At 41.6% G+C, this 1,153,433-nt stretch overlaps 1 protein-coding gene across 1 annotated transcript; it reads left to right on the forward strand.

Annotated features, from left to right (window-relative positions):
• The first annotated feature begins 19,338 nt into the window (after positions 1-19,338).
• ROBO1 (roundabout guidance receptor 1) lies at positions 19,339-880,391 on the forward strand. Its single transcript, XM_064152293.1, has 31 exons — positions 19,339-19,626; positions 128,037-128,177; positions 425,223-425,306; positions 551,477-551,803; positions 737,825-737,982; positions 778,043-778,163; positions 780,912-781,050; positions 782,338-782,465; positions 803,010-803,134; positions 805,976-806,147; positions 810,725-810,930; positions 812,276-812,357; positions 812,527-812,695; positions 812,801-812,967; positions 816,281-816,402; positions 819,740-819,971; positions 821,228-821,349; positions 825,528-825,699; positions 837,108-837,305; positions 840,779-840,805; positions 843,600-843,642; positions 847,397-847,551; positions 851,005-851,340; positions 853,835-853,942; positions 858,426-858,570; positions 858,866-859,117; positions 865,300-865,709; positions 866,603-866,755; positions 875,025-875,333; positions 877,128-877,324; positions 878,282-880,391. Exons 2-31 carry the CDS (start codon positions 128,090-128,092, stop codon positions 878,294-878,296), a joined length of 4,962 nt encoding a protein of 1,653 aa, XP_064008363.1. The 5' UTR covers positions 19,339-19,626; positions 128,037-128,089; the 3' UTR covers positions 878,297-880,391.
• Positions 880,392-1,153,433: the final 273,042 nt, after the last annotated feature.

Consider the following 1,153,433-nt stretch of genomic DNA (forward strand, 5'->3'; position numbering starts at 1 on the left):
GAGTCCATCCTGGGAGTTAGATACCAGGCACAGGGTGGCTTCCCCCCACATGCAGCTGCAGGGGGTGTAGTGGAGCTGCAGGTGGGCAGAGTTTAGCCAGCCCCAGAGGCTGACCCTCAGACTGTTATAGTATACTGACCTATTCATGCCTTATAAGTAACCCTGTACCCTCAGATTATAACCAATCTTGGTGGAGCACGCCTCTTGCTAGAATGCATATAGGTCACTGTATCACAAAAATAAAGTGGATTTGACCATCTAACCATATTGGTGAACAAAGAGTCATTTTACCCAGGTGCTCCACCGGTTTACACCAATACCAGGCAGAAACTGTAACAGGTCTATGCACCAATCACAAGCCAAGCAAACTTTTAACCAGAATAACAGGAACAAAGAACTTTCCAGTTAGAACAGCATGGCCCATTCCTCCCTGGTAATCCCTTCCCCCAACCATCTCAAACTGGGATTCCACTTCAGAAGTGGCCTCGAGAGGAATGCTTGGTTTTGCCATAGGATCTAATTCTCATTTCTGGTACAGTAATTTATTAAATGATCCCAATTTACTTATCACACCCCTTTTTGTTATTTCCTTGAAACAGACCTGGCTTTCCTTGTTGTTTTTACTTCCAAGATTGAAATAAACTCTCCTTAATAAATCTGCTAAGGTTGCTGAAGTATTATGTTAAGATATGTCTCAAAGCAGACAGCACGCTATTCATTCCTTTAAATAAGCTCATGTCGGCAATAAAAAGCAAGAAAGAGAAATGTAAATGGTGGTGTAATGCCTGAGGGAATACTGAGTTCGGTCATGAAACAATAAAATTTCTTTCCTTTGCAAATCTGAGATTAAAGGCTTGTGCCTTTTGAACAATAGCCATGAGTAATGCATACAAGTGACATTTTTATTGCGTGAGATTCTCCTCATGCACATCTCTTATTTCTTCAAGATAATTGAGGCAATCAGCAAGGCAAAGACAACAGATCACATTGTTCTTAGTTTTAAACAGATAATCAATAGTCCAAGGCAATAAAATTAAATGTTTTGAGCTTTATTAAACTTTTGAGACTACTGGTGAGTAGCTGGAAAAATATAACAACATTAAAAGTCGATTAGCATAACCATTATAGCAAAGAATTTGCTTTTCATTCCATTACAATACTGAATTATAAAAGAAAATAAGTGAGCCTGTAAGCTCATTGTTACAGCCACGTGAGTATTATCTATCCATTTAACACCAATGAGAATAAAAATGTGTAATGCAAATTTAGACTGAGGAAATCTACATGAAAATACAATACCAGATTGGTCATATCAATGAAGCAAAGAAAACAAAGTTCAACTCATTATGTTGCTTTGCTTCAATTCTTCTGTGTTACAGAAATTCCTAGGTGATTAGAGGTTAGTGTTTGCTAGTAGCAGTGCTCATGACCCACACAAGTCCTTACAGTGTGTAAATAGTCGGTTAAAGTCTACTAATTGAAACTACTCGATGTTTGCAAGTGAACCATGCAATTAAGCATTCTAATGATTTAACAACAAATGGTTTTTTAAAGAAGCTTTCAGGTCTCTGAGACATAACTCTGAGATAACCAGGAGCACAAACCCTATGAGGAGAGGCTGAGGGAGCTGGGGGTGTTTAGCCTGGAGAAGAGGAGGCTCAGCGGTGACCTCATTGTTGTCTACAACTACCTGAAGGGAGGCTGTAGCCAGGTGGGGGTTGATCTCTTCTGCCAGGCAACCAGCAACAGAACAAGGGGGGACAGTCTCAAATTGTGCCAGGGGAGGTATAGGCTGGATGTTAGGAGGAAGTTCTTGCCAGAGAGAGTGATTGGCATTGGAATGGGCTGCCCAGGGAGCTGGTGGAGTCACCATCCCTGGTGGCATTCAAGAAAAGACTGAATGAGGCACTTAGTGCCAGGGTCTAGTTGACTGGATAGGGCTGGAGGATAGGTTGGATTGGATGATCTTGGAGGTGTCTTCCAACCTGGTTGATTTTATGATTCTATGTTTCTATCTCTGTTTATAGTTAGCTGAAGAATGTTAAAATTGTTGAACTGACCAAGTCCTATTATATTTAAGATTAAAACTGTATTTTAATTAAAATATCCAGTATAAAATTGTACTAAAAATTGACATGTCCCAAAGAGGTTCTACTTTGTATACTTCAAAGCATTCACACCTACGTATGAAAGCTTTCATGAGTTCCAGTCTTCACAAGTTTGTTTCTTCTGTCTGTAAGTTCAAGAACTGAAGCTTGTGAGTGACAAAGATAAATCAGTTCATGTAGTTGTTGTAGCAAATATGCTTCTATAGCTTCTGTGGGAATCTAGCTCTTCAAAGCATGTGGCTCTTGAAGAGATACTTTTATCCATATCTTGTGCAATGCTACATAAATCATAATACCAATAAGCCACATTGAAAACAGCAGTAGAGCTCTCTAGGGAGCTCTCATGAAATGATGGTTGTAGAGGATTATATACCTTAGTGATTCAGCACACTTTACAGCAACTCTGTCAAAGCACTTCCAGCATGAAGATGTTGCTTTCTCTTTCTAGAGCCAGTGCCACTGCTGCAAAGTGGTGTACAATGTTAACCTCTTCATTCACAGTGGTTGAGGCCCCATCCCTGGAGGTGTTTAAGGCCAGGCTGGATGAGGCTCTGGTTGGCCATATCTAGGGTAGGGTGTTTCTGCCCATGGCAGGGGGGTTGGAACTAGATAATTCTTGTCCCTTCCAACTCTGACTGATTCTATGATTCTATGAAAATTGAAGCCAACATTTTTTTCTAGATCCATTTCCTTATATAGATAAAATGCAATAAAGATACTGCAATTGGCATGAAAAAAAGATAATGCTAATACTAAAACAGGTTTTAGTGCTGTTCCACCAAGCAAGGGAAGTAGCAGCATTAACAGTTACACATCAAAATGAGACACTTGTTTTTATAATACTACTTATTGTGAACCCATGACTTTCCAAAATGGTTTTGCCTTTTCTGCCAAAATTCCTATTCAAGTGGAGATTTTGAATGTTTTAAGACAGTTTCAACACATATCAAGACTCAAAGTCTCATTGCTTTACTTCATTTAACAGTCAAATCAGGGATTTCCCAGTTCATCACCACTGCTAGCAACATTAGACAGATTGGGTAAAGCCAATCTGAAGCTTGCAAGATAGGCAGATGCAGTTTTTGTCAATGCACATTCACCTCAATGATGAAAGTTCTGTTAAACCTGAAATTAGGAGAGTTTTAGAAAAGGTTTTGTTGATAATAATGTTAGAATTTACAGTATTCTTACTGGTCTTCTGTAACAGTAGATGTGCCAGTCATTTTATGTGAAATTTCATTCTTTTTAAAACATTTAAAGTACTTTAGGTTTAGCTGCCAGTTCTTGTAGAGAGGTTTAACTTCAACTGCTATTATTGCAGAGGCAGTATTAGTTGCATATCCTTTCTTTTAGTTGACATGACTTCCCTGGTTTCATATTGAAGACAAAGAGAAGTGAGCTTGTAGCTCAAGAAGGTCAACCATCTCCTGGGCTGCATAAAAAAGAAGTGTAACTAGCAGATCAAGGCAGGCAATTCTCCCCATCTGCTCTCATAAGACCCACCTTAAGTACTACATCCAGTTCTGCTGCCCCCAGCACAAGAAGGACACTGAAGTGCTTAAGTGGATCCAGAGGAGGGCCGTAAAGGAGGGCTGGAGCACCTCCCTAATGGGAATGGGCAACAAGAGTTGGGGCTGTTCAGTCCACAGAAGAGAAAGCTCCAGGGAGACCTTAGAGCAGCATCCCAGTACCTGAAGGAGGGCTATGAGAAAGCTGGGGAGAGACTTTTTACAAGGGCTTGTTCCAATAGGATGGAAGGAAATGCATTGAAGCTTGAGGAAAGAAGATTTAAGACTAGATGTTAGAAATTTTTTACTGTGAGGGTGATGAGGAATTGCCCAGGGTAGGTGGTGCATGCAACCTGGACTAGTGGAGGGTGTCCCTGTGCATGGCAGGGGAGGTTGAAACTAGATGATTTTTAAAGTCCCTCCCAACTCAAACCATTGTATGATTCTATGAAAACCAATGCTTCCAAGAGTGCTCAGTGACTAAATAGCAAAACCTTCTTTAGACACAAACTATATGGGCAGAAGTTTTAAGTTCATCAATTATGTGGGAACTACATTTGCATTACTTAAAATGAAGAAATATATACTTTACTGATGAAGATATTTCTATTCACAATTTTCTTTGAGTAGACTCCACTAATTCAGGTCTTCAGTCATGGTTCTCCTATATCACAACAGTACTTTAAAATAACTTACCCCTCAGGTGCTGCAGTTCTGTGCTTATTCCCCAGTTACAAACTTGAAGCTGTCTCAAGGCACAGAAAATTGTTACCTTACCCCTCATACACAAAATATCATCATTAGGATTAGCATTTTTATCATTTGTTGTGTCTGTGGTTTTAAGAAGGAATCTTATTTGTATTTCAGATATCACCATGGGCTTTACATTGCACTGCATTTTCTCCCTTGGTCTGGACATTATCATTTCTTACTGTCTCAGCCTCTGGGGATTCGGCTTGGCAATATTCTTCACTGTTCAGTTTACCTGCTGAGGCCCAGGGAGATTGTGTTTGACTCTCACTAGTCATTATTCATCCCCTCAGTCTGTGTTTCTTTACTTTGGTCTAACCTCTGAAGATAGCCCAAACAGCCAATGCAGCAGCCTGACGGGCTGCCACAGTTCTCTCCCTCTCTAACTAATGTGTGCCCTTTTTCTTTTCCTTTTTTAACTCACTCCCTCTTACTGCTTGAGACATTTCCATTTCTTTCCTAAAAGTCACAGGCTTGTAGTAGTTACTTTTAAAGAGACCCTTAAAGTCTCCTCATATGCCTGCTGGAGTTTCAGTTCTTGACATCCAAAGAGCTTCCTTCATCTCAGTTGTCAAGTGCCTTTCCTAACATAGAGTAGCCATTATTGGTGTTGTCATTGCTGACATGCATCAGTTTTCTATCAGTCTCAGGGCTGACAGCTTTCCTGTAAATCTTCACTGTAGAATGAGTTGTGTATTTACCTGGCTTATGAACAAATACATCATTACCACTGAAAAGTTTACATGGGTGATATGCACTTCACAGGAACAGAGAATGGAAGATACTTTAACAGTTATGAAATCTGCATGGCTCTCCATTTCAGACAAGCTTAGCTTCTAGTTTTCCAGAAGACTTCCAGGCAATTCTTCCCTTGCCTTTGGGCCCCCTTACTACACTAGCTGACTGATTTTAAATTTCCAAAAGACTAAGACTGGCAGTAAGTGAAAGACAACAGAAAATAACCATCAATTATTCACTCAGATTCAGATGTATCTCATTTTCATGCTATTTGTCTTCTATTCCCACTAGAAGGAAAAACTGTCAGGTTCAAAGTGAGCAAAATGCAGCAGTGAGAAATGTCTATTCATTTTCTAGAGACTACCATAAGAAAAGACATCAGAATAAATTGTTATCTAGTGTGTGTGGGGGTTTTCTCTCTTTTATAAAATCACAGAGGCTTGTTATTTATTTTCTGACCATCCTCAAAAACAACCAACCCAATAACCCCAATTATGAAGAAGAATTAATAAAACTAACTATCATTCTTCTACCTAAAACTGACTGGTTGCAGTATCTCCAAATCTAAGCAAGCTGATAAAAATATATCTTCTGGACTTAATTGAGCTAGTGTCGTCATGAAAATGGAAAATGGGGAGGCTTAACAAGCAGTATTTACATGAAGAAAGATGAGAAAACAGTGGTAGGAGAATAAACAGATTAATGTAGCATGATTAAACCTTCTTTTCCCTGAAAGCCAACTCTATTTAAAAGAATCAGTTGCCTCAGCAAGATGGGTATGAAAAGAAAAAAGTGGTAAGCTGATCCTCTTCTCCCACAGTAATGCCCACCTCAGAGTGGGCAACAGAAGAAACTGTCTTCCCTTGGTGAGTCTATCCTCACTGATCTGCTGCTGAACTATTGGGAGAGTTGTAGTGTCTTTCATGCCACTACAGTCAAGTTTCACTTTGCTTAGCTCTCCTTGCTTCACCACCTGCTACAATTAGATGCTCTTTTTACACTGTTTGCTCTGGTTAATGGTTGCAGCTCTGCCAAGAGCTTATGTTCCCTGACAAGAGCCTTCCAAATCCAAAGATATCTCCAACAGTCTTTTTGGTACTTTTCCATGACCTGCACAGTTGTGCCTAGTGCTGTCTTTGATTATTGACAGCCAGCTGTGCCACTAAGATACAGCAGGTTGGCCCAGGCGTGATTATGCTTACCATGGTTTGCTCCAAATGAAAACCCTGGGGGTTTAAAAACAAATATTATTAAAGCACATATATGAAAAGACATGAAATGAAAATTAAATATTACAGCCCTGTCATTCATATTTCTTTCTTTCCAGATGCCCAGACAATAATTGTTCTCCCTGTGGTTTCTGTCTTGAAAATAGCTATTACTTCTGTTTGGTGTATCACTGAAATAGATGACTTTTGATTCACCAGGAAAAAAAAAACATGCAGAAAGAAAACTTTCTTCTTCTTTTATAATTACTCCTAAATCTGAGAACACATTCTGCAAACAAGTACTCCTCCACGTAGGCCAAATGAAGTCTGTGCTATCCCTCCGGATGTATTTGTTATTATCTAAGACATTAAGACATTAAATACAACTCCAAATAATAACTGCAGAATTACAGAATGATCAGGGTTGGAAGTGACCTCTAAAGATCATCTTGTCCAACCCCCTGTCAGAGTAGGTTCACTTAGAGCAGGTTGCACAGGATAATATTTAATACTTCAATAGCACTCATCTACCAAGCACAGACCAAACACTCATTCAAACTTGTAATTATCAGTATCAAAACAGGAGGGAAATAGATCTGGAAAGTAGAATATAAATTCATCTAATGAAATCAACTGAAATAGAATCACAGAATTAACCAGATTGGAAAAGACCTCTAGGATCACCGAGTCCAACCTATAACCTACCTCCTTCTAACTAACTAAACCATGGCACTAAGTGCCTCATCCAACCTCCTTTTAAACACCTCCAGGGATGGCGACCCCACCACCTCCTTGGGCAGCCCATTCCAATGCCAATCACTCTTTCCATAAAGAATTTCTTCCTAACATCCACCCTAAACCTGCCCTGGCACAGTTTGAGGCTGTGTCCCCTTGTTCTGTTGCTGATTGCCTGGCAGAAGAGACCAACCCCACCTGGCTACAACCTCCTTTCAGGTAGTTTAGACAGCAATGAGGTCTCCCTTGAGCCTCCTCTTCTCCAGACTGAACAACCCCAGCTCACTCAACTGCTCCTCATATGGCTGTGCTCCAAGCCTCTTACCAGCCTTGGTGCCCTTCTCTGGACATGTTCAAGCACCTCAGCATCTTTCTTAAACTGAGGGGCCCAGAACTGGACACAGTACTCAATGTGTGGCCTAACCAGTGCTGAGTATGGAGGCAGAATGACCTTCCTGGTCCTGCTGGACACACAGCTCCTGATCCAGGCCAGGATGCCATTGGCCTTCTTGGCCACCTTGGGCACACTGCTGGCTCATGTTCAGCTACTATCTACCAGTACCCCCAGGTCCCTCTCTGCCTGGCTGCTCTCCAGCCTCTCTGTCCCCAGCCTGTAGTGCTGCATGGGGTTGTTGTGGCCAAAGTGCAGAACCCTGCACTTGGCCTTGTTAAAACTCATGGCATTGGATTGTGCTCATCTATCCAATGTGTCCAGGTCCCACTGCAGAATCCACCTACCCTGTAACAGATTGACACATGCTCCCAACTTGGTGTCATCTGCAAATTTGCAGATAGATACTGATAGATACAGAGCATGTGTAATTATTTTGGGTTCTGGTAAACTTAAAAAAAACCCAAACAACAAATGTGTATTCTTGAGATTCCTTCAATTAAAAAAAACAAACAAACCACCAAAAACCTGATATTGAGCTAGCCTGACAGATGAAATTTTAAAGTGATTTGCCTAATGTAAAAAACACAGCCAAACCTACAGGGCTGAGCTTTGAAGAAACACCATGTGAATTTCTGATACTCCTTGCAAGACATTGTAACCACAGTACAGCAAATGGATTTCAGTGGGAAGAGGAAAAGAAAAATGGGAAATGAAGAGAGAGAAAAAAAAATCCCACAAGAAGACATCAAACCAAAACCAACCAAACAAACCAACCCTGAGCACTGCAGTGGTTCAGCACAGAATATTTTATAAGATGCTGGTTTAGGAATGGCTTGGCTGGTGACCAAACTATATTAATTTGCTTTAAAGGTGGTTTAGTGAGACACTTGAAAACAGTTTTTTGTTTTGTTTTGTTTTTTTTTTCCCCCTTGGCACAACACTTTGAATCATCTTCAGAGAATTCCAACTCAGAACTTTATGAAAAAATAAACCAGCATGATTCTCAGCTTTGATACTTCCTTGTAAAATGGCATTTTCTAGGAAATAATGCTCTCTTCAAGGTTCTTCACGTCTACAAGTCAGAAATGAAAACCCAGGAGGCATTACAAAATACACTGAAAGGCCTCTGCTAGTTCTTAAAAAAGGGGAAAAAAAAGTTACATCTATAAATCTAATTTCTTAGACAATACTATAGAAAACCCCACAAAGGTATCAAAAGCAAAAGGAAAAATTCTTAGGTTCACTTGATAAAAACTTTGTACAAATCATAGAATCATAAAACAATCTAGGCTGGAAGAGACCTTAGAGGTCATCTAATCCAACCTTCCTGCCCATGGTCACTAAGGTGACCTACCATGGTTACCCAAGGCCCCATCCAACCTGGATTTGAACATCTCCAGGGAGAGGGAATCCACAGCCTCTCTGGACAATCCATTTCAGAGTCTTGGCACCCTTGTAGAGAAGAATTTCTTCCTCAGATTAAATCTAAACTTATTTTCAATTTAAATCCATTTCTCCTTTTCCTATCAATTGATGCTCTTGTAAAAAGTCCCTCTCTGGACTTCCTGTAGGTTCCCTTCAAGTATTGGAAGGCAGTTATAAGGTCTTCCCATGGTCTTCTCCAGACTGAACAGAGGTGTTCCAGCTCCTGGATCATCTTTGTGACCCTCCACTGGACTTGTTTCAACAGATCTATGTCCCTCTTACTGTGGGAACACCAGAACTGGACATGGTATTTGAGATGGAATCTCACAAAAGCAGAGTAAAAGGGGGAGAATTGCCACTCTTGGTCTGCTGGGTACACTCCTGCTGATGCATCCCAGGATGTGATTTGCCTTCTGGGCTGCATGAGTCCACTGCAGACTCATGTTGAGCTTCTCATCTATAAACACCCACTTAGTCCTTCTCTTCAAGGCTACTTTCAACCCACTCTATACCCAGTTTATATTTGTGCCTGGAATTGGCCTGATCCAGGTGTAGGACCTTGTACTTTGAGTTGTTGAACCACAAGCAGTTAGCACTGGCCCATTTCTCAAGCCTGTCAGGGTCTGTTTGGATGGCATTCCTTCCCTAAAGTGAGCTGACCACACCACACAGCTTGGTATCATCGGCAAGCCTGCTGAGGGTACAGTCAATGCCACTGTCCATGCCACTGACAAAGATGTTGAACAGCACTGGACCCAGAGCAGACCCTTGAGGAACTCCACTTATTACTGGTCTCCATGTGAACATGGAGTTGTTAACCACAACTCTTTGAGTGTGACCTTCTAGCGAGTTCCTTATCAGATCCATACCTCTGCGTCCTAGGATGTCATGTGGGACAGTATCAAGCATACTGCACAAGTCCAGGTAAATGATGTCAGTTGCTTTTCCCCTGCCAACCAGTGCTGTAGCTGTGTCCTGGAAGACCTACAGAATTGCTGCCTGTGAAGTGTTTGTTAAATAAGTATAGTGGTTTAGTGCAAGGGCTAACCTGCCTGGTCCCCCAACACAAAAGAGAGAGAGGAAAAGTAACACACGAAGCTCAGGGTTGAGACAAAGAGATAAAAGTATAACATAACATATCATAAGTACAATGTGTAATTACCTTAGCTAATAATCTCATTAACCTAATAATATCATACAAGATTACTGTAGCTTACTCTATTCACAGAAGAAGCAAAGTGAAATACACGGGGGGGGGGGGGGGGGGGGGGGGAGAGGGGAACAACCAAAAAACAAGCATAAAACAGAAAATCAAAACCAGTAGCTAGCCAACTCCCACTCTTTCTGCTGCCATGTCTACAGAGAGAGAGACAACACACAAGAAGCCAAAACCCAGAAGCAGCAACCATAACAGTAAACCTCCCTTGTTGCAATCTGAACTTCAAGCCTCATGTTACTTTGCTTAGAATCATAGAATTAGAGAATCAATCGGGTTGGAAGAGACCGACAAGATCATCCAGGCCAACTATCATCCAGACCATGGCACTAAGTGCCTCATCCAGGCTTTTCCTCAACACCTCCAGGGATGGTGACTCCACCACCTCCCTGAGCAGCTCATTCCAATGCCAATCACTCTCTCTGGGAAGAACTTCCTCCTAACATCCAGTCTATACCTCCCCCAGCACAACTTGAGACTGTGTCCCCTTGTTCTGTTGCTGGTTGCCTGGGAGAAGAGACCAACCCCCACCTGGATACAACCTCCCTTCAGGTAGCACTTTCATTTTTGAAGCTGGCATGACTGCAGCATGGTGTGAATAACAGCAGCAGGTTCAACTCAATCCATGACAGTGAATTTTGCCGAATAGTCATAAATACTTTAAATTAAGAAACTTTTTGCCCAGGTCTTTGCTAGTTCCTATTTAATCACCTTACAAACCCAAGTCCTGAGAAATCCTCGCAGGTATTACATTATTTCATGTTCATCCTTTAAAATATATTCATAGTCTACTTGAGCACCTTGATTTCTCTCCTTGTCCTTTTTGTTTCCAAATTATATCCTTGCCTCCAACTCTTTACGTAGGGTTTATATATACCTCAGAAAGACCTTGGGTTATGGTACTCATTTAACAGATCAATGAACATCTTAACATCAACTAGATTGAACCAGTTTAGCCAAGCTAATCTTGCCTCCTTTCCTGCACAATTTAACAAAGGATTCACTCCTTAAAGTTTCCAGATTCAGGAAATACCAGAGGGAGGGTAAAGGAAAAAAGGGTTCATAAAGAGCCTGTATTATCCATATACTTAGCTATGCCTATTCTCAACTACAGCACTCCTTCCACAAGAACTTTCCCACGTTCCTCAGCATCTTCTCCCTGTTATTTCCCTCTCCTGGGTCTCTCTCAATGTTTTCCAGAGAAAAAGGAAACACCTGCACACATTAGCAGTGACTTGATGAGCATTTTCCACCAGGAGTTTGGTTAAGGAAAGGCAGACTCTTACTATCTTCCAGTTCTGGCTTTATTCTTCCTATATGCCGTATGGTACAGCTAAATATAAATTCCAGGTTTTGAAAGAGCAATAAGGCCCTGTAAAGCCAACTCCTCAGAAGGATCCTCCCATCCACACCTGCCTTCCCTATTGCCAGTGGTAATTTTTCCCTCTCTATCAAAGCACAGGGGAGTTCTTTGCTCTTTAAACAGATCCTGGAGCTAATAATAACAAAAAAAATCACTTTCCATTCAAAACAATGCTTTCTGTACACAAGAAATGTACAAGCCACGGTGAAGCACAGCTCAGAAACAAACATCACAATGATGCAGAAGCATTGCAGCTGTTCTAGGGGGAGATGTTTTTGAGAGAAATTCTAACTTTCTTTCAAAGAGCTGAATTTGAGTTCAACTTTCCAATAGAAAGATAGAATTTTCTAAAAAAAAAAAACCAGCAAAAAAAAAACTTTTAAAGTTAAATATTTAATTAGCTCCTGTGCTAGTTTGAGCCTAGCTAGAATGTTTTGGTGAGAACTAGATTACAGGCTGTGAAAGGGAAACAATGGTGATGTCTACTGCACTCATAGGCTTGATGAGATGTATAGGAACAGGAATCAAAACATAGATAAGGCAAAACTACTTCTCCTGATGAGGAGCTCTGAGCTACATCTCTCTAACCTCACCCACCATTTCTCTGGCTAATCCACTTTGCTTCCTGACCCCCTGGCCGAAACTCCATTCTTCCTTGGTTGAGAGGGGTAGGGGGAGGGTGAAGGGGTGGTTGGAAGCCCCTCCTGGGGACTCAGGTTTCTGGGAGGGCTGTTGTGTTTCTGTATTACCTTTTACCTTGTCTATTTCTGCATCTAACTGTATATACTGCAAATATCTGCTTGTATATTGCACTAGCTGTAAATATAAACTTCATTCAATTTCCAGAGCTGGCTGAGCCTAGTCTGGGTGATTTCCAAAGTGTGGGGAGGTGGGGAACTCCCTAACCATCACAGCTCCCCAAAATACTGCTTTAACAAAACATTACTGACCAACAGCTAAATACATACATAGATGGAGAAAGAGTTTGCTTGTAAACTTATCATAGTTTTATTGAAAAACTTTCTGTTCTTTTTCTACTCCTGAAGAACAAAGATTTGAAACAAAGTAGGCCTTTATTTCATACTCAGCAGCAAACCTGCTGACGTAATTACTCTGTATTGTAGCCCCTCAGTACATCTACACAATGCACTGTGATGGTTTGGGTGTTTCTCCCCCCCTGTCCCCCCTACTTTGGAAATCACCCAGACTAGACTCAGTCAGCTCTGGAAATTGAATGAAGCTTATTATTTACAGCTTAGCACAATATACAAGCAGATTTTTACAGTAAATACAGAAACAGACAAGGTAAAAGGTAATACAGAAACACAACAGCCCTCCCAGAAACCTGAGTCCCCAGGAAGGGCTCTCAACCACCCTTCCACCTTCTCCACCCTGCCCTCAACCTTACCCCAGTCCCAATGAAGAATGGAGGTTCAGCCAGGGGGTCAGGAAGCAAAGTGGATTAATCAGAGAAACAGCAGAGAGGCTAGAGAGAGAAAGAAAATGCTGCTCCAAGCTCCCCAGCAGAAGAAGTGCCCTATGTTTGCATTCTTGTTCTTGTATCTCTCAGCAAGCCTGTGAGTGAAATAGACATCATCTTGTTTGTTTTCCTTTCACAGCCTGTAATCTAATCCTTCTCACCAAAACATTCTAGCTAGATCCAAACTAGCCCATGCACACTTAACCAAGATTTTGATGAATTATATTGAGTGTCTGACAAAATCCCTTCTGCCATACATACTTAGGGGCATTTCAAATACAATCAGGTGTGGCTGGGATGAGTCATCCATTACATATCATTGATTAGCAAGGTGCATGAGTGCAAACAAGTCAGTCTGCTTACTCCCCATTAACTGTCTAATGACTCATCTACCCAAGCAGATCTTAGCAAGTATGAAAATGACAGGGAGAATAGCAGGGACAGTCTACCCCAGATCAGGGTGGCCAGAGCCTCATCCAGCCTGGCCTTAAACACCTCCAGGCATGGGGCCTCAACCACCTTCCCGGGCATCCCATTCCAGGCTCTCACCATTCTCATGATGAACAGCTTCCTCCTCACATCCAGGCTGAATCTCCCCATCTCCAGCTTTGCTCCATTCCCCCTAATCCTGTCACTTTCTGAGAGCCTAAAAAGTCCCTCCCCATTTTTTTTTGTAGGCTCCCTTCAGATACTGGAAGACCACAAGAAGGACACCTGGGAGCCTCCCCTTCTCCAGCCTGAACAGCCTCAACTCTTTCAGCCTGTCCTCATAGCAGAGGTGCTGCAGCCCTCTGATCATCCCAGTGGCCCTACTCTGGACACACTCCAGCATGTCCACATCCCTCTTGTAATAGAGGCTGCAGAACTGGATGCAGTACTCCATTTTTCTAGGCTCTTGTTTCAAACAAATATGGAAATTGTCACGTTGAATCAATTTTCTTCAATCTTTATTCTCCTCTTTGTTTTCTAATAGGAAAAGTTTCTCTCTGGAACTTAACTTTCTTCTGATAAACACTTTTGAAGTTCTTATTCTCTCCCACATTCTTTGACTAGCACTAAGTCATTTAGCTTTTCCCTGACGTTATCTTTTCCCTGCAGCCCTCACTAAATGAATATATGTTGCTTTCCCATTTTTCACAATTTCTTCAAGCTCACTTTAACCTTCAGTTTTTGTGCATGCACCACTACAGCACACAGGTTAGTCTTTGCATTTTATGGATTTATTTGTTTGTTTATTATTGAGGTCTGAAAAAAAACTAGGCATACAGCAAATAGAATGAGGCATCCAATGGTCAGTTCTCAAATGTCACAATCTATTTTAAAAGATAATACTACAGAGCTACAGTAGAAAATATTCAAGTGATTAATTTCTCCTCCACATTCAGAAAAGCAAGAATAGAGAGACTTCACTTCCCCCAAATTTAGGACTCTGGCTTTCCTGTGCTTCAGTTCTCCATATAACAAAATATGTACAGTCTTTAACTCTGTGACATTTTGTTAATCCAGGAGCAAAAAGCAGAACACAGCTGATCCTGAAATTGTGGACTTTGGTCCAGAACCATGCCAAAGCATGAATACAAAAGCCCCACTGACAGATACAACAGATCTGCAGTGCATGCACAGCAGGTTTGTGAGATTGCACTGGTTTGCAAATACAGAGTGACTTCACGTTACCTATGTGCAGTGAGACCTGGGATACATACTACACAGAGAGGCACAAGTCTCCTTCAGATGCCACTGCTTTGGTTACAGAGAACCTTTGTAGAGCTAAGGGCTCCCTTTTGGTTATCTGCATTTCTTCATCCTTCTTACGAGTGCCAGTCAAAATACTTTCCTCTCTCTCTCATCTCAGACACTCTTAGAAGAGACTGCAGCTGTACAGTATGGATAGGCAAAGCCATGTTATAAGCCTACTGAAAGTACTCTTTACTAACTGTAAGGCAAATTGCAGTATCTGAAACAACAACAAAAAAATGGTAATAGCTGCAACCATTCCTACCTGTCAACAACAAGGGTCAATGAGACTGAAAGTGTCTCAGGCTTTGGAATGAAATGATCATGTAGAGGGCTCAGTACATGACTGCATAAGGGAATGGGGTGCTGAATGACTCTTCCTCTTCAATTACCCTTCTTTGTGCGCTGTAACACAGATAACTGTCAGCTTGAGTTGCATGAAATCAATATTTAAACCTACCTTTGTCTTGTTGTTATTATTTATTATTGTCTATCCTTAGTTGTAAGCCAGTGTTAGTGTTCAATGCATTATGATATTTGTACATAGGCCTTTTAGTGCTGTTTCTCTTCAAGTCACTTTTGCAGTCTCATTTTAGCCTTCCTTAATTATCCTTTCTCCATCCTGTTCACTTCCTCCATACATTTTCCAACAACTCATCGCTAGATGTGCTGGATATTGGACAGGACAAGGTACTTGAGAAAGGTCCAACCCATTATTCTAACAGAACTTTAAAATCCAGTTTTACACTCACATATCCTTCAGAGACCATTTTACTGCCTGCCTTGCAAAATTTCTCTACACTGACTTTCTCTCTTCATCAGTATGTTCTTTATGACATCCAGAAGACATTTACCTTCTTTTCTAAATTGGAAAGGAGGAAAAGGAGGAGTCCCCATTTTAAAAACTGTTTCATCCAAAAGCAATGAAATGTCCATAGTCTTTTGGACTTTTCTTCAACTAGACTACAAAACACAGAGAAAGAAGGATAAAAAATAAGTCCAAGTACACAAGTGAAGAAGGGTTTTAATGTGGATGACATCTGTGTCTCTGGGAGTAACAGGACATAGGAGATGTGATGAGGTTTCATGTCACTTCTTCAAGAGCACAAATTCTTCTGTTTCACCAGTATGCTCTAGTAATACCCACATAGTTACAAGACACTTGAAATGTGTTCAAACTCATATGTTTTCTAGTTAGTCTTGACCTGGGAAAAGTAAAACAAGTTTGCTAAATGTGTATAATATTTTGGCATTGAAATGTTAAAAAGAAATCCAAAACACACCTCTCTGCAACTAGATGTACGTTCCAGTTGCCCTTCATTGGCATCTTCATATCTGAGAAGCTCACTGAAGCTCACCATGAGCCTGTTTCTTCTCAGTTCTACTCAACTTTAAACAGAATCTGTATTGCTATTAGGCAACATAATTACATTTCCACACTGAATCATCCTTACAAAGTGTTTGTTCCTACATACTAAACTATACTGTGAGAATATTTCCACAGATGAAATGTGTCCTATTTGACCAAAACTTTAGATCAAAGGGACAAGTCTGTCCATCGCCAGTGACTTTGGGTCAGGTTATTACAGAGTGCTCACACCAAAGCTTCTATACACTACTTCTATAGACTACTCTTTTTTTTTCTTTCATAAAAACATGTATGCCAGCATTTACCTTCCTATATAAGAATGCATGTTTTGCTTATTACTGCATACAAAAATGTAATGCTAATATATGATGGTCACAGCTTGCTTTACTGCTGCCCTAATAAGCCTCATGACTACATCAATTCCAGTAAGCACACATTATTTTCCAAGGACAAGTTGGAAACCTACATGTGTCATCACATATATTGACCTTGGAAAATATACAAGGGCAAACTATTCCAAAACACCTTTGTCTGGGAAGTATGTAAACCAAGGAGATTCTTAGACATCTAGAAGGCATAGTAATTTGTTATATCAGTAATCTAAGTGTGACACATAAATAGCATACATTTGCACATAATAATGCATGACTCACAGGACCACAGAATGGTACAGGTTGGAAGGGACCTCCAGAGATCATCAAGTCCCCCGTCCCCCCACCCCGGTCAACATCAGATCATCTAGGGCAGGCCACACAGGAATGCATCCAGATGGGTCTTTAGAGTCATTATAATTATGCACAATTGATATTCACTTATATGCTACAAATAGATTGCTAAATACATTATATACTGCCTTGCTTATGCAATGCACTATATATCTATTAGGCATAAATGCATGCAAATAAAGAACATATATGTATAAATATATTATTATTGTCATACTTTGGTTAGTGTAATGTTTTATTTATTTGTTTGTCCTCCATCATGCTATTAGCTGGAGTGATAATTGATCAAGCAATTGCATTTTAATTGTGGTAATAGAGCAGCATTGTGATTTATTCCTCCGGTTTGTTTCACTACAAAGTAATCATCTTCACTCAGATGTTTAACCACCCACCCAATTTATCTATTAAAACAGTTTCATGGCCATATTCCATTAATCTCCATAGGCTCTACCACAGGCATGGCAATTTCTCTACTTCACACAGTAATTTCTTAATTGTGATGGTGTTGATTATTGCCTCTGTGATTTGCACTTATACTAATCTACTAACTCTGTTAAATTTGCAGGTAATGCCAATGATTTGACATCATTTTGTTAAATACAACATGCCTGAGCACGTCCTTCTTTAAACTGATGTTAATCAGAAATCTCCTCAAGGTTGTGATGCCAAATGTAAGGCCCATGGAAGTTACAAGCTATGAAACGTGAGACGTATCTTGAAATCTTGGGTAAGCAGAACTTGTCTTAAGTAGACACAAAAACAAAAGAGTGAAAGAAAATTTGGTCTAAACTGCAATCAACTACAAATTCTTCCTTTGCAGCTTGTGTTTACTGGTGCAATAGTCACCTGTTTTCAAATTAACATAACTTCATGTAACTACAGTGGTAACTGAAGAGTATATTCATAGAAACATTTTATTAATTGTTCTTGTATACCTCCTCTGAGAACAGAAGTGCTACTGTTTGGGGATATATTTGTTATCTAAGGAATACCCAAAAGAACCCACCCAGCAACAGAATTCAAAGAACAAAGAGTTAGAATCTTCTTCCAAAAAGATGCAAAGTTTTAAAGATGCAAACTATTAAGCAGATCTGAAATCCAGCACTGAAGACATGGTTTGTAACTCACCCTGTAGTATTTCTCTTGTCAGAGGCTACAGATGTACAAAATCGTTAATTCCCTCTTGCCTGCCCTGTTGCTCTCCTCCAAAGCGTGCAGAGTACGTAATTCAGTCAATGATTCTGCTGCTACTTTTCATTCTCAGAGTGCAACAGTTGATTAAACACTTTTCTTTTCCTCCATGTTTTGTTTTAAACTTAGTTTGTCTCTTTCTACCCCTCAACTGGTGCAATGATACATGTTACCTTGAGCTGTATACATGAGTTTCCACAAACATTTGTAAAAATACATTTGCAACAGTATCAGCATTGATGTAGGTAGAACTGAACCTTGACATGTTGACATTACCCTATACACCCTTTGAACCATGTCCCCTTGTCAGTAATTCCTACTCCTCTGTGCAGGACGTGCAGGCATGTTTAGACCTTTAACTGCATTATGCATTGCAACATTTTGCAGGCTTTATATCTTGATAATCTTCATACACTATTTAAAAGACTTCATTAAATAATAAGCATTTGTAGACTTAAAGCTGTAAGTATCTAAATGTATGCTTAATATATACCATATATTACCTACAAGACAGAAGTTTAGTTATGTGTGATGCTCTTGCACATGCATGCAAATTCCCAGGCTGTTTTCAGTTTTCAGTTAGGTTGACCTATGTCATCATTATCTCACTTCAACTCTTCATTTAGCAGTCAATACATAAATGCTGCATCATTTATTTTGTTCATTTTACTGCCTGGAATTTCCAATGGGATATTATAGTTCAATGCAGTGCTTTCTTACATCCAATAAGGAGTATAATTTGATGACTGCAGAGTTGCTGTCTTCAGAAGAAGAGAAAAATGACCTTGATAATTTGATTTTTTACCTCCCTAGTTTTAAAATGAGGAATAAGTTGCTTGACGTTTAAGAATGTTTGTTTACCCTCTTTGCACAGAGGGGCCTTGAAAAGCCATAACCTGAGAAAGAAAAATAGCACAGGTAAGCAAAATCCAATGAATTATTGAATACAGAAGCAACTACATAATTATTAGGGCACATGACAGATAATTTTAACAGTACAGGAATAAAAAAAAAAAAAAAACCAACATGCTGTAGACAAATAAAGCCGTGTTCTTAAAAATCAGACACATTTCTCACACCAGACTGCACAACTGCCCTGCAAGAGCAGCTATGGAAGGGGAGATGGCATGACATCCATTTATAATGTGGCTTTCTGCTGCTTAAACCGTGCAACATGTATTACAATACCCGAGGTAACGAATCAATTAAGCGGGACTCGGCCCCTGCAGCCGCCCTCCCCTCCTCTACTCTCCTCCCTCCCTCTCTACCATTCCCCCAGACCGTGCCCTCTCCTGAGCCGCTCGCTGCTGCTCGGCTTTGTAGTTTCTCCGCGCCGGAGCAGTAGGACCCAGGGGCCCTCCGCGGCCACCAATAGACGCTGCTATTTGGATCTATTTGCATGCAATGCCTCTTGCTCTGCGCATTAATACAGATAACGGGTCTGAAAGAATTCTCTTCTGAAGAAGGATTTGATTTTCCAGAGTCCTGATACTGAAAGAAACACGGGTTCATCCCCCTTTTTGTTCAGGTCTTCCGAACCGCTTGTCATCTGAAGCGAGCTCCCCCCACCTCTCTCTCCGTACAAACGCGCAGAGGTATTCTCGCTCCATGCAAGGAAAGTTACGAGGGACTGTCTGGAGGATGGAACTGCTAGTTTGCTGAGAGCTTTCTGATCTCGGAGGGTAAGTCCCCCAACTACCAAAGTAGCTACCGGCGCAGGAGCCTGGCCGGCAGCCGCAGAGAGAGGGTGGCCGCTCCGCACTCCGCCGCGCTCGGGCACCGGCTCCGGGCGCGGCAACAGTTTCCCGGAGGCGCCTGGAGAGGTCACCGAGGGAGAGGCGATGCCAAAGTAGGGAGTGCGCCGAGGGAGCGGTCCAATAAGTTTCTGCGCAGGTAGCGGAGGCGTGCTTATTGTCTGGAAAGTTGCCGGGGCTTTCACGGGACGGCCGGCCCCGCTTTGTTGCCACCCTTTGGCTCGGTCGTTATTAACAAAGAAGTTTAGCTGCCTCGCAGCCAGCATCTCTCGCTGTACCGGCCGGCTCCTAGGCCGATCTCAGGGTGCTTTCCAGGTTGGCCTCTCGCCGCGGCCGCGAAGTAAGGGTGGTGAGAATCCGCGCCGCAACTTCTGGCGGGGCGGTCCCCGCAGCGCGCCGGTGGCGGGCAGGAGGCAGTGGGGAGAAGCGCTGGCTTTGTTTTCGCCGCTCTGGCGGTAGATAACCTTTCCCCTTCTCTTGGGGATGCTGCCGCCGAGGAGCAGCTCTGAGGGGAAAAGCTCCTTCCCCTCTCCTATCCCCGCCAGCGCTCCATCCCCCGCCGGGCGTAGACCGAAATTCAACAAGGGATGGAGATTATACGCATACATACATATATAAATAAATATATATGTATACTTGTATACGTGTATGTGTGTGTATAGATGTATGAATATCTGCAGAAATGGAAAGTGGCAGCACGGGAGGGGGGCTGTGCTAGCGCACCCGCCAGTGCTTGGCTGGCCCTTCTCCCCAGGGGCGCTGCGGCGCTCGGGGAGGTGGGTGCTGGGGTTGGGGGGGGGGGGCAGTCCGCGGCCTCCTCCCCTCACAAAGGAGGGTTCCCGGCACGGTGGGGGTGGAGGAGGGAGGTCTCCGGCTCCGCTGCTGCAGCAGCTGCTGCAGTGCCGCAGCTCCACACCGCCCCCGCCCCGCGGGGTAGTGTCCCCGCCGCGGACGCTCGGTGCTGTGCGGCTGGCGCGTTGCCGCGGCCCAGCCCGGCTAGTGGCGGGGACCGAGCCTTGCGCCGCGCCCGCCGGCAGCGGAGGGCAAGCCACCTCCTCTTGCCCCGGCGTGGCGGTTGGGGCTGAGGGTGGTGAGGTTGCGGGGCGGGTGGCCCTCTCAGCCTCATCGCTAGTTCCAGGCGCGTTTTGGCCGCTCAGGAGGGCGAACCGCAAGCAACTGCAGCTCTTTCTGTGCAGGGTCGGCACCAGAGGGGCTGCCGCACCTGGGTGTGAAGCTATTGGGGGGGGGGGGGGGGGGGGGGAAGAGAAGGAGAAATGCGAAATACTTATATATGCGAAAATTAAAATGCCATTAAATTTACTTTTATTTTCCCCTTGAAATGTTGAAGTTGAATTTCTGTACGTTTGCTAGGATTTGTTAAGGTTAAATAATGGTCGCTGAGTCAAAAAATGGATGTAAATGGAGATCAAATGTCTTTTATTTTCATTTCACTTGCTCATGTTTCACATTTTTATCTGGGAAGGGAAACCTGTGAAGTTTCTGGTTACTCTAATGAACTTTAGAGGCACTTGTGTAGAAACAAACAAACAAACACCGTTTCTTGTGACATACCTGTGTGAATAGCAGACAGTTCTCCATTCCTAGACAATTGTGCTGTAGGTTCATGTTAAGGTTCAAGTGATAGGCAGGAACTGGCATTTGAGAAGGCTTGTTAGGAAATTGAAGTTCGTACTCTTCATTGAAGGAAAAAAAAAAAAAAAAACAAGCCTTTGTTGGAGGATACAGTTTGAGGATAAAATAGGTTAGGAATGTCCTCTGAGATAATGGAGTAAAAAGGCAAATCCCCAAGCATGATGTATGACTCTTTTTTTCCCCCTTTTTTTGGCCTATCTGTTCCTTTTCTTCATACATTTTATATTTGTATGCATGTTTTCTGCTTACATCTTACAGCGCTGTAGATTCTAGAGGCATTAAACTACTTTAAACAGGTGTGGAAATAGACCTAGCTTTTGCTGGTTAGGGACAAGGAAGGATGCAAAAAGCTAATAAAATTATCGTAGTGCTTCTCGTTGCTTTTCAGTCTTTCAGAAAACACCACCAAACTTATGCAAATTGTATAGCAATTGTGTCCCATGCCCCTACAATAACAGATTCCTACAAGCGTTTTTAGTACCATGACTGACACCCAGAAGCTGTACTGATTTCCATAAGAATCCTCATAAAAACAAAGGATGCCATTGTGGCAATGTGAAACAGCTTGGTGACTGTTAATTGACTTTTTAGACGGTGAAAGGAAATTTCATTCCTTACCTTTTGCTTTCTTTGGTAACACTGAATCCTCGATGTTGCATATTGACAAGCTGAATATTGGAGAAATGAGGACTCTATACTAATTTTGCAATGAGGTGTCTGTGAGTGGCTTCACTAAGGCATAAACAAAAAGTTTATTAGACACAGTGACCCCACATTTTTAAAGACAACTGAATTCTCAACAACAGGATAAGATACTCGAGTTCTATTGCTTTCTTTTGTTGTTTCCTATATTCCTGTGGTTGAAGATTATTTTCCCCCCTCTTCGGTACTTTTGGACTTACCACATTGCCTTTTGCTGTAATCGGATTTGGACCACAATAAGCAACATAATCCACATGAAAGTGAAATATACAAAGTATATCCTTCAGCTAACTCTTCAAGGTCCATGTGGTCATCTGGACTTCAGCCTAGACAATAGAGGCAAGTCTGTTAGCCACAGAAGACTTGGATTTGTTGTGAGTAAACTGTAGGAAATTTCAGTGCATATAGATGGGCAAGTGTAATATCCTTTCCTTATATGAAGTACTATGTAGAACTGAGTTGAAAAGTCTTTCCTCTTTCATCTATCTTTCCCTAACTTGTTTGTCATGGCATATTGGTTACATATAAATTTAGCAAACCTGTATAGCTCAATAGATACTTGTGTAAAAGAGAAGTTTGAAAGAAAAAAAGAAGCTGAGCAGAAGAAGGAATTCATATATTCTTGATTTTTTTAATGTGAGGAATTTCATGGCCAGGGATCCTTCTAGTGCGGAATCACTTGTCAAGCAAAAGTGGCTTTAGGTCAGAATGTAAAAGTGATTGAGAAACTGTGATTTTGTTTGCCCTTTTTTTTTTTTTTCCACTTTACCCTTTTAAGTGTGTTCTGTGTCCATCCAGCAATCAAACATCCAGCAATCTCATGTTGCCTTACTTAAAGCCAGAGCTGGACTCCTAGGTAGGAGGTGACAGAAATGATAATTGTAATATATAATATAATAATATATATATTATATATATATATGTTCCACCTCCACACAAGAGGGAACTTCTTTACTGTAAAGGTCACAGAGCACTGGCGCAGGCTCCCCAGAGAGGTTGTGGAGTCTCCTTCTCTGGAGACTTTCAAGGCCTGTCTGGATACATTCCTGTCTGATCTGTGCTAGATTGAATGGTCCTGCTCTGGCAGGGGTGTCAGACTCAATGATCTCTTTGGGTTCCTTCCAGTCCCTGACATCCTATGATCCTGTAATATATTAATCCATTGAGATTAGAAAACTATGTGAAAGAAAAAGAAGAATTTAATAGAGTAGGTTTAAACTTTTCTTTTTCCATGTGTATACCTTCTCCAGGTAGCCTCTTTTGCAGCTTAAACTACAAATTACCATATATTTTTAACATACAGATTATATCTCCTCTGGCTAATATGTTTCTGTATGCCATTTTTACTTTTCTACTTATGTTTTTTGTTAACATACAAGATTAAGGACTTCAAATATTTGGATCTTTCCCTGTGAGGAAAGTAAGGGCATAGCTGCTGGTCAGGACTGAAGTTTCTTGGTAGCATTGTTTGTGAATGCTTTATGTGTATTAGTTAAGAGTGATGGAATTAAAGATTGGGCAGGCACTTGGCTCTACATTCAGGGGAAGCTTGTGGCCTGGTGTTCTTTCTACCTCTTTCTGTGTTCCATAATACTAGGAGAAGAGACCTTATTGCTCCCTACAGTTTCCTGGAGGGAGTTTGGAGTGAGGGGGCAGACATCCTCTTCTATTTCACAGCTAGCAACAGGACCAGAGGAAATGGTTGCATGTTGCACCAGGGGAGGTTTAAGATGGATACTAGGAAATATTTCCTTACTGAAAATCTCATCAACACTGGAATGGTCTATCTAGGGCAGTGATGGAGTCACCATCCCTGGAAGTGTTTGAGAGGCATGTAGACCTGGTGCTTAGGGACATGATTTAGTATTGACCCTTAGTGCTGGGTCAAAGATGGAACTAGATGGTCTTGAAGGTCTCTTCCAACTAGATACAGCCTGTGAACTCAACCATTTAAATTGATTTACATCTGTGTTTGCCTATGTTAGAGGGAAATGACCTCTTCACGAAAACTTAGACCTAATTTCAAATTTCTTGGCTGGAAATATGAAGAGAAACATTGTATGTCCTTGTCTGCAATTATAGTGTGATATTCTAGGGGGAAAAAAAAAGACTAGAATGGACAGATAAAGTTAATGAGCATATAACCCTTCCAAGAAATGTAAGGCCAAACATACATGGCTTGAGCATATAAGCTAAACATGCAACAGCACCATAAGGCTTCAGAAGACTTAAGTAATCTTTAGCCAGAACAAGGGGACATAATGAAATATTCCCTCCAATCAACAAGAGACTTAACAGATAGCATGTGTTTCACCTGTAATACACTATCTAAACTGCTCTCTCCATGAATTTTTCATTCTTTATCCATCTTCTAATCACTAGTGCTATCAGTTCTTTCTCATCATCATCAGTTTTTAGTCTGCCAAACACATCAGTCTTTTGCTTCAATTAACTCTCTCTGTCCTTCAGACTTCTCCTCTCATTAATCTGTCCTCATCTGAGTGTGTACAATTCTGCCTTCTCTGGTTGTTTCTGTGTAACTTCTATAAGGTTATTTTGTTTCCAGTCCTGTATCATCTTATCTTTCCATAGACATTTCCAGGCCTGCTCCAGGTTTGCCAAGTCATGAAAACTTGTTGTGTTCTCATAAAGTAAATTTATTTAGCCAAGGTATTGTCTAGCTTTCTCCTTTGTTAGTAGTGAACACATTGGATATATTCTTCTTTCCGTGCTCATCTCTTGCTCTTCAGACTGTGTAAGCTGATCCTTATACAAACAAAATGAATGTGGCAGGAGAGAGAAAATGAGTTAATAGGAAACATCAGTGTGATATGGTAGCTTACTGGTTGTTCCCAACCAAGGGGAGATATTCTAGTTGGTTTCCAGAAAAATACTGTGAGATTATAGTGTTCAAGATTGATCCTAAAGAGTAGTCTCCAAATCCCAGAGAGTCAGTCAAATGCTCAGGCCTTAGACTTTGCTTACATTCTATTTTGACGTGGGTGTCATCCCTTTGCCCTTGCAGCATGTCATAGTAGAATCATAGAATCATAGAATCATAGAATCAACCAGGTTGGAAGAGACCTCCAATGTCATTGAGTCCAACCTATCACTCAGCCCTATCCAGTCAACTAGACCATGGCACTAAGTGCCTCATCCAGTCTTTTCTTGAACACCCCCAGGGACAGTGCCTCCACCACCTCCCTGGGCAGCCCATTCCAATGGGAAATCACTCTCTCTGGGAAGAACTTCTTCCTAACATCCAGCCTATACCTACCCTGGCACAACTTGAGACTGTGTCCCCTTGTTCTATTGCTGATTGCCTGGGAGAAGAGGCCACCCCCCCACCTGGCTACAATGCCCCTTCAGGTAGTTGTAGACAGTAATAAGATCACCCCTGAGCCTCCTCTTCTCCAGGCTAAACAGGCCCAGCTCCCTCAACCTCTCCTCATAGGATTTGTGTTCCAGGCCCCTCACCAGCTTTGTTGCCCTTCTCTGGACATGTTCCAGCACCTCAACATCTTTCTTGAATTAAGGGGCCCAGAACTGGACACAGTAGGGATGGAACATGTCACTTTCCCATCTTCCTTGAACCATAACATAGAGTAATCTTAAATTAGGGCTGAGGAGGTATTTTCACCAGGAATGGAAGAGCTGAGACTTGAATCACTGGCAAGAATGTAGTTGGAATTGAGGTCCCTTACTTCAACATCAAGTAATTCCTGCATGGTGGATGATTCCTTCTTTCTCTCCCCAGTCTTTTGAAGCAAAGTAGCTGCTATAATTTGTGTTGCAGTTCATGCTGCCTGGTTCTTCATCTTGCTCAGAGCACAGGATGTCCTTCCAGCTAAGGAGTGGCACTGAGTTCAAAAGTGCTTTCATTCTATTTCTGTATTGCTGTGTGGTTAATCCAGGTTCTCTAATAGAGGAAGTTCTGCATCATCCCCATCTCTCTAAGACAAAAAAAAAAAAAAAAAAAAAAAATCCAACTGAAGTGAAAAACATCTTAAGAAGCAATCAGCATGAAGATTTTCTATGTCACTTTCTTGAATGTCAGGGAAATGATTGGTCATGAATCCTACCACATGCTCTGGATTTCCCTCTCGGAGCCCCTGCTTGAGGAAAGAAACAATTGCATGTGGCACAGAAAGTGATCTTAAGTGTGTATCTTTTTTACTTCCCATAACAATAAATCTTTTCCATTCCTAAAAATAGCATAAGGAAAAATCAGACACATCTGGTAAACTAGAATTCATTTGCCAACAGTGAGGCTTTTCACACTAACAAGTTTACTATAAAGGAGAATATATTAAAAAATAATCATATTTGGATATATGATCTAATATATTGCACTTTGATGCTTCTAGTGTTTTATGAGGCCTGTTTGACCTCAGACAAAATAGTAAATTAAATACTTGGTTTATATTTTTTAGAAATTTTGTTCTTCTAGATCTTTTCCTTCTAAAAAGGAACTGGAGAAAGGTAATAGAAAAAGCTTTGGTAATGCAGGATGCTGGCCGTGGTCATGTATGTGCTAAGTTACTCTTATCAGACTTCTTAGTGTCCTGTAGGACATTCTTGGAAAAAGCAAACAGATAAACAAATACTTCAGAAGCATTATTAGTCTTCATTAAGACTTCTACACTTAAAAATAATCTACTGTTAAAAAGGATCAAGAAGCTAAACATAAAGGGGACACAGTCTCAAGTTATGCCAGGGGAGGTATACGCTGGCTGTTAGGAATAAGTTCTTCCCAGAGAGAGTGATTGGCATTGGAATGGGCTGCCCAGGGAGGTGGTGGAGTCACTGTCCCTGAAGGTGTTCAAGAAAAGCCTGGATGAGGCACTTCGTGCCATGGTCTAGTTGATTTGGAACAGTGCTAGGTGAAAAGTTGGACTGGATGATGTTGGAAGTCTTTTCCAACCTGGTTGATTCTATGGTCCTCAAAATGATACACATCCTAACTGCAGTGCTGCCCTTGGCAAGTATGGAAATCTAACCAAATGGCAGTAGAGTATGTAACTTCTTCTTGCTCCAAGTACACAGAGTTCAGAACAGAATTTTGCTATGAGCAGCTGGGCAAAAACATTGTGAACTCATTTTGATCCCTTAACTTTCCAAATTGACTAACCTATTTCTAACTGCAAGTCCTGCCACGCCCAGCTTCAGTATCTGAAATGCTTTCCTTTCAGTGCCATTTCTCACCAGTGGTAGTTGTGACTCAGATAAATGATTCTGTTAATTTATGTCTCAGATCCAGCCTAGTTGTGTCAATAATTTTATTAGTGATAAATGCACTTAGGGATATGACTTGGCTCTTTGAACTTGTGTTTATATTTTAAGAGCTGACAACTGAAGAAAAAAAAAATCTGTTCTCTGTTCAAAATTAAACTGGAAAGTGAAGCATATTGTCTGCAGACAACTCTAACTGAATATTTGAATTTAAAAAAGATCAACACCACTCCCTAGTTAAACCTCTGATGCAGCTAAGTAATTTTGGCTAATAGCACATATGAATGTTTTTAAAATCAAGGGGGAAAAAGCTGTTATTGAAAACATTGCCTTCATGAGGGCTAAAGAAAGTTAAAATTGATTGCCATTTATTTTATCATTGTATTGTAATCATGTTGGACTGATTGCAACATCAAAGAGAGAGGAGGCTCAGGAGTGACCTCATTGCTGTCTACAACTACCTGAAGGGACATTGTAGCCAGGTAGGGGGTGGCCTCTTCTCCCAGGTAACCAGCAATAGAACAAGGGGACACAGTCTCAAGTTGTGCCAGGGGAAGTATAGGCTGGATGTTAGGAGGAAGTTCTTGCTAGAGAGAGTGATTGGCATTGGAATGGGCTGCCCAGGGAAGTGGTGGAGTCACTGTCCGTGGAGGTCTTCAAAAAGAGACTGTATGAGGCATTCGGTGCCATGGTCTAGTTGACTGGCTAGGGCTGGGTGCTAGGTTGGACTGGATGATCTTGGAGGTCTCTTCCACCCTGGTTGATTCTACGATTCTATGAAAATGAAGTACTGAAAAAACTGTTTCCAGTATTTTCTTTTATATGGGGTGTGCTGTTTATGGATGAAAGCAAGTCACACTGCTGTACTAACTATACTCTGTTATGAAAAGATAGGAATATTCCCTCTAAGTGCAGTAAAAGAGGGAATGGAAAGTATGGCAGAAGGAACTGCAGGGTCCAAATATGTTCTGTTTTGCATAAAGATCAGACACTGCAAGTTAACATTAGCTTTCCTCGCTGAAGTGTTTTGGAGTAAGCCACAGTTTATTACCTCTGTTTGTTATCAAATCTCTTTGCAGGAAACAGTAAGGAGAGCATCAACACACAAAAGATGTATTTTAAAACAGTGATAACAACTAGATGGCAAGTAAAAACAAGGAGCAGTCTTTTTTTTCTTTTCTGAAGAGCATTTCTGTGTGGTAGTGAAACAGAGACTGTTCCAGCTGTCTTTAACACGTTGCCCAAACCAGGATTTTTAATCTCCTAGCTCCTGAAGAATGGGTGAAACAAGCTCTTTTTCTCTACTTTGGAGTAATATTGCAGTTGAAATGTTCCAAAAAAACCCAGCCCCTTTAATCAAACAAAGAGAACTCATAAAATCAGTCAGGGTTAGAAGGGACCACAAGGATCATCTAGTTCCAATTCCCCTGCCATGGGCAGGGACACCCTACCCTAGATCAGGCTGGCCACAGCCTCATCCAGCCTGGTCTTAAACACCTACAGGAATGGGCCCTCAACCACCTCCCTGGGCAACCCATTCCAGGCTCTCACCACTCTCATGCTGAACAACTTCCCCCTCACGTCCAGTCTGAATCTCCCCACCTCCAGCTTTGCTCCATTCCCTCTAATCCTGTCACTCCCTGGTAGCCTAAAAAGTCCCTCCTGAGCTCTTTTGTCATCTCCCTTCAGATCCTGGAAGGCCACAAGAGGGTCACCTGGGAGCTTCCTCTTCTCCAGACTGCACAGCCCCAACTCTTTTCAGTCTGTCCTCACAGCAGAGCTGCTCCAGCCCTCTGAGCATCCTTGTGGCCCTTCTCTGGACACACTCCAGCACATCCATATCCTTCTTGTAATGGGGGCTCCAGAACTGGATGCAGAACTCCAGGTGGGGTCTCATGAGAGTGGAGTAGAGGGGGAGAATCACCTCCCTCTACTTGCTGGCCACACTTCTCCTGCTGCAGCCCTGGCTCTGTTTTGCTTTCTGGACTGCAAGTGCACACTGCTGGCTCACGTTTTGCTTCTCATCCACCAGCATCCTCAGGTCCCTCTCCTCAGGGCTTCTCTCCAACCAGTCACTGCCCAGCCTGGATTTGTGCTTGGGATTGCCTCGACCCAGATGCAGGACCTTGCACTTGGTCTTGTTGAAGCTCATGAGGTTGGCCTGCACCCACCTCTCCAACCTGTCCAGGTCCCTCTGGATGGCGTCCTTTCCCTCCAGCCTGTCTGTCCATAACGTTTTTAACTTGAGCCTCCTTCTCTCCAGGCTGAACACCCCCAGCTCCCTCAGCCTCTCCTCACAGGGCTGTATTCCAGGCCTCTCACCAGCTTTGTCTTTCTTCTCTGGACACGTTCCAGTATCTCAACATCTCTCTTGAATTGAGAGGCATGCAAATTCTTGGTTTTTCCCTGATGGAAAAAAATCTTAGCCCTTCCTTGTTTATTTTAGGGCAAATCATTTGTTTCATTCAATAAATGCCTTTAAGTGTAAATGTAATAATTCATTTGCCTCTATTCCCATTGATTTACTGGCAGCAAAATTGTTTTACTTTATGCAAGTTGCAACAATAAGCAGCACTTTAAGAGATGAAACCAGGTGAAACTGATCTTAATCTATGTCAAGGTCTGCAGAATATTTTAAAGCAAAATGTATCAGTTTTAGTGTGGTATTTGTTGGAAGGCTACATGGTTCATAATATACTGTTGCTAAAGTACCCTTCATGCCCAGCATCACTCGGCTCTGACTAATGAGACCACAAATTCTGTGCTAATCAGCAGAGATCAAAAGAGGCAGTGGCCTTAACCTTGCATTGATCCAGAGTCAGCTCAACCATGGATGTATAATATTATTCAGAATGTTGTGGGGTTTGTTGGGTTTTTGTTGTTGTTGTTGGTGGTGGTTTTATCCCTGACAACAGGAACCAAATGTAAATACTACAGCTTCTCTGCTCCTCTGCCTCCCATCACAGAGCAAGACATTCAGAAGGGGAATGGGTATACTTATGAATAGGGGAACACTCCAGATTTCTTCTCACTGATCTCTATATGCCCCTGCTGTGCATTTCCAGGCTCAGACTATGTGCCTTCTTATCCTGATGGCAGGAGTAAACTGTAATAAAGGCAACTATGAAGTATTTTTTTTGCAGTTTGGTACACAATAGTACTGCCCTGTTCAGCTGAGATGCTTGTGGGTGACTGTAAAACTCGTTCTGGTTTTATTCTGACTAGAATATAACACATTGCTCGGAGGTATGGTTCAAATCTGCCTAGCATCTCTGGGAATGCAGGAAAATTTCAGCTGACTTCAGTTACTCAGATTTTTATTGATTCTTGTCTGAGCTTACAGCAACGAGGAGCATGAAAGCTTAAATATTTGGAAAACACTAGGCAGTGTATTTCCTGCTGGGGCTACCATAAGCATACTGACTCTGTGCTGGATCCTGTCAAGTTCAAGGCTTCTGTCTTAATATCCAGGAAGCTTAATGTCTTTGGCTCAGGATACCCAGAAAATTTTCAAGCTCTATATATGATGTCTCTGTCTTTCTGGCCTGATGGAATGTGTTGCAGTAAAAGTTAAAGTGCAGTATCTGTAAGAGATGGGATTCTGGAGGGGTATATGCCACAGCGCTGTGAAACTGGTTGTGTAAGAAGTTGGGAGCCAACACCTAACTGCACCTCCCCTTCCAAATACAGCACTCCTCTGTGTTAAGAGTCTCATCTAGGTTGATTAATCAGCACAGAGTAGGCTTGTTTCTTTGAAGTCTGTCTCTCATTCACCAAGGAGAAAATTCAAGTGTGATAGCTGTTAGTCACAGCTAATCAGAAGGCAATAGCATGCTGCTGTGCTTAGCGTGGTGCAGCAGTCACATGCATGCATGCTATGACAGAATGCCCTAAAGGTGAGATTGGACATCAGTCTGCCTGCAGTTTCACGGAGAGAAGAGGAGAGAGATGCATGCCAGGTTCCATTTTTTTCCAGACATGTCTTCCTTTTCTGGTACAGATGTTCTTTAGCAGGTGAGATGGATAGGTTAGACGAAGAGCCTTGTCTCCTTGTAGCCTAGCTTGTCTGCACAGATCCAGCTGTTCTAATGAGCCCCTTTCCTTTGTGCAGTACTAACCAGTCACAGGACTTGTCACAACCAAAGTTGCTAGAAACAGTTGCAGTAGAGAAGTGGGGACCCAGTGGGAGAGGGGCAGCTTGCTGAGGCCTCACTGAGGGCTCCTCTGGGCTCCATCTGCCCCCCAGAGCCTGAGGTTAGCCTCACAGACGGGTGCCATGGTGTGACCTCGTGTCTTTAGACCTGTCCAGAGCACAGGTTACCAGTAGTCACATATCTGCCACCTGCCTGCCACCTCACCGTCCTGTTCCCCATGAAAATCCTGCCTTCAGCTGGTACTTGCTGTCACTTGCTGCTTTGCAGGAAACAGGCAAGACTGAAGGCCTGTGTTGCTACGTGGGCTTGGCCAGGGCGGGCTTACTCCTTCTATGAGTACCAAAATAAAGGATGTGATGGTTTGGGTGTTCTCCCCCCCCCCCCCCCCCCCCCCCACTTTAGAAATCACCCAGACTAGACTCAGCCATCTCTGGAAATATGAATGAAGCTTATATTCACAACTAGCACAATATGCAAGCAGATATTTACAGTATATACAGTTATAGACAGAAATAGACATGGTAAAGGTAATACAGAAACACAACTCCCCTCCCAGAAACCTGAGTTGCCAGAAGGGACTCCCAACCACCCCTTCACCTTCCCCCTGCCCCTCTCAACCTTACCACAGTCCCAAGGAAGAATGGAAGTTCGGCCAGCGGGTTAGGAGGCAAAGTGGATTATATAAAGAAACTGAGGGTAAGGTTAGAAGAGAGATACAGCTCCAAGCTTGCCAACAGCAGAAGTGAGACTCCCTAATCTATGTTTTGCTTCTTGTTCTTCTGCATCTCAGCAAGCCTATGAGCAAAGCAGACATCATCACTGTTTTCCTTTCACAGCCTGTAATCTAATTCTTCTTACCGAAACATTCTAGCCTGCTTCAAACTAGCACAGAAGGTGAAGCAAAAGAGATCTATGCAAGGCCTAACTTGGCTGGGAAAGGGAGGATGGAGCATTGCCATCAGCAGCATATAGATTATGCTTCTAAAAAAATGTGTGTCTGTACAGTAACAAGTGACAGGACAAGAGGAAATGGCCTCAGGTTGCACCAGGAGAGGTTTAGGTTGGACATTAGAAGAAACTTCTGTCCTGAAAAGACTCTCAAAGACTGAAGCAGCCTGCCCAGGGAGGTGGTTGGATGCCTGTCCCAGGGAGTGCTAGAGAGAGGCAGAGATGTGATGCTGAGCGATGTGGTTTAGAGTTACAGAACGATTGGACTGGATGATCTGAACAGCCTTTTCCAACCAAAACCATTCTCTCTCTGATTCATTTCTGGCACCCAGGGACAGAACAAGAGGACACAGCCTCAAGCTATGCTAGGGCAGGTTCAGGCTGGGCATTAGGAAGAAGTTCTTCCCAGAGAGAGTGATTTGCCCTTGGAATGGGCTGCCCAGGGAGGTGGTGCCATCCCTGGAGGTGTTTAAGAGGAGGCTGCATGAGGCACTTGTGCCAGGAGTTAGCAAATCGTAAGAGTTAGGTGATAGGTTGGACTCGATGAGGTCTTTTCCAACCTGGTTAATTTTGTGATTCTGTAATTACCTTAATCTTTCCATTTCATTGAGTTGCCAAATAGTTAGATGCAAGGTTCCACATAGAGACTCTGGCATGGGAGCTTTGTAGTCCTTGAATTTTCTCAACAACAACAATAAAAAAACCCAAACCAAACCAAAACCCAATTTTGCAATCTCTAGGTCTGTTCCATCCAAAGTATGTTTGGGAAAAAATAATGGTGTTAGAAATATTAAAATTATTGATGCTTTACAAATTATTCCTTAGCTGTACATTTTTAAATCAAATTGTTTTCAGATGAAAATAGTGTCTTGTTACCAAATCCCATCAATAAGAAGCCATAAGAATCACAGAATCAACCAGGTTGTAAGAGACCTCCAAGATCATCCAGTCCAAACTATTCCCCAGCCCTATCCAATCAACTAGACTATGGCACTAAGGGCCTCATCCAGTCTTTATAGCACAAGATTCTAATACAAAACAAGTACACTTACATGAAAAATAATGTCTATGTCCAGGCCTTTACAAGGGAGGAAATGAAATACAAATTGATGCTCTGTTCCAAGTAGTTTTATCCTGGTGTCAAAAGAAAGCGTAGTCAAGAAATTTAAATACAATATGAAATGCATGATCTGTAACTAAAGCCACATCCCACTTCCAGGAAAAGCAAAAGTAAATGTGCCTTAGGTGAGGTTCTTCTGTTTCCTTAATTTTGGTGGTTGTCATTCTAAAACTTCTTTGCATGAATGGATCTTCATGTTCCAGCTTTGACCTCTCAGCTCTTTGTGACAACAGATTATCCTTCATGTAGGAATAAGGCTATTATTGTAGGTGGAATTTGAGTGCTAGTTGGAAATCCAGTTGCTAAGCCTGCTCCTCCCTCTAGTGGAAAAGATACTCTTTTCATGAGTAGTTCTGGAGAAAAAGAATGGAAATATGTAACTTTGGCAATGTATGTTTCTTTCCCATAAGTTCTTGAAATGGAATAGAACACTGAATGGATATGGATTGCTTCTGTAGGTAGCTAAACCAAGCTGAATGTTACTCCATCTGGATAACCTGTTAACTAAAGCCTCATTGCTGTCTACAACCACCTGAAAGGAGGCTGTAGCCAGGTGGGGGTTGGTCTCTTCTCCCAGGCTACCAACAGTAGAACAAGGGGACACAGTCTCCAGTTGTGCCAAGAGAGGTCTAGGCTGGGTGTTAGGAGGAAATTCTTGCCAGAGAGAGTGATTTGGCATTGGAATGGGCTGCCCAGGGAGGTGGTGGAGTCACCATCCCTGGAGGTGTTCAAGAAAAGACTGGATGAGGCACTTAGTGCCATGGTCTAGTTGACTGGCTAGGGCTGGGGGATAGGTTTGTCTGGATGATCTTGGAGGTCTTGATTTTATGATTCTGATGTCTACTTCACTCATAGGCTTGCTGAGGTGTATAAAAACAAAGAACAAACACAGATAAGACAGTGTGAGAGTTTCTGTCTGTCAGACTCCTTGTCTGTGTTTTGTCCTTGGGCATTTTGCTATGAAACCCAACTAATTCTGTTTCGAACCTCTCTTGTCAATCCTCCAAACTCACCTTGCACATAAGGCATGCTCTGGGATAAGGCAGAGGGGTGGAAAGAAGGTGGAAGGGTGGCTGGGAACCCCTCCTGGGGACTCTGTTTTCTGGGAGGGCCGTTGTGTTTTTTTATTACTTTTAACTTTTATATTTCTATAAATATTGTATACATCTGCTTGTATATTGTGCTAAGCTGTAAATATAAAGCTTTGTTCATTAATTTCCAGCTGGCTGAGTCTAGTTTGGGTGATCTCATAAGAGGGGGGGGGGGGGGGGGGGGGGGCAGGTAACTCCCAAACCATCACAGGATAATAATAGGAAAGATATTGCACAGTATGTTTCCTTAAGTATATTTTTCTTTAAGTGGCATATGATTTATAGAGGATGTCTGTGTGAGGTGTACCTCCCACCAGTAGCTTCTCCACATAGAGAAAGAACAGCTTATTGCAGCTGTCAGCTAATGAAATGACTCCTGCAGTTCAAGTAGTTGCAGTTTTGGGCTGAAAACTGTGGTTCTGACATTTTTTGGCAATATATACCAATGTCCTTGTGGTAGAGGGTTTTCATTTTGTCATGATGTATGTCTACTGCAGTGAGCAAAGACTGTGAAGACTGAAATACCAGAAAACATTTTATCATTAATCTGCTGTTAATTCTTTTTCTTTCTTTAATTTTCTGAGAAGCAGAAAGTCTGCCAAATTTTGTGCAGAACATAAGCTTAGAGGTGAATGCTGTTTCAGCATGTGTGATTAATTTCTTAGAATGTCAAGCTTTAAAATAAGGTAGGGGGAGGCAGTTGAGATTGCCTTTATAGAGGGCAGTCATAGAATCATAGAATCAACCAGGGTGGAAGACACCTCCAAGATCATCCAGTTCAACCCAGCACCCAGCCCTATCCAGTCAACTAGACCATGGCACTAAGTGCCTCAGCCAGCCTTTTCTTGAACACTTCCAGGGACGGTGACTCCACCACCTCCCTGGGCAGCCCATTCCAATGCCAATCACTTTCTCTGGCAAGAACTTCCTCCTAACATCCAGTTTATACCTCCCCCAGCACAACTTGAGACTGTGTCCCCTTGTTCTGTTGCTGGTTGCCTGGCAGAAGAGACCAACCCCCACCTGGCTACAACCTCCCTTCAGGTAGTTGTAGACAGCAATGAGGTCCCCCCTGAGCCTCCTCTTCTCCAGGCTAAACACCCCCAGCTCCCTCAGCCTCTCCTCATAAGGTTTTCGTTCCAGGCCCTTCACCAGCTTTGTTGCCCTTTTCTGGATACCTTCCAGCACCTCAACATCTCCCTTGAATTGAGGTACCCAAAACTGGACACAGTACTCAAGGTGTGGCCTGAGCAGTGCTGAGTACAGGGGAAGAATAGCCTTGCTTTGGCTCTCGAGGCACGGGAGCAACTATTTTTCATGTGGTATTAGTACTTTAATTTGTGAGGCCTTTGGGTCAAGAATTGTCATCTTGAAGATATGATGCACCTAGATTCTTTTGAAAATTAGCAAGTCTGAGTGTTATGCAAATGAATGGATAAGGTTGCTGGAAATAGTCTGACTCATTACTTCCCTGTTTATGGCTCTGCATGTAATTCAAAAAGAGATGACTGCCACGCTAGCACTTGTACCTTATTTCTCTGAGTGTAAATGTACCTACAGACCTTTTATTACATTCTAACTGGAGGGATGGTGAATAATCTCAGCATGGTTGAGCAGCAAATGTTGAAGGATAATTGGATCTGCAGGCTAAGATACTACAAGCACGGAAGGTCTAGTAGGGAAGATTGATAGGCAGTTATTTTATATTGTGTTTGATATCTACTATTTGTAATTTTACATGGGAGATGATTTACCTCTAAATGTTTAAAATTGTAAGTTTTGATTCAAATCAAAGAGTGGGGTTATTATCCCTAAGTAATATCTTTGTAGTCAAAAGCTTGTAAATAGAAGAGGAAAAAAAAAAACATCTTACAAGCCTTTAATTACATTGAGAAGCAATTTATAGGAATGCTTTAAAAGGGAATGTTTGAATGTAAACTTCAAACGTTGGTTTGGGGATATTGAAGAATTAAATGTCCTGCAGAGACAGCATACTTGCTTGGAGGTTTGAGTTCCTTTAACTCTGAAGTGAGAGTTCAGTGCATTCTTGTATATTAGAAGGCAAATGAAAAAATACAGCTGAAGTATTCTGAATAAGTTCTGACCTTCTTCAGCTCTTTACAAAGCTGTTAGTGGATTTATTTGTTTGTTTGTTTAGTTATTTAGTAAAGGTGGCTTGAACAAGTGCAGTAAGTCTTTAATAACATTGTTACTCCCTAGTCACTTGTCTGCCCATTCTGTTTGCTTTTAATAAGAAATCTCTTCTTTCACTGTTGTGTATCTTAGGACACTTAGAAGCTTAGGGTAGGATACTTTTTATTTGCATCTTTGCAAAGCTATTTCATTGAATATATATTTGATAAAGGACATGAATACAATATGGATTACTCTGAGTCATGCTGCTACTCATGCTAGGTTTCACAGTGGTGCTGGCCAACTTACATAGGGTCTAGTACCTGTAATTGGAATAACTTTACATTGCCTCTTCTCAAATGCTTCAAAGACAAAAGAAGAAAAGCTTGATCAATTACAGTGTGAGTCATTCTCTGTTTGTAACTAATCTTGCAATCTGTTACCCAACTATTCAGTTAAATTTGCCAAAGAGATTGAGGTCTCAAAGATAACTCTTGTTTAAGCAGCAGAGAAGAGAGAGAGCCAAACTAATGTCCCCGCTACCACAGTATCTATCTGTTAGTCTTGCTGAATGATCCATCAGTGTGTACTTCTTAGCTGGCTAATGAGAATAGAGCAGCTCCAAATCAGTCTCAGATCTTTTCCTAGTTAGACCCTCTGAGTGACTGTATCATGCTGGTGGGAAACTGGGAAATATGAAGCTGTCCTGACAATGTGCATCGTTTTCCACTGTGATTGGAAGGAAGTGGAATGAATTGCAACAGATTAGTGTAATGGAACTGGAGAAGGGATTTAGACCTCAATCTGTAGGAAGGGAGGCTTCACTGAATGAATTGTTTATTGCAGTCACCCACAGCCTAGACCTATTAAATTTTCCAGGAGAAGCTGATTTATCCATTTTTCAAAGGAGAGGGAAGAGGGGGAAAAGTAGGGGGGAAAAAAGGGTGTAGTCTGTTGTGGTTTAAATTTGCACCCCAACAAATTGGAAATTTACCCCCTGAAGTAAATTTACCACACTTAGTCAGGATTTTGAGTTAAATGAAATTCTATTTACAAAAGTAGACTAAATATGTAAGTATAAAAAGCAATGAACGTGTATATGGTATATTTACATATTATTTAGTTCAATAACAACATGATACCCTCTTCTGCAACATTTCAGCTCTCTTCCTCCTGCCCTGTACCTTACAAAGCCAAGGCAGACTGTGGTCAGGAGCAGAGATAGAGAAGCCAGAAGCCAAGCAGAAGATAGCCAGAGAAAGAGAGAGAGAGCAAGGTACTAGAAAGTACAAAATATAAGATACTCAGCAGTCCAATGGAACTAGATAAACTTTTCTTATTATTTTATGTCCAATCCTTAAAACTTATCCTTTAGACTGGAATTCTCTGGAAAGTTGCATTCCTGTTTACATTTAAGACACAAGGCTAAGGCACTAGCTCTAAACTGTAACAAGTCACTATCAATAGCAGTTCCTGAAGAGGAGAGAATGGGCTGCCCAAGGAGGTGGTGGAGGCACCGTTCCTGGGGGTCTTCAAGAAAAGCCTGGATGAGGCACTTAGTGCCATGGTCTAGTTGATTGGATAGGGCTAGGTGATAGGTTGGACTGGATGATCGTGGAGGTCTCTTCCAACCTGGTTGATTCTATGATTCTATGATTCTAGGCTTGCTGTCATGAAACATCCATAAGTTAGCTTTGACTCTGTCTGTTACAAAGCCTGGAGAAGAGGAGGCTCAGGGAAGACCTTATTGCTGTCTACAACTACCTGAGGGGTGGTTGTGGCCAGGAGGAGGTTGCTCTCTTCTCTCAGGTGGCCAGCGCCAGAACAAGAGGGCACAGCCTCAGGCTGTGCCAGGGGAAATCTAGGCTGGAGGTGAGGAGAAAGTTCTTCACTGAGAGAGTCATTGGACACTGGAATGGGCTGCCCGGGGAGGTGGTGGAGTCGCCATCCCTGGGGCAGTTCAAGGCAGGATTGGACGTGGCACTTGGTGCCATGGTCTGGCCTTGAGCTCTGTGGTGAAGGGTTGGACTTGATGATCTGTGAGGTCTCTTCCAACCCTGATGATACTGTGAAATGCATCTACTAAACCCCTCTATTGCAATAAAAGACATTCCATGAAACTGTTTGACTTTGGAAGTTGAGACTGGGTGAAATGTGAAGTATTTAGCCTTTATCACCGGGAGAAAAGAGAGTTACAATATCTTCAGCTGTTATCATTCATTGTTACTACCTTAAATGAGCAGTGCAAAATTCATAAAGGTGATTTTTCACTTTAGTAGACATATTTAATAGCTGACTCTGAATCCTGCTTTGAGCAGTATGATGTAGAGTGTTACATATCTTTTGCCTGCCCTGTTGTCTTTTTTTTTTTCCTCCCCAACCAATGTTTAAAAATAAATTGGTAAGGTTTGGGGTGGAAATCATAGAATGCCAGTTTGGAAGGGACTCCAAGGATCATCTGGTTCAACCTTTCTAGGTGATAATATAGTTTAAATGAAATGACCTAGCAACCTGTCAAAGCTGTCTTAAAACTGATCAGTCTAAGGGAGTGCTCTACTTCTCTTGGGAGATTATTCCTATGTCTGCTCTCATTGTGAGAAGTTTTCTTCTGGGTTTCCATCAGGATCTCCCCAGGAGTAACTTGTATCTGTTACCCCTTGTCTTTTCCATGTGATTCCTTACAAAAAGGAAAATATTCTCTTCCACTCCTGTAACTATATTCTGTACATTTTCGATTTAGCTATCATGACTGATGATTTCAGTGTTCCTTCCAGGGTTCAAACTGAAAGGCTCAAACTATTGAAACTGAGTTATGCAGAATATGAGAGAGAGAATATGGTCTTCAGCCTAACCCTTTGGTTTAATTCCTGTAGCAGGTACCTGTGATTCCGTCCTTGGATTCGATCTCACATGTTACATAATAATTAGCATCCAGGACTTTCTGGGAATTGAATTAACCTTAGGCTGGAGAGTTCCTGTTGAAAAATGTATAATCCAGAACACCATCTTGTTGCACAGCATTGCCATGGAAAAAAGCCTGAGTGAGTTTGATAGTGTTGCTCAGTGTTTCACAAATCTCCTTTGCCACGTTAGTAATTGAGAGGTAATTCAAAAGGCCTGCATTAAACTTACTTGAGTTCATAGAAAATTGGCTTTCCAGTCAGATGTAAATTACTGCTTTGCTTTCAGGCCTGTCAAATGCTATTAGCAAATCCTTGCTCTACACACTTCTAGTACTCACTCTACTACTTCTACACCTCTGAAAGTACCATCTGCATGCTTCTGATGTTTCTAGCCTAACTAAAAGGTAACAGCAGGGTGAGGGATTTTTTTTTTTGGGTATTTTTCTGTTTTGGTTTGATTTTGTTGGGGTTTTTTTTGCTGTTTTGGGTTTTTTTGGAATTGTGTGTTTTGGGGCTTTTGGTTTGGTTTAAGTGTTTTTTTGTTTGTTTTTTAAGGATCAAAAGTAATTAGACTGCATTAGAAAATAATCACACAGAATCAGTGTTTTAAAACATCATTTAGTCTTCAGCAAGACCCTGAAGTTGAAGATATGTATGCAGAAATTGTAACTAGTTGGTTTAGTTTGCTTACATGCAAAACATGTTAGTATGGCAAAAACCTGCCAGGTGAGGACAATCTCCTAATAAGCATCATGCCCAGCCATCAGCATGTGCAAGTGGATTTTTTTTGTTTGGTTTAGGGTTTTTTTTGTTGTTGTGTTGTTTTTTTGTTGTTAAATTTGTTTGGTTTTTAATTGTTTTTTGTTTGTCTGTTTGTTGTTTTTTTTCCTCTTTTCCCTGTACAGCATCTTGTGTGCCTTGCCTGTGCTCCCCCCAAAAGCAGGGGAAACAATATTACAAAGCAAGCTTGCCAGCTTCACACTTGGTAGAAATCTGTACAGCTACACGATTTTAATGAAGCTGTGTGTACAGGGTTAACACTCCTAGGAGGAGTGGTCCCGTACCTGACTCCAGGTGGGTTTGACTCCTCCCCATGGGTGGGTCTGAGCACCACCAGGTGATTCATGGTTAGGCCACTCCCCCTTGATGTATAAAGATCTATAAAAGCAAGGGTCTTCTTGCTTTTGCTTTCTGCCTTCTGTTCCTGTCTGCTAGCATCACTACCATGTGGCCATCAACACCAAGAGGCGGACAAAACCCATTGCCTTCACATCTGGTTGTATGTTTACATGTTTTGTACCTTGTTTTCCTTTCCCTATATTTTTTATTTTTGTAGCTTTCCTACCTCCTATACCTTTTATTTACTGTTAAACTTTTCTTCTTCTAACTTCAAATTGCAATGAGATTATTTATTTGGGTCTGCTTACCTTTTCTCTCTATCTAATTCCTCTTTTGGGAAAGAAGGGGGAAGAAGGAAGGGCATTCTATGAGTTGTTACTGGTTCTATCAAATATATTTGAGTCTCTGGGAATTTAAATTAGAACCAAGACACTGTGCCAGTGGACAACAGTTTCAGATCCATTTCTTTGTATGGAGGTTGAATTTAGAAGTACTAGGTGGAATTGGATGAGGCATTTAGTGCCATGGTCTAGATGACTGGATAGGGCTGGGTGATAGGTTGGATTCTGTCATCTGGGAGGTCTCTTCCAACCTAGCTGATTCTATGATTCTATTCTATGAATTTAAGAGACCACAAACAAATAAAATATAATAGTGAGATCAAATATGCATTTGAGCATGATCAGAATGAAACTAATGCTGCTGACAATATAGAAAGAAGTGTTGCTTATTTGACAGAGGCTAATTTTGATTTTGTTCACTTCTGGATGAATTTTGAGGAAAACTCAGTGCTACCAAAGGCACAATGGTAGTGTTTAGCATGATGTAAATGCTCATTCCTTCTGCAAAGTGCTTATGGATAACAGCACACTGATTTCCATTGATCTCTCTGGTGAGAGATCAGTAAAGATGAACAGTTTTGAAGTAATGAGGGTGATAATTATGAGTGCATTTCTCCACATGTGAAGAAGTGGCTCTATTGTTGTTTGTTGTTTTTTTTTCCCCTTGGGTGATGTGGTCTTGAGAACTGACTGCTGGAGCTCACAGAAAAGGTTTTAATAAGTAAAACAGATGGTGAATATGCAGAAATGTTCTGGTAGGTGTTTATAAGAAAAAAGACAAAAAATAAACCCAGAAAAAACAAAAATAAACAAAAAAAACTCCTCCAAAATCCCTTCAAACATGAAACCTAGGCTAAAAATTAAAATTTATGCCAGTTAATGCTGAACACATAAATTTAATGGGAAAAAAACCCCAACAGAACAAAACAAACCACCAACCCCCCCAAAAAAGAAACCACCAACCCCCCCAAAAAAGAAAACAAAACAACAAAATAAACCAGTTTCAATTCTGCATCCTTCTCAGGCAATCATTTAAAAAAACTCTGCCTTTGGGAATGAGAAATTTTAAAAGCCAGCATGGAAAAATAAATTCATAATTATTAAAATCTGTAATTGATTGGAGTGTGGCAGAGTTATTATCACTACCTGTAGTAGCAAAACTGTATTTTCTAATTGTTCAGCTGAAAGAAGTCACTCCCATCACATGGGGTAACATCTGCTAGTCAGAATGCTGGGATTTGTGTGAGAGCTGTTGGAAGGCATCACAGTTGTTTATAATTAGTAGTGAAAGAACAGAAAATAAATAAATAATCCCTTTATTTATATTGACAGAAATGAAAAATCTTAGCCCAAATTATTCCTGGTTTCCAAATTTATAATGAATAAGTGTGGCAATTGATTACTTCTTTTGCATGCCCTCTGTTGTACCACTAGCTTTATTGATTGGTTGCAATTAATGTATGCCAACAAGTAAATTAACATAGCACCTGAGGCATAATTCTCTGGTGGTTCATGTACACTGACTTCTTACTGTGCTTGCTGTTTTAACTCCTACTGAGCATATTGCTGGGAGCTACAATATTTTTCAGTCTGGACACGGACATTACCCATGGCTCTAATGACAGGTCATTTACAGCAAACCCATGTTTCACTGCAGAGATGTCTCTTTAAGTGACATCTTATCAATGGCAATTCAATTAGTCAGCCTTAAGACTTTGAGATATATTTCACACTGTGGCACACAACACTAACTGTTTTGCATTTTAAATGTTAGCTGTTGTCATTGTTATATTTCTTTACTATACATAAAAAAAAAAATACATTTTCAGTACAATTCTTCATTCAGAGCTCCATGGAAAACATTTTCCATGTTAAAAACAACTGCCTTCATTCTTGACAGTGCTGTCAGCTGATAAGTCTTGGGGACTTGTGCTGTGGACAGGAGCTTTTCAAAGCTGGTGCTTTGAATTACTGCATCAATCACTCATTAATTACTGTAAATACCATATGATTCTGAGTGTCTGAAATATCAGAGCATCTAAGTGTCTAAAATATTCAGCTATTGCACTGTAAACAGGATGCAAATATAAATACTATTGTGGTGGACAAAATCTGTACACAGAGACAGAAACAAAGCTGGTGAGGGGCCTGGAGCACAAATCCTATGAGGAGAGGTTGAGGGAGCTGGGCCTGTTTAGCCTGCAGAAGAGGAGGCTCAGGGGTGATCTTATTACTGTCTACAACTACCTGAAGGGGCATTGTAGCCAGGTGGGGGGTGGCCTCTTCTCCCAGGCAACCAGCAATAGAACAAGGGGACTGAGTCTCAAGTTGTGCCAGGGTAGGTATAGGCTGGATATTAGGAAGAAGTTCTTCACAGAGAGAGTGATTGCCCATTGGAATGGGCTGCCCAGGGAGGTGGTGGAGGCACCGTCCCTGGGGGTCTTCAAGAAAAGACTGGCTGAGGCACTTAGTGCCATGGTCTATTTGATTGGTTAGGGCTGGGTGCTAGGTTAGACTGGATGATCTTGGAGGTCTCTTCCAACCTGGTTGATTATATGATTCTAAATAGAAGGGTTTAAAAAAGTAGCAGAGAATTAAAGCCTAACCCTGATTATTTTTTTTTCTCTGATACATGCATGATAAAGACATCCCAATAAGATGTGATCTTACTCTGCATCAGCCACCTGAGCTCCTTAGGGATAAACCAGATTGCTTTCAGTAGAAGGTGGTTGCATGCTGCAGTCCTTGGGAAGGTATCTTCTAGAACACGTACTGTATCACAGTGCAATTACATTGTTCTTCAGTGTGCAGTCCTGTATGTGCCACGCATACTCTCTTCAGCACACATAAACATAAAGCAAGGGGAGTGCATTCACTGGTTGTGCTGCATAAACCCTTGAGCAGCAGTGCACGTGGACCAATCTAATACTGTCTTTAATTAGTATGGCCTATAGATGCATACTGGAAAGTGTCTTTTGGGAGACAAACCTGAGCTTAAAAAAAAATCTGCTGGCTGTACAAGATCTCTAAAGTAACATAGGAATCTTGAATATTGAGCATTCAGTCTCCCTAAGTACTGTCTTCACTTTAGTCAGCATGGATGGCTAAATACACAAGCCCTTTGTTCCCCTCTATCCTTACATGTGAAAAAATTGCATTTCTCAAACTTTCAGTCATACTAAAATGTTTCGTGGGGTTGTACTTCCTTAATTCTAAAAGAGTGTTTTCACATGGTCATGCTTGAGTTTGTGCTTGTAGCATCAGGGAGTCACAAATTGAAGCTAATTTTGCCATTGTTGCTGAGAAATGGAGCATGCTTCTTGTTGACATGGAGAAAGTTTTGCTAAGGCAACTCAGCTGATGCATTGAGCAGGACTGTAAGCTAAGTGTACAGATAGTTTATCTGATAAGCTATGTGGTATTACAGAACACCCAACTTGTTTACAACTATATGCAACATCTAAGTGCTCTAAATTCCATGCTAATGAACAGTTTTAACGACTTCAATTTATTGAACCACTGTTCTGAGATCAGTTTTTTTATGGAGGGAAAAAAACCCCAAACAGATGATAAGGCTCATTAAAAGATTTTAAAATGGCATTAAACTGAAATTTAAAGAAAAAAAAAGTGGCCAAATTAATCCAGACAGAGCATTTGTAGCAAACAAAGAAAGTGAACTCGATGAAAACAAGTAAAAGATACCAATTTGTGCTAGAAACACATTTCACCAAAATGTATGTGTTTATGTGCATGCATGTGTGGGCATACACACACTTTTAGGGTGCATCTTTCTTAGTCTGAATAAAGAGTATGCATTTCAAGTGCATATTTTCCTTTGTTTCTTATTGTGCTTCAGTTTATGTCATGTGGAGCTTTTGCAGTGCCTCAACTTGATTCCTTTCAGATGAAACTAGGATTCAGATTTGGAAGATTTAGCACACTCCAGGAGTGTAACTAATGCACTCCAGCTGCAAATGGGCATTCAGTCCATAGGGCCAGACTAAAGCTAATCTGAAATAAAAAGGCTTGAAAGGTGTATATTATAGACACGTGTTGTCAGCATCAGCTGTTTTTCTCTATAGGGTTGCTGCTATCCATCCATAAACTGTCTGCTAACCTAGACATAGCCTTTGGATTCCTCTGTGTTAATTATTTTAGTTTAATTTAATTTATTTTGCTTCTTTTATTTAATGTATTTTACTCTCTGTAAAGGAAAGGTACTATTGAAGAGAGGCTGTAGCCATGTGGGGGTCAATCTCTTCTCCCAGGCAACCAGCAACAAAACAAGGGGACACAGTCTCAAGTTGTGCTAGGGGAGGTATAGGATGGCTGTTAGGAGGAAGTTCTTTCCAGAGAGAGTGATTGGCATAGGAATGGGCTGCCCAGGGAGGTGGTGGAGTTGCCATCCCTGGAGGTGTACAAGAAAAGATTAGATGAGGTGCTTAGTGCCATGACCTAGTTGATTGGACAGGGCTGCGTGATAGGTTGGGGTGGATGATCTTGGAGATCTCTTCCAACCTGGCTGATTCTATGATTCCTACACAACTATAGCAAGCACTTCTCTAGTACAGTACAAAATAAGTATATACAGGTATTCAGTGTGATAGCTGGTTATAACAGCTTCATTACTTTATAATATTGGTATGTTGCATAACCTTCAGGATCCAGTTGCCTCAGCAGAAGCTCACATCTGTGACTTGAGCCATCTCTTGCTAACGTCTATGACTTTTAAAAGCCTATCCTGCAGTTTGTTTGTTAGTCAAGTTACTGTTCAGTACTGCGAAGCTAGTTAGGACAGTGTTGGAATATGGCACACAGGTCTAAAATCCCTGATGCTGAACTTAATCCCTTGCTCCAAGGTAAAAACTCCAATGTAAATAATATTTCCTATCATTATAGTGAGAAATGTTACAGATTTGTAGTTCAGTAGAACCTGCTTTGTAGAGCACATTTGCATATGCTCAAGTTCTGAGAGCCAAACGTACTTCTTTCACATCTCTTAAAAGCAGTTGGTTTTGTTACTGTGCTGTTTAAAAATGCTTTGCTTTTATGCATTTGATTAAAATTGAATCACTGGGGAATATTAGCCCACATGACAAAATCATCATGTAATCTGGCAGAAGCATAGCACAGTTGACAGAGCCTGCTTAGTGAGAGCCCCAGGACAGAGCTAGCAGAGGGAATAAATTCACCTTTGACCAGAAGCAAAAGTGATGCCTTTTGGATTGAGAATTAAAGCCATGATGTGAAACATTCCATCTGCTCCAACACCAAGCATTTAAATGCTTGCCACAAGAGCGCTGAAATCTGAGCTATTCAGAAATGTATAATAAATTATACTGTTGCTTATATCCTTGAAGTGAAATTATTCAACTACTCCCATATTCTGAAAAACCTGATAGTGTGCTTAACTTGATTTATGTAAAGGGTAATTTAGGGGGCCTCAGCAGTTGGATGCTGGTTTCTTAGGGATAATGGTTTCTTATGACGTTGTTTGATTCTTTAAGTGAAGTTGTAGGAACATATATGCCTCTGGTTTTGGATGTGATTTCAAAAAGTAAGAATTTCTGGAAGACACTGCTGCTACACAATGTTTGGGTTTGGTTTGGTTTCCAGGGATGATCAATATATTTCACTTCAGTGACTTTTGTTTGCCATGTTGTCTCTTTTTGTAGTGAGCAGTTTTGCTTTTTAATGTGAAGTCTTTCTATGTGGGTTTATTTTAATTTTTCAGTCAGTTTATAGATATACTTGTTTGGGGTTAATTTTCCTGCCAGTAGAGAAAGTCAAAGACAAGAAGGACAAACCTGCTGCTAGTAATGAATGGGGAGATAAATCAGCAAGGTATTGGCAGGCAGAACTGGCAGCCTAAGGCAGCCTAACATGAAAAACTGTTTTGATAAAACAATAAGAAAGAAACTTTTCCTCATGTATTTTTTTAAACCTTACTCTCTCATCCAAATTACAAATCTCTGAATGATCTGTAGCCAGTTTCATTCATTGCAGCTTTCTAGTTGTGATGAAGGAAGTATAGGCTGGATGTTAGGAGGAAGTTCTTCCCAGAGAGAGTGATTGGCATTGGAATGGGCTGCCCAGGGAGGTGGTGGAGTTGCCATCCCTGCAGGTGTTCAAGCAAAGCCTGGCTGAGGCACTTAGTGCCATGGTCTAGGTGACTGGCTAGGACTGGGTGCTAGGTTGGACTGGATGATCTTGCAGGTCTCTTCCAACTTGGTTGATTTTATGATTCTGTTCTGCTTTCAAACTTCTCTTTGTGACTTTGAATTGTTTAAGTGGAGTCATGATAACTTCTGGCTCTCAGCCTTTTATAAGATCACTTAGAAAGAAAAACTTTGGCTACAAAGCATGCCAAAATCATGAGTGTTTCTACTGAATGAATTAACCTCAGAATAATTCCCAGTTAATCTCTATTCATGACCTAAATGGATATATCTCAGGAGAAAGCTGGTTTATGAAACAGACCTTCAAAACCAGAATATGCATATTAAGAACATGTGTGTTGTATTTCATGTTTAATTTAATCAAGATGTTAAATAGCTCTAATAACAATAAAAATACACTAGTTTTTGTTGGAGAGGTTTCTGGAATTGATAATGCATATAAGTCATTGTGTCTGCCAATAACTTGGTAATAAGTTGCTTGTTTAATGTTTATTCAGAAAAAATAATAGCTTTGCTAACAAAATAATAAAAATCTGGTCATGATTTGTGGAATTCTTTTACATCCATCCATCCATTCACCAAATCTTAGGCTATTAAGTTGCTAAAACTACAGGACCATTACAAGGTTAAGAAAATATGTCTACCAAACAATCAAAAACCAAGTGAGGTAGTGTACTGGAAATTAATGGTTGTTATTAAATAGGAATATTAATTTCTGTGTGAATATTATTTTAAAATGAATATCTAAAAATTGGGAAAATTCCCTGAGGTACTTTGGATTTTCAGTTGCCAGGAAGCAATTGCACAGAACTAAACAGTTTAAACAATCAGAACTTGGAAAACAGGAACAATTCTAATTGTGCCTATGGAGTCTTGGCATTCACTCCAGCAGATGTACTCGCAATGCTTTTGGTCTCTGAGTAAGTCTCCTGTATCAAATAGCTTTCAGACTCATGATGATGATCCCAGGGTTAAATACAAAATATTCCAGGCAGAGGGAAGGAGAGCTGAGTTGCTGCTAAGGTGGTGGGTGTGAGCTGCATACAGGTGGCCACCTTTAATGAGCCACAAACAATGACAAGCAGGAAGGCTGAATGCAGAAAGGCTCAGTTTTCTAAATCATCCCCCTTTAAATACTTAATTTGATAAATGAAACTGGCCAACAGGCACTAGCACCATAGTTCTGGCCAGTGAATTCAAAGCTTTGTGCCTCCTCTGACCACAGAGGCAGGGTGAGGGCATCGCAAGACACCTGACACAAGGTGCTAAGCCCTTAAGGGTTTACTGGGGCCAAACTCTTGCTGTTTGCTCATCTGACTCCATTCCTGTACCCACAAAACAGAAGGAGGAGAGCAAGGGTTAAACCAGCCCTTCCAAGACAGGTGGCAAAGTTCATGTGGCTAAATGGTTAATTTTTGAAGTCCACTTGCTGTCTATATGCATTGCAGGAACTATTCCATGATATATTCTACTTTCTACATGTTAGCGTTTCAGTCTTGCATCCACAATTTAAGTGTGTTTGTGCTTGTGAAATTCTCAAGGATTACAAAAGCTGTACTTCCACAAAAGAGTAATCCAAATGTATAAACAGCTGAGTGGCTGAAATAAGTGTTCACTGCAGTTAGTGCAGCACAAATTCTTGCTGAGTTTTTGAAACAAACCAAAATATTTATGTTCTAGGAAGCAACTTCTGTCAGAAATTCAGTTCAATGTTGGATAAGCATCACTTCAGAAAAGAAAGTCTCTTCCAACCTGGTTGATTCTGTGATTCTCAACTGTAGAATCTTTCCTTGGTTTGTTTTGAAATGATAATATGTTGTGCTAGGAACCACCACATTTGGATGAAAAGAAAAACATATAATGAAAATATAAATCCCTGATAGGGAGTGTAATCTGTGGAAGACAGAGACTTAAATCACAGAAACTGAAAATATATTCTTCTAAATTGAATTCTGGTTAGGTTTTTAAATATAGTAGTCAAAAAAAGTAGCAGAAGGAGTTTTTATTTCTTGCACTTTCTCTTCAGTTTCACAAGGAGGATGTATTGCGATCATATCTTATAGCTCCACGTTATGGTTTGGATAACCCACACTTGTATGGTGCCAAGTAGTGCAGATCCTGTTTCTGACTGGCATGAGTCAGAAGTGAATTAAGAGTAAATCATCTCTCTCTTAATCTGGGCTCCAGCTGACTGCAAAAAACATAAACATTGTCAAAGACAATTTGATGAAAACACATGGACAATTTCACACGTGTCTTAAAGAGGAAAGAAAAGGGAGAAAGGCAGCAACAAGGGAAAGAGAGAAAGTTTGATAATGCATTTTTTTGATTGTCCTCTTATATGAATCTTTTCATTTGTGTAACATGCAAAATAATGTTGTTCATCTAGAAAGAATGACTTTGATCTTTAGTGACTACAGTATATAGAAAAATGCTGAAACATTGACTTTGTCTTTCTAAAACTTGTTTGAAGATGATCTCCATGTTTGTAGTGATGTCATCTACATAAAGAAGAGAAAGACACTAATTATGAGAGTACACAAATAGAAAATACAGTGGACTGAGATGATAAGTGTTAGAAAAATATGTAATTTGCCCAGGAAATGGACTTCTTTTTTCCTTTGCTAAGAAATTGATAGGTTGGACTGGATGATATTGGAGGTCTCTTCCAACCTGGTGGATATCTATGATTCTATGAAATCAGTCTGGAGAGTGAGTAGCGAATCTGTAATATTGCTTTTTATGATCATGACTTAAGTAAAAGAGATTGTTTTATAACTACATTAAGTGTTACACATCATTCAAACATACAGGCAGCATCTGACAGTGAGCTCTGTTCCTGATCTAAACGTTTGGTAGGTAGGCCTAATTTTTCTGTATCAAATTCATGTGACTGAATACTGTTACAGGCTAAATGAGGGCAGAAGATACTTTAACTCTTAAGTATTGTTTATTGTTTTATAGAAATAAGTTTACAAGAAAAATAAAAAAACAACTTATGCAAATATTTTTTTTCCCTTTAAAGAAATCAAGAGGTTGAATTCAAAGCTATTTTGTTTTGAGTTAGCAATATGAGGTTTTATCTGCCTTGTTTTATGGAGATTTTAAGCCCTCATGGGACTTAGAAGCACCATGCTGCTTGTTGTCATCTTTAGCTTTTTGTGTTAGAACATATTTCTTACCTAACAACTCAAATCAGGTGATTCCTGTGACAGAGCATAACTTATACATGTGCCATGGGAATCACAGTTTCTCTGTATTCTTAAACTACATGAAAAAGAACACAGAGTTCCCTTGGAATCACTTCAATAGAGTCATAGAATGACAGAATCAGCCAGGTTGGAAGAGACCTCCAAGATCACCCAGTCCAACCTAGCACCCAGCCCTATCCAATCCAATAAGTACTGTTCCAGCAGCGCTTCAGGTTGTTGCTAAATATAAGTAAGACTTTGTTTACTACTTACTATATTAAAAACATATTTAGAAGCTGTGGTCTAAGCAGACACAGAAAACATGAACAATTTCAACACCTGCGTACAGGTCGAGTTGCTCTTATCTTCTTTTAGGTGCTGTCATACAAGATCATAGAATCAGTCAGGGTGGGAAGGGACCACAAGGATCATCTAGTTCCAATCCCCCTGCCATGGGCAGAGACACTCTACCCTAGAGCAGGCTGGCCACAGCCTCATCCAGCCTGGCCTTAAACACCTCCAGTCCCTGGGCAACCCATTCCAGGCTCTCACCACTCTCATGCTGAATAACTTCCTCCTCATGTCCAGTCTGAATCTCCCCACCTCCAGCTTCATTCCATTCCCCCTAGTCCTGTCACTCCCTGAAAGCCTAAAATGTCCCTCCCCAGCTTTTTGGTAGTCCTCCTTCAGATACTGGAAGGCCACAATAAGGTTACCTCAGAGCCACATCTTCTCCAGACTGAACAGTCCCAACTCTTTCAATCTATCCTCATAATAAGTGGGTTGTTTTTTTTTAATCTTGGAGCTTCTCAAGGTTGCAAACATTCTAGAAAGACTTTGGTGTCATATTTCATTTACCCTTATCAAAATCAACAAGCAAAATAAGCAAACAATCCTCCTACCCCTTATCAGAATCTGACATTAGTGTTGTTAAGAGTATCCCTTAAATCAGTTTGCCCCATCTCTGAATCCTCATTGAAGTCTCTTGAAAGACTTCATCTTCTCAGTGGAGCATTTGTGGTTCAGTGACCCACCTGCCAAGATGAAAGGTTGCCATCATTATGGGGCTGTGATTAAGGAATAAAGCTGCTGTGTCTTAGTTCAGCTGGTCAAAAATCCATTACAGAATACTTATGTGGAAAGATTATTTTACATCCTCACTGTCATTCATGGAAAAAAAAAAGGAATGCAGAAAAGCTAGTAGCAGGGATGTCCTTTTTGGCTATAAAACTGTGGGATAGGTCTCTGAGAAGAGTCTGGACATTTTCTTTCTAGAACAGATCATTTATGGTGCTAATAGAAATGCGTGAGACACAATTAAAGCCAGGAATATTTCCTCCTGGGTGTGCAGGCTTTAAAGCAGCAGACCTTTTGGAGATAAGCCAAAGATTTGAACACCCCTATAGCAGTATTTTTAATCTGTGAGCCATACAACACTTATATCTCCAGAGTATAAAATAAAGATGGAGTGAAACCAGATTGAATGGCAATTTACCAGCTACAGCCATCAAAGCCAACTAGCACTGCAATTTCTTTCTCTAAGAGAGTTTATTTATGTTAAGCATAGTATGTTACTGTCATTCTAAAGCAAAATTTTCAAACTCATGTGCTTCTTAGGTGTTGCCAACAGGTTGGTTTCCTGTCTTCCCAAACTGCTGTAGCTGTTGTGATGTCTGCCTTTAGGCATGCTGGAAGCAAAAAGTCTTTCAGCGGATTGCTTTATTACAAATTGAAGGATGAAAGTTGAAAGTGTAGGTCTGTTTGTGTTTCTAATTCAGCTTTGCTGCTGGAAGTGCTTAATGTATGTATTCAAAGTCAATACAGTCTGCATTCCAGACTGAGTGGATGTTTTTTGTTCACAACTGGAGCAAGCAGCCTCATGTTTTTGTTTTGTTACGGTTACATATGATAGCGTAAAGCTGACATAATGTAATGGCTTAGTGCAATCGCTTCAAAAACGGGAAAGTCTGGGCTGGAGAATGGCATGGACTGAGTTGAACCTGCTGTTGTTATTCACACCTTGCTGCAGTCCTACCACCTTCAAAAATGAAAGTGCTAACTGGAGGAAAGTGTCATGGGGCTTGAAGTTCAGATTGCAACATGGGCTTCTTGGGTATGGGCTCTTTCTCTCCCGGATGGCATGGTGGCTAAAAGAGCGAGAGTCAGCTAGCTGCTGGCTTGGGTTTTCTGTTTTATGCTGGTTTTGTTTTTCCCCTGTGTATTTCACTGTGCTTCTGCAAATAGGCTAAGCCAAAGTAATCATGCATTGTATTATTAGATCATTTAGAGTATTAGCTAAGGTAATTTTGCACTGTGATTATGCTATCTCATGTTCTAATAAACCCTTATCTGGACCCTGAGTTTTCTGTGTTACTCTTCCCTTCACTTCTTTGGTAGGGGAGCAGGCTGGTTAGCCATTGCACTAAACCATTGCATCTGACTTCTCTCAGCATTTCTGAAAGTCTTTGTCTCCTGATGATACTAAGGAAATGTCCTTTCTGTAAGGCTGCTGTGAACGTTTTAACTTTGTTCTGTCATTTATTTTAGAATGAAATACTCTAAGATTGCAGTGAATCATACATATTTGGCACATCATCAATTGCATTGCTTCCTAGAGATCTGTTGCTCTTTTAAACAAGCTTAGTTATGTGTTTTGTCTTTCTTTCCATCCAAACATTTGAACAGCAGAGTGCTCTAAACTCCTACAGCTGCACAGCTAGAAATTCCAGTGAAGCATGTGTGACAGGCTTGAAGGGAAAATAATAAAGGTATATTTTGCTATGCTGCAAAGTGACAGTCCATAATTTCATCTCTCTTAGTTTTATCTGGCACTTCCTATGATAAAGGGCCATCTCCATGTTGCTTTGAGATGGTTCACAAATCCACTGCAGCAACAGATGCTGTGTCAGTACAAGATGCCTGTATGAGTTTGTAGATGCTAATGATACTTCAAACTACATTACTTACTGCTTTGTTCTTTATTCCTTACTGCCATTGATCTGCATGCTGGAAAGTTTCCATTATGACTAATCTGTTTCTTTCCAAGACAAATTTAGGTTTCTGGCCCATGTTAGAATTAAAAAAAAATCAGTTTGAATTTTAAATCAATCCCTGACCTTGTAAAGCTCATTGTGTTTGTGGATTTAGGCCTCGATTCAGAAGTTAAAGGGTAGGAGAGCCCCGCAGAGGGATCTTGACAGGCTAGAGGAGTGGGCAGGGTCCAGTGGGATGAGATTTAACAAGGCTGAGTGCAAGGTTCTACACTTTGGCCACAACAACCCCAAGCAGCTCTACAGGCTGGGGACAGAGTGGCTGGATAGCAGCCAGGCAGAAAGGGAGCTGGGGATACTGGCAGATAGTAGCTGAAGATGAGCCAGCAGTGTGCCCAGGTGGCCAAGAGAGCCAATTGCATCCTGGGCTGTATCAGGAACAGTGTGGACAGTAGAACAAGGGAGGTTGTTCTTCCCCTGTACTCAACACTGGTCAGACCACACCTTGAGTCTTGTGTCCAGTTCTGGGCTCCTCGAAGAGAGATGCTGAGGTACTGGAATATGTCCAAAGAAGGGCAACAGAGCTGATGAGGGCCTTGAAACACAGCCCTATGAGGAGAGGCTGAGGGAGCTCTTGGTGTTTATCCTGGAGGCTCAGGGGTGAGCTCATTGCTGTCTACAACTACCTGAAGGGAGGCTGTAGCCAGGTGGGGGTTGCTCTCTGCTCCCAGGCAACCTACAACAGAAGAAGGGGACATAGCCTCAAGTTGTGCCAGCAGAGGTCTAGGCTGGATGTTAGGAAGAAGTTCTTCCCAGAGAGAATGATTTGCCATTGGAATGGGCTGCCCAGGGAGGTGGTGGAGTCACTGTTCCTGGAGGTGTTGAAGAAAAGACTGGCTGCAGTGCTTAGTGCTATGGTCTAATTGATTGGACAGGGATCCATGTTAGATTGGACTGGATGATCTTGGAGGTCTCTTCCAACTTGGTTCATTCTATGATTTTAAGTACTTAACAAGTGAAATGCACAAAGCATATACTGTATCCACTGAGGCAATCGAGGCCACAAGGGATCTTCAGTCTTGACCTTAAGATGAAAAATTCAGAACATTGATAACTTAGGTCTTTTGTTGTTTATTTTGGTCAGAATTTTCCCACAAGATCACTCATTTTAGTGAAATAAAATGCTAATTTTATGAGTGAAAGTCTCATAGTGTTGCCATTGTGATTTGAAAATGCATGTCTTCTGATTTTCACACATCATGGGTTTGAAGTATGATATTTCTTTTCCTTGACATCAAAAATAATTTAGATTAACAAAATCCAGATGTTTTTCAGCTTTTGGTAGCTACAATTTCAATGAATAATTCATCTTTTGAAAAAAATACACTTTTTTTTCAGTAGTTATCACATTTTTTTTAGAGTTGAACAATTTGGGGTTTTTTGTAGAATCAGCCAAGTTTGAAGAGACCTCCAAGATCATCCAGGCCAACCTAGCACCCAGACCTAGCCAGTGAAATAGGCCATGGCACTAAGTGCCTCAGCCAGGCTTTTCTTGAACAGCTCCAAGGACGGTGACTCCACCACCTCCCTGGGCAGCCCATTCCAATGCCAATCACTCTCTCTGGGAAGAACTTTCTCCTAACATCCAACCTATACCTTCACTGGTACAACTTGAGACTGTATCCACTAGTTCTGTTGCTGGTTGCCCAGGAGAAGAGACCAGCCTTTTGTAAAAGGTCAGCTTTCTTTAGAAGATAAATGGTCATTGAGTGTATGTCTGATGGAATGCACATGCCATTTCCAATCCTTCCAGAGAACTCAGATTTCCTGAAACTGATTAATCTTCAGAGCATCAGTTTCAATATTCAGAAATTACTTGAGGGATATATGTCATCTTTTGAGCAAAAAGACAATGTTTGAGCTTCAACACTGGACACAGTCTCAAGTTGTGCCAGGGGAAGTATAGGCTGGATGCTAGGAGGAAGCTCTTGCCAGAGAGAGTGATTGGCAGTGGAATGGGCTGCCCAGGGAGGTGGTGGAGGCACCATCCCTGGAGGTGTTCAAAAATAGACTGGATGAGGCACTTAGTGCCATGGTCTAGTTGACTGGATAGGGCTGGGTGACAGGTTGGACTGGATGATCTTGGAGGTCTCTTCCAACCTGGTTAATTCTGATTCTATGAATTTTATTCATTGATTGCTATAAGGCAAGAGGTTGGATTGGATGATGTTGGAGGTCTCTTCCAAACTGGTTGATTCTATTCTATGAAAAGGCAATTCTAGTTTTGTTTCAAAATGACGGCAGTTATGTTTCATATATATGTATATATATTGCTGCAAACAAAAAATCTTAAGTTTCATGTTCTTGTCAATTTGTACAAGATTAAATCAATACATACAATTGTCAGATTTTCTTGTGAGTTACTCCTCTCTAGTTAGTGGGTGTTGCACAACACTAAAGAAACTGTGAAATGCATTTTAATCAAGAACTGTGTGAGGAAGTGATATTATGTCTTCTCCACAAGCCATATTGTTCTCACTTTTCTTAGCAAAAATCTGTGGCTTTACAATTAGTCTTCAGTTTTGTTCCTTTTTCTTTTTTTAATAAGTGAATTTTAAGATTACTTCAATGGTAGTATTATTTGGACTTTGCAAAAATAGCGTTTTAAGCTCAGACACTTCAACAGATCGCAATCAGGTATACTGAGTTATCAGAAGTTATCTGGAGGTGTCAGGAAGCAGAAGCTGATTGCAATGTCTTTGGGATTTTTTGTGTGGTTATTAAGTAGGCTCTTTTTGCTAGTTCATTGTAATAAGCTAAATGAATGTTTAATGGAATTTCAAAACTTAATACAGAAATAGGTACATATATATCTGTCCATAAATAGCAAATTCCAGGCTGGATGAGGCTGTGGTCAGCCTGCTCTAGGGTAGGGTGTCCCTGCCCATGGTAGGGGGCTTGGAACTAGATGGTCATAGTGGTCCCTTCTGACCCTGACTGATTCTGGGAGGATATTCTGATTCTGGGAGGATATTCTGATTCTGGGAGGATATTCTGATTCTGGGAGGATATTCTGATTCTGGGAGGATATTCTGATTCTGGGAGGATATTCTGATTCTGGGAGGATATTCTGATTCTGGGAGGATATTCTGATTCTGGGAGGATATTCTGATTCTGGGAGGATATTCTGATTCTGGGAGGATATTCTGATTCTGGGAGGATATTCTGATTCAGAGGATATCTTGGTAGAAAATTAGCCAGGAATATAGGTATGGGCATGTCTGGACTCCTGTGGTCTGTATTTTCTCTTGTGGCTCTAATTCTTAGGTCTCATTTTAGGCAGCAGTCAGGATGGAGCAGTGCTGCTTGCCACAGCAACTGATGAATGATTGCTTAGCTCTAATGGGACGAATAGAAAGAAGAAATGAAAGGGTAGAAATACATCCCATCATGCCTAGTTAGAACAGTACCCTGTACACTAATGTTATATTTTATGATTATTTATCCCCTGGCACTATTTAACACCACCAATTTTAAAGATAAATGTAGCAAAAGCATTTTTATCCTGCTGCTCTGAAAATGTGCTTTTAATAGATTTAGGTTTTCTAGAGTCATAAGGAAGAAAGAGAAAGATTTTGTCGCTTTCTAAAGGATTCTGTTATATACAGAGTTTAAAATGTCATAAAGCAGCTTGAAACACTATAGGGAGTCTGAGCAGTAATTGGAAAAATGTTTCATACTAATGTTTGGATTGCATTAGTGTGAGCCATTGGCATACATTTTGTGACAATAAACATGTCTATGCTTAATTGTAATTATAGCTTACAAAAAGGCTCAAAGAAGGAAACAGAGAGAAAGGTACTTTGGTGAATATGGATAATGACATTTTAATGCACTTAAGGCACAGGATGATGCTCCTACAGGCCAGCTTTAACTTGCAGGCACAGTTGATAGACCAGCTTTGGTTTTGTTTAATAATATTTAGCAAGGTTGAGGAGTTGGTTAGGGCTTCTTCACGCTGTTCCCTCTCCTCACAGATTAACAACTGGTATGGCTGCCAGCCTGTCTCCTCTTCTGATTAAGTCACTGTTAACAAAAACTGAGCAGATTCTGATCATTATTCAGTACTGAGCTGTGCCAGATTTTTCACAGGTGATGTTGTCTTCATGTTCCACTCTTGTGTTTTAAGCCAGAGCAGGAAAGAAAAGCTAGAAGAATCAGCATCTCCCACTTCTGAGATGGCACTTAAGGGGGAAAGGAAAAAGAGAAGAAAGAAAAAGGAAAGAGAGAAAAATCGGTGACAAGTGGTGTGTCTCAGGGGTCAGTGCTGAGACAGGTTCTATTTAACATCATTGTCAGTGATATGGACAGAGGAGTCAAGTGCAACCTCAGCAAGTTGGCAGGTGGCACCAAGCTCTGTGGCACAGTTGACTTGCTAGAGGGCAGGGATGCCATCCAGAGGAACCTGGACAGGCTGGAGAGGTGGGCCCAGGCCAACCTCATGACATCTGACAAGGCCAAGTGTAAGGTCCTGCACCTGGGTCAGTGCAACCCCAAGCACAGATACAGGCTGGGTGGTGAATGGCTGAGAGCAGCCCTGAAGAACAGGCCCTGGGGGTCTGGGTTGATGAGAAGCTCAACATGAGCCAGCAGTGTGCATGTGCAGCCAGACAGCAACTGTGTGCTGGGCTGTAGCAAGAGCAGCATGGCCAGCAAGGCAAAGGAGCGGATTCTGCCCCTTTACTCTGCTGTCATCAGACCCTACCTGAACTCTTGTGTGCCATTCTGGAGCCTCTAACACAAGGACATTGAACTGTTAGAGTGAGTCCAGAGGAGGGCCACGAACGTGAGAGAGGGCTGCATCAGTTCTGCTGTGAGGACAGGCTACAAGAGTTGGGGCCCTGCAGCCTGGAGAGGAGAAGGCTTCGAAGAGACCTTATAGTGGTCTCCTAGTATCTGAAGGGGACCTACAGGAAGGCTGAAGAGGAGCTATTTACAAGGTCTGGTAATGACAGGACATGGAGGAATGGGTTTAAAGTGGCAGAGGGGAGATTCAAACTCCATGTTAGGAAAGGGTTCTTTGCAGTGAGAGTGGTTGTTATGAAGGGGCCCAGTTGAAATCTGAGTTTGGGGTGAAATGCAATGAGGCTGATTTTAAAGTTATTAAATAATTTACTAATATACACAAAATAATTCCCCCAAACTTATTCACAACTCTCCACACAAGTTCTTGGATGCAGTTAGCAGAACTCTCTTACAGAATGTCTCTATCCAATGGAATATTGAAAGGGTTCAGGAATGTCTTTAACAGAGTCTGGAGGCTTCACTCACCGCTTGTGAGGCTGATTGAATTCCTTTAGCAACTTGAACACAGAGCTAGGAATACTCACCAGTCCTAATGGCTGTGGCCCAAAACAGGCAGGAAAATATCCAGCAGGAGCCCTGTGGTGAATTCCAGTGGGCTGCAAAGTGGAATCAGCTGCTGGCTGAGGTGGCTGAGGCCATGGGCAGGCGAGCAGCAGCTGAGCGAGGAGCGAAGGAGCAGGCAGCTCCTTACTCACCTGCTCACCCCTTTCACAGGGCAATGGCCGAGGCTAAGGGTCTCACTGGCCACACAATCACCTCTGGCAATCACCCAAATAGGCCCAAAAATGGAGGAACCCACAGGCTGTTCTCTTCCAAACATGGGGGCACATTCGCCTTGCACGCCGCAGGGGCGTGGGCCTAGCAAACCTCTCTCAGGCAACCGGATCAAACCGGACTCGGGTGCCTGGGTTCCTCTGTCCTGTTCTCCCGCCTCTGGCTGCAGTGCAGACAGGCAGGTAAGTAAGACAGGACATGCTGAAGCCCATTTTATGCTCTTTAGGACTATTCACCACAGTGGTGAGACACTGGCACAGGTTGCCCAGGAAGGCTGTGGCTGCTCTCTCCCTGGAGGTGTTCAAGGCCAGGCTGGATGAGGCCTTGAGCGACCTGTTCTAGTGGGAGGTGTCCCTGCCTGTGGCAGGGGGTTGGAACTGGATGATCCTTGAGGTCTCTTCCAATCTAAACTATTCTATGATTAATTCTATAATATGGCATTAGAATGACAAAATACCTAACTGCTTTTGAGTTGTGTTGGCATAGTTTTGAGATGTAGCTGATTCATTGGGATCCTGAGTGTCCTTCCATGCCACTTTCAGTGCTACTGAATTGAAGACTCAGCCTAGTGTTCTTCTGATCTTATTCTGGAGTGAAAATCTGTGGATAATGGGAACAATTGGGAATCATGATGTGGATAGTCCTTACATTCTGGCAACTGGAGAAAAGAAAAGCCTTGGCAAGATCTGTTGGGACCTGCAGAATGCTTCAGGTAACTAGAAATGGGAACAAGGAATGTTATGGTAATACCTGTGGAGAGAAAATGATTCATTGAAACTCATCAAGAGAAGTTGTAGCAGCAGAACTACTTCAACTCAGTAAATTAATTTGTCATGCTTCAGCAGAGTGCTGGAAGTATTTATATTTCAACATACCTCCAGGAATGATACCCTAACATTGAAAGAAGTAATTGCAATTTTTGGATCAGAGTCAAGACCAATATTTGATAGTCAGAATCTTAATAACAGTAGTGAGGCATTTCACCGTGGACTTGGTATTGATGGGAGATAATTGCTATTTAAATACAAACTCCACACCTATTTTAAACAAGTGCATAATTATACTCCATTAAATAATTTGAAAATCCTAATTTTAAGTGAGGAGAATTGCTATCTAGTTGTGGTTTGTGTTTAAGTCTTAATAGCAAGACATTCCTGCATGGCTGGGTCAGATAATTTCAAGAGAAATAATAGCACAAGTTCCATTTCCAACCAAGTGACACATTACCTTTGTAGATGTAATATGAGAAGTTACAACAGCATGCTTTTGGGTTGGTTTGGAAGGAAAACTGAATCTGTAACTGCCATTTTCTCCGATGTCTTTACAGGACCTTAAAAGTAGTATTGAACAGAAAAACTGACTTATAGCCAAAGTACTTGTGATTCAGAATATCCTAGAATCACAATATCATCACAAAATCAGTCAGGGTTGGAAGGGACCACAAGGATCATCTAGTTCCAACCCCCCTACCATGGGCAGGGACCCCCTACCCTAGAGCAGGCTGGCCACAGCCTCATCCAGCCTGGAATTTACTATTTATGGACAGAATACAGAAATAGGTCCATATATAAAAGTTTTGAAATCCCATTAAACATTCATTTAGCTTATTACAATGAACTAGCAAAAAGAGCCTAATTAATAACCACACAGAAAAATCCCAAAGACATTGCAATCAGCCTCTGCTTCCTGACACCTCCAGATAACTTCTGATCGCTCAGTATACCTGATTGTGATCTGTTGAAGTGTCTGAGCTTAAAACAATGCTATTTTTGCAAAGTACAAATAATATTAGTGTTGAAGTAATCTTAAAATTCACTTACTAAAAAAGAAAAAGGAAAAAAATAGAATACTAATTGTAAAGCCACAGATTTTTGCTAAGAAAAGTGAGAACAATATGGCTTGTGGAGAAGACATAATATCACTTCCTCACACAGTTCTTGATTAAAATGCATTTCACAGTTCTTTTAGTGTTGTGCAACACCCACTAAGTAAATAGAGAGGAGTAACTCACAAGAGAATACTTGTGATCTGTGCAATGTACTGGCTTCTAGAGATAACACTGATTGTGGCAGAAATGTGGGTAATTGAGCCACAACATGAGCTGCTTGCCTAGAGTCCTCAGGACTTGATGCTTGGTTTCTAGTGTGTATTACAGCCCACACCTTCAAATGGACACTTCTGTTGCTAGCACTGGGAGCAGGGTCAAGCTGGTTGGTTTGCAGGGCAGATGCAGTATCCTGTCTTCTGACTGTTGGGTAGCTGTGTACTTAATTTTGTGCTGAAGCAGAAGCAGCCTTCAGTTGAACATTTAAGCCTTGCCTTTTCTCAGAACTTAATGCATAGTGATTATATGTGCTACACTTTGGCCACAAAGTCAAGCAGTGCTACAGGCTGGGAGCAGTGACTGGAGAGCAGCCCGGAAGAAAGAAATCTGGAGATACTAGTAGAGAGTAGCTGAACATGAGCCAGCAGTGTGCCTAGGTAGGCAGGAAGGCCAATGGCATCCTGGCCTGGATCAGGAACAGTGTGGCCAGTAGGACAAGAGAGGTGCTCAGCTTCCCTGGTGCTCAGCACTAGTCAGGCCACACCTTCAGTACTCTGTCCAGTTCTGGGCTCCTCAATTCAAGAGAGATGTTGAGGTGCTGGAAGGTGTTGAGAGAAGGGCAGCAAGGCTGGGTAGGGGCCTGGAGCACAGCCCTCTGAGGAGAGGCTGAGTGAGCTGGGGTTGTTTAGCCTGGAGAAGAGGAGGCTCAGGGGTGACCTCATTGCTCTCTACAACTGCCTGAAGGGAAGTTGTAGCCAAGGAGAGGTTGGTCTCTTCTCCCAGGCAACCAGCAACAGAACAAGGGGACACAGTCTCAAGTTGTGCCAGGGGAGGTCTAGGCTGGATGTTAGGAGGAAGTTGTTGCCAGAGAGAGTGATTGGCATAGGAATGGGCTGCCCAGGGAGGTGGTGGAGTCACCGTCCCTGGAGGTGTTGAAGCAAAGCCTGGCTGAGGCATTTAGTGCCATTGTCTAGTTGACTGGACAGGACTGGGTGCTAGGTTAGACTGGATGATGTTGGAGGTCTCTTCCAACCTGGTCGATTCTATGATTTTGTCATTCTACAATTCTGCTTGACTGACAGTTTGTAATAGGGCAATTCATTAAGGTAAACTGCATTCTGAAGAGGGGATAAATACATATCTTTGTGTGTGAGTGTGAATTGCTGAGAAATAGCACAGTGTACATACTTATATTTTCTAGAATGTGTAATGAAGAACATACCTATTTTTGAAACAACACAGGTCATTTCATGTTTGAAATGCAGAGTTAAAACTCAGAGTAGATTTAAAACCAGCACTTGTTTGCATCCTCATTAGCAATCATGATTGTTCAGTCAATAGCAAGCAGGAGAAGTGACACAAAATCCTGCATCACTGCTGAAGCAGACAGGATTTTGACATTTAAACAGATGCTTTAAACATACTGTGCTAATGCTTCTAGTTTTAATATTAAAAGCTGGTGGGGGAACTTGTCTTATTTTGTCCTTCCTTATCATTTTATTATTCACACACAGCAAACAGGGTTGTTCTTTTCTGTCATTTTCTACATAAAAGAGAATCACAAACCTGCCAAATCCTCCTTTTCCTTTAAGAGGTTGATTGAAACCTCTGTTATATTTGGGGCTTGGTTGACATTCCCATTCATCTCCATTTTTAGGAGTATGGATAATAGCCAGAATAACCCCCAGAAAAGTAGCCTGCCAAGATTTCTTCATCCTAATGATTCATATCTGGAACTTTTCAGCAGCACTTTTGATAGAATTTGCATCTGCACTGTGTGGTTTTTTTGGGGGTTTTTTGTGTTTTTTTTTTTTTTTTTTTTTTTTTTTTTAGGTGAGGAGAGTTACATTTTCTGAAAAGATGAAAAATGTAGCTAGTTGATAAATGCCATCTAGCTTTCAGTTGCAGCTCTGCAGGGTGGGGGCTACCCAGAGCTAGCTGTAGGAGTCTACCTGGATTCCCTGGTGGGTTGCTGCTGTGGCTGGCAGCTCAGCCATAGCATCGCCCGTGGAAGCTGCTCCATTTTGTAGAGGATGTTTCTGCAGATGACAAGGAGAAGCAGGCAGATGAGTTTCTCTCTAGAGGTTCAGGTACTTAGTAACAAGCAGGGAATAAGTCTTTAGGCATAACAGTGTTTCACAGTTGTCTCTTCTATTCCAGAATGAGTGCTTGTGTAGCCAGGTAGAAGAGCCTCTCTTACCTCTCTTTCCATTTCTCCTTGTCCTTCTGCTGCTTCTGTGGAAGTATACACTGAATTTTTCAGCTGATGAGACTGTTAGTGCCCTGATGGCAAACCATCCTGTTGCAAACAAGGTGCATGAGAGAGGGGATAACTTCTTCAAAAAAAGATAAAGGGAACTTTTGCCCTGTGATCGTGTCTGTCCCAACAAGGACTTATCAGCTGCAAACCACAAGCATCACTGACACACCTCTCCTAGAAGCTCAGCAGTAGACAGTGGGAGCCTCTGTTCATGTGTGAACAAGGGACCTGTAAATTGTTTTTTAGGTGAGTTCCTCAGGGTGAGGACCTTGGGCAACTTCTGTGCTGAAACATCTCTATGAGTTTTGAGTTAACTGCAGGTAGAAGTAGTAAGATGCCAAGTTTAAGATGTGTTGGGCATTCACAGACACCAACATTCAGATACCTTGAGGATTTTAATATTAAAAGCTCAAGTGTCAGTGGACAAGAGACATCAAGATTTAGTTGTGCTGGGAATAAGATTTTTGATGAAGTCTCAAAAGTCCGTTCATGGATTAACCATACTTTTCTCACACACTGGTGTGATTGTCTATTTGGCTGTAATTCCCTATTTCTGCCTTTTGTTTATTTTCACCAAAGTTTTGGAAGACCCTGACTTGAACAGGAATTATCCTGCTGATCTCAGGAAAAAAAAGCTAATGAGATTTGAAAATAGATAATGTGTAGTTAAAAACATAAAATATTTGCAAGGTAATCAACATTCAATGGTAATGGAGAATTACCAGTGTTGTGTTTTGCAGTTCTCTGTGAGTTAATGAAATATTAAGGATGCATAATTGTGGTGGGGTTGTACTTTATTTCATAAGAATTATGTTTCTTTGACTAGTTTTCATGCTGTGTTAAGATCCTTGAGGGTTCACATGGTCTTAGTGAAGGGCATACTGACAAAATATATGTTCTGGATATATTATCTCTGCTAAAAGTATTTAAGGAGGTATCATTCATTTGGACTTGATGATCTTGGAAGTCTCTTCCAGCCTGGTTGATTCTGTTCTATTGTATGGGGGCAGGAATAGTCATAAGGAGTGTTTTGATGCTTTGGAACCATGTGATTCATGGAACATTCTTCTTTATGATGATGTCAGAGGTATTTTAGTCTTTTGTCTTAACATCAGGTGTACTACAAGTGGCTTTAACCTACTTGACAGACCCATCTAGACTTGGAAGAGTAGCTCTGGTTAATTTATGTGCGTAAACTAAATGGAAATACTTTGGGATCCCTGCTTGGAAAATCACCATGTTCAGCAGAACCCAGATTTTATCTTAGCACTGGCAAGATAATTAAACAGAAGGGAACCAAAGTTACAGACTTCTACACTCATAGAATGGTAGAGGTTGCAAGAGACTTCCGGAGGTCAAGTCCAACCCCACTGAAAAAGAAGGGTCACAGAGGGCAAGCCACACCAGAATGCATCCAGGGGAGTTTTGAAAGTCTCTAGAGAAGGAGACTCTGCAGCTTCTCTGGGCAGCCTGTTCCTGTCACCCTCACGGTAAAGAACATTTTTCTTATGTTGAGGTGGAGCTTCATGTTCCTGTTTGTGTCGATTACCCCTTGTCCTATCACAGAGTACCACTGAAAATAAGCTGACCTTCTTTTCTTGACATTCACCCCTTAGATACTTGTAAGCATTAATAAGATCCCTTCTCAGTCTTCGGTTGTTCAGCCTAAAGAGCCCCAGGTTTCTCAGCCTTGCCTCACAAGACAGCTACTTCAGTTCCTTTATCTTCCTTATAGCCCTCAATTGGGCTCCTTAGCATTTCCCTGTCCTTCTTGAACTGGGGAGCCCAGAATAGGACACACTACTCGAGATGTGGTCTCATCAGGGCAGAATAGTTTTGTCTTCTAAGTATTTGCCTTTTCTTTTCTTTTTTTTTTTTTAATAACTTTTCATCACTCTTAATTCTTCAGCTCCTTTGAGGGCAAATTCCATTCTCCATTCCCTGTGGATCAGTAGAGGGAAAGTGTCTAACTGAAATGATTGTTGTGAACATAGGCAGTTATCCTTTTCCCTCTCTGTGTTTGTTGTCAAGGAAAGGTATTAATCCTCATATTTTGTTTCATTCATCTTTTTAGTTTAGGGGGGTATGAATAAGGCCGACAATAATAAGCTGAGGTTTAGAAAGGAGTTGTCTTTTGTCACATGATTTTTTTTTTCTATCAGTGTGTAATTCCAAATTAGCTGTAAAAATATCTAACAAGTTGGTGGGGTTAAAGTGATCTCAGCCCTGGGATATTTTATTTAATTTGTTGTCAATTAACAAAAACTTCCAATGATCAATTCATGGAGGGGAAAAAAAGCTAGCATGTGCAATTAAGTGCTGAAGCAAATGCCTCTCCCCTGCCTTCCTGGGTGCAGCTGAAGCTGTATCTGGCTCTTCTCAAGCCTCAGCCTCTTCCATGCCCCCCTATCTTGGGTCTCAGTGGGTTTGCCTGCCAGGACCCCAGCACCCATGTAAGCACAGAGCATGGAAACTTTCCTACCTCTTCTGCTAGCTGGTAAGTGTGAGCAGAGTCATAGAATCAACCAGGTTGGAAGAGACCTCCAAGATCATCCAGTCCAACCTAGCACACAGCTCTGTCCAATCAACTAGACCATGGCACTAAGTGCCTTATCCAGGCTTTTTCTGAACACCTCCAGGAACAGCGACTCCACCTCCCTGGGCAGCCCATTCCAATGGCTTTCCTTCCCCTCCTCTTCAGCAGTGAGTCTAAGTCAGCCTGATCAAGCTTTTACAGAATGGCTTTCCTAGGGAGAAGCATATTCCCTGCAGGAGTTATTTAGGTGGGAAACATGATAGAAACACACAACACCTCAACCAAACAATCAAGGAGAAAGACCAGTTTCAGTCACTGCCAAGCCCATGAGTTCTTTGAGGCTGCCAAGGCATCCACAGGCAAAGGCATCACTGCACAGTTAGTCACAGAAATCTGATGTTGCCTGCTATTATGTATATATAGACAATTGCTTCTGCCATACTTCAATTAATTTAAAACAAAGATCTCTGTGTGAAATGGAAACTTAATGTTTCATCCAACTTGTTTGTAGTACAGCAAGAAGATGAGATTTTGACATCTTCAAATGATGGATTGCATTCACTTAAAGGATGATTATAATTTGTTGAATAAACCCCTAGAAAGTAATGAGCTGTAAAAGTACTACCATACAACTTTCACATTGGAAAGTATTGGGTGTGGTGAATCACCAGCAAAAATCAGTGCTGTACAGGATATCCATAGAGACATAAGATGCATTGTGGTTTGAAGATGCTTGTTTGTAAGTTTGTGATATATTAGTCCAACCAATTATAAATGAAAAATCAATAATTTTTAAGCTCTTTGTAAGTACCATCTGTCTTTCACTATCAGTAGTTTTGTGTGTGTGTTTCTGACTGCATCAAACACCAAAGGAATCAAATTGAAATTTTCTTGTCACAGCGTAATTGAGTGGAAATAATTCCAGTTTGCAAGAGTGTTATTCTTGGACTTAAGGATAACACTGAGACACAAAGATTTAGACTGGTTTTCTGAAAGCCTATGGGATTTGATTTTTCTGGTGTAGCTGCTGGTGCAGTAATCAGAACTGCATCCTACTGAAAATGTAACCCTGTGGATTATTTGTATACCATGTTGACTATAAAATGACATTAAATACCAATGTAAAAACTATTTACATTGTATAGGTGTGTTAGTCTAAAATCTGATTGTCAAAGCAAGTTTTATGGTGTTATTTCCTCCTCTGTAATTCTTACAGTGTGTATGGCTTTTGTGCTTGATAGATGCTTTCTTCAACAAGATTACTCAGATATTAGTAATTATATTTTTCAGATTTTACTACCCATATAACCTCCAAAGAGTTTACAAGTTCATACATGGCATATGATGGTTTTGTGTTCTTCAGGGAGAAATCAGTGATTTAGTGATTAGAGATGATCAGCGCTGGGCCCAGTCGTGTTTGATATCTTTATGGACGATCTGAACGAGGGGATTGAGTCCATCATCAGTAAGTTTGCAGATGACACCAATCTAGGAGGTGATGTCAATCTGTTGGAGGGTAGGAGAGCCCAGCAGAGGGACCTTGACAGGCTGGATGGGTGGGCAGAGGCCAATGGGATGAGAATGAATGAGGCCAAGTGCAGGGTTCTGCACTTTGGCCACAACAACCCCAAGCAGTGTTACAGGCTGGGGACAGAGTGGCTGGAGTGCTGTGTCCCGTTCCGTGCTCCTCATTTCAAGGGAGATGTTGAGATACTGCAACATGTCCACAGAAAGGTGATGAAGCTGGTGAGGAGCCTGGAATGAGATGGCAAAGCAGTAGGCTATCCGTTGTGTGTTAGCTTGGAGAAGAATAGCTTGGGAGCACATCTGTCAAACATGCCATGAGTTACATTTGATACAGCCTTTGATCAGGGGACCATGCTGTGTCATTTCTTGGTATATCCACACTTTGGTTTTTTGGTTTGTGTGACTGTGAAAGGTAAAAGAGGAATTTTGGAAAAGATTTGGGCACTGAATCACAGACAAAAGATAGTGTTTTAATGGAAAATGCCAGCTTAGATAAAGGTTCCAAGGAGAAAGGAGAAGTGTAAAAGTATTTCTGCAGTGATTGTAAAATGTTTGTACTTAACTGTAAAAACAGTCACCTTGAAGTGTAGATAAAGCTACTCACATGCAGTCATAAGTGACCCAATATGTTAATCTACATAATATGCTAGGATATAGAGATATAACCTTGACAGAAACAAGAATTTTTTTTAATCAGTGTTTTTTAAAACATGTTTGTGTTAATTTGAGCCTAGCTAGAATGTTTTGGTGAGAAGAATTAGATTATAGGCTGTGAAAAAGAAACAATGGTGGTGGCTACTTCATGTATAGGCTTGCTGAGATCTATGAGAACAAGTACACAAATATAGATAACAAAGTCACTCTCTGTCTCTCTGTGGCTGAACTCTCTCTAACTTAACCTGCCATCTGCCTGACTAATCCATCTGCTTCCTAACTCCCCTGACCAACCCTCCAAACTTACCTTATATAGAAGGCAAGATCCGGGGTATGGTAGAGGGGTGGGAGGAAGGTGGAAGGGTGATTTGGAGCCTCTCCTGGAGACTCAGGTTTCTGGGAGGGCTGTTATGTTTCTGTATTACTTTTTAACTTGTATATTTCTTTATATACTGTAAATATCTGCTTGTATATTGTGCTAAGCTGTAAATATAAAGCTTCACTCAATTTCCAGAGCAGCTGAGTCTAGTTGGGGTGATTTTTTGTAAGTCTGGGGTGGGGGGGGGGGTGAGTAACACTCAAACCATCACCATGTTCTAGAAACCTCTGGAAAAGTGTACCTAGCAATCACATGTGTTTCTAAAGATAGAGTTCAAGAATTTTACTTCACATGCTATTGTAATTTTTGTGCAAGTAACCAGAAGACCTCTGTTTTTACATCACATAGCTGTCACAGAAACAAAATTCAGCATTGAAGCATGACTGAATGTGAGCCCAAACCTGTTCTTCTTTCTCCATTTCAGTCTCAAATTCATACTTTGCAAACTGCATTCAGGTGCAGTACAGAATCCTTTTGATTATCAAACAGCAGTACTTGGAAATCTAAAGCAGTTACTTGAATTTTCAAGCTTCCAACTCAGAGATGGAACCATTAAACCATTGCAAATGGAAATATTTGGCATACTGTGATGGTTTGGGAGTTACCACCCCACTCCCAGTAGAATCACCCAGACTAGACTCAGCTGACTGGAAGTTAAGGAATGAAGATGTATTTACAGCTTAGCACATTTTACAAACATAGATATATATTTATATATATAGTTCTATACAACTTAAAAGTAATACAGAAACAAACTACTCCTCCCAGAACAATCAGATTGCCAGGAGGGCTCCTGACCCTCCCCTCTCCCTCTTTCCCTCCCTTCAGAAATAACCAGATCAACTCATGTATATCTCACATGATGAATCTAGAGAGATCTGAGGTGAGATGTCAAAAAGACAACAAAAAGGTTGGAGGAAAAAAAGAAGTTAGGTGAGATTAAAGACTTAAGGCAGAGGCAAACCATAGAGACCAGGCTGCCGGAAAGAAGGAAATAGTACTGAGAGCTAAGCGGTGTGTGAGAAGTGAGTGTCTTATCTATGTTTTGAATAGTTGCATTTCTTAGCAGAAGAATGAGGGATACAGGTTGCTGTTGTGTTTTTCTTTCATCTCACAGTTAAGCATTTAACTTCTCTCAGTAAACATTCCAATTAAACTCAAACCAGCGCACATACCAAAACACTGAATTGAGGTAGCTCGTGCACTACCTATGGATCATAGAATCAACCAGGTTGGAAGAGACCTCCCAGATCATCCAGTCCAACCTATCACCCAGCCCTAGCCAGTCAGCTAGACCATGGCACTAAGTGCCTCATCCAGTCTTTTCTTGAACACCTTCAAGGACGACGATTCCACCACCTCTCTGGGCAGCCCATTCCAATGGCAAATCACTCTCTCTGGGAAGAACTTCCTCCTAACATCCAGCCTATTTTTCCCCCAGCACAGCTAGAGACTCTGTCCTCCAGGGATAGACCTATACAAACAACTAAATGGAGAAATTCTGCTTCAGATTTCTGAGACAACCTAGTAAAGGAATCCATATAGCCTTATTACTAATCCTTATCATATGTCGGGTTGTGTATTGACAGATGAAGTGTATGTGAATTTCCTGTGCCTCAAGCAGATTGCTTCCACCTTCTTTGAAGGTGAATTGTCTATCTCTCTAATCCATCCAAATAGGGTACTCTGTGCATCTGAATTATTAGCAAATGCACTGTTGAAATTGAAGTCTTTATTGGCAAAACTGATCTTTTAAATCCTAATGCTGATAAGAACTATATCCACACACGCTCCCAGATGAAACAGTAGTCACAATTAAAAAAAAAAACATACACTGGTCCAGTAAACAGTGATGAAGTGTTCACAGAGGATAGGATTAGCCCTTTATGGTGAAGCAGTGCATTATTCAATATAGAAAATGTTAACATTAATTTGAGTTTTTCAATTCGGTTGTGAAGTTCTATTCAAACCTTCTGTATGGGTACTGAGGTTGAGGAAGTGCCCATTATGTGTCCTTAAATAGCAATTTGTTACATTTGCACATGCCAAGAATTATACATTTATACAAATTCTGAGTTCCATATGTAAAATATGAATCTATTTTGAAGATTACAGTGGCCAGTTTTACAGAGCTGAATTGCCTTGTAATTTTGAAATGCAACAAAATGACCCAGGGCATGCTATAAAAATCATAGTACAGGAAAATGTGTGTGTGAAAGTGATTTGATAGCAAATGGTAATGATTTTCTTTTCTATTGCTTTAGCTAAGTTGCTAAGAGATGGATTTTGGTTTTATTCACATATAGAGTGTTGGGTTTGTGTGTTTGTGGGATTTTTGTTTGCTTTCTTGCTTGTTTTGGTGTGGTTTGTTTTGTTTTGGTTGTTTCTTTCCCTTTTTAATCTGTTTTCAGCTGAAACTTTGCCTAGAACCAGCTTAAAGCAAGATTTTTTGCAGTCAAGATTTAAATCCCTTGATGTATCTGTGTTTGTAATGGAAATGCAAACATAACCTTAGCTGTTATAGGGTAAACAATATTGCAATAATAAATAATGAACAAAGTGGTTTGATAATTTGAAGCAAATCATGTCGTGGGCCTGGCAAGATTTTGACTAAATTATATGGGCAAGAACCTTACAACTGACATAGCAAATGGTAATTATTTTCTTTTCTATTGCTTTAGCTAAGTTGCTAAGAGATGGATTTTGGTTTTATTCACATATAGAGTGTTGAGTTTGTGTGTTTGTGGGATTTTTGTTTGCTTTCTTGCTTGTTTTGGTGTGGTTTGTTTTGTTTCAGTTGTTTCTTTCCCTTTTTAATCTGTTTTCAGCTGAAACTTTGCCTAGTTCTAGCTTAAAGCAAGATTTTTGCAGTCAAGATTTAAATCCCTCGATGTATCTGTGTTTGTAATGGAAATGCAAACATAACCTTAGCTGTTATAGGGCAAGCAATATTGCAATAATAAATAATGAACAAAGTGGTTTGATAATTTGAAGCAAATCACATTGTGGGCCTGGCAAGATTTTATGACTAAATTATATGGGCAGGAACCTTACAACAGACATACTGCATAAACACCATAAATAGATGGAGACAGGATGTGTGTTCATGAAGCTGAAACTACAGTTCTCATGATCTAAAAGATAAAATGCTGCAGAGACCGTTAGAAATTTGGTGGAAGCCTTAGGCAAATCAAAAGGCAGAACAAACAGTCAGTGTGTCAGTTTTTAATCAATGGCTATTATCTCTAGTGCTAATGATCTGTACAGTGCCTCACTAAATCTGCTGGGCTTCTGAATATGGATGTTGTGGTTAATGATCCATTATGTGGCCTGTTGGTCTCTCCTAACTGTAAAACATCTTTTTCTCTTCTAATTTTTAATGGTGGTTTGGGTGTTTTTTTTTCAGTGCTGTGCATAACCTGACTGAATGTTTTCCTCTTCATAACTTAAGGAACAGTAGGAGCTTCCCTGGCAGGATTTGGTTCTGGTTCAGACTAGTGTCTTCTTTCTGACAGCTGCTGTTCTCCCTGTTCACATCTAGAATGATGAAACAGCTTACAAATCGGGACACAGCTGATCAATTTCCTCATTTGTTGATACCAAAGAGGAGTTTGTGGAGTTACAGCTTGAAGGGCATCTGTTTTCCTTCAGAAGGTGAAATGCTTGCTCATAAGTGAACTCTTTTCTTTGGCATAGATCACAGAATCACAGAAATATTCTGGTTAGAAAAGACCCTCAGGATCACCAAGTCCAACCGGTAACCCTACTCTACAAGGTTCACCCTAAACCATATCCCCAAGCACCACATACAAATGGATTTTAAACACATCCAGGGTTGGTGACTCAACCAGCTCACTCTTGCTGCAAAAAAATTTTCCTCATGGCCAGTCTAAACCTACCCACTTGCAGCATGAAGGTGTTGCCTCTTGTTCTATCATTAATTACCTGTGAGAAGAGACCAGCACCAACCTCTCCACAATGTCCCTTCAAGTAACTGTAGACAGCGATGAGGTCTCCCCTCAGCTTCCTCTTTCTCAAGCTAAACAGCCTCAGCTGCTTCAATTGCTCTTCATATGATTTATTATCTTAGCCTTTGACCAGCTCTGTTGCCCTCCTTTGCACTCACTCCAGCACCTCCTCATCCCTCTTGTAATGCGGTGTCCAAAACAGAACACAATACATGAGAGGTGTGGCCTCACCAGAGCCAAGTACAAGGGGACAATCCCCTCCCTGCTCCTGCTGGCCACAGCATTTCTAATCCAAGCCAGGATGCCATTGGCTTTCCTTGCCAGCTGGGCACGTTGCTTGCTCATGTTCAGCTGTTTGTCGATTACAATGTGCTTTCTGCCAGACAGCTTTCCAGACACACTTCCCCAAGCCTGTAGTGTTGTTTGAGGTTTTTGTGGCCCAAGTGTGGGACCTGACATTTGGCCTTATAGAAGCTCATCCCCTTTACTCCTCTTGGAGCAATCTCCCTTTACTCTCCTATTTTCAGACCCCACATGGAGTACTGTGTGCAGTTCTGGAGCCCCCAAGACAAGAAGGACATCCAACTGCTAGAGTGAATCCAGAGGAGGGCCATGAAGATGCTCAGAGGGCTGGAGCAGCTCTGCTATGAGGACAGGCTACAAGAGTTAGGGCTAATTCAGCCTGGAGAAGAGAAGGCTTCAAAGAGACCTTGTAGTGGCCTTCTGGTATCTGAAGGGGACCTACAAGAAGGCTGAGAAGGGGCTATTGACAAGGGCAGGATGACAGGATGAGGAGTAATGGATTTAAACTGTCAGAGGGGAGATTTAAACTAGATGTTAGGAAGCTCTTTACAGTGAGGGTGGTGAGACACTGGCACAGGTTGCCCAGGGAGGTTGTGAATGCTCCTTCCATGGAGGTGCTCAATGCTAAATTGGATGATGCCTTGAGTGACCTGTTCTAGTGGGACATGTCCCTGCCTATGGCAGGGGGGTGGAACTGGGTGATCTTTGATACTTTCCCACAACTTCACATATTGATTTTGGTGAAAAATGAAAAAGAAAAAGAAAGTGGTGATGGAGGAGTTATAAGCATTCTACTGATGACATTTATGTATGTTCTTTAAACTTGTTACTTATATTTAGGCAAGGTAAATAGAAAAAAATTGCCCTCTGATAAAATTCTGCACTCTGTGCTGTATATTAACACAGTGTATTTACACTGTGTAAAAGTTTTTGTCTTTGCAGTTTAATTAGCTTTAATGATTTAAGATCCTATTAAATTATCAATGCTATGATTATTCTATTAACTAGTTATTAAAATCCTATTTTGTTTCCTACTTAATTTATGAATCATCATAGAATGTCAGAGGCTGGAAGGGACCTTGAAAGATCATCATTTAGAAGCAGATTACTTAGGAATGCATCCAGACAGATCTTGAATATCTCCAGAGAGAGAGACTCTACAACCTCCCTGGGCAGCCTCTTCCAGTGCTTTGTCACCCTCACAGGGAAAAAATCCTTCCTCCAGTTCACTTGGAACTTTCTGTGCCTCACTTTCACCCAGTGCCCCTTGTCCTGCCACTGGGCATCACTGAGGAGAGGCTGGCTCCATCCTCCTGACACCCCTTACATAATTGTAAACATTCATCAGGTCACCCCTTAGTCTTCTCCTCTCCAAGGTAAACAGCCCCAGCTCCCTCAGTCTCTCCTCATAAAGATGCTCAACTTCCTTAATCATTTTGTGACTCTGCACTGGACTCTTTCAAAATCAGCTCCTTGTCCTCCTTGAGCTGGGGGGGCCCAGAACTGGACCCAATACTCCAAATGTGGCCTCACCAGGGAGACACTGTACAAATTATTTTTACTTTGATCGGGTTCTTAGTTCTTTTCTGTCTCTGAATAATTACTCCTGTTCCACCTCTTTAAAAAAAAAAAAATCCTGAGGTGTTTCTTTTTGCTCAACGTCTTCTACATCACTACTGCTCTAGAACATCTGGAATTGGCTGACAGTTTTTCTCCCAGCTGAGACCACAACAATTTAAATCTATTAGGTCATGTCTATTTCATCTGTCTTGTCTATTTATCTATACCTTGTAAGGAATGTAAGCATATCCCTATTTGCAAGATCCTTTCAATCATAGGGTGTTTGTTTTACAACTCACTGCCTACATGCAATACATAGACTGTTTAGGCCACACTGAAAGACAGCACTGAATCTTTATAGACCTTTGTTACCATTTGCTGTTTCTGCTACCCTTCCTTGGTCTGTACTGCGGTGTCTGGCAGTTTCTGTTCTGGTTTCTCTTTCGTGAAGGTCTTGCAGAGCATGATTAATTGTCTTCTATGCTCAAAATTACTTGGAATATTACCTTGTGTTCTGTATTGTTGGAGATATCTTGTTCTGTGCATTTCAGCAATCAATTCAACTGAAGTGACTTTGTCAAGGTCTTTTGCAGTGAGATTGCTGTTCCTCCACCCCACAACGTTTTGGAAGCTCCTCTCTACCAAGCTATTTTTAGTAAATGAGAGACTGTATTATAGTGGTTCACAGTTAACTTTTTCAGAGTGGAAAGGGAAATGATAAGGTTCTTCTAGCAGAGCAATAAAAAGGAAAACAAATGCAGAGTTATCCTCCCCCCTCTCCCTACCCCAAACATGAAATTCAAACTTCAGGGCTTCTGTAAGAGAAGATTTGGATAGAAAAAGCAGCTCAATTCAAGCTTGCACATAGAGATAATGGTCAATACTATTACAAGCATGTGATACCAAGGATTCTGGAAAACCTTTATTGTATCTTTTTCTAACAGAGGGCAGATTCTTGTTAAGTGTTGTTCCCTGTACCACTGACACAGCTCCCTTGTAAAGTGTTGTTCCCTGTACCACCGACACAGCTCCCTTGTAAAGTGTTGTTCCCTGTACCACCGACACAGCTCCCTTGTAAAGTGTTGTTCCCTGTACCACCGACACAACCTCTCCAGTATAAATTAAATTAATTTTTGATCATTTCATCAAATGTGCTACAAAGACATCATATAAATGATTTTTATTTCGATTGGTTTCTTAGCTATTTTCTATCTCTTATTCCACCTCCTTAGAAAAAAAGACAAAAAAAGTTGTCCAGTAGCTGAATTTTGACAGATGAACAAAGACAGGCATTGGAAATCAGTTATTATTTCCTTGCTCAGACAGATTTTAAGTAAAGCTTGGGAGGAGGAAGGTTGTGTGACATACCTTGTGGAAACAAGTAATGAGAATACTATTAATGCCAAGGTGTTCAAATCCCATACTGTGATAGTGTGCCTATGCACTATATTTCCATTTAAGGAGGCAAGATCTATTTTTGTGCTGCATACAACACTTGTTCAGACTTTCAGAGAAGGTTATCTGTACATTTGCCAGCATTTGTGAACATCTGAGGATGACAGAAACGGATCCCTGGAGATGCTCAAGAAAAAACTGGGTGAGGCACTTAGTGCCAGGGTCTAGTTGATTGGGTAGGGCTGAGCCATAGGTTGGAATGGATGATCTTGGAGGTCTCCTTCAACCTGATTGATTCTATAATTCTATGGTAAGATGTTAATTATGAGAGTACAAGTGGGGAAAAGGAAAGATTAACAATGAGGAAGAGCTAGCTGCCTTTGGATAGAGTGTTGTGTCTCTGAAAGTATGGTGTGATGTTGACCATATTTGCAGGAAGGAGAAATGCTGTCACATGCTCCATCTGCTTCTCTTCCAATTCCAGCTTTGCAGAGCTCTGAAAGATCGTCTGAAGGCAGGCACTTTAGAATCATGGAATCAGGGTTGGAAGGGACCACAAGGATCATGTAGTTCCAACCCCCCTGCTGTGGGCAGGGACACATCAGGGTTGCCACAGTCCCATCCACCCTGGCCTTAAACATTTCCAGCAATGGGGCCTCAACCACCTCCTTGGGCAACCTATTCCAAGGTCCCACTACTCTCATGGTGAACAACTTCCTTTTCATGCCCAGTCTGAATCTCCCCACCTCCAGCTTTGCTCCAGTCATCTTAGTCCTGTAATTCCCTGATATCCTAAAATGTCCCTTCCCAGCTTTTTTGTAGCCCTCCTTCAGATACTGGAAGGCCACAATAAGATCACCTCAGGGCCTCCTCTTCTCCAGACTGAACAGCCCCCTCTGTAACGTAACAGTCCATAGCTGCTCTGTCTGACCTTTCTGCTCCACTGTGATCTCTGTTGTTCCCACAGTCACCATTTTCCAATCATATTGAATTGGAATTCACACCTATGAGGTCTGACCTGTTTGATAGCAGCTGCTCCTCTGTTACTGCTCCTTTCTTCTGCGTGCCTTTGCACTTCTTCCCCCCTCACCTCTTGCAGTTCACGAAATTGTCAGGTTCTATGTTGTGCTTTTTTTCCCCATCTTGCTTTATCTTGGAGAAATACATTTTGCAGATGATAAGGTGTCCTGAAAGGCTGGATTAGCAGAGGTGGGAAGGTCACTAGTGGAAGGGAAGAGGAGGGAAATGAGAGATGACCCTTTTTGTCAATAAACAATAATGCCTTAACAAATTTTGTTTTGCAATTCTTGAACACCATTCTCTGAGGTTCAATAAATGCCAATTTCCAGATTTTGTTTATCTTGTGAATACATTCATTTCAGAAATAATTTGGCAGGTAGCTGGAATGAATATTATTTAATTGCAACCTGTTTGCCATGGAGAAGGAGGAAGAGAGTTATGATGAGCCAGGATTGTTTTTGCTGTGTTGGTTCTTTTCCTTAAGGATAAACACAGTAGTTTTTCCTTTTACCTTGTCAATCACATGTAATTAGTACTTTCTGTGTACAGAGAATTTTCACTGTCACGTAGATTGGCTAGAAAGGGGATGCTCTCTAAGGCCTCAGTTCTTCTGATGCTATTCCAGTCTTGCTAGTAAAGTTAGTAAGAGCAGGCTTTGATGCATATTACATATATCAGCAACAGAACAAGAGGACAGAATCTCAAGTTGTGCTGGGAGAGGTCTAGGCTGGATGTTAGGAAGAAGTTCTTCCCAGAGAGAGTGATTGGCATTGGAATGGGCTGCCCAGGGAGGTGGTGAAGTCACCATCCCTGGAGGTGTTCAAGAAAAGCCTGGATGAGGCATTTAGTGCCATGGTGCAGTTGATTGGCTAGGGCTGGGTGAAAGGTTGGACTGGATAATCTTGGATGTCTCTTCCAACCTAGCTCATCCTATGATCATCTGGTGTATACATGGGCTTGTGTATGTGTGTATATACTCATATATATAGGGTAGGTTTTGGGAAGAGACATCAGTTAACCATTCTGAAGATATCAATTATTTGTTGTTACAATGCAAAGTTGAAGCAAATGGTGACTAAAATATTTGTGGAGTGAGGATTTTGTACTGGATTGGACTGGATGATCTTGGAGGTCTCTTCCAACCTGGTTGATTCCAGGATATATAATTTCTGCAGTGCTTGGAATGTTACTTCGACTTTCATGGGATTTAGATCTGACTGATAATGCCTGCTATCATAAACATAAATGATCCCTTATATTGAAACATTTGGCAGCATTTGCCATCAGGAATTCTCTTTGCAGAATATATGCTATTTTGTGCCTTCTGCAGGCTATCAGTCAAAATTTGTGTTTAATTGGCACCTATGCCCTATTGAAACCATGTTCCACCTTGTGTATGGGCTAAATGCCATCCTGACAGATGGGCATCAGTGCTGGTACGCTGGAGAGCCTGCACTGCCTGTAAGTCTGAGTAGCTGCATTTTCCTGTGCCCACAATGAATGTGAAATGTTTAAGGGGAAAAGGATGCACCAGTGCTTTCCAACTCCATGGCAGGAGAGCAGGAAAAAATATTTCGGTGGTAGGAGACACACATTTAGCTTAGGTTAGCTGGGGCTGCTGTTCAGAGGGAGGATTACCTTCATCTTTACCCTCAATTACCTCTTCACAAGGCATACTCTGACTTTAGTGATATTATTTCTGTGGCTAAGCTGAGTTTCTTGGGGAATACCTGTGCTGAATACAGAAAACTGATCTGTCCTGTGTCACATATGGGAGTCTATCTATTACTCATGCTCAATAAAACCTTTATAAAGACAGCTTTGGCAAAAGAGCATCGTTCAAATGTCTGTTGAACTCCTCAGTGAAGGAGCTAGGGTGTTTAAAATGTGATAATAGCAATATTGTTACTAACAATAATAGTAGTAGTAGTAATAAATATGCTGTCATATTATTTCACAGCATTTCATGCACATTTCAGTCTTTCCTGTTCAGCATTTCTTTTCCTTTCTTCAGGAAATTAGCTGCTAAGATATAAACATAATAAAAGCTGAACTGTGTGTGAGAGAGGTTTTCATCCTTTTGGTAATTCAAGTACAGACTTTAAATCTCAACCTCAGTACTCTCTACAGATTGACAAGGGTTGCATTATTCTAAGTCACTTGGTATTATGCGTGAAGAGTGCCCCAGCTGTGTCACTGCTGAGGTTAGAAGGTGTTAGCGCTTGCATCTTTTAAATGAGCACAGTAAATGAAAGTGAACAATTAAGTAAGAAATTTGGCTTCCTATCTCTGCATGCTGTGTTTTATTGTGATGTTGCCAGCTTCTCTGAATGAAAATACAAGAGCAAATTAAACAGTTTTATGAACTCACAGGAGGAGCAGTTGTTCTAGTGGCTTTCATACAAATGTCTAATTAATTCCTGAAGTAACCCAAATTGTTCTTTTGTGATCTGTGAATGGGAATTTGTGGGGAACCTGTGCAGATGAAACTAAGTGAAAGGAGAGCTGGGATTTAATGATTAGCTGGCAGTTTGCAGTGCTGGGTCCAGAAATTTTTCGTTATCTTCCTCATTAATATTGCATTACAAAGTTAATGAAACATTTGGATGAATATGTTATAAGTAATAAGGCATTAATGTTATTTTTCAAGCAGTCAGTTATGCTAATGGGCATCTGTCAGTTTTTCATCAGTGTTTGTTTGAGTAACCCAGGAAAATCCTAAAGTAAAGATATGTTGCAATTAAAAAAAGAGCCTTAAAATCTAACCAAAATCTAAACGTGGGTAAAAGAAGTGGACTTCAACTACTTTATTAACAGAAAGACAATGTTCATTTAGCAGAAAAGTTCCTGACAGTTGTAACTTTTTCTTTTTCCTCTACACAGTTTAGAAACTCTGTTTAAAATTCTTGTAAAATGTGCTCTGTTTTGCTTCATGCTGAACTTAGCAAATTATAAGTTCCTTTGCAAGTGGATAGAAAATAGTCATAGCCAAATACATGTCCTCATCAAATGATGTAATGAAATTAACTGAGTTATCAAAAACCATTTTAGTTGAAATATTATTCCTCTTCACTAGACCGATGCTCCCACCTTGCTTCTGGAGAAAACTGAATTGCTGTCATCGTGCCAAAGCACACCACTTTCAGTACTAGTATGGTTCTATATACAGACAATAGTAATCCAATTTTTTTTGTCTGTTTTGAGGTTTTGTAAGCAAATTTCATCTGCAGAGTGTTTAGCATTTACAGTATAAAGTGTTTTCTATAATGTATTTGAACAGTGGAAGTTAACTGAGATTAGGTAACATCTAACAACCTGGAACAGGTTGCCCAGGGAGGCTGTGGATGCTCCCTTGCTGGAGGTGTTCAAGGCCATGTTGGATGAGGCCTTGAGTGACCTGTCTTGATGGGAGGTGTCCCTGCTTATGGCAGCAGGTTGGAACTGGCTGATCTTTGAGGTCTCTTCCAACCTAAACCATTCTGTGATTCTATTCTATGAAAATTACTTTCCTACACTGTCTGGAACACAACACTCCATGAATTCTGTGTGTACATTTTCATTAACAGGTCTTTTTATACAGAAAGATGGAATCAAAGAATGGGTAAAATATAAATAGAGAAGAGTTTGGTCAAGATGTAGCCAAGTGTCTTAATGTGCAGACATTTGCAGATGTGAAATAACACCTATACCACTCCAGCAAGAACACTGAAAAGAACTGTATTTAATATCTTTTGGAAAGGGAAGAGCTTGCTTTATTCATCCTCCATTAAATATGTAATATGTAAAAAGCTTTTAATTAAGCTTGAGAATTCCTTTTTAACTAAGAATTTGGCTACTGTCTTTGGACTGGTCTTTACTGATTAAACATAACTTTAATGTTTGAGTTTGTACACTTAGTACTGCTTTTACCTTTAAAACTTCTTCATGTGTATGCCTGGAGAAGAGGAGGCTCAGGGGTGACCTCATTGCTGTCTACAACTACCTGAGGGGAGGTTGTGGCCAGGAGGAGGTTGCTCTCTTCTCTCAGGTGGCCAGCACCAGAACGAGAGGACACAGCCTCAAGCTGCGTCAGGGGAAATTTAGGCTGGAGGTGAGGAGAAAGTTCTTCACTGAGAGAGTCATTGGACACTGGAATGGGCTGCCCGGGGAGGTGGTGGAGTTGCCGTCCCTGGGGCTGTTCAAGGCAAGATTGGATGTGGCATGGTCTAGTCTTGATCTCTGTGGTAAAGGGTTGGACTTGATGATCTATGAGGTCTCTTCCAACCTTGATGATACTGTGATACTTACAAGCAGAAGAACTTACTTAGCTGAAGATCAAACTAAGCTCATCATAGTTCCTGTAGGGATGGGGACTCCACCTTTGCCTTGGGCAGTCTGTTTTGGGGCTTGACAACACTTTTGGCAAAGAAACTTTTCCTTATGTCCAACCTTAACTTCCCCTGATGTGACTTGAGGCTGTTTTCTTGTCCTGTTACTTGTTACTAGAGAAAAGAAACCAATTCCCACCTTGCTTCAAAGTCTTTTCAGGGACTTGTAGAGAGTGAGAAGGTCTCCTCAAGCTCATTTTCTCCAGGCTAAACAACTCCAGTTCCCTCAGTTACTCCTCATAATACTTTTCCTCTAAACCCTTCCCCAGCTTTTGTTGCTCTTCTCTGTATTCATTCCAGCATGCCACACTAATGGAGGACTCCTTGCTAGTGTGTGTTCTTGACATGAATCCTCACAGGTTCAATACAATTTGGCATCTGCATTGAAGGCTCAGAAAGTGGTCTTGATGAGAGGGACTTGCAGGTGCAGATGGACAAGAAGCTCAATATGATTTGTCAGTGTGCTCTTGTGGCCCGGCTGGGCTAGAGCAAGAGTAGTGTGGCCAGCAAGGTGAGGGAAGTGATTCTCCCCCTCTATTCCACACAAGTGAGACCCCCCCTGGAGTATTGGGTACAATTGTGGAGCCCCTATTACAAGAGGGTATGGATGTGCTGAAACAGGTCCAGAGAAGGGCCACGAGGAAGATCAGATGGTTGGAGCACCTCTCCTGTGAGGAGAGACTGACAGAATTGGGGCTGTTCAGTCTGGAGAGGAGGAGGCTCTAAGGTGACCTAATTGTGGGGTTTCAGTATCTTAAGAGGGCCTATGAGAAAGCTGAGGAGGGATTCTTTAGGATGTCAGGTAGTGATAGGACTGGGGAGAAGGTAACAAAGCTACAAGTGGGTAGATTCAGACTGGATGTTAGGAAGAAGTTCTTCAGCGTGAGGGTGGTGAGAGCCTGGAACTGGTTGCCCAGGGAGGTGGTGAAAGCCTCATCCCTGGAGGTGCTTAAGGCCAGTGCTGTAGGGTGTTCCATACTAGCAATCATTAGTGAATTTATGTGGACAATATTACCCTCAGAATGATAGGGAGTGGATAGTATCATGGTTTTCTGAGAAGCAGTGTACCTGGAAGCATTTGTTTTCCACCTGTAACATATTATCATTAGTCAGTTGAATTCATACCTGATAGAACCGTGGATCTAATGTGTTAAGTAAAGGTAACTGCTGCAGCTGTAATTGTAACTCAAACATTGTTTTTCTTTGGCTCTAAAGTGTTTATAGTCATTCAATTCACAGACTGAATATCAGGATATATATGATATAAACATATGACATATATTTATGTGCACCACACTGGAACTGTTGTTTCCTTTTTGGTTTTGGTTTGTTTTTTAGTGAGAGATTTGCAAAGTCATGTTGAGGAAATGAGAGCTTAACTGAGTAGTTGCACAAATTACCTGAACTATACTTTCATACAAAAGCAAACTTGTACTTTATACCAAGCAAAAGCTGATGGATATTGTAAGGCTGCCTGCCTGTCGATAGATTCATCTGGAGGAGGAAGGACAAAGTCTGTGTTTCTTGACTCTTGCAAATCTGTTGTTTAAAAATATGTATGAATAAGCATATTTTATAATGAGTTACTCCAGGAGCTGAAGATGTCAACAGCATCAAGGACACTTGATGGATTATAATGATGCCTAATTTATTGTATCTGACTTTAAATCTATACAAGTTGTAGAAGCAAGTGTCAGAAATGCAAAATGCTAAAAAGCACTACTTATATTTGCCTTATATATGCTTATAAGACATAAGCTATGTGATTGGGTATGCATTTATAACTTGTAGTGCAGCACCTAAGACTGGCATGTGTAGGTCTGAAGGCAGAATTTGGCTCAACTCCCATGTAGGTAAATAAACTGAATAGACTTTAAATATATATATATAAAATGATATAAAAATACCTGTATGCATATGCATCTAATGTGTAGGTAATAGCTCCTTGTTAGATTGCCACTCTAGCAGCACCTCATGGTTTCTGAAAGGCCAGAGCAGAGTTCTGTGCTTGAATACAGTCAATATTCATTCAGTCATCCTTTGCCAAACATGACCATATGTGGAATAACTAATTCTGTGTAACCCCTTCAGCTTCCTGTCACAGTTATTGCTAATGCAGTATATTATTTTCTTGGACCCATGACTTGTCTCTGATCTCCCATAGGGCTGTGACAGCTCGGTAAAGACACTTAATGCCTTCCATGGCTGCATGTCAGCTGTAATGCACTGTTTTGCACCTTTATTCAGTAATGGTGATGGTGCTCCATAGCAACATCAGCTTCCCAGCTGTGTGGAGGTCTGCTGTGAGGAGGCCTACTGGGAGCTATTAGAGCCTATGGAAAATCTCCAGGAAAGATGCAAGGTGCAGCTTGCACAAAGCAGGAGAGAAACTCTGCTGCTGTGTGTGCCTGAGCACCATAATCACCGCTAAGCCCTCATGAATATGCTCAAGTGTTGCCAACAGCAGGCCTTTTGACAAAATACTCTTTCCTATTGATTGGAAGCTGAGGACAAATATTAATTTATAATGTAATCAAAAGTATAGCCCAGAGTTTCTACTGTGCATGACAACTGTGAGATTTGCAGGCAAGATTTCCTTATGCAAACAAAAGAGTGATAATCTGCATACAGAGATCTGAAAGTGAATTTGGACCAACTGTGGCTGAAAATCCCTGCAAGAGGAAAGTGAATCCTCCTCCCTTTCACCGCCTTTGAAATATGCCGTGTGTCCTCTATAAATGCAGTACTTCTTGAAACAACCAAATGTAAAATTCAATGAAAATCTCAAGCTGGAATTGTACCCAATTGCCTGAAAAAAACAGGATTGGGTAGAGATTCTAATTAAAGAAACTAACTTCTATGAATCAAATATTAAGACACAATTTGGCTTCTCATTCATTACTTGTGCTCATGAAGTTAAATAAGGCTCATGTACAAATCCACACTTAACTATTTCTGAAAAAAAATTTAAACTGGAACTGAAGTGTAATAGAATGCTTTGCAGAAATTTAAGATATGAATATAAGTTAATCAGTTTAAGTATTAAACTGAAAGAGAGATGTTGAGATACTAGAACATGTCCAGAGAAGAGCAATGAAGCTGGTGAGCAGTCTGGAACACAGCCCTGTGAGGAGAGGCTGAGAGAGCTGGGGTTGATTAGCCTGGAGAAGAGAAGGCTCAGGGAGGACCTCATTGCTGTCTACAACTACCTGAAGGGAGGCTGTGGCCAGGTGGGGGTTGGTCTCTTCTGCCAGGCAACCAGCAATAGAACAGGGGGACACAGTCTCAGGTTGTGCCAGGGAAGGTATAGGCTGGATGTTAGGAGGAAGTTGTTGCCAGAGAGAGTGATTTGCCATTAGAATGGGCTGCCCAGGGAGGTGGTGGAGTTGCTGTCCATGGAGATGTTCAAAAAAGGAGTGGATAAGGCACTTAGTGCCATGGTCTAGTTGATTGGACAGGGCTGGGTGCTGGGTTGGACTGGATGATCTTGGAGGTCTCTTCCAACCTGGTTGATTCTATGAAATAGGCTTCCTAATTTTAGATTTGCATATGTAATTTTAATGTCTTTCCTTTCTCGTGTTTGGGGTTTTTTTCCCTGTTTATTTATGCTAAACTTATTTAATAGAGGAAATTTTGTTCTTTTTCACCTATTCTCTAATTTTATCATCATCTTGCATTGTGACTAAACTGCAACTCACAAGAGATACTAAAGAGAAAAGAATCTGAAGGCAACATTTTTGTTTGTTAGTCTCTAGAGTATTTAATTTATCTGGAGGGCTCTAAGTTGTGATAACAAATGCAAGAATTTTTGGAAGAAATTGTTTTTCATGGAAAAACAAACAAAACAAAAAACAACAGCCCCCTAAAACCCCAAAGTAATGTATTCAGTATCAATGTGTATTTGCTTCCTAGTGTGCAGCTGTAGAGATCAGAATGGCTCAGAGACACCTGCTTTACTTATCTGCATTTATAGATCTGTAGCATCATCAATATAAAGTGCTTCAGTCTGCTTTTTACATTGGAAGCAGCAGGAGGGAGATTGACAAAGACTGGCCATACCATCCTTTAGATCCACCTGCTAAGGGAACAGACTTCAGATTTGTGTAAGGAGCATTTGAAAAGATCCAAAGTGTAGCAGTTTCATACATCTCACACAAAGCATCAGGAATGCCATCATAATGCCTCTGGTCACATTAAGCAGCACCATGGCTTCCTTGTACTAAAATACCAGCTTCCCCATGCTTCATACAGATCTCCAGGCACCAAAAGTCAGCAACTACAGGGTTTTCTGTCTGTAAGGAGAACCAGAATAAACAAATATGATTTTGATTCATGAAATCTGATGTTTCTGTTTAAGCACCATACTTAACAAATGCAGAGAAGCAGTTGGCTACTTTATTATTCAAACTACATTGACAAATGCTGCAATGGCCAAAAATGGATTAAAACATTGATTAGATAATTTCAGGAAAAGAAAAATCTATACTGAAAATGAAGATAAAATAAGAAGATTTGAATGCAGACTTTGGAACCTTCTCATCCAGGAACTGTGGGAAGCTGGGTGTCATACCACCAAGGCATCTCTGTACCTTCACTGTTCTTGTGCCTTAGACAAACCATTGGCTTGGCACGTTCTAGCTAGTTTATGTTTGGGTTTTGTTGGTTTTGTTTTGTGGGTGGGGTTTTTTTGGTTGGTTTTGGGGCTTTTTTCCCCCTATTTTTAGACCTAAGTGCTTCTTTCCTCATATTTTGCAAATACATGTATTACCATTCCAACCTGGTTGATTCTATGGTTAGTTTGTATAGACAATCAGAATCTCCCTCTGAGCTTGTCATTTTGGTATCTGGTGGCTTTCTCTGTTGCTGTTTATTGCCTAGAGGATTTAAAGTTTTAATCTGAGGCAAAGAAATCTGCTGAGTAGAAATAGTTGCAGAGCACAAGGTTAAATGCTTCACTGAACTGGTGTTCCACAGTCTACACACACAATTCTTCCTAGATTATTAGAGGTATAACTAATAGGTTTTAAGATGTAACCCAGTTTCAGAATTCCAGAGCAACAGTAAATTTGCACAATAATACTCCCTGTTCATGGAGAAGGCCCTGAAAAAATGACTTATCCTCAGTTGCTTTTGTATATGTGAATGTTCTCTATTACCTGTGTGTTACCAAGGAAGAGCCTGCAGAACCAGGTCCTCAGTTCAGCATTCGGCCTGAAGTGTTTGGTGACCTTTTGCACCAGTGATTTTGTTTTGCAAGGGCTGATGTGAATTTTACTTAGCTTGATGTGTGCAGATTAAGATGTGCTTTGCTTCATCACCCATGAGAAGTAACATCCTGAGCAAAGAATATTGACTCAGCAATTTTCAGGGCTTTGGAGGTCTTGGGGTCCACATAAATTCTGCCACCATTTTGTCAGGCAACTTGGAATGCTAGGCTAGGTCAGGCAGCAACATGAGACAGAAAGAGAGAAGCCTTACTGTGAAATAGTTTCCTGTATTCTCTTTGCAGGTTTCTTTATCTGTCTGGATTTGCTTGCTATGTAGAATACCTTATAGTCTATTACTTAGGATAGAAGTGCTGTGTCCAGTTCTGGGCACAGTTGAACATGTGCAGAGAAGGACGATGAAGCTGGTGAGAGGCCCGGAACAGAAACCTTATGAGGAGAGGCTGAGAGAGCTGTGGGTGTTTAGCCTGGAGAAGAGGAGGCTCAGGGGGGACCTTATTGCTGTCTACAACTACCTGAAGGGACATTGTGGCCAGGTGGGGGTTGGCCTCTTCTCCCAGGCAAGCAGCAACAGAACAAGGGGACACAGTCTCAAGTTGTGCTGGGGAAAGTATAGGCTGGATGTTAGGAGGAAGCTCTTTGCAGAGAGAGTGATTGGCATTGGAATGGGCTGCCCAGGGAGGTGGTGGAGGCACCGTCCCTGGAGGTGTTCAAGAAGAGACTGAATGAGGCACTTAGTGCCATGGTCTAGATGACTGGATAGGGCTGGGTGCTAGGTTGGACTGGATGATCTTGGAGGTCTCTTCCAACCTGGTTGATTCTATGATTCTATGAAATACATAACAATAATAATTATTCATCAGATCTGATCAAAAACTCCCTAAACCAAGTATTGATATTTAAGAATCAATGTCTTGGAAACAGGAAGAATTTGTATGTACCACTGCTTTTATACTCATATACTGGTATAGTGATTAGAGTTTTATTTTCAAGGGAGATGAGAATGTATATTTTTTTACATTGTTAAATCTTAGCTCTTTTGCTTAAACTGCTGCATAACTTTTTTTTGTTTGGGTTGTTTTCTTCTTTTAAAATGATGGATAGGATTTTGATATGACCTTATCGCTCAGCATACGGCAGTACAGATGGAGAGTGAAGTTGCAGATGAGTGACAATGAGGAAAAGACTGGGAATGAGCAAAGCCTTTGATATGCAGAGAGGGATGATAAAACTATCTGGTTTAACAGTTTTCTGATGAACTTCCTTGTAGACTGCAAATGAGAAAGGTCTTTCTAGCAGTGTTGAGGATAACACTTTTGTTTCCTTTTTGTTTTTAACTATACTAAATTGTAAAGTATCCTTAGTGGGAAAGGTTCTGCCAGCTTAAGGCTAGATTTCAACTAACAGGTTGACAAAATACTCAGTGGGGGGCAGTGACTATCTCCAGAAAACAACTTCCTCCTACAATAGTTTTTTAAGGTGAGTCATGTACCTGAAGTTAGCCATGTTTCTTTATTTGTTACAGACACTTACTTTAAGGTTAGTTAAAAGCCACTTTTGTGATGGATTAGGAAGTTCCTCCCCCCCACCAATAACATTTACCAGACCAGCTCAGATGGCTTGGAAAATAAAGCTATATTTTACAGCAAGCTACATTCACAAACATATATACAAAATATTTTTACATGTATTTACAATTATAGAATCAACCATCTTGGAAGAGACCTCCAAGATCATCCAGGCCAACCTAGCACACAGCCCTATCCAGCCAACTAGACCATGGCATTAAGTGTCTTTTCTTGAACACCTCCAGGGATGGAGACTCTATCACCTCCCTGGGGAGCCCATTCCAATGCCATTCACTCTCTCTGGGAAGATCTTCCTCCTAACATCCAGCCTATTTCTCTCCCAGCACAACTTGGGGCTGTGTCCCCTCTTTCTGTTGTTGTTTGCCTGGAAGAAAAGACCAACCCCCAGCTGGCTACAATGTCCCTTCAGGTAGTTGTGGACAGCAATGACGTCACCCAGTTGTTAGAAACAATACAGAAATTCAATCCTCCCCCCCAAAGAAAGCTCAGAAGGGGCAATGCCACTTTGTTCTCTCCCTCCAGATATAAAACAAGCAAGGCTCACATGTTACCAGCAAAAGGTTAGTACAGTGTGGAGGAGTCACAGAGGTAAAGGAACAGCAACAGAGCACAAGAGCCCAGAGAGGGAAATTGTTTATATGTTGGCTTTTTATATCAATTATCAAATCAATGAATGATGCAGACTTAGTATTTTCTTTTTACACCCAGTACCCTACTCATTCACTCTGTATTCAAAGGAATGTACAGAAAGTTCCTTTTTAAACAGTGTTTATAATTTAGAACTAAAATGGAGTGTTAACTCTTAAACTACTACATCTTGCTTGTGCTCAAAGAAATGTAGAAGATGGATTTACAAACTCTGTAGCCTTATCTCAAAATTTCATGCCTCTGGAATTATTTTTCCAAGATGCAGACAGTGATACATATTTGGGTTGTTTTCATTGCCTTTTTTTTTCTCCCTCACATTTTTTTGTAGAAAGAAAACAACTTTTTTCCCCAAAAGTGCATAAATACAGCTGTGAACTTAATATGAATTAATGCTTTCAGGAAGAGAAATCTGCTTCAGCAGAAGTACTTGTAGAATAAGCATGATGCTGTATTGAAATGGTAGTGCTAACTGAGGAAGTGTGTAGATGACACGACAGTATCTCAGCAATCTGAAGAGTTTGGGCTGGAGCTCACAGATTGAGACAGGAATCTAGAAGATGTAAGAACTTGTAGTTTATGGGTTTTGTATCCCAAGAAGGTTTTTGCATGCTATTGAAGCCTGTTGGGAAAGTTCATCCACAAAAAGGGCTGATGTATTTCTAATAGGTGTTTGAAGTCCAAGAGCTATGTAGCAAAATAAAGTTGCTTTTATACTTTCATCAGTTTTATTTAGTAGGCAAAGCATGAGAACACATTCTGAACTATCAGATAGCTAATTCGTGTTGTTACAGTATGTCAAATGCTACATCCAAACTGCTTCTTTCACAGATACCAAACTGTCCTACTTCACTACATTCTGCAGTTATTTTCCAAGTACACTATTCTGCAGCTTTGAGTGCATCCAAAATGCAGCTGTTTTATTGAAAGGGTAGTGCTAACTGAGGAAGTGTGTAGATGACACGACAGTATCTCAGCAATCTGAAGAGTTTGGGCTGGAGCTCACAGATTGGGACAGGAATCTAGAAGATGTAAGAACTTGTAGTTTATGTATTTTGTATCCCAAGAGGATTTTTGCATGCTATTGAAGCCTGTTGGGAAAGTTCATCCACAAAAAGGGCTGATGTATTTCTAATAGATGTCCGAAGTCCAAGAGCTATGTAGCAAAGTCAAGTTGTTTTTATACTTTCATCAGTTTTACTTAGGCAAAGCATGAGAATGTGTTCTCAACTATCAGACAGCTAATTCATGTTGTTACAGTATGTGAAATGCTATATCTAAATTGCTTCTTTCACAGACAGCAAGCTATCCTACTTTGTTACATTCTGCAGGATTTTGCAAGTACACTATTCTTCAGCTTTGAGTGCATCCAAAATGCAGTTGCACTGTTCAGTTACTTGCATGTGATAATCTCCAATTACTACATGCAAGTAACTGAGCAGTGCAGCTAATCTGGTAGCTAATCTGGTGTCTTAATCCCCAATAATGCTGGGATTAGACACCAGATTAGCTACTGGATTAGATAAAAGGTTAGCCAGTTTTACTTCAGTTTGTTAATTATTAGGAATGCTTTCATTTCCAAGTGTCTCTTGAAGACATCAACTTCAGCTTCCCAGTATGCAGCCCTGTACTGCTGCTTGTGTTGTCTAAACTTTTTGTAGAAGAAACAGCTATTGTGTTTACCTGGGCAGAAGATGGATATTTCTCTTTACTATCTTAATTCTGTCCTTCAGCAGCAGTTTTCATTTTAATTTTGTTATTCTGTGTTCTTTTCATTGTTACTCTCTTCGTTCCACACTGCTGTCTTCTGTGTCTGAGATCTCTCTGCCCAAATATGAGGCAGTAGCTGCAGTACTCCTGGGAAATGGAAGCAAAAACAAAGTTAATTTCCTGCTTCTCTTTTGCTTTTCCAAAGGAGTACAAACTCTATGCCAGACTGGTTGCACGGATAGGAGTGCTGCAGGAAGGAGGCAAGCCTCCCACTGTTCTCCCACCACCCATGCAAAGAAAGAACCAAAGCTGAGAATTGGCCTTACAGAGCATCTCACCCTTTTTGCTTAGATGTGTGGGACAGGTCAGGCTTCTGTCATGGGGCAGAAGGTTACTGAAGCAACCAGTTAGAAGATGTTTCATTGCAGTACACATCAACTTTTTTTCACTGCTTTAGATTATCTTCCATTTATCCTTAATCTCTAATTTTCTGCGCTCTTCAGTTTAGTTTTCAGATTGCTTTATTCAATGAAATAAGGTAGCCTGAATGATACTAAAAAGAATAATAACTAGGTTTTGAAAGAGAATCCTGAACCATACAGGAAGGAGGAAAAAGAGGGAAGATAGAGCAGAATTTGAACCTTCTTATTTCTAATGTCATCATGCTGACTCTTGAATACAGCAGCTAATAGCTGTAGTTCAGTGTTGGCTCTTACAATATATAGAAAACTGAATGTGAAACAAAAGATTGATGGGAAATGTCACCTTCAGTAGGTTAGACTCTCAGCTGGTGCAAAATGAAGCATTGTATATTGCTACCTGTTTAAAGTCAGGCCTAATATGTTTGCAAATGGCTATCCTGTATTGATGTTTTATACAGCCATGTAATTTCCTGTTTCATTCCAAACTCTTCAACAATTGATACACATCTAAAAATCTATTTAGAATCAGCAGTGGAACAATATAAAACTGTAAAGTTATGGATTTAAATTCTTCATATAAAGTTATTAAAAAAGAAAGAAGTAAAAAAATTCATCAGTTCAGAGCTGTGATTCTGCCTTAACTTGATTTACACAGAGAAAGTTTCTGCAGCATGTTTATTTGGTAGCGTGATGGTTTGGGTGTTACTCGCCCTCCCCACACATAAGAAAATCACCCAAACTAGACTTAGTTGATCTGGAAATTGAAGAATGAAGCTATATTTACAGCTTAGCACAATATACAAGCAGATACTTACAATATAAACAGAAATATACAAATTAAAAAGGAACACAGAAACACAACAGCCCTCTCAGAAACCAGAGTCCCGAGGAGGGGCTCCCAAGCACCTGTCTACCTTCTCCCCACCCCTCTACCTTACCCCAGACTTTGCCTTACACTCAAGGTAGTTTGGAGGGTTGGCCAGGGGGCTTAGGAAGCAGAAGGATTAGTCACACAGATGGCAGGTTAGGTTAGGTTAGAGAGAAGTTCAAGCAGCACCAGAGATAGACTCCACTTTGTTATCTATGTGTTCTTGTTCTTATACATCACAGCAAGTCTATGAGTGAAGTAGACATCACCATAGTTTCTTTTTTTCACAGCCTATAATGTAATTCTCCTCACCAAAATATCCCAGCTAGGCTCAAACTAGCACAGGTAGTTCTAGATAGAAAGCTTCAGTCATGCCCTGTGACCCATAGGTTTATTGGGATGACTCTTTCCATGTTCTTTTTAAGAACGTTTTGTGCCAAGCTGGTAATGTTACAGAAATTAGAATTCCATTTTTTGTTCCCATGTGACTTAATGGAAATGGGAAACTTGTGGATTTCATACATTCAGATGTGCATGAAATAAAGCAAACAGGTGATTTGCCACATCTCATTTAAAAACCAAACCAAAACAACAAAACCCAAGCAGACAAAAACTACAAAAAAAATCCTCAAAACAACAACAACTAAACCAAAACAAACCCCAAATGAACAAACAAGCAGAAAAACAAACAAGCAAACAACCAACCCCAAACAACTGAAAAAAGCCAACAAAGAGCTTGTGAACTGCGGGGCTGAACCTGCCTCCAAGTGATTACGTGTTGCAAATGAGACTACCTCTTGTTTTGCTGAATAAATTGAAGACTATTGTTTAAATGATCTTTAGTGTCCTTCTAAGTCTCTAGTAGCCTTCTGCTATGAATAACAACTCTGACCTTTCTGTCTTTTCTCATAGTATGAGGTGCTATCCAATATGCGCAAGATCAGCAGGAGTCTGTCTTTAAAGGACCCCAGTGAAATGCTTTATTTCTCCCCACACCCCTCCTTTTCCTTCTGCAGTTTAAAGTTGTAACAAGCTCTTTTCTGAAATGTAATTCCTTGTGCTAGTGTAGGTTATTCCCTAGCCACAATACTGGAAATCATTTTGTGGCATAGTACCTGAAAATTTTGTAATGATTTAAGTGAAATCTATAATATGTGATGCCTTTACATTATGCATATATATATATGTAAAGAAGTTTAGAATCATGGAATCAGTCAAGGTTGGAAGACACCACAAGGATTATCTAATTCCAACACCCCTGCCATGGGCAGGGACACCTTACCCTAGATCAGGCTGGCCACAGCCTCATGAAGCCTGGCCTTAAACACCTCCAGGCATGGGGCCTCAATTACCTCCCTGAGCAACCCATTCCAGGCTCTCACCACTCTCATGCTCAACAACTTCCTCCTCACATCCAGCCTGAACCTACCCATCTCCAGCTTTGCTCCACTCCGCCTTGTCCTATCACTCTCTGAGAGACTAAGAAGTCCCTCCTCAGCTTTTTTGTAGCCCCCCTTCAGATACTGGAAGGCCACAAGGTCACCTGGGAGCCTCCTCTTCTCCAGACTGAGCAGCCCCAACTCTTTCAGTCTGTCCTCATAGCAGAGCTGCTCCAGCCCTCTGAGCATCCTCATGACCCTTCTCTGGACATTCTCCAGCACATCCACTTCTTTCTTGTAATGGGGGCTGCAGAACTGGATACAGTAGTCCAGCTGGGGTCGCAGAGTAGAGGAGGAGAATCACCTCTTTCAATCTGCTGGCCATACTTCTCCTGATGCAGCCCAGGTGCTGGTTGGCTTTCTGGGCTGCAAGTGCACACTGCTGGGTCCTGTTGAGTTTCTCATCCACCAGGCTGCTATCGAATTTTCAGAAATTAGTTTTGTGAGGTGTATCCAATAATGTAAGGCTTGATAGCAAATTCTTATATTTTAGGGTGCATTTCATTATTGTTAAGTTTTATGTCCTGTGTAGTTGTTTCTTATCTCTTATTTCACTGCTTTTGAAATGGAATGATACCATTTTCATCTGTATTTTGTATCAAAAAGCATCAGCCATTTCTCCAGTGACTTGAGGTACATGCAAGGAGTCGCCTTTACAAGAGCCCTTTCAGAGAGATGTTCTTAAAATATTTGAATGCTGAATTGTTAAGATTTTTTCCCTGATTTTCTGGTTGGTTGCTTTTGGTTTGTCCTATAAATGTGGCACTGTTTTTATTCCCATTAGATAATTCTTTGGGTTGCACAGATCACTCTTTGAGACTTGGATTAAAAAAGAAAACAACAGTAGATCTTCCTCTGTGCAATCTGTCTGTAGCAGGGCAGCTAAAGGCATATCTGTGGCTTAGAGGTTGTTCAGTAATGTCAAATGAATCCCTGGAGCTCTGCTCTGTGTCATTATTTCCTGCAAATGCTGGCACAAACGAAGTGAAGCATTTATTTAAATTCATATACCTATTATTATGGTAATAGAACTGCTATTGTGGTATCAATATGAGAATTCAAATATATGGGCTGTAACTTCATGATAATTTCCTGTGATTAAGTCACCATTCTCCCCCCATATTTGAAAGCAAAACTCAGATGGAGTGTTTTTGCACTCCCAAGGAAGGTAACAGTTTGAGGTTGAAATAATTATAACTTAGATGAAGAGCAATACTGAACTACTTCTTGCATCTGTGAGAGTGAAATATATCTAATATATTTCACTAATATACGACAGGCTGTGTGATTACAAAGGATACCTTTGACTACCAATATGTTGTGGGATAGAAAGAGAACACAAGTTTTCTTCATAGCCCAGAGAGAAGTGGATATTCTTTGTGAGCTCCGTTTATTGAAGTGCATTTTTGCACTTGTCAAATGCTTTCTGGATACAGTTAAAACAGAGGATAGAGTAATTTAACATCTAACTTGCAGAAACATCCAAGCACTTAAATTCCCATTTAATTTAAACACTAAACATATAATGAGAGAGAGTGATTTGCCTTTGGAATGGGCTGCCCAGAGAGGTGGTGGAGTCACCGTCCCTGGAGGTGTTCAAGAAAAGACTGGATGAGGCACTTAGTGCCATGGCCTCGTTGATTGGATAGGGCTGGGTGCTAGGTTGGACTGGATGATCTTGGAGGTCTCTTCCAACTTAGTTGATTCTATGATTTTATGTAGTACCTTTAGTTGTAAATGAAACCATATTTAACTTTAATTGCTTGCTTGACTGAAAAACCACTAGTTTGTGCTTCTCAACTCAGACCTTTGCCTGAGTTGAAAAAAATCTGCTGCTGTTACTCAGAACCATTCTACCTTACACCAGCTTCAAAATGAAAGTGTTGGCTGGAGCAAAGTATTATGAGGCTTGAAGTTCAGATTGTAATATAAGAGGCTTCCTGTTGCGGTTGCTGCTTTTGGGTTCTAGATTTGGCTGTTGTGCTTTTTCTCCAGGGATGGCAATGGGATGAGAGGGAGTTGTGTAGCTCTCTGTGTTCTGCTGCCACTTTCTTGCATTTTGCTGTGTTTCCTCTGCAAATAAGCTAAGCTAGTTGTGCATTATGTTATTTTTAGTAAACTCTTTTAGTCTCAAGTCTTCATCTCAACCCAAAGGTTTCTTTTTGCGTGTTCCTTCCCTCATTTCTGTGTTGCTGGGAATCAAGTGGGTTAACCTGTTACAATTATACCTAACTATAGATGTAGTTTTCATTATTGCATTTTGATTGTGGTGGTATTTTTATTTCTCTTAAAAAAAAAATCTGATTGTAACAGTTGGTTCTTTCAATTGTTACTTTTGTCAAAAATTTAGAGGAACAACCATAGAATCAGCCAGGTTGAAAGAGACCTCCAACATCATCCAGCCCAGAACCAGACACAGTACTCAAGGTGTGGCCTGACCAGTGTTGAGTACAGGGGAAGAATAACCTCCCTTGTTCTACTGGACAAATATTGTAATTTAGAACTTCTAATTTACTATTGCACCTACTACTCTATTACTACCTCCTATCTAGTCTTCCATATCCATGGAATTAGGTAAGGCAAGTCTTTTAAACACAGCTATCTGCTGTGATTTTTTCTTTCCTTTTCCACTTACTTACTTGTCCATTGTGTTTGGAAATTGTCATGAAAACATAGTCATAATTTGAGGCTGCTTAATTCTTGGTATCCTTTTGAGCCTTGCTTACTGGTAGCTTCTGTTTGTTGCTCCTAGACGTCTGACTGTGATCCACCCTCATTGCATTGAGGATAAAATAATTGCTACCTATTCCTCTTTTGTGTTGTTTCCAGTTTTCTGGGTCTCTGGTGTATAAATATGTAGTCACTTAGGCAGTTTGCTGTCTTTTGATGGTGCTTGTTGTTTTTCTTTTAAACTCTCCACTATATCCTTCTGTGATTTTTATAGTCCTACAACATCCATTGCCTCAGGGTATATTCAGTAAAATCCTCCAGGAGTTTGTTGAGCCTTTAAGAGGTGTCAGTTTGTTAATATTGTTACAGGACTTGGAGAGATAGAAAAATGTGATATTTGCAGGAGGAGGAGTTCATTCACTGTGTCATTTTTGGCAGATATATTGATATATGGTTTCTTTTAACTTTGTGCTTTTCTGTCAGGATGAATTCTGTACTATTTCTTCTTCAGTCACAGTGCTAGTAAACACTAAGTGCACATGAAGCAAGTGCATGTGCACATGTACACTTACAAAATGTGGCATTATGCTTTATATTCTTGTCTGCAGTTGAAATTTTAGTCTTCAATTTATTTATATTCTATATCTCAGCTATATGGCAGAGCATATGCACTTCTACATTTTCCCTGCTGCAATTAAGTCTTTATGTAGACAGCAATTGTTCTCTCCCTGATTATTGATGCCTGAAAGGTGCACCAGTCAAAGCTATCTTACTGGATAATCAAGCTTTTGACTTCGTTGAAAGGGGGAAAAAAAAGAATCTATTTGGTGGGAAGTGAAAGGCTCAAGGGTTTTGCTAATGAGAGAATAGAAGATCATGAGAGAGAATATTTCACTCCTGGGTCAGCAGTTCAAATGCAGGCTAGCTAAATAGTTAGTGCGAGTTGTTACCATCTGACAGCTGCTCCCTAATCCATGAGAAAGAGAGGAATTGTTGCAATCTAGTTTCTCTGGCATCTAGAGTTCTAATTGCTGACATTCTACAGACAGTCATCATTTGCACAGGGATATTTATGATTTGCTTTACTCATGCAGTTGGAGTGAGTAGATTAAATATTCTTTACATCCAATATTGTAATAAACTTTCCCTTATTAAAATACTGTTCCATTTGACAAAGTTGAAGGCTGTTTGAAAGCCATCATGAGACAGGGAGAAGTACACCTATGCCTGTCATTGACAGTGTTGACATCTTTGTATAGTTGGTTGAGGATAACAAAGATGCTGAGCATCAGATGTCTTAATATTTCCATTCAACAAAGTGCTACATAACCATCAAAGACAAACATTAGCCCAAGCAGGGAAGAGTAAACCAAGGAACGTATTACATGTGTCTGCAGTGTTACAGTTCTGGTCCATTTTTTGCTCACTGATTTGGAAAAACAACATTAAAATTTTCATAGTCAAGATTAATTTTTAAAGTTCAAAGTACTGTCAGCTTTTTATGTCATCTTCATCATCTGTCTGCTTACATAAAGATTTTGGGAACTTAAGTGCCTCTGTTCCATTCCTCGAATCGCAGCAATCATAGATATTAAATGGCCTAAGACCTATTTTAAGGCTTCAGATTTGCTTCACATTAGTCTACTTTGTCAGTTTCTTAATGACCCAAGGCCACAAGCTTCATTATTAGCACTGGCAAGCATCTGTATATCCTTTTGTCTTCAACAGACCTTGTAAGTGTTCAGTGCTTGTCAAGTTCAGACTGGCACTCTGTGAGGAGTTCCGTTTTCATCTGCATAGATTAATTTTGCTCTTTGGTGCATCTTGTAAAGGGTCATCAGATTAACAGAAGCCCAACCCAGCTGCTAGGAATAGGGAAACACCATTTTGGAGAGGTTTTGGGTGTTGTAAAGCATAAATGATGCACAGTCTTGATAGGTTTGTAAGGGAGAATATCTCCTCACTGAACTGGTAGGGCACATGTAAGCAGCTGCTCTTCATGTGTGATTAGAAGCTAGGTTGTGGTACAAGGGTGGTCATTTCAGAGTACTTAGTAACAAACATTAAAAAACTACTTCATTGAAATAAAAATTTGTAGCCAACATATTAGCAGGAGAAGGGGCAATGGGTGGAAATTGAGGCGTAGGAAGTTCCATGTAAACACAAGGAAAATATTTTTCACTGTTGGGGTGATGAATGACTGCAACAGGCTGCCCAGGGAGGTGTGAAGTCTTTCTGGAGATATTCAAAACCCACCTTGGTATGTTCCCATGTGATCTGGTATAGGCAATTTTATGATGGTGGGGGGGGGGTTGGACTAGATGAACTTCAGAGGACACTTCCAACCTCTAACATTTTCTGATTACCAGAACTCTGAAATGGGTGAGCATAAACCAGATTTGACTTATCTACACTGCCCTTTCATTAGCCACATTTCTGAGAGTCTCCTTTCAACAGACATTTATATCTGAAGATGAGAGACAAAGCTAACAAAACCCATCATTAAAGCTGCTATCACTTTTTATTGATAATTCAGTTTTCAAGATGCAAGCAGAGTTCTTTCCCACGAGATCACATAATCTGCTCTATAGGCAAATGATGGAATTCCCGAATTGTTCTTTCCTATAACTTGAGAATAGCACAAGGTTTGCATGCTTTATATTTTTTTAATATTGTGAGCTTTATAATTTGAAGATATTTTTCTCTTCCACCCCCTCCCACATTTTTATTGCCCTTTTTAGCTCAAGTTTACCAAATAAAAAAATTAGCAAAAAGATTTCATTTTGAATCTTTGCTTGCACAAAGTGAAGCAGTTTAGAGATATGTCAGTTATTTTCATTGGATGACAATTGAAGTGGTGCATGTGTCAGCTGTGCTATATTCCAATGAGTTTTATAGCAGAGAATATTTTGGCATTGGTCTTATGGTTTAAAGTTTCAGAACTCACTTGTGATGTAATGCAAATGTTTCTGTTCCCTTCAATTCTATTTTGTCTTTATCAGTTCTGAGTCCAGGCTCCATGATCTCCAGGGATCTCTTCCACCCCCTATTTTTCTGTGACTCTGGGATATTTATATTTTACTTAAAAACATTAGTAAGGAATGTATACTGTTCAGCATCATCCAGTTGGCAGCCAGTCGCTAGTGGGATTCCCTAAGGATCAGTGCTGGGCCTAGTCCTGTTCAATGTCTTTGTTGATGATCTGGATGAGGGGATGAAGTCCATTGTCAGTAAATTTGCAGGTGACACCACGCTAGGAGCAGGTGTTGATCTGCTGGAGGGTAGGAGAGCCCTGCAGAGGGACCTAGACAGGCGGGATGGGTGGGCAGAGGCCAATGGCATGAGGTTTAACAAGGCCAAGTGCAGGGTTCTACACTTTGGTCACAACAACCTCAAGCAGCACTATAGGCTGGGGACAGAGTGGCTGGAGAGCATCCAGGAAGAAGGGGACCTGGGGGTACTGGTAGAGAGTAGCTGAAGATGAGCCAGCAGTGTGCCCATGTGGCCAAGAGAGCCAGTGGCATCCTGGCGTGGCTCAGGAACAGCATGGCCAGTAAGACAAGGGAGGTTATTCTTCCCCTGTACTCAGCACTCATCAGTTCTCTTCCAACCTGCTTGATTCTGTGGTTTTTCACTGTGAGGGTGACAGAGTACCGGAACAGGCTGCCCAAGGGTGTTGTGGAGTCTCCCTCTTTGGAGATATTCAAAACCTGCCTGGATGTGTTCTTGTGTGATCCTGGTGTAGGTGATCCTGCTATGGTAGAGGGGTTGGACTAGATGATCTTTTGAGGTCCCTTCCAGCCCCTTACATTCTGTGATTCTGTGATCCAGGACAGAGACTTCTTCTGACAAATGCTGTGGGTCATTTTAGAAATGCAGATTTAAACCCAAGCATTTTAGTTTGGCATCTGAAAGTGTTAACATACACATAAAATAGGTTCGAGGAGAATGTGTGCCTAGTACTTTGCAGTTCGGTTAGAATGAGCAAAGCAAGTACAGCAGTGAAAATGGTGAATAATAAAGACAGGTTTGCATGATTATGTGGTATTTAAACTGAATGGGCAAAGGCAAAGATTTTGCAGTATGTGGTTAAAGGTAGCATGCACTGGAAATTAAAGAGAATTCTGTGACTCGAGTAGCTGAAGGAAGAAAAAATGAAGGTTGAAAAAAAAAGGGTGAAAACAAGAAAAGAGATACAGTTTTCACTTGCCTTAACTAAAGCATGCAATGAATATTGCATTTCTGATTGAAATTCAAGGTATTCTTTTCAATAGTTTGAGGCAGTTTAATGAAAGCAGTGGATAGTGTAGATAGGATAGTCCTTCTCTCAATCTCTTTTGCTGCATTCAACTTTTCTTGTGTAATTTGTGTATTTAGAAAGAAAACAAAGATGGGAGTCTATAGCTTGCTATTGATTAAACTGCTTTTCCAGTTGATTTAATTAGTTCCTTAGCTTCTTGAAAATCTGATCTGAAGCTTAGATACGGATACATTGCTTCAGGCACTCAGGCTAAGGTGATGGGAGGAAGTGATGAGCCCATTGTGAGTGCCTTGGAATGGGGTGCAGTGGGAGAAGCCAGGCAGCAATCAATCAGCACTGCTTGCTTTTAAGAGAAAACTCTCTAGTGCTGCAGTTACTATTGGGAACAGAGAGATGCAAATCAGAGGATATATAGCTGCATAAATAGAGACTCATTAAAAGAGAGATTTGGCAATGTGGTGGTTTGGGTGTTCCCTGCCCCCCCCACACACACATTGGAAATCACCCAGACTAGACTCAGCAAGCTCTGGAAATTGAATGAAGCTTATATTTGCAGCTTAGCACCATATACAAGCAGATATTTACAGTATATACAGTTATAGACAAGATAAAAGGTTTATTTTTTTTTTAACTCATTAGTACTTATGTTCTTTCAGGACCAATAAAAAAAGAAAGAATCTTTATACTCCCTAACTATGTTTCCATGAGCCAAGTAGCCACAACTTTGTGTATCTATAGGCCATAATCCTAGCTCTAGAAAAGGAACTTATTACTGCAGATTTAAGCACAATCAAAATAAGCAAGGAAAAAAGATGACAATCTTTTCTAAAAGCATTTGAAGGTGTTTCTTATCTTAGTAGACTGTGTACTTTCAAATTAAGTGCAAGTTATTTCAAACTCCGACTATCCCTATTAAAATGCTGAAATTTATATGACAGAATGTAATTTTAAGATCATGTAAGAGTTGCATGGACAGTATCAGAACTTTTAACAGGCTCAGATGGAGCATTTTCAAGTGATATAAATGGTTTCGGCAGAATTATGTTTACTAACACTAGTGTCATAGAATCAACCAGGTTGGAAGAGACCTCCAAGATCATCCAGTCCCAACCCTGTCCAATCAACCAGACCATGGCACTAAGTGCCTCAGCGAGTCTTTCTTGAACACCTCCAGGGATGACAACTCAATTACCTCCCTGGGCAGCCCATTCCAATGCCAGTCACTCTCTCTGGCAAGAACTTCCTCCTAACATCCAGCCTATACCTCCCCTGGCACAACTTGAGACTGTGTCCCCTTGTTCTATTGCTGGTTGCCTGGCAGAAGAGACCATCCCCCACCTAGCTACAGCCTTCCTTCAGGTAGTTGTAGACAGCAATGAGGTCCCCCCTGAGCCTCCTCTTCTCCAGGCTAAACACCCCCAGCTCCCTCAGCCTCTTTTCACAGGACTGTGCTCCAGGCCTCTCACCAGCTTTTTCACCCTTCTCTGGACACAATACCTGTTGAGGAAAATGATCTTTGTTACTTGTATGGATATTGTCTTTGTTACCTTTATTGATATTATCTTTGTTACTTGTATGGATATTGTCTTTTGTTTCTAATACACTAAAGCTTGAAATGTGAAGGCTAGTGAACATCTTTTTAAGCAGATGACAAACAATGGATTGGCATAGTGAGCTATGACTGTGGGGAAATGGGTGTTTGTTTTCCCCTCTCTTTGGAGTTGGAACTTGTAAGATGAAATATGTTCAGGTTTCAGTACTTGGCAGTTAGATTTCACGCTGAAGGCAGGGTTAGCTTCAGAGTTCACGTTCTTGAAATTTTCTCTATTTCATGGATATGAAAATAAAGATCTTTACTTAGGTCTGAGGCAAGGTTTCAGTATTCAGTGGGCAGGAGAGAAATATTTTCTTATTTCTAATGTGCAGTACAGGGCCCATGAAAAATATGGGAAGGCTGCTACTGTTGCAAAGCTTTCTGTGGCACCAAACTAGGTATCACAGAAACTGAATACTGCCATAGCTTTGCCATAATAAGATGCCTTTGATAGGCAGTGCTCTGTACTGTGACTTTGTGCTGTATTTTTCCACTTCTAATGTGACTGGCTCTTTCCCAGCCCCTACCTTCAGGCAATCATAGATTTAGAGGTAGAGATTCTTTGTATGTCTCCAGGGGTTGAAGTTAGGTTCTTTTCTCTATATTCTTTTATTTAAAATCCAAGCAATTGGCCATTTTGCTCTGCTCAGGAGTTTCTTACATGTTCATGTATTTGTGAGCACGGTATCGCTTAGCAGGTGAGAGGATAAATACATATAACAATACTGTTCTGGCTCCTCTAGAGATATAGCCTGAAAAAAAATCCCTTTTCCTAATTTTGACCCCTTCTGTCTCTTCAGTAGCATATGTTTTCAATATGGCACCATGCTTGCATGTCTATATGTTAATTCTGACAGACAGGTGATAATTAAGTTTAACAGAAATTCATATCACAAGGTAGTCCATACTCTCTTCTTGTCAGGCCCCACCTGGAGTCCTGTTTGGAGTTCTGGAGCTCCCAACACAAAAAGGACATGGAACTGTTGGAGCAAGTCCAGAGGAGGGCCACAGAAATGCTCAGAGGGCTGGAGTAGCTCTGCTGTGAGGACAGGCTACAAGAGTAGCTCTTCAGCCTGGAGAGGAGAAGGCTTCAAGGAGACCTTATAGTGGCCTTCCAGTATCTGAAAGGGACCCACAGGAAGGCTGAGGAGGAACTATTTACAAAGCCTTGTAATAACAGGACAAGGGGGAATGGGTTTAAACTGGCAGAAGGGAGATTCAAACTAGCTATTAGGAAAGGGTTTTTTGCAGTGAGGATGGTGAGACACTGGCACAGGTTGCCCAGGGAGGCTGTGGATGCTTTGAGCAACCTCTTCTAGTGAGTGGTGTCCCTGCCTATGGCAGGGGATTGAAACTCGATGATCTTTGAGGTCACTTCCAACCTAAGCCATTCTATGACTCACATGGACTTGCACCCAAAGTTTGGAACCCAGTAGAAATATGCTGCATTGTTACTGGCAGTATTTATGGTGCTCTTGGTTATGATACAGTTGAAAGTAACTAAGTCATATCCACGGATGTGTATCCAGCAGTGTTTGTGGGAACTAAGTTTACTTGAAACAGAGCAATGTGAAGGAAGTCCTTTCCAAACATCTGGACAGATGTAAGAAAGTATGAAGTCTAGCTCGAGGAACCATCTTTATGATTGCATTGTCAGTAGTGATACTCCCATGTGAAAAAATACACCATGCTCATGGCTACTCCTTCTGCCATGAGATGTAAGGAAAATCCATTTTGTTGGTCGCAGAACGTGCTTTCGTGAGGAACTAGGGCACGTGCCTCTTAGAGCACGAGTCATTTCAGTATCTGTTACTGTCTGGATCTTTTGGTTGCAACTCCTAGAGTAAGTGGAGCCTTCAGAGTGATGGCCAAGATACGCTTAGCAGAAGACCTGGCAAAGCACTTCTGGTTGTATATTGTTACGACATTAAACCTCAAGTCTCTAATTCAGCTCAAATGCCATTTCAGCTAGCAATAAAGAGAGAGAGGTACATGCCATTATACAAAAGATAATGCCAGATGATTAATACATGGGCTGGCCATTTTATTCCATCATTGAAAATGTGCTGAATTAACACTTCTGCTAGAAATTTCTTAATGCTTCATCCCAAATGAACAACTTTTTGGCTTCAGTACTGGAATTTTTTTTACACAGGATTCTTAGTAATACATAATGAATAGGGCAATTCATATTTCTTTGATAACTAGAGCCTTGGATTCAGTTGTCTGTTTTTCCTTAACTGCAGGCTGTAGGCAATGCATGATTTAATAAAATGAGTTGAGCATTCCCTTCTGAGCACTGATCATGATAGAATAATACAAATGATTGATGTTCACTTTCTTTACGGTAAGCCAAAAAACCTTATCATGGCATCGTAAAAAAGAAATAGCATTTTATAGCAGCAATCAAAGTTGAATGAAAGCTAATGAATTAAAGTGTGAAGCTTTAGTACCTCTTTTAAGGAAAGATCCCAAGTACTTTTATGGATACATTTATACAGGCTTTAATGTAGGGTGCTTCTCATAGAATACGTATGAAAGTTTCTGCTGTCACATTTAGGCTTTATCAAAAGCATTCCAACAGCACAACAAAAGCAACAAGGTCTACTAAAGAGCAGGCTCTTGTGTTTTGACAAGAATAATTAAAGATTATTTTGTATCTGTGAAATTAATATGTAAATGAAAAAAAACAATCAAACATGCATTTTCTTTCTGGATAAAGAGAACTCTGTCTTAAGAAATTTCATGCTATATAAAGCTTACCTGCAAAGACTGATGAATACCTTCTCCATGGGGTTCCATTTTGTTGTGCTACGTTCCTTTAGCTGTGTATACCTTGAAAAATCCATCCAGAAGGTAGACATTTATTATTAAGAATCTCTGTGTTTGGTCATGGTCTAAAGCCATGGTCATTTAGTTTGGAACAAGTGTGAGCTGTTACCAGCAGAGGCAATTTTCCCCTTCCTCTTCCATAGTCATAGCTGCTTACTCGTACTATGTCCTTCATGCTCCCTGTAGCATTTATGAAGCTAAACCATAAACTGAATGAAAAACTTATCCAATAAAAAGAAAGTGTCTAGCTTTCTGGATGCCTACAGAGATTGTAACAGCATCAGAACTGAGCAAAGATTTATAGATGGGTAGTCTTTTTTCACAAGGACAGAGACTTAGACCTGTTGAAGATGGAATCTACTAATGGTTTTATTTAAGGGCAGCCCAAACCATCAAACAGAGGAGAAATTGCTATTGTCATTTTGATGTCATGATTCTGATGTCATACCTGTTAATTAAGCCTGCAAGGAGAAAGCCTCCAAACCACACTGTTCCTAGGGAGGAAATACTCTTCTATGTGCCATGGGTTGGAAGTAGATGAACACTGGCTGAGGGCCACAGCAGACAAAACTGCTCTTTTGTCACTACTTGCCATTTCAACAACTCAGGGCCAAGCATTTTCCCTGGTCCTTAAATGTCCCTCTGTGACATTAAAATCATTTTGTTTAGTTCAAGACAGACTGAAGGAGGAGCAACAGGTCACTTTTTCTCATTCATTGTGAACCACAGTTGTTAATTTACTGCTGCCTCAGGGTACACCACATGATCCATAAGCATTCCTTCTGATTAGCACTTTCTATTATGTTTCTATTTACTCTCAAACCCAAAGATTTATAATAGTTAATTCTGCAAAATTAGACTGTAATATATGAAAGAAGGGAGTTTGGGCAAAAACAATCAGGAGAGAATGAAACCATATTTATGTATGATTGGCTTTAAAATGGTCGTGTTGGGTGTTTGATCATTTTCTACATAGTCTCTGTGCATGAATTATTAGATCTTATGGCTTTAGTATATATTTTGATAGATGATTTACTATTCCTAGTGAAGACTGAGTCTTATTGTAAGACAAAATACATAGATTGGAATGTAAATTCATTATAGAAAGGGTGACAATATACTAGCAGATTTATGTTATGTATATACACATATGGATGTATGCCTTTATATAAGTAGTTAGTTGACTTGTTAATATTGTAGTATTAGGCATGTTGAACTTACTTTGCATTACTGAGCTTCTTAGAATTAGCTGTGCTTCCAAGGAGGAAGCTCACAGAGGATGCTTTATGCTAAAGGCGGGAAGAGAAAGTGGAAAAGCTGTTTACAAAATAGATGGTAGCAGGAGAAGTAGAATTTAAAATGCCAAGACAGAAGATGAGGGGAAAAAAAGGATGAAGTTAAGAAATTAGATTAAAAAAAATGTTGCATGAAACACAAGAAGCTAGCAGAAGGAGTGCAAGACTGGATGAGTGCATAAAATTGTCCCATTTCCAAGATATTTAGGGGCTGATGGGCCATTGTGAGAGAATCTTTTGTAGGCTTCATGTGTCTGATAATAATCAACATTTTTAGCTGCATGAATGCTTACACAAATGACCCATATCCATTTAGAATCCTGAATGGATTCAAAGATTTTTGGGTTTTAGGCTGTTTTATGCTTTTGGAATTTTTACCCATTGTGATGAAACCTAAATGGAAATAAAACTAAAAATTGTGTTTAGGATGGGCTGAAGGGGAATGGTTGATATGATGTAATGGAGCTCAAGAATAAATGAATCTAAATGAGATCCAAAAGCTTAAGTGAGCATTTATCTGTGCAGGCAAAAAGGAAGAAAATTATCTTTAATGTGTAGAAGAAGGAGCAGAAAGATTTCTTTATGGTCTGGATCAGGAAGGCTAGGGAGGGATGAAGCAAAAGTGACATTTTTATTATAGGCATGAGTGACAGGGAAGATGCTGATGGTGCAGTACTAGGGTGAAAAGACAGAGAGATCAGTTTTGACCATGCTGAGCCAATAGCATGCCACCTAAATAAGGTATCAGTGAGACAGTTGAGGTAGGAGATGAAGCACAAGAAAGGTCAGGAGTGGAGAGGTTAATGTCACATTTGTCGATAAAGCTGCTTATATACTGTGCTTAGTAAATGGTTTTATTAAGCCTGTATCAGAATCATAAAAATGAACAAACAGCAAAAACCAACCAAATAACCCCCCCCCAAAACCCCCAACAACCAGCCAAAAGCCATTGAAGTTTGCATTTGCTACAATTTTTTTTACTTGAGGATAGAAGTTCTTATATGTTCTGGTATTTTTTGGATGATGTCTCTCATAAAATCCTTGTGCAGAAGCTCAGGAAAGTGTGGGACAGAAGAGCAGACACTGAGATGGATTAGGATCTGGTTACACAATAGAGTGCAAAGAGTAGACATCAATGGTGTCAGGTCCAGCTGGAGAGCTGTAACCAGTGGAGTCCCCCAGAGATGAGTGCTGGGTCCAGTCTTGTTCAACATCTTCATCAATGACTCTGATGAAGGGGACAGTCTGCTCACTGAGTTTGCTGACAATACTGAACTGGGAGGCTTAGCTGACGCACCTGGAGGCTCTGTGACCATTCAGTGAGAGTTGGACAGGCTGCAGAGCTGAGCAAGGAGGAACATAATGACGTTTAACAAGGATAAGTGCAGAGTCTTGCAGCTGGGAAGGAATAATAAACTGCACCAGTACAGGTTAGGAGGTGATCTGCCAGAGAGCAGTCCTGTAGAGAAGGACCTAGGAGTCCTGGTGGGCAACAAGTTATCCATGAGACAGCAATGTGCCCTTGTGGCCAAGAAGGACAATGGTATCCAACGGCATTAAAAAGAGTGTGTCCAGCAGATCGAGGGAAGCTCTCCTCCCCCTCTACTCTGCTCTAGGGAGGCCCCACCTGGAATATTGCATCCAATTCTGGTCTCCCCACTTCAAAAGGGATGCAGATCTGCTCGGGAGAGTTCAATGGAGGGCTACAAGGATGATTAAGGGGCTGTAGTGCTGCCTTGTGAGGGAAGGCTGAGGGACTTGGGGCTGCCTAGTCTGGAGAGAAGACTGAGAAGGAATCTGATAAATGTTTATTGATATATGAGGGCTGGGTGTCAGGAGGGAAGGGACAGCCTCTTCTCACTTGCACCCTGTGATAGGACAAGGGGCAGTGGATGTAAACTACAGCACAAGAAGTTCCACCTCAACATGAGGAAGAACTTCTTCACTGTAAGGGTCACAGACTATTGGAACAGGCTCCCCAGAGAGATTGTGGAGCAGTCTTCTTTAGAGACTTTTAAGATGTGTCTGGATGTGTTTGCAACCTGCACTAGATTCTATGGTCTTGCTGTGGCAGGGAGATTGGACCCAAAGATCTCCAGAGGTCCCTTCCAACCCCTAACATCCAGTGATCTCATGATCCTGTGATAGAGGGTTTGATTTCTGTTTGAGTGGAGACAGTGATTTGTTAAAATAAACTGCCACAATATTTGCCCAACAGATCAGACTGACTTTCTTATGGGACATACAGTGGTTCAGACCTAGACTTAGCTTGCACTAAATAGAAGAGCAGTAAAACTATATCATGTCATTCCTGCACTGTTTTCTTTACATCCCTTCTTCTGAATCTGCAATGCCACAGTGAGCATTCAGTGTGGTGTTTATTCTGTTCAAAATCTTCAGAGAAGGCATCTATTTCCTATGTGATACATTTATGTATCATGAAAAGCTAAAGCAGGAGCTTTGCCAAGTACCAAGTAAATAAACTGCTTAACGAATGTGATGAGGTAGTTCTGCCACAATATTTGCCCAACAGATCAGACTGACTTTCTTAGGGGACATGAAGTGGGTTAGACCTAGATGTAGACAGGTTGCACTAAATAGAAGAGCAGTAAAACTATATTGTGTCATTCCTGCACTGTTTTCTTACCTCCCTTCTTCTAATACTGTGTTCTGAATCTGCAATGCCACAGTGAGCATTCAGGGTGGTGTTTATTCTGTTCAAGACCTTCAGAGAAGACATCTATTTTCTGTGTGATACATCCTATACCATGAAAAGCTAAAGCAGGTGTTTTGCCAAGTACCAAGTAAATAAATAAACTGCTTAACGAAGGTGATGATGTAGTTTGTTTAATTTATATGTAAATTGAGCAATACTATTTTAGATTAGTGCAGCAAATTGCTAAAAGAGAAGTCACATAAATATCAGCTTTTGAAGACTGGAATCTGAGTATTTAAACAGGACAAGTTTTCTGCAGGGAAATGCTGTTTTCTGAATGCTGTTTGAAAACCAGCTTTTTTTCTTACTGAGCTCCTGCTTTTCAGGAGCTTTGGATTTTCTTCTTTTTCACTGTAATGAAACCTCCTGTAATTTCTCTTTGTGCCTTATTTGTTTTACTTTTCTTTGCCTGTGTGGTAGAGCAGCATCTATTGCTTTGAAGAATGTCAACAGCTTATCAGTGATGAATTATTTTGTATTTCGTTGTGTTTTATCTGTGAGAGTATTTCTAAGCTGATTTTACTGTGGGGAAAGGAGCAGGGAATTGTTTTCTGTAGGCATTATAAAGGGTAACGTTTTCTCAGTGCACTGATTATGCTATCTTCCAAACTGCACAGTACTGTGTGCCCCAGTGTGTGTCCTTGGTCCACTGCTGAGCACAGCAGCATATTATAGCATGGCCTTTCTCCCTGGCTTCAATTTAACTTTCTTGTTTCATCAAAGGCAATTTCAGATAATAACTTTAAATGCTGGGAGAGGTGGTGCTCGTTCTATGAAAATGAGATTTTGATTTGTCATCTGCTGGTGCTTCAGTTCATGACTCTTGAGCTATTTGAGTGCTCAGCATAAGCAAGGCTGTGGATCTAGAAGGCACCTTGAGGAACTGAGAATTTGTTTCTCATGGCAGCATCACTTCAGCTGAGAGGAAAAATGTGTTACTGTAATTGTTACACGTGCATTTGGAAGGAAGTATTTATAAACAAATGTTATAAAATGTTGTGCAAAGACCAAGGCAGTTGTAGCCTTTGCTTAGGAACAGATTGTCCTGTAGTAATGACTTCAGTAAGGATGCAGTCTATGAGATTTGACCAAGTGTTTGGATGCTGGTATCTGTAAAAGAGATTGTAAAAGTATGCATATGGAGTGGCATAAAAGAAATGGGAAGAGTATCAGGAAATAATAAAAATATCTTGGTTTAGATGCTAAAATCCTTGATTTAGTTTGTGATTATTAAAAAAATGAACCTTTATTGGCATTAGAATCATAGAATCAACCCTGTTGGAAGAGACCTCCAAGATCATCCAGTCCAACCTATCACCCATCCCTATCTAATCAACTAGACCACAGCACTAAGTGCCCCATCCAGTCTTTTCTTGAACACTTCCATGGATGGCAACTCCACCATCTCCCTGGGCAGCCCATTCCAATGGCAATTCTATCTCTCTGGGAAGAAATTCCTCCTAACATAAGTTATTAAGGCACTTACTATGAATATAGAATCATAGAATCAGTCAAGGTTGGAAGGGAATGGGCTGCAAAAGGATATGGAGGAGTCGCCATCCCTGGAAGTGTTAAAAACAAGATGGGCTCTGCAGCAGGACCTTGACCACCTGGACAGATGGGCAGAGTCCAATGGGATGGGGCTCAATAGCTCCAAGTGCAGGGTGCTGCACTTTGGCCACAACAACCCCATGCAGAGATACAGGCTGGGGTCGGAGTGGCTGGAGAGCAGCCAGACAGAGAGGGATCTGGGGGTACTGATTGATACCTGCCTGAACATGAGCCAACAGTGTGCCCAGGTGGCCAAGAGAGCCAGTGGCATCCTGGCCTGCATCAGGAATGGTGTGGTCAGCAGGAGCAGGGAGGTCATTCTGCCCCTGTACTCTGCACTGGTTAGACCACACCTTGAGTCCTGTGTTCAGTTCTGGGCCCCCCAGTTTAGGAGGGACATTGAGATGCTTGAGCGTGTCCAGAGAAGGGCGACGAGGCTGGTGAGAGGCCTTGAGCACAGCCCTACGAGGAGAGGCTGAGGGAGCTGGGATTGGTTAGCCTGGAGAAGGCTCAGAGGTGATCTCATTGCTGTCTACAACTACCTGAAAGGAGGCTGTAGCCAGGTGGGGGTTGTTCTCTTCTACCAGGCAACCAGCAACAGGGGAGGTCTAGGCTGGATGTTAGGAGGAAGTTGTTGCCAGAGAGAGTGATTGGCATTGGAATGGGCTGCCCAGGGAGGTGGTGGAGTCACCATCCCTGGAGGTGTTCAAGCAAAGCCTGGCTGAGGCACTTAGTGCCATGGTCTAGTTGATTGGACAGGGCTGAGTGATAGGTTGTGTTGGGTGATTTTGGAGGTCTCTTCTGACCTGCTTGATTCTATCATGATTCTATAGGGCTTGTTAGAAAATAAGTAATGCCATTTTATTTCAAGCATTTCCAAAGAGGCAACTCCTTCAGTGAAAGAAAACCAAACCTTTTTCTAAAGTTGCAGACAGAAATACTTCTCTCAAATTGCTTTTAGCCTTTTAAAAATTATGCTGTCACAATGCCTTCATGGTAGTCACTCCTTGAGTATTCCCAGACTGAGAAAATGAAATATGCAGAAACACAGCAGACTTCTGAGTAATGAATACACAATTCCTGTGGTTTCAGCTTTTCTTTTTTTCCCCCTAATTATTCATCCATTAGAAATTAGTTTGGTCATCATAGTTTACTGCAAGGAAATCAGTTGTCCACTTCTATAAATTTCTGATTGTCTTTCTGCCTTGCTCAGGAATATTTAGGCTTTGTTCTCTGAAGGTTTAGGAGCTGGCTGTTTAGTTCTGTCATCCACGTTTTTGTGTTCTTGCTGAAGTGAGTGAATTCAGTGAGTCAAGATGGTTTATTTTCTTGGCCACCTCAGAGTGATTATACAGCAGTTTCTCTATTAGTAAGGTCACACCAGTTGTGTCAGACACATCCATAACTTCTAAAATATGTTTACAGCATGTGTCTGTGGTAGTTACAGGGTGAGTGATACATATGTGAGCATCTGATTGTGCATCTGAGGGATACAAAATGTATGAGGAAGCCTGCTAGAAACTGGGCAGCTATCAGAATACTGGCCAGCTAGTCTGAACTTTTAGTCTGTTAATGATTCTGACATCCAGAGGGACCTGGACAGGCTGCAGAGGTGGGCACGAGCCAACCTCAGGAGGTTCAACAAGACTGAGTGCAAGGTCCTGCATCTGGGTGGAGGCAATCCCAGGCACAAATGCAGGCTGGGCAGTGAGTGGCTGTTAGCTCTGAGGAGAGGGACTTGGGGGCGCTGGTGGAAGAGAAGCTCAACAGGAGCCAGCAGTGTGCACTTGCAGCCCAGAGCCTGGGCTGCATCAGGAGAAGTGTGGCCAGCAGGTTGAAAGAGATGATTCTCTCCCTCTGCTGTGCTCTGCTGAGACCCCACCTGGAGTACTGCATCCAGTTCTGCAGTCTCCATTACAAGAAGGATGTGGATGTGCTGGAGAATGTCCAGATAAGGGCCACAGGGATGCTCAGAGGGCTGGAGCAGCTCTGCTATGAGGACAGACTGAAAGAGTTGGGGCTGTTCAGTCTGGAGAAGAGGAGGCTCCCAGGTGACCTTGTGGCCTTCCAGTGTCTGAAGGGAGCCTACAAAAATGCTGGTGAGGGACTTTTTAGGCCGTCAGGGAGTGACAGTGCAAGAGAGAATGGAGCAAAGCTGGAGGTGGGGAGAGTCAGGCTGGACATGAGAAGGAAGTTGTTGAGCATGAGAGTGGTGAGAGCCTGAAATGGGCTGCCCAGGGAGGTGGTTGAGGCTCCATTGCTGGAGATGTTTGAGTCCAGGCTGGATGAGGCTGTGGGCAGCCCGATCTAGGGTAGAGTGCCCGTGCCCATGGCAGGTGGGTTGGAACTAGATGATCCTTCTGGTCCTTTCCAACCTTGGCTGATTCTATGAAATCCTTTTTGCTTGAACCGAATGTTTTCTCTCAGGAAAGTTCATTGCCTTGATTGGACAAGACATGAATGGAAGTTATTGCCATGCTTTGGCTTACCATGCTGTCTGGGTAGCTGAAACTTCAGAAGTTGTTGTTGAGAGATGTGAGTTTTTAATGTTTGCTTTTGTATATAAATATTAAGTCAAGGATTTCTAGGATCTGATAGCCTTTCTGAGACAGAAAACCTTCATTCTCTTTTCCATATCTGTTCTGGCTTCCTCATCAGGATATTTTTAGGAGTTTTACTCTTTATTTTTCTACAATAAGACTTAGAAACAGAACTGAAAACACACATTGTCATTTAATTCATATACTAATGGACCCTAACAGTTTCTTTCTACTGGATAGGAAAAATGGTCTGGGATCATCATCACAAGGGAAGTTTTCCAGGCCCAAATAGACAATCTGTCAATTTGAATTCTGCTGTTAGGTCTAAGGTTTTCTGTTACAGAGCTTAAATTTTGTTCCAGAACTGATGAGTAAAAATTTGCTTTAAGTGAGTCTCTTAAAAGAAGAAACCAAGGAGGAAAGAGTGGGTAAGGGGTGGGAGTGGTGATTGTTTTGCTCTCAGGAGTGACCTGCATTTTCAAACTGATGTTCAGAATAATTCTGTTTTCCAGGCTTTAGTTCCATAAAAATATTAAAAATCAGATTCCAGGTGTTGTTTCAGATTCTCTCTTCTTTCCTACTTGTAGGAACAGGGAGTTCATCACTATCTGGGAAGTGTTTGCTAGTGATACATCAGTTTTCCATAGGTTGTTTAGACCACATAGACTAAATAAATTCCTTTCAGCAAAGGATTCCTCTCCTTTATGGACATGATGGAGCTTTCCAAAGGCACAGCTAGTCCCCAGTGGCTCCCTGAAAAGACAGCTTGGCTGCACATTGCCCTAAACCTAAGCTAAATGCCACCAGCTAGTCTAAGGAAGCAGAGGATAGGGTTGCTATTCACAACCATAACAACCTTATCAGATCAGTGTCCCTTTCAAAGGGATTCTGCCACTCTTCCAATATCTTCATGAAAGCTGGCATCTCCTTCCTTTCCCCTAGGAGTTAGCATTTCACAGAAGTCTATTTTACTAGGAAGCTGACCTGGTTGAAAGTATTTGTATTGTTTAAACTTCACAGTTACTGACAACCCCTGAAGAATGAATGCACTGTAGGGGGGAGCTAAATATTCTTTGGAACCTGATGTAAATTTCTTTCTCCGAGAAAGCTCACTGGTGGGACAGGATCTACAAATCATTTGTAATTGCTTCTGTTCTTATTAAAGGCACAAGCCAAACTGTTTTCCTTTCCCTCAAAGTTGAATCTCAAGAGGAAAAGAGTTCTGGTGAATGTTTTTATTCCAGAAGCTACAGTCTGCAGTCTCAAAATGCTTATTGATAACCAGCTTTGCAGTAGAGAGTTTTCCTATTTTACTTTGTGCACAGGAACGTTGTCTGATGTTCCTTTTTTATATCTCATAGAGTTTAAAAAATATGAGGGGGCATTTATGCTCTCCTGTCTGTCGTCACAGAAGCCTAAGTAACTTGGAGGCTAAAGGAGCACAGAGATTTCACCATCTGCTGAAGAGGAGTTTAAACTTTTTGTTGCATTGAGGGACTAGCGGAGTAGTTTGCTAAATTCATAGAATTATAGATTCAAGCAGGTTGGAAGAGACCTCCAAGATCATCCAGTCTAACCTAGCACCCAGCCCTGACCAATCAACTAGACCATGGCACTAAGTGCCTCAGCCAGGCTTTGCTTGAACACCTCCAGGGATGGTGACTCCACCACCTCCCTGGGCAGCCCATTCCAATGCCAATCACTCTCTCCATTGAGAATTTCCTCCTAACATCCAGCCTAGACCTCCCCTGGTACAACTTGAGACTGTGTCCCCTTGTTCTGGTGCTGGTTGCCTGGGAGAAGTGAGCAACCCCCACCTGGCTACAGCCTCCTTTCAGGTAGTTATAGACAGCAATGAGGTCACCTCTGAGCCTCCTTTTCTCCAGGCTGCACACCCCCAGCTCCCTCAGCCTCTCCTCATAGGGTTTGTGTTCCAGGCCTCTCACCAGCTTCGTTGCCCTTCTCTAGACACTTTCCAGCACCTCAACATCTCTCTTGAATTGTGGAGCCCAGAACTGGACACAGTACTCAAGGTGTGGCCTGACCAGTGCTGAGTACAGGGGAAGAATAACCTCCCTTGTCCTACTGGCCACATTGTTCCTGATGCAGGCCAGGATGCCATTGGCTCTCTTGGCCACCTGGGCACACTGCTGGCTCATGTTGCTGCTAGGCAGAGAATTATAAGGCAATTTTATTTTCATATTTAAACACACTTTCATAGCACCAGTTACACCAGAGCTGTGATCTCAGCTCAAATATAGTATTCAGATAGGCAAAACTCTAGGACTTTTTCCTTCCTGTGCCACTGTCCTTATAGATAGTTCTTGGTGCTAGGTTGGACTGGATGATCTTGGAGGTCTCTTCCATCCTGGTTGATTCTGCAAATATGTGTGTCTGACTTGTAGAATGTATCTACTAGCAGACTGTCAGCTGTTCTTTGCTAGCCTTAATTCATTTTTATGTGCACTGTTAATAATGAGACCTACAGATACTCTGTCCTTTAGTAGCTGAGAGTCTGAAAGGAACAGGTTTTAAAATTGCCCCTCTGTTCTTGAAGGTGATCATTATTGCTCCGCTCTAGAGCAAAGATAAGCAGTTTAGCTTAAATCTTTGCCCCCACACTGTGTATATAACAGCCATTTACTCACCTCTCTGCTATATGTCTGTAACACTTTTTTGTGGTTTTATTGTTAAATCACGTAGCTGGGATTTAGAGAAGTGCATAGATCTATCCCATTTCACTGCATTCAGAGAATTCCAATCAATTTGCTCCAATCTGAAGGGAGAGGTGGGTCAGAAGTGTGTACTAGTGTTATTACCATCCCAGACCTGTTACATTTTTCACAAAGCAAACACATATTTCATAAGGCTCGAGGAATACTCAACTTGCTCAGTTTAATATTGCCAAAGCATTATCAGTAATCTTCTGCTTCCCACCTGTGATTCTGAACCCTGCCTCCCTGTGCTGATACATGTAGCAGGGGCAAACACTTCTCCAAGCAGAATAATTCAAGATTATAGGACTGCCTTTTCCAATGTGCATTTTAAAACTGATTCACTGAGAGATGCTGCCTATACCTATAGCTGTTGGAGTTTGTTGTTTGGGGTTTTGTTTGGTTGTTTGGTTGGCTGCTGGAATGGGCTGCCTGGGGAGGTGGTGGAGTCACCATCCCTGGAGCTGTTCAAGGCAGGATTGGACGTGGCACTTGGTGCCACGGTCTAGCCTTGAGCTCTGTGGTAACAGGTTGGACTTGATGATCTGTGAGGTCTCTTCCAACCTTGGTGATACTGTGATACAGTTTTTTTTCTTTTTTTGGTGGTGGGTTTTTTTTGTCTGTTTGCTTATTTTAGTTGGTGAGGATAATTTAGAAGGGAAGCTGATCTGTATTTTTAGAAAGGATTGCTGGATTACCAATAACTTTTTGAAGAAGGATGAGGTAGTTGTTAAACAATAGCATTTTATAAACTCTTTGTAGTTTGACAAACAAGACTGTAGTTGTTTGAGTTCAAAGTTTAGAACAGGATGATCATGTAAATTACAGTAAAGCCATTTTCTTGATCCACAACATTATATATCAAGATGAGGCAAGGTTAGATTGAGTAGTGTACAAATACTTTCAGGAACAGTGAGTGGTTTAAAGGACTCGAATATTTACCATTGTGGGTTTTAGAACGTAATTGTTCTTTAGTGCACAGTCCTAGTTTATTTGAAATTGAATATTTTACTCCTCCAGTTAAATACTGATTCTGTTTACTTACTGGTTTGGGTTTTTTTGTTGTTGTTGTTTTTTGTTTTTTTTTCTGTGGGATCTTTCTGTCCATTTAATCAGCTGAATAAATTAAGTAATTCACAAACCAACAAGCTCTTGCTCTCTATGTGGCTTTAGGGGACCTTGTCATTCCCTGTAGCCTTTTCTCAGGCCCAGCTGTGGGGCTCTGAAATCACTTGGCTGGTAATTAGGTATTTATCAGATTGTTTCTGAAAAGGGATGAGTCTGTTATCTGACACAATTATCTTTGAAAATTGAATCCCTCTTTTCTACTCCTGCTGAGGACATTCAAAGGTGCTGTGAATGTTTAAAGCTAAATGCCTTTGAAAAACCCTTGCTTTTTCAGATCAGGTAAACCAGAGAAGCCAAAATCGAAGTCAAAGGAATTTTTTTTTTAACCTTTCAGGAACTAGATTTTTATTTCTCTCAAATGTAATTTCTATTCCAGGTGGTTCTGTTTGGAAATACTTTTGACAACAGTCACTTTACTTCCTCAAACATCCACGACTTCATAGTGTTTAAATATTGACAACATTTCTTACAAATCAAGAAATCACTAATTATAACAAGACACAATTAATATGGGTTTTGGTTTTTTTATCTCTCCAAAAAGTGATGAGTGTGCAGGTATAGAAAAGCCACTTAACATTTGTTACATTGCTTTCCACTCTTGAGAAACAATGACAGAAATATTTTCTATCATTCGTGTTGTATTTTTATCTGAGGTGATATGGACTTGTATCTCATGCTTGGCAGCCTTGTTCTGGGCTCTGAAACACATGCTGAAGGCTTACTGCCTGATTGTTAAATCATAGTCAAAAGAAAAAAAATCTTGCTAAAGCAGGGAAAAGCATTTAAAAGGCAGCAACCCCCACTGGTAATCTGTGAATTTTGTTGCAGTTTCTATTCTCGTGACTGTGTGCAAGTCCTTTGCAGGCAACTTGCCTCATTCAGTGATCCAGCTACTAACCAAGAATTGGTTTAGTTCCCCCCCCCCCATGCTTTATACCTACTTTTTCAAATGCTATCTGATCCAAATCCAGTCCTGAATTCAATTTCTTCATAGGATTTTCTGTAGTGCTGTTACTACAGAATTTGTTTCACATGTACTTAGAATCATAGAATCAGTCAAGGCTGGTAGGGACAATGAGGATGATCTAGTTCCAGCCCTCCTGCCATGGGCAGGGATGCCCTACCCTAGATGAGCTCCCTGCCTTACTAAGACACAGTCTCTCATTATGCAAAAAGGGTAGCCCAGGGTGATTAAAGGGCATACAAATTTGGAAAAACAGGAAACTGTGTTATTTTCTTACTAAAAAAAAACTCAGAACAACAATAAACAAATCCTAAGTTCCACAAGTCTTGTAGTTCAGCGTTGCATGGAATTAGCTGGAGGTCCTGAGACTGTAGTTCTGCTCCTTTAGCTGACTGCTTTAATTACAGATGAATGTTCTGTGAGCAAGAATTATGTCAGGCAGCCTGGCTAAAATTGTGAAGAACACTCCAAAGTGTTGCTTTCCTCTAGATTTGAATCCCAAGTAAATTTTAGTAGATGAGACATGTCTCTGAAGCTTCATCTCCTCTTCCTTTCACAGAAATGCTTGTGCACATGCACAAGCACAGAGAGCATCCTGCACTGTGAAGCTCTTAGGGAAGATTTTTCTGCCTAGAACTACCTGAAAGGAGGCAGAAGCCAGGTGGGGATTGGTCTCGTCTCCTAGGCGATCAGCAACAGAAGAAGGGGACAGTCTCAAGTTGTGCTGGGGTAGGTATAGGCTGGATGTTAGGAGGAAGTTCTTCAAAGAGAGAGTGATTCTTGGAGGTCTCTTCCAACCTGGTTGATTCTATGATTCTGTGATTTGCCATTGGAATGGGCTGCCCGAGTAGGTGGTGGAGTCGCTGTCCCTGGAGGTGTTCAAGAAGAGTGCATGAGGCACTTAGTGCCATGGTCTAGTTGATTGGACAGGGCTGGGTGCTACGTTGGGCTGGATGATCTTGGAGGTCTCTTCTAACATGATTGATTCTATGATTTTGTGATTTGCCATTGGAATGGGCTGCCCAAGTAGGTGGTGGAGTTGCCATCCCTGGAGGTGTTCAGGAAAAGCCTGGATGAGGCACTTAGTGCCATGGTCTGGTTGAGTGGCTAGGGCTGGGTGCTAGGTTGGACTGGCTGATCTTGGAGGTCTCTTCCAACCTGGTTGATTCTTTGATTCTATGATCTTAAGATCTTCCCTCTCACTCTCTTGTATTGCTTCTTGAGAGTGATAGTGCAAACATCTTCACTTCTCCCACAGCTTTTAGCTGTTTCAGCTGTTTCAATAAATAAAGCTAATTAACAGAATGAGATCACCTTCTGGATTTGAGGAAAGTTTTGTCCAATGAATTCAACTGTGACTGTTACCAGTTACCTTTGGCCTCTGATTGCTCCCCTGAGAGTGACTGAATATAAAACAGCGAACAAAACCTGCAATACTGTGGGGCTATGCAAAATAACAAGTTGGAATTGATTTTTGTATTCCAGGGGAATAATCAGCCTAGGCACAACACACGCTGTGATGACAGGCAATGCTCTGTGGTGCTGGATAGCATATTTAAGCATGCCTCTCTGCATGTTCTGCTTACCTGTGGGATCACAAGGTTATTCCTCAAAAAGGAAATCATCACAAACCTCCTCAACATTCTGATTTTTGAGGATATGTTGAGGACTTCTCAGGTTTTTATCTTTCTTTTTTTGCTCCCTAAAAGACATGCTCAGTGTACTATCTCCATCCAGTCAGCCTCTGCTACAGCACTGTTTAACGCTGCTAATGTTTTTAGTCACTCTACAGCTTTCTGTGAAAGGAAGGCTTTCCTCATTCTGTGCTAGACAGCATAATACTGCAGCTCTTGAAGTGCTATTTGGATTGCTGATTTTGGTGCTGTAGTTTCGATGCAATGAAGCAAGATAATCACAGCTGAGGCAGTGAGGAGATAATTTAGTTCAGTGGCCTGCTCAAAGCAGGATCAGTTGCTCAGGACTGTGCCTTAATCAGAATTTCAATGTAGAGGTGGAGTCTCCACATTTATGTGGACTGTCTATTCCACTGTCCAGTTGCCCTCACTGTAGTAAAGTTCTGTTCTTGCAGTTCAGTTTGTGCCTTTTGTTCTGTCACTGGGCACCACTGACAAGAGCCTGGCTCCCTCTTCTGTGTTCCCTCACAGCAGGTGTTTATCCACACAGGTTACATCCCCTTGAGCATTCTCTTCTCCTAGCTGAACAGTCCCAGCCCCTTCCCACACGACAGATGCTCTCACCCCTTAATCATTGTTGTGCCACTTTGCTGTGTTCGGTCCACTGTCAATTTTGTACTGTAGAGACCAACAACTCCAGATGTGACCTCACCAGTGCTGATTGGGCAAGAATCACCTTCCTTGACCTGCTGTCAAGGCTCTTTCTAGAGTATCCCATGGTACCTCTGGCCTGTTTTGCTGCAAGGATGCATTCCTGACTCAACTTCTTTTCCAGCAGGAGCCCTGGGTTCTTCTTGGCAGAGCTGCTTAGCAGCCAGTTGTTGTCTAGTGTGTACTGGTGCCTTGGCTTATTCCTCACCAGGTGCAGGACTTGGGATTTTTCTTTGTTGAACTTCCTGAGACTGTCCAGACTGCAGAGGTCCCTCTGAATAGTGGCACAAATGTCAGCCACTGCTTTCAGGTTTGTGTCTTCCACAACCTTGCTGTCCAGGTCACTAGTAAAGATGCCTCTGAGTCCAATACTGTTTAGCAACCCTTGGAGTGTGCCACAAGGGACTGTCTTCAGCTGGACCACTCCCACTTTGTGGTAGTGATAACCCTCCTTTAAGCCTTGCAGTTCAGCCAATTTTCAGTCTGCTTCAGCCTTTGCATATCTAACTTACACTTCAGCTTCTTATGAAGATATTATGTGTCAAAGGCTTTCTTGAAGTCATGATAACATCCATTGGTCTCTTCTTATCTAGCAAGCCAGTCATCCAATCATAGAAAGCTTTAATGTTGGTTAAATTATTTCCTCTTCATAGACCTTGCTGACTACTACCAATCACCTTCTTGTCCTTCCTTGCATATGAACACAGTCCCCAGAAAAGGTTAATCTATCACTTTCTCAGGGATCAAGATGAGGATGACAGGATTGCTCTTCCCTTTATCCTGCCATCCTGAAGATTGCTGTGACATTTGCTTTCTTCTGCTCACTTTTTATTTCTTGCCATCACAACCTTTCAAAGCTATTCAAGAGTATCTGTACAGTGACACTGACCTCACACTCTTATGATTGCTATCTGTCATGTCCCAGGGACTGGTATGTGTGTCTAGGTAGTTTTAAGTGCTCCCTGACCTTGATATGCACCTGGTTTCAGGGGCCTGGGATTCCTGAAGGCTGACCTTTTAAATGAACAGAGATACAAGAAGGCATCAAATATCTCAGCCTTTTCACTGTCCTTTATCTCCAGATCCCTCAGCTCATTTTCACTGCTCTTCCTTTTGCAGCTTATGTGCTTGCAGAAGTCTTTCTCTTTACTTGCCTCATTGGACTGACCAAGTAGGCTTTGCTTTTCCTAACCTCAGCTTAACCTCCGTGCTCAGACAGTGTCTCTATATTGCTCTTGGCACAGCAAGCAGAAAAGGCACAGAGCTGTTAAGTGCTCACTAACCTAATTTCCTAATTTGACTCCTTGAGGGGGTCACACAGTGCAGGAGCCTGCAGAGAACAGTCACTTCACTCCAGTGGCCCCAGTTCACAGAACAATTGCAAGTTGTTTTACAGTTCTCATGGATTGAGTTGAACCTGCTGCTGTTTTTCACACCATGCTGTAGTCATGCCAGCTTCAAAAAATGAAAGTGCTAACTGGAAGGAAGTATTATGGGGTTTGAAGTTCAGATTGCAGCATAGAAGGCTTCCTGTTCTGATTGCTGGTTCTGGCTTCTTGGATTGTTGGCTTTTTTTCTGCAGGCATGGCAGTGGAACGGGTGGGAGCCAGCTAGCTGCTGGTTTTGGTTTTCTGTTTCATGCTCAGTTTGTGGTGTTGGTTTTTTTCTCCCCATGTATTTCACTGTGCTTCTTCTGAAAACAGGCTAAGGCAAGGTATTATTAGATTAATCAGATTATTAGCTAAGGTAATTATGTGTTTTGATTATGATAGCTCATGTTATGTTAAACTCTTATTTCTTTATCTCAACCCTGAGTTGTGTGTGTTACTCTTCCCTTCACTTTTAAGATAAAGATATTAGTCAGAACTGGTCCCAGTACTAGATCCTGGGGAACACCACTTGTGACCTGCTGCCAATGGAATTTAACTTCATTTATCACAACTGGGCCTGACCATCCAGCCAGTTCTTAATGCAGGGAGGAGTACAACTATCTGTGCCATGGCTCCTCAGTTTCTAGAAGAGAATCCTGTGAGAGATGGTGTCAAAAGCAATTAGGTTGGTCAAACAGGACCCATCTTTCATGAATCCATACTAGCTGGGCCTGATGCCACCATGTGGTGGGTTAAAGAACTTCGTGGGCCCCCTACTACTGAAATTTACCAGACCAGCTCACATGGCTTGGAAGTAAGATAAAGCTTTATTTATGGCAAAGTAGAAATGACATGCATATATACAGGATATATTTACAAGTTTTTACAATTATATACAATTTAGAAATAACACAGAATTCCAAACTCCCTCATGCACCAAGAAACTGCCCAGAAAGGACTCAGAGCCTCTCTCTCTCTTTCCCAGACAGAGAAACAATCAGCAAAGCTTACTTGTTATCTGTTAGTGGAAGATATTAGAGCAGAGCAGAGGAGATGTGAAAGGAGCAAGGGCTTTGGGGCAGAAGAACAAATTGTTTACATTTTGGCTTTTTTTCCCTTTTAGCAAACCAATGAATAATGCAGACTTTCTTATTCTTTCATGACCAGTGATCTGATTTCTGTCATTAGAATAACCCAATTAGCCTCAAACCAGCCCATGCCATTATCATGCACTTGTCATGTGGGTGCACCCAGGATGAACTGCTCCAAAATCTTTCATGGTGGTGAGGTCTGGCTGTGAGGCCTTTTGTTCCCTGAGTCCTCCTTTCCCACCCCTTTGTGTCATAACTGTTAAAAGTGACCTAAGAATTGGTTCTATAAAAGTAAATGTTTTGGAATACAAAAAGAGTTTCATGAATGTCTGCTGAAATTGTCACTGAGAGGATCAGAGTCACATCCACAGATGCTCAGTACTGATAACTACTCTGGTTTAAATAGATTTTTAATTGTTTTAACTGCTTTAATCTTAGTAAAGTTGATTTACATTATCACAGAAAAGGAGCTGGCCAGATGTTTTTGCCCTAGTTCATCAACCCCCTGACAGTCTTGCTCCTAAATAGAAACAGTTGAGACAATGTGTGACAGTGCTTCCTTCTCATGCTGCTGGAACTCCAAATAAATTCAGTTTAATGAACACAGGATGTTTAAAATAGTAGAAGGAAGCTCTTAATCACAGCAATATATAGCTTTAATGATGGTAATGCATGGGAGGACTAAGTTTTTGTTTAAGTACTGGAAGCCACTTTAAGTACTGGGTGGTTGCAGTAAAGTCTCCTCAAAGTCTTCTTTTCTCTAGGCTGAAAAACCCCAGCTCTCTCAGCCCTGTCTTTAGAATAGATTCACACAGAATCAACCAGGTCAGAGGAGACCTCCAAGATCATCCAGTCCAACCTAGCAACCAGCCCTATGTGATCAACTAGACCATGGCACTAAGTATCAGTCTAAACAGAGATAACCAGATAACTGAGTGTCTGGCCAGTAGACATCAGGACTTTATAACAAAAAGGTTGAAAGTACAGGAAGGTTGATCCAATCCCAGCAGGCCTAACAATGCATGACAAGCTTGAAACGTTTTCTGCATTCAGAATGAGTTAGCATTGTTTCAAAAGGAAGGTTGTTTCTGTTTTATTTCTGCTTTCAGTGAAATGTGGCCTTTGGGTACACGTCAAATCAAAATTCTATCTCATCCTGTAAGTAAACAGTCAGAAGAGTCATCTTTAACATAATATTTACCATCATGCATAGATGGTTTTAAAGAGAACTTAGACAAGTTCTTAACTACCTGACCTTTGTGTCCTTTTGTTTCTATTTGATATACTGTCAAAATCTAGTCTTGCCAAGCAAACAGACAAACAAAAATCGAACCCAAATAACACACAACCAACCAACCAACAAAACCCTCAAGCAGCAGTGGTTTTAGTCTTGTCTCAGTGTCTTTGCTTCTGCTGCTGAATGCAGCACTGACTGTAGTGATAAACAGCACTATAGTTGGGTATTGGAAGAAAATAATTGATTAGACCCTTTGCCTGCATCTACTGCAGTGCTTCTTTCCCCTCTGGGTTTGTGCAGTTTAGTTTGCCATTGATTCTTTAATGATTATAATGTCATAGAGGAGCCAGTGTTTATCTTCATTGTGCAGTCTGGACAACAGATTGGACCAAATCTTTTCTTGCACGTTGTGGTGTAGATCTGCAATCATTCGAAATGGAGTTAAGTGAGGTCTCAGGCCAGCTGGAGTTTATGTGGTGAGTGCATTCTTCTTCTGTCACAGGCAACATCTAATTAGTGTCAGTCCTTGTCCTGCAAGGTTAGCTTTGTATTTCAGACATTAAAAGACCTATTACAGAGAAGGAACAGTTCCCCACTGGAGTAAACCCAGCAACAACCCCATCCCCCTCCTTCAATTCTCTCCTTTAAAGCTCTGTGAATGAGCCCTGTTAGTTCTTGTCCTGGAATCCTTTTCCCCCTGTGAGCTAAGCCTTCCCCATGTGCTACCATTGGTCCTGATGTCCTATAAAACCAGGCACTACCAAAGAACCCAAAGCCCTGCCTGTAACACCAGTTTCACAACCCAGTGGACTGGATTTTTCTAGTCAGTTCTATATCATGGCTGCATACTGGAAGCAGGGAAGAGAAAGTAACTTTTGCCCCAGACTCTTTCAGCAGCCATTCCAAGGCCTTGAAATCTCTCTTCATTCCCTTCAGGCTATGGGATGCAGCTAGCTCCCCACCTGTCTGGAAGATGAGTAATGGATAATAGTCTGGTGACCTCACCATGTTGGGCAGTTATTTAGTGATAGCTCTGATTCAGGCTCCAGACTGCAGATGTCCCTATAATGAGGGTTAAGCCTGCATACTGGGCCCTCTGTTCCTACCAGGAGCGACTATCCAACCACCAGAACTCTTCTCTTCTTCCTTGTGAAAGAGGTTGCTACAGTATCTTGACTCCTGCTAAGGCCATGAAACTGATACCACTCACTTGCTTCATTTAGGCTTCTGTCTTCCACCTGATGGGGTAGGACACAGGGACCTTGATTCTGGCTCTCAACTTTAAGTGCTCCATATCTGCTGTGTAAGGGTAACTGTGAAGGTGAGAGGCCAGGAAGGAGCTTGCCTGCTTCCCCAAATGGACCTGTATCCATCCTCCCCTTTTCTTAGGCCATTACCTTCTGCCTGGTGACTTGAGGGGAGGGCATTTCCTGCTTCTCAAAGAGCCTCCACCTGCTGCCTTTGCACAGTATGACTCCATCAGTCTGTTTGGTTCTCACATTCTCTGACTCTTCTCAATTTTACCATCTCCTCCTTCAGCTCCACCACCTGGCTGAGCAAATCATTGATCTGCTCGCAGAGCAGATGTGCAGTGTCACTGCCTCCCATTGGAAGAACTGCCAGGGAAGGCAGCCAGACAACTGCACTGCTGCAGTTTTGCTCAGGAGCTCAGTCTGAGTTGCCACGTTTCTCCTGGCAGTGGCATTTGGCTGTGTTATAGCCACATGGGGTCTCTTCTGGGTGTTCTTCCCTCGGGCTTCAGTGGTTCCAAGGAACCTACAGGCTGCAGACAGCTGCAGCACCACCTGGGCACATGAAAGCCCTGTTTGCTCTGCCTGTGCTCTATGGGCAGTGACTTTTTGCTGCCCTCCCTGAGGCTTCTTGTAGTCTGAGGGTGTGATCAATGGGTGGGTGATGCTGGTTGTGCCCATGCTATCTCAGCAGCCCATCCACAAGCTGGCAGCCTTGGCACAGGGGTAGTGCTTCCAACTTCAAAAAAGCCCCCAAAAGAGCTTTTCATCAGATGTTTTGGCTTCACATCCTTCCCTAGTGCAGTCATACCTGCCCTGAAGCTGGTGTCCACAGCAATTAAGAGCTGTCAAGCTGTTTACAACAGAAGAGCAGTCATACAAGTGATTGGAGAAGTTAAAAGAATGGGAATAGAGGGAACTGGGGGGGTGGGGAGGGGTGTTGTGTGCAGTGCAGATGAAGTCAAAAATATAATAATAAAAATAATTAAGATTCAGGTAACAGCAGTATCAGGAAATTAAATATGATGATTTCTAGCTGCTAAAATAATGAAAGCACAGGTATAACCCAAGAAGCAAATGTGAAGTGCAGTGTGTGTGTGATTGAATTTATTAATATTTAACTTCTGTGGTTTTGAACATCCAAATGTATCAAATGACACAGAATACCCCCAGTAATGAAGCAACTCTTCTATCTGCAGTCATTAAGTATATATTAGTTTACATCTGAAAATTCTCTGTCCCAGCAGACTGAAGAGGTAACTGAAGGCACCATAGGTTTTCTCACTGTTACGATTCTGTCTACTGGCATTTAGGTAATTGTTCATCTCCAGTTATACCTTCTGAACTACAAGAAGAATAGAGAAGTGAGATGTGCAGCTGTAATGTTATCAAGGTTTAACAAAGCTAAAGTTTGTACCAAAGTTTCTTACGTCAGGCTGTTGTGCTCCTTTAGTAACTTCACAGACACTTTGAATAGCACCTCAGTTGTATGAGGCTGAACAAGGCCAAGCAAAGCTACAGGTTTGGGACAGAGTGACTGGAAAGTTGCCTGGCAGAAAAGGAGCTGTGGGGTGCTGGTGGATATCCAGCTGAACCTGAGCCAGCAATGTGCCCAGGTTGCCAAAAAGGCTGACAGCATCCTGGCCTTTATCAGCAATGGTGTGTCCAGCAGGCATAGGGAAGTGATGGTGCCCTGTACATGGCACTAGTGAAGCTGCACCTCAAATATCACATATCAGTTTTGGGCCCCTCTCTACAAGAAGGGCATTGAGTTGCTGCAGCATGTCTATAGAAGTGCAATGATGCTGGCAAAGGTCATGGAGAACAAGTATTGGGAGAAGCATCTGCAGGAACTGGGATTGTTTAATCTGGAGAGAGGAAGCAGAGGAGAGACCTTACAACTACCTGACAGGAAATTGCAGTGGAGTGGATGTTGATATCTTTTCTCTTGTGTCAAGTGATAGGGTGAGAGGAAGTGGCCTCAAATTGCACCATGGGTGATTTAGATTAGGTATTAGTAAAGATATCTTTACTGAAAGAGTGGTCAGGCATGGGAACAGGCTGTGCAGGCAGGTGGTAGAAGTCACCATCCGCAGTGGCATTCAAAGAAGTCCTTAATGGCACTTCTGCATTTGGTTCAATGGCCACGGTGGTGTTAGGTTGACAGTTGGACTCAATGAGTTTCTTTTCCTAACTGAAATGATTCTGTGATTCTTTTGTCCTCAAGAACTTGACATGAACCATATGCAATGTATTGGAGATTGCAGGCACACGTGGTTTTGGTTTGCATTGAGATAAAAGCCTTTATAACAACAAAATCAGAAAAATAAACATAAAACTCCAACACTCCAAACAAAACACCAAGTCCATTTGTGTACAGATTGTGTGTATTTAATTAAAGGTTGCTAAAAGTCATATTACTGTGTTTGGAAAGCTATAAAGAAACAAGCAGGACAATGGTGAAGTTTTGAATCCTTTTCGACCTACAACTATGGTGGTCAGAATCATAGAATCATACAATCAAAGTTATTATTTTGATGCAAAATATTTTCTTCCTTCATAAGATTTCATTTTCCTGATAGATTAAAATTGTCTTCCCTTAAGTGCACAGAACTCACCAGAAAATTACTTTAACAGTTGGATATGATACTGGATAAAATTGTCCCTAATCCTCATCCACATCATAAGAAAAGGACCTGTGCAACATTTCACCTTTGAATCATAGAATCAACCAGGTTGGAAGAGACCTCCAAGATCATCCACTCCAACCTATCACCCAGCCCTAACCAATCAACTAGACCATGGCACTAAGTGCCTCATCCAGTCCTTTCTTGAAGACCCCCAGGGACGGTGCCTCCACCACCTCCCTGGGCAGCAAGCTAAATCAGTAGCATTGAAACATTTTTAACTTAGGCCTGTTTGAGTATTTCCTTGAACTGAGATAGATTAAACCTGTATTGAATTATCTTGCTGAACTGAGTGAGTCTTTTTTTCTTTAATAATTAGATTATATGGTCAAAGAACATGCAGCACTTTACAATATGTATGTGCACTAGGAGACTTTTCACGTCTCCCTCTAAAATGTGTTTTGGGGTTGTCTGCTCAGCAAGGATTGAGTTAATAGTTTGGTTATTGCCTACAACTTTGTAATTGTTAGGAATTACAACATAGAATGGTAGAATCAACCAGGTTGGAAGAGACCTCCAAGATCATCCAGTCCAACCTAGCACCCAGCCCTAGCCAGTCAACTAGACCATGGCACTGAGTGCCTCATCCAGTCGCCGCTTGAACATCTCCAGGGATGGTGACTCCACCACCTCCCTGGGCAGCCCATTCCAATGGCAAATCATCATTTTAATAGCTAAGCTGTATTGAAAGCTGTACTGAAAACACTTTGCAGAGTTATATGGAGAAAAAAAAATATTTGGAAGTACCTTAAATCTGTCTATTCTTATTTCCATTGTGTTTTGCAGGTAACATTTACGTTAGCACTGCTGAGTTGGTGTAATGCAAGGAAGGACACATCATGACATGGAAACATTATCCTTTTTTGGTCATAGTAGCTGCATTCAGCCTTTCCAGTTGCCATCAGTTACTGGGTCATCTCATTCCAGGTAGGTACCTTCTATTTAAACATAAATGTTCATGTTTTTATGAATAATTTTTGTTGTTCATGTGTATATGTGCATGTATATACCTGGAATTTTCTTACCATGAGTTGGAGAGTGTGTGTGTGTGTGTGTGTGTGTAGTCAAGAAATGTATCAGCATATCTGCATATTGAAGCATAATTTGATAACTACTGCATTGTCTGTGCTGCAATGAGTTGTTCTTTTTTCATCTGCAAAGGAAAATACAGTGGCTTGAATATATAAATATGAAAAAGTTAAGGTGGCTGTTAAAGATTTCTTATGGTGAGTGCTGTTGGTGGAGGGAAGAAATACAGAGTGCAGAAAAAGAATGTAAAAGAGAATAGGAAATCTATAGAAGATAGATCAAGGAAACAGCAGCGACTCTGAAATAGCTGAGATGCAGTGTTTTCAGGGAAGTCCTAGGGATTAGGGCTTGTTCTGGTGCTTGCCTGTGGCATTGTTTTCCGGGAAGTCCTAGAGATTAGGGATTGTTTTGATGCTTGCATATGACAAATCTTGCTAGTGTGGAGAGGTGTAGTAAGCATGTCTAAAAATGGCAAGATACTATCTAGCTTTTATATAGAAAGTGGTGGTAAAATTAGTAACCTCTATCACTTCAATGAACAGTAGATTGTTAGTGAAGCAACTCACAGGACACAAAATCTGTTTTGGTGTGTGTGAGGGGGTTGGTTTTGGTTTTTTAAGAGTAAATATGTAAAAACTGTTTCTGAGTCATTCTGAATCATCTCCAGGATTTATTATGAAATATCCAAACAAACTTTAATGAGTAGTGCTAATAATGCACAACCTTCCAGTGAAATACAGAAAATTACAACAGGCAAAAAGAAGATTACACATTGAGTTTGGTTGTTTGCTGTTCTTTTTTTCTCTACTTTGCATCTGCATAACGACACAAAAGATTCTACTGCATAGGTTTTCAAGTTGAATATGTTATTCATGCAGAATTTTGTGGCTTTACAATCCTTTCTAACTGTAGGCATCTAACTCAAATTTAGTGAATGTAAAGAGAAAAGAATAGGTGTTGTTTTTTTTTCAAGGGTATGTTGACCTATAATGAATGGTTGTAAATTATGGAAATGAATGGAGTTGTTGGATATTTTTATTTCTAGTTTTGTTGATTTCAAATGAGTGATGTAGGAGATGCAAAAAGACTCTGGAATAAAGGAAGACGTACGTTAAAATTATCATTTTAAAAGTTTGACCTCAGACTTCAAACATCATTTCAAAGCAATTTACCTGTCACAAAGACATCTACCACTCTTTTAAAAAGGAATGCCTGCAGATCCAAATGTATTTGCATGATAGCTACCTCCATCCACTTTCAATTTAGTCTTAGTTTTGTAGACCCTACTGAAAAGGCTGTTCGCATTGTATTACTTTTTCCACCAAATTAGCTGCAGAATAAAATCACAGGTGGCATTTTGATTTTGTTCCTGCTTTGTAATTTTCATCACAGACTTCAGACTTGAACCGAGAGATTAGTGTACTTGGCCAGACGTCAGTGTGCTCAGCCTTGCTGGCAGGGTGCCAGGAGTGTGATTATCACAGAAAGCTCAAATAAAGCAGGAAGGGTTTTCTTTTTCCTTGAAGCAGTTCATCCCATTCGTTTTGCTCTTTTCGTGTCTGTTCCTCACAAATACATGTCTCTCATATTTTTTATTTTACTGTGGAGAACAAGAGAAACCTGTACAAAATTTCAGATTTTTTTTTTTTTACTCTACTTGGGGGTGGGGAGGGAAGAAATAATGTTTATTTGGAATTCTGCTATATCCATAGAAAATATCAATAGAGCAATAAGTAACAGCATTTTCTAGTAAGTGCTTAAAGTACTAAGCATATAAAACATCCATGATCATAGTATTGCTATCTGTGATCATAGAATCATAGAATCAACCAGGTTGGAAGAGACCTCCAAGATCATCCAGTCCAACCTATCACCCAGCCCTATCCAGTCAACTAGACCATGGCACTAAGTGCCTCATCCAGTCTTTTCTTGAAGACCCCCAGGGACGGTGCCTCCACTACCTCCCTGGGCAGCCCATTCCAATGGGAAATCGTAGTACTGCTATCTGTGATCATAGTACTGCTATCTGTGATCATAGTACTGCTATCTGTGATCATAGTACTGCTAAATGAGGTTTTTCTAATTTCAGTTAAAAAACTGCTTCCAGAATAACAGATTCAATGAAATTATTTTTAGATCATGTCATTAGAAACCTTTAAAAAATGAAAGTCCATGGTTTCAAACTCTCCAGTTCTGTCTCACCTGAAAAGTGAACATTACTCCAGGCTTATTGATGACAATACTTGAATTTCATATGGCAAACTACCAGAAATGTGTTAAACCTTACCCTCAGAATTACAATTCTCAACCTGAGTTGAATGTGATGAATTGTAATGGTGGTCTTGTAAGTTTGAAACATTTCTTGTAGTTTTTGCTCAATCTTTTCATGTATTCTTGTTGAGCCTCCTTCTTTTGCATATGAGGTCCACAGGGAAGTGCTGTCTCCCCCCTTTATTAAAATCACGGCTGAGCCTTTCATCTCATGTCATTACATCTTACCTCTAATTCACGTGTAAAATACACTTGCAATTCCACTATGGCTGTCTCCTGGGGCATAAAGTATCTCTGCCTTCACACATCTTTATTTAATCAGGGGTTGAACATTCTCTGGGAAAGATGTGATTTTTCTTTCCAGTTGCTCTGCATATTTTAAAGCTGGAAAACTTGAGGGTCGATATTAAACTGTGCTGATCTAAGAAAACATGGCACTAACTAATGCCATATTATCTTAAGATGCACACATGGAGATCTGTGGTTTCAGTTAAGTCATTCTATTGTTTGAAAGTGTGTGTGTGGGGGGGGTCTGATGAGAGCAGAGTAGAGGGGCAGAATCCCCTCCTTTGCCTTGCTGGCCATGCTGCTCTTGCTGCAGCTCAGCACACAGTTGCTGTCTGGCTGCACATGCACACTGCTGGCTCATGTTGAGCTCTTCATCAACTCAGACCCCCAGGTTTTTGTCCTCAGGGCTTCTCTCAGCCGTTCACCACCCAGCCTGTATCTGTGCTTGGGATTCTGCTGACCCAGATGCATGACCTTACACTTGGCCTTGTCGAATGTCGTGAGGTTGGCCTGGGCCCACCTCTCCAGCCTGTCCAGGTCCCTTTGTGTGGCATCCCTGCCCTCTAGCAAGTTGACTGTGCCACACAGCTTGGTGTCATCTCAAACTTGCTGAGTGTCCTCTGGTTTCCCTGCAAACATTGCAGGTACCTTGAAAAAATGTTTCCTAGTACTGAAAGCTCATTTGCTGCTTCCTAAAGAAGAACAGCATCTTTTATAACAGGATCTGTACTCTTTCATTCTTATGTACTTTTTAAGTGCCTGAATGAATTTTCAGTCAAATATCCAATATACATCTCCTGGTGATATGTAAAAGGTATTGGGTACTTCAGGTGAAGAATTTGGGTCGTTTTATGGTTGTGCAGATTTGTTTTTTCTGAGAATGATGTTTAAAAAATAAATGTTTAATCAAACCTAACTCAACCCACTGCAATCTGTTGGCAGAGGCTGAGAAGCAAAGAGAATTGGATGCTGAGATTGCACATATTCCCTTGATTGTGAGGCTGTAAAAGAAGAGTGTAGACTCATTGAGCTAAGGAAATTAAGCAACCAGTATTCCTTTGACACCTCTCAAAGAGAAAGGGATATGAATTTAAATTCCTTCAACTAGGAGGTACTTTAAGATAGTTTTAACCCTCTCTGAGCAAGTGATCCAACAGCTGAGCTCACATTTTAAAAGATGGCAATTTGGTTCTGATTTTGTATTGTTTTAAAGTAAACTGATGCTCATAACTGTTTTGTGATACAGCAAGCAAGCGTTTCAGAGCACCTGGACAGGAAAGCCTAGTTTGTAGATCACAGGGGAAATCAGGCAAGGAATAGAAGCCAAACCCCTCAAAACTTATGTAAAGCTATGACTTCTCAGGAACAGAGCTCTAAGTCCCAGAGGAATGTAAACTCTAAAGATGGAAGGACATGATTTAACAGGGTCATGTATTTATATAGAGGTCCTCAAATTCCATGCAAATTCTGCTTGTGCTTTTGTTGAATCTGAGCCCAAAGGAAGATAACATTTAGCTATTTTTGATTAAAAACATACGTATCAGACTGAAAAGTGTGTAGGTCTGACATAAGAACTCACAGAATCATAGAAAAACACAGGTTATAAGGTACATAGAGGTAATTTTAATGTGATTTTCTTTTTGTCAAAACAGTGCTATATTCAGAGTTAAACAAGGTTGCACAGGGCCAGCTGCATTCTCAGCACCTTCAGAAATGGAAATTTCATAACCAGTTTTAATGAGCCTCAAGGTGAATTTTTACTTCTATTTAGAGGCAGGAGGAACTTTTTCCCTTGCAATTTGTCACCCTTGCAGCTTGCCCTTTCACTGTACATGTCTGGGGAGATTCTGGCTCTCCTGAAAAATTTCTTTAAGGTGGATGAATACTTTCATTAAAGCATGACCTTATACTTCTTTATTCTAAACCAAGCCATCTTTCCATAGAATCAGAATTGTCAGGTTGGAAGGGACCTCAAGGATCATCTACTTCCAACCCGCCTGCCATGGACAGGCACACTTTCCACTTGTTGTAAATTAAGGATTAATTTGAGGACTCTAAAGTGAAACTTGATCTGGGTGGGAAAATCCCACCCAGGGGAGGCACTGGATCATGTTTTGTGTGAAGTAAGAAGGGTGTGTCCAGCAGATTGAGGGAGGTTCTCTTCCTCCCTCTAATCTGCCTTGGTGAGACCCCATCTTGAGTACTGTGTTCAGTTTTGGGCTCCCTAGTTTAAAAGGGACAGGGATCTTAAGTTGACAGACCCAGAAGTGGACACTACTCAAGGTGTGACCTAACCAGTGCTGAGTACAGGAGGCAGAATGACTTGCCTGGTCCTCCTGGACACACTGTTCCTGGTCCAGGCCAGGATGCCATTGGCTCTCCTGGCCACCTGGGCACACAATGCTGGCTCATGTTCAGCCTGCTGAACATCCAGTACTCCCAAGTCCCTCTCTGCCTGGCTGCTCTCCGGCCGCCTGTAGTACTGCATGGGGTTGTTGTGGCCAAAATGTGGAACCCTTCACTTGGCCTTGTTAAATCTTATCCCCTTGGCCCATGGGGCTACTTAATAACACAGGAGATGATAATTTCTTATTATCAGAAAATACAAACTGCATAGTAACTGTTGTGTACAGTTTTGAGTTAATTTCCCTACACAGTGATCATACAGCTTATTTAGTCATCCATCCCTACTTATAAAAGTGAAAATGCATAGCTGTTTTTTTTTTCTTACTTTGGAATATTGTGACTAGACTTGTTCTGATTCTATATCAGACACATGCAGTTTTGTCATTTACCCATCTTTTTTTGCTTTGCTTGACCCCAACCCATTTTCAAGGAGCTCAGATTATTTCACATTTGTTTGCTTTATAGCATGACCACAGGTTTTCCCTGTTGTTTTGGGGGTTTCCTACACACACACTCCTTGGGGGAGTGATAAAAATTTGTAATTCTTATCAGTAGAACTGTTGTGCCTGGAAAGAAGACACAAATGAAAAACAGGGGTGGGAATCCCAGCATGTGCCTTCCTTTCCAGAGATTGTCACTGTATATACTGAGGTCTTAATAAATAAGAAGATTGCCAGCTGTACTTGAATTCACAGTTTCATTATTAGGCTTTAAAAAGAAATAAATAAAGCATGACACTTTATTTAATTGGCTGAATAGATGGAGACAAACCACGAGGCACAGTTCAGCTGCAAGACACTTAATGAAGAAATCCCTATTTTTAATCTAGCTGTAAAAGACAAAACTCTTCTGCTTTGATGATGTGGCCTTTGCAATCAACCTGGCTGGAAACCACATATGCTGCACCGTCTTCCTAATTAAGTCATCAAAATGCACTGGAGCAAACTGAGTGACTTGGTAGATCAGTATAAGTAATTTTAGTTCCTCTGTTTCTTGGCAAATAGAAAGTGGCACCGTTCTAGATTATGACTGAGAGAGGTTAGATGCTACAGCTGATATTATTGTGCCCACAGGTAGGCACCTTTATAAGTTGATTCTGTATGTGTGGAAGACAGCACACTCTGTTTCCCTTTTATTTCAACATATTTTCAAGGATGTAATCCAAGTAGCATTTCATGGAATCACAGAATCAACCAGGTCCAACCTAGCACCCAGCCCTAGCCAGTCAACTAGACCATGGCACTAAGTGCCTCATCCAGGCTTTTCCTGAACTCCTCCAGGGATGGTGATCTCACTACCTCCCTGGGCAGCCCATTCCAATGCCAATCACTCTCTCTGCCAACAACTTCCTCCTAACATCCAGCCTAGACCTCCCCTAGCACAACTTGAGACTGTCCCCCCTCATTCTGTTGCTGGTTGCCTGGGAGAAGAGACCAACCCTCACCTGGCTACAGCCTCCCTTCATGTAGTTGTAGACAGCAAATCAGGACTAAGCTAATTCAGAATAGGAGTTAACAGAGAGGTTAGAGCCTGTGTATGTTCACAGCTGTATCTTTCACTGGGGAAGACTGGGACATAGTTTACAGATGGTTAAGAGCTAAATCATCTCCTTGTTTATGTTCAGTTGTCTCTGACCTAGTCTCTCCCAGTTTATACAGAGATTGGTTATTTTCTATTCCCATTGATTTATTTCCTCTGTTTTACAAATCCCCTTGCTTTTATCAGTTGTTAATAACACTTCCAAAGTCTATCCTTTAGTTTTAATTTGTTTACAATCCAAAATACTTGTGATTAGCTTCACTGCAGCCTTTGGATTTACGTCAGCTACCTTCACACAAAGACACTAACATCTGTTTTTAGGTTTCAGCGCTTTGATGTCCTGCTTCTGATAAAGAACTCAGAAAGGTTTCTGTTTTTTAAGTTGGGGCTCTTACTGGGGTGAAATTTTCTTGTGCATTAAGTTTGGTTTGTCATCTGGGTTGAAAAAAGTAGTTTGAGCTGAATTCAGAAATTAATCTTGGCAACGATATAGAGATCACAACCACTGCCTGAATTTGATGGCAATCTGTCCTAAGTTTTCAAAACAGACAGACAATTCTGAATTGAAACTGAAATGCATGAAATTGAAGGCTAGGAAGAGGACAATAATTGCTGCCTACCTGGTTTATTTTCTGTTCCTTTAAAACATATTTGTTTCAAAATTTCTCTGTCCTTGGAAGCGCTTTGTACCAAGAGAGGTCAGAATGTTAACTAAAGTTGGTCATTTCCCAGCATTCACACAGCTTACCTGAGCTCCCTGCTGTCACAGCTAGATTACTTCTGGGACCTGAGCTAGCTTATTTAAAGCTAGCCTGGGACCTTGACTTTACATTGCTATCTGCTGTTCTTTCACTGGCTGCTGTCTTTGTTTCATAGTGCTGCTTTTATTGCGAGACTTTGTGGTGTTCTTTGCTATTGTAGACATTTAAAAAGTTAATATAGCTTGTAATTGAAGCTGACTTCTAATTCCTGGGGTTTAGAGTTTTGGGTTTGTTTTGTTTTTTTTCAGAAAAAAATCCATTATTAAAGAGTTTTGTCTGCTGTGTTTTTTGAAAGGCTGCACAGAGCAGTTTTTAAGCATTATAAGAACAAGTTGCACTTGCTTTAGGAGGAAAGTCTGAATCATCTAGTATTTCAAAGAAATTAAGTACTGTGAGAGAAAGGATGGTTTGAGGTCAGATGTAACTTATGAAAGTGTTCAGTCAGTGTCAAGCCTGGCTTTGAGCTCTAGTTCAAAATATTTAACCTTTCTATTGCTGCAGAAATTCCAATCAATCTATGTTACAGTCACCTTGCAAGAAGTAAGTGAAATCCCTTGATCAGCATTTGCAGAATGGTCCATTTTGCCAGTTCAAAAAGAGTGACAGATTGTTGATACTAGACATAAACCAACTTCTCTATCCTCTTTTCAAAATAATAAAACACACCAAAAAATAAAAGCATGTGTGCAGGTTGGGAGGTGATCTGCTGGAGAGGTTCTCCTCCCCTTTCACTCTGCCTTGGTGAGACCACACCTGGAATACTCTGTCCAGTTTTGGGCTCCCCAGTTCAAGACGGACAGGAGTCTGCTCGAGACAGTCCAGTGGAGAGCTGTAAGGATGACTGTGGGACTTGCACATCTCCTCTACAAGCATCTCCCCTACAAAGAGAGACTGGGAGACCTAGGACTGTTTAGTCTTGAGAAGACTGAGAGGGAGTCTTTTTAATGTCTATACATTTCTGAAGGGTGGGTGTCAAGATGAAGGTGCCACTCCCTTTTCAGTGGTGCCCAGCTATAGGACAGAACAATAGGTTCAAGGCAGAACACAAGAGGTTCCACCTCAACACAAGGAAACACTTCCTTAAAGTAAGGCTGACAGAGCACTGGAACAGGCTACCCTGAGGGATTGTGGTGTCTCCTTCTCTGCAGACTTTCAAAACCCTTCTGGATGTGTTTTTATGAAACCTGCCCTAGATGATCCTGTTTTGGCAAGGGGATTGGACTCCATGATCTCTAGAGGTCCCTTGCAACCTCAAGTATTCTGTGATTATACTGTTTAGTATAAAATAAAATAGCATTTTGTGGCATCAGTTCTAGGTCCATAATGTCAAAACTTCTGTTGCAGACGTGCTACTGTGTACTGTAGTATTTTGTGTTTATCCCAAAAGTTTCTGCACACAGAATATTGTCTTCTTTTTGACATCATTTATCTTTTCTGATTTTAGTGTTACTAAATTCATCCACTCTTCTTTCATTGTTTTAATCCTCTTTGTGTTAAATCCCTACACTTGGAATCCACTGACCCCTTTTTTTGGGGGGGGGGATGTAACAGAAGAAGAAAATTCTGAAAATTCACAAATTCCTGTGAGAATTGAACTGTGCAGAGAAAGACTCAGAATAGTACCCTCAGACATCTACTCCCCATCAGTAGATTGCGTAGCTCTGAATGAATCCAGTACATTATGGGATTTGGGCATATACAGATAGAGAGAATGGAGGGCAGAGAAGGAAATATGGAAAAGAAATGCAGGAGGGCACAGAGATGCTGGAGGAGGAATGAAGCCACTGCTGAAAGGATTTCAGAAGATCTTTCATAAAGATTTACTGCTCATGGAATTACTTTTTTTTCTATAATTTAGCCCTCTCTTGGAGGACATAGTGCTTCTGAAATGCAATCAGGGTAATATCATAAAGAGCTGCTGGTTTTATGTTGCCTGTGTTGTTGACCGTGTAGGCACAGGGAACTGAAGCCCATCTGTACATCTTCCACAAGTTTCTTAAGTGCTGCTGCACAAGAGTCTTCAAACAAACTGTCAATAAGCAGACTTTGATAACCCACACCTTGTTTCATGAGTTCTTTGACTCGACTCCCAGCACCATACTTTTCTGGCAGGTTGAAGCATTCATTCATCATTAGAACTGAATCACATTTTCATCACAAAAGAAGGTATGAGACAGTCTATAAAAATGTGATTTACCCTGTCTTGGTTTATCTGTGCAGTGTTGGTGGAAATTAGGTATTACAGGTGGTAATTCCCAATTCTTTCCATTACTATAATGCAAGAAGTATGACCTTATGTAGAGAAAATCATCTTCTTTCCAGTTATAATATTTGGATACTTTGAGAGTATAGGGTGCTGAGACAATGTTAGTACAATAGAAAAATGTCTTACACTCTAACATATTTACTGATTCATAGGCCTGATATTTTTTGTTTGCAGGATTTGAAGGAAAATGCCAGTAGGGATTTGCCAGCAATTAAGTTTCAGTACTGCTGCAGGCAGAAGTATGCTTGATGTGTCCTAGGTACATTTTGGGGGTTGCCCTCTATTCTCTCTCTTTACTATAAAATAGTATGGATGTAGCTCTGGCCAGATAAATCCCCTGGTGTCTGTTAATTCTCTTCTGACAACTGGGCTGCCTCTAGACTAAACAGTTAACATACCATCATTAATCATAGAATGGTTTGGGTTGGAAGGGGTCTTAAAGATAATCTAGTTCCAGCTGCCCTGCCATGGGCAGGGATACCTTCCACTATACCAGGTTCCTCAAGGCCTCATCTAACCTGGCCCCTTCCAGGGAAGGGGCATCCACAACTTCCCTGGGCAACCTGTGCCAGTATCTCACCATCCTCACTGTGAAGAATTTCTTCCTAATAGCCAGTTTAAATTTACTGTCTTCCAGCTTCAATCCATTCCCTCTCATCCTATTACTACAAGCCCTTGTAAAAAAGCCTGTTCATCCTATAATCATCCAAATTGGAGGTCAAGGGAAAGTATACTGTGGCTGTCCTGCAGCACATGTGTTTCTGTTTTCTTTCCAGAAGACCTAAGCCTAGGATAAAGAATTTTGGTGTTTGCCTGAAGTATAGTATGGGATAGGCAGAGGATGTACTGCTTATTTCACCAATTTCTGTGTAGTGTAGAAGTCTTCATCAGATCATAAATGTGAAGCCATTTCCATTGTCAAGCTGCTGAGAGGGTTAAGGATGATATATTACAGGAAAAGTACTTATCCCAGCCCATTCTGACAACAGCTCCAAAATTTGCAGAGGGGTTGTAGATGTAGAGCAGAGAGGGGAAGTACTTGGGTTTCACTGGTATTTTCAGAAGTAAGCAAGGCCATGGGAACACATGGTATACTTCATGGCATTGTTTGGACATTGTGCTGTCAGAAATTAGGAACTTTAAAAGCCTTCATGAACTCTTCAGCATTCTCTCATGCTTTTGGAAGGGACTCTGGAGTGAGCCTGCTGAAAAGCTTGAAGTATGAGTCACAAGCTTCAGCAGCTGGACCAGAACTTCTCAGGTCTCAGAGGGGGGAAAAGAATTATGCTTAGAGCTTTAACTTCAGGCACGATGCCTGAAAGCTAACCAGGCTCAGGAAACATAAAAGCTCAACCATGTAAAGCCTGAGGAAATAAATTAGAGAATAGCTATGAGCATCTGAATTCATTCCAGCTTACACTAAGTGGAGACACCTGAGGTACTTCCCCACCCCCAACCCTGCTGCAGCCAAGGTTGAAATGAGATGAATTATTCCTTGACTAACCGTGTCTTGCCCTTGACTAAGGAAGGAATCAATAGTGATATGTCAGATATATCAAGTCCTTTTTTAATCATTCAGATACTGATGACCCTCCTTAGCATATAATCCAGCTACACTCTTCTAGCTAATAACTGCATCCTCGTATTCTGTTGAGACAGGAGATATGTATGTTATATAAAAAATACTCCTGACATTACAAAGCAGCCTTGAGCATCACTCACTCTACTGTGGATGCAAAAGTTTTTCTCACACTCCTCAGAACTCAAATCATCTTCAGGTGTCAGGATCTAAGGACAGTTCTGAATTGGCTTAATTTTGGCTTTGGCCCAGAATGTGCATTTGGTGAAAGTGTTTGGTGAAACTGCAAACTATTTATTTTAGTGACCACTTTTTATGGGATCACAGGATGTTAGGGGCTGGAAGGGACCTCGGGAGATCTTCAGAGCCAACTGTCCTGCAGAGCCATATAATCTGGTGCAGGCATGCAGGAATGCATGCAGATGGGTCTTGAAAGTCTCCAGAGAAGGAGACTCCAGGACCTCTCTAGGGAGCCTGTTCCAGTGCTCTGCAAACCTTACAGTAGAGAAGTTCTTCCTCATATTCAGGTTGAACTTCCTGTGCTGTATCTTACATCCATTGTCCTTCATCCTGTCACAGGGTGCAAGTGAGAAGAGGCAGTTCCTTCTTTCCTGACACTCATCCCTCATATGTTTATACACATTTATTAGATCCTCTCTCAGTGGTCTTAATGGACCCCAGGATCCCATTGGCCTTCTTGGCCACAAGGATACATTGCTATCCCATGGATAAGCTTGCTGTCCACCAAGACTCCCAGGTCCTTCTCACAGTATCACAGTATCACAGTATCACCAAGGTTGGAAGAGACCTCACAGATCATCAAGTCCAACCCTTTACCACAGTGCCCAAGGCTAGACCATGGCACCAAGTGCCACATCCAACCTTGCCTTGAACTGCCCCAGGGACGACGACTCCACCACCTCCCCAGGCAGCCCATTCCAGTGCCCAATGACTCTCTCAGTGAAGAACTTTCTCCATAGGACTGCTCTCTCGCAGATCACCTCCCAGCCTGTACTGGTGTAATTATTCCTTCCAGGTGCAGGACTCTACACTTATCATCACTGAACTTCATTAGGTTCTTCTTTGCCCAGTTCTCCAGTCTGTCCAGGTCTCCCCTTGAGGTTGGAAGTTACTTAAGAATGTAATGTAAGGGAACAGCTTCACGGCCACTAGAGAAAGTCATTTTTTACCAGGCTTTGGCTTCAATTAAAAAAAAATCCATTAGCTCACAATATTGAAGATGACAACAAAACAAAATACTGCAGCTAAGTGTTGTGTTTAGCCTATGCATTGAAAGAAGTGCTCTATCATGTGAAAAAAAACTTGCAATAATACTTATACAGAATAAACCTGCATCAGGAACAGTGTGGCCAGTAGGACAAGCAATGTTATTCTGTCTCTGTACTCAGTGCTGGTCAGGCCACACCTTGAGTGCTGTGTCCAGTTCTGGGCCTCCCAATTCAAGAGAGATGTTGAGGAGCTGGAAAGTGTCCAGAGAAGGGCAATAAGGCTGGTGAGGGGCCTGGAACACAAACCCTATGAGGAGAGGCTGAGGGAGCTGGGGAAGAGGAGGCTCAGGGGTCACCTCATTGCTGTCTACAACTACCTGAAGGGAGGTTGTAGCCAGGTGGGGGTTGGTCTCTTCTGCCAGACAACCAGCAACAGAACAAGGGGGGACAGTCTCAAGTTGTGCTAGGGGAGAAATAGGCTGGATGTTAGGAGGAAGTTTTTGGCAGAGAGAGTGATTGGCATTGGAATGGGCTGCCCAGGGAGGTGGTGGAGTCGCTGTCCCTGGAGATGTTAAAAAAAGGAGTGGATGAGGCACTTAGTGCCATGGTCTAGTTGACTGGATAGGGCTGGGTGTTAGGTTGGACTGGATGATCTTGGAGGTCTTTTCCAACCTGGTTAGTTCTATGAATAGCAACAAACTAAAACTCAACCAGTGACAGAGCCTCTTTGGCATAGGACAGGGAAACAGAACACTGAAAAAGCAGGAACTCTGCTGTTAGGCTATTTGCACTGTCAAATGTATTAATTTAGTATGGTTTTATTTTGTGTTGTTTGGGTTTTTTTCTATATGTTAGTTGGGAAAGCTAATCAGAACTTTTGTACTTTTCATTTTCAAATGGCATTTTAAATTCTGCTTGGTGTGGGAGAATTTTTTAGCCACACTGTGTTTTAAAGTTGTAAACATATACATAAAAAAAGGCATGAGTACGCATCAAGACTTCTTTCGGGGAAGAACTTGGAAAAAAGTGATGGGGGAAATGAGGTTTAAAATAAATAGAAATAACATAGCTATTTTAAAACTCTTTAATTGAATTGATTTGGATTTCAATTGAGAAAGTATACATAGGAAGTACTTCATTTTGCAGGCTGCTGAAATTCAGCTGTCAGCCCATTCTTCTCACAAGCATGAAAGTAAACTTCTGTATTTCTTGGACTTGCAGATAGAGCTTGCATCGTTACATCATTTTACATATAGGTATTTTGCTCCCTCAACGTTGTTTTATTTCTTGATGCTGTGCTTTTTCATCTTTCTCTTACACTCCCAACCAACTTTGCAAAGGTTTAGTTGTCTCAAAATTTTTCCTGGTCACTGGACCCCAGGCAGCCTGCAACCAGGCAACCAGCAACAGAACAAAGTGCAGGGTGCTGCACTTTGGCCACAACAACCCCATGCAGAGATACAGGCTGGGGTCGGAGTGGCTGGAGAGCAGCCAGACAGAGAGGGATCTGGGGGTACTGATTGATACCCGCCTGAACATGAGCCAGCAGTGTGCCCAGGTGGCCAAGAGAGCCAGTGGCATCCTGGCCTGCATCAGGAGTGGTGTGGTCAGCAGGAGCAGGGAGGTCATTCTGCCCCTGTACTCTGCACTGGTCAGACCACACCTTGAGTACTGTGTTCAGTTCTGGGCCCCCCAGTTTAGGAGGGACACTGAGATGCTTGAGCGTGTCCAGAGAAGGGCGACGAGGCTGGTGAGAGGCCTCGAGCACAAGCCCTACGAGGAGAGGCTTAGGGAGCTGGGGTTGTTTAGCCTGGAGAAGAGGAGGCTTAGGGGTGACCTTATTGCTGTCTACAACTACCTGAAGGGAGGTTGTGGCCAGGAGGAGGTTGCTCTCTTCTCTCAGGTGGCCAGCACCAGAACAAGAGGACACAACCTCAGGCTGCGCCAGGGGAAATTTAGGCTCGAGGTGAGGAGAAAGTTCTTCACTGAGAGAGTCATTGGACACTGGAATGGGCTGCCTGGGGAGGTGGTGGAGTCGTCGTCCCTGGGGCAGTTCAAGGCAAGGTTGGATGTGGCACTTGGTGCCATGGTCTAGCCTTGGGCACTGTGGTAAAGGGTTGGACTTGATGATCTGTGAGGTCTCTTCCAACCTTGGTGATACTGTGATACTGTGATACTGTGAACAAGGGGACACAGTCTCAAGTTGTGCCAGGGGAAGTATAGGTTGGATGTTAGGAGGAAGTTGTTGCCAGAGAGAGTGATTGGCATTGGAATGGGCTGCTCAGGGAGGTGGTGGAGGCACCATCTCTGGAGGTGTTCAAGAAAAGCCTGGATGAGGCACTTAGTGCCATGGTTGAATTGATTGGCTAGGGCTGGGGGATGGGTTGGACTGGCTGATGTTGGAGGTCTCTTCCAATGTGGTTGATTCTTTGATTCTATGAAAATCACTTATGATTCCACATGTGAACTATTTAAAACATGTCCTACTCATGGGATCCATAGTGTTTTCCATACTTGTTTTTGATAAATATTTTGTTTCCTTTGGAGCCTGAAGATATTCAGAGATTTAACCACTGGAATTCTTGTGGGTCACAAGCAGAGATCACAATCCTTTACAATTAATTTTACTCAATAAATTGATCTTATCCTCTTATTAATGACTCAGTATATAGATGCTTGGCTTTTATTGCTCCTTGTGCTAGTTTGAAGCTAGGTAGAATGATTTGGTCAGAAGAATTAGATTATTGGCTGTGAAAAGGAAACAATGGTGATGGCTACTCTACTTATAGGCTTGCTGAGATGTATGAAAACAAGAACACAAACACAGATAACAGAGTTGCTCTCTGGCTTTGGCTGCCTCCCTGCTATCCCTAACCTGCTGTCTGTGCAACTAATCCATCTGCTTCCTGACCCCCCTGGCTGATTCTCCAAACTCACCTTGACTGTAAGGCAAAGTCTGGGATAAGGTAGAGGGATGGAAAGGAGGTGGAGGGGTGGTTGGGAGACCCTCCTGGGGCCTCTGGTTACTGGGAGAGCTGTTGTGTTTCTGTATTACCTTTTTAACTTGTCTATTTCTGTCTATAGCTGTATAGATTGTAAATACCTGCTTGTATATTGTGCTAAGCTGCAAATATGAAGCTCCATTTCAATTTTTAGCTTGGCTGAGTCTAGTCTGGATGATTTTCTTCAGTGGGGGAGCAGGTAACACCCAAACCATCACACTCCTACATTTTCACATATTTTGTGAGCTATAGTTACCTCTCAATTTTGCAAGCATAGCAAAACTATACATATTATTATTGCTCTGCTTTTGATGCTGTTTATTACACAGACTTCTGCATGAATGGTTTCATTTCTCAATTATTAAAAAGGTCTTTAATTTGCAGACGCAGGAGTCATTGCCTCGGCGTGATTCAGATGTAATCACCCTGTTAGGAGTATAATTCAGTGTAGTTGTTTGCTGAAGGAGTGAGGATCTATACCTAAGGATAAGGAATGCCAAATTACTTACTGATTCTGCAAATGATATTGCATAATTCAGCCAGCAAATTTTAAACACTCATCTATGTAAGGGAGCAATGATCTCAGTTTACACACTGGTAATGAAAAGCAGATGACTGGTTTTCACTTTAGACAACCTGGCATTTTTATGTCTCTGAATGGCTATTTTTCTATAACAATTTTGGGCTTTAACTTTTATTGTGTGGTATGGAATGCTGCTTCTGCTGAACTGTTAATGAAGCTACCATAAGACTGAAATTTATGCAGTGGCAAAAAGACCATTGAGTAATATCTCAATTTTATTAGAAGCTGAGTGGGGTTTGAAAGAGAAGAGTTTCTGTCTTGTGAAATATCTATGTCCAAGTCTTCAATATATCATGATGACACCAATCTAGGAGCAGGTGTGGACCTGTTGAAGGATAGGAGAGCCCTGCAGATGGACCTAGACAGGCTGGAAGGGTGGGAAGAGGCCAATGCAATGAGATTTAACAAGGCCAAGTGCAGGGTTCTGCACTTTGGTCACAACAACCCCAAGCAGTGTTACAGGCTGGGGACAGAGCGGCTGGAGAGCAGCCAGGCACAGAGGGACATGGGGGTGCTGGTAGATAGTATCTGAAGATGAGGCAGCAGTGTGCCCAGGTGGCCAAGAGAGCCAATGGCATCTTTGTCTGTATCAGGAATAGTGTGGCTAATAGGACAAGGGAGGTTATTCTTGCCTTGTACTCAGCACTGTTCAGGCCACACCTTGAGTGCTGTGTCCAGTTCTGGGCTCCTCAATTCAAGATAGATGTTGAGATACTGGAACACATCCAGAGAAGGGCCATGGTCTAGTTGTTTGGATAGGGCTGAGTGCCAGGTTGGACTGGATGATCTTGAAGGTCTCTTCCAACCTCATTGATTCTATGATTCTGTAAAATGAGTTGATCCTGTACACTGGCCAGAGCTTTACAAGATACCATTCTGGTTACTGTATTCTTGTTACTCTTGTCAGATCACTGAAAGGGACTCTTATACAGGGCCATAGATGTCTTCTAGGAATTTCCACATCTAGAGGAAGCATTGAAAGTTCATGAACAAGATAACCTCTTTTGTTATGTCCTATACAACAAATACCTGTTCTCTTAGCCCTCATATGCCCATATTTTTGAAGGATATAAGTCAGCACTGAGGAAGAATTATGGATTATAAAATAGGAAATAAGAAGTTTTACTTAAAAGTAAAACATTTTGCATATGAAGTTATGCATGCTGAAATCCACTGTGCAATGAAGAACCTCACTAAACGTGAGGTTCCATTTCCCTCAGCCAAGTTCCCATCAGATTATACTAACGCTGACTTTCAAGATAGCTCAGGGTTTTACAGCATGCCTGAACAGGACACAGCTGCGAGGTTGAGTTTGAGAAGCCTCATTTCCTCATCTTTTCATGTAAATCATAAATGCATTGTTTGAAATCTCCTGATAGACTCTGAGTCTGAGAGCAAACTTTGGAAGAGGATTCACCAAACCATGGGATGAGAGCTTTTTACTTTCACAGAATATGATGCAAGATGAAATGAGTTCACACTGGGGAGTGAACCTGATGCAGCTTTATGTATCAACGGCAAAAGTGCTTTCTACTCTTGCTTCTTTGTGAATTGTGCTAGTTTGAAGCTAGCTAGAATAGTTTGGTGAGAAGAATTAGATTATAGGTTGTGAAAAGCAAACAATGGTGATGTCTACTGCACTCATAGGCTTGCTGAGATGTGTAAGAACAAGAATATAAACATAGGTAACACAATTGCTCTCTCTGTCTCTGGCTCCCTGCACTTTTCTCCCTAACTTGCTGTGTGACTAATCTTTCTGTTTCCTAACCCCCCTGGATGATTCTCCAAACTCACCTTGAATGTGAGGCCAAGTCTGGGATGAGGTAGAGAAGTGGAAGGGTGGTTGGGAGCCCCTCCTGGGGACTCTGGTTTCTGGGAGTGCTGTTGTGTTTCTGTATTACTTTTTAACTTGTCTGTTTCTGTCTATAACTGTCTATATTTTAAATACCTCCTTGTATATTGTGCTAAGCTGTAAATATGAAGCTTCATTCTAATTTCCAACTGTGCTAAGATGTAAATATATAGCTTCATTCTTAATATCCAGCTCGGCTGAGTCTAGTCTGGGTGATTTTCTTAAGTGTGGGGGAGTAAGTAACACCCAAACGGTCACATAAATGCAGTGAGGGATAAAGAAGAGGCAGAAAAGAATAAAGGGAGGTCTTTTATTTGGACACTTGCCAGCTCTGGAAGAAGCACAATTCAGTGAAAGGGTATTAAAAAAAAAAAACCAATTCACAGAGGTAGCAGTGAAGTGTGAAGTAGTAACAAAGTAATACAGATTGCTCAGGCACTAAAGGTGGTAAAGTCCTGGGTAGTGAAAGGAGATCTGTGAGAAAGGTGAAAACATGCCATCAATTGCTTTTATGTGTCTGTTTTAAAATTATGGTTTATCACCAGTCTGAGGATTTAGAACATGTTCTACTGATTCCTTTTAATGCTACATGAAGGGAGGTTGTAGACAGGTGGGGGGTTGGTCTCTTTTCCCAGGCAACCAGCAACAAAACAAGGGGACACAATCTGAAGTTGTGCTGGAGGAAGTATAGACTGGATGTTAGGAGGAAGTTCTTCCCAGAGAGAGTGATTGGCATTGGAATGGGCTGCCCAGGCAGGTGGTGGAGTCACTGTCCCTGGAGGTGTTCAAGAGAAGACTGGATGAGGCTCTTAGTGCCATGGTGTAATTGGCTAGGACTGGGTGCCAGGTTGGACTGGATGATCTTGGAGGTCTCTTTCAACCTGGTTGATTCTATGCTAACACACGTTTCTCATAGTCTGGTACCTATCCCAGACACAGATTAAGGTAGCTAATTACTTTGGATAAAAGCAGAGGAGAGTTGGCATACTTGTGTTATCTGTCATACAGCTTAAAATTCTTAGTCGTGGATTCGTTCAGTCAATAGTGAAAGTCACCATAGGAAAGCAAACCCATTCCAAAATAAGTTAATGCATTATTCATATTAACTTAATATTCACATTTTTTCCCCAGAAGATATCAAAAAGCAGCAAAAAGACAAGACATTGATAGGCAGTTATTCTGTTGAAGTTAAATTCTGTGTATTCCAATATGTGTGTAACATAAATCAGAGCATGGTACCCCGTGCAAGATTTTGAAGAAGTAGTGGTCATATTGGGTATCATCAAAGCAGAGTGTGTGGCTTGCTGTCTTTGCACTTGTTGCATTTTCTTCTGTCCCCAAACTTCAGCTACCCTTTCAGCTCTGTTTTCTGACCAAAAATTCCTTGCTCAGCACTCTTTTCAGTGCCAGACCCACGCCATTCAGTCTTGCCTACCCATAAAACCTTTAACATATTATTATTGCATTTTTTTCCTTCCTCTATGCTGCAAACCTCTTCTTTTCTTACCTTCAAGGGCTTACATACGCATTTCTCTTTGGCATGAATTACCCTGGGCTAATTTATCCCTGACAGAAAGCTGCACCCCTCGGGCAGGCATCTCCATTGTGACCTCTGAGGAATTAGAGGCTTTCAGGGAGGTGGCATGGCCCTTCACAGGAGACAACTACAGTTTCTCCAGACACCTGGATATGATATAGTGGTGCTAAGTCCCACAAAAAAGCATAAGTGTTGTTCAGAAGGCTGAATGAACAATGTGATGAATCATAGAATGGCTTAGGTTGGATGGGACCTCAAAGATCATCCAGTTCCAACCCCCTGCCATAGACTGGGTCTAGTCTGGGTGGTTTTCTTAAGTGTGGGGAGTAACACCCAAATAATCACATCATGTTATTTTTCATTAAAATACATCAAAATAATCACTCAGCTGCCATGACTCACTTTCTTATATTCATGCTGTGAAATTAATTGGGTGTAATACTACCTATTTCAGTTTACCTGATGAGGCCACTCTAATATACAGGGCAGGGAAGAGACTGATGGGATGGGCTCTTTCGTCTCTTCCTTTTAATTCTAGCATTTAAAAGGAGATTTCAAGTGAAAGATGCTCACAGGATTGAGGCTGTCTCTGTGAACAGAAAAGTTAATTTCTTGTATGGATTTTCTGCTGTGTTGTCAGGTGCTTGTACGTTGTGTTACACATTGTATAATTTTAATGTCTTTTTAAAAGAAGTTAATCTTCAAATATCTTTTCAGATTTCTTCTAGCTATGTTTATGTTGCCACTGATTCTATTTCCTTTGATAGTTTATGGAGAGAGAAGAAAGTTGGATCTTCACATAACTATTTGCTATACACCTATATTGCCTGTGCTGTTACTCGGTGTGCATAACAGTACAGGCTCCAGCTTCATGCCTATATAGGTAGAGACCAGTGAAACATTGCTAGCTGTGCTAGTTTGAAGCTGGCTAGAATGTTTTGGTGAGAAGAATTAGATTATAGGCTGTGAAAAGGAAACAATGGTGATGTCTACTTCACTCATAGGCTTGCTGAGATGTATAAAAACAGGAAGACAAACTTAGTTAAGAGAATCTCTCTCTGGCTTTTGGGGCTGCATGAGCTTCTCTCCCTGTCTTGCTGCTTGAGTAATCCTTCTGCTTCCTAACCCCCTGGCCAGCCCTCCAAATTCATCTTGAACGTAAGACAAAGTCTGGGGTAAGGTAGAGGGGTGGGGAGAACTGTGGAAGTGTGGTCAAGAGCCCCTCCTGGCTTACTCTGGTTTCTGGGAGGGCTGTTGTGCTTCTGTATTACTTTTTAACTTGTATATTTCTGTATATATTGTAAATACCTGCTTGTATATTGTGCTAAGCTCTAAATATAAAGCTTCCTTCTTCAATTTCCAGATCAACTGAGTCTAGTCTGGGTGATTTTCCTAAGTGTGTGGGGGGGGTGGATAACACCCAAACCATCACACTAGCAAAATATGTTTAAGAGCTTATCAGGGAAACATCTGAGAAGCTGAAATGCTTTTACATATTCTTTTGGGACTGTGTTCAGGTGTTCAAAATTACTGCTGGATAAAGCACCTAGGAAAATTCATCAAATTGCTTGGATGTGCAATTTGTGTTTCTCTCTAGAAATGTGAGGTGTCTATATAAGATGTCAGATTAGATTATTTGAAATGAACTGTCAAATGCAGATTAGTTCAGCACTTTCTGGTTTTAATGACTTTTGAGGAGCAAACAAAGGAGAGTATAATAATGGGATGAGGGAAACATTGTACTTCACAAATGATATACACAGAAATACCTACAGTAATTAGGAACCTCAAGTGTTCACTGGGGTGAAAAAAAAAACCCAAACAATAGATTTACTGAATTTTGGAAGTACATATAAAAGTAAACAAAAAGCTTAGTATTCTCACTTTCAAAGGGAATTGAGATTTATCTGTCTGTTTATTGGCTTTGCATATTGGTGTTTCTTTATTGAAGTCATCACAATGCACAAGGATGTATGTGTCAGTCTGGTCCAAGACTTACTCACACCAAGGGACTGGTACATAATGTAGTGTGCTGACATTAGTTAACATATCATAGAATCATAGAATCAACCAGATTGGAGGAGACCTCCAATATCATCGAGTCCAACCTATCACCCAGATGGACATAATAGAATAGATTGTTAAGGTCCAGAGCTTTATTGACCTCAGAGTGAAACAGGGAGTAACACTGCAGCTAAAAAGTACCTGAAACAGAGGATAACAGTGCAGCTACCATTTCTCCAGATTCCTCCTGAAAGAGATGAGAAGGGGAAGAGCAAAAGAAAGGATGAAAGGTGGGAGTAGCTATATAGAGAGCTTTAGAACTTCTCATGAAACAGTTTAATATCTGCAGCACATCTAAGCTAATTAAATGGACTGCTTTGCAAGGAAGCAAACTCCTGTGCTTACTACCTATGTGCCTTTCAGGTAGCAGTTTTTGGTTGGGAAGCCCCAGATACCTTCATTCCAGTGTAAAAATCATCACTGAAGCAGGGGAATAGGAAAACAATCTTTTTTATCCCATAACATTTACTGCAAATAGATATCACTAGAAAATGGCTACCCAAGTATAATCTAAAAGGAGGGACAAATAAATTTCCAAGTTGATTGTCAACATATTATGATGAAAGAGGCAATCATGTATGAGTATTTATATATACTTGAATCTTGCTGAGAAATGATTTTAAATTATTTTAATGTTGAAGATGGAGTTAGACACATTCTGAAGGTGTACAGATGAAATATGATTGCCTTTTAGTGTCCTTTAAAGGAGCTGGCAAGGCATTAAGAGAGGGAAAATGTGTATGATCTGCACTGACGCTGCACATGGTTCTGCACAGAACAGGTATCCGAAATCTTTAATGCAGTGATGGAGTGCAGTTTATGCCAGTCGTTTTTAGGCTCATTACTTCACAGAATCACAGAATGATAGGTATTGGAAAGGACCTTTAGATGTCATTTAGATAGAAAGCCCCTGTTAAAGCAGATTCACCAGTTTGTGCAGGAACTTGTCCAGGTGGGTCTTGAAAGTCTTCAGAGAAGACTCCAGAACATCTCTATGCAGCCTGTTCCAGTGTTGCATCAATCTCAAAATAGAGAAGTTTTTCCTTATCATTCAAAGAATCATCCAGGCTGGAAAGGGCCTCCAAGATCATCAAGTTCTGCCATTTTGCACACTCCACCAAGTCTATCAGTAAATCATATCCCCAAGATCTATATGGCTTTTAAACACATCCAGGGATGCCAACTGAACCTCCTCCCTGGGCAGCCTGTTCCCATGCCTAACAACCCTTTCCATTAAAAAAACCAAATCCTTAATGTCCAGCCTAAACCTCCCCTGGTGCAGCCTGAGGCCATTCCCTCTCATTCTATCATTAGTTGTTGTGATGGTTTGGGTGTTAGCTTCCCCCCTGCCTTAGGAAAATCACCCAAATTAGAGTCAGCTGAGCTGCAAATTAGAATGAAGCTTTATTCTTACAGTTTAGCACAATAAACAAGCAGATATTTACAGTATATACAGTTATAGACAGAAATATACAAGGTAAAAGGTAATACAGAAACACAACAGCCCTCCCAGAAACCTGAGTCCCCAGGCGGGGCTCTCAACCGTCCTTTCACCTTCCCCTTGCCCCTCTCAACCTTACCCCAGTCCCAAGGAAGAATGGAGGTTTGGCCAGGGGGTTAGGAAGCAAAGTGGATTAGTCCAAAAGGGAGGGTGAGGTTAGAGAGTAAGATGCAGCTCAGCCAGCAGCCCAAGTGTGAGTGGTTATCTGTGTTTTATTTCTTGTTCCTATACATCTCAGCAAGCCTATGAGCAATGTAGCCATCACCATTGTTTTCCTTTCACAGCCTGTAATCTAGTTCTGCTCACCAAAACATTCTAGCTAGGCTCAAACTAGCACACACTGGATAAGAGTGCAGAATATCATACAGTGGCATTGAAGAGATGTTTGTAAAATGATTTTTAAAAGGGAAAGAGCTGAAAATTCTAGGCAGAATTCTAGCCTCCAGGCAGAGACAAGTCAGTCAGGAAACAGAAGGTGGGAATAAAAGGTTGCTGCTGAGAGAGGAAGGGGGTCACCAGCAGAGGCACACATTTGAGTTGTTCGTTATTTTGGCTGATACTGAAAAAGAAGGTGTGTATGAGCAGACGATTTACTGATGACACCAAATTTTGCAACATAATAAAACCAAAGGCTGCCTATGATGAGCCAGAGGAAGATATTACCATACTAAGTGACTGCAGTAAAATAGGAGATGAAATGCAATCTAGACCAATTTCAAGTGATGCACTTGGGAAATAAACAGTTCTAACTTTACATATGTAATGATGGATTCCTTGCTGACTATTATCACATGGAAATGAGATCTTGGAGCTGTGATTGACAGTGAAAACATCAGCTCAGTAACAGTAAAAAAAAGGCAAATCAAGTGTTTGGTGCTATTAGGAAAGGCTATTAGGAATAAAGCAAATACTAATATGCATACCTAAGTACCACTAGTCTACTAACAGTTTGAGTGCTGTCTGAAGTTAGTCCTGAGCTTGCCATCTCTAAAGCATGTAGTGGAGCTCAAAATACCCTGGAGAAAGACAATGGGTGTATTGCACAGAACGACTTAACCCATCAGTTGAGGCCTCTTCAGGCCTTGATAGGAATGGCAGAGGTAGATAGGATGGAGATTTAGAAACTGCTGTTGTAACAGAGACACCAAGTTTGGAGTGAATGGCTACCAGCTTTTCAGATTGCAGAACTGAAAACATTCAGTAACATTTGCAGGAGAAGGAATTGTGAAAAAGAGAATAAAATTCAACTACTTCTACACTGCTGTGGTGAGACCTCACTTCTGGATCCCCTACTGTAGTAGGGATGTGGATGTGCTGGAGTGTGTCCAGAGAAGGGCCATGAGGATGCTCAGAGGGCTGGAGCAGCTCTGCTATGAGGACAGACTGAAAGAGTTGGAGCTGTTCAGTCTGGAGAAGAGGAGGCTCTGAGGTGACCTTCTTCTGGCCTTCCAGTATGTGAAGGGGGCCTAAAAAAAAGCTGGGGAGGGACTCTTTAGGCTATGAGGTAGTGACAGGCCTAGGGGGAATGGAGCAAAAATGAGGGTGGGGAAATTCAGACTGGACTTGAGGAGGATGTTGTTGAGCATGAGAGTGGTGAGAGGCTGGAATGGGTTGCCCAGGGAGGTGGTTGAGGCCCCAGGGCTGGAGGTGTTTAAGTCCAGGCTGGATGAGGATGTGGCCAGCCTTATCTAAGATGGGGTGTCCCTGCCCATGGCACTGGGGGTTGGAACTGGCTGATCCTTGTGGTCCCTTCCAACCCTGACTGATTCTATGATTCTGTGATTCTATATCTGACACAAACAAGCCAGCTTATTCTTTTATGTAACATTTAGTTTAGCCGAGGAACTCCTTATCACAAAATGTCATGTCAAAAATTGACTGGAAAAAATGAATGGAAGAAAAAGTGTCCTTACACAGCAAATGACACTTTGAGCACTGGAAATCCATGACCTTGTAATTGCTGAATATAGGGAAAGCATATTAAGGAAGGAGAACTGTACCCTTGGTATTGTGACTGGCATCGATGATTGGCTGCTTTTGGAGGGAGGAGTGTGGTGGTTTGGGTGTTCCCTGTCCCCCCTCCCCTGACTTTGGCAATCACCCAGACTAGACTCAGGCAGCTCTGGAAATTTGAATGAAGCTTATATTTACAGCTAGCACAATATACAAACAGATATTTGTAGTATATACATCTATATACAGAAATATACAAGGTAAAAGGTAATACAGAAACACAGCAGCCCTCCCAGAAACCTGAGTCCCCAGGAGGGGCTCTCAACCACCCTTCCACCTTCTCCCACTCCCCTGCTTTACCCTAGACATTGCCTTGTGCCCCAAGGAAGAATGGAGGATTGGCTGGGGAGGTTAGGAAGCAAGTGGACTAATCAGAGAGATGGAGGGTGAGGTTAGAGAGAAATGCAGCCCACAGCCTGGACAAAGAGCAACTCCCTTATATATGTTTGGATTCCTGCTCTTATACATCTCAGCAAGCCTATGAGTGAAGTAGACATCACCATTGTCTCCCTTTCACAGCCTGTGATCTAATCCTTCTCACCAAAACATTCTACCTAGCTTCACACTAGCATGAGGAGCTAGACAGAGCTCAGCAGAGCCATTCATATATAAGGATTTAATCTAGACAAGACCTGTATAAACCACCTCCCTAGAAATTTACATTGCAGATTTTTCTTTCACCAAGTGCAGAGCTAAGTGTAATATTCTGGGCTTAAACTTTAAAAAATAAGTCTGTTTTATGCTGATAGTGATTTTGTGCTTTCTGATGCTAAGGAAGTAACTTACATAATATTTGTCATAAGTCTTCTGATGCTAAGGAAGGAACTTACGTAATATTTGTCGTAGTCTATGCATTTATAGTGATACCTCTTTCTGAAATACTGATTCTCCAAGCTGCCAAATCTACCTTTGCCTAATATGTACATATATATAGCTAATTGCCTCGTTTTTTGTTTCATTTTTCTCTGCCAAATTGTATTCTTAGAAAAACAAAATTCATTACAGCAGTTATTAAAAGCTACATGCTTAAATTTTGAGCTCTTATCAGAAGCAAGGCACCAAAATGATTCTATGAAAATAATTGTATTGCTCTTCAGAAGCACAGCCTTCCTGTGTACTTCAGAGAGCTCAGACTTGCTCATGAAGTAAGTTTAACCTTTTCCTTTCCTTGTGTTCATGTCTTTCATTCCCATACTAATTCTGTTTTGCATTTATATTAACACATGAACTTGCATTTGATTTTGTTCAGCTGAAGTCAATCGATATTTCACTTCTGACTTCAGTGGAAGCAGAAACGATCCACAAGCAACAAATGTGACAATCACTGATTTTCAGCATGGAACTTGATTATTTCCTGCATAGGCTGCAATTGATAATATGGGACCTCAGGTCTGTAGTTTGCAGCTTAATAGTTTAAGAAGCTTTCTGAGTTAGTACAGATTGTTGAGCACAAGCCCTGTGAGGAGAGGCTGAGGGAGCTGGGGTTGTTTAGCCTGGAGAAGAGGAGGCTCAAGGGGGACCTCACTGCTGTCTGCAACTACCTGAAGGGAGGCTGTAGCCAGGTGGGGGTCGGTCTCTTCTCCCAGGCAACCAGCAACAGAAGAAGAGGACATAGTCTCAAGTTGTGTCAGGGTCAGGAGAGGTATTGGCTGGATGTTAGGAGGAAGTTCTTCCCAGAGAAAGTGATTTGCCCTTGTAATGGGCTGCCCAGGGAGGTGGTGGAGTCACAATCCCTGAAGGTGTCCAAGAAAAGCCTGGCTGAGGCACTTAGTGCCATGGTCTAGTTGACTGGATAGGGCTGGGTGCTAGGTTGGACTGGATGATCTTGGAGGTCTCTTCCAACCTGCATGATTCTATGATTCTCTTGTAGCTCTACTCCATCCTTTGAATGTGAATGTTCATCTCTTTAATAGTATCCTATGCTTGTTCTTGGAAGATATTTGTGCATTGAATCCCCACTGTCTTGGCTGAAACCATGATGGTGATCCTGTAGCTAGTTCCTGCCCAGGTGAGACATTCCATCCAGTGGCTACAGGACTTGCAGGGAGGCTGGGCAGGCAGTAGGATGCTTACATAGCTTGGGAGTAATGGTATATGTCTAGAAAACATTCTTTCATGAAATAAACATGTCTTTGTCATCCTGACTGAGTACCCTCAGGTAGTTGAACTGAACTGTGTGTGCTTCGTGATAAAGAAGGAGCTTCATTTGTTCTGCACTTGGGTGAATTGAAGAACAAATTTTTGTCACCTCAGTTCTACTTATATTACTGTAGGTCCATAATTGTTTCTTTAGGCAGATACCTTTGTCTGAGTTCCACATCTGAAAAGCAGGATTGTTCTGTACGTCCTGGCAAGTGTATTATGGAGAAAAACATACAAAAAAGTAATGAGACAGCTTAGGTACTGTGCTTATCCTGGGCTATGTCTGTGCTGTGTTACTCTGATGTGGGCACAGGGAGAGAATTTGGGTAGCATCTTCTTCAAGGAAGGACGGAGAAGTAGACTTTGGCTTCTGTCAAGGTCCAGAGAACAGAGATTAACAACATCTCTGTCCAGAGGAGCAAAATCTGTTCTTACAGATTTCTGTGTTGTCAAATTAAGGTGCAAGCGAGACCATAGATGACCATGAAACTATTTATTAAAGGATAAAATTGGACAAAGCAGAGGGAGAGAGAGAAGAGGGAGGAGAGAGAGAGAGCAATGGAGAAAAAGAGAAGAAGCAGGGAAGGAGAAAAGCAGAGATTATATTACCATCAGCCACAGATGGGGGAGAGAGAGAGTGTGCGTGGCCCCGGAATGTTCTTCTGTGGAGTTTGTCAGGACTTCTTCTGGTGGCTGTGCAGCTCTGGTGGTGCTTTAGTGGAGGTGCACACCTGGAGGTCCACACTTTGGCAGGCATTGCTCATGCCTTTTTACACACTTTTTAGGTCAATGTCCAGATGCAGCTCCTGAGGAAATCTTCCTGTGTATTCACGCTTTTGCAGGGGTCTGGTGGCAGCACTGGGAAGAGCCTTCACCCTCTCCCTGTGCTGCTTAGCTGTCCATACCCTGAATACACATAAGCCTTTTCTCTTCAGGGTAGCTGACATAAGATGTAAGCATCCTGGGCATTCCAGCCAGGCTGAGGTCCCGGAATCTCCACACAGGCACTGTCTGTTGATTTGCACCCCTGAGCTTTCAGCCAAGCACCTAGTCTGAGCCCGGGAGGTTAACAAAGGCAATCTTTACCTTTGTTGATTAGGGAGAGACGATGCAATCTTCATCTTTGTTGATGAACAAGGAAGAGAGGATTTAAGCTCTCGCAGCTTCATAGATCTGTAAGAAAATAAGTCTATAAACAAAGCAGAATTCTGTACATCCAGTTGCAAAGGTACCATTTGATCACTTGCTGAGACAGCCTGAAGTTGTTTGCCTATCATATTAAGAAGTATTTCCTTGATAGACATATTGTGGTTTACTTTCCAAAACCTCAAGTCAAAGTTTTTTTTTTTTTCAAAAGTAAATTTCTTCAGAGCAACAGGTAGAGAAGATAAAACTGATGTTTGTATTCCAAAGATGTATTTTCCTCGTAATCATTAAATATCAATGTATCTAAGGTGTATTTCCCATCTTTCTGGCATAAAATCAATGGGAAAGGAACACAAATCAATTTTTAGCCACAGAAAAGAAGTTATCAAGACTTCAGGGATTAGTTTGTCATTAGCCACAGTTTATTTCAGAAAGAACAAGTCTTTGTGACCTGGAGTTTTATGGTTTATGTATTTACTAAAAGGAATATGACATCATTCAAGATGTCACATATCGTTCAGCACCAAGTTCTCAGCTGATGTTTAATGAAAGACACTTCTAGGAATTTTATGATTTTGAGTGGCTTGTGTTTGATTTAGTTCTTTTTTCCCCTACTTTTTGGGTTAGGTTTGCTATTATAGAAAAAAATATATAAAATCTCACATTACATAGTTGTTAACTGCACTGCTATCAGATTTTAACATAATCTCATGATTGCCTGGAAGTTGTAATCCAAGGTTTTGTGAAGTTATTGCAACCTATTGAGTCCTTAGACCTATTGAGCATAGAATCAGAATCAACCAGGTTGGGAGAGACCTCCAAGATCATTCAGTCCAACCTATCACCCAGCCCTGTCCAGTCAACTAGACCATGGCACTAAGTGCCTCATCCATTCTTTTATTGAACATCTCCAGATACATCTCCTTGAGTATGAACTTAAGAGCATTTAAAAGTACAATTAAAGGCATGTACAAGGTTAACCCTCCAGGAGGAGCGACCTTGAACCTGAACCTAGGTGGTCTTGACCCCTCCCCAGGGGTGGGTCTGAACACTACCAGGTAATGGTTAGCCCACTCCCTCTGCCTAAAGATCCATAAAAGCAGGAGGATTTCCTGTTCACTCTTCTTTTATCTAAACGACTCCAGTGGGCTGCTTCCATCACCACTTCAGATTTTCCTCCCTAGTGTTTTCAAGGAAAGACTCTGCCAGTCAGCCACTAACACCCTTGAGTCTGCCCACTGACCAAACCTGGCATAGTGTAAGGAGGAGTATTGCATTCCTGCTCCAATTGTGGAAATAGGCAAGCAGGGCTGAGGGGAGAGAAGCCCTCTGAGCAGAAAGGTTGCAGGAGAGAAACTGCTATTTTAAAAGAGCAGAGAACCCAGCCAAAAAACATTATGCCCCAGAGTCCACACTCAGGCAGGACCCATCACTTCTGAAGCAGCTGCACAGCAGATTTGACTGTTGGTGCCCAACTGCCTCAGCCCTAGGTTTTTGTCTTAAAAATCACTTCTGCAGAACCATGGGAACAGAAATGGTTCAACAGAGCAGCTGAAGAGACTTCCACTTTGGGACACAGCTTATGCTAACCACCTGGCTGTTAGCTTATCTCAAAGCACAGCAAAATGGGTTTAAGTGACCATCTCTGAGATCATTTGATCATCTGGTCTAGGGTAGGGTGTCATGCCCATGGCAGAGAGCTTGGAACTAGATGATCCTTGTGGTCCCTTCCAACCCTGGCTGACTGATTCTCCCTGCCTTCCTGCTTACCAGCATCACCATCTTCTTCCTGGTTCTTACCACGAGGTGGACAAACCCATTACCATCAAAAAATCTTGTTGTATTTACACATTTTGTATTTTTTGCTGCTCCCTTCCCTATACCTTTGTAACTTCCCCACCTCAGATACCTTTTTAACTTATTGTTAAATTTTTCTTCTTTTTAACTTCCAAATCGGAGTGAGATTACTTATTTGGGTGTGCTTACCTTTTCCTCTCTCTACATCTAATTCCTTTCTTTTGGGGAATAAGGGGAAAGAGGGAAGGGCACTCTATAAAATTGTTATTGGTTCTCTGGGAATTTAAATTAGAACTGAGTCTCTGGGAATTTAAATTAGAACTGAGACAAGGCACTTGCCACAACTCTTACCAATTTATTAACATATACTAGCTGCATTAAAGTTTCAAGAATGGCATTCAGGACTGATAGGAAAATGCTACCCTTAGAAACAATTTAGTACATTATATTTCAATTGAAGAATGCTTGGAGTTTCTGAAAGTCAAAGCTTAGAGTTTTGCAAACTGGATGTCCTGAAAATTTTGGTAGTCCTGGAAATGACACATACAAGGTTGTGCATATTACTTGAATAGTTTTCTGATTAAAGAAAGTGTTGAATAAGTATTTTAGAGTTCAGATACATTTTACAGAGTTTCAGTATTATTCCTTCTAGCATATCAGTGATGCTAATTACTTTTTTGTTCCATTTTATCTTTTCATACTTTTCAATGTTATTTAAATCTGATTAATGTCATTAAGTAGTTTTATAAATATTAAACAATATTTAATATTAATATTTGGTGTTAATAATAAGCTATGTTTATAGATTGCCTACTGTAAACCTTTTTCAGTTTTCTATCAGTTTTTTTCTTTTCTGTCTGGATATAGTTTTAGCATATCAGGGCAATCATAGAATCAAGCAGGTTAGAAGAGACCTCCAAGATCATTCAGTCCAACCTAGCACCCAGCCCTAACCAATCAACTAGACCATGGCTCTAAGTGCCTCATTGAGTCTTTTCTTGAAGACCCCCAGGGACGGTGCCTCCATCACCTCCCTGGGCAGCCCATTCCAATGGGAAATCACTCTCCCTGTGAAGAACTTCCTCCTAACATCCAGCCTATACTTTCCCAGGCACAACTTGAGACTGTGTCCCCTTGTTCTAATGCTGGTTGCCTGGGAGAAGAGGCCACCCCCCACCTGGCTACAATGTCCTTTCAGGTAGCTGTAGACAGCAGTGAGGTCACCCCTGAGCCTCCTCTAACAACCCCAGTTCTCTCAGCCTCTCCTTATACCAATATCATATGCCATGTTAACCCCTGATGCTGCATCTGATAAAAATCTTCCTAGGAGTCCTAACATAAAAGGGACTGGGTTTAAAATTTCTGAACCTTTTTGTTGAAGTGATATTGCTGAAGGAGAGGAGAGGGATCAAGGGTAAGTGGGATGCTCCTATGCAATTTGTAGCCAGAACTCCTTTTCTTCAGTCAGAAGAAATAGGCTGTCTTAGAATTGTTAATGAGGCTAAGAAGGCTTAAAAATACTTCTTAAGGCTACATAACCAGATCTTGACTTTTGAAGGGACTAAAACTAGAAAATATACTGAAACTGTATCTAAGTTCACTATATTAAGCTGTTATTTCAAACTTTTCGGGGCTGAAGTGATTAAACAGCAATAAAAAAAATAGTTGTACTGTTTCTGTTGACCTAGAGAATAGAGATGATTCATGTTCCTTGAAGATTTGTTTCTCGTGAAGGAATTCCTGTTGACCCTGCTCTTATAAAACTGTAGCTTGATCTGCAACTTGCTTAAAAAGGCACTACCATATTTCAACACTGTATCAGTAAAATATGGAGTATCACTGAACTTTGTTAACATCCACAGACAGTTTTGAGCCTTTAATGCTGTGATAACCTTTAGTTATTTAGAAACAAGTTTTGAAACTGTGTTGTAGTGAGGATGTGTTTCTTCTATTACTTGGAAATATTATTGAGTACTTCCTTGATGCATAGATAATGTCTCCCAGAGGAAGTATCCGCAAATGCTCATGCACTTAGAGGTGAGTACTCTTTCTCTGTCCTTTCTGTGGCCTGCTTGTGCAGCCTAATTCAGCTCATCCAATACTGCTGTGAAATTTTCAGTTATACTGTAAAGTTAGATAATAATAATCTCTGAATTGTAGAGTCATAGAATCAACCAGGTTGAAAGAGACCTCCAAGATCATCCAGTCCAACCTAGCACCCAGCCCTAGCCAATCAACTAGACCATAGCACTAAGTGCCTCATCCAGGCTTTTCTCGAACTAGCAAATGAAAAAGTCAGATTCTATAGCAATTATATATTTCTACATGAAAAAAAAATACTGAACATGTAACCTTAAGAATATACTATATTAACCTTAGCAAAATGCTGAGTGGAAAACCAGTTTATATAGATGCAGTGACCAAATGATTATTTATTGATGTTCTTCCTTTTATTTCCTTATAGTGACATTTAAACTTAATTTTCTTAGAGAAGAGCAATGGATCTGTGAATTAGACAAACTCTGATTGATTATTCTGACATACAGTGCAGTACACAGTGTACAAGGATCAAAAGTTAGCCACATGCTCTAACTTCCAAGTCTATTACAAATATATATCTTCAGCCTGAAAAGAGTGAAAATGAATTGATTTGAAACATACCAATTCACTGCTTATTTTTCATCTTAACAGAAAGCTTTATAATGAGTGAAAGGAAATAAATTGATAGCAGTTGCCTCTCTAGCCTGTCTAAAGATTACCTGACTATGGAAAATATAGCTGGACATGGAAAATTAAGGTGGCTTGACTTAATGAATTAGTCTGACATCATAAATTTATTTCCTAACAGTTACAAATGACAATAGACTAAACTAAGCATGTTCCAAGTTCAGGCTTAAAGCCTGTAAAATATGCAATTAAATCAGACCAATCAAACCTGTAGACTTCAGCATCTGTATTCATGTTATGAGAGAAGAAATGAAATTAATGACTCTAGGGACATGGCCAAGCTCTGAAAGAAAGAGTAGATATGCTCACAGAATGTTTAGAGAAAGGAATTACACAAAGAAATGTGTGGTGGCTTCTGGATCAATGTGTCATTTTGGACAAGTGTAGTAATTTTTATGTGCATGGTTTTTTTCCCATCTATATAAAACATTCTCATCCATATGAACTCCCTGTGGACTTGTAAAGAAAAGATAAATCTTATTTTATAAGTGAAACTAAATATCCATTTTTTTTTCCAATAACATAACTTTCATAAGGTCAAGAAATTATTTTCAGAAGCAGTTTTTGAGCTGAATTATTTTTCATGATAAGTGATGAATCTCTAATATTTTCAGCACATGCCAATATTTATAGATTGCCTACTGTAAGCTTTGTTCAGTTTTCTATTAGTTTGTCTTTTTTTGTCTGGATATAGAGTCTGAATTCTCCCTTCTTACATGTGTCTCTATATGCACGTTTGAATTTCTTATTTTTATACTATATGCATTTATGTGTAAATATATCTATACAAATAGAGGGTTGTGTTTTTAAACACAGGCATATGTATGCATTTTAAACCATCTTCTGTGTTCCTTAAGATGCTGAGATATGCATCATTGAATAAAGCATTCAGGAATCCGGTAAAGGAAAGTAGAAGATGCTGCTTTAATCCAATGAAAGGCAATGATATGAATTGATGAAGTGATGTACAAGCAGGTTGTGTGGTATCTGTGTCAAAATTATTGAGCTTGAAATCTGATCAAAGATGGGAATTATTGAAAGCTAGTGTTTTAGGAGTGGAAATTCTTCTTTGACAAAGCAAGACAAGACTGCAGTAACCTTGACTTGGGCATAGAATCAGAATGATTAGAGTCACTGCAAATTTCAGACCTGCTCTCTGACAATAAATAAATGGAGGTGTCGAATCTTATTTCAATCACCTTCAGTAATGACCTTGAATGAATGCAAATGTGAAATGTGCTCAATGGGGACTCTGTGGCAACTCCACGATTCAAGTGTGAAATTAGAGTAGCTTGTACTTAAACTGGAATGTCACACCTGCTGAACCAGCAGCCTCTTTCTGACGTGTAACAGGAAGGAACGAAGCTATTTACAAAGCCAGATTTCCATTTGTTTATTTGAAGTAATTTCTTTTTCCTCAGTTATGATTAGGTAGGCTGAAAAATAATTTTAAAAGTCATCTGGGGGAACCTGAGACAAAGTGACTCTTGTGGATTTTATCTGAAAGCTGTGTCAACTGTGTTTTAAAAATGCCCTTTTTTTTTTTTTTGGCCAGTGTTGAAACAAATAGAACAGTCCCTGTAGATCCTGTATGAATAAGGAATTAAAGCAGCAAAAATGCTGTGATTCTAAATAAAAAATAAAATACTTGCACACATTAAATAATGCAATGATTAGAATTACTGAAATTGAGAGTAATACTTGGTTTCACAGGTGAGTCTGCCTGCTTGTTTCTTGACCTTGCTGCAAAGAGAATGTTTTTATAGAGTGGAATGGAATATTCATTAAAAGTGGTATAGTGCCAGTCACAGCCTAATCCAAGTGGTTTCCAATGTAGTTAGTCAAATATTTTTGCTGTAGACAAACAGTGCTTTCACAGCAGGGAATCTCAAATAGAACTGCATATAACAAAGCACCAGTTTTGTGAGGCAGGATTGGCATCCTCCAGAATTGCATCATCATGGTTGCATCATAATCTCCTGCCTTGACCACCATCTGGAAAGAGATGTCAGCTAAATCAGTATGCACACAAATGATGTTCTGGGCCACTCAATTCAAGAGAGATGCTGAGTTGCTGGAACGTGTCCAGAGAAGGGCAACAAGGCTGGTGAACACAAACCGTTTGAGAAGAGGCTGAGGAAACTGGGACTGTTTAGCCCGGAGAAGAGGAGGCTCAGGGGTGACCACATTGCTGTCTACAACTACCTGAAGGGAGACTGTAGCCAAGTGGAGGTTGGTCTCTTTTGCCAGGCAACCAGCAACAGAACAAGGGGACACAGTCTCAAGTTGTGCTAGGGGAAAAATAGGCTGGATGTTAGGAGGAAGTTGTTGTCGGAGAGAGTGATTGGCATTGCAATGGGCTGCCCAGGGAGGTGGTGGAGTCACTGTCCCTGGAGATGTACAAAAAAGGAGTGGATGAGGCACTTAGTGCCATGGTTTAGTTGACTGGACAGGGCTGGGTGCTAGGTTGGACTGGATGATCTTGGAGGTATCTTCCACCATGCTTGATTCTATGATTATACTACCACTACTGCTACTACCTACTACTACTGCTAATTCCTTTGAAAATGGAAATAGATTAACTGTCTTGAGCATTACTGCCTGCTATTGTACAGATAGTGCTGCCTGGGCTCGTTCTCTGGTAGGGTTACCTCTTTACTTCAAAGACTTTGGGATAGGAATCCAAAACATCAATCACAATATTGGGGGATTTCAGATGCTGCTGACCACACTGAAGGTTAGTTCCAAACCAAAGGGTTTTGATTTTAGAAGGGCCAATTTCAGCATGCTCAGGGCTCAGTTGGATGTGATCCTTTGGGAAGCTTTCATGAGGGATAAAGGAGCTAGTGAGTGCTTGAGTTTTTCAAGAGCAGTTCATCCCCTCTAAAGACAAGAGAAGTAGGCAGAACTAGAGACACCATTGGCTTAACTCTCAGTTTCTGTGTCTGCTCAGAACTAAAAGGGAAATGTACCAGGGATGGAGAAATGCAACATTACCTATTGAAGATTACAAGGGCATTACCAGGGTATGGAGAGATGCAGTTAGGAAAGCAAAAGCTCATCTTGAACTGAAAATGGCCAAAGATGTCAAAAACTTTAAGAAAGGGTTCTTCAGACACAGTAACAGCAAGCAGAAACAGAAAGAAATTATAGGGCTACAATTAAAATGAGAAGTTGAACTAGTCATCAACAATGCTGAAAAGGCGGAGGTCATCAACACCTTCTTCATCCCTGTCTTTACCAACACTGCTGGGTCCCAGGTCATGGGCATAAAAAATAAAGTGCAGGTTGATGCAAACACAGATCTGCCTTCATTGAAGAGTTGGTGTGCCAACTATTATAGGAGTTTGATCCTATAAAGTAATGGGCCCAGATTCTGTCCACCCAAGAGTCCTTAGAGAGCTGGATGATGTTGTGAGGCCACTCTATAATGTGTGAGAAGTCATGGAGATCAGGAGACATCCTTGAAGGCTGGAGGAAGGCTAATGTCACCCCCATCTATAAGAAGGGTTCCAAGGAGGACCCAGGTAATTACAGACCCATTAGCCTCACTTCAATCCCTGGGAAAGTTATAGAACAAATCCTTCTGTGGACTGTCATAAGTCAACTGAAGCATGTAATTGGGAAAAAAAATCATCATGGATTTACCAGGGGTAAATCATGCTTGACAAACCTGATCACCTTCTATGACAAAGTGACTTACTCAGCCAACGCAGGGCCAACAGTTGGCATTGTTTACCTGGACTTCCCCAAGGCTTCTGACATGGTGCCTCACAACCTTCTGCTAGAGAAACAGACACATTATAGACTAGACAAATGGTCTGTGTGGTGGGTGGTAGTAAATAGTTCTTTCTCAAACTGGCAGCCAGTCACCAGTGGGGTCCCTCAGGAATCAATATTGGGCCCAACACTGCTTATTATCTTCAAAGTGATCTGGATGTAAGGATCAAGAGCACTCTGATGAAGTTTTCAATTGACACCAAAATCAGTGGGGAGAACCACACTCCAGGAAGATCTGGCCAGGCTGAATGAGTGGGCTTGCAAGAACCTTATGAAGTTCAACAGGGACAAGTGTGGATACATAACCCAGGAGTGCAACTCAGACTGGTATCCACCTGGCTGGAGAGCAGCCCTGTGGAGAGGGACCTGGGAGCTGTGGTAGGTAACAATCTCAGCATAAGTGAACAGTATGCTGTGGGGGCAAAGAAGGCCAACAGGAAGGATGATAGGCTGCATCAACAAGGGCATTGCCAGCAGAGACTGTTCTTTTCTACTCAGTGCTTTTTGGGCCACACCTGGAATATTGCAAGCAGTTTTGGTCCCCAGTGTACCAAAAAAAACAGGCTGGAAAGTGTCTAGAGGAAGGTCATGAGAATGATCAAAGGACTGGAAGACCTAGTATGTGAGGAAAGGCTGAGAGAACTGGGTTTGTTCAGCCTTGAGAAGGCTTAGAGTAGACCTTATTACCACATACCAGTACATAAAGAGTGGTTACGATGATGATGGAGACTCCATGTGACAAGGGATAATGGGTACAAGTTACTCCTGGGGAGATTCTCACTGTAACTCAGAAGAAATTCTTCCACCTTGAGAACAATCAGACATTGGAATCATCTCCCAAGAGGAGTAGTGGATTCCCCTACACTGGACAGTTTTAAGATTCAGCTTGAAAGGGTGTCGAGCTGTCTCATTTAAACTATGCTACCCCTTAGAAAGGTTGGACCAGATGATTCCTGGGGGCCCTTCCAACCTGGTACTCTGTGATTCTTTGGGTTTGGGGGGTTTTCTATTACACTTTTTTTCCCAAAATGAGCTTGCTATTCTTAGGCATTTGCTTACAGGTGCATTTTACAATACCTTGTTCTCTTTGCTTGCTCTCCTTACTGAAGCTATGTCTAAAAAAGGGTCAGCAACTGATGATTCTGTAGTGAAGAGATCATCAACTATCACGTCCGGGTGTGATGCCTACTCTGTTGTAAAAGGATGAAGCAGAAGTGAAATGTTGGCAGAGTGTCTTTGTTTACTTTTGTTAAACCATACTGGGATGGTTTTTTTCAATAGTTATATGTACTCCTAAGAGGCACAAATTATTAACAAAAAAAATTTGCAAAATGCATCCTCTATTTATGTGATTAGAGATCAGAGATCTCTTATTTCCTGTGGCACTTTGAGCTGATTTTCTAGCTCAGACATAGGGGAGAGGTGAACATTCCAGGGATAGGCCATGTAATGGCAACAATGGATAAGTTAATGTCATCTCATTGGAGCATCAAGAGCTTTATGTCTAGAAGCAGAGCTTGTTCTCTCCCCTTGCTGGCTTCTGCTGCTTGAGCTGGGACACAATCTCAAGTTGTGCTGGGAAAAGTGTAGGCTGGATGTTAGGAGGAAGTTCTTCACAAAGACAGTGATTTCCCATTGGAATGGGCTGCCCAAGGAGGTGGTGGAGGCACCGTCCCTTGAGGTCTTCAAGAAAAGCCTGGATGAGGCACTTAGTGCCATGGTCTGGTTGACTGGATAGGGCTGGGAGATAGGTTGGACTGGCTGATCTTGGAGGTCTCTTCCAACCTGGTTGATTCTATGATTCTATCTTCCCTGGCTGCTGTTTTGGCTGTTGCTGCTTTTGCTGCTTCCCTGCCGCTTGACCCCTTCCCCATCCTCCTTAAGGTTATTATGGTGGTTTTTTTTTCCCAGTGGTTAATTTCTCTTTATACTGTTCTACTTACACTATAAGAGATACAATTTCATCTTTTTCTGACTTTCAAAAAAAAAAAAAGAATCTGTGTTGTGGTGAGTTCTTCTACCAGGGCAGGGATCCACCCTAACCTGGGACATTTACCTTCTTGGATGACAGAAGCAAAGCATTTGCGTTTCACCAATGCCTTTTAGACTGCACTTTAACAGACAGTATTCTAATTATTAGTTTAATATGTAATTGTTATGAATTGAATATATTGTTTTGGTGGAGTTGCACAGAATCCATAGGCTCCAGTATATAAAGTGCCTTAGCCAGATGCTTATCCTCAGAATGATGAGGTTTGTTAACTTTGATAAAAATAAACTTATGCTCTAAGTGGTTTGCTGGATTGGGGCCACAGTCTGTAATTCAGTTGGATTTTTATCTCTAATTCTCCATCCATTTGTTAACATTTTTGATGAATTTTGTCCTTTTACACAGAATTATCTTTATTTAATGCTACTGGTTTCCTAATGTAATTATCTTCCAGGCATCATTAATCATGTTTAAAGTACTTTCAGATATTCATGCATAATTTCTGCATATTAATTCAACTTGGTTATTGGAATTTATTTCATGTCCTTAGATATTACAGGATGCACATCTGTTTGTGTGTCCTGGTTAATAGACTGATGAGTTTCTCAAATTTTAAGTACACTTATATTTGTATAAGGCTTACCTTTAATGAACAGAGAGTCACTTTTGCAATGTTTAGCATTTTAGCTGCAGACACATCCTTCACAAGCCAGGCCTGCTGAAAGCTGTACTTCTGAAAGTTTCCAAAGTAAATACAAGGTAGAGGATATTCACTTCTTACTGTGAATGTTAATTTGCATTGGATTCTATCTCAGCGGTGATATTAGTGAGAAACTGATGAGAAGCAGATCAAACAGATTCTGGCAGTCAAAAAATATATTAAAGGCTGGAGAATATATTATTTATGCATACAGTTGTTTTCATAAGCACAAGGATTTGTTATTGAACTCTGTCTTCACATTCCCCGTGTTAGCTTTATAGAAATTCTTTGGTTTCTTTGATTTTGAATGTCAACGTTTTCATGCATGGATTGCTTAGGATATACATATATATGCTTGTATAGTATCTAGCCTAATTAATTAACACCTATGATGCCTCTCTTTAAACAAATAATTACAATCACTGTGATGGTTTGGGTGTTACTCGCCCCCCCCACACTTTGGAAAATCACCCAGACTAGGCTCAGTTGATCTGGAAATTGAAGGAATGAAGCTTTATATTTCACAGTATCACCAAGATGGAAGAGACCTCATAGATCATCAAGTCCAACCCTTTAACACAGAGCTCAAGGCTAGACCATGGCACCAAGTGCCACGTCCAATCCTGCCTTGAACAGCCCCAGGGATGGCGACTCCACCACCTCCCCGGGCAGCCCATTCCAGTGTCCAATGACTCTCTCAGGGAAGAACTTTCTCCTCACCTCCAGCCTAAATTTCCCCTGGCGCAGCCTGAGGCTGTGTCCTCTCGTTCTGGTGCTGGCCACCTGAGAGAAGAGAGCAACCTCCTCCTGGCCACAACCACCCCTCAGGTAGTTGTAGACAGCAATGAGGTCTCCCTTGAGCCTCCTCTCCTCCAGGCTAACCAATCCCAGCTCCCTCAGCCTCTCCTCGTAGGGCTGTGCTCAAGGCCTCTCCCCAGCCTCGTCACCCTTCTCTGGACACGCTCAAGCATCTCAATGTCCCTCCTAAACTGGGGGGCCCAGAACTGAACACAGTACTCAAGGTGTGGTCTAACCAGTGTGCAGGGGCAGAATGACCTCCCTGCTCCTGCTGACCACACCATTACAGCTTAGCACAATATACAAGCAGATATTTACAATATATACAGCTATAGACAGAAATATACAAGTTAAAAAGGTAATACAGAAACACAACAGCCCTCTCAGAAACCACAATCCCCAGGAGGGGCTCCCAACTCCCCTTCCACCTTCTGCCCACCACTCTACCTTACCCAGATTTTGCCTTACGCTTAAGGTAGTTTGGAGGATTGGCCGGGGGGTTAGGAAGCAGAAGGATTAGTCAGCAAGTTAGGGAGAGAAGTGCCTGCAGCCAGAGCCTGAGCCCAGAGAGATACTCTGTTATCTATGTTTGTGTTCCTGTTCTTCTACATTTCAGCAAGCCTATGAGTGCAGCAGACATCACCATTGTTTTCTTTTCACATCCTATAATCTAATTCTTCTCACCAAAATATCCTTGCTAGCTTCAAACTAGCACAGTCACACAAGGAACTGGATACACTTTACTACTCTTAGGAAACAAGAGCATCTGAGAACTACTGCTGCTTCAAATGCATCATAATAGGGACTGATCTTTTCTCAATAAGGTAATTAATGATTCAACATTTTCATTATTAATTATTGCTTATGATGAATTATTACCAGTTTTTGCTACCCGTGGAACTGGTAACAACAGAGAAATGATTAGCAAGTTCTGAGGTAATGTACCTTGAAATATATTTTTATTATGACATAGTTTTTGTGCTGAAAATGTTCAGAATTTACTTTGAGAATATTCAAGCAATTTAATGGTCACATTTTCCCTCCATTGCTTTTAATCAAATAACATAGATTTTTTTTTTCCATCTGACCTATTCCTTCTAAATTTTCATTAGTTCTTTTTTTTTCCATCTATCAGTGTACTTGGTGTGATGGATTATGCAAAATTAATAATCTGTATTCATTTTGATATCCAGGCCATGGTTGTTAGGAACTATGAAAACTGTTTATTAACATTAAATCTCTCCAGAAAACTTATTCACAGGCTCAAAAACTCACAGGTTGGGAATTTATACATGCAGGGCAGAGGCAAAACTGGAGCACTTATTTCTTACAGTGGCAAATGCAAACATTATACTGGAAGAGGCTTTTAAATATTTACTCACTAAGTGTAAATCAGGCAGTACCCAACGCAGGTGGAGCTCTGTCTTGTCAGCTGCTGAGACTTGATTTTTCCCAGATTTCTGGGGAAAGGAGGCAATCTCTGCCCTTGTCTTCTGGCTCCTCTGGACAATCTGTGTTTGTCCAGGACTTCTAGTCTTAGCAGGAGACTTTCAGGTGCAGGCAGGATGTCTTGCGTTGTGCAGTCTCAGCACGAAGTCTGGCTGGCTATGCAGGCCGACTGCATGCAGGCATTTGGAGCCTGCTCCTGGTAAGCTCTCCAGGCAGATTCAGGATGCAAAACGAGATGGCAGCAGCAGCCTTGTGCTACCTGCTCATCCCTTTTATCAATATCCAGCCTGTGACTAGTGGGGCATTGGATGTAGATTAGCCAATCAGAATGGCAATTTGCCAGGCTTCACCACATTAGGTGAGTCCAGGGCTTTTGCCCTCCCCTTCCACGCTTGCTTACCCCAGCACAGAAGGGGCAAGGCAACGGAGGAACATGTCTGGGCAAGCCAACATGGATAAGCCCATGTTTGCCCCATCAAGCCTACCACCACACTTGGCCATGGTCCATATCCTTTCTGGTTTACACTAGTTAACAAGGTAACTACAGTCAATGATGAGTGATTAAAAACATCTTTCCATGATGAGTGATTAAAAACATCTTTCCAGACATGGAAAATACATTTCTAAATTGTCATTGTGACAATTAACTTGTTAGGTCCTGCATATTTCACATGTTTCAGGTAGAGAGATAAGGAGGGAGATGTGCAGGTTCCCTCCTTAGCTGCTGTGTTTCTTCATGCTCAGAAATAACACCAGGAGGGAATCTGTCAATGGCCCAGTGCTCCATATGTTCAGAAACCTAAGGACATTGTGAAATTAAGCATAGGGCTCTGTGACTAGAAGTCTGGTTGTTTTAACTATTACCTCTTTCACTAGTTAGCTTCAAATAGGCTCTTTACTTGAATTACTTATTTTTCATGAGATGATTTAATGAAGAAGCTGTGCAGCATTATGATAGACAACCACTTCTACCCTGAGAAAAGTATATTCATTTAATACTTAAAAAAAAAAATTCTAATTCCAAAGGCAAAGAGCACAATTTGACCCATGTTATTTTTGTCCATTTATATATAGAATGCTAAAGCAGAGAAGACATTTTGTTGTGGCTTATAGTTCTCTTGAGTTATGACTATGTCTGGGTTAATGGTTCATCCCATCAAATCTGAACCTGGCTGATAAAAACAAGATCGTTTTTGTTCAGCAAATGTTAGTGCCTTGGTATGTATTAGATTCAGACTTAACTCTGCTGAACTGTTCACCTCCTCTTAATCATTAATCAATTTTGTGACAGCTTAAATGTATGAGCAACTTTTTTTATGACACTTGTGTCATGCCTTTAATAGTAGAGATTAAATGTTTTACTGTGTTGCTCTCTGGAAAATGTGCTTTTCTGTACCTTCTATCTTCTTTTTATTTTATGTGTTTAAGGGGATATGGTCAACCCCGAGTAATAGGTTGTTTAACTGTCATTCCTCATAAGTCAACATTAAAGATGCTGTACATCCAATTTACTGCTAATTTGGTGATGGAAGAAAGCTGCTGTTGTTGGCTATGTGAACAGAAACTACCAGCAAACTGGATAAAGCTAACAAAACCTAAAAACTTCATTTCATGTCATTTTCTACTTGTTTATGGCAAGGATGTAAACCTCGTGATCAACTTTGTAGTTAAAGGTCATCACTACTTAAGTAGTTGCTGGAAGGAGGCAGTGTTAAGTGTATGAACTTAGAATTGGGTCCACACAGTTTGGAAAATATATATAACTCAGCTGTCTGAAAATACTGATGTTACCTACCTTAGAAAAGTAGTCCTATGGCTTGCTGCTAGAAGTTTTCTGCCTCTGTGCATGCATGTGTATGCCTGCATGTTTGTGTGGAGGAGAAGGAGAAAGAGTATGGTGGCAGGCACAGCCTTTGATTGTAAGCACTTTTGCAAAGAACTGTAGAGATTTCTAGCCCAGAGGAAAAAATGCATGAGCAGAAGCAATAGATGTAATCTCATTGCTGTCTACAACTACCTGAATGGAGGCTGTAGCCAGGTAGGGGTTGTTCTCTTCTCCCAGGCAACCAGCAACAGAATAAGGGGACACAGTCTCAAGTTGTGCCGGGGGAAGTCTAGGCTGGATGTTAGGAAGTAGTTCTTGCCAGAGAGAGTGATTTGCCATTGGAATGGGCTGCCCAGGGAGGTGGTGAAGTCACTGTCCCTGGGGGTGTTCAAGAAAAGACTGGATGAGGCACGTGGTGCCATGGTCTTGTTGATTGGACAAGGCTGGGTGCTAGGGTGGACTGGCTGATGTTGGAGGTCTCTTCCATCGTGTTTGATTCTATGATTCTATGATAGCTATAGCTTAGGTAAGTCTGTATTGAACTTAAAAATGCTTTTGTAACTGTGTGATAAAACTAAAGAAACAGAAATAGGGGAAAATACATTTTGTTACAGGTTTATTTTTATTCAAGACGAGTGATGTGGATGATGTTTTGAATTTTTAATAAGTCAGTTTCAATTTCCAACAGAGCATGTACCATATTCTCTGTAGCAGCAGCTGGGAAATGATAAGGCCTCAAAGGTCTCCACATACAACATGAATTGCATTTAAAAATAAGATTTTCTATCTTTTGAATAGAAAACCCCTTACAATTTGGGTCTTTTCTTCCTCTTAGCCTTTTACATGCTTGTCAAATAGTTTTATTGGTCTGCTCATTATATATAAAATATATAACACTGCAGCAGAAACATCAGACTCATCTGTACAATTAATTTGTGATGTAGTTACCCAAGAGTGACAAATCCCAAATGCACACTCATACAATCTGCATGCGACATCATTTCATCAACTACTGTCTGAAATACTCGTGTAAAACCAATAGATATCATAAAGAAGAAATGTGACAGATTGAAGAGTGGTTAAAACATTTGGTAGTGCCAATTTAATGTTCTTGGCTGTATGGATATAGGTTGAATTTACTGCTGAGCTTTGAAGACAGCTATTCTTTTCCAGTTTGCTCATTCCTAAAGTATCTCAATGATCTAGAAATACCACTGAACTTATGTTCATGTGATTCCAGCAGAATAAAAGGGATGATCAGAAGTACTTACTTTGTATCTTCTGCTTGGATCTAGTTTTTGTAGCTTTGTGAGTGTTCAGACCACAGATCTCATGTCTTTGACTGGAGCTGCTAGCACTTGGCAGTTTGGGAAATCAGGTTTTACACAGCTTCACATAGACCTGTGTATGAACAATCAACAAGACCACTAGCAAGAATTCTGCTTTAAATAACTTGGCTATCACCACATGACAGAGATCAAAACCATTTCTTCTTGGCAGGTTTAACCCCGGAACTATCTTTCTGCTCTTACCTCTCTACTTTATTCATGTCTTCTACTTTCTATAACAAGGGAAATGCACCTGACAGAAAGCTGTGAAGTGGACTCTGCAGAAAATGACTCATGATTCTGTGGATAACCTGTTGCCATATAATGACTTCTGTACTAAAGCTGTGTCCAGGTCATGTGCTTGACTAGAGCTGCAAAGACAAACTGTAAATCCAGCACTTCCCTACTTCTGAGGCTTAGCTGTGAAACAGTTCAAAGTGTGGGATTTGCTTCTTTGTATTTTCTAGATGTTAAAAACAAGGTTTTAGCAGACTTTTAAAAACTGGGGAAGTGCTGAATTTAAATCTGATTCCTTTACTATGAAAAGGTCAGCCAAGAAGTTGGCTGAGGAGGAATCAGAAAATGTTATATTAATATGCTTCTTTATATGCTTTATGGATTACAGAAAAGTTTAATGAGAGTACCTATATATCTTAGTATGACTTCATTTTAAATCTGATGAGAATCTCAATCTGTTCAAAAATATCCCTTGATGTTTCATGGAACTCTTAAAAACGCCTGGCAACTACTTTTTCTTTATATTCATTTATGCATAAAATATACCATTGCCTTTTGTGATATAAAGGCTCATAATGAATTCATTAGAGTTGTCTTTGCCGGTGTAAGATGAGCTTTAAGTGTTGCATTTTATACTCTTTATATTGGCAAGGAAACAAAAAGCCCCTTTGCAACCCTCATAACTTGAGGATGTGCTCATTACCGAGTTATAGGCTTGGCATTATGCTAAAAAAAAACCCAAACCACAAAGTCATTTCCAGAAATGATAAGATTGCTGTACACCATTGATGCTTTTGATGGTTGGGAGTAGTGTGCTGTGCATGTTCATGGCCACTGCCATGCACATGCATAGTCCCAAAATGTCCTGTGTAAAAGTTGCTGCTCATAAAGTTCAAAGATTTACTTGTCTTGTCAGTGATCAATAAAATAACAACAAATGAAGTCTGCCTGGCTAGAAGCCAGTTACATGTCAACTCCAGTTACTACTCAGGTGCTGTATCAAGCTCCTGCTACTAGTTTTTGCACTCTGCCTCACATTTTAAGGTATTTTAGATGTATATACATACAGGTATGGTCAGAAAAAATATATTCTGTATACAAAAGTGTATGTCCATTAGTGCAGGTAGTGCCATTGGTCCTATTCATCACTAAAAAACGTTGTCAGAGCAGCAGACGCTGCCCTCTGAAGGTTGTCAGTGATCTCCTTGAAGATAGGCACATCTGTAAAGCAGAAAAGCACTAATTTTAAGAAGTTAACATTTACTAAGAGAAGTAGGATATATGTATGTGCACAGTTATGTAAATATTGTAAAATGGATACTATTTCTTCAACAAAAGGGAAAAAAAGAGGTTTAGCATGTGTAGCCACTAAACAAAACAGCATCTGCTGCTGAAAATACTAAACGTCTGAGTTTATGTCTGAGAGAGAAGGTTGTCTTTTTTTTTACAGCATATATTGTCTCTATTCTTTGTCTAAGAAATGAGCAGTTCTGTAATGGTATTATTATTATTAGCACTTACTTCCATGGATTTTGGTTAGGAAAAGGTGTGATATATTACTTTGTCCTCCTTTGTTTTTTAAGTTCATACTCACAATAGGGGAAAAGAGGCAAAATGAAAGACATTTAGCATGGTGTTGCCAAGGCAACAACTATTTGAGCCTCCAAGGTGAAGTGTGACTGAAATGCCTATGATGCTATTGCATAAGGACATGTGATCTACTGCACTTAGACCTAAAATAAGCTTTCTAAAACAGCAACAAAAAAATAAAACCCACAACCAACCAAACCACAAAAAAAACCACAGCCAAACAAAAAAAAATATAAACTGCTGGTTTTAATACCTGTGACTATTGAAACAGTTTAGTTTCCAACTAATAGCACCATACAAAGAATGGATTTCAGGTATACTGGTAAATATACTTGTACTCATACGTAGATAAATACTTAACTTGAGTTTTAGGGTTTGTGAGGAAGAGAAGAGGTTCTCTCATTTTGTTTTGCCTTAGGAAAACTATTTAAGGGTAAATACTGATGCAAATTAGGGAAAGGGAACTGAGAGTTCAGGAAATGTTTGTAGACCTCCTCCTTCAGTAATACTCTGTGGGATGGTTGTTAGAATCAGTCTGGGCTGCATGAGGGTTCCTTATCTAATCTGAAACATGTTTGCATCAGAATTGATCTTTGTTTTTTGTTCTTCACTGGGAAAAAGTAAAGCTGAAAATGTCATATACATGCAACACTATATAAAGCTTTATAAAGTCGTGAGATAGGCTGAGTAAAAAAAAAAAGTCATTTATTTTCCCTCTCAGTTACTTGGATTCTGTGTATTTGAGCTTCACTTCTTTTTCAGTCTATTCAGACAGAATAATAAATAAATGTTGAGACTTTGACAGAATCATGTGACTCCAAAACCTGAAGATGTAAAGCTGAAATGAAATGCTGTTCAGTGTTAACAAACTTCCCAGATGGATCATTGTTTTTCATGCTGTTCAGTGAGATGGTTCTTCACTGGACATTGTTCCATCACGAGAGTCCCAGATAGTAACACCTGAGGAGTTGAGAGTGAGTTGGAATCAGCCTCAGAGTAAAGATTATAAAGATCTATGCTGAATGCAGCCCAAACCATGTCTCAGGAAAATGCTAAGAAGTGCATGCAAAGTAACTGACTCCCTCTCATCTTTTAGTCTATTTTAATCAAATTAAAAAATATAGAGAGGTGTACATATGAAGGTTTTTCTTGAAAGTCTTTTTAGACAAATCAAATCTTAGCAAATGTTTCAGTCAAAGTTACAAACAATGTCACAAAGCTGGTACTACATGAAGAATTCCTCCTCTATATTGACTGAGTGCTGCCTCTCTTGTGATAATAACTGATATTTTTAGGATAGAGTTTAAATACTGTAAAAAGGAAGAGAGTTTAAGGAAATCAGATCTCATCTATACAGTGTGATTCACCTGAAGAGCTGTGCTTACTTTGAAGTGCTATAAGAATGTACCTTTAGTTTTGTGTGTAGATTATTTTGGTCAGGAGAATGTATCTAATATTTGTTAAACAAAAGGAACAAGAAAAAGTAGAAACTAGCATTAGCTTCAGAATAATATTTGGTATTTTTTTACTGCTTACAAGCCTCACCAGCAGTGCTTGAGACAGTAGCAGTCACATTCACTTCACTGTCCTCCACCAGTATCTAAAAACAAGCAAAATCTTCTCACTTGTGCATGGCTCAAACCCTTTTTGAACTGGAATTTTTAGACCCACACACTAATGAGCCAATTAGAGCCACATGAAGGAAGCAAAAGTCGTATGTCCAATTGCCAAGAGTGATTTGTTAACTCAGTGACAGAGAAGAGTGGATGAGGCACTTAATGTAGTGGTCTAGTTGATTGGACAGGGCTGGGTGCTAGGTTGGGCTGGCTGATCTTGGAGATCTCTTCCAACCTGGTTGATTCTATGCTTCTGTGATTCTATGATTCTACGTAACACACATAATTGGTTTGGGATTCATCTTGCCATGAAGAAGACTATTCAGTTGCCATTTCCTAGCAGCTAGAATATTAGTTTCTAAAGACTTCATCAGAAAGAAGTTTGTGGTGCTGGGGAAAAAAAAAGGAACTTGATGGAGAACACAAGAGTAAACAGATAGAAAGGATAATTCTATTACTTAAAAGACACACATAGACTAATAATCATAAATTAAGCCACAGCTTTCCCTGCACTCAGACAGGGCTGGATGTATTAAGAAAGGGAAAGTCTTGATTATACAAGACATCTTTCTAGAAAGCCAGGTCAATATTAGGCTTTGGATTTTGAACAAGAGCAATGTCTCTATGCTTTGTCTGAGAAATAATTAGTTCTGTGATGGTATAATTATTATTATTAGCACTTAGTTTCATGAATTTTGGCTAGGAAAAGGTGTGATATATTACTTTGTCTTCCTTTGTTTTTTCAGTTCATACTTTTGCCTTGGGAAAACTATTTAGGGACAAATACTGAAGTAAATTAGGGAAAGGGAACTGAGAATTCTGGAAGTGTGTGTAGACCTCCTGCTTCAATGGGATGATTGTTAGAATCAGTCTGGGCTGTATGAGGGTTCCTTGGGAGAAAAGAGAGTAAACAGATAAAAAGGATAATTCTGTTACTTACTGGGCACACATAGACCAATAATCATAAATTAAGCCACAGATTCCCTGCACTCAGGCATGGCTGGATGTGTTAAGAGAGGGAAAGTCTTGATTATGCAAGACATCTTTCTAGAAAACCAATATTAGGTTTTGGATTAGGTCAGTATTAGGCTTTGGATTTTGAACAAGAGCAATGTTGAAAATAATTTTGCAGTACTAGAAAATGTGTGCATGTTTCTAGTGTATTTCTGTATGTGTATTTTTAGATATAAGATTATATCGTTTCTATACAGATATCCCATTTCAGCATCATTTATTCTAGAGGATGTTGGGGAACTGTGTTATTACGTTAGATATTCCATTCCAGATATTTCTTTGTCTTGGGAAATATTGTTTCCTGATGGTAACACCTGGCCTAATAACACAGTTCCTCAACCTGCTCTAGAAGGGGGCAAAATGTTCTTTGTTGGTGCTTGCATATGGTTTGACTTGTTTTGTAGAGCAAGCTCTTTCATTTATCCATGACATTTTTCAGTGGCCATGTAGATATGTGACCTAAGCAACAACAGTTGCTCAGAACTTTAAAGTTAAATCTCATTAATATTCTGATAATATGCCAGTGTTTTCCTTTCTAGGAGTATATACTTTCCTCATATTGACTAGACTAGATAGAATTGAATTTAAAATCATTTGTGTTTCCTGTTACTGAAACAAAATACTACTTCCTAATCATAGAATCAAACAGGTTGGAAGAGACCTCCAAGACCATCCAGTCCAACCTAGCACCCAGCCCTAGCCAGTCAACCAGACCACGGCACTAAGTGCCTCATCCAGTCTTTTCTTGAACACATCCAGGGATGGTGACTTCACCACCTCCCTGGGCAGCCCATTCCAATGCCAGTCACTGTCTCTGGGAAGAACTTCCTCCTAACATCCAGCCTATACTTCCCCCAGCACAACTTGAGACTGTGTCCCCTTGTTCTGTTGCTGGTTGCCTGGCAGAAGAGGCCACCCCCCACCTGGCTACAGTCTCCCTTCAGGTAGTTGTAGACAGCAATGAGGTCACCCCTGAGCCTCCTCTTCTCCAGTCTAAACAACCCCAGCTCCCTCAGCCTCTCCTCATAGGGTTTGTGTTCCAGGCCTTTCACCATCTTTGTCGCCCTTCTCTGGACACGTTCCAGCACCTCTTTTGAATTGAGGGGCCCAGAACTGGACACAGCACTCAAGGTGTGGCCTGACCAATGTTGAGTACAGGGGAAGAATAACCTCCCTTGTCCTACTGGCCAATTTGAGACTGTGTCTCCTTGTTCTATTGCTGGTTGCCTGGGAGAAGAGGCCACCCCCCACCTGGCTACAATGTCCCTTCAGGTAGAAGGGAGAATCACTTTGCCTATTCTTGTAAAACATTGCCCAATGCTTTGAGGTTTTAAAATTATCTTTCTTTCAAAACCTGAAAGGCTTTAGTAAACAGTTCCCAGAAAAATCCCTTAAGTGAAAATTCTCTAACTTAACAAAAACTCACTCTTGTAAACTGAGAGCTTTGCATAAAATAAGCAGTGTCAAATTTGTACCTTTCAGATAGCATTGTCCAACTACATCTCTAAACAGCTGTGATTTTTTTAGCTGTTTTGTAAATGTTCTATTTGTTAATTTGCAGAGGGATAGCAAGACAGCCACGACTGTTGTGATCAGAAGCAGACAAAGGAACACAACTGAACTGCACACGTTGTTGCATTGTGCTGTTCCTTTCCTCTGAATTATCCACTATGGGACTTATTTTGTGTCTCATAGTAACTCACAGATGATGCATTCCTTCTTTGTAGTGTACCAAAGAACATAAGAACAGGAAAATTCGGTGAGTGTGTCAAGTGGGCTCTTGTCTAGCAAGTATCTAGATCTCCAAGCCAGGAACTCCTCAAATACCTTTATCTAAGATACTCTCATATTTTGTATACTCTTTAATCCCTTTCCCTGTCATCCTTGGTTCTCCAGATTAGAATCTTTTGGGGTCACACCATGTGTATTATACGTTGAAAATCTGAACAAAACCAGACTTCTTTGTTAGGTCAGTGAGCTTCCCCTTGGACAGCACCAGGCACACCAATTTGGTGTCTTAACAATTAACCTATGACTCTTGGTTCTGGTGCTTGATGCTGCAAGCTGCTGTGGCAGAGCTTTCTCTTCAGCTCATTTCCATGTTCTCTCTTGAGTCAAGTGAAAGTCTTTGAGAGAGGGACTCAGTGATTAAATCCTACTTCCACCCTTGGAAACTGAGAAGACAAAGAGAGCAACCTTAAAGACACTCCTTCTTGCCTCCACTTTGTTCCTAGCTAGCACAAAGGGAATGTGGATGCTTTGACCTAAATGAGAGTTGATTGCAATAACAAATGCACTGCTCCTACTTCTCTTTGCATGAAATTAAAGAAGTTCTTTCTACCAATCTTCTTTTTACTAATTTTCATCCTAAGCCATAAAACTATGTATTTTGTTTAGCTTACATTTGTCTCTTAGTATTAAAAGAACAGAATGTATTTTCACCTTCCTTAATATTCATCTCTGAGCAATATCCCATGAAAAGCAAAAAAAAAACCCCAAAGATTTTTTGTTTTACCAGCTGGAACTATCTTGGCTATATGTGATATATACACAAACCTCAGCAATAATACTTTTTAATAGGTTTTTCACCAGCAATTAAAACAATAACCAAAAAAAAAATCTCCTCAGGAAATAAATAAATAAAGATAAAACAAACAAAGATGACAGCAAGGCTTATTTCTCCACTGGAGTAATTGATAATTTGTGGGAGGTTGTTATGTGGGCTTTTTTTTTTTCCCTCTATGCAGCCTGCAAGACAGGCAATTCCTTAGCGTATTGCAGGAGCATGCAGTACAGATGTAAGGGAAAGCTAGGTGTCACTCAGTAAGGAATCCTGTTAGGATGATTGACACATAAAGCACATTTTTTTGCCATTCTGATGTGTGCTTTCTTGCGGAGGGATATCTCAGAGACAAACCAGTGGAGTAAACGCTTTCTGTTGTCATTTGGCGAGACTTTTGTTTTAATGAAAGCGATCTGTCTTGTGTGCAAATACTAGCCTTTGCTGTTTGATATGCACAGAAATTCAATCAGATGCTTAATTATATCTTAACATGAGTTGCAAACAGCTGGCTAATTCCCTTGTTTCTGATTAAAGAGATTACAAAAATAAAATTTAGCACTGCATTTACATACGGCTCTAGAAGGAAACAAGGAGAGACTTGCCCACAAGTTTTAGGAATTTAGGAAGTTCATGTCTTTTCAGTGCTAAGGATCAAAGCTTTTAGCATGTTGAAATGCAGAGTGAGAAGTTGTTTTTTTTAAAAAAAAAAAAAAAAAGGAAAAAATAGCAAATGGAATTTGTCCAACATCCTGCTTGTTTATTATGGAACACAAACTCTATGAGGAGAGCCTGAGGGAGCTGGGGTGGTTTAGCCTGGAGAAGAGAAGGCTCAGCGTGGATCTCATTGCTGCCTACAACTATCTGAAGGGAGGTTGCAGCCAGGTGGGGGTTGGTCTCTTCTCCCAGGAAACCAGCAACAGAACAAGGGGACACAGTCACAAGTTGTGCTGGGGAAGTATAGGCTGGATGTTAGGAGGAAGTTCTTCACAGGGAGAGTGATTTCCCATTGGAATGGGCTGCCCAGGGAGGTGATGGAGTCACTGTCCCTGGAGGTGTTCAAGCAAAGCCTGGCTGACGCACTTAGTGCCATGATCTAGTTGATAGGCTAGGACTGGGTGCTAGGTTGGCACTGGGTGATCTTGGAGGTCTCTTCCAACCTGTTTGATTCTATGATTCTAAGATACAACTTGAAGATGTGAGTCTGTAGACGAATGCAGGAAATAGTCCATTTCATACTTCTCTGTGAAAACACAGAAACTGTTGGCTAACCTGTCATTTCCCATGAACTCAGAATATTATTTTTCAAACAGGTTTGTTCTCAGCATATGCACTCATTTGTTTAAAGTTCATTTATTAATTGTCACAAAATAAGCTGGAATTTAATGTGTTTTCTGTCTTGTTTCATCTTTGAGTGGTTAATCTTTTAATCATTTTATATTCATTTTTAATCAAAAGTATAGTAATTCTAATATCAGAGAGCATTTGACATTTACATTTGTCTTCAGCAACAATAGCATTAAAAATTCTGTGCCACAAAGCAAGCTAAACTGCTTTTATCTGTAATTCTTCTATCAGTGTATGCATCAGAGGTGAAGTCAGACTGGATAACTACTCAGTGCTGGGCCCAGTTCTGTTCAATATCTTTATTGATGACCTGGACGAGGAGTTTGAGTCCAGCATCAGTAAGTTTGCAGATGATACCAAGCTAGGAGCAGGTGTTGATCTGTTGGAAGGTAGGAGAGCCCTGCAGAGGGACCTTGACAGGCTGGATAGGTGGGCAGAGGCCAGTGGGATGAGATTTAACAAGGCCAAGTGCAGGGTTCTGCACTTTGGCCACAACAACCCCAAGCAGTGCTATAGGCTGGGGACTGAGTGGCTGGAGAGCAGACAGGAGGAAAGGGACCTGGGGGTAGTGATAGATAGTAGGCTAAAGATGAGCCAGCAGTGTGCCCAGGTGGCCAAGAGAGCCAATGGCATCCTGGCCTGCATCAGGAACAGTGTGGCCAGTAGGACAAGGGAGGATATTCATCCCCTGTACTCAGCACTGGTCAGGCCACACCTTGAGTACTGTGTCCACTTCTGGGCCCCTCAATTTAAGAAAGATGTTGAGGTGCTGGAGCATGTCCAGAGAAGGGCAACAAAGCTAGTGAAGGATCTGGAACACAAACCCTATGAGGAGAGGCTGAGGGAGCTGGGGTTGTTTAGCCTGGAGAAGAGGAGGCTCAGGAGTGATTTTATTACTGTCTACAACTACCTGAAGGGAGGCTATAGCCAGGTGGGGGGTGGCCTCTTCTCCCAAGCAACCAGCAATAGAACAAGGGGACACAGTCTCAAGTTGTGCCGGGGTAGGTCTAGGCTGGATGTTAGGAGGAAGTTCTTCCCAGAGAGAGTGATTGGCATTGGAATGGGCTGCCCAGGGAGGTGGTGGAGTCACCATCCCTGGAGATCTTCAAGAAAAGACTGGATGAGGCACATAGTCTAGTTGACTGGATAGGTCTGGATGATAGGTTGGACTGGATGATCTTGGAGGTCTCTTCCAACCTGGTTGATTCTGTGATTCTATGAATGGTAGTAGAATATAGATTTGTGATGCTGTTATTTAGGTCTAATTGAGATTCCTTTAAACACATTTTAAACACTATTGTTATACATACAGAATTCATATCAAACCCTTGCTTTAAGTAGGAAATGTGTTGATTATGTAGAAATAGGAAATCAGGGGAGCTACGGAGTGAGTGATAAGCAGTTGAATCAATTGTATGTGCGAATCCCTGACACTGAAGGCTGTGAAGAAATACTTCCCCATTGTTGCAATAATGACTGCATCTGGAGAGTTTTTGGGACTATGCACACTTTTCAGAAAGTTAAATAGAACAAGTTCAAGTCTGCTAAGAGAGCTGGAGCACAAAATGAAAGGGAGACTATTAATAAATATACAGGATTTTGGTTTTAAATTCAGGGGACTGGAGAGTGACATGTATTCCATCTATACTTTACAGATGTCTCTGTTTGAACTAAGAACTGCTGACCCCCAAAACCATGTACTTCATCTTAGTCTATTAGTGAAAGGGAAGAGCTGGGGGACCATGACATGAAAACTCTAAGCAGAAAAGTCTGTGTGAAAAAGAACAACTTTCCCTTCTTGATCTGTTGACATTTTACAAACACACTAATAAATGAACATATCAAGAAGATCATAGCTGACATTTTGTTTAGACTCATCTGACACTTTGAAGAGATACCTTACAATGCTTACTAAAAGAGTCACAGGGAAGCAAGATAGAAGTACTGTGTTGTATTGTATCAAAACCTTAGATACAGAAGATGAAAATTGAGACTAAATGACCAGATTTCACAGTCAACCCCTAGTGCATCTGCAGCCTCAATAGAAATACCAAACTGAACAGAGGTATCTACTTTACAGCTTCTGAACTATCCAATGCAAGAACAATACACTGGGTCAAGCTGAAAGATCAGCCTGGGTTATACTGGACAGCATCCTGGGAAAGAACAACCCTTATAAGATGCTGTTTCCCCTCACATGAGGTTAAGAAATCGCAGATGAAAGACTGCACTGAATAATGGTGTTTAATAGTCCTTAAAGGTATTTTCTTACGTTAAGTAATCAAGCCACGTAGGAATGCTTAATGTCAAGAGTCTACTTCTCTCTAGTCAGGTTATTTTTGATATGCCACACACAAAGGTTTAAATGTTTAACATCAGATTGACTTATCTGACGTTATGTGATGTGGCATGGGATTTTAATTTAGCACAGTGTGTGGTAAATAAAAATATGAGTACATTTAGAATCATAGAACCAACCAGGTTGGAAGAGACCTCCAAGATCATCCAGGCCAACCTATCCCCCATCTCTATCCAGTCGACTAGACCATGGCACCAAGTGCCTCATCCAGTCTTTTCTTGAACACCTCCAGGGATGGTGCCTCCACCGCCTCCCTGGGCAGCCCATTCCCATGCCAATCACTCTCTCTGGGAAGAACTTCCTCCTAACATCCAGCCCATACTTTCCCTGGCACAACTTGAGATTGTGTCCCCTTGTTCTATTGTTGGTTGCCTGGGAGAAGAGGCCACCCCCCACCTGGCTACAATGTCCCTTCAGGTAGTTGCTGATGGTAAATAAAAATATAAGTACATGTAACAGCATATAACAGTTCTAATGCACAGCTGGATCTCTGGACAGTCATGACTGCACAGAAATGAACATAACCTCTCTGCCCAGTAATGAGAGAAACCTGCTCCACATAGTCAGGAATGTATGTGTTTATCATAAAATCAATTAATTGTCTCCTTTCTAATCTAAAGAGATCATGGCTAGTTAATATTTTCCTGGACAAAACTTGTTAAATATGTTCTCAGTGATCAATGGAAAGAGTGTATAAACTATTTAAAGATTTATGCAACCGCATGGAGGTTTAGAATTACCAGTAAGAGACTAGACTGCCTGTGAGCTCTTAGTTCCATCACTGAGCCATGAAATGCTTTCTTGAACCCTGCTGCTGACCACGAAGCCATTTTCTTACAGGATTTCAAGATAGTGTGAACTCCCTAATTAAGTGAAAGTGGGAGTGAGACAGAAAATACTCTCTGGAGATTAGTGCAGAGTGTGCAGGACTTGTAGTGTCTGAAAATGCTAAGCAAGTTAACAGATCTGTTGGACTTTGCTAATCTCTTGCATCAGCTTTTTTCCTGATTTCATAGATATTTCTGCTACTTCTTTGTGTCATATTAGGCAGACACTTGCATGTACCCTACAGGAATCCAGTGGTGCTTGGCTATGCTCCATATTTGCCTTAACTTGTTCAGCTTCTTCTCCTCTTCTGACTTTGCTAATTTTTTTTCTCATTGTTTTTTACTTCTTAAACTAATTTACCCTCTCTCTCCTTTCTCCCCCCCCCCATTTTATCTTAACTACTTTTTTTAAGCAGCAGCTCATGCAAAGTCCCCTTCTCTAGAAAGTATTTCTAAGGTTCACTGTCATGCTCTCAAGCTCTGGTTCATTGTGGAATCTGTTCCAAGATGGAGTGAAAAGACTACATAAAACTGAAAAGATAACAACATACAGCACATGATTCCACTTAATTGTCAAATTTAACTTGAGATGCAAACTGCTGCATCCATAATCTGTCTCCTCCAAAGGGCGTTATTTAGGCCTTCATCAGATAAGAGTTACATTTAGAAGATACAAGAGGCAAGTCTCATACAGCAGATCATCACGTCATAGAGTTGACAAGTAGCCAAGAAGGCTGGTATGCTGCCAGCCAGGCTGTATTTTCTTCCCTATCATTTATACTGCTTGCTATGATACACGATCCTGCCTTTTAATCTGGTTTCCTGTATTTAAGAGAGTTCATTAGGGAAGAAGAAATCACAATACTGCTGATTTAAAGAGTGTGTTTTATTATTACTGCAGAGCAGTAATTTTCAAATGCATAACTTTTTAAAGGACTCTCTTATCCTTTTCCTTCCAAAATACACTCAGCAACCTTAACAAAAGGCTTGGGGAAAACTATAAAATCTGAATTTTTCCTTCCAAAATACACACAGCAACCTTAACAAAAGGCTTGGAGAAAACTATAAAATCTGAAGTCTAGGTGAAGTTTGCTTTCTGTGGCTTAGCAATTTTTTCTACACCCTTCACTGAGGTCTGTGCTGCACCCCCAGATTATCTTTTTTCTGCTTCTCCTTTATTATGTTTGGCCTATTTGGTCTCTAGCTCCTCTGTCAATTGTCAGGTTGATTTACAGAATTGTTGACTGTGATCTACCCAATATTAAAGCTTTAATGCTTATATAGTGCAATCATTTCCATAACAGACAGCGTATTAGGGCTGCTAATTTTGCAATGTGTATGTTATGTGATAGCACAGACAGGCATGAAACAGAAGTGGGTGAGTCTGTTTACCCAGCTCAACATAATCTACCTTCCAGTGATGACCCTTCTGTCTAGTAGGTCATGTAAACTCTCCTAGGTAATGTATATACCAGTCCTTTGTTTGTATGTGAATTTCAGTGACATTTTACATGAAGAAATACAGACAGGATGCTTTGCCTAGGATTTAGTCAGCAGTCTTCAAAAAATACTGAAATTGAATTGGAAAAGTAAGATGCCTTGATGTGCAAGAAAGAAATATGAGATTCAGAAGAGCAGAGAAGTGCTTGTAGTATCACTTGGCATACAGGTCTTTAGAGAGTAAAACTTGGGACTGAAAAGAAATACAATTTTGTACAAAGATTGTACATCAATTTCTGCCTAGAAGAGAAGGGAGGTAAGCACAAGAAGTTATGTAAGAGAAGTACAGGATATGTATGAATCTAAAACAAATAACATATTTGGAAATGATAGGAATGATATTTATCAAACAGTTTAATTTAGAAATATCTCTAAAATAAACATCCTTTTATAGGCTGGTTAAGATGTAAAGCTACATTTAATACTCTGGAAAGTAATAAACATCTCAGAAATGAAATTATCGCGGTCACTGTATCTCTTGAAACAGGATATATACCAAGAGGTGTGATAGGATGCTTTGAGGTAGAAGATATGCGAGAGAAAGTAGCATTACTGGATTTGACACATCCTGCATTTGACTCATGAATCGCTTCCCTGGATTTGGTTTCTAGTCTAGAAGGCAAAGAAAATAAACACATCTAAGTCTGCCTTATTAGCTGATGTTTGTAAAGTAGTTGATGAATGAGGGGTGTCAATATTCAGTGCTATTACCACAGGAAGTAATCCTGTGGTATTTGAATTGCAAGGAAAGCCTTCAGACTCTTCTTAATTATATCTTGGTAAAGAGTATGACAGTGCTATTACCACAGGAAGTAATCCTGTGGTATTCAGTGCTATTACCACAGGAAGTAATCCTGTGGTATTTGAATTGCAAGGAAAGCCTTCAGACTCTTCTTAATTATATCTTGGTAAAGAGTATGACACTTTTACTACTGAAATAGTTAGGACATATTTAGGGGTTAAGGGTCAAGAGAAGTATGGATTCATTAACCCTAGAGAAAGAAAGAGAGAGATGAAATATTTTGTTGCTAATTTTTCTTTCTAGAGAAGTTGACATGAAACTGACTGTCACAAAATATAACATAGGTAACAAGTTATCATGTGTTTGCATCTCGTACACACTAACCTAACCCAAAATCTAATCCAGTAAATTTTGCTTTGTTAGATTTTATGATGGCTTTGTCATCTTTTTCATTGCTCACACCTTTGTAAAAGCATTCTACAAAGGCACCAGAAGTTTTCAAGACCCTTAACTGAACACTTTGTTCTTTTTGTCTTATATTTTGCTTTGTAATCATGTGCCAGAAGGAAGCAAGGCAGCTTGTAAATGTTTATCTCCCTTAATCGTAAGAAAAATATCTTAAAATACACAAAGCTATTCCATCATGTTAAGAATTCTCTCCAGTTTGACTTTGCTGCAGGGCCATTCAGTGTCACGAGTAGTTGGTATAGTCATCTGGCAGAAATGCCTTTTTTTCCCTTGTCTTGGGGTCCACTCTAAATGTTCCAGAAGTATGACTTGAATAGTTATTATTTTTAGCTTGTAAAAAAAACCACGTGGTTATGCTGCTTCCTAGTGGTGGATGAAAGAATATTTACTGATTTGGTGAAAATGTTTAGGTGAAACCATTTTGGTGATTGTGTGTTTGTAGTGTTTTTATTTATTTGGTGCAATAGCAGTGTATTTAGAGCTTTTCTGTTTTCTATTGCATTGCTTTATGTATGGAGACTGACTTCAGTATACTTGTCTTAGTCGATACCAGTATGTGTAAGACAACATAAAAGCAGAATGCTTTGCTCATTTACAAGGTGTCTTAACTGAAGGCTACATCATGCTGTTTACAAGCCAAGGCAATGATTCTACTTGGCTTGCAGCTGTAATCTCTCCTGGAGGTGGACAAGCAAAATAGTCCTTTCCTCTAGCTCAGTTGTGACTCACCTATGTTGGATAGCAGCAGGTGCTTCTGAGCGTATTTTCTAGGAAGAAAATGTTAAACAACTCAGAATATGTGAAGATCCATTAAAAAACTGCCTGCCAGAGAGAAATGGCCATCAATGAGATGATTGCTTTTTGAAGTATTTATTGGCAGAGAAGGAGAACAAAGCTAGGAGTACCTTCAACATGTGAGTTACATTAGCCTAGTAGTACAGATGTTGGACAGACACTCAAGATCTGCACACAGCTGTTGCTTCTGCCATCAATTTCTCACAAACAGTTTGGGCTGCATAACTCAGCAACAAAGATCAGCACTGGAAGTATTGGCAGTGTTAGATTCTCATCTACCTCCTTCTGGGTCCCTGCTATGGGACAAACTTAATGCAATTATTTATGTTCAACTATTATTTGAATATTCTGACTATTTTTTAGTGAGATTATGGAAGCAGTAAGATGCCACTGAGTGAGAGATTGGTGAGTCTGCACTTCAGGGCAAAAAAGGCATGAGCAGATTAAACATGTGGAGCTTGAGGTGCTAGTGCCAAGCTCTGGGAATGTGATAGAGTTCACACAGGATCACAGGATGTTAGGGGTTGGAATGGACCCAAGGAGATCATCGAGTCCAAGCCCTTTGCCAGAGCAGGACGATACTATCTAACACAGGAATACATCCAGACAGGCCTTCAAAGTCTCCAGAGATGGAGTTCAAGAGCAATAATTCTTCCTCATACCTTGGCAAGGTCTATACTTTGTTTCTGTCTTTGAATTATTATTTTTTTTTTCATTTGGGATCATACCTAAATCCACCCAGAATCAGAAAGTAGTTCTGATTCTCTTAAAGTGCTTTTCACTATCAGCTGGTTTTACTCTAAGACTCCATGGCTCAAGAACCTACCTACCATTTTAATATCTCAACTAAGACGGTAGCAAAGAGAATTGGAGGTATCTCAGAATAGCTGTGACCTCTTCTTGTCTTTGTAAGAAGGGCCAAATCTGTGATTATGTCATTTACAGTAAATAGCAGATAGAGGGAGAGGCTTTGTGTGCAGTTCCTCGCTCAAAGAGACTGAGGGAGCTGGGGCTGTTTAGTTTGAGGAAGAGGAGGCTGAGGGGAGACCTCATTGCTCTCTACAGCTACCTGAAGGGACACTGTGGAGAGGCTGGTGCTGGTCTCTTCTCACAGGTGACTGCAGGCAGAACAAGGGGGAATGGCCTCAAGCTGAGGCTGGGTAGGTTTAGATTGGACATTAGGAAAAATCTTTTCATGGAGAGAGTGGTCAGGGATTGGAATGAGCTGCCCAGGAAGGTGGTGGAGTCACCCACCCTGGATGTGTTTAAGGGTCGTTTGGATGTGGTGCTTAGGGGTAGGGTTTAAGGTGGATCTTGTAGAGTAGGGTTCAAGGTTGGACTTGGTGATCCTGAGGGTCTCTTCCAACCTGGATGTTTCTGTGATTCAGTCATATTTTTGTTTGGCATGCTTATGTTTTGTTTCAGTCTAGTATGAATTCACAAAAATAACGTAAAACTAGAAGAAATATGTTAGTATAATAACCTACTACTGCTAATAGTGCTTATATATATGACTCTGTGCATTGAAATGAAAACATATCCCTTTGTGTATAGAGATATAGGCAGAAGTACTGTTATGTAATGTTGAGAATTTCATTACTGAAAATTAATTCAGCCTAGAATGCATGAAAATTCAGATATTTGGTTATCAGGGTTCAAAGTATCACAGTATCATCATCATCAGGGCTGGAAGAGACCTCACAGATCATCAAGTCCAACCCTTTACCACAGAGCTCAAGGCTAGACCATGGCACCAAGTGCCACGTCCAACCTTGCCAAGGGAGGGCGACTCCACCACCTCCCCGGGCAGCCCATTCCAGTGTCCAATGACTCTCTCAGGGAAGAACTTTCTCCTCACCTCCAGCCTAAATCTCCCCTGGCGTAGCTTGAGGCTGTGTCCTCTCATTCTGGTGCTGGCCACCTGAGAGAAGAGAGCAACCTCCTCCTGGCCACAACCACCCCTCAGGTAGTTGTAGACAACAATAAGGTCACCCCTGAGCCTCCTCTTCTCCAGGCTAACTGAGTACATCTGTATTTGTGGGATTTTTATGCATTTCCATAGCCTAAAAAACCCTTGAAACGAGTCATTCCATTCCTTTGGGCAGTAGCTTCTCTGTGTGGGTTTAATTTTATATCACCTCATTGCTTTCTCTGACCTACATGTACCTCTTTCATCCCATGTAATGGATTCTCTGGACAGCTGCTTCCAGGAGCTTCTGGGGCCCCTGTCACAGGTGCCTTCAGGTTGGCTGGTTGGTGATTGTATCACAGTATCACAGTATTATTAGGATTGGAAGAGACCTCACAGATCATCAAGTCCAACCCTTTACCACAGAGCTCAAGGCTAGACCATGGCACCAGTGCCACGTCCAATCCTGCCTTGAACAGCTCCAGGGACGGCGACTCCACCACCTCCCCGGGCAGCCCATTCCAGTGTCCAATGACTCTCTCAGTGAAGAACTTTCTCCTCACCTCCAGCCTAAATTTCCCCTGGCGCAGCCTGAGGCTGTGTCCTCTTGTTCTGGTGCTGGCCACCTGAGAGAAGAGAGCAACCTCCTCCTGGCCACAACCTCCCCTCAGGTAGTTGTAGACAGCAATAAGGTCTCCCCTGAGCCTCCTCTTCTCCAGGCTAACCAATCCAGCTCCCTCAGCCTCTCCTGAGGGCCTGTGCGAGCTGCTTTGTGACACGCAGGTTCTGCAATGGGGCTGGGGCTGCTGACAAGGAGAAAGGAGTCCCTGCCCTGGGCAGTGTGGCCTGGGGAGGGGGCAGTGCAGCTGTGTGTAGCAGGGCTTCTGGGGCATGCAAAGGGGCCTCGAAGCTCTGCCTGCTCCTGTGCAGTGCTGCTGACACAGCTCGGTGCCACAGCGACCCGCCACAGGGCCTCAGGGAGCCACAGGACACCGGGCAGGACGAAAGGTAGGTGCTGCCTCTTTCCCCTACTGTCTCATTTTATAAGTAATGATTTAATCTCTGGTTAGGGTGTTGAGGGCTCCACTTCTGCTGACTTGAGTCAGCCAGGGGGCTGTGTCTCTGGCTGGCCAGGGCCGCCGGGGCTGTAGCTGCCCAGGAAGACAACATGGCGAAGGGCCCTGGCTGTCTCGTGAGGGCCAAACGGTGCTGGGCCAGCCTGCCTCCCAGAGTGGTCTGTGGCTGCCAAGCCAGCCAGAGGAGGTGGTGTGGGGCTCTGGCTGTCTAGCAGGGCCAAGTGGTGTAGGTTCTGACTGGCTGGCTGGCCAAAATCATGTAGGACTGTGTCTGGCGTTGTGGTACATGAGTCTGGCTTGTAGCCTGTCAGTGGTGCAGGGCTTTGACCGACCGTCTGGGCAGTGGCACAACAGGCTTCTGGCTGGCCAGAGGTGCCAAACAGCACACAGCTGTGGCCTGGCAAAGCAGTCCCACCAGAGTTCTCTTCATGGCTCATTGCAGGGAGCACCACCAGCCTGGTGTGTGCCACAGCCAGATGCTGCAGTGACTGACATTCCTCTGGGCAGTGGCTTCTCTATGTGGGTTTTATTGTTGTTTTATTTCAGCCCATCACTTTCTCTGGACATTATGGCAGCCCACATTTATCTTTTAAATCCCATTTGGTTCTGGAAATATGTGGGGCCCCTGCCACAGGTGCCTTCAGGTTGGCTGGTTGGTGATTGTGAGCTGCTTTGTGACAAGCAGATTCTGGAGTGGGCCTGGGTCTGCTCACACTTGACAAAGAGCCCCTGCCCTGGGCAGTGCGGGCTGGAGAGGGGAGTGGGGTGATCGTGTAATCCAGGGCTTCTGGGGGATGTAAAGGGGCCCCGAAGCTCTGCCTGCTCCTGTGCAGTGCTACTGAGGTAGCATGGTTTGGCAGGATGACAGAGAGGTACTGCACTTTTCCCCTACTGTCTCCTTTTTATAAACACTGTTTTAATCTCCCTTTGGGTTGTTCTGGATCCTGTATCCTTTGATTTTAGTCAGACCATGTAATTGTCTGGTATGCTTTGACAAGTCACAGAGGGCTCTGGATGACTGGCTAGCCAAAGTGGCAAAGACCTCTTGCTAATATGCAGAGCAAGGGATGTGTGGCTTTGAATAGGTGACAGGGCCAAGTGGTGTAGGGCTGTGGCTGGATATCCATCCAAGGAGGCAAATGGTGTAGGTCAACCAGCATATCATCCAAGGAGGCAAATGGTGTAGGTCAACCAGCCAAAGTTGTTAAGCCTATGCTGAGTGATTTTAGCCATAGACTTTTCCAAATTAAGCTGTACTCATTTTCTCAACTTTTACCGAAGGTATATAGGTAGAATAATGCTGTACTTTTTACTTTCACAGTAAAGCCATTCTTAGCAATTTCTAATTTGCATAAAAATTATGAAACCTAAAGTGTGCAGATAGTTTCTAAAGCATTCTCTTACAAACCTTGCTAAGGTAGTTAAGATATAAAATGAGTAAGTCTCCGTGATGTTCTCCAGATTTCTACTTGAAATTACATCACTTGAAGGGATTGCAGAGGACTATATTCTGGTACTCTAGGCATGTCAGCCTACAATGTCAGTGTAAGATGCTATTGTTTATATGCCTACCTGAGCAAAATACAGTGGATATTGCTGTTTGCAGAGCTTTGGCTTTTGCCACCCATTGTGTTTTGCTGTTGCCTGCCTGCCCCAGTATTGCTTGTGGGGTTTAAGCCATTGTTTATCATGAGCAGCACTGGAGACTCTGAGGGTTCAAATTCCTCTGTCAGGGACTAATATACAAGTTTTTCCAAGGGATTGGATTTTTATTGCATTTATTTATAGAGGCTGTTCTAGAAGTTTAATTGGGCCTGAAATGTTTTACAAAGCTGTAGGCAATTTCTGTAACTACCAATGTCAAGGTGTTTCCTTTCAAAATAAAACAGCAAAGCTCCTGTAACTAGCAACATTATTTCTTTCAAATCAGAAACAGCTATCAGCTTTCAGTGGTAAATTACAGCTAAAGTTATTCTTTCCATGTTCAGAAATAATATGAACTAACTCATACACTGATTCTGCTATGCTTAATCAGTTTAAATAATATTTTACGGTCCAAGAGGTCTTATTTAGTTTAATGAAACCAAAAGCTGTTTCTGGTTATGCTCACTGTTAGTGAGGATGACATATTTTTTACCCATGGTTAAAACATTAACTGTGTTCAGCAGTAATTCTATTTAGTTAGGACTTTGCTCCAGTCTGAGTGAAAATACACAGAAAAATGCAGGAAAGCCAGTCAAAACTAACGATTTTGCTAGACTGAATAACTGGGGACAGCATTCTGCAGAGGCATTATTAATGAAATCTTTTCTTTAAAATAAACACATGTAAAATTGTGTTTCTTTAACCAAATTCTATACCAATCATTAAAATAATGGATGTAGGTTAACATGTCACTCATCAAAATATGCTGAAGCTTAACAAGAGTGTAGAAAAGGCTATCACAGGATCAATCAGTGGTCTAACTTGATGTCTCAAATCCAAAACTGTTAACAGCAAATATACAGACAATGTGAGAATAAGGAAAGCTCACCTCCCTAAAACACTCCATGGGATTTCCCAAGCAAGATACTATCTTTTGGTTTAGTAGTCCTTAGCAAGGGCAGAGGATTGTCCATTAATTTGTCCAATTTTTCTATGTCATGTAAGCTTTCAGCAGCATTTCTGTGTTGTGTCAGTAAGCACAGTGGCTTCTTTGACTTTTGACATAAATTATTCCAGAGGATAGAAATATGCCACCTACTGTCAGTTACATTTTTTTGTTCCATGACTTTTGTATTACAGCTGGAGAACAGGTCTTCCTAGCCTCTTCTTAGGTATTGGTATTTTTAGTCCAATCAACATGCTAGAGAGATGATATTTCTGAATATGAAAGAGGGTGTGTGAAGCCTCTTGAACTCAGCAGATGTATATATGTGAGTAAAACTGTGGGCATTAAAGTGTTCCCAGCAGCTTTTGCTCTGATAAGTAGATGGAGTTGTATTTTGGTTCATCTGAGTTACTCAGACTCAAACAGAAAACCCAGCTTTGTTCTTTATTCTGATAGCAGGGAATATTATGTGGTTGAAGCCACTACACAAATATATATATTCATGCATTGTTGTTTTTTTTCTTGAACTACTGAGTAATTATGATATAGTAGCAACTTGGCAACTGCTTGAAAGAGACTGGATACTGAGGAGAAAATGAGTAGATTTGTTCTTATCGGGTGAAAAAGAGTGTAAGGTTTCTGAAACAGCTGGGAGCAATGCGAGATGCTGTGAAATTACCTTCATCACAGAGTCTGTGCAGTGGTATATGTTAGTAAAGAAAGGGTTGAAAGAAACCAGTGAGATGGATTCCTGGGTGTATAAGCAAAGATCTTTGTGCATAAGATGAGGCATAGGAAAGCTAAAACTTAAAATAATTGAGCTATCCAAAACTTACTTGATTATAAAGATTTTGAGTTTCCTTCCCTTTGTAGTACTTCTGCACTAGCTTGGCTGATTTCAGTTGATACACAGTTAATTAATCCCAGGGAAAGAGGAAAGAAATAAATCTCCATTATATATTTGTACTTTGACATTTTTATATTTATGACTAGGGATGAGAAAACAACATTTATCCCTTCTTCTGATTTTAAAGTATATGAGAGGTAAGCTTGCACTGCCTAGTTTAAGCTGAGCATTATCAAACCCTAGACATAGAGGCTTATGGAGCCCAGGTGTGGACAAGTTTGAAAGGAAATTCTTATTACCTCACTATGATACTGTTTTTTTGGTGAAATTATCCCTGTGCATTACCAAAGTATCTGTTAGGAAAAAGAAAACAAGCTTTTTTTTTTTTTTTTCAGTTTCTCCTTTGATCCTTTTTCAGTAATTTTGGAGTTCGTTCATGTTTCTGCCCGTTGAGGCTGCTGAGGGAACTGGGGAACAAGAGACTGCAGGAACAGACCCTGCCACTGCAGTGAGAGTGGCACAGTGGCCCAAAGGGGAGTTGGCAGGCCAGCCATATTCTCACTGTTTCTACCCATTTGTGTGGAAATTACTGCTCAACTCCAGCTAAATGTGCCATTTTAAGAATGAGGCAAAACAGGAACAAAGGAACAGCCAGTAAGTGGCATCTATGGAGGAGGACTTTTTTCTCTGTTCCTCCACCTCACCTTCTTCTCCTTCTCCCTTCCACCCCCTCCATGCTTATATGTTGATTCTTAGGAGACAACACCATTTCATCCTCCCAAAGCAACAATCTCCAGTTTATCATTCGGCATAAAGCCCGAAATGTTCCATATGATATTACAAGCCTGAAATAAAGCAATATGAATTACATAGCTGATTACAAATGGTAATGGTTGCCCAAGCCATTCCCTTTGATTTTTGAAACGCATTTGAGTGAGTCTCATTTGAGCCGCCCGGATGTTCATTCTGTCCCCAGCAGTGCCAGGAGCAGTATTGTGTGAGAAGGGAGAGCTCTGACCAGCTGCTCTGCCTTCCCTGAAGCAGCAGCTCAGTAGCCCTCCCTGACCATTTGTTGCCTCAGTTTGTGATATTTCTGCCTTTTATTTTCATGTAGTTCACATTCTGAAACCTCCTAAGGGGCTGCAGAGGAGAGCTCTGCCAAAACCAGGAATACTGAAGCTTCTAAAACAGGGCGATAGGGGTATGAAGAAATACAATGCGTCCAAGACAGGGCTTAGGATAAGGGATGATGTTTGCACATACTGCACTCAACATAGGTGGGCTGTAATGAGTGTATCGCTGCTCTCATGCAAAGCTTTTGATTGCCACAGATGATGTTTACTACATAAGAATTAAAGGTAGACTTGCAGCACAGCCTCAGTGCTATTTGCCATCCGATCTTGAAATACAACACTAGTGCTGTTAGCAGCAAATCACACCCAGCACTGCTTGGGTGCAGCTGTACCTAAAATCTCATCCAACCCATGTTGTTTTCCACTTACCCAAAATGTGAGCTACTCCACTGAGGGAGTCACCAAAGATATGGTGGGATACAGGAGTCTACTGGTCATGAACAAAACTGTATTGTAATTGCTTTTGGAGTCAACAGAATCATACTTTGCCTTTATGACTTTGTTTAGGTGTGTTTGCTTGTTGCATTTTCATGCATCAGTGTATCTGCTCATCTTTTAATTTCTGTTAAACACTTAATTCAGTTGATATTGTTTATGGAAGGGGAATTTTGGTTTTTTAGAAGAGGGAGTGCTTTGTGCTCTAGTATTGTTTCTCTGTGTCTTACTAAATTCTTTGACAAGTCTGAAAGAGGTATCTTTTTCTTTGCTCTGCACTGCAGTCTCAACCCTATGTTCAGATCCTGATCGTTTTCAGCTGCAGCACGCAGCCCTTTTAAGTCTGCCGGATTTGGTTTCACAGCGATCCTGACTCCGCGGCCGTGTTTCCGCAGCCGCCCCGGGAAGCCCTGAACCCTTAGTGCTGAGGCACAGAGGGGAGAGCCGTAGGGGTCGTCCGAGTGACACCGCTCGAGTTTCTTTGTCAGGGAAGGAAAACAGCATGTGTAATGTATGGGGAGCATTTTTCCGCAGCCACTGACAGTTCCACTGGCAAAGCCAGGCGAGGTACAGCACCTGCCATCCTCGCACCCTTCCGTCGGGCGTGCACCGAGCACGCAGGCGAGCTCAGCTGCGGCCTTGTTCTGCCATCTAGTGTGTAACGTCACGAATTGCAACTGCTGCTAATTCTGCTTTTAGGACCCAAAAAAAACCGAAACAAACATTTTAAAATAAGACTGTTTATTTGTTAGTGTCAAACAAATGTAACAGAAATGACAGATGACTCAATACGAATTATGGGTTTTTTTACATTCTAAGTCAATTGGTCTTCAGAACCGTAAATTAACCAGTCGTTGTCACGGCTAACATTTCCCCCTTCATAGGGCTGTAAAAACCTTTATTACAACCCTATGATTTTAGATTCTCTTTTGTTTAGTTAAGAAGAAATCGTGAGTGAATCCAGACATTCCTTACAGTGTATCTCTTACTACAGTCACCCGGAGAATTGGATAATTTGCCCCCAGATTGTTTACTTTTTCCAGACTGTTTACTTTGGATTGCTCTATCCTGTATTTGTGTTGCAATTGACTTCTGAATAACTAGTTGATTAGATGAGCTTTTAAAACTGGAAAATAATTTGTCTTATTTCAGATCTTGCAAGGCAGAAGCTTTCTGTTAGATTTCTTCTGTCTCAGGATGGTGTGAGAGTTTATTTAACTGGAAGTTACAGTACAGCACAGTTTCTATGTTGATGATGCTTGAGCGTGTCCAGAGAAGGGCGACGAGGCTGGTGAGAGGCCTCGGGCACAAGCCCTACGAGGAGAGGCTGAGGGAGCTGGGATTGTTTAGCCTGGAGAAGAGGAGGCTCAGGGGTGACCTCATTGCTGTCCACAACTACCTGAAGGGTGGTTGTGGCCAGGGGGAGGTTGCTCTCTTCTCTCAGGTGGCCAGTGCCAGAACAAGAGGTCACAGCCTCAGGCTGCTCCAGGGGAGATTTAGGCTGGAGGTGAGGAGAAAGTTCTTCACTGAGAGAGTCATTGGACACTGGAATGGGCTGCCCGGGGAGGTGGTGGAGTCGCCGTCCCTGGAGCTGTTCAAGGCAGGTTTGGACGTGGCACTTGGTGCCATGGTCTAGCCTTGAGCTCTGTGGTAAAGGGTTGGACTTGATGATCTGTGAGGTCTCTTCCAACCTTGGTGATACTGTGATACTATGAAAGACACCCCTATTAAACTCTGAAACAAACTCCAAAAATACCAATTAAATAAATTTTTAAATTGTACAGCTAATTTCATCTTGTGTTTAGTAAGGTTTCTGGTTAAGAGAGTGATTCATAACAGCTTCTTTAAATCTTGCACAGCCATTCTTTTTTTGCCAGTAAGTTCTTAACTGTCTGGTTACTTTTTCTGTTGGGTTGGTTTTTTTTCAAGTCTTTGGGGTGTGTGTGTGTTGGTTGATGGTGGTTTTCTTTTAATAATAATAATAATAATAATTTGTTGTTATTATTATTAGCTTATTTACACATTTATGTGAAATTCTAACCAGGAGTAATATGGGGAGGGGACGGGACACCAAGCCAAGCATTATCAGAAATTTAAAGTATGTCATCTGAGGAAAACAATATTGGCTATGGTGAACTGATGGAAAGGCACTGGGCATACTAGAAACCAGAATAGGTTTTGTCTGGGAAACTAAGCTGTGCTAGTTCTTGAATAGAAGATTATCTGCACAGTGCAAGTAAATCACATGCAAGAAATTATGGTGGAATGTTATGTATAAGAATGGGTGTAGTGGGAAGAGTCCGCAGCAGTGTTATCCCAACTATGCTGAGAGGGAAAGAAAATGATGGGAGAATAAAGCAGTCTGGAAGAGATACAGAGGAAAAATCCAGGAGAAATAAATACAAAGCTACTAAAACAAAAGATGTAATTTGCAAGATTTTATGTTAATGAGGATCAGATTCAGAAGCAGTGAAATCTATTCCATACTCTTTCACTTAGGTGAAGTTACACTAATTGACAGTTAGTGAAAAATCTTTTCTTTATCCTTAGGTAGTCTCATTTTCTATTTAAAAATCTGAAATTCTGTCACATGCTGAAGTATTACAAAAATTCACAGATGTAGTGGAAATGCATAAAATCATTCCCTAAAATGCTTAAAGACTGCATCGTTTTTCCATGGTGCCTCTCATCTTCCTTATGCACTTGTAATACCGTATCTGAATTTATCTGCATTTATCAACTCATTAAGATGTTTAACCAATTTTTCATAAATTCTCCATTGGTTATGAATTATGACCCAAGGAGCATCTTGTGATAAGAATAGGAGCACTGATTTAATTATTAATTTATGATACTAGTAATTTCATTTTTTATGCACTTTCCTTGTTCAAGCATACCACAAGTTTCTGTCTTCCCTTCAGTAACTGGACTGCTTGTCTTCAAAGAGCTTCTTCAGCTCCAATCCAAACAGCATCACAGTATCTTACAGCCCTGCCACAGTTCACCTTTGAACTGTAATCCACAGACTTTGAGTGAGGCTTTTTCTACTTTCTGGAAAGTATGAACCTGTCTGCTTCTATTTATAGATTTTGTGTGCACATGAAGCAAACCCCCAACGATTTATTTTGTCTTCTGTCAGATGCACCTTATAATGTTAGAAGCTAACTTTATAGAAGTGAAATTAACTTATGTTACAAAACATTGCTCGTTTGACCTTTTAATTTTTATTTGATCATTTGAAGCAAATTATGATCAAATGGAAAAATCTGCAATGTAAAAATCAAGGTTAGAATGCTTATTTTTTTAATTTGGTGTGCTTTCAAGTTATAAAGGAGAACTGCCTACTGCTAGTGCAGAAGATCCTTATCCCATAAGTCAGGTCTCTGTGAATGTATTCTTGCAGCTGTTAAAAGTTGATTGATTTTACAAAGGTTCAGACATCCAAAAGTAACTCATGCAGTCTGAATTTTATAACACTTTGCACCCATTCTTCTCATGCTAACTTCTCAGCATCTGGTCATATTTATATTCTTCACAGATAAACTAGATTATTTGTTTTAAAGTCAAAATCAACACACCTCTACAGAACTGTCAAGTATGTATACATTATTTATGCAGTAGTAAAACCTCTGATGGGTGTGTTTGACTGTGTATTGAGATGGAACAACATAGCTCTGTTATTTTTCTAGGCAGCTGCAGACAATTTTTACATTTCATGTGGAAATTTGCATCTCAAAAAGAAGAGATGATGTGTTTGCCATGCAGTAATCTCAACTCCTTTGTGGCTGCATTTTTGCATACACTATTGCTTTGTCATTTTGAATTAAAAAAAAAAATTAATGTATGTATCTTAACAGTTGTCCCCATTCAAAAAAAAAAAAAAAAAAAAAAAAAAACCCAACCAAAAAAACCCTAAATTATTGCATAATTACCACTATGGAGTGGAGGAAAATACATTTTAAAAAACCCCAACTATTTCTATCTTGCAGTAGGCTTAAAAATATTTTTATATTCATTTTCATAATGCTAAAATAATAGATTTCTGTGCTCTTGTCCAGCAAAAGGGAACATTTTTTGCTGTTGGAAGGAGCAAATGCCCCTCAGCAAGGCCACCTCTCTAACCTTTCTGCAATATTGTGATCAGTGTGTTTAAACATACAGCCTGTATTTTGCAGGGAATTTGGAGCTAACCTGACATAACTCTAAAGGAGTATAAGACAAAAGAAGGGAAGGGAATATTTTGCCCTCAGTTCAGAGCAACAGAGTGGTTTATCATGAAGCAGGTGACAGAAAAGAAGCCATGCCAACAAGCTTACTTAGCCTAGTTTTTTTTTCTCCCTTCTCATGCAACACATACATCGTCCAGTGACTGCATATCAGAGGAGCATACAGAATGTTTTTTGTGTATTTTCTCTGTCCTTGTTCTCCCTTCAGTGCCTCCTGGAAGAGATTACATTTGTAGGCATCTTTTTTTTTCTTTCTTTTTTTTTTTTTTTTAATGCCACAGCAGCCTTTATCCCATAGTGCTGAGAACATTTAAAGCACAATACTAAACCGGCCCTATTGTCAGCTTGTATTAGCTGATTCCCCCAAAATTAACAATTTACTGCTGTGAACTACTGGAGTTAACCTCTTACCTCTAGTAACACACATGCATACTGTTTCTTAAATGTTTGCAGCCTGAATTCTACTGATAATCCTGTAGGGAGAGAAGAGAACAGCAGTGGCATAAACTGAAGGTTGTCCCTGCTTATTCAGCATGAGAATGAACATGAAAGGGATGGGGGAGGAAGAGCTGCCCAGAAAGAAGCAGCAGACAAACACACCACTAAAGGGTGTAATGGGAACCAAAAAAACGAGAGGGTAAAAAAAAAAAGCGAGGAAGATATGAGTGGATTTTTTTCTAATTTGGGAGTAGAAATGGCTCTTTAAGAAGATAAAAGGGTATCAGAAAAGACTGCTGAGAAATTTATATCAGTACCATACCCTAGTAAGTAGTAATTAAAACACCTTCTTTCCCTCCAGCATATTACTATTAAAATACTGTAAATTCAAAGTGTAAATGACTTTATTGTTTTTTTTGTCCTTGCAATCATTTAATCATATTCTGAATGTCACTGGGCTGTACAGTTTTGCCTTTCATATTCTATTTGCTTGTGTAGATATGTATCTACTGTAGCCCATTGAGCTGCAACTGTGAATGAGTTGCTGCTGACAGCTTCACAGGCTCAGGTGCTTCTTTGACTGATTAAATCCACTTAAAGATGTTATCAATTCCAAATTACAGTTAAAAATTGTGTACTGTAGATAAACACAGATCTGACTGCAGTTTGGTTGTTGGTGTTCTGGTGTTTTGTTTTGTTTTTTATAACCAATTTACGTAATTGAATTCTATTTTGCATTATTGCATGTCCAATGAGATCTGTTTTATTTCCACATTGTAACAAATGCATTTATATAACTGACTCTCCAAGGTGTTAGCAGTGAAGCTACTCAGTATTTAACCTCTGCCATTCTAAACAACTGATGTTTCATAATTCATAATGTCAATATTATTGCATAGTTTTCAATTGTCAGAAACATTCATGATGTTAAGGAAAAAAAAAACCCAAACACTATTTTGATAAAATCAACAGCTTACAAAGTTCTTTGTTTTAAAAGCATGAAATAGCTAAACAACAGAAAACTTGTTTTACTAGAAGTGCTATTTCCTTCTTCAAGAAGTGCCTAATCACAAAATGCACTACTCTTAGTAAAAAGAGCAGTATTCTCTCATTAAGATCATTTTCTGACACACTAAGTCTGCATATGTGTGGATCAATCAGAAAAGATATTGTTTGTTCTCTGAAACTTTTCCACTGTTAACAGACTTTTCATAGATCAGTAATTAGAAATAAGATTTTTTTTTTTTTTGGTCGTGAGGCAGAGCAGAGAGCATGCTTGCAACTTAGCTCATGTCTTATATCAACTGCCTGAGTGTATGTGGTTCATTTGGCCACAGAGATTCACCAATCAGAGTGGCACTTTGTCAAAACTGACCATATTAGGTGAAGTCAGGAGCTTGTTTTCCTTTATTTGGGAAAACACAGGCCATGCATAAAGAAATGAATGAACCTTGTTTACCACTGCAAAGCAGAGTAAGTCTGGGCAAGTTTTGGACTGGGTGCCTCCAAGCCTTTTTTCTTCTCTGCTCCCCACCCCAGCAGAAGAAAGGGGACCATGGGATCATGCCTGGGAAGCCAGGATATGTATTAGACTAACCTTAGCCTTCCACAACAGTGACTGATTTGGAATTTTTATCCTTGAACTGGAACTAGTTGGCTGAAGCCAATGGTATGAGGTTTAACAAGGCCAAGTTCAGGGTCCTAGACTTTGGCCACAATAACCACATGCAGCACTGCAGACTGAGAGAAGAGTAGCTGCAAAGCAGACTGGCAAAGAGGGACCTGGGAGTGCTGGTTGACAGCTGACTGGACATGAGCCAGCAGTGTGCCCAGGTGGCACAGAAGGCCAATGGCATCTTGGCTTGTATCAGGAATGGTGTGGTCAGCAGGACTAGGGATGGAATTCTGCCCCTGTACCTGGCACTGTTGAGGCCTTACCTTGAGTACTGCATGCAGTTCTGGGCCTCTCACTTCTAAAAAGATACCAAAGTACTAGAGCAGGGCCAGAGAAGAGCAATACTATCTAGCACAGATCACAGAGGAACACATCCAGACTTTCAAGGCCTGTCTGGATGTGTTCCTCTGTGATCTGTGCTAGATAGTATTGTCCTGCTCTGGCAGGGGGGTCAGACTTGATGATCTCCTTGGGTCCCTTCCAACCCCTAACATCCTGTGATCCTGTAATGAAACAGTATGATGACATGGAAGGAAGCTGCAGTAAGGTGGAAATTGGGCTCTTCTCCCAGGCAACATGTGACAAGATGAGAGGGCATGGCCTGAAGCTGCACCAGGGGAGGTTTAGGTTGGATGTTAGGAAGCACTTCCTCATGGAAATGGTAATTAGACACTGGAATGGACTGTCCAGGGAGGTGGTGAAATTACCATCCCTGGAGGTATTTAGGGAAAGATTAGATGTGTCACTTAGTGGCATGATCTGGTCAATGTGGTGGTATTAGGTCATTGGCTGGACTAGATGATCTCTGAGATCTATTCCATCCTCAGCAATTCTGTGATTCAGGATTATAGAATGAACTCAGTTTTGATATGTAACCTCTAAGATAGGGAATCACTTAATAGCAGACACAGAAAATTGATGTTTTCATAAGAGACTGTTTTGGAATACAATGTATTTATACCTTTGGAATCTGTATGCAACCAGTTTTTAGTAACTACATGTTCCTCAGAGTAATCCACATATTTTGACTACATCTTGAAAAAAATGCAGAAACCTGAAGGGTTGGCTCCACTCTTACCAGCTGCTGTGCCACCCTAGAGGGCTACCTGCCAGCTGAATCTAGGCAGGAGCAAGCAGCAGTCTGGCATTCTTTGAGCACAGGTGCAGCATTACCCCATTCCAAAGGCAATGAGAGGTGGAGTGTGAATTGCAGTTACCTCCTGTGGATTTTGTGCCACTTATAAATGCATACCTAAAAACTAATAATACTAATATGTAAAGGTGTGTTAGGTCAGTTTTTCAGCTCTTTTGCTACCTGATGTGTCAGAAACTCTCTTAGACAAAGAATTTATTTATAAATGAATGCAAGGCAAAAGTACAGAACTTAAAATGAAATCCAGAGAAATCTCCAGGCAAAATGAAGAAAATATTTAGAGACAATTTCATTGTTGTTTCTGTGCTGGAACAAACAATTTATTTTAAATGTTTCTATAAGCTATTACTTTGTTCTGGGGTGGAGAATTTGTTTGTAAATTAACCCCCCAAAATTCTGGAGTAAATCCAGTGGTAGTTTCTCCATCCAGCAAGCAGGTTGGTGGGCTGACTCTTTCCTCCCCTTCCCCTCATGTCAGAGCTCTTGTACAGATGGCATTGATGGAAAGCTCCATTTTCTTTTCCGTGCTGCTGATTATCATCAATCATAATGGACTGGAGCTCTGTAATGGGTGGAGCTCTGTAATGATAATTTTCAGGCAGCTAGAAAGAAGAGTATTTGATTTTCTTTCTTATTTCAGAGTCAGTTTTGGGGTACTAAGTATTTTTAGTTGACTGTGCAAATGCCAACATCTCTAGATGTTCCCAGCACTTCACAGCTGATGGTGTTATTTTGTGTAACTCCTTCCACCAGATATGCATTTACTCCTAGAAGCTGCATAGGTGTCTTATAGGTGTCTTGTTTAAGTGATTAAAGCAACACTTAAAGAGCAGCACTATTGGTTGGAAACATTTAGGTATTTGGCTCACCATTTAAAAGCCCAAGGATAGAGACCTTGAAACAGAGGCATGATGTTAGATAGGTTTATTTTGAAAATTATGATGGAGAGTGTAGAGCAGGAACTGGGAAGGCTGCCAAATCCAGTTGGGAAGAATACTGTGGGGAAAAGGAAGGGTATTAAAAGGGATGGAAAGAGGCTGAGTAAAAGCTATAAATTTTTCATCATGAGGGATCATTCTAGCAAGGCTGACTCAGGGCTTCTCAACAATGTAGGCAAAAATAAATCTTGCCTTTTACCCGCTGCTGTCGAGAAGGGCTTTGGCAAAGTGCTGGCTGAGGAGCAAAGAGATTTTTTTTTTCAATGTTATGCTGGCTATGCCAATAGCCATTAGGTAGGCAAAAGGCATAAGTGTAGAACCTCCTCCTGCAGGTGGAAATTGCAAAATGAGAGCTACATCCTGCCAGCAGTGTCTGTTACTAGCACTGGCCCTAACCTCTCCCTTTACTGGCACCCGGACTAGATTTCAAGGACTGCAGTTCAGCAGACCTACATCTCTTCTTGCCAGAGAAAAGGAGGGATGGCCTATGCAAGCTTTTGTTATTCAATTTCTGTCTTAATTCAAATAATAGATCATTCTGATAGAATAGCTTGAGTTGGAATGGACCTTAAAAATCATCTGGTTCCGTCTCTCTTGCCATGGGCAAGGAAACTCCTACTGGGCCAGGCTGCTCAAAGCCCCAGCCAGCCTTGTCTTAAGCTCTTACAAGGATAAGACATCCACAACTTCTCTGGGCTACCTGTTCCCCACCCTTATAGTAAAGAACTTCTGCCTAATGTCTAATCTAAATCTACCCTCCTGTAGTTTTAAACCATTGTCCTTTGTCTTATCACCACATGCCATTATAAAAAGCTTTCCTTCAGCTTTCCTGTAGGCCCCCTTCAGGTAGTGGAAGGTCACTATAAGGTGTCCCCAAGAGCCTTCTCTTCTCAAGGCTGAACAACCCCAACTTTCTCATGCTATCTTCATAGGAGAGGTGCTCCAACACTCTGGTCATCTTCATGGGCCTCTTCTAGACCTGCTCCGCCCTGTCCATGTCCTTTCTGTGTTGAGGACACTTTCTGTGTTGGGCACCCTAGGTGAGGTCTTACCAGAACCTCTCTTGATCTGCTGGCCATGCTTCTTTTGATGCAGTCCAGTATGTGGTTTGATTTCTGGTCTGCAACATTTCCAGCTGAGGCTCTCATCCACCAGTATCCCCAAGTTTTTTTTCTGCTAGACTGTTCTTCATCTCATCATCTCTCAACCTATATTGGTACTGAGGATTGCTCCTACCCACATGCAGGACCTTGCACTTGGCCTTACTGAACCTCTTGAGGTTCACTTGAGCCCACTTCTCCGTCTTGTGTAGGTCCCTCTGGACAGCATCCCATTCCTCAGTCATGTCAACCACAACACTTGGTTTGGTATCATCAACAAACTTGCTGAGGGTGCACTTAATCTCTCAGTCTCTATCATTGATAAAGATATTGAAGAGCACTGGTGTCAGTATGGACCATGTGCTTTAACATAGTTTCTAGGAGGATCTGTTCCACAATCTTCCAGTCACCAAGGACTACACCTGACTGCCAGGACTTGTCAAATATCACAGAGAGTGGCTTTTGAACTACATCAGCCAGCTCCTCCAGTACTCTGGGATGCATCTCATCAGGTCCCATAGATGTATGTATGTTTGAGTTATTGATATAACACATTTATGTATAATATGAATATTAAAAATAAGTAATACATAAAAATTACTGCTAGTTTAGAATTTACATTCCAAGACCTATGTAAATAACTGAAATTATGTTAAATCTTGTTGTATTTTGTCTGGGACCTCTTCCTTGTCATATCGTTCATGTACCTCGTAAGTGATCGTGCTTGGGTTTACGCAATCTATGTTCATGGCTTCGTTCACCCTTTATATTCAGTGGATGTATAAGAGTTAATGGAACAACAGTGTAGAGCAGAAGATGTTAAAACTGCAGATAGCCATGGGAGAGAAGCTGTAAATCTGGTGATTAAGGAGATTTAACCTTTTTATACTGGACTTCAACAGTAGGCTTATTTTAATCCCTGGCTGCTGCTGGAAGCGAATGTAGTCATTCAGAACCCACTGATTTTAATGACTTCTTGGAGATTGTGGACAAAATGCTAATATTCCTTCTCTTTGTTGCTGTATTGAGAATCAAGTTTGATTGAATCTCATTATCCTTATGATTCAATTTTAGAACAGAAACAGAAAGAAATGGTTTTGTAAGTTGCAGTAATGCTTTCTTCATATGCACCTTGTGTTAAGATAATTAAAATAGCATTTGATATAACAAAACATATTAGGTGTTGCTCTGCCAAGATGTCAATGCAAAAAAGAGCTAACAAATCAAATGAAATCTGGAAATTTTACATTGATTTTAGTTGTAAATCTGGTTTACATGCTCATTTTCTATGAAGCAAAGTCAGCAGAAGACTGAACTATCACATAAATCTTTTACTAGCTGGAAAACACAAAGCATGTCAGTAGGGTTAATGTTGTGGCCTCTTGCCCCTTCCTACCTCCCATGAAGTGTGTTAAATGAAGATATTTTACTTGAGTTATGGATTAAAAAAAATAAGACTGTGTACTGTTTGCACTAAATATATGGGCTAATGTCTTTGGATAATAACATTGTATATAGAGGAGCTAGTTTAAAAAATAATTTGAGGAACAGTCCTGCATTTAATACCTTCTTTTTAAAGTGCAATAACTCTTGAAGGTAAAATGTTTCAAAGTATATTGATTTCTGGAGGGAAAAATAAACAAAAGCTATTTTAATGGCTTTTTGAGGCATCCAGCCTTTGGAAGGTCTATTGAACAAGGACCTTTTTCCACCCACCTTTGTAAAGGACGACAGCTGCTAATCTAAATTTATCAAGATATGAAACATTGATCATGACCCATGAAATGTTTTATCCATCTGAAAGTACTTTGTACACACAGAATGGCTTTTATTTGTTCCTCAAAGGGACTGTTTGTAGACTTTCTTTAAAGTCCTTGGGCTGATCATTGTGTTAGTAAAAGGGACTTGCAAGTAACGACTTGTGTTTCTGCATTACTCAGTGACAGATAGAAAGCAGAAAGCACTGTTGCTTCCTATGTTTGCAAACCTGATTTTCAGAATATGCAAGATTCTAAGCAAGTTTTGTAAGAGCAAATCATATAATGTTCTTATACGTTTGAAACAGCACTTAATTACTAGCTGAATTGTCAGTGAAAACTTCACAGGCTGCACTAGAGTTACTTCTTCACTAACTTCTAGTGGTGAAATTCAATCTAGTATGACTGTCATCCTAATTTTTTAATTGCAGCAGGTTTAATCCTGACTGTTCAGGTACCAAGTGTGAACTTAGAATCATACCTTTTGTCTTTCGTTTTGTATTCAAGTACAAGCAAGCTTTCTAAGATTTATCCATCTCAATCTAACTTATAAATTTATGACTCTTATGTGTGGATAGCATTTAGGTTTTTTCACCTAAAATTGTGAGGAAATGAAGGAGATGGCAGGGATGCTGGAAGTTACAAGTCTCTCCCAACACTGACTGCTGTTAGTTTGGTTGGTTTGTTGGACTTCTTTTCTTGGAGCATTTCAGAGAATCATAGAACATCTTGAGTTGGAAGAGACCTTAAAGAACATCTAGTTCCAACACCTCTTCCATGGGCAGGGGACACCTTTCACTAGACAAGATTGCTGAAAGCCTCATCCAGCCAGGTCTTAAACACTTCCAGCAATGAGACATCCACAATTTCTCTGAGCAGTGTATTCCAGTGTCTCACCACCCTCACAGTAAAGAATTTCTTCCTAATATCCAAATCTATATTGCTGTAATTTAGAACCATTGCCCCTTGTCCTGTCACCATATGACCTTACAAAAAGTTCCTCTCCAGCTTTCCTGTAGGTCCTCTTCAGGTACTGGAAGGCCACTATAAGGTGTCCCCAGAGCCTTCTCTCCTTCATCTGAATGGACCCAACTCCCCCAGCATGTGTTCATAGGAGAGGTGCTCCAGCCCTCACCCGAACCCTCTTGACCCTCTCCCACAAATCAATGTACTTCTTGTGTTAGGAGCTCCAGAGGTGGACACAGTACTCCAGGTAGGATCATACAAGAACAAAGTAGAGAGAAGAATCACCTCCTTGACCTGATGGTCATGCATCTTTTGATGCAGCCCATGATACAGTTAGCCTTCTGGGCTGCCAGCACACATTATCAGTTTGTGTCAGGTGTCTCATCAGTCAGCACGCACAGTCCTACTCTGCAGGCCTGCTCTCAGTCTAGTCATCACCTAGACTGTATTGGCACTTGAGATTGCCCTTTGCACTTTGCCTTTTTCAACTTCATGAAGCTTTACGCCAAATATCTTCACCTCTGATTTTCTGCAGATACAACTCTCTAATTCTCCTCTGCAGAAGTAACCCAAAGATAAGATGACCCCACCAGGAAGTTCTAATCTCACTAAAATGATAAAAATTTTGACTGAGGAAGATGTCAGTCTGGTCAGGATCCAAACTGCTAACACTGCTTGCCTGTATCTGTCTTGCAGAGAACCGAGAAGTTATTTTAGATAACTGCAGAGATTGGACTGAATTTTCTCTGTGTGTGTATATGTATGTCTGAACATCTGAGTATATGCTCTTATGAGGAACTAGTTTTCATTCATTTGTTCCCATTTCTGTAGATTTTTGCACGGATAATTTTTTTTTCTGGTGGGCTGATGATTTTCTACTCTGTATGAATCATTTGTCAGAATCAAGAGGAATATTAAATTCCTTGGCCATTCCTTCATGTCTGCTAAATGGTACCTTTGAGAGATGATTTACCACATAGATAACATGAAGGTGTAAATTGCTACATGAGAAACCAGAAGTCTGTTCTGCTATTTGAATTGAGAGCAATTGCCACTCGGATATTGCTAGTTACTGGTGCTGTATTTATGTCTGCTTTTGAGCAAGAGTATAAAAGCAGTCACCTTGATATATGTTTTCATTTATCTGCAGTTTCAATGCTATGGTAATTGCTTCTTAAGTTTCATGACCCATACCTTTCTAGTGTGATGACCAGTTCTGCTACATGATGCACCTTTGTGAAAAAAGTTACAGGAGCTCATGAAAAGGACAGGGATGGACTGTGTCAGTACTGCTGCTCTCTGTGAGCACGTGAACCTAATGCTTTGTGATACATGTAGGTGTTTTGGGATTTTAAGTCTGGGCGTTATTGACCTCAAACCACTAAAGCCTCGATTCACCTAGGTCATCTAACTGTAATATCACCTCACATCTCAATCAAGTAAAACTAAATTGACATGGTTCACAGAAGCGATGGTTGTGTTCTCCCTAGTGCTCGCTGCCAGGCATTTGTGCCACTTCCCTTGAGCCAGCGTTAATGTTTGTGAAGCTAGATGGTCAGTCAGCTCAAGGAATTGATCAGACTAGCTCTGATAAACAAACCAGAATAAAAAAGAAAGTAAAGAACATAACTTAATTTTCAGTCAGATCAGCCCATCTCCTATTGACATAAGTTTTATGAAATAGCTTTGTTTCTTTATTAATAATGTTGGGATTGTGCTTTGTTACATGTTTGCTGGTAGAAAAATCACAATGCATTAAAAACTGCAGATGCTACTTGCCTTTAACACACTTTTGAAGCAGGAGTAACTCAAGTAATTTAGGTCCAATGACCTAAAGCATGGATAAGTGTATCTTAGAAGATATTTGTGCACATTCTGCTACTATAAGAGTATGGAACAAGATTTATATTTAGCTTTAGATAAAATTTGGAGGTAAAACTTGAAGAAATAGAAGACTTTTCTTAGAAAACTAGGCTAGAAGAAACATAGAATAATGACCTGATGATGCTGGCAAGTTTTTTAGGGCCTTCTCTGTCAGCATAACTTCAATTTTTAGGGACTGCTCATTAATCATTGTTTTTCTAGAGTAAGTGGAAGCTGTAGTCAAAAGCTGCAGATGAGAGGAAAAAAAATGAGAGAGTTGCTAGAAACGAAATAAAGCTTGAGGACTTACATTCACCTAAATATTTATCAATGGCATTGTGGCCCCAAGACTGTTTCACAGTCCCCATAAACAATCCCATATATTGAAAGAATTCAAACATCCTGTAAATTTACTTCTTTTTTTGTGAGACTGTCCAGGGATACCAACTAGTAAAACTTTGAAGCCCCTGCCCCCTGGTTGATTTCATCCAAGCAAATCAAGTAGAATGTTTAGTTTGTGCCAGCACTGGGGAAAGGGTCAGGGGACAGGGCGAGCTGAAATGTGTTAGCTAATCACAACCTCCCTTCAGCCCCTTTTTCTAAACTAAGTAAAACCTCAATGGGTGAAGAATAAAGCAATCACACCAAATCCATCAGATCCTGCAGATGTATCAGTGACACCAAACTGTCAGCAGTATCGGAGACTGTAGATAACATAACATGGACACCTGACCTTTGTCCACTGTTGATGGAAATCTTTGATCAAGGGTACAAGTGTTGTACCATACTGGTTCATGTGTGAAATAGTGAAGGAGCCTGAAATAGTAAAGAAAAGCCACCCAAAGAGCAAAACCCAACCACGCAGAGGTATCTGAAATTGCCCTGAGTATAATGCTATGCAAATGTGTTCAGTATAACTCAACTTGGGTTAGGATACACGTTCTAAAGGAATTCAAATATTCATATTTTTTGCATGAGCAGATTTTCCCAGGGAAAATTCAAATAAAGTTCAACTTTTAACTCTTCTAAAATATCCTGATAATATGTTAAACTGCCTTTGAAATTCTTGATTCTTTTTTTTTTCTTTTTTTTTTCATTAAAATCATATTTCCTAGTTTAGATTCTTTTGTCTTTGATTAAATATTCAGTTCAGGCTTCCAGATTTCATCCTTGATTCATATGGAAAACATTTCTCTCTTAAGTATGTATTGAAAAAATATGATTGGGCATGTTCTTTGAAAGTTAGTATTTTGATTGCTCTGCATTTGAAGAATATGTGTGATTTGATAGTGAAATGTGAAGCATCCAAAGAATTCTATGTATGTCATATCTGATGTAGGTAGTAGTAGCTGCAGGTGAGGTAAGCCTGGGTTTTTCAATAACAAGCAGCTGAAAGTTCTAAAATACAGTTTTGCACATTTAGCAAAAACAAAAAAAAACTTTTTAAAAGGTCTAAAATTCTATATTTACATTATAGATATGTAATATTTTACTCCCCAACCCCCAGTGAAACAAAGGAAACATTGACTGATATTCTTGAGACTCTGCAATTCGGAATGCATGATTTACCAGAATTAATTACCTGGATTTGATTATCAGACATACCCGTTTACAGAATATTCTCAGTGTTTATCATGGTAAACTACTCACATTGTGAATTTTATATTAAAATCATCACATCGCAGGCATTAAAATATCACTGCAAAATCATGAAAATAAATACGATGTTCCTTGTATTTTATCAGGAATTCCACAAGAGGGCAACATGTACCAGGCATTTAACTACAGCAAGATTACTATAACCCTTTCATTATTCAGCAGAGTTGGATGGAGCTCATGGATTTTGTATTTAGCATTCTTCTGTGTTAATTTGGATGGTTATCTAAACCTTGCACAGGATTGCTTTTTATTAGCATCTCTCAATATTTTATATGGTACTAAACATGAGCATCGTAGCGTGTACCTATAATTAATTACAATTAAGGCTCAATTTATGTTTCATTTAGCTCTTGGACTGTGTAAACACAATCATTGTTGTATTGGAAATTCTTTCATGGCTAATGGAGGCTTACAGTGTGTATCAGAAGGTCACGCATTAGCAGAGCATATGCTAATTATTTGTGTTAGAGTAGGTTAATGACAACATTGGGGTGTTTCTTGTAGGAAAAAGGGAACCAGCACCACATTACACAATTGAAGGGTGTAATTTTTGCAGAGTATGTAAAAAGAAAATGTAAAGGTAGAAATTCAGTTCCTGTCTGAATAGTCCTCTTGTATTCCTCACTAGGACAGGAGCCTTCATTTCTTACACTTACTGCATAGGATTTTATTCTGCAAGTAATCACAGATAAGTCAATTACATTCTCAATTGTGATGGTTTGGGCTCTTACCCGCCCCCCCCCCCCCCCCCCCCCCCCCCACTTTTGGAATTGCCCCAGCTAACTCAGAAGGCCTCCAGGAATATAAATGAAGCTATTTATTTTACAGCAGCACAATATACAAGCAGCTATTTACAAAATATACAGTTATATAGAGAAATATACAAAGGATAAACAATACAGAAGCACAACTCCCCTCCCAGAAATCTGAGTCCCCAGGAGGGGCTCTCAAAGCACCCCAGCACCTTCCCCAGCCCCTCTCAACCTTACCCCAGTTCCCAGGAAAAATAGAGGTGCAGCCAAGAGGTTAAGAAGGAAGGTTAGTGGCAGTGGGGTTAAGGAGATGTGGCTAGGTCTGAAGCTCAAAGCAGAGTGAAAGACAAAATGGAGAATGTTATCAAATGTTTTCCTTCCTCTTCCCAGAACTCTGATCGAGACTGATGAGGGAAGGAGACACAACCATTACTTACCTTTCATAGCCAATTATCTAGTTCTTTTCACCAAAACATTCTAGCTTGCTTCAAGCTAGCACTAGAATAAAGGTGACCCAAACTGATCCAAAACAATTACACCTGTCCTGAAAGACACTGACGTCTGATCAATTGCTTTGGCATAAAATTCATCTACAGAAACTCACATCTAAGGGCTGAGAATTTTATTTCTCTAATTCCAAAGAATTGAGAAGTTAAACTTCTCAGTTTCTAGCCTGAAGATTTTTATATAGTCTAACCTTTATTTTAGAGGAATTTATGCATTGATATTTCAGTGTGCAAATGGGCAGTGCTCTTAGGTTATACACTATGGCAATAAAAACCTGACCAATGTAATGGGATGCTAAAACTATGAGAAGTATTTTTTTAAAATATGTGTGAAATACTTAATTTTTCACACACTTGTCTCTTCAGCCTATGTGATGAGCAATTTTTTTGTAGCTTACAGAATGTCTAACACTGTCAGTACTTCTGAGTAGAGATAGACATCATTGCCTTCACAGAGCATTCAAATGGACTTCTTCCTTCTTTATATTAGTCTCACTGAAATGAGCCAAATTTTGCTGGAAAAAAATTAATGCTACCTGTCCAAAGTCTCCAGATACAGCTGATAAAGAATATTGCATTTCATATTTCATTTTGCTCTGAGTAGTTCTTAATGGAACAAAAATGACAAACTATGTAACATTCAGTGTGCTAGGAACTCACTGCTTTAAGTCAACCATGTGCCAAAACAGCATATGCATGAGGAGAGTGAATAATACAACACAGACATGATTAACTGTAGTGTACTTATTTTGCTGTGTTTATCTTTGATGTCTAAGATTCTTGAGGTAATAATTTTTCTTTTTCTATTTAAGAGTTATTTTTCCTTTGCCTTCTGAAGTAGTGCAAATTAGAGGCATTCAAGGTTGTCTCAAGTAGCTAACGCTTGCTTTTATAGTTTGGTGGCTTGCTCAGCAATTGTCTGGTTGTTTTCAGCAAAAATGGGAATTGTTCTGTCTTTAGATCTTTCAGATGCACCTCAACTGAATAAAAGACTCGTCTGCTTGCATGTCATTTTCCATGTAAACAAGTTCTTGATGCTACTGTTTGTCCCATCACTGTACATCAATAGGTTCTCAAACAACACAAAAATCAAAAGTATAGTTTGCCTCTATGCTTTTATCTTTTTAATCTGGCTTCATTTCTGCAGTATTGTGTCTTTTGTTTCTATGATAATTATCTTTTGTACAGTAATGGATTAAGTCAATATGCTCTTCATTTGTGCTTTCTCATTAAGATGTTCTTCCTGATGCAAAAGTTGTCCTGTGCTTCTAACAAATTCAGGATAGCTTTATTTCCTAGCTTTTACCACTGGTGCCCTGATCACCTCTAAAAAATGTCTACCACCATGTTTAAAGTAAGGTGATGTGGAAAACATCATTAGGTTTGGATTATTCTTGCCTCAGAAGTTTTTGAAGTCAGGACGTGTATAATTTTAACCACTGATAGAGAAAGTGTTTCTTGCAGTTCCTGTAAGACAGAGTTAATTTATTTTTTCCACACATAATTCTTTATGTTCCAAGTTCCATCTGAATAAGCACTGAAATTAGGAACTCTCTCCCTTTGTTTGGCACTGTGAAAGCTGCCTATCAATGAAGTTGCTGGTCTTCCCAGGATAAAAAAGTGAAGGCAAATGCCTACTGATATCACTGATGCTACTGTTTGTTCCCCATTGACAGATATGTGTCACGACATGTGGTTCATGGAGGAATATCTTGTAGTAAGTGGCTGGATGTATTGCATATCATGCTGTAGTCCTTAGTTCATACTGGGGGGAGGGTGGAGCACTGCTCCTGTATCCTGCAGTATGCTCAGAGTTCTCAGTGCATCACTCTAACCCTTTCAGGGTTATGAATAGCCTGCAATATATATTGCTGCACTAGGAAAGAATACGATCCTTTTCTTTTTCTTATCTGAGAAACCTTTCCTGATGGCAGGTCAAGGGTGTCCCAAGAGTAATGCAATCTCCTCTGGAAATTTCAAAGAACATGATGATTATCTGCAATTGACTGAGGACATCTGTGCTGGCATACTGACACACTACCTAATTGATTATCCCAGATTTGCACAGCTACATTCAAAACCAGGGCCCCAGCTGAACAGATGCCATGGCTAACACCCACCCGCATTTCATCAAAAAGTTCCACAAGTGGTTTGTTGTCTGTCAAAGATAGGAAGATCTGTGTGAATGGATTGTATTTTAGCACATTTTTCTTTGTGTCTGAGAAAATCCTTATACAACTCAGAGGTATAAATAATTGGTTATTGATAATACCTGTGGCAAAACTCTCATTGACTCTGGCTATAAGGTGGCAATATTAAAATGCAACTTTATCCTGTAACTTACAAGGTGTTGAGAGTTCGGAGGGCAGTGCCTGGGAAGGTTCCTTGGCTGTTGCCCCAGGGACTTTGTTTCTTCAGTCCTGTGGAAAAATCAGAATATTTGGTAAAACTTAATATTAGGTGATCATTTCTATGTTTTTCACTGGAATAGTCACTTTGACCTTGACCAGCGTAGAAGTAATTCTGCCTTTTAGTCTCTGCAGTTGGCCACATGCACTGATTTTTATATAAACAGTTGAAGCAAAGTCTCTTAGCCTTTAGTAAGACTTACTAAAGCCTTGTCCCTCTCTATTGCTGACAGATGTTTATCATCACTTTTGCAAGTAGAGAAAATTCCATCAGTCCTTAATCTAACATATGGGGTACTTTTCAATGTATTTTCTGTAGCAATCTATCCAACAGATGAAAACAAAGAGTGAGTGTGTATTGCAGCACATTTCTTTAAAAATTTGCTAGTACCTAAGTGGGAAGTCCATCATAATAAATTTTCTGTCTTTAATTTCAGTAGCAGAACATGCTTTTATGAAAAGGAAAAACACTTAATCACTTGTAAGTTTATGATTCCTGCAGATACTGATCATGTAGTTACAACCATTACAGAACATGTCTGTTAAAAGCGAATTGAAAACATTGAGTGAAAAATTGAATCCATTCTTCCCTGAGTTATCTAACACAGCTTTAATTTTGATGACTAAATGAAGGATTCATCTACTTTTGGCTTGGCTAAATATCAGTTCTTCATATGAAACTTTTCTGTGACACCTTTAAATGTGCTTTCTGTGATACTGATTGAGTAGACATCCACAGCATAGCAGGAGTTCTTATTTTAGACTTCACTACAGGCTAAATTGAGTTTTAGAGGTGATCTTTGCTTTCTGTCCTGATTATCAGAACTAGGGATGTCCTTCAGGTGATACAAAACCCACCACCTCAGTGTAGTCTCTAGTTTAATAGAAAGCAAGATTTTGTGGATTATTTCTGTATTTGCAGTCAGGTCACTGCAGAGTAGATTTGTTCATTTGTTGATCACAGCTTCTAAGCTCTCTGCACCTGTTTCTACCTGTAGATTGACTGTATCATTACTTGCTAGAAATCCATTGTGCTGCCTCCATTTTAGTAATGGGTAGGATCTAAAAATAAAAAGAATTTTCAGTGGCCTTCTTTCCCTCCTAGTAGAATACGGTGTAAGAAGAAGTCTGCCCACTTTGGGTGTTTGAAAGGTAATAAGCTTAGGTTGATCTGCTTTAAAATTGGAAATCAGTGCACAGAAATGACCACAACAGCAAAACAGAAAATTCTTAGAACTATCTTCCCATTTCAGTTCAATGTTTCTGTTTTGAAGCAGATAAAATTATAGTTTGGTAGACATGATCTCAGATTTTCTCCTTATTGGTATCGCAGATAAATTGCTTTTGCAGTGTGTTTTCTAGAACACTTTGTATACTGAGAAATGCTTAGTTAATGGTTTAGTTCCAGGCATTTATTTTGTTTCAGGCCTTCTCATTGATTAGGAATTTTTTTATGTTCAGCAATTACATTTGACATTGGCATGTGATGATTTAAAGGACCTTGGAGGAACAAGAATGGAAATTCCCTTCAAAAGATGGCCCCTTGGGAACTTGTGACCTTCTTCAATTGCATTGCAAGAGAATAGGAAGGAAACTCCCACTTGTAAAACAGAAAATAAAAAGTTAGAGCATGACTTTGTGCTAGGTCACTTTGGTAAATGCAGTAAATACTCTACTAACCATTTTACTACACTGTTTCTGCTCCAAAATGCCATCCAACCACTTACATTACAAAACTGTTGAAGTATTTTTGCCCAGGAAGCAAACAAGGATTTTTCTATGCTTATAGAAATTGCTGCTTTTATCATTTCAGATGAAAATAATTTCTGTTCAGTTTTTAATTCCTGAATGTAGTTCTCCTCTAATTGAAGCCCATACTCATTGACTTCAATGCTGTGGAACATAGCAGCTAATGCCCCTAGTCCAAAATCAGCTTGGTATTTTCTCCAAGAAGTTGTTGTGGTTTGTTCTGGAATAATCAAACAAACCAGATAATTTCGTTTCCTTTCCAGTTCTTAATGCATTAAAATGTTTACAGAAATGGCTAAGAACAGGGGAATTCCCTATAAGCCATGAATTTTCCTCCATTGAGACTCTCAAATCCAGGTCAGTGCATAGAGAATAAATATATTTCCCATCTTACAAGTGTGTCATAAGTACATTGGAAAAGTGATACGGTGCTTAGATACTATGATAATGCCATAAAACTCAAGTAAACAGGTAAGTCAAATTCCAAGGACAAATTTAGAGGAAAAGGCAAAGGAATGATCCAGTTGCTTTGTGCTGCTCTTACACAGCAATGCAGGGATAGACATAACTTACCATGCTTAGGTGATTGGTGCAGCCCAGGACAGAAAGGGGCTGCCAGGGGATTCTTATAAACAGGCATTATCCCCAGGGAAAAGGAGAAAAGATGCGAGCACACATGCAAAATAGATTGTGTGTGAGGATGAAAAATATGAGTTCATTTGCTGAAGGCATGCAGATGACTCTAAAGAGGCAAAAGGGAGTAGGCTATCTCATCAATTTGCTTTAGCTGTCTTGTGCAGTGGTTAGGAGACAGGGATTGTTATTCAGTCTCCCAAAGGAATAAAATGGTTTATAAACAATTTTAAATAGCAGAAGATCTACCAGGAGCCTTTTTCTTTTGTTTGCCTGTTGTCACAACATTCATAATAACTGTTATTGTTACCTTTGCTGGTTTTTCTGAGAAAGATGAAATAATAACTGAGTCTCTGTCAGTTTTCACTCACTGTTTAACACCTATGAGTCCCCTCACAGAGCCAGTCTGAAAAACCTGAACCATCCTACAAATGATTGTCTTAAACTACAGTGTGGAGGAAAGGGAATTTCAACTGCAGTAAAAATACATAATTCAGCTTCTGCATTTTAGAAAGCTTCTTTCCTCAATCTGCTGGCCAGGGAATGGGAAGAGGGAAACACTTTGTATGGGAGGAGCTGAATTAGTTGGGGCAATTAATGAGGCAGGAATTATAAAATATGTAGTTAATTTTATTTCCATAAAGCCCACCCACCATCTATATACAAATATTAAATTTAGGTTCTAATTCATTTGGGAAAATCTTCACAAGGGTGCTTGGAAGCAATTTAGTAGTTTAGAAGAATCAGAAAATTGCCAAACAGACCATATTAGGTGAATTATGTTATTGATGATCTGGACCAGGAGATTGAGTCCAGCATCAGTAACTTTGCAGATGACACCAAGCTAGGAGCAGTTGTTAATCTGTTGGAGTGTAGGAGAGCTCTGCAGTGGGACCTTGACAGGCGAGTGGAGGCCAATGGGTTGAGATTTAACAAGGCCAAGTGCAGGGTTCTGCACTTTGGCCACAACAACCCCACGCAGTGCTACAGGCTGGGGACAGAGTGGCTGGAGAGCAGCTAGGAAGAAAGGGACCTGGGGGTACTGGTAGATAGTGGCTGAAGATGAGCCAGCAGTGTGCCCAGGTGGCCAAGAGAGCCAATGGCATCCTGGCCTGGATCAGGAACAGTGTGGCCAGTAAGACAAGGGAGGTTATTCTTCCCCTGTGCTTGGCACTTGTCAGGCCACACCTTGAGTCCTGTGTCCAGTTCTGGGCTCCTCAATTCAAGAGAGATGTTGAGATATTGGAACATGTCCAGAGAAGGGTCACAAAACTGAGGTAGCTGTGGTTGTTTAGCCTGGAGAGGGGGAGGCTCAGGGGGGACCTCATTACTGTCTACAGCTACCTGAAGGGAGGCTGTAGCCAGGTGGAGGTCAGTCTCTTCTCCCAGGCAACCAGCAATAGAACAAGGGGACACAGTCTTAAGTTGTGCCAGAGGAGGTCTAGGCTTAATATTAGGAGGAAGTTCTTCCCAGAGAGAGTGATTTGCCATTGGAATGGGTTGCCCAGGGAGGTGGTGGAGTCGCTGTCCCTGGAGGTGTTGAAGAAAAGCCTGGCTGAGGCACTTGGTGCCATGCTCCAGTTTGTTGTCTATGGCTGGGCAATAGGTCAGAGTGGATGATCTTGGAAGTCTTTTCCAACCTGGTTGATTCTATTCTATCACTACAGTCTCTTGTAAAAAGTCCCTTCCAGTCTTTCTTGTAGGCCTCCTTCAAGTGCTGGGAAGCTGCTACAAGATCATTTTTCTCCAGCCCCAACTCTCACAGCCTCAGGTCTCATCTTTGTGACCATGATACTACCTTTGAAATTACCAAATGCAGTGCTCGAATGTATGTAGATGTGCATACGTATTTGATTGCCTTTCTTTTGAATAAGATACAAGCATCTAAGTAAATGGATAAAATGGCAATATTTTAAGAAATTTTAAAAATATCACAGAATGAATAATTTTAACTATTTGCTATATGCATTACAATGCATTTCAAAGTAAACAGTTTTAATTAATAATTGCTAACTGATAATGTCTTGAGCTTTCTTTAAAACCACTGATCAGTGAAAAAGCTACTTCAGCAATATTGAACAAAGGATTATCCCAGGGTCTACTGTAAATTACATTAAGATATCAGAAAGAATTCAACGAAGCAGCAAAGGTTGCTGCATCCTCAACTGTAATCAGTGGGAAGGAAGCAGTAGCTAAGTTTATATTTTAATTTAGTCAGTCTGTGGCAGGAAAAATCCTTTTAGTCATGCATCGATTTAGAATATTTTAGTGCAGCCTGTGCTGGTTTGCTTGAGAAGTAATCCTGATTTAAATGTTAAGCTTCTGAGGGCTAGCTTCATTTAAAGAAGATAAACTGTGGGATTGTATAAGGTATTTGCCACAAAGAACAAGCTCTGTAGTTGAGATGCTACTTCATAGTTTGAAAAAACAGAAGTTTTGAAGTTCTGAATGCCATAAGAACCCTGAGGTTCTGTAACACTTTTTTACATACTCCATTCATATGTATGTGACAGTTAAGAGTGCCTAATCCATTAAACTAATTCAGGCCTTTGGCAATTAAAGCAAATCTTTCTTTCAGTTGTGACAGCTTCTGATCATGGATCTAGCTTATTTTGTGCCGTTCCTGGAGGAGAGTGGTGTAGCCAATGCTCATCTGTGACAGTGAGCTTGAGAGGGTGTACTCCATCCCACTGTGTCATTGATCCTAGTCTCTGGTCCCAGCACAGACCCCTGAGAGACACCATTTGTGACCAGTTTCAGTCTGTAGTGGACCACTACACTCTGGATGCAACCATACAAAGTGTTGATTATCCACCAAACAGTCTACCCATCACATCCATAACTCTTAAAGACAAGAATGTTATGGGGGACTGAGTCAGAGGCAGTACTGGGGTCTGTTCAGATGACATCCATAGCTCTTCCCTTATCCATGTCAGAGAAGGGCTTTATTTTAGTCAGGCAGGACTTGCCCTTGTTGAAACTATGCCAGCTGTCTCAGATAATCTTCCTGTCCTCCATGTGCCTTAGCACAACTTTCAGGAGGATCTGTGTTCCATGATCCTCCCAGGCACAGAGGTGAAGCTGACAGGTTGGGAATTCCCAGGGTCTACCTTCTTACCCTACTTTTTAAAATTGTCTGCAGCATTTCCCTTCTTGTCACCAGGGACTTGTCACCTGACTGCCAGGGCTTTGCAAATATAGTGGAGAGGGACGTGGCAACTCGAGCAGCCACTCTCTCAGGACTCTATTGGGTCATACATACTTATATATGGTCAGATTGTTGTTGTTATTGATATAATCTAATAAATATTATAGTTACTTACAAACGATAAAGATAGTCAGACTTTACATTAAAAAATGTGTTGCTTTAGAATTTACATTCCAAGGCTCAAGTGGTCACCAACCTAATCTCTTATGACGTGAGAGACTTTGCTTTCCTTCCCTCCAACTCTCATTTCACAATTCATCAATCTTGGAAGTGTGAGGAGACAGGCTGCCAGTCAGACTGAGGCAAAAACGTTGCTGAGAGCCTCAGCTTTCTCCTCATCTCTTGTTACCACCCTGCCATTCTTTCTCATCAAAAACTGTATGTTATGGCTCACATACCTGCAGAAGCTCTTCTCTTTATTCATTGCATCCTTTGCCAAGTTCAGCTCCAGCCCCATCTTGGCCTTCTTGATTTCATATCTACACAACCAGGCAGTGTCTTTATACTCCTCCCCTTAAGTGTCGTTAAAAGTCTGCCAGCTCTGTACGGATCCCTGAGCAGTGCTGAGTAGAAGGGAAAGATCAGCTCCCTCGACCTGCTGGCAACATTGCAGCACAAGATGCCATTTGTGATATTTGTGGCTAGGGCACATTGCTGGCTCATGTTCAGGGCCACCAGAGCCTTTTCTCCAAAGATGAAAAAAAATGCATAGAACATAAAATATCTGTAGAAATTTAGAGCAGATCTTTAGCTACTACATATTTGCAAAGCAACATTGATGGTGATGGTCATAAGTATGGCAATGCACACAACATAGTGAAGTCTGTGATTAGCTTGAAAACATTGTATCCTTTGACCAGAAGTGACAGTCTTTACTTTGAATATTACTTTGGCAGTTGTAAAGGTTGATACATTTCATTTAGAAAAGAAAAATAATATTGTAATTTGGTTTAAAACAGGTTTTAAGCCACTTAATTGTTTTGACATTTTGGAAACCAAATGAAGGTGATTTTCCTGATGTAAAATTAACTTGCTTTGCAATTCAATGCCATTGTTTTAAAATGAAAGCATATGAAAATATTTCCAAATTCTGCAATGTAAAACAAATATTGTTTTAAATAATACTTGCTTTTAGTCACATGAAGAACTTAATGTCTGATATTTTGGGGGTGTTGCCCTCCCTGCCGACAGAGTTGGAAGAAAGTATCCCTACTGTTTTATTTAGAGGGGTGTTATTTGGTGGACCATAAGAATCTGGAGACAAATTATAAGAATATTCAGCAAGTTGGCTGCTTTCAGAAGGCCACAAAAAGGGCTAAATTGTGTAACCAAAATAGATATTTTACTTAATGTCTATCAAGATATTTTCTGTGGTTATTGTGGTAGTATTATCAAGTTTTGATAATATATCAGAGAGCAAATGGTTGATTTAGGGATTCTGACCTTTGTATTCCTGTTTAATTTGAACTATATACTACCTTCTCAAAGTAAAACATCAAAATTGTAGTGACTTACAATCCTTCAGAATAAAACATGTGAGGGAGCACTGTGTTTTAGCTAGGGTAGTGCTTTAAATTCCATACCCTTGGATTTCCTTAGAGATTCTGGATGGACACAGCTGAATATATTTTCTTGGAAATACCCTTTTGTGATATACAAGTCATCCTTGTATGCAAGTAAAACATAATATATACAAGATATAGAGGTTATATATAAAAGCTTGCTAGTGAGGTGGCATTAATGTAGTCTGTCTTTTTTAGTAGAAAGATTTAGATGGAAAGAAGCTAAGCATTTTTTTTTTTGTCTTGTCCTACAATTTCATATTTCATAGTATATTCCAGTAGACTTAATGAAATTCAGAATGCCAAGCAGATATCATAGAGAAACCATAGTGGGACATTAAAGTGAACAATAGCAAACATAAACACAAAGTCTCCTTCAGATTCCAATTACAACACACCCATCACTCTCCATTTTTTTTCCTGTTCTCAAGGAACACAAGAAAAACACAGTTCAATGACATAAGTTATGAATTAGCAGCAAGCTATCTAATTCTAGTATATGCTAGGAATACCTTTGTACTTGAGAGTTTACCTTGTTCTGTGTTGTCCAGCTAGGTTACCCAGACAAGGAATTAGTGAAAAAAGACATAGTACATTGTAAATCATTTGATGGGTAGGAAGTCTTTACATAGATTCAATTGTTTTTTATAAGATTTCAAATCAAGCAGGAAAACCAACCATCTACTATTAAATAAGGGAACATACAGGCCATTCTAAGTCAGTCAAGACAGCAGAATGTGTTTGAGAGTAGTGGAAATCCCAACTGTAAAGATAGATACTTTTTTTTGTCTTAAAATTTCTGCAGAGCTGTCTTAAAGCTCATTTATGAGCAAAGGGGAAAAAATGAACATCAAAAGCATTATTCAAGCTGGTATAATAGTGCCATAACACAAAATTAGAGACAGTGCTTTGAAATGGAATATAAATGTAGAACTGTCAAATGTGAATGCCTGTAATTATGAAAGATCTTTAAAGATTAAGAGGTCACAAAGTGTACATTGGTAGAGTGTGATAGGAACATTTTAAACATTTCCATGGTATCAAAGACGAAGAGGATGTTAAAGTTCTTTAATTTGATTCTACTTTCCATTGAAGTATTCCCTTACTTATGCCCCTCCTTACCTTGATTTCATTCTTGTCCTCTATTCTGGTGTAATTTATTAGCTCCTTTTTAAAAATACCCTCAATCATTGTCTTCTGTTCCCATTCTCTTTGTTTTCATGTTACTGTTGGGTTCATGTTTTGATTTATAGATTACGTGCTAAATTTTGGAGGGTGCTTTCTGCTAAACATATCATCTCTCAGATGGAAATTATGGCAGATGCTTTGTGTAAAAGCCCAAAGACCTTTACCTGAGATTTCCTCTCTGCTTCCTGCCCCAAAGAGGCAGCTATAGCAGCTGATGGCTTTCCATCAATATCACATTGAAGCAGTAATGGGACCAGAAGGAGAATGTGTTATGCGAGAGGCTGGTGCCAGGGACCACTAGGGTTTCATACCAACTTCTCCACTTGAAATTCCTCCTTAAGTAGCCTAGCAACATTGACCTCCCCATACTGTTATAAAGCTCTCGATTCAGTATTCCCAGAGGGTGAGGAAATGTGAGATACTGTTTTATACATGACTATGTAGGAGAAAGGGTTGCTTCCCTTTTTTCCTCTAGAATTCAAGGGTTAGGAAAATCTTTGACCTGTGATACTTTCTTCCTGTCAGTCCTTTACTTGTAAAGATATGCTTCTGTTTATACTATATTAACTACTGGTAAGAGAGCTTAAAATATGAATCAGAAGATAGCTTTGTTATTTCAGATAAAGCTATGGAAGTAAACATATTTGTTGTGATGCTCTGTATGCTGAGGCTGCTAATTTTGCTTGAGTCTGTAAATCAAACTGAGTTATTGCTTCAAAATGGAGAAATTAATTTGGAACTACCATTTTGGAGTAAAACATCCATCCTGAAGATATCCAAAAACATTGAAGGACAGGAGAAACACTACTTACAGAAACATAGGCTTGACAGGTTTGTGGAGAAAATAAAATCTAAGTAGGATGAAAATGGTGTTCAGGTATAAAGTTTTCAAGCTTTTGAGGCATGAAGAACTCTAGTTAATTATAAAGATCTTGCTATGGAGATACATTGTTTGGTGCAGTAACTAAAATGTACTTTCAGGTGAAAAGCAAGGAATTGTGTGTAACTAAATACCAAGCTGTGCTAACTTACTTGTGCATTTTACTAACCTGATAAAATTGTGAAATTTCATCTTATTCCTGGGTTGTGAGACACTAATTGTATACTAGTTTTTAACTTTGTTTTCTCATCTTTCTCAAATGGAAGGTAATATATCTGTACTGTCCAATAGGCTTGTATCATTTTAACTCTTTCTTACCATAAAAGCAAAGCTCATGTGTCAGCTAGACCCAACCCTTTCTTGCCAAGAAGGCCAGTATATGTACCACGTGAAAAATGAAGATAATCTGGGGGTTGGGCTGCAGTGCAGACTGGAGTCCCAAGGTAACATGAAATTACAGATACAGTTCTGTCATCTTCTCCATAAAGAGGAGGAAGAAAATGGACTGTCACACCAGGGAAATATGCAACACATAAAAGGCAAAGGTTCATTCTGAAAACTTAAAATGAAGGATCAATTCCAATCCATAACTGCTTGTCACAAATAGCTCTTTCATGCATGAATAGTAATGCTGAACTCAGTGAATACTCAGGTGGTTGGTTTCTCTGAGATAGGTAAGCACTATTTTTTTTTCCCTGCTTTATGATTCTTGGTCAAGGTAATATACAATGTTGCTAAAGAACATAACTAAAATGTCCTAAAAACAATAGCTAACAGTGGCCCAAACCTCTGAATATAAAAGACAAAACTACTCATATATTTGCAGAGTGCTATGGCTCTTGAGCATCTGAATATATTATTACACTACATTTTTGAGCCTATTCCAGCATAAAATGAGTTAACTGCCCTGACCACCAAATATCTTCTTCCATATTTGTAGGTCCTTTTGGCAATTTCATTACTTATTAGGGAGAACTGATTTTTATCTATGCTTGGATTGCCCGCTTACAAAGCATGGTCTCTTCCTAAGCCAAAAAATAATATGATTGCATAGTGATGCTTCTGCTGTCCCAGCATTCTTTAGAGCTTAGAGCACGACACAAGTGTGACTGGCATAGCTACTGATAAAGCAGTTATGAAAGTACATTGGTTTGTATGGTGCATCGTTGTACTTCTCTGTATTAACATTGATTTTAAGTAACTGTCATTTCTTTTATTGCCATTATCACAGGGAATGAATGTAGTAGCTACTAATATGCTATCTATCTCCAGGATGCTTGGGTAGCTGAACCTAATATTAGTATTTCACTGGCCTTATGAATTTCACCTTTGGATTTATTTGTGTTTTGTAATGGATTTTTTTAATATATATATTTAAACTGTAAATCTTCTTTGATTTATTAGAAGACAAATGGCCTCTAATGAAACTGACGGGACTGTCCCTTTCAATTACAATGACAAAGGAATCAATGGAACTCATTACACACATTAAATGAGGTTGGTTTTATTTAACACTACAATGAGGGACAATAATGGATGATAAATTGCAAATTAAGTCCTATTGGATAATGCATTACTTTACTCGGAGTGGTATGAGAGATTAATTAAATTGTGTAAGAAGCTGAAATACATGAAGTTTTCTCAACTCTGCATCAGGGGAGAAAAAAACATTTTCTATACATGCACTTAGATAGACCATCTTTAATTGTTCATATCAGAAATGCAAGGAAATGGACACATAAAATTAGGAGAGAGGTCGTAAGATAAATTTCAGATCCTGAACGTTAAAACTACCATTTATATAAGACAAAGGGAATTCAGTTGAACTATGTATATTAATTTTCACTGTACACAGAGATATATAAGATTAGTTTGTAGTCCTCCCCAGTCACTGCAAGTAAGTGCCAGTGTAGAAAGATCAATTCACAGGATCACAGGATGTTAGCATAGAAATATACAGAGGTCACATTAGATGACCTCCGTTGGTATTATGTCCTCTCTACGAGAGGTTACACAGGATCATAGGATGTCAGGGGTTGGAAGTGACTCAAGGAGATTATCGAGTCCAACCCCCCTGCCAGAGCAGGACAGTACTATCTAATACAGATCACAGAGGAACACATCCAAACAGGCCTTGAAAGTCTTCAGAGAAGGAGACCTCACAACCTTATAAATTAATTTATATGATTTTATAAAGATTAACTCACATTACTTCTGCAAATAATAATAACCTAAATGAAAGGTGTTCTCAGCAGCATTTTCTGTAATGATTTCATCCATAAATACAAATAGAATGCATCCCAGCAGTAAATGTGCTTTTATTTAGCTATTTATGTTTATTTATTATCTGTTTAATTGGCTAAAGATGTGAGAACTTAAAATAATTTCTTAAGAAACCATTTAGTTTCTGCTTTATTCTGACTGTTAGTCCACATACACACTCAGTAGTTCCTCCTGGTACTTGTTGCACTATCAAGTGAGTTGGTTTTCTTTAGAAGCTGTTAAAAAGGAGTTAAGAGTCCTCTGTAACTCAGCCTGGTCTCTGGGAAGTGCTCATTTATAGCTTGATTAGACAAGACTCTTGTTTCATCAGGAGTCTGGAGTGATACTTGAGTTATCATTGCTCAGTCTTCAGCCAGATGGTAAATTGTTCTGCTTGAGTACCTTGCTCATTTCTTGTAGGAAGATTACCTGGTTTTGCCTCTGGGCTGGCTGCTTTATTTTAGCAGATGTTTTCTTTGAAAGAGTAAATGTAAGGGCCTTTAAAGGAGTTAGCCTTATTGCTGGGTGCCTGTGAGTTGAGGATATCTCCCTGCCTCACCATGGCAGAGTTTACAGCTATTTTGTGACTTCCTGGCTCTTTTACAGGTCGGTAACACTAGCAATAGGGTAATGTATCACAGATAACATCTCTCCTGCAATGCAGCACCTTGTTTTCTGTTGAATCTGAGGCAGGCTAAGCAGCATAAAGGAAGTACTCTGACCAATGAAGGCAAATTAAGAATTCATCTGGAGGAGTTACTAGATACCCTTTTATTCTATGAAATACGATCTGTAATGCAATAGCAGTGGGATTACTCAAAGTTTAAAAACAAAAGGCCCAAACAAAACCACACACCTTTTCACACGAACAACAATTTGCAAGGAAGTCTTCTGTTTCTCTGAGAAGGACTCCATTATTTCTATCCTCTTTCCTCTAGGACAAAAGATAGAAAGTTAAGCTTGCAATGGGAGGATGTTTCCTAAGAAATAAAATTATACCTCTGACTGACCTCCTGAGGTATTTATAATGTTGAGAAGTAATAGCTCAAGGTTTTATGCAACCTACTTTGTATTCTGTCACTCCTTTTTTCTTTTGGTGTTTCTTATGTAGTAATGACAGTGCAGCAAACTGTCAGTCAGGACTAGCTTATGCACGTCCTCCTGTCAGGATGCATGCGGAGCACCGTGGAGATCTAATGGAGCAAGGGAATGAAAATCAGAAGGCAAAGTCATCCTTGTGTGACTTTGAAAAGTCACTTAGCCTTTTTAAACAGGAGCTGTCAGAAGTGGACTCATTCTCCTTTGTTGTGTGCAGGAAAATATCGGTGTATGTTAATCAACACTTCCACCTCCTGCACTCTTATACTGGTCTTGAAAATCCTATCACCTCCTTGTTTTTATCAACAGCATCATTTAAACATCTTTTTTTTTTCCCCTTCTTTTTCTTTCCTTTTTCATTTCAATTCTCTTGTAGAAAATAAACATTCTGAGGAAAGTTTATAAATTCAAGAGGATTAATTTTCAAGTCATAGTCAGGATAAACAAATTACAACACAAGATCCGAACTGTATTTTTAAATCTTTTTATATGGGAGGTCTTGTTAGTTAGTGTTATATTTTAAGGCCTATTTGTAATGAGAGATGTTTCTTTTGAATGGCAAGCAAATGTTTAATACTGTTCAATAAGACACATAGAATGTGCTTAGATTCCAAAGACTGTAATATAATTTTGAAAACTCAGAATAAAAGAAAAATTAAATTCTATTACCCTACTACAGTGAGAATAAGCTTATGAAAGATTAATTGCACTGTTCTGACTCTGGACCATCTATCACTGCATTGACAGAACATTTTCTTCAGTGGTGGGAACAATGGTAGGGAATAGCAGTGATGATATAAATTGAATAGTCACTTTTTCATGTATATGCATGCACTTGCAAAAAATAATGCATTGGGATTCCTAAGTTGTGACAATGTAGGAAGTTGTGATTAGTAAAAAAAGCGAGAAGGGGCTTGAAACATTCAAGGATATTTCACTGACATGAAATGCCAAACAAATTGTATTTAATAACCTCCTCTAAAAATTATTTCTAATTAGTGAGACATTTTGTCAGGTGCGCTTTCTTTTTCATCTTTGAAATGTTACTTTCTTCTTTTTCTGACAGACTAGTCTTATAATGATTACAGAAGAAAAGGCAAAGCACCTAGGTCATCTAATCTACAATTAACTCCTAGGGGAATAAAAAAAGATTGATGTAAGATGTTACAGATTACCTGATTCATGAGAATTATTGTTAAACCTAGGAGTAGAACCTCAAGGCATATTTATTCTGCTAAAGGTACATCACTGTAAGGGAAAAATCTTTAACATAAAATTATTTTTTGTCATATATTAGTGCATGCAGTAAGGTGAGAAATCAAATCCAAAATCCAACTCACTGACATGCCTTTAGCCTCTGAGAACTTAGTGCTAGTGAAAGAAATTTATCCTCTGATTATATAACTGTGATGCTCAAAAAAATTAAAAGTGAATTTTCCACTTTTCTTCTCAACTGATGAAGAAATCTTCTACAATGCACTTGAACTTCAGACCTTCTGTGCTTGTAGAATCATTTCAGTATTGTAATGGTGGAAGCAACGAGGAGATTATTTATCTCAACTTCTGGGTGACTGACATAACACAGAGTCCACAATTACAAGTGCAAAATAAATAGCATAGAAGTAAACCATAGTCATGCTAAGACTAAGGACTCTGCTCTTTCTGAATGTCAGCTCCCTTTTCTGCCATATCTTTGAAAAGTGAAGTGGTAGGTGTGTGATCAAGGGACCGCACCACACGTCTTGTTCCTGATGCGCAGTTCTATTTGGTGAATGCAAGCCAACAGAGCCTTTCTGTTTGTGGTGTAATATCTGCAGGTATCTATCACAGTGGGAGGCACTTTCTCATTTAAGCATATTCTTAAGCCATTTGAACCTTTTTAGATTAGAACCAACATGCTGAATGTGACCGGTTTATTCTGTCACACCACATAGATACAGCATCCTCCAGGTGTGAAATCCCATGTAATCAGACTGTCCCAGAATGCTGCCATAGTGTAAGCTTACATGAATTTGGTGTTATCCCTCTCCTAATACAGGATTTATAGCAGCGAAATCCTCAGGGACAAAAACCATGGCTACCTGTGTGGCAGGTTTTATATTGCAGAAAAATATTGCCTTTCTAGCCATAGAGAGATCATTAGCAGTGCTATATATTCAGAGGGAAACTATGATGCAACTGTTGTTTTCTTCTGAAGACATAATTAAAAATTCCTGTTGCTTTTGGCAAAATCAGTTAAATCTACAGTGAGTGCTTCTAAAAATCCTGTCTTAGATGCTTTAGCTGCACTGGCCAAAACTTTGCAGATCTGTTCAAACCTATCGTTAACAGCAGCTGGTGTTCCTAAGGGCATTTGGAAGAATGTCAGTGTCAAACACTGTCTCTTAATTTTATGTATGTGGCTAGTTACATGTGTGATGTTGAATCTTCCTTTCTTTCTAATCTTCCCTCTGTCTGTCAGAGGAACAAAAGGACTCTAGTTTTTCACTGCCATCTCCTCATAGGTTTTTTTGTAAGAGTACATTTTTGGTGTAGCACTAAGGCCTTTATTGGCCTCTAAGATTCCTTTTAAATTGTCATCCAGTGGGTATGGGAGATTGTCTCTTCTAATAGGAACAGCCAAGACAGGCAGGAAAGCTTCCCCTTTCTCATGGTTTTCTTCATTAAGCCCAAACATTTTGTCTCCACCACAGTCTTCAAGCCCTTACTCCATTTCTGGTTTTCTAATGTATTACTTTTCTCAACTAATTTACTCTCATAAATGCCAATTTACACAAAATTAACTAAACCTTAAATGAAAAAAAAAATCATTAGACGAAACCTGATGCAGAAAACCTTTACATATATTCATCCAACCATAGAGGAGAAGACATGAGAGAGTTAAACAAAGGTGTGCCTCTGTTGGTCTCTTACAGACAACAACAGTAACAAAACCCTAGCTGAAGGTCAGGCAAAAAGTATTTACCACTGCTTGATCTTGATTTTTTTTATTTACTTCTCATTGTTGGATAAGGATTATAGATTCTGACCACAAATTTCAACATGCGTTTCTGGTTTTCCTCCACCTCTGTGTGACACATGTTTTTTTATCAGCACTGAAACGTATTCTAGTGTGCTTGAAGTACCCTGACAGCTAACAGGCGGGTTGAATAAATTGTTGCTCTGTGTCTGGGGGGTCTACGTTGCCCTGACTTCTCTTTTCTTTTTGTCCTGTTCCCTCCCCTTCCCTTTTCTTCCCCTCATTTCCCTGTACTGACAGCTTTTGCAGAATTCTTTTTACAAGGTATCGTGTGCAACCAATACAAAGCTGGGTGCAGAGGCAGGCTTATGGTTATAATCAGACTTCATCTTTCTAGTAACACACATAGTGATAGTGATATCATCAATGTTTTTATATTCACATACACAAAATTTGTAGGTATTGTGCTGCCTAATACTGTATTATTTTAATATCCAATTCACTTCAGTGTATGTGACATTAGTAAACCAGGCAACTGTGCCTTAGCTTTGTTCTGGATTGTCTGTTTGGTCACATCATGCTTTAAGGAGTCTATTTGCCAGCAAGTAGGAATTGCCCTGCTGACCTTAAAGAAGAATATTGTCCCTTCCCACTTCAGTAATGCCTTCTTTTTTCCTACATGCCAGAAGGATGGAGCTTAAGAACTATATTCCTAGTAGATTATACTGACAGGCAGTAGCTCTCTGGTGCATATGATACAGTTTTGCTGACTTAAAATTGTTGTGGTTTTTTTTTCCTTTGAGTGAATATAATATTCAGCTTTGGTTTTTCTCTTTGCTGTGATGTGATATATTCACAACTTTCAAAGATGTGGACATGGTCATTAGAGGAATTTTCAGTTTATTTCTGTTTAACACATAGGACCTTTCAGAATTTGCATAGCACATGATGTAGCTGGAACTAAGTAACTCACTGGCAAAGACCCAGGTTGGTAATTACTAGCAGTTTCTGTGGTTTCTGTAGAGATGAACAGAGAAAAGAATGAGAATAAGCATCCCTGGCACTGAAGTATTTTAAAGGTCAAGGGTGTTTTCTGCAGTGTAGATAAGTGCAGGCTCAGAAGCTGGCCATATACTTTTGGTCTATAGCGTCACTTGTCTGCACTGGCCCGCAGCCTTTGCAAGTAACATTCGAATGTTTAAGTATGGGATATTTAGTGCTTATATCTTCCCATGTTCAATGGTACATAGCCTGTGAGAAGGAGATTACCTTTGAAGGTGTTAAGGAAGTGTCATTCCTCCTCCAGAGATTCCTGATCGTATGCCCAAATGCCAAATAAGAGTGTGAGCATGGTAGGAGGACAGGCTGAGCTCAGACCTGAATTTGACAGATGGAAGTGACTGAAGTTAACTAATTAAAGTGACCTGTGGAGTTTTCCCCTTGTTGACTTGGAAATAAAAGATTTGACATCCATATAGCAACGCAGTAAGCTGCATGTCAAGCAGTTACTGAATTGCTCACAATGCGCTTTCATATTGAAACACTGAACTGTAAGTTGTGACATCTCTGATCAGATAATTTTGGCTAATTTGTCTGGTAGAAGAGATGGATGAAGATCATGGAAAATAAACTGATAAGCTTACCTTTGGTAACCCATCTTCCCTCATAAATACAGTTCTTGATCTTTTTCCTGTCCAAGGATGACTAATGACTCAAAAAAGGCACTTCTGCTTTCTGTGGACAGATATTAACTACTTTGTTGAATCCCTGAGCTATATGTTATAATGTAATTTCTGGAGAGCACAAAGATTAATTTTAGTGTTAGTTATACTTCATTATGAACTTTTAGAAAGTACAGTTTTGACATCCCTGACTTCTGTGATGTATCAATTCAAAACCTCATTTTTCTTGGCTGAATTTACAGTATATGGTAGTTTGAGAAATCATCTCTCTTTTATCCACTATGATTTTATCACTTTATTGCCACCTTTACCATTTTATATTCTGCATCCCAGAAGTTATATTGAAAACAGAGATTTTATTCTATGACATAATTATATCTGTAGGATATTTTCAAGGCTTTTATTTCATTTTTTGGAAATTAAGTCAGTTATACAGTAGGCACTTTGTGCGGTCTGAGGTTTCTTTCAGGACTGACAATATCAATCTGCTTGAAGTTTCCACTTATAATCCACTGAGGACTGTTTGTGATTAGTTGTATGTGGTTATCCTCCATCTTATATCTGAAGAAATATTGTAAATTATTTGCTACAGATCATATACTACTACATAATTAGTTCATAAGTGTGGGGCTTAACAGCTTTACACCATGTTAATTGTAGATCCTATTCTTTCAAAATGCTTGTTCAATATTTTTTAAGCAAGAGAAAAATAGTTGAAGCTAAACAGGACTTCACTTAACAGAAGAATAACTACAATCTGACTCTATAGTGTTAGAAGTTTGACATATCTTCTTTAGGATCATTTTCTTTGAAGTTTTGACATTATAAAGCTCCTATTTCCATAATTTAGAGAGAATGTAGGAGAATGAGGTGAAAAAAAAACCAAACAAACCCACAAAACATTGGAATAGTATTATTTTTTAAGATTGTTGAATTAGTTCATTGTATGAGGTAGAAACAACTAAAAAGACTTCATGTGAGCATTTTGCGACATTTAAATCCTACTGTTTCATCTAAGAAATTCATTTGAGTTTTATTATGTGCCTGAGAGCTATAAGGTATCCTAAAATCTCCTCTGTAGATCTCTGACATCTGGTTTTATTTTTGTGTTTATGGGGCTAGGAGTAGCCCCCACGGCTAATCGAAGACTTGCTGCTGTATTTTTGTTCTCCAGAAGAAGGTGGATGACCCAAATTCTACTGTGTGACTGGATAAAAAATGAATAGAATTAGTCCAAAAGTGTACTATTCAGCATATATAGTATTCTTATAAGATTAAAATTGGAGAGATGCTTTGCTGAGCATAACATACCTTGTTCAATGCATACTGAGTATAGGAACCTAATACATTTACACTAACAAAAAAAAAAGGAAACATTCAAACTTTGAAAATGTTTTAATATCTATCTGGCAATTACCTTATTTCATAGTTAATCTGAGAATGAAAATCAGGAATAAAAATAAATTTGGTGTATCACATTCAGTTTTTGGAAGAATGACTAAGTGAGCAAACTATGTAAACATTTTTCAGTGCAAAATTACAAGCAAGGTCATAGTTCCACTGATGAAAAACTTTACTAGACTTATGTTGAAATGTTTAGACTATCATTTTGTACAGTATACAATAGTGATATTTTAAAGGCTGTAATAAATTTAGTCTCACTTCTGTGGAGGAAGTTCTTCACAGAGAGAGTGATATGCCATTGGAATGGGCTGCCTAGGGAGGTGGTGGAGTCACCATCCCTGGAGGTATCACAGTATCATCAGGGTTGGAAGAGACCTCACAGATCATCAAGTCCAACCCTTTACCACAGAGCTCAAGGCTAGACCATGGCACCAAGTGCCATGTCCAGTCCTGCCTAAAACAGCTCCAGGGACGGCGACTCCACCACCTCCCTGGGCAGCCCATTCCAGTGTCCAGTGACTCTCTCAGTGAAGAACTTTCTCCTCACCTCAAGACTAAATCTCCCCTGGCACAGCCTCAGGCTGTGTCCTCTTGTTCTGGTGCTGGCCACCTGAGAGAAGAGAGCAACCTCCTCCTGGCCACAACCACCCCTCAGGTAGTTGTAGACAGCAATAAGATCACCCCTGAGCCTCCTCTTCTCCAGGCTAACCAATCCCAGCTCCCTCAGCCTCTCCTCGTAGGGCTTCTGCTCGAGGCCTCTCACCAGCCTCGTTGCCGTGTTCAAGCAAAGACTGGATGAAGCACTTAGTGCCATGGTCTAGTTGATTTTCTAGGGCTGGGTGCTAGGTTGGACTGGATGATCCTGGAGGTCTCTTCCAACCTGGTTGATTCTATGATTCTGCCTAGTGAATAAAGTATATATAGCTACTTATTCTGCTTTATTTCTTCCATGACAAAGCAGTTGCCCCATAGTTTTGAGTAAATAATACTGCTTTAAACATTTTTCAGTGAGCAAAGTTACAACCATTAGAGAGATTATTGTAAATTATTTCTATTTTATTTTGTTTTTATATTATTATAGTCCTATTTAGAAACAAGTCCTGGTATAAAATGTCTAAAAGAATTTTATTTAAAATAATTCCTATAAAAATAATGCCAAAAAATGCATTTTACCTTATGGATTTCAGGCAAATTAAATGCACAGAACTAGGAAGGTTTAGAGCAGATGCATCTTCAGGAGGAGGTTGCTCTCTTCTCTCAGGTGGCCAGCGCCAGGACAAGAGGACACAGCCTCAGGCTGTGCCAGGGGAGATTTAGGCTGGAGGTGAGGAGAAAGTTCTTCACTGAGAGAGTCATTGGACACTGGAATGGGCTGCCCGGGGAGGTGGTGGAGTCGCCGTCCCTGGGGCACTTCAAGGCAAGGTTGGACGTGGCACTTGGTGCCATGGTCTAGCCTTGAGCTCTGTGGTAAAGGGTTGGACTTGATGATCTGTGAGGTCTCTTCCAACCCTGATGATACTGTGATACTGTGAAAAAGAAGTAATGTAATTTTAGTTTTACTTGTTTTTAGTGATTTTTTAAATTTAGAAGAGTTGTTCAGACAGGAGTGACAAACACACTCTACAGATCTCCCTGGAGTCATGATCACTTTTTTATGTGACCACCTCAGTTTACAGAGTGATTGTGATACTGTATTTTAAATTTCTTGGCTCTCAAATCTTGCACTTCCTATTCTTTCTTTTTTTTTTGCCAAAGACTTAGTGGAATTGTTGATTAGCTGAGCAAAAAAAAAAAAAAAAAATATATATATATATATAAAAATATATTCACACACTGATTTTATTTTTCTTTTTGGATTATAATTTTTATTTATAATATTACAGCTTCATGTATCCCTCTTAGCATTTTACTTCTCAAATTAATCTTTACAATTTTCTATAAAACTTGCATGGAGTACTATTTCAAGAACAAAAACTAAGAGCTGGTTCATCAGGAACAATTATATAATGTTGATGCAGAACTTCACAGGTTAATTTAAGGCCAAGTATTTATTTATCAACATCTGGCAATTTAAGTTCAAAAGCACATGCTTCTGTCCCAGTACAAATTTTATCCTGAGGTCTAAATCAATACTTTTGCAAATACTACACAAATAACTAATCAGTTGTGCTGTGTTACACATGAAAAAGATGTTCCCATATATCAAAGGAATTTTTATAGGTCTGGTGAATCCTCATTTTTGAAATCTGAACTAAGAGAGAGACTCAAGTCTGTATTTGGTAGCTAAGGATTTAGAAGGTATGCCCTAAGCCTTTCATGTCTCAGGATCTTAATGAGAAAAAATGTTTCATTTTAAGTATGAGTAATGATCTTCATAATGTCTACAGTCTTCATTTCAACTGGCTACATACTCTGGGTCTAAATATTCTTAGATGTCTTTGATAATTTGAATCCAATACCAATGATTTTCTTTTTCCTTTACATTGAAATACTCTTGTTCAAAACTAATCTGGCTACATTGGTGTCATTTATAATTATTCACATTTGCTTTAATCACATTTGATACAGTAAGATCTACAGTCTTAATTCTGTTAACCAAACCACAAAAGATGTTTTAATAGTTTTCAAATCTGCTTGCTTTCCAGATTTTCCTTGGGATTAACTTTTAAAACAAGTGTGATGATTTTGAGTTAGTAATGAGATGAAGTTTGAACATTTCCCCGTAGTTGCAAATTTAGTAGACTTAAGTACCAAGTAAGTTGTCCTTTAGTTATAATACTTGTAGATATTGAGAAAAAAAAAATAGAGTTCCATTTTCCTTTCTCATATTTCAGGTTTTGGTTGAGGGTTTTTCTCTCTTTTATACCATTTTCTAAACTCTGGAATAGCAAGTTACAATTCCTGATTTCTCATCTCCTTTGCGTTACATAATGAATGCAGTAAGTGTGGTAATATATGAAACAATTATATATATATATCTCAGAATCATGAATTTAAAATTAATTCAGAGCAAATCAAGCAGCAATCTGGATTACAAATATAAAGTTGCTCTAGGGATTTCTGTGTATACATGGCACAATTTTGCTGTATTCTAACACTAGATTCAGCAAACGGACCTCACAGAGTGAAACTGCTAACGCATGCTCTAAGTGGAGAATTATGTCATGCAGTGTTAAGGCCGATAGACTAAATTACAGATAAATAGTAATGGATCCACAGGTGGCCTTACAGTGTCTGCTATGAAGTGTAGCAGCTACTTAGAGGAGAAACTATCACCTTGTGAAACAAGATGTTAGGTATTTGGTTTATTTTCCCGTTCCTTGCTATACACAAAAAGTGAATATATATCCTAATATTTATTGTGCATATATCTATCTTTCTCCATATAGCTGTAAGGATATATGTAGCCACGAAAAAGATTTGAACTGCTCTAAAGAGGGGTAAAGAACAAATCATTAAAGAATTGCTAGAAAGAATAAAAGAGGCATATTTGTTAATTCAATTGAGGATGACTCTTTATGGAAAAAAGATCCTCTATAGTTTGCTTAGCCAATCAGCTTTATGTTAAATAAATAATTTATTTAAACAAATTGGATTGGCATAACTAAATTATAGCATGTGACTTATCCAATCTGTCCAGTGAAGAAGTGTAAAGGACTGAGAGAAGAGAAAATTGTAAGGAAGATGAAGGCAGGCGAGAGAATTGAGATTGAGCAATGAGAAGATCTCTGTGCTGTTCTTACAGGGTTCTTCCTCCTGCATTTTGTCTTAGTGATATGGCCCTGGGCAGCCTGATCAGGTAGATGTCCTTGTTCACTGCAGGGCAGTTGGACAAAATGACCTTTGAGAGTCCCTTCCAACCTGATACAATCTGTGAATCTATGAATCTATGTGTGTAGGACTGAAATCTTCCCTGAAGTTTGTTAACCAAATGCTTTTGGTTTCTGTGAAGTTTGTTTACATCACAACTGATTGCATCTTCTCTTTGACCATTTTGGGCTTTTTTAAAAACTTAATAAAATCTCACTGCATAGCAAATCTAATTGTAGGACTTGCAAGACGATGGGAGTACACTTTGCACTTTTAAAGGCAGAGGTTCACTCCAAAACCAATGTGAATGCTAAAGGTATTTCAGTACAGGATGGCTGAGATTCATTTACCCAATCTCTGCTGAGCATATCTAGAATTTAACATACCTCTGAGGAAGCCCTCTCAGCTTGTATTAGATATTTAGAGCTAGATTGCAGCAGTCTGCAGGGGAGAGAGAAAATATGGTGTGGGAATCAGCCAGGAACAATATCACCAGTATACTATCAAGGTCCCACAATAAAAAACACATTCAGGCTGATTCCAATATGATCTTCCATCAAACCATCTGCTGCCACACTGTCAGACTGCAGCCTGCACAGGTGCATACCCATCCCAAGGACTGCCACTCACCTGTTGCACTTGTTCACCTCTTTTGTGTCACTTTTGCTCTTTATTTTTACTAATATCAAGTCTTCAGTTTTTGAAGGCTGCAGTAAGGTACAGCCAGGCTGTCATACTGCAGACTTATGCAAGCTTCATTCTTACATGCTAGTTTCCTCATCAGCTCTGCAGTGCAAATGCACTATGTGCATGCTGAGTCGCTTTTAGAGGTTTATTTTTACTCTTTTTAAAAGACTTCCAGGTTATGTTGTAACATATGCAAATATACCTTGGTTTTATTTGCTAATCCTTAATAACAATATAATTTTTTTACTAATATATGTCATTCATATACCATTCTCTTTATACTTAAATCTTTTCTCTGACAAGCTGCCAGTATTTCTTTGACAGCTAATATATTTAAGATCTGATTAAAATACAAAAAAGAAATTATTGGTTCTGAATTCTTTTTTTTTTTAAAGTGGTTTTTTTTACAGACACTCCTAAATTTGAAGCTACTGTCTTAACTGAGTTGCCTGAGAAATCATGTTAACAGCTTTCATCTTTAAAACAGCTCTAAATGAACCCAGAATAGCTGTGAACAAGGCAGGAATCTGTGAAATAAGCAACACGTCCACATGTAAGTGAGGAGTCAATGTGTTAATTTAACTAGCATGGAAAGTCAAACCAGCAACAACAACAACACATAAAACAAACCAACCCTCCCTCAACAACCAAACAAAAAACCCCTAGACACCAGAAAAAACTAGGTTTTCTGCAGGAGGCAGGATCTGCAGACATTGAAACCATTTTGGAGCATTCAGGTTACATTCATTTTCATCTACGGTGAATTATATTGATAGCTCTAAAAGGCAATACTTGTTCTTCCCATTTTATGAGGAAGTATAATAATCACTCTCTCATCTTTCTTTACTAACATTGGTTGTTTTTCTTAATAATTTTATTTTGATTATTATTGCTTATTTCTGTGTTACACATAACATATATATCTCATCTGAAAACAAACAAGCCAATGAACCACCACCAACAAAAAAGTTTACTGCAAGTTGTGCTACTATATGTATCTGTCTCTCAAAAATTCCTCTTTTCCATAGCAAAAAATAGCCTGATTTCACTATGGTGTTACTCAGGAGGATTACAGACACGCTGTGTTTAATAGAACCACATAATTGTACAATTTTTTTAATTCCCATAAACTCTTATCAATAAATGAAAGTGCATTTTCATTTCATGGAAATTTCACTGTTTTTAAAGGAAGAAAGATCAGAATTCAAGGTCTCCAAAATACGATCCAATAATCTTTAAGTCACTTGGCTGTTTCCAGTTACTTCCTAGTTATTTCACATGCTGCTTTTCATAGAATTGTAGAATCAAGCAGGTTGGAAGAGACCTCCAAGCTCATCCACTCCAATCTAGCACCCAGCCCTAGCCAGTCAACTAGACCATGGCATTAAGTGCCTCATCCAGGCTTTGCTTGAACATCTCAGGGATGGTGACTCCACCACCTCCCTGGGCAGCCCATTCCAATACCAATCACTCTCTGTGGCATCAACTTCCTCCTAACATACGGCTTATTTGTCCCCCAGCACAACTTGAGACTGTGTCCCCTTGTTCTGCTGCTGGTTGTCTTGGAGAAGAGACCAACCCCACCTGGCTGCAGCCTCCCTTCAGGTAGTTGTAGACAACAATGTGGTCACCCCTGAGCCTACTCTAGGCTGCACACCTCCAGATCCCTCAACCTCTCCTCACAGGATTGTGTTCCGGGCCTCTCACCAGCTTTGTCACCCTTCTCTAGACATGTTCCAATATCTCAACATCTCTCTTGAATAGAGGGGCCCAGAACTGGACACAGCACTCAAGGTGTGGCCTGAAGAGTGTGGATTGCAGGGCAAGAATAACGTCCCTTGTCTTACTCGCCACACTGTTCCTGATGCAGGCCAGGATGCCATTGGCTCTCTTGGCCACCTGGGCACACTGCTGCCTCATGTTCAGTTACTATCTGCCAGTACCCCCAGGTCCCTTTCTTCCTGGCTGCTCTCCAGCCACTCTGTCCCCAGCCTGTAGTGCATCTTGGGTTTGTTGTGTCCAAAGTGCAGAACCCTGCACTTGGCCTTGTTAAATCTCCTCCCATTGGCCTCTGCCCTCCCATCCAGCCTGTCAAGGTCCCTCTGCAAGGCTCTCCTACTCTTCCACAGTAATGATCTTATTACTGAAAATACTAATTTCAAGTGTAATGTTTATGGTCCTGTGTTTTAGTTATTACAATACCATTCTGAAGACCAATATATTATGTTGTTGACTTTTTCCATTAGAAATTGTGGAACTTGTTGAAAACACATACTCTTGTCATTGTGCTCATTTCCACTAACTCATCAGTGTACAGTAACACAACATGAAACTTAATGTGAAATGCTGGAAGTGCTTTTTTTCTTTTGATATATAAACAAAAGCCAGATGCAGTGGCCTATGTTCTGAGTATCTCTATATCCCGACTGAGAGAAAAAAGTATTCATATTTTATTTTACTTAACTATAGACCTGACATGAGAGTTTAGATGATAATTTTAGCTCTATGTTCTTCATGACTTTTTTATTTTCATACATGTATCAAGGATAGGACATTTTTAATTCCATCAGCTCATGGCTTATATTAGAGTTTAAGGTAAGTGTTCTCATTTAGCTTATTGGTACTGTTCCAATTTAGGAGATTACCCCATAGCTCTAATTCACCCAAAGAATCTCACTGGGGAGATTTTCAAAAGCACAAATAGAAGTCAGACCACTAACTTCCATTGACTGCTGAAAATTGTATTACTGCCCTCTCTCTGGATACATGGAAACCATTGTTCTTTTAATAGGAATGAGCATCCATCTTTCTCATGTAGGCTTTGAAAATGTTGATCAAAGCAAAGGAGACCAGATGCTCAGTTTGCTGCAATTGTGCTGCAGTCAGTGAATTACTTGCACCATTTGGGACGCAAGATGTGTCATCACTACAATGATTATAAGTTACTTAGTCTTCTAATAAAAACTCTCAACATTGAAGAATTAAGTTGTCTCAGATAACGTGGAGAAACACAAAAGCTTTTTTAAAAAATCAATTAATTAACAGCAAAGCAATTTGTTGTTAAAGTTGTCTTTCAATTGAATACCTTTTTTGTTTATTAGACTGTGAGATGTTGACCTTCGTTCTTATTCTGAAGATCAGTATGGAAGAAGGGCAGAGGAAATGCCCTCACTGCATGGCAATTTAGGTTGCAGTAATGGCAATAGATTGTTTTTTATAAACTTGGCAGGCTGTTTTCTAGCTTTTGGAGCTGAAAAGTAGAATGGGACCAGAATATAATGTGTATCATGTTTTTATCTCATGTCTTGTACTCAAAATCTGCTGCTGAGTTGCCAGTCTCACCTCGGTTTCGCATCGTCAATTATTCAGTCACATCAGACAGTTCTTAGCCCAGCCTACATTCCCTTCACATGTCTTTCATAAGGAACCTTAGTACTGGATACACAGAATGTTAGAGGTTTGGAAGGGACATCTTGAGAACACTGAGTCAAACCCCCCTACCAATTTCTAATGCAAAGGAAGTGAGGAGCACAGGGTATACTGGGAAAAGGAGAATAACTCACTAAGGTGGAGAATGAAAAAGTCAGAGCTAGGAAGAAAGGAAAAAATACAGTAAAAATCCATTAGAAAAATGTCCAGATCTTATTTGAATGCCTTTGTGAAACCCACTAATGTTTTATTTTAAGTGTCTTAGAAACACTATAGCAATGCAAATTAGACCTGACTAAGCAATCATTTGCAAATAAAAACCAACAACAACAAAACCAGCAAAAGGCTGACCATAGTTTAGCAGTTTATTTTGAGAGCTGACTAGGGTGGCATATTTCTATATTAAACAATATTAATTTCCATTTTCTTGTGTTTATTTTTGTCTGAACATATCCTTAGAAATCTCCATCACTCAGTAAATACTCCTACATTTGCCTTTATTAATAGGATAAAGATTGCCAGTTTGTTAGAATAGATAACGAAAAGTGTCTTGTATATATTCTATGTGTTTGGGACATGTTTAATCCCTAAGTTTTATGTTAAAGGCACCAACATTTCAAAATTATACTGTCAGCATGTTCATACAGTAGTCACATATGGCTTTTCATTTATGTTACCACAACTTTGGCTATGTAGAAATGCCAGTTCACATAAAACCGTGTAGATCTGTTAGTTGCACAGTCACACAAGAAATCCTAGATATTCATTATAAGAATACATGCTAGGGTTGCTGGTTTGATGTCAGAACAGTAGATAGAGAGCCTTTAAAAGCCTGAAGTGCCAGGATGCAAGGAGACGCTGAGAGCTCTTGAGATGTACTCAAGGGTTTTTGCTGATTTAGTGCCAGCGCTAAGAAGGGATATTGAGATGTGATGCTCTCTTTTATGAAAGTCATACTTTCTTTAATAATGGCATGTTGAAATTTAGATTCTGCTGGTATGTAGAGCTTTTAAAGAAGAAGTGATATGGGATTGCATAAAAGCTATTTCTGACTGTAGAATGAAACGGTCCAAAAAGGAAGTTGATTTGGTAGTCTATGGTAGCATCAGCATTGTATTTTTTTTTTCTTTATAGTGGCTGTAAATGTATAAACTGCCCTAGGATGCCATAGTGTGTACAGTTTAGTCAGTTACAGCGTCTCAGATGTCTAAGCTGCTTAGGAAAGCTGATTTTTTTTTGTCTGAGAGCATGTTTGGATGTACCTCATAGGAACTTATTTTGCATTCTTAACAGCAGGAGCAAAACCCTTGTTATGAGTGTATGGGTGAGTTTTTCTTTCATTTACTTTCTGATGCAATTAAGGTATCTTCTGCAAACAAAGAGAAAAGATTGCTAGGAGACTAATAAAAAAATAAAAAGGTCATAATTGGTTTTTTTTCTCAAATTAGATAGACCAGCAATGTGGAATTTCTTGTAAAAGACACAGTAGTCGCCGACTTAGCTCTACAAACTTTGTCTAATGCCTACTCTTATGCAACCAGATAGAAAAACTAAGTCCAGTAATATTCTTTAATCTCTGTATGTACTTTGAAGTCTCTTTTATAGTTGGTAGGTACACTTAAAACCAGAACCAAACCAAAATTAACAAATTCTGTGTTACCTTGAAGCCATGAGTGTAAATGGCAAATCGACAAGAAAAATGAGTAAGAAAAAAGAAAATGCCTCAAAAAACTGATCATCTCTTTTAGAATTTTCATTAAGATTAACTTTATTCTATGTTAATTGCATACAATAAATGAATGTAGGCTGGATGTTAGGAGGAAGAAATGGAGACCTGCTTTGTTTTGCAAACGATGCCTTAAAATCAGGGACTCTAAAGGGCAGCTCGTCGCCCTCCACAAAAAGACGGGGAGAGGGCAGTAGATGTCCTTACAAGCTCAACCCAGTCCTAGTGTGACTTTCAGGAGAGAATGACTCATGAATCTGTGTTATGATGGCCAGGCTTTTTCTCGTCAGCCTGTCCTCTTTCAGCAGTAAAACAGTGCATGACCTCTCTTGAAAAAAAAGCTTTCCCAGATCATCAATTTCCAACACTACCTGTGGTTTCATCAGGAGAGGCAATAGAGAGGTCCCAGTATAAGGAAGTGGCTTTGGCTTTGAGGAGAGTGGAGAACAACTTCTGTGCACAAGAGAGTTGACCTCACAGCTTTGCAAGCTTCCAGGTGCAGCTTTCATCATGTATTCAGTGAATGAATCATCCCTGTGCAGAAGATAAAAAAAATATTTTAAACTCTTCCTGGAAGGCTGTGCCAAGATGCTGCAGAGAGTTCTGCTACCCTTTAGAAGAAGGTAAAGGTGAAGTCACTAATGAAGGGAGAGCAAAGTTTAGAGAAAGTTCCATTCTTTATGGATAAAAAGCTCTGTGGAAGATATCTGATCCAAAGGAAGAACTGTGCACTAAATTGCTAGTGACTTATCTGTGACATACTAAGCCAAAAATTGAAAGGCTGGGGCATAACGAAAGCTGGGGAGAAAAGGAATTAAAGACATCTGAAGATTTTAGAGAATTACATATATTAAAGCTAGATAGAGGTTGTGTACTGTGTTCACAGTACTGAGTACTGTGTTCAGTTCTGGGCCCCCCCGTTTAGGAGGGACATTGAGATGCTTGAGCATGTCCAGAGAAGGGCAACGAGGCTGGGGGGAGGCCTTGAGCACAGCCCTACGAGGAGAGGCTGAGGGAGCTGGGATTGGTTAGCCTGGAGAAGAGGAGGCTCAGGGGTGACCTTATTGCTGTCTACAACTACCTGAGGGGAGGTTGTGGCCAGGGGGAGGTTGCTTTCTTCTCTCAGGTGGCCAGCACCAGAACGAGAGGACACAGCCTCAGGCTGCGCCAGGGGAAATTTAGGCTGGAGGTGAGGAGAAAGTTCTTCACTGAGAGAGTCATTGAACACTGGAATGGGCTGCCCGGGGAGGTGGTGGAGTCGCCGTCCCTGGAGCTGTTCAAGGCAGGATTGGACGTGGCACTTGGTGCCATGGTCTGGCCTTGAGAATTGTGGTAAAGGGTTGGACTTGATGATCTATGAGGTCTCTTCCAACCTTGTTGATACTGTGATACTGTAACACAGACTGTAAATTAATTGTGTGATTTTATCTTCCACGTCCTTAACTTCTGACTGAACTGCAACATGTACACTAGAAAGGCATCCAGTCTTGGTGTAACATCTTCAAGTGGTCCACTGCATCTCTGAAAAAGCTATCAATGTGGCTAACTACAGAATAAGTTATATTGCTTTGAGTAAACTTGGAAATTGTTAAGGAACTCACATGAGCAGAAATTATAGAGTTGAAACTAAAACTATTTTAATGAAATATGAAACATTGAGTCATATAGAAGTAGGCCACCTTTTGTTAGGCTTCACACTTCTGAATACTTAATCAGTTTGGTTTTGCTTATTATTCTGATGGAGAAGCCAACAGATTAGCATTGCTTGTGTGGCAGAAATTTTTCACTATCCTGCTAACAGCAACTCTGTGCATGGGGCACTCCATTAGAAAAGGTAATATAAAAGGTTTTTTTCCCCTGACTGACTACATTTTGATATGAATGAAGAGAAAAATGGTCACTTGAAAGATGGTGCATTGGGCACCTTCACATGCATTAGGATACAGGGTAGCTTTTCCGAAGACAGCAGGTCTTTCTCTCATGACAGGAAAAATAGATGCAACCTGTGCAAAAATGTCCATGTAAGTTTTGTGTCTCTGAAAGTACCCTTCCATTAGTCTTGTAAGATAAAAGGCAGCCTGGACTACAGTTCTGAAACTTTCCATTAACTCTCTGTAAGATTGCCTACTAAATAAAACAACTCTGTGGCTTGAGAGCTCAGCAGACATCTGCTGAAATGCCATTCCAATGCACCAGTTTACTTTTGCACAGCACAAGGGTCGGTAAGGTTTGGATCTGGAACCAAACAAAGGATAACAGGCATTAACTACAAGGCAGGGGTTTCTTCTATGAGACAGCCCATGTTTTTGGCTCAGATTAATTTTTCTCATTCTGGAATTCCACACTTTGCTTTTTTCTTTTATTCCTTATAAATCTTTGCCTTCTGTCATTCCCACAGAATGCCAACTGTGAGATCCAAATCCTCTTGGTTTTGGTGTTCAAAACTGCAGCTGTCACTTGAAAAGACAATTTTTCTGCTTTCAGAAAAGGACACTATTCTGCATTACTTCTATGTACTTCTGAAGGATCACCTTGAATTAACTGGAGTTTTATCCTTTATCATATTTTGATGCAGCAAACAATTCAGAACATTCAGGTGTCTTACATAACCAGCAACACGATGAGTCATCTTTGGAAAGTGAGTATTGTCACACTTTCCTGGCATGAGTTCAGGGGAAGGATGTGCAGTTAGAATGTGCCTTAAAAAAAAGGACAATCTGAAATTCCTAACCATTGCTTTTAACACTGTGTGTTACCATGGAAATTAATTTTGCTGCGGGGCCAAGGCCCAACCACATAGATTGTTCTTCAGCCCATAAATGTGTGACTCTTAGAGAATAAAATTATGACAAAGAAACTAAATCTCTTCATCAGAAAATTCCACTGAGATGATGACACAATGACTCTATCACTGTTCAGACGTAGTGCTGAGTCCTTATGTAGAAACCACCCTCTTCTGGTCATCTGCACACAGGGAAATTCTGAGGCAGGAGCTTCTGGGGTCAAAGCAAAATTGAAGACAACTTGTAAAGTGTAACCTGTGGGAAATTTGACAGATCACTGATTATTATGTCCTGTGCTGTAAATACTTCAGGTTTTGTCATGAATGTAGTTAGCTCTAAATGAAATAAGAGTGCATCTTCCATCCTACTTTCTCCAACTGGTCCAAATGAAGAATCAGAGTATTCCTTTTGTAGGACTTGTGGATATCTACTTCAGTAGTCATAGAAAGCTTTCTGATCCAGAATCTCTGTGGCCATTTGATGTCTGCCAGCTCCAGGTGAAAATTTGCTCCTGGCCTCTTCTGGAAAGTTATCATCACTGACATGAGTATGTCCTAAGATCACTCCTTAACTGGTCACTGTGTGGCACTAATAATTTTGAGCTCAAAGTTCACATAAAGCAGTGGCTGCAAGTTCTAAAATAGCTCATATTTGTCTTGTCTTTCTTGGTTGTTGAATTAATATATAGAACTTTATTCTGGTACTTTATTAAAAAGCCCCAAACCCTTTAATTCTGCAGCCCAGAGCTGCAGCCACAGCATCTATACAACAACCAACATGCTGTGTGTGAGGCAGATCAGCTTGTAGAATGTTAGTTCATGGCTGTTCTATTATGAAAATCAGTTTTACTGTTGCATAACTAAATTGCAATTGTAAGTATTCCTGAGACCGGTGCTTATGATGCTAAAGAAACAGATATTTTGAAGTTTCTTTTACTGAATATAAACGCAGACTTCGTCCAGAATAAAGCCCTTCATCACTATGAGTGGAAAGCATTCTGATCTTCTTATAATGGTTTTCAGCTGTCAGTATGAAGCTTTACTGGGCCTCCACTGGTTTTGTGGAATGATATTACTGTGGTGAAAGAGTTAGCGGATCATTTTTGCTGCATTTTTTTTCTTGAAGCAGTTGCAACATGATGGGGAAGTCTGATCTGGCTCACTGGCACTGATATGTATGGGATTAAATAGCTTCCAACAGTACTGCTGTTAATGCTGCAAGTACTGCAGTTTGCTTGCACTGGGTACTGGCTGCCCAGAGGCTCTTGAGTGCAGGGTGAAGTTTTGTTAGGTAATACTGATTATATACATCAATTCTCAGAGCTGCTCTAACTGTTGGGAAACTGTTCCACTTATGCAGCATCTGCTGACGGGAACCCATGTGGGAGGTGGCATTGTTTGTGCTATTTTCCATAGGAATAGAAGACATTTATGCTGAATAAGAAACAGAGTTACTGAACAGCTTTGGGGAAAAAAAAAGATATTTAAAAACCTTTCTTTATTATCCTACATGTATTCTTTTCCCTCTCTTGTCTTGTCCCCCTTTGTGGGTAGAGGTGGCAGCAAAGTGGTTTTGTGTCCGTTGATAAATGTAATGAGATTTGAGTGTCAACATGAAAATGTTCTGTGTCATCAGCTCTGTGAAACTGCAGTGAAATATGCAAGTGAAGGATAAAAAAAATCCTCCCATTTTAGCCTGGCTGTGTCCCCTGCTAGGGTGCTGTGGGGAATGTTGATAAACATTGGGAAGGGCTGAGAGGTGGCAGAGGCAGGTGAGGAGCTGGTGGCTTCTGTGGAGCCACGGAAAGCTGCCAGTACATCTCTTCTAGCATCTAAGTGCCAGAGGCTCCAGGCTAGGGGAAGCCTTTATGACTGTTCCGATTTTACATTCCCTGGATGAAAGAAATAAGCAGTGCAATGGAAATTTTTAGTAAACATTTCTAGTAAGAATAATATTTTACATCTCCTTCTGCCTCTGCTGACTAAGTGCTGTTAGCTCCAGTTATTCATTCCTATGGAAAGTCTTCTTATTCATCTTTATCAGTACTCGAAATAGAGGTGATTTGGGTTTTTTTGCTACCTGGCATGGCTGTGCTGTCACTGCTGCTGCTGCTTGGGCTAACACATGTAACTGCTGCTGCGATCGTCGCGCCTAGAATAAAAGCGGGGTCAAGGTGGAGAGGTGAAAAGAATCGTGAGTAACCCAGGATTTTCCTTCTCTTCTCAGTTCTCTATTTGAAGAAATGTGTTAGGCCTCATTTCACTGTGTAATTCTTCCTCCTCCCTGGGAGGCTGTTATTTAATAATAACCTTAAGGTCATGTAATTTTAAGTATTTAAATATGCATGCAGGAAGCAGGGGCCACACCTTCTGTATGCTCCACACATCTGCAGTACAGTCCTGTATTTCACTGCCAGCTTTCTGAACTGCCTGAGCTGTTTAACTCATCTATTTCCAGAGAGCTCTGAGACTTGCCGGGTAAAATGAGCCACAACTTTTCTATTTATAGTATTACAATTTTGCTAGCATTAATAAAGGCGGCAAATTTTACAGTTCTACTGTTTGTGCAAAAGCAACCTTGTAACTGCAGTGATTGTACTAAGTAACTTGAAGGACATAAATGGTTAACTACATCTTTCTAGAGCTACAGATCTAGAAAGGAGGATTTAATGCAGCATTTCAGCTTATGCAGGGTTTTTTAGTTCTACACGAAGCAAAGAAAAGAGCATTATTATAAGAAAAGGAAAGTAGATGAGTCATAATAATATTGGAGAGTGAGACTTCCTACTGCATATACAGCTGCATGACTGAAATAGCCAGATGATTATTTTAATTTAAAAGGCAACTCAGTTCTTGCAGACTTGATGGTTTATTCCTGTTCAACTATTTATAAATATGTGTGCTTCTGATGGGTAGAATATTATTATGCCTGTGAGTTTTTGCTAGTTTTTTTGTTTGTTTGTTTGTTTGTTTGGTTGAGTTTCTTTTGTTTGTGTTTTGGTTTTGTTGGTTTTTTTTAAGCAATACTTAGATTAGAAAAAGGTGAAGGAACACTGAAAATGGAATGAAGGTTTTCAGTTTAATTCAGCTAAATATGATGCAGTTGCTTGGAAAATTAATGTTCTGTAAGTCCCTAAAATAACCAGAACTGGGGAAGTATCCTTGTTGGTATCCTTGGGATGGATGTTAGCTTGATAGTAATTTTATCTGGAAGCTGATCTGTAGCTTCAGTAATATTTATTTTTCCTAAAGTATGAACATAGATACCAATAAGTCTGCCATTTCACTCAGTACCCCACTCCAACAGCATTAAAGAAAGAGGCAGTGGAATGGGTGGAACTGAAAAGTGCCTCCTTCACTCACAAGTTATTTACATCTAAAAAATACACTGGCCAAGCTATCAGGCCATTAATGTGTGCATAAGTGATGCACAAAACCAACATCCTAAGGCTTATAAATATTTAAGTATATTAACTAATTGCAACTAAAAGAGCCCTTCATTGTGCTGGATGTGGAATCCAAGGCACAAATCCAAGAAGACATGCAATCTGTGAATTTCAATTTTTCCATGCCATCTTTCTTCCTCAGTAAAAATGTCTTCTAAAATACGTATCTGCTTACCTTTTCAAATGCTATCATTTGTTTTTAAAAAGGACAGTTCCCAGAGTAAAAACACTGTATTTTTGGTTGAAATGTTATGATTCTGAGTATTTAGTCCAATGTTTTTTACTATGAAGAACTCAACTAGATGGAGATGTAAGCTTTAATGGGGTTAATTGGTTTAGGGGGGTATTTAGCTATGATGAGTAGATTACACAAAGAATCAGAAATTGAAGAGCACCACATGTTTGGAAAATTGTTTTGCAAGTATAATGGATCAATTTATGTCATCTATATTAGCTGTTAGACCCTATGGATTCAAATTCCTTGCTTTCTTCTCTCAGGACAGGGACCTCTCAGTCTACCCCATTAGCCAATTGCAACTATTTATTTAATGAAAAATCAGGGATCTAAATTAGTTTTTATATCATATTGATATTGTGATACTTAGTTGCTTAGAGAGATCAGTTCTGGAGTGTGTTAAAAGCTATGTATCTGAATCAGCTGTCTTTGAAAGGAAGAGAAAGTGTTTCAGTCAGATTTTAATGTTCCTTTTAGTTAAATATTAGCAGCAGTCTCACTAAGAAGAACAAGAGATCTTTTACTGGAATTCCATTTGCATTGTATACTATTTGTGCTGTCCATGATGTCACAATTTCTCTAGTTGCAGAAGGCAGATATCATGCAGAGCTGCGTTCTCTTAAGAATTAAATTGCTCCTTTCTGAGAAAGGAGACAGCCAAAACGTTGAGTAATTGTGGTTGATAGAATCTTTGTCAATTGCTATTAATGTTGGATATTTGCCTGTCAGCTGATACAGCTCTCAAAGATGTTTGTTTGCTGGTTTATTTTTGCACATTGTAGTTAAAATGCTAATAAAAAGACTACTCCAAAAAAGCTTGTGATTGTGCAATACAATATGTTCTTTTAATTAGGTTACATCAAAGTTGTTTGCTTGTTTAATATGAGAAATAGTAGTGCACATGATGGGTTTCTGCATCACTTAAAGAGGAATTTTCACTAATGCATTCAGATATAGCAGTTTAGCCATACTATAATATTTATGGTGTAGAGAGATTTCCAAATCCTTTTGCTCCAAATGGTCTTTTAAAAGATAGAGTAACTTTGCATGTGTTCAGGTTCTCTGTCATGCTTCTCAAGACAACATAATGGTACATAAAAGACATAATGAGTTGCCCGGAAAAGCTGTGATTCAGGTTCTAGCCATGCATCTCAAGGATATGACCAAAGTCAACCAGTAAGGACTGCAAGAAAATGCTAATTTCTATGTGTGGTGTTTGCTTTATCTGAACTTACATCTCCTTGGACAAAAGTTCGTTCTTTATTTTCTCCAAGAATGGTCTTGGAGTTGGAGCCTATTTCTGCTCCACCACAGCTCAGATAAATTGAAATCATATTTGGAGAGGATGGGGAGAAATTGTAATTTCTGACAAATGTGACAATTGCAACCAAAAAAATTAGTATGGAAGGAAAATAAAGGGATTTATTCCCAGATCATAGAATCATAAAAGCAGCCAGGTTGGAAGAGACCTCCAAGTTCATCCAGTCCAACCTAGCACCCAGCCCTATTCAGTCAACTAGACCATGGCACTGAGTGCCTCATCCAGTCTTTTCTTCAACACCTCTAGGGACAGTGACTCTACCACCTCCCTGAGCAGGATCTGTACTTTTTGTTGTATCAGCACCTGGGTGGGAAGGGATCAGCACATACATTTGATGTAATATTAAACACATAAAATGCTTAAATGCATGAAAAATAGCATTGTTTAATTGCTCATACTTCTGGCACATGTAATTACTTCTCCATATTCACTTCATTTTTAAGAAAGACACTCATTATTATTTGTATGCCTGTCTCTTCTCCCAGGCAACCAGCAATATAACAAGGGGACACATTCTCAAGTTGTGCCATGGGAGGTCTAGGTTGGATGTTAGGAGGAAGTTCTTCCCAGAGAGAGTGATTTGCCCTTGGAATGGGCTGCTCAAGGTGGTGGTGGAGTCGCCATCCCTGGAGATGTTCAAGAAGAGAGTGGCTGAGGCACTTGGTGCTAGGGTCTAGTTGACTGGATAGGGCTGGGTGCTAGGTTGGACTGCATGATCTTGGAGGTCTCTTCCAACCTGGTTGATTCTATGATTCTATTAAAAGTTTGCAATCCAGTTAGACACCAAAAAACTACAGTATGTTCATTCAGGGACTAGTCACATACTACCTAAACAAACTTTATACAAATTTAAATAAACATAGATTTCTCAATGGCATATGCCAAGTTTATCCTTCAGAAGTGTATGGCTTCTATTTACAAGGAAGATATTTATAAAACTGAGGATTACTTCTTAGACAATGAAAGCAGGCAGGACATAATTTATTTATCATAACTAGTTTTACACAGTACCATGATGAAACAATGTGTGTTTTTCCTATTATGCAGTACAACTAAGGCAAAATTCTATGAAACATGATTTGTACTCTGCAGAGTGCTTGGAATATCAGTAGGTCTTTTTACTTTTAAAATTGAATACAGTTTAAAGCAAACCAAACAGACAAAACCCCCCCAAACCAAAAAAGAAATATGATTAATATACAGCAGAAATAATGATGCCTATAGATGTGTGTCTCAATTTGGATGCTTTCAGTATCTTTAGAGGCACATGGATATTTTTAATTCGTTCCTCTCCTTTTCTATTTGTAGCACAAACTTCTGTCCTTGGCACTAACTTTTCCTAGAGAAAGGATGCTTGTGGGGATCTCTCCTACTTAACCTCCTGGTTTCATGCTGTGTTTCTTGGTGTCTTTGAAAAACTCTCTGTTTCAGGGTTTGACAGGAATTTGGGCAAAACAGAATAAAAGCCCAAAAGCCTTTTTCAGTTGTGAACCACATACTCGAGTGGAGGAAGGCACTGACCCAACATAATACACTGAAAGTCTGCATTTGAGTAACTAATGTGAAAATTACAATAATTACAAAAATCTACACAATTTAAAACATGGATATACTGTGTAGTAAATATTTGTTTGAAAAACCTCTTTGAGTGGATTTAAGGGGGAAAAAATGTAACTTCTACAGAAAAATATATTTGTTTACTGTTCTTTTACATAAGTTAAGAATCAATCACTTTGCTATTCTCAATTACCCTGCTTTTCATCAAGGTTTTTATGTTTCAGTCTACCCAATGGACTGGATTGTCAGGCTAGGAAATTACCTCTGTGGAATGTTTCCTCTGATATATTGCAGTCCAGAAAATGGAGCTGCTTTTGTTCCCTGCATTTTTATTTGCATTTTCTCCTTACCAGGCTTTGCTGAAAGATACTACCTTTTGCAGGTATTACTCTTTCATCCCTTCATTTTTGCTCTCCCAAATACAAACCTTGGCTGTCACACAGCACACAGAGAACACCCCCTCATCTTTTTGGGCCACCTTGGGTATCTTTTGCCAGCAAAAGATGTGGAGACACATGGACACTCTAAATAGAGAGTCAGTAGGGAGGAAATGTCTCCCAGCTGCCGACTCTTCTTCTGTGTTGTGACTCAGAGCTGAAAGGCTTTGAGAATTTACCTAAATCCATAGAGCTAATTTTTCTCAGAGAGATTTCTGTGACAGAAACAATGCACTACAGAAAAAGTAAGGTATTTAATGACAAACAGATGGAGTCTGTGTATTGTTAATGGAGAAAGACTATTGTTTTGTGTAAAGAGAAGCCAACATATGACATGAAGAATGAAAACAGAGTACGTTACAGGATTTTGTAACAAGATACAAGTTTTACACTTGGTCTCTTTCATACTGCTTAAAATAATGTCCACTATGTAGTATATGTGTATGCCTTCATTAAAAAAAAAAAAAGAAGAAAGAAAACAAAACAAAAAACCAAAATAAACCCCACCAAAAATAAAACAATGTAGCAAATCCACAGAAACTAACAAACAGACATTCCAATTTTCATTGTTCTTGTTTCTGGTCCTTTCAATATCGTTTTACAGAAATAGTCTCTTTCTTTCTTAACACCAGTTGTCCCTTCACAACAATACCCAAAGGTAATATTTTTCTCACAATTAATTTTGAGTTGGTTTAACATCTCTTGATGTGATCCATTGATGTTTAGCTACCAATAAAGATTTTTTTTGTCTTTTTTTTTGTGTGTGTGTGTGTTCAGTGCCATAAAAAGAATCTAACTGTGTGTTTCCTTGAAAACAAAGTCTCACTGACTTAGATTTTCTTTTTTCTTAAAGTCCAGTGGGAATATTAGAGTCTTACATGTCAGGTACTAATGGTTTTACATCCGATATTTGACGTAAAAGTCACATGGCTCTGAACAGTAGTGTTTGATTGTGTGGGGTTCTTTTTTAGCAAAGCCTGCTTAGTTTCATATAACACTATGACATTAATGTCTTCTTTTTAATGACTGTAAACATTCTAGTTTGCATTTTGTGTGCAGCACCTTTAAGCTTTAATTGGACATCTGATAGTCTGTGTACATAAGCACCTCCCAGATAATGTGGAAATTTTAGACTGAGAAGAAATGATGCTATTGTGCTGGTGGATGCAGACTTTAGCCTGCTTTGTCAGACTGTCTCCCAGGAGTGTCTGCTGTATTTCAGAAACCCTTTTCATATGAACTGTTAGAGAAAAATGAAAATGATGAGGCAGGTGCCAAAGCAAGTCTTCGACAAGCATTGCATCCCATCCAGATTATTGAAGTTCACAGTGAAAAAAAACAAAGAACAATTAAAATCTTAAACATTAAAATCTTAATCTGTGAGTCTGGTAAACTTACACCTATGAATTTGACATGTGTTTAGTCTATTATTATATGTTCTAAATACTATCCATCGTTCTACTGCTGTAGATGTTTTGGCCTATGCTATATCTTACTTAGGGGAGGATCATGCTGTAGCAGGAGAGCAACAAATGCTATTGATGTGGTTTCTGACAAATTCTTTGACAAGTTGTCCCCCTTTCCTTCTGCAGCTGCAGCACCTCCTGCTCTGTGAAAATGTGTGTTCTCAGAATTCTCTCTTTCTAGCTCATTGTCACTACTTAGTTTAATTAGAAGAATCATCAATGATCACCTAACAGTGCTGCACCAAAATATGATTTGAAGAGTTAGTTCATCCTGGGATTCAAGCTTTTGGGATGCATTTTATCAACAGCATTTTGATTCTGAAGTAGCTCCAGTCCTAGAAATATAGTGTAGCAACCCCACAGCAATTGTAGTATCTAAATACATTAATTGATCTGTTTTCTGCACATCACTAGCAGGTGCTACAAGTAGTAGTGTTTGTCGTCTTTACTTCATGGATTAAGTCAACGAAAGACAAAGTGCATATGGGCATTTGCAAAAGCCACACAGAAAATGGGTAGTTTTATGGGTTCTTGCCTTGTAGTTCTAAGCTCATGAGAGGTGGTGTTGCTAAAAAAAAGTGATGCATTGATATGTCAGTATATAGTGCAAAGTCTATATATGGATATGCTCTTGTACATGGTGTTGGCTCCAGATCTATTTTATGATAGTTACTGACAGTGTTGCCATATGTTATAATCAGTGAGGGAAATAGGGTCAATCCAGAAATATCTGGGCATACATGATCTTCTGAGGACACTGCAGCAGAGGTAGAAAGCAACTGCAATTCTGGATTACCTTAAGCATTTATTTAATGGTAAAAATTGCTTTGACACAGATTCCAGTAAAAAGGTATATGTAATCCAGTGCATGTATATAGCAGCATATTCTCTCCTGCAGTGTGAGACTATTCAGTACCTAGTTCTCATCAAGACAACAGCTCATGACAATGAAAATAAGCAAGAGAATAAAAATTGAAGTTATGATTTCAGGACTTACATCAGGCCTGGAAAATCTACAGCAGCTTTTTTCTTGAGGGAAAATGTTTTCTCTGGGCTACAGCAAAGTAAAATGATTTAGTGTGTTGTTTGGAGTCCAAGAGACTAGATGTGTTAGCCAATTAAGGTAGTAACTAAATAATGGTTTTATACCTATAAAGGCTGAATTTAGCCTTGCTATCCCCTAACTTCTCAGCAGAGAGTTTCCTTTGAAAGAGTCAGTAAGGAGAGTCTAGGGAAATTAACCTCATTAGGCTAAAGTTTGCCTTCGGACCACGCAAAGTGCAACATTTTTGGACAACATGTCTCTGCTATGGGCTTGAGGTCCTCAATAAAACAGGAAATGTCTTTCAAGCCAAGAATTTATCTAGGGATACACAATTCCAAAGGAGTCAGAGCAACAGAGATAACATGTAATAAAGCATGTTTCTTAGGGAACTGAATGCTTACAATCTGATCAATCTCTTTGACATGTGAGCCTGATAATTTCAACTACACAGTTGTGTACTGAGGCCACCTTAGAAAATCTGAGCTTCTGTGCTGTTATAAAAAGCCCTGGTTTACATTTAAGTCATATTACTAAGCAAGAATAAGATATTACAAACAGTAAATCAAGTTTAAGATTACACACGGAGGTCTCCATCAGTTATATGGAGAAGCAATTATTAAAAAAGCATCTGCTGGTAAATAGCCTGTCAAGCAGAACCTGCTCAGTGGTTGCATTAATTACAAAAAGGAGTCAATTTTTCTGTGATGGAGCCTGAAAATAAATGTAGGGTGATTGTAGGTATGCACAACGGTGTATATGTCCCTTGCATACAGCAGAAATGTTTACTCAACACTTGGATAGCTGTTACTTTCTCCAGACAGAAGTCATGAGCTAAAAACTAGGTTTCCTTAGTACATTGAAATCAGACTCTGGAATAAAAAGAAGCAGAAAGAAATTTCTCATTAGTTTCTTAAGAAAGCCTTGAATTGAACAGAATATTTCCAAAGATTCTGTCTTAAGTGTTGGGATTAAACCTTTCCAGTTTAGAAAGACTTATTGTTATAGTTTAGAGCTTCTTGGAGACCCAAAGCCCACAGAAGAAATTTTAATATAGGATGCCTCCTTTCTCCACTTTTTGAAAAAAAAAAAAAGAAAAAGAAAAGGATTTGGTAGAAAGAGTGAAAAGGGGTAAAACACACACAGAAAATAGTCTAGCACTGTTTCTCTGGAAGTTAAAAAAAAAACACCTTTACAATAAAGGCTATTTAAGGTAAGGGAATTTACAGAGGTATAAGGGAAGGAAAACAGATACAAAAACATATACAGAACCAGATGGATGACAATGCATCATCTTGGATGGAGGTGGATTACAGATGACTGGATAGGGCTGGGTGTTGGGTTGGACTGGATGATCTTGGAGGTCTCTTCCAACCTGGTTGATTCTATGATCAGCCACATGATTGGTTAGACACATGATTAGCTGGCCATGTGGCCAAGCAGGAGCAGCTGTAGCAGCAAAGGCGTTGCCCCTTAGGCAAGGCAGAGAGAGAGGGAGTGATCAAACAAAAGTTCACCTGCTTTTTTAGTGTTGCAGACAGAGAGTGGGCTAACCTTTGCACCTGGGGGGACCTCCCACCAGGAGGGGTAGAAGAACCTGGGGTGCTCAGGTTCTAGACTATGCCTACCAGGAGGGGCAAGGGGGACCTGGGGTCAGGTTCCAGGCCACTTCCCAGCCCCTTAGAGGCTTAACCTGTAACACTTAGACATATCAAAAGAAAGAAATAATACATTTGCATGAAATTTTGAGGTGTGACACCGCCCTTTGTAGCTGTGTTCTGTTTTTCTCAGCAGCTTCCATAATACAACTGATTTTTGAATTTCTTTTTATCTGTGAGAATAATCCAGCTTCATGTTACAGCAACTGACGCTTCCTACAAACAGCAAACAAGCATAACAGCTTAGTTTTCACCATTGTATGAAAGCAACAGATTCCATGTTCTTCTTGTAATGTTTGTATTATTCAGAGAACTGGCTAGGTAAGGGTCAAGATCACTCCCCCAGGATGGTTAAACCTTTACACTATTTAAAAAAATGCAAATATCTAACCTGACATTTAACTTGTATGATTGGACTTTCTCTGTCCTGTCACTCCATGCATTCTTAGAATACAATTTTCAAGTTCAGGAAAAGAGGCATATTTTGTGTAGTTAGTGCAAAATTTGCATGTATTCTTACAGTAATAAAAGCAATGCCTTCCACAAGCATTGTGAAAGCAAGGTGAGAACAACTGAAACATACCTGTAGTAGATTTTATTTGGCAAACTACACCTGCTGCAGTTATGCTGCTGGAGAGCAGTCAGGAGGAAAGGGACCTGGGGGTACTGATAGACAGTAAGCTGAAGATGAGGCAGCAGTGTGCCCAGGTGGCCAAGAGAGCCAATGGCATCCTGGCCTGCATCAGGAACAGTGTGGCCAGTAGGACAAGGGAGGTTATTCTTCCCCTGTACTCAGCACTGGTCAGGCCACACCTTGAGTGCTGTGTCCAGTTCTGGGCCCCTCGATTCAAGTAAGATGTTGAGGTGCTGGAACATGTCCAGAGAAGGGCAACAAAGCTGGTAAGGGGCCTGGAGCACAAATCCTATGAGGAGAGGTTGAGGGAGCTGGGCCTGTTTAGCCTGGAGAAGAGAAGGCTCAGGGGTGATCTTATTACTGTCTACAACTACCTGAAGGGGCATTGTAGCCAGGTGGGGGTTGGCCTCTTCTCCCAGGCAACCAGCAATAGAACAAGGGGACACAGTCTCAAGTTGTGCCAGGGTAGGTATAGGCTGGATATTAGGAAGAAGTTCTTCCCAGAGAGAGTGATTGACATTGGAATAGGCTGCCCAGGGAGGTGGTGGAGGCACTGTCCCTGGGGGTCTTCAAGAAAAGACTGGCTGAGGCACTTAGTGCCATGGTCTAGTTGATTGGTTAGGGCTGGGTGCTAGGTTGGCCTGGATGATCTTGGAGGTCTCTTCCAACCTGGTTGATTCTATGATTCTATGAAAACACACTTGTGCTTGCCAACACGGAAAAATGATTATTTCACCCCAAATGGATAATTGCTTAATTGAAACCAATCAGTATCGCATGGCATAGCAGCATGGAAAAAAATCAGGATCTCGATGGTAAAAGTTCAGAAGATTTATTTGTTCTTGGAATAAAAAAGGCACTAAAAGGGAACTTAACTCAGTTTTACTTCTAAACTGCTTTTGTTCTTAGTTAATAGTATTCATGCATTCCTGACAACCAGCAAATTTATTTAAGAGTTATTAAAATACAGAGATGAGACTGAAAGGAGTATTGTGAAGTATTTAATGAGTTAGGAACTTTTAAGATTCTGTAGAATGAAAGGCACATTTCAGTAAAATTCTTTCATACTAAGGCCCTCAGCCTTAGTAGGTTAACTTTATAGTTTAAGTAAAAAAAAGAGTTATAAATTCTGAAACTGTGACAAAACATTTTGACTTGCACCTGAGCTATTCAAGTTACATATCATGGAGTCATAGAATCAACCAGGTTGGAAGAGACCTCCAAGATCAGCCAGTCCAAACTAGCACCCAGCCCTGTCCAATCAACTAGACCATGGCACTAAGTGCCTCATGCATTCTTTTCTTGAACACCTCCAAGGATGACAACTCCACCACTTCCCTGGGCAGCCCATTCCAAGGGCAAATTATTCTCTCTGGGAAGAACTTCCTCTTAATATCCAGCCTATACCTCTCCCAGTACAACTTGAGACTCTGTCCTCTTGTTCTGTTGCTGGTTTCCTGGGAGAAGAGAATGACCCCCACCTGCCTACAGCCTCCCTTCAGGTAGTTGCAGACAGCAATGAGGTCACCCCTGAGCCTCCTCCAGGCTAAACAACCCCAATATCTGCCAACTCTTGTTGTTCTGGTGATTAATTTTCTAATTCTTCTTGCTTCACAAGTGACAAATTTTGCTTAATTTGCAAAATATGCATGCATAGCTTATGAGTTTGAATTTCAGAAGGATGATCAAAATAATGTAGAACAGCTCCATTCGTGCATTATTTTTTCTAATGTAACTATTCATATGTAATATAAGACTGCAGTGTACATTTTGCTTTGCACAGAGTATTTATTTAGACAGTTGCATTTTAACATCTGAGACAAGGAGCCTTCCAGAATCCTGCTGCCAGAATCAGTTCAGTATGTTCTCATCTCATGGAAACCACAAATAGTATATTCAGTGAGATGAGTATCAGTGGATCTTGATCTTAAAATAGCACTTGCACTTTTTAGGTGAGTTTTGTGTGCAACAGGATTCACATGATTATCAGATCCCAAGGGAAGGTGTTAGATAAAGCAAATGGTTCAGGATTTTTCATGCTTTGGAATAGTCAGCTGTCTGTATGGGTTCTGGAGTTCAAATGAGTTTATGAAGGAGCATGAAAGACTGTTGTTAAACTGTCCAAGTGTTTTGATTCCTCGCTTTGAATTGTCTTTAGTCCATCTATGGAGATAAATAAGTGTGAGAATACCCTTAAATTGAAATAATAGCTCCCTACTTGTCATACACAAAACTTTCATCTGATTTCAATAATTATTTACTATATTGCCATAGATCTTTAAATTGTTTATATTGTTAGGAGTTCAGTAAGCAAATGTGCCAAGCCAGGTGCCATTTAAAGTAAGGAGAATAGCAGCCAGAAATATAACCATTTCTAGACCAGTTCTGCTGCATATGAGATGATAAATGATAGAATAAATGGGGCATTTCCCCAGCTACAGAGTAAAAACGAAGCCACTTCCTCAGGTGGCAGAAATTAAGTTAGTGATGGGATTGATTTGTACCAGCTGTGGATCAGACCCACTTAAGGGAAGAGTGGGAAGCCTATGAGCAGGCTGCATTTGCTGCAACCGAGGCTTTGGGGTTGCGTGGGAGCTAAAGGTATGTCTTATGGGCTTCTTTTGTAAAACATGGGGATATCTCAGAAAAGTATTTTGTGCTGGTTTTTTGGCTTGGTGGCTTTTGTTGTCAGCTTTGTAGTCTGAGCTTGGTTCAGTCGTGAGCAGGTGTTTGTTAAGTCCTGTAGCCCCAGTGGCTGTGTTTTGTTGGTGAATATTTGCAAACGAGTCTGGAGAGGTTGCTGCTGAACTGCCATAGGAAAGGGATTAAATGTTCTGACAAGGAACAAACCTAATATGTGTCTCTTGGTAAGGAGAGGAAAACGCTAAGATAATGACAGGTTGCCCAAGTAGTTTTCCCTCAGAAAACAGTTTGTTGGGCTTTGGCCTTAAGTTGGTAACTTAAATTGGTATGGGAAGGCAAAGCTAAATTAACTTTTAAATATTATTGCTGTTTTTTAATTATCTTTCTCTGTGTTGTTTGAGTTTCTGTGGTTAAAATTTACCTTGTAGACTGGCTCTGCTTTGATCTGGTTTTGTTTTGCCTTTTTACCTTTTACTGTAGCCTTCCATTGGTTGCAGAGTCCTAGGTGTAGTGAGGCAGACAGTTTAATGCAGCCCGTGGCATATCACTAATTCGATCTTGGCAATCTAGAGTCAAAGCTTTTCTCGTTATCAAGACGAGAACATCAAAGTGGGTAAACTCATCTCTTTTCTGAAGCTTTTACCACTGAGCTTTAGGAAAATGGTATCTAACAGAGTTTTGAAACTTGTTGATCTTCCTGAAGTAGGCTTCCTGAAAAACACAGGAACCCTTTTGATTACAAGGGACTAAAAGTTACTGGGATTTTTAGTTTTCTGTCTGTGAGATAAAATTGCAGACCATTGACGAGTGAATAAGCTACATGCAGTTAAAAGGAGTCAACGCTGTGTCTTGGCTTGTAAATTGTAATTGTGTTTAAACTAATGAGGACTGACTAATGTATTTCTGTTTGTTTGTGGTTTTTTGTTGTTTGCTTTATAAATGCTATTAATAATGGTGCTTGACGTTCTTAAATGCTAGTGCTTGGTGTTGTTAATTCTGTGAAGTTCTGAAATGGCAATCCTTAACTGTACTGGAAAGTCCTCCATTACCCTTCCTACAAAAACATTCTTCACAAAAGTTCAAGGGCATAGCTCACCAAAATTGCTGTTTCTTCAGGTCTGTTGTTTTCCAGATAGATGAGGCATGTTGACAGATAATTGTTCCGAGCATGAAGTTTCCACATAAAAGTAACTAAATATCTCTTTAGCAATTATTGCTGCGAACAGCAGTTTGGGGTTACCTGATCATGTTTTGTAATCTGATTTTTGTTTTGCTTTGTTTTAAATGTCAACAGCTGGTGTCTCAGAAAGCATCCTAGCGTCTCTCTAAGTGGTCATCAAAGTAATGGGAAGCATGAGATTGCTCAGTGACTCAACCTTTCTCCTTAGGAACCACACACTTTTCTTGTGGTGATACTGAGTCCATTTCAGCCTTATGTCTGGAATTGGGATTTTCTGTCATGTTTGGCACAAGAACCACTTGGCTTTCTGGCTAGGTTTTTTTGGGGGTGGCTGTAGTGGTCTTTTTGCATGCAGTGCACGAGTTTAAGGTTTTAGCTACTGAAACTCAAAACTACAGTTCTGAAATAGCTTTTTAAAATTATTATTACAACTTGCTTTGCAAGCCGACATGCCTAAAGGGCACAGCACCCTTCAGTTTTGACATATCTTTAATGCTGCTGGCTCTCTGTATACATTCAGTATGTGTCAATATTTTCTATTAAGTATTTATCCATGAAAAAAGTCTTTATTGGAACTATTTGCTCCATAGAATTAGCTCAGCTGTTGGGCACACAGGTTCTTTGGCTTTAAGAGGGGAAAAAAAAGAGGCTTGCTATTCATAAAACTAGCAAATATCAGTAGCCTAACTACCACTTTGCCACAAGTGTAAAAGGGGCAAGGAAGGCATGTTCCCATCATGATGGTCGCTTTAAGGTCACTTTTAAATACTTTGTCTTCTGATCCCATTAGCAATGTAATTAACTCTCTTGAAGAGCTTCATCTGATTGGGAGAGGAAATCTCCTTTCTTTAGTGACAGCAGTTAGCAACATTTACCTTGATTTACATTTGAAAGCATGCTTCTTGAAAGGAGTCCCTGAAAAACTTCCATATGAAGAATGTGTTTAAAGCTGAGGTAGATCTCTTGGCTCTGGGAAGCTGTAAATCAAACATGAAGGCCCAGATCTCTGCTACAACACAAATATTACCAAGATTTTGTGTTTTAGCTTTGAAATTTTAGACTGAAGAGATCATATCATTTTGAAGCAGATTGCATCGCTGAGCTAATTCAAAGTGGAAACAAAAAGCTGTGAAGATACGGCTGTTGCGGAGGTAGATAAGGACAGAAACAGTTTGAGAACATTCCTGAGACTTGGCTTGATGAGGGAAACACAGCAGTGAAAATTGCTAGGTGATTGTCGCTTTTAATGTGCTTAAAGAAGTAGACTAGCCTATCCTGAGATGTTACTTCTGCTACTGTTAGGGTGAAAGTGTGTGATATAGCATCTGGTATCCGTGGAAATGCTTTAAGAAATGCAAGGCAGTTCAACCATAACAACACTGGGTTTAATTGTTGTTTTAACTATCATCAGGGTTCAGAGTTAATTGCTTCTGCAGCAAGTACGGCCGGTGTTTAAGAGACTATAAGTCAAGACCATTGAAGATAACTTAATCTTCTGTTGTTGTAGCCTTCTTCTCCAAAATTTGATTTTCCTTTCTTTAGTACTGAATGATCGAAAGGTTGAAATGAAGGATGTGGGTAGGAATGTAGACACATGGGATCTAACTGCATCTAGTGCTACAGTCTTCTAGCCAAGACGTAGATCTGGGACACACGGTCATAGAGCTGGTACTTGCTGGGAACTTCTTGCATTATATGGAGCAAGGTGATATGAACACAAGATTTTCCATCCTGTGAGCATGAGTGATGGATTCTTGCAGTTGTATCAGAGAAGTTATTTTCAGTGAAATTGGTGTAATACACCAATAAGTGTAAGTAATAAACCAAGTAGTTTTTGAGGAGTTAAATTTTAGCTGTGATAAAGACAAATTACTTGTTTCCTTAAGAGTGGATTATAACAATAAGATTGTAACAGTGAACTGAAACCAGCTTTGGCTAGGCAATAGGTCATCTTCCTCAACACATCCTCATTTTCTGCATTTCACTACTTTCTCTGTGATTAAAATTTCAGTGCTGGCAAACACTGGAGAACTGTACAAGTTACTGCAGAAATTCAACCACTAGAACATGAGTTCACCACACTACAAATTTTTCAGTTATTCTTTTGTCTTTTCTAGACAGCTGAGTAATTGCCCATTCTCTTAGGTACAGAGCCTTGTGAATGATTGTCTTGTTATTTGCCTGACAGATGCTAAACCTGCTATAAATTAAGTTGTCTTCTTGTTCTACCAGGCGAGCAGGGCTGCATTAGTCAGTAGTTGAGCTGAGTGAGAGTAAGAGAAGAAATGTGGAATGTTCACTGAAACACAAACCAAAAACTTGGTCCTGAGAGCCTCCAGGGATTGGCTTGGTTTTAGTTTGGTTTTGTTTATCCCTGATGTATTGTCTGGAAAGCTCAAGTGGTAAAGTCATCCCAGATTTCTCTCCATCACTGGGAAAGCTAAAGAAACTGCATCAAAAGGTTGTCTCTTTGCAGGTTCCAGCACTTTCCTTTGCTGATATAAGGTAGATTACAGTACAGCTGTTGGCTAGGCTTAGGGAAAGTGGGTCAATATACTAGTTCTCTTTATGTGTGGCTGCCACTGGCAGGTGTTTTACTGCATGCATGAACCTGTCTGCTTGGCTTCGGTAAGATAATGGAGTAGTCCTGGTAGCTCTCAAAAAGAGCAGAGGCTAGATGTGCCTGTGTGCATGTTCTTCAACTTGCTTTGGTCCATCTTCATGTTACAATACTTATCTCATTGACTAAATAACGTGAAACCTTCTTTTAGGTGAATACTATCAAGCCAAAGACTTAATCTTCAATGTTTAATCATTCCTATAATGTCCTGTTTGTCTGCAAGACAGTTGCATTCTGCAGAAGGTATTAATTAATTTTCATTGTGGAACTATTTTTGTGCATTTGTTTCCTCAGCTATGCTTTTTATCAAGCACATCAGTCATTTTGCCTTCCACAACAGAACCTTCTGGAAAGGAGCAGAAGCTTCAGGGGGGGGAAGAGGGAGAGCTTTTGTCATTTTAAATTTCTCACAGATTGCTCAGGGTAGCAAAAGAATGAATGTTTCATTATTACCACAATAGATTAAAACATCTGCAATAAATAACGCTGATGGTTATTTGTGATGGCACAAAGTATTGTTTTTGTTCTCTCTTATAAAATTACAGCTCATTAACTGTCATAAAGCAAAGATACCATAAATAAAACAACTAGTAGTGTTTCATTTCCCAGAAATGTGAAAGCCTGCTGGTTGGGACCTTTGAAAAGTTTGTTTTTGCAGCTGGAACAGTCAAGTATCTGAATACGTTGGGGTCTGTCACTTTTGTGGCCGTCAAAATTACAAGGACTCAAACAGCTTTGTTTGTCCTCTTCACAAGGCTAATATTGCTCTTCTAACCATGAAGTGCTTTTTTGTTTAGGCCAGAAGACACCTGTATTGATCAGCAAGTAAATGTATAAGTACAGCAGTGATTACAGACTGTTTATTTCTACTGTAAATGCAATTGGAAAACTTACATTGATGTCCACTATGCCACTAACTACGGTGTAGCTGACTGGATATCCCCACACTGAACCCAATAATTTGTATTTACAGAAGTGTTTCAGGAAAAGGCCTACCCTTAGCAGCAAGTTGTTTATAATAATCCAATTGGTCCTTCATCAGTGATCACCTCATCTCACCTGAGATTGCAGAAGTTTTATGTGCTCTCAGTTTTCAAGCTGTGAGAATAGGCTTACAGTGGCTCACTTGCCCCACAGATGTGCAGTGATATAACTTCAGATTTGTTTCCAATTTATTTCCCAGAGTCAGGCTTCTACAGGGGAAAAAAAAAGTTCATTTGAAAAGTAAAATAATTAAAACCATACTTTGTCTCAAGTTCTGAATGATAGCTCATTTTTCCAGTCCCAGATTTTATCCTGTGAGGCTTGGTATTTGTGACAGATATTATCATGTGGTAGTTGTGGGATAGCTTGGAATTTTTTCACAGGCCAGGACATCAGCCAGGTTCATGCTGGAGCAGTGGACGGCATACATGACGTGTCTCGTTGTGGGACGCTTGAGCCCACAGCTGTAGACTGCACAATAGGAAATCCTTCTCTGGAGTCAACATTTCTCAACATAAAGGCTAAATTTGTATTTTGGCTGTAGCCATCTGTATTTTGAAACAAGAGAGGAGCACAGCACTCTTTGTTCCTGAGGCAATTTAAGATTAGATTAAAAAAAACTTGTCTGGCAGTCTGCTCAGTTGTCTGCACAGTCTAAACCTCTAGTTCAAGGCCAAGTAGACATCAGGTGACTTTTTTTGGGGTTATGATCTTGTGGGTTTCCAACTGCTTTGTTTTTGGGGGTGGGGCAGTGAGGAGGAGGAGATGCTTTTGTTTTTTTTAAACATGTAATAAAAGGTGCCGCTTCTGCTACAAGCACTTGCAGTGCAGAATTATCTCTTTGAATGAGAATGTAGAGGCTGGAAACTAGCAGGAACCTGAACAAACTCTTAAAAGTGTATCTTTCAGACTTCACAAAAGGAGGAAAAGAAAAAAAAACCTAAGCACACTTCATAAGAAAAAAACTAAGCACATTCTAGCTTTGTGAATGCCTGTACACACCACATACAGGACAGTGACAATTCAGGGCAAGTATCACTTTTCTGCTGATGTGAAGTTTCCTGGACACCAGTCTGAAATAGGATACTTGACTCTTTGACCAAGTAGGATAAGGGAGGTTATTCTTCCCCTGTCCTCAACACTGGTCAGGCCACACCTTGAGTCCTGTCTCCAGTTCTGGGCTCCTCAATTGAGGAGAGATGTTGAGGTGCTGGGTCGTGTCCAGAGAAGGTCAATGAAGATGGTGAGGGGCCTGGAACACAGCCCTCTGAGGTGAGGCTGAGGATTGTTTAGCCTGGAGAAGAGGACGCTCAGGGGTGACCTCATTGCTGTCTACGACTACCTGAAGGGAGGCCGTAGTCAGGTGGGGGTTGGTCTCTTCTGCCAGGCAACCAGCAACAGAACAAGGGGACACGGTCTCCAGTTGTGCTGGGGGAGGTATAGGCTGGATATTAGGAAGAAGTTCTTGGCAGAGAGAGTGATTGGCATTGGAATGGGCTGCCCAGGGAGGTGGTGGAGTTGCCATCCCTGGAGGCGTTGAAGAAAAGGTTGGCTGAGGCACTTAGTGCCATGGTCTAGTTGATTGGCCAGGTCTGGGTGCCAGGTTGGATTGGATGATCTTGGAGATCTCTTCCAACCTGGTTGATTCTATGAGTCTATGATTTGATTTGCCATCTACCGGTCAGTCGTCTTCATAATATTTGCACCTCTTGTTTGAAACTGTGCAAATACCAAAAGATTTTGTAAATTGGAGTTCAGTCCCTCTTCCTGCTGAGAAGTGCAGATTGGGATCATGGTTTTATGTTTTAAAATATTTTTTTCTTGTTACTTTTTGACAAATAATAAATCCAATGTTCCTTCAATGGGAACCTATTGGATAGGCATGTGCTGCTTCTAATGATGGTGATCCCTTGCAGTTTCACTTTGGAATGTGCTGAAAATTCTTCATCCCATTTTGCTTCCTCTCTCATATTGCTCTGATTTTTGAAAGTGTGGAAAGTCTCCTTTTATGGTCTTTTAGAAATGAAATGAAGTTCTGGCTTTGCTACCATCCAAGGCAAAACTGAGCACTCAATATCAGTGAAGTTAACCTTGGTAGGATTTTATTTTGACATGTGGATAAATTAGTAATGTCATATCCTCTCAATGCAGTGTTTCAAAAAGTGTGTTTCTGGTTGAGGAGTTCAATATATTTTTCTGAGAAAAGTATGATATGTTTTGAAGTAAGTGATTTGAGTAGTTTACCTTTTAAACTGTAGAGAAGGAAGGCTGGGATAACAAATGGGAGCAAATATTCTCAGCAGCGTATAGCTATGTTTTGGAGTAAAACACTTTATTGTAACGTACATGTGGGGATCATAAAGCTAGGTGTGTCAGAATTACAGAGTTACTGAGGTGGAAGCAGATCTCTGAGACCATCAAGCCCAGGCTATGACCTAACACCACCACATTTGACTAGACCATGACAATAAGTGCCACATCCAATCTTTCCTTAAAATCTCCAGGGACGGCAACTCTACCTCCCTGGGCAGTCCCTTCCAGTGTCTAATTACCATTTCCATGAGGAAGTGCTTCCTAACATGCAACCTAAACATCCCCATGTGCAGCTTCAGTCCGTGACCTCTCATCACAGGTTGCCTGGGAGAAGAGCTTGACATCCCCTGTGCTGCACCTTCTCTTCAGGTAGTTGTAGAGTGTGATAAGGTCCCACATGTGCCTCCTCTTATCCAGACTAACAACTCCAGCTCCCTCAGCCTCTCCTCATCAAACTTTCCCTCTAGTCCCATCACTAATTCTGTCACTCTCCTCTGGACCTGCTTCAGCACTTTGGTATCTTCTTTTGAAGTGAGGATCCCAGAACTGCACACAGTGCTTGAGGTGAGGCCTCACCTCAGAGACAGAATTCAATCCCTTGTCCTGCTGACCACACTATTTCTGATACAAGCCAAGATGACACTGTCCTTCTGTGCCACCTGGGCACACTGCTGGCTCATGTTCAGTCAGCTGTTAACCAGCACTCCCAGATTCTCTGCCAGATCACTTTACAGCCACTCTTTCCCCCAGTCTGTAGCACTGCATGGGGTTATTGTGGCCAAAGCATAGGACCCTGCACTTGGCCTTCTTGAATCTCATACTGTTGGCCTCAGCCCATTGACCCAGCTCATCCAGGTCTTTCTGAAGTGTCTTCCTACCTTCCAGCAGCTAAAAACTCCCTCCCAAAACTCAAGTTGGTTTGTTGTTGCTTTTTCTTCTTTCCCTGCAGCTTTGTGGTGATTAACTTGACATCTTTCGGTTCATTAGCTGTGTTTTTGCTGACTTCTCTGTGCAGGTTTACAACATGCAATTTTTCTTTGTTTTTTTAAAATCTGTGTGTTGAAAATAACATCTGCCCCAGTGGAATGTGCATATGTCAATGTGTGCAAGGCAGCTTTAGGCAGCCAGAGCCTAGTTCCACTGCAAGTGGTCTGAGCGCAGACTCCTCAGCTGCTTTTTGGTCTCCAGCTGTTTGTTGAGAATTAGCTAAGAAGGTCCTTTGTACCATATCATATTGATCTGTGTGCTGCAGATGTTTTTTGCTTGACAAGACCACGTGGGCTAGATTGCAGTGGTCTGAAACTGGTTTTGAACAGAAAAGGCATCCCTGTCACTTAGACAGTATGAGAGACTTGGTGAGAATATCTGATTTCACATGTAGAAACTAGATGCAGATTCATATCCGTACCTACTTTAGCATGGGAACTCTGGTATTACAAATGCTTAATATCACTGATGAACAGCTGCATTGAATAAAGCAATTTGCTGATTTGTAAACCTAAATAGTATGTTGGATCTCATTCCAGAAAGGCTGTAAAATATAGAAGGAAAATGTCTGTCTGCAAGCAATTGATCCTGATAGGGCTTGTCACTGCAGGTACAGAGCATGTGGATCTAAGGAGAATTTGTGTGCATCTGTGCTAGTGTGATACCCAATGATCCCAATGGGCCATAACTTAATTTGCACCCTGAAATGTGCTAGACAATCTGTCCAAATCTGAGAGATCCTGGCACTGAGTCCTTTGTATCTTGTCTCAACTATTCTGGAGTTGTTATAGCTTCTCTTAGTGTGATGGATAGGAAGGGAGTAATTTCTATAGGAACACTTGTTCCTACTGAGCAGTCTAAATGACATCTATGAGCATGACACACAGACAGAGCAATTGCTGTTCACTGCATAATCTCTGTGGTCACAACTAATTGCAACTGAGGTTGGCTGAGGACATTCAAACCAGAAAGAGTGCTTTCCATCTTAAGGTGATAGGATTGGCTTTATTCATATGACATCTCTGAAAAAACATTGCTTGTACAACACTTGGAAGAAACCTGCAGAGAAATCACATGGGATGCAAGAATATGTACGTGCACACACGTGTTTAGGTGTATACACACATGTATATATAATGCTGTGACAATTCAGCGTAGCAGAGATAAGATGCCTAAAGACTTGGGGTTAAGAAGCTATAAATGGCCATTCCTTCAGGCTCCAGAGCTTACACCTTAATAATCCTGGGAAACCCTTAGAGCTGAGACTAACAGATCAACTGTGTGTTGAGGATTGTGAGATTATTTGGGTGGGGAATCATTAAGCCTTTGGTGGTGATCTTATGTTTGAAATGAATTGTAAAGTGTCTCTTTATGTGTACAGGATACTACTGGTGGAATGATTTTAATTACTGTCTACTTAAAAATGCAAGTTAATGAACATAGGCTGAAATGTTAGGAATAAATTTTTTTTCTCTGTGACCTATAGATGGCAGAGCAATATAACAGATGAGAAATATACTTCACACATTTCTCTGAGTATTAGAAACATAGTACCTCATATCTATGGAGACTTTCATGGAGAAAAAAATTAGCTGGGTCGCTATACTATGCAAACCTTTTTGCAGTTATTTGCTCTGCTAGAGAATGCCTTCAAGATCTTTTTCATTGTCCTAGAAATTGTGTAAAATAAACTAAACCAAAGAAGCTCTGAGCTGGAAATGTTTTAAGTATCATTTGTTTTACCAAAAGATGTTGATAATCAAGCTGTAATTTTCAAAGGTGAGCATGTGCAGGGGCATGCACAGATTTGCTTGTATGTAGTTGATTCCTCTAATCTGTTTTTCTTAATAAGAACCTTACATTTTCACTGAATTAATCAGGTTGGAAAAGACCTTTGTTTTGTGTAAATCTAAGTTGATTTTTTTAGTTTGTGTTTTTTTTTTTTCTTTCCCCTATGGAAGACACTGATAATAGATGAAACTTACAGTTGACTTGTTCAAGCATTTAATAAAAAGTAAATGAAGCATTTGGAAGAATCATAGAAACAACAAAGATTTTATTTTCTCTTCCTCTTAGGTACAGAACTGTAATAGATGATTTGATACTATTCTGCATCTTTAACTCATAAAAGCTGTAATTCCAGAAGCATTGGGGAAAAAAACCCAAAACCTTTTGCTTAACTTGGAGGAAAATAAATTCTCAGAGGGAGGAGATTAAGGAAATGTGAGATTTAGCAACCTTGTAGTTTAATAATGTCTAGCAGAAAAATCATCTTAAACTCCTTACTCCTTGTATTTATTATATAACATCATTTTAAAAGGGTTGGAATAGCTGTTGTAGGACATACCTCTTTTATATATTCCATCTTTTTTTTTTTTCAGATGTCTAGAAAGATAAACTCTCTTTAGTTCTGTTTTAGGCATTTTTTTTTTTTAAATAGATGTAGATTGAAATAGTCATATTTAAAATATTGCAAAGGCTGGAAGTGATTACAACCTGCCGTGCAAAGGCTCTACTCAGGAAATTGAAAAACAGGGGCTTAATAGTCCCCAAACAATGGCCTTAACAGACTCTCCAAAAAAAAAAAAATCCCAAAACTTCAACAACTTTTTTTAAGTAAAAAAATACTCCCTTTCAACCAAGTGCCTGGAAAATATTTTGCTATATTCTTGTACTGTTTTCTATTATGGCAATCAAACTGTCATGCTGCGTTGTTCTTCAGGCAAGGAGGAGTGCTGAGCGAAGCTGCACGCAGGTCTGTGCTTTGCTGTACTGTCACAGCTAAGCCTGTCCTAACTGACTCCTAATAAAAAAATGTTGTTCTGGCTGTTAAAAACCTAGTGAAGCAAAACCTCCTAAACCTAATTCTTTTGGGCAGTATCTATCGATCTTGCAAGTAGTGGGAAAATCGTGTATGGTTTTATGTGTGCCGAGAAACCACGACAGAAAGGAGTCATGGTCTGTTTTGACTGGTCTGCATTATCCGTTGTGTATTTTATAGCAGGGGGAAAGGATGAGTTTTCCAGTATAGTGACTTTTAATGTGTCAGGGAAGCGTCTGGTTGCATAAAAGCTGCTATAGAGGTGAATCACAAAGAGGCTACAAAGGTGGCTCCCTAACTTTGCTATCTGTCTAAGTAAGAGCCTTACTGCCTTTGTCATAAGGCAAATGTTATTTGAGGAAGCCTGTTTTGAAGATCTGTCTGTATCAGAAATCCTCATAAGAATGCTGAGGGAAGGACATGATGAGAATAATTAAGTGGCCTGATATTAGGGATAGAGCATCAGCCTGGCACATGCCTAGATGGTAGTTAGGTTGCTTTTTACTTTGTTGGTGGTGTTTTGTGGTTTTATGCTTGTTTGCTTTTTTCAGAACTGAAAATTATATACAATCAGAGCAAAAGGGGGAGAGAATCTTGCCTGGAAAATGGCTTCTGTCATGACACTAAGCTTTGCTGTCTCCTGAGGCTTCTCAAACACCAAGAAGCAAATGAGGCTATGTAATTAAATGTGAAAACTGAGCAAATAAATTCTGAGGGTCTTTGCTGTCTCATGGGAAGGGGCTTCTGAATCAGTGGTAAGGCAATGGACTGGCATTGTATGAAATGAGCAACATGCTGAAAAATTAGGATGTAATGAGTCTACAGTCTGTAACTGCCAGCCTCAGAGCTGGGAATTCAGGTGACTAAAATGTGACTTGCATTTAGCATGCTTTTAGAAGAGATGGGGGTTCTGACCTATTTCCTTTCTTATTCAGATTGCAGAAACTCTGCTTTCTCTCCCATATGCTAGCATATAGTATTCTTGCAGCAGCAACTGTATTGTCTGAATTACTTTGAAAGGTAATACTTAAAATATGCTTTCCCTATAATATGACCTAGCAGTTACAAAACAAGAGGTTAGTGAAGATTGTGGGAACAGCTGCTTGCTTTATGCCACTCCCATGCATTCCCTGAGCTAAACTTTGAGGGCCTGACAAAGCAGGCATATTACAGTCAAAATCTTTTCTTTTTTAGGCTCCGTGTCTGCATAAAGAAGTCAAAATAGATTCAGCAACAGGGAATCATACTTCTTTATAGTTTACTCTATTACCATGACATCCGTAATTTGCAAGCAAAAATCTGTGCTGCTGCTTTTTCCAAGCTGCTCTGGGGAGACTTTTTCCCAGCCTTCTATACAGGGAGAAAAATAAATTGAATCAGGATCAGTTTTTTATTTCTCTGCAAAGCATTCCTTTTCTTAGACTGTAGGAAGAGTGCAAGCTGGTTTCTTTTTCATCCTTTTTTTTGTCTGAAATTTTCATTATTTTTTTCTTTCATAATATTAAGTCTAAACTCTAAACATGCAGTTTCCTGTATGCATAAAGACAGCTGCACCTGCGTGGAACCGCACTGACCTCAGTGAGGCATCATGTAGACACAGCAGTCTGCCCACCCATAAGCTGTAAATCTTAGGATGAGGCATTTAACTTTTTTATTTAGTGTTCTTGAAGTAGTAAAGGATTGAAAAGCGCCTGTAGGGCATCAGCAGGTGCCATGTGCATTTTTCCACACAATTTTGCCAATGCACAACATTCCTGACATGTAAATACCCTTCCTGTGCGTATGGTGTTCAATCTGACCATTTAGGACTGTGCTGCTTACATTGATGTAAGGCCAAAGCAAATCTTGCTGCGCTAGCTCCAGTTTATACTTGGTATGATACTTGCAAAAGAGAAATGAATTGAATGCAACTTCCAGACTTCTGTTCAAAATTCAACGTTCTGAATTTTGTTGCTGTTTCCTTAGTTGTGTTGTTTGGGTTTTTTTATTCTTGCTACGGTTCAGTTTTTGTCTGTATGCAAGGTTCTGGGGACAAGTTATTCTTTATGGCAAGATAATACTGAGCCCTGAAGGGAGAGCACCGCTGCTGATGCACCGCTCAACAAAACACAAGAATCATAGAATGGTTTAGGTTGCAAGGGACCTCAAAGATCATCTAGTTCCAACCCCCCCACCACAAGAAACTACATCCACTTTTTCTAACCTGGCTGTATGATATCATATGTCTTTTATCTATCTTATCTAAGAGTCACAAATCTGGCTTGCTCTGGTACCACCATCAAAGGAAACCGTACCCAAACAGCAGCTGCTTATGGTGCTGGGCTAGGCCTCACACATGCAGAAGAGTCATGCCTGCTGCCACACCTCTGTCCTCTCAAGTTTCAACCTTGCATCAAAATCTTGGTGATATTCTTTCTTGTGTACAGCTTACCTCAGCTATCATATCACCAATGCAATTAGCTCCACTTCAAAATACTTCTTTTTGTGTTTTAATCGAATGCAGTGGTGCTAAAATGTGCAGTGTAACGCGGGATCAAATTCATTGTTGGAAACTTGTGCATGTTTTGAAGTTCATCTAGAGTTTGTCTCAGATTTGTTTCGTTATTTAATCGGGAGTAAAAACTGCTCTCTGTTAATAATCAAGGGTATCAAAGAGGGCTGTATCAAGTTTCTGTGTTTTGAGAAGACTGCAAATAATTATCAGGAGGCGGGTAATTAAATACATAGTCTTTTGTGTCTTTCTCAACTGAAATTTCAGAAGGAGAGTCTGTTTATGTGAAGATGTGAAGTAGATAAAAGTATCAGTAGTGTATATGAAATAGGCTTTTGGTATGCAGGGACATACTTCTTGTAAGGAAAGTGTTAACATCTGTGGGGAAGCCTTTGCTAGGTTCTCAAGTGGAGCAGCCTGAGATTGACCAAAGTGAATTCAAACACTAACAAATTAAGTTTTGTTACACCATAAACTAGGCTATTTAACTGCTTAATACAAAACTAGTTAAGACAAAACAAAAGCACAAAGAGTTTAAACTGTGGCTGTCTTCCTTCTTGCTGTGTCCATGCAGCATGTGTCTAGTCTTGATCTTGGCACTGCAGTGAGCCAGCTGTACTCTCACCACTCTGATCCAACACAAGGCTAGGCATGCTGCTGCCCAATTCTCTCTGCAGTCACCAGCCAGCTGAACCTATGTTCTGTATTTTTGTCTTTGATAGTCATTTGATGTTAAGACTTTCAGGCACTAAATTCTACTGCATTTTCTTACAGAGAAATTAAGAGTACCAACAACTTGTCAAATTTCTTTTAATTTCAAAGAACAGTCTCTGCTCGACTATAGTTGAGCAACTCCATCCATGCTTCCCAATTATCCTGTAATGTGCTTGTGATTTAATTTCCATTAAATGTTGGTAGAAGATTAATCTCTTCTCAAAATTACAAAGACACAAACATTGCTGCCTTATTATCAAGTAATTCTAACACAAGTCAAGCAGAACCTAAAGCAAGCTGATCTTGTTCTAAATCAAGAATGCAACCCATTGGGTAGGTGCACATGGAAGGAGCCAAGAACTCAAATGATTGTGTTTTCTGCAATTGTGTATTGATCCTTGCCTGAATAAGTGGTCATCCTGATATATGATGGAGCAGATCACATGTCATGTGAAGGATTACCACGGAACATGCAGTAAGCATTTCTTGTTTTATAAAGAGGCTTTTCAGGAAACCTGCTTGATTTTTTTTTTTTTTTTGGTAGTTTTTCTCCAAAGCTGTTTTTGTTAAGGTCAATTACATTTGGCTTGGATAGCTGCAGAGTTTTACCATGTGATCCTGAATGTCTAAATGACATTTGGCTTGTGGGCGGTGTTGTGATGGTGTTTGTAATTGTCGATTGGGTTTTGCTAAGTATGTTGAAGGCTTGGGAGAACAGTGGAATCTAGGGGAACATAATGATAAATTGTCTTGCTGTGAATTTTCCAGAGTGTAAGAGTCAACTCCAGTAAAACCAATGGTGACTTCTTGAAGGAACATTCCTGCTGTGTAAGAACTGCCATAAAAGGGTGTTTTCCATGGGCATTGGTACAACAATCTTTAATAATATGCAGTCATTTTTCTCATTTGTTTCAGTAATTCAGTTCTACTTGAACTTCGTATGGTATTTCAAGGGAAATGACACAGTTCTGGTCTTGGACAAAGTAAAATTCCTTTCTGCCCCCACAATACTGTGAACATTATTTAATGTGTCATGAGTTTGTTCATTATTTCTTTCACACAAATAGGGCAGATATACTCTATATCTAAGCAAATATTGTATATTATCTTTCATTTTCTGTTCTGCAGTTGCTTAGAGTAGCAATAATTCTTTGGCTATCTTTTAAGCTATTGAATCCTTTCTTTAATGTATGTGTTTTGGTGGGCAGTTTTGTAACTTTAAGTCATCATAGAGTACCCTTCCTAGATCCCAACTGCTCTTCTGGATTGCTGTTGATGTCTCATGTTCCACATGGGATATCTTGCATACTCTGGGACAAATTGTCAGCTGGAGACCAGGAGAAACTTCATAAGCTATACAGAGGTCACTAAGTACCTGGGTTTAGGCAATTGTATGAAGAAAAACTACAGGCAAATCTTTTCCTTGTAGTCAAACAGTATTATGACATCTATAATATTTTTTTTCCTTGGGTAATGTGCTTATCAAAGGGATGTTACTAGGCCGATAAGGATAATATCAGATGTAACGTTTCCTTTGTTTAGAATCAGTGCTTTGAAAGAGTAGAAGCTGATCTGAAAAACAGCTGAACTCCATACCCCAAAAGAAAACAAGGCATCTTTTATCATAGAGTCAAATCACAATCTGCAGTGGCAGACTTTGATCCTGAAACCACTAAAGTCTTGTTCACAGTCACCTTGCTGCATTTCACTTAATAACATTTATAGTCTAATTGCTGTACCAGATGGAGGTAGTCTATGTACGCGTATAAGAAATGTTGGTAAAATGTGATCTGTGCTGCCGTCATTCCTCACAGCAATAACTCCAACAGCAGAACTAAACTGCAATTTGGGAACCTTATGGAGTCTAGAAGACAGTCTCCTGTGACTGGTGATGTACAAAATGGGGAAGGAAAAAAGAAGGCTTGAAAAAGTGGCTTCAGTGATCTTCCACATGGTGCTGACAGTAAGGATTTTTGTGTGGTGGGACAGTAAATCCTGTCACTTGTGATTGTGTGCTGTGATGCTTTTTCCAATCAGATATTGTATAACAAGGAAGATAGTAATTATATCACAACGTGGGTTTAATGCACTTGATTTCCTTATTCCTAGCACAGAAAAGTGACATGCAAGACTACTGTAGCGTATATTGCACACTGGTGCATTTGATATGTGAACTTAGTTAAACTACTAACAGAGATCTGAGCTCTCTCGAGTTCACCTCATATATCATCCTTGGCTTTAATCACTGATTCCAGACTTGCTTTTGCTTCTGGAGTAAAGTTAGGAATGTGGTATGTTCTTTATGACCCACAGTGGTGTAGGTCTCACAACGGGGGGACAGTACTGTTCAGTAGTTCAGGAGGTCATTCCCCTTGAGGAAGTAAGAGTTTTTGCTTAATGGGCACTAAGGGCAGGATTCATCTTATTCAAAGCATTTGGAAAGAGGCAATTGTCTGTGAGACAATTAGAATTGTTTCTCTTCTCTGAATACTGAGGGAACTTAGGAGCAGCATCTCTATAAGTTTTTGTTTCAAGGAGCTGTGATTCATGCCCACAAAACCCCCTTTTCATCTCAAGTGAATTAGGCTTTTTTGCATTTGATCTCCAAACGTGTACAATGGGTGAAAGACAATTTTTTTTCTCTAACAGAATTCTTCAGGGTTGGTTTTTTTTTTTTTCAGGTTAACTGATTCTTTCCTGTGCTAACAGTTGAGAGCTCTTTGGTATAAGATGCTGGGCCTAATGATACTGAGCGTTTCCATACCAAGTACCTGGCTTTTTGCTCTATAGAGGATGTTGTTTGTGTCCATTATGAGAGTTTGCTTTCCTGGGAAGCAAAGGGGCTCTTAACTGCAGAAATCAATGGGTTCTGCAATGCTCTTTAGCAGTGATTGCTTACCACAACTGAGTCCAGATGAAGGAATAGCTTGAAAATAAGGCCACTCTTGTGCTTTCTTGTAGAAATACGTTCATGATATGTAAGTAACTTGGCTGCACCTACAAATTTTAGGCAAAACAGCCAATTGCTGCATGTATCTATCAGACAATTAGTTGCCCTTTGATATGTTAGTCCTGAGAGAAGGGTTCTTTTCCATTTAAAGTTAATTATGAGAAATACCTGTGTGCAAAAATGAAGTGGTTTGCATTATTTGTGTAAATTTGCCACACATAATTATGTTTCTTTCTCCTTTAATTTATCTTCATAGAAGTCTCTTAAAAGAACTATAATGATAACTACAATGGAGATACTGAGATAACAGGCCATTTAAATGTCTTGGGTTACACAGAGAGATAAGGAAAACTCCTTAGCTACATCCCAATGTTAAATGACATGAAATGTGTCTACAGAAAGCAGAGTGTAACTTAGCTTAAGCACAGGTAGCAAGCTCATGGATTGATTTGAAGAGCTGGTATATATTCTGCTCTTGTCAGACCCCATGTGGAGTACTGTGTGAAGTTCTGGAGTCCCCAGCACAAGAAGGACATGGAACTGTTGGAGTTAGTCTAGAGGAGGGCCACGGAGGTGCTCAGAGGGCTGGGGCACCTCTGCTATGAGGACAGGCTACAAGAACTGGGGCTCTACAGCCTGGAGAAGAGAAGACTTCAAGGAGACCTTATAGCAGCCTTCTGATATCTGAAGGGGGCCTACAGGAAGGCTGAGGAGGGACTATTTACAAAGTCTTGTAATGACAGGACAAGGGGGAATGGGTTTAAGCTGGCAGAGGGGAGATTCTAACTAGATGTTAGCAAAGGGCTCTTTACAATGAGGGTGGTGAAACACTGGCACAGGTTGCCCAGCGACATTGTGGCAGCTCCCTCCCTGGAGATGTTTAAGGCCAAGTTGGATGAGGCCTTGAGAGACCTGTTCTAGTGGGAGATGTCCCTGCCTATGGCAGGGTGTTGGAACTGGATGATCCTTGAGGTCCCTTCCACCCTAAACTATTCTATGATTAGGCATTATGCAAAAACTTCTAGTTCAGCCTCCATGAGCACAGTTATTCAAAAGAGAAATTGTACTGTCCCAGAGGGTACATTCCCAATCTCCCTAGAAATGCCTTATGAGGAGCAGATTGCATTTCTTGTGGGTTTTTTTTTTGGGGGGGTTGCCTTGTTTTTATGTAGGTAGGTTGGTTGGTTTGATTGTATTTTGTTTTGTTCTGTGTTCTCGTTCACATTCTCTGTGAATTGTAGAGGCTGGTAAAGAAAAGACTAGACAGTGAATATTCCTGACATACCCCTACCTTATCTTTCCTGAACTTCTGATGGCCATTCTCTTCTGTCTGTGAAGGACATTTCAAACTTAAGAAAATAAGATTGGAAACAGTGACATTGGTTTTATTTTTCTGTGTAGGGAAACTGGAATGTGAAAATGTATGCAAAATAACTTCTGTCTGTAGAATGTTCTCCTCCAGGAGAAAAATTGGACTAAACCCTGATCACAGTGTACATGAACATGCACATGTTTGCTGAAGGAAGCAGACAAAAGTATTGCAAAATGGCAAGTGTAAAATGCCAAGAGATTACTTGATTCTGATGGTTTTGCTTTTAAAAGTTGTCTGATGTTTTAAATGGGAAAAAAATAAGATAGAATTTCTGAATTTTTATGGAGAGAACTTTTGGAACAAATTGCACTCTTAGTCCATTCAAAAAACTCTAAACAAACCAACCAAGACAAGAAACCCAAATAAAGAAAACAACAAAACATTTGGACTGAAACAGCAATTGAAATACTACAGTAAGAACATCCAAAATCATGCATTTGGCAAGAATGTAGATGGTTTTACAACAAGTTCTAAGACCAAATCGTTTTTATTTAGAAGATGCACTGAGGAAAAATAATTTTTAAGTAACTTTACTCAGGAGATTTAAAGACAGCCCTGAATAATTGTTCGCTGTTATTTAGGTTATACTATCACTGACTTTGGAAATATTACCTAAAGTGCACATTTGTGGTTTGGTTTTCCCATGAAACAGATGTGAGGAACTTTTCAGAACAATCAAATTTCATTGTTTTAGTCCTGACTTTTATTTTTTTTTCTGCTGAGTTAATAGCTGATGACTTACTATAATTATTACTTACATATTTAGCTGACATTAAATCAGCCTCAGTATGGGGTCAGGACATTATGAAAAATAACATTTTGAGGTTTGGATCTTAATACTGGGGTTTCTTTTTGTTTTGGAAGTACTGCAGCAGATAGAGATGGAATCTCCTGAATAGTGAAGGGAGAGTGGTTAAAGGGTACAATTTTTCTTCTTAATTTCTCTATTGGGAAGTAACCTCTGTGAATAAAAATTACTGCTCATCATAAAGTAATCCCATGTATACAAGCAGATGCAAGACTCCTGATGTCTGTTTCTGGTTAAAGCATAAGCATGCTGTGCAACTGCTTCAGTATTTATAAATGATTGAAGGTTGATTGTTTCTTGAAGGGAAAGTCACTCACATGAAGTATTTTTGGTACTTCAGAATTTAATGGCCAAATGTTTGTCCTGGTGCTAGTAAGAAAGGTTATAGGCTGTGAAAAGGAAACAGTGGTGATGTCTACTTCACTCGTAGGCTTGCTGAGATGTATGAAAACAAGAACACATAGACAAGACAGTGTGTGTGTCTCTCTGTCGATGCCTGTGACCTGGACCTTTGCTGTGTAACCCATCTAATTCAGCTCTTGCTGATCCTCCAAACTCACCTTGCACATAAGGCAAACTCTGAGATAAGGTAGAGGGGTGTAAAGAAGGTAGAAGAGTAGTTGAGAGCCCCTCCTGGGGACTCTGGTTTCTAGGAGGGGTGTTGTGTTTCTATATTACCTGTAACTTGTATACTGCTGTATATACTTGTGGTATATTGTAAATATCTCTGTGTATATTGTGCTCAGCTGTAAATATGAAACTTCATTCTTTAACTTCCATCTGGGTGAGTCTAGTCTGGGTGATTTCATAAGAGTGTGTATGTGGGGGTAACTCCCAAACCATCACAGACTGGAAGAAATGATACTTGTTTTACAAAGCAAGGTTCTAAGGAGACTCTAGGAAGTTAATAATATTTAGAATCCCAAACGTTCAAGTCTTTCAGACATCATTTATGGGTACTTTAAATATATCATCTGTGTACTAGCAGTAATTTCTTCAGGCTTCTACCCTTAGGCAAAACATGCTGAAGCTTTTGGATTCTCAGTTTACCTCAACCTTCTCACAGTTATCCAGGAATTTTGTGACTGAATAATTGGCAATAGTGTTAATATCCTGTATTGAAATGAAACTTTACTGAAAACACCTGTAAGAAAAGTTGCTTTTCATACAGCATAACAAAAATTAAAATGATAAGCACTAATACACAATGAAGCTTGAAACTCAAATGAAGCAGTGTAGTTGTAAGGCATGCTGAACTATCAAGGCCAAGCCTAAGATCCTGTATAACTTGGTGTTTGGTTTATGGCAGGAAAGGAGCATTGGAGAGTTAGTCCCAAGAGCATGTATGGTTAACAGATTTGCTTTTCAAATTCATGCATGTATCTCATGCGTGCTGGTGTTTGCCTCCTTTGTGTGTCAAAGAAGTAAATAACTCCCAACCCTCTCAGTTCTGCAATGAAAGACAAATGTTTCTGAGAGTTACTGCCCAAACAGAGATCAGACTGGACCACAGTACTGGTCAGAGCATGTCTGTGCTGCCCAAGACCTGCTGCAGAGCCAGAAGGCATGCGCTTGCATGTAGCTCCACCAGTTGAAAGGCCAGGTGGTTGTTAACGTGGTTTACTTTTCCTGAGAGGACTAAGTCTACCTGTAACTTTCATGGCGCTTTGATCTGAAGGAGGAAACCATATAGAACCTGGGAAGAACCTGTACCAGGAGATGATGAAAGTCTGTGAGGAGGGCAAAAACATTTTAACTATGTCACTTAATATGTGAGGGGTTTGTATGGGTATTTTAAGGGCCAATGCATAAATAAGGAGTTGCTACTCTTAATAAATGATTGGAAAATTCATACTAAAAAGTATTGCTAGGGTATAATATTAGTTAGAAACTGACCTGAAATAATGTGCTGCCTTTTTTGCTAAAATCTCTTGAAATAAAATTATGAAAACAGATCCATGTAGTTGAACGGGAATAATTTTGGAGTTAATTCTATTGAATGTTTTTTGCTGAAATAACACAACCAGGATCACAGCATTGCAGAAAGGAAAATTACCTTCATCAGGAGGTTAACAAAAAAGTGAGGAGGTGGGAAGGTGTCGGTATATAAAAGTTGATTTGAGTATCTAACTTGCCTATGATTACTGAGAAGTTAAGAGCACCCAGAGTGGAAAAAAAAACCTTTTCCAAATTCCCTGTTCTAGCTCATGTTTTTTTATAGTCATATGGTTGGATGCTGGTTCTTGTTTCCCTTATCTTCAGTGGGCCAAGGAAGCGACAAATGTATTAGCACTCTATACAGACCTGCTTGTAGTAAGAGGCATCTGCTGTTGAGACATTGCTGACATGATCTGGTTTTTACCTTACTCTTTCAGGAATTGGGTATCTTTAAAGATCAAGCATCTGTACTTAAGTGTGCCCGTCTAAATTCACAAGCGCTAACATGATGTCTGCCCATTAATGACATAGCATTGATGTATGAGGGGTCAGGAGTGAGACCTGTGTCAGATGGAGTGCAGGCCTGCTAGTGCATGTTTAATAGTGAAAATATCAGTCTTTGTACTTGGAACAAGCTGGGACCTTGTGTATGCTCAGGTATTATTGCTCAACTGACAGATGGTAACTCATTAAGCCACTGGTAGCTCTCTCTTTTGGTTACTTATACCTAAATTTGTCATGGAGGTTCTTAGGTTCATAGAATCATAGAATCAACCAGGTTGGAAGAGACCTCCAAGATCATCCAGTCCAACCTAGCACCCAGCCCTATCCAATCAACTAGACCATGGCACTAAGTGCCTCAGCCAGGCTTTTCTTGAAGACCCCCAGGGACGGTGCCTCCACCACCTCCCTGGGCAGCCCATTCCAATGGGAAATCACTCTCTCTGTGAAGAACTTCTTCCTAATATCCAGCCTATACCTACCCTGGCACAACTTGAGACTGTGTCCCCTTGTTCTATTGCTAGTTGCCTGGGAGAAAAGGCCACCCCCCACCTGGCTACAATGCCCCTTCAGGTAGTAGCATCTTGGGTAACACAGCACCCCTTTTTCCTTTTTTTTAAATTAGTATTTTTGGTATGGTGTTTTTGTGGGGGGGGGGGGGGGGGTGGTGATTCTCAACCTTTGACAGATGCTACCTTGATTCAGCATGGTATATTGTCACTAGTAAAGACTTGGATCCCCAGTGATAATATAAGCAGTAATAAAAAGGAAAGGTTGAAACTGGAAGAGGGGAGATTAAAAAACTGATGTTAGGAAGAAGTTCTTTGCAGTGAGGGTAGTGAAATGACTGGCACAGGTTGCCGAGGGAGGTTGTGGCTACTCCCTCCCTGGAGGTATTCAAGGCCAGGTTGGATGAGGCCTTGAGTGATCTGTTCTAGTGGGAGATGTTCCTGCCTATGGCAGGGAGTTGACATTAGATGATCTTTGAGGTCTCTTTCAACCTAAACCATTCTATGATAAATGCTAACCTTGAAAATCCTAATCTAAATATGAAGGCATATAGATGGTCTGTTTCACATACTGTGTTTTTTAACCTTGCCGTATTTCAGTGCCATCCCACTGTAATTGGATGACTGATAGAAATTATTTTGTAATGCACTGCAGGTTTCTTTTATGATTTATTTTTCTCTTTTCCCCTCTCTTCAGAATGTCTGAAAAAGCGCAGGTTAGTCACTAAAATATGTTCCAACAGTAGCACAAAAATAAACTGCCTTTGAGGACTGCAGAGGAAGCTGCTGTCAAGAGCAAAATGACATTATTTCTGCTGTACTCTAGTCATCCCGTGCATGCTCCCAGTTTAACTCTGTATAATCCTCTGCTACATCTCAAGTCAATCCAGCTTCTCTCCATGTTTTTATGAACAAAACCCATAAAGTTAGAATTTTAATACATATCCAATATCACCCACTAGTCTGTCATGTTATTTTTTTAATTTGTTTTTTATTCCCCAAGGCAACAACACAGGAGGGTTTGTAAAAGTTCAAAACCTCATTTCTTTTCCTGACAGATCTGCTTTTTTCATTGCCAAGATTTTACTAGCATATTTTTCTGTCGAGTTAAACATAAGGACTATTAGCAATCGAGAGATAAAACCACTTTTATAGGCTGTAAATTAATATAGAGACATTTGTTAATTATATTTGGAGAGGAATCCTGCAACTCCTGAAGGTCACTGCTGATAACAGTGCTGTGTTGAGGTGCTCAGACCTTATGCTGTTTGATAGGTGGTGGAGTCGCCATCACTGGAGGTGTTGAGGAAAAGACTGGATGAGGCACTTAGTGCCATGGTCTAGATGACTGGATAGGGCTGGGTGCTAGGTTGGACTGCATGATCTTGGAGGTGTCTTCCAAGCAGGCTGATTCTGTGATTCTAAAGCACTCTGCATTAAGAATTAATAGACCTGCCACTGGCAGGTTCCGTGAGTTCCTACCCTGGTATAAGGAGAGATCAAGACTGATGACATAAATTACATTGTCGTAGGTTCTGTGATACAGAACTTATGATGAAAGCTGGTAGCTCTTACATAGAGTGGAAAGTGATGGGCTTGGTGAGGGCTGTGCCCACTTCTGAAGATGGCATGTCTTTTTCCTAGGGCACTACTCAGTCTTGCAAGCACAGTGCTTCATAATGTTAGTATATTTGGGGCTGGTACTTTTTTGTTTTCTAGTATGGATAATAGGTTTGCTTAAGGAAATCAATTTATTCTCCTATTAAAAATAAACAAAACCATGGAAATCAGCCATGGTTAGGTTGTCACACTTTGGGTTATCTTTTTGTCTGTTCTTTAATGTGATGCCAGCTGGGTATCTGTCTGGCAGATCTATAAAGTAGGAAAAAAATTGCTTGTTTCCCACCCCCCCCCCCAAGCAAAAAAAACAAATCCCGCAAACAAAACGTAGATAAACCTCCCCAATGCTACAAAAATTACTCTCTCAGGCAAAAATAAAAATACTGTCAAAAACCCCCAGAGAAATATTTACCCTCTCCCTAAATGCTCCCATACACACACATATCACCTCCTGGAAAAAAAAAAATGGTTAGACTTGTGTGTAGCAAAGACAGATGTTCCCTCATCTCTGTTGTACTCACTGCTTTCTGAATTCTTTACTTACACGTGAAGTAGCATTGTTTTCAAACTTGTATCTATGGAGGTTGGAGTAAACATAATGAAACTAGACAAAAGTGCTAGTAAGCCACCAAAGCATTGCTTCTAATGTTGAAAAAGCTTTAAAATGGCACAATTAATAGCTTTGTGAATAGCTGTTTTTGGAAGTGCACTGTGCATGTGAAAACTTTGCTACACAAGAGGTAGCTACTCCTGAGAAAATCAGAAGTTGATATTGTTTCCTGGTGACATGATCGTAGTGGCATGAAATTTCGTGACATATTTCTCACTCTGACTGCAGCAATTGGCAAGTAATGGAAAATCTTCTGATTTTGCTGTCTTGATCTCCTTTTTGGATGGACTGTATTGTTCAAGAGATGCAGTGCAGAAGTGTTCACACTTTCTGATGTTCTGCAGAACCGACAAGACTCGTGAAAGTCAAAGAGCTGTACAGATGTGCTTGGTATTAGGACTGCACTAATGTTTCTCACTTCTCTTGATGCTGTACTGATGTAGTAGTTTAGGGTTTATTGGAATATTTTAATAAGAGAAAATGGCACAGAATCTGAATGAGCTGGGCATTGGTTGTGAAAGAATAACAATGATAAAGTCTATATTGTTCATATAGTTTGCTAAGAGGTGTAAAAAGCCAGAGTATATACATTTTTTTTCCTCCTTGGCAGCAAGATGTTTGCTGTTTCTTTGCTTCTCTAACTCTTCCACTCCTCCACTATCCTTGAGAGTATATACATTTTCTTTCTTCCTTGGCAGCAAGATGTTTGCTGTTTCTTTGCTTCTCTAACTCTTCTACTCCTCCACTATCCTTGAGTGACACATGAGCTTTGCTGGTTGTTTCTATCTTGGGAGAGAGGGGGTGGCATTGGCCCATTCTGGGCTTTCTTTGTCCAGGGGAGAGGCTTGGATTTCTGTATTATTTCTAAACTGTATATTAATGTAGATACATTTTGTATATATGCTTGTAAATTTAGCTTCGCTCTACATATAGCTTTATCTTCCAAGCCATCTGAGCTGGTCTGGCAAATTTTAATTGTGGGGTGTGTGGGAGGATGTGTAGTTGCTATTTTCTAATATGAAGGAAAGATACAAAGAAGAAAGCCTGCAAATTCCAATAGTAAAACAAATAAAATGGAGGTGTTCTTGCTGTGAGTCTTTCAGGCACCACAATGCAAGAGAGAGATGTGGAGGTGCTGGAGCAAGTCCAGAGAAGGGCAACAAAGCTGGTGAAGGGCCTAGAGAATAAATCTTAGGAGGAGTGACTGAGAGAACTGGGGCTGTTCAGTTTGAGGAGGAGAAGGCTAAATGGAGATTTGATTGCTGTCTACAACTACCTGAAGGGGCATTTTGGAGAGGCTGGTGCTGGTCTCTTCTCACAGGTAATTTGAGACACAACAAGAGGGAGTGCTCTGAAACCGAGACTGGGTAGGTTTAGATTGGATGTTAGGAAGAAGTTTTTCATGGAGAGAGGGGTCAGACACTGGAGTGAGCTGCCCAGGGAAGTGGAGTCACCAATCTTGGATGTGTTTAAGGGTCATTTGGCCATGATGCTTAGGGATATGGTTTAAGACAAATCTTGTACAGTAGAGATAATTGGTTGGAATTGATGATCCTGAGGGTCTTTTCAGTCTGGATGATTCTGTGAGACAGAGATTCACTCCAACAGCGTGTTTCTGCAAATGCTATTAGATGGAATATAACATGTAGATATTGTCTAATGAGTTGAATTGATGTGTGAAACATTCTGTTATTAATATCATTCCACAAGAAACCTTAAAACAATAACATTCTTCAGAGGAGGGTGAAAACTTTAATTTCTGTGATAAGCTTTTCCCCTCCTGTTGCCAATTGCAAATTCTTTCCTTTTGCAGCTAAAGGTAGAATATGTTCCTGCTGTAGAAACCCTGTTAATATGCTGGTCCTCTAATTAGCTGATCTTGAGTAATGGGGAGTTGGTGTAGGAATCAGTTTAACAGTGTCTTCCAGTTTGACAAATCCATTATGCAATTTTTTGCCTTCAGTTGTATGAAGCTTTGTCTTTTGGACATGCAGATTTTGAAGTACTAATTGCAAAGCTACTTTAGACAGTGCTGCAAGATTTTGGAGGATAATGTTTGATAATTGTCATAAAATCACAGTCTGATCAATGACCATCTGTGTCTTGTAACTAGCAGAGTCTCCATCATTGATTTTGTGGAAATAGCTGAGGGTTTAGTATTAATTGGACTTGGAGGTTGGGCATGAGAGAATCTCCAGTTCATAATTTAGATCTGGAATGCATTTGGTCCATGAGGCATGTGCAAACATTTGTGAAACCTGTGTTGAAGACTGAAAGCAGAGAAAAGTCAAGTCAAAATGTGTCTTTGAGTAATCAGTTAAGAGCCCTGAAAGTGTAACTATGTCTTCATATTGCAGCAGACTATTATTCCTGGTTGAGGATGTCCTTGAGGACTACTAGAAAAAGAAAGTAGCCTACAATAACAACATAGTAAGGATAATACTATGATGACTAACATCTGAGTTTACTAAGCAATACTGGTAGTTGTACCCTTGTATTAATTTTTGATGGTGATGCAGGGGAGTACTCTGTTGTCCTATTCTGGATTATGTATGCCATTTATACTGCAGTATAAATATAACAAAAATTGGTTTCAGCCTACAGTTACTAACAGGCTAAATTTTCCTGTGCACTGTGATGGGCTTTTTGGGGAAAGAAGGTTTTGAAGTTTCATAGAATCAGTCAGGGCTGGAAGGGGTCATAAGAATCATCTAGTTCCAATCCCCCTGCCATGGGCAGGGACACCTTACCCTAAATCAGGCTGTCCACAGCCTCATCCAGCCTGGCCCATCCCTCCAGGAATGGGGCCTCAACCACCTCTCAGGCTCTCACCACTCTCATGCTGAACAACTTCCTCCTCATGTCCAGTCCCCACCTCCAGCTTTGCTCCATTTCCCCTAGTCCTGTCACTCCCTGATAGCCTAAAATGGCACTCCCCAGCTTTTTTGTAGCCCCCCTTCAGATACAGGAAGGCCACAGTAAGGTCACCTTGGAGCCTTCTCTTCCCCAGACTGAACAGCCCCAACTCTTTCAGTCTGTCCTCATAAGAGAGGTTGGTTTGGTTTTGTTTCTGTTTTGGTGGTTGGTTGGTTTGAATTGTTTGGGTGATTTTTTTTTTTCTGTTAGTTTGGGGAATTTTGTGTGGCTTAAAAAAAACCACCAACCAAAAAATACACCCCAACAACCTTTTTTACTTACGAGTTGTACATCATATGGAGGAAAACCAGAGTAAAAATGTAGGTATTTTTTTTTCCTAAAAGAGTTTTCTTTAAATTTAACAATTAGAGTTTTGTGGGGTCTTTTTATCTCTCCAAATCCCTTCTTCCTCTGCTCCACTTCCATCATCCCCAAAAAGGAGGAATGGGACAGATATATATGCTCATTGTTAACTTTTTGAGGAAATAACAGAGAGCTAGTGATATCACAGCCTTGCAAGATTGGGACTGTGAAATCTGATGTAATTAATAAAATACCTGTCTTAGTGCCAGCTGCCTATCCCTGACCTGATGTGTGGAAACAGGCATTGCCATGCTTTTCTGCTGTTCTTCACACAGCAGAATAGTGGGTTTTTTTTCCCCTTGGCATGACTTGGTATTACAAATGGTTACCTAGGCATAATGTGTTGTCATTATTAAGGTGTTATACAAATACTTGAGTAATGATGAGAAGTTTCAGAAGAAGAAAAGAACTAAGCTGTTATGCAATTCCTGGAAAGATTTGCATAGCTTTAAACTGTATTTTCCATGAATCTTAAAACTCCTGTAACTTTACCTTTCTGTATCATGGGCTACCTTAAAAAGAAGCATGATCAGCTCATTGAGGGAGGTGATTATCCTCCTTCACTCTAATGACATTCCACCTGAAGCACTGTGTCCAGCTCTGGGGACTCCACCATAAAGAGGACTTGAAGTTTTTAGAGCAAGTTCAGAGAAGGGTCACAAAGATGGTCAGAGGCCTGGATGACTTCTCCTATGAGGACAGGCTGAGAGAGTTGGAATTGTTCAGCCTGGAGAAAATGCCACGGGAGACCATGTAGAAACTTTCCAGTACCTGAAGGAGTCCTACAGGAAAGATGGAAAAGGATTCTCTATCTTAGGCAATGTAGTGACAGGACAATGAATAATGGCTTAAAACGGAGAGTAAGTTTAGATCAGATGTTAGGAAGACCACCTTTACTATCAAGGTGGTAAGTCACAGAAACAGGTTGCCCAGAGAGCTTGTGGGAAGTATTCCCAGCAGGATTTGGTGGGACTTTGAACAACTTGGTGTAGTGGAAGGTGTCTTTGCCTGTTGAAAAAGAGATGAAATGAGATGACCTTTAAAGTCCCTCCAATCCAGATCAAACTATTCTATGATCCTATGAAATAGTTTGTGTGTAAAGTTCTCCAAGTCACTCTGCTCCAGAAGCATGTTTGGAGCGAAGACATATTGCCATGTACTATGGAGCAGTAGTAGACCTATAGGGATGGAACCTGCTTTTCTGCCTTGGGAAGGTGTGGGTAGGAATTCACGGTTTTGTCCAACTAATTTCTACTTCCTGAGTGGTAAAAGTTTTTAATACTGATAGAAATTCACTTAGTACTTGAGCAAATAGTAAAAACCAGATAGAGCAGTAAGATATGCACAAGAAGGCACTTTTGAGAAAAGGGGGGGGGGAAAAACAACCCATAAAAAGATGAAATTCTCAAATACTCCTTTCCTTACTGTTGAAGGTCAGAGTATTCAAAGTAAGTAATTCCCATCTGATATAATACTGTCATGTTGTTACAAGGTATAATTAAACAAACCTTTTGGTGGTGAACAGAAATAATAAACTTCTCTCTGAGGATTAAATGCTGCAGTGCTACTGGGCATTGCTGTATACAATATAGTCAGACAATCTTTCAGCCACCATTTTTTTCCCAACTATGAAGAATGTAAACCAAATTGTATGCAAGAGAAAATTGTTGATCTACTGTTAATTTCCCTGTGTATTTAATGTCCCATTAAACTTAGATTTACATTTTTATTGGTTTGGAGGTCATTATTTGTGTATGCTGTGGCCCTGGTTCTCTAAATTGCAACTTTGTGCTTTCAAGCGTAGCCATTTTCATTTCAATGGAGATATACTGAAAATAGGCTACAGGGAGCCAGCTCTTAAAATGCTTTCCAAAGATTTTTCCCAGGACTTATTGGCCAACCCTTTCATTTGACCTAGAGTGTCTTATCTATGTAAAGGTCTCCCAAGCAGAAAACTTCATGCAAAAAAAAGTAGTATTCTGCTTTAATTTTCTTTTAAACTCATTATGATTTAACTTGGATTAAAATGACTTAAAATCCTTGTGTTTACTGGGAAGAGATTGTTGCATGTTTTAAGTGAGCATCTGTGCCATATACAATCCCAGGGCTTTTGGAAGGTGAAAGGCCAGTTTAGTGGTAATTTTGCCCCCTTTGCACCAGATGTTAAAGCTCTGCAATGTCCCTGAGTGACCATTAGATCACAGGCAGCTGGGATTGGTGGTTAATGTTTAATTTATTATCACACTATTAATCTGTCTGATTGTCAGAACTCTCTCTTCCTCATCATTTCCAGCAGTCCTTATATTTTAGGGACAATTTAATTTCACTTATGACGAATCACTTTTATTTTGACTGTATATTTACTTAGATGAAGCTTGACATCCATTTTTGAGGGGATAGTATTGAGAGTAATATATACTCATATGTATGAGAGGCAGTATATAAATCTAACAACTCATTAAGCTTTAAAAGCATGCCTGAATTTATTTCATGCTGGATGCTATGGAGTAAAACATATCTTCTACAATCACCTTTGTGTTCCAAAAAAAACAAAACCCCAAACCAATATGGTCCCCAGAAACAATGGTGTTTTTCTGTTACAACTACAGTTAGGTTTAACTGGCATGTTTCTTGGACTCTTGATTAGAGCTGATGTGCTTAATGTTAGCATTCATGGTTTCATGTGAGCAGGGAAGTAAGGGAAAGGGAGTGCTAGGGGAATGGAGGAGATAATGACATTAATAAGGGAAAGAGGCTTGGCATTTGCTATTGGTAATTCTTGGAATATTTTAATCTAGTAGTGAAATAAACACTGTTTCAGTTTGTTTTACCATCAAGATATTTTATTGCTTCAGTAATTTGTAGGCAATCTTAATCATTTATGGACTTAAAGGCTATGGTTTTGACTTATATTTTTGGGAACAAAAGGTGGGGAAGGGAAATCCTTAGATTTGATTCCTGTGTTGCTACCCTTGGCTAATATTTTGCTCCATCCAGTGAAACTTTAATGCAAATTAGTGTTTATTGCACTGCCAAAGTGCTGGTGGAGCCTGCAAAATGAAATTATTTTTTGCCATTGTTGTAGCTTTTGACTCTACTCCCCTCTCATCACTGCCAAACCTATATACTAGTGACTGTAGGAACAGATGATGAGCAACTGGATCCTTATCACTGTAGGGCACGCAGCACTGTAAATGGATTATGTCCTCAGCAACTCCAACCCACTCTTCTAGCTGTAAGAAATTCATAGTGACAAATTTGCTTTTTGCTTTAGATTCAGTCTGTGCATGACCAAGATGCTGCCTTCAAAGATAGTTGTGAAAGTTTTTATCGGAAGAGATGCAGTGCTCTACCCTCTAGCAGATTTGTAACTGGACAGTGGCCAGCTGGGTTTTGAATGACTCTGGAGATGGAGACTTCTCCACCTTTCTGGGAAGCTTGTTTCAGAAGTTCCTCCTCATGTTTAGATAGAATTTTCCTATGTTGAAGTTTGTTCCCATTACCACTTGTCCTGCCACTAAGCACCCCTGAAAAATTACTGGCCCCAGGGTACTGCCAGCCCTTCTGGGTCAAGAAGACCAAAACTAGTGCTCATTTGTCAGCACCAGAGAACAGATGTTTCCAGACTGCTGCACTCGTCCAAATGGGCTTGTACAGTCCTGGTAGGATATCACACATCAAGAAGTTGGGGAATTGAAAGGAAAACTTACCTGTTCCTTCCAGGAGCCCAACTAATTTAAAAGAAAAGCAAAATGTGGCAAGTTTGGGAAGTCTTCACAAGTTAGGATTTCATTTTCCCTCTATACTTTTTGAAAGCTGATTCTTCTGATTGGGATGTGTGTGTAACTGATGGCAGTTGTTACTCTGTAGAAGGCACTATATGAAATGTATGGGGTAGTATTAGTTGAAAACCAACAACATGCAAACTTCCATGAGCTGATGTCCTTTAACCACTGTTAAGGACAACTTCATGTTAGAGCAGGAAGTGTTTGGGCATTGCACTGTCAGCTGATGCAGTGCAGCACTGAAACAGTGCTGCTGAAATTTGAACAGGACCCAAATGAATGTAAATATATCAGCTAACAAAATACAGAATGAGCTCTGTCTTTTATTACTTGAGTATAAACTTGTACTGTATTTTGTAAGTTGATATAAATGCAATAAAATCATTCACAGTGATTTGTAACACTCATTTTTATTTACACTGTTTATTATACAGAACACATTCATCATTCCAAGCAAGTGTGGGGTTTTTTTCTGTGATTAATGGCAATGTGTTGCATAAAAAACTTGGAAAGATGAGGGGGGGGGTGGGGGGGTGTAATTTTTTTTTCCTCTTTATGAAACTTCATGTAGTGAGATCATAGCATCTTAAAACAGTGACTTATTTAACTTTTGAAGTTTGCAGTGATATTCTGCAAAATTGGTGATCTCAATATTCAGATGATATTTGTGTTAATTTGTAGTAAGTTGCATGCCTGGAATTTTGTGATAAATCTTCCATTTCTGAAAATATGAAGACATTCTTAATAGAGAGCAGAGATCAGGCAGAAATCTGCACAGATATATAATGATTCCTATTTATTCACTGGAATAAAGCTGCAAAGATTACCATTATGTTTAATTCCTAACAAATATTATAGTTCTGTAATTACTTGAAAAAGGATTTGGAGTTTAATTATGATCACTTAAATGCAAATGAGATTGATTTTTTTTTTTCCTAAATTATTACTTGCAGCTCACTTAGGTCAGTGGCCAAACTGAAATTGCTGTTTAATGAGACTACCAGCCTGCAGTTTGGGTGCTGCTTCGCAGACAGACCAGAAAATGAGGTCTCTGCCCAGCAAATCTTAGTAGCTTTGTGTTTTCTTGTAGCTCTATGTATAGGTTCCAGTGGAGATAATCAAAATTCTTGTGCTGCAGTAAGTGGAAGATAAATTTGGCTGGCTTAAGGTACAGTGTAGCTTTGAATCCTGTCGGAGTGTGTACTACTTGTGGTAAAGGGAAATGTAAGCAAAAATGCATTTATCCATAGCTAAGGTTTTTGTGTGGAAATTAAATTTCATTGGTCTTTAAAAATAGACCAGTGGGTTGGAAGGGACCCTCAAAGGTCCTATCTTCCTTGTCCTATCCTCCTACAGTGCTGACATGGCAAGCAGGGATAAGTGTTCCAAACCTCTGACCGTGCTTACCAATTACACCATACAAAAAAATAAAGCAACAATTTTAGGTGAGATGTGCCTGACCTTAAGCCCACTGAAATAAGAGAACCTGTTTTTCTTTTCTGTGGAGAGCACAGCCAGCAGAGGCAGCAGTTTACCTGGCTGGGATTAGAAACTCAGCTGTAGACTGTCTGGGACTTGTTCTGAGGCTACAGTACCCAATCTCCTGCCAGATGGGGTAACTATACCAACAATGGCCTGGACTTGGCAGAGCTCTGGGGGTGGCTGGCTAGGCTGGGCTCTCCAGGATTGTAGCAGGGTCCTCACCTACCTGGTGAGGTGGATGCTGCCAATAGAACTGCCCCTGCCAGATTAGGGTGAGCAGTCTACATGGTATTAGGAAAGAAGGTGTATGAGCATCTTCACAAGGACCTTGTCTACCATCTTCATGGAAGAAGAAGAGTAGAGGAAGGGTTCTTGCTTGAGCCACGAATGAAGATTGCCCTTACAACAAAGAAGACTTATGGCTTCCAGCAGCAAGAGTAGTTCTGGTTACCATGGTAGATCAGCACCTGCAGAAGAGTTTTTGTACCTTTGTGGCAAACAAGAGACTGGGAGCTCCTTCTGGGGAAGCATCACAGGTGTTGGATCTCAAACTTATGTCCACCCAGAGAAGCAGTGCTAAGGGTTTGTGGTGAGGTACTAGCTGCAGGGGACAGGGACCCCATCTGCTGACTTGACCTACTGTCCAGTGAGACATGCTGATGGCTTGGAGCTGGGATGCTGTGAAGGCTGACAAGGCTCATTTAGCCCTTGGGTGGTTTCTCTTGCTTCTCTTCCATGTTGAACATCTGCAATATTGTTAGGGACACTTGGAGCAACAGCAGCTGTCAACAAACTGTCACACACATAGCTTCAGAAAAAGAGATGTTCCAGGCAACTACAGACTTCAGTCTATGAAAAAAACAAGTAGAAGTTTTGAGTCAATGAAGGCAGTGGCTGAGAGTGAAAGGTATTGCCAAAGGCAAATCATATTTGACCAATCTGGTTGTCTTCTACAATAGGAGAACTGTATTTGCAGCTGAGGAAAAAGCAACGTGTCTCACTTGCCTCAACTTCAGCAAAGCTTTTCACAACATCTCCTATGATGTTCCTCTGTCCAAGTTTAAAGTTATTACATTTTGAGAGAATGGCCAAATACATGAGTAAAATACTGATAGAATGAACTTAGGCTGAAGGAATGAACAAGGAGAAACATCAGGAAGTTCAAAGGCAAAGTGTTACACTTAGGAAGAAATAGGTTTTGACAACATAACAAGTTGGGGAGCAGCTCTGCAGAAAACAGTCTGATAACGATGACAGCAAGCTGAGTACAAGCTGGCAGCTTGCTCTTGCAGCGGAGATGGTCAGTGGTATCCTCAGCTGTATTTCAAGGTGCACAGCTGGTAGGTTGAAGAAGTGGAGATGGAAGATTGAAAGGATATCCTTCTGCTCTACTGAGACTTGAAACATCAGAATGCTGTTTGCAATGGAGAGTAGTAGTGTTTCATAGAATGGTTTGAGTTGGAAGGGACCTCAAAGATCATCCGGTTCCAACCCTCAGCCATAGGTGGGGACACCACCTAAGACAACAGGTCACTCAAGGCCTCATCCAACATGGCCTTGAACACCTCCAGGGAGGGAGCAGCCACAACCTCCCTGGGTAACCTGTTCCAGTGTCTCACCACCCTCACTGCAAAGAATCCTTTCTTAACATCTAGTTTGAATCTTCCCTCTGCCGATTTAAACCCATTACCCCTCGTCCTGTCATTACACAACCTTGTAATGTCCAAGTAGTCCCTCCCTGGCCTTCTTGTAGGCCCCCTTTCAGATACTTGAAGGTCACTATAAGGTCTCTTCAAAGCCTTCTCCTCTCTAGCCTGAAGAGCCCCAGCTCTCATAGCTTGTCCTCAGAGCAGAGGTGCTCCAGCTGTTTGATCATCTTCATGGCCCTCCTTTGTACTTGCTCAAACAGTTCAATGTCCTCCTTGTGCTGGGGGCTCCAGACCTGCATGCAGTACTCCAGGTGAGGTCTGAGGAGAGCAGAGTAAAGGGAGAGAATCCCCTCCTTTGTCCTGCTGGCCAAACTGCTCTTGCTGCAGCCCAGGACACAGTTGCTGTCTGGGCTGCATGTTCACACTGCCAGCTCATGTTGAGCTTTTCATCAACCCAGACCCTTTTGCACAAAAGGAGTTGTAGGAGGCAATTTCAGGAAATATACAATAAATAGATTGAAAAAACCCAACCAAACAACTGTTATTATTTAATAATTTATAAATAAAAGAGAGTTAATATCACATACTTGAAAATACTTGGGGTAACATCTCCTATGACACCTGAAACTTCTAAAGATAAAGCTTTTTATTTCATTAGAAGCATCTTGCTCCAAATTTTCTGTTTCTTAATGAAATGTAAGTGTTGGAACTCCCTGGGTTTTGGGTTTTTTTGGGGGCTTTCTGTATCATGTAACTTTCAGGTAACATTTATTTAAACTTGACAAGTAAGAAAAATCATAACTTTAATCCCGTTATTGCTCTTAACTAAGATTTACTAACGATTTTCCTTAAATTAGCTTAGTATTTATGTAGCAAAAATAACTATCACTGTTCCTTATCTTCTGCTTAAGATTTTCCTATTCCCAAAAACATGGTCCTCTGGGATTCATAGTAATTAAAGCTTTGTAACTGAGTATTTTTATACTTTCTGTGATATATACAGAAGGGTTTTTTTTTTTAAAAAAAAGAGGTTTTGGATTTTCTTTATTTTTCTCTTCATAAAAAGAATAAAGTTTGGACTAGCTGTTCCTTGAGAAGCTGGTGAGGGGCCTGGAACACAAACCCTATGAGGAGAGGCTGAGGGAGCTGGGGTTGTTTAGCCTGGAGAAAAGGAGGCTCAGGGGTGACCTCATTGCTGTCCACAAGTACCTGAAGGGAGGCTGTAGCCAGGTGGGGGTTGGCCTCTTCTGCCAGATAACCAGCAACAGAACAAGGGGACACAGTCTCAAGTTGTGCCGGGGAAAGTATAGGCTGGATGTTAGGAGGAAGTTCTTCCCAGAGAGAGTGATTGGCATTGGAATGGGCTGCCCAGGGAGGTGATGGAGTTGCCATCCCTGGAGGTGTTCAAGAAAAGCCTGGCTGAGGCACTTAGTGCCATGGTCTGGTTGACTGGCTAGGGCTGGGTGCTAGGTTGGACTGGCTGATCTTGGAGGTCTCTCCCAACCTGGTTGATTCTATGCCTTCCAGCCTGGTATTCTATGAATCTATGAGTGATTTATTTTTTTCTTGATTGGACACTTTAAGTGTGTTATTGATGATTAAGCTTGCACCAGTATTAATGGTCTTTTTTTAAGAAGGTTGCCTTAGTTTGACGTTATCTGTTATGTTAACTTGGAGATGGGTATTGAGTGTCTGTATGACTTTGTAGGTGTTACTTGCCCTCCCCCACTCTTATGAAATGACCCAGACTAGACTCAGCCAAGCTGGAAATTAAGAATGAACTTTTGTATTTACAGCTTAGCACCACATACAAGCAGATATGCACAAATATATACAGTTATATACAAATTGAAAGTAATACAGAAACACAATACCCCTCCCAGAAACAATCAAAGTCCCCAGGAAGGCTCCCAACCACCCTTCCACCTCCTTTCCACCCCTCTACCTTTTCCCAGATTTCGCCTTCTGTTCAAGGTGAGTTTGGAGAATTGGCCAGGGGGGTTAGAAAGCAGAAGGATTAGTTACACAAACAGCAGGTTAGAGAAAAAAGTGCAGGCAGCCAGAGTCATGCTGCAAATGTGTTAGCTATGTTTATGTTCTTTTTATACATCTCAGGAAGCTAAGTGGACATCACCATTTCCTTTTCGTGGCTTATAATCTAATTCTTCTCACCAAAATATTCCAGTTAGCTTCAAGTGAACACAACTTCTGAAAAACGTCTCCCACATTGTTAAACTTTGATTTTAACAGTAAGTTTTCTGGGTTTGTGCTTTTTATCAATGAGATCTTTCAGATACACCTCACTTGCATAGTCTTTGAGAATTCATATTAAACTGCATTTGAATAGCTGCGAGTTGCTATTGCTGTAATACAGAGCATGTTTTAAAAATCTATTAGCATATAGAGCTTGTCTGTTTATTTTCTAAGGAACAGAGGCATACAGAAAATGAGATTTGAAAACTATAGCTATGTAGGAAACAATCTTCTGTGAGTTACCTGAATTATCCTTTTATTTAAACCAAATTTTTGAGAACAGTAGAAGCTCTTGGAAATGCCTTTTCTTACCAATGAATTTGTAGGCATATTATATACAAAGGCAACACTTCACTGTATTTTTAACTCTGAGTATGTCTCAGGTTTCCACTGCAATTATAATTAGTACATGAGAGTTGTTTGGAGAACTGAAAGGAGAGTTAGTAGACAAACATAGGATAGTTTGGAAACAGAGTATGTTCCAACTAATTTTTTTGTAAACTAAGTTTTTGAGGTTTGGGGTTTTTTCAAGTGATGTACATAGTTACAAAAGATAGGTGTGGGAATAGGGCTTTTAATATAGGGTGTTGAGTAGTTTGGGAGGAATGTCTGTTTTAATTGCATCAGAGGAGAAATCATTCGTCTTTTAATATCATCCCAAAGGTTTGATACAGAAGAAAAATCAAGTATTATAATTCAGAAGAGGAAAAATACATTAAAATGGATGTGATTTTTTTTTTTGTATCAGTTGCCTACTGCAAACATGCAAGATGAAATTAAATCATTATATGTGAAAGGCTTTTCTTTTTACATTTTAAGGTTGATTAAAGTAATGCTCAAAATACTGCAATGGAGAAATGCCCCAAGAACTGTAATGCTGAGAACTTTTATTGCCTTGGATATTAAAAAGAAAAACCACCCCAAATAGCTCCCAAACAACAATAAAGAAATGGAGCAGTACACCAATTATTTGTTCACCTTTCTTTCACTTGTAGATGATATATGTGATTTTTTTATTGTAGTAGGCTTTCAATCTCCATGTATCTGTGATCATTTCCTAGATTTTCCTTTATTTTTCTGCAGATATGATTTATAAATTTTAAGCTTTCTTGTGCTAAAAGTGACTGTTCTGATACCATGTGAAATTACCTATAAACCAGCACTTCTCTTTTACCTCTTTCATTTACTGACACTAATCTGCCTTATTCTGAGGGCCAAGCAAAAATGCAGCTTTGACTTCTAACGTCTCAGGAGGAGCAAAGCACATCCATGCAGTATTCTGAAAAAGGCTCAGCAATACCCACAGCTGCCAAGCAGATGAGCAGTTTTGAATGGTGCTAAGATTCACAATGAAATCTGGGCCCAGAACTAATGAGATCTAATTAAGATGGACATGTTATGGTCCAGTACTGTTGGTAAGGTCAGGGTTCCTGCAGCTCTAAATGAGGCATGTTATAATTATGATCTAATTGAAAAGCTGGGAATGATACAGAACCTGTGTTCTGCTGGGCCTGAAAGAAAAGTTGTTTGGGTCCTGTTGTGTACCTTATTGGATTGTTAATGCTCAATTAGACAGCTGTGCATGTAAAGAAAAAAAAGATGCATATGACAGTTGCACATGATTCAGAGAAAACCTACCTGAGTTTTCAGTTCCTTTTTGATCTACTAAATACACAGAAATAAACTTTTTATTATTTAGTTTTATTTGATGTTTTCTCCTCACAGCTTACCTTGACAATGCAGCAAGGCAAAGATTATTCTATCATGAGGTAAAAATACTGTCAACATGCAGTACATGAGTGCATCAGCAAACAGTATCATATATGAAATTTGGAGGGTGTATTTTCTAGCTCTGATCTGTCACTATGAAGCAAAGTGCTGTGGAGAGGCTTTTTCATTCCAGAAACCATGATGCCCTCATTGCTGTTGAAAGTGTGACTTGACATACGATCTTAAAAATTATTATGCCTTACCACAGATTGTCATGCACGGTTCTTTTTCTCTTTTTTCTTCTAGTGCAGAATTTATGGATGTGAATTGATTCATTTCTTTTTATAAGACCATATCTACAATGAAAAGCACTATTAGAAAACAAGAGTTCTCACTCCATCTCAAAAAGTCCATATCTACAATGAAAAGCACTATTAGAAAACAAGAGTTCTCACTCCATCTCAAAAAGTCATTCACGCATGCAGTAAGTGCATGGAAAACTGCTGCTATTGTGAAGTGGAGAATTCCCCTTTGATTCAGTGTGTTCTTGCATCATGTGTTAATTAAAGAGATACAGAGCCTGCATCTGCACTGCTTAGCATGTGTTAGAGATAGAGCTCATTGACTTTTTCAATCTGCAGGGAATCCCAGTATCCTAAATATTTTTGTTCTATATTTTCAAGATGTTTAAAAAATACCAAAAGCCAACCAAAGCCCACAAATCTAGAGGTCTCTTATTTTGCTTCTTATCCAACTTGAAAAGTCTGACTAGGTTCTGTGAAGCCTTTTTCATCTGCAGAGCAATGTGGCCATAGTACTTGTCTGGTAGTTTAGCCTTGGCTAACAGCTAAATCTTACCCAGCTTCTCACTTAGAAGCAGTCACAGAATCAACCAGTTTGGGAGAGGCTTCCAAGATCATCCAGTCCAAACTACCCACCCAGCCCTAGCCAGTCAACTAGACCATGGCACTGAGTGCCTCATCCAGTCTGTTCTTGAACACCTCCAGGCATGGTGACTCCTCCACCTCCCTGAGTAGCCTATTCCAATGCCAATCACTCTCTCTGTGAAGAACTTCCTCCCCTCTGAGTGGAGCAGGGAGAAAACAGGACGAGAGACAAGTCGTGTGTCAAGATAGACAGGTTAATGACTTACCAGGTACTGTCACAGGCAAAGTAGACTTGATTTGGGTTAAATATATCAAACATATTGCTGATTAAAAATAGAGGTATTGAGAAACGAAGACAAAACTTAAACAGCTACTTTCCACAACATCCTGTCTTCTCAGGCTCAACACTGCTGCTTTGGTTCCAACCTCTCTACCTACTGCTCAGAGTGGCAGAGTGGGGCTGTGAGACATGCGCCATCAGTACACAGTGATTTCTCTGATGCTTCTTGCCTCTTACAGTTTTCCTTTCACCAGCATGGGATTTCCACAGGCCAGAGCAAATCTCTGCATGGGCACTGCAGGTCATTCTGCCCCGGTATTCTGCACTGGTTAGACCACACCTTGAGTCCTGTGTTCAGTTCTGGGCCCCCCAGTTTAGGAAGGACACTGAGATGCTTGAGTGTGTCCAGAGAAGGGCGACGAGGCTGGTGAGAGGCCTTGAGCACAGCCCTACGAGGAGAGGCTGAGGGAGCTGGGATTGGTTAGCCTGGAGAGGAGGAGGCTCAGGGGAGACCTTATTGCTGTCTGCAACTACCTGAGAGGTGGTTGTGGCCAGGAGGAGGTTGCTCTCTTCTCTCAGGTAGTCAGCACCAGAACAAGAGGACACAGCCTCAGGCTGTGCCAGGGGAGATTTAGTCTTGAGGTGAGGAGAAAGTTCTTCCCTGAGAGAGTCATTGGACACTGGAATGGGCTGCCCGGGGAGGTGGTGGAGTCGCCGTCCCTGGAGCTGTTCAAGGCAGGATTGGACGTGGCACTTGGTGCCATGGTCTAGCCTTGAGCTCTGTGGTAAAGGGTTGGACTTGATGATCTGTGAGGTCTCTTCCAACCTTGGTGATACTGTGATACTGTGATCTCCTCCTTCACGGACCTTGGTGTATTTTACCTCAGTCTGTTTCCTACACTTTCTTTCATTCCTCACCACCTATGCACCATTTTGCCATTCCTCACACAGGCTTTCCCCGAGGCACCACCACGGTAGCTGTGGGAGCTTATCCGTGCCCTGCTGGCAGTTGGAGACAACTGGAACCAGCTCTGTCTGGCATGGGGCAGCCCTGGCCTCTCCTCCCAGTCTGCCTGCCAGCACCTGGGCACCTGCATCTTGCACGCTCTTTAAAAAAAAAAAAAAAGGGGGGGGAAGAAACAGAAAATGCTCTGACTTGGTCTTCTAGTAGTAACCAGTTAAATGAAGAATTGTACAGGCTTTGTGTCACTTAATGGCTGGTTTGTGAAGCAGTCTCTAGCTGTATGCTTTTTCTCAGGTTAAGGGAAAGAATTTTGCAGGTTCCTTTGTACATATGCTACACAGAGTAGAAGTCTGCTGGCTTGTGCCTCCCACAGATAATCAGCATAGCCAACTAAATGGCAAGCTAAGTGGTGAAACAAGAAAAGCATTCACTACCTTAATAAAAGCTCAAGCTGCTGCATCCTTCTGCATATTTCAAGCTAGTCTGGTAGCTCTTTGATCTGCTGCCAGAAGGCTCTCTTCTCTGTCTTCCTAGGGCTGCAGAGCAGGCTTACCTCCTCACTCAGGGGGGATTAGCTAACCTAGGAGATGGCAAATAATTACATTGAACTGCTCTTGTGCTGATTTAGCAATAGCTTTGGCTGCCTGTTTAAAAAAAAATCAACCTAAATCATAAAACATTAATAATAAAGATTTTAATTTTTATAAAGAAATGCAAATAAATAATTAATAATAATAAAACCACAATAATAAAACAACTAACCTCAAATTGTGCACAACTGCACTGATTCCAGCCATCTATGTGGAATCTTTGGTTTGAACGACTGAATTCTGAATGACTGAGGACATTTGACTGTGTGGCTGGGGAAGGAGAGCATAGTTCTGGCCCTCAGTAAGATGGCCATCCTCACCCATTACCAGATAGCAGGAGCTGGGGCTATGAGCAGGATGGCCATCCTCACCCATTACCAGATAGCAGGAGCTGGGGCTATCAGCAGGATGGCCATCCTCACCCATTACCAGATAGCAGGAGCTGGGGCTATCAGCAGGATGGCCATCCTCACCCATTACCAGATAGCAGGAGCTGGGGCTATCAGCAGGATGGCCATCCTCACCCATTACCAGATAGCAGGAGCTGGGGCTATGAGCAGGATGGCCATCCTCACCCATTACCAGATAGCAGGAGCTGGGGCTATGAGCAGGATGGCCATCCTCACCCATTACCAGATAGCAGGAGCTGGGGCTATGAGCAGGATGGCCATCCTCACCCACTGCCAGATAGCAGGAGCTGGGGCTATGAGCAGGATGGCCATCCTCACCCACTGCCAGATAGCAGGAGCTGGGGCTATCAGCAGGATGGCCATCCTCACCCATTACCAGATAGCAGGAGCTGGGGCTATGAGCAGGATGGCCATCCTCACCCATTACCAGATAGCAGGAGCTGGGGCTATGAGCAGGATGGCCATCCTCACCCACTGCCAGATAGCAGGAGCTGGGGCTATGAGCAGGATGGCCATCCTCACCCACTGCCAGATAGCAGGAGCTGGGGCTATGAGCAGGATGGCCATCCTCACCCACTGCCAGATAGCAGGAGCTGGGGCTATCAGTAAGATGGCCATCCTCACCCACTGTCAGATAGCAGGAGCCAGAGACAGCTGAAAGCAGGAGGGAGCTGAATTAGAAAGTGGAGCTGTCTGGGCTTAGCCAATGAACTGTTTTCTCAGATTTACTACATTTCCTGGGCTTTGCAAGTGGCTTTTGTGAGCTTCACATTGGCTATAGAAGGCCAACAAAAAGGCAACCTAAACAAGACCAAGTTGACTAGCAACAGGCAGCTGTGTGTGGCTTTTCACATGTTTCCTTGCAAGTAGGGATCTGTGTCCAGACTGGCAGGACTTGTGCTTGCTCCCATCTAATTCACACTGTCATAGACTTTGACTCCAGTCCTGTTGCATATCTTGTCTTGGTTTAATTTTCTTTTGAGTAAATGGTAAAGGGGCTACAAGCTTAGTCATTTTAAGTAAATCCTAACTTTTTTGCAGCAGCAGGTATGAAAAAGATCCCTGGCACTCAGGTGTTATCCTTTTGGGCAACCCTTTGTGCTAATAACTCCACATGTACTGTAAATGTATTTACAAAAGAAAGATGCAGTCTTACATCTTGATTGTTGCCAAACAATGCTAAATTCTTATAAAAGATCTGCAAAAAAAATATTCTTTGCTTCCCATCCTAATATTACAGTTGTCATACAGTGATCAGATGTATCTTGGTGATGTGACTGTTATCAAGAGTATATGGAGAAAGGAACAGATGATTGATGCTAGTGCTGTGTGACCAATGGAAAAATTAAGAACACTGATTTCTAGGGAAAAAAATAGGACTTTGCACAAGAAGATATTTATACAATTGACATCCTTTTAGAAAACAGAGTGAGAAATACCCTGGCAGATGTCTCCACATCCTGTTTAAACAGTGTCTTATAGAAATTTGAATAACAGCTTCACTCCTTATTTTACTTAGCATTTTGCTTACGAGGAGAGGCTGAGGAAGCTGAGTCTCTTTAGCTTGGAAAAGAGGAGACTGAGAGGTGATCTCATCAATATTTATAAATATGTAAAAGGTGAATGCTAGGAGGATGGAGCCAGGCTCTTCTTGGTGATGCCAAATAATAGGACAGGGGGTGGAAGTTGAGGCACAGGAAGTTCCACATAAACATGAGGAAGAATTTTTTTTTCCTCTGTAAGGGTGACAGAACACTGGAACAGGCTGCCCAGGGGAGCTGTGGAGTCTCCCACTCTGGAGATGTTCACTACCCACCTGCATGTGTTCCTGTGTGATCTGGTATCGGTGATCCTGCTGTGGCAGAGGGGTTGGACTAGATGATCTTTTGAGGTCCCTTCCAGGCCCTGACATTCTGTGATAAAGAGCTTGTTTTAAAAAAATATTTACTGCTATGTATTTGTTCAGACACTATTAATCCTAATCTGGGCCCCCCAGTTTAAAAGGGACATTGAGATGCTTGAGCGTGTCCAGAGAAGGGCAACGAGGCTGGTGAGAGGCCTTGAGCACAGCCCTACGAGCAGAGGCTGAGGGAGCTGGGATTGGTTAGCCTGAAGAAGAGGAGGCTCAGGGGTGACCTTATTGCTGTCTACAACTACCTGAAGGGTGGCTGTGGCCAGAAGGAGGTTGCTCTCTTCTCTCAGGTGGCCAGCACCAGAACGAGAGGACACAGCCTCAGGCTGTGCCAGGGGAGATTTAGGCTGGAGGTGAGGAGAAAGTTCTTCACTGAGAGAGTCATTGGACACTGGAATGGGCTGCCCGGGGAGGTGGTGGAGTCATCATCCCTGGGGCAGTTCAAGGCAGGATTGGACATGGCACTTGGTGCCATGGTCTAGCCTTGAGCTCTGTGGTGAAGGGTTGGACTTGATGATCTGTGAGGTCTCTTCCAACCCTGATAATACTGTGTGATACTGTGTCATCTTTAGAATTACAGAAATTAAGGTCTTGGTTGACTCTCTTGCATGTCTACAGCATCCAAACTATTCTAAGTTTTATGCAAAACAACTTCAAATGTATGTATTTAAAGTGATTTTAAAACTACATTTTCTTTAACTTGCATTGTTTTGAGACCTTGGCATTCAAAAACTATTAGTCTATGACTTGCTTCTATTTCCTAACCTCCTCCAGAAAGACAGAAAGGGTTAGGAACGAGGTTAGATAAAAGAAGACTTTAAGAATACACTCTCTGATTGTTCAGCTGAATGAATTTTAGAGATTTTATTGGTCATATTTCTTAGTATTTTGTTAATGTTGAGCTGCAGCTGCTAGAATTTTCATTTCTGTGTAATGACATTTGCAGTTTTCACAGGATCACAAGATGTTAGGGGCTGGAATGGACCCAAAGAGATCATTGAGTCCAACTCCCCTGACAGAGCAGGACCACACAATCTAGCACAGGTCACAGAGGAATGCATCCAGATGGGCCTTGAAAGTTTGCAGAGAAGGGGAGACTACATAGCCTCCCTGAGGAGCCTGTTCAGTGTTCTGTGACCCTTAGAGTAAAGAAGTTCCCTCTTACGTCGAGATGGAACCTCTTGTGCTGCAACTTACACCCGTTGTTCCTCGTCCCATCACAGGGAGCAAATGAGCAGAGCCTGTCCCCCCACTCCTGACCCCCAGCCCTGTTCCTGCTCTCCTGGCCAGCCTTCAGATACTTAGAAACATTTATCAAATTCCCTCTAAGTCTTGTGTTCTTCAGACTAGAAAGCCCCAGGTCCCTCAGCATCTCCTCATAGGGCAGTGCTCCAGTCCCCTAGTCTTCCTTGTCTGCTGGACCCTCTCCAGCAGATGCTTGTCCCTCTTAACCTGGGGAGCCCAAAAACTGAAGGCAGTACTCAAGATGAGGTCTCACCAGGGCAGAGTAGAGGGGGATAATGAAGGTGTCTCCAGGCAAGGAGGGGAGGGGGGAGAGCTTGGAACTAAATGATTTTTAAGGTTCTCTTCCAACCAAAACCATCTATGAAGAAAAGTAAGCACATACCCTGAATTAACTCCTGATTGTGGTAAGGTCCATCTCCAGTTCTTCCTGTGTATGAGAAAAGCAAGAAAGGGAGTTTCATCCTCAGACAGCATAAAACACGGACATATTGATTGATGCAGTTAATAACTAGAGACAAAACAAATTTCTGACATTGGTTTCTCAAGCCAAGATTCAAAATTTTCCCTTCTGATGAGTTTTTGGGATTTTTTTTTCCCTTTAATAGCACATAAATTTATAAATTGGAAATTCCTCAACCCTAGCCTGCTGTCTTGACCAAGCAATGGGGCAGTCAAATAAACAGGCAAAGCACTGGAAAACAGACCACAATTGTGGTCTTGAAATAACTATTATTTAGCAGGTATCCTATGTGAATTGAGTTTCACTGCTCACTTGGAGGGTGTGGGGAGGAAATATTTTCTTGTTAAGTAGTTTTTGTTGTGTGTATGGATATTTTTCTCCCCTTTTTAATTAAAAAGAAAAAAAAGCACATGAATAAAATATTTTTTTGTGACTCTGCCTATACAGATTAAGGCTGCTATGAAACTGACCCTCGCTATTGACACAAAGGTCTGGCCTATCTATCAACTACAGTAATTACTAATTATTTGGAACGTGTCATGTGTCAAGTGCTGATAAACTTCAACATGAAATTCTTTTCCACATGAGCTATTATCAATATTTCATGTGGGTTGGCAGGACATAACATTTGCTGTTCTGTTTTCCTTCTACTGCGTTTTGTTTTGCCTTGGTGAATTACAGTGGGAAAAAATATTTAATGTGTGTGGAGGATATGGCAGACTTCTGAATGTGTTTGGTTTTTTTTCCCCTGGTGTGTTTAGTTTAGTGAGAGTTGGCGTTTTCTCATGTGCCCGTTTGGGGGGAGTCGTTTTGGTTTATTGTTTGTTCCTTTTTAACTAGGACACTGCTTAAGCAGAGTTGTAGGCCTGATTTCTCCTGAGCATCAATTCCCTGTTAAGCACCTATGCCAGAAAGAGTCACTCTGGAAGCAAGGCAGTGTTCTTAATATTTGATAATGGTTCTGTGACTGTAGAGTGACCACAAGATTAAGGTCTACTTGAAAGGAAAAGGTTCTGAGGACTGTCTGGATAGCACTGTATACGAAAACTTTAGATCAGGTTTAGGATATAGGGTATTTTACTTTCAACCCTGTACCTGAAATGGTCTTAGATGTGCAAGCAGGTAGTTGTTCAGTGTTCTTAATCTGTAGGAAAACATGTTGAGTTTGATCAAAGCTGAAGGCCCTGAGAAGCCAACTGAATGATGGATAGATCTAACATATTCCATCTTTAGGTTTCTTTCACCAGGTCTCAGTTACTTTGAAAATTACATTATGGCTGTTTCAGACCAAGGTCATCTTCACCTCTCCCTGTACTTTCTGAACTACTTCTAGTTGAGTCCAAGTAGTTGTATTTATGGGGGTATAGCACTAACAAGAGAAATTATTCTGCTGGGAGCAACTGAATTACAACCACATCATAAATATTATGAATTATAGCAGCCGTACTAGCATGATAGAGCAGAACAAAGTAGAAATATTGATGGGTTAGTTATACTTATTTCTGTTCCTTTTTGCCCCAGGAAACACTCCTAGGATGTGAAAAATTCAGGAAAGAGTGTGCTTAATCACATTTCCTTATCAGCTCTCAAGGGAAGGTTACTATAGTTTTGCAACATTAGAAATGGAAAGAGAAAAAAGAGAAGAGGATAGTGGAGTTCCTCTCTTTCTTGAGGGAAAGGTGAAACATTAAACTTAGGATGCACTGGTGTGGCTTCCCAGGGCCTTGGAGAAGCTGCATCTTGAGGAACACAGGACAGAAAGGAGGATAGTGTGTCATACAAGCATGTGCTTGGCCACTATGGCTGTCTACCTCAACAAACAAAATGCCTCTTGGGCAAAGGGGTTTTCAGTAAAAGTTATGTTACCTTTCAAAGCAATTCTGTGTACTGAAGACTTGAAATGTTTTCCTATGTTGGAGAAATTAAATTATTTATAATTGAGTTGTAAAAAAATAATTTACCCTCTCAATGCTAGCCCTAGCCTTAACTGAATCCCAAGCTGTACTGGTGGGAAGAAGAAAAATGAAAACCTGTCATGCTCCTAGTAACTGACATTCCATGTCACAGATGGAGAACTATTCACAGTGTGAATATCCACTGCTGGGCACAGTCCTGTTCAATGCCTTTATTGATGATATGGATCAGGGAATTGAGTCCAGCATCAGTAAGTTTGCAGATGACACCAAGCTAGGAGCAGGTGTGGATCTACTGGAGGGTAGGAGAGCCCTGCAGAGGGGCCTTGACAGGCTGGATGGGTGGGCAGAGGCCAATGGGATGAGATTTAACAAGGCCAAGTGCAGGGTTCTACACTTTGGCCACAACAACCCCAAGCAGTGTTACAGGCTGGGGACAGAGTGGCTGGAGGGCAGCCAGGCACAGAGGGACCTGGGGGTGCTGGTAGATAGTAGCTGAAGATGAGCCAGAAGTGTGCCCAGGTGGCCAAGAGAGCCAATGGCATCCTGGCCTGGATCAGGAACAATTTGGCCAGTAGGACAAGGGAGGTTATTCTTCCCCTGTACTCAGCACTGGTCAGGCCACACCTTGAGTCCTGTGTCCAGTTCTGGGCTCCTCAATTCAAGAGAGATGTTGAGGTGCTGGAATATGTCCAGAGAAGGGTGACAAAGATGGTGAGGGGCCTGGAACACAAACCCTATGAGGAGAGGCTGAGGGAGCTGGGGTTGTTTAGCCTAGAGAAGAGGAGGCTCAGTGGTGACCTCATTGCTGTCCACAAGTGTCTGAAGGGAGGTTGTAGCCAGGTGGGGGTTGGTCTCTTCTCCCAGGCAACCAGCAATAGAACAAGGGGACACAGTCTCAAGTTGTGCCAGGGGAGGTCTAGGCTGGATGTTAGGAAGTTCTTCCGAGAGAGAGTGATTGGTGTTGGAATGGGCTGCCCAGGGAGGTGGTGGAGTTGCCATCTCTGGAGGTCCTCAAGAAAAGCCTGGCTGAGGCACTTAGTGCCACGGTCTTGTTAATTAGACAGGGCTGGGTGCTAGGCTGGCCTTGGATGATCTTGGAGGTCTCTTCCAATCTGATTGATTCTGTGAATGAGAAAACACACAATGTGCCACTATACTAAGTGGTACTCTCTGGAAGCAAGTGCTGTAAATAGCTGTAAACTTAGAATTAAAAAAGTGGTCAAGTAGTCTAATCACAAATATTTATCTGAATATATATTTTAAATTAGCTTATAAGCATTTCAATCTTAGAGCTTGCCTTAAGTGCTTAATAGTAAAGCAAACACAGTATTAACTTCATTTTTAAACTAATTTGTACTCTTTAGGATATTTTCTATAGAAGTTTCAAAATGGAGAGGGAGGGGAGCACTTCATACTGTCAGTGTGTAGTGTTACTCAGATAAGGATGTCCCAGCACCTGTTTTACAAGAACAAATATTTAAGGTAATTAATTTGCTCTGAATGTTTTGGGCTGTGTGGTGCAGTGGTTTTTGTTTGGTTGGATGTTTTTGGGTAGGATTTTTTTTTTGCCTCCTTGGATTCTGTGGTTAGTTCAGCATTGTTATTATTGTAAAGATAGCTTCAAGTCTGTTAGATTACATCTCAGTAAGCTGTTACCAGTTCCTGAACGTGAATGCCTTACAATGGCATTATCTGCTACACACAAGGCTTGCGTTCCCTTGTTCTATTCATTTCGCTAATCCTTTCTTTTGTTTAGCTCCCCCAGTAGTTCAAGTAAAGCAAGAAAAACTGCATTCTGATGGTCTGCTTGACTTTGCCCTACTGTATCTTGCAACAGGATTTGTCAGCATGCATATACTTGCAATGGTCTAGATCCATTAACCATGAAATAGGTGGAGTTTGATATTCTCATTTCTGAGCAGAGTTTGACAAGCATGCTATGAATTTAAGAACTTAAAATTTTAAAGCTTCATAATCCTCTACTATCCATCAGTTCTCTAAACAAGAATAGTACTGACAGATTTGTAACGTGATTGTGTCTGTTGTGCATCATGCAGTTGTTGAAGTGCTGGTGTATTTTGCATAAAACAAAATTCTAAGGCACTGAAACAGCAGAATCCAATCTTACTGCCTTCGATTTGTAGTTATTATAGTATTGATGAGAGAAATCTTGGGCTCCTGCTTCTGTGACAAAGAGCTCTAGCATAAGCCATAACTGCTGTATTTCTAAACCAGTTGCTGGAAGGAGAATTAGTATACTACTTACCAAAACCAGTGTGTAACCATTAGGTTAGTAATATATAATAATATATGTATAAGGTAGCTGTATGTATGTATAAGGAACTGGAATCCTTCATCAATGAGAGGATGCTGCATGTGAAAAGCAAGCAAAAAGTTCACTCTCTCAAAATTGGTGCTAACACAAAAGCAGAAATTAAATGTCTTGAGGGTTTTATCTGATGGACTTTCTGGTGAATTGCTTTGTGGATGAAAGTAAGGGAAACATCTCTACTTGGAGACTACATTGTGACAGCTGTAAGGTTCTGTGACACGTATAGAGTTTATATGAGGATGGCAACTCTTACTTTGTAATTGATTCAGATAGAAAAAAGAATGAGGATTGATACCCATGGCTTAAGAAATATTCCTTCAAAAGTTTTCAACATGTTGAAGGCAAAACTCTTCCATACAGCTTTTAGAAATTTGGATTTGCAATGTGACTTTAGAGAAGTTAGAAGTAGTCAAATGTGCTTAGAGAACCAGAGATGGTTATGTAGTGGTTTAGTGGTTGCCCCATCCCCTTTCTTCTGCTGCAGATTCTGGAGGCATGTAAATATTAAAGGCTGCAAATTACCTTTTTTTCTTTTTATTTCAAAATAATGCTGTGCAGCAACTGAATACACCAGATGTTCACCCTGAGATAATCAAGTAGTGTTGCACCTTGGCTGCTCTTATGTGTCTGAGGAAAGACTGGGGCAATAACATGTCAAATGACCAAGTAGATTCTTCTTTCTTTTAGTTTACCTTTCTGTCTAGTATGTTGTGATGGTTTGGGTGTTACCCACCCCCCCACACTTTGGAAATCACCCAGACTAGACTCAGTGGCTCTGGAAATTGAATGAAGATTTATATTTACAGCTTAGCACACTATACAAGCAGATATTTACAATATATACAGTTATATATAGAAATATGCAAGTCAAAAGGTAATACAGAAACACAACAGTCCTCCCAGAAACCTGAGTCTCCAGGAGGGGCTCCCAACTGCCCTTCCACCTTCTCTCACCCCTCTACCTTACCCCAGACTTTGCCTTGTGCCCAAGGAAGAATGGAGGGTTGGCCAGAGGTTTAGGAAGCAGGTGGATTAATCAGGTTAGGTTAGAGAGAGGGAAAATACGCAGCCTGCAGCCCGGACAGAGAGGGACTATACTTATCTATGTTTGGATTCTTCCTCTTCTGCCTCTCAGCAAGCCTATGAGTGAAGTAGACATCACCATTGTTTTCCTTTCACAGCCTGTAATCTAGTTCTTCTCACCACAACACTCTAGCTAGCTTCAAACTAGCACATATGTGCATTCTGTTCCTCATCCTTTACAGTCAGTGCAGTTGTTTATTTTTAAAAATCCACATACCAGTTTTTTATTAATAACTTCTATTGATAGCTGTTTTCTTGTTTATTGTTTATTTTTATTAGTTCAAATCCCAGTTCCAGTAAGTCTAATTTCACGTTAATTTACCTCTACACCCTGAAGACTGTAGCAAAGTCTTTAATCTCCTTTAACACATTGAGAAGGGACACAATTGGATTTGCAGTCCTTAATGAACTATCTGTATAGAGTGCTGTATCTTCCTTTTCAGCCTTTGCTTCAGTCTTTGGATATTTGTAGGTTTTTTTCATTTCTTTGGCCAAAAAATGAAAAAAACCCAAACCAAAACAATAACAAAACACCCCCACATCTTTCCTCCTTCTCTTTGCAGAGCTCTTTGCTCTAATGCTACTACAGATTGGCCAACTAAGTTTTTAAATTAATTTTCAGTTGCCATTTCCATATTAGCACTTGCACATGCAAGAAAGTTCATGGAATCATAGAATCAACCAGGTTGGAAGAGACCTCCAAGATGATCCAGTCTGACCTATCACACAGTCAACTAGACCATGGCACTAAGTGCCTCAGCCAGGCTTTTCTTGAACACCTCTAGGGATAGTGACTACACCACCTCCCTGGGCAGCCCCTTCCAATGGTAAATCAGTCCCTCTGTCAAGAGCTTCCTCTAACATCTAGCCTTTACTGGGGGGTTGTTGTTTTTCAGTTTCAAATTTTTGTGGGGTTCTTTCCTTAAATAAACAACTTAGTTTTCTTAAATGTGTAGATTTTTGCCTTTTGTCATGGGCTGAGTTGAATCTAATGATGAATATATTCAATCCCATGCTGCTGTCATGCCAGCTTCAAAACGGAAGTGCTGGCTGGAGCACAGTATGATGGGGCTTGAAGTTCTGATTGTAACATGAGAGACATCCTGTTCTGGTGTTCAAGTTGCTGTTTCTGTTCTCCAGTTTTGAGGTACTGGTCTTTTCTGCTGTGCTGGGTTCTGCTGCTTCTGCATTTTGCTGCATGTTTTTTGTAATCAGGCTAAGGCAATTTTGCATTGTATTATCTCAGTAAATTCCTTATCTCCTGGCTGTGTGGGGGGGAGGAGGACTTCTGAGAGCAGGCCATGTTAACCCAGAGCACCTGTATATCTTATGATCTTTGGATACAGAGCTGACAAATTAAATAAAATCTTAAAATGAAACAAATAAACAAAAAAAATGAATAAAGCAAACAAAAAAAAACCCCAACAAAACAAACAAAACTGATGGCGGTTTGGTTGGCTGCTTCTTAACTCATTTTTTTCTTACTTGCCCCAGATTGAGCTTGATATGTAAAAAAACAATCTCAAGGAAGTAACTAGTAAGGGTACATTGATGTTTGACCCTTGAAATGGCTCTAGCTGTGTTGTAAACACATTGATTGTGCCTCTTTCCTTACCTGCTCTCCTCTTACTATGCCCTTCCAAGCTTGCCAAACAAGAACTTTAATGTCACAAAGAAGTGTTCCCCAAAGTAAATACTTTTTTAAAAGAAACCTTAACCTGTGCTCTGCTGCCTCATGTGGGATCTTCAGGGTCAGTTATGTTGAAAGGCTGTCTGTGCTCATAAGGTAAAACTTAGAGACTTTGCTAACTGATGAGTTGTTTGGGTTTTTTTTGTTAGAGCTTCAGAAGTAATAAATCCTGAATGATGCAAGTTCATCAAATAGAAGACGTTCTCACTGTTACCTCTGTGTGCCTGAGAAGTATCTCAGTAGTGTTATTATATGATCCTGTCATATTTTGGTGTCTGAGACAACCAGTTACTGCTTTGCTTATACTGATTTCTGTGACAACTGTAAATATTCAGAGGAATGATTCTTCTCATGGGCAGGAAAAAATATGAAATCCTTGGAGGGTCATTTCTAGCCGCCTTGACTTTGGTCTCATGAATACAAGCCTTGATCAGTGGACAGTGTAGTGTTGTGTGGAATCCCCCATGAGAGTCTAATATGTTAAAGAAACAGATTTCAAATGTTTGACCTGTCAGGTTGATCAGTCAAAACTAGATAAACTGTAATAGCTTCTAAATTTTGGACTATATGAACTCCATGAAAACTGGATCACTTGGATGTATTTCCTCTACCTTGCCTTTTTCTACATAAACTTCACTTGTATTCACCTCCTCATGCCCCATGCTATCATATTTCTTCAACTAAAAACAACTCCATAACTGTAGAAAAGTAATTCTTCAAATAATGGCAAGATAGGGATAGGTAACCTTCTCCTTTGGAAAGTTGGATAGTCAAGGCTCTATTTCCTGTGATACTATTACACTGTATATGTTTCGGTGTAGCAAGGTGGTAAATAGATCAGTGTGTTCTGAAAGAGATTATTTCATTTTCTTTTCTTCCCCCCCCTATAACTGAGAGAACTGGTACTTTATTTACAAGTGGTGTTCATTTTTCATGTCATTGTTCCCACGGGAATTAACATAAATCAGACGAGCTCAAATGTTCTAATTTCAGTGTGGAACCAGCAGCTGTTTCCCAGAAGTTTAGACATGCAGGACTCAGTAAGTCACCAGTCAGACAGGCAAAGTCAGCTATATCCAGTTTCATGCCACGAGATATTCATGCTGCACATGCCAGTTAAAGATTATGATAACAAAAGGGTTGTGTAGGGCTTCCGAGAAATGATGAGTTTAAGTAAACAGTTAGGTAATTGTCTCCCTCGCACTCTCTAAATCACAGTGGCATAAACATGCAATCTGTGAGTGACCAGGTCTTCAGAGGTATGTGGTAGTGAGCTGATATACACACAAGTCACTGAGCAGTAGCAAGAGCTAAAACCAGCTTCCCTCCTCCCCCTTTTTTTTTCTTCTCCTACTGTTAAGCTTAACTACAGAAACAGATAATGGGATGCAATGTGTGCTTTTCACTCCACACGATCTAGAAACCTAAATTATTAGAGCAGCTGGGAAGAGGTAAACAACTTCTGCTTTGCTCTTCTCACCTATTACTTGACTGCTCCCGTGCCATAATACATGTAAAGTAGAAAAGCTGGCTACGGAGGTGTCTGGGGAAGGATGTATAGGTGGTTCTTTGTTCCTTCTGAGGTCAGAATTTCCTGGGTGGCCTTTTCTCTGCATTAGCTGTGATTTATTTGCCAGCATGTGGAAAGAAAGCAAAGGCAAAGGAAGAAATCTTTATTGTCTATTTTACTGATCAAAGGTATTGAAGCAATTTGCTTGTTTACTTGCTGTGTAACTCATGTGGGAGTGTGCTGTGTTGCACAGAATGATGGAGAACAGTAAATTAAGAAGAATCAGTTCTCTTTTGAGTTGAACCTCTCAGTTGAAGATTCAGCACTCAGGCCTGGGGATGAAGTCGCCCTTCTTGTGAAGTCCTTAGTGTTTTTATCTCTGACAACAGTGAATTGAGAATTCCTGTCTGCCTTTGTGTTATACATACAAGAACAGAGAAGAAATAGGTGAGAATGAGTGGCAAGCTTTTGTGTCTTCTAGTTTAACCATCACTCCAGTGTATTTGAGATAAGTTTCTAGATTCATGTGACAAAGTGGAGCTGGAGAGCAGCCAAACAGAGAGGGATCTGGGGGTGCTGATTGATACCCGCCTGAACATGAGCCAGCAGTGTGCCCAGGTGGCCAAGAGAGCCAACGGCATCCTGGCCTGCATCAGGAATGGTGTGGTCAGCAGGAGCAGGGAGGTCATTCTGCCTCTGTACTCTGCACTGGTTAGACCACACCCTGAGTACTGTGTTCAGTTCTGGGCCCCCCAGTTTAGGAGGGACATTGAGATGCTTGAGCGTGTCCAGAGAAGGGCGACGAGGCTGGGGAGAGGCCTTGAGCACAGCCCTACGAGGAGAGGCTGAGGGAGCTGGGATTGGTTAGCCTGGAGAAGAGGAGGCTCAGGGGTGACCTTATTGCTGTCTACAACTACCTGAGGGGTGGTTGTGGCCAGGAGGAGGTTGCTCTCTTCTCTCAGGTGGCCAGCGCCAGAACGAGAGGACACAGCCTGAGGCTGTGCCAGGGGAGATTTAGTCTTGAGGTGAGGAGAAAGTTCTTCACTGAGAGAGTCATTGGACACTGGAATGGGCTGCCCGGGGAGGTGGTGGAGTCGCCGTCCCTGGGGCAGGTCAAGGCAGGATTGGACATGGCACCTGGTGCCGTGTTCTAGCCTTGAGCTCTGTGGTAAAGGGTTGGACTTGATGATCTGTGAGGTCTCTTCCAACCCTGATAATACTGTGATACTCTAAAGTGTATTCATGGTAGTGTTGTCCAAAATCAACAGCATTTACCTCCTGTAACGTAAGAACCGCTTGGTCTAGAATTTTCTAATTTTAAAATATCCTTAAGAGACAACATTTAGAAAAATTCAGTATTAGCTTCATGCAATGCATACATCTGTTTTACACAAAAACACAACAACAACAAAAAGTATCTGTTGATATAATTGGGATTTATTAATACACTTTCACAAAGCGCTAGTACAGTGCATGGCCATCACATGGCACCACTCTATTGAATGGCAATAGGATAGTTTTGCTCTACTGATGTGTGGCAGTTTGGAGGTTTGGGCTGTTTGTTTATTTGTAGGGTTCTTAGTTTGATGTTCTGTTTTGGCATGGTTGGAGTTGGTTTGGGTTGTTTGGGTTGGAGTTGGTTTGGGTTGTTTGGGTTGGAGTTGGTTTGGGTTGTTTGGGTTGGAGTTGGTTTGGGTTGTTTGGGTTGGAGTTGGTTTGGGTTGTTTGGGTTGGAGTTGGTTTGGGTTGTTTGGGTTGGAGTTGGTTTGGGTTGTTTGGGTTGGAGTTGGTTTGGGTTGTTTGGGTTGGAGTTGGTTTTGGGTTGTTTGGTTTTGGGTTGTTTGGGTTGGTGTTGGTTTGGTTTTTTTTTTTTTTTTTTGGTTGGTTGGGGTTTTCTTAGTATGTATCTTGCAAATAAGATGTCAATTATCTAGTGTGCATAAATGCTGAGTTCAGCTATTTCATGACCTGGTTCTTGATGGCATGCAAGCTTCTTTTTTTCCCCTTCTTCTTTATGTATATGTGTTACTATAGGGAGAAGAATCATTTCCAGACATAGTACTTCAATACTAATTGGAATTTACTGGAGATTTACTACATTAGGCCTGAAGGTTCCATTTGGCTATTTCTGTAAAAAAGAGATCAGTCATATTAATGAAAGCAAGCTTTATCTTACTGAATATTTTTCCACGGTCTAGCTACAGTGGATCTATCTCCTTGAAGTGTATGTTTGTGTAATCATCTCCTTTTTCTCTTTTTTTCCCCCTTCTCCTTGCTCTCTTATTTCTCTTATTTCCTATTCCAAAACCAAAATGAAGCAGGATGAGATTGATTAATGTAGGAATAAGGAGGTTAGGCAGACTGCACTTCTGTTGACTTTTGACTTTGGCCTAATAGAGATATATTGGGATATTTAAAAAATGGCAGGTTGGTTCTAAAGATTAATTTCCTTTAACTGTTGCTTAAATCTCATCCTTCTCCTGGTCACAAAGCACTAGTGTAAAACGTCAAGTAAACAGGTTTGAATTATGCATTCATGGAATGTGGGAACTTAAGTAGCTGTTTCCATATGGGAAAAAATATTCTTTACAGCATATACTGAAATACACAGGGATAATTATTACATTGCAAACAAAATTAGAATGTATCACACTCAGAGGGAGAAAATATTTGTAGTTCATAACCAGATTATATTACCAATCAGTTTAAGTAAACAGAACCATAGGCAAATTTATGCAAGAATAGAAAGATTATTTACTCATATTTCTCTTTAATATGTTTAAATGGTTACTGATGATATTTAACATATATTTAGGAATGTTCCTTTATGAAAGCTTAAATATGACTTCATAATGAGGACTGACTCCCTTTCTTGCTATTAGGTAGTAGGTAAAACAGACTTGCAGTACTGGGGGGAGTAATTTAAAAAATCTCCTAATTGAAACGTGGTTGGATACAGGATGTGGTCAGGTGAATTTCTGAAACCTGCCCAGACAGTTTGGGACTCGTAATTGCAAGATTCTTTGATCAGTCCAAAACTCTATATCTGTGTCAACATGAAAGCCAATGAAGGAAATTAGAAAGTATGCCTTTTCCTAAACATTTGGCTTCATTGTCAAGATAAGGGGGAGTCAGCAGTCTGCTTTGTGTATCCTTTTATTAATTACAATTAGAAATCAATAGCTCTGCACCTCACACTAGGAGGAGAATCTATTTATTCTGCTATGAATTGCATCTGTACCTCTTGTTTTCGTTGGTTTATAGGAATGGGCTTCCTACAGTCACATAATATTCTCGCTGCATTTAGTCTGATGAACTAAAGTACCAAGCACCAGGACCCCTTTTTGCAATGTACACAAGTGGTGCAACAATAATTAGTTGAGTATGAGTACCTCACATCCTCGTATGTTCAGCAGCTATGTTCCTGCTCGAAAGAAAAGGAGAAAAAAAATATAAGAACTGCTGATGTGCACTAAAAGATATAATGTTAATAATCCTTGCAACACCAAGTCAGACAGAAGGTTGAAGGTCAGGCACATGGGGGCAGCTGTGAACTTCTAAGGGAACTGGTTCAATAAAGAAAACCTCAGTGCTGGGGGGCAGAAGAGATTTATTACCAGACCAATAGATTCTGCATCTGCTTTCTTTGGTTTCATATGGATTCAAAATCAGTTTTGGATTGCTTTTATCAGCACGTGCTCTACATTGCTGAGGAGCAATTTGTATCTAAGCTTATTTCATTCCTCCTTATGTAGGTAGATCATAGATGTTTTTTATATGACACAGAAAGAACTGTAGGACTGCAACTTCTTCAGTCTAAATAATGTATGTTTGCATCAGAAATGTTGACCTCTGTGCAAAGTTTCTGATAGCATATTGAGAACTATCTCCGAGTGTAGCTGTAGCTAGAGCTGGATTGAGGGAAGGAAGCTAAGGCTGCTAAAATACTTCCTGCATGTGTCATCCATCTGCCCTAATAGCTACTGAGGAAACAAAACTTCTCTCTTGTCTTACTAACAATGGCTCACAAATAGAATGCAGCTGAGCCCTATTTGTATAATTCTGGGGTTCCTGGCATAGTTAGGAGATTGCTTTTTGCTGAGTATAAATGTAAGTACATTTAAACTAAGAACTTCCCCAGGACAATAAATACATATGATTTCTAAATATAATGCTAGGTAGTAGGTAATATTTTGTGAGTTGTAGAAATTACAGTATGTTTTAAAAAGTCACTCACTTTATGCAGAAAGAACTGAATTTAGAATGCACTACAGATAATCAGAACCTGTTAATGCTTACACATGCATTTATTAAAAAGATTAGATCTGCAAAACTCCCACTTACTTCTCTTTAACCTCTTTAAAAACTCACAATAGATTAAAAAACCATAAGTAGAGTATATTTCAATGGCACTGCCTGACTGCAGTTTGTGTGATAGAAGCAGAAGTTGCTACAGATGAGCACATCCGATACTTGAAAATATGCTTTGAATTAAAGCTTGCTTTGTTTATTGCTGAGGGTTTTTTGCTTCCTTTTCCCTTTCAAAAGCATAGTGCTTCTTGAAGATTTCTAGAATTTCTGGGGAATGTGCTCTAAGGATCTCTCTTTTTTTTTTTTTTAATTGTTTTTTATTAGGCATTCCCAGAAGATTGGTTTAAAGATATTTCCCTTCAGGGTTAGCAGGTGTGAGGAAGAAATATCCATGCCTTTCTGCAATATCAGGTTTAGAATTTCTTAAGGGAATGAGACTGCAACCAAGATGGGTAATAGTTGAACCCTTTAAAGCCTGGAAGTTAACTGAGAAAATTGAAGAGTATCAGTGTGAGATGAAGTCTATAGAGGTTTCAGCTTCTCAAAATGTAAACTTTGGAGAAGCTTGGATTACAGCATATTGGACAGACTCAGTGTTTGGGAAAGACTGTTCAGTGAACTAGTCCAGCATTTGCTTTTCAATCACTGTTCCCTCACTGCGACATCTTTCTGTAAAGCCACCCAAGGTCTGTCCCATCTGTACTGCTATCACCGTGATGGCAATGGATCACTTGGTTGTGAGGACAGCAAAGTGCAGTTGGGTTCCACCAGCCAAGTGGCATTCCAAGTTCCATTGTGTTGTATCTTTTCACTGAAGTAAAAACATGAGAATACATGGCTGACCTAATGTTGTTTTGCAAATTAAACTTCTGCCTTCTTTTAACTTTCTTCACTAATTATTAGGACAAAAATTACTATGGCATCCAAAAATGAACAAAAGACTCTTAATTTAGATATGTGGGAATGTCATGGTCTATTTGTGCCCTGTGCTGAATTCTTTTGATGATGAAATTAACTTGTTATGGAAAGCTCACTAAATTAAAGGAAACCTCTGAGTGATATTTCATAGAATCAACCAGGTTGGAAGAGACCTCCAAGATTTCTTCTTTTTGACCAGATTATCATTTTTTCCATACAAAACCAACATCCTGCTTATAATTTTAGAAAGTCTTTTTCTGAAATGCCTTCAAATAACCAAAAATCTCCTGAGTTTTCAAACCAAACAGGGAGCTATCTAAGGGTTCTATTTGTCATCCCAATAAACAAACTCCCTCTTTTTCCACTTATGGTATCTCAGAGATGACAGTGCGGCCAGCTGCCACTATATGTGAGGATAGTTTCTATGATTTGGACACCTGTCAGCAAGAAACTGAAAACCACATGGAACACAAAACAGCTGCCACATGTAATGATTTAATATTAACATACAACTAGGAGCACATGCCTCTCTTTGTATTGCATTGCAAAATATATTACGTGGCTAAATCACTTGTGATACCCTTCAGCATTTGTATATACTGTCAAGTGATTAATAAAGAAAATAAACACTAGTTTATGAACACCTTGCTATGTCAGATTTTGAACTTTTACTCTCTGGCATGCTGCAGAAGGTAGTTTTTCCCCAGTCCTATATACTCAAAACCAACTGCCTATTTTCCAGAACGTGCTGTAACGTATGGCTGTGTGTGTCAGATTGAAAGTGAGCCAGCATCTTATCTGTCAGCATTAAGAGCACGACAGGGAGCTGGAGCTGTTCTCTCTGTGTGTACCCACAGACCAGAATGTTGCTGCACAGTATTTTAGATTTACTTTTTTATATACAGTTCAGTTGCAAATCATAGAATCAAACAGGTTGGAAGAGACATCCAAGATCATCCAGTCCAACCTAGCACCCAGCCCTGTCATGGAGCTATAGAAACAAGTATTTATGTCTGGATAGTAAATCTTTACTGGCCCTCCTTTCTTGTGTTAATTTCATACATCACTATCATGCATTTTTCAGATCTCAGCAATGCATCCTAGAAGAAGCTGTTGTCATTTGTTTTCTTTACTGATTTGTAAATTTTTATATACAGGAATTTCCTATGTCATTGGTAAACTGAAACTGAAAATAATGAATGATCCTCATACAATGTAACGTGATAAACATGAAGATATAATTTTCACTCATTAAAAAATATCTTGGAGCAGGTTATTCTGGGGGTAGTGAGGCATTTCATGTGCTACACTTGCTACTTTTTTTTTTTATCCAGAGGGCAGTGCTTTGCAAAATTTTAAGGAAGAAATCTTATGACTTGTTATCTGTGATACTGCATTTTCTTTCCTGTCTGATTGTCTAGTAAATTTTTGGCCATATCCTTGGGGATTAAGTCAAGGGTGAATGGAGTATGGTAAACTAATTCACACCTGTGCTAGTTTGAATCTAGCTGGGATATTTTGGGGAGAAGAATTAGATTACAGGCTGTGAAAAGGAAACAGTGGTGATGTTCACTTCACTCATAGGCTTGCTGAGATGTATAAAAACAGGAACACAAACATAGATAACAGAGTTGCTCGGTCTGGCTGCATACACTTCTCTCTCTCTGATTTGCTGCCTAACTTAATTTGTCTGCTTCCTAATCCCCCCTAACCGATTCTCCAAACTCTCCTTGAACATAAGGCAAAGTCTGGGATAATGTAGAGGGGTGGAAAGAAGGTGGATGGGTGGTTGGGAGCCCCTCCTGGGGACTCAGGTTTCTGGGAGGGCTGCTGTGTTTCTGTATTACTTTTTAATTTGTTTATTACTGTCTATAGCTGTAGATACTGTAAATACCTGCTTGTATATTGTGCTAAGATGGGAATATAAAGCTTCATTCTCATTTCCAGGCCTGGTTGAGTCTAGTCTGGGTGATTTTCTTAAGTGTGAGGGGATGGGTAACACTCAAATCTTCAAAACACTTTGGTTTAAAGTTAGCTTCAGAAGTTTGGTTTTCGGGTATCTTCCACATCACATCAATTTGTACAGGTTGCCACAGATTATTTAGTGGTTAGGGAGAGTCATACTTGATTTTGTTTTCTGTTTAGTTTAATTTCAGCTTTTATCATGCATTGTGAATAAATACAAGAGTTCTGGTTAAAGCCCTTTTATTTTCTTCTGTGCCAAGATTGACTGAAATAATTTTAACAATAAATCTAGTTTTTAGACTCCTTCAATAAGGGAAAGAGCAATGGTGTAGCAGATAAGAAACCAATACTGTATATACTTGAAGTGTACTAGTTCTGACTTTACATTCATGTGAAGTCCAGTGAACTTGTTGGTGTCTTTCACTGATGCCTGTGCTGTTTTATGAATAGTCAATAATATATTTTTTGATAGTCCAGAAATATTTTTCTTCAGTTTCTTTTGACTGTGTGAAATGGTCCCAGTGAATATATGCAACTACAAGTTTCAGTGCTATATTTTGTCACACACAGAATGTAAAAAGTATTTTATGGATCACTACTCCTCCTTCCTCTGTTCACTTGCTGAAAACAAAGTATAGGAACTGTTCAATAGGGAAATGACTTCTTTGTTTATAGTAAACTGCTTCAGTTCAAAAAGCTGTGCTGGAAAACTAGCTTTTAAAAGCCCTTGAGACAGTGATTTCTGTTGGAATTGGTTCCAAAGGTAGAGTGTGGGCTATGTGTTTTGCTAAAATAATGTGGACAGTTGAAGTGATTGTGTGGATAGATTGTGCAGGCTCATTCATAAGAGAAAAAGATTTTCTGTTTATCTGGTTTTAGAATTTAGGCATGACTCCTTTGGGAAAGGAAAGTGTTGACTCCTCAGTGATGTAATTTTTCATATTGAAGGATTACACATTTTGAGAAGGATTATAAATGTGTCCAAAGTGACAGAGCCAGCATCTAGAAATCTGGAAGTGTTTTTGACTAAGGTATTCACAGGCTACAGCTAGGTTTTCATTTGAATCCGTGATACGTTACACTGAAATTGAATCAGTTCTAATTCATTTCTATACAGCTTCTACCTTCCAAAGCTTAATTACTGTTTGTTTTTTTTCATAATATGTCCCTGAAGAGCAGCTATTTTACTGCAATTATAGAAAATGAAAAAGGGAATCAAATTCAGTAAGAGTAAACTAGGCTCCTCAACTGTGCACATTCCTTTTGGGGATGTTTTTCACTGGCTTTTGTTCCTCTGGTGAATGAAAGACATCTCCCATGTCATTATGAATTGAACAGTCAAGCTCTTAAGAGTGATAGAACCAAATTATTTATTGGTAATATCTTGTTGAGTGATTTGCCATTGGAATGGGCTGCCCAAGAGGTGGTGGAGTCACCACCCCTGGAGATGTTCAATAAAAGAATGGGTGAGGCACTTAGTGCCATGGTCTAGTTGACTGGATAGGGCTGGGTGCTAGGTTGGACTCACTGATCTTGGAGGTCTCTTCCAACCTGGTTGATTCTATGATATAATTAGAGATAGATACTGTTGTATTCAACTATTTGTTGTTTAGTTTTGCTTTTTCCTTACAGTAGACTTTGGGTACTTTTCAAATTGCAAGGAAACCCTGTGAGGAGAGGCTGAGGGAGCTGGGGTTGTTTAAAAATACAGAGCTGTAAACACTGGAATTGAACATGTCCATCTGATTTTAGAATCACTGTGGAGTCGCCCTCCCTTGGGCTGTTCAAGGCAAGATTGGATGTGGCACTTGGTGCCATGGTCTAGCCTTGAGCTCTGTGGTAAAGGTTTGGACTTGATGATCTGTGAGGTCTCTTCCAGCCCTGATGATACTGTGTGTGTGTGTGATATCTCTCCAAAGCACACTGGATGAGAATGGGTCATTCACTGATATCTCCTCCTTGTTGCTGTCTCTTCACATGCTACCTTACAAGCCTATTCACTTCTGAAAATGATAATTTTTAATTTCACTCTGATAATGCTCTGAAGGTGGAATTAATATTGGAATAGTATGTATTTTGTAGTAACTCATGCCACTGCAGTTTGATTTCTGCAAGGCAGCCCTATTGCATTATGTTTTTAAAAGATGTTCAAGATCTTATCTAATAATTTGATGTGATTTAAATGACAAAGAGTTTTATGTATATAGTATCTTAAAGCCACAAATCTGCTGTGGCGAGGATCATGGTGGAATTTGAGTCGTCGTGTCTTGGTATCTGTACACAGTTGGACTTGAATTTTGCCTTTTGTGGGATGCAGTCTTTCACTGTGGCTATAATATCCTTGGTACAGCTGTGGGACACCTAGGGGTAGGCTGCTGCACCCCAGGTTTTAGGATGAAGTTATATTTATATGCAATGCATTCTGTGCAAAGAGCAGCTGCCCAGACTATAAGGGAGACTTTTTTTATTACATAACTCTGGAGCTCACCAGGGGAAACCCTTAAAGAAGTCGCCCTCAAATAAATAGACTTTGTGGATCCCATCCCTACCAAGCTACAATCTAAAAAGTATTTTTTGTTTAAATGCAGCTGTTTTCACCATTATATTTTATATCAGTATCTCAACAGAATATTCTGAGAGTAAAAACAGTGCAATTTGAAAGTATTTGTATTTGTAGAAAAGCACTTACTTGTTTTTTACTATATGGTTTTGTTCATCTAACCCAAATGTACAAAACCACTGTTTTGATATATGCTAAGTATAATTTATTGATTTAGACTCCCTCTAGCTACGACAGATGAATTCACATAGCATAAGTACCTTAAAATGAATAATCAAAAATATATAAACAATTATATAGTTAATGGGAATAAAAATCAATATATAATAGAGAAAGAGGTATGTAGGATAAAAAAATATGTCAGCACAAATCAAGAAAGATAGTCAAAACCTATGGACAGCTGAGGTAGATGGAATCAGCAATTCTGTCAGGTGGGTAGCTCAGACCATGGACATACAACTCTTAAAAGGCGTCAAAAAGACATGTTTGAAAATGACAGTGGTTTACTTCTGCTTAGATTCTTTATTCTACACATTAGGTGGAACTGGAATATATGAGGAGAGGCTGAGGGAGCTGGGGTTGTTTAGCCTGGAGAAGAGGAGGTGACCTCATTGCTGTCTACAACTACCTGAAGGGAGGCTGTAGCCCGGTGGGGAATTGGTCTCTTCTGCCAGGCAACCAGCAACAGAACAAGGGGACACAGTCTCAAGTTGTGCCAGGAGAGGTTTAGTCTGAATGTTAGGAGGAAGTTCTTGTCAGAGAGAGTGATTGGCATTGGAATGGGCTGCCCAGGGAGTTGGTGGAGTCACCATCCCTGGAGGTGTTCAAGAAAAGACTGGCTGAGGCACTTAGTGCCATGGTCTAGTTGAGTGGGTAGGGCTGGGTGCTAGGTTGGACTGGATGATCTTGGAGGTCTCTTCAAACCTGGTTTATTCTATGATTCTGTGTCACTGAGTTCTAGTATTTGGTAGTGAATGGGTCAGTAGAAGTTTTTCCTTCGTAAGTCAGTGAATTCAAGTGTAATTTTCCCTTTAGGCAAACTTGCATTAGGTTGGCAGTGAATAAGGCTACTGTTACCTGTGTTCACAGATGAGGCTTTTGACTTGCCTGTTGTGCTGATGAGGCTTAAATATATAATAGAAACATCAATAGTTTCATTTTCCATGGAGACTAGGCAGATACGAGTCATGAGAGGTTCTGTGAGATGAATTGTGGCATGGATTCAGAGTGTTTCAACTTAGAGGGATTCAACACCTTATCCATTAGCTCAGGACTATATGGCCACTAGGCACCACACATGAAAACTGAGATAGGAAGCAGCAGAACTGCTGGTCCCTTTGGTCAAACCTCCTGACTGAATTTTGACTTTAAGTTCCCTTGAGGCAAACACCTGTGGTTTTTTAGGTGCTGGGATTATGAGTGCTGTGTAGATTGAGAATTTCCATGCATAGACTGGATCTGGTGAATGGTTGGATACTTTTGAAGGTAGGGAGCTAGAGATGAAGCTGGGTGTAGGAGTTTACTTAACTGCAAAGCTCCTCCTTCCTCCACAAAAATGCTTGTTTCAACTAACAACACGACAAACAGTATGAATGTAGCTGCAAGTCAGCTACAGAAAGATCTTAAAGGTAACAGTGAATAGAGGTCCATAAAGAAAGACTTCTAAATAATGGAAGTATTTATGGTGTTTAAATTGCTTTGTATACACAGATGGAAAATAAAATCTTCTATGACAACTGGTAGATTTGTTTTGATTAAGGTATAATAAAACTAGCCACATTTTTTGTGTATTGAGAATAAGATAGATGAATACAGCTGGTGACTGGTCTAGGGTAGCTGGTGACTGGTCTAGGGCAGGATGTCCCTGCCCATGGCAGCAGGGGAGTTGGAGCTAGATGATCCTTGTGGTCCCTTCCAACCCTGGCTGATGCTATGATTGTGCTAGTTTGAAGCAGGATAGAATTTTTTGGTGAGAAGAAGTAGATTACAGGCTGTGGAAGGAAACCAGTGGTGATGTCTACTTCACTCACAGTCTTGCTGAACAAGAAATGAAAACACTGGATAATACTCTCACCATTTTCTCTCATTATTGTTTGGGCTGCTGGCTGAGCAACATCTTACTTCCAAACCTCATCTTTCATTTGGCCTAACCCACTTTGCTTCTTAACCTCTTGGCTGAACCTCTATTTTTCTTCAGGACTGGGGTAAGGTTCAGAGAGGCAAGGGGGAAGGTACAGGGGTGGTTGAGAGCCCCTCCTGGGGACTCAGGTTTCTGGGAGGGCTGTTGTGTTTCTGTATTACCTTTTACCTTGTCTATTTCTGTCTATAACTGTATATACTGTAACTATCTGCTTGTATATTGCGCTAGTTGTAAATATAAGCTTCATTCATATTTCCAGAGCTGGCTGAGTCTAGTCTGGGTAATTTCTAAAGTGTGGGGGGGTGGGGAACACCCAAACCATCACAATGATATATCTGAAAGTGTGTCTTTTTTTTTTTAACTGGTTTGGTGGGTTTTATTTGTTTGGGGGTTGGGGTTGTTTTTTTGTTGTGGGTATTTTTTGTGTGCATTGGTGGTGGGGTTTTTTTTGGGGGGAGATTGGTTGGGTTTTTTTGTTGTTGTTTTGGTTTGATGATCCGTTGTGTTTTTTCCCCTAATAGGCTAAAATGTTGTGTACAGGCATTTTCTTACTATGGTAAAAGATTTACAACTGCTATACATATTTTGATCAAAAGCATTTGAGTAGAAATTGCAGCAATCCCTTGATTAGCATAAAATTATTATCTCTTATGGGATTATTGAAATCTAAAGGAAGTAGTAATTGAAAAAAAAATAATATACAAGCAGTAAAACTTATTCTAACATCAGATGATAAGAGTCTTTTCTGTCCTGGAATTCTGAATATCATTAAGAAATGCTGAGAACAGAATTTCCAAAGTGCATTTGAAGTAATACAATATTTATGATGATAAAGAATGTACCACTGGCTTCCCACATAATCCCTTGAGGCTCCTTGGCTGCATAATTAGCATAGGTGTTAGTTAGATTTCAGTAAAATCCAATGAAAATTTCATCTGTTTTAGCAAAAAGACAAAAACTCTATTGAAAGACAACTATAAAAGTTACCTTTAAAAAATTGCCTCTCTTTTTAACTATCTATGAATGGGACACTATCTCCAGTCAAGCAAAACTGGCAGTGGACTAGTGCCATTTCTTTGTGGTTGATGGCTATAATGCAGGAGATTGCTGACTGTGTGAGAAAGAGCGATTGCTGTGGTCATTGATGAAGGGGTTGGAATATTGCACTGATTGATTTTGCTATATATTTCTTTTCCTCTGTGAATGGGACATCAAATTATAAAGCTTAAACATCACAGCCAAAAGTCACTAACTTATATGGAATCTAGCTTGAAAAAGTGGATTTACCAGTTAATTATGCAGGAAGCTTGGTGTACAACCAAGTCCTTTTAGGACTGGAATTAAAAGAAGCAAATCATCAATATGTCAAGTCATTATGTATTGCCTTATCTTCCTGACCTTTTAATTGTGACACCACCATCCCATTAAAATATGCCTTCACTGTTGCCAGCAAGAGGTGACATTGGTAGAGCAGGCACAGCTCTTAGAGGCAAAACTAGGATACTTTCAAATGAAATACAGTCATTCACTATTTGCTATTTATGGCCTTTTGGCTGCTCTCCCAATATTAGGCAGCCATCTTCATCATCCTATCCCAGTTGAAATCAATGGGAATTTTGGCACTGCCTTAAAAAGAGCAAGGATCTCCTTTTCAGTGCCTGACACCAAAGTGAAAGTAAGGGAAAGAAGTCTTGGAAAGAACTGTTTATCCTAAAAATTTAAGAGTAGTATTCAGTTGTGAGGTCTGAGTTTCTCTATGAGAAACTGTTTTGGATATGTGTCTATCAATTGTCCATACAGAATGATTTCCTTGAGACATAACAGATATTAAATGAGGTGGTACTTTGTGGCTCATTAAGAAAACACAGAGATTTTCTGTGTTGTTCAATTCAGCCATGGCTTCCTAGACAGCTTTATGTTGGTTTTACCAGGTGGAGCCCACAACAGATGCTTTCATAAATGTAAGTGCTGTCTGATAGTAGTTGTATGTGAAATGGATAAAAATGCAAGATTATATTTTCAGTTCTCACCATAAGCAGTTATTGACCCCTCTGTCCTTGGCATAGTGTAAAGATTTATTAGCATCAGAAATTAATATTGATCAAAACTTAGATGGTAGGTCGATGAATAAAGGTATTTTCATCTTCCCAAGGTTAAACTAAGATTTCACTCTAAGAATTATGTCATCATGATTTTGCTTCTGGTTTCAGGTATGCTGATAATGTAATTACAGATGTAGGACTGTAGTTGTAGATGTGATTTCGTATGCAACAATATGTTTCAAGCAGTGTTAAGACAGATGGAAATGATTACCAAAATCTTAGTAGCTGTTGGGTTTTTTTGGTGTGCTTATTTCTTTGTGTGTTTTTTTTTTTTTTTAAGAGGGGTGTAGGGGGGAAGACTGAAGTATTACCTATTGCCTACATTGCAAAAAGAGACCTGGGGGTACTGGTAGATAATAGCTGAACGTGAGCCAGCAGTGTGCCCAGGTGGCCAAGAGAGCCAATGGCATCCTGGTCTGGATCAGGAACAGTGTGGCCAGTAGGACACAGCACTGGTCAGGCCACACCTTGAGTGCTGTGTCCAGTTCTGGGCTCCTCAATTCAAGAGAGATGTTGAGGTGCTGGAACATGTCCAGAGAAGGGCAATGAAGCTGGTGAAGGGCCTAGAACACAGTCCTGTGAGGAAAGGCAGAGAGATGAGGTTGTTTAGCCTGGAGAAGAGGAGGCTCAGGGGTGAGCTCATTGCTGTCTATGACTGCCTGAAGGGAGGTTGTAGCCAGGTGGGGGTTGGTCTCTTCTCCCAGGCAACGAGCAACAGAACAAGGGGACATGGTCCTAAGTTGTTGCAGGGGACGCATAGGCTGGGTATTGGGAGGAAGCCCATTGGAATGGGCTGCCCAGGGAGGTGGTGGAGTCACTGTCCCTGGAGGTGTCGAAGACTGGATGAGGCACTTAGTGCCATGGTCTAGTTGAATGGGTAGGGATGGGTGCTAGGTTGGACTGGATGATCTTGGAAGTCTCTTCCAACCTGGTTGATTCTACCATTCTATTTTATCTTAGCTGTGATTATGTGCTAGTTTGAAGTTAACTAGAATGTTCTGGTGACAAGGGTTAGATCACAGGCTGTTGGAAGAAAACAATGGTGATGTCTACTTCACTTATATGCTTGCTGAGATGTATAAGAACAAGAAAACAAACATAGGTAACAGAGTCATTCTCTGTCTGGGCTTTGGGCTGCATTTTTTTCCTCTCTAACCTAACCTGCCATCTCTCTGATTAATTGACCTGCTTCCTAACCTTCCTGGCTGACCTTCCAGTCTTCCTTGGGAACAAGGTAACATCTGGGGTAAGGTAGAGAGAGGTGGGAGAAGGTGGAAGGGTGGTTGAGAGCCCTCCTGGGCACTCAGGTTTCTGAGAGGGCAGTTGTGTTACTGTATTACCTTTTCCCTTGTATATTTCTGTCTATAACTGTATGTATTGGAAATATTTGCTTGTATATTGTGCTAAGCCAAACCATCACAGACTGACATGATAGCAGATGCTCTGATGGTGGGTTATCTAAGCATGATTTATGTATACAGATTGATTTTTGTGTACTGTGTCTCTACAGCTATTTAAATATCTTCTATCAAAACACTGGTGTGGGCAAAATAAAATTTAGTTAGACCAAGTTAGAGTACTCCAAAAACAATAGAATGGGGAGGGGGACAAAGACCCAAATCACTGTTCTGGCAACTGAAGGCAGGATTTGGCTCACACTTTTGCTGCTTAAAGAAGCATAAAAAGGTTTTAGTTTTATTCATCCTTCTGTGTTTGTATCCCTTCTATTTCTTTGTATTAGATGCCTAGATTTGGAGATGGGACCACGTTTTTCAGAATACTGAGTGCTGAAAAATGTATATTATTGCAAACAAACATAAGAAAGTTATGTTTGTATTTAGATAAGTACATATTTATGAGGGCACACAGCTTCAGACTGAGGTCTGATCTGAGAATTAAAGGTGATCTCCAAAGGCCATTGAATTAGGCTGCTGCACTATGTGGAATTTCGCCATGATTGCTGGATACACAAAAAAGTCAAAGACTAGAAGTTATGACAAAGTCAGATATAAATGGGAAGAAACACATTAGGAATGAGCATATAACACAGAGAGGTAGGGAGTGATTTGCTTTATCAGTAACACCAGGTCATGTTCTAGTTTCTAAGATCTGTTGTAACTTATGTGAGATCTGGGCTGGTATGAGCAGGTAGAGAGGAATCATAGAATCAAGCAGGTTGGAAGAGACCTCCAACATCATCCAGTCCAACCTAGCACCTAGCCCTAGCCAGTCAACTAGACCATGGCACTGAGTGCCTCAGCCAGGCTTTTCTTGAGCACCTCCAGGGATGGTGCCTCCACCACCTCCCTGGGCAGCCCATTCCAATGGTAAATTACTCTCTTTGTGAAGAACTTCCTCCTAACATCCAGCCTATACTTCCCCCGGCACAACTTGAGACTCTGTCTACTTGTTCTGTTGCTGGCTGTCTGGCAAAAGAGACCAACCCCCACCTGTCTACAACCTCCCTTCAGGTAGTTATAGACAGCAATGAGGCCATGCAGTCAGTCCTTCCCAGCACAACTCACCACTGATGTAGCAGCCCATCTCCAGACCTCCAGTACCTTTAATACGACCATCGTAGTAAGAAGAGAGAAAATAATGTCCAACAGTTAGGAAGTTTATTGTATCTCTTTCTGGTTACATTTAATTTTCTTATTCACTGTTCTCTCCTCATCTATGTCCAGGCTATCTTTTCTATGCAAATATAAAGGCCACTGACTCCACAAAGGTGCTTTTGTATTATTTTCTTCATTATTGTTGTTATCCTCATAATTCAGGAAGGGTTTAGGGTTTTCCTTGTCTGCCACTTCTCATTTAGTTTTCCTGATGCTCAGGAAAATGTGGGAGAAAACTGGGGGATAATAATCAAGACATCTGTTCTGCTCCATTGCAGGCTAAGGCTGTCTGAATGTCTCTGTTTCCACAAAACAAAATGCACTGATAAAAGATATTTTTTAATAGCTAGTGGTAATACTTTCTCCTGTGTGCAAACCAGAAAATAGGAAGGGCTCTTATGGCTAAGCCAGTCTCCTGTTCTTGGACTGATTTTTGAAGCAATGCAATTACATACTGTCACATGTATGAGGTTAATTTAAAACACAATTTTGCCCTTGTAACATGATGACTTAAGAGATGTGTTTTACTCAGTTACTAATTCAAGGAGAATTTTCTATTTCAATGTCATGTCTGAAAAGTGAAGTAGCAAAACTGAGTGCAGACACATGGGTTTGAGATGAGATGTGCCTTTAATGCTCAACTTTGTTCTGTTAAAAAAAAAGTCTCTGATATGTATTAATTTCCTGTTTCTTTCTTCATTCTGCATTTTGGTTGAAGCTTGAAAAGTCCCTTATTCTTGCTGACTTTCTTGTCTTAATTTCACTTTGATCTTTTTTTTACTTCTTTTCTTTAAGATTCTTTTCCCATTTTAACCTTCCTGTAGCTGTACATGTTGTCTAAAGCTGTTATTCTCTCAAAATTTCCCTTCTTTTTCCTCAAGATAATTTCTGTCCTTGAATAAAACTTTCAAAGTAGCTCAAATCCTATATTCAAAAGATATAATTACTCAGAAGCTTCTTCTCTTTGAGAATTATTGAACTAAACATTAAGCTAATGACTTCAAATGATTTATGTTGTAAGCTCTCTTTTGTAATCTTTAAAATTTTGCTGCCTTTTAATTTTTCCCAGTTGTATTTCCCTCTCTCTTTTGCCTTCCCCCCGCCCCTCCTTCTTCCCTCTGTGATGGGTTTAGGATCTATCCCTCCCCACTCTTTAAAATTACCCAGACTAACTCAAGACAGTTTGGAAGTAAGATAAAACTCTATTTGCAGCACTGCAAAATTTGCAAGCATAAATACACAATGTATACAAGTATTGACAATTATATACAAGGATAAATAATACAGAAATCCAAAGCAAACTGCCCAGAAGGGCTCAAAGCTACTCCCCTCTCTGTTTCCTCCCCCCTGTATCTCAGATGCACCCATGTAAACAAAGGACAGTTTATGTATTAATTGCCAAAATCAGAGGTGAAATATCCAAGCAGATCAAGGTTAAAAAGGGAAGTGACTAAATCTCATGACACAGACTTGACCAGATGGGGCAAAAGTGAGAGAATATTGGCTGTGTTTTGACTTTCTATCCTCAGCAAACCAATGAATGATGTAGACATTCTTTTCCTTTTACAACCAATGATCTAATTTCTCTCATTAGTCTAATTAGCCTCAGACCAGCACACCCTCTTTACTACATAGTCTTCTGACTTTGTCACATCCATTTTCTTTATTTGTCTCCTGTTAATTCTCAGATTATTCTGTATTCACATTCCCTGTTTATTGTTGTTTTACCTTCCAGCATATTCAGCTTCCCTTTCAAATCCCAACCTCTGTCATGTTTCCTGCATTGCTTTTTTTCCTCTATTTCATCCAGTCTTCTCTTTCAAATTTATTTAAGAGTGATGGTAGCATATTAACAAAGCAAGGGAAGGAAACAACTCTGTGAGGCAACCAAAACTAATGTTTTATTCAGCTCTGTATACTCTTCATAAGACAACCTCTTCATATCCTTCTTGCAGCTCATGTTTTTTTGAAATGGCAGACAAATGTCTCTTAAGGGAGATTTTGTGAACCTCAGCAAGGTAAGATGACAGCCTTGGAAGAGAAAATTTTTAGAACTTCATTAAGCATGGCTACAAGGCAGAGATATTCTTCCAGTTCTAATAAATTCCCCAAGCCCTTTCTTTCCTAAGTTATTCTTTCTGCAAAATGGCGTGAAATTGAGTCTTTTCTTTCTTTGTCGTAGCCTACTACACTGTAAATTACAGTCTGAGATGTTTAACCTCTCTCTTCCTTCTCCAAATTCTTTCCTTAGCAACTTGTATAACTTAAAACTTACTAAGAATTATGCAGTGAAATCTGTCACTTCCTGAAATTGCATCAATTGACAAAAATCCTGATAGGGATATTTCTTATGGAAGAAAAAAATGTATTAAATATCTAAACCAAAACCTTACAGGAAAGCATTATTAATACAAATTTAGTTATGAGGTTATTCACCCTAAATTATCTAGTGCCATTAACTCCCAAAAGAATTGAAAATGAAGCTTATGAATACATTTTTTTTCATATGCCTATAGAGTATGTTATATTAATATGGTAGTATGAGATATTAGTTTCCATTTTAAAAAAGAAGTTACACTTTTCTTAGCCTTTTACCAGATTTATTGCTTCCTCCTTGCTGTTCCAATGAATGCCATTTCTTGAATTGGGCAGGGGAAATTAGTAGTTTTGTTAGGGAAGTTATGAAAGCAACCTGATCAAATCATTAATTGTGAATGTGATGGTTTGGGTGTTACCTGACCACCCCATACTTCAGAAAATCACCCAGGCTAGACTCAATGGCTGGAAATTAAAGAATGAAGCTTTATATTTACAGCTTAACACAATATACAAGCTAACTTTAAACCAAGCTGTTTTGAAGATTTGGGTGTTACCCATCCCCTCACACTTAAGAAAATCACCCAGATGAGACTCAGCCAGGCCTGGAAATTAGAATGAAGCTTTATATTCACATCTTAGCACAATATACAAGCAGGTATTTACAGTATCTACAGCTATAGACAGTAATAAACAAGTTAAAAAGTAATACAAAAACACAACAGCCCTCCCAGAAACCAGAGTCCCCAGGAGGGGCTCCCAACCACCCCTCCACTTCTTTCCACCCCTCTACCTTATCCCAGACTTTGCCTTACGTTCAAAGTGGAGAATTGGTTAGGGGATTAGGAAGCAGATGGATTAGTCAGGCAGCAAGTTAGGGAGAGAGAAGTGCATGCAGACAGAGCCAGAATGAGCAACTCTGTTATCTATATTAGTGTTGTTTTCATACATCTCAGCCAACCTGAATGAAGTAGACATCCCCATTGTTTCCTTTTCACAGCCTATAATCTAATTCTTCTCACCAAAATATCCCAGCTAGCTTCAAACTAGCACAGTGAACTATTAATGGGTGAAAGGTCTGAGTCTGAGAAGCATCCTGGGGAGACTTTGAACATAAAAGGTTATGTGTATCCTAGCAAAGATAGGTTGTAATAGAAGAGTTCTTCAGATGAAGGTTGGCTAGGCCTGGATCCCAGCTTTGAGCTTTTTTATTTGGTTAGTTGGATAGAGAAAGAATGCAGTTTCTTGGAAATTAACTAAAATACAGGTAGATGTAAGGATTGTTTCTTTGTGTATATGCCTTTCTGTAGACCCACTCTTATTTGGCTCTTAAAGTGTAATGGATGAATTGCTACATTATTTTAACATAGCACTCATGTCTGTCAAGGCTGGCTTCAGGTTAACTGGAAAATCTGAAGGATCATGTGGCAAGTTTTAAAGTTGGGTGTGCTAGTTTGAGCCTAGCTAGAATGTTTTGGTGAGAAGAACTAGATTACAGGCTGTGAAAGGAAAACAAGGCTGATGTCTGCCTCGCTCATAGGCTTGCTGAGATGTTTAAAAACGAAAATCATAACATAGATAACTCACTTCTGCTGCTGGTGAGCTCTGAGCTACATCTCTCTCTCTGTAACCACACCCTCTGTTTCTTTGATTAATCCACTTTGCTTCCTGATCCCCTGGCCAAACCTCCATTCTTCTTGGGACTGGGGTAAGGTTGAGAGGGGTAGGGGGAAGGTGAAGGGGCAGTTGGGAGCCCCTCCTGGGGACTCAGATTTGTGAGAGGGATGTTGTGTTTCTGTATTCCATTTTACCTTGTATATTTCTGTCTATAACTGTATATACTGTAAATATCTGCTTGTATATTGTGCTAAGCTGTAAATAATAACCTTCATTCAATTTCCAGAGCCAGCTGAGTCTACTCTGGGTGATTTCCAATGTGTGGGGTGGTGGGGAACACTCAAACCATCACACTGGGGACCTGGAAAATTCTTATATTCGGTATCAGAAGTATAAGCTGCAACCCTGCACTGGGAGCAATCCTTCTCATGTGGGTTTAAGAAAGTTTGAAGCTGCTAAGGCAAAACACTAGTGAGGATGAAGACTCTTTCTAGCTTGTCAGCTTGCTCTGTTACATGACTGCAAAAGCAGAGATGACCTCCAGATCCACTTTCAAGGTTGTAGCTACTGAACTGGTAGGCACTACTAAGTTGTTGGTACTTATTGAGGAGTTACTTGTTGATCATTTAAGGTATAATCAATTACTGAATTGATAAGGTGCATTGCTGTAAATCAAAGTTTTATTTCCACAACAGTTCAATCAAACAAGACTTTTGGTAAACCTCTTAATACACAACTTTACACATAGAAATTTCTCTTAATACACAACTTTACACGTACAAATTTCCCTTAATACACAACTTTACACGTACAAACTTCCCTTAATACACAACTTTACACGTAGAAATTTCCCTTAATACACAACTTTACATGTAGAAATTTCCCTTAATACACAACTTTACACGTACAAACTTCCCTTAATACACAACTTTACACGTACAAATTTCCCTTAATACACAACTTTACACGTACAAATTTCTCTTAATACACAACTTTACACGTACAAATTTCTCTTAATACACAACTTTACACGTACAAATTTCTCTTAATACACAACTTTACACGTACAAATTTCTCTTAATACACAACTTTACACATAGACATTTAAAAGTTGACTTACTAGCATTTAATGTAGTTGGAAATCCTATGTACATCAGCTTTTAAGCTTCCTGTCAGAATTAAAGGAGATGCTCATGTTTTCTATCAAAACAATGATAGAAAGGAGAATGAAAAAAATATTATTGACACCTTTTTTTTCAAATTTTGAAATATCATTTTACTTATGTGACACCTGCCTTTATGTATCACTATATGATCATAGAATCATAGAATGGTTTAGGTTGGAAGTGACCTCAAGGATCATCCAGTTCCAACACCCTGCCACAGGCAGGGACATCTCCCACTAGAACAGGTCACTCAAGGCCTCATCCAACCTGGCCTTGAACACCTCCAGGGAGGGAGTAGCCACAGCATTTCTGAGCAACATGTTCCAGCATCCCATTGCCCCTTGTCCTGTCATTACAAGGCCTTGTAGAATAGTCCCTCCCCAGCCTTCCTGTAGGCCCCCTTTAGATACTTGAAGGCCACTATAAGGTCTTCGCAAAGCCTTCTCTTCTCCAGGCTGAAGAGCCCCAACTCTTGTAGCCTGTCCTCATAGCAGAGGTGTTCCAGCCCTCTGAGCATCTTGGTGGCCTTCCTCTGGATTTACTCCAACAGTTTGATGTCCTTCTTGTGTTGGAGGCTCCAGAACTGCACACAATACTCCAGATGGGGTCTGATGAGAGCAGAATGAAGGGAGAGAATTCCCTCCCTTGCCTTGCTGGCCATGCTTCTCTTGATGCAGCCCAGGACATGGTTGCTGTCTGGACTGCACATGCACACTGTATGTTGAAGTTTTTATCAACCCAGACCCTCAGGTCCCTTTCCTCAGGGCTGCTCTCCAGCCATATGCCACCCAGCCTGGATTTGTGCTTGGGTTTGCATTGACCTTTCACTTTGCTTTGCTGAGTTTCATGAGGTTGGCCTGGGCCAATATTGGAGTATGTGGTGGTGTAGGGCAGGTGTTGTTTTTTGTAGTCTGGCTAAGGGGAGACCCTCATTGCTCTTTACAACTATTTGAAAGGAGGCTATAATAAGTTGGGTGTAGGTCTTTTCTCTCAAGTGACTAGTGATAGGGTGAGAGGAAATGGCCTCAAGCTGTGACAGGAGAAGTTCAGGCTGGATGTTAGGAAAAATATATTTACTGAATGAATGGCTGGACGTTGGATTGAGTTGCCCAGGCAGGTGGTGGAGAATCTGGATGTGTTAAAACAAATGAGTTGGTGTGGAATTTTGGAACATGGTTTAGCGGGTATGGTGGTGTTGGGTTGGTGGTTGATGATCTTAGAGGTCTTTTCCAACCTTAATGACTCTATTCCCTCTCTCCCTCTGTTTTTGTCCTTCCATTTTCTCACAAAAATGAAGAGCTTTGTAGTACCTGCACAAAGAAAACATGCCTTTAAATCAAAGGTCCCAGATGGTAATTAGAAATCCATCTCCTGATTAAGAAAGAGCATTGTAGAAATACATCAACATGCTTCTGTAGCATTGTGATGTATTTTATAGTAGGTATTGTGGCTATTCCAAACTATGGGAGAGCACTGAACATAGTTTGTCTGTGACACAGCTTCATTCCAATTTCTTCATAAAATTCAAGCTGCTTCTCTGATGTTTAAACATCACAGCAACTGCTGTGTAACATGTTACAGCCGTGGTCCCAGGTTCTCTACGTGCTGCAGCTGTTCAGTCAATACACTGCACTACAGTTGCAGTCACTCATTCATTTCTCCTGTATTTAATTTCTAGAAGCAAGTCACTCTGTAGTGCCCTCCCCAGCTTCTTCAGAGAGCACACACACTCTGAAGCAGTGGTTCTTTTTAACATGATGGTTTTCTCTTTTCTTCTGCGCAGTGTTCATGGCTCTTGGGCCATTTTTCTGCCATTCAGGCTCTTACCTATTGTAGCCTTGAATCTTTGTTCAAAGCAAGTGAACTAATAATTGCATTCCTATTTTCAAAGTATTTATTTTGGAATCAAAATTAGGAATAAATGTTTTTAGATACATTCAGTATATACAGCTTTTAATTGTTGTGAGTATTAAGCTGACAGTTTTCCTTCACCCTTCTCTGGTTCTTACTCAGAGCATGGAATGCCATCAGTAGTCACTGATTCATTTAAGTGTTATGAATGGTTTAAGAAAAAGTCGTGGGGAACTTTCTCTTACAGTTTGGCTTTTAAGGAAAGAAACCAAAACCAAAATCCAGCAATGTTAAAATCAGGTTGTATAATCACAGTGACACTTTCTGAGGTTAGGGACCTGCAGAACTTCCATTCTGTAGCTATAGTCAGTGTGACAATATTTTGCTTCAATCAATGAAAGTGATAAGCATTTGCAAGCTGGGCCTTAGTAAAAGAATCAACTGCAGAATCATAAAGCATTAGCAAGTGATATGCTCATCTTCACCAAGTACTAGAAAAAAAAACCCAACCTCAAAGCTACTTCTGAGTCTTTTGAGTGCACTCTCAGTTGTGCCTTTTAGTGATGATTTCCATGGTCTCTGTGTGGTAAGTTCTTTTATTTAACTATGTCATCTTCCTACTTGTTCTCTTGTTCCTATATTGTGAGGTACAATGAACCAAAAAGCTCAGAATTTTCTTGCCTATGCTTATTTTCATTGTGCTGCTCCATGATTCATTTTATTCATCTCTTTCGAAGTCCAGCACATTCTTCATCCTTGGCCCCACTCCTTACTTAAATTTCTTTGCTGGACAGTTTATAAAGAGAATGTCTTACCTATGTTTTCTGATGTCTTGCCAGTGAAACTGGTTTCACTCTATTTCAAAGCTTAAACTGCAGCTGAAAAATATGCTGCAGAAGTGTGTGCCATCTTCTAGCATGAAACCATTTCAGATCATGGGACCAGATGCCACCGAGGCTGTTTCTTGATTACAGCAATAGGAGAACAAACTCAAGTATTATATGTTGCTATAGCTCAATTGGGTACTTAACTGATTCTTCTAACCCCTGTGTGTGATTCACTCAAAGAGAGCTCTGTAGATAAAAAAAAAAAAAGTGGGTTTTGCATGGTGCACACTTCTTTGATGGATGGAAATATGATTCCATTGAGGAACTGCAGAAGAGTTGTTTGAAGCCTCTTAAGAAAGCAATTTGTGAAAGACAACTTTATTTAAAGTTGTCATTTTGGAATTCACTCTTTCTGATGACTTGGTAAAATGTCAGATTATTTTAATTTCTTCTAAAAAATAAGGACTACTGAAAAAGTGTCTGCCTTACTTTATGTGAAAAAAAGAAAACCACAACAATTCCAAACACAGCCTATGCATAATTTATGTCTGATTCTAGCAGCAGCATAAGATCAAAATATTGTCACGACTGTTTACGGTTGGAAGAACATCCAAGATTTCACTTTATGAATGCTACTGGGGTAGAAGGATCACAGGATGTTGGGGGTTGGAAGGGACCCAAGGAGATCATGGAGTCCAACCCCCCTGCCAGAGCAGGACCATAACTATCTAACACAGATCACAGAGGAACACATCCAGACAGGCCTTGAAAGTCTCCAGAGAAGGAGACCCCACAACCTCCCTGGAAAGCCTGTTCCAATGCTCTGTGACCCTAACAGTCAAGAAGTCAACACGGAACCACTTTTGCTGCAATTTACACCTGTTGATCTTTGTCCTATCCCAGGGAGCAAGTGAGCAGATCCTGTCCCCCCACTCCTGGTCAGCATTCAGATACTTCTAAACATTTATCAAATCCCCTTTAAGTCTTCTCTTCTCTGGACTAGCCCCAGGTCCCTCAGCCTCTTCTCATAAGCCATGCCCTCCTGTCCCCTAATCATCCTCGTACCCTCTGCTGGACCCTCTCCAGCAGATCCCTGTCCCTCTTCAACTGGGGAGCCCAAAACTGAACACAATATTCAAGATGAGGTCTCACCAGGGCAGAGTAGAGGGAGGGGAAGAACCTCCCTTGAAGATCTGATCATGTAAAGACTTTTGTCAGTACAGAGCATGCCCAAATTCATTGTGCAGTCTTGAGTCTACACACGTTAGCCCTGTTACTGGTTTCACTTGCATCTGGTGTACAAACTGTGTTCTGTTTTTATCGGTTTTGTGCTCTTACTTTTCACTTGAGGAGCATGTCATAAGGCTTACAGAAGATCCAGCGTAGCTTATGAGCATTGTAATACAAAGCTTTTTTCTTTCCTTCCTTATGGAATTTGGTGTTGAAAAGGAGGCATTTAATACAGTTGTTGAAAAGCTTCTGTTGTGAGCAGAACTTGAAAGGAAAACAATACCATAGCAAGTCACTTGTTCTTTTATTGCTTCTCCCTGTGCAACTTGCTTTTATCTGTTTATTTTATGCTGATTAAACAGGCTCCTTTCATTGACTACACTTCCTTAGATATTGTTTCTTCTGCAAACATGGCAAATGCCAAAATATAAAGTCATCTTTTGAGCTTTGTTCAACCTGAACTTTTACTAAGCTATTCCCACGTACTCTGTAAATAATAAATATAATGTGATTTCATTGGCCTAACCATCCCACCACTGAAGGAGGATATTTGACCAGGTCAAAAAAGCACATTTGATAATACTTCCTGGAGAAGTACAAGCAGCTGCTTAGGGTAAGAAAGAAAAATTAAAAATGCAAACTTTAAAAAAAATCAGGTTAATTTGCAGACCACTTTTTTCTATTTATCCTTTGCATTACCTTCACCCTTTCATAGAGTCATGGAATGAATCATACAATGGTTTAGGTTGGAAGGGACCTCAAGGGTCATGTAGTTCCAACCCCCTGCTATAGGTACCTCCCACTAGAACAGGTTATTCAAGGCCTCATCCAATCTGGCCTTGAACACCTCCAGGGAGCGAGCAGCCACAGCCTCCCTGGGCAACCTATTCCAGTATCTCACTACCCTCACTGTAAAGAACGTCTTCCTAATATCTGGTTTAAATCTCCCCTTTGCCAGTTTAAACACATTACTCCTCATCCTGTCATTAAAAAACTTTGCAAATAGTCCCTCCTCAACCTTCCTGTAGGCCCCCTTCAGACACTGGAAGGCCACTTCAAGGTCTTCTCAAAGCCTTCTCTTCTCTCAGCTGAAGAGTCCCAACTCCTGTAGCTTGTCCTCATAGCAGAGGTACTGCAGCCCTCTGAGCATTTTTGTGGCCCTCCTCTAGACTCACTCCAACAGTTCCACATCCTTCTTGTATTTGGGGCTCCAGAACTGCACACAGTACTCCAGATGGGGTCTGATGAGAGCAGAGTAAAGGGGGAGAATCCCCTCCCTTGTGCTGCTGGCCCCACTGCTTTTGCTGCAGCCCAGCACGTGGTTGCAATCTGGGCTGAAAGTGCACACTGCTGGCTCATGTTAAGCTTTTTATCAACCCAGACCCCCAGGTCTTTTTCCTCAGGGCTGCTCTCAGCCTTCACCACCCAGCCTGGATTCATGCTTGGGGTTTGTACACAGACCCAGGTGCAGAACCTTACACTTGGCCTCATTGAATTTCATGAGGTCGGCCTGAGCCCATCTCTCCAGCCTGTCCAGGTGCCTCTGGATGGATCCCTGCCTTCTAGCAAGTCAACTGTGCCACACAGCTTGGTGTCATCTTGAGGTTTAGAAATCTTTCTATGGATTTTCTTATTTAGGAGAGACTTTTCTGTTGTTCAGGGTAATGTTGTTGGTGTATTCCATTATTCAGGATAACATGCGCTATCTAGTGCTGGGCAGAAGCCCAGTTGTCCCCAGTGAGAGTTATTTTATCTCTGATAGGGAAATTTCACGAGCTAGCTATAATCTGTGTCATGCAGAACCATATGTGTACTTGTACTTTCCACTTCTCCTGTGTCAGGTTTGCTAAGGCTGGCCTGCTGCCTCCCTGGTGCAGTACATGGTCTCGGTACCAGGCATCCCATTGTTCCTCGTGATGTGACCTGTTCTTCTTGCCCCATTTGGCCAATCCAGGCTCCATCCACCCAGTACTTCAGGCCAAGGTAGTTCCTGAATCAACATAGAGTGTTTGGTGCTGGCACTTCCCTGCAGCCACCTGCTACCACAGACTTGCCCTCCAAGCTCAGTTTTATGTATCAGGCGAGAGTGGCTGGAATGGTTATCATGACATGAGGCAAGCATGAGTATCTGAAATGATACTGTAGTTGCCTAAAAGCCATGTATATCACTACTGAGGCAGAATCAACTGCCACTCTAATCAGTGATAAGTGGTAAATGTCCAACCTATTATGTATTCATTCCTGTTCAATATTACCTTGCCTTGTGTACTCTCACCACTGTGGCTGTAGGTTTGAGAAAAGCATAATTCAGGAAGGAAAATAGTGTTTGATATCTTGAATTCCTTTCGATCCTGGGAAACACTGAGCACATTGATCTTGATGTAGCCAGTTGTTTAAATATTTGCTTCTCCAGTGGTTCTCCTTCCCTGCTTCTGAGAGATATTCCCAAGCTCAAAATTAAAGAAAAGAATACAGTTCATTATTTTGCTGTTGCCTCTCTCACCCTGTTTTATTTTTATCACTGGCAGAAAAAGCTCCACGCTCTAAGTCCTTTTACTCTACATGTTCTCACTATTCAATACCTAACTGCACATCTTTTTGCAGTGAACTAAAGCACATGGAGTTTTGTTCTGCACTAAATCTTGACTGCTTATGCAAGAATAGCTATAAGGTTTTGATCACCTCTTTATTAGATTAGATGCAGATCATTTTGTACTTACAACTCGTATCTGGGGTTTTGTCAGCAGAAGTGTAAGTTTATATAAGGACAAATCTAGAGGTTGAGTTAGCAATCTTTGTTCTTCAGATCCAAGTTGGTTGTATGCCTTGTTTATATTAACTAGCCCTGCTAGAAGCCAGGTATTATGTGCTTCAGAAAAGCAGCTTAAGGATAGCTTGCCAATACTTAAGCATTTAAAACAAGAATTTCACATCTCCTTTTCCTATTTTATATACTTAGAAACTCTGAAGATGTATTGGATATGAAATTACTGTGCATAGTAACTGTGGTTTATTTCATACCTCATTATATCTATACCTATTCTAGGTAAGCCTATATATTTCAATATATAGATAAACAAATGTGGCAATAGTAATGTACCTTTACTTTCCTGTTTATGCCAAAAAAAAACAGTAGTATATTTTTACTAGGGGAGAGTGAATGCTACTATAAAGTCATGAATTGCAATGAACAAAGCAGTTAATAAAAACTTAACTGCATGTGTTTTTCTTGATTATATTTTCAAAACCAACCATAGTAGCACAAGTCCTGACTAAGGGTAAATTGGTTTTGTTTCACATTCATGCAAATAGGAGCTATTTTAAAAGTTGTCACATGACTTGTAATCAATGTATCACCAATACATAAAGGCAAACTGCAAGGCTTTTGCTCTCCTTCTCTTGTCGTCTTCATCACAGTTATTCTTTATCTGCCTCTACCTTGTTGGAGAAGCTCAAGGCTTTGTTTGTGGAATGAAGTTTGTTAATGCTGAAGTGGCAGTCCAAGAGGTTACTTAGTTATTTAACATTACCAAAATTGATGGAAGTCTATCAGCAGAGTTGGGTGCAGGAGCAACAACAGTAGGAATAATATCAGAGTCATCCTTTGAAGGTCAGAAAGCTTTGGTAAAGGAACAGGGGGTGAGGAAAAATGTGTGGTGCCCAAGGCTGGCATATGGCACATATTAGGTGTGAGGAATGACAGAGCACAGCAGAGGGGAGAAGGGATGTTGTGGCTGTCTTGCTTAGTCTGTTTAGGTCCATTTGTTCCATCTAACTATTGAATTGCTATGAGATCAGGGTAAATAATTTCTGTTCCTCATCTGCAAGGTGAAGAACGACAGCAGTTCTGTGATGACCAAATGTATTCCAGGTATAAAACACTCTGAAAGAGGCAAACAGTACTATTTTAACTAGGGCTTTAACATTGAAAGAAGGAACTCCTGAAAGAGGCCTCAGGAAGGTTAGCCACAAAGAGCAAGATTAGGAAGGGGCCTCACTCATTCACCAACCTCTTAACCCTATGATTCTCTAGTTCTGTACAAAATATTTTCCTAATGTTGAAGAAATATATTTCATGATTGAAATTAATTCACAATGATTTTGATATTGTAGATCAAGATGAGCATGTGTTACTGACAGTGTCAGCGAAGGTGGTTGGGAGATGTAGTTTGTTTAAAATCTTGACACTTGAACAAAACCTTGGAGGGTGTGAAAAAAATAGGAAGAAAATATTTAGTTATTTGAGTTTGTGGTTTTCTTCTCTGTCCCCAAGCAGAGCTACAGGCTGGGGACAGAGTGGCTGGAGAGCAGCCAGGAAGAAAGGGACCTGGGGGTGCTGGTAGATAGTAGCTGAAGATGAGCCAGCAGTGTGCCCAGGTAGCCAAGAGAGCCAATGGCAACCTGGCCTGTATCAGGAAGAGTGTGGCCAGTAGGACAAGGAAGGTTGTTCTTGCCCTGTACTCAGCACTGGTCAGGCCACACCTTGAGTCCTGTGTCCAGTTCTGGGCCACTCAATTCAAGAGAGATGTTGAGGTGCTGGAACATGTCCAGAGAAGGGCAATGAAGCTGGTGAGGGGCCAGGAACACAAAGCCTATGAGGAGAGGCTGAGGGAGCTGGGGTTGTTTAGCCTGGAGAAGAGGAGGCTCGGGGGTGACCTCATTGCTGTCTACAACTACCTGAAGGGACATTGTGGCCAGGTGGGGGTTGGCCTCTTCTCCCAGGCAACCAGCAATAGAACAAGGGGACACAGTCTCAAGTTGTGCCAGGGAAAGTATAGGCTGGATGTTAGGAGGAAGTTCTTCACAGAGAGAGTGATTGGCATTGGAATGGGCTGCCCAGGGAGGTGGTGGAGGCACCGTCCCTGGAGGTCTTCAAGAAAAGACTGGATGAGGCACTTAGTGTCATGGTCTAGATGACTGGATAGGGCTGGGGGATAGGTTGGACTGGATGGTCTTGGAGGTCTCTTCCAACCTGGTTGATTCTATGGTTCTATGATTCCTGTAAATTCTGGGGATCCCTTATTTAATCTGTTCAAAGTGCAAAGTAAAATGTAGCATTTCCATTCTAATTACCATCTTTTTCTAGCACTTTACAAAAGTATATAAACAGACATGCTCTTACTCTAAAAAAGCTCTGAACAGACTGTGGAAGGCTCCCCTCCCATTTTACTTGTCTGATTTACAGCCATAAGTTGGCAGGAATGTCTATAGCTAAAGTTTCTTAACACTTTCTGTTACCACGTCTGTTTTCAATTGCTTACAGTTTTGCCAGCTTCAGCTCCTTCCCAGTGTGTTTAGACCTTTTGGCTTGGCCAGTGGTTTTGAGCTTTTACGATACTGGTGAGTTACTTCAGAAGTTTTATGGACCTCATCCTGAGCCGATCTAAATTTGTGTAACTTGAACACTGGGCTTAGCTATACTTTCCTGGATCTAATGCTGCAGAAAGAAGACCAGCTGGTTTTATTTATTTTTTTAGGGAGTTGTGATGTGAATGAGAATGAGACAGACAGCAAGGAAAACGGGAGGAAGTTGGACTGGAAACTCTGCAGTCATGACATGTAGTAACTTCTTTCTATTATTCTGTCTTTTCATGTTTCACAAGCATGTGGATTCTATTTGACTGTAGCCAGCTCTGCCCTTCATCAGGCTCAAATTTCTTGCTATTGCAAAAGCAATCTTGAAGGCGCTATCCTAAAGGAAGAAAACTTCAATAAGCAACTTAGTGCATTTTTCACTGAATTCCTGCTCTGAGGAGGTGGTAGAAACTTACCTCCTTTATTCAAGCAGTACTGCATTAGTGGCCCTCAAAGACTGAGCTACCGTATTTGCAGTAGAAGTGAATCCTCTGGGACACCTGCATTTCTGCTGTTTATGTGCCATAACACAATTGCCTCTAGTAGGAGGTTCCCCTTCATGGAGAAAGACCTGGGAGTCCTGGTGGGTAGCAAGTTATCCATGGAACCTGTTATCCATGGAGGCCTGTAATTAGTGGAGTCCCACAGAGATCAGTACTGGGACCAGTTCCAGTCAGTATATTCATTGATGACCTGGGTAAGGGTACAGAGTGCACTGTCAACAAGTTTGCTGATGACACCAAACTGGGTGGAGCGGCTGCCACACCAGAAGGCTGTACTGCCATTTAGTGAGACTTGGACAGGGTGGAGGGTTGGGCAGGGAGAAATTCAAGAAACTCAGCAAAGGCAAGTGTAGAGCCTTGCACCTGGGAAAGAACAACCCCAAGTATCAATATAGGTTGGGGACTGACCTGTTGGAAGATGGTGAAGGGGAAAAGGATCTCGGGGTCCTAGGTGATGGGGGGTTGACTATGAGCCACCAATGTGCTCTTGAGGCCAGGAGGGCCAGTGTTGTTCTGGGGTGTATTAAAAGGGGTGTGGCTAGTAAGTGGAGAGAGGTTCCCCCTCTACTCTGCCCTTGTGTGGCTGCATCTGAAGTACTGTGTCCAGTTCTGGGACACCCAGTTCAAGAAGGACATAGAACTGCTTGAGCGAGTCCAGCACAGAGCTACAAAGATGATTAAGGGTGTGGAACATCTTCCTTACAAGGAGACACTAAGGGAGCTGGGGCCCTTTAGCTGGGAGAAGAGGAGACTGAGAGGTGATTTCATCAATGTTTATACATATGTAAAGGGTGAGTGCCAGGAGGATGGAGCCAGGCTCTTCTTGGTGATGCCCAATGACAGCACAAGGGGCAATGCATGGAGCCCGAGGCATAGGAAGTTTTGTGTAAACATGAGGAGGGATTTTTTCACTGTGAGAACACTGCACAGGCTGCCCAGGGGTACTGTGGAGTCTCCCTCTCTCGAGATATTCAAAACTCACCTGGATGCATTCCTGTGTGATCTGTTATAAGTGATCCTGCTCTGGCAGGGGGGTTGGGCTAGATGATCTTTTGAGGTCTCTTCTATACCCTGGTACTCTGTGATTCTGTGAACAGCAATGTGCCCTTGTGGCCAGGAGAGCCAGTGGTATCCTGGGGTGCATCAAGAAGCATGGCCAGCAGGTCTAGGGAGGTTCTTTTCACCTCCTACCCTGCCCTAGTGAGACTACACCTGGAATAATGTGTCCAATTTTGGACTCCTCAGTTCAGGAGAGACAAGGACCTACTGGAGGGAGTCCAGTGGAGAGGCATGAGTATGGCTGGGGGACTTGAGCATCTCCCCTGTGGAGAGAGACTGAGAGACCTGGGGCTGTTTAATCTCTGAGAAGAGAATACTGAGAGGCGATTCTATCACTGTCTATAACTATCTGAGGGATGGGTGTCAAGTGGATGGGACCAATCTCTCTTTGGCGGCCCACAGCAATAATACAAGAAGCAATGAATACAGAGTTGAACATGGAAGGGTTCTTTACAGTGAGGGTGACAGAGCACTGGAGCAGGCTGCCCAGAGAGGTTGTGGAGTCTCCTTCTCTGGAGACTTCCACAACCCTCCTGGATGCATTCCTGTGCAGACTATCCTGGGTAATCCTGCCCTGTCAGAGGGGGTTGGACTCAATCTCTGACAGTTCCTTCCAACCTCTAATGTTCTGCGATTCAATGATTCAGCATGGGTGCTGGAGAATGGCAGTACACTCAGTGATAGATGCTGCACTTCAAACAAGTCTGATGCAGCAAATGGGGTTATTCCACTTCCAGTAGGTGCAGTAGAACTGCATGCCTAAAGAGATTCACATACTTGGTGGCTATTGTGGGATTTCTTTCTTTCTTATGCATTCAGACTGATAACTTAGAAGAATTTTGATTCCTATAGCAATCATTTAGCTTAAGAAAGTGTATTTAATCTACATGGGTATTGCTAGTTTCTCTTGGATGCAACACTTGATTTCTGTGGAGCTGACCCTTATTTTGAGTACCTGACCCAATTTATAGCTAAACTGGCTATAGTTAAAAATACACTCAAATGTCCTGCCCAAAGATACAGTCTAATTTGTTCAAAAGCATGAGTCTCTTCCAAGCCAACATCTTCTTTTTAACACTGCCTTCCACATTACCTCTGCCTTTATTGGAATTTTTCATCACAAAATCAAAAGTTCTGGGGAATTTTCACTCAAAGCTGTATGTGTGACTTTAAGGTGTTCACTTTTTTTATCCTGATAAGTTTAATTCTTTTTTGAGGGGAGCAAGCCACTTAAATGTCTGATAGAAAGTAGATGACTGGGGCCCACATTTTAAACACTGCCTGTGTTTTCAATGAACAATTTTTAAAGAGGAATATCTTACTGTTGTGCTTTGCAAGCTGATTAATCTTTTCCTCCTCAGGCTCTTGGTGCCTAAGACATATGTTTTGGTTTCTGTGACTCAGTTTCATTATCTAGACATTTGCTTGATCGTCAAGCATGCTTTTAATTAAGAATGCTTTTGTAATGTGGTTTTATAACTCTTTATTGCAAATACAGGTTTGCACTGCATATTAGTTTGAGTTGTATTTAGCATGGCATTCAAAAGCATTATGCATTTTATAAGCAATTTTAATGCCTGACACATATTTCCATTACATTTTTCTGGTGATTTCAGCTTTTGGACTTGATAATCTTTTTATCTTTTAGTTATCTCAAAACAGGAGTCTTTGTTATAGAATCATAGAATGGTTTAGGTTGAAAGGGACCTCAAGGATCAGCCAGTTCCAACCCCCTGCCATAGGCAGGGACACTTCCCACTAGAACAGGTCATTCAAGGCTTCATCCAACCTGGCCTCGAACACCTCCAGGGAGGGAGCATCCACTACCTTCCTGGGCAACTTGTGCCACTGTAAAGAACCCTTTCCTGACATTTAGTTTGAATCTCCCCTCTGCCAGTTTAACACATTAGCCCTTGTCCTGTCATTCCAAGACCTTGCAAATAGTCCCTCTCCAACCTTCCTGTAGGCCCCCTTCAGATACTTGAAGGCCACTATAAGGTCTTCTCAAAGCCTTCTTTTCTCCAGGCTGAAGAGCCCCAACTCTCTCAGCCTGTCCTCATAGCAGAGCTGTTGCAGCCCTCGGATCATCTTTGTGGCCCTCCTCTGGACTCGTTCCAACAGTTCCATGTCCTTCTTGTGTTGGAGGCTCCAGAACTGCACATAGTACTCCAGATGGGTCTGATGAGAGCAGAGCAAAGGGAGAGAATCCCCTCCCTTGCCCTGCTGGCCACACTTCTCTTGATGCACCCCAGGACACAGTTGACTGTCTGGGCTGCATGTGCACACTGTTGTCTATTTCAGGCACTTCTCTGTTTCAGGCACATATGGGTTAAAGCAGGGGGGAAATTCTGTGTGCTTTAATGTATGTATTTAATTTCCAGTACTCACTGAAGGTGTCAGCATTTTCAAGGAGACTCCAGTGTTGCTGAAAGTGTTGTCAGCTTTACTTAGTACTATGGCTAAAATACATGTGCAGCAAGTTGAAGGAGATATTTAAGTTTCAATTCACTTATCTGAGATTTTAGTAAGGCACATAGAGTTAATATTGCATTTTTCTTTTAAAAATTAGTAGGAGTAGGGCTTAGGGCAGGCACTGAACCAGCAGCTTTTTGTGCATGTCAGAAATGTCCTTGTTGAGTTTGACCACAATAAGGACATGACGTTCTGTTGGATTAAGAAACTTCCTAAGAAAATAGATCTAAATAAAGAAAAAAGACATGCACAAAACCCCCAGGCAGATTATTTTTAGCCTGAGTCTGTTCTCAAGTATGCTTCTCTTCATGGTGTCACCACCACTGGCCTAGCCTGGCCAAGGGCATGTGGCGCTGGGAGGAAAGGTACTGTTTCAGTTAGCGTTGCTCATGCATGGCAGAGGTTTGAACGTGAAGCTGCTGGACAAAAGGTACTGCCAGAAAGTGAGTTTGTGCAGATCAAGTCAGTACTTTAATTTTGTCAATGCATTCAGCTGTTCCCACTCTGCTCTTGAAGAGAGCCAGTGCCAGCATAGTTGTGCAGCTTTGTACAGGAAAGTGGTTCAAATTACCTGGGAGAACAGAAGAATTGCTTCTTAGGAGGCTTACTTTTTGCTCACTGCATAACAACTATAATGATCTAAGACCTTTTGGATGTATTTGAGTTTTTACCTAGCTGGGGTTTGAGCAAACCATGTCTTAAGTCTTTGAAGGACTACTGTAATATTTCCAAATGATTATCTTGTTTTTCACCCTTCACCATTAAGGATTCTGAATCCTTTCTTTTCCCTTCCCTTGCCTCTGGCAAATTCCTAGTGATGGGTAATGAATGCATCTTTCAGTAATGTGATCAATGAATCTTATTATGGGTGGACACAGAACTCCACACTTTTGAGTTCAAACTAGCTGAACTAATAGGGTGCAAGTTGGTGCAGCTTTATCATCCCTTGTTGTTGAAGGCCTACTTTCAGACTGTTGTCAGTGGTTTTGTTGCTATTGTAACTTTTTTCCCCTGACAATTAGAATCATAGAGTCAGCCAGGTTGGAAGAGACCTCTGAGATCATCCAGTCCAACCTAGCACCCAGTCCTATCCAGTCAACTTGACCATGGCACTAAGTGCCTCATGCAGGCTTTTCTTGAGCACCTCCAGGGACAGTGACTCAGAATACAGTAGTGCTCTGACTGTGCCAAGCAATGTGCTTTAAGATGGAATTGGGTAACAAGTGTGTAGCTAATCATAAGATTCACTGTCACTGAAAGGGGTGATCCCATGGTCCTGATATTTAGCTGACCATTTGGTAAACCGAAGCAGCTCAGCTTGTGGTTAAGTCAGATTAGTAACACAGTCAGTGTGAGAGAGGCACATGAGCACGTGTTTGGGCACAATGAAGAAATGAAGCACAATCAGGAGACAGCAAAGGAGTATGTGAAGAGCTGCCTTCTTAGATGTGTCCTCACTGGGTTTTGTAGCCTTTTTATGCCAACAGAGACATGTAACATGGGTAGAGTTTAACCCGCAATCTGGCCCTTCGTGTTCTTGAGAAAAGTCTCTCAGAAGGAGAAGGAATAGTGTTTGGAGAACTCAAGATGACTCTCTTAACGGACCATGAAGTGCTGACAGGCTGCTTTCAAAATAAACAAAAGCCCAAACCACCCAAAATCCACACTCGTTTTGGTATGTGCTTGGATTTCAACTCCCCCAACATCTATAGATGTCATACATATTACACTTTGAGAATGCTCTAGCTCATCGCTCTGTTACTTGCAGGACTAAAAACTCATCTTAAAAGACATTATGGTCTGTCTGGAAGGCTGGTGAAAATGTATCCTTCTCATAGTTGTTAATCTCCACATCTGCCCCTCTAGAATGCTTTCATGTGATCTGCCCCTGTTGTTTTTTAAGCTTATGTGAGTGATGCTAGATGAAGATTATATAGATCAAATCAGAAAGAAGTATGATTATTTTACATACAATGTAAAATTCAAAAAGCATGCTTTCATCTACCCACTCTTTAAAAAAAATGAAAGGGGAAGAAAGGTGTCAGGCCTTACTCAGGGGCTAATTACCTTCTGCAGCACAGTGAGTTGTAAGAAACATTGAACTCATCAATATGAGAATATCCCCCCAAGTTATAACATGAAAAAAAAAGAGTAGAGGCTTGAAACTAAGAACAAAGGCTTGTACACACAGCTGTATCCATTTTAGTCTGACAATGTTAATGCTGTTCATAAGGAATTAGGCTAAGACTTCTACAAAAGCAATCCTACCATCACCAAAGTGGCCATTCCTGGAATTTAAAATACAGCAGCAGTGTGTGTGTGTGTGTGTGTGTGTGTGTGGTGGGGGCTTTGTTCAGCAAGTTTGAACGTATCATCCTTGTTTAGGTAGGTTACACTACTACTTCATGTGTTTTGAATGCTGACACTCAGCTAGCCAAGGCTTTATGTTTGCCTAACGTCTGAGAGTTGCAGCAGCTGTTGGGATTTTAGATGGTGCACGATTGCTGCGAGCAGCCTTGCCCTGAAACCTCAAAGGACTCTGGTAGCTGTTATTCGATGCAAGCAAAGTTGTTGGGTTTTTTTTTTGGGAGGGTGTTTGGGTTTTTTTGTTTAAAAAAAAAATAAAGCCCAAACAAACCCCCCAAACTTTTCAGCTCCAACTGCTTTCCTTATGTTTTGATAATATTAAGTCATTTCCTGAGCTGCTTCTATGGTAAGACTACTTAGTAATTCAACACATGCAAAGCGTAGGAAGGATTCAGCTTGGGACAATTGCTTGCAAATTCCTGTTCTTTTTTGCACGCAATTAACATGGTGTTGGCCTTTCTTAGGACTAGTCAATGTGATTGATGGCTTTCTTTCAGGTCAGTCGATTTAGTTTATTGAGGACTTTTAAACAGTGACAGATAGCTCTGTAAGTCAAAGAAAGAGTAGCTTAAAGAACTGCCGGGGGGGGGGGGGGGGGGGGGGGGGGGGGAAGTAATGAATGTAAAATAGTCTTTTTTTTTTTTTTAAGATTAGAAGTTGTTCTTAAAAGTTTGATGAGAAAAGGTAAATTGTTGCACCTTTCTGAGAAGAAACATATAGTCATAGAATCAAGCAGGTTGGAAGAGACCTCCAAGATCATCCAGTCCAACCTAGCACCCAGCCCTAGCCAGTCAACTAGACCATGGCACTAAGTGCCTCAGCCAGGCTTTGCTTCAACACCTCCAGGAACAGTGACTCCACCACCTCCCCGGGCAGACACTGATGGATCTCCTCTCAGTCTTCTTCAGACTAAGCAGCCCCAGCCTCGCTTTATAGTGGGAATGCCCCAGTCCCCCAGTCATCCTTGTGACTCCAATTTCAGTGAGTGAAGGAAGCCATCCTATTTCAGAACATTTCCCAGGCATGGTGCTCAAAAGCAGCACATTGGATGCTCTACCAAAACAATCATTTCTCTCTGCTAACAATGCCATAAGTCTAAGAAATGACCTTTTTTATATGTATATTCATATAGATTTTCTGTAGTATTCAGAGAAGGAAGGAAGAAAGGAGGAAAAGACAGATAAAATTGTGTCAGCAACAAAAATCAGTCAGTAAGTTTTAAGTCTTACAGGCAACAGATTGAAGGGTTTTTTTGAGTCTTTGTTGGGTTTTGGTGGTTTTTATATGTTTGCTTTTTATTATCTGGTTTTATATAAATAGGTTTTTAATATCTGATTTTATATAAATAAGCTTTTTTGGGGTTTACTCTTAATCAGTTAACATGTTGTGTCAGTATTCAAAATGAAGTTAAAAATGTTACTTCTTGCATTTCCCTCTTAGATAATAAAATACATAATTCCTAAGAACTTCTCTGAAAACATTTACTTTCTGTGGGACAAAAGGTAGATGTAGAAGTCAAAGTGCTGGGAAAATCCAAGCTTCTATAATTGTGGGTGGGAAGTGAAGCCTCTTAAGTGTGTCAGTGGCTCGAATTTCACTTATAGTCACAGACCAGTCAATGCAGGAAGGCATCTTTTGGAGATTGCCTGGTCCAGAGCAAGGTCAGCAAGAAGAGGTTGTTCAGGGATATATGCAGTTGTTTCTTTTATTATCTCTAGGGATGGAGGTGACTTCAACAGGAATCCTCACTTTATTTACCCAAAATACATTCTGCTTTTGCTACTGGTTGTTGTAAATGTTATTATGAGGACCTTAAATCTCCCCAGGTGTTGTAGATCGAATTCAGATGACAAACTTGAAGATGAACAGGTCTGTCAGGGAGCTACACACAGATTCACAAGTTTATGTTCCTTTGCACCTTTTCAAAACTATAACTGGCATATTCCTGGGGAGCTGAGATTTAACAGGCAGAGGAGATCATCTTTAAGGTAGAATGAACCACTAGAAGACATGATCTAGCTCTTCTTTTTTTATAACCTTGGACCAGAAAATCAATTCTTATCAATTACCCAGTGCCAAACTTAGTACTGTGTGGGTATATCCTTGGCTATATGAGGGATCAAATCCAGCTAAAACCAAACAACTCTGTTTCCTTCTGTTTTGTGGAGTTTTATGGGTTTTGGTGGTTTTTAAAGGATTGAGATTAGTTTGTACCTGATTCTGTTGAAAGACTGAAGAAAAGCAGACAAATTACCTTTGGTGGGCTGAAGCTTCTCAAAAAAATGTGGCCCAGGGAGGTGGTGGAGCTGCTGTCCCTGGAGGTGTTCAGGAAAAGCCTGGCTGAGGCACTTAGTGCCATGGTCTAGTTGATTGGACAGGGCTGGGTGCTAGGTTGGACTGGATGATCTTGGAGGTCTCTTCCAACCTGGTTGATTCTGTGGTTTTGTGATTGGTGGGATGGGGAATTCTGTGGAATTTTGCAGCAGGCATTTTGGTCATCCGCCTTAGGGCAGGTAAAAAGCCTTCAGGAACAGCCATGTGGTAGTTCACATGTATGCAGGATTTCCAAAGACAAAATGTAATTTTTCATCATATGTGTACCTATTTGCAATGAATGTACAAATTTGACAGTGAATGGAGTGTATGTCAGTGATGTTGGTATTCGTACCTGCTAGCTATGATTTCAGACAGGGAGAAGAAGCTACTTGGATTAATAGGCATTAGGGAATGTTATTATTGCCTTTTCCACAGATGCAACAGAATATGCAGGGTGACGAAGCTGGTGAAAGGCCTGGAACACAGCCCTGTGAGGAGAGGCTGAGGGAGCTGGGGGTGTGCAGCCTGGAGAGTGAGAGGCTCAGGGGTGACCTCATTGCTGTCTACAACTACCTGAAGGGAGGGTGTAGCCAGATGGGGGTTGGTCTTTTCTGCCAGGCAAGCAGTAACAGAACAAGGGATACAGTCTCAAGTTGTGCTGGGGGAAGTATAGGCTGAATGTTAGGAGGAAGTTGTTGCCAGAGAGAGTGATTGGCATTGGAATGGGCTGCCCAGGGAGGTGGTGGAGGCACCATGCCTGGAGGTGTTCAAGCAAAGTCTGGCTGAGGCACCTAGTGCCATGGTCTAGCTGACTGGCTAGGGCTGGGTGCTAGGCTGGCCTGGATGACCTTGGATGCCTCTTCCAACCTGGTTGATTCTATGATTCTATATATGGCTCATGTCAGAGTTTCCACTTGTCCTTCATTGTGTGAGAATGCATTTCTTAAAGAGTTGATCAGTGACCTGTACAGATCAATGGTTAATCTTTTCAATCTTTCAGTGATAGGTATGGACAAGTTGCATGCTGTTAGTCAGTTTGTCTATGTCACTAGTGAATATTTTTGGCCACAAGACACCAAAGATTGGAGAAGAGGAGGCAGCCCAGGGCTGTTTTTCTGTCTTACTTATTTGTTGTGACTGTCTCAACTCTGTCAGGCTTGCGTGCTAAAAGGAGTGAGAGCAGCAGTGGTAGTTGAATAATTTCTAATCTTCTTTGGCATCAGAAGGTCTCGTGGCTCAGAAAGGTGGAGAAGGAGGGAAAAACTGACTTCTAAGACAAATGCTTTGTGATTGTGTTTTTGCTTCTCTTAGCTGTTTTTTTAATGTGCTTATTTACATAGAAAACTTCTTTATTATTTAGGAACCTACACTCTTTTTTCCTGTCCTATGCTGTTTCTATGCTCATGGTGTAGTTCATTGAAATGTTGCTGTGCCTGTGTATCCAAAAAAAAGTTAACTGTGCAAGGGCTGCTTTTCCAGGTAATTAATCTGCTAGTTTCAAAGCACTGGAATGTATTAGGAGTTCCATTTGCAGAAAGAATGTGTGTTTTTAAATCCATTTGAACCGAGTGAGAAATTTGGCTCGAGAGACAAGGCTTACTGGGGATTGTTACATTATTTTATTAGACTAAGTGATGCAGCTGGAAAATATAGATTCTTTGGCTCTCAGGCACCAAGGTCAGAAATGGCAAACTTCAAGCTAATCACAGAAGAGGAGAGTTGCTTCAAGCTTAACTTAATTATATTAGGGAATTAAAGAGAAAACTCTTGTTGGTACTTTTTGGAGCAGAGGTGAATGTAAGCAAGCAGAGACTTGTTAAAGTCATAGAAAATCTTTAATGCTTTGTAAATTAAATGTACTGAGAAGAGTGAAATGCTTTTAATAACAAATCTCTTGCTGTCAGGAAGAATAGTTATGAGACCAAAAGAGGTACAAAGGCAGGCTTCCTCCATCTCTAAAGACTGGTACACTCCCATTCTTTGCTGCAGCTTAACTCCCCACCTAGTTGCTACTATATTTCTTTATCAAGTGGCTGCATTATTTGCCTAGTTTCCAGCATTCATTAGTAAACTCTTAAGGTACACTGAAAATTTCTTTCACCAATTGTTTTAAAAAAAATCAGGTTTTGCAACACATTCATGCTATTTGATTAAAAAGAGCTCATTTAGACTAAAAAGTTAATGTTAGAAACATTTCATCAGTTACCATCTAAGTTATACAAAGATGTGGTTATTTAAAAAGAAACAAACATAACAAAATTCAAAGTAAAAGAAGGGGGAAAAGGTGTAGCCTAATCTAAAATTCTAAATAAGACAAAATATGTGTGGGTCTCTGCTTTGTCTTTTGGGAGAAGTAGGGAAGGGGAAATCAAGCAGCTTAGCTTTGTCATGTAAAGATATTAGTTTTTCTTAGTTGCTTAAATACTGTTTCACTTAGATTATATTTGTAATGACTTTCATTTAGATGGTATGAACTAATAGATTTATGTGTTTAGCATCTGGGGATGAGGAGAAAGCATAGCAGTACAACAGTATAGTCCAAGAGGAATTAAAATAAATGCTGGAAGTTAAGAGGTAGTTGTTGGTGACTACTCTCTTTTAAAATTGTCTGTAAAACTATATACAATTAATATGAAACCTGAGAAATGGTGAATATGTATACTGTAGGGATGTGTAGAACTTTTGACATCATGATAGAGACCTCAAGGCAAAATTTTTATTAATAAAAACTTTAGCTTCTTAATAGCACAAATCCATTTCCCTATGTCTTCCCATGTGTGTGACTAAACCAGATTCCCAGCATCATTTTCCTGAATTCAGAGCATCGTAGAATGGTTTGCATTGGAATGGACCTTTAAAGGTCAGCTAGCCCAACCCTCTCTGCAATGAACAGATCAGAGCTCTGTCATAGAATCACAGAATCAACCAGGTTGGAAGAGACCTCCAAGATCATCCAGTCTAACCTAGCACCCAGCCCTATCCAATCAACTAGACCATGGCACTAAGTGCCTCATCCAGTCCAACCTGATCTTGACTATTTCCATTTTTGGGCAACCTACTCCAGTGTTTCAATGCTCTCTGTGAAGAACTTCTTCCTCATATTTACTCTAAGTCTATCCTCTTTTAGTTTAAAACCATTATACTATGTCTTGTTGCAACAGATCTTGCTGAAAATATTGCCCCCATCTTTCTTCTAGGTCCTTTTAAGGTATTGGAAGACTACAGTAAGGTCTCCCCATAGCCTCTTCTCCAAGATAAACCCAACTCTTATCAGTCTTATTTCCTAAGAGGTCTGGGGTCACTTCTCCTTCTGTTTTTGTGTCCCTCTTCTGGACCTGCTCTAACAGGTCTATGATTTTCTTGTACTGAGTTGGACACAATACTCCAGGTGGAGTGTCACCAGAATGGAGAAGAGGGGCAAATTCTTCTAAGAATTCTCTATTAGAGTGATAAAAACTGTTCAGTAATCAGGTCACCTATTTGTGAACACGCAGCATGAAGGGACAGTTGCTGACAAGAAACTTATCATTTTCCATAAGCAGAATGTTTTTCTCATGTGGCATTCATTTAATTACTTTAAATAGTAAATGTATTAATTAGTAATGCTTTAAAGCATATATGCTTCCTTGTGCATACTCTGAGTTAGACTAGATTTTTTCAAATGCATATTCTGACACCAGTGCAAAGAAAGCAAAGGTTTGCTTCTAAGCAGATACCAAACTCAGAGAGTAATTAGACATTCATCTGTGCATACAGAAAGCAAAGGTATGAATCCTTCCACTTGCTTATGAGGAATAAAGAATTGGTTCTTGTCCTGATTTGCAGGATCTAGATTATTGCAGTTGTTAGCATGGAGTATATATGATGTAGTAGAAAAGTGACAGAAACTATTTTTCCAACAGAATTAGTTAGATATTTCACACCTTGTTTAAGAAACTATTAAAATATATATTTAGTTTATTTTTCTGCTCATGTTATCAAGGGGATAAAAAGAATGGAACCTCTGCAAGAACCAAAACTACTTCTAGTGGTATGTGTTGATTCATCTTTAAAGCAACATTAAATTGCATAAATATCAAAATATATGTATATCAGAGTTGATGGGAGAGATTGTGGGCATCATGAAAAGCAGTCCTGATTCATCACCAGATGATTTAGTGTAAAGTTTCCTTCACTTCCACACAAACTGGTAGCAGCATATGATCATAGACTTACTAGAGAAATGAACAGCAAGGCTCAAAAAAGCTGGACAATCAACTCAATGATATGCTTGTTCATCTTGCAGGTCAAGCAGTTAATTGTACCAAGAATTGCTTTGAAACTGTGCATGCCTCAAATTAGACCTTTTGTCTCCCAAGAGAATTCCTCAGGTCTTACTGTGTATCACACTTCCTGTGGATGCTGGTCTAATGCTAGCTAATCCTATTAGCATGCATAATAGATACAGTGATATCTGGAAATCTGAATCTGTGCTTTGCAGTTCAGCACTCACCAGCATAGGAGGAAACTGAAATCTTTGTGGCTTCTTGAGCACGAGAGTAAAATGAGATTCACGGTTAAAATTAGTGTCTTGTGCTTCGATAATTCACATGGCAGAGAACTGCAAGATGAGATCAAAGATTCTTCAGCTACTTTAGGTAGGTTTTTAGGTGTACAGTGAAGTTGTGTTTCAGTGACTTCTATGCTTTTCAGCTTCCCATGCTCTTATAGGAGTCAGTTTTTCTAGTGTGATTTTCCTGTTCTGTTTGGTGTTTGCATACAAAGCCCTGTCAGAATGGCTTAACTGATAAGAAGTGGCTTCAATTTTGGAGTTCTTTTATCATGCAGGAAGAGATTGCTTCATTTTCAGAAAACTGAATCTTGAATCCTCAGAAAATGCAACCTGTAGTCAATGGTATCTGATCTTTTGTAGGCTTTGGTCCTTCCCTGAAATAGAGGAAGTCTGTCCATGACTCCAGTTAGTGTAAATACTGATTATCATGAGTGTGGTGGTAAAGTAAGGCAATGATCAGGTGCAGTTGTGTTGTAGGGTTCATTTTGGAGTTGCAGTGGTTACTCAGGCTGGAAAAAGGGAAAAACAAATTGCGTTTTCAAAAGGAGTAGGAAGGAGGAGCCAGGGAACTATGGGCCAGTCAACCTCCCCTCTGCCCAGTAAGATCATGGAGCAGATCCTCCTGGAGGCACTACTGAAACAGAAGAATAGCGAAGAGGCGATTGGGTACAATCTGCATGGCTTCACCAAGGGCAAATCCTGCCTGACAAACCTGGTGGCCTTCTATGAATAGGTCACAACATTAGTAGATGAGGGGTGAGCAACGGATGTCATTTACCTGGACCTGAGCAAGGCCTTTGACACTGTCCCATACCATATCCTGGTCTCTGAGGTGGTGACGACGCCAAGCTGTGTGGTGTGGTTGACTTGCTGGAGGGAAAGGATGTCATCCAGGGGGACCTGGGCAGGGTGAAGAGGTGAGCACGAGCACAAGGTTTCTTCCAATCTGCTTGATTCTATGATTATTTAATCACATTCACTGCCACACAAGGTTCTCTAAGTGGATATGAATTTAGTCAAACATTCTTTATATAGTTTCTGGCCTTACTGGTATTTTTCTCAAGTCTTCAATTATCTTGGAGAATGTTTGTAGGTACCTCAAAATACATGAATATTTCAGAGATCACCTGACACAAGTGATGCTTACATATTCTTTAGGAAGCATTGATGTACCCTTTATGAGAGGAGAAAATTGTGTTCTCATCTGGCTTGTACTGTGCTCAGTATTTTGAGTAAGGCTGATTGCTGAAAGAATAGAAAAATTAGCTACTCATTAACAACTGATGTGCTCATTCAGATCTCAAGTTATTACAGCCTATGCTTGCACATCACATCTTGGTGTCATGGTTAGGGCCCAGTCAGCAACTGAGTACCATATGGCTGCTTGCACACTGCTACTCATGCATAGAATCATAGAATCAAGCAGGTTGGAAGAGACCTCCAAGATCAGCCAGTCCAACCTAGCCCTAGCCAGTCAACTAGACCATGGCACTAAGTGTCTCATCCAGGCTTTTCCTGAATATCTCCAGGAATGGCAACTCCACCACCTCCCTGGGCAGCCCATTCCAATGCAAATCACTCTCTCTGACAACAATTTCCTCCTAACATCCAGACTAGACCTCTTGCAGCACAACTTGAGACTGTGTCCCCTTGTTCTGTGGCTGGTTCCCTGGGGAAAGAGACCAACCCCCATCTGGCTACACCCTCCCTTCAGGTAGTTGTAGACAGCAATGAGGTCACTCCTGAGCCTCCTCTTTTCCAAGCTAAACATCCCCAACTCCCTCAGCCTCTCCTCACAGGGCTGTGTTCCAGGCCCCTCACCTGCTTCATCGCCCTTCTCAGGGCACATTCTAGTACTTTAACATCTGTCTTGAATTGAGGAGCCCAGAACTGGACACAGTTCTCAAGGTGTGACCTGGCCAGTGCTGAGTTTAGGGGAAGAATAACCTCCCTTGTCCTACTGGCCACTGTTCCTTATACAGGTCAGGATGCCATTGGCTCCACCAGTTGGACGGGAAAGAGAACCAGGAAAAATAGGACAGCATAACAGGACAACAGAAAGATAGAAGAAACAATAAGAATAACAAAAAATAGTACTGAAATAATATAAACAAAGTGATGTATGGCACAACTGCTCACCACGTGGACCCCAGGATCCAGCCTGGCTGCTCTGCCCAATTAAATTATGCACCCTTCCCCCATCTGACTTCCATCTTTTATATATATACTGAGCATGATATTAGGCTGATATTAAATACTCCACTAGCTGGTTAGGTTGGCTCTCCTGGGTATGATCTCTCACAGCATGATGTGAAAATTGGCTTTGTCCACGCTGAAAACAGGGCACCTGGTAATAGAAAGGTCCCTCCTTTGTCTCTTTCATTTATTATTGATTCCATGAGTTCAAGTTACCCATCCACAAGCTTTGTCTCTGTCATAGCTGTGAACTTCTAAGCCATTCAGCAAGAGCAGTTGTAAGTCTAAAGCGTGATAATGACGCTTTTGCTAGTTGGAGTAGTGACCGATGCTGTTGTAGTACTTTTCTGTTCTCTTAAGGTCTGTCCTGTATGTAATGAAGTAATCTGTTTGAGAGACATTCCAAGCTCCAAGGCAAGAAATGATTTTAAATTATTTTTAAAGTTGTGATGAATACACCACAGCTTGGAAAGAAAATAAGCTTGTGCTTAAAGATTTAGCTTTACAGGGGTGCTTTCCTGGGTTGGGACCTCTCTTGAATCACAGTCCTATTTAGTCTGTGTTTTGAAATTCTTGCTCATTTCTCCTGTGAATACTTTGCTGGTTTAGTTTTTATGAATAGAGTCCTTTGTTTTGTGTATCTGGAATTTAGCCTAAATAATGACCTCCAATGAAGTACTTCTTTAAGGTCACCAGTGCTTTTCACAACCAAGCTAAAGTCAACACCCTAAATAATGATTTATTTTTTTTTAATAGGCCTAATATATCACTAACAAATATTGAAAGTTCTCCAGTAAGAGAATGGCAACTCACCACCTCAGTTTTCCTAACCTGCAGGCTGCTTTTTCTTCCAAAGAGTTTAATTGCAAAGGATTGAACTCTTGAGTACGCACAGCACATATGGCTAATTTAAAGCCAGTGACTTCGGTTCATAAAAGAGATGTTTTAAATTGGCTGATTCTGTGTCTGTGCAAATCCCTCATCCAGGCAGTGTAGCAATGCTTTATTTCTAAGTACTTGCTTCTGATCCAGAATACGATGGTCCTTATGTAGCCTCACACTGAGAGATGCCTGAGCAGATGACTTGATTTTTTTCTCTTAAAGAAAAATGATAAACCCAAATCTTGAGCAGCTTGCTATGTGATGCCATTATTAGGGAAGCCTGCAGCTGTTCATATTTTTTCTCTGCAGCACGTGTCGCTGTGGCAAATGGAAAATATTTTCATCCTCTAGGATTACAGAGCTGCTGAAAAGCCATAAACAAAACATAACTAGAATTGTGCATGTAAGCGACAGTTACATGCAGTCTTCCAGACAAAGGTAAGGCAGAGAGGAAAAAAGAAGTTACAGGAGAGAATTCATACTTCTTTTTCAATGCTGCACTTCAGAGAGAGTTTCAGAAGAAATTCTCATACTTGGTAGTGGAAATGTTTTGCATTTATTGTTCTTAAAACTAAGCACAAACATGAACCTGAGGAAAGTACTTTTCCTGTCTTTTTCCCCCCCTTCGTTCTCTTCTCCCCCTTCGTTCTCTTCTCCCCCTTCGTTCTCTCTTCTCCCCCTTCGCTCTCTCTTCTCCCCCTTCGCTCTCTCTTCTCCCCCTTCGCTCTCTCTTCTCCCCCTTCGCTCTCTCTTCTCCCCCTTCGCTCTCTCTTCTCCCCCTTCGCTCTCTCTTCTCCCCCTTCGCTCTCTCTTCTCCCCCTTCGCTCTCTCTTCTCCCCCTTCGCTCTCTCTTCTCCCCCTTCGCTCTCTCTTCTCCCCCTTCGCTCTCGTCTTCTTTTTTTTTTCCAGAGAGAGGTATGTTTGTAGGTCTGTATGCACTTAAAACTGAAGCCCCACTATGTAAAAGCAGGGATCCATTAGAAACCATCCCCATCAGAAAAGTCACGCCGATGTTAATGCATTTTGACTGTTTCTGTTCCAGCTATATCTGACAGGCTTGCAGGCCTTACTGATAAGAAGGAGAATGTGTCAATACTCCTACTTTAAGATCTGATTCAAGAGCCAAGTGATTTTTTTTTTCAAGGTCAGACAGAAAGTCTGTATCTTAATTCTTGATTTCATCAGGCTAAGGCCCTAATTCTGGCAGTCTTACTCTATTCTTGTGAGAAGGTGGCTGTATTGTTGACTGAAGTGTTGATGGTCCTTTCTCATTCTATCCTTAATTTATACCAACAGTTTAGGTTTGTACATGAAAATCAGTTCCTCTTGATTCTTGTGTTGTGGCTGGCTAAAGTGTCTTGAAATATCCTTGGCAGTTCATGCACAAGAAGAGTAGGGTGTTGCTGTTTCTTGGGACTTCAGAGTAGAAGGCACAACGCATCCTCTGTATTTCATACTACAGATGCTGGCAGTGATTGCTAAATTTTCTCTAAATCACCTCCTATGTATCTAGAGGTTTCTATCTTCCTTCCTTCCCCACAGTCTCTCTTAATGGAGTAACGTGGCAAAGCAGAAGCATATTACTTGTGTTTCCCAAACCTCATTTTCCTGTTGTTCTGCTTTCTGTTGCATGCCCACCGAGCAAGGCTGCTGGCAGATCCCAGTATCGCAGGCTTCCTTTCAGAGGGAATCACTTTGGAATTTCTACACAACAGTGACACATGCATTCCTAAATGAACACCACACATCACCTGAGTATGTGCTGTTCCTGCTGGGGAAAAAAAAAGGCTCCATAAGCGCAATGGAAAAGCAGTAGATGTATCATGTATGCAGGAGGATCAATTCACTAGGGTGATGTCCTACATGTGAAAAAGATGCAGCACTGCCAGAAAGCACTCATGTAGCTAATTAGGGATGACCTGATAATCCATTTTCTTCATTTGTGGAGTGTTTGAGCAGAGAAAACTATGGGCATTAAAAAAAGGGGGGGAAAAAAAGAGGAGGGAGGAGGGGGTGGGTGTGCACAGAGGGGTGTAGGATGTGTGTGCGCTTTTGCTTTTAGTCTTGGCATCTATAGGTACTCACCTCCAGTACTCAGCTGCCTGTAGTCCAGCCTGGCTAGGCTTTGCTGCCAGCCAGCCCCCTCGCAGGGCAAAAAGAGCCATAACAAAATTCACAGTCATGCCTCTCTACTTGAAAGCAAAGATTATATTTGTTTCAATACAAATGAACTGAACCCCAAAATGGCAAAGCTTTCCTTATAATTTCTTACAGTTGTGATGTTTCTTCACTATGAGTAGACTCAAAATAGAAAGATTTTTATAAAAGGCACTACTTTGTTGCTAAATATAGACTGCTAATTCACCTCAGTTGCTTTTTCAAGTATTCAGACTAATGTCTAGAAATAAACTTAAATACTAGGCACTGGAACAAGAACAATATTTTAGAGTTTAAAAAGTTAATTCTGAAGATATAAACTGTCTCTTGTTTAATTTTCTTTTAAAGTGATATTGTTACTGTTTAAAAATAATCTAATATATGTGAATTGGTAACCAGCTGGGACTGAGTGTTCACCTCCTCACTGACAGCACACAATAACAAAACAAACCAACCAAACAAACAAAAAAGACAAAAAGGTGGGAAAATGATTTAAAATCTTCTGTTCCTGCATAGGCAACAGGAATCCCACAGTCAGCAGATTTGGAAATGCATATCGCAGAAGTATTCCAGTTAGAAGAGATCTGCAGGATCATCAAGTTCAAGCATTATTCCTACTCTACAAAGTTCACCCTTAAACCATATCCTCAAGCACCACATCTAAACAGCTTTTAAACACATATGTGGTTGGTGACTCAAACACCTCCCTGGGCATCCTGTTCCAATACTTGACCCCTCTTGATGTGAAAATGTTTCCTAATGTCCAATATAAACCTACCCTGTCACAGTTTAAGGCTATTCTCTCTTATTCTATCACTATTTACCTGTAAGAAGAAACCACCAGCAGCTGCTCCACAATGTCCTTTCAGGTAGTTGTAGACATCAATGAGGTCTTCCCTCAGCCTTCTCTTCTTCAAACTAAACAGCCCCAGCTCCCTCAGTCACTCTTCATAAGATTTATTCTCCAGGCCCTTCACCATCTTTGTTGCCTTCCTCTGCACTCACTCCAGCACCTCCACATCCCTCTTGCATTGAGATGCCCAAAATTGAACACAATACTCAAGATGTGGCCTCACCAGAGATGAGTAGAAGGGGACAGTCACCTCTCTACTCCTACTGGACACAGCATTTCTAGTCCAAGCCAGGATACCATTGGCTTTCCTTGCCACCTAGAGACACTGCTTGCTCATATTGAGTTGTTTGTCTATTACAACACCCAGGTCCCTTTCTGCCAAACAGCTTTACAGTCACACTTCCCCAAACCTGTAGCTTTGCATGAGGTTGTTGTGGCCCAAGTGCAGGATCTGACATTTGGCCCCATTGAAGCTCATCCCATTGATCCAATCTATCCAAATCCCTCTGTAGAGCCTCCCCACTCATGTGCAGTTAAACACTGCCACCCAAGTTAGTGTCATCTGCAAACTTACTGATGGCACACTCGATGTCTTCATCAAGGTCATCAATAGAGATGTTAAACAGAAGTGGTCCCAACACTGAGCCCTGAGGAACACCATTTGTGGCTGGCTGCCATCTGGGTTTTACTCCACTGACTACCATCCTTTGGGCCCTCTCATCCAGCCAGTGCTTTATCCAGCAGAGCTGTGCTCATCCAAGCCATGAGCAGTCAGTTTGTCCATCACATATGATACTATGGACATCGAGAACATATGACATTCTTCTAGTATCAATTCTATTCTTTGCATCAAATCACATTTTCAAAGATGTTCTGTCAAATTCATAACTTTGATTTACTAAGTGTGTTTTGGTGAACAAAAGCTATGAAACTGATTTTTCCTTTCTGTCTTTTTTAATTCCACCACTTAGAAAGCAATGTCATAGGAGTACAAAATACCAGGGCATTCTTCATGAAGAGATCTTTATTCTTTTACTTCCCTTTTTCTTTGGAATTACCTCCTGGGAATGTACTGCAAAGTGAACATTTGCAGTGTTAGTTCTAGGACATTAGAGGAGTATAAATGTGCAGAAAATGGACAAAAAGGGGCATTCATATCTTTGAGGGTCTGAATGAAGTAAGGGAATAGTTTTATATTTACAGTCAGGTCTTGGTTAAGATTCTGCTTTATTTGGTTTGTCCATGGTGTAATGAGAAATTTCACTTTCATTTGTCTGGTAACCTAAAGTCATGATCTTTCTGCACACACTGGTGCTGAAAAACTGTTGGCATGTCCACAGCACAGAGAGCAAGTGCCAGTACTCAGAGCTCTCAGACCCAGCAGTGTTTCCAGTTCCTATGGTACATTTGGGGCTGGTTGAATGTGCTAATTTCCGCTTTTGGCCCCAGATCCCAGAAGCATCCTGCAGCAGACAATAATTGCCATTGCAAATATGGACTACACCTTATCCTGCTGTTTTGTTCTTCCTTCTTTCCTCTATCCTCTATTACCTACTATCTGTCATACGTACTCAAAGCATTCTCACTTGAAAGTACCCATCCATTTCTGACATCTGATCCATATCCAGAAGGGGACAAGGCTCAAGGTACAACTTAGGCAATTAAGCTTTTTCAAATGTGTTTTTCTTCTTCTCTTTGGAATACAACTTTAGTACTATGAGAGTAGTGATGTGCTTCAGCATGAAGACAGCTGGAGTCTAGATCTGTAGTGACCTCACAATGTCTGCTGTAAACAACTCTTTGTGTCCTAAAGTAGTTTGATGATGGCATCACTGGGCGGGGGGGGGGGGGAGGAAGGGGAAATGCCAATCTTTTACCTTAGATTTGTTGATCTATCTGGACCAAATAGCATGAAGGCATGAAGCTTCATGACTGTTACAACTGCTTGAAAGGCCATGAGATCATTGTGTGGGTTGGATATGAGCTAGTAGACAATTTGTAGTTCAAAAAAATGTGAGCAGTTACAAATCTGTCTTTATAATTATGTTTGGTCCTGCATACTTCTCTCTTGCAATTTGAGGGCTTTAATTGTATCATGTAAGGACTAGATTTAAATGAGAGGTTACCAGGTTATTTTGCTAGAAAAATATGTACTTTTCACAATGGAATTTTTCATCCAGTACTGTGGGGCTAATGTCCATTTTACCAAAGGAACAAATGGCCTGTAGGAGCAGGTGGCTGTTCACAGGAATTACTACAGCAGGTCTGAGTTTATAAGGGAAACAATATCTTGTGCTCCATTTTAGTTCTGCCTATACAGTTTCACTACAAATGGCAGTAGCAGTTTCCTCAGCAAAGCCTTCTAAAGACTTCAGTGATTGACCATAAAGCAATTGTTTTATGTCTTCCTCAAGGCACAAAAAACCAGAACTGTGCCTTAGGAATTTCATGATTCCTTTGTAGTCACAAGAACACTGATGCTGCATCAAAACATGTCTACAATACTGCTTTACTATCAGATAGTATTTGTCTTTTAGTGCCTATCTATTAAAATACAATATTTAAACGTATTTCTTTTCAGTTGTAACCTTATTTATCATGACAACTATTTCTGTACCTTAATTTGGCAAGCTATTGTACTCCTTGTCCAGAGAGAACAGGAATATTTTTTCAATGTGTTTTCTCTTACTGTATTTGGTAAGGAATCATAGAATCATAGAATCAACCAGGTTGGAAGAGACCTCCAAGATCAGCCAGTCCAACCTATCACCCAGCCCTAACCAATCAACTAGACCATGGCACTAAGTGCCTCATCCAGTCATCTAAAAAAAGGAGCTGGTAATTACATTGTCATCTCACTAAGTTTTTGAAACACACATTTGATGCTTGACTTTTATAATGTATAAGCCACCTACATGTTTTTCAGGGGTTTCAGAAGTTTTAATTTCTGACATTTACTTTTCAAAACAATGGCTACATATTTTTGAAGCTCTTGAATAGAGTCCTGGAATGAGTCAGGGTTGGAAAGGACCACAAGGATTATCTAATTCCAATCCCCCTGCCATGGCCAGGGCACCCTACCCTAGAGCAGGCTGCCCACAGCCTCATCCAGCCTGACCTTAAACATCTTCAGGCATGGGGCCTCAACCACCTCCCTGAGCAACCCATTCCATGGTGAATAACTTCCTCCTCACGGCCAGTGTGTATCTCCCCACCTCCAGCTTTGTTCCATTCCCCCTAGTTCTGGCACTCCATGATAGCCTAAAAAGTCCCTCCCCAGCTTTTTTGTAAGCCTCCTTTAGATACTGGAAGGCCACAATAAGGTCATCTTGGAGCCTCCTCTTCTCCAGACTGAACAGCCCCAACTCTTTCAGTCTGTCCTCATAGGAGAGGTGCTCCAACCCTCTGATTATCCTCATGTCCCTTGGGCAAAATAAAGAGAAACTGAGCAAAAAAAAGACATTTAAAAATCATTTGAGAAAGAGCAATAAATGCCTGAGGGGATTTTTTTTTTTTCTTCAGTGCTTGGTAGAACCTCATTGCCTTTGTGAGATTTCTCTCTGTTTGCTCACCTCTGCCTGCCCAGCCAGCCGGTTGTGCTTGATATAATTCATCTAAGGGGAGTGTGACTATTTTGTGGAAATACATCTACATATAATTCTTCAGATAATTAATCACATCTATTCTCTGTCACATCTGGCACACTTACAAAACCGTGGCAGATCTGGCCAGATTTTGGCTCTCCCTTTGGGAAAATGCAACTACTGTATGTCAAATCTTGCCAAATTACTGTATGTAAAATTGCTGCTCTTGCTACAGTGGTAATAAGTCATATTCACATGCTACTTTGCTACCATTTTAATGTGAATATTCAGTTAATAAGCTAGCTACTTTGGGTTTTGGTTTAATTAGACAATGCCTGCAACTGTTGTTGAAAAAAATGCTACTTTACACAGGGTAATATTGTAGACCTGTATTTCTAATGAATGAAAGTCCATTGTGTAGAGGGAATAGCATAGAATCATAGAATCAACCAGGCTGGAAGAGACCTCCAAGATCATCCAGTCCTGCCTAGCACCCAGCCCTAACCAATCAACTAGACCATGGCACTAAGTGCCTCAGCCAGTCTTTGCTTGAACACCTCCAGGGATGGTAACCCCACCACCTCCCTGGGCAGCCCATTCCAATGCCAATCACTCTCTCTGGCAACAACATCCTCCTAACATCCAGCCTAGACTTCCTCTGGCACAACTTCAGACTGTGTCCCCTTGTTCTATTGTTGGTTGCCTGGGAGAAGAGACCAACCCCCACCTGGCTACAGTCTCCCTTCAGGTAGTTGTAGACAGCAATGAGGTCACACCTGAGCCTTCTCTTCTCCAGGTTAAACAACCCCAACTCCCTCAGCCTCTCCTCACAGGGCTGTCTTCCAGGCCTCTCACCAGCCTTGTCATCCTTCTCTGGACACATTCCGATACCTCAACATCTCTCTTGAATTGAGGGGCCCAGAACTGGACACAGTACTCAAGGTGTGGCCTGACCAGTGTTGAGTACGGGGGAAGAATAACCTCCCTTGTCCTACTGGCCACACTATTCCTGATCTTGGCCAAGATGCCATTGGCTCTTGGCCACTTGGGCACACTGCTGGCTCATCTTCAGCTACTATCTACCAGTATCCCCAGGTCCCTTTCTGCCTGGATGCTCTCGAGCCTGGATTGCTGCTTGGGGTTATTGTGGCCAAAGTGCAGAACCTTGCACTTGGCCTTGATATTTTACAATGATCTGAAATCAAGTATTTTGAGTCCTGTGACCATTGTAGGCAAGAATTACCTGTGACTGTAAGGGTCCCATGTGATCATGTAACGACAGTCTATTTCTTTAGTCTCTGGAGTAAGAAGTCACCAAGATCTGAACATTAAAATACTGGAATATGTTTTAAGATAAAATAAAATTAAATTAAAACAAAACCCCCAACCAGCCACAAGAAACCCAAACATATTATTTTCTTTAAAACTCAAATTCATCTTAGTTTTATGACATGCAAAGGGAAAAAAATGCTTTGGTATTCAGTGACATTTGATTATTTGCATACTGCAGCTGATCGTTAGTAGTAGCTTCAAGCTTGGGAAGACAAATCCCTGTACATTGGAGGGGATACATTGCCTTGCATCCCTCTGATACTTTCCACAACTGAAAACTGTAGCTGACATTAAAGCCATTCTGTGGTGACTCTCTTGTAAATTTGACACCAGTGATAAAAACCAGCCCTGCAGCAGCCACAGTTAACCTCTAAATTTCAGGCGTCAGTGGCACGATGTTGTTCCATGTCCATGAAATTACCTCTGGCATGTATGGCCTGCTCCAAAAATCCTTGTGTTAGGCATACCTGGCCTAACCATACCTGTCCATGGCCCAGTAAAATTGCCTTCAGTGAAGGTGGATGCAATGGTTAAGAACAAAATGCAATATAAGAGTATTGTAGTATCCAGAAAATGTATATGCTTGTTGCAAAGTGAAAAAGAGAGTTGATGGGTTTAAACTGAAGCACATGGGGCACATTTTATTCCAAGTTCTTCTTGGAATCCTTGTTCTGAAATAACATATGTAGGCAGTGTGTCATTTCCCTCTATATCTACCACCTCATTAATACAGGCTGGCAGCAGGAAAAGAAAAAAGAAGAATGTGCAAGGCTTGCTACATGTAGTAAAAAGAGGCTTTTGCATACTATAAAAATAGGTTTCCTTTGAGTTTCTCCTCTATGTTATCACTCCCAATCAGTGAAAAGAGCATTCTCCCAAATATCTGTCTTTGGATTGTAACACCTGTTTGAACTGCTACAAAATTCACCAACCAAACTGCAAAAGCTCAGCCTTCATGTAAATACCTGGCTTTGGAATGCTAGAGAAGTGAACAACAAAGCTTTTTTTCTCCTCTGTTTTAGAAGGACAGTGCAGAATGTGTACACAGACCCTTATGTTTCATGTACAAATACAGAATTGGGATAGAGGATGGAACTACAGCTGGTTGGTGGGGGGTGGGAGATTTAATAATACTGTGCTCACACCTAATATTTCCATGCTAACAGCTGTGCAGCAAAGTTATTCTGCTTTGGGTTTCATCCTCATGAGATGCATAGAGATCTTTCTGAGGACTGGGAATTGTCAAATGTGGGCTAAGGGGAGCTCATTTGCACACATTCCATAAATTGTAGCTGGAGACCTGGGAATTTTTGATCTGCAACAGGACATCTGCATCAGGTTTACTTTTCATCTGCAAAGTAGCTGACTTGGTTTGCAGCTAGGGCCAGGCCTCTCTCAGGGGCTGCAAGGCTCACAAGGCCATGAAGGTTGTGAAGATTTGTCATTTGCTTTGTCATTGTCATTGTTTTAGACCTGTCGAGCTCCAGCAATGTTATTTTTCTTCTATCACTTCTACCTCTCCAGGAACAAAATACATGAATTCTGAATTCAGAGCAGAACTAAATTCAGTGTCCATTTGCTTCTTTGGTACTAACTCCATGTTTTATCCAGTCTGAGTTAAAATAGGAACTGTTAGTAGAGAGAAAATGATGGTTCATTTTATGGTAAGTGGTTGTAAGGTGATTCAAGATGGTTACAGGAATATTACAGCGTGTCTCTCTTACACCTTCACATGAATTACTTTTACACTGCAGTGGCTACTGACATCCTTACTGATTTGTAAGGTGTATGCCAGTGGAATGTAGCTTTTTTAGCTTCTAGTTAGTCTCTCTTTGCAACTTTTGTATGGAAATATTCACAATACTCTGTGTTTGATCACAGACTTGGAAATTACCTTGCATTACCCATTTGTATAAAGTATGTTCTCCGTGTTTTTAGCACATTAGAGTGACTGTAACTTCTTGTAAGCTAATTTCAGGAGTTTAGAGAAGAGGAAAAGTGGTATGGTTCCTATGACTTTTAGATCTTTTTGTGACCAAAACTGTTTTTCATCATGGAACATATTGCTACACCAGTTTTCTGAAAAGAAAATAGTGTTTACAAAGTAAACATTTTTTCTGGCTGCAAGATTGTTTGCTGTCCAGGAAGCAAACTCATTCTAGTTCATTACATATATTTTGAATGTATGAAAGGAAAATAAGTTTATACATTTTAAACTCACAGCTCACAGACTTTCCGGTTGGAACCCACTTGGGAGTCATAACACATTTCCAGGACCTCCCCTGGTGAGACTCCTCAGATATCAGAGTAGCAGTGACTCATCGACCGCAGGAGAGGCAATTGAATTAGAACTTAAATATTTATGTGTCTGACTCACTCAAATTGCAAAACAAATACAGCCTGATTTCTGGGTGAGATATCAGTTGGAGCTGGTATTTCAAGAGCCTGAGTTGGCTGTCGGTCTTTGTTTTCACACCGTTTTTTTTTAAGTGGCTTTCACAACTGTAGTGGTTTTAGAGCTATGGAAGTAGAGGCTCAGTTATTAAATAAGTCTGGTGTACTTGATGGTAGTGACAAGAATGGAATTTCTATCAGATGATTCAGCATACTTTTTTGCACTCACCCCTATTGCTTTTGGATGTGTCAAGGGCTTGAGGTAAAGGTGGCTGTAAACGTTACTGCATTAAAACAGCATCATCCTCGCATCACTTCTCAGATACATAATGAGTGTCTGAGGTGAAGTATAATGAAAACATGAGTGAAGGAGGAGGATGCTGCAACTACTGCTGCCAAGCTGTGGTTTTGCCAGGTACAGAGACTGACAGCAATAAACATCAGGTCAAATGTCTTGCTCTTCTCGGCACAGCATCAAGAACCTTGCAGAAAAAGTTGGGCTTCATCCTCTGAATTATCACAGTATCACCAAGGTTGGAAGAGACCTCATAAATCATCATGTCCAACCCTTTACCACAGAGCTCAAGGCTAGACCATGGCACCAAGAGAATTAGTTTCTGAATCTGTTCTTTCTAACTAATGGGTAGCACAGATGTTGCTACCCATGCTCTGCCACCCCTTCCCATACAGTCAGGTGCTGGGTCTGAAGCAGCTTCATTCTTCCAGGTCAGCCTGTTTGGAGAAGGCTATAATATATACCTAATTACAGCTAAGAAAGCCTTAGCAGATCCTACATACTGAAAACTGAGCATGTGCTTGCTACAGTCATAATTTGAACCTAACTATTTTATGACACGTTTTCTGGTCCAAAATGCTTATATCCAGCTTGCCTTTGAACAAGAAGTGCAGGCACTTGTCTGTCATCAGCAAGATATGAGGTATTTCGTGAGACCGCAAATAAAGCTGTTGTCCAGCAAACCCAAGTGCAGCAAGTGTTTGCTTCTCCTTAAACAGCTTTCTGAGCAACACAAAAGTGTGATCTGAAAACATAAACGAATGTTCTATTTGGTGTTCTTTATTTAAGGAATGTCTGATGTGCTACTGCCAATAATTATCAGCTTGTCATGGCCCATGGAAAAAAATATGTGACTCGTTCCAGTTGTCTTTTTTTTTTCCCCCCCTAATGTTCTTATTTAGCCCTGGATCAGAAATATCTTCTGCCACTCCTGTTTTCCAGGTCTTAAACAAATTTATAGATTTGGCTGGGAAGATGACATCAATATGTTCAAGTATAACTTCTACATGTATAGATGAATTATCCAGATGTAAGTCATAACGCTGTCTCGATAGGCCCTTTCTCTGATAGCATTTACTCTGCTGTGCAATCTGTCTTGTCTATCCTTTTCCTTCCAGTCACAGTAGAGACAATTCCACATATTAGATAAAATCCAATTAAACAGGATTTTTGGCAGATCTTTTATTCTTTGAACAGCTTCAGCTTCACAAATGCTTTGAATTAAATTTGGAGAATTGATCCCATCCCGAGTGCTAGTGGTAACTGCAGCTTGGTATGGCACAGCCACTTAAGATAAAATTCACATTGCATCATGACTTTGTGATCACAGGTGTGTGGGATTTTTAAACACGAACATCAATCTTAGGATATCATAGTTGTTCTTGGTTGTTTTATTAATAGAATCAACCAGGTTGGAAGGGACCTCCAAACTCATCCAGTCCAACCTAGCACCCAGCCCTAGCCAATCAACTACACTAAGTGCCTTAACCAGGCTTTTCTGCAACACCTCCAGGGACGGTGACTCCACCACCTCCCTGGGCAGCCCATTCCAATGCCAATCACTCTCTCTGGCAACAACTTCTTCCTAACATCCAGCCTAGACCTTCCCCAGCACAACTTGAGACTGTGTCCCCTTGTTCTGTTGCTGGTTGCCTGGCAGAAGAGACCAACCCCCACCTGGCTACAGTCTCCCCTCAGGTACTTGTAGACAGCAATGAGGTCACCCCTGAGCCTCCTCTTCTCCAGGCTAAACACCCCCAGCTACCTCAGCCTTTCCTCACAGGGCTGTGTTCCAGGCCCCTCACCAGCTTCGTCGCCCTTCCCTGGACATGTTCCAGCATCTCAACATCTCTCTTGAATTGAGGAGCCCAGAACTGGACACAGCACTCAAGATGTGGCCTGGCCAGTGCTGAGTACAAGGGAAGAATAACCTCCCTTCTGCTACTAGTCACACTGTTCCTGACCCCAGCCAGGATGCCATTGGCTGTCTTGGCCACCTGGCCACACTGCTGGCTCATCTACAGCTACTATCTACCAGTTTCTCCAGATCCCTTTCTGCCTGGCTGCTCTCCAATCACTCTGTCCCCAGCCTGGATTGCTGCTTGGGGTTATTGTGGCCAAAGTGTAGGACCCTGCAGTTTTTATCACACAGAAGCATCTGGCCAACTTTGAGATGGTTATTTCTTAGTACATTTGGTGCTGTTCCTCTTAAATTTAGTTGGGCTTGTTTGCAGGTAGGCTAAGTCTCTGGCTATAAAAAATAAGCTCAGAAGAGTTTATCCAGCATAAACCCAAATAAATACACCTTGCTGCTGCCATTTCTGAAGGTCATAAAAATATTACGGATTTGAGGGAATTTGATCAGTTTACATAAGGGATTACAAAATGTAGTTGCCTATAATACCAAGGGACTATACTTGATGACCTCAGATTTATTTTTTCCCCTTTCTCATTATTGAAATTTAGTCATAAGAGCGAAAACAAAACCATACCAACTGATGTATTACATTAGCTGCTCTATATATAGTGTGCTGCTTAGCCAATAAATACAGTATTGCTGAAATCCACCAGCTGAATTACATGAGACTGGGAGAATGACATTAGATGTTGCTCAAGTTGAGAATCACACAGACCACTGTTTCACAGATTTCCAGTTGCATGTTTGCACACTGTAAACAGGCTACATAGAGAAGGCTTAAACTCTAATCCATGTAAGAAGGTAAAAAATTGCCAGATTGTCCTCTGAGGCCTCTGACATCAATAACCTGAAAGAGCATTGTCTGCTTTGCTAGAATTTTCCAGCAAATGAACACCATGTTTCAGTTTTAGTACCAGAAGCTGCTTATAATGCTAAGCAAGCAAGCAAGCAAACACACACCTAAATAAATAAAGGAGAGCCTTCCATGGGCCATTTTGTTGGTGCGGTTTCAGTTCCATTTCCACATCATTTAAGCCAGTTAAGAATAAAGAGCAAATATTATCATAGAATCAGTCAGGGTTGGAAGGGACCACAGGGATCATCTAGTTCCAACCCCTCCCCCATGGGCAGGGACACCTCATAATAGATCAGGCTGTCTAGAGCCTCATCAAGCCTGGCCTTAAACACCTCCAGGCATGGAGCCTCAACCACCTTCCTGGGCGACCTGTTCCAGAGTCTCACCACCCTCATGGTGAAGAACTTCTTCATAACATCCAGTCTGAATCTACCCCTTTCTAGCTTTGTTCCATTCCCCCCAGCCCTATCACTACCTGACATCCTAAAAAGTCCCTCCCCAGCTTGTCTGTAGGCGCCCTTCAGATACTGAAAGGTCACAATAAGGTCTCCTTGGAGCCTTCTTTGCTGTAGACTGAAAAGCCCAAACTCCCTCAGTCTTTCATCATAGGAGAGCTGCTCCAGCCCTCTGATTGTTCTTGTGGCCCTTCTCTGGACCCGCTCCAGCACATCCTTATTCCTCTTGTACCAGGGGCTCCAGAACTAGATGCAGTACTCCAGGTGGGGTCTCACCAGTGCAGAGTAAAGGGGGAGGATCACTTCCCTTTACCTGCTGGCCATTATTCTCCTGATGCAGCCCAGGCTCTGGTTGGATTTCTGGAATGCAAATGCACAGTGCTGGCTTTTGTTGAGCTTCTCATCCACCAGCACCCCCAGCCAGTCACTTCCCAGCCTATATAGGTGCTTGGGATTGCCTCAATCCAGATGCAGGACCTTGCACTTGGCCTTGTTGAACTTTATGAGACTGGCTTGGTCCTCTCCAGCCTGTCAAGGTCCTTTTGGATGGATCCCTTCACTCCAGCATGTCAGCCACCCCACAGAGCTTGGTGTCATCAGCAAACTTGCTGAGTGTGCAATCAATGCCTCTGTCCAAAAGATGGTGAACAAACAAAGATATTTAACAAAGATGTTGAACAAGACTGGTTGCAGGACTGATCCCTGAGGGACTCCATTTGTCACCAGTCTCCACTGGGACATGGAGCCATTGACTACCACTCTCTGGGTGTGGCCATCACACCCGTTCTTTATCCATCGTGCTCAATCCATCAAACCTGTGTTTCATCAGTTTGGAGATCAGGATGTCATGCAGGACAGTGTTGAAGGCTTTGCTTAGGTTCAGGTAAATGACATCATCTATTAATGATGTGACCTTTCCTTAAAAGATTTGTCAGGCAGGATTTGTCTTGATGAAGCTATGCTGACTGTACCAAATCACCCAGTATTCTTCTGTCTCAGTAGTGCCTCCAGGAGGATCTGCTCCATGGTCTTACCGACATCCAGTTGTTCCTGAAGCTGATTCATTATCACTTCCTTAATAATTCTTTACAGTCTGGCAGGTATTTCACCAATTAGCTTAATAATACCAACAAATTTTAATATTTTCAGTACAATAAACTACCTAAATCTTTTGGCAGCTGTCCTCTCAATGGATAATACTAACAATCACCTGAGATTTCTATGTCAGCTTTATATTTGTAGCAGCTCCACAAATACATGATGGAAGCTTTTGTTAAAAGCAAAATATAAATCAGTAGCTTTTTTTTTTCTTGGTTTATGTTTTACCAGTTTCCTTTAGAAGTCAAAAATTAATACCTTTTTAGCATTCATTTCAGGAATCTATTCATGGCTTGAGTACTTTCAAAGTGTGTTAGTGAATTTTCTAAGGATCACCTAAAAGGTTTCATTCTATTATTTTACAGCTCTTTTAATCACATCATTATTATTCTTTAGGGGAACTGAAAGCCTAAGATCTATGCTGTGAATTGTCATATTCAGAATAAATATCAAGAAATCTTTGAATAAGGAAGAACACACATAATTCACTGTGTTTTAAAAGTAGTATAGTTTACACATGCTCAGCGAAGAGAAGTGTAAACTATAAGCTGTATGTATTTTAGGATGACTCATGACATTTCCAAAATGGAAAACCACAGATTTGATGGGTGGACTACTCAGTGGATAAGGAATTGGCTGGATGGTTGTATGCAGAGAGGTGATCAACAGCACAATGTCCACCTGGAGACCAGTGACAAGTGGTGTCCCTCAGGGGTCAGTGCTGGGACCAGTGCTGTTTGACATCTTTGTCAGTGATATGGGCAGAGGAATCGAGTGCAGCCTCAGCAAGTTTGCAGATGACACCAAGATGTGTGGCACAGTGAACTTGCTCGAGGGCAGAGAGGCTGTGCAAAGGGACCTGGGCAGGATGGAGAAGTTTGCCCAGGCCAACATCATGACATTCAACAAGGCCAAGTGTAAGGTCTTGCACCTGAGTTGGCACAATCCCCAGCACAGATACAGGCTGGGTGGTGAATGGCTGAGAGCAGCCCTGAGGAAAAGGCCCTGGGGGTCTGTACTGATGAAAAGTTTAACATGAGCTGGCAGTGTGCATGTGCAGCCCAGACAGCAACTGTGTGCTGGGCTGCAGCAAGAGGTATGGCCAGCAGGGCAAGGGAGGGGATTCTCCCCCTTTGCTCTCATCAGACCCCACCTGGAATACTGTGTGCAGTTCTGGAGCCCCAAACACAAGAAGGACATGGAACTGTTGAAGTCCAGAGTAGGGCCACAGAGATGCTTAGAGGGCTGGAGCAGCTCTGCTGTGAGGACAGGCTATGAGAGTTGGGGCTCTTCAGCCTGGAGAAGTGAAGGCTTCGAGGAGACCTTATAGGGGCCTTCAAGTATCTGAAGGGGGGCTACAGGAAGGCTGGGGAGGGACTATTTGCAAGGTCTTGTAGTGACAGGACAAGGGCTAATGGGTTTAAACTGTCAGAGGGGAGATTTAAACTAGATGTTAGGAAGAAGTTCTTTACAGTGAGGGTGGTGAGACACTGGCATAGATTGGCCAGGGAAGTTGTGGCTGTTCTCTCCCCAGAGGTGTTCAACGCCAGATTGGATGAAGCCTTGAGCAACCTGTTCTAGTGGGAGGTGTCCCTGCCTATGGCAGGGGGTTGGAACTGGATGATCCTTGAGGTCCCTTCCAACCTAAACCATTCTATGACTATAATTCTTATCCTTTTGGCAGACTTGGCACTTTGAAAAGATAAAAAAAATATTTTCTGCTGAATGTAGGCAGACAAATTGAACCAAGTCTTTTGAATGTATGGAACCATAGAATCAGAGTGGCTTAGGTTGGAAGGGACCTTAAAGATCATCTAGTTCCAGCGCCCCTGCCATGGACAGAGAAACCTCCTACTAGACAAGGTTGCTCCAGACCCAACCCAACATAATTTTGAACAGTTCCAGGGTTGGAACCCCCACAACTTCTCCAGACAACTTGTTCCAGTGTGTCACCACCTTAATGGTGAAGAATTTCTTCCTAACGCCTAATCTAAATCTAGTTTCTTCTGTTTTGAAGCCATTACCCCTCATTCTATCACTGTATGCCTTTGCAAAAAGTTCCTCTCCAGCTATTCCATAGGTTCCTTTCAAATACTGGAAGGCTGCTCTGAGTCTCCATAGAGCCTTCTCTTCTCCAAGCTGGGCAACAGCTTGGAGCCTGTCTTCACGGTGGTCAAACCTTCTGATCATCTTTGTGGCCTTTCTCGACCCCATCTGACAATTCCATGTCCTTGTGTTGGGGACCCTGGAGTTGAATGCCCTACTCCAGGTTGGGTCTCGTGAGAGTGGAGTAGAGGAGGAGAATCAGAGAATGTTAGGATTTGGAAGAGACCTTGAAAGATCATCTCATCTGACACCCTTACCAAATCAGTACCACCTAGAGCAGGTCACATAGGAGGGCATCCAGGCACCTTTTGAATGTCTCCAGTGAGGGAGACTCCACAACCTCTCAGGGCAGCCTGTTCCAGTGTTCTGTCACCCTCACAGTGATAGTTTTTCCCTATGTTTGTGTGGAATCTTCCATGCTACAACATTCAGCTGTTGCCCCATTGTCCTGTCATTGGGTGTCACTGGGAAAAGCCTGGCTCCATTCTCCTGATACTCACCCTTCACATACTTATAAACATGAATAAATTGCCTCCTTTGACCTTCTTTTGATGCAGCCCATGAAGTGGTTGGCTTTGTGAGCTGCAGGCACACACTGCTGTCTCCTACTGAGCTTCTCATAAACCAATACTCCCAAGTCCTGCATTTCATGACTGCTCTCTATCCATTCTCTGCCCTGTGTGTATTTACATTTGGGGTTGCCTTGACCAAGGTGCAGGACCTTGCACTAGGCTTTGTTGATATTCATGAAGTTGGCACTGTTCCACCTGTCAAGCCTATCAAAGTCCCTCTGGATGTCATTCTTTTCCCTCCAATGTATCGACCAGACCACACAGCTTGGTGTTGCTGGCAAACTTGCTGAGGGTGCAATTGATCACACACTGTCCATGTTGCTGACAAAGGTGCTAAACAGCAGAAATGGAAAACCACAAACTCTGGCTTCACCTGGGGAAAGCTCTAGCATGGTCACCTAGTTTCAAATTTCTAAATGCAATGAGATTCTTGTCTTCTGTAAAATGGCTTCAAGAAGTTATACAAAATAAGACTGTGCTAATAGTGTATTCTGCACAAATACATGTTACACTCTTGGCAAAGCTTTGACTTGTAAAGTCTTTTTAGCATCACCACTTAGGACAAGGGAGCTTATTCTTCCCCTGTACTCTGCACTGGTCAGGCCACACCTTGAGTACTGTGTCCAGTTTTGGGCCCCTCAATTCAAGAGAGATGTTGAGGTGCTGGAATGCGTCCAGAGAAGGGCAACAAAGCTGGTGAGGGGCCTGGGACACAAACCCTGTGAGGAGAGGCTGAGGGAGCTGGGGCTGTTTAGCCTGGAGAAGAGGAGTCTCAGGGGTGACCTTATTGCTGTCTTCAACTACCTGAAGGGACATTGTGGCCAGGTGGGGGGTGGTCTCTTCTGCCAGGCAACCAGCAATAGAACAAGGGGACACAGTCTCTCAAGTTGTGCCGGGGAAAGTATAGGCTGGATGCTAGGAGGAAGTTATTTGCAGAGAGAGTGATTGGCATTGGAATGGGCTGCCCAGGGAGGTGGTGGAGGCACCGTCCTTGGAGATGTTCAATAAGAGACTGAATGAGGCACTTAGTGCCATGGTCTAGTTGACTGGCTTGGGCTGGGTGCTAGGTTGGACTGGCTGATCATGGAGGCCTCTTCCAACCTGGTTGATTCTATGATTCTTTAATTCATCTTATTACTTCAGATGATTTCTAATGTGCTTTGTTTGAAACCTAACATTTCAAACGATACAGGAGTTTCCACGGAGAATATTGTTTCAGAAGTATAGGTCTGATGCAAAAATACTTGCTCTTGTCAACAGATTATTATTTTCTTGAGGAAAATGAGGTTCTACAAATGCAGGTGAATGGCAGGAAAGAGAAAAGCAGGTAGTCACAGCAAAGACACAACTGGGATCTCATGTAAAATGTTATTAAAAAAATCAATGTCAGTCAGTGATGGAGATAGAAATAAGCTCACCACAGACTGGTCAGAATTGCTCTAATCAAAAAGTCTTTCACTGAGCAAAAGAAAGGGCGAGGCAAATATGCCAAGGGAAATAGAACAGTGGGAACTGCCTGTGATTTTTTACATTACTTTTCTGTCATTTCTGTACATGGAGTTCTCTGTCTTTTAGAAGTTAAGTATCAAAGGTTCTATTTTAATACAGCCTGTATTTTTAGATCCTTGGTATAAGAGAAGGAAGTAGGCATATTCAGCCTGAAGATCTGGCCCATTCAATGTCCTGTTTCACCATGCAACAAGCATAAAAAAAAGCCCAAGTGATGGAACATCACAGCTTCAGGTTTATTAGTTTTACATCTTTCCACAGAACAAAGGTGTCTTTATTTCTGTAAGACAGCTCAGCATGTCTACTCAGTGGGGATGTTAAAGCAGTTGTTCAGTGTTACTTGTTTCATGTACAGAAGTGAATCAATTTTCACTTACTTGTCTTTATGCTATAGTTTGGTTCAGGTTCGTAGGGAATTGCAGTGAGCTCTAAGAGTGTTCAATTACCTTAAAATGTTACAGCTGATAACATGGCACTGAATGGTATTTTGGAGAAGAAATTCTCTTAGCTTTGTCTGCTACTTTTCTTTTTCCTTTTGGTTGATACAGACGTCAGTGTTGTTTCAAGAGAGACAAAGGTGCCAGAGAGCAGCTGCGAGCAGTGGGAGCCTCTTCCCTAACAAAGGCTCTGAATTTGACACTGGCTTTCAGTGTTGCTCCGGCTTCCAAACTCATGTAACATAATGTGGGAAATAGGCAATCGTCTAAGTGCTCAGGTGAAAGGACTGAGGAGTTTCTGAATAGGAAAGAACTTGCTTATTTAGTGTGCAAGCATCCAGGAGATCATCAGCCTTCCCCTAGGCACAGCAGGAGCAGATCTACAGCCAGCTCTTCTAGGCACTGAGCAACTCCAGCCAGCTGCCATGAGTGTCCACAACACATGGTGCAGTTTACTGTCAGCAGTCACTGCTGCTGTGGACATCTTTTACTCATTGTTCTAAAAATAAGCCCAGTCCAAGACGAATATGGAGTTCCAAAAAATGAGCTGGAATCATTTAGATTTCAAACTGACTGCCTCCAGTCTCTGAAGAAGACCAGTGGAAAAGCACTAACAAAGCTTTCCATCAGAGATGTGATCAGCTGCATTAGCAAGAAAGTCACGCAGCAGAAAAAGGGACACCTCAAGTGTTTTAAAAGAATGTTGTAGTTAAACTGCACAGAACACCTTTGCATGGATGCTAGAGTGCAGTAATCATACATTGCTTCTTAAACACACTTCATAGGTATCCTACTACAGATGTGACAGAGAAGTTCTCAGCAGAAGGAAAACATTTTGGGTGCAACCTTCTAATTTTCAGTATGCTGCAGTGTTTAATATTAGGTGTAAATCTTGGTTTTGGGATTTCTTCACAGAAAGGTTGCATTTGTCTGGGTGGTGAGGAGCAGGCATTCTTGTGGCTGACACTGGCTGTGCTGAAGTCCCTGTGTCTCACTTCAGTTTGTTATGCTAAGCTAGGACTTTCAGGAGGTGAAAGCTGGGCTCATGATACCTGTACAAGTATAAATCTTTTTTCTGTTAATCGTGGATCCTGGAGCATTTTGTGGTCCCTTCAGAAACACAAACCTCTGCTACTGTAATCCTAATCATTGTGTAACTCTCACCTGTAAACAGGCTATTGGGTTTGACATGTGTGAAAGTCTACTTCCTACTTGGGCATACTGCCCTCTCAGTGATGAACTGTACTAAATCTTCTTAGCAAGGAAAATAACCTTAACTGATAGAGATAACATAGCCTTGAGTCCATAGAGATTTATTAGCCTCAGTGCAACCAAACATTGAAGTCCTTGCATCATGAGTTATCTCTGTCATGAATGTTGTTCTGCTGATTTTGACACTCTCTGATCAGATTCTATAGAGGCTTTAAAGTAGGAAATACATACAGTTAAAGATGCAGAAAATTAAATAGTATACAGAAACTGATGTTAAAATGTCAGTTGTGTTCTGAATGTTGAGTAATACAGAAATAACACAAATTGAGAACATACTCAGATTCTGTCCAGCTGCAAAATAACACCCAAGACTTTAAGATACCTTTCTTTAGTGGTTCCTGCTTTGCAGCTACGCAGCTCATGGAAAGATCTGAGAATCACTTACCCTGAGGAAGTTGTCCTTGGAGGAATGAATAAATAGATTGCACCTCATGCCAGGGGATTACTTTAGCTGGAAACTGCCCTCTAAATGTTTTATTTTGGAAAGCATTATTTCATAGATTTGCTTCTTAGTGTTAAGATTCACTTAGTTAATGACATGCAAACTTATTCTCATAAATGAAATGTTCATCTAAATATTACAGGAAATGTACTTGTAAAGGACTTTAAGCTGCCTCACAAGGTACTGTAACGTTTTCCCCCATGAGCTGCTCCTCTGTATAATACCTAATCTTGCTATCAAAGCAATCCTGTACCAGAAAGACTAACCCAAGCATAATTACCTCCTGATTAATCAACTCATTTGCATGTTTGCCACTCCAGTGCCTGTGGCGATATTATGCTAAACACAGATGGGTTCTCTGATTCTCTTCACATTTATGTTACGGTGCAGCTGCACATGAAACTGGTGGTGGGAATTGCAACACAGATGTAGCTGCAGCTAGTTCAGAGAAACTTGAGCAGAGCAGTTTCACCTTTATTGTGTGGAGCTGGAATTCTTTAGGGGTTATCTCCTTCCCTGCACATATTTGGAATTTTTGTACTAATCTTGCCCTTCTGCATCACATCCTAAATAGATTTAGCATATGGCAGTGATTTCTGCTCCAACTGTGTTGTTTGGGACTCCTATTAGCAAGAGTTGCTGAAATGTTTGGTGTCTCTCCCTAATGTGAAGTATATTACTGTTCTGTTTAGTCTTTTCTCTTTAAAAAATAAGTTAACTCATCCTTTTAAGCATAAGTGGGTTATAAGCAATCTTCCTTCATCTCTAATAGCTAGATCTAATAGGTTAGGTATCTATTAGTTCTCTGAACATCCAGCAGGGATAGAAATCAGGACTTGATAGAACTAGTTATCAGATTTATTACAGCTGGTCCTGTATTTCATCAGTCTCTAGCCACGTTATAAAAAAAAAGCCAGGAAATAACTGTGTGCTCTATGATTTATCACTTGCTTGCACATAAAAAGACATAATTTGTATCCTTTTCAACTCTCTCCATCTCTTGTATCCCTCCCTAGATTAACTGGTTTGTAATTTGGTGGTTTAGTTCCAGCACTTGTCTGTCAAAAGCAGCCACGTTCATCCAGTAGGCTGTAAAGGCAGGTGTTTAATATTATTGTCCAATACTAGAGAATAGTAGGAAGCCTTGATACAGATGGCTATGATTTTGCATGGTTTGAGAAGGGGTTTTGTTAAGTATGTGCACTTTGAATTCATAAAGTATTACAAATTAGGTTGTCCTTTTCCACAAAATGAAATGTTCATGAAGAGCAGTGTTTTTTGATGATTTTTTTGAAGGGCTATCTTAAATATTTCCAAGTATTCTGCATTATTATTTTAAACATACATGTTGCAAATACTCCTCAGTTCCTTGAAAGTATTCTTCCTATACTATAACCAGGATAAATCTACTTAGCCTTTCTGTAGTACAGAAAGCTGTATAGGTAAAAATGAAGCTCAGCCACAATGGAAGAAGCCATTTGTGACAAAAGTACAGGAGAGATTAATTTCTAGATTTGTCTTTATGCTGGATGATAGGAAGAAGTTCTTCATAGAGAGAGTGATTTGCCATTGGAATAGGCTGCCCAGGGAGGTGATGGAGTTGTCATCCCTGGGGGTTTTGAAGAAAAGGCTGGCTGAGGCACTTAGTGCCATGGTCTAGTTGACTGGATAGAGTTGGGAGATTGGTTGGACTGGATGATCTTGGAGGTCTCTTCCAACCTCATTGATTCTATGATTCTGTGATCTAGTTGATTGGATAGGGCTTGGTGATAGGTTGGACATGATGAGCTTGGAGGTCTCTTCCAATTTGGTTGATTCTATGATTCTAAGCTAATGAAAACTATAAATTGTGGAAGAGGTATGTTCTTTCATCAGAAGCAGCTAGATCTATTGAAACTGAGTTGAGTAGCCTGGAGTAAAAGATCAAGGATATTTGCTGTGGAGCTAGCTGAGTTTCTTTTAAAAATGCACAGAATCAAACTTGTTGCCTTAAAGTTAGTGAAAAGTTGTGTTTTAGCCATGTGCTTGAGGTTCTGAAACAGACAGCATTTTAGAAACCTGTGTGGTTAAAACTGAAAATATGAAATGAAGAATACAATGCTATAAAATCATTTCTATCACTCTGGTAGTTTCTGGATTTTTTTTTTCCCCTGTAACCTACTAATTTTAATTTTACTTAGTGTGGAAGCCACTTAAATACGTTCCAAAAACATATCCTTTAAATTCTGATGACTTAAATTATGCTGCTAGATGGTATTATCAGAGTCCTTTGTGTTGTCTAGAGTGTAGGTGGTAAAGAGCTGGCTTCTATTTTTTTTTTCTCAAAAACTCTGGCCAGTGTGGGAAATTAAATTTAGAAAGCAGCTTGATTTATTGCAGCACTGAATTTGCTTCCTGGACATACTCCATACTGCTGTGGCTATGCTAGCACCAAAGAAGTTTCACATTGGGGTTTCTGGAGTTTAACTAACTTGTAAATTATCAGTCATTGAAATACGCTGGAAATAAACTTCTAGAATGAGAAATCTTAAATTGAAGTCATAAAATTGCTGCTAGCAATCAGCTCTTAAAGACAGAGTGACCATGTCAGCTAGCATCTTCATATCCATTTCCTGCCTTTTCTTCACTTGTTATTTTCTAAACTTCTCTTAAAAACAAACCAAAAAAACAACCCCACAAACAACTCCCCCCAACCTCTAACTTCTTAAACACTGAAATGCTTAAAAAAAACCCACAACCTATTAGTGCTACATAATAAAAACCTCTAATAGTATTATCTTTAGATGATATTCATATTAACTACTGTTGTGATGGTTTGGGTGTTCCCTGCCCCACTCCCCACACTTTGGAAATCACCCAGACTAGACTCAGTCAGATCTGGAAATATGAATGAAGCTTATATTTGCAGCTAGCACAATATACAAGCAGATATTTACAGTATATACAGTTATAGACAGAAATAGACAAGGTAAAAGATAATATAGAAAGACAGCAGCCTTCCCAGAAACCTGAGTCCCCAGGAGGGGCTCTCAACCTCCCCTTCACCTTCCCCCTACCCCTCTCAACCTTATCCCAGTCCCAAGGAAGAATGGAGGTTCAGCCAGGGGGTTAGGAAGCAAAGTGGATTAGTCCCAAAAATGAAGGGTGAGGTTAGAGAATAAGATGCAGCTCAGCCAGCAGCCCAAGGAAGAGTGATGCCAAGTGTCTTATCTGTGTTTTGACTTTTATTTTTATACATCTCAGCAAGCCTGTGAGGGAAGTAGACATCACCATTGTTTTCTTTCCACAGCCTATGATCTAGTTCTTCTCATCAAAACATTCTAGCCTGCTTCAAATTAGTACAACTATATTAATACTCAGTTGTCTAACATCAGGATAGCCTCATTTATTGTTTTGCAAGTGACAGAGTGGGTGAATACTATTTATTGAGGTGCCTATTTTTACAAAGTGAATCCATTTTTCAGAGCAGGAGAAGCAATCTTTGCAGAGATGTTTCTGCAGAGTTCTAGAATGTGGTGCCAAGTGACATTGATTTGGTGTATGTGCTCATGACACATTGACAACATTCAAAAGCAAATGAATCTCTTGAATCTACAGTGCAAATGATGGGCAGCCAGTGCTTTCCAATGCTTACCTTCAGAATCTGAGTCTTTATTAGATAGGAGTTCAGTTCAATTATTTTGCTAAAACCACCAGCTGTTCCTCATCAGCAATTATGCTGTACCAAAATCTGTTCTTATACTACTTACCTGTTTCACATATAGTTCATGAAACAGCCGTTGTCATGTACTGGCTTTATGTCACAATTCATTTGACAGAATTTGAACCAGCAACCTGCAGGTGATAGGCAATATATGCCTTAATTCTCTGAGTTATTTGCATCCTGACACTATTTTGTTCATATTTCAAGATTCAGAATAAATGAAAATTCAGTATATTTATAGTCCAATATGAAGAAAAGTTATTTTCCAAACTCTACAGGTCAGCCTTGGGATATGTCCCAGATTTCTCCCTCTGAAGATCATTGCATATATGTTTTAGATCATGTCTACACATTTTTATACTAAAGGTTCACAGTGACTTGAGTACCTCTTTTCCTATTCTATGTCAGGGGGTTGGACTCGATGATCTCCTTGGGTCCCTTCCAACCCCTAATATCCTGTGATCCTGTGATGTCTGGAAATACTTCTAAAATAAGAAAGATTTTTAAAACCTGGGTGTATGTGCTTGGCTGTGCTGACAGATTAACACCCAAGCATCCTTCTATAGTATGCTTCTCAGAAGCTCCCAGAGCCCGGGGAGGTGGTGGAGTCGCCGTCCCTGGGGCTGTTGAAGGCAAGGTTGGACGTGGCACTTGGTGCCATGGTCTAGCCTTGAGCTCTGTGGTAAAGGGTTGGACTGGATGATCTATGAGGTCTCTTCCAACCCTGATGATACTATGATACTATGATACAGAAACTGCTCTACCTTGGCCTAGACTTTGCTTTACATTCAAAGTGAGTTTGGAGAATTGGCCAGGGGACTTAGGAAGTCAGAAAACAAGTTAGGTTAGAGAGAGAAGTGCAGCCCAAAAGCCAGAGAGCAAACTCCTTTATCTATGTTTGTGTTCTTGTTCTTACGCATCTCAGCAAGCCTATGAGTGAAGTAGACATCACCATTGTTTTCATTTCACAGCCTGTAATCTAATTCTTCTCACCAAAATATCCCAGCTAGGCTCAAACTGGCACAAAAGTTAGCACACTCTTTGTAGAACAACACAAGAATGAGTTGTGTTTTTTTTTTTAAGGAAGGTATCTTCTTGGGATTTTTTAGCCCTCTGAAGGTTCTGGGCTAGATTCTTCAGTGTCTCTATTCCTATCACCAGAGCAAAGCCTGGATATTTCAGCCCACTGTCACAGAATAGGAGGATATGTAAAGAAACACCAGTGATTTAGGTCTCTGCCTTGTTTGTGGCTTTGGGTTTTTTTGTTTTACATTGCAGTCTCTAAAAAAAAAAAAAAAAAAGTAAAAAAATCTACCTACAACTTTATTTTCTTTGTAAAAACACCAAGTGTGGAACAATTATTTCAAGGAATTACATTAATAATGTATTTTGAGCTATAGGTAGTGCTTGTACTTCTTCCTACTTAGAGATATATTCAATACATTTGTTTTGTGTATGTAATAAATGTCAGAGCTGTAGCTTTTCTTTCCAGTGCCTCTTTGCCAAGTTTTTAGATAGGAGTGAGGCATTTTAAGTGGATTTGTTAGCTTGTGTAAACAAGAAACTAAAACTGAATAGACAAATGAATGGGAAAAGGCTTTGTGAAATCTTGAATGATTAACTGAACATTCATTCACTCAACTCTCAAATATTTAGAATATGTCTTTCCTATTCTTATCTGAGTGATAAACAGTAGGGAGTACCAACAGCAGGGCATCTTGCATAGCATGGGTGCCTTACACAATTGTGCTTGTCCTGCCTTAGGTTAGGGCTAATCTTGTTGAGGAGGTTGTAAAAATCAAGTAATGTGTGTTTTAATTGCTTCTTGGAAAACCTAGGGATAAAAAGATTTTTTCCTTGTCTTTAAAGTGAAGGAAAGAAAAACTTCTCTGAGAAAGCAGAGAGATTGTTTTTGTAAGTAGTGTGTAGCCTACGTGAAGTTCATTCTAGCCAGAAGTACTCAAGGAATGATCCATTAAACAAAAGATCAGGTGAAGCATGGTTATTTTAAATGCTGACATTTTTCACTCAAAGTATTAGAATCATAGAATTGTAGAATCAACCAGGTTGGAAGAGACCTCCAAGATCAGCCAGTCCAACCTAGCACCCAGCCCAAGCCAGTCAACTAGACCATAGCACTAAGTGCCTCAGCCAGGCTTTTCTTGAACACCTCCAGGGATGGTGACTCCACCACCTCCCTGGGCAGCCCATTCCAATGCCAGTCACTCTCTCTGGCAACAGCTTCCTCCTAACATCCAGCCTAGACCTCCCCTGGCACAACTTGAGACTGTGTCCCCTTCTTCTGTTGCTGGTTGCCTGGGAAAAGAGACCAACCCCCACCTGGCTACAGCCTCCCTTCAAGTAGCTGTAGACAGCAATGAGGTCCCTGCTGAGCCTCCTCTTCTCCAGGCTAAACACCCCCAGCTCCCTCAGCCTCTCCTCATAGGCTTTGTGCTCCAGGCCTTTCACCAGCCTTGTTGCCCTTCTCTGGACACATTCCAGCATGTCCTTCAGTCAGCAAGCATTGTGCTGTAGGAATAATGAATTCATAAATTTTTGTTTGTCTTCAGACTCCACTTAACCTCTGTTTTCTGTAGATAAAGGTCTTGTGCCAGCTGAACACTTAAAAACAGGGCTTGGCCATTTTGGTGATTTGTCTGTGTAGTTTCTGGCCATGGAGCTTTTCATTGGTTACAGAGCTGTTAAGGAAAAAGAGATAATAGAGTCTCTGATAGCAGATTGATATAAAAAGAATCCAACATTATCCTGTTAGAATGATTTGTAGTACAGCTTCTTCTATTGCTATTTCTTCCAGTAACAGTTGCATGTGTTTCCAGAATAGCTTCATACAAGAACAAGATAAAACCAAAGAGCATAATCTTCCTTATTTGTATTTTCAAATAATGAAGTTATGTGTTTATTTCTTTTAATTATGAGCGTAAGAAAGAGTGGAACTGGTGTAAATCTGCATTGCCTTCTTCCATTACTGCTTGCATCTCTGATGGACTTACTACCAACTTATTTGAAGAAACTGATAGATTTCCAAATGCATAATCAGTAACAGACAAAATTGCTCACATTTGTCTTGAGCATAATCACATATCTCTGCTGTAGACATTCCTCATGATCAGATCTCCACAAGTTACATTTATTTCCTCTGCCACCACACAAAGTAATGCAGCCTTAATTTTGAGCATGTGAAGTTAATGCCTCCTGATTCTGCAGAATGCAGAGTAGGCTTTCTACCAGCATGATTAGTTTGTATAGTGGGGTATTTCAGCCTATGGCTATCTTAGAGTTGGTTTTAATAGCAGCTATATAAAAGAGGCAAGAATTAAAAGGCATGGCATGCAAGATTTTTGTTCAAGTACCCATGATCTCATGGCTTAATAGAATTTCTGTTGCCTCCTGAAGGAGTAAATGTGTTAGTAATTTCTGTGTCTTAGTTGTGATATCAAAGCCGGTTATGTATGATTTCTATAAATGGGATTAATATTACCACATTAAAAACTGGGATCAGTCATGATGAATTCAGATCCTGGACTACAATTAACTGGTAGTTTAGTCTCTCTTACATTGCTACATATGAAAACTTTATGTTAGCAAATCTTTAATGAAGAGGCACTTCAGAAAACTCAGGTGGCTCTTGAAAGCATCTATGGTGATAGATAAATCATAGAATCACTGATTGGAAAGGACCTCCAAAGGTCCCACTCTGCAGTAAGCAGGGCCATCCTCAACTAGATCAAGTTGCCCAGAGCCCTGTTGAACATCACCTTGAATATCTCCAGGGATAGAGCCTCAACCAGCTCCCTGGGCAACCTATTCCAGTACCCTCATGGTAAAGAACTTGTTCCTAACATTCTATGTAAATCTACTCTTCTCTGGTTTGAAAAGCCATTGCCCCTCGTCCTATCACCACAGGTCTTTGTAAACAGTCTCTCTCCATCCTTGTAGTCCCCTTTCAATATGACTACATTCTTTTTCCTCTTCTTTTGTAGGTTCTTGTCATCTGCATTTTGAAATTGTCCTCTTTGCAGAGTTCTGTTCTGATGGCCCCATGACTCTTCTCAAGCACACTAATAAGATAATGATTAAATATTAAGATACTTTGCTTTTTGATTATGTTTCATATGATTACCTGGACTTCTAATTCATATTTATTTTTAGAGTGTTGATTGTAATTGTCCTGCATTCTATCATGAATCACATGCAGGTCTGCTTCATTTACTTTGAGTTTCTTTATGCATTTAGAGCTTACTTTCTAGAAATTAACTTCTACCTACACTTATTTCAGGACAATTTTGTTCAAGACATTCTGTAAGGAAAGCTGAAAATGTATAGACATCATCAGAGAAGCAGAAGTAAGACAAATGCAAACAAAACTGAAGTAACTGATGGGCAAAAAGTCAGTCACACATAATGTGACAGGATTAATACTTCCCCAGTATCTCTGTGCTCTCCTCTGAACTCTGTCTCTTTGTACCTATGGTCTCAAACATCTGTGACTTTACAGTCTAGGTAAGCTTAAGGAAGACCTTCATGTTATGTTTCCTCCCTAAGTAGGAAGGAAAAGAAACACTGTAAGACATTTTTCTGTATCCCATAATAAAGTTTGCACAGCTGTGCTTTTATTATTCACAGACTAATCATTCCCTAAGGAAAAGATCCAAATCCCATTTGAGATTAGTGGAAGTCTTTGGATCCAACTCAAAGTCATAGAATAACATGTAATCTGTATCTTAAAATGTGGTAGCTGTTATCACATCCTTCAAGAAAGATGTTGAGGTGCTGGAACTTGTCCAGAGAAGGGCAACAAAGCTTGTGAGAGGCCTGGAGCACAAATCCTATGAGGAGAGGTTGAGGGAGCTGGGGGTGTTTAGCCTGGAGAAGAGGAGGCTCAGGGGTGATCTTATTACTGTCTACAACTACCTGAAGGGGCATTGTAGCCAGGTGGGGGGTGGCCTTTTCTCCCAGGCAACCAGCAATAGAACAAGGGGACACAGTCTCAAGTTGTGCCAGGGTAGGTATAGGCTGGATGTTAGGAGGAAGTTCTTCACAGAGAGAGTGATTTCCCATTGGAATGGGCTGCCCAGGGAGGTGGTGGAGTCACCATCCCTGGGGGTCTTCAAGAAAAGACTGGATGAGGCACTTAGTGCCATGGTCTAGTTGATTGGATAGGGCTGGGTGATAGGTTGGACTAGATGATCTTGGAGGTCTCTTCTATGATTCTATGATTCTATGAAGATAACTTCCCTGCATTGGCATGAGAGGGCAAACAGCAGACATACATAGCAGCAGAGAATCCAGAGGATCAAAAACTACCCAGTGTCCTCTCAGGGAAACTGATGAAGCATAGTTGCAGGAATTATGTGTAGCTTCAGGTTGTAAAAGACATGTGGCTTTGGATTATCCTCTGATTCAGACTTTATACTTGAAAAGTAGAACATATTTTACTGTGCTAGTTTAGGGGAGGGTTTACAAGAAATTCCAAAACTAAGCATTTTTCCTGATTTTTAGCTGAAGTATTTCTGTGCTGTCACCCTGATTATTTTATTCACAACTGCTCTTGAAACACCACTTGGGGCGGGGGTGGGAGGCCAAACCATCTGATGTACTTTGCCTTCTTTGTTGAAGTTCCACTGAGTCATTCTGAGATAAATGGAATTTTCTTCTTCAATCTAAAGCTTAATTATGGTAATTAGGCTGTGCAATTTGTAAAGTTTGGCAGTCAATTCAGCTCCTAATATGCATAAGCCTCTTTCTGTTACAAATTGAGTAGGTTTAATCAGTTTAAAAAGACAGTGTCTCACTCTGTCTGCATAGCACATTCTTAGATTTTCAGATTGGTTGTTATTCCAAACTCTGCTACATCATTAGCAGTTTGGATATTTTTAATATTCATGAAGCTTTCGTTTTAGCATTAATCCCCAGCATCCGTGATTATGATGGGTACTTTGGGGATCTCTCTATTGTGTGTCTACTGAGAATGAAAAGCCCAGCAGTTCTTGGCAGTAAATTAACCCTCACAATGCCAGTTGGTGCTGTACTCCGTTTGAAATGTTGCCTTCTGCTATGTTCCTTTCTGTTCAGATTTCACACTAAGGTTTGATTCCCTCAGCAGACACAAGCTCAATTTTACCCTGACAGCCATCTGTGGCACTAAGAATTTTTCCTTTTCTTTATTCAAAGAATATCTCTTTCACTCTGTGATTTTTGTGGGTTGTGTGTTGGGGATGGGTTTGGGTTATTTTTGCTTTTGCTTTTTGGGGGTTTGGGATTTTTTGTTTTGATTTGGTTTGCTTGGGTTTTGCTTGCTTTTTGGTAGGCTGGTTTGGTTTGGGGCTTTTTGGTCTGGTTTTGGGGAGGTGGTTCCTTTTTTTTTGTTAATTTTTGTTGTTTTTCTGGTTTTGTTGTTCTGTTTTAAAGACAAGATTCGGTATGGTAACAAAACAGGAGAAAAATAAAGCTCAGAATGCAGATTTATATCTTAAGTGAGAAGATAAAGGCATTAAAGAGTATTATTTTTCTGAGATTCAAGGAAGGATGTTTTTCTTTTTAGTGAATTTTCTAAGGCAGAATTTTCTAAGGAGATTTTTTTTGCCTAAATGCTTTTCTGAATGTGGTCCTACAAAGGTCTTTGGCTGTGGAAACAAACTAGTGAATGGGAAACAGACCTTGGCCTCTGTTTTTCCCTCTCTGCTGCTAATTTGTGGCATACAGGAAATTACACCTCGGTTTCCTTCTTATTTATTACTGTAATCATTTTGAGGCAGAAGCCTCTAGCATTATTTACAGCACAGTATCATAGCACCTATTTTAAGCACATCATTTTAGCTGTCTAGTTGACAAGTAGTTAATGAATGAGGACAGACTATTTCAGCAGTAGCTCAGGTGCTTTAAACTACTGTGGAGGAGTTTCCACCATGAGGGAATCCTCAGGGGCGTAGAATGACATCCAAATTAGGATGGTAAGAACAGATAGTGTAAAATATATGCACTCTTCTTGCTGTGCAAAGCAGAGTATGTAAATCCAATACCAATACAAAAAAACCCCAAACAACAATAAAACCAGACAAGCAACAAACAAAACTAACACAAGCTATATAAATAATGGGTTTACTACTTGCCATGCTTATAGTGAGAAGTCACAGCTTGTCATACTTTGTGCAAGACATGGGAGGCTCAGTCCATATCCTGAAGAAGTTCTGAGCAGGTAGGGCAGCTTTGACTTCCTTCGTAGTCTCTGTCAAAGCTCTAACATAGATTGCCTAAAGATTGAAGTATCTCCTGGCAAGTGTCACACACTCCTAATTGGGGGTTGGAATCGATGATCTCCTTGGGTCCCTTCCAACCCCTAATATCCTGTGATAATATCCTGTGAATTGCCTTACCAAGCTTCCCTCCTGGCCTCTGCTACCTGATCACAAGTGTGGTTTTGTCAGGGTTTGATCTTTCATCTGTTGTTCCAAACCCTTTTTGTCTCAGGCCATTTAAAAACTCTGCCAGCCTCCTCAGATTGAAATGAAATTTGTCTTAAAAATGAATAAAAGATGTTGGCTCTTAGTACATGATAAATAAAGATGGAGGACTCTTTTGCCTTTATTCATCAAGCTTTTTCTCCAAGACTGCCTGCCTATTTATTGAATCCACATGGACTTAATTACATAGTTTTGGAGAAAGAACATTTGTGGATAGGTTGCTACCTTCTAAGATAATTGACCTGTCATAGGAGTCATGGAATGCCCTTGCTACTAAAGTAACTGTATTAACTGCAACAAGACTTGCCTGCACATACTCCAGCAATATAGGGAGCACAGAGGGATCCACATCATCAGGAAATGCAGTGTGAAAGGTAGCTTAGAATTAATATTACAGGCCAAAAATGAGCTGTAGAGAAAGAACGAGACTGTGGTGTCTTGATGATGACACCCTTTTCTCATGTCCTCATGGGACAGTCTTGAATGCCATTGGTAGGCACACATTGGTATGTTTAGTGCCTGATTGTGTAGCAATACTTCAAAGCTAGTCCAAGCATCCTGATAACTTAAAAAACATACACTATCACTGACTTTTTCATACTAGCACTTTCTAGAAGTTTCTAGCAATTTCAACAGCAGGATGATGATGGCATTTTTGGGTGGAAGTGTGTGCATCAGCAGGTGTGCAGTCGATGATACGTCCAGAGCCTTGTGTCACAGTTTTTAGATGCCATTTTCTTCTCCCTTGTTGCATCACTGAAGTGCAGAGGACACATCTTCCCTTGTCACTATTTGTTATTGTTTTCTTCCCAGCCCCTTCAGAATAAAGATCTGCACTCAGATCATCCTGGGTTTTTTTTAAGCTTGATGCATTCACCTAGGTTTCTTAGCTATGGTGCTGAGAAGAGTTTATAAGTAAATGTGAGTGCAAGAGAGCCCAAAACCGTTGCCTTCTTTCTTCAGTTCACTGGTTGCATTGTGCCGTGTATATACCATTCTCTGGTGCTTTCTGGGAAAGACTGAATATTCTGCTCACATTTATGGGCATGCCCAGATTCCCAGTTGTCTGGGAATACAGGGCAAGTCTAACTAATATTTGCTTACTATCTGGAAAACGTTTTGAGAAAGAGAAAGTGAATGTGAACACGCTGGGAAAGCTGCAGAAGTATTTCTTAAGCCCGTTTGGTGAGTCTGTGATTTATCTGACTCCATGCCTTAACCAGGAGGCACTCTGCACGTTCGTGTTATCTGCCCTAAGGATGAGAGCTGAACTGGTGTCCTTCAAGGCAGCACCAGTCTCCCAGCTTGGGTACTCCCTTCTGGCACACCAGCAGCTGCTCTGCACCTTCTTTGCTGTGCTCTGCATAGCATGTGGCTTGTAGCCAATCTCTTAAACATATGAATACTCTGCTACTCCCTGCCTCTTCACAAATTAAGTGTCACCATTTCACTGCTTCGGTAGAATAACTGTCATGAACTGTATTCTCCCAGTGTAGGCTCAGATTCTGCAGTTATCTGATCCTGAGCAGGGCAAACATGAATAATTTCAAGTACCAGGGATGGAATTTAACAGAAGTTCAGGTTTTATTACAAAAGGAACAAGAGCTTTGCAGTTTAATAAATGAAAGAAAGGTGACAGGGGTGGAATTTGATTTAAGGAAGCAGGACTCTAAACCTTAATTCCTTCTGTGTAATTTAATAGCCATTGAGGAAGTACTGGAATCTACAGTATGTGGTCTGTTAATCTAATTAATCTACCCCAAAGGTTAAGTCACACAACCAACAGATATTAATGGATTTAGAACAAGTTTTACTAGGCCTATAAAGTATCAAATCTATGAGGATGTCCAAATTTACTTCTGTTTGCATTGGAGATAACTCAACTTTGTGAAGTCACTGACTCACACACACATCTTTTTATTTACTCATCTATTTCCAAACATAATATGCTGTGAATTTAATAATTGTTTTTTTATGATGTTGAATGTAAGATAAAATGCATGACATAAAGGAAGGAGGAAAATGCTGTTCTTTGTCAGTAAAGGTGGAGATTGTAACAAATTACAGAATCGTAGAATCAAGCAGGTTGGAAGAGACCTCCAAGATCCAGCCCTACCCAGTCAACTAGACCATAGCACTAAGTGCCTCAGCCAGGCTTTTCTTGAACACCTCCAGGGACAGTGACTCCACCACCTCCCTGGGCAGCCCATTCCAATGCCAATCACTCTCTCTGGCAAAAACTTCCTCCTAACATCCAGCCTAGACCTCCCCTGCCACAACTTGAGACTGTGTCCCCTTGTTCTGTTGTTGGTTGCCTGGCAGAAGAGACCAACCCCCACCTGGCTACAACCTCCCTTCAGGTAGTTGTAGACAGCAATGAGGTGACCCCTGAGGTTCTTCTTCTCCAGGCTAAACACCCCCAGCTCCCTCAGCCTCTCCTCATAGGGTTTGTGTTCCAGGCCTTTCACCAGCTTTGTTGCCCTTCTCTGGACATGTTCCAGCACCTCAACATCTCTCTTGACCAGGGGAGCCCAGAACTGGGTGCAGTACTCAAGGTGTGGCCTGAGCAGTGTTGAGTACAGGGCAAGAATAACCTCCCTTGTCCTACTGGCCACACTGTTCTTGAACCAGGCCTGGATCCCATTGGCTCTCTTGGCCTCCTGGGCACACTGCTGGCTTATGTTCAGCCTCTATCCCCAGGTCCTTTTTGTCCTGGCTGCTCTCCAGTCCTTTGGAGACTTTCCAAACCTTCCTTTGTATGATCCTGGGCAACTTACTCTTGTTGAACCTGGTTTACCTAGTGAGGTTGGACTAGTTAATCTCTAGAAGTCCTTTTCAATCTCTGTCATCTCCTATGGATTAGCACACCTTATGCAGCAATCCTATCAGTGAGAAGCAGGAAGAGCTACTAGAGAGGCCAGTGCTGGGGTTTGTAAGGGGAGTCAGTTGTGAGTGTGAGCACATTGGCAGACAACCTTTCCAGGAATTTTTTATATGTATCATCATAGTTGGGTTCACTTTGACATACAAATTAATTGTTTACTGTAGGAGACAATTACATAAGGAGGCTCTAGAGAACACAAATATTTAAACATGCTTTTAAATACATTCAATTGTGTGTGCATGGAGAAGAGAGGGCTTAGTAAAGGCATTATAGTTAAATGTTTGATAGTTTATTGTACAATTTATCAACCCTGCAAACTCATACTAATTAGTATTTTGAGCTCTTGTGGTGTTACTAAATTATTGGCACCAGATGAACAAAATATTTAGAAAACTTTTTTATAATGATCTCATTGGTGCATTCACCCATATCAATGACTGAAATTTATCTTGCTTTAGCAAATCAACAGATTTCTTTCTTCTGCTAAATGTTTTTGGCAACACAGATGGAAAAGGCAGCAGTCATAGCCCTGCTCAAAGGCACCAGATAACTGAAGGGGTTACTTCCTACATTAAAACCAGCTTGTTGACTTGGCAAAGAGCCCTGGTCAAGTAATACAGCCAATGCTGCTGCCATTTGTTAATTCTGCATAATTAAACACCAATTATACATAGTATTGTTTTCTAGCAAGCTCCTCAGCTGGCTTTTCTTTATTACGATTCTGTGCCAGCTACCCTCCTTATTACTGAAATGGACTTTTAATTTGTTATTGTAATTAGGAGGTTCAAAAGATATTTGATTTTTCTAAAGAGAGAATAGCAAATTGTTATGGAAGTTGGCACATCATTTTGCAGAAAAGGCACACTATGTAAGAGATATTTTCTTGCTTTGGTGGTATCTGAGGAATCTGCACTGTACTATTATAGGGCTCCCCAGCACAAGTCTGTTAGTGAATATATGATAATAAATGAGCATATTTGCAAAGTGCTCCCAAAGTTTGTCTTCAAAAGATACTGGGAAATTCAAATGTAGAACCAATATTCATTTCATAGCACTTTTATCCTCATTTGGCAAGGCATAGAACTGCTGCCATCCGTGTCATTAAGCCCTAGTGAAATGGCTGTAGCTTAAACATTCCTAAATGAGGAATATGCTGAACTGCTGTTTAAAGATCTCTTTAATATTCTGCAGAAGCTGGAGCATTTTAGGCAACCTATATCCTATCATACTAGTCAGTATTTGAATAGTGAGTAACAAAGGAAGGCATTGACTGTCTCGGTGCTTTAAACTATCTTCTTGGCAGTGATGCAATTCTATCAATAATGATAGTGGAGAAATTTCAGTAAAGGTGTGATGGTTTGGGTGTTCCCTGCCCCCCCCCACTTTAGAAATCACTCAGACTAGACTCAGCTGGCTCTGGAAATATAAATAAAACTATTTATTTACAGCTGGCACAATATGCAAGCAGATATTTACAGTATATACAATTATATACAGAAACATACATGGTAAAAAGTAATACAGAAACACAACAGCCCTCCCAGAAGCCTGAGTCCCCAGGAGGGGCTCTCAACCACCCCTGCACCTTCCCCTGGCCTTCTCAACCTTACCCCAGTCCTAAAGAAGAATAGAGGTTCAGCCTCAGAAGAATAGAGGTTAAGAAGCAAAGGTGAGTGGAAGGTGAGGTGAGGGAGATGCAGCTCAGTCAGAAGCCCAAGGCAGACCACAACAAAATGGCCACAGTGTTATCTAATGTTTTCATTTCTTGGTCAGCAAGACTCTGAGGGGAGTAGACATCACCATTGTTCTCCTTTCACAGCCTATGATCTAGTTCTCACCAAAACATTCTACCCTGCTTCAAGCTAGCACAAAAGGTTCTGCACTCTTAAGAGAAAATTGTAGAAGGAGAGAAGGTGGAAGCTGGAGGCAGGTTTTATGCTTTGTTTACCATTTATATCCTTCCCTCAGTAGTAATGAAGGTATTTGTTATGTAGATTTAATATTTAGTTTTCAGCTACTTACATTTACAGAAGTAGTGTGGAAAAAGTTTTTCCCCTTTTCTTTGTGATTGACTTATGTAGTAATACCACTAAAGGGCACTGTACAGCCAAGATAGGTATGGAAACTCTCAAGAGACTTAAAGTGTGTATTGTACAACCCATAAACTTTATGGGAGATAAAAAAGAAGATAAACTTTCAGACCTGCTAGTCATTAGAATTTAAAAGCTCAGGAGAGATGTTAACTGTGTTTTGTGGCTCTTAATCCATAGCCTATTCAGGAGTCACATATGTACTGAATCCATATGCAACATCCTCAGGAACTTTGTTGAGGGATATTTCATTGAGTCAGCAGGAACTCATTTCTAAACCAAACTTTTGTCTTCTATCTTCATCGTTGTGATTCTGCTCTTGTTATCTATCATTCCCTTTGTGTACATGTAAATAGTTGCTTCACAAATAACAATGCTTAGTTTTAAGCTTGGCAGTCCTTAGTTTTTCATTTGCTAGACCACAAGTAAACTAAATTATAAAGAGGAGAAGACATAGCTGCCTGCTTAATCTTCAAAGCCATGAGGTCAATGGGACTTCCCACAGAACATAATGGAAACTACAGAAGTCTTTGCAAGGTGAGGCTTTTAGATTCACATTACAGTTATGTCAGTGGAAGCATTTTAAGTTATAATCATCAGTAAAGTGATTTCTTAACTCTTTGTAAGGAAAGGTCAGCTGGTTTGAATCACGGTGTGTTACATGTGAGACAGATTTCAAACTCCATAAACTCAGTAAACCAACATTGATTTGTCCTAAATGCCTCAAGAAAAATATTATTTTGATGTTATTTTAGAATCATAGAATCAACCAAGTTGGAAGAGACCTCCAAGATCAGCCAGTACAACCTAGCACCCAGCCCTAGACAATCAACTAGACCATGGCACTAAGTGCCTCAGCCAGGCTTTTCTTGAGGACCTCCAGGGACAGTGACTCCACCATCTCCCTGGGCAGCCCATTCCAATGCCAATCACTCTCTCTGGCAACAATTTCATCCTAACATCCAGCCTAGACCTCCCCTGGCACAGCTTGAGACTGTGTCCTCTTGTTCTGTTGCTGGTTGTCTGGCAGAAGAGACCAACCCCCACCTGGCTACAACCTCCCTTCAGGTAGTTGTAGATAGCAATGAGTTCTGCCCTGAGCCTCCTATTCTCCAGGCTAAAACCCCCAACTCCCTCTTCCTCTTCTCACAGGGCTGTGTTTCAGGCCTCTTACCAGCCATGTTGCCCTTCTCTGGACATGTTCCAGTCCCTCAACATCTCTCTTGAATTGAGAGGCCCAGAACTGGACACAGTACTCAAAGTTTGGCCTGACCAGTGCTGAGTACAGGGGAAGAATAACCTCCCTTCTCTTACTGGCCACACTGTTCCTGATGCAGGCCAGGATGCCATTGGCTCTCTTGGCCACCTGGGCACACTGCTGGCTCATGTTCAACTACTATCTACCAGTACCTCCAATTCCCTTTCTTCCTGGCTGCTCTCCAGCCACTGTCCCCAGCCTGTAGCACTGCTTGGGGGTTATTGCAGCCAAAGTGTAGAACCCTGCACTTAACCTTGTTAAATCTCATCCTATTGGCCTCTGCCCTCCCATCCAGCCTGTCAAGGTCCCTCTGCAGCTCTCTCCTACTCTCCAACAGACCAGCACCTGCTCCTTGCTTCTTCAGGCCTTCTGTTATAGTGCTTGTTCTCCTTGTCTTAGGCACATGCTTACATTTTAATTACTATTTTAATAATTAAAAAGAAACCCAAACAATTATTTAAGAATTGTTTTCAAATATGTTATCTAAATACAACAATACTGCATTGGGTATAACTTCAATTTACAACTTCATTGAATGCAGCTGAATTTAACCAGTAAGACATTCTCATCATAGAAAGCTTTTCTTTAGCCTTTTTATCCTGAAATAAAGCCTTCAAAGCGCACCAAACGAGTAATGCAACAGAGATTCTTGGAAGAGAAGAACTGATGGGAATTACAGTGAAAAAGAGAGAGCATTTTTTTTTACTGTTCACTGGCAGTTCTTCTAAACAGCTCCAAGCTCTTGGGCTGATATTTATTATTGATATTACACTAATACTCCAAACATGGCAGGTATTAAACTGCTTACTTGATATGTAGTCAAACCTGAATCAAGTTTTGAAATATCCATTTGTAGTCTAGAAAGCTGTGATTAAATCCCAATTCAGCAAAAGCTGTTGCAACAGATTGATCATTTCTGCTATAGGTTGTCATGGATTTGTGTAGCTTTTCTTTGAAAATTGCTCCCCAGTCATGATACTTGTGATGGTTTGGGTGTTACCTGCTCCTCCACACTTAAGAAAATCATCCAGGCTAAACTCAGCTGATTTGGAAATTGAAGAATTAAGCTTTATGTTTACAGCTTAGCACAATGTACAAGCAGGTATTTACAATCTATACAGCCATAGACAGAAATAGACAAGGTAAAAGGTAACACAGAAACACAACAGCCCTCCCAGAAACCAGAGTCCTCAGGAGGGGCTCCCAACCACCCTTCCACCTCCTTTCCACCCCTCTGCCTTACCCTAGACTTTGCCTTATGTTCAAGGTGAGTTTGGAGGGTCAGCCAGGGGTGTTAGGAAGCAGAAGGATTAGTCAGGCAGAGGGCAGGTTAGAGAGAGAGAAGCACATGCAGCCAGAGCCCAAGAGCAACTCTGTTATCTATATTTGTGTTCTTGTTCTTATACATCTCAGCAAGCCTATGAGTGAAGCAAACATCACCATTGTTTCCTTTTCACAGCCTACAATCTAATTCTTCTCACCAAAACATTCTAGCTAGCTTCAAACTAGCACAATACTAAAGTCTTCTTTTAAGCACAGTACCTATATAAATCCTATTTTAGATTAGTATAAGTGGGGAATACATGCATAAAAATACATCACAGCAGCATTATGGTTGTGGCATGATTTATCTGCACCAAATCTGCATGCTTTTATAATGTATTTTTGTGTATGTACTGTGAGCTGATTGTGATGTTCCATTGGTATTTGTGGAATAATGTGATAAGTTGCAGTTATAATGCACCTGGGAATGCTTCCCTGAAGTGGTGCTATTGAGGCAGATTTCCCAGAGTCGCTGCTAATAGTCTTTCCAGGATCAAAAGTTGAAGGTCATCTGGCTAACAAACCATGAAGGTTAGAAACAGGAACATCAAAACAAGAGAAAGGATGGATCCTCAGCTTCGCTTGGGGAGACCATTAGCCTCAGGGCACAGAAAGTCCCACAACACTAGGCCTTAATAGCAAGCAGTTTTGATGCCTGGAAAAGCCATTTAAGACTATAGCTGGCATTTTAAGCTAATTGTTTTTCTCTGCTTCTGAACTCCAAAATAATTTAACTCTTCTCCTCCTGGATTTGGAAGAGAAAAAAATGGCAAAATGTTGTAAATAACTAGGTGGGGGGGGAGGGAAAGTGAGATCATTTTGTTGGACAGTGATGACACATGGACACTCTATATGGCATTTGCAGATGCTAAGAAATTTGTCTGGACTTCTTTGTTTTAAGAATGCACTGAACATGCTGCAGCTAGCCTTGCTTCATGAAGAAAGCACATTGAAGCCACATCATTACTCTTCCCAAATTAGAATTTTTGACAGATTTAGAGTGCTACCAATTCCTTAAACTACAAAGGAACTAGTTGTTGTGGCAGTCTCAAGTTGTGCCAGGGGACATATAGGCTGGATGTTAGGAGGAAGTTCTTCCCAGAGAGAGTGATTGGCATTGGAATGGGCTGCCCAGGGAGGTGGTGGAGGCACTGTCCCTGGAGGTGTTCAAGAAAAGCCTGGCTGAGGCACTTAGTGCCACGATCTAGATGACTGGCTAGGGCTGGGTGCTAGATTGTACTGGATGATCTTGGAGGTCTCTTCCACCCTGGTTGTTTCTGTGATCCCAGAAATCAGTGTGGTAACAAGGGATGTCTCTGTGCAATAGAGATTTTTTGGTAGAACACTAATTTTTGCAGTCTGTTTCATAATACAGATCAGCAGAACCTAAGTCAACAGCATTAGAAGTTGATTAGGTTTCTGCAAATGTGGGACTTGCATTCAGCAAACCACTGGAAAGAATTAAATTATTTCTAGATTGTCTCATTTCGGAATTACACTGCAAGGCATTGCAAAATGCCAGATTTAAACGCTGCTTATGGCTTCTGTACCATGAAGATGTACCAGGCACAATTTTTATACTAGTTGATAGGAGTGACAAAAACTAATCTTTTAAGATGTGGTGTTCATACGCAGTAGGCAAAGTTAGATTTTGTAGCTTAGGAGTCTGATACTAAGAAGATTGAGTTTGTAAGTCTGAACTGTCACTTGGCCATTTAAGAGACTTGCAGAAAGAACACTTTTTAATACCTAATATCATAGAATCAGTCAGGTTGGAAGAGACCTCCAAGATCATCCAGTCCAACCTAGCACCCAGCCCTACCCACTCAACTAGACCATGGCACTAAGTGCCTCATCCAGGCTTTTCTTGAACACCTCCAGGGATGGTGACTCCACCACCTCCCTGGGCAGCCCACTCCAATGCCAATCACTCTCTCTGTGAAGAACTTCCTCCTAACATCCAGCCTAGACCTACCCCAGCACAACTTGAGACTGTGTCCCCTTGTTCTGTTGCTGGTTGCCTGGGAAAAGAGGCCAACCCCCACCTGGCTACAACCTCCCTTCAGGTAGTTGTAGACAGCAATGTGGTCACCCCTGAGCCTCCTCTTCTCCAGGCTAAACAACCCCAGCTCCCTCAGCCTCTCCTCATAGGACGCCAGGCCTGGCCTGGAATTAAATATATTAGTATTCATCTAAGACATTGCAAAATGTCAGACTTAAATGCTGTTTATGGCTTCTGTACCATGAAGCTATACTAGAGACAATTTTTATACTAGTTGACCGGAGTGACAGCAAACTAATCTTTTAAGATGTGGTGTTCATACTCCATAAGCAAAGTTAGATTTTGTAGCTTAGGAGTCTCATACTAAGAAGGTTGAGTTTGTAAGTTTGAACTGTCACTTAGCCATTTAATAGACTTGCAGAAAGAGCACTTTTTAATACTTAATGTATTACTATTTCTCTTTATGTCAAAGCAAAACACTGCTGTTGCCTCTAAAACATGAATTGTGTTGTGTGAAAGAAGCAGTTACTTTACAGAATACTCTTACAAGTTCAACAAAGTGTCAGGTTTCCAGAACTGTGGTGAATTTAGGCTTAATAAAGCTGTTGTTTTTTATTGGGTGCAACAGCTGATGTCTCCAGAGGTGTAACTGCAATGCAAATACAGTCTTCTCTTCAAAGTATAGGGTTAGTAAGATAAGAGCTGTACTTACACAGTTCTTTCAGTGGTTAAGAAGGTTAAGTGGTTAAGAAATGTCTTAGATAAATTTATGTTTCATAACTTGTCAAATATCTGAGGTTGCTGCCAAAGCATTTTTGATAGTGCAATTTGTGGTAACAACAAAGACTTTAAGACACATTTTGATTTGATAAGAAATGTATATTTCACAATTCAGAAATCTTTTCTTGCCATTTTGTAAACTGAGAGAAACCCAGGAGAAGATCCAGAGAGATTTCTGATATCTTAGTACCTGTCTGGATTTGAGTACTAGTAATCTGATTGTGTTAATCCATCAAGAAAGTGACAGATATCAAGAGTTGTTATCTCTTGATAACTCTTGATATCGAGAGTTAGCAGCTAGATGGTTTCCAGGCTAGCAGTCTTTCATTCAAAATGTCTATCTCTCCATAAGGTTTTCTTTTCTTTAAGCCATCTACTTCGCTCTGGTGAGACCACACCTGGAGTACTGCATCCAGTTCTGGAGCCCTTATTACAAGAGGGATGTGGACATGCTGCAGTGTGTCCAGAGCAGGGCCACGAGGATGATCAAAGGGCTGCAGTACCTCTCCTATGAGGGCAGACTGAAAGAGTTGGAGCTGTTCAGTCTGGAGAAGAGGAGGCTCCCAGGCAACCTTCTTGTGGCCTTCCAGGATCTGAAGAAGGCCTACAAAAAAAGCTGGGGAGGGACTTTTTAGACTATAAGGTAGTGACAGGACTGGGGGGAATGGAGCAAAGCTGGAGGTGGGGAGATTCAGCCTGGCCGTGAGGAGGAAGTTCTTCACCAGGAGAGTGATGAGAGCCTGGAATGGGTTGCATGGGGAGGTGGTTGAGGACCCATTGCTGGAGGTGTTTAAGGCCAGGCTGGATGAGGCTCTGGCCACCCTGATCTAGGGTGTCCCTGCCCCTGGCAGGGGGGTTAGAACTAGGTGATCCTTTGTGGTCCCTTCCAACCCTGACTGATTCTATGATTCTATTCCAGAAGCCAAAACATCCTCTACAATAACTTCTCCTTTGTTTTCTTCCCAAGCAGTCAGTCTCACTCACAAACTGTTTACTTTAAATGAAATTAATCTTTGTCAGCATAACCTTATTGTCTGCAACACATACACAAGTTTGCCTTAGCACACACTGCTTACAAATGGGAGAAGGATTGGAAAGAAGATAGAGGAAAAAGGCATCAAAGTCTCTATTTTATATTTGATCTCATATTAGCCTAGATTTTTAAAGACCAAGTATAACCTTTAAATGTATTTTGGAGAAGTAGTCATTAAACATGAGTCTTATTCAAAATATTGCAGATCAACTGTTATATAATTTAACCACATTTGATGGAAATGAATATGTATTTCATGCTTACTAATCCTTTCCTAGTAAATGAAAATTCTTCTCTGTAGGTTAATCAAGTAATTTGTCTTTTAATATTCCTGAAGGCAAAAAGATATCTCCATAGCATTTTTTGCTTGCCTAATCCCTTGGGCTAGCTAGGGTAAAATTTGGAAACCAGTCAATCTCTTACTCCCAGAAGACAGGGTAAAAGCTCTAAACCACATTCATCATCAGGGTATTGGGACATCACTGGTGTCCTCTTCTCTACGATACTTCCACCATTACAGACATTTAACATGCAGCTGGAAGCTGTAGTGGCTGAAATCTGAAGAGAATGAATTCAGAGAACTTGACTCTGACTACAGTGGCATCTCAGGTTTCCATCTATAAAATGGGATACTCCTCCAGTACCTCCTCCTCCTCCAACTTGCAGGGTTTTGGGCAAAAATCATTAATTTACAATTGCTGAATGTTCAGCAGTGGTGTCTGCACATTTGTTCATTCTAGAGAAATCTGATTTCTAATCAGTATTTTGTCCTCTCTCTATCTCAAAAACTTTGGACTTCAATGATTATAGGGCAGTTCATTCAGCAAAATGAAACCATCACTAGAGTGATGTTGGAAGAGGTGCCAGTAAGAATGTAGGAAGGCAAAAATCAAGCACTGCGTAGTTGTTTGTTGGCTGTTCATCTGTTCTCTGCACTGGGAGATTACTTTCATATGGCTGTGGAATTAAGGACTAAGAAATAGTCAGGAAAGTTGTAATAAGGTCAATTGTGCAGCTTCAGTTGTACATTTTGCAGAGTTTCAAGTCTGTGTCTTTGTGACTCTAAGACTGTGCTAGAGGCTTTTTTACTTGCAAAGATTTTTAGTTGGGGGAATGAAAGGATGTAATCTTCTAACTGCCTCTGTTTTGGTGATGAAAACAGCTGCTTACTGTGTTTATTGGAATAACATGTATCTGGCTGCATTCATTTAACTGGGATTCAGGCAACAATTTGTACTGTTTTCCATCCTTGGTCATTATCGTTTTGTTTCTACTCTCCACAGAAGCCTGCAAAGCAAAAAGACAGAGGAATCAGGCTTCCAAGGGATGGCTTTCATTCCCCTGAAGCGATTCCTGAGAATATTAGAGGGATGAAAGTGAACTGTGCTGTTTTCATCCCTTCAGACGTTTTGCTTTTCTCCCGTCCCTGCCTTCCCCCTCCACGGTATAATTTCATCTCCTCCCCTTCCCAGCCGCAGCAGCAGCAGCAGCAGCTGTGACCCAGCTCTGTCAGGCCCCGAGGACGCTCTCCAGGAGGCACCTCCGCACCTCCCTGACCTCTGCGGGGCTCCAGACCCAGGTGCAGTGGTCGGGAGCTCTTCCCAAACCCAGGTTTTCCCCGTTGCTGAGCACTGCATGAGACACCAGCTGGATTTTACTGAGTCCTTGCCGTGAGAGATCCGATTCTCTTTTCATCAGATGTATTTTCAGTTTTTCTAGTAAGAAAAAACAGTTGTTTCCTTAAGGGAGCTACAGACTGCACCAAATGTGTGCATTCTCTCCCCTCTTGCTTTTTGCTCTCTCTGAAAAGCTTTGATGGGACATATTGTGTTGATAAGGTAGTATTAAATCTGTTGTGCCGTGTTTTAGTCACATAGTAACTCAGTCTTATCTTTCCTCACAGATTAAACCCAATTGCACAAAGTGTAGAGCATCCTTTTTCCCTGTAGAAGAAAGATCATTTCCCTTTCTCTCACTGATCAGCTTTTCTCCCAAACATTAGGCTGTCATTCATGCTCTATTCTTGACATTTCAGCTGGAGCAAAAAACTAAACTCTCTAAGATGCCTGTGAAATCAGGTGTGCACAGAAATGGAATATTTTCCCCTTTATTCATCTTCAGATATTGGTAGGCTAAAGAAACTGTGGCCTCAGGTACCTATTTCACATTGTTCTCTGACTGATCAAAGATTCCCAAGCAACCCACTACTCCTGAGCTTAGTGTAAAACTGGCACTTAACACCTAGCACATCTTCAGCTGCTGAAACTCAGGTGAGGTTCATTTTAGTTACTACACTATTTCCAGGCATCTCCTAGTGTGTATTATGGGATATTTCACACTGCAATTATATGAATATATATATGTCTGCAATTATATGAATGTGTCTTATAATTTCAGTTGAGGAAATCTATTGCATAACAGTAATTTTTAGCTTCAAACGTTTGTCATTGAAATATTTTTCTCTAAAATTAATATCTTATGGTAATAACTTTCACCTTGGTTGGATGATATATGTAAGAATGAACACAAAAGAGAATCAATATAGTCATTAACTGACTCACCCACAGGATATGATAAATGAGGGGTCAGTTGAAATCCAACTAGATTTTCTTTGGTACTCTATCATGAGAAGAATCTCCATGTGCTTATAGCATTTTGCATCAAGTGATTGTTTTTTTCCATCTTTTTATGAATGGCCTTTTATTTTCAGTTGTAAGAATATTTCCAGTTGTTCAAATGGTGGAATTGAAATAATTTAGACTTAGGAAATGTGTAATTTGCAGTCACATTACTGATTCATATTATGATATATACATCAGTAAATTCAGCTGACCGGAATGGGGAAGGGCTTGGAAATGTTTTACTTTGGTCTGACTGCAGAATAAGGTTTCTGTTACCACATAGGCTGCATCTATTTGGTATCCTCCTCTAGTGTTGTCTGAATTTCCTTGCTAATCTTAACCAAAGTCTTAATTAATGATAGAAAGAGTCTCAAAGCTATGTCTGAATCATTGAACAGGAGACATTACATTTTGACTGCTTGTTAGGACAAGATTTTACTATATACCAACTTTTTGTCTTTTTGGTCTTGTGAGAAGTATCTACAGTGGAAGGCAGCAATGAAATCAGGGAAGGTTTTGTCTAGGACTCTGACAGGAATGACATGGGGGCAGGGCCCTGAGACACACTCAGGCTGAATCTAGTCAAACATAATTATGTTCAAGTTTCAAGCTGATTAGAAAAACTTAAATAGAAGCTTACCTAGGGAACCTTCCTAGGTGTGGATGCCAGTCACTATAAGCCTTAACAATCAGTCAGTGATTATGGAAAAAAATATTTCTATTTTTACCCAGTTTATCTTTCATCACTGAATATAACTTCCTTTATGTTGTCTGTGGCAGTGCATTCTTGTCTGAGACTGAATACATTTTCAAAACCACTGCCATTTGCTGTAGCCATCTGGAAGAATAAAAGTTATGGGGAAAATATCTTAGATCATTTTTTTTATCATATTATTTCTAGTGGCAAATGCCTCTATTCTTATTGCTCAGTCTTTTGTAGCTAAGAAACACTTGTAAATTGTTTAATAATTTTAGAAGCTTTTGCTGAAGATTCTTCATTTGAGATGTAAGCTGATTTTTATTGTCTTGCTCAGTGCTTCAGTTGCAGTAAGCTTTGAGGCTCGAGGGGGACCTCATTGCTACCTACAACTACCTGAAGGGAGGTTGTGGCCAGGTGGGGGTTGGTCTCTTCTGTCAGACAACCAGCAATAGAACAAGGGGACACAGTCTCAGGTTGTGCTGGGGGAAGTATAGGCTGGATGTTAGGAAGAAGTTCTTCACAGAGAGAGTGATTGGCATTGGAATGGGCTGCCCAGGGAAGTGGTGGAGTCACTGTGTCTGGAGGTGTTCAGGAAAAGCCTGGCTGAGGCACTTAGTGCCATGGTCTAGATGACTGGATAGGGCTGGGTGCTAGGTTGGACTGGATGATCTTGGAGGTCTCTTCCAACCTGGTTGATTCTATGATTCTACTTAGAGATCATTTATCTCTAGCATTCTACTTCAGAGATCATATCACATGTCCTTGGTCACTCTACAGTTGTAGAACACTATCACCAGAAGTTTCAGTAGAGTTAGAGAAACTGTAAAACTTGAGTAATGAGAATTACTCAGGTGTTGTAAACTCAGTTTAAACTGAACGTGGTAAACTCAGTACTGCTTCTTTTGCTTTAAATTTTCAGCTTTTTCTTTTATTAGAAATATTCAGTTGATGGAATAAAATTTTCTACCTAGTGTTCAATGTCAGATCAATCTCTTGGTGGATGTGTTACTTGATCCAATGTGTTAGTCACTTTGTTTTCATATCTAGCACCTTCTGAAATTTCAGTGTTTTTCCAGGAATTTTCTGCCTTCTTAAAAATGAAAAATAATTAATTACCCTTAATACAATAAATAAGCTTTTCTTGCTTTAGAATTCTTATGTTTAAGTTTTGTTTTCTTTTCTCTGTTTTCCATAATCTTTCATACCTCTATTCCCATCAAAATCAGTAAAATAAGTGTGAAGTCTGTAGAAATATAAGTGTTTTTTATACATCTTGGTCTGTTGCATAGTAGAAGTTCAATATACTAGTTCAACTAACCTTGAACATACCTAGAAATACTTAATATCATACTATGATGAAGAGCCAAATGAGCAAACTTTTGAATTAAGTGGTGGTAACAAAATATCACTGAATTGTGAGTCCACAGATCGGTTGAAACTGAGAGATTTTATGTACAAATTCAATTCAACAGCTTTGTCTTTTTCAGTGGCTTCATCTTCTGATAGAGTCTTATATCCTGTTCCATATATTTAGATTTAAAGATTCATTGCAGTGAGCTAAAGTTTTCAGCTTGAGACCTAAACTTACAGAATTATAGAATCAACCAGGTAGGCAAAGTTAGATTTAGTAGCTTAGGAGTCTCATACAAAGAAGATTGAGTTTGTAAGTCTGAACTGTCACTTGGCCATTTAAGAGACTTGCAGAAAGAACACTTTTTAATACCTAATCATAGAATCAACCAGGTTGGAAGAGACCTCCAAGATCAGCCAGTCCAACCTAGCACCCAGCCCTAGACAATCAACTAGACCATGGCACTAAGTGCCTCAGACAGGCTTTTCTTCAACACCTCCAGGGACAGCGACTCCAACACCTCCCTGGGCAGCCCATTCCAATGCCAATCAATCTCTCTGGCAACAACTTCCTCCTAACATCCAGCCTAGACCTCTCCTGGCACAACTTGTGACTGTGTCCCCTTGTTCTATTGCTGGTTGCCTGGCAGAAGAGACCACCCCCCACCTGGCTACAGCCTCCCTTCAGGTAGCTGTAGGCAGCAATGAGGTCCCCGCTGAGCCTCCTCTTCTCCAGGCTCAACAACCCCAGCTCCCTCAGCCTCCTGTGTTAGGGCTTGTGTTATTATAAGCTTCCTGATCAATAAGGTAATAAAAATACTGCTGAAGGACATCTGATTTGTCTGTTGGCATGCCTGCTCTGCTCCAATAGCCTGTTGCCCACCTGCAGTGCCCATCAAGGACTGGATGCTGCTTGCCCTACTGCCGCTGAACTGAGGTACCTCTGGGCCAAAGTCTCAGCTATCATAGTTCAGTAAGGAACCCTCAGGGCACCAGGGCGTGCAGGAGTTTGGAGAGGGCTGCTAATAGTCAGTACTGAGCTCAAGCCACATACTCTTATCATCAGCCTGTGGGAACATGCAGTGCTCAGATCAAAGCCAAGACATCCTCTTCTGTGCTGGAGTTTCTGTACTGGATAGCAGTTGTCCTAGCCCAGAGGGATAAAACATCTACTTCTGACTTTTATCTAGTTTGACATGTTAAATTTTGCCGAGGAACTCTGATAGAGGTGCTTGAGGGCCCCAACAATATGGAACCAATCACGCTAGGAACATATGATATGTATAATGTTGCTTCAGAAGTACTTTTTATTTTCTGCCTAGAGCAGCTGCACCAACACATTTAATGAAGTCACCACAAACAAGCAGTGTTTGCTGAAGAAACTTTTCTTGCTCTCAAGCTGTCGCTCTTACAGCATTGCAAGCGACATGAAAGGTGTGACCGAGTCACCAATGATATACCAGGGAAACCTACCAGAAGTAAATCTGACACAATGCATTCTTCATCATCAGTGCTTCCATTTTCAAGCCATTTGCCGAGATGATAATTGAGTTCCTTCCTACATGAAGTCTAATTTCTCCATCTCTGGCACTGTATTTTTTCTGGTTTTCTTTCTTGAGGGTGAGGGTTGGACCTGATGATCTATGAGGTCTCTTCCAACCTTGGTGATACTGTGATACTTAACTGTTTTCCTCCATTTGCCATTTCAGTCTTGCTCTGTATCTACCAACACACAACCTGAAATTTCTGACAGCTGATGTCTTACTGGGCACATCTCAAAGGCTTGTTTGTTTGGGGCTTTTTAACATAGATATGGGATTTAGTTGCCATCTTGATAGTCTTATCCATTACATTTTTGGTGTGACTGCTTTTGCTGTTTATATTGGCATTGTTCTCAACATTGGCATTGTTCTCACCATACTTGTTTAAAATGTATAGTTTTTCAGTGTTCATACTGTATTACTTGAGGGTCTGTGCTTCCAGTTCCAGCTCTAATTATTTCACGAGTTTCCATGGATCTATTGAAAGGTCCTATTTTGTTTCAGAATTACTGCCTCTAGCTAGTAGTTCCATGCTTAATGTACACAGTATTACAAATTGGCAATATGGAGAGAAATCTGTAGATCCTTGTAAACTCAAGTACCCCTTGCTGTGTTTTATGATTTCTTATCTGGTATTAATTTTGCAGAACCGAATTCTGACAAGATAGAAGAGTTATTGATTCTTCTCCTAGGCTATTGCATTTCATTGTCATTCTGTTTTGTCTGGAGTTTGAGTTCATAAACTTGGAGTAATTTCTGACCCCGTGCTTTCTTTTGAGGCTGACATTAATCACTCTGAGAAATTAAATTCCCAGCTGGAAGACGCTAAAGAACCACCAGGAACTATTAAATTAACTTACCAGTATTTTATGCATCTTTCCCTCTTTAGACTGAGAATTATTAAGTTGATTGGAGCATATGTGTATGTTTCATTATGAGCTAGATAGTAATTGCTAATTCTTTATTTGTGGCTCTTTCTTCCATTTCCCTGAAGTATTCACAGCTGTGCTAACAGAACCCTGTATGCAGTCAATGGGAGCATTTTCCTGCTTTAACAAGAAAGGACTTTAACCTAATATCAAATTTTCCAGGCAAATGCTTACTTGTTCCATCATTTGTTTTCTTAAGGATATGATTTTAGACAGCAAGTAGTAAGTAAGCAGTAAGTAGGCAGCTCAGGTAAACAAAGAAAGGAGGTACACCTGTTCCGTGGCATCTTTCCAAGGACAAACCCAAAATGCTTGTTTGTAGGATACATTTCATTGTGCTGCACAAAAGTGGTAGCTCTTAGGAAGAGCTTTGCAGAAAAGAAACACTGTGGCTAATAAGAAATGACAAAAACTCCCTCGAAGTAATTACCTCTACATAGTTTGAAGAGAACATTCTTTGGATTAAATTAAAGAAAAAGAAAAGAAGTCAGTGGTGTTGCAAGCGACAATCATTTGATATCTGTGGATAATTCTCTGTCTTGGAAGGTGAATTGGAAAAGTAATTCTGGACAGACTTGATTTGCTACTGGTTTGCAGGGATATGTATTTGTGATTTGATGACACTTGTAACTTGCTGTATATTTTTTTCTTGTACTGAGCTGTACTGTATCAGGAAAAGTGTGGCCAGTAGGATGAGGGAGGTTGTTCTGTCCCTGTACTCAGCACTGGTCAGGCCACACCTCGAGTGCTGTGTCCAGCTCTGGGCTTCTCAATTCAAAAGAGATGTTGAGGTGCTGGAATGTGTCCAGAGAAGGGCAACAAAGGTGGTGAGAGGCCTGGAACACAAACCCTATGAGGAGAGGCTGAGGGAGCTGGGGTTGTTTAGCCTGGAGAAGAGGAGGCTCAGGAATGACCTCTCATTGCTGCCTACAACTACCTGAAGGGAGGTTGTAGCCAGGTGGGGGTTGGTCTCTTTTCCCAGGCAACCAGCAATAGAACAAGGAAGGGGACACAGTCTCAAATTGTGCCAGGGGAGGTCTAGGGTGGATTTTAGGAGGAAGTTGTTTGTAGAGAGAGTGATTGGCATTGGAATGGGCTGCCCAGGGAGGTGGTGGAGTCACCGTCCCTGGAGGTGTTGAAGAAAAGCCTGGCTGAGGCACTTAGTGCCATGGTCTGGTTGACTGGCTAGGGCTGGATGCTAAGTTGGACTGGCTAATCTTGGAGGTCTCTTCCAACCTGGTTGATTCTATGATAGGCATGGTATGTTTTTCAACTCTCTGTTTTTTTCAAGTCAGAATGTATCTTTGTCTATCTTGCAGCTCACCTTTTCATTTCACTTCAAAATGATCACTGTGCATTACTTACTAAATGTATTCTGAGTCCACAAAGGCTTTAATTATAAACTATGACAGGGTTAAACCGAATTTTTTAACCCTTGAATCATTCTGTAGGATATAGCATTGCTGGATTTTTGATTTGTGCATACAAGAAGTTAAACAGAATGTGACTGCCTTTTTGAGTATGAAAGGAACTGGACTTTCAGAGCCTGTCATGTCTGCTGTCCTCTCTCGTCATAGACAAGGGCTGGGATTGTGGAAGGCAAAAAGGGAGAGTGAGCATAGAAAAGCAACAACCAGCCCTTTCCTCTGAGAAATCTGCATGCTGAGCGCATCAGTAATCACGATATGGCTGATGCCGCTGTTGGGAGGTAGAGAACATGTGTTGACAAGAGCAAAACAGTTCAGAATGCTGTCCTTCTAAAAAAAAGTGGGGGAAGACCAAAGCAAGACAGCTAGAAATGCAGCTGAAAGCATCTTCTACAAAAAACTAAACTAATTCTTTCTTTCCTTTGTTCTTTGTATCTACCTATCTATCTGTCAGAGAGACTTTCTTCCTTATACAGCACTTTTGGAAGGCTTCTTAGTGTGCATTCCCTTGCTGGACTGTGCATTACTGCAAGAATGTCCACTCTTTCTGCAAACAAGCATTGACATACATTGATTTAATATTGTTCTTCATGCTGAGCTCTGCAGACAGACTAGTAAAATGTAAATGACACAGCTGTGCTGCAGATAACTCAGAAGATGACTTTGCATATGCAGAAAAGCAAGGGAATGAGAAAGGGCTTTCTCAGCTCTTGAACTGTGTGCATCTCCTTCAGTGTTCATTTTTATGGTAGTTTAATTTCAAATTGTGTGACTGCAAGGCTTTGGGGATTGGCATATTGAATTAGTTCCTTGATTTTAGTTGCTTGTTTGTAATAGTAATTAATGAGGGAAATTCAGCACTATTTCTAGATTTACCATTCAGCTGAATAAAATAAGTGGTAATTAAGCATGGTGGAATTGTTGCTGTGCTCCAGTTCTGCATTAAAGAGGAAACAAATCCAGTTCCTTGCTCCTGTCTTGGGTAAGCTACTTGCAAAGCAGCTGCATAATTCATCCTCAAAGCAACGTTACAGGGCTAAAGTGAAGCAGCAGCTCCAGAGGTTAATGCCTGGAGGACTGGGTGTAGTCTCATACAATTGATTACAATGATTAGGGGATTGTTGCAAGACATCCAGTAGAGTTAGAGGATTGCATGGGAAGCTTCTATAACCAGCTCTTCAGCTGTGCATGGCACTAGTTGCTATTATTTAAATGTCTTGACAGTAGTTTCCACAGTAATCAGAACTCTTCTGAGAAAGGTATGTTTATTAAAAAGAAAAAAAAAAACACAACCACAAAAAGGCAACCAACCAAACAAACAAAAAAATACAACCCAAGAGAGTCTCTAAGGGAGAGGAAATTTCCTGAAGTAGGGGCAAATTCAGCTCTTGCAGTAAAAAGAAAATGCAAAGCACTGCTATAAAGAAATGTGTAACAAATAGCTCTTATGCCTATGTCTTACTGAACATAGTTAATATTAGCACTTCAGAAATACATCATTTATTTCTGTGTTTTCTGGAGAAACTTGTGCCTTAAAGAAGAAAATTCTGTTATAAATCTGATTGTCCCTCCTTAGCAAATGGCTTCTTGTCCTAATTAATCATAATGCCTTATAAAGGGTAGTGATGGGTGTCTTATCCACCCTCGCAACTAAAGCAGCTGGGGCCACCACCTGTTAACTCACTTGCAGCATCATTTAATTAGCTGGAATGGCTGATGTCTTCAGGTTTATCTGGCTGGAAAGAAATGGAAGCAGATGTGGAAGAGGAAAGAACTCCTAGGAGCAGTCCAAGAAATGCAAGGAAGAGCTAAGAAAAGTCAGTGTGGGGGGAAGTAGAGAGAGGATGTAAACAGGTTTGGGAGCATCAGTTTCTTCCAGTGTATATTTACTGGCTGTCTGCCCAATATCAGCTTTTGAGAATCTAAATGCCCAGCCTGAAAGGTTACTATGTAATTATATTTGCATGGTTTCCTGCATGACTGATCCCATATAAGACTTTAGTGTTAGAATTCAGTCAAGTGATACAGACAAAACAAACAAACAAATACCAAAAATACCCAAAAGCAAAACAAACCAAACAAATCAGAGTGATGCTACTCCATAAAAGTGTTGGTGGATACACACTGAAGTTGCTAACACCTACATTTAGAACCTACTTCCAAAATAAATAAGATAAAAACAAGTTGTTTGCTGCTTTTGTATATTAGAAGTCCTCATTTACTTTTTATTTTGTTAAAGGCTATTATGGGATAAACCATGAAATTGAAGAGAAGGGAAGGTGTTTAAATAGCATCTGCTACTGCCAGGAGTTCAGTCACATGCACTGTTCTTTGGAGATTAAAAAGAAAAGGCAAAACACTCAAGTCATTAAGTAAAAGCTGTATATGACTTTGGTTTAGGGGAAAAAATGTTTCTGCAGGGATTTTTATGCCACAAAATATTTTGTTCTCATCAGAAAGTTGTCGTAACCTGTGCAAAAGTGCATTTGATTTAGAACCTCATACTGGGTTGCTAGAACATGCTTGTGCTGACTGTTAATAAAAAGCATCCTTGTATATTTATTTGTAATTTACTTATGCCAGATCCTCAGATTAAATGTATTATGTGAGAACAAATTCTCACTCTCTTAGCTTCAACTTAACTTTTAAAATGAGGCAGCTGAACAGTGTGTACTTTTAATGATGTTCTACCTCCTTATTTGTGGAGGCTCTTAGCTGATGAATTGGTCACAATACCCTAAAATGATCACAGTATCACAGTATTATTAGGAATGGAAGAGACCTCACACATTCAAACAAGTTAGCTGGCTGAATATGAATGTGTCTAGGATGTTACTCAGTGAAGTCTTCTGAAAAGTCACAGACTATTTCATTTCTAATAGGAAATATCAATAGGGATGTTGTCCAGATTCATTAGCAATTTACTATATAGGCTTTTCATATAGAACCTGTGTTTACCAAGCTGTGGTGGTCTTTTAGAGTGGCCAAGTTATTCCAAATACTGTACATAGCTTCAAGTTTTTCCCTGTTAATGCAGATCTGAAGAATAGGTTTCCATTCTTGAAAGTTTGTTTGTATTTGTTCTAACTAAACCTATAATTGGAGATAGTCATTCTAGCTACAAAAGTTAATTCTCACAGATATATTAACTTGAACAGAAGTTCTTTTAGGTGCTATCATTACTTTCCTCTACCCTAATGTCATAAAATATGTTTTATCATTATGAATAAAATATATTTTGTCATTGTGAATAACCAGATGAAGAACTAAAATGAAACCAAATATCCCCTAGGACCTAATATAGTGTATTTCTACTGTAACTCCAGTGAAAACTTGTAATAAACCAAAATGCTGGAATAAATATGAGGCTGTTACTTTAGTTCTTCAGCTTAAGTTTGATGGGGTCACAGTTGTTTGGGGTTTGATTTTATTTTTGTTTGCTTGGGGTTTTGTTTTGTTTTGTTTTCTGATATCTCTTCCTTAATTCCTCTAGATCACTAGAAAGAAATCAATGGGAATTGATCCAATTTGTAGAACACAATTGTGATATTGATAGTAGTTTATATTAATTTGTTTCACCCTAATCTTTTTTTAATGTTCATTTGCAAAATGCTGCTCACGTGTCTTCTCAGTTTTGTACCCCAAGCTGATAATGAAACTTAGAGAAATATAACAAGCAATAACAATGTTAGATAGTTTGGAATTAAATATGGCAAGTGTTACTGTTCTAGCAGTTAGATGTGTTTAAATAGATGACTTTGATTTCAGATAAACAGTGACCAGTGTAGGAGTTCAAATATGTGAGATTGCTGAAGCTGCAAGGAGTTGTGTCTGTTTAGGTCTTTTCCATTTTTCTTTATGTCCTCCAGAAGGATGGGCCAGGGCATCAATACTGAATCATTTGGGGACTTTTAAGGATGCATCATCAATAAAACATGTCACACAGACATATCTCCCTGGTACAAAAGAAGCAATAACCGATGGCATCACTTTTATTACCACTGGGGGAAAAAATCACAGGTGACTTTTCTATGAATAGCAGTGCCATGGTTAAAAGCATGTTCAATTTAACTTTTGAGGTTAAGATTGCACAAAGCACTTTAATGTAGGTAGTGGGCAAATATATGTGTCTCTCTGGCTTGAGGTGTTGTAGAAGCCAAGAGAATGAACAACAGTAAAAAATATTTAGTATTCAGGATTCCTGGTTATAGTGAATAGTTAAAGATATATAAATTAAAGCATAAATGGTGTTTAGTATCTTACAGATTTCAGAGGAAATTTCATTATGAAAGATTTCTTTCATTCACATAAATCTTTAGTGCTATTCAACTGCCATCAGACTATCTACACTTGTTTTTAATCTCTTTTATTAAGCCAAACCCTCCTGCTGCATTAAAGGTATTATCTATACTTGGACTCACAAGCACATACAATGGGCTGCCCAGGGAGGTGGTGGAGGCACTGTCCCTGGAGGTGTACAAGAAAAGCCTGGCTGAGGCACTTAGTGCCATGGTCTAGTTGACTGGATAGGGCTGGGTGCTAGGTTGGACTGGCTGATCTTGGAGGTCTCTTCCAACCTGCTTGATTCTATGATTCTATGAACACCTTTGTTTTGACTAAAGCTGAAACTGTTTCATCAAAAAGCTAGGCTGATAAACTTAGCACTCTCCTATCAAGTCAATATAGGCGTTTGTTGGATCTTTCAAAATGATTAAAGGTGCTTGCCCAACAGAAAAGTCTGGAAAAAGAGGGAATGACATCTTTTTTATTATGATAAGGGTGTTCTTCTTCTCAAATGCTCCTGTGAAAGAGAAGTGTAGTAGCAGTTGTGAAGGGGTAGTTGGCTTCACTTTTTTTTCTCTTTGATAGTCAAGGCTTCACTTTTTCATCTTACCTTTCCAAAATAAAACCATTTGGCATTAGGGAAAAAGAAGGGGGAGTGGAATGCCTTTGACCTTCTCTATTGAAGTTTTGCACACTTACAGGTAAAAATAATTATCTGTTGAATTAAATGATGGGGGGTTGATTTCTTGGGGCTTACTTCTGTGTTGTGTTTTGTTTGTTTCTCTTAAGAAAACAACCAATTACTGCTTAGGCATTTTTTTTTTAAGGCTGAGTTTCATTTCAGTGCAAAGAGGCTTTTCTGAGCAGCGAGGATATCAGAGACCAGGTTTAAATTCCTCCTCTCTGATACCCTAACCCTGGATGAGGGAAAGGACATGGATGTTGTTCATGTGGAATTTAGTAGAGCTTTTGACACTTCCCCTCACCCCATTCTCCTGGAGAAACTGGCTGCTGTAGGCTTGGCTGGGTGGGTGCTTCCCTGGGCTAAGAACTGGCTAGCTGGCCAGGCCCAAAGAGTGCTGGTGAAGGGATCCAGCTGGCAGCTGGTCACTAATGGTGTTCCCCAGGGCTCAGCGTTGGGGCCAGTTCTGTTTAGTATGTGGAAGAGGGAATTGAATGCAGCCTCAGTAAGTCTGCAGGTGACACTCAGCTGGGTGGGAGTGTTGATCTGCTTGAGGGTGGGAAGGATCTGCAGAGGGATCTGGACAGGCTGGCTGGCTGGGCCCAAGTCCATTGTGGGAGGTATAAGAAGGCCAGATCCTGCCCTTGGATCACATCGACCCCATGCAATGGTATGTGCTTGGGGCAGAGTGACTGGAAAGTTGCCTGTCAGAAAACGACCTGTGGGTGCTGACTGACAGGTGTCTGAACATGAGCCAACAGTGTGCTCAGGTGGCCAAGAAGGCCAACAGCATCCTGGCCTGCATCAAGAATCTTGTGACCAGCAGGAGTAGGGAAATGGTCATGCCCCTCTATGTGGCACTTGTAAGGCCATACCTCAAATACTGTGTTCACTTTTGGGCCTGTCACTACAAGAAGGACATTGAGTTGTTGGAGTGTGTCCAGAGAAGGGCAATGAAGCTGGTAAATGATCTAGAGAATAATTCTTATGAGAAGTGTGTGAGGGAACTGGAATTCTTTAGTTTGAAGAGGAGAAGACTGAGGGGAGACCATATTGCTTTCTACAACTCGTGTCCAGAGAAGGGCGACGAGGCTGGGGAGAGGCCTTGAGCACAGCCCTACGAGGAGAGGCTGAGGGAGCTGGGATTGGTTAGCCTGGAGAAGAGGAGGCTCAGGGGTGACCTTATTGCTGTCCACAACTACCTGAGGGGAGGTTGTGGCCAGGAGGAGGTTGCTCTCTTCTCTCAGGTGGCCAGCACCAGAACGAGAGGACACAGCCTCAGGCTGTGCCAGGGGAGATTTAGGCTGGAGGTGAGGAGAAAGTTCTTCACTGAGAGAGTCATTGGGCACTGGAATGGGCTGCCCGGGGAGGTGGTGGAGTCGCCATCCCTGGAGCTGTTAAGGCAAGATTGGATGTGGCACTTGGTGCCATGGTCTAGCCTTGAGCTCTGTGGTAAAGGGTTGGACTTGATGATCTGTGAGGTCTCTTCCAACCCTGATGATACTGTGATACTGTGAACTCCTTGACAGGAGGTTGTAGTGAGGTGGGGGTTGGTCTCTTCTCCCTAATAGCAGGCAATGGAACAGGAGGAAATGTCCTGAAATTGTCTCAGGGAAGATTTAGATTGGATATTAGGAAAAAAAAATCTTTATGGAAAGGTTGCTTAGGCATGCAACAGGCTGCCCAGTATGGCTGTGGAGTCACCATCACGAGGTGTTCAAGGAGCATGTGGATATGGCACTTTGAGACATGGTTTAATGGCCATGGTGACGTTAGGCTGGCAGTTGGACTTGATGATCTTAGAGGTCTTTTCCAACCCAAACAATCACATGAGTCTATGATTCAGCCTTACTGGAGAGTTGTTCTGAGTGAGATACCTCTCTGTCAATTCTGCAAAACCTTTAAGGAGTGATTACTTCTTTTTTTTGTGACAGATGAAGCACAGAGTTCAACCTCCACTTCGATTCAGACTGAGCTGTAAATTCTTCATTCATGAGGTGCATTGTCCCAGGTTATAGAATTCATTCTCTTATTTTTTTCCCAGAGTAACTAGTTTGAAAAAGTACAACGAGGTAAAATTGTTCAACATGTTTAGCAAAGCCAGATGGAAAACTGCCTAATTTCACAGCACAGTAGTCATAAGAAATACATAATGTCTCCTTACTGCCCATTCAGCAGAGTGCCTTCGCAGCAGTCTCAGTGGTGAATGTGCAGTTTAAGTCAATAGTACTTAATTCTGTTAGATTTTCACAGAGACTCCCAAGAAAAGCAAGGCTGGATCTTGTAACAGAGCTGAAATCAAATTCAGCCCAGTGTAAGTGGCCAGAGCCTGAAATGTAGGACTTGGACACAGACTTATCATTCAGTGAAATGAGTAGAATTCACCCACAGCAAGAACTGAACTTCAGTGATTATCATTAATGACAGTAATTTCCAACCAGAGACCATAATTTAACATCAGTTGAATATCTTGTTAGTTATCAGCTGGGAAAAAAATGGCATTTCTCAAGCAATGAGAGAGTGAATAATGCTTGTGTGGGTTTGGATTGTAAAGAACAAGAGCATTGTCACTTACAGATACTATGTAAATATCAGCAGTGCTAAAAATACACTAGTCCCCTCATGTCCATCAGTGGAGGGATTGATGCCAAGATTTTAATGCCTGTATGGCTGCAAATAGTCAGAGCCTCTGTGATGTCTGGCATTGTGTGCAAAATACAATTGCATAATGAACTGATCTTTTTTACCCAAGACAAGACTCCCTCAAACATTGCATTTCAGCAATGGGCCATCTTCCTCATAACATCTCACAAAACCACCTATGTGACTGTCCTTTAAGCAAGGCTTCTGTTTGAAGCAGTCTTCATTTCAGAACTGCTATGCATTCACTATAGCCTGCAGGACATGAGAGGAGCAGCTTAAAAAACCTGCTCTAGTAGATGTCAGTACATTTCCTTCTTTCCATGTACTACTCTTTTTCATTTTGATTAGTGTGTGGTTAAATCTCTTAGACAACAATCAGTCTTTCAAAATGATGATCAGCAGGTTGAATGCTTGCAATCTTGGTTTGAGCTTTTGGTAGTTTGTTATAAATGTTTGCCCATTTGTTGTAAACATTAGCCAGGTGGGGGTTGGTCTCTTCTGCCAGGCAACCAGCAACAGAACAAGGGGACACAGTCTCAAGTTGTGCTAGGGGAGGTATGGTCTGGCTGCTAGGAGGAAGTTGTTGCCAGAGAGAGTGATTGGCATTGGAATGGGCTGCCCAGGGAGGTGGTGGAGTTGCCGTGCCTGGAGGTGTTGAGGATGGGGCACTTAGTGCCATGGTCTAGTTGACTGGATAGAGCTGAGGGATAGGTTGGACTGGATGATCTTGGAGGTCTCTTTCAACCTTCAATGACTCTAAAAAATGTGGGTGCAGCCTCTGCCTCTTAATATAAAGTCCCATCCTTCTGTCTCTTCCTGCTGTAATTTAAAACTCTGACCCAACCAACCCTTGAATGCAAATAAGTGAGTGATCTGAAGAAGCAGACTGTTGATCCTGTCACTCTACAGCCATTTTCAGAGCAGTGCATTTTCATGTATGTGACATTGCCCATTAGTGAGCCAGCAAAGATGAATAGGGCAATAAGTGAGCATATTTCACTTTTTATTTCATCTGCCAAGATGAAAGACCATCTTGGTGTTTGGATTTTTGTTGTTGTTGGGTCTCATATTTTCTTAATTGGCACAGCAGTGTTTTAAACAGCATTCATCAATTCTTTAGTTGACATTTTACAAGACACATTTTTTTCCAGCATGTCCCTTTAAGTGGACTGTCTAGAGGATTTTGGTTTGCTTTTTGCTTCTTTTTTGTAATCCATTAAAATGAGTTCGATTTGTAAGGATGTTGCCTCTATAAGATTGTTTCAAACGCAACTGGAGAATCTGAATCCTTGTCATCCCATTTTAAAAATAAGATTGTTCCAGTAAAATTAAGTATCCAGAAAAGTACTTTCCTGTGTAGTTGCTTTAGGTGTTTTGTGAATCTTCAGAACTATTTTTGACAGCATGTGCACTTAACTGAAAAGAAACAGTTACTCTCGGTCATTATACGAGTCCTGAATCATAGAACCAACCAGGATCATCCAAATATGTTTGTCTGTGAGAGAGCAAAACTTATTTTTCCTATTGTGCCAGTTTGAAGCTAGCTGGAATGTTTTGGTGAGAATTAGATTATAGGCTGTGAAAAGGAAACAATGGTGATGTTTACTTCACTCATAGGCTTGCTGAGATGTATAAAAAGAAGAACTTAAACTTAGATAACTGAGCAGCTGCTGTGTGTCTCTGACTGCCTGCACTTTTCTCCCTAACCTGCTGTCTGTGTAACTAATCCTTCTGCTTTCTAACCACTCTGGCTGATTCTCTAAACTCACCTTGGACGTAAGGCAAAGTCAGAGTTAAGGCAGAGGGGTAAAAAGGAGATGGAAAGGTGTTTGGGAGCCCCTCCTGGGGACTCAGGTTTCTGGGAGGGCTGCTGTGTTTCTGTATTACCTTTTTAACTTGTCTATTTCTGTCTATAGCTGTATAGATTGTAAATACCTGCTTGTATATTGTGCTAAGCTGTAAATATAAAGCTTCATTCTAATTTCTAGCTCGGGTGGGTCTAGTCTGGGTGATTTCATAAGAGTTGGGGGGTGGGTAACACCCAAACCATCACACTTATTCAGGTCTTTACAATAATTAATAAATTAATTAATTAGAGAGCTCTCTATGGGGAAAAAAGAAAAACCACGAAGCAGCCTATTATTGTGGTAGTGATGCTGCAAAGAGCTTTGCTTCTTCCATGTTTTTGTTAGCACAAAATATGAATGTTTCTTTTTGGATGTTATTGGTTGAACAAATGCAAATGAAAAATAGAATTTAAGTTGTATGAATGGTTTTGCATTAAGCTACGATGAGAGTTCAGAGATGTAGTGATGCTGACAACTAATTCCTTTGAGTTGTGCTGTTTTGTTTTCAGAACCACTGGGATTTTTTTTGTTGTTGTTGTTATTATTATCATGTTTTCCTTTATTTAGTTTATTATCAGTAATCTTCACAGTGCTTTGTGGTGTTCTGAGCAGCAATTTGTCTTGGGGGTCTTTAAACATGAGTTTGTTTATGTATTTAGCTGACCAGCTGCCTTTTCTTTTTTCCTGCTTTGTTTTTCTTCTGTGACATTGAAATCGAATGTTTGCTTGCAAGCATCTTTCAACTCAGAAAATGCATTTTACTCCTTTTGCTGCTAAACTGTTGCCTTTTCATAGAGGGGCTCTATGCCTTTCCCCTTCTCCATCTTCCAGAAGAGGTAGAGCAGCCTCTCCACCCCCTCCCCGCATGCTTGCCAAGACAGTCATCCCCCTCGCCTCCTCCCCACAAAGAGGTGAAGTCCCCAGAGTCAGTAATTGCCAGGAGATGAAGCGATGATGGGGAGTGATCACAGTCAATAGCTTTGATTAACAATAAGGTGGAAAATTAGCAATGCTAGCATTCAGCTCCCCTGCCTTCCCGTCCCCATATGCTCACCACAGCCTGCACTGGCTGGTTGGCAGAGTGGCCTCTGCGCCTGGCGGGCTGCAGAGCGAGGCTTGGAGTGGTCAGACAGGGATAGCAAGCAGCGTTTTGAGGACCCCGGGCAATGCTTCTGGACGCCTTTCGCTGGGCGCCACCACGTAGGCAGGGGAAGGACGAAGTGTGTCATGTGCTGGCACTGTGGCTCTTGCTGTCATGTGTGGATTTAATTGTGTCTGGACGTGTTGTGATCGAAATGGCAACTACTATTACTCCTGTGACCCCATCAGCAGCTCTGGTGTTGTTTCCGACAGACTCCGACGACCTAGAGAGGGGGACCGACAGCGGGACACCACTCCCCACCTCTGATAACGGCGACAATTCGCTGGGCTACACAGGTAGAGTGCATCTTTCCAAAATATTCCTGACTGCCTACTTCTGACACTTTCCACCGACATCTGCCATTGCCACCTGTGCATAGTTTCTTAATCGTCTTTCCTAGCTGTCTATCTTTCACCATCACCCTAAAAGTTCGACGTTACTGGGGAATAGTATTGTGCCTTTTAACTAACCCAGGCGACTGTCTTTTTGTGTGCCTTAGTACAGTTCAATTAGTTGTTGAAATGATGCAGCCACTCTTTCCCTTGTGACTGTATGCACTCCTCAGAGCTAATTCATGAGGCAGTAGATCGTCTCAAAGAAATGTTTCCAATGACCAAAGGCAGGGATTTTTCTGTATGTTTATTTTGGGGTGCTTTTGGGTTTGTTTCTTTTACAAACAAGAGCCAAGTGAAACAAAAGCTTGGTGAAACCAAGTAAAATGAAAATGTGATTGGAGAAGAATCTGTGTTGTTGACTTCTGCTTTGCATAAAGCAGAGAAATGTATCTGTAGGCCAAATAAGAAAAGCCACAGCTAAACAGCACCATACGGTGTGTTGCAGCAGGGGTCTGTAAGGGCCCCAACTCTGTAACTCCTCTGCACACAGAAGAGATACTCGGTTCCAAGAGTCAAGCAACTGACCACAACCTGGGCTCAGCTACAGAGTCCCCAAGTCTAAGGTTTTCATGAACCACTGGTGGTCCAAATCCAAATAACTTTTAGTTTGTGAAGGTAAGTAGTAATGGTAGCAACTTTTGGAAAAGGAAAAAAACCAGCAAAGGAGTTGGACATTTAGCCAAAAGATGTTCTTTGCTTCGATGGTGGATTGCTAGTGCTGCTGTTGCTCACGCTGTGTAACATTCTGTGGAGATGAATTATTGATGAAAGTGTGTGAATCAGAACTTGCATTACTCAAACAGCCTTACAGGATACAGAAACTGGGTAGGCAGCTTTAAGAGAAGGAATAGCTTCTTGTCCATTTATAAAACTTAAGGTCTGCTATACACCACTTACACTGATTACAGCTTTCATCACCTACCCCCCTTGCAATCATCTCTGCATGTGGTTTAAAGCCTTGACATGCAGTTTTATAGCAGTTTAAAACACTTTTTACCTATAAAGGTAAAATACAAGGCAGTAACAATTTCCACTCAGTTAAGACAGATGCCTTCTCAGAAAAGCATAGAATGAATTCTATGTACTTTCCTGCACCTCCCCACTTAGGCACAAGAGAAGCGAGGGCTTGGTCCAGGACTTCCCATAGCATTTACACCATGTGGGTGATAACAGGCAGAGGGTACGAGAGCTGCAGGCAGAGACTACAACAGCTGCAGGCAGTGCTGCTTCACAGTTGGGAGACTGCTTCTCCCCTTGCACGAGCATGTGGCATGACTTCCCAAGCTGGACACAGACCCTTCTGCATCTGTCCATGCATAAAAATCCTTCATCCACATCAAAGTATGCATGCTCATCTGGGAACCAAATCTGAGGATAGGCCTGTCAAGGGCTGGGCTGGTCACTGGTCAAATGTCAGTGCTCTCTATTAATGCCTCTTCTTTCCCAAAAGGGAAAAAGAAAGGGAATAAGCAGAGAGACTTAGGGGTTAGAAAACTAAAAGGAGCTTTCATGAACATAACTAAATACAAATATATGCAAAACCAGTATTGAACCCAACTGCCCTGATGGCAGTTTGTCACCTTCAACACTGATGCTGTAGCAGGCACTGGGGCGGGGGGGGGTGTCCCAGACTAGACTGAACAGCAGACCAGAAGTGGATTCAGAAGCTGGATTCTGGAACTATACTCAGGAGTGCATAGATTGGGATCAAAGGCAGAATGGACAGAGTCCTCCTTGTATGATAGTCATTGAAGAAGAGAACTTGACTCTTGTGATCCCTCAGCTGTATATTCAATGTTACATATATGGAATGGAATACTTAATTGTGGGTCACTTTAGAGTCACTTGTTTTGTCCACTTGTCCCTGCAGATATAATCTCTCCTTGAATCCTCAACATGACACATGAGATTTAGCAGTGATTTTGAACTGCATACAAGCCAGTATAAACAAGAACCTTTCTGCACAACAATCCTTGGTACTAACCATAAACATCAGACAATATCACCTCTAGATGCAGATACTGTCTGCAAAAATATGCAAGTAAATTCAGAGAGTGCAGTTACTTAGACGAGACCAGGCTGAAAAGTAAAATCACTGAACAGAATTAGTTCTGTTCCAATTCAAACCAAGACAGAGTCTTGCAGCTGTTTAAACTGCCTCTCAGAGACTAATGGGGTCATGTGGGAGGATTGTCAAAAATCAGACCCTAATACCATAGTTCCTCAAAGGCTCCAGACCTTAACTTTAGGCTGTGCTTTTATATGCATTTTCATAACAAGCACAAAAGTCAGGATCAGGTTAGATGCAAACACAAGCTGAACAAAAAATGAAAACCAAGAGGGTAGCTGTTTTCTTTAATTGGAGATTTTGTGCTTCTGTTTGATTGAGTACTTAATGAAGGAAAGACCAAGGATTTAATGGTTAAAGATTCCATGTTCTGGTAATTTTTTCTCCACTATATAGTAGTAATCAGTAGCACTTAGTGTGTCTACCTGGGTTTATGTGGCAAAGCCCAGAGGTATTTGTTAAAATTAGTCCAAGATGTTTCTATAGTAATCAGCCAAGATTTTTTTTAAGGTAACATTAACTGTAATACAAACTTACAGGTAAAGTTACATCATCTTCTATTTTATGGACCCGTTTATGTGGGCCTTCTGTGGAGTTCATGGATTTTACAGAGGTATTCTTATATGGGGATTTTTTTTGTTCTCTTTTAGCTATTGAACCCCATTCTTCAATAGGAAAACTATTCTAGAAACATATTTGCAGGGAAAATTGTCTTACTTGTTCCTAAAATCACTCTGATAAAGTCTAGGGTGTCTGGACTCGGGGTCATAGAATCATAGAATTATATAATGGTCTAGGTGGGAAGGTACCTCAGAGATCATTCAGCTCCAACCCCCCACCGTAGGCAGGGATGCCTCCCATTAGAACAGGTTGCTCAAGGCCTCATCCAACCTGGCTTTAAACACCTCCAGGGAGGAAGTATCCACAACCTCCCTGGGCAACCTGTGCCAGTGTCTCACCACCCTCACTGTAAAGAACTTCCTCTTAACACCTAGTTTGAATCTCCCCTCTGCCAGTTTAAACCCATTACCTCTCATCCTGTCATTACCAGACCTTGTCAATAGTCCCTCCCCAGCCTTCCTGTAGGGCCCCTTCAGATACTGGAAGGCTACTATAAGGTCTCCTCAAAGCCTTCTCTTCTCCAGACTGAAGAGCCCCAACTCTTGTAGCCTGTCCTCATAGCTAGAGGTCAAAGGTACTACTTTAGGTAGTATTTGAATGGACAGGAACCAAACAAGCTAATAACTGCCATCATTCAGTAGGATCATATATTTTACTCATAGAAAGCACACCTTCCTTCCAGTTCCATATATATTTAGCTGTGAGGTAACAAAGCAAGCAATTTGCTGGTATAATTTTTCTGCATATATTATTCAGGGTAAAAATATGCAGCTATTTCATAATGTTGTTAAGTGGAGGATTGATCGTGTTTGGAAAGTATTTATGATGTAAATAAATAAGGGCTGAATAAATAACAAATCAAGAAAGGAAGTTCACTCACTGAGGATTTTTCCATATGCATGGTTCTGACATCAGACTGAAGGAGCTTATGTTTGGTAGGAGAGAAATGCCAAGAATTAAAAAAAAAATCTAAAAGCTGTACATTAAAGATGTCAAAAACAATCTGAATTGATTCAGCAGATGATTTAGGGTTAGAAACAAACCAAACCCCCACACATCCAAAACTTCTAACTAAATCTGTCAGATTAAATAAGCGTGCCAGGGAAATTGTCTTCTCAGCATCTTCACAAAATACTGATTCTACTCTGTCAAGGCCAGATTGGAAAACACAAACCCTCCAAGGAGAGGATGAGGGAGCTGGGGGTGTTTAGCCTGGAGAAAAGGAGGCTCAGGGGTGACCTCATTGCTGTCTACAACTACCTGAAGGGAGGTTGTAGCCAGGTGGGGGTTGATCTCTTCTGCCAGGCAAACAGTAATAGAAGAAGGGAACACAGTCTCAAGTTGTGCTGGGGTAGGTCTAGGCTGGATGTTAGGAGGAAGCTGTTGCCAGAGAGAGTGATTGGCATTGGAATGGGCTGCCCAGGGAGGTGGTGGAGTCACCGTCCCTGGAGGTGTTGGAGAAAAGTCTGGCTGAGGCACTTAGTGCCATGGTCTAGTTGCTTGGCCAGGGCTGGGTGCTAGGTTGGACTGGATGATCTTGGAGGTCTCTTCCAACCTGGCTGATTCTATGATAATTGCATGATTAAGATGTGTACTAGTAAAAACCTAAATTACTTTGTTAACTACGTGTGTGAATAACAGGCCAGGACACAGTGCCATTCAATTGGGTAAAAGCCTGTGATTCATCTATACTTTGTGTTAGATTTCACTTGCCCTAAGAAAGACATCCAAAGTAGTCATCTGAAATGCTCTATGTCTGTTTCTTTGTCTACACACTTTCAAGCAACTTCAGGTGACTGGCAGCAGTGCAGATTACTACAAGTGATCTCTTTTCTCCATTGGTTTGGATCTAGGTTCTGAAAGGAGAACCAGGTGATAGGAATGTACACCAGAGGATAAAGTGAAATGTTTTCTGATGACCAACTAAAGTAAGGGGAATGGAAGAAGCAAGTAGGAATTAAGTTGTCAAGTGTAAGCTGTGGTGTTATCAAAGAAAGACAGCTACAGATAGATATTTTAAAATAGAAAGGAATTCTTAAGTTACTCATTGTTGTATTTTTCATTGAAGTCCTGGAGATAAGTACAGGGGCAAAACTGAAAAGGAAGAGAGGCAAGGAAAAAGATCTGCAGGAGTTCTCACTATATATCAGAGTGCAAATATGGAGGACCACCCAAATAAGATACAGGAGAAACTCAGAATGTGAAGGATTGCAAAGCAAGCAAACAAACAAAAACCATACCAAACAAAAAATCCAAACCCAAATAAACTCCTGGAAAGAAAGGTCTTAAATAATGTCAGGATTTCCAAGAGAGGAGCTTGTGATTAGTGGTCAAATGGAGCAGATGATGTGCTGAATAGTATCCCCTAGTGCCCAAGGAGCTTTGTGAACCACAACCCTGCAGGAGGGAGCAGGAAGTGAGGAAACCTGAGTAGCAAGGAATGAAACTGTCTTGGATGAAATTACTAAACATACTTTTCTGTTTTTACTTGTTAGTGCAGATTTTCAAGAAAAGAGTGATTAATATTTCCACTTGACATTTCACACGTGGATTGTCAACCAGATTAGCAAAGTAACCATTCACCCTGAGCTCATGGGCTTCTTTTTTCCTCCCTAAAATAGAGCAAGGGCAGTAAGCATCAAGTGTGACCCTCGGTTCTTTTCTACATAATCATTGGGTGCAGTGTGATATCTAAGATTGCATTGTGCTGTGCTATTGAAGTGTGCACATGCATTATATTCCAGGAAGTAGCACATTTCCTGTTAAATCAACTGTGACATAAATATTGGGGATCATTTAACAGATCACAGACTATTGCTTGTGTTACAGAGAGCAGAATGATAGCTCGTTAAATTAACGCTGTATAGTCAAAGACTTGCAGACAAGGATCACCACTCATCGTGAAGTAGATTAATGCAGTTTTAAAGGAATCTTTCCAAATTAACTTTCTGTTTATAGTGTGATGGTTTGGACTCTTACCTGCCCCCCCCCACACTTTGTATTTGCCCCAGCTAATGCAGATGGCCTCTGGGAATATAGATGAAGCAATTTATTTACAGCTAGCAGAATTTACAAGCAGCTATTTACAATATATACAGTTATATACAGTTATATACAGAAATATACAAAGGATAAACAATACAAAAGCACAACTTCCCTCCCAGAAACCTGAGTCCCCAGGAGGGGCTTCCAAACCACCCCAACACCTCCCCCCGGCCCTCTCAACCTTACCCCAGTTCTCAGGAAGAAGAGAGGTGCGGCCAAGAGGTTAGGGAGCAAGATTAGTAGGAGCAAGGTTAATGAGATGTGACCAGGTCTGAAGGCAAAGGCAGAAGAAGAAGGGGAGACAATTAGTCTTAAAATGCTCTTCTAGTATGCAAAGAAATCCCATGGTTCCCACTTGTGACTTTAAGTTAGCCTTTGACTTCACCTGCCCCCCCCCCCACTATGGTTTCAGTCATAAAATAATCATTGGGGTTGTTCCTTTGTGTGACAAGATATCTCATCCTTTTTCTGTTGCTGTTGTTGTGTTACTTGTATCTTTTACTATTGCATTGTTATATGCTCAGAAGAGCTGTTTGTACTGGATCACCATTTTCCCCATGTCAGGTTAAGACAGATTGCCCTCTGTGAGCATTCCAAGAAATGAAGGGGAAATCTGTCTTCATTGCGTAGCCATTTCTGAGACATTTCTTCTTCTAACACAAATGGATAGAATTGCCTGTCAATGCTAGTGATCTTCAGGAAATAATGATTTCATTAAAACCCATAGTAAAGTCTTTGGAGCACTCATAAGCTTACTTACATAAATCTTACAATGCTACTTTTAATGAAAAAGTCTATAGAAAACCTTCTCCTACAGTTATGGTGTTATACTTGAGCCAGCAGTGTGCCCAGGTGGCCAAGAGAGCCAGTGGCATCCTGGCCTGCATCAGGAATGGTGTGGTCAGCAGCAGCAGGGAGGTCATTCTGCCCCTCTACTCTGCACTGGTTAGACCACACCTTGAGTACTGTGTTCAGTTCTGGGCCCCCCAGTTTAGGAGGGACATTGAGATGCTTGAGTGTGTCCAGAGAAGGGCGACGAGGCTGGTGAGAGGCCTTGAGCACAGCCCTACGAGGAGAGGCTGAGGGAGCTGGGATTGGTTAGCCTGGAGAAGAGGAGGCTCAGGGGAGACCTTATTGCTGTCTACAACTACCTGAGGGGTGGTTGTGGCCAGGAGGAGGTTGCTCTCTTCTCTCAGGTGGCCAGCACCAGAACAAGAGGACACAGCCTCAAGCTGCTCCAGGGGAGATTTAGGCTTGAGATGAGGAGAAAGTTCTTCACTGAGAGAGTCATTGGACACTGGAATGGGCTGCCTGGGGAGGTGGTGGAGTCATTGTCCCTGGAGCTGTTGAAGGCAGGACTGGATGTGGCACTTGGTGCCATGGTCTAGCCTTGAGCTCTGTGGTAAAGGGTTGGACTTGATGATCTGTGAGGTCTCTTCCAACCTTGGTGATACTGTGATAATTCAAGGCAGAGTTTGGATTCAAACACGTTTCTCAAACATTTCATGAGTTTTCTGGTAGACAACAGAAGAATTTAAAATTGCATTACTCCCACACTCATGCTCCCTACCCACCCTCCCACCACCCAAAAAAAACCCAACAGAAAAGCCCAAATAAATGAAAACCACCAAACTAAAAAAAATTAAGTGAATAATTTGCTATTTGTTTAATAATCACAACAGTAAATGAGTATGAGGAAGAGGCTCTGAGGTGACCTTATTGCGACCTTTCAGTATCTGAAGGGGGGCTATAAAAAGCTGGGGAAGGACTTTTTAGGCTATCAGGTAATGACAGGACTAGGGGGAATGGAGCAAAGCTGGAGATGGGTAGCTTCAGACTGGATGTGAGGAGGAAGCTCTTCACCATGAGAGTGGTGAGAGCTGGGAATGGGTTGCCCAGGGAGGTGGTGGAACTTGAAAAGATACAGGAAAGGGCTGTTAACATAATCAAGAATAGAAGGCTTATTTTGACAGAGGTTTTGATGAAAAGGTGATGTGCTTGGCATTTGGCCCCAGCCTTATACTCTTAGAGAACACATAGGGGGGAAAAAATCATCTACAGGGCACATAGAAGAACTTGAAGAAATCTAATTGTTGGCAAGCAGCCTATCTACAACCAGTGCTCAGAATGTGTGCTCTTACAACGGCCGATTCTAAGCTTTGGCTCACACATGACTACTTGTCAAAAGAATAAGCAGACATAAAATAAGCCATAGTTAATACAAGACAGAAATTTAGGAGGGTTTACAGCAACAAATTTTAGAGCAGCTTTCAGACAGGAATTTGAAAGCTCTTTTCCAAAGATTTAAATTTGTGGTTTGGCTCTGGTAGGCTGTGCATGCCAGGTTTGGTTCCCCAGGATGGACATTTTCATCTTGAGTTCCTGTGTTCCTAATTAATTGTGAGACAAGTGAAATCAAAACAAAAGGCTTTCACAGCATATTATACTTTCTCTTTTCCATTTGGACTGTCACAGACAGGAACCCCTGGAGTTGATGAGAGGCTTTCTGCTGAGGGCCTCCTAGCAAGAGTAAAGACAGAGCAAATTACTGTCAGACAATGCTGTCAGTTCAGTGAATTAAGTATGCAAAGCAATTTGTGAAGATGTTCAGAAGTGCAAATTTCTGCCAGTAGGTCAAAAGAGGTATGAATTATCACAGGATGAGAAAGGAAAGCGATCGCCTCATCCTCATCAAGGTGTATTATGCAAGTCAGTCTTTTGGTTTAGGCTGGTTGTTTTTTGTTTGGTTTGGTTTAAAGAAGTAGGAAGCTGGTAATGCACATGGTGTCCTTAAATGTCTAGCAGTAAAATGCACTGCATAGATGACAACTTCTGTTCATTGTGGCTAAAGTATTGCACTTTCTTGAGTATTCAAGGAAACTAAAATATTGAAAGACATAATGCAGATATTTAGCATTGTTGGTCGTTTTCCAAAACAATTACTGTATAGGATCATAGACCTACAGGACAATTCAGGTTGGAAGCAACCACTGCAGGACTCTAGTCCAACGTCCTGTGAAAGCAGTTATGAGGTCGGACCAGGCTGCTCAGGGTTGATCCAGGCAAGCCTCGAGAGCTTCCATGGATGGAGCTGACGCAGCCTTCCTTGGGCAACTACACCTCTGCCTGCGTGCCTTCATAGTGGAAAAGAAAAATACCTTATATTCAGTCTCAGTGTCATTTGTTTTGACTTCTGTCCAAACAGGGATCACTGTGAAAAGTGTATGTCCATCTCCTTGATGACTTCCCCTTTGATATGGACTGGTAGCTGTGCCTTTTCCCCAGGCTGAACAGGACTCAGTCTCTCACCCTCCCGAGCAAGTGCTCTAGCCTTGACTGCCCTGATGACCTTTTGTTGAACTTGCCCCACTTTATCAATGTCTTTCTTGTACTGAAATCCCAAACCTCGATGGGTTCTCGGTAGAAGGGAATAATCCCATTTCTTGATCTACCACCTGTGAATTCAAAAAGCCCAGGATGATGCTGACTGGTTTTGCTGCCCGGGGGTAGCCTGCATTTGTCCTTGTTAAATTAGTTTAGGTTCCTGTTGGTCTGTTTCTCCAGCCTGCCTGGCTCCCTCCAGGTGACAGCCCTGCTCTTAGGTGTGTTGACTAGTTTCCCCAGTTTCATTTTGGTTGCAAACGTGAGGAGCATGTTCTCCCTCACTTCCTTCAGGTCACTGATTAAGATCTTAAGCAGGCCAATCCCAGGACACATCTGGTGGTCCCTCTTCTTGTTACTGTCATCCAGGTAGGGTAGAGCCTGTTAACCATTACCTTCTGCAATGATGAATCATCAAGTAGTTGAACCATCCAGACTATAATGTCCTTTCTTGGATACAAGAATGCTGTGAGACACTGTTGAACCCAACACAAGGGATTCTAGAGGGAAAAAAAAGAGGCATTCTCAAATTACAACCCTATCAAGAGTGATCTCTCCTTTTAGCCCTTACTATAGTTGCAGATCTTATCCCAACATCCCAACTTCATACATCAACACTGAGTGTGATGGTTTGGGTGTTACCTGCCTCCCTTCCCCCCACTTTGCAAATCACCCAGACTAGACTCAGCTGGCTCTGGAAGTTGAACGGAGCTTATTATTTACAGATGAGCACAATATACAAGCAGATATTTACAGTAGATACAGTTATAGACAGAAATATACAAGGTAAAAGGTAACACAGAAACACAACTCCCCTCCCAGAAACCTGAGTGCCCAGGAGGGGCTTCCAACTGCCCTTCCACTTTCTCTCTCCCCCCTCTCAACCTTACCCCAGTCCCAAGGAAGAATGGAGGTTCAGCCAGGGGGTTAGGAAGCAAAGTGGATTAGTCAGAGAAAATGGCAGAGAGGCTAGAGAGAGAAATGCAGCTTGGAGCTGCCCAGCAGGACTTCCTTATCTATATTTGGGTTCTTGTTCTTATACCTCTCAGCAAGCCTATGAATGAGATAAACATCAGCCTTGTTTTCCTTCCACAGCCTATAATCTAGTTCTTCTCACCAAAACATTCTAGCTAGGCTCAAACAAGCACAACTGAGTAAGAAAACACTGAGTAAAAAACCACACAACACTGAGTAAGAAAATAAAAGTCCATTTCTGCCTGAAGATTTAGAGTTATTGCTACCAGATCCTTCTGGAAGTACTGTCAGACATTTATTTTAGTGCTTTCTATGTGTGTGTGTGATTCCTGTGCGTTACTTAACCATAAATCGTAACAAGCTGAACCATCACCTACAAGTGTTAAAACATCCCAGAGACCTTTTGGAGGGCATAGAGGGAGCTGTATTGATTTTCAGTGACCCTTGAATAAGAAAGTCCTTCTTTTTTTTTTCCTGTGGTGCAACCTAGAGTTTACTGTAGTGAAAAATTACGACTAAAACTCACTGCTGCTTTCTTTATTGCTGAAAATTTTGCACTCCTAAATTGAGGGACAACCTTATTTTTTTTCCCCAAATTATTAATATTATTAAATAATCTCTATCAAATCTAGTTTTAACTTTTTGACTTGGTTCTCTGTCTCTTAGATTTTTCTTCTTCCTGGATTCTTGTGAGGTTAAAAGCTCCAGTTGTTTCATTCACCTATTTTCTTTTATTTTTTATTTACTTTTTTGTTTCCTCTCCATAATTTAATGGTTAATTTCTGAGTATTTCCAAGAGGAAAAGGAGGATTGTAATTTGGTTACATGTAAGAGTAACCAGCACACTAACAAAGCTCATAGCTTACCCAGTGAAAATCTATTTTCTATTTTTTTGTCTTTTTTTTTTCACTGTCTAATCTTTAGTGGAATAAATTTCTCTGTCTTGTATCTAGGTTAGTGTAAAGCCAAATATGAGATTCTGCTCTTTCTGTTAGAAATAAGCAGCGCTATAGGCTGGGGACAGAGTAGCTGGAGAGCAGCCAGGAAGAAAGAGACCTGGAGATACTGATAGATAGTAACTGGACATGAGCCAGCAGTATGCCCAGGTGACCAAGAGAGCCAATGGCATCCTGGCCTGGATCAGGAACAGTGTGGCCAGTAGGACAAGGGAAGTTATTCTTCCCCTGTACTCAACACTGGTCAGGCCACACCTTGAGTACAAACCAACCAACAAAAAAAAAAAAATCAACCAACCACCACCACCAAAACACACTCATATGACTGTAATTTTAGCACCTAGAAAGAATATACTTTGTGAGTTCTCATTTTCTCTGAAGAGCAGGCACAGCTAGTTTCAGAATCTGGATAATTATTATTTTCTAATACCCAGGTGGCATCTTTCTGAGTTTGCTACTTACTTGGTTGGCAAATGTCCTATTAAGGTGAAGGTCTTTTTTTGTAGCTGCAGATGCTTTGTGAAACTCTGCTGTCCAGAAGCTGCAGTGAGATAAAGAAGGAACGTCATGACACATTTATTTTGGCAGCCCGATCAAAGCCAGGCGGCTGCATTTAGGCAGGCAAGTGTATCAAAGTGATGCAGTTTGAAATGGCTGAGTTATCATTCTTGAAACTGTTCTCTGTGATAGGCTCTGCAGTGGTGCTGGCAGGGTAGAGTGGTGTTAGGAAGTGGTGTACATCCACCAGGGGACAGCTTCAGCTGAGTATAGTGAGAAATTATGATTCACTACAGCTTTTTGCTGCCCAAATTGATTTTCCTCTAGCTGCAGCACATGTGCTCGTAGTAAGACTGCTCCAATGCCCATCCAACTACAGTCCATTTAATTCAGCAAGCAGGGGATCTATAAATACTATTCACAGGATGATTGCAAAAGATTACTGAAAAAATTAGTTAAGGGCATGAGCCCAACTACAGCAACACAGGGATCTAAGTCCTCTAGCAGCTTTTGAAATCTAGTTTCCCTTAGAATCATAGAATTAACCGGGTTGGAAGACAACTCCAAGGTCATCCACTCCAACCTAGCACCCAGCCCAAGCCAGTCAACTAGACCATGGCACTAAGTGCCTCAGCCAGGCTTTTCTTCAACACCTCCAGGGATGGTGACTCCACCACCTCCCTGGGCAGCCCATTCCAATGCCAATCACCCTCTCTGGCAACAACTTCCTCCTAACATCCAGTCTAAATCTGCCCTGGCACAACTTGAGACTGTGTCCCCTTGTTCTGTTGCTGGTTGCCTGGGAGAAGAGACCAACCCCCACCTGGTTACAACCTCCCTTTAGGTAGTAGTAGACAGCAATGAGGTCACTCTTGAGCCTCCTCTTCTCCAGGCTGCACACCCCCAGCTCCCTCATTCTCTCCTCAGAGGGTTTGTGTTTTATTTTGTTTTATTTGTTTTTCTGTCAAGAGCGGTGGACAGTCTAGTCCAGAAAATTATGGAGCATTTTTTAATTATATATGTATTTTTTGCTTGCTTTTTTGTTTGTCTTTTCCAGTGTAAAGGTAAAATACTTTCAGGACTGTGTAAGAGCACTCAAGTAGTAGAAAAAGTTACTTTTTAATCTGTATTTTACCAATATGAGTTAAATTTGAAGTCTGTCTCTTGCAATAAGGTTTTTCATATAAACAGATAGAACTCTCTGCTGTATTTGCTTCACAATATCTCAGGATCAGGGGGTTTTATTTATGCTTTTACTAGAGGAGATCAATGGTATTAAAATATGTCCTGGATTCTTCTGAAGCCAAATGATTCCAACATAGACATGCAGAATGCATAGTCAGTGTGAGACTTTTGTTCTAACAAGGTTCTCTTAAGGAATAGCCTGTAGTTTGGAATTAAGATAGAATATTTCATATAAGTAGAATATTTTTACATAGCTGTTATGTAGTACTCAGTGAGTGAAGCACTCACTAGGCACTTGTCTCTTTTAGTGTAATAGATCAACAGTAAAGTTAGGAGTTAGAAGTCTAAGTGATTAGTCTGTCTTTTCCCCACAAAAAGGCTCCTTATAAGTTTAGTTTCCTGCTTAGCCAGCAAGCTTGGTGTCTCAGTGCCACTACATGCAGGCAAGGAAGAAAATAGTATGGATAGAAGGAACACAAGAGACTGTGGATGAAAATGAGAGGACTGGAACAATTTGATTGCTTACTTTACTTTTCTGCATTCCAGTAGAGGTCCAAATAGAGAGTTGGTTATAAGCTACTGAGTGTCATGACACAGCACATATCGTATGCAGTCTTCTGATTTTCAGGTATTGATCAAGCACAGGAGTTGTTTCCATATTCTTCTGGAACATCCTCTAGCAAACGTTCACCACCACGGCAGAAGCTCTAAGTTTAGAGATTCTGTATTATGGGGATAGAGCTCCAGAAATTATGCAGATAAGAGTGTAAAGCCTGGACCTGTACTCTTGTTCTTAATGAAGGATCTTTGTCTAATGCAAGGTAATGGTGGGAGCTCTGGCATGTTGCAGGGTTACTCTCTTGCTTTTCTTCTTGTTGGGCAGTACAGCATCTGCTTCTTCTGGCCTTCCCCCAAGGTCCAATCCAACCCTCATCTCTTCTTCTGTTTTTCCTTCTGCACCTTTCCTGATTGTACTCATCAAATTCAGACTCAGAAACAGCTCTACTGGTAGCAGACACAACAGAGAGAAGGGAACGTGCATAAAATACAGTGCAACAAATAAAGAGGGTAGCTGATCTCAGCTGAAGTGAAACCTCCCAGAAACTAGCTATAGCTCTGATACCAGCTCTTTCCTAGGCTTTTAGGTCAGTATTAAGAACATACTGCCTAAAATGTACAGGTTGTCCACAGAAGTTGTAGATGACCCATACCTGGAAGTGTTTGAGGCTGGGGTGGATGGGACTTTGAGTAACCTGGTCACATGGAAGGCATCCCTGCTTATGGCAGAGGGCTTGGAACTAGATGATCTTTGTGGCTTCTTCTAACTCAAACCATTCTATGATTCTATAAATCAGACTATTACATGATTTGTGAGGCTTAGTGTACAATGCTCAAAACAAAGCCCAGAAGAACTTTGGTTTTTTATTTAATCATGACTATGTCTTTAGAATATATAGAAAACCTACCAAAACTCAAATATAGTAGTATGTGAGCATCTTCTGCTTCTGACAGTGTTAAATAAAAACTACCTTTGAAACAGTGCTGACAGTGCTATGTTCTTCCTCTGCACCATTATTCATAACATTCAGCTCTGCTCCCATTCTTCTCTTTGCTATTTCTCTTACTGATAAACTTCAACATATATTAAGCAAACCCACAAGAGAGTTAAATAAGAAAGTAGTCTGCTGAAGTGTATTAAAGTCTCTCTGGGTTGCAGTGGTGATTGTTGATTCCATCTGAAGAGGCAATAACCCTGTGAGTTACCATATGAATTGTTTCTTGCCTTTCAAAGCTCTGAATGGCTTAAGGCTCACTAATTATACTGGTGCGGGCTCTGCTTTAACAACAGTATGCATCAGATCTTACTTCAGATGGTCAGCACAGAAGAACTAGGTCAGAAACCTCTAGGGATTTAATCAAAAGGTTAGCAAACCTAGCAGCACACCTTGAGCACCAACCACTGAGACTAATGAGCCCTCATTTAAATAGTTTTTCAGAGATGTAGAAAAGATTACCTTCCTTAGGGAAACAAAATCTTACTCTGATGTTTTTTATCAGATATTTAGTGTTAGACCTTTTCCTCTATTTTAATTTTGTTGTAACCCATTTTCTTCTTTATTCCAGCAAGGATATAAGGTTAATAGACTTACCTAAAACATGCTGTCATTAGCGTAGCAAATGCTGCTTCCCTGGGTCATAAAATCTACAGCTGATACTTTTTTTTTCCTTTTAAAATAGGGTCTTTCAGTCTATCATATTAATATTAGCTGCTAAATGAAATCAATACATGGAAACAGTAATGTACCTTTTCCAAATCAGTGAATTCTCTGATTAAGAGCATTCAGAGTATAAGCAGAATAAAGTATGTTATCTATGAGGCTAAGATGATAATATCTTACATATTTAATTATTAAGGCTATGTAAAAGGACTAAGTGCTCTTTATCAAAATATTTAAGTCTACTTATAAAACATGTATGAACACCAGTGCTAGTTTGAGCCTAGCTGGGATATTTTAGAGAGGAATTAGAATATAGGCTGTGAAAAGGAAACAGTGGTGATGTCTGCTTCACTCATAGGCTTGCTGAGATGTATAAAAACAAGAACACAAACATAGATAACAGAGTTGCTCTCTGGCTTTGTCTGGACTTCTCTCCCTAACTTGCTAACTAATACTTCTGCTTCCTAACTCCCCTGGCTGATTCTCCAAACTCACTTTGAATGTAAGGCAAAGTCTGGGATAAGGTAGAGGAGTGGAAAGGAGGTGGAAGAGTGGTTGGGAGCCCCTCCTGGGAACTCTAGTTTCTGGGAGGGCTGTTGTATTTCTGTATTACCTTTTAAACTTGCATATTTCTGTCTATAGCTGTATAGATTGTAAATATCTGCTTTTATATTGTGCTAAGCTGTAAATATAGCTTCATTCTTTAATTTCCAGATGCTGAGTCTAGTCTGGGTGATTTTCTTAAGTGTTGGAGGGCAGATAACACCTAAGTCATCACAACACCATTTACTAAGCAAAATACTAACATATTAAGGACATATTGGTCTTTATTTTAAATAATATAAGCAGACCTGCCACATCCTTATGTCTCACTGGAGCTGATCCTTCAGTGCTTTAGCACAGGATGATTATTCAGCAAAACCTAAGGGTGCAGAGAAAATGGGCCAATGTGCCTTTAATTCATAAATAATCTGAGAATGATTTCGATAGAATCATAGATTGAACCAGGTTGGAAGAGACCTCCAAGATCACCCAGTCTAACCTAGCACCCAGCCCTGTCCAATCAACTAGACCATGACACTAAGTGCCTCATCCAGGCTCTGCTTTAACACCTCCAGGGACAGCAACTCCACCACTTCTATATATATTCTTTCTAATTTAAAATACTTATGTTCTACAGAAATACTGATGTCAAAGGTACTTTAATTTTACCTCCTTTGGCATAAGAAATTAAACAATTAAACACATAATGTTCAAGCAGGAAATTTAAAAAAAAAATCAAAAATTGAACAAAATACCCAAACAAAAAACCCCAATCAACCTAAAAACTCAAAAACAAGCAAACAAAAAATACCCCCACAGAATAAGAACAGTAAGCAGTAGCTTCCTGCACAGGTTTTGTGTTATTCTGAAATGATTTTTATTTACAATGTGTCCTTTCAAGTGCAGTCAAGAATCAGAAGAGATTTGAAACAATTACAATTCATTTAAAGAACAATGATCTAATGAAAGCCTGGGAATATAATAGTAAACCAGGAGAAATTAACTGTACCAGTGCCCTCTAACTACATTTCACAGTTTTATGTTTCCCAAAGGCACCTGGTATACATATTGTATTCAGTCAGTTTCTAATTTACAGATAGAAATTCCTCCTGACTATCAAATCAAGCATAATACTTTTTTTTGTTCCATTTCCTATGGCATTCAGTGTGATATGATGGAAAATTCTAGTTCACTAAAGAGATTTTACTGTAACACCTGATATTTATCAAAAAGCTCTTTAAAGAAACCCATTCAGCCTATGCTGAATTTTATGTGGTAGCTCTGTATCATTCGTTTTCTTAAATGATCTCTCTAGAGATTTTCATTGTGTTAAACTAAGTATGGAGTATTGAAGGGATTGTATTAAGCTATAACTTGAAAATGAGAATGCAAGGATTTCTCAAGAAAATTCCTGGACCTTTCTTCTTTTTTTTTCCCCAACCAGTTTAAAAACTGGAACATTGAACATGGGGATATCATTTTTATGATCTTTGGGAAATCATAACACGTAAAATCATAGAATCAACCAGGTTGGAAGAGACCTCCAAAGTCATCCAGTCCAACCTAGCGCCCAGCCCTAGAAAATCTAGACCATGGCACTAAGTGCCTCATCCAGGCTTTTCTTCAACACCTCCATGGATGGTGCCTCCACCACCTCCCTGGGCAGCCCATTCCAATGCCAATCACTCTCTCTGGCAACAACTTCCTCCTAACATCCAGCCTAGACCTCCCCTGGCACAACTTGAGACTGTGTCCCCTTGTTCTATTGCTGGTTGCCTGGGAGAAAAGACCAACCCACACCTGGCTACAGCCTCCCTTCAGATAGCTGTAGACAGCATTGAGGTCACCCCTGAGCCTCCTCTTCTCCAGGCTAAGCAACCCCAGCTCCCTCAGCCTCTCCTCATAGGGTTGGTATTTCAGGCCTCTCACCAGCTTTGTCTCCCTTCTCTGGACACGTTCCAGTACCTCAACATCTCTCTTGAATTGAGGGGCCCAGAACTGGACACAGTACTCAAGATGTGGCCTGACCAGTGCTGAGTACAGGGGAAGAATAACCTCCCTCGTCCTACTGGCCTCACTCTTCCTGATCCAGGCCAGGATGCCATTGGCTCTCTTAGCTACTCTGTTGAAAAGCGAGGGAGGAAGGTTGGTCAGGGGTTGCTTCTCTGCAGAATGTAAACCATAATAATCAGACATTTTGGAGTCAATAAAATGTTAACGTGGCATGCCATCTAGCAAAGGAAAAAAAATGAATGCATGACTTGCCTCAAAGGTAAATCAAAGCATAAAAATGATTTGAATATTTTAGATATGAGGGTAAAAGCAGGCATTATGTGTCTGCACTTCTTATGTGAGGAAAACTTCTGTGACCACAGCCCTGCTGCTAGCCTTTGGATGTCAACTAAATTTAACAGCATAGAATGATCCTACTTACTCTACAAAAGTCAGGTTTCATTCCTTTTGGACTGCTTGACAAATAAACACATCTATGCAGACTGCTTACAAGAATGGGATGATTCCTGGACAGCCAATGTCTCTGAAAAGGTAAATCACAGTATCACAGTATTATTAGGATTGGAAGAGACCTCACAGATCATCAAGTCCAACCCTTTACCACAGAGCTCAAGGCCAGACCATGGCACCAAGTGCCGCATCCAATCCTGCCTTGAACAGCTCCAGGGACGGCGACTCCACCACCTCCCCAGGCAGCCCATTCCAGTGTCCAATGACTCTCTCAGTGAAGAACTTTCTCCTCACCTCAAGCCTAAATCTCCCCTGGCACAGCTTGAGGCTGTGTCCTCTCGTTCTGGTGCTGGCCACCTGAGAGAAGAGAGCAACCTCCTCCTGGCCACAACCACCCCTCAGGTAGTTGTAGACAGCAATAAGGTCACCCCTGAGCCTCCTCTTCTCCAGGCTAACCAATCCCAGCTTCCTCAGCCTCTCCACTTAGGGCTGTGCTCAAGGCCTGTCACCAGCCTCGTCGCCCTTCTCTGGACATGCTCAAGCATCTCAATGTCCCTCCTAAACTGGGGGGCCCAGAACTGAACACAGTACTCAAGGTGTGGTCTAACCAGTGCAGAGTAGAGGGGCAGAATGACCTCCCTGCTGCTGCTGACCACACCATTCCTGATGCAGGCCAGGATGCCACTGGCTCTCTTGGCCACCTGGGCACACTGCTGGCTCATGTTCAGGCAGGTATCAATCAGCACCCCCAGATCCCTCTCTGTCTGGCTGCTCTCCAGCCACTCCGACTCCAGCCTGTATCTCTGCATGGGTTTGCTGTGGCCAAAGTGCAGCACCCTGCAGGAGAGAACTGATACATTATGGTGTGCAAGGAAGACTGCAAGGGAACTGATGACCACATCTTATTACACTGCAGACAGCACAGAGGTCATGGGAAGGTGACACACCAAATTGTGGCAATGTAAATGTCAGGAGAGGAGGAAAGAAACAAATTCTTAGGAAACCAGGTTTCATTGATGTAGCTCTACAGGAAACCATTTGCTCTCACGCCATGTGCCGTACTGGGTATGTATTATTCATAGCCTGTGGCACTGTGCAATTACTGCATAATTTGAAAGAAAGCTAAAATTGTCATCATCCTAAGAAAACAATTTCCCCATTAGCAATTTTAGAATTTTTTTTTTAGGAATATTATGTTGCTTTCTGATGTGAAGCAGGTAAATAGACAAAAATATCTATTGATAAAACAGATGTTTTCTTGTAATTTGAGAAATGCTTTCAGTGTTTTATATTGGAAAGTAAGTAGATGTATCTAAAATACCTCCAGTATGTAAAACTGTGTCAGAGTACAGCAGCAGTTACACTGAAAGCTCTCACTTGGAAGCATTAGAGATTCAGTTGTCCAATTGCCCACGTGGGCTTTTCATTCAAGCACAGGGACTACCACAGTGTTTCCTCCCCATATTGATATCGTTACAAAGCTTGGCAAGCCTACCAAAATAGTTTTAGCTTACATCACTGGACTACTCCAGCTGAAGGATGATAGTTGATGATTGGATGGTCATTGGTATTACCTCTTACTAGGCCCTCTGCAAAGCCAGGAATACTGAAAATCTCTGTATAAGCTGGTATTTAAGATGCACTGACTTCAGAACGGCATCAGTAATGGCAGACACTTCGCTTTCCCTAAGTGGGCATCACTGCCCTATTGTATTGCATGCAACACACATGCTCTACTCACAACAGAAGCCATCTGTCAGGATGGCTTAGTGCCTGCACACCGCCAGTAAGGTCTTTGTCCCTACTGTATGGGTGCCAACAACAACAGAGTTGATTTGGGAACCAGCGCAACCTTGCGAATAACGTCTCTTCACGTAGGAAGCCCTTCTCTCTCTTGGCATTGAAGCATTGGTACCACATGCATCCTTTCACTAGTTAACAGCTGCCAATTAACAGTAGTCATATTCTGAACCTCATTTGTCACAGTGTATCTTGGCTAAGTGCTCAGCACACTGAGAAACAGAACAGTTAGAAAGAATACAATATTGTAAGTCCTCTGGAGCAGAAATTGTCCTTTTAAGAGCATCATGTTGCAGTTGGCTCAAAGTAAGCTTTTGGGTGTTACTGTACTATGAACTAAACACAAGATTTTCTTTTCCTGTGAGAAGAAACATTTGAATATGAAGTTCAAAAACTGTGAAAAATATGTAAGCAATAAGAAAATTGTCAGTTTGAATTTTTACATTGCCTTAGACTGAGAAGGAGCAAGAACCATAAAGGAAATAAATCCTGACAGCAGGACCCTAAACTTCAAAGCTGCAGTTTCAGATAAAAGTCTAATGCAAAAAAGAAGCCAATTGCACAGTTAAGAAGCTGCATCCCTTATACAAAGATGGAAAATCCTATTATTGAGCATCTTTCTTCAGAAAGATGTGGAGAACTGTCAATTAACTACCTCTGTGAAGTGACAGACAACCTGTGTGACTGCCCTGCGTGCATGCCTGTCTTGGCGACCAGCAGTACTGCCACATCTCTGGGGTAGATTTGTTTATAGGGCCTCTTTGAAGGTGCCAGCATCACATGCATGTACGCGATCCTCATTTGTAGCCCTATTGGCATTCCATCACCTCGCTTCTTGCTTCATACATCAGAGCAGTAAATGAGCAAGGTCAAAGAAGAGGCAGACAGACAGACTGGAACTTAAGCCCTTGTTTTACACCAAATACATACAGTAAATCTTCTGTCTTCTTTCAGTATAAGTACAGTGCTCAGTCGTGTTCCCTTCTCTTCAGTGTTCTTTTTTTTTTCCCATTTCTTTTTCTTTGGTCATGTTTGGGTCTTACTTTCCTCTGTATTGGCATAAAGCTTATTTTCTGAGAGTCTAAAATATTTAATATTCTTCCCAAACTCTGTGTTATTTATCACTGTAGCACTGGTGGCTTCTAAACTGTATTCTGTATCATCATAAAACCTAATTTTGATCACTACAATGTCATAGTGAAACATATTTTGCTTACCTACTTATGTATTTGGATAAAAATATCCATTCTAACTTCCCAATTCGTCCCTGTTGCACTAGATACCTAAGTTGGAAGTTGTATTTGAACAAGGTTAAGAAGTTTCGGGCCATGTCTATAGCTCTCTCTTGTTTATATAACATTAGAGGCAGTAACACAATCAGATTTCGGGTGGTCCATCAGCCTTAGTTCCCAAATGCTGCAGCAGGAAGAAATTAAGTATCATCACTTCTTACAAGAGTTCTAAGTGTTCTCCAGAGAAACTGATATCACACTGTCTCTCTTCTTATCTATCTGGTTTCTCCACTTTGCACAAGAGACAAAAGGAAATAGAGCAAAAAGTGACAGATGTCAGGGAGACAATGAGCAAGATAGTAGGCTGAAGACGAGCCAGCAGTGTGCTCAGGTGGCCAGGGGAGCCAATGACATCCTAGCCTGGATCAGGAAGAGTATGGCCAGTAGGACAAGGGAGGTTATTCTTCCCCTGTACTCAGCACTGGTCAGGCCAAACCTTGAGTACTGTGTCCAGTTCTGGGCCCCTCAATTCAAGAGAGATGTTGAGGTGCTGGAAGGTGTCCAGAGAAGGTCAACAAAGCTGGTGAAGGGCCTGGAACACAAACCCTATGAGTACAGGCTGAGGGAGCTGGGGTTGTTTAGCCTGGAGAAGAGGAGGCTCAGGGGTGATCCTATTACTGTCTACAACTACCTGAAAGGACATTGTAGCCAGGTGGGGTTGGTCTCTTCTCCCAGGCAACCAGCAATAGAACAAGGGGACACAGTCTCAAGTTGTGCCAGGGTAGGTCTAGGCTGGATGTTAGGAGGAAGTTCTTCACAGAAAGAGTGATTGGCGTTGGAATGGGCTGCCCAGGGAGGTGGTGGAGTCACCATCCCTGGAGGTGTTGAAGAAAAGACTGCATGAGGCACTTAGTGCCATGGTCTAGTTGAGTGGCTAGGGCTGGGTTCTAGGTTGGACTGGTTGATCTTTGAGGTCTCTTCCAACCTGGTTGATTCTATGATTGTATTGGGATAAAGGTCTTGAACCAGTCCTTTCTTATGCTGATATCTGACATCTCTGCTCCTAGATGGCCAATGAGAATTTTAGAGTTAAAACGAAAACAGATAATCATGAGAAGTACATTACAACGTGATTACTTTATAGCAGTCTGAAGTTTCATTATGTGATGAAGTAGCTGTTCAAATCTGGCTCTTATAGGAAAAAGGAACTAGAAATCTGATTTCACCACAAAATCCATTAAATAACGTTAAACCTAGTGAGGGGTGAAAATAGAGCACATGTACTTGTTAGTAAACTCAGGGATGTATACATCAGAATCTGTTTTTCCATATACATAAATCATAGAAGGTGATCCAGAGATCAAGTCCAACCCCTATGTCACAGGAGGATTACTCAGGGCAGAGCACACAGTAGAACATCTGGATTTGTCTTAGAAGACAATTCTTAGAAGTCTCTAGAGGAGACTACAACCTCTCTGTGCAGCCTGTTGCAGGGCTCTGACATGCTTACAGTAAACTTTTTTCTCATAGAATCATAGAATCAGCCAGGTTGGAAGAGACCTCCAAGATCATCCAGTCCAACCTAGCACCCAGCCCTATCCAGTCAACTAGACCATGGCACTGAGTGCCTCATCCAGTCTTTTCATGTGGAGATAGAAAATGTTATGATCCTGTTTGTATCCATTGCCCCTCATCCTATCACAGGACAGCACTGAAAAGAAACTAGCATCTTCTTCTTGACACCCACCCTTCAGATATTTGTTAACATTAATAAGATCTCAGGCTTCTCTTTTCCAATCAATTTCAGCAAAATGGCTAATTGTCCCTTGCCAGCTTAATTCCCCTTCTGTTCAATATTGTGGGTAATGTGAACCAAACAGACTTCCTAGTTCATGTCTAGCACATGGGGAGACTTGTTCACACAATTAAATCAGCTGCGTACTCCTCACACCCTTTTACCGCAAAATAAATACAGACTTGAAGAGTGGAACTAGAATCTAGCATATTTGAGAAGCTTGGGATTTTGGATGTGCAGTACAGGAATTAGAGTTCAAGTGAAAATCTCTACTCAGTACCTAGAAGGTGAGAGCTGCATAATAAATACATGTAAGGCCATTTGAAAAGAAGGAATGAAATCAGATTCCTATTTAACAGTAGACTCTCCCAAGAGCTCTCGTCAGGACTCCATTACTCATTTACAAAAGCAATGAAAACATTAATTGACCTCTTGATTACTATTTAAATAATAAATACCACAGTGCATTAATGCATTGGCCTTTTACCTCAAAGACATGCTTTAAAACTGACTTGACAAAAAAATCAATTTAATTGCATGATACTGAAATCGCAGGTGCCAGTAGGTGAGAGTTTCCATGCACACAGGGCCACACATCACATAATCATGCCAAGTCATTCAGTTCTTTCTCCTTCTTTCTTTTAATGAATACATGCATGGTGTGTGTTGAAAGAAAGCAGACTGCCACCTGCCATAGAAACAGCCCACAGAGCAACTCCCATTCTTGTGAACTAAAATATTTGGTTTAAATGCTAGAAACCTGAAAACTGACACAGTTCCATTATCACATTTAGCTAATTAGAACAGATGCATTCTGTAAAGAAACATGGAATGTTTTCTGTGGGGTGTTTATTCTGAAGAATTATTGCATATATACATATATCTATGGAAAATAAACCCAGATTTTTTTTTTTTTTTGGAAGGTCTTTAAATGCAGACTTGTTGTTAGCCAATCCAACTGAGTCTGGAGGCACTTGTTTGTATTATATTAAATAAGTTAATGCAAAGCTTTCCTTGTGGCTTTGACAGCTGGGAAATATCACAAACTCTTAGTAGGCTACCCTAAAGAGTGGAAATCTCATGAGGTCATCTGTTCCTTTGAGTTTTCTTTTATCCTAGTCTGAAACTGTGAAAACAAAGTGGGCAAAATACATTAGAAGAGACTATATGCACATTTGGATAGGTCTCAGAAGAAAAGCCAGATCTGTTAGAGTTTGCTTACTTAGAATAGACTCTGACATTTAACATTTCTCAGAACTACAGAGTATATTTGCTTGGAAGAGACGTTCAAGATCATCTACTCCAACCTTCGACCCAAAACTGCAAGGTCCTAAACCATGATTGGACGGGGCTGGGTGCTAGGTTGGACTGGATGATCTTGGAGGTCTCTTCCAACCTGGCTGATTCTATGATTGTATGATTCATGTCCCTAAGCACCAGGTCCACACATCCTTTAAACACTTCCAAGAATGGTGACTCCACCACTGCCCTGGGCAGACCATTCCAATGTTTGATTACTCTTTCAGTGAAGAAATATTTCCTAGTGTCCAGCTTAAACCACCCCTGGTACTGCTTGTATCTGTTTCCTCTATTCCTGTCGCTTGCTATCAGGGAGAAGAGGCTGGACCCCTCCTCCCTTCAACTTCCTTTGACATAGTTATAGAGAGCAGTAACATCTCCCTTTAGCCTCCTTTTCTGTATACTGAACAACCCCAGCTCCCTCAGCCACTACTTGTAGGACAAGTGCACCATTGCCCTTGTGATGAACACTTCTAGATACACATCATGTTTTAGAGAAATTAGATCTGCACTCCCATACTGCGACTGTGATCCTAATTTTGCCTTTAGACAGTTGATGCCCTTTTGTACTACCTATTGCATATAAAGCATGCCCACAGTGATAGAGCTGCTGTATTCTTGGCACAGAGGGTCATGCTGGAGTGGGAGGTGCAATGTGGCCTGCTCTTTGGTCATTCATGCTGCCAGGAAGGGAGGTGATAGAATGAAAAGACAAATCAGATGCTGGATGGAATTACAAAGACAAATTTCTGGGGCATGAGGTACTAAAACACAGCTGCAAGTATTCTACTTCAAGGCAAGGTTGGACGTGGCACTTGGTGCCATGGTCTAGCCTTGAGCTCTGTGGTAAAGGGTTGGACTTGATGATCTATGAGGTCTCTTCCAACCCTGATGATACTGTGATACAGTTAATGTAAAGTAGCTCCCCCATAAATGTTCATTAAATGCACGGGATAAATAGCTCTGTAGTGATCTGAGTGATTCAGTGTAAGTGAGCTTGCTGCAGAGTTTAATAGATAATCCTAAATTTCTGGAAAGCAGTTGTTAAACTTTGATTGTTAGCCTTATCCAAAGCTAGATTACTTTCTGAATGGATACAGTCTGCTTCCATTTATATCTATCTATTTTGATGAGTGTAATTATACTGTTATTTCATCTGTATGAAGTTTTCTTGCAATATTACTTTAAACAAGACTGTGTTTTCATCTATATTTGAAACTCTCCATCTCTCAATAGGAAAATATGATTTTGGCTGTGTTTAAGATTAATTTCAGTGATACTCTTCTAGCATATGTAGTTTTTAATTGTCTTTATTATGGAATCATAGGACCAAATGAGGTCTAAGTGTCTAGTTTAGCTGTGCACAAAACTAAATTTGTTTTCATAAATACATTTATGGAAAACATTCATTTTAGAGTTGCACTAATACAGTAGATTAAAGAGTCTACTAAGTAATCTGTATATCTTATGCATACTCAAAATTCTAAGTGGCCTAAACAAGGGCTGTAAAAATCATCAGAGGGACAGAGTACATCCCCTGTTCAGTGTGGAGAAGAGAAGGTTCCAGGGAGACTTTATAGCAGCCTTTCAGTACTTAAAGTGAGCCTACAGAAAAAATAAAGAGGGACTCTTTATTGTGGGGTGTATATTAATCCTTTTATATTGAAAGGGGATAAATTTAAATTGGATGTTAAGAAGAAATCCTTCATTTTAAGGGTGGTGAGGAATTGCAGCAGCTTACTCAGACAAATCACAGACGACCCCTTCCTGGAAGTCTCCAGGGCTAGGTTGGACAGGGTTTAAAGGAGCCTAGTGTAGTGTAAGGCATCCCTGCCCACAGTTGGGAAGCAAACTCCATGAGCTTTAATGTCCTTTCCAGCCCAAAATATTCTACAATTGTCTGAAATTTGTCATTATTTTTAGTAGGCACAGGATTTTACTGCTTGATTTGTTGCTAGTTTACAGTGCTAGATGAAAAATTATTTGGATATCTGTACCTATTACCCAAGAAACTTCCTAAGGAGGAATAATTAAATGATTTTATGGTAGTAAAGGTGTTTGCTCAAGCAATTGATAATGATTAAGATCTGTAACAGAAGAACTGTAGAGTATTCAATGTAATCAGAACAACTCAATGTTGAATTTTTAACTTCTTAGAAATGGCTATAATTGCCAATGGCATCCTGGTCTGGATCAGGAACAGTGTGGCCAGTAGGATGAGGGAGGTTATTCTTCCCCTGTACTCAGCACTGGTCAGGCCCACACCTTGAGTACTGTGTCCAGATCTGGGCTGGCTCCTCAGTGCAAGAGAGATGTTGCAGTGCTGGAACCACATTGGAAGAGACCTCCAAGATCATCCAGTCCAACCTAGCACCCAGCCCTAGCCAGTCAACTAGACCACGGCACTAAGTGCCTCAGCCAGGCTTTTCGTCAGCACTTCCAGGGACAGTGACTCCACCACCTCCCTGGGCAGCCCATTCCAATGCCAATCACTCTCTCTGTGAAGAACTTCCTCCTAACAGCCAGCCCATATCTCCCCTGGCACAACTGGAGACTGTGTCCCCCTGTTCTGCTGTAGGTTATCTGGCAGGACTGGAGGTTGTCCTTGCCTCTTCTTTTGCCATTAATATATTTATAGAAACAGTTTTTATTCTCCTTAACAGCAGCAGCAGCCTAAGTTCTAAATGGGCTTTTGCCTCTAATTTTTTTTCCCACAAGACTGCAAGATTGGACGTGGCACTTGGTGCCATGGTCTAGCCTTGAGCTCTGTGGTAAAGGGTTGGACTTGATGATCTGTGAGGTCTCTTCCAATCCTAATAATACTGTGATAACTGTTCCTGCGATACCTCCCCTAAATTCCAAAGGTGATACATCCTCTGTTTTATCTTTAATTCCTTCAGAAGCTCCTTGCCCATCCAGTCTGGCTGTCTCCCTCATTTGCTCATCTTCCAGCACAATGGGACAGCCTGCTCCTGCACTTCCAAGAGTTCTTTCTTGAAGTAGGTCCAACCTTCCTGGACCCCTTTGTTTCTAAGGGCTGTTTCCCAAGGAACTTTTCATCAGTCTCTGCTAGGTTGTTTTGTTTTTCCAGCTTTGTCTGATGAATAGACACATTTTGGCTCTTACTAAAAGCCCTGCTGAAAAATACAAGCATTCTAGGTTTTCATGTATTACAACAATGTGGTTCAGGCAATTGGAAACATACCGTGGCAAAGAGACCACATGGTAATTCTCTTTGCAGTCTTCATTTTCTCTTCCCTTATTACTATGTATAATTAGTTGTCTTAATGATTACAAACTCTGAAGGTCAAGAATTGTAACTTTGTTCATTTTGTACACCACCTAAGACAGCTTTTTGTAGCACCATTTTACTACACATGCACCATTTTATGTTGCATTCACACTTTAGAAGTCTTGCTAGGAACTATGGACAACCTTACTCTGCTGAGAAACTATGTGGGGTTTCTATCCTATTTCATACCATAAAATATGCATTCAGGAAAAAAACAAACATGGAAGCAACACATCTTTGCAAGGATTGTTTGGTTTTGGTTTTGTTTATCTTTAAAAGTAAACAAAAGGTCCAGTTTGACAAGTTTCATAACATTGCCTCTTTTGCATAAAGTTCTTTTAGATAGATAACTTCAGGTACTGAATCATAGAATCAGTCAGGTTGGAAGAGACCTCCAAGATCATCCAGTCCAACCTAGCACCCAGCCTTGTCCAATCATCTAGACCATGGCACTAATCATAGAATCAACCAGGTTGGAAGAGACCTTCAAGATCATCCAGTCCAACCTAGCACCCAGCCTTGTCCAATCATCTAGACCATGGCACTAATCATAGAATCAACCAGGTTGGAAGAGACCTCCAAGACGATCCAGCCAAACGTATCACCCAGCCTTGTCCAATCACGTAGACCATGGCACTAATCATAGAATCAACCAGGTTGGAAGAGACCTTCAAGATCATCCAGCCAAACATATCACCCAGCCCTGTCCAATCAACTAGACCATGGCACTAATATTGTATTGCATTTTGTAACCAACCTATTTTATGCTTTGTCACAAATCGTTCCTGGTGCATTTTATGCTTGGTCACAAATCCTTCTTGGTGTGTTCTATGTCATAGTTATTTGTTCACTGGCATATTCTTCTACCTGACCCAGAAGACACAAACTAACAATGAAAGCTACATCTGCTTCATAATGAGTCACTTAACTCTACTCAGGAAAATTATATACAGCTCCAATGTGTAAATTAGTGTTGAAATGGTGTTATTTTAATTTTATTCAATTGATACTTCTTAACATTAAGCCTTTAGTAAAAAGGCAGATGCCCTGTAATTTGGAGAGTGATGGGCAGATTCCACTCTTAGTCCAGGAACCTGCGTGTGCTCTGTAACTGCATATTGCATAGATGCATAGCTGTGAATGTCTGGATAATCTTCATTTATGTTTAGGTAAATGGATTTTGTGCTGTGTGCTAGTTTGAGCCTAGCTGGGATATTTTGGGGAGAAGAATTAGATTACAGGCTGTGAAAAGGAAACAGTGGTGATGTTTGCTTCACTCATAGGCTTGCTGAGATGTATAAAAACAAGAACTTAAACATAGATGACAGAGTCTCTCTCTGGCTTTTGGGCTGCACTTCTCTCTCTAACCTAACTTGCTGCCTGACTAACCTGTCTGCTTCCTAACTCCCTTGGCAGACCCTCCAAACTCACCTTGAACATAAGGCAAAGTCTGGGGTAAGGTTGAGGGGTGAGGAGAAGGTGGAAGGATGTTTGAGAGCCTCTCCTGAGGACTGGTTTCTGGAAGGGCTGTTGTGTTTCTGTATCACCTTTTGCCTTGCATATTTCTGCCTATAGCTGTAGGTACTGTAACTATCTGCTTGTATATTCATAGAATCACAGAATCATAGAATCAACCAGGTTGGAAGAGACCTCCGAGATCATCCAGTCCAACCTAGCACCCAGCCCTAGCCAATCAACTAGACCATGGCACTAAGTGCCTCAGCCAGGCTTTTCTTGAAGACCCCCAGGGACGGTGCCTCCACCACCTCCCTGGGCAGCTCATTCCAATGGGAAATCACTCTCTCTGTGAAGAACTTCTTCCTAATATCCAGCCTATACTTACCCTGGTACAACTTGAGACTGTGTCCCCTTGTTCTGTTGCTCGTTACCTGGGAGAAGAGGCCACCCCCCACCTGGCTACAATGCCCTTTCAGGTAGTTGTAGACAGTAATAAGATCACCCCTGAGCCTCCTCTTCTCCAGGCTATTGTGCTAAGCTGCAAATATAGCTTCATTCTTCCAATTTCCAGATCGACAGAGCCTAGTTTAGGTGATATTTCTTAAGTGGGGGGCTGGGGGCAGGTAACACTCAAACCATCACATGCTGGAATTTTGAAAATATAACAACTTAGAGAATTTGATAGCTGAAGGGCCACCAATTCCCATGCAGAGCTGTAGTCATACAGATAAAATTGATCCATTCACGCATATCAGTAACTTGCTCATTTGGAAAAAAAAAAGTTTTCTGGCCTTGACTGAAAATGCACTGATAAATTATCCCTTGATGTCACTCATACTCGTATCAGACCCACAGTCTTTTAGAAAACTAGAAAATGACATCATTGACACCTGCCTAAGTGCTATTTAGATGAAGCTTTGTAGATCTTATACCAAAAAAAAACTACCACTGAAATGATATTAGTCATATTTTGGACAAACTTTGTAAGCCCTTTTATGTGTTTCAGAACCTGTGAGAAAGAGAAGTAACAATGCAAGTGTTCATTTTTGACAGAGGCAATGAAGCAGAGTTCATCAGCTGTAAAAATGCAACCCTTGGAAGTGGTAATCAGGATGACAGTTTTTAAAAGCAGTATAATGTGTTTTGGCAGCACATAAGTGAACAGCAAACGGAAACAATGCTGTTCTGTTTGATCACTTGCCAAATGATTCAGTGCTGTGGCTTAAAAGTCATACAGGTGTTCTTTTTCTTGTAGTGTGGGAACAAGAAACACATCATATTATTAGTGGTCTGGAATTTTCACAACTTCATATGAAGTGAGTGTGATTTAGAGATTACTCCTTTATTAAAGGAAAAGAAAATATTTAGGTCAATAGGTTTATGGGATAATAATTGGTTTATAAGCGGGGAGGGAAAGTATTTCTGGAGCTTGGTTCAGAACCAAATGGCAACATCTTGATTATAAACTGCCTTTTTGGCTGAGCTGACTGATTTGGGAAATTCACACATATCACCAAATCACTTTATATGGGATAATCTGGTAAGAACACACTCCCCATTTAAAGAGCTAAGAAGAAAAATGCTAAGCTGAATGGCTGGAGAGCAGCCAGGAAGAAAGGCACCTGGGGGTAGTGGTAGATAGGAGGCTGAATATAAGCCAGCAGTGTGCCTAGGTGGCCAAGAGAGCCTGGGCATCCTGGCCTGGTTCAAGAACAGTGTGGCCAGTAGGACAAGGGAGGTTATTCTTCCCCTGTACTCAACACTGGTCAGGCCACACTTTCAGTACTGTGTCCAGTTCTGGGCCACCCAATTCAAGAGAGATGTTGAGGTGCTGGAATGTGTCCAGAGAAGGGCAACGAAGATGATGAAAGGCCTGGAACACAAACCCTGTGAGGAGAGGCTAAGGGAGCTGGGGTTGTTTAGCCTGGGGAAGAGAAGGCTCAGGGGTGGCCTCATTGCTGTCTACAACTGCCTAAAGGGAGGCTGTAGCCAGGTGGAGGTTGGTCTCTTCTCCCAGGCATCCAGCAACAGAACAAGGGGACACAGTCTCAAGTCATGCCGCAAGAGCTCTAGGCTGGATGTGAGGAGGAAGTTTTTCATGGAGAGAGTGATTGGCATTGGAATGGGCTGCCCAGGGAGGTGGTGGAGTCACTGTCCCTGGAGGTGTTGAAGAAATGCCTGGATGAGGCACTTAGTGCCATGGTCTAGATGACTGGACGGGGCTGGGGGTTACATTCGACTGGATGATCTTGGAGGTCTCTTCCAACCTGGTTGATTCTGTGATTCTGTGATCTCCAGCTTTGCTCCATTCCCCCTGGTCCTGTCACTACCTGATATCCTAAGAAGTCTCTCCCCAGCTTTTTTGAGCCTATAATTCTAAAAATCAACACCCAGGATGCCACTTTAATATCAGCTTTCCTGAATCTAAGTTGCATAAACATGAGCAAAATCTGCTGCTAGCCAAATTTATGTAATTGCATGATTGAGACAAGGACAGACAGCCAGACAGAGATGTCAGCTTTTGAAAACTACATCCATTTACCAGGAAGTGAACCCAATTGATATCACAGATTTGTTCAACAAAACATTAGCCATTGACCTTCCAGAAGGGATTGCCCCTGGTGATAAGACTCCAGTACACTTCAATAGAAACTGTGGATTTTCTTAGTCAGTTCAGTTGTACTCTTTTAAAAAATTGCAATAAAATGCAGATGTAGTTGATCTGAGGCACAGGAGGAGGAGTGAACCTTCTGAACATGGCATCATTAGTGCCCTAATGTTACTAGGGGTATTAATGTTTGACAGCTTGGGCAGGCTGGAGCCACTGCCTTGCACAGGAGCGAGTCAGACTCTTGTACCCTTGAGAAAGAAGGACAGCCACTGGGTTTGAAAGTCATCTGGATGGGGAAGCAGATACCAGCATGAACATGAGATGCAATTAATCACTTAACTGACAGTACTTTGAGACACCATGCCTGCCACATTTGGAATTTTACATCCTCACATTTTTTGTCTGTATTGTACTACTTATTAGAAGAAAGAATAGTCCCTCTACTAAGTATTTTGGAAGAAGAGTAAAAGAGATTTGGAGATGTTGTTGGGATACTGCAACATATCCAGAGAAGGGTGACAAACCTGGTGAGAGGCCTGGAGCACAGCCCTGTGAGGAGAGGCTGAGGGAGCTGGGGGTGTGCAGCCTGGAGAAGAGGATGCTCAGGGGTGACCTCATTGCTGTCTACAACTACCTGAAGGGAGGCTGTAGCCAGGTGGGGTTGGTCTCTTCTGCCAGGCAAGCAGCAACAGAACAAGGGACACAGTCTCAAGTTGTGCTGGGGGAGGTCTAGGCTGGATGTTAGGAGGAAGTTCTTCCCCGAGAGAGTGATTGGCATTGGAATGGGCTGCCCAGGGAGGTGGTGGAGTCACCATCCCTGGAGGTGTTCAGGAAGAGGCTGGCTGAGGCACTTAGTGCCATGGTCTAGTTGATTGGCTAGGGCTGGGTGCTAGGTTGGACTGGATAATCTTGGATGTTTCTTCCAACCTATTCTATGATTCTGTGTTGGGAGAGGTGTAGTCCACAGAACAGGGAAGCAGTCCCTGATTTCTGGTGGAAGTTGTGGTTTATGAGGAACAAAGCAGTTCACAAATTAAACCAAACTAAGAAGTTCTATAGACTCTCTTGAGAGACAAGAGGCCCTGCAGATAGACTTGAGCACTGGAATGTGATAAATGGGATGAAATTTAACAAATTCCAAATGTTGGTTTCTTCCCTTATGACCAAATAATGCCAGGCACAAGTATAAATTGGGAGAGGAGTGCCTGGAGAGCAGCCCTGCAGAAAGGGATCTGGGGTGCTGGTTGATAAGCTGGTCAGTATGAGCCAGGCATGTGCCTTGGCAGCCAAGAGGGTAAACTGTGCCCTGGCATGCATCAAACACAGCATAACCAGCCCATCAGAAGATTATCTGTATACACTGTGTTCTTGCCTGTTTTATCTAGGCTGGCTAAATATCCCTGTTCTGTGTCATTAATGTTTCACTCTCAGTTCCTAGGCTAGAATAACCACAGTTATTGTAACACCCTGGAACAACAGAGGCATTATAGTGAGGACTGTGCCACTGCTCCTAAGAATGGAGGCAAGCATTAGAAAAAAACATGCAAATACACAGAGTTCAGGGAGACATTTTGGTCTAAAAAGCAGTGTACCAACAACATGGTTATGACTGAATTGTAACAAAGGAGCAAAAATCACAAGTGCCAGGACTTGACATTTTACAGCATTCTCTGAGTCCTTACATTCTGTCTGCATTGTGTTGATTTTTCTTTTCTTATCAACTGTAAAATGTTAAGACATAATTTCAGTTTTTTATTGCTGTTAAATGCTAAAATGATGGAACTGCTTTCTTCAGAGAGTTAGCTCTTGTTTTTTTCATCAGGGAGATAATCTAAAATCCACAAACATGGAATATTTTACCTGCTTAAGTGTTTCCTGCTATATCAAATTACAGTCTGTGCAATAAAATACAGAGAACTCACAGAACCATAGAATGGTAAGGGGTTGGAAAGGATACCCAAAGATCATCAAGTCCAATCCCTGTGCCAAAGAAGGATCACTTAGAGCAGGTCACACAGTAACACATGCAGACAGGTCTTGAAAGCCTCCAGAGAAGGAGACTCCACAGCCTCTCTGGCCAGCCTATTACAGTGCTGTCACCCTTACACTGAAGTTTTTCTTCATATAGAGGTAGAACTTCTTGTGTTCCAGTGTTTGTCCTATCACTGGGCACCATCAAAAAGAGGCTGTCACCTTCTTCTTGACACTCACCCTTCAGGTACTTGTAAATATCGGTCACATCCCCTCTCAGCCTTCTCTTCTTCTGGATAAGCAGCCACACAGTTTTCAGCCTTTTCTCGTAAGACAGCTGTTCCATTCCCTTAATCATCCTCATGGCCCTCTTTTGGACCCTCTCCAGTAGATCTTTGTCTTTCTTGAACCAGGTAGACCAGCCACAGTCAGACAAACTAAAAACATCAGTGTGATCCTTTAGCTGTAGTCAAATATGTATTTCTTTTTTTCAGTCACAAGAGATCTTATTAAGATCATCAACTCTGTTGTAGAAATTTTGTTTCATACTCTTTTTAAGTAACTAAAATCCATAGATTCTACTATAATCACAAAATGTTACAAGTTGGAAGGGACCTTGAAGGATCATCTAGTCCAACCCCCCTGCCAGAGCAGGGTCACCTAGAGCAGGTCACACAGGAACACAACCAGTGGAGTTTTGAATATCTCCAGAGAAGGAGGCTCCACACCCACTCTGGGCAGCCTGTTCCTGTGCTCTGTCACCTTCACAGTGAAAAAAAATTCATCATGTTTTCATGGAACTTCCTATGCCTCAGCTTCCATCCATTGCCCCTTGTCCTGTCATTGGCATCACCCAGCAGAGCCTGGCTCCATCCTCCTGGCATTCACCCTTTACATATTGATAAACATCAATGAGGCCAGGCCACCTCTGTCTCCTCCTCTCCAAGCAAAAGAGCCCCAGCACCATCAGTGTCTCCTTGTAAGAAAGATATTCCACTCCCTTAATCATTTTTTATGGCTTTGTGCTGGACTCCTTCAAGCAGTTCCCTGAGGTCCTTCTTGAGCTGAAGGCCCCAGAACTGGACACATTATTCCAGATATGGTTTCACCAGGGCACAGTAGAGGGGGAGCAGAACCTTTCTCAACCTATTGGCTACAGCCCTTCAAATACACTCCAGAATGGCACTGGCCTTCTTGGCCATCAGAGCACATTGCTGGCTCATGGTCAACCTTCCATTCACTGGGACCCCCAGGTCCTTTTCCCCTTCACTTCTCTCCCACAGATCAGTCCCCAACCTATGCTGATCCCTGGGGTTGTTCTTTCCTAGCTGCGAGGCTCTACACTTGTGCTGGTGAATTTCATTCGATTTCTCCCTGCCTACCCCTCCAGCCTGTTCAGGTCTCTCTGAATGGCAGCACAGCCTTCTGCTGTGGCAGCCACTCCACCCAGTTTGGTGTCATCGGCAAACTTGCTGACAGTGCACTCTGTGCCTTCATCCAGGTCGTTGATGAGTATTAAATAGCACTGCTCCCAGCACTGCCCCCTGAGGAGCTCCACTAGTTACAGGCCTTCAACTAGACTGTATCCCATTGACCACAACCAGTTCACAACCCACCTCACTACCCAGTCTTTCGGATGCTGCTGCCTCAGTTTAGCCAGAAGGATGCTGTGGGATACAGTGTTAAAAGCTTTACTGAAATCAAGATAAACCACATCCACTGCTCTACCATCATCAATCTACTTGGCTATGTCCTCATAAAAAGATGATCAGGTTGGTCAAACATGAGTTCCTCTTGGTAAAACCACACTGACTGCTCCTAATGACCCTCTTGCCCTTCATATGCCTAAGGGCAGTGGTGAAGGTAAGTTGTTCCATTACCTTTCTGGGGATGGAGGTGAGGCTGACTGGTCTGTAATTACCCGGGTCCTTCTTATTACCCTTTTTGAAGACTGGGGTGATGTTTGCCTTCTTCCAGTCCCTAGACACCTCTCCTGTCCACCAAAAACAGTGGAGAATGGTCTGACAGTGACCTGTGTCAGCTCCCTCATCACCTGTGGGTGCATCCCATCAGGACTCATGGATTTATGGATGTGCAGATTACTTAACTGCTCCCTAACCCAGTCCTCACCAAGCAAGGAAAACTTCTTTGCCATGTCTTCCTCTGGGGCCTCAGGTGTCTGGGGCTCCTAAGGACAGTCTCCAGCAGTATAGAGGAAGACAAAGGCGGCATTCAGTAACTTCCACCTTCTCTGTATCCTCTGTCACCAAGGCACTTGTCTTATTTAGCAGTGAGCCTACATTGCCTCTAGTGTTAATTTTTCCCTGCAGTATATTTGAAGATGCCCTTTCTGTTGTCCTTGACCTCCCTTGCAAGGCAGAATTCCAATGTACAGGGGTCAACCCTGTATATTCAGTTGTCTCCTTACGTGCTCTTTTCCTGCCAGGAATGAGTGTCCGACAACCAGCACTCTTCTTTTCCTTCCAGAAGAGCTTGCTATATGCACTCGACCACTGCCATGGCCACAAACCCACTACCACTCACCCACTTCATTTAAGCTTCTGTCCTCCACCTGGTAGGGGTAGGACACAGGAGCCTCTCGATCCTTGCAGCTCTGTATCTGTTGCATAAGGGTAGCTGCGAAGGTGATGCTATCAAAGCACTGTGAAAGGTCTCTATAAGTGGCTTCTGCTTACTTAAGAATGCCTAAACAGCGACGTGCCTAAATCTGCTACCTTAGGCAAAAATAGGATGAAGCTGCTATCATCCTTTCCTGGTTGCAGTGTGTGATTTCTGCTTTCTACTGATCTCCCTCTAGTGGAGACCTCTAAGTCTGCATGCAACGAAAAGAGCTTCCACAATTTTTATGCAACATAGGTCTAACACGAATCATATGCTACAAACATCTGTTTTCAGTAATCAAGACAAATTCTGTCAGTTCCTTTAGGGAAAAGCAGTGAATGTAGTATACACAGAGACTGGAGCTACAAAGCCTTGAAACTCAAGGGCCCATTAGAGAATGGTTAGGAATGTTATTTGTTTGCTTGCTAAACCAATTCCTTATGGATTCTAGTTTTAATTTTTGAAAGAAACTGGATTAATAGATGGGCTAGAGTCTTTATAAATGTGACAGCATTGCAGAAGGAGAAACAAAACATAGAGAAACAGGTGCCTACAGAGACTTCCTTAGCCCTCATCCTTATGGGGTGAGCAGGCTCTCAAGGGGATAGGAAATAAAGCATGGCCTCACCTCCTCTAATCTCCACACCAGCTTGCAGTCTGTATTTGGTATGCAGCAGGAGTACATCGCACCTCATAAATCAATGTCATGCAAAATATGCTCTTCCCCTCACACCCATGTTTTGTGCCTTCAGACAAGTGGAGCTCTCTAATGCTGAATGTCTTCCAGTTCCTGATGCAGGGTGCTGCTACTCAGCTGCCCCAAGCTTTCCCTGGGTGGCAGAGAATGGCATGTCAAGCTGCTCTGGAAGTATACACTAGTGATTCACATATGAAAATAACAAAACTACTTGTGCACATATTGCGTGTGGCAGCATTATACATAGCAATTCTCTATTATGGATACTATGGATGAATACATAAAATCCATTCCTTCACTGATGGATACCCTCCAATCCAAATTGCCAGTCATTTTAAAGAAGACAAAGTAGCTGTGAGATAACAGAGGGTTGGTTTTCTGGTATCTATAGCATTAATCATATGTTTTACTGTGAATATACCATTAAAACATAACTTTGATTAATGATAGTGTCAGTGCATTTAATCAAGTCCAAGCAACACAGCACTGGTTGGTTGTGATTATTTCTCCCCTTGACCTCATCTATCTGAGGAGGAATGTGAGTAAAATTAGGGATGTTCTACTGATGTGAACCTAGCATGAAAGGAGACTCCAAGGCCCATCTTTGTCCAGGTGACTTTTCAAAACTCAAGAGAAAAAAGAAGAGCAACTCCTAATGTTTGAACCCACACCAAGCATTACAGTGATTAATTATAGGCAACCAAATCATATCTATGGATCCAAACTAAAAGCAGTGTCTTCTTGTCCTAAATCTTGCTCTCGTGTATATCGAGGGACCATTTGAAAGAGTTTCCAGTTATTGCAGACAAAGGTTAGGGAATGCTTACAGGTGCAAGAAAAAGTTACTGATTGATCTGGACATAGACTTCTGACAGACAGTCCTCTGGTATGCAGTCCTGTGTTAGATCCATATGGTTGGACTAGGGCCCAAGCTCTTGCTTTGGCAGAGGTTTGAGCTCTCTCTCACAGTTGCCTTTTATGTCAAGTCAAGGAGCCTCCAGCTTCTTGGAGGGTGTGTTTCTGCTAGCTGCATGTACCCTCTTGTGAACTGACATTAGCAGTACAACAGAAACAAATGTAATGGCCTTGCAAGTGAAAAAGACTAAACTCAAATTAGTAAATCTCACAAAGGGATAGCACAAAAAGAAGAAGAAAGATAAGAAAGGAATGATGGGAGGAGGGAGAAGAAATGGAGGACAGGTCAGATGAAGCAAAGGAAATAGAGATGAAAATCATGTACAGATCTATTTGAAAGGGGAGAGGTCTTTACTTTTAAAGAGCTTATAAATCATTGCAGTAGCCCCAAAACCACCCTTCCTGGCACTGTGCTCTGTTTGATCTTGGTGACGTATTGACTTTTGTGGGCATTTAGTAGTTGCTTTGGTAATTGCAATGGGAAATGTTCTAGAGAATTGTGGCTATGGTGTAATATCAGTGAGCAGGAAGGAACTGTAAGGATTTTACCTGCCTGTGGCAAAGATAACTAAAATGCCTCCTCAGGCACTTTGCCAGTATCCTTCTGTGATGGTCTGGCTGTTCCCCGCCCCCCTATCCCCCCCACTTTAGAAATCACCCAGACTAGACTCAGCCAGCTCTGGAAATGTGAATGAAGCTTATATTTACAGCTAGCACAATGTACAAGCAGATATTTACAGTATATACAGTCATATACAGAAATATATAGGGTAAAAGGTAATACAGAAACACAACAGCCCTCCCAGAAACCTGAGTCCCCAGGAGGGGCTCTCAACCACCCCTTCACCTTCTCCCTACCCCTCTCAACCTTACCCCAGTCCCAAGGAAGAATGGAGGTTCAGCCAGGGGGTTAGGAAGCAAAGTGGATTATTTAAAGAAACAGAGAGTGAGGTTAGAAGAGAGATACAGCTCCAAGCTCACCAGCAGCAGGAGACTCCCTAATCTGTGTTTTGCTTTTTGTTCCTATACATCTCAGCAGGCCTATGAGTGAAGTAGACATCACCACTGTTTCCTTTTCACAGCCTGTAATCTAGTTCTTCTCACCAAAACATTCTAGCCTGCTTCAAACTAGCACTCCTTCAACTGCACCTTTCAACTGGGCAGCTTGTGCTGTTCACTGTGACAAATAAAAAAGACATAAAATTTCTCTAATGCTACTTTTTTTTCTGCTCACCACTAACACAAAAATGCTGAACAGATTGAAGGCTAGGGGATGGGAAGAGAAGAGGGATGAGTGAGGAGGAGTTCCTTTGTGCTGAGACCAATTATAGAGGTCTCAGCCCCCCAAAAAAAACACATAAAAAATAAAGCCTCTTTTCAGAGAGTCACCAACAAATGAAAACAGAAGGGCTGTGATGAATTGTGGCACAGCTTTAACATCCACGCATCTCTCGTTTCCCCAAAAGCTCTAACAACAAGCAAGTTGTAATGGGTCATATCCTTCTGAAGGCTCTGAGTTCAGTCAATATTTGAATACTTTACATCTTTGCTGTGTTTTACTGCTAATGAATCACATTTTTTTCATTAAAAAAAAACCAAACAACCCAACAGAAATGTACCACTTTTTAGGATGTATTTGTCTTCTGATACCCTAATATTGTATTGAGAAAACACACTTTGAGCTTGGTGTTGGAAACAAAACAAAACATCAGCTGGAAATAGGGCTTGCTCTGTTGAATATAAATCCATCCACCTTCTTCAGTTTTGAAACCTTAAGAGCCTCACACCACACTGCAGTTGCACGCTTGTATTTCTCTGTATATTCAGACATCTGTATGCTCACAGGGCTTTGCGTCTCCTTTGACTCCTTGAGCATATTTGTTCAATCTGTTTTTCACATGGCATATCCTTCCCAGTGGGTTTTCAGAAACTACCACATGGGGAAATGCTGTAGAACCTCCATTTTTTTCAAGCACAAGAGAAAATAGCCATCTGATAATCATCAGGATGTGGGAGCTGAGGGTATATATGATGTAAGCATAGTATTCATTTAAAAAATATCTAAATGGCCAACCAGAGTGGATAAATCTGTTCTGAAAATTATTTGGTGATACCTATCAGAGACAATCACAACATACAAGCTACAGTCTGGTGTTGTCTTGACTGTATCTCGAGGCAGTTTGGAAGACAAATTACGTCACCACTCCATTTCTGGTTGCCACTATTCATGCTTCTATTGAATTCCATCTATTTCTGTTCTCATCATTGTTAAAAAATACTGGCTTGTGCCTCCACAGTTGGGAATCAGTAAGGAAGAGCATGCCAGTTCTAAAAAAGGAAAGCTTTTTGCTTTCACAAAAAGGGTTTGTTAATTAGTGCTGCACAAGGAGGGAAATGACAAAACTCCATATGTTTCCATTTAAATGTTTGTAAAAGTGATTTTGTTTAAATTTCACTAAGTGTAGCAGGAAATGTTAAAGCTGAAAGAGACCAGACAGAGCATACTAATGTCCTTTGGGGTGAGAGTGAGAGAGGGAAAGGGCCTGATGATTGTATTTTCTTTGTTTATACTCTTTCCTTTCCACTAGAAAACTGTGGACTGTTAAAGCTTGTTAAAAGAAGTATTGATTTGACATCCCTCTAGACAGAACTCTTTATATGAAGAGCCAGCATGACAGCAGTCACAGTGTCAAACCCCTGTTCACTGATGATTTGGGGATCACCTGTGCCAGATGCCTCCTTGCATACAGAGAACCCTTTCACCAAGATGCAACTCACATAACTTTTGGTGTTTAATTCAAGATAACCTATTTACTTGCTCTATGTAGGCAAATGACTAAAAAGAGACTCTTCTAGAGTGTAAGTGAAATCTCAAATGGGTTCCTCACTGGCAATTATAACGTTGGAGGAAGTTTACACTCCTAACTTGGGTTCTTCAATTATATTCCCTAAATTAGGTAGATGAATCTAGATCTTAGCATATCCATACAAGGAACTAGTGTTGGGTAGCAAGTAGAGTTTCGATTCACAGGCTAGGCCACAGTGCATTCATTTCCTCTTATAGACAAGACACAAATCACAAATGAGACTTGTTTATTAAGATGAATTAGTAAGACTCTGCTACAGCTATACAAGACAATTTCTGGAAACTTTATTACTCCAGTACCAATAACTCATGTTCTGTACACAAAACTAACATGCCTAAAGTGCAAGACTTTAGATTATTATTTCTATAAAAGCAGTGTTGTCTGTGGCAGTAAAATTAAGTTTGTATTTGAGTAGTCTTAAGAATACTATTTATTTATTAGTGGAAATGATAATACTTATTTTGGCAACTAATGTTGACCTAATAAAACACAGATGTGTGAATGTAGCTATATTTGCATTCATGTGGGGATCTGCAGTTTATAGTCACCCAGGGGCTCCTTCTATCCACAGTAAGCCACAGCCATTGAGTCCATGCTTGGCAAAGCCATGGAAGTTTTCCTGCTTGGACTTCAGCTTCAGAGAGGGAAATGTGGATTAATATAATTAATTTCCTTTTCTCTGCCTTTTACTGTTTTGCTTGATTCATCAGAATCCAGAACAAATCTCTTGTGGCTAACTAACTTTTCCTTTTAGGTCAGAAACTAAACTACTAATATAAAAACTAATTTTCTCTGTTGAAGCCAGGAAAATAGATTTTTCCTTTAGTCTTTTTCTATTCAAAGTGGTCTCTCCTCCACAACTTAACCAAACATGTCATGTAATAATCTACCAACTTTCTTTTCTGGCAGTCAATAAACATGACCTTACTCCGATCACCTGGAGAGGCTGGATGGGTGGGCAGAGGCCAATGGGATGAGATTTAACAAGGCCAAGTGCAGGGCTCTGCAGCTTGGCCACAACAACCCCAAGCAGCGCTACAGGCTGGGGACAGAGTGGCTGGAAAGCAACCAGGAGGAAAGGGATCTGGGGGTACTGGTAGATAGTAGGCTGAAGATGAGCCAGCAGTGTGCTCAGGTGGCCAGGGGAGCCAATGACATCCTAGCCTGGATCAGGAACAGTGTGGCCAGTAGGACAAGGGAGGTTATTCTTCCCCTGTACTCAGCACTGGTCAGGCCACACCTTGAGTCCTGTGTCCAGTTCTGGGCCACTCAATTCAAGAGAGATGTTGAGGTGCTGGAACATGTCCACAGAAGGGCAACGAAGCTGGTGAGAGGCCTGGAACACAAATCCTGTGAGGAGAGGCTGAGTGAGCTGGGCCTGTTTAGCCTGGAGAAGAGGAGGCTCAAGGGTGACCTCATTGCTGTCTACAGCTACCTGAAGGGAGGCTGTAGCCAGGTGTGGGTTGGTCTCTTCTCCCAGGCAACCAGCAATAGAACAAGGGGACACAGTCTCAGGTTGTGCCGGGGGAGCTCTAGGCTGGATGTTAGGAGGAAGTTGTTGGCAGAGAGAGTGATTGGCATTGGAATGGGCTGCCCAGGGAGGTGGTGGAGTCACTGTCCCTGGAGGTGTTGAAGAAAAGATTGGCTGAGGCACTTAGTGACTAGATAGGGCTGGGTGCTAGGTTGGCCTGGATGATCTTGGCAGTCTCTTCCAACCTGGTTGGTTCTATGATAAAACGTGGCTTTATAAATGTCATGCCACTTGATGATTTCCACACTTATCACTTCTTTTGGTGGTCATTTGCTCCAGATAGATATAAGCCACTTCAAAGCAAACCTGACTGAGCTTGTAGTTCTTCAGTTCTTTTTACCCCATGAGGTGACTAAACAATAAGCGTTTCCCCTCTCTTCTGCAGGTTCATCCCAGAGCTTTTGCATGACTTGGATAACGTGCACTTGCTTGCAAAATTCCAGAATAAATGGCATGGTTTTCAGTAGTAGTTTAGTGCATTAGATCACATTTGTGTATTTCCTCTGGTCTTCAAATACCAACATACTCAAAATCTCTGGTTTTTTTTTGTCTTTGCTTTGTTTTGGGTCTTTTTATTGTTGCTGCTGTTATTCTGTGCTGTTTTGTTTGAAGTTGTGGCTCGTTAAATACTGCTCTCACTCATATCATTGGTATTTTAGATAGGTATTTCAGAATCATCCTTGAAAATCAATTACCTTCCATGAACCCAGATTTGATTTAAAATACCATTGGGGAAAAAGAAGTAAAATAATGAGAGCAATTGGCTTGGGTTTGAATTGAGACCACACTTTCTAGATAAAGTCTAATCTGTTAGCTCAGTTGCATAAAGAAATCTTTGCATATCGACCTTATACAACTAGAAATTCTTGAGCAAAACTGCGAATCTGATTTTCTAGAGTAGGACTGAATTACTGGCTTTGTCTGAACTACTGCCTCTGATCAAATGTTTGTAGCCAAACAAAACTCCATTCCCTGTAAAACATCATGGATAGTTTATCTTTTTGCTAAATACCTAGATCTGTATCCCATAATTCTGATAGAACTCGGCCTGAAACCTAACTACAGCTGTTTATTCCTGATTTATCTCCTTAAACTATGCTGTTTAATTGACTTCACTGACCGTTTTGTTTCATCATGTGCAAAGTGTTCAACAATTTGCTGAAGTAGGTAATGAATTTGGCTTATGACATGTAGGTGTAAAGCTAGGGTCTCAGCGTGACTTCTCACTTCGCTGGCTAATGCTAGGAGGTATCTGTATGGGCTAAAGCAGGTTTGCTTCACAGCAGAGATTTCCACATAAAAAGCTAGCAGTACACATATGATTCTAGACAGAAAAAAAAAAACCCAAAGTACCAAAAATAAAGTTAATTTAATGCTTCTAGTTTAACTGCCACGTGCCTTTCTTATGGATTCAGTCTGATCAAGCTGGCTTTGATTTGGTTATATGAGCAAATACCTGTGATTTCTCACGAGACCATAAAGTCAATTCATTCACATAGAGCCAAGGGCATGCTGGCATTCCTCAAAACATGCAGCTGCATTTTGGGCTTGCCCAAGTGTTTTACTTATGGTCCATTTATTATTTGATATGATGTACCAATATGCATACACAGAACAACAGTTCTCTTTTGCCCTATGCTACTCCAGCAAAAAGCAAATAACTACAGCTTTTGAACATGTCTTTTGCCCGTAATATCTCGTTAACACTTAGTTGTACTGCATCTATTCCATTTTTAATGCAAAAAATCAGAGTGAAGTAGAAAGAAAAAGGAAAATGAAGAAGGATAACAAGGAAACAAAAGGATATTCAGATTCCAATATGAATATATGCACATGCAGATTTTATGGTGACTAAATACCTAGAGGGAAGGAGATAATAGTTTGCATTGCCTGTTGTGAGTGCATTAAACGCACTCATTAGATTGATGCAGAGACAAACATTCACAAAGCCTAAACTGAAAAGGGTTTGTACTTTTTGTGTCCACATACAGATAATATAGAATACAGTTAAAAAAGAAAACATATTTATTGGACAATGGCAATCCCACAAGTTCATGTTTGTATGTAGTGCTCCTTCAGTTACTTCAGCTCATTCACTCCTCTAAAAGGTATCTCCAGTACTGTTATATTGGTTTAGGGTCTACCTCTTTGTTGTTGCACCATCAATGGACTTTAACAGATGGCAGCATTTTTACCTATTTTTGTTTTTACCTCTCACTTTTAGCACATAATGTATAAGAAACTATCAAAAACACAACTTTGATAAAAGAAAACATTAACATTTTGTAAAAATACAAGAACCAGAGCATTTTTGAAGTAAAGGTTATAGGTCTATTCTACTCTCACTTTAGGAATTTCACTGACATCAGGAATTTTTCCCTGAATGTTATATGTCAGCCATTTCAGTTTGCTTTTGCTACTCATCTTTGGACAAATCAATAGTCATTTAAATATTTTTTTTCTATCAGTCAGCACATATGTGCTGTGTATCTACACTGTGTAGTAAGAAGAGGGGGAAAAGCCCTGAAATCCCCACAGTTCATTAAAGATGCATCAGGCTTCATTATTATTCAGAAAAGGGGAAAAAAAACCTCAAGGAAAATGGGTGAAGAGGCCATCCTCTGCAGTGTGATGGAAGCTAGGCTCATATAAAACAGGCCAAAGAATTAGTTCCTTCACCAAGGCATGACATGAAACCCTAGCCATGGTAGCTGTAAAAAACAGTTAAAGGTCTTCTTTGTGTTCATTAGCACCACTGTGCTGGTATTCTGTGTTGGCAGCTTTTGGTTCTGCTGAGGCAGTCCTAAAGAAAGTTGTTACCAGCCTATATTCTACAGTTCACAGGCTCTCAAAAAGGACACATTAAAACAGCTCGAGTCCCCAGGGCAAGTGGGGAGATTAAGTAGCCCTCTCCCTCGACAGAAGCCCCTGCAGACAAAGCCTGGCATTGTGCATTCAGTACACTATCTCTTTCCATTACTGAACCTTACTATTGTCCTCCCGGATCCTAGTTTACAAAGTGTTTGGGGGACTTTGCGTAACGGTTCACTGGCACCACCATTGACAGCCATCTGAGTGTGGGAACTTTCTTAAAGGACGTGATGCCCCCCAAATCATTGCCCTATTCTATTGGTCCTTATGCAGACGCCAGTGGAAGTGTTTTAGTGTGTATGCCCGGGGGAGTTGCTTTGGAGCTTTCTTGGAGTCTCATCTTGCAGGAGAATACAAATTCAGGCCGGCAAAGCAAACATGGATTACTTGTTTCCCAAAGGATCAGGCTTTCTCAGAAGTTTGAACTGTTCTGTGCTACAGAGACTACCATAGCAATGGCCACAAGGTACCTTGGAATACTTCAAGAGTTTTGGATGGATATTAAAAACAACTGGGGGAAAGAAAATCAGGTCAGGATTAAAGTGCTGCTGTTCCAGTTGTAGCAACCATAGAGGGATTCATTATCTGTCCTGTTTATTTCCATTTGCTTCTGTGCTTAACTTTTCCAACATTACTCTCAGTTAATTTGCATAAGGAATAATAAAAAGGTCTGATCTAATGCTCAGGCCCATTCCTTCTGATACACTGTTTTTGACAGAAGACTTGAAGAGGAGCTGGTATGAGAGAAGCAGCCTTCCAGGAAATACCAGATTTGGAAAGAACACCCCATCTGAATCTTGTGTTTCATTTTCAGCTTGTTTTACACTCCAAAGAGACTTACCAGATTTGTTTTTTCCAGACTCTTCAAATGTTAGCACTGAAGCCTGAAAAATGAAAGAGGCTCATTCCAGGCAGAAACTTGTTTAGAACTGGAATACGTTCTGGCAAAGGGCACAAGCTTCACCCTTCCCATGACTGTTTTCCTATTTGCCCTTTAGCCAGACTAAGAAGCTCAGGGTGCAGAAAGAGAAGTCAAGGTAGCAAAATGCAGATGGTTCTGTGAGGGGAGGTTTGCAATAAAAGTGCTGATGGAACAGGAGGGAATGGGCATTGGCTTGAGGTTCTCTGAGGTAGATAGAAAATACAGTGGAAAAGAGATGGTGGTAGAGGATCATCCAGGGACCATCTGGAAAGGTTTGTCAGGAAGCTGGAAGGCAGTGTTAAAAACTCAGAGGTGTAAGATGTCCACTTCTTCAGCTACTCATGCTTGCCTGTCGCATTCACAGCTGTGTGCTGCTCAGATTAGGTTGCATCTGGAGAGAAAGTGTGGTTTTGCATGGTTTGTGTTTTGAGTATGGTGGATGGAAAAAGACTGTGTGTTGACAGGCACATTGATTTTGACTGTAAAAAGCACTGTGATCACAGTGGTGTTAAATGAGATTCATATTTATGAGAAAGAGAGAGAGAAAAAGTGGAATAACATTTTTCTGCACTTGATGGCTACAGAGATAAATTATGAGATCTTACTTTTTCCTTTAAAAACTGATTCCTTGAGATGAGAGAAAAGCAGATATATAATGCACTTGGATCTGGATAGTATTTTTTCTGTTCCATGTGAACAAAACTCAAAAGTGCACTGTAGAAGACTGAAACTAATAAAAGATCAGTAAATTGAATAAGTAGCTCAAAGGATGATGCTGAAAGGAGAACTAAAGAAATACTGAAGCTGAAGTAAAGTTGCAGGGTAATCTTTAAATGTTTTTGTCTTTACTCTGCCCTAGATTATTTCTTTTCCTATCTTTGTATGAGAACACGATGGGCTGCCCAGGGAGGTGGTGGAGTCACTGTCCCTGGAGGTGCTCAAGAAAAGCCTGGATGAGGCACTTAGTGCCATGGTCTAGTTGATTGGCTAGGGCTGGGTGCTAGGTTGGACTGGATGATCTTGGAGGTCTCTTCCAACCTGGTTGATTCTATGATTCTATGATTTGGAGGTAGCATAAGTCAGTAAGAATATGAGAACATCATTTAGGGAAAACTGTATCGACCATAAGGACTAGAAAGCTGAAGTGGAACCGGGCATGTGAAGAACAAGGTCATAAACTAGGGTGCTTAGATTATCTACCACAAATTTGAGAATTTGTGATTGTGAAATGATAAAGGAAAAACACCTGAGTGTACAGATCAATCACAACATGACAAATGGTAAACAGTGATGCAGCAGAAGCAAAGCTGAGGTAGGAAAAATGCTTAGTTGATCTCTAAAGCACTCATCAGGAGACATTCAGAAGAGAAAGAGAAGGAAATTATTAAACAGAAGGATGATGTTGGCACAGTGCTAAAAAGGCATACAGTCCTATACAAAAATATACAAGTTAAAAAGTAACACAGAAACACAACACCCCTCCCAGAAACCAGAATCATAGAATCAACCAGGTTGGAAGAGACCTCCAAGATCATCCTGTCCAAGCTAGCACCCAGCCCTATCCAATCACCTAGACCATGGCACTAAATGCCTCACCCTGTCTTTTCTTGAACACCTCCAGGGATGGTGACTCCACCACCTCCCTGGGCAGCCCATTCCAATGGGAAATCACTCTCTCTGGCAAGAACTTCCTCCTAACATCCAGCCTATACTTCCTTCCACCTTTTCCCCACCCCTCTACCTTACCCCAGACTTCGCCTTACACTCAAGGTGAGTTTGGAGGGTTGGCCAAGGGGGTTAGGAAGCAAATGGATTAGTCAGGCAGCAAGTTAGGTTAGAGAGAGAAGTTCATGCAGTCACAGAGTGACAGAGAGCAATTCCCTTACCTGTATTTATGTTCTTGTTCCTATACCTCTCAGCAAGCCTATGAGTGAAGCAGACATCACCACTGTTTCTTTTTCACAGCCTATAATCTAATTCTTCTCACCCAAATATTCTAGCTAGCTTCAAACTAGCACAGTGGTATGGAAAATTAGCTTGGCCCTCTTCTGGAGAGACTTTGTCTTCCTTTGGACACGTTCCTCTGAAGGTGGATTATTTTGTAGCCTCATACGTACAAGCTGAAACTGGTATTAGTTAGAAATATGTCACCTCTTGTGGTGGTTTGGGTCTTCCCTGCCCCCCCACACTTGAAAAATCACCCAGACTAGACTCAGACAGCTCTGGAAATTGAATGAAGATTATATTTACAGCTTAGCTCAATATACAAGCAGATATTTACAGTAGAATCATAGAATCAACCAGGTTGGAAGAGACCTCCAAGATCATCCAGTCCAACCTATATATACAGTTATAGACAGAAATATACAAGGGAAAAGGTAACACAGAAACACAACTCCCCTCCCAGAAACCTGAGTCCCCAGGAGGGGCTCTCAACCACCCCTTCACCTTTCCCCTACCCCTCTCCACCTTACCCCAGTCCCAAGGAAGAATGGAGGTTCGGCCAGGGGGTTAGGAAGCAAAGTGGATTAGTCCAACATGGAGGGTGAGGTTAGAGAGATGCAGCTCAGCCAGCAGCCCCAGTAAGAGTGATGCTGAGTGTGTTATGTAATGTTTTTATTTCCTGCTCCTATATTTCTCAGCAAGCCTGTGAGTGAAGCAGACATCACCACTGTTTTCTTTTCACAGCATGTAATCTAGTTCTTCTCACCAAAACATTCTAACCTGCTTCAAACTAGCACACCTCTGATCTTGAAACTAACTGGTTTCTATGGACTCTGTTCAATTTCCACCATTTCCTCAGCACAGTGTCTTTACTCTTCTTTCATTTTAACTGCAAAAGAAAAAAGGTCTTTATTTCAATAGTGAGTTAAAAATAATAAGCTTTCCAGTGATTATAGGCTAGATGTAGTGCTTCATTTTGTAGTAAATGGATGTATTTCAGTCCTGTACTTTGAGACTTGGAATTCAGTCAGAGGCTGAAAATATTCATAGGCATGGATCCTTGTTAAAGAAGCGTTACCTTTCCTTTACCCTCTTCCGCACTGGGGATGTACAGTGAAATGTACATTCTAGTGATTCCTTGCTTCCCTGTGGCAGTTACTGCAGAAAACCTGACTGGAGAGCTGTTTCACACCGCACTGACTCCCTGGCTGAGTTCCCCCACGCCAGATGAGAGGTAATCTCAGCTTCCTCCTTAGAACTGCTTAAATCTTTCGTGCACAGCATCTAAGAAAATAACTCCAACCACATTCTGACAAAACATGCCATTTGTTGCATTTGCACTGTTTCTCAGTAGCCTGCAGCTGGTGCCAAAGCTGTTCTTTTAAGTAATCAATAACTTCAGACCTCCTATTTTTGGCAAGTGGTGGGATTTAGCAGTTTTGCTTAGCAGTGGCACTTTTCATTTAAAGTAGCTTAGAAGAACTAATACTCTAAAACCCAAGGCTTAGGAAACAAAATGTACATAGCCCCAGATTCTCTGCTCCTTTGTACCACTTTACTTGCAAGTGTATTGAGGTTTTCCAGCACTGGTAAAAGGGTGTGTATTTTCTTTCCAAGACCTGTAACAAAACAGTGGTACAAACAGTGAGTGAGCACAATTCTGTTGCACATGGAAGTGGAGAAAAGCAACGCAGTAGCACAGCCGTTTCTTTGATAAGGAACTAGTGACAAAAGTATCATTGCTTCTTAGCTAACTGAAACTTTGTGTTTATCTCTGTTCTTAGTATGAACTGCTACGAAGTCCATGATGTCCACAGTGCATTTATACAAGAAATAAGAGGCTGAGTGTTGTTGAACAGCTCTCCTGTGCCTTGTTAATTCAAATGTGAAACACTGCTCTCATTCACTGTTGGAATATAAGCCATACAGCCTGTTGTCCTGTGGACCTTACATGCATGTGTCTTGGCTTGCTCGAAGGAATTGAACATGTGTTAAGAGGAGGCTCAGGGATGACCTCAGTGCTGTCTACAACTACCTGAAGGGAGGCTGTAGCCAGGTGGGGGTTGCTCTCTTCTCCCAGGCAACCAGGAAGAGAACAAGGGGACACAGTCTCAAGTTGTGCCGGGGGAGGTCTAGGCTGGGTGTTAGAAGGAAGTTCTTGACAAAGAGAGTGATTTGCCATTGGAATGGGCTGCCCAGGGAGGTGGTGGAGTTGCTGTTCCTGGAGGTGTTCAGGAAAAGCCTGGCTGAGGCACTTAGTGCCACGGTCTAGTTGATTGGACAGGGCTGGGCAATAGGTTGGACTGGATGATCTTGGAGGTCTCTTCCAACCTGGCTGATTCTATGATTCTATAAGTAGTTTTGTAAGTGGACGTTTAGGCTTATGTGCAAATTGCAATCAATTTTATATATGGAGATAATGATGCAAAATGAGATCAGAGTTTAAGAAGGTAAATAGTGATCTTTTAAGTCTAATCTCAGCCCTCAAACTATCCTTTCCTAACTGTTCAACACAAAGTACTAAGCCACTGGGCAAAAATCTTTCTGCATACCCAACCTACTTGCTTCACTGAGATCATTGGAAAAACAGATTAGGAAACTGCAGAAAAGAATGAAATAAAGGAGAAGGATCACTGCTGTAATTTTGGAATACATAGAGAAAGCATAAAAGGTCAGTGTAGCAGAAGAGACTACTTATTCCTTCTTTAGTGTCACTTCCTGTTAGGAGAAGGGAACCATACAAACTTACACTACAGGCACTGCAAAGTAAGTGCTCACCCACATGCCTTGCTTTAAGTGAAAATCTTTGACAGGGCTAGATTAAAACCAGCCAGTATGCCATGAATCTGGAATTCAATTACACTGACATTAACTGAAATCAGCACATTTGTGGTGAAGAATGCCAAACAGAAACAGAATGGACATATATAAAAGCAGACATGCTTTGAATGTCTGGTGCTGGCTTGTAGGTGAATAGTATTGTTCAGATTATATCTGTGGCAAGTCTTGACTGCAGGACACTTTCTGGAAATCTGTCTTGCATTTTGGTATAAAGACAGTTCAATTTGCCAGTTTCATGTAATCTGAACAGCATGCTGAAATTCAACAAAGCAGCAGCAAATCTCAGCATAAAGAAACTGAAAGTGAACAAATTAAATACTTATTGTACTCATGCATCTCCTCATATTACAGTCAGAGTAGAAGTTTGGCACTAATTTCTATGGGTGTCCTGGAAAGGTGGTAATGAAATCCAAACGCCTTGATTTTTAGTTTGCTGTTGCAAAATGCAAATCATGTGGCATATATTAATCCCAAAACAGTATTGCATAGGCTAACATAAAATAGCTGAAAGCTAGCTCCATCATATATTTGTCACTCTGCTCAAACACAGGCATGATGCTATGATAAACATTCCGCAAAGCACTTGTTAAGATAGTCCTTACCCCTAAGGAATGTACAGCCTGGGAGACAGAGATAAGATAAGGTGCACCTGGTAACCAAGAAGTGATGCTATTTGCATGTCTTCTGTTTGTTTTCTTTTCCCAGTGTTTCACCTCTGGTTTTATAACGAGGTGCTGGATCGGTTGATGTGACACTTGTGAGTCTCTAGGAAGAATTTGATTGAAAAAGAGTGGTGGTTGGCACTGGGTTTGGGAAATCATGTTTTAGGAGATAGGCAGCAGAGAGGAAAGTATAAAGGCAGTGATGATTTGAGACAATCCTTAAGGCTCAGTGTCTGTCAGACACTGTGAACATTTTGACTCCTGTCAAAGAAAATGAGGAGGGGAGTTTTCTTCAGAAAGGGATAGGAATTCCTGTGTACTCCAAGGACATTTTTTCCCTATCCAGATATTTAATGCATAAGCCAGTCGTCCTCTCAACAGCACAGTCTTTTTGATGAGCAGTGAGTAACTGTCATAACACCAGAATAAGAACTCAAGTGGTGCTCTTGCTAAAGATTTTCGTTTACTTTGATAGCATCCAGACTAGATATGAAGCCTTAAGTTCCCAAATGTTATTAGGTTTCCCAGGGTTATTGCTGTGCTACTGGACTTGCTGAAGTTATTCTAATCCTTTCCACTTCTCATTAGAGCATTGCTGTCACTTTTTCTCAGCTTTGACATGTGCTTGTTCCCTGGTTTCTTTCAATATATTCCATCCAAGCTGTCATCAGCGTTACTTATCCTGCTTCTTCTCCTGTCCTCCCTCCCTTTTCCTTTTATCTGGCAGCATAGTATCATTAAATGATGAAATTCAGGGCCAAGTTTTCTGATTCCTTTTGCCCTCTCTTACTCCCCTCTCTCAGTGAGCACTTTATATGGCTATATTTTGCAGCATCAGCCAAGTCAAACATTATATTTTCAAACGTGTTCTGCATCAAAGGTTTTTATTCTGTAGTCCAAAGTTGTTTATTTTCTCTATTGTGCAATTAACTTTATTTATGATACTGAAAAATAACAAGCTTACAAGTCAGTGTCATCTGGATAATTTTCCTTCCTGTTGTCCACCCCATAATGAGAAATTAGAAGAATGTCATTGGTTCATCTGTCTCTTCTGCTAACTGGAAAGCAGCCCTGTGGAGAGGGACCTGGGAGTGCTGGTGGATAACAAATTAACCATGGCACAGCAATGTGCCCTTGTGGCCAAGAAGGCTAAGGGGATCTTGGGGTGTATTAGGAGGAGTGTGTCCAGCAGATCAAGGGAGCTTCTGCTCCCCTTCTACTCTGCCTTGGTGAGACCTCATCTCGAATACTGTGTTCAGTTTTGGGCTCCCTAGTGTAAGAGGGACAGGAATCTGCTGGAGAGGGTGCATCAGAGGGCTAGGAAGATGATTAGGGACTGGAGGGCATGGCTTATGAGGAGAGGCTGAGGGACCTGGGGCTTTCTAGTCTGGAGAAAAGAATTAGAGGGGATTTGATAAATGTTTATAAGTATCTGAAGGCTGGCCAGGAGAGGGGGGACAGGCTCTGCTACTTGCGGCCTGTGATAGGACCAGAAGCAACGGGTTGCAGCAAAAGAGGTTCCGCTTCAGCGCAAGGGAGGACTTCTTTAAGGGTCCCAGAACACTGGAACAGGCTCCCCAGGGAGGTCGTGGAGTCTCCTTCCCTGGAGCCTTTCAAGGCCTGCCTGGCTGTGTTCCTCTGTGATCTGTGTCAGGTAGTATTGTCCTGCTCTGGGAGGGCGGCTGGACTCGATGATCTCTTTGGGTCCCTTCCAACCCCTAACATCCTATGATCCCAGCAGCCTAGTCCCTTAAGAAAGTGGAATAGATCTGAATATACAGCATGGGCTACGATCTTGCAGTAAAATCTTAACAATTGTAATATGTGAATATACAGTGAGAGTGAAGCAGGTAAGGCTGTGATACTGACCTCAGAAATATTTACTGTGCTGGTCAAGTGTAGCCAATACAGATTAATATCAGCAGGCTTCGATGCTTGATTACTGCAGCACAGTAGGTGGCAATGATTATGAATTAGCTAGAATGTTCTCCAGATGCACTGTATCTGTTAGCATATAATATTTATGATAGTTTTGAAAAGATATAATAGCTATAAGCAGTCTAAAAACTTCTAAACATATCCTCAAACATGATTAGCAGTAATTTATCTGAACAGAACATGAACAGATAAGCACCTCGATTGACATAGTTATACTAAAAGCAACAAGGGACTTGATTAATATAAAGCACCTGTGCTCCTTAAATCATTTTAAAGATGGCATTTGTTTTCTTATGAGATTATATCTATGTAACCTCAGTATTTTACCTCTAGCCTGTGTGTCTAAGAATTTCAAAAGTAGCATAAAAGAAGCATACAAAGGAATGGATTTGAAGGAAGAGAAAACAAGACAGCACCACAATGTGTTCTCACAATAGCATTTATCTCAGGAGCTTTGGAAGAGTTTGTCCATGGCTTTGAAAATAAGCATTAAGGATTCAACACTTGCTTGGGTGTTACAATTCAAAAAGAGATGTGAAAACATGAGTAAAGCAAGAGGCAGCTTTTTGTCATCATCATCATCATCATCATCATCATCATCATCATCACACTTTGTTGTGAAGGGGTTTGGTCTGCATTTGGGGTAAGATATGAGGCCAAATTTTGAAAGGTTTTAAAATAATTTAATAATATATACAAAGAGAATTCCCCCAAACTTATACACAGTTAACCCACACAAGTTCTTTGTATGCAGTTAGTGAAATGATTTTACAGATTGTCTATTTACAGCAGGATTAAGGAATTTGGTAGAGGTTTGGAAAGGTTTTTGGGTAGAGAGTCTGATGGCATAAAGTGCCACTGGTAAAGTCACTGAGATTTCTTAGCTGCTCAAATCGAGCATGTTCAGTTACTCACTAATTGGAGTCACAGTCTCTGTCGTCCCAAATATGTTGCTGTCTGCAACTACCTGAAGGGTGGTTGTGGCCAGGGGGAGGTTGCTCTCTTCTCTCAGGTGGCCAGCACCAGAACGAGAGGACACAGCCTCAGGCTGCACCAGGGGAAATTTAGGCTGGAGGTGAGGAGAAAGTTCTTCACTGAGAGAGTCATTGGCTACTGGAATGGGCTGCCCGGGGAGGTGGTGGAGTCATTGTCCCTGGAGCTGTTCAAAGCAGGACTGGACATGGCACTTGGTGCCATGGTCTAGCCTTGAGCTCTGTGGTAAAGGGTTGGACTTGATGATCTATGAGGTCTCTTCCAACCTTGGTGATACTGTGATACTGTGATGTGTAGCGAAAGCCACGCGGTTGATCCTCGTGGATCTAAATAGTTCAGTTTGGATATTGGGTGATGCTGGCTGAGAAGATTCCCTGGGCATGGTCGGGCTGGGAACAGTGAGCTGGGAATAGCAGCGGACTGGGAATGCCTTGGTCAATTGCCCACTGGATCGGTGCCAAGTACCGTGGGATGGAGTCATACACAGTGGTGGTGGCCCCAGGCAACGAAGAGGCTAGGAGAGGTGGGCAGAGGAGGGTGGCAGGAGCACTGAATTGCCCTATTTATAGGATGTGGGCCGAGATTGATGGTCCTTTGGCCACAATACTGTCCAATAAGCATCTGGCAGCAGGCCAAAACATGCCAAATAAGGTAGAGTCCACAGGTCAGGTACCCCCAAATATGGGAAGAGCACAGGTGGGCCACACACTAAGCACGTGGGCTTATGCAACCTGTTTGCATCAACCTTATATAGCCAGGGCAGGCCAGACCCTAAGGCGCCAGGCTCATTGTGCTCCTTTGTCCTCTTAATGTGTTTAACCCTGGGTTAGACAGAAAAACATCTTTCGGGGGAAAACATGGCCAGGCAAGCACAGGCCTGTGAATAAGCCTATTTGGGCCTATGTGGCCCTCCACCACACACTTCATACAATCTATACAAAACACAGCATCCCACAGGGGACTGAGCTGGTTTCCACTGAGAATAGCCAGATTTAATACTCTTTTCTTCACCTGCTTACAATCTCTAGGTAGCATGTTGGGAGACTAAGGCTCAATTTTGATGCTGGTGTTTTGCATAGATTCACTACCATTTCTCTGTCATCTTCACAAATTTCAAAGGAAAATGCATCTTCCAGAATGGGACACAAAAAAAGAAGCAACATTATCCCTAATAAAGGATCTCCTGCAGTTTGGGGGTCATGGACATAAAAAGTCATCCTAGAATTTTTTACTGGAAGAATGCATAGTACCATCATGTGCCTTGTTTACTTTATTAGACTTGTGATAAAAGTGTTGTTTTTTTTTTCCACATTGACAATACAATGTCTATAAGGCAAGAAGTAGAATCATAGAATCAGCGAGGTTGGAAGAGACTTCCAAGATCATCCAGGCCAACCTAGCACCCAGCCCTAGCCAGTCAACTAGACCATGGCACTAAGTGCCTCATCCAGGCTTTTCTTGAACACCTCCAGGGACAGTGACTCCAACACCTCCCTGGGCAGCCCATTCCAATGGCAAATCACTCTCCCTGTGAAGAACTTCCCCCAAAAATATGTTTTTTCTGTTGATAGACTATGATATTCAGCCTCAAGGAGGCAGCCACCTTAAAGTTTAACTAAGCACTTTGTTCAAAGGGAAATGAAGGAGGAGACAAGAGTTTTAATACAGACATTAAGACAAGATCTTAATTGCACATAGACTTCATTAGTGTTTCTTTCTGAAATATAGGAATGATTAAATAACAAATTGTGATGGTTTGGGTGTTACCCACTCCCCACTTAAGAAATCACCCAGACTAGACTCAGCTGAGCTGGAACTTAGAATGAAGCTTTATATTTACAGCTTAGCACAATATACAAACAGACATTTACAGTATATACAGCTATAGAAAGAAATAGACAAGTTAAAAAGGTAATACAGAAACACAACAGCCCTCCCAGAAACCAGAGTCCCCAGGAGGAGCTCCCAACCACCCTTCACACCTCCCTTCCACCCCTTGACCTTATCACAGACTTTGCCTTATGTTCAAGGTGAGTTTGGGGAATGGGCCGGGGGGGTTAGGAAGCAGAAGGATTAGTTACACAGACAGCAGGTTAGGGAGAGAAGGAAGGCAGCCAGAGCTAGAGAGAGCCACTGTGTTATCTATGTTTGTGTTCTTGTTTGTATACATCTCAGCAAGCCCATAAGTGAAGTAGACATCACCCTTGTTTCCTTTTCACAGCCTACAATCTAATTCTTCTCACTAAAATATATCAACTGGGCCCAAACTAGCACACAGAGGTGACAAAAAGAGAAGCACACACATTGTGTACACATAAAACCCAATAAAAGTCCTTTATTACAGCTTGAGCAATTTTCTCTTGTACTGCAAAACTGCTGACCATGGAAATAGAGTTGCATTTGTCTGTTTGTCCTTGCGTAAGAGTAGGAGAAATGTAATGGTGATTCTGTAAGTGCAGAGTAATTAGTCTATCCCTTTCTTATTAGCACTTCAGTTTTTAATTAATTTATGCATGTCACAAACTGATTGAGATTTTTTTTTCTGCAAAAATAATCAAGGGAAGTGCTTAATTCAGATGATGCAATCAGATGATTGATAATTCAGCTGAGCTACTCAGATGCAGAGCTCCTACAAGTTTCATTGTTTCTTCATGGACTTTGTCTACAGCAGAGGCCCTTATCTCAGACACCTTTGTTAAATATATCTACAGCAACATATTGAAGAGGTCTTTGTGTGAATGTTTTTTTCAAGCAGACTCATAGTATTACATGTAAGGATTGTATTTGTCTTGCCTAACTTCAGGTGTATGAAATCATTAAGCCAAGTTGAAACCACTAATGCAGTAAGAGGCATATCCAGAAGATGATTCATCAGTATAAAACAGGTGTTAAGGTCCATCCAGTACATCCAATACAAGCCTTTAGAGCTGCCTGTGTTAAGGTCCATCTAATACATCCACTGCAAGCCTTTAGAGCTGCCTGTGTTAAGGTCCATCCAGTACATCCAATACAAGCCTTTAGAGCTGCCTGTGTTAAGGTCCATCCAGTACATCCAACACAAGCCTTTAGAGCTGCCTGTGTGAAGGTCCATCCAGTACATCCAATACAAGCCTTTAGAGCTGCCTGTGTGAAGGTCCATCCAGTACATCCAATACAAGCCTTTAGAGCTCCCTGTGTTAAGGTCCATCCAGTACATCCAATACAAGCCTTTAGAGCTCCCTGTGTTAAGGTCCATCCAGTACATCCAACACAAGCCTTTATAGCTGCCTGTGTTAAGGTCCATCCAGTACATCCAATACAAGCCTTTAGAGCTGCCTGTGTTAAGGTCCATCCAGTACATCCAATACAAGCCTTTAGAGCTTCCTGTGTTAAGGTCCATCCAGTACATCCAACACAAGCCTTTAGAGCTTCCTGTGTTAAGGTCCATCCAGTACATCCAATACAAGCCTTTAGAGCTGCCTGTGTTAAGGTCCATCCAGTACATCCAATACAAGCCTTTAGAGCTGCCTGTGTTAAGGTCCATCCAGTACATCCAATACAAGCCTTTAGAGCTGCCTGTTTCTCTGTGCTAACTGTAGATGGAATAGGGACAGGATTCACTTTTAGACTGCTGACTTTGTGTGTAACACCGTTCCAGACCAGGTACACAGAATTCAGTGCAGAAGAGAAAATGCTCTAAACATTTTCACTTTGGCTGTAAGAAAAACTTGGGAAATGTATGGATAAAACAAATTCTCTTGGAATTTTTGGAGGGAGATAATGATGTTTATGTTCATGTAAAAGAAATCTGGGGTCAGTAAAATAGGCTGTCTTTTGAGCCTGCCAGTGCAGGGTTTTTTGCTTAATTGAGTGTCCTCCACTACTCTCTGTGCTATCTGCAGTCACTAATGCAGTATTTCTTCCTGCCTGTTTCCAATGCATGGGATAGGAAAAAAAAAAACCAACAAGTAGGGTGAATCATCTCAGTGAGAAGAGCTCTTGTTCTCTGTATGTGCTGTTAATTCTTGGGAATGGTGATAGCATTTAAATAACCATGGCAAACCCTCTATTGTTTTTCTGTTTTAGGATGGAAAAATAGATTCTAAATTGGTGAATATATAAAAGGAGGTGTCCTTTGATTTTTAATAGAAGCTTTATTGCAAACCTGATACCACTGAAATACTTGGTAATGTTAAATTTAGGTAATATGGTGTAGTTTTGTTTCAGACAAACATTTTCCTACTCAGTGTGCTGATTCCACAAGAACATATTCTGTCCTGAGTTTTACTCTTCCCCCCCCCACTGCTGCCAAGTCCCACATCAAAGCATTCCTACTTTACTGCAAATTAGTGATTTGAAATAAATGGAATCTCTCATTCTAAAATGAGAGAAGATGAGAAACATTTCTCTGGCATATGCCTATTGCCTTGATATAACTTACAAATTCATATTCTACTGACAGATGCTTCTTTTGTCTGATGATGTGGCTGTAAGTTTATGAAGAGGGAGAGTGTAGTTGGTTTTACATATAAAGTTTTTTTTTATCAACAGTGCTGAATGAGTAAAATCAGGATAATGCCATAGAAATAGAAAACTTTGCTTATGTTTTCCAAGAAAATGACTCTTTGTATCCCAGTCTCAAATATGCTGCAGCAGGAAGATCATACAATCTGACCATCATCAAACATTATCTGATGGCACTTTATACTCCAAATAGTTCAACTTGACACCTTGTTTGGTTTACCCTTTGCTAAGATAGATATTTTACCCTGAAATGACCTCTTTGGCTTTGCAGTGGATTGTTTTAGTAAACAGATGGAGGATCATCTGACTCCATGAAAAAACTAAAATATTCATTTAGTGCTGCAAATCATTTCTTTGAGTAAGAACAGTAAATTCTAACTGCCTGAGGCTGAAAACCTTTCAGGAGTTGGAATTCTGCATGAAATTGGGTTGTTAGGATCTTGCCTTTATTTTAATGTGGTCTATTCTTTTCACTCCATGAAGCTGCATACTAGAAAGCTTTTAATTACTTCTATAATTGAAACATTTGAGGACTTGTATTTGTTTCATTTTATTGACAGCTTTGCTGAGCAATGTGTGATTGTATTTAGTACAATTATGTCACATATTTCATTAGAGAATTTGTTTTCCAATCTTACTTGTCTATCAGCTGAAGATATTACTTCACTGAAAGATATGAAAACTGACTCACTCAACTTTTATAATTAGGAATATGAGTGTAATTAACCTACCTTATAGTCTGTAAACCACAAACTGAAGAGGTGTGAGAACAGTAACTCATTCCCATTTTGTGGGTATGGACGATCATGTTTTGGATTGAAGTTCTTTTTTGTCAATAGAACAGAAAATAATCCTTTACAAGCTGTGACATGGTTAGAGTTGCAAAGAGGAAAAAAAAAAACAAACCCATGAAAAAACAACCCCAAAAAACCAACCCCTTGTAAATCAGTTGTGGTACACAACATTATTGAAATACTGATGTTCATCTCCTAGTTAATACATTGTAAAGTATCAGTTGTGTCATTTTTATCACTTAAGATAGAATAGATGAGGTGATTAACAAATACAATCTTACAAAAGTCGTTTAAATATCACCCATTTGATCCCTGTATTGGCCTCCATAAAATACATTTGAATTTGTTTAGGGCTTCCAGAAAAGCATCATACCTTCATTTTCAGAAATCAAGAAATGAAGGTTTCACTTTCTCCCTTGACACTTCCTAACAGTACGGCGTAAATGCACCCAAAAATACATGTGTGTGTGTGTCTGTGTGCGCATGTGTATTTTTTTCCTGTGGATACAAATACAGTGGTCCTAGTTTTTTGAGGATATGACAGAAATAAGACTTCCACATTATTCCAGAAGTTATTAGCCTAAGTTTCAGGGACCTGGACAGGCTGGATGAGTGGGCAGAGGTCAATGGGATGAGATTTAACAAGGCCAAGTGCAGAGTTCTGCACTTTGGCCACAACAACCCCAAGCAGTGCTATAGGCTGGGGACTGAGTGGCTGGAGAGCAGCCAGGAGGAAAGGGACTTGGGGGTGCTGGTAGATAGTAGCTGAACATGAGCCAGCAGTGTGCCCAGGTGGCCAAGAGAGCCAATGGCATCCTGGCCTGGATCAGGAACAGTGTGGCCAGTAGGACAAGGAAGGTTATTCCTCCCCTGTCCTCAGCATTGGTCAGGCCACACCTTCAGTACTGTGTCCAGTTCTGGGCCTCTCCATTGAAGAGAGATGTTGAGGTGCTGGAACGTGTCCAGAGAAGGGCAACAAAGCTGGTGAGAGCCTGGAACACAAACCCTGTGAGGAGAGGCTAAGGAAGCTGGGGGTGTGCAGCCTGGAGAAGAGGAGGCTCAGGGGGGACCGCATTACTGTCTTCAACTACCTGAAGGGAGATTGTAGCCAGATAGGGGTTGGCCTCTTCTCCCAGGCAACCAGCAACAGAACAAGAGGACACAGTCTGAAGTTGTGCCATGGGAGGTCTAGGCTGGATGTTAGGAGGAAGTTGTTGGCAGAGAGAGTGATTGGCATTGGAATGGGCTGCCCAGGGAGGTGGTTGAGTCACCGTCCCTGGAGGTGTTCATTTAGTGCCATGGTCTAGTTGACTGGCTAGAGCTGGGTGCTAGGTTGGCCTGGATGATCTTGGAGGTCTCTTCCAACCTGGTTGATTCTATGATTCTGTGATTCTTCAGGACATCTTGTTTTAGCTACTGGTCACACTAAGTGCTTTACCAAGAAATGATCACTTGTAATTGGGACTAAAATCACCTGTAACACATTATTTAACAGAGATGAGACAAGAGACAATTCAAGAATGTTACTTTGGCAGACTACATTGGGCAATGTCTTCCAAAAAAGCAGTAAGGAAAATCTTCACAAAGGTTAGGCATCACATTGTTTCACTGACAGGAATTCTGATCACTGATCACAGTCTCCTTTAGTTAATATGTTAACTTTAAAGCCTAGACCAAAGCAAACAAACCAAAAATAATTACAATTATCATGAGAACAAAGCAGGTTTCACAAAAGAAGCTGATTATGCTATTTAAGGTTTGTCTCAGTGTTGTCTTAACTTTAGCTTAAATGGCATGGGTAATTAGTGATAATGCAAATCATTAAAATGTTGAGGAAGAGAACAGATGGACTCCAGGTTTTCAGACATGTCTGAAAAGTGCCAGGCATGCCCCTCACACCTGCTCTAAAACAATGAGTTGTCACCTCAAGCTACTGCTATCTTAGGACACAGCAGATCCAAGAACCTTACAAACCCCTGAGGATTAGCCTAAATCTGCACAATAGTCTTGAGCACTAATGTTTGCCTTTAATGTGTTTATTACCACATCTACTACATGCATTCACCATTCACATTCAATGTCATTGTGTCACACAGTTCTGCCATCTAAAAGGATGCTGTGCCAAAACAATAAAATGCCACCTATTGTGTAACAGTTTGGCTCATGAAAACACTTTAGACTATTCAAACTCATATTTCTGTTGCACTAAAATTGTCTGGAGTTTGGTTTTGAAACCTGCTATGTGCTCAAACATGAGGAAGACAGGCTGGTTTTGAACAAAAGCAGCTCTCCAGAGATATGCATGTCCAAACTGTAATCAAGAAAATCCTTCATGTCTCCTGTTAATTGGTGATTTGCCCTGCATATCTGATGGGAAGATTTGTGGCTTCAAGCAAAAATCTCTTTGAAGGGATTTTAATAAAGGTTTAAGGGTAGAATTTTCAAGAATACCAAGGGGAGTTATCTCAATGCAGTTGAACATCCTCCTCTGCAAAGCACTTTTGAAAGTCTCAGACATATTTCCAGGATGCCAAATTCAGGCAACATTTATCATTTTTACTCTGTGCTCAGAGAGAACAAAGCCAAGAACATCCTAGACCTTATTTTTATCAGTACTCTAATTAAAGCAATTTTAAGCAAGCCACTGTGAAATACATACTTCAAATGATATGGCACTTAAAAAAATGTTTACTTGATTGATCTTACTTCACAGAAGGTGTTTGTGTGCTTGATATTTATTCATGGAAAGTATTAATTAAGTCATTGGGAATGGTTACCATCTCACTAAGGTTCCTGCAAGACAGCAACAAGCTGGGAAGAAAAAAAAAAAGGTCAAATTTTCAATATTTCCTCTTTCCATGTCTTCATGCCCTGAAAGTATTGAAGCAGGATTCTTCAGTACATCTAAATTATCATTCCCCTCTTTTTCTTTGAAGCTACTCAAAATAATATAGACCAAGAGTATCATGTAAGTCCTGGTGTAGATATTGATTTCCTCCAGTGTATACATTAATTTCCTTGCCCAAAGGAAGTGGCATCAATCTACAGTTATTGTCACATGATGAGTGGGTAAAAAGTGGGCCAAAAGACTTTAAAATTCCATTGGAAACACCAAAATCTAACTTGACAGTGATGAGATTTTCACAGTCTTGATTTGCTAATGCAGAAGTAACTTCCTGAATTTAAATGGATGTCAGTTAATGCTTTTAGGAAGTTTCTACCTATAGCTCTGAAATATTTCATAGAATTTGGAGAATTTAGCAGATATTCTTTCTTGAGAAAGCTTGTAAAGTCTTGACAACTTTGCAAAAAGTTTATAACAAATTTGTTATTGTTTAAGATTAGTTTGGATGCTTTTACTTACAAGCCTACTAGCAAAGCTCTTTGATGCAAAAAGTATCACAGTATCACCAAGGTTGGAAGAGACCTCACAGATCATCAAGTCCAGTCCTTTACCACAGAGCTCAAGGCTAGACCATGGCACCAAGTGCCACGTCCAATCTTGCCTTGAACCACTCCAGGGACGGCGACTCCACCACCTCCCCGGGCAGCCCATTCCAGTGTCCAATGACTCTCTCAGTGAAGAACTTTCTCCTCACTTCAAGTCTAAATTTCCCCTGGCGCAGCCTGAGGCTGTGTCCTCTCATTCTGGTGCTGGCCACCTGAGAGAAGAGAGCAACCTCCTCCTGGCCACAACCTCCCCTCAGGTAGTTGTAGACAGCAATAAGGTCACCCCTGAGCCTCTTCTTCTCCAGGCTAACAAATCCCAGCTCCCTCAGCCTCTCCTCGTAGGGCTGTGCTCAAGGCCTCTCACCAGCCTCATCGCCCTTCTCTGGACATGCTCAAGCATCTCAATGTCCCTCCTAAACTGGGGGGCCCAGAACTGAACACAGGACTCAAGGTGTGGTCTAACCAGTGCAGAGTACAGGGGCAGAATGACCTCCCTGCTCCTGCTGACCACACCATTCCTGATGCAGGACAGGATGCCACTGGCTCTCTTGGCCTCTTACAGAGTCTCACCAGCCTCAAGTAGTTGTGTAGTATTGTGAGTCCTCAGTCTTTAAAGCATTTTTATAGGCTTTAGATAATCTAAAATGGACACCTGAAGTGCTTTTAGCAGCATAATACCAGCAGAGGGCATTACAACATTGTTCACTAAAACTAAAAACTTAACTTTTTGGAAACAATTCAGCCCAGAGCAAGACAAAGTGCATTAGAGGTTTGAGAAGTACTTTACTGAAAGACATGTAGACTCCTTAATGACTGCATTGAACACGTAGACTCCTTAATGACAGCATTGAACTGACTGAGAGGATTTCCCCATTACAACTATAGAAATCAGCTTCTCAGAAACTTTTGTTGGCTTCTTTGAATCGAAATGCAAACACTGCAACACGATCAGTATGGTCTACCCAAGTATGTCACAAAAAGTAAGCATGTTGAGAAGCAAATTCAGAATCTCACCATTAAAGTTCTTTGTAATGGCAACCAACTGAATATGTTTGAGTGAAATATCGCCAGCTTCTACTCAGGTGAATAGTATCCCCTACTAGTTAAGAAGTTATTGATGATCTGGATGAGGGGATTGAGTCCAGCATCAGTAAGTCTGCAGATGACACCAAGCTAGGAGCAAGTGTTGATCTGTTGGAAGCTAGGAGAGACCTGCAGAGGGACCTAGACAAGCTGGATGGGTGGGCAGAGGCCAATGGGATGAGATGTAACAAGGCTAAGTGCAGGGTTCTGCACTTTGGCCACAGCAACCCCAAGCAGCACTATAGGCTGGGGACAGAGTGGCTGGAGAGCAGCCAGGAAGAAAGGGACCTGGGGGTGCTGGTAGATAGTAGCTGAAGATGAGCCGGCAGTGTGCCCAGGTGGCCAAGACAGCCAATGGCATTCTGGCCTGTATCAGGAAGATTGTGGCCAGTAGCACAAGGGAGGTTATTCTGCCCCTATATTCAGCACTGGTCAGGCCATATCTTGAGTCCTGTGTCCAGTTCTGGGCTCCTTAGTTCAGGAGAGATGTTGAGGTGCTGGAATGTGTCCAGAGAAAGATGACAAAGCTGGTGAGGGGCCTGGAACACAGCCCTGTGAGGAAAGGCTGAGGGAGCTCCAGTTATTTAGCCTGGAAAAAGAGTTGAACATGTGTTAAGAGGAGGTTCAGCGGTGACCTCATTGCTGTCTACAACTACCTGAAGGGAGGTTGTAGCCAGGTGGGGGTTTGTCTCTTCTCCCAGGCAACCAGCAACAGAACAAGGGGACACAGTCTCAAGTTGTGCCAGGGGAGGTCTAGGCTGGGTGTTAAAAGGAAGTTGTTGCCAGAGAGAGAGATTGGCATTGGAATGGGCTGCCCAGGGAGGTGATAGAGTTGCTGTCCCTGGAGGTGTTGCAGAAAAGCCTGGCTGAGGCACTTAGTGCCATGGTCTAGTTGACTGGCTAGGGCTGGGTGCTAGGTTGGACTGGATGATCTTGGAGGTCTCTCCTAACATGGTTGATTCTATGATTCTAAAAAGAGGTCATTTGGTAGCACTGCATTTTCACTGCAGTATGGAAAAGTTCTGTATTGCAGCCTTGTCAGTGCCAAGGCAATCTCCCCTGGCTGGAGTTTATCTCTAGTGAGACTATCAATTTTGAATACACAAAGTCAACAGTTTCCCAGTTCCATCATTACTAAACAATGCTTTAAAGTGTCAATTTAAAGCTAAGCACCCATATCATTTATGAAATAAATAATGCAAAACATTTTGGAGTACCTTTGTTTGTGTGTGTGTTTGTAGGTGTAGGTTTAGAATGAGGGATTTAGCACACGATGTTTGTGTCTTGCAGCTGCATTTCTGCTTACCCACTGAAGAGTTACTTAGAATCTCAGAATCAGTCAGGGTTGGAAGGGACCACAAGGATCATCTAGTTCCAACCCCCCTGCCATGGCCAGAGACACCCTACTCTAGAGCAGCCTGGCCACAGCTTCATCCAGTCTGGCCTTAAACGCCTCCAGGCATGGGACCTCAACCACCTCCCTGGGCAACCCATTCCAGGCTCTCACCACTCTGATGGTGAAAATTCTCTTACAGGACTCATATATGTGGAAGGGGTGATGCTGGGTAATATCTTCCCCTGTTGTGGTCTACAAGGACTTCTCCTGAGACTTAGTATTTATTTAGTCTGTTAGTACTATCTGAACTACTATGCTGTTTCCTTCCAAAATTAAGATTTGAAGAGCAGTTTTTTTCTGTTCTCGTTGTATTCTTCAAGGTTGGTTTTGTGTCCATGCAGCTCTGGCTGCATTCTCCAGCTAAATGTTGGATGCTTGTCCAGCAGCATAGTTGAGGCTGAACGTACATACATTGTGCCTGTTTAGTAGCACCTGGGTAAATACCAAATGTGTCTATTTATACAAAAGAGAATGGTGAAGTTTTCACTTTTTATCTGAAAGCAGATTGCTGGGTTTTTTTAGTCCTCTTCCAGTGCTCAGTGTGGAATTTAGTCTTGCATGTGAAGAGGTGACAGGAGAGGAAACTGGAAGTCGTCTACCTATGAGATCTTTGCTTAAGACTGTGCTTTGTGCTTGGGAAAATGCTACTTCAGTGCAAAGGAAATGATCCTCTGACCTACTGGAACCAGTGAGCACTCCACAACCTTTCACAAACATAGTGTTTTTTAAATGCCCTTCTCTTCTGTCAGTACATATTTTTTGAGAGGAGCAACTGCTGGCCTCACATGTAATGACAAAATAGCTGTGAGGAAGAGGAGGAACACACTGACGGCATGTCTACACAGTCAAGAGCAGATACTTCAGTGCCTGCTCCTTGCTTGTGGCAGTCCAGGCACACAGAGCCAGCTGCAGTGCAGCAGCTGTACAGCCATGGTATCGCAGTAATGAGCCTGAGCTAATAAGGCCTGTTGAGACACAACCTGTGTTAGTTCAGGCTTGGCACTAGCATAGCATATTTACTCAGCTTCTGGACTGGAGCTGGCTCATGTCGGGCCCTCTCCAAGAGTGGGAGGAATAGTTGTGTTACTGGATGCTCCTAACTATGCAGACATATCCTGACAGATTTGTCCTGTGAGAGATTTTAAGCAGCACATACCAGACCTGTTTTCTTTTAACAAAACATTTAGCTAAGTCCTAATGACTTCATTCATTTTGTTGTTGCTGCTGCTGTTGTTTCGGGGATGGTTTTGTCTGCTTGTTTGTGTTTGTTTTTTATTGGTCTAAACATGTTGTTTTTCTGGTGGGTACTGTTGTTTCCAGCACAAGCCTGAAAGGCATTATTTTAAAACAAAATAGCCTGCTGTATAAATGGGTATACAAGACAGCACCTTCCTCCTCAGCAGCAGTCCTTACTTGCCCTTCAGATTTTGTATTTCATCATATATTATAAGAGTGCAGAGTCCTGCACCTGGGAAGGAATAATGAACTGCACCAGTGCAGGTTGGAGGTGATCTGCTGGAGGGCAGCCCTGTGGAGAGGCACCTGGGAGTAACAAGTTAACCATGGCACAGCAATGTGCACTTGTGGCCAAGAAGGCCAAGGGGATATTGGGGTTTATTAGGAAGAGTGTGTCCAGCAGATCAAGGGAGGTTCTCTCCCCCTCTGCTCTGCCCTGGTGAGACCTCATCTTGAATACTGTGTTCAGTTTTGGGCTCCCCAGTTGAAGAGAGAGAGGAATCTGCTGGAGAGGGTCCAGCAGAGGGCCATGAGGATGATTAGGGGACAGGAGGACATGACTTATGAGGAGAGGCTGAGGGACCTGGGGCTGCTTAGTCTGGAGGAGATTTAGAGGGGATTTAATTAATATCTATAAACATCCAAGGGCTGGTCAGGGAACAGACGGACAGGCTCTGCTCTTGTGCTGCCTGTGATAGGAGAAGGAGCAATGGGTGTAAGTTGCAACACAAGGGGTTCCACCTCAATACAAGGGGGAACTTCTTTACTGTAAGGATCACAGAGCACTGGAACGGGCTCCCCAGGGAGACTGTGGAGTCTACTCTGTAGACTTTCAAGGCCTGTGTGATCTGTGCTAGATTGTGTGGTCCTGCTCTGGCAGGAGGGTTGGACTCGATGATCTCCTTGGGTCTCTTTCAATCCTAATATCCTGTGATGCTATGATATATATTGCCTGGGGACTTCTTACCAGAATCCATCTGGATGTAGACCAACAGTTTGGGGGAAAAAAAGTAAAAATAGAAAATAAAAAGAAAAACCCAAAATAAACCCATGTTCCACAGAGGAGAGAAACACTTCTGAGAGCTAGAAAACATTAAATATCTTTCAGACTGAGATGCTTCTGATCAACAAAACTCTACTCTCTGTTTTGAGAGCAAGGGGTTAACTAATCTGGTTTTTTTCCTTTTGTTCTCCCCCTCCCTTTCCTTCTTCCCCCCCACCTCTTTATTTTCCACCTCAAAAATTAGGGGTACTTTGATTTTACTCAAATGCTTAAAATACATTTATACAAATTTCTGGTTTGCTAATTAAGTAATACACATTTTCATAGTTCTCTTGAAATGTGGTTTTGAGAGCATTTAATATGGATAAGGATTGCTACCCTTTTAACCTAGGGTATTTTGCAAGGAATTTTAGATTGTCTGCATGTATTCTGCATATGCAGAAAAGGCAAACGTTGGGCTAGCTCTTATACCCAGGGGAAGGCATTTCCACTTGTCATTAAAACAGACATATTAGCACTTCAAGCAGGGTATCAACATCAAGGCCAGCAAAGCATGCTGCTAGTGTAAGATTTTTGCTGCCACTTCCAGCAGCATACTGTGTCTGCTGACAGGTAATGCATGCTTCTGACACCAGCAAACAAGCATACCATCATGAGTCAAAGGCTGCCTGCTCTTTCCATGCTGGTCACAAAGCACACACTGCAAAATTTCAGGGGGTGTAATAAAATCTATGCTCTAGACACTAAAACAGGATGTCTCTATCATTTGTAGTCCCATCCTTACTTTTTTTCCCTTCCTCCACTCAAGGGCAGAATGTAATATTAAAACTACAGTAAGCATTTTTTTAATTAAAAGAGGTTAAATATATGGGATCAGAGAGGCTTTCATCATGCAATTATAAATTGTATGCTGCTTATTTTACATTTCAACATGCAGTTGGAATTGTACTGAGTGAGCTGGCTTGGGTATCTGCTTTGCATTTGACTGAGTTAATTCACTGCAGGTATTCAGTTCTTAAGTGGCGTCTGCTTTAAATATGTGCAGTAATTCAATCAAAGAAATAAGATGGCAAGTTTATGTAATCCTTTTCATCTCCAGATTGCTAAAGTTAACCTTAACTATTCATGAATTATAAATGAATACAGCAATCTCAAACTAATACATGTAAAAACCACTTTTTTGATGGCCTATTGAAAGCCATGGAATAGTTCCTCCCTTTAAAATAGAATTGATAGAACCTGCAGGCACTGTTGGGCACTTCTTCCACTTACTTGTAACACTAAGCAAAAGTTTTGTGCAACTCATTTCAGATGGTCATTTGTGGTAACATTAAACCTTTCCTCTGAGCCAGGAACATAGGTAATTTTCTCTTCAAAATTTTGGATGCACCATTCTTACAGCCCTTTGCAGTGCCAATAGATTCTGTGACATGAATGGGAACCCAAAGGCAGATATTACAGAACAATAACTCTCTGTTGAAGCCTTCACAATCACTGCAGTAATTAAATAAAGAGAAAAGAATCCTGTCTCTTTCATTCCTTAGTTCATTCAATGCCACTTGGATGGTTTTTGTTGCTTGTTAGCTCTCTTATAAGCAGTCTGAACAATCCACTAGGTGACACCCTTAGACTCTTCCTATACTCTGTGTATAGAAACAAGGAGAAAGTACTGAATGGCTCATTTATTAAACATTTAGAGCAAATACTGAGATTTCAGGGACAAGTCTCTCTTTGTTTAGCAATACCAGTGATAACACTGTTTCTCTAATAAATACTGTGTTGTTTGTATGTAAATCACATATTAAGCAGATTAGCCTTTTGTCGTTAACAAGAACCAAACAACAGAGCAGAAGTTATATGCAGTATTTCCTATTTTTAAAAGCATTTGAGCTAGTCTGCTGAGTAGACTGAACAGAAAATATGCCCTTAGCATTTTTTGCTGGGGGAAGAGAAGGAATATAGCTTCAGTGATTTTTTTTTTTTAATGTGGTCTTTTTTTTCCAGTGAGGACGTGCTGTAGCATCTTTGAAATAAAAATGAAGAGCCATATTCACCCCTAATATAAAGCAGTATTAAAGGACAGGCTTCAATGGAATTTTGTATGTTTATGCCAGTGGTGAATTTTTCTTGTAGTTCTCTGTGTTGATAATGATGCTTTATAAATCTTCTGAAGAAAGGATCTTTTGTCACATGGGTTTTATGCACCTAGCACAATGAGACTTGAGCTTGTTTAGGGCCTCTATGAATTCAATATAAGAAATAAAATCTTGTATTTTATTGCTGGTATTCCTTACTCTGCCACTACTATGAGTCCTATCCTCAATGTTATGTGTAGTGGAAGACTCAATTGCTATATATAGTGTAAGTCTCAATTCATTAGCAGCATAATTAACACCAAAGAAATATGAGCTACATCCAAAAATTAATGCATATAAAAGTAAAATTATGTTAAGTCAAACACAAGAAAATAATTTCTTTGAATAGCATGTTTAAACCGTAACCAGGTCAAGAAAGAGGCAGAAATTGACTTATATGTTCATGGAAATGATAACATTTTTTGTTTAGTTGTAATAATTATCTCAATTAATTATATGGCAACTGAAGGTTTGCAAGCTTCTGCTATCCATGCAGTTTTTATATTCAGCTACACTTTTCAGTGTTCTTCTATTTCACAACCTGGTTAGCTCTAATGTAGAAAAATCCTTTTTTTTTTCACTACAAAATCCTGCAAGAAACAATTGAAATTAAACAGTGTTCTTCTGTTATGTAAGTTTATTTACTTCAGTTGGGAGTCTTACCATGAGTTAGGCCCATCATACATTTAGAGACCACTATACAAAGAGAGATGTACATGTCATAGAATCATAGAAACAACCAAGTTGGAAGAGACCTCCAAGATCATCCAGTCTAACCTAGCACCCAGCCCTATCCTGTCATCTAGACCATGGCACTAAATGCCTCATCCAGGCTTTTCTTGAACACCTCCCATTTCATTTTAGATTACTAATTTGTAGACTTAGGAAAACAAAGTTTTTTAAAAGAGAGTTTGCTAATAATCCAACAGATGACTTCTGTGGTGTCCTAAATAGCTTGGGAAGAAACAGGTTTTTAAATGAGCTGTAATCTGACAGGACAATAACGGAAACGTAGTCGACTACTTAAGTAACTGCCTTTTTAAAATTAATATTACATTTGGAGAGCTGCAAAATGTGATAAGAGCAACTTAGAATCATAGAATCAACCAGGTTGGAAGAGATCTCCAAGATCATCCAGTCCAACCTATCAATAAAAAAATTGTATACTTAAATGCTTAAATGTATTTTAAACTACAGTAGCAAATAGTTAATGTTGAAGTGATTATGAGATTAGCAGTGAAAACAAAACAAACCTGAAACAACAAAAAACCCAACCCAAAAGAACAATACCAAAACACCAGCACACATGGCATTACAGAAGTTACTATGAGTGAATGGGCAAGTGCATGGGGTGTTTTTGTGGGATTCTTGAATCAATATGGTTGATCATCTGGATGTAGGCCTGAGCTTGGGGGAGATGTCATGCACATAGAATCATAGAATCACGGAATCATAGAATCAACCAGGTTGGAAGAGACTTCCAAGATCATCCAGTCCAACCTATCACTCAGTCCTGTCTACTAAATGCCTCATCCAGTCTCTTCTTGAACAGCTCCAGGGACGGTGACTCCACCACCACCCTGGGCAGCCCATTCCAGTGGCAAATCATTGTTGACAAAAATCTGTGAAAGTAGTTCTAGACTGAGTAAATTGCACAGACATCTTTGTAACAGTTTAATTGATAACATTAACAGTGGATTCTTATCTGAACTAGTTCTCTGTGGTGCCAGCAGAAGCCTAATTGTAACATACAGGGTAATGTGGCTGTTTTAGTCAGCCTCGCTGGCAGCCTCAGAATGCTCAGAAGTTTGTTATAAACTCTCTGCACACATTCAGACATGTGCACATGTGGTCAAATAATACATATATGTGTATCTGGCAGTCAGCTTCTGGAGAGAACTGGAAGGCTATGCAGTACTTTTAAGACCAGGAAGGTTAAGAACCATTTGAAATTCAAAAAGGTTTGTGAAGAGAGGGTGAACTTGCCTCCATAACACATCCAAGGCATCACATCTGCTTTTAGAAAGACACAGCCTTGGATCTTTAGTGCAGGTTCTCCTGGGTAGTATAACATAATCACCAAAAGCGCATTGTCCCTTGTCTCAGAGGCAAGGCTCATTTCAGTCACTTCAAGGGAAGAGTGCCATCTGCTGAATCGCAACTATCAGTACTGTAGAACTCTTTTTTTCCCCTCTGAGGTTTCCCAACCAAAGTACTGCGCCTCAAACACTGGCAGCATGTGCAGTTTTGTGCACAGGAATAGTCCTGCTCTCTCAGAAATCACGTTTGTGTAAATCTTAACAATGGCAGAGGGTGATGGAGATTGAGAAGGAGATAAATACCAGGTTAAAAATTCAGTCCTTCAACTATTGTGCCTTCAGAAGCATATAAAATTCAAATTAAAAGTGAAATGCTGGAAGTGTTTTCTGTCAGATATACATATATGTGTGTGTCTCCAATATATGTATGTATGTCTCAGTATCAAGGACAATAGGGATGCTTGAACGGCACACAGTTTGTATGAACATCTGCAGAATCAAAGATGATGTCAGTTACTTATAAGATATTCTGATGAATTCCTGTAGGCTTACAATTTTAAGAGATTCACTCAGCCATGCAGCTGTTACATGTTATTACAATTTAAATGAATTAAAAATAATTTAAAAAAAGAAGACAATTACAGCAGTATATATCCACTCTGAGTAATATTTCTGAAGTAAGAAAACACTGACAGCTAAGAATTGTGTTGTGAAGTATCTGAGGCGGTACAAATTGAGCAAGTCTTTGAAGCTTTAGTGTTCTTTCACTATAGGTACCTGAAGTCAAATGAATTCGTACTTCTCAAAGGGTAAAGATTTCTTCACAGTGGTGGAAACAGTATTAGGTGCCTGCTAAAGATCATAGAATCAGAGTTGAAAGAGACCACAAGGATCATCTAGTTCCAACCCCCCTGCCATGGGCAGAGACACCCTACCCTAGATCAGGCTGGCTAGAGCCAAGGATGTGGTGCAAAAGCCTTAAACTGTTCTTCTTAGGCTCATGTCATGGTTGCATGGGAAGATTATTCAAGCTTCAAAGCTTTAATCCACTGCTATATTTAGTATATCTTTGTATCTGAAATGTGAAATTAGAAACATCCAGTATACATAGGATTTCAACACAGCCTAAATTTTTACTGGCAAAAGCCTACTTCACTAATGTACAGAAAACAGATTTATCTTGAGGACAGAACACACTCTGGGGATTAGCTGTATTTTTTTATTTCCCTTCTCTCTGCATCATATCTACTTGTTGCCAGTTAGCAGGTAAAAGAATTTTACACTTTACAAGTAAATAAATGCATTTGGTGTACACATTCTGTGAATGTGCATACACATATATACTTTATATGTATATATATGTAGGTGCATTCACAGAGTATGTAAGCCAGTTTATTCCCTGTAGAGTCACCTCTCCTAGAGTCACCTACTAGCAGATGTGTGGTTTTGCTTTTTTAACACCCTCAGACCATTAAAAATATGTCATTTGATACAACATGGGTCTGCCAAGTATTGATACTACAGAAGGAATTAAGAACCAGGTCTTTAAAATGTTATCGGTTGTGGTGATGTGTTTTCATTTCTTCAGAGGGATTATTTAGTCTGGGCTTAAAAAAGCAAAACAAACCCAACAAAATCTGGCTACATGATAACTAGAAGAGGTTACCTAAAGAGAATATGAAATTCATTAGAAAGGTGTAATGGTTGGATTAAAAATACTTGCTTATGGGCATCTACCTATATTTCACCCTATTTGGGAACAGGGAGATGAAGTAAAGCAACTCTTGAGACTTATTTTCAGCTCTGCATGTGACTCCTGTTTAATTACTTAAAAAAGAACAACCCCAAACCTAATTTATTGAAACCTCAAACTTTCCATGAGTGTTCAGGGATTACCTAGGACCTCTTCTCTGTTTTTGCAGTGTGTTTTGATTTTGGAGGTGCTAATACATTTTTATTTAATGAAGTTCGGAACTATGGCATGAGGCCACTGAACAGAAAGAGAAATTGTTTGCTATTTACATACAACATGAAAAAATCTGGTCATATCTAAAGTTTTTCACTGTTATTCACTCCATGATTATGACTATTTTGTAACTATGTTTAAAAATTGGGCATTAATTTGTTTTTGTCTCTGAAAATCAACATCTGACTGGTGTTAAAATGCTGGTTTCTTTTTCTAACTTTTGAGTGTTTTAATAGGGAGGTCATTCTGCCCCTGTACTCTGCACTGGTCAGACCACACCTCGAGTACTGCATTCAGTTCTGGGCCCCCCAGTTTAGGAAGGACACTGAGATGCTTGACTGTGTCCAGAGAAGGGCGACGAGGCTGGTGAGAGGCCTCGAGCACAGGCCCTATGAGGAGAGGCTGAGGGAGCTGGGGTTGTTTAGCCTGGAGAAGAGGAGGCTCAGGGGTGACCTTATTGCTGTCTACAACTACCTGAGGAGTGGTTGTGGCCAGGGGGAGGTTGCTCTCTTCTCTCAGGTGGCCAGCACCAGAACAAGAGGACACAGCCTCAGGCTGTGCCAGGGGAAATTTAGGCTGGAGGTGAGGAGAAAGTTCTTCCCTGAGAGAGTCATTGGACACTGGAATGGGCTGCCTGGGGAGGTGGTGGAGTCGTCGTCCCTGGGGCAGTTCAAGGCAAGGTTGGATGTGGCACTTGGTGCCATGGTCTAGCCTTGGGCACTGTGGTAAAGGGTTGGACTTGATGATCTGTGAGGTCTCTTCCAACCTTGGTGATACTGTGATACTGTGTGATACTGTAATATTTGGTCTATTTTCATCAGGTTTAGCGGAAAATCTTGCCAGTTTGGTTGTCAGGGATATATAATACACCACATACATATAACCAGGAACTGCCTTTTCTGATGATAACCAGTATTATAGAACAGCTGTCTTTACAGAGCTCACAAAAAAGTGAAGACAAATGAATACAGTGCAACCTGTGGGATCTTTCCATTGTTGGACTTTCAGATTTTAATCTACACCACCCTGTGGGATGCAAAATAGGGCAAACATAGTGGCGTGCCAACATGAGTCCAGTTTGGTTAATGGTGGCTGTGAGCACCCAGACCTGTTTGGCTGATATCAATGTGTGGCGCATATAAATCCTGCAACGGGAGGTAAAGGAAGGTTCTTTTTCTGGCATTTTATTATCCCACTGAGAGAAAAAAGCTCACTTGCGGTCTGCAGGGTTAATACATTCAACATGCTTATTGGAAGTTAAATTTCTTTTTATTTCTCATAACTTAATGAATCAAAATTAGGAAGAACTGGGAGTTTTTTGTGAGGTGGTAGTGCTGCTCTGATTTACTGGGCAGCAGTCTTTCTTCCAAGTCCAGCTTCCCTTTTCCCCTACAGTTACATCTTTGTACTCCACTGCTACCTCTTGTGACATAAGATAAAGCTAATACGACCATGTGGAATTGACTGTTCAAGCTGCTCATACGGTTCTGCACAGTATTTGTGCGTGCGTGTGCCCAGCTCCAAGGAGCAAGGATCTGAGGGCACTTGCCCCAGAGGTTTGGTCCATGCCTGGCACATGGCCAGACCGCAGGCACTAGAGATCATAGGGCAGATCAGCCTCTCTTTCACCGGGAATACCAGACAATGCTGTACCTGCCCACAAGTGCAACTGATCATTGCAGAAGAATAAAGGAAAATAGTCGGGCAAACTGGGAGAGGAAAGGTGGGCTGCAGCCCTACCTGCCGTGGGCCGGTGCTGGCTGTGCCGCGGTGAGTGGGTGTCTGATGGCACGGCAATGCCCGGTGACAGTGCGCCAAGCCAAGGGAGGTCTCGGCACGCACCGTGCGGTTTTCCGCCTGGGGCCTGGAGTTCCAGAGACGCGAGTTGGGGTTGTTTGTTTGCTTGTTTTTCCGGGGGGGAGGAAATCTCAACTTTCGCTGTGACTGATGCTACCTCCGTCTCAGACTGAGCTCTCTTCCGCTGCCCCGGGCTCAGACTGGAGCCGGAGTAGGAGGCAGCAACACTGTGCCCTGGGCACGGTCGGTGGCGGCGGAGGAACGGCGGGGGCGGGAGCCGTCCCACGCGTTACCTTCGGCGGCGGGGGGAGGGGGCGGGAGGCGGCGTCAGCTCCGCGCGGGGCGGGGCGGCCTGCGCCGGGCTGGAGGGGGCTGTGTTTGTGCGGCTCCTTTAAGGTGTCCTAAGGCGGCACACAGACCTGCCGCGGCGGCGGCGGCGGCCGGGAGGGGGAAGGGGAAGCCCGCGGAACCGCGAGCGGCAAGACGCGACACTAGAAAGTTCAGGCGCGGCGGGCTTGGCCCCGCCTGACTCCTGCACCTCTGCCCCGGCCGCTGGGGAAGGCGAGGAGCCGCTCCTCCTTCTCCTCCTCCTCCTCCTGCACCGAGGGCGGGCGGGTGGGGTGGGTGGCTGGGGGCGTTGGCCCGGGGAAGTTTTGCTCTCCCTCTCTCTCTTCCCTTTCTTTCTTCCTTCGTCCCTCTTGTGCCTTCCTCCGGGGCTGGGGAGGTGACGAGTTTAGGATTTCCGCGTGCAGGGGGCGGCGGCGATGCTGGACAGGGTGAGGGGCTGCCGCCAGGTCTCCCCTGTCCGCCGTCCCGCTTGACTGCGGCCGGGCTTCGCAGCGGCCGCCGACACGCCGGATTCCTTCCCCCGTCATGGGAGCCGGGGCTGCTGCCGCTCCACCGCTGCGCTCTGCCCGCTGTTCGCCCCGCGCCGTCGCCCGCCGTTCGCCCGCGTCGGCTGCCCAGTGAGTTGGCGGGGCACTTCGCTGAGAGCGCTTCCCTGCCTTCTCTCGCCTTCGCAGAGGGCAGCGGTGGCCGGTCCGTGCCCCGTCCCGGCTGCGTTCCGTTACTGGCGTGTGCCGCGCACCCGAAGCAAAGTCTGGGGCCGGAGCAGCAACTTGTGATCGGCAGACTGCGGACGTCGGCTGCGGGATCTCGAGGATCTTTTGTTTTCTCCTAACGCTTCGGATGGTCCCGGGAAGTGTCAAGGCACCGCTTTAGGAAAGCCCGGGCCGGGAGAGAGGAGGCCAGCCGGAGCTGGCGTGCTGCTGGAGCCCCGCGGGTCTGACAGCGCCCTCCCTTGAGGGGGCTCACCCTGGGAGGCCGGAGGGATTAGAAGACCTCGCTTACGTTAAGCTTCTGTGGAATTACAACTGGGGGCTCTTCGTTTCTCCCCCCGCTCTTCTGGCATGAGACTGCTTGCAGGCGCCACCCGAGGACAATGATCGCGGAGTTTGCTCACTTTTACCTCTTTGGATTCATATGTCTCACCTCAGGTAACCACCACGCGTGGGCGAGTCAGATAAGAGGTCACTGCGGTGGCCGCGCTCCCGCTGCCCTCCCCAGTTTGGTTGGGGGGGAGGCGGTTGCTGTAGCCGGTCTCTCCGCGCCTCCCGCCCCCTCCTTTGCTCGGAAACTGAGCTTGATTTCCAGCCGGCGGGCGCCCAGACCGGCTTCGCTCCGGGCGCGGTGTCTGGAGCTGCCGGCGGCTGTGGCCCCTTCGCAGTCAGGGGCGACCCAGTGCTGGGTGTGGAGATTGGGGTGGGGTGTGCGCGGCGCGGGCTGCGGCTCCGGGCGTCCGCAGCATCCCCTCCCCCCCCATCGGCATCTCCTAAGGGTCGTTTGATGTAACCGCGGCTGATGATGAGCCCGGCGGTGAGGGGACGGCGGAAAGCGGCCGCATCCTTCCGCGGGAGGTGGGCTGCGCCTTCCGCTCGGCTGGGGCTCCCTGTGGGTAATGTGCTGGGGCAGAGGCCGCAGGTACTCCTCGCCTCCCCCGGCTTGTCCCTTAGCGGTCGTTTCCCCGCCTCAGCCGCCGGGGCGGACCGGGCCGCGGGCCCGTGGATGCGTGGGTTAATCTCCCACACCCTCCCTGGGTGGGGGGCGCGGCCGTCGTGGCGGGGCTTGGAGACAGGTTTTGCTTCACCTTCACGATTGAAGTTTACCACGTGTGTGAAGTGAAGCGCTGGCGTGATAAATGGGAGCAGGAGAGATCGCTGAGGAGATAGGGAGGGATTAATGGTCATTAGCCACTGTTTGCGCGGGGTTTATGCGTGTTGGGGCATCTTATCGTGTCCACAGATTAAAGATAGAACCGTACTAATAGGGTGTTGTTGATGGCAGATTTTACTCCGTGTAAGCACCCTATCAAACTGCGGTGTCAAGGAATGTGATAAAGGGCTGGGGGTAATGTCTCCGGAAGGAGCGCGCATCCCTGTGCTTGGCGAGCTCTGCCGGGATGCTGCCAGGCTGCCTGCTCATGGGGACCGAGGTCGTCGTGAAGGTGCATGGGTGGTTTTTTTTTTGTTCCAGCATAAGCTTCTTGATGCGCTCAGGGGACTGGATTTGTTTATGCTGCAATATTCTCTCCCATTCTCAACACCACTTTTTGTCGTACATTAAGCTACGAGTAGATGCAGTAAAACCTTGTGTTACTTTTTTTTTTTTTCGGCACTAACTTTTCTACCTTAATTGCTTTTTACAAGTTTGTTGAGGACCCTGTTGAGTCATTAAAGTTATGGTAGCATGAGACACCTGGTCAGTAAGTGAATGAATGAAGTTTTTCAAAAACTTAAGTACGCTGCCTGAAGCTTTAAGTCTTAATTATGTCACCAAACGCAATAACTTATGTCTGTTTCTAGATTATATCATGAAATGAACTCTTACATTTTTGCTGTTGGGTATTAGGTTTGTTCTTGTGGCTTTAAACACGGGAAGCTTTGTATCTCTCTCTGTTGAAAGAGTAACTAACCCTCCTCACTTTTGACTGCTAGTCATGCCGTCTTTGCTTTTCATTGCCTACTTTATCTCATGGAAGAAACAACTGCAGTGGGCCTTTCCACCAGTTTGCTCCTTGTGAGTCTTTCATGTTCGTCGTCTTCACTGTGGAAAGCTTGACTTCTTAGACAAGGTACCCCGTAACTTGGTTCTGTGCCAGGGTATCTTAAACTCAAAGTTAAGAAATCATTTGATTGTATTTTTCTGTCATTTTTTTCTTTCTGGGTTTGTTTGGTTTTCTTGTGTCTGTGACACATGTTTGTTGTTGTTTAACTCTCATCCATTTCTCACCTAAGTGTTCAATACAGTAGGGTGGCTGTAAGGATTTTGGGTTTTGGTTTTGCTTGCTATAGGTTTTGTGGGTTTTTTCTTTTTGTTTTGTTTTTTGCTTTTTTCTTTTTCTTTTTTTCCCCCCTCCCTCTCAGGATTAAGATGTTTTCTTTAATAATGTTGACTCCATCTGAGTTGTTGGACAGGAAAAAAGAAAAAGAACCATGTTTTTTTTAATGGAGATTTTTGATCTTGCCGTATAAGCAGAGTCCGTAACAAAGATGGAGACAAGCACCAGAGGCTAACTTTGTTCCAGCACCCTCACCAGAGGGGCTCTTTTTCTCCTCAGCTAGAGTGTGATCAAATAGTCAGTCTAGGACAATGGCGATGCCAGAAACCTTTGGCAGGATGAAGTTTGAGGGCAGATGGCTGCAGTGCAGGAGGAAGGATAGGAGTCATCTACATCAGTTTCCACAGTGAAATCCTTTGAGATCTCCTGACAGCTGATCTGCTTGCAAGTTGATTGATCCTTTCCTCTCTTTCACACTGAAGGTTTCCCCTTCGCTCACAACCAATCCTGAATCAATGGTTTGTGTGCCCACACTCTAAATAGGATGTTAGAAACTTCTACTAAGAGGCAAGAGGGGGAGAAAGAAAATTTTAATAATGAAGTGGGTTAGTGTTTGTTACAACAGTAATTGGTATAGCACTTTGAATTTTAAATCCCTATTTTTCTTTGGCATTTCCTCCCTTCATTGTCGTGAGGCACCTCCTTTCATCTATGCATGTAGTTAATAAATCTAAATATTTTTGAACATTGGCATATAGCAACTGTCCTCTGTTATTTTCCCATTTTAATTTCAATGCTTTTTTTTGCATAAAGATAAGAATTAAAATTGCTTGAAGGGATACTTCCCTGGTATCCTTGTTTTTATTAGTCTTCAACTGTATTTTTCCCTTTTTCCTCTATTTTGAGGCAGACTTTACTTCATCATCCGTAGAGTTTTCTACTCTCCACCTCCCAGGAAACAGCAACATTAAATTTGTTTGGAAAGTAAACACTTTGATTTATCTGGAGAGTTTCATGTACAATGCTTTTGCTAGGAATAAATAAGAATGTCAAGATTCTGATTTTCCATGTGTTCACTGCTCTAGCAATTCTCAAGACTAAGTATGTTACTGTTTGATTTTTCTGCTCCCTCCACAGAAATCTTTATATTTCTACAAGCTGATTCCCACCTGCTCAACATCTCTTTCCTCTGTCTGTGATACCCTTGTACTAATTACTGTACTTCAGATGGGATTGGTGCATTTGCTCAAGAGGGCTATTCATGCTGTATGAAATGGGCAGCTCTGACAGCAGCGAGGCAGGCATGGTTTCCTGTGATAGTTCTAACCAGTGGAGGGCAAAATTGTCTCTTGTACTCATTCATGGAAGAGTTAGCTTCTGATGGTTAATAGTTTAAGGGTGTCCATGGAGTATCCTGAAGGTCCTTTCCAGTTGGCTGACCTACCTATTGGAGTAAACATATCAGCAGTTTCTTCAGTACGGTTTGTTTGTCTCATAAGTTTGTACTTCATGAAGTGGTAGAGTATTTCAGGAAATATTTCTGCTCTCTTTTCCGTACTCTCTATCTTAAAGTAGCAAGAAATATTTAATAACAAACAAACCCCCACCAAACAAAAACCCCAGATCAAAACAAAAAACCTCCCAACAACATCAGCAACCCAAGCACAGAATGCCCACAAAACCCCCAAGTATAAACCACCCCCAAATGTACTGCAACACAATAATTCAAAGGGTTAGTAATGTCTAAATGTGTAATCCAAAAAGCAAATAGAACCCCATAAAATCCAGATACTTTTGTCCCTACAGCGCTATGTGCTGTCCTAAGCAAGTTTACTGTAGGAATGTTTAAAGAACATTGAGTCTGCTGCTTACAGTTGAAGAAGCTGACTATGCTAGTATTGTTTGAGGACTTTAAGTCTAGAGAAGACATTACTACATGCAACAGAACTGATAATTCCATAGTTGTGGTGGAATATTCTTCATGTATTTAGGTATTTGATTGAAAGCCTGTCCTTGATGGTACTGATAGTATCTGTGAAGATCAAACTTGTGGTTTGGTTTTATTTTTTTTCTTCATTTTGTGTTAATGTGAGTTTTGTTACCTTTCAACTAGAAAGAGGCACTTTTCATATAGTTTAGCAATGAACTTGGATATGTGTTTAAAACAAAAGAGCAGGCAAGCTGACTTCTGCTCACTGTGGTCAGCATTGTTTGTCAAGGGTTTCATTGCTTCTGTGTCCCTTAGTCATAGAATCAACCAGGTTGGAAGAGACCTCCAAGATCATCCAGTCCAACCTAGCACCCAGCCCTAGCCAGTCAACTGGACCATGGCACGGACTGCCTCATCCAGGCTTTTCTTGAACACCTTCAGGGACAGTGACTCCTTCACCTCCCTGGGCAGCCCATTCCAATGCCAGTCACTCCCTCTGGCAATAACTTCCTCCTAAAATCCAGCCTAGACCTCCCCTGGCACAACTTGAGACTGTGTCCCCTTGTTCTATTGCTGGTTGCCTGGGAAAAGAGACCAACTCCCACCTAGCTACAATCTCCCTTCAGGTACTTGTAGGCACGCAATGAGGTTACCCCTGAGCCTCCTCTTCTCCAGGCTAAACAACCCCAGCTCCCTCAGCCTCTCCTCATAGGGTTTGTGTTCCAGGCCCCTCACCAGCTTTGTTGCCCTTCTCTGGACATGTTCCAGCACCTCAACATCTCTCTTGAATTGAGGGGCCCAGAACTGGACACAGGACTCAAGGTGTGGCCTGACCAGTGCCGAGTACTAATCCAATACCATTGTGCTTGAATCAGTAATATTTTCATTAGCAGGCATCATCTATAATGTTCAAGGCACAGAATTTTGGAGTGTTGCTCTATACTGCCCATAAGATTTTTATTTAGAAAACATGAATTTGTGTGAAGCATGCTCCTGGATCTCCTGGCCAAAGCCTACAGGCTACAGTCCTGGATCTACCAAAGGGACTGAAACTACAAAGATGCTTAATAGTGCTTTGAATGTCAAATGACACTGTAATACAAAATGCCTTGGAAAAGATGGCCAAAGAGGTTTAATTTGGCATCAAAACCTGTCTTGTTTTTCTAAGAAATAGAGGGAAAATATTTAGACATTCAAGACAGAGAAATCTGCTGTACTTAGCCATCTGAGAACCCGTTCCCACTCTCAAGTAATTTTGGTTTTGGTTTGGCACTTAACTCTTCCAGTTATTTAGGAATATTTTGTTTCACAATCCTCAGTGACTATAATATTATGTCTCATTAGAGGATGGCATTGTCTCATTAATAATACGTTGGGGCTAGCAAGCTCAGCCACTTGCTCAGCGTCTCCAGTTCATGATTTTTTCTTCATTAAATGTGTTGTGTGAATAACGGTCATTTGGTTGGGTGTTTTAGTAGCTCTTTTAGTGAAGAACAACATTGTCTGTGTAAGTTATTGTTGGCATTTTTTTTTTTTTTTTGGTATGTGGTTCCCCCCCCACACACACTATGTGGTACTTGAATGCTTAGTAATGGCTTTGTTTATTTGTTTCTATTTGATTTGATTTTTTAAAATAGTTGTTAGCATTTAAAGTTTATTTTGCAGTCAGGAAGCTTCTAGGAACTTTCCTCTTTCCAGGCAAAGTAAAGGGCACTTAAGAATTTTACATGCTGAGGTCCTGACACATTTTATTTATGTATTCTGCTCTATAATCTCTTTTGGTGCCAATAAACTTCCTTTTCACCTGAGTGCCTCTTCATAAAATTGTAAAGTAAATAGCGAAATAAGTGAAGTAGCAACTGAGCTGTATTTGAAGTCCAATAAATTGTGTAAACAGAGGAAGTACTCTTATTTTCCTGTTACTGATGAGAAGCTTGGCCACAATGTGAGAAGAGAGCTACAAAGCAGTATTTTTTTTTTCAAGTATCTTCAAAGTTACAGGTGATTTTAAGGGCAGATGATGTACTAGTTGATAGCTCTTTATGCCTTCTGTAAGATTACCTATGTAAATGCCAATACCAGTGTTGGACTATGATAGCATGCTTCACACATACACTGCTGACTTTTGCCCAGTTATTGCATCAGCCATAAATCAGCACTAAATTGGTGAGGGTAGAAGGGCTGTTTTATGGGAAGGTAGAAAATGTCTTACGAGAACAAACATTTTGCTCTGCAGGCATTGGGACATAGGTGGCAGCCAGCTATGTTGAATTCACAGTGGAGACTTGATACTGTGAAAAATCTCAAGAGGTGAAAAAGAGGAGCAGCTGCAAAGCTGATAATGATTTAAGTTTACAGTCAGTTGTGCAGAATTCTTTCATTCAGTGGGTTTTGGTGGGGTTTTGTTGTTTGTTTTCTTTCTGAGAGCTAGGTTTGCTTATCTCTTCTCCCCGAGGAGAGATGAGACAAGTGGCTCAGACAGCTGTGGGGAAGAAGGAGGAGAACCGGGTAGATCATTGCACCTTTTTATGCCTCGATGCTTGGAGGCAGGTAGAGATTAATTTTGCACACATCAGGAATAATACAGGAAGAAGGAGGAGGAGGGTTTCAATAGAGGGGTGGGAGAGGAGCTTCCCAGAAACAGTCTCGGAGTGGAGAGAAGTCCTTAAAATGCTAATGGGTTTACTTTTGTTGAGTTCTTAACATCTCTGGGCTGCCCAGGGAGGTGGTGCAATCACCACCCCTGGAGGTGTTCAAGAAAAGACTGGATGAGGCACTTAGTGCCATGGTCTAGTTGATTGGCTAGGGCTGGGTGCTAGGTTGGACTGGATGATCTTGGAGGTCTCTTCCAACCTGGTAGACTCTATGACTTGATCCAAGTAGTAGAAGTTACCTTCCCTTGGGGATGATGGTAAGCTTTTCTGAAATAAATTAGTAATGAATTTAATTTTGAATCCCAGAACTTCTTTGACAGATGACACAATGATTTCATTAGGGAAAAAAAAAAAAGTGTTTTCCTAGATTTACCTACAAAAATTACAAAAACGATCCTGGAACATCTGTTAAGAGGTGTGAGGCCTCTTGGACCAGAAGAGCTTTAATTGGTGTTAAAACAATAGCACAAAGTCAACCAGAGGGAAAGGTAGATAAGTATTTATTCTCATTTAACTCTCTTGGAGTATCCATTTCAAGTATAAGTAATAAGGGAAATGCTCTACACTTCTAATAAAACAAAATATATTCTGTTTCTTTCTGTGTTGTTTGAAAGTAAAGCAAATAAACTACTTTTAGTGGTAAAATGAAGGAGTATATGAACAACTTAAGAAGGTAAATACTATCAAACATTGAGAACTATTCTAAGGCTGTGAAATTCGCAGGTATTTTGCATGCCCCTCTTGTTCTGAAGCTTAGGAAGGTTTCTGAATGAGAAATATGTGTATGACTGATTAAAGCAAAGTAGAAAAAAAATGAAAGTAACGTGAATGGTGACAGGCTAAGTCTAGTGTAGATCCACCTTTTTGTCTGAACAGCTGCATTTAAGGCAAAGAGTTGTTTCTCCTTTGAGGATGGAATTGTTTATTGAATGGTACATCCTTTAAGTGGCCTTACAAAAAAGATGTGGCTACGTGCTGAGAAGGAGAAAAGAAAACGTTCTGTCTTCACTTTTTAGAATGAAAAGTAATGTTAATTGTGTTTATCAGAAACAAAAACTTGGACAATTAGGAGGATCTACCATTAATCAGCAGAGAGCGCACTTGTAGATCTAAATAAAGGATGAGGGTGTTAAAAATTAGCGGCTTTGCGTCTCTGTGAAAACTGCGTTTTAGATCCTCAAACTAACTCAATGCACAAACTTTGATAACAGCAATAGCAAATTTTGTTGTCACCTTCAACTTAATTTTTAACACATTGTTCAAAGTATTTTCTAATTTATATATATACAAACAAGCTACACAGCTAGTGCATGAGAACGTATTTTTTCTTGTAATGAAATCTTAGCTATTTATTTTCTTGGTCAGGTTGCTGACATGCAGAATGCTTGGATTAGCATATATATATATATATATTCTAGCACAGTAGTATGTTGCTGGAGATTTCTTTCTTGCTTGGCTTTTAAAGCAATTCCATAACAACTGGGTTCCAAATCTCTACTAGAGGAGAGATCCTCTCCTAGAGGTAGAAGTCACCAATGTACTCCTTTTCTTTTCTGATGCCAGACTCTAAATCTTTAGATGTGTACAGGGCCCTCTGTACGATGGTAAATGATAGAATCATAGAATCAACCAGGTTGGAAGAGACCTCCAAGATCATCCAGTCCAACCTATCACCCAGCCCTATCCAATCAACTAGACCATGGCACTAAGTGCCTCATCCAGTCTTTTCTTGAAGACCTCCAGGGACAGTGCCTCCACCACCTCCCTGGGCAGCCCATTCCAATGGCAAATCACTCTCTCTGTGAAGAACTTCTTCCTAACATCCAGCCTATACCTACCCTGGCACAACTTGAGACTGTGTCCCCTTGTTCTATTGCTGGTTGCCTGGGAGAAGAGGCCACCCCCCACCTGGCTACAATGCCCTTTCAGGTAGCTGTAGACAGTAATAAGATCACCCCTGAGCCTCCTCTTCTCCAGGCTAAACAGGCCCAGCTCCCTCAACCTCTCCTCATAGGATTTGTGCTCCAGGCCCCTCACCAGCTTTGTTGCCCTTCTCTGGACATGTTCCAGCACCTCAACATCCTTCTTGAATTGAGGGGCCCAGAGCTGGACACAGTACTCAAGGTGTGGTCTGACCAGTGCTAGTTCATAATTGTTTTGTATTAAAATGCTCATAATTGTTTTGTATTAAATCACTGTAAAGTAAATAGAGCTTTTAAACTTACTATAAATTTGGCTTAGACCAGAATGACTACTTGTATGCTATGTCACTGAAATCCTATGAGTAGTTTTTCAATAATGCACTGCTGCAGAAGAAATGCATAGTCAGATATGCAAAATTATTCAACCTGCCTTTTTCTGTTGGCAAGTATTTGCTCAATATGGTGTTGCATTACCTTAAGTCTAATGCTAATACACTGAATGATTGAAATAATATGAACATCCTTTATTGTGGATTAAAGATCTCTCAAGCTGACAAGCCTGTGCCGAACTCTGGATTTAGAAGCTTAAACGTGCTATTTTATTTTCTTCATCTTGCATAGTGAATTGGCAGTTGGATAAGCTCTATTTTGGTGCAACCTGTCTTCTCAGGTGTGCAGTGCAGAGTATAAGCAAAGATTGGTTTCCAACCAATGAAATCAGAAGTTGTCCGTGACAGCCATGTGTAATGGCCCTATGGGTGGGATTTCTATTTCAAAATTATTATAGTTTATTATTTTGATATTAATATATTTAATCTCACCACTGACCAATATTTTTAATAATAAGTTCTTTGCAGAATCATGAAAAACATTACACAAAGGAACACAGAGGATCTAGAATGCTTAAGAAATAACTAGCAATAGAATCATAGAATCATAGAATCAACCAGGTTGGAAGAGACCTCCAACATCATCCAGTCCAACCTAGCACCCAGCCCTAACCAATCAACTAGACCATGGCACTAAGTGCCTCAGCCAGGCTTTACTTGAAGACCCCCAGGGACGGTGCCTCCACCACCTCCCTGGGCAGCCCATTCCAATGGTAAATCACTCTCTCTGTGAAGAACTTCTTCCTAATATCCAGCCTATACCTACCCTGGCACAGCTTGAGACTTAATTGAACTGGAAGAGATGTTCTTGCAGTCGATTATACCACTTGCTCACTCGAGGGAATCGAGAAGCTCCTTTCTGCTTAAGGCAGAAGGCAGTTGGGTTCAGTTAAGAGTTTCACAGACTTTTTGCAAAAAGGCTTTTGAATATTTACTCACAGAAATTCTCTCTGTGGACTCCCAGGGCTAACTGCAGTTTCCAGACAGTACCTTGATAGCCGTTAAGACTTCTAGATCTTCCCAGGCTCTAACAGGGTGCTGGGAGAGAGGCAGACGATCTCTGACCTGATCATGGTTTCACCTTGACTGCAAACTTGGCACAGAGGTTTGCAGAGGTGCAGGTAGGATGTCTTGCAGATGGGCACAGTGTTGTGCTGGCTATGTGAGACTGCTGTGTGAACCACTTAATGCCTATTACCAGGTAAACTTGAGGCAAGGCAGTTTCCAGGTGTGCAAACCAAATGTATCAGGGCTTGTTATTATGTAGCAGGCAGACTGTTGCAGAGCACTGGCAGGATTCAACGGCAAAGAGCAGTGAGGCAGAAGCACAATGAGGCAGAGCATGTTGTGTTTACCTGCTCATCTCTTTTTATCAATGTAACCCAAGAGTAATGGTTCTTTGGCCACAGATTAGCCAATCAGAATGGCAGTTTGCCAAACTTGACCATGTTAAGTAAAGTCAGGGCTTACTTTGACCTTTTTAGGGTAGAACACAAACATGTATGGGTACCCTGTTGACAAGTTTGGAAGAGAGAGAAGGAGACTGGAAGGTACCAGGTTTTTTGTCTTCTTTTCCTACAGTTGCTTCCCCCAACAGCAGAAGGGGTTGGGGAGCAGAAAACACGTCTGGACAAACCAGAACATGTTTAGGCCTATTTTGGCCTACCACAACACCATGTGAGAGAACTGGGTAGTCTCTATACTTTTGATCTTACTCAGTTTTGTGCTCTTTGTCTTCTGCTTCATTAACTGTCTTGAACATAAATGAGAATTATGATTCCTTTAGTACTGTTAAACTGTTTCATGCTAATATTCTATTCAAACTTGCTTGGCTAGCATTTTTGTGCATCCTGAAATTTGCGTATCCTGAGGCAAGATATTTATTTTATGTTCTTGGTTAGTCATATTGCCTCTTATCTAATTGCTTAGCTGCCTTCACATCGAAGATAAGACTTCTGAAGCAGTTCATCATCTTAAATTTCTATATAGAAGACCTTAATTTTACTAGTTGCTTCTACAGTGGCAGAATAGGCGTTAAGAGTTTCTCATTTTGGCAAATAGAATGTGTTATATGTCCTAATGATGTGCACAGGGTGAACTGCTGAACTTGTTTGCAATATTTTCTTTTTCGTTTTGGAAGTAGGTAAAAAGAGAAAGAAATGAGATCTTGATAGTGACCAGGTGGATATGCTTTAAAGAGTAACTTAATTTCCAGTAAGCACTAGAACTTGATTTTTGGAATCAGGATGTTGTGAACGGTTGAAGTTGTAAATCTACAACTTGGGTTTGAAGCTATATAAAGCCAGCAGTGTCTTCTGAAACTCCTGATTCTAGTGTTTAAATTCTGTCAAGTTTTTGGTATGTTTATGGATCTCACTGTACCTACTTAGCTCATTTGAAAGTTGAGATAGTGGTGAACATTCCTTTAAGAGCCAGTTAACTGAAAAAAAAGCTGTGCACCTTTGAGTTTGCATCTGCATCTATAGCTCTGAGTAGGAAGAGATGCCAATCAAAAGTGTGTTTGAGTATGTGTTCTTCTAGGCTTGTCACTCTTGTAGTGCCTCTTACTATCATTAGCCAGAAACATACCAGGGTCGATATCTTTTATTTTTACTTTCTTTTTTCCTTTAGTGAAAACTTCTTGGCCCTTGGTATTAAACTTGGTACTTAATCTGGCTTTGTGCTGGGAGATGTCTTGGATGCTAAATAGGTTCAAAAATGGGATTTGCAAATTCTAAATGCTTCCCCCTCTCACCTCCCACTCACAAAACAGCGCTGTCAGTACAACTTTCTGATTTTGGAATATAGCTGGTGCCTTAGGTACAGCACTTGACACATAGTTCATAATTGAAGTATTTAATGGTGGGAGGTGATAAGGGAAGGTGAGGGAGAAAGTAGTGTGAAGAGGCAAGGAGAAAAAAAAACAAGGTAAGGATAGTAACTACATTACTTGTTGCTGACCAAACCAGGTATTGTCACTGGAGAGGGCAGATTTTGAGGCTGTAATGCTGTGGCAGCTGAATGCAGGAAAGTGGATATATAGCAAATGGATTTAATGAAGAGGTCTCTGATATAACTGTGGAATGGAATGTGGACTGTGCTGCTGCTCAGGCATAAATGTGATAGGCAGGAAGCCCCATGCAAGGAGTAAAATCCTGTCTCCACCAATGTGGAAAATTATGGCTTCAGCTGTAAAAGGAGCTAAAACTTGGAAAGAATTAGCATATCTCTAAGCACTGAGTGGCATCTGAAATGGAATGGCTGGGTTAAATCATTCCATAGTAATTAATGAGACTCATTGCTTAGGTTATACAGCTCTTAAAAATGAAAGGGAATAATTGAAAACTAGATGCAAAGCAGCAAGAAACCACTGCTACTATTGACCTCTTCAGCACAGATGGTGGAAAAAAGTTTTCCCTTTAGATACAAGAAGTCTGTTCAGTGCTGCTGTTAAATTCAGAAACTAAGAAATTAACTTTTAAAAGAGCAGTCATTCCTCAGAACATTTATGACTTTTAAAATGTGCATGCAGCAATTAAAGCCTTGAAGGAGTGTGCAGGATGGAATTTTGCTGCTGGTAAGAGCTTTGCTTCTTAGAAAACTTCAGAAAATAATTATTTCTATTTTCTCTTTCACTCATGAGTGTTAATCTATGTTGCCTGTAGCAAAAGCAAAATATTGAAACCTGTAAAGTGAAACAAGATTAGAGCCATATAGAGTACTTACTTTAAATTTTCTCAAGCATGATTCTGGCAGTTACTGAGATGAATAGTAATGTAGCTTGGTATCGTAGCAAGAGCAGTGTTCAAAATGTTCAACGGCTGTCATTCTGTAGGAGGATTATAGTACTGATATAAATACACTTCTGTTTACTTCCTAGTTTTAGTGGAGGGAATAGAGAAACCAATGAAGTTTGTTCAAGACTTCTTTTTTTTTTGGGGGGGGCTTAAAGTGGTTGACCTTTCTGCAGCAAATTCATAGGGGTAGAAAATAAAAAGGAGCTAGGCCCTTCTAGAGTAAGATATTATCCCTCTGGGGCTTATTGCTGCAAACACTAAAATAGAATTCAGCTCTAATCTCTACTAGCTAGAAGCTGAGGATCTCTAAACTGCATTGGGGAAAACCTCTGCTCAGTGTTATTGGTTTCTGGATTGCCAGTTTCCCCACTTGTCTAATGTCTGGTTTATTTTTTAATTTTTACTATCATTATTAAAAAAAAAAAAAACAAACCAAAAAAACCAAACATCCCTGAAGGTGTTCAAGAGAAGCCTGGCTGAGGCACTTAGTGCCATGGTCTAGTTGACTGGGCAGGGCTGGGTGCTAGGTTGGACTGGATGATCTTGGAGGTCTCTTCCAACCTGGTTGATTCTATGATTTAAATGGTTGTGTCTTCAAGATTGATATTTCTGTCTTTGACAGGTATATACATTATATTTTACATAAATCTGCTACTGTCAAATTTTGCAAACCGAAAACAGTTTGGTTTTGAACCTGTGACCTTATTATGGGAAGGATTCTCACAGCTAGAAATTCGTGGCGACCTACAGTCCAGTAATAAATAGAATTAAAGAGTTAGTCATTTAACTTGGTCGTTTCATCACAATTCCTGCAGGCTTCTGACTGATTGTTTTTAATCTCCTAAAATGAAATTTTTGTTTTACTCACCTTACACAGGTCAAGCAAAAAGCCATGTCAAGTTAATAAATCCTTTTCTCCGCCATGAACCGAACGTGGCATTTACTTTTGTTCTAGCAGTCATGAAATCACAGGGTGTTGGCGACAAGTCCATTATTGACTCTGTGCACTGTTTCTGAGGGCTTTTACTCCACCCAACTCATTATGTGTGCAGACTAATGCACTTGTTAAAACTTGTTTTTAAAATCAGGATATTTAAAAAAAAAAAAAAAAAGGCAGTAATAAAGACAAAATAAAAATAGCTCCCTGTTCTTCATTAGCATAAATATAAGAGAAACATCTACTCATTCCTTCTGTGGCCTGAGGAAGAAAAACAAAACTCAGCCCCTTAAAGTCGGTTTAATTACTGATTTCGATGTTCACCTTGCCCTGCAATAGCTCAAGTCATGTAGGGAGGTTATTCTTCCTTTGTACTCAGCACTGGTCAGGCCACACCTTGAGTCCTGTGTCCAGTTCTGGGCCCCTCAATTAAAGAGAGATGTTGAGGTGCTGGAGCATGTCCAGAGAAGGGCAATGAAGCTGGTGAGGGGCCTGGAACACAGCCCTGTGAGGAGAGGCTGAGGGAGCTGGGCCTGTTTAGCCTGGAGAAGAGGAGGCTCAGGGGTGACCTCATTGCTGTCTACAACTACCTGAAGGGACATTGTAGCCAGGTGGGACTTGGTCTTTTCTCCCAGGCAGCCAGCAACAGAACAAGGGGACACAGTCTCAAGTTGTGCTGGGGGAAGTACAGGCTGGATGCTAGGAGGAAGTTGTTGCCAGAGAGAGTGATTGGCATTGGAATGGGCTGCCCAGGGAGGTGGTGGAGTCACCATCCCTGGAGGTGTTCAAGAAAAGCCTGGCTGAGGCACTTAGTGCCATGGTCTAGTTGACTGGCTAGGGCTGGGTGCTAGGTTGGACTGGATGATCTTGGAGGTCTCTTCCAACCTGGTTGATTCTAGGATTCTATGTGTCACTTTTCCACTACATGATATTACATAGAAAACCTTAATAGTGGAGGGCAAAAACGATGATTAATAATGTCAATTCTAAACTTTAAGTGAGCAAAATTTCAGGGCTAATCAGATTCTACAATTTAGGTTCTGGTATTGTTTTGCAAGGTTGAATGTATCACTGCTTGGTGGTGCTGTTAGTGTTTTTCTTGTGGAAATCAGTCATGCCTCTGCTTCCTCAGTACCAAAATTGAATCATAGAATCATAGAATCAAACAGGTTGGAAGAGACCTCCATGATCAGCCAGTCCAACCTAGCACCCAGACCTATCCAGTCAACTGGCCCATGGCACTAAGGGCTTCATCCAGACTTTACCTTCTTGTTTTATCTGTTTTCTTTGATTTTTTTTTTCTTTGCCAGTGAGATAGTTCTCTCAAAGCACTTTGGGTTTGGTTCCCCCCTCTGTGTTGTATACTATTTTTTTTCCAATGCCATTTAGCTGGAAATTTGAGACACTTATAAGGATTTGTTTGTACACTTCTGATTAAATTTTATTAATTAATAGCAAAAAATACTCAAGTATTTCTGTTGCTCAGGACTGAAAATGAATGCAAGCTGGCTCACACTATTTGAAAGGAGCAATGATGTATTATAAGCAGTGTTAGCACAGATCAGTTCTTTAAAGAGAGAATGGTGCTAGCCATTTCCAAATAGTACAAGCCTATCAGTTTGGAGAATGTGCTATTTCCTATCCTGTACTTAATTTCTTTTGGTCATGTCCCCTCCCCCAAGTTTTAAATTACAGAAGAAATAAAGCCAGACTTGGCTACGTGACTAGATGGGTAGTTTTTTGGGGGGTTCGTGTTGTTTTCCCTAGAAGCACCAGGTGTCTGATCAATAGCATGTGCTGGGAAGCATGAATTTCACCTCTGAGGAGATTTTAAATGCACTTATTGTCAACTTTGAGCCTCAAGTTGGATGTCCTGTTTTGTTTTCCTTTTCAACTCGGCAATGCTAAGTAGAATTTTGTTATTTCCCTACTGATTTAAGACAGAGATATGTACAGATTTTTCTCCAGGCTTTTAAGGGCTCAAGTTTAAGTGGTAGATCATTATTCTACGCATCAAAAGTGAAGGGTGATTAACTCCGTCTGGGTGCATGCAGTGTAATTTTAGAGGCTACAAATGTTGTTACAAGTCAGGTTAAGGTTTAAAGGTGAACGTTTGGCTGAATGAGTTTTACAGCTTTAAGCTAATGTACGCAAACAAAGAAACTCCTGTTTTCTACCCATTTACGTCTGCTGAGCAAGTAGCTTGTGATAGATGAAAGAAAATGTGAAGATTGTGCAGCTTGCCATAAAGTTAAAGCTATATACTTCTAATTTCGATTTAGAAATCCCATTAAATAAACTCAATCTAATACAACTTTTATTTAGGCTGTTCGTCTTCTAAATGTGAAGTGAAAAGATAATGGTTTTAAACTAAGTGATAATGATAAACTAAATGATAATGGATTTAAACTGTTATAGCTTTTAAGATCTAATGTATTTTTGTAGATTTCCTTATATGCCATTAAATAATTTGAAGAACTTGCTGAGATAAAACCCCAATAAATCTCACTTGGGGTGTTTAAACCTTTCTTCTAGATAATTCTTAAGCTCTGCTGGTAATTGGGCTTTTCACTCAGTTCTCTGACTTAACATAGTCGTGAAAAATTCAGTTCAATGGTATGTGGTAAGAAAATGAGTGTTTTGGTGGCAGGGAAGTTACATAGGCTGGAATTTCTTTTAAGTATATCAGACTGGTTCGTGATATTGAAACTGTGAGCAGTGGGCACAGGCTGGACCTGTCTTTGACTGTATGCACCTTCAGTTTTGTTCAGTTTGCATCAGACAAAAGCTACAAGGTGTGGGTTTTTATAGAGTTGTGTACTGCCGTAAGAAGCTGTTCCACAGCATCTGAAATGATGCAGTCAGGTTGCAATTCTGATTGCAAAAGCCATAGTACATAAATAAAGCAAAATGGAAGTGATTAACAAGAATAAAAGTGAACAGCTTTTGGTCTTGGCAAATGATACCTTTAAAGCATAGCAACCTTGTCGAACATAATTAAAGTTGTAAGAACTCTGGTAGGGTGAGTGGGCTCTATTCTCAGAGGTCATGATGAAAATACAGAGGTCAGGGTTTTGCACTTAGTCTTGTGTAAACAATGTCATGCCCTAGTAAGTATAAGAATGGATTTAACAAGGTTAAGCAAATGTGAAAAAAAGAAAATTCAACAACAACAACAAAAAAAACCCTCACCTACCCTCCCCCAAACAAGCATACCTCAACAAAACAAAACCCAATCAACAACAAAAAGGAAAGGTGCATTCATTTGATAAAAAAAAATCAAATTCAGCCTCCCTTTAACTAGTTAATGGGAAAAGTAAATAGTGAATTTGTTTGATGATACCCATTGCTACTGTCAGACTTTGTATGTTGACATCTCTTGCTTTCACAGAGGCTGTTCTTTAAAATCTTCAGGCAGGCAGTTGTTTCAGTTTAAGTTGGAGGCAAAAATAATCTTTCAGAACTTCTAGTTATGTTGGTAGGATATTACTTAGTTCTTCTGCAGAGCTGATGTGCTTATCCTTGCACTCCAGAGTGGTGCTGTATATCTCCCCAGCTACGTTAAATCTTTATTTAGTTCCAGTGGTTGTGGTGTTTGGTTGTTCTGGCTTGTTGGGTTTTTTTTTCCCCCTTTCATTAATAGTTTAGACTTTGTATTCAGATCTACATGTATCCATGGCAAAAAAGGAAATGGAGGCTGTGGAGGTATCCTAGCAGTTCTGTTTCTCAATGATAGAACTTTTCTTTTTTCCTCCCTGCCTCATCTCCAATTCTACTTTGTGTTGAGACTCCTTTCATTACGGCCCATGCCCAGTCAGAAGGAACCACCAGCTCCCGACAGAACATGCTTCTGACTATTAAAAAAGGGATGGCTGGCAAACCTCATAAGAATTCAGTTGAAAATAGGAATTCTGTAACTGAAGTTTGGCAAGCAGAGACACCACTCCCTCCTGTTTCAAGGGCAATTGCTCAGGGTTTCATAAGCTTTGTCTAGTCATCCACCAGCTGTCAGATGAGCTGGGCTGACCAGTTAGAAATTGCTGCTTGTATAAGCTGTTACTTTTTGTTATCACTGCAGCCTAAGGGGGACTGTAGGCTGTCTTAAGAAGGGGAAGATTCCCACCTTCAGCTTAAGTATACAGAAAAAAACACACTGGAGTTTCTGGCTTCAGTTCTCTTTAGGCAGATCTTCCTGGGTGTGAAACACTACTTCACTGCAAGTGAACTTTAACTGTTGTGAGTATAGTTCTAGTGAAATTAATGAGCCAGTGTTAATTTACTTTGCTTGAGAATCTGCTCAAGTAGATGAGCTAGTGGCAAACTCAAAGGCAAGCACATTTCCCACAAGAGAAGTTAAAACCAGGTGGTTTGTATTTGTTTTTGTCTCTGTCTCTTCTGAGGAAGAAGTTGATGTTCCTACGTTCTGATTTATTATTCACAAAGGAAAAGTTTGTAAACTGTTGCTGTTTTGGAAATAAAGGGCTGATAGCTACTTCATGTTCTCATTCCACATCCTGTCTCTACTAATAACATGAGTGGGTAATCTGAACTCAGGTGAAGAGCAGCTGATATCACAAAACCCTCAATCATTCCACATGACTAACATAATTATCAGTTCTCAGTGCAGGACCTGAAGATTGCTCTTAATGGAGGCTTCATGCCTTGCCCCATACATAGAATAGAGGTATCATGTATCCCAGCATTTTTGCTATGGCTAATAAAAGTTAAATATGCTCGTTTTGGGGCAAAGCACAGTGTTTACTTTGCTGTGGTATACTTGGTGTTTACCTGACAGTTATATAGCAGAAGGAACTGGATATAGAATACGCCTTTGGTCAAGCTCACGAGGATGCATGCTCTGTCTGTTCAAAGCTATGCAAACAAAGACAGGCTTGGATCAGCCTACATGCCAATATAAGTTACAAAGGACTGCAAGACTGATAACACTTAAAAGTTTTCTGTTGTTCAAAAGCTTACAGGTCAAATAGAAATTGTGGCCCGTCTAGCAAGCTAGGTAGATAGTGACTTCAAAAAACACATCAGAGTAACTAAGCAGAGTTTGCTAACCTCAAGTTATCTAATACCGTTCCTAAATTGCAGAGAGGAGTCAGATGCTTTACTAAAAGCATTTGTGTACTACTGGGTGCTACTTAAGGATGTACAAACAGAGAAACCTCTTTGTTTTTGTAGCATACTGTGTACACATCTATCAAAAAAATATGTGCAGTAAACGAGGAAAGAAAATGCCTACTGACTCTTGGCTTTGTTGTCCTTAGCAATTCATCACTGACCAAAGGTTCTAAGACTAGATCCTTCCAACTGATGGAGTGATTTGGTTACCCAGATTGCATCTTTCTCTTTCCTGTCAAGTAATTTGGGTTCCCACTGTAAATAGGTGTTTTGAAGTTTCTTAGGCACTGTGCTTTGCATACCAATTGTCCTGCTTTTACACTAGATGCAATCATGTAAAGTGTTTACTCTTTGATGCATATTTCCTATTTTTGTGATCAAATAGGTCCAGGAATGAGGCAGTATTTAATTTTTAAAATGTTAATAAGTAGATAATTGGAAAGGGTTTGGACTAAGCAAAAACATTACTGTGTGCAGAATGCTATCTCTTGTATCAGATCATGAACAGGTGGACATTTCTTCACCATTCATAGGCACTTCAAATAGAATCACAGAATCTTCACAATTGGAAGGGACCTCCAGAGATTAAGTCCAACCCCTATGCCAAAGTAGGATCACCTAGAGCAGGCTGCACAGGAATGCATCCAGGCAGGTCTCACTGCTCTGTCATTCTCACCTTAAAGAAGTGTCTCCTCATGTTGAGGTGGAACCTCCTGTATCCTAACTTGTGCCCAGTGATAGGACAAGGAACAACAGGTACTGCTGAAAAGAGACCATCACCTTCCTCTTGACATCCATCCTCATATATTTATAGATGTTGATAAGATCTCTGCTCAGTCTTCTCTTACACAGACTAAACAGCCCCAGGTCTCTCAGTCTGTCTTCATAGTCCTGCTGTCATCCTTGTAGCTCTCCTTTGGACTCTCTCCAGCAGACTTCTTTCTCTTTTGAATTGGCAAGCCCAAAGCCAGGCACATATTCCACGTGTGGTCTCACCAGGGCAGAGTAGAGGAGGAGGAGAATCTCCCTAGGCCTGCTGGACACACTTTGTTTTAATGCACCACAGGATGCCTGCCATTGGCCCTCTTGGCTACAAGGGCACATTGCTGTCCCATGCAGAACTTGCTGTACACCAGGACTCCAGTGTTTAAAATGCAACATGTTCTGGATGTTCCCAAACGGTATCAAGTGTCATCACAGTACCTTTTTTTTGAGAATGGTTGATAGTCTCAGGTGGAAGGCATAATTGAATCCTGGGTGACTGTTTAAGACTGGTTGCCTTTTTTTGGGGGGACTTGTAGCAGGAGCTTTGAATAATTGCACATTTTGTTTGGCAACTGTATGACTTCAAAGTCTGTGAGGAAAGACAGTGGGATACAAAAGGGAGATTGCTCGGTATTTCTTTTTACTAGATCTGTAATGCACTTTGTATGTGTATGAAAACCAAGTGTCATATGTTTAAGGTAACCTAAGCATAGTTCCTCCTCTTGCATTCTCAAGGCTTGAAAGGAGAGATAAGTCAGATCTCTATCACATTTTTCTGTGATGAGCCTGCATGCTCCAGCACAGGTACCTATTTTGTTTGGCATCATCTACACAGCATGGGAGTTCTCTTGCCTTCTGTTTGTCAGTTGGACAGCAGGAGCAATGGTCCAAAGGTTTGCCCTAAGCTGTGTGCCTGCTGATTAGGAACTAATTTTCTCACTCTGTGTCAGTAAGAATTTGAAGGCATCTGTATGTCAGCAGTGTGAGAGGCAGTGTTTAACACAGCAAGCATGATAGAGTGGTGGAGATAGAGGGCTGGAGACCTATAGATCCTCAGTGGCATGAGATCGCCGCTAATTATTCAGCAGCAAGTTTCGTGCGCAGGATTTCTTCAACAGATTCTTTAGCATGGGTAATATTGTGGGCAATTGTAACAGAAGATTTCTGGGTTTGACTTGGGTGGCTGTGTGCTTGCTCTGTTATTTAATGCATCACTTAGTTGTTTTCTTTTTTTAGACTGTCTATCCAGACAACTCGCTTGCCTTGCCCTGCCCTGCTTATAGGGATTTATTTTAATTACAGCTTGAGTTAGCATTTCTTTGAACATGTTAAGGTATGTCTGTATAGTACATATATATAATTTTTTTTTTCAAAAGTCAGGTATTATATAATGCATTTAGTATGTTTTGGAGCATGCATAGTTCCCTGGCAACTGTTAAACTAAATTATTCCTTTACATGTATAGTAGTGGAGGAAATTGTTGTATTACTCTTAAGTTAAATATCAAGCTATATTTTTTTAATATGAAGGAATAGCCTTGAGGATAAAGTAGGATCAAAAGACATTTCTATTCAAGAAGCCAGGTTAAATATTGTTGGTGTTAATAGTGCGATTTCTTCAGTATTTGTACCCAGTGGAATGAGTTGGCATTCTTGAGCGCTGATACTCAGTTTTGGGGCAGGTCTCAGACAGGACTTTTTCCTCCAAACGTTTGTGTTTGTCATTACAGACCAAGTCAGGATGATAGAGGCCTCTCTGTGTCTGTGGTGAATTAAACTAAAGGAAACAATGTTGCGATGGTTTGGGTGTTCCCCGCCCCCCCAATCTAGTCTCAGCCAGCTCTGGGAATATAAATGAAGCTATTTATTTACAGCTAGCACAATATACAAGCAGATATTTACAGTATATACAGTTATAGACAGAAATAGACAAGGTAAAAGGTAATACAGAAACACAATAGCCCTCCCAGAAACCTGAGTCCCCAGGAGGGGCTCTCAACCACCCCTTCACCTTCCCCCTGCCCCTCTCAACCTTACCCCAGTCCCAAGGAAGAATGGAGATTTGGCCAAGAGGTTAAGAAGCAAAGGTGAGGTTAGAGAGATGCAGCTCAGTCAGCAGCCCAAGGCAGTGAGCCAAAATGGCCAGAGTGTTATCTAATGCTTTCATTTCTTCTTCAGCAAGGCTCTGAGGGGAGCAGACATCACCACTGTTTTCCTTTCACAGCCTATAATCTAGTTCTTCTCACCAAAACATTCTACCCTGCTTCAAACTAGCACAAATGTTTTCAGTTTGTCTGCAAAGAGTGTCAGAAGGTGTGCTCAGTGTGCACACGCATGAAAGACTGTATGTAAGGCTGCTCTGGTTTTGTAGATATGGCCAAGTTCCAATGTGCCTGTGTATATATGTGTAAATAATATCTGGTTTGTAAGCATATATGGAGCAAAGCTGGAGGCAGGGAGATTCAGACTGGACATGAGGAGGAAGTTGTTCAGCATGAGAGTGGTGAGAGCCTGGAAAGGGTTGCCCAGGGAGGTGTTTGAGGTCCCATCCCTGGAGATGTTTAAGGCCAGGCTGGATGAGGCTGTCGCCAGCCTGCTCTAGGGCAGGGTGTCCCTGCCCATGGCTGGGGGGGGGGGGGGGGGTGTGGGGGGGTTTAGAACTAAATGATCCTTGTGGTCCCTTCCAACCCTGACTGATTCTGTGATAAACTTAGAAATATTAAATAACTGAGTAAAAATTCTGGGAAGACAAAAATAAAGCAAATTGGAGAGTTCCTCTGAATTGGAACCTGGCTGGGAGGATCAAAACCTTTAAGCATCTTCTTTTGGGAAGTGTACATTTCATCAGCCATTTAGTTTATCATGCTATTGTATTTACGTGCAGGATGTCAGCAGATCTGTAATGTGAGGACTCTATGTTTTAATTAGCTGGAATCTAGAAAGGTTAAGCAAGGAGGATTTTTCTTCCCTTTTATTTCCCATAGACAAAGTGAAGATACTTTTATGGGCTGTTTTGGTAAGAGCCTAGTGTAGATGGCCTAGTGCAAAAAGTGGATGTTGTTTTTTAATGAGATTGCAAAATCATTAATTAGGGTCCCATGAAAGCCACAGAATAAGATCACAGCATCCAACAGTCAGAAGCAATAGCATCTGGAAAGTGTTCAGCAGTTGAGCTAATTAATGCCTCTGTGTTAGACTGTTGATACATTGTCCAGCTTTAATTATATATATTCAATAAGAAGTACATGCTACTCAAGTTATATTTTTTTGAAGGTAATGTTTCTTGCATAAAGAAAATAGAGTTATAGGTTCAGCCTCAACATAAGGGGGAACTTCTTTACTGTAAGGATCCCAGAGCACTGGAACAGGCTCCCCGGGGAGGTTGTGGAGTCTCCTTCTCTGGAGACTTTCAGTGCCTGCCTGGATGTGTTCCTCTGTGATCTGTGTCAGATAGTATTGTCCTGCTCTGGCAGGGGGGTTAGACTCGATGATCAATTTGGGTCCCTTCCAACCCCTAACATACTGTGAGCCTATGATCTTCATACTGGCTTTTGAAATCTCTACCATGTTGGCTGTAATATTGAAACAAGAGTGCATTCAACAACATGAAGGGAAAACTGAAGTGTGTCCAATATTATCTTGCCATCAAAGGGAGGTGGTTTTAGTCTCACACTGGAAGGATGTTAGGGTGGGTCCCTCCCAGGTGGGTCCCTCCCCCAGTAGAATAAACTCACTGCAACACGGATTTTTGGAAAGTCAGGAAAAATGAAATTGTATTTCTTATGATTTAAACATAAGAGTATAAGGAGAATAAACTACTACAGAAATATAGTAACCTTAAGGAAGATGGGGGAAGGGTGAAGTGGTGTTAAAGCAGCAAAAGCAGCAGCAACCAAAACAGCAGTGGGGGAAGATAGCAGTGGGCTCAGCAGAAGCAGCAAGGGGAAGAAGGTCCAAGCTGTGCTTCCAGACATAAAGCCTCTTGATGCTCCAGTGAAATGATATTAACTTATCAATTGTTGCCATTATATGGCCTGGCTCTACAATATTTAGCTCTCCACTTAGAGCTTCCACTTCTAAGTTTCTCTGTTGTGAATTTTTCTTATATCTGAGCTAGAAATCTAGCTCAAACAGCCACAGGGATGTATATTTCATATATCCTTTAACAATGAAGCACTATTTCCATTTGTTGGTTATATGTGTGTACATTTGAACCTGGGACTCAGTGCAAAGATGTCACATAAAAACATTAGTCTAAAAACCAAACTAACAACAAACAACAGAAGAAACCAAAACCCAAGCCAGTAAAAACAAACCAACAAAACAAACCCCCCAGATTTTTTTATCTATCCTTAGTGCCTTTATCTCCTATCACAGATTATTAAGAAATACTGGATTTTCACTTATTATTCCCTACTGCTGTGTATTATCTGAAACCCTACTAACATTCAGTTGTTAAGATGTTTTAAATACTCCTTTTGTGAGTCTGGTTACTTCAAGGCATAGTTTGGAATATGAGTTAGATTTGTTTGTCCATTAGAACAGTGCTAGCATAACATTAGGTATACACTAATGTACAGAGTTAACCCACCTGGGGGAGTGATCTTGAGCCTGACCACAGGTGGTCTTGATCCCACCCTAGGGGTGAGTCTGCACACCACCAGGTGATGGTGGTTAGCCCAATCGCCCTTCCCCTCTAAGAGCCATAAAAGCAGGGCAGACTGCCTGTTTGTTCTTTCTCCCTGTCTCTCCTGCTTGCCAGCAGTCGACCACCATCCTATTTTCTGCTGCTCTTCTGTTTCACCACTCGGCCATCACCCACGAGGCGGACAAAACCCACTGCCATCAGATCTGGTTGTATGTTTACATATTTTGTATCTTGTTTCCCCTTCCCTATAGTTTTGTAACTTCCCTACCTTATATGCCTTTTACTTATTGTTAAGCTTTTCTTCTTTGAACTTCCAAATGGCAGTGAGATTATTTATTTAGGTCTGCTTACCTTTCCTCTCTCTCTCAAATTCCTTTTCTTCTGGGAAAGAAGGGGGAAGAGGGAAGGACATAGTATAAATTGTTACTGGTTCTATCAACTATATTTGAGTCTCTGGGAAATTTAAATTAGAACTGAGACAACTAGGCAGGAGTATTGCTAGCAACAAGAGGTATCAGCTGTTGAGGTTGTTTTAATCTATCATTTTTGTTACTACCTTATTATTTTAGAATTGTACAGGAAGTGTCACACAGAAATATGTTAGTGTTACTCATGCAACCTGTAGGATAATATTTGTGATTGAAGTGTACAACATCACAGGTTTTCTCAACCATTAAAAAAAAAAAAAAGAGGCTTTTTTCAGTTTTAGTAGCAGCAGAAAAAGAAGAGTTCTCTAGACTGCATCTAGTAATATTTTTCCTCACTAGATTAAGATCTCACCAGTGAGACAATCTTAACTATTTTGATTACATTTTTTCATCTTTTTCCACTTTGAACAGTCTTAAGGAGTAAACCTTGTAAGGAAAGATTATATTAGTTTCTAAAGATAAGCTCTCTCTTTCCTCCCTTCTGTTTTAGGAAATGAAAACAATTTGTCATGGGAATAAACTTCAAAGTTAAGTCTGTAAATTTGATAAATAAAATCATGCCAAAATCACTAAGTACCTTTTAGAACAATCAAGTCAGAGGCTGTATATGGGTTTTGGTGCACTCGTTTAGGCTGGCTGTTAGAAGGAAGTTCTTCACAGAGTGATTTGCTTTTGGAATGGGCTGCCCAGGCAGGTGGTGGAGTTATTGTCCCTGGAGGTGTTCAAGAAAAGACTGAATGAGGCACCTAGTGCTATGATCTAATTGATTGGACAGGGCTGGGTGATAGTTTGGACTGAATGATCTTGGAGTTCTCTTCCAACCTGGCTGATTCTATGATTTCAGTAAATGTCAGCATTGGGATAGAACTGGATTTGAGAATTCATGACACGAGGGATCTAGTAGGTGTTTTTCAGTTCCAACAAAATTCAGGGTAGATAGCTGAAGCTTTATGGGGTTGTGGGTCTGGTTGGTTGTTTTTTAGTAGCAGGTACAGAAAAAGACAGTTATTGGTTGTCATTTTGAGTTTCAATCCCTTCATAAATTTTGACTTTCTCTGTATTTTATTATCTTAAAAAAAAAAAGAAGTTTGTTTATTTTTATTTGGTGTTCTTGTTTCATACTGTGGGGTTTGTTTTGTAGTTGAATACAGATCCTTATGGCTGTGTCCTGAACAGTTTCCTTCACCTGCATTGTTGTTCTTTCTCTCCAAAGGTGTCTTGTACAAAGTTAAAAGAGCATTCTAAATTATGTTGTGTCCTGAATATAAACACATATTGCTTGTAATACATCTAAGTGGCAAAGCTTACTAGACAATAAGGAACTAAAACTCTTAAGGATAGTAATTATGTTGCTTGCTACTGTGGTGTAATTCTGTTCTAGATGTGGAGCATTAAATTGTTATTCACTGCATCGTTAAATCTCAAACTCGGAGACAATTCACTATACTAAGTAAGGTAAAGGTGTCCATTTCTGCTTTCCAAAATCTTTGCCTTGCTTCAGATTCCTTCTCAGAGAGAGGTGAAAGGATTAACTTGGTCTTCTAGATCAGCTTTGTGATCTAGAAGTTCACACAGTTTTTTTGTATTTAGGGTACCTCATTATTTAATTTGAAATAGATTTATTCTTGCTTAACATACAAATATTGCTCTGGCCCTGGTCACTTTTGTTTTCATTTGTTCATTTTTGTGTGTTTGGTTTGTTCCTTGTTTTCCCTGCTAGCACATTCATCACTCTCATGAATAGCTAATTTTGACAATTTTCAGCAGCTGCCAGTGTCCATTATTACAAACACATGTTTAAGCTTGCTAGAGAGGGGAGAATGTTTTCTTTGAGGAGAACACCATCCTCAAATAACAGTTGAAGTGGCTCTGAGTGTTATTAAAATAAGGAAGCTTATATGTAATTAGGGAAGAAAAAAAGGTATAATCTTTCATGTATATATTTTAGAAGTGGATTATAATTTGGGGAGCTTCAGAGTGGAAAGAGTTGTTTACAAAGTGTGTTTTCTGTTCCATCAATGGAGAGTGACATTTAGAAAACAAGTAATGACAAGCCGTTTGCTGTCCACCCTATCTGCATTTCTAAGAAAGTTTTGTTTGATTACTTCCACGTCTGTTGTTTGAGACAGTAATTAGGACATTGCTATGGTAATGCTACAGTTTCCTTAGGAAATGCTACTGTTTGCTCTGCACCCACACCCTTATCTTGTGTCTGTCTACCGTGCCTGAATTTGCTGTGTGAACATGACTCCACACTGCTCCTATTACTTTTTCCTTCTGTAAAAGAAATGTAAGACCATTGTGATGGTTTGGGTGTTACTCCTCTCCCCCCTCCTTTTGGAAAATCACCCAGACTAGACTCAGTGGCTCTGGGAATTGAATGAAGCTTTATGTTTACAGCTTAGTACAATATACAAGCAGATAGTTACAGCATATACAGTTGTATACAGAAATATACAAGTTAAAAGGTAATAGAGAAACACAGCAGCCCTCCCAGAAACCTGAGTCCACAGGAGAGGCTCCCAACCACCCTTCCACCTTCCTCCCACCTCTCAACCTTACCCTAGATCTTGCCTTATGTTTAAGGTAGTTTGGAGGGTTGGCCAGGGGGGTTAGGAAGCAGATGGATTAGTGACATGGATGGCAGTCAGATTAGAGAGAGAAATTCAGCTCAAAGCGCAGACAGAGTGTCTCCATTATCTATGTTTGTGTTCTTGTTCTTATACATCTCAGAAAGTTTATGAGTGAAGTAGACATCACCATTGTTTTCTTTTAACAGCCTATAATCTAATTCTTCTCCCCAAAACATTCTAGGTAGGCTCAAACTAGCACAGACCATGGCATAAAACTCTTAAGTTTAAATTTTACACAGCATAGTGGTTACAGTGGAGACATAATCATAACCAATGAATCCTTTACAATTAAAACAGCAACTGTATGACTTGGATTTTCTGCTAGGCAGGTGGAATGCTTTGTTGTGGGCAATTAAATTATAATTCTTCTGCTCCAAGATCTTGACAGCTTTCCAAGTTTTCCCACCATATACATTACCTGTGATAAGACAAACCCTGTCTTTGTTTGGCTTAACACATTCCTTTTCCCATGGGTAACGACCAAGATTATTGGAACCGTTCTCTCTGAGGGTTTATGTGCTGTGTTAAACATCTGCTTCTACCTGAAAAGAGCAGGATTTAACTGTTGCTTCTTTCACTTAAATATCTTATTGGAGAAAAAAAAAAAAAGTAGGTCACTGGGCTCATGACTTTGACTGTTTAAAATATGTTTGAGAATTAAAAATATATATTTTTCTTTCTTTGCAGTGTAAGCACTGTTTAGTGTTGTTGCTGCAACTCAATCAGTGAACTAGGAATGAAGAAGAGGGTATCCTATGAATGTGTATTTTAAACATGTATTTAATTTCTAATAGAGTGATATTACTTTACATACACTTCCTAAATTTATCCAGACAGGTGACATTGTATTTTTGCAGAATTATGCATTAGCTAATAGAAGTTAACTTTTTCCCTGATGCATTTAGCTATTCTATCAAATTCCTAGATAGCCTAAACCCATCAGTACCTGTGAAAAAGTTTTATGCTACAAAGGTGATGTTTTAATTCCAAAATCTGTTTTTTTTGGGGTTTTTTTGTTGTTGTTATGGAACTTCCTCTCAGTAGAAACTAACCAAGCTGGTTTCAGGTTTTGTGAAGGATTCTGCGTTCATATGTTTCATTTAAGAATGCCTCATTTGTGTCTGTTGGCATATAATATTTCTGGAGGCTATATTCAGATAATTAAACCAGATACATGTAAAATTGAAGCATTCAAGACATGATTACTTAATGTTAGAAGACATTAATAGGAAGTAGACACCCTGCAACTTGTCGAGAGTGAGCAGCCATGACTTCCAATTTTAAATGGCATATCAGTGAGAAAGAAGCACTATCTGTTGTTAGTTACTCAAAGAAAGCAAAAGCAGACATGCAAAATGACTTTGATAGCAAACACATTAGCTCTGAGCTTTTCACCTGTTGAGGCCAGCTGTCCCATGTGGAGTTTTGCTTCTCATTTGCAGCCTGTAAAATTGCAGTAGAAGCTGCAAGCATTAACAGTACACTAATATATTGATGTGATATGTGAGGGAAAAGTGTCATTTGTTGGAAACTCAAATTAAGTTTTAAATGTACTTGTCTTCTGTTCATATTGCATTTTCCAGTGTTGTTTTACAAGCTGTGTCAGGGTGGTGCTGCTGCCTAAGTGACTAATAGACACATCTATTGACACCACCTGTCTAAGGAATCCACAGCCGCTCTTTTGAAGTCTGGTTTAGTTTTCAATAGAAAAGCAGTCTTTAGGAATGATTTCTGTGTTCCTCTTTTTCTTTCTTCGTGTACTCCTCCTCTCCTCCCAAGGATCCTCAGTGGTGATTCATACTGGAATTTCCCACAACTTCCCCTCCTGACTGCCTTTTTCATGTTCAGTACATTTCTCTGTTGGTTCTCCAGTATTATGTGATATGTTGGCACGTTTTGTCGTGGTATAGAAGCTGTAAGGCAATCTGGACAGAAATAAAACACTACTAGCTCATTTTGCAGATAATTTCCTTAAATTGTTTTCTCTTTATGGAAACTATTTGATGTATATGGAGAATGTTTTTAAAGTTGAACTCGTGATGCATTTGCTAGATGTAATAGTGTCTTTTCAATACTTTTGGTAATAGAAATAGCTATTTCTGAAAGAGGCTTAAATTGTGTTTAGTACATTGAATATCCAGTTCTAGAAAAAGGACTCTGGTTGAGTAGTATGAGGGTGTTTGGGAGGAGGAAAGCATGCATAGTTGATACGCTGTGTTCCGGTAGTGACTGCTACTGCCCAGTCTTGCTGTTTGTGTTTGGCAGAAGCAGCTTAATGCTCTAGGCAAATTATGTTGATAATCATGATGATTTACAGGGATAATTATGTATATTTATATTAAAATGTAGTCTTATGTAGAGAAGGTAGTCTGAAGCATGGTGGAGCTTTAGCTTGTAGCTCACTAAGCCATTCACCAGTGTCCGTGAAGGTCGTCAGAGCAATAGCAACTGCCTGTGCTTGCTAAATCTCCTAGGAAGTCAGCACAAAATTTGTAGCTGGGGAATGAGGATCTAGTCAAGATACAAGACCAGCTTTATCATGAGTTGGTCTGAGGAGTTGTAGAGGGGGAAAAAAACAAGGGGAGGGGGGGCAGCAAAGCTGAAATCCAAGTTGGCCCAAGTGTGAGCAGTGACAGTGAGCTGATGGTGCAGTTTGCAAGCACTAGAAATTCAAGAGAGGGGAGCTAAGTTCTCTCAGGTAACAGCTTAAGGTTTAATAGCTCATAACGATGAAGTTTCCTCTGTTGGACTGGTGTGTGTTTCATATTTTGTAATGTTTAACTTGGGTTAATATTAAACAATCTGAGTCAAGTTAGAAAGGAAATACTAATGTTATAGGTACTTTCTGGATGGAGCTGAAGCACTTGACTGATGTAATTTAATAGAGGTCTCCTTTCATTTGTTTACAAGTTCTGCAAGAATATATTTTCATGTTACCAAAAAAATCCAATTCCAACGATAATTTAATAGCACTATGCACTTCTCTATTCAACAAGGATGTTCTAACTGCATCAGTGTCATTTCCAGTCAATTCTCTGAAAATACTTCCCAGTTTGTGTCCATTGAGTTTCTTCAGGGATTACAGAGAGAAAAGCAAACTATAAATCCTTTCTAGTTTTCGTAAACTGATCTTCCTCATGATGATGCTGACGATTCTGAGACTCTTGCTGTCCTATCCTGGAGACCTGCTATTTCTGCAGGGGTGTTTGGGATTTCTTCTTTGTAGTTTTGAAGGACAAAGGACAATAACTACAGTCTGCTAAATTAACTCATTTAAGACACTAAGATTAACTATTGGTTGTGATGATGGGAGCAACATGAAGCCACAATAGATGTCTTTGTAATATAATCTTTTGTCTTTCCTGCTAGTTTGTATAGGCAGATGTTTTATTGTGAACATCTAATATGGATAATGTATGGTTTATACCTCTCAGTACTGCATTTGGCTTTGCAGATTCTTTAATATTTCTACTGAGAGCATTTTTGGGAGGAAGAGCAAAATGGGCTTTTTAAGAATAGAAACATTTGGCATAATGAATGAAAATCTGTTCCTCAGGACTGGATGATCTTGGAGGTCTCTTCCAACCTGGTTGATTCTATGATTCTGTGAACTTATTATAAGAAAGTTGCTATGAATTTCAAGTGCTTCTTTTCAGAAAGATAACTTGCATAAAGGAGTTGGTTGTGGGCAAAAAAATCTGAGTTTTGGCTTAGAGAAGGGTGATATTTTTACTGTTATTCTCTCAGTTAGTTGTTTAGAAGTAGTTTCAAGTTTGTTTATGATTTAAAAAAAACAAACAACCAAAATTACCTTTAAAAATGAATTTACAGTATTTGTTCAGAACATTTGCTGCCACCTGATCAGAAGTGATCCATCAGTGGCTGTATCAAAGATACTAACAAGCCTGGAGCCTCAAACCCATACTAAGAAAGGAATTTTTTGGCAATTTAATGAATGAACACTTGGTATTATTACACTTTTTGTATTTACACAATATTTGCATGCAATATACCTTTGAACTTGTGTGTAAAATAGAAGTTAAGCAGACATCTGTCAATATTATATATATAATTATAAAGTATACATAGTAATTGGTCAGGTTAAAACAGTGGGGGGTGGGCTTTTTTTTTTTCCAAACTTCTAATCTTCATTTACTTCTCCCACATTAAATGAGTCAACCAGCAACAGAACAAGGGGACACAGTCTCAAGTTCTGCCAGGGGAGGTATAGGCTGAATGTTAGGAGGAAGTTCTTGACAGAGAGAGTCATTGGACACTGGAATGGGCTGCCCAGGGAGGTGGCGGAGTCGCTGTCCCTGGAGCTGTTCAAGGCAGGATTGGACATGGCACTTGGTGCCATGGTCTAGCCTTGAGCTCTGTGGTAAAGAGTTAGACTTGATGATCTGTGAGGTCTCTTCCAACCCTGATGATACTGTGATAGCTGTTCAGGAAAAGCCTGGATGAGGCCCTAAGTGCCATGGTCTAGTTGAATGGATAGGGCTGGGTGCTAGGTTGGCCTGGATGACTTTGGAGGTCTCTTCCAACTTGGTTGATTCTGTATCCTTAACACATCTTCATCTGTATGCAGCAATTTGTGGACATGAAAAACAGAAAAGGAGGGTGTACAAACAACATACTATCTTTTCTGAAAGGATTCTCTGTTGTGAATATCTATCTGTTCCTTAAGTGAAGAAATTTTTCAGCTTGAGACTAGTGCCTTCTTTGGTAAATTGTAGTACCTTCTTAGCATACTTTGAGACTTCAACTTGAAGACATATTTACTTGCAGGAAATGGGCAAGTCAGCTTTATTATTAACTAAGTTATGTTTTATTTTAATACTGTTTACCATTAGTGAGCTATAAAACTTTTAACCTATGGATTGTTGGATTCAGAGTAGTTTCTGGTGACTCTATATGGCCCTACTATTGGCAGAAATTCTTAAGGAAGTTTTGGTGTGTGTTTTGGTTGTGAGTTGTTTGTTTTTTCTTTCCACCAAATGTTTAAGGATTTATATTTTCAGTTGCTGGAATCTGTCTTCTGCCCCTACTGCACTCCCAATGGCATAATCTTGGGAGTAGATTCCATTTTCCAGGATTGAAAATTGAAATTTACTTTTTGTCTGGATTATTGTCTCTAGCATTGCAAACAATGCACAATTTGACACTAGAATCATAGAATCAACCAGCTTGGAAGAGACCTCCAAGATCATCCAGTCCAACCCATTCCCCAGCCCTATCCAGTCAACTAAACCATGGCACTAAGTGCCTCATCCAGTCTTTTTTGAACACCTTCATGGATGGTGACTCAAGCACCTCCCTGAGCAGTCTGTTCCAATGGCAAATACTACTGTTTAGTCTATTCCTGCAGCATTTTTTTTCAACAGTAGTTAACACCAGAATCCTGTCTGTGTGCAGAGCTGGAATGCTGTGGAGTGATAGGTGGTATTAAGGAAGAGAGTTGTCGTAGTGAGAGGAGTGGGGAAGGAGCAGGAAGAAGATTGTACATTAGTGAGCAGATAAAATGTTGCATGTAAAGAGAGGCAACTACTGCAATGAGCAATACTAGTAAGCATGCAAGGCTTTAGACACTTGCCTTCACAGCACTGTTTTCTGGAGATGTCCTCTTCATCATTGTTAGTCTTTTTACTTCCCATCTCCTGCTAATTCATTCTAATCATCTTGAGAGCTTTTAACATAAAAGTAATGATTTGCAGTAATTCATTCTGGGCTTTATGACAGCATTAACAGAAAAATAGGGATTTTTCCCTTCTGAAATATACCAAGAAAAGCTTTTTTCAAGGTCAGGGATAATCTCTGTTATGGCTTGATTTTATGTATTTATATAAGCATTCCATTTGCAATTAATCATTGTAAAAATACCTTCCACTCTGATTAAATACCTTTAATCTGGTGGGGTTTTTTTTGCTGCAGAACACTGGTTGACTTTGTGTTCTGTTTCAGAGTTCAATTTAATGGGGATAGAAGAGAGAGACTATAGTCTTTGTTGACCCATCAAACTCCTGTAACTTCACATGGAACAAAATAATTTGGTTAAGGAGTATAATTAAGTGAGGCTGAAGAACTGCAATTCTATTCTGGTTTTGTTTGGTTGGTTTGGGTTTTTTTTTCTGTTAAAAGTGGAATTTCATAGAATTGTAAAGTTAAGAAAAGAGACATATCTTTAGTATTTAGTAAATGAGGAACTGAAACAAGAGGTTTGACTTTATTTGGCAGTTTCACACCAAGTAGGCTAACTCTGTGTGTTAGAATGTTAACAAATGAACAAACCCAAAACACACAAAAAATAAACATATGTTATATGGAGTAACTTAATCTCTTCTCTGTGCTCTGTAGGCATTATGTGTACCTAGTAGAATATCTTGATACTTAAATTTGCCTTTTCTCCTGCAAAGGCTAACCACTTGATGTTTACATACAGTGTTTTCACTTAGGTGTGTGGCCAGAGAGGACCTTGAGTGGCTTCTTACTCTTATCACTTCTAAGTTGAAAGAAGAACATATGGTTGATTGGCACACAATGTTTTCTCAGAGCTTTAGGCTGCCTTTGAAGCCAAATTCATTTTTTTCCTGATGATAAAGCGTGTGATTTGGGCTGAAATTGAAAGCTTTTTCTTCCTGTCTTCAAAGCCTTATACACCTGTTTCTTTTCCATTTGTTTTTCATTAGATTATCATTTTCAAAGTTGATGAATTAGCTGGGTTGCTCTTTTTCTATTAATGTTTCTCAATGATGGTGTACTCTGTTAAAAGATTTAAGCAGCTGATGCAAGTAAAAACTTCCTAGACATTCCCCAGTGTTTCCTTCCTTCAAAGTGAACTGTTTGCTGCTGTCCTTATGAGCAATCAGTTAGTGTTTAATCTGTCCTATGTAGCTTGACAGCTTCTGTTTATAAAGTCTTTGAGCTATTGCAGATATACCATTTTATAAATACTTTCAAAACAATGAAATTATAGAACATGTAAGGAGCAGAACTCCTATGTAATGCATAGAAGACTGACAATTTGCAGTACCATCTCTCAAGAAAAACCTGTATCAAACCTTTCTTTTCAAAAACCTTTTACTTTTAATCAAAACACAGAGGGATAATTTCCTGTTTATTTGAAGCAAGGGTTTTAAATAAGGACAGATGGCCATTAAAAATGTCTTTAAACTGATACATATGTTATAATGCTGACTAATTACTTGTATAATGGTATAGTAGAAAATAAGACAATTGTGATTAGGGCTCTACCTGTGGAGGAGGAGTGACTGATACTGGTTAATCAATTGGAAACTCTAACCATGCATTTAATTCTCAGCATTTGCAGAGGGTACTGGTGAGCAGCTGCGAGCCTCAAGATGTAGTGGTTCTATCTAATTAGCACCACTGAAGGCTTTCAGTCTTTAGAGAAAGCCTTCATTTATGCTGAAGGGCTTTGTTTCAAATAGCTGTTTACTTAAAGTGGAGAAGTCTGTATGCTGGTTGGCTTTTAGCATTTAGAAACTATGCCATACTTGCATTAAAGACACACCAAGATAGCTTAGCTTTGAAAACTCTAATTAAAAAAAAAAAAAAGTCTAATTAAGACCTTGCATACTCCTGTGCAAGGATGAAAATGGGCAAAACTAGTTCACAGTATCACCAAGGTTGGAAGAGACCTCATAGGTCATCAAGTCCAACCCTTTATCACAGAGCTCAAGGCTAGACCATGGCACCAAGTGCCACGTCCAATCTTGCCTTGAACAGCTCCAGGGACGACGACTCCACCACCTCCCCGGGCAGCCCATTCCAGTGTCCAATGACTCTCTCAGTGAAGAACTTTCTCCTCACTTCAAGCCTAAATTTCCCCTGGCGTATCTTGAGGCTGTGTCCTCTTGTTCTGGTGCTGGCCTCCTGAGAGAAGAGAGCAACCTTGTATCCACCTCTCAAGTCATGCTTGATAGCCAAACTGTCCTGTAAGAGGTGGATGTAGCTACTTAAACAGCCTGTTTCTAGTGAGATTAAAGTTACATGGTGGCAGTAAGTGTCCTAGTATGTTTTTATCTTTTGGGAGAGATTGGGCAAATTCTTCATGGAGCAGCCATGTGAGGCAGGAGTTGATAATGAAAACTTGTTCACTTGCTAATAAATTAGAGAGGACCATACAGACCTAGTGAACAGGCAAGTTCCATGAAGAACTGCAAGTATTACCACATTTCCAACTACTAGTAGATGAGATATTTAATTTCAAGATTAAATATCTTTCTTTAGATGACTGTAAGTAGATTTTTCCTCAGTATTTCAACACCTTCGTAAAATGTGTTTCATTGCTTTGAAGGAGAATTCTAATGATATGATCAGACTTTGGAATCTTAGAGACTGGAGGGGGAAAAAAGCTTTCTTTTTTTAACTGAAGGCACATTGAATTCTTTGAATTTAGCTGCCTTTTTTTTTTAGTAGTTTACTGCTAGTTTTCTGCTTGGTTTCTGTACAAAGCTAACTTCTTGAACAAGCCTTATGCACAGATTCTTATTAGATCTAACAATAAACTTGAAAAAAAAAAAGATAGTATTTCTGGGCACACAAACTGCTCTAAGGATTATTAATTCCTGACACAACCTATTTTTCTTTGCAGTTTAAACACCTTCCTAACATAGTGATTTCTGCTGAAAGTAATAATTGTTCCTTTGCCTTGTTTTTAAGCAGCTATTCTCTTTAATAATTTTGAGGCTTCATCATCCTTTTCATTTATATGTGTAAACCACACAAACCTCTGCCTGCTTGCCTGTGGTGTTGTATTATGCATTATAATCTGAAATCATACTGCTCTATTCTGCATTTTCATTTACTGGTTGTTCTTGCTTTAATGTTTCTTGTACAGCTCTACAGAGCTCTCAAGATCTGTTTCTTTCCATGCTTGTTTTTTCTGTTCATCTCTGCCAGTTTTGACTCAGCCTTACAGTTCTTTAGCACTGTTTTGCACTTACCTCTCATTCTTCTTTTTCCATTTTTGAGCTTTGAGTGGAGGCACCGTCCCTGGGGGTCTTCAAGAAAAGACTGGATGAGGCACTTAGTGCCATGGTCTAGTTGATTGGATAGGGCAGGGTGCTAGGTTGGACTGGCTGATCTCGGAGGTCTCTTCCAACCTGGTTGATTCTATGATTCTTTATCAGCACTCTAATACTATCTATTAAAATCCATTATAATTTAATTGCAATAATTTAAAAGTGTACAAAATAGAAACACATTTCTGACTTGCTTCTTTAGATATTTTTTAAACAAATTATACTGTATTCTGAACTTGAAACTAAGGCACTTTGTAGTTCTGAATAGTATGGCTTTTCTACACTGGCCTCAGTAGAATATGTATCTAATGAAATCTATAGTCCTATAGAAATATCTTTCTGTAGGGGTTCTATATAACAAAAGCAGTGCTTTATTGACTACTTCGAGGAAGAAGTGCCAGCTGAGTCTTTGCTGACAAGAATGGGCTGCCCAGGGAGGTGGTGGAGTCACCATCCCTGGAGGTGGTCAAGAAAAGCCTGGCTGAGGCACTTAGTGCCATGGTCTAGTTGAGTGGCTAGGGCTGGGTGCTAGGTTGGACTGGATGATCTTGGAGGTCTCTTCCAACCTGGTTGATTCTATGATACTGTTGTTAATGTTCTTCACTCCCTTAAATCTCAGCTTCAACACCCATAAGCTGCTTCCTATTGTGAAATTCTTTTTTCATTCTGCTATAAGCTCCAGTAGGCAGTCAACAGCAGTTTTGTTTATCTGCAAAATCCTCATATTTAACATGCTAAGTGTAAACATTGTCTTCATTAATGTTCTGGTTGTGTCAGAATTTGCTTTTAAGGTTGAAAATTGACTGAGGTGAGCTGCATTCCTCTAGGGATTTGGTAATAATCCTTTAAAAGACTGTTTCAAATATTTTGTTTCCTTAAAGTTATAAATGGCTCTAGAGAATTATCTTTAAAATAGTAGATTATTACTTTTTTCTTGAAGAACTTAATAACTCACCCCAAAGCAGTGCTATTTTAACATCTGCCTTGGATGTGCCTATCATACAGGACATCTGAAATGCTTTGTTTTAAATACATTTCAGGCTGCTGAGCACTTAAGTTATTAGCTGCAGGTGTTATGAAAAAAATCACTATGGGTGTTCAGGAAAAGTGGTCTTAACATTTCTTTTTGCCTCTTCTTTTGTCAGTAACAACTTGATAAAGTACACCTTTTTTTGTCTTCTTAATTTTATATGGAGATGTTGAATGAGTATCACCAAGGTTGGAAGAGACCTCATAGATCATCAAGTCCAACCCTTTACCACAGAGCTCAAGGCTAGACCATGGCACCAAGTGCCACGTCCAGTCCTGCCTTGAACAGCTCCAGGGACGGCAACTCCACCACCTCCCCAGGCAGCCCATTCCAGTGTCTAATGACTCTCTCAGGGAAGAACTTTCTCCTCACCTCGAGCCTAAATTTCCCCTGGTGTAGCTTGAGGCTGTGTCCTCTTGTTCTGGTGCTGGCCACCTGAGAGAAGAGAGCAACCTCCTCCTGGCCACAACCTCCCCTCAGGTAGTTGTAGACAGCAATAAGGTCACCTCTGAGCCTCCTCTTCTCCAGGCTAAACAATCCCAGCTCCCTCAGCCTCTCCTCGTGCATTTCATGCTTGGAGACTGATGTTAGTGTCTATAGGGTACTTCAGAACTTTTAGATTTGTTCTGGTAGTATTTACTTCAATTTTCTTTTCCTGTAATTGCAGATTGTGTTGTAGGATTGCATGAGAAAGAAACACTAAAAGACACATTGCTAACTGTTTTCTTGTATGTATGTAGTTGAGTATATGCTGTAGACTGCTATCAAAACAGCATGCTGTTATGTTGAGAAAATTTAGGGGGTAGTTCAGCAGTCTTCTAGAGATTGTAAAATAGAACTGTTCTTTGTGCTTGTCTGGGTTCCACTTTGACCCATATGTTTTGTTTGGCAGAATGCCCCACTGCTAGCTGGGGGAGTGCTTCTAGTAGCAGGTACCGTGGTCTGCCTTTTCCCTTCCCTCTTCCTATGGGTAATGTTCAGCTGAAATGTTTCCCCATGCTCAGCTATGAGATCATGGAGAAATTTCACTGAGTTGCTTGTTTGTGCTTCTGCACTGTGTAAAAGTGTGATGTTTTCTATCTCAATCACTCTAACATAGCTCTTAGAGTGCACCCAGGTGGCACAGAAGGCCACCTGGGCACTGCAACAGGAATAGTGTGGCCAGCAGGACTAGGGATGGAATTCTGCCCCTGTACATGGCATTGGTGAGGCCTCACCTCGGGCACTGTGTGCAGTTCTGGGCCCCTTACTTCAAGAAAGATATTGAGGTGCTGGAGTGGGTCCAGAGGAGAGCAACAAAAACGGTGAAGGGGCTGGAGCAAAAGTCTGACAAGGAGAGGCTGAGGATGCTGGGGTTGTTTAGCCTGGGCAAGAGCAGGGGGGACCTTATCGCACTCTACAACTACCCTCTGAGCATCTCTGTGACACTCCTCTGATCCCTCTTCAGCAGTTCTTTGTCCTTCTTGTCTTGGGGGCTCCAGAACTGCACACAATACTCCACTGGGGTCTGATGAGAATAGAGGACTTAATGCAGAATAAGGGACAGAAAGAAGACACTTAATCCAGCCTCATTTATAAATGTTTTGGGTGGTGTGGTGTGTTTTTTTGCTTTATTTATTATTGTCCCACAATCCAACCTGGTTTATGTTTTGGGTGGTTGTTGTGGTTTTTTTTTTTCTTTTTTTGTTGGTTTGTGGTGTGGTGTTTTTTTTTCCTTTCTTTTGTATTTTTTAATTTGTATTTTATTTTTCTACTTCATTTAGCTTATCCCTGTAATAATTCAGTCAACTTCTGTTGAGCTGACCAGGATGGGAGTACTGTGTAAATTGCATGTCTGTAGCTTCCAGCATTTGGCTCAAATCTTCTCTAAGAAGCCAGGCACAAGATCAGTTTGGATTTGAGGCATTTTTAGTACAGCTTCCATTTAATCTCCTGTTTCAGAGACAGCCATGACTTAAAACTCCAGACTGTGTGGTTATTCTGGTGTTTTTTTCCAGCCATAAGTGTACAGTAAATTACTGGTTTCTGACATCTCCTTATAGTGTGGTAGGCATGACAGAAATGTAATTGTAATTCATGGTATCTTAAGAATACAAAAACACTGTAAGGTTTGGGTGGTTGTCTTTCCAAGTGGGAAAAAATGCTTTGTGGGTGCCTACAACTTCAGTTTGAAAGCCACAAAATTTCTTTTAATAGTTTTTAATCACATTTTGGATTTGAAGTGCAACTTCTTTTACTCAAAGTTATCCCATAATAACAAATATAATTAAAAAAACCCAATCAATTAATCTCATTAGGAACAGGAGCTCCAATACCAATGAAAGGAAGGAGACAAAAGTGTTTTTTGACATAGTCAAACATAGTCTACAGCTACCTGAAGGGACATTGTAGCCAGGTGGGGGGTGGCCTCTTCTGCCAGGCAACCAGCAACAGAACAAGGGGACACAGTCTCAAGCTGTGCTGGGGGAAGTACAGGCTGGATGTTAGGAGGAAGTTCTTCCCAGAGAGAGTGATTGGCATTGGAATGGGCTGCCCAGGGTGGTGGTGGAGCCACCATCCCTGGAGGTGTTCAAGAAAAGCCTGGCTGAGGCACTTAGTGCCATGGTCTAGTTGACTGGCTAAGGCTGGGTGCTAGGTTGGACTGCATGATCTCAGAGGTCTCTTCCAACCTGGTTGATTCTATGATAGTAATGTAAACTGGGGAAAACCAACAGCTTCTTTTGCAAGGAACATTGTGGTGCTTTTATGGTAAGAATTAAATCACATTTTGAATTTAAAGTACAACTTGATTTACTCAAAGATTTCCCATAACAAGAAATATAATTAAAGAAAAAACATTTATTAATCAGTTAATCTCATTTGGAACAGGAGCAGTGAAGGGAAGGAAACAGAAGATTTTTTTTTCTCCCAATAGTGTAAACTGAAAATAAACCTACAGCTTTTTATGCAGGGAACATTGTGGTGCTTTTATGGTAGGAATGACCTCTTAGCATTTAGGTCTGTGCATTTTTTGTTACTTACATCTTGCTCATGTGCTTTGTGTTGTGTGCTTAGAAAAAGCAATGGAGATGTTTCTTTTAATTTAGAACGTGTAGGTGAATTGCAGGTTCTACTGAGAACCTTGCTTGTCACATTTTATGGTATCTAAGTTACTGGAAAGACCTGGACCTATTCCCAGAGCAGTATTTGGAACTGTTAAACACATCTTAAAATGCATTTCCATAACCCCATAGTCCTGGGTGGGCATTAATCAAGTGACGTAACAGTGCTGTTACATTCCAACCATTCATTTGTGTCCAGAATGCACAAGTAGTGGTCACTTGCAGGACTCTTAACACCCTGACTTTTTTTCTTTTTCATAGAATTATAGAATCAGTCAGGGTTGGAAAGGACCACAAGGATCGTGTAGTTTCAACCCCCCCTGCCATGCCCAGGGACAATCTACCCTAGATCGGGCTGGCCACAGCCTCGTCCAGCTTGGCCTTAAACACCTCCAGCCATGGGGCCTCAACAACCACCTCCCTGGGCTCTCACCACTCTCATGCTGAAGAACTTCCTCATCATGTCCAGTCTGAACCTACCCATCTCCAGCTTTGCTCCATTCCCCTTCGTCCTGTCACTACCTGATAGCCTAAAGAGTCACAGTATCACAGTATTATTAGGATTGGAAGAGACAAATGTACATAGTTGTAGTGTTTTTTTTTTCAGGAGCAGGAGGAAATTTAGTATCAGCAATTGCCAGTGTTACACCCTGGATAAACAACTTTTGGTCCACCAATATGGTTAGATGGTTGTTCTCCCATTTATTTCCATGTTACATTGACTTCTATGCTACTTGGAAGAGGCATGCACAGGTAACTTCACAGTATCATCAGGGTTGGAAGAGACCTCACAGATCATCAAGTCCAACCCTTTACCACAGAGCTCAAGGCTAGACCATGGCACCAAGTGCTACGTCCAATCTTGCCTTGAGCAGCCCCAGCTTTTCTGTATTCCCCCTTCAAATACTGAAAGTCCACTAGAAGATCACCTTGGAACCTCCTCTCCTCCAGACTGAACAGCCCCAACTCTTTCAGTCTGTCCTCAGAGCAGAGGTTCTCCAACCCTGTGGTCATCTTTGTTGCCCTTCTCTGGACATGCTCCAGCATCTCCACATGCCTCTTGTAATAGGGTCAGTGACATCCTTTTACAGTCATTCACAGAAATGTTCACAGTTATGGCTTCACCAAAAAATTACAAGATTTAGATAAAAGCACAACTTTTTCTTTTCATTTCTCTTGGTTATTGGTTCAATACTTAGTTGTCAAAGATGAACAGCTGTTGTAAATCAAACTGTACAGTGATTTGCTTTCTGAGTCTGAAGTGATGGAGTGAGCATTCTCAGGCTGATGTTTCAGAAGTACTTGTAAGTGCAGTTTTGGTTCCTGTGGTTTATGCCAAAGTAGATCTTAAACACAGAATTTCTATTCTTACACAGTTGATTATTTTGTGGGTAATATAGGTAGGCACAGCATTACTGGCTTCATTGATGCATATCTTTTGTTGCAAAGGCAACACTTGTTAAAGGAACTTAAAACCAGGTGCTTTTAAATGCTTGCTATGCTTTCAGGCTGTGAAGCTCAGGGAATCAAGTGTTTTACTTAGGCTGAGCATGGGTAGTATACAAAGAGTAAAAATACTAAGTTGGACAAGTTGAGAGAAAGTGAATGGAACAAGATCTCTGTGGATCATCTTTTCCCCTTGAAAACTATTTGTTGTCTTTGGGAACAGGTAAACCCAATAGGTTATTTTAGCTGTATGTCTTGGGGCTGAAGAGCCACTTTGAGAATACTTGGATTTTTTTTTTTCCTTTAGTTATTTTTCTGATGTGATGTGACATTGCTGTGCAGTCTGTGCTTAAAATAGTACTCAAAATCTGCTTGCCTCTAAGTGGGTATGGTTTATGTCTTCTATCTTCAAAAAAAGATGGATTCAAGTAGAATTTTAGCCAAGGAAAAGATGAGTGAGTCTTGCAAGGGAAAAGAGAGATTAGTTTGACTTCTAACAGCAACAAGAAGACACAAAATCCAAAAGGAGGATAAAGAAAGGAACAGGTTGCAATCTGCATGTCAAAAGGATAAAACCCCAGAAAGTCCATGAGGAGTTTTGAACTGAAGGGTAGCTCTAAGCACAGTAAGAATGACATATTTACAACTCACAGATATGTTTAACCTGAGGATTAGAGAAAGATGTTTTGTTCTTTTTTAAACTAATAGAACAAGAAAGCTTTGTGATATCTTTTCAGTTGAGATAAACAAAACAAAATTCTTCCTCCTTTCTGATAAGATTCTGAAAGAGGTTAGATTTTACCTAGCGGTAACACTGGGGAACTGGGAACGCTCTTCTGTTCTGATGAAGTGTAATTGTTTGCAAGATTCAATAAGACTCTTTTAAAACCTGTGATTTTGTTTGTAAGCATTTTGGTAATAACTTTGGCAATTAGATCAGTGACTCAGTTCTTATGTTACAGTGTAAAGAGTTTAAATAAAAAAAGAGGCTGGGGTCGGAGTGGCTGAGAGCAGCCAGACAGAGAGGGATCTGGGGGTACTCATTGATACCCTCCTGACCATGAGCCAGCAGTGTGCCCAGGTGGCCAAGAGAGCCAATGGCATCCTGGCCTGCATCAGGAATGGTGTGGTCAGCAGGAGCAGGGAGGTCATTCTGCCCCTGTACTCTGCACTGGTTAGACCACACCTTGAGTACTGTGTTCAGTTCTGGGCCCCCAGTTTAGGAGGGACATTGAGATGCTTGAGCGTGTCCAGAGAAGGGCGACGAGGCTGGTGAGAGGCCTTGAGCACAGCCCTACAAGGAGAGGCTGAGGGAGCTGGGATTGGTTAGCCTGGAGAAGAGGAGGCTCAGGGGTGACCTTATTGCTGTCTACAACTACCTGAGGGGAGGTTGTGGCCAGGAGGAGGTTGCTCTCTTCTCTCAGGTGGCCAGCACCAGAACAAGAGGACACAGCCTCAAGCTACACCAGGGGAGATTTAGGCTGGAGGTGAGGAGAAAGTTCTTCACTGAGAGAGTCATTGGACACTGGAATGGGCTGCCCGGGGAGGCGGTGGAGTCGCCGTCCCTGGATCTGTTCAAGGCAGGATTGGACGTGGCACTTGGTGCCATGGTCTAGCCTTGAGCTCTGTGGTAAAGGGTTGGACTTGATGATCTGTGAGGTCTCTTCCAACCCTGATGATACTGTGATACTGTGAAGAGCAGAGATCTTGGGCTTTACAAATAGGTGTTAAATGCCCTACTTGTGAAATGGAAAGGAAATGGTGCCAAGAAGACACTGGCTTTTTGGCACATTCTGTCATGCAGCACTTTTATAACAGACACAGGGTAAATGATGGTTTAAATATATAGATCTTGGAAAATCAAGTGCTCCATATCCTTCTAAGCTAAGTTTAGATCAGCTGTAGATAGGCACTTGATTTTTAGCTGATATAGACTGCGCACTTCAGATTTAAGGCACTTTGCTCAGTAGCATGTAATGTTTTTGCTTTCCGCCTAAGGAGAACAGCACAGTGTCTGTACCCCTGATGACAGCAACTTTCCTACTTAAAGAGATTTCTAGCTATTTTTGAGCAAAGTGTGTTTGTATATGCTACCAACAGGAAGTTTTTAGGTGGAAGTAAAGGCAAATCTTGCCTTTGTGAGGCTTAGCATTCATCTTCAAACATTCACCTCTGTTAATTTCAGTGTTTCTATTCTTCTAAAAATACTTGTGGCACAGTTCAAAAGACTGGAAACAGCTTCACATAATTGTTCTTTTAAATAGTTGCATTAAATAATTGATATCACAGTATCATCAAGGTTGGAAGAGACCTCACAGATCATCAAGTCCAACCCTTTACCACAGAGCTCAAGGCTAGACCATGGCACTAAGTGCCATGTCCAATCCTGCCTTGAACAGCTCCAGGGACGGCGACTCCACCACCTCCCCGGGCAGCCCATTCCAGTGTCCAATGACTCTCTCAGGGAAGAACTTTCTCCTCTCCTCCAGCCTAAATTTCCCCTGGCATAGCTTGAGGCTGTGTCCTCTCATTCTGGTACTGGCCACCCGAGAGAAGAGAGCAACCTCCTTCTGGCCACAACCTCCCCTCAGGTAGTTGTAGACAGCAATAAGGTCTTCCCTGAGCCTCTTCTTCTCCAGGCTAAACAATCCCAGCTCCCTCAGCCTCTCCTCATAGGGCTGTGCTCAAGGCCTCTCCGTAGCCTCGTTGCCCTTCTCTGGACACACTCAAGCATCTCAGTGTCCCTCCTAAACTGAGGGCCCAGAACTGAACACAGTACTCAAGGTGTGGTCTAACCAGTGCAGAGAACAGGGGCAGAATGACCTCCCTGCTCCTGCTGACCACACCATTCCTGATGCAGGCCAGGTTGCCACTGGCTCTCTTATGATATCCACAAATTGGTGGCATCCTGGTGTATTTTTATGGAAGACTTGAATTGCAATAAAAGCAGGGAGCACAAGTTGGTTAGTTCCTGTTAAGTCATCCCTGTCATCTTTGGAGGAAAGAAAACACAACTCTGGCTATATGCTGAGTGCTAGATCCAGTGTGTTCTGCCACCTTATTTTGGTGGTGGTTGTTATTCTTAACCAGATATCCCCTTTGGAAGATTTTTTGACAGGAAAATTGAAAGGCTTATACCCACTACAAGATTTATGGTGATAATTGAAGCTGCTTCTCAATAAAATGTAAATGCAGCTTAAATAACTAGGCTACAGAAAAAAATAGAAAAGAAGAAACAAAAGCAGTGTAGATATGTAGAAAGATTCTAATTGGTTGTCAAGGCCATCACACCCCTCAGGTAGTTGTTGCTAAATTTATGGTTAATGCTGGCTATGTACCAGTCAACTACTCGCTCAACTTCTGTCCCTTTCTGCTTTAAGCAATCTTTTATAGATTTATCTTTGGTTTTCCCCTAGAGAAATGTTACTTTATGAAATGCTAAGATAAGAGAGAAATACCAAGCAACCAAACCAGTTTAATGTTTGTCATTTTGACTGCTCTAATGTTACCCAGCAGAGAAATTTTTAAAACTGTATGAGCTTTCCTGAAGTTTCCTGAGTGTTGAGTCTCAATTTTCAAGACAATGTAGAGGTCAGGCTTTAAACATCCATTCTGTACAGTACTTGGAGCCAGTGTACAGTCAGTGTCAGTATCAGTATGGAAAGCATGCATGGAGTAAGTCTGAACATAGTATTTCATTTATTTGTGGTCTGGGTCTGACTGACAGAAACAGTAGGAGGTTTGTGCTGTATTGTGTGTGACTTGGTGAGTGCTACCTATGAAAATACAGATGTGGTATCATAGAATGGTCTGAGCTGGAAGGGACCTCTACAGTTAAGCAGGGACATCCTGAATTAGATAAGTTTGCCTAGGGTCTTGTCAAGCCTCAGCTTGATTATCTCCAGGGATGGGGCCCCAGCCACCTCCCCAGGCAATCTGTTCCAGCGTTGCACTACCCTGATGGTAAATAACATGTTCCTAATGTCCAATCTAAACCTGTTTTTCTCTAGTTTGAAGCCATTGCCTCTCATCACTACAGGCCCTTGTAAACAGTGTCTCTCCATCCTTCTTGTGTGACCCCTTCAGGTACTGGAAGGCTGCTATTAGGATGTCAGGGGTTGGAAGGGACCCAAAGAAATCATTGAGTCCAACCCCACTGCCAGAGCAGGACCATACAATCTAGCTCAGGTCACAGGAATGCATCCAGGTGGCCTTGGAAGTCTCCAGAGAAGGCGACTCCACAGCCTTTCTGAGGTGCTTGTTCCAATGCTCTGTGACCCTTATAGTAAAGAAGTTCTCTCTTGTGTTGAGGTAGGTGTCTCTGGAGCCTTCTTGTTGCCAGGCTGAACAACCCCAGCTCCCTCAGCCTGTCCTCAGGCTCCATCCCCTTAACATTTTTGTGGCCTTCCTCTGGACCTGCTCCATCAGGTCCATGTCCTTTCTTTACTAAGGGCTCCAGAGCTGGATGCAGTACTCCAGGTTAGGTCTCACCTGAGCAGAGTTACCTTGCCGTGGCATTTACCTTGGAAAGAGAGATCTAAAATAAGTCCTCCTGATTGTGAGAACAGCATTATGGCATGAGGGACTTGTCACAAAAGCTGTAAAAGTTAAGGTTGAGTAGACACAGCTGTAATTTGGAATGACTGAGGTGTGCTCTCCAGGAAAACACAACTACATTAGTGGCTGCTTTAGTTACTGCAAAAGACCAGTGCTGACTGGCACATTTTTCCTTTTTTGTGCTTCTATCTCTTCTCTTTCTGGGTTTGGGCTGTGACTTATCTCTAGGAGGTACAGCTCAAAATCTGCTATGTGCAGATGTGGGCTGTAAAGTGCTGTGTAGGCAGTGAAAGCTCCCTGACTTCTATTCAATCTGCTCTTGCTTCAGTTTTCATGTCTTAGGCAGTTGTTTCTGATAGAAATATAATTCCTTTTTAGCTTTAGGTACACCAAAATCTTAAAGTATTGTGAATGTCCAAACAAAAATGGCAAAAGAGCTAAATGATAGAAAGATATTTTTATTATTTAGGATTATAGTCACAGGATCCTAAATATGTTTAGTCCTAAATACATTACTACTCTTCTCTTCCCTTAAACAGCTAAAGAATAGGTTTTCTGTTGTTTGAGTTACATTGTGTTTAGTAAAGAGCAATGCACCTCTAAAACTGTTGTCTTCACCTTCACACAGAATGTAAACACATTTCAATGCAGAGAGTTGTGAATGTGTGGTTAGAGCCAGCTAATTAGTATTACATTTAATTCACATTGATTATCTCAGGGTAAAGGGAATGTGAAATAAACTTCACGTGAGAATTCTACCTTTTACAATGTTTCTATTTTACATGTGCATGTGTATGTATATGAAATGCATATGTTTTATTGTGATGGTTTGGGTGTTCCCTGACCCCCCCACACTTCAGAAAATCACCCAGACTAAACTCAGCCAGCTCTGGAAATAGGAATGAAGATTATTATTTACAGTTTAGCACAATAAACAAGCAGATATTTACAGTATATACAGTTATAGACAGAAATAGACAAGGTAAAAGGTAATACAGAAACACAACAGCCCTCCCAGAAACCTGAGTCCCCAGGAGGGGCCCCCAACCACCCCTACACCTTCCCCCTACCCCTTTCAACCTTACCCCAGTCCCAAGGAAGAATGGAGGTTCAGCCAGGAGGTTAGGAAGCAAAGTGGATTAGGAAAGGAAAAAAAAAAGGAGGGTGAGGTTAGAGAGATGCAGCTCAGCCAGCAGCCCAAGAGAGAGTGGTGCTGAGTGTGTTAGCTATGTTTTGACTTAATTTTTTATACATCTCAGTAAGCCTATGAGTGAAGTAGACATCATCCTTGTTTTCCTTTTACAGCCTGTAATCTAGTTCTTCTCACCAAAACATTCTAGCCTGCTTCAAACGAGCACATTTATACACAGCCACATATTTAGCATATGTTGAAACTGGAGCTCTCTCTGGGATTCCCCTCTCCTTGTCTCCCTGCCTTGATTCCATACCAGTTTGTGGTCTGTTAACCAGCAGTGAATACATTCTGTGTTTCTTTGTGATGCTTCACAGCTGTTCAAACCCCATGTTATTAACATTAGTAAAGAAATCTGATATATAAAATTTTAATCGTCAGGAATTAGTGACTCATGAGTGTGAATTTATCCGTGGAGAAGTTGTTTATCAAAAAGTTAGTAATTTGAAATTGAATCATAGAATCAGCCAGGTTGGAAGAGACCTCCAAGATCATGAGGTCCAAACTAGCACCCAGCCCTAGCCAGTCAACCAGACCATGGCACTAAGTGCCTCAGCCAGGCTTTTCTTGAGCACCTCCAGGGATGGTGACTCCACCACCTCCCTGGGCAGGCCATTCCAGTGCCAGTCACTCTCTCTGTCAAGAACTTCCTCCTAACATCCAGCCTATACTCCCCCAGCAGAGCTTGGGACTGTATCCTCTTATTCTGTTGCTGGTTGCCTGCAAGAATGAACAGTTAGGAGCCTGCCATTTGAATCAGAAACTGAATGCTTTTCTCTAAGAGTATCTTATTTGCTTGTGGCCATTGTTTTTCATATTACATCAGAGATCTAGACTAGAGAAAAGTTGTTCTGGTTTTCCATGATTTGAGGTGTATGTAGTGTGCAGGCACTCCATGCATTTAGACCTCTATGGTACTGCTTATAGAGAGTGACTAAAAAGAGCTAATAGTGAAATAAAGCAACTTTGTGGGTGCTGGACTTGTTAGACATACTCTGCAGGTACTCTGTGAATTAATGTGCTCTCCAAAAGGTGAGATGAGGTTGACTGTGACTTTGCCTTATGAATGGGAACAGTATCAAGTTAGGCTGGCAGAGATGATCTGATGTCTGTAAAGTCTCTGTAGGACCTACTTGTTATGATTCTACACATATGCATAGGTGCATGTATAAATTTATATAGATTTCTGTCCCTGGAGGTGTTCAAGAAAAACCTGGCTGAGGCACTTAGTGCCATGGTCTAGTTGATTGGCTAAGGTTGGGTGCTAGGTTGGCCTGGATGATCTTGGAGGTCTCTTCTAACCTGGCTGATTCTATAAATCAATTCAGTTCATTAAGTAGGTCATCTGTTAAAATGTATTTGAATGCATTTACTTGGGAGAACCTTGCACGCAATGAAGTTAATTAAAGTTTTGGGTTTTCTTATGGGGGGAATGGTTAAGTAGTTTCACTGCAAAACACAGTGACTGTACCTGGCAACAACCTCCTAACAGAACTCTGTGTTTCTGTTTTGCAGGCTCCCGTCTTCGTCAGGAAGATTTCCCACCTCGGATTGTCGAACATCCTTCTGATCTAATTGTTTCCAAAGGAGAACCAGCAACTTTAAACTGTAAAGCAGAAGGAAGGCCAACCCCCACCATCGAGTGGTACAAGGGAGGGGAAAGAGTGGAAACGGACAAGGATGATCCCCGCTCCCACCGCATGCTGCTGCCCAGCGGATCTTTATTTTTCTTACGCATAGTCCATGGGCGCAAGAGTCGGCCAGATGAAGGAGTCTATGTCTGTGTGGCAAGGAATTACCTTGGGGAAGCTGTAAGTCACAATGCATCGTTGGAGGTGGCAAGTAAGTACATCTTTTTTTTGCTCTTATGTAACAGCCACTTGCTTTGAGATACTTTGAAGGTTAAAAAAAAATCCACCTGTGAGCTGCCTCTGACTAAAAAGCAGCAGAGAAGTTATATAGTTAATTATTGTTAATACAGAGATTGGAAAATGGAAAACATATCATGAACAAATGCAAACATTTTTGTGTCTTTTCACTACTTTTATGCTTCCCTGCAATTACGATTACTTAATGTTTGTTAGACTTTTGTATGCTTCTTTTCAGCTTTCCTCCAGATAACCATGCAAAAGGCCATGTATGATAGCGGGAAGAACAGTCAGGATTTGATCTAATAGGGTGTGTTTGGAGTTGTTGCACAAAGAAACACTAGGAAAAGTAATGGCAAATTTGGAAATGAGGGATTTTTTGGTGTGGTTTGTGTTTGTTTGTTTTGCTGGTTTGTTTGGTTATTTTCTTTTTTCTCTATGATAAGGAGTGGTCCATGAGTTATCTCTGTAGTTCCGAGTATTTGGCCAACAGAAGGAGCGGTTAAGTATGTTTATATCACTTTGTAGTGCTTATCTCTTCCTGTATACCCTTTAGAAGCTAGGTATTTTAGAGGAAGAGAATGTACATGAAAGCATTTTAACCTTTCATGTGGTGGAGCAAGTGTAGGCCCAAAAATATCCACTTGGGGATACTGATATGAGAGGAAACCTAGAAATTCAAGAGTTGCTTTTAAAGGCTTCTTCTCTAATCTGTAGCAATTAATCTGGTGTCATGTTAAAGAAGTAGCGTAGAACTGTTCCAGTTCTCTGGAAACACTGATCTCTGTTGGCTAAACAATTCATGTTGTTAACTGGCTCTGATAAGGCTCCAAATTTTCAGATAATTTAAATGCTACCACTGGTGTAAAATGTCAGAAAAAGGGCTAGGTTTTCATAACTCTTTTGGAAGATAAAGGAAAGAGACTCTGCATTTGTGCATTTACTTGAGCACTTGGCTGAATCTCGTTTGCATTCACAGACAATAGCAAAGACTTTCTTAATTCTTATACCCAAAGAATCTGGATCTTCCCATATAATAAAGTAAATGCACGTGATTTATATCTGTGATCGTGTTGCTTCCTCGTTAATGCTAAAAGCAATCAATGTTTGGTTTGCTGAAGTATTCTTATTCAGTGAATGCATAACTTGTTTCAGTAGTCTGAATGATTCCTCTTAAATACCCAATATTTTGTAGGTGTAATGTTGAGTGGGTGTTAATGTTTAAGAGATTTTGAGTTGTATCTAATTGTTGTTGTTTACAGCATTGCTTGTTGGTTATGAAAGAGTTTTAATATTTGTCCATGCAGCAAAGCAGCCTCCACAGTTGTGCTTATTTCACATTCTTTTGGTTTGTAATGTTCCTTGAAGTCATGTTTGAAATGTATGCAGTGTTTCTGTGTCTTCCACGAGTTATCATCAAAACCTTCCAATGAGGACAGACCTCAGGGCTTGGTCAACTATAGTGTACATTAATTCAGCCAGCATGCAGGTGCTAAATGTGTTTGCCACTCCTGTCTCAAGTTTTCTTTGTGTGATTATGGTAGTGAGTCTAACTGACAGTGTGTGAAATACAAGATGTTGATATTGATGGCCTCTGCCAATGTGCAAGACAAAAAACTTTTCTTCTTAAAGAACTTAAAGTGTACACCACCTAATGTAATGCTAGAAATAGCATTAAACTGTTAATTCAGCTCAAAATGACCCTCATATCAAGGCCTGGTGTCAGAAAATAAACACCAAAAATGGTATAAAGGAGGGGGGGGGGGGGGAATCATAATTTATATTTGGAAATAAGATTTTTGTGTGTAATGGTATACACTTTTAATTGTGTACCAGGATATTATAGAAAAAGAATAATAACACAAAGGGTCATGATCTTTACATAAAAGATACTGACAGTGCAAAAGCACCAAAACACTTTAAATAGCACAGAAGTAGGTGAGGAACAAGGGAAGAGTTGGAGGGTGGTGGAATAAATTTGCATTACATTAGAAAACTTTGTATTATAGCTCTAATGCTGTTGTCATTATAAACTATAACTATATTCACAGTTGGATTTCTGCAAATCAGCAAATTGTTTTGATTAGCCTCTCAGCACCTCTCTTTTGAGCACCACAGCATTTATATTGGTATATATTTAGTAATATACAATCACTGCTTTAGAAATCTCTGTGTTATAGTTATTTTTTTGTGTGTTTATGGAGTAAAGCTGCCTTTTTGGAGTATCCATTTAGTTATGTGTTGGGATGATGTAATTTTAACTGAAAAATGTGGGTAAAGTGTAGGAAGCAGAAGGCTGTTTTGCACTATGGCTCCTGGCCCTTATTGGAGGAAGCTGCTCTTGTCTGCCCGTTTGTTTCATGATGTGATAGGGAATTTATCACAACATTGGGACACAGTCTCAAGTTGTGCCAGGGAAGGCATAGGCTGGATGTTAGGAGGAAATTCTTCAGAGAGAGTGATTTGCCATTGGAATGGGCTGCCCAGGGAGGTGGTGGAGTTGCTGTCCTTGGAGGTGTTCAAGAAAAGACTGGGAGAGAGGCAGTGCTGTGGTCTAGTTGATTGGCTAGGGCTGGGTGCTAGGTTGGCCTGGATGATCTTAGAGGTCTCTTCTAACCTGGCTGATTCTATGATTCAATTGTCATCAAATTGAATTGAGGAAGTCTCTTGCTCAGTTTCTGCCCTTTGTGGCCCTTCCAAGATGTTTGAAGGTCCCATATGTCTAGTCATAACACGGGTCATTTGTTGTATCTTCTCCATAGTATTATTTATACATAATTTTTTGATCTGTGTTACCTGCAGTTTTGGCATTTATTTCCTTTAAACCATGACCCATCTCTGTCCATAAATTAGCATTAAAAAAAGATGATCCTTTAGGCTGGTGGAGAGTTGTTACCTTTCTTCAGTCTATGAATAAGTACTTGAATCCCCACTGACTGTATCCTGTTTGACTGTGTTACAGAGACTGTAACTTTCCGTGATCAAATGGCTAGCCCCTTGATGATTCAAGAACTAAAATCTCTCATACTCTTTGGAGACTAGTAAAATATTTTATGCTACATGGCCCCGTGCAAGAGAGCTTTGTAACTTAATATTGCATAACATTTTCTGTGTGGTTTTAGATATGTAAGATCTTCATAAATGGGAAGGATCTAAATCTGCATCAATGAGGAGTTCAGTTGAAAGCTGAATTACAAATCAATTAAACAAAAGAGATGTAACTCCTGTTTAATTGGAGGATTTTTTTTTTTCCAGTTGACTCGTTTCATCTTTATTCCCACAACATTTCTGCAATGAAAACTCAGTTTACACATTCAAACTTCATTTGCAGTAGAATGAGGTTTCAGTAGGGCATTCCAGAGAGGATGTGCAATGGGCTAATAGTCTGTATTCATCCTTCAGACTTGGGCAGCCACAAGTCTATTTCCCTCTGTTTTGTTTTGAAGGAATGTAACTGGATTTGTAGTACTGCCAACCAGGGACACTTTCTTCAGTGGCTAAAGGCCTTAAAGAGTGCAAATGGAATTGGATCAAAACAAAACCGGGTAGTTCTCTCTACAAATGTCAGCTTTTACAGGTGGTAGCACAAAAGGAACCACGTACATCATCAGAGTAAGGGCTGGAGGTTTTGTCTATCACATATTAAAGAGCTGGGGAACAGAAGTAATTTTTTCACAGTAGGGAAGTAGAAGCAGTTTTGTTAAAGTGGAAGATACTGATTAGCAGACTGGGAAAAGGGTGCAGCTGCTTCATATGCTTGAATGTCTCAGCACTGTCTGTTGAAGGGATGCACCTGATCAAGACCAAATCTGGCTATTGGTATGTGGTAATTTAGTTCAGTGTTTATTTTTTTTAATTGTTTTTTCCCTGCAGTCACTCCTTTTTGAGGAAAATTGTATCCATGGATCTCGTGGGTGTCTTGTGTGGTGTAGAAACCTACCCATGTCAAGAGTGACAACGACACACACTTTTTGAGGATGCTGAGAAAAATCAAATGCAAATGGAGTTGGTTATGTTTGCTGGCCAGTGGCTTTGTGAATCTTTATTTCAAATCACGTTCTTTTCTGAGAGAAGCTTGTTTTGCTTTCGTCATGAAAGTTCTAGGGTAGCTTTTATCAGACTTGTGTTTTTAATGGGTTTGTGGATTTGCTTCTCAACAGTAGTGCTTTCTGAAAAGGTATTTACAGAATACATACACAGGTGTGTAACTCTAACCTCCATAACAGGATATTTTACACTAGATAAGGTGCTGTGTATAAAAGTTGGTGTGGTCAGCAGGAGCAGGGAGGTCATTCTGCCCCTGTGCTCTGCACTGGTTAGACCACACCTTGAGTGCTGTGTTCAGTTCTGGGCCCCCCAGTTTAGGAGGGACATTGAGATGCTTGAGCGTGTCTAGAGAAGGGCGACGAGGCTGGGGAGAGGCCTTGAGCACAGCCCTATGAGGAGAGGCTGAGGGAGCTGGGATTGGTTAGCCTGGAGAAGAGGAGGCTCAGGGGAGACCTTATTGCTGTCTACAACTACCTGAGGGGTGGTTTTAGCCAGGAGGAGGTTGCTCTCTTCTCTCAGGTGGCCAGCGCCAGAATGAGAGGACACGGCCTCAGGCTGTGCCAGGGGAGATTTAGGCTGGAGGTGAGGAGAAAGTTCTTCACTGAGAGAGTCATTGGACACTGGAATGGGCTGCCCAGGGAGGTGGTGGAGTCGCCATCCCTGGAGCTGTTCAAGGCAGGATTGGACGTGGCACTTGGTGCCATGGTCTAGCCTTGAGCTCTGTGGTAAAGGGTTGGACTTGATGCTCTGTGAGGTGTCTTCCAACCCTGATGATACTGTGATACATTTGTTTTCAGTTGGCTGGTACTTCAGATATTTTCACCATCAGATCCAAGGTTTCATTGTATATTCAGTCTGTATGGTGTCAGGCTGCATTAGCCAACTTGTCTTCCTGCCTGTCATCATGCAGCATCAGTGTTTTAAGACAAGCTGCAGTCAGTGAACACAAACTCCCAAATTATTATATGTGCTGTTATTGTTTTGCTGATAACTAAGTGATTTCATTTGGGTACTTACATACATGTATTAAAAAGACAAATGCCAATTTTACAAGGCTTTCATTAAGTTCCTACATAGATATAAAAAACAAACAAACAAGACCCCCCCAAAAAACCCCAAACAACCAACTTAGTGAAGCTGTACCACAAATCAATAACACTAACGAAAGTTGCTTGAGATCCAGAAGTTGTTAACATTAGTGCTTGTGCTAAAGCATCTTAAATTCTGCCCTTTATCAGTGGTACATTTACCTTCCACTGAAAGAATCAGGCTTGTGTTCCAGCTGCATAGCAAGCCTGAACTACTAGAAACTACCTCTGAAGCATATTTTACCACAAATACAACATCATGTGCTAGTTTGAAGCTAGCTAGAATGTTTTGGTGAGAAGAAGCAGATTACAGGCTGTGAAAGGAAAACAGTGGTGATGTCTATCTCACTCATTGGCTTGCTGAGATGTATAAGAATAAGAATCAAAACATAGATAAAGCACTTACTGCTGCTTCTGCTGGGGAGCTCTGAGCTGCATCTCTCTCTAACCTCACCCTCCTTTGTTTTTCCTTTCCTAACCCACTTTGCTTCCTAACCCCCTGGGTGAACCTCCATTCTTTCCTTGGGACTGGGGAAGGTTGAGAGGGGTAGGGGGAAGGTGAAGGGCAGTTGGGAGTCCCTCCTGGGGACTCAGGTTTCTGGGAGGGGAGTTGTGTTTCTGTATTCCCTTTTACCTTGTATATTTCTGTATATACTGTAAATATCTGCTTGTATATTGTGCTAGCTGTAAATATAAGCTTCATTCAATTTCCAGAGCTGTCTGAGTCTAGTCAGGGTGATTTCTGAAGTGGGCAGGGGCAGGTAACACTCAAACCATCACACATCATTTGGGAGAAACTTAATTTGCAAAGAGGCAAAAATTACCTGCAAATGTGCTACTTTTTTATAATGTAATTATTGCTACTCAAGGAAATCAAGAACAGTCTTTATAGCTACTTTTACAAGTTTATGTATATTACTTTCCTCTCTGTTTGCAGTCAGTTGCAGGAGTTTTAAAATGAGAAAAGAAATTGCTCAAGTTATTTCCTCTGCTGGGTAGAAATAAACTATAATTTTAGATGGTCTTCAAATTGGACTTTCCTGACATGTGAAGGCAATGTGTTGAGGCTCCACAGACTCAACCAGGTTGGAAGATACCTCCAAGATCATTCAGTCCAACCTAGCACCCAGCCTTAGCCAGTCAACCAGACCATGGCACTAAGTGCCTCATCCAGGCTTTTCTTGAACACCTCCAGGGACGGTGACTCCTCCACCTCCCTGGGCAACCCATTCCAATGCCAATCTCTCTCTCTGCCAACAACTTCCTCCTAACATCCAGCCTAGATCTTCCCTGGCACAACTTGAGACTGTGTCCCCTTGTTCTGTTGCTTCTTGCCTGGCAGAAGACACCAACCCCACCTGTCTACAATGTCCCTTCAGGTAGTTATAGACAGCAATGAGGTTGCCCCTGAGCCTCCTCTTCTCCAGGCTAAACAACCCCAGCCCCCTCAGCCTCTTCTCATAGGGTTTGTGTTCCAGGCCCCTCACCAGCTTTGTTGCCCTTCTCTGGACACCTTCCAGCACCTCAACATCTCTCTTGAATTGAGGGGCCCAGAACTGGACACAGTACTCAAGGTGTGGCCTGACCAGTGTTGAGTACAGGGGCAGAATAACCTCACTCATCCTATTGGCCACACTGTTCCTGATGCAGGCCAGGATGCCATTGGCTCTCTTGGCCACCTGGGCACACTGCTGCCTCATCTTCAGCTACTATCTATCAGTACCCCCAGGTCCCTTTCTTCCTGGCTGCTCTCCAGCCACTCTGTTCTCAGCCTGTAGCGCTGCTTCGGGGGGTTGTGGCCAAAGTGCAGAAGCCTGCACTTGGCCTTGTTACATCTCATCCCATTGGCCTCTGCCCACCCATCCAGCCTGGCAAGGTCCCTCTGCAGGTCTCTCCTAGCTTCCAACAGATCCACCCCTTCTTCTAGCTTGGTGTCATCTGCCAATGTACTATGTTCATCTTCTTTGGGAACAGAACACAACCATCATGCAGGCAATCCACACGTGGCCTGTTTCCAGTTTCACGGAAGGTCGATGGTTTTATTTGGTGAAATCAAGATATGGCAGCTAATACTTTGCACCCAATTTTTTGTTATTTTTTTTTTCCCCCATCACTGTCTGCCATGTCATAGAGACTTTTTAAAGATGTATTTAGAGCAAGGGAATTGGCCTTTTTCGTGTGTGTGTAGCTTTGTCATTGTTGTAACATACTTTCAGTACGTATTAGATCACTGTTCTAATGATTAAAAAATGTGGAACTATTTAAAAGGAATAAAAATGCCATACAGTGTAGGCAACTTATGGTTAAAAATACTTCTAGTTGCTGTGAATTTCAAGAAATGGAATTAACCAGCCAGTGGAGAGGCTGGTTTCATCAGCCTCATTAATTATCAATGTTAAGATGAAATACTCTGTGTTTCTGAAATTCTTATGGCAGATGAAAGAAAGGTTGCTACAAAACCTAAAGATCAGTAATGACTTCCCTGTACTTCATTTCCCTGTTTTACACAGAATGAGCTGTTCAATTAACTGCAAAATTCTTTCTCAGTTTCCATTAATTGCAGGCCAGTTAGTTTCCCTGAGGTGTATCTATGTTTAGCTGCGAGTTACACAACACTGTCAAAAATCAAAGCATTTAATTCTTCACAAATGCTCTGTGTTTTTAATTGTACCTTGTGTGCACTCACTGGTGGTTTAAAATAGCCCAGCAAACAGCAGACTGCTTCTTCAGTTGCATGGTGTTGGATAGAACATTTTGAATATCATGCTTTCCATCCTGTTAGACACCAGTGAACTCAGAGGAAAATATGGTCTTTTTAACCAAACTATTAATTCTTTTCTTCATTGAAGAGAGGAAGTAAATATGTTGTAGACTGTGTATCATTACAGTATCACAGTATCATCAGGGTTGGAAGAGACCTCACAGATCATCAAGTCCAACCCTTTACCACAGAGCTCAAGGCTAGACCATGGCACCAAGTGCCACATCCAACCTTGCCTTGAAGTGCCCCAGGGACGGCGACTCCACCACCTCCCCGGGCAGCCCATTCCAGTGTCCAATGACTCTCTCAGTGAAGAACTTTCTCCTCACCTCCAGCCTAAATCTCCCCTGGTGCAGCCTGAGGCTGTGTCCTCTTGTTCTGGTGCTGGCCACCTGAGAGAAGAGAGCAACCTCCTCCTGGCCACAACCACCCTTCAGGTAGTTGTAGTCAGCAATAAGGTCACCCCTGAGCCTCCTCTTCTCCAGGCTAAACAATCCCAGCTCCCTCAGCCTCTCCTCGTAGGGCTGTGCTCAAGGCCTCTCACCAGCCTCGTTGCCCTTCTCTGGACACGCTCAAGCATCTCAACGTCCCTTTTAAACTGGGGGGCCCAGAATTGAACACAGTACTCAAGGTGTGGTCTAACCAGTGCAGAGTACAGGGGCAGAATGATCTCCCTGCTCCTGCTGACCACACCATTCCTGATGCATGTCATGGTTTTAACTGGGACAGATTGCTCTAATGCCTTTGGGGCAGAAGAAGAGTGCTTCTCACAAAGGATCGGAGTATTGGAAAGTTTAAATGGAAAAGCTGTTCACAGGCTACAATCTTACAATGCATAGTGGTGAGCATATCAAAGCAAACAAAATACAAGGGAATACATAACTTGAATTTAACACAGAAGGCCATTAAGCCAAAAGCTTCACACAAAAACCTCCACCAAATTGAACCAAAACCCAGTGCTCCTTTTTCTTCCACCTGGGCTTCACCATAAGCTTCAGGGCACTTTTTGACTCCTCCATTGCTAGGCTGGTTTCAGGCTGGCCAAGTCTGAAACTGCCTTCCCTTAGTCCCTGGCATTAGGCCCAGCAGGCCAATACTGTGCAGCAAAAATTAGCTCAGCCTTGAAGGCTGCAGATAAGACAGAAACTATCCTTCACCCTACACCAGATAAGGGAGCTGACTGCATCCAGGGATGCGCAGAGGAAGAGAGAGAGAATTTCAGCCAGCTTATAAAGAAATAGCAGGATTTTGGGACTGAATAACTAAAATTACAATTTCCTGTGTCCACCTTCTAGATCTTTCTGGTCCTCCTAGAAGACTCAACTCTGTGGCTTTCTTAAGAGGCAACCAGCTTCAAACTGTGTGGTGGTTTGGGTGTTACCTGCCCCAGCCCACTTTGGAAATCACCCAGACTAGACTCAGGCAGCTCTGGAAATTTGAATGAAGCTTATATTTATAGCTTAGCTCAATATATGAGCAGATATTTACAGTATATACATTTGTATTATCTTTTTACCTTGTATATTTCTGTATATAAAAACACAACAGCCCTCCCAGAAGCCTGAGTCCCCAGGAGGGGTGCCCAACCACCCTTCCACCTTCTCTCACCCCTCAACCTTACCCAGACATTGCCTTGTGCCCCAAGGAAGAATGGGGGGTCGGCCAGGGGGTTAGGAAGCAGATGGATTAATCAGAGAGATGGAGGGTGAGGTTAGAGAGAAAAATGCAGCCCAGAGCTCAGGCAGTGCTCAGATGCCTTATCTATGTTTATACTCTTGTTCTTATACATCTCAGCAAGCCTATGAGTGAAGTAGACATCACCATTGTTTCTCTTTCCTTCTCACCAAACATTTCCTTCTCACCAAAACCTTCTAGCTACCTTGAAACTAGCACAAACTGCTACATTTACCTTACCAGACCACGTAATTCTTGCATGGGGTGAACCTCAGAAGAACACTTGTGTTTATTTTCTGTTATGATCCATAACAGACCCAACAGTGATATGTTCTGGATGATTCTGCTATATTTTTTTGTGCTTCCACCAGCTACCTCATTTACAAGACTTCTTTATTTCTTACAAAGAAACTTGGAGAATTCTGTTGTTGAAGAGCTGTGGTAAAACAATTTTTATTGATTTCATTCATTTGTATCCTGAGAAGGATGTGTAAATCATTTTCCCAAATCCAAATAACATAGTGAATTGATACCAAAATTCTCCTTCCTGAATTTGGCTGTTAGTGTTCAGAAGCCTTTGGAAGACAATCCAGGCTGTTAGTGTCAGGTGTAGATACCAATAAAAGTAGGCATTTCCCATTGGAATGGGCTGCCCAGGGAGGTGGTGGAGGCACAGTCCCTGGAGGTCTTCAAGAAAAGACTGGATGGGGCACTTAGTGCCATGGTCTAGTTGATTGGCTAAGGCTGGGTGCTAGGTTGGACTGGCTGATCTTGGAGGTCTCTTCCAACCTGGTTGATTCTATGATTCTAAAACGGAGCTTTTGATACCACTGCATATTCTGAGTATCTGCTGCATGAAATCTTTCCCTTCCCATGGTGTTAGGCAGTGAGCTGTTTGATGGGTCTCAAGCCAGTATGGCACCTCATGGGTTACAAAACGTCAAGCCTAAAGTGGAGTTGAAAGGGAATTCCTTGGTAGAAGTTATCAAATTAGTTGAGACCATTCACTTCTTTTTTTTCTTCTTGGTGACCTTCCTCTGTTCCAAGTTTTTGTATGTAGTTTTCAACTAGTCAATGCTTAGTGTATTTTCTTTTTCAGTTTTTGCTTTAAACTCTTCATCTTTTTCCACCCCCTCAAGACATTTTGGTAGAACTAGATGAAGTGAAGAAGATCATTCCTATTTTTATGAGTGTTTACATTTCCTTAGACAATGATCCAGGGCATAGGCCTGTAGGCAAAAGGATATAGGCAGAAGAATAAAGTTGGACAAGTAAAATGCAAACTGATAATCCTCATGCATGGGTTGTTTGGATGTATTTTTTCCCCCCAATACAGTATTTTAAAGTATATTTTCCTGACATACTGAAAGACTTGCTCCTCAGCTAAATTTGGAGATCAAGTTGCATTGTGCCAGTATCATTTTGTGTCTGGATTCAGAACTGTTGACAAATACATCATATTTATGAGGTATTTAATTTTTGTTTTCTGAGGAATGAGGATTGGAAATAGTAGTGTCAGCTCTGTTGAAAACTCTGAAGAAACCATGTTGGTTTTTATTCTCTTTTTACTGCCATCACTTTAAAACCTTTCTTAAAAATCATGCTGCTGTCCCAGTCAGATTTGCCTCTTTGTCTGTGAGCTGTTTTGATGAGGACTGTCTGACTTGACTTGCATCCTATATGCAAATTGATTTCAGCCCATTGCTTTGAATTAGAAAGAAATTTAATTTGAAGACTGCCCTCTCCCACTCCCTGTGGTAGAATATGCTTCTCTACGTCATCTGTTAAGCAGTGCATAGTCAGCATATGGCTATTCCTCTCCTATTTAAACTGTTTTCTCCAGAGAAGGAGAAATTCCCTTTAGACCAGACAGACATCTGCTGACTTTCTCCTACTAGCACAGCAACTGAAAAGATATCTTTCCCGTGATTAAAAGAAATGTGTCTGGAGGAGCTTACTTTTTTTTGTTCAATTAATCAAAGATTAAACACATGTGGACTCCCTAAACTGGGCTTCTTTGTGCTTTTGTGCTATCAGAAATGATTGGAAGGGAGCTGTGTGCTAGAGCTGGCTTGGCTGAGATTTAGTGTTTTACATATATGCATGCGATGGTTCAGTTCCAACAATTCTAATGGAGTGTGGAGGGGGAAAACCCTAAAGGTGAACTTCTGGTATTTTACAACTTTAAAATAGTCCTTCTAAAAAAAAAACCAAAAACAAAAAACCCAGCAACAAACCCAAACACCAAACAGAAGAAAACTCCCCCCCCCCCCCCCAAAAAAAAACCCAACAAAAAAAAAAAAAAAAAAAACAAACCAAACAAATGGGGAAAAAAACCCAAAAGCATCAAATACTTTTTCTGACCCTTAAAAAAAAAAATCTAACAGAACCGTGTTGGGGTTTTGTGACTCTGCTGCTTCATAGACAGTTACCATTTTGGTTTCTGCAACCATTTCCAGATGCAAATGCATTCTTGGTCGATTTTATTCCTCAATTTCTATTAGTAACTGCTTTTCCTGACAGAAACTGTTAGTGTTAAAAGCCTGATGTTCAGCTCAATGCCTTATTCTTACCCAAGAGTTACACTACAGATAGGCAATTTAGTGAAAACCTACAGGTTCACTGGTGTCAAAAAAAGGGGACTATTTTAGGTTAATTTTACATTTTATACAAACTAGATAGACTAAAAAAGGCACAAGAGTAAGATGGCAATAATTAAGCAAATTCCTTGAATACCATGCTGCTCTTAAATTTTTCATCAGACACTAGCAAGGCTCTCTTGTAGACATCTTTATCTGAAGGTAATTTGTTTGGCTCCAGTTTTATTAGTGGAATTAGTTCTTTGGTGTAGTCTGTGGTGAGATTTTAAACCAGGAAAAGCTCTGCTGATAATGTAGCTTTGCTAAGATAGTTTATAAAAGTGTGTCTTCTGCACTACACTTTCTAATAATGATGGGTTTTATTTATGGACTGATTGAATTGCCTTACATGTATGAAAACTTACCTATGTACCACATTCTGAATAGAGGTAAATGCAAACATAATGTATAAAGGTCTGTCCTCTCATAAATAAGCATCAGTAAGAGTTCTAAGTTAGATACTTTGATACATAGCAAAATTTCCTTACGAAGTGAGATGTACTAGACTTAATAGTTATTGAAGTGCACAATGAAACAGTCCAAATAGGTAATAAAATGCAACAAAACCCATGTTTCTCAATAGCTTTTTCACTATTAATGGGCTGCTTTCTCCCTATTAATTGGCTGAACAGGTTCTTTAATGTTAATAAAAAGCACAATGCTCTGCATTACAAGTTACTTCATTTTGAAGTGCTAACTGAAGTAATTAGGTTTTTAAAACAGAAAAAGGTCACAATTTTACTGAACAAAGAGAATCAGTGCATACACTGCAATTCCTGTTGCTTTATGATGCTACGTTTTGCAAGGGTACCCTCAAGACTCTGCACTCTGTTTACATTCAAGTGTTTAAAAGCAGGTTTTAAAAAGCATTTTATAAACAGTTGAATGTGCCTGTACTTTGGAAGGAAGGTCATCTTAATGTTATTGTTCTTCAGACAGAAAAAACGATGCAGGAAGAAATGAAGTCTTTGTCTCAGAGGGTCACAAAAATATCTGTCAGCCGTGGAGAGACTGAGAACTTGCTCACTGTTACATTTGTTCCTAGCAAGACTGCTCTTCGTTTTGCTTTAAGGACTATTTCAACTGTTTTGCAGCTATTTTTAGCACTAATTGCAAGTAATTTGGAAAGTCCTTTGAAATGTTCCAAAAATTATCTGGTTTGGGCAGTGCTGAAATATAAATTGAATTCTCTAACTTGTAATTTTCAATTTTCCTTCTATGGATTTATTCCTGTATGGTTATGGTGGTTATGGGCCACCTTTTTTTCTCTCATGGGTTTTTTTTTCTCCTCACTACCAGCTGTTCATGGATCACATGAATATATCAAGATGCCTGCTTTATTTAACACTCCGTTGTGCAGAGAGAGAAGACCACAAAAGAGAAATCTTTGTGATATATATGTGCTATAGAACGAGATGGAGAGTCTGCTACAGTGACTTTTGTTTGTTGTTATTTCAGTTTAGGGTATCCCTACTGGGCTCAGGACTACTGCAGAAACAGATGAGTGTCATAGATTTTAATTTTCTCTCTTAGAAAGTCAATTAGAGCTTTTTTCTTTTTTCTCTTAATACATAGTGGATGTGGCAAAGAGGACTTTGTGCCTGGACCAGGAACATCCAGACCACCTTTTTTTCTGTACAATAGTGCGACCTCCCTTTGGAAAGATTGTAGATCCCATGTAGGAATGGTGCTGCCTTCCTCCCCTCTGTAGGAGTTTTTGGGGCACTGGATCACTCCCCATCTGCCCTAATAGTAGATAGAGCAAAGCTGTGTCTTGCAAGCCCTGTTGCAATAGGCCCATGAGCTTGAAAGCCTGTTGTGGATGTCATACTGCAACAGGAAATTATCCCTTGTCTGCTGTAGCCTAGTTTGTGGCAGACCCTGTGAAGGATGCAGCTCTGTTCTGTGCTTGCAGCTCTCCATCTAGGCAACTCAGGAAGGTGGAAAAGTGCTGGTATGGTTACACTTCCATTTTTAGCCTGTCGGCCATCACCCACACTCCTTTGTTCCTCCCACTCCTTGCTTCTCACTCCTTTTTCTTTCTTTCCTGTTCTGTTGTGAGCCAAGCAAATTGTTTAGCACAGTGCATGATGTGCAGTCTTGCTTTAGGCCATCGTGGGAGCCAAGGAAAACGATCTTGTAGAGTTTGATTCAGCCTTCAGGCTGTCAATTACTTTTCCCTCTTAGAGAGGAAGAATCGCAACTCATGCATATTTCTGCTCTATGTCATAGAATAGATGCAGAACTTCAAAGTTAAGAGGGTAGAAAATGGGAGCAGTAATTAGGAGTTGCAGTCCCTGGTTTTGCTCCTTCAGTATGCTGTCATCATTTAAATATTTCGTTACTGGAAAGAAAAAAAAAAAGTAAATTTAATCTCTTCCTGACTTCAGTTGTGACAAAAAAAGCAGCTTGATTTAAACCAGCCTTCAGACTATTAGATGAGCCTGAGGAGAACTTGTCCATTAAGGAGTAAACTAATTGTGAAAATAGTTTTAATTTTCTTTGGATTATCTGTCTAATTTATAGAAAGAATCAAGCAGTGACCCCTTCCTCTAAACACACACACAAAACTCTGTATGCTTGTGTTCAAATGCCACGTCATGCGTTTAAACCTGAATGGTGTCTTCATGGGATCACAGGATGTTAGGGGTTGGAAGGGACCCAAAGAGAACATCAAGTCCAACCCCCCTGCCAGAGCAGGACAATACTATCTGACACAGATCACAGAGGAACACATCCAAACAGGCACTGAAAGTCTCCAGAGAAGGAGACTCCACTTGAGCGTTATGGGATGAGAATCTTTAAGCGACTGATGCTGAAAAGGACCTGGAATCCCATTAGGAAGTCCAACTTTTTTCCTTCAAATTTGTACTACTTAGAAGTATAGGTAGAGGGATGAAGTACAGATGAGAAAGACTTTGAAGAGGCCATTATGGGAACTCTGAGTCCGCACACAAATGTTGAAATGGGCTCAGAAAACAGTTGCAGAGATTATTCTGTATTTGAAAAGCTTGGTGCATGTGACTCTGCTCAATTTACTTCACTGCTTTTAAAGCAAATGTTAAGAAGTAAGTTGAGGTTTCATGTCAACTCAAACTATATAGAAGTTCAAATTAGTAATATATTTGCTTGAAAGAAGATGTGTGAGTTCTGCCTCTACGAGCGGCCTGAAGCAGCTGAGGGAGCTGGGGTTGTTTAGCCTGGAGAAGAGGAGGCTCAGAGGGGACCTCATTGCTGTCTACAACTACCTGAAAGGAGGCTGTAGCCAGGTGGGGGTTGGTCTCTTCTCCCAGGCACCCAGCAACAGAACAAGGGGACACAGTCTCAAGTTGTGCCAGGGCAGGTCTAGGCTGGATGTTAGGAGGAAGTTGTTGTCAGAGAGTGATTGGCATTGGAATGGGCTGCCCAGGGAGATGATGGAGTCACCGTCCCTGGAGGTGTTGAAGAAAAGCCTGGCTGAGGCACTTAGTGCCATGGTGTAGTTGATTGGTTAGGGCTGGGTGCTAGGTTGGACTGGATGATCTTGAATGTGTCTTCCAGCCTGGTTGATTCTATAGATAGATGTATATATGTTACAATGACTGGCTAAGACATTAAATAAAGTCTAAGCCTACACAATAAGTAAAACATTGCTAATTCTGGTGTACTTTGGCTTTCATACTGCTCTGGGAACTTTAATAGCACTAGACTTTATTCCAATCCTCGAATTTATTCCCCAATTTAGAACACAGTAAGGGAAGTTACAGGATAAGAATGTGTGATCTGCTGTTCAGACTGTGTTGGCTTCCCAAGTAACAGAGTTGTTCATATAGTACACAAATTAGGGAATCTGAGAGAAGGGACAGAAGAGAATTCCCAGATGAAATTTCAGAAGCAAAACTTGTCAGAAAACAAGTAGCAACTTTTAATACCTTCTTCTCCCTTTGAGACATGTAGACTCCTTGAGTAACTTTTTTTACTAAAATGAGATGTGTTTTTAGTTTTTTTGTCTTGTGTTTTTGTTGTTGTTTGTTTTATTTAACACTGACTTGAAATATTCATGCACTGAAGTGAGCTGATAATATGCAAGACTGGACAAGGCTCTGTGCAGTATCTTTGTGCTTTAAAAAGGGAGTAGAAAGTTTGAAGTGATCTGTGATCTGCGTCTGAAGACATTAGCTGTTCGTGTGCTGTCTCTGCCTGTAATTCATCTTGATTGCATCCTGTAAATCCATAGACCACCAAAAGAGCAGGAAACAGTCAAAAGTGGTGGTTAAGCACTAGTCTAGCTCAGCAGATTTCATTTAAAAGCATCTTGATGCATGCACAGTATACAGAAAAGAAGTTTTTTTTTATTCCTCAGCCATTTCTGCCTGTGGGCACTCAACTGCAGTAGATCTGCCAGCTGGACTCGTGTGAGAAAATAAAGCACTTTGCCCAGTGGCAGAGGGTGCCAGGTCCTCAGGGCTCCATGCCTCCTCCCTTTCTTCTCTTCACCCCCTGTTTCTGGGGACTCTTAAAACTCTCTCTGTTATCTAACAATGCTATCTGTTGTACCTGCAGTTTCAGTCCTTAATGAGATGGTTTTTGTTTTCTGGATCTGAGGCTTTCATACTTTTCAGCGTGTGGAAATGAGACTTCGGCAGCCCTGCAGCCCTGGAGGCTTCAGCTTGGACTTGAGCACATACTGCCACAGGAGGGCTTGGAGTAGAACTTTGAAAGGCAGCTGTGGTACTGGACTAGAAAGAGGATCATTATCCATAACAAACCGAAAAGTTGTTAATGGATCTTTCCAAATGATGTAAAATTTTGTCCCACCTGTTATATCTAAAGATAGATATATATATATATTAAAACCAATGTTGGTGGCCTTTCTGCAATTTGGTAACTTAGTCTCCTCTGAAAAAGGTTGGAGGACTGTTCCTATTGGTATTGCTCATCAGTTCAGCATTGTATTTGTGGCTGAGACCTGAAACACAGGACGGCAAATTAGGAGGAAGGATCTTCTTGTTCCATGCCTTAACAAATGGAAAGTTTGTGTTTTTCTGTAATTGATTTGGAGAAATATCATTGTGGCCTTCCAGTTTCTGAACGGGGCCTACAGAAAAGCTGGGGAAGGACTTTTCAGGATATCAGGGAGTGACAGGACTAGGGGGAATGGAGTGAAGCTGGAGGTGGGTAGGTTCAGACTGGACTTGAGGAGTGTGATGGTTTGGGTGTTCTCCACCCCCCACACTTTAGAAATGGCCCAGACTAGACTCAGCTGGCTCTGGGAATATGAATGAAGCTTATATTTACAGCTGGCACAATATACAAGCAGATATTTACAGTACATACAATTATATACAGAAATAGACAAGGTAAACGGTAATAGAGAAACACAACTCCTCTCCCAGAAACCTGAGTCCCCAGGAGGGGCTCTCAACCACCCTTCCACCTTCCCCCTGCCCCTCTCAACCTTAGCCCAGTCCTAAGGAAGAACAGAGCTTCAGCCAAGAGGTTAAGAAGCAAAGTGGGTTAGGCCAAATGGAAGGTGAGGTTTGGGAGTAAGCTGTTGCTCAGCCAGCAGCCCAAGCCAGAGTGGGAGAAAAAAATGGCAAGAGTGTTATCTAATGTTCTCATTTCTTGTTCAGCAAGACTGTTTTCTTTTCACAGCCTGTAATCTACTTCTTCTTACCAAAACATTTCTACCCTGCTTCAAACTAGCACAAGGAGGAAGTTGTTTAGCATGAGTGTGGTGAGAGCCTGGAATGGGCTGCCCAGGGAGGTGGTTGAGGCCCCATCTCTGGAGGTGCTTAAGGCCAGGCTGGATGGGGTTGTGGCCAACCTGATCTAGGGTAGGGCATCTAGGGGCTGGAACTAGATGATCCTTGTGGTCCCTTCCAACCCTGAGTGATTCTATGATTCTACATAAAAATTATTTTCCTTGAAGGGTATTGGTTTGACTAAGATGGTTTGTTGAGACATATGGCATAGTGTGTCTTAAGTCCTGATGTTTATTTCTATCTGATTGTGCCTGTTAAATCATAGAATCATAGAATCAACCAGGTTGGAAGAGACCTCCAAATCATCCAGTCCAACCTATCACCCAGCCCTAACCAATCAATTAGACCATAGCACTAAGTGCCTCATCCAGATGTATTGGAGAGCCTTCTGGATGATGAGCAGAAATTATATCTGAAATATGTATGCAGAGTGGGAATTAATAATCACAGGTACATCTTGTGTAAGTGTGGTGGACTATCAAACTCTGGAACAAGTGACATTGCCTTATTTACTTGAAAGGGAAACATCATTGAAATGGAACATTAAGACATGTCACTGTTCATATAAATCCAGTTGTTTTAAGTAATAGCATTTTAACTTTAACCATACCCTAAACTTCTTGTGTTGATCTTGTAAATAAAATGTATGCTAGCATTTTGTTTTCTAAATGATTAATTAAATATACTCTCTATATATATTAGATTATATAATCTAGATATGTGTGCATTGTGTAGTTTTCATGCATATCCCACTTGAAAACTCTGCACTTGGAGATCTTGTTTGAAGCTCTAGTGGTCTAATAAACCAAGCAACTCTACCTTTTAAAATATAAAATGTATTTTGAATTATTGCATGCATTTTAGTTTTGTATCCTAGACTTATTTTATGATCTATAAAGCAAGTAATATGGGCACTATCAAAAGCTTATGGCAGGCTTTGCAGCTACATTTTTTTCAGGCACTAATTGGAAAATGGTACAGATTTCATCGTCTTGAAGTTCAAACTGTGCTTGGAAATGAGGGAGCTTCTAAAGCAGAAATTAAGAAGGGCTAGTTCTATGCCAGGGCTAATTAAAGGCAAAGAAGTACTCTTTATGAAAGAGGAATTTATCCAAAATACACTGGAAAATACCATCTGAAGTTCCTCACACTTTTTATGGATAGAAATAAAAATGATACTGGCAGATGTTGCATTTTGTGAGCTTTATGGTGATGGGAAGGTAATTGTTTTGCTCTGACAGCAGTAAAATATGAGGTAGGATGATTTGGTAAAGTAATAAACTTATCCAAATATCATTAAGTGTGCAATTTTAGTGATGATTGTTCAAATGGTCAGAATACAAAAATGCCTTCTGCTGTGGCTTTTTGTTTAGAAAAATAATAGTCACTGTAATTGTGAACTAATTCACAGTAAGAGTCTCTAGTAGAGTGTTAATATTTCTCTTGGACCTTTGTTCTGTGGTAAGGATTACTGATCATAGAATCACAGAATCAACCAGGTTGGAAGAGACCTCCAACATCATCCAGTCCAACCTATCCCCCAGCCCTAGCCAGTCAACTGGACCATGGCACTAAGTGCCTCATCCAGTCTTTTCTTGAACACCACGATGATGCAAAATAAGTCTTTTTACCCATGAAAATCTTGACAATACAGTTCATAATTAAAACTTTTATAAATAAAATTTCCATTCTGGTGAAATTTGAAGATATTTTGTTTACAAAGGAATTTTTTATTAGAAATTAAAAAATAATTATTCGATACACAAATGTAGACTGGGTGAGGAGTAGCATGAGAACAATCTGAAGGAGAAGGCCTTGAGAGGTGTCAGTTGATGAAAACCTTAACATAAGCCACCACTGTGTGCTTACAGCCCAGAAGGCAAATTGCATCCTGGGGGGCATGAAAACAATGGTAGTCTACAGCCCCTCTACTCTGTTCTTGTGAGACTCCCTCCTGGACTGCTATTATTAACTGGTGCCTCCTGCAAACGAGAGTGTGACCATTTGGGTGTTGCCTGCCCCCCTACTCTCGTGAAAATCACCCAGGCTAGACTCAGCTGAGTTTGAAATTAAGACATGAAGCTTTATATTCACAGCTTAGCACAATATACAAACAGGTATTTACACTATATGCAGCTGTAGACAGAAATACACAAGTTAAAAAGTAATACAGAAACACAACAGCCCTCCCAGAAACCTGAGTCCTCAGGAGGGGCTTCAACCACCTTTCCACCTCCTTTCCACCCCTCTACCTTATGTTCAAGGTGAGTTTAAAGAATCAGCCAGGGAAGTTAGGAAGCAGATGAATTAGTTTAGGGAGAGAAGTGCAGGCAGCCAGAGCCAGAGAGCAAGTCCCTTATCTATGTTTGTGTTCTTGTTTTTATACATCTCAGCAAGCCTATGAGTGAAGTAGCCATCACCATTGTTTCCTTTTCACAGCTTATAATCTAATTTCTGTAACTAAAATATCCCAGCTAGGCTCAAACTGGCACAGAGGGACATAAAACTGCTGGAGTGCGTCCAGAGGAGGGCCACAGAGGTGATCAGTGGACTGGAACATCTCTGCTGTGAATACAGACTGAGAGAGTTGGAGCTGTTCAGCCTGGAGGAAAAAAGGCTCCAGGGAGACCTTTATAGCCTTGGCCTTCTAGTACCTGAAAGGGATCTAGAAGAAAGCTGGGAAGGAACTTTTTACAAGGGCATGTAGAGATAGGATGAGAAGGAGTGGTGATAGCTTGCAGAGGGGAGATTCAGACTAGATATTAAGAAGAAATTCTTTACAGTGAGGGTGGTGAGTCTCTGAAACAGATTGTGCAGGGAAGTCATGGATGCCCTCTTCCTGGATGTGTTCAAGGTCAAGCCAGATGAGGTCTTGAGCACCGTGGTGTAGTAGAAGGTGTCCCTGACCATAATGTGGGGCCAGTTGGTACTAGATGGGCTTGAAGCCCAACTCATTCTGTGACTCTATGATGTCCTGTGACTAGGACATTTTTTTTCAGACCTCTGTTCTCTTCTAGGAATTGTATATAATTTGTGAGTACTCAATTTTCTATTTATCAGGAAAATATCTTCTTATCTCTTTAGCTATTTATATCACTGATACCTCTGTCTCCATGTGCTGGTAAAGATCAGCTTTGTGGTATTATTATAGGCACCTGAACTTCATTAGTGGAGCAAAGGCCAAATCCTGTAGTAAAGAGTTGGACTTGATGATCTGTGAGGTCTCTTCCAACCTTGGTGATACTGTGATACTGTGTGTGATATATTGTTTGTAAGGCACAGGAAGATTCTGGAGGGAATGTAATGTGAAGAATTTCCTTTGACTTCCACTTCATCATTGAAGTTTATGAAAATCTTATGTTGGCAAGGAATCTTGCTGTTCAAAGTATCTGGCTTCTGGTTCAAGATGATTAACAAAAAGGCAGTAGTTGAGGGCAAAACTGATTTCTATGCAGTCTTTTGGTGATATGTCGTTAAGAGAAGGTTAATTACAGAGGCTGTGGTGTGTCAGGTCTATGGGCTGTTTGTTGCTCCGAGTGGGCTGTAACCATCTTTATGTCACATGTTGATTGACTTCCTTAAGCAGTAGATATACTTGTTGTAAGTGCATTGTTTGATTCCTTAGTTTTTCAAGTTGCAGTATAATTTTTGATGGCATCACTCAGCATTTACCAAGCCAAGTAATGGAGATATTTTTCATTTCAAATGGTTAGTAAAAATGTGCTAGTTTATAGTCAGTGGTCAGCTCTGGCCTGTTTTTTGTGTTGTAAACCACTAGTACTGATATGAATTGCTTTAAATAATCCCATATCCCTAGTATTTAGACTACCTATGACACATATGAATTATTGATTTTTCAATCTTTGAGGAACAGTTTTATACATATGTACTACCCCAACATTTAGCGTGTTATAAACTTGCACATAGAAATGTATAGCAGAAATCCTGGTACATGAAACATTAGACATCTTGTAAGATTTTTCTGTAAAGCAGATAATGCCATAAGGTAGATTTAAATTTGTCCTTTCTGTCTTAAAAATTACAAATTCATTAGTTTGTGTGGGGTTTTTTTAATATAATATCAAATGCATACTGGAATGTGTTATTATTCACTTGAAAAAAATAATGCAACTGGCTTTTAGTTTTCAGAACTCTCTGCATTATGTCTTCAGATTTTATGAAAGACAGTACTGTAGTGATGCAACTGGCCTAAAAGAAAAAGGCAGGTTTTTAAAGGACTTGTATCAGAGAGTACTGAGGGCCAAGATGTCACACTGTATTCTGAGCTTGAAACTAAGGTACTTTGTAGCTCTGAATAGTATGGCTTTTCTACACTGGCCTCAGTAGAATATGTATCTAAAGAAATCTATGATCCTATAGAAATACCATTCTGTAGGAGTTCTATATAACAAAAGCAGTGCTTTACTGACTACTTTGAGGAAGAAGTGCCAGCTGAGTCTTTGCTGACAAGAATGGGCTGCCCAGGGAGGTGGTGGAGTCACCGTGTCTGGAGGTGTTCAAGAAAAGACTGGATGAGGCACTTGGTGCCGTGGTCTAGTTGATTGGCTAGGACTGGGTGCTAGGTTGGACTGGATGATCTTGGAGGTCTCTTCCAACCTGGTTGATTCTATGATGTTGATGAAATATTTATGACAGGTTAGTCATTCTGCTAGGGCAGCTTTACTGAGCTTTGCCAATCATCACCAAAACGTTGCTTATCGTCAGCTTTAAAGAAAACTTAAGTAAAATATTTTCAGTTGCTTTTCAGATTTCCTTCCAAGAGAAATACCTTCAAAAATTGGTAGAAATAAGAACTGAGTTTCAGAATTAAAGAATAATAAATATATCTGTCATTTAATTGTATCTCTTCAAAAATTGGTAGGAATGAGATCTGAGTTTAAGAATTAAAGAATAGTAAATGTATCTGTCACTCAGGTGTAAATCACTTGGGTTGGGTTGTTGTGTGTGGGATTTTTTTGTTTGGGGGTTTGGTTTGGTGGTTTGTGGGTTAGTTGTTTGCTGGTTTGTTTTTTAAAGAGAATTGCTGTGATTTCTGCACTGGAATTGGTATCAAATCTGGAAGATGGAAAAATGTTTTAGTTTACAGAGTGAAGTGGGTTCTGTTTTACCAGACCTGTGCTGAAGCCTACGTGACTGGGAAAGGTCAACACAGCTTTTGCTGTGCTTGTTGCAAAGAAAGATTTGCCTTTTGAATGTTTCCCGCTGTCACTTATTGTTTAATGCTCCCTGTTAGATCAAAAGTTGTACTTCCAGTAACTGTGAAGTATCAACCCAAAAATGAGCAAAAAGTTTCGATTTGGAAATACTCAATGAGCAGATTGTAACAATTAATGCAAACAATTTGTCAGCAGAAGTACAGCAGGTCTGATTAATGTGCAAAAAGCTGCTTAAAAATAGAGAAATGCATTGTTTTTCTACAGAGAGTTTTCAAGCTTCCTTTTGATGTTTGCTTTAAAAGATAAGTACAATAAACCCTCCACACTAAAATGTTATTTGATTGCATGTGCTCACGAAAAAGAAACACCCCTGCTTGCAAACATTATGATTGTCCTTTAAATTAAAGCCCTGAAAAATTTAGGCTTGAGTTGTAACCCAGCAGACTGTTGATAGAGCAAATTTCTAGATAGGATCCATTTTAATGATGTTTTAGTTGCTTGTGATCTGAATGCTTGCGATTTGGAAGGTAAATGCAACATTATGTTGGAGTACAAAGAGAAGCATTGTGTTAGTTGCCTTGATTTCCTTATTGTGAAGACTCTGAAATATAACTATAAAATAAACAATGTTTTTTATAAGAGAAATCATGCTCATACTCAAGTCCTGACCTTGAAAAATCCCCTAGTTGATTGGATAGGGCTGGTTGATAGGTTGGACTGGATGATCTTGGAGTTCTCTTCCAGCCTGGTTGGTTCTACAATTAATTTCTTCAAGGTGCTGTGGCACTGGACTTTGATTTTGAGCAGAGATTTCAATTTAAGAAACAGGAGAAATGTTATTCATGTTTTAAATCACCTTTTTTCTGAAGTTGTAATCATTAATTTCATTTTAGGTAAAGCTGAACTTTCAATTCTTCTAATCTTGGACTGATTGCTAAAAAATGGAAGTGTACCATGCCAATGTCTGGCTTTCAGTCAGGCCAGAGGGACAGAGTTAGTTTTATTCCCAGTAGGTGTTGCTAAGTAGCACTTGAATCATGAACTCCATGCTTTTTTCCATGCTTTGCCAGCAAGTAGATATATAAGAACATAAAAGGGTGCATAGTCAGGAAAGCTCACTTGAACTAGGCCAAAAAAGGTATTTCATAAGATATGGAATATCTGGCTAGGAGTATAAGGCTCTGGCCAGGCTGATCTAGGGTAGGGTGTCCCATGGCAGGGGGGTTAGAACTAGATGATCCTTGTGGTCCCTTCCAACCCTGACTGGTTCTATGATTCTATGGTTCTAAGAACTTTAGAGAATACAATAAGGAGAATAAAAAAAACCTCCAAAACACCAAGGCCTAACTTATTCAGTGTTTTGTAGACGTTTAGTCTTCTCAGGAGGGAAGGATGGTCTTGCTTGATTACACAATTGCAGGCTTTAAAGTCTGAAGACATTAACTGAGGAAATATCAGGCTTTGTATAAAGATTGCATGTCTGCTCATGAACCTTCCAATAAGCTGCTATTTGTAGCCTGCTGCTAGTCTGAGTTGCAGACGTCAGGGGAAATTTAGGCTGGAGGTGAGGAGAAAGTTCTTCACTGAGAGAGTCATTGGACACTGGAATGAGCTGCCTGGGGAGGTGGTGGAGTCGCCGTCCCTGGAGCTGTTCAAGGCAGGACTGGATGTGGCACTTGGTGCCATGGTCTGGCCTTGAGCTCTGTGGTGAAGGGTTGGAAGAGACCTCACAGATCATCAAGTCCAACCCTTTACCACAGAGCTCAAGGCTAGACCATGGCACCAAGTGCCACGTCCAACCTTGCCTTGAACTGCCCCAGGGACGGCGACTCCACCACCTCCCCGGGCAGCCCATTCCAGTGTCCAATGACTCTCTCAGTGAAGAACTTTCTCCTCACCTCCAGCCTAAATTTCCCCTGGCATAGCCTGAGGCTGTGTCCTCTTGTTCTGGTGCTGGCCACCTGAGAGAAGAGAGCAACCTCCTCCTGGCTACAGCCTCCCCTCAGGTAGTTGTAGACAGCAATAAGGTCTCCCCTGAGTCTCCTCTTCTCCAGGCTAAACAATCCCAGCTCCCTCAGCCTCTCCTCAACACTCTTAATATAGTAGCTAACAGAATACATTTGTGTTTACAATATTTGCTGTTCAGTATAGTCACATTGTAGTGCAGGACTTGAGGTAGAATATAAGGCAATCAGCTCTTCTATCTGACACATAAATAACATAACTGGTAATGGTCAGCTGATTATTTTCTGCTGTTGAATGAAATGCTGGTATGTAAAAACAGTATGGCATCCCTTAATTTCTCTTTTTTAGTCTGTGTTTTTTGGGGGCCTTTTTGTTTGTTTATTGCTGTTGCTGGGTTTTGGGTTTTATTTTTGGTGCTTGTTATTTTTTGTTTTAAATACAAATCCAAGACTGATTGCTGAATTCAATTAAGCATTATAACAGTCGTTTAATGGGCTGCTGTGATTAGACTTAGTTGGAGCTGCAAAAGCTGTCATTGTGAAGTTGAAGCAGAGCTGTGTCTTTGACACTTAAGTATTAGCTCTGGAACAGCTGTCAGGAGGGTGACACAGTACCAGGGCTTAGAAGTTAGCTTAGCAGTTGGTCAGAGTATTGATAGTTATATGGTAAACTCTGGTATACAATCCTTTTTGCTTGCAACTGAATACACACAGGGCAGGCATATGGCAAGTTAAAAAATTCTGCATATACCTGGAGCCAGAACAGAAGTAAATAATGTATCTGAAGTTCAGATAGAAAAACTTATTTGTATTTTAGAAGACTTAAAAATATATCTTAATCTGAGAAATGTGAGTTATCCTTGTAGAGAAACTCCTAAGAAGGTAAATAAATTTATTTTAAAGTATCTTATCAGAGTTTTTAAGGCTGTAGTACAAGCAAATGTGAATCTCTATTGCTACGTAGGTCAGCACAGGAAGAGCCTTTACTGGCTTCAGCTAAGGATAAAATAAATTTTATTGGCTTCAATGAAGTGGAAGCTAAGTTAATGACCAGATATTTTAAGGCAGTTTGTCAAGAGATTGTGAATTTCTTGCATGTTGATCCATGTTGTATCATGTTTTAATTTTCTCTGTTCTAGCCTGTAATTTCTAATATGAAATCATATCACAGGACATTAGGGGCTGGAAGGGACACAAGGAGATCATTGAGTCCAACCCCCCTAACAGAGCAGGACCACACGATCTAGCAATGGTCACAGAGGAACACATGCAGACAGGCCTTGAAAGTCTCCGTAGAAGGAGTCTTCACAACCTCTCTGGGGAGCCTGTTCCAGTGCTCTGGGACCCTTACAGTAAAGAAGTTCCCCCTTGTGTTGAGGCAGAACCTCTGTGCTGCAACTTACACCCACTGCTTCTTGTCCTATCCCAGGAAGCAAGGGAGCAGAGCCTGTCCCCTGCCCCAAGCACCATTCCTCAGATATTTGTAAACATTTATTCAATTCTCTTTCAGTTTTTTCTTTTCCAGACTAAAAAGTCCCAGCTGCCTCATCCTTTCCTCATCAGGCTTGCCCTCCAGTCCCATAATCATCCTCACAGCCCTGTATGTCAGTGTTGAAAGTCATATTGTTCTGTGAATTTGTTTGTTTGGTTGTTTTTTTTAGGGAGGTGGGAGTGAATTTGTTTTTTTACTTACATTCTGTTAGTTCAGCAACTTTATAAAGTAAGTGCAAGCAAAGAAGGAACTAAAATGTGTATTATGGGGAAAGGTAGAGATGGATGCGATACAAAATTTTCACTCAGCTATCACAAATTTCCCACCTGATTATAATGTAGTTGTAAACAGGGAGTGGGTAGAGCTTTCACCAGGGGATCAGTGATGCTTCCTTAAATTGTAGGCTTTTCAAGGCTCTGAGTCCTTCAATTTTTTTCTGAAACTGAAAGAAGCATAAGCAAGTCTCTCAGGGAGGGACTTCTCAGGATATCAGGGGGAATGGAGCGAAGCTGGAAATGGATAGGTTCAGGCTGGGCATGAGGAGGAAGTTGTTGAGCATGAGAGTGGTCAGACTCTGGAATGGGTTGCCCAAGGAGGTGGTTGAGGCCCCATGCCTGGAGATGTTTAAGGCAGCCTGCTCTAGGGTAGGGTGTCCTTGCCCATGGCAGGGGGTTTGGAACTAGCTGATCCTTGTGGTCCCTTCCAGCCCTGACTGATTCTATGATTCTAAGTACTTGATTCTGGGTCAAAACCACAGTGCATTGTCTCAAAGCCCTGTAATAACCAGCAGTTCAGACTGTGATGCAATAGCTTCATACAAAATAATTACTTCAACATTTTTGACAATCATTTGATCACACAAACATCTGAAGAGCTGCTAGGGGAAAGTATTTTCAGGGATTGAGCAAGGCTGGAAAGCACCCCAAATCGCTGAAATTTCAGATGATATATTCCTGCCTCCTATTCAGACATCCTTAGTATTCCTCACAAATAATGCAGCTTCTAGTCACTAACACCTGGCTAACAGACAGCAGTCAGCTGTATTCAGCTGTATTCCATGCCAGCAACTCTCAAGGGCCTTGTTTTTTTTTCCTTCCTCTTTGTTTTTCTCTGGCACAGAGAAATAGCAGAAAAGGAATAATGCGAAGAACCAGAATATTCTGGTAAGGTTTGCAGCTCCTGTAAGAGCTGAGGATTTGAAATTTAGCCTTCATTTTTGGCAGAGTTATGATTGTGAAGGTGTCAGAGCTACACTGATTATTCTTGAGCCTATTTCATTATAAAGCATTGTAAAGATTGTATTATAAAACTACTCATTCAGAGCCACTTGGATTACTTGTAAGAATCGGTGTCCAAACCAACAGAAATTTGTTGCTGAGTTTCTGTTATTTGGTCTTCTTTAAAGTGCCACTCATTTATGTCATAAATGGCATCTTCTACTAACCCTGTAAAATTTACCAGGACAGATTTATTTGGGGTTTGTTGGGTTTTTTTTTTTTTTAGGTGTATAGAATGCAGGGGGATTGGTTTTCTGTGTGTTTCAAAGCTAAAACAGTATGACCTTGTAGCACCAGTACACAGACCTTGCTGTTTTGCCAGACTGTGACTTAAAACATTTTGTCCTTAAGATCTTTCTCAATTTCAACATATATTCTCCCCCCCTCATTTTGTGTATGTGTATTTCTGTGCATATGTGTTTGCTTTTTGTTGCGTTAAGTACTGATGCTGACATAGCACACTGTAGATTAAAGCTTCAGGGAGCTAAAGTGAGCGTGAAGTTCAGCTCCTAACTAAACATCAGCACTGGGCTAAGTTGCTCTTTACAGTGATCCATCATGGATATTTACAAGTAGACAGAGTCTGGTGCAAAACTAAGCAGCATATGGGTACAGTTATTCCTGTTAAAATGACCAACGTGCCGTGTATTGTGCTTGGAAGATAACTGGACAGGTGGTAATCTGTCTTCTCTGAGCAGAGACAGCTGGTATTTTCCTTGGGCTTCTGTGGTGCTTTTCTGTATGTTCTCACCTACCAGCTGATATCTTGCTTGTTAGAACAATACCACGTATATATTAACCCTTTTTTCTGTTCCTGTGTCACGTCCAAAGGGGGAAATATCAGTCTGCCTGACCATGTTTCTTGTTTTACTGACCTCTCTACATACATTACTGTGATGATGTTTATCAGAAGACAGAACATAACAATCAGAGGGTTTATCATTTATGTGGCTTTTGATTTATATGTCTGTTGAAGTTCCAGACTGAAGGAACAGTTGAGAATCAACCTCCTTACATGTAATTTAGGAGAATCTGAAAAGATGTTTAAAAAAGAAATAAATTGGCTTCATAACTTCATTTGTGTTTACTTGTAGCCATATTGCTTATATTCATGCATGTAGAAGTTTTGCTTTCAGAGAACAACTCATTTGATTCCCCATATGAGTATAATGGGTTGGTGTGGGGTTTGTTTTTGCTTTGCATTGGTTTGGTTTGTTTTCCCCTTGCAAGCAGTAATTAGGAATGCATAGTGTGTCACTTAGAGTTGATTTTTTTTCTCCTAAATATTTACTGATAAATTGCTGGGGAACTGGGCACTGACAGTCTGTGAAAGACAGTGGGTGCTGCTGCTTCAAGGATCTCTGCCTTCTGCTTCTCTGCTCTGACAACTAGGAGCCAAAGTCACCCATCTTTGCATGTGGCTGTGTTCAGTTAATTGATAGAATTAATCAGTGGTTAGGCTATTCTGTCACACCTGATGTTGGGTTTGGAGTCCCAGACAAGCTTCAGTAATGTTGAGCTACTGCATGAAACAGCACTGTTGCAGGACACAACATAGAGGAGTTAAGAGAGTGATTTGCCGTTGGAAGGGGCTGCCCAGGGAGGTGGTGGAGTCACTGTCCCTGGAGGTGTTGAAGCAAAGCCTGGATGAGGCACTTTGTGCCGTGGTCTAGTTGACTGGACAGGGCTGGGTGCTAGGTTGGACTGGCTGATCTTGGAGGTCTCTCCCAAACTGGTTAATTCTATGATTCTGTAAGAGTGGGAAGAAAGCTCTATGAAAGACAGAAGAGGTCTTTCAACACCCTCTCAGTGATATCAGCTAACATCAGTGTGATGGTTTGGGGGTTACCCCGCCCCTCCCACACTTTGTATTTGCCCCAGCTAACTCAGACGGCCTCTGGGAATATAGATGAAGCAATTTATTTACAGCTAGCAGAATTTACAAGCAGCTATTTACAATATATACAGTTATATACAATTATATACAGAAATATACAAAGGATAAACAATATGAAAGCACAACTCCCCTCCCAGAAACCTGAGTCCCCAGGAGGGGCTCTCAAACCACCCCAACACCTCCCCCCGTCCCTCTCAACCTTACCCCAGTTCTCAGGAAGAAAAGAGGTGCAGCCAAGAGGTTAGGGAGCAAGGTCAGTAGGAGCAGGGTTAATGAGATGTTACCAGGTCTAAGGCAAAAGCAAGAGTGAGAAACAAAATGGAGAAAAAGTCTTTCTTCTTCCCAGAGTTCTCAGCGTGACTGTGAGAGAAGTAGACACAATTGTTTTTCATTTCACTGCCCGTTATCTAGTTCTTCTACCAAAACATTCCAGCTTGCTTCAAACTAGCACAATCAGTCCTAGAGGAAGGAGGAGAAAGAGAAACATCTTCTGAAGGATCAGATGAGACGGATGCAGGTATTGTAAGACTTGAGGGAGGCCAATGTTCAGACATTATTTCAATAGGGGATAACAAGGAATCTATATATCTGAGCAGGCTGGTTTAGATATGGTTGTTGCTTTCAGAAAACAGGTTGATGCTTTGACTTTTAATGTTTAGTAATGTTAGTGTTTGGGAATAAAATTCTTTTCTTTCCTTGTCCTTCACTGATTACAGTTCACAGATAGACACACAGCAAGTATTTCCGAAGCATAAAAATATCTGTAGTGTTCTATCTTGTGTGTGTTTTCACCTATGATCAACTACAGTGATCATTTTTCTTCCCCTGTACTCAACCCTGGTCAGGCCACACCTTGAGTACTGTGTCCAGTTCTGGGCCCCTCAATTCAAGAGAGATGTTGAGGTGCTGGAAGGTGTCCAGAGAAGGGCAACAAGGCTGGTGAGAGGCCTGGAACACAAACCCTGTGAGGAGAGGCTGAGGGAGCTGGGGTTGTTTAGCCTGGAGAAGAGGAGGCTCAGGAGGGACCTGATTGCTGCCTACAACTACCTGAAGGGAGGTTATAGCCAGGTGAGGATTGGTCTCTTCTGCCAGGCAAGCAGCAACAGAACAAGGGGACACAGTCTCAAGTTGTGCCAGGGGAAGTACGGGCTGGATGTTAGGAGGAAGTTGTTGGCAGAGAGAGTGATTGGCATTGGAATGGGCTGCCCAGGGACGTGGTGGAGGCACTGTCCCTGGAGGTGTTGAAGAAGAGCCTGGCTGAGGCACTTAGTGCCATGGTCTAGTTGATTGGACAGTGCTGGGTGCTAGGATGGAGTGGATGATCTTGGAGGTCTCTTCCAACCTGGTTGATTCTATACTTATTAAAAATATCTCATTTTCTGTATAGGCTTCTAGGATAGACTCTGACTGATTTTAATAGCCAATATTTCATGAACCAATACACTTAGATGCTAATAATGTTCAGTGTTGCTTGGAAGCTGGGTTTTGGCCTTAAAAGAGAGAGTACAGTGAAGGCAGTTATTCATAGATTTAGTCCTGTATGCTCTGTTATTTGCTGAATGTCAAGCTTGAAATTTACCTAATGAATCACAGCAAACTAGTAAAAACATAAATTAAAACACAATCTTAAGGCCTCAAGACCTATCAGCGCTAGTGTGAAAAGTGTAATAAGGATATTTCTGAGTGTGGCTATGTGCATTCTCTTTTTTCTACCTCTTTTTTTTTAGTATGTGTCTGGTTTTAATGTTGTGTGACTTTCATTTGTGTGATGGTTTGGGTCTTTTTCTACAGTAAAATAGCAACTAAGACCCAAGGCACTGAAGTCCAATGTGGAATTAAGGTTCCTGAAAAATAAGTCCTCCTGTGAATCAAATCTTTCATTTTCTACAAGTGAAATGACTGTACAGTAATAGTTTTCCTCTGAATCATTTAGCCTTTACCTTGTCTAGGCATCTTGATGAAAGAGATTCATATTCCAAAGTAAATTTTGTGGTTTGCCTGCAAATCTATAGTCCATCCCAACTAAGTTTTATACATGGGCTTATCTATGGTATCTGACAAATCATTAAGACTTTCACGAGGTGTCACATCAGGGAAATGAAGCCACGATCAGTGACAAGCTTCATGCTTCTCCTTTCCATAACGAGTTACTTAATGTATTCCATTTTAATTGTTATCTTGGAGTCAATCGTGGTTTCACACTGCAGCCACTGACAGGAATCATCACTTATGTGCACTGTGTTTTGCAAAATTGCGAATTCACAGTGCATCTCTCTTCAATGCCAGCAATGTTTAGCAGCTCATTAGCTTCTGGGCTGTGCCTTCTGGTCAGCAGGTACTGAGAGCGGCAGCCAGCTTTGCAGACAGTCATTTGCAGACATAGATTAGTCAAGATGAGCAGTGCAGAATAACTGAAAGGAAACACAATAGAATAAAATAACATTTAGAGTAGAATTCTCTTAATAAGGTGATAAACAGAATAATTAGAATGAGATTAAAACAGAAATAAAGGTATTTTTTTTTTGTTTGGGGTTGGGTTTTTTGGGGTTTGGGTTTTTTGGGGTTTGGGTTTTTTGGGGTTGGTTTTTTTGGGGTTGGTTTTTTTGGGGTTGGGTTTTTTGGGGTTGGGTTTTTTGGGGTTGGGTTTTTTGGGGTTGGGTTTTTTGGGGTTGGGTTTTTTGGGGGTTGGGTTTTTTGGGGTTGGGTTTTTTTGAGGGGAGGTTTTGTTTGGGTTTTTTGTCTTAGGAATTTCACTTAAAATATCTTCTAACTGCTGAGTTAAAAGAGGGATGTGGAGATGCTGGAGCATGTCCAGAGAAGGGTCATGAGGATGGTCAGAGAGCTGCAGCACCTCTGCTATGAGGACAGACTGAAAGAGTTGGGACTGTTCAGTCTGGAGAAGAGGAGGTTGTGAGATGACTTTATTGTGGCCTTTCAATATCTAAAATGGGCTACAAAACAAGCTGGATGAAACTTTTTTAGGAGAAGAGACAACGGACACAAATTCAACCATGTGAAATTGCATCTCAACACAAACCTCTCCTTTTTTACTGTGGAAAAGGTTACATGGAGAAGTTGTGAAATTTCCAGCTGTGGAGATAGTCAAAGGCTGCCTGTATTCTGAGCTCTGAGCAGTTTGATCTAGCTGACCATGCTTTAGCAGAGAGATTGGTCTAGAAAATATCAAGAGGTCCCTTCCACCTTCAACCATTATTAACCTGTTACTAAATGTCTGTTTAGAAACAAAACAAAACCACGGAACTTTATTTGAAAAAGGGCAAAATGTCTGCTGCATTTCTTGGTGTGCTCAGTTACTCTGTAAAAATAACAAAATATGAAGAATCTCTCATGGGATCTGGATGTAGCTTCATGTCAGCTACAAGCATATTATCTTTTTAAATTGTCTTCTGAAGTTCTTTAAAGAAACAACAACAACAAAGAAAAAATCAACTTCCCAAAGCAGCAGCAGCAGCAGCAACAACAACAAAAAAACATCCCCCCCCCAAAAACTACTTCTATTTGATTTCTGTAGTTTCCCCTTGTGATGGTTTGGGTGTTCCCCACGCCCCCCCACTTCAGAAATCACCCAGACTAGACTCAGCCAGCTCTGGAAATAGGAACGAAGCTTATATTTACAGCTAGCACAATATACAAGCAGATATTTACAGTATGTACAGTTATAGACAGAAATAGACAAGGCAAAATGTAATACAGAAACACAACAGCCCTCTCAGAAACCTGAGTCCCCAGGAGGGGCTCTCAACTTCCCTTTCACCTTCCCCCTACCCCTCTCAACCTTGCCCCAGTCCCAAGGAAGAATGGAGGTTCACCCAGGGAGTTAGGAAGCAAAGTGGATTAGGAAAGAAACAGAGGGAGAGGTTAAAGATGCAGCTCAGCCAACAGCATAAGTGGAGGGTGGTTATCTATGTTTTTACTTCTTATTCTTACACATCTCAGCAAGCCTATGAGCAAAGTAGACATCACCATTACTTTCCTTCCACAGCCTGTAATCTAACTCCTCTCACCAAAACATTCTAGCTAGTTTCAAACTAGCACACCCCTTTCATTCTAGTTCAGTATTTCCCCTTTCAGTTATTAATTGTAGTTGTTACTTCTTGTGGTCATTGGATTAAGTAATTCTTCATTAGTGATGTTCTTGCACTTGAGACTAGAATCATAGAATGGTTTAGGTTGGAAGGGACTTCAAAGATCATCCAGTTCCAACCCCCTGCCATAGGCAGGGACACCTCCCACTAGAGCAGGTCGCTCAAGGCCTCATCCAACCTGGCCTTGAACACCTCCAGGGAGGGAGCAGCCACAGCCTCCTTGGGCAACCTGTGCCAGTGTCTCACCACCCTCACTGCAAAGAGCCCTTTCCTAACATCTAGTCAGAATCATCCTGCTTCCTGTTTAAACCCTTTACCCCTTGTCCTGTCATTACACGACCTCATCATAACCTGTCTGAGTTTTATAATTTAGAAGACACCATTTTTAGTCAGAATTTTGAGCCTAATACCAACTGTGCTTGATGCTTTGTACAAAAAGGTTTCTCTTTATGTGACTAACCTATTGTTAACTTGTTGCATTGCATTATGTATCTCACTTAGAAATGATAAACCCAGGAGCCACCTAGACCAAACTCATTCCCCCGAAGCATGTCCAGGGGTGACCTTATTGCTGTCTACAACTACCTGAGGGGAGGTTGTGGCCAGGAGGAGGTTGCTCTCTTCTCTCAGGTGGCCAGCACCAGAACAAGAGGACACAGCCTCAGGCTGCGCCAGGGGAGATTTAGGCTGGAGGTGAGGAGAAAGTTCTTCCCTGAGAGAGTCATTGGACACTGGAATGGGCTGCCCGGGGAGGTGGTGGAGTCGCCGTCCCTGGAGCTGTTCAAGGCAGGATTGGACGTGGCACTTGGTGCCATGGTCTGGCCTTGAGCTCTGTGGTAAAGGGTTTGACTTGATGATCTGTGAGGTTTCTTCCAACCCTGATGATACTGTGATACTGTGATACAGTTGTGCCCATGTCATCACTGACGGATAGTTGCCAGACCTGTTCTTGGAGACCTCCAGTGAGGAGTCTGTAAACTCTTGAGTTTGTACCTGTAGGTTTCATTGCTGCTAGCTAAGGACTAGGTTTGGTATTTAATTGGTAGAGCATCTGTACACCTAATGATAAATCAGCCTGTATCCATTCTTTCTGAAGTGCATGTGTCTGTCTGTTTGCTTTTTCATTGTAGTGTTTACATTGGGAAGCAGGGTAACTGAAAACATCATCTGACAAATAGTGTCTGACTCATTACTTTTGCTGCAAAAGGGTATGAAGTTGTGACCAAAGGGACTACAGGGAAAGAGATATTAACAAAACTTTAAGTGTTCTTTTTTGTGTGTGGTATTTGGGATTATGTATGATAAAAAATGTGTTATGGAGGCAATTGGCTATCCAGCTATTTCCTTGAGAAATGCAAGAGGAGACTCAATCTCTAGTATCTTCTGTGCCTTTCTGTGCTGTTGCATCATTGCTTTTGGCTGAATGTTCGTTGTTTCTTTCCAATAGAGACTAACAAAACTTCTAAAGCTGCATTTATTTATAGGCAAATTAAACATTCTTTTGTTCTATTCACTTTCTCCATTTTAGGAGAGAAGCTGCATTCTAACTGTTAGACCTGATTTATTGCTCAGTGAATATTCACTAATTTCTGGTGCCCAGGTGTTAAAGATTTCTATTAAGTGTTGTAGTAATTTGCATTAATTGGCAAGCTATTATCAAAGAAATGCCAAATATTTAAGCTATAGTTTTGCAAAATGCTGAAGCTCATTCTTATGCCACTTTGAAAGTCAGAAGTTTTAAGTATATGAAATTTCCTCCTAAGTATGTGTCCAAGTCTTTTGCTTAATGGGATCAGTTTGCTAAATTGGAGCATGAAAACTGGCACTGAGAAATCCCTCCTTTATACTTGTTATTTAGAGGATGTGCTGGTTTGAAGCTAGCTAGAATGTTTTGGTGAGAAGAACTAGGTTACAGGCTGTGAAAGGGAAACAGTGGTGATGTCTACTTCACCCATAGGCTTGCTGAGAGGTATAAGAGCAAGACTGCAAACATAGATAAGGGAGTCGCTCTTTGTCCGGGCTGTGGGCTGCATTTCTCTCTAAGCTCACCCTCTATCTCTCTGATTAATCTACTTGCTTCATAACCCCCTTGGGTCACAAGGTTATGTCTGGGGTAAGGTAGAGGGGCGGGAGGAGGTGGAAGGGCAGTTGGGAGCCCCTCCTGGGGACTTGGGTTTCTGGGAGGGGAGTTGTGTTTCTGTATTACCTTTTACCTTGTCTATTTCTGTCTATAACTGTATACACTGTAAATATTTGCTTGTGTATTGTGCTAGCTGTAAATATAAGCTTCAGTCATATTTTCAGAGCTGGCTGAGTCTAGCCTGGGTGATTTCCAAAGTTTGGGGGGGTGGGGAACACCCAAACCATCTCACAAATCTAATTACAGTTATCCCGAAACAGTAATGTAAAATCTTAGCAAAAAACATTTTGGTCCAGACTGAGTGGAGGTTTAAGGTTATCCAACATGTACCGAAGCCAACAGAGGATAAGGAAAAGGAAACCAATTATTTGTACTAGTTTTATAAATCTCTCTTTATTGCCTAACCTTTTCAAACAAGAAATGGATTTATCCTCTGTGGAGACAATAGTATATATAATGTCATTCCCTGGCTAGAAATGGCTCTAAAAGCCTTTGATCTGAAATAGGATTGCTTAACTCTAAGTACATCCTGTTCTAATATGTGCACTCTTAACTAGATCTAAGAAAAAATTCAACTCTAAAAATTCTTGTCAATACATATTGGGGGTGGGGGGAAGAGGTTAGAACAATTTAATCATTATAACATGGTATAGTTGTTGGCATATTCAATTTCTGATTCCTTTTGCTGGTTTGGAATTCAATAAAATCATTACAGAAGATGTTGAAATTAAAGATTAATAGGTCAAGTGTTTAGTCTACAAAGGTTGTGCTATAGTGGCTCTAGAAAAAGCTATTTTTACTTTGTTCTGTTTTAAATTGTGGATAAAGAAACCACTGCCTATTCACCTTCCCTTGAATATGGCCATCAATTATTGGGTGTGTTTGGTGGGTTTGTTTTATTAAACCACTACTGGAGGAGAAGGACACAGACAAAGGAAAAGCTGACATAATGAGGGAAAGAAAAGCATTGAAAAAATTGGGCTATCGGAGAGGTTATTAAAGGAGATGCTTGATGTGGTCTAATTTACTGAAGATGTGTGTGAAGAAATGATAGCTAATGTAGCTTCTACATATCAGAAGGCAAAGCTCAAATCATGCCTAACATGTTACAGGTTTAAGTAATTAATGTGCAAGATTGCTCTCCTCTCCTTTAACAGCAATTGTTTTAATACTGTCAGTTCTACAGGATTTTGCCAACCCACTTTAGGGAAAATAAAAACCCACTTGATTAGAACTGGATAATTGGTTTTGGTACTAAATATTTAACATGTTGTATGCCACTGCATGACTGTACTTCAGTGAAATGGTTGATGAACTCTTCATGATGAGCAGATAAAGTGTTACTTCATCATGTCATCATGAAACTCTTTGGCTGGATGTGAGGAGGAAGTTCTTCACCATGAGAGTGGTGAGAGCCTGGAGTGGGTTGTCCAGGGAGGTGGTTGAGACTTCGTCCCTGTTTAAGACCCGGCTGGATGAAGCTCTGGCCAACCTGATCTAAGGTAGGGTGTCCCTGCCCATGGCAGGGGGGTTGGAACTAGATGGTCCTTGTGTTCCCTTCCAACCCTGGCTGATTCTATGAGTATGAGCACTAATCAAAGGGAACTTTTTAGATTCTGTTCTGACTTCTGCAGAGGTGATGGCCTGTAGGTCTGGGAGAATTTGCTGCAATAAGTGCTCTGTGAATTCATTTCTTTCTAGCAAGAGTTAACCTAAGATAGATAATTGCAGTTTATTAAATATGGATTTATATATTAAGCTGTTTGCAGTCTAATTGTATAACAATAACTGGAAGCAAGAATATAGCTGGAGAAAGACAAAATTTAAGGCAATAAAGTATTTATGGAAGTCTCAACTTATATTTAGTTCTCTTCCATTTTCTTAGATTGCACAGAGGATGCAAGCATTTGTTCCAAGCTTTCAGATAACAGCTTTGTCCTTTTATTTATTATTTAATCTAATAAAATAAATTGGTTTTCCTAGGCTTGAATAATTGTAGAATGCTCTCTGCAAATAGGAGAAGTGACTGATAGTGAAATAGTTTTTTTTCTATTCATTAACTTAGGTGAATAGAAGTCTCCTTTGGCCATTCAGTCCTGGGTTTTGGGTTTGGTCAATATCACAAGTCAGATCTTTAAACTCATAGGTTGCATAAAGCAAGAAGATTTGAGTAGTTGATGTCATATTGTCTTGATGAGTGTGGGGCTTTTTTGTTTGTTTTGTGAGGGTTTCTTGTGTGTGTGTTTCTTCATCTGTTTTGTTTGCTTCCCTTTTTTGGTTCTGTTTTGTGTGTTTTATGTTGTCTTTGTTTGTTGATTTGTTTAAAGCCAGCTGGCAAGATGAGGAATAAAGAAAGAGTAGAAGTCATGATAACTGTTTACTAATAATGTGGATGACCAAGGACCATTTTCAGCAAAGTAGAGATGCAGAAGCTTAGTGTTGCCATCTCTTCATGTAGTTGTTGGGGTTTTTTTTTGGTAGATGAGCTTTTGGTGGGTTTTTTTGTTTGTTTCTTTTTTCCTCTCCTTTCCCCCTCCCATATATTTTAAGAATGATTCTTAGCCAAAGGTTTTGCAAGATAAGCTTGAAATGTATCTTTTTTTGTCTTCTAACAGCAAATTAGAGGAACAAGGATAACACACATCTGTCTTTTGTCTTGTCTTTTTCCTCCTTGCAGCACTCTCAGACAAAACCAGAACCCATTTCTCACTACTTTTGTAAAAGCACTCTACCTGGATTTTTGGCATATTTAGAGCTTGGACTCCTTGAGAGCTTTATAAATGGCATAAATTTATGCATATGCACTTAACTACTTTTTGTTTGCTTTAAAAAGTAGGTTTTGAAGTTGACTTATCTGAATAAATTTAGTGTCCCAGCTGAGTATTTATCCTAGTTTCAAACTGCTTCTGTCAGCTTGGCTTATTTCTGTGTATTTACTGACAGATGTTAAAATATACAAGTCAGTGGCAAAGCCATTAGTGTGTCAGCATGCAAAGTTGGACTGATTTATTAACAGTCCAACTTTGTCTGTGGACCAGAGTTGAATTTCCTTTAAGGTAATCTTTGGACAGTTCTGCCTGTGTCACTCGTCTCCCTGTCCACCCCTCAAATCAGTGCTGGTCGTACCAGAACTGACAATGAAACAATTATTTCACATATGTACCCATCAAGATATTTTTATCCTTCAGTTAAGAAAGTGAAAAAGTCATCAAATGTACTTTTTACTTATTTTCTTTTTCAGAGATGCATATCTGAATTATTTCTGTGCATGTTGGAGAAAACATTACCTCTCTCAAAAGGGCCTTGCTTGGAATAAATGTTAATCTGACAGCATTATAAAAGCTTGTGTTGTAAGTGCTGATAGAATTTCAAGAGTCACAGCAATGTGTGACTGCACTTTCAGAGTTCTTGTGGTTAAAGTTGAAATTGCCAAGCCTTCTGGTTTCTGTGTTTTCCTGCAGCTCTGATCACATTTCGGTCTATGAAAGCTTAGAAATCACAGGCTTACACTTCTCCAATTCCCACAGGCCTCTCTGCTTGCCTTCAATGTGGACTGTTTTTCTTGTGAGCAGGAATTCTTTGTGCTGGCAGGATATGAGGCAAGGCCAGTAGCTACTTTTGTTCTGTTTTTGAAAGATTATTTTTTATGACTTAATTTATTTTTGTGTTTCTTACACATAGAGATGTTATGGTAGTCTTGATTTACAGGCAGGGTTAGCAGTCCTCCTATAACTCTTACTCCTCTGAGTAGTATCAGTAAAATCATCTGAATTGTTTTGTGACCCAAGTGTGTGCCTGTGGTGAGTGCTTTTGTAATGCTTCTCCCATGACAGCTCAGGTAATAAAGATGGAGTTGCAGCTTTTATGAATTACTGTCATTGATTCAAGAACTAATAACAGTTCTGAAATTGAGAGGCTGCCTCTCTAGTCTTTAAAGTTTGAGCATGGTAAACAGACTATCATTTATTAAAAGAAACAGACAAAAAGAAGAAAAGAAGGAAGAAATCTCTTTGTTCATCAGTGAACTAAACCCATGCCTGGGGATGTAAAATACATGCACTTTGACTTGCAGAGTTCAGTCGTGTGACAAACAGTTGTGACATGGGAAAGAAAATCATGCCCATTTGGATGTCTTGATGGCTTTTTGCTTCCTAAAGCGTCATTGGGTTTTATTTCAAGGTTCTACAATCCTGAACAGCTTTAAGAAACTGGCAGATCACTGTGTCCTTCCTTCAACTGATGCATTTCTTTTGCAAAAGTTACCTCAGTCTAAATACAAAATGGGGAAGCCAAATAGATTGTATCAGTATCTCACAGAATCATAGAATCTGTCAGGGTTGGAAGGGAACACAAGGATCATCTAGTTCCAACCCCCCCTGCCATGGGCAGGGACACCTTACCCTAAATCAGGTTGGCCAGAGCCTCATCCAGCTTGGCCTTAAACATCTCCAGGCATGGGGCCTCAACCACCTCCCTGGACAACCCATTCCAGGTTCTCACCATTCTCATGCGGAACAACTTCCTCCTTACTTTCAGTCTGCACCTCCTCATCTCCAACTTTGCTCCATTCCCTCTAGTCCTGTCACTACCTGATATCCTAATATCTGATGAAAAATGTGTGTTGTGTCTGTCCCTGCCTCCTGTTCCTCAGGCTTGTATATCCAGGTCATGTTTAATAAGACAGGAGAGGAAAACAACACAGCACAGTGTGGGAATAGTCTGCTTGATCCAAAACTGAACCAGACCAGGCTGCAAGGTACCAAGGGAAGCCCTTAAAACAGAATGGAAAACAAATAATTTATATCTGCATAAAACTAATAGATTAAAACCAGTTCAATGCAAGGGACAGCAGCAGAAACAAATATCCTGTTTAAATATCAAGTTTTATGGCATGCATGTGAGATCACACCTCAAGTAACAGCATAAAGTGTTCCATCTATCATCACTTACATGCTAGAGTCCCAAGACATCCAGCATTTAAAACTTATGAATAATTAAAAATAAATACTGAGACTGAAGCCAGTGTTTAAATGTTTTGTGGGAAGTTTATTCCTTTGTCAAAAAGTTATTTGTGTAAATTTTATTCTCCTGAGTTCTCGTTAACTTGGATAGATTTGTTCTACAAATGTCTTTTTGTAGTGTGTGTGTGTAATCTGGATGATAAAGAGATGACCATTGATTTGATTTTAGTACAATATTGTGATTAAGACAAATTTCTTCAATTAAAATGTCTTGTTAAGAACATTAGTTGACCAGCAAAACATCCACTTCTGGGCCCTTCAATTCAAGAGAGGTGTTGAGATGCTGGAACATGTCCAGAGAAGTGCAACAAAGCTGGTGAGAGGCCTGGAACACAAACCCTGCAAAGAGAGGCTGAGGGAGCTGGGGTTGTTTAGACAGAGGAGGCTCAGGGGGGACCTTATTGCTCTCTAGAACTACCTGAAGGGAGGCTGTAGCCAAGTGGAGGTTGGTCTCTTCTCCCAGGCAACCAGCAACAGAACAAGGGGACACAGTCTCAAGCTGTGCCAGGGGAGGTCTGGGCTGGATGTTAGGAGGAAGTTGTTGGCAGAGAGAGTGATTGGCATTGGAATGGGCTGCCCAGGGAGGTGGTGGAGGCGCTGTCCCTGGAGGTGTTGAAGGAAAGCCTGGCTGAGGCACTTGGTGCCGTGGTCTAGTTGACTGGCTAGGTCTGGGTGCTAGGTTGGAGTGGATGATCTTGGCGGTCTCTTTCAACCTGGTTTATTCTATGATTCATGGTCTAAATGTGTGGACAGTCAATTTCACTTTTAAAGGACAGGTTACATGGAGATTTATAAGGCTTGGAAGGGATCTTTTCTATCTTTCACTAACAGTAAGTTGCATGTCTTTAAAGATTCCTCTGGGGCATCAACCTTGCTAACCACACAACTCCACAAATGAATGGGATTTATAGTTTCAAGATATAGGATTAAATTAAAGGAGTTTAAATTGAAATACATACCTAATCCTATTTAAGAATTATAACTAATTTCCTAAGAGTTTTCTTTGAAACTAACTCTTATAACTTTTTAATCTCCAATGTTCAGGTGCAAAGCTCATTTTTAGGGTTGTTGTGCATTTTTGGCAGATCTGTAGAAAAGGACCATCTGAGAAGGTAAATTTTACGTTTCAATAAAACTATTCAAGAACAATATTCTGGGGAAACATAATTATGTTAACTAAGACTTCATTGATGACAACATGCTTTTGTTTTATAGCATGTTGCATTTGTTAACTATAAACCACTTTTTCAGTAGCTCTCCAATTAGTGTTTCAGAGTTTTGTTAGCAAATTATTTTGTTGCCTGCAGGTGTCTTATCAAATACCAATGTGTGTTTAGCCATAAATGAGAAAGAAAATAGGAGACATTGCAATGTGTCACCTTCCTGGATGGCAAATTATGTCTTAACTATTTTGTTTTCCTGGAGAAAGCCTGGGTCTGTGAGTGTTTTGGTTCTAGTTTAAATTTCCCAGAGACTCAAGTATAGTTAATAGAGCCAATAACAATTTATAGGATGCCTTTCTCTCTTCCCCCTTCCTTTTTCAGAGAAAGAGAATTAGATGTAGAGAGGGAAAGGTAAACAGACCCAAATAAATAGTCTCACTTTGATGTGGAAGTTAAAAGGGAAAACTTTAACAATAAATGGTGTTTGAGGTAGGGAAGTTACAAAATCATAGAATCTACCAGGTTGCAAGAGACCTCCAAGTCCAACCTAGCACCCAACTAGACCAAGGGAAAGGAAAACAAGATACAAAATATATTATTATGGCCAGATTTGATGGCAGTGGTTTTATCTGCCTTGTGGATTATGGCCACGTGGTAAAGCAAAGAGTAGCAGGAGACAGGATGGTGATGCTGCCAAGCAGGGAGGCAGGACAAGAGAGGGAGAAATGGGAAGTTCTTTAGTCTTTGTGGAGGTCTAGATAGGAGGTGGGAGTGGGCTAAATGCTACACCTGGAGAAGGGGTCAGACCCACCTCCAGGGAGGGGTCAGGAAGACCTGGAGTCAGGGTGAAGACCGCTCCCCCAGGAGGGCTAACCCTTTACAGTGAGTTTTTCTAGCCTGGGAGGATATTGAGCCTTTAGCCCATAGGTTACCGCTTCAAATTGGAGTCACAGTGATGGCACTCAGAAGTTCAGAGATTCTGTTGCTTGAGTGACAAGATTTCTCTGATTTAGACACTTCCTCATCTGCATTACCAAAGAATATTTTTGTAACAACTGCTTTTCTCAATGAGCTCAGTGGATGCCAAGGAGCAACTGAGTGTACTACTTTTGCAGCTGTAATTGTGGACCCTTCAGGTCCCATCAGGATTTACTGCAGTGGGTAAACTCAGAGCATATTTGCATGGATACACAGTGTTTACCTGTTGTGTTTTAGATTGTGGCCTATTAGTAGGTTTGGGTGTTACCCACCCCCCCCACACACACACTTTGGAAATCACCCAGACTAGACTGAGCTGGCTCTGGAAATTGAATGAAGCTTATTATTTACAGCTTAGCACAAAATACAAGCAGATATTTACAGTATATACAGCTATAGACAGAAATAGACAAGGTAAAAGGTAATACAGAAACACAACAGCCCTCCCAGAAACCTGAGTCCCCAGGAGGGGCTCCCAACCACCCCTACACCTTCTCCCACCCCTCAGCCTTACCCTAGATGTTGCCTTGTGACCCAAGGAAGAATGGAGGTTCAGCCAGGGGGGTTATGAAGCAAGTGGATTAATCAGAGTGATGGAGGGTGAGGTTAGAGAGAAATGCATCTCAAAAGCCCAGGCAGTGCTCGAACTGCCTTATCTACTTTTATACTCTTGTTCTTATCTCAGCAAGCCTATGAGTGAAGTAGACATCACCATTTGTTTCTCTTTCACAGCCTGTGATCTAATCCTTCTCACCAAAACATTCTAGCTAGCTTCAAGCTAGCACACATAAAGTAATCACTGTTAAAACCTATGATGTAACTGTGAGGAAAACACTCTCTTCTAGAGGGTTAGCAGGAGCTATTTATGATCTAAGTGTGGTCATTTGAATCATATCTAGGGAATAACACTTTTCTAGATTACTTATGTAGTAAACCAGTAAGCAGTATGTGCACACAAGACTTCAGCCTTGAGTTACCTACCCTGCTCCCTTAATTCTAACAGGGTCTTTGTAACCAGATGAAGCTGGTAGACTAATGTGTGAGGTAAACATAGTTTTGTTTGAAGAATTTAGATTGAATTAGCTTGATTTCCTCTGGCTGGAGCTTTGATTTCTGAGTATTACAAGAGATTTAATAAACTCTGGCCTCTGTTGTCCTATTTTATCCTGCAGTTTTAAAAGGGACACCTATTTTTAAATTGTTCTGTAGATAGCTAAATATTGGATACTTGGCTCTTTGTTATTCTGGGGGTCCTGGTGGATAACAAGCTAACCATGGCTCAGCAATGTGCACTTGTGGCCAAGAAGGCCAATGGGATCCTAGGGAGTATTGGGAAGAGTGTGTCCAGCAGATCAAGGAAGGTTCTCCTTCTCCTCTACTCTGCCCTGGTGAGACCTCACCTTGAATATGGTGTTCAGTTTTGGGCTCCCCAGTTGAAGAGGGACAGGGATCTGCTGGAGGGAGTCCAGTGGAGGGCCACAAGGATGATTGGAGGACAGGAGGGCATGGCTTATGAGGAGAGGCTGAGGGACCTGGGGCTTTTTAGTCTGGAGAAGAGAAGACTTAGAAGGAATTTGATAAATGTTTATAAATATCTGAGGGCTGGCCAGGAGTGGGGGACAGGCTCTGCTCACTGCTCCCTGTAATAGGACAAGGAGCAATGGGTGTAGATTGCAGCACAAGAGATTCCATCTCAAGACAAGGGGGAACTTCTTTACTGTAAGCATCCCAGAGCACTGGAACAGGCTCTGCAGGGAGTTTTTGGAGTCTCTTTCTCTGGAGACTTTCAAAGCCTGTCTGGATGTGTTCCTCTGTGATCTGTGTTAGATTGTGTTGTCCTGCTCTGGCAGGGGGGTTGTACTCAATCTCTTTGGGTCCCTTCCAACCCCTAGCATCCTGTGATCCTCCTCATTCTTGGCTTTTTCACCCCAAGATTACTGTCACTGGCATAACTAATGAATTCTTTATAGCCAATTTCAAAGTTAGTGTTCTATACATGATAGGCTTTAGACTTGTTCTGGTTTTCTTCCCTTTTTCTTGGTGTTGCTATCATTCAAAAAAGTAGAGTATTTTTAAAATACCACAGTGAATGACTATCCAGATTTACATCAACCCAAACACTACTCTCTACATTTTATCTCATTGTAATTCTAATTGGTACATTCAGTTATATTACAGAATCTTATAGTCATGTCCTTTTCAGTTTGTCTTTGAACCAAGTGACTATTCTTGTAGTTGATGTATCCTCATATGTAGTAGTTTGTATTTTTACTAATGGCTGCATCATGCCTGTAATCCTCCTGGAATCACCAGTCTTCTTCATGGAAGTTTTTCTTATGAATATGGTGAACATTTGCCAGGCTTATTCTGCTTTTTCCCCTATGGTTCATAGTTAAACTGAATACATTTTAAACCTCAGTGCAGAATATATTCCACCCACATGCCTGATTTTGTTCACACTTTGTTTCAAATCTAATACCTTTCTTTTTGCTTCTGTTCTTCAATGCTCTTGCTCTCCTTGACTGCCTGTCTTTTGTATATATAATGATCACAGTCCTTTCTTCCAAAGCTTTATAAGACCTAAATATGATATTCCCCAGGGAGGTAATTTTTTTCTGGTTTCTATAGCTCATCTTTACTACTTCTTAATTGCTGTATTTTGTTTTATGCTTCCTCTGTCAAGTGGGTTAAGGTATTTAAAAGTATGTATGCATGTGTGTATATAAAGATTTACTAATGAATGTGTAATGTAACCATAGCCAAATTCTAGGAGTACTTGTTTCACTTGCTTGTATTTCATTTGGTTAATATAAGAAAATGCCATGAACTTCAAATTGCTTTTGTCTCTAATTCTGAGCAACATCCCTTCTTTAGGGAATATTTTAAACCTTTGGGTCCTTTGAAGTACACTATTGCACTCACCAACCATTGCACTGGAACCTAGTGCTCAGTTCAATCTTGTCGTCATTACAGTCTCATTTCATAGTCTTGTAGTGCAATTAAAAAACCCAGAACTGTGTGTTGTGTTTTATGCCTACTCATTGTATGTGCATTGTATTTAAAGCAGAATTATCAGAGGGTTTGTATCCTTTAAAACAAAGTAACAGATTATTCCAGCAAATGTAAAGACTCATTCCTTGAATGGAGTGACTCTAAAATATCCTGAAATATCTAAAATATCACTAACCTATTTATCCTAGTAATAGAAGACAAAGTGTCATTGTCCTTGTGGTTTTAAACCCAGCTGAAGCCGAGCACCACAAAACCATTCACATAACTGCCCACCCCCCTCCTCATTAGGATGAGAAGGAGGAATTGGGAGCAAAATGCAAAACCCTGAGGGTCGAGACAGGGAGAATTTAACAGAGCAGTGCTAAGAAGAAATAAACAATAGGAATAACAATCGTACTAAAGAAGTCATGTATGAAACCAAGCAATATAAAATTATGCTCTGCTCACCCAGAACATTGTCCACAGGCTGCTGTTACATTTCCTTTGAGTTTTCAGACAGATGACAAAACCCCCAACCGTTTACATTTACATGCATTGCACAGATGGTGCTTTGTAACATGTATTTTGGGCTGGTATCAGAATTTAAACTTCTGACCTCTGGCTGTTGTCGTGGTCTTTGTGTTCTGAGTCGCAGTGATTTAATTTTTCTTCCTAAAACTATTTCTTGTTGTTTCTTCTTTGCTCAGTGCGTGTGTCTTAAGAATTCCACTGTGTAATTTATGTTATTTCTGTTAGCATTATAATAGCTTATGGGGGGGGGGGGGGGGGGAACCTCAACACAAAATCCTCAAACCCAAAAACTAAGTATGAGTTGTGCTGTTATTGTATGTTTGATTTTAAAATGGTCTCTATGTCTCAATATAAGATTGAAGTATTAACTGTCTTGTAACAATGGAAAAGTGCAACTGTTCTTTCTAGGATTTCACAGTATCATCAGGGTTGGAAAAGACCTCACAGATCATCAAGTCCAACCCTTTACCACAGAGCTCAAGGCTAGACCATGGCACCAAGTGCCACGTCCAACCCTGCTTTGAACTGCCCCAGGGACGGCGACTCCACCACCTCCCCGGGCAGCCCATTCCAGTGTCCAAATTTGTCATGAGAAAAAAACAAACATGAAATTGGGATTTTACAAATGTGTCTAGTTTTGGTCAGACAGCTTTCTGTCCTTTCTTCTTGAGTAGTACTGAAAAGTTTCCTTCCTTATGTCTTGTTAAATTACTTCTAAAATACATCCTGGTATTGAAAAGGTAGCACCAAAACCAGCTGGCTCCTTTACTAGCCTTGCTGTCAAGATTTAACAAATTAACCTAGATCTACAACTGAAAAATTTCAACAGCTCCTTTACAGTATTGCCACATCTGAGGAGGTGCTCAGGTTAGGAACAGAGAGCTGTTGGGCAAACAGCTTATTTTGGGACAACTTTTGAAGAACAAACTGTTGCTTTACTAACCTAAACAGCCCCAGTTGTATGATATTAATGGGAACAAGAGTTGGCTGTAGGTAATTAGGGTTGGCTTTAACTGTGTGGGATGCTTGTATGTGGGAAAGAAAGAGCTAGTTCTCGAGGAGAGAAAATTAGTTCAGTAAGAACTGTGTGCTTCCCTCTTCATCTTCTGCTGCTTCCTGGGGGTTAGAGGTGTCCATGTACAATGCTGTATTTTCATACCGACTGCTGATTATTCAAGTGACTAAAAAAAAATTACTCTGCGACAAAGAATATTTTGAAGATGAAGTGCATGGCATTTTCTGGGCACTCTAATGGAGAGCTTTTGCTGCACTTTGGCCACAACAACCCCATGCAGAGATACAGGCTGGGGTCAGAGTGGCTGGAGAGCAGCCAGACAGAGAGGGATCTGGGTGTGCTGATTGATACCCACCTGAACATGAGCCAGCAGTGTGCCCAGGTGGCCAAGAGAGCCAGTGGCATCCTGGCCTGCATCAGGAATGGTGTGGTCAGCAGGAGCAGGGAGGTCATTCTGCCCCTGTACTCTGCACTGGTTAGACCACACCTTGAGTGCTGTGTTCAGTTCTGGGCCCCCCAGTTTAGGAGGGACATTGAGATGCTTGAGCATGTCCAGAGAAGGGCGACGAGGCTGGGGAGAGGCCTTGAGCACAGCCCTACGAGGAGAGGCTGAGGGAGCTGGGATTGGTTAGCCTGGAGAAGAGGAGGCTCAGGGGTGACCTTATTGCTGTCTGCAACTACCTGAGGGATGGTTGTGGCCAGGAGGAGGTTGCTCTCTTCTCTCAGGTGGCCAGCACCAGAACGAGAGGACACAGCCTCAGGCTGCGCCAGGGGAAATTTAGGCTGGAGGTGAGGAGAAAGTTCTTCACTGAGAGAGTCATTGGACACTGGAATGGGCTGCCCGGGGAGGTGGTGGAGTCGCCGTCCCTGGGGCTGTTCAAGGCAGGATTGGACGTGGCACTTGGTGCCATGGTCTAGCCTTGAGCTCTGTGGTAAAGGGTTGGACTTGATGATCTATGAGGTCTCTTCCAACCCTGATGATACTGTGAAAAAGCCTGGGGCTGCAAGAAAAGACAAAAGGAAGTGTGGAGCCTGTGCTTCCCTGGGAAAACAAACAAACAATTAATATTGATTATACCCATAACACATTTTAAAATATTTTCCCCTGCTTCTTCTAAGTCATAGAGGAAAAGGGGGCATGATGAGAAGCCAGACAGTGGTAGCTTTGCAAAGAACAGGGGCACTTGTTGAGAAGGTGATCCATTGTCTCATGTACTCCGGGAGGGCCATGAGCATGTAACCAGAGAGGAGGTGATTTCAGGGATCATTGTAGTTAAATTTTCAGATGAAAAACTTGTTAGTCATGCAAAAACGAAAGATGCTTTTGAAACTTCATTTCAGAGTTAAATTCAAAGACTTCTACAACTCCAGGAACATGGAAAAGTGGGTTAATTTCTCTTTGTTTAAGGACACACAGCTTTAAAATTTCTGCAGGAGGTGTAGACATCTTAATTTATAACCTCAGTTCCAGACACTTCTAAGTGACGTTTAGGAGATTATGTATATATAATGGCAGTATTCATGACTGCATGAGCTTTAATTTTCTGGAGTCTCAGCAATTACCCAATTCTGCTAATCGAAATGAGGCATTCAGTCCCTGGGGACGCTTGGTGGATGCCTGCTGAGGTGATTGCCGACATTGCATTTCCTTCGTGTGGCAGTTAAATGAAGCTGGTTTGACTGTGCCTCCCTACACCCACTGCCATGTCCCCGTTCCTCTGCTTGTTGGTGGCAGCCTCCAAAGTACCAAGGTGTTTCGTGTCCAGGGCATGTTGGGCCCGGTAATAAATCACCACTGAATAGCTAGCTCTGTACTTCTGTATTTAAAGGGATCCTGAACACTGATTAATGTGGCTCTTCAGAACAATGCTCAAGGCACATGTGCACATGAAAAGCTCTTCTAGTGCAAGAGATAGCTTTGCCTTAAGTGCTCCCCACCCTTCCCTTTAAACGATTCCCTTCCTGGCCTGATTTGGGCTTGTAATTGATTACCAAAACTTCAGGCAGGCTGAGCTTGTCCTCAACCTGAGTGAGTAGTGAGAGCGTTTGGAAGGTCTGGCTGCCAGCTCTGGAGAGGTCAGCAGCCATGTGTCACAGCCGTGGTCCTCGCAGCCCCAAGACCACTTACTGCCCAGGGGTACTCACTGTATTTAATAAGCAACCTCAGGGCTTTGCTTTTCTCCAGATCCTGAGCTTCAGCTGGCAGATGACTAAAACACTAAGACTAAATTTAAAGCAAGATGTTAGGTTTGGTTTCACACAATATCACAGTATCATCAGGGCTGGAAGAGACCTCACAGATCATCAAGTCCAACCCTTTACCACAGAGCTCAAGGCTAGACCATGGCACCAAGTGCCACATCCAATCCTGCCTTGAACAGCTCCAGGGATGGCGACTCCACCACCTCCCCGGGCAGCCCATTCCAGTGTCCAATGACTCTCTCAGTGAAGAACTTTCTCCTCACCTCGAGCCTAAATTTCCCCTGACCTTGTAGCCCTGACCTTGGCAGAGGCAGATAACTCCACTGAATAGGAATCATATAATGGCAGAGGGTTGGAAAGGACCTTAGAGATAATCTGGTTCCAAGCCCCTGAGTCTTCTATAAATGCTTTGTTTTCACAGAGCATCTGTCGGTTGGTTGGTTGGTTGGTTTTTGGGGTGGGGGAGAAAGGGAGTTAGGTGTTTTGTTTGGGGTCTTTGCCAGTTTTTATTTCAGGCTTGGAGAAGGTTGCAGAGGGCAAGGAAGGGGGATCTGCGAGTTGAGTAGTTCTCTTGCCTTTTGGCAGGTTGCTGTTCCTAACTTGCAGGGTTTCGTGTATACCTGCTCCTTTGAAACAAGCCCCTGTGACAAGCCTTGGAGATCAGGGCCTTTGCTGCCCTTGGGAAGCACCTCATTCATTAGCCTCAATTAATCATCCGAGCAATCCTGTGCAGTGCAGCCAATTAATGGAGCAAAGCCAGGGAAGAACAGCACAGTATTGTTACTCTTTCTAAAACCCTTCCATACTTTCCACTGCCTCGTTTTAAAATGTATTCATGTGGAATTTAAACATATCTAACAAGAGCTATAAATTGAGAGCTGCTTACTGAAAGTGGAATGGTTGCCACAAGCTCCTGACTGGTAAAATCAGCTACCACCTAACTTTCTAATTGTCAATACAGTTGACATACAAAAAAATCCCCTGTTCCTCAGGTTGCTCAGAATTTAATATGAACACTTTATACCTTACCATTTAACAGCTTAAATCCTTCCTTTTGCTAGTCTGTGGTGAAATAATTTTGTGATGTGGCATAAGTAACAAGAAATGTCTTTAAAAGAAAAATCTCATGTACCAATCAGAAATATCTACAGTCCAAAATGTATTTTTTTTCTGTGATTGTGGTGGTTGTTTGTACTCTAGGTGTACTTATAAAGTACTTGATGCTGTATTTATCATGGAACTGGATTTGTGATCATTTTTGCATACAATAGAATCAGCATCTATAATTATAGCTGTAAATATTGTGTATTTTCTTACTATTTAGGCACTCCTAAGTCATTTATAGTTGTCTTGAGCACACATGGATTTATTCAGTTTAATTAATGCCTCCAGAAGAATTAGCATTATCAAGGTCTTCTCACTGAAAAAGCTTTGCTGGATCCTAAAGTTCTTATAATACTTTTTTGCTCTTTATTTTTTGATTCTTCAAAATTCTTCTGGCATTTATTTTAATACAGAAAAATGCAGCGACTTCTTCTCTCAGTTCATCTTGTCCACAAGCCTAGGAGTCTCCAGTGGGTTCCTGTTTCATTATTCAGTACAAGAAAGAATTATTTCTTTGCAAGCAATATTATTTCTTTGCAAATTTCTCAGCAATAAGCATTTTGTCCCAAAAAGAAACAGTTAAAATAGTGAATTTTAATATGGCTTGAAGCTCTGTAACATAAAGTTAAACATTGGGTACAAGAAGGAATTATTTCATTGCAAGTTTCTCAGCAATAAGTATTTTGTCCCAAAAAGAAGTGGTTAAAATAGTGAGTTTTAATATGGCTTGAAGCTCTGTAACAAAGTTAAACATTGGTTACAAGAAGAAATTATTTCATTGCAAGTTTCTCAGCAATAAGTATTTTGTCACAAAGAGAAACAGTTTAAATAGTGAATTTTAATATGGTTTGAAGCTCTAAAGTTAAACATTGGGTGCAAGAAGGAATTATTTCATTGCAAGTTTCTCAGCAATAAGTATTTTGTCCCAAAAAACCCAGTTAAAATAGTGAATTTTAATATGGCTTGAAGCTCTGTAACAAAGTTAAACATTGGGTACAAGAAGGAATTACTTCATTGCAAGTTTCTCAGCAATAAGTATTTTGTCCCAAAAAGAAACGGTTAAAATAGTGAATTTTAATATGGCTTGCAGCTCTGCAACATAAAGTTCTGATTCCTTTTGCTTCTCTGTTCTTCACCACTCATCTGTGCTGTTTAAAACTGGTGGGGTTTTTCCCCTTTTGGAAATCTCCCTATTTTATAGGACAGCCTCAATAGCCAATTGTGGGTAGCATTTTAGGGTCTTTTGCTTCTGATATCTTATCTATGTCTTTAAATCTTCAAAGAGGGAAAACAAAAAGCTAAGATTGATTGGAGTTTAGCCTGGAGAAGAGGAGGCCCGGGGGGACCTCACTGCTGTCTGCAGCTACCTGAAGGGATGCTGTAGCTAGATGGGGGTTGATCTCTTGCCAGGCAACCATCAATAGAACAAGGGGACACAGTCTCAAGTTGTGCCGGGGGAAGTATAGGCTGGATGTTAGGAGGAAGTTTTTTACAGAGAGAGTGATTGGCATTGGAATGGGCTGCCCAGGGAGGTGTCACTGTCCCTGGAGGTGTTCAAGAAAAGCCTGGCTGAGGCCCTTAGTGCCATGGTCTAATTGACTGGATAGGGCTGTGTGCTAGGTTGGACTGGCAGATCTTGGAGGTCTCTTCCAACCTGGTTGATTTTGTGAGTCAATGACATACCAGTATTTGATTGATGTGACCATTATAAAAATTAATCTTTATGTTTATCACAAGGTTAATGTTCTGATAATGTTTTACTGTGAATTTGACATGATGGAATGCTATAATGGTGATGTTTTAAAATACCTGATGGTTCTGTCTGAACTCGTGTCTAGTTTCAAAGTGTATGTTGTGGTTTGTGTTTGTAAGTACACTGATGGTGTTTGATCCAAGAAGCAGCAAAGACTGAGTAGATTTTGCTTTGGGAGATTGGGACTGCAACTCAAATCTGCTGGCTCTTGGTATTTTATACTCCATGTCAGTTGGAAATCAAAAACAATCTACAAAATTCTGTGTTCTTGAGAATTGCTTTGAGGGTTAAAAGTAGAGACAAAAAGGTGAATACAATGAAACACACTTTTCTTTCCATTTCCTTTTTAAAATGTGGTAAAGCTTTCTAAGAAGCTACTCTGAATATAGACCTAAGTCAGTGCACAGAGGAAACTCTGGCAGTTTCTGGAAATGACTTGTTTTATTTCTCAAGAAAAAGGACCTGATTTGGAATATCACAAGTATCACCCTGTCATTAGGATCTGCACCATTGTTACTCCATCCTCCTATGTGTCCTTTTGCATCTATCTTGTGTTTCCTTGGTGTCTGACATAGGGTATGAGATTGAGCTACAGTTGGCTAAGCTCTGATAACATGAGCTAAAGGACACTTAGCAAGGCTGTGATTGTATTGAGGTTGACAAATGCTACAGTGTAGTAGAAATAGAGTGAAATGATTTGTGGTAGGGCCCCAACATTATCAGTTTATGTGCTTTAGAACTTCAGGTCTGGTCCAGATGCTTGGTCTGAATGACTTCAGTTCCTCTTCAGAACCTTGTCTTCTGTCTGAGCTTCATCTGAGGGGAATCTACTTTCATACACTGCAGGAGTAATACATGGTATGGACTGAAATACACTAAGTTGGAGGCATTTGGGAGTCATTTCAAAAGAAGACATCTAATTTAAAGAACTAGTTATGCACATAAGTTAAGGAATGTAGGGTTAACAAATATTTTATTCTGTAGCTGAACAATCCTTTTTCTGTGAAAGGTGACCTACATAAGCAAATCCATACCTAGTTTGCAAAATGCAGAAAACCGGGGGGGGGATTTTTAATGCATGAAGCATGAAGCCTATCACTTCAGGACATGAGTAGGAGCATTTTCCTGTCTGCTTCATAGATTGGAAAATACCTTTAAGATCATTGAGTTTAACCATTATGTAATTCTATCAGGGCCACTACTACAGATGGGCAGAGTCCAATGGGATGGGGTTCAGTAGCTCCAAGTGCATGTGCTGCACTTTGGCTACAACAACCCCATGGAGAGATACAGGCTGGGGTCGGAGTGGCTGGAGAGCAGCCAGACAGAGAGGGATCTGGGGGTGCTGATTGATACCCGCCTGAACATGAGCCAGCAGTGTGCCCATGTGGCCAAGAGAGCCAGTGGCATCCTGGCCTGCATCAGGAATGGTGTGGTCAGCAGGAGCAGGGAGGTCATTCTGCCCCTGTACTCTGCACTGGTTAGACCACGCCTTGAGTACTGTGTCCAGTTCTGGGCCCCCCAGTTTAGGAGGGACATTGAGATGCTTGAGCGTGTCCAGAGAAGGGCGACGAGGCTGGGGAGAGGCCTTGAGCACAGCCCCATGAGGAGAGGCTGAGGGAGCTGGGATTGGTTAGCCTGGAGAAGAGGAGGCTCAGGGGAGACCTTATTGCTGTCTACAACTACCTGAGGGGAGGTTGTGGCCAGGAGGAGGTTGCTCTCTTCTCTCAGGTGGCCAGCACCAGAACAAGAGGACACAGCCTCAGGCTATGCCAGGGGAGATTTAGGCTTGAGGTGAGGAGAAAGTTCTTCCCTGAGAGAGTCATTGGACACTGGAATGGGCTGCCCGGGGAGGTGGTGGAGTCGCTGTCCCTGGGGCAGTTCAAGGCAAGGTTGGAAGTGGCACTTGGTGCCATGGTCTAGCCTTAAGCTCTGTGGTAAAGGGTTGGACTTGATGATCTGTGAGGTCTCTTCCAACCCTGATGATACTGTGATATACTGTGATATCCTTGAGCACCATATATAGGCAGCTTTTAAATCCATCCAGAGATGGCAATTCAACCATTTCACTAGGAAGCCTGTTCCAGTCTTTGATAACTGCTTTCATATAGATGTTTCTCCTAATGTGCAACCTAAACCTTCTCTGGCATAAATTTATGTAAGAACACACCAACACCCACCTCTCTACAACCTCCTTTTTGGGTAATTGCAGAAAGCTATAAGGTCTCCCCTCAGCCTCCTTTTCTTCAGAATAAACAACTCCTTCCTCATCTGCTCCTCGTAAGACTTACTCTGAAGACCCTTAACTAGCGTTGTTGTTCTTCTCTGGACCTGCTCCAGCATGATAATGTTTCTCTTATACTGTGATGCCCTAAACTGAGCACAGTAATCAAAATATAGCCTCACCAGTGCTGAGTACAGGGATACAGTCACTTCCCTCATCCTGTTGGTCACACTATTCCCTATACAGGCCAGGATGCCATTGGCATTCTTGGCCACCCAGGCACATTACTGGCTCACGTTCAGCTGGCTGTAGATCAACACCCCCACGACAAACTTCTCTTTCATCATATACTTCTCCTTTCACTGTGATCTTGTTATGTAAGAAAAATAGACAAGGCTTTGAGGAAATCAGGTTATCTGAGGTAGGTTGATTGTTTGGTTTTGGGGTTTTTTTGTTTGGTTGATGTACTTGGTGAGGTTGAGGCACTTAGTGCCATGGTCTAGTTGATTGTCTAGGGCTGGATGCTAGGTTGGCCTGGATGATCTTGGAGGTCTCTTCCAACCTGGATGATTCTATGATTGTTTTTCCTTCTGTGAACCATCATGATGCAGGAGTCTTGTGAATCATTTGAGGAGATTCCCTTTTATGTTAATGTTCCTGTAAAGAGTTTATGCATAGCAGTACAAGCTTGGTTTTGCATTCTGTGAGTACAATGGCTAGCTGCAGACTGGTCTAAAGAGGACTGTTGATAAAGGAATCCCAAGGTGGTGTCTGGAACTGAATTTTCTGTAAATTAGTACATTATAATACCTCCCCAAGCTCTACCCAATTAACTCTTTCTGTTTTCATATGTTCATCAATTTGCATTCATTGAAGGATTTAGAAAATTGGATAAGATACAGAGTTAAAGCTTAAACTGATTCTAAACAGTAAAAGCATTGGGAAGAAAAAAAGAACCATGTAGACACAGTGGCAGTAACTGGCTGAAGCCAAAAAAAAAGAAGGATAATTTTGCTCCATTGCTGATTTCTGCACCCAGCCATAAGCTTCATGCCTCTCCTAATTAACTTCATGCTGGTGAGCAGATTGAGAATGGCTGCAGTCAGCGCTAAAAATGCCTGGGAACATGCTGGTTTACAGCCACATGCAAAGTTGCTGATTTTATTTTTTCCCTTTTTTTTTTTTAAATCACTGCCAAAAGCCACAAGACACAGATGCATATGTTTCATGCTAATCACAAAATAATAAGGTAATTGATATTCAACAATTTGAAACAACAAACAGAGCTCATACTGGCCAACTGGTTTTAATTCATGCCGTTGCCCACTGCTTAAATGGAATGACAAAGGGAACGGTGGGAATGTGGTTTTAAAAGCAGGGTCTGCTACAAAATGTTGGTAAAGCATTTAAATAACTCTTTATGTGTCCAGAAAGGCAGTTGACAAACTGTCCTCTTTTCTCTGTTAGTTACAGTGAATGTGAGAATCAAAAGCGAGGTTCTAGGAAGGTTAAACTCTCAGATCTGGGAAAAATTTTGGTTTTTTTTTTTCTGATTATAGAATCATAGAATTAAGCAGGTTGGAAGAGACCTCCAGGATCATCCAGGCCAACCTAGCACCCAGCCCTAGACAATCAACTAGACCATGGCACTAAGTGCCTCAGCCAGGCTTTTCTTGATCACCTCCAGGGATGGTGCCTCCACCACCAACCTGGGCAACCCATTCCAATGCCAATGACTCTCTCTGACAAGAACTTCCTCTTAACATCCAGCCTATACTTCCCTTGGCACAACTTGAGACTGTGTCCCCTTGTTCTGTTAGCCTACCTTCTGCCTCCTCAGGAACTCCAGGATTTTTCCAAGTTTATCTGGATTGTTCTAAAATTAACTATACCTGTTTGATTATACCCATTTGAAGGCACTATCTGTGAAGCACATTCAGTTTTTTTTAAGGCAGCTATATAAAGCCTGGCTGAGGCACTTAGTGCCATGGTCTAGTTGACAGGATAGGGTGGGGTGCTAGGTTGGACTGGCTGATCACCACTCATGGGAATGTGATACTCAGCAAAGAAGACCTTGGGAGCCTAGTCCTGCAAGGAAGTGTTTTGTGGTGGGTTTTTTTGTTGTTGTTTATTTCATAGGAAGAGTTTTATTTGTTGTTTAATTTTTTTTTCTGTTAAGGCTAATGCAGAAGCAACAAAACAGATTATAACACGTGGCATTTTAAATGTTCTTTACTGAGCGGGTGGTCAGAACAGGCTGCCCAGGGAGGTGGTGGAGTCACCGTTCACCATCCCTGGAGGTGTTTAAAGAAAGAGTGGATGTGGTGCTTGAGGCTATGGTCTAGAGATGAAGAATGCTGACATGAAGGCTGGACTGGATGATCCTGGTGATCCTTTCCAGCCATAGCGATTCATAGTGATTAGATGTTGTGCTGAGGGATTTGGTTTAGCCAAGGACTTGTCAGTGTGAAACTAATGATTGGACTCAATGATCTTGAAGGTCTTTTCCAGTCTAAGAAATTCTGTGATTCTGTGAAAAAAAAAATTCAGCAGATCTCTGAAAGAGATATGAAAAATACAGCCTGGAGTCAAACTCAAATGGCTTTATGTTGCCTTTGAGCCTGTTAGACCCTTGTGCTAGTTTGGGGCTACCTGAAATATTCCAGTGAAAGCAATTAGATTCTAGGCTGTGAAAAGGAAACAGTGGTGATGTCTACTTCACTCATAGGCTAGCTGAAAACAAGAACACAAAACATAGATAACACAGTTGCATAGGCTCTCTGTTGCATCTGGTGTGTCTGTACTTTCTCCCTAACCTGCTGTCAATGTAACTCATCCTTCTGCTTTCTAACCCCCCTGGCAGATTCTCCAAACTCACCTTGCATGTAAGACAAAGTCTGGGATAAGGCAGAGGGGTGGAAAGGAGGTGGAGGGGTGGTTGGGAGCCCCTCTCAGGGACTCTGGTTTCTGGAAGGGCTGTTGTGTTTCTATATTACCTTTAACTTGTCTATTTCTGTCTATAGCTATAGATATTGTAATTACCTGCCTGTATGTTGTGCTAAGCTGTAAATATAAAGCTTCATTCTTTAGTTTCCAGCTCTGCTGAGTCTAGTCTGGGTGATTTTTCACAAGAGTTGGGGGGGTGGGTAAGACCCAAACCATCACAATCCTCACTTGCCTTGGGCTGTGTTTCATTACTTCAGTAGCCTGCTGGGTCCACTGCATGCAAGGGTACAGCATCTCAGGACCCACACTGTAGCATTGTCAGCTACTGAAGTAAACAGAGTTGCTCTTTTTTTCTAAAAAAAAAAAAAAAAGGCAAGTTAAAAGTGGCATTTAGAAACATGATTAAAAATAGATAAGCCACATTATTAAAACTAAGGAACTGTTGACTTAGTAGAGGTGATCTACAGAGAGAAGTGCTGAAGTTGTTCCGTGCTCTTGCTGTTATTGCTCATGAATTTAATTTCCTCTGGCTTTTTCTAGTAAATGCTTGATAAATGAAAGCTAAATCTTCTTTCTCATACCAATTTGTCTTTGGGAGAAAGGAAAAGAATCTGAAAGGTTTTTGCCCTTGCATCCTGCTCTCAAATCCATGGCTACACTAAATAACCCAGCTCTTGTGTTTGCCATTCTGCAGCCGACTTCTTATGTTAGTATCTTCTGGGCATGGTTGTAGCAGTAACAATAAAGCAAACCTCGCTCATTCTTCCTGCTACAAAACTGGGGTACCAATGCTTGGCATTGCCACTGCACCCTGCAAAGGGCTGTTGTGTCAGTCATGAATGTGGGGCTCGTATTGGTGGAGGAAGTAAAATCTGGTAGATTCATTCCAGTTTTAAATGGTTCACCTGTTTAGCCTGAGATGTGTTTAAATTCTGTACTTCTGAGAAAATATGAAGTTGTAAGTATCAGCTAACCCAAACTGGCAGAGATTGTAATGAGCTGCTCAGAAAGCATGAGTGTAAAGTTGGAAGTGTCAGTATGAAAAGATGCTTGGCAGAGTCAAGAAAAAGAAGTAACCAGCTTCTGCTTCACCTCTAGAGTTGTTTTTTTGTATAGACACTTCAGCAGGTTAAAACCAATGAAACTTTGGTGCAGTTTCTGAATCATTTGTTTCTTTGAGTTAAAGGATATTTCAATGCCAGTAATGTATTTTTACATGTATTTCTATAAAGTCTGGGATCTACTGGCTTTAGGTCATATTACTTCATTTACCAGTAAGCATGGCATTATTTTAGCTTCTGAAGAGTATTATTTGACTTTCAATTACATTGCATTCAGTACTTAAATTTCCATTTCCTCCCACATGTAAGCTATCAGTGCCCTTCAGATTTTTGCCCAATTATGTTAATTTTTGTAAATAGGAAAATGCAGGTCAAGGATGAACAGCAATAACAGCAATGCTGAGGATTTTCTGGAACTCAAAAATTGTACAAGTTCTATACTTCACTTTCAGATAGTACAGAATAACAGAATCAAACAGAATTTCTTAGATTGGAAAAGACCTTCAACATCATTGAGTCCAGTCATGAGTTTCACACTGACAAGCCCTTGACTAAACCACATCCCTCAGCACAAGATCTAATCACTATGAATCGCTATGGTTGGAAAGGACCACCAGGGTCATCCAGTCCACCCTTCATCCCAGAAGCCTTCATCACTAGACCATAGCCTCAAGCACCACATCCACTCTCCCATGAAACACCTCCAGGGATGGCAACTCCACCACCTCCCTGGGCAGCCTTTTCCAGTGCCTGACCACCCACTCAGTAAAAACTTCCTCCCAACATCCAACTTAAACCTCCCCTGATGCAACTTCAGGCCATGTCCTCTTGTCCTATCATTAGTAATTTGGGAGAAGAGACCAGCTCCAGCCTCGCTTATGGATTTTAGGTAGTTGTAGAGGGCAATGAGGTCCCCTCTCAGCCTCACTTATGGATTTTAGGTAGTTGTAGAGGGCAATAAGGCCCCCTCTCAGCCTCCTCTTCTCCAGACTAAACAACCTCAGTTCCCTCAGCCACTCCTCATAGGTTGTGTTGTGCAAATACGTATTTTATATAGCAGCTTTGTAACCTGAGTGTGGAAAATCCATGCCTACCAGAAAAGAAACTCTCATTTTTATCTATATATTGAAGGACTGAAATAATTTGTGTGTATAAAAAGTCTTTGTAATGACCTGCTCTGTATCTCCTATATGATAGAATCATAGAATCAACCAGGCTGGAAGAGACCTCCAAGATCATCCAGTCCAACCCATCCCCCAGCCCTAACCAGTCCACTAAAAGCTAAAGGCTTCTAGACTATGAAGACTGGATAAAGGCACTCAGTGCCATAGTCTAGTTGATTAGGTAGGGCTGGGTGCTAGGTTGGCCTGGATGATCTTGGAGGTCTCTTCCAACCTGGTGGATTCTATGATTCTACAAAATGAAAGTTGAGTGTAGAACTTCTGATATTTCTTCCTCTACTGGACCCAAAGAAGGCAAACTTTTTTTTATATCACCTCGCTTACAGTCTCACACTTCAATACTCTCACTGGCAGTAATTCTTTTTCTCAACAGAAGAGCAATAAGTGTTGCTAGAGAGACATTTCTTCTTACAGGCAGTGCTTAAAGTTTGAAAGATCACATCACAGCTTCCTTACCACAGGCATTATTGTGGAGCATTTGCAATTTAACCTGTAGAGTTTGTAATAAGTTCTTGGTATTTCTTTCCAGTGTTACTGATTCTTATTGTCCAGCTAAAATCATATTTAAAATTATTAACTTGTTAAAAAATGCTGTGCTGGGTTTTTCAAGTAGCTATTAGAGTTCTGATTTGGTGTAGAACAAGGTATTTTGATCTGTACTGTATTAGGTGAAAGGTAAAGAGTGAAGCAGTGTAGCAATTGCTGCTTTGTAGTAGTTCTTTGGCTCACCAGGCAGGTAAAAAGAAGAAACTCATTTTAAAGGTAAAGAGTGAAGCAGTGTAACAATTGCTGGTTTGTAGTAGTTCTTTGGCTCACCAGGCAGGTAAAAAGAAGAAAGTCATTTTAGTACCACCTTGGCTCTGTGGCATTGAACTGGCTTTCAGAACAGTCACAGAAAGCTTCACTTTCCTAGTATAAAGCAAGACCTTTCTTCTAGGCAGTTGAAAATGGAAGCAAAGTTGGTGTGCATTTGTTATTTCAGATTTTATGTTGTGATTGTAAAACTTTAAAACACAGTGAATCATGCAGTAGTTGAATTTCTAAGAATAGCTGTCATGCTCCTTTATAGCTTTTGGGAAGAAGGCTCCATAGCTTGCACTCTATTTGGTTTTATTACCCTCACTGGCCAACTTTGTGTCCTTGACTTTAAATGTATATGTACACTGTTGCTAACAAATTTCTGTGTAAACATTTGAAAGGCAAACAATGGTATCTTGTAAAGGGTAAGTGGACTTTCTGAGGTGAATACCCTATAGGTAATGTGCACTTGAAAGAGCATTCCAACAGATTTTTCCAAGGCTATCTCCAGTGTTCTAGTTGTCCTTAGCCTTGCTCAGAATTGTGCCATCAGTGTTTTCTTCAAACTGTTGGAGAAGCAAATAAACCTTGTCTTTTACTGGGGCATTTACTGCAGCTGGGAGCAGCAAATCTCTCTGGCAACCATTCCTGAGCTGAGTAAGCAGCACCCTCACATCTGTTGACAATTTGAGTTCACTATGGAAGCCAGTATTTGAGAAGACTTCAGTGTGTCCAGAATGACAGAGGAAATATTAGTCACTAACAAGTGTTAGTGTCTGAATTTGGATGCTTTGAGCCAACTAGTGACATGGTAGAATATGGAAGTAGTATTTGTTGTCTTCCTCTAATATTTAGTAGGTCAGCTGAAAAAACAAAGATCATTATGCTAAGAGAAGCCTGTCCATTCTGGCTTGGCTAGTTACTGAATATTTACTTGATCAGAGTTGTATTTTTTATTTTAATGATTTTATTGACATTTTAATGAAAGCCCTGATTTTTCAGACCTGCTTGAAAAGCTACCTTAAGTCATTAAGTTATGTTTAGGGATTTCTTTTCTTCTGGATGGCCAGCTATAACTTATCAAATCACTTTAAAACATTAATCCTTGTCATCAGTCCTTGATTCTCCACAACAGCACTTGACTAAACAGAGGATAACACTGAAAACCACAATTAATGTCAGTGATGTAACAATAATCACATTGGATACCTCAACACTTACTGACTTCAGTCATTTCCTCATCCAGGTTCTTTATTGCGTATCATTGCTCATCTTTATTATTATTAAATGGTGCTTTTAAAAGGTACTTGGAATCTATCTGAGCACAGGTAAAGACCTGATCCACTTGTGACAATGCTGCTGCAAGGTCCTGGAGACCTGATGTTCCCTCCTTGGTCAGTTATCTTGTACAGCATCGCTATGTCATTCTGACTTTTTGCATGGCATTGTCCTGCCCAAAAGGTAAGGATAGCAGTGGGCATTACATTTGGTATTTCCACAGTCTAGAAATATATACTGCTCCCACAAAGATACTCTGACTTAGCTTCAAAACAGAACATGCCTTCAGAATACAAATTTTAGTCAGTGATAGGTAAGATGTACATGTGTGTTCACACGTGAAACAGGCCAGTTGCAAGTGTGACATGTTCAGTCATGAGGCAGCCCAGTTGCATAATTGTAATTCATGGCCAGACTCATGCTTTGATTTTTCTATAGTCAAAATGAACTATCAGAAGCCACTGATCTGGGGTGCTGATTGATACCCACCTGAACATGAGCCAGCAGTGTGCCCAGGTGGCCAAGAGAGCCAGTGGCATCCTGGCCTGCATCAGGAATGGTGTGGTCAGCAGGAGCAGGGAGGTCATTCTGCCCCTGTCCTCTGCACTGGTTAGACCACACCTTGAGTGCTGTGTTCAGTTCTGGGCCCCCCAGTTTAGGAGGGACATTGAGATGCTTGAGCATGTCCAGAGAAGGGCGATGAGGCTGGGGAGAGGCCTTGAGCACAGCCCTACGAGGAGAGGCTGAGGGAGCTGGGATTGGTTAGCCTGGAGAAGAGGAGGCTCAGGGGTGACCTTATTGCTGTCTACAACTACCTGAGGGGAGGTTGTGGCCAGGAGGAGGTTGCTCTCTTCTCTCAGGTGGCCAGCACCAGAACAAGAGGACACAGCCTCAGGCTATGCCAGGGGAAATTTAGGCTTGAGGTGAGGAGAAAGTTCTTCACTGAGAGAGTCATTGGACACTGGAATGGGCTGCCCGGGGAGGTGGTGGAGTCGCTGTCCCTGGAGTTGTTCAAGGCAAGGTTGGACGTGGCACTTGGTGCCATGGTCTAGCCTTGAGCTCTGTGGTAAAGGGTTGGACTTGATGATCTGTGAGGTCTCTTCCAACCTTGGTGATACTGTGACACTACAGAAATGGTAATAATGATAATAATAAGTTTTAAACAAATGGAACTCATCTGTTTGTGAAGGTTTGGTGAGCCAAAAAGAGAAACGTGTTTTGAATGCATATTTCTAGACAAATGCATTGCTTAGCTCTACAAGTTTCTGTCAAATGGTTGGATACGATGTAAGCTGTTGAAACTTGTCAGAATTCATGTTCAAGACACAAAGATCTGATTTTCCTTTAAGGGTCTTGGTTGCATGTTGTTACTAGCATTCATAAATTATCTCATGATTAAGAAAAACGATGAGGCAAACAGAAAGAGTTTAACATTAAATAGTGAGTCTTTTATTAGAAGATTTCTTTCTACGTTGATCATTTCTATTTCTAAAATTGGGTGGTTCCAAATAGAGCTTTGCTTTTGTGTGTAGTTGGACTCTTTTTATATACTCAGCCTTTACTTATGTTTGTACCTCGTTTATTTTGTTTAAGAACTACTTAATGTACTTTTATCATTTAGCTTTCTATTGTTGGTGCCAGACCCTGAGAAATTGGTCCCTGTAGTATCCTGCAGCCATTAAATACCAGTTGGTTGCAGAATATCATTTGAACTTATTAAAATGTGATTCATCTAATGCCAAGTTTATTCACGAGCCTTGTGCTGGGCCAGGCATTATACATCAAGGGAAAAAAATGCAAACTCCCCTGGGCAGAGTTGAACCACTAAATTCTGTAAGGGTAGTTAACTCCTGTCTGCACAGAATTCAGGAGGATGCTGCCATCCCTTTTCTTCTTCACTTCTGTTATCTTTCTTAAATAGCTGAAGGAGCAGGTACTTGAACACGTGGGCAAGTGAGCAGAACTTCCCTGTTCCTAATCTGCTAATTAGACTGTCTTGCACAGATGGTATTTAGATTCCTTTTTGTGTGTGAAGATAGCATGTGGTAACAATATTCATGAATTTTTATAAGCTCAAACGTGCTATGTAGGTTTTGCTTGCATGTTCCTTAACCTTGTGTTTGGGCCAGACCACTGGGTGGAAACAAATGTGGAGCTGAACCTAAATACACAATGAAATTCTTACCAAATGACTTTACAGCATGCAATAAATAAGTAAATGCATTGCACCACACTGGTGGTATCTGTCACAAGGCAACAAGTTTTTTTTTTTTCATTATCTTGGTCATTGACCCCCAAAAGTCAAATTCAGGAAAGTTTGCTTTGCTGCACTCATTCCAGTAGGATATATCCAATAGAATGTTCTAAAACAACTGTGCTTTGAATAATAAATGCTGACAAAAGCATACTAAATTTTCAAGTTTACAAATAGTAGGTTAATTTTCCATGAAATTATGGAAGCATTTTTGGGCAAAAAGATTATATAATGTAGATACCAGAGTGAGATACGTTATCATAAAGCACTGGTACTGGAAAGTCATTTCCAGACAACTTTTCTTTAATCTATTAACATAAGCCAGCAATGTGCACTTGCTGCCCAGAAGGCCAATTGTATCCTGGGCTGTATCAAGAGAATTGTACAGGGAAAATGATTCTGCCCCTCTGCTCTTGTGAAATTCCACCTGGAGTTATGTGTCTAGATCTGATGCCTCCAGCATAAGAGGAACATTGAACTGCTGGAGCAGGTCCGGAGGATGGCTACAAAGGTGATCAGAGGGCTGGAGCACATCCCCTGTGAGGATGGGCTGAGAGAGTTAGGGCTGTTCAGCCTAGAGAAAAGAAAGCTCTGGGGAGGCCTAATAGTGGCCTTCCAGTACCTGAAAGGGACCTACAAGAAAGTTGGGAAGGGGCTTTTTGCAAGGTCTTGTAGTGATAGAGTGAGAGGGAATGGCTTCAAGCTTGAGGAGGGTAGTCTTAGACTGGATGTTGGGAAGAAATTCTTTACAGTGAGAGTGGTGACACTCTGGAACGAGTTGTGCAGGGACATCATGGATGCCCCATCCCTGCAGGTGTTCAGGGTCAGGTTGGATGAGGCCTTAGTGGAAGGTGTCCCTGCTCATGGCAGAAGGTTTGTAACTACATGATCTTTAAGGTCCCTTCCAACCTAAACCATTCTATGACTGTATTAAATATCTCCAGTATTTTAAATGAGGAAAGTTGCATACTTGCTTTAGAAACTATTCAAGTCATGACAATGTGTTGCATTGTGTTTTACATCACTAAAAAATCAAGAAGTAATACATAAATGAGCCATCATAAGAGCTGATAATGTGTTACATTTAAATCTTGTCTTGAACTCGCCAATTACAATGCAGTTTCTCGTTCTGTCTGGCATTTACATGGTTCAATTAGAATCAAATCACATCTCATAAGTTGTCCAAAAGCTCTCCAAAGTGAACTTTCAGGGAGTGAAATGGACTTTTTTCACATTGTTTGATAAAACTCTGATTTCCTATGTTTCATTATTGAACATATTTGAAGCGTTGAAGAGAGTCTCCTGAGAATCTCAAAGGCACAAATGGAAGAGAAAAACCCTGGACATGCAAGTCATGTACCAAGTGCAGAGTGAGAAGATAAAGAGAGGTAAAACAAAGCTAAGAAATAATGGTTATAAGTAAATGCTGTGAATCTAGTGCTAACAGAATTTGCAGGAAACATGTAAATCCTAGTGTCTTTTTGACAGTAGAGAGTGGAGGTTTGAGGTGAACATGAGAGTAATCATAGAATCAACCAGGTTGGAAGAGACCTCCAAGATCATCCAGTCCAACCTAGCACCCAGCCCTAACCAATCAACTAGACCATGGCACTAAGTGCCTCATCCAGTCTTTTCTTGAAGACCCCCAGGGACGGTGCCTCCACCACCTCCCTGGGCAGCCCATTCCAATGGGAAATCACTCTCTCTGTGAAGAACTTTTTCCTAATATCCAGCCTATACCTCCCCTGGCACAACTTGAGACATAAGAGAAATGATGGACATAAGAGAAAAAGATGAACAGTAACACATTTCCTGTTCAGTGTAAGAAAGATGATCAGTACCTCACATAGCAATGTAGCAGAAACAACAGTCACAGTGTAGAGGACAGGAAAACAGGCATGTGGACACTAGTCTTTTTTATTACTTTTTTCCTAAAAGGTTTACATACTGTGCTAAAAATAAAGTTGGAGACTGAGAAAGGACCTCATGAGAATGTGTAACACAATTGTAGAATCATTTAGATTGCAAAAAAACCCTTTAAGGTCCTTGAAACATAACACTGCCAAATCCACCCCTAAACCATGTCCCTTCAGGGATGGTGACTTAACTTCACTGGGAGGCCTGTTCCAAAGCTTAACAACCCTTTCCATGAGGAAGTTTTTCCTAAAATCCAGTCTGAGCACCCCCTGGTGCAACCTGAGGCCGTTTCCTCTCATCCTACAATGTGTTACTTGGGAAAAGAGACCAACCATCACCTCACTACAGCCTCTTTACAGGTACTTGTAAAGAGCAGGAGAGTCTCCCATGAGACTTCTCTCCTGACTAACAACTCCACTTCTCTCAGCCACTACTTGTAAGATTTGTGCTCTACGTCATTCAGCAGCTTTATTGCCCTTCTTTGGACACACTCCAGCATCTCAATGTCCTTCTTCTAGTGAGAAGCCCAAAACTGAACCCAGCATTTGAGGTGTGGCCTCACTAATTCTGAGTACAGGAGGACAATGACTTCCTACTCCTGCTGCCCATACTATTTCTGATACAGGCCAGAATGTTGGTCTTCTTGGCCACCTGGTTACACTGCTGCTCCTTACTCAGCTGGCTACAGACCTCTTAGGTTCTTTTTCCAATGGGCAACTTTCCAGACATTCTACCACAGGCTAGAAGTATTGCATGGGATTGTTGTAACTCAAAATACAGGAGTGGCACTTGACCTTGTTGAATCTCTTATAATTGGCTTCAGCCTATTGATCCAGCCTCTCCAAGTCCCTCTGTAGGGTCTTTCCACCCTCAAGCAGCTCAGTACTTCCACCCAATTTGGCATTCTCTGCAGGTTGTACTTGATTCCTGGAGCTGTTCAAGGCAGGATTGGATGTGGCACTTGGTGCCATGGTCTAGCCCTGAGCTCTGTGGTAACAGGTTGGACTTGATGATCTATGAGGTCTCTTCCAACCTTGGTGATACTGTGTGTGTGATTCCTTCATCTAGATCATTGACCAAGATATTAAACATTTTAGTGTAAAGGAAGGATGAATGTCTACATTGTTCTATATGTGAAATTTTCAGTGCACAGAAAGATGAGGCCTTTTGAGGAGACAAACTCTCTCTGTGTTACTAGAAATAGGTAGCTGATGGTTTTCATCTGGAAGATAAGCTACGTGTAGTGAAATCCAAAGTCCAAGCCTTAATGTGTGCATTGTCACACATTTGGGAATGTTAGATTTTGTTTCCATAAAAGAGAAGAAAAAGAATATGATTTGTTTTATGTGGAGACTATCAATTCAGTTAAGAAGTAACTGTACTCTCCTTACATGAAGTTTGTAGAGATATCTTGTATTTACTTTCACTCATTTAGCATCACAAGTGTTTAAAAAATAGGAGTATGGAAAGTTGACAGAGGCAAGTTTTGTTAAACATTTAAACTCTGTTGTTGCATATGTTTTGTTCTGAAATACCTGAGAAAGCATTGGTGGATAATGTGTCTCTGAAGCAGAAGTGTGGAATATCTTGTTTAATGATACAGATAGTGGACATGTAGCACATGGACATTAGGATTATATTGTAAACAAAGTTGTACTTGTCATTTGATAAGTGTTGGCATTGCCTGTCTTGTGTTAGCTTGCTGCAGACTACCAGAGTTTTTACTCTTGTACTGCAGGCAGCAAACTTTGCACAAAGCTTTCCTTTAAATTATCTTGTCTCCCAAGGAAATGAGAATGGACAGCATGTAAAAGCCACGTGTTCTTTGTAAGTGTAGAGATTGGTGCCATATAGTTGATGTGTGGCCAGTAGGACAAGGGAGGTTATTCTTCCCCTGTACTCAGCACTGGTCAGGCCACACCTTGAGTACTGTGCCCAGTTCTGGGCTCCTCAATTCAAGAGAGATGTTGAGGTGCTGGAAGGTGTCCGGAGAAAGGCGATGAAGCTGGTAAGGGGCCTGGAGCACAAACCCTATGAGGAGAGGCTGAGGGAGCTGGGGCTGGAGAAGAGGAGGCTCAGGGGTGACCTCATTGCTGTCTACAACTACCTGAAGGGAGGTTGTAGCCAGGTTGGGGTTGGTCTCTTCTGCCAGACAACCAGCAACAGAACAAGGGGACACAGTCTCAAGTTGTGCTGGGGGAAGTACAGGCTGGATGTTAGGAGGAAGTTGTTGGCAGAGAGAGTGATTGGCATTGGAATGGGCTGCCCAGGGAGGTGGTGGAGTCACCGTCCCTGGAGGTGTTGAAGAAGAGCCTGGCTGAGGCACTTAGTGCCATGGTCTGGTTGATTGTCTAGGGCTGGGTGCTAGGTTGGACTGGATGATCTTGGAGGTCTCTTCCAACCTGCTTGATTCTATGTGAAGTTTGTGTAAGATAAAAATGACCCTGCAGCTCTATTGGCAGCAGGGCCTTTGCTGTTCCCCCTGCTTATTAGTCCAGCTTTGTTGTTTTCTGATTTCTGCACATGGAGAAAGCAGAGTGATTATCTCATGATGCCCTTTCGTGCTACCTGTTGCATATAAAGCATGCCCACAGTGATGGAGCTGCTGTATTCTTGGCACAGAGGGTCATGCTGGAGTGGGAGGTGCAATGTTGCCTGCTCTCTGGTCATTCCTGCTGCCAAGAAGGGAGGTGATAGAATGAAAAGACAATTCAGATGCCAGATGGAATTACAAAGACAAATTTCTGGGGCATGAGGTACTAAAACACAGCTGCAAGTATTCTACTTCAAGGCAAGGTTGGACGTGGCACTTGGTGCCATGGTCTAGCCTTGAGCTCTGTGGTAAAGGGTTGGACTTGATGATCTGTGAGGTCTCTTCCAACCCTGATGATACTGTGATACTTAGGTTGCTACTGAATAGCAATGCATGCTGATGCTGAGTACCGCTGTATCAGATCTATAATATACCACTCTTTTGGAGTAAGACCATTCAATATCCCACCATAATGCCCTTCTTCTGTAATACACCAGTACTAAAAACATTCCAGAGGAAACTCTTTTGTTCTAAAAAGTTCTCAGGATAGTGAGTTGATGAGTGGAACTGCTGATTTTGTTTAGCTCACTTCCAGGAGGCAGACAAGTGTTTTCAAACGGCACAAGTGAAAAAGCAGCCAAACCTCTGCTGCAGGGAAAAAAGTGGGGCTATGCCATGCTTATAGAATCACTCATTGAAGGGGAAAATACTTGTTTGGTACATCAGGCACACCGCATGGAAGTGAGTGAATTCACCTGGATGCAATCACACTGGGCCAACAGATCAGATTTTGCTGATTCCGAGGCTTGTTGGCAAGTCTTCTGCTATTTAGGTGTCTGATGTTTTAATCTAAGTAACGAACTATCAGGGATAAATGTGCACATGAAAGGAACCTTGAAATGGCTCAGTTTTTCAAGCAGTTGTTTAGTGATCCCTGTGGTATTGAAATGTTTATACTGTAGCCTGGGAAAAGAAGAGAGACCTGATGCAGGCAGTTCTGTAGACAGAACTTGAGTTGATGGACAAAGGAACACAGACAACCCAGAAATCAGATCTAACAGTTCAGCTAGCCCATCTATTTCTCTTTTGACAGATGAGAGACAGCAAAATCTGATCTGTCCAGAGGGAGATAATAGTGCAAACAAGACAATAAATCCTTCTGAAAGTCACAGTTACCTCAGTTCTCTTGAACAAGTGAATAAAAAAAAAATCAGACAGTAAAGTAACACCCTCTGTCTGGCTGTTTCTCCTTTATAAAGGAAGGAGAACATTCAAACTGAGGAAAACAAGAAGTGGAGAGATATTTTTAATTGAATCTGATAATTTAATGCAATGGTTTTGTGAATAATTTAATGTTGAAATAATGTTTTTAAAGACAAACAGAGAAGGGCTGAGACTTAAATATTTTTTTTTCGTTAGTTCTGTATTTTTTTCCTTAATACTGAAAGATAGGGGGAGAAAAGGAAAGTTCAAAGTAAAATTTGATGGTGAAATAATTGAGCACAAGCCCTATGAGGAGAGGCTGAGGGAGCTGGGATTGGTTAGCCTGGAGAAGAGGAGGCTCAGGGGTGACCTTATTGCTGTCTACAACTACCTGAGGGATGGTTGTGGCCAGGAGGAGGTTGCTCTCTTCTCTCAGGTGGCCAGCACCAGAACAAGAGGACACAGCCTCAGGCTGCGCCAGGGGAGATTTAGGCTGGAGGTGAGGAAAAAGTTCTTCGCTGAGAGAGTCATTGTCCACTGGAATGGGCTGCCTGGGGAGGTGGTGGAGTCGCCGTCCCTGGGGCTGTTCAAGGCAAGGCTCTGGACGTGGCACTTGGTGCCATGGTCTGGCCTTGAGCTCTGTGGTAAAGGGTTGGACTTGATGATCTGTGAGGTCTCTTCCAACCCTGGTGATACTGTGATACTGTGGAACTGTGTTAACTTTTCCTCAATACTGTGTGAAATGGCAAGGAGAGAAAAGACTGGTGAAAACCTTTAAAAATATGAGGAGAAGAGTTATCATGTACCCAATTTCTGTAATTCTTTCCTTATTTTTGACCTTGGAAAATGGTGGAGAAGCTGGGACATAATTCAAGTAGAAAGGCTAAGTTCGAAACCACTAAATAGATCAGAATTTTATGGAAAGCAGCACGTGTCCTGGGACTGCATCTTGTAAAGATGTGGTGTTACAAATCTTCCTCTGCTCTACAGCAGTGATAGCATGAAAAATGTGAGTTTTATGTCCTTGAGAGTGAAACAAACCCCAAAAGATCAGTTTGTCTTGAAATTAGTCTGCAGTTTATGGTAATGATCCGTTATTATGAGTTTCCGCCTTTGCAAGCTACTGGCTAGGATCTCCTTTGCAAATAGAGAATCCAGGGTGCCTACATTAGTGGCAGGGTTTAAGACTGTCTTCCTCAGCATTTCTGTTGTCTAATGACAGGGAGATTTCTGCTTCATCATTTGTTTTATTCAGCATTATGGCTTTTTGACATCCTTCTCTGAATATGTTATTACCCTGATGGTAGTGTCATGAAAACAGCTGGTCTTAGGGAAGAAGTCAGCAGCATTTAAAGCTTCTGATTTGCTATAATCTTTGTTTCAATAATGAGTATGGCAGTGGGACTGTTGGATAATATAGAAGAGAAATGGGGACGGAAAGTAGTTATGTGAGGTTCTTTGTTTGCAGTTTTGGAAATTGTTTGGGCTGGGTTTTTCTAATTTAGCAGGTGAACATTTAATCATAGAATCAACCTGGTTGGAAGAGATCTCCAAGATCATCCAGTCTAACCTAGCTCCCAGCCCTAGCCAGTCAACTAGACCATGGCACTAAGTGCCTCTTCCAGTCTTTTCTTGAACATCTCCAGGGATGGTGACTCCACCACCTCCCTGGGCAGCCCATTCCACAGTATCATCAGGGTTGGAAGAGACCTCACAGATCATCAAGTCCAACCCTTTGCCACAGACCTCAAGGCTAGACCATGGCACCAAGTGCCACGTCCAATCCTGCCTTCAACAGCTCCAGGGACAGCGACTCCACCACCTCCCCGGGCAGCCCATTCCAGTGTCCAATGACTCTCTCAGTGAAGAACTTTCTCCTCACCTCCAGCCTAAATTTCCCCTGGTGCAGCCTGAGGCTGTGTCCTCTTGTTCTGGTGCTGGCCACCTGAGAGAAGAGAGCAACCTCCTCCTGGCCACAACCATCCCTCAGGTAGTTGTAGACAGCAATAAGGTCTCCCCTGAGCCTCCTCTTCTCCAGGCTAACCAATCCCAGCTCCCTCAGCCTCTCCTCGTAGGGCTGTGCTCAAGGCCTCTCCCCAGCCTCATCGCCCTTCTCTGGACACGCTCAGGCATCTCGACGTCCCTTTTAAACTGGGGGGCCCAGAACTGAACACAGTACTCAAGGTGAGGTCTAACCAGTGCAGAGGACAGGGGCAGAATGACCTCCCTGCTCCTGCTGACCACACCATTCCTGATGCAGGCCAGGATGCCACTGGCTCTCTTGGCCACCTGGGCACACTGCTGGCTCATGTTCAGGCGGGTATCAATCAGCACCCCCAGATCCCTCTCTGTCTGGCTGCTCTCCAGCCACTCTGACCCCAGCCTGTATCTCTGCATGGGGTTGTTGTGGCCAAAGTGCAGCACCCTGCACTTGGAGCTATTGAACCCCATCCCCTTGGACTCTGCCCATCTGTCCAGGCAGTCAAGGTCCTGCTGCAGAGCCCTTCTGCCCTCCAACTCAGCCACATCTGCCCCCAGGTTAGTGCCATCTGCAAACTTCCAATGGCAAATGACTCTCTCTGGGAAGAACTTAAAAGAAGAAACCAGAAAACTAGGAATAGTAATGTGCGAACTGTGGTGCTTCTCGGCCTTTTGGCTAAGATCAAGTGTAGTTTAATCAGTTGTAAGGAGACAGCAGAATTATGGGATTGAATAACAATCTTCTAGTCCCCTGAAGATTTTTAACCCTGTAGTATGAACCTGGGACACTCATTAATACAGAATATCTGTTCTTTTGTTGTTACGAAGGACAGCTTTGTATGGATACATCTCTGAATAACATTTAATGAGGAACATCATTAAAGCATAACAGAGTTGTTTTGTTTGGGGTTTTGTTTGGTTGGTTTTAATTACCCCACTTGACTTGTATTTAATGAAAACATTGACAAGGTGAAACAAAACCTTGTATCCTGCGAGTAAGATGCTTGGTGCTTTTCATTGCAAGTGAACGTCTGCAATTGCAGTGGCAAGAGCGCTATGCTCTTGTCTTCTAACGTGCAGTTAGCTATTGGTTCTTCTGTAGTTTTGTTCTTCACATTGGCTGAACTTGGATAACTACAGGTAAGGACAGACTGGATGATCTTGGAGGTCTCTTCCAACCTGGTTGATTCTATGTACTAAATGTTCTTATTTTTCCCTTTGATGTTTCACATGAGTGGGTAATTCTGTGACTGTCCCTGACAGTGAAAGCTACAGTTAAAGTTGCAATTAAAATTCCATTTTAAGTCTGGTGTTATTTACTCTTTGCTTTCGTCCTCAGACCTTAAGCATGATTTTTTTTTCTTACTCTACTGCTTTTTTGGCAAAGTTGCTATTTTTTTTCTTTGTCTTGCAATAGCATACTTAAAAATCTTATATAAGTGTACATCAAGGACCCCAAATACCAAAGAGGAATTTTGGTGGCACTGTCATAGTTAGTACGTGCCTAATTTTTTGACGCTCAAATGTTTATGATGCATGTTATCAACTAAATCTCACCAAAGAGGAATTTTGGTGGCACTGTCATAGTATGTGCCTAATTTTTTGACTCTCAAATGTTTATGATGCATGTTATCAACTAAATCTCACCAAAGAGGAATTTTGGTGGCACTGTCATAGTTAGTACGTGCCTAATTTTTTGACGCTCAAATGTTTATGATGCATGTTATCAACTAAATCTAGCATCTTTTGTTCTGCATACACCTGAGATAATCATTGAACCAGTTGTTTCGGCTCTCTGTGTACTGATATACTATGTATGTCCAGTCTGCCTTTGGTATTTGTCCTTTAAAGAAAAAGGGAGTGGAAGGGGGTGTGTGTGTGTGTGCAGAATTTCAGGGTCCAAGCATTCCTTTTGTTTTGTGCTAATGGAAGTTTGGATAACTGTTTGAGTAACCTGGTCACCTCAGTCAGAAGGTTTAGCCACCTCTGTCAAATAAAGTGCAAGATAAATTCTTTCTGCACTGCTGGAATTTGTACATCGTGTGTACAGAGCAATCCTGCAGGTTCCAAGTGCATTTAATTTTCTGTGTGTTGGGAAAAACAAAGCTCTCCGTTAGTCAAAATAGTTACTCATTCTTTCTTAATAAACTTGAGGTTTACCAAACACCTCACAGTTGTACCTTACTATATTGCAGATGCATCTGAGTCTTAGTTACTTGATTCATGAAGTAAACAGGTAAAGATAATAGCTTCTCTATTGGAGAAGATTTACTAAGATCGATACTATCCAACATACACAAATTTTAGATATTGAAACTTCAAATTGTTATATCCAGGTAAAATTTGAGCTACTTATTCCTATTAATCTCTGAATATTAAGTATAATTTGTTTAGTTTGATCACCTAGTTGCTTTATAAGCACCATTTCATAAGGTTCAGTTGAAAAACCTCCTCCTTTATGAGTCACTTTTTCTTCCCTTTTTGAGAGGAGATTAATGGCTTTGTCTGAGTGGATGTATATGCCCGAACTGCAGCTAGTGGTATGCTAAGCATTTTCCTACATGCAGAATGATCTAGCTGAGAGGGTGATTTCAAGTCATTCAGAGTCTTCTGAATCTTTCACTTCATGTACAAGAAGCAAAATGTAAAAACTACACAAATACTCTTAACCTGTTTACTCCAAAAGGAGGGAAGTCCACATCTAAATTCTCATTTTCACTCAACTGTTCATCCCATAAAGTCAAACCTAGTTGCAGTGAGTGCTTCACTGTTTTTAGAACAAAAAGTAGCCAATTTTTACAATAAAATGAAAAAAAAAAAGGATGTTTTAGACAGGAATCAGTTTGGTCCCAGGGTTTTGTTTGGCTGTTTTCAAAGGAAAACCTTCTTGGACTTACCTGCATAATTATTATTTTTTTTATTGTTAGGTTTTCTGAATTTTCTTTGGTGTTTGGTTTTGTTTGTTTGTTTGTTTTTATTATCAAGGCTTCCCTTTAACAAATCCACCTAAGTCTTTGGGCTAAAGAGAGCAAAGAAATATCTGAATATCATGATGGTCTAGTGTGAAACAGTTGTAATCATAAACAGCTTCACTGAGTGCCAAGACAGGCTTAGTCTGATTCCTTACTAGCTTTGCCTTGTGTTTTACTTACAGTTTTCTTATCACAAGTGCCTCTGACAGGAGAGGTCTAGGCTGGATGTTAGGAGGAAGTTCTTCCCGGACAGTGATTTGCCATTGGAATGGGCTGCCCAGGGAGGTGGTGGAGTCACTGTGTCTGGAGGTGTTCAAGAAAAGCCTGGCTGAGGCACTTAGTGCCATGGTCTAGTTGATTGGCTAGGGCTGGGTGCTAGGTTGGACTGGATGATCTTGGAGGTCTCTCCTGGCCATCCTTCAGGTACTTCTAAACATTTATCAAATCCCCTCTAAGTCGTCTTTTCTCCAGACTAGCCCCAGGTCCCTCAGCCTCTCCTCATCAGCCATGCCCTCCTGTCCCCTAATCATCCTCCTAGCCCTCCACTGGACCCTCTCCAGCAGATCCCTGTCCCTCTTCAACTGGAGAGCCCAAAACTGAACGCAGTATTCAAGACGAGGTCTCACCAGGGCAGAGTAGAGGGGGAGGAGAATTTCACTTGTTGGTTCCTAAAACATCAAATATATAGAAGCACGTGTAGCTATTTCCTTTGTAGCTCAGTCATTCCTGAGAGAGAGAAAAAAAGGGAAGAGGGGTGAATAAAGCCAAAACTTTGCTGTTTCTTTCTAGCTAGGGGAAAAGGCTACAGACTCTAATGTGTTTTTACTTAGTAGTTGTTTCCTTCCCCATTCCTTCTTTCCCTCCCTTGTGGATTTTTCTCTTTCTCTCCTTCCCTCCCATGTGTTTTTTGGTTTTCTGGGTTTTATTGGTTTGTTTTCTTAAGAGGTGGGAATAAGCCAAAAGAGGATAAAAGCTTCAAGACAGAACATCTAAATAAGTAGCTTTCAAAATGTTTTTTTTTTCTTACAATATTTGTAATTATTAAAAAAATGGAACTTTATTTTCCCTACTGAAATTCCAGACTTTTTAAATGAAGCAGATTGTAAAAGTGTTTCTGTCCTCTTTTCAGAGTACATGATTGTTTGAGAGAAGTCAGAACTTTCACAATAAGGTTGCTGGAAGTACAATTACAACCTGTGTTATCATTATAGTAACCACTTCTTCATTTTAATGCACACAGATTATATTTATGGATTGTACTCTTGTATCTTCCAAGTACTTAATACCTAAGTTCAGACTGCAAACCATTTTAGTGCTCGTAGTACTTCTATAGATACTAAGGTACCACTGATCTTTTAGAGAGACTTACTCATGTTTTGAAATCACCCTAAATTTTAAGGTGGTTTGGTTGTTTTTTTCTTACTAGGTTTTTCTGTATACTGCTTTTACAAACTTACCAGATTCTCGAGTCTGATTGCATCACAGAATTTGCATAGATCATTACTTTCAGAGAAATGGACCTACCTTTTCAAATCTACTTTGTAAATTGTGGAGCTGGTATGTGAGGATTGTATTGGATTTGGCCAGAAAAATTAGCATGAACTTTAATTTCACTCATACCAAAGTTACTATTCCTAGCATCACAAGGGCAAACTTCTGTGATCAGTAGATTATACAGTTATCGGGGGGGGGGGGGGGGGGAAGTAAATCTTTGGTAAGTGCATGCATGGTGTAGACTACAGCTTGAATGTTAGTCTGGATTGGTTTTGTAGCTTGAGTGAAATATCTTTGATAGGTACATTTCTGAGAGAGTAATCATGGCATTTCACAAATGCTGTGCAAACAAAGATGAACTCTAAGGTGGAAAAGGCCTTCTGCTATACATGGATGGATGGATGCCTTGTGTGACTTCAGAAATGCCTTAGTGGGCATTTAGATGAATGGGGACTTACCTAAGATGAACAAAAACTGTTCTGAAGTGTGTTGTCAACTAATCAGCATTCATGCCTATATGGATATTTCACTTAGAATCATAGAATCAACCAGGTTGGAAGAGACCTCCAAGATCATCCAGGCCAACCTAGCACCCAACCCTATCCAGTCAACTAGACCATGGCACTAAGTGCCTCAGCCAGGCTTTGCTTCGACACCTCCAGGGACGGTGACTCCACCACCTCCCTGGGCAGCCCATTCCAATGCCAATCACTCTCTCTGTGGGAAGAACTTCCTCCTAACATCCAGCCTATACTTCCCCCTGAACAGCTTGAGACTGTGTCCCCTTGTTCTTGTATCTCTGTTTGTAGGGCTCTCAGCACCTAACTGGCACTCGCCTTGGGCAAAGAGATAGGTGGTTTCTTATTGTTGAGATGAAAGAAAAACTTTATCCAAGAAAGTGCATAAGTTTGGAAGATGCTGTGGTACAAAATAATCCCCTGAGATTCTAATGTCCCAGTTTTCTGGTCAATGCTTTGCATTCAAATAGTAGATTCTAGTTTATAAGAGCAAACGTCTGGTTTTGTCCATGCCCGTTTCTCCCATGCTTCCCTCAACTTAATGACTTCTTTTTGGTCAAAAAAACCCCACAAATAAGCACTGTCAAAACCCCAAATCCAATATTTATGTAAAATAATGCAGGGGAGATACAGCTGAATGTGCTCCTTTTTCAGCACATTCAGTACTTTTTTGTCTGCTCACTGAGCGTGAGATAGAATTTTCAACTAGCAATTTCATATAGACTTTCATCTTGCAGAAACCATTTTCTGGCAGTTTGGAGTGTGTGCAGTGTTTGGTTGGGTGAGCTACAGTTGTTGTATCTTGATGTGATGGCTTGTCACTCTGTTGGTGAGCAAGGTGCCCTGTTTGGGGCCAGAAAATAAAGCATGGACCTCATAAAGGAAACATCTTTTGCGTGTGTAAGGCGAATGCCGATGCAGCTCTGCAGATACTCTCAGTCTAAGAATGAACATTCTTCATTTGTGCTAAACCAGTTTTTCATTGGGCTTAGCTTGGGATTTCTTTCCTTCAGGATTTGTTGGTCTCATCCAACAGAGTCTTTTGTCTTTACCTGAAGATTTTCTGTTTCTAGTCCTCTAGGTTTGTTATAAACATATATATGCAGGATACTGCAAAATACTACAGTTTATGTTGAGTAACATTCATGTCTGAAGACCTTCAGTGTTGTGTTTTGAACTTTGATGATGACATTGTAATAATAGAAATCTGATACAGTACAAATGCTGCAGGCCCTGAAGTACAACAAAACTGAGGGGAGGGAGGATGTAGCCAGGTGGGGGTTGGCCTCTTCTCCCAGGCAACCACCAACAGAACAAGGGGACACAGTCTCAAGTTGTGCCGGGGGAAGTATAGGCTGGATGTTAGGAGGAAGTTATTGCCAGAGGGAGTGATTGGCATTGGAATTGGCTGCCCAGGGAGGTGTCACCGTCCCTGGAGGTGTTCAAGAAAAGCCTGGATGAGGCACACTTAGTGCCATGGTCTAGTTGACTGGACAGGGCTGGGTGCTAGGTTGGACTTGGATGATCTTGGAGGTCTCTTCCAACCTGGTTGATTCTATGAACTTCGTTACAGTTCCAGCATGTGTGCAACTTAGTGCAGTTGCTTTCTCTCTGACTTGTAATCACCTACTGAAATGGAGGGGAAAATGTTCAACAGCACTGATTCATATCTGAAGTGTTTCACTTATGCTGAATGTCAGGTAAAGGCATTTCATGTTTATTTTAATGAAGTGAGAAATTATGATATGATTTTTTTAAATGATAGTATGGGCTGGGGGTGGGTATTTTTGTTTGCTTTTAGTTTGTTAGTTTTTTCCTAAGAGAAGTTGGACCAGATGATTCTTCAGGTCGCTTTCAACCTATTGTTCTGTGATTTGCCATTGGAATGGGCTGCCCAGGGAGGTGGTAGAGTTGCTGTCTTTGGAGGTGTTGAAGAAAAGCCTGGATGAGGCACTTAGTGCCATGGTCTAGTTGACTGCTTAGGGCTGGGTACTAGATTGGTCTGGAGGATCTTGGAGGTCTCTTCCAATCTGGTTGATTCTGTGGAAACATAAAAATAATATGAAAGGCAAAGCACTTTGGATCAGTTTTCCAGACTGCACTAATTATCCTGAAATGCATATAATTTTTATTTCTTGGTAAAATAACAGAGACTATTTCTACTGTGTTTGCTGGCAAAAGACACTGAAGCTGTCCAAATCTGCACTATAGGCTTTTCTTGAAAGAGATCACCTGCAGGCTGGGAGATGATCTGCTGGAAAGCAGTCCTTGTGGAGAGGGAGCTGGGGCTCCTGGTGGATAACAAGTTAACCATGGCACAGCAATGTGCCCTTGTGGCCAAGAAGGCCAATGGGACCCTGGGATGTGTTAGGAGGAGTGTGTCCAGCAGATCAAGGGAGGTTCTCCTCCCCCTCTACTCTGCCCTGGTGAGACCTCATCTTGAATACTGTATTCAGTTTTGGGCTCCCCAGTTGAAGAGGGACAGGGATCTGCTGGAGGGAGTCCAGTGGAGGGCTAGGAGGATGATTAGGGGACAGGAGGGCATGGCTGATGAGGAGAGGCTGAGGGCCCTGGGGCTTTTTAGTCTGGAGAAAAGAAGACTGAGAGGGGATTTGATAAATGTTTAGAAGTTTCTGAGGGCTGGCCAGGAGAGGGGGGACAGGCTCTGCTCACTTGTTCCCTATGATAGGACAAGGATCAATGGGTGTAAATTGCAGCAGAAGAGGTTCTACCTCATCACAAGGGGGGACTTCTTTACTGTAAGGGTCACAGAGCACTGGCACAGGCTCCCCAGAGAGGTTGTGGAGTCTGTTTCTCTGGAGACTTTCAAGGCCTGTCTAGATGTGTTCCTCTGTGATCTGTGTTAGATAGCATTGTCCTGCTCTGGCAAGGGGGTTGGACTTGATGATCTCCTTGGGTCCCTTCCAACCCCTGACATCCTGTGATCACTACAATGTTGAATTAGATTTCATTGCATTTGACAGAGTTAAATAATTCATTTACTGTAGATAAGTCTTGCTTAGGGTCAGATGTGAGTTTTTTGAATTTCCTATTTTATTTCAGTTATTTCAAAGTGTATTCCAAAAGTACTTCAACTTGGAGGCCAATACAAGTAGTATTTACCTTTTATCTTTCTTACATACTTCAGAGTCATACTTCATGCAGATTTGGTTATCAGGGAATTAATACAATTTACTACATATGAAAATCCAAGCTTTTTACCTAAAGGTCAAATGCATCTATCAAAAACATCTCAATGCATTTTGGAAGAAACTGATATTAACACATAAGCTCTGAGAAGGCATGCTGTGATTTTGACATAATGGGAAGTACTCAACAATACAAACTAAATGTGATTTCTGTGTAATCACCACTGACAGCCAAAAAGCTTCCAACAGAGTGTCAACGATTTCTTTGCAGTACATCTTACTTCAGTATCACAGAGTCACAATTCTTTACTGAGTAGATGTGATGGTTTGGGTGTTGCCTGCCCCTCCACACTTTGGAAATCACCCAGACTAGACTCAGCCAGCTCTGGAAATTGAATGAAGCTTGTATTTACAGCTTAGCACAATATACAAGCAGATATTTACAGTAGATACAGTTATAGACAGAAATGTACAAGGTAAAAGGTAATACAGAAACACAACAGCCCTCCCAGAAACCTGAGTGCCCAGGAGGGGCTTCCAAAGACCCCTTCACTTTCCCCCTGCCCATCTCAACCTTACCACAGACCTAAGGAAGGATGGACATTCAGCTGGGGGTTAGGAAGCAAAGTGGATTAATCAGAGAAACGGCAGAGAGATTAGAGAGAGATGCAGCTCAGCGCTCCCCAGTAGGAGTAGTAGTGCCTTATCTATGTTTGAGTTCTTGTTTTTTGTACACCTCAGCAAGCCTATGAGTGCAGTAGACATCACCACTGTTTTCCTTTCACAGCCTGTAATAAGTCCTTCTCACCAAAAAGAGCTTCAAACTAGCACCGTAGAGGTGAGGTGGTATAAATGGTAGATAGTCTTGGTTTTCTCTACTTTTAAACGGGATATAAAACCATTCTGGATATCAGATGAGATTTAATACACAGTAAAAACTGAGGGTTTTTGTACTGTGTGCTGGAATTCTGTCCTATCACTTTCAGTGGTTTGCTATAAGATACTTGGCTCAGATGATAAATTCGACCATTTGTTTCTGATGCTAGCACTCAGCAGACAGACTGTCTTTCACACCATAGCCTTACTTTAGAAAACATCTGCTTGTTAGACAGAAAAGCCAAATATTTCAAGTCTGCTACTCTATTCTGAGCTTTGCCCCTTTCATCAAGAGGCAAAGCCATTTTTACGCAGGATTTGGAAAGTACATTCAAGTCCCAAAAAATATCTTTGGAATTAAAATATTTAAAGAGACATCAGATTAGTCTCCTGCCAGCTGCCTGTCTTGAATGAGTCAGAACAAAACAACTTCCTTTTAGCCAGTACTTGACAGGTTTGGCTTTTGAACTGGACAATGTCATTTTCTTTTTAACTTTAAACAGTCTCATTTTCTGCATGTGAACGTTGCCAAGATGTAATCACTACTTAATATGGCAAGGAAAGGTTTTTGCAAAAATGTAGTTGAGGTTTTATCTTGCTTGACAAGCTGTCCTTTGTCCTTGGCTTTCTGAAGTGGTCTGGGTTTCTCCTCTGCTGGCATATGCGTTTCCTTCCCTTCTCCGTTCCTGATGCACATGCCTCCTGAGAAGGCAGTCTAGAAGGGAATCTTTTTAGTGCTTCTTATCCAGTAAATCTAAAACAAATTCACTACCTATAATAACTAAAATAATGCCTTATGTGTCACATTGCTAGTTTCAAATATCACTGTTCATTCTTTGTGTCTAGCTAAGAGCAATTGATAAAACAGCCACCTAGGAAGTCGGCTGTTTAATAAGACTTCCTCCTGTGATGTTTTATTCCCTTTGGCTTTTATTCCTCCACCTTTATTTACAGAAATACAAAACATCTTGGAAGTCTTCATACAGAGTCATGAATGAGAGGTGTCACTGCCCACATTTCTGCATCAATCTGTTATTCACCAAGTGGTCCTCAGTGAAGGGTGGCACTTGGCTCTTCCAAGCCATCCGTGCAGCACTGGAGGAGAAGAGCAGTTAGAACGCCTGGACTTAGTATCTGTTACACATTTCCTATGGCAGCTCAACTCTAGCAGATTTCCTGTGGGCTAGTTTGCAGCATTAGTGAACCACATAATTTCCCATCTTCACAGCAGTGAACAATGTTCAGAAGTCTTTCATGTTTATTTTTATCAGGGCTTTACTGGAGCGAGACTTTGAAATGCTCAAGCGGAGGCTGTACTTACTGGCCTGCTGGTTCCCTTTTTGCCTTAGAAAAGCTTACTGTGTAACTGGCTATGTTTAGTTGAAAAAAAAAAGTTTTACTTAAGCACTAACAATTACAAATAAATTTATATGCTGAACCTAGACAAATTGAAGTGTTCAAATCACTAGTGTCTTTATGGAGTGCTTTTTACATTGCTAGTTTTCTTGCACTGACTGTGAACATTCTAATTTAGTTCCTGTGAACTATCGTTCAGATACAGATCTCAAAGGAATTAGTGTTCATGCTCCTGCTATTTTTTCACTCCATTTAAATCTCAAATGCAGCAGATGCTGCTATCACAGGAAGTACAGAGTACTGTTTCCTCTAATACAAGTTGGGACAATTTTATTGATTTGAAAATAGTTTCAAATCAAAATATCACAGGGAGGGTTCTTCAGTGAAAGATCAAAACTTGCATCCCCCTTTTGGCTTCCAAGCAGTGCTTATTCTGTACATTAGAAAGAGGAGATACAACCACTGCTGTCTCTTTCTTTTCTTCTGGGATCCTATTTCTACACTTAGGACGAAGGAGGTTCAGTGAAGCCTGCAAGCCTGTTCAATGCAAGTCACAGTGTGAGGTATGTAGTGACAAATCATGTGTCCAAGGCTTTCTTTTTCAACAGCTTTCATTTCAGATAGCTATTGTGAGTGAACGTGGGCAGTTAGTTTCATTTCTGCAAGATGAGACAATAAGCTTGTGAATTTTTCATAATCCTCCCAGTCTGTCTGCAAGGTTAGCAAAACCAAAGCTGAAGCTCATTTTTCCATTTAAAATTCTGTCATTAGAATTTGTTTGGGCAAAAGTGATTTAGTAATATGCAGCTCAAAAGGTAATGTGTTTTCCAGAACAAAATTGAGAAGAGTAGTAACACATCTCTTAAAGAGGATTGACTCTTTATACTTAACTCACTTTAGTGGCGTGTTGTAGTTGTTTCATTCTGATATGCACTTGCTTGTTCTTGAGCTGTTGCACTTCATAAGATGCTACAGTTTGTTTTCCCTCTGTACAAGCCATTTTTGGCTTGAAAAACCAAAAACCTAATCATCAAATCTGAGTTTGTGGGAAAGAAAGTTACTCACTGGCACACATTGTAAATCATGTTTACCTTTTCAATCCCTGTTTTGAATACTGTGGATTTATTAGCTATGCATGTTTGGCAGAGTTTTACTTAGCATAGTATTTTTGCATTCAAGTAGTAGATCAACTGGAAAGCGAGTCATTAAGTGTTATTAACATCTAATTACTGCTAGGTAGAGACAAGCTCAAAATAAGATTGTACTTCCCACAACAGTAAAAGTGAAACAAAGAATGATCTTCTGAGTTATGTTTACAAGACTTTACTGCACTGAATGACAGTTTTCAGTTTAGATTTTATTGCCTTCTGATGAGTTATTGTCTTTATCTTCTCTTTCGTTCTTCCTCACGAAGCCTTTATAAACCTTTGGTCATCATATAAAGGAAACCCACAGAACTGAATATTAGTGTGAATAAGTGTTTTACAAAACTTCAAGTGATTACTGTGCTTGGGTAGATGGATCCTGTTAGTTTTACTTGGGGAACTGCTGACAAGAACCTAAGAGAATAATTTTTCCTACAGTCACTATTTTTTTGGTATTGGATAATCTTTACCAGTCATAGAATCGTGGAACCAACCAGGTTGGAAGAGACCTCCAAGATTATCCTGTCCAACCTAGCACCCAGCCCTAGCCAATCAACTAGACCATGGCACTAAGTGCCTCAGCCAGTCTTTTCTTGAACACCTCCCGGGATGGTGACTCCACCACCCCCCTGGGCAGCCCATTCCAATGCCAATCACTCTCTCTGGCAACAACTTCCTCCTAACATCCAGCCTATACTTCCAAATGACACAACTTGAGACTGTGTCCCCTTGTTCTGTTGCTGGTTGCCTGGGAGAAGAGACCAACCCCCACCTGGGTACAGCATCTCTTCAGGTAGTTGTAGACAGCAATGAGGTCACCCCTGAGCCTCCTCTTCTCCAGGCTGCATACTCCCAGGTCCCTCAGCCTCTCCTCATGGGGTTTGTGTTCCAGGCCTCTCACCAGCGTTGCCACCTTTCTGTGGACACATTCCAGCACCACAGCATCTCTCTTGAACTGAGAAGCCTCTGTCTGGTTTCAGTACTTAACATAAATATTTTTGTCTTCATTTTAATATAGTAGAGTCGGTCAATTTATAATTAAATATCTATCTTTGTGAAAAATTATACCACATCTGGAACTGTGTTAAAAATAGTATTTCCTTGCCAGGATGATAAATGTGTGACATGGAATGTCATTGAAGAAGTTCAGTGTTTTCACTTTGTACTTACTGTCAGTATAAACTTCCAAACGTAATATATGAAGTGTAGCTTTCAGGTATAAAGAAATATTGCTTAAGAAAGAAGTGTATGCACTTAAAATGCTACAGACTAAAAATTTCCATATATTTTTCATAGTGTTAGATTATTTAAGTGTTATTACTATGTCTGATCTCTTCCTTCCAATCTCTTGGTTATTGCCAAATGATAAGAATTTAAGAAACAGGATTATTATATTTGTATGAGGAGAATATATTGCATATAATCCACAAAAGTTGATACTCTCTGAATCTAATGGTATTTAGCTGAATATTATGAAGTATTCATTGCAGGAGTGGGCAAGAATCAGCATCTGATTAGAAGGACCAAAAACTTGAAAATGTAGTAAAAGCTGTTGAGTGTTTGATCTGTGAGCACTTAGTAGGTCAAAGACATTTAGGGGTCACTGCTCTTCCACAGATAAAGACATCAGAGTAACCAGGGGTGTTACATGAGTTATTCTTTCTACAGTAGTTCTGCAGGAGATTAACTTTATCAGGTTTGTTTATCAGCGTTTAGGGCAGTCAGATGACTGAACTTCTTCCACTCTTTCTTCAGAAGTTTTGTTTGTTGTTGTTTGTTTGGGTTTGGTCTAAGTATTCTCCCAAGTTACAGTGAGTGAAAGGGATGTTTTGTTCTGTAAATCCTACTATGAACCTTGCCCTTTTCTGCTTTCCCCGCTTGGAAACGTTCTGTGACTTACAACCAGCTTGAGCAGTGGAATGAAGAAGATTTAGATTGCTTTCATCCATGCTGCTGGGCTTGCAGCAGCAACACAGACAAGACTGAAAAGTGTGTTGTATAATAGAGGATTTGCCACAGGACTTCTTAGCAGCCTGTGGAGGGTGCGTGGCTGCTAATGTTTCCTGCCTGAAAGTAGCAGCAAAATGTCAGGCGTGTGTGGTCCTCGTCGCTCTCAATCGCTCAGTTAAGTCTGTAGAACTACAGCACAGCAGTTGAATTCTGCATATATTCATCAGCTTTAGAAAAGGCAAGTTGAGTATCTTTCTATTTTTGAGTTTTGCCTTTTTTTCCCTATGATTTCCAGCCTCACTACCCTCCCCATTTTTTCCTTCTTTTATGTCTGCCCTTCCCTAAAGCCAAATACTCTCTATTGAGAACGGCAGAAATGACCTGATGTTATTTGTACAAACTGCCAAACTGAAGAGAGAGACAAGCTATTAGTGGGCTGGAACTGTTTACTGATATTTATGGGTTCTCAGATGCCATTTGTTACAGCAGAGCAATCACAGCTGAAAGATACGTGCAGGATGTACAGCGTGCAGCGTGTCGTTGTGCCAGTTTGACTTCTGCACGCCTGGCAGAAAGACCCAAACGATCTGTTGCCAAAATGCTAACAAGGGCCTCTGTGTGTATCTTTTCCACTGGAATATTTTCTGAATCACCAGTGATCCATGTGGCAGACACCGAATTCAGAATGCTTTGTTCATGTAAAATCCACTAAATCACAGTCTAAATTCCAAAGTGATACACTCCATCATCCCTCGCTGCTCTTTCATCATCTAGACAAATGTAAATATTGCAACATTTCTTTTTAAGCAATTCCTGGGTGGAGGAGGAGTCCTCCAGGCAATCATGGAGTTAGTCTTGCCATTTCGGTGCTCATCTGTGATGGCATATGCTTTGCCTTCAGATATGTAGTGTAAAATGACAGTTCTGGGCCTCCCAGTTTAGGAGGGACATTGAGATGCTTGAGGGTGTCCAGAGAAGGGCGACAAGGCTGGTGAGAGGCCTTGAGAACAGCCCTATGAGGAGAGGCTGAGGGAGCTGGGATTGGTTAGCCTGGAGAAGAGGAGGCTCAGGGGGGACCTCACTGCTGTCTACAACTACCTGAAGGGTGGTTGTGGCCAGGAAGAGGTTGCTCTCTTCTCTGAGGTGGCCAGCACCAGAACAAGAGGACACAGCCTCAGGCTATGACAAGGGAAATTTAGGCTGGAGGTGAGGAGAAAGTTCTTCACTGAGAGAGTCATTGGGCACTGGAATGGGCTGCCCGGGGAGGTGGTGGAGTCGCCATCCCTGGAGCTGTTCAAGGCAGAATTGGACGTGGCACTTGGTGCCATGGTCTAGCCTTGAGCTCTGTGGTAAAGGGTTGGACTTGATGATCTATAAGGTCTCTTCCAACATTGGTGATACTGTGATACTGTGACTGTGACGACTGATCTGTAAATGAACAGACCAGTTTAGAAGTAGAGTACACAGCCTTTAGTCATTTTGAATCTTCAAGGACTGTAGGTCTTGCCTGGAGAGAGCTTTTGTAGCAGTTCTATTGTACTTTTTATGCAACACAAAGACACTGTCAAGTTCAAATATTTACTCAATGATAAAAGGCTCTTGTGCAACATTGCAAGCTTGTATGTTTTTATAGAAAATAATTGCCAGCAACTTGAGAGACAGCCTCATACTTTTTAGGCACATGAGGTGCTTTGCATGCAGAAACTGTGCATATTGTGGTAGAGTCCACCCCTATGTGTCCTGCTGCGGAGATGTTGCTGCAGACTGGCTGGAGGAGCAGGGGTTTTGACCACTTTTTCAGTGTTCTTTTTAACTCCAAAAGAATAGGATCCCAGTGGGTCAAAGTTTTGCCTCATTAGTTCTTGGCAAAACTCTGTGCATCAGTTGTATGACTGAGAGTGCCTTCTAGGAAAAAATAGCATTCATTTAAACAATATATGCATTCTCCTTCTTTTTCTTAGAATATTAGCTCTCTTGTGTTTTCCCTTCTATTCTCTCTCCTCTATGCAGATGAAAGAAAAATATGTTGTCAATTGTCATTGGTTTGCCTGATTTATTTTTCACAAGTCTGCTTGCTGTATGCTGCTGCTGGAGTGACAACACAGTAACTCTCAGATGGTGAACTGCAGGACAGCTCTTTGGCAATTGCTGCTGTTCTGAACTCTAACACGTTTTCTAGTTGTGGTATCTTTTAATGCTTCAGAAGTTTTATCCTGTCTAAATTGGCAGAAACAGGGAATCAAATGTTCTGTTTTAATTAGAGGTAAGAGCAGTGCTCAGGTCCTTTTGGAGAGTAGCCATGACAAGCTTTCATGAAAGTGCTGTAACTTTGCACATAGTGCTCTTTTCAAATCAGTGCAAGCACTTTCTCTTCTGTATCCAGTGATTGTAAGGCATAGAGCTCAATTGCTGTTAACCTGAGCTGCAAATTCTTTAACAAAATTAAATGTGTTATTCCCATGCAGGAGAGTACTTAGTTGAGACTCAGATACTTATGTTTGGTTTGATTTTAATTAGTTTGGGAATTTTAGAGATTGTTTACTTTATTGTGCTTTTAGGAGGGAAGAGACATTAGTTGTTAATTGTGTGATTGTCTCACAGCTGAAGGCAAAACTAAACACTTAGACAGCATGGTCTAGCCTTGAGCTCTGTGGTAAAAGGTTGGACTCGATGATCCATGAGGTCTCTTCCAACCTTGGTGATACTGTGATACTTTTTGTGTGTATGAAATTGAAATAGATAAGTTGGATTAATTTATAAGTATGAAGGAAAGTGCCATGGTCTAGTTGACTGGACAGGGCTGGGTGCTAGGTTGGACTGGATGACCTTAGAGGTCTCTTCCACCCTGGTTGATTCTATGGTTCTATGAAAGAGTATAATAACATTTTCTCAACAATGCAGGTTCTCTCTTATCTAGCTGAGTTGTATAGATGATGATGAGGAATGGTCAGACTCATTTATCTGAAGCATTCACATAATGTTTCTCTTGCCTTTCAGTGTTTGCTTTAAGTGGTTACTCCAGTATGGTTGCGTTCATCTGTCTGCACCGTAGTGCTTCACAGGGGTGAATGTCAGCGGAGCTATAGAATAGTTCAAAAGAAACAATATGTCCAAATGAAGTTTTTCTCCTAATCTTTTTTACTTAGTAGCAAAATTTTAAATATTCACTTCAAAGGAATATGGTCATAGTTTAACTATGATTTTTTAAAATATCAGCCTCCTTTCAGGCAGTTGTGATAAGGTCCCCTCTCAGCCTCCTCTTCTTCAAGCTAAACAATCTCAGCTCCTTCCAGCAAACCTTCAGACTGAAGAGTCCCTGCTTTGGAGGCATCTGCTCCCTAAAGCTCAAGAATCCCAGCAGGGTGGTGTTGGAAGGGACCTCTAGAGGTCATCTAGCCCAACCCCCCTGCTAAAGCAGGGCACCCACAGTGGGGTCACAGGATGCCCAGCAGCACAATGCTCAGGAGGGGTTTGGAGGCTCTCCACACAAGGACACTCCGCAGCCTCTCTGGGCAGCCTGCTTCAGGCCTCCAGCACCCTCACAACAAACAACTTTCTCCTCTTCACATCCAACCTCCTGGCTGCCACTTTGTGCCCCTTGCTGCCCCTTGTCCTGTCCCTGGGCACCACTGACAAGAGTCCGGCCCCAGCCTCTTGCCCCCCACAGCTCCTTTAGCTCTCACTGAGCATTGCTTAGATGCCCTTTGGGGCTGCTCATCTGCAGTCTCTGAGCCCCAGGGCTCTACTCCCAGGTCTCCCCAGTCCTGAAACCCGGGGAACAAATAATGCCAATTATGACCCTAAAAGAGAGGCTGCAGACCCTCAAAACACCTGGACAAAAAAAAGAGCCTGTCTAAATAACAAAGGAGTAAACTTAAAGACCAACTGTGAGTTTATTTTCTCCAGAGGTAAGAAGAGATATCTCCTTTAGCCTTGTGAACCAGCTGCTGACGCTGCTGTGTCGTTGTATCAGGAACTAGTTTGTTTTTTAAGGCTGAGAAATTACAAATCTGACTGTTGAACTGGTTTTCTTGTTTGAACTTAAGAGATATGCACCCAATCTGTACATTTCAGTCTGCATTAAACAATCAGTTGTTATTTGCCAAAAGCAGCCGTGGTCTCCACTCCTGTGTGTTCTTATCATCTGAAACAAAGAAGTAATAGCTTGTCTAAATAATTTTAACCAAAAAAAAGAGCAAAATTAGTTTGCTGTATTTACTTCAACCTGAAAAAAAACAAACAACAAACCAAAACCCAACCAACTTTCCTTTAGAATTTAATTATATTTCTGAGTTTTAATACACATTGCAAACTTAAAATATAAATCACGGTTTCTTTCTAAGGGAATTGGGAGGCAACACTGAAGCACGTTTCTAGTGCATAAATCTTTACAAGACTGAGGTCTAAAAATCTATTAAAAATTGTAACAGTGATAAATGCTTTTGAAATTGCAGGCAAATTATGACATAAGTGTAGGTCTATGTGATTAAAATTCATTCTTGATTGAAATTAATGATACCTTTATTATCTCTCCTGAAAGCATACAGTTTAATTATTTAGACTATGATAAAGTTTTGGTTGTAAGTGAATAAAGAAATACTCATATGCATGCCTTCATTAAGTAGCTGCAGTCATTGTCAGAGAATTACTGAAAGGGAGGTAAATAACGTGGCTTACAATATTTGCATTTTCCAGGACTGAGTTTTCTTATTGCCATTCATTTTGGAGACTTTTGGAGCTCTTCATATTCTTCTCTCAGAATGCATTTCCTATGAAAATGTACGTAGGTTATTCTATTGTTAATGTGCTGGAAAACAGTTAGGCTGTGGCATTTCCACTCTGGTCAGGCCACACCTTGAGTCCTGAGTCTAGTTCTGGGATCCTCAGTTCAAGAGAGATGTTGAGGGGCTGGAACATGTCCAGAGAAGTGCAACAAAGCTGGTGAGAGGCCTGGAAGACAGCCCTGTGAGGAGAGGCTGAGGGAACTGGGGGTGTTTAGCCTGGAGAAGAGGAGGCTCAGGGGTGACCTCATTGCTGTCTACAACTACCTGAAGGGAGGCTGTAGCCAGGTGGGCGTTGGTCTCTTCTCCCAGGCAACCAGCAACAGAACAAGGGGACATAGGTGCAAGTTGTGCCAGGGGAGGTCTAGGCTGGATCTTAGGAGGAAGTTGTTGGCAGAGAGAGTGATTGGCATTGGAATGGGCTGCCCAGGGAGGTGGTGGAGTTGCCATCCCTGGAGGTGTTCAAGAAAAGACTGATTGAGGCACTTAGTGCCATGGTGTAGTTGATTGGCTAGGGCTTGGGTGCTAGGTTGTACTGGATAATCTTGGTGGTCTCTTCCAAACTGGTTGATTCTATGATATTCTTCATGTCACAAAACCAAAGTAATAGTTAAAAAAGGAATGTTCAGAGTGCTAAGGAATATGATTTAATTGGAAATGATCAACTCAGCCAACTACATTTTGAGTGGAAAACAGATAAATGTTCTTTTCAAGCTGCCTTAAAATATACTAGAACACCTTAAATGTAATGTGGCATAGTTCTAAGAAAGAACCTGAATGGCTGCAAATTGGTTGTAACTATTAAAAAGTTTGAGTGTCTTCCAGAAATGGCATTTCCTTTGCTAGCTTCTTGCACCAAATCAATCTATTGCTTGTACAAAGGCCATTTGAATCATAGGAATAGGTGTTATGCTCGTGCTGTATACAATGCAGAATGTTTGTGAGTTAATTGTAATATTTATAAGAAATTATTAGTTATGGAAGAATTATACCTGTTTAATGTTGTCATTTTCAGTGTTGAACTTAGCTAGGAGAAGAAACTAGTTACAGATGCTAGATGTTAACCAGTAAGGCTACCTTTCATTGACTTCTTTTCCTAACTTTCTTTTAGGGATGATATTTTTAAATGTCTGGTATTCCAGATGGATACTGTGTGGCCTGGAAATATTGCTGGGACTGCACATACTTAGAATATCTCAATATTGTAGGCTTTTCAGAGGAAGGGGGAAAATAAAAGGAAAAGGCTACTTAAGGAAAAGTCTGATATGTCATTTACTATAATTGTACCTTTCTTTGTCCTAGGGACGTAGTGGAGTCTCCATCCCTGGAAGTGTTCAAGAAAAGCCTGGCTGAGGCACTTAGTGCCATGGTCTAGTCGATTGGACAGGGCTGGGTGCTAGGTTGGCCTGGATGATCTTGGAGGTCTCTTCCAACCTAGTTGATTCTCTGATATGATTTGAAGCTTTTTTACTTTTCTGCTCTTAATGGGAATATTTGGAATGCAGTGATTGTGTCCATCACAAGTGCTTTAGCCCATTCCCTTGCTTTTCTAGCAAGCTTAGGTTTAGCAGATTTTGTGTGAACAGAAGCAGAAACACAAAGTCAATACTTGTGCCACTTCTAGTATTGATGTTAATCCAAGTACTTTTCCATTAGTTTGCTAAACTGAAGTCAGTTTGTTGCAGACACTTATTTTAATGGATTGTCTTAGACAAGAATGATTGTGATCATCCACTTGGAGAACAGTCTGCTTGATTAAAATAGACAGTGAAATTTGATAGAACAGAGGTCTAGAGTCTGTGACTGCATGCAAAGCCCAATGTACTTATGATACCAAGTGGTAGGTTTGGAATTTAGCGTAGATCAGATCCTGGTTTAACACTTTGTAGGTTAGGTTGTAGCCAGTATTTGTCTGATTTTGACATGGAGGGTGAGATGAGAAGTGTCTTTCAACAACTATCCCACGGCAAAGCCTCTTGAGAAATAATGGGGGAAGACAAACTTGTCTGTCTGCTGTTCATCTCCATCTTCCAGTCCACAACTCTGTTTTCCTCCAGTTTCAAATTTTGGTCGTGGATGCCCAAAATAACACCACATTTTAGGTCATATTTCTCCACAAATCATGATGTTTCCTGACTTCGTTAATGCTTGGATTGACTCATCACTAGTATGGCATTGTCATAACTATTTACAGTTTTACTGCTGCCCACAAGAATCTGTGAACACAATAGCAAAGTCTGAGGAATTTTCTTCATAGAAAGAATGCTCACAAATTTTGGTAATGTTGTGTTTTTAATTAATATCTTGCTTACATTTACCAAAAAGAATCATAGAAATGTAGAATCAGCTAGGCTGGAAGAGACCTCCAAGATCATCCAGGCCAACCTAGCACCCAGACCTGTCCAATCAACTAGACCATGGCACTAAGTGCCTCAGCCAGTCTTGAATACCTCCAGGAATGGTGACTCCACCACCTCCCTGGGCAGCCCATTCCAATGCCAATCACTCTCTTTGGCAAGAGCTTCCTCCTAACATCCAGCCTATACTTTCCCCGGCACAACTTGAGACTGTGTCCCCTTGTTCTGTTGCTGGTAGCCTGGGAGTAGAGACCAACCCTCACCTGGCTATAACCTCACTTTGGGTAGTTGTAGACAACAATGAGGTTCCCCCTAAGCCTCCTCTTCTCCAGGCTAAACACCCCCAGCTCCCTCAGCCTCTCCTCATAGGGTTTGTGTTCCAGGCCCCTCACCAGCTTTGTTGCCCTTCTCTGGACACCTTCCAGCATCTCAACATTCATCTAAGAATACTTCCATTGTGGTCATAGAGATTTGGTTTTCACTCTAAATGCTAAGTACAGTTGTAGCAATCAGCTGTTGGACATAGGCCAAATATCAGTTCTGAGGAAGGAGGTAATGTAATTGACTTGAAGCATTCCCAAGTCAAAATATCCCATTTAATACTCAGCCAAATGGAATTACCTGCTGCTGCTACCCTTAGTTTGAAGAAAGAGTATAAAACCCCAGTAACAGATAGTTCTGCTAAGGCATAAAAATGTTGAAGGCAATTTTGTTGAACCTGTTGGACATTTAAAGCTTAGTATTTTAATGCCATTTGTTTAAAGGAATTATTAAGGTTGCAATATGTTAATATTCTAGCTCCCTGAATGAAAAGACTTTTCCTGGTCCTTGCTGCACATCTGAGAGTTGAAGCTGTGTCTTAATGTACAACACAATTTAATTTCATTTTGGTTTGTGAGGTTTGTTTGTTTGTACGTTTGAAATTTTCATGAGTATCTGTCACTGCAGTAGTGTTCTGTAATGAGATCCCTGGCTCATGAGAACCAAGTGTGGTTGGTACTGAAAACAGGTTTAAACTGAATCCAGAACTAGAGCAGAGTAGCAATCTTCTGTAGGAAGACTAAGGAGCTGTTGCCTGCGATCTGCACTTTATTCTGTAGTATTTTGCCACTTATTTGCTGAAGTCTGTTCTACCTGCATAGTATTAGAACGTGAGCAGTGTGAGCTGCTCGTGAATCCTATGGGAAATAAAGCTTTCAGAGGCTTAAGCTTTCTCCCTGTCAGGGCCAGATGTTCTCTGATCTGTAGGACTTGCTCTGCTGTTCCTTCTGTGACACTGTCTTCTTGCTTTTGGCTGTAGCTAATGCTTCTTGATATCTGCTTAGAAAACTGCAGTGTATGCTATGTAAAACAACAGAAATAAGCAATGTGATGCTTCTTTACAGACTGCTGGATGTAATGAAGCTACTGCAGTGGAGGCTTAATCTTTTGCAGTGAACTAGCAGAGCTGCTCATATTGATACAGGAGGTTTTGAAAGGCTGAAGAGCCCAAAATATGGTAGCCAGTTGCCAGCTTGAAAAGAAATAGACTTTTGAAGAGTAGAAAGAAATTACAGGCACACAGTCACCAATTATTGACTTAATTAAGTAGACCTAGAATCCTGATGTAAACTAATTAATATTTACCTCCTATGTCTGCATTTTTCAGGGAGGTTGCCTTTTTTTCCCCCCCTGACTACCTCTTGAAATTTGAGGATGTGTCTGAAAGCAGCTTATCTGAAATCCGTCTTCCAAATATAGGCTAATTAAAACCAGCAGCATTCAAATGAATTACTTCCCACATTGTGTATAAAACACAAACTTCAAGCGTGTATACATGCATTTGAAAGCATACAACAGTTATTTACCAGTAACTGTGAAGTTTATTTCTTGAGCATTTGCAAGACAGTGTACAAAATCCATTTGTAGACACAGAGATGCTGCCTTGAAAAATAAGCCTTTAAAAAAAGAGTTCATAATTAAGTAACAAAAGGGGAAAAGAAAGATGAATTTTGTTGGTTTTAAAGCCTGCTTTATGGAGATGAATGATGAATGCATGATTGCATTATTTTCAAACAAGACAGATTTCTTCAGCATATTTTGATCAAAACATAACTTCAGCCTTATGTATATGGTACATAATTAAGCATATATAGTTTCTTTGTGCTGTAGCAGTAGTTTATGCCATATCTATTCCTTCATGGCTCCTGAATGAGGTTTACTGTGAAGCAGGACTTTTTTCACTGTTTACTGTTTTAATGAAATAGCATGAGCCAGAAGTGATGGTTTGGTAAAGTTACATTATCCATCCTGTGATGTAAGCCAACACTGATCATATTATATAGAGAAAGCAAATTGTCAGTAAATAGGTCTGCATTTTTCTTACTTTTTAAATGTGTGTTTCCTTGCGTCTTGACTTGCAGCTTTTATTTTAGGTTTATTTTTACTATGTGGTGTAGCTAACTTAGTACTGTGACTACTCTGCTGGAAGTGGTTATATGCATTCACTACTGAGGAAGAGAGAGAATTTGTGGATAAAGTCTTGAAAGACACTTTTCATCATAGTCAGTGCTACATTCATTAGAAAATAATTGAAAAGGCCTTCAAAACTGATTAGGGATGATTTAGCATACAAGAAAATTTTGTTGGTTTGGCTAATGGCAGAGGGGTCATCAACTTCATAAGCTATGTTTTGATGGCTTAAGGAAAGAATTTTCTGCTGTGATACCGTCCCTCAAGTACAACTGCTGACCTTCAACCCTCAAGATTGTTTATAATTTTGAGTAGGTAATTTTCCTCCAGAAGCTTTTCCATTTAGTTTTAAACCCATTATTTATGGGTAAGTTGCAAAATAAGCAGTGTTGTTGAGGTTAAATGTATGGCATAGGATCCTTATTGTCTCCAAAATCCATGTTTATGTTTCTTCTCCTTCACTGCTTGGCTTTCTCAAGAATGTGCAAGCAAGGAAGGTGTCCAGAGAAGGGCAACAAAGCTGGTGAAGGGCATGGAACACAAACCCTATGAGGAGAGGCTGAGGGAGCTGGGGGTGTGCAGCCTGGAGAAGAGGAGGCTCAGGGGTGACCTCAATGCTGTCTACAGCTACCTGAAGGGACATTGTAGACAGGTGGGGGGTGACCTCTTTTCCCAGGCAACCAGCAATAGAACAAGGGGACACAGTCTCAAGTTGTGCTGGGGTAGGTGTAGGCTGGGTGTTAGGAGGATGTTGTTGGCAGACAGAGTGATTTGCCCTTGGAATGGGCTGCCCAGGGAGGTGATGGAGGCACCGTCCCTTGAGGTCTTCAAGAAAAGACTGCATGGGGCAGCCGGTGCCATGGTCTAGTTGAGTGGCTAGGGCTGGGTGCTAGGTTGGCCTGGATGATCTTGGAGGTCTCTTCCAACCTGGTTGATTCTATGATTCTAAGGATCTTCTCCAGTCCTTTCCACCTGGGCTAGTTACTGCTGAGGTTTATGTGTAAATGTGCCTCCTGTCACACTCTCCCATGGTGTCTGCCTTGGCCCACATTTAATGGTAGTTATTTTTATTTATTTTTGCTCCATGGCCTTCTGTAAGAAATGATGAGAATTATTTCATATATATGCTGCCACATACTGGTTAAAATAATTGTTGAGTTTCCTACAAACAACTAACTGCCATTCAAAAAGAAAAAAATGGATTGTGCTGACTCACACTGATGGCAATTGCATGCAGAAATGCTGTGATGGTTTGGGTGTTACCTGTCCGTCCCCCCCCCACCACCACCACCACTTTGGAAATCACCCAGGCTAGACTCATCAGCTCTGGAAATTGAATGAAGCTTATTATTTACAGCTTAGCACAACACACAAGCAGATATTTACAATCTATACAGCCATAGAGAGAAATATGCAAGTTAAAAAGCAATACAGAAACACAACAGCCCTCCCAGAAACCTGAGTCCCCAGGAGGGGCTCCCAACCACCCTTCCACCTTCCTCCCACCCCTCTACCTTACCTCACATCTTGCTTTATGTTTAAGATAGTTTTGAGGGTTGGCCAGGGATGGATTAGTCACACAGATGGCAGGTTAGGTTAGAGAGAGAGAGAGCTTCATCCCAAAGCCCAGTCAGTGACTCCCTTATCTGTGTTTCTGTTCTTGTTCTTATACATCTCAGCAAGCCTATGAGTGAAGTAGCCATCACCATTGTTTCCTTTTCACAGCCTGTAATCTAGTTCTCACCAGAACATTCTAGCTAGGCTCAAACTAGCACAAGTGCTAATTCAGGACCTAACACAAGCCAATTTCCCTAAAACTGGCCTGTTAAAGTTCTGTAGCTAAAAAGCTTGGTGTTTGATTAATTACTCTGAAGGTTTTTTTTTTTCATTCTACTTCAAGACTGTTTTTATTAATGCATTCCTCAAACAGAGACGTAAACCATTATTGCTTTCTCAATCACTGCAGTAAGTGTTGAGATCTGAGAGGACCAGCTGTAGCAGCTGTGTTCCGCCTTGAATCTGGAAGCTAAAAAGCTTTTCATCTCTGTTGCTGTCTCAGCTGCCCATCTCAGGCTGTGGACTTCCCATAGCTCAAACCAATTTCAAAGTCATGTAAGCAACCTCTCTGGAATGCTTTTGGAAAACCACAGGAAAATATTTTTATCTTTTTTTTTTTTTTCAATACTTTTTGTCCATTGTGAATTAATGTTTCCATTTTAAGGTAACCTATGGGTAGAATTTAGGATTTCATAGAATCAAGCAGGTTGGAAGAGACCTCCAAGATCATCCCGTCCAACCTATCCCCCAGCCCTATCCAGTCAACTAGACCATGGCACTAAGTGCCTCAGCCAGTCTTGTCTGTGATGGCAGTTCCACCACCTGCCTGGGCAGCCCATTCCAATGGCAAATCACTCTGTCCGGGAAGAACTTCCTCCTAACATCCAGCCTGTACTTCCCCCAGCACAACTTGAGACTGTGTCCCCTTGTTCTATTGCTGGTTGCCTGGGAGAAGAGGCCAACCCCCACCTGGCTACAATGCCCCTTCAGGTAGCTGTAGACAGTAATAAGATCACCCCTGAGCCTCCTCTTCTCCAGGCTAAACAGGCCCAGCTCCCTCAACTTCTCCTCATAGGATTTGTGCTCTTTACCAGTCATAGAATCATAGAATCAACTAGGTTGGAAGAGACCTCCAACATCATCCAGTCCAACCTAGCACCCAGCCCTAGCCACTCAACTAGACCATGGCACTAAGTGCCCCATCCAGTCTTCTCATGAAGACCTCCAGGGATGGTGACTCCACCTCCCTGGGCAGCCCATTCCAATAGCAAATCACTCTCTCTGTGTAGAACTTCCTCCTCACATCCAGCCTATACCTACCCCGGCACAAGTTGGCTTACAGTCTGACTAAAAGGATTCTGTCAGTAGGGCAGAAGCTTATCGGTAACTAATCAGGATGGTGTCAGTAGCAAAAAAATGTTGAAACTAATGAAACTTTAATAGGTCAAAATAAATCAGACTTTGCACTGCCTTTCTGAATGCATTTGCAAAGCAAACACAGTTACAGACTTTGTACCAGTGGAAGAAACAGTTATAACCCTCTGAAGTTTATAAAATTAAATGTTTTTGTGGTTTAATTTTATCAAACTATTTGCAGCTATTTGTCTCAAAATGAGATGGGTCTGTTCCAAAATGTCTGCGTGATTGATACCTGCCTGAACATGACCCAGTGGCATCCTGGCCTGCATCAAGAATGGTGTGGTCAGCAGGAGCAGGGAGGTCATTCTGCCTCTGTACTCTGCACTGGTTAGACCTCACCTTGAGGACTGTGTTCAGTTCTGGGCCCCCCAGTTTAGAAGGGACATTGAGATGCTTGAGCGTGTCCAGAGAAGGGCGACGAGGCTGGGGAGAGGCCTTGAGCACAGCCCTACGAGGAGAGGCTGAGGGAGCTGGGATTGTGTAGCCTGGAGAAGAGGAGGCTCAGGGGTGACCTTATTGCTGTCTACAACTACCTGAGGGGTGGTTGTGGCCAGGAGGAGGTTGCTCTCTTCTCTCAGGTGGCCAGCACCAGAACAAGAGGACACAGCCTCAGGCTGCATCAGGGGAAATTTAGGCTGGAGGTGAGGAGAAAGTTCTTCCCTGAGAGAGTCATTGGACACTGGAATGGGCTGCCCGGGGAGGTGATGGAGTCGCTGTCCCTGGGGCTGTTCAAGGCAGGACTGGATGTGGCACTTGGTGCCATGGTCTGGCCTTGAGCTCTGTGGTAAAGGGTTGGACTTGATGATCTGTGAGGTCTCTTCCAACCCTGATGATACTGTGAGTTATCTTTATCTTTTCAACAGAGACAATTAGCATATTTCTGGCTCACAAAGAACAGTCAGAGCTACTCTGGATTCTTTGAGACTTGTGTTTCCAAAGTAAGTGCTATCTTCTAGCCTAGCCCTGAACCTTCTCCTTTTTGACCTGGCTCAGAGCATCACTTTGTGACAGGATGATTAGGGAGGCAGTGCCATAGGAAGCATTATCTGGGTACCAGAAGAATTGGCAGTGTAAAAATCCCACATCCTTTGATACAGGTTCAGCTAGTATTGCTGCCATCACCGCTGCCTCTTGTGTAATTGCAGCTGCAACCCGTCACTAGTGGCTCATTGAAGATGCATAAAATTTCTCCAAGCAGATAGCAAAAGCATGCTTGAGTGACAGACTGTCACTGCTGACTTTCACTTTGTGGCTATTGACCCAATTAGTAGTCTCATGGTGAATTTCAAATGAAATGGTATTTTTCAGCACTAGCACAGCACTGGTAATCACTCTCTTAGGCCAGCAGGGAAAGGCATCATCATCTTAATTTCTGGTGTCTGGGGAACTTTTGGAGTTTATGGATGATGGTTTCTGTCTCTCTCACGTTTATGACTGGTAACTGAATGATTTATCATTTCATCTTTCTATTCAGTAAAGGACTAATACAGGGGAAGTATATTTTGAGAGTGCAGAACACAGGAAGAACTTGAGCACGAGGTTGCATTACTATTCTTTGAACCTTCTAAATGGTTTGACCTTTATCCGTAAAGCAATCGCTGCGGTCAACAAAGGCTAGTATTGATTTACGGCACAGCTAACCTGTCAGTGCTCAGCTCAGCCTTTGACCTTTTGTGTTGTTGCTGGGAAAAATTATGGTACATGCCTGAGTCATTCTGTTGAATAGTTTAGTGGGTTGTTTGGGTTTTTTTTTTCCCCTATATTCAAAAGGCCAAAAGGCTCATTCTAAATTAATCAGCTAGTTTAATCTAGGTGATAGGAGGAAGCAAATTGTCAATAATTAAGAAGTTCATGAAATCTGACTGCCAAGAGTGTTTCATGGGATTAAACAGTTTTTTAAGGTGGTAGTAAACATGCCTGGAGAAGAGGAAGCTCAGGGGTGACCTTTTTGCTGTCTACAACTACCTGAAGGGACATTGGAGCCAGGTGGGGGTTGGCCTTTTCTCCCAGGCAACCAGCAATAGAACAAGGGGACACAGTCTCAAGTATAGGCTGGATATTAGGAGGAAGTTCTTCACAGAGAGAGTGATGTCCTATTGGAATGGGCTGCCCAGGGAGGTGGTGGAGTTGCTGTCCCTGGAGGTGTTGAAGAAAAGCCTGGATGAGGCATTTAGTGCCATGGTCTAGTTGAGTGGCTAGGGCTGGGTGCTAGGTTGGACTGGATGATGTTGGAGGTCTCTTCCAACCTGGTTGATTCTATGATTCTATGCAGGTAGGTAGGTGCCTTCTATTATCACATGTTTTTTCTTCCTTCTTTCTTGTCTTTTAATTCCCACCTGTGTTAAGTTAAAAAAAAAGGTAGACAAGATCCTGATTGTTGCATTTTTCATGTTTTAAGCTTCCTCTTTTTTTAAGTCTTGTTCAAAAAGAGAGTGCCACTAAGAGGGTCTGTTTCCTTCCTACGACTTCTTCATAGATAAAGTATATGTTTGTTCTTTTCTCTAGAACAAGGTTTAGAGCTTCACAGCAACTTCAAACTCAAACACACGAACGATAACGTGTGTGGTTTTTTTTGCCAGGATGTCAGCTCAGGGAGGTAGTGTTTACATGGTTCAGTAATACAGCTTGTATATGTGCTGACTGACCATTTTAGTTGTGCAGATGGCTTCTTTTCTTTAGTTTGGCTTTATTTGGTTTGTTTGAAACTGTTTGTATAAAGCAATTAATGGAACTAACCTCAGTGAATTACCATCCTTGCTCATATGCCCTTAACCCACCCTGCCTTCTGCTCCTCAAAAAAATACATTCGTAGTTGGTTGTTACTGTGAAGTAGTTTGTTATTATCATTGCAGGTATATTAATATATAGCATTATGCATGTATTAGTCTGAAAGCTTATTATCTTTTAGCTTATGATTTTAGTCCAATTCAGCATGTTAATGGAAACATTAAAACGCTAATAAAATTCCCAGGGAATGCAAAATGTCACTGTACATAATTTAGAGCAAAGATTAACTTTTATGTTGTGAAGGGAAGAACGTATTTGGGTTTTAGAGAAGACAAAAGCCTTAGAGAGTCCTGGACTAGGTTAGTTTCTCCTTCTGAAACAATGGAAAACAGAACTGTCCCATGTCACTGCTAGAAACCACTTAGCATTTCCATATGCTTCAAAACAGCAGAACTATTAGCTATGAGGAAAAGCTCACTAAGTTCTCTTTGTAACCCTGGATGCTTCTACCTAGTTTGCATAGAAAAATAAACAAAGCAAACCAACCATCCAAAACCAAACCAAAATGCAAAAAAAAAAACCCCACCAGCCCAAACAATCCACATAAATAAAACTAAGAAGCACACACAACCAAACTTCTTTTGGTTCTTTTAAATTGGATGGCAAAGTTGTGTTTTGTTTCACAGGTAACTGCTAGCACCTTGGGGAATATTCTTTCTGTTGAACAGTGACTGTCAATAATGTAGTGCTCTGAATATCTTGACACCCACCTCTCCCTCACCCCAGATTGCCCATCTGTAGATGTAAATATGCTTGCAGGAACACAGCTCTGTATCAGAGATTTTGTCGATACTTACCTCCTTTTAATCATTCACTCTGAATTCCAAATTCAAATTGATACTTGAATCTTGTTTCCATGACTACAATTGCCATTCTCTGAGATTGGTAATATTTGATGCCTATTTATGTCAGTAGTTCATGTACTGGAAATATGTAGATAGGTGTGAATTAATATTGGTTGAGATTCATCTTTGTGCAAAGACTGTAACAGAATAGCATGACAGCCTAATACATAACTAGCAGGCATGATGCTAGAAGACAGTGTGAGGATATGTAGTTCTGTGCAGTATTAATATACTGGAAGGAATGATATCTAGACTTGGCTGATATGGCTAGGCAGGCAAGCTCCCTTGTTCTACTTACCCCAGGGAAAACAGATGCCAATGCAGAGGAAGAGCTTTAATAATAGCAGTAGATTTACCATCTGTCACCTTGCTGGACAAATAATCAAGGATTAAAGATTTAACGCCTGAGAGGGTTTGGGGGTTTTCTGTGGTTTCTTTTTTGTTGTTTTGTTTTTAAGTTTCTCCTCTGGATTTAGTATGTAAATCCTTACAAACGCTGTGGTGGAGTTTATTGCACTTAGATTTTTCCAATGGAGAGCAACCTTCAACAATCTTCTTAAACTCCACCTTTCATAAAGAGCTTCGGAGCACATATAGTTTTCAAGGGGTTCGTCATGGAAGAGATCTTGTTTTGAGTTCTGTGTATCAAGATTTGTCCCTCTTTGTTATTTCCACAGAACAAAAATTAGAAAGGAAATGGAGCCATTGTTAATATATGTTGCTACAGAACATGAGATTTAAAAAAAAAAGACTTTCAAGGAGCCTGCTATTTTTGGAATTACAAACCCCAAGCACCTCTTTCTACTCTAGGTCTATGCGACCTCTGCATGATAAGTTTCAGTTTTACCTTTACTGAACGAGGGGACACAGTATCAAGTTGTGGTCTAGGCTGGATGTTAGAAGGAAGTTGTTCCCAGAGAGAGTCATTGGCATTGGAATGGGCTGCCCAGGGAGGTGGTGGAGTCACTGTCCCTGGAGGTGTTGAAGCAAACACTGGATGAGGCATTTAGTGCCATGGTCTAGTTGATTGGACGGGGCTGGGTGCTAGGTTGTACTGGATGATGTTGGAGGTCTCTTCCAACCTGATTGATTCTATGATAATTGCAGGTTTAGTTTGACTCAGGTGAAGATAATATAAAAATTAATTTTTGTCCCTGTTACTGCCCTCACTTGATTTTATCAAAGAGCTTTGAGAATATTTAGTTCATATGTAAGTAAGAAGTTGTGAATTAGTCACCATTTTACTTCCCTTGGAAAAGAGCTAGAATTCTTTTTAATAGTAAGTACAGGTTGTGTGTTTCTGAAAACTGGGATTAGAGGCCTCATCTGGGATTTCCTTTGAAAGGACAAGTGGACTTCTCTGGAGCTAGTAGCCTCATTTTGCCTAGAATTTTGTTTTCTCTTTTTTCTTTCTCTCTTTTTTTTTTTTTTTTTTAATTACTGGGCTTTACATTTACTGTGTGCAGAAGAATTAAGGAGTGGGATTTTCAAAAGACTCAGCAATGGCCTAATCTGTACTCAGTGAAGTTAGTGATAAAACACTTAAAGCTGGATTTGATAGGATTAAGCCGCTTTACACCATCTGTGAATCTGGCCCCCATTAACTTCAGTGGTAGCAGATTTAACCAACATCAAGAGCTTTTGAAAACCTCATCCTAATTTGGTAGTAAATACTCTGACTCTATAAATAGTAGCTGTCAAGGAGGAGTTAAAAATAAGTATTTCCAAGGCATTGATTTAGCTTTGCCATTATCCTTTGTGGTTGTATCTTCTCTTCTGTCTTATACCTCTCATATATCATATCCATAATGATGATGTGTAGATTTATTTATTTATTTGTTAATTTTGGCTACTACTGTTTTGGTATAGCCATCTACAGACAATTTGAAATCACAGGTTTTCAAACAGCTTTTATCTGTGGAGCCAAACATGTAAAGAACAAAAGTTTGCTGTTTGGGTTTGTATACTTGATCGTTTGGAAGAGTGAGGGTGGGGAGGGGAAAACAGCAAAATTTCTCTATAATAAAACAAGGATAACATTTTGGTAGTTGATTATTATTATGGCAGTAGGTAATATCACATAACCACATAAAACTAACTTCCTTTGTATATACACATTAGCACATTTCTCTGTATGTATGTTATCATTTCTGTTAGGTGTAGCTCAGTTGTTTTTAGCTCTTCTCCAGGTCTATGTATTGCTTTGCAAAGTCTGAACAAACAAGTGGTGCATCACAGTACTTAAGGGATTGGTGATAGAACATCAGAAAACATGTCCAAATAATTATGCTGTTGTGGAATCCTCCTAATTTCTTTATCTGAGGACTGAGATAAAATGTCACAGTATCACCAGGGTTGGAAGAGACCTCACAGATCATCAAGTCCAACCCTGTACCACAGAGCTCAAGGCTAGACCATGGCACCAAGTGCCACGTCCAACCTTGCCTTGAACAGCCTCAGGGACGGCGACTCCACCACCTCCCCAGGCAGCCCATTCCAGTGTCCAATGACTCTCTCAGTGAAGAACTTTCTCCTCACCTCCAGCCTAAATTTCCCCTGGTGCAGCCTGAGGCTGTGTCCTCTCATTCTGGTGCTGGCCACCTGAGAGAAGAGAGCAACCTCCTCCTGGCTAAAACCACCCTTCAGGTAGTTGTAGACAGCAATAAGGTCCCCCCTGAGCCTCCTCTTCTCCAGGCTAACCAATCCCAGCTCCCTCAGCCTCTCCTCGTAGGGCTGTGCTCAAGGCCTCTCCCCAGCCTCGTCGCCCTTCTCTGGACACGCTCAAGCATCTCAATGTCCCTCCTAAACTGGGGGGCCCAGAACTGAACACAGTACTCAAATACTTTCATTGTACTGCTGTAGAAATACTAGGTAAATTGCTAAGTACTCAAGTATTGTAGTTACTGCCTATTTCACCCTTTGTGTTTTGGGTGGTGTAAAGTGTGCATTTGGAGTTAGCTTTTAACTCAAAAAAATAGGATTATATATTTTTAACTCATAGATATTCTATATTAAATTCACCATGTTTGGAGATGACCACTGCTGAAGTTTTTTGTTGCAGATAGAGTGGGAGCAAAATAGCATTCCAGCTTAGTAGTTTTGGAGCCTTTTCATCAAGTTGGCATGCTTTTAATGTTTTTGCATCTAAGATTAGAATTTATCTTAATGTGTTTAGCTCTGACTTGGAGCAGTTAAAAAGCTATCACCACCAGGTTTATGAAAAACATTATGATCATTATTCTGCTGTCATTCGGATCCACGTTACTGCTAAACAACAAAGAAAGTATCTTGCTATAGACAGCCTTCAGAAAACACACAGTATAAACAAAGTCTTCATCAACACTTCAGTTTTCAAAGTGGTAATTTGGATTTTAGTAACAAGACTCTACTTGAATGTAACCAGAGTCAAATGACTAAAACTGTGTTCACCTTCTTGAACGCTTGCTCATTAAGGGACTTAGAAAATGAGCTCTGTGACTGCTCAAGTGAGACACACAGATCTTTTTGCACAACGAGCAAATTCATGTCTTTTGGCTGCTTATTGTATTCAGCTTCAATCTTGATTTCTTTGGCAAAATTTTATCAGCATTGTAAAGCTGGAAGGTCTTGAAACAGTAAAGAGTTTTCATATTTGAAAGTTATTTTAAAGAAGAGCCTAAATATAGCATAAGATCCTGGTGGGTTTTTGTTTGGGGTTTTTTTTTTCATATAAAGTAATTAATTAAAAAACAAAAGGCAAGTGGTGCTACTCCAAGAATGTTTGTCAACTCACATAGAGCAGTGTTCAACAGTTGAGCTCAACTGTATCTGTTATCTGAAGAGGATGTTAGTATCAATAACAGTGTGGCCAGTAGGACAAGGGAGGTTGTTCTTCCCCTGTACTCAGCACTGGTCAGGCCACACCTTGAGTATTGTGTCCAGTTCTGGGCTCCTCAATTCATGAGAGATGTTGAGGTGCTGGAACATGTCCAGAGAAGGGTGACAAAGCTGGTGAGAGACCTGAAACACAAACCCTATGAGGAGAGGCTGAGGGAGCTGGGGTTGTTTAGCCTGGAGAAGAGGAGGCTCAGGGGTGACCTCATTGCTGTATATGACTGCCTGAAGGGAGGCTGTATCTAGGTTGGTCTCTTCTCCCAGACAACCAGCAACAGAACAAGGGGACAGAGTCTCAAGTTGTGTCAGGGGAGGTATAGGCTGGATGTTAGGAGGAAGTTGTTGGCAGAGAGAGTGATTGGCATTGGAATGGGCTGCCCAGGGACGTGGTGGAGTCACTGTCCCTGGAGGTGTTCAAGCAAAGCCTGGCTGAGGCACTTAGTGCCATGGTCTAGTTGACTGGCTAGGGCTGGGTGCTAGGTTGGACTGGATGATCTTGGAGGTCTTTTCCAACCTGGTTGATTCTGTGATTCCTTCTAAGGCAGCATTTTTAGATCAAGACTTTTTAGATGGTACCTCTTATCTACATCTTCAGAAAAAAAACAAACACAACAAGTCTTGAGGTATCATCTTGTCATTCTGTCAGAAAGTTTGAATTTTATTTGCTTAATTTAAACTCTTCAATAGCCAAGGTTTTTGATGCTTCAGGTTTTCATCCAGCTATTGGTTGTTTAATAATTTTGTTGTTCATGTTTTGCACACAAGCAGAGCAGGCATGCTTTGTAATAGGATGCAGGAGTTTCTTCATCCATCCACAGCAAGTTCAGTCTGGAGAAGAGGAGACTCCCAGGTGACCTTATTGTGGCCTTTCAGTATCTGAAGGGGGGCTACGAAAACACTGAGGATGGACTTTTTAGGATACCAGGGAGTGACAGGACTAGGGGGAATGGAGCAAAGCTGGAGATGAGTAGGTTCACGCTGGAGGTGAGGAGGAAGTTGTTGAGCATGAGAGTGGTGAGAGCCTGGCATGGGTTGCCAGGGAGGCGGTTTGGGCTCCATCCCTGAAGGTGTTTAAGGCCAGGCTGGATGAGGCTGTGGCCAGCCTGATCTAGGGTAGGATGTCCCTGCCCATGTCAGGGGGGTTGGAACTAGATGATCCTTGTGATCCCTTCCAACTCTGACTGATTCCATGTTTCTATGATTTTAAGTTAGCTCCCAAACCTCTCCAATGATAATTAAGTCCAAGTAAAACTCAGCAGTGTTTAAGAAACTGAAATGTGTTTGATATATTACTGTGAGAGGAAAGGGACTTTTACATAAACATGTTCTCTTTCGTTGCTAGCCATTCTTTAGAGCACTGTTGCATGTTTGCCTCTGAGGACACATCTACAATTCCTGGTTATCCTTTTCTGGTCTGTTCTTTTAGTTATGCTGTTAGCTGACATCTTCTCTCAAGTGTCATGGCAAAACTCAATTTCCAGCTAAAATCCTGATAGAATAATTTATTTAAGGAGGTTCAGCAGACAACCAAAAGTATTTGAATTTATTACAAAGTTGAATTAAATGTGGTTATATTTGATGAATTCTTTAGTTGAGAGAGCAGTGTGAGCAGGGATTTGGGGAGGAGAGATGAACAGGGCTATTGTTTTCACTGAGCTGTTGGAAATTTCCTGTTTATGTTGCTCTTCTTTACACTATTATGTTATAAAATATTGCTCCTCAGATAAGTTCTGCATGTTAGTGGGTTCCATATGGAAATGATATGAACAACATCATAACTGGTAAATATTGTCACATAAGTATCAAGTTAGATTTTTCTGTTTTAGTTCATGATCAGTGGACTATTTGCACCTGTGTCTATGAGCAAGGAGCTGTGTTTCCTCTCTTATTCTTTGTTTCATCCATTATCTATTTGTGACATTCCTTGCTCTGTGGTCACAGATTCTGTAGTGCTGTCTCATAGATATTCTACATAGAATCAACCAGGTTGGGAGAGATCTCCAAGATCATCCAGTACAACCTATCCCCCAGCCCTATCCAGTCAACTAGACTATGGTACTAAGTGCCTCATCCAGGCTGTGCTTCAACACCTCTAGGGATGATGACTCCACTGCCTCCCTGGGCAGCCCATTCCAATGCAAATCACTCTCTCTGCCAACAGCTTCCTCCTATCATCCAGCCTAGACCTCCACTGGTGCAAATTGGGACTGTGTCCCCTTGTTCTGTTGCTGGCTGCTTGGCAGAAGTGACCAACCTCCACCTGGCTATGGCCTCCCTTCAGGTAGCTGTAGACAGCAGTGAGGTCTGCCCTGAGCCTCCTCATCTCCAGCTCCCTCAGCCTCTCCTCACAGGGCTGTCTTTCAGGCCTCTCACCAGCTTTGTCACCCTTCTCTGGACACGTTCCAGTATCTCAACATCAACATGTTACACTGTCAGACAAAAATACCTGCTGGTATCCAGGTTCATTTTACCCAGGGGACAATAAAGAGAAGTTTTGTTTCCTAAACCTCCAGAAATGTGCTTAAATTGCTTCTTGTTATGCCCTGGTTGATGCAAGTTGCAAAACCAAAAGAATAATGGGAATGAGGCAGAATTATCTGGGGAGCAGGTTCTCCTCAACAGAATGCATCATTTAAAGTGTCAAACTAACTGTGAGCAGGTCCATCCCATTACCTTCTGTTGCTTCCTTTAGTGGCACTCAAAATGTATTAAACCCAAGTATCTTTGATATTTTAGTTACTCAGTCCTTTTCTGCATTCCTAATGAATACTTCAGCTCTCATAGCAGGGTGTGTCTTTAACACAAAGTTAAAATACATCACTCTGCTGTTCCAAAATGCTTAATTTCCCTGTCTGGGTAAATTGAAATCCTGGCAATTAATACAACATTAAAAATACAATGAAATGTTCATTTCCCAGTTGGTTTAATGCAGACAACTTGGAATTCCTAAGTTGGTATAATTAATCAGTTAGACATAACTGCCTCTGTGATACTCAGGTTATGTAATTTCCCAGTAGGATTTTTCATGTGAAAAAAATTATTGCTTTATAATTTAACACAAAGTGCTTCCTACAGAGAAGTTAAAATGCAAACTTGTAATGTAAACAAGGCAGTTTACTACTTTGTGGGCTTAGTTCAGTCTTTATGTTTCTGCCAAGTTCACAAAATTGATTGGCAAGGGTATGGATTATGGTAAAGTTGGTGGACAAAATTTACCAAAGTGCCATGATGTTTTCTCTGGGGACTTTTATGTCTGTTCACCAGAAGGTCAACACCAAGTTGTTGCTTTGTGATTACTTTGCTGGGATTTAATGAATAATGTTTTCCTTTGGATTTCTTCAGAAAGACAAATGTTTTCCAAGCTATAAGAAATTAATGTACATAGATTTTAGTGAAAGAGATACATTCCATTAGTGTGCCCAGGTGGCCAAGAGACCCAGTGGCGTCCTGGCCTGAATCAGGAACAGTGTGGCCAGTAGGACAAGGGAGGTTATTCTACCCCTCTACTTAACACTGGTCCACTTCTCAATTCAAGAGAGATGTTGAGATGCTGAAACATGTCCAGGGAAGAGTAACAAAGCTGGTAAGGGGCCTGGAACACAGCCCTGTGAGGAGAGGCTGAGGGAGCTGGGGGTGTTTAGCCTGGAGAAGAGGAGGCTCAGGAGGGACCCCACTGCTGTCTACAACTACCTGAAGGGAGGCTGTAGCCAGGTGGAAGTTGGTCTCCTCTCCCAGGCAACCAGCAGCAGAACAACAAGGGGACACAGTCTCAAGTTGTGCCAGGGGAGGTCTAGGCTGGATGTTAGGAGGAAGTTCTTCACAGAGAGAGTGATTGGCATTGGAATGGGCTGCCCAGGGAGGTGGTGGAGTCACTGTCCCTGAAGGTGTTGAAGAAAAGCCTGGATGAGGCACTTAGTGCCATGGTCTAGTTGACTGGCTAGGGCTGGGTGCTAGGTTGGACTGGATGATCTTGGAGGTCTCTTCCAACCTGGTTGATTCTATGTTTCTATGATTATCTGTGTACTTAGAAATAAGGGAAAAGTAGCCTTTGAGAAAGAAATAAAACTTCATACCACCTACTTTAGCTGTCTGTCTTTATAGTGACAAAAACTGCAATCCAAACTGATGACATTCTTGTCCCTACTGATTTTATTGTATTGTTTTCCACTCCCACTACTCTGTATACACAGTGTAGTAAATAGACTACATAAAGACACTGTAAATTGAACTGCAAAGCAGATAAATGACTTCATTACAGCTTAATGTATGTTATTTGAGATTATTTCTGACCTCAGTTTTTATTTTTTTTTACCCACATGCTTAAAGGCTTCTGAACATTTAAAATATATGTTTTACTTCATTAATTTATCATAGTGACAAGAAAAAAGATTTGTGTACCTTGAACTGTTGGGTCAGTTTAAAACTATGTTCCTGGAAATGAAATACTCTAATGAGAATTCCTTGGAGGCACTGTTTTCTTTTCAACTCGATGTTAGAAGTGAATGAATGACTTCAAAGACTTCTGCTACTTCAGCTGATAGTGGAGCAACTCCCTAAGGCAGTCTCAGTGGAGACAGTTCAGGGATGGTCATTTAGGAGTAGATATAAGTGAGTTTGTGAAGTTAATAAGTAATTCTACCATGTAAAAATGCATTGAGATTTTATTCATTGATGAAAATTACAGCTTTGACATCTTAGTTAAAAGTTGAGTAAGAAGAAGGGAATGCTGCTGGTGTTGTAAGAATGATTTTAATTTTCAAACTTGTGGCAAACAGGAGAGGTGCCTGAGGACTGGAGGAAAGGCAACATCAATCCAGTTCTCAAAAAGGGCAAGAAACAGGTTCCAGGAAACTGTAGACCAGTCAGCCTCACCTCCATGTCTGGAAAAACAATGGAGCTCGTCCTGGAGGTCATCTCCAGGCACATGGAAGAGAAGAAGGTTATCAGCAGTAGTCAACGTGAATTTACCAAGGGGAAATAAAAGGGCAATGGATGTAGACTATGGCACAGGAAGTTCCACCTCAACATGAGGAAGAACTTTACTGTAAGGGTCGTGGAGCACTGGAACAGGCTCCTCTGAGAGGTTGTGAAGTCTCCTTCTCTGGAGACTTTATGACCTCCCTGCTCCTGCTGACCACACCATTCCTGGTGCAGGCCAGGATGACACTGGCTCTCTTGGCCACCTGGGCACACTGCTGGCTCATATTCAGGCGGGTATCAATCAGCACCCCCAGATCCCTCTCTGGCTGCTCTCCAGCCACTCTGATCCCAGCCTGTATCTCTGCATGGGGTTGTTGTGGCCAAAGTGCAGCACCCTGCACTTGGAGTTATTGAACCCCATCCCATTGGACTCTGCCCATCTGTCCAGGCGGTCACGGTCCTGCTGCAGAGCCCTTCTGCCCTCCTACTGTGTTCAGTTCTGGGCCCCCCAGTTTAGGAGGGACATTGAGATGCTTGAGTGTGTCCAGAGAAGGGTGACAAGGCTGGTGAGAGGTCTCGAGCACAGGCCCTAGGAGGAGAGGCTGAGGGAGCTGGGATTGTTTAGCCTGGAGAAGAGGAGGCTCAGGGGTGACCTTATTGCTGTCTACAACTACCTGAGGGGTGGTTGTGGCCAGGAGGAGGTTGCTCTCTTCTCTCAGGTGGCCAGCACCAGAACGAGAGGACACAGCCTCAGACTGCACCAGGGGAAATTTAGGCTGGAGGTGAGGAGAAAGTTCTTCACTGAGAGAGTCATTTGGACACTGGAATGGGCTGCCCGGGGAGGTGGTGGAGTCGCCGTCCCTGGGGCAGTTCAAGGCAAGGTTGGACGTGGCACTTGGTGCCATGGTCTAGCCTTGAGCTCTGTGGTAAAGGGTTGGACTTGATGATCTGTGAGGTCTCTTCCAACCTTGGTGATACTGTGATGCATTTCTGTGTCACCTGCACTAGATTCTATGGTCCTACTTTGGCAGGGAGGTTGGACGTGATGATCTCTGGAGGCCCCTTCCAACCCCTGACATCCTGTGGTTCTGTGATCCTGTGATGTGACGTGTTAATGCCATAGAACTGGCAAGGAAGCATTTTAAAATGGAGTGAGTTTCCTTCCAAAGGCTTACAGAAAAGAGAAACTTTGTTAGATCATCCCATCAACCAATGCAGTTACTTCCCAAAGGAAAGTAATTAAGTTAACGTTTAAAGTACTTAAACATTGGTGCATCTTTCATGTCACTGGAACAGCTTTCCACAAGCTAATTGCACAGTATTTGTTTCACACTTCCTCCTTCCCTACTTCTTTTTTTTTTTCCTTCTTTTTTCTTCTTGTTTCCCACTTGCTGTGATTAATTTCTCTTGCATTTATATAAATGAGCCTATTTGGAGAATGACCATATCACAACATAACACTTTTGAGCTGCAAAAGGCTACTGTGTCAGCAAGCATGAGATGCCCACAGCCTTTAGTCCTTAATAGGTCCACTGCTGTGGATTGAAAGCCTTGTTTGGTACAGGCTGCCAGTGCCAAAGGTTGCCAGCATGTGAGGTGTCCATAAGCTGCACAGTGCAACCAGGCTTTTACTGATGGTATGCCCACATGGACTGGGCTAGAACTGAGAACTGGTAAGCTCAGTCAACCCTAAACTTAATAGTTTCCAGTTCCTTTGTCCAGACTGCAGCTTTGCTTTTGCTGTGCTCCAGTGTACGTCAAAAAGATGATATACTAAGCAGGGAAGCAGCAATAAAAAAGCCTGGATGGATGGGATGTGAAGCAAGGCTTTTGGGCTGCAGTGTCTGAAGCACAGATGAGCATTTGTCACAGCAGCAGAGGCTGGCAAGCAGCATGGGAAGTTAACCTGGGAGAACAGGTTATCCTAAGCTGTTTGTTCCTGGAGTGCTGCTGTTTGCATGAGCAAGGTCACCTCTGAAGCAGCCCACCTTTTCCTGCAAGGCTCATGTTGCTTATCCCAGCTCCACAGCCTTTTTCCATCTGAATATGGGATGAACTGCCTGCAGCTGCCAGCTTGGTGCCAGCCCACTAATAACAGGAACAGGAGTGGAGGGGGAGGGAAGAGTTTTGTAACCCTGTGGACTTCAGGGCATCTATTTACACAGCACGTAGCGCTGAGTCAGCCCAGGCTGGCTCATATTGGCCTTGCAGTGTCTGGGGGCCTTGGTGCTCCATAGCTGCTCTTTAATAATGCATGTAAGTTCTGTGCTTCACTTTAAAGTTCAAAGCTCAATGTGACTGTCAATGTAAATAAGGCTACTGGACTAGTACAGTCTAAGCAGACCCTTTCTTTTCTGCCCTTGATAACCTAGAGAGAGGTTTCTTGGAAGTTGCTTTTCATGTGGTCTTAGCAAATGGAAAGCTTAGCATGTCTGTATATTTCCCCACAGACTGCTCCTCTAAGTCATTTTTTATCCCATCCCTTAAATGTTCATCAGTTTGTTGAGATACTTTTGAGTTAAGTGTGTGGAGTGTTCTTTCTTTAACACATCCAGCACTATATATAAAGAGATTACAGTGTCTTTATGGTCTCATGGAGACCATTTTGCATGCATTTATTATGAATCTAGTTTAAGGCCATGTTGTGTTAATGGAAAGGAAAATACATGCCTATGATTTTTAATAGTAGTAATGTTGTTCTAAGCTTTTCCATAGAGCTATGTAATAGTAAGCTGAGATGGTGTCTGAATGACACAACGACGAATTGCTTAAGCAACATTTATTCCTACTTTTAAAATACTGTAAATAAGAGGGTTTCTAGTCCAGTAGTGTATTTTTTTTTTTGGAGCATAGGTACTTCTGACTACATTTAGAAGAGTATTGTAATAGAAGACAGGCAAATTACCCCCCTCATTTGAAAGTCTGCAGTCTGCGTGCCCTCATTCTTTCTTTCTTTCTGATCCTCAAGAGCATACATTGACTTCAAAATTCACAGAAATCAAATTAAGTCCTACTTAGTTCTAGAGTGCCTTTCATCTCAGTATAAATGTAAAGCAGGAGTGGACCTCTTGCATAACACAGGTCTTAGAATTTCACTCAGTAATTTCAACATCCAACCTGCAATTAGGGGTTGAGAAAGAGTATACCTTGAAGACAGGCATCCAGTCTTAATTAAAAGATTTAAAACCAGGGAGAACCTATGACATTCCTTGAGTGTTCTCTCTATTTTCTGGACTGAATTCATCCAATTACAACTTTCAGCACCTGAACTTTATCTGTTTGACAGATTGGTTTTTTCCCTATCTTTTAAGATGCTTTACTAGGCAGTACTGTTACACTTTTTATACACTGCATATATAATTAGGATGATGTTTATGGTGTGCAGTACTCAACTGTATTTCTTTACATTGTTAATAGCTTGTGATGCAAGGTCAGTGCATTTCCTTGTGTTTTCCATGCATCATAAATATTTACAAAGGAATCCAAATATATGAATTCCTACACATATACATGTTCACCAGGAAAAAAAGAAACAAAACTCTTAATATACTTGAGTACATAAAGAGTATATTGAGTATATACAAGAGTAAACTTGATATCTAAGTTTGAAAAAGTAAAATTCCATAGAATCAGGGTTGGAAGGGACCACAAGGATCATCTAGTTCCAACCCCCCTGACATGGGCAGGGACATCCTACCCTAGAGCAGGCTGGCCACAGCCTCATCCAGCCTGGCCTGAAACACCTCCAGGGACGGGGCCTCAACCACCTCCCTGGGCAGTCCATCCCAATGCCAATCACTCTCTCTGTGAAGAACTTCCTCCTAACATCCAGCCTATACCTGCCCTGGCACAATTTGAGACTGTGTCCCCTTGTTCTGTTGCTGGTTACCTGGGAGAAGAGGCCACCCCCCACCTGGCTATAACGTCCCTTCAGGTAGTTGTAGACAGCAATGAGGTCACCCCTGAGCCTCCTCTTCTCCAGGCTAAACACCCCCAGCTCCCTCAGCCTCTCCTCATAGGATTTGTGTTCCAGGCCTCTCACCAGCTTTGTTGCCCTTCTCTGGGCACCTTCCAGCACCTCAACATCTCTCTTGAATTGAGGAGCCCAGAACTGGACACAGTACTCAAGGTGTGGCCTGACCAGTGCTGAGTACAGGGGAAGAATAACCTCCCTTGTCCTACTGGCCACACTGTTCCTTACTGAGTTGCAGGTAAAGGGCAGGCAGTACAAATGTAGAAACCCCCATTTAGTTCAATAGAAGGGATTACATTTAATACATAACAACTTTGACGTACAACATGACAGAAATCTTCCAAGATTCAATGCCAGTCACTTCAGTATCTGAAAACTGATTAATAAATGTTATGTTCCTTGCACAAGTCTTAGAACTATTGATCAGATTGTTAACCTGTCTTTCATTGTAGAATCTGATCAAAGAAAGAAGAAATTTTCATGGCTGTAGCAGTTGTTTTGGAAAGGAAAACAGTCTTTTAATTAAGATAAATGCACAATTAAATCTTGTTAATGGCATTGCACTGACAAATATATGCACAGACTGTCTTGGCAATAAGATTAGGAAATGGAAAAAGTCTTATCTCCTGACATAAATTTCTCAACCTTTTTTTTTTTTTTTTGATAGAAAAAAACCCAACATACAAAATTTTGGCTTTGTCTTAGGTAAAAGCACTGTAGTTTAAAATAAACAATTAAAAAAACAAAAAGGGTAGAAATAATTTCAAAATCTCCATTATCATTCCTCTGGCTGTAGCATAATCTCTGAGGATTGCCATTTTAATGCTAATTCCAGAAGCAAATGGAGCCAGCTGACATGTGCAGTATCAAGGGAAGGAGGTCAGCGTAGCAGCTAGAGACACAGGAAACAGCAGGAGACTGCATTATTACTCATTACATATATTACACTAGACCATAGGGAATCCTCCTATGACCAGGACATTGTCATGCTTGATACTCTACAAATGCAGCAAGAGTGATGCGTGGTCTGAGCAATATCAAAAGAGGAGGAAGCAAAACATCTCTAAGCAAATTGGTTTGTGGTTTTAAGTGTTTTTTCCTTTATTAGCACATGTTCAGCCAAAAGGAGCTAGCATTTATTCAGAAAAATGCAAGAAGACTTTGCTGTGCCCTGTGCCTCTGGCTGTGGCTCAGATCTTTTGCTATGATGAATGTCATTAGAGGAAGCATGGGACAATCAATGGCTTATGAATTCCACCTGATGGTGTTCATGTCTGCTTATGCTCACAGAAGCATGCATGCAGTAAATACCTTCTCCAACTCTTTGTGATGTGTCTGGCTGCATGCTCAGGCAAATGAAATGAAAGTGGAAATTGTTTTCTGTTGCATTGATTTATATTTTTTTTTTTACCATTACTGTTTTTTTTTAACCAGCACTACCCCACCTCCAAACCATCGTTAACCACAGTTGTTTTCACCTGGGGATTCATCATCTTTCACATGAGCTCTGGCTTTCATAATGTTTAAGGCTGGGAAGGATCAATAAGCCTTTTAATCTCTTTGGGACTGTGCACGTCACATCTGCTATATTTCACTCAGTCATCTTTGTGCTAAGACTGGAATCTTTGTGTATATATATATATACACACACACTGTTTTTGTAGAACAACTGAAAACAGAGGCTTAAAACTTGTCCATTTTTGAGGACTATGCAAAAGTATTAGTTTGCCAAGGTGATCTCAGCAGGTATGTCCTCATGCATACTGAAAAGGAAGATGATTTGTTTCCTACCTCCCTTCCTGTCAGTCAGACCTACAGTATATATCCCTTCTGTTTATGTGTGTGGCTATCACCATGACTGTCCATGGACAAGCAATACACACAAGGTGTTCTCTAGGAGTGGTAATTTTTTGGCAGTTGTTGAACAAGATGTGAAAATTGGAAGCAATTAAGAATTTTCCTTTTGTTCCTGCTTTCCATCTTGCAGAAATGGCAAAGAATAATAAAATAAGAAAACTAAAAGCAGTCAGAGAAGGAGAATGCATATGATCAGGTTCACATAGCAATTAGACTTACCACTTCTCAGTTGATTACTAGTATTTCCTTATGGTCCAAAGTTTAGTCTGGAAGACTAGGTTCTCTCTTAAGACTGTGAGTGATGACTGCCTCTTTGTCTTGAGCTTTTGGAGCCAAAACTGTTAGGTTGCCTTCTACCACTGTGTAGAGGTGTAGCCAGTTTTTCACTTGTACTCAAGTTTCTCTTTGCATACATCAGTGGCTGATGTATTTTTTTCCTTTCTTTTGGTCACCATATTCTATTAGAAACACATGTCACAGCAATTGTCTGCAGGCACTGCTGTATGGCATGGGGGTTTTGATGTGGTTCTGGAAGCAGTGGAGCTATTTATTGGCTTAGAAGCTGGTCAGAGCCTGCACTGCTGCTGAAAGGAACGGGCTGTTCTTACTCTAGCCACAGCACACGTTCTGATTCCTCCTCCTCCATTGTCTCTTGTACCCCAGTTGTAGCATGGTAGATCAAATTTGCTCATCTTACTTACTCTACCACGGGAAAAAGTCCCACTGTTGTCTTCATTTGAATCAGCGAGCTGATCCAGCTGCCTTCTAGCCTGAAATAGAGAAATTTGTAACCCTTTTTTCAGTGGTAGCATAATGTTAGATTAATTTCACTTCCTTGTGACCACATTGTCTCTCAGTGCAGTGTTGTGCCAAGGCCAGTCAAGCTCTGGCGTGGTTCCATACTGCTGTGGCTGTACTTCTTCCCAGTCCAACAGTAGCTTATTTGAGGGCTCCCAATCTGTATTGTTTTCACTCGTTCTGTTTGAAGAGATTTCCAACTTAGGTTTTTGTTGCACTAAGTTGTATTTTAATCTCAAAGGTGTTACTTTTGATTTGTCTGTGTAAAATGTATTTTGTGGATTTGTTGAAGCTGGTAGATTGTTCTGTCACAGTAGCCTCATTTCTTGAGTTCTTTGTAAAGGGTTCACCCTCCTGGGGGAGTAGACTTGACCTTCACCCCAGGTGGTCCTGACCTCTCCAGGTGTAGTGGTTAGCCCACTCCTACTTCCTAAGATATGTATAAAAACCAGAGGAACTTCCTGTTCCTCTCTTTTTCCCTGCTGGCTGGCATCATCATCCTGTTTCCTAGTACCCTTTGTTCTGCCACGTGGCCATAATCCACGAGGTGGGCAAAACCATTGCTGTCAATCAGGTTGCATTTACGTATCTTATATCTTGTTTTTTTCCTTCTCTATACCTTTTGTAACTTCCCTACCTTAAATACCTTTATTTATTGTTAAAATTTTCTCTTTTAATTTCCAAATCATAGTGAGATTATTGATTTGGGTGTGCTTTACCTTTCCCTCTCTGCATCTAATTCCCTTTCTTGATAAAAAAGGAGGGGGAAGAGGGAAAGGCATCCTATAAATTGTTATTGGCTCTATTAACTATATTTGAGTCTCTTGGAAATTTAAACCAGAACAGAGACATTCTTTATGTATTTACTAAGCTCTCTGTCATCTGCCTGCTTGCAATGGAGATTTTATATTTAGATTGTTGATTAAAAGCACCCAAAACACCCCAACAAACCAAACCCACAACCTAAAAGTTGGAGATGATAACATACTAAGAACCAATCCTTGGCTAGCTCGAAACACTTCTGCTCCTTCCTTGTGACCTAAAAAGCCATAAAAGAGAAAACATGTAATGCAGGTATTTCATAAAATCAGGTTCAGCTATTAAACTGGAAATGAAACTCTGGGGTTTCAACACAAGACAGACCACTAACACTGTTCACAAAATACAACACCTTGGTATGCTAGTCCTGCTGGTTGACATTATTGATATTTGTAGTCCTAAACCATTGTTATAGCAATGAATTTTCTTCCAAGGTTGGTTTCCTGCCTTTTTTTTTAAGTATACCAAAGCTGGTGAAGGGCCTGGAACACAAACCCTATGAGGAGAGGCTGAGGGAGCTGGAGGTGTTTAGCCTGGAGAAGAGGAGGCTCAGGGGTGACCTCAATGCTGTCTACGACTACCTGAAGGGACATTGTAGCCAGGTGGGGGGTGGCCTCTTCTCCCAGACAACCAGCAATAGAACAAGGGGACACAGTCTCAAGTTGTGTCAGGGAGGTATAGGCTGGATGTTAGGAGGAAGTTGTTGGCAGAGAGAGTGATTGGCATTGGAATGGGCTGCCCAGGGAGGTGGTGGAGTCACCATCCCTGGAGGTGTTGAAGCAAAGCCTGCATGAGGCATTTAGTGCCATGGTCTAGTTGATTGGATAGGGCTGGGTGCTAGGTTGGACAGGACAATCTTGGAGGTCTCTTCCAACCTGGTTGACTCTGTGATTCTAACAATTTAAACTGCTTTTGAAAAGGCAGATAGAAAACTTAGAAGTTAAACTAAAAAATTTAGAAATCTTTTTGCAAATAGCAAATGTCTGAAAAAAAGACTTGCAAAGAATCAGTGGTTCCATCTTTTAGGAGTTTCATTCCTGAGAAAATGAAATTTTCTCTTAAATTTATTGCATTCCACACTTTCCCTAATTGCTTCTAAACCTTAGTATCTGTAAATAGGAGTCAATTATTGAAAAACACTTATTTCCACCATTGTAAGTGGAGTGATTTTTGACAAGTCTACTGGCACATGCTGCTTATTAGAGATAATTGAAAATTGAGTGCAATTTTACCCCCAGCCACAAAAGAGTATAAGCTTGATCTTGTGCTCTATGGCATCACGCAGAGCTGAAGCCGTTTCATGTGTCGTTGTTTCAGGCACAAAATCTGCAAGGAACAGGTCTTCAGATAAATCCATTATAATTGAGAAATTCTATTTCATCAGGTGATGCAGTTGGTAGAAAATTCAATTTAGTTGCAGCAAATTCTTTAATATATTCCAGCCAAGTGACTTTATCAGTGTTAATAGAAAATATGTTCCGGTTTGGTCTGTTTCCTGCAAAATAATCTTGCTGGCTCACAGCCAAGTCAAAACACTCAGAAGAACCTTTTTGACTTTTGTATGGAGTTTTATAGGGTGGCTCGGGGGTTCCTGGTACCAGACACGTGAATGATGTAAGTAAAAACAAGGAAATGGAATAAGATGATTTGTGTAGACAAAGTCTAATATTTTCAAGTTATTGATATGATGGTTTGGGTGTTACCTGCCCCCCACACACTTCAGAAATCACCCAGACTAGACTCATCAGCTCTGGAAATTGAATGAAACTTTATATTTACAGCTTATCACAATATACAAGCAGATATTTACAATATATACAGTTATAGACAGAAATATAATAAGTAAAACAGAAACACAACAGCCCTCTCAGAAACCTGAGTCCCCAGGAGGGGCTTTCAACCACTCTTCCACCTTCTTCCAACCCCTCTACCTTACCCAAGGTTTTGCCTTATGTTTAAGGTAGTTTTTGAGGGTCAGGGGTGTTAGGAGGCAGATGGATTTGTGACATGGAAAGCAGGTAAAGTTAGAGAGAGAGATGCAGCCCACAAAGCCTAGAGCACGACTCTGTTATCTATATTTATGTTCTTGTTCTTATACATCTCAGCAAGCCTATGAGTGAAGCAGACCTCACCATTGTTTCCTTTTCACAGCCTGTAATCTAGTTCTCCTCACCAAAACACTCTAGCTAGCTTCAAACTAGCACAATCCATGATCAATATGTCTAGTAAAAGCAGTTTTGCACATTTGAGTTAATTAGAGCTTTATTATGTTGCTAATGTTGAGCATTATGTTTAGACTAAGAGATTTACTGATTCCACTTAAGCTGTGCATATGTAATTAACATGAGTTTTAGGTTTCTAGGTTGAGTTAAATAAGAAGTCATTGTCTCTGTCCATGTCTGTTAGTACAGACCTTTGAGTCTCTTAGTCATACACAGATTAGATAGCACAAAGTTTATTGTACTAGGTACAATAGAGTACTAGGTAACCAGGAGAAATGAAATAGGATCTGTTAAACTAATCTTCCTCAAGTCTTTTTGCACCTGAATGTGCTAAAAACTCTGGATGAAAACTTCAGTTGTTTTTATGTTTGTAGGATCAGCAGAGTGTGGATTTTTTTCTTCCAAATACAATGCTTAATTCAATCCTTAGTAGACTAAAAGATCATTTTTTGCAGTCATAAAGTTTACTTCTAGTTTAGCTCTTAATTAGTACAAGAAGAGTACAAAGCATGTGTACAGTAAGAGGGTACTTGGTGCCATGGTCTAGCCTTGAGCTCTGTGGTAAAGGGTTGGACTTGATGATCTGTGAGGTCTCTTCCAACCCTGATGATACTGTGAGTTAAAATAGCACAGTGAGTACTCTCCAGACTTCCTTGTGAGTGCTGAGATCCTCTTCCTTAGAGTTAGAAGTTAGAAGGCTCAGTTGATACTGATACTCGGTCGTCCTGATTTCCCTGTTCATTGACAATTTCTGTGTCTGTAAACATATTCACTCATCTCTGCTTAAGCTGCCTAAATGTGGAAAGTATACAGAAGTGTTTCCCCAGCTGTAGTATTTTGAAGCCAACAATTACTATGACAAGCAAGATCAGAACCATACTATTGCCTGACCACACATCATGATTTATACATGCTCTGGATGTATACTGTGGACATGCTATTTGTCTCTGTGTACTCAGGCCTCAACTTGAGTCCTGTGTCCAGTTCTGGGCCTCTCAATTCAAGAGAGATGTTGAGATGCTGGAACGTGTCCAGAGAAGGGTGACAAAGCTGGTGAGGGGCCTGGAACACAGCCCTGTGAGGAGAGGCTGAGGGAGGTGGGGCTGTCTAGCCTGGAGAAGAGGAGGCTCAGGGGTGGCCTCATTGCTGTCTCCAATTACCTGAAGGGAGGTTGTAACTAGGTGGGGGTTGGTCTCTTCTGCCAGGCAACCAGCAATAGAACAAGGGGACACAGTCTCAAGTTGTGCCAGTGGAGGTCTAGGCTGGATGTTAGGAGGAAGTTGTTGGCAGAGAGAGTGATTGGCATTGGAATGGGCTGCCCAGGGAGGTGGTGGAGGCACCGTCCCTGGAAGTCTTCAAGAGAAGACTGGATGAGGCACTTAGTGCCATGATCTAGTTGACTGGCTAAGGCTGGATGCTAGGTTGGACTGGATAATCTTGGAGGTCTCTTCCAACCTGGTTGACTCTGATTCTTCTGGGAATCTCATTCTCTGAGGCCTGAAAAGCACCCCTAGAGCAGTATTTCCCATAGCTGTGATCACCATGAGATGAATTCAATTGCATAGCCTCATTAAGATTTAACTGGAACACTGGCATTTTAATTTCTACCAGAGCACTGGAAATGTGAGAATCTGTTTAAACATCCCAACAAGAGATGCTTGGTCTTTCCAAAATCTCCCTTTGCTCTCGTAATAGGAAACAGAGGATCATGGTTTTATTCTATTGCAACCTTCTTACAGAGTTTTGTGCAGTTTCTCTACCTTGTGTTAACTGTCTTCAAGGCTACTGATGCTAGCAGTTCACAAGTCTCTTTCTTTCTCATTCTTAGGATAAGGTCTAATGATGATGACCTGGTTATGGTATCTCCCTTCCATTGCTGTAATTATTTGACTCATTAGAGTTACCTTTCTTATATGATGCTGGCCTCAGGAGTACTTTTCAGTACTTCTCAGATAGCTTTCACAGTTCCATATTTAAAAACTTTCTTTCTTTATAACCATCTGAAAATATCTTTAGGAGGAAAGCTGCCTTTTCCCATGCCAGTCTTTCTCAAGTGACTTCCTTCCATCACTTAGCTTTCAAGAGCTCTCTTACTGAGAGCCCTTTGCTGCCACTAGATTAAAAAAAAAACCAAACCAAAATCCATTATTTTTTTGCTGTTTCTAAACTGCAATACATAAAAAGTTTAAATGAGTAAACAGTTATGAGTGCATAATTGTGCATTAGGATCATATACCTGATTTTATAATGCAATGCTAAAGCAAGTCATTAGGATTGTAGGCAAGAGTTTTCAGCCATTGAAAATGCAGCCTATATGCACACCAGTGATTTAGAGGTATAATTTTTCTATCCCATTAAGAATCTGAGGTATGCAGTTCTCTGTGATGAACTACCTTAAAATGTTTTCAGATATGTTCTTTTTTTTTCTTGCTTGACTTCCCCTTGGGACAAGAGGAATATGGCTGAATGTTTTTGTTACTTAATTTGCTGCAACTTTAGAACCACTTTTTAACATTTCTGTACTTATGTCCCATGAAAGAATGCTTAAACTTGAGCATAGTTCCAGGTCACTTGCCCAGAAAAGTTTATGTAATTCTAATCAGCATGTGGTCCTAACCTATGTATGAGACAAACTTTTATTTGATGGTGGATCTATGAGGTGCTACATCTTTTCAAGGTCAAAGTGCTGTTGTTTTTCATGGTTTTCCAAATCTGTGACTTGCTTGCATCTTCCACTGGTACTGACACTATTGAAACAAATCTGTGTCTGCTATATGTGTCCTTGAAAAGGGGAACAAAGAATTGGGCAGAGACCAATGGGATGAGATTTAACAAGGCCAAGTGCAAGCTTCTGCACTTTGGCCACAAAAACGCCAAGCACTGCAGGCTGGGGACAGAGTGGCTGGAGAGCAGCCAGGAAGAAAGGGACCTGGGGGTACTGGTAGATAGTAGCTGAAGATGAGGCAGCAGTGTGCCCAGGTGGCCAAGAGAGCCAATGACATCCTGGCGTGGATCAGGAAGAGTGTGGCCAGGAGGACAAGGGAGGTTATTCTTCCCCTGTACTTAACACTGGTCAGGCCACACCTTGAGTGCTGTGTCCAGTTCTGGGCTCCTCAATTGAAGAGACATGTTGAGGTGCTGGAACGTGTCCAGAGAAGGGTGACAAAGCTGGTGAGGGGTCTAGAACACAAACCCTATGAGGAGAGGCTGATGGAGCTGGGGGTGTTTAACCTGGAGAAGAGGAGGCTCAGGGGTGACCTCATTGCTGTCTACAACTACCTGAAGGGAGGCTGTAGCCAGGTGGGGGTTGGTCTCTTCTCCCAGGCAATCAGCAACAGAACAAGGGGACACAGTCTCAAGTTGTGCCAGGGGAGGTATAGGCTGGATGTTAGGGGGAAGTTGTTGGCAGAGAGAGTGATTGGCATTGGAATGGGCTGCCCAGGCAGGTGGTGGAGTCACCATCCCTGGAGGTGTTCAAGATGAGACTGGCTGAGGCACTTAGTGCCATGGTCCAGTTGATTGTCTAGGGCTGGGTGCTAGGTTGGACTGGATGATCTCAGAGGTCTCTTCCAAACTGCTTGATTCTATATGTGAACTGACCTCCCAGTTTTAGAGAGTATTTCCTGTAGGTGAACCTTTTTTTTTTCCCATGTAATGCCTGTGTTTGCTTTTTATTGTAAACTCTCCTTAGTTTTGAAATCTTACCTTTTAGGGATTAATCAAAGCATAACACTTGAGGCCAGTAGACATACCAATAGTCGTACACTAATGTATATATAACATTTTAAAATGCCTGTATATGTTTCACCATAACCTCTGTGTTTATAAACACATCTCAACTGCTGTTCATTTGAGTAATGAATTTTGAGCATAATGTGTATATTTGAAAAGCAAACATCTGGTTCATTTGGAGCAAACTCCTGCAGTGTGCACAATGCAGAGGAACAGACACTGCTCCTGTTTGTTTGGAGGGTGAGTTACCTTGACATCCACTTCTTAAGCTATTTTCAATTTGTAGTGTAGGCTGTATCTGGAATATATTTCCTCACAATGTATTCCCCACCTACAATGGGATGTAGATCTGAAGAAACTGAAGTTTGTATTACTCATTGAACAGAATGTGCAGCTGACAGCAGGTCTCTGTTGATGTATATGGAGTCCACAAAGTTGTTTATCCTTTTTGATCTCTCAGTGGCAAGATAAGCCTGAATCTTTCATATGAGCATAGAATCAGTCAGGATTGGAAGGGACCACAGGGATCATCTAGTTCCAACCCTCTGCCATGGACAGGGACACCCTCCCCTAGGTCAGGCTGGCCAGAGCCCCATCCAGCCTGGCTTTAAACACCTCCAGGAACGGGGCCTCAACCACCTCCCTGGGCAACCCATTCCAGGATCTCACCACTCTCATGGTGAGCTACTTCCTTCTCACGTCCAGCCTGAACCTACCCATTTCCAGGTTTGCTCCATTCTCCCTAGTCCTGTCACTCCCTGATATCCTGAATTCAGCCTAGCACAGAATTCAGACTTCTTATCCCCACCTTGTCTCACACCTTATGTCACTCAGCTGGGTTGTTGTATGTACTGCTCACTGTTTGATAACAGAAGAGAGATCTTGGAACAGTTTTAGAGTGTTTATCTTCTTAGCATCAGCTGGAGCACAGGTCCAGAGGTATTTTGTTTTTCTTAACATTTCTTACATACTGGTTGCTACTATGTTCTATTTGCATGTGCAGTTTCTAGTGGTATATGTTCTTCTACTCCTTTGGGATCGAGAGACACAGCTGATCAAAGGTGTTTGTTGTTCACAATCAAAGATGCTATTAGATGAGTTGGTGTACAAGACTTAACCTTGTCACTATGTTTACCTTCCTGCAGTATGTGAAAGACAACTATTCTAATCAAACCATTTCCAATCCTTTGCTTTGATAGGGATTTATCTGTGTACCTGACTCGTTTTGTCCCATTGAAGTTAGAGTTTGCAGTATATTTTCCACTATGCAAACTATTCAACAGCTATACCTACAAAAAGGGGAGATCCACTTACAAATGGTGCTTGTCTCCTCCATGAATCAGTAAACAGTATTAATTTATTTGTACCATCTGACACATTTTATATTTCAGGTCAGAAGGTATCAGGATCTTGTCAGTTTTATGATCTTAATTTGAACTCAGCTTCTTTGGGCTTTCATTTATTCAGCTGTCAGAAGTTGGACAGATACTTGTGGTCATAGATGCTTTGATTCAAGGAATGTTGGTTTTTTTTTTCATTTGGAAAGGAATCAAAGATTCCCTCTCACTCTTTGCTCACAGAATCACAAAGTGGTTTGAGTTGGAAGTGACACTTTCCACTAGACCAGATTGCTCAAAGCCTCATCCAGCCTTACATTGAGCACTTGCAGGGAAGGGGAATAGACAATCTCTCTGGGCAGCCTGTGCCAGTGTCTTACTACCTTCACAGTAAATTTCTTCCTAGTATCTAATCTAAATCTATCCTCTTTCAATTTGAAACTATTAGTCCTCAGTCTAGCACTACACTTCTTCATAAAGAGTCCCTTTCCTTCTTTCCTGTAGGCCATCTTTAGCTACTGTAAGGCTGCCATAAGGTCTTTCCACAGCCTTCAGAAGAGAAGGCTGAAGGACTCCCACTCTCTCAGTATGTCTGCACAAAGGAGGGATTTCAGCCCTCTTATCTTCGTGGCCCTTGACTGGACCCACTTGATGAGATCCATGTATTTCTTATGCTAGGGGTCCCAGAACTGGACATAGTGCTCCAGGTAAAATCTCATGAGAGCAGAGGGAGAGAATCACCTCCCTCAACCTGCTGAACACCCTTCTCTTGATGCAGCTCAGGATGTGATTATCTTTTTTGGACTGTGAGTGCACATTGCTGGCTCATATTCAATATTTCACCCACCAACACCCCCAAGTCCTTCTTCACTTAGTTGATCTCAACCCACTCATTGCCCAGCCTGCATGGGGGTTGTTTAGTCTACAGAAGAGGAGGCTCAGGGGTGACCTCATTGCTGTCTACAACTACCTGAAGGGACATTGTAGCCAGGTAGGGGTTGGCCTCTTCTCCCAGGCAGCCAGCAATAGAACAAGGGGACACAGTCTCAAGTTGTGCTGGGGAAAGTAGAGGCTGGATGTTAGGAGGAAGTTGTTGGCAGAGAGAGTGATTGGCATTGGAATGGGCTGCCCATGGAGGTGGTGGAGTCACCGTCCCTGGAGGTCTTCAAGAAAAGCCTGGCTGAGACACTTAGTGCCATGGTCTAGTTGAGTGGCTAGGGCTGGGTGCTAGGTTGGACTGGATGGTCTTGGAGGTCTCTTCCAACCTGGTTGATTCTATGATTCTTTATTAAAAGCATTTCCTTTTTTTCCCCTCATCTGTACGTGAGTGTTCTGTGTTTTTCAGATGTCTTGTCAAGTCTCACTCTTTCTTATGAGAATAAATGTTTAATGTATAATCACAGGCATATATTCTGACCTGGAAAGAAATAGCTCTAAGAAAGGGTCGCATCCTCCGTATTGAAGACATTGAAGTGAAAAGTAGCCTGATTAAAGACAGCCGTATTAAGTTTTTGCCATTAGACTAGAAAGGCTGAATTGTTAGTAAAAGCCATGGAGAAGGCGACTCTGGAATTTGTGGTGAAAGAAAACTGAAAAGAAACAGAACATTTGGATTCATGTTTCATGAAATAATGTGTGTGACAGAATAGGAAGGCAGTCTGAGGGAAAATTGACATAATTTTTTCCTACAGCTAGGAAAGGCCAGATAAATATGTCAGTGTTAACAAGTGAACTATTGTATACTTGCATAAAAAGGATCAGAACAATTTGTAAATACTAATTTGCATTGGGCCTTAGGAGAATGTTTTATAAGGTACAAAAATAAGGTTTTTGTCTTTAGAGTCTTTATGAGCCCATGATAACGACAAATCTATTTTTGGTGGTTTTAGTCTTTTAGGGGCAGTTCTTAATTCAACTTCTCTTACATTAATTATGAAGCTATGATATTAAAGATTTCCCACTGTATTTTGTTACAGCCACATCAGAAGTAGAGAAATGCTATCGTGTTACATTTTTCAGATGGGAAAGAACATTACAGAAAGATAAAAAGAGATCATTAGATCATGAAAAAGACAAAGAAACCAAACCCAACAAAGATATAAAATTGTGGGATTTTACTTTTTTCCTTTTCTATTTTTTAGTGATGATGTTCACAAAATAGTGGGCACTGAGTTACAAAAGTAAAGGGGAACAAAATCATGGTTTGGTAAGTGGAATAGGCTCTCCAAGTACATCAAATCACTGGAATATATAAATGGGCATAAGATAACCTATATTAAAAAAAAATCAGTTTTAGCAGAAAGTTAAACACTGGGAAGTGATCACCCAAGGCAAGTTCTGAAATTCAATATGGAGAGTGACTAGATCACAGAGCCCAAGTTCACAGTAGCAGCATCATGATCTTGAATTCTGTATTTCAGGGTGCAAGTGCAAATCAGGCATCATTTCAGTTGCCTTCTAACATGGCAACACCAATATTTCATAATTATTTTGGTGGTAACTATTTGAACTATTTCTGTCTTTTATTATCCCTTCTTATTAGTGTTACTGAACCATTTAGTTTTGTATATTGCTTTTGTCTGTTTACATCAAACTGAGATATTAACAATCTAAAGTGAGAGAAAAAGAAGCATTTCATGTATTTCAGTTCATGGCTTATCTTGAACAGCAAGCTTCAGAGAATTTCTCAAGTGTGATCCTCATTGTGGGCAGGTTGGTATCAGTGGAAGATCTTGCATGCTGAAGTTGCACGCAGTTTATGGAGTCACAGAATGCATTGGGTTGGAAGGGAGCCTCAAAGGTCATCTTGTCCAACTGCCTTGCAGCAAGCAGGGGCATCTCCAAATATATCAGGTTGCTTAAGGCCCCACCAAGTTAAAATTGAATGTCTCCAGTAATGGGGCCTTAACCACATGTCTGGGCAGCCTATTTCAGTATTTTACCACTCTCATTGTATAGAACATCCTCCTTATGTCTAACCTAAACTGACTCTGCTCCCGGTTATAGCTATTGTCTCTTGTCCTATTGCTAGAGGCCCTGCTAAACAGTCCTTCCCCATCCTTTCTGTAGGTCCCCTTCAGATATTGAAATGCAGCTATAACATCTCCCTGGAGCCTTCTTTTCTCCATGCTGAACAGCCCAAACTCTCTCAGCCTGTTCTCATAGGAGAGGTGCTCCAGCCCTCTGATCTCCCTTGTGGCTCCAGCAGGTCTGTGTTGTTCTTGTGTTTGGGGCTCTGTAGCTGAACACAGTACTCCAGGTGAGATCTCAGCAGAGAAGTTGCAGAATCGCCTCTCTCTGTCTGCTGGCCATGCTCATTCTGATGCAGCCCAGGATGCAATTGGCATTCTGGGCTGCAAGGGCTGCAGGCTGAGCGATGACTGGCTGGAGAGGAACCCTGAGGAGAGGCACTTGGGGGTGATGGTGGACAAGAAGCTCAACATGAGCCAGCAGAATGCACTTGCAGCCCGGAGAGCCAACCAGATCCTGAGCTGCATCAGAAGTGTGGCCAGTAGGTCGAGGGATGTGATTCTCCCCCTCTGCTCTGCTCTGCTCTGGTGAGGCCTCACCTAGAGTACTGCATCCAGTCCTGCAGCCCCTATTACAAGAGGGATGTGGAGATGCTGGAAGGTGTCCAGAGAAGGACCACAGGGATGATCAGAGGGCTGGAGCAGCTCTGTGTGAGGACAGACTGAGAGAGTTGGGGCTGTTCAGTCTGGAGAAGAGGAGGCTCCCAGGTGACCTTATTGTGGCCTTTCAGTATCTGAAGGGGGCCTACAAAAAATGCTGGGGAGGGACTTTTTAGGCTCTCAGGTACTGACAGGACTAAGGGGAATGGGGTGAAGCTGGAGATGAGTAGGTTCAGGCTGGACATGAGGAGGAAGTTGTTGAGCATGAGAGTGGTGAGAGCCTGGAATGGGTTGCCAGGGAGGCGGTTTGGGCTCCATCCCTGAAAGTGTTTAAGGCCAGGCTGGATGAGGCTGTGGCCAGCCTGATGTTGGGTAGGATGTCCCTGCCCATGTCAGGGGGGTTGGAACTGGAGGTGTTTAAAGCCAGGCTGGCTGAGGCTCTGGCCAGCCTGCTCTAGGGTAGGGCAATTGGAAGTAGATGCTCCTTGTGGTCCCTTCCCACCCTGACTGATTCTATGATTCAAATTGAGGAACTCTCATGTTTGTTAATTATTTTGATTTTTGGTGTTGCTTTACCTTTTTTGTTCCTTTCCTTATTTCTCTGTTATGTCTCACATCATCTTTCTTCCTTTTAAAAACTATTTTCTTCCCATATCCTCTGTTAGCCTTTGTGTTAGCCCCAGAATTCGCTTGACATAGTCATCTTCTCTTCCTTTGCACTCACAGAAGAGTGGTCGATTCCCTTGCAAAATCAAGCATATTCACAGGTAGTGGGAAACTAGAGTATGTAACAGCAGGTAATCCTCAATTGTGGAATTCTTTAGGTGGACTTAAGACAAAGGTAACATTTATTCTGAGAGCATTAAAATTGAACTGTGTCATCCCATACAGTTTTTATGCCCAATGCCCTGAGCTATTTTAGCCAAACCCAAGGAATAGGATTAGGAAAATGTTGGGTTATACTTTATAGAAACTGAAAGTTGAATTCTTTTGCTCTGGCTCGTGCTAGAACAAGACACATTCTTTGCCATAGAGTAGCTTGATACTACATTTCATTACCACATTAAAAATTATACTCTATCAAATCTATGATGTCAGAAGTAAGGAGATAAATCAGGCATACATTGATTCTAAAAAGAAGAAGGTGCTGGGCACTGCTGTATGTGCAGCTGGGCTGGAGGGCAGAAGGGCTCTGCAGCGGGACCTTGACCGCCTGGACAGATGGGCAGAGTCCAAGGGGATGGCATTCAATAGCTCCAAGTGCAGGGTGCTGCACTTTGGCCAAAACAACTCCATGCAGAGATACAGGCTGGGGTTGGAGTGTCTGAAGAGCAGCCAAACAGAGAGGGATCTGGGGGTGCTGATTGATACCCGCCTGAACATGAGCCAGCAGTGTGCCCAGGTGGCCAAGAGAGCCAGTGGCATCCTGGCCTGCATCAGGAATGGTGTGGCCAGCAGGAGCAGGGAGGTCATTCTGCCCCTGTACTCTGCCCTGGTTAGACCACACCTTGAGTACTGTGTTCAGTTCTGGGCCCCCCAGTTTAAAAGGGACGTTGAGATGCTTGAGCGTGTCCAGAGAAGGGCGACGAGGCTGGGGAGAGGCCTTGAGCACAGCCCTACGAGGAGAGGCTGAGGGAGCTGGGATTGGTTAGCCTGGAGAAGAGGAGGCTCAGGGGTGACCTTATTGCTGTCTACAACTACCTGAGGGGAGGTTGTGGCCAGGAGGAGGTTGCTCTCTTCTCTCAGGTGGCCAGCACCAGAACGAGAGGACACAGCCTCAGGCTATGCCAGGGGAGATTTAGGCTGGAGGTGAGGAGAAAGTTCTTCCCTGAGAGAGTCATTGGACACTGGAATGGGCTGCCCGGGGAGGTGGTGGAGTCACCGTCCCTGGAGCTGTTCAAGGCAGGATTGGACGTGGCACTTGGTGCCATGGTCTAGCCTTGAGCTCTGTGGTAAAGGGTTGGACTTGATGATCTATGAGGTCTCTTCCAACCTTGGTGATACTGTGATACTGTGATTCGTTGTGGGAAGAGAATTTGGGAGGCAAGTCCTAACTTTGCTGAGTGAAAACAGTGTTAAGAAGTAGACAGCAGTTGATTGGAAGTGGGCAGACTGAAAAAAAAATTGTCCCAAGCAAGTTAATAGCCTCAGCCACATCTGTTGCTGCTTTTTTATTGGAAATTTTCACATGCAAACCTGCTTTGCAAGCTGGAGTTTGGAATGGTTTGGCTTTACATTGGACCCTGACTTCCCTGCAAAAAAAAGCAATTAAAACCATATGTATCACTTTTCTTTTTTTGGATGCAAACTTCCCTTTGTCCCGCACAGACCTGGAAGCATTACGGGCAACATAAGAGCTGAATTGTGAAAGTAGTTACAGAATAAAGTTACTTTCAAAGTATATTTACAACATTTATTTTTTTCAGCAGATGCATTTGATTGCAAAGGTTTATTCAGGTTTTATCTTTTCCTTTTTCTTCTTAAATGAAAAACAAGTGTAGAAATCTTCCTAGCACGCTTCCCTTTTAGCCTTCCTAGGAACAGTTCTTGACCTTAAATGAATTTAATGTTTGTTTTAAATGCCAATCCTGAAGCACACATTTGGTTATTTAACACCTGCTGAGCTATTAAGCAAATGTATAGTCATTTGTGTGGGTATGAAAACCACATGAGTGGAAGCTAAGCATATTGATCGCTTCAGCCAATTATACTTGTACAACACATGGTGATACCATTTTATTCACTGATATGCAGTAAAGAAAGCTGGCAGCTAAGAGCTGTTCCATGATGAAAGCCTCTTTACATACTAGTCTGATATCACTGCTGTGAAGGACAAGTCTTGTAACGTATTTTACAGCCTTTTCAAGAATACAACTTGGAGTTACTGAGACAAGTTAAAAAAAAAAATGTTGGCACAATTAGTATTTGGTTAAGAAGTAGCAATTCCTGGCCAAATGAAATGGTTTAGATTAACGTTTGGATTCAGCAATATATTTTGAGAGGAAAACCGTTGACAAGGCTACAAATATTGTGAAGGGCTGCGGTGCGACAGGCTCAGTCTGGAATGGAAGCTCTGTTTGTCTCTGTGATTTCTGTTAGCTCTGCAACTCATGTGTCTTAATGCTTCAGGAGCTGAAACGAGCCTGTAAGTACTAGCTTCAGCCAGATGAAGTGTCAGTAACCTACTTAACAACATACCAGCTCTGTTGCATTCCACTGGAGAAGCAAAGCTGGGCTTTTGCTAAGCAGAATTGCAAAGGAGTTAAATCAGTATGCAGATGCAAATGCAGTTGGTTGAGACTTAGCTCAAAGTGAAATACTGCCTGCAGTCATGGGGATTAATTCTTGCATCCATTGTCATTTAGGCTCCCTCTTTTCTTCTGCTGTAGGCTTCACCGTTGTATAAATCATTCCGTGGGGCTAAGGTCTCCTTTTCAGCTCATTTGAGCTACAGTATTAGGAGAAAATAACCTCCTCCAAAAGGTCAAGCTTGTTGTTTATTGTCAATTAAAAGGTTTTTTGTGGTGATGGTGGTGGTTTTTGGGGTTGTTTTGCTGCTTCTTCTTTTAATTTCTAATCCCATCCTTTTTTCCATGCCACCAACTAGCTTTGCTTTTGTCTGAAGTGACCAGCAAGAATACTGTTAAAATGTATGTGGTTTAACCTCTTCTCTGTGAGAACGGCCAGTAAAGCTGATATCCTGAGGCTCTTTCTAAGCCTACATGCTCTATCATGGTTAAAATGATGTGTTTTCAGTAATGCTTGCCAAAACCTGGGTGGGATAGGAGGAAGGAATAGCACAATCTTAATTTAGAAATGGCATCTCTGGGAAAGTTGATATTGATAATTGTTTAACGTTTTAAATCCATATTTTATACAGGGCTGCAAATACCTGAAGGGGGGGGGGGGGGGGGGGGGAAGGCAGTTTCAAATTCTCTTTTTTACCATGTTTTCTTAATGCTTTGTATATGTGGAATATATCAGGTCTGTGCTATCCATCATTTCTCCATTATGAAATCTCAGTTCATTAAGTCTTATCTGCTGCCTCTGAATAGAATGCAGTCTTCCTTTTTTTAGTAGCAGGGCAGGTTACTCTTTATCAGCTGTTAGACCTTGCAGATGTTTCCCTTGTAGCCATATAGAAAATGGCATGAATTTCCATATGACAGATAACCTTCGGTGCCAGAATCCTGTTTTAGATTTCGCTTCAGCTCCTAATCTCATGCACATCTTTCTCTGTGATAGGACAATTCAGAGTTACAGGAAAGATTGACTAAATACAGAGAAATATTCAGGAATATTTACAGCATTTGATAATTAGTGCTTGAAAGTTCTGAAACGTGTGACAGCAGTTGATGGAGTGTGAACAGTCCAAGTGGAGGCCAGTGACAAGCAGAGTCCCTCAGGGGTCAGTCCTGGGACCAGTCTTTTTCAACATCTTTGTTGGTGACATAGACAAAGGCATTGAGTGCACACTCAGCAAGTTTGCTGATGACACCAAGCTGTGTCATGCAGCAGACAGGCTGGAGGGCAGGGGTGCCATCCAGAGGGACCTGGACAGGCTGCAGAGGTGGGCACAAGCCAACCTCATGAGGTTCAACAAGGTCAAGTGCAGTGTCCTGCATCTGGGTCGAGGCAGTCCTAAGTACAAATCCAGGCTGGGCAGTGAGTGGCTGGAGAGCAGCCCTGGGGAGAGAGACTTGGGGGTGTTGGTGGACAAGAAGCTCAACAGGAGGCAGCAGTGTGCACTTGCAGCCCTGAGGGCCAACCAGAGCCTGGGCTGCATCCGGAGAAGTGTGGGCAGCAGGTCAAGGGAGGTGATTCTCCCCTCTGCTGTGCTCTGCTGAGACCCCACCGGGAGTACTGCATCCAGTTCTGGAGCCCCTGTTACAAAAAAGATGCGGACGTGCTGGAAGGTGTCCAGAGAGGAGCGACTGGGTTGATCAGAGGGCTGGAGCAGCTCTGCTACGAGGAAAGACTGAAAGAGTTGGGGCTGTTCAGTCTGGAAAAGAGGAGCCTCCAAGGTGACCTTCTTGTGGCCTTCCAGTATCTGAAGGGAGCCTACAAAAAAAGCTGTGGAGGGACTTTTCAGGATTTCAGGGAGTGACAGGACTAAGGGGAATGGAGCAAAGCTGGAGATGGGTAGGTTCAGGCTGGATGTGGAAGTTGTTGAGTATGAGAGTGGTGAGAGCCTGGAATGGGTTGCTCAGGGAGGTGGTTGAGGCCCCATCCTTGGAGGTGTTTCAAGCCAGGCTGGATGAGGCTGTGGGCAGCCTGCTCTAGGGTAGGGTGTCCCTGCCTGTGTCAGGGGGGTTGGAACTAGGTGATCCTTGCGGTCCCTTTCAACTCTGAGTGATTCTATAATTCTGTCATTGGTTGCAATGCACAAAAAGGGGAAAAGCTTTGTAAGAAATTGTAAAGCATAACTAATTCTGCTCTTCAAGACAGCACTAATGTATCCATATTAAAAACCATCAAATGCTAAGTTGAACTGATAAGATGTGACAGTGCAAACCTGTGTTCACATTAAGAACAGCTTGCTCCTTACATTCTCACAGATAGGTGCATGTCAACTTTCTTCTTATCTCAGGACATCGTAGTGGCTTTGTGACTCTTACTAAACCCCAAAGCTGAAAGATGCTTGGTGGCATAGCAAAATTGCAGTATGAATCCTTTGTGTTGAATGCCATGGAAGAGCTGCCTGTAAGAATCTGGCTGTGCTTTAGTGGTCTTTCTGTAACAGCAGCAAACTATTGTGTATAAATACTGATGGGTTTACCAGTCATAGGTCTTTATGACAAATAAATCTTCTTTCCTCGTTTCCTTAGAAGTATTTTTCCTCTCGATTGCATATCCTCTTTTGTAGCCTAGTTTCAGAAAAGAGTTTCTGGCTTCCTGATGTTTCATTCAAGCTGTGTAGATGCTAATCAGAAGAAGGAGAAAAGGCTTACACTATGTTCTTGTGCCTGTTAGAATCCAAACCCAGGTTCATTTCAATGTTTCATAGCTGTATTGACTTGAGGTTTGAGCAAAAAAAAAAGAGCAAATGTCAAATCTAAGTGTTTGCTTGTTTTCAGCAGCAGGAATCTAAGCAGGTTTCCATCTTTCAAGTATGTCATGCCATATTTTTTCACCAGTCTGCAACCATTTTCTCAGTGAGTGGATTTGCCATCTAAGTAAGCACCTACATCTGAAAGCTTGCTGGAATGGTGCTCTACTCAAGATAAGGAATGAGCTTTAGGAGGAATCTTGAATTCCAGACAAAAGGTAGCAAAGCTGCTGCTGACCTCTGTAACTCATTTTAAAGCTTGGCCTCCTTCAATATGCTAAGCAGAGTATTGCTAGTTAAAATAAGAGGAAGGTGAAGGCATCTGCTGTGCTGAGACTTGCACCACAGATTGACTCATTGCTGGAAAGGAACTATGAAAGCACTGGTGCCAGAATCAGTTCAGAAACGAGAAGAGCATGCAAAAGGTGGGTCTTGTGAAAACTACTCTGAGTCAAAAGGGTTTGGGAACTTGATCCAAGAAGCACAGGAAAGAAATCTAGAGGACTGCAGAAGGTAAGCTAGCCCAGAGATGGCTCATCTGTCTGTACAAAAAGACATCAGGAACCATAACTATTGGGAAAGCCTCCAGCAGGGAAAAAGACTCTGCCAAAAGCCAAAATGAGGGTTTTTTTTTCTAATTCTCTTTCTTTCCAGTGAACTAAGCAGTCAGGCTTGGCAAGCTGATGCAAAATGTGCCAGATCCTGAGGGAGATGCAAAACAAAAAGCAGTTGTATTTGTTTTACTTTAAAGATTCACTGAGGAAACAGAAATTTTCTTTCATTTTAGGTTTTGTTTTAATTTTGCTTTTTTAAACTGGAAAGAAAGTGGAGTCATTGTTTCTTCTTTAGAGTGAGGCTATTTAATATACAAAATCACATGTGTGTGGCTTTTACTACAGATAAATACATACTATGAAAATTCCTGATGCTGCCTGTATGTATGAGTATACAGCACTGGAGCAAACCAGTGTACGGCACTCAGTATACAGCACTGGAGCAAACCAGTGTAAGGCACTCAGTATACAGCACTGGAGCAAACCAGTGTAAGGCACTCAGTATACAGCACTGGAGCAAACCAGTGTAAGGCACTCAGTATACAGCACTGGAGCAAACCAGTGTAAGGCACTTCCCCCCCCCCACCTTCTTTCAAAGAAATTGCAACAAGTTTTACTGAACTTTTCAGTTAATGGAGTGCTCCTGGCATTGCAATCTGGCTTTGTGTTCTCTGTCACATGCAGCTGTATGTCAGTTTGTATGCTGCAGTGAAGATCACCTTTCAATGATCTGATAGCAGTCTCATACTAATGCCACACCCTGATCCTGAAGAGTCCAGGACACATCTGAGAGGACAAAACCCACCAGGCAATATTTACATATTTTGAGCTGGAGGGATATCTTTAATGTTCTGGATGACTGTCGAGTCATTTTGTTACAAGATTAGAGACAAAAAGAAGGATAGGTTGGACTGGATGATCTTGGAGGTCTCTTCCAACCTGGCTGATTCTATGATTCTATGATTCTATATTCTAGCAAAGTAAAAGACTGGACAAGGTGAGGAGGCACTTAGTGCCATGGTCTAGTTGACTGGCTAGGGCTGGGTGCTAGGTTGGCCTGGATGATCTTGGAGGTCTCTTCCAACCTGGCTGATTCTGTGATTCTATGACATGTTCTTACAAAATTAGTATTTTAGAATCATAGAATGGTTTTATTTTAATCAACAAGTGATCAGCCACATAGCTAAAAAATAACAATCTGAACTCATCTCATATGAAACTCTCCTACATTTCAAAGGGGAAGTTATATTCAGCCCACTACAGAGCCCAGTGAAATTACCTTAGGAAGATAAAAATTGTGCTATCCAAAAGGGTTGGACTAGGTGATCTTTAAGGGCCCCTTCCAACCCAAACTATGCTATGACTGCAATGTGGTTTTTTTTTCCTGAATGTCTAACAATATTCACTAACATTGGAGAGGAGAACCACCTTGCAGGAATCATAGAATCAACCAGGTTGGAAGAGACCTCCAAGATCATCCAGTCCAACCTAGCACCCAGCCCTAACCAATCAACTAGACCATGGCACTAAGTGCCTCATCCAGGCTTTTCTTGAAGACCCCCAGAGACAGTGCCTCCCCCACCTCCCTGGGCAGCCCATTCCAATGCCAATCACTCTCTCTGTGAAGAACTTCTTCCTAACATCCAGCCTATACCTACCCTGGCACAACTTGAGACTGTGTCCCCTTGTTCTATTGCTGGTTGCCTGGGAGATCATGATGAGCTAGAAAAGCTAACAAAAACCTTGTGAAATGCCACAAAACCAAATGTAAGCTCTTGCACCTGGGAAGATATTATCTAGGAGTGCAGCACAGGCTGGCATCTACCTGGCTGGGAGCAGCTTTGTGGAAAGGGATCTGGGGGTCCTGGTGAACAGCAAGCTCAATATCAGTGAACAGTGTGCTTCTGTGGTGAATAAAGCTTACAGGACACAGGGACACATCAACAAGGACTGTGATGGTTTGGATGTTCCCTGCCCCCCTTCCCCCTTTAGAAATCACTCAGACCAGACTCAGCTGGCTCTGGAAATATGAATGAATCTTATTACTTACAGCTGGCACAATATATAAGCAGATATTTACAGTATGTACAGTTATAGACAGAAATGTACAAGGTAAAGGGGAATACAGAAACACAACAGCCCTCCCAGAAACCTGAGTCCCCAGGAGGGGCTCTCAACCACCCCTTCACCTTCCCCCTTACCCCAGTCCCAAGGAAGAATGGAGGTTCAGCCAATGGGTTAGGAAGCAAAGTGGATTAGTCCAAAATGGAGGGTGAGGATAGAGAGTAAGAGGCAGCTCAGCCAGCAGCCCCAGTGAGAGTGGTTATCTGTGGTTTTATTTTTTGTTCCTATACATCTCAGCAAGCCTATAAGTGAAGTAGACATCACCACTGTTTTCCAGCCTGTAATCTAGTTCTGCTCACCAAAACATTCTAGCCTACTTCAAACTAGCACAAGGACATAACCAGTAGTGATCAAGAAGTTATTACTGATCTTTACTCAGTGCTTGTCAGGACACGCTGAAATACTCTGCTCAGTTTTGGTTCCCACTACACAGAAAAGCTGTGAATAGGCTGCAGAGGGTCTGTAGAAGGGGCCACAAGGATGGTTCAAGTGCCCTATGAGGAAAGGCTTAGGGGAATGTGTTTGTTCAGCCTTGAGAAAAGAAGGCTTAGGGGACACTTTATCACCATGTTCTTATCAATGTTTCCAAGGCAGATGAGACAAGAAACACGGAGTATAAAAGATAGGTATCCTCTGGACTTCTGCCTTCAATTTCTTGCATACCAGAAGAAGGGATGTTGAAGCTGGATTCTGCTACCCCCCTCCAAAGTCCCTCACAGGCCTATGTATTTATGTTACCAGGATGACACATGTCACAGTGTAATTTCCAGATAGCTTTTGAAGTTGCATGTAACAGTGTCTGCTAATGACTTTCATATTGGTCTAAGAGAACTCAAACTGCTTTCTGTTGTCAGAAGCAGTGGAAAGCTTCTCTCTTTAGTTAAGACTATTGGACTGTTTTGTGGTGGTACCTGTTTCCAAATATCTTTGGGTTCTGTTTAATTTTGTTAGAGTGATATTCATGCATAGTTGTCAGTGGTAGATTTTAAAATACTCAGATATTTTTATATGTTGCATGGAAATGATTAAAAAAAAAATTATTAATGTAAGTGCAGCCAGAGGAAGGGGAGATAAGTCTGGAGAAGAGGAGGCTCTGATGTGACCTCCTCGTGGCCTTCCAGTATCTGAAGGGGGCCTACAAAAAAGCTGGGGAAGGACTTTTTAGGTTATCAGAGAGTGACAGGACTAGGGGGAATGGAGCAAAGCTGGAGATGGGTAGAGTCAGACTGGACGTGAGGAGAAAGTTGTTCAGCATGAGAGTGGTGAAAGCCTGGAATGGGTTGCCCAGGGAGGTGGTTGAGGTCCTATGCCTGGAGGCGTTTAAGGCCAGGCTGGATGAGGCTGTGATCAGCCTGCTCTAGGGTAGGATGTCCCTGCCCATGTCAGGGGGGTTGAAACTATTACTGATCCTTGTGGTCCCTTCCAACCCTGACTGATTCTCTGATATGAACAGACCCAAATAAATCAGAGAAGGAAATCTTAACTGTAGATTTAAAAGTCAGAGATAAAAACTTCTATTGACTTCAGTGGCTAAGAATTTGGGCCAGAGAAAATAAGAACCATGCCTTACATAAACTGATGTCAAGATGTTCATCCTCTACCCCACAGAAAGAGGCTAGTTAAAATATTTATGCAAATAGTTCAAAGGCTTGCCAGTTGAGATTTGTTAAAGGAACCTGCATGCATGTCGACCTCATGTTTGTTTGTTTGGTGGGAAACTTTTGCAGCTGCTTTCCATCACTGTTCACATCTGCTGTCGCTGTGTCATTTTTAGCCTGGTTTCCGAAGGCAATGAGGTTTGTGTGATTACACGATGTGTGCCTGGGCATGCGTGCACGTGTGCGGCCACGTCGTCTGCATGCTCCCCACAGTGACAGGTTTGAATATTGATGGATTTTTTTTAACTCACTAGCCAGTTTCAACACAATCTGAAGCAATAAGGGAGGCCCCAGTTGCTCTCACGTTCTGTTCCTACAAATACAGGCACCCAGGTAAGAAAGCCAGAGTGGTTTGGTACTGTGCTAGTTTGAAGCAGGGTAGAATGTTTTGGTGAGAAGAACTAGATCATAGGCTGTGAAAGGAGAACAGTGGTGATGTCTGCTCCCCTCAGAGTCTTGCTGAAGGAGAAATGTAAGCATTAGATAACACTCTGGCCATTTTCACTCACTCTGCCTTGGGCTTCTGACTGAGCTACATCTCTCTAACACACCCTCCACTCACCTTTGCTTAGCCTCTTGGCTGAACCTCTATTCTTCCTTGGGACTGGGGTAAGGTTGAGAGGGGCAGGGGGAAGGTGAGGGGTGGTTGAGAGCCCCTCCTGGGGACTCAGGTTTCTGGGAGGGCTGTTGTGTTTCTGTATTACCTTTTACCTTGTCTATTTCTGTCTATAACTGTATATACTGTAAATATCTGCTCGTATATTGTGCTAGCTGTAAATAAATAGCTTCATTTCTATTCCCAGAGCCCGGCTGAGACTAGTCTGGGTACCTTCTAAAGTGTGGGGGGGCAGGGAACACCCAAACCATCACAGGTACTTTGGAGGAAGCTCTATCCATGCCCTTACAAGACACTCAAGAGCAGAATTACAATTAAACAAATCTAACCAGTGAAGAGCTGCAGTTGTGTTTGATGCGTTGTTAGATACTGGAATGACTGGTTATTGCGTATACATCTTCAGGAAACAGGGTTTACTGTTCATAGAATCGTAGAATCAACCACACTGGAAGAGACCTCCAAGATCATCCAGTCCAACCTATCCCCCAGCCCTAGCAAGTCAACTAGACCATGGCACTAGGTGCCTCAGCCAGGCTCTTATTGACCGTCTCCAGGGATCGTGACTCCACCATCTCCTTGGGCAGCCCATTCCGATGCCAATCAATCTCTCTGGCAACAACTTCCTCCTAACATCCAGCCCTTGGCACAACTTGAGGCTATGTCCCCTTGTTTTGCTGCTGGTTGTCTGGGAGAAGAGACTGACTCCCACCTGGTTACAACCTCCCTTCAGGTAGTTGTAGACAGCACTGAGGTCACCCCTGAACCTCCTCCAGGCTAAACACCCCCAGCTCCCTCAGCCTGTCCTCACAGGGCTGTGCTCCAGGCCTCTCACCAGCTCCTTTGCCCTAATTCACAAAAATTGTTTTCTAATGAATGATCTCTTTCTTAAAAAAAATCATCTACTCATTAGATTTTGGGAGAGGAAGACCACTTGAAGGGAGAATGGTAATTTTTATGGTCATGATCTTTTGATGCTATTGTCCGTGAGGACAAAAGTGACTTGTGGAGTTCATTTGAAGGGAAGGTGAATAAAAACTTTATGTTGCACCAGAACACCACAGACATGCTGTGTCCCAAGTCACTTGCATGGAGGAAAAGATCTATCTTCATAAAACTCTCTTGAATTATTTCTGTTTCACTCATGGTATTTCTCATCTCTTCCTTTGCTTGATAGCTCTCCTAGAACTCTAGTTCCACTTGTGTGGAATTAGAAAAGAAAGGATGGTTATAATTGTAGGAATTAAGTTGTAGTAAATTGTAGCAACTTTCAGACATTATCTAGTATAGCTCCTCCAAAAATAGGCTGTTGAAAAACCGTGACCAGTGTATATAAAGTTGTTTGTATTAGGTTGGGTGCATCTGTGTGTGTATATACATAAAACACAGAGATAGATGTGTGCATGCATATAGATTACAAGTGAATAATTCAGAGTATAAGCAAGGTCTCTCTTATTGGAAAGGGAATTTGTAGCTCAATAAATGCTAAAAACCCCCTCTTTTGAGCCCTAATGGGCTGTGAAATATTATACTTTAAACCTGTCACTGTTCAAGGACTGAATATTGCTTGTCTTGTGCCTTAGGGAAGTGTAACTTGGAGTGTGTGCACGAAGGTGTTTTGGGGCTGAAGAGGTAAATGGAAATTCCACAATGGAGAGAAAGAAAGGAACTATTTCCTGGTGGGGAGGAGAGGGAGTATTATTTAAGAACTGGCTGGAGATGTTCAAGTGTTTAAAAGTTAGGAATGTTGGAAATTGCCTTAGGGAAAAGGGATTAGTGGGCACAGAAGTACAAAAAAAGTGAGCAGTCAATAGAAAATAAAGAATTAAACTTACTATAGAGTTACAGGGTTCCTGACAGGATTTTTAGATTTATGACATGAATTGACATTGTATTTGTCTTTAAAGCAGTAAAAAGCAAAAGCAGAACCTTTGAGACAGAGGCGATGCCATATTTAGGCATAACATAACTGGAATATTTTTGGTTCTACCAAGGAAAAGAATTAATTTTGGGGGTTAAATTTGCAAAAATAACCTCACCCAACCATAATCTCTTCTCCTGGTAGTACTGAGAGGAAGAGAGACACAGTTTCTGTGGGTGCACACAGAAGTATCCTGGAGGAGGATTTCACACTGCGATGTAGAAATAATCCTTTTGAAAGCCAGGAGGAAAAGTCACTTTAAAACTTGTCATAACTTAGCTGGAATGTGCTGTAGTCTAAGCTGAAAATAACTGCAGAGCATAATGTGAAGGCAGTTCAAGCAATGGGAAAGAAAGAATATTGTCTGTAATGCATCTCTTACTTTTCTGAACATCAGCAAATGGCCATTTCATTTGGTATCCTGACATTTCTGTGTTTTGATGTACTTGGCAGGAAGACATAGTGCACTTTCTTTGAACTTTGTTGCTGAACGTCTGCAAAGGTTTACCTGGCATATGATAGCAATTTTGAGCTATGTATATGACAAAGATGTGTATATCTGTCCATACAGAAGTTGAACTGTTGAATTTACTATATTTGCCTAAAACATTTCATTTATCCAGTTTATATATATAGAGAGAGAGAGGGGGAAGATTTTTGAACTTAATGCTGAAAGAAAACACTATGTTTGCTCTAGTATTTTGAATGAAGACAGACAGACACATACATATATACATGTGTGTATATGTATAAAAATATATATATTTAGTGATGAATGGTGCCATATCCAGTGGGCAGCCAGTCACTAGTGGTGTTCCCCAAGGATAAGTGCTTGGCCCAGTCCTGTTCAGTATCTTTACTGATGATCTCAACGAAGGTATTCAGTCCAGCATCAGTAAGTTTGCAGATGACACCAAGCTAGGAGCAGGTGTTGATCTGTTGGAAGGTAGGAGAGCCCTGCAGAGGAACCTTGCCAGGCTCATGGGTGGGCAGAGGCCAATGGGATGAGATTTAACAAGGCCAAGTGCAGGGTTCTGCACTTTGGCCGCAACAACCCCATGCAGAGATACAGGCTGGGGTCGGAGTGGCTGGAGAGCAGCCAGACAGAGAGGGATCTGGGGGTGCTGATTGATACCTGCCTGAACATGAGCCAGCAGTGTGCCCAGGTGGCCAAGAGAGCCAGTGGCATCCTGGCCTGCATCAGGAATGGTGTGGTCAGCAGGAGCAGGGAGGTCATTCTGCCCCTGTACTCTGCACTGGTTAGACCTCACCTTGAGTACTGTGTTCAGTTCTGGGCCCCCCAGTTTAGGAGGGACATTGAGATGCTTGAGCGTGTCCAGAGAAGGGCGACGAGGCTGGGGAGAGGCCTTGAGCACAGCCCTACGAGGAGAGGCTGAGGGAGCTGGGATTGGTTAGCCTGGAGAAGAGGAGGCTCAGGGGTGACCTTATTGCTGTCTACAACTACCTGAGGGGAGGTTGTGGCCAGGAGGAGGTTGCTGTCTTCTCTTGGGTGGCCAGCACCAGAACAAGAGGGCACAGCCTCAAGCTACGCGAGGGGAAATTTAGGCTGGAGGTGAGGAGAAAGTTCTTCCCTGAGAGAGTCATTGGACACTGGAATGGGCTGCCCGGGGAGGTGGTGGAGTCGCCGTCCCTGGGGCTGTTCAAGGCAGGATTGGACGTGGCACTTGGTGCCATGGTCTAGCCTTGAGCTCTGTGGTAAAGGGTTGGACTTGATGATCTGTGAGGTCTCTTCCAACCCTGATGATACTATGATATTTAGTGAACATGTGGTGAAACAGCACTAAAATGCATGCTGCTTACAGAAAGTTACTTATATCTTAATGACAGGTCCATAAGCAAATGCAAAGCATCTGTGATATGTTTCTGTCAATGCTCAGAGAAATAGCTGACTTTTGAAGTAATCCATTTTGATGATTTAGAGAAAACTGAAAGGACTTCACTGGAAATGTAGAGATTTGGCTAATTCCACTGCACTATTGTCATGAAATACAATGCTTAAACAGAGTGTGAAATGCACATCTTTTACACTTCTTCCCTGTGGAGGGAAAATACAGTGGAGATCCTTGATGTCAGTGTTCTGACAGTCCAGTATTTGCATTAGGAAATACTGCGTATCTCCTAGTGGGAATAATTAAACTGGATTCCTGTGGTGTGAATAGATGCCCAAGCTTTTATTGTGCTCCATTTTTCCATGTGCCATTGAACAGCTTTGTAGTAAGAGAACAAAAGTGAGGTGTGTGCGAGTTGTCTGGATACTATGATTCAATTAGACAAAACCCCAGTTCCTTCTGCTTTTTTTCAGGCTGTTTGAAACTTGTATGCAAAGGGCATGGTAAATCCAGGAGTGGTCAGCATGGATTTACCAAGGGGAAGTCATGCTTAACTAACCCAATAGCATTTTATGATGCCATAACTGAATGGGTAGATTCAGAGAGACCAGTGGATGTAGTCTACCTTGACCTTAGCAAGGCTTTTGACACCCTTTCCCATGACATTTTAGTGAGCAAGCTGAGGAAGTGTGGGATGGAAGAGCAGACAGTGAAGTGGGTTAGGAACTGGTTGCAAGAGTTCAGAGGGTGGTAATCAATGGTGCCAGGTTCAGCTGGAGAGCTGTGACTAGTGGTGTCCCCCAGGGATCAGTGCTGGGTTCAGTCCTGTTCATTATCTTCATCAGTGGCATTGATGAGGGCACAGGGTGTCTGCTCAGCAAGTTTGCTGATGGCACCAAGCTGGGAGGCTTGGCTGATCCAGGTGAAGGCTGTGTGTCCATCCAGAGAGACCTGGAGAGCTGGGCACAGGAACCAGATGAAGCTCAACAAGGACAAGTGCAGAGTTCTGCATCTGGGGAGGAATAACAAACTCCACCAGTACAGGCTGGGAGGTGATCTGCTGGAAAGCAGTCCTGTGGAGAGGGACCTGGGGGTGCTGGTGGATAACAAGTTACCCATGGCACAGCAATGTTGCCTTGTGGCCAAGAAGGCCAATGGGATCTTGGGGTGTATTAGGGTGTCCAGCAGATCAAGGAAGGTTCTCCTCCCCCTCTACTCTGCCCTGGTGAGACCCTATCTTGAATACTGTGTTCAGTTTTGGGCTCCCCAGTTGAAGAGGGACAGGGATCTGCTGGAGGGAGTCCAGTGTAGGGCTATGAGGATGATTAGAGGACAGGAGGACATGGCTTATGAGGAGAGGCTGAGGGACCTGGGACTTTTTAGTCTGAAAAAAAGAAGACTTAGAGGGGATTTGATAAATGTTTATAAGTATCTGAAGGCTGGCCAGGAGTGGAGGGGACAGGCTCTGCTCACTTGCTCCCTGGGATAGGAGAAGGAGCAACAAGTTTAAGTTGCAGCAAAAGAGTTGCACCTCATCACAAGGGGGAACTTCTTTACTGTAAGGGTCCCAGAGCACTGGAACAGGCTCCCCAGGGAGGTTGTGGGGTCTCCTTCTCTGGAGCCTTTGAAGGCCAGTCTGGATGTGTTCCTCTGTGATCTGTGTTAGATTGCATTGTCCTGCTCCAGCAGGGGCGTTGGACTCGATGATCTATTTGGGTCCCTTCCAATCCGTAACATCCTATGATCCTATGGCATGCTAATTTCATCCTCCAAAACTACACTAGAATCAAGTCCTTTGTTTTTAACCATGTTTTGACCTCAAATCCTAGATAACTGGGAAACATACAGGAAACAAAAGGTGTAGTTAAAAAGAACTTCAGGACCATCTTACAGTATGCTTACAAAATGTCATGGCAGGTAATATTTGGGTTTTTTTGTGATCATTCAAACTCACATAGAGCACAACTGAAAATCTCCAGGGAGCAAATGAGCTGTGTCCTTTAAGCAGAGAGATTTAGCAGATGATATTGTTACTTTGAAGGAGATGTTGTTGTTGTTGTTGTTATATTTGGCTGCAAATGGTTTTTGATGTCTCTAAAGTAGCGTCTGAATACTTTCAGCTTCCTGTGCAGTGATACGGTCGGTGGCGCAATGGGATCCAAGTATTGTTGTGTTCCCAGTTTTCTGCCTCAAGCACACATCCTTGCCAACAGGCAGTGGTTTGGTTCTGAAGGAGTTTGAGGTTTTTCTGTGAAACCTGATGTCACTGCAGCTTGCAGTTTCTGCAAACGAAAAATAAGGCCAAACCTTTGTATACTGTTTTACAGAGTCATAGATTGCATCAGGTTGGAAAGGACCCTCAAAGTTCATCTTGTCCAACCACTCTACAGTCAGCAGGGGCTCCTCCAACTAAATTAGGCTGCCTAGGGCCACATCAAGGGCCTCAACTACGTCCTGGGCAACCTGGTCCAGTATTTTGTCACTCTCACTGTAATGCCTTTCGTCCTTATGTCCAACCCAAATCTACCCTGCTTCATCTTAAAACCATTGCTTCTCTTCCTGATGCTACAAGCCTTTCTAAATAGTCTTCCCCAGCCTTCCTGTAGGTCCTTTTCAGATACTGAAATGTACTTATACGTCTCCCCAGAGTCTTCTCTTCTCCAGGCTGAAAGTTTTGGAAGGTTTTATGTTGCTTTCATTCTGATTTCACTCTTAAAATGTTCCACAGAAGACTTGATTCATCTGGCTGCACCAACACTTGTGTATAATGCAGTAACTTCATTGTCTTTATTTTAAAGACAACTAAACTGTGAAGAAAATTATGAAAGGCTGTAAAATTTACTAAATCCAGGGGAAAGGCAGCACAAATACAAGAGTAAACTAAGCTGTGAGACTGGATATTGCAACCAAACTTTAGCAATGCAGTTCTGCATTTTCTGATGTGGAGAGGTTGAACGTCTGTCTCCCAAGTCTTTCTGACACAAGTGCAGACCACCCTTCAATGCATGCTCTGAAAGCACTGGCCCTCTGGATTCCTGTGCCAGTGTGAGGCAGGAGGGGCAGGCAGTTCTCCATCCCTGGGGTTAGCCCTAGCCTCCTTGTCACACTCTCTCAGCAGGACCCTGACCGGACAAGGCCACCCTCAGCCTCATCAAGGCTAAACTTGTCCTGAGCTCCTGTGGTCCAGTCCCTGGCAGGGGAATGCTCCTCATACCCCTTTCTGCACTCTCATGCTCTGAACCCAGCAGTCAAAACATCTAGGAAGAAAGATGTCCAGGGAGCAATAAGTCTGTCATTCTGCCAAGTTATTTTTGTGATGAAAGGTACTGAAAGAAATGACTTTTCCTTTCCTCCAGCTAGTCTTGTGTCAGAGATCAGCATAGACGTGGAACATATATTACACTTGGTTCCTGATATGAGCCACAAATGACTTGCAATGAAACAAGCAAAGTGGAAATGCTTTTTTGTTATCTCACTTCATGGAATCATAGAATCATCCAGCTTGGAAGAGACCTCCAAGATCATCCAGTCCAACCTAGCACCCAGCCCTGTCCAGTCAACTAGACCATGGCACTAAGTGCCTCAGCCAGGCTTTGCTTGAACACCTCCAGGGATGGTGACTCCACCACCTCCCTGGGCAGCCCATTCCAATGGCAAACCACCCTCTCTGGCAAGAACTTCCTCCTAACATCCACCCTGGGCAGTGCATTCCAATGACTCCTTTTCTCCAGCCTAAACACCTCCAGCTCCCTCAGCCTCTCCTCATAGGGCTGTGTTCCAGGCCTCTCACCAGCTTTGCTGCCCTTCTCTGGACATGCTACATTATCTCAACATCTCTCCTGAATTGAGGAGCCCAGAACTGGACACAGGACTCAAGGTGTGGCCTGACCAGTGTTGAGGACAGAGGAAGAATAACCTCCCTTGTCCTACTGGCCACACTCTTCCTGATCCAGGCCAGGATGGCATTGGCTCTCTTGGCCACTGGGCACACTGCTGGACTTCAAATACATGAAAGCAGCAAAATTTTTAACTGCACAATATTTTGCTTTTATGTTTCTGTTAGGTCAGGATTATTTTTCCTATTTTCATTTTACAAAAGTGTCAGTGTTGGTGGCATTAGAACATTGATTTTGGTAGAAGCAATTAGATGTGATAATACCTGAACCCTGTAGTGGGAAATCATGCCGTTTTTAAAGAGAAACAGCAACAGAATTTTTTATGTGGCATTCTAAGCACAGCTTCTGGGAGATATGACTGTTTCCTTTCTGCTTGGAGAACAAGCAGAAAGATGTGATGTGAATTTCTCAGGGTGTCAGGAAAAGTCAAGTCCCACTAGCCAGGTCCTCTGACCCCATAGTCCAGTGCCCCTAAGAGTAGACCCTCTTGCCACCTCAAAGCTCCTGTGCTGGAAGTCAAGGATGAAACCCTTTGTTTGACATGGAGTGCTCCAGACCCTGGGGTGTTTGCACACTAATCCCTTGTGTGACAACACTCAAAATCTCAGGCTTACAGACCCAGGGGTGATGAGTGTGTTCTAAGTGTTTGGATAGATAAAAGTAAACTGTTAAAATGGCTCCATTTTTTAACTTGCAAGAAAGGTCTCAACAAGAGAGGCTATAACCAGTGTTAAGAACAGCTCTGAAAGGATGTCAAGATAGTGCTACTATCAGCATGAGAGTTTGTGGTGATCCTTTAAGAAAAATAAGCTGAGAAACAATTTTTATTCATGCTATTCCCTGAGGACACACTGGCTGGTGATGACTTGTCTGGCTCAGCTATGTGTGGTCTGATTCACTTTATTTGCCAAGATCAGTCAACACTCATTAGAAGTCAAGTTCAGCACTTAGTTCAGATTCAGTAAATAGGTTTATTAGTTTAGGTGAAATACTCTTAAATCCTCAGCCTCACCCAGATGACACAGTAATCTGGGTGTAACAAGGAGAAGAAATATGCCTAAATCCCTCCATTATTTTAATAGCACTGAACTAGAGTTCAGTTTTACAAATTATCAGTTTGGCTCCCCTTCCACAGATATTCTGCTGCTGAAGACCCAAGATTCACTCATTTTAACAAGGTGTAAGTTCAGTTATAGTTCAGAAAACTATTCCATCATATAACTATCTAATGCAAACTTAAATGTAGACCAGAGTCTGAGTTTTCCAACATCCTTCTGCACTAGATTTAATAACATGAATTAATTTGTAGAACATAGATGATCTGTTAGTGCTGACAAAGCACTTCAAGACAAAGGTTTATTATCTGTATTAAAACCACGCTGCACTTATTGCATGTATCACAGAGTAACAGAATGATAACGGTTGGAAAGGACCTCTGTAGACCATCTAGTCCAGCCCCTTGCACCTTAGCAGGTTCACCTTAGAGCAGGCTGCACAAGACAGTGCCCAAACAGGCTGAATTACTCCAGAGGCAGAGATTCCAGCATCTCTCTGGGCATCCTGATCTAGTGCTAGACCACCCTCAGTGTAATGAATTTCCTCCTCGTGTTCAGGTAAAACTTCTGTGTTCAAGTTTGTGCCCATTGCTTTTGTGCACCACTTGAAAAGGACTGGCCCCATCTTCCTGACACCCACCCTTTAAGTATTTAGAAGCATTGATATGATCCCCCCTCGGTCTTCTCTAGGCTAAAAAGCCCCAAGTCCATCAGCCTTACTTTATAACAGAGGTGGTCTAGTGACCTAATCATCTTTGTAGCCCTTTGCTGTACTTTCTCAATCAATTCCCTGTCCTTGAACTAGGGAACCCATGACTGGATGCAGTTCTCCAGATGAGGCCTCAGCAGGGCACATCTGTATATGTTTGTGATTGAGCTACAAGTTTCTTTCAGGAAGCAGTTTTTTAACCACTTCAAAATCATGATAGGCTAGCACCAGGAAGAAAAAACCACAACAAAAAGATAGAGAACAGCTGTCTCTTTTGTGGAGATGCTTTTATACAATGCTTGGAAATTTTATACCATCCACCATTATACCCAAATATAAAATCATAAATAGTTAATCAGTACACTAAATAAGACATTATATTTCATCTTCAATTTTTAATTTGCTTTATTAGCAGAACTTTGTCAAATGGCATTACTTCAATAGTTTTTCTTTCCCCCATACTTTTCTTTTTAAAAAGCATCCAACAGTATCTTGTGATCAGTGCACTTACAGCAGTGTTATAGAGTTACGGAATCAACCAAGTTGGAAGAGACCTCCAAGATCATCCAGTCCAACCTAGCACCCAGCCCTAGCCAATCAACTAGACCATGGCACTAAGTGCCTCAGCCAGTCTTATCTTGGACACTTCCAGAGACAGTGACTCCACCACCTCCCTGGGCAGCCCATTCCAAGGGCAAATCGCTCTCTCTTAGTGAAGAGCTTCCTCCTAACATCCAGCCTAGACCTCCCCCTGCACAACTTGAGACTGTGTCCCCTTGTTCTGTTGCTGGTTGCCTGGCAGAAGAGACCAACCCCCACCTGGCTACAGCCTCCCTTCAAATAGTTGTAGACAGCAATGAGGTCACCCCTGAGCCTCCTCTTCTCCAGGCTGCACACCCTCAGCTCCCTCAGCCTCTCCTCATAGGGCTATTGCTTATTTATTGCTGATAATATGCTTATAAATGCTTATAGTACTTCTGATTGAAATCAGCATGTTTTTATTAACCTCATACTCCCATTGGAAACAGGTGAATGGAAATTATCAGTCCTCCATCACAGGAATTATTGCAGTGCTTTTTATATTATGAACAGACAACAGAAAATCTCACTTGCACAGTTTCTGTGGGATTTCAAACTATCTGAATGGTTTTCAGGTTTCATTTCAGAATTTAATGGGAGTATAACAAATACAGTGAGGCATCTTATTAATACCTCCTCAGCTTAAGGCCAGCTGACCATGTGGGCAAGGAAAACGTGTCTGCCTTTGTGGCAGAAATAGAACCTTAAGCACAGAAAGCTTTGAATGAGTTGAATTTCTTAACATATGTGCATGGACTGTTGGCAATACGGAGAGGATGGAAGGATTTTCATTAACTTAAAGCCATTTTAGTTTCTGAAGGGCTGAGCGATCTAAATCCTCTCAGTATTTATCTGTGTCTAGATCTAGGTCATGTTCTATATCTATTTGAGACTTTGCTACAGCCTGTGTGTTTCTAATGTTTTATGACCTTTAGCTGTGTGGTAAGCCATGTGTTTTTGCAGATGGGAAACTGGGAGTAGAGCAAATAAAGGCACATTTGCACTTAAGCAATCAGCATTCTCTTCCCAGATCTGAAAATGTGGCAGGTAGGTTTATTACTTCAGGAGCCAGGTTATGTGCCATAGCAGACTTGTGGTGGAATCCCTCACATCACTGGTACAGCACTGTAGTAATCTCCTGTCTTGATTGTAGCTACTCTCTAACCTGTCTGCAGGAGGCAGATAGACCTTGAGTGGCCCATGCAAGCTCTATGATAGTCACAGTAGAACAGGAATGCCATTGAGATGATGACTTGGCAGACTGGTGTACACAATGAACAACTGGACATGATCCATTTCTAATGCTGCTGGTTTCTTGCAAGCTTTCAAAATCACAAAACAATGATAAATTAACCTGAGTCTGGATCCAGTGAGGACTACATACTTATTGATTAATATAGTTTTGAAGGATTTCACATTTCTTTGAGGCACCAAGAGATTACTCTGCTTTTGTGTTACCAAAGCATCATGCGAAGACTGGTAGATGCTCTATTGTGCACATCCAGTTCTTTCTATGAATGTGTTATCAAAAATGAAGGTCATATCATAGTGTATTTTACAATAAACTAAAAGTACCTCTTTATAAATTAAATGCTGATGTGTCTGCTAAAGGAAATATCTTTGATGGTATCACTGTAAGAAAGGATTCTTTTCAAAGCCACATACTTAAAAAGAGGTTGAGAGCTAAAACAGCTGCATTCTAAATCAGTGTGGTAATACGCCTGTTTTGCAGACAACTGAGCTGACAAATATGAGTAGGATCAAGCTGACAGTATTAGTTTGTTGGCTTGTTTTGTTTAGATAACCCAAAAGCTTAATGTTTGAGATGTTGTTCAGAAAGGTAACTTTAAAAGCTTCTCTATGAAGCACAACATAATTGCTGATCTCTCAAGTGTGAGAGAGAATCTGCATGTGCCACCAGTGAATATACTATGGGAGTCAGTACTAACACTCTTTCCTTCTTGGTTTTGGGGTGAACTTTAAGTATTGTTAATATGACATTCCTGGAGTTTATCAATACATATTTCTTGATGTCATTCAATGATTCAAATCAAGAAGTAGTCTAAAGTTGATTCATTTTCTAAAAGTTGTTGTTTTCAACTGTACTTTTGGAAGTGCATACAAGAGTGATTTGCCATTGGAATGGGCTGCCCAGGGAGGTGGTGGAGTCACCATCCCTGGAGGTGTTCAAGAAGAGCCTGGCTGAGGCACTTAGTGCCATGGTCCAGTTGATTGGATAGGGCTGGGTGCTAGGTTGGCCTGGATGATCTTAGAGGTCTCTTCCAACCTGGTTGATTCTATGATTCTATAAGACAGCTGGAGCTGTGGTCTAGGCAAGGCAAAGAGAAACATTGCTCTAGTGCATATCTTAGCAGACATAAGTAGTTAACAACCTGAAATTTTGAGAGAAGAATTAAGATTATGCTTCAGACACTTTCATTATGAGGCAATAAATAAGTTGTCCTCTAATTTGCCCTACTCCCTTCCGTTTTCTTGGAGGGAGCATTTTAAAGTGCAAGATGATGACAGATCTTTTATTCATCAACAAAGTCTGTGGGTGTTAGGCCATTACAGAGAAATGAAATGTTTCTTCTGACTCACTGTCACTTGCATATTTGAGAGATGAGCAGCGTCTCAATCTGCCTGGCATGACTGATCCTTGACAGAATGGATTACAGGGAAACTAATCCCAAAGGATAGATATTTTTGTCTTAGTTGCCTGAAAAGCAGAACTACAAAGTAAAGATGAGCCTAGCCTGTACAGTACTGTGTCCAGTTCTGGGCCCCTCAATTCAAAAAAGATGTTGAGGTGCTGGAACATGTCCAGAGAAGGGCGACAAAGCTGGTGAGAGGCCTGGAGCACAAATCCTATGAGGAGAGGTTGAGGGACCTGGGCCTGTTTAGCCTGGAGAAGAGGAGGCTCAGGGGTGATCTTATTACTGTCTATAACTACCTGAAGGGGCATTGTAGCCAGGTGGGGGGTGGCCTCTTCTCCCAGGCAACCAGCAATAGAACAAGGGGACACAGTCTCGAGTTGTGCTGGGGTAGGTATAGGCTGGATGTTAGGAGGAAGTTCTTCACAGAGAGTGATTGGCATTGGAATGGGCTGCCCAGGGAGGTGGTGGAGTCACTGTCCCTGGAGGTCTTCAAGAAAAGCCTGGCTGAGGCACTTAGTGCCATGGTCTGGTTGACTGGATAGGGCTGGGTGCTAGGTTGGACTGGATGATCTCGGAGGTCTCTTCCAACCTGATTGATTCTATGATTCTATTTACAAGTTGGTGCTCTGCAGAGGAAATAAATAGGAAGTGGTGTTCCACCAGCTAGGTGACATTATGAAGTGCTGAAAAAGACTAGATTTACTTTCTCCATCTATAACTCTCAGTAATTATGTATTTGTTATTGTTAAGCACTTGTCAGATGGTTTTGATTACTTTATTCTAAATGAGGATAAATAAAGCACATACTTGTGGTTGACAGGAAGAAAACAGTTTCCATCCTTGCTCATGGTTATAGACACTACAGGAATATGCATACATAACAGTGCATATATCACTTAAAAATAATTACACATTCTGTTCTCTATCAGTGTTCGGAAACCTTAGAGAAAGGCAGTTTCTCTAGTGTTTCTTCTGTCCAGCCTAACAATGAGCAGATGGCTTGTGAAAAGACATCTGAAAAGATAGCATTGATATTCAGTTGCAGTTTGTACCATACATGGATGTTTACTCCCTTTTTGACACATGGTATTTACAGTGAATAGCAAAGCAGTGCAGAGAGGCAGTAGTTAAGGAATCGTGTGAAAGACATGTTCAGTAATGCTGTTAGGAACCAGTAATGAAAGGAGCTGCAAAGAGCAAACCATATTGTGTAGCAACTAGACACCTTGCAAGATGCTCAGTTGTGAATCATGAAATAGATGCTTGAAAAGTGCTGAGAAGGTAGGAGAAAATAATGTGGTGCAACTCCAAGTTTTTCCTCGCTCCTGAGAATATTGGTAGAAGTTCTTCAGGTGTTTCTCAATATTAGTAAAGAAAGGCAATTGGATTTTCAGTACTGCCAAAAGTATATTCTCCCATGTCAAAATAAGTTCTGTTTCAACCCCTTTTATTGTAATATATGATACAATCAACCAGATTGGAAGACATCTCCAAGATCATCTAGTCTTATCTAGCAACCAGCCCTGTTCAGTCAACTAGACCATGGCACTAAGTGCCTCAGCCAGGCTTTGCTTGAACACCTCCAGGGATGGCAACTCCACCACCTCCCTGGGCAGCCCATTCCAATGGCAAATCACTCTCCCCTATTTCCCCATACGCAGTGCCTGTGGCAAACCCACACCTCCAACTTCAAGTGGTGCTTTTTCTAGCTTACTGTACATATACACCCCATGATGTGACCTTGAGGTTTTTGGGGTTTGAGTTTGTTTGTTTGTGTTTTGTTGTTTGTTTTTTTTTTTTTTTTTGGGGGGGGGTTTGTTTTGTTTGTTTGGGTTTTGTTTGTTGGTTTGGGTTGTTTTGTTATTCTCTCTTGCTGCTTCAGAATGCTACACATCAAATTCTTGTTTGGGAAGCCATTTGCTATGGCTGGAATTTTTCAACACTGTCTTGTGTCCAAGCAGGATATAAATTCTGAACAGAGCTTTTGGAAAGATGACTACAGATCTGGCTAGGGGAAACACCATATACACATTCTTAGAATCTTCTCCTGGTGTTTATAGTCTTCTTCTGGATTATATTTCAAGAAATAGGGAGTGAGGTTGGAGAATGGAGCAAAGCTGGAGATGGGTAGGTTCAGACTGGATGTGAGGAGGAAGTTGTTCAGCATGAGAGTGGTGAGAGCCTGGAGTGGGTTGCCCAGGGAGTCAGTTGAGGTCCCGTTGCTGGAGGTGTTTAAGGCCAGGCTGGATAAGGCTGTGGCCAGGTTGATGTAGGGTAGAGTGTCCTTGCCCATTGCAGGGGGGTTGGAACTAGCTGGTCCTTGTGGTCCCTTCCAACCCTGACTGATTCTATGATTCTACAAAATGCTCCAACTACCAAAACGAAATAAAAACATACAACACTTTTGCCTGAAAATCCAAAGATCAGTAATTTGATGCACTTGAAGTTCAAATGTTTTACTGCTTCATATTTTAGACAAAAATACATCTTAAAAGGCTTCAAAAGCATGAAAATGGAATGTATCTCCACGGAAATCCTTAAGGAAAAAGAATAGTTTTGTAACTAAAACTAACACTAATTGGCACAACTCACTGAGTGAAAAAATGCCTTTTATTCATTCTCCACTTCACAGTACACCTGAAATACACATTGATGGCAATAGCAGAGAGCCATAAAATAATTGAACACTTTGGGAGTGATTGCTGTCACTTGTATGAAGGGATTCTGTGGCAGTCTAGTTTTGAGCAGATACTCTTCTCGTCTCTCCACCACCTTTACCTTGTTTTGTGTCTCCCCTTCTTTTTGTTTAGATCTCCCTATAATACAGGAAAATCTTTTATTGCTCTACTGCCAGTGTATGGTGATACAAGATAATTGCTAGAGCTTATTTGTTTTGCTTTGCAATTGAGAATAAAGAGGGCAGTTTTGAAAATAGCCTGAATGTTAAGAAAACCTCCACTAAAAACAATGCTCAATGAAGGTTTTTTTTTGGGTAGGGTATAAAATAATTACTTAGAAGAAACCACAAAGAAGTGCACACAACTCGGTAGAATCTCCCTGACCAACCATGCAATAGAGAACAGCTTCCAAAGATATGCAAAGCAAGGAGCATGTGTAGGGAGAGACAGGATGGGAGCAGGGGCATGGTTCTGCAGCAGTCTCTGGTGAATACAAAGAACGTTGCTCGTGATGACCTACCTTCATCCCCTTAAAATGCAATTTCTGCTTTCAGTGATGGGGACCAGTAAATATAGTAGCAAAAATAATTGCAGGCAAACAGTTTTTCATCCTGTCAGTGCTGGAATTGCTTGTCTTTCCTCTCGGTATACATTTGGAATGTATTTTCTCCACTGTATCTATCCTATTTCAGAGACCTCTTCAACAACTTCAACTTAATAAGCGTCATGGTGTGCGTTGTTGTAGTTTGCAAACTGTGAACATAGAGGTTTTTTCATATGTTGGTGGTTTATAAGTATTTTCTCTTCCTTAAAAACGAATCTTTACCATCAAAAGGTGAATGCAGTCTTTTTCTCAGAAGAATCTGTTGAAAATCCCCATTACATTTGTTTACATGTGTGCAAATGTGTCTAAACCAGTGCATTTCAAATTGAAGTGATTATGGAACCAGAATTCTTTGTTTTCTTTCATTTTGTTTGGTCAACTGAAAAAGAACATCTGTACCATCACCCTCACTTGTAATTTTCCACCCTGGCAATTACCCACATGAGCCAAGATCATGTGCTGTTTTCAGAGAGCAGGCTATAATTGTGCAGGGTTTCTGCTAAACTGGGTAATTTAGTGGAAAAACTCTGATTAGACTAAGCTTGCCAAGAGGTAGTAAGGGACACATTAAATGGTTTACCTGTAATTTAGATTTCTTTTAAGCTAAGTACAAATTGACAGGTTTGTGTACGTAAAAAAGGCATTAGAAAAATATGTATTATTCATAGGTACTGCTTCCTAATGGAAGTTAAAACTTTTGAAGTGTACAATGCATTCTAACTAAAGCTAATATATCTTAAATGCCAAATATATTTAAATATTTTAAAAGTGGCTGAATTTTTGCTTCATTTAGCAATATACTTAAAAGTACATTCAGCATTGTGGGTTGTTTTGGAGATGCATTATCTAGTTAGCAGTTGAATAAACTATTTAGCTGACATGCTGGCATAAAGACACAAAATCATTCTAGTATAAGTCTTTTTATAGAGGTCACGAAGTAAGGTCGAACTCAAATTTCCATTCATTCATAGCCACAGTGTAAGGTTATTAGAAGGTCACCCCTTGTGAATAAATAGAGCAGCAGTTACTGTAGAAAACAATGAAAGCTGCTCAGTTCAGCTGTTTGTTCTTTGTGCAAGTGAAGAGAATCCCAGCAGTTTTTAAATCCTGTTATTTTGTGCATCTCAAGCTAAAGAGTCTAATCAAAATACCATTAAAATCATTGTGAGGATTAGTACTGGGTAGGGCCTGATCCATCCTATTTGGTGCTTTGGATTTTGTTTTCCAAGACCTTTGAGACAAATAGGTCTGAACCATCAGTTGCAGACTTGTTGTTTGTGCAGCTAGAGGTGCTTCTGCGAACGTCAAGAGGTTTGAACCTGCTTCCAGGAGTCTTGCAGTTTACTGTGATGTGTGGGACTTGCAGTCATTATCGACTGATTGGGGAAATGGATGTGTCCTGGCTCTGCTGAAACCTCAAGTGCAAGGGCATAAAGCCTCTGACAAAGGTTGGAAAATTAGCCAATAGAAGAAATCAAGCACAGGTGCAATCAGGAATGGTAACTGGAGAGCAAAAGGAAGCATAAAGGAAGAACTCACCATCCAATTCTTAATTCTGTTTAGGAACCATGTCTGGTTTAGACCCTGACATTTTTCATGGTTTTGGTTTTGTGTTTATCTTCTTTCATCTCCAGTACTGTTGTCTCTTGGTATTAAAATGCTTAGGGAGCTAATTTTCAGTGATGCTTTTCATCCAGAGCTTTACTACTTGTGAATACATCTAAAAATCTCAACCGTGTCTGGTTTAGACCCTGACATTTTTCATGGGTTTGGATTTGTTCTTATCTCCTTTCATCTCCATTGCTGTTGTCTATTGGTATTAGAATGCTTAGGGAGCTAATTTTCAGTGATGCTTTTCATCCAGAGCTTTACTACTTGTGAATACATCTAAACATCTGACTCCTTGTGCGTGTTCTACTGAGCATTTGCCTTCCATAAAAGACACAGTACCACAGTATTATCAGGGTTGGAAGAGACCTCGCAGATCATCAAGTCCAACCCTTTACCACAGAACTCAAGGCTAGACCATGGCACCAAGTGCCACATCCAATCTTGCCTTGAACAGCTCCAGGGACGGCGACTCCACCACCTCCTGGGCAGCCCATTCCAGTGTCCAATGACTCTCTCAGTGAAGAACTTTCTCCTCACACGACAACCTCTTCCCTAGATGATCCTGTAGAAATGCCTAAGAAGCAGATTTTGCTGAATTAATGAATTGTTCTAAACCTGGTATGATTTCTGTAATCCAAAAACACATCTTCCCTGTAACACTTTATTCCTGCTCTTGGAGAAAAGGGTGGTAAACCTTGTGTTTGCCTGCTGTCAAGGCAAGCTTTCATTTTGCATTTGCTGAGCGTGGCACCGGTGTTTCCAACGCACTCCTCCTAATGACATTTAGGTCCTTTCCCCAGCTGCCATAATTGAATTTATTACTAGTATGTATACATGCATGAATCGCTCACATTTCATTTCCTAGATAGGAATTTGCACTTCAGGCATTTAATTTCATTTGCTGGTGTGTTGTATGTTTTATAGTTTCTGACTGGCTTTTTCCCTCAGCGAAACGCTGCCAGCATGAAATAATTGGTATGGGAAAAGGCTGCGCACATGGATTAGGTATAAAAGGACTTAATTGATTAGCTTTGCAAAAGAAAAAAAGAAAACCCAAGCTTTTCTTGGTCTATGTTTGCCCCAGTTCAGTCAGTGATACCAAATTCTTATGAATGTCTCAGCACATCACAAAAATGCCTGCTGTTTTCTCATGGGTTTGGATACTTGGGAGTTCCTAAGTAGAGACTTGCTAGACTGCCCTATGTAATTGCTGAGATACATGCCAAAAGCTGAATGGATAAAATACTTTTGAATGGTATTTAGACTGCCCTTTGTACTTGCTGAAATATATGCCAAAATCTGAATGGACAAAATGCTGGGTTAGGAACTGGCTGGAGGGCTGAGCCCAGAGAGTGGTGGTGAATGGTGCCACATCCAGCTGGCGGCTGTCACTAGTGGTGTCCCTCAGGGATCTGTGCTGGGCCCCATCCTCTTTAACATCTTCATAGATGATCTGGATGAGGGCATGGAGTCAGTCATCAGCAAGTTTGCAGATGACACTAAGCTGGGGGCAGATGTGGCTGGGTTGGAGGGCTCTGCAGCGGGACCTTGACCACCTGGACAGATGGGCAGAGTCCAATGGGATGGGGTTCAATAGCTCCAAGTGCAGGGTGCTGCACTTTGGCCACAACAACCCCATGCAGAGATACAGGCTGGGGTCAGAGTGGCTGGAGAGCAGCCAAACAGAGAGGGATCTGAGGGTGCTGATTGATACCTGCCTGAATATGAGCCAGCAATGTGCCCAGGTGGCCAAGAGAGCCAGTGGCATCCTGGCCTGCATCAGGAATGGTGTGGTCAGCAGGAGCAGGGAGGTCATTCTGCCCCTGTACTCTGCACTGGTTAGACCACACCTTGAGTGCTGTGTTCAGTTCTGGGCCCCCCAGTTTAGGAGGGACATTGAGATGCTTGAGTGTGTCCAGAGAAGGGTGACGAAGCTGGTGAGAGGCCTTGAGCACAGCCCTATGAGGAGAGGCTGAGGGAGCTGGGATTGGTTAGCCTGGAGAAGAGGAGGCTCAGGGGTGACCTTATTGCTGTCTACAACTACCTGAAGCGTGGTTTTAGCCAGGAGGAGGTTGCTGTCTTCTCTTGGGTGGCCAGCACCAGAACAAGAGGACACAGCCTCAAGCTACGCCAGGGGAAATTTAGGCTGGAGGTGAGGAGAAAGTTCTTCCCTGAGAGAGTCATTGGACACTGGGATGGGCTGCCCGGGGAGGTGGTGGAGTCGCCATCCCTGGAGCTGTTCAAGGCAGGATTGGACGTGGCACTTGGTGCCATGGTCTAGCCTTGAGCTCTGTGGTAAAGGATTGGACTTGATGATCTGTGAGATCTCTTCCAACCTTGTTGATACTGTGATACTTTTGAATGGTATTTAGGTTGTGTACATATATATAGTCCTTTCCCTCCCCTGTTCATATCTGAGTGCTATTGCATGATATTTCAGTGCCAAATTAAAGTCCACCTGCTATAGCATTGCATAACAGCACTGCTTTACCTTTTCATTAATGCCTGGTCTGTCTGTATTGCATTATAGAATATTGAACATTCAGTTTTGATTGCATGAACATTTTATGTGATAGCCTAATGTAAGACTTTGGTAATTTGTCATTTACAGAGTAAAGAGAAGAAAAAAGTGGCTTGTTGTAGTTAATAAAAACTCTCAATGCATTCTAAAGCAATTGTTTCATAAAACTACCCAGAACATTTCTGCAGAAGCTTTTAAAACCAACCAACCATTTTCCCATGTATACTTGTTAAACTATTCACAAAGTACTTTTTTTTTTTGGGGGGGGTTGTTATTACTTTATTTTCCCTTTGTGCTTCTGCCCAACGCTTGGGAAGAGAGTTATGAATGTAAATAAACACAGATCAATAGGAACACAGTTTTATTCTTTCCCTGGGAATTTCGGTACAATTTGTGAGCAACTTGTTACAAGTTGAGCAGAGGATTTAGTTTAGCCTTGGTCTTAAGCCAGCCAGGTTGGCTTACGTTCTATCAGCAAGGGATTTAAATTTACTCGGATGCATTTTAATTGGCATTTATGCAACATCTCCTCGCAGATGCTGAATTCATTGAGAAATCCTGAGTGCCATCTGTTTAACTCTGTTTCCTCTCTATTAAAATATAATAAAATAAGGCCAGATCCTTCTGGCTTGCAAAGAAATTTGTCTTTCAGAATACAGTATTTTAATTACCACATCAATAATGTGTTGGGTTGTGTTGGATGTTAATTTCTGTGTTGAATTAAAAGTGACCTTATTTTTGTTGCTCTTTTCAGAGCTGTTTTCTCCAAAAAAAACCCCAACCACGTTTAAATACAAGATTCAGTCCTAACTTTTACATCTGACATAAAATGAATTTTTAAATGCTGAGTGATTGTTTTAATGCTTGCTCAAGGTAGGTGCTAGTCCTATTGACTCACATGGAAAAATAATTAGCTACTAAAGCTGGTGAGGGGCCTGGAACACAAACCCTATGAGGAGAGGCTGAGGGAGTTGGAGTTGTTTAGCCTGGAGAAGAGGAGGCTCAGGGGTGACCTCATTGCTGTCTACAACTACCTGAAGGGAAGCTGTAGCCAGGTGGGGATTGGTCTCTTCTTCCAGGCAAGCAGCAATAGAACAAGGGGACACAGTCTCAAGTTGTGCTGGGGGAAGTCTAGGCTGGATGTTAGGAGGAAGTTGTTGGCAGAGAGAGTGATTGGCATTGGAATGGGCTGCCCAGGGAGGTGGTGGAGACATCGTCCCTGGCGGTGTTCAAGCAAAGCCTGGCTGAGGCACTAAGTGCCATGGTCTAGTTGACTGGACAGGGCTGGGTGCTACGTTGTACTGAATGATGTTGGAGGTCTCTTCCAACCTGGTTGATTCTATGATTCTAAGTAACATCCATCCCATTTCTGAAGAATTGGGCTGTGTTTAAAAATGTGATTGATTGTTACTGACTTATCATGTTGCCTAAAGTGACCACGTATAAGTTCTAGACACATTTTATTTTGTGATGAAGGATGCATACCAGCACATTACTTCTGTTTGGAAACCTGGGAAACATGAAAGCTGTTTGGATGGAGTTTATGGACAGCATGGGAATACATATGTACAGAAATATTTATGCTCTAAATGGAAAACAAACAGAACCCCCCCAAAACTAAACACCCAAACAAACCTGGTTGAACATACTTCATAAATGGATAAAGATGTTTTGGATTCCTGGGATTTCATGCAGAACTTGATCTGAGACCTCAACCTACACCATTCTATGAGTCTTGTAGCATACCAGACCTTAGTGACTTTGAGTTCAGCTGTTGAGTTCTGAATAAGATTGGACTTGGTTCCTGGTATATAATCAGAGAAAGGATAAGGTAGTGCTGAATGTAACTCATGTAATTGTACCTTCCCATTTCTATATAAGGAAGTAACAGAGAAGGTGGCTTCCATTCTGTAAAAGTCATGATTGCAAGGATTATTCAGGGCTTTGGAGTTTGGGTGATGCCTGGGATTTCTCTTTATTTCTCTTGTTCTATTTGTGGGTTTTGTTTTGCTTTGTGTGTGGTGTGGGTAGTGAGTCTTTGTTGATGGGGATGTTGTTGGTACTGTGTTTTAACTTGGGTATTACATTCATACTTCAACAAAACTTAAGACCTTTTCCCTGCTTTTGACATTTATAGGGAGAACTGTCAGGTCTCTCACTAACTGAAGAAAACTTTTAAGTGTATCTTAAACTCATTATTGGTATTGGGACAACTGATTTTCTAACTTGGGCACCAATATATCTCTTTTGCTTTTTAATGGATGGAAATCATGGAACTGATGGAAGGTATGAATTTTCATGATGAGAAATAGAAGGTTCCCCTATAGTTGTCTCCAGCTTTTTATTTGTATTCATGCTGTAGAAACTGTTTCATGGAATCAGTCAGGGTTGGAAGGGACCACAAGGACCAGCTAGTTCCAATCCCCCTGCAATGGGCAGGGACACTCTACCCTAGATCAGCCTGGCCACAACCTCATCCAGCCTGGCCTTAAACACCTCCAGGCATGGGGCCTCAACCACCTCCCTGGGCAACCCATTCCAGGCTTTCACCACTCTCATGCTGAACAACTTCCTCCTCACATCCAGTCTGAACCTACCCACCTCCAGCTTGAGTTTTCCTAATTACTCTCAGGTCATACTCCTACTTGTGCACATTCTGCTCCTCTTTATATTTTTTTCCCCATCATTTTTCTTGCTGCATGATTTTATTTTATTCTTTTTTTTTTTTTTTTTTTTGTTAATGATATGATTTTCTTATTAGTTTCTCTGTTACATTTTCACTTTTTCCTACCTTATCTTAAATTAACTTGTAGTGTAATTTGGATATGTGCTATAGGAGAATGTAAAACCTACAGAGATTTGAATGCAAAATTAATTGTTAGTCAACTGAATATGAGTCAGCAGTGTGCTCAAATGGCCTAGAAGGCCAAAGGCATCCTGGCTTCTGTTAGAAACTCTGTGGCCAGCAGAAACAGGGAGGTGGTCATCCACTTGTACTCATCACTGGTGTAATGGGTTAAGGAGCTCTCTCCTCCAATTGAAAATTTACCAGACCAGCTCAGGTGACTTGTGTGATGGTTTGGATGTTACCTGCCCCCTGCACTTTGGAAATCACCCAGACTAGACTCAGAGGCTTTGGGAATTCAATGAAGCTTTATATTTACAGCTTAGGTCAAAATACAAGCAGATATTTACTATATATATACAGTTTTAACTTGTATGTTTCTGTATATAAGGTAATACAGAAACACAACACCCCCCACCACCACAGGAGGGGCTCCCAGCCACCCTTCCACCTTCTCCCACCCCTCTCTACCTTACCCCAGACATTGCCTTGTGCCTAAGCAGGGGGGTTAGGAAGCAGATGGATTAATCAGCAAGACGGCAGGTTAGGTTAGAGAGAGAAATGCAGCTCAGCCCAGAGAGCATCTCTCCTATCTGTATTTACACTTTAGTTCTTATACATCTCAGCAAGCCTGTGAGTGAAGTAGACATCACCATTGTTTTCTTCTCACAGCCTGTAATCTAGTTCTTCTCACCAAAACATTCTAGCTAGCTTCAAACTAGCACACCTTGGAAGTAAGATAAAGCTATGCTTACAGCCAAGCTAACTTTACAAGCATATATACACAATGTATTTACACATATTTACAATCATATACAATTGAGAAATAATACAGAAGTCCAAACTTCCCTCCTGGACAAAGAAGCTGTCCAGAAAGGGCTCAAAGCCACCCTCTGTCTCTCCCAGGCAGACAAAGAACACTCAGCAAAGCTCACGTGTTACCTGGAAATGTTAGCTGGGGTTAGTGGAAGAGATTAGAGAGCAGTGAGTAGATGAAGCACTCAGAAACAAAGAAGTACAAATTGTTTACACTTTGGCTTTTAATCCCTTTTAGCAAACCAGTGAATGATGTAGACTTGATAGTTATTTTTCTTTTTACCACCAATGATCTAATTTCTCTCATTAGAATATTCCAATGAACTTCAACACCATTACAACTGGTGAGGCCACACCTTGAGTATTGTGTGCAGTTCCAGGCCACTCACTACAGGAAAGACATTGAGGTTCTGGAGTGTGTTCAGAGAAAGGCAAGAAGGGCCTGCAAGGAGCATCTGAGAGAGGTGGTGGTGTTCAGTCCAGCCAGTTGTTAAAGTTATGAATATAACATACAAATTTTCCTGGTTTACTTCTGCAAAGTATTTGTCTTTGGTAGTGCATTTGTGGTGCTGTCTTTATGGAAATATTTTTGTAACAGTAACTCAACTTTCATCATCTCTCTATGGTGAATTATATTAGAATAATACTAATTTCCTTGCATGCTGTGCAATTAGCCGTGCTAGATGATATTGCATCTACAGATTCAGCTTCAAAGGAAAGGTTAAGGCACCAGGGATATCTTTTTCCTTTGAGGTATGCTGTTGAAACTTTGTCTGGGGATGAAAGGGTATTGGCTTCAAGGGCAGATGTGGCTAAATGAAGAATGTCCATCTCAAGTATTAGCAACTGGGATTGCTTCTGTAGAATCATAGAATCAACCAGGTTGGAGCAGGTGTTGATCTGTTGGAGGGTAGGAGAGCGCTGCAGAGGGACCTTGACAGGCTGGATGGGTGAGTAGAAGCCAGTGGGATGAGATTGAACAAGGCCAAGTGCAGGGTTCTGCACTTTGGCCACAACAACCCCAAGCAGCACTACAGGCTGGGGACTGAGTGGCTGGAGAGCAGCCAGGAAGAAAGGGACCTGGGGGTACTGGTAGATAGTAGCTGAATGTGAGCCAGCAGTGTGCCCAGGTGGCCAAGAGAGCCAATGGCACCCTGGCCTTGTATCAGGAAGAGTGTGGCCAGTAGGACAAGGGAAGTTATTCTTCCCCTGTTCTCAGCACTAATCAGGCCACACTTTGAGTGCTGTGTCCAGTTCTGGGCTCCTCAATTCAAGAGAGATGTTGAGGTGCTGGAACATGTCCAGAGAAGGACAGCGAAGCTGGCACGAGGCATGGAACACAGCCCTGTGAGGAGAGGCTGAGGGAGCTGGGGTTGTTTAGCCTGGAGAAGAGGAGGCTCAGGGGTGACCTCATTAACTGCTCAGCTCTTTCAGGTGTCAGTATTTTACATGACCTTGTTTGCAGAGAGCAATCAGATAGATGTGGATGGATAAAGCAGATTCAGAGTGCAGTCACACCAGAGGGGAAAAAACCTGCCCCTTCTGGGGGGAAAAAATAGAAGAAAACAAAACCCATATAAAATAAATATGCCCATAGTAGGATTTTCTTGATATTTATTTCTTTGCCTGTTACCAGCAGTGCTAAACTAAGTGCATTCCTTCTTGGAAAGTATCTTTTTAATTATCCATCTGTTTTTCCATTGCCTTTTATTATTCTGTCTGAACTGGTAGCTCTGCATGCTTCAAATGGTATGTTGATTAATTTCAGTTCTGGAAGTCTTACATTATTTATACTGTTTGGGAATGATGTGCATTCCCATTGTTTACAGCTCTAGTCTTTCTGATTATGTAGCATGGCTCTTGTTTTCTTGAGAGTGTCCTCTGTTGATTAACTCTCTAGATAGTTTGATAATGGCCCACATCCAAATGTGGTGTCCCTCAGGGATCAGTGCTGGGCCCCATCCTCTTTAACATCTTCATAGATGATCTGGATGAGGGCATGGAGTCAGTCATCAGCAAGTTTGCAGATGACACTAAGCTGGGGGCAGATGTGGCTGGGTTGGAGGGCAGAAGGGCTCTGCAGCGGGACCTTGACCGCCTGGACAGATGGGCAGAGTCCAAGGGGATGGCATTCAATAGCTCCAAGTGCAGGGTGCTGCACTTTGGCCACAGCAACCCCATGCAGAGATACAGGCTGGGGTCGGAGTGGCTGGAGAGCAGCCAGACAGAGAGGGATCTGGGGGTGCTGATTGATACCTGCCTGAACATGAGCCAGCAGTGTGCCCAGGTGGCCAAGAGAGCCAGTGGCATCCTGGCCTGCATCAGGAATGGTGTGGCCAGCAGGAGCAGGGAGGTCATTCTGCCCCTGTACTCTGCACTGGTTAGACCTCACCTTGAGTACTGTGTTCAGTTCTGGGCCCCCAGTTTAGGAGGGACATTGAGATGCTTGAGTGTGTCCAGAGAGGGGCCACGAGGCTGGTGAGAGGCCTTGAGCACAGCCCTACGAGGAGAGGCTGAGGGAGCTGGGGTTGTTTAGTCTGGAGAAGAGGAGGCTCAGAGGGGACCTCATTGCTGTTTACAACTACCTGAAGGGAGGCTGTAGGCAGGTGGGGGTTGGTCATTTCTCCCAGGCAACCAGCAACAGAACAAGGGGACACAGTCTCAAATTGTGCCAGGGGAGGTCTAGGTTGAATGTTAGAAGGAAGTTGTTGCCAGAGTGAGTGATTGGCATTGGAATGAGCTGCCCAGGGAGATGGTGGAGTCACCATCCCTGGAGGTGTTGAAGAAAAGACTGGCTGAGGCACTTGGTGCCATGGTCTAGTTGATTGGCCAGGGCTGGATGCTGGGTTGGACTGGATGATCTTGGAGGTCTCCTCTGACCTGGCTGATTCTATGATACAAATGAACATGGTGACTTTGAAGATCCTTATTTGCTGGTTTGTATTTTCTTGTTTCCTGCCAAGAGAAGCCTTGTATCATCTTTTTGTTAGCCCTCTTCCTCTGTTGGTTTTGCAATTGCTAGCCAAAAATCTAATGAACAAATACATACACTCAATGAAAATATGTAATGTGGATTTAAAACTTGTCTGTCCTTTATAGGACTGTTATAGAGGCCATTAATAAGGGATTTTTTAATGAGATCACATTTTCTTAGTTCTGTTATATGTATGTTATATCTTCAGCTAACCCAATAGAAGTGTATTTATAGAGGGAGAGAGTTGGGCTGAGAAATTGCATCTACTCTATGGGTGTTTCATGAGAACTCCAGTTTGATCTGTTGCCTGAACATCTATTGGAACCTGGTGTTTATCTTCTGTTCTAGTGCTATCTACCTACCTCCAAATAATTATGTTTTTCCATTCCAAGCCCCATCTCAAGCTATGAATCAGGGTGGTGAAGAAGATCTGGGGATCTCCTTCCCCATTTAGTCCTCTTCCCAATTCAAGTACTAACATAAATACATCCATAATGGAACTTCAATTTTACTTTTGAGTTTGATTTTCACTTTGTTAGAGGGAAACTGAGGAGAAGACAAGAGCAGCCAAAACTACTTGAAAATGTCTTTTATTATACAATGTGTATTTACTAGAGGCCCATATAAATATGCAGACCAGATACATAACTAATTGAAGTCTAGCTGGAGGCTGGTCACAAGTGGTGTCCCCCAGGCTCAGTGTTGGGACCACTTCTGTTTAACATCTTTATTGGTGAAGACATAGAGTTTGTCATCAGTAAGTTTGCAGGTGACACCAAGTTGAGTGGCAGTGTTGATCTGTAGGAGGGTAGGGAGGCTCTACAGAGGGACTTGGATAGATTGGATCAATGGGCTAATGTCAATGGCATGAGCTTCAATGGGGCCAAATGCCAGGTCCTGCACTTGGGCCACAACTCCAAACAATGCTACAGGCTTGGGGAAGTGTGGCTGGAAAGCTGCCTGGCAGAAAGGGACCTGGGGATTGTAAGAGACAAAGAACTCAGTATTAGCAAGCAGCATGCCCAGGTGGCAAAGAAAGCCAGTGACATCCTGGCTTGCATTAGAAATGCTGCATCCAGCAGGGATAGGGAGGTGATTGTCCCTTTGGACTCAGCTCTGGTGAGGCCACACCTTGAGTGTTGTGTTCAGTTTTGGGCATCTCAGTACAAGAGGGATGTGGCGGTGCTGGGGTGAGTGCAGAGGGTGATGAAGCTGGTGAAGGACCTGGAAAATTAATCTTATGAAGTGACTGGGTGGAGCTGGGGCTGTTTACTTTGAAGAAGAGGAGGGTGAGAGGAGATCTCATTGCTGTCTTACAGCTACTTGAAAGGACCTTTTGGAGAGGCTGCAGCTGTCTCACAGATAAATGGTGATAGAATAAGAGGGAATGGCCTCAAGCTGTGACTGGGTAGGTTTAGGCTTGACATTAGGAAACACTTTTTCACAGCAGGAATGGTCAGGTATTGGAATGGGAGGTGTTTGAGTCACCAACCCTGGATGTGTTTAAAAGTCGTTTGAATGTGGTGCTTGAGGATATGGTTTAAGGATGAACATCATAGAATAGGAATAATGGTTGGACTTGATGATCCTGCAGGTCTTTTCCAACTGGAATCTTTCTGTGATGCTGTGAAATCTGTTGTACTTGCTGCAGTTCCTGTGCCCTAACTAACTAGGTAGGGTGGGAAAACAGAAGTTTGAGTTCTTCCTGAATGTAAAATGCTGAAGCCAATGTTGTTTTGCACTCAAGACATTAATAGCAGTGAGTAACAGTAAACAGCCTCCACAGTGCCACGCACTAGTAAGTTTTGAAGTGTTCAGCAATGAAAGTAAGCAGAATCACATCAGCTGGAGTTTCTCCTTACTGTAGAGTCCTTTAACAGCAAAAATGTAGTCTCACATTATATCAGCAAATCAACTGTAAGGTTTTGGGCAATCCAAATAGTGATTTGGGGCTTTCCCCCCACCCTTAACTCAGTTGTTTCTGAGTGGATTATTGGAAGGCACCAGTAGCTTTTTTCCTTATGATTCACTGTCATCTTAGGATCCCAGTTACCAAAGTGCCAACATATTTGCTATTTAAAACTGTCCTGAAAATGTATGGGTTTCATTTTTGTGCAGCTACTGATAATCTAGATCAAGTCTTATGTTCCTGCTTAAACATATGGAAAAGAAACAGTCCTCTGAGCTTAGATGAAAAGTATATTCAGAGTTCATAGGAAAATAAAAGAATTCTTGTTGCACACAGTACTGTATTTATTTTTTTCACTGTATCACAGAATTTCTTAGATTGGAAAAGACCTTCAAGGTCACCGAGTCCAGTCATTAGTTTCACACTGACAAGTCCTTGGCTAAACCAAATCCCTCAGCGCAACATCTGATCACTATGAATCGCTATGGTTGGAAAGGACCACCAGGATCATCCAGTCCAACCTGCATCCCAGCATCCTTAACCACTAGACCATAACCTCAAGCACTATATCCACCCTCCTTTTACACATCTCCAGGGATGGCGACTCCACCACCTCCCTGAGCAGCCTGACCACCCACTCAGTAAAGAACTTCCTCTGAACATCCAACCTAAACCTCCCCTGATGCAATTCTTCCTGAGTATCTAAGAGTCTTGTGGTTTGTTAGAAAATTAACCTCTGTGGGCTGCTGCTTAGGACTGGTAGGAATTGAATTAAGAAAGTTGGTAGATCTTTGTAGAGTTTATCATGGCACCACACAGGTCAGGTCTGTAATGGCAAGGGAAACTGAGCATAGGTGCTCCTGCTAATGGCACTCTAGGTCACAGGGGATCAGGAAATGGTGTGGTTTCTTGAATTTTGTTCAAACTTAAGTTTTGCCATTAGGACAAAATAGCAAAAAAAGGAGGGAGAAAGCCAACAGTCCAACTACTAAAATCACATGTTACAGTTTCTTCCCCAAGGTTTCTTGGAAAGTTTCTAAGGAGTTGCACTATGCTGCAGTTTCTCACAGGGTGTAAATCAAAGGTGAAAGCACCACTTCCAACAAATACACTCATTCCCTTCATCCTTTTAGATTTTCATAGCCATTTCTGTTACATTGGTTTCTCTTGTTCAGAAAAGCATTTGTGAGCTCTGATTTCCAACAGACTTAGCTAACGCTACAGTCACCCACTTGCCTTTTCCTCAGTGGTGCATGCAGACTCATTGTCTTGCAGGCAACAAAGTCCCTACCAGCCCACAGTGCCTCACAGCATTACAAAGTGGGACAGCAATGGATGCCAGCATCTTTTTTCTGTAGCTGTTATTAAAGATGCTATCTTCAGCCACAAAACCAAGTTATGCAACTTAATACTCGCTGTGTATTACAATATTAATGAGAACACAGGATTGAAAACAATGAATGTGACCCAATATAAAAGGAAGTGTTTAATCAAAATGAAAATCTTCAGTAATGAAATCTGGCCAGCTTCATGTGCATTTATGTTCGTGCTGAGCAGCTCCCTCTGTTTCCTTTTGTTAAGTCTGATTCTGAATCAGACTTCTGGCTGCTGCTTTTCCACATGGGGTGATCCAAAGCTTCATGCAGTCCTTCCTGCCAGCAATAGGGCAGACTTTACTAGCAGGCAGTATTTCTCTTATTTTTACTTAGTAGCACTTACTGCATGTTAAATACTAACATATTGATCAATTGGCACATTGCCTTTGAGTATCTCATAGGATTGGAAGCCAGAATAAGAGTCTAAATGCAGAACTACCTTTCTGCATTATTTTATTGTCTTCTGCCATTTATTATTGAGTATAAATCTCCAAGAGTTACGATTCAGAGCTGTAGCTTGGTGGAGTTGGTAATGTCCATTAGCTTAAAAATATTTTTTCATTGTCACAGCCATTAACTATGCTACTTTCTTTAACACTCTACATAGAATTTTACAATGCTTGAAACATTTGGATGATTGTCTAAATGAAGAGCTGTCATATATCACGAAGAGATCTTATTGTGGCCTTGCAGTATCTGAAGGGGGGCTACAAAAAGGCTAGGGAGGGACTTTTTAGGCTGTCAGGGAGTGACAGGACTAGGGGGAATGGAGCAAAGCTGGAGGTGGGTAGGTTCAGACTGGATGTGAGGAGGAAGTTGTTCAGCATGAGAGTGGGGAGAGCCTGGAATGGGTTGCCCAGGGAGGTGCTTGAGGCCCCATCCCTGGAGGTGTTTAAGGCCAGGCTGGATGAAGCTCTGGCCAACCTATGCTGGGGTAGAGAGTCCCTACCCGTGGCAAGGAAGTTGGAACTAGCTGATCCTTGTGGTCCCTTCCAACCCTGACTCTATGATTCTATGATCTGCCTAGAGAATTTTCAAATACTGAACAATAAAAAACTCGAGTGCATAATAGCACACCATGCTTCTTTATACTGAGAAAGCAGGATCATAGAATCAACCATAGAATCATAGAATCAGCCAGGTTGGAAGAGACCTCTAAGATCATCCAGTCCAACCTAGCACCCAGCCCTATACAAATGATTCCTATCTTAGAGGGTGCCTGAAATAGAGCATATGTTTGCCTGTAATGTTTGGGATCTAACTGAAAGCAGTTAGTTGAATTAGACAAAGACTGTATTTCTCTCCATTTAAGGCTGTCTGCCATTTTTGCCTGAAGTTATTTCCTGAAATCTTTTCTAAAACCAGCAAGAGTAATTTGAAAAGTATGTGAAATTTGGCAGAAATGTTTGAAAAAGTTTACCTGTTTCTGCTATGGCATTCTGTGACCAGTGGATGCTTTAGGACATAATGAAGCAAGACAATCATAGCGTGAGAATGATGCATTAATGCATTTGGGCATTCAGAATATAACTAACAAAAGTTCATAGAATCAATCAGGTTGGAAGAGACCTCCAAGATCATCCAGACCAACCTAGCACCCAGCCCTATCCAGTCATCTAGACCATGGCACTAAGTGCCTTATCCATTCTCTTGAACACCTCCAGAGACGGTGACTCCACCACAGGCCTGGGTGCTAGAACGGACTGGATGATCTTGAAGGTCTCTTCCAGCCTGGTTGATTCTATAGATAGATGTATATATGTTACAATGTTACCTCCCTAGGCAGCCTATTCCAATGCCAATCACTCTCTCTGCAAACAACTTCCTCCTAACATCCAGCCTAGACCTCCCCCGGCACAACTTGAGACTGTGTCCCCTTGTTCTGTTGCTGACTGCCTGGGAGAAGTTCCTCTATTTAACTCAGGTATATCCTGCTGTACAGCAGTCTGGAGAGGTGAGAAAGGACAGTGGAACTCTGTGGTCTGCAATTCCTTTCAAGAGAATGAAATGTATCTCATGACAACAGAACAACAGGAGGGAATAAAAGTGCATGCAATGGTTTAGCAACATTTTTGAGCAGTGTGACTTAGCTGTAGTGTCACTAGCAAGTGACACCAGCAAATGCTGTTCAGAGCTCTCCTATTATTTACAATTAGCCACTCAGCCGTATGAGTGAAGTGCCTGCATTTTGCACCTTCTGACTGATGTTTCAGGCATGACTTCAGCTGTAATGGAGGAATTTAATTTTCCATAATACTGAAGATGTGACTTGGCTGTTTGAGTGGGATAATGATACTCTGTGTCTCAGTTCTAATTTAAATTCCCAGAGACTCAAATATATTTGATAGAACCAAATAACGATTTGTAGAGTGCCCTTCCCTCTTCCCCCTTCTTTCCCAAAGGAAAGGAATGAGATGTAGAGAGGGGAAAAGGTAAGCACACCCAAATGAAATAATCTCACTCTGATTTGGAAGTTAAAAAGAAGAAATGTACAAGCCCTATGAGGAGAGACTGAGGGAGCTGGGATTGTTTAGCCTGGAGAAGAGGAGGCTCAGGGGTGACCTCATTGCTGTCTACAACTACCTGAGGGGTGGTTGTGGCCAGGGGGAGGTTGCTCTCTTCTCTCAGGTGGCCAGCACCAGAACGAGAGGACACAGCCTCAGGCTGTGCCAGGGGAAATTTAGGCTGGAGGTGAGGAGAAAGTTCTTCACTGAGAGAGTCATTGGACACTGGAATGGGCTGCCCGGGGAGGTGGTGGAGTTGCCATCCCTGGAGCTGTTCAAGGCAGGATTGGACGTGGCACTTGGTGCCATGGTCTAGCCTTGAGCTCTGTGGTAAAGGGTTGGACTTGATGATCTGTGAGGTCTCTTCCAATCCTAATAATACTGTGATACTGTGATAAATTACAAAGGTATCTGAGGTAGGGAAGCTACAAAGGTATAGGGGAGGGAAAAGAAATGCAAAATGTGTAAATGCAAACAGATTTTGATGGTAAGGGGTTTGTCTGCCTGGTGGGTGATGGGCACGTGGTAAAACAAAGAGATCCAGGAACAGGATGGTGATGCTGGTAAGCAGGGAGGCAGGGAGCACAGAAAGAGAGAGAACAGGAAGTCCCTCTGCCTTTATAGACCTTTAGACAGGAAGGGGAGTGGGCTAACCATAAATCACCTGGTGGTGTTCAGACCCATCCCTGGGGAGAGGTCAAGACCACCTAGGGTCAGGTTAACTTGGAGGGTTAACCCTGTACACTCTGTGTTCTCTGGTATTAAACTGTCATATTTTTCAACCATTTTAACAGCACAATGGAGTTTTTTTTTCTGGATGTTAGGAGGAAGTTGTTGGCAGAGAGAGTGATTGGCATTGGAATGGACTGCCCAGGGAGGTGGTGGAGTCACCGTCCCTGGAGGTGTTGAAGAAAAGCCTGGATGAGGCACTTAGTGCCATGGTCTGGTTGATTGGATAGGGCTGGGTGCTAGGTTGGACTGGATGAGCTTGGAGGTCTCTTCCAAACTGGTTGATTCTGTGTTAATAGTAGTAACAGTTGTAACATGCTAAAATTTGAATACGAAGCAGGACATGGCTAAAACTGTTGCCCTGAGGCAGGACCCTAACAAAACAGTAGCACAGTGAGTACGTAGATTCAGGACTATGAATACTTCAGAAACATTGTTGTTACAGGCTTGTGAATCTTTAGTGCTTTGAAAATGTCTCCTCTGATAAGCTTTTGGCTTCTTCAGTGTAAAAGGGTGCTTACAAGCAGTTTGTACAAGCATTAGCTGTTTAAGTCTTGCCTGTACTACAGAAACAGCACTGCCAGTTTCATTGGGAAGCCTGTGGAATAGTTGTATCTACTCTTTTAACGATGGGAGTTGAGACAAATCAGTTCCCTTCAGGTTTGCCTTCGTGTGGCATTTTCCAACATAGGAACCAGTATGGGAAGAGAGTCAGTTTTTCACATCTCAGGCCAGCATAGCTCGCTGGTTGGCAGCCACACCTTTTCACTCACACGCAGTCTGGCTCCTTTAGCCAGTCTTGTGTGTCCTAGCTTTAAGCTCTCATTGAAAATGCAATAAGTCATGGTATCTAAGGTCATTGATCAGAATCAACCAGGTTGGATGAGATCTCCAAGATCATCCACTCCAACCTAGCACCCAGCCCTATCCAATCAACTAGACCATGGCACTAAGTGCCTCATCCAGGCTTTTCTTGAAGACCCCCAGGGACGGTGCCTCCACCACCTCCCTGGGCAGCCCATTCCAATGGAAAATCACTCTCTCTGTGAAGAACTTTTTCCTAATATCCAGCCTATACCTCCCCTGGCACAACTTGAGACTGTGTCCCCTTGTTCTATTGCTGGTTACCTGGGAGAGATTCATATACCTAACACCACCATGGCCATTCAGCCATGTCCTAAACTGTCATGCTACCTGTTTTGTGAACATCACCAGAGATGATGACTCCACCACCTCCCTGGGCAGCCTGTTCCAATGCCTACCCACTCTTTCAGTAAAGATTTTTTTCCCAAAAATCCAATCTAAACCTACCCTGGTGCAATTTGAGGCCATTTCCTCTCATTCTCTGCATGTTTATTTCTGTCCTTGCTACCTGTGTTCCTTCCTTTATTTTTCCCCCTGGAATCACAGTATCACAGTATCATCAGGGTTGGAAGAGACCTCACAGATCATCAAGTCCAACCCTTTACCACAGAGCTCAAGGCTAGACCTGAGCTCTGTGGTAAAGGGTTGGACACTGGCATTTTTGGGTAGGCTCATGTCTTCCTCCTTAAAAGGGAAAACTGATGTGCTTGTGAAGTAAGGTTTGATAAACAGTGAAAGAGAACACTGGCATTTTGATTGTCTTCTCACATTTTCTGTTTCACTGTTTGGTCCTTGTATTTCTTTTGTCTTTTCAGCTATTTTTTATGCTCTAATCTGGAAGGCCAAGAGAAGGTCTTGCTGCAGCATCTCAATCTGATTCTCTGTTATACTCTGAGGGAAGCCTAGCGTGAGTGTGGCTAACTGTTCATTGCAAACTAGGCATCAGAACATTGATTTGGAGTGTGCAGTTTTGGTTTTTTCTATCAGAACACAATCAAATCCTTGGATTTAAAGATGAAAAACATGTTTTGCCTAGGGAAAAAGGATTTGTGCTGTACCCAAGACACTGTTCTTATGTGAGCTGTGTCTTAAAACCCCTTGGTTTGTGTCCCCAAGGTAGGAAATCTGCTTTGTTAGTCATGCTACAAGTATTATCTGTAAGAAAGCATGGTTCAAATAACTTCAATAATAACAGTAAAAGGAAAATAACTCAATTCTAAAGAGAAGTTAAGTCATGTTTGCAGTCTATACAAATGGAACTACTACATTCTGACTTACAGGGAGTAAATGCCTTGTCTTAGACCACAATATGTGGAAGCTGTTGAGAGGGATCGTGTTTTGCACACAGTCAATCAAATTAATAATTAGGTCCCTTCTGCCTGCCTATTTTCAGTCAACCTAAGGGCTACTCTCAGAGCTTAGTGCCTGAGGCGTCACAGACCCTTTGGGGTTTAATTAGGTTTCCTAGTGCTGCAGCATGCTCTCTTAGGCCTGTCAGTTACCATTCTCATAGGACTTAAAATTTCTTATTCTGTAACTTACCCCATTGGTGATTTAATTGATTCCCAATTCATCATCTAATTCATCCACACTTTCTTTCCATGCACAGCCCATACTGTTACAGGCCAACAGCTGTATTGTCCTGTGAGACTCTTGGCAATGCTTGGAGACCAAACCTTCAACCAGTGAATTGAGATCAGACTGAATTTGGGGGTTTGTAGTTATTGTTTCAGCCAATGTTTTTTAGGGAATCATAGAATCAGCCAGGTTGGAAGAGACCTCCAAGGTCACCCAGTCCAACCGAGCACCCAACCCTAGCCAGTCAACTAGACCATAGCACAAATGCCTCATCCAGGCTTTTCTTGAACACCTCCAGGGACAGTGCCTCCACCACCTCCCTGGGCAGCCCATTCCAATGCCAATCACTCTCTCCAGCAAGAACTTCCTCCTAACATCCAGCCTGTACCTCCCCTGGCACAACTTGAGACTGTGTCCCCTTCTTCTGTTGCTGCTTGCCTGGGAGAAGAGGCCATTCCCCCCTGGCTATGGCCTTCCTTCAGGTAGTTGTAGAAATTTGGGTTCTTTGGTGCCAGCCTCTTAAGTATGCATTTCTTTCTATTAATAGCTTTAAGTTTCTTTATGACAGTAATGAATGTCTATACATGTGTTTATTTTAATAGCTTTATATGCATTCAGTATGCTTGTTGCCAAATGCCTCAACATTTAATTGCTTTTTCAGGGTAGTATAATGCTTGACTGGATATAAAGAGGAAGTTCTTCACCATGAGAGTGGTGAGAGCTTGGAACAGGTTGCCCAGGGAGGTGGTTGAGGCCCCATGCCTGGAGGTGTTTAAGGCCAGGCTGGATGAGGCTGCGGCCAGCCTGATTTAGGGTAGGGTGTCCCTGCCCATGGCAGGGGGATTGGAACTAACTGATCCTTGTGGTCCCTCCCAACCCTGACTGATTCTGTGATTCTTGATTAAAACACATTGCTTGTATTTGTCATCAGCACTGTTTAAAAGGTGTGCTTCAGTAGATGGGGCACTTTTTGATGGCTTTCTGCATTAATGGATTAGCAGCATGCAAGTGTTGTATTTGATGATGTGTATTGCTGAATAGAATAGCAAATGAGAGTTTTTTCCAGAGGAGATAGCTATCAACCTTCAGGAGATGTTAATCATAGAATCAACCAGGTTAGAAGAGACCTTCAATATCATCCAGTCCAACCTATCACTCAGCCCTACCCAGTCAACTAGACCATGGCACCAAGTATCTCATCCAGGCTTTTCTTATCCCAGTTTGGGTTTTTTTAACATCTTGGAAGTGTGGTCTAATTTCACTGTGCTATTTCACACATGGAACAGCTTTATGGGTCATATCTTCATTCATTGGAGTTAAAAAAACAACCCCTGTGTTTCTTTGTGGCTTTGAACGGTGATGCTCTTTATTAGTGCCATCAGCTAGGCAGTACTAATGTTAAGTTACATAGGTTCATAAAGGAGCTTGATAAATCTTTCTGTCACCTTGAGCCTGCCAGCATTTTTATAACAGAATGTAGTAACAGATCTCAGTAAAATATGTATCAGATCTGCATGTTTGATGACAAATAGGCAATTTCCCATTGCTGGAACTTCTGTGTGATTGTGGTGAGTAGGAGGAATGCAGGTTTCCTGAAAGTCCCTTCACAGATTTACTTAAAGCTTTCCAAGTGCAGCATTCACTCTTTAATTCACTCATTAATTATTTATAATTCATTCAAGTTAAGCAATGCTATTCTTTATCACTCTCAGTTCTGTCAAATTTAAATTACTGGTAAAATTTCTGTATGCCTTTTAAAATGCCTTCCGAGGTCTTAAAAGTGATCTAATTTCAAATGGAGAAATAAATCACTGACAGTATGAAGGACTTGGAAGAGAAATAGCATCATAGCAAAAGGCAGAACTTAAATTGTTTCAGTATGAAATTAAAAAGAGAATGCCTCTTAAAATGTCTTTCTTCATTTATTAACCCTGCCATTTTTTCTGTGGTGACATTATGGAGGAAGTGTTTATATACCAGTGGCATCCTGGCCTGGATCAGGAGCAGTGTGGCCAGCAGGACTAGGGAGGTTATTCTTCCCCTGTACTCAACACTGCTCAGGCCACACCTTGAGTCCTGTGTCCAGTTCTGGGCTCCTCAATTCAAGAGAGATGTTGCAGTACTGGAAGGTGTCCACAGGAGGGCGACAAAGCTGGTGAGGGGCCTGGAACACAAAGCCTATGAGTAGAGGGTGAGGGAGCTGGGGGTGTTTATCCTTGAGAAGAGGAGGCTCATAGGGGAGACCTCATTGCTGTCTACAACTACGTGAAGGGAGGCTGTAGCCAGGTGGGGTTGGTCTCTTCTGCCAGGCAACCAGCAACAGAACAAGGGGACACAGTCTCAAGTTGTGCTGGGGGAGGTCTAGGCTGGATGTTAGGAGGAAGTTGTTGGCAGAGAGAGTGATTGGCATTGGAATGGGCTGCCCAGGGAGGTGGTGGAGTCACTGTCCTTGGAGGTGTTCAAGAAAAGCCTGAATGAGGCACTTAGTGCCATGGCCTAATTGACTGGCTAGGGCTGGGTGCTGGGTTGGAGTGGATGATCTTGGAGGTCTCTTCCAACCTGGGCTGGCTCTATAAGGGAGTTAAGCTGTTGATCCCCATATCTGGTGTTTTATATCATTTTGAAGCTCAGGGAAGGCTGAAAGATGATTTGAGATCTGTATGTTGAACTGATTGGCACGTGCTTGCCTGTAGAAGACTTTTAGTTCAGCCTAGAAAGGTGTAGCAAAATCATACTGCTGAGATCAGAGTGCTTCAAAGTAAAAATCTAATTAAGAACTGAGAAGGCTGCAAATCAGAAGCCATAGGCAGGCAGGCTGCCAAATAAAGTGATTTTTTACCTGTTGGAAACCTTATAAAGTGAAGACACCTTTTGAAACACTCAGCACTGTATTGCTGGACTCAGTCACTGTGTGAACTTATTGGCTGTATCCTGTAAGATGCTCATAACAGTGATTTCTGAGTATTTACAGCCCTAGTCTTTCTGTTCCATTTTAATCACTATGTACTGTAGTTTAACACCAGTATTAACCTGTTTTTCACATCTTCAGAAAGGAAAGGACAGGCTCAGGGGTGACCTCATTGCTGTCTACAACTACCTGAAGGGAGGCTGTAGCCAGGTGGGGGTTGGCCTCTTCTGCCAGGTAACCAGCAACAGAACAAGGTGACACAGTCTCAAGTTGTGCTGGGGTAGGTATAGGCTGGATGTTAGGAGGAAGTTCTTCACAGAGAGAGTGATTGGCATTGGAATGGGCTGCCCAGGGAGGTGGTGGAGTCACCGTCCCTGGAGGTCTTCAAGAAAAGCCTGGATGAGGCACTTAGTGCCATGGTCTAGTTGACTGGCTAGGGCTGGGTGCTAGGTTGGCCTGGATGATCTTGGAGGTCTCTTCCAACCTGGTTGATTCTATGATTCCATGAGCTTTACATGACTTCATGGAAACTTCTAGGGCATTGCCTTCAACAAAGAGTGTTTCTCTTTTGCAAAGAATCAAATTTTTGGTCAAACCAGATAACATTCTTAAGGAGTTTAATAAGGTCTAAAGTACCTATTGGTAATGTATTGACTTAAATCTGATCAGGCAAGCATTTTTTGTTCTAACATAACTGGTGCTATGCCACTTTCCTGTTAGTGGCATGCATCTGGTAAAAATGATGTTCTGACAACTCTGTGAATTTCATGCCAACAAAATCTTTCAGCAAGATACCACAGCTCTGCCTGATGCTTAAGTTGATTTTAATTCAAATTAAGCACTGTTCCAGTAGACAAACATAATATATTTGGATGCCAGAAGTGTTTACTATGCCTCGGTAAGTTTGAATTACAAGTTCAGTAGGTAGTGGGGAAGAGGGAACGTTGCTGGTCTTAGATTACAGGAACTGTTCAGCTTTTGAATAGCATGTCTAAGAAATAATTAGTTTTTCTTTGCTTATAAATTTGTGGGTTTAGAACTCTTGAATCCCATTTTTTGTTTTCCTTGTACATTTTTTGTTGTTTTGTTCTTCTTACTTTATTAGTCAGAGTCAGTATTATATGGAAATTTTCTTTGTAATGCTGCTGTTTCATTGTGGAATAAAAGGGAAACATTGAAATGTGCTGGTTTGAAGCTAGCTAGAATGTTTTGGTGAGGAGAACTAGATTACAGGCTCTGAGACAAATAAGGGTGATGTCTACTTTACTCGTAGGCTTGCTAAGATGTGTAAGAACAAGAATTCAAGCATAGATCAAGCACTGCTTCTTCTTGGGGCATTGCCTGAGCTGCATTTCTCTCTCTAGCCTCTCTGTTTTCTCTCTTGACTAATCCACTTTGCTTCCTAACCCCCTGGCTGAACCTCCATTCTTCCTTGGGGCTGGGGTAAGGTTGAGAGGGGTGGAAGGGTGGTTGGGAGCCCCTCCTGGGGACTCAGGTTTCCGGGAGGGCTGTTGTGTTTCTGTATTACCTTTTACCTTGTCTATTTCTGTCTATAACTGTATATACTGTAAATATCTGCTTGTATATTGAGCTAGCTGTAAATATAAGCTTCATTCAAATTTCCAGAGCCAGCTGAGTCTATTCTAGGTGACTTCCAAAGTGTAGGGGGGCAGGGAACACCCAAACCACTGCAAACTATTTGTTATATATTTAGAGGAATTAAAGTAATGTAATTGGGAGGGTATTTTTAAAATGAAATAAATCTATTACATGGGATTTTTAGCAAAGTTAGCCTGAAGGCAGGGCACTGAGCCATTAAGATTTCATTGCTCAGCTTTAGTATGTTAGTTTGATGTTGGCATGGTTTTGTTTGCCTGGTGGAAGGTTGCTTATTAGCTGGGGTCTAGTTGTTTTTCTAAAGCAATATGAGGAGGAATGAAAGTTGCTTTTCTTTATTTCACACACCCACACACTCATTTTTGAGGCACCTGCTGCAGTACAAAGAAACTTCTGAATTATCTTGATGCTGAAAAAGTAATATGATTTTGTGATACTTTGACTCATGCTCTGTCTTTAGCAAACAGACTTGCAGAATCTCTGGGACAATGAAAGAGGGCTCTCAGGAAGCAAGTCTACATTGTGTCTTTTATAAGAACTGAAGTGGTTTAAGATTGTCTTGATCTGATTATGAAACTGAACTCAAAATATCTTCATTTTTCTCTCTTCCTTCATTCACTGGATGATAATGGATCCTGGATATGTTTTGATGTGCTGCCTTGACCTGATCTAGCTGAAAGTATCTGTACTAGACCAAGCTGTAATCAACATTTTCAGGAGATTTTCTTATTTCCAGTTCTTAAGTAATACCACCTGTGAATGCATGAGCTCTAGAATCATAGAATCAACTAGGTTGGAAGAGACCTCCAAGATCATCCAATCCAACCTAGCACCCAGCCCTAGACAATCAACTAGACCATGGCACTAAGTGCCTCTTCCAGCCTTTTCATCAACACCTCTAGGGATGGTGACTCCACCTCCCTGGGCAGCCCATTCCAATGCCAATCACTCTGTCTGTGAAGAACTTCCTCCTAACATCCAGCCTAGACCTCCCCTGGCACAACTTGAGACTGTGTCCCCTTCTTCTATTGTTGGTTGTCTGGGAGAAGAGACCAACCCCCACCTGGCTACAGCCTCCCTTCATGTAGTTGCAGACAGCAATGAGATCACCCCTGAGCCTCCTCTTCTCCAGGCTGCACAACCCCAGCTCCCTCAGCCTCTCCTCACAGGGTTTGTGTTCCAGGTCTCTGGCATAGTGCACAATATTAAATAGCTGTATGAATAGCTGATTTTTAAAAGCTACAGAAGTTGTTCTTGAACCAGCAAATGTAGAAAAAAAATGTTTCCAGCACAAATACAGGAGTTCAGAATTCACATAGCAAGATCATGGAGTTGTCCTAGCTATGCAGTGACAATAATTGCAATCATTATTCATTATATTTTAGAAAATATTAAGAGTCTAATTTTAGAAAGCTTTGCCTCTAGTATGTCACAAATGTGGGAGAGGAAGTTTCTCTCTATGAAGATTCTATGCTGTGTTTGTTAAAAAGGTAAAAAATGGGAGGTTGTAAAAGGGAAAAGATAAAATAAGGCAGGCATCCTTTTAATATATCCATTTTCTTTTCAGCTGCATATATGTAGAAAGAGATACATGTGGTGAGATTTGACCCTTTGGTGACCAGAAGCATGTGCTGTACTGGATTACAAAGTATATTTATATCCTGGAGCACAAAGCCTATGAGGAGAGGCTGAGGGAGCTGGGGTTGTTTAGCCTGGAGAAGAGGAGGCTCAGGGGTGACCTCATTGCTGTCTACAACTACCTGAAGGGAGGTTATAGGCAGGTGGGGGTTGGTCTCTTTTCACAGGCAATCAGCAATAGAACAAGGGCACACAGTCTCAAGTTGTGCTGGGGGAGGTCTAGGATTGATGTTAGGAGGAAGTTGTTGGCAGAGAGAGTGATTGGCATTGGAATGGGCTGCCCAGGGAGGTGGTGGAGTTGCTGTCCCTGGAGGTGTTCAAGCAAAGCTTGGATGAGGCACTTAGTGCCATGGTCTGGTTGACTGGCTAGGGCTGGGTGCTGGGTTGGACTGGATGATGTTGGAGGTCTCTTCCAACCTGGTTGATGCTATGGTTCTATGATCTTCAAAAGGAAATGTAATCTTAATTTACAGTGAGCCTTGACTATGAAGGACAGAAAATTTTTATATATATATATATATTTGTTGTTAAGGGAAGAAACTTTTAAACTTATAACTTCATGCAAGATTGCCAGGGCCTGAGGCAAAAAAAAAACCCAGAGGCTGTATCTGCTTTACAGCTGCAAAAATAATTGCATGACGACTATCTGTGGAGTAACCTCTGAGGGATTACATTTTGTTAGCATTTCACTAGGTAATGTTTGAGTCAAAATAATTCCTTGTAAATGGAAAAAAAATGAAACAAACCCAGACCAACTTGTTTTGATGTAACTATGACCTGCCTGGACCTTGGATGTCCTCCTATGGAGCTCTGTTAAGCATTGGTTCATTTCTGAAATGCCTTGGTTTACAGACGAGGTGCTGTGATTGTAAAACTGATCTAACACTGAGAAGTGTAGAAATGACTGAAGTGATTTGGTTTTATTGTGCGTGTACTAGACTTCATTGTTGCTACAGAGGTGCTAAAAGCCATCTGAGGTGCTATTTCCTAGGCTTTCCTCTTAGATTTATGAGGTCTTTTAGACAAGAAAAACAGTTATGGCTTATTGAGATCACTTCATTTGATTTTTGTTTTTATAACTTAAGGGCAATTGATTTTATATATCTCTTAGTTTTATCCAAGTGATTCAGTCTTCAGCAGTAATGACAGACTTGTATGGTCAAAACACCCTTTTTATTGAGTTGCAATACAATAAGTGGTGTAGCAAAAAACTCTGCTGCACTTTCATGTTTTGTTGGCACTGGGAACTGGATATATGGGGTGAGGGGTTTTTTTTTTTGTAACTTGGTCAACTTCTGTTTCTTATTCTTTGTTCTTCAGTTTGAAGAAGTTAGAAAAGAAGTCAGTAATAAGACCAGTGGTTCCAAACCAAATTGGATCTATATTAAACAGAAAAAACTCTTTGACTTCAGCAGAAGCAGTATCAGCCTAGCCAATTATGCTATGTATTTACTGAATCTGGATGGCTCACTGGCTGCTTGAGAACACAAGACACTTTATCTGGTTACTAATGCCATATTTGTTAGAAACTGAAGAACTATATATAAGATTTTCAGAGTATGTGAGTAGTGTTTTAACATTCCCATACCCCTGGTAATTTGATATATGCAGTTTTGATGCATTGGTATTTAGAGGAATGTAGTAAGGATGTGTGCTAGCTTGAAGCAGACTAGAATGTTTTGGTGAGCAGAACCAGGTTACAGGCTGTGAAAGGAAACAATGGTGATGTCTACTTCACTCATAGGCTTGCTGGGAAGTATAGGAACAAGAAATAAAAACATAGATAACCACTCTCACTTAGGCTGCTGGCTGAGCTGCATCTTACTCTCTAACCTCACTCTCCATTTTGAACTAATCCACTTTGCTTCCTAACCCCCTGGCCAAACCTCCATTCTTCCTTGGGACTGGGGTAAGGTGGAGAGGGGTAGGGGGAAGGTGAAGGGGTGGTTGAGAGCCCTTCCTGGGGACTCAAGTTTCTGGGAGGGCTGCTGTGTTTCTGTATTACCTTTTACCTTGTCTATTTCTGTATGTACTGTAAATATCTGCTTGTATATTATGCCAGCTGTAAATATAAGCTTAAGCTTCATTCATATTTCCAGAACTGGCTAAGACTAGTGTGGGTGATTTCTAAAGTGGGGGGGGGCAGGGAACACCCAAACCATCACAGGAAGCTCTAAGAGAATACAGATTAATCTTAATAAGGTTTTGTTGAAACCAGAAGGGAAGCTAAGGGATTGGTGTTTTGACTTACCTTTCTGATTACCTCAAAATTTGCATCATTCTTCTTTTTGAAAAGATATTGTTTTCTCTGCAAGTAACCTGGAATATTTTTTCAGCTGAAAACATGTTCAATTTTTCCTAATCCATACAAGGGAAATATCCATGTGTTTTGCTTCTAAGCAAGAGAAATTATTTGTTCATAGATGCAGCGTACTTGCTCTGTTTTTTGTGCACCAAGGAATAGGTGCCTGGGGGGGCAGGACTGTTCATTTGTATGTTGCTTGTTCTGCTTTTCAAACAAACATTCCAGGCTAGGTCTGTTTGAGAGACTTAGTTCATCGAGGAGAACACATTCGTTCAGGAGCATCTTGGTGTAGACCAGGTGGCCTGCAGAAGTCCATTCCATAGCATCGTAGAATCAACCAGGTTGGAAGAGACCTCCAAGATCAGCCAGTCCAACCTAGCACCCAGCCCTAGCCAGTCGACTAGACCATGGCACTAAGTGCCTCATCCAGGCTGTTCTTGAACGCCTCCAAGGACAGAGACTCCACCACCTCCCTGGGCAGCCCATTCTAATGCAAATCACTCTCTCTGCCAACAGCTTCCTCCTAACATCCAGCCTAGACCTCCCCCAGCACAACTTGATACTGTGTCCCCTTTTTCTGTTGCTGGTTGCCTGGCAGAAGAGACCAACCCCCAACCTATTTTTTTTCCATTAAGTCCTATCATTCTGTTGTATTAGTTTGTATTGTTAAACTGACAGACAGATTTTACCCTTGATTATCCTTTTTTCTGTGCATGAGTATCTCCTGATGCTGAACATTTAGAAATGTCAATAATTAAGTTATTTGAAATGGAAGCACTTCTGTATGGGAGGGAATTGGTAAATTCAGATGATGTCTGGTGAGATCTTTAATGTACTTCAGTCTTCTTAGTGCACAGATGTTCTTTGGGACTTGTATCCCATTTTTACAACAGTGGTAAAACATTCAGTATTTATTGCTTTTGGTTCCCATCTGCCTTTATATATCAATCTGGTACTTTCCATATTATATTACAGATAACTTTTCCTGTCATGTTATAAAGAGTCAAGCTGGACACATAGACCTGTGACTGTATCTACTGAATGGTAGAATATAAGGCAGACATGAGAACAAATAGACAGTTTAACTGATGATTGACAGAGCTATTTGCCAATAAGCCTCCAAACCAACAACCCCAAAGTTATTTTTGCTCCCTCTTTTCATTTTAGATTATGTAGGATTTCAGGAAGTAGGTGTGAGAAAGGTGTACACCTCTGTCCCAAAGCAGATGACCTGTCTGCCCTCAGACCATTTGAAAAGGTCTTAGCATGAAAGATCTTACAGAGAGTATCATAGAATCAACCAGGTTTGAAGAGACCTCCAAGATCATCCAGGCCAACCTAGCACCCAGCCCTAGCCAATCAACTAGACCATGGCACTAAGTGCCTCAGCTAGGCTTTGCTTGAACACGTCCAGGCACAGTGACTCCACCACCTCCCTGGGCAGAAGGATTTGGTGTCAGTACTGTACTTGCCAATCTGCAAATACATCCACTGTCCTTAATACCTAACAATAAATTACACTACACTTTGCAGCAGCATTAACAACCAAACAGTTATTTAGTAGTGAGTGTCTATGGTACATGGCTTGGGGAGTTAGAACCATGGAATCAATCAGGTTGGAAGCGACCTCCAAGATCATCCAGTCCAACCTAGCACCCAGCCCTAGACAATCAAATAGACCATGGCCTGGATGATCTTGGAGGTCTCTTCCAACCTGCTTGATTCTGTGATTCTACGAAAGTACCAGAGATCATCCACAGATGCCAAATGAAATTTGTTAACTGAATTGGTTGTTAATATAAAGTGATAACAGGGACCATTGAAGGCCAAAACACTTTGCTGTGCTGTTGATGAACTGTTGGGTAATTAAGTAACTTAATTTTCTTCATTCTTTCAGTTCTGCGGGATGACTTCAGACAAAATCCATCAGACGTAATGGTAGCTGTGGGTGAACCTGCAGTGATGGAATGTCAGCCCCCAAGAGGTCACCCAGAACCCACTATATCATGGAAAAAAGATGGGACCCCTCTAGACGACAAAGATGAGAGAATTACAGTAAGTACAAAACAGTTTTCAAACAACACAGAAATCAACTAACCTAAATTATTAGTCTCTTGACTGCGTGAGCATCCTGTCATGCTGTACATTCTAGGATCTGTCCCTCTTTTCCTCAGAGGATTTAAGAATCTTGTGGAAATGAAATTCATTATATTGTCACTGCTCCATAATTTTCTTGCTTTTTTTACCCACCTACAAATTTCTGCAACCCATAATAGCTGCTTTCTTCTTCTGGAAAGAGGAACTGCCAGTGGTCTGAGTGAGACTGTTTGTGACTTTGTTGAAAGCAATCTGTGGAGAGAAGGTGTGAGTTGTATTAGAGAAGTTAAGAAAGCTTTGGGGATGCAGTCATGTTTCTCTAGAGATGATTACTTATCCTGCCCTCTTCAATTCAACCTTTCTCTTGATAGAGTTGTCATCCTACACATTTCTATCTGTAGCTTGCTGAATGCAGCAAGTAAAGCACCATCTCAAATAAGAATACTATGCTGCTTTTATTTTTTGAGATGTGAAACAATAAGCTAGTGAGCACAAATGGCTTGAAGAAATGACAATGAAAAATGGAGTTCACAAGTGATGTATGCGCTGCTAAGATGGTGATACAAAACATCTTTCCTATGTGGTGCACAAATGTATCTTCTTAAAGCACATACTACATAGAGTCCTTTTTTTACACAGATTCTATGTCACTATTCTTCTACTTTATGCATGAAATAGACATAGAATCATAGAATCAACCAGGTTGGAAGAGACCTCCAAGATCATCCAGTCCAACCTAGCACCCAGCCCTGTCCAGTCATCTAGACCATGGCACTAAGTGCCTCATCCAGGCTTTTTTAGAACACCTCCAGGGACAGCAACTCTACCACCTCCCTGGGCAGCCTATTCCAATGGCAAATCACTCTCTCTGTGAAGAACTTCTTCCTAACATCCAGGAGCTGAGATTGTTTAGCCTGGAGAAGAGGAGGCTCAGGGGGGACCTCATAGCTGTTTACATCTTTCCTATGTGGTGCACAAATGTATCTTCTTAAAGCACATACTACATAGAGTCCTTTTTTTACACAGATTCTATGTCACTGTTATTCTACTTTATGCATGAAATAGACATAGAATCATAGAATCAACCACGTTGGAAGAGACCTCCAAGATCATCCAGGCCAACCTAGCACCCAGCCCTAGCCAATCAACTAGACCATGGCACTAAGTGCCTCATCCAGGCTTTTCTAGAACACCTCCAGGGACAGCAACTCCACCACCTCCCTGGGCAGCCCATTCCAATGGCAAATCACTCTCTCTGTGAAGAACTTCCTACTAACATCCAGGAGATGAGATTGTTTAGCCTGGAGAAGAGGAGGCTCAGGGGGGACCTCATAGCTGTTTACATCTTTCCTATGTGGTGCACAAATGTATCTTCTTAAAGCACATACTACACAGAATCCTTTTTTACACAGATTCTATGTCACTGTTATTCTACTTTATGCATGAAATAGACATAGAATCATAGAATCAACCACGTTGGAAGAGACCTCCAAGATCATCCAGGCCAACCTAGCACCCAGCCCTAGCCAATCAACTAGACCATGGCACTAAGTGCCTCATCCAAGCTTTGCTTGAACACCTCCAGGGATGGTGACTCCACCACCTCCCTGGGCAGCCCATTCCAATGCCAATCACTCTCTCTGCCAACAACTTCCTCCTAACATCCAGCCTAGACGTGCCCCGGCACAACTTGAGACTGTGTCCCCTTGTTCTCTTGCTGGTTGCCTGGAAGAAGAGACCAACCCCACCTGGCTACAGCCTCCCTTCAGGTAGTTGTAGACAGCAATGAGGTCACCCCTGAGCCTCCTCTTCCCCGGGCTGCACACCCCCAGCTCCCTCAGCCTCTCCTCATAGGGTTTGTGTTCCAGGCCCCTCACCATCTTTTGTCACCCTTCTCTGGATTTGTTCCAGCACCTCAACATCTCTCTTGAATTGAGTGGCCTAGAACTGGCATTTTGCTACTGGGAGAGTCACTACTGTAAAACAGCCTCAAAAGCACATACAGTTTTATATACCTCCACTGTATGCTGAAATGAGGGAATTTTTAAATGGAAGAACACTTAAACTCTAGCAACCTGAGATAAAAAAAAAACCCACACATTTTCATTTGAGATGGAAATTGCCCATTATTCTATTTGTGTTTCACAAACAAGACAAAGCTCAGGCATTCTGTACTTGTGGCTCTGCATGTATTTACATTATTAAGTACCCTACAGAACCCATACTGATTGCTGACTATTAACACAATTCCTCCAGTCATACCAGCTAAGGACTTGTAATTTCCTTTCCAAATCTCCTCGCTGTGACAAGTCAATTGAGTTGAGATAAAGAGAAGATTCCAATGCTGCTTTTTTCTCTCTTTTTCCCCCCCCAGAAAATGCTTTCTAAACTTCAGTTTTCTCTTGCTGTATTTCATTATCTTGAAGGATTTTCAGGTGTTGCCTGTTAAGTACATTTCTTTATACATGGAAACTTCTCCCAGCTGCCAGAACAAAGACATACTCAGAACAAAAGCAGCTATCACCGACTGGCAGTGCCACCTGTATTTATTAAAGCCATGCTTAGGATGGAATGAAGCCCCTCAGTTTGGTTTTCTTTTTTGGTGATTGTACCCAATGTTCACCTGCATGGTATTCATTCACCATGGCAACTGGTGGAGTTACTCTGTTAGCAGTTTCTGCTTCCAAAAACACAGAAATGAAAATGAGGTTTGATGTAGCCATAGATGCACATGTAGGCCTATATTCAGAGGTGTAAATTAATGTTGCTGTGATAGCCACTAGCTCAGCTGCATTCATTTACCTCCCATTTGCCTGGCATTGTCTTAAGCAGCACCATTAATATCCTGGCTGCAGGAGAACTAAGCTACATTGTCATGCAGATTTGCATGGACTTAGAGCTGGAGCAGGATCTTGCCAAGTAGATGAATATGCATTCAGATGAACATCTCAACAGCTTTGCAGTAACCATCTGCATTATCTTGCTAGTGGCTGGGAGTCAAGGAGAGATTGGAAGATGGAATTGTCAATGTATTAAAGGACGCTTGGGCAAAAACTATACTAATTCAGAAGCTTGACTTGGGAGAAATCACACTTGACCACTCTGATAGCTTTCTGTGATGGTGTGACTGAATGGGTAGATGAAGGGAGAGCAGTGGATGTTGTCTACCTTGACTTTACCATAGCTTTTTACACTATCTCCCACAACATCCTTGTAGAAATATGAGTTAGAAGAGTGGACTATGAGATGGATCAAGAACTGGCTAAAGAGTAGAGCTCAGAAGGTTGTGATCAGTGGCACAGAGTCCAGTTGGTGGCCTGTAGCTAATGATGTTCCTCAGGGGTCAGTAGTGAGTCCAATCTCGTTCAGCATCTTCAGTGACTTGTATGAAGGGACAGAAGTGTGTATCCTCAGCAGGTTTGCTGGTGATACAAAACTGGGAGGATTGGCTGATACACCAAAAGGCTGTGCTGCTATTCAGTGAGATCTAGACAAACTGGAGAGCTAGGCAAAGGGCAACCTAATGAAGTTCAATAAGCAAAAGGGTAGAGTCCTATGCCTGGAGGGGAATAATAAATAACATGTATCAGTACAGAGTTGACCTGCTGGAAAGCAGCTCCACGGAGAAGGACCTTGGTGTCATGGTGTACAATAAGTCATCCATGAGACAGCAATGTGCCCTTGTGGCCAAAAAGACCAATGGTATCCTGGGATGCATTAAAAAGAGTGTGGCCAGCACGTAGAGTGTGGCCACCATGTAGTATCAATACAGAGTTGACCTACTTGAAAGCAGGTCCATAGAGAAGGAGTCTTGGTGTACAATAAGTTATCCATGGGACAGCAATGTGCTCTTGTGGCCAAAAAGGCCAGTGATATCCTGGGGTGCATTAAAAAGAGTGTGGCCAGCATGTAGAGGGAGGTTCTATGCCCCTCTGTACTCTGTCCTGGTGAGAACACATCTGGAGTACTCTGTCTAGTTTTGGGCTCCTCACTTCAAGAGGGGAAGATACTAGAGAAAGCCCAGCAGAAGGCCACGAGGACAGTTAATGGTCTTAGGAGAAAGGGCTGAGAGAGCTGGGGCTGTTTGGTCTGGAGAAGAGAAGACTGAGAGGAGATCAGATCAATGTTCACAAACATCCAAAGTGTGGGTGTCAAGAGGAAGAAGACAGTCCCTTTTCAGTGGTGCTTTGTGATAGGACAAAGAGCAATGGCTATGAACTGAAACATGAGAAGTTCCACCTCGACATCAGAAATTCTTTTTTGCTGTGATGGTGACAGAGCACTGGAATAGGCTGCCCAGGGAGGTTGTGGAGTCTCTTTCTATGGAGACTTTCAAAACCTGTCTGCACACATTCCTGTCTGGCCTGCTTTGAATGATCTTGCTTTGGCAGGGAGGATGGACTAGATCACCTCCAGAGGCCAATTCCAACCCCTTCCATTCTATGTTTAAATCAACCTTCTGAAATAATAATCAAGTTTTTCATTTAAACATCTATGTTTAAAATCAACACCTACATTCATTTGATGACAAAATTATCATCAGCTCAGTGGCAGTAAATTTCAGGCAATACAGTTTACAGGTGTTGCCTTCTCTTTCTTTAAGCCATGAAATTACCAGCTCAGGAAACATCAAACTCTATGTGTTGGGTTTAAATACGTATGTTATACCAGTGGGCATTTAATCAATGAAAGTACCTTTCATAGCTCCACTTGTAAAGCATTTCCAGTTGTTTCCATTCTTAAAAGCTTGCTGTTCTTTCACTCATTGCCATTTTACATGTTCTGTAAGCATCAAAGACTGTTTAAGATATTTCATATGAATACTTTTCCTTCCGACAAGAGATTTAAAACAAACATTAAGATTTTAGATTTTTGGAATAAGGGATGATGCTATACAGCCCCTTTTTTATTCATATCATAGAATCATAGAATCAACCAGGTTGGAAGAGACCTCCAAGATCAGCCAGCCCAACCTAGCACCCAGCCCTAGCCAGTCAACTAGACCATGGCACTAAGTGCCTCATCCAAGCTTTGCTTGAACATCTCCAGGGACGGTGACTCCACCACCTCCCTGGGCAGCCCATTCCAATGCCAATCACTCTCTCTGTGAAGAACTTCTTCCTAACATCCAGCCTATACCTACCCTGGCACAACTTGAGACTGTGTCCCCTTGTTCTATTGCTGGTTGCCTGGCAGAAGAGGCCACCCCCCACCTGGCTACAGCCTTCCTTCAGGTAGTTGTAGACAGTAATAAGATCACCCCTGAGCCTCCTCTTCTCCAGGCTAAACAACCCCAGCTCCCTCAACCTCTCCTCATAGGATTTGTGCTCCAGGCCCCTCACCAGCTTTGTTGCCCTTCTCTGGACATGTTCCAGCATCTCAACATCTTTCTTGAATTGAGGGACCCAGAACTGGACACAGTACTCAAGATGTGGCCTGACCAGTGCTGAGTACAGGGGAAGAATAACCTCCCTTGTCCTACTGGCCACACTGTTCCTTATGCAGGCCAGGATGCCATTGGCTCTCTTGGCCACCTGGGCACACTGCTGGCTCATCTTCAGCTTACTATCTATCAGTACCCCCAGGTCCCTTTCCTCCTGGCTGCTCTCCAGCCACTATCTTTAGAAAGAGACAATATATCCATGAAGCAACCTTATTTTTAACATATGGAAGCTTTAATTCTTTTCTCATCTGCAATGACAATGTTGATCTTTGAGTTAGGAGAACTGGGTTTTACAGACCAAGGACTAAAGATGCTGGGGAAACAGTGGTTGTAGCTTGGCTCCTGTCAGAGATGTAGATAAATAGCAGTTAAATAAGATCCAAGTTAAAGCACAACTTCCTTTGGAATGCAATAAAAAGAGAACACAATTTTATCCTGATAGGGCTAAGGAAATCGATATGTTTATGTAGGTGAGATAATAAAAATCAAAGTAGTCTTTGCATATTTGTGGTCCATTTGTAGGGCAAGTAGACATGCTTTGAAAAGAAATAAATGTGTATGTCCTTCAGGTTATAAACAGTAACATATGGAATAAAGAAGAAATGGAAGTAAGGATATAGGCACAGCTATCTGTGATAAGAATTATAGAAATAGGTATTTTCTTTGAGCACAGCTCAGGACTGCTCAGTTTTAGTGCAAGTTAAAGTTACTGTAGGCTCTTCAGTGTACACATATCTACTGAGGGTGCATCTAGTAAGGAATCATCACAAAAAATGTTTTTCTCTTGAGTATGTTGTCTAAAAAAAAAACATTTTTCTCTGTGCCTTGGAGCTAAACATGCTTTTTCTTATGTATGTTCTTTACCCCACAGTATGAAAGCATATGCTTGGTGTGGCTAATCCCTCTCCATATAATACAAATGAAGGAGGACTGAGAGTCTTTGCATGTGAAGCAAATGCTTATCTTTAACCTAATTTGTGGAATTGAAAATCAATTATCCTGAGTCCAGAGCAGAACTAGCATGATTCTCTGCTCATCTAGTTAATTTTTCTCCTGGGGTTACTGTGGAATTGAGAATCTCTCCTGTAATATATGTAGCTGCAAAGAAGTGCTTCAGTGCAGCCCAGCGAGTAGCTCTAATTTCTCACTTTGAAAAAACTAAAACGTATTTTTCCAGTGTTAAAAGTGTTCTGTTTGCATCATGAGAGGCTGTGTGACTCTCCTCTTGGAACTGAGACACGGAGTCACAGAATTAACCAAGTTGGAAAAGACCTCTAGGATCATCGAGTCCAACCTATCATCTAACCCTTCTAATTAACTAAACCATGGCACTAAGTGCCTCATCCAGTCTCTGTTTAAACACCTCCAGGGATGGTAGCTCCACCACCTCCTTGGGCAGCCCATTCCAATGACCAATCACTCTTTCTGTGAAGAGTTTCTTCCTCGTGTCCAACCTTAAACCTGCCCTGGCACAGTTTGAGACTGTGTCCTCTTGTTCTGTCATTGGGTGCCTGGGAGAAGAGACTAATCCCCACCTGGCTACAACCTCTTTTCAGGTAGTTGTAGAGAGCAGTAAGTTCTGCCTTGAGCCTCCTCTTCTCCAGGCTAAACAACCCCAGCTCTCTCAGCTGCTCCTTGTAGGGCTGTGCTCCAGCCCCTTCACCAGCTTTGGTGCCCTTCTCTGGCCATGTTCAAGCACCTCAACATCTTTCTTAAATTGAGGGCCCCAGAACTGGACACAGTACTCAAGGTGTGGCAGACTCAGTGCTGAGTACAGGGAAGGAAGTACACAGTAGAGGAAGAAGATGAGAGGTCTTATCTACAAGTGAGGCAAAGAAGAGAATTCACTGGGATGTGGAAGTTCCTCATTCTGTTTCCAACCCATAGTGGTGTTTATGCATTTGGAAATGCCAGATTAAGTTCATAGAACTAAATACTGCTTGGAGTGAGGATCTAAGCCAGGACTCTGTGCTTCTAGGTTCCTCACCAGAACAGGGCTGCTCCTAGTCCCATCAGCCTAGCCATCTCCTTGCTTGGCATCCCAGTGTCATTAGAGTGTAGCAAGCTGTTTCAAGCACTTTACCTTGGTGCCAAAAGCTATGAGTTTGCATTCCCTTGAGCTGAGGAGGAAGTGCAGTTGATCTAGTTTCTGCAGAGCACTGTAATCTATGGGCTTGGTCATTCCAAATTTGTCTTTTCTAGATGTAGTTGGCAGGAGCATCGTTGACTGTGAGTACCATTTACGGTGACCTTCTTGGGTGTTCAGAGCGATTGCAGTAAATAGCAGTTGCTTTAAGCCTGTGACTGTCTCAAATACACCTGCATTCGTTTCTCTCTCTTCCTGTTGTACCCCAAAACCTCTCATTACTTTTCAAATGGTGTCCCCTCTGCTGTGTGCAATGGCCCACGTGCACTGCTGTGAAATTTTCACCTCATTCCCCATCCATTTCCTCCAGCCTTTGCATCTACCCAGCCTTTTCCTCCCACCCGTCTAACCCAAATCTGTCATCTGTCAACTGCTTGTGTGGAGCTAACAATTTGGAAGTTCAGATAAGCAAAACCTCATGCTGTGTGCTGTAAAGACACTCCTCATTTGCCTTTGCTGTTAATTTAAGTGGCTGATGTGCTGTGGTTTGTAATGAAGTCACTGTTGTCTGTCTGCATGAGGTTTGCTCAGAGCCTCCCTTAAGGACCCGTGTTGCTACTCCATCTTCTTTGTGAATCCCATATCCAATTGCCTTCATGTAACTTGCTGATGTCAGTAATCTTACCAAGATGGTGGGGGCCTTGGAGCATACCTCTAGGCAAAAACTGACAATAATTACAGACTTTCAGAAGCACAAAGCATTTAAAAGGGATTTTGTAGATCTTCTGCTTACACAGGGCATCTTCCATGTACTTTTGGATCTCTCTATATTTGTCTTATATTTTAGGGCCAAGGCTTGCATAATTAACTAAACCTCAATAAAATCAGGATGCAGTCAGAGTGCCTGTAATTATGCATGCTTGCCTGGTGGGAGAATGTATACATACCTTTCATAAGCTCCAGAGCAAGCTGATGTTGGAGATCAGGATTTCACAGCTGCTTCTGCCTCCTACCATTCCAGGACCAGTAGTACCCCATTGTTAACGTGAAGTCATGGTGTAGGTGGCAGAAGAAAAAGCTATGCATACTGAATATGACATTTGAATAGGTAAAATATTTTGCATATACATGAAAAAAAGGATGCTGGTACCTAAAAAAGAAATTCTTTGTAATTGAATACAAAAAGCAAAGCCTTTGCATTGACACTTGGGTGCAGCACTGTGATTGCAATTTCCCCTTCTTTCGAATTAACTCTTGTCTAGCATTTATCCTGACTCATGATCATTTGATTTTTAAAAGAAGATGCTTGAGAAGCCATTTATCTTTCCTTGTTCAAATTTCTTTGGCTTTTAATATCAAAGTTACAGCATGAATAATTCATACAAGTTTTCATTCCCTTTTTTTGTGTGTGACTGGTTTGTGACATCAACAGTTTTGAGTGGTTTGTGACATCAACAGTTTTGAGTGGTTTGTGACATCAACAGTTTTGAGTGGTTTGTGACATCAACAGTTTTGAGTGACTTACACTGTCATTTGAGATGAGTTGTAACTTGAATTCTTGATTCCTGCCTTCAAATGCAAAGTATTTATTGTTCACACACAGTGCTGAAAACTTGCAAATAAAGCCTCTTTTCCTCTGTTGTGACAGAAGAACCTCCTTTAAGGTACCATCCACGTGAAGACATTCTGTTTATTTGCCCCAACCTTTTTGTTGTTGAATTGTCAAAGAGAACATAATTATTCTTCTTGGTGGAGACCATTTACAACCTCATTGTGCTTCAGGAAGTTTAAAACTACAGAGGTGACCTCAAAGTGATCTCAGGCATAACAGGAAGGAAAGACAAAATGGCAGAAAATACTTTGCCTATCAGTTGAAAAGATAAAGGATTGTTTATATAGGCTGGATGTTAGGAGGAAGTTCTTGCCAGAGAGAGTGATTTGCCATTGGAATGGGCTGCCTAGGGAGATGGAGGAGTCACCATCCCTGGAGGTGTTCAAGAAAAGCCTGGCTGAGGCACTTAGTGCCATGGTCTAGTTGACTGGCTAGGGCTGGGTGCTAGGTTGGAGTGGATGATCTTGGAGGTCTCTTCCAACCTGGTTGATTCTATGATTCTGTCATATATTCAGGAAAACAACAGAAAGAAAAGACAAAATGATTTTCTGATTTGCAAAAGGACCTTTCCTTCCACAATTAAATTGCAGAGGTGAGGCAAATGAAGAAAAAGGAAACAAAACCTGATCAAATATGTTGTTGTGTGCCGTGTAGGAGTAACAGTCTTAGCCCTTTAAAACAGCAATGCTCCTAACACAAACTACACTATTTCTGTGCCACCCCAAATTAATTCAAGATGTTTGTTCTTCCTTCTTTCTTTCTTTCTTTCTTTCTCCATTTCTTTCTTTCTTTCTCCATTTCTTTCTTTCTTTCTCCATTTCTTTCTTTCTTTCTTTCTTTCTTTCTTTCTTTCTTTCTTTCTTTCTTTCTTTCTTTCTTTCTTTCTTTCTTTCTTTCTTTCTTTCTTTCTTTCTTTCTCTCTCTCTCTCTCTCTCTCTCTCTTTCTCTCTTTCTCTCTTTCTCTCTTTCTCTCTTTCTCTCTTTCTCTCTTTCTCTCTTTCTCTCTTTCTCTCTTTCTCTCTTTCTCTCTTTCTCTCTTTCTCTCTTTCTCCCTTTCTCCCTTTCTCCCTTTCTCCCTTTCTCCCTTTCTCCCTTTCTCTCTTTCTCTCTCTCTTTCTCTCTCTCTCTCTCTTTCTCTCTCTCTCTCTCTTTCTCTCTTTCTCTCTTTCTCTCTCTCTCTCTTTCTCTCTCTCTCCCTTTCTCTCTCCCTTTCTCTCTCCCTTTCTCTCTCCCTTTCTCTCTCCCTTTCTCTCTCCCTTTCTCTCTCCCTTTCTCCCTCCCTTTCTCCCTCCCTTTCTCCCTCCCTTTCTCCCTCCCTCCCTCCCTCCCTCCCTCCCTTTCTTTCTCCCTTTCTTTCTCCCTTTCTTTTTCCCTTTCTTTTTCCATTTTCCCCCTTCTAATTGACATCCCCTTGATTTATTGACCCTGAATCTTTTAACATCTTACCTTCCCCAAAATTTTGCATTTTAAATACACAGCAAAGTAATGAATACTCCTGTAGAAAATGTAACGTTGATGGTGACATATTGTGCCCAATGGAGAGTGCATGAAAGATCATGGCCTGGCTGCACTGCACACAAAGCAACGGGGATGAGGGGCAGGGGGTGTAAGTACCTGCAGTTCAGGGTTTTATTTCATTTTAATTGTTTTTCTTTTGGGGGGGCAGATTAAAGGCCAAGCAGCAATTTCCTATATGCCCCAGGAGGGTTAGAAAGAGAAGTGTATTTTTTTTCCCCTGATTCCCAAATATGTATTTGTTGCCCCCCAGCAATTTCCTTTCTTGGCAGTCTGTTTTCTTCATTCTGTCTCTTTTTATCACTCCCAGTGATGGTTGTCTTCCCACTCTATCTCTTTTTCCTCCTTCTGCTGTTCTCAACAATGGTGGCCTCCTTGAGGATCAAAAGTAGTTTTTGTTAATGATTTATATTTCTTCTGCTGTTAATATTATTTCCTCTGGTGACACAACTGGAGCTGCTGTGAGTTAACTTGGCAACCTAAGGGGGGAAAAAATGTGTAAAAGATTGTGAAAAATAATTTGGAAGCACACAGCTGTCCCAGAGGACAGTGAGAACGATTCTAAATCCTGCTGTTTCTTGGTCTTAGGTTTTCCAAACTGTGACATTGTTTCTCTGTGCTCACACGGTAAAGCTCTGTTTCAGAGTCCTCGTTGCTCCTGCTGAACTCTGTCTGCTCTCCGAATTCCACAAATCAGTCAAAATGTGTCTTCTGCATCGTTTTCCTTGTTTTCTGGCCTATCATTTCATGTGCTTCTGTTGTCTCTTGCATTATCATCAGGGCACCTTTTCCATCTTTCTCCTCAGTTCTCTCTGCATGTCTGCCTTTTCCCAGGTTATGTCTCTACGTCTTGAGTGTCCGCATCTGCGTAACCACACTTTCTGTATGAAGACAAAGGATGCTTAGGGTATCTTCTGCTGTGCTGCTACTTCCCATGTCATTTTTTTTTAATCTGAGCTCTTTTCTGTCACATGTAAATCTTTGATTAACATATGTTTTGTACATTCTGTGTGGGGTTTTCTGTTGGCTCATCTTGGAAGGCTGTAAAAAACAGCTAATAGACCAACCTAATAGAAACAGATGAAATATTGGACAAACTTTTACCTTTGAATTATTACTTTCTTTTCTTCCATCGTATTTGGAGTGTTACCATACTCACATGATTTTTCATAGCTCTTTGAGATGAAGCTCTGCATCTCTAACAGACTCACAAGTAGTTTCCAATCCTGACCACAGCTGTTAATAGCAACAGCTTGTGTTTCTGTGAGCGCTGGAGTAAACGTGAATTGCAAATCCCAGTTTATTACAAGATTCTCTCCTTGTAGCTTTTTGCAGGTTTGCCATTTTAAAGAGCATAGCTATGCAGACTTGTCAGGCAGATGTGAGCTCATTCAGTGCACTCTTTGAATCGACCAGAAGCCATATGGCAGCGGTTAATGTGGCGCCAAGCTTGAGCTAATAAGCCCTGCTGAGAGACAGGCTAGATCACTCTGGCACAGTATTGTACTAATATGGCCACACAGCTTCTGTTGCTCTGAGGGTAAGGGCAAAAAGGAGCTTGCATTGGCTTGAAGTCTTCATGCACCAAGCCAAAGCAAATGGCCTGAAAATGCCCATGTGGACATTCCCTTCCTTTTCTATAGCTATTAGAGTCAACTGTCCAGAATACTTCTTTGGAGACAAGATGTTTTCTCCATTAGTGTGATGTTTGTTGCAACAAAACACTGAGGGAAAAAGACCCTCAGTTTAAAGTGTTTGAGTCATGTTCAGTGGCCCACGTTGTTCTAAGGGTTTAAATATTTTTAAGTGTTTGAATGGCTCTTTGTTAACCCTGAATCTTCTATTCAAGGTTGCTGGTTCAAGCACAGGACAAAGTAGACTGTGCATTGGCTCACCCTTGATGTGATGTGTCTTTTCAGTAGGCATCTCTGTCTGTGGGGTTAGCAAAAAGTGAAGGAGCATCATGATCAAGGGTAAAAGGATAAGCCAGTGTAAAATGTCTGTGGACTGGAGAAGACACCATGTTCTGTAGGCTCTTGCTGGCTATCACAGGCTATATTTTGCATGGAAGACCATACTTCTTGTGTCCCCGTGGTCTCATGCTTGGTAATAGTGTAACCTGCTGTGTGAGGTTATGAGATGTAAAGGCTGTGTTTACACTAAATGAAACTACTGGAATTGAAAGTCATCCTAATTCAGTATTAGATTAAAAGGCTCGTAATGGTCATTTAATTGCTAACATTATGAACCAAGGTGTTGCTTCCTTACAGATAAGAATATCTGCTCTTCTTTTTTTAACTCACAGCTTCTAGAAATATTACTTTGCATCAGTGAATCACATTGCTTCAGCTGTCCTATCTTCACTCAACGTAAAATGTTAGGCATTAGGCAACATACTCATGGTTTCTCTGTATTATTTCACCAAATCCAGAGCTGGAACAGTGTCTTTGCCAGTTTTGGTACCATGGGAAGTTTATCATAAGGTTGTGTGTACTGAGGAGGAGGCTCAAGGCAGACCTCATTGCTGTCTACAGTTACCTGAAGGGAGGTTATGCCAGGTGGGTTGGGCTCTTCTGCCAGGCACCCAATGGCAGAACAAGGGGACACAGCCTCAAGTTCTGCCAGGGCAGGTTCAGAACAAATGTTAAGAAGTTCTTCACAGCAAGAGTGATTGGCATTGGAGTGGGCTGCCCAGGGAGGTGGTGGAATTCCCATCCCTGGAGGTGTTTAAGAGGAGGCTGCATGAGGCACTTAGTGCCATGGGTTAGTTAACTAGAAGGCTTAGGTGATAGATTGGACTCGATGATCCTAGAGGTCTTTTCCAACTTGCTTAATTCTGTGCTTCTGTCCTTCTGAAAAGTACTCCTTTAACGTGGTCTAAATATGCATTTTTCTATGTTCAACTTTAGACAGACTTCTGCTTTTCAATATAAAAGCAAAGTGAAGCAGAAAGTTCTTTTGCAGATACTCTGTGAACTTGGAGGAATTTGAAAACTCCTCATGGAGACAAAATTCTCCATGGATTTCTTTTGTGCCTAGTCGTGAACTGATGGCCTAGATAGTAAAAGAGAAGAAATGCCTGCAGCAAGTAGCATGTGCTAGATATCTGAGTCTTGAGGCTTCCACAGGCCTGGACTTTAGACTATGAGGATTTTCTTGTTAAAATGGCTTATTGAGTATTTTGAACCTCTGAGACTGTCTGAAATTACAGGAATAGAGTCTAGGAAGCTGCTTCTTCAAAAACTAATAAAAAAACAGGTGGTTGTTATCTCAGAGTAGGCTACTTGAGCTGTCCAAAGCATGTAGGACTTTATGGTTTGAATGGTTAGGAGCAAAGGTGATTTATTATGCTGAGGAACTAAGTTCTTTGTTTTGTTTGGCTGACGGGCTAGTTGTTGGGGTTTTTGGGGATGGGTAAGGCAGATGAAAAATGGATGTGGGAGGGAAATTATTTCTTAATTCATTTTATTCTCTTAATGAAAAAGAAACAGTTTTGTTTGGATAGGTTTTTTCAATCAGTCAGGAAAGGAGTATTTGCTTATGTTAGACACAATAAAGATGAAGATAGGATTTAGAAAGTTAATTCTTCTTCTCTCCTCCATTGGCTCTATGGAAACCTTACATGTAGAGTGTGAACATCCTCCTCTAAGTTAAAAATCCATTTCTGGAGACACCATTCTTCTGAGCCACTTAGGGACTGCTGTGCCGTGTGCCTTCCTTGATTCTTCATCATGAGCAAAACCAGTGATGAGCAAAGCAATAGTCAGAGAACAATACTTGTAAAGCCCTTTGTGAACCAGATACATTCGGACTCACTGCGATGCATGCACACTGTGTACAGTCAGAAAACACATTCAGAGTACAGTTCAGGCCATGGGAAATGTGACTTAGAATCCATATAGATTAAATGTGGGGGGAAAAAAGCCCTAGAAATTTTCTATGTTACAAGATTCTGCCATGCAGGCTCTTGAACCTGCAAGATTTTTACTTTGCATTCAATTATATTTACATTTACTTATATACAGTTGTGCTAGTTTGAAGCTAGCTAGAATATTTTGGTGAGAAGAATTAGATTATAGGCTGTGAAAAGGAAACAATGGTGATGTCTACTTTACTCATAGGCTTGCTGAGATGTATAAGAACAAGAGCATAAACATAGGTAACACAGTTGCTCTTGAGCTCTGTCTGCATGAACTTCTCTCTCTAACCTGCCTGACTAATCCTTCTGCTTTCTAACCCCTCTGGCTGAGCCTCCAAACTACCTTGAGGGTAAGGCAAAGTCTGGGGTAAGATAGAGGGGTGGGGAGAAAGTGGAAGGGTGGTTGAGAGCCCCTCCTGGAGGCTCTGGTTTCTGAGAGGGCTGTTGCATTTCATTTTTGTATTACCTTTTAAACTTGTGTATTCCTGTCTATAGCTGTAAATATCTGCTTGTATATTGTGCTAAGCTGTAAATATGAAGCTTCATTCTTCAATTTCCAGATCGACTGAGTCTAGTCTGGATGATTTTCCAAAGGAGGGGAGGGTAACACCCAAACCATCACCATCTCACTGTGATATGTCTGCTAGTAAAGCATAAAAGACACCAGTGTCCTACAGAAGTCAGTGTACTGTTTATGGCAAGTCTGTATGAGTGAAGAAACCCAGCTCCTCACCGAGTTCTCTCATTTCCAAACATTGAAACCTTCTCCATGTGGGAGATAGGGGGAAAAGTACATTTTTGTTCTTGCAAGTCTCTAGTGGACCTTATAAATGTGATTGTTCTTGGCATTTTTGATATTCCTAGTCACTTGCACACCACGGCAGGCACATGTTGTCACTTAAAATCTAAATATCGGGTAGCTGCTCACTGAGACTTTATTGTGTGTGGAGCTTTTTTTAGGAATTAGTTTTGCAAAGTAAAAATGACACTAACTCTAAAAGTATGTTCAATAAAACCTCAGCAATCTATGTGCTGAGTTTGCACATATTATATTTTCATAATCAAAAGAAAAAATGTGGAATAAAAATAGTAGAGAAGAACAGTGCCCTTTTTTTTTGGAGCCTCCAACACATGTAAGTGATTAGAGCTTCTTGTTTGATTTGCTTTGATTTTTTGGTCTGCTTTTTTGAACATTCTGTCAACTTCGTTTCTGCTTCTTTCACTTTGTTTGGATAGTTTTGCCTTACTGGGTTTCCTGTGATGCTTCTGGTTATATGAAAAGTCTAGTCCAAATCACAGCACTTCAAAAATAATAATTTTTCAGTTCTTGGGTTTCCTCAGCCCAGCAAAGTACTTCTCTCTCTCCAGGTAATAATATACTCACAATTACCTACTGCCAAGTTCAGATAGTCACCACGTGCAGTAGTGTGGGACTAACATGCACGTTGCAGGGTGTTACTCAAGTCTCCTGTGTAATATTATGCAGGCCACAACAACCCCATGCAGAGATACAAGCTGGGGTGGGAGTGGCTGGAGAGCAGCCAAACAGAGAGGGATCTGGGGGTACGGATTGATACCTGCCTGGACAAGAGCCAGCAGTGTGCCCAGGTGGCCAAGAGAGCCAGTGGCATCCTGGCCTGCATCAGGAATGGTGTGGTCAGCAGGAGCAGGGAGGTCATTCTGCCCCTGTACTCTGTACTGGTTAGACCTCACCTTGAGTACTGTGTTCAGTTCTGGGCCCCCCAGTTTAGGAGGGACACTGAGATGCTTGAGCATGTCCAGAGAAGGGCAACGAGGCTGGGGAGAGGCCTTGAGCACAGCCCTACGAGGAGAGGCTGAGGGAGCTGGGATTGGTTAGCCTGGAGAAGAGGAGGCTCAGGGGTGACCTTATTGCTGTCTACAACTACCTGAGGGGAGGTTGTGGCCAGGAGGAGGTTGCTCTCTTCTCTCAGGTGGCCAGCATCAGAACGAGAGGACACAGCCTCAGGCTGTGCCAGGGGAAATTTAGGCTGGAGGTGAGGAGAAAGTTCTTCCCTGAGAGAGTCATTGGGCACTGGAATGGGCTGCCCGGGGAGGTGGTGGAGTCGCTGTCCCTGGAGCTGTTCAAGGCAGGATTGGACGTGGCACTTGGTGCCATGGTCTAGCCTTGAGCTCTGTGGTAAAGGGTTGGACTTGATGATCTGTGAGGTCTCTTCCAACCTTGGTGATACTGTGACGATATCTGACTTCTTATGGTTGCACTTCTTTAAAGGGAAAGCAAGAAGAAAATTGCATTGAGCAATTAATTGATCTTTCTCTCTTGAAAAACCACAACCTATTAATTGGTCTTTTTCTCCTGAGAAACCATGATCTAAAGGGAATCTGTTTGGCACATGGTCATATAAAGATGGTTATGTAATGTGGAAGTGTGGGTGGTTCGTTATACTCTGATCTAATTATACCCATTTTTTCTTCTAACTCAACAGTTTTGCTTTTGCCTCTCTCTTTGCTGCTGTTGTCCATAGTCTTCTTGTCTCTGGTAGGCCTCCTGGTTCTGGCTTCATAGGAAATAAGTTACAAAGAGAGGGGGGGAGAGTGAGTGAGTCCTTCTTCTTATGTGTTTAAGAGAGAATAAAACCCACAAGGCTTCCAGGGAAATAAGAGTAAAACTTGAGAAAGTAAAATGCTTTTCTGGTATGTATCTTGAAGTATTTTTAGTGCTACATGGAAAGCATGTCATTTTGAAAGTAGCTTAAGTAACTTTGCCTTCCCCCACAAAATATTAAGCTTGGTTCCTTGAACAAGATGATTATGATTCAAGATCTTTAATCTGTTGACTCAAGGTATCTTAACTGTAAGTCTGCCTAATTTGTGTCATTGCTTTTCCAAGCAACTATGCCATTCGGAATGCCATGTTTGTAAAAGCAAAAGATGTTGACATGGCAGCTTGGGATTTCCTCCAACACGGCCCACATTTCAGACACAGCAGATCTCACTCTTCCTGTTCATCTAAAATAATTTGTCTCTTAGGACTGCTTTGAACTCTGGTGTTCAGTTTGAGCTTTTCTCTTGGGGTAAGACCTGACGCAAATCAAGTAGGAAAAACATTGCTTGTTCAAGTAGAGGCTGGAGGTATCCAACTGAAGCTATTTTATGGTTCGTGGTAGGTATTCCAGGAATGAGTGGTCCTGCTGCCTGGCAGACCTGCACACCAAATAGGATAAAAGATGAGGTGGTTTCACTATGAGGCTCTACAGTCATTGCAACACCATTTTTTAAAGTGAACTGCAAAACATTTTCCTACAGAGAAAATTATTGTACAGTAAAGGAGAGATCGCCTGGAGGCAGAAAGTCTGCAAGCCAAGCAAAGCAGATTGCTGGGCTGCTGCAATCTTTCTATGTGATCTGGGGCAAGCCTTGAAGTTGTCCAGTACTTCTTAATCAGCATTTCATGAGTTATGGGGCTGAATTCATTCATACATGTAAAGCAGCCTGAATGTATTGCAGCAAAGCTGTTTGGTGCTGCTTTGCCAAAATGCAAAGTCTTGATACATCCTAGATCATGAATAGGCTCTTCTTTTTTCTTGTAGCCAGAACAGCAGAGTAATATTCTTACTTAGATCATATGGCCGTGCTCCACTCTAGGTGTTTGTGGTTGTATAACATTTGCAGGGTCCAGCTTAGCTACAAATATTTTGAGTTTATCTTTTTATCATGAACAGGCTCTCTTTTTTTGTTGTAGATAGAACAGCAGAATAATATTCTTACTTAGATGATCTGGCTCCACTCTAGGTGTGGCCATGCTCCACTCTAGGTGTTTGTGGTTGTATAACATTTGCAGGGTCCAGCTTAGCTGCAAATATTTTGAGTTTATCTTTTTATCATGAACAGGCTTTTTTTTTTCTTGTAGCCAGAACAGCAGAGTAGTATTCTAACTTAGATGATCTGGCCATGCTCCACTCTAGGTGTTTGTGGTTGTATAACATTTGCAGGATCCAGCTTAACTCAAAATATTTGTAGCTTATCTTTTTATCATGAACAGGCTCTTTTTTTTCTTGTAGACAGAACAGCAGAATAATATTCTTACTTAGATGATCTGGCCATGCTCCACTCTAGGTGTGGCCATGCTCCACTCTAGGTGTTTGTGGTTGTATAACATTTGCAGGGTCCAGCTTAGCTACAAATATTTTGAGTTTATCTTTTTATCATGAACAGGCTCTTTTTTTTTCTTGTAGACAGAACAGCAGAATAATATTCTTACTTAGATGATCTGGCCATGCTCCACTCTAGGTGTGGCCATGCTCCACTCTAGGTGTTTGTGGTTGTATAACATTTGCAGGATCCAACTTAGCTACAAATATTTTGAGTTTACCTTTTTCTTCACCATTTAGGTTGTACACTGAAGTGTCAGAGTAGGCTCAGAACGATGGTTTCTTGTATTAAAAGATCTCGAGTTTATGAATAAATAAGGAATGTCTTTATAGTGATACTTTGCGTGGTTATAACTTCTGGGAAATTTGCATTCACAATGGCTATGGTTAGTATATTTCATGAAGATTCACTTTTTAGAAATCCTGAAGTCTCAGTGTGAAGTTTCTGGCATTACTGAAACCAGTGCATTACCATTGTCTTCACCAAGATTAATATTTCACCCTTTCCAAGAAAGTATATAGCATAATTTATGGCAAGAGAGAAACCCCTCTGTGAAGTGCTAAATGACTTGACATTATTCATCTTTTTGTGGCTGCTGTTACTGCTTCACTTCTTGTTGTTATTGGCTTGTTTGTCACTAAGTTACTTTCCTTTGCCAGCTGGAGTTTTATGGCCATTCTCATTTCTCCATATTCATTCTCGTTTCTTTCCTAAGAGACTATCTGCTGAGAAAATGTGTGTGCTGTAAATCTCGCCTGTATCTTTTGCATTTGTCAGTCTTACACGATAGGAATTACCATCTTGAGATTAGAGCTCTTATTTTGTCATCCGGAGTCAAAGGCTTTGGTGGCATAAGATCATCTATTGTGTCTGTTATTCTTGAAGCTAACAAATGTACATAGTTGTAGAGTTTTTTTTCAGTAGCAGGAGGAAATTTGGTATCAGCAATTGCCAGCGTTGCACCCTGGATAAACAACTTTTGGTCCACCAATATGGTTAGATGGTTGTTCTCCCATTTATTTCCATGTTACAGTGGCTTATATGCTACTTGGAAGAGGCATGCACAGGTAACTTCACAGTATCATCAGGGTTGGAAGAGACCTCACAGATCATCAAGTCCAACCCTTTACCACAATTCTCAAGGCTAGACCATGGCACCAAGTGCCACGTCCAATCCTGCCTTGAACAGCTTCAGGGACAGCGACTCCACCACCTCCCCGGGCAGCCCATTCCAGTGTCCAATGACTCTCTCAGTGAAGAACTTTCTCCTCACCTCCAGCCTAAATTTCCCCTGGTGCAGCCTGAGGCTGTGTCCTCTTGTTCTGGTGCTGGCCACCTGAGAGAAGACAGCAACCTCCTCCTGGCCACAACCTCCCCTCAGGTAGTTGTAGACAGCAATAAGGTCACCCCTGAGCCTCCTCTTCTCCAGGCTGACCAATCCCAGCTCCCTCAGCCTCTCCTCGTAGGGCTGTGCTCAAGGCCTCTCCCCAGCCTCGTCGCCCTTCTCTGGACACGCTCAAGCATCTCAATGTCCCTCCTAAACTGGGGGGCCCAGAACTGAACACAGTACTCAAGGTGAGGTCTAACCAGTGCAGAGTACAGGGGCAGAATGACCTCCCTGCTCCTGCTGACCACACCATTCCTGATGCAGGCCAGGATGCCACTGGCTCTCTTGGCCACCTGGGCACACTGCTGGCTCATGTTCAGGTGGGTATCAATCAGCACCCCCAGATCCCTCTCTGTTTGGCTGCTCTTGAGCCACTCCCACCCCAGCCTGTATCTCTGCATAGGGTTGTTGTGGCCAAAGTGCAGCACCCTGCACTTGGAGCTATTGAACCCCATCTCCTTGGACTCTGCCCATCTGTCCAGGCGGTCAAGGTCCCGCTGCAGAGCCCTGAACTTAGTTCAAGATGGGTGCATGTGGGAAGTACAGATTGGTCCAGGGTTGTGTGTGAGGTACATATAGGTTAGCATTACAGTAACAACCTATAGAGCCTGTCCCCTGCGGGTGGCAGAACCTGCCCCCTGCAGCTGCATGTGGGGGATGCCACTCCCATGCCTCCGAGATGGATTCAAGGACACTTCGCAGTGCGGTTGCTCATTCTTATTAGTTCATGACCTGTGTTAGCAAGAAGTCCTTCCGCAAGCAATCTGGGCATTTTAAACAGGACATGGGAAAATAGCTTTTAAAATGTTTCTGGCAGAAACATTTAGCTTGTGAACCTACTTGGCGAATCATTTCTGATTCAAAAATAGAAAGTGAGCTTTGGAAATAGTCACTTACAGGAGTTCAGCTGGTGCTAAACTGTACCTTCCCTAAGTTACCCATCTTAACAAAGGCCATTTCTTCTACTGACATCAAAATAAAGTACAAGAAAAAGGCAGTTCTTCATCTTGGGAACATGCTTTTCTTAGACTGCAGTGTCAGTTTTACCGTACTGCCCTGTCAATGAGTCTCGAATTCACCTTGAAGGATCCCCCCCAGGGATGCCAGCTGAACCTTTGACCCTCCTGTTCTGACTGTCAGCAAGGTTAGCACATCGTTACAGGTTGTGACGTTTGGGGTACCTGTTCATTTGGGGCCTTTACCAACTTAGAGTGTTTCAAACAACTTAAACACAAGCCTCAGTCTCTCACTGCTTTTCCACAGGAGCAGGTGTTGACAGTTTAGGGATTGAATTCCATTTCTTGCTAATTTTGTGTTAAAACAGAGATGAGTTGGGGAGGGGAAATTAATTGATGCGAGGTGATATTTTTCAAGATTAATATTGTTTATTAATGCTGCTATTCAGAGCTCTCCCCACCCCTAACCACTAATTTTAATGGTATTTTGGTTCTTACATGGTTATGGAAACACTCTGTGGATACGTTGAGATGCTTGAGCGTGTCCAGAGAAGGGCGACGAGGCTGGTGAGAGGCTTTGAGCACAGCCCTACGAGGAGAGGCTGAGGGAGCTGGGATTGTGTAGCCTGGAGAAGAGGAGGCTCAGGGGTGACCTTATTGCTGTCTACAACTACCTGAGGGGAGGTTGTGGCCAGGAGGAGGTTGCTCTCTTCTCTCAGGTGGCCAGCACCAGAATGAGAGGACACAGCCTCAGGCTGCGCCAGGGGAAATTTAGGCTGGAGGTGAGGAGAAAGTTCTTCACTGAGAGAGTCATTGGACACTGGAATGGGCTGCCTGGGGAGGTGGTGGAGTCGCCGTCCCTGGGGCTGTTCAAGGCAGGATTGGACGTGGCACTTGGTGCCATGGTCTAGCCTTGAGCTGTGTGGTAAAGGGTTGGACTTGATGATCTGTGAAGTCTCTTCCAACCCTGATGATACTGTGATACTGTGATAATATCTATAGCTAATATAACCAGCAAAATACATAATCCTTAGTGCAACAAGCCAAAGTCTGAATCTATGATTCAATGATTCTAATGATCTATGATTCTAAGCCAATGTCTGCTAAAGATAGGGCGAGTATCCAGCAATCCATTCACCCGTTCATTTCCTCCACACTTACAGGTTCAAGCACAACACAGGCACATAAATTCACATCATCTGAGCAGAGCTATCTCCTTGCTCGGCATGAAAATTCAAGTTGGTAAATATATGATAGCTCCATTCTTCTTTTGGCAGTTCTGTGAGTCCAGCAATAAATTCTGGACTGATTTTTATTCGATCCCCTCATTGTCTCACGATAAAGTTGTGCTAGCACTGATTCTCAGACTATGGATTTTATGCTTCCCTTTCACATCAAGCAACATTAAACTCCACATCCTTTGGTCAAATATGCCATTTACCCAGTAGCTGGGCCCAAGCTCTTTCTGCCCTATGGCAGAAGACAGGTGAGAATTACAAAGAGGCATTTAAGTATTTACTCACAGATTATTGTTATTACCCTCACAGGGGCTAGCCACAGTGCAGACAGTGCCCAAAGGCTTTCAGGGGACTGTGTCTTGTTGGACTTTGAGGCTTGAATCTTCCCTGCTTCTGGGAAAAGGACACAGACAATCTCTGACCTTGTTCTCCTGTCTTCTTCTGCACAATCTGTGTGTATATCCAGGGATACTAATGAGAATCTTCAGGTGCAGCAGGCAGATGTGGTGCAGTCTCAGCATGATGTCAGGCTGGCCACACAGGCTGATCACATGCAGACATCCAGGGTCTTCTCCTGGTAACTGGCGGCAATGGAGTTTACCAGGCAGCAATAAGGCAGTGTGCAATAGCAGCAGGGCTGGGCACAGCAGAGAGAGCAGGCAAAGAGCAGGGGAGCAAAGCAGGGAAACAAAAGCAGGTTGTTCACCTGCATATCTCCTTTTATCAATGTAGGCTGAGATTAATTGCCCTTTGGACACAAGAATAGCCAATCAGGATAGCAGTTAGCCAAACCAGACCATATTAGGCAGGGTCCACCGGCCTGGCTCCCCCAGATATGGGAAGAGCAGGGGCCTTGCACCCAGTAGAATCATAGAATCAACCAGGTTGGAAGAGACCTCCAAGATCATCCAGTCCAACCTATCACCCAGCCCTATCCAATCAACCAGACCATGGCACTAAGTGCCTTATCCAGTCTTTTCTTGAAGACCCCCAGGGACGGTGCCTCCACCACCTCCCTGGGCAGCCCATTCCAATGGCAAATCACTCTCTCTGTGAAGAACTTCTTCCTAATATCCAGCCTAGACCTACCCTGGCACAACTTGAGACTGTGTCACCTTGTTCTATTGTTGGTTGCCTGGGAGAAGAGGCCACCCCCCACCTGGCTACAATGCCCCTTCAGGTAGTTGTAGACAGTAATAACATCACCCCTGAGCCTACTCTTCTCCAGGCTAAACAGACCCATAAGCTAGGCGTGTTGGTTTACACAACCTGGGCTTTGGGCAGGCCTTTGTGTCCCTTTGTGTCCATTTGATAGGTAAACAGGTATCAGCCTATTTTGGGCCTATGGGCCCTCCACAACAAGATGGTTTCTTTTTACATTACAGAATTTTCTCTCTGTTCCTAAGTTACTAAAATAAAGACTATGACTATAAGCAAAAATAGGAAAAGGAGCAGATTCGTGTCTAAATTGTTGCTTTATAGTGCTGCATAGCTACAAAGTGTAAAAAAGTGTGTGGAGACAGACAAAAGGACATCATTAAGTATTGGATTCATGGAATAATTTATAGCTAGCAATGTATGAAGGACAGGTAATTTGTTTGGAATTGTCTTGCCAAGGTAGCATGTTGGATAATTAGCTGGGTGTAATTAAAAAGAGCTTTGGTTTGCTAACCCAGAAAATTATATTTGCAAATACTGTTCTTGTTTGTGAGACTGATAAGTAGCCAAGGGAATGCTTTCATAAGAGATGTAAGAGATGTCTGTTGACACAGATCTTCCAAATGTATATTAAGATACTTTTTAAATGCATTGTAGCCGATGAATGTGCTCTTAACAGTTTGTTTGGTTTGGTTTTGGTGGGTTTTTTTCCCCAAGACTGTCCTCTGGTGAAGCACAGAGACCACTTCGTTGTCCAGATCTACTTCTGGATACTGTCAATGGCTGTTTTGTGTTTATGAAATACAAAAAGGAATAGATAACAAATTTGATTTTATTCTTTTTCCTACCTTGTTTCAAATTACTTCCATGTAGAGAATTCACACCACGTAATGGAAAGTTTTATAGGGTAAGGACCTATTTATTCAGGTGCATTGGACAACACCAATGTAATTTTTGCTTCAGGTAGTATAGGAGGTGATTTTAATCTCAAGCAGCACACAGACTAGGAGATTTTACATTTGTGTTCTTTCCTTCTGACTTTCAGCAAAAATGCAGTCTTTAAAATAGGTCTACAGACATTACACCTTGAGTGCTATCTCCAGCTCTGGACTCCTCGATTCAAGAGAGATGTTGAGATGCTGGAACATGTCCAAAGAAGGGCAACGAAGCTGGTGAGATGCCTGGAACACAGCCTTGTGAGGAGAGGCTGAGGGAGCTGGAGTTGTTTAGCCTGGAAAAGGGAAGGCTTAGGGGTGACCTCATTGCTGTCTACAACTACCTGAAGGGAGGCTGTAGCCAGGTGGGGGTTGGTCTCTTCTCCCAGGCAACCAGCAACAGAACAAGGGGGGACAGTCTCAAGTTGTGCCTAGGGAGGTCTAGGCTGGATGTTAGGAAGAAGTTGTTGCCAGAGAGAGTGACTGGCATTGGAATGGGCTGCCCAGGGAGGTGGTGGAGTTGCTGTTCTTGGAGATGTTGTAGAAAAGCCTGGCTGAGGCACTTAGTGCCATGATCTAGTTGATTGGACAGGGCTGTGTAATAAGTTGGCCTGGGTGATCTTGGAGGTCTCTTCCAAACTGGTTCATTCTATGGTTCTTTGATTCTCCCCTTCGTTTCTAAATGTTTATTCATGGTTTGAAAATGGTGTTTTAAGTCTTCAGTCAGCAAATTTCTTTATCATTTCTTTAGCTTTTCTGAATGTAACTAAGTGAAGATTATACCTTGGTGCAGACATCAGGGTGCTGATGTGACTTACTGAAACTTGTTTACCTGCTGCAGTAGTTGTTGATCCTGTTACAGTTTGTTTGTGTTGGAAGAGGAGCCAAGAAGATCAAGGAAGCTTATCGATGAGGTCTTTTGTTTGCATAGATACTATCAAGATGGTACTGTATACATTGTCTTCCAGACTTATTCACATGCACCAACTTTCCCTAGAATTCTTTAATTGTTTTTGTATCATTTTCCTTAGCTTTCCTTGGGAAGCCTCAGCATTGGAAGGAAGTCAGGAAATCAAAAATTTGCAGTAATGATAAGACAGAGAGAAATGTCATTCACATCTGTTTGTCCAAGAAGTATTTTTGTGTGTCTGGGGTACTCATTGGAATCAGCAGAGTCTCTCAGGAGTGGTGACTTCAGAGGGTTACAGTGAGGGCAGTTTTTATGTCTCCCACTTGAGAATTGTCTGAATCTCAGGGTACTGTGTGCTGTAGGCAGCAGGCAGCACTTGTAGTGATCTGCTTTCAGGGCCAGACTTTAACAGCAGAATTGCAAACCAGATTACACTGACCTGTCAGTATGTCCATCTGGTAGTCAGAAGTGTTGGCTACCCCTTACCCAGCAGCCAAGGTCTCTTATTACTTTTGCTGTCCGCTTTTGAAGAAGTTAGGTGTGCGATGGTTTGGGTGTTCCCTGACCCCCACACTTCAGAAATCGACCAGACTAGACTCAGACAGCTCTGGTTTGAATGAAGCTTACATTTACAGCTTAGCACAGTGTACAGGCAGCTATTGACAGTATATACAGTTATATACAGAAATAGACAAGGTAAAAGGTAATACAGAAACACAACAGCCCTCCCAGAAACCTGAGTCCTCAGGAGGGGCTCCCAAACGCCCTTCCACCTTCTCCCACCCCTCTCAACCTTACTCCAGTCCCAAGGAAGAATGGAGGTTTGGCCAGGGGGTTAGGAAGCAAAGTGGATTAATCAGAGAGATGGAAGAGAGGCTGGAGAGAGATGCAGCTCAGAGCTCCCGGGCAGAAGTGTGACTCCCCTATCTATGTTCAGATTCTTGTTCTTTTACTTTTCATCAAGCCTACAAGTGAAGCAGACATCAGCACTGTTATCTAATCCTTCTCACCAGAATATTCTAGCTACCTTCAAACTAGCACAGGTGGATGCATCTCTTAAATGCAAAAGTATGTTTTCTCTTCCATTTGCCATGCTAAGTCATTGGTGGATGCATCTCTTAAATGCAGAAGTATGTTTTCTTTTCTGTTTGCCATGCTAAGTCGTTTGTGTTCGTGTCTGTGTTGGAAGCATACTGTGACTGTTTCTGTGGCTTTAGGGAGAATATTTAGTATAGGAATAAAAGTGAAGGTTTTGACTTCTTGCTGTTTTTAAAAAAGAAAGAAGTCATTTGTACCAAAGGAGCTTAAGTCTGATCAGGCAATGATTTTTATGCTGCTCACACAGATGTCAAAGCTTCTTATGTTAGGATAGTAATAGTTTAACAATAGACATGCATGTGGCTACAAGAGGAACTGGGGAGGCTGAAAGTGCTGAGTAGTGTAATTTCTCTGCTGTTTTCACACACCCATTCCACCAGTAGCAAACTGCTGCAAACAGGAGACGCTGATTTCCAAACAGGATTTGCCCAGCTAGATCATTGTTTACTTTACTTTGTAAATACAAATGGAAAAAGTCTAGCAGCTATTTCTAGCATCCAAAACGGTTTCTCCCCACTTTCAGCCACTCCTTCTCCACTTTTTCCATTGGTGCACTTTACAATACCCTTTTAACAACTGCCAAAACTGTGCCAGGGCTTTAAACCCACCGTGGCATCTGTGAGGAATAGCAGGAAACTGCAGCAAAGGAAGCAATTATCCCAGCAGGACTCCAGAGCTCCCTTGAATAGCTCAAGCAGCCCCAGTCCTAGCAGAAGAGGCGAGGGGAGAGGCACCGTTCTTCAAGCCTCAATCTCTTCATTCTCCTTGCTATTCACCCTGTAACAACTTCCATTTACATACTTAGCAGTAAGTGCTTCGCTGCTCCAAAGGCAGGGAATGAGTGGAAAGAGCAGAACTGGAAAGCAGCCTCTTCCTGCTGACACTGGAGCTGTATTTCTCAGTGACAAGCCTAGCAACAGTCCCAAACAACAGCTCTCAGAGGGTATCATTGCTAAAGGATGGCGACAGGAAAAGCGTGAGCATCAGGGCACAGCGATCCCTGTACATATAGAGAATAAGAACAATATATGGCTTCTGCTTGATTGCAGCCTGCACTGGCTTCATTTAAGAGCAGCAGAAACTCCAGGTAGTTTCTGGCTTCACTGTCCATTGCTAAAGATCAGCTTATGTTTTATAGTCCCCCTGTGGCAACAGAGGGGTGAGTACTGGTGAGCAGACTGAGATCTGCAGGTCGCTCACTGCCTTTTTGAGTCTGTCTGGAGCATGGAAAGAAAAACAATGATTCTGAGCTGTGTCTATGCTCTCTTCCTTATTTGTAAATTTTAATTTCAGCATCTTCCAAGCAGGGCCCCTATCTGTAGCTGTAATATCAGTACAGTGGCTTCTAAGTGTTCCTTCAATAAAAAAACCCAAAAGTTATAGTCAGATTTGCTTGTGGTTGCCACTGAATGCAGGTTTCAAAATCCTTCCTGTGACCTAAAGCTGTGTGCAGGCTACGAAAGAACACAAGTCTGTAACTCCTGATTTGCATCTGCTGTCAGCACAGGAGCTCCAGTGGTTGCTGATGGAAGGGTGGAACAGGACAGATTAGTGTATGACTTCTTTGTTTGACTGCTTGTGAAAAATGAATAATGTGGTGCATATTTTCCCTTTTATGACAGTATTACACAAATGATCTGAAAGGCTTAACATGTTCACAACTTTCTATGTTCAGCATAGTTGTTAGTGTTGCTACTAAAGTTAGTCTCAGACAGAGATAAATGCAAGAGAAACTTAATCCAGGTTTATCGCAGTATCACCAAGGTTGGAAGAGACCTCACAGATCATCAAGTCCAACCCTTTACCACAGAGCTCAAGGCTAGACCATGGCACCAAGTGCCACGTCCAATCCTGCCTTGAACAGCTCCAGGGACGGCGACTCCACCACCTCCCCGGGCAGCCCATTCCAGTGTCCAATGACTCTCTCAGGGAAGAACTTTCTCCTCACCTCCAGCCTAAATTTCCCCTGGTGCAGCCTGAGGCTGTGTCCTCTTGTTCTGGTGCTGGCCACCTGAGAGAAGAGAGCAACCTCCTCCTGGCCACAACCACCCCTCAGGTAGTTGCAGACAGCAATAAGGTCACCCCTGAGCCTCCTCTTCTCCAGGCTAACCAATCCCAGCTCCCTCAGCCTCTCCTCGTAGGGCTGTGCTCAAGGCCTCTCCCCAGCCTCGTCGCCCTTCTCTGGACACACTCAAGCATCTCAATGTCCCTCCTAAACTGGGGGGCCCAGAACTGAACACAGTACTCAAGGTGAGGTCTAACCAGTGCAGAGTACAGGGGCAGAATGACCTCCCTGCTCCTGCTGACCACACCATTCCTGATGCAGGCCAGGATGCCACTGGCTCTCTTGGCCACCTTCTTCCTGAAGTGTGTGGTCTCATTTCCATGGCATATCATTTGGTCAAAAATCAGACTCAGTATTTTTTTGTTATGTTAGAAAACACTTTGTATTTTTTTCCAGGGTTACATTGTGCAAAAGAATTGTGTATTTGTAGTGTTTAGTGGTAAGGCAAATACTTCTTTGGAAGTTAACTTGCTTGTAAAGCTTTGAGAGAAAATGTTAAGAGTGAGAAGTCAAATCTGAGTCAAAATTTCATAATCAAAATACCATCTCAGAAATGTATGAAAGAATCCACTGCGTTTTTGCCACGTGTGCCAAATCTTCTTTGCATAATGTGGTTCTCAGTTTGTGTTCTATGCTGCAAAGGGCTCAGGTTTAACCTGAGAGGAAGACAGATATGCCTTCTTCCCTTGGGAAGCTGCTGTGTCAGCTCCAGGGAGGAAAGCTTTCACAGGCAATCAAGTGCCAAAAGTGCAATGTCCACAGAAAGAAACCCAGAACCTGTAATTCTCCTCACCTTCCATGATAAAACAACACTGGACAGTCAGTTTCAGAGGGGATATGTCCTCTCCTCCAGACAAGTGGGAGTCTGAGACAAATCTTCTGCATATCAGAAGGTCACTGAAGAAATAAAGCTAAAGCAGAAAATAATGACCTGCTGCACAGACCCATCCATGCAAGAGAAACATTTTGAATAATTACTTTTTTATTTCTCCTCCCTTGTCTCAGATTGTGAAGATTTTTTTTGTTGTTCTTCTTTCTCTGTCCTTTTCTGCCTAGTAAAACCTTGGTTTTGCATGTTTCAACTTATCGTGGGAGCTCACTGTAGATGACTTATCAACATCTACTTCAAAGCTCTTGGTAACTTGAATTCTGTCAGAAGAGTTTTCTTTGGAAGACCCTGTATGAGGACCTTGAGAAATCCAAGATGTTGGCACAATGGCTATGGGAGATATGCACTCTTGAGAAATGTTTTTCATCAGATTACAGGTCTTAGTGAAATTTTACCTATCCATACTTGAAAGATGGAAGTTAGGACTATGTTGTTGGAAACTTGTGCTTTCTTGGTATTGTTACAAGTTATGCAAAATTAATAATCTGTATTAATTTGTATAGCCAGGCAAAGATTGTTAGTAACTATGAACACAGTTTGTTAACATTAAATCTCACCAGAAAACTTACTTACAAGATGCAAAATGCACACTTTAGATACTTACACACACAGGGGACAGGCAAACCTAGAACACTTTAAGAGGCAACTTGCAAATGCAAACATCATACTGAAAGAGAAGTCAATATACTGCTTATCCACTAGATGGATGCAGGAGGTATCTTTCTGCTTATGGCAGAAGGCAATTAGTGAATTACAAGAGGCCTTAAGTATTTACTCACAAAATAGTATCAGACAGTACCCAAAGCATGTGGAGGGGTTGCTGTCAGTGGTCTCAAAGCTGTTAGAGGCTTTGGAGTTTTCCCAGGCTCTTTTCACAGGAAGCTGGGAGTTTAGCATAGTCTCTGACCTGGTTCCTCTTGATACCCAGTGCAGCAGGAGCCTTGCAGAGGGGCAGGCAGGATGCAATGTGATGTGCAGTCCTGGCATAATGTCACACTGGCTATGCAGGCTGATTGTGTGCAGGCATTTAGAGCCTATTCCTGGTAAACTTGAGGCAGTGGAGTTTCTAGGCAGTTCAGGATGCAATGAGGGAGCAGTGCACACTGTGCTACCTGCTCATCCCTTTTTATCAATGCAGCCCAAGACTAATGGGCCTTTGGACATAGATTAGCCAATCAGAATGGCACTTTGCTAAACTTGACCATAGTAGGTGAAGCCAGGGCTTCCGTTTCCTTTTCCTGTGGTTGCTTTCCCCATCACAGAAGGAGGGGGAGCAGGGGAACATGTATGGACAAGCCAGAGAGCCAGAGTCCTTGGACTCCAGGTTCCTTGTCCTCTTTCCCACAGATGCTTCTCTCCATAGCAGGAGAGAGAACAGAAAAAAACCCATGTCTTGGCAAGCCGGGACATGTATAAGCCTATTTTGGCCCATCCAAGCCTACCAAGACAAGAATTTCCTGTCAATGATATATACCATTTGATATCAAGTTGTCATAAATCTGTGTCATTGTCCTGCCAACATTAACTGCAGGCTAAGAAAAGTAAGACAACATTGGTCAATACCTACAAGGACAGGTAGGAACAGCAATCCCTTTGAAATCAGCAGCAGAGACCATACCCCGCTGAAATAGCACAGTGGTGGTGCTCCTTCCTCCCCCCACCCCCCTGGTACTCTCTGTAGGGTTTTGGCATGCTCTGTGTGGTGATTTGGCTCTCACTGGTGGCCAGATGCCCACTGTATCTCTCCACTTCTTAGGCAGAGAAAAGGGGAAATATAACATATACGCAGGAGTCACGACAGAAGCAATTTAGTAAGATGCAAAGCCAAAGGAAAGGCCATGGATGAAAGCAAAAGCAAGCAAAGATGTTTTTCTCAACCTTCCATCAGCAGACAAATTTTGATCACTCCCCTGCTGGGCTTCAAAACACTTAGTGATTGCTCTGAAGGACAGATGCCATCAACCAATATCTCCCCACTTATTTTTTCACTTGACATATATCTGAGCTAACATCATACGACATGAAATACTTCTGTGGTCAGTTTGGGTCAGCTGGCCCAGCTGTGTCCCTTCCCAAGATCTTGCTTACCTCTCAGCATACTCCTGTGACTGGGGAATCTTGGAAAAGCACAGCCTGGGTGCTTGGCTCAGCAGTAGCCAAAACACTGGTGTGTTATCAACGCCCAGCTACAGCATTACAAAATGCAGCACTAGAAAGACACTCTGGGGAAAGTTAACTCCAGCTCAACCAAAACCAATGCACTCTGCAGCATGCAGAGTGTAATCTGGTTGTGTAAATGAACCCTTGTGATCCCTGGAGAGCTGGACTGAAAACCTCCCTTGGCTCCATTCGTGGTGATTTTTCAGCACAGCCCTGCAGAGCTGCCTCACATCTGTCTCTTGCAATGTGGGCACTCTCTGTGGGAAATCGACTGCTAAATTCGTCTGTGCATTTGGTCTGTGTTGTTGAGGGGGGGGTTCATGTTTGTGGTAACCAGATAGGAATTTTTTTTTTTTAATGGTTTAAAATTTGTGATTTGTTAAGATTCTTCTTCAATTTTACATCTGTGATATTTTTGGTAACATCCTGGAAACTGGGAAATTTTGAGTGCCGAGTCAAGCCCAGCTGGTCTGGGATTTTATCCTTGGAGGCATGTAAATAACACAGTGGTGGCGACGCTCAAAAGTAAATTCCTGTGTAACAGATACTTCAAATCATCTGACTTGCTGAAAGGGAGAGAAATGAAGGGATACCAGACACTGAGTTCAATTCAAGTTCACTTTTATTATTGATTTCAATCACTGTTTTGTAGTGAAAGCTGCATATTCATCGACGCATCCAAGAATCATGCATGAGATTAAGTTTACAGTTTTGCAGAAATATCAGTTACTACAGACATGTTGGCCCTGCATTGGGCTCAGCTGGGCTTTCTTTGAGTGTTGCAGAAAGATTGGTTAGTTTTATGTTTTTTAACTGGCTCACAGGATGTGTTTATGTTCACAGAGAGAGTGATTTCCCATTGGAATGGGCTGCCCAGGGAGGTGGTGGAGGCACCGTCCCTGGGGGTCTTCAAGAAAAGACTGGATGAGGCACTTAGTGCCATGGTCTAGTTGATTGGTTAGGGCTGGGTGCTAGGTTGGACTGGATGATCTTGGAGGTCTTTTCCAGCCTGTTTGATTCTATGATTCTGTGTGCTCCCCGTTAGTTACATTTACTATGTTCTCTGTACTCAGCAAACAGCATCTTGAAAAGTGGTTTCTGCAGGAAGTGTTTGCTGCTTTCTGTCTTTTTTGAGATGGTAATTCTAACATGCTTTTGTTATAGATTTTGCTTCTGCATAGCAAAAGGAGGGTTTACTATTGCCTAGTAAATGCTTTGTACTCTAACTGAAAATGTTTAAGGGAAGCATTTTACTGGTTCACATATTTTCCATACAAAGATAGCTGTCTGCTCAGAAATGAGGTTCGGATTAATGTGAGCCAATATGGTCTATTTTTTAATTAAATATTCCTTTTTGATTAACAAAAGCTAAATGTTAATAGAAAGTAAGCTTGAGATTGTTACAGTTTTAAAGTTAGGCAAATTTTATGTGCTGAGGTATGGATTTTCCTTCTCTAAAGTTGATTTATGATATTCTGCATATATCTTGACTGTTTCCAAGGTACTGTTAGTTGCATGAAATATCAAACACACATGGTAAATCTGATATTTGGTGTCTTGTGATAATGCTAGAGGTTGAATAACCCTCAGCTGCCTCTGAAGTCACCTAACAATTCAGGACATGGATAACCCTTAAGCCTTTCAAGATATCCATCATGTTTTAGATACAGCCATTAATAATGAGGCCATAAAAGCAGAGAAGGCAGTCTCATGAGCAGACTTGAATCTGATTCTGACTCTGATGCATCCTACTGGATTTGCAGGGGTGCCAGAAGCAGCAGCTTGAATCTTTTGCCATTTTATCTGCCTTAAATTCTCTTTCTTTTTAAGGCAAGCTATCTTCCTATGCATTTTTCACCATCCTTTGTATAGTCTGCCTTCAGGCCTGCCATCATTGTAGGACTGTTTTGTTGGTCTGCATGGCAGGGGAGAACGACTGACTTGCACTTTGTAATGACAGATTTGTGGCACAGGAAGACCTCTTGAAAATGTGTTTTAAGCTACTTTCAAACAGACTTTTTCATGTGTTTGATCTGGAGGCAGCATCACATACTTTCCTGGGGTCCTAGAGAATGTGACCAAAAAGCAGGACAGGCTCCTCTGAATGAACTTTGAAGCTGAACAAAAATAAATTGTAATCATTGTTGAAGACCTATTCCGAGCAGATTTTGATGTCTGGTGTCTGATGTTTAAGCATACTGTATAATAGGTAAAGAAGAATATAGGAGATTAGCAAGATTTGGCACAAGGTGCACATTTTAAAGTAAGAATTTGATAGCTATTAATAATTTGATAGCTATTAATTTATGCTCCTTTCTACTCAACTTTGACAGAACTGCAAAGTTGTGTTCTGTTGCTGACGTTCTCTATGCTGCAATGGTAAGTCAGGATGTGGAAGTACTAATTTCTCTTTCTTGTTAGACCACATGGAGCAAAACAAGCAAATTCTGGTTTTCCTACCTAAGAAATAAAAGCTCCATTTTACTTGCATCAACCACTGCTGACACTGTTAATAAAGTGGTCTGTACTTGTCTTGTTCTTTCACTGCTTTATTGTCATTTGTAGTTAGTTGTTATGCTTTTAAAGCAAAGGCCATGTCTGACAGGTTAATATCCCATGCCTGTCACATTTCATTTAAATAAGATGTGATATTATGTCCTGTGGAGGACTTAAGTTTGTGATATTACCTATGCAGAAACCCTGGCTGTAAAAAACAGAAGTCAGTATTTCACTCTGAGGTCAGAGTTTAATTTTCTTATGGGTTTAATTTTCTTTAGAATTACTTTGCAGCACAGCAGATTTCATTAATTAGATAGAATAAAGCTAGAAGCTAAAGCAAAGAAATGCCATTCACTTTTCAGTTTGGACTTCACAAAAATCTCTCTTGTGTCTTTATTCTGTCTCGTATTTCATAGCACATTTCTGTTATAAAGTAAATGAATCACCTATATGTATAAAATACTAATGCAGATGGGTATGGATTTATACATACAGAAATGTGCACATGCAACACACTTAGGTATATAAATATGGTGTTAGAATAAGTATGAGAAGGGCCAGGAGAGTGGTCAGAGGGCTGCAGCAGCTCTGCTGTGAGCACAGACTGAAAGAGTTGAGGCTGTTCAGTCTGCAGAAGAGGAGGCTCTGAGGTTCCCTTCTTGTGGCCTTGCAGTATGTGAAGGGGGCCTACAAAAAAGCTGGGGAGAGACTTTGCAGGATATCAGAGTGACAGGACATGGGGGAATGGAGCAAAGCTGGAAATGGGTAAGTTCAAACTGGATGTGAGGAGGAAGTTGTTGAGCATGAGAGTGGTGAGAGGCTGGAATGGGTTACCTGCCCCCCCACTCTTATGAAATCACCCAGACTAGACTCAGCTGGCTGGAAGTTAAGGAATGAAGCTTTATATTTGCAGCTTAGCACAATATACAAGCAGATATTTACAATAGTTACAGCTGTATACAGAAATATACAAGTTGAAAGTAATACAGAAACACAACAGCCCTCCCAGAGACCAGAGTCCCCAAGAGGAGCTCCCAACCACCCTTCCACCTTCTTTCCACCCCTCTGCCTTAGCCCAGAGCATGCCTTACATGCAAGGTGAGTTTGGAGTATTGGCTGGGGTGGTTAGAAGCAGAATTAGTTGGGTTACACAGCCAAAGGCCAGGCAGAGAAGCACAGGCACTGACTCTGATAGATAGAGACTCTCACACACTGTCTTACCTATGTTCATGTTCTTGTTTTCATACATCTCAGCAAGCCTATGAGTGAAGTAGACATCACCATTATTTTCTGTTCACAGCCTGTAATATAATTTCTCTCACTATAATATTCCAAACTAGCACAATTACATATTTTGTTGCTTCAGGTCATTGTCCATAGGTACTTTTAGGGTTTGACATTGAGACAAAAAGTCATCAGTATTGTCAAACTTCTCACAGCTTATTGCAGTGTCTTTTTAATAAATAAAAGAGCTTGATCAGTGTGAGATGGTGGTTCCCTAATTGCTAAAATTTAATGGAAAATGTGTGTAGTGACCCAACAGCAGAAGTACATTTCCTTGTGCCCATCTGTGAATGTTTAATTACAGACACTTACAATTCTGCACACACTTGTGGTACATTCTATTGTGACTAATTCATCACAATTTAATGTGGCATAGCCATTAAAGCTGGGATCAGAGTGGCTGGAGAGCAGCCAAACAGAGAGGGATCTGGGGGTGCTGATCGATACCTGCCTGAACATGAGCCAGCAGTGTGCCCAGGTGGCCAAGAGAGCCAGTGGCATCCTGGCCTGCATGAGGAATGGTGTGGTCAGCAGGAGCAGGGAGGTCATTCTGCCCCTGTACTCTGCACTGGTTAGACCACACCTTGAGTGCTGTGTTCAGTTCTGGGCCCCCCAGTTTAGGAGGGACATTGAGATGCTTGAGCGTGTCCAGAGAAGGGCGACGAGGCTGGTGAGAGGCCTTGAGCACAGCCCTACGAGGAGAGGCTGAGGGAGCTGGGATTGGTTAGCCTGGAGAAGAGGAGGCTCAGGGGAGACCTTATTGCTGTCTACAACTACCTGAGGGGAGGTTGTGGCCAGGAGGAGGTTGCTCTCTTCTCTCAGGTGGCCAGCACCAGAACAAGAGGACACAGCCTCAGGCTGCGCCAGGGGAAATTTAGGCTTGAGGTGAGGAGAAAGTTCTTCCCTGAGAGAGTCATTGGACACTGGAATGGGCTGCCCGGGGAGGTGGTGGAGTCGCTGTCCCTGGAGCTGTTGTAGAATAGCCTGGCTGAGGCACTTAGTGCCATGGTCTAGTTGACTGTCTAGGCCTGAGTGCTAGGTTGGCCTGGATGATCTTAGAGGCCTCTTCCAAACTGGTTCATTCTATGGTTCTTTGATTCTCCCCTTCATTTCTAAATGTTTATTCATGGTTTGAAAATGGTGTTTTAAGTCTTCAGTCAGCAAATTTCTTTATCATTTCTTTAGCTTTTCTGAATGTAACTAAGTGAAGATTATACCTTGGTGCAGACATCAGGGTGCTGATGTGACTTACTGAAACTTGTTTACCTGCTGCAGTAGTTGTTGATCCTGTTACAGTTTGTTTGTGTTGGAAGAGGAGCCAAGAAGATTAAGGAAGCTTATCGATGAGGTCTTTTGTTTGCATAGATACTATCAAGATGGTCGCTGTCCCTCGAGGTGTTGAAGAAAAGCCTGGCTGAGGCACTTGGTGCCATGGTCTAGTTGACTGGCTAGGCCTGAGTGCTAGGTTGGGCTGGCTGATCTTGGAGGCCTCTTCCAACCTGGTTGATTCTATGATTGTATGATTCTTTTGCATGGATTAATTGCAAATGAATACGTTTCTGTGATTTAGGTAGCTATAAAACAGGGAGAAATATAGATGGCCTGGAGAAGCGGAGGCTCAGGGGTGATCTTATTACTGTCTACAACTACCTGAAAGGGCATTGTAGCCAGGTGGGGGGTGGCCTCTTCTCCCAGGCAACCAGCAATAGAACAAGGGGACACAGTCTCAAGTTGTGCCAGGGTAGGTATAGGCTGGATGTTAGGAAGAAGTTCTTCACAGAGAGAGTGATTTGCCATTGGAATGGGCTGCCCAGGGAGGTGGTGGAGGCACCGTCCCTGGAGGTCTTCAAGAAAAGCCTGGCTGAGGCACTTAGTGCCATGGTCTAGTTGACTGGATAGGGCTGGGTGATAGGTTGGACTGGATGATCTTGGAGGTCTCTTCCAACCTGGTTGATTCTATGATTCTATGGGCTTCTAGTTATATTTTATGTTCACTTCTCATGCTTGCCATTTTAGGCAGTCAGTAAAATGCACACAGAATGTCAAAGAAATTGCACATCACCTTCATTTTTTTTTTTTCATGCCTCAAAATCCCACTGAGGTTTCAGCATTGCTAGATTTCTGGATGATAAAGGAGAGATCTTTTCTCTTCTCAAAGAACGAGTGCCAAAGGCAAGAGAATGGAATTTGTATGCCGCGCTATCAGTGTTACACATGTATGTTCATTTATCTCCATAACTGACTGTCGTCTTTGCCTGCACACATCTTACAGTGATAACAAGAGCCCAACACTGCTCAAAATGTCAAATTTTCAGGGATAGATTTCTAGCTGCAGGCAACTTGAACAAAACACCTTGAAAACAGCTTCCTTGTCACTGACCACGTTAGACCCTTTCATGTAACTTCATAATTAGCTTTTATTTTTTGTGTGCTTCCTTCTGTGCCATGCCCAGGGGCACACTACCCTAGAGCAGGCTGCAGCAGCTCTGCTGTGAGCAGAGACTGTGGATACTGGAATGGGCTGCCCGGGGAGGTGGTGGAGTCGCCGTCCCTGGGGCAGTTCAAGGCAAGGTTGGACATGGCACTTGGTGCCATGGTCTAGCCTTGAGCTCTGTGGTAAAGGGTTGGACTTGATGATCTGTGAGGTCTCTTCCAACCCTGATGATACTGTGATACTGTGAACTCCAGTGCTTTTTCAGGTGTGATTGGATTGATAAACGTCTGCTCACTTCAAAATGTAACTGATTTAATTAAGTAATGTGTTGAGAAAACCGTTCGGTGGAGCGCTATGGGAAGATGACTTTCTTCACCAGTATGGTTAGATGGTCAAATCCACTTCATTTCCACAATACAATGACTTATATGCATTTCTAGCAAGAGACGTGCTCCACCAAGATTGATTACAGTCAGAGGGTCCAGAGTTACTTGTAAGGCATCAACAGGTCAGCATACCATAACAATCTGAGGGTCAGCCTCCATCACCACCCACTCCAGCCCCTTTGGTTATCTAGTCTCTGCCCACTGCAGCTATGTGTGGGGTGCTCAGCTGTTTACAGCTCGATTTCCTGAAGTAACCAGGAACCAAGGACGTTCCCAGCACGGGTTGCTCATGTTTATCAATTCTTGTGTGCTCTGCTAACAAGAATTTCTCCAACAGTAATGGGTTTTTTTTATATGAAACACTGTACATACTCAGATGCCTACGCAAATGTTGCAGCATTTTGGCAAACTTCGAAGCTTTTCAACCGTTTTGTCAATCACTTTGGAGGATAAATAGTTTTAAAGGGAGATCTTAGGTTTTCAAATGCATTTAATACACATTTTTCTGTAAAAGTAACAAAAAAGCTGGGGAGGGACTTTTTAGGCTGTCAGGGAGTGACAGGACTAGGGGGAATGGAGCGAAGCTGGAAATGGGTAAGTTCAGACTGGACGTGAGGAGGAAGTTCTTCACCATGGAAGTGGTGTGAGCCTGGAATGGGTTGCCCAGGGAGGCAGTTGAAGCCCCATCCCTTGAGGTGTTTAAGGCCAGGCTGGATGAGGCTGTGGCCAGCCTGATCTAGGGTAGGGTGTACCTGCCTATGGCAGGGGGGTTGGAACTAGATGATCCTTGTGGTCCCTTCCAACCCTGACTGATTCTATGATTCCATGATTTGGGATCACAAATGGGAGGTATGATTTGCTACATTTGGACTTAATGAAACTCCGTTATCTTCCAAAAACTCAATACAGAATTAAGAGCAGAATGTTATTCCTTTCCCAATAAGGATTTAATTACTTCTGACCAGATGCTTATCAGCCCTTAAAATTACTTATTTCAAGATGAAGTACTAAAGAATAAAAAAATATTTCTTCACTTCCTTAAGAAACCACACACAAATTTCATTAATAATAATGAACATGACCCGTGGTAGGGTGGTGTGCACATATTTCTTGTCAGAAAAGAGAGATTACAACTAACTTATTTGATTTTAAAATAAGATTTATGACTAATACTATTTTTTACTCTCTACCTGATTATGTCAAACTACAGAAATGGTAGTCTTGGCTGATGAGCATTAAATAGGCAGTTGACCAGGCATTATTAAATTAGGCACAATGCTGAGGTTGTTTAGCCTGGGGAAGAGGAGGCTCAGGAGTGACCTCATTGCTGTCTACAACTACCTGAAGGGAGGCTGTAGCCAAGTGGGGGTTGGTCTCTTCTCCCAGGCAACCAGCAACAGAACAAGGGGACACAATCTCAAATTGTGCCAGGGGAGGTCTAGGCTGGATGTTAGGAGGAAGTTCTTTGCAGAGAGAGTGATTGGCATTGGAGTGGGCTGCCCAGGGAGGTAGTGGAGTTGCCATCCCCGGAGGTGTTGAAGCAAAGCCTGGCTGAGGCACTTAGTGCCATGGTCTAGTTGATTGGCTAGGGCTGGATGCTAGGTTGGACTGGATGATCTTGGAGATCTCTTCCAACCTGGTTGATTCTATGATTCATGATTCTATGATTTATGAAATCTGAGGGACTTTAAAATACTGATGTAAAATTTAGAGGCAATCTTTTTACATAAAAGAAGCAACTTAGGTTAATAGTAATGCATATCTTCTTTCCCCACTTCTTTAGTAGGATCCCAAAAAACACTGGTTGCTTGTTCTGTTTCGTTATCTGTAACAAAAGCTTTCTCCACTTAATAAATATTACTAAATTGCTACCTCATATTAAAATGTATTTTATTATCCTTAATTTGTCCTAGATCAGAGGAGGAAAGCTTATGATCACATACACAAGAAAGAATGATGCTGGCAAATATGTTTGTGTTGGAACAAATATGGTTGGCGAACGTGAAAGTGAAGTTGCGGAGCTCACTGTTTTAGGTAAGAACTCCTCCTCTTGTCTTCATGAAAATGTCAGAGTTTTATGTTTCCTACAAAGCCTTTTATTCTTATTTGCTTTTCTGGGTTTATGTTGACAATGCTGTAGTCATAGTTATGTGAGGCAAGTGTACAGTCCTGCACCTGGGGAGGAATAATCTCATGTGCCAGTACAGGTTAGGGACTGACTTGCTGGAAAGCAGGATCTAGGAGTGCCAGTGAACAACAATCTCACAAGCTAGCAATGTGTCCTCATGAGCAAGAAGGCTAATGGTATCCTGGGGTGCATTAAGAATAGTGTGGCCCACAGGTCAAGGCAAGTTCTTCTCTCTCTCTACTCTGCTCTGGTGAGGCTGCACTTGGAGTATTGTGTCCAGTTTTGGTCTCTCCAATTCAAGAGGGGACAGCGAACCATGGGTGTGAGTCTCGCAGACTATGAGGAACATCCCTTTTACAAGGAGAGGCTGAGAGACCTGGGTCTCTGTGACCTAAGAAATAAAAGACAGAGAGCATTTTATAAATGCTTGTGAATATCTAAAGGATGGACATCATGAGGACAAGGCTGGCCTCTTCTCAGTGGTGCCCAGTGGTAGGACGAGGAGCAGCCGGTGCAAACTAGAACATGAGAGGTTTCACCAAAACTTAAGGAAAACTTTTTTACTTGATGGTTGTAGAGCACTGGAACAGGCTGCCCAGAGAGGTTGTCTGGTTTCTTTCTCTGGAAATTTTCAGAACTCCTCTGGATCACTTCCTGTGCAACCTGCTCTAAGTGAATCTTCTTTAGCAGGGGAGTTGGACTAACTGATCTCCAGAGCTCCCTTCCAGGCCCTACCATTCTGTGTTCTAACAAGTGAGCGTCACATTTCCAAATCATGGCAGGGACTGTTACATAATCTAGATCCTCTACAGGGTTTTGGTCAGTTCACATTTCTATTTCAGCCATTGCAACCATTTGCTAAGGTCTTGTAATACTGAATCTCTCTGTATCTTTATCTGCAAAGTCAAAGTAATATTTGGAACCACCTTTTCCAAACGAAAATGCAATCCACTAAGAATATGTGATACCCTCTTCATCCTTCTGCCTGGGGTTTTTGTACTCCTAGGAGAAATATGGGGCAGTTTTTTTGGTATTCACACTTCCTAACTGTGCCACTGACTTCTTCCAGTTCCAGGGAGATTATATCTATGGCCTTAATATGTGCAAGCCAAAACGTGTAGCTGTCTTCTTAACTCCCTCAGAGCTTTCACAGGTTTATAGGCAAAAAGGTCGTCTGCCTTAGGCAAAGGAACCTGCCAAGCACTCTCCTGTTAAACAATCTCTGTAGTTTTATTGCTATCATGTTGGTGTCTGGTGCTGTCTTTCTAGATAGGTAATTCTCCTTGGAGTATCCCAGAGTTTGTTAAGCAGCACTTTTCTTCCTCTTATGTGTGCAATCGACACTGCACCCCAGCCTGATATGGAACTACAAAACTATGAATAGCCAAACACCATAAAATTTAGCACTTCATTACAGGGAGAAAAGTGTGTTGATCTCTTTCCTGAAACTTCTGGCTAGTAGCTGAGTTGTCAGAATAGCACAGAGATCTTGTCAGAATAGTACTGAGATCCTGTTTTATTCAGAAAGCCTGAGAAAAAATATGCAGCAATTGATCTGACTCTGGTGAGCCAAAACTTGGGTCATCTGTGTCAGGTGTATGAGCATTTTTTCTGAATCAAAATTATACAGAGCATTTTATGATGGGTTTTTTTTGTTGGTGACACCTGCAAACTTCATAAAGATACTGTGCTGAGCTTTACTTAGCCTTCAAATCTAGAGGCGCCATTAAGTCAGATCCTTCAGACCACACAATCTAGCACAGATCAGAGGAACACATCCAGACAGGCCTTCAAAGTCTCCAGGGAAGGAGACCCCACAGCCTCTCTGGGGAGCCTGTTCCAGTGCTCTGGGACCCTTGCAATAAAGAAGTTCCCCCTTGTGTTGAGGTGGAGCCTCTTGTGCTGCAACTTACACCCATTGCTCCTCGTCCTATCCCAGGAACAAGTGAGCAGAGCCTGTGCCCCCTCTCCTGACCAGCCCCCAGGTTTTTATAAACATTTATCAAATCCCCTCTCTGTCTCTCTTCTCCAGACTAAAAAGCCCCAGGTCCCTCAGTCTCTCCTCATAAGAGAGAAGACTGCCTTCCAGTCCCCTAATCATCCTTGCAGCCCTCCACTGGACCCTCTCCAGCAGATCCCTGTCTCTCTTAAACTGGGGAGCCCTGCTCTGGCAAGGGGGGGGTTGGACTCGATGCTCTCCTTGGGTCCCTTCCAGCCTCTAATATCCTGTGATCGCCAATATTCAGTTTTCAGCCTTCCAGAAGCAGTGCAGCAGATGAGTGGTCAGTTGCCTGAGTCCTTGCAGCACACCTTCTTCTATCTGAGGATCTGTGTGTATTTTCTGCCTAGGTTGTGTTTTCCTTTAGTTATATTAGCTGTGACAATGATACATGAGAATAAAGGAAGTCTGTTCTTAAATCCTGAGCTGCTGTTGACTGTCTGCATCCTGTGCTGAGGTTCACAGTGATGACCATCTACAGGGCTACAGATCTTCTACGTGGGGCTAGAAGTGAACGGAGCAGCAGTAGAGGCATCTCCATCAGATTACGTAACTCTGCCTCCCTTGCTCTAACAGGCACAGTTCAGAGAAAATTGCATTTTGGGCACAAAACTACTGGACTAATCCCATGTTTTTTTCATTTCTTTCCTTTTAGAGAGACCATCTTTTGTGAAGAGACCAAGTAATTTGGCTGTAACCGTGGATGATAGTGCAGAGTTTAAGTGTGAGGCAAGAGGTGACCCAGTCCCTACAGTAAGGTGGAGGAAAGATGATGGGGAATTGCCAAAAGCAAGGTGCAGTACATGGAGTTACCTTTCTGTGACATCTAGCTTGGTATATGATGTAGCCATTCAGCATTTGATATCTTGAATGGTAAAAGCATGGCTTGATCTGATGTTTCTTCCAACTATTGTAGAGCTCTACTGGAAGTTGCAATTCATGATGTGACTTAAGAGTGGCTTGTTCTCAAGCTTTTGTTGTGACAGCACGCTACATAGAACAGGAGATAACAGACATTCAGTCTGATATACCTGCTACAGATTAATTCTTCACCTAAAAGATCTTCTGTAATGACTGAAATATACCAAATAGTAAATTAGGTTACAATGTCAAGACTTATATACTGTGTTTGCAATTGATATAACATGTAGTCTGGTAGCGTATAAAGCTGCCTTGGTTATAAGTATTTGTGTTGCTAGGTTTCCAATTAGCTCGTGGTGGTGTTTTTTCATTGGTTTTGGGGGTTGTTCTTTCATTTTGTTTGTTGGTTTGTTTGTTGTCTTTTTATTCTGTCATTGCTTTAATTCTGGCCGAAAAGGAAATGACCTTGTTAAAGAGAAATGCATTCTGTGATTGCTAGGTAGATTGTTTATTTGCTCTGAGTTCCAAATTATCAGTTAAAAGACAACTGGGGGAGGGAATTGAAAGAAGAAAGCCTGTAACAGATGCTTCTGGCCACCCCAGTCCAGCTTCTTCTTAATTAGTCTATGGCTTTAATACAAACTATAGCATTTTTAAGAGAACAATCTAGTGAAACACACTGACTGCATTATACAAAGAGATCAAAGATAATGAAATGAGAGGAAAGGATAAAAGGCCACAATGTTCTTTAAAATAATTATTGAATGAATTGTGATTTATCTTGACTTTCAATCACTTCTGATCTTTTCTTGAAACTGGTGTTTCCTTTTCAACTCCATCACAAATCTTCCTTCAGGTGGAAAAAAATGTAGGGAGACTAAACTATTATCACATTTACTTGTTGAAGATGTCCAACAGCTAAACTGTTCTGTTTGAAATGTACAATTGTGTTACACCGGTGCAATACTGCTGGTGTCAGCAAAACTGACTCACAGTGCATATTAAATCAGAATGAGGATTTCAACTCTTGATACATTTTGCTTTTAAAGCTGTTTATTGTATTTTCAATTTGTAAGGACTTAACACATGTTTTTATTTCTAATGGAAACGTAGGGATGAAAATATCTGAGGGCAAACCCACCATATTTTTTTACCCTTTACAGACATTGTACAAAGTCCTGTTAGTCCTATTCATTGTTTGTTACTATGTGTATTTAAAGATATGAGATACGTGATGATCATACCCTGAAAATCCGGAAAGTTATGGCAGGAGACATGGGCTCCTACACCTGTGTTGCAGAAAACATGGTTGGCAAAGCAGAAGCATCAGCAACTCTGACAGTTCAAGGTAAGGATGTTTATTTGCACAGTACTCCCATCTAGAATAAAGTGGATGGGTTTTCCATGGCATTTGCAGAGTTGCCACAAACCTATTAGCTGAATACAATATTAGAGTTGCATCTTATGCAGGAACTCTGTGATGTGTTGTGAGGAAAAATGCAAATATATCCATTTGGTTTGAATTGTCTGCTCAAGTATTAAAGCACTTCACGTTTAAGTTTGGGGGTTTGTTTGTTTGTTTTTAAGCAATCTTTATGGTACTGGGGTGGGGAATGGAACACATTTTCATCTTCATTGTGACCAGAGTCATGTTCCTTACAGTCTTTATATCTGAAACTCTGACAGAAAGAAGCTGCCAGTGTTACTAAACTGCATTGTTTTAAACTCATAAAGAAAGAGTTGTAAGCTGAGATGTCTTCCAGGGTTGTTTTTTTTTTCATATAATAAAGAAGCAGTGAACGATGAATCTTTCTCTGTATCTTTTAATAGGCTGATCCCAGTCCACTGGAATTCCTGTTGCTTTTTCATTATAAAAGCATATCATAGCACTACTGTTTCTTTGTAAGATAAAAATTCAGTGGAACTCAGTGAACTAATAAGTATAAAAATCCTCCATCGCCTCTATATACACAATCCAGATGTTCACTGCTCAGATAATCCCTCTCTTCCTTCCCTGGCTTGCAAACAGGCAATGATGTCATTCCGATGCTTTTTTCTAAGCACTGATGGTCTTTCTGTCTTTTTCTCTGTTCCATGGGAGTTACTCATTATGGAGTTCTGGGAAAGTATAGGCTTAAAATTATTTAGTTGGTAACAGGCCTCTATTGTGACACATTTACTGTAGCAGGAAAGGTCTTATCCTCAACTCACATCTCTTTTTCCACCAGAAACATTGGGTGTCCCTAACATCTGTAGCTGTTAAATTAAGAATGTCTCTGGTGAAGCTCCTATAAACCCAAGAATTTGGAGATGTTCTGTTTTATTAGTCACCATGATGTTTATACATCAAAACTGATGCCTTATGTTTGCAAAATAACCAGCTCTTATGCTGGGTGTTTTAGGAGAGAGGATGAACACATACACAGTAAGAACAGCTTATCTGAAAGACTGAAATATCTTTGAATGTCGATTTGTTCTGAAGATGATGTCCTGTGTCAGCTGTTAATCTTGTCATAGATGAATATTAAGTAAGTGTGCTTTATGACTAGTTGAACAGTTAGATTTATGGAAATAAGACATTGGTAGCCCTAATCCTTTACAGCCTTATTCAGAATAATAAACAAACACTTTCTTGTTATCCCATTTTAGTTAACAGTGCTACCAAGAGATAAAGTGACATAAGCTGTAGATGTTAGAGATCTAGAGTGAGAGCTTTTGGATTCTGGTAATAAAGTGATACTTATAAGTAACATGATCATAAGTCTTGATTCAGCAAGATATCTTTTTAAGTACTTCTATTACACAGTAGATATTTACATCATGACAGCAAATATTGTTAAAGGTTAATTTTTTCTCCCTTGTGAATTGATTACCTCCCAAGCCATTTGTCTGTACGAACGTCTAGAAGCGATTGGTGTGAGAAACTGCAATGTATAAGGCAAATTTCTGTATGACAGTGTAGTTAAGTTATAATCAAACCCCATTAGTTAGAGTATCCAGAAGACCTATTTACATAGAAACCAGTTCCTTTAGAGTACATGCACTTTCTTTTCATATTTTTTCCTCCTCCTCCTCTTCTTCCCTCTCCTCTAGCCATGCTTAAAACTTTTTTATTCCTTTTTTTTCCTCTTTTTTTTTTCCCCCAAAGGGTCAGCTGTTAGACTGTGCTCTCTGTGACTAAAGAGTTAGATTTGGTCTTGTTTCAGTGCTAAGGTGACGCTGATCTGACTGTTCAGCACGCACAGCTTTCCGTGGAGAATTATTGCCTTTTCCATGTGGATAGTATTTCTTCCACTTGATTAAAGGAATGGAAATGACAAGTCTTTTCTGCACTTTTGGTAATTGTTACATGAACTGTTGACTGTAGGGTTTAATAAATGTGTGTTCTGTCATGCCAAGTAGAGTTATTTCAGTTATGTATTTATAAACAGAGGTGTATGTTGCAAATCGCGGCCTTGGAAGTTACAGCTGCCTCTGTGCAGGCTCGTTAAATTCAGCAAAGGACAAAGAGGGCTTTTTGCTTGGTTTGTAATCATCTGTCAAGAGCCCACAGAGTGGAACCACTGCACTGAATGCAACATGGCTCACAGCAGAAAGTCTTGTAAGCAGTGCCGTCTTTGGGACAATGCTCGGTCCTTAGGGTTGGTAGCAATGCTAAGAAGAGGACATATCCTCTTCTGTACTCATCACATGTCAGGCCTCAAGGACTGTGAATGATGTGTGTGTTCTGCACTCTGCAGGGTTATCTGGAGTATTAGAAAGTGGAGCGTGCACCACTGGGGCTCATTGAGATACCTAAGTGTTAGGGACGTGTTGATGAAACATAGCAAGTAGCCAATCTGGTGCCTGAACAGAGAGCTACCCTGGATCTGGCTATCTTATTAGCTCTAGGTCAGCTCTGACACTGTTTGATCTAGCAGATTTTGGAGTGCATAATGCATACCCTACAGTGCTTCTTGTTTCAGCAAAACTGCACAGTGCTGCCTCTAAGCAAGGCAAATGGGCCCGGTCTGTCTGTGGATTAGGAGCTGTCAGCTCAGATAGTTCAACTATATATATAAAACAAGATTGTGACTGTAGAAAATACAAAAGAGGAAAGGGAATATCCATTCCAATTTCATGTTCTTTTTGCTCGTGGCACCAGTAGCACAGATTCTGATCCCTGTTTTCCTTTGTGCCGACTCCAAACTTTGAGGATTATAAATGTTTCCTATATCAAGTACAGATGCTGTGTTTTTATTGCAATTTCAGTTATATTCTGAAAGCAAATCGAGGATTCTGTATTGACATAGAAGTTTAAACCCTTCACTTAGCCATTTACTAAGCCACTGCTGCTTAAAAGCATTTTCATCTTTGAAACTGTCAAGATTTCTCCTTGGGAAATGAGACAGTTAAGAAGATACAATCCTACTGTTGGCATTTTCCTAAATTGAGAGTGTCTCAGTGCACTGTTCTCATTTTGCAGCAATGTGTAGTGCATATGTAAAGCATCCAGAGACATTATTAAGTACATGTGGAAGCACTTCATTCAGGAGATGATTAATTATTAAATAAATGCTTCAGTCAATACAAACTGCCAGGAAGCATCCCAAAATATGATACGTTATATTTTACCAACTAGCTGATCTGCTTCAGAAAAGGGAAACGATGACCAAAGGTACATCTCTGGGACAAGTAGATTTCTCTCTTCCTCTGGCACTAAGCAAGTTTGATATATTATTATGCATGTATTTAATAGAGAAACTTCTCGCATTGTTATGGAGATTTCCCTTATGTGAATTGTTTAGTTTTATGCTTTGAAGCAGAACCATAGAAAGATATATATATATATATTGTATTTATATCACAGAATCAGTCAAGGTTGGAAGGGACCACAAGGATCAGCCAGTTCCAACCCCCCTGCCATGGGCAGGGACACCTTACCCTAGAGCAGCTTGGCAACAGCCTCATCCAGCCTGGCCTTAAACACCTCCAGGCATGGGGCCTCAACCACCTCCCTGGGCAACCCATTCCAGCCTCTCACCACTCTCATGGTGAAGAACTTCCTCCTCACCTCCAGTCTGAATCTCCCCACCTCCAGCTTCACTCCATTCCCCCATGTCCTGTCACTCCCTGAGAGCCTAAAAAGTCCCTCCCCAGCTTTTTTGTAGGCTCCCTTTAGATACTGAAAGGCCACAAGAAGGTCATCTCAGAGACTCCTCTTCTGCAGACTGAACAGCCCCAACTCTTTCAGTCTGCCCAAATAGCAGAGGTGCTCCATGCCTCTGATCATCCTTGTGGCCCTTCTCTGGACACACTTCAGCATCTCCACATCCCTCTTGTAATAGGGGCTCCAGAACTGCACACAGTACTCCAGGTGGGGTCTCAGCAGAGCTGAGTAGAGGGGGAGAATCACCTCCCTCAACCTGCTGGCCACACTTCTGCTGATGCAGCCCAGGTTCGGGTTTGCTTTCTGGGCTGATCCTGGGCTGCATCTATATGCTATATATTTAGTTATAGTATGTATAATACTATAAATATAATATAGTGTGAACATGAGCCAGCAGTGTGCCCAGGTGGCCAAGAGAGCCAGTGGCATCCTGGCCTGCATCAGGAATGGTGTGGTCAGCAGGAGCAGGGAGGTCATTCTGCCCCTGTACTCTGCACTGGTTAGACCACACCTGGAGTACTGTGTTTAGTTCTGGGCCCCCCGGTTTAGGAAGGACATTGAGATGCTTGAGCATGTCCAGAGAAGGGCAACGAGGCTGGGGAGAGGCCTTGAGCACAGCCCTACGAGGAGAGGCTGAGGGAGCTGGGATTGTTTAGCCTGGAGAAGAGGAGGCTCAGGGGTGACCTTATTGCTGTCTACAACTACCTGAGGGGAGGTTGTGGCCAGGAGGAGGTTGCTCTCTTCTCTCAGGTGGCCAGCACCAGAACAAGAGGACACAGCCTCAGGCTATGCCAGGGGAAATTTAGGCTGGAGGTGAGGAGAAAGTTCTTCCCTGAGAGAGTCATTGGACACTGGAATGGGCTGCCCGGGGAGGTGGTGGAGTCGCCGTCCCTGGAGCTGTTCAAGGCAGGATTGGACGTGGCACTTGGTGCCATGGTCTAGCCTTGAGCTCTGTGGTAAAGGGTTGGACTTGATGATCTGTGAGGTCTCTTCCAACCCTGATGATACTGTGATATGCTGTATATTTAGTTATAATATGTATAATTGAAGACCATGTTCCTAAGACACACAAAATTACCAAAAGTTCATGCCTCACAACTTTAGTTCTTAAAGGGCATTAATTTTACCATTAATGTAAATGGAAGTAAGACTTCAAAAATTTGCAAATTAGACATTTAATCATAAACATTTTCTTAGTGAATCTAACAGCCAAAGGTTTTACATTTTTTAGACTATAGTCATTTGCTTTGCTCCAACTTAGAGTACTTAATTAGACTTTTTAAACAGACTGGACATGAGGAGGAAGTTGTGCAGCCTCGGTGTGGTTAGAGCCTGGAATAGGTTGCTCAGGGAAGTGGTTGAGGTCTTGTCCCTGGAGGTGTTTAAGGCCAGGCTGGATGAGGCTGTGGCCAGCCTGCTCTAGGGTAGGGTGTCCCTGCCCATGGCAGGGGGTTGGAACTGGATGATTGTTGTGGAGGGAAAATTAATTGATGTGAGATGATATTTTCTAAGATTAATATTGTTTATTGATGTTGCTACTCAGAACTCTCACCACTCCCAACCACTAGTTTTAATAATATTTTGGTACTTACACAGTCATGGAAACATTCTATGGATATTATCTAGATCTAGTAATAGCCAGCAAAATACAGAAACAGTAATTGAACTGGAGGAGAAGGTTCCCGCGGTCAGTACCGCTTGCGGTCAATATGCTGCTTGCCCAGTGGCTGGGCCCAAGCTCTTTCTGCTCTATGGCAGAAGGCAGTAGAGAATTACAAAGAGGCATTTAAGCATTTACTCACAGATTATTGTTATTACCCTCACAGGGGCTAGCCACAGTGCAGACAGTGCCCAAAGGCTTTCAGGGGTCTGTGTCTTGTTGGACTTTGAGGCTTGAATCTTCCTGGCTCCTGGGGAAAGGACACAGACAATCTCTGACCTTGTCTCCTGGCTTCTTCTGGATGATCTGTGCATATGTCCAGGGATACTCATCAGGACCTTCAGGTGCAGCAGGCAGATGTCCTGCAGTCTCAGCATGATGTCAGGCTGGCCATGCAGGCTGATCGCATGCGGACATCCAGGGTCTGCTCCTGGTAACTCATGGCAGTGGAGTTTAGCAGGCAGCAATAAGGCAGTGTGCAGTAGCAGCAGGGCTGGGCACAACAGAGAGAGCAGGCAAAGGGCAAGGAAGCAAAAGCAGGTTGTTCACCTGCATATCTCCTTTTACCAATGTGGACTGAGACTAATTGCCCTTTGCACACAGAACATCCAATCAGGATGGCAGTTAGCCAAACCTTGCCATATTAGGCAAAGCCACAGGCTCTTTTCCCTAATTTGGGAAAGGCACAGGCCTTGCACCAGGCAGACACAAGCTAAGTGTGTGCACCTTACACCACAGGACCCTGGGCAGGCCAGACTCAGTGGCTTCAGGTTCTTTTGTGTCCATTTCCCATGCTTGCCTCTCCGGTGGAGCAGGAAAACATGCCTAGGCAAGGCAGGACATACACAAGCCTATTTTGTGCCTATCAGGCCTACCACAACAACTTTCCAATTCTGATTCTGTGATTAACATCCCATTTTATGCAAGGTTCCTATTTTATGCTGAAATGAGCTTTACTCTGATACAAGTAGAAATTATGGCTTCAATGAAGTCCTGCTATGTAGCTGGCCAAGAACCAATATAGCAGTCACAGTACAGTTGGTAGCAAACAACAATCAGCAGACATTGAGTTTTTCTTAACTCTTCTACTAAGTTGAGTAGTTCCCTAAGGAAATGGACCTGTTGCACTTAAAAGAACTAGAATCAAGTTTTCTATGGAAATATATTAAGTTTATGCCAAAACATCTTGAAATTGACTTTTATAACTGGATGAGGCACTTAGTGCCATGGTCTAATTGACTGGCTAGGGCTGGGTGCTGGGTTGGACTGGATGATCTTGGAGGTCGCTTCCAATCTGGTTGATTCTATGATTCTTCCTTGAGCAGTGGCTGTGAAGGAGCTTCCAATGCCTGCTGCAGTGCCTTGCCTTATGTGCACCTAAACCTGCAGCAGCTGTGACTGAATTATAACATGTAAATTTTGCTGTTCAAAGGCACTACACATTCATTGTTATCAGTTTGGCATCAAAAAAGAAGGATGCCTATGGAAATTACACTGACCAATCCATATTTTATAGGGGTGAACTTTGAGATCAAGCATTTTGGTCTTATGATGTCATTAATTTTAGGGTTAAGAGAGCTTGTCTGCTAGGGGAATAGTGAGCAGAACTTCTGATAAGTGACTTCTGGCTGTGATTTTACTGTACTAATTAACTGACAAGGAATTTTAATCTGAAAAGGTGGCATACGCTACAGATCTGCAATTTCCTCCTCCTTCCACCCCCTCTCTGTATGAAGTACCTCCAAGGCATGCTGTAAAAAGCATCTATTTGATAAGGCTTCTGGGTAAGGCTGAGAATATCACCCAGAATGAAAAGGAATAGGATTTGCTCTTTTATCTGTCCGATACCATAGAAATGTTTCCACTGTGTCAGGCTGCTGTGTATAAGCTGGCTGTAAGTCTAATTGCTTTACAGACATCTGAGACACCCAAGTTAAAATAACAAAGAAAAGTTCAAATTTTTACGGGATTACACAAAGGCTGTTGAGTTATGTGGTAGTTATTATGTGTTGCAGTGAATGTCTTACAGTATCATGGCTGGTTTTAAAACCAGGATTTCAATTTGGCCTGGAACACAAACCCTATGAGGAAAGGCTGAGGGAGCTGAGGTTGTTTAGCCTGGAGAAGAGGAGGCTCATAGGGGGGACCTCATTGCTGTCTACAACTACCTGAAGGGAGGCTGTAGCCAGGTGGGGGTTGGTCTCTTCTGCCAGGCAACCACCAATAGAACAAGGGGACACAGTCTCAAGCTGTTCCAGGGAAGTTGTAGGCTAGATGTTAGGAGGAAGTTCACAAATCACAGAGAGAGTGATTGGCATTGGAATGGGCTGCCCAGGGAGGTGATGGAGTCACCATCCCTGAAGGTGTTCAAGACTGGCTGAGGCCCCTAGTGCTATGGTCTAGTTGATTGGCTAGGGCTGGGTGCTAGGTTGGACTGGATGATCTTGGAGGTTTCTTCCAACCTGCTTGATTCTGTAGTCTTGAAGTCAGTATTTCTCTTGCTGAAAGAACTAATTTTAGGCCATATTCTGTCTTCAGTCCCCATGAAAGGGGAAAGAAGAATAGCAATTGTCCTATGAACCTCTCGATTTTTGTGTATGTGATAAACATTTTGCAGGATGAATGAAGGGAAGCATCTCTTGTGATTTGTGTTTCTTAAAGAGACAGCCCTTTCCCCCTTAATGACTGCTGTAAACTATGACAGCATTTCAGATTTCTATCAAGGATCTAAGGAGTTTGTCTGCCACCTATTTCTGGTGAAAGAATATAAATCTTAAAAGTTAATGAGAAGGAACTATCTGAAGAAGAGATTAGTGCCCTGAAGGTGCTTGTTCTGCTGGTGGAAGTGATGAACAGTATGATAACTGAAGCATGTCTGAAATACAGGTGAAAGAAGGAATGAGTAAACATTTTAGTTGCTTCAGATCTATGTAACATATTAATAAACAACTGCTTCTATGGTTTGTTTTTTTTTCCCATGGGATTTATTTATGTAGGGTCTCACAACAGTGATGACAATTGCTTACATGGAAGTGACACTTAACAACTTTTGGGAGTACTTCCAGCAATTTATCACTTTGAAACAGGGATTGAGGCAGATGTTTCTGAGCAAGTAGAACAGAAAGAGTCCAAATAAACTGGGGAAACATTACTATAAAACTATGTCAAAGGTAGAAACTTTCTCCTGCTGAAAGGGTTTGATTTACAATAAAGGTTTATTTACAGTTCTACCTTTTAACCTCACGTTGCAGAGAATAGAAAAGTGCAGATTTCCATAGCACACTTCAGCATTCCATTAAAATGTAGCAAAGATAATCTGAAGGCTGATTTGTAGGTGTCTGCAGTTTCCTGAATCCCAAGAGTGTGGAAAACTTAAAATTTCATTATTTTTGTTTTTACCATTCTTCACTGCTACAGACTATTGCATGATTGCTGCTCTAAAAATGAGATTTCAGTAGTTCTGCCTTTGGAATAGACATTGTAGCATTTTACTGCTGAGTGTTGAGTTTGCAGGTTTTAGGGTTTCTGAATAAAATTCAAAAGACCCCAAAGGTTAATAATTTTCATGAGTTGTGTTGATAAGATTGAAGGACAGGATGCCAGCCAGGGGGACATGGGCAGGCTGAAGAGGTGGGCAGGGGAGAATCTCATGAGGTTCAATAAGGCAATATGCAAGGTCAAGCACCTAGCTCGAGGCAACCCTCAATATCAATATAGGCTAGGGGATGATGAACACCTCCATCCCTGGAGGTGTTCAAAAAAAGTCTGAATGAGGCACTCAGTGCATGGTCTAGTTGATTGGACAGGGCTGGGTGCTAGGTTGGACTGGTTGATCTTGGAGGTCTCTTCCAACCTGGTTGATTCTATGATTCTGTGAAGTTGAAAGTAGCCTTGCAGAAAAGGGCTTGGGGGTACTTGTGAATGAGAAGCTGAATGTGATCCAGCAATGCACACTTGCAGCCCAGAAAGCAGTTTGCATCCTGGGATGGAGCAAAAGATGCACATTGAGAGAGGTGATTCTGCCCTTCTTCTCTGCTGAGACCTCACCTGGAGTACTGTATCCAGCTATGGGTTCCCCAACACTAGAGACATGGACCTGCTGAAGTGGGTCCAGAGCATGATAGTCAGCAGGATGGAAAACCTCTCCTGTAAAGACAGACTGAAAGAGTTGGGAATTTTCAGCCTGGAAAAGAGAAGGCTCCAGGGAGACCTTATAGCTACATTTCAGTATCTGAAGGGGACCTACAGCAAGGCTGGGAAAGGACTGTTTAGAAGGGCTTATGGCTATAGGATGAGGTGCATGTTTTTAAACTGAAGCAGGGTAGATTTAAGTTAGACATCAGGAGGAAGTTTGTTACAATGAGAGGGGAGAAATGCTAGAACAGCTTGCCCAGGGATGTGGTTGAGGCCCCATTCCTGGAGACACTCAAGATCAGACTTGATGTGACTTGGGGCAGCCTGATCTAGTTGGAGGTGCCCCTGCCCACTGCAGAGAGGTTGGACAAAGTGACCTTTGAAGGACTCTTCCACCTTGATGCATCCTGCAAATCTGTATATGTCCATTCTGAAATAAACCTGTGTTTTGTTAAATGATGCTAAACATCTATTTCAAAACCCCTCGCTTATTTTCCCATAGTTTATATCCTGTAAGTCATTTTCATTTTCACTATGCAGTGATTTCAGTGCACTCTCTTATTTTTGTTAGATTACGTGCATCGTTAAATCAGTAATCTCTAAACTGCTTCTTGGCCAAATTAGGCACTGGAATGGGCTGCCTGGGGAGGTGGTGGAGTCGTCGTCCCTGGGGCAGTTCAAGGCAAGGTTGGATGTGGCACTTGGTGCCATGGTCTAGCCTTGGGCACTGTGGTAAAGGGTTGGACTTGATGATCTGTGAGGTCTCTTCCAACCTTGGTGATACTGTGATACTGTGATACTGTGATAATGCTGACTTATAATAACAGTGCATTCAAACATTATCTTGAGAAGCTGCTTTGAGTACCATTTGTTACCAGGAATTGTGTTTTGTTTGAACACTGAAATACATCTTTGTTAGGGACTGAATAACACTCAAGAACTAGTAATAAAGTATGTTGCAGTATTTATCTGCAAACAAGAGGACCGAGTATAGTGAATGTAGGAACCTTCCAGTGCCATGGTCTGGTTGACTGGCTAGGGCTGGGTGCTAGGTTGGACTGGATGATCTTGGAGGTCTCTTCCAACCTGGTTGATTCTATGATTCTGTGAACTTATTATAAGAAAGCTGCTATGGATTTCAAGTGCTTCTTTCCAAAAAAGAAAACTCTGCTCTCATAAACAGCTGGGGGGAAAAAAAATCCCACTTTGTTTCCTTTTCAGCTCTATTATCTTTTACTGTAAACCAAAAACTGCAATAGAAAACTTCTAGGAATTCTTCAAATAGTATCCAGCTGTCATAATCTTTTTGTGCTTCTGCACAGCTTATTTCAAACTAATCTGTGTCTTCTTTACACTCTTTTAAAAGGCTTTTGTATAAATATTTGTAGCCACGACTACTTAAATTGCAGCAGTGCCCAAGATTATCTCAGTTCCTTTCAAACACAGGAGAAGACAACTCTTCTCCAAAAAGAGAAGCCTGGGAAACAGAACTCCATAGTTTACTGCTTCACTCTAGTTCCTAAGTAGGCAGAATTAGACTTGTCTTAAGTGTGTTCTCTGAATTGTGTTTGGCTTATTGGATGATTTAGTATGACCAAGAGCAAGGAGCAGGGAGGGGAGACTAGGAGAGGAACTTCTGGAAGACCTCTCTCTCTCTGTGTGTCTTGTAACCCCCATATTTCAGATTTATCTTGTCACCTCCAGGCAGACTACAGGATTTATAAGTGTTCTAAACTGTGTACTACATGTATTAACCTGAGAAGTGCTACCTTTTAAAACCACACTGCAAAGTCTTTTCTTTAATGTATGGTAGGTATATTCATTGTGTTCCAAAGAGGGAGAGAATATTAACTTCTATATTTTGTAGCTTGGAAAATTGGTTTCAAATAAAAAAATATCAAATCTCATGTGAGCACATTTTACACAGCGTTCTCTTCCCACTGATTTTTGCAGTTCCTCCCCCCCCACACATATGCAAACACACAACTGTGTAGCCATTTTCATCTTGACTCCTTCAGTGGTTTAAAGGGAAGATTCATTAGCCTGCTGTGAAGCAGACATACTTCCATGAGCAAGACACAGCTGAGGCAGAGCCAGGTTTTACTGCCCAGCACGGGCACTTAAAGTTGAGGAGGGAAATTCCTTTCAGCCTAAATGGCCAGAAATCCCTAAGGAGTCAGTGTTGTCTGATAGCTCTTGAAAAGAGAACAGCACCCAAGCAAGAAGTCTGATTAATGAGCAGATCTCACGCTATCACCAGAGGGTGGAGTTTAACCTGCCAAAAGAGTAGGGAAACTTTAGTAGCATTTTAATGCCAGTAATAAAACCAGCAAACTGCCGCTCCTCTGATCACGGAGCTGAGAACAGATACTTCCCTTCTTTCTGCAGCAGGGAGGGTTGCTGCTTTTGAAACTATGGCATTTTAAGTTGATGTCTAAAATTAGTTCTGGACTTGATGATACGGAAATGCCACACTTGTGTTTTTCATGACGTATGTGTTTAAGTACGTGTTTTAAAGACATATCCTCACCTGTGTCTGTCCCTAGGGCATGTACCAGCTCTAAATGCGCTCCCACTTGCAAGGCTCCATTCGTACTGTCAGCACCAAGGAGCAGTATTTGCCTTTCTTCATAGCCAGGCTGTGGGATGTAGTCTACTTGGACTTCAGCAAAGCCTTTGACACTGTCTGCCACAAGAAGCTCCTAGCCAAGCTGGCAGCTCATGGTTTGGACAGATTCACTCTGTGCTGGATCAAGAACTGGCTGGATGGCAGAGCCCAGAGAGTGGTGGTGAATGGTGCCACATCCAGTTGGCAGCTGTCGCTAGTGGTGTGCCCCAAGGATCAGTGCTGGGCCCAGTCCTGTTCAATATCTTTATTGATGACCTGGACAAGGGGATTGAGTCCAGCATCAGTAAGTTTGCAGATAACACCAAGCTAGGAGCAGGTGTGGATCTGTTGGAAGGTAGGAGAGCCCTGCAGAGGGACCTGGACAGGCTGGATGGGTGGGCAGAGGCCAGTGGGATGAGATTTAACACGGCCAAGTGCAGGGTTCTGCACTTCAGCCACAACAACCCCAAGCAGCACTACAGGCTGGGGACTGAGTGGCTGGAGAGCAGCCAGGAGGAAAGGGACCTGGGGGTACTGATAGACAGTAAGCTGAAGATGAGGCAGCAGTGTGCCCAGGTGGCCAAGAGAGCCAATGGCATCCTGGCCTGCATCAGGAACAGTGTGGCCAGTAGGACAAGGGAGGTTATTCTTCCCCTGTACTCAGCACTGGTCAGGTCACACCTTGAGTCCTGTGTCCACTTCTGGGCCTCTCAATTCAAGAGAGATGTTGAGATGATGGAACATGTCCAGGGAAGGGCAACAAAGCTGGTGAGGGGCCTGGAACAGAAATCCTATGAGGAGAGGCTGAGGGAGCTGGGCCTGTTTAGCCTGGAGAAGAGAAGGCTCAGGGGTGATCTTATTACTGTCTACAACTACCTGAAGGGGCATTGTAGCCAGGTGGGGGTGGCCTCTTCTCCCAGGCAACCACCAATAGAACAAGGGGACACAGTCTCAAGTTGTGCCAGGGTAGGTATAGGCTTGTTAGGGGGAAGTTCTTCCCAGAGAGAGTGATTGGCATTGGAATGGGCTGCCCAGGGAGGTGGTGGAGGCATCGTCCCTGGGGGTGTTCAAGAAAAGCCTGGATGACACACTCAGTGCCATGGTCTAGTTGACTGGCTAGGGCTGGGTGCTAGGTTGGACTGGATGATCTTGGAGGTCTCTTCCAACCTGGTTAATTCTATGATTCTATGATCACTTTCTTCTAGATCATGTTGGCTCGCTTGCAAATACACAAGCACCTGCCCTTTTTTCTATGCGTACCAGGTTGAGAGGCATAAGCTAAATCCAGCCTTCCAGGCGTGTGTGTGGTGCTCAGAATGAGACAGTATCTTCTGCCTTGCATGGTCAGAATGAGGGTCATGGTGCCGTAGCTTCCAGATTTTCAGACTGCAGCTGTCTTGTGGCCGCTGTCTCTAGGCGCAGCCATGGTAAGTGCCCAGCGAAAAGTGCAGCTGACTCTGGCTCCAGCCAGCCTGTTTCTGAGTTACTGCCCAGTACCTGACAAGTCCTCACTGTTCAGACAGAGAGAATGCCTATCCATTGTAAGAAGTGAATGACTAAATGCAAATAAAAAATAGAACGTCAGGATGTATGTTGAGGCTGATGGAGCTGGGGGTGTTTAGCCTGGAGAAGAGGAGGCTCAGGGGGGACCTCATTGCTGTCCATAACTACCTGAAGGGAGGTTGTAGCCAGATGGGGGTTGCTCTCTTCTCCCAGGCAACCAGCAAGAGAGTAAGGGGACACAGTCTCAAATTGTGCTGGGGAAAGTGCAGGCTGGATGTTAGGAGGAAGTTGTTGCCAGAGAGAGTGATTGGCATTGGAATGGGCTGCCCAGGGAGGTGGTGGAGGCACCGTCCCTGGAGGTGTTCAAGAAAAGCCTGGCTGAGGCACTTAGTGCCATGGTCTAATTGACTGGATAGGGCTGGGTGCTAGGTTGGCCTGGATGATCTTGGAGGTCTCTTCCAACCTGGCTGATTCTATGACTGAAATTGAAACTTGCTTTCAAATTTCAAATTCCTCTGTTAGGGATTATTTCCTAATGAAAAAAAAAGAGCAAAAAAAGGTCTCTAATAACATACAAGCAGAATTCTCCATATGATCTGCTTTTGGCACATTCGGTTTCAACTTCTTGTCTCCAACATGAACCCAATTCCTACACTGTGTTTGATTCTGCTTCAGTTGCATAATGCACCTGGAGTTCCACTGCATTTATTTGAACAGTGAGGCAGTATTCTTAGTGAGTGCTGGCAGGTTGGATATTACTTGTTTCCCCCACATGTTTTATCAGAGGATTGCTTACCTACTTGATATGAAAAAGTAACCTACTGAACAACAACTGATTTACTTTCACCATAAAGCAGTAAGTCTGGACTGTGGAAGGGCTAAATATTGGTGAAATGCATTAGAAAACAACATGTATGTTTTTTGGAGGCTTTAACTGTGATTACCTGAAGACAACTACCCATTATTTATTGACCTTTTTGTGGGTATCTTTGTGTGTGGTTTTAAAATGCATGATTGTTATGGTTTATTTAAAATCTCCTCTTTCAATTCTTGGGATGTGGTTGAAATGCTTTCTAATATGGCTTTCTTTTGTATGCAAGCTTAGCCTGCCAGGGTCAGAGTTTATCAAAGTGCCATATCAAAGTTTATGACATTTTTCACCTACGAAATAGATATTAGAGAATTTACTCCAGAGAGTTTCTACTGGAAAATGTACTCATTTGCAATCCATCTCTGGTTTGGAGTGTTTTAGTGAAATTGAGGTGTTGAGTGGGGTGGGAAGAAAAAAAAAAAAAGGTTAAGAATAATTTAAAATTAGGTTTAATTGTGGTTTGATTTTGCATTTGCAGTTTAATGGTGAGCTTTATACCTCTCTACAGTATATATATATAGAGTATATATATATACTACTAGTATATATATATATACTCTACTGTAGAATATATATATATATACACTCTACAGTATATATATATACTCTACAGTAGAGTATTATACCTCTTATACTAAAGAGATTGCTATGTGTGCAAAATGCCTCAGCATACTGTTAATTTTTAAGTGAAGTTTCTTCATAATAGCTATCAGCCTCAGGAAAATATATTTCATGTGCAGGTATTGAGATGCTTTTGAAAGGGTGTAAATGTCAGTGCTCCATTTCAGCAATATTGCAGGCTGATATTTGTTGGAGATTCCAAGTTAATTTCCAAGTGGAAAGTTTTTTGATGCAGAAAAATAATGATGATATGAGAAAAGAAAAAAAGGTTTTACTCAATGTTACACAACAGTTCATTGAAAAAGCTTGGAGTGGAACCCAGGTTGCCTGAACACTGTTTCAGTGTGTGACCCATTTTCCTCTAGAGCTTGCTTTCAGCGTTTGATAGAGAATTCTGCTTAAAAATCAGATACAAAACCATGTGGTTCAACATGTAAAGTACCTGTGTGCTTTCTAAAGTCCTTACCAAGGATCCTTTTTATTTGCTTTCATTTTGCTTTGTTCTTTGCTTTGCTTCATGTCTATTCAATTTTATTTATTCCATGTTTTCTTTTTTGTTTTGTTCTGTTTTTAGTTGTGTCTGGTAAGTTGAAATTTTATTGGCCATCTTCTAGTCATCGTGTCACTGTGACGGGAACTTCTCCTCCCCTCCCCATCCATCCTTTTCCATCTCCTTCAACCAATCAGATCCCATCTTTTACTTGTTCTTGGCAAGACACATCGCACAGAATAAATTCTGCATGAAGTATGGGTAACTTAATGGCAAAGAGAAAGGTAATGGGTTGCTAACTTTCTGTTTTTATCTGATGTAACGAGTCAAATCCTAATGTTTCTGCAGTGATTAGCTAACCTCCAACATGGTCTACAAAAGAAATATTTTTGTTCTAACTATCTCAAGGATAGAAGTTTTTCTTTCCTTGAGTGGATTGTTATTCCAGCATCCTTTACAGTGTATTCATCCTGTAGCACACATATATGACCCAAGGTGTGAAGCCAAACTGAAGTTTAAAAGCAGTCAGTGAAAATGCTTCCATGCAGCAAATGTTGAATGGAATTTAATAACAGTGTTTCCCTTAACCCTGTTTTAGTTCTCCTGATGGTGAAGCTAATAGGATTTTTATTATTTACCTTAACAGCAATAGATTTAGAATAATACACATATGCATAGCCTGCATATGTATTAATAATATCATCCATACATAGAAAATACATATTTAGACAAACATATGTCTGGTTACCTCTCATAAGCTTTACCATGGTTTCCTAAAAGACTGAATTTCCTCTCACTTTTTTTTTGTGTTCAGTAGTTCTCAGTTGGTCATTTTCAGGTACTAACATTCAGCTGTTTCTCTGGTGGGCAGAATGGTTTCAATCTCCTTACAGTTGTACCTATTATGAGATTCAGTAGAATCTGAAACATGAATCCTATGCACTAGCACAGGGTTTAGAAAGTCTCAGTGTGGCATTTTATCACAGGGTAGTACAGAACAAGCCAAGCCCTAAATTTAACTGTATGCTAAATTTATTCTTATAATTCAACAGCATAGTAAAGGTGCTTCACTCTCATCTCCATTTCCCCCACCATACCTTACAACCCTGTGGCAAACCCCCAATAGCTTCACCTTTTGTTCTAAATTAAGCATGCCATCATGTCAAAGTCTTCACACATCATTGATTAAATAGCTATGAGATAAAAGTTTGGGAATCCACTAGTCACCGTAGGTCCACTTCACTTTGGGTAGTTCCTATTCAAAGGTAATCAAATAGCTATGAGATAAAAGTTTGGGAATCCACTAGTCACTGTAGGTCCACTTCACTTTGGGTAGTTCCTGTTCAAAGGTAATCAAATGGCTATAAGATAAAGGTTTGGGAATCCACTAGTCACTGTAGGTCCACTTCATCTTCACTTTGGGTAATTCCTCTTCAATGGCTATGAGATAAAAGTTGGGGAATCCACTAGTTACTGTAGGTCCACTTCACTTTGGGTAATTCCTCTCCAAAGGTAATCAAATGGCTATGAGATAAAAGTTTGGGAATCCACTAGTCACTGTAGGTCCACTTCATCTTCACTTTGGGTAATTCCTCTCCAAAGGTAATCAAATGGCTATGAGATAAAAGTTTGGGAATCCACTAGTCACTGTAGGTCCACTTCTCTTTGGGTAGTTCCTCTTCAAAGGTAATCAAATGGCTATAAGATAAAAGTTTGGGAATCCACTAGTCACTGTAGGTCCACTTCACTTTGGGTAGTTCCTATTCAAGGGTAATCAAATGGCTATAAGATAAAGGTTTGGGAATCCACTAGTTACTGTAGGTCCACTTCATCTTCACTTTGGGTAATTCCTGTTCAATGGCTATGAGATAAAAGTTTGGGAATCCACTAGTTACTGTAGGTCCACTTCATCTTCACTTTGGGTAGTTCCTAGGTAATCCTAGGAAAGGTAACATTTGCATCCAAATATAAATAACAACACTTTGTGCTTTAAAACCTCTTCCCACAGCAGGAGGGTTGTAGGAAGAGTATATTCTAATATGAACTTAATAGGGAGCAGAGAGCCAAGCCATGAGGAACTGATAAGTGAAAGTTAAAGCAATTTTATAGAATGGACAGTGAGTAGTGAGTGTTATTGAATTCATTCTGGATAAAGTCACAATCACTTGATATTTATAAAACACTTTGAGTGATAGGATTAAATTATGTGATTCAGCCCTTTAAAGGAAGATGTGCTAGTTTGAAGCTAGATAGAATGTTTTGGTGAGAAGAACTAGATTACAGGCTGTGAAAGGGAAACAGTGATGATGTCTACTTCACTCATAGGCTTGCTGAGAGTTATAAGAACAGGAATCCAAACACAGATAAGGCACTTCTTCTTGGGCCATTGCCTGAGTTGCATTCCTCTCTCTAGCCTCTCTGCCATCTCTCTGATTAATCCACTTTGCTTCCCAACCCCCTGGCTGAACCTTCATTCTTGCTTGGGACTGGGGTAAGGTTGAGAGGGTGGGGAGAAGGTGGAAGAGCAATTGGGAGCCCCTCCTGGGGACTCAGGTTTCTGGGAGGGTTGTTGTGTTTCTGTATTACCTTTTACCTTGTATATTTCTGTAAATATATATATATATATATATACACTGTTAATATCTGCTTGTACATTGAGCTAAGCTGTAAATACAAGCTTCATTCAAATTTCCAGAGCTGACTGAGTCTAGTCTGGGTGATACCCAAAGTGTGTGAGGGGCAGGGAACACCCAAACCATCACAGAAGATATTGCAAGTACAGAAATATTTGAAAGGAAAATTAAAAAAAAAAAAAAAAAACACCCAAAAATATTTGAGCTGTTAAAAGTAACATTCAGAACATCCCCTTTGTTCCTAATCCAGAAAGAAAGAGAGAGGGAGCATAGTTTTGGACAGATGATCAGAAGAAATTTGAAGTGAACAAGGAAATGGACTTGCATTTAATTTCAAGAAGTGAGAGTTAACAGCCAAAAATAACCAGGCTATATGTTCTTTTCCTGTGCTAGCCCCATCCCTGGGAGCTGTCACCTATACTGATTTTTTTATATATGTGACTGACACTGATTTCTTTTTGCATTCTCTTTGCTATAATATGAAGAAGTTGTTGAAGTCTGCATAAATCAAGCAGTTTGGCCAGTGCTGGCAGTATTTATAATATTAGTTTGAGCAGATGTTTCAAATTTACCTTCATTTGCATATATATTCTGTTTGAACATGTCTTTGCCTGTGTAAATGAAGAAGACATTTACCTTCACTGTTCCTCTAAATCCATTCTTCTGTAATTGGACTGAAGATGTTAAATGGTTGTGATTTGTTCAGTAGTATTTCTGGGGCTTTTGATTTTCATTTGTTTTTTTGACACACTAACTGCATAAGTCTCTTACATAAGCAATTAAGGGCTCAGCTTTCCTATTTCAAAGATTATGACTTTTATACGTGTAAGCCTGAACTTGTAGTTTATTGCAGCCCATGATGAAGTGTGGCCTGTGTGTCAGCTGTCCCTCAAAGAGTTCTCCATCCTGACTTGTAGCCAGGCTCCTCTAAAAACCAAACTGTACCAAATTTGTCCCTATTGATGGCTATTGCTCTGCAGATTGTCTGATTAAGTTGATAGAGCTTATGTCCATGTGTATGTGGTCAGTAACAAAAGCACATGAAGCATAGACAGACTTCTACCTGTGTGATGGTTTGGGTGTTACCTGCCCCTCCACGCACACTTAAGAAAATCACCCAGCCTAGAGTCAGCAGCTGGAAATTGAATGAAGCTTTATATATACAGCTTAGCACAGTATACAAGCAGGTATTTGCAATCTGTACAGCTATAGACAGAAATAGACAAGTTAAAAAAGTAATACAGAAACACAACAGACACATTTTACCTGTGTGATGGTTTGGGTGTTACCTGCCCCTCCATGCACACTTAAGAAAATCACCCAGCCTAGAGTCAGCAGCTGGATATTGAATGAAGCTTTATATATACAGCTTAGCACAGTACACAAGCAGGTATTTACAGTATATACAGCTATAGACAGAGATAGACAAGTTAAAACATAATACAGAAACACAACAGACAGACTTCTACCTGTGTGATGGTTTGGGTGTTACCTGCCCCCCCCATGCACACTTAAGAAAATCACCCAACCTAGACTCAGCAGCTGGATATTGAATGAAGCTTTATATATACAGCTTAGCACAGTACACAAGCAGGTATTTACAGTATATACAGCTATAGACAGAGATAGACAAGTTAAAACATAATACAGAAACACAACAGCCCTCCCAGAAACCTGAGTCCCCAGGAGGGGCTCTCAATCACCCTTCTACCTTCTTCCCACTCCTCTACCTTACCCCAGACTTTGCCTTATGTTCAAGGTGAGTTTGGAGGTTCAGACGGGGGGATTATGAAGCAGATGGATTAGTCAGGCAGTAAATTAGGTTAGAGAGAAAAGTTCATGCAGCCTCAGAGCCTAGAAATCAACTCTGTTATTTATATCTTTGTTCTTATACATCTCAACAAGCCTATGAGCAAAGTGGACATCACCACTGTTTCCTTTTCACAGCCTAGATCTAATTCTTCTCACCAAAATATCCTAGCTAGGCTCAAACTAGCACAGCCTGACATGTCCAGCAACAGAAAAGTGATGCTGAAGCTGTGGCTGTTTAGAGACTGATGCATCTTTGTTATGCCTTTCCTTATTAAAGAAACAGATATTCTGATTTACACCATTTAAATTGAGTAGCCAAAATGTGCTTTCAACTAGGCTAATTTTGGTATTCTGATGGTGTGATGTTTTTTGTTTGTTTTGTTGTTTGTTTGCTTGGTATTTTCATCTCAGAGCCTCCACAGTTTGTTGTGAAGCCTCGAGATCAAATAGCTGCCCTTGGGAGAACTGTGACTTTCCAGTGTGAAGCAACTGGAAACCCTCAGCCAGCCATCTTTTGGAGGAGAGAGGGAAGCCAGGTAAAACAGACTTTCTGTCCCTTCTTTTCCCTGGTGGGTTCTCGAAGAGATGGTGTCACATGGAGAGAAAAACGTTTTAATTGTTGTTTTGAAGATGTGGGAAGTAGTTCTAGAGCTTGTATATGGTGGATATTTCTTCTCTACTTCTAAGTGGCATGCATGCTAGGTGATGTCATCCTTACTAAAATGTGTAGCTGTAGTTTGCTCCATCTCTCCTGTATATAAAAAGAAACCTGTGAAACAACTAGAAACATTCCAGACTTCACTACTATGAAACTCTTTCACCTAATGGAGAGAGCTTTTAAGAGATGGCTAATGCTGAAGTCTGTTTGAATTCCCAAGCACTCCCAAAGGTTCAGAAAGTTTCACGCAGCTGTCTGCTTGCCCTGTGTTTGTGTGCTTCTGCCAAACTGCAAGGTCTGCTGTACTAACCTCCAGCACTGCATGGGGAGGACTTTAGTTTGGGGCTAAGGAGATCTGCTTTCCCTCTCAGTTAGTTGGCTGACAGGTCATACCTGAATAGGTCACTTTTTTCCCCCAGCTTCCTTGTTTGAATGGGAGGACTCCTTTGAAAGCCAGTGGGTGAAACACAATACAGCCCAGCAAGAGAATCACAGTTTTCTTTCAGAGTCATCTTTTGAAGGAAGGATGTGACACACAAAGTATTCTTTATTGAAAGATAGGAAAGAGTAGGGGGTTCTAGTTTTCTGGTGAATGAATGGTGAAATAGCATATGACAGAGTTCTTTGTGTTATAAAACAATGGGCTGGAGAAATCGATAACGCTTAGAGATCAGCTTCTTGACTCCATTTCTGTCTAAATCCCTAAGTACCATTAGGTTGTTAACCAAATGTAGATTATAATCTTCAGCAGTATAAAAATACTGGTATATTATATTTGTATTCTTCTATGCCCTGGTTTTTTTTTTTCAACTGTTTTATTTTTGCCCAGTGTTTTGTACTGCATATTTTTTTCTGTCTCATTTCTCACTCTGTAAAGTTGTCGCCACTTGTGATCGTTGAGGGAACTGAAGGAGGAGGTTAATGAATAGAGTTTGCTAATAATGAACAAGAGAATATTGTGTCCTGTTCCTTTGAATGATCTTTGGACATGCAAAATACTGCTAGGCAAGAAAGAGACATCAAAAATAGCCTTTGTGGTGTTAAAGCATTCTCATTCACAAGTTATTCCACCAGAGGCAGAAATTCTTAATCAATATTTAGAGTCATAGAATAAGTCAGGGTTGGAAGGGACCACAAGGATCATCTAGTTCCAACTCCCCTGCCCATGGCCAGGGACACCCTACCGTAGATCAGGCTGGCCAGAGCCCCTAAACACCTCCAGGCATGGGGCTTCAACCACCTCCCTGGGCAACCCATTCCAGGCTCTCACCACTTTCATGCTGAATAATTTTCTCCTCACATCCAGCCTGTATCTCCCCACCTCCAGCTTTGCTCCATTCCCCTTAGTCCTGTGACTACCTGAGAGCCTAAAAAGTCCCTCCCCATCTTTTTTGTAGGCCCCCTTTAGATACTGGAAGGCCACAATAAAGTCACCTCAGAGCCTCCTCTTTTGCATGCTGAACAGCCCCAACTCTTTCAGTCTGCCCGAATCGCAGAGGTGCTGCAGCCTCCTGATCATCCTCCTGGCCCTTCTCTGGACATGCTCCAGCATCTCCACATCCTTCTTGTAATGGGGGCTTCAGGACTGGATGCAGATTTAGTGTATATTATTTATATTTTGATTGAAATTCTTATTTTTAAACCACCATTTGTAAGTACTTACGTACTTCATATCAAAACTATCTAAGTAGTAACTAGCATAGGATTTAATTCTGTAAAACTCCTTATAGACCACAGACACTATGATTAGAGAGACCTAAGCAGCATCTCTTTAAAAGCTGCTCCATTCTCAGGAAGGCAGTAGCTGCATTTAAATTAAATAAATGGAATGCCCTGGTGTAAGTACTATAAAATGGCATTAAAGTGAATTCCTTAGCTTCACTATAGTTGCTTCCACCATTGAGTACTGTGTTCAGTTCTGGGCCCCCCAGTTTAGGAGGGACATTGAGATGCTTGAGCGTGTCCAGAGAAGGGTGACGAGGCTGGGGAGAGGCCTTCAGCACAGCCCTACGAGGAGAGGCTGAGGGAGCTGGGATTGGTTAGCCTGGAGAAGAGGAGAGGCTCAGGGGTGACCTTATTGCTGTCTACAACTACCTGAGGGGTGGTTGTGGCCAGGAGGAGGTTGCTCTCTTCTCTCAGGTGGCCAGCACCAGAACAAGAGGACACAGCCTCAGGCTGCGCCAGGGGAAATTTAGGCTTGAGGTGAGGAGAAAGTTCTTCCCTGAGAGAGTCATTGGACACTGGAATGGGCTGCCTGGGGAGGTGGTGGAGTCGCCGTCCCTGGGGCTGTTCAAGGCAGGATTGGACGTGGCACTTGGTGCCATGGTCTAGCCTTGAGCTCTGTGGTAAAGGGTTGGACTTGATGATCTGTGTGGTCTCTTCCAGCCTTGGTGATACTGTGATTTTGATATCTGTGCATATGACATCATCACTAGTGCCTTGCTAAACTTTGTGTAAAACCCAGCATTGACCATAGAAGGTGTTAGAACAATCCCCAAACACTCATTTATATGTGCCTATCTAAACCTTTTTTATCACTATGAAACACGCTAAAAGCTACATACATTGGGACGTAGACACACTTAGTATACCAAGAGCAGACTGCTCTATTGATGATGTGAAATGATGAATTTGTTTAGGTATATTAAAGTTAAGATTATTGATGTCTGAATTCATTTAACCCTTTTTCCTCCCACTTTCTTTCCTGTACATCTCGTAGAACCTACTTTTCTCATACCAGCCCCCTCAGTCCTCCAGCCGGTTTTCAGTTTCCCAAACAGGAGACCTCACTATCACCAATGTCCAGAGATCTGACGTTGGGTACTATATCTGCCAGACTTTAAATGTTGCAGGAAGCATCATCACCAAAGCCTACTTGGAAGTCACTGATGGTAATGCTACCTTTGTTTTATAATGGTCAAGGTTTTTAGTTGCATTTGAAGATAGCAGTATGATGATGTGACACCACTTTGAAACCTGTGTGGATTACATAACACCACACCCCCCCCCCCCCCCCCCGTTTTGGCTGTCTCTGTTAGGGCTTTAAAATTTTGGATGTGTAGCACTGTGTTTCCATTTAACATTTAGCAAGCATACTTCAGTTTATGTATTTCTGTCACATCTGTTAATTTATCTGGCTTTTTTAAGCTTTCCCCTCTAGATTCAGTTTACTTTCAGATTGCTTGCTGCCTAGCTCTTCACTGCTGTTATTGTGTGTCTGTTTAGTCTCTCCATTTCTCTGATTTTTTTTTTCTTTCCTGGTTTTTGGTATTGCAATATAGTAAGGAAACAACCTCAACCTGTATGCAAGTCAGTAGAATAATATACAAATGAGTATTATCATATATTCCTTTCTGGGACCAGTTAGGGGGGAAAAAAGAGACAAAAAAGCTACAGGGAGCATGACTGCAAGCAGAAATATATACTGGTAAAAGACCAGTATGTGCTGATGGAGGCTGTGAGGCCATTCAGTGAATCTTGGACAGATGGGAGAGCTGGGCAAAGAGCAACCTAATGAGCTTCAACAAGGATAAGTGCAGAGTCCTGCACCTGGGAAGGAATAGTAAACTGCACCAGTACAGGCTGGGAGGTGATCTGCTAGAGAGCAGCCCAATGGAGCTGAGAGTCCTGGTGGACAAGTTATCCATGGAGCAGCAATGTGCCTTTGTGGCCAAGAAGGACAATGGGATCCTGGGGTGTGTCCAGAAGAGAGTGTCCAGCAGATCAAAGGAGATTCTCCTGTTCTCCTACCCTGTCCTAATGAGGCTCCACCCAGAATATTGCATCCAGCTCTGGCCTCCCCAGTTCAAGAGGGAGAGTCCAGCAGAAGGCTACAAGGATGATTAAGGAACTGGAGCACTGCCTCATGAGGAAAGGCTGAGAGACCTGGGGCTTTTTAGTCTGGAGAGGAGAAAACTGAGAGGGGATCTGATAAATATGTAAGGGCTGGGTGTCAGGAAGGAAGGGACAGCCTCTTCTCACTTGTGCCCTGTGATAGGACAAGGGACAATGGACATAAGCTACAGCACAGGAAGCTCCACTTCAACACGAGGAAGAACTTCTTTAAGGGTCATGGAGCACTGGAACAATTTCCTGGAGGAGCTGTGAAGTCTCCTTCTCTAGAGACTTTCAAGACCTGTCTGGATATGTTCCTGTGTGACCTGCACTAGATGATATGGTCCTGGTCTGGCAGGGGGGTTGGACCTAAAGATCTCCAACCCCTAACATCCTGTGGAATTCTATGAATTTGCTAGTTATGGGAAAGACTTCACACTTTTAATAGTCAGGAAAAACAATAATTTTAGCATTTACAGAAAAAGAAGTTAATTGTAGTCTGTGGAGAGACTCTGGGGGTAGGGAAGCTGTTGTCTGAGTCCTTTGCCCTCTAGAAAACGTAGAAAGAATGCAGATCAGGAACATGCAATCTAGAGAATAAAGTTGTTTGTTTAGACCCAAGGGATTGAGATTGTTTGGAAGAACAGGACTGCATTCTGCCAGGTTTCTCAGAAGTAGTGAGTGACACTTCTTTATACAGTTTTCACTGGGGAGAAGGCCCTGGCAAGGTGAGGAAAAATATCTGATTAAAAAAAAAAAAGAAAAACACAAGAAAATAGTTTTTCTGTTCATGATCTGTATCATCTGAACCTTGAAAAAATCAAATCCATTGTAATAGATTTCCTTTACTGTGACTACATGTTCCAGATCCAACTGATAGGTGGTTGTCTTGTATAATGGAGGTCTCTTCCAACCTGGTTGATTCTATGATTCTATGGCCTTGTTGATTGGATAGGACTGGGGTCTAGGTTGGACTGGATGATCTTGGAGGTCTCTTCCTACTTGGTTGATTCTATGATTCCATGGTCTTGTTGATTGGATAGGGCTGGGGGCTAGGCTGGACTGGATGATCTTGGAGGTCTCTTCCTACTTGGTTGATTCTATGATTCCATGGTCTTGTTGATTGGTTAGGGCTGGGGGCTAGGTTGGACTGGATGATCTTGGAGGTCTCTTCCTACTTGGTTGATTCAATGATTCCATGGTCTTGTTGATTGGATAGGGCTGGGTGCTAGGTTGGACTGGATGATCTTGGAGGTCTCTTCCAACCTGGTTGATTCTATGGTGCTATGGTCTAGTTGACTGGATAGGGCTGGGTGATAGGTTCTATGATTTATGTAAGCAAAAGCAGGATATGGAGAATGATACCCCGTGTATTCCTAAAGGTAACAGGAGTTGCCACCAACTTCCTTGGCACTTAGATTAGCCATGTAATGTATTTCAGTGGCATTAGATTTCTCATGTAGGTGCACAGATTGGTCAGCTTGCACACTTGCAAAGCTCTTTACAAACCTGCCAAGGTGAAAAACAAACTTTAAGTGAGCTGATTATGATGGTCTTTGCAGAGAATGCCACTAATGGCCTCACAGTGCATTGCAGTGGATTGCAACAGGTTAGGACGAGTAAATTATGCAGCTGAGAACACAGACTGTCGTTTGAACATGCAAATGAAGTTGGGAGAGTCGAAATTTAGCCAAAAAAAGCAGTGCTAGCACACTGTCTGTTGCTATGTAAAGCAATTTAGAAATATCTGAAGCTCACAAAGTAGAAGATCTTCAGGTCTGTATTTCAGCTGCCAAACCAGTTTTTAAATTCCCCATGACAGTGGTGAAAATATTTGTGTTATTTGAAGTTGAGTCTATGTTCAGATCATCAGTCCATGTCACGTTGGATAGTACACCTATAGGAGGTCACTGAAACACAGTAAGGTAGTTTTTACTTCTTTTTCTTTTTTTTGGATTACCCATTAGAGAATGGGAGAAAAGAATCAGGTAGACAATCATTCTTTTTTTCCCCCTGTCAATACTGAGACTGCTTTATACCCTTCTGTGCACAGTTATCAAATAACCTATCAATAATATTTAATTTTCATTGTGTGGAAAAATGCATTACAGTGGATTCACACAAGGGAATGCTCTGTGACCTTGGATTCCTATTGACAGATTGAGTCATCGAGGGACTAACAGGCAGAAACTACTGGAAAAGTGTTAGTTGAAAACTTTTAGAATGGTTCTATTCATTAGCTTTCTCTTTACCCTACTGCTAGACATCTCCCAGTCAGGAAACTGCACCAAGATAGAATCATAGAATCATAGAATCAACCAGGTTGGAAGAGACCTCCAAGATCATCCAGTCCAACCTAGCACCCAGCCCTAACCAATCAACTAGACCATGGCACTAAGTGCTTCATCCAGGCTTTTCTTGAAGACCCCCAGGGACGGTGCCTCCACCACCTCCCTGGGCAGCCCATTCCAATGGGAAATCACTCTCTCTGTGAAGAACTTCTTCCTAATGAGACTGTGTCCCCTTGTTCTATTGCTGGTTACCTGGCAGAAGAGGCCACCCCCCACCTGGCTACAATGCCCTTTCAGGTAGTTGTAGACAGTAATAAGATCACCCCTGAGCCTCCTCTTCTCCAGGCTAAACAGGCCCAGCTCCCTCAACCTCTCCTCATAGGATTTGTGTTCCAGGCCCCTCACCAGCTTCGTTGCCCTTCTCTGGACATGTTCCAGCACCTCAACATCCTTCATGAATTGAGGGCCCAGAACTGGACATAGTACTCAAGGTGTGGCCTGACCAGTGCTGAGTACAGGGACAGAATAACCTCCCTCGTCCTACTGGCCACACTGTTCCTGATGCAGGCCAGGATGCCATTGGCTCTCTTGGCCACCTGGGCACACTGCTGGCTCATCTTCAGCTTACTATCTATCAGTACCCCCAGGTCCCTTTCCTTCTGGCTGCTCTTCAGCCACTCAGTCCCCAGCCTATAGTGCTGCTTGGGGCTGTTGTGGCCCAAGTGCAGAACCCTGCACTTGGCCTTGTTAAATCTCATCCCATTGGCCTCTGCCCACCCATCCAGCCTGTCCAGGTCCCTCTGCAGGGCTCTCCTACCTTCCAACAGATCAACACTTGAGATGGTTCATGGTATACAATAAAAGTTCTTAAGTACATATTTATTCCCTGCTTGCTGTGTCTTTCATTGCTGCTACATGGTAGAAGATGAACAAGGTGAAATATATACCTCTACAAAGAGTTTAGAAAGCCTTTTCTCATAGAATCAAGCAGGTTGGAAGAGACCTCCAAGATCACCCAGCCCTAGCCAATCAACTAGACCATGGCACTAAGTGCTTCTTATTATATTATAAAGGCATTGGAATTAGGGAATGCCTGGCAGAAACCACTGTGTAATATGTAATGCTTCTTTACTCTGAAAATAATATTTTGTGTGTGGTGTTAAAATTCTGTAGCTGTACAGCATTGTAATGCATCCTGCCCTAAATAATGCACACCTCCCACTTTAATTACTTGTTTAATTGTCTTTACTTTGTTTCAAAGCCTCAAGCAACTGCTGTTGCTTAAATGATTAGATGATTGCTTCTACTTGCAGAAATCTCTTTCCTGTTTTTCCTTCTGCCAGTGATTGCAGACCGGCCACCCCCTGTCATTCGACAGGGTCCTATGAATCAGACTGTAGCTGTAGATGGTACTTTAGCACTGAACTGCGTGGCCACAGGCACATTAATGCCCACTATCCTCTGGAAAAAGGATGGAATCCTGATTTCTACCCAGGACTCTCGCATCAAGCAGTTGGAGACTGGAGCATTACAGATCCGATACGCCAAGGTAGCTTGAACTGGCAAGCAGACTTTGCTGTGGTTTCACTTTGGGTTTTTTTTCACCTCTGGACACTTTTGTTCTAGTAAATCCTACATTTAGAATTAATGAAATGTTAAATGAATGTATTAAAATATTTGATGCTTCATCTTTTCAGATTGTTCGTTCTTCATGCTTAGCACTGCGCCTTACTCTGTCTACGCTGCATAACTTCAGATTTCATGAGGAAAAATACTTCTAAGAGGTGTTAGATATGGGTACTTAAAACATGAAGGAGAAATAAAAACATGGTATTTCAGTAGGATGAATCCTTACATTGTTTGGATTTGAGCACTGATAATCAAAAATGATCTAATTATTGCAACTGTTTCTAGGGAAAACTTTTGTTTAGCACACTGCAGTAACACAGATTTTTTCAGTACAGTTTCTGAAGTTTCAAGATATTCACTCAACAGTGCAAACCTAGATCAAAATGGTTAACTACCTGTCAAATGCCTGCCTTCCTTAGGGAAATAGAGCCGTTGGTATTGCTAGTCATGTCTTGTACGCTGTAAAATCCTTTCTATGGTTTGAGATGGAGTGCTTTTCTTTGCCTTTTTCTCTGACTTAGACTGACTACATCACTTTACTATGTTCCCCTAGAGTTGCCTTGTTGCCAATTACAAGTTACACTGCCTTAAAGTTTGAACCTCTGATTTTCAAGTGCTCTCATTCAGCTCATCTGCTCAGTCTGGGACCTTAGGAGGATAGCATTTCATTTTAGGGAAAGAAAGAAACTCTTTTGAAATGTGATTAAGTCACATATGGACAAGTGATCCAACATTCAGAACTGGATGAGAATAGCATATGGAGGTTTCTTTTTGGGTCTGCTATAGAGTGAAAATGATGCTAATACAGAGAATCCCAGCAGGGCCTGTTTAAGCCTTGTTTTAAGGATGACATGCTCTCCAGCGCTGCAGCGCAGGCAAATCCCCAGACGTTATTTAGGCAGAAGGTTGACAGTTGCATGGGGACCTATCATCTGATTTCCTTCTCAATTTATTTGTTAGAAACTGGAGAGTAAGGAGTCAGTGCTGTAAGGATTGGCCTCAAGTTTGTTCATTACAGAATAGGTAGCATCAAATTAGAACCTGCAGTTTTCCCAGCTCTTGAACAATGCTTAAAAAGAAGTATTCATTTTCATTTTGCAGCACACAACATTGTTACTTCTAAGGAAGAAGTTTCTGGTTCAAAGTTTTTGCAGCCCAATGCATTTATCCATATTCATGGGGGATCATAGAGAGCTGTAATTACTTTTCTAGCCCATTGAGTGCCTGATTGTTTCAAATATTTACTCTTCTCTTTTCCTACTCAGCTGGGCGACACTGGTCGGTACACCTGCATTGCTTCAACCCCAAGTGGCGAGGCTACATGGAGTGCATACATAGAGGTCCAAGGTAAATCAGTTAAGGGTTTCTCCACATGAACAAATTAAAGAAAGAAAAACCAGCAATTGAAATGCAGAAGCTGTCTGACACTGTCATAAATTTTCAGTGCAGATGTGAACAGCATTTAGCTTACGTCTGCTTTCTGTGTATATTCAGCACTTCTCTCTCTTCTTGTTAGAGTTCGGAGTCCCAGTGCAACCACCAAGACCCACTGACCCAAACTTGATTCCTAGTGCTCCATCAAAACCTGAGGTTACAGATGTCAGCAGAAATACAGTAACACTGTCATGGCAACCTAATTTGAATTCAGGTGCAACACCAACCTCTTATATAATTGAGGCCTTCAGGTATATGAGTCTCATGTGACGTTGCTCTGCTTTCGCTTATGTATCGTATGTTGTTAAAGAAGCACATGCTAAACTGCTGGTGTGTGTGTGTGTTTTTATCCTTAGCCATGCATCTGGTAGCAGCTGGCAAACTGTAGCTGAAAATGTGAAAACAGAGAGTTATGCAGTTAAAGGGCTAAAACCTAATGCAATTTATCTATTCCTCGTGAGGGCAGCTAATGCATATGGACTAAGTGACCCAAGCCAAATATCTGATCCAGTGAAAACTCAAGGTAAGCGTTTGATACTGAACATTTCAGCTGTCCACAAGTTGACTGGCCATTACAGGTTGACTGAGCAATACCAGCTGCAGGACTTCTGGTGGCTTTCAACTGTCTGTCTATCCTGCTTTGACAACGTATTGCTTTGCCAAAGGGAACTCTCATATCTCTTACCCAAAAATTGTTACATCTTGCAGAATATCTTGTTAGCACCAAAAGCAGTCTCTAATTTTTCAAGTTATCACATCCCATGAAAATGTCATTATTATGTCCAGTGTACCAAACAAGGCTTAAGACTGGGACAAACAGTACCTAATCTAAGTTGGTTTCTGCTCTTCTGTATGAAAGAGGGAAGTTTAAAATGTGAAGGAATTTGGCATCAGTGAGGCAGTAAAGAAGAGGTTTTGGCAAGAATATTAGTATTTCAACTGTATAACTATCAAGATTAAAACAGTAGGGGAGACATACAGTGCCTACAGATAGCCAAGTGGAAGAAAAGGCTGAACAGTAGTGGTCATAGTCATCCACAGATTCCAGCTACGACTATAGTCCATCTATAGACTGGATCTGGCTAGTAACATGTAGAGTAACTTTGTTTTCACTATAGAAAATAAATTATGATGATAAACAAGGAGTGGTGCATTGCATTTTCCCACTAGAAATACTTACATTCTTAGAAAGGGAAAACCAGGACATAATCTTTTCAGACTAGAAGTGCCAGACATCACCTTTATTTCTTTTCCCGTTTACTGGAGAAGCTGACCCATTGGCTTATGAAGAGTGCCTGTGTTGTATGTTTGTTTCTTTGTTTGCATAAGTAAGTACATGTCTGTTTTGGAAAGGAAATTTGTAAAGGAAACAAAATATTTTCTTTTGGTGACTTCTTGTTTTTTCTGGAGCTGGACTGAAAGCGAGTCTGTTTCATCTCCCCTGGGAGGTTAACACTTTCTTACTGTTGTCCTTTGGTACTGCACACTTCTTCTGTTGGGTGGCAATTTCAGCTGGTATATACAAGAGAGGGCAGAGTCATGGCCACATGGAAAACAGGGATTGCACAGGCTCCTAAGTCTGTCAGCAAGGAGAGGTGTAGTAACCTTTTAGTGTTTTCTCTTTTCCTGGGAATAAGAAGCTGTGCTATTACACAGTCTGTAGTGCTCAGTGTCAGTCTGTTTATCATGCAGCGTGGGTTCATTCCTGAAGGTAAGTTCAATTGTTGCTTCTAAATGTCCCAAATGAGCTGATCACTGATTATCTGCCTCTGAAAAATGGCAAATGATCCAGTGTTCTGTTCACTAAACAGAACTGAATGGTTTGCAATGGCTTGGAAAAGCTTTGTTGTCCTCCAGGCGTGTAGTAGAGTAGAAGACTGGAGAACTACACAAAGCCTCAGTGAAAATAACAATCAATGGATAAAATTTTGACCAACAGTAAGAAATGTTATCAAGTGTCAAGTTCTTTAAAGCAATTCTAATCTTCTTCCAGTATCATGTGAATTTTGTGTAAGCTGTGATCTAAGTTTGGAAATTTCTCAGTTCACTTTTGTGCAGAGAATGGCATAGTCTTGTCCTAAATTCATATCAAGAGCAAGAACCTAACCTGCTTTCATCTTCATACTTTACCAACATTAATAATAACATACTCTTTTGTCTTGGAATACTCTGGAATACTCCATGCTTCCCTGTCTTGGAAGTTTGGACCCAAAGTAAGGAAACACAAGTGTTTTTGTATAGCACAGATCTGCAAATGGCTGAGCCTATTACTAGGTAGATTCATATTGTTGGTGTGACTCATCTTTTTCAGCTAGCAAAGATAGAACTAATTATGCAGCTGACTTTTCTATTGCTTTCTAAGCTTGGTGATACTTAGGCAACTCTCCAAAGAGGAACTTCTATCTTTAGATGCTTTTGAAATCTGGAGGGAGGCAAATTCTCTGATAAATGGACTGTTTGACAGAATGTACTGCACGTGGATACAGCAGTGACTCAGGGGAGGGTTTTTAGGTTTTGTTGGTTTGTTTTTAGCAGTGTTCCTTGCTAAGAATCCAGATTTGTCACCACTGACTCCATGCTAACCTCAGGTTTTTTTCTTTAGCTTTGAAGAAATCCCATCTTCTTGTGAGCACGTTGAAGAAAGTGCATGATAACATTTCAAAGTTACACAGGCTTTGTGTTCTCAAGTGGAATCTATATCTCTGGACAGAAGCTTGTCTTTGTGCCCTCTCTTTATGTAGTCTTAAAGTGGTTTTAATATCGTTTAGGCAATACCAAAAGTTGGTCATCTGAGTATGTGACCACCATGCCAAAAGTATGCTTCGTAACTGTTGTACTTGACATTTGATAGGTGTCTTAAACGTCTTCTGTGTCAGCATCAACTGCACTGTCCAGACCTCCACTTTCAAGATAGTCTAAAGATCTACAGTGGCTTACTGTAGTAGTGATTGTAATGGTAGACAGATAACTGTAATTGTAGACAGATGCATACACAATTTCTCTGTATTCTCTCTTTGGTACTTCTTGTAAGCAAACAGCTCTAGGAATTCCCAGGGTTGTCAGCAAACAAAACCCTTGGACATTTTCCTTCTCTTACCAGCCATTGCCTTATAAATTTGAACCCTGACAGTCATTCCTTTTCAATTGAATATGCTTTCCAAGAGTTCTGCATGCAGAACATGTTTCCATTGCACCACTGCATATTTTAAGAGGAATTTGTCCCCTCTTGGTATGTATGAACAATGTTTTAACTACAAGATAGGCTAAATGTCAGAAGTGCCAAACAGCACTCAGATGCAGCCTCCCTCCTGTTTACAGAAGTCACTGGCCATCAGAGAAGCTGCATATATATACATGCATATACATATACATAAAATTCATTTGTTACATTTATTTTGTGATTAAAACCAGGATGCTTGCTTATCACTTATCTGGAGTAACATTTCTGCTTTTGCCATTCTTTATAGGTTTCCTAGTCTCTTGGAATTTTCAGTGGGTAATACCATAGTTTCTCCTCCAAATGGGAAATAGTAGTAGATACTGCTGTAGTCATTTACCAAAGCCATCCCTGAGTGTGTTTTTTTTCTTGTTACACAGCATTTCCCTCACGTTTCTCTGTCAAATAAAGTGCAGTGCATTGATTTGGTACTACATAAGTGTTGGTGATTTTTCTCAGGAAGATACTTCATCTCTTTTTCTTGCCTGAATGATATATACTTTGGGTTAACCTTGTTGGTGATTCCATCATGTACTTTATGATGTATTAATTTGTATTTCTGTATACTTGTTTTAACAATCATGTAGACTCGTGAGAATGACATCTTTAATTATTGCAGATGTTCCACCAACAAGTCAAGGTGTGGATCACAAGCAGGTCCAAAGAGAACTAGGTGATGTGGTGCTACATCTGCACAACCCTACTATCCTTTCTTCCTCCTCAATTGAAGTTCATTGGACTGTAAGTATAAATCTGTGTCATAGCATGGTTATATACATATCTGAATGCTTATATACATTTCTGAATCCTACTGTTTGGCTGCAGTGGTGCCAGAGTTTAAGAAGCATGTAGTTTATATGTTTGCAGATGTTTTGCTCTTGAGAATGGGCTGCCCGGGGAGGTGGTGGAGTCGCCGTCCCTGGGGCTGTTCAAGGCAAGGTTGGACGTGGCACTTGGTGCCATGGTCTAGCCTTGAGCTCTGTGGTGAAGGGTTGGACTTGATGATCTGTGAGGTCTCTTCCAACCCTGATGATACTGTGATACTGTGATACTTGGGCTTTACTTTCCTACTTTGTTAAGTTTTATCCTATTTTCACCATTTTATGTCTCCCTAGAGAGTGCTGTTTACAATATGGTGAGAATTTCAGAGTCCTCCTCCAGAAGGACTAATCAAAAACTTAAGTTGTACCATTTGAAGCTTTTGCACTGCTTTCAGTAGAAAGTGTATCAGTACCCTAATGAGATAACATGGACACTTCCTTGTCTATCAGTGGAGAGAAATACTGCATGGTTCTGTTTGACAGTGCTACCTCTGTCCTATGTACATACTGCACACACAAACTCATATAGCCTTATATGAACTTAGCTTCGAGGTCTCTTCCAACCTGGTTGATTCTATTCATAGAATCATAGAATCAACCAGGTTGGAAGAGACCTCCAAGATCTAGCAACCTAGGTCCAACCTAGCACCCAGCCCTATCCAATCAACTAGACCATGGCACTAAGTGCCTCATCCAGTCTTTTCTTGAAGACCCCCAGGGACGGTGACTCCACCACCTCCCTGGGCAGCCCATTCCAATGGCAAATCACTCTCTCTGTGAAGAACTTCTTCCTAATATCCAGTCTATACCTACCCTGGCACAACTTGAGACTGTGTCCCCTTGTTCTATTGCTGCTTGTCTGGGAGAAGAGGCCACCCCCCACCTGGCTATAATGCCCCTTCAGGTAGTTGTAGACAGTAATAAGATCACCCCTGAGCCTACTATGATTCTGTGATCCCTTCCCACGGTGCTGTGAGCAGACATAGGGCAGGCAGAAGAGATGGAAAGGCAAAACATTTGTCAGATGTTGCGCTGATGTTGCTCCGGCAAGAGGAAGCAGGAAGTTGGCCATGTGGAGGACACAGCAGAGGAAAGGAGAGTGAGGAAACAATACTGTTGGAGTCATGAAGCAAGGGAAATGGCAGCATATATGAAAAAAGATTCAAGTAGGCTTACAAGGCTGGGGCCTCAGTGAGAGAAAGGCTTTAGAAATGGCTTACTGTGGAAGACATTTGGCAATCAAGAGATAGAAATGAGGGGAAAGAACCACATGAGAAATTGGAAGTACCAATCAGCAACGTAAGAAAATGTAATTCAAAGAAGACCAGCTTTAAAATAGGTTGCAGAATGAAGGAAAAATCAAGGATAAGCATACCAGGTGAAGGTCCAGTGGGAGTGAGCTTTGAGGTCTTTTTAGGACTTCCATATGAACGTGGCAATATATTGGCAGAGACAGCGTAGGAAAGCACAGAATACAGCCCTTGCTATGATGTGACAGAACGTTTTGAACAGGAACAAAAGGTGGTTTGACTTTGTACAAGAGCCATAGCTTATTGGAGTTCTCCTCCACAGCCAGGGTTCCTGGATGCTGCAAGAGGACAAACACCTGCTGTGTGCACAGTAATGACGCTGTCACCTGCAGTAGAACCACTTGCAGCAGGCTGTCTCCTGGTTTAACTAATAATTTTGAAACATCTTTGAGGTTCTTAGCACGATTTTATTTGACCTTTACTTACAAGAGCAACCTCTTCCAGACAGGCAGTTTTTTGTTTAGCCTGGAGAAGAGGAGGCTCAGGGGTGATCTTATTACTGTCTACAACTACCTGAAGGGGCATTGTAGCCAGGTGGGAGGTGGCCTCTTCTCCCAGGCAACCAGCAATAGAACAAGGGGACACAGTCTCAAGTTGTGCCAGGGTAGGTATAGGCTGGATATTAGGAAGAAGTTCTTCACAGAGAGAGTGATTTGCCATTGGAATGGGCTGCCCAGGGAGGTGGTGGAGTCACCATCCCTGGGGGTCTTCAAGAAAAGCCTGGATGAGGCACTTAGTGCCATGGTCTAGTTGATTGGTTAGGGCTGGGTGCTAGGTTGGACTGGATGATCTTGGAGGTCTCTTCCAACCTGGTTGATTCTATGATTCTATGATTCTTGGGTGGCTTGTGGCTTCTCTGCAAAATAAGCATTACCTCAGTTTCAGCTAAGAGACATGCATTCTTTACATGCTTCTCAACAATTAAATGTGTTGCTTTTTGAAGGGAAATTGCAAGCAAATGATTTAATTACATGAGAAATCTCCTGCACTTCAGGAAAAAAAAATATTGCTGTGTTACTGGACTTCTGTTTTCATCAGAAATTGAAATGAGTAGTTAAAAAGATAGTGACTGCTTCACAGGAGATCACTTCTGAAAGATGGCTTTCTCTTTCAGATATAGCCAAATACATTGAGTCCCACTGTTGTTTACATCAAGGGCTCTTTATCTGTCCGTGTGGTTTAAAATTGCCTTAACCTAAAAAGCACTCAGGATCGCTGACTGTCATTTTGATCTGCTTATCCAAGTCTCATCTCTGTTACCAAATTGAATTTTATGAGCCTCTTCAGAGCCCTTTCAGAACAGCGCTTTCACTCTGTCAGAGCAGCATCCCGCTGAGTGGGTGGACATGGAGGAAGTCCTTGGATAAATCTACCCTCTGACAGAGGCCAGCCTAATCACAGTGATGGAGTTAGTGCCAGCTGGCTGCCCTTTCAATTCACTTTCTCTGAAAGGAAGCAGGCAGGAAGTGGTGCTCATTTCACGGATTTTGGGAGACTTCCACACCTTGGGAGAGTTGGCAAGCTCTCGCTTTGATCTCCATATTCATCACCCTGAGTTGTGGAGCTGTGTTTCCCCTTTTCCTGTTTGCCACCTGCCCTGCTGGACAGCTTTGGGTGGGCAGAAGTCTGGTGTGTGCTTAGCTCCATCACTCCACGGGTGCAAAGGCTGTTCGTTTCACCAAGCTAGTGTGTATCATACAACTCCGTTAGCCGCTTTTAATACCTTCATAAATCCACAGAAACCAGCGCAGTTCTCCCAACATCCAAGAGATTCATGGATTTGTGAATCAGGCCTGTAATTTTCTGTAGTGCAGGAAGCCTGCCTTTATTTCCTTCAGCAGTGTTGTTTACTTTGAATAAAGCGAATGGGCAGTGCCTAGTGTCACAGTCACCATTCCTGGCCTGCGTTTGTTGAGAGATGCGGTGTGTGTTTTGCTGTCTCGCCAGGTGGACCAGCAATCCCAGTATATTCAAGGATACAAAATCCTCTACCGGCCTACACCAGCATCCTATGGAGAGTCAGAGTGGTTAATCTTTGAAGTGAGGACTCCAACTAAAAACAGTGTTGTCATTCCTGAGCTGAAGAAAGGTGTAAATTATGAAATCAAGGCTCGCCCTTTTTTTAATGAGTTTCAGGGAGCCGATAGCGAAGTGAAATTCGCAAAGACCCTGGAAGAAGGCAAGTAGGAGCTAGACTGTCTTCATCTTTCTTCTTTTTGAAGTAGTAGTCTGGTCTGCTTTCCTCTGATATGTTCATTATTTGATTTTGTTTGAAGTGCATGCTGTTAGAGAACAGCAATCTGCGCTAGAGGAGGCTGTGTTGGACTGATCATTATGTGAGTTGTTTGGTGGCACAGAAGTAAATATTCAGAACGACCCACGAGAGACAGAAAGAGGGAGAGAGAAGGAGAGGGATGTGCAAAACCCCCTCCAACACACAATGGGAAATGCGCTTTTTATCTTCTCTGCAGTGTGAGCTCCTCCCTGCTGAGTTCAGGCTCTGGTCACAAGTGACTCCTGTCAGATTCAAGCACTCGCTAATCACTATCTGGAGTAGATAGCAGACACCACAGAAATCATCAAAGCGCTACAACTGAGGGAATGGAAACCACATTTTTTTTGGAAGGCTTTTTTAATCTGGATCAATCAGTAAGACAAAATGAAAAGATGAATGAGGACAACAAATACGGGGGACTAAATTACATATTTCTGTCTCATACATGTGCTAAAAAGAGAAGGTTCATGGAGCTCTTCTTTTGTTGCTGCTAAGGCACAATGAGTATGCAGGATGGCCAGTGCCTCTAAACAGTGCTTCTGTTGCAATGTGCAGCCTTTCTCCTTCTCTCTTCCCTCCCCACTCTAAAGGCTGTGTAGCTCTAGCTTATTGCTCCAAGTAGTTCAAGAGGTATGCTTAATTGGATTTATCCTAAGCATCAGCTAAACATCCAGTTTTTAGAAAGCCTATTTAGAGTGGCAAATGTAAGTTAGTATTAGACATGTGTTGATATTAACATACTCTGCCCTGATTTTATCTGCACACAAGAGGAACTGAAATTTAGCATTCTGTTGGGGTAAGTTTATAGACTTCGTTTTACAAAACCATTGGTCCCGGGTGAGATGATGTGAGAGCAGTGAGGGATTCAGTGCTAGGGACTGTGACATTCAGGTAACTGGTAGCTGAGTTTGGAGAGTCTGGTCACAAGTGTGACTTTTTCTCTCCTCCACAACAAGACAGCAGCAGAACTCAGGAGCGTGGTTGCAGGTTTACAGGTTCCTTCTATATAGTTTTATCTTAGGGGGAAAAAACTGCCCTCAATGAAGGGTGAGCATAAAAGAATGCATTTGTGTAGCCTAAAAACCCATTTTCCTCTTAAAAAACCCTCACTTCTGTCTGTGAAAAACTGACCTGTTCAATCCTCCTTTTCAAACAAACAGCTCCCAGTGCTCCACCTCAGAGTGTTTCAGTGACTAAGAACGATGGGAACGGCACAGCAATTGTAGTCGCCTGGCAGCCGCCCCCCGAAGACAACCAGAACGGGATGGTTCAGGAATATAAGGTACTGCTGCATGCCGTGGTCCCCTAGCAGGTGACCAGGTGGCGACAGGTTGGATTGTTGGTGGATGCTTGGCTCCATCTACTGGCTAGACAGAGCAAATAAGAGAAAAGAACTTGGAATAAAGCTCCATCCTTAGTAATCCTGTCTAGATGGTAGAAGACACTTAAAAAACAGCCTCTGTAAAGCAAAGGGTCAACAATCTTAATTAAAACAACCGTGTTCTTGGGTTCATTTTTACCTGAGAAATGCACACATAATTTGAGAGGGAAGGATACCTGTTTAATGTCTCAAAGGCATTGATGGAGGTAGCAAATGCAAAGAGACTTAATGACTTGAAAAGCTCAGGGATAACAATTAACAGTGTTAAGAACCGAGAAAATGATGTGCAACCAAGTAGTCAAAAAGAAAACCTTCGAGTAAAAAATGTGCTTGTCTGGTAATGTATGAAGTATAAAGATTTTTTTCTTTCACACAAACAATTCTCATCATGCTATTGGATTTCTGTCAAATTTAAAGTACACTGTAAAACATTTATTAACTGATGTTCATTTAGCAACATACATTGTACTTATTTTCAGTTCTAATTGCTTTGCAGTAATTTCCATAGCAATGCAAATTAAGCTTTTTTTAGCTCCTGAGCAAGCTACAGACAATTTATTATATCATAGTATCACGTCATAGAATCAACCAGGTTGGAAGAGATCTCCAAGGTCACCCAGGCCAACCTAGCACCCAGCCCTAGCCAGTCAACTAGACCATGGCACTACGTGCCTCATCCAGGCTTCTCTTGAACACCTCCAGGGGTGGTGACTCCACCACCTCCCTGCAGGGTCTGTGGTTTCAATCACCTGCAAATGCCTGCTACTGAGAAAACTTTAAACATCGTGCTGCAGACATCTATCCCTAGCCATCAACACTCATTCTGCTTTATTTTTTCTTTTCCTCAGTACAAATGGAAAAGGGGAGAGATCACTAAGCTCTAGGGTCAATTTAGAATAATAAATTGTCTTTCAGAAACTAGTCAGCTGGTTAAAAAAATCAGCTTATGGCTTAGTTTCATGTATGTAATGTAATTGGAAAAAAATACTTGCAAAGTTTGAAGAGATTAAATTATTTCCATCACAAAACTGCATCAGAGGAATGTTAAGGTTTTAAATGAACAAACAAACAAAAAAAACAAAGTAAAAAACCTCCACATAAAAGTTGGGAATTTCACATTTCCAAGTGGAGTCACTGTCCCTGGAGGTGTTCAAGAAAAGACTGGATAAGGCACTTAGTGCCATGGTCTAGTTGACTGGATAGGGCTGGGGAATAGGTTGGGCTGGATGATCTTGGAGATCTCTTCCAACCTGGTTGATTCTATTCTATTCTAAACACTAGCATTCAGAGGTATTAGGCTATCAGGTGCATGAGCAAGCATCTTATAGTGCTTATGTGGCAGTAGATGGCACAGTGGTATGTTTCATGTCTTTGTCTGCCATTATCTTCTTTTGTGCCTTTTTACTGTGGGCAGAAAGCAGACACAACAAATATATCTATACACACACACACATATATATATAAATGCTTTTGTGTAAAATCTAAACTAATGCAGAGCCCATGATTTAAGAACTAATGACAAGGGGGGAAAATAAGTCTTGTAAGTTTTCCTCTTTTTTTCTTTCCTCTTTATTGTTCAATTTCTTTTTTCCTTGAAACAATGGCACTCACTCATATGTGAGGGAATCCTTTGTTTTATTGGCAACTGAGATCTAAGGATAAAATAAATAGGAAGGAGGATACCATCTTAATGGAAGAAGTGTCATTAGTGTACACAAAACCCCAGGAATTCAAATCTCAGCAGAAGTAATTTCCTCCTTCCTTAGCACAAAGTTAGAACTGCTGTTGTTACACCAATTCTTTCTTTACTCATGTGTCCAATGTGAATTCCTCCTTCCTTCATAACAGTCTAAACCTTAATTTTGTTTTCCTTTGCCTCTTTACATATGCAGTCAAATATAGCATGGCAAGGACCAAACTACCTGATGTTTAACCTAACATTCCTGGTTTGTGACTTTTTCTGTGTTTTCAAGTGCCTAAGAAGAAAATGTTTGTATGAATTAGTGATGGATACTTACAAGTACATCATAAAATGGTTTTACTGTTTACTTACTACACCATTGTGTAGTTTATTGTTTACTTACTACACCATCGTACAATGTGGCAGTTAAGAATTGCTGTGAAGATGTAGGTGGAAATGTAGATTTAAATCTTCTGTTCCTCATTTTATTGAGTTCTTATTTACATAAGAGCATTTTCATAGGATCAGAGGATGTTAGGGGTTGGAAGGGACTCAAGGAGATCATCGAGTCCAACCCCCCTGTTGGAACAGGACAATACTATCTAACACAGATCACAGAGGAACACATCCAGACAGGCCTTGAAAGGCTCCAGAGAAGGAGACTCCACCACCTCTCTGAGGAGCCTGTTCCAGTGTTCTGGGACTCTTACAGTAAAGAAGTTCCCCCTTGTGTTGAGGCAGAACCTCTTGTGCTGCAATTTACACCCATTGCTCCTTGTCCTATCCCAGGGAGCAGTGAGCAGAGCCTGTCCCCCACTCCTGGCAGCCTTCAGATACTTATAAACATTTATCAAATCTCCTCTCAGTCTTCTCTTCTCCAGACTAAAAAGCCCCAGGTCCCTCAGCTTCTCCTCATAAGCCATGCCCTCCTGTCCCCTAATCATCCTTTTACTCTTCACTGGACCCTCTCCAGCAGATCCCTGTCCCTCTCCATGAACCATGCTTTTGCGTTTAAGAGCAGTATTACTAATAATTATACTGCTACTGCTGACTGAAACATTCTCTGCTTCATATCAGAATATAAACATGTGATTCTTTTCTCTTTGTGTTCTTTGACCTACTCTGCAGCAGCAGTTATGTATATGCCACACTGGGATTCTATCTCAAAAGAGCTTAAAATAAGTTTCAAATCCTTGTTCAGAAGCCTGGTTTCAATTCTTGGCATCCAGAAAATGAAAAAAAAAAAAGGTCTTAAAATGTCCTGAACATAAAATAAATTTCCAGTGTCCAGGTGAAAAGGGCTCTACAGAAAAGGGCCCTCAGCAGTTTTTCTATATATGGAGCTTAGGTCATTTACCTGGCAGTTTTCACAGCAGCAGAATTATATGATTGTGAGAAGCTATTCAGGTACTAAATCTTTTAGGAGCTGCATATGTCAAAAGCTTTATCTTGTCTCCTGTGTACAGTCAGCACAAGTTTAGCAGTGCTGTTGTTTTCAGAGAAGTTTGCTTCTTTACAGATAAATACTGAATTTAACTAATGTAACTTGCTAGATAAATACATTTGTGTAAAGAGAATAAAAATTAAACCAATACAGCTTCATCAATTTTTTAGCAAATCTAGCGTGGCTGCTACTTCACCTTTAGTAGCAGTTAGGAGTTCAATTGTACTCAAAAGCATTTGCCACATCAGTGGTGCAGCCATAAAGAGAGATCGATGTATCACAATTGTATTTCTCCCAATCATTTCAGCTCACTGATGTAATGTATCATTGGTGAGTGGAAGGACCTGTGTCCTGATCTCAACCAACAAATGAAAGCTGATATCATGCAGTCGTCCCTCAATAAAGGATGGCACATTACTCAATATATTACTCAATCCAGCATGACATTAGTTCTTTTGTGACATGCTGTGGTGAAAGACTTGCCCTTGCACTTGAGTGAAGAAAGCCTCGCTTGACAAATGATTCCTGAGCAAGAGAATTGCAAATTCATTTAACTGAATGCTCTTACTTCGTTGTTTATGTGAACACTTTTTGGCTGTGGGGCTTTCCTTATTTGTTCCATCTTCACTAATGCTTTTAAGTTTTATTAGCACTGATGTCACTGGTCGAGCTGTAAATGAATTGCAGTAAACCCACCAAATCATTTTAGTGGTTGGAGCTGGCCTTTGGAACATGAAATGTCTTTTCAGTATTCATACCATGCCCAGGACAGCAATCCATGGCTCAAAGTCTAAATCCATGATGTTAAAGACTAAATTTCATAGTCTAAATCCATGATGTTAAAGACTAAATTTCTTTCTTGAGCAGGAAGGGATATGTCATCCTTCTTTCTGCTTAGCCTTTGGTGCTGAATTTTGAACATTTATGCATGCCATACACTTAACTTCCCTGCAGGTTTGGTGTCTTGGCAATGAAAGTCGATACCATATAAACAAGACAGTAGATGGTTCCACCTTCTCTGTAGTCATTCCCTCTCTAGTTCCTGGTATTCGATATAGCGTGGAAGTGGCAGCGAGCACCGGGGCAGGACCTGGAGTGAAAAGCGATCCCCAGTTTATCCAACTAGGTAAGTCTGCTAATTACCCTATCTATTGGTTTCAATGATTTTTTTGTTTGCTTTTGTCTTTTATGGCCCCAGAAGCACTTTCAAGAGCAGTGAAACAGTGTTACTTGATCTCTGGAATAACAGGATTTGACATTTCTGGCTTTAAACATGCCTTAGAGCTGCATTCTAAAGATGGGATTATAACAGCACAGTTTTGTTTTGTTTTTAATCTCCCAATTCAGCAATGCCTTTTTTGTTATTGATTTTTCAAAGTGAGTTTTCATTCTTAAGGCTGAAGTAATGAAACATGTAGGGGAGTATGAATCACTGAGTGTTGGCTCACTTTAGTCTTGTCTCGATCAGATGTTATCTGTGTTTATTGGAGGTAAAAAACCAAGAGCATGCTAGAATTTGGCACAGTAAATATAAGCTGTGTGTAAAAGCTACTAAATAACTCAGGTAGTGGAAAAAGAGATAAAACAGTAAACTTGACCTCCTAACTTCATTTATACAAACATCTCTCTCTCATAAATGCAGATAAGAAGCATTGCTCCTGCATGTATCTGTGTGAAATTTATCTTGCTGTCAATTAGCTAAATATTTAAAGTAGCATTACAGTCATCTGCTGCTTTATGAGTATTGTTGTGTCAAAATGCTGTATAATTAGGACATAAAAGTGTGAAAGCAAACTCAGCATCTTGCTGTGGGTTGTGTGTCCCATCCATCTCCCTAGTATTAGGTTGTCCTTGTTATTTCATTGTTTAAATTTAAAGCCAGTGATTACTGTATGTGAATAAGAAAATGCTGAATGGAGGTGAGTTTTATAATGGAACTTAATCACTTCAAGATTCTTGGCAAGTGGAAAAAGAAGGAAATGAGACTTTATCAAGGTAAGGCTTCTGCCTGGATCACAGTTTCTGGGCTTTACTGACACTAGGTTCAAAAGAGTGAGGCAGTCACACGTCTCAGAAGGTGTTCAGATGTGCAAACCTAGTAAAGTCCATGTGTTTTGTTGTGGTTGTGATTTGCTTTCAGGCTGTGCTGCTTGCTTCTAACAAACTGCCATGGCTAAATCCATATGTGCTGTAGTAAAAATCCCACAATTTGGTCATGACATAGCAAAAACCTGGATACTGTGTTGTGGAGATCTGGGCCACTAGAAGTAGCACAAAAGATATAGAATCATAGAATCAGTCAGGATTGGAAGGGACCACAAAGATCATCTAGTTCTAACTCCCCTGCCATGGGCAGGGACACCCTACCCTAGAGCAGACTGCCCAGAGCCCCATCCAGCCTGGCCTTAAACACCTCCGGGATGGGGCCTCAACCACCTCCCCATGCAAACCCATTCCAGGCTCTCACCACTGTCACGCTGAACAACTTCCTCCTCACATCCAGGATGAACCTACCCGTCTCCAGCTTCACTCCATTTCCCCTAGTCCTGTCACTCCCTGAGAGCCTGGAAAGTCCCTCCCCAGCTTTTTTGCAGGTCCCCTTCAGATACTGGAAGGCCACAATGAGATCACCTGGGAGCCTCTTCTTTTTCAGACTGAACAGCCCCAACTCTTTCAGTCTGTCCTTATAGGAGAGGTGCTGCAGCCCTCTGATCATCCTCGTGGCCCTGCTTTGGACACACTTCAGCATGTCCACATCCCTCTTGTAATAGGGGCTGCAGGACTGGATGCAGTACTCCAGGTGGGGTCTCACCAGAGCGGAGTAGAGGGGGAGAATCACCTCCCTTGCCCTGCTGGCCACACTTCTGCTGCTGCAGCCCAGGCTGTGCTTGGCTTTCTGGGCTGCAAGTGCACACTGCTGGCTCATGTTGAGCTGCTCATCCACCAGCACCCCCAAGTCCCTCTCCTCAGGGCTGCTCTCCAGCCAGTCACTGCCCAGCCTGGATTTGTGCTTGGCATTGACTTAACAGTGCTGCAGTACTTTTGGCAATTGCAGAACCTTGCTGAAAATTAATACTTAATAGGAGTATTTTTTAGTAATACAGATCAACCTAAAATCACTAAAGCAGAAGAATGTGTGTGGTTTACCTCACTGTACCCTGTGATACAAGCTCTCCTGCAGCCCCTGCAAGCAATAACATTCTGAGTTCTTGGATGTGCTCCCAGCATGGGGGTGGAGCAGGCACTGGACTTTTCTGGTAGCTCTTCTGAAGAAATAAAATTAATTTGTTGATGTCATCAGCTGACACATGTCACCAGCAATAAATTGCATAGTTACAGAGAGAAGGAATGGAGGCCAGGAAGAGGGAGGAAAGAATAATGATGCTAGTTTTAAAAGATTTGAGAGTCCTCACTCCCAGTACCTATGTGCTTTAGGAGCTGTGTGTTTACCGCTGACAACTAGGAGGAGGCTCAGGGGTGACCTTATTGCTGTCTACAACTACCTGAGGGGTGGTTGTGGCCAGGAGGAGGTTGCTCTCTTATCTCAGGTGGCCAGCACCAGAACAAGAGGACATAGCCTCAGGCTATGCCAGGGGAAATTTAGGCTGGAGGTGAGGAGAAAGTTCTTCACTGAGAGAGTCATTGGACATTGGAATGGGCTGCCCGGGGAGGTGGTGGAGTCGCCATCCCTGGAGCTGTTCAAGGCAGGGTTGGACGTGGCACTTGGTGCCATGGTCTAGCCTTGAGCTCTGTGGTAAAGGGTTGGACTTGATGATCTGTGAGGTCTCTTCCAACCCTGATGATACTGTGATACTGTGTGAAACCATTTCTGTGCTGTATCCTCAAACTGTATGTTGTAAGACTGAAGTGCAAAGCGGATACTTTTCCAGTTGTGGAAATGTTGGGAACTGGCTGAAAAATAGGGGACATGAGCCCCTAGAAACGTGTACAATCAAGCCTTGGATGTGAGGTCTGAGTGTTGGAACTGCAGTAAACCACAGCACTGTGTGTGAAAAAGCTCAAAGGAATTTGTCCTTGAGCCTTCTGATAAACAGCTTCTGCAGGACTGTGTCCAGAATGGGCTGCCCGGGGAGGTGGTGGAGTCGCCGTCCCTGGGGCAGTTCAAGGCAAGGTTGGACGTGGCACTTGGTGCCATGGTCTAGCCTTGAGCTCTGTGGTAAAGGGTTGGACTTGATGATCTGTGAGGTCTCTTCCAACCCTGATGATACTGTGATACTGATACTGTGATACAGATTGGGAGGAAATTAGCTTCAGCAAGTAGGAGGAACATGCAAATTCCTATCTCTAGGTGTACCACATTGCATGCTGGGTGTGCTCGCTTTACTCACCCTGACTGCAAAGCATATGCTTTATAACTTGAAGCCTGATGCTCTCAATAAAGAGTTGGATTGCTTGGATAGCATAGGTCATATTGAGTCGTCTCCTTGCTTTCCCACCCCATCCGCGTGGAAACGCGTACAACTAGAAAGGAGCTCAAGCAGCATATTCTCACCGTGCTGATACATTAAATCATCTTCATACTGCATCGTGCACAGATATCTGAGGAAACACGTGGCCGTGATGTTGCAGATTTCAGGTGTTTTGCAAGTGTTGAATTGTCAGAGATAGCACTACACGCGTCAAAGTCAAGGTGGCTTCCACACCTGGGAACCTGGAATCTTGTGTCCTTTTTGAGTCTTTGACATTGTAGCCTGGATTGTGTATTCATTAGTGATGGGACTGGTAAGGGAAAAGCTTATGATGAGTGGCTGAGGGAACTGGGGTTGTTCAGCCTGAAGAAGAGGAGACTTAGAGGGGACCTTATCACGCGCTACAATTACCTGAAGGGAAGTTGCAGTCCAGTGCGGGTCAGGCTCTTCTCCCAGGCAACTTGTGACTGGGCAAGAGGGCATGGTCTGAAGCTGAGCCAGGGAAGGTTTAGGTTGGATGTTAGGAAGCACTCATAGAAAGGGTAATTAGGCACCGAAATGAACTGCCCAGGGAGATGGTGGAGTCACCATCCCTGGAGGTCTTTAAGGAAAGATTAGATGTGGCACTTGGTGTATTAGTAAGAAAAGAATGAGTCTGCCTGGTGAACTTTCAGGCTAGGCAGTGCACTTAGGATCACAGTCTCAAGTTGCGCTGGGGGAGGTATAGGCTGGGTATTAGGAGGAAGGTCTTCACAGAGAGAGTGATTTGCCTTTGGAATGGGCTGCCCAGGGAGGTGGTGGAGTCTCTGTCTCTGGAGGTGTTAAAAAAAAAAACAAAGCCTGGAAGAGACACTTAGTGCCATGGTCTAGTTGATTGGCTAGTGCAGAGTGATAGATTGGACTGGATGATCTTGGAGATCTCTTCCAACCTGGTTGATTCTATGATTTAGCTGATGTCATGGTGTTAGGTTGTGCACTGGACTCGATGATCTCATAGGTCTTTTTCAGCCTCTGTAATTAGTCTTTTATCTAAAAATTGACAATTTAAATATTAGGGTTTGCATTGTTATTTATATAGACATTGAATTTTAGAGAATTAAAGGTCCCAGTTCTTCTCAGTGTAAACTCTAATTAGTTTTCCTTGCCATCTGAAACTTGGAGCATCAAGACGGTGAAATCATATGTAAGCAATAGCCATGGCAACATTATCTGTAATTAAAAAGGAGGTTCTTATCTAGGGGTTGGAGAGGAAGGGATGAGTCACAATGATAATATGCTGGTTTCAAGGAGTTGTGGGATCTGCCTGCTCCAACAACTCTGAGGCATTTTCAAGTACATTAAATTCTGTGGCTGCTGCTCTGGCAGTGGGATGCACTTTGCTGTAGAGTGTTTATGTTCACTTAATATTTTGGCACCTTTCCCTGAGGAGTGCAAGTAGGAACAGGAATGTTGATTATGAGCCATTTATATCTCAGTCAAAGCTTCCAGAAGTTTCCTGGGATAAAGAAAAAGGCTTTTGGGTGTTGGGTTTTTTTTTGTTGTTGTTGTTTTGTTTTGTGGGGTTCTGAGTTTTTATTTTTAGTCTTTTTGTTTAACAGCTTTTTTTTCTTTTTGTGACTGATTATTCAGGATCTCCCAAGACTGTTTTGGAGAGGGAAGATGCCCTACTCAAAGAAAGGCTTCCAAGACAATGTTTCAGGAAATTTTTAGTAATGTGGGGTTCACTAAATTTTGTTTCCTTTGCTTTCTATTGAGCTTATGTCATGTTGGGTTTGATTTTTTTTAATTATAAGAAGATTAAGACATGGGTCAAAAGTAGCCTCTTGAAAGCTCTTCTATCTTCTTTTCTGTCATGCTGCTTGTATGACTGTACATGAGCACACCTGCATTTTTCTTTTGATCATGCATGTGACTATTTACTACCTACTTTAATGTAATGTCAGTAACAGTCCACCCATGTACAACATGCCATAAGCCTGAGGGAGTTTGGGCTGTTCAGTCTGGAGCTCCTATTACAAGAGGGATGTGGACATGCTGCAGCGTGTCCAGAGAAGGGCCACGAGGATGATCAGAGGGCTGGAGCAGCTCTGCTATGAGGACAGACTGAAAGAGTTGGGGCTGTTCAGTCTGCAGAAGAGGAGGCTGCAAGGTGACCTTCTTGTGGCCTTACAGTACCTGAAGGGAGGCTTCAAAAATGTGGGGGAGGGACTTTTCAGGATATCAGGGAGTAACAGGACTAGGGGGAGTGGAGCGAAGCTGGAGATGGGTAGGTTCAGACTAGATGTGAGGAGGAAGCTCTTCACCATGAGAGTGATGAGAGCCTGGAATGGGTTGCCCAGGGAGGTGGTTGAGGCCCCATGCCTGGAGGTGTTTAAGGCCAAGCTGGATGGGGCTCTGGCCAGCCTGCTCTAGGGTAGGGTGTACCTGCCCATGGCAGGGGGGTTGGAACTAGGTGATCCTTGTGGTCTCTTCCAACCCTGACTAATTCTATGATTCCAGGTTCTTGAAGGCAAATATATTGTGCTATTCTTAGGCTTGCAATGGTTAGTAAAATAATACCATGATATGAATCCTAATTAAAATTAGAACAATAAATGCTTCAGTATTCTGTAGTCTGCAGATATGCATTGACTAAGCAATGCAAAATGCTTGTATATATTAAAATGCTGCCTTTCCATATGGCTGAATTGTTGATATGTTTCTAAAAACCATTCTCACTTGGCTTTTGAGATTGTCATTATATTTTTTTCCCCCTGTGTTTTTTGTTTTCAATATATATATATTTTAAGGATTAGAGGAAAGGGTATTTATCAGTCTTCTAAATTTACTCAGGACTGTAGGTTACCCAGAATATTTTTCTTCTATTCCATTAAGATGTACAAGCTGTTTAAAAATAAAGAAATAGGCTTAGTCATTTGGAAAAGAGACTGGTGGTGCAAGTTTTCATATCTTAATATGGCCTCAGCTGCAAAGAGACAAAAGATGAGATAGAGAGTGACAGATTTAATTCATTAGTCACAGTATACTTTATACATTTAAGCCCATCTGGCCACTTGTGTGGAACTTCACTTGGCTGTCTCCATAAAATCTGCAGCAACCCATCTTAACCTTGCACAAATAGGCGTGAAATCTATAAACTCAGCAGACACAAAGGGTGTATTAGTCATAAAAGAACGAGTCTGCCTGGTGAACTTTCAGGCTAGGCAGTGCACTTAGGATCACAAAAGACAAAGGCACCTGAAATATGGAATAAAATTTCCAATGAGGTAGCAGTCAAAGGCAGTGGTGATTCCTTGGCAAAATGGGTATGTGACCTTTATGTTGCAAAAAACTGAAATCTGGACTTCTTCACTGGAAACCATTGTTATTCATTTAACCATTTCCCGTGCAAAAGAAGTATCCTTTTCCAGAGGAGCTGTCGTTGTTGCCATTATTTGTTGTCTTCTATTTCTGTTGCAGTTCCTTATATTTTATTTAGGCTTGGAGTACTGTAAGATGCAGTTAAAAAACCTAAATGATTCACTGCTTAGTTTGTAAGGAGAAGGTATTGGGTTTTAAGGAAATGGCTTTTCATTTCTTATATGGTTTATATTAACAGAATTAGTGACAGCACCTTTATGATGGTTTTGGAGTTATCCTCCCCCACGCACTTAAAAATCAGCCAGACTAGACTCAGCTGGCTGGATATTAAGGAATAAAGCTATATTTACAGCTTAGCACAATATACAAGCAGGTAACCACAAATATATACAGTTATATACAAGTTAAAAGTAATACAGAAACACAGTACCCCTCCTAGAAACAATCAGAGTCCCCAGGAGGGCTCCGACCCCAAACCCCCTTCCCCTTCACTCTTTCTGTCCCTTCAGAAATAACCAGATCAACCCACATATACCTCAGGTGATAAACCTGGAGATCTGAGGTGAGATGTCAAAAAAAAAAAGACAACAAGGAGGTTGAGGAAAAAAGGGTTAGGTTGGATTAGAGTTAAGGCAAACACAGCCACAGAGAGCAGACTGCCAGAGAAAAGGAACAGAACAGCACTGAGAGCTGAGAGGTGTGTGAGAAGTGAGTGCCTCATCTATATTTTGACTAGTTGCGTTTCTCAGCAGAAGAGTGAGTGTTGTAGGGTACTGTTGTTTTCTTTCTTTCTTCTCACAGCTAAGGATTTAATTTCTCTCAGTAAAATATTCCGGTTAGCCTCAAACCAGCACAGCTTTTCTCCTTCAAACACTCATCTCTCATTCTGAATCTAATGTTACTGTTATGAAGGGATAACTAATTAAAGTGAGGTGATATTTTCCTTGAGCTCTGTGGTAAAGGGTTGGACTTGATGATCTGTGAGGTCTCTTCCAACCCTGATGATACTATGATACTATGATATGATAAATCAGTATTGTTTATTAATTTTGATACTCAGAACTCTCACCACCCCCAACCGCTAATTTTAATAATAATCAGTTTTTTCCCACTGTCATGGAAACTTTACACAGATTATTGTTGCGGAGGCAGGAATTAATATGTGGCCGAGTCGGGAATTAATCAAAAATAGTTATTTTTATTTCCCCAAAAACCCGCCCCCAAAACTATATATATACACAAAGATTAATTTAGTTTAATAAGCAGATTCAGTCGCATGAGAATTAAACTACAGGGATACTATCAATAATCTGACTATTTTGGAAGTCAGAAGTTGGAAAAGGCTTTAGCTATTAATTAATAGCGGTTTCTTATTAAATTAAGCTAAGCCAAATAACTCACTCAGGCTGACTCCTGCGGTATGTCTTTCTCTACCTTTCAGCGGCTGCCGGTGGATCGTTAAAGGTCGTTAAGGGTCGTTAGGCACACAAAGGTGTCAATAGGAAAGCAATCCCTTTGAAGGTCTCTCTGCAGTCAAGGCGAGGAGAGTGTGTGAGCTCAGGCAGACACGTACGTCCAGGCACAGGCAAAATCCAAAGCGGGAACCCCTAAAGGTGGGACGACCCCAATATTTATAACCTTCGCTAGACAAAGGGCAGAGTTACCACACCTTAGGCGCGAAAGCGCACGGCCAGTCCCAGCCTGGCTCCAGCGCGGGAACTCATGGGGCAGTCCCCGCCCCCTTCACGGCTGCAGGGCAGGTGAGGGGGGAGGGAAACCAGGCGGCTTTCCCTCTTCTTCCCCCGAAGTCCGGGCAGGAGAGGAATTTAGGGGTACAGGACTCCAGGACAATTATATACCTAGATCTGGAAATATCTTGCAAAAATATGTAAGCCTTGATTGAATTGGAAGAGTAGGTTCTTGTAGCCAAATACCGCTTGCAGTCAAATACCACTTGCCCACTAGATGGACTCAAGGAACTTCTTTCTGCTTATGGCAGAAGGCAATGGTAAATTACAAGAGGCTTTAAGTATTTACTCACAAAATTATTATCTCCTGACTCGTGGGACTATTACAGCTTCAAACAGTACCCAAATGCTTTCAGGGAATTCTGTTACTTGTCAGCTGCTGAGGCTTCTTATTCTTTCCAGGTTTCATGGAGACAATCTCTGACCTTATCTCCTGGCTCCTCTGCATGATCTGTGTATCTCCAGGACTTCCCATCTTGGCAAGAGACTTTCAGGTGTAGGCAGGATGTCTTGCAATGTGCAGTCACAGCACGATGTCTCGCTGGCTATGCAGGCCAATTGCGTGGAGGCATTTAGAGCCTGTCCCTGGTAAACTCGAGGCAGGCAGTTTCCAGGCAGCTCAGGATGCACTGAGGCAGTAAGCAATGGTAGCAGCAAACACAAATACAACAGCAGAGCACATACTGTGTTTACCTGCTCATCTCTTTATATCAATTGGCCCAAGACTAATGGGCCTTTGTACACAGAATAGCCAATCAGAATGACAGCCAAGCTTGACTATATTAAATGAAACCATAGGCTTGCTTTACCCAAATTTGGGAAAAGCATAGGCCTTGCACAAGGTGTGCCCAAGCCAAGCATGTGTACCTTGTTTACCACAGGAGCAAAACAAGTCTGGACAAGCCAGAGTCCTTAGACTCAGTGGCTCTAGGTCCTTTGTCCTCTTTCAAGCGGTTGCTTCTCCCCAAAACAAAAGGAGGGAGAGCTGAAAAAGATGTCTGGGCAAGCCAGTAGATGGATAAGCCCATTTTCAGCCTATTAGGCCTACCATGACAGTTACTACCCGTACTGAAAAGCATTGAATTGTTAGATTTACACAAGAGTAAAAGTGAGTGCGTCAAAGACTAAGGTGTGGAATGCATAAAGCAGTATTTGCTCTAAGTAAAAGTTTCAAGTTCTTGCCCTCACCTTGTGCAGTAATGAAACTTCCAGTAGGCACTCACTGTATGTTGCAGTGGGCGATTTCTATACCTCCGCCTATTTGGCGGAGGTGAGAAATTAATTTGAGGTGACATAAATGTTTTGCCCGTGGACCCTTGGACATTGGAATCTTCCCAGCTTGAGGGGAAATGATAAATCTTCCCAGTCTCTGGGGTAATAGGGTTTTCTCCAACCTTTGTTCTCCTGGTGAGGGATGATCTCTGCCTCAATGCTGCTGTCTTCTTCTGGATACTGTGTCCATGGATTATCAGCTGGCAGGAGTCCAGGAACAGGAGAAGAATGTTCGTGCTGGCTCTGGCACAGTTCTCTTCACAGTATCACAGTATCAACAAGGTTGGAAGAGACGTCACAGATCATCAAGTCCAACCCTTTACCACAGAGCTCAAGGCTAGACCATGGCACCAAGTGCCATGTCCAACCTTGCCTTGATTCCTTGGTTAGATTCCTGGTTAGACCTCACCTTGAGTGTTCAGTTCTGGGCCCCCCAGTTTAGGAGGGACATTGAGATGCTTGAAAAGGGCGACGAGGCTGGTGAGAGGCCTTGAGCACAGCCCTACGAGGAGAGTCTGAGGGAGCTGGGATTGTTTAGCCTGGAGAAGAGGAGGCTCAGGGGTGACCTTATTGCTGTCTACAACTACCTGAAGGGTGGTTGGGGCCAGGGGGAGATTGCTCTCTTCTCTCAGGTGGCCAGCACCAGAACAATAGGACACAGCCTCAAGCTACGCCAGGGGAAATTAGGCTTGAGGTGAGGAGAAAGTTCTTCACTGAGAGAGTCATTGGACACTGGAATGGGCTGCCCGGGGAGGTGGTGGAGTCCCCGTCCCTGGGGTTGTTCAAGGCAAGGTTGGACATGGCACTTGGTGCCGTGGTCTAGCCTTGAGAATTGTGGTAAAGGGTTGGACTTGATGATCTGTGAGGTCTCTTCCAACCCTGATGATACTGTGAATACTGTGTGATACTGTGAAATATTCAGTCCTTTTTAACTGAGGTTACAGCAAGAGATTGCAAAGAGTACTTTAGGCTGTGTAAAACAAGGTTTAAGTCATCTGTTAGGAACTGCTAAATTAAAGTGTATCCATCAATATTAATCTCATGTGAATGTACTTTGAATGTGTAATTTTTCTGTGATTTTTGAGTTATGAGTGGATGTTTGGATAGCTGATTTCTACCTATTGGTAGAGCTCAACGAACAGACTACGCATTTCATATTTGAGCTGTCTTTTGCTTGCTCCCTTGTATGGAAAAGAAGTTGTGTCTATCTAGAGTCATAAAAAGCTTGTGAGGGGCCTGGAACACAAACCCTATGAGGACAGGCTGAGGGAGCTGGGGCTGTTTAGCCTGGAAAAGAGTAGGCTCAGGGGGGACCTTATTGCTGTCTACCTGAAGGGAGGTTGTAGCCAGGTGGGGGTCGGTCTCTTCTCCTAGGCAACCAGCAACAGAACAAGGGGACACAGTCTCAAGTTGTGCCAGGGGAAGTATAGGTTGGATGTTAGGAGGAAGTTGTTGCCAGAGAGAGTGACTGGCATTGGAATGGGCTGCCCAGGGAGGTGGTGGAGTCACCATCCCTGGAGGTGTTGAAGAAAAGCCCCTGGATGAGGCATTTAGTGCCATGGTCTGAACTGGCTAGGGCTGGGTGCTAGGTTGGCCTGGATGATGTTGGAGGTCTCTTCCAACCTGCTTGATTCTATGATTCTGTGATTCTTTTCACGCTGTCTTTTACAGTTGCTCATTCAAATCAATTGACTGCTTGGGGTATCTTGTCTTTTTTTTTTCAGATTCTCATGGAAATCCTGTGTCTTCAGAAGATCAAGTCAGTTTAGCCCAGCAGATTTCTGATGTAGTGAAGCAGCCTGCCTTTATCGCTGGAATTGGTGCAGCCTGTTGGATTATCCTTATGGTCTTCAGCATCTGGTTGTATCGGCACAGGAAGAAGCGCAATGGACTCACTAGCACTTACGCTGGTATCAGAAAAGGTGCCCTATCAGATATTTCAGTCTGCTGGCTGCTGAATGCCTGTTTACTGGATGTTTACTCTATCATCAGTCTCTTGTTTCTCTAAAAAGAAGAATTATCAGATTATTCCAGTGCTTTCAGCTAAGGCAGAAAGCAGTGATATTTACATAACGTGTTAAACTTACTGAAGTATCTAGACTAGCCTTTCATAAAGACACTCCTACAAATGAGAACTGGAAAGATGGATTAAAGGCTGGGAACTTCCAATATGTCCTTGCTACCTGACACTGTACCAGCTGAAAATGAATCAAGTGGTTAATAGTTCATTGTCCTTCCTGTTCAGTCCTTTGCTTGCTGCTAAGAGTACTAACAGTGGTGTACATTACAGTGGCGCTTTCGGTGTGTGTACTCTGCGTTTCTCTGAGTAGCAGGGATACATGGTGAAGTGGCTGTTTGCAGAAGTCAGTCATAATTTCCAAGCCTATTTTGTAAATGCTTTTGTGAGATCCTTCATTGGGTCTGAATTCTGGGGCTATCACATCTTGCATCTGCCTTTGATTAGAATGGCAACAGTGGGACTAACTTAAGACGCTCTTTGTTTTCATGTTATTGATACCTTTTATATCAGGTTGTCAGTGGGCAAGCAGTGCTTTACAGTATGCCCTGTGACAAGCAAAGCCAGAAGCTCTACCTGGATGATCCTCTGGATTATGAACCTGATCTCTCCCGATTCAATAATCTTTTGATTAAGACCTGGATTTAAAGCTGAATTTAATCAGCTACAGTTCATTATGTTTCAAAGCAGTAATTCATAGACACTCATAGAGTAAGAACCATACATTCTGGAATTAGCCATAAAATGTGAAGTCCTGCTTTTGAAGGAATAAAGAGAATATTTGATATTTAACAATCAAAAGGTAGACATAGGCTTAAAAGGTGCACACCTTTTGGTGTATGAAATGTGTCATGAAATGATGTTCTTTAGTCACTTCAGGAACGAATGTACGATAGGCATATAGAACGCAAATTCTTTTAATCAGTAGCAGTGCAAATAGAACACAAATACTTTTAATCAGTAGCAGTGCATTGCTATATAAAAAAAAAAAAAGAAGTAGTGGTAAAATAGCAAATGAGTGAGTGGAAACATGAAAATGGTTCTGGAGCGTTGCAGAGTTTGCGTGTCCTCTGTGTTGTTAAAGCGTCACTGCTCACAATAGATTTCAGGAACAGAGGTTGTAGACAAGTTGTAACCACAGAAATCAGGGATGAATTTCACCTTTGATCTGCTGCTGCTGAGTTTTCTTAGATAGGACAAGCCTTGACATACTGCTGCATTGGCTTGCAATGTTTTTGTTTTACTAATAGCATGCTGCCATGATGCTTTTCTACACTTCTATCAAACTAACATTGCTGTGCTTTCAGCAGTACCTATGATTAAGCAGAAGGCATGCAATTTGCCCTTAAAAACGGTTCCTTTAACAACATCAGCTATCATTCTAAACAGCTGTGTTTTCAATATCCTCCAAAATATCCTTTGTATAATTTGGGGAGGATTTTATTGAAAATATACTCCCCTCCCCCCTCCCAAAAAAAAAAAAAGTAGACCTGCATCTCCATTATCAAGTATTCTTCAAGGGGGGAAAAAAAGCCATCTTTGGTGAAACAGAAATTGCATCAACTCATCACCACAAGCCCAAACTTTCTTCAGTCTTGCATTTATTTATTTTTTTTTATAGTTAGCTTCAGGCCTGACATCTGTTGAAATACTTCACTACTCCCACACATACAGATTGTACTAGCTCTCTTACACACCCAGAAGAGTTTATTAATAGAAGCTCTGAGAACTAAGTTGTTCTTCCGTGTGGCAGTAATAAAGATTTAATTTAGCTGAACCTCTGTTCATCTGTTCCTCAGTTGCTTAAGAAACTAAACTAGGTTTAGTCCTTAGCTCTCAGGAAAGTAATAAGACTGTGGTGTTAAGGGTGGGGTTTTTTGTTGGTTGTTGGGGTTTTTTTTCCCCATGTCCTTGTGATTGAAAATTAATTCAGAGGCACTTGATTCTCTCTTGAATAGCTCTGGTTTAAATGCACCTTGTATTTTAATGAAAGCTTGTTACTATGGTCCTATATTTTTGAATACAGCTAAATTAAACTTGACTGTATGAAAGGGCCTAACTCAAAGAGAATACAATGGAATCCCTAAGATAAAGAGCTGTGCTACAAATGAAGCCTGAAATGGTCACATTCTCAGAGGTTTTTCTTTTTTTCTTAGTGTCATATCCCTGGAGATAAATCAGCTTAGGAAGAGGGAGAAAAAACTACAACATATCCTAAGTTATAACAAGAAGACATTGTGAACTCCTTCCAAACATTGGAGTTATTGTAAAAATTAGATTAAGCAGCTGGTCTCTTAGCCAAGTTCTCTTTCCTTTCTGTGACAGGTTTGCTGATCAAATTCTATCTCCAGGCTACTTCTAGTGAATATTCTATTGTTTCTCTTAACATTTCTCTTTGCTGTCATGAGATCAAAAAGGGCAATCTTAGCTGCCTTCTGCCCATCCACGATAGAAAAACTATACTGTGTTGTCAACAGGAGGGGGAGTATGTGCTAATGGGAAGAGCAGATGATGCTCGTGCTCTGTATTTGGATTAGAGACTATTGATCCAAGAAGGATTTATAGTAGCTGTGAGAGTGAAGATTGTCAAGCAATGTCACTGTTCCATTGTTAACCTTTTCTTCTTAAAGTCAGGGGTTGAAAGGCAGAAAGGTGTTACCTTTAGGTATTACATACTCTTATTTTTTTTATCACTTAGGAGAGAAAGATAATTACTGTTTAACAATCTCATCTGTGAAAACAAAAATTAATTGCTGTAGTAGAATTTAGTGTCTTTATTACGATGAGAGTTGGTCCCATTCTTGATTTGGAGACGCTAAACCAGCAGTTCTCTTTGTTCCTTTATGAGATTATTGTTTCCTTACTGAATCCTTAAGTGTGCTTATTAGTTCAGTGTAATGAGCATTTACTTAGTGAACTGCAGATTAGCTTCGAAAGGACCTTGATAAGGCTTTGTGTAGGAACTCCTCATTCTGCAGTCTAAGATAATTAACAGCGCAGGGGGGTTGTTTGTGCTAGAGTTTTCAGGAGAAAAGTAAAATGCCAAAGTGAGGAGCATTGGAAAGGCTAAGCCACAGTCCATTCCTCTCAGGAGCACAACAGAATGTCAAGACTGATAATTATTTTTTTTTAGCTTCTGGTTTTTGTTTGTTTGCTTTGGGTTTTGTTTGTTTGCTTTCAGAATAGAGCCTGCAAAGACAAACTTCTTTCTGAAACTGCCGATTTAGCTTTGTTTCTGTATCAGTGGGACTGGACTACTGGGTTAGTTTAACATATTTGTTTTATGTTCAGCAGTCTGCTAGATTTATACTAATGTGGTATGTTTCCCTTTCTCTCTTCAGCTTAATAACCAGTTTGTATTTTGTTTTGATTTTTCAGTCCCGTCTTTTACCTTCACACCAACAGGTATATATTTGCACTTTTCCCCCCTTCTTTGTTACTTCAGCATGTGTTTGTGGTACTGTTTCCTCTTTTTTCTGACATAACCAGCCCAGCTGTTCTGAAGTTTAAAACAGCTTCTTTAGCAATAGGTATCATCCTTTTGTTCTCTAAGTAGCATATATTTCCTTAGTAGCTGGCACTATTTTTCTGTTTCTGAGTACTATTTTATAGCATAACATTTGATGCAAGCATGCTAATTTAACCTGTGGTCCTGTTAGTCTGTACAGCCTGGGCTCCCTTTTTGTGTATTACGATGGAGTGGTGTGGCCTTCTGTGTCTAAAGAGGCACAGAGTGCTGCTGATGGAGGAGGAATGACTGCAAAGCTCAGATGCTAACTGAAAGGGATTCAGATGGATCATAGGTGGGGAAACGTTTGCCCCTTTTCTTTCCGTTGAGTCTCCATTAATCCTGTGTCCTAGGTGGTTTTAGCTTTGGAAGAGGCATCAAATTGAAGACTTGTAGCAGTTAAATTTCTTTATTTGCAGCCTTTTGTGCACTTACTGGCACACAAAAATGTAAAATAATCATCCTAACCTATATAAATAGAGGTGCATTTCAAAGTCAGGATGAATTTAAAATCATCTTTATTTCTTTTCACTTGGAAATGTACAATATTATATAACCTGAGCCAGAGCCCACCAAAGTCTGTCAGAGCCTTTCCAATCTGTACAGCTGACCTGCAGTCAGTCCCACAGCATGGCACCTCAGCAAATTTTCCTCTGCAGTAGGTAAAATTCAACACATTTAGTACCCACCAGTATACTGCATTAATTACTTCTAGCTATGGCCTGAGAGAATGTGCTAGTGCCTGTAATCTAGTCTCACCAAAACATTCTAGCTAGCTTCAAACTAGCACAGAGAACAAGCAGGGTTTTTTTCTTCTTGCTTTGGTCTTAATCCCTTATTTTCACAAGATGTCTTTGAGACTTGCAGGGCATATATATCCAGGCAGAGTAACCCACCTAAACCCCTCCTCTGCACACTGATGCTTGCACAATGTAGTAGCCCAAAATCAGTACTGTACTAAACTGGCCTTTGGGGCAGCAGCTGAGTTACATCCTTCCAACTTGTGACTAGAGAGGAAGCAATCTAATATCTGTCTGCTATCATCCACACAGACCTAATCATAATGAGCTGGAGCCTTATCCATGTGTTTTTAATCACATTGAATAGTACTGTATTTTCAAAGTCATCTTATTGTATTCAGTGGAGTTGCTTACTATTAGACATGAGCCAGAGCGATTCTTAGTGTTTCTGAAGTCTTTTGAGATCCACAGTGGAACTATTACTATTTTGCTCTTACTTTAATTGGCCTAACAGAGGCTTTTATTGCAGTCACTGTTGTAGCACACTACTGAAATTCTGCAGAGGTTGTTAAGTTATCTGCTATGTGTTTTCTCAGTTGGATTGTTGACAGCAAAAGGAAAATATCACAGCTCTATAACATGTGCCAGAGTTGCAGAATAAATAGCGCTGAGGTTTTTAGATGAGAAATTTGAAAAAGAAAAAAACCCTAATAATTAAAAAAACCCAAGCACAATGTAAAACATTTAAGGGGGGTGGAATTGCTTTTTCAATCCAGGATCCCAGTCATTAGTTCCACTGACTTCAATGGAGACTAGACCCTCTTCTTTAGCATTACCTATCGTTAAAGACTTACCTGTAACGCTGCATCCTACGTTTTAATCCGGTTATTGTAATCACTGCCAGCATTTATCTCTCTCTTGCAGACTCCTAGTTTGGAGTTCTTCTAAAGAGCAGAATTTGGCTGCTCTCTTTCTACATATTCCTAGCTGGGAAATGTAGAATCCATCAGCATTTGCAGGGAGACAATCTCCTTAACCTTTTGCCAAACCAAATTCAAACTTGCAGAGTTCTTCTTGGATGTTTGCGATCTCAGAAACTAACTTTTCAACCATGATTCTTCCCATGAAGTATTTGCAGTCCGTGCCACAATTAAATGCATGTGGACATACACTTTATTAATATGTAATGCTTCTGGAATGCTAGGAAAACTGTTTCTACTCTTTCTACTAGACATTTTTAACCAAGATCTATACATTTTTTTGGTTGTTGATGTTGTTTAGATTAAAAAGTATCAGTAATAAATCCAGTTGTAAAATACCATAGAATGTGAATCTCCTGTGGACTTTTAGAGTGTGTCTATTTCCATGAGTGTAGTGCAATTGCATGCAGAAAGATAGTGTGTTTTTGCAGAAGGCTTGACTGTAATAAGTCATCATTTACATTGGAAAGAAGATTCCAATGTAAATGATCATTTAAAAATGATTAAAATGATTAAAAATCATTTACATTGGAAAGAAGATTCCAGGATGCCTCTTTAATCTTACCAAAACAGTAAGGTAATATCTAGCCATTCATGAAATAAAGACATGACATAAATTCTTCCACAGAGTAACTCCACTGAAGCCATCAGAGCTGCGTTAAGCTTAAACCTAATGTATCTCTTCCTGCTTTCTTAAGGGATACATACATATGTGTGTGTTGTTCAGAGCAGAAATGAAAGACAAAAGTTGGTTGGAGCTAAGGCTAGCAGTTATCTAGCAACACAAATATTGTGTGTACGCATACATTCAAAGGAGTAGCATGCAGAATGCGACGCAGGGTTCACGTGTAAACAATGTGTGCTTATTGTCTTAGCTAAAACTGAACAAAGGCAAATGGCATGTTGCTATTTAAGGAGTCTTTTCTGATTTTTAAATTATCCCTTTATTTCTCTATTTCTAATTTTTCCAGTAACATATCAGAGAGGAGGAGAAGCCGTAAGCAGTGGAGGCAGGTAATTATGGTTTGTTTTTAAAGCTATAAATCATGCGCGGCTACGTTTTAAGGAGCGCGATTATCCTTCTAGGTGATGCAGAATAATCACTTGAAGATAGGCGTTTTGATTTGTTATATTAATTTATACATTTTTTACATATATATGTATATATTATCTTCAGGAGAAGAATAGATGGCTTAATTTTTTTTGTAGGCTGACTTCCAAAGATCAAGTCGTAACGTTTGAGCTTTGTTAATCCGTAAATGTTGCGTCTCGAAAATTGGGCAGCAGAGGGAGCACTTTAACTTCAAAATGACTGGTTTAGCAGCTGATTAAGGGAGTAAAAGTAATTAAGTCGTGGCATTTATGAAGATTAAGAAATATAGCTGGTTCACAGAGAAGAAAACGCTTATTGAAAGGAATTCTTGAAGGTATAAACAGCTTATAGGATGCCTTTTAAGACAAAAATCTTGCTATGAATGCGAAACTGTTAGAGCATCACTTAACAAGCGACAAGGTACAGGAGGAGAGGGAATCAGGTGTGTTTTGAATTCAAGCCCCTCTCTTTGAGAACATAGCCCGTTCCAGATAAAGAATTTTATTCAAACACCTGGGTTTAAATTGTTACTTAGTGGAAAACAGTGGAACAAAGCAGTAAAATATACATTTTTTTTCATGTAAAGGTGGAGTTTTTTTCAGGAGGCAAAGTGACATTTTTAAAACAAAAAGGCAAGCCAGCAGTTTTGGTTTAGCACATCTTTTTGTTGTGCTTTCTTTTCCTACATCACATTCAACCATGCCTATTTATAAGCATCTTAGTTAAAGATTTGGCATGATACTGAAATAAACTACGAAATCCCAGAGAGCAGCTGGGTGATAAATTTCTATGTCGAATCCTGCTTCACAAGTGGCACCTTGTATGAAAAATCAGGAGTGGTAAAGATTAAGTATAAAATGAAACATTCCTTGTCTACTTGAATGCTATGCAGAGGTGAGGCTACTCTCTTGCTGCTGAACCTGGCATCTTAAAAGCGACTGCAAATACCTCTGTCCAGCACTGTATGCTGCTGTGTTGTTGATGCCATAAAATCAAGGAGCAAAACCTCTAGAACAGTTACCATGTGATTTTTGAATGGATAAATCAGTGAATCACTGAGTTGTTGCCTTCACCCCTGGGTAGTGAGAAAATAAGACAGAACAGAGACGAACCCTCTCTTTTCCTGACAAGGTTGTTCAAAAAGATACACAGTGAACATCCTTTGTGTTCTTTGTGTCGCTGTGCTTTCTCACTCTTCCCATAGCACAAGCTAGACAAAGCACACTCACGTAGACTCAGAGGACATAAATGAACCCAGTAGTGTCTACATCACCTACAGTTATTCCAGTACTGCTGGAGAAGCAGCACCGTTTTTTACTGTCCTAGTTTTAAGGATCAGTGCCACAATCCAGCAGTGTAATTGATTCAAGGTGCTGGCATCTGTGCTTCTTTTGTTCATTTACATATGTAGCATTGGTGAGATGTATAACATTGTACCATGTTTTGTAGAATGCAAGATGTCATTCTTCAGTGCAAAAAAAAAGCTACCTTATTTTGACATACCTTCCTCCAAATTCCAAATCAGAAGTTTTCACATCCTTACATTGTATTTACAGCGTTTTGGAGAGGTTTAGCATTTTTCCTAAGTGCACTTATATGGGTGTATTAAGGCATTAGTCAGAGTTCCAAATGCCTCAGTGATAGATTTCAACATAATCTCCACTGCCATGGCAATGAAGAAACAACCAGATCTTCATTTCTGTAGTCATGATTCAAGTAAAGGTAGTTGTGGTGAATTTACTCTTGCCAGGAGCCAGGCACTCACACAGCTACTTCCTCAGCCTATCCCAACCCCAGACACAGCACAGTAATTCTAGGATTCCAGGTATTTGCTGCAAAGGTTAAAGATTATTGGAAAATATGATCTCTAGTCTTCACCAGGCTATGGAGCTGTAGTGCAAACATCTCTTTCTTACACTTCCACCTAAATTGCTCCAATTAAAGTTTTCCTGTACTTAAATCCTTCATACCACATTTCTTATGTGATAGCAGATGTGGATGCTATTTCAAATCTCTATCCAAAAATCCAGTACATGGGTCTTGAAAGTGCTGAAACATTCTGGAAAGCTTGGTGTCCTCCAGATGCCTCGAGTTTCACTGTAAGCACAGAATGGTAGGGAAAATGCAGAGTACTTCAAATCAGAGAGCCTGCATGCAGGGCTACGTAGCTGCACTGTTACATGTGCAAGCACCTGTTCAGTGTATTGGCTCGTTTGTTGGCCTAACAGTAAGCTTCATTACCTCCTATATTAAATTGGCAGATGACATACACAGCACAGAAATATGCACACATACATGTATAGGTCTTTTAAATGTCATTCCAAGACTGGCACTGGCAGCCTATATTCCCCACAACTAACTGCATGCAGTTTGTATTCTCTACTTGGAATTTAAGAGGATTAGCATATTTTTCTTGCTGAAGAGCATCATGTCTAGTAGTATGGAGACTAATATCTGCACTATTTCGAATGGAAAACTGCCTGTTAAAGCCTGCAATGAAAGAGGCTGTGCTCCTTTTTCTCATATATGTGCCAGTGGCTAAAATGACCTTTTTTTAAAACACCTTAGCTATCAAGGGCAATTTTAAGCTTTTAGGAGATGCTCCTTATGTGGGACTTTATAACATGCCACTGCACAGTCACTGAAGTTTCTATGGAATATTCACTGGAGCATCTTTTGCATGTAGTAGAAAAATCCAGCAACTTGGAACCCGAGGAATGCTATTTCTTTCTGCTGATGGCAGGAATACACTTTGTTTCATTTCAGAATGCTGTCTGTGTACAGCATTAGTATCTGAATAGTTTTAAAGTTGTTATTTCCAGTTCCTTTCAACTTGCTTAGGAGCTGCTACTGTTCCACCTACCTAAAGATTAAGCGAGTGGCTTACTCTTTTACAAAGATGTAGCACACGCTCAGTATGCTTAGTGAGATCCAAATTCTCCCAAGAGACAGAAGTTTCTGTAATCTGCTGCTCTCTTTGATCCACTGCTGTAGTACTATCTAATGGTGAGAAAAGCCTGACTTCATGAATCACCAAGAATTTGGAAGCATTCACATTCAGACTCAGCTCTGGTTTCCACGTGCCCGTCTTGTTTCCATGTGTGATTTTGTTGGTGGCGGTGGTTTACTTGCTAATTTCCCCATTTTTACCTTGCTTTCTTTAAGAGAATGAGAAGGGTCATATAAATAAAAATGCAGCCATAAAAAGAAATATAAACCAGCCCCAAAACAAAAGGACAGGTAGAGGTTACACACCGATGTGTCGTTCAGCAAACTGAATTGATTCTGCCCGTGGCTGATCACTTCAAAGTATCTTATCAAGGAGCAGGAGCTGCCCAGGGAGGTGGTGGAGTCACCATCCCTGGAGGTGTTCAAGAAAAGACTGGATGAGGCACTTAGTGCCATGGTCTGGTTGACTGGATAGGGCTGGGTTCTAGGTTGGAGTGGATGATCTTGGAGGTCTCTTCCAACCTGGTTGATTCTATGATTCTGTGATTCTATGATTCTACATAGGAGACTAGAAACCATTAAATAATTGAGCCAGCCTGTTCTTTTTCCAGTGGCCAAGCCTTAAAATAGGTGATAGTATTTTTGTAGTATCTAACCTTATGAGAAGAATAGATGTGAAAATACTTTTGTTTAATTTTTGAAATGACCAAGCTTTATTTCTTAAAGGCCAGGGCTCCTAAACATCAGTGAACCAGCCACTCAGCCATGGCTAGCAGATACTTGGCCTAACACAGGGAACAATCACAATGACTGCTCCATCAACTGCTGCACCTCTGGCAATGGAAACAGTGACAGCAACCTTACCACATACAGTCGACCAGGTTAGTTGTGTTTCTACCTTGTTAAAGAATCTTCTTTTCAGAGCCTACATGTCTGATACCTGAGAGAGCATACAGTTTGTTTGTTTTCTTATTTAGACTTAATAGAGTCTCTCCTCTATGTCATAATTATGCTTTTGGTCCCTTTTTAGAACGCTTGTTTTTTCCCAGTTTCCCTTGGATAGTTGTAGCAAGCTGTAGGCTAAAGGAGCTCCTGCAAGGATCAATGTTACCAAAAGCTGCACCAAACTGCTATGTTTCAGCTTCTGAAAGAGAGTGGATAAGGTAAATTTGTGGTTGTTTCATATATCCTTGTTGCTTGGATGGAGAAGGATAAGTACCAAAGTGACAGTACAGAGATTTTCCATCTGGTTTGAGTGTGAAGAGAAGCAAGAAGTAAAATACAGTTAGAATCCTTCCAAGCCAGTCAGCCTACTTTGCAACATTCAAAACCTCCCTTGGGCTGCTATTCTGTACAAAATTGGATAGCTGCTTTTCTATTTAGCACGTGTGGATCAGAAAGTTAATTTCAAACTCTAAAAGCAACTGGGAAATGTTAGGTTAAGTGGTAGTTCCCAGGAGCTTGGGCAAGACTCACCCTGTGAGTTCCTTGGGAATACAGCTGGGGCAATATATCTGGAAGCTCTGCTTGTTGCGCGTTTTGTTTCGAATGGACAACCATTAACCTGGTTTGTGTTACTGATGAGGAATGAAAATTAGTCTTTTCTGTAGTACTAGCATTGCTAGGTGGCTTTTTTGCCAGTAGCATTTCCCAGCATTTCAGAGAGAAGCTGTGATTACCTGTAGTGAGGTTGCATAAGTGCAAAACAGCATTGCCTCCTGTAATTAATGTGAAACTAGACATAATGTGATGGTAGTAATTCATCTCCTGCAATATGCTGTCTGACAGTAACCAGTGCCAGGTGCTTCAGAGGAAGGTGAAAGATTTTAACGTTGTAGACTTGTATCTTACTCTGCCTGAGGATATCACATCCACAAATACCTATGTAAGAAGATTTCTAATGCAGAGATACTTAACTGTGGCAAGTACAGACATACCAAGTTCAAATAACTGAAACAACAAATGCAGACAAGGGAGAGAATGCACATTTCTGGAGGTTATAAGCTATTATAACATCTTGCCATGAGCTGCAATGGATTCTTGCTCAATTTAGCTTTTACATTAATCTTGGTCGTGTTGCAAAGTGATTCCTTCCTTTGAAGTAGAGCTTATGAGCTTGAGGGTCAGACAAGATGCTCACAATTGTATCTTCTATCCTGGAAAATCTGGCAAATACTCCTAACTGTATCAGTTAGGGCTTGTTTTATGCTGTGAAGCAGCAGAGTTGGATATTCCCCTCTAAAGCTGTGAATGTGCTAAATAACTGTGCATTTAATTTATTTATTTTTTTAAGTATAGAGCTCTCTTCCAAGTCTGCAAAATGGGAATGTGTTGTTCTAGAAGTATAAAATAAATCTTCTGTTACGTGGTTAAACCAGTTTGGGTTAAGTATTTTGTGTAAGGAATTCTAATGTGCCTACTACATATACTCTATTGATTATATCACCCTCCACACTAATTCAATATAGCTGAAAACAGAAGAAGGCAAGGAACATGTTGTAAGTGACTCTGCAAATATATTATAACAAAGCAGGAGGAATTAGGAATGAAGAATTTGTTGGATATGTAATTGCCTGATAGAATAGACTTAGGGGGGAGGTAAGACTAGCATGCTTTAAGTAGGCAAGAGAAAAAGCAGAAATGAAAGCACTTAAATGTAGAAATGAAGAAGTTGAAGCCTGTGAATCAATAAATAACAGCTCACATGAGAAAGAAAAGTGAAAATCTTCAAAAAACACAAGCTGAGGGGCATGAAACATGCAATTATAAGCGGTATGGGGTATGTTCTGATGCTGTTCCTTAATCACCAAAATGAAGATCAGTGTTTTTCTGCCTCAAGTAATATTTTAATTCTCTATTCCAGGATCTATTTATTTTTTTTAAAGAAAAAGATGTATGTATTAGGAATTCTCTATTTGAGATTGAACATGCTCTATATTTAATAGCTACAGAAAACAATGATCAAATCCTGAATTCTGTACTTACATTTGGCACCCTCTCCAATAAATTAACTGTGGGCACAGGTAATGGATTTTGGGTTTTGAATCAGGCTCTCTAGCATAAATACCACATCTGTTAAAAAAGGGAAAACTATATCCCTGGTGATTGTTATGTAATTATTGATGCATTAATCAGCTGGAAAATGAGAATTTTTGCTTAATGATCATTGAATGCTGGTTTCACTTAGCCTTCCTACTGTTGACCCACAGGCTGTGTTACTCCATTCAGGAGATGGAGAGGAAAAAAAATGTGTGGAGCTGCTGTCATGCAGAGCCAAGAGAATGCAAAAGGCAGCCACGCTGGTTCACGCAGTAGTGGCCAGAGCATTAATACATGTCTCATTTACTCTGTGCAATGACTGGTGATCTCATGATGCAATAACTATTAGAAGGATGAACTCATGCTGTCTATATAACATATTTAGCATGCAGGACTATGGTATTACTGAATTTGCAATATCCAGAGCAACTACAAATTAGCACAAGTTCCATATTGCTTTCCTGTCTTTTTGTTTCAAGCCAAACTGCAAGACTGTACGAGGAAACAACGATCAAATAAAGACTTGCTACTAGGTGCTGAGTTACCTTTTGCATTGTACTCCTTCTCTTGAATTCTGTTCTATGTAATAATTTCCAGTCTGTTTTATATACTCTTAGGAGAACAAGTCCATTGTTGTATCAGCTACAGCAAGATTGGGCAAACTTGTACCATGATGGTTTGGAGCACTTAGTGCCATGGTCTAGTTGACTGGATATAGGGCTGGGGGGTAGGTTGGACTGGATGATCTTGGAGGTGTCTTCCAACCTGGTTGATTCTATGATTCTGTAACAATCCACTGTATGTTCCTTATGGCAAGGCTAAATGCTGTCGAGATGACCTAAGATGCCTGTCATGTTTAGTTGTTCCCAGCATGAGGTTCTAGTTGGTTTTTCCTTTCCACGCTAACTATTTTATTCGCAGTCATTGATTTGATACCTATATCGTAGTGAATTTAGTATCTAAAAATGTGGATGTATGTGTGGCCACTGCAGAAAAAAGCCCAGCAAGGTAAGTCATTGCAGGTACAATTCAGAGAGTCTGAATTTGCAGCGTATCGAAGCAGCGAGCACTGCTTTTGAAGCAGTCGCTAATGAGGTGAATTATGTTCTGTATGTTCTTGAGTTAATGAGAGTATCATGGATGCAAGCCATGCACTTAGACATTTTTAAAGGGAATTTCATTGGTGGATGCAAGCCATATAGTTGTGCACTTAGACATTTTTAAAGGGAATTTCATTGGAAGTAGAGTGTAAGCGAACAGAATGACCTTTTCTTTTTTCTTTCCTCTGTGGTTAGCCGATTGTATAGCAAATTACAACAATCAGCTGGACAACAAGCAGACAAACCTGATGTTGCCTGAGTCAACTGTATATGGTGACGTGGACCTCAGCAACAAAATCAATGAGATGAAAACCTTCAATAGTCCAAATCTAAAGGATGGAAGATTTGTCAGCCAGCCTGGGCAGCCCACTCCTTATGCCACTACTCAACTCATCCAGTCAAATATCAGCAATAATGTTAACAATGGCAACGGGGAAACGAATGAGAAACACTGGAAACCCTCTGGTCAGCAAAAGCAAGAGGTTGCACCCATACAGTACAACATTATGGAGCAAAACAAATTAAACAAAGGTGAAGAGCTTTTAGCTTGTTTCTCCTCTTTAGGCATCAGAGGAGTTTTGACCTTCTAGTGCTGGGAGTCTAAAGCTTTCAGGTTCGGCAGTTACAAACTTCTGTAGTGCTTTTTAGGCTTCTCCCTCTTTGGATTTAGGAATCTGCAGTTAACAGTGTCAGAAAGTTAATTAGCACCATAATAACCTTCAGCTACTGAATTTATTATTAAAAAAATAGCAAGCTGTATCTTTAGAAAAGACTTGACTAAAATGCATTTGCTATGGATTCGAGGTTGATTTAGATGTAATAGTAGGTAAGAGATCAGTTAGGACAGAGGCCAGATATTTTATTCATCAGCCAGATGTATGGTAGTCACATTATACTCTACCTTAAATTCTAAATAGGTCAACCCACTCTTCCCAGTCGTGGATGGAGACTAATTAAATCTACATGTTCGTGTAAACGAATGAAATTTTGCATATCAGACTCTGGAAAATTGCATTGTGTTGTACACTGGGGACACAAGTGGAGTGATCCAAATCAATTTAAACTTGTTCCTAGCAAGCCTTCGATTCGTGTATTGAGAGGCAGTGCTACCACACACAATTTTGGAAACTAAATTCCTTTGTTACCTTGATGGAAGTCTGTGGATCCAGAAGCTAAAAATAAATTGATTTCAGTGTTAACGGGAAAGATCAGAATGTACCTTTGTGGCCTCGAGGGCGTGTTTCTTTAATGTAATATGTGGGAGTTGGAAAAAAATAGGTATGTGATTTCTTGCTAGGCCTCCAGGCTACCATGCAACCTCTTTTAATAACCTGATTTGCAAAACAGTATCCCTAGGAACTGGACCCATTCTGACTTGGATTGTTGTAACTCAAGTGATCGCATAGTCATAAGTTACCCAGCAGAAAGATAAGTTCCATTACAGGAATGCTGATTTCTCTTCTGGACCCATCTACTCACAGAGGAGTTCAAAGGGCAATGTAAAATGTGACACCTTCCCTTGACATAAACATGTCAAAAGAAAAATCAGGTTTTGTGGCTCCTTACTAGAGGGTGAAAGCTGTAAGGTTCTGTAATTATGTTTTCTTTCATGAACTCTGTATTACATATCTGGTTTGGAATTAAAACGTGTTTGGTTTTTCTATCCTGGAAGATATTGCATCTTTCAAACTGTGTATATTACAGCTGCATGTTTTCTAGCATATTGTAGTGTGGAAAGGCCCCCTTAAAGCATTGTCTGCTGACAGTTATATATACATATTTCAGAGTGTTGATTTGCTGTTTATCCTCTGTGTAAACATATGTGGTATGTAGGGCTTCAGCATGGTTTCTGGAATGCAACTAGGCTGAGAAACTATTACAGAATACACTCTCGTGTGGAATTTATCATTTTGCTCTTTTTCCCATGCTTACATTATCCCAAACATTTCTGCAGCAGATGGGGACTGAATTCTTAGTTTTGTTTATTTTGTTTTGGTTTGTTGTGGGTTTGTTTTTTTTTTTCCTTTTGATTTGCTATTTTATGAGTCAGTTTTCTGATCTTGGTTTTCTCATTTCCTAAGTCAAAGCCATCTTGGTGATGATTATACCTGCAGCTGTTGTGATGGGATATAACTGTTTTGATGAGTTACATGCTGTGCTTCGTTGTCACTTTATGTCCAGTGGTTCAGCTTATGACACAGTTTTGCTTGCTATATGAAGAATAACTCAGGTCCTTTCTGTTCTCTGTAAATTGTAATCCCTTTTTGGCATGAGAGTACTGTTTTGTCAGATGATTATTATTATTATTACTTCTGATCAAGTTTTACAGATCTGGTTGCCAAATCCAGATTTAAAAGTAAGATGTGTGTATCGAATGCTTTGGGACTGGAGAAGGAAGTTACAGAAACAGCCATTAGCAGAAAAAGGCCCTGCCTTGTAGCTGCAACCTACATGACCCAGTGTAAATAGAAATCTTGGAGCCAGCAGGCATTGAACAAAGACCTCTTCTGTTGTAAACCAAATTTAGTGGAGCTGCATTGTTGCTGCAGCAGATCATTCAGCTCTTGTAATGCAGGGCTGACTGCTATGTGGGATTGTCACCTTTGAAAACACAAAAAGTAGCTACCGCAGTCCGTTTGCTGTCCTGCATGTGTAAATTAAGCAAAGACCATGGAAAATCAATCAAGGTGACAATCAATTCATATGCAAAATACTCCTACAGGATATATATATATATATATATATATGTCCATTGAAACATAATCATTGCAGAGGCAGCCTCTGCCTGGAACTTAACTGTGCTTCATTTTTACTGCAGAGCTAGTAAGTTCCCATGATATTCCTTAAACTTGAAATGAGATGCAGGATAAAAATAAGACATGATTATAGGATTATTTTCCTTTCAAAAAGTGAGTTTATTTCTTCTCTGCTACTTTCAGGAGGTCTTACTTTGTGTCATAAAGCAGGTATATAAAAGTGTATGTGTTTCTGTAGGGTAGCATTAACTATACTATTAAACTTGCAGATTACCGGGTAAATGACAACATGGCTCAGACTATACCATACAACCAGTCCTATGACCAGAATACAGGTGGATCCTACAACAGCTCGGACAGAGGGAGTAGTACATCTGGTGAGTATCTACAGTGTTTTCTAAACCTTTTTGTTGTTGTTGTTGCTTGGGTGCTCTAGCCATGGTTAGCACTAGTTATGGGGAGCAACCCGCCGACAGTAATACAGCACTAAAAGATGCTTGTGCTTCCAATGTATCCTCATGATCATCTGGTGCCATCTAAATGTCAATTAAGTAATTGATTGTCCCCAATGTGATGGTTTGGGTGTTCCCCACCCCCACACACTTTGGAAATCACCCGGACTAGACTCAGCTGGCTCTGGAAATTGAATGAATCTTCTATTTACAGCTAGCACAATATACAAGCAGATAGTTACAGTATATACAGTTATAGACAGAAATAGACAAGGTAAAAGCTAATACAGAAACACAACAGCCCTCCCAGAAACCTGAGTCCCCAGGAGGGGCTCCCAACCACCCCTTCACCTTCCCCCTACCCCTCTCAACCTTACCCCAGTCCCAAGGAATAATGGAGGTTCAGCCAGGGGGTTAGGAAGCAAAGTGGATTAGGAAAGAAAAACAGACGTTGAGGTTAGGGAGATGCAGCTCAGACCTCCCCAGCAGCAGAAGTAGTTTATCTGTGCTTTGATTTCTTGTTCTTATACACCTCAGCAAGCCTATGAGCAAAGTAGACATCACCACTGTTTTCCTTTCACAGCCTGTAATCTGGTTGTTCTCACCAAAACATCCTAGCTAGGCTCAAACTAGCACATCCTGTTGTAAAAGTCATGAAATCCAATAGAAGTTGGATTTCCTGATATTAGTGCCCTACTGGTTAGTACTACGGTCTCCAGATGGACAAGTCATAACAATTCCTTTTTGTCTATCACAAAAGACACATTTATATGTTACCTTCTTGGTACTGTACTAACATATGACAACCTTATTCATAAAAAGGCTCAGGGTACCACAGTATTTGAGTGATAATTAAGAGAGCTACTTGAATAAAGTTTTCATTTTTAAAACTAAGCCCATGTATTTTATTGAATAAAAGATATTTTATAGATTTCAGTGCCTGTTCATCAAGATTATTCTTGTACATCAAACGTAGACAGTAGGTGATTAGTTAAATGTTGTTCCTTATCAGTAGCTCCTACAAAAAAAGAAGTCCTTTGTAACAATCGTGTAACAAGACAGCTGTCTTGTGCAGGAAAATGCATTGACATTGCACTCTGTGCTTCAGAAGTAGAGAATGTGAGTTTATTCAAAATGTATTGCTTCTCGTCATGGTATAACCTGATCACTTTCAGCTTTGATTTCTTGTGAAGGTGTGTGAAACATTTAGAGCTAAAGCAGAAGATGTGTGTAGGCTTGTTTGGGGGCTTTACTGTATGTCTGATACTTAGCCTATTTTTGTTTGCACCAAGGCAATTATAGGGTGAGTTATGGTCACAATCATCATCACTGTGGACTTTGTCTACTAATCAAGATGAAGATTTCCCACACACACCTTTTGTTCTGCTGCTGCCTTTGATAGTCCAGTTACCATAGTCCTAACCTGCTCTCTATCTGGGTGTACTGTGGCTAAGGCACAGTAGAGGCATTAGCATGTAGATAAGCCTGCTGTGCCTTTGGATGACCTGAAGGGTGGTTGTGGCCAGGGGGAGGTTGCTCTCTTCTCTCAGGTGGCCAGTGCCAGAACAAGAGGACACAGCCTCAGGCTGCGCCAGGGGAAATTTAGGCTGGAGGTGAGGAGAAAGTTCTTCCCTGAGAGAGTCATTGGACACTGGAATGGACTGCCCGGGGAGGTGGTGGAGTCGCTGTCCCTGGAGCTGTTCAAGGCAGGATTGGACGTGGCACTTGGTGCCATGGTCTAGCCTTGAGCTCTGTGGTAAAGGGTTGGACTTGATGATCTGTGAGGTCTCTTCCAACCTTGGTGATACTGTGAATTTTCAGGGGCTGGGGTGAGGTAAGCATGATTCCCAGTGCTCCTAGCTGCTCAGAGGTGTTCTGAGGGCCAGCCTTTTACCCATTCCCAGGTCTACAACATCAAGGTGTGGTGATGAGCCTGTACTCAGTGACATTGAGACCTAAAATTCAGCGTGAAGCCTCTCAGAATTATGAACCCATGCAAATGTAGAATGACAAGATGATATTCTCCATTCTGACACGTGTTAAGGTTGTTCATAATGCTAACAATTTATAGTCCCATCCAAAGAACCCCAGCAGGAATGAAGCAAGGTGACAAGAGTTATAAATTAATTGTGCTAAACCTAGTATATATCATGGTGCTTAGAGTAGAGAATGCAGATGATAGTCACCCTGGGATAGCTAAGATCTTACTTGACATACTGAGATACCAGAAAAATAATTGTACTTAGCTAAAACATATTCATATCTGGCAGCTAATGCAGGACAATAATAAGCAGAACTACTGTGCAGAAGCATGGAAAATCCAAGACAGCAGATAGGAGAGAAACAACCTTTCTAAATCTCACTGCAACATATTTAATCATGTCTATAAGGCTTAGCTATGGTGATAGAAAGCCATGCCTCAGCTGAAGAGAGAAATGTGAAGGGTTCTAAAACATGCTCAAAAATATGGTGACTATATCTGCAATTAGATATAGCCACTATACTGACTTGCTGGGTCAAGAACTGGCTGGATGGCTGAGCCCAGAGAGTGGTGGTGAATGGTGACACATCCAGTTGGCAGCTGTCACTAGTGGTGTTCCCCAAGGATCAGTGCTGGGCCCAGTCCTGTTCAACATCTTTATTGATGATCTGGATGAGGGGATTGAGTCCAGTATCAGTAAGTTTGCAGATGACACCAAGCTAGGAGCAGGTGTTGATCTGTTGGAAGTTAGTAGAGCCCTGCAGAGGGACCTTGCCAGGCTGGATGGGTGGGCAGAGATCAGTGGGATGAGATTTAACAAGGCCAAGTGCAGGGTTCTGCACTTCGGCCACAACAACCCCAAGCAGCACTATAGGCTGGAGACAGTGGCTGGAGAGCAGCTAGGAAGAAAGGGACCTGGGGGTACTGGTGGATAGTAGCTGAAGATGAGCCAGCAGTGTGCCCAGGTGGCCAAGAGAGCCAATGGCATCCTGGGCTGTATCAGGAACAGTGTGGCCAATAGGATGCGCGAGGTTATTCTTCCCCTGTACTCAGTGCTGGTCAGGGCACACCTTGAGTCCTGTGTCCAATTCTGGGCCCCTCAATTCAAGAGAGATGTTGAGGTGGTGGAATGTGTCCAGAGAAGGGCAGCAAAGCTGGTGAGGGGCCTGGAACGCAAACCCTATGAGGAGAGGCTGAGGGAGCTGGGGGTGTTTATCCTGGAGAAGAGGAGGCTCAGGGCAGTCCTCATTGCTGTCTACAGCTACCTGAAGGGAGGTTGTAGCCAGGTGGGGGTTGGTCTCTTCTGCCAGGAAACCAGCAACAGAACAAGGGGACACAGTCTCAAGTTGTGCCAGGGGAGGTATAGGCTGGATGTTAGGAGGAAGTTCTTCCCAGAGAGAGTGATTGGCATTGGAATGGGCTGCCCAGGGAGGTGGTGGAGGCACTGTCCCTGGAGGTGTTGAAGAAAAGCCTGGATGAGGCACTTAGTGCCATGGTCTGGTTGAGTGAGTAGGTCTGTGTTCTAGGTTGGCCTGGATGATCTTGGAGGTCTCTTCCAACCTGGTTGATTCTATGATTAAAGACATAATAATAAAGAAGAATAACAATGTACACCAAGGAACAATGGTAGGGTTAGATCTCATCATAGCCATCTCTAACATTAAACTTTAAGACCACTTGAATAATTGGTCTTATTCAAAGTTATTGGAACTGCTAAAACTGCACTGTTCTGCTATGAGCTATAATTTCCCAGTAATAGTAGTAGAAAACATTTGTGCCATACTTCATCGATCTTCTTTCTTTGTTCTTCTGTTATTTTAGTTCTCCCAGCAATTAGTTTCAACTGCACCTGCCATTTAGACTAAAACTAGTAATTTCATTGTGCCTAAAATGTTTCAGTGGACAAGTACAAATTACATATATTCAGTGACTTAATGCAACAGTGGAATTTTAATAGATCATATCTGGATCATATTGTATTTTAGGTTCTAGCAATTAAATAGTATAAAGGCACTTTAGAAAATATGTCTACAGCTCATTTGTTTTAGATTATAATCTGTAATGTAATTAATAGATGTAGGAAGCTCACTCTTAATGGCATAGCTTATAACATTCATTTAGAGTTTTATCTCATTTTTAGTGTTTGTTAACAATTCAAGTTTTGTATCCCGTGTGCTTTTTTTGATGCTATGTAATGTTTCTGGTTAAATTCAACTGCTTGAAATGTAGAGTAATTCTACAAAGAAGATACAATTACAAATTGCTTTTAAAAGAAAGAATGTCAGTTTATTTCAACTCAGCACAGCAGTGAGTTCCCAAAGAATCCAAAATGATTCTGGAGGGATTGTGGTTGGTTTGTTCTTTTCAAAGCTGACACTGAGGAGATACTTAAAAGCATTACAAATACATGCTGCTTTTTCATCACAGGGAGTCAAGGGCACAAGAAAGGTGCTCGGACCCCAAAGGCTCCCAAGCAAGCTGGCATGAACTGGGCAGATCTTCTTCCACCCCCTCCAGCACATCCACCTCCACATAGCAATAGTGAAGATTACAGTCTTTCAGTGGATGAAAGGTAAGAAAAATGAGTGTATCATCCATTTCTCACCTGTTAATTGAACTGTAATTTGCCCTACAAGCTGGCAGTGTGACCTTTCAGTACCATTTTGGTGCTTCTCATCTAGTTGTAGTGTGACTCTAAAGAGCACTTACTGACAGTGATGTACATCTACTCGGTGCGTCCTTAGTAAGGTGTTTTCAAGAGCGCATGTAACAGTGACTTTTCTTCCTAGTCTGTTTATACATGTGTCAGATATGCTAATCACACAGTAAAAATTTAAGTCTTTGTTTTCTTAAAAAATTAATTTTAGTTATGACCAAGAAATTCCTTGTCCCGTCCCACCTGCAAGGATGTATCTGCAGCAGGATGAGCTCGAGGAAGAGGAAGAAGATGAGCGAGGTCCTACTCCACCCGTCCGAGGAGCAGCTTCCTCCCCAGCCGCAGTCTCCTATAGCCATCAGTCAACTGCCACTCTCACCCCCTCTCCCCAGGAAGAGCTCCAGCCCATGTTACAGGACTGCCAGGAGGATCTGGCACACATACAGCACCAGCCTGAACGGAGGTGTGTCAATGCAAGAGTAGCAAGAGATAAGTGACGAAAGTTGTCATGGCCTCACAGAACGTTCCTATTGAATTAAGTGGGGCTAAGCTTTTTCCTGTGATGTTTACTCTGTTAATATATAAGTTCTAATATAGAACACTAAGAACTATTTGAAACCTAAGAAATACATCATTAAGTTGCTTTATTATTGTATGATGAAAAGGAGAGCAGTGCATCATTTTAGGGTACAAACGACGCTGCCTTAAGTTAAATTCAGTCATCAGGAGATTAAAGTGGTATAGTTAACACAGCTTACCATATAATTACACTTCCGTTGTTTCCAATAGATTTACTGCCTTATTACCATAAAATAGCATGCATTATTTCATGGTAACTCTGCAATTAACTTGTCACCAATATGTATGAGGATATATAAATATATAATTTATAGAACCTATAGATTTTCCGCTTCTCATAAATCCCAACGCAGAAGATTACTACTTGCAACATTTTCTTCATGTTTCCACCTAGCCTTATTTATTTCAGAATGACCAACATTTATAAAGACAGATATCTGTTACAGGCAAATTTTCTTTTCCTCTCAGTTGCTTTTAGCACAAAATGCTTTGCATATGAAGTCTCACAACTTCTCATCCAGGCACCGTCCCTGGGGATACCTGGAGGCACCGTCCCTGGGGGTCTTCAAGAAAAGACTGGATGAGGCACTTAGTGCCATGGTCTAGTTGATTGGATAGGGCTGGGTTTTAGGTTGGACTGGATGATCTTGGAGGTCTCTTCCAACCTGGTTGATTCTATGATTCTATCCATGAGCAGTTTATGTATGCTGCTTGCCCTCTGGGGTTTTGTTAAGAAGGTGCTGATTTCCCATCCCAAATTTATTCATCTATATTTGTATTTTTCTTCTCATGAATCACAAATATTGTTTTGGTACCAAGTATACAAATTTACCTGCAATATGATGATCATACTTGGAGGTGTAATCATCCCTGGAGGTGTTTAAGGCCAGGCTGGATGGGCTCTGACCAGCCTGATCTAGGGTAGGGCGTCCCTGCCCATGGCAGGGGAGTTGGAACTAGATGATCCTTGTGGTCCCTTCCAACTTGACTGATTCTATGATTCTATGAAATGCAGTCCTATTATGATGAATTGAATTTGATCTTGCTGAGCAGACTATAGAACTTTATCAATACAGCTTACTGAACCTTTATGGATGTATTTTCCAGATATTTTCTTTAAGTTACTTCAGTTTTATGTTTCACTTTTCAAAATAAGCTTTTTTGTTGTTGTTGTTATTAGTGATGGTCATGGTGGTAATAGTGGTGGGCTTCTATTATTTTTAAATTTTAATATGTTATTGAATATATTATTTTTAAGGAGCCTCTATTAGCTTTTACTTTTGCTCCCTGGTTCTACTTGATCTGCCCTGTTTTGTTTTCTTTATGCTGTCCAATAACAATTCTTATGCTGTGTGGATTTTTTTTTTCCTCCTCCTCTGTCTTCCTGAATCTGTAAAATTACTCTAATTCTTTGTAGGTAGCTGCTAATATTTTTAATATAATTCCCACTGACCCTGATATGTTTGGGCACAGAAGTGTTAGTTTTAATCACTTAAGATCACTTAAGTTTTCTAGGTTCTTTAGAGGTTAAATTAGCTGGGCAGTGATGGAAAAGGGAAATGCTAAGTGAGTGATGTGCTGTGAGTGGCTTTCCAGAACCTCAGCTGTCCATTCTGGAGAGTGGGAGGTGTGTGCTGACATACAAAAGGAGCAGGCATTGGAGCAGGGGCATGCAAACATGAATAACTACCTAGAAACTGCCTGGACTAGGCACCATATGTGTCATCAAAAATAGTGGCAGAAGTATCTGGAAGGATGTGCAATTTAAACACCTTGCTCACTGCATGCATTTTGTTCTTACTGTGGTTAAGTCTAGCTATGTTGAAGGTCTTCAAATTGTTAGTGACTGCATTTGTATTTTCCTTCCTTTTCAAACATGGTTTCTTTCCTTTTTCGCTGCATTCATCCCATCAGTTTAAAAAAGATATTCCCATAATTCCATTTGCTTGATTTGTGATGCTTGGCTGCCCATCTTTTCACAGAATCACAGAATTTCTTAGATTGGAAAAGACCTTCAAGATCCTTGAGTCCAATCATTAGGTTCACACTGACAAGCCCTTGACTAAACCAAATCTCTCAGCACAACATCTAATCACTATGAATTGCTACGGTTGGAAAGGACCACTAGGACCATCCAATCCAACCTTCATCCCAGCATCCTTAATCTCTAGACCATAGCCTCAAGCACCATATCCACTCTTCCCTTAAACACCTCCAGGGATGGTGACTCCACCACCTCCCTGGGCATCGTGTTCCAGTGCATGACCACCTGCTCAGTGAAGAACTTCCTCCCAATGTCTGTGATGGTTTGGGTGTTCCCTGCCCCCTCACACTTTAGAAATCACCCAGACTACACTCAGATGGCTCTGAAAATATGAATGAAGCTTATATTTACAGCTAGCACAATATACAAGCAGATATTTACAGTATATACAGTTATAGACAGAAATAGACAAGGTAAAAGGTAATACAGAAACACAACTCCCCTCCCAGAAACCTGAGTCCCCAGGAGAGACTCTCAACCGGCCCTTCACCTTCTCCCTACCCCTCTCAACCTTACGCCAGTCCCAAGGAAGAATAGATGTTTGGCCAAGGGGTTAGGAAGCAAAGTGGATTAATCCAAAATGGAGGGTGAGGTTAGAGAGATGCAGCTCAGCCAGCAGCCCACGTGTTTTTATTTCTTGTTCCTGTACATCTCAGCAAGCCTGTGAGGGAAGTAGACATCACCACTGTTTTCCTTCCATAGCCTGTAATCTAGTTCTTCTCATCAAAACATTCTTGCCTGCTTCAAACTAGCACAACATCCAACCTAAACCACCCCTGACACAACTTGAGGCCATTTCCTCTTGTCCTATCATTAGTCATTTGGGAGAAGAGACCAGTTCTGGCCTCACTACAACCTTCTTTTAGGTAGCTGTAGAGGGCAATAAGGTCAGCCTCTCAGCCTCCTCCTCCTCCTTCTGTCCAGACTAAACGACCCTTTTCTCACAGCCGCAGCTCATAGGTCATGTTTTCCAGACCTCTCACCAGCCTCATCACCCTTCTCTGCACCCACTCTAGTTTTCCATCTAACAGCATTAATATCATCCATGGCATTGCAGTTTAGGAGTTGGATGCACTCAGCACTTATAGCCCATTCTGGAAGGGAGAATTCTGTTTTGAATACGGCGTGACAGTATTTTCAAATGAAGAATACATTCTGAGTGATGCCTCTTGTTATTTTCAGGAGACTTGTAAATAGTGGGTCTATAGTGAAAATAATGTTTCAAATACTGTTTGGCAGTTTTATTAGTTTTCACCTTGTAGTTCTGTTGAATATGCAGAACTTGTAGTTCTGCTGAATTCTGTCTCGATTTCTGATCGGAACCAGGCATGCGGAATACGATTCTGGAGGTGATAACGTTACTGTAATATTCCTCTGCCTAGTTGTTGCTGGAAGTAGAGCAAACTGAAGCAGAAATCAGTGCTCTGCAGGGGAAAAAAAAACCCTGAAGATTTACTGAGATAGCAGATTATGTCAATACTAAAGTGAGAGCTGAAATAGGAGACAGTGCCACTGTTAAAAACAGCAACCGCTACATCAGATAAAGTGAACAAAGTATGGTTAATTCTGTGTGCTCATGAACCAGCTGCTCCCAATTAGCCTATCCTTAATGGTTGGCAGGGAAGCTATATTTTTCAAGAACCCTAACATATTTTGTAACCAGTTTCCTGTCTTCCAGTAACAAAACCTAGAGAACAGAAAGGCTGGCAAATATATAACAAGGACAGTTGTCTGAAGAGCTTTAAATTAAGGCCGTAAAACTCTTCTGGACAAGGTCCCTTGTCAATGGCAGGTAGATTCCTGTGCACCAATGGCTTCTGGGATTTGGAGGGAGGGGGAGGTTATTAAATTATTATTGACTACATATCCCTAAATATCCTTTGGTTTTCCCTTTTTTTTTTTTCCCATTCCATTCAGTATAATACAGCAAATGGAAAACAGTGGGTAGATGATGTAGTCAAGGGAGGTTCCAGCCTGCTCTTGCCACAAAGTATAAGGTTTTTCTGAGCTATTTTTCTTTGTGTCCAGAGAAGGGCAATGAAACTGATGAGGGGCCTGGAGCACAGCCCTGTGAGGAGAGGCTGAGGGAGCTGGGGTTGTTTAGCCTGGAAAAGAGAAGGCTCAGAGGTGACCTCACTGCTGTCTACAACTACCTGAAGGGAGGTTGTAGCCACGTAGGGGTCAATCTCTTCTCCCAGACAACCAGCAGCAGAACAAGGGGACATAGTTTCAAGTTGTACCAGGGAAGGTATAGGCTGGATATTAGGAGGAAGTTCTTGCCTGAGAGAGTGATTGGCATTGGAATCAGCTGCCCAGGGAGGTGGTGGAGTCACTGTCTCTGAAGGTGTTCAAGACAAGACTGGATGGAACACTTAGTGCCATGGTCTGGTTGATTGTCTAGGACTGGGCGCTAGGTTGGACTGGATGATCTTGGAGTTCTCTTCCAACCTGCTTGATTCTCTGTTACTACCTGGAACTTCTGAGTGAAGTATTAACTAAGCTGAATGATACCTAGCACTTCTTGTCTCCAAGCTGGAGACACCATTGCTGATTACTTAAGCTCAGAACAAATTAACCCATACACCTATATTCATTTTGACATCCTTATGACCTAGAATTAACATTACAATAGATTCTTTTTCTTAAATTGTCACCTAGAGCAATTTAAAAAATAATAACAATATCTCTTTTCATATCTTTTTAAATCACTGGGATGAGTGGAGGGGAACGGTCAACAGCTTGATGTACAGATGCAGACAGGTGACAAGTGGTGTCCCTCAGGAGTCTTTACTGGGGCCAGTGCTGCTTGATATCTTAATATTTTCATCAATGATACAAATAGTGAGATTGAGTGTACCCCTGGCAAGTTTGCAGATGGCACCAAGCAGAGTGGTGTGGCTGATATGACTGAAGGACAGGATGCCATCCAGAGGAACATGGACAGACTAGAGAAGCGGGCTGAGGAGAATCTCATGAGATTCAATAAAGCAATGTGCAAGGTCCTTCACTTAGGTTGAGGCTACCTTCAATATCAGTACAGGGTGGGGGATACTGAAATTGAGAGCAGCCTTGCAGAAAAGGACTTAGGAGTACTGGAGGATGAGAAGCTGGACATGAGCCAACAATGCACACTTGCAGTTCAGAAGGGAAACTGCATCCTGGGCTGCATCAAAAGCAGCATGGTCAGCAGGTAAAGAGAGGTGATTCTGCCACTCTCTGCTCTGGTGAGCCCTCTCCTGGAGAGCTGTGTCCAGCTCTGGGATCTCCAACACAAGAGGGATGTGGACCTGCTGGGCCAGCTCCAAAGGAGGACCACCAAGGGCTGGTGTACCTCCTCTGAGAGAATTTGGGCTGTTCAGCCTGGAGAAGAAAAGGCTCCGAGGAGATCTTTTAACTACATTTCTATATCTGAAGGGTAGGGGAAGGACTGTTTAGAAAGGCTTGTAGCAATAGGATGAGGGACAACGGTTATAAGCTGCATCATCACAGTAGATTTAGGTTGGGTACAGCGAAGCAGTTCTTTACAGCGAGAATGGTAAAATACCATCCCAGGGTGCCCAGGGATGTGATTGAGACACCGTTCCTGGAGACATTCATGATTGGACTTGCTGTGGCCCTGGACAGCCTGATCTAGTTGGAGGTGTCCCTGCAGACTACAGTGTGATTGGACAAGATGGCCTGTGAGGGTCCTTTCTGACCTGATGCAACTTGTGAATGAACAGCTTTGTGCAAAATAAGCCAATCCTCATTAAAAATCAGTGACGAAGGAACTGTAGTAAAAAAAATCAGATTTCTTTGTGGCGGATTTCAAACTGCATAGCTTACAGTTCTGATTTACCTCAAAAACAAAAGCTAAAAGAACAAAAAATGAAGGACCAATGCAGAACCTTTCAGATGTAAATTGTGTTGCTTTAAGAAGGCAAGTCAAGCTTGGTGTGAAATACAGTATTTTCATCAATCTGCCCTTTCCTCTGTCTGTGTTGCGTGGCTTCAGTTCTTTGTGCACTTGTATTTTAATACAGGCGTCAACCTGTGAGTCCTCCACCCCCTCCAAGACCTATCTCCCCACCACATACCTATGGATATATCTCTGGGCCCTTGGTCTCTGATATGGATACTGACGCGCCAGAAGAGGAAGAGGATGAAGCCGATATAGAAGTTGCCAAGATGCAGAACAGAAGGCTCCTTTTACGCGGCCTTGAGCAGACACCCGCCTCCAGCGTGGGGGATTTGGAGAGCTCTGTGACAGGGTCCATGATCAATGGCTGGGGTTCAGCCTCTGAAGAAGACAACATCTCGAGCGGGCGGTCCAGCGTTAGCTCTTCTGATGGATCGTTTTTTACCGATGCAGATTTTGCACAGGCTGTTGCGGCAGCTGCGGAATACGCTGGCCTCAAAGTAGCCAGACGTCAAATGCAGGATGCAGCAGGAGGTGAGCTTGTCCTCTGATTGATGGGAGTTGTTTTAACAAAGGTCATGTATGTTATCTATGACCACTTACTGCATTCCTGTTGTTCTTACAATAGAAATGCAGGAAAAGACAGGGATTTACGCTGGTGGAAGAGTGTAATGGTTTGGGAGTTACCTGCCCCCCTGCTCTTAGGAGGTCACCCAGACTAGACTCAGATGGCTGAAAGTTAAGGGATGAAGCTATGTTTACAGCTTAGCACAATTTACAAGCAGATATGTACACAATATTTACAGTTATATACAAGTTAAAAGTAATACAGAAACACAAAATCCCTCCCAAAATGAGGGACACGAGGATGAGTAGAGGCATGGAGCACCTCTGCTATGAGGACAGACTGAAAGATCTGGGGCTGTTCAGTCTGCAGAAGAGCAGGCTTCGAGTTGGTCTTATTGTGGCCTTCCAGTATCTGGAGGGGGGCTACAAAAAAACTGGGAAGGGACTTTTTAGGCTATCAGGGAGTGACAGGATTGGGGGAATGAACCAAAGCTGGAGGTGGAGAGATTCAGACTGGCCGTAGGGAGGAAGTTGTTGAGCATGAGAGCGGTGAGAGCCTGGAATAGTTGCCCAGGGAGGCCCCATGCCTGGAGGTATTTAAGGCCAGGCTGGATGAGGCTGTGACCAGCCTGCTGTAGGGTAAGGTGTCCCTGGCCATGTCAGGGGGCTTGGAACTAGCTGATCCTTGTGGTCCCTTCCAACCCTGACTGACTCTATGATTCTGTGATTACTATTGTTCCAGTGGTGCCTTTCAGTTTCCCTACAGCTAGGTATTCTAATGAAGAAAATAAAGAGAAAGCATGAAACATCTTACTCCAGATCAGAACAAATAACAGCTGTTGTTCTGTAACATTTCCCAGGCCGTAGACATTTTCATGCATCACACTGCCCTAGACCCACCAGCCCTGTATCTACGGACAGCAACATGAGTGCTGTTGTAATACAGAAGGTCCGACCTGCCAAAAAGCAGAAACACCAGCCGGGACATCTGCGCAGAGAAGTCTACACAGATGGTGAGTCCACTGAAACGGGCGAGAACATCAGTGAACCTTTCTAAATATGCATTCTCTGTGTGTGTGTGTGTGTGTGTGAAATTTTTCCACAGAGATAACATTATGTTTCAGAATGGAGTGATTTGTGTTTCCTGTTGCTAAACACACTGAACGGATTAATCGTTTTAAATGCCAGAGTTCCTTGATGCTCTACATTGATGCTTCCACTTCAGAGCCTTGCACCTGTTTTCTGTGCTGTCTTAATCGGCTAATTACCGTCATTATTTGAGAGCCCAGATAGCAGAAATGGTACAGTCATTGTGAATAATGTGTGCTTAGGATTAAAATCTTCATTCACATGATCAACTATTAAAACCTTCAGAATGAATGTCCTGGGGAAAAAAAAAAACAACACCAAAAAAGCAGTCTACCATTCAAATGGTGGACAATACAAATCAATGCAATTTAATTCGGTTACTTTGTGAGTAAAAGCAAAATCTAATCATCTTCTCTCATGCCTTCACACACAATATCTACTCTTGCTGAAAAGGTAGTGCTTGTATTCTCTTGGGAGTGTAGGAGGATAATGCAAACATTGTGATGTTGTCTAGAGAGAGCCTTTAATGAAAATGCCTCAGGTGGTGCAGCTTTTATTAAAGCACTACCTTCCAGTTTTATAAAACAACTGACAGGCTTTGTTGGAAATTCATGTAAGATAAATTCTCCAAGACTTTACCCATCTTGACAAGTTTGCTGAATTTGCTAACAGGGGGGAAGGGAAGAAAGGCATCGTTCCCCACCTCCTGGTTCTCTGCAACAACAATCTGATTAGGACTTTCATTACCAGTACGATTTTTTCTCAAAGAAGGGCTGCATTTGCTATTATCATATGAAAGCCTAATATTATAGATCCTTATCCAGGGTTACAAGAAGGGAGTTTTCAGCCACTTCTCCCTGCAATTCCTGCCACTCGACAAAAAAATGTAATACAAAGCTCACAGCACGATGAACAGAGGTAATTTAGCAATGAGTGGTTGACCGTGCTATTATCTGTACTTTAGTCTGAGTATTTTCTCTCACTAGCATCTATCTGATATTAGGCTGCATTAAATACTGGCATGGCACACTGCACCTGGGCCTCTTGGCTGATGCCCAGGTCCCTTCTGTCAGCGAAACCGAGCTGTTGGAATATGATCTGATTTTGAGAGGTTATTAGAGTGGTTTTGTGCATGTTTGCTGCTGTGAAAGGACAACACAAAGTGTAAATCCCAAAACTGTACCAGCGATGCTACGGTTATGAGACGCTCGTCATGGCACTTCTGCAAGCGTTTATGGACATTCTATCGGCACTTGTTCTCTTCAGGAGAATGCTTTTCACTTGATAAATGGCTAAGCATCAGAGCTCGATGCAAACACAACAGCTAAGACATCAGCAAATAAAATCTGAACAGGAGTTCTATGTGATATTTTTCTTCTAACCCAGAAATAAATTAGAGGAGGGCCTGGATTTGACGTCAGGTTTTTGTGAAAGCAATGAGACAAAGTTAAATCATAGAGCCTAGTGGTTAGGTACTGCAAGAGATTTGATAATCATGGTCAATATTTGTTTTGTGTTAGGTAGCACCTGCTTACTTCAGCATATTTTCTAATTAGATAAAAATTTCTACTAACCTGTTTAGTGTTCAATGCAGTGTGGTCGTTCAGGGCACAGCAAATTATGGCTTTAATTTCTGCAGATCTAATAAAACCCAGTTCAAAGGTTGAAGGGCTTATTTGGCTTTGATTTTTGGAGATATTCCCCCCCCCCCCCTTCAATTCACTTAAACATATTTGTAAACCTGCTGAAGATTTTGACCATTAATTTTAATAGCCATATCTAGTATGTTGCCTCTTTAGCACTAGCTATCAAAGAACATCTAGGAACTGTTTTCCTTAAGTGGAGAAAAGTGATATGTGGACATGAAAGAAACATTGAAGCACAGTTGACCTTTCCCAGATTTACCTAGGTTGTTCTATTGGCCTGATGTCATACCATTCCTTATCTCTTTTATAAAGAAGCACCTGAGACAAGAGATGGTTTTTTTTTCCCTCATAGTGAATGAGCACACATGTGTTTGTAGTAGAACAAAGCAGTTATTCTGAATTTAAGCATCTGTTGGTAGTTAGTAGCATTTGAATGAATACTAAAATAAAAATAAGTGTCTATATTAATAACTACATAAATTAATAAATGCTGCTTTGATACTTTCTCATCCTTTTAAATGGAATTTATTTTCACAAATAAAGAACTTTGTACTGTCCCCAAATTAATATTTGTCCATAGTGTCCACGTCCCTCTATTACAAGAGGGATGAGGACATGCTAGAGCGTGTCCAGAGAAGTGCCAGGAGGATGATCAGAGGGTTGGAGCACCTCTGCTATGAGGACAGACTGAAAGAGTTGGGGCTGTTCAGTCTGAGGAAGAGGAGACTCCCAGGTGAACTTATTGTGGCCTTCCAGTATCTGAAGGGGGGGCTACAAAAAAAATGGGAAGGGATTTTTTAGGCTCTCAGGGAGTAACAGGACTAGGGGGAATGGAGCAAAGCTGGAGGTGGGAAGATTCTCACTGGACGTGAGGAGGAAGTTGTTGAGCATGAGAGTGGTGAGAGCCTGGAATGGGTTGCCCAGGGAGGTGCTTGAGGCCCCATCCCTGGAGTTGTTTAAAGCCAGGCAGGATGAGGCTGTGGCCAAGCTGATCTAGGGTAGGGCATCCTTGCCCCTGGCAAGGGAGTTGGAATTAGATGATCCCTGTGGTCCCTTCCAACCCCGGCTATGATTCTATGATTTGGAATTACTGTATCAGTGTTTGCTAACAGTTTCATGGAATACCAATACAATAAAGAATGTACATGGTTAGTTGACAGAAATGATATATAAATAAAGTCTTTGTAGAAACAGTTGAAAATTAGCATCAGTGCGTGTAAGTCTGAAAAAATTCTGCTTTTCTCTCTTTGTTTTTATACAGCAGGATTTCTGAAAGAGGTTGCTATTTATTAAAGAGGTTTCTTTTACTGATGTAGCAATAAAAGCTCTACTATTACCCTTTTTTAAACAGAGGACGCTGCTCTCTGGTCTACTCTGATCTACTCTCTGATCTCTTATACTACGAGTAGTTTCAATTTTGTGCTAACATTGGCTCAAATCACATTCTGCTTTGTGTGGAATGAGATTTCATCTCAATTTTTTTTGTTCCTTGACAGTCATCCAGGCAGTGAAGTGTTCTCCATATTTGTTGCTAAAAATCTTTTCGCAGTAGGTGGTAAGGATTAAAATGTATGAATTTTTAATTGCTCTTCATCTAGCCTTTTAGAGACTTAACTACTAAAAGTGCATTACAAGCACCATATAACAGATGTACCCTCCTTCTCAACATGGCCTGACCTACTTACATACCTAATTTAAAACCCCAAAATTTAAAAGAATAGTCATGTCTTTTGTAAAATTATGTATATGAAAGTCTCTTCTGACCTGTCTTGAACTGATTTGTTAGTAGTTTCAAGCCCTCAGAACTGTAAGAATTTAGAATCATAGAATCAACCAGGTTGGAAGAGACCTCCAACATCATCCAGTCCAACCTAGCACCCAGCCCTAGCCAGTCAACTAGACCATGGCACTAAGTGCCTCATCCAGGCTTTGCTTGAACACCTCCAGGGATGGTGACTCCACCACCTCCCTGGGACGCCCATTCCAATGCCAATCACTCTCTCTGGAAAAAACTTCCTCCTAACATCCAGTCTATACTTCCCCCAGCACAACTTGAGACTGTGTCCCCTTGTTCTCTTGCTGGTTTCCTGGGAGAAGAGACCAACCTCCTCCTGGCTACAAATTCCTTTCGGGTATTCTAGAAAGCAATGAGGTCCCCCCTGAGCCTCCTCTTCTCCAGGCTAAACAACCCCAGCTCCCTCAGCCTCTCCTCATAGGGTTTGTGTTCCAGGCCTCTCACCAGCTTCATCACCCTTTTCTGGACACATTCCAGTATCTCAACATTTCTCTTGAATTGAGGAGCCCAAAACTGGACACAGTACTCAAGGTGTGGCCTGACCAGTGTTGAGTACAAGGGAAAAACCTCCTTTGTGCTAGATAAAAGAAAAGGATAAAAGTATTTTGCCACTGCTTTGATAGAGAGGAAATTACTCTATTGACAGGTCACAGCAGATTTTAAATCCTGTAATAAGTTCAGTAATGGCAAGTATAGAGTCCTGCACCTGAGAAGGAATAAGCCCATGCAGTAGTACAGGTTAGAGGTTAAGTTGCTGGAAAGCATCTCTGTGGATGAGGCCCTGGGAGTACTGGTGAACAAGTTAACTGTGTGCCAGCAGTGTGAACTTGTGACCAAGAAGGCCAGTGGTATCCTGTGGCGCATTAACAAAAGTGTGACTAGAAGGCTAAGGAAGGTTCTCCTCCTATTCTGCTCTGCCCTAGTGAGGGCACATCTGTGGCCAGTTACGGAGTCCCCAATTCTAGAGGACAGGAAACTACAGCACAGAGTCCAGCAAAGATGAACAGGGGCTGAAGCATCTCTTTTGGGAGGAAAGCGTGAGAGAACTCTGATTGTTTAGCCTGGAGGAGAGAAGGCCAAGAGGGGACCAAAAGGCATCAAGAGGATGGATCCAGGCTCTTTTCACTGATGCCCAGTGATAGGACAAAGGGCAACAAAGACAAAGCAGAGGGCAGGAGGTCCCACCTAAATATAAGGAAAAAACATTTTTGCTTTGATAGGTGATGGAGCACTGGAAGAGGCTGTTGCAGAAAGGGTCTCATCTGGAGACTTTCAGGATGCACCTGAACATGTTCCTGGGCCAGGTAATCTAGGTAAACCTGCTTTAGCAGGGGAAATGGACTAGATGAACCCCACAGGTCCCATTCATTGTCTGCCATTCTGTGATTCTTTAGTCATATCTGACTGACAGACAGAAATTCACAGCTGATTGAGACTGTAACTGAGTTATTTAGCTATAAGCGACGTGACATTAGGGCAGCTGAATTGCTCAAAAAAGGCAATGTAATATCTGCCAACTATTTCCTTGTGTTTTCACTGTAAAACATTGAGCCATTATGCATGCCAGCATCATTTGTACTTTTGTCTCCCTCTGCTGTGCACAAATTTCAGCAAGGTATAAATAGGAACACAATTCTTACCTTGGCTGAAAAACAGCTGCTTGTTGAATTTTCAGATACCTGCATACTTTGCAGTCCTTACTTCAGATTCCAGTGTGAGGTACTTGTACATTTTTGTTTCTGAGTGAGGTTTTGTGGGGTGAAAATTGTTGTAACAGAAGTGTCACCAGAATGTGCAGGGAGGTGGTGGAGTCGCCGTCCCTGGAGCTGTTCAAGGCAGGACTGGACGTGGCACTTGGTGCCATGGTCTAGCCTTGAACTCTGTGGTAAAGGGTTGGACTTGATGATCTGTGAGGTCTCTTCCAACCTTGGTGATACTGTGATACAGGCAAAATACTCTGCAATCCAACAACCCATTACTGTTATAGACCATATTGAGTTGTGCTGGATCTATTTATTCATCCAGTTATTGTGTACAGTTTGAGCCATGTTTCGTGGAAGATAAAACATGAAAAACAACTTCAGTGCATGAAAATAGTAGCTGAGGTTATGATGTCTGTGGGAATCTTAAGCCATCCTAAAGCTTTAGTGTGTCAGGAACAATCTTGAGTTTTGCATGTCTCTGTACATGTGAAATAGGGGGAAAAAATCACTTTGTATCTTCTCCAGTTTTGCATCAGATCTGTAACTCTGCTATTTTCTTTAGGGTATGACTTAGAGGTCTACAGCCTGATAGAGAGAATTGTCTAATAAGGCTTCCTTCCTTCATTTTTCACTACTTAAAATTCATCTTTTTGTGCTTATTTCTGTTTTTTCCACTTCAGTGCCAAACTAACTTAGCAGATTATTTTTCCCCACTGGTGTTTTGCTTATCCCATGGTTATTGTACATGTTCTCATTTAGAAAATTATCATCACTCCTTTCAAAGGACATATGTAGAGAGTTTCTTTATATATGTCATTTGACATATATAGTCTACAACTACCTGAAAGGAGGCTGTAGCAAGATGGAGGTTGGCCTCTTCTGTCAGGCAATCAGCAACAGAACAAGGGGACACAGTCTCAAGTTGTGCCAGGACAGGTACAGGCTGGATGTTAGGAAGAAGTTCTTCCCAGAGAGAGTTATTTGCCAAGTTGTGCCAAGGGAGGTCTAGGCTGGATGTTAGGAGGTAAGTTCTTCCCAGAAAGAGTGATTTCCCATTGGAATGGGCTGCCCAGGGAGGTGGTGGAGTCACCATCCCTGGAGGTGTTCAAGAAAAGACTGGATGAGGTACTTAGTGCCATGGTCTAGTTGACTGGCTAGGGCTGGGTGCTAGGTTGGCCTGGATGATCTTGGAGGTCTCTTCCAACCTGGTTGATTCTATGATTCTCCTGTAGATTGTGCAATGAAATGACATCCATTAATTGTTTGTGTTACATGGGAAGCAACAGTAATACATAGACACAAATGAAGCCTGTGAGCACAGCTGGCCGTTAACAAATACTTCCAAATTCTTTATATTGGTTTGGTGTTGCTCTGTGAATTATTTTGTTATTCCTTCCAATGGGAACTTCCATTTTGCTTTTAATAAGAAGTATGACAGTTTGTATTTGAAGAGGCAGATTGAATCTGGACTTTTTGCTCTCTGTTCTCAGCTGTTAAAATAAATACCACAGGAGTGTAACAATGTTGACCTCTGAATTATTTTTTTTCCACTGTAAAGGGTTCTTCTCAGTAAGGAGTACTGTGCTATAAGGAAGATTTGTATAGTTTCTCTGCAGGTTGCACAAATGTAAAGAGAATATCACTTTACTTATTACTGTAGCATAGACCTACTGCTGTTTCATGAAAAATTTTAGAACAATGCATCTTTCCTTTCAGCAGTCAAAATTTAACATTGCTTTGTTCATTGTCCTGTGTAGGGTTCTTGAATAAATAATTCGCTCCAAGTTGTATTTTGTAGGCCACATGAAAGATGCTGTCCTTCCCTTTGTTATTCAGCCAGTGCATTTCTGTGCCACAGCTGTTGGAGACTGATTCCAAGGGCGACTGAAAAGGCTGACATTAAGCACCTACACTCCCTTTACGTTGGCAGGCTCCACACGTGGGCTGTTCGGAGCTCTGATACCGTAATGATGAGATTTAACAAGGCCAAGTGCAGGGTTCTGCACTTCAGCCACAACAACACCAATCAGAGCCACAGGCTGGGGACAGAGTGGCTGGAGAGCAGCCAGGAAGAAAGGGACTTGGGAGTACTGGTAGATAGTAGGCTGAAGATGAGCCAGCAGTGTGCCCAGGTGGCCAAGAGAGCCAATGGCATCCTGGCCTGGATCAGGAAGAGTGTGGCCAGTAGGATGAGGGAGGTTATTCTGTCCCTGTACTCAGCACTGGTCAGGCCACACCTTGAGTGCTGTGTCCAGTTCTGGGCTCCTCAATTCAAGAGAGATGTTCAGGTGCTGGAACATGTCCAAAGAAGGGCAACAAGGCTGGTGAAGGGCCTGGAACACAAACCCTATGTGGAGAGGCTGATGGAGCTGGGGGTGTTTATCCTGGAGAAGAGGAGGCTCAGGGCAGTCCTCATTGCTTTCTAGAATACCCGAAAGGAATTTGTAGCCATGTGGGGTTGGTCACTTCTGCCAGGCAACCAGCAACAAAACAAGGGGGGACAGTCTCAAGTTGTGCTGGGGGAGGTCTAGGCTGGATGTTAGGAGGAAGTTGTTGCCAGAGAGAGTGATTGGCATTGGAATGGGCTGCCCAGGGCAGTGGTGGACTCACCATCCCTGGAAGTGTTCAAGAAAAGCCTGGCTGAGGCACTTAGTGCCATGGTGTAGATGATTGGCTAGGGCTGGGTGCTAGGTTGGACTGGGTGATCCTGGAGGTCCCTTCCAACCTGGATGATTTTATGATTCTATAATAAAGGCTGTAATACTCCAATAGGTTGATTACCACTTTTGTTATGATTTTAATGAAAAGTCTGTGATTTGAAAAGGCAGTGAGAGGTCTTTGCTTTGCATTTTTAAAGCTCAAGCTTTGTAAAAATACCCATCAGCAGGTGTGATAGCAGCAGAATGCTTCTAGATGTGCAGAGAGAAAGGCAGTGGGGAGGCCAAAAGTAAATATGACATCTTTTTTCTTCATTTTGAGTTAAATATTATTTCTCCAATTCACTAGTACATGATGTCATTGTAATTATTGTTCTTTCTCTACGTCATAGACTTGCCACCCCCGCCTTTGCCACCTCCAGCTATAAAATCACCCACCATCCAGTCTAAATCACAGCTGGAGGTGCGTCCGGTCATGTTGCCAAAACTTGCTTCTATAGAAGCAAGGACAGACAGGTCTGCAGAGAGGAAAGGAGCGACTTACAAGGGGAGGGACGGGCTGGATGCGAGGCAGCATTCAGACGTGCGGACAAACTCGGGAGAACGAAGAGAATCCCAGGAGCAGCAGAACGATGGGAAACTGCGGGCAAACAAAGCACCAAAACGAGATGGCACACCAGCAAAACCTCATCTTCTTCAAGGTTACTTTTCATGCTCTTGAGCTTACTGAAGTGTTGAGTGTCCATCACAGAGAACAGGCCAGCTTTTTCCAGGTCTCTCCTGATGCTGGCCTGACTGACTCCAGTTAGATCTGCTGAATTGTCACCACTTATTGCGATTATTAAGTGCTAATATAGGCTATGTTGCAGGTTCTAATTAGGGCAAAATGGGGGAAAAAAGAGTTTATAAGAAACTTAGATTTTCCATATATCCATTGTGTATGAAAGCTAATGCTGATGAAGCCTTAACAGTAATATTCCTCGAGAGTTGTAAGGATTGATGTGCTTGCCCCTATCATACATTTATAGTCTATATTTAATCCATGTGATGGTTTGGGTGTTCCCTGCCCCCCCTCACACTTTAGAAATCACCCGGATTAGACTCAGATGGCTCTGGAAATATGAATGAAGCTCATTATTTACAGCTGGCACAATATACAAGCAGATATTTACAGTATATACAGTTATAGACAGAAATATACAAGGTAAAAGGTAATATAGAAACACAACTCCCCTCCCAGAAACCTAAGTCCCCAGGAGGGGCTCTCAACCACCCCTTCACCTTCCCCCTACCCCCCTCAACCTTACTCCAGTCCCCAGGAAGAATAGAGGTTCAGCCAGGGGGTTAGGAAGCAAAGTGGATTAGTCCAAAATGCAGGGTGAGGTTAGAGAGTAAGATGCAGCTCAGCCAGCAGCGCAAGTGAGAGTGGTTATCTATGTTTTTATTTCTTGTTCCTATACATCTCAGCAAGCCTATGAGGAAAGTAGACATCACCATTGTTTTCCTTTCACAGTCTGTAATTTAGTTCTTCTCACCAAAACATTCTAGCCTGCTTCAAACTACTACAATCCATCTAACAGTAGACTGATTTACAGAGGAAGTGGATGAAGGCAGATAGTAGATACATAAGTCACATATTTGACTTCTTTACCAAAGAATCGGCGCTTGCCCCATTTTTTCCTGTTTATAAAGGAGAAAAGGGACAGAAGGTATCTGGTCCATTTTGAAAAAGAAGAAAGCCATTGTAAGCAATGCATTAGTTATAGATGCTAACTGATATGGCATTATATCAACCAAATATGATCTTGTGTATGGAAACTGCTAAGGTTACTGATCAGTGGCACGCGATTAATGGAATCTGCCAAGCGTTCACTAAGGCTTTTAACACAAATTCATACAATTGCCTGGTTATTTCTTCCTACAGGTATCCAGGGTCAGTATCAGAGTGATTGGCTAGAAAGCTGGTTAAATGAGCACATTAGTAAGAGGGTGGTTACAGTGGATTACTATCAATAAAATCTGTTAGAAAGTTACTTTAGAAGGTAGTGCTTAAATTTTAGAACTTGCCAACTACTCTTGTCTCAAATTCAGTCTGAGAAATGCAAGGTCCAGTATTTAGTAAGAATGAGCTCTTTGTGAGTATCATGCACATATATTCATTTTCCCCTAGTCAGTCATGTTAAAAATACAATAGAAGGAGGATCTTTTTCTTGATTTTCTTGGACAGTATAGAGCAAATATAAATCGAAATGAAGTGGGCAGTAATCACAAATCAGTTTTTCTGTGGTGAATGTTACTATGTGAATGCTATAAATTTCCTTGAGAAAGTTCCTAGAACAGTATTATGGAAACAATGTATTTCATATTAATGTCAGGCATCACTTTAAACCCACTGAGAATCACAGAAAGTGAAATAAATCAACTGCATGCGGAAATTTTAGGACCGCAGTGTCTCTGGGCTTGTAAACTAACAGTGTACCTATTTAATTATACAGAGGACATCCTACCATACTCCAGACCAACATTCCCAACATCAAATAATCCTAGAGATCCCAGCTCCTCCAGCTCTATGTCATCAAGAGGATCAGGAGGCAGACAGAGGGCAGACCAAGCAAATATGACACGAAGGAATGTTGCAGAAATGCAGGTACTGGGAGCGTATGAACAAGAAGAGGAAGAAGAAGAGATGGAGGTAACTGCAGTTGGGCTACTGAACATTAGCAGTATTGGCTACTAGTCAGCAAGGCTATTTTCTGTGCTTAGACAGGATACCAAGAAAAAAAACACTTTGAAATGAGAAATACTTCTTTTCAGACAAAGGAGACTGAGAGGTGGCCTCATGAATGTTTATAAATATGTAAAGGGTGGGTGCCAGGAGGATGGAGCCAGGCTCTTCCCAGTGATGCCCAGTGACAGGACAAGGGGCAGTGGGTGGAAAGTGAGGCATAGGAAGTTTCATGTAAACATGACTAGGACGTTTTATCACTGTGGGGGTGACAGAACACTGGAAGAAACTGCCCAGGGACGTTGTGGAGTCTCTCTCTTTGGAGATATTCAAAACCCTCCTGGATGCACTCCTCTGTGATCTAGTATAGGTGATCCTGCTCTGGCCAGGTGGTTGGACTAGATAGTCTCCCGAGGTCCCTTCCAGCCTCTGATATTCTGTGATTCTGTGAAATTAGTTCACTTATCTATTAACATCATGACCAATCCAAGGAAATGAACTTCAAGAATGTGTCAAAACCATAGTGATACTCAGCATAGTATAACTGTCACCATACTGAAACCCGTGGAACAGAAGTTGCAGAAATACAGTATTTAAACTTTAGAAGTGAAAATAAAGAGCTAGAGCATCTGAGACCACCCTGACATTGCCTTTCACGTTTTTTGACAGTTCATGCTTCTGGGATTTATTAGATATTAAAGCATGAACATGTTCATTCTTTTTTTTTCCCTGCCTTATGATGTTCATTCAGTTTAAATCCTGATGGTAGGAAGGTTTTGCAGCACACAGTCATGTTGGTGCACGTAATTAAAAGTAGTCATTATTATGTGAAAGTAACACATGTGAAAACAAACTGTTAATAATGAAATCAAACATATAGTCACTTACTGGTTTTGATTTTGGTTTTGGTTTTTTTTAATACAGGAAACAGAAAGCTGAAGACAACAACATGTACTGTAACAGGCTTTTCAAATCTAATCAGAAAAAAAAAAATCACTTAAGATGCCTCAAGTCTGATGATGTTTGACGCCAGAAATAATGTTCAGTGCAATCAGAGTGTACAATTTTTCCTTTTTCTTCATACCATCAGAATGCTACCTTTTTTCCCTCCCTCTCTTTCTTTGTAAACCCTCCTTAATAGGAACAGCCTATTCCGTAATGCTCAGTGCATCACCTTCACTGCCCAAGAAGGCAGGTAAGCTGCTCTTTTTGGTACTTGGGCCATCTGCTGCTTCTGGAGCAGAACAGATTGAGATTCCAGAGTCTGGGATCCCAAGGTATCTCCCTAGTGAGGCAGTGCATACTGCACTGCTGCTACACCAGTGAGCCAATTAATAACCTTGCAACTAATGCAACATTGATTACACATTGTTGATTGGCTAGGGCTGGGTGCTAGGTTGGACTGGAATGATCTTGGAGGTCTCTTCCAACCTGGTTGATTCTCTGATTCTATGATTAAAACCCCCAAAGTGAACATCACGCAGAACATTATTTTTTATGCTGGGGGTTTGACTGTAGTCTGCTGTTAGAGCAAATGTTATCTTGCAGTTCCAATCCAGACTGCGCATCTTGTTTTCTGTCAGTCTCTTGATAACTTTTTTGCAGGCAATACAGTTCCACAAATGCAAGCCAAATTTTTTGGGGGTAATGTGGCTCTTATTGTAAATACGTACTCATTTTAAATCCCCTGTGGTACTTTGATTTGCCTTTCCATTTCCATCACTAACTGCATTCTTATTAAAAATGTCCTTTTGGGATAGGCAGGAGGTGTGCCAATACGATGGAGTCACCATCCCTGGAGGTGTTCAGGAAAAGCCTGGATGAGGCAGTCGGTGCCATGGTCTAGTTGACTGGCTAGGGCTGGGTGCTAGGTTGGACTGGATAATCTTAGAGGTCTCTTCCAACCTGGTTGATTCTATGATTGCAGTTTGCCTAATACGATTGCAATTTGCCTAATCACAGCACGAGCAAGTTTATCTCAGTCTTCTTCCTGATTTGCAGCTTGAATAATGCTTGAGTGCTGGTGGAAATAAGCAGGGAAAAAAAAAACATCCGTGGACATTTTTAATAACGATTGGGTGACATCATTAACTGTTACTGGCCCAAATCTCAGACCTCTACTTGTGTCAATTCACCTTAAAGAAGAAGTGCCACTTAAAAAAGAAGTTTCCTTTGATCTTGGCAATTATTTTTCTCTCTCTTTTCTTTTTTTTTTTTTTTTTTTTGGTAATGCACTGCTTATCTTTTTTTGTTTGTTTGTTTTTGGTTTTAAAAGCACAATCACTAAACTTTGTTTGTAAACCATTGTAACTATTAACCTCTTTTTTGTGTGTGTGTGTGTGTGTCTTATCGAAAAAATGTTAAGCAATCCTTTGGGTTATTTTTCTTTCAGTCTTTTTGTTAATGCTCTACGTTTGTATTTGGGATATTTGAATGGTGACAGACGGTTAAAAGTGTAACAAATGTGGGCCAGAATTGAAACACTTCTCACTTTCTCCTGGACTTAACAGAAAATTGCCTCTCTCAACATTTGGATTATCATGAAAGCTGAAGCGGGGCCGGGGGGTGGGGTGGTGGGAGGGCGTCAGTTGCGTTGAGTTTTGCCAAATGATGTCCTCTGTCTGTAGATTTTATGACCTTTTGGGGTTTTTTTTGGTTCTTTTGTAATGATAAAAACTCCTTGTCATTGGTGCTAATGGAAAAATGTGTGTTTGTTAATTATTGACAGCTATCAGGACTAGCCCCAATGGAGAGAAAAAAAAAACAAAAAACAACAAAAGCAAAAAAAAAAAAAAAAAAAAAAGTGTTTTGGTGTTTCCCAAGGACTGAAATTTTTCATTTAGCTGATTTTTAAAGAAAGGTTCCATAGAAAGGGTGTTGCAGTTCACTAAAGGAACAATCCATGTGATTAATGTTTTCATTACGTTCATGTAAGAAACCTCATATTTTAGCCATAATTTTTTGCATACTGAGGATTCAATAATCAGAAAAGTAATTTTTGTCACATTATTTATTAAAAATGTTCTCAAATACATTCTCTTTCTTGCGGTGTTTCTTGTGTTCCCTGAAATGTATTTAGGGACAACTCTGATCTTAGTTCTGATGATAAGAAGAGAGCTCAGTCCCTTCCACTGAACTATTTGGGACTGATATGAGCCTATTTTACACAGTATCACACAGTATCGCAGTATCATCAGGGTTGGAAGAGACCTCACAGATCATCAAGTCCAACCCTTTACCACAGAGCTCAAGGCTAGACCATGGCACCAAGTGCCACGTCCAATCCTGCCTTGAACAGCTCCAGGGACAGCGACTCCACCACCTCCCCGGGCAGCCCATTCCAGTGTCCAATGACTCTCTCAGGGAAGAACTTTCTCCTCACCTCAAGCCTAAATTTCCCCTGGTGCAGCCTGAGGCTGTGTCCTCTTGTTCTGGTGCTGGCCACTTTGAGGCTACTTTGGGCCTATTTGCGGTTACTTTGGGGCCTATTTTGGGGCTAATTTGTGGCTCCTTTGGGCCTACTTTGGGACTCTTTTGGCCTCGTCTCCCAGGCAACCAGCAATAGAACAAGGGGACACAGTCTCAAGTTGTGCCAGGGTAGGTATAGGCTGGATGTTAGGAAGAAGTTCTTCACAGAGAGAGTGATTGGCATTGGAGTGAGCTGCCCAGGGAGGTGGTGGAGTCACCGTCCCTGGAGGTCTTCAAGAAAAGACTGAATGAGGCACTTAGTGCCATGGTCTATTCGATTGGACAGTGCTAGGTGCTAGGATGGAGTGGATGATCTTGGAGGTCTCTTCCAACCTGGTTGATTCTATGATTCCTTTGGCAGTGCTTCAGGCCTACTTTGGGCCTCTTTTGGGTCTCCTTTGGGCCTACTTTGGGGCTCCTTCAGGGGTGATTCAGGGCCTATTTTGGTGCTACTTTGGACCTGTTGGGCCTATTTTGTGGTTAATTTGGGGTCTATTTTGTAGTTACTTTGGGGGCTATTTTGTGGCTACTTTGATGTCGATTTTGGGTCTATATTGGGGCCTAGTTTGGGGCTCCTTTGGGACTCCTTTGGCAGTGCTTCAGGCCTACTTTGGGCCTCTTGGGGCTGCTTTGGGCCTATTTTGTGGCTCCTTCAGGGGTGATTCAGGGCCTATTTTGGGGCTACTTTGGGCCTATTTTGGGCCTAATTTGGGGCTCCTTTGGGCCTATTTTGGGCCTACTTTGGGACTCCTTTGGCAGTGCTTCAGGCCTATTTTGGGCCTCTTTTGGGGCTCCTTTGGGGGTGATTTGGGGCCTATTTGGGGGCAACTCTGAGCCCATTTTGTGGTTACTTTGGAGCCTATTTTGTGGCTACTTTGATGCCTGTGTTGGGGCTACACTGAGGCCTGTTTTGTGGCTACTTTGTGGCTCCTAGCAGCGGTCAATGAGAAATCTTGCCCGGTGAGGTTTTTTAGCAGGAGATAAAAATGTGTTTGATGATGGATGATGTTCCCTAAGAAGTTAATTTGATTGCTTTGCAACTGCATTCAGTTATGATTAGCAGTACCTTGAGACAACGCGTCACAGAGTTCTTGAACCCAGGCTGCGTCACCGCTGCGTGGTGATCTTAGCCAAAACACCATAATGAAGATAGAAGACACAATGCCTTGCTCTTCAAACTGTAACTCCAGTTCATCACTATCGATGCACACTCAACTTGGTCTTTGACATTCAAGTGCAATAAAACAAGATTGTTTGTGTGTTGCTGCTTCACATGAAGAATTGGCCAGTGACTGGAAAGCCCAGACAACAGAAGCAAGCAGTGCTCAGAGGTTTTGATTACACCTGGAGAAAACAAGTGGCGTGCTAGAAAAGCTGTAGCCTGTACATGCTAAATTAAAAGTTGCTGTCTACAACTACCTGAAGGGACATTGTAACCAGGTGAGGATTGGTCTCTTCTGCCAGGCAACCAGCAAGGGGACACAGTCTCAAGTTGTCGGGGCAGGTCTAGGCTGGATGTTGGGAGGAAGTTCTTCACAGGGAGTGATTGGCATTGGAATGGGCTGCCCTGGGAGGTGGTGGAGTCACCGTCCCTGGAGGTCTTCAAGAAAAGCCTGGATGAAGCACTTAGTGCCATGGTCTAGTTGACTGGATAGAGCTGTGTGCTAGATTGGACTGGATGATCTTGGAGGTCTCTGCCAACCTGGTTGATTCTATGATTCAATATAATGGATGTGGAAGTCTGCTTTTTCTTGTCAAATGCACTGTGAAATCCTGTTCGAGTTACAGTCAAATGACTTTACTCAATATTTGTTGGGATAATGTTGTGGAGGCAGGGGATTAATGTGGCCGTGTCAGGAATTTTTATATAAAAGTAGTTATTTTATTTTCCTGAAAACCCGCCCCCAAAACTATATACAGAAATTAATTTAGTTTTAATTAGCAGATTCAGTTTCGATTGAGAAGATCTACAAGGATGCCATAGGTAATTTGACTATTTTGGAAGGCAGAAGTTGGAAAAGGCTTTAGCTATTATAGCATTTCCCACTTAATAATAAAGCTGAGCCAAATTACTCACAGGTGAGTGGGGTGGCTGAAAGAAAGGGCGGTCCAGCTGCTTCTCCCCTGGCTCTCTTTCAGAGGCAGTGGGAGGGTCGTTAAGGCCTATTGAGTCTGCTTAAAGGGTGCTAATGGTGGGAAGCGTCCTTCAGAGCAGAGCGCCAGGGGATCCATCTGTTCAGTCTATCCAGGCGGGAGAGAACTCTCAGGCAGGCACGAACTCCCAGGCGGGGGAGAACTCTAAGGCGGGAACCCCAAGATCAGGAAGTCCCCCAATCTTTCTACCCTTCCTAGACAAAGAGCAGAGTTACCACTGCCTAGGCATGAAGACCACAGCCAATCCCAGCCCAACTCCAGCACAGGCAATGCACAGGGCACCGCTCATGCCAGAAGGGCCCCTTGCTCACCCCCTTCATGCCTGTGGGGGATGGAGAACAGGTCTTTTCGTGCCTTTTCCTCTCCCATTCAAACCACAGAGAGAGAGGAATTTAGGGGTATACAGGACTAGACAGATACTAGGAAATATGTCTAAAAATATCAAAACCTGTATTCTATACTCTATTGCATTGTATTTGTTATTTAGAATGCCAGAAAATTTGCCCTGCACGTGTTTTAGCATTATATATCAGCTTATCTTCCACAGAGTGCTTTGAAGCTTTGTTGATGTACATTGTTGATGGCTCACCAGTTGGAGACAAGGGAGACCGAGTCCCTCCCACTGTAAGCAAAGACAAGGTACATAATCATCTGAGGAACCTGAAGATATGCAAGTCCATGGGACCTGTCAAAACACATCCCAGAGTCCTGAGGGAATTAGCTGATGCAGTTGTCAAGCCACTCTCCATGATAGTCCTGGCAGTCAGGTGAAGTCTTTTGGGACTGGAAGAAAGGAAACATTACTCCCATTTTTTTAAATGCTGTAAAGCTACCAACCTGTCAGCCTCACCTCTGTGCCTGGGAAGATCGTGGAACAGATCTTCCTAGATGCCATGCTAAGGAACATGGAGGAGACGGAGGTGATTCGATATAGCCAGCATGGCTTTACTAGGGGCAAATCCTGCCTGACTAATTTTGTGGCTTTCTATGACAAAGTGATTATGTCAGTGCGTAAAGGACAACCTATTTATTTGGACATCTTCAGGGCCTTTGACACAGTCTCCCTCAACACCCTACTTGCCAAGATGGAGAGTTGTGGATGTGGTGGGTAGACTGTTCAGTGGATAAGGAATTGGCTGAATGGCCACATCCAGAGGGCAATGCTCAATGGCTTGAAGTCCAGATGGAGAGCAGTGACAAGTGATGTCCCTCAGGGGTCTATACTGGGACCTGTGCTGTTTAATGGTTAAATCAGTGATACAGACAGTGGGATGGAGTGCACCATCAGCAAGTTTTCATATGACACCAAGCTGAATGGTGGTGTCAATGCACCAGAGCGATGGGATGTCATGCAGAAGGACCTGGACAGGCTGGAGAGGTGGGCCAGGGTGAACCTCATGAGATTAAACAAGAGCAAGTGCAGGGGTCTGCACCTGGGCTGGAACAATCCTCACTGTCAATACAGACTAAGGGATGAGATGATAAAAATCAGCCCTGTTGAAAAGGACTTGGAGGTGCTGCTGGATGAGAAGCTGGACATGAGCAGACAGTGTGTGCTTGCAGCCCAGAAGGCAAATCACATCCTGGGCCACATCAAAAAATGCGTTGCCAGCTGATCCAGAGAGGTGACTTCCACTTTTCCCTCCAGGACTGTGTCCGGCTCTGGAGCCCTCAATATTCAAAGGACGTGGACCTGATGGAGCAGGTACAGAGGAGGGCTATGAAAATAATCAGGGGGTTGGAGTACCTCTGCTACAGAGACAGGCTGAGGGAGCTGGAGTTGTTCAGCCTGGAGAAGAGGAGGCTCTGGGGAGACTTAATAGCAGTCTTCCAGTATATGAAAGGGGCCTAGAAGAAGGATGGAGAGAAACTATTTACAAAGCCCTGTAGTGATAGGACAAGGGCCAGCAGCCTCAAATGAGAAAAGAGCTTATTTAAGTTGGATGTTAGGAACAGGTTCTGAGGGTAGTGGAACACTAGAACAAGTTGCCCAGGGAGGTGGTTGGGGCCCCGTCCCTGGAGATATTCAAGGTGAGGCTCAGCAGGGCTCTGGGATGCCTGGTCCAGTTGAAGATGTCCCTGCTAGCCGCAGGGGGGATTGGACTAGATGACCTTTGGAGGTGCCTTCCAGCCCAGACCATTTTATGATTCTATGATTTTAACCTACTAGTAGTGAGAAGTTGGGATTTAATTCACCATGGTGTTGAACTTTCTTGTTGAATGAGATGATGAGAATGGGACCTACTCAGCTCTCCTCTTTGTTTGGAAAAAAGGGGAGCCATTTGCTTTCTAGCAATCAAAGACAATCAAATCTATGATGATTAAAACTGGGGGGGGTTGGGTTTGTTTTTTTGCTTTTTTCATGCCTAAGGTTTTGGGTTTTTTTTTTAGCAGGGGCAACATCAGGAAATATAGAATAAAACAATGCAGTATCTACTTCTGTTGTGTTACATTCCACTAGTCTTAAAGTTCAGATGTGGTTCTAAGTCAGCAGCAAGGAGGAACAGTAGAGGAGCCCTTATAGAGTTTGATGCATAGAAGAACAAAACCAAAACAAAGCAAAACTTAAAGCAAAAAATAAACAAAAGCAAAAACCTCAACACTTTCAGCAAATGGTAACTAGTAAGATATTCCTGAAGCATTTGTACAGCAGTTAACCCTTATTTCTGCACTATTAATTGATACAGAGTCAAGGATTCAATATATTCCTGAAATTTGCAAAAGAAGTGTGCTAGTTTGAGCCTAGATAGAATGTTTTGGTGAGAAGGATTAGATCACAGGCTGTGAAAGACAAAACAATGGTGATCTCTACTTCACTCATAGGCTTGCTGAGATGTATAAGAGCAAGAATCCAAACACAGATAAGGCACTTCCTCTTGGGAGCTATGGGCTGCATTTCTTTCTCTAGCCTCTTTGCGGTCTCTCCACATTGCTTCCTAACCCCCTGGCCAAACCTCCATTCTTCCTTGGGACTGAGGTAAGGTGGAGAGGAGTGGGAGAAGGTGGAAGGGCAGTTGGGAGCCCCCTCCTGGGGACTCAGGTTTCTGGGAGGGTTGTTGTGTTTCTGTATTACCTTTTACCTTGTCTATTTCTGTATATACTGTAAATATCTGCTTGTATATTGTGCTAAGCTGTAAATAATAAGCGTCATTCAATTTCCAGAGCCACCTCAGTCTAGTCTGGGTGATTGCCAAAGTGTGGTGGGAGCAGGGAACACCCAAACCATCACAAGAAGTTACACTTTTCTGAGCTGAGTACAGAGCAATGCAGTGTCTCCTATCTAGTAAAAACCTGAATATTGGAGCTGAGAACTAGGTCCTGCCACAATCGTCTCAGTGGTGTGCCAAGTCTCTACCCCACTGGTTACTCACCAGTACAAACCTAAGTTGAAACAAACCATTCCCATAGCCATAACTAGCAGATATTACAAAAGTGGCAATATTTTATGTCTTAGACAACTTAAAATTCAAAAGCTGTCACAGTCCTGAAGCCTTTATTTCTTTCAAATACTTGCACAGATTGTAAAACAATGCAAGATACTAATGGAACCTGCTCCTATAAGAAACAATCTGTTTAGACAGATGTAAACAACACATGAGTGCAAAATGGCTTCATATAGAGAGATATGTGACTTTATATATACATATATATAAATCTTCTTTTCCTTGAGTTAAACTCATCCAATCCATTTTGAAGGGACAGGGATATTATTATACTACTGCTACTGTAGGTTGAATGCTTCATGAGGGCTTCACAAGAGTCATCATCAGCTTTACGTGTACAAGATGTAAAGGCAAAAGACATTATTCATCAACCTAAAATTTTATGCCCTTCTGTGCTTGCATTATCACAGGCTCACAGGATGCTAGGGGTTGGAAGGGACCCAAGGAGATTGAGTCCAATCCGCCTGCCAGAGCAGGACCATGCAATCTAGCACAGATCACAGAGGAACACATCCAGACAGGCCTTCAAAGTCTCCAGAGAAGGAGACTCTACAACTTCTCTGGGGAGCCTGTTCCAGTGCTCTGGGACCCTTAGAGTGAAGAAGTTCCCCCTTGTGTTGAGGTGGAACCTCTTGTGCTGCAACTTACACTCTTTGCTCCTTGTCCTATTACAGGGAGCAGTGAGCAGAGCCTGTCCCCCCCTTCCTGACCACCAGCCCTCAGATATTTGTAAACATTTATCAAGTCCCCTCTCAAGTCTTCTCCAGACTAAAAAGCCCCAGGGCCCTCAGCCTCTCCTCATAAGCCATGCTCTCCAGTCCCCTAATCATCCTCATAGCCCTCCCCTGGACCCTCTCCAGCAGATCCCTGTCCCTCTTAAACTGGGGAGCCCAAAACTGAACACCATATTCAAGGTGAGGTCTCACCAGGGCAGAGTAGAGGGAAAGGAGAACCTCCCTTGAGTAGGACATTCTTTTCACTTGCGTTTTACTTTTCTCCCTACAAAACCTGTTTGTACAGGATGAAGATTAACCATCTAGTTTGCTTGAACCCTGTTTGCTGAGCATGTCTGTGGCTTTGGTGAGTATTTTGCAAATGTTTCTCATCAGGTTAAATTTTTCTCCAGTAAAACTCTGCACAGTACTATGAAACCAAACCCACATCTTCATAAGAAATGTCATCCTGGAGAAATCACTGTGGCTGGCTAAAATCCAGGCAGGAGGTAAATCCAGAGTGCATGCTGGTAACACTCTGCGCTGCCTATGTAGCTGCTTGTACTATTAGAACCTTCTCACATTCCGGTGCGACAGGCAATGTTTTCACCCCAGCTATAGAAAATATAAGCTGAAACTAATATCCTCACAGCACTTCTGAGAAGTTATCAAAATCACCAAAAAAAAAAAATTAGTACAGTGCTGATGTGCAATTTCAGAAGTCCTGCAGTGTTTTCCCGTGTTCCACATCAAGTGCCACAAATACAAGCTCAGCATACTGATGCTCTGGTAATGCAGAAACTCATCAACAGAGCAAGAAAAATGGTGACAGGCCTGGAACATAAACCCTGTGAGGAGAGGCTGAGGGAGCTGGGGGTGTTTAGCCTGGAGAAGAGGAGGCTCAGGGGTGACCTCATTGCTGTCTACAACTACCTGAAGGGAGGCTGTAGCCAGGTGGGGGTTGGTCTCTTCTCTGAGGCAACCAGCAAGAGAACAAGGGGACACAGTCTCAAGTTGTGCCGGGGGAAGTCTAGGCTGGATGTTAGGAGGAAGATCTTGTCAGAGAGAGAGAGAGATTTGCCATTGGAATGGGCTGCCCAGGGAGGTGGTGGAGTCGCTGTCCCTGGAAGTCTTCAAGACAAGACTGGATGAAGCACATAGCGCCATGGTCTAGTTGATTGGACAGTGCTGAGTGATAGGTTGGACTGGATGGTGTTGGAGGTCTCTTCCAACCTAGTTGATTCTATGATTCTCTGATTCTAAAGCACATGTGCTTGTGTACTTCTGTCTTTCACAGGGTATTGTCCACATTGCTCCACAGAGGAAATTAGATATGGCAGCGCAGCAATGTGAAATGTTTCTTCGGTGTAAGGCAAAGGGGCTAAAGAACCCCTGAGCCTCCTCTTCTCCAGGCTAAACAACCCCAGCTCCCTCAGCCTCTTCTCACAGGGCTGTGTTCCAGGCCTTTTGTCAGCTTTGTCACCCTTCTCTGGACATGTTCCAGCACCTCAACATCTCTGAATTGAGGAGCTCAGAACTGGACACAGTACTCAAGGTGTGGCCTGACCAGTGCTGAGTGCAGGGGAAGAATAACCTCCCTCATCCTACTAGCCACACTATTCCTGATCCAGGACAGGATGCCATTGGCCCTCCTGGCCACCTGGGCACACTGCTGGCTCATCTTCAGCCTACTATCTACCAGTACTCCCAAGTCCCTTTCTTCCTGGCTGCTCTCCAGCCACTCTGTCCCCAGCCTGTAGTGCTGCTTGGGGTTGTTGTGGCCAAAGTGTAGGACCCTGCACTTAACCTTGTTAAATCTCATTTCCTATTAAGATTGCCATTTTTTTACTATCACAGTTACCACCATTAAACTTTCAAATGAGACATTTCAGCTACCTTCATTTAGTGCAAAACTGAGAGATTAATAACACCTTCATTTACTGCACAACTGAGAGATTAATAAGGCTCTGCCAACAAGATACCAACCAGGACATCTGAGACCCATTTTGAAATGTGGAGAAAAAAAACTCTTAAAAGAATATTCTCACTAGAATGACATAAGCTTAACTGCATTTCCAGTAGGGCTCTGCTACAGGCACTTCTTTTTGGAGCAGATATGCCTCAGAACAATCTGAGTCCCTGTGGCAATTAGAATTAAGATACAGTGGGATTAATTTAATGTCTGTCAGCACTCTGAATATGAATGTTGCTGCATAAGCTGTAACTAGTAGCAGCACTTCTGTCAGCTTTGCTTTATGTTCAGAGTCAGGATGGTTTCTCAGTAGCTGTTGGAGAGCTTTTATTTAGTTAGTTAAGCAGTCCACTGAAGTGCAATGAATCTATGCTACCAAAAAAAAGGGGGGGGGGGGGAGGAAAAATAGATTTTTGTGTGGGTTTCTCTTTGCTTTTTTTTCTCCACACTCACTGCTTGTAGGCTAGCTTTCTTGGATGCATGCACACTGTCACTATGTTTTGACATCATGTGCACACTGGGGAAATACAGATTCTAAGTGCCAGGAAAACACACATGTACTAATTTCAGATGCTTTATACTTCTAGTTGAGGACAAACTGTGGAGGATGCCAGTTCAGCTAACGATTGTGGCTGCTGGAACATTCTGTCACTATCAGTGATAAAAAGACACAGTTTCTGTGTGTTAAAAAAAGTAAATTATTTAGTAAAAAAAAAATAGTAAATTATGAACAGTAAATAATAGTAAGGAAGTGATTTATTTAATAAATTAATCAAGTTTTAAAGTTGAATAAATATTCAACTATTACCATCAATATTACAATCAGAAAGGATCAAAGGAAAGCCAAGAGGAAAAATATAAATGGTACTTTCCCAAAGGCTTTACTGGTTGCAATACTTCAACAATCAGAAGCAAAGTTTTTCATTGATTCTGGTTACTGCCATCCAAGCAATTTTGTGTTGGTGAAAGATGGTATGTTAAAAAATTCTCCACAAACACTGAAACCAATGTTGAATTGATTCCATTAAGTAATTGTCTTAGAATTGTAGAATCAACCAGGTTGGAAGAGACCTCTAAGATCATCCAGTCCAACCTAGCAGCCAGCCCTGTCCAGTCAACTAGACCATGGCACTAAGTGTCTCAGCCAGGCTTTTCTTGAACACCTCCAGGGGTGGTAACTCCACCACCTCCCTGGGCAGCCCATTCCAATGCCAATCACTCTCCTTGGCAAGAACTTCCTCCTAACATCCAGACTATACCTTCCCCAGCACAATTTGAGACTGTGTCCCCGTCTTCTGTTGCTGGCTGCCTGGCAGAAGAGACCAACCCCACCTGTCTACAGCCTCCCCTCAGGTAGTTGTAGACAGCAATGAGGTCACCCCTGAATGTCCTCTTCTCCAGGCCAATGCACAGAGAGAAGCCTTATCTGACAATGTATGTGTTCATTTGTGGAGAATATCAAAGAGGTTGTAGGGTCTCCTTCTCTGGAGACTTTCAAAACCCACCTGTATATGTTCTTCTTGGTTTGCCCTAGCTGAACCTGCTTTGGGGGGTTGGGCTAGATGATCTCCAGTGGTCCCTTCCCACTCCTACCATTCTGTGTTTCTGTGATTTGGTGAAAAATCATGACAATTTCTTCAGATACTACAATTGCAAGGTATCACTATCCATTAAATTGTAAGCTGCTTAGAAATAGCAATATTCTACCAACATTAGATCCTCATTCTTGTAGCTGTGTGAAATAGTGCAGGATTCCACTCTCCTTTAACCTGCAAACATCAGCAATTTAAATTTGAATGCTAAATTGTCAGCTAATGTTCACTCCAAATGCCATACCACCATCTAGATGATGGTCTCTCAACAGCAGGAAGCTACTTACAGCCTGTCTCAATTTATCTTGTCAGTTGAGCTGCTTGGCTTCTCTGGAGAAGGCCCCTTTCTCTTACTGTGTTAATGATGGGTTGGACTAGATGATACTGGAACATGTCCAGAGAAGTGTGATGAAGCTGGTGAGAGGCCTGGATCACAGCCCTATGAGGAGAGGCTGAGGGAACTGGGGGTGTGCAGCCTGGAGAAGAGGAGGCTCAGGGCAGAACTCATTGCTGTCTACAGCTACCTGAAGGGAGGTTGTAGCCAGGTGCCGGTTGGTCTCTTCTGCCAGGCAACCAGCAACAGAAGACAGGGACACAGTCTCAACTTGTGCCAGGGGAGGTCTAGGCTGGATGTTAGGAGGGAGTTCTTGCCTGAGAGAGTGATTGGCATTGGAATGGGCTGCCCAGGGAGGTGGTGGAGTCACTGTCCCTGGAGGTGTTGCAGAAAAGCCTGGCTGAGGCACTTAGTGCCATGGTCTGGTTGACTGGCTAGGGCTGGGTGCTAGGTTGGACTGGATGATCTTGGAGGTCTCTTCCAACCTGGTTGATTCTGTTATCTTGGAGGTCTCTTTCAACTTGGTTGATTCTATGATTCTACTGTAGGACTGAGTCTGGCATTGCTGCAGTAATGTAAATAATACAAAATCATTAGTATTAGAATATAAGGCCTAAAGATATTCTGAGACTATCAGTGGAGCATCCTGAGGGTCAGTTTTGGGACATTCTTATTTAATATTGTCATTAAAGTACTTGGCACCAAAAGCAGGAGTCCTATAATGAAATGTGCTGATCGTGAAGGTTGTGAGCAATTCTGTGTACAGAGGAGTGGGTCACCTTGAGCACTGGAGTTACAGAAGCAGAATGAAATTAAGTACATCACTGTGCAAGGTCATGCATTTAGGAATTAACATGAATGCCTTCTGTATGCTGAAAGTTCTTCAGGTGTAAACAACTATGAGCAAGGAAAATCATAGAATCATAGAATGTTTTAGGTTGGAAGGGACCTCAAAGATCATGCAGTTCCAACTCCCTGCCATTGGCAGGGACACCTCCCACTAGAACAGGCTGTCCAAGGCCTCATCCAACCTGGCCTTGAACACCTCCAGGGAGGGAGCATCCATAACCTCCTTGGGCAGCCTGTGCCAGTGTCTCAGCACCTCCACTGTAAAAAACCCTTTCCTAACATGTAGTTTGAATCACTCCTCTGCCAGTTTAAACCCATAACTCCTCATCCTGTCATTACAAGACCTTGTAAATAGTCCCTCTCCAGACTTTCTGTAGGCCCCCTTCAGATACTGGAAGGCCACTATAAGGTCTCCTCAAAGCCTTCTCTTCTCCAGGCTGAAGAGCCCCAACTCTTGTAGCCTGTCCTCACAGCAGAGGTGCTGCAGCCCTCTGATCATCTTCACGGTCCTCCTCTGGACTTGCTCTAAAAGTTCAATGTCCTTCTTGTGTTGGGGGCTGAATTTAGGCTGCACACGAGCCAGCAGTGTGGCCAGGTGTCCAGGAAGGCCAACAACATCCTGGTCTGTATCAGGAATGATGTGGCCAGCAGGACAAGATAGGAAACAATGCTCCTGTGTTCATCACTGGTGAGGCCACATCTTGAATACTGTGGTCGGTTTTGGATCTCTAACTACAGGAAAGACACTGAGGTGTTGAAGTGGATCTAGAGGAAGGCAACAAAACTGATAAAGTGTTTAGAACACAAATCCTAGGAGTGAAGTGGGGTTGTTCAGTCTGGAGAAAAGGAGGCTGAGGGAAGACCTGTAGTTCTGCACAGCTAGCTGAAAGAAGGTTGTTGCAAGGTGAGTGTGTGTCTGCTCTCCCAAGTAGCATGCAATAGGATGAGAGGAAATAGCCTCAAGTTGCACCAGGAGAGGTTTAGGTGGGACAGAGGAAAATTTGTTCACTGAAAGTGTTATTGAGACCTGAAAAAGGCTACCCAGGGAAATGGTTGAATCCTCATCTCTGGAGGTATGTTAAAGCTGTGTAGATGCTGTGCTTAGGGACACAGTTTAGCAGCAGACTCGGCAGCGTTAGGTTAATGATTGGACTTGATGATCTTAAAAGTCTTTTCCAGCCTGAACAATTAATTCTATGATTCTGTCTCTTTGTTGATCCCACAAAGTTTCTATAAGCTCCCATTGAAATGATGCCAATGAAAACAGAGCAAATAAATGCAAGCTTGAGATTTCTCATAAAATGTATTTCCAGAGGAAAGAGAGGAAAATGCAGATGTCATTGTTTCAGCAGCTCCAAAAACACAAATAGGATGCTTTGCCCAGTTCTAGTTGTTCATAAAGCTGGTGCTGTGGTGAAGTTTGTGCAAAAATAGAAGTATCTATGCTCTATACTCAGATATGCTTCTTGTAAACTGAAGAATTGAGATAAAGAGATTTTCATTGATGTCATAGTGCAACTGTTTTGATAGGAACTATCAGAAAGCAGCTGGTTTCTATGTTCATATGTGAAAGATCCATAATAATTTCTATTTAATTTCAGTATAATTGGTCTAAAACTTCAGTGAAGTTTTGTTTTTTCACTAGCAATGCTTTGACAGCTGGACTTGACAGGAAAGTCATGAAAACCTGAGATGCAGTGCTTCCCCTGGTAGTGGCTTCTGAAACAGGCTGAAAGGATTATTACATTCACTTTCAGAACAAAGCATTAAGGTTAATACTTCAGCCAGACTGTCTCATCTAAGCCTCAATGTAAAGATAGAGAGAGAAAAATGAAGAGTTATTTCAGTGGTTTTGGAGAAATGGCAGATTTCTTGAGATAACTTGTGGTGGCCAGTTTAGTTTCACTATTCAAACAATTCATTGGATAGACAGAACATAGACTTCATTCCTGTAATTAATGTGCCTTAGAGATGGATCCGAAGTTGAATGTTTCACCCTAATGAGTCTGAGCTGGAGATATCTTAATTTGTTTACAGTGATAGTAGCTGACAGCATCTGAATTTCTGAGATAGCTCAGAGAGGAAATAAAAGGATGTGAAAGTGAAAATGTGTGGAGAAGGGAGAAGAAAACCCCTTCAAAAGTGAAGCTGAAAAAAACAAACCCACTCAATAACATAGTTCAGAAGAATAAAGGAGGACAACTCTGTGAGAAGCTGTGGAGAATAAATACCCTCTAACCAGAAGCTAGATTTTATGAAGTGCAAAGGAGCAAGAGTGTCGTGGGAGCAGTATCACCATGGCATGAGGAAAGAAGTTGACATTAGCAGAATTTAGGATGCTCACAGAGTTGCAGAGATTGTCTCCAGACCCAGGCACTTATAGGCATTTCAGAGTGGAAAACAAATTCCCTCGCACACTAGTTTAATGCAGGTAGTTGAGTCAGCTCAGCTCCTCCTGCAGCTGTGTCAGCCTGGTGCTTATTTTGTAGGATGTTGCCTATCTCTTTGATTCCTTTCTGTGTGACTGCAGGAGTGATCCAATGACCTTAGAGCACATCTTTTTCACCCAAGTTGCTAAGCATGAAAATAAATTATTATCAGATAAATTATTTTAGAAGACTGGAAGTTAGCCCCTGAGGACATTTTACTGCATTCATATGTTTTAACATATGAATCAGAGGTGATTCTCCCCCTCTACCCTGCACTGGTGAGACTCCACCTGAAGTACTGCATCCAGTTCTGGAGCCCCTATTACAAGAGGGATATGGAGATGCTGAAGCGTGTCCCCAGAAGGGCCACCAGGATGATCAGAGGGCTGGAGCACCTCTCCTATGAGGACAGACTGAAAGAGTTGGGGCTGTTCAGTCTGCAGAAGAGGAGGGTCCCAGGTGACCTTCTTGTGGCCTTCCAGTATCTGAAGGGGGCCTACAAAAAAGATGGGGAGAGACTTTTTAGGCTACAAGGGAATGACAGGACTAGGGGTAATGGAGCAAAGCTGGAGGTGGGGAGATTCAGACTGGAGGTGAGGAGGAAGTTGTTGAGCATGAGAGTGGTGAGAGCCTGGAATGGGTTGCCCAGGGAGGTGGTTGAGGCCCTATGGTGTTTAAGGCCAGGCTGGCTGAGGCTGTGGCCAGCCTGCTCTATGGCAGGGTGTTCCTGGGCATGGCAGGGGGGTTGGAACTAGGTGATCCTTGTGGTCCCTTCCACCCCTGACTGATTCTTTGATTTTATGATTCTAACCTGCTTCATGTGATGGTTGTGCAATTTTTTACTCTCTTGGTATATCTAGATATAATCTCTTCCCCAAATATTTCAGTGTAACAATTTTGTTACATGCATAGTGGAATCTCACACAGAAATGGGAGAGAGATTTGCAATACTTTATAGTGTTTTTATTCATATTGAAATATCCTACAGTGGCACGATACTTAAATGCCAGTACAATTGTAATCATGGTAGTATATGGGACAGTGAATCAACCACTCTACACTGACTATCCATTCTGTTAAAAAAAAAATATGACATTAAGTTTGCTTTGCATTCAAGTGGTTTTGAATATTGTATCCACTACCAAAACACCTTTATGTATTTTCTTGACTGTCATCAACTCTCTCATGGTTTTTAAGTGTATGTTATGCATTTAAGTGTATGTAACAGCAGTGTTATACACCAGTGCATCAGAGCTGTAGCGTACTTTTTCAGATGAAGTCTACCTATGAACACATTCAGGTGCCTCCCTACTGGAAGACTTCACTTCTTTCCATCTGCCTCCTGAAATTGCCTTTCATACCCAGCTTGTATCATTGAAAGGGAAGTACATCCCAAAGGCTCTGAAGCAGACCTTTGGGAAAAGTATTTTTCCTAGCAAGTCTTGGAGTAATTGCCTTTCAGCGGCCTCAGCACAGTGCCTGGTTTGGCAGTATGACCTTAAACTCCAACCCCTACTTTTTTTATTATCATCATTGTCATATCTGCTTCTCTGTCATTAAGAGACTTTCCACTTACACTCTATTCAGCTGAGAGCTTTAAACCCTCTGGCCCATAATTTCCTTTTTCTTTTTCTGGCATTTCTTTTTCTCAGTCCTTTCATGAAACTCGTCCGCTGAGTGACATGCCCTCCATAAAACTTAAACCATAATTACTCTAGGATTGCTCATACTTGGCATAAATACTGTACTTGCAAGTATGTAGCTGATAGCAACACGTGTCACATTAAATTGCAAAGCTACATCTTACATTGTCCTTCAGGAGACAGAAAAAAAGCAAAGGAGAAGGCAAATGTCTGAATACATTTTTCATTCCAGCTGCCATGTTTAGGCAACAACCTTCCATAAACTTAGTACATGGATTCATCAGTGAAACATACTCTTCTCTTTTTTTATTAATTGCCAAGATTGGTTTCATGTTTTATAGGTCAGACAGAAATACTGGCCTAGTTTGGGTGTTGTGATCTATACCCCATGGGTCTTGTGAGCAAGTCCCAGCAGGTTTATGCCTGTGTTCTGGGTCCTTGTATAGGAGAGGAAATGACACCTTTTTGATGTGACTCATTTCATCCTAAGATACATATCTAAAATATGGTCTATGCCAGGGGCCCAGGAGGACCAGCTTAGATTTAAGTATGCGCAGTGCTGATGCCTAAACTTGGGTAAGATTAATTTCATCCCTGTCAGCTTTACTTAAAAACAGAAGTTATGGTGCTAAGACACAAACTTTAATTTCACTACCAAGACTGCCATTCACATTGCAATGCAAAACACTTACATTTGAGTATCTCAAGTAGCTCCTTCAAAGAACTCCTGACTTTCTTCCTCCCCTCCACCCCAGCTACTTGTATTGCCTTTATTCTTCTGTGGATAACAAGAATTACTGTTCTGAGAAAAAAAGAGGCAAGAGAAACATGACTTTACTCAAAGATAGACATTTTAAGGAGCTGTGCTTCTTCACCGGCAATTCTAGCTTGAACATTCTGCTTTGTCACTACATGTTACCGCAGAAAAAAAAATGAACCATTATTGATTTGAAAGATTTCAACATCCTCTGCATCATAACCCCTGTTATTTTAAACCCTGTCAGTGGAAAATTTTTGAACCTTTGGATCTTATAAGGAATAAAAACAAACTCAAAAAGAATTCTGTTTTCTGTCTAGCTGTGGATTTCTTTAGGGAAGTCTGCAGTTCCAGCCAAACCCTTCTGGCTTTGTACAAATGCAAATACGACTGAGATCTTGATCCTGGTTGGGGGCCTCTAAGCAGAGTTTTCATTGAAAATCTAGGTCTGCTCAGATTCCAGTGATTTGAAGGCTGTTTGGGTCTGTATCACTGTCTTTCAGGCTACCTTTCAAAGTGAACTGAACCATAATGTTTAGTAATGCATAAAGGACAAGGGGGAGACAGGCATCTTTAATAGCAAAGCTGTAGAAGTCCAATGCTTTTATTTCTGACATACTCTAGAAGGTAGCTTCTATAATCTCTTTAATTAGAATTCAAATGTTGACATAATTTTCATTTTCTCCTGGAAATTGGGGAGTATGACTTTGTCAACAGTCAGTGGGAAATTGGCAGTTGTAAGATTTATCAATAATACATAACATTTTGTGATATAGGCCACAGCATTTTAAACATTTTGTAATGCTCAGAGTATGTTTTCATTGCAAGCTGGAAAACAAGACCTTAATGTTACTGAATTTGAATAATGTTTGTAAGTGTTTTTGGCTCAGTTCTTACTGCCACCTCAAGCTGGTTGTGTGAGAGTAGTTCATGAAGAGGTCGTCAAAGGTACATAAAAATTAGAACAAAGTCTTGTTTCTAGGACAGTGCAAATACTAAGATATTTTAAGTGTAAACTTCTAATTCTGCACCGAATATGCTCAAGCTATTCAGAATATTTCATTATTCTATTCTAAGAAGCAGGTTGAGATTCTAGAAATCCCATAAATACCCATGAATCTGGAATGTAAACCTATAAAATGCTCTCCTTAACAGGTTAGCCCTTTCCATTGTAATACAAACCTAACCTTGGTTATCATTCACTTTTCAAGTGTTTTCTTCTTGTTGCTGTTTTCCTGTCTGAGTCTTGTAATTCACATCTCACTAACTTCTTATCACACATGACAGTTGAAGGATTAGTTGGTGCTTTTTTCTGGTACAGTTTTAATATAGCCAATTTAAAGAGACATTTGGCGCAGAATATGCAAAGGACTATTTCGTTGTTCAGCAGAACATGTTTGCATTAGGGCTGCAGCTGGCTGTGAATGGGCTGCCCAGGGAGGTGGTGGAGTCACGGTCCCTGGAGGTGTTCAAGAGAAGACTGGATGAGACACTTAGTGCCATGGTCTAGTTGACTGGACAGGTCTGGGTGATAGGTTGGACTGGATGATCTTGGAGGTCTCTTCCAACCTGGTTGATTCTATGATTCTATTCATTTCTCTTTTTGATAATGAGTTACACAAACATTTTCAACTGCCTTATCTCTTCTGTCCCTCAGAGGAAGGAAACATCTCTCAGAACTAGAGGCAGGGCAATACTACTCAGCAATTTCAGTGCAGTAGTAGTTCCCCAAAGCCGACGCATCAACATAGCAGTGAAACACAAACATTTGCACTATTATTACTCCAAAATAATGATAAATATGACCAATTTTAGGCCTCCCACAGCACTGACTTGTAATTTCTCTTACCATCCATCCCTGTCAGTCACAGTGGAAAAGCTTTGCCTGAAAGCAGAACTTAGCTCAGCACGGAAGCCAAAAATTTCAGCTACCGGGCACTTAATGTTAATTTGCTACTAGAATGACATTAAGACAGTCAAAACTTCTGACAAGTAAGAGCAAACAAATTCAAAGCTGTGCCAAAAATGCACTCATACATATACTTATGGTGGCTTAATAGACTAAGTGTGACTACTACAACAAACGGGGAAATGGCCTGCTTTTAAAAGTTCAGCAACACACATTAATGACTTAAAGAAAAAAACCCTCATCCCTTCTGATGTCATTTCACAGCTTGCAATCTGTCAAGTCTTCGTTTGCTCCACAATATAAATACATCTTAACATGCAATTACCAGAATAAAGAATTGAATATTTAACCAAAACAAAGTTTTAAGCACATCTTCAGTCCTACTTTCTTTCCCCTTTTTCTTCTTTTTTTTTTTCTCGCTCAGTGTGGGTGCATTCACATAATCTCCTTCCAACAGAGAAGAAATTGCAGCTGCCTGTGTGATTTAGTTGGGGCAATTAATGAGGCAGGAATTGTAAAATATGTAGTTAATGTTATTTCTGGAAAGACCAACCCCTACTTGGCTACAACTTCCCTTCAGGTAGTTATAGACAGCAATGAGGTCTCCCCTGAGCCTCCCCTTCTCCAGGCTAAATGTTTTGTAGTAGCTTAAAAAGTCTCCATAATAATGGGAAGCCTAGTGCAAATTTGTTTAGCAAGAAAAAATTAAGGAGTTTTGCCTGCTCGTTGTGCCCAGGTGGCCAATGGCATCCTGGCCTGGATCAGGAACAGTGTGGCCAGTAGGACAAGGGAGGTTATTCTTCCCCTGTCCTCAACACTGGTCAGGCCACACCTTGAGTACTGTGCCCAGTTCTGGGCCCCTCAATTCAAGAGATATGTTGAGGTGCTGGAACGTGTCCAGAGAAGGGCAGCAAAGCTGGTGAGGGGCCTGGAACACAAACCCTATGAGGAGAGGCTGAGGGAGCTGGGGTTGTTTAGCCTGGAGAAGAGGAGGCTCAGGGGCGACCTCATTGCTGTCTACAACTAACTGAAGGGACATTGTAGCCAGGTGGGGGTTGGTCTCTTCTGCCAGGCAACCAGCAACAAAAGATGGGGACAGAGTCTCAAGTTGTGCTGTGGGAAGTATAGGCTGGATGTTAGGAGGAAGTTGTTGGCAGAGAGAGTGATTGGCATTGGAATGGGCTGCCCAGGGAGGTGGTGGAGGCACCGTCCCTGGAGGTGTTGAAGAAAAGTCTGGCTGAGGCACTTAGTGCCACGGTCTGGTTGAGTGAGTAGGTCTGTGTTCTAGTTTGGCCTGGATGATCTTGGAGGTCTCTTCCAACCTGGCTGATTCTATGATAAGTTCCCAAGTCAAGAAAAAGCTGTGTGCATCTATGTCTTTCGTATAGCTCCAAGAACAACTTTGTTGGCAAAGGTGGTACTTGGACAAAAAAAATGCAGTCAGTAAGAATACCTTGTTAGCTTACGGGAAGAGGAACAACTCACTTGTCCCATTCTTCCTTAGATTAGCCCAAGAGAAGCATACATACACAGTACCCTTTAACCATGGAAGAAAACATACACATTCTGCTTTACGTATCAGAGGCTCAGGAATATTCTATACATGCTTTTCATATGAAAAATAAATTAACAATAGATCTGGAAAATATGAAATCTAAATATGAAGTCTAACTTTCCTGTAACCATAGGCACCATTAAAAATTGCAGTCAAATGTTACAGATCTGACTGTCAGAGAAGAGAGATATAGACTTAATGGCCCATGACTGTATACTTATTTCACAGATACGTAGTTTCTCGTGCTCTGTTTGGCTGGAGAGGTCTCATCTGAGTAATGACTTCATAGTAATTTCTGCCAAACTACAGTGCTTCTGCATCTTCCCTCGGTCTGACTCTTCCACATGAGCACACTCCTGCTGGTATTGGCTGCTTGCTGATGTGCCCACCCCACGTCACTCCTCTGTGCTTGTGATGGTTTGGATGTTACACTCCCTCCTCCCCCAACTTTGGCAATCACCCAGACTAGACTCAGCTGGCTCTGGAAATTTGAATGAAGGTTTATATTTACAGCTTAGTAGACTATACAAGCAGATATTTACAGTGTATACAGTTATATACAGAAATATACAAGGTAAAAGGTAATACAGAAACACAACAGCCCTCCCAGAAATCAGAGTCACCAGGAGGGGCTCCCAACTGCCCTTTCACCATCTCCCACCCCTCTCAACCTTACCCCAGTCCCAAGGGAGAATGGAGGTTCGGCCAGGGGGTTAGGAAGTAAAGTGGATTAATCAGAGGAACGGCAGAGAGGCTAGAGAGACATGCAGCTCAGAGCTCCCAAGCAGAACAACTCCCCTATCTATGTTTGGATACTTGTTCTTACACCTCTCAGTAGACATCATTCTGTTTCCCTTTCACAGCCTGTAATCTAGTTCTTCTTACCAAAACATCCTAGCTAGGCTCAAACTAGCACAGTGCTCTATCACATCCATCATCGTGCCAGCCCACTTCTTTTGCAGATGTTTAATTATGGAAGAGTAGTAGTATGCTATAGCTGTATAATGGAACAGAAGAGCACTTAAGCTGTCCCCATGAAAAAGGGTAAAGCAATGTATCGAATAAACAGGCACCAGGAAATTGTCAGAAAAGAAATGAGGTAAAAAATTCTGAAACAGAGGTTAGTTGCCAGGATATGGCTGGGGAATTTTGATGATAGTAGAAAGTTAGAGACACATTAATATTCAATAAGCAATGCAGAGATGAAAGAAGGAATGCTGTGTTCAGTAGCTACCTGTAAGTTTGGGTCCTAGCAAGTTTTCAATCCAAATATGCATTTCTCTCTGATAGGCAGAGGAGAATGCTGAATAGTTGCTTAGATGCACTTTGGAGAATGTTATAAATAAGGAGTGCTGGAGGTTGCCATCCCTTTTACCTACCCTAGAGCTTAAAGATCATTTTCTCAGTATTGTCTTTGGGTTGTGAAGCACACTGCTTGTGCTAGTTTGAAGCAGGCTAGGATGTTTTGGTGAGCAGAACTAGATTACAGGCTGTGAAAGGAAAACAGTGGTGATGTCTGCTTCACTCATAGGCTTGCTGAGGTGTGTGGGAACAAGAAATAAAAATATTAGATAATCACTCTCACTTGGGCTGCTGGCTGAGCTGCATCTTACTCTCTAACCTCATCCTCCATTTTGGACTAATCCACTTTGCTTCCTAACCCCCTGGCTGAACCTCCATTCTTCCTTGGGACTGGGGTAAGGTTGAGAGGGGTAGGGGGAAGGTGAAGGGGTGGTTGAGAGCCCCTCCTGGGCACTCAGGTTTCTGGGAGGGCTGTTGTGCTTCTGTATTACCTTTTATTCTATATATTTCCGTATATAACTGTATATACTGTAAATATCTGCTTGTATATTAAGCTAGCTGTAAATATAAGCTTCATTCATATTTCCAGAGCTGGCTGAGTCTACACTGGGTGATTCCTAAAGTGTGGGGAGGGCGGGGAACACCCAAACCATCACACTGCTTCTAAAGAAACAAACATCCTTCGTAACATGGAGCTTACGAGGATGTCCCTGTGGTGAAAGGCACAAGTTATTTCACATCCTGTCTGGAAAGAAATGGCTTACCTGAGCCCTGACATTGTGACAGCTAGCTGTCTTAGAGCTGCTATTTTAGCTTTATTTCTTCCATTAATCGGGCAACAGCTTTCCACAGACTCATTTCACCTTTGGGCTGCACTTGTTTGTAAGCTGTTTATTTCAGTGACTTTTTGTCCTCCCCCTGCTTTCTCTCTCCTTTGCGTTGCAGTTTGCTACTGTTGGCTTCTGGGCCAGAGAAAATATGTGTGTCAAAGGAGTAAATTGGTAATCTCAGCTATTGCTCTGAGTCTCACTTAAGAAGATGATGTAGGATTCCTTGGTCCATGAACTGAAAAGAACCCAAAGTAGAGTGATGTGTTGCCAGAAGAAAAACAAAGGAACACACATAACTAAGCAGAGTAACCATGTAAGATGAAATAATAGCTGTAAGGCTGGAAGCCTAATTAGTCTCCTGAAAATGTTGAATTTTCAGTCATCACTGCATTACTAACAACTTTCAATGGCAGTTGCTAAGAGAAAGGTTTTGGGGATGCTGTGTAACTATGTTGTAACTTCCTTGAGGAAGCCTTCTTAGAAGAGATTTTGAGAGTAAATTATCTTTATTGTTCTCCTCTGCTCTCCTCATTCTCACATATTTCATTTCTCCCATTTTCTTTACCATAATGCTGTGCTCTCCTTTCTTGCTTTTGTTACGAGTCCACATTACAGTCCAGTGTTTTGTTTTTGTTATGAGCCTGGTAAACCCTTTGTGCATGCAAAATCATATTCAATACAAAATATTCTGAATTAGAGATGCAGCTACTGAGGCTTTTATAAATTGTTTAAATCCTAGACCCACCAGGTGCCAACTATTATTTTGTCTTGGTTATCTCTGTGGAGATGAGGGTGCTTAAGAGCTCACACGTTTAACAATAGCTGATGTTGTAGCCCAAAAAGGATGGAAAGGAGACTTTTTCACTCAAGAGTTAGATATTTGCTTCTCTTTAGCTGCATCATCAGCACCCAAAAAGGATGGCAAGGAGACGTTTTTACTCAGGAGTTAGATATTTGCTTCTCTTTATCTGCATCATCAGCACAGTATGCTATGTGTGCATGTAGAAATATGTGCATGAATAAAGAAATAGAAAAAAAAGAAGCACAAGAAGAAGATATGCCTCCAGATTGTACTGGTATCCTTGTATTGTTGCTGCCCAGGAATATTCTCCTGCCTGTGAGTGAAAGGCATGATTTGTGACTTGGATTCCATCCCAGTGGATCAAGACATGCTTGGTAAATCCTGGTCTGTCCTTTGGGGCATTTATAGGATTGTGGACTTCCCTACTGTGCCAAGCTGGCTACTGTTGCATGACAAATCATGAAACTCCAACTGTGAAAATTATGGGCTCAGTCAAACTGTCAATCCAGTCCTGAAAAACAACTTCTGGAAGGAGTAACCTTGACAAAAATTTGTTCTAAATGTGGTGATATTTGTAATCTACAATAAATGGATTTCAGTAGCAAGATATTCACTAAGCTTCTCTTAGTGACAAAATATGCTACTTGTAGCAAAACAGCAGGAAACACTTGTACTCAATAGACATTATGTGATGTAAAGATCACATTTCTTAATGATTCCTGACTTCTGAGTTCAAAAAACCCTTCAGTTTGTGGTAGAATGAACACTATTATTATGCTGAACTGAATGTACTATTTTTGTAATTGAAGCTCTACCAGAGTCCATATTCTGCTTGAAATACAACTTCAATTAACACATCATATTTAAATTTCATGCTCTGCAAAGTTCTCACTGGTATTTTTTTCTGTTCTTACAGCTAAACTTCTTTTAGGCACATTCCAGATTTACCAGGACTTCAATTTGGATCTGGGGTTGTTTAGCCTGGAGAAGAGGAGGCTCAGGGGTGACCTCATTGCTGTCTACAATTACTTGATGGGAGGTTGTAGCCAGGTGTGGGTTGGTCTCTTCTCTGAGGCAACCAGCAAGAGAACAAGGGGACACAGTCTCAAGTTGTGCCGAGGGAGGTCTAGGCTGGATGTTAGGAGAAAGTTGTTGCCAGAGAGAGTGATTGGCATTGGAATGGGCTGCCCAGGGAGGTGGTGGAGTCACCGTCCCTGGAGGTGTTCAAGAAAAGCCTGTCTGAGGCACTTAGTGCCATGGTCTAGTTGAGTGGGTAGGGCTGGGTGCTCGGTTGGCCTGGATGATCATGGAGGTCTCTTCCAACCTGGTTGATTCTATTCTATTATATTCTATTTATTTTTAAGGACATAGAAGTGCAATTACATGCATATGTTTTTATACCAATAGGAATATAGATGAAAAAATATTTTAAACAAAGAAAACAAAGTGAATTATCTATGGTATAACAGTATAGAAGCTAAAGAAGTTCTCGTTTGGAGCTTCTAAAGCCTAGAGTATCCTTTCAGTGTGTGAGTAAGAAACACTGGGTTCAAGGTTTTACATTCACTACACTTAGGCAGTCAACTTTTTTTTTTTTTTAACTACAAGAAAACTTCTAAAGAACAGCTAAAGAAAAAAAAACAAAGCTCTTAGTGTTTTATAATTTGGTGGAGTTTCAGCAAGGCAGAACAAAAAAGTACAGTGTCATATTTTGATATATGCTTTCTTAATTTCTCTTTCTAATTTTTGTTCCCATTTTTCATTTGCAGCATTAAAAGGAAGTAAGAAAGCAGTACTTTTTTTTTCCATGACGTGATGGAAATTTTATATCTATTGAAAGCATTTTCAGAAGAGCAAGGATTTTTTTTTGTGCTTGCTTATGTTCTTGTCTCATCTTTCTCCCAGGGTTATGACCTACTTCCATGGCACGTTTTTGTTATTTCAGACAGAATTTCTACTGTGCTCTGCTGAGACCCCACCTGGAGTACTGCATCCAGTTCTGGAGCCCCTATTAGAAGAGGGATGTGGAAACAATGGAGTGTGTCCAGAGAAGGGCCATGAGGATGATCAGAGGGCTGGAGTGCAACTCTGAGGAGAGGGACTTGGTGGTGCTTGTGGATGAGAAGCTCATCATGAGCCAGCAGTGTACACTTGCAGCCCAGAAAGCCAACCAGATCCTGGGCTGCATCAGAAGAAGTGTGGCCAGCAGGTCAAAAGTGGTGATTCTCCCCCTTTACTCTGTTCTGCTGAGACCCCACCTGGAGTACTGCATCCCGTTCTGGTGCCACTATTACAAGAGGGATGTGGAGATGCTGGAGCATGTCCAGAGCAGGGCCATGAGGATGCTCAGAGGGCTGCAGCAGCTTTGCTGTGAGAACAGACTGAAAGAGTTGGGGCTGTGCAGTCTGGAGAAGGAGAGGGTCCCAGGTGACCTTCTTTTGGCCTTCCAGGATCTGAAGGGGGCCTACAAAAAAGATGGGGAGGGACTTTTCAGGATATCCGGGAGCGACAGGACATGGGGGAATGGAGCAAAGCTGGAGGTAGGGGGATTCAGCCTGGCTGTGAAGAGGAAGTTGTTGAGCATGAGAGTGGTGAGAGCCTGGCATGGGTTGCCTAGGGAGGTGGTTGAGGCTCCATCCCTGGAGGTGTTTAAAGTCAGGCTGGATGAGTCTCTGGTCAGCCTGGTCCTAGGATGTCCCATTCCAGGTTCTCACCACACTCATGCTGAAGAACTTCCTCCACATGTCCAGTCTGAAGATATGTCCAGGCTGGACGGGCACAGTGAGGCAAGCTTTGAATGATCTCACTTTGGAGCCAGACTGTTACGAGTGGGCTAGTTGAAATCTGAGTCTGGGGTGAAATGCAATGAGGCCTATTCAAAAGGTATTAAATAATTTATTAATATACACAAAATAATTCCCCCAAACTATCTACAACTCTCCACACAAGTTCTCGGATGCAGTTAGCAGAACTATCTCACAGAATGGAATTTTGAAAGGTTTCAGAAATGTCTTTAACAGTGAGCCTGGCAGCTTAACTCACTGCTTATGAGGTTAGTTAAATTCCTTTAGCAACCTCAACAAAGAATTCAGAATACTCACCAGTCCTAATGGCTGTGGCCCAAAACATAGGCAGGAAAACATTTAACAGAAGTCCTGTGGCGAATTCCACGTGAGCTGTAAAGTGGAATCAGCTGCTGGCTGAGCCGGCTGAGGCTGCTTGAGGCGGCTGAGGTGGCTGAGGCTGCTTGAGGCGGCTGAGGTGGCTGAGGCAGCTTGAGGCTGCTTGAGGCGGCTGAGGTGGCTGAGGCAGCTTGAGGCTGCTTGAGGCGGCTGAGGTGGCTGAGGCTGCTTGAGGCTGCTTGAGGCTGCTTGAGGCGGCTGAGGTGGCTGAGGCAGCTTGAGGCTGCTTGAGGCGGCTGAGGTGGCTGAGGCTGCTTGAGGCTGCTTGAGGCGGCTGAGGTGGCTGAGGCTGCTTGAGGCTGCTTGAGGCTGCTTGAGGCGGCTGAGGTGGCTGAGGCAGCTTGAGGCTGCTTGAGGCGGCTGAGGTGGCTGAGGCTGCTTGAGGCTGCTTGAGGCGGCTGAGGTGGCTGAGGCTGCTTGAGGCTGCTTGAGGCGGCTGAGGTGGCTGAGGCAGCTTGAGGCGGCTTGAGCCGGCTGAGGGTGGGGGGGGGAGGGTGGGCGGCAGGTGAGCGAGGAGCAAACGAGCAGCTGAGCGAGGAGCGAAGGAGCAGGCAAACTCCTTACTCACCTGCTCACCCCTTTCATAGGGCAATGGCTGAGGCTAAGGGTCTCACTGGCCACACAATCACCCACTCACCTCTGGCAATCACCCAAACAGACCCAAACAAGGCAGACCCCACAGGCTGTTCTCTTCCAAACATGGGGGCGCGTAGGCCTTGCATGTGGCAGGGGCTTGGGCCTCATGAAGCGCCCCTCAGGCAACCGGATCAAACCGGACTCGGCTGCCTGGGTTCCTCTGTCCTGTTTTCCTGCCTCTGGCTGCAGCGCAGACAGGCAGGTAAATAAGACAGGACATGCTGAAGCCCATTCTATGTCCTGTAGGACTATTCACCACACAGACAAACTTCAGCCTCTAGAGAAAAGAAAAGAAGAACCTTAGGTAGCATTATCACATGGAGATACTGCATTACTGCTGTATTGTGATAGAGTATAAAATTTTACACTGGAGAAACTGCTGGTGCATGACTAACAGATATCAACTGACTTCAGATCCTTCAAAGAGTCAGATCTGGACAACAAGAAGAAGATTTGTCATGGAGGAGGAGTGTGTGGGAACGGATGAAGGCTCAGACCATTGGCTTATTTGGGAGCAGTGTAAAAACGATGCCAATCTGTGGACATCTGATAGCAGGTAGCCTTAATGCATAGCTACTCTAAAGGGTTTTGCATTTGTTCACTGTGTTTTTACTGATAAAGCTGTGCCAAAATATTCCAGCTGTGAGAAACGTTTTAACACCCTCAAAGCACTATTTGTCTAGGAACCTCTCCTACATATTGTCAGGCTCTTCATAGGTAGAATGGGACAGTTGGGACCATGCTGAGTCCATGTTTAATCTGTAATTATTACCTCAAATCTTTAGTCCATCTGGCTGCTTTTATTTGTTACAAAGTAGATGGCTAAAGCCAACAAAGTAGATGGCTAAAGCCAACAAATATTTGTGACTCCTCTGTGTTTTCTCCTGAAGATAATAGTTTGGTTAGAGATTTTGTTTCTCTTTTAACTGTGAAAGATGTTATGATTATGGAACCATCCCTCAAGTCTTGCAGTGTTTTAATTTTATAGTGGCTTTTATAGCGTTGCCATTCTCAAAACATAACTGCTTATGATACATTGAAAAAAGGTACCAGTTTGCTAGAAATTAAACTGCCATAATATTTGCCATGTGTAAAGAGTTAACCCTCCTAGGGGTATGGTTTTGACTCTGACCCCAGGTCCTCCTGACTCCTCCCTGGCAGGTGGGTCTGAATCTCACTGCAGGTGTAGTGATTAGCTCACTCCCACTTCATGTCTAGCTCCCTATGAAAACAGAGGAACTTAATGTTTCATGCTTTCTTGCTCTGCCTTCCTGCCTGCCACCACCACTCTCTTGGTCCTGCTGCTCTTTTAACCACATGGCTATCCTTCCACGAGGTGGACAAACCCATTGCCATCGATCTGGTTGTATGTAAGTGTTTTTTTTGTAGCTTGTTTTTCCTTCCCCATACCTCTTTGTAACTCCCTTGTCTCAAATACCTTTTGCTTAAAGTTTTCTATTAACTTCCAAATTGAAGCAAGACTATTTATTTGGTTTTACCTTTTCCTCTCTACATCTAATTCCTTTCTTTGCCAAAGGGGGGGAAGAGGAAAAAGCATCTATTAATTATTGGTTCTATGAATTATATTTGAGTCTCTGGGAAATTTAAACTAGAACTAAGACACCATATCAGAAGACATTCATTGTTAGGATTTGGGGCTGTGAGGGAAGGGTGAAGAAAACAGAAGCTGACTACAAGCATAGAATGTCTGTACGTCATCTTAGTTAAAATCCTGCACCAAGCATGTTTGTTTGATGTTGATATTGGCCAACATTCAGTAGGGCCAACATTAAGGTCAGTATGGTAACAACAACAGAAAAAAATACAACAATTTTACTCCTGTGAGAATTCACCTGATAGTGTTTGGCATCTGGCAGTCCTCTGGAAGCTGGGGCAGTTTTGATGTTTGATTCATGCATAGACTTGGTGCTGGTAAGTGTTTCTGTAGTACTGCAGCCACAACAGCTGCAGAGGCAAATGTTTTGAACAAGCTTAAGTCTCTGGGATCTTTGATTCCTGTGTCACAACAATGCAAAGCATTTTCTGGCCTCAATTCTTTTAACTCATTAATACAATGAAATAGTCAAGACCATCCCCTTTCCGATATGCCTCTAGTTGTGCCACAACAGAGGATACCATTTGAATACACATCTAAGTTTGGCTTTGGATTTTATGTTGTACTTGACTCTGGGACCAGTTTCAAGCTCTCATAAAGCCAAACACCTCCCCCCTGTAATTTCTCCAACAATGGGCCAGTGCTGGTGGCAGCAGGCAGTGAGCAGTAGCACTGAACAACACAGATGGTGGTACATCTGACCATGTGGGTTTTTCTGCTATTAAAAATGGTTGTCATTTTTATGCTGGCTGTTATGGGGCCACCTGTATTCAGTCTGCTCTTGGACAATGGGAAACAATGGCAAATCTGAGTATGCTGTACTGAGTGTTGCTTATGTATGCTTTCAGTGTGTATTTGTACGCAGAGGTGCAGAGGAATATGATGGAAAATAGAGTGTTTTCTTTCATGGGCAGATGAAAATTTGGAATTCTGGAATTTGCAGAAAAAATATAATTATATTTGCTGGGTCTTGAGAGAGCTTCATTTTAAAAAGAGTGTTGTTCCTCTATGCTGTCAGGGGTTGGATGCTTATTGAGTAGTTGTGGCAAAAAAATGGAGTTGTTCAGTATCTCACAAAATGAGAGATGCAAAGCAGCTTGCAGACATCAGTTCATTTAAATACACTTTCCAGGTTAAGTTATTCTCATAGCCACAGCTTGCCTAAGCAGCAACAGCACTGTGCTTGGTATCAGAAGTCCTGTCACTGTTAGTGGTTTCACGCTGTGGTGGAAGTCCATCACAGTTAGAAACAGCACAGAAAATTGCAGGTCTGTTTCTCTCTCTCATTTTGGCATGCAGATGGTGATACCTCCTGTGTCTTATTTGCACTGGGTTACCTTTTGCTGTGTGCATTTCAGAGTCTAAGTAGGGTAATCAGACTGTAGAGATTTGGTTTTTAGCCTGTTATCTGTTTTCCTGAAAGTAACTTATTTGACTGAAGTAGTATAAAGAAAACCTGAAAACTGAATGTGGACTCAAACCATTTCAGTGTACAGCCATGTCTTAAGAGAACGCGGCTTTTGTTCTGTCAAAGTTTGGTCTTTCACCATTTACCTGACTGAGTATAAAATGACAGATGCAGGCTTCCCTAATTCATGTGTTTCTGAAAATTCAATAGCAGGAAATCGATAGTGAGAAATAAGTACATGAATTAAGATTCAGCACACAAGCAATTACTTGAGTATTGAACTCTGAAAGGGCCATAGTCACCTGTAGGAATTAATAGATCTGTAGAACAATGTAACTGCTTCTTTTACCTTGCACTTCTGTGATGGTTTGGGTGTTACCCGTCGTCGTCGTCCCCCCCCCCATCACTTTGTAAATCACCCAGACTAGACTCAGCTGGCTCTGGAAATTTGAATGAAGCTTATTATTTACAGCTTAGCTCAATATACAAGCAGATATTTACAGTATATACAGTTATAGACAGAAATATACAAGGTAAAAGGTAATACAGAAACACAACAGCCCTCCCAGAAACCTGAGACCCCAGGAGGGGGCTCCCAAGCACCCTTCCTTCCGCCTTCTCCCACCCCTCTCAACCTTACCCCAGTCCCAAGGAAGAATGGAGGTTCGGCCAGGAGGTTAGGAAGCAAAGTGGATTAATCAGAGAGACGGCAGAGAGACTAGAGAGAGGTGCAGCTCAGGCAATGTCCCAGGAAGAAGAAGGACTCCCCTATCTATGTTTGGATTCTTGTTCTTATACCTCTCAGCAAGCCTATGAGTGAAGTAGACATCACCATTGTTTCCTTTTCACAGCCTAAACTAATTCCTCTCAAATATCCCAGCTAGGCTCAAACTAGCACAAGACCTTAGAAAGAAGTTGTTCAGGAGAACAGTGATAAGACTCTGGAATAGATTGCCCAGATTGGTTATGGATACCTGTTCCCTGGAGGTGTTCAAGGCAAGACTGAATGAGGCCTTGAGCAACCAAGTCTTGTGGAGAGGTGTGGTGAGGTGGCTGAGCAAATGATCTCTTGTTGAGAGGTGTGGTGAGGTGGCTGAGCAAGTGATCTCTAATGTCCCTTCCAACCTAAGGCATTCTCTGATTCCATGATTTAGCATCTGAGTTGCTGTCATTTATTGGGAGTATTACATCCCAAAATTATTTCCCTTGCATTCATAATGCTGTATGTTGGGACTGTAACGGTGTATAGCCTTATGTGTAGAGAAAGCATTGTGGTAAATGTGTTTCATTCCCCTGGATGTGTATCTGATCTTTGATCTGACCTAAACCAGTTTGAGTGTCAGTATGTTAGCTGTAGCAGACCAGAGAGCAGTATGGGCTAGCTTTCCTTCAGTTTACCTGGTCCATGCACTTAACTCCACACTGTCTCTGCTCACATCCACTGATCAGCTCCAGATAAACGTGGAGATTGCTAAAGAAATCCCTGCCACATCTTTATGTAGTATTTTTCTTTTAAAATACAATCTCACTAGAAGCTATCTATTAAAATAAGGATTAAATTGTTGTGTCTTCAGATGTGAGCCAGTGTCTTTTTCATTACAACAGATAGACTCAAACTCTTTGGGCTAAACCAGTCAAAACTAAACAGGGTTTGTAATTTTGAAAGCTATTAATGATGCAGAGCTGTTTGGATATATAAGGCTTTCTGGAGAAGGGAAACTGTAGCATTCTTGACTGAAAATACTGCAGCCTGAGCTCATACAGTGCCAGACAAGAGAGAATCTACACAGATGTTCATTTAAGCGGTCTCACCCACAGAGAGAAGCTTGAATTAGAGTTTACATCATCCTAGATGTGAAAGTCAATAAAACTTAATCCAAGGAAACCAAGCCTCATTAGTTCTATTTTTTTTTTTTCTTCCAGAAAAAGCAATCTTGAGTCAGGTTTCTTTGGCTACATTATTTGTTGAAAATAATAGTTTATAATGTGTGAAGTGGTAAAATAATACTACTACCATAATTACAGTAAATTAAAACCAATACAGGTGGGTTTACCTAAATGTTTTTAGGATGTGATTGACATAACCCTGTGTTGAAAGGCCATATGTAGCTTATGTTTCAATTTAAAGCTTTAATCCTGACTGTGTTTAGCTTTAAAACATCATAGACTAAATCTCCAAATCTTCTTATCTTCAAAATTATGTCGGCAGCTATGACAAAACGACATCTGTTCTGAAGCTGTAGCAAGAACACCGTGTTGCCTGACACTCAGCTCATCCCCACTGGCATGCAATGTCTGCCTCCCATGTAACAGATGCAGCACTTCCTCTGCTGACTGTCCACAATTCAGCTGATAACCACATCTAGTAATTGGTTAACAATTAGTATTTGCTACTTCTATTCCAGTGGGAAAAAAATCAGTATTTTATTTACTTGTGTTTATACATTGTACGTGTCATCTCTTACCCGCACTATCAGAGGGATGTGATGTTTTTCTCCAAAAGTAGGGCAGAGCAACACCTTTTTCTTTTTCTTTTTTTTTTTTTTCCCCATACAATTTCCAGAACTTGAAGGTAGGAGAGCAGCACAGCACTTGCTATCTCTCCTCACCATTCATTGTGTGCATTTAGTCTGTCAGAAACGCTCTGCTGCTGCAGTTAATGCTGAGCAGAGATTGATTGCAGACTGTTGTTCCACTAGACGTGGCTGAGGCAAATTAATAGTTTGTTACTAGTGAAAGGAGATGTGGGTACCATTCCCACTTTTCCTGTTCCTCTTGGCAATCTGGCCATGGGCTCATGCTCCATACCTTGTCTGGGGAATTAACCCCATGGTTTCCTCAGACCCTCTGCATATCTTTGTTAAGGGGATAAACTTGGGTGTGTCTCTGGCAAGGGGAGGAGTGAGAGCAGGATGAGCCCTTCCCCCGTGGGAGCAGTATGCTTTTGATGAGCTAAGCTGTTCCCATTCACTAATGGCACATCTGGCCAATAGTGCCTTCAATCAGAGGACTGGATGTATTTTTGCTTTATGCAAAGTCTGACAGCTCACTGCTACTTAAAAGGCAACAGCTCCAGTGGTTCAGCTCTCTGGCAACAACATTCTATAGGTATAGCTTCCCACACCTGCTTTCTCAGCTGTAACAACAAAAAGGGTGGTGAGATTTCACAGATGTGTTTCCCCCTATACACAAACAATGTTCTTGTAGCCCCTGAAGTGTCATGTGTTGCATCAGAGACATGCATGTTTCTCATGGACTCAAGCTCTGCTGTTTTTCTGGTGTGTCCAAGCCCTGAGGTTGAAGCGGTGTCAGTTTGTGTTTCTGATAGAATGGCAGGAACACCACCTTTGGTCGTCCTGTGCAAAGGGATGTTTGCTTTATCCTTGTGAGCTTGTAAGATTGGAATAGCAATCTGTGAGCCTCTGGTGCTAGTTCCCACGTGCTGCTTCTGTCTGTGACTTTAGGACCATGCTGGGTTAGGAACTGGCTGGAGGGCCGAGCCCAGAGAGTGGTGGTGAATGGTGCCACATCCAGCTGGCGGCTGTCACTAGCGGTGTCCCTCAGGGATCAGTGCTGGGCCCCATCCTCTTTAACATCTTCATTGATGATCTGGATGAGGACATCGAGTCAGTCATCAGCAAGTTTGCAGATGACACTAAGCTGGGGGCAGATGTGGCTGGGTTGGAGGGCAGAAGGGATCTGCAGTGGGACCTGGACCGCCTGGACAGATGGGCAGAGTCCAATGGGATGGGGTTCAATAGCTCCAAGTGCAGGGTGCTGCACTTTGGCCACAGCAACCCCATGCAGAGATACAGGCTGGGGTCAGAGTGGCTGGAGAGCAGCCAGACAGAGAGAGATCTGGGGGTGCTGATTGATACCTGCCTGAACATGAGCCAGCAGTGTGCCCAGGTGGCCAAGAGAGTCAGTGGCATCCTGGCCTGCATCAGGAATGGTGTGGTCAGCAGGAGCAGGGAGGTCATTCTGCGCCTGTACTCTGCACTGGTTAGACCACACCTTGAGGACTGTGTCCAGTTCTGGGCCCCCCAGTTTAGGAGGGACATTGAGATGCTTGAGCGTGTCCAGAGAAGGGCGACGAGGCTGGGGAGAGGCCTTGAGCACAGCCCTACGAGGAGAGGCTGAGGGAGCTGGGATTGGTTAGCCTGGAGAAGAGGAGGCTCAGGGGTGACCTTATTGCTGTCCACAACTACCTGAGGGGTGGTTGTGGCCAGGGGGAGGTTGCTCTCTTCTCTCAGGTGGCCAGTGCCAGAACGAGAGGACACAGCCTCAGGCTGCGCCAGGGGAGATTTAGGCTTGAGGTGAGGAGAAAGTTCTTCACTGAGATAGTCATTGGACACTGGAATGGGCTGCCCGGGGAGGTGGTGGAGTCACCATCCCTGGGGCTGTTGAAGGCAAGGTTGGACATGGCGCTTGGTGCCATGGTCTAGCCTTGAGAATTGTGGTAAAGGGTTGGACTTGATGATCTGTGAGGTCTTTTCCAACCTTGTTGATACTGTGATGATGTGACTAGTACTTTTGTCATATTGGGGAAGTAATGGAAGTTCCTTCACGTCAACGTCAGAGTGAGAATATTGTCTTGTACGTCTGGAAGACTCCAATGCTTCTCACATAAGTGCAGACTTTCTTTCTTTGTGATTTCTGTCAAACCAGATGTTATTGTCTTGCAACCTGTATTTCACCAGTGCCAAACTGTAATCTAGCACTGCTAAATAGGGAGAAATTCTGGCTTTAGAGTGTCTTTCCATGTATCCTATTTAGATTTTCAACAAATTATGTCCAAACATGTAATTTGCTGAAAATTGCATAGTTGTATACACTGTTTCAGGGATAGAGATAGCAAAAAATAGCTGTTGGACCAGGCAACTAGTAACAGAACAAGGGGACACAGTCTCAAGCTGTGTTGGGGCAGGTTTAGTCTGGATATTAGGAAGAAGTTGTTTGCAGAGTGATTGGCCATTGGAATGGGCTGCCCAGGGAGGTGGTGGAGTCCCCATCCCTGGAAGTGCTTATAAGGAGACTGATTGTGGCACTTGGTGCAAGGATTTAGTCGATTAGATAATGTTGAGTTGATGTGTTGGACTTGATGATCTTGAAGGTCTTTTCCAACCTGAATGACTCTGTGAAATAGACTCATTTCCTTCAGATATCCTTACTAGATAATAAGTAGCCTGTGACAAGGACAATTTCTTGCAACAAATATAAAAATGTCAAGGACTGTCTGCATATTTTCTCTAAGAAAAGGTCTCCACTACTGCTTCAGTATTTGCTGTAATATATATATGTGTGTGTATATATGAGAGTAATGCAGATTCATGTAGTGTTTTTTTTTTATCTTTTATTTTGATTCAATCCCTAATAGGCTTCAGATTTTCTTTTAGACCTCCCAGCCACCCCTAAGGTTGGACTCGATGATCTCCTTGAGTCCCTTCCCACCTCTAATATCCTTCATTTCCAAGGCCATACAATCATCCAACTAACTCTCCTCAGGAAAATTCATCACACATTTTATGGTCTCACTCTTGATGCTACCTAAGGCACTCCTGACACTCAAGGTGTCAGGAGAAAAATCAGTATCAGTCATCTGCCCTTGGTTATTTATCATTGTATGTAGTGACCAACATTTATTTATAGATATATATGGACGTGAAGAGGAAGTTGTTGTGCATGAGAGTGGTGAGAGCCTGGAATGGGTTGCTCAGGGAGGTGGTTGATGCCCCATGCCTGGAGGTGTTTAAGGTCAGGTTGGGTGAGACTCTGGCCAGGCTGATCTAAGGTAGGGTGTCCCTGCCCATGGCAGGGGGGTTGGAACTGTCTGATCCTTGTAGTCCCTTCCAACCCTGACTCCACATCCCTCTTGTCATAGGGGCTCCAGAACTGGATGCAGTACTCCAGGTGGGGTCTTAGCAGAGTGGAGTAGAGGGGAGAATCACCTCCCTCAACTTGCTGGCCACATTTCTCCGGATGCAGCCCAGGATCTGGTTGGGCCCCTAGGCTGCAAGTGCACACTGCTGGCTCATGTTGAGCTTCTCATTCGGTAGCACCCCCAAGTCCCTCTCCTCAGGGCTGCTCTCCAGCCACTCACTGCCCAGCCTGTATTTGTGCTTGAGATTGCCTCGACCCAGATGCAGAACCTCGCAGGTGGTCTTGTTGAACCTTGTGAGGTTGGCTTGTGCCCACTTCTGCAGCCTGTCCAGGTCACTCTGAATGGCATCCCTTCCCTCCAGCCTGTCTGCTGCATCACACAGCTTGGTGTCATCAGCAAACTTGCTGAGGGGGCACTCAATGCCTCTGTCCGTGTCACCGACAAAGATGTTGAACAAGACTGGTCCCAGGACTAATCCCTGAGGGACTCCACTTGTCACTAGCCTCTACTTGGACACAGACCTACTGACAGCCACTCTGTATTATAGTATTTAAAGCATTATAAATTATCCATATAGTAAAGGTAAGATATGTATTAAAATTACTTCTGTACTCAAGAACATGTTTTAATATTATAGTTTCCAGCCACCTAAACACTTTCTTCATGTGTAGCATACACTCAGTGTTGCTACCAGTGACTTCCAAAATAAATGTCAGTAACCTTCAAGTGGCATAATAATCTACATTACAAAGTTAATCAAAATGTATCACACAGTTGTAGTAGATTATTTTTGGTGTCTTGTAATTGCAGCACTATTTCTTACACATTCTGCATTTGTAAGTACCTACAAGAAATAGTTTCTTTTTATTCTGGACCCTGAATGGGCTGTGTGTGGACTGAAGCACACGAATACATGTGAAGCAGCAGCTCAGGAGGAAAAGCTCTGCCTAAATTAAAGGTATAAATGGAGGATTTCACACAATTAGTTGTTTTTTATTGAGGGTATTATTTTTCCTTAAATGGTCTATTAATTCTGAAGGCCATTTGGATTAGAATTCTTAATCTGAATTATGCTGTTATTCATGGCCTCATTTTGTGCCTTTTTGTCATCTTCTTTGTCTGGTGGCTAGTTTAAGTAGGGCTTTTAAGGACTGGATGGATGGCAACAAAAGAATCTGTTTACTTTATCTATTGTCACAGCCTGATTCCACTATACTTCCCCTCACTGAGCCATACATTAGAGTTTGAGTGTCCCATTCATCCCAGAGAAACTAATTGCCGGACAAAATAGTGAATGAGGACTCAAAGAATGCAGTTTTCAGTAATTATTGAAGGAAATAAAACCATTTTGATTTGGTGACTTCTCTTTTATTGCATAATGCTAAGTGTGTGGGGTAACTATGCACTTGGCTAAGAAGGATGACCACTGTATGTTAGAATAGAGGTGATTTGGTAGAAGAAGTTGACCTGATTGGGGAGGATTAGATCTTGTGGTACTGGAGTTAAAATGCCTTCCTGTGGTAAATACAACCTAAAGTATGTTTTCTGTCCAGTAACTGCAAATATTTACATAGTAGAAATATTTGAAACAGCATTTATTTTGCTTCTCATGAAAATACATATGGGAAAAAATGATAAACTTGAAGTCTCCCTCCTCTTTACAAGCTTAGTTTTCTCTGCAATAAGTTTTTGGGCGCTGATAGAAAAGCTCTGTTACTAAATTTCTAGTACAGTTAATAGTGGAGGTAAACCTTTTGGCATAACTTTCAGGGTCAAAGTAGAAATGCCATAATTCAAATGTAAGATGAGTCTAATTAGCTGAATCTCAGTTAAATCATGAGCCAAAAGGTCTGCTGTTACTGCTGTAGGGGGAAGATAAGGAGGAGGAAAAGGTTAGTTTGTATCTTTGGGAACGCAAAGTGGGAACAGAGTGAAGAAAGGTAACAACGAGCAGATACTGATCTTAGTTCCCACCAGCTGCTGGCTAACTTAGAAAGGATAGATAACAGACACCTCATTAATGAGAAAAACAAGGTGTGGTTTATGCTGATGGGGTGGGTTGTCCTTGACTAATTATGCTAATGTGTAGGCGTGTGCCTTGTGGCCCTCAGGGTATTTATTGGGAGACGAACAATCAATAAACATCTCTGGCATAATTGATGTTGAATCATCTGGAGTCCATGTGGCATTGCCTTTGATCATACTGATCTATGTGGGCCTTGACCACGTTTCTCGTGGCAAGATAATCTGGGATGTTGCAACACCTGAGATAAAACAGGTGTTTTACAATATGTATTCACCAGAATTTAAAGAGATTAGGAGTGCAGGTGAGCATAAAATGGATGGAGAAAGCTTGATAAATGTATGTATGGGCTATGACATTTTTAGGATTGAGTAGATTTGCAAACTTTAATTCTTAAGCTCATGTTACAATGTTTTATGCATTTCTCTTGAGGTCAGGCTTGAGAGATCACTGAAAGAGTGATTGGTTTGTGAGAAATACTCTAATGTGAGTCTCTGAGACTTTCTGTCTTTTAATCATCGCCCAGAAGTTCATTCTGTGTGCTATCATCTTCATTAAGACTTTCAGTACATCAGGAAATGCATATGTTGGACCTCAGGATCCTGATAGCTCTGTTTTGGGGATATTTAGTGTGATGATTTTAAAGGTGTGTCAGCATGTTTGCAAAAAAAAGTCATCTGGAGTTATTCAGCCCATGTTAGATTGTGACATCCTCCTCCTATACATAAACATGGTCAGACCCAGGAGGAGCTCACTGTCTAAAAGGTTGAAGTAGGTAAAATATTGCATTAGTATTACTTACTTTTCTTTTTCCCTCTTGAGTGAAATATAGCCTGTGCAATGTAAGATCAGGCAGGGAAATAAAAGCTCGCTCTGAACAGCTAGCTTTCTGTGATAGGACAAGAAGAATGGGTGTAAGTTGCAGTCAAGAGGTTCCACCTCTATATAAGGGGGAGCTACTTTTCTCTAAGGGTCCCAGAGCACTGGAACAGGCTCCCCAGAGAAGTTGTGGGGTCTCCTTCTCTGGAGACTTTCAAGGCCTGTCTGGATGTGTTCCTCTATGATCTGTGCTAGATTGTGTGGTCCTGCTCTGACAGGGGGGTTGGACTCGATGATCCGCTTGGGTCCCTTCCAACCTGTGATGCTGTGAACAAGGTGGAATGTGAGTGTGGCAGGCTTTCTAAATTTTGCCACTTCATAATGTACTAAGTACTCAAGGGTGGCATTACATGATACTTATCACATAATGGTGGCTATGCTGCATCCAGAGCCTTCACTACACTGTCTTTACAGTATCACAGTATCACAGTATCACCAAGGTTGGAAGAGACCTCACAGATCATCAAGTCCAACCCTTTACCACAGTGCCCAAGGCTAGACCATGGCACCAAGTGCCACATCCAACCTTGCCTTGAACTGCCCCAGGGACGACGACTCCACCACCTCCCCAGGCAGCCCATTCCAGTGCCTAATGACTCTCTCAGTGAAGAACTTTCTCCTCACCTCGAGCCGAAATTTCCCCTGGCGCAGCCTGAGGCTGTGTCCTCTTGTTCTGGAGCTGGCCACCTGAGAGAAGAGAGCAACCTCCTCCTGGCCACAACCGCCCCTCAGGTAGTTGTAGACAGCAATAAGGTCACCCCTGAGCCTCCTCTTCTCCAGGCTAAACAACCCCAGCTCCCTAAGCCTCTCCTCGTAGGGCTTGTGCTCAAGGCCTCTCACCAGCCTCGTCGCCCTTCTCTGGACACGCTCAAGCATCTCAGTGTCCTTCCTAAACTGGGGGGCCCAGAACTGAACGCAGTACTCGAGGTGTGGTCTGACCAGTGCAGAGTACAGGGGCAGAATGACCTCCCTGCTCCTGCTGACCACACCACTCCTGATACAAGCCAGGATGCCACTGGCTCTCTTGGCCACCTGGGCACACTGCTGGCTCATGTTCAGGCGGGTATCAATCAGTACCCCCAGATCCCTCTCTGTCTGGCTGCTCTCCAGCCACTCCGACCCCAGCCTGTATCTCTGCATGGGGTTGTTGTGGCCAAAGTGCAGCACCCTGCACTTTGAGCTATTGAACCCCATCCCATTGGCCTCTGCCCATCTGTGCAGGCGGTCAAGGTCCCGCTGCAGAGCCCTTCTGCCCTCCAGCTCAGTCACATCTGCCCCCAGCTTAGTGTCATCTGCAAACTTGCTGATGACTGACTCGATGCCCTCATCCAGATCATCTATGAAGATGTTAAAGAGGATGGGGCCCAGCACTGATCCCTGAGGGACACCACTAGTGACTGGCCGCCAGCTGGATGTGGCACCATTCACCACCACTCTCTGGGTCCGGCCCTCCAGCCAGTTCCTAACCCAGCACAGAGTGTTACCATCCAAGCCGCGGGTTGACAGCTTAGCCAGCAGTTTGCTGTGGGGGACAGTGTCAAAGGCCTTGCTGAAGTCCAGATAGACCACATCCACAGGCCTCCCCACATCCACCAAGCGGGTCACCTGATCATAGAAGGAGATCAGGTTAGAAAGGCAGGATCTGCCCTTCCTAAACCCATGCTGGCTGGACCTGAGATCTTTGCCATCCCTCAGGTGCGCAGTTATTGGCCCCAAGAGAACCTGCTCCATCAGTTTCCCTGGCACTGAGGTCAGGCTGACGGGTCTGTAGTTCCCAGGTTCCTCCATCCGACCCTTTTTGTGGATGGGGACCACGTTGGCCATTTTCCAGTCTCCTGGAACCTCTCCGGTGAGCCAGGACTGCTGGAAAATGATGGAGAGTGGCTTGGCCAGCTCAGCTGCCAGCTCTCTCAGCACCCTGGGATGGATCCCATCTGGTCCCATGGACTTGTGGGTGTCCAGATGGCTCAGCAGGTCCTGAATTAATTCCTCATGAATTTCCAGGGGAACACACTGCTCCCCGACCCCATCCCCCAGTTTAAGAGGCCATTTGCATCCTCCTCCTCTCTCCTTACTGTTGAAAACTGAGGCAAAGAAGGCATTCAGGACCTCTGCCTTTGCTTCATCATCAGTTATAGTGTTCCCCTCCTGGTCCAGTAAGGAGTGGAGGGTCTTCTTGCCCTTCCTTTTAGCATTGATAAATTTATAAAAGTGTTTTTTGTTAAATTTCACGGAAGTGGCCAGCCTAAGTTCTAGCTGAGCCTTAGCCTCTCTAATTTTTCTCCTACATAGTCTGGCTACCTCCTTAAACACATCAGGAGAAGCCTTCCCCTCCTTCCAGAGGCGATACACCCTCTTTTTCTCCCCCACTTCCTTCAGGAGCTCTTTGCTCATCCAGGCTGGTCGCCTCCCCCTGCGGCTCATCTTTCGGCATGTGGGAACTGCCAGTTCCTGTGCCTTCAAGAGCTCCTGTTTAAAGTAAGTCCAACCATCCTGGACCCCTTTGTTCTCAAGAACTGCTGCCCAGGGGACATTGGAAATAAGTTCCTTGAGCAAATTGAAGTTTGCCCTCCTAAAGTCCAAGGTGTAGGTTTTGTTGAGGTGCCTCCCTACCTCCCTGTATATTGAAAACTCCACTAACTCGTGGTCGCTACACCCTAGGCAGCCTCCCACTATCACATCTCCTACCAGCCCTTCTCTGTTGGAGAGCAGCAGGTCAAGCTGAGCTTGACCCCTAGTAGGCTCGTTTAACAGTTGAGTCATGAAGCTGTCCTCCATGCACTCCAGAAATCTCCTGGACTGCCTCCTCTCTGCTGAATTAAGTTCCCAGCAGATATCTGGCAGGTTAAAGTCACCCACAAGGACAAGATCTGAAGATCTTGAGACAGCCTCCAACTGTTTGTAAAATATCTCATCTGTTCCCTCATCCTGGTTGGGTGGTCTGTAACAGACTCCAACCAGGATGTCAGATTTATTAGTCCTACCTCTGATTTTAATCCACAGGGTCTCTACCCCTTCATCCCTCACTTCTAGCTCAATGGCATGGAGTGACTCTCTAATATACAGGGCCACCCCTCCTCCTCTTCTCCCTTGCCTATCTCTCCTGAAAAGGTTATATCCCTCCAGTATAACAGCCCAGTCATGTCTGTCGTCCCACCAAGTTTCTGAAATGGCAACTACATCGTAGTCCCCCTGGTGGACCAGGACTTCCAATTCCTCCTGTTTGTTACCCAAGCTGCGTGCATTGGTGTAGATACACTTCAGCTGGGCTCTCGATTCAATTGTCCTTAGTTTCCTTCCATCTCTCTCCTTCTCAGAGAGAGTAATTTCCTCACCCACCCCCTTCAGACCTAGTTTAAAGCCCGCCTAATGAGCCCTGCCAACTCCAGTGCCAGGACTCTCCTGCCCTTCCTAGATAACTGCACCCCATCACAAGCCAGCAGGTCCGGCGCAGTAAAAGTTCCCCCATGATCAAAAAACCCAAAACGCCGCCGCTCACACCATCCCTTCAGCCATTTGTTGATATCATAGGTTCTGCTATTCCTCTCTGTGAACTCCCTTGCCACAGAGGGAACTGAGCAGAACACCACCTGTGCTCCCGCCCCATCTATCAATTTCCCCAGGGCTTTAAATTCCTTTTTAATTGCCCTGGTCCCCTTCTTTTCAATTTCATCGCTGCCAGCCTGTATTACCAACAAGGGGTAATAATCAGAGGGCTGGATTAGGTTTGGGAGTCTCCTGGTGATGTCCCTAACCCGGGCACCAGGAAGGGAGCAGACCTCCCTGTGAGACGGGTCGGGACGACAAATGGGTCCCTCTGTCCCCCTCAAGATGGAGTCCCCGACAACTACAACTCTTCTCTTTTTCTTGTTTTTTGTGGAGCTAGTCACCACAGTTGGTGGTGACTGCTCCACCCTAGGCAATGTCTCAGTGGGGTGATCCTCATCGCTCTCACCCTCTGTACCCTCTGCATGCAGCGCCTCATACTTGTTGCGCAAGGGCAGAGGAGGAGAAGGAGAGGGCCGGGGATGATTTCCCTTACTTCCCCTGACAGGGATCTGCACCCATCCCTCACTGTTTCCAGGGGCAGATTCCTTAGCAGGGGGGATCTGCAGAGCCTGCACCCACAGATCCAGCTCCCTTTCATTCTCCCTTATTGACCTGAGCCTGGACACTTCGTCCTTCAGCTCGGCCACTTCATCTTTCAGTTCCGCCACCAAGGTGAGAAGGAAGTTCACCTGCTCACACCTGGTGCAATCGTTCTCCCCCTCCCCTCCTTTAGTCACAGGATGTCCCTAAACAGTGCCCCCTGCTCTTTATTTAGAGTTGTTGCACTCATTCTGCGCATCCTGTAAGGGAGCTCTTTGTCTTGGTAGGACTGATGGCCACTTTTCAATTAAATCCTTGAGCAAAGCACTCTTCTAACAAGAAATATTCAGCTCAAGAGAAAGTCACTTTCACATCTGATGTAAAATGGATTATCTCCATCTGGTTTGGACTCTCCCCTGGTATTTTGTGTCTGACTTGTATTATCTGTGTCTGATTTAGAGGATAAACACCCTAGAGCAGTGTTTGCACAGCACCACATGCCATGACAACAGTCAATAAATTATTGGAGGAGGTGATCATGCAGGATTGTTCCCAGCTTCACATCCCTGATCTCGCTGTCCACAAATCCCAGGCAGTACAGAGAAGCTGTATTTTCTGATGGGGATACTGTTCCACTCCCAAACAGATTCATTTTTGAACTATTAATTTCACGCTAAGGGGCATTAAAGCATATCTATTCATAATTTAATGCAGGTTTTCAGGCTAGTTATTTACTTAATAATTCAGATCTGCTTCAGATGTTCAGACAAGAAGGCAACTGTAGACAGTCAAACATTAAAAAAATATCCATAGCAGCTCCCTTACCCTACCTCAAACCAAAGTGACTTTTTTTTCTCTCTCTTGGTCTCTTTTTCTCCCTCCATTTACTACACACCTTTGCTTTCATTGAACTCCCTTTTCTCTGTTCCTTACCCCCAAACTCAAACTTCTCATGCAGCTTTTCGTCTTCTTGGGAGACATTGAAGTCCAACCACAGATATCCATAATCTTCTCCTTCAATATTTGGAAATACTTAAGGTGTGACTAAAATGCAAAAGAAACCCTTGAGTAGCATTTGCTCTCAATTTTAGCCTGTTCAATCTATTCTGCAGAAGCCTGATCATTACACTTTCTTCACTTGTAGCCTTCTTCCACAGGCACTAATGAAATACAAAATACTATTGGATTGAGAGGCAGTGTTTGCATTCAAAGGCCAGGATGCACAAGGTCAGTGGAGACTCTGTCTCATATAGTGTTTTAGCCTTTTTTGCAACTTATCCCTTGGGTGTTATGGTAACCTTGTTTTGCTTTATTCTATTTCCCTCAGAAATGTAAGGTAAACCAAATTTAAGAAGCTTCTTTTCCTTTTACCTTCCATCCCTAAATAGCAAACAACAACCACCCTCCCCCTCCATGTGAATATGTTAAACATTTGCACGTTATGAGATATGTTGTTTAATGGGCTATGCTGCTTTTGTGACGTGTAGAGAGTCCCTTAAACCACAAGTTGAAGTCTCAGCGTTACTGAGCTATGCATTTTCTGGTTTTCAAAGTCAGTTGGACTGAATGCATTTCTCCTTACTTGCAGTTCCTGTTAATGTTAACTTGCACATTTCTTTTTGCTTCCATTGGAGTCGACTTGGTAGACACATGGGATCCTCTGATAACCTCTTAAAAAGACACCCTTCTGCTTTACGTGCACTTTAGAGCTTTGATGATCTCACAGTGTTTCTTTGTGTCTTGGTGGTCAAAATGTTATCTAATACTTCTTGTAAATAATAGAAGATAGCTTTTTTACTCTGCCAAGAACCTCTGCAGCATGTGCTAGCAGTCTATTTGAATATACTTTGCCTACAGGGCATTTTGCTGGAGTCAGGGGAAAGCATTAGGAAGCAAAGCAGAACTGCCATTCCCTTGCTTTTCTGCATCTCAGAAACAACTGTGTCTATTCAGCTGCTGGGCGAGACAAAACTCTGGAGAGGGAAAGGTGAAAGAAGGAGGAGCCAGTTCCGTTATCTTTGCTTTCCAGTTCATCAGTCCAAAGGCATATAGGAGCAAGTCATTCTCTTAGCAAGCCTCTGAGCAATCCTTATTTGTGATGGAGACTTCTTTATGTCTGCTTCAAAGGCCACTGTTAAACATACTGATGCAACTTGTGCCTCTGTGTGTGTGCTTGTTCCTGCTTCTATTTATGGGCATAGTATTTGAGCCTTTGAGTTCTTAAGTCACACATGTTAACCAGTTTCTTTGGGTAAATTTTCCATACAAACACAAAATAACATCTCTGGATTCCTTTTTATAGCAATGTTTTAGGTATGTAGGAAGTGTTAAGCAACTGTTGAAATACAGCCTTATGAAAAGCTGTCTGATCTAAAGGTATTCAAAGGAGTGGGTCTCAAGCTTTTAAAATCCCAGCCCTGGGAGAGCAGCTCGGCACCCTCTGCTTTGGCCATCAGGCTTTCCACTTGCAGCACAACATGCAAAACAGCTGGGCTAAGGGAAAAATCCCATCCTTCCTTCCCTGAAGGACTATGTCCATGTCCCTGTTCTGTGATTGTGGTGGTTTGGGTGTTACCTGCCCTCTCCCACACTTTGGAAAAATCACCCAGACTGGACTCAGCTGGCTCTGGAAATTGAATGAAGCTTTATATTTACAGCTAGCACAATATACAAACAGGTATTTACAGTATGCATACAGTTATAGACAGAAATAGACAAGTTAAAAGGTAATACAGAAACACAACAGCCCTCCCAGAAACCTGAGTCCCCAGGAGAGACTCTCAACTGCCCTTCCACCTTTCCCCTATCCTTCAACCTTACCCAAGATCTTGCCTTTTGTTTAAGGTAGTTTGGAGGGTTGGCCAGGGGAGTTAGGAAGCAGATGGATTAGTCGCACAGTCAGCAGGTTAGTTTAGAGAGAAAGAAGTTCAACCCAAAGCCCAGACAGCAACTGTGTTATCTATGTTTGGGTTCTTGTTTTTATACACCTCATCAAGTCTGAGTGAAGTAGACATCTCCATTGTTTTCTTCTCACAGCCTGTGATCTAGTTCTTCTCACCAAAATGTTCTAGCTAGGCTCACATGAGCACAGGGATCCAGATGGGAGACGGTGCTTACCCTTCCTCTGTGCTCTTGAGCCTACTCATGCTCCCACCTCTCCTTGGAGGGTGCTACAGTGGTTAAGCTGCACCTTTAAGATCTGCTGAGTAAATATGGGGTGCTGTGATCTGTAATGTGGAGCTGGTGGCTGTTTTACAGCTGTTGCTTTTGTAAATTAAAGCAGGAGGGTGATCGACGGAATTCAAATCCAGGGTCTAATGGAGGAGACTAGAAAGGATGATACCTGCTGTGCTTCTCTTTGCATGCATGTCACGTAAGGGACACCAAACACATGCACGTGGCTTCAGATTCCTGCAGTTCTGGAGCTTTGTTTGATATCAGTAGGAAGTGTGAAAACATAAAGTAACTGATCATCTGCATGAGTAACATCAGAAAGCAGAAGAGTGAGTTTCCTTTCATTTCTCCAAATACATATTCTGTCCTGTTCCTGCTTACTACAGCTGGGCAGATAATTTACATCTATCTTCTTTCATTTTTCTGTGTCTCTGAAAGAGTGGAACCAACTGAATACTGAAGCCACTAACTCAGTGTCCTTTAAATAGTCTTTCTAACCTGTACAACAACATGACTATTACTGCATTTAGGACAAATAAGATTACTAAAAATATATTCACTATTTCTGACACTAAGTAGTAACTATGTTTTAAGAGTTGGTCAGATCTAATGGTTGGGGCTTTTTTGGTGTGTACTTGCATACTTAGGCACCATAGTACAATGAATATGCATTTTGGTTGCATTGCACTACCTCATCAATGACAAAAAGAGATTAACTAAAACAATATTTTATTTCTTACTTTAATGGTGAGTACATAGCATTAATTATATTATTAATCTAAGTAGAAACTCTTGTACAAAGCTATTTCAAACCATTAGTTGCCCTGTTGTAATTGATGGATTACTGCATTACCATTTAATTTAGCATTGTTTTCAAGGCATTACATTCAGTTTCATTCCAGTTAATTGTATATCCAAATAAGGGAAGGACTTGCTTCGTGAGCATGAGTGATACAAGCATGGATTCTTCCTGATTTCAGATGTGTAATGGGATGTGATCCATACAGCAATTCTGTACAAGGCCCTCCAGTTGACATTACCTTGCAATTTATAGCAAAAAAAAAGAAATGAGGGAACAGACCAGAAGATTGCATGGCATTTGGATTCAGCATTGTGATAGTCTTGCCTGCAAATGGAAATTAACATCAATTATTCAAATCTAGTTATGCTTTCAACCCTCTTAATTGCAAAGTGTTTTCCACTCAGTGATCAAGCCCAATTCCCTAAACATAATAGCAATTATAACTGTGCATCGAGAGGAAAATATACTCTCTTTGGCCCAATTTTCAACTCTGCTATGACCTCTTTATGCTGCTTCTTACACAGAGGGGTTGTTAAGCTGGAGCAACCATTCTTTCTGCATAGTACATATCCTGGGGCTATTGAGAAACATGGACTGTAATCTGCTTTACTGCCCCAGCATAAAAGCAAGGAAAACATAATGGGGGGAATTCAGCTGCCTAGATACAAGTATGTAAACCATTTCAGAGAGATGCCCTTAGGTACCTGAGACACAGTTACAAGGCCAGTGAATGTGGTGTAGACCTGATGACAGCTGGAGGGGAGACTGGAGGCTATAGTCTAGACTATCTGAAATAGCTAAATTGCCTGAATTACCCTGGTTTTACCTGGTGACTGGGACCACTCTTCTGAGCTGGACAAGGCTAAATGTAAATTATCACAGTCACAGTATCATCAAGGTTGGAAGAGACCTCATAGATCATCAAGTCCAGCCCTTTACCACAGAGCTCAAGGCTAGATCATGGCACCAAGTGCCACGTCCAATCCTGCCTTGAACAGCTCCAGGGATGGTGACTCCACCACCTCCCCGGGCAACCCATTCCAGTGTCCAATGACTCTCTCAGTAAAGAACTTTCTCCTCACCTCCAGCCTAAATTTCCCCTGGCGCAGCCTGAGGCTGTGTCCTCTCGTTCTGGCACTGGCCACCTGAGAGAAGACAGCAACCTCCTCCTGGCCACAACCACCCCTCAGGTAGTTGTAGACAGCAATAAGGTCACCCCTGAGCCTCCTCTTCTCCAGGCTAAACAATCCCAGCTCCCTCAGCCTCTCCTCATAGGGCTGTGCTCAAGGCCTCTCACCAGCCTCGTCGCCCTTCTCTGGACACGCTCAAGCATCTCAATGTCCCTCCTAAACTGGGGGGCCCAGAACTGAACACAGGACTCAAGGTGTGGTCTAACCAGTGTAGAGTACAGGGGCAGAATGACCTCCCTGCTCCTGCTGACCACACCATTCCTGATGCAGGCCAGGATGCCACTGGCTCTCTTGGCCACCTGGGCACACTGCTGGCTCATATTCCTGAGGCTGATCATTGATTCATGCACTGAATTGCAGAAAGACAAAAGTGAAGCTTCCTTCTCCTTAGCTTTTCTGTGCAGAAGTGATGATGCTGAGTGTTTAGCCTGTAAGGGTTTCAGGATTTGAAAGTACTGCCCTCTTTGCTGTAAAGGAGAAATAATGCACAGTATCTCCAATTGCAATCCAATCTTCACTAAGCAGACAATGAACATCAAGGCTTAATGTGAATTACTGGTCATCAGGCTGACTGAAATGATAATTAGATCCTAACATGTGTTGTATCACCCTTTCATGCACCTTCCCTGACTGTGTTTCTGTAATAGGAGAGCAGAAAGACCAAAGAGCAGCAGGTGATATGTTGGCAGACATGGTACCTTGTGTGATATTTAGGGAAATTTTCAGGCCTCTCCTTCCTTTGCTTTTAATAAACAGTGGCATAAACACAAACAAATTTGGTTATGCTGTCATAGTTTATCCCCAGCCAGCAACTGAGTACCACACAGCCTCTCACTCCTCATTCCTCCCAGTGGGATGGGGCCTGGATCAGGAACAGTGTGGCCAGTAGGACAAGGGAGGTTATTCTTCCCTGGTACTCAGCACTGGTCAGGCCACACCTTGAGTGCTGTGTCCAGTTCTGGGCTCCTCAATTCAAGAGAGATGTTGAGATCCTGGACAACATCCAGAGAAGGGCATCAAAGCTGGTCAGGGGCCTGGAGCACAGCCCTGAGAGAAGAGGCTGAGGGTGTTTAGCCTGGAGAAGAGAAGGCTCAGGGGTGACCTCATTGCTGTCTACAACTACCTGAAGGGAGACTGTAGCCAGGTGAGGATTGATCTCTTCTACCAGGCAACCAGCAACAGAAGAAAGGGACACAGTCTCAAGTTGTGGCAGGGGAGGTCTAGGCTGGATGTTAGGAAGAAGTTGTTCCCAGAGAGAGTGATTGGTATTGGAATGGGCTGCCCAGGGAGGTGGTGGAGTCACCATCTCTGGAGATGTTCAAGCAAAGCCTGTCTGAGGCACTTAGTGCCATGGTCTAGTTGATTGGCCAGGTCTGGGTGCCAGGTTGGACTGGATAATCTTGCAGGTCACTTCCAACCTGGCTGATTCTATGACACCTCCTTGCTGGCAGGGCATGAGAAACTGACACATTCTTAGCTCAGAATAAGTGCTTCTTAGCAACAACTATATCAGCATGGTGTAATCTACGTTATTCTCAGACCAAATCCAAAACACTCATCCTAAACCAAAACAAACTCCAAATTAATTCAGTAAGATTTTGTTGTTGTTGTTGTTAGATTTTAGCCAGTACTGATTGGCCTGCTTCAACTCTTTCTAGCAGAGAAATAGAGTTTAAATATTTGTCTTGAAGAAAAGCAGATTGCTTTTTCAACTATATTGACCTAAGGTGTGCCTTTCTAGTAAAACAGGACAGAAGTGTGGATCCCTATTTTGGAAACCTCTGGGTTGGGTATAATTAGATACAGATTCGGCCAACAGGTTTTGTTAGCTACAGAAGTTTACTCTTCTAAAACAGAAAGGCTGCTTCCTAAATGTATCAGAGGTTGTACCAAGGACCAATCTTATCTCCAACAAGAATCTGTAGGGACTGGGGAAGTTGCCATGTTCGATGCCACATTTCCTTTGTTTTCAAAGTTAGTCCTTCACTGCCAGAGGATTAGCTCAAGATCTACGCAACACCTTTTGCAATGCAAGCTTCATTTGGAGGGATTAGGGTGGAATTCAGTTCTGCAAAGAGGATTTCTGTTTTGTTTCTCTACAGAGGCATGATTTTCAAGCTTTGAAATAACTGGAAATGCTGCTTGATAGAGGAAAGCTTGAATTCTGTGCTAACACAGAGTTGGCTTCTTTCATGAAGGGCTGCTCTTTATGTACACTGAAAGCTTTGTTTTGTATTACTCTACAGATGCATATGGCAGGTTGTTCTGTGCATGGTAATTGGAGTCTGGATGTAATTATAGACAGTGAGATTATAGTTTATCTCTTCTTATAACTTGTATATATGTGTGTATTTCTAGTGGAGCATATTACTGATCTCTGGACACTGATCCACAAGAAATGAGATGCATTAACTGTTGACTGTTGTCCTGAAATCCTTTCAGTACAGTATGATCTGCTTATTCTAACAGATGTCTTTTTATTTGTTTTTACTTTAGAACACATCTTTCATTCAAGGAAAAAAAAAAAAGAGAGAGAGAAAATAAGGGGAAAACTGAGACACAGAGAAATTACTCTGGTGGTGGTAACACATGGAAACATTTGCCATGGGCATTGGCTGGAGTAGTTGTCATATATTTATGTCATGATATAATAGCCTACTGTAGGCTATTCTTGCATGCATTTTCATTCTGAGCTCATTTGTCACTTGTCTGTGTAAATTCAACATCTTCCTCATCTGGGGGAGTTTATATATCTCCTTGCAGTTGACTGTAAATAAATTGCAAGTGCTGCTTGGCAGGTGACAGATAAATCCAGCTGGTTAGGTAAGGCTGTTGCAGTCTCAGTGCAATATGAAAAATTTACACATTTGCAAAATTCCAGACTGCTGCTTCCTAGTGTAAAGTTTCAGATATGACAGCAGATGTCAGATTTTACAAGGTGAATGAAATTCAGAGAGAAACTGAACTAGTTCATTTTATTCTTAGGAATAAAAGGTCTAGATATTTAGCTGGCTTGCTGTTGTAATCGGTTGCTTTATGCACACTGTGTGACATGAGCCCCTATGTGAGGACTGTGCTGCTACATTTTGCTATGGCAGCCTTTGGTTTCTGGTTTTCAGCATATAACAGCCTCTGAGCTTTACATGGCAGTTGAGCAAAGACCTCCCTCACATATGACTGGGGTGAGGTTGTTGGATCCTCTCTGGCATCAGAGTGGCTGCAAACACACTTTGCAAAGAGCCTTGAGGCCTCAGCATATCTCTGCCCTGGATGATGGAAAACTTTAATAACACATACAAAATTAATTTGGACCTTCTCCTAATGCAAGCACTTGAAGTTGGGGGAAAACACTGAGGATTTTTGGCATGCCAACTCTTTTTTCCTGTATAATCCAATACTATACCTATTGATTGCAGATGATGTGAATCACACTTGTTTGTGTAGCACCTCTTTCAATATGTAAAAGCCATATGCATTTGTTACTGCTTGATGAGCAGCCTCTCACCTTTCAGTTGTGATGAAAAATGCTTTACAGAAAGAATAAACTGGCAGTGTAGCTCTTTGTGCCTTGCTAAGATAAGACACTAGCCATATGGCTTCAGTGCTGGGCACTGAGAGCAGTTGAGAGCTGGGAGGTTTGAGGGTTTTGTTTGTTGGTTTGGTTTTATTAGGCACTTCTGTTAATTATTTCTTCTTTCCTCTTCTCACTTAGAGACCTTGCCATCCTGTGTGTGATTGTTCTAGCCTTTATTCAGGAGAGATCATATGGTAGTCTGTAAGAGCATAGGAAATGTTCCTGGCGTTGTCAACGACAGCGACATCCTGACTCATGTTATTTAATGACATACACAAATTTACTGAATCACCTTCTTGGTTGTGCTGCCCATTACTTCTAAGAGAAATTTGCAAATCTCCTTGGCAAATCTCCTCATTTTTTTGCGCAAACTTATTCCTGGCTGTGTGTATCTCTTTCTGTGCCAAAGACTTCACTGTCTTTCAGAGGAAGAAGCTCTTCTTTTGAATCTCATGCTTCTCTTTCTGCAACACAAACACACATTTGCAAAACACATGTATGTACTTACCTAAATAACATTTTCTTCTCTAAACTGAACAAAGAAAGCCCTTTTAGTACTCTTATTAATGGAGACACCTTTCTTTCTATCCCAGGTTGAAGCTGTCTTCCTTGACTGGATATGATTTGAACTACACAAAGTATCCTCATAGAGTTCTAAGTAATTTGTTGTCAAGATCTTGTTCAATAGTGATAATATTACATCTCCCTGTGGAGATGTTTGGTTTTCTTTGTGTGCTAGTTTGAGCTAGATAGAATATTTTGGTGAGAAGAATTAGATTATGGGCCGTGAAAAGGAAACAATGGTGATGATTACTTCACTCATAGGTTTGCTGAGGTGTATAAAAACAAGAACACAAAAATAGATAACAGAGTTTGCTTTCTGGATTTGGGCTGCACTTCTCTCTCTCTAACCTGATGTCAGTGTGAGTAGTGCTTCTGCTTCCTAACCCCACTGGCCAATTCTCCAAACTCACCTTGAATGCAAGGCCAAGTCTAGGATAAGGTAGAGGTTAGAGTGGAAAGGAGGTGGAAGGATGGTTGGGAGCCCCTCCTGGGGACTCTGATTTCTGGGAGGGCTGTTGTGTTTCTGTATTACTTTTTAACTTGTCTATTTCTGTCTATAGCTGTAGATATTGTAAATACCTGCCTGTATGTTGCGCTAAGCTGTAAATATAAAGCCTCATTCTTAATTTCCAGCTCGGCTGAGTCTAGTCTGGGTGATTTTCTTAAGTGTGTGTGTGGTGTAACACCCAAACCATCACACTTTGTTATACAATTATGTGAGCTTTTTTCAACATTAAAAAAATGCACCAATGGTTCAAATTGATCCTACTTACACATTTTAGGAATTCATGTAGTGTATGCAGCAAACATAGCCCTGTTTTCTTCTCAGACATCCAGAAACACTGATTGTGCATATTAAATTATTTTAAAAGGCAGAATAATAGAAAAAATACATAATCCAGCATGTAGAGTTGGAGGCTGCAGTGCCTGGCCCTGGTAATTTTTTTCCCCTGAGATCAAGTATGTAGAAAGTTCTCTTCCAGCTGTTTTGTGAAAATGCAAATTGTAACTGAGGTTACCAGGTTAATAATTCTGAGTGTTGTTGTATAGTTGACATGATCCAAGCCAATTCTTATTTCATTAATTGAATAAAAGAGTTAATAACTGCATTGTCTATAACCTTAAAACATGACTGTCAAAACAAGGGGCATTTTTATCAGTGATCATCCTGTATTGAGATTTCAGTCCAAATCTGTGTGAAAGGATGAAAAGATAGAGGAATTTACTTACTATAAATGATGTTATTGTGTTGGAATCAATTTATTCTTACTAATAACATCGGTTCAGTCCTATAATTGGGGTAATTGTCATTTTTAGAAGACTATTTTACGTCTTGAATTTGCTTTCCATCTTAACCTTTGCCAAATATTTCCATCTTAACCTTTGCCAAATATTTCCATCTTAACCTTTGCCAAATATTTCCATCTTAACCTTTGCCAAATATTTCCATCTTAACCTTTGCCAAATATTTCCACCTTAACCTTTGCCAAATAGAATCATAGAATAAACCAGGTTGGAAAAGACCTTCAAGATCATCCAGTCCAACCTATTACCCAGCCCTATCTAGTCAACTAGACCATGACACTAAGTGCCTCATTCAGTCCTTAACTCTTACTAAATATTTGGTAAAGGTAACTGTACACCTAAAAGTGTGCAGCTCAATGGCCACATCAATCTCTGGCAATTGTGTTGCCTTTGCTTACATCAAACTATTTTAGCAGATTTTGATTCTGGCTCTTGAACAATCATGAATATGGGTTTGAACAGACACATTTTAACCTTTTATATCTGTGTATTATCTAGCAATGCATTCTTAGCATAAAAAATAAGAAGAAACAAAACACACAAAAAGATTTTTGCCAAAATAATTGTCATGTCCTCAGTCTCTTTTCTTTTTCTTTTTTTCCTCTGTCTGAAAGTTTAAAACCTCTGCAAATCATAGTTGTTTAACATGCTGACCATGTCTTTTGGTAAGGAAGTGCATCTATTGTGTGTGTATATCTAGATAAATAAGGGTAGTTACCCAAAGGACTGGCTATGGATACATTATTTATTATGAGCTACTGATAATCTTATAGCTCATGAGTGACAGACCAAAACAGAATGATGAGGTGGCATGAAAGCCCATCAATAACTTGAAGCAATAAATAATGTATTTGTCATCTGCCAGTTGAATATATTTTTTTAATGTGTTAGCATTTTTTTTCCATGTGTTTATTAATTAATTTGCTATAAGATAGGGAGCTACATCATCTAGATTCAAGGCAGTATTTAAAAAATCTAATTTTATTCTGTGGCAGACCTTTTCCTTTTGTTTAAATTACACAGAGACATAGTAGAGGTGAGCAACTAGTCTCAATGAATTATTTATTTGAACTTAACCTCCTTTTATATTATTGGTATATTCAAACAATAGGCCAAAATGTATTTGATTCATATATTATTAGAATTGTATTTGACAGGTGTCTTTTTGAGTCTTTATTTTATGTCTTGAGAGTGATTATTTGGAAAATGGAGCTATGCATTCTAATTCTGCTGAAATAAATGGGATGTCTTTTATATAATACTTAATTAGCTGCAGTTAGCCTCATGAATCCTGTGGTATGTTGTGCCCTGGCTGCATGATAATACAAGCAATTCTTACACAAGCATTTTATATACAGATAGAAAGGTTGGCTTCTGTCAATTCTCCTGCATGTAACTTTGTGCCAATTCTCATGCATATAACTTGCTTTCAAAGAATATTTTGGTCAGGTGTGAAAAGCTCCTGCAGATAGAGAATGAAATTCCTTCCTCTAAAATTTCAAACATTTTTCTCTTGCAGGTTTTTAACTAAGTTCACCATTGAGGCTTCATACTTCACATAAGTTTCTCTATTCTTGTTCTGTTGCTGGTTCCCTGGGAGAAGAGGCCAACCCCATCTGGCTGCAGCCTCCCTTCAGGTAGTTGTAGACAGCAACGAGGTCCTCCTGAGCCTCCTCTTCTCCAGGCTGCACTCCCTCAGCCTCTCCTCATAGGGTTGTGTTCCAGGCTTCTCACCAGCTTTGTTGACCTTCCTTGGACACATCCAGTGTCTCAATATCTCTCTTGAATTGAGGGGCCCAGAACTGGGCATAGTACTCAAGGTGTGTCCTGACCAGTGCTGAGTACAGGGGAAGAATAACCTCCCTTGTCCTGCTGGCCACACTGTTCCTGACATGGGCCAGGAACTGAATTCCATAACGTTCCACCTCTTCATGCATGTTCATTGACACCTGGGGGTCATCATTGGAGGTCTTTTTGATGAAGGTTCTATGTCTTTCTTGGTCTGCCCCTTTTACCCATCTTGCATCAGTTGTGGGTCACATTCTTGGCCAAAGTTTCTGATGTTCCCATCTTTGAATACAGTATTCTTCTCCAGGGTAGTGTTTCTGGGGCCTCTCATGCTTAAACCACTTTCTTTGTGTTTAACTGTGTAAGGCATCATCAATCAGGTAATGGTTTACCTAGGTTACTACATTCTATATTTTCTGTCTCACTTTTCCCACATCATTTGGACTTGAAGATCGTGAAGGTCCTTTCCAACCTGATCAATTCTGTGATTCTGTCATTCTGTGATTCTGTGAAATAGGAATTTCTAGACAATGATATATTTTTATGCTAAAGTAATGCAATAATAAGGTGATAAGGTCAGGTAGTAATTTCTACATTGCAGATATTTGAGTTTAGGTTAAATGTATATTGACTTATATTAGGTGCTTAAATGCAATAAGGTAATCTACATCACAGTTGTTGTTTTTTGATGCAATGGAGTATTTGAGTTTGAGTAGTAACAATAATGACTGAATTCTGCTTGGAGAAGCAGAATTCTTTTTAACTCTCTGGGAACAGCACTGCTGCTCACCACACTTCTGTTTATTAAGTGTGTTGCAGGTTTGATAGATGCCTGGTCTGAAGTCCAGGCCAAATCTATAGTTTGATTTCTACTCAACTTCAGAACAAGGCTTTGAAGGGAAGTGAAATGGCTCCATGCCCTGCACTCCCTGGTACAGGATGTATCCTCCTGATACATGATAACTCCCAGGATGTCTTGAGAAGCCCCTGCTTTGCAGGGGCATTTGTCAACAATTCATATTACAGGGTATTAGGGGTTGGAAGGGACCCAAGGAGATTGAGTCCAACCCCCTGCCAGAGCAGGACCACTCAATCTAGCACAGATCACAGAGGAACACATCCAGACAGGCCTTGAAAGTCTCCAGAGAAGGAGACTCCACAACCTCTCTGGGGAGCCTGTCCCAGTGCTCTGTGACCGTTAAAGAAGTTCCCCCTTGTGTTGAGGTGGAACCTCTTTTGCTGCAACTTACACAAATTGCTCCTTGTCCTATCACAGGGATCAAGTGAGCAGAGCCTGTCCCCCCTCTCCTGACCCCCAGCCCTCAGATGTTTATAAACATTGATTAAATCCCCTCTAAGTCTTCTTTTCTCCAGACTAAAAAGCCCCAGGTCCCTCAGCCTCTTCTCATAAGCCATGCCCTCCAGTCCCCTAATCATCCTCATAGCCCTTTGCTGGACCCTCTCCAGCAGATCCCTGTCCCTCTTTAAGCTGGGGAGCCCAAAACTGCACGCAGTATGAGGTAACACAAATCGTATCATAAAGCTGAGCTTAAGCATATGTTCCTTTTTTCACAGAGTCCCACAAATGGTTTGAGAAGATATATTTTGGAGAATGTTGGTGACAGGCAGCCTAATAACATTGTTTTATTTTCTGACAGAGCAATGTTTGTGGAATCTCAGAGGCAGATTCTCCGCTAGTGTAATTTACCATCTCTCCTTTGGATTGCTACTGTTTTATTGCAGCTCCAGGAGCTGCCCTGTGACTCCTGTTCCATCACAATGTCTGTGATCCTTGCGAGTCTGATATATCCCGTTCTCTCTTGAACCAGTCTGAGAAGGAGAGGTGGATTTCCTGTGTGCCATTTCAGAAATACAAACCAAAGTAATCATCCAGAGCAGCAGGATTCAAGCAGCTTTATGTTGACAAGAAGGCACAAATGAGCCAGAAGGTACTGCTGAAATGAGATCTATACCTGATAATGGTAAGACATGTGAAGGAATGTATGAATCATAAGTACATTTAGATTGTTCAGTAAGTCTTTCCTTGGTTCTTTCATAGAAATGGATTCTATTTCCATGGTTCTATTCCTTGGAAGATTAAAAAAAAAATTGGGGGGAAAGGTCTGTTTTGAATTGACACAAGAGCTCTGCTCTCTGCTGTATGATGCTGACTGTTCCCACTCCACTGTCAAAGCAGCTGAGGAGTCAGTCTGCCGTAGTAACCTGGTCATTGTATTTTTGAGTTGTAGTAAAACAAAGGTCAACCCTAACAATAGTTTCATGCATCTTAAAGATGCTACTTTGAAGATGCCAAAGCACTTGCAGACACTAAGAACTCCTACAAGAAACCCTACTGTCTTTAAGGATCTTTCCTTGAGGAAGCCCAGTTAGGCTTTTCCAGAGCACTGGAATAGGCTACCCAGAGAGGTTGTGGAATCTCCTTCTCTGGAGACTATCAAGGCCTGTGGGGATGTATTACACTGTGATCTGTTAGACAGTATTGTCCTGCTCTGGCAGGGGGATTGGACTCAATCTCCTTGGGTCCCTTCCAACCCTTAACATCCTGTGATCCAGTTCCCAAGCCTTACATTTTAGAATGCTGGAAATAAGTATTCTTAGAATCTAAGTGTATATTTGCATAGACCACTTTGATAATTTCTTTATCACAGCACTGCTGAAACTCAAACAACTGAAAAAAAAAAAAAGATAGCAGCAAATATAACTACTTGCATTGTGGAAAGAAACATTCTGATCAGTCATTATGTATTTTCCACTAGGCTATTTATCCAGTATGCATACATTTCCTTCCAGCTCCTGCAAGGAAAGGCCTAGGCACAAATATCATGCATCTACTCCTTGCTAGGATCCTCTCACATTGGAAAAAGAAATTTTCTCCTAGGTGGTTTCCTCTAAAAAAAAAAAATCTTCACTTTTTTTCCTATTTGGGCAAGAAAGAAGCTTATTTGTAAAATGGATGATTTTGCTTCCAGCTCCTGCAAGGAAAGGCTGAGGTTCCCTCTAATCCCCCTGCCTAACCTTCCAAAGAGTGAAGGCAAGAGGGGGAGAGTGAGTTCACAAGCCAATGAACCTCTGCATCTTAAAAAGATTGCAGTTACTGAGGTTGCAAATCTCTTTTAGTTCCCAAGCAACATGGAGGATGCAACTGCAAGGAAAGGCCTAGGTTCCCTCCAATCCCCCTGCCTAACCTTCCAAAGAGTGAAAGAAAGAGGAGGAGAGTGAGTTCACAAACCAATGAACCTCTTCATCTTAAGAAGACTGCAGTTACTGAGGTAGCAAATCTCTTAGTTCTCAGGCAACACAGAGGACGCATCTGCCATCAGCAGCAGTGGGGTTAATAAAAATATGTTCTTCTGTATCTAGTTTATTTTATAGATCTCCATGCTTTTTCAAAACTTCTGTAATGAGCATGTTGTGCCTGTCAGGGGTTGGTTTCCTCAGTAAAACCTTCACAGTTACTTTCATCCCCAAAGTCTCAAGCTTCTTGTCAAAAGCTATAATTACCTCCCAGAGTCAAATCTGCCATTAATCATCTCAGAAAGACGTTTGCTAAGCCTTATCACTCAGAGTGCTGAAAATGAGTAGGGACCTCCTGTATCCATGCCACCTCTCTGGACTGTCTTGTCCTGCTCTGGGAAAACTGAGAATGAACTAAAATAAGCTTTGCTGAAATAACGAGGCTTTCAAATTATAATAGTGTATAACGTGAAGGTAATCCAGACGTCTTTCTTCTTTTTTCACTCTTTCCTCTTCATCCATCAAAGGCAGACAAGCACCCTCCACCCTTTGCAACAATACAGCTATAACAATTAGAGGGAGTATAATGTGTGAAATATTTTTCCCTGTGTCTATTTTGCAAAGAAGTCCCAGTTAAAAGGTTAAAAAGAAATCATGGCGGGGGGTTTCTGTTTGCCTATTAAAAAATCAAGGTAACCTGTTATCAAGGTTAAACATTGCAAGGAGGAAAAGGGAGCTTGTTTAGGAGGAAAAACAAAGCCAAAGCAAAACCAAACCCAAACAAACAGAAAATGCATCTTAAATCAGAGTTGATTCTTCTTTTTCTTTTACTTTTCTTTCCATTCTTTTTCATCTCCACTTTTTACCTCTTTTTTTTCCTACTAAGTTAAAAAAATGTGGAAGAAAAAAGGGAAGAAATATTGTTTGCTTAAAGATGTGATGGTTTGGGTGTTACTTGCCCCCTCACTCTTATGAAAATCACCCAGACTAGACTCAGCCGAGCTGGAAATTAAGAATGATGCTTTATATTTACAGCTTAGCAAATATAAAAGCAGATATTTACAGTATGTATACAGTTATAGATAGAAATATACAAGTTAAAAAGTAATACAGAAACACAACAGCCCTCCCAGAAACCAGAGTCCCCAGGAGGGGCTCCCAACCACCCTTCCACCTCCTTTCCACCCCTCTACCTTATCCCAGACTTTGTGTTACATTCAAGGTGAGTTTGGAGAATTGGCATGGGGGGTTAGGAAGCAGACAGATTAGTTACACAGACAGCAGCTTAGAGAGAGAAGAGCGGCAGCCAGAGGCAGAAAGCAGTTCCCTTATCTATGTGTTTTTGTTTGTATACATCTCAGCAAACCTGTGAGTGAAGTAGGCATCACTATCATTTCCTTTTCACAGCCTATAATCTAATTCCTCTCACTAAAATATCCCAGCTGGGCTCAAACTAGCACAAAAATAAAGTTCATGGGATTCCCCAGGCAGAGGGTTATCAATGCTGAAATTCCCTGAATGTATTTCTAAACTGTTATTTTCTCATAGAACATATGGGAATTTTGAAGCTTTTTCAAAGCTTAGTTTGGGACATCTGAATCCTAATGTGAATGAAGTAGCAGTTTTCTGAATTACAGGACTTGGAGCTTTGTTTCCAAATCTATTGCTATCACTGGATTTTAAGAAGATGAATGATTAGAAAAAGATATGTAGGTTACTTCACTGTTCACATGACTAGGGCTTTGGTAGCCATTTGTAGGTAACTCAGAAAAAAAAGATGCATAAAGGAAGAAAAGAAGCATGAATCAAGGTGGACACTGAAAGTTCTGCTAGAACAGAACTGTAGGCTGGATGTTAGAAGGAAGTTCTTCACAGAGAGTGATTTGCCATTGGAATGGGCTGCCCAGCGAGGTGGAGTCGCCATCCCTGGGGGTGTTCAAAAAAAGCCTGGATGAGGCACTTAGTGCCATGGTCTAGATGACTGGACAGGGCTGGGTGCTAGGTTGGACTGGCTGATCTTGGAGGTCTCTTCCAACCTGGTTGATTTTGTGATTCTATATCTGATTTGTGCTTAGATAACCATTTAAGAACCCTAAGGCTAATTGAAAAAATATTATTCATCATAGGCCAAATGCTTGTGGAGACAATGAGGAGGTTGATTAGAAAGTTAAAAGAAATTAGAAGAACGAACCTGCTACAGTTTGTTGTGATTTCTGAAATGAATAGCACATGGGAAATAAGCAACTGGAAGTGTTTTAGAAATTCATGTGGAGAATTACAGCTGTAAAAATGAAGGTGAGTGTTAAAATAATTTACTAATTCCTGATGGTAAGTGAAGCAAAAGAAATTGATAAGCTTTAATTTAGGGAAGAATTATGGAAATATTCAGGCATCATAGGTATGTAATTCCAACAGTTTACATCAGCCTCTGAAATCTGTTTCATACTGTGTTGAATCCTGGACAAAAACTTTTCATTATGTGCATGCTTTTCATCCTATCTATCCAGTTAACTTCTCTGCAATTTCAGCTCTTTGTACTCTTCCACTGCCTGATAGGGTTTTCAATTTCTGCCCTATTTCATTGACTAGGAATTTCTGTTTGTTCCTGGTATTCCTCTCACCATTCCCCAACTCCCCCCCCCCCCCCCCCCCCCCACTACTACACTGCATCCTCAGAGCTGCACCTCCATTTTTCAATGACTCTGGGATCTGAAATCAAATAAAATTGTTTTCTGATCTGTTTCTCTGTCTGCCTGATCTACCAAGACACATTTTCCACTTGAAAGGGTAAACAGATATCCATCTCCAGCACAGAATTTGTACTGACAGTGAGTGAGATGCAGGAGCCTGTGACTATAAACCTTATAACTCAACTAAAGAAATTAGGCAGACTGCAGCATTGCTATCAAATTTAACTCTGAAGTAGTTATGCAGGTTCTTTTTTATTTCATGTGTGCATGTTGTCAGCATTTTTCTGAGCATGTATGCATTTATATTTTGTATACTTTTAATGTTTTTATTGTTTTGTAAGCAGGATGCATTTTAAAATACAAAGAAATATTTTATAATATGAGGAGTATCTACCAAAGGGTGAAGTAATTTAAAGCAGCAGGTAAGTGAACTAGTTAGGCAGTCTGTTGATTGTGAAAGGAAATGTTATGGCTGACATAGAAATCTGTATATCAACTGGAGCCATAAAATGCTAAGTTGATTCTAGGATGACACAGAGAGAGCTTACATCTCTAGGGTAGTTAAAATGAAATACCACAGAATCAGGAAATGTTTTTGTCCATTGGAGAATCCTATAACAAGGCAGGATATTTGATTCTGGCAGAGTTTTAATTACTCAGATGTTGATTTGGATGCCACTCAATACAAAAATGAAGAGGAGGAACACATTTTGAGAGGTATTTCAGGATTGCTTTCTTCCACAGCTTATTGAAGCATTCAGATGGTTAGAGGCTATTTTGGACCCAGTCCTAGAAAATACAGCAAGTATGATTAATAGGACTGAAGCAAAGAAACACCCAAGACACTCCAATGTTATTACTTCAAAATATTCTTAGGGTTGGTAGATTGAAAGTGAGTAAAAGCTAACTTTGAGAAAACATTAAATGCCCTGACAGATCTTGGTTAGTATTTTATTGGTCAAGATGTTATTATGCAGAGGGAATCCAGTGGAGATTCCTGGAAGTGTTTTATGAACAGTTGGCGGTGCAATTAAAACTCATCCTGGTTCAGCCTTGAGGGAAGAAAAATGCAGTAGATGCAAGTTTGTTTAAGTGGCAATGTAAAAATAATTATAAACAGAAGGCTTCTTTAAAAATATATACAAAGAGTGGTGAATTGGGAAATCTCTTAAAAATAAGCATAAGCAAATCAAGAACATAATTGGCAGTATTGAACGTCAAGTTGTAAAGGATATTTCACCTAACAAAGGATTCTGCTGCTGTATTTACAGTAAATGAAAAATAAAAAGGGTGATCTCTCTGACCAGGAAAAGAACTGTGCTTTGCTCACAGACTGTTCCTGTCGCCTTGTTGGGAACAAACGACGATGGAAGTCAGCAGCCTGGAGTCCTACCTACCAGGAGAGTTACTGAAGCAAGAGATGGAGAAGGTGAATCCAGCCATTTTGTTGAGGTAAAAGCTGTCCAGCTTGCTCTTGATGTGGCTGAATGTGAAAATTGGCCTATCCTTTACCTTTACATTGGCATACAGATGTGTTGTGAAGGCAGGCAATTAATGTGGCTGAGTCAGGAAACAGATAAAAATAGAATTATTTTTATTTTCCTGGAACCCTGTCCCCAAAACTATATACAAAATTAATTTAGTTTATTTAGCAGACTCTGTTCAATATCTTACAAAGGATACTATAGATAAATTTGACTATTTAGGAAGTCAGGAAATGGAAAAAGCTAAGCTATAAACACAGTTTTACCCCACTATCCATCAGGCTGAGCAGAAGATTAAGGTAGAAGCTTACTCATGGATGTGAGCTAGGCACTCAGCAAAGATCCCTGCTGGACTCTCTCTGCAGGAGCAGCCTGTGATGTTACCAGCGATATTCAGTATTAGAGATCTGTGCCACAGAAGTCTGAGACAAGTCAAAGAGCTGCCAAACTCAGAAGTGTCTCAAGCACTTCTTCCCAATTGGGATGGTCACAGGATGATGCTGCTCTCACAATGGCAGGGGGAGAACCAAAATTGCTAAGGTCTCCCCATCTGGGAGACAGTCAGCAATTAGCTACTGAATAGGGTCTGAGAGAGGCAGTCCGAGTGCTGCCAGCTCTCTCTTTCAAAGGATCTGAGGCTCATTAAGCATGTCGGCTTACACAAGAGATTGCAAAGTGGGAGAGCCATCCAAAGCAGGGACAGTCTGGTCACGGCAGGAGCTTGTCCTTCAGAGTCCCAGGGGACTATCAAGGTGGGAAGCACCCCAAGGTGGGAAGAATCTCCTATTTGTACTTTCTCCTAGTGTCGATTTACCACTTTCTGGGTGTGAAAATGCAGCCAATCACCAGCCCAATTTCAGTGTGGGCATCTGCATAGTTCATCCCATGTGCTGGAAGGACCCTTCAGGCCTGCAGGGCAGGGAGGGAAACAGGTTTTTCATGCCTTTGCTCTCCTGTGCAAACCATGGAGTGAGAGGAATTTGGGGTATCCAGGACAAAATGGCCCTAAAGAACAGCCACAAGCAAGATAAAACATTATGGGTTGGAAGTAGAGATCAAGGGGAACTTTGTAGTCAGAGTCTACTTACAGCCCTCCTGATCAAGATGAGCCTGTTGATGTTCCATAGACTACAAGAGAGCTTGAATCCCAGATGGAAGAAATCTATCTATCAAAGAAGGGAAGAAACTTGCATGGCTGAGCTGGTGTGATGCTGTTCAAGCTAAAAGGCAAGAAGGAGCTACACAGACAATGGGAGAAGGAACAGGTATCCTGGGAGTAGTATAGAGATGCTGCCCAATTGTGTGGGGATGAGGTCAGGAAGACCAGAGCACAGTTAAAGCTGAACTGTTTTTACAGGTACATCAATTTAAAAAAGGAAGGTTAAAGAAAGCATACGCACCCTAAGAGCAGGAATGGTGAGCTAGTAAAAACATGAGGACAAGACTGAGGTTCTCAGCAACTTTTTTTTCCTCCATCTTCACTGATAACTTTTCTCCTAACACCTCCCAGTTTAAAAATCCACAATGTGGGGATAAAAGCCATGAAATATCTCCTACTGTTTGTGAGGATTGGGTTTGTGACTATTTGAGGAATCTGACCCCACAAGTCTAGGGTACCTGATGAGGTGCATCCCAGAGCCCTAAGAGAATTAGCTGGTGTAGTCATCAAGCCACTGTCTATAACATTTGAATAGTCCTGTTAGTCTGTTGAAGTCCCTTGTGGCTGGGATTAATTTTTTAAAAGGATAGAGAGAAGGACCCTGGGAACTCCCAACCTGTCAGTCTCACCTCTGTGCCTGGGAAGATAATGGAGCAGATTCTTCCAGAAGCTCTGGTAAGGCACATGGAGGCCAGGGGTGTGATCAAAGACAGCAAACATAGCTTCACTAAGGGCAAATAAACCTAGTGGCCTCCTATGGTGGAGCCACTACATCAGTGGACAATAGGTGAGCTATACATGTCATCTGTCTGGACTTCTGCAAGGCCTTTGATGTGGTCTGCCATAACATTCCACCAAGTTGGAAGGATACAAATTTGATGGATGGAGTGTTCAGGGGCGTGATGGTTTAGGCTCTTACCTGCCCCCCCACACTTTGAATTTGCCCCAGCTAACTCAGACGGCCTCTGGGAATATAGATGAAGCAATTTATTTACAGCTAGCAGAATTTACAAGCAGCTATTTACAATATATACAGTTATATACAATTATATACAGAAATGTGCAAAGGATAAACAATACAAAACCACAACTCCCCTCCCAGAAACCTGAGTCCCCAGAAGGGGCTTTCAAACCACCCCAACACCTCCCCCTGCCCTCTCAACCTTACCCCAGTTCTCAGGAAGAAGAGAGGTGTGGCCAAGAGGTTAGGGAGCAAGGTTAGTGGGAGCAAGGTTAATGAGATGTGACTAGGTCTGAAGGCAAAGGCAGAAGTGAAAGACAAAATGGAGAAAGTTTACTTCTTCTTCCCAGAGTTCTCAGCGTGACTGTGAGCGAAGGAGGCACAATTGTTTTTCATTTCACTGCCCATTATCTAGTTCTTTTACCAAAACATTCTAGCTTGCTTCAAACTAACACAAGGGGTAAGGACGCAGCTGAATGGTCACATCTGAATGGTAGTGACCAATGGCTTGAAGTCCAGATGGAGGTTGGTGACAAGTGGTGTCCCTCAGGAGTCTGTACTGGAACCAGTAGAATTATAGAATCATCTAGGTTGGAAGAGACCTCCAAGATCATCCAGTCCAACCTATTCCCCAGCCCTATCCAGTCAACTAGACCATGGCACCAAGTGCCTCATCCAGTCTTTTCTTGGAGACCTCAAGGGACAGTGCCTCCACCACCTCCCCGGGCAGCCCATTCCAATGGGAAATCACTCTCTCTGGGAAGAACTTCTTCCTAACATCCAGCCTATACCTACCCCGGCACAACATGAGACTGTGTCCCCTTGTGCTATTGCTGGTTGCCTGGCAGAAGAGGCCACCCTCCACCTGGCTACAATGTCCCTTCAGGTAGTTGTAGACAGCAATGAGGTCACTCCTGAGCCTCCTCTTCTCCAGGCTAAACAACACCAGCTGCCTAAGCCTCTCCTCATAGGGTTTGTGTTCCAGGCCCCTCACCAGCTTTGTTGCCCTTCTCTGGACATTTTAATGTACCGTTTAATGTTTTTAGCAATGATATAGACATTGAGATTGAGTGCACCATCAGCAAGTTTGCAGATGGCACCAAGCTGAGTAGTGCTCTCAATGTTCTAGAAGGATGCCATCCAGAAGGATATGGACAACCTGGAGAAGTGGACCTAGGAGAACCTCATGAGGTTCAGCAAGATCAAGTGCACCTGGGTCAGAACTATTCTTGCCAATACAGACTTGGGGACGAGGAGAGGCTGAGGGAGCTGGGATTGTTTAGCCTGGAGAAGAGGAGGCTCAGGGGTGACCTTATTGCTGTCTACAACTACCTGAGGGGAGGTTGTAGCCAGGAGGAGGTTGTTCTCTTCTCTGAGGTGGCCAGCGCCAGAATGAGAGGACACAGCCTCAGGCTGCGCCAGGGGAGATTAAGGCTGGAGGTGAGGAGAAAGTTCTTCACTGAGAGAGTCATTGGACACTGGAATGGGCTGCCTGGGGAGGTGGTGGAGTCGCCGTCCCTGGAGCTGTTCAAGGCAAGATTGGACGTGCCACTTGGTGCCATGGTCTAGCCTTGAGCTTTGTGGTAAAGGGTTGGACTTGATGATCTATGAGGTCTCTTCCAACCCTGATAATACTGTGATACTGTGATAATGAGATAGAAAGCAGCCCTGTGGAGAAGGACTTGGGAGTTCTGGTGGATGAGAAGCTGATGTGAGCCAACAGCATGCATTTGCAGCCCATAAGTCAAATCACATCCTAGGCTGCACCAAAAAATGTGTGGCCAGCCGATCGAGAGGTAGTTCTGATGCTTTGTGCTGCTCAAGATATCAAGGTAATTCTGGAAACATAGGATGATGATTTCACAGTCAGTGATTTCACTTGCAAGAGTAATTCCCTAGTGTTAGAACCTTTCTTAGCTGCTGAAGACTGTACTGAGCAGTAGCTTACCTGTGGAGCACTTACTTTACTGGTTCCATGCCCTGAGTTTGCTCCAGCTGGCTGCACACATTGACTCCTATTTCTATAGTATATAGCTCACTGAGGATACAAAAATCCTTTAATGATGACAAATAGCTACCTTACAAAGGCTTCATGACCCAGATAGACACTGCACCTCACTCTGTCAGGTTGCATCTGGTGTCAGTTGAGTCTCTTACTAAAATCCTTAAGTAGTTGTGTTTTATCCATGACTATGAATTATTGACTGACACATTGAACTGGAAAGGTTTTGTGAACTTAACAAAGAAGCTTAGAATATTCAACCATTCTCATGGAGTGTCTCCAGGTTGAACCCCACCTACTAGCACCTTCAAGTTTTGTTAGTATGAGCTATTTCTTGTTCCATGTGGCTGAAGAATACTGCCACAGCATTGCTTGTTCTAACACACTTTACTACCAGTAGCACATTTTTAAAAGAATGGTCACAAAATCAACCAGTTTGGAAGAGACTTCCAAGATCATCCAGTCCAACCTAGCACCCAGTCAACTAGACCATGGCACTAAGTGCCTCAGACAGGCTTTTCTGCAACACCTCCAGGGATGGCAATTCCACCACCTCCCTGGGCAGCCCATTCCAATGCCAATCACTCTCTCTGGCAAGAACTTCCCCCTAACATCCAGCCTATACCTCCCCTGACACAGCTTGAGACTGTGTCCCCTTGTTCTGTTGCTGGTTACCTGGCAGAAGATATCAACCCCCACCTGGCTACAGCCTCCTTTCAGGTAGTTGTAGACAGCAGTGAGGTCTGCCCTGAGCCTCCTCTTCTCCAGGCTAAACAACCCCAGCTCCCTCAGCCTCTTCCTATAGGGTTTGCAATCAGATCAGAAGCTGCTATGTTACTGATCCAAATGGGTGAAAATGGCATCTGACTTACTTATGACACCAAAATTACTATTTTTTTTTTTTGGCATCCAAGAAGTTTGCAGTATTTTTGTTGTCAGGTGGCTTCTTAATGGTGAAAATGGCTCTGGTATTATACTGGTGAATTATGGTGCTGATATCTCATCCTCCCTGGAGTTTTTTCAAGCTGCCACAAGTAGAGTGAAGTGCGTGTTCGTTTTTGCATGAGGAAACAGATGGCAAGTAATAACAGCTATAAGAAAATTAAGATCAAGTGACAAAAAAGGGGTTTATTGTTTAACAGTGCTTGAATTCCTGACTGCATATAATAGCACTGGACAAGACATGCAACCTATTGAGGCACCTCTGTGAAGAAATTGAAATGCTATTGTTTGCAACACAAGTTACTGTCCAGATTTCAGCTTGTTCACTGCATTTGGTTTCAGTGACCTTTTCAAACCAAAAAAGTAGTACCCTGCTGAAGTTACAGTGCACCATGTCAAGAATAATTTAAAGTTCTGGGAATAAAGTGTTCTTCATGGTATATAGTAAGGAACAGGGCTATTCCTGGGTGGCTATATTGAGAATAGTTCTCTTTATGATCCAGTAGAAGTCCCTGACACATGTGTTTTTGAGACACTTTTTAGTAACTCTTATGAGAAAAGACTAAGAGAAAAATATAAATGAAGCTTGCTTTTGAGGACTAATCTGTTGGAAGGTAGCAAAGGGGAAAAGGATTTGGAGATACTAGTTGATGGGAGGTTGACCGTGAGCCAGCAATGTGCTCTCGTGGCCAGGAGGGGCAATGCCATTCTGGGGTGTACTAGAAGGGCTGTAGTGCATTGAGAGAGGTTCTCTTCCCCCTCTATTCTGTCCTGGTGAGGCTGCATCTGGAATACTGTGTTTAGTCCTGAGCCCTTTAGTTTAAGAAGGACCTCAGTGAACTGCTTGAAGGAGTCCAGCACAAAGACACAAAAATAATTAAGGGAGTGGAACATCTTCCTTATGAGGAGAGATAAAGGGATTTGGGGCTATTTAACTTGGCCAACCAAGGGATGACATCATTGATGTTTATAAACATGAAAAGGGTGAGTGTCAGGAGGATGGAGCCAGGCTCTTCCCAGTGATGCCCAATGACAGAATGAGGGGCAATAGCTGGAATCTGAGGCATAGGAAGTTCAGTGTAAACATGAAGAAGAATGTTTTCACTTGGAGGGTGACAGAACACTGGAACAGGCTGCCCAGGGGGGTTGTGGAATTGCCCTCTCTAGAGATATTCAAGACCCTCTGGATGTGCTCCAGTGTGATCTGGTATAGGTGATCCTGCTCTGGTAGGGGAGTGGGACTAGATGATCTTTTGAGGTCCCTTCAAGCCCCTGACATTCTGTGATTCTGTGATAGGGTAAGCTCTAAAATGGGATTCATAGGTTTTAAGCTACTGACCAGGGGAAGTCATTAAATGCATTGTTTCACTTTGAAGCATGTGGGTTGTGTTTGGAATTCATTAGGTTTACTTGAAATTGTGTATTTATTTAAGTGCATAGCTGAAGTGGGACCAAAGCTCCATGGGGAAGGATTTGTAACTTACTGTTGTTGATATTAATCCAGCACAAATATTAAGTAGTAGTAATTGTTCTGCTGCTTCACAGCCATTATTAAAATGAAAATTTTTATGTAGCTTGTTTGCTTCTTTGGCTAAAGACCATATTTTTTGATAATTTGGATTACATATATTTGCTTTATTCCTTCAAGGTTCTGCAACAATATTAATAAAACATTTCCTTGCAGCTTCTTTTCTTTAAGCATCTTGTACTTAGCAATCACTTAGTGAGAAAATGTTAGGAGGAAGTTTTTCCCAGAGAGAGTGATTTGCCATTGGAATGGGCTGCCCAGGGAGGTGGTGGAGTCACTGTCCCTGGAGGTGTTGAAGAAAAGCCTGGCTGAGGCACTTAGTGCCATGGTCTAGTTGACTGGACAGGGCTGGGTGCTAGGTTGGACTGGATGATCTTGGAGGTCTCTTCCAACCTGGTTGATTCTATGATTCTATGATCTAGCAGTAAAAATTAGCAATGGTAAAGACAAACTAAGACATGTAAAAATTACTGGTAGCTGCTTCCTCAAAAGATAATGTTTGATAGGGTTGGGTTTCCCCTCTGTGAATGACATTACTTCATGTAACATACCTTACTTACTCAAAGCTGCATACCAGCATGAGACATCCAACTAAAATTTGCTGTCAAAATAAAATAAAATAAAATTAAAAAAAAAAAACAAAACAAGCCAAAAAAACCCCAAAACAAAAATAACAAACAAAAAACCCAAACCACCCAAACAAACAAAATGGCTAAAACCCAACCCACCAGAAAAAGCCAGAACAACAACAAAAAACAACTGAGTAAAAGACTCTGACATCTTTATCAACTTTGTAACACAGAATAAGTTGCTCTTGTAATATATGACATGCTAATAGTGTTTTACATGTCCAGGACTGATTAGCCATGCAATGTCTGCTCCACACAGTTGATCTGACTTAAACAGAGTAGCCTATGGGAAGTGCGCTCCAGGACTCCGTAATCACATTTATTGCTCATATGCATGCGGTGCGCATCAATTCTGAGCTGCACTCACAGTGGGTCTCTGGCATCTCACAGTGAGTTCACACAGGTATGGTGACTGCTTGCCCAGGATTTTATGTAAACTGCCCTCTCTCATTGAAATTCATAAAGTGACTAGCCAAAGGCACATATTGAAAGGTTAAATTTCCAAGTTAATTCTCAGTATTTTCTTAGCAAATCTATGTCCTGCAATTACTTGCCAGCAGTTTGCTGACTACTTTGTTTCCCTGGGAAACAGCCTAATGTAAAAAGCAGCAATATATTTGAAAATAACTAATTATTCTCAATAAATAAAACAATTAGCAATAAAATCAAACATGGTAACAGTTTAGTACAGCTGATCTTTCACATACAAGCGCGATGCAAGCAAGCATTCCATCTCCTATGCCTCCATATTTGTAGTGGTATGCCTATGGAGGCAGCTGTAGCCAGTTACAGCAGCAGATAGTTTTGAAAAGAGACTTTTTAGATTATATGTTCAAAACTTGTAACATATTTGTTCAAATATGACACAAAGAAAGACTCTCTGAGTAGCTTGCAAGTGGAAGGGAAGCATTTTTTGTCAGGACTGTGCACCTGGGAAAAATATTGAGGTGAGAACCATGAGATAAAATTGTGAGCCACTGACAGCCTTAAAAATTACTCTAATTGAGAATGAGATTGTGAGGCACATCTAACTCTTGCTGGGACCTTGAAAAGGCTGGCACTCAATCTTCGAATTCCATATTATGGAGCCAACCTGCAGCATTTCTGACCTTGTAAAATCAGTTTGAGCCCCGCTGACTTTTAAAGCCTTAAATCAAGATCCCGCCAGAATGAGATGATTCTTGTAAGAATGATAACCCACAGATAAGGCAAAATGAAATCTAGTTGGCTCTTGAAATGACTTAGACAGCCTCTGGCAGCATAAATGTCAATCACATGGCCCTCTGCCAAGGTTAAATCTCAGCTTCCCTGCAATTCAACAGCCTGGACACCTTGGCAATAGTTTCCAACACAAATGCCATAGAGAAGCAAGAAATTTCTGTCAACAGCTGGTGTGAGGTGACTTGTAAAAAGCTTTTTAACTTTACTTGGGATGTAAAGGTTAGAAAAAGAAGAGAAAGAAATTGTTTTGGACAGTACCTGGTCTCCAGACATATGGAACCAAAATACTTCTCTGGTAACTCATATACTTGAAATGTAGAGCCAAGTCAGAAAGCTGTTATCTCTCACCCAGAACTGAAGGATTGACAAATGCTTTAAAATGAACCTGTTCATCCAGAGTTCCAGGTAAACTGTCATTTTCAACTCCTCACCATAAATTCCAGAAATCATTTTTCCCTCATTGATATTTTGTTCTGTATTTCCTCGTGAATTAGGTGTGTCAGTTGTTAAAACATGATTTACAAGGAGAGTATATGTATGTGCTACCATTGCTGTTTACCCCAAGTCTATACAGTATCCTAATATTTCTAGAACAATTACATCTCTCCCTTGTTTCTAAGTATGAGACAGTAATGTGCTTTCTTCCTCCTGTCCCTGGCCATAGCTGGAATGCTGTAACTAAAAGCCCCTTGCTCTTAAATGAAATTACAGTGCAGAAAAAAAGGTTCTGGCTGGACTCCAAGCTTAATTTCATTGAATTGTGGCACTGTCTTTCATTACAAGTCCAAGCACAGAGGAACCTAGGACTCATTCTGACACCATGGCACCTGGTTTCAAATAACTTATCTTTATGTGGGTAGAAGGATAGGCAATAGAAGTGAGCAATGTGTTTATTTGGAACTTCTAAATTGCTATTCCAGAGGTGAATTTGATACTAGACATGTTTTCACATCTAGTGGGGCATAAAATTCCCATGGCAAGGAAAACTGTCAACACAGGCGATCCAAGTTTGTGTTATCTGCACTTGCAGCTCTTTACAAAAGTGGCTACACATATCATCATATCCTGATGTTCCTAAGCTCATGGTGGTTCATCAGCTCTTCACGTGGCTTCTTGCCTTCTCCAGCCATGCTCATCTCAGCACTAAAGGTCCAGATTCTCCAACATAACTCACTATTCTCCCTTTTCCCTTCTCTCCCATACACCTTTTAATCTTTACAATATTCATACAAATCGAGTGCTCAATTATTTGAGCCTTTCTTGGGTAGCAGCTAGCCAGTGTGGATCATAATTGTTCCCTGCCCTACCTCAGCCAGGCATGTCATAGATGCAACACCTTCCTAGAAATATGCTTCTCTCCCATTTCCTTCCTCCCCTGTAATTTTATGCTGATGCTCTGCAGAGTGTATTTCCTAGTGAATGCTTTTGATTTTTTTTTTTGCTGCTCTGTTTCCACCTTGCTGAGTCTGTCCTAAGCAGATCAAATCTGATAGATAACTGATGTTATGGAAAGAGCTCTGCTGGAGTTTTCTGAGAGGCAGAATGTAGTACAGATCTGCAAAAAATAGAAAATCTACAAGGTAGTTTTGCTCAGTTCAAAAACATTTTGCCTCTAATGTCTTTTTAAGTGTCTGTACAAAGAATTCTGTTGGGCTATTTGATCTGGGATGAGAAGTAACAGACTGTATGGATCAGTGAATTTGTTCTCTTTAGGAATGTTTGACTGAGAACTCTCCACAAAACATTCTTTATATTTTGTTGGGTTTTTTTTTTCCAGATACCAATACACTCTTGTGTTTGCTGTTTCCCTGTTCAAAGCAGAAGGTCACTTTGCCCTTTGTTTTCCAGGGTTTGAAATATGTGTGATGCCTTCTGGAATAAAGAAAAACTGCAAAAGTGTATTGATGTGCATGAAACTCGAGCCTTTCAATTTTGAGAGTACTTCCACCACTGTCATGGAATCAGAGTGAAATCTACTTTAGAAGGTCAGTTCTTTACTTTGTATCATTCGTGCAAATCTTTGTTCCAGTTGAGGTGTGTTTAAAAAGAAGCTACCAAATGCATTAAAAAAGAAAAATCCAGATCTAAAGGCACATTAAAGATTCATCTGATTTGCTCTAAAGATAATTGAATACTGATAAAAAGAATTAGATAAGTTTTATGAAAGTAAACCTTGGAAGAACTGTGAGTTTGTATTTGTGCTAGTAAACTGAATGAGAACAGGAGGGCTTCTGTATGTGGATGGCACCTTTCAGAGAAGAATCCAAGTATTTGCTTGCAGAATGCCTCCTACATCACATAAAGATGGGTTGCATGCAAGTTGGCTACCGGTACCAGCTCCGGGAGGACCTAGTTCCTCAGCCATACCTGAGATTTGCTTGGAAATTAATAAAGGAGGCACTGACAAAAGATAAGGTACCCCAAGCAGCACTACAGGCTGGGGACAGAGTGGATGGAGAGCAGCCAGGAGGAAAGGGACCTGGATATCCTGGTAGATAGTAGCTGAACATGAGCCAGCAGTGTGCCCAGGTGGCCAGGGAGACCCAAGGGCATCCTGGCCTGGATCAGGAAGAATGTGGCCAGTAGAACAAGGGAGGTTACTGTTCCCTTGTATTCAGCACTGGTCAGGTGACACCTTGAGTACTGCATCCAGTTCTGACCTCCTCAATTCAAGAAAGATGATGAAATACTGGAATGGGTCCAGAGAAGGGTGATGAAGCTGGTAAGGGACCTGGAACACAGCCCTATGAGGAGAGGCTGAGGGAGCTGGGGGTGTTTAGCCTGGAGAAGAGGAGGCTCAGGGGGGACCTCATTGCTGTCTAAAACTACCTGAAGGGAGGCTGTAGCCAGGTGGGGGTTGGTCTCTTCTGCCAGGCAACCAGCAACAGAACAAGGGGACACAGTCTCAAGTTGTGCTGGGGGAGGTCTAGGCTGGATGTTAGGAAGAAGTTGTTGCCAGAGAGAGTGATTGGCATTGGAATGGGCTGCCCAGGGAGGTGGTGGAATTTCCATCCCTGGAGGTGTTGCAGAAAAGCCTGGCTGAGGCACTTAGTGCCATGGTCTAGTTGACTGGCTAGGGCTGGGTACTAGGTTGGACTGGATGATCGTGGAGGTCTCTTCCAGCCTGGCTGATTCTATGATTCTATGTCTGGAATATGTGGATGACAGTTTGTCACTTGGAATAGCCTGTACTGTTTGGCATTCCCTAACAATTTCTGTAGGGAATTTAAGTGATGATATAATAATAATAATAATAATAATAATAATAATAATAATAATAATAATAATAATATAATTTCTGAAGGGAATTTAACTATTCACCTGCAAGTAGAAATGGATCTAGTTCCTTGTATTGCTTTGCACATAGATGTGATCCCAGGCCATTAATTAGAAAGCTTTAAGCATCTAATACTGAGCAGTTTGTGGTTGCCATATTTTAAAACAGGAGCAAAGTAGGAAGAAAAAGAACAAAACGTGGGAATCCTGTGCTTCTCTATCCAGCATTTTTAACAGGACTTTTATCATGGTAGAACAAGTTTTTACCTTGCAGCTTTTCATAGAAGTGTTTTGTAGTGTTTTAACACTTCATCTCTCTCCCTCTCTCTCCATATTCCTCTTCCTCTTTTTTTTTTCTTTCCTTGTTTTTTTTTTTTTTAACTATAAATATTAGCAACTCACTTGTGCTCAGCAGTCTCAGCAGAAAAATGTGCCTATCAGATTTTGTGGAATGATTGCAACAAAATTGTTCAGAGGAATGCGAGGAAAGAATAACATTCCTCAGGCAGGAATGATGTTGTGTGTGTTTAAGCCTCAAACATTGTAGTGCATCATTGTGATAACAAAGACATTTAGAAATACTGATATATAGAGGGAGATGCATTGTGCTGCATTTCGAGTTTGTTTTCAATTGTACCTCAAGAAATCAAAACGTAGTGGTTGCTCAAAAGAAGAGTGAAAAGTCTCCATATCGTTCATATTGCATATAAAGCAAATGCCATTATGAAAACTTCATTAATATGTAAATTACAACATTTTGATTAGCACTTACAGACCCTTTTTGTTAAGAAAAGAGATGGAAGGAACTAACCAGATTGCAATAATTTACATAATAACTCAGTAGTGGCAATGCCACTGAGAACCTATAGAAGACTATAATATATTTCTTAACACAGTGCTAAAACATATTGAAGAAAGGTAAGAAAATACTTCTCTTTAAACTGATAAACTCTTTTGGGGAGCAGTGGGAAATATCAAAGATAGACTGAAGCTTATTTTAAAATAACAAGATAAACATTTGCTTGACAAAGCAATGGAATTATTTTGAGTAATTATACAGTGGTTGGAAGGCAAATGAAGAGCTGCTTTCAGAAAAGGTATGAAAATACTTCTCTTTAAACTGACAAACTCTTTTGGGGAGGAGTGGGAAACATTAAAGATATACTGGAGCTTATTTTAAAATAACAGGACAAACAATAAAGTTATTTTGAATAATCATCCAGTAGTTGGAAGGCAAATGAAGAGAAGCTTTTGTAACTTGCTTTTATTGTAGTTTTCTCTACAGTGACTTTTGCTGTCTGACAAATTCTGTCCTTTTGGAGCGTAATGAAAATTTGTGCATTAATTTCTGTACTCTTAGTTTTAAAACTGGAGTATATCAGTAGGACTGGAGAAGAGAAGGTTCAGGGATGACCTCATTGCTGTCTTCAACTACCTGAAGGGAGGCTGTAGCCAGGTGGGGAGTTGGTCTCTTCTGCCAGGCAACCAGCAACAGAACAAGGGGACACAGTCTTAAGTTGTTCTGGGGGAGGTATAGGCTGGATGTTAGGAGGAAATTTTTCACAGAAACAGTGATTTGCCATTGGAATGGGCTGCCCAGGGAAGTGGTATTGTCACTGTCCCTGGAGGTGTTGAAGAAAAGCCTGGCTGAGGCACTTAGTGCCATGGTCTAGTTGATTGGCCAGGGCTGGGTGCTAGGTTGGACTGGATGATCTCGGAGGTCTCTTCCAACCTGGTTGAATCTATGATTGTTTGATGATTCTATGACATGGAAATCTCTCACTCGAATGATTAAATCACAGTGATGCAACTCTACAAGATGACACTGGAAAGTCTAAATTCTGATATATGCATCCAGATATGTTCTTTTTGGTAAGAGCTATCACTGGGAGTTATGGATTTTGGGTTGCTTGAGCAATTGTTGTGGGTTGGACTGAAACAAATTGGAGTTTATCCCTGGAGTAGAATACCGAACAAATTCAGGACTTGGAAACAAAATGAAAGCTATATTTAGAAAACTGGGCTAAAATATAGAAGTATGAAATGCAATGAACATGTACAAAGTATATTTCAAGAAAAGACTGGATGTGGCATTTAGTGCCATGGTCTAGATGACTGGATAGGACTGGGTGCTAGGTTGGGCTGGATGATCTTGGAGGGCTCTTCCAACCTGGCTGATTCTATGATTCTGTATATTTACAACTCAACAAGAGTACAAAGGCTCCCTTGTACAATAATTCAGCAAATCTAGCATGCTATAGTTTTGCTTGTTTCTTATGCTTCAAATATTCAGAGCCATAAGTTAATGAACTTTCTCAAGTATCAACATTTTAGTTCTTCTATTTTTGCCCATTTAAAAGGCACTCCAATACTTGAACACCTTAAATGATGTGCAATAGCAGTTGTGTTTGCCTGGCTTTTTGGGCCACTGACTTTCAAGAGACAGTGGAGCACCTATAACTGATTTAAAACAGAGTAGCTTTTTCAGTAACAGCCCAGAAGATGTCTAGCAGCAGGAGAAAGAGAAATAAAATAGTGGGGATTCTGAGGACTTTCATATACTCTGCGAAGTTCAGAGACCTCAGGGCAAAACACAAAAATAAGAAAAGAAAAGGAAATACTTGAAAAGCAAAGTTCAACAGCTCTGCTTGGGGCTACTTTAAAGTATATTACAAGAATCATATTAGATTTATTAGAAAAAGTAACTCTGATCTTTTAAAGTCAGTGAGCTGGGTGGTATATTCTGTTTGTTACAGTTCCACAGGGATTTTTTTTCTTCCCCCAGCTGATTTCTATAGAAAGGGCTTCATTATGATGTAACTAAAGCAAATATTGGTCTGAGAGTTAAGAATAACAATACAGCTTTTTGCCATTAAAAGGCTATTCTGTTACACTGGCAAAGAGTTTCTGTGAAGCAGTGTGCCCACAGGGAACTTCAGAATAGGAATGGGTGAACCTGCAGGGATTTTTTTGTCATGATTTGGTTTTGTTAAACCTTTAACACATTTATAGACATGTTTAATGCTTTAGAGCCCGTTGTAAGAAGCATTTGTCAAACTTTTGAAAGATAATTCAGGGTGAAGTTAAAAAAATACCTAAAATAGCTGGTTATGCTTCTAAGAAGGGATGGGCTTTCAGCTGGTGATCACCAGCCTTGCTCCACTGAAATCAGTGACCTTACACTGACTCTCTGGTGTTTCATAGAATTAGTCAGGGTTGGAAGGGACCACAAGGAGCATCCAGTTCCAACCCCCCTGCCATGGGCAGGGACACCCTACCTTAGATCAGGCTGCCCAGAGTCTCGTCCAGCCTGGCCTTAAACACCTCCAGGGATGAGACCTCAACCACCTCCCTGGGCAACCCATTCCAGGCTCTCACCACTCTCATACTGAAGAACTTTTTCCTCGCATCCAGTCTGAACCTACCCACCTCCAGCTTTGCTCCATTCCCCCTAGTCCTGGCACTTCCTGACAGCCTAAAAAGTCCCTGCCCAGCTTTTTTGTAGGCCCCCTTCAGATACTGCAAGGCCACAAGGTGGTCACCTTGGAGGCTCCTCTTCTGCAGACTGAACAGCCCCAACTCTTTCAGTCTGTCCTCATAGCAGAGGTGTTCCAACCCTCTGATCACCCTTGTGGCCCTTCTCTGGACACGTTCCAGCATCTCCACATCCTTGTAATAGGTGCTCCAGAACTGGGTGCAGTAGTCCAGGTGGGGTCTCAGCAGAGCAGAGTAGAGGGGCAGAATCACCTCCTTTGCCCTGTTGGCCACACTTCTCCTGACGCAGCCCAGGATCTGGTTGGCTTTCTGGGCTGCAAGTGCAGCAAGTTTCAGGCATCTCCAGGAAGGACTATTACAGAAAACATCAGCCTAGTTCAAACCAGTGACCTCAACCTTACCCCAGTCCCAAGGAGGAATGGAGGCTCGGCCAGAGGGTTAGGAAGCAAAGTGGATTGATCAGAGAGATGGTAGAGAGGCTAGAGAGAAGTGCAGCTCAGGCAATACCCCAAGGAGTACCTTATCTATGTTTGGGTTCTTGTTCTTATATCTCTCAGCAAGCCTATAAGTGAAGTAGACATAATTTTGTTTTTCTTTTCACAGCCTGTGATCTAATCCTTCTCACTAAAACAATCTAGCTAGCTTCAAATTAGCACAGGGTGCCAACCAGGGAGGGTGCCCTCCTGGACCTGCTTCTTGAGAACAGGGAAGAACTTGTAGGAGGAAGTAAAGGTTGGAGACCATCTAGGGCTCTGCAAACAAGAAATGATTGAGTTCTCTATCCTTGGGCAATCAAGAAGGGGGGTTAGTAAAACTGCCACCTCAAAATTCCACAGGGCAAATTTTGGCCTGTTCAGGAGATTGATTGACAAAGTCTCTTGGGAGGCCATCCTGAAGGATACAAGAGTTCCAGAAGGCTGGACATATTTCAAGAGGGAAGTATAAAGACGCAGGAGCAGGTTGTTTCTGTGTGCTGAAAAACAAGTAGGCAGGGAAAGTGTCCAGCCTGGCTCAATAGAGACCTTTGGCTGGATCTCAAGAACAAAAGGAGAGTCTATGGCCTTTGGAATAGGGGACAGGCCTCTCATGAGGACTACAAAGATGAAGGGAAGCTATGCAGGGAGAAGATTAGGAGAGCCAAAGTGCAGCTAGAGCTCAAACTAGCTACAGACACTAAGGATAATAAAAAATGCTTCTATAAATTCATTAACAACAAGAGGAAGACTGAGGATCAGCCCCCCCCGAGCCTCCTCTTCTCCAGGCTAAACACCCCCAGCTCCCTCAGCCTCTCCTCAAAAGGTTTGTGTTCTAGGCCTTTTCATCAGCTTTGTCGCTCTTCTCTGGACTCCTGAGAAGACCTTTTGCTTTTTTGTTCCAGAATGGATCATGGAGGTGTTCGGTGAGGCTGATGACAGCAAATAGACACTGAAATAGAACAGACTAATCTGAATTGACAGTGTAAATTCAACCAACGTGTCTACTATCTGTCATCCAGAGGGATCCGAGACATGCAGATGGTGCAAATATTGTGCAAATAAGTTAAATATGCTTAGTGGGCTCTTAATTTCTAATTTCATGCACCTCTGTGTAATTATATTTGCTAAGAAAAATCATTGTCATCTCATCAAGGAATGTCCTGAATTTCAACCAGCATTCAACCAACTTTATCTTCTGTTATTGAACCATTGGATTAATTCCCTTTACTCTCCTCGCCCCACACTACTGATATGTTTAGAGCAAGCCAGGTATAATGGAAGAGTTTTAATTGTTTCTTTTTCAGTGTTGCAAATTATCCTTGATCCTCTGTTTTGCTGGTGAAACTTGAAAAGCCCTAGCTCTATTAAGTGTAGGGTTACAGTATCACCAAGGTTGGAAGAGACCTCATAGATCATCAAGTCCAACCCTTTACCACAGAGCTCAAGGCTAGACCATGGCACCAAGTGCCACGTCCCATCTTGCCTTGAACAGCTCCAGGGATGGCGACTCCACCACCTCCCCGGGCAGCCCATTCCAGTGTCCAATGACTCTCTCAGTGAAGAACTTTCTCCTCATCTCCAGCCTAAATTTCCCCTGGCACAGCCTGAGGCTGTGTCCTCTTGTTCTGGTGCTGGTCACCTGAGAGAAGAGAGCAACCTCCTCCTGGCCACAACCACCCCTCAGGTAGTTGTGGACCGCAATAAGGTCACCTCTGAGCCTCCTCTTCTCCAGGCTAACCAATCCCAGCTCCCTCAGCCTCTCCTCGTAGGGCTGTGCTCAAGGCCTCTCACCAGCCTTGTCGCCCTTCTCTGGACACGCTCAAGCATCTCAATGTCCCTCCTAAACAGAGGGGCCCAGAACTGAACACAGGACTCAAGGTGTGGTCTAACCAGTGCAGAGTACAGGGGCAGAATGACCTCCCTGCTCCTGCTGACCACACCATTCCTGATGCAGGCCAGGATGCCACTGGCTCTCTTGGCCACCTGGGCACACTGCTGGCTCATGTTCAGGTGGGTATCAATCAGTACCCCCAGATCCCTTTCTGTTTGGCTGCTCTCCAGCCACTCCGACCCCAGCTTGTATCTCTGCATGGGGTTGTTGTGGCCAAAGTGCAGCACCCTGCACTTGGAGCTATTGAACCCCATCCCCTTGGACTCTGCTCATCTGTCCAGGCGGTCAAGGTCCTGCTGCAGAGCCCTTCTGCCCTCCAACCCAGCCACATCTGCCCCCAGCTTAGTGTCATCTGCAAACTTGCTGATGACTGACTCCATGCCCTCATCCAGATCATCTATGAAGATGTTAAAGAGGATGGGGCCCAGCACTGATCCTTGAGGGACACCGCTAGTGACCGGCAGGGTTGTTCCATATATAAATATAACCCTGATTATGCCATTGAAATACTATTTTCAACAGCTGAACCAGCCATTGAATCCTTCAGTCTTTTAAAATGAGTAGTGGTGGTCACATGAAAACAAATCCTGGCAAACACTACTCAAAAAACTTTAATGTGCATGAAGCAGCTTAAAGCACTAACTGTGGCCTTGGATGCACAGGCAATCATTCACTTGGACTACAAAGCAATCACTTTGTCCAGGACAAGAGAAAAAATTGGTTGATGCAACAATTTGTTCCTTAAAAAAAAAAAAAAAAAAAAAAAAAGGCATTGGAATGGGTTAATCAATTTGCAGTAACTATCTGATTTATTTGTGTAATAACATGAGTGACAATTTACAACCTTTCCCAATAAATCTTCTAGCCGTGATTTGCTGTGGCCATCAACTATTTATTTTCTAAAGATGACCTTTAATCTCTCTGATGATTGATTAATCAGTATATCATAAATAGAGCTGTGAGAGGTGAAGAAAGATTTGCTTGCTTAGGACCAATCTTCTCTTCCTAAAGAGCTCTGCAGGCGTGTCCAGCACACAGAAAGCTTTGTTAAAGACAAAAGAGGAGTGAAAGTGGTGTGTGAAAGAATGAAAAAAAGGATTGCTCGATAACCATTCAAAAAAGGCAGGATGAACAAAAATAATCCTTCAGTCATAAAAGAGCTAGCCTGTTGCTTTACTACACACCCTAATTAAAAGGGAGATGGGTGATTGTGCTAGTTTGGAGCTAGCTAGAACGTTTTGGTGAGAAGGACTAGATCATAGGCTGTGAAATGAAAACAAGAGTGATGTCTGCTTCACTCATAGGCTTGCTGAGATGTATAAAAATATAAGTCAAAACATAGATAAGACACTCAGCACCACTCTCACTTGGGCTGCTGGCTGAGCTGCATCTCTCTAACCTCACCCTCCATTTTAGATTAATCCACTTTGCTTCCTAACCCGCTGGCCGAACCTCCATTCTTCCTTGGGACTGGGGTAAGGTTGAGAGGGGTAGGGGGAAGGTGCAGGGGTGGTTGAGAGCCCCTCCTGGGGACTCAGTTTTCTGGGAGGGGAGTTGTGTTTCTGTACTACCTTTTATCTTGTATATTTCTGTCTATAACTGTATATACTGTAAATATCTGCTTGTATATTGTGCTAAGCTGTAATTAATAAGATTCATTTGTATTTCCAGAGCTGGCTGAGTCTAGTCTGGGTGATTTCCAAAGTGTATGGGCATGGGGAACACCCAAACCATCACAGTGATTAACTACCCTGGACAGAAGAAAGACCTTCCCCACTCTAGTGGGTAATTAAGCCTGTGTGGTAATGCCCTGGAGTCCAGTATACCCCAAAATTCTTCTCCCTCTCTGGTTTGAATGGGAGAGGAAAGGTGCAAAAAACCTGTTTCCCCTCCCCTGCCCTGCAGGCATGAAAGGGGGGAACAAAGGGCCCTTCCAGCACGAGGGGTGCCCGTGCAGTGCCCGCACTGGAATCGAGCTGCAATTGGCTGTGGTCTTCGCGCCTAGGCAGTGGTAACTCTGCTCTTTGTCTGGGATGAGTGCAAATATTGGGGTACTTCCCGCCTTGGGGTTCCTGCCTTAGAGTTCTCCCCCACCAGGATAGTTCCTGCAGAAAGAGTCCCCTGGCTCTCTGAAGGACAAGCTTCTGAGGAACAAGACCGTCCTTGATTTGGATGGCTTCCCACCATAAGCACCCCCTTTATGCAGGCTTGATAGGCCTGAATGAGCCTCGGACATCTTCTGAAAGAGAGCGAGCAGACAAGCATCTGGACAGCCCTGTCAGCCAGCCTGGCTCACCTGTGAGTAAACTTTTGGCTCAGCCTGATTAGTAGTGGGGAATGCTATATTTAGTAGCTTAGCCTTTTCCAAATTCTGACTTCCAAAATAGTCAAATTTACCTATGGTATCCTTGTAGATCTTCTCAATCTGACTGAATCTCCTAATTAAAACTGCATTAACTTCTATGTATGGTTTTGGGGGTGGGTTTTAGGGAAAATAAAGTAACTCTGGTTTTCTATACATTCCTGACTCAGCCCAATGAATTCCCTGTCTCCACAGCAGGTAAACACTGCTTTCAGCTGTTCTATGCAATGACTAGGAGGAGAGAGACATGACCAGAACTTCTCCCACTTGTTTGCTTCTCCTCTTCTGCTCCCTAGCTCTGCACATGGAGGAGTGAATAGCAGGTTAAGTATTGCTTGTTCTCCTGACTGTTCAGCTAGATCTGAAGAATCTTTCTCTAAACTCTGGTGACAGTTTGCCACAGTTTTCCCTTTCCCCACATCTAGCTCTCCCCTATCAGGCTCACACTTCTGCTGTTGTGGCAGTCCAGTGAGTTGGCAGTAAGCTGCTCCTTAAAGAAAGGGAATACTTTGGTGGGGAGAGTGGAAAGAAGTTATTTTTTTCCACTCAGGAACAATTCATATACCTGTCAATTGGATGGAGAGTGTGTGTGTGTGCCAGAGCTTCTAAAATGCTGACTTACTGTGGATCCTTCTTTGTTGCATATCCTTTGTGCATATGGTACACAGTCCGCTTGGTTAATGTGCTGATATGATCCTACTTGGTTGCATATCTCTTGTGTATATGGTACACAGTCCGCTTGGTTAATGTGCTGATATGATCCTACTTGGTTGCATATCTCTTGTGTATATGGTACACAGTCAGCTTGGTTAATGTGCTGATATGATCCTACTTGGTTGCATATCTCTTGTGCATATGGTACACAGTCAGCTTGGTTAATGTGCTGATATGGGTACCTATATGACCAGCACATGTAAAAGAGGAGAAGGGAAGGAGGAAAAAAGCTCTGGAGAGATGTGTGATTGCTTTATGGACTTAAGCTTGAATAAAAAAGGTAAGTGGCTCAGCCAAAGTCTGTGGCCCATTTAATTTTTTTTTTTTTTTTTTTTTTTTTTTTTTTTTTGTCAAAAGTTGTTTGCTCACTTCCAAACTTTATGCTATAAATTTGTTCATAATGCACTACTGTTATTGCCACCTGGCTTTCATTTGTTTTGCACAGATGGGAATGGTTGGACCAGAAGTGACATAGTAAGGAATGGGACCATAGTGCATCAAAATGCTACTTGTGAGTGATAGCTGAGGAAATCCTGGTGACAGCTGGAGAGATGGTCTGTGAGGGCACACTCTCCTTCCTGCATTGCAATTCCCTTACTTGTATGAGTCATGCAAGCCACAGATTTCATAATTCTTCTAGCCCTAGGGCACTGTCTATAAATGAATAGTCTCTAGAAACAGTACAGTTGTAAGTCCTCCTAGAATTAGGGAGGAAGAATGAGAAACAGGATGGTCAGAATAAGGGTTCATACCTTAAGGGAAAGCAGGGCACAGAGGGGCAATAAAACGCAAACCAACCTGTCCCAGGTTTTTCTTCTTCAAAAAGCCCTGCAAGCCATTTAGACCTTTGCAACATCAGCACCCAGTCTATGGGGTGTCTGATAATTTCCCTTCCCAAGCTTACAATATTTCTCCTACTAAGCTTTCACATGGAACAGGGTTTGAGGGCACAGTTTTCCCAGATTCTGCTGGCTTTACAGCTTATTTAGCAGGATTTAAGTCCCAAACGAATGGCTCTCTGCAGCTTTAATCATGCATGTCCTAGGAAATAGTTATACATAGTGATTTGCTGGATTGGGTGCTCTGTTAGAGGCTAGATGAAGTGACAGTGTCATTTTTCTGTTAGTGGTTTCCACAGGCATTTTGCATCTGACTTTTGCACCAATTTGTATATTACTCAGGAAAAACATAAACATCTCTCACTCACAGGACTTTGGATTGAAAGGGAATGCAGAAGTTTTAGTAAAAAGGTTTGATTGTTATGAATGGTGATGTTGTCATATTTGTTTTCCAGGAAACGTCCCCCACAAGAGTTGTGTACTGTTTTGTGATTTGCTTGTGCTAGTAGACAGAATCTGATCTGAAAATAAGTGTATCTCAGGCTTTGGGTTAGAGTCATGGACACAGCACTCAAGGTGTGACCTGACCAGTGCTGAGTACAGGGGCAGAATAACCTCCCTTGTCCTACTGGCTGCACTCTTCCTGATCCAGCCCAGGATGCCATTGGCTCTCTTGGCCACCTGGGCACACTGCTGGCTCATATTCAGCTACTATCTACCAGTATCCCCAGGTCCCTTTCTTGCTGGCTGCTCTCCAGCCACTCTGTCTCCAGCCTGTAGTGCTGCTTGTGGTTGTTGTGGCCAAAGTGTAGAAGCCTGCACTTGGCCTTGTTAAATCTCATCCCTTTGGCCTCTGCCTACCCATCCAGCCTGGCAAGGTCCCTCTGCAGGGCTCTCCTACCCTCTGACAGTTCGACACCTGCTTGTAGCTTGGTGTCATCTGCAAACTTATTGATGTTGGACTGAATCCCCTTGTCCAGATCATCAATAAAGAAGTCGAACAAGATTGGGCCCAGCACTGATTCCTGGGGAACACCACTTGTGACAGCTGCCAACTGGACGTGGCACCATTCAGCACCACTCTCTGGATCTGACCTTCCAGCCGGTTCTTGACTCATATCAGCATGAATCTGCCCAAGCCACGACCTGCCAGCTTTGCCAGGAGCTTGTTGTGGCAGAGAAGGTTCAATATCTGAAACCCAGGAATGCAAGCAGGTCTGTCCTGAAATCAAGTGATGTGCCGGGGTAGGTATAGGCTGGATGTTAGGAGGAAGTTCTTGCCAGAGAGAGTGATTGGCATTGGAATGGGCTGCCCAGGGAGGTGGTGGAGGCACCGTCCCTGGAGGTCTTCAAGAAAAGACTGGATGAGGCACTCGGTGCCATGGTCTAGTTGACTGGCTAGGGCTGGGGGATAGGTTGGACTGGATGATCTTGGAGGTCTCTTCCAACCTGGTTGATTCTATGATTCCTCCCCTGCAGAGCGTATGCTTCCACTATATAATTAGCTCTGGATTTCTCCTCTTTTAGCCTGTATTTTTTGTGAAAAGAAATAATATTATTGCCGGTCCCATCAAACAGACATTGCCATAGGTTCAACAATGCAACAGAGCAAAGCATTAAGAGATGACAGAAGTGCTTTATTTGGAAGCTTAGGAGGAGGGAATTTTCAAGTCATTGGGATTTTTTAATGTGTGTATTAAGTTGGCTGGCAGAACCTTTCGACAGGGATGCCAAGCCAGGCAAAAGGCCTAGCCTACAACCTTTAATCTTCTGGAGCTGAACTCTATTATTTACCATTAAAATTAGATGTTACTGAGCTGTAACAGATGTCTTCAGTAGACACGTTTTTATTATTGAAAAAGTTTAGTAAATTGAAACTGAGCCTTAAATCTTATTTTATAGACTATGGGACTGCTGTGCTTTGTGGTTGAAGCTGGCATTTTAAACATGAATTATAAAAGCTTTTAGAAACCACACACTAATTGATGTCTCAGCAGTTCTGCTGAATCACGGTAAGAGCACAGGCTGCCATGAAAAAAAAATGGTTGGGATAGCCATTTACCTAACACACTGGGTCATTTTTTGCATAATGACTGACACTAGTTAGTGGCTCCATGTTGTGCATCTCCATGGAGTATTTTAATTAGCTGTTCTGAAGAAGCAAGAAAAAAGAGTAAGGGGAAAAAATCTTCCCAAAGGCCTTTAATAAAAGCCAACTGAAAAATGAATGATGGGTGTCGTGGAGGGGTTCGTTTGGGTTTTGGGGGAATGAAATATGAGGCCGAATTTTAAAAGGGTTTAAATAATTTAATATTACATACACAAGGAATCCCCCTTCCCCAAACTTATTTACAGCTACCCCACACAAGTTCTTTGTATGTGGTTCCGAGATTATCACAGTATCACAGTATCATCAGGGTTTGTGCTAGTTTGAAGAGACCTCCAAGATCATCCAGTCCAACCTAGCACCCAGCCCTAGCCAGTCAACCAGACCATGGCACTAAGTGCCTCATCCAGGCTTTTCTTGAGCACCTCCAGGGACAGTGACTCCACCACCTCCCTGGGCAGCCCATTCCAATGGGAAATCACTCTCTCTGAGAAGAACTTCCTCCTAACATTCAGCCTACTTTAGAGGTGTTTTTCACTCCAAACAGTTCTGTGGTTCTATCATTCTTTGTAGGCCTGGATATTGAGGTACTCCTTTCTTATTCAGATTAATTCTATGTCTGATCATGATTTCCTTTCACTGCATTTAGGTTAAGACCTTCTTAATGCTTAAGTCTTGATTCATTCAATAGCATAACTTTAAATTAATTGAGGAAAAAATTGCCCATTAGAACAGATATTGGATATCTTTGTACGGGGGGAGGGGGAGAAAGAATGACCCAAAGGTCTATTGTCATTGTGCAGATCTTATTTGTTTGTGTAGGGGGAAAAACCCCAAAGGTCTCTTGTCATTGTGCAGAAGATCTTATTTGCCCTTAAATAGCCTAATTCACTCAGAACATTTGTATTTTTAAGAATTTATTATTGTTTGCTTTAATTTCAGTTTTAAAAAGAGTAGTTTTAGTTGTCAGGCTTATCATAAATAACTTAGAAAAACTGATAGGAAAGGCACTGTATTCACTGAGATATTTTAAACTTTCATTTTGAATAATCATTGAAAATTAAATAGAACTCCTTTTTGCCACCAGCTGAGGTCTTTGCATACAATTATTTCTGCAGTCATATAATTAGTCCTTCAGCAGTGCGTGTACACAGAGAGTTAAAGTTGAACACACAGCCCTAAATTTGTCATTTTATGACTTTTCAGTTCTTGACTTAGCAACCTGAATGCTTGTCTTCTAAGGTAAGTTTCACGGGGGGGAGATGCTTACATCTTCTGTTTCATGACCTATTTCCTTTGTTTCGAAGATTCAGTGCTGAGGTAACTGTCAGAGCCCTGACGGCTGGCACCACAACAGAGATACTGGTATTCTTTTAAGCTTATCTCATAGATTAACTCCTCAAAGAACTTGCAGACTTGAATGGCAGACCCTTCTAGATTCCACTTCATCAGAGTCAGTGCTTTGACTTTTGCCAAACTGAGATTGTTCAGAATTCTTTTGTTCTCTGACACGTTTTTCAATACATAGAGCTTATTTTATAGCCAATTTTTTTTCTGGAAACAAGTTTTTCTTGGCTGGAAACTGTCAGGACTGTAGGCTTGGCTAGTATGGCAATGTGAGTAGAAATTGCAGTGGGGCAGCTAAACATTTCAGTAGCTTTGAAGCCTGCTAAATTTAGTAGCTCAGACTTCTAACACGACACTGAACATGAATGAATTGCTTTAACAAAGTTGAGTAATAGTTTTTCAACGTGAATTGCTTTAACAAAGTTGAGTAATAGTTTTTCAACATGAATTGTTTTAACAAAGTTGAGTAATAGTTTTTCCAGAGCAGGGCAAAAGAGAAGGAAGCAAATCTTAGCTGTACAATATTTGATGTATGTAATTATTAAGTGAATGCAAAATTCGCAACTGCTTTCACACCGTGGCATGGTAACATTTTTACTTGCTTTCAAACCTGATCAATTTGGGTACAATTAGGTGCAAAGATGCAAGGTCAACAGTGCATTCCTAAAAACTGAACAATGGGAGTCCTTACCTCTGGAAAAGGTTAGGTACCATAGTAAATGTGCATTTCAATGTAACATGCTGGTTGTGATTTCTTTGAGCGGTCTAAGTTACCTTATATTAAAGATCTATCTCTCTTTAGTAGTAATTTTTACTTTCAAATTTCTCCTTTGTCCATTAGCTTTTCTTTCATTCTTGCAACCCAGCCTATGCTCTAACCAGGAATGAATACATTACTCTGCTGAAATTTGAACAGAAGGCTAATTCCTAATCAAAATAGGCACTAATTTCTTTCAGGGCAAATTATCATCATTCATTGCAAATTTGCTCTCCTTGAGCTGTGCCAACACGTTGTATGAATTTCAGCACTTGGAGCCAGCTTCTTATGTATGTCAAATAATATATTATTAGTTTTCTATTATTTCGGCTGCACATTTTCATAAAGAAATAGCCTCAAAGACTTACTAAATAAATGTTGCTACTGTTATGATGAAAATAAATGTTTAAGCTTTTTGGGGGACTCTTACACCAATAATACATAATTCCACTTTAAAAAAAGCCACCTGAAAATGTAGAGAGAAAAAACCAACATAATATCACACATTGTTTATCTCTTTCTTGCAGAAACAGACCATCCACAGGGAATACAGAGCTTTCAGGAAAAAGATACTGCCGAGGAACCAGTGGAGATCTTTATTCCTACACCAAACAGGTATTATCTTACAAGCATTGCAAAGATGGCATTTGATGATACGATGAAAAAGACATAACTATCAGCCATTCTGGGAAACTGGGCCTCCCAGTTGGTGTTTTGTGGTCTTCTAGATGTCACCACATGCACACCTACACATACACTGTGCCTTCAAGTACCTCTTCCCAGATACAATTTTGTTTTATGGCACCATCTGTTCAAAGGATGGGTTTCATAGGTTTATAATAATGCCATCAGGCAAATAGCTTTGCAAATTGCAAGTACAGATAATATAAGCACAAAAGATACAGACATTAAACACAGCAACTGGTGAGGGTTGGGCTCTTCTCCCAGGCAACCAGCAACAGAATAAGGGGATGCAGTCTCAAGTTGTGCTGAGAGAGGTCTAGGCTGGATGCTAGGAGGAAGTTCTTGCCAGAGGGTGTGTTTTGCCATTGGAATGGGCTGCCCAGGGAGGTGGTGGAGTCACCATCCCTAGAGGTGTTCAAGAAAAGCCTGGATGTGGCACTTAGTGCATTGGTCTAGTAGATTGTCTAGGGCTGGGTGCTAGGTTGGACTGGATGATTGTGGAGGTTTCTTCCAACCTGGTTGATTCTATGAACTGTTCCTTTTATTTTGCAGTCTTGATATGTATGTCTGGATCAATTACTTTTTGCTATTACTGAGATGTAGTTGATCTCTGTATTCGAGGAAGAGTTGGAACATTTTGTTCCTTTTTCTGTTTGTTTTTTTTTCTATTTTTTCTTGCAAGAGAGAACTCTTTATTCCAGTATAATGTTCTTCATAAGTGGAAAGCATTGGTTATAGTATCATTGTGGTTTGAGAGTTTCCCTTCCACTCCCTCGCTAGATTAACCAGACTTCAGCCAGCTGGAAGTTAAGGAATGGAGCTATATTTACAGCATGCACAAATGTACAAGCATATAGCCACAATATATACAGATATTTACAATTATATACAAGTTAGAAGTAATACAGAAGTTCAAAATCCGTCCTGAACAGCCAGACTGCCCAAGAAGGCTGCTGACCAACTTCTCTCCTTCCTCCCCGCCCCCCACCCCCCCTTATCTCAGAAATAAACAGATAAATCTCCATATAGCTCACAGAATCATGGAATCGTAGAATCAACCAGATTGGAAGAGACCTCCAAGATCATCCAGTCCAACCTACCACCCAGCCCTGTCCAGTCAACTAGACCATGGCACTAAGTGCTTCATCCAGTCTTTTTTTGAACACCTCCAGGCACATTCATGTGATAAATCTTCAGAGGCCTGTGATGAGATGTCAAATGACAACAAGGAGTTATAAGGAAATGGTTAGATCGAGTCACACTGATTTCATGCAAAGGCATTAAGGCGAGATGCAACCAGACACACAGATCAAAAAAGAAGTAATAAGTGAGTGCCTTATCTTATATTTTGAATATTATGTCCCTCAGCAGAACAAATGAGTGGTGTAGACATCACTATTTTCTTTTCACAGCCAATGATCTAATTTCTCTCTTTAAAATATTCCTCAAACCAGCACAAGTATAAATGAAATAACTGAGAATATAAAATATGTGAAATCTAATTACCTGCAGCCAAATTGTTTGCTCCAAATGATGTAACACTGGGGCTCTTTTAGTCATGGGACTTTGTTTTTTTAGGACATAGAAACTGCAGAAATTTGGGAAACATATATTCCAGAGGCTAAAAAACCCTTGTAATGAGATACCTAAACCAGAATTTTCCCCCTCCTTTGTTTAATTTAGAGTATGTTAAAATAGTATGTTCTTTTCCACTAGAGAGTTCACACAATGCCTTTGACATGTTTGTCATTTAGTCCTGGTTTTGGAAATCTTCCAGACAACTACCTGAAAATATGGAGAAGTATTTTCATTGTCAAAGGAGAGAGTTGAGGGACATTTCTGAAATCCAGCCATGGATGCCAAAACACAAACCAGCAAGGCTGTATTCCACTTGACAATAAGATGATCTTAAATGCTATAATTAAAAACAAGAGTTACTTTCATTAAATACTGAACCCCCATTGTGCCGATTATCCTCCTAAATGCTTTGCATAATGCTTGTGAATCTATAATGCTTAAAGATGCAAGATGAAATACACTGTAAAGAGTGAGGCACAAAATCTTACCAACCCTTAAAACATTGAGTTTTCCCTTTGTTGTGTTCTTTGGTTTCTACCAAGTGTGACTGAACAAGTGAAGACTTAATGTTGAGTGTGAATACATATATGATGCTGTGATCAATTATGCTCAGTAGTGAGACTTGGAAATCACACAAGTGAATTCAGAATTCAGTTGATATGTATAAGAATTAAATTGCCAGGGAGGTGGTGGAGTCACTGTCCCTGGAGGTGTTCAAGAAAAAGACTGGATGAGGCATTTAGTGCCATGGTCTAGATGACTGGATAGGGCTGGGTGCTAGGTTGGACTGGATGATCTTGGAGGTCTCTTCCAAACATGGTTGATTCTGTGATTCTAAGGTCTATATTCAGCTATTTAACATTGTTTCCTGGGCCACACACAGAGAGGACTTAGAGTCAGCACGCTCTATTTTCTCATGTGGACATCACTCATAGTGGGTTGTTGGTCTCTTGAGCTGGCCCCAGTAATCCAGGCCACAAACTGTAGCTGTCTCCTGTTGTTTCTTTTGAAGGAGAACCACCTCATGCCTGCTTTTGTGCAAGGACTGAGTTAAAATCACAGAATCACAAAATGCTAGAGGCTGGAAGGGACCTCCAGAGATCACCGACTCCAAACCTTCTGTCAAAAGCAGGATCACCTAGAGTAGTCCACACAGGAATGCATCCAGGTGTGCTTTGAAAGTCTCCAAAGAAGGAGACTCTACAACCTTCTGGGCAGTCTGTTACAGTGCTCCATCATCCTCACTGTAAAGATGTTTCTCCTCATGTTGAGGTGAAAACATTCTATGTTCAAGCTTGCATCCATTATTCTTTGTCTCATTACTGTGCACCACTAAAAAGAGGTTGGCCCCATCCACTTGACATCCACCCCTCAGATATTAGTAGACACTGATCGGATTCCTTAGCAGTCTCCTCAAGACTCCTCAGTCTCTCTTTGGAGGGGAGCTGCTCAAGTTCCCTAATCATCCTCATGGCTTTCCATTGGATTCTCTCTAGCAGATCCCTGTCTCTCTCGACCTGGGGAGTCCGAAATTGGACACAGTATTCCAGGTGTGTTCTCACCAGGGGGAGAAGAACCTCCCCAGCACTGGTGGGCACTTTTCTTGATATACCTCAATACCATCTGCTCTCTTGGCCACAAAGGCACCGTGCTGTGCCACAGAGAACTCACTGTCCATGGTCTTTCTCTGTGGAGCTGCTCTCCAGTAGAGCAACCCTTAACGTGTACTGGTGACTGCTGTTATTCCTCCCCAGATGCAGGACCCTGAACTAGTCCTTACTGAACTTCATGAGGTTTGCAGTCTTCGCACAGGCCTTGTGGTCTCAGAGAAGTTATAGAAGGAATACCAAAAAATCTCATTGACAACCAATTTTATTGTGTTGGAAGAGCAGCAGTCAGGGTATAGCCAAAGTATTCAGTGGCATTAATATATATATGAGAGTTTTTGGAGGGACATTTATAGAATGTGACATTTTACAGAGAGTACTTCTGAAGAATAAGGATCCACATGGCAGAAAGAACAAAGATATTTGGTGAATAAAAAGCTGCTGTCATAACCAGATAAATTTTATACATGGTAATCTACAAGTAAATAAGTCATAGGTAAGGTAGGAACGGGCTTGGAAAAAAAGTAGGTTTTGGTACATATAGGAAAATCAGCAATGTAACGAATAGATATGGTTATGAGCTTTCTAGATAACTGATAGGAAACTCCTAGCTGCCTGTTCAGCTGTAATAAAGGTGAATATTTACTGTTTGAAGAGAATAGCAGCTTTTCACAAAGCAGCTTCCCCCATTACAGCCACAGAGTATTGCAGGGAGGAGAAATTAGAGATTTATTGCATTTGTCTACTTTGCTAATGTTTTTTGGGGGTGCTTTTTCCATCTATGTTTAAGACTCCATTCTGCATCTTTGGGTGGAGACACTACAGCAGTTTGGTTTTATTTAAGTTGATTCAAAATACTGCATTTAATTCACATTTGTACAGTAGTCACATATCCAACAATCAGGCTTCCTTCAGAGAGGAATTGTTTACTTCATGGTCTCATTACAATGACTTTAATTTCTTCTTGCATGACACAAGAATACAGCCAGGCATGAGGATTTGTCCCCAGGAAACAAAGCACACAACTGGTTCTTGGATGATGGGAAAAACCCTCTGGATATTGGTGGCTTGGCTAAGAGAAGCCTTTGAATGCCAAGTGAATTTACAGTGGGATTAAGCTGCTCTGCCTTGTGCTGCCAGCAGTGCTCATGCCAGTAAGTCCTCACACCAAGATGCTTCTAACAATTTACCTGATTACCTTCTGGCTCATGCCAGCCAAGCTGCCATAAGAGAACTGAAGTACCATATTTATAGTTGTGGTAGCTGCCCACAGAACCTGCTGCATCTCTCTCCCTCACAGCTGGATGGGAGAGAAAATATAATGAAAGGCTCATGGTTTGAGATAAGGACAGGGAGATCACTCAGCAATTACTGTCACAGGCAAAACGGACTTGACTTGGGGAAATTAGTTTCTTACCAATCAAATCAGAATAGAGTAATGAGAAAGAAAACCAAATCTTAAAAACAACTTCCCCTCATCTATCCCTTCTCCCCAGACTCAATTTGACTCTCAGTTTTGCTCTGCTTTCTACCCACAGTGATGCAGGGTCACAGGAATGAGCATTACAATCAAATCATCACTCATTGCCTCTGCTTCATCTTCTTCCATGGAGGAAGGACTCTTCACACTTTGTCTGCTCCACTTTGGGGTCTGGAGATAGTACTTCAGGAACTTCTTCAGTGTATGTCTTTACAAACTACTCAAGTGTGGGTCCCTTCCACATTGTGTAGTCCTTCAACAACAGACTGCTCCAGTGTGGGTCCCCCCGGGGAGTCACAAGTGCTGCCAGCAAACCTGCTCCAGCACATACTCTTCTCTGCATGGGTCTTTGGATCCTGCCAAGAGCCTGTATCAATGCAGGCTTCCCACAGGGTCACAGCCTTCTTCAGTCACATCTACATGCTATGGCAGGGGATCCTTCATGGGCTGCAGTTGGATATCTGCTCTACTATCAACTTCCATGGGCTACAGGGTAACACCTGATCTCTCCATGGTCTTCATCATGGGCTGCAGATGAATCTGCTCTGGCACCTGAAGATTTTCTCACATATTCTCACTCCTCCCTCTGTCTGCAGTTGCCATTCCATAGAGGATTTTTCCCTTTCCTAAATATGCTACCCCAGAGATGCTACCACAGGCACTTGGCCTTGATCAGTCTGGGGTCAATCTTAGAGCCAGCTGCCATCAGCTCTATTACACATAGGGGAAGCTTCTAGCAGCTTCTCACAAAAATCACTTCTGCAGCCTTCCATTTGCCAAAATCTTTTTATACAAACCCAGTGTGAGAAGTGATTAGGCAAGCATCAGCAGACAGAGAGCTCTTCAGGAAAGAAAAACAATTTTGTTGGAGCAATAATGTTTGAATGATCATAGACACTGTCTCATTATGTGCTTCATGCTATGTCTTACGTGGCCCCAAACAGTGAAATATGCTAGCTGATCATAGCTAGAACTTGTTCAGAAAACAGTAAGCAGGAAAAGAGGTCTTAGGGTGATGCAAGAGAAGCACTATTGTGAAACTGAGAAAAAAAAAATTATATAGGTGATAAGAACATTTCCAGCACAGAGCTGGAAGTGATCACTGTAACAAAGTCTGTGGTAACATCAACTGCTGTGGCACTCAGTGAGCTGCAGATTTTGCTCCTATCACAAATGAGAGGAGAAGCAGAGTCCCTGGGGCAGGAAAAGGGAAAGCTGTAACCTGACTCACAGCTGTCATATCTGTGGCTGGGGCTGCCAGTGTGCTGTCAGCTATCATGTCAGATAGGAACAGCTCCCTTCTCTTGGTTTGCTCTCCAGTTTCTGCTGCTTGTAGGCCTGTGGCCAGTTTGCATTCCAGTAACTGGCAAGACAAATCTTCCCATCATCCCTACCATTGCCTTGCACTTTCCAGTCATTTCTTATTTTTAGGCATATGTGCTTTTGGCTAATCTAGGCTGTCTAACACATGAGCCTTTTCTGCTCTTTTTTTCACTGTAATCAAAAAGAGCCTGGACCCATAAGATGCCAAAAAACATAAGTTTCCCTTGTCGGCAGTGTAAGCTGAGTGCACACATTGCCTCCAAAGATGCTTAATGCACTTTAAAGATGGGGCCCCAAGTACCTGTTTATTCAAGTCAGTGGTGTCCATGGGGCAAAGGGCTGCATTTCATGTTTATTAATCATTAACACTATATTTTAAAATTAATTTTCTCCAGCAACAAAGACCACAAGGAGTGTACTTTAATTTTAGAATGAAACTCACTATGTTTACAAATTCAGACAAACTACATAGAATTGTAGGCAGCCTAAGCCAGGCTCATCAATGGAATCCATTAGAACTTAAGGAAACAGATGTAGAGGTCTTTTTCTTTGAGATTACTCCATTGTTTTATTTATTTATTTATTTTAAAAGCATCTTAGAATCATAGAATCAACCAGGTTGGAAGAGACCTCCAAGATCAATCAGTCCAATCTAGCACACAGCCCTGTCCAGTCATCTAGACCATGGCACTAAGTGCCTCAGACAGGCTTTTCTTGAACATCCTCCAGGGATGGCGACTCCACCACCTCCCTGGGCAGCCTATTCCAATGCCAATCACTCTCTCTGGCAAGAACTTCCTTCTAACATCCAGCCCATACCTCCCCTTGAGATTATGTCCCCTTGTTCTATTGCTGGTTGGCTGGGAGAAGAGATCAACCCCATCTGGCTACAGCCTCCCTTTAGGTAGTTGTAGACAGCAATGAGGTCACCCTCGAGCCTCCTCTTCTCCAGGCTAAATTATGAAATGATGAGATCTTCCATATGTCCTTTGTTTACTTTCTACTAGGCAGCATCAGCAGCATTAACTCAGAGTTGTAAATATTCTGTAGTGTACCAATGTTTCATTTTGTTTGTAAGAGAAGAAGATGATTTAGTAATTTGCATGCAGTAGCATATGGGTGGGTACATGTTGACAGTGGCTGAAGTCTGCACATGCATCTACTAGAGCAGAAGTGTTTGTGTCTATGTATCTGTAGGTGCACTTGAGGAGGTCCATAAGCATCAGCATGTTTACTCCATGGCATCAGCATGTTTACTCCATGGCATCAGCATGTTTACTCCACGGTCAGAATATTTTCCATGCGTGCGTTTGTACAAATGTCTCTGTGCATTTTGCATGGCAATATGCTAATAGCTTTAGAATAGCAGCACTACAACCAGAGTATGATACCATGCTAGATTATCTGTCTTGCAAATATGTAAATGCAATGGTGCAAGAGTAAAAGATTCCTTCAACAACAACAGCAGCATCTCATTTTACTTCTCTGGATATCTAAATAAATAATGAAAAATACAAGCTAAAATTCATGGAGTACATAAGAGGAGTGCCTATAAAGCATGACTGGTCTCAAAGAAATGGTGATGTTTTTAGTACTGTCATCCATCACCATAATGAGTGCCAAAACTCCTTTGAAAATTAGCTGTCTGTGATTAGGCAGGTTTCAGAGTGCAGGTTGCTTCTGTATTTGATTCTGAAATACATTAATATGAATGTTATGCTAATTTGTCTACTTTTGACCTAGAGCTTATCTCAAAGATTCAAGAGGATATTGCCTCATTAACTCACTCTCAAAGTGAGTATACTGTGATACTGTGTGAAAGTAAAACTACCTTCACCTTCTCACTTCATTAGATGGAATTTTTAGTTTTCTTTTGGGGAAGAGTGAATAAACAAGAGTCCTTCAAGATGTGTTTCTTATTTCAACTTCAAGTGTAGTTGTCTTGTGCATACATAATAGAGGTATTAAAATTAGTATTCCCCTCTAATTCTCTCCAGTCTAACTGATAGTGTTTTGATGAGTTCTGGACTTTCTGTTCTGTCTGGGAATTTTAGTGATGAGGTAAGGCAGACAGACAGCAGCTTGGTGAGCTGACCTTGCAGGACACAGAGGCATAAAATGTTTACTGTGAAACCAAATAAATATTCCTAACAGGGAAAGAGTACACATAAAGGGAAAGAAAAACACAGACACCTTCATCCTACACTGACCAGGAATTTGTATTACCACATTTCTCCAGGACAAAATCACCCTTCTCAAAACATGTCATGTCACCTTTATTTTTAAGATTGTAAATTTTGTTTCTGCATTCTCCTGACATTGCAAAGAGGACATTACTTCCCTGCCATCAGTGGAAGAATTTGGATGGATTGTATTGAAGTATTCAATACCTTTACCTGTACTTTGGCTCATGCTTACTGGATTGTATTGAAGTATTCAGTACCTTTACCTGTAGTTTGGTTCATGTTTACTGGATTGTATTGAAGTATTCAGTACCTTTACCTGTAGTTTGGTTCATGTTTACTGGATTGTATTGAAGTATTCAATACCTTTACCTGTAGTTTGGTTCATGTTTACTGGATTGTATTGAAGTATTCAATACCTTTACCTGTACTTTGGCTCATGTTTACTGGATTGTATTGAAGTATTCAATACCTTTACCTGTAGTTTGGCTCATGCTTACTGGATTGTATTGAAGTATTCAATACCTTTACCTGTAGTTTGGTTCATGCTTACTGGATTGTATTGAAGTATTCAGTACCTTTACCTGTACTTTGGCTCATGTTTACTGGATTGTATTGAAGTATTCAATACCTTTACCTGTAGTTTGGCTCATGCTTACTGGATTGTATTAAGTATTCAATACCTTTACCTGTAGTTTGGCTCATGCTTACTGGATTGTATTGAAGTATTCAATACCTTTACCTGTAGTTTGAGTCATGCTTACTAAGAGCAAACTGCAAAGTGAAATTTGTCCTCTTACTGTGGTCTTAACTTGGTTGAAATTGGGATGTGTTGAATCCAGTGATTCTAGTTTGAATCTTTCAGAGTTTGCTTTTTGGTTTTGTTTTCAAAACCTAAAGTCATAGAATCATAGAATAGTTTAGGTTGGAAGAGACCTCGAGAATCATCCAGTTCCAATCCCACACCTCTCACTGGAACAGGTTGCTCAAGGGCTTATCCAACCTGGCCTTGAACACCTCCAGGTAGGAAGCATCTGCAACCTCCCTGGGCAACCTGTTCCAATGTTTCAAAATAGCACCTTCTGTGCTAGTTTGAACCTAGCTGGGATATTTTGGTGAGAGAAATTAGATTATAGGCTGTGAAAAGGAAACAATGGTGTTGTCTACTTCACTTACAGGCCTGCTGAGATGTATAAAAACAAGAACATAGATATGGATTAACAGAGTTGCTCTCTGGGTCTGGCTGACTGCACTTTTCTCCCTAACCTGCTGTCTGTGTAACTAATCCATCTGTTTCCTAACCCCCCTGGCCGATTCTCCAAACTCACCTTGAAGGTAAGGCAAAGTCTGGGATAAGGTAGTGGGGTGGAAAGGAGATGGAAGGGTGGTTGGGAGCCCCTCCTGGGGACTCTGGTTTCTGGGAGGGCTGTTGTGTTTCTGTATTACTTTTTTTTTTAACCTGTCTGTTTCTGTCTATAGCTGTAGATATTGTAAATTCCTGCTTGCATCTTGTGCTAAGCTGTAAATATTAAGCTTCATTCTTTAATTTCCTGCTCAGTTGAGTCTAGTCTGGGTGATTTCATAAGAATGAGGGGGCAAGTAACACCCAAACCATGACATCCTTACTGTAAAGAACTTCTTCCTAACATCTGGTTTAAATCTCCTCACTTCAAGTTTGAACCCATTACCCCTTAACCTGTCATTACAAAACCTTGTAAATAGTAATATAGTAATTAGTGGAGGAATATAACTTGTTGTTTGTTTGCCTGTTTCTTTGGGTTTTTTTACATTGTGTCTTTTTGATTCTTCTGTGAGTTATATTTGGTGGCAAACTTAATTTTTTTTAAATGACACAGAAGGCTTTCGCAGTGTTTTACCATGGCCATTAAAATAAGATGTACAAACAACCCCCCTGAAAGATTTCCTTAACTTTTCATCACCAGTGTAGATCTGTCCAACTACTGCACAACTACACCAGCTCCTTTCTTTGACTTCTGACCTATCCAGCATCCTCAGTGATCCTTCGGTGTTTCTCAAGGTAGTTCTCAATTGCTGGGGATGCACCTTAATTGTAATTTACTTCTGGCAACAGCCATAGAAATCCAGGGACTCTAAGTATAGCCCTGCTCTCTAAACTCTGGATTGCTTATATAATTTTGTTTAGCCCAAAGATGAGTAAAAGAATTCCTTTTGCCTAGCTGACATATAGTTATGCTGAAATATGTCCCTGACCTCTTCTTCTGATCTGCAATATGGGGGGTAATAGCCCTTAGAACTGTTATCCTACTTAGTACTGCAAAGGATGTACTTCTTCATATTTCAGGTAGCTTTGTGTGCAATTTTCCCCTCTTTTTTTCTTCCCCCCCCCCCCCCCCCCTTAATTTGAGTAAAGCACCTTTATGCAACCTCCTGAAGGTAATCCCAGTAAATATGTTTGGGTTTTTTTTCCCTTATGTAATTATTTTGGTTGGAAAAGACCTTAAAGGTCAAGTTCAAACAGCATCTAACTACCAAGTCTGGTGCTAAACTGTGTCCCTTAGCACCACATCTATGCATCTTCTAAACAACTCCAGAAATAGTTCAACCATCTCCCTTGGGAGTCTGTTCCAGTGTTTAACAATCCATTCATTGAAGAAGGTTCTTCCATTATCTAATCTAAACCTCCTCTAGTGAAACTTGAAGCCATTTACTCTCATCACTTGTTACTAGGGAGAAGAGACCAACACTCATCTCACTACAGCCTCCTTTCAGGTAGTTGTAGAGTTAGAGCAGTGCAGCTAACATGAGTAGTTTGGATAGAAATTACTCATAAATTCCTACATCTGCCTTTGGTCACAGGATACTGTCTCAGTTCTAATTTGAATTTCCCAGAGACTCAAATGTAGTTAATAGAACCGATAACAATTTATAGGATGCCTTTTACTCTTCCCCCTTCTTTCCCAAAGAAATGGAATTAGATGGAGAAAGAGGAAAAGTAAGCAGACCCAAATAAACAATCTCACTGAGATTTGGAAGTTAAAAGAAGAAAAGTTTAACAATAAATAAGAGGTATATGAGGGAGGGAAGTTACAAAGATATAGATAAGGGGAAATGAGATACAAAACATGTAAATATACAGCTGGATTTGATGGCAGTGGGTTTTGTCCACCTCATGGGTGTTTGCCACATGGTGAAACAAAGAGCAGCAGGAAACAGGAATGGTGATGGTTGCTGGCAAGCAGGAGGCAGGGGAGAGAAAGAGAACAGGAGCTCCTCCTGCTTCTATGGATCTTAGACAAGAAGTGGGAGTGGGCCAAATCAGCACACCTGGTAGTGTTCAGACCCACCCCTGGGAAAGGGTCAAGACCACCTGGGGTCACGTTCAAAACCACTCCCCCGGGAGGTTTAACCCTATACAGATACTCTCAAGTTACAGAAATATCCTACTGCTACCCAAGGAGAAGTGAGACCCTCCTGCTACCCAACTCATCCCTCTATGGAGGGACGGCCCAGGAAAGACTTAGGAGTAAACCTTTGTGGAAGGGAGAAAACACATTTGGATGTACCCATGTATTTAAAGCAGTGGATTAAGCACTTATCAATTCCTAGTCCTGTAGTGCTCAGACATCCTGAGGATATTTTGGCTCATTTCCAGCAGTAATGCAAATTTCCAGTTAATCCTTTAAAGGCTGCATTTGGTACTGAGATTACTTATTAATAATAAAGTCACTGGAAGATGTGTGTAGGTGCAGGAGAATATATTGCCCTACTTTCTAATATTTTCTAATTCTGTGAAACTTGGCCTTCATTCTACAAATCAAATATTTATTCTATGAGTAAAGTCTATGAATGAGGTCTTGGCAAAGTAAATGGTTGAAGGTCATTATATGAATGACATATATCATGCCATACAAAATCAGTCAGGGTTGGAAGGGATCACAAGGATCATCTAGTTCCAACTCTCCTACCATGGGCATGGACACCCTAGATAAGTCTGGCCACCCTAGATCAGGTTGGCCACAGCCTCATCCAGACTAGCCTTAAATGCCTCCAGGGATGAGGCCTCAACCGCTTCCTGGGCAACCCGTTCCAGGCTCTCACCACTCTCATGCTCAACAGCTTCCTCCTCACACCCAGTCTGAATCTCCCCACCTCCAGTTTTGCTCCAGTCCCCCCAGTCCTGTCACTCCCTGATAGCCTAAAAAGTCTCTCCCCAGCTTTTTGTAGGTCCCCTTCAGATCCTGGAAGGCCACAAGAAGGTCACCTCAGAGCCTTCTCTTCTCCAGACTGAAGAGCCCCAACTTTTTCAGTCTGTCCTCATAAGAGAGCTGCTCCAGCCCTCTGACCATCCCTGTGGCCCTTCTTTGGACATGCTCCAGCACATCCACATCCCTCTTGGAATAGAGGCTCCAAAACTGGATGCAGTAGTCCAGGTGAGGTCTCACCAGAGAGGAGCAGAGGGGGAGAATCACCTCCCTCGCCCTGCTGGCCACACTTCTCCTGATGTAGCCCAGGATCTGATTGGCTTTCTGAGCTGTAAGTGCACACTGCTGGCTCCTGTTGAGCTTCTCATCCACCAGCACCCCCAAGTCCCACTCCTCGGGGCTGCTCTCCAGCCTCTCACTGCCCAGCCTGTATTTGTGCTTGGGATAGCAGCAGAAGCCCCTGATCAAACAGGAGCAGTACTTATCTATGCAGACTACAATGTTGTCGTTTATATTTGGGATAAAAACTCAATTACTTGTGTATCCTTTTGGCTATCCCTTCCTTCATACACTCACATATTTCTCATGGCTTTCATAGCACAGGCACCAATGCTAACACATACAAGTAGATAAATATTTTTTGAGCCACTGAAGTGAGAAAGTATTTGCATATTCTTCTTTTTTTTTCTTTTGTTACTGTGTGTTAAGCTAACAGAAATCAGGAATACAAATACTTTCCCAAATTAATCATTTCTTAAGGATAAACAACAAACAAAATGAAAACACAGTAAGTAGGCAATATAAAAGCCAAGGCTAAGTACTGCCTTGGCAGCAGTCAGTTAGTGTTTCGTTCTCAGACATTACAGTGGAATCTGCCAGTGCAGCCAGGGGTAATATTTGCTTAGAAGTCAGTCAGATGTCAGCTTCAGCTTCTTAAAATGGCTGTATGTGCTGCTGAGAGTGATGGCACAAATCCATTTCTCTCTTTCATTATTTACAGTTCACAAAAAAATAGTGCTGTCTTAATGATCTGTCTACTCCATAGTATTTGTGTTACCATTGCTGGAATCCAGATTCTTGAACTACAGATCAATTAATTAGATGTTATTTTCAGGCGACTTGGGGGGGGGGGGGGGGGGGGGGGGGAAGCAGAGGTAATGATTGATGGAGGGAGCCACCAGTGTTTCTCTTAACAAAGTAACAATGCCCAGTACTTGTTATCCTCCTGTTCCTTCTTGGTGCTTTGCAATACGTTCTAAGGAGCAGCCGTTATTTACTATAGAAACTTAAATGTCTTTGGTGACAAATAGCAGAAGACAGACCCTCAGGAAGAGCAGCTTAATTAGCATGCATCCTATACTCTTCTTCAAGAATATGTTTGAGTCTTTACACTTCTATTTTTTTCTTGGTTTTTAACATGAAAATGCTGATAGCAAATGACAGTGGAAATAAGTGCAGCTGGCAGGATAAAACCAATGGTTTAAAGAGCCTCAATCTGTTTTCTTGCTCTGTTTTCACCACGTGTGATGTAGTCTTAAGAGCCATATATTTTAAAAGATGGGCACACCGTTTATAGTAGTGGTTTTTGTATCTCTTTTTGCCAAGGAAGGGCAAAGAACTTAATTTTATCTCATGCAGCTTGTAAGTTAGTTATCACAAAGTCCTTTTCCAAGGAACTGTTAATAGGCAAGGACAGAAGCTGGGTGAACGTGACTGCTGTGGTAACTGCTTCGTTCTGAATCCTCAGCTTCATCTTTAGAGCCCTGTTTTGTGTAGACTTTTTATAGGTGCAAAATGTGAGAGGAGAAAGAGGATGGGAAGAGTGCTAGAGGGTGTTTTGCCCCACTTGTGTGAGCAGTTACAGCCCCAGCATTCAGTGTGGAGCAGGAATTTCTTCCACGTTTTTCCCTGGAGAGAGTCCCAGGGGCTGAGGACAGCAGCGGTACTCCAAGGCACACGCTGTTCAGCATCCCTCTGGCACACTCTGCTTTCCTTAGTCAGAATTCATCCCCCCTCAGCAAAGTCCTGAAGAGCTGAGCCCACAGGCCATGACTAACTCTATCATGCTGCACTCAAGCATCTAATGCACTATTTATTTTCCTTCTCACTTTGTATCTTGAGGAGCCTCTGCCCCTCCCCCCCACTTCACTATCAGTGAGAGCTGATGAAGAAGCTTAAGTTACTGTCATGGCCCTTTCTGTCTGTGCAAAATCACACTGAGAAGTGGTAACATCTGCTTTGCATTGGGTGTTAATAATCTCCCATTAATGGGTCTTGTGGACCACTACCTGTGAGCATCTACCTGACTATCCTCTAGCCTAGCTCCTCTCCCTTTCTCTGGCAATCAAATGAAAGCAAAATTGCAGTCTTCTCTGATGGATTTGAGTCAAAATAATTTCTTCTTGGCATGAACCCCTCGTATGGAATGTAATATGTGGTACTAAAATCTGTAGCATTTCTTTGATTATACTTCTTCATCTTCTCAATTTTTTTAATTATTATTATTTTTTTCATCCTAGGAGCAGTCAATGAGTTGTGAGATGTCAGTGCAAGTACAGCTTTAGTTACAAGAGTAGGAATGATTACTGGCATTTTCCCCACTGATGTTTTATCAATCAAACATAGTGAAGGTGGAACGCTGCTACACTTAACTGATATAACAACAGGAAGATATATAAGCTACATGAACACACAGATAACACAGTTGCTGTCTGGGCTTTGGGCTGAACTTCTCTCCCTCTCTCTAGCCTAACCTGCCGCCTGTGTGACTAATCCACCTGCTTCCTAACCATCCTGGCTGACCCTCCATACTACCTTAAACATAAGGCAAGATCTGGGGTAAGGGAGAGGAGTGGGAGAAAGGTGGAAGGGCGGTTGGGAGCCCCTCCTGGGGACTCAGGTTTCTGGGAGGGCTGCTGTGTTTCTGTATTACTTTTTAACTTGTATATTTCTGTACATAACTGCATATATTGTAAATACCTGCTTGTATATTGTGCTAAGCAGTAAACATAAGGCTTTGTTCTTAATTTCTATCTTGGCTTAGTCTAGTCTGGGTGATAGGGGGGGCGGGTAACATCCAAACCATCACACCCTCTGATTGCTGTTCTGCTTGAATTCAACCTACTTATTGTCCAGCAGCTTAGAGTTCTTGGAGTCTTATTTCATAGCTCCTGATTTGAGAAGCTAAATAAAAACAGGTAGTCAGGCTCTTTACTGCAGAGTGTCACTTTCTGTGTATGCTTTCAGGTAGGCACAACTGGCATTTTTAGTTTTTAGGTTCTCACAGGGCAGGCAATGAAGCAATAGTATTTTGCCTGACAGCACAGGACAAATTGGTATAACATAAATGGTTTTATTTAGATGTTACCATCCTCTTCTGTTACTGATTTGCACTGTTCCATCTGCTAATAATGCAGTGTTTACAGCACATTTTCCATTCATCTTTAACCTATTAGTGGGTTTTGAGAATTTTTGGCATGTGGGCAGTTAATCCAGAGGTCTTATGGCAACAGCTGGAACATTGGAGTGTCTCTGCAGTCTAGAGATGATTTCCAGACATTTCATTTCTTTCTCATATATTGAAGTGGAAAAAACAATTCCTTGTGGCCAGTTATGAGAATATCTTTGACATCAACTATTTTCTGGGTATGCAAGGACACAATAATATGCATAATGATGAATATCAAGTGTGTTTTCAAGGGCTGGCACCCTGCCTCATCAACACGTTTGCCAAGATGAGACTTCTTAATATTAAGAGAAGAAAGTCTATTCCAGTATCTGAAGGAGGCCTACAGGAAGGCTGGGGAGGGACTATTGGCAAGGTCTTGTAACGACAGGATGAGGGGGAATGGGTTTAAACTGGAAGAGGGGAGATTTAGACTAGATGTTAGAAGGAAGTTCTTTACAGTGAGGGTGGCGAGACACTGGAATGGGTTGCCCAGGGAGGTTTAAGGCCAGGTTGGATGAGGCCTTGAGCGACCTATTCTAGTGGGAAGTGTCCCTACCTACAGCAGGGGGTTGGAGCTGGATGATCCTTGAGGTCACTCCCAACCTAGACCATTCTGTGATTCTGTTATAGAGTACAATGATCTTGGCCTTTCTGTGAACAAGCATTGCCCCTCTGGACACAAATGAATAGAGAGTACTGCAAATATTGTGCTTCTGACTGTGCATATGTTACATCCTAGATGTTCCTGGGGAAGGGCATTTGATGTAGCTACTGAGACTAGTGCAAGTAGAAGAAGGTCCTTTGTGTAGGGATACAATTTTCACCCTGTCCTTAGGCTACAAATTCCACCTCTTTCTTTCACTTTTGGACTAAAAGGACTTCCAAGCTTCTTCTGCATTCATTCATCAGTGCAGCCCTGATGACTCTACTGCCTCAAAGCCTGTCTTTTCAAAATGGAAATCTATAGTTTATTAATTATAGTTTAATCTCAATTCACTCCTGGTCATTCCATTCAAGGTTATTTTCTGCAATCAGCAATTCTTTTCTGTCCCTGCAATATACCAAAATCTCATCTAAAAACACCATTAAACCATCTCTTGCTGACTCAGAGGGGAACTGGTGAATAAATCTGTTTACTATTATATCTTGAAACAGCTGCACTTTATAATTGTACTTAGCATTAATTTTTCAGACTCTGATCATAGAGTCATAGAATGGTTTAGGTTGGAAGTGACCTCGAAAATCATCTAGTTCCAACCCTCCACCACAAGCAGGGAGATCTCCCACTGGAACAGGTCACTCAAGGCCTCATCTATTATTTTTCTTTCAGGTTTTACTTTCTAGTGCATATAATCTTTGATATTTGTAGTATAATTACGCTTCTTAGAGTTAGATTTTGCGTTTTTGTTGAAAATTAGGTATTAAACCCTAGGTTTGATTACTAATGCTCATTGACAATTTTAATTGCTGGGAAGTCTTATCCTTTCTTCCCTGCAACAGCTTTCCTTCCTGAAGTTCATAGGTTTTCTATTGTCCAGAAATCATGACTGAAAATTAGGTATGTTAAAAATTCAGAGGCAGACAAGCACAGCAAGATTTCCTATTTAATCATAGAATAATAGAATCGTCCAAGTCAGAAGAGACCTCCAAGATCATCCAGTCCAACCTAGCACCCCACCTCAGCCAATCAACCAGACCATGGCACTAAGTGCCCCAGCCACGCTTGGCTTCAGCACCTCCAGGCACGGTGATTCCACCACCTCCCTGGGCAGCCCATTCCAATGCCAATCACTCTCTCTGGCAAGAACTTCCTCCTAACATCCAGCCCATTGTGTGGTGCATGTTATTTTAAAGAGCAATGTCTTTGGGGTTATTGTTGTATGACTGCTACCTACTAGACTCTTCTCTTCCAGTGTGAAGACTACAAAGACATTTTCAAAAGAATATGAATGTAGATCTAAGTTATTTATTCATATTTATGCTATTATAGCCTGAGTTGTGTCTTCTGAATATTTAATGTTTTTGGCCCTGGAAGTAGTCAGAGGTAGAATCATAGAATCAGTCAGGGTTGGAAGGGACCACAAGGATCATCTAGTTCCAATGCCCTTGCCATGGGCAGGGACACCCTACCCTAGATCAGCCTGCCCAGAGCCTCATCCAGCCTGGCCTTAAACACCTCCAGGGATGGGGCCTCAACCACTTCACTGGACAGCCCATTCCAGGCTCTCACCACTCTCATGCTCAACAACTTCCTCCACACATCCAGTCTGAACCTACCCATCTCCATCTTTGCTCCATTTCCCCTAGTCCTCTCACTACCTCATAACCTAAAAAGTCCCTCCCCAGCTTTTTTGTAGGTCCCCTTCAGATACTGGAAGGCCACAAGAAGGTCACCTGGGAGCTTCCTCTTCTCCAGACTGAACAGCTCCAACTCTTTCAGTCTGTCCTCATAGCAGAGCTGCTCCAGCCCTCTGAGAATCCTTGTGGCCCTTCTCTGGACATGCTTCAATATGTCCACATCCCTCTTGTAATGGAGACTCTAGAACTGGATGCAGTAGTCCAGGTGAGGTCTCACCAGAGAGGAGTAGAGGGGGAGAATCACCTCCCTCGCCCTGCTGGCCACACTTCTCCTGCTGCAGCCCAGGATCTGGTTGGCCCTCCGGGCTGTATGCATGTATTGATAATATTGTAGATTTCAGAAAACAGACTGTACAAGTATGGGGAAAAATAAGCCACAATATTGTGGAGTGCATGCAGAGCATAAGCTGTAGTTCTTCAGAGGAAAGAGTCCACATGATCCTGTTTTCTGAATTTTACCTTTTCCATGAAGTTAGGCCAATTTCTGGACTGAGCATTGTTAGAGCAGTAGTTCCCCAAGGCAGTTGGTTGAAGACAAGGCATCATAAAATCTGGCAGATATAAAGAGGGAAAAATAACTTAGGAATTTAAATCACAAAGGTTTGTTGGTAGTCATATCTGAACTTGTTCAAAGTAATGTAGTCAGATGTAATAAGTGAGCAGTATGTCCAGACAGAACATTCAAATAACAAGGCTGAATATTTACTTTGTGCTCAGTGTTAAGGATAAATGAGTTCTGTGCTGTCAGCTTGTCTTGCGGTGTTGTGAAATCAGATCAGTGCCTAGCACTCCCAACATGCCTAAATAGAGAAGAGTTTTCAAACACACACATTTTATTCTTTACTTTTATGTTTCTATTTATTGTCTTATTAATCTGGGACAGGAGATAACGTAAAGGAGAGATAAACCAGCATCATGGCATGAAGTTCCCAAATAGAGAGATTTATACCTGCATAAAAACATTCTTCTCTTCCTAATAAATGTAAAAACCTATCAGTCTCTCTGTGAAACCACATATACCCCACACTTAGAGCCCTGTAAATCTATTATACAGTCGTTTATATAGGCATGTAGTACCTATAGAGTATAAACCCTTCAGAAATTTGGAACTGAAAATTACAGACCACCAAAATGGAATGTATAGCATCATGAAAATGGCCTTCATCGGTAAAGAGGCCTTGTCTTGGAGCTCCTGGTTCAGTGTTATGTATGGGTTTTTTTACTGTACTGAGCAAGGGTCATAGAATCATAGAATCAAGCAGGTTGGAAGAGACCTCCAAGATCATCCAGTCCAACCTAGCACACAGCCCCATCCAGTCAACTAGACCATGGCACTAAGTGCCTCATCCAGGCTTTTCTTGAAGACCTCAAGGAACGGTGTCTCCACCACCTCCCTGGGCAGCCCATTCCAATGCAAATCACTCTCTCTGGCACCAGCTTCCTCCTAACATCCAGCCTAGACCTACCCCAGCACAACTTGAGACTGTGTCCTCTTGTTCTATTGCTGGTTTCCTGGGAGAAGAGACCAACCCCCACCTGGCTACAATGTCCCTTCAGGTAGTTGTAGACAGCAATGAGGTCCCCCCTGAGCCTCCTCTTCTCCAGGCTAAACAACCCCAGCTCCCTCAGCCTCTCCTCATATGACTTTATTCTATTCCACTCATAAGCACAAACATTGAAAATATAATGATTTTGAGTATTTTCTCCTTGAATCTCCTTCTATGATAACATGACTTGCTAAGTGGATGAAGAAAAGGATGTGAATGTTGTCTACCTGGATTTTAGTAAAGCCTTTGACACTGTTTCCCACAGCATTCTCCTCGAGATATTGGCTGCTTATGGCTTGAATGGGTGTACTCTTCACTAGGTAAAAAAATGGGTTGGTTGGCCAGGCTCAAAGAGTTGTGGTGAATGGAGTTATATTCAGTTGGTGTGGGTCACAGGTAGCATTACCCAGGGCTCAATATTGTGGTCTGCTCTGTTTAGTATTTTTGTCAACGATGAGGGGATTGAGGGCAGAATGCCCAGGTGGCTAAAAAGGTCAACAGCATCCTGGCCTGTATTAGGAATAGTGCAGCCAGAAGTAGGGAAGTGATTGTGCCCCTATACTCAGCACTGGTGAGCCTGCATCTCTAGTACTGCATCCAGTTTTGGGCTCCTCATTAGAGGAAATACAGAATTGCTGGAGCATGTTCAAAGAAAGGCAGTGAGGCTGTCGTGGTGAGGTAGAGCACAAGTGCTCTTCTTCAGTCTCAGGGGGCAGCTGAGGCATCTAGGATTGTTTAACTTGGATAAAGGACCTGAGCAGACACAGCCTTTTGTGATCTCTTTTCCCAAACAGCAAGTCAAGAGGAAATTACCTCAAGTTGCACCAGGGAAGGTTTATATTGGACCTTAGGAAAGATTTCTTCACTGAAAGGCTCACTAAACTCTGAAACAGACTGCCTGGGGAAGTGGTTGAGTCACCATCCTTGGAGGTTTTTGAGACGTGTAGATGTGATGCTTATGGATATGGTTTAATTGTGGATGTGATAGTGGTATGTTAGCTGATCTTAAAGGTCTTTTGCAACACAGAATTGTAGAATCAGTCAGAGTTGGAAGGGACACAAGGATCATCTTGTTTCAACCCCTCTGCCATGGCAGGGACACCTCACACTAGATCAGGCTGTCTAGAGCCTCATCCAGCCTGGCCTTAAACACCTCCAGGAATGGGACTTTCTCCATCTCCCTGGGCAACCCATTCCAGGCTCTCACCACTCTCATGGTGAAGAACCTCTTCCTAGCATCCAGTCCGAATCTACCCATTTCTAGCTTTGTTCTGTTCCACTTAGTCCTGTCACTTCCTGACATCCTAAAAATTCCCTCCCCAGCTTTCTTGTAGGCCCCCTTAAAATACTGACATGTTACAATAAGGTCATCTTGGAGCCTTCTCCTCTCCAAACTGAGCAGCCCCAAATCCCTCAGTCTCTCCTCATAGGAGAGGTGCCCCAGCCCTCTGATCATCCTCATGACCCTTCTCTGGACTCCAGATGGGGGGAGGGTCATTTCTCTCGACCTGCTGCCAACATTTCTCTTGATGCAGCCCAGGATATGTTTGGCTTTCTGGGCTGCAAAAGCATGCTGACAGCTGATATTGAGATTCTTGTGCACCAGCATCCTCAAGTCCCTCTCCTCAGGGCTGCTCTCAAGTCAGTCACTGCCCAGTCTATATTGGTGCTTAGGATTGCCTCGACCCAGATGCACTGGGTCTTGTTGAACCTCATGAAGTTGGCTTGGGCCCATCTTTCCATCCTGTCAAGGTCCCTCTGGATGGATCCCTTCCCTCCAGCATGTCAACCACACCACACAGCTTGGTGTCGTCAGCAAACTTGCTGAGGGTGCACTCAGTGCCACTGTCCATGTCACCTACAAAGATATTGCACAAGACTGGTCCCAGGACCGATCCTTTAGGGACTCCACTTGTCACTGGCCTCTGCTGGGACATGGAGCTATTGACAGCCACTCTTTGGGCGCAGCCATAAACAAGCCTAAGATTCTAATTCTATGGTTTTCAGTGGTCACTGACATATGCCCAACTTTACCACACCTTTTCATTTTGAGAGATGATGCTGTGCTTCCAATCCTGGTAAAGCAGACCAAAGATCTATCAGCTAGCATAGATGAAAATGAAAAACAAACCCACAGAGGTATAGATGGACTTTCAGAGTTGTTAGCTTTTAAAACTGTCACATTCTTTTACCTTAAATTCTGGAGTATCTTTTCAAAACAGTCTCATCCACCAATACGTTTTGATAAGGGCTGTCATGCCAGGTCAACTACCTTATCAGACACCAGAAAATCTACACTGGAGGTGCGAATGCCCCATTGAAAAGACAAACCTTGCAGGTTGGGAAAATCCAGGAACAATACATAAAGACAGAGGAATCTGAGTTTGTTAAGTTTTACTACTCAGAAAACTCCTTTTGAGTTTGTTTGCAGATGTAAAGGCATGCGATTCAACTGTCAGACTAGCGTGGAGGAGACGTAATGAACCATGAATTATGCTGTCTGATTTACTCAAGTATGTGAACTTTCCAGTGCTTCCAAGCAACCAAAGCATCCAAACAAAACAAGTTGCTTTTGTTCTTTTGGTTTTGATTTAACTGGAAAAAAAAAAAATGTGACTTTGCCTCCAGTTGCACTGAACAGAATAAAGTGCACTTTTCTGTTCTCAAGCTTCAAAACATGCCTGTGAAATGAAATTTGCTTACAGTATTAATTTAAACATGTGAATATTTAGAGTCTATTATAGTGTATGTGGATCCATGAATTCTATATGGTTTGGCCCCGTTTCTTAAAGTGTAGGTAGATAACTGTTTGATGTTATTCCTAGAATGTCTTCCATAAACTTATCCCAGACTTTGCCTTACATCTCAGAGGTGAGCATAATGGGTGTCATGATGAAGAATTAGAAACCATTAGGAATGCTTATTGGCCCAAGTGAGGTCAGAAATAGAAAAAAATCAACTGTGATGGTTTGGGTGTTACCTGCCCCCCCCCAAACCCCCCTTATGAAATCACACAGACTAGACTCAGCCCATCTGGAGATCAAAATGAAGCTTTATATTCACAGCTTAGCAGGATATACAAGCAGGTATTTACAATATCTATAGCTATAGACAGAAATAGACAAAGTAAAAGGTAATACAGAAACACAACATCCCTCCCAGAAACCAGAGTCCCCAGGAGGGGCTTCCAACCACCCTTCCACCTTCTTTCCACCCCTCTACCTTATCCCAGACTTTGCTTTACATTCAAGGTGAGTTTGGAGAGTTGGCCAGGGGGGTTAGGAAGCAGACAGATTAGTTAGACAGCAGGTTAGGAAGAAAAGTGCAGGCAGCCAGAGACATGCAGCAACTCTGTTATCTATGTTCGTGTTCTTGTTTTTATACATCTCAGCAAGCCTATGAGTGAAGTAGACATCACCATTGTTTCCTTTTCACAGCCTATAATCTAATTTCTCTCACTAAAACATCCCAGCTAGGCTCAAACTAGCACATCAACTACTAGCTCTGGCAGTCTATCATGAGGATCTCAGTAAAGGAGGTCAAGTTTTTTTTGTCAGAGTAATGATCACATCTTCTTCAGGTTGGCTTGATGTCTTCTTAAATGATCTATGTACCCTGCACACTTGCTTTCTCATTTTTTTCCTAAATTAAAAACAAACAACCCCCCCTGATTTTTGTTCTAAGCCAAAGTTTGCCCAGTGTGCACCTATCTCCAGGGAAGATAGCTAGTTTATGTCTTTGCTCATGCTTCTCTTGAGATCATAGAGTCACTCAGGGTTGGAAGGGATCACACAGATCATCTAGTTCCATCTCCCCTGCCATGGGCAGATCTAGGGTCAAGTGGGGAGAAGAGGTAGGACTTCTGCTTTTCTAAAAGTTGCTTTGCTAAATTTGGAGTTCTCATGATTTGTGAATCACAGCTCTTTAAACAGACAGAAATGATGCTTGCAGAAGAGGTAGCAGCTCCCAGTCCTGCTGTGCTTGCAGGCAAGTGGGATCACAGAGCTGGGAGCTAACTTCCCACAGAGCCAAAACAGCAGCCAGAAGGCATCAGGAGCTCAGTTTTTTTGGTAGAAAATAGGATCTCTGCCTCTGTAGAAGTCAGCACATTTATCTGAGAGCTGAGTTCAGCAGAAGCTGTGAAATAGAAACAGCCACTTTTTACAGAGAAGAGACTGCTGTGAAGCAGGGTGGTGACAGATGACTCCCAGAAGAAAGCTGTCCAAAGCACCTATAAAAGTGAAACTACTCCATTATTGCCCAAAAGAGTAGTGGCACTTTGATGCCAGGAAAAAAAATCACCAAAAAAAAACCCAAAACCCAAACTAAGATCCAAACCAACCAAACAAACAACAAAAGGCAATCCAAACTCTGGAAAAGGAGGTATCACATTCCTGCTCATTACTGAGCCTGCCCACATACAGGCTCCCCAGATACACACTGTGCTTTATACTCTGCTTTACATGATGCCTTTTTGCTTACCAAAGCATGACAAGATGATGATAAGCTATTCAACAAAATAGAATGATGTACACAACTCCAAAGTAAATTGTGACCTTTTTTATGCAGATAGGAACCTGCTGAAAGCATTCAATACACAATTTGTTTAAGTTAGGTCTGTGTGAGGATACTCAAATGATTGTGGGTCTCAGTTCTCATTTAAATTTCCCAGAGACCCAAATATAGTTAATAAAACTGATAACAATTCATAGGATGCCTTTGCCTCTCCCCCCTTTTTTCAAAGAAAAGGAATTAGTTGTAGAGAGGAATAGGTAAAACACACTCAAATAAATAATCTCACTTTGATTTGGAAGTTAAAAGAGAAAACTTTTACAATAAATAAAAGGTAGTTGAGGTAGGAGAGTTACAAAAAGGTATAGAGAAGGGGAAACAAGATACTATATATATATATGTATGTATATACACAACCAGATGGCAATGGGTTTTGTCCACCCTCATGCACTGATGGCTACATGGTAAAACAATGAGGACCAGGACAGTGGTCAGGCAGGTAGGCAGGGCAAGAGGGCACAAAAGAGGAAGTTCCTCTGTTTTTATAGGGAGCTAGAAAGAACATGGGAGTGAGCTGAACACTACACATGGAGTCAGGTTCAAGATCAACCCCCAGGGATGTGTCAGGAAGACCTGGTGTCAGAGTCAAGACCACTCCCCCAGGAGGGTTAGCCTCTCTCTCCTCTTAGCCATGCATGTATGTCTCCACAGCTGAAAAGCATCTGAAAGTGATATTCAGAAGCCTACTGACATCTGTGTTACTATCCTTCTCTCTACTCTGATTTAGGTAGGGAGTCCTTTTAATTTGTAATTTCTCAGCAGGACAAGATAGATCCGCAAGTCTTCCCATGATACTGAAAGCTGAGTGAGTACTGAAAACCAAGATGTAAAGCAGAGACTTTTCACAGAGTGGATGCTTTATGTTTTGTGTGTAATCTGGTACACTGAATTAAGTGGAACCCAAATTTGTGTCCTTATGAATGATACCAAGCTACTGGTTCCTCTAGCTACTGGTAGGTATCATGTTAGCATTACAGCTAGGTTGGCTGTTTCCTCATGCCACAGGAATGCTGTCTATGACTTTCATATCACAAGAGACCCTGGAATAGGTTGCCCAGGGAGGTGGTTGAGGCCTCATCCCTGGAGGTGTTTAAGGCCAGGCTGTGGCCAGCCTGCTCTAGGGTAGGGTGTCCCTGCTCATGACAGGGGGTTGGAACTAGATGGTCCTTGTGGTCCCTTCCAACCCTGACTGATTCTATGATTCTAAGTGAGTAAGATTAGTGCTGTGTTTTGGTATTAAGCAGAAAGATCCATTTAAGACAGAAAAAAAAAGTAGAGGTCTTACTGCCTTTAGTATATAGATTTTTGAGCAGGATTAGGAACAAAGGAAAGTAGGTCAGTATGCTTTGTAAATAATAGTACAGATCCATTGTAGAACACTTCATAGAAGTTTTCAAGTACTTTATCAACTTTTCTGTGCTGTGTGTGATTATCAGCATTGTCACTTAAAACAGTTCAAGGCAACCAACAGGAAAGCTCATTTTAATTCTCATTCTTTGCCAAATGCTCACTTGCTAGTGTAGGACAGAGAAACATTTCTTTTGATCTTGTCTGTTTGCTTTCACATAATCACCCTGATAATAGCTGAAGGTGACTTGCAAATCTTTACATAATATTTGATGTGGATTTTGTATGTACTTTTGGTAGTCACTCTTGTGGATATATATAAAAGCATCAATGGCTGCTCTCCAGGCTTTTACTGAAAACTTTTTTCCCTGCTCTTTACTGTAGGTAAGAAAGATTGACCTAAATATTCTTTCATAAGAGACTGTAGAATGTGGGACACGCAGTGCCCATTGCAGCATTTCTTGGGTATTCTGAATTGATTCAAATAAGCCACTAAAGCCCTCCAATGGCAAAATAATTGGAGAATATTTCAGCCCAAATGACTAAAATGAGGATCAGCTCTGATGATATGATCAAATATGTTGCCCACACTATAGCAATGATAAATACTTTTGCTTTGAATGGCATGTTTTACTGTAAAATGCTTTCACTTAGAATATTCCATTGATGCATCACCTAGATTCCACCTTAAAGCTTTCATTTTATCTTTCTCTATGTAGGTTATACAGCTTTTGTATCAGAAGTCTCACTGTGCATATTAATCTGAGGGGGATTTTTTTTTCACTGTTCATATGTGGGTTTTGAGACAATGATTTAAAAATGCTGATGGGATTTTCAGTATGTCCTCTATGAATAGTTAGTATAATTGCCACGAATTTTGGCCAGGTGTAGCTAAATAATGTTTCAGGCAAAAAAAAAAAACCAACCTAAATGCAAAGCTTTTTACACAATAATTTCCTAGGTGAAGTTTAAAAAAGAAAAAGGAGGAAAACTCATCAGAAACCCTGCTGAGGTCCCATTTTGCAATTGCTGGTACACCTGCTTACACAGTAATGAAACACCAGTGAGTTAAGTCACTATGCCAATGCAATTTAGTTTTATTTAGAATCAAATAGTAGATTATAAAACATATGATGAGTAAAAAAAAAACAAAACAACCTGTAAGGCCACTAGAGGCATAGAGGAAACTGACAGGACTGAGAAAGATAACTGCACATTTAGTCTGGTCTTTTCTACTGCTGCTTTTTTGTATGCTGGTGTATCCCATAAGAGTATCTAGTCTATGTATAGTTTGTATCTGGAACATATGCTTTTCTCCTTTGCTGTAACTGGATTTTCTTTAGCCAAAGCCTTGCCATCTGCAATGTGTGTATATATATATATATATATATATATATATATATATTTGATGATTCCATAATGCAGTCTGCTGAGAAAATTATCAAAGTGTCCATTTGTGTCTGTTTAATATAATCTCACACTAAAAGTAAATGGACTCTTGTTTTCATGAGACCAGTTTGCCTTGTGCTAGTTTGAAGCTAGCTAGAATGTTTTGGTGAGAAGGGTTAGATAACAGGCTGTGAAAGAGAAACAATGGTGATGTCTACTTCACTTGTGGGCTTGCTGAGATGTATAATAGTGGCCAGCACCAGAACAAGAGGACACAGCCTCAAGCTACGCCAGGGGAAATTTAGACTTGAGGTGAGGAGAAAATTCTTCCCTGAGAGAGTCATTGGACACTGGAATGGGCTGCCCGGGGAGGTGGTGGAGTCGCCGTCCCTGGGGCTGTTCAAGGCAAGATTGGATGTGGCACTTGGTGCCATGGTCTAGCCTTGAGCTCTGTGGTAAAGGGTTGGACTTGATGACCTATGAGGTCTTTTCCAACCTTGGTGATACTGTGATACTGTGTGATAAGAACAATAATCCAAACATAGATAAGGAAGTCACTCTCTGTCCAAGCTCTGAGCTGCATTTCTCTCTAACCTCACACTCCATCTCTCTGATTAATCCATTTGCTTCCTAACCCCCTGGCCGACCCTCTATTCTTCCCTGGGGCACAAGACAATGTCTAGAGTAAGATTGAGGGGTGGGAGAAGGTGAAAGGGCAGTTGGGAGTCCCTCCTGGGGACTCAGGTTTCTGGGAGGGCTGTTGTGTTTCTGTATTACCTTTTACCTTGTCTATTTCTGTCTATAGCTGTATATACTGTAAATATCTGCTTGTGTATTCTGCTAAGCTGTAAATATAAGATTCATTCAAATTTCCAGAGCCAGCTGAGTCTAGTCTGGGTGATTTACAAAGTGTGGGGGTGGGGGAGCGGGTAACACCCGAACCATCACAGTCCTGTACGTGTTTGGCTTTGTAGATGCAGTCACTGATCATAGAAAGGGATTGCACATTACCCAGTTAATTTCTTGGCACCGTGGACTGACTTCTGTTGTTTGAACCTTAACTACTTTTTCCTCAAACAATTTCCAGAGAAACCCACCTTATTTTCTGTACTAAAATTATCAAGGTATCATGGGAGAATCAGGTGCCCAAATCTCACTGAAATTAAACCTCCCTTACAGTCTTTTGAAAACCTCAGACATCACCAGCAGGCACTCAGTGATCACAGTGATGAGGTGTGGGATTTTGAACCTGAGCAGAATAGTAAGAATTTGGACATCAAGATATGTAGCAACAATAGAGATCTGAATATTATCCTGTCTTTCAGTCTTCAGTGTATTACAAATTTATTCAAACATTCTCTTCCCTTAAGTGCTTTTCCTTTGTTTTCAGAAACTCAGCACAGATCTACCCTGGATTCTGCCAGCACAGCTATTTCAGTCAGGAGTGTGAAGGCAAAGCTGTGGTGACAGAAGAGCAAGCAAGACACTTGTTCTGGCACTGAGGCCCCTGGCATCCTGCATGAGCACGTTATAAGGGTAACAAATGCTCAAGAAGCAACACACTGGCACAGAGCTCAGTCAGCCTGACAGAAACACTTTGTGCAGAGGGAGATGGTTGCTGGTGTATTAGCACAGCTCCTAAGTGTGTTTCTGTGAGTCTGCGTGGTAAGCTCACGTAGCTCCTGGTGTCACTTTTGTATTCTGAAGCCCTCGTTGTTTACCTCACAGATACCAGTTCATTTTAGGACTTCTCCTGAAGGAAACATGAAAGTTCCCTCCTATGCAAAATCCAGGGTTGTTTTGGTGGCAGATTAAATCGCTCTTTGTGGATACTTCTTGACTAGACAATATGGAAAAAAACATGTCAGGTTTTGTCCTCTCTACTATTCACAGTCCTCCAATACTATTCTAGGAGATTCTACACTCTAATGCTCTCTCATGAAAGTGTCCTCCACTTCTTGCTTAAAAACCCATACATAAACCCATCCAAAACATGACAAAACACCTCCCAGGCTGACCTTGTTGAACAGCAGTTTGGACTAGATGATCTCAAGAGATTCCTTCCAGCCTCAGCTATTCTTTGGTTCTCTTGCCCTACTTAGAGAGAAATGTATGTGTATGAGGACAGTAATACCAAAACTATTGTTCTATCTCTGCAGTGTTTTTGCTAATGAGGACAGAATGGATTCAAAGGCAACATAAGCATTGCATGTGGAGTGATACCAGCTCTCTTTGACTTCACAAGATGTGCAGAGACATTTACCTCCCATTTTTCTTTGTGTTGATCCTCAAGCTATGGCAGCTTGTCACTAGTAATTTATACTTTTTAAAGGCAAAGTTTTCAGATGCTGAGGATATTGGTTAACTTCTGTACTGCTCTTTCAGTCCTGCTAGGAAATTGCTGTTGGCCTCGGTGTTGAGTATTCACATCATACAATGTCAGATCTGCCCTTTAAACTATACTGAAGATTCGCCCACAGGTAAATAATGTCCCACAGCTAAATAAATAAGAGGGTTTGGAGTGCATGTGCAGGCAGACTTTGATATGCCACAGCGCTGTTCTGTTGCATCACATGGTATGGTCAGCAGGAGCAGGGAGGTCATTCTGCCCCTGTACTCTGCACTGGTTAGACCACACCTTGAGTACTGTGTCCAGTTCTGGGCCCCCCAGTTTAGGAGGGACATTGAGATGCTTGAGCGTGTCCAGAGAAGGGCGACAAGGCTGGTGAGAGGCCTTGAGCACAGCCCTACGAGGAGAGGCTGAGGGAGCTGGGATTGGTTAGCCTGGAGAAGAGGAGGCTCAGGGGGGACCTTATTGCTGTCTACAACTACCTGAGGGGTGGTTGTGGCCAGGAGGAGGTTGCTCTCTTCTCTCAGGTGGCCAGCACCAGAACAAGAGGACACAGCCTCAGGCTGCACCAGGGGAAATTTAGGCTGGAGGTGAGGAGAAAGTTCTTCACTGAGAGAGTCATTGGACACTGGAATGGGCTGCCCGGGGAGGTGGTGGAGTCGCCGTTCCTGGAGCTGTTCAAGGCAGGATTGGACGTGGCACTTGGTGCCATGGTCTAGCCTTGAGCTCTGTGGTAAAGGGTTGGACTTGATGATCTATGAGGTCTCTTCCAACCTTGGTGATACTGTGAAATCAAGGGCATCACAGGACAATTTCTGTCTTGGATGAGTTTCATTTAATGCTGCTTTACAAGAGTTCTTGATTCCATGGGAAAATCAGTCCCATTGCCTTGCAGCAGCTATGCAATGCAATAGTTCTGTTCATGCAAGTGGAGCTATAGGTTCCCCTTATTTGGCAGACTAGTGTATTCCTTTCTGCTCTTGTTGTGGAGGCAGGGAATTAATGTGGCTGAGTCAGGAAATATATTTAAAAATAGAATTATTTTATTTTCCTAAAACCCCAGCCCCCAAAACTAGAGACAGAACTTAATTTAGTTTAATTAGCAGACTCAGTTTGATTGAGAATATCTTACAAAGGGTACTATAGATAAATTTGGCTATTTTAGAAGTCAGGAAATGGAAAAGGCTAAGCTATAAACACAGCTTTCCCCACTATCAATCTGAGCAGAAGGTTTTACTGACAAGTGAGCTAGACTCTGAGAGAAGGGGTGGTTCAGGTGCTTGTCAGCTCTCTCTGTTTCAAAAGGATGTCTGAGGCTCATTAAGCCTGTTAAGCTTGCACAAAGAATGCTTATGGTGTGGGAGGCATCCTAAGCAGGGACAGTCCAGTCCCTCAGGAGTTTGTTCTTTGCAGCACCGGGGGACTCTCTCTCTGCAGGAACTATCAAGGTAGGGGAGAACCCCAAGGTGGGAAGTGTGCCAATATTTATCCTTCTCCTAGACAAAGAGTCAAGTTACCACTTCCTAGGCATGAAGACCTCAGCCAATCACCAGCCCAATTCCAGCGCGGGCATCGGCATGGGGCACCCCTCCTGCCAGAAGGGCCCTTTGCTCCCCTCCCTTCAAGCCTGCAGGGTGGGGAGGGAAACAGGTTTTTCATGCCTTACCTCTCCCACTCAAACATCAGAGGGAGAGGAATTTTGGGGTACCCAGGGCACCAGGACAGCTCTACACCCAGCTACTGAATACCAAGTAACTGAACCACTGTACTTTCACTTGGAGTCAGTGAGTTGGATCCTACGTTAAACCTGGCAAACCAACAGATCATATTTAAGAGGCTAGAAATCCTGTTGCTGGGTCAAATTCTTCTAAAGAAGCTACATGTTTGGCATTCAGCCATTCCCCCAAGTGCATTATTCAAGCAACAGGAATATTTTTAGCTTGGAAGATACATGATCATAAACATTTTGACAGTCAGAAGCAAATATTATTCAAAGAAGTCTTTGACTATATTGGAGTTTCCATATTTATATTTTCCAGGCTGCATTGTTCCTCTTGGAAGGTGCACACACGGCATTGAACATGTGTCCATAAAAGGTGAGCTCCTGAGGGTCTCTGATTATGTCTCCTTCATTCTGTTGCAAGGTACCTGTTCAGTAAATCAACTATCTGCCTTTTTTCCACAATTCTTGTGTTTCATTGTACACATTTTCAATCTGAGTGTCGTGACTGGTGAACCACAATTCTCTTTGGAGTATGACACTGACATTCAGCTCATTAACACAGATTAGTCTGACAAAGCTGTACATTCATCTGCTTTCAGTGTATTTGGGAACGTGAGCTATAGGAATTCACCAGCACTCATGAGCTCGTTTTCAACTAATGAATAGCCCTAAGGACATGATACCTGGCGAAATTGGCAGCTGGATCTGAGCTTTTCATAGGTCTTATGAAATAGCCAGTTTGGTAAAAACAAACCAAAAAATCTCTTCTTCATGTTCATTGATCAACTGTGAGTGAAGCTATTCGTCTCAGCATTGCTCCCCAAGTGTAGGAGCAACAGGAAAGACCACAACTGGAAAAGCAAAGATAGAATCATTGAATGATAGATTCAGTCAGCATTGGAAGGGACCACAAGGATTGTCCAGTTCCAATCCCCCTGCCATGGGCAGGGACACCCTAACCTAGATCAGGCTGTCTACAGCTTCATCCAGGCTGGCCACAGCTTCATCCAGCCTGGCCTGAAACACCTCCAGGGATGAGGCCTCAACCACCTCCCTGGGCAACCCATTCCATTTTGTTTATCAGGGCTTGAATTTTAGTGATTTTAAATCCATAATTTTGTGACAGAATGGCACAAGACTATTTTCTCTTTGTGATTTATGTCCAAGACAAGAAGAAAAAGTTGATTCTATAGAGTTTTCCATGGTCGGTTGTGTTTTGCTGTTCATTCTCAGTACTCTCCTCCCCTAGACATTTGGTACTGTAACATTTATGTATTGAAATCTTCAGTAATGTTTTCCTGAGTGATCAACTTCTACTCTGGAATAAAAACCCCTGGATCTATATTTTGCTCCTGACACAAATCTCATCACCACACAGGAACACTACAAAACAACTAATCCAGTATAAAGAGCTTACAAGACAAGCACTTTATGCAAGAGTGATTCAATTTTTACAGAACCTGAACTTGCAGTGGAGCAGTACTTCACTTGGAGTGAAGCAGTAATTTGACCATACCACTACAATCTCTATACACATCTATTGTACATTAATACAATGTTTCAGTAATGTAGAATACATTTAATTTATTCTTGTTAATTTTATTTCACAGAATCATAGGATCAAGCAGGTTGGAAGAGACCTCCAAGATCATCCAGTCCAATCTATCACCTAGCCCAATCCAGTCAACTAGACTATGTCACTAAGTGCCACATCCAGGCTTATCTTCAACACCTCCAGGGATGGCAATTCCACCAGCTACCTGGGCAGCCCATTCCAATGGCAAATCACTCTCTCTGGGAAGAAATTCCTCCTAACATCCAGCCTATACCTCCCCCAGCACAACTTGAGACTGGCTGGCTGCCTGGGGGAATAAATCAAACCCCACCTGGCTACAATCTCCCTTCAGGTAGTTGTAGACAGCAATGAGATCACCCCTGAGCCTCCTCTTCTCCAGGCTAAACAACCTAAGCTCCCTCAGCCTTTCACAAGCTAAGGAAGTATTTAGCTTCAGAGGAGGGCTGCCCAGGGAGGTGGTGGAGTCACCGTCCCTGGAGGTGTTGAAGAAAAGACTGGATGAGACATTTAGTGCCATGGTCTAGATGACTGGAAAGGCCTGGGTGCTGTGTTGGACTGGATGTCTTGGAAGTCTCTTCCAACCTGGTTGATGCTATAAGGAGGGAGATGATGGTGTAAACCTATTAATTCATGATAACATTCTTGATGGAAGTTAGCTTGTACTTACACAGTATACTGCAGCTGGTAAGGCAAGTGATGTCATGCTGCGGGACTTTGAAAGTAATGAGAACAGAGGAGCAGAGCTGGATATTAGGAAGAAGTTCTTCACAGAGAGAGTGATTTCCCATTGGAATGGGCTGCCCAGGGAGGTGGTGGAGGCATCGTCCCTGGAGGTCTTCAAGAAAAGCCTGGATGAGGCACTTAGTGTCATGGTCTAGTTGATTGGATAGGGCGGGGTGCTAGGTTGGACTGGATGATCTTGGAGGTCTCTTCCAACCTGGTTGATTCTATGATTCTATGATTCAAAAACCAGCAGCACAAGCATCAATAAAGTGGTCTGCAGTTGCTTCATTTACATTATTTTTTTACAAAAGACTTTTATTTTTTTATTATTTCTCATTTTATTTTAGTGTTTGGCAATCCTTTCGTGCTACACATTGTTCAGACACTCTAAAACCAGACAGGCAGTGTTTCAAAGAAAGTAAAATACATAGTCCATTACTTTCTCCTTTCTTTTTTCCCCAGTAAGTGTGTCAAATAACCAGATACTATTTTTTTATTGCTTCAGTAAGCATTCAACATATCCCTGTACACAGGATGTTGTATTGTTTATAGGTATAATGTTATTAGATTTTAGTGAAATATTAAGCTACAAGTAGGGGGTGCAGGGAACCTCATTTGATATATAAATCCCAGGAATCACTTTTTTTTTTTTAAATGGTTTTATATATAAAGAATCCAAGCAAACCTCAGCATAACCTCCAGAAAGAAAACTCTTATTGTTACGTTTCATCATTGAGAAATGTTTATGTGTCCCATAAGATTTCACTCAGATGTTTAAATAATTTGTGTAACCTTTTGGTCATGTAATTTATTTGATTTATCTGAACTGATTGCAGACAAGAAATTTCATCAGCTCTGCTTTGTTTGAGAGTTTTCTCATAAAGCAATGCAAAGAAAACATTTATGTTAGACAAAAGAATATAGCAGCAGCACCCCAAAAAGATAGATAAGTTGTGAATTTTCTCCTAATTTCATCCATACTACATACTTGTCTTAGATGTCTCATATAACTTGACCAGAAATGGCAGAGCATAGCTTTCTCTGCCATAAAAAAAGCACTCCACTTTTTAAAGTGGAGCAGATTTACCACAGCACCTGCATGGATGCAGAAGGTGATCACAGGGAGACTCCTTTGGGAAACCCCACATCACAGGCATGAATCCATGTTCTCCCTGAAGTATGGAGTCTGCTTTTTGCATCTCAAGTTCAAAGGTAAGCCTTTTCACTCTGTGTTGAAAGTAATTGCATCAGCATCAATATGCACCACTAATATACAGCTGTATTGCAGTTTAAGTAGTGTCAGTAGTATCATATGCTATGTACTAATCCAACATTATGACTTTCTTATTCAGCCTTGCCAAAAGCATACTCTGCAATGTTTCCTGTCCTTGTGCTTAGACTTGAAGCATCTGGTTATATTTTGGATACAGCATTGGTTCTTGTACTTCCTAAAGGCATATGTTCTTCTTCCTTGGTGAATATGTAGAAAGCATTAATGAATGAAACTATGGGGGCATGTAACTATGGAGGCTGTCAAAAGCTAATCTTCTCTGTCCTCAGTCAGCCCCTCAGGTGAGGTTTTTAGGATGTACTGACTTCTGTGGAAGAACAGAAGGAACTAATTAAACGACTACTTAGTACTAATGAAAGGCCTTAAATGAGTTAGAGAGACATGCTAAAAAATAGCAGACCTAAACTGTGCCCCTTCTTGTTAAAGCATTTGCACAGCTCACACCTCTTTGCAGTTCAGGTGAATAGAGCATAGATAAACCAGGGCTGGTCTCTTTCCTCCCCCCCACCCCAGTCATAGAATCAAGCAGGTTGGAAGTGAGCTCCAAACTCAGCCAGCCCAACCTAGCACCCAGCCCTGTCCAGTCATAGAATCAAGCAGGCTGGAAGAGACCTCCAAGATCATCCAATCCAACCTAGCACCCAGCCCTAGCCAGTCAACTGGACCATGGCATCAAGTGCCTCATCCAGTCTTTTCTTGAACACCTCCAGGGATGGTGACTCCACCACCTCCCTGGGAAGCCCATTCCAATGCCAGTCACTCTCTTTGTGAAGAACTTCCTCCTAACATCCAGCCTATATTTCCCCTGGCACAATAAAGGGATTTGATATGGGGTTTTTTTTCAAGATCTGGTACAAAAGAGAGGAAATCTCACTGAAGTTAAAGGAGTTATTCTGATACAAAATCAGCAGGAATGAGACTGAAGGCAGAACTGTCCAATTATTTTTCTTACTCTTATAATAATAAAAGTATAATAAAAATTTCTTATTCTCATAGTATTGAAAGCTCATGGTGGATCTGCTGGAGAGAGTCTAGTGGAGGGCTACAAGGATGATTAGGGGACTGAAAGGCATGGCTTATGAGGAGAGGCTGAGAGACTTGGGACTTCTTAGTCTGGAAAAGAGAAGACTGAGAGGGGATTTGATAAATGTTTATAAATATCTGAGGGCTGGCCAGGAGGGGAGGGACAGGCTCTGCTCACTTGCTCCCTGGGATAGGTGAGGGGGCTGGAGCACAGCCCTACAAGGAGAGGCTGAGGTTGCTGGTGTTGCTCAGCCTGGAAAAGAGGAGGCTCAGGGGAGACAGCATTGCTCTCTTCTACAACTAACTGAAAGGAGGTTGTAGCCAGGTGGAGATTGGTCTCTTCTCCCAGGCACCCAGTGACAGAACAAGGGGACGCAGTCTCAAACTGCACCAGGGCAGGTTTAGGCTGGACAGTAGGAAGAAATTCCTCACAGAAAGAGTGACTGCCCATTGGAATGGCCTGCCTGGGTAGGTGGTGGAGTCATCATCCCTGGAGGTGTTTAAAAGGAGGCTGGATGAGGCACTTAGAGCCATGGTTTAGTTAATTAGAAGGGTTAGGTGATAGGTTGGACTGGATGATCCTAGAGGTCTTTTCCAACCTGATTAATTCTGTGATTCTGTGATATATTTTCACCTTGGGTCTCTATCCAACTGAGTGTTGATTCCATTTCCTACCCATACTGTTGAAAAACTGTCTTTTAGTACAGTCTTCCTTTGGTGGCTCCACATTTACTGGACAGTTCCTGTTCTCATATAGGACACTGAAACAGTGAAAACTATCCTACAGACAGGGCACCTCAATTCTGTAGTTATGCTGTAAAAGAGAATAACTCCCTTGGTCATGCACAGCTGGTAAGAATAGAGTAAATCTCAATACGTACTTATTTTGGTTGGACAGTGCAAAATGCTATAGAGTTTCTGTATTTAAGAGAGAAAAGAAAACTGATTCCTTTCTTTTATCTCTTCTTAGAGGAAGACAGCAGATAGCTGTCCTTTGGTCAGCTCAGCTTTATCTTCTTAACTGAATTGCCTGTGCAGATCTTTTGAAAATGAAGCCTGGTAGTTAAAGTATGAGTTCAAACTTGACTCATCTTTGATGCATCTGTTTCGTGGTTAAGTGTTTTGATGAGTGGGAAAGGGAAATGTTAACACCTTGCAAGATGATTTGCTATGTGAGAAAACTTCACTTCGCAGCAAGATAAATAGCAACCCATCCAACTTTTCAACTGCCAAGAAGTCTCCCAATAGCCTGGAGAGCAGAGTGAACTCCAGTGTCCCTAAAAATAATACAGAAGAGCTGACAATTTATCATAATTCTTATAGATTACCAAAGATTTCCCTAAAAATAATATGGAAGAGCTGACAAATTATCATAATTCTTATAGATTACAAAAGAGTTCCCTAAAAGTAACACAGAAGAGATGAAAAGTTATCATAATTCTTATAGATTAACCAAAGATTTCCCTAAAAATAATACATAAGATCTGACAAATTATCATAATTCTTGTAGATTACCAAAGATTTCCCTAAAAATAATACAGAAGATCTGACAATTTATCATAATTCTTGTAGATTACCAAAGATTTCCCTAAAAATAATACAGAAGAGCTGATAAATTATCAAAAATCTTATAGATTACAAAAGATTTCCCTAAAAATAATACAGAAAACCTGACAATTTATCATAATTCTTATAGATTAACAAAGATTTCCCTAAAAATAATACAGAAAACCTGACAATTTATCATAATTCTTATAGATTACCAAAGATTTCCCTAAAAATAATACAGAAAACCTGACAAATTATCATAATTCTTGTAGATTACCAAAGATTTCCCTAAAAATAATACAGAAGAGCTAAGAAGTCATCATAATTCTTATCGATTACCAATGATTTCCCTAAAAATATTACATAAGAGCTGATAAATTATCATAATTCTTATAGATTAGCAAAGATTTCTCTAAAAATAATGCAGAAGATCTGACAAATTATCATAATTCTTGTAGATTACCAAAGATTTCTCTAAAAAAAGAGTACAGAAGATCTGATAAATTATCATAATTCTTATAGAGTACCAAAGACTTCATCCATGGCCAAAATGCCTTCAAGAATGAAGTGGTGATAGTTATCTCTTAGAAGCACCTGTCGAAGACATCGAAGTCTATTTACCCCTTACTACATTTTAGAAACATCTTGAACTGTGTTCCACCTGTTCTCACACCACAAAGCTCTTCACTAATCCCAAACCATCAGCTCTGTAGCCTCAAGGCACGATCAAGGTGTCAAACAGAATTTGATTGGTACCTCTTTGAATTCCTCTGAAGTGCAGATGACTGACTCGGCAGCAGCGTTCCACACAGAAGAAAAGTCTCAGGGCTTCCAGGTACAATAAACGATCCTCAGCAGAGAGTTTGTGCAATGTATCTGAATGCAAAATTAATGAAGTAATGCAGAAAAAAAAAATACATTTGGCAATCACAATATATATTTTGATAAGGTAAGGAGATGCAAAACATATTTAACGTACCAACGAACAGCTACATTTGTCACAGAAGATCATTTACGATGTTGCCAACTTTCGATAATTGAATGTAACCTTTAAAGTAGTACAGTTCAATCTCTTGTTCAGCTGTCTGTAAATTCTATTTTGAGACATCAGTGAAGCCTCAGCTTCAATGAGGTCAATAAGCCATTTCACTAAGCTGAAAATTTTCATCAAATCAGACTGAGGATCTCTTCTGACAGTTTGTAGAAAGAACCTAGGCTATGATCCAAACCCAGATTCTTTAACTTCTTGAAATCTAGAAGAAGGTGAAGGCAGGGTATTAGCTCCATACTTCTTGTCTGCAGCTAATTCAATATAATTAGACATGAACAAAATATTCTGCATTTAAGGTTTTTATCAACATCAATATTTAAAGATTTTTTTGTTTGCATGAAAATTTGTGTTACTGAATCTTTTATGCTTCCTGCATTCTTAGTAGCTCTCATAAAACCTGCATTTTGAGATCTTGAAAATCCCCTGCACTACCTTGTCCACCAGTGGTGTGTTTGTTAAAAATGATTTCTGATACTTATTTGTATGCTTTACAATTGATCTTACTCCTGCATGTGCTCCAACTCATTAGTTACACCTTTTCATTAGTATCTACTTCCTAGAGGCTAAGATTCCATAGGAAGCCTTATTACCAGCATCTTACTTTTGTTCCTTGATACTCCTTACTACCCATTTTTATGCCTCCTTTACAAGAAATACCAGAGAAGGTATTTCACTTCAGTTACTTGTTCAGATTTGAGCCACCTCAGGGTTTAGTCTTTACAGAAGAAAAAGAAATGTCTTCAAATAACTTCATTTGATAGTATGAATGCAGCTCAATGACCCTTATACCTGTCCCTAGCATTTTGTCTAAGCAGGCTTCTTTTTTTTTTTTGGCTGTGTGAAGCAGTTGAATTTCTACTTTCCTCAGAGTTTTCTGGTATGAAGTGTCTAGATGTTAATGACAGAGCACTAGAGAGAGCTTTCTACCAGAAACTATAGCCCTCAAACAGCTTTAAATCATACATTTAAATCTTTCTAGGTTCAGGTGGTCAGCAGGCTATCTATTTTCAGCCCCCACGCTTCATTATCTGAACATTAGAGTAGTGTTGGAAAAAGACAGACCCCCAGTGAATCTTATGAAACTATTGAGGTGTTCAAATACATTATATTATTGTTATTACTAAGATGAAAATTTAGGCAGTGCAAAGCATGCTCTGACATTTTTCGATTCAGAAAAAAAGCTTTCTTCAGAATATATCTAAAGGAGAAGATGACAGCAGGGGAAATAGATCTGAAGAGGTTTTCTCTTTTTTTTTTTTTTAAGCTTGTGAACCAAAGTATGATGGTAAAGAAAGTAGAATCTGGGTTAAAATACATTAGTGAAATACCTACATCGTTTCACATAAACAGGAGGAAAGTCTGCATTAAGGTTGCCAAATGATAGGTTTCCATACAGCGATGGTCTGGTAAAGTACAGCATGTTACAGGAGTGCTCAGTTACCAAAGAATAGTTGAAGTATTTCTATTTATGAAAGGGATCATAGTGCAACAAAGGAACAAAAAAAGAAGACAAAGAAATCAAGTCAGAAAACAGGACTGCAGACTGTAAACGGAGCCAGCTTCAGTTTAACACACTGCATAACACAAAGCTGAGGGAAGTATCTATGGTGCTTAACAAATGGATTGCAGTTAATAGTGAGCTTCTGCATACTTGTGTTAGATAGCAGTATCGGGGAGGACTATACTACTTCTTTCTGCCAGCTCAGGCAAAGTGGCTCTGCCTCCCTGTATTGGCAATGAGACCACTGCTGAGGCTGTGATACTTTTGCTATCTTAGCTCCAGTAGAGTGGCAAAGAGAACAAAGACAGTTTTTTAGCTCGTGATTTGTCTTTGTAGACAGACATTAAAACTTGCTGTTAAAGGCAACTGCTGGAACAAGAAGGCAAAATCTTAGCATACTATCAAAGCTGCCACCCTTTCAAAGGCAATAAGCAACAGCACCATGTCCAGGGTCACCAGCATTCTTGTATTCTTAATGTTGTCACCTCTTTGACAAAAGAGAATTGAAGTTATTTCTTCTACAATGAAAGCATTTTATACTTTGGCTAGTTACAGATACAGTACTTCACAATGCTTCCCTACCAGTGAAATCTCTTCCCACTGAGGCTGCAATGGCATGCTTTGAGAAACATGTGTAAGTTCATTGTTGTCAACAGGAATTGTGACTGCAGCATAATACTTCATTAGTATATCTGTATGCAGTGGAAGGTCCAGATTATACCTAGAATACATATCCTTCACGTGCCCTAAGCACCTACCTGAATACCTGCCTTCATAGAATCAACCAGGTTGGAAGACACCTCCAAGATCATCCAGTCCAACCTACTACTCAGCCCCACCCAATCAACCAGACCATGGCACTAAGTGCCTCAGCCAGGCTTTTCTTCAACACCTCCAGAGACGGTGACTCCACCACCTCCCTGGGCAGCCCAAGGAGGCAATTCACTCTCTCTGGGAAGAACTTCCTCCTATCACCCAGCCTATACCTCCCCTGGTACATCTTGAAACTCTGTCTTCTTGTTCTGTTGCTGCTTGCCTGGCAGAAGAGACCAACCCCCACCTGGCTACAGCCTCCCTTCAGGTAATTGTAAACAGCAATGAGTTCTGCTCTGAGCCTCCTCTTCTGCAGGCTAAACAACCCCAGCTCCCTCAGCCTCTCCTCACAGGGCTGTGTTCCAGGCCCCTCACCAGCTTTGTTGCCCTTCTCTGGACAGGTTCCAGCACCTCAACATCTCTCTTGAATTGAGGAGCCCAGAACCAGACACAGCACTCAAGATGTGGCCTGATCAGTGTTGAGTACAAGGGAATAATAACCTCCCTCGTCCTGCTGGCCACACTGTTCCTGATCCAGTCCAGGATGCCACTGGCGCTCCTGGCCACCTGGGCACACTGCTGGCTCATCTTCAGCCTACTGTCTACCAGTACCCCCAGGTCCCTTTCTGTCTGGCTGCTCTCCAGCCACTCTGTCCCCAACATATAAATTACTTACTAATATAATATATTATTATATATAATATATATTTGATGTATTTATATATTATGTATAATAGACTCAAATGGTACAGTATGAAATAAAAAGACAAGGGAAGCTGGTCAAAAGTCAGAACACACTGGGCTTTGTTATCCCTTTGCAAACACTGTAACAGAAGGAAAGTGATAAAAGAGTTTGAACAGTGATATTACATAAAACAAATGCCCTATATGTCAAGTATAAAGTTGTCACCAAAAATATTTAGGTTTATGTGACTTGGTAAAAAAACATTTTTATTTTTATCTCTTCCCAGACATTTTCCATCCCTCTGTGTACAATGAAACTATAGTTTCAATAAGACGCTACCAAATGTGTCTTTTTCTTTCTAACACTGGAAAGGAATACTAAAGTATTTGGGGAAAAAAAAAAAAAAGGAGGGGGGGAAGGCAAAAAGAACTTAAGCTTTGAGTGTTTCATCTGGATCTGCTCCAAAACAAACAGCAGAGGGAGGGCAGTTTTTCTAGGGTGCTGAGAATAACTGTCAGAGTACTGAATGGTCTTTGTTCACCTCTTAAAATAAATAGTAAAGTGAGATTATATGGGATATATTTATGTGCTATGTATGTGTATACATTGCTGGTTCTTTCAGGAGGACATTAGAAAGAGAGAAAAGCATAAGGTGAAGTATTATTTTCCATGGAATGTTTCTAAGTTGAGACATAATTTAATTTTGAAGAGCTGTGTTACAAATGTATGGTCACATGTTGTTTAAATCCCCACCTCTTTCAATTATTTCTGGGTAGAGTTAATTGTGAAGCTGTTGCATAGGCAAACACAAAGTAACATCTGTGGCCTCTGTGATGGAAGGGGACGAATTTATATCTTAGTAGGATGTTCATGTTTAGCGTGTCTCTGAAGTGAAAAAAATGTGTTTTAAGATTTTTATAGATTCTGAGGCAGAAACAGGTTGTTGGGCTTTAAATTTGTCTACAACTACCTGAAGGGAGGCTGTTACCAGGTGGGGGTTGGTCTCTTCTGCCAGGCAAGCAGCAATAGAACAAGGGGACACAGTCTCAAGTTGTGCTGGGGGAGGTATAGGCTGGATGTTAGGAGGAAGTTCTTCCCAGAGAGAGTGATTTGCCCTTGGAATGGGCTGCTCAGGGAGGTGGTGGAGTTGCTGTCCCTGGAGGTGTTCAAGAAAAGCCTGGCTGAGGCACTTAGTGCCACGGTCTGGTTAACTGGATAGGGCTGCATGCTAGGCTGGCCTTGGATGATCTCGGAGGTCTCTTACAACTTGGTTGATTCTATGATTCTGCATGAATGCAGTCTACCAGCAAAATGGGATACTGTTCATGACAGCTTTATGCATCTTATTGCTTTCCACATTTTTTCTAGTTCACCACAGAGATTCCATCACAAGATCCATTGCTGTTTTTCTGATCTGGACCCAAATGCTACACCACTCCTTTTTTTTTTTTCCCCTTGATTTATTTTTTTTAAACAGGGTCCATTTGCCTTGATACTCTCAGGCAAGGAGTAATACACTGCAATTAGTAAAATGGAGTTGTGTCAGCAGAGCTGCCTGTGTGTAATACGTTGCTCTAGTACTTTGCTCTTTCTGCCCAATAAAATGCATGCCTTTTGCTCTTTTATTTTTTAATGGCTACCTCATTATGTTGGCCTCTCCAATTTTCAGTGTTTGGAGTTCTTTTTATATAGAATCATAGAACCAGACAGATTGGAAGAGACCTCCAAGCTCATCCAGTCCAACCTGTTATTTTCATATGTTATTGTTATTCTATAACCTGTAGGGTGCAGTTAGTTCTATTCTCTAGGTACCTTATGTCTACTCATTCCTCAGCCTAACCACTTTACATAAACCTTTTTTTCAGACCACTTCCCCTGCAATGTAAAAATATTGTTTATAGTAACAGCTGGGGGAGACCATAAGCTCTGTCATTGTGTAAATCACTTCAGCCATGACATGGGAAATATTTTCAAAAGGAAGGCATATCAATACCTGCATATATTTTCAAAAGATGTTTCTTATAAGAACCTTTTAAAAGCTGAAGTCTGAAATTGAAGGGGCAATGTTTCTGGCCTGCCAGTTAGTATAGAATAGGTCTTATTTCACATGCATGAAGTCTGTCATTCATTCACCATACAATCACGTTGCTTGAATGGAAAAACCAAGATGTGGCTTCCAGCCTCACTGAAATAAGCATAATAGAGCGTTCTCTACACATGTGGTGTCTTGCATTCCTAAGCCTAGCCCCTGCTTATGCATGTATGTCTTTTGCAACTACAAAACTGAGACATCAGAGGGAAGCTGACATTTTTCTTTTACAGAAATCTGTGCAAATGCTAAGGCCCATGGTACAGTACTTGCAAAGCAGGTGGTACAAGGATGCCAGTAGGAGCACATCCCAAAGGCATTTCTGCAGCATGGAATAACTCACTCAACCTGCTGGAAGTTTCTAAATGAGATACTCACTTTTGGACAGCTGTTGCCATGGATTCCTACCTTTTGGCTTTGTTCCATTCGATTTTAACCATTTATCAATACAGTTTGTACCATTTACATAGTTGATAGGTTTGAAAAAAAACCAAACAACAAACAAGCTAAATTCTTCCAGTCATCTTAGCACTATTTTTCTATTAAAAATAATCAAGGAATGATGAGTTACACTTGTTTTGTTCTAGCCTGTCTCTCTGCTAATTTCCTAGTCTCCTTTCAGAACAGCAAGTGATCACCGTATCATTGACTTCTGGTTTAGATTCGCAGTTTCAAAGTGATTCTGCTAACTCTCATGTTTTTCTCCAGCTGTAGTTATTTCCAGTCCTGCAGATAGCTTTGTTTACTAAATGCAGTGCAATCCAGCGTAGTTTACATTATGCTGTACTAAAATGGTGTGTTGTTTTTTTTTTTCTTGTCAGAAGCCTATTTGTTAATAACACTTCACTGCGAACTGCATTCACAGCTAAGTGTTGTAGCCATTGCCTGTGCAATAACAAAAAATTACTCTCACTTTGTTTTGTTTTTCATTTGGTAACATTTTATTATGCAGAGTAGAGGAATTAGAAATGTAGCCATATTTTTTTCCAAGTGAATAGAGGTATCCTTTTGCCTGGAGGACACATGATAGCTTTCATTACACCCACTGTTTGCTAAAGAAACAGCAGCATGATGCTTAGAAAAACCCTTTGCCTTATAGTTAGGGGACAAAGTTCACGGAGTTGATGAAGGAGTCTCTGCGTGCAGGTGTGAAACTTCAGCGCAGCTATTGCTCTGTTTGCACAGCTGTTGATCTTTCACACCTCTCCAGCAGACCGTGCTGTGCATGAATTAGTACTGCAGAAAATAACTGGGCACAGTCATCAGGTGTCACTAGCCTCATAATTTTTCTGTAGCATTGCATGGTAATGTTTGCATTTTCTCTCTACTTACTGTAAATTAGGTACAAAGGGAATGAAATTGGTCTGATTATAGCAGTTGAAAACGAGTCTTGATGCCTGCTTTATATGCTGTCATGGTTTGGTGGTTGCTCTTCTCTTGTCCCCTTCCCCTCCCTTCCCCTCCCTTCCCTTCCCTTCCCTTCCCTTCCCTTCCCTTCCCTTCCCTTCCCCTTCCCCTTCCCCTTCCCCTCTTCCCCTCTTCCCCTCTTCCCCTCTTCCCCTCTTCCCCTCTTCCCCTCTTCCCCTCTTCCCCTCTTCCCCTCTTCCCCTCTTCCCCTCTTCCCCTCTTCCCCTCTTCCCCTCTTCCCCTCTTCCCCTCTTCCCCTCTTCCCCTCTTCCCCTCTTCCCCTCTTCCCCTCTTCCCCTCTTCCCCTCTTCCCCTCTTCCCCTCTTCCCCTCTTCCCCTCTTCCCCTCTTCCCTTCCCCTCTTCCCTTCCCCTCTTCCCTTCCCTTCCCGTGGTTCTAGTTATACAAATGTCATTGAAGACACTGACTTTGTTTTTGGGGAGGGGGGTTGGGAGAGAGGGGAGTTGGTTGTGGAGTTTTGGGTTTAGGTTGAGTTTTATTGTTTGGTTTGTTTTTTTTCTTGTTTGCTTGGGTTTTTTTGTTTGGATTTTTTGTTTGGTGTTTTTGGTTTTATATGTTTGGGGTTTGTTTGGTTTGGGGGTTTTTGTGGGGGAGGGATTTGCTTGACTTTTTTTTGTTATGGAGTTTGGGTTTTGATTTTTTTTACTGCTTTTTTGGTTTTGTTTGGGGTTGTGTTTGTTTCTGTTTAGTTTTGGGAGGGCGATACTTATCTGGTTTTTCTTGATGAGAGGTTTGGCTTTTTCAGTTTTTTGTTGGTTGATTGGTTTGGTTTTATTTTGTTTTGGTGGGGGTTTTTTTTGATTGTTTGTTTGTTTTCTGAAATATATTACCAGTAATAAGAAGCAGTTCATAAGAAAGCATGGTTGTGTCTCTGGTGTAAAGGATTATTGGGCAGCTAAGTGCATTCTAAAATTAGACTCTAAAGCTGCCAGATCTGATCTCTCTCTCTAATTTTCAGATGTTATAAGCATAAATCAGAGAAGTTGTAATTTTCACAGAGGGAAATATTTTGTAGATGGGTATTATCACTCTGAACTATTCAGAAAATGTAAGCACAGACACCCCATTAGAAATACAATTTCCAGTGAAACACGAGGAATATATACCCTGGATCTATCTTCCTCCTGTAAAATTGAATCAAATGAATAATTTATGTAATTCAATTCTGCTGCTATTCTTTGTTTTATTTTAAAACAGTAATTAATTTTTCCTCAGATATCCTTAAATAAAAACTACTCACACAGAAATGATGGAATTTACCTGCCATTTTGCACAAAGAAAAGACTGGGTTTGATGCTTTTACTGTTATTCATGCCATGATAATGTATGTGACTTTCTAAACTATGCATTCTTGCATATGGAAACATCACTACCCTAGGGGTGGTGAGCTGGTAGCTGGGCTTGAAATAAAATTAAAACCTTTTTTCTCTTTTCATAATGCACACCGTTCATGCTTCATAAAACTGTGCTGTTTGACACTTCTCCAGATAGATGAAGCCTCCTGATGATGTGTCATGCTTCATTATGCTAGCAAGTTCTGCTCATTAGAAGGAATCAAATGGTCAGTGGAATTTTCTCACATCTTTTTCATGTGTTTCTTATGGAAGTTTCTTTGCTGAAGAAAATCGATTCAGATCCCTCTAAAACTGATTTAAGAGTAATTCTGTAAATGATGAGGGACATGTGAATGTCAAAAGCGTGGGATGCAAAAAGAAGGTGGCCTAATCCCTGAGTTTACTTGGGTTCTCTGCTAGTGCAATCCCATTGTTCTTGGGCACTTGTATCTTCCTTGGCATTAGGATGATTTTCAGTTATGCTACCAAACAAGCACACCCTAAAGGATCTCTGCTGCTGTAGCCCGTATAGGAGGAATTGCCCAAATGCAGTTCCAGAGCAGCAGTAAGATGGCACAAAGAAAGGCAGGGAATCAGCAGTGGCATAGGTTGAGTTGAATCTGATCGTGCTATAGAACAAGGGGACACAGTCTCAAGTTGTGCCAGGGTAGGTATAGGCTGGATATTAGGAAGAAGTTCTTCACAGAGAGAGTGATTTCCCATTGGAATGGGCTGCCCAGGGAGGTGGTGGAGGCACCGTCCCTGGGGGTCTTCAAGAAAAGCCTGGATGAGGCACTTAGTGCCATGGTCTAGTTGATTGGATAGGGCTGGGTGCTAGGTTGGCCTGGATGATCTTGGAGGTCTCTTCCAACCTGGTTGATTCTATGATTCTATGATTCTATTTAATACCATGCTGCCATCATGACAGCTTCAAAATGAAAGTCCTAGTCAGAGCGAAATATCATGGGGTTTGAAGTCCAGATTTCAATATGAGAGGCTTCTTGTTCTGATTGCTGCTTCAGGTTTGTGTGTGTGTGGCATTGGTCGTTTCCTCTTGACTGGCTTCTGCACCTGAAGGGTGGTTGTGGCCAGGAGGAGGTTGCTCTCTTCTCTCAGGTGGCCAGCACCAGAACGAGAGGACACAGCCTCAGGCTGCGCCAGGGGAGATTTAGGCTGGAGGTGAGGAGAAAGTTCTTCACTGAGAGAGTCATTGGACACTGGAATGGGCTGCCCGGGGAGGTGGTGGAGTCGCCGTTCCTGGAGCTGTTCAAGGCAGGATTGGACGTGGCACTTGGTGCCATGGTCTAGCCTTGAGCTCTGTGGTAAAGGGTTGGACTTGATGATCTGTGAGGTCCCTTCCAACCCTGATGATACTGTGATACTGTGATGTTTCGGTGGGGAGAACTGTTTTCATCACTGACTCTTGCTGCTGCTGCTGCATCTTGCTGCACGTTTTCTGCAAGCAGGCTAAGGTAGTACTGCACTGCATTATCTCAGTGTCCTGGAGTCCTGTGTGCCCCTAAATTCCTGTCCCTCGGTGGCCTGAACGGGCGAGGGAAAGCCACCTGTCTCCCCCGCCCCCGCCTGGCCCTGCAGGTGTGCAGGGGGCGGCAAGGGCCCCTTCCAGCACGAGGCGTGCCCCGTGCGGTGCCCGCGCTGCCCTGGGGCTGTGCGCTTGGTGCCTGCGAAGTGCTACCTCTGCTCTTTGTCAAGAGAGGGTATAAATATGGGGGTTCCTGCCTGCCTCAGCGTTCTGCCCCCCGCCCCCCTCTCGCCTGGCCTGGATACAGAAGGAGCCCAGCGCTCCAAAGGAGGGCTTCACCCATTAAGGTCTTTGTGCAGACCTTAACGACCCTTAACGGCTCTTCGACGGCATCAAAAGGGAGCGAGAGGACAGCCGCGAGGACCGAGCCGGCCTGACCGTGAGTTGTTTTTGACGCAGCTTTATTATGAAGTGGGAAACACTATTCATTAATAGCTAAAGCCTTTTCCTGACTTCCACAATAGTCAGAGTATCTATGGCGTCCTGTAGATCTTTTAAAGGAGCTGAATCTGGCAATTAAAACTCAATTTCTGTATCTAGTTTTTGGGGCAGGTTGTCAGGAAATTAAAATACCTCTATTTTTTGTATAAAAGTCCTGGCATGGCCACACGAATCCCCTGTCTCCACAACACTCAGTGGATTCTTGTTCTCAATCTAGGGGTTTTTTTTGTGTTGCTTACACACCTGTCTGGACACTGGAATGGGCTGCCCGGGGCGGTGGTGGAGTCGCCGTCCCTGGGGCTGTTCAAGGCAGGATTGGACGTGGCACTTGGTGCCATGGTCTAGCCTTGAGCTCTGTGGTAAAGGGTTGGACTTGATGATCTGTGAGGTCTCTTCCAATCCTGATGATACTGTGATACTGTGATGTTTCGGTGGGGAGAACTGTTTTCACCACTGACTCTTGCTGCTGCTGCTGCATCTTGCTGCACGTTTTCTGCCAGCAGGCTAAGGTAGTACTGCACTGCATTATCTCAGTGTCCTGGAGTCCTGTGTGCCCCTAAATTCCTCTCCCTCGGTGGCCTGAACGGGCGAGGGAAAGCCACCTGTCTCCCCCGCCCCCGCCTGGCCCTGCAGGTGTGCAGGGGGCGGCAAGGGCCCCTTCCAGCACGAGGCGTGCCCCGTGCGGTGCCCGCGCTGCCCTGGGGCTGTGCGCTTGGTGCCTGCGAAGTGCTACCTCTGCTCTTTGTCAAGAGAGGGTATAAATATGGGGGTTCCTGCCTGCCTCAGCGTTCTGCCCCCCGCCCCCCTCTCGCCTGGCCTGGATACAGAAGGAGCCCAGCGCTCCAAAGGAGGACTTCACCCATTAACGTCTTTGTGCAGCCCTTAACGACCCTTAACGGCTCTTCGACGGCATCAAAAGAGAGCGAGAGCACAGCCGCGGGGACCGAGCCGGCCTGACCGTGAGTTGTTTTTGACGCAGCTTTATTATGAAGTGGGAAACGCTATTCATTAATAGCTAAAGCCTTCTGACTTCCACAGTAGTCAGAGTATCTATGGCGTCCTGTAGATCTTTCAAAGGAGCTGAATCTGGCAATTAAAACTCAATTAATTTCTGTATCTAGCTTTTGGGGCAGGTTGTCAGGAAATTAAAAGAACTCTATTTTTTGTATAAAATTCCTGGCATGGCCACACGAATCCCCTGTCTCCACAACACTCAGTGGATTCTTGTTCTCAATCTAGGGGGTTTTTGTGTTGCTTACACACCTGTCTGGACACTGGAATGGGCTGCCCGGGGAGGTGGTGGAGTCGCCGTCTCTGGGGCACTTCAAGGCAGGATTGGTTGTGGCACTTGGTGCCATGGTCTAGCCTTGAGCTCTGTGGTGAAGGGTTGGACTTGATGATCTGTGAGGTCTCTTCCAACCCCGATGATACTGTGATACTGTGATGTTTCGGTGGGGAGAACTGTTTTCATCACTGACTCTTGCTGCTGCTGCTGCATCTTGCTGCACGTTTTCTGCCAGCAGGCTAAGGTAGTACTGCACTGCATTATCTCAGTGTCCTGGAGTCCTGTGTGCCCCTAAATTCCTCTCCCTCGATGGCTCGAACGGGCGAGGGAAAGCCACCTGTCTCCCCCGCCCCCGCCTGGCCCTGCAGGTGTGCAGGGGGCGGCAAGGGCCCCTTCCAGCACGAGGCGTGCCCCGTGCGGTGCCCGCGCTGCCCTGGGGCTGTGCGCTTGGTGCCTGCGAAGTGCTACCTCTGCTCTTTGTCAAGAGAGGGTATAAATATGGGGGTTCCTGCCTGCCTCAGCCTTCTCCCCCCCTGTCCCGCTCTCGCCCGGCCTGGAGACCCTGGAGCCCAGCGCTCCAAAGGACTGCTTCACCCATTAACGTCTTTGTGCAGCCCTTAACGACCCTTAAAGGCTCTTCGACGGCATCAAAAGAGAGCGAGAGCACAGCCGCGAGGACCGAGCCGGCCTGACCGTGAGTTGTTTTTGACGCAGCTTTATTATTAAGTGGGAAACACTATTCATTAATAGCTAAAGCCTTTTCCTGACTTCCAAAATAGCCAGAGTGTCAATGGCGTCCTGTAGATCTTTCAAAGGAGCTGAATCTGGCAATTAAAACTCAATTAATTTTTGTATCTAGCTTTTGGGGCAGGTTGTCAGGAAATTAAAAGAACTCTATTTTTTGTATAAAATTCCTGGCATGGCCACATGAATCCCCTGTCTCCACAACACTCAGTGGATTCTTGTTCTCAATCTAGGGTTTTTTTGTGTTGCTTACACACCTGTCTGGACACTGGAATGGGCTGCCCGGGGAGGTGGTGGAGTCGCCGTCCCTGGGGCACTTCAAGGCAAGGTTGGACGTGGCACTTGGTGCCATGGTCTAGCCTTGAGCTCTGTGGTGAAGGGTTGGACTTGATGATCTGTGAGGTCTCTTCCAACCCTGATGATACTATGATACTATGTCTGTGTGGGGAGAGGGGGAATTTTGAGAGAGGGCTGTGTTGAACGCAGGACAAGCAGAGTTATGTGTGTTCTGGTAAGGGACTGGCTCTAGGTTCAGAGCAATGTGTGTTATTTTGGTGTGTTGGAGTACCACAAGTTCCCATTGGGAAAATTCAGGTTATCCGTCTCACTGATATTTGCAAGTGTACTTTTCTTATTGCATTCTCTATTTACAACACATGGTTTTCCCTCATTGAATACTGGAACCAAAACCCATCTTTACTCAGACCCAAAACATCTACCAATATATTCTTATGTGCAGAAGTTCATCTTCTGTGCTTCCAAAGCCTGAACATTTTTCTCATTCATTAGGAGTTAAAGTTGACCCATTCCAGAAGCTTCATCAGACTTCCATTCTCTCTTTATTTCTCACTAAAAGGTAAATTTGATACTGTGGTGGTTTGGGTGTTCCCCCCCCCCCCCCCCCCCCCCCTTTGGAAATCACCCAGACTAGACTCACATGCTCTGGAAATTGAACGAAGCTTATTGTTTACAGCTGGCACAATATACAAGCAGATATTTTCAGTGTATACAGTTATATAAGAGATATGCAAGGTAAAAGGTAATGCAGAAGCACAGCAGCCCTCCCAGAAACCTGAGTCCTCAGGAGGGGCTCTTAACTGCCCCTTCACCTTCCCCCTACCCCTCTCAACCCCCAGTCCCAAGGAAGAATAGAGATTCAGCCAGAGGGTTAGGAAACAAAGTGGATTAGGAAATTAAAACAGAGGGTGTGGTTAGAGAGAGAGATGCAGCTCTGAGCTCCCCAGCATAAGAAGCTGAGTGCCTTATCTATGTTTTGATTCTTCTTCTTGTATCTCTCAGTAAGCCTATGAGGGAAGTAGACATCACCATTGTTTTCCTTTCACAGCCTGTAATCTAGTTCTTCTCACCAAAATATTCTAGCTAGCTTCAAACTAGTACAGACACTTTTTCAGGAGTCATGAGGTCACTCTGTAGTAATTCTTTCCACCTGCACCTTCCTGCAAGGCCTGCAAGCAGGTGTACCATTGCTGCATGAGAGGTGCTTCATTGTTGAACCTGTAGCTGCTGTGTAGGGCAGGAAAGACTTTGCACAAAAGCATGAGAGCACCTTTATATTTTCCTGTAAACACAGTGACTGTAAATTTCCTTTCAAGGACACACTGGTTTGTGTAATTATTATTATTGTTGTTGCTGCTGTTGTTGATAGAATCATAGAATTAACCAGGTTGGAAGAGACCTCCAAGATCATCCAGTCCAACCTAGCACCCAGCCCTATCCAGTCAATTAGACCATGGCACTAAGTGCCTCAGCCAGGCTTTTCTGGGTGTTCTTTTCAGTTGTTGTTGTTGTTATTGTTTTTATTTTAATCAGGTCTTCTGTATTTATATGCTCTGAGCATGAGAGTTAAACTCTCATTTCTGCTTGGTCAATAAGCATTGCTGAAATCTGATTAACTGTTAGCTGAAAACCTTAATATCAACAAATATTTGGAGAGAGTTTCTCAGTATTTGTACTCTTGCAGGCCACTCAGTCTCACACCTTTGCCTCTAGCATTGCTGTGATGGTTTGGTTCTCAGGCCATCCCCTACAGCTATATAAAAACAATACAGAAACACAACAGCCTTCCCAGAAACCAGAGTCCCCAGGAGGGGCTCCCAACCACCTTTCCACCTTCTTCTCATCCTTCTACCTTACCCCAGACTTTGCCTTACATTCAAGGTGAGTTTGGAGGGTTGGCCAGGGGGAGCTAGGAAGCAGATGGATTAGTCACACAGACAGTAGGTTAGAGAGAGAGAAGTGCAGCCCCAAAGAGAGCAAACAACTGCCTTATCTATGTTTATGTTCTTGATTTTACACATCTCAGCAAGCCTATGAGTGAAGTAGACATCACCATTGTTGCCTTTTCACAGCCTATAACCTAATTCTTCTCACCAAAACATGCCAGCTAGGCTCAAACTTGCACAATTGCCCAGGACGTGATTGTTGCAGGGTGCCTTGAAATTCAGCAAATATTAGAAATTATTTTTCTATCATTAAAAAAATAAAGAAGTACTTTGATTCCAAAAGGCAGCTAAAATACATCTTGCCTTTTTTTCTTGACTTGTTTAATGATGACAAGACCATCTGCATACAAAAACACGCTGAAAGTCAAAGCGTGTTGTTTCTGCTTCTTCATCAGTTTGATGTATGTCAAACAGAATTCTGAGTGTAGCATTTGCCAGCTACCTGCTGTCTCAGAACCAGCAGAGGGAGCACAAAACTCTTTGGTTTTTTTTTTCCTCTTAATTTCTTTTTGATGGCGTGGTTGACTTAAAAACAGCAATTTCCAATGCCAGAGATTGTCAGAACCCTTAAGCTGTCATCAGGTTCCATAGTTTCCTAGCTCTCTGCTTGAAACTGTCACTGATAGTGTCCCCAACTTCTCTCCCCACGAATCACACACAGCTTCCAGGTATTGCTTGTTTTCTTCAGAAATGGTGTCTAATCTGTTGTAATGGTTTTATCTCCAGTGTTTGAGTTGAATTTTAGATGCTGCATCTTTTGATCACCACCTAAAGGTCCAAATAGGTGGTAAAACAGCCAGGAATGCATTTTCTACTTGAAACACATTACCTTGGCTGGTTTTATTCTGGAGCAAGTTTGCAACGATCAGGTTTTTTTTCTTTCTGTGCTATACAGTCATGTGTGTGTTTTGTAGATCTTGAAATAGCTTCTTTCAGCTTCACTGACCGAGGCCACGAGTGTGTAGCACAGTTCTGTCTCCTGGAGAATGTCAAACATAATGAAAAAATGAACTTGCAAAAGAGCTGATTTTTGCATGCTTCCCTGCTTGATTGTGCTGCCTGTTCTTTGTGCTTTATCCAGCTTTCCTAGGTTTTATTTTCTGCCTTTGGAGCTTTCTCAGAAAGAATTGCTCTTAAAAAGCTTCCTCATAATAAGTCTTGTCACACAAATGAATGGAGCACTGCTGAACTCTCACAGTGTGGCACAGGCTGACTCAACCTTTCGATGCTCACTCTCAGAATTAGCATTCTTGTCTAACAATAGGTTTAGCCCCTTCTTTTTTCTGCTACTGAAGCTCATGACCTGGTATGTTCAAGAAGCCACACTAAGGAAAATGAATGAAAAGTATAAGGATTAAAGTAAAGGTTAAGCTCACAGAATAGCAGAACTTCAGAGTTGGGCTGTCTTCCTTATCCATTGGACTTAAGTATTATAGGAGAAGCAGAAGTGACTGATCTTGAATTCAGTTCCAAAGGTGAAGGCAGCTTTCTTCACAAGGGGCAAAACCTGCATACTTTAAGACTAACTTCAATGAAACCACTTGCATGACTGAGGCAAAGCATTGACCACAGATGCATATTCTTCTGCTTTACCAGGAAGGATAGAAGCTCTCAACATCTGTTGAACACCTTGTGCCACTTTAGACTTCTGAACAGCTTAAGAGTGAAGGTGAAAATTTGCAGGATTTGCACCTGTTTTGAACTGCTGAATGCTGGAAGAGTATAGGTTAGAGAGCCTTCCTGCCAATTTGCTCAAGACTGTAGCAGTAAATAGAAGAAAAGATGATAGGCCTGCTGCCTGGAGCCCTGAGGGCAGTTTTGACCAGAGTTCACACCCAAATTAGTAGTGTTGAGCAACCCACTAAAGTAAAGGATTGTGTGTGCCTTAGAGAGGAAGTAATCTTACAGGTCTGGAGAGCTTTAAAACACAACATTCTTCCCAAAGGGAACAGGGTGCAGAAGAATAGAAGAGTGAGAATTTTTCTGAAACCTTAAATTTCCATTCTGCATGTAGTTTTAACCTTGTGAAAGGACAAAAGTGAGATAAAAAAGAAGAGAAAAAAAAAAAAAAGGAAATAAGTAAGAGAAAGACAAGAGCACCAAGACTCCAGTTTAACATTTACTACTGAGAAGTCTAGTAGAATGGTGTCAAGGTCCAGAGAACAGAGATTAACAATATCTCTGTCCAGAGGAGCAAGGTCTGTTCTTATGGATTTCCATGTTGTGAAATTAAGGTGGAAACGAGACCATAGATCACCACAAAACTGTTTATTAAAGGACAAAACAGAGGGGGAGAGAGAGAAGGAGGTGGGGATGGGGAGAGAGATAGAGGACGATGGAGAAGAAGCAGGGAAGGAAAAGAGCTGGGATCATATTACCCTCAGTTGCAGATGGCGGGGGAGAGAAAGAGACAGGTGCATGGCCCAGGGATGATCTGTGGAGTTCATCAGGGCTTTTTCTGGTGGTGGTGCAGCTCTGGTAGTCTGGTGGAGGTCTACCCTTGGTAATCTGGTAGAAGTGCACACTTGATGGTCTGGTGAGAGTGCACCCTTGCTGGTCTGGGAGAAGTGCACCCTTGGCAGTCCAGTAGAAGTGCACTCGGTGGTCTGGTGGGAGTGCACACACTTTGGTGGGCATTCCTCCTGCCTTTTACACAGTTTTCTGCTCGGTGTCCAGGTGCAGCTCCCCAGGGAATCTTCCTGTGTATTCTCATGCATGCGCAGGGGTCCAGCGCCACTAGGGGAGGGCCTCCGCCCCCTCCCTGGCTTTACCTGTCCATACCCTGGATACACACAAACTTTTTCTCTTCGGAGTAGCTAAGATGTAGGCATCCTGGACATTCCAGCCAGGCTGAGGTCCAGGAGTTTCCAATTTGCTGTCTGTTGATTTGCATCCCTGAGCTTTCGACCAAGCACCTAGTCTGAGTCCCTGAAGGTAACAAAGGCAATCTTTATTGATTAGGAAGAGAGATGCAATCTTTCTCTCTTGGCCATCAACAAAGATAGGATTTAGACCCTCACAAATGGAAACTCAAATAGTCTTTTATTTAAAAAAAAAAAAAAAAAAAAAAAAAAAAAAAAGAATTTTTATTTTAATCTTTAGAAATTATGTGAGACTCTCCATGCTGACCTGGCAAAATTACATTTAGGCTTTCAGCCAGTTGACATGAGTGCTGGAAGACTCCAGTAGTCCTAGCACGACTGAAAGTATCTCTGATGTGTTACATGGTTCGCGTGGCATTCTCTACGATCAGCATAAAAATCTGATGACTGCAGAAATTCTTTTCATGACTTGGCTTGTTCTGCTTGTTTGGCCTTTTTTTTTTTTTGTGCATGTATGTGTGTGTGTGTGGGTTGTGTTTGTTTTCAAAAGCAAGCAGTCTAGGACCACTGGGCATGCTAGACAGCAGCACACTTCTTCCATGAAGCTTTACTGCTGGTTTATACTGGTGACTTTGCACAATCACTGGGAATTTCCATTGCCTTGCTGATTAAGCTGACAGACTGACAGTTTCCTGCTTTCTGTGGAAAAGGTGCATAACACCTTCCTTGATTACAGACACAACTGCACAGAATTATTAGCATTATGCAGTTGAAATTATGGAAGTGCAATTTATGATTATCTGGCTCCAAGCCTAATGTACTTTATTAAAGCAAGAGGATATTTTGGGGAAGAAAAATAGGAAGCAGGAGTGAGGTAGTTGAGGATTCCATATTCAATTCTACTTGAGGCAGAAATGAAGCATGCAAAATTTAGTCCAGAATTATTAATGTTTCTGGGCTTATGAACTGTACTGAAAACTGAAAGCTATAAAGGAAATTATTAGACAAGCATAATTAAAATAATCACTGCTAGCTCTCCACATAATAAACACACTGGATCTGAGGAAAAGGAAATTAAGAGTGAGTAAGTGTTTAAAATAAAAAGAAAACTTTACAGGTTGATTTGAGAGGGATGGGGTGGAGGCTTTGTGGAAAGAGAAGCATCTGCCACTCATCTATGGCCCTGACAGACCCGTTTCAGACAGTGGTGATGGATAACCATGACACCACTGAAGTTGGAGAGGGTGTAGATGCTTATTGTGCTACACAGAGGAAAGATAAAAGCAGAACACTTATTACTTTAAGTTGGTGCTAGATGAAAAAAGAGAAGGAAAAATGGCAGAGAGGTCCCTCCCTGCCACCTAGAAGCAGCAGATGAGATTCCATTCAGAGAGGGGAACTGATCTGACGCCTTTGTTTTGGAGGAAGCCAAGCTTGGCTGCATAGGTGTGCAGGACCCTGATGAGGTGCTATAGTATGTCTAAGATTCCATGATACTGCTGTGTTGCTGATTTAGCTATTAAAATCCTGCCAGCAACACCAGTTTTAAAACCCAGCCTTTGGAGCTGTATCACAGCAAAAGACTTATTGAAGTCCAAGGAGATTGTGACTACTGCAGCACTCCTGTCAACTGTCATTGTTACTTACTAGGAGAAGTTAATCAGGTTTGTTCAGTCTGACCTCTGTTTTAGCTAGCCTGGACCTGTCTAAGGCCGTACCTGTTGGTGAAGGAGGCTTGCTAAAAGCATATTCAGATTTGGTGCTAATCACCCTATAAAATAAAAACCATTAAAAAAATAAGCTTAATGGTGCTTACAGCTGTTGATACTGTATTTACCCAAGTAAAGAAGACTGACTTCAGTCAGAAAGATGAGGTAGATAGCTTGCTTTAATTAATTCTTAATAAAGGAAAGCAAAACAGATGAAAGAAACCAGCTCAAGAACTTAGAAGCAAGCCAAGATTTTTGTACTTAGGGTCTGGATCTTGTAAGTAAAAGCATCAGAGTAAATTTATTTCCATGTGTGAAAATCAATGGTCTTTGTCATTGTAATGAAATTGTACTTTAAAACTATTTTCACTAGGAGATGTTTTGTCTGCTTGTTTCAGTAAGAATTATACTAGTACCAGCAGACAAGGGAAGTCTCAGGCTGCACATAAGTTACAAAGGCACAATGGCATTGCATCTCTCTTCATCAGCATGTAAGCTGTCCAAGCACATCCTGCCATCAGGACCCTGTCATGCAGCTGTTTTCGCAGAATCATCAAATCACTGAAATGTCTGTCAGAAGGGCCCACCAAAGGTCTTTATTCAAAATCCCAGCTCAAAGGGGGACTGTTGCCACCGCTAGATCAGCTCAACTCTGACTGGGTCTAGCTGGATTCTGAAAATCTGATTTGCAGATTTGACAACCTCTCTGGGCAACCTGCTCCAGTGCTATGTTACCCCTCCCAGCTTGCTCTTTGTGATGGTTTGGGTGTTCTCCACACACACCCCCCCCCCCCCCCCCCCCCCCCCCCGCACTTTGGAAATCACCCAGACTAGACTGAGCCAGCTCTGGAAATAGGAATGAAGTTTATATTTACAGCTAGCACAATAAACAAGCAGATATTTACAGTATATACAGTTATAGACAGAAATAGACAAGGTGAAAGGTAATACAGAAGCACAACAGCCCTCCCAGAAACCTGAGTTCCCAGGAGGGGCTCTCAACCTCCCCTTCACCTTCCCCCTACCCCTCTCCACCTTACCCCAGTCCCAAGAAAGAATGGAGGTTCAGCCAGGGGGTTAGGAAGCAAAGTGGATTAGTCCAAAATGAAAAGTGAGGTTAGAGAGATGCAGCTCAGCCAGCAGCCCCAGCGAGAGTGATGCCAAGTGTCTTATCTGTGTTTTGATTTATGTTTTTGTACATCTCAGTAAGCCTGTGAGGGAAGTAGACATCACCACTGTTTTCCTTTCACAGCCTATAATCTAGTTTTTCTCACCAAAACATTCTAGCCTGCTTCAAACTAGCACACTCTTATTGTTTTGTTCTTTGTTGCTGTTGTCTTTTTGTGTTTGGTTGGTTCATTGTTTGGTCTGCTTTTTTAGGTTCTTTCACTACCTTACCTATGGTGCTGGATGAACAGAGGTTTTGAATGCTGATTCAAAGGGACATGAATTCAAAAGGAGGGAGCCCTTATAAATAAACCTACCCTTTTCTAGTGTTTCCTACGTCAGATATACGTTAAGGCTGGATTGTTAACAGAGTACAATGTGTTCTTTTTGTGGATTTTGTGTAGTTAATTAATGTTGTTTAACATTTTTTTTTCTACTTAATTATTGCAGTACATTGTCCTGGGGCTATTTGAGGCTGAAAAGCAAGACTTTAATGATAAAATACAGAAACAAAGACAGACTACTCTTGTCCATGTCAGCAAATAAATAGAATTAATCTGTCTTCATTACTGCCATGCATGGTGTAACACAAGAGTCCACCAGGTGGGAAGAGGTGCAGTATATTTTTAACCACCTTACTGGTGCTAAGAATTAAGCTGAAACCTAACAGGATTTTTTTTCTTTGATCAGTAAAGAATAGTGACAGGCATTTTGTCTTCAGCTTCCTGACATCTTTCCATCAGAACAGTGAAAGACTGCAGAATTGTCTGACCTGACCTGTCATCAGCAGTCCTCAGTGGGAGATACCTCTCTGCCATTTGTGCCTTTGGAAAATCTTCTTTGTCTGTATGCTGTAGTGGGATGCTTATTCCATCTGGAGTTGTATCTCTTTCCTGCTTTATTATTTAAAAGTACAAAGTTTTAATTAGCATGTAGTTATGTTTTAGAGTGCTTTAGACTATGTCACATTCTTAAAGGCTTTCAGCAAATGGATATTTGGGTCCCCTCTCCCCACCTCAAAAAATGATTTATCCAAGCAATCTGTGCTAAAGGTTTTTGAGAATAAGGCTTGGACACACATAGGCAGATTATGTGGCAGTGTAAATCGGAACTGGGCGATTTGCTTCAGTCATTTACAGCTCTGGACCATTAATTATTGGAAGCCTACCTTTTTAAAAGCAATTTTTTAGTCACTTTGACATTTAACCATCTGGCTTCAGATTCCCTTGGTATGCACTTTCAGACATGAATAGTAGGAACCTTTGTTTGAATATGCAGATTACCTATGCAGCATGCAGGAGACAGCGAAAGACACAGCTCTGATTCGACAGTTTCTTTCTCTGCAAAGTTGTCTTGGTTCAACTTCACATACCAGCCAGAAATGGATTTACTTTGCTAGTCTCTTTGCTGTGGCTCTTTACTACTGGTCAAGAATTTATCTGATGGCACAATCAAAAAGAGTGCCCTGACTGGTGTGAGCATTTGCCACATAACCTGTTCACCTGTGCTGGCAACAGGAGAAGCTGTGTAGGGAGTGCCTGTGAGCCTGGCCACTTTTGGCAGTCTTCTCTGGCACACCTCTGTAAAACATAGGTGTGATGTACTTTGGGGAGAATAATGGCTATTGCAGTACTATCTACACAAAGTGTTTGTCATGACCTACTTGCAGCTCTTTTGTTGTGGAGGATTTTGTAACCATCTTTCATAGGCTCCTATGCCTTCATATATGTGCCTGTGTTGAGGTCTCCTCCTGTTGAGTGTGCTCACACATCACAGGCTCTGGCCCTGATGGGTCTTTAATTCCCAGCCTGAAATCTTAGCCCTCTTTGACTGTATCAAGAGTACCAAGGAGGCCAGTGGGATCCTGGGGTGCATTAGGAGGAGTGTGTCCAGCAGATCAAGTGAGGTTCTCCTCCTCCCTCTACTCTGCCCTGGTAAGACCTCATCTCGAATACTGTGTTCAGTTTCAGGCATCCCAGTTGAAGAGGGACAGGGATCTGCTGGAGAGGGTCCAGCGGAGGGCTGTGAGGATGATTAGGGGACTGGAGGGCATGGCTTATGAGGAGAGGCTGAGGGACCTGGGGCTTTTTAGTCTGGAGCAAAAAAGCCTTAGAGGGGATTTGATAAATGTTTATAAGTATCTGAAGGCTGGCCAGGAGGAGTGAGACAGGCTCTTCTCACTTGCTCCCTGTGATGGGACAAGGAGCAATGGGTGTAAGTTGCAGCACAAGAGGTTCTGCCTCAACACAAGGGGGAACTTCTTTAACGGTCACAGAGCACTGGCACAGGCTTCCCAGAGAGGCTGTGGAGTCTACTTCTCTGGAGACTTTGAAGGCCTGTCTGGATGTGTTCCTGTGTGATCTGTGTTAGATAGTATTGTCCTGCTGTGGCAGGGGGGTTGGACTCAATGAACTCCTGTTGGGAACTGGCTGAAGAATGGGGGGCATGAGCCCTTAGAAGCATGTGCAATCAAGCCTTGGATGTGAGGTCTGAGTATTGAAGCTGCAGTAAGCCACAATGCTGTGTGTGAAGAAGCTCAGAGGAATTTGTCCTTGAGCCTTCTGATAAGCAGCTTCTGTGGGACTGTGTCCAAAGTAGGAGGGAAATAGGAGGAATATGCAAATTCCAATAGTTAGGTGCACTAAAAATGCTTTTGCAGTAACCACAAGTAGGGAAGATTATGCATATTCAAATATTTAGATGCACCAAATGCTAGAGAAAAGTACCACCTTGCATTCTGTGTGCACTCACATTTCTCACCCTAACTGAAAAGTATAAGCTTTGTAACTTGAAGTCTGATGCTCTCAATAAGAAATTGGATTGCTTGGATAGCGTAGCTCATATTGAGCCATCTCCTTGCTTCCCCTTCCCTTCCGTGATCTCCTTGGGTCCCTTCCAACCCCTAATATCCTGTGATCCTGTATCTGCAGAGCTGATAGGCCAAAGTGTTACTGTGAAGTCCAGTGGGTACAAGCTGTAGACTGGGCTCTGAATTATCCTCGTTTTAACTCGACTGCTAGCTGAGCCCCAGCAGTCGTTTCATGACAGTGGGGGTTTTCTTTCCTAACTCCACTTCCCTCTCCTCTGGGTGGACAAGGAAATAGGGACAATTTACTACTTTATTGAAGAGATACCAGATTACATAAAAGAAAACAGGAAAAAAGCCACTACCAGGCTGTGACACAATAGGGAAATTGATGAAATGGAAAAATCACCTCCACTGCACGAACTGAAGCCCAGGAAAAAAGGGACACACCCCAGCCTGGAAGCATGATTTAAGCATGGTGTAGAACAACAGCTTGATCTGCACCACTGAGGTGGAAGAGGGTAGCCTTGACTCCTTATTTCCCATCTCTTATCCCTCCTAGTGGGGCCAGTCAGCCTAAACCAATACATGATTCCACAAAGATCTGGAGAGCTCCTCAGTCTCAATCCTGAGATTCAAAGGATGCACTTTCATATAGCTCCTACACATGGACTGTAATTTTCTTTGCTATCAGAGAACAGTCTCACCTATAAAGTGAGATCAAGTGTTTGAATACAGAGTTCTGTTCCCCTGAGGTATATGATTTAACCTAGCACAATATTTCCTGAGGCAGCAGAGTTATTGACTGCAATACTTTATGTTGCTGCAGAATGGAAGCCTCTGTGAAATAGCCTTCAATTTTCACCCCGTTTTGTTATTGCTGTGTGTTCAGGTGTGGAGTTAGAAGGGGATATGGAATACAGAAGAACCTTGAGAAACTTCAGACTAATAATTTTCCTTCAGTCCTGCTGAAGTTTATCCTTTCATCAGATGTGAAGACAATCCTTGGTGCTGGGCAGGGATTCGTGCCTCTGCACTTTCATGGTCTCAAGTCACTGCCTGCCCCTATCTTTCTCTGCCTCCAAAGCAGAAGCGTTGTCTTTTCATCTGATGTGCCCTATAAGAGTGAATGCTCTCGTGTTTCTCTGTTACCATAGCTGTGAGGCTGTCACCACTCTAGTTGATAAAGCCTGAAGGCTTGATTTTATCTCAGTTAGGAGTTGAGGGATGGCTTCTCTATGCTGCCAAGAAAAAAAAATCCTCAAACCTTACCTGGGAAATTTATTTTATAAGCTCAATTTTGTAATGTTTGTGACATCTCAAACACACCTATTTTCATCAGTTAATGGTATTTAAATTGTTATGTTTAAGTTCATTAAGATCTTTCTTTTTTAATTAATTCCCTGTTGTCTCTAATTTTTCATTCTCTTTAGTTCAAAACAGCTTACTGATTTTTGTAGCTGAGATTCTTATATAGGGACTATTATTTCAGCAAAAGAGATGTATCCTTGTGTGAAGAAAACCAGATTAATTCCATTACGGTCTGTTTTGACCCAAAAACGTGGTGGCCTCTGGCCAGGTGACATGGAGAGATGGCAAGGAGGGGAGAGCCCCTCAGGTTTGCTCTGCAGCCCAAACAGGGCCAGAAACTCATGAGAAAGGAGTGATACTGCAATGCCAGGAAGAGACTGGAAAAGACAGCACATGACAGGCTCAACTGAATCAACCAGGTTGGAAGAGACCTCCAAGATCAGCCAGGCCAACCTAGCAACCAACCCTGTCCATTCAGCTAGACCATGGCACTATGTGCCTCATCCAGGCTTTCCTTGAACACCTCCAGGGATGGTGACTCCACCACCTCCCTGGGCAGCCCATTCCAAGGGCAAATCACTCTCTCTGGCAAGAACTTCCTCCTAACATCCAGCTTAGACCTCCCCTGCCACAACTTGAGACTGTGTCCCCTTATTCTGTTGCTGGTTGCCTGGCAAAAGAGACCAACCCCCACCTGGCTACAGCCTCACTTCAGGTAGTTGTAGACAGCGCTGAGGTCCCCCCCTGAGCCTCCTCTTCTTCAGGCTAAACAACCCCAGCTCCCTCAGCCTCTCCTCATAGGATTTGTGTTCCAGGCCTCTCACCAGCTTCGTCGCCCTTCTCTGGACACGTTCCAGCACCTCAACATCTCTCTTGAATTGAGGGGCCAGTGTAACCCCTGCCTGCTATGGCTCAGGATCCCCTCCTTGGCCATCCCGAACTAAGAGTTCAGCCCAGTCACCTGCCAGGGCCATGTTTGATAATGGGTGGTGAGCAAGCCCCAACCCCACAGCTCTTTGTCAAAAGCCTGGAAAATAATGAAATCATCATGACAATCACATCCTTCACCACAAAGGTTAGTTTCCCCCTGATACTTCCTGCCCCTGATACTCAGGGGCACTGAGACTGTGTTTACAAGAAGCAGAGCAGGCAGCCACAGTGAGTTTTCACTGCTGGTTATTTCCTATGCAAGTATTAGTCAGTGAGGTGAGTGGGGAACGTCACCCATGGAGAAATCAAATATACTGCAAAAGTCATCCAAATAACCATACCCTGGCCCTGGGCAGCTGCAACAGAACACACTTCAGGAGGTAAAACTCCTTCTCTTGATCCTGGTGGTCCTTTCCAACCATAGAAATTCATAGTGATTAGATGTTGTCCTGAGGGATTTGGTTTAGTCAAGGACACGTCAGTGTCAAACTACTGATTGGACTTGATGATCTTGAAGGTCTTTTCTAATCTAAGAAAATCTGTGATTCTGTAAACCCTGTGTCAGTATTGAGGCTTCTGAGGTGTGCTATGAGATGTGTGCTCAGCATGTTCATCTAACAAAACCCATCTCTGACCAATTGGAAGTCTGAATTTTTGAGGGCCATTGAACACTGAACGTTCCCAGTGAGCTACAATTACAGAAACAATTGTACTGAATAGCTTTGAACCGATGGTGTGTGAACATTAGTCCTCCCAACTTCCTCTCTCTTATTTTGAATAGTCTGACAGTGCACAGGGTTACAGTAGGAATATTTTAGGGAGTGTTGATGTGCTTCAGAAATTCTGGCACTTCTTTATTGGCCTGTGAATTATGCCTGTGTTTTATGACTCTAGGCTGAATAGCCTCATATTGCAGCTGTAGTTGGTGTTGAGAAGAAAAAGGGCAGAGTATGTTTTACTGAAGGTGAAGTACCTTCAACTCCCCTCAAATAATTCCAATTCCACTTTGAATCATAACAGCCTAAGTCAGGAGACAGCAACATGTTTCACTTGTTTCCGTAGTGCTGGACATATGTCAAATGTATGAAACAGAATTAATAGACTACATCAGAAATTCTACCTTTGTTTATAAACCTTGTTCATTGAAACGTGTTAATATGTATATATTACAATGAAACTGAAGGGTTCAAGTCCCCCTTAGGAATCCTAAACACACTAACTGTGAATTAATACACTGATGTATCACACTGACCACCAATGTCATCGGAGTGCTCAAACTCATCACAGCCGAGTGTTAGAATCATAGAATCAACCAGGTTGGAAGAGATCTCCAAGATCATCCAGTCCAACCTATCACCCAGCCCTATCCAGTCATCTAGAACATGGCACTAAATGCCTCATCCAGTCTTTTCTTCAACACCTCCAGGGACGGTGACTCCACCACCTCAGTCAACATTTTGCTTCTGCATATTTTATACAGGTCTCACTGTCATCTCTCCTACCTCTCTGGATCAAATGTCACACACCTATCATGGCAAAATTCTAATGTGATTACTTCTTTGAAATGCATGTAAAATGATTCACTAGTGAGTCTCACATTCCCAGATGAGCCTACACAGGGTATAGCATGTCTGTCTTTGTTGGCTGCACCTGCATGAGGTCAGAAAGCTTCACAGTCATTAAATGCGTGGTCATCTTGCCACACTTACACCTAAGCCATTTCAAATTGGCAACTCAAGTGAAAGTGCAATGCAAACATTGCCTAACTTCTGCAGGCAGCCAAATGATTTCTGATTTAGAACTGCAAACTCGTTACTTGCTGTAAGCACAGAACAGATTTAAATTATTTGCTATGTAATGTGAATATTAAATGTAATAATTAAAACCAGCTATGTAAACATAAAATAACCCAGCAGCTTTAACAGGTACTTCTGCAATTCTGCTGAAGCACAGGTGGAAATGCAGACTAAACTGTGTAAACCAAACCTCTACAAAGTAATACATAAAAGGTGGTATATTGTGACAAGGTAGTTACCAAACTGAAAAGGCAAACATCTGTCTCCTCCATATGAGTTGGCAGGTACAGTGAAGACTTGGAGTACAGAGAGAGTGATTTGCCATTAGAATGGGCTGCCCAGGGAGGTGGTGGGGTCACCATCCCTGGAGGTGTTCAAGAAAAGACTGGATGAGGCACTTAGTGCCATTGTCTAGTTGATTGGATAGGGCTATGTGCTAGGTTGGACTGGATGATGTTGAAGGTCTCTTCCAACCTGGTTGATTGTGTGATTCTATGATTCTATACATGGAGGCTTATAGAGAAACTTGCAGTGTACTATCCATGTGAAACCTTTTCCTAGTCCTATTTCTAAAACTGGACTTTTCCCATTGTTATTCTAAAAGGACAAATTGACCAAGGAGAAAAAAAGTAGTTTCTTATATGCCTGCCTAGTAGTACAGGTTATTTATATTCTGATCACAGAATGGAAATGAGTATCATTTAAAATTAAGTTGTCTAGAACCAAGGGTTGTAAGGCCCAAAGGGAAAACATTGAATGAATGTAAAAAGGGGGGCTGCCATAAATAAGCCATATTTAGTGAATAAGTATTTATTATTATTAATGTATCACAGTATCATCAGGGTTGGAAGAGACCTCACAGATCATCAAGTCCAACCCTTTACCACAGAGCTCAAGGCTAGACCATGGCACCAAGTGCCACGTCCAATCCTGCCTTGAACAGCTCCAGGGACGGCAACTCCACCACCTCCCCGGGCAGCCCATTCCAGTGTCCAATGACTCTCTCAGTGAAGAACTTTCTCCTCACCTCAAGCCTGAATTTCCCCTGGGAAATGTAATGTAAAACAACACATTTAGATGTGTTGTACAGTCAATTATTAGAAGATCTGAAAACCAACATATGATAAAGATGTGTTCTATATTATTTATTTGTCTACCTCTGATATTACAGAGACAAATGTTTAGTTGGAAAAAAAAAAAAAAAAGGACAAAATAAAAGAATAAAATTTATGAAATTACTGCTAAATTTGCCTGGCATAGTAAGCAGACATTTCGGAAGGCCAAAAAGGGAACATATTCCTGCCTTTTTCATTTTGACATTAATTCTGCTTTTCATATGTGCATGCAGTAGTAGCAAGCTCCTGGTGAGTCAAGGATTACACTGAAAGTTGACTCTGGTGAGGTCTCTGAGGGAAGTGCCAGGGAAACTCAACAGAAAGATAATTTACTTTGTTGGGCTGAATTTTTGTCCTCCCAGATGAATGTTACAGTGTCCTTTGAAAAACCCATATGAAAGATTTGCCGTTAGAGAGGTTGTCAACTCAGAACAAATAACTGAAGTAGTGTCCACAGGTACTATAAGTTTTTACGGCAGGTAATAACTTTGTGCCCTTCATCACACTTTTACTGTTCCTGTTCTCAGGCACGACATGAGACAGGTGAGATTTTCTTTGAAACATGAAAACAGGAGAAAATCTCACTGGCAATAAGCTATTCAGCACTTCTGCTTTAGTTCATTTTCAGTTCATGCTATGCAACAGTAAGGTGAGCTGTGGGAGGAAGAAAAATCCCCAAACTTTTCACTCCTGCTCGCTATAAATAAAGTTCCAAAAGCTTTTTCTTCTTAAAAGGGTGAGCTGAGACTAGTGATGGGTTGGACTGGATGATCTGGGAGGTCTCTTCCAGCCTGGTTGATTCTAGGTGACTGTGGCTTAGAAAAAAAAAATCTTAAACTTTTCTGAGCTTAAGTAGATTGGGCTATGAAATGAAACAGCCATTTAAAACCTTCCTTTCTTCTCCTTGTATATAGAATTACAGACACACATGGCCAAATAGAGCCACACATGAATGTGCACAGGAATTCCATTGCTAAGCTATCGGTTAAGACATGGAGGGTGCAGATTGCAAAGAACAATAGGACAATGGGAATTTGAGCAGTACAAATCCATTTGTTTTCAAGTGGGTCACAGATGGACTTTTTAGCTTTTTTTCCCCCCCCCAGAACACAGGAGTGTGGACCATCTAGGTGCTGGTTGCTATGGTAACCATAAAATCACATTGTCCAAAACCTTTCTATTTAATTGTATACATCACTGACTATCAAGTGGAGTCAATTCCATTTTTCTTTCAAACTCCAGAGTGCAAAGGGGAAAAGGCACATTCACCACAATTTCAACCTTTCCATTGTCACTGATGTTCTTGGGACCAGAATGTTTTCCTTTCTACAAGGCATTTTTTGCTGATGTTCCCTCCGGTTTTATTGACACAGTAAATTATTGTAGTGGGCTGTGGTGGCACACAGTTAAGGTTTACAGGTCTGCCATTGTTCTTCTGCCTAGTTCTCCAGACTTCTGGATGATCCTCAATTTTCATTGTCTTGATTATCCTGCTTCCAGTTAGGGCAATCATTACTAATTTGGGAAGAAGCTTTCTCTGAACGAGAGGACACAGCCTCAGGCTGCACCAAGGGAAATTTAGGCTTGAGGTGAGGAGAAAGTTCTTCACTGAGAGAGTCATTGGACACTGGAATGGGCTGCCCGGGGAGGTGGTGGAGTCGCCGTCCCTGGGGCTGTTCAAGGCAGGATTGGACATGGCACTTGGTGCCATGGTGTAGCCTTGAGCTCTGTGGTAAAGGGTTGGACTTGATGATCTGTGAGGTCTCTTCCAACCTTGGTGATACTGTGATACTGTGGTACAGATTTCTTATTAATACTATCCCCTAAAATGGCTCAACCATTTGATGCACGTGCATCTTGCTGGTTTTGAAGCACCAGAGAAATGCACCGAGGTATCATGCATTGTGTGAGAGTGTTGCCAGTTTGTTGCAGCCAGGTTACAGAGTAAGCTGCATTTATTCCCAGCTATTTGCTGCATTCACATTCTTATTACAGGGAGAAGAAATACACATCATACTGTCCTGTTCAAACAGAACAAATACACATCATACTGTCCTGTTCAAACAGAACGAATACACATCATACTGTCCCGTTCAGAACAAATACACATCATACTGTCGCGTTCAAACAGAACAAATACACATCATACTGTCCTGTTCAAACAGAACAAATTCTATTAGGTGATTTTACTTTTAAACTCAGTGTATTTAAACTCAATCTACTGGGTGGAGAGCAGCCCTGAGGAGAGGGACTTGGGGGTAGCAGTGCAAGGGAATAAGAAAATGGAAGAGAATTGTCAGCATATGCTCATTCCAAGCACAAATCCAGGCTGGGCAGTGAGTGGCTGGAGAGCAGCCCTGAGGAGAGGGACTTGGGATTAACAGTACAAGGGAGTAAGAAGACGGCTCTCTTCTCTCAGGTGGCCAGCACCAGAACGAGAGGATACAGCCTCAGGCTGCGCCAGGGGAGATTTAGGCTTGAGGTGAGGAGAAAGTTCTTCACTGAGAGAGTCATTGGACACTGGAATGGGCTGCCCAGGGAGGTGGTGGAGTCACCGTCCCTGGGGCACTTCAAGGCAAGGTTGGACGTGGCACTTGGTGCCATGGTCTAGCCTTGAGCTCTGTGGTAAAGGGTTGGACTTGATGATCTCTGAGTTCTCTTCCAACCCTGATGATACTGTGATACTATGTGATACTGTGATATTATCTTAATTAAAATAGTGTGGTTTTTTTCCTATTCCAAACCACAAATCTCTTTTCCTTATTTCCTTTCTCTTCCCTTTGGGAAGGAACAGGGATTAATAGAGAGGACCTGTCACTTATGTAGTGGCCAGCCCAACCCTAACTCTTGACATATGTACAAACAGAGATTTTATTGTTATTCTATTTTTAATACCTAACAGATCATTCAAAGAATAATCTTTAACACACTTACAACTGTATTATCTTTTCTAATTGAATTTTTATTCACTTAATATTATTACACACAAATAATTTGATATTTCCATATATCTCTGGCATTGCTGCCATGCTTCCACTGTGCTTCTGGGTTCAGGCTCTGGTTCAGGGTAGAAGAGAAGAAACAGCACCAGTCGTCAGCATGGTGCTCCTTTTTTAGGAGGACTGCAATGTTGATGTTTGTGTGTCCCTTCTCACTTTCAGATATACCAGGAGTAATTTTATTTGTTTTATAATATACAAACCAATGCATTTTAGAATATGCCAAACAATGTATTATGTCCTGATGCTTCTTCATTGGTTTACATTTCCACATTACTCTCTGTAGCATATTTAACTTACGTTAGATACTTGTTCATCACTGTCTTTATTATCCTTAAAACCAGCTTTATCCTGCTCACATGCTTTCACTTCTTTAATTGCCATTAACTGACCTTTGGTGACATTTTTATAGCCCTGGGTCCCTGTGCCCACAGACTGTAAACCTCCTGCTGTAGCCCTGTTCCAGTACTCTTCTACTCTTAATTTTATTCCTGAGTGATGAGTAACTCATTCTACACTGATTGCTATTATCCCATACAGTTTTTCACAAGCTAATACAAAGTAAGTAATACTCAGCAGGTTATTAAATAATTGTTGCTACAGCTAAATAGGAAGCACTGTGACTCCAGATAGGCCAATATGTGATTCTATGGTCCTGTGATTCTATGATAGGTGCTGAGGCTGGTGAGAGATCTGGAAAACATGACCTATGAGGAGCGGCTGCGGGAACTGGGGTTGTTTAGTCTGGAGAAGGCCCTCTACAATTACCTAAAAGGAGGTTGTAGTGAGGCTGGAGCTGGTCTCTTCTCGTGAATTAGTAATGATGGGACAAGAGGAAATGGCCTCAAGTTGCATCAGTGGAGGTTTAGGTTGGATGATTGGAGAAAGTTCTTTACTAAGCAGGTGGTCAGGCACTGGAACAGGCTGCCCAGGGAGGTGGTGGAGTCGCCATCCCTGGAGGTGTTTAAGAGGAGAGTGGATGTGGTGCTTGAGGCTATAGTCTAGTGAGGAAGGATTCTGGGATGAAGGTTGGACTGGATGATCCTGGTGGTCCTTTCCAACCACAGTGATTCATAGTGATTATATGTTGTGCTGAGGGATCTGGTTTAGTCACAGACTTGTCAGTGTGAAACTAATGATTGGACTCAGTGATGTTGAAGGTTTTTTCCAATTGAAGATGTTCTGTGATTCTGTGAGTTCTGTGTTGTTATTTTAGCACAAAGCCTGTTACCAACAACACTGTACTTACCAGGCAACACCCTTCACTTTAAGGGTCCATGCAGTTAAGAATGAAGCACCTATTTCTTGGCTAGCAGTGGATCTTACATAGTACAAGACACAGAATCAATTATCCTGTATGCTTATAGTTTTGGACTGGTGGAAGTGAGTAATAAAGAAACAGAATAACAAAAGACATTGCTATGACCATACGTAACAAGTATCATCTTAAATACTCCAGTTTCTTGGGCTTCTTGCTTAGTGTCTGCAATCTATCCCCAGGCTGGCACACTAAAGAGAGCACTTAGATTTGGTTGTTTTCTACCTGAACTGTTAATGCTGCTTGGAGAAGCCATTTGGAACAGTTTCTTCCTTGGCCCACAATCAAAGTACCTGCTAGGCTTTCTTTTTTTACCATCTCTTGTTTACCTACTCATCATTTTCCCGTGTGAGAGCTCTGAGAGGTTATAAAGTGCCAAGAGGAGTATGTAATCACTTCACTTCAGCCTCCTTAAGTTTACTTGATTAACATTTTTATTGCATATCTTAATTAGTATATTCCTACATTTATACTTCAGGCTGCTTTCTCCTCCTTGCAGCCCTCCTCAAATGCACTGATTTAGTTTAAAAAAATTCTATAAGATGGCAAATTTAAATGGTTTTAAAATATTTGATGTGTTGCAACTTTGTATGTAGAGTATTGTAATAACGTGTTATAAAAAACAGAGTTCCATTTACCTGGACCTGAGCAAGGCCTCTGATACTGTCCCACATCACATCCTGGTCTCCAAGCTGGTGAAACATGGGGTTGATGGGTGGACCACTAGAGGGATAAAGAACTGGCTTGATGGCCACACCCAAAGAGTGGCTGTCAATGGATCCATGTCCAAGTAGAGGCCAGTGACAAGGAGAGTCCCTCAGGTATCAGTCTGGGGACCAGTCTTGTTCAACATCTTTATTGGTGACATGGACAAAGGCATTGAGTGCACCCTCAGCAAGTTTGCTGATGACACCAAGCTGTGTGGTGCAGCAGGCACACTGGAGAGAAGGGATGCCATCCAGAGAGAACTGGACAGGCTGGAGAGGTGGGCACAAGCCAACCTCATGAGGTTCAACAAGACCAAGTGCAATGTCTTGCCTCTGGGTCGAGGCAATCCCAAGCACAAATCCAGGCTGGGCAGTGACTGGCTGCAGAGCAGCCCTGAGGAGAGGGACTTGGACATGAAGCTCAACTTGAGCCAGCAGTGTTCGCTTGCAGACTAGAAAGCCAACCAGATCCTGGGCTGCATAAGGAGAAGTGTGGCCAGCAGGTGGAGGGAGGTGATTCTCCCCCTCTACTCGGCTCTGGTGAGACCCCACCTGGAGTGCTGCATCCAGTTCTGGAGCTCCTATTACAAGAGGGATGTGGAGATGCTGGGATGTGTCCAGATAAGGGCCACAAGGATGATCAGAGGGCTGGAGCAGCTCTGCTATGAGGACAGATTGAAAGAGTTTGGGCTGTTCAGTCTGGAGAAGAGGAGGCTCCTTGTGGCCTTCCAGTATCTAAAGGAGGCTTACAAAAAAACTGGGGAGGGACTTTTTAGGCCATAATGGAGTGACAGGACTAGAGGGAATGGAGCGAAGCTGGAGCTGGGTAGATTCAGACTGGATGTGAGGAGGAAATTGTTGAGCTTGAGAGTGGTGAGAGCCTGGAATGGATTGCCTAGGGAGGTGGTTGAGACCCCACCCTGGAGGTGTTTAAGGCCAGGCTGGATGACACTCTGGCTAGCCTGCTTTAGGATAGGGTGTCCCTGGCCATGGCAGGGGGCTTGGAACTAGATGATCCTTGTGGTCTCTGCCAACCCTGACTGATTCTATGATTCTATTTATGATTGTAAAAAAATTTGAAAACTTGCTTCTGAGAAGGAATAGCTTCTGCCTTTCCCCTCCATTAGATTTCAGGAAACTCATCTTTATGGGAAAAAAAATCAAAATAAATATTGGATGACCTTAGTGTGAAGGATTTAGCAATGGCTTTTGTCACCAAAAAGGATGCATTGTCTATTTCTTCTATCCAAAAATGTGTAATGATTTGGAGGACAGGGGAAGGGCTCCAAAAAGAAGCTTCAGATATTTAAGGAAACTCTATTGGCTTGGTCCCTGACATCTGGTGACTCCTGGATACTGTTCTCAGTGGATTTTCTGTTGGTGAGGAGAGGCCCTTCATGCTTAATATGTGGCTGCAAATTCTGTCAGGTAGTAGGTCGATTACAAGTTCATCATATAATGCGTTTCTTGAGGATCAATCCTAACAGCTCCCTGGAGATGTTGAAGAAATGACTGGATGAGGCACTTAGTGCCGTGGTCTAGTTGATTGGCTAGGGCTGGGTGCTAGGTTGGACTGGGTGATCTCAGAGGTGTCTTCCAACCTGGTTGATTCTATGATTCTAATGATACTAGCAGCTTGCTAATGCAGTGGCTAGTTGTATTTCCTGTTTGTAGTGTTGGTTTGGTTATTTTGTTGTTGTTGTTGGCGCTTAGTGCCGTGGTCTAATTGATTGGCTAGGGCTGGGTGCTAGGTTGGACTGGGTGATCTCAGAGATGTCTTCCAACCTGCTTGATTCTATGATTCTAATGATACTAGCAGCTTGCTAATGCAGTGGCTAGTTGTATTTCCTGTTTGTAGTGTTGGTTTGGTTATTTCTGTTGTTTGTTGTTGTTGTGTTTTTTGTTTGTTCATCTTGGTTGTGCTTTGTTGCTGTTATTGTCCATAAGTGGATTTGGTGAATTTTTTTAATTGGATTTTTGTTTGTTTGTTTGTTTGGGGGAATTGTGTGTTTTAATTTTTTTTCCAAAATGGAGAGAAAATACAAAGGGTAGTTTATACTTGTTGGGATGGTATGGGTGTTCCCCCCCCCCCCCCCCCCAGTCTTATAAATACCCAGACTAGACTCAGCTGGCTCTGGGAATATAAATGAAGCTATTTATTTACAGCTAGCACAATATACAAGCAGATAGTTACAGTATATACAGTTATAGACAGAAATATACAAGGTAAAAGGTAATACAGAAACACAACTTCCCCCCCAGAAACCTGAGTCCCCAGGAGGGGCTCTCAACCACCCCTGAACCTTCCCCCTGCCCCTCTCAACCTTACCCCAGTCCTAAAGAAGAATAGAGGTTCAGCCAAGAGGTTATGAAGCAAAGGTGGGTTAGGCCAAATGGAAGGTGAGGTTAGAGAGATGCAGCTCAGCCAGCAGCCCAGCCAGAGAGTGAGACAAAATGGCCAGAGTGTTATCTAATGTTTTTGTTTCTTCTTCAGCCAGCCCATGAGGGAAGTAGACATCCCCATTGTTTTCCTTTTACAGCCTGTAATCTAGTTCTTCTCACCAAAACATTCTACCCTGCTTCAAACTAGCACACTTGTGCTGTTTGGTGCACCGAAAAGGACTTTCTCATTACTCTTCCCTTTTTAGACATAACTCAGAAGTATCATTTGCCTGCTGTTGAGGTATGTAGCAAAAACATGTGCTGGGATCTGCAGATGTGGGTGAGAGAAACATCTTGTGTCACTTGCCTCTTTCTACACTACAGATCATGGAGCAAGAAACATAATTTATCCCAAAATCACATTAAGAGGAACTTCTAATATTATGCCTTTAAAGGGCCTCTGGGCTTGGCAAATATTTGGGACATTGTATATTTCTTAGTGTAGGAACAATTACTCCTTTGCTAAACTTTCTGGCTCCTTTTACACAAAAATAATCCCACAGGATGGATTGAGGCCAAATGTTACAATGGCCAAAATATGAGGTGATGAGTAGAGTTGGGGTTTTATTTATCATGTAACTTGGCATTATGATATACAAATTATCTACACAGGCCTAGACAAGTTATATAAGAAAATGAGTCTGCTAACTGGATTTTATGCCTGGAATTAATCATTCATGTATTGCCTTCTCTCCTTTCCTCATATCTCCTCTCCTCGAGTCTCCTCTCCTCAAGTCTCCTCTCCTCAAGTCTCTTGACCTCAAGTTTCCTCTCCTTCAGTCTTCTCGAGTTGAGTTTCCTCAAGTTTTCCTCAAGCATCCTTGAGTTATCCTCAAGTCTCCTTGAGTCTCCTCTCCTTGAGTCTCTTCTCTCCTTTTCCAGCCTCAATGATTCTGTGATTCTGAGTCTCCTTGAGTCTCCTCAAATCTCCTTGAGTCTCCTCTCCTTGAGTCTCCTCTCCTCAGTTATTCAACTGAATATATTTCCATTGCATCTAATTAGTGAGAACACACAAACAAAAACCTTTTGCCTATTTAGAGCAAACCTGTCTCATCAAACTTCTTAAATTCAGTTTTTAAAGTGTATCTACTACTTTTTTTTCTGAATTCTGTGATTTAACATCATTTGTGAACGTGCTTTGCAAGTAGTAGTATTATAAATACTATTCTGGTAAAAGTAGTGATACAGCTACAGTGCTGTGGAAATGTGTCATACTAACAGCATTAATCCTTTTCAGAGGACTAGTATTGACAATGAAATTAGGTATCAGCCCAGTTGAAAGCATAAAACATTTCTCTCTCTACAAGACCTTACTGTTAGAATTCTGATGTGAATATATGGGCTCCAATGCCAAGAAATATAATTGTTCAGTATAGTATGTAGCTGATCTGAACTAGGAAAGGCAAAAAGTGTTTCAAAGCATATCCTTGCTTGTCATTTCCAAAGGTATGATTCCCTGAAAATTTGTTCTCTGGATCTTACTATAAAATAAGTACAAAAAGGTGCAATCCAAAGAAATTAGTTTAGAATGTATTTCTTTGTCCTGATTTCACAGTATCACAGTATCACCAAGGTTGGAAGAGACCTCACAGATCAAGTCCAACCCTTTACCACAGAGCTCAAGGCTAGACCATGGCACCAAGTGCCACATCCAATCTTGCCTTTAACAGCTCCAGGGATGGCGACTCCACCACCTCCCCGGGCAGCCCATTCCAGTGTCCAATGACTCTCTCAGTGAAGAACTTTCACAGTATCACAGTATCACCAAGGGAGCCTAAATTTCCCCTGGCACAGCCTGAGGCTGTGTCCTCTCGTTCTGGTGCTGGCCACCGCCTCTCCTTGTAGGGCTGTGCTCAAGGCCTCTCCCCAGCCTCGTCGCCCTTCTCTGGACATGCTCAAGCATCTCAATATCCCTCCTAAACTGCGCCCCCCCCCCCTTTTTTAGCTGAGTCTTCTCACCTACATTGGAAAGAAAAAACATTATTCAGAAGCCTGCATGTTTCCTTTTGTTAACAATTTGTTCAGTGATTTAATGTGATTTTACAGAGTTACGCAGCGAGCAGCCAGCGACTTAACGACATTATCCTAATAAGTAATGAAGTAGCCATCAAGCAAGGATAGAAAATTAAACTACTTATAAAAGATGTTGTTAAAGCTGTTGAAGAGCCACTGACTATGCAGTAAACCAGTACTTTCTTTGAAAATTTCCTTTCTCTCTAAAAAAAAACCCCCTGTTATTCTTACATAAATAGAGAAAATAACATTATCTGTACTTACCAGATATGTGCTACTGAAGTATTTTTCATCAGTCATCACTAGGCAATTGCTTTCCATCTAATAACAGTGTTGCCTTGAGTCTTCTGGCCTCATGGAGGTGTATTCAACAGTTTTGGAAGTGGAAGAAAGAAATACAGAATTTGATAAGTCAATTAACACTAAAAAACATGCATAAAGGTGTTTGAGTGTGTATTTATAGATTCATATAAAGATGCATACGTTTTTACAGCCTATTTACATGTGGCTCATGAAGGTCCATTAAATGATCTTTAGCTGTAAGATGTTTATCTGGTTTAAACATGAAATAACAGCAAAGACCAGTGAAAATAAATTATTCTCTTGTTCTGTAGTGTTTTATACTGGGAGAGTAATTTAAATACTAAATTCATGTTTGCCCTGTTTGCATTTTTATTCTACAACTCCTGAAGCAGCGGTGCTTGGAAGTCACATGTCTGTATCTATCTGGCTAACCTCTGGAGCAATATGGCCCTGGTTTAGTACTCAATCTTAGCACAGAAAGACTATCCATAGAACTGCACCATCATGTTGGTTGGATGTTGGGAGGAAGTTCTTTACTGAGTGGGCAGTCAGGCACTGGAACAGGCGGGTGATGGAGTTGCCATCCCTGGAGGTGTTTCAAAGGAGAGTGGATGTGGTGCTTGAGGCTATGGTCTAGTGATGAAGGATGCTGGGATGAAGGTTGAGCTGGATGAACCTGGTGGTCCTTTCCAACCACAGCGGTTCATAGTGATTAGCTGTTGTGCTGAGGGATCTGGTTTGGTTAAGGACTTGTCAGTATGAAATTAATGATTGGACTCAATGATGTTGAAGGTCTTTTCCAGTCAAAGAAATTCTGTGATTCTGTGAGTGGACGACCAGGTTCTACTGATACTATGCATGCTGAAAAACTCTTCTCATGGAGTGCCAGAGTTTAGTTATTATTGTTCACAATGTACTATCATATTCAGCGGGAGCAAGTGTGGCAGAATTTGCCCCAAATGAAACCAAACCAGAGGTCCACTTTTTCACTGCAGTTCTTTATTGACTTCAATGGAGAACTCTGTTTTGAAGCCTGGTGCTGTAGCCTGTTGTGCTAGTTTGAGCCTAGCTGGGATATTTTATTGAGAGGAAGTAAATTATAGGCTGTCAAAAGGCAACAGTGGTGATGTCTACTTTGCTCATAGGCTTGCTGAGATGTACAAAAACCAGAACACAGACATAGATAACAGAGTTGCTCTCTAGCTCTGGCTGCCTCCCTTCTCTTTCTAGCCTGCCGTCTGTGTAACTAATCCTTCTTCTTCCTAACTCCCCTGGACGATTCTCCAAACTCTCCTTGAACATAAGGCAAAGTCTGAGATAAGGTAGAGGGAAAGGAGGTGGAAGGGTGGTTGGGAGCCCCTTCTGGGGATTCTGGTTTCTGAGAGGGCTGTCGTGTTTCTGTATTACTTTTTAACTTGTCTATTTCTGTCTATAGCTGTATAGATTAAAAATGTCTGCTTGTATATTGTGCTAAGCTGTGAATATAAAGGTCCATTCTAATTTCCAGCTCAGCTGAGTCTAGTTTGAGTGACTTTCTTAAGTGTGGGGGGGGAAGGGTAACACCCAAATCATCACACCTGTGTTATATCTTGCATACAGCACAACTTCCAAACCCTTTAGAGCTCTGGTTCTTTGTGAATATTCAGTCATGTGAAATTATTGAAGTGCAGCATATAAAGGTGTGCCTTTTTACTAATATGAGCCAGCTTTTTGTGTTAACTCAAAACTTCAAAATGTAATGGATCTCTGTGTCTGTCAAATCAGAAAGGAAGCCACTGTGAATCTAGATTATAACAATTTAAACACAGATTATGTTTCGGCCTTGTCAGACGCCCACAGCACATGAGGCTGAAAGAAGGTTTCTAATGCACTGCACAGTTTTAGTCCCATCAGATAGGCTAAAAATAAAACTGTCAAAATGTCTTCTACCTCTCACAATATGTTACAGGCATTCCATTAGTAGGGCTTAGGCTAAAGACGTTTAGGAGCGATCCTTAACCCAGTGATGACAATGAGATTTTATGTACTGCTTTGCTTACAATTAATGATTGAATGTGTGTGGAAATACCAGCACAGGCTACTCCAGTATTTTTACTGGAAAAGGACAAGAAAGAGAGAGAAGGAAAGGAGATAGTGAGGGAGAAGTACGATTATTAATTCTGAAGAAAGAATTCTGCAAGTCTCCATAAAAATAATTACTGATGGACCGAGAACAATGATGAATATATTTTATCTTCTTTTATTTAAAACATAATATAAACCAAACAAATCCATTTAAATACACATTAAATTGAGCCAACTGTGCCAAATGTGCTGGTGAGAGGCCTGTAACACAGCCCTGTGAGGAGAGGCTGAGGGAGCTGGGGTTGTTTAGCCTGGAGAAGAGGAGGCTCAGGGGGGACCTCATTGCTGTCTACAACTACCAGAAGAGAGGCTGTAGCCAGGTGAGGGTTGGTCTCTTCTGCCAGGCAAGCAGCAATAGAACAAGGAGACACAGTCTCAAGTTGTGCTGGGAGAAGGTGTAGGCTGGATGTTAGGATAAAATTCTTCCCAGAGAGATTTGACATTGGAATGGGCTGCCCAGGGAGGTGGTGGAATTGTCATCCCTGGAGGTCTTCAAGAAAAGCCTGGCTGAGGCACTTAATGCCATGGTCTAGTTGATTGGGCAGGGCTGGGTCATGGGCTGGACTGGATGATCTTGGAGGACTCCTCCAACCTGGTTGATTCTATGATTTTACATTTTTATTATTAAAAATACATTGAAATACCCACCAGTCAATAGTATCATGATCTCTGATAAATATGGACAAAGGATATTTGGACACAGATTTTAGAATGGATGGAGTGACTGAGAACTCATTTACCCCATGGCAGTTTGTGGTGCAAATATTTAGTGAAAGGACTCAGATTGTTTGAACTTTGATGGAAAAAAAACCAGAGTGAAGGAGAATTGAATTTGGCCAATCTTCCAGATGAATAAAATTAATAACTAGTACACAAATTCATGAGGTGTACTAAGTTTGAGGTCTGATGAGCTTACTGTAATTTGCTAAGAACGTGGATGACTGAAAGACCTGGGGCTGTTAGGCTTGAAGAAGGTTGAGGAGAGACCTTATCGCTGTCTCCAGCTACCTGAGAGAACATTAGAGACTGCTGCTGGGCACTTTTCATAGGTAAATAGTGATAGAATAAGAGGGAATGGCCTCAAGCTGCGACTTGCTAGATTTAGACTGTACATTAGGAAGCATTTTTTCACAGAAAGAATAGTCATGAATTAGGATTGAGCTGCCCAGAGAGATGGTTGGGTTGCCAACCCTGGACGTGTTTAAAAGTTGTTTGGATGTGGTACTTGAGGATTTAGTTTAAGGGTGAACTTTGTAGAGCAGGGATGACAGTTGGACTTGATGATCCTGGGGATCTTTTCCAACTGGAATGTTTCTGTGATTCTGTGGAAGAGTATATGTACCTTAAAGTTTCTTCAAGAGGAGAGGAAGAACTTTTCTGTATCTTTGTTTTAAACTTGTTCCTTCATGAGTGAAAAATTCTTTAAGAGAATACAAAGAAAGTAACACTAAGTTTACTAGAGCAAGAAAGAAGCAAGAGGAATCTTGTGTGCTTGACTTAACAGCATTCATCAGGAAGAAGATGGATATATTTTCTCTTTGTTCTTTAGCCAACAAGCTTGTCCACTGGCACTCTTTGATTCCCAGTACCACCATAGCTCTAAGAACACTGGTGAAGACATTCAGAGAGGTCTGGAAAACGAAACACAGAAATGACAGGATTACACATGCTGATAGACCCTGGGGTTTTGAGTAGTATATTTAAAAGCAAATTAACTATTATTTGAGAATAACAGTAGAGCATCACCATAGCATTCCAGGCCTTAGTGTCATATATTAGACAGACAGGCATGGCAATGACTTCAGAAATGAGGACATGTCTTCAAAAATAGTTTTCTGTAGGGTAATCTGTCAGACTTCTCTGAACACACTGATCTTATCAATTTTAAAAATAAAAGCTATTACTAAATGCCAAAATTCCATTTCTTAAACTTTTCATTTAACTGAACTCTTCCCAACGTTTCGCTCAGTTAACCAAATACACTTTCTATTTTCAAACTTTAACGAAAAGTCAAAGATTTTCAGATAAATTACATCATCTGGAATCTGTCTTCTAATATTCAGCCTTGGCTGCAACATTTTCCTGAGAAGGGTCATCACCGACACTGTAAATCCTTTTTACTCCAAGTCACTAAGTTCACTGAATGTACATAACTCCAATTAACTGCAGCCTGCTGGCTCAAAAGCAATTTGATCTTTCACTAATTATTCAGGTAAACACAGGAAAAGCTCTTTTAGTTTGCCTGACTTCACAGAACAAACAAACTCCCCACTCCCCTGACTTTGATGATCCAAGACATTCTTGTCTTCTGATGCTTATCACTTAGTTGTTCAATAAAACGTAATTAAAAACAAAGACAAAACCATCCCCCTATCGCCAGCCTGGAGTTACAGTTAATTGTCAGGCTTTCAAACTTACTCTCACAGTGCAAAGCTTGTTGCACTTTAGGTCACTAGACTATTTGTCTAATCTCTTTCCACGTGGATTGCCTCTCCTGAGTCTCACAATAGGATTTCTGGAGGTGAAATTAATTTACAGCTGCTTGGAGGTTTTTCTTACCCGGGTTTGTATGGAGTATATGCAAAATCGAAAAGATTGTGCATGTTTTTATTCAGAGGCATAAATCAGCTCCTCTGGAAGTCCAGAATATTTATGATGTTTAGCAAGCCACTTGATCAATTCATTCTGCCTTTCAAGATGGGAAGAAAAACAATAATAAAAAAAAAATTAAAAAGCTAACTTGTTACTATTCATCTTACTGTAACATTAATTCAAATTTCACATAAAAGATGAAGAGAGGTGGAGGTCTTTATAAAGTACATCAGTACCCAAGTCAATCCAATCTAGTAAATGCAAAACCAGTGGAAGGTAACTGAAGTATCCGGTATGATCATTCCAAGGAGCCAATGTGAATCATAGAATCAGCCAGGTTGGAAGACACCTCCAAGATCATCCAGTCCAACCTATCACCCAGCCCTAGCCAAGCAAATAGAACATGGCACTAAGTGCCTCATCCAGTCTTTTCTGCATATTCTTTTCAGTTGTTGTTGTCATTATTATTTTAACCAGGTCTTCTGTATTTATATGCTCTGAGCAGTCTTTTCTTGACCACTTTCAGGGACAGCAACTCCACCACCTCCCTGGGCAGCCCATTCCAATGGCAAATCACTCTCCCTGGGAAGAACTTCCTCCTAACATCCAGCCTATACCTCCCCTGGCACAACTTGAGACTGTGTCCCCTTGTTCTGTTGCTGGTTGCCTGAGAGAAGAGACCGACCTCCACCTGGCTGCAGCCCCCCTTCAGGTAATTACCAAGGGCTTCAGAAATTAAACTAAGCAGTGATATAGGCATGCAAGAAGTAATGATAGAAACTAATGGACTGTTAGCTATCTAGTTTTGTTTGGTGTTTTTTTTTAACGTTAATGATCAAATTAGTCTTGCATGTGAGCATACCACATCTGTTTGTGCCCACATACACAGAGAAACAAATCCACATGTCACGCAAGCTGGCTTGATTGCACTTTGCAGGACATATTTGTATACATGATATCACCAGCTCTGTAAACAACAGTTCCTTTCAGTATGTTCCATGCTCTCCGCCTGGTTCTTAATGGACGTGTTAATTAGAAGCGCAGTAGGAAAACAATTTCTACTTCTAAACATGTCTTCTGTATGGAGTTTGAGTAATGAGAAAAAACAGGCCAGAACATTTGTATGAACAGATACTAATTGCTGCTTCTGAGTCTAATGTGCTCCCTATTATTGCCAAGGGTACAGCACAGAACTATGAAAAAGAAAGATGCTGAGAGACTAAATATTTGAAAAACAAACAAACAAACCCAAAACCCCAAAACCAAACCACAAAGTCCCAAATTTCCACTTATTACTTATCCACTTATTACTTCCAATATTACTTACCATGTTTAAATGAAGGTAGAATTGATGGTATGCTACCAGAGAAACTCATTCTGCAGTGTTTCAAGTTCAGTTCCTGAAGTTTCTGAACATTTACTTGGTTGAAATTCTCACAACTATGTGCCAGGAATTTACCTGATCATAATTATTCTGCCTCAAACATAGTTTGTATCCATCCAGGTGTATCTTTCCACAGTCGAAAGCTGGGTCTTTAAGCACTAAGTGAAAAAAATCTGTTCTGTCCTATATTCCTGTAACTAACAAAGAATTTATCAGGACAGACAGAGTAGTCTTTGATATGACGAGCAAAGTAGACTTTCATTTGATTAGCTAAAGCATTGACTTACATTGACATGTTCATAGTGATGGATAATTAACTTTATAAACCAAAGAGTAGTTAAACTTGGTAATAAGTTTAGTGAATGACAATATCAAAACCCCAGAAGGGAGAGGAAAAAGGAACAATATGGAGAATGTAAAAGGGAAATATTGATATTATCAATTGCAACACATAAAGGGCAGTAGGCAATATCAGGTGATAACACTGCAAGTGGTTTCTAATTGCTTACAAAATGACAGATAAAGTACTGAGGCTAATGAAGAGCATGGTTTGATTATTTACCACCTGGTTTCATTTCTTTTATTTCCACTGGAGTTGGTTATACTTCATGTGTCACACACAGTTGGACTGGAACAGTAAGCATATAATTTTCTGCTACTTAAGTAGACTATGCACTATAAATTGAAAACTTTCAGCTTGCTTTAACTTTCCATAGAGCCAGACAAAGTGATCAGCAGTTCAGTCATGCAGGCGTATGGTGAGTTCCCTCACAATTATATTTTCTCTTTAGCTGCCTGCTGCCTGTGAACTGCTTTTATGGAGTGGAATGATACAGCCATTGCTCTCTTTCCTCATAGGTGTAGTCAAACAGATGATTTTTAACAGTTAGGAAAAATATACTTTGCACTTATTTTTTTGTTGTGGTCCTTACTGCATTTTTATAGGGCATAGTAGGTATCATCAGAAAGCTCCAGCTAAAATTGACATCAAGAGCGATGGATGTAGTGTTTGTGTGTGTATAATCACAGAATGTCAGGGGCTGGAAGGGACCTTGAAAGATCATCCAGTCCAACTGCCCTGCCAGAGCAGGGTCACCTAGACCAGATCACACAGGAACACCTCAAGGTGGGTTTTGAACATCTCCAGAGAGACTCCACGACCTCCCTTGGCAGCCTGTTCCAGTGTTCTGTCACTTTCACGGTGAAAGGAAGAAGAATGGTTAGATCAGGTTACACATATTCAGGCAGAGACAGTTAACAGGGCAAGCAACAGCCACAGACTGAGAAACTTTGTTATGGTTTCCTGGTTTTGTACTTCTCAGCAATCCAGTGGGTAACACAGACATCACTATTATTTTATTTTCACAGCCAATAATCTAATTTCTCTCATTGGAATATTCCAATTAGTCTCAAACCAGCACAGCCACAACTAATGTCACTTCTTGCTGACGATGGTACAGTTTGGCAGCATTCTTGTACCCCAGTAATTGTGAGTGCTCATTGTTTTTAAAGTGTCCTTTTCTGTTTTCCAAAGACAATGAAATATACCAAGCAGATGATGTTTCTAAAAAAACAACTATCAAGCTGTGTGGTTTTATCCTGGTAGGGCATAAATCCTGCCAGGCAGGTTTAACTCTTGCTGTCCTCCTCCTGTTGTGGGGTCCAGGAGTTGAGTTAGATGAGCAAACAATAAGGGTTTGGCCCCAGCAAAGCCTTAAGAGCTAGGGGGCTTAGCACCACGTGTCAGGTGTCTTGTGCAGCCCTCAACCTGCCTGCATGGTCAAAGGAGGCACAAAGCTTTGAGTTTAAATGGTGCTAGTGCCTATTGGCCAGTTTGCCGCAATGAAGGGACGGGGCAACGACTTGATGCAAGCCAAAAATCCACTTTATTAGAAAAATAGGCAGGTATATATTGTATCAGAAGGGCTAGCATGTTAATCACTGATTGGATAGAACTACAGTAAAAGTTAGTAACTACTACATGATTGGCTGATACTCTGCTCAGGCCGAAGACGCTGTTTCTACTTTCTTCTCTGCTTCTTGATATAAGTTGCTATGCAACTATCTGAGCAGTCCTGACCACAGGATCTTACTTATCTTACTCTTCTGAGGTCTGTCTGACCCACACATTACATGCCCAAGGTCTATACTGTGTTTTGTTTCGTCTTGAGCAGCTGTTCCCTGCTAACAGGCCATTCCTCTATTCCTACACCAGTTTGAGTTTCAAAATGAAGTATTTAAAGGGGGATGATTTAGAAACCAAGCCTTTCTGCATTCAGCATGGAGCCCTGCTGCCTCTCATTGTTTGCAACTCATTAAAGGCAGCCACATGTATGCAGCTCACACCCACCTGCTTAGCAGCAACTCAGCTCTCCTTCTCTCTGTCTGGAATATTTTGTATTTTACCCTGGGATCATTATCTTGAGTTTGAAAGCGTCTTCGATACAGGAGACTTACTCGGAGACCAAAAGCACCATGAGTACACCTGCTGGAGTGAATGCCAAGACTCAGTGAGTGTAGTGTCTCGGTTCTAATTGAAATTTCCAGAGACTCCAATAAATTTGATAGAACCAAAAACAATTTGTAGAGTGCCCTTCCCTCTTCCTCCTCTTTTCCCAAAAGAAAGGGATTAGAAATAGAGAGGAACGGTAAGCACACCCAAATAAATCAATCTCACTCGATTTGGAAGTTAGGAAGAAAAGTTTAACATTGACAAAAAAAAAGTATCTGAGGTAGGGAAGTTACAAAGTTTAGGGAAGGGAAAATAGCAAATACAAAATGTATAAATCAAACCCGATTTTGGTGGTGATGGGTTTGTCCACCTCGTGGGTGATGGCCACATGGTGAAACAAAAGAGGAAACAGGATGGTGATGGTGGTTAAGACCAAGGCAGGACGTGCAGAGAGCAGCAAAACAGGAAGTTCCCCTGCTTTTATGGGACAGGAAGGGGCTAACCATCACCTGGTGGTGTTCAGACCCACCCCTGGGGAGTGGTCAAGACCACCTAGGGTCAGGTTCAGGGTTACTCCCCCTGGAGGGTTAACCCTATACAGCATAGTTAGAATTTTTCCTGGTTTTGCATTACTGTTTTCCAAGTTCTGATTGTTTAAACTGTTTAATTCTGTGCAATTACTTCCTCTTGACTGGAAAGCCAAAGAATCTCAGGGAATTTTCCTGAATTTTTTAATATTCATTAAAAATTACCTTCATACAGAATTCATACATGCTTTCAGGAATCACTTCTGTTTCTACTTATATCTATGCAGGCCAGAAAAGGAAATCATATTTTTGGTTATATCTGTATCTGCCAGGTAAATACCATAATGAGTCATTCTTTTTTTGTTAAGACTTGGGCTTTCCCAGTGTTACTGGCACTCAAGTGTTATTAGCATAATGTATTTTTAGTGAACTCTGTCAGCAGAGCGCTGTATGGCTAATCAAGCACTCATTGGGGATAAATGGGAGACTTAATATTCTTATCAGGCTGCTGGATCTTAGAAGTTACCGACCCTTATTCCACTTATATCAAAGCCACTTACAATGCTCCTACCTTGTAGCAAATTCATTTTCCTGTTCACGTCTGGTTGCCTATGACGGTGCCTGGAAACAGAAGAGAGAAAATGGGAAATGGGAAAGAATGAGGGCCCCTGTTGCCTGAGGCCTTAATGCGATTGCAAGATATTGATCAAGAAGGATACTTCATCCTAATCCTTGCAGTTACACAGGCTTGGCAAAAAAAAAATGTTTGTCATAAGCACATTTTCAATTGAATTTGAACCTCAGCGTTTCAGAAACGCTATTCTTAAACAAGATCTATTTAATATCGGCAGTAGCTGACAATTAGACTGGGTATTTTATTAATTTTCTGGTGTGCTTAATCTCCTCTGCTGCTCTTATGAAATCTGGCAGGTTTGGGTCAAGGTGATGTTATGTGTCAAACCCAGGAAATTGTTTCCTCTAGCCTTTTCTCTAGGAAAGGACTGATTACAGGGACAGTAACATTTGCCCAATCATTGAAACTCCTTCTGTGGTGCCTGCTGTGTCTGGTCACATTTTTCCCATTCCTGCCACAGTTTCCCCACTTCTGTTATTTCTGCTGCACCTCTATGTGTATGGACCCAGCAGCAGGGCAAAAGAACTCTTTAAGCCCCTCCATATTGGTGCCACTGGCAACATCATGTCACACTTATTGATGCGCTTGGTGGGTAGCAGGCTTGGCATAAATTTCACTTTTCCACTACAGTCAAAGGTAAAGCAAATATATAGTCATTAGATAGTGGAATGGTCTGCCTGGGGAGGTGGTGGAGTCGCCGTCCCTGGGGCTGTTCAAGGCAAGATTGGACGTGGCACTTGGTGCCATGGTCTAGCCTTGAGCTCTGTGGTAAAGGGTTGAACTTGATGATCTGTGAGATCTCTTCCAACCTTGGTGATACTGTGATATTTTTTCTTGTATACCTAAAGGAAGGAGTAGGTATGGAAAGAGCTGTGCAGGCTGACACGCAGAGATCCTTTAAGAAATCATGGAACAAGCTTTAGAAATACTATAGGAATGTAAAAGAATATGTGTGTTGATCTATAATTTTGGGTTTGCATTTCTTGGGATAAAAGCAAACGTAGTTTTCTGCTGGTCTGAGATTTCAGGGCCAACTGGATATTGTTCAGAATTCCTCTGTGGTAGTTCCAGAAAGTCTGCCTGCATGTGTGTGTACACATGAGTATGAATTTTTCTGTCATGCATATGTGTGCAAGTGTGGGCATGTGCCAGGTAGTGACAGGACTAGGGGGAACAGAGCACAGCTGGAGGTGGGGAGAGTCAGACTGGATGTGAGGAGGGAGTTGTTCAGCATGAGAGTGGTGAGAGCCTGGAATGGGTTGCCCAGGGAAGTGGTTGAGGCCCCGTCCCTGGAGGTGTTTAAGGCCAGGATGGATGAGGCTCTGGGCAGGCTGCTCTAGGGTAGGATGTCCCTGGCCATGGCAGGGGGGTTGGAACTGGCTGATCCTTGTGGTCCCTTCCAAACCTGACTGATTCTATGTATGCATGACTGTGTATCAGCACATGTGTATGCTTATATCTGTGTGCGTGTTCCAAAACTTGAGCTATGTTCCAAAACTTGCAACTATTTGTGCTGGATGACAACATCTTACTTTGAAATGCTGAGAATCTTTGATAATGTCTTGTTGCTTGCCCTACCTGGTATGATTTAGCTGTGTTTCGAAGTACTTCTTTAAGGTTTTCTGTTCTTCAGTGACATTAAAACCTATACATTTTGAGGAGGAAAAAGATTTTTAACAAGAAGTAGTTTCTAAATTTACCATGAAGAGGATAAATCTATCATGAAGAGGATTTTTTTTCCATGGGACATTTCTATCAGCAGTTAATTGGTCACCAAGTGACTTAAGATAGTTAATAGGCTATTGCTTTTATACAGCATTATTGGCTGCCACCAGCTGTTCAGTAATCAAATAAATGTCCTACCACAGTGTAGGTAAACCTACTTTAGGAGGGGCTTTAAAGGTGTCTGAGATCAAATAAGAATTGAAAAGTAAGTCTTGGAGACAAAATGATCTAATTGCAAAATGTGTCTCAGAGCAGCTGCTTCATTTGATGTTTGACTCACTTCAGGTAAGAGAAACTATTTCTATATAGTGTTAAATCTGTTCTTATCTTGGGAGTGAATTAAGCTAAAGGAAACTCACTTTAACTGTAGATAAATATTGTTAAGTTCTCAATGACCACTCCACAGTTAATGGAGTCTAACAAAGCCACAATGAATGTATTTTATTTCTTTAGGTCAATCTTTCTGAGTGACCTTGAACAGACAAACTAACAAATCTGTTCCAAAATAGACCGTAACAGGTGTTGACACGTGGAAAGGTCACCACGGAACAATCACCTTATAGATTTGGTTACTCAGAAATAACTGTGTGCATTCTACTATGCAAAGTCAATAAATAAGGTGTCTTCTCACATTTTTACTGTAGGATAAACATTTCCAAACCAAAAACTTGAGAAACTTCAACGGAGTAAGTAATGCATCATGAATTCCTAGTCTAGCTTACTGCATGGTAACTAGTATCTGCAGTTTTATGCTGAGTCTGACACCTTAGTCATGTTGTGGATGGAACATCCTCTTCAGTCCTAGATGTGGAAGTTTGTGGATTGCAAGGAAACCCTTCCCAGAAGAGCTCTGCCCTAGTTTCCAGTGGAAAATCTCCCAAAAAGAGCAGAGAAATTGATACTGCTTCTGAATCTCTTGATGTGACCTCTGAGGCATTCTTTCAGTATGCAAGTGATTCTGATCAGGACTAGAAGGGCCCTGCCTCTAACTGTGTGAAGGAGAGGGACAACCAGGTCTCTTGGTCTGTATGTAAAACCCATGAGAGCATAAAGCTTTAGTGGATACAGGTGAACAGCATACTCTGATACCATCAAACTGCAAAGAGATGGAACCTCTCTACGTGGCACTTGGTGCCATGGTCTAGCCTTGAGCTCTGTGGTAAAAGCTTGGACTTGATCTATGAGGTCTCTTCCAACCTTGGTGATACTGTGATATGTTTTTTGTGTGATGGAAGGATCCCAACAGCAAGAGTGTGTTAGAAGCTGAGGTAAGCCTAACTAGGAAACCATTGTTACTGGCCCAGGGGCCTGTGTATCCTCTCTTAGGAGAGGATATCTCAAGGATCCATAAGGATACCTTTGCATGTTTGGTGTAGCTGCCTTAAGAACAAGACAATAGTTGACCACTTTACTTAGTCTCTCAGAGCACCCTTTTGTAGAGAGGATGTTAAATGCTAAGGATCAGCAAGTGCCAACAGCTACAGCAATGGTGGCAATGTTGCACCTGCTGGAATTCCCTGACTCCTGTTTATAAACTAGTTTGACAACTGGAGAGATGAAAGTTGGTCAGGAAAATCAATACACCTTTCAACAGCCCCATATGGTTACTGAGGAAATCCAGTGGCAAGTGGAGATTGACAGTGAACTACTGAGGCCTGAACAAGGTTACATCAGTGATGAGTTCTGATGTGCCAGACATGGTGGAGCTCCAGTGCCAGCCAGAATCTAAAGCAGCCATATGTTATGCCATAATTCCATGGTACATGTGAAGAATATAATAGAATAAAAAGGTCTAGGTTAGACTTGCTTCAGGTAAAGGCAAACCCACTTGTGGGAGTGCTTTTGCCCAGCAAGCACCTGAATGTACCTGGTGAGTGATGCAGGAGGATGGGGAAGTTTGTTGTGTGTCACAAAGTGTTCTCACTTTGGGTGAGAATAGACAGTAAATGATACATGTTGTGTGGTGTTAATTGCTGCTGAGCCACCATGTAGGTGGTGCAGAATGATGGGTGGGTAATGAATAGGTTTAAGCTGGCTGGCCCCACTAGAAGGGACAAGGCATAGGTGATGGAGGAATGGGGCTGCCCCTCCCCTTCTCCACCCTCAAGTGACACAGAGCAAGGTGAATTGTATATTCTACAATATGCTGACATCATGCTTATTGTGTGACAGGAAAAGGGTTTATGTGACTTGTAGTATAGTCTATAGTTTGTAATGATTTCTATTCCTTTTTCTTGTGTGTTTCATCCCCCGTTTCCAGGCTGGAGTTAGCCCTTTTTGTTCCAGTTTCAGTTTGTGTGTTTGGGGCTGAGTTTCTCTCAATGGGTACTCCTTTATCTTCTCTGTCTTCTTTTGTGCAATCCAATGTCCTTGCAATAGAGTAGTAAATTGTTCTTATCTCAAATAACAGCTCTGCCCCCAGGGTCCTTTTTCCTTTGGTCAGTGGGGAGTGGAGGAGTGTGGGGGGAGTGAAAGCTGTTTGTGTTAACCTAGTAAGGTATCTTCCATTCAAATGTTTCCTTGGCTTTTCACCAGTTATGTATTGCATGGTGCTACGAAAGTACAAATACAGATACTTAAGGCAAAGAACAAACAAGCGTGGTGATTTATACCTCCTTTTTGAAAGACTATAGTTTTGTGTGTGTGTGTATAACGTCTGTGGGTCTTGTTGGCTAGAGTGGTAACAGCAGCTATCCTTAGGAAAGGATATCAAAAATGGTAAAAAACCCCATGGCTTAGAAGTATTAAAAAAGGCTTTTAAAATACATTGACAAAAACAAAACTAGAAGCAAATGCACAGCTCTTAGTATGGTGCATTTTATAACGTGCTTGCCTAGATAGAGGTGTTGGCTGTCACTTGCCCTGTCAGGAGGAGTAGTGGTCTGTGCCTGTGGAAGGGATTTTTTCCCCAGAGCCTGGTACCGACATGACCAGCCTTCCCCCTCTCTACCCACTTTGGCAGGAGACACTATTCCCCCTCCACATCTTGGACGGCAGGGCCCCTCCAGGGCTCAACTGTACCTCATCTGTGCTTCTATTTCTTATCTTCAAAGCACTTCAACATCCTAAATGTATTTCCAGATGCAAAGTCTTGCAATTAGTCACATCTTCCTAAGCATACTTGTGAGAGTTTTATTGTTCCTTTTTATAGCAGCTGAAGCATCCAGAACCTAAAAGTAATTATCTTTCATCTTTAAAACAATAATTAGAAGTCTATTTCCAAACCTTACTTTTTTTTTCAAGAAGTGTGTGCTAACTTTTATGTATTTTTCTTTCCAGATGGCATTAAAAAAACCCCACCAAATTAAAACAAAATATTTCCTGATATTTCAGATGCAAAGTGAGTTTAGTTTATAATTTTTGATGCATGACAGCTTTTCTGTAAAGACTGTGTATGATGATTTTTAGGAGGGACATTGAGATGCTTGAGCGTGTCCAGAGAAGGGCAACGAGGCTGGGGAGAGGCCTTGAGCACAGCCCTACGAGGAGAGGCTGAGGGAGCTGGGATTGGTTAGCCTGGAGAAGAGGAGGCTCAGGGGAGACCTTATTGCTGTCTACAACTACCTGAGGGGAGGTTGTGGCCAGGAGGAGGTTGCTCTCTTCTCTCAGGTGGCCAGCACCAGAACAAGAGGACACAGCCTCAGGCTGCGCCAGGGGAGATTTAGGCTGGAGGTGAGGAGAAAGTTCTTCACCGAGAGAGTCATTGGACACTGGAATGGGCTGCCCGGGGAGGTGGTGGAGTCGCCGTCCCTGGAGCTGTTCAAGGCAGGATTGGACGTGGCACTTGATGGCTATGGTAAAGGGTTGGACTTGATGATCTATGAGGTCTCTTCCAACCTTGGTGATACTGTGATTTGGTAACTAGCCTCTTGCTTTTCATTTTAAAGGACTTTCATTAGCATATGTCATTCCTGTACAACTATGTAGGGGCTTTCCAATTCCCATGCAAGGAGAAAGTTGTTATTTCATCATAAATATGTGAAAACAGGGCAACAAGACCACCTGAATAGATGCATTGTCTCTTACCCTGTTATACTCTAACCAGTAGTTTTATCTTCAGGAAAACAATATTGTTTTACAGGTTGTATACAGAGAAAATGTCTGTCATCTTCCATTGTCAATAATACAAATGAAGTTACCAACTTGCTTTGAGGAGGTTATTTTAGAAGGGTATCAATTTTTCCTAGTTTCCTTACATCAGAGAAAGGATTCTCTCACTGAGAAAGGGTTATGCAGCCACTTCTGCTGATTGGTAAACTGCCAGCTATTAAACAAAAAATGACAAAAATTTGCTTTTTTAGTAAGGGTCACACTGCAAGAAGATAAAATAATTTGGGCCAAAATAGTTTTAAGTGAGTTGATGTGGTCACAAAGTAGAGGGAAGTTGCTGTCTGAGTGTATTAATGCTCATACATAAGCATTTATGCATAGTCTGATATAGACAGAACATAGAATAAGTCATGATTGGAAGGGACCAGAAAGATTATCTAATTCCAACCCCGTAGCTGTGGGCAGGGACACCCTACCCTAGATCAGGCTGGCCAGAGCCTCATCCAGCCTGGTCTTAAACACCTCCAGGATGGGGCCTCAACCACCTCCCTGGGCAACCTATTCCAGGCTCTCAGCGCTCTCATGCTGAAGAACTTCCTCCCTACATCCAGTCTGAATCTCCCCATCTCCAGCTTTGCTCCGTTCCCCCTAGTCCTGTCACTCCCTGAGAGCCTAAAAAGTCTCTTCTCAGTTTTTATGTAGGCCCCCTTCAGATACTGGAAGGCCACAAGAAGGTCACCTCAAAGCCTTCTCTGGACTGAACAGCCCAATCCTTTCAGTCCGTCCTCACAGCAGAGCTGCTCCATGCCTCTGATCATCCTCATGGCCCTTCCCTGGACACACCCCAGCATCTCCACATCTCTCTTGTAATAGGAGCTCCAAAACTGGGTGCAATGCTCCAGGTGGGTTCTCACCAGAGCCGAGTAGAGGGGGAGAATCACCTCCCTCACCCTGCTGGCCGCACTTCTCCTGATGCAGCTCAGGCTCTGGTTGGCCCTCTGGTCTGCAAGTGCACACTGCTGGTTCATCTTGAGCTTCTCATCCATGAGCCCCCCAAGTCTCTCTCCCCCACCCTGCACTTTGGAAATCACCCAGACTAGACTCAGCCAGCTCTGGAAATATGAATGAAGCTTATATTTACAGCTAGCACAATATGCAAGCAGATATTTACAGTATATACAGTTATAGACAGAAATACACAAGGTAAAAGGTAATACAGAAACACAACAGCCCTCCCAGAAACCTGAGTCCCCAGGAGGGGCTCTCAACCACCCTTCTGCCTTCTCCCACTCCTCTCAACCTTACCCCAGTCCCGAGGAAGAATGGAGGTTTGGCCAGGGGTTTAGGAAGCAAAGTGGATTAATCAGAGAGATGGCAGAGAGGCTAGAGAGAGAAAAAAAAATGCAGCTCTGAGCTCCCCAGCAGAAGTGCCTTATCTATGTTCGGATTCTTGTTCTTATACCTCTCAGCAAGCCTATGAGTGAAGTAGACATCATCACTGTTTGTCTTTCACAGCCTGTAATCTAGCTCTTCTCACCAAAACATTCTAGCTAGTTTCAAACTAGCACAGGCAACCACACACGCAGACTGCCAGAGAGAGAAGGAACAGAACAGGCAGCTGAGAAGTGTGCGAGAAGGGAGTGTCTTATCTGTATTTTGGCTAGTTGCATTTCTCAGCAGAAGCATGAGTGATATACAGTGCTGTTGGTTTTTTTCATTCTTCTCACAGCTAAGGATTTCATTTCTCTCAGTAAAATATTCCAGTTAGCCTCAAACCAGCACAGAGAGAGTCTGTATGTCTCGTGCAAGATAAAGGGATTGAATTCCAAGTTCAGCTTATATATAAAGCTTCAGTTGGGGCTTCCACAATGCATACCCTGAATTCTGTTTGATGTGCATATCAATGTCCTTCAAATGCCACAAGCTAAGAAAAACACCGTTAGCTGCCAGTTTTTGAAGTTGTCTAATGTTGGCTGACTGATTAATGCAAGCTTGTCTATATGCTCCTATCATTGGTGCTTTTTTAAATCTTAGCCTTTTTTTCATTCCCTGCTTTGTTGGGAAAGGATCAACAAATTTCCTTTCATGGTAGATGGATTTTTTTTTTTTATTTAAAATATTGCTATGAATATTGAATAGATGTGGCAGTGGATTTTATTTGTGCTCCTAAGGAGGGTGTATATGTCTCTTTTCATACATTCAGTTGTATGCTAATTGTTACTGTTGTTTGTCAGACTTTATGCTCTGCAAATGGAAAATCTAAGTAGCAGCAAAGCACTTAAGCAGAAAACAAAGGTTTATAAAGAACTGAGTTGTAAGCAAACAGAATATTAGGCAGAGCTTAAGGCCACAACAATTGCAATTATATTTTTGCTCTGAGTCTCACCAAAAAGGCAAAGCTTCCTCCAACAGCATAATGTGTAACTCCCAACCACTAGTCTGATATTTGTTGGGTGGTTTTGTTGTTTGTTTTTCTGAGGTGTGAGTTAATAAAAATAATTCCACCTTTTGAATTTCTGCAGTGGGGTTTATCTAAGCTGTGAAGCTCTGGTATGAGGAGGAAAATATGCTTTGATTTATGGGGGGGAAAGGCTGCAAACAAGCACCTGAATACATATTTTTAAGCAGAAAAGAGAGTAATATTGCATAGGAACATTTCCATTTAATAGTGTATTAGAAATGTTGGCACTTTTCAGGATGTGTGAAGTTGAAATGTGTTTGGCTCATGTGGTTGTGTGCCTTCCCCAATCATTAGAATAGGCTTAAATTGTTGCCATATTTTGCACCTTCTAGGAACCCTCCCTTCAAGTGCTACCTTGATAACTGGTAAAACATAACAAAAAAGGCAGCCTAGTTTATGTATTTGAAATATCACTGTGCACGTGAAATGTCATGGAGAGAATCACAGAACCACACAGGCAAAAGCTCATTGGAAGTCTGTGGTTGTGGTCTTTAAGGATGAAGTTCAGCAGACCAAGAGAGTTGCTCATGGTAGCTTTTTAGCAGCCAGCAGTCCTTGTTACAACACTAAGTGCTCTCACTTCTTTAGAACTACAGTATCTTGAAGCTTTCATCGCACATGACAAGGCTGTGCATACTTCCTCTAGACACAGGTTTGTTCTCTTGTTCGTTTGCTTCCTGAAGTCACCATCAGTAATATGCATGTGCCCTAGATATTTATTTGGCTGTTAGGAACAAATGTGCCTCTTCTACCTCACTGGCAAAAGAGTATTTGGAAAAAAAGGATGCAGATTGAAACAAATTGTGAAGATCAATATGAAAATAACAAAGAGTCATTGCTGAATGGCATTAATTACAACCTCCACAGCAGCCCTTCACTGAAGGAAGTTAATTTTAATCTTACCTTCCGCAAACTTTTCATGTACTCAAACAGTTGAACTTCTGCAGCAAAAGATATGAGATGAAGTTAACAAGAGAAGGAGTGAACGTGGTCTGTGAATGAGGCTGTGTTAGAGGGTTAGTCACAATAAGGAAAATGTTTAAAAGCTGTCTAAATTCTGAAGAAATGTTTCTCTGTGTAACTGATGAGAACCACACTAAAGCCACAAACTTTATATGCAGCAACAGTAGAAAGCAACTCTAAACATGTGAAAGGCACTAGGCTGAAACTGGACAAAGCCTTTTACAAGTCTCACTTTTCAGTTTATTCTCAAGGGAATTGCTGTTTCAGAATCTGAAAGATACTTTTCCATATTAAAAAGGCCTTTTTAAAACTAGTGCCTTAGTTTATTGTTGACTCATTCAAGTGGCACCCAATAGTGCAACCGAATTTTATTTGGAAACCCACTTAGGGCTTAACAGTTTGGGCAGTATAACTTTCCCCTGGCTTTGGGAGGTTTTTCTACAGCTTTTTACCATGTAAATGTGCCCACTGAGTGCTTCAATTCAGAATTTCCATGAGAATACCTTCTGACAGCAAAAGCCATAGCTATGCCCCAGCATAGGCTTTCACACCGGATGGGTTTGAAAAGCTTTCTGGGAATCACTAAGCAGGCAAACTGATTACTTCATTTTTTTCCCTTCTGCATTAAATTTTCAAGGTGAGCATATGTTTCTAAGTATACCTTGCTATTTTAGCCACTGGTGGTTTGAAGACATTTTCCCACTGATATTATCTTGATTGATATACACTTAGAGCTTTTCCCACACAGAACTTTAATGACATTTTTTTTTCTCATGCTCATACTTGTCATACTTTGTTCTTAAATGATAGGTTTTATTTCTTTCAAGATACAAACCATCCTATCACTTCTGTGTGGGTCTGAAGTTTCTTTTTACACTGTCTGGTATTTTAATAGAGATCTGTTCCTTCCAGTTGATTAATTTGACCATGCTTTCAAGATGCTAAATACTCTAGATCCTATGTAGTTGGATAGCATGTATGTACGTGTTTTAAAGGTAGCTGCCATTCCATCTTTGTCTCAACATTTGGTATCCTAGTTTTATTTTCCTGCATAAAGCTACTTATACAAATAATGATTTTATAGATGTGAATACTGGAGACTAATACCTTTGGAAACTGGCAGATGTGGATATAATTGTGTGAAGAGGGGTGAGGAGCTGGAGGAACTGACAGACTGAACTGGCTAAGCACTGCTGCCCACAGTGGACAATCCAGAACACTTTAATAGGGGTCAGAATGAACTCTTTGGAAAGAGATAGAGGAATTTGTTTTGGAAGCAACTGATTAAAAAAGGGAGAAGCAGTTTTCTTAAGGATCCTTACTAGCAGAACTAGAATGATAGTTTTATCTAGCATTTCACAATTAGGATAAAATAGGTGACATTGTGCAGCAGTTTGTTGGTTATGGCATATAAACTTAGGGAGAAACAAAATGTTTCTAGTTTTGCATGGTGATGATAGGCCAACTGAACAGAATTAAACTTGAGAACATGATATTTCAGGTAGTCTCCAGGTGAATGTAAATAGATCAAGCAAATCCATCTGTTCTGCTGACTGTAGACTAGTTCATTTTAGTGTTTGTTCCTCTGGAAAGCTGTATGTTGTCTGTTACTTGATAGTTTTCTTGTTGTGTTATTTCCTGCCAGTTCTACTTAGCTGAATCTATATCAAGGTGTGGCTTGTATTGTATGTAACTTGGCTACTTATATAATTCCATGAATGTGTATATCCTTCAAAGTACATCAAAAGCTTCTGCCTCATTTATGTGAGGCTGAAAGGTTAATGGTAACCATCTAGAATGTCATAGAACAACACAATATGAGAAGGAGGGGACCTGCTATAGTATATTCCTTCCAGTATCATTCAGGCATAACCCAAAGGTGTCTGCTTATTCTCAGAAGATTGGCATTTAGATATGTTTGGTTTAAGTGTTTCTCTCCTTCACCATTTTTTTGCTTAGCATTCATGTAGATCTTAAAACCTTCTTGGCCATCCATAAATTTTCTCTTTGTTAGTATTGCTCCAATGATTTCAGCAAAGTTCAACAAAGTAATGCTTTCTTTCAAGTAGCTTGAACTGTTTTGATTTAATCTTGTAGGACCCATAGTTTTAATGCTATATGCATAAATTTCAAATTTTAGCTGCAAAGACTAAGTGCTTCCTTAGTCCTTTATAGATGTGAAATTACTGTTGGTTTCTGACTTGCTGGTTTGAGGCTAATTGGAATATTTTAATGAGAGTAATTAGATCATTGGTTTGCTGAGAGGAATAGAAAGATAAAACATAAACTATGTCAGCTTCACTTTTTCCCTGGGACTTTACCCTGTTCACTTCTCTGTCTGGTCCCTGTCCTTCAATCTAATTACAGAATCATAGAATCAGTCAGGATTGGAAGGGACCACAAGGATCAGCCAGTTCCAACCCCCCTGCCCAGAGCCTCATCCAGTCCTACCCTAGAGCAGCCTGCCCAGAGCCTCATCCAGTCTGGCCTTAAACACTTCCAGGGATGGGGCCTCAACCACCTCCCCATGCAACCCATTCCAGGGGGTCTCACCGTTCTCATGATGAACAACTTCCTCCTCACATCCATGCTGAATCTATCCAACTCCAGCTTCACTCCATTTCCCCTAGTCCAGTCACTCCCTGAGAGGCTGAAAAGTCCCTCCCCAGTTTTTTGATAGGTCCCCTTCAGATACTGGAAGGCCACAAGAAGGTCACCTTGGAGCCTCCTCATTCTCCAGACTGAACAGCCCTGGCTCTTTCAGTCTGTCCTCATAGCAGAGCTGCTGCAGCCCTCTAATCATCCTCATGTTTAAGCATCCATATGTTTAAATTACAGAAGTTCTCTGGTTCTTAATCTTTAACTTCTGGGTATCTTACTATGAATTTGCTGCAGGTTCTCTAGTGCCAGGAAAATGTAGCACTTCTACACAGAAGCAACTTTCTGTTAAAAATAAACAAAGCCAAGTAATTGTCAAAGTTTAGAATGCAGTCTATGCTACTGGAAGTAAATTTTCCTACACCTCCAAAACGTTGGAGTTATGTGAAATGCTGTAGCTATTGTACCAACTGGAATAGATTGTCATGGAATTATGTGGCAGGAGGCCAAATGGAAAGAGAGATTTGGTCAGGGTATTTTTGTAAAGGATGAATTCTTTTTGAGAAACACTGGGGAAGATGACTGCTCCTTTGGGCAAGGCATTAGGAGAAAAAAATGTGTCTACAGTTTCATAACTTCAGGTACATAAACCCAAACATTTCCATACAGGTCTGTACTCAAAGTGTCTGCACTCTCCTCTCCAGGTACCTAGAGATTTGGATGTTAGGATAGCAAGCTGGTCACTGGTTTGATCTCTCTAAGACAGAGGAAACTTGGAATCTAAGTCCTCTCCTGTTTTGCCACACAATATATGAGGGCCCACATGAGCACAACTCCTTCATCCCCCTCTCCTTGCCTGACTCCCAGTCCTGGAAGTGGGAGAAAAACATCTACTTAATATTAAGATCTGGAAATTGCCTTCGGTCCCAAACAAAATTTTTGGATCAGCTTTAAGTAGTTTCACTCCTTGGTTTATGAAAGAATTTTCCATAGTTGATGGTTTCTCAGGACAGCCTATAGCTGTTCTGCTCTACTTGCAATGTGCAAGTATTTTACTCATAAAGATTTATCTCTGCAAAATCACCCATCCTCTTTTTGAAGTGCCACAGAGCAGGTTTGTGATGTTCATGTGAGTGATTGAAAGCCATCTTTGGAGCATGCAAATGTTGTTCCATACATTAAGTTGTCTCTTAATAGCAGTAAAGCTATGTTTTCTGTCATGCAGGGTTTTGCTTTAATAATTATAAGAGGAGGCCGATGGCTAGATAATTGCAAACATTGGTAGTTCACATTTAAGTTTATGCATAAGGATATTATAGGTACTGTAAATTTTACACTTTGTGAAAGATGCAGCTTAGTCTGATACACGTCTTTTATGCACATCCATTGATTGATGTGCCAGAGACTCATAAATTTTGTCTGAAGAGATTCACTGCAATTTGATTTCCATTCATTTGCATATGACTTCATTTTCTGAGGAGTGTAAGAGTGTAACTATTGCTCAGTAGCATTAAAGTGGCCTAAATCTGACATGGGGAGGTTAATTCTGGTTGCTGACAGAACAGAGGTACATAAGCATCACTGACAGTACTTGTCCTGGATACCCCAAATTTCTCTCATTCCGTGGTTTGAATGGGAGAGGAAAGGTGCAAAAACCTGTTTCCCACCCTCTGAGCTTGAAGGGGGGCAGCAAAGGCTCCTTACTGCACGTGGGGTGACCTGTGCAGATGCCCGTGCTGAAATCGGGCTGGTGCTTGGCTGTGGTCTTGCACCTAATAACTGGTAAATGGACACTTTGTCTAGGAGGAAGAGATAAATGGAGCAAGGGTTCCCATCTTGGGGTTCTTCCTGCCTTGAGAGTTCCTGTCTGGAGAGTCCCCTGCCACTGCGAAGGACAAGCTCCTGCCGTGACTGGACTATCTCCACTTTTGGATGGCTCCTTCCTTTCTACAGCTCATGGTTTCATCCCATCCCTACTTTGGACGGCTCTCCCCACTTTGCACTCTTTTGTGCAAGCCAGCAGGCTTAGCGAGCCTCGGGTCCTTTCAGAGAGGGAGCCAGCAGCACCTGGACTGCCCTCTCTCAGACCCTACCAGTAGCTAATTGCCTGCTGCCTCCCAGACTGGGGACCCCAGCAGTTCTTGGCTCTCTTCTGCTGTTGTGAGGGCAGCATTGTCCCACAACCATGCCACTCAGGAAGAAGTGATATTGAAGTCAGGGAAAAAACCAAAAAACAACCCAAAACAACAACAAAAACCCCACTATTATCAGAAAAGTCTTCATTTAACATGCAGCTTATAGATAGGACATTAGTATTACAGAAATGCATGCTTGAAAAACGAGCAGGAAAATCTTGCCTTCAGTTTACACCTTGAGCAGAGAAAGGTGAGGGTAGGTGTCAGAGATCATACAGTGTGTGTGACAGAAGGAGTCTTGCTTTTCTTTGATAGACTATCCCAAACTGTTAAGAAAACTGAGCCCCTGGAATCCAGTCATTTTGTGGAAAAGAATACCAAAAATCCTTCCTTTAAACTAGATAACACAGCTCAAATGTCCCACATTGAAGACTTGCGGTGAAGTGCTCTCTAAATGAGATGTAGACCTGAATTGTTAATAAGAATTATTCAGCAAGTGTATTTATGAGAGTCATAAATAACTCACTAACAGGGAGCAGGGAGAGAAATTAACTAAATCAGCCATTCATTATGAATTATTTGCACACTCTTAAAGGAGAATAACAAGTACCAGAGTCTCCTCCTGTCTCTACAGTAAGGTGAAGTGCGGTCAGTCAGCACAGACAGCCTGGGGAACAGCAGATATAACAAGAGCAGGCCCCTGTCAGAGAGCTATTCGAGCTTGGCTTCCTTATGGGGAGCATATAGAAATAACCAGAATGGTAGAGGAAGAAGGAATCAAAAAGTGAAAGATGAGAAAACAAAAAAAAAACAAAACTCCAAAAAATAAAACCCAAACTTGAACTAAACCTTCTGGAATTATTTATAAAGATCAAGTTTTCTTTTCAGATTTTTCTTCCCCCTGATATTTTATTTCAGTGTTCTCTCACTTCATGAACTCCAGAAAGGAATGCTTAATCCAAATGTGTTCCAAATACCAAAAAGGCTCTTACCTTTTAGACAGCTGGAGTCAAATTGTTTCTAAATCAATATTGGGAAAGGAGGTGATGTTTGCTCTACATCTTCTGGCAAGTCCTACAAATGTGATACCAACCTTTTTCTAACATTAAGGCTGTGTACATTGTCTTTGCCTAAACATTCTCAGCCTATCTGTACAAATCATTGTCTTGCCCACTTTTCCCTTCAGTTCATGTCTCTAGCTGGCTGATTTACATGTTAGTGAGAAACCTTTGCATTGTTTCACTTACTGGAGATCTATGGAAGGTATTACCAAGTAGTCTGTTGCCCATTACATGCTGATTTAAGATAAACTAAAATATTGGAAGTTGATGTGGACCATATTTTTTTATTCCCATTTTCTCCTTACATAAACATAATTAAAGATAATTTCTTCAGATACCATCAGCTTCTGAAGTGCACTCCAGTCTTAACCTAAAGTCAGGAGAAGGTGAAGAGTCCACAATTTCTCCTGCTAATTTTAGGGGGTTTTTTTTGCCTTTTCAGCTAAAAATACGTACCAGACTTTTAAATGTTCAGTTTCAGCTTTCAGCTATCATTTATTAACATTTTTTCCTCAGTAGATTAAAGAATCTTTTGTTCCCAGTTTTTTTTCCTACATACGTGGTTATAAACCATTATCAAATCACCTTTCCATGTTTCTTTTTATAAGCTTAGCAAAATGAGTGACTCATTACATCTCCAACTATTAAATATCTTTTATAACTTTTTAGCACCCTCACCAATATCCTTTAAAAATGTGGAGACCAAAAATAGTATAGAGTATTGCAGTAACAACACAGTTGTGCAGGGTTCTGCACTTTGGCCACAACAACCCCAAGCAGCACTACAGGCTGGGGACAGAGTGGCTGGAGAGCAGCCAGGGAGAAAGGGACCTGGGGATACTGGTAGGTAATAGCTGAAGATGAGCCAGCAGTGTGCCCAGGTGGCCAAGAGAGCCAATGGCTTCCTGGCCTGTATCAGGAACAGTGTGGCCAGTAGGACGAGGAAGGTTAATCTTCCCCTGTACTTAGTGCTGGTCAGGCCACACCTCAAGTATTGTGTCCAGTTCTGAGCCACTCAATTCAAGAGAGATGTAGAGATACTGGAACATGTCCAGAGCAGGGCAACAAAGCTGGTGAGAGGCCTGGAACACAAACTCTGTGAGGAGAGGCTGAGGGAGCTGGGGGTGTGCAGCCTGGAGAAGAGGAGGCTCAGGGCTGACCTCATTGCTGTTTACAACTATCTGAAAGGAGGCTGTAGGCAGGTGGAGGTTGATCTCTTCTCCCAGGCAGCCAGCAACAGAAGAAGGGGACACAGTCTCAAGTTGTGCCAAGGGAGGAATAGGCTGGTGTTAGGAGGAAGTTGTTGGCAGAGAGAGTGATTGGCGTTGGAATGGGCTGTCCAGGGAGGTGGTGGAGTCGCCATCCCTGGAGGTGTTGAAGAAAAGCCTGGATGAGGCACTTAGTGCCATGGTCTGGTTGACTGAAAAGGACTGGGTGCTAGGTTGGGCTGGATGTTCTTGGAGGTCTCTTCTATCCTGATTGATTCTATGTTTCTATGTAAACTTGCCTCCCTCTACTCTTGTGTTTATATACCCATGAATGGCATTTACCCCTTTCCCACAGTACCACATAAAGACTTTTTGAGTCAAATATATATTGTGACCCTAACATTTCTTTCACAATGACTCCTTTTCAATACACACTACTCCACTCTTTAGGTTCAACTTGTAGTTCTCACTCAGTCTGTTATCTGGCATTTGGTGAGACAGAATGAAACACATTGTGATTGAAGGGTATCCATCTGCCAACTAGAGTAGTTCCTGCAGGCATGTTCAGGCATCTTTTTTTTTTTACCATGCCATCAGTCCTCACCTCTTCTGCAGAATTATCAGAAGTTATTTTTTATTCACTTTCACATAACTATTGGAAATGTTTTTTAAGTCTGCTGGTAACAATTTTCTCAGATCCCAAGCTATACAAGCAGGGAGAGGTTGGTGCTACAGTCTAGGAGGCACATGCAAGATATCTTCTTACAAATGCCTCTATCACTCCCTTCCCCTGTAAATATGTGTCTGCTTTCCACACCTTTTGAATAAAGAAAATGAAGAAAAATATAATAATACTACTGGAGGAAAAGAGGCTTAGGGAAACCAGTGGGCTTGCTCACAGTTAAGCTCAAAAGTGAGGAATGGGATTTTCCTTACTGTATCTAATTATTTGTACTTTTTGCCTAACTAACCATAGCTTCTTTCTCCATGTGTTTTCCCTTCTCAAGCAAAAAAAAAATAGAAAGAGAGAGAAGAAAGATCCATCTGTCTTTCTAATGTGTGCATGCTACCTGAGTCAGAATTTATTGTCAGGAGGAGTTGTATGCTGGAATTCTGAAAGCTGCTTTAAGTAGGCTAACTAAATAACTAAAGTGGCTCCTTCTGCCTTTAAAATAATGGAGGTTTATGTTGCTTTTTGATGAATTTGTATGCATTTGCTAGTGGTCACTTTCTGACCGTTGTGGTGCTTTTTGTGCACTTGCTTTCAGCAGTGAAATAGGAGTTTGAATATATGGCTGTCCAGAGGTGGGTGGATGTTCAGGTGTTGCCTGTGCCAGTGTTAGCGGTGACTTCACAGATAAAGAGAGTGTAAAGGTTGAGAGATGAAAGAAACATCTGACTTGGAGCCAGGTCTGCTGGGAGATTTATGGACAAGAAGGAGAAAAATGCTTGGGGAGGATGAATCGTTCAAGGCCAGGAAAGAGGTAGGTTAATCTCTAAGAGGAGGTCCTAGGGAAAGAAAAGCAGATCTGTTTAAATGATGAGGCAGACACCCCAATGGGATTAGAGTGCCAGGCTCAGAAACAAAGAGGCTAAGATTAGAGTTGATGCTTATAGCTTTCCCCTCCAGTCTAGACTTCATTAAAACTGCAGGAACAGATTCAGTGTGTGAAAGTTACATGACCTCGAGGTCACACAATATGCTTGTTTCATAAGTCATGTGCCGTTTCCATCTCTTCTTCATTCAGTTTCTCTCTTGCTTTCCCTTTCCACACACACTTTATAGCCTCCAGTCCTAGACTTCTCCTTTGAGACGTTTTTATCACATCTCACAGTCGCTCAGGCTTCTTGTTCCACCATCACTAACCTTACAGACTTATGCTTTTTGTCCATTATGTCCTAAGAACCACAGTCTTTTCCACTCAGGTTTACCATTTCAGCCTCTGTCTCTTAATGTTTTATTATGGAATAGTTAATCTCATAGTATTGCTAGATTTTCTCTCCAGTGTATATGAATCTGGAAGATGTCTTACTGCATATCTGTGTTCAGTTTGGAGCTCCCCAGTTTAAGAGGGACATGGATCTTCTGGAGAGGGTCCATCAGATAGTTACAAGGATGATTAGGGGACAGGAGGGCATGCCTTATGAGGAGAGGCTGAGGGACCTGGGACTTTGTAGTCTGTGAAGAGAAGACTGAAGAGGGGATTTAATAAATGTTTATAAACATCTGAGAGCTGGTCAGGAGAGGGGAGACAGGCTCTGCTCACTTGCTCCCTGTGACAGGACAAGGAGCAACAGGTCTAAGTTGCAGCATAAGAAGTTCCACTTCAACACAAGGGGAATTTCTTTACTGTAAGGGTCCCAGAGCACTTGAACAGGCTCCCCAGAGAGGTTGTGGAGTCTCCTTCTCTGGAGCCTCTCAAGGCCTGTCTGGATGTGTTCCTCTGTGACCTGAGCTAGATTGTGTGGTCCTGCTCTGGCACTGGGGGTTGGACTCAATGATCTCTTTGGGTCTTTTCCAACTCCTGATATCCTGTGATCCCCCTTGAGTCCTTTGTAGGATATCAGTAACAGCAGCACACATTGGGGTTTTGGTGCAGCTGCTGGACCAGGCATGGTCCATAACTTCTTAGAAGGCAATTGCAGAGTAAACAATTTTCAGCCATGGCTGAAGCATGCTGGTGCAAATGGTATCCGTTGGGAATATATAACTATTGAAAAACCTAAACAAGTCAGAGCCAAGCATGGACAATCAGTGACTTCTCTAAGCTGCAAAAAGCCTAAGTAGATTTTTACAGGGATGGGAAAAGGAGTATCTCTGACAAAGGCCACCCTATGTATTTAACTTCAAATTGTAATTCCAAACCATGAGAATGCTAGGGTTTACCAAATAATATATTTAGCTAAAAATATGGCTTTATAAAATCCTATTTCTTATGCAGAAAAGGTAAGAAAACATTCCTTAACAGAATGAAAAAAATCAGTTTACCTAACTTGACCTGACTTCACAGTAAAGATTTTGAAACAAGTCAGGAAACCCCTATCATTTCAGGATGAAAGGAGTCATAGCATTTACTTGCTATAGTCTTAAATATAGCTATTTGTAATTAATGAGGGAAGCACTTGGCTGCTGAGGGGAAAAAGAACCCAACCAACAACCCAGTACACAAATCAATGCTGTTGTCAGCGATTTCTCTGAATGCTGACAAGTCACAGACCCATGGAATCCTCCCTACTGCTGTGGCACAACATTGTTCCACTGGTAACTCAGAGCACCTCTCATTCAAACCTCTTCGTCCAGCAAACAGGCTTCCTTAGAGCTCTTCCCCTTAAGAATTGGCAGCTCCAAGGCCTGTTTAGTATTTCATGCATGATTTTAGCTTTCAAGTCATCTGTGTTATGTAGCTCTTTCTCATTTAAAGGAGACTGGGTTTTGTTCTTCTAGATTTATCATTGTTCTGTAATTATGTTTTAGCTGCATTTCTAATCTGTTAAATCATATCTTCTGCACACACAATGTGCATTGATCTAAACCTCCATTTTTCTTAATTTGGTTTCCAATACCAATCTTTACATGTGCAATTTAGTAGGTATTACAAAGGGGCAAGCTGTAAAGTCTAATATTTCTTTCATTGAATAGAAAAAAAAATCATTTTCTTAAGTTATCTTAACTATTAAAAAAATGTGTGTTGCAAATTATTATTATTATTATTATTGTAGATACCATTCTTTCTGCTGTTCTGCCATTGTTTCAATCTGTTCAGGCAGAACATAAGCTGACAGCTTTCTTTTTAATTATTTAGAGGGTTGATATACCTGTTTTACTCTACATTTTTATACGATGCCTAAAGTTCATTTTATGGCAAGTGATGCAATACCTAAACTCTAAGAAATTCCAAAGCCTATATATTTGCATCAGGCTAGCCATGGTGTGGTGGTAGGCTTGATAAGGCAAACATGTTGAGGTGCTGGAATGTGTCCAGAGAAGGGTGACAAAGCTGGCGAAAGGCCTGGAACACAAACCCTATGAGGAGAGGCTGAGGGAGCTGGGGGTGTTTAGCCTGGAGAAGAGGAGGCTCAGGGGGGACCTCATTGCTGTCTACAACTACCTGAGGGGAGGTTGTGGCCAGGTGGGGGTTGGGCTCTTTTTCCAGGCAACCAGCAACAGAACAAGGGGACACAGTCTCAAGTTGTGCCGGGGGAGGTCTAGGCTGGATGTTAGGAGGAAGTTCTTGCCAGAGAGAGTGATTGGCATTGGAATGGGCTGCCCAGGCAGGTGGTGGAATTTCCATCCCTGGAGGTGTTCAAGAAAAGACTGGACGAGGCACTTAGTGCCATGGTCTGGTTGATTGGATAGGACTGGGTGCTAAGTTGGGCTGGATGATCTTGGAGGTCTCTTCCAACCTGGTTGATTCTATGATTCTATGGGCTTATCTATGCTGGCTTTCCCAAGCACGTTTCCCTGCTATCCCTACTTCTGTGCTGGGGGGAGGCAACTGTGGGAGAGGAGGACGAAAGCCCTGACTTCACCTAAAAAGGTTGAGGCCTGGCAAAGTGCCATTCTGATAGGCTATTCTATGTCCAATGTCCCATCAGTCTCAGGCTGGATATTAGTAAAAGGGATAAGCAGGTAGCACAAGGCTGCTGTCACCTCATTTTTGTATCCCGAATTCGCCTGGAGAGCTTACCAGGAACAGGCTCCAAGTGCTTGCACGTGGTCACTTTGCACAGCCAGTGTGACATTGTGCTCAGAGTGCACATGGCAAGACATCCTGCCTGCACCTGGAAGTCTCCTGCTAAGACAAGAAGCTCTAGAGATACACAGATCATCCAGAAGAGCCAGGGCACAAGGTCAGAGATTGTCTGCCTCCTTTCCCCAGAAGTCTGGGAAGAATCAAGTCTTAGCAGCCAAGATTTCCAAGTGCTTATACTTTGTGAGTAACTGCTTAAAAGCCTCTTCCAGTATAATATTTGCATTTGCCACTTTAAGAGGTAAGTGCTCTAGTTTTGCCTGTGCCCTGCCTGTATAAAGTTCTAACCTGTGCATTTTTGGACCTGTGAATAAGTTTTCTGGCAAGTTTTGATGTCAATAAACAGTTTTCATAGTTATTAACAATCATCACCTGGATAGCAAAATGAATAAGGATTGTTAATTTTGCATAATCTGTTGCTCATGGGGGAAACAATAAATACAGAATAAATATATAGATTTTTAAAAGGTGTATTCTGAGCCAGCAGACTTGTTTCTCCTGAGATTTAGCTACATCACATTTTCTCTTTGGCTAAAGAATGTTAGTCTCTGAGTATCCAAAGGCCACCTGATTTTTTCCACTATTGCATTTCCACAAAAACAAGGCCATCAAAGGCTGAGATTCAACATCTCCTATCAGTACTTTCTGACATGTTCTAAGGTGCACTTTGCTGCCCTTTGACTCATGTTCCAGCTTTTAGGGAATGGCACAGTTCCTTGGGTTCATACCTTTCTCCTGGTGTTTTTCTTTTAAATATTAAGGGCCAGGACTCCCATCACACCTATGACAACTTAGGATCCCCTACAGACAAATTAACTCCTAGATTTTCTGTCAAGTTTGACTCTCCAGCAACTCTGTGCAGCTGGAGTAGTGAGAAGTTGCCAGATTGCAGGAAATAATTATAGCAAAATTTCACAAGCATGCAAATAAGCAAACTGAAGCTAATTAAAATGGAAAAACAATCATAGTAATTGACCTTTATGGAACTCAGGCAGTTATGGACTTCAACCAGGAAAATAAGTACAACCAGGTGAAGGTGATGAGAAGGTGTGGATAACTCCATGGCAGCCTTTCTTTTTTCTCTATTTCATTTTAATTCTACTCAAACACAGGACAGAATCTGTGCTTTAGGAGTCCTTACACAAAACCCAAGAATCTACTTGTAAATGTTTGGTTTTTTTTTTTTTTTTTCTCATCTTAGTGTTGTTTTCCTTCCCCCCCCCCCCCCCTCCCTTTTTTTTTTAGTAGATGAAGGGAAAAAATAGCACCTCAATTCTTTTGCAAACAACTGTGACAGATCTTTAGCCAATCTGAGCTTGCTCAGTCTCTAGTTTCTTCTTTTAACCATCAAATAAGACCATTAAATAATCTCCATTTCCAAGGTTCTTGTGATTCCTTCCTGGTTGGAGCCCACTAATCCAAGGGAAATCACTGTTCCTGTTTAGTGAGTTACAATGGCTCACATAATTGGTAGTCCATAAGTGGTAAAAGTTAACTGTCAGGACTTCATAGCCTCAGGGGGAAGGTTAAAAGGACCTTTAACTTTTGGAGGCAGCACACTATGAGATCACATCTGCTCAGTCATGCGGGTTTGCCTAAAAAACCCAGAGCCTTTTTGACAAGCTGTGTGTAGGAAGAGGTCCCCAGCCAGCAGCTTTGCTTTTCAATGGAAAATTGTGTGGTGTTTTTAGCAAGAATATAGCAGTGCTCCAGAAACATCATGGGCCTAGCAGATGAACCTTTTTTGACCTCCAGAGATGCCTATCTTCTGTTAGCTAAGTATTTGTAAGACCTAGTATTAGCAGAAGTGATCCTGATCGTGCTATGGCAAGGATAGAAACCAAATACAGCTAGTTGATAGCAAAAGGTAAGTCACAGGGTGTGATTTTTTTCAACACAAGATGTTTGATTCCTCATATCTCTATCCTTCAACACATGAGAGTAGTTCAGACAGTATCCTGTGAAGAACTTCTTCACAGGTTTCAGTGAGATAAAACGGTGTTCTGAGAGAGGAATTCCCCAAATAGCATACTAATGAATGCTGGAGCCACAGAAGTACAGGATATAGTGTTAGTTAGTAGGGGAAAAAAAGAGAAAGGAAATAAAAAAAAGAGAAACATTATTATTTGACTGAAAAGAATGTACTAAATCAACTGTTTTTCTGTGGCACATCTGTCATTGCAAACGATAACTCACAGTTAAGTGAATGGTGAAAGAGCCAAGGAAACAGAAAATAATGAGAGAGGGAACAGAGATACTGAAACTCTGTTTAGCTGAATATAGACAAAGATCTGTTTGTAGTAGCAAGGGTCTGCCCTGAGTAAAACTTGCAAATATGGCCACAAGCTATAAAAAACCATAAGTGAGCTAACAGAGCAGGATGCAATATACCTTTCATTACTACATAACTGTGGGGAAAATCAGTAGATGTATTTAAATATTAGAATTACATATCTGAGTTCTTGCCTGAGATTTGGGAGTAACATGTTTTGTGACTGTTGTGTGGACTAACAAAATTCAGTAGTCTGAAGAGTCCTCTCAGAGTTCCTGGCTGGACTCACAGGTCTTCATTTAACATCATAATCTCTTTAAACATACAGTTCATAACTTCTGTAGGAATAAAAAGCACATTGTTATTTAAAAGACATAATCTCCTTTTTTACCACTCACTGAGACAGTTTATCTCATTTGAATCAACAAAATCAGTCAGCAAGGTGCTGCAATAAGCTTCTGCAGCCTGATTTGTGACATGCAGATATTGGGAATTCATGTTTATGTGATTGAAAAGAAATTAACGTTTTGGCATTTTTCTCTAAGAAAGCAAGCACCAATACAGAAAAGCAGCAGGCTTTTAATTTGATGGAAGGTCTTGTACTGCAATTTGGTTTATTTATTCTCATGGTGCTCCTCAAGTTTTCTCAGGTTTACCTTAGACCACATGATATTCTTCATCAGCTTCTAAAAAACCAGAATTGTTACAACTGAGAGCATACAGTGGCAGTGGCAGCTTATTTTATGTGATGCTGGCACATAATAATCACAGGATGTTAGGGGTTGGAAGGGACAGAAGGAGATCATCGAGTCCAACCCCCCTGCAACAGCAGGACAGTACTATCTAACACAGATCACAGAGCAACACATCCAGACAGTCCTTGAAAGTCTCCAGAGAAGGAGACTCCACAACCTCTCTGGGGAGCCTGTTCTAGTGCTCTGTGACCCTTACAGTAAAGAAGGTGAGAAGTTCCCCCTTGTGTTGAGGCAGAATCTCTTGTGCTGCAACTTATATCCATTGCTCCTTGTCCTATCCCAGGGAGCAAGTGAGCAGAGCCTGCCCCCCTGCTCCTGGCCATCCTTCGGATACTTATAAACATTTATCAAATCCCCTCTAAGTTTTCTCTTTTCCAGACTAAAAAGCCCCAGGTCCCTCAGCCTTTCCTCATAAGCCATGGCCTCCTGTCCTCTAATCATCCTCGTAGCCATCTGCTGGACTCTCTCCAGCAGATCCCTGTCCCTCTTAAACTGGGGAGCCCAAACAGAACACAGTATTCAAGATGGGGTCTCACCAGAGCAGAGGCAGAGGAGAACCTCCCTTGATCTGCTGGACACACTCTTAATACATGCCAGGATCCCATTGGCCTTCTTGGCCACAAGGGCACATTGCTGCACCATGGTTAAATTGTTATCTATGAGCTGGTTGAATACTTTGACTGACTAGCAAAGGTTCACTCCTTTCCTTCATTTTTCAGAGAGAGGGCTCATGTTCTCCAAATTGTATGTCTGATGAAAAGTTTCAACAAAGGTGTGAAGGATTATGCAAAACTAATAATCTGTATTCATTTTGATATCCAGGCAATGATTGTTAATAACTAGGAAAACTGTTTATTAACATTAAAACTCACCAGAAAACTTATTCACAGGTTCAAAAATGCAGTTTGGAAATTTATACATGCAGGGAACAGGCAAAACTAGATCACTTATTTCTTCAAGTGGCAAATGCAAACATTATATTGGAAGAGAAGATTCTTGCAGTTAATTATACCACTTATCCACTAAAGGACAGAGGAAAACTCCTTTCTGCTTATGGAAGAAGGCAATTAATGAATTAGAGGACACTTTTAAGTATTTGGACTTGATGATCTATGAGATCTCTTCCAACCTGGATGATGCTGTGATACTGTGATTTACTCACAAAATATTACCAGACAGTACCGAAAGCAGGTGGAGGAGTTGCTGTCAGAGTTTCCCAGGCTCTTTTCTCAGAAAGCTGGGAGTCTGTAGCATAGTCTTTGACCTGGTTCCTCTTGATTCAGCAGAAGCCTTGCAGAGAGGCAGGCAGGGTGCAATGTGATGTGTACTCTTGGCACAATGCCAAGCATGCTGGCTGTGCAGGCATTTGGAGCCTGTTCCTGGTAAGCTCTCCAGGGCATGGAATTTCCAGGCAAATTCAAGATGCAATGAGGCAGCAGCAGCAGTAGCACACCGTGCTACCTGCTCATCCCTTTTATCAATATCCACCCCAGACTAATGAGCCTTTGGACATGGTTTAGCCAACCAGAATGGCACTTTGCCAAGTTTAAACGTATTAGGTGAAACCAGAGCTTTTGTTTTCCTTTCCTGCAGTTGCTTCTCCCAGCACAGGAGGAGGGGGAGCAGGGGAACATGTCTGGATAAGCTAGAGTCCTTAGACTCAATGGCTGCAGTTTCTTTTGTTCTCTTTGCTGCAGTTGCTTCTCCCCAACACAGAAGGACAGGGAGCAGGGAAACATGCCTGGGCAAGTGTGGATAAGCCCATTTTTGGCCTATCAGGCCTACCACGACAGAAGGGTACATAAAGTGGTATGATATGATATCTGAGTGCTCACAAAAATAAAACACTCTAATGGAATTTTCCATGTACAGTTGTATTTCCTAACCAAGAGACCAGAAACAGGAGCCTTCTTAAGTTACAGATTTAAAGCACTTTTTGGGTACAGTCTCAAACTGTGCCAAGGCAGGTTTAGGCTGGATGTTAGGAAGAAGTTCTTCACAGAAAGAGTAATTGGCCATTGGAATGGGCTGCCTGGGGAGGTGGTGGAGTCACTGTCCCTGGAGGTGTTTAAGAGGAGAGTGGGTGAGGCACTTAGTGCCACGGTTTAGTTAATTAGAAGGTGTTAAGTGATAGGTTGGACTCGATGATCTCAAAGGTCTTTTCCAACTGAAACAACTCTATGATTCTGTGTTATTTGATACCTCTGAGACTCTACCAAATTTTCTTAATCTTATAATCCTGCCTCTCACAAAGCTATGTAAAGCTCAGCCAAGGCCAGTGTGGGTAAGGTGAGATTTAATAAAGAGCCCAGGCACTTCAGGAAACGGAGATTACACAGTACAATAACCAATAGATTATAAGGTCCAGAGTGATCCAGCTAACAGCTAAAGGCCAAGTGTGCTTTGTGGGAAGTCCTTCCTCTTGCTGACTCCCGAGCAGCCATTGCTTCATCTCCCTGCAACCGTCTCTTCTATTTCTACAAGGGTGTCCTATCCTTCCCCAATGAATGGAACCACGTACACTTGTGTGTCCATTTGGTGGAAACAGCTGCTCCTCTTGGCCACCTGCACATCTACAAACATCTGTCCAATTCTCCCTGCACAGTGGTAGCAACCTGCTTCATTCCTGTTTTTAATCAGCTACTATCTGTTTTGCTTGTCCTTGTGACAGCAGATGCTCATGCTTCCCAGCTGTACCCATCACAGAGCCTATCAGCATGTGCTGGCATGATCTTAGCAGTGTCTCTTGCACCTGTGCTTCATCTCAGAGAGGCAGTGGCCAAGTGGAACAGTTTGTGGACCACTTTTGATCTATGGGTGTCCTCCTTTGTCCGTCACTAACAAGTAGGTGGGTGATATCACCATTTCAGATCCTAAGTGTCTTAGGATGCTGATCGTGCTGTCAGTGACTACTTAGGAAATACGAATGGTAAATCCTGTCTCTGAAAGGAGATTTAGGCTTACCAAGTAGCTCAAGTGAGCCAAAGTGTTCTGCACCTGTGCATGAAGATAATAAAATCTCAGACACTGAAAGAGTTTCAAGCTTATAAACACCACCAGCTCTGTATTTGGATAGCTGTGGAATAAAGTGGAAGATGGAATTAAGCACTTGGCTAAACATATCATTGTCCAAGTCTTATTGTAATGGCTTAGCTTACCTGAGCTGACACTGGTACAAAAAAACAACTATAAAAATCAAACAAAACAACAACAACACAAAAAAATCCATATCTGAGCAAACATGAAATATTTTGAAATGATAATTAAAAATCACATTAAAGATTATTAATCTGTGGTAGATTTAACAATGTGCTTCCTTTTCCCTCTATTTTTCCCAAAATTATCCTTTTCTAAATTCAAAGGGTTAGGAAGCCTCTGTTGAATTTACAACTCTGGAACCCAATACTTTTCAGAGCATCCTTCGTGGTAGGGTATATGCAAGCCTGCAAGGGCCCAAGCTGTCACACAGAAGTCTTACCAGTTTTCATGGGTTCATATCAAGCACATTAATGACAGTGAGCATAATATTGCTTCTTGAAAGCTCTTTTTAAAGGGCTTCTCATTGCTTTTTAAGAGATCAGGGCACTGAAAGGTGAAACATTGGTTACAGTCAACTCAAGCAGAACTAAAATTATTATTGGGTAAAATAAGCCCTTGGAATAGGCATAGAAATTCAAGTAATCTCTTTTCATGAGAATATTTAAACCTTCAGTGGTGGATATGAATTGAAAATCATCCTTGAACTCAGCTAACAGTTCCCTGTGTACCCTACTCTAATGCACTGCATTTTGCAGCTCATATTTTGAAAAGAAGATTCTTGCCTGATTACTGAGATTAATGTTGCCATAACCTCTTCATAAAAATACCAGTAGCATTATGAAGCACATCCAAGGTCCCATTCATAACCCACTCTTATAGCATTTTATTGACAGTTCAGCAGAAACACAAGAGTAATTGTGAAAGGTATTTACTGTTTTGATAAAACAAAATATATGAGTACAATAAGTGCTATGGGAAGAAGACACCACCTTATACCTACACAGTAAACTGGAAAGCAAATATATATGACTAAAATCAAAGTGAAATTCTCATTCACTTGTAATTGTCATGAAAAGAATAGCTGTAAAAAGTGCTTCTTAAGCTGTGGTCTGCAGATTGCTACCAGGCTGAGAAGCAAAGCTTGCATATCTAAGAATTTCAGTTAAGAAATAATAAAGATGACACCAAAAAATAGGAACTTTTGACCAAACAGAATATTCTCAAGCTTGGGAAAAAAGAAATTAGTTTCAGCACTGTACAAAAGACACTGTTAAAATAAATGGTGCTAATTTAATGTGAGGGCAAACCAGCCTGACTGACAGCTGTGGGAAATTTTATTCAGAAAACAGTGCTAGAAAGGCAAATCTTCCTACGTTGTCATCACCAATTTGCCTCACCTAGAAAGAGCTATCATAGGGGTAATTATTGTGTCAAACCTACTTGTGGTTTCTATCTCTTTTTGGTCTCACGGCTTCTGTCTCACAGGGGTTTAGATTTTTACTGTTGAGCTTGTTGTCTATAGTCCAGCAAGCAGACGTCATATCACTCTGGTGACAACAGTTTGAGGCATGACAGACCCTGGACCAAACGCTGACATGTTTGATTCTCTGTGAGTCTGTCTGCTTGTTCGTTATCGAGACGTGCAGCATGGGAGGCAGTGGAATGGTTGCTGCTGATAGACATGCCTATGCCCATACCTGTGCTCATGCCCTGCCCATACATCCTGATGCTCAGCCCTTCTCCAAATATGTGCCTGGGGTTGGCATGGACTAGGGGTACCCTGGGGCTTCCCTTGCAAGTGCGGCAATACCACAAGGAACTTGCTATTTTGCTTTTGAGGCTGTGCCACAGTGTGAATCGTGGCACAGTAGATTGGAATGACCACTAAGTTTACTTCCAAATATGCTGATTCCTGTTTTGAGACAGAAGGTTGACTGTAAGAGCTCCTCCATAGCACTTCAGGTACAGATTTTATTGGCTAAAATTTACTTCAGGTCAAAAAACCAAACCAAGAAACAAACCAAAACCCCCAAACCTAACAAACCAATGCCCCCAAAAAACCACACCAAGAGAGAGAAGCCAAAGTTTGAAGAATCAGCCATGAGTATAAAGTGCTAGACAGATAGGATGAAAGAATAGAAAGAGAAACAGTAGAGGCAAGGCTAGAGGAGGAGGAGCTGGAGGAGGAAAAAGAGAAAGAAAAGAAGGAGAAGCTATTATGTATTGGTTTAGTATTGTCTTTTTATTTTCTAGTACCCAAATCAGTAACTTTAAGTGACAATTAATTAGTTCATCATCCTCGATTTGTTATACCCACAAGGGTAATTCATACACAATCTCCACATCCTTATATCTCAATGTGGGAGCATTATCATCCTTGTTCTTCATATTTTCTTCTGCCATCCTACTGACAGAGGAGTGAGAAGTTAGGTGAGCTTTTTTTTTTAATCATTAATAATATAAATTTTTTTTGTGTGTGTGTTCTTAATCTCGCTTTTGGGCAAAAATTTGAGCCCCTATTTTTGGCTACTTTGTATTTGAATGAAAGAGTTTCCAAAAAATTGAACCTAAAGGATAAAAGTAAAGCTTCTTCAAAGACATCAAGTGAAATAAGTCACTAAGAGCGTTTCATTAAGCTTTGGATGAGCCTCTTGGAGAAATATCTGAGGAGACTTTGTGATCCCTCCATGTTCTGTACAGGATAAAAGAAAATCTAGAATTGAAGTTAATACCCTTTGAACCTGAAATCAATACAAACTAGGAATAACAGAGCAGTGGGAAAGTGATTTTAATTCAAAACAGACAGAAGAATGCATGCCTGGTCATTTTAGATTTAGGAAAATTAATTAACTTTGACACAGCTACAAGTGAGCTGACTCACTGCCTGCCTTTCGAAGTCCGAGACAATCATCTCAACAATCATGCTTAGTATAATTGGAGTAAGCAGAGAAATATGTTTGCAGATGTCGCGATCGCAATCGATATAAGTGACCAAGAAGGGGAGAACAGCTTTGTTACTGCCTTATTCAGCCAATGAAACACTCTGTTTTCATGAGAATATTCAAGAGAGAAGTTGAGGTGCTGGAACGTGCCCAGAGAAGGGCAACAAAGCTGGTGAGGGGCCTGGAACACAAACCCTATGAGGAGAGGCTGAGGGAGCTGGGGTTGTTTAGCCTGCAGAAGAGGAGGCTCAGGGGTGATCTTATTACTGTCTACAACTACCTGAAGGGAGGTTGTAGCCAGGTGGGGGTTGGTTTCTTCTGCCAGGCAAGCAGCAACAGAAGAAGGGGACACAGTCTCAAGTTGTGCTGGGGGAGGTCTAGGCTGGATGTTAGGAGGCAGCTCTTCATAGAGAGACTGGCATTGGAATGGGCTGCCCAGGGAGGTGGTGGAGTCACCGTCCCTGGAGGTGTTCAAGAAAAGACTGGATGAGGTACTTGGTGCCGTGGTCTAGTTGACTGGCTAGGGCTGTGTGATAGGTTGGACTGGATAATCTTGGAGGTCTCTTCCAACCTGGTTGATTCTATTCTGGGCTCCTCAATTCAAGAGAGAAGTTTGGAATTAAAATTACAAAGAGTGTGTTCAGCAGCCTGCAGAAAATGAGATGGAATTCTATTCGATTCCTAGAATTCTCACTGCAGATAAAGTTTTGATGATAGACTTTGAAAAAGATTCTTGTCCTAATGAGACATTAACTGATCTCAATTGCCTTGATGCTAATCAGTATTAAGGATACTGAAACACAGTAGTTTCTGATGGAGTACCATGTCTTACCTATGTTTCTCTGCTACTTGAAAAAAAAGTACTTTTGCAGCTTCCTTATACAAAAGATTAATCTTGTGAAAATTCATGGTAGGCTGGAGAATGGAAATACAAGACGAAGACACACGAAGAGCTTTGGCAGTCAGCAAGCGAGTTTGAATCCAGATTAGAAGAAATTTTTCCAGACTTTTCATTTTTGTTTTCTCCTCACTATTTTTCCACTTGATTTACAAAGATCTCCTAGATGAGACAAAAGCTAAGCTACGCTCTATGGAGAAGGAATAAAGAATTGATAATCATTGCTTGCAATGACTTTTGCCATGTCAGTGGTCTTTTTAAGCAGGATGAGTTCACAGGAAGGTTACTTGTAATGAAGTCCTATGATTTCCATTTGAAATCTATCTTGACACAAGCCTTGTAGTAGTATATGGACCTCAGTTTAATGGGAAATTTAGTAACTGTAATCACATTGGGATTTTTAGAAAACTTTTGCTATCAGAGTGAGAAGCATTGCAACAAATACTGTTACAACATTTGACAGTGCATTTTCTGCTACAGAACAAGCAAATTTAAGCTTATTGGTTCCATGGGAACACAAATCCCTTGTTTTGTAAATGGCTTTATGCACAGAAATACACATGCATCTGATCACCTACCACGTGTACAATTCATAACTACAGAAATGGTGAAAAAACCCCAACCAACCAACCAAAAACCCACTTTTCTCATATTCTCATAGATGATTCATCTCTCTTACTCTTTTAAAAGCTGCTCAAGAGTTCATCCACAGTGGAGTCTTCTTGAACCCAAAACCAGTTTAAAAAAAGAAACACTAACAGTTTTAAGCATATTGATGTGATCATTTGCTTTAGTGAAACGTTTACAGTCTTTCAGAAAGATGCAGACTTGCTCTACTGCCTTCTTTTTGCTCCCAGAGCAAAGAAATTTCTGACTGATCTCTTAATATAGAAGCTATCTAGATATTGCTCCCTATCAGTTATGTTGCCTCTGTCTGCTAAGTGCAAACAAATACCCAGATCTGTTAGTCTCCTGTGATTTCAGTTGTGTTCTTTGGAATGATGTGCCAACACTGTGAGTGACACGTCTACCCTCTGGTAATTTGTCATTGATAGATTATTCTTTAATTAAAGTTTCAAGATGGATTTTCATGTACTCAGGAAAAGCTGGCCTTACAGTTTTTATCTGAAGGTTAAAGCAACAGTGCAAATCTAGTAGGAGATGTAATTTATCAGAGAGACAAACAAATATTTGTGTATATTGCATTTATATAAATATTTATGGCAATATATTTCTGTGATATGCAGAGACATACTAATGCAAACGTTTAAATGCCTTTCTAGACTAAAAATAGTGATTCAAATCAATACACATTTCAGTTGACCTGTGTGGTTGCATGTCTGTTCAACACACTGCTATCCGATCCCATGACTTGTACTGTTAATAACAAAATCAATCAAGGGACACACAAGTGAATAGAAAGACTACTACAACCCAATTCGAAGATAGAATTAAGAACCACAAAACTGATTAACAATATGTAACCTTGAGACTACTCAAACTCTACAGTGGCTGTAGCTTTTTTATTCAGAAAGAGATTTATGGAGGTATTATTAGAGTGTGACAGAATGAAGCTCATCACAAAACAGGGTGACAGACACAGTTGCTTAAAAGATCGATGCAGAAGGAAATGGTTGACCATGATTTACAATTGCCTAGCATACAGGAATTCAACCACATCTCTCACAAAGCTGCTGCACTTACCACCAGGTTATCAGCTATTTAGATTTTCATTCATGTATTTTTCAATCATTCCACTGTGCAGGAAAGAATTCAAGATAAAGTCACTCAGGAACCAATCACGAAAGAAAACCAACATTACAGATCTGTAGGTGCCAGTTTGCCTTGCAGAAAAGTCACGCTGAAAATATGTGCAGGTCTCTGTGCGTAAGCTCTGAAGTCTTTCAGTGCCCCTGTAATGGAGGGGTTATTGGTTCATTGCAAGATGATATTTTTTCAAAATTAATATAGAATCACAGAATCAACCAGGTTGGAAGAGACCTCCAAGATCATCCAGTCCAACCTAGCACCCACCCCTATCCAGTCAAGTAGACCATGGCACCAAGTGCCTCATCCAGTCTTTTCTTGAAATAAGACCAAAATTCTGTCATTTTGATGGGATCTGGAAGCTTTTCTCTAGTCTCAGTGACTTTTGATTGTAGTTGCTGACACCTTTTATTGAATCTAGTAATTCTCAATTCCATTAGCAGAAGCTTTGTCCCCAAAATCACTTTTTGACTGGGGCACGTTCTGCTGCCATGGACATCTCTTGGAATAAAATCTTAGTGAACTTAAGATATTCAAACTGTGTATACAGTATCTTGTTACTGAATATGTAATCTGGACATATCAGGCAGCTGATCTGATGTACTTTTTTGTTTGTCTTCATAAACCTCATCTTCAATGAATGGTTTACAAAAGTGAACAAGGCAAAACAATCCCCAAAATCAAACAGCCCCGAAACATTTTTAAACAAAACAAAGGTAAATGACACAGAATTTTTTTTCTTTTTCCTAAATCCAGGGCTAAGTAAACTACAAAACAAGAATGTGTTTGCCCTATTGAATTCTGTATTTGCCTAGTCATCTTGGCCAAGCACTTCTTAACAAAGGAATATTTTTCCAGCAAATTCATTTCTGACTGGCAGTCAGGGTTTGTAGGTTTTTTGGTATTTTTTCCTTCCTTTGCCTGATGCAAGCTGAAGGGTTGGGAGTGAAAGAGCTGACAGGTTTTCTCTCCACAGACAGTTGTGATGCAGGAATAGCATTCCTGTTTTCAGTATAATGTGAACGGTGCAGATTTGAGTGCAAGAGTTGCACAAAATGTAGTGAGCTAAATATTTAACAAATATTTACATCATTAGTGCAAATCTAAACTACAGGTCCAGAGTACTGTAACCTTTCATAAAAAATGTAAACCAGCACCTACAGGATGTGTCAGCTTCTCATACACTATATGAAATCCAAGACAAACATTCAGGAGCAGTATTATGCTTTGCAGCATTCCTTAAGCTTGCTCCTTTATCCTACTTCCTTATGATTCTTCTAACAATGTGTTATGTGGCTAAAGATTATCTGCCTTGTGTTGGCTTTTTTTAATGAAAAAGACACAAAATATATGCCACAGAGACATGAGAAAATGACAGTTATTAGGAAAGAGCATAGAATCTATAATGCTACACAGTGTTATAAGTAAGCTTCCTTTGTTTCTTCACAGCTCCCTTCTGCAATTTTATACTGTATAGAAAAAGATCCTTTTGTCAAGGGTTAATAAATAACTAGAGTTCAATAAATAACTATAGCATGCTTATAGTTATTGATAAGTGATTGTTAACAGCTTATTGATGTTAGGATTCCATAACAATGAACTATTTATTAAAACATATCTTCACCTTCCCTTGACCTTTTAATGAAAGTGTGATTTGCAAATAGCATCCAAGAAATTATCTATTCCCTGTTGGGAATAGTAATATTAAATGTAATGATTCTATAGAAATGTCTGACTGGTACATTGGACCATAAGCCATGGACAGGCAAGAGTGCACAAGCTCAGTAAGTGCTGAGTTGAGGTGAAATGGAAGGTTGGAATGACCTTAGAGAATGGTGTAACAAATATAAACAAATGTAAGGCTGGAGCCTGTGGGTTTCGCCTATCTCTGTTATATATATATTTTTGCCTCTTAATGAAAGTGTGATTTGCAAATAGCATCCAAGAAATTATCTGTTCCCATTTATGAAGTAGTGCTCTGAAGTATGTATGATTTCCAGAATGTTGCAACCATGCTCACTGTTTTGGGTATCAGAATTATATTAAACTTATACACATTCCTTTGTGCTTGCTACCTGCTTTCCTCTGTCTGCTTGCACCTCCATTTTTCACCACCCTTTTTTTCAACACAATGCTTCCCTCTTTGCTTTCCTTCAGCCAAATACCCTCCTGCAATTTATACTCACCACCTTGTCCAGAAATCATTTCATTCTGGGGTAACAATATCTATTTGCTGGAGAATTGGGTGGGGATAATAATCTGGTTTAGATTATTGGACTGTTGCCAGTACTACAAAATATCTTATAACCTGGTCTGGAAATAGTAGGCTTCAAACATAGTTTTAACACAAAAAAAATCTGCATGAACACAAATTTATATTCATAAACTATATATAATCATGCAGAAACTATTTAAAATCTTTTATTTAAACCAGGGAACAGCAATGCCTAAGTTATCCTTTTCTTCCTGAGATGTGTAATGGTGCTCTTTTAAGACATGCTGCATTGTAATTACTGCTTTGCTTTTGCAGTGTACTTCAGGGAATTGTAACTCACAGAGCAAAGGTATCTTGCTTTTAGTTGCTGAACAGGCAATTAGCTTGCCCCAAAATGGCATGTTCATATCCCAGCAGCCTCATGAAAGCACAAAAAAAAAAGAAGTCTATACATCATATGCTGAGAGTTCTCTTGTGTTTCATAGAGTCTGAGGTTCCTTTCACACGTACTGCAGACCTGCCTTTGTCAGAGAAAAAACAGAATAACAAAGCAGTGTTCAGCTCCTGCTTGTCACTTGTCATAGCTTTTGCATCAAAGGAAATCTGCAGTGATCAGCTGTAGCAGTTTGGGAAGACTCAGCACACAGATTGCCATCTCTCTCCTCCTTTTTTTTGCAAGTAAGCTGTTGGGTGGTGCTTGCCTGGGGAGAATTTCTCCCATATCATGGCATTTGTTCATATAGGTCCCTAAATTTTCACAGTTTGAAGGGGAAGCTTCTGCCAAGAGCAGTGCTTGTGATGCAGCGCATCACTTCAGATGAATATTACCTCCTCCTGCCCCCCAAAGAACATTATAGATTTGTCGCCTGTGAACTAAAGTGAAACTTAGAAATGAAGAAATTTTTATTCTCTCAAAGGAAATGGTTAAATTTTCAGGGAAAAAAAAGAAGTGTTACAAAAGTAAAAATAGTACAAACCCCCCCCCCCCCCCCCCCCCCCCCCCCCCCCCGCAACGACCCAGCCATCAATCTTCTAAGATGTCTTGACAGTCTGCCTTCACAGGGAAAAAAGTCCTCTGTGCCTGACTCCTACCTTTCAGAACTGACCTCTACAACTAATGTAGAAAGCTGGTAGCAGAGCTCTCTTCACCCCATCTGCATTGCCTCGGGGAGCATCTACATATTGTTTTTCTGTCTATAATGAAATTTCCTCTCAATCTTTCCTTTCATCTCATTCTTTCTTTACCTTTTTGTGAGATATGACATATGTAGTATAAATCTGACATGTATATACTAGCAATCTTTCCCTGTACTTTAGGACTGGTAATCAAGACACATAATGCAGTTGCAGTGAACGGAATGCTGCTTCTTTGTCCAGGGTTTAGAGTCCCAGGACACTCCTCAGTTTTGCTGCTCCTCGTAGTTTAAATGACTTCCCTACTTAGTTCAGTGTTTTCAGAACTCCTACTGTGAGGATAGCCCCTTATATAAGTATGGTGGTTTGGGTGTTACCCACCCCCCCACACACTTTGGAAATCACCCAGACTAGACTCAGCTGGCTCTGGAAATTTGAATGAAGCTTATATTTACAGCTTAGCACAACACACAAGCAGATATTTACAGTATATACACTTATAGACAGAAATATACAAGGTAGAAGGTAATACAGAAACACAACAGCCCTCCCAGAAACCTGAGTCCCCAGGAGAGGCTCTCAACTGCTCTTCCACCTTCTCCCGCTCCCCTATCTTACCCCAGACGTTGCCTTGTGCCTCAAGGAAGAATGGAAGGTTAGGAAGCAAAGTGGATTAATCAGAGAGACAAACTGTGAGGTTAGAGAGAGAAATGCCCAGAGCTCAGCACCCCAAGTACGAATACTTTATCTATGTTTATGCTCTTGTTCCTATACATCTCAGCAAGCCTATGAGTGAAGTAGACATCACCACTGTTTCTCTTTCACAGCCTGTGATCTAATCCTTATCACCAAAACATTCTAGCTAGCTTCAAACTAGCACAATAAGGAGCCTCAGGATTGTCCTAAATTACCTACGCTGTGGACAGGACAAGGATTCCTGTGAGTAAGGGTCAGCTTTGTTTTCTTGACCTTAAGCAGGACCTAGACCACAGCTGTATCCATACAGCCTTTCACTGGAAAAAAAACCAACCAAAACAACCAACAAAAATCAAACAACAAAACACCCCACAAAACCTCCAAAAAAACCAAAACCAATTCAGAGGTCTTAAATAAGTACACATCTTGATATAAGGGGGGAAAAAGTTTTACAGAGGGAATGATCAATTACTGGACCAACCTCCCCAGGGATGTGGTGGAGTCCTCACCAGTGGAGGCTTTCAAGATGTGATTGGACAGGGGGCTAGATAATATCATTTAAGCTCCCTTTCCCACAGTAGGTTGAACCAGAGGTCATTTGAGGTCCCTTCTGACCCAGGCTGGTCTGATTCTATGAATAGCAGGTCTCAGTGAGGTTGCAAAGGGAGAGGCGTTAAGGGTTTTGCTTTACAGTTTAGTACAGCTGTGCACTAGAGTATTGACTCAGGTATTCTCACAGAACTAACATCCTGGCCATGGCTATATTCAAAATAAATGGTTTAGTCTCACAGAAAAACCCTTTTCTGGTTCAACAGGTTAGCAGTAATTCCCCTTTATGATACTAATGCCATTAAATTATTTCCTTTTTAATTTCCACCCCCCCTCTTCTTCCTTAATATTCTCTCTGGGGAATTCTTGCACCCATGGCTTTCTTTTTAAGGCCAGTTTTATCCATTGCACTTCATATTTCCTCAATTGTTCTGCAAACCATTAATCAGAATATCTATTTTCCTCACTCTCTACAGAAGTCAGATGTGTACTATACATTGCTCCACATCAGTGACACAACCCTAAGTGGATCAAGTCCTAGAATTATCCTACATATTAAAAATAGCATAAATACACACACACAAAGCATTTTAAAAGGTAAACTTCTGAATTGATTTAAAAGATAAAAAAATATATCAGTTATTGTGATGGTTTGGGTGTTACCCACCCCCTACACACAATGAATTCATCCAGACTAGACTCAGCCAGCTGGAAGTTAAGGAATGAAGCTATATTTACAGCTTGGCACAATTTACAAGCAGATATATACACAATATGCACAAATATTTACAGTTGTACACAGAAACACAAAATCCCTCCATAAAACAATCAGATTGCCAGGAGGTTCCCAACCCAAACCTCCTCTCCCCTCTTACCCTCCCTTCAGGAATAATCAGATCAATTCCTGTGTATCTCACATGATAAATCTGGAGAGATCTGAGGTGAGATGTCCAAAAGCTGGCAAGAAGGTTAGGGGAATACCTTTCACGGAGGCAGGGAATGAATGTGGTGGAGTAAGGAAATATAAAAAAAAAGAATTATTTTATTTTCCTGGAACCCCACCCTCAGAACTAGAATAGAGTTGTTCTCTCTTCTCCCTCTTAGATGTTTGTGATGTAGAATCTTTTTGTTTCTCTCACCTTGTCCTTCTGCAAACTGTGACTAAAGACCTTTGCTTATGAGCGGGGCTGTGGCTGTTTTATCTGAGGATGTTGGTGAGAGTCCAGTGCTAATCTGATCTTTCTCTTATCTCTTGAGGGTAAATGATAACAATTGTGCAAGTCAAGGGTGAAGGAGACAGCAGCTCTCCAGGACCCAACAGCAAGCATGGTATAACTTTCCAGCTTAGGGAAGCATCCTAAATAGGAACCTGTTGCATAGGTGGTAACTAGTGTAGTAATGACAACTGAATCAACAGCGTTTGGGCATTTTACAGGATTTATCTATCAGGGTTTATATCAAAATACTAAATGTAAAGTCCCTTAGTTAAAAGATAATTTACTATTCCAGTGATTTGCCATTGGAATGGGCTGCCCAGGGAGGTGGTGGAGGCACTGTCCCTGGAGGTGTTCAAGAAAAGACTGGATGAGGCACTTAGTGCCATGGTCTAGTTGATTGGATAGGGCTGGGTGCTAGGTTGGACTGGCTGATCTTGGAGGTCTCTTCCAACCTGGTTGATTGTATGATTCTATGAAATAAAGGGTTAGGTTGGATAAGAGTTAAGGCAAATTCAACCAAACATAGACCACCAGAGAGAAGGAACAGAACTGAGAGCTGAGAAGTGAGTGTCTTGTCTATATTTTGACTAGTTGACTAGGAATGAGTGATATGGGGTACTCTTGATTTTTACTTTCTTCTCACAGATAAGGATTTCATTCCTCTCAGTAAAATATTCCAACTAGCCTCAAACCAGCACAGAGAGATTCTGTATGTCTTGAGTAAGATAAAGGGATTGAATTCCAAGTCTAGCTTACATATAAATCTCAACTGGGAATATTATTTCTAATAGAAAAAGAATGTCCTTTCTAATAAATATACTTGTACCACATTGACAGAAATTTACTAAGTGTGGCTGCTTCAGTGTATCACCACAGATTTCCAGGATGCTCAGATGACAGGCAATTCCAACTGCCATCACAAAAGTGGCAACTTCTTTCAGGCTTTCTTCAAAGCACTGATGTATCCACAGATTTGGTGAAGAGACAACTTGCTTTCTCTGCAGCTGACATCAGCTGTCACACCTATGGAGGCAGAAGATGGGAGTATGCAGTTATGGCCTTGAGCTTGTGGTTAGGGAGGGAGTAATAGTAGTTCTTCAGCATTAGCTGTGGATGGAAAATATTTGCTTCTTTTCCCATTCCCATGAAACAGTGTCCTGGATACCCCAAATTCCTCTCATTCAGTGGTTTGAATGAGAGAGGAAAGGTGTGAAAACCTGTTTCCCTCCCTGCCCTGGGGGCTTGAACAGGGGTAGCAAAGGGTCCTTACAGCACGCAGATGCCCATGCTGAAATTGGGCTAGTAATTGGCTGTGTTTTCACGCCCAGTAATACTAAATGGACACTTTGTATAGGAAAAAGTATGAATATAGCAAGGCTTCCCTCCTTGGGATGCTGCCTGCATCCAGTTCCCATCTGGAGAGTCCTCTGCCATAGCAAAGGACAAGTTCCCTCTGTGACTGGACCGGCCCTGCTTTGGACAGCTCTCCTCACTCTTTTGCAGCCTTTGTGCAAACTGGCAGACTTTGCAAGCCTCGGGTCCTATGAGAGACAGAAAAATGGCAGCACCTGGACCACCCTCTCTCAGATCCTATTAGTTAATTGCTGGCTGCCTCTCAGACAGGGGATCCTAGCAGTTTTGGCCTCTTCCCCTGCCATTGTGAGAGCAGCATTGTCCCATGACCATCCCACTGGGGAAGAAGCGTTCAAGACATTTCTGAGTTTGGTGGCTCTGTGACTCATCTCAGACTTCTGTGGCATGGATCTCTATTATGGGACATTGCCAGTAAGGTCACAGGCTGCTCCTGCAGAAAGAATCCAACAAGGGATCTTTGTCAAGTGCCTATCCCACATCTGTGAGTAGTTGTCCCCTTAATCTTCTGGTCAGCCTAATTGATAGTGGGGTAAAGCCACGTTTACAGCTTAGCCTCTTCTGTTTCCTGACTTCCCAAATAGCCAAATTTATCTATAATATCCTCTGTAAGATATTCCTGGTCGAACTGAGTCTGCTAATCAATCAAACTAATTTTTGTGTATAGTTTTGGGGGTGGGGCTCCAGGAAAATATAATAATTCTATTTTTATATATTTCCTTTTTAATTCCCTGCTATTTCTGTCAAATGGGTCATTCCTCTTGGATTTTTTTATGGAACATGTGGATTCACTGGAAAATCATTAAAATAACAGAATGGAGGTCAGACTAAGAATTCTGGGAACCCTGCATGTCTACATCACCTCTGAAATGTGACACATAGCTTCTAACTGTATGAAAAGTGGGGCTACAGCAAGGAGAACAAGCAGTCCTTTATTCTTCCCTAGGGCTGCAGTGAGGGAAGTCTAAATTCCTGCATTGGTTACATCATAACTCATTATAGCCCAGGTTGATATAATTTGTCTTCAACTGCAGCACATAAAGCTCAGAGGTTAACTAGTCCCACACAGTGCATGGGAGTTTACACATCTTGAGAGTGGGGGAGGAATCGATTTTATATTAGTTGTAAGTGTCTCTCCCCGCTTCTCTCCCCTGCCTCCCAGCACTTCTTTTGCTTTTGAACTAGGCACATGCTTTCTTTTCAGGCCTAAAGTTCGTGCTCCTCAATGTAAACTACACAAATGTATCACCATACAAAATACATAGGGAATATGATGCAAATGAGTGATGGTTTTTAGCTTAGCCACCAAGTTTTCAAACTGTGTTTGCCAGCAAATTTAATATATCATAAATAATAATAATAATAAAAAATCCACATTGTGAAATAATGATTGAAAGAGAATGAGGATATTAGAGGGAGAGGCAATTTTTCATTTCAACTCCAAAGTTAGCCAAAAGTGTGGCAGGATTGATTTCATGGTCTCAGGAAGCAGCAGTGCTCGTGAAGGAAGAAATGTGGGGTTTCCATTTTAGAAAGAAAATCTGATTTCAGAAAGCATGAACACAGGAATGGTCCCTAGGCTGTGTTTTTAATCCTTTAGAGTCTGAAAGGAGATATATTTGTATACATAAATTATATAGAACATACACATATAGAGAAAGTTCCTATTCTTGTAGATAGGAGCATTACTGAGCCTTACAGATAAGCATGCAAAAAAGATAGCAACCCTTTCTTTTATGTTTCTTAATCTTATACATACAGATTATTTTTTTTATTATTGCATGAGTTTATATTTAATTAACAGATAAGTGAGGTGAGGGAGATAAGAGTTCTATTTCAAAGTGCCTTTATTATATGTGTGTAGAATATATCAGTGTTAAAATGTCTGTATATAATAGAGCATTTCATTCACATTGTGTGCCTGTGTCAGATTGGTTACTATAATTGTTTTCAAGTCTCAGAGCAAATTGTTTTAAAGCCTTTAAGGACTGTAGTAAAATAAAGCAGGAAAGCAAGTCTTACAAGTTTCTCCACATAATGCTGGACAATATGATAAAGCATCTCTTCACAGCTACAGCATCCAGCCATTATGCTTCATAAATCCTAATTTGGATTACTCAGATTTATTTACAGTATTTTGGGAGGAATCTGGCACCCGACCAGAAATACAGTTTAAAAAGCAATAAATGTCAAAGAAAAAAAATCCCTTCTGTCATCAAGTGATAAAAGCAAGAGTTTGCAAAATATGTGGTGATGAATTAAAATATTACAACTAAGACAGAGCCTATACATAATCTTGGAAGAGAAATCTTGGAGATGAAGAGATACTCTAGTACAAGCTAGCTATTCTGAAAGTATCAAGATAACAGTACAACGAGCTGTCTGCTTGCTCTTCCTGTAGACAATTGGAAGTTCTCATACTGCACATATTTATTTATGGTGACCTCATTGCTGTCTACAACTACCTGAAGGGACACTGTAGCCAGGTGAGGGTTGGTCCCCTCTCCCAGACAACCAGCAATAGAACAAGGGGACACAGTCTCGAATCATGTTGGGGGAGGTATAGGCTGGATGTTAGGAGGAAGTTCTTCCCAGAGAGAGTGATTTCCCACTGGAATGGGCTGCCCAGGGAGGTGGTGGAGTCTGTCCCTGGAGGTGTTCAAGAAAAGACTGGATGAGGCACTTGGTGCCATGGTCTAGCTGACTGGCTAGGGCTGTGTGATAGGTTGGCCTGGATGATCTTGGAGGTGTTTTCCAACCTGGTTGATTCTATGATTCTATGTTAAAACGGTATGATTCCTTAATTTATCATTAAGAGTTTAGAAATATTAATTAAAGAGTCTAAGGAAGGTAGAAAAGAGGAGTGAATTTGAAGTTGCAGATTCTGAATCTTCTTCAGTTCCTTGATCTGTGACATATCAATTTAAATTGATTTGGTTTCCCTCAGAGAATGTAATAGCAAAGCCAGGAATTGGTCCACTAAATACAGAAACATTTCTCTTGATTCAGTAGGGCTATTGTTCACTAATGTCTAAATTATAATAGTGCTCTGGGGGCAAAACCACAGGAAAAGTGACAAAGCTCAAAGCTGGGATTCTGAAAATTCCTAATACCAATTCCTGAAATACTGCTAGTCTAAACTGACTAAGAGCAAAAGTACATTGAATGCCTGCATCCCAGCATAATAAGGCTCAGTGATGTGTGGCAGTGAATGCTGAAACTACCTTTCAAAGTCTCTTTTTCTTTTAAATGGGATGCAATATACTGTCCTCTTGTGTTAAAATATTGTGCTTAATTGATTACTCAAACTTTAAAGCATTGATCAGCAAAGGTCTTTTAGGATCCATAAATAAGGATTGAATTGCCTGCAGGGACCAATTCAGTAAAACAATACCATACAATTAATGAAATTCATTGTGGATAAGATCTAGTGTCTTCATCCACATGCTTTCCATGACAGTATGGTCACATAGTATTTATCCAGATCTAGGACACTTGGGCAAAGTTCTATGCATCTGATTAGATCTTTTACTCTTCCAGTCAAGAAAACTAGTGAAAAAAGTAGTGAAAAACCAATAAAACAGAAGTTGATGGTTGTTCTAGGTGAATAGAAAAAACATCACTTCTGTTCCTCATTGCCACAGGTCCTACTTAAGATTGAGGGTCTCTAGAACAAAAACATCATTCTGCCAATACTACAATTATACCATCCAGGAAACATCAAACCATCCTTGCCATGGAGCTGCTGGGATTAGTGGCTCTCCTCAATTCAAGAGAGATGTTGAGATACTGGAGCATGTTCAGAGAAGGGCAACAAATTGGTGAGGGGCCTGGAACACAGCCCTGTGAGGATATGATGAGAGAGCTGTGGGTGTTGTTTAGCCTGGAGAAGAGGAGGCTCAGAGCTGACCTCAGTGCTGTCTACAACTACCTGAAGGGAGGCTGTAGCCAGGTGGGGTTGGTCTCTTCTGCCAGACAACCAGCAACAGAAGGACACAGTCTCAAGTCGTGCTGAGGGAGGTCTAGGCTGGATGTTAGGAGGAAGTTCTTGACAGAGAGAGTGATTTGCCATTGGAATGGGCTGCCCAGGGAGGTGGTGGAGTCACCATCCCTGGAAGTGTTGAAGAAAAGCTTGGCTGAGGCACTTAGTGCCATGGTCTAGTTGATTTTCTAGGGCTGTGTGATAGGTTGGACTGGATGATCGTGGAGGTGTCTTCCAACCTGCATGATTCTATGATACCTGTAAGGGTTGTAAGAGGTGGTGAGCATTCAAACAATCACTGCTTCTTTTTAGTTATGTTCTTGGTAGCAGGCATATGACTTAAGTACCTACCCTCTCTACTTGGAGTCTGAAAGTACTATTTTTTATTGTGATTACCTTGAAGAAATGCTTTATGGCTCAATATAGTTGAGGATGGTAAAACATGTCTGTATTCAGAAGGAATGTTTGGATTGTTAGACTAATAGAAAAAAAATCTCTTCCATCTATGTTTTATCAGGAAAGGCTGAATGTAAACATCTGCCTCCAGCAGATGGATCATAAATCAGTCCTGATCATAGAATCAGGGCATCCTGTAGGTGCTTTGTGATGGCTCTCAAGATGACCTGTTCCATAACCTTGCCTGGCACTCAGGTCAGGCTGACAGGTCTGTAATTTTCTGATTCCTCCCTCTGGCCCTTCCTGTGGATGGGCATCACATTGGCCAGCTTCCAGTCTTTGAGGACCTTTCCAGTGAGCCAGGACTCTTTATAAATGATGGAGAGTGGCTTGGCCAGCCCAGCTGCCAGCTCTCTCAACACCCAAGGATGGATCCCATCTGGTCCCATGGACTTGTGAGGATCCAAGTGGCTCAGCAGGTCCTTTACTTCTTCCTCCTGGATTACAGGAGGACTATACTGGTCCCTGACTCCATCTGCCAGCTCAGGAGTCCAGTTGTCCTGGAGACAACGTGTCCCAATATTGAAGATTGAAGCAAAGAAGGTGTTAAGCACCTCTGCCTTCTCCTCATCCTTTGTTACTATATTCCCCTCTCCATCTAACAAGGACTGGAGGTTGTCCTTGTCCCTTCTTTTGCCATTAATATACTTATAGAAACATTTTTTGTTCTCCTTAACAGCAGGGGCCAGCCTAAGTTCTAAATGGGCTTTTGCCTCTCTAATTGATCCTGCAGTGGAGGTCGAAAGCGCTAGTAAAGGAGGAAGTACAGAATCTAATGATCTTTGCTGCACCTCCTATTTGAAACTTAATAGGATGCTTGATGTAAATCACATCCTTTGATGTTTGCTTTGCCCTGTGAATGTTTCAGGATCGGATAGGAGCCTAGGAACAGAAGCTAGAACTGTGAATTTCCTTCTATTAACAGAATTGCTCAATGCTGAGAACACGTTGCTGAACATTTCAGTGCCTAAGGTTTTGCGTGACTCCAGCCCTGTGTCTCATACGATAAAAACAATGGAATCTTGCAGGACTCAAAAAGCATTAGATTGCCTGTTATGAGATTGCAGAGGTATGAATACTTACAGCTGTACCTAAAAGTATTGTAGCCAAAAAATAAGAGGACTCATTGCCTTAAGTACTTACAAAATCATTAACATTTTCCAATTAATTTCTTATGGAAATCACTTCTGCTGATGTCACAAGGATATTATTGGTGGTCACAGTATCACAGTATCACCAAGGTTGGAAGAGACCTCACAGATCATCAAGTCCAACCCTTTACCACAGTGCCCAAGGCTAGACCATGGCACCAAGTGCCACATCCAACCTTGCCTTGAACTGCCCCAGGGACGACGACTCCATAGCAATTCACAGTGATTAGATGTTGTGCTGAAGGATTTGGTTTAGTCAGGGACTTGTCAGTGTGAAACTAATGATTGGACTTGATCTTGAAGGTCTCTTCTAAGAAAGTCTGTGATTCTGTGATAAAGGGGAAAAAATTAATGGAGAGATGGCATTCATAAGCTATCATACTCCATTAAGAAGAAGATTACACTGAAAAAATATACACCCCAAGATAATACAAGTGCCCATAGCCAACAAGGTCAAAAAATCTGACAGCTTTTACATTACCATTTCTGACACTACAGACAATGCTTCTTTGACAGGCATTGTCAAAGCCCTGTCCCATAGTAAGGGCAATAGGACAAGAAGCTGGGGCTTTGAATGCTCAGACATGAAAAAGCCATTTCATTTCCCTGGAGGTACTGCAGAAAGTCCTTAAAGAACATGGGTTATTTTAGTACAGCAGAGCCCTGTAAGATAACTTAAAAAAAAAAAGCAGACATGGGTATGGGAAAATATCCTAGATGTCATAATTTCCTCATGGTATCAGTCAGAGGGTTAGTTGAACAGTCAAAATGAAAAATGATGGCTTTTACCTTATTAGGTACCTTAACGCCTCTGATGTTGATGGGAATAGAATCACAGAATCAACCAGGTTGGAAGAGACCTCCAAGATCAGCCAGTCCAACCTAGCACCCAGCCCTATCCACTCATCTAGACCATGACACTAAATGCCTCATCCAGTCTTTTCTTCAACACCTCCAGAGTGTTACAGAGCAAACTGTAAAACTGCAGCCTAAAACACACACATAACTCTTTAAAAGAAAAGATAATGTTAAAAGTGCAAATGGAAAAGTATTTCTGTTACAGAATTGTTTCCAGTGCCTAAATGCCAAAAGAATGAAGCCTTCTTAAAGGAAACAACATTCAAATAGTAGGGGAAAAAAAAAATCTTCAGATTTATGACTGCTGATATTTTTGTACTTCTTTTTTTCATTTTAACAGATCATTAACTTATAATACAACACATTTCTCAGTCTGCCTTGGTCTACACAGATATGAAGCCCATGGGAATATATGAAAAGAGCTCTTTCAGACTCCAGCAGGCAGTTGTCTTTTCTTTTTGTTTTTTCATTTCCCTAAATCCACCAAAAAACTGTGGCAGATGTCATTATTGCCTCTGTTTTCCAGCAATGTAGTAAGAAGTCCAGTAGTGAGTCAACATGAGGGAAAGAGCTGGTATGTTGCTACACCTTTAAATGGAAACATTGCACCATTAGATATTCAGAGCACACTAGTTATTAAATTAGCACTAGTAAAAGACAATTATTCATTGCTAGGGATTTATTTAAAGAGCAAATCTGGGGTTTGTTCCTTATTCACTTGTATAGCAATATTTTTTTCCATGAGGAAAAGAGGAAAAAAGAAAATCTGGGGTTCCTTCCTTATTCACTTGTATAGCAATATCTTTTTCCATTAGGAAAAGAGAAAAAGAGAAAATCTGGGGTTTGTTCCTTATTCACTTGCATAGCAATATTTTTTTCCATGAGGAAAAGAGGAAAAAAGAAAATCTGGGGTTTGTTCCTTATTCACTTGCATAGCAATAATATTTTTTTCCATGAGGAGAAGAGCAAATCTGGGGTTTGTTCCTTATTCACTTGCATAGCAATATTTTTTTCCATTGGGAAAAGAGGAAATCTGTGGTTAGTTCCTTATTCACCTGCATAGCAATATTCTTTTTCCATGAGGAAAAGAGCAAATCTAGGATTTGCCCCTTATTCACTTGCATAGCAATATTTTTTTCCATGAGGAAAAGAGGAAATCTGGGGTTAGTTCCTTATTCACCTGCATAGCAATATTTTTTTCCATGAGGAAAAGAGCAAATCTAGGATTTGCTCCTTATTCACTTGCATAGCAATATTTTTTTCCATGAGGAAAAGAGAAAATCTAGGGTTTGCTCCTTATTCACTTGCATAGCAATATTTTTTTCCATGAGGAAAAGAGAAAATCTAGGGTTTGTTCCTTATTCACTTGCATAGCAATATTTTTTCCATGAGGAAAAGAGAAAACCTAGGGTTTGTTCCTTATTCACTTGCATAGCAATATTTTTTTCCATGAGGAAAAGAGAAAATCTAGGGTTTGTTCCTTATTCACTTGCATAGCAATATTTTTTTCCATGAGGAAAAGAGAAAATCTAGGGTTTGTTCCTTATTCACTTGCATAGCAATATTTTTTTCCATGAGGAAAAGAGAAAATCTAGGGTTTGTTCCTTATTCACTTGCATAGCAATATTTTTTCCATGAGGAAAAGAGAAAATCTAGGGTTTGTTCCTTATTCACTTGCATAGCAATATTTTTTTTCCATACTTCCCTACTAAGTTTGGTATCACCAGCAAATTTCACCACAGCACACTTGATCCCATTATCCAGATCACTCACAACGATACTAGGCAGCGCTGGACCCTATTTATGGCAGGTTGCCAGTTAGAGAAGGAGCTGTTTACCATCACACTGACTGAAGGCTAATGACCAGTTCCCCACCCACCACACTGACCATTTGTCTAGACTGTAACACATCAGTTTCTCTAGAAGGAGGATATGATATGCTCAAAAAAAGAAAAGCAATTAAAAATCAAACCAAAAGAGACCCTTATTTGTTGAAGTACATGTTTATATATGCACACATGCGGTTGCTTGTGTGTACTGAAGGCTTTCTAGTCATAGAAGTGTAACTGAGAAAATGACTTTTGAAACTCCATTTACTTTGTATCAGTTATGTATAGAATCATAGAACCATATACTTTCAAAACTGTCTTCACAGAGGAAGATTTGGTTTTGCTTGATTCTTTAAATTGAAAAATCCATTTCTATCGTTCCCTTGGGAAAGATGCCTGTAGAGCATTAATCGTTGAGCAGACACAAATTATAGGAGAAGTAATAAACCCAAACAAAATAGTAAATGATATAGAGTATACATCAAGCACTGCTGTTGACCTTTTCTCCTTAGACATAGAGGAGGGAAAACTAGTAAAAATTCAATTGAATTGAAATAGTACAATTATTGGTATGATTTGAAGAGATGACTCTGCCTTTTCCTCTAGAACTCATTGGAGGTTTCCTTGCCTCATTCTCTGAAACAATTGGTCCTAGATACTTTTCCACACAAGCCATCGGGCTCTGGAAATCAGTTGGTTTGCACCAACCTTTGCTTTTCTGTTGGTCTGCTCTAAACTAGTTAATGCAAGGTTTGTTTCTGTAAGAAAGATTTTGCTTTATGGAGATTGAAGATTTATGGCAAATTAAAAAAAGATACAGAATATGCCTATGCTGGAGTAATAATTTAATGTATGGCCAACGTCTGCTTTCTTTGTGTGACAGGGCACACACACTTCTGTTGGTTCTTTATTATCAAACCCATTCAGTCTTTTATAAGAACTATGTGTTACTGTCACGTTTAATAAAGAACCCCACCATAAAACAGCTGTCATACATGCAAGTTTAATGTTCCCAGATTCAGTGCCTTTCTCTAATGGGCTATGAACCCACTTTTCTCACCTTCCAGGTGAAAGTTTGAATCAGTATATTATAGGCTTATGTGAGAACAGATGCTCTCATGCCCTCCTATTGTGATTGTTCCACTTTGATATTAAATATACTATCATTTCATATTCAATAGACTAGAAAAAAGAGGATGAGCAAGAATAAACATGACTATGTAGGTTAGTTGCTAGGGTGCTCGCCTAGTAAACTATTGCCTCCCTGCTACAATGCATACCTAAATTTAAAAGGCTTATAATTCTGCTGCCTTTTCAAGGACTTGGATTTCTTAGGCTAACCCACTTACAACAAGGCAGGGAAAATACTTTTGTCCCTGGCCCACACCGTATGGAACTATTTCAATAGATGGCATAAAGAATAAAGAGTGTCATGAAGACCAAAGGTTAAATTATGAAGTGCAGGAATTAATAGGAAAATGTCCACAAGATCATGAAGAAGAGATAGATTCAAACCTCTGAACTTCTTAATAGTCAAGGTCTATGATAAAGGCTAATCCACAGAGAAGCTGATGTTAAGATCAGAACACAAACACAACCTAGAAGCATCTTCTAAGGCTACATCTAAACAGATAAGAAAAGAGAGGACTAGTCAGTGTCTCATTTTCAGCAGGCTTAAATAAGCTAAGCACAGTCTCAAAGCACTCAGATAGTTACATGTCTCAGAGTCCTTACTAGTACAAAGCTAAGAGACTTAGTGAGCGTTTGAGTTTAAAGATGCAGCTGAGTTGAGGACACTTGACTGTTTAAAATATACTTTAAGGATAGCTAATGATAGCTCTGAGCATTTACAATGAGCATGGGCATGACAAAGACACACTATGGTGTGCTTTGTCAGCATGTTTCAAGCTGAGCCTGCATGATGTTCTGGACCTCTGGGGAAAAGTGCTGCCCCAGGCTCACAGCCCCACTGCCCCGGGGATGAGTTAACACTAGTTGTGTTGTAGTGGTGCAGTTGCAACTCTCTTGATGTCACCTCATGCCATCTCAAAAGCTATAAAGAACATGAGAAGTTGACTAAAAACCTTAATTGCCAGTTCAGATCACAAGACATAATTCTTCTCCACAAAGTGCCTTGTGACTAAGCTTTCCTTCATCAACTAAATGCAGGCTGTTCCTTTGGTTTGAGTCGGTTGATGGGGAAATGAAGATAAGTCAACCATCAGCCTTTCAAAGACTTCCTCATTAACCTCCTTAGCCTGTGTACAGCCTTGTGTACAGTACTGGAGAAGTAGCACCTACATTTAATATGCATCTAGATAATAGTGATTGTGTTAGTTTCTGAATTGCAGCATAACAAACTGGGGCACGTACAGGTTAATTAGCAATAAAGTTGAACTGCTAAAGCGGATGTCAGTTAATTTGTAAGTTCGGAAAGTATTTTAGGCTAGATGGATTCTAGCCAAGGCTCCAAGCTTATGAAACAGTGATTCATGGCTAAAAAGGGCAAATGCCCTAGAGATATGAATTTTTGTTACCCCAACATGCTGCCCTTTTCCCAAAGAGGCAGAAATTTAATTATCTCCTCTAAAAAGCACAATTATAGAAAAAGTCAAGCTCTGATTTATATTCCATTTCTGCATTTTTCACAGAAAAACAAGGAGAGAGAAGGAAAAACTGAATAACTGTTTCCAATAACAAGAACCAGAATGACTGTGAGTACATGTATATTTTTTGGGGGGCTCTGAGAAGACTTCTTCTCCTGCCATTCATTTACATTTTGCTAGCTCTTTTGATTTTGGCTCACTTAAGTCATAAACCATTTAACATAAAACTTTCTTAATGGTGAAGTCAAAACTCAGGAAGCTACCTTGTCTTTCACTCTCCGTGTCTCAGCTCTGCTTGGCATTGCTCTTTTCAGTGGCCTGGTAAGTAACTGGACAGAGGGTCAGTAACATATCTCAAGTGACAGAGATAAGCATGTAGCTGCCAGTGATGGAGCCAAGTATATAGCTGCCTGTCCTAGATTCACCACCAGCAGATACCGCCACGTTGTCTCACTGGCAGGTCTGTCAGAGGCTGTTGCTTTAGCCCTGAATACAAAATGCCATGTAATAAGCAGATGTGGTTAGGGATAAAACCTAAAATTTCGCAAAGCTTTAGTCCAAGATGTATTTTTCGTCTGTTTCTGTTCTTGGACGAAGGCTCTTGAAATGGCTAAACCTGTGACACTGTGTAAATGAGCTGATCAAATCAGTAATTGTCTGTGGTTAAGGCATCTACATTAAAAAATAATAAAAAAGCCTTCTCAATTATAAATGAAAACCAAGCTGAATGCAGATTAGCTGACACACTTTCATCAAATACTCTTCTTTAAAACTGATCTGAGCTCTGATCTACTCTACTCACACAGGATCTCTTGGGAATGTATCTCCTGTAAGATCATATCTTAATTTGCTCCGGTAGTATTTTTAGCCATTTGATGTCTTCCTCCCCCCTTTACCACCAGTGAAATAAATCATATTGTGGTCATTAAGCAAATCCATTCATCCAGTTCCATTTGCTATAATTCTGCCTGCTACCCTGTAGCCTAGGGCTATTGATCAAGCATAGCATTCTCATCCAAGAGTGTGTATGTGAGCACGTGTTTAATTAGAAACTTAATTTATCGCAATGACAGGCATGGAAACTTTTAAGCACAGAAATCTTTTAGCCCTGTTTCCAGCTTTAGAAAACACAGATGCCTTATTTTATTGCATACAGCTTATTTCATGTTTAGGGGAAATATTTCCATAATGAAATTAATTATGAAAAAATAATTGTGCATGAAAAACTTTCATTCAGCTATTTGTCATCTATTTCCTCTAAGAGCTTATAAGCCACCCAAATGTAGAAACAGGAGTTGTTTGAACTGGTATACATCTCTAGCATCACAGAATCACAGAGACAGAAAGACACCTTGAATCTCCTGCCATAGCAGGAGGAGTGTTCAGGATTGTGTCCAGCTACCTTCTTAATAGCTCCAAGGATGGAAACTACATAGGCTCTGTTGGCAACCTGTAACAGATTTCAGTACCCTCACAATAAGGAAGTGTTTTCTTACAGTTAAATATTATTTCCTGCATTTTGCTTTCTCTCTCTTGCCTCCCCAGCACCACTGAGAAGAGCCTGATTGGTTTCTTCCTCAGTCAGGTGTTTATATATATTGGTAGGCATTAGCCTTGCGGAAGTGAAGGTAAACACTTACCACCCCCACTGAGCATCACTGCATTATAAAATGCTCAGTCAGGCATGATATCCCCTTCATAAGTCATAGAGTCATAGAATCAACCAGGTTGGAAGAGACCTCCAAGATCAGCCAGGCCAACCTAGCACCCAGTCCCAGAAAATCAACTAGGCCATGGCACTAAGTGCCTCATCCAGGCTTTTCTTACACCTCCAGGGATGGTGACTCCACCATCTCCCTGGGCAGCCCATTCCAATGCCAATCACTCTTCTCTGCCAACAACTTCCTCCTGACATCCATCCTAGACCTCCCCCCGCACAACTTGAGACTGTGTCCCCTTGTTCTGTTGCTGGTTGTCTGGGAGAAGAGGCCACCCCCCACCTGGCTACAGCCTCCCTTCAGGTAGTTGTAGACAGCAACGAGGTCACCCCTGAGCCTCCTCTTCTCCAGGCTTAACAACCCCAGCTCCATCAGCCTCTCCTCAGCTGTGTTCCAGACCTCTCACCAGCTTTGTTACCCTTCTCTGGATGTTTTCCAGTATGGAGGAGCCCAGAACTGGACACAGTACTCAAGCTGTGGCCTGACCAGTGCTGAGTACAGGGGAAGAATAACCTCCATTGTCCTACTGGCCACGCTCTTCCTGATCCAGCCCAGGATGCCATTGGCTCTCTTGGCCACCTGGGCACACTGCTGGCTCATGTTCAGCTACTATCTACCAGTACACCCAGGTCCCTTTCTGCCTGGCTGCTCTCCAGCCACTCCATACCCAGCCTGTAGTGCTGCTTGGGGTTGTTGTGGTGAAAGTGTAGAACCCTGCACTTGATCTTGTTAAGTCTCATCCCTTTAGCCTCAGCCCACCCATCCAGCCTAGCAAGGTCCTTTTGCAGGTCTCTCCTACCCTTCAACAGAGTGACACCTGCTTGTAGCTTGGTGTCATCTGCAAACTTAGTGATGCTGGACTGTTGATTACTTCCAATCATATTCCTCGATTTCATGTTTGGAAATAATTTCACAGAGGCTGAAGTGAGGCTGAGTGGTGTGTAGTATCCTGGATCCTCCTTCTTGAAAATGGAGTTAACACTTGCTTTTTAACTCCTCCATAATCCCCCTGCTCCCATGCCTTGTATATACTTATGTCTGAGCTTGCTTAGGAGCTCTTCATTCACTCTTCCAGGACTCCTGCCACCTTTGTGAGGCAAAGGGCCAGTGCACCTTGCTGGCACCACAGTTTCAGAATGGGAGCATGTTGTAATTTTCTGCCTGAAGCACTGAAGGCTGCCACAATTATTTATTTTGGGTGCTCCAGGCCATGCAACCATTATTTTTCATCAAGGAAAACCACTTCCTAGGGACTGTAAAGCCCAACGGTGAGCACTGCTGTTGAGGTGTCTTATGATACACATGGCAGCAGGCTCCAAGGTTTGTGATGGAGGTCAGCGTCCCTCCCTTTGCAGCCATAGCCTTCCTGGCTGCAGGCTGAACTGCAGGGAAATGACTGTGCTAGTGAGGTGTCCTTACCTCTTTTGCCTGTGTGGAAGAGAGACAGATCCAGGGCATAACCTCAGGTCACTGCTTGCTGATCAGATGCAGTGCACATGTAAGCAAAATGACATAGTGAGCAAAAGCGTAAGTGAAGCAAACAAATGTGATAAAGGATGCTGTAAGGGTGTCTTGAACAGCTCTGTAAAGAACACTGCATTGGCTTGTCAGTGCAGTACTAAAACCTTAGAAAATTCATGTTCCAGGAATGTGGAATTTTACTAGTTTCTTGGTCATAATGTGGCAATTCCAAGATCCATTGCAGAGCTAAAACTTAGGTTCAAAAAAAGGTTAATTAAATTTCTGTAATTTTAATCTGGATTATCAGAATTAAACTGCATGAGGAACCACCACTCTTGCTCTCCTTAAATGAGATCTTTCTTCACTTCTCCCTTGTTCACTTCAAGTCATGCAGATTTCATTCTTTTGTTCTATTTTCCAGTTATTTTCTCCTAAAAATAACTTTTTTCCCCCTAATATTTGTGTATAGCCAGGTTGGAAGAGACCTCCAAGATCAGCCAATCCAACCTAGCACCCAGCCCTATCCAGTTAACTAGACCATGGCACTAAGTGCCTCAGCCAGGCTTTTCTTGAACACCTCCAGGGATAGTAACTCCACCACCTCCCTGAGCCTACTTTATCTATGTTTGGATTCTTGCTCTTATACCTCTCAGCAAGCCTGTGAGGGAAGCAGACATCACCATTGTTTTCCTTTCACAGCCTGCAATCTAGTTCTTCTCACCAAAACATTCTAGCCTGCATCAAACTAGCACAACTACCAATAGTTAGAGCAACACTTTTTTCCTGGTTTTGTGAGAAGTTTGCAAAACTCTACCACAGTTTTTTTTATTTTGGGTTCACAGAATAGTAGAATAATAGAATCAGTCAGGGTTGGAAGATCAGGCTGCCCTCAGCCTCATCCAGCCTGGACTTAAACACCTCCAGGGATGGGGCCTCAACCACCTCCCTGGGCAACCCATTTCAGGCTCTCACCACTCTCATGGTGAAGAGCTTCATTTATTTGCTTGGGTTGGTTTCATTTCCACTTGTCTAAGAACTTTGGGGGAGGTCTAGGCTGGATGTTAGGAGGAAGTTCTTAACAGAGAGAGTGATTGGCATCGGAATGGGCTGCCCAGGGAGGTGGTGCAGTCACCGTCCCTGAAGGTGTTCAAGCAAAGAGTGGATAAGGCACTCAGTGTCATGGTCTACTTGACTGGACAGGGATGGGTGCTAGGTTGGAGTGGATGATCTTGGAGGTCTCTTCCAACCTGGTTGATTCTATGATTCTATGCAAAGAGGTGTAAAAAATGCATATCCCAATACTGAGATAAACACAGTAGAGTTTTGCTCTACCAGTACTATGACACTTGGGCTCTTTGGCCCAATTTTTCACTAAATTGTTCTTCAAAATGAGTGCCATTGTCTGACTCAATTCTCTCTGGAGTTCCATGTCTCCACATGATCTGTCTCTCCAAGCCAAGAATGGTGTTACATGCAGTAGCATGTGGAACTGGATAGGTTTCCAACCATCCAGTGCTGGCCTCTACCATCGTTAGCACATACTGCTTGCCAGAATGAGAGCGAGGTAAAGTGATGTAGTCAATCTGCCAGGCTTCACCATACTTATACTTTGACCATCTATCCCCATACCATAAGGGCTTGATTTGCTTAGCCTGCTGAATAGCAGCACAAATGTCACAGTCATAGATGACTTGGGTGATAGCGTCCATGGACAAGTCAATTGACCTATCACGAGCCCATCGGTATGTTCCATCTCTGCCTTGATGTCCAGATGAGTCATGGGCCCACCGAGCTAAGAACAACTCACCTCGGTGTTTCCAATCAAGGTCAAAATCAAGATCAGAGTTGGTATCAACTTGAGAAATCTTAGCAGCTTGATCTGCCTGATGGTTATGGTGATGTTCTTCAGTGGCTCTGCTCTTAGGCATGTCTGTGTCTACGTGCCGCACCTTCACTGGAGTTCTCTCCAGCCGTGCATCAATGTCCTGCCATAGATCAGCACACCAAATAGGCTTTCCTTTCCTCTGCCAACCATGCTTCTTCCAGTCCTTTAGCCAACCCCATAGAGCATTGGCTACCATCCATGAGTCGGTGTAGAGGTAAAGTTGGCCAGTTGGATTTCAAAATCAAGTATATAAAGGGGGATGCTTTAGAAACCAAGCCTTTCTACTTTAGCCTTTCTGCATTCAGCACAGAGCCATCCTGCCTCCTCATTTGCAGCTCGTTAAAGGCAGCCAGGTGTTGCAGCTCACACTAGTGGCTTAGCAGCATCTTCTTCTCTGCCTGAAATATTTTATATGCTACCCTGGGATCATCATCTCGAATTTGAAAGTGTCTTTCATACAGGAGACTTACTCAGGGACCAAAAGAGTCATGAGTACATCTGCTGGAGTGAATGCCGAGACTCCATAAGCAGAGTTAGAATTCTTCCTGTTTTCGTGTTGCTGTTTTCCAAGTTCTGATTGTTTGAACTGTTTAATTCTGTGCAATTGCTTCCTGTTGACTGAAAATCCAAAGAACCCGATTTTAAAAATATTAATAATAAATCAATATTCATACAGAAATTAATACTCATCATTCATAACAATTATTAGTGTCTGGTACAATTTCCCCATCAATTGTCTCTCCAGGTCAGGCAACAGCAACTCAATTTTCCTGTCTTATTCTTTGAGCACTTTTTTCTACACTCTCTCTGTTTCTTCCAATGACATTATAACTGTGCCAAAGTTTTTGACTCCATGCTGTTTTTGACTTCTCTGTTGTTACTTGCAATTAACTTAACAATCTATCACTCATCTACACAGCCTTTAAATAATTTACATTTCAGGTTTTACTTTGCAGTTTATCCTCCTAATCTTTTTTATAAGTTATTCTCTCTCTTCTTTTTGGTCCTCAGAGTTCTTTGCTCATAAACACTGCCAATTATTTTACTCAGTACATTTCTGATTGTATTAAATTGGACCACTTACATGTTAATACACCTGTATTTGTATCCAAAATTCATCCCTAATGATCGTGGTACTTACCATATCCATTTTACTTAATAACATTCAGTCTGAAGTTTTTTCCTTGCTGAGTTGCCTGTAACACATACTGATAGAAAAATGAGTTCTACATAAAATTCTAGTTGTCCTTATTAATGACTGAATAAATTAAGTGAATTAAAATTCCCTAGACAACACTGCTTTCACTAATCTAAAGCTCTCAGCTATCTCTGAGGGTGCTTCCCTACCCTGAACCATAGGTGGTAAACACTTTTTCCTCCCCCATCAATACTTCAGTTTAAAATGACTCCTTTCCTCTTCCCTTCCACTTTCCTCTTTGTTTTTAATAACCTTCATCATAAGCTGAAAAGAGTCATTAACTCACAATGTCACCTTCCCCTACTTCCCAATACCAAATATTCTGATGCAGAGTACCCTCCAGGTTCTTAATCTAATTGCAGACACCACACACTACAAAAAAAAAAAAAAAAAAAAATTGAGTCAGGTTTATGGAAAGTTTTGTAAATAGTATTAATATAATGAAAATAAATTCTTGTACACTGGATCACAGTGTACAAGATGTTGTACACAGGATGGACAGATGGGCAGAGTCCAATGGGATGGGGTTCAATAGCTCCAAGTGCAGGGTGCTGCACTTTGGCCACAACAACCCCATGCAGAGATACAGGCTGGGGTCAGAGTGGCTGGAGAGCAACCAGACAGAGAGGGATCTGGGGGTGCTGATTGATACCCTGCCTGAACATGAGCCAGCAGTGTGCCCAGGTGGCCAAGAGAGCCAGTGGCATCCTGGCCTGCATCAGGAATGGTGTGGTCAGCAGGAGCAGGGAGGTCATTCTGCCCCTGTACTCTGCACTGGTTAGACCACACCTTGAGTATTGTGTTCAGTTCTGGGCCCCCCAGTTTAGGTGGGACATTGAGATGCTTGAGCGTGTCCAGAGAAGGGCAACGAGGCTGGTGAGAGGCCTTGAGCACAGCCCTACGAGGAGAGGCTGAGGGAGCTGGGGTTGGTTAGCCTGGAGAAGAGGAGGCTCAGAGGTGACCTTATTGCTGTCTACAGCTACCTGAGGGGTGGTTGTGGCCAGGAGGAGGTTGCTCTCTTCTCTCAGGTGGCCAGCGCCAGAACAAGAGGACACAGCCTCAGGCTGTGCCAGGGGAAATTTAGGCTGGAGGTGAGGAGAAAGTTCTTCACTGAGAGAGTCATTGGACACTGGAATGGGCTGCCCGAGGAGGTGGTGGAGTCGCCGTCCCTGGAGCTGTTCAAGGCAGGATTGGACGTGGCACTTGGTGCCATGGTCTAGCCTTGAGCTCTGTGGTGAAGGGTTGGACTTGATGATCTGTGAGGTCTCTTCCAACCTTGGTGATACTGTGTGTGATTAGAGGTTGGAAGGGACCCAAGCAAGTAATCGAGTCCAACCTCCCTGCCAGAGCAGGGCAATACTATCTAACACGGTTGGAAGGGGCCCAAGGAGGTCATCGAGTCCAATCCCCCATGCCAGAGCAGGGCAATATTATCTAACACGGTTGGAAGGGGCCCAAGGAGGTCATCGAGTCCAACCCCCTTGCCAGAGCAGGGCAATAGTGTCTAACACGGTTGGAAGGGACCCAAGGAGGTCATCGAGTCCAACCTCCCTGCCAGAGCAGGGCAATAGTGTCTAACATGGTTGGAAGGGACCCAAGGAGGTCATCGAGTCCAATCCCCCATGCCAGAGCAGGGTAATACTGTCTAATACAGATCACAGAGGAACACAACCACACAAGCTTGACTCTTGGAAGATTATTAAGGCCTTGTGTAGGTTTTATGTGCCAGTATGTTGTTATTTGTAGAGCCTAGGAACTTCAGCACTTCACCTGTAGCAAACAGTGTTAAGCACTTCAGAAAATGTTGTGTAATAGCTCACTCAGCAATTCCACAAAGCTGTTGCAACAGCATTTTGGTTGTGCTTCTACACTGACCTTCTGTTTTCTGTGAAATGTTTAAAGGAGAGTTTTAATGACAAAATAGTTTTACTATGTATAGAGGAAAAAGCACAACATCCACCCCATTACCTCCCCTCTGTGCCCTGATATTCTTCTATGGATTAAGATTGACATGTTGAAGTTTTTGTTTTAATAGAAAACCAGGATGACCAGTCTTGTCTTTCTTTCAGAGCATCATCAAACATTCCCAGAATCAACAAGGCTAAGTGTGCTAGTTTGAGCCTAGCTGGGATATTTTGATGAGAAGAATTAGATTATAGGCTGTGAAAAGGAAATGGTGGTGATGTCTACATCACTCATAGGCTTGCTGAAATGTATAAGAACAAGAATCCAAACATAGATAACAGAGTCTCTCTCTTGGCTCTGGGGCTGCATGAACTTCTCCCCCTAACTTGCTGCCTGACTAATCCTACTGCTTCCTAACCTCCCTGGCCAACCCTCCAAACTCACCTTGAATGTAAGGCAAAGTCTGGGGTAAGGTAGAGGGGTGGGGAGAAGGTGGAAGGGTGCTTGAAAGCCCCTCCTGGGGACTCAGATTTCTGGGAGGGCTGTTGTGTTTTTGTGTTACTTTTTAACTGGTATATTTCTGTCTATATCTGCATATATTGTAGATTCCTGCCTGTATATTGTGCTAAGCTGTAAATATAAAGCCTCATGCTTTCAATTCCCAGTGGCTGGGTCTAGCCTGGGTGATTTTACTTAAGTGTGGGAGGGTGAGTAACACCCAAACCATCACACTAAGATTTTGGGCTTCAGAAGGAGAGCTTGCTTTCTTCTAAGATTCTATTTAAATCCCCCAATATCTACAGTAGACCCACTGTTATACCTGTAATAGAAATATCATCAAGCTGCAGCAGTGCTGGAGATGGACTTCCTTTGGATTTACACTCTGCCATCAAAATTGCTTTTGCTGCTTCCCTTCTCTCTGTCACGTAGCTGCAATGCTCCACTGCTTTTCCTCATGGCAGGATGAACTGGGTGAATGTGGGGCAACTCACTGCTGATCACTTCTTCATGCATAGCTATGGACAGATAGGCAAGTTATTCAGACTTTTTTTTCTCAGCTAGAGGTATCAGTTTGAGTATCCTCCAATAGCTGTCAGTTGTCATAAAACTTGTAGAACTGAAACAATCTTGGAAAACATCTGTCTTTCGATTTCACTTAGTTAAAACTGATCCATAGGGTCAAATCATAACAGAAAACAGGAAGAGAATGGACAGCAGGCAAACACCAGCTTCCTCCCTTTTTGGAGGCCAGGCTGACGAGTAGGAAAGCAAATTATTCCAGTCCATCCTGCAGATCTTTGTGCATCTCAGGCTGATCACTATGCCCACAAAGTAAAATTTTCACATTCCTTCTCTAAACTTACCAGTGTCAAAGAGAATCATGCATATGTTCTGATTACTTGCCTTCCACTGAGAGTATTTCCTTGCAGCTTCCTCATGTGTGATAAGGTCTTTACTTTTTTCATGTGTGATAAGGTCTTTAATTTCTAGTACAAAAGATGACTACATAACCAATCCTTACACACTTGACCAATACCTTAAACTATGGATATGGGGAAAACCAAAAACCAAACTAAAATCAGGCATTTCTTCTTGTTTACAGGGGAAAAAAACCCCAAACCAAAAACCAAACTAAAAATCAGGCATTTCTTCTTGTTTACAGGGGAAAAAAACCAAACCAAAAACCAAACTAAAATCAGGCATTTCTTCTTGTTTACAGGGGAAAAAAAACCCCAAACCAAAAACCAATCTAAAAATCAGGCATTTATTCTTGTTTACAGGGGAAAAAAAAAACCAAAACCAAAAACCAAACTAAAAATCAGGCATTTCTTCTTGTTTACAGGGGAAAGAAAAACCCAACCCAAAAACTAAACTAAAAATCAGGCATTTCTTCTTGTTTACAGGGGAAAAAAACCAAACCAAAAACCAAACTAAAATCAGGCATTTCTTCTTGTTTACAGGGGAAAGAAAACCCAAACCAAAAACCAAACTAAAAATCAGGCATTTCTTCTCATTTACAGGGGAAAGAAAAACCCAACCCAAAAACTAAACTAAAAATCAGGTATTCTTGTATACAGGGGAAAGAAAACCCCAAACCAAAAACCAAACTAAAAATCAGTCATTTCTTCCTGTTTACAGGGGAAAGAAAACCCCAAACCAAAAACCAAACTAAAAATCAGTCATTTCTTCCTGTTTACAGGGGAAAAAAACCCCAAACCAAAAACCAAACTAAAAATCAGGCATTTCTTCTCATTTACAGGGGAAAGAAAAACCCAACCCAAAAACTAAACTAAAAATCAGGCATTTCTTCTAGTATACAGGGGAAAGAAAAAACAAAAACTAAACTAAAAATCAGGCATTTCTTCTTGTATACAGGGGAAAAAAAAACCCAAACCAAAAACCAAACTAAAAATAAGGCATTTCTTCTTGTATACACGGGAAAGAAAAACCCAAACCAAAAACCAAACTAAAAATCAGGCATTTCTTCCTGTTTACAGGGGAAAAAAAACCCAAACCACAGACCAAACTAAAAATCAGGCATTTCTTCTCATTTACAGGGGAAAGAAAAACCCAACCCAAAAACTAAACTAAAAATCAGGTATTTCTTCTTGTATACAGGGGAAAGAAAACTCCAAACCAAAAACCAAACTAAAAATCAGGCATATCTTCTCATTTACAGGGGAAATAAAAACCCAACCCAAAAACTAAACTAAAAATCAGGTATTTCTTCTTGTATACAGGGGAAAGAAAACCCAAAACCCCAAACCAAACTAAAAATCAGGCATTTCTTCTCGTTCACCAAAACTTTCTTTCATTTTTCTGCCTCATACCAGAACAGTATTCTGGACCATGAACTTTAAAATTAAGTCAGACTTTCTGACTGTCTGAGGATGACTAAGAACTTCAGGAAGCACAAATAAGAGATTAATATCTTGAGAAGAGCAATACTCAGGCATACGATCAGGTTTCAAGTAACACAACCTGCCCAGCTGCACTACAGGCATATGCCACAAGTATGTATGGCCGTCCAGAAAATAATTACACAGATAAGATCATGTATAGAATAATCCATAGTCTGCTTCTTTCTTTGAGCTGTAATATAATATGTTATAACATGCTATTTTAAATCTATATGTCAAAGAAATTTATCTACAAGCTGTATGCGCTCAGCTATGAAACTCAGCTCAAGAACACCAGATAAATTAATGTGAGTAAACGCTTTTCCACATCTCTTCTGCCAGTCCTGTAATATTCAACAGGTCAGAAGTTTGTACAGCTATAAACCAGTTTATCTGAAAGTTAGCAGTCTCTATTCACACAGTTTTCCCAGACTCACCTTGACAGCTGTCCTTCCAGACTGTCCACTGAGCAGTTTGCAGAGCGAGTCATCTCATAGCATAGCTTGTTTGCCTTGATTTACCAGTGGGAGGCAGAGTAGCTGTACATCTTTCTCTAGGAGAATATATACAAGTTTACATTTCCTATCAGTAAGAAAGGCATTTGAAACCTGTTACAAAAAAAAAAAAGATAATTTTGCCTCAGTCTAATACTGCATCAATCAGCATAAGAGATCGAGTCCAGCATCAGTAAGTTTGCAGATGACACCAAGCTACAAGCAGGTGTTGATCTGTGGGAAGGTGGCAGAGCCCTGCAGAGGGACCTTGCCAGGCTGGATGGGTGGGCAGCGGCCAATGGGATGAGATTTAACAAGGCCAAGTGCAGGGTTCTACACTTTGGCCACAACAACCCTAAGCAGCACTACAGGCTGGGGACAGAGTGGCTGGAGAGCAGCCAGGCAGAAAGGGATCTGGAGGTGCTGGTAGATAGTAGCTGAAGATGAGCCAACAGTGTGCCCAGGTGCTCAACACTGGTCAGGCCACACCTTTAGTTCTGTGTCCAGTTCTGGACTCCTCAATTCAAGAGAAATGTTAAGACACTGGAAAATGTCCAGAGAAGGGCAACAAAGCTGGTGAGAGGTCTGGAACACAGCCCTGTGAGGAGAGGCTGAGGGAGCTGGGGTTGTTTAGCCTGGAGAAGAGGAGGCTCAAGGGGGGTCTCATTGCTGTCTACAACTACTTGAAGGGAGGCTGTAGCCAGGTGGGGGTTGGTCTCTTCTGCCAGGCAACCAGCAACAGAACAAGAGGACACAGTCTCAAGTTGTGCTGGGGGAGGTATAGGCTGGATGTTAGGAGGAAGTTGTTGGCAGAGAGAGAGATTGGCATTGGAATGGGCTGCCCAGGGAGGTGGTGGAGTTGCTGTCCCTGGAGGTGTTCAAGAAAAGACTGGATGAGGCACTCAGTGCCATGGTCTAAGTTGACTGGCTAGGGCTGGGTGCTAGGTTGGACTGGATGATCTTGGAGGTCTCTTCCAACCTGGTTGATTCTATGATTCTATGATCTACATTAGAACCTTTTCTGATTTGTTTCTTCTGAGTCTTCTCTTTCTGCAGACTTTAAACAGAGCAGTGTTTCAAAATAATATATAAAATCTCCCTTTATTCTCATAATAGAATCAGTCAGGGTTGGAAGATCAGGCTGCCCTCAGCCTCATCCAGCCTGGACTTAAACACCTCCAGGCATGGGGCCTCAACCACCTCCCTGGGCAACCCATTCCAGCCTCTCACCACTCTCATGCTCAACAACTTCCTCCTCACGTCCAGCCTGTATCTTCCCACCTCCAGCTTTGCTCCATTCCCCCATGTCCTGTCACTCCCTGAGAGCCTAAAATGTCCCTCCCCAGCTTTTTTGAAGGCCCCTTTCAGATACTGGAAGGCCACAAGAAGGTCACCTGGGAGCCTCCTCTTCTCCAGAGTGAACAGTTTCAACTCTTTCAGTCTTTCCTCATAGGAGATAGTGTTGTCCTACTCTGGCAGGGGCATTGGACTCGATGATCTCCTTGGGTCTCTTCCAACCCCTAACACCCTGTGACTCTTTGATTCTCTTGTACTGCTGTTTTGGAAACAGCTTTCCCAGTGAAACAACTGTCTAGCATGAACATGGTTCTTAGCTGACAGCACATTTTCCTTCCAGAACAAAATTTAGTTGGGTTAGTATATTCATTTTATATCTCCTGTCTCTGATTAGAACAAATGCACAACCAAATATTTATGTACTATCATTATTACATTGTGTGAAAAACATATTGTCTGAACTGACTCAAATTACCAGTATTAATAAATCATATAATGGAACACATTTGATACATCACCTCTGTTAGTAAGCCATGGAGAAAAAAAGAATTGAAAGGCTTAATGCATACATTTTAGGGACATTTTGTTCTTTCTCCTCATTGTCTCACTTTTCCTGACTGCAGTCAGAAACTTGGTAAATGAGGGCTGACTTGTTTAGCACCTTTCAAATGTGTTGAAGTGAGTTTAGTCACAGCCCACACAGAATGCTATTTCTATTTACTGCAGTCCAAATCTGCTCCACGAGTGAGGAGCATGGATCAAAGACAAGCCAGCAGGCTGCAGATATTTTATTTCCAAATCTTGCTTGTGGAAGAAGACAAAAAAATGTCACTTAGGTTTTGCAGGAAATACATGTAGGTGTCACAAAATGGGTTCTATCAAAGAGTAAGATATGTTATTCACAGAACTGTAACAACAAATTTTGGCAGCAATTACAGAATCTTAGATGATTTTTGTCTGGAAAAGACCCTAAAGATCATCAAGTCCAAATCCCTTGGGTGCCACATCTCTGTGGTTTTTCTAAACACCTGCAGGGATGAGCATTCAGCTACATTCCTGGAGAGATGGTTCCAGTGTTTGACAACCCTTTCAGTGAAACATTTTCTTCTGCTATCCAACCTAAACCTCCTCTGGTGCAACTTGAAGCCATTTCCTCTGCTCCTATCATTTGTTACTAGGGAGAAGAGACTGACACTCACTACAATTTTATTTCAGAGAGCTGAAATAAAGAGGGGTAAGGTGTCCCCTGACACTTCTTTTCTCCAGACTAAACCACCATGGTTCCCTCAGCTGCTTATCATAAGGCTTGTTCTCCAAACCCTTCACCAGCTTTGTTGCCCTTCTTTTGACACACTCTGGTCCAGATGTCACTGGCTCTCTCTCAAAGGACCCCAGGGCTTGCCAAGCCTGATGATTTGCACAGAAGGGTTGTGCTAGTTTGAATCAGGCTAGAATGATTTGGTGAGCAGACCTAGATTACAGGCTGTGAAAGGAAAACAATGGTGATGTCTACTTCCCTCATAGGCCTGCTGAGAAGTATAGGAACAAGAAATAAAACCATAGATAACCACTCTCACTCAGGCTGCTGGCTGAGCTGCATCTTACTCTCTATCCTCACTCTCCATTTTGGACTAATCCACTTTGCTTCCTAACCCCCTAGCAGAACCTCCATTCTTCCTTGGGACTGGGGTAAGGTTGAGAGGGGTAGGGGGAAGGTGAAGAGGTGGTTGAGAGCCCCTCCTGGGGACTCAGGTTTCTGGGAGAGCTGTTGTGTTTCTGTATTACCTTTTTACCTCGTATATTTCTGCCTATAACTGTATATACTGTAAATATCTGCTTGTATATTGTGCTCACTGTAAATGTAAGCTTCATCCAATTTCCAGAGCCGGCTGAGTCTAGTCTGGGTGATTTCCAAAGTGTGGGGAGGCAGGTAACACCCAAACCATCACAAGGGGGCAAAAGTGGGGAGAACCATCCAAAAGCAGGGACAGGATAAAAACAAGAGCCATACAAAAGATAGGAACCATCCAAAAGGGGAGATGGTCCCATCACAAAAGGAACTTGTCCTGCCGGGCACTCTGTTAAGGCAGAAGCTCTTTCAAGACGGGAACTCACAAGGCAGGAACCCTCAAGGTGGGGACTCTTGCTCCATTTATCCTTTTTCTAGACAAAGTGTCCATTTTCCATTTATACTGGGCATGAAAACACAGCCAATCATCAGCCTGATTCCACAGGTCAGCCCACATGCAGAAAAGGTAGTTTTGCTGCCCCCTTTCAAGCCTCCAAGGTGAGGGAGGGGGCAGATTTTCACACCTTTCTTCTCCCATTCAAATCCATGGAGTGAGAGGGAGAAGTTAGGAATTTGGGGTACCCTAGGACACTGGGTTATGGCATTCAGCCCCATAGACTTGTGTATGTCTAAACGGAGAACAGGTTGCTAACCACCTCCTCTTAGATTATGGGGTCTTTAGTCTGCTCCCCATACTTATCTTCTAGATCAGGAGGTTAGGGGTCTGGAAAAAAACTGATCTTACTACTAAAAACTGAGGCAAAGGCTGAGGCAATGTCACTGTCCACCAGTTATAAGCCTTATCTTGTAGAATACTGTTTCAAGTCCACATTAACTGTTTCTTTTCACATGATACCATTAAAACCACTATTTCCCTTAAATACTTTATGTAAAATGCTTTTAAGATATGTGTATGGCATCTGTGAAGTTCTAGATATAATAATAGAGTTCTATATAGTTCCTATAAATATTCTTAAGGAGTTCTTTTCTGCAGGTTTTCCTTTTTCCACACCAGGTCACATAACGATATATGATGCCATTAGTAGGCATCTTTAGCCCCAGCTTCTCCAACAGATGCATATATTTTTAATGATTCTTTCCTTGTCAGAGTGAGTGTGATTTTACTGGCTGCTCTACTGAAAGTAGTAGGCAGTTGATAAAATGCTCCTTGGATTAGTCCTCGTATTCATCAGGTTTTTTTTCAGGTGTACTATAATTCTATGTCAGATGAGACATAGATATAGGCTTAGGAGATGTTGCCTTATGGGTAAGGTCCTGATGTCTGCCTGTCTCAGAGTCTCAGGACTCTTACTGGAACAGTTGGACAAAATTAACATTTACCTCTCTTTTTCTAGCACCCACTGACACAGGTTCAGACAATCACATTGCTTAATTTAGTACAGTGACAGATACAATAGATTTAGGATTGACAGTGAAAAATATATTGACTGCAAGATGATCTCAGGTTAATAAAACCTGGGTAACATTTGACAGAGGTGCAAACCTTTGTTATAGCTTCAATATGTAACAGAAATGCAGCAAAAGTTAAAGATGCAATACTTACTGAGGAAGGTGTCCCTGTCTTGGATAGTGGTTCAGAATGGCCGGCAGCAACAGCTAGGAAGGAAGGACAGATATGAGGACAGTTGATGAGCTGTGCTGCTACTGGCCACTCTGAGCCTCTGCTACTGGCCCACACTGCACTCACATTGGTGTTGGTACTGGTGCCCCTGCACATACCTTTGTAGCTGCTGCCTTTCTACTCTGTGAGATATTCCTCTCTTGAGTTTTGTTCCCCAGTTCTGGCTGTCCTTGCCTTCTAGGTGATATTTAGCATGATTTGGGAGGAGAATTGCGTAACATAGTTACATATGCCCAGGGAGGTGATGGAGTCGCTGTTCCTGGAAGTGGTTAAAAAAAGACTGGATGAGGCACTTAGTGCCTTAATTGATTGGACAGGGCTGGGTGATAGCTTGGATGGACTGGATGATCTTGGAGGTCTCTTCCAACCTGGTTGATTCTATGATTCTATAATACGTTCAGTCTGGCTCTTTAGGATACCAAGAGATGTTAACTTCATATTAAAGTTGCAGTTAATTAGACAAAGGTCTTCTCTCAGGCACTCTGGCCTCCAAAGTCTGCTTTGAAGTTGAGTGTTTATGTTATTTTAGACTTGCTTTATCACTTTTAACTGAAGAAAGGCCATCTTATCTTCACAAGATTTCCTCCTTTGGATGATTGGCAGGCCAGCTTCACAGATTTTCATTTAACACAAACACTTGATGATTATAAATAACCTTGGTCCTAAAGAGCATCAAAATCAATTTGCCTTCCTGTCCCTTCATAAGCTAGGCAGTTATCTCACAGGAGGTCTATTCAATAAAGTGTCTCTTGATATTAGAAAGTTGAGGTGCCTTCAATCTTCTCAGCTCAACATACAGCTTTATTTTGTTCACATTCATCTAGAAGTTGATGGTCCTAATTGTTAGCCACGAATCTTCGTTCAGGAACGTGGTGTAGGTCATCACCTGTTAGCGAGGGACACCACATGGTCTCCACGCGATTCAACGTGAATCCCACCGGAGACCTTTATTGTTTGTTCTCACTCCATTTATACAGCCTTGAGCATAGACCACATTAGCATCATCCAGGCAAGAACACCCCAGTCTTTTACATCCATCACGCCTTGTTTTTCTCATTAACCAGGTGTCCCACTATCTCTCCTTTCCTGTGGGAGGCATCCTGAAGCTGTGGGAACCAGGGTCAAAATGTCCAGGCTGGCCGTTATTACTCCTTCTCTCATTGCACTCCCACACATAATTAGCTGAAAAACCACCAACAACAAAACAAAAAGAAGCAGAAAGGCAGGCTTTTAATTTTTTTTAATCTGCAAAAAAAATTTGTATTCTTTCCAAATTTACATCTACACAGCGTTCAACTTTTTCTTAAGGTCACAGCCTTTGTGTCCCACTTACTTTCTATCTCTTTAACCTAACTGGGTCAGAGTAAGTGCTATATTCCCCTGTGAGATGTAGAGAGGAAAGCATTTTTTAATAAAGGAAAAGGAGAGACAAAGGGAGAATGAAGAAAGAGTAAAGACCATATGGTTCCTAGGCTGCTTGCTCAGGCTGAGAAGAACCAGTTTAGAAGCAACTCTAATAGTCCTATATATACTTATTTTTCTATGCATTTGCTACTGAGGACATGATTAGCTGAAAGGTGCTGTGGATTGCTATTTTGGAACAGCAAAACTTTACACATGCTCTCAGTCTTGAGAAACAGCTTTATGCCTTATACATTTGCTTATCTCTTCTGTCTTAAGGCTGGATATTTTTCTCAAACATATGATTATGTCTTGGCCAGTGGTATGCTCTGGAGTATTGTGTCCAGTTCTGGGCCCTCCAGTTCAGAAAGGACAGGGAGCTGCTTGAGTGAGTCCAGCACAGAGCCACAAAAATGATTAAGGAAGTTGAACACCTTCCTTATGAGGAGAGCCTGAGGGAGCTGGGGCTCCTTAGCTTGGAGAAGAGGAAACTGAGAGGTGACCTCATCAATGTTTATAAATCTGTAAGGGGTGAGGGCCAAGAAGGTGGAGCCAGCCTCTTTTTGGTGATGCCTAGTGACAGTACAAGGGACAATGGATGGAAGTTGAGGCATAGGAGTTTCCATGTGAACTTGAGGAAGATTTTTCTTTGTGAGGGTGACAGAGCACTGGAACCAGCTGCTAAAGGAGGTTGTGGAGTCTCCCTCTCTAGAGATACTCAAGAATCATCTGGATGCATTTCAGGGTGATCTGCTCTAGGTGATCCTGCTCTGGGGGGTTGGACTAGATGATATTTCGAGGTCCCTTCCAGCCCCTTACATTCCATGATACTATGACTTTATTGTAAGGGTGATGGAGCACTGGAACAGGTGGCCCAGAGAGGTTGTAGAGTGTTCTTTTCTGGAGACTTTCTAAACCTTCCTGGATAAGCTCCAGTGCAACCTGATGTAGATCAACCTGCTTTAGCAACAATGTTGGACGAGGTGAGTTGCAAAATCCCTTCCAAACCCTGCTATTATATGATTCTGTGACTATAGCTTAACCACTAATTGCTTTAATGGGTTGAATTAATTTCTACTGTTCAATACACTTGTGAAATACTCTGTCACTGAGGCAGTATAGCTATGCTAATGCAGATCTCTGCTAAGGTGAATGTCTTTAAGACAAATATTTCATTAGAGACTAGCATAAAGACATTAGAAATGGAAAATTATCACTTATGTGTGTGGTTTATTATGCTTGTTAATCACCTTTGCATCTGTTAAGGAGGGGTTTGAATTGGGTTAGAAGTGAGTGGTAATGAGGCCGATCTAAAACTCATTAGTTTATTAATTTTTACATAAAGGCAATTTCCCCAAACTTATTTACAATTAACACACACAGAGATTCTGTTGTGTGGTTGGCAAAACTAATTTTTGTAGAATATATATACAAGCAGATGAATTTATTTGAGGAAAGGTTTTAGGAAATTTAAACCACTGGAGAGTCTTGCAGCACAAACTGCTGCTTAAAGGTTAAGGTTTCACCAACTTCAGAAAAGAGAGTTAGTTTATTCACTGCTCAGAGGCTCTGTATTTGTAATCCAGAAGTATATGTAGAAGCATAAATGAGGAAAACTATAGTCCCTGCCATGTGGTGGCTTTCCAAGTGGTGATGACGCAGCAGGGTTTTGCTACTTACCTAGCTCAAATTGAGCACGTTGTCTGAGAAGATCCATGGATGTGAGGCAAATCCTCCATGGCTCTCAGGAGGTCATCAGAGCAAACAGCCACCTGGGCGAAGCAGAACCCAGGTTGGTGGGCTGGAGCAGTCTGATCAGTGCTGTGTATAGCAAAGGAGCCAGCCTTCGGGCTGGTTCAATGGGCCAGCAGGTTCTGATGTTGCAACTCATTGCTGGTTATTGCTAGGTCATTGCCTAGACTTGGCCAGAGTCAAATGGACTCTGGCTCAGCTGAGTTCAAGCTGACTGCTGTATCCCTGCCCAGGGCAAGTAATTTCAGTCCCTTGGCTCAGTGCAGAAGATGGGCAGGGTCAGGTCTTCCTTTCACTGAGGAGGCAAGTCTCCAGCTATGCATGGTGCAAAGGGATGCAAGGCAAACAGGTAGCAGACAAAAGAAATGCAGCGACAACCAACAAGCAAGTTAGCCAAAATGTTAAGCATTTTGATGAATGTCTTTCATAGAATCAAACAGGTTGGAAGAGACCTTCAAGATCTTTGATCAATAGCAACAGATACCCCCCCCCCTCCCCCACCCCAGAACCAATCCTATGTTATTTCACCAAAAAAGGAAGATTCATATATAATCAACCAGTTTGGAAAAGACCTCCAAGATCATCCAGTCCAACCTAGCACCCAGCCCTATCCAGTCAACTAGACCATGGCACTAAGTGCCTCATCCAGTCTTTTCTTGAACACCTCCAGGGACGGCAACTCCACCACCACCCTGGGCAGCCCATTTCAGTGACAAATCACTCTCTTTGGGAAGCACTTTCTCCTAACATCCAGCCTGTACCTCCTCTGGCACAGCTTGAGACTGTGTCCCCTTGTTCTATTGCTGGTTGCCTGGGAGAAGAGATTGACCCCCCACTATCTACAAAAGATCTCTCAAGAAACTTTCATATGAAATAAAAATCTCTTTTTTTGTTTGTTCAAATCCACTGATTTGATCCACTTTTGTAAACATCCCTTGTCAGTAAAAAATATTAATACAAATAATGGACATTTAAAGTGACAAGATAAATCAAAAAAAGGGAGTGAAGTAGTGGCTCAGTACAGACAGTGATTTATAGGCCCAGATATGTTTCAGTAATGTCACTGCTATAACGTGTTTAGGTTAAAATTGAAGTATATTGGCTAAAACATTAGTGTTATGGAGATCTAGTGTGGGAGATGGATTTTATGCTAGCCCAGGTTCAGGAAATGTAACTTCCAGTACCAAACTAAAGTCCCTAAATAGGAGTGCCCTTGTTCTGCTCATGGATGAAGCAGACAGCTCAGAAATTCAGCTCACCTAAAATCTCAATTTGTACCTGGCATCTCCTATGGTTAAAATGATGTAATTGAAAGCATTTCCTCCATTGAAAAAACCTTGGTCCCTGTGTGTAGTGGTAGATCGAAACCCATGCCTGCCACATGATGTATGAGGTCTATCTTGAGCAGAAATTTTGTGTCCACACTGAAAAAATATTATCCTTGTGGAGTTTAATTAAAATGCTTTGGGTGCTGCGTGAGGATGCAAAGGAGTAGATAAAGATGTAAAGACTGCAGAAACTGCGTTGGAGGTGTGCAGAGAACTGAGGGAGTCCAACCTGCTGCATTTTCATCCATATGGTACAGGGGTGGTTCTAGGACCATTTCCCAGAGCTGCATCATGTTTTCCTCTCAAAAGAAGTCAGCTGATTTGCTGTGAAAGACAGCTTAGGAATGAAATGCCTTACGTTATGCATAATAAGAAGCTAAGAATCTGAGTTATCTGATGGTGTAACTTTAAAGGATTCATTTCCCAAGCATCTTAGGGAATAGCTACTGTACTTTAAAAAACAAACAAGCAAACAAACAAATCCAAATCCTAACTCATATCAGCAAACAAAAAAGCTGAAACAAACAAACCAACCCTACACCTAAAACAACAACAACAAAAAACAGGAAAAAAAGCCAAACACATAAACCACAAAAAAAACCCCACCAATAACAACAACAAAAAAGCAAATCTGAATGCTGTCCTTAGATATCTACATGCTTCATCATAATCTCATTCCCTTAGTTTCCCTTGCCTCTTACTAACCAACTGCCCAGATCAAGCCTACTGTGCCCTGGAGGACTTCAGTTTTTCTGTGCCTTTCTTTCAGATATAGGGATTGGTCTCTTCTCTTTTAAAGCAAATCAAAATTATAAGGATAGGTGTATCTTCTGTAGGTGAGTTTAAGACTATGGATATAATTTCTTACAGTGATATTTCATACAGACCATAGGCAGAAGAATAATGTCCTATTTTCCTTTGTGGTATAGATTTTTTCAGTGATTCATAGAATTGACCGGGTTAGAAGAGACCTCCAAGAGCATCCAGTCCAACCTATCACACAGCCCTAGACAATCAACTAGACCATGGCACTAAGTGTCTCATCCAGACTTTGCTTGAACATATCCAGGGACAGCAACTCCACCACCTCTCTGGGCAGCCCATTCCAAGGGAAAATCACTCTCTCTGTCAATAACTTCCTCCTAACATCCAGCCTAGACCTTGCGCAACACAGCTTGAGACTGTGTCCCCTTGTTCTGTTGCTGGTTGCCTGGCAGAAGAAACCAACCCCCGCCTGGCTACAACCTCCCTTCAGGTAGTTGTAGACAGCAGTGAGGTCACCCCTGAGCTTCCTCTTCTCCAGGCTGCACACTCCCAGATCTCTCACCCTCTCCTCACAGGGCTATGCTCCAGGTCTCTCACCAGCTTCATCACCCTTCTCTGGACACATTCCAGTATCTCAACATCTGTCTTGAATTGAGCAGCCCAGAAGTGGACACAGTACTCAAGGTGTGGTCAACGAACTTGTTCTCTTAAAACACTTGATAAAGCAAATGATTACAGTTACACTAACAGTATATGTCTATATTATTTGTAAACATTCTCAGTGGGTGTTATGTTTAAGAAGAAACATAAAACATTGTTATATGCTCATCATTAGCTCATCATATGGGTAGAAGTATAAACACACCTTTTTTTTTTCCTCACATAATGAGTCAAAATGACTCAAAATGAGGTCATGCTGCTGCCAGCAGACATCAGTTTATTGCAATACATGTGCAAATATACTTTATTTGATTGTTTTTTTTGGGTGAAGGTCCTGCCTTCTCTTAGGTAGGTCCTGATAAGTCAGAAGTCATATTGGGAGAGATAGGCAAAATAGAACCTATCCATATTTTAGCTCACTGTGAATGGTAGGAACATGTAATCTGTGTAGACTGGTCTCTAGTAGCTTTCAAAAATCAACTGAATTAAAGCAATTTGTAGTAAATCAGAACTAAAAAAGAATGTTCAGACTGACAACTAAGTTTTGGTAAAAGCCATTGAGGTTCATGATTCCAAAAGCCTAACTTGTTTTTGAAAATTTCCTAGCAATCAACTAGATGCTTTTGAAAATGACAGCAGAAAGAAATATTCTTGCACTCTAGAATGATTCTTCATGAAGTGCATCAGAAGCAAGGGCATACTGCTACAATATGCACAATGCACAGAACAGCAATAACATAGCAGTGCACAACAGGGATGCACAAACGCTGCACAAAAAGTACCAACGCACAAAACCCACAAGAACACAATAATGCTGCACAAAACAATGTACACAGTGCATAAAGAATATGAAGCATCTCTACAGGAGAGTGAAATGCTTGCATTATCTGTTCAATTGTTTAACACGGAGATGTGTTGCACCAGTGAATACAGCAACTGTGTACCAGTAATCCAGTAGGGAGAGCTAGAGCATAATACTTCTGCCAAGCACTTAATGGCAGAGATTCAGACTGCATAATCAATTAGAGAAGACATTGCTATTATGATATGCATTTCTGAAGGACCTCTCCAAAATGCCTAAGCTCTCTTATTTCCATTTTGGCTTGCATTGTTGCCTCAAGGAAAGAAACCAATTTTCCTCCCTTCAATACAAATCTGCTAACTTGCAAGCCACTTACTTTGCAGCTGCCTTCAGAGACACACAACCACAGCTGGTTGTCCACTCTATGCTGAAATCATGACAACCCAAAGACTATGACACTCTAGATGCAATGTAATCTCCAGAACAATGACAACAAACTGTTTAGCTAATTCAGTTCCCTTTGGTATGTAGTACTGGTCCTGTTTTACTAAATCTGAATTTTACAATGAAATTTTGATTTGACCCTATCACTGTGCATCCATTGCTTGGATGAAGTCATAACTGGATAGGGCTGGGTGCTAGGTGGGACTGGATGATCTTGGAGGTCTCTTCCAACCTGGTTGATTCTATGATAAATCAGTCTTTGTGATTATGTTCCTACACGGCTTCATGTCAGCAGAGCATATGGATTTGCAACTTACAATAAACACATTTGAAATTTGATTAAACCAACATATAGTGTATAAAAAAATATTCTACTTTATTATTTACCCTTATTTGAGGGGCCTTTATGTCCCTCTGCATGCTATATGGGCTCCTTAATTCAAGAGAGATGTTGAGATACTGGAACTTGTCCAGAGAAGGGTGATGAAGCTGATGAAGGGTTTGGAACAGAGCCCTGTGAGGACAGGTTGAGGGAGCTGGGGATGTGCAGCCTGGAGAAGAGGAGGCTCAGGGGTGACCTCACTGCTGTCTACAACTACCTGAAGGGAGGTTGTAGCCAGGTGCGGATTGCTGTCTTCTGCCAGGCAGCCAGCACAAGGGGACACAGTCTGAAGCTGTGCTGGGCAAGGTCTAGGCTGGAAGTTGGGAGGAAATTCTTGACAGAGAGAGTGATTTGCCATTGGAATGGGCTGCCCAGGGAGGTGGTGGAGCTGCCATCCAAGACAAGACTGGATGAAGCACTTAGTGCCATGGTCTAGTTGACTGGATAGGGCTGGGTGCTAGGTTGGACTGGATGATCCTGGAGGTCTCTTCCAACCTGGTTGATGCTATGATTCTATGATTTCAGCATTAATCTCTGTGAAAGACAGGTGACTCTGCAGTTTACTTGTGAAAACTATTATTGCTTAAATCATTCTACACAAATCAATGGAAACATTGGCTAGGGCTGGGTGCTAGGTTGGACTGGATGATCTTGGAGGTCTCTTCTAACCTGGTTGATTCTATGATTCTATATAGCTATAATGATTACAACTCTACACAAGACAGACAGAGAGACAGATAGAAAGACAGATACATATATACCTAGATAATTATAGAATGGATAAGACTTTACAGGCCAGGATTTTCCATCTCAGGACAGTGCCTGCAGGTGCCTGATACTGGTATTCCTCTTCCTGTTTTCCTCCCTTCCCACAACTACAAAGCATATGTCTGCAATATGTTAACAGATCTTCCAAATCTTTTCAGCTCTTTTTGAGCATCAATCTAAGAAATATAGTCCAGTTATAGCTATAAGAGCTACTTCATGAAGAAATATTCCACGAGTTCTTTCAAGTGCCAGTTGGAACCAGCTACAGTGTAGAGCAGAATTCACGTGCAGAGCTGCATTACAGAGTGCTGAGAGGCAGAACACCAACACTGCACAAAGGAAATCTCCAACAAATGCCTTGGCTCCGAGTGATTGCTGAGCAGCCTGCGCTAATAACAGCAGGAAATTACTGAGCAGAGAATGAAGCAATTAAAAGCTGTACTGGGTTTGGCACATTCCTGAGACACAGAGGGCAACTGAAGACATTTAATAACGCTGCACTCTACATTTGTCAACACTAAAAATATCTGCTCACAAAAGGCATTTCTGTCTAATAATAGCCAGTTCTAAGGCATCCAGATATTATCAGATTTTTGGGCATAAAATTACAACATAGGCGTTTGGGTACTAACAAACATCACATAATAGCAATCCAGAAGGTGGAGTGGAGTTCAGAAAGTGTATTCATCTAGAGAGTTATCCAGAAGGTGAAGGAGGAATACAGTCATCTTCTAACTAAATGATTAATGGCCAGACATCCAATCTTGCAATACCACCAAGCTGTGTTTGTAAGGGTTGTAGTGTGACAGAAGGAAAACATTAAAAAGGAATTTGAGAAATGAAGATCTAATTAAACATGCCTTGACCATGAAATATTTTGACGAGCATAGAATCAGTCAGGGTTGGAAGGGAACACAAGGATCATCTAGTTACAACACCCCTGACATGGGCAGGGACACCCTACCCTAGAGCAGGCTGCCCAGAGCCCCATCCAGCCTGGCCTTAAACACCTTCAGGCGTGGGGCCTCAACCACCTCCCTGGGCAACCCATTCCAGCCTCTCACCACTCTCATGGTGAACAACTTTCTTCTCATGTCCAGTCTGAACCTACCCATCTCCAGCTTTGCTCTATTCCCCCATGTCCTGTCACTCCATGATATCCTGAAAAGTCCCTCCCCAGCTTTTTTGAAGGCCCCCTTCAGATACTGGAAGGCCACAAGAAGGTCACCTCAGAGCCTCCTCTTCTGCAGACTGCACAGCCCCAACTCTTTCAGTCTGTCCTCACAGCAGAGCTGCTCCAACCCTCTGATCATCCTCATGGCCCTTCTCTGGCCATGCTCCAGCATCTCCACATCCCTCTTGTAATCAGGGCTCCAGAACTGGATGCAGTACTCCAGCTGGGGTCTCACCAGAGCAGAGTAGAGAGGGAGAATCACCTCCCTCGACAATAAAACTACGCTGTCCACCGGTAGTGTCTGACTTTATACCACACAACTGTCTTTCTACCAAAGGAATAACCAAATCCTCTGCTAATTAACATAAACCAACAAACCAAATAAAAACACCATTTCAAAATAGCATTTCCTTTGCAGACACAAGTTTTCCAGGCAGAAATATATGCAATGTATGGTGCTGCACAGATGCATCTGAGCTGTATCAGTCTGAATGGGAGAGTAGAAATGCTATTTGACTAATAAAGCACTTATTCAGTAGGAACATGAAAATGGACATTGATTCACTATAACAAAACAAAAAACCACCCTGTGTCACTGGTAGATGTCCCCTGCTAACCTTTCGTTTGGGAGAAAACTGAAAAAAAACCAACCCAAACCACTTCTGTGCCATTAGAAACTGATGTCAGAGTCGTTTAGGGCTAAATAGCAACACAAGAAACGAAACACTTGCTGTAATTTGTGATCCTGAGAGCTGCTATTACTTTGGGAAGGCTGTGCTATCATGTGCGATGGGGAGAGATGGCAACTGCAGCTGTGCTGTCATAACAAGGTTAACCCCACAGTCAGGGGAAGTTGTCAGTCTAAATGGAGACATATTGTGGAGGACCAAGCTCGACTTTCCCTGCCTCCACTGGGGGAGGGAAACCAAGGGAGCTGAGTCACTCATCTTTTCCAAGAAGGTCTTAGTGAGACAACTGCCACCACAGGCTGAGCCAGACTGTGCAGCTCTTGTCCATTCGGGTTGATAAAACTGCAGCTAATGGATTTATTGTTTCACAGCAGCTGCTGAAGTGTTAGAGGCTACCAACAGATTAACACAAGAGGATTATACTAGTTAATTGATACTACTGGTACATTTAACTGGAAAAAGAAAGTGTCAGGATCTGGATGTTGAGCTGACTCTGTTAGATGCTTGAAACTGGGGCTTGTGCTGTGGCACAGCAGCTCATGGGTGAAAAGTTCAGCACAAGATGAGTGAGAAGCTCAGCACTACGTTAGACAATTTGGACAGGGGCCTGGAGCACAAATCCTATGAGGAGAGGTTGAGGGAGCTGGGCCTGTTTAGCCTGGAGAAGAGGAGGCTCAGGGGTGATCTTATTACTGTCTACAACTACCTGAAGGGGCATTGTAGCCAGCTGGGGGGTGGCCTCTTCTGCCAGGCAACCAGCAATAAAACAAGGGGACACAGTCTCAAGTTATGCCAGGGTAGGTATAGGCTGGATATTAGGAAGAAGTTCTTCCCAGAGAGAGTGATTTCCCATTGGAATGGTCTGCCCAGGGAGGTGGTGGAGGCACCGTCCCTGGGGGTCTTCAAGAAAAGACTGGATGAGGCACTTAGTGCCATGGTCTGGTTGATTGGTTAGGGCTGGGTGATAGGTTGGACTGGATGATCTTGGAGGTCTCTTCCAACCTGGTTGATTCTATGATTCTATGATTCTATAAAAAACCGAGAATACTTGAACTTCTGAGGTCTGTGGCTGTGGTGGGACTTGGCAGGCCCTCACCTGCCTCCTGCTCTTTCCTCCATGCCTCCATTGCTCTTAGTAACACCAAAATGCAAGTGAAGGTGATTAACATCCCTTTCTCTTACCTTGATATTCGTCTTAGCACTTTTCATCCAAAAGGAAAAATGTACCTTTTCTGATGGTTCTTCAGCTTATGCTTCACAAGTGAAACCAAATTGGCTTGAACCTGTAACAAAAAGTGGTCAACATTTATTCTGTCCTTCACTTTTATTATTTATTACAGTCCCTTCCCCAGTGTATTGATTTTGTGACAACCTCTGTTCTTGTGACAGTTTTTGTCATACAAATGAGGTTCCAGAAATGCAATGCCTATATTTTAGGAAATACAGTCCTAAGCCATGTCAGGGTGACCTTTTCAGTGTTCTACATGCTGATGGGTTGGCCGTTTCTAAGACAAGGACCTAGCTCCATCTACACTTTACACTCTCAACACTTATGTTTTAAAAGTAATTTAAACAGAGGTTGATATCTTAGTTTCTTTTGTTTGGACTGGCATCTAGATCCTATAATCTCCTTTCTGGAAAACTGGTGAACTTGGGACAGCTCATTCTTCACTGTACATATGCAGCCTCCATGTAGGAATGAGGTTTTAATTACAATATGAATTTCAGTATTAGAATATGTTGCACTGATGAGACTGTTTTGCTTTAGTTTCCAAGCAGTTCCAAGAGTCAATTTGAAAGAGCACTGTGAAGAATACCAATGAAACAAGTTTGCCCAAGTCAGCCCTCATAGCTCTTTGCCCACATAGCCCTCAGCTATGTGCCTGGAAAAGAAGGATCAGAGGCCTCAAAAACAGACGTACAGTCTTACAGAGTCACCATAGTGTCACCATAGATTGGTTGAACATATAAGCTCCCCATCTTAAGCTCCCCAGTTTAAGAGGGACAGGGATCTGCTGGAGAGGGTCCAGCAGAGGGCTACAAGGATGATTAGGGGACTGGAGGGCATGGCTCGTGAGGAGAGGCTGAGGGACCTGGGGCTTTTTAGTCTGGAGAAGAGAAGACTGAGAGGGGATTTGATAAATGTTTGTAAACATCTGAGGGCTGGTCAGGAGAGGGGAGACAGGCTCTGCTCACTTGCTCCCTGGGATAGGATAAGGATCAACAGCAGCAAAAGAGGTTCCACCTCAACACAAGGGGGAACTTCTTTACTGTAAGGGTCACAGAGCACTGGAACAGGCTCCCCAGGGAGGTTGTGGAGTCTCCCTCCCTGGAGACTTTCAAGGCCTCTCTGGATGTGTTCCTCTGTGATCTGTGCTAGATTGTGTAGTCCTGCTCTGGCAGGGAGGTTGGACTTGGTGATTGCCTTGGGTCCCTTCCAACCCCTAATATCCTGTGATATACAAGTTGCAGAGAAGCAGGTAGCTAAGCAAGTCCTACAGTGGTAGGGTAAGTCCTCACAGTGTCTGCATGTCTGAAATCTTCTGTAGGCAGTATCAAAATTGCAGAGCAAGAATAAAATAGTAATTTCTGGTAATTCCTTATTAACTTTTCCAGCAGTAGCAATAGAAAAAGACACAGTGAACATTTCTTCAAGGAGCACACTTGATTCTTGGTATGGTGGGTTTATCTTTTCTTTCCCCTTGATGCTCAGCATGGTAAGACTCACTTGCAGGCTTTGTGAAGGCATCTGTTGCAGTCAGTCACCTCCCATCACACAGATCACAGGAGCTGATGACTCTTGATTCCTCTTGTGGCGACTTTACTATGTGGCATTTTCTCCAGTACATATTAATTTACTTTTGGTCTGAGTAGTTCGGAATGCACAGCAAAAGACTGTGAATTTGTGTATGCTGCAAAGATAAAATGGGTACAATATTTAACCAGAACTCAGGAAGCTGAGACTTTTGCTTGGTTCCTGCTGTGGCTCCAGTAATCTTCTGAGCCTCTGAGTCCATGCTCTGAGCCTCTGCTCCCCTGGTGATGCTTTCCATCTATCTATTTAGACCAATGTTTCCCAGAAGCACAAGCTCAGAGGGAGCTGACAGCTAGCCAGATCTCAACACCACAGTGCCTGTGTAGTGACTATGACTCATCTGTGACAGATCATCCAGTCTTTATGCGCACTGTGGAGACAATTTGTGTATACACAGTGAATCCTGTACAGCCAGGATGTATCTGACTTGCTACACATGGTTTTGTCACCTGTGTAGCTTGTGCAGAAATTCTGAACACATCAGATTCATAGGATGTGTGCACTGTGTCCAGAAAGTCTCTGCTATGTGTACACAGGTTAGGCAACTCAGACATAAAGAATTTATTGCTGCAAGACAGGGACTCATGAACTTCTCAAGACAAACATTTTATCCTTAGCATTGCAAGTCAAAATACATCCAGGTTGATCTGAAAAAGTTGAGGCAAACCTGAATGAATCCTTAGAATCACCACCTAGTTCAGCATAGCAGTAAAACAGTCTGATGATTGTTCAGTAGGTGTGTGAGATGGCTTTGGGGATTTCTGTCAAGAATTTACACCCATGAATTCATGTTACCTAAATCGAGTTCTTAATTATTTAGTTTAAAGGTAATAGTTTTGGCTCAAAGTCATATGATACAGATGAATTTGTGGCATATAGTTTGGTCTGCCATACACAGATGCATCATAAACCTACATTAACAACCACTGTATGAAATTTGAGGTCATTTTATGTTATATTGCCACACATAGAATCCTAGAATCACTCAGGGTTGGAAGGGAACACAAGGATCATCTAGTTCCAACCCCACCACCATGGGCAGGGACACCCTACTCTAGAGCAGGCTGGCCACAGCCTCATCCAGCCTGGCCTTAAATGGGATGGCATTCAATAGCTCCAAGTGCAGGGTGCTGCACTTTGGCCACAACAACCCCATGCAGAGATACAGGCTGGGGTCGGAGTGGCTGGAGAGCAGCCAGACAGAGAGGGATCTGGGGGTACTGATTGATACCCGCCTGAACATGAGCCAGCAGTGTGCCCAGGTGGCCAAGAGAGCCAGTGGCATCCTGGCCTGCATCAGGAATGGTGTGGTCAGCAGGAGCAGGGAGGTCATTCTGCCCCTGTACTCTGCACTGGTTAGACCTCACCTTGAGTCCTGTGTCCAGTTCTGGGCCCCCCAGTTTAGGAGGGACATTGAGATGCTTGAGCGTGTCCAGAGAAGGGCGATGAGGCTGGTGAGAGGCCTCGAGCACAGCCCTACGAGGAGAGGCTGAGGGAGCTGGGATTGGTTAGCCTGGAGAAGAGGAGGCTCAGGGGTGACCTTATTGCTGTCTACAACTACCTGAAGGGTGGTTGTGGCCAGGGGGAGGTTGCTCTCTTCTCTCAGGTGGCCAGCACCAGAACGAGAGGACACAGCCTCAGGCTGTGCCAGGGGAAATTTAGGCTTGAGGTGAGGAGAAAGTTCTTCACTGAGAGAGTCATTGGACACTGGAATGGGCTGCCCGGGGAGGTGGTGGAGTCGCCGTCCCTGGAGCTGTTCAAGGCAAGGTTGGACGTGGCACTTGGTGCCATGGTCTGGCCTTGAGCTCTGTGGTAAAGGGTTGGACTTGATGATCTGTGAGGTCTCTTCCAACCCTGATGATACTGTGATACTGTGATACCTCCAGGGATGGGGCCACAACCCAGACAGATTTGGTAAAAAACATAACTGATATAAATAAGGACATCCAAACAGGAGGAGCAGAGTGTGTAAAGTGAAAAGGCTGCAAGAGGTGCAAGCAAGCAACTCTGACTTACCTTGATACAACCACCATGAGTACTAACCATAGCAAACATTATCAGAGAGAGGGAGCTTGTAAACCAGTACCCTTCACTGACACAAACATATCAATGCTGATCTGTCACAGCTGAGTACCTGGCTCTCTAGCCCTCTTCAGGTCTGCCATTGTGAGGAGCAAACCAGCCAGCTGGTGCTGTTGTATCACATTAGTCAAAACCGAATAGAAAACACTATCTGCAAATTGCACATCGTGCTTTAACTGCATGAGCCAATGTGAATACTGACTTTCCCTGTGAGGACAACAAAGCCTGGGCTTGTAAACCTAGCAACATGTCATCTGAGCTCAGCTGTAACAGCACAGAGTCCCAGGGACGCCAGCCAATACACTCAAGTCCTGTTGGCCTCTTCAGCTCAGGAAGTACAGGCTGTGATACCGTCCAGAGGGTGGGAGGGGTGGGCTGGGCAGAGCTCACCAAAGCTATGAAATGGGTGTGTGAAACAAAAGGTGCCACAGAGCCAAGATTTCCTAACCCTGGCATGCAGTGAATTGGCTGGTGGCACATTGTCTGCTTCGTTGTTATAGCCAGCTGCCAAATCACATTAAAAAGAGCTGAACCACATTAAACCTCTCCTAATATGAAGTTGCCTTAAAACAATGGCTGGAGTTGTCCCAGAGATGCTATATGAATATGGGAATTGTTCCATGTGATCCTGATGCCTCCACAAAATAATTTCCCTTGCAAAATGTTCAAGCCAGCTGTGGGAAAGGCAGAGTAGGGAGATGCTTAGGCCAGTAAAACTGCAGCAGTGACAACTTGGTCTCTGAGCTCTTCTCCTTCCTGTCTGTTCCTCCCTTCATTCCTGATCAGCTTTTCCAGTACAGTTCTCCAGCAGCCCAGCACTTGTCTTTGGCTTATAAAGAAGTAAGTTTGTGTTCACTCTCGAGATTTTTTGGGACCTTTACATGAGTGCTGAAATTGGGCTCTACATATTGAAGACTGCTTCTGGACAGAAAGAAGCAAAGCAAAGACTTGTCCTCAGTACCACTGCAGAAAATTTGTTCTGTCTGTGTATAAAATATTATAATTTAAAATTCATCCTTCCTTGTTTATTCCTAGTCATAGTCATGGAATCAACCAGGTGGGAAGAGACCTCCAAGATCAGCCAGTCCAACATAGCACCCAGCCCTAGCCAGTCAACTAGATCATGGCACTAAGTGCCTCATCCAGTCTTTTTTGAACACCTCCAGGGATGGTGACTCCACTATCTCCCTGGGCAGCCCATTCCAATGCCAATCACTCTCTCTGGCAAGAACTTCCTCCTAACATCCAGCCTATACTTCCCCCAGCATAACTTGAGACTGTGTCCCCTTATTCTGTTGCTGGTTGGCTGGGAGAAGAGACCAACCCCCACCTGGCTACAACCTCCCTTCAGGTAGCTGTAGACAACAATGAGATATCACAAAATCACAGAATGTTAGAGATTGGAAGGGACCTCCAGAGATCATCAAGTTTAACCCCCCAGCCAAAACCAGGATCACCTAGGGCAGTCCTCACAGCAGTGCATCCAGATAGGTTTTGAAAGTCTCCAAAGGAGGATCCACAACCTTCCTGGGCAGCCCATTCCAGTGTTCTGTCATCCTCATTGTAAAGAAATTTCTCCTCATGTTGAGGTGAAACATTCTATGTTTAAGTTTGTATCCAATATTCCTTGCCTTATTACTGTGCACCATTGAAATGAGATTGGCCCCATTCACTTGACACCCACCCTCCAGATATTTACAGATGTTGGTGAGATCTCCTTTCAGTCTTCTCCAGGCTAAACAACCTCAGGTCTCTCAGTCTCTCTTTGTTAGACAGATGCAGAAGTCCCCCAGTCACCCTCATAGCTCTCTGCTGGATTCTCTCCAGCAGATCCCTGTCTCTCTTGAACTGGGGAGCCCCAAACTGGATACAGTACACCAGGTGTGGTCTCACCAAGGCAGAGTAGAAGGGGAGAAGAACTTTCCTAGCCCTGCTGGACAGTTTTCCTGATGCATCCCAGGATACCATTGGCCCTCTCTATCCCATGGAGAACTTGCTGTCCACTGGGATTCCAAGATCTTTGCAGAGCTGCTTTCCAGTAGGACAACCCCTAACCTGTACTGGTGCCTGCTGTTATTCCTCCCCAGATGTAAGACCCTGCACTTGGCCTTATTGAACTTCGTGAGATTAGCTTTTGCCCAGATCTCCATCCTGTCCAGGTCTTGTTGCTCTATTCTGTATCAACAGTGAACTGAGGGTGGTGCTGAGGGTACACTCAATGTCCGCATCCAGGTTGTCAATAAAGATATTGCACACAACTGCACCCAGTACTGATCCCTGGGGAACACCACTGGCTACAGGCCTCCAACTTGGCTCTGTGTCACCTATCAGAACCCTCAGAGCTCTGTTGTTGAGCCAGTTTTCAATCGACCTCACAGACCAGCTGTCTATGTTGCATCTCCTGAGCTTTTCTATGAGGATGTTATAGGAGACAGTACCAAAAGCCTTACTGAAGTCAAGGTACATGACAACCACAGCTCTTCCTTCATCTACCCATTTGGTCATGGTTTCATAGAAAGCTAACAGATTAGTCAAGCAAGAGCTCCCCTTGGTAAATCCATGTTGGCTACTCCTGATAACCCTCTTTTCACAGAATCACAGAATTAACCAGGTTGGAAAAGACCTCCAGGATCATCAAGTCCAAGCTATCACCTAACCCTTCTAATTAGCTAAACCATGGCACTAAGTGCCTCATCCAGCTTCCTTTTACATGCCTCCAGGGATGGTGATTCCACCACCTTCCTCGGCAGCCCATTCCAGTGGGCAATCACTCTTTCCATGAAGAACTTCTTCCTAATGTTCAATCTAAACCTACCCTGGCACAACTTGAGAGTCTGTTCTCTTGTTCTGTCACTGGGTGCCTGAGAGAAGAGACCAAGTCTCACCTGGCTACAACCCCCTTTTAGGTAGTTGTAGAGAGTAGTTCTTCCTTTTCGTTAGAGATGACCTCTGGAATGAGCTGCTCCATCATCTTTCCAGGAATGGAGATGAGACTAACTGGTCTGTAACTGCCTGGATATTCCTTCTTGCCTTTTCTGAAGACTGGAGTGACATCCACTTTCCTCCAGTCATCAGAAGGAGGAAAGATGTTACAATCTAACCTCAGTGCCCCTTATTTAAATAGGGAAATAAATGCCTACCTTGCTGGGGCAAAGAGAAGTGAAATGGAGCCATTTGAAGATGAAAGCATTAAAGATTATGAGACACCAACAGCTCTATCAGTAGGGTTCCTGTAAGTATCAGAGATCAAAAGAAAGATTTGCATGCTCTATATGTTTTGGAGGGAAAAAAGTGGCATAAAAATATCTACTGTTATATTCACCCTGTCTAGACATTAAATACAGCAGAGAAGCACAATGTGTTCATTCACCTAAACACTATCATAAAAATAGTCCCACTCACTCAACATTACTAGAGGGTGCTTATATGGCTTAAAATATTGATTTTACAGCCTGGATTCTTCAGAAAATGGATGCAAATGAATTTTTTCAGACAATAGTTAAACACTTCTGTCACAAAGGAGTCTTGTCAGAGTTTCATATGAGGAAAAAAGGCAATTTTGAATGATAGAATCAATCAGGTTGAAGGAGACCTCCAAGATCATCCAGCCCAACCTAGCACCCAGCCTTAGCCAGTCAACTAGACCATGGCACCAAGTGCCTCATCCAGGCTTTGCTTGAACACCTCCAGGGATGGTGACTCCACCACCTCCCTGGGCAGCCCATTCCAATGCCAATCACTCTCTCTGGCAACAACTTCCTCCTAACATCCAGCCTAAACATCCTCTGGCACAACTTGAGACTGTGTCCCCTTGTTCTGTTGCTGGTTGCCTGGCAGAAGAGACCAACCCTCACCTGGCTACAACCTCCCTTCAGGTAGTTGTAGAAAGTAGAAATAGTAGAAGATCAGTGGTAGATACCTGGATGTATTCCTGTGTGCACTACTCTAGGTGAGCCTGCTTTGGCAGGAGAGTTGGACTTGATGGAGGTTCCTTCCAACATCTAAGGTTCTGTGATTCTGATCTAAAATAGCAAAACAGAAAATATACATGCTTTAGAAGATTTGGAGATATAAAGTGTTTCTCCTTTTTTTCCCTCAAAGATTGTCCCTTTACCTGGCACCCCATTGGCCTAGATTTCAGACAGGAGATGTGACAACAGCATAGAGTTAATCACCCTGTAAAAAACCAGCTCTATACAGATATGAATAAAAGAAAAAGTACTTTCCTAAGTGCTTGCAGGAACTTCCAGCTGAGACAATAGGAATTAATGAACTAGGGTGCCCCAAGTTTTCCAGTCCTCCTCTGTGCATGTGGCCACACCTGTAATCAGAAGCAGCATAACCTGTTGCTTTTGGTGCTGATGACAATGAGGGTGATGGCTTGCATGGTTCAGCCATTCATGGTGGGAAGAGATAAGCATCATATCTTAAAGATATAGCATCCCATAGGGAGATAATTAATATGCTTTTTTGAGTGTTTCACACAACAACCTGATTCCAACTCCAGAAGCTTATATTTAGGAGGACAATGGGCATCACAGGACAACATATGGTAAAGAACAGGAGCACACAGAGAATGTAAATCCAATCAAAACTGAAGAAGAAATAATTGAGTTCTGAGTAGGCAACAGAAACATTGAGGCAAGAACGATTAAAACTAAGTGTGAAAACAGAAACGTCAAGCTAAATATCTCTTGTTCCTTTCAGTCCTTTTGTTCTCCCAGGCAAAGCGATTTCCAGAATAAAAAGACAGATCATGATGATGATCCCTCTATTTTGAAAGTGATTATCCTATAGGGATCAGTATTTTACTCTTCCTTATATTTTAAAAACTTTTTCCTTTGCATATGGGTTTCAAATGAAGCACATTAGAATTGCTAATAAGCTTCCTTACTTAGCTAAGGATATGTCAGGTCAACTTAGCAACAGAATGAGTCCAAGAACAGCATCACTGGCACAGAAATAGACATAATTATTCACTTTTCAGTACAAAGTATATTTTCAAGATACTGCAAAGAAATGAATATTCAAAATAAACACATTTATAGGGGAAAAAAAAATCCACCCTTGTAAGACAAAGAGAGAAAATAAAGTGTCAGTAATCTCTTTAAAGCAACAAATTTCAATTCTGAAATCAAAGAATGGAATGTGGAAATAGAAATGCCTACCTTCAGCAGCTGAAGGGGAAGTACAATGACTGGTACATCCAAAGCATAACATAGCCTGTGTTTCATAGGAGCTTACACCACCTAGTTCAGCATAGCAGTAAAACAGTCTGATGACTGTTCAGTGGGTGTGTGAGATGGCTTTAAGGATTTCTGTCAAGAATTTACACCCATGAATTCATGTTACCTAAATTGAGTTCTAAATTATTTAGTTTAAAGTTAATATTGTGGGCTCAAATTCGTATGGTACAAATGAATTTGTGGCATATAGTTTGGTCTGCCACACACAGATGCATCATAGAATCATAGAACCATAGAATCAACCAGGTTGGAAGAGACCTCCAAGATCATCCAGTCCAATGTATCACCCAGTCCTATCCAGTCAACTAGACCATGGCACTAAGTGCCTCATCCAGGCTCTTGAACACCTCCAGGGACAGCGACTCCACCACCTCCCTGGGCAGCCCATTCCAATGCAAATCACTCTCTCTGCCAACAACTTCCTCCTAACATCCAGCCTAGACCTCCCCTGGCACAACTTGAGACTGTGTCCCTTTGTCCTGTTGCTGGTAGCCTGCAAGAAGAGACCAACCCCCACCTGGCTACAGCCTCCCTTTAGGTAGCTGTAGACATCAATGAGGACTGCCCTGAGCCTCCTCTTCTCCAGGCTAAACTTCAATAGGCAATGTGGCTATTAACTTGGATATCAAGTCTTAGTATGGTCTTCCTTGCTAGAAGCAAAAATCCATACTTTAATGCCCAAATCTTTCAGTGCTATTTGTAGTTTAGCTCTTGGATCCTTACATGCAACTTGATATAAGACTGAATCTTAAATTAAATTAGAAAAAAAATACTTTCAAGCCTTCAAAACTTTTGAAGGGTAAAACATATCTTTCAGGTGCACTGTCAGAGAGATGGCAAGATTGGAACAGTGCTGTGACATCTAGGAAGGCAGTATGAGTGCTGTTGTTAACTTAAGCCCTCGTTTCTGCCTGCAGAATCAAATCAGCCTAAGGGTTTGTTAAAAAGCCAGGAATATATTTAAGTACTTAATCTGCTTGTACAAGTGCTGCAGGTCAGCCTCTGGGAAATGACCACTTGTAGCCTTCCCACAGGTCATCAAAGTTTGAAGTGAAAGACCAGAGGCATCATAAGGTTCCAGAAGGAAGAGATAGCAACACTGAAGAGTGAAAAATAGGCCTGGTAATTTCCTTTTTTTCCTTCAGTCATCCTAGCTGGACAGGCTAGACTGAGATTTTGGGCTCCAGTTTAGTTTGTGAGTTAGACATAAGACTTAATTTTACTTAGTCTGAGAGCAAAGTTTCAGCTTTTAATAATTTGTAGTCTTTAAAATTAAAACCAGGAGCCTCTCTTGGATCTTATTTTGTCTGAATAGGAAGAAGAGTTTGCCTGTAACAGTAAATTGGACTTCAACACTTATACAACATTATTTTATGGTTTACTGAACATTCATTTTAGTGAAGTCTGCATCTACATTGCATTAAGGCTGAAAGGAAAGGCACAAATGAAACTCAAATTCAGATCCAAGCAAGAGTTGAGTCAGCTATGGAGTTGCTAACTGCATTTGTATTGATTAAATTTACATTTGAGAAATAATGAAACTACTTCTCCTGCATTTACCTTATTATGATCCCAAGCAAGACAGAAATATTATGTAGAAGGAAAAAGTAATGTAAAATAGCAGATTCAGGAAGAAAAAAACCCACAAGCTAAACAGAAAAATACTCTCACTCTTTTCCTCTCTTGCCCCCCAAAGCTACATAATTTACTCCCAGTCCATAAGGTCCTCAGTTCCAGTGATTGGAATGATGGATGGCTCTACTTCAGCTGCAGACTGAGAAGATACAGCAATGTATCACTCTGCAGGCAAAAAACAATAGAGCAAACAAAGCAGCAGGACAATATGGTGGGCAGAAATGCAAGGGGAATTCTCTGCTGGTGGAAAAATAGACGTCCCTGTCATCCCTGTCCTGGAGCTACATGAAACACAACACATTGTTCTTTGCATTCATCGTGGCTTTGCTTACATGAGACCTGAAAAAGAGGGATTCCCAACAGCTGAAGAAAGTAAAAGATCTATTCCACGTCTGTATGGATGCATTTACAGCAATAAAGGGTAGAGTAGATGTTTCAGAGCCTTATTTCTGATGCCATACATCATTGGAAATGTTGGAACAGCATGGCCAGTAGGATGAGGGAGGTTATTCTTCCCTTGTACTCAACACTGGTCAGGCCATACCTTGAGTACTGTGTCCAGTTCTGGGCTCCTCAATTCAAGAGAGATGTTGAGATACTGGAACGTGTCCAGAGAAGGGTGACAAAACTGGCAAGAGGCCTGGAACACAGCCCTGTGAGGAGAGGCTGAGGGAGTTGATGTTGTTCAGCGTGGAGAAGAGGAGGCTCAGGGGGGACCTGACTGCTGTCTACAGCTACCTGAAGGGAGGCTGTAGCCAGGTGGTGGGCAGTCACTTCTCCCAGGCAACCAGCAACAGAACAAGGGGACACAGTCTCAAGTTGTGCTGGGGGAAGTCTAGGCTGGATGTTAGGAGGAAGTTGTTGCCAGAGAGAGTGATTGGCATTGGAATGGGCTGCCCAGGGAGGTGGTGGAGTTGCTGTCCCTGGAGGTGCTGAAGAAAAGCCTGGCTGAGGCACTTAGTGCCATGAAATAGTGGGTTTAAAATTTGTCTATGGAACCTTCTATTACCTTTTATTATTATTTCTTTCCAACTCATTTATGGGTTTCCCTGGAGCAATTTTGATCAAATTTGTTGTGGATCCAAGTGAGATCAGAGGATCCTCTAAATTGTCCTCAGACTTAGAAGCCCCAGCTCCTGCTCATGTTGCTGTCAGGCACTCGTTGCATATGATGGCTGCACGCAGATACTCAGATGGCAAAGCCCTCAGGAAGAAAATTGTCAGGTTCTTGCCCTGCTCCATTTTTCCAGGTTTTATTTTGATTCCATGAAACTGTTCATGTATTTAATTCAAACAAATCCTGAAGAACTTTGAAACTGGGAACTAAGTGACCTTTAAGGTCACTTGAGACCCAAATCATTCCATGATTCTATAATTCTATGGCACTGGGCAGAATTCCACATGCTCTTGAATCCTGTGTTAGGCTTAATGTGCTCTGAGAGGTGGCATGCATCTGACAGGACTCTAGAGGAAGAGCAGAGAGGAAAAGAGCTGATCAAAGTGATTAGCAGATTCTGAGTCTAACAGAAATGAAAGGCTCACACTCTCCAACTGGTCTCTGCTGTCACTGTGTTTATTAACTTCATGATAACAATAAGGTTGTAAGCAAATTTGTAGCTCAGCTGGGGAAGAGATTAGAATGCACTTCATTTTCTTTCTCTCTCATTAAACATTTCAAATACAACTGAGAGGAAATTCAGTATTTAAAAAGAGAAGTTTGAAAGCTATTTACTTCTGGCCAGCTCTTTCTAACACCACTTCAGGTTGTTTTCCCTCCTGTACATCTCTACTGAGTAAATACATGCTTATAGTTAGCTCTAAAAATCTTTGCTATTTCATGAACATAGAACTAATCTTTTCCCTTTCTCCCTCTCCTCCACCCTGACCTAATTTTTTCTTCTCTTTCCATAACTGCTAAGATTGACTAAGTCCTTTATTCATACTCATCATAAAAATACAGGGTTTAGCCCTTTTCAGAAGATATGCCACTACTTATTTGGCTGACACTCATCACCACGTGTCAGGATATTCAGCTACACAGAACCATGTTGTGGCTGAAGGTCATGCTATTGTTTTTCTGTATGCCACTCTTGCTTAAGCTGTGTGGTGGAAATCCTCCATTTTCCCAACATGACCTCACAGTTTGTCAGTTGAGAAAGTATAAGATGCAGCCCTCTGAGATGTGCTCTCCCTGGGCAGTGAAGGCATACTGGATAAGTGACACCAGTGAGACTAAAAGGCTGATGTAAGCGAGAAAGAACAGTTCAAGAGACCAGGAGATGGAGGCTTGTTAGAATTAAAAAAGGCACTGATTATCTCGAAGCAACATGAAGTGGTGATAAAAAAACCAACATGTAAAAGCCTCAAAATTACTAGTTTTAGATCTATGGCTAATTTTTGACTGAACAGCTTTGCTTCCCTAATTAAATTATTTATTAAAGACAAAAGAACTTCCAGTAAAGCCTCATAGAACTCACTCAGCATAAGAATGGTTTCTTTCGTTTTGCTTCTTTCAAAGTGATATCATGTAGAGAAATATAGACATATTCCCACTGATTACACTCAGAATAGTCCCTTAACTATCCTCAGACAGTATGGTCACTCTTTCAAAATCCCATGTAGTGGTTTAGGAAGAAATCTCTTTACAACTGCTGAAGACTAATAGCAGTTGTGGATTTCTAGAAGAGCATAACACCACTTTCAACTGTATTTCTTCCTTGTGTAGCATACATATTTTCTCCAACATTTGGCTAGGCAGGTGGCCAGCAGGCACTGTCAAGATAATTTATGTCTCTTGTTTATTTGAATAATTAATATAACAACAACACTGGAACCCTGCAATTTTTGCACATCCCCATCTTACACACCACTTTCCTCTTCCTTCTACTCCTGTAGTCTTCTCCCATAGAACAAATCCCACATATAAGTAGAAGGTTCCTGAGGAATCACTAAGATCTGAGGAAGCAGATCTTTGTTAAAGCATCAAATTTCTGTTCTGTTAACACTCAGAGCAGTGTGTGCATCTGTCTCCTGCCCCATTTATCAAAAGCACTCACACTCACCTCAACGTTATCTCCTTTTTCAAGGAGCTCAGTGGGTGTCCAGCTTCACCCAGCTTTGCTGCTCTTGTTCTGCAGGCAGCACTTGGCAGCCAACTGTGACTGCATATGTGCAAACAGCTCTAATTCTCCTATTGCTGAAGGGCAGAGCATCCAATGGAAAAAAAAACAAACAAACAACAAAACACAATTTTGAATTTTCATTAAGAAAAGGAAAGCAATTTAAATTAGCAGAGTTCAAATCTCTATTCATCTCTCATCCTCTCATGACCTCTCTTTGTGGCTGCGTTCGCCCACACGTGATTGCTTTTGTGGTCTGCAAGATCCCAACTCAAAGAGAATGGGATGAACCACAGCAACTAAACTGTAGCATAGAATCATAGAATCAACCAGGTTGGAAGAGACCTCCAAGATCATCCAGTCCAATCTAGCACCCAGCCCTAGCCAGTCAACCAGACCATGGTACTAGGTGCCTCATTCAGAGGCTTTTCTTGAACACCTCCAGGGATGGTGACTCCACCACCTCCCTGGGCAGCCCATTCCAATGCCAATCACTCTCTCTGCCAACAACTTCCTCCTAACATCCAGCCTATATCAACTGATGGCAATCCAGGTTGATTCCTGTAAGACCAGTTAAATCCAAACCAGTCTACTTATTTTGGGGAAAATATTCCATCAGACTAATCCACCTAACATCACTGACCACAGAACGGAGGGAATCATTTGCAACAGCACTTTCTCTACATATTTCCTTTGTTGATACTTTTCTTTTAGACACAACTCTTATTTCCCCCCCTGTGTTTCTGAGATGTGTGTGGTACATGGGTATCTCAAGATACCATAGCAACACAGCTGGCCTTGTGATGCAGCACAGCTGTATTTTGTGGGTGATTTTTACATCCTCCCTTTACCTTTTCAGAAACCACCAAGTGAATTTAAAAGATGACAAAACAAAGTGGTATAACTCAAGGCCTTATTTTGTAACGTCTGTAAAATAATTAGGAGCCCAAAATCCTGTACTCATGAGATGGGCAAAGTCTGAAGCAATATCAATTGAATTGCTGATGAGCACATTAGTTAAAAGAGGTTTGCTTTCCTGCTAGGCAGAATTAGTCTGTGCCAGCATGGTGGAACCAAACCATTTCCATATTAGTACTCAACACTGGTGGTTGGCATATTAATCCTGGTATTGTTTATGTGCTCAGCTGAGTAATGTCCAGGAGTCCAAATTGTAAGGTAAATAGTTCTTTTCGTTAGGAAAATACTTCAGATTATCCTGTTCACAGAGTTCCTTCTGGTATGTTTTTTTCCTCTCTGTGCATATCTTGCTGTAAACAACTAAACAAACACCCCCCCCAACCCCCCCAAGAAACAATCAATAGGTAGTACTTACTGTGATATTTGTGTCCTCCAGAACGAAAAAAAGCACAGAGAGAGATGGGTCAGAATTTATGGAATATTGTCAGTCATTCAATTCCAAAAGTCAGAATATCCTGCCTAAGTTATCTGCTGCTTCATCAAGTAACTGAAGGGTTTTCTCTTTGGAAAAGGCAATCTTCTGAAACTGTATTTCTTATTTATTTCTTTAGGAAAGTCCAGAGCAAAATCAGATGTCAAACATACATAAATGAGATGCTAAGATATGGTAAGTATGTCTGACAGTTCAAAATACATTATTTCACTGCTGTCTGTCTCAGTGAATTTCTGAAAGAGAAAATGATATTACCTGCTTTATTGGAAATTACTTTGTGATACAGGAGATTTTTGTTCTACAGCCCTGGTAATCTTGTATTTCTACGACTAAAGACCTTGTCTTTACTTTGGAATGTTTTTGACTTGAATTCTACTTCTTTCAATGTGTCACTCCAATAACAGAAAGCTTTTTTTTCTTCAGGGGGTGTGCAGGATTCTCTGTTTTCAGAAAATGGTGTGCTTTCATGTTGGAAACTCAGACACTTTGCCTCTAAGTTTTCAACTAACTATAAGACTCTTGATGCTAATCTGACCTTTGCTTTAGGAAAATCTATTTATTAAAGTCCTCAGCTAGATTTGACTAAATAAACACAAAACAAAACCAAACATACCAAACCCCAAACACAACCCCCAGCAACAGTAATAACAACCAAAACAAACCCAAAACCTAAAAGGAGGATTGAGAAGCACTGAGTTCAGATGACTGGAATGAGATTTCTCTAAGTGTTTCTGGTTTTGGTGTTTCTGTCTATAACTGCAAAAACTATCCTCAAAATGCTACTCAGTATTAAATGAATCACAGAATCAGTCAGGTTTGGAAGGGACCACAAGGATCATCTAGTTCCAACCCACCTGCCATGGGGGTTGAAACTGCAGAGAGGTTGCTTTAAAACAATTACAAGCCCATTTATTACCTTACAACACTGCAGCAGTTTAAAGCTATTTAAATAAATATCAATGTATGTAGTCATATCCATTGATAAATATATACCAATTCCTAAAAGGAACCCCTAATTAGTAACCTTAATTTCAGCATAAACACATTGCAAAATGTAGAAGAGAAAGTAATAATAATAATAATGTTATTAGAAACATCAAACCTTAAAATCAGCACTTCAGGAATACAAATTACTTTAAGAATGAGGTGCTGCCACAGTAATCTACTTGATTTAGGTAAAGAACTCATTGCAAACACAAGCAGCTGTATAGGTTTGCTAGAAGCTGCCCAGCCACTCTGTGTCAGTTCAGGATCTCATTTGGTTATTTCCTTTTACTGAGGCAACAATTACAAGGATTAAAGGCTAAGGTTCAGCTCACTGGAGATGAGAGGTATTTAGCCATTTCCTTGGCGTTGCTTTAGGGCACGCAGACAGGTTCCCAGGGGATCTGAGCCACAGAGCTTTTTCCACTGGCAGGCAGAAGAGGAGGTACATTTTGCTGATGCTGCAGCTCCAAATGGAGCATACCACAGGTGATGCTCATTACAGAAGCTATGGGGATATAAAGAGCAGCATGGGTTATTGCTGATGGTGGAGTGCCAAAGGTTAGTGAAAACCTGGATTGTCTGCTGGACCAGGGTAGATAAGCACACAAAAGGGCACAGAAAGGGATTTGAATACAGCCACTTATCAGTGTGCCTTTTAAACTACATTATGCTGCATATAATGGCGTGCCGTTAGCACTAAAACTGGGAGTCTCTTTTTATGAGTGTACTAATTTATTAGCATCAATTTGTGTCACCATTTTAGCAGCTTCTGTGCTTCCCTGAGCCAAGAGCTAAGACACCAAGTCAGCTGAATTCAGATTGCATTCAGGTGCCTCTAGTTCTTTTCAAGCAACTATTGCAATCTGCTGATGTAGCTTGCAGTTGGCCACTGTTATTGTTTGCACCATAATAAAAGCAAGGAAACACACATACATATATATAGCAAGGATGTTTATGTTTTGGGATAAATTGTAGCTTTATTATTCTTTATCACTGAAACCCAGCCAATTATTATGCAAAAGAATAAAGAAGGATCATTTATATACCACACTGTTAAATTTTATATCAAGTGATATGACAAAATAGCCAACTGGGACAGTGGATGTGGAATGGGAAGAATGCTGCATTTTATTTATGTCATGTTTATAGTTAGCTATGTTTATCCCTTTTTTTTTTGTCAGTTAAAGGAACATTAAATAGAATTATCTTGGATTTATGCTACGTAATAAAGCAGGTTTTTTTCCTCCCTGAATGCTCAATTAGATTAAAGTCTACAGTCACAAGTGCAAAGTGTGCACCTATTTATGACCTTTGTTTTTTCCTGAGGCCTTCTTTGTGTTTGTCTCCTGAGATTGCAAGAATTTAGAAGACTTTGGGCAAAAGAGTATGCATGTGTTTACTGTAACAGGTGTGGGTTTATAATGTAAGACTGGGAGGATAGAAACATGCAGTTTGGAGATCCTGAAAGAGAATGGAAAGATACAAGAGATGCTAACAACAGACCTAAACAAACATTGAGTGGGCATTTCTACCAGGAAGAAACATTCTTTCAAGAGGGCAGTAACATTGCAATGTATTTATGAAGGAAGACTCAAAAAAGGCCTTTTCAAACTGTTTGCTGCTATGATTGTCTAATGAAAAGGAAAGGAAGCCTAGAAATCCTTGGTAGAAGGCAACTGATGTCTGGCTGCATATCATTCTAGCGTAGACTCTAACATTCTTCTGAGGCAGGGATCTGTCATTCAAAGCCAGGGGACAAACTTACATCTCTTTTGCTGACACATTATGACCTTCAAACCTCTTTTAAAATGAGAAGATACTATTTTAAACCTCACCTAGTGTCCTTTTTCCTTACTTTGCAGCTGTGTCCTCTTTAAATGAACACTCTTGTGAAACAGGGCAAAGGCAAGCAAGGTTATAACTGCAGCTCAAGGTCTGGGTGTTCAGTCTTTGCTGTCACATATGCTCATATACAAGACAAAGCCAAAAAGGAGCAGTAGTTCAAATCAACTAATCTCAACACTTTCTATAAGGCTTATGGCCAAAGCTAAGTCAGTCTGGATAGCATTTTTTAATTAACTCATAAAATCTCTACCCATGAAAAAAAGCAGAAGTCCAGACTCAGTAAGATAATTTCATGTTACCTGTCATGCTGCTTTCAGTGTAATTTCAGACTGGAATTAGCTTGTTGCACAAGGACTCCCACACACAGTAGCTTTCTTAGGTAGCAATGAAGTGATTCTTCCCAGCTCCAGAGATGCTGCCAAAAAGGTGTTATAGATGGGAAACTGATAGACAATGACAGAATGGTCTAGGTTGGAAGGGACCTCAAGGATCATCCAGCTCCAACCCCCACCATAGGCAGGGACACTTCCCACCAGTCCAGGTTGCTCAAGACCTCATCCAGCCTGGCCTTAAACACCTCCAGGGAGGAAGCATCCACAACCTCCCTGGGCAACTTGTTCCAGTGTCTCCCCACCCTCACTGTAATGAATTTCTTCCTAACATCTAGTCTAAATCTCCCCTCTTCCAGTTTAATGCCATTACCCCTCGTCCCATCATTACAAGACCTTGTCAATAGTCCCTCCCCAGCCTTCCTGTAGGCCCCCTTCAAATACTGGAAGGCCACTATAAGGTCTCCTTGAATCCTTCTTTTCTCCAGACTGAAGAGCCCCAACTCTCATAGCCTGTCCTCACAGCAGAGGTGCTCCAGCCCTCTGAGCATCTTCAAGGTCTCCTCAGAGCATGAAGTATGCACAAGAAAAAAAAATATTCTATTTTTTGTGAGAGATAAAAAAAAAAAGGCACATTCCTTTTGGGTGAGATTGATGGGGACATGGAGTGGTGGAGACGAGAGCTACAGAGGGGAGCTCGGCACTGCAGATGCCTTCAGCTGAACCCTAGAGAGAAAGTGACTTTTTTCGGTTGATGGCACCAGAGATTGTGGGTGGATGAAGAGAGATCATGAAAGCCAGATATCAAAAGGCAGATTACAGTGAGTTATTAAAATGTACATTTAGATTGCTAAATATTTTTAGGGTTGCTGAATTGAGACAGCTAGCAAACAGCACATCATGGAGAAAAAACATTGATTGAAAAGCTCACTGAGTTGGGAAAGATTTTTTCATTTCATAAGTCATTTGCTGTAACCATTCCAAAAAGTCAGCAGATCTTTAAAATTAATGAGCATCGTTTTGTGATGAAGTCTGGCTTGATGGCTACTTCCTTCCCTGGGCTGTCTCTGGAGAACTGAACCTCATCCTTTTGCGCTGTTGAAGTTTTTGGTCAGTAATGCTAATTTGTTTGGCATGTTTACAGCATTAGAAATTATCCTGTTTATAAAATCTCATACACATACAATGCTTTGCAGAGATTTGAAGTATAAGTACCTTGAGTACTGTGTCCAATTCTGGGCTCCTCAATTCAAGATAGACGTTGAGATAGCGGAATGTATCCTGAGAAGGGTGATGGAGCTGGTGAGGGGCCTGGGGAAGAGCCCTGTGAGGAGAGGCTGAGAGAACTGAGGGTGTGCAGCCTGGAGAAGAGGAGGCTCAGGGGTGACCTCATTGCTGTCTACAATTACCTGAAGGGAGGCTATAGCCAGGTGGGGGCTGGCCTCTTCCTCCAAGATCAGCCAGTCCAACCTATCACACAGCCCTAGACAATCAACTAGACCATGGCACCAAGTTACCTCATCCAGGCTTTTCTTGAACACCTCCAGGGATGGTGACTCCACCACCTCCCTGGGCAGCCCATTCCAATGCCAATCACTCTCTCTGGCAACAACTTCCTCCTAACATCCAGCCTATATTTCCCCTAGAACAGCTTGAGACTGTGTCCCCTTGTTCTGTTGCTGGTTGCCTGGGAGAAGAGACCAACCCCCACCTGGCTACAGCCTCCCTTCAGGTAGTTGTAGACAGCAATGAGGTCACCCCTGAGCCTCCTCTTCTCCAGGCTAAACACCCCTAGCTCCCTCAGCCTCTCCTCACAGGGCTGTGCTCCAGGCCCCTCACCAGCTTCACCGCCATCCTCTGGACATGTTCCAGTACCTCTCTCTTGAATTGAGGAGCCCAGAACTGGACACAGCACTCAAGCTGTGGCCTGACCAGTGCTGAGTACAGAGGAGGAATAACCTCCATTGTCCTACTGGCCACACTCTTCCTGATCCAGCCCAGGATGCCATTGGCTCTCTTGGCCACCTGAGCACACTGCTGGCTCATCTTCAGCTACTACCTACCAGTACCCCCGATCCCTTTCTGCCTGGCTGCTTTCCAGCCACTCTGTCCCCAGCCTGTAGCACTGCTTGGGGTTGTTGTGGCCAAAGTGTAGAAGCCTGCACTTGGCCTTGTTAAACCACCCATCCAGCCTGGCAAGGTCCCTCTGCAAAATCTTGTGAAAGAG

This window comes from Pogoniulus pusillus, chromosome 12, assembly GCF_015220805.1.
Source record: "Pogoniulus pusillus isolate bPogPus1 chromosome 12, bPogPus1.pri, whole genome shotgun sequence".
NCBI classification, from domain to species: domain Eukaryota; kingdom Metazoa; phylum Chordata; class Aves; order Piciformes; family Lybiidae; genus Pogoniulus; species Pogoniulus pusillus.

Excerpts from the sequence above, each read along its gene's own strand:
- ROBO1 (XM_064152293.1), top strand. The coding sequence starts at position 128,090 with ATGACATGGAAACATTATCCTTTTTTGGTCATAGTAGCTGCATTCAGC. Across the intron at positions 825,700-837,107 it reads TCCCCAGTTTATCCAACTAG|ATTCTCATGGAAATCCTGTG; the intron begins GTAAGTCTGCTA and ends TTTTTTTTTCAG. Across the intron at positions 875,334-877,127 it reads AAAACCTCATCTTCTTCAAG|AGGACATCCTACCATACTCC; the intron begins GTTACTTTTCAT and ends TTAATTATACAG.